The sequence below is a fragment of the Saccopteryx bilineata genome, chromosome 3, assembly GCF_036850765.1.
Source record: "Saccopteryx bilineata isolate mSacBil1 chromosome 3, mSacBil1_pri_phased_curated, whole genome shotgun sequence".
In the NCBI taxonomy this organism is placed as follows: domain Eukaryota; kingdom Metazoa; phylum Chordata; class Mammalia; order Chiroptera; family Emballonuridae; genus Saccopteryx; species Saccopteryx bilineata.
The window spans coordinates 87,373,872-88,527,304 of NC_089492.1; the positions used below are offsets into that span (position 1 = coordinate 87,373,872).

General features: G+C 43.2%; 4 protein-coding genes, 1 non-coding gene and 1 pseudogene across 12 annotated transcripts; 3 read left to right on the forward strand and 3 right to left on the reverse strand.

Annotated features, from left to right (window-relative positions):
* The first annotated feature begins 3,058 nt into the window (after nucleotides 1-3,058).
* CLIP4 (CAP-Gly domain containing linker protein family member 4) lies at nucleotides 3,059-76,126 on the forward strand. 6 transcript variants are annotated; one of them, XR_010730266.1, is made up of 17 exons: nucleotides 3,059-3,192; nucleotides 22,031-22,178; nucleotides 29,465-29,604; nucleotides 30,357-30,450; nucleotides 31,466-31,627; nucleotides 33,367-33,485; nucleotides 38,759-38,995; nucleotides 42,799-42,934; nucleotides 48,949-49,086; nucleotides 53,057-53,149; nucleotides 53,935-54,078; nucleotides 57,214-57,348; nucleotides 60,803-60,926; nucleotides 67,060-67,124; nucleotides 72,079-72,151; nucleotides 72,859-72,994; nucleotides 73,868-73,980. XR_010730266.1 is itself a non-coding variant. In XM_066266815.1 (16 exons), the coding sequence occupies exons 2-16, from the start codon at nucleotides 22,046-22,048 to the stop codon at nucleotides 74,181-74,183; spliced, it is 2,109 nt and encodes a 702-aa protein (XP_066122912.1). In that variant the 5' UTR covers nucleotides 3,059-3,192; nucleotides 22,031-22,045; the 3' UTR covers nucleotides 74,184-76,126. The 6 variants fall into 6 exon arrangements, 5 of the variants coding, with proteins under 5 accessions (XP_066122912.1, XP_066122915.1, XP_066122916.1 ...); XM_066266815.1 differs by lacking the exon at nucleotides 72,859-72,994 and having other exon boundaries at nucleotides 73,868-76,126; XM_066266818.1 differs by lacking the exon at nucleotides 72,859-72,994 and having other exon boundaries at nucleotides 53,057-53,116; nucleotides 73,868-76,126.
* TRNAI-GAU (transfer RNA isoleucine (anticodon GAU)) lies at nucleotides 36,184-36,259 on the reverse strand. The gene has a single exon. It is a non-coding gene; the product is annotated as a tRNA-Ile (tRNA).
* Nucleotides 76,127-81,416: 5,290 nt separating the features above from the next.
* Nucleotides 81,417-771,558, reverse strand: ALK (ALK receptor tyrosine kinase). The gene is made up of 29 exons (XM_066266820.1): nucleotides 770,017-771,558; nucleotides 577,937-578,056; nucleotides 550,993-551,157; nucleotides 403,594-403,795; nucleotides 259,917-260,044; nucleotides 198,981-199,112; nucleotides 191,583-191,714; nucleotides 188,838-188,938; nucleotides 171,539-171,708; nucleotides 153,918-154,012; nucleotides 153,620-153,748; nucleotides 135,169-135,331; nucleotides 124,916-125,066; nucleotides 119,109-119,240; nucleotides 118,292-118,436; nucleotides 115,592-115,774; nucleotides 114,288-114,386; nucleotides 113,630-113,782; nucleotides 112,489-112,593; nucleotides 112,044-112,233; nucleotides 111,264-111,354; nucleotides 111,084-111,148; nucleotides 109,241-109,370; nucleotides 102,096-102,193; nucleotides 98,189-98,281; nucleotides 95,004-95,105; nucleotides 90,678-90,812; nucleotides 89,807-89,897; nucleotides 81,417-85,646 (listed from the first exon to the last, which is right to left on the reverse strand). The coding sequence occupies exons 1-29, from the start codon at nucleotides 770,687-770,689 to the stop codon at nucleotides 84,969-84,971; spliced, it is 4,851 nt and encodes a 1,616-aa protein (XP_066122917.1). The 5' UTR covers nucleotides 770,690-771,558; the 3' UTR covers nucleotides 81,417-84,968.
* LOC136328605 (4-hydroxybenzoate polyprenyltransferase, mitochondrial-like) lies at nucleotides 760,627-764,096 on the reverse strand (annotated as a pseudogene).
* A 221,898-nt stretch (nucleotides 771,559-993,456) lies between the features above and the next one.
* On the forward strand, nucleotides 993,457-1,010,422 carry YPEL5 (yippee like 5). 3 transcript variants are annotated; one of them, XM_066266821.1, is made up of 3 exons: nucleotides 993,457-993,600; nucleotides 1,006,773-1,006,937; nucleotides 1,008,540-1,010,422. In XM_066266821.1, exons 2-3 carry the CDS (start codon nucleotides 1,006,797-1,006,799, stop codon nucleotides 1,008,762-1,008,764), a joined length of 366 nt encoding a protein of 121 aa, XP_066122918.1. In that variant the 5' UTR covers nucleotides 993,457-993,600; nucleotides 1,006,773-1,006,796; the 3' UTR covers nucleotides 1,008,765-1,010,422. The 3 variants fall into 3 exon arrangements, with proteins under 3 accessions (XP_066122918.1, XP_066122920.1, XP_066122921.1); XM_066266823.1 differs by lacking the exon at nucleotides 993,457-993,600 and adding an exon at nucleotides 994,280-994,697; XM_066266824.1 differs by lacking the exon at nucleotides 993,457-993,600 and adding an exon at nucleotides 994,883-994,969.
* A 55,609-nt stretch (nucleotides 1,010,423-1,066,031) lies between these two features.
* Nucleotides 1,066,032-1,092,995, forward strand: LBH (LBH regulator of WNT signaling pathway). Its single transcript, XM_066266825.1, has 3 exons — nucleotides 1,066,032-1,066,294; nucleotides 1,068,715-1,068,817; nucleotides 1,090,367-1,092,995. The coding sequence occupies exons 1-3, from the start codon at nucleotides 1,066,269-1,066,271 to the stop codon at nucleotides 1,090,553-1,090,555; spliced, it is 318 nt and encodes a 105-aa protein (XP_066122922.1). The 5' UTR covers nucleotides 1,066,032-1,066,268; the 3' UTR covers nucleotides 1,090,556-1,092,995.
* The last annotated feature ends 60,438 nt before the right edge of the window (nucleotides 1,092,996-1,153,433 follow it).

The following is a 1,153,433-nucleotide window of genomic DNA, read 5'->3' on the forward strand; positions in this document are numbered from 1 at the left end:
AAGACTGTTTGCATTTCTAGTCTCTCATTGCTAGTGAGTTTGAGCATCTCTCCCATGGTTCCTTGCCATTCTGGCTTTCCCCTCTGTCAGTTGCTTATTCTTATCCTTTTCTCATGTTTATATGGAGCTTTCTGACTTTTTTTGTTGTTGATTTGCAAAAGTTCCTTATATATTTTAGGTATTAATCCTAGCTGCTTTTGAACATACCACATATACATAGCCTCCCCAATGTGTCAGCAGTCTGTTGACTTTTTCTATGGTATTCTTTACTGCAGAGAGAACTTGCAAGGTAGTCAAATCTCCCAGTCTTTTGTTTAAGGTTTGTGCTTTTGTAGTTAATTCCCCACCCTACATTCATAAAGATGTTCTCTTACATTTTCTTCGCTACCTTTCAAATGCAGGTCTCTAATCCACCTGGAGTTCATCTTTGTGTGTGGTGGATATGGGAAATCCAACTTCATGTTTTCTTCATAAAGTCAGCCAGTTTCCCCAGAATTGTCTTCTAAATAATTTATGGTTTTTTCCATTGATTTATGTTTCCACAAATATTGAGGTCCCAGGAGACTTCTCAGAATAGAGAATTAGGAGTTCTCTATTCTGTCTCACTGTTCTTTGTGATCCTATACTAGTACCATGTATTTTTTATCACTATGTAATAATGACATAGTGTCTGGGTTTCTTCTCTTTGCTCCTGCTTTTCAAAATTCACTTAACTATTTCAAAATTTATTTTCCTCATATATTTTGTAAGTTTTTTGAAATTTTTACACTTTGAGTTCCTGCTGGAATTTTGGTGTTATAACAGTAAATTTAGAGATTTAATGAACAGTTAAATGTAAAGTCATCCTATCCATGGTATATCTTCATTTATTCAATTTTCTTGTATGTCCTTAAATAGAGTTGTACAATTTTCTCCCTAAAGTTCTTGCAAGCAGTTAGTTAGTTCCTGGATATTACGCTTTAGAGTTTAATTGCTATTCTGAATGGTCTGCTATTGCCTATTATATTTCCCGGTTGCTTACTGCTGATGTAGAAGAAACTATCGATTTTTAGAAATTGCTTTTGTACTTGGCAACCTTGTTGAGCTCACTTATTATTTCTAATGGTTGATTCTGTTGGGTTTTCCAGGCTAATGGTTATATCATCTGCAAATAGAAATATTTTAGGAGCTCTACTTAGTACTCTGATATTTTGCATTTAACTACCTCTGCTAGTTGGGCTCTAATCTGGCACCCAATTCTGACAGCTGGATGTCTCTCCTGGCCCTAATGCCCTGTTACTCAGATTCTGGAAACCGAGTTCTTTCTTCCTCCCTTCCATGTAAGAGCAGTGACACTGTCTTCTTTCCTTATTCCCCCTGACCATTTTCTCGTGCTTTGGGGTCCTGCTAGCTGCCAGCAGACCTTCTTGATGCTGGTTTTCTGATTGTGGGCCTGAATTTCTGAACGATCCCTGATACTCAATGCTGCATTTCCATGTCCTGAATGCCCAAAGAATCCTGTGTAAATAATGCAAACTAGTGGGTCAAAATAGGCCTTGATATTAGACAGGCCTTAGGTTTGAATCTTATTTCTGCCCCAGGGCACATGGAGCAAGTTACACAGCCTCCTGGAGTCTGTTTCTTCATTTGTAAAGTGAAGGCATGTAAGAATCCCATAGATAAAGGACCATATGGTGGTCAGTGGTCGGTCAGTATGGTCCTTCTCCACACCGATGCTGACCACCAGTGCTTATCACCTCCTGGGACTGTGTTTTGTTGCTGCATTGTCCAGGAACCTTTTACCTTCAGATATAATTCAATCTCACTGACCTGTGGTTGCACAGTGGATTAAGTGTGACCCAGCATGCTGGTTCAAAACCCTGGGCTTACCTGGTCAAGGCACATATGGGAGTTGATGCTTCCTGCTCCTCTTCCCTTCTCTCTCTCTCCTCTCTAAAATAAATAAATAAAATCTTAAAAAAAAGAGAAAAAATACATAATTTAATCTCAGCAGCTGCATCTGGACAAAATGCCCATGTGCCTTCTTATCTACCCTGGTGGAAGGTTCAAGGTCAAGTTCTGGCCCCATATCATTGCTCAGTCCAATTGTTAACGTGGCAATATCTGGTTCTAAGACTTATATGACCCACGGAGTGTTCCAGGAAGTACAACTCCGATGGGCACTTGCATTCTTGATGATTTTCTTGGGAATAGCTTTAGTTTTTTGAGTAAAGCCAATGTGGTAAGTGAAAGACTCTCCAATGGTTTGGTATCCTGGGAATTTGCTAAAGTGTAGTCCATGGTCTTTGGGTGTAGCAGAAAAAGGCAGTGGCCTGGCTGCTTGTAACAGAGACTTTTATTATCATTAAGAACAACTCAGCTAGCCACACCCTGTCATTTACTAAAAGTGGTATCTCAGAGAAATAATTTAAATCAGCAATAAAAGTAAACTGTATACCTGTGGAAACTTCACCAATAGTACCTCCTGTTACACACAGATCTTTGTGAGTTTCTGTGGCTCACTGACTCTAGGGAACTTTTATAGAGGCTAAGCAACCAAGGGCAGTTGGCTTTCCTTCTTCTTTTTCTTTTATTTTTTAAAAATTTATTTATTGATTTTAGAGAAAGAGGCAGGGAGAGAGAGTGAGAAACAGATTCGTTGCTCCAGCCATCCATGCACTCATTGGTTGATTCCTGCATGTGCACTGGCTGGGGATCAAACCAGCAACCTTGGTGTATTGGTATGGTGCTCTAACCAATGGAGCTACGCGGCTAGGCCCTGGCCTTCTTTCTTTTAACCCTTAAGAGAGGAGGGCAGGGTCAGACAAGAACAGAGTATGAAGAGAGCAGGGAAAAGGAGGTGGTCTCCTCTCTCCCAGGGAGAAGGAAGCATCTGCATCACATTATCATCCCCGAGAGAGTAGGAAGATGCTAAACCTGCAGAGACAGAGTCCCTGGCAGCTGACCAGGGACTGTGGGATGGTCATGGTATTTAAATATTGCACAAGTGCTATGGGTTTTAGTTGACAGTATGCCCCACCCCATTCAACAATGTGACGTGACTGCTGCAAACAAATTACTTTGATATTTTGAGCCATGCTAATAGAAGCATAGAAAGAGGTGGCAGTTTCTCTCTTCTCTGTACTCAACAGGAAAACCGTTCTGAGCTCTAGACAAGCTAAGATGCTTCATCCAGAGTCCCTCATCATGCAGGTGAGTGGGGCCATAACCATGTCATATAAGGAGCTGCCTAAGAGACACAGAATGTTTGTCCTGGGTACTCTGAATTAAAGCCAGAACTGATCTGGAAGTGCCCTGGGGCAGAAAGAACTCAATAAGGAGGACATGCAGGGAGCTGGATTTTAGCTCCCAAGGTAGGAAGAACTTTTCAACAAGGTGGATCAAAGATAAAATGACTGCTCTCAAAGGAAGTGAATTCCTGTTTACTGGAGGTGTTCAACTATGGCCATTTGGTGGGAGGATGTTGCAAGGGAGACTCAAGCAACTAGAGAGTGGTGGGTAGCCCTTTCTAGTTCCTGGAGTCGATGATTCTAACAGGAAAAGATGCTCCAGCATACCCCGAGTGGCACCTCTGTTCTTGTAGAGACGTGGATGGGCATTCATTCAGCAGCAGGTATTGTCTGGCATGGTGCTTGGTGAACATGAAAGTACAGTGTGTAGTAATTTGTTTATCAGAAGCCAGAACAAAGAGGCCTCAGAGTTGTTAAAAAACCTGTCATGGGAAAACAATGGACTCATTAAGCTTCTTTTTTAAGGGGACTCGTTGTCAAGTAACACCTTTCCTTCCAAGGTGATGGAGAACCAGGATGCCAGCATTCAAGTCTGTCAGTTGTCACAGTTTCTCCACTTTCTGGTTCTTGGGGGACGGAGGGGACGGAGAAGGGAACCAGGATAGAAGGGGGTGAGAGGGGCGCAAAGCAGGCGGGGAAATAAACTTCTGGGATGACTACTCACTTCGCCTCTATTCTGACACCCTGGGGTATAATTACTATTCAATTTAGGGTATGGCACTGACTACGCTTTTTACATTGTTACCAGCTCGAGCTGTGCACGGGGCTAGACACTGGGGAACCCAAAGTGGATAAGTCACGGTTCCTACCCATAGGAAGGAGGTGGGAGTGTGTTTAGCCCAGGAGGCAGGTCAGATTTGGATGGCCAAAGGCTTTGTGGAAGAGTGTCTGTCCAGCATGCCACAGCTGCTTCCCCACTCACTGCCCTGGGCCAGGCGGCGTTCCTCCGAGAGCCGGGAGCTGGCCTCGGGCTAAGCTGGAAATGTCACAGCCGCGCCACCTCCACACAAGGTTAACCCTTGAAGTACTCTCACGGGGCCCTAACCTCGGGCTCACTTCTGTCCGCCTAGAGGCCGGGGGTGCCGGCGGGAGGCCGGAGTGCAGGCGCGCCCTCGCCTCCGCCCGCCACCCCCACGGGCGTGCGCGCCAGCTCCGGGACGCGGCCTGCGCGCGGCCCGGGCGTCCGCACTGAGCGCGCGCAGAGCCCGCGTGGGGCCCGGCTCCGGCGCGCGCGGAGGCGGCCGGCGGGAGGGGCCCACGGAGTCCGGGAGCGACGCGGCGGGAGGCCCCGCGGCGGCCACCCGAGACCGGCGCCGGGCGGAGGAGCGCGCCTCTCGGCCTTTCCCCCGCGCCCCGCTTCCAGCTCGCCGCCCGGAGAGACCGAAAAGGCAGGTGGGAGGGAGCGCGCTGGGACTCCAGGCCGCGTGGGCAGGGGGCGCGGGTGTCCGTGGGGCGGTTGGCGGTTCCGGGAGGGCCGCGCGGAAGCTCGGGGGCCAGCCGGAGCCCCGCGGTCGCCGCCGGTGCGCGCCGCTGTCACCGGCTCCCGGAGGCCTCCCTGGGGCGGCGTGGCCCGCAGGCGGGGACGTGGGTTGCCGTTTCCGTCTTTCACGAATGGTTTCACCCGAGGCTGCGAGGCAGCGCGGTGTGTAGGACGGGCCGGAACCCGCGGCGGAGCTCTGCGGCGCCAACCACGACTGTCCCGGCGCCCCTGCCTCCTGCACTCACCAGTGTGCTGTGCACGGCCCCTCCTTCGTCTTTTTCCTGAAATGGGCCTCTTCAGATCTCCCCTTGCTTCTTAAATTAAGAAACCTTTTGCCAGTGGCAATTCAAAACTAAATCAAGTGATTTTGCCTCCAGTCTTTTGCTACCCCAGGATTCCTTAATTCTGAACCGTGAGAATTGAGAAGGGAAGTTTGGAGAGACACTTGCTTTGAGACCTATCTTAAACAGATGTGGTTTAGACAGCATTCTTGTGGATTAAATCTATAGGTTTATAATAACAGCCTTCTTTTAAATTAGATGTCAGGTTGTTCATTCATCCAGAGACTGTACAGGCAATTTAGATTTAAACTCTGAGAAACTGTTTTGATATGTAGCCGAGAATGATATTCTCATGGGGTGATAAGATATGCTCCCAGCTAGACTGTGGTTCATATTGTAGCAATATCATAATATGGGTTGGTGCCTTTCAAATGTTTCAGTAACCACCCTCTGCTGTAGAAACACCCCCAAAATCCTTTAGTTGTACTTCACTTTTGCATTGACATTTGTCATTTAGGAATTTTGGGCACAGTTGAAGTAAGTCGTCTAAATGGCAGATCACGTGGTGCAGGACATGCAGCAACTAGGAGGGAAAGCAGAGAAGGGAAAATGGCAGAAGTCTAGCTTTTTGCATTTTTATGCTACAAAAACCTTGCTGGTCCTATCTTATTTTGCTAACATGAATATGCATTTTTAAATGCTTGCATTTGATATGGACTACCTGAGCTGTAAGACTGGATGTCAAAATGTCATCAATGTTAATATGTTATAAAAGGTTTGATACATAGTATATTATTTGTGGTATTGACATTTGGGGTTACCAGCTACAGTTCCCACCAGCAAGGCCTTTTAAAAAAGTGTTCTTTTATAGTGTCTTTTATTGCTTATAATAACTGTAGTATTGAAACCTGTGCTAGTGATCTTTATGTGACAGAACCCACTTAACGCTTTTTCCCAGTTTAAACCTGCAAATATCTGGTTACTTTTAGGCTTACTATTTTCTTGTTAATTATGTATAATTAACTGTGCTGTTACAGGCTTGTTTCACTTGTCAGCCTTTGTTTCTTGTTGTTTTAGGCATCTGGATATTGTATTTTCATCCTGACTTTGAGCAGCACAGCTTTCCTTTCGTGATGCTCAGTAGAACTTCCTGCAATAAGGGAAGTCTTTCTGCAGTGTTCACCGTGATGGCTGCTAGCCACAAGTGGATTTTGAGGACTCTGTTCGGGGGCTAGAGGAATGGAGGAACTAAAATTTTAATTTGAAATAAATAACTGCGTACACCTAGAAGCTACCAGTTTGGGCACCACAGTTTTAAATTATTAGCCCCTCAGGAAGTCTTCACTGGCCTTCTTGAATCCAGCACTTATTACAGTTATATGGTAATTACGGCTTTGTTGTAGGAATCCTACACTAGGCTGTAATCTACATGTGGGCAAGGGCTTATCTATTTTCTTTGCTTTTGCTATGCCCAGCCTAAAATTTAGTAAGAATATTTGTTCAATGAGTAAGTAATCTTCTTGAGGGCAAGTATTCTTTGTATTTTCCCTAGGGCTGAGAGCTAACTAAGCATCAGATGCTGCAAATCTCTGCTTAGTGTTAAACAGATTCATGTAAATGAATTATTGGTGACATATTTTCAATGCTTATTTTGCTTGGATTACTTTTTTGGGTATCCCTTGATGACTCACAGCTGAGAGGCCCTCATGATCCCAACTTGTGAGGATACAGCTTGGACTTCCTGTTAGTTGAATAGCTCAAGGATGCTGCCTTTGAACCATATTCTAAAAAAACTTTGGCATCTCTTGGCCTCAGTGCGATTCCTTAGTGAGGTCTTAATAGCCTTCAACTACTCTGTAGAAGTTAGTGGGCCTCTCTGCTCACCACCATTCTGTGTTAGGGCATCCAGTAATCCTTGAGAAATCATGAGCTATTTTAGCCATGCTACAAGATGCTTTTGCTTAGAGCTGATTTGGGGTGATGGAGTAGGATGGGATTTCTATATAAACCCAAGTTTTGGGAATTTGCGTCTACTTATTGCATGTTATATACATGGCTACTTAGGGACAATTTTTTATTTTTTAAGATTTTATTTATTTATTTTTAGAGAGAGACATGGGGTGGAGGAATATGAAGCATCAAGTCATGGTTGCTTCTCCTATGTGCCTGACTGGATAAGCCCAGGGTTTTGAACTGGCGACCTCAGCATGCCAGGTCAGTGTAAAGCCAGAAGCCACGGCCAGGGCCACTATCAGAGCTGCCTGGCTCATGCAGGTTCGCATTGGATTCGGACAGTCGGTAAAGAAACCATGGAGCCAAAAACTGGTGGGCCATAGTCTTTAATCTAGCTTGCACCCGGCGGGCAAGTAAAAATACACACTGGGCTCCAAAACCCAGTCACATTCAGTGCTCACAAAGCTACTGATTTATCCGAGTTTCCTAGAATCAAAGGTTTCTAGCTCACCAGACTTATTCACCTCTGTTCCCCATCTCCTTTCCTTATCCCAGATACAAACTCTACACAAACTGCCATCTCACTCAGCACTCCACCATCTTGGCTGCTTCTCCCGGCCTCCTCCACGTGGCCTCCTCCCGCTGCTGGCTCTATTCTCTCTGCTCTCTCATGCTAACCTCAGGAACCAAGAGACCAAACTCTCATTCCGTCCCCATTTTATAGTGTAGAAATCCAAACCCTTAATCCAATATACAAAACAGGGAAGTCTCTAATACAAAGTCAGCCTCTGAGGCATGATAGGATTGTACCGCCCCACATCAAAAAGGGTAGGAAAGGCTTAATCCCAAAACCAAGCCTCATGCTACAACAATTCTCAACACACATTAATATCACCTGGGCAACGGCCTCTTTAACAAAGTGAGCATAATACATTTTATCTGCCCAACAGTCAGGCACCACCACAGGTCAGGCAAAAATTACTTTATCTTTTAACATATTAATCTGAATATCCATTTGTAAAGCCAGTAGCCACGGCTACCGTCACAGCCGCCTGGCCGATGCGAATCAGGATCGCATCTGATTCAGACAGACGGTAATAAAACAACGGAGCCAAGAACTGGTGGGCCATTAGCTTTAATCCTAGCTTGCACCTGGTGGGCAAGAAATACACACAGTAGGAAAACATTTCCTTTTCCATTCAGGGCTCCCAAAGCCACTGACTTATCCGAGTTTCCTAGAATCAAAGGTATCTACCTCACCAGCCTTATTCACCTCTGTTTCCCATCTCCTTCTCTCTGCACAAACTCTGCACAAACTAGCTTCTCCCTCAGCGCTCCACCATCTTGGCTGCTTCTCATGGCCTCCTGCATGTGGCCTTTCTCTGCTCTCCTCTCTCTGCTCTCTCCTCTAATGCTAGTCTCAGGAACCGAGAGAGCAAGCTCCCGGTCTGCCCCACTTTATATTGTAGAAATCAAAACCTTTAATCCAATATACAAACAAGGAAGTCTGATACAAAGTCACTTATCTGAGGCATAATGGGATTCCTCATGAGAGTGCCCCACCCCACATCAAAAAGGGTGGGAAAGAGTCCCAAAACCAAGCCCCAGGCTACAAGGATCCTGCCTGCCCACAGCCCGCCCCAACACACATTAATATAATCACGCTCATCCCAAGTAAGAAGGGCAACTAATACCATCACCTGGGCAATAGGCTTCCACATGGGCAGTGCCATCTTTAACAAAGTGAGCATAATATATCAATATTTTATCTGCCCAACACCATTTCTGTTTGAATTAGTTCTATACCTCCAGGAAACTAAGCTTTCATTTTCACATTCATTTACCTTCCTTGTTGTAACTTTGAAGAGTCCCTTTAATCTGTGGGTGGTTATCTCCTCCTCTGCCCCCCCCCCCCCCCCAGGCCTTTCTTGCTCTTCCTATGTTGTCACTTCCAACTCTAGTTCTGGTCTATGGCATACCACCCTGAACGCACCCAATCTCGTCTAGTTCTGTTGGCAAATCTGATCCGGGCGGTTGTGCATGACTCATTCCTACTGCTTTGTCAGGGACAGGACCTTTCACTTCGACGGTAGGCTCCTAATGAGAATATTTTTTTAGGAGAATCGTCTACTTGTCCATTTAGTATATTTTTTTCCTCTTTGATCTGCAGCCTTGGATAAGTGATCAGCCTGCTTCTGTGGACACCTTGCAGAGGAACTCTCAGAATCCCAAAGTGATTCTACATCTTTGTCTTCTCCTAATCCTAATGCTGACATTTTATCACCACTGTTACTTTTGTGTCCTCCATCAACATCAGTCCAATTCTTATTTGTTTCATTCTGTGGAGCACTTGCTGCTTCTTTGGGATCCAAATCAAGGTCTTCGTCCCAGGAATCATTAGTGCCAGGTTTGCTGGGAAGGCTTTCCAGCCGATCGACTTTGGACTGCTAGGTAATAAAGGTTCTATGTAATAAAGGTTCCACTGTCCGCTCTTTGTTTTCACTTTCAGCAAGTGAAAGTGGTGTGAGGTTATCCTTGTTTCTCGCTTCAACATTTGCCTTGTATGAAGGCAGCTTTGCTACTATAGCTGGATTTTGACCCAGGACAGCATAGTGGAGGGCAGTGTTGCCATGGATGTGCATTATGTTTGGATCAGCTCCGTGCTCTAGCAGTATAGTTGCACGTTCCTCTTCCCGGCATTGTTGGCCTTCATCACAGCTGTACTGCTTTTGTTGTCATGGAGGTCCAACAGGCATTTCCTGTCTTCTAGGAGTGTTACCACTCTTGGATAGCCATTGGCATCAGCCAGATGTAGAGTTGTTCTGTCCCGGGCAGGCTGCTCACTGCAGAGATGAGAGCAGACCCAAATTCACAACACTGTGGGAAGACACACCTTTCTCTCTCTCTCTCTCTCTCTCTCTCTCCCTCCCTCCCTCCCTCCCTCCCTCCCTCCTTCCCTCCATATATATATATTTTATTATTCAGTGAGAGAAGGGGAGGCAGAGACAGACTCCCACATGCACCCTGACTGGGATCCACTTAGTAAGCCCACTAGGGGGCGATGCTCCGACCATCTGGAGCATTGCTCCATTGCTCAGCAACTGAGCTCTTATTAGTGCCTAAGGCTGAGGTCGTGGAGACATCCTCAGTGCCTGGGCCACCTTACTCCAATCAAGTCGTGGCTGCAGGAGGGGGGGAGAGAGAGAGAGATGTGAGAGGGAGAAGGAGAGGAGAAGCAGATGGGCATTTCTCCTGTGTGCCCTGACCGGGAATTAAACCCGGGACATTTATACATGAGGCCAATGCTCTACCACTGAGCCAACTGGCCAGGGCCCCTTTCTATATATATTTTTATTATTAATTTTAATGGGGTGACATTGATAAATCAGGGTACATATGTTCAGAGAAAACATCTCCAGGTTATTTTGACATTTGATTATGCTGCATTCCCATCAGTCAAAGTCAAATTGTCTTCCATCACCTTCTATCTGGTTTTCGCCCCCCCCCCCCCGTTAACCACCATACTCTTGTTCATGTCTCTTGAGTCTTGTTTTTATGTCCCACCTATGATGTATGGAATCTTATAGTTCTTAGTATTTTCTGATTTACTTATTTCATTCAGTATAATGTTATCAAGGTCCATCCATGTCATTGTAAATGATCTGATGTCATCATTTCTTATGGCTGAGTAGTATTCCATAGTATATATTGATATGTACCAAAGCTTTTTAATCCACTTGTCCACTGATGGACACTTGGGCTGTTTCCAGATCTTCGCTATTGTGAACAATGCTGCCATAAACATGGGGGTGCATTTCTCCTTTTTATGGTGTTCTTGGGATATATTCCTAAAAGTGGGATAGCTGGGTCAAAAGGCAGTTTGATTTTTAATTTTTTGAGGAATCTCCATACTGTTTTTCACAGTGGTTGTACCAGTCTGCCTTCCCACCAGCAGTGCAGGAGGGTTCCCTTTTCTCCACATCCTCACCAGCACTTATTCTGTGTTGTTTTGTTGATGAGCGCCATTCTGACTGCTGTGAGTTGATATCTCATTGTGGCTTTAATTTGCATTTCTCTAATGATTAGTGATGTTGAACATTTTTTCATATGCCTATTGGCCATCTGTATGTCCTCTTTGGAGAAGTGTCTATTCATTTCTTTTGCCCATTTTTGGATTGGATTGCTTGTCTTCCTGGTGTTGAGTTTTACAAGTTCTTTATATGATAAATTTTGGATTTATCAGATGTATTGTCGAATATGTTCTCCCATTGTGTAGTTTGACTTTTTATTCTGTTCTTATTGTCTTTAGCTGTGCAAAAGCTTTTTAGTTTGATATAGTCCCATTTGTTTATCCTGTCTTTTATTTCACTTGCCCATGGAGATAAATCAGCAAATATATTGCTGCGAGAGATGTCAGAGAGCTTACTGCCTATGTTTTCTTCTAAGATGCTTATGATTTCACGGCTTACATTTAAGTCTTTTATCCATTTTGAGTTTATTTTTGTGAATGGTGTAAGTTGGTGGTCTAGTTTCATTTTTTTGCAGGTAGCTGTCCAATTTTCCCAACACCATTTGTTGAAGAGGCTGTCTTTACTCCACTGTGTGCTCTTACCTCCTTTGTCAAATATCAGTTGTCCATAAAAGATGTGGGTTTATTTCTGGGTTTTCTGTTCTATTCCATTGATGTATATGCCTGTTCTTATGCCAGTACCAGGCTGTTTTGAGTACAATGGCCTTGTAGACAAGAGACAGAGAGAGAGTCAGATAGAGGGATAGACAGGGACAGACAGACAGGAACGGAGAGAGATGAGAAGCATCAATCATCAGTTTTTCGTTGCGAGACCTTAGTTGTTCATTGATTGCTTTCTCATATGTGCCTTGACCGTGGGCCTTCAGCAGACCGAGTAACCCCTTGCTCGAGCCAGCAACCTTGAGTCCAAGCTGGTGAGCTTTTTGCTCGAACCAGATGAATCTGCGCTCAAGCTGGCGACCTCGGGGTCTCTAACCTGGGTCCTCTGCATCCCAGTCTGATGCTCTATCCACTGTGCCACTGCCTGGTCATGCGGTATTTTCTTACAATATTTTGTATATCTGTTGTGTCAGTTGTTATTTCTCCACTCTCATTTCTAATTTTATTTATTTGAGTCGTCTCTCTTTTTTTCTTAGTGAGTCTGGCTAAAGGTTCATCGATCTTGTTTACCTTTTCAAAGAACCACTCCTGGTTTCATTAATCCTCTCTATTGTTTCTTTAGCCTCTATGTCATTTATTTCTGCCCTGATCTTTATTATTTCCTTCCTTCTACTACCTCTGGGATTTACTTGCTGTTCTTTTTCTAGTTCTTTTAGATGTAGGGTCAAGTTGTTTATTTGAGCTTTTTCTAGCTTCTTAAGGTATGCCTGTAATACTATGAACTTCCCTCAGGACTTCTTTTGCTGTGTCTCATAAATTTTGAGCTGATGTATGCTCATTATCATTCATTTCTAGGAAATTTTTAATTTCTTCTTTGATCTCATTTTTAACCCATTTGTTATTTAATATCATGCTATTTAGTTTCCAAGTGTTTGAGTATTTTTTAGTTTTTCTGTGGTTGATTTCTAGTTTCATACCATTGTGATCAGAGAAAATGCTCGATATGATTTCAATCTTCTTAAATTTATTGAGACCGCTTTTGTGCCCTAACATGTGGTCTATTCTAGAGAATGTACCATGAGCACTTGAAAGGAATGTATTTTCTGCTGCTTTAGGATGAAAGGTTCTGAAGATATCTATTAAATTGAGTTGATCTAGTATGTCCTTTAAGTCTGCTGTTTCTTTGTTAATTTTCTTTCTTTAGGGTCTATCTAGTGATGTTAGTGGGGTATTGAAATCCCCTACTATTATAGTATTGCTATTGATCTTGCCCTTTATATCCATCAAAGTCTGCTTTATATATTTAGGTGCTCCTATATTAGGTGAGTAGATATTTATAATGGTTATATCTTCCTGTTGGATTGCTCCCTTTATCATTATGTAGTGACCTTCTTTATCTCTTACTATAGCCTTTGTTTTAAAGTCCATTTTGTCTGATATAAGTATTGCTACCCTAGCTTTTTTTTCATTTCCATTTGTGTGAAATATTTTTTCTATTCTTTTACCTTCAGTCTGTGTGCATCTTTTGTTTTAAGGTGTGTTTCTTGTAGACAGCATATGTATAGGTCCTGTTTTATTATCCACACAGCTACCCTATGTCTTTTTTTTTTTTTTTTTTTTGTATTTTTGTGAAGTTGGAAACGGGGAGGCAGTCAGACAGACTCCCGCAAGCGCCCGACCGAGATCCACCCGGCATGCCCACTAGGTGGTGATGCTCTGCCCATCTGGGGCTTTGCTCTGTTGCAACCAGAGCCATTCTAGCACCTGAGGTAGAGGCCATGGAGCCATCCTCAGCACCCGGGCCAACTTTGCTCCAATGGAGCCTTGGCTGCGGGAGGCGAAGAGAGAGACAGAGAGGAAGGAGAGGGGGAGGGGTGGAGAAGCAGATGGACGCTTCTCCCGTGTGCCCTGGCTGGGAATTCAACCCGGGACTCCTACACGCCAGGCCGACGCTCTACCACTGAGCCAACCTGCCAGGGCTACCCTGTGTCTTTTGATTGAATCATTTAATCCATTTACATTTAAGATTATTATTGATATGTAGTTGTTTATTGCCATTTTATTTTTTAAAGTGTATTCCTCTTTTACTATATTCTTTTCCCTCTTTGATCTGTTTACAACAGGCCCCTTAGCATTTCTTGCAGCATTGGTTTGGTTGTAGTGAGTTCCTTGAGGTTTTTTTTTTTTTGATCTGGGAAGCTTTTTATTTCTCCTTCAATTTCAAATGATAGCCTTACTGGATAAAGTAGTCTTGGTTGTAGGCTCTTGTTCTGCATTACTTTGAATATTTGTTGCCATTCCCTTCTGGCCTCAAGTGTTTCTATTGAGAAGTTGGATGTCATCCTTATGGGGGCTCCTTTGTAGGTGATAGTCTTTTTTTCTCTAGCAGCTTTTAATATTTTCTCTTTATCACTTAGCTTTGGTATTTTAATTATGATGTGTCTTGATGTAGATTTCTTTGGGTTTCTCTTTAATGGAGTTCTCTGTGCTTCTTGAACTTGTGAGACGTTTTCCTGCCTTAATTTAGGGAAGTTTTCAGCTATGATATGATTGAACAAAGTCTCTATCCTTTGTTCTTTCTCTTCTTCTTCAGGAACCCCTATGATGCAGATGTTATTTCTCTTCATTGTCACAGAGCTCTCTTAGAGTTTTCTCAGACTTTTTGAGTCTCTTTTCTTTTTGCTGCTCTGCTTCCATGCCTTCATTTACCTTGTCCTCTGATTCGCTGATTCGATCCTCTGCTTCATCTATCCTGCTTTTAATTCCTTCATTTCTGATATTGTATTTGTCATTTCTGACTGATTCTTTTTTATTATTTCAATGTCCTTTTTTATATTTGCTATCTCTTTATTTAGGTGTTTGTAATGACCATCTATTGTTGTTCTAAGATCTTTGAGCATCCTAACAATTGTTATTTTAAACTCTGCATCTGGTAATTGGGTTATATTTGACTCATTCAGGTTCTTTTCTGGGGATTTCTCTTGATTCATTTGTGTTGCATTTCTTTGCCTTCTCATTTTGTTTTTGTATAAGAAGGTTTTGGCCACTGGAGTCCACTGGGTGTGGCCTCTGTGTTCTCTAGGTGTGGTCTGTCTGCAGGCCCACTACCCCCTTGCCACTGCTGCCTAGGCATTGCCGGTGCCAGCCCACTGTGGTGGTTTCCGCCTCTCCTCCACGGGAGGGGCTGTGACCACATGCTATAAGCTTCGGTGGCCTAGGCCTTTGCCCCGCCCCTGTGGGTGGGGTTATGTGCCTTAAGGGCCTGCAAGCCTTGTCCCTGAGGGCAGGGGTGAGCACCTTTGCTCAGCTGCAGGTCTCTGCCTAATTCCAGGCTTTCGCTCTGCTGCGTGCCAATGCTCATCTGTGGGACTCTGCCTGATTCCGGGCTTTTGCCCTGCTCCTATGGGAGGAGCCGGCTCAAATGTCGGGCCACAAGCCTTGGTTCCGCAGGCTAGGCGAGGCTGTATGCCCGTGCCCTTGCTCAGCACCCAGTCTCTGCCCCTTCTGCCCTTCCTCCACACTCTGGATTGCAGGCGGCCCGCAGCTGGGCCTGACCACTTTCGCCTGTCCCCTCTTCCACTGCCAGGCAAGACTGAGCTCATATCTGGGCCTCAGTGGTGGCCAGCCGGCTTCTGCCCTTGCCAACAGAACCGTGCTTCCACGCCTCCCACAGCTACTCACCCTCTAGCGAGCTCTCAGCCATGTGGGTGGGGGTGCTGCAGCTCAGACCCTAAGACTCACTACTGTAGTCCCAAAAGCTCCCTCCTTCTAAGCAACTCTGCTCTGATTGCTGTGGGAGAGCTTGTTTGGCTGGTGTCCTGCTTCCCTTTGCTGGTATTGCTGTTTCCAGGAGAAATATTCGCTTCAGATTTGGGGAGTGACTCAGCCTAGGGGTTAGGGTGGCTGTCTCTCAAAGTGTTTCTCCCTGTGCCTTCTAGATTACACTCTCTTCCCGCTGTTCTGGTCCTCTCCTCTCTCCCCATCCCCTGGAGTCCCGAGAGAGTGGTTGTGAGAGAGGTTTTCTGCACGGTCCCTTTAAGAATAATCCTGGGTCTGAGATCTCTGTCTTTTTCTCACAAACAGTATCCTGACTTGTTTCGCAGCTAAATACTATCCGTAGGCCTCTTCTAGGCTCTGGGGCAGGGGTTGGGAAACTATAGCTCGTGAGCCAGATGTGGCTCTTCTGATGGCTGCATCTGGCTCACAGACAAATCTTTAAAAAAAAAATAACATTAAAAATATAAAAACATTCTCATGTATTACAATCCATTCATTTCCTACCGCTCATGTTTATGGTTACGGGTGGCTGGAGCCAGTCACGGCTGTCCTCTCTAGGACAACACCAAATTTTTATTGGATAATGCGTAAAGTACATGGGTCACTGTATGGCTCTCATGAACTTACATTTTAAAATATGTGACGTTCATGGCTCTCTCAGCCAAAATGATTCCCTACCCCTGCTCTGGGGCTGCAGGCTGGGGCTTTGTTCCTGGGATTCAGGACCCTTCCCTCTCCGCTAAACTCACTTTCTGCCATGCGAGTCTCTCTGGGCTGCCGTTTGCTCCAGGAAGCTGGGCAGCCCTCTCCGTGTTTCTGCTTTTCCTACCAGTCTCAGTGTGGCTTCTTCAGTGATCCTTGGTTGAAGAGTCCTCTTAGTTTAGTCCAAGGTTGGTTTTTCCAGATGATGGTTCTTTTTTTTTTTTTAAATAAATTTTTATTAATGGTAATGGGATGACATTAATAAATCAGGGTACATATATTCAAAGAAAACATGTCTAGGTTATTTTGTCATTAAATTATGTTGCGTACCCCTCGCCCAAAGTCAGATTGTCCTCCGCCACCCTCTATCTAGTTCTCTGTGCCCCTCCCCCTCCCCCTAACTCTCTCCCTCCCTCCCTCCCATGTCCTCCCTCCCCCCACCCCTGGTAACCACCACACTCTTGTCCATGTCTCTTAGTCTCATTTTTATGTTCCACCAATATATGGAATCATGTAGTTCTTGTTTTTTTCTGATTTACTTATTTCACTCCTTATAATGTTATCAAGATCCCACCATTTTGCTGTAAATGATCTGATGTCATCATTTCTTATGGCTGAGTAGTATTCCATAGTGTATATGTGCCACATCTTCTTTATCCAGTCTTCTATTGATGGGCTTTTTGGTTGTTTCCATGTCTTGGCCACTGTGAACAGTGCTGCAATGAACATGGGGCTACATGTGTCTTCACGTATCAATGTTTCTGAGGTTTTGGGGTATATACCCAGTAGAGGGATTGCTGGGTCATAAGGTAGTTCTATTTGCAGTTTTTTGAGGAACCACCATACTTTCCTCCATAATGGTTGTACTACTTTACAGTCCCACCAACAGTGAATGAGGGTTCCTTTTTCTCCACAGCCTCTCCAACATTTGCTATTACCCGTCTTGTTGATAATAGCTAATCTAACAGGGGTGAGGTGGTATCTCATTGTAGTTTTGATTTGCATTTCTCTAATAACTAATGAAGCTGAGCATCTTTTCATATATCTGTTGGCCATTTGTATCTCTTCCTGGGAGAAGTGTCTGTTCATGTCCTCTTCCCATTTTTTTATGGGATTGTTTGTTTGTTTGTTTGTTGTTGAGTTTTATGAGTTCTTTGTAAATTTTGGATATTAGGCCCTTATCTGAGCTGTTGTTTGAAAATATCATTTCCCATTTAGTTGGCTGTCTGTTTATTTTGATATCAGTTTCTCTTGCTGAGCAAAAACTTTTAATTCTGATGTAGTCCCATTCATTTATCTTTGCCTTCACTTCTCTTGCCATTGGAGTCAAGTTCATAAAATGTTCTTTAAAACCCAGGTCCATGATTTTAGTACCTATGTCTTCTTCTATGTACTTTATTGTTTCAGGTCTTATATTTAGGTCTTTGATCCATTTTGAATTAATTTTAGTACACGGGGACAGGCTATAGTCGAGTTTCATTCTTTTGCATGTGGCTTTCCAGTTTTCCCAACACCATTTGTTGAAGAGGCTTTCTTTTCTCCATTGTATGTTGTTGGCCCCTTTATCAAAGATTATTTGACCATATATATGTGGTTTTTATTTCTGGGCTTTCTATTCTGTGCCATTGGTCTGAGTGTCTATTTTTCTGCCAATACCATGCTGTTTTGATTATCGTGGCCCTATAATATAGTTTAAAGTCAGGTATTGTAATGCCCTCAGCTTCATTCTTTTTCCTTAGGATTGTTTTGGCTATTCGGGGTTTTTTATAGTTCCATATAAATCTGATGATTTTTTGTTCCATTTCTTTAAAAAATCTCATAGGGATTTTGATGGGAATTGCATTAAATTTGTATATTGCTTTGGGTAATATGGCCATTTTGATTATATTTATTCTTCCTATCCAAGAACAAGGAATATTTTTCCATCTCATTGTATCTTTTTTGATTTCCCTTAACAATGCTTTGTAATTTTCATTATATAGGTCCTTTACATTCTTTGTTATGTTTATTCCTAGGTATTTTATTTTTTTTGTTGCAATCGTGAAGGGGATTATTTTTTTGAGTTCGTTTTCTAATATTTCATTGTTGGCATATAGAAAGGCTATGGACTTTTGTATGTTAATTTTGTATCCTGTGACCTTACTGTATTGGTTTATTGTTTCTAATAATCTTTTTGTGGAGTCCTTTGGGTTTTCGATGTATAGGATCATATAGATGATGGTTCTTAAAATTAAGTTGTAATCCACTTTGGTTCTGGGAGGTGGAAGTTGGTACATTTGCCTACTCCCTCGCCATCTTGTCACCCTCTGGGGCTCTATATTTTTGATCAAGGGAAAAATATAAGCAAAACTGCCAATGTGTTTTCCTTATTAACGTTGGACTTCAAGCTACTTCCACCGTCTGAACACAGTCCTCACTGAAGGCCTGGCCACGGGCTGAGGTGACCGAAGGGTGCTTACACAGTATCTGCCTCTGACTGGTTCCCACAGGTGCATTTTTGCCACAACTTTTTTTTTTTTTTAAATCTTAGGCTTACTTTGCATAGTCTGTTATCATCAGTTAACCACAGTTGAATTTGAAATGAAAGTATGTACTCAATTTAGATCAGTGGATCTTCAAGTTTGACCAATATTCCAAGGTGTCATGGATCTTTGCATCTAGAAATTGCTTTTACGAAAGGATTCTAAGACTATACAGTAGTTTGTAGAGGTGTATAGTTTTCTTTAGTGGGAAAAAATGTAAAATGTTGGGTTTTAATGAAGGAAAGGAAATGAGACTGGGAAAAAATGCAGTTAAGACAAAATACAGAGAATGTTCACTACATTGGTTAGGTAATATTGTAGCTTCTCTGGACTTGAAGTAGCTAACAGTAAAACGAAGCTGGTTACATTTTGTTGAATGAATCATTTTTCTACCTTGAGTCTAGGACTTGAATGTTTATTAAGTATATGTAAGTCACTAATGAATTCCTGTGGCAGGTGATAGTTGTGTACGATACAGTTCTCTAAGAATCTCAACAGTCTACAAGGAAATGAAAGGTGCTTTGGGGATCACTTTTAAAAAATGTTTTTGAATGGAGAATTCTCCCACTCTTTGAAAGGGAGAATTTGAAACGTGGCTCCTCTTAACCAACTCAGAAGAGTTTTACACTTTGCTGAAGAATTATGAGTATAAAAGAACATGACTACATCTCAAAGTGTGATTGTAGTCAGGTTAATCTTCCTAGAACACAGCTTGAATTATAGGATACTCTCCTCTTTGGATAATCAGTGTTTTCCCAGTGCTCATGGAATTAAGTGGTTTGGTTTTTGATCAGGTATTTAAAGCACCCCCGAGTATAGCCCTAAAAAAGCCCTCTCAGCTTTACCTCTGACTGGTTTCCTGGACGTAGCATGCATTCCAGCCTACTGTTCCTTTAACATGCTCCCCTATTAAATTTCTGCCCCAATTTCTGAGGGTCATTTTTCAAGACCTGTCCTAGCAGATGCCTTCTTCCCTGCACCATTTCTGATTCCCAGGACCTGCCATAGGACATGCTGCTTGTGCTTTGTTATGGAACAAATCCCATTCTGTTTCATTATTTTTAGCAGCAGTCTTCAACCTTTTTCATCTCATGGCAAACATAAACTAATTACTAAAATCCTACAGCACAGCAAAAAGTAGGTATACTTTTGACTTACTCACACCAGACAGCTATTGTTGTGCTGGCTGTTGTCATTTTTTAATTTGACAGTCTAAGGCAGGGTCCCCAAACTATGGCCCGCAGGCTGCATGTGGCCCCCTGAGGCCATTTATCCAGTCCCCACCGCACTTCTGGATGGGGCACCTCTTTCATTGGTGGTCAGTGAGAGGAGCACAGGATCTGTGCTCCTGGAGTACTGTATGTGGCAGCGCCGCAAAGCGCGGTGTCGCTCACGTACAGTACTACTTACGGTGACGCGGGATGCACGTGTCACGGCTCCAGAAGTGTGTCATATCACTTGTTACGGCTAGCAGTGACAAATATGGAACCAGACATTGACCATCTCATTAGCCAAAAGCAGGCCCATAGTTCCCATTGAAATACTGGTCAGTTTGTTGATTTAAATTTACTTGTTCTTTATTTTAAATATTGTATTTGTTCCCATTTTGTTTTTTTACTTTAAAATAAGATACGTGTAGTGTGCATAGGGATTTGTTCATAGTTTTTTTTATAGTCCAGCCCTCCAATGGTCTGAGGGACAGTGAATTGGCCCCCTGGGTAAAAAGTTTGGGGACCCCTGGTCTACGGGAAAAGAGGTCAGTGCCCCTGACTAAATAGTCAGGTATGGCATGTCTTAAAAATTCTTGTGGCACACTGATTGAAAATCACTTATCTGCAGTAACTAGTGCTATTTTATTCACCCTACTAGATTGTAAGCATGGACCATCTGTTACTCATTTTTGTATTTTTTGAAACATCTAGAGTAGTGTAGTGTCTTGTACATAGTGGTTATATATTTATTAAATTTTATTTCTGTTCCTTGACTTTAAAGGTGGCTTCATACTTGGAATGGAATATTTCGCCCAAACTTACTGCCAAACGACTAGAGGCCAACAAGTAGAAATTCTGAGTTACTTCCACACTGAGAAGCTGTAGTGTTGAAGGAGAGCTATCTTTGTGGTGTTACTTTTCGGACTTGATAGTATTTAAGCAAGATCGCCATGCTGCTTGACACCAATTCCTTGTTAATTTTTCTGTTTATGTGGCAAGGTGAATGTCAAAATGATTCAGAGTTTTGAGTGGCAAGTAATTTTAGCGTCCATGAAAACTTGAATACCTTTAACATAGTGGCACTGACTTAGGTTATTTCATGAATAATAATATTTATGTCCATATAAATATGCATGATATGAGAAAAAAGAGAGCATCTTACTCTTTACCTGTTCTTGCTTAGCATTCAAAAGACCTGTCAGTCAAGTTGGAAAGGAACCAGTTACCTTGGGGAGGTGACTGGTTCTTTAGAGAAGGGAGGTGAGGATAGAGATGATTAAGTTAAATATAGGGCTGGTTAACCGAGTATGATAGAGCACACATTGGGTAATACCTCACATGGCATAATCTGCTAGGATAAGCTACCAGCTATTTTTACTTATTCTATTCTTTCTAACAAATAAACTACAAAAAAATCATTTTCACATAGTTTTGTAATATGGTTTTCTGTTTATATTTAAAAACAGATATCAAGATGTACAATATTTCACACGCCATTCTCATTTAGAGCAAATTTATTCAAAGCGCTGGGAAAAAGAGGTAGTATCAGGATAGGCTGTACAGGGCGTGGCCTTCCATCTCTGCCGGGATAGAACAACCAGATCCTGTGCGTTGTTAAGAATTGGAACCACGTCGGTAACCTCTTAGATCTGTATGATCGATGCAATTTTCACTGAAGTCTTCTGGGATGTCAGGAAATAATGAGACTATCTTAAACTGGATTATTTTTATGTGATCGCACATGGCAGGAACTGCTGGCTGACGGATGGTATAATAACCTGTGTCAGATTCCATGGGAACTTAAAGGCCCATTGACAAGGGACAATGTGCCCTTGTTTGTGCTGTGAGTAAAGAGAACGTCACCCATTTGGATTAGCTCAGCATTTAAAAATGTTTCCATCTATTATTGGGAAATAATATCACTCCTGAGCTTTGTTTAGAGAGATTACATGTGATACTGACTCTGTAGGCGGTAAGTGTGAAGTAATGTGTATTCTTTAACAACAGTTTGCTAAAAGGAAGTTTTTTCCCCCTTCCTCTCTAAAAGAGATTCTTGAAGGTTGAAGTTGAAAATGTCAGTAAATTACATATTAGTAGAATGTAGGCTTTTCTGTGATTGAAGGCAATCATTCTAGGTTGCATACAGATATAATAGATATGCTTTCTCCCCTTCTCTCTTTAAAGGTGGCTTTCTAGAAGATGACCATAGAGGACCTTCCGGATTTTCCATTAGAAGGAACTTCTTTGATTGGAAGATACCCGTTTTTATTTTCAGGTTCTGACACGCCAGTGATTTTTTCCATTTCTGCAGCACCAATGCCTTCAGACTGTGGTATGTTAAGTCCCTGTCCTCATTTTCTATGAACTGGTAACTTGACTTGTCTTATGCCTTTTCTACACTCACAGTTTTTCCTAAAACAGTTTGCTGTGGTTTTCATAAAACTGCTAGGGTTTTCTTTTTTCAAAACTACAATTGCTTTTTCTGTCTCTTAAACTAAACGTTTTATTTCTGCTATCAGCATTTTTATTATGTAAAAATGTTCATTTTAAGCATAATAGATTTAGATGATCTTATTTTTAGAATGCAGTGATGCTTAGACATCCAGCATTCTTCTGCTGTTGATGTATTTATTTTGGTTACATGTACTGACTTGTTTAAGAAAGTCATATACTAAAAAAATGACATGAAGGGCACCTGTCAACTAGTCATTTCCAGGGGCCCTGCTGTCTCCAAAATGCTAGGATTCTAATTAACACACTAAATAATCACTCTTAAAATGACCCAAACCTAGGGGACAACGTCATGACAAATTTCAGTACACATGCAAGCCTAATTTAGACCCTGTCTCAGTCATCTGCTGTTGTAATTATCAATGTGTACACAAATAAAATAGAGTAAAACTTAAAAAAAAAAAGCAGAGAGGGTGAGATTTTTACCTGAGTTTGGTTCCTATTTAAATTGGTTCATTTAAGTCTCAGTAAAATATAAATTAAGAAGTAATCTAGCCCTGGCCGGTTGGTTCAGCGGTAGAGCGTCGGCCTAGCGTGCGGAGGACCCGGGTTCTATTCCCGGCCAGGGCACACAGGAGAAGCGCCCATTTGCTTCTCCACCCCTCCGCCGCGCTTTCCTCTCTGTCTCTCTCTTCCCCTCCCGCAGCCAAGGCTCCATTGGAGCAAAGATGGCCCGGGCGCTGGGGATGGCTCTGTGGCCTCTGCCCCAGGCGCTAGAGTGGCTCTGGTCGCAACATGGCGACGCCCAGGATGGGCAGATTATCGCCCCCTGGTGGGCAGAGCGTAGCCCCTGGTGGGCGTGCCGGGTGGATCCCGGTCGGGCGCATGCGGGAGTCTGTCTCTCCCCATTTCCAGCTTCAGAAAAAATGAAAAAAAAAAAAAAAAAAAAGAAGTAATCTAATTTTTATCTATTTAAACTTATTTTTCTGAGACTGTATATAATCAGTTGATAAAGGAATAAAAGAAAACCAGGAGATAAACTTGACAGATGTGTTACATTTCCGAATTAGAGTTTTTCAAGTAAAATACGGAGTGACCATTTCAAATCATCGTTGGACAGAGAGTTAATGCAAATTTTAATTAATATAAAATTATTGGATTGGGAATTTGTCTTTTTAGTCATATCTATTCTAATAACTTCATTTTCAAATAAGCTATTTTCATATGTTCAGATTCTACATAGGCTTACCTTGAAATCATTAAAAGTATTACATAAAACCTGTGTTTAGAACCTGGGAGTTATTTGCAGCTTTTACACAAACTGACTGGATTTATTGCCAGTTATAACAAAATCAGTTATACGGGAAACACTTTGAACTAAAGCTCTTTTTACCTTGCCATAAGCAGAGTACTTTATCTATCTTCAGTCATAATTGTCTTATTTCCTTTCATAGACAATAAGTCTTTGTGATGGAGTAGGAATAATGTTGTTTTTGTTTATCTCATTGGAGCTAATATAGTCATTTATTGATATTAGTTGCTTAGTCTGTGTATGTTGAATAAATATATTGAATGAAAGGTGATAATGGATATTGACCCCTTTGTATAATGGAAATTAAGCATTGACTGTATGCTTAGAATTATAGATTTTTAGTGTCTGAATGGACCTGCAGTCAACTTTCCCTACTTAATTTTCAGTACTATAGAAATTCTATTTTCAGGCTCTTAGACAGATAATCATTTAGTCACTTAGATATTGTCAACAGTGGGAAACTAATGAAATAGTTCATTTCATTAGTAAAAGTTTTAGTTGTGATGAAATGGTTTTTTTAATATGGACTCAAAGTATATCTTTTTGAAACTTTGGCCATTTGGTGTTAGTTTGATATATGGAGCACACACTTCTTTACAATAGCTTTTAAATATTTGAAGATAATTTGAATATTTTTAGTCTGTACACCTTTCTGGTTCCTTCAGGAGTTCCTCATTGTCAGAATTTCTAGACCCTTTTCATTCTAGTTGTTTTCCTTTTAGTATGCTGTAGTCAGGGCCCCCTTAAAAAGTGACATCCAGAATTATAGTTATTGAGGGTCTGTTATGTGCTAGGTCAGTGGTTGGCAAACTCATTAGTCAGCAGAGCCAAATATCAACAGTACAACGATTGAAATTTCTTTTGAGAGCCAAATTTTTTAAACTTAAACTATATAGGTAGGTACATTGTTATTAACTTAATTAGGGTACTCCTAAACTGACCTTTGCTAAAAACGTCCTCAATCTGATTGAGCTGCATGTGGCTCGCGAGCCGCAGTTTGCCAACCACTATTAGGTGCTGTCTTAGATGCTGAGGATAGCACAGTGACCAAGACAGATGTTCTAGTAGGGAAACAGACAATAGACAGCCCAATGAATAAACATAATATAATGATTATAAATTATAATGAGTTCTGTGGAGAAAAGAAGCAGGGTGTGTGACAGAGGATAATGGGGACGAGTGGCTATCTTAGATTAGGTGTTCATCCGAAGAGTCAGAGGCAGCTGGTTTTGAGAAGAGCCCGGAGAGAAGTGTTCCAGGTGTTCCAGGCAGAAGACCAGGAAATCACAGGCTCAGAGTTGGGGAAAGGACTCTGGTAGATCCTAAGAATTAATGGAAGGCCACTGTGGCTGAGAAGCAAAGTGACACTGGGGCAGACTAGTAGGAGATGAAGCTGGAAAGGAAGGCATGAGCCAGAAAATGCAGAGTCATTTAGGCATTGGTAAGGAATTGTGTTTTATCCTAAGTGTTATGGGAGCTATTGAATGTGAGACTAAGATTAAAATGAAGAAACAAGGAAAACCAAACCGGAGCTTAGACGTGCAGCTCGGTGCTCACTCTCAAGGTGGTTGTACTGCAAGACTAGATGTTCTTTCTCATGCCTTCCTTTCCAGCTTCCTCTCCTACTAGTCTGCCCCGGTGTCACTTTGCTTCTCAGCCACAGTGGCCTTCCATTAATCCTTATGCAAAGATTTTTGGAACCTTTTTTGCTTTGAATGCCTTCAGAGCCAGTTTACACAGAACACATTTATGCTACTAAACCTCACAATACATTGTTATTATTCTTGCTTAAATGGTGAGTCATCTCTTAAATAGATTTAACTAATACTAATAAAAAATCGTATTTGCACATGTACTTACCGTGTCCTGTGCTTTCATTCCTTTGTGCAGATCCAGATTGCCATTTGGTACCTTTTTCCTTCTGCCTGGAGGGCTTCCTTTACAGTTTCTTGTAGCGCAGGTCTGTTGGTGAGGAGTCCTTTTAGCTTTTATATGTCTGACATCTTTATGTCACATTCTCTTTTAAAAAATATATTTGCTGAGTATAGAATTCAAGTTTGATAGACTTTCCTTTCAGTATTTGAAGATGTTGCTCCACTGTTCTCACTTGCATTGTTTTGGACAAGAAACCTGCTGTCTTTTTTGTTTCTCTTGCTTGCTTTTAAGATTTTCTCTTTTAGTTTTGAGCAATTTTACTATGATTGCCTTAGTGTAATTAAAAAAAATTATTTATTTTAGAGAGAAAATAAGGGGGGGGGAGAGGGACAGATATTGATCTGTTGTTCCACTTATGTATGCATTCATTGGTTGATTCTCACATGTGCCCTGGCCAGGGATTGAACCCACAACCTTGGCATATAGAGACAATGCTTTAACCAACTGAGCTACCTACCCATCCAGGGCCCATCACTAGGGCTAATATATTTATTTATTGATTACTTGTTCTGCCTGAGGCCTGTTAAACATCTTAGATCTCTGGGTTTCATGTTTCATCAAGTTTGGGTATTCATTATTTCTTCACATATTTTTTCTGCTCTCCCCCCCTTTCAGAGGCTCCAGTTACATGAATATTAGACCACTCATGTTGTCCTCAGCTTACTAGTACTTTGTTCATATTTTAAAAGTTGTTTTTCTCTGTTTCATTTTGGATAGCTTCTGTTGCTATGTCTTCAAGTTCATTAATCTTTTATTCTACAGTGTCTAATCAGCTAATGAGCTCATCCAGTATAGTTTTCATCTCAGATGTAGTTTTTCATCTCTAAAGTTTGATTTGGGTTTTTATATTGTCCATGTCTTTATTTAACATTTTGAACATTGAGAATACAGTATCATTGTGGTTTTAATGTTCTTTTCTCTTAATTATAATATTTGTGTCAACTCTTGGTCTGTTTTAACTTATTATTTCCCTGATTATGGGTCAGGTATTTCCCTTGTATGCCTGGTAATCTTTGATTGGATGCCAGACATTTTGAATTTTGCCTTTTTGGGCACTGGGATATTTTTTGTATTCCTATAAACATTCTTGAGCTTCTGGGATGCTGTTAAGTTACTCGGAAATAGTTTCATCCTTTTAGGTCTTGCTTATGATTTGTTAGGTGTTTCTGGAGTGGGGCTAATTAGTTTTCACTACTGAGTGCTCTACTGACTGCCATGTAAACTTTTTTCCATTTTTTTTTAGTGGGCTCAGGCTTTTAAGAGTACTGGGCATTAATCCCTCTAATCCTTTTTGAGTGTTCTTTCCCTTACTTCAGGTGTTTCCTCACAAGCTTATGTCAAAGACTCGAGGGAGACCCTCCACACGGCTCTGAGGTTCTCTTCCTGGGCATCTCTCTCCTCTCTAACCCTCTGCCCTGTGCATTCCAGCTGCCTGATTTACTTGGGCTTTCAGCTTTGTCTCCTCAACTCAGAAGTCTGCTGGGATGTTTTTCTTTTTCTTATTAAGAGGCAGGGAGGCAGAGAGACAGACTTCTGCATGTGCTGTGACTGGGATCCACCTGGCAAGTCCCCTACCAGGTGATGCTTGGCCTGTCTGAGACACTACTCTGCTGCTTGGAAACCAAGTTATTTTAGTGCCTAAGGTGAGGCCATGGAGCCATTCTCAGTGCCCAGGGCTAACTTTGCTTGAATCATTCGAGCCACGAGGGGAAGAGAATGATAGAAAAGAGACTGTGGAGGCGGGCTGGAGAAGCAGATAGTTGCTTCTCCTGTGTGCCCTGATTGGGAATCAAACCCAGGACTTCCACACGCCAGGCTGACGCCTCTGCCACTGAGCCATCTGGCCAGGGCCAATACTGGGCTTTTTCTTGGTTTCCCTTTCTCTTCACTATGGCTGGAAACTCTCAAGGCAGAAGCCTGGGGCAATTGTAATACCTTGTTTGTATCCTGTCCCTTAGGGGTCACTATACTTCACTGCCTGATGTCCAGTGTCTTCGAATCTGTGTTTCACCTATTTCCTTCTTTTTTTTTTCTGATGGAAAGGCAGATCTAATTGCCATTACTCTATTTTGACTTGAAACAGGAGTTCCTCCCCATTCACCCTAGCCTTACTTTCTTCTGATTAAAACTTTTTTTCTTGCTGTACGGAAGATTAAAATTTGGACATAGTTATGTTTGTTCATATGCAGTATAATGTAGAGCTTATGATTATAGGTCAGCCTGGCTTTAATTCTGGCTCAGCCACTTACCAGTTGTGTAATCTTGGGCATATTATTTTCTCTATTCCCTTGTTTATTTTATGATCACATGAGAATAACAATACCTACCTCATATGGTTGTTATGAGGATAAAATAAAGTAATACACATAAAATGTACAGGATGGGGCAAAAGTAGGTTTACAGTTGTTTGTATGGAAAATAGCACAATAATTAATAAATAATAATACAAGAATAAAGGCTGTATTTTTCTTACAATGGTAAACTTACTTTTGCCCCACCCTGGGTATAATAGTCCTAGGCCCCATTAAGCACTTGATAAGTATAACTTATTATTATTTATTATTATTATTTAAATGATTCTGCTATTGACATTACCTCAGTATATAATTATGAAGCACTGTTACATGTGTCAGTATTTGTTGGGCTAGTCATTATTCTTCTTGGTTCACGTATTTTTGCTTCTTTCTCTTACATTTATTTTCTAGATCTTTGCTATTCCCAGTGTGACTCTTAGTCTAGTAGCATTGGCGTCACTGGGAGCTTGTTAGAAATGCAATCCCAGTCCCCACCTGAGACTCACTGGATTAGAATCTACATTGTAGCAAGGTCCCTAGGTGATTCCTATCTACATTCATGTGTGAGAAGCTCTGGCACAGATGAGCAGTAGAGTAATTCTGACTGTTTCTTCCTACAAATAAATCCTGGTGAGAGTTTGATTAGATTTGAAATTATTTTAAATAACATTCTTAGGGAAATTGATAGCTTTCAATATTTTGTCTTCTAGTGCAGGAACATGTGTGTCTCTCTCCATTTAAGTCACCCTCCCCCTTTAGTTTTTTTTTTCAATAAATTCTCAAAAATTTACTGGCATGTTTGTTACTTTTATTGTTATTGTGTATTGAATATTCTCATTGTATTTCATTTTTTAAAAAATAGGAAATTATTCACAAATGTGAAAAAGAGTGATCACAAAAATGTATATTACACATGACCACCATCAGAATGAACAACTATTAGCATTTTGCCTATCTTTCATTTAGCTCTTGTTTTTTAATTAAGTGAAATAAAACTTTAAAGATCAAGGTGAAATTTTCTCCATTTTCCTTTCTGATCCTACTCCCCTTGCTCCCCAGAGGTAACTACTATCTCATATTTAGTATGACTATTCCAAACCATATTATTATACTTTTATATGTGAGTATCTATCTGTAAACAATATGCAGTCTTGTTTTGTGTACTTATAATTTTATGTAAATGATAGATATTGTATATCATTCTGCAACTTAATTTATTGGTCAGTGTTTTTTGAGACCTTTATGAATTCATGATTTAGCTATCTCATTCGTTTATTTTGTTGTGGACTTACTCTTCATGCCATGTTTATGTTTTGAGAGGTGAGACTTTTGATAAAAGCTGACACATTTTCTCTGCCTTAGAAGTAATTTTTGGTGAGCTCATGGTTTGAGGTCAGGGTCTGCGCACTGCTGTTTTTGTTTTATTTATAATAAAAGGTGGTATAGTAAATTGACTTTTTGGCCATTTTGACTTTGCTTTTGAGAATTGCTTAAGGTAAATCTACATTTTCTAGCATCTAGAATATTTGTGTCATTTAAACTCCAGTCATACTGTTTATTATTTTTAACATATCAATATTTATGTGCAATTTTTAGTAAATTTAATTTATACCTTTTTTATTTCAGAGTTTTCTTTCTTTGATCCTAATGATACAGCCTGTCAGGAAATCCTCTTTGATCCCAAAACTTCTGTATCAGAATTATTTGCCATTTTAAGACAGTGGGTGCCTCAGGTCCAGCAAAACATCGACATTATTGGAAATGAGGTAAGGCATTTTTACCTTTTAAGTTTGGCATTATTAGGATTGTTAAACCACATAGATCCCTCCCGCCCCCATCTAACTGGAAAGGTGGCAGTCAAGGGAAAACCTTTTAAAGAGTCTGACGCTTGTTCTTTGACTCCAGATGTCTCATGGAGCCATGAGTGAATGCGATCCATCCTTCCCATCAGTCCCTCATGCCCCGCCCTTGCTCACACCTGGACTGCTGACACTATAGACTCCCTGTGGGAGCAGGCATTTTTCATATTTTCTTTCTTGTACAAATTAATTTTGTAAACTTTAAAAAATTCTTTCATAAGAGTACTTGATTACCATCATGCTTTATCTGTACTTTTGGGTGGTTTGTTTAAAGATCTAGGCTTACGTAGAATTAAAAAAATATTTTTTGAAAGTGGGATGAAAGAATAACTGGGCTCCTTGACCAGTTAGTGTAGCAGGAGAGAGCTTATCCTTTTCTCAAATACTATGATACTCTTTGAGAAATGAAGGGACATATTTGGAGTGCTAGATTAACTTGAAATACTCTCTAACAATTTCCTTAAGTCTGTTAAAAAGTTCAATGTTCACTACTGTTGAGTACAGATTTAAAATTTATCCTCAAGAGAAGCCAGTTCTATCTGCATATTTTGTCGAGAACAAATTCAGATAAGATGGACTAAGTTGGTGGCCCAGCGCTGGTTTGAAATCAATTGACTTCAGTAGTCATGTTGCAATCATCTCTTCCTTGGTTTCCTCAGATTCTTAAGAGAGGTTGCAATGTGAATGACAGAGACGGATTGACAGATATGACTCTTCTCCATTATACTTGTAAATCTGGAGCTCATGGTATTGGTAAGTATGTGGTGAATCTAGTCATTGCTTAGCACATCTGTATTGGTGCTTGTTTAAGCTCTGTCAGTGCCACCCACTGTCTCTGGCAGGGCATCTAGTTCTGGTGATGATCATCACTAAACAGGTGAGGATGCAGTTAGGTCCTTCCAGAGACCCCTTTACCTTTCATTCCTTTTCTTACGGTGGTCTTAATAGCCTCCTTGCTCCCCCCAACCTTTCTGGATCCAAGCTCAGGTTTCCAGGCAACCTAATTCCTACAGACCCCAGTCTTCAGGTCTGTCTTTCTGTTCCCACATAATAGGATATGTTCATATTTTCAAAATTGCTATGCTTCTTTGCTTTACCATTGTGTAAACCTGACTTATTTAACTGTTATGACTGTCTCTCTGTGTTTCAATAATCTGATATAATATTTCTTAAAATATTGATGATAAAGGATTTTTTTGCAATATATTATTGACTAAAACTTTTGTAAAATAAAGTAAAAATAAAATTATAATAGAAAAATAAAGACATATAATGTACAAGCCAAAATATTTTCAAAAGGCATAAAGTGACATTTTAATTAAGATATCCATAAGAAATGTTTACATAAGAAAAAGAAAGAGGTTATGAAAAGTACAAACAAATTGTAGTTGGTGCCAGCAGTGGTCCACAGAGCACACTCTAAGTAGCACTGGTCCAGTACGTTGTTTTTAATGGCTTTATAGTATTCTATCCTATGGATGTGTCATAATTTATCTGAGTTCTTATTATTGTACTTGTAGGTTGTTTCAGAATTTTATTTATAATGAAAAGTGCTGTGATGAACATCTTTACAGCCACGTGTTTATTCATACCCCTGAGTATGCTTATTTTCTTAGAATAAATTCCTTGTAAGTGAAATTTTTGAGGAATTAGTATATATTCAGTATATACTAGTTTGCTTTGGTTTTTTTAAAATGAGGTAGTGGATAGCCAGCCATTGGAATTTAAATTTGTACTGAAGAAAAATAATGTAGAAACCCTTCCTTAGGTGATGTTGATACAGCAGTAAAATTTGCAACTCAACTTATTGATCTGGGAGCAGATGTTAGTTTGCGGAGTCGCTGGACAAATATGAATGCTTTGCACTATGCTGCTTATTTTGATGTTCCTGAGCTTGTCAGGGTGATTTTGAAGACATCTAAACCAAAAGGCAAGTACTATAAGATACCATAAGATGTAACTAATTGAACATTTTATTATGGCACAAAAATGATAATTGAAAGTGATTTTTCCTTCTATTTCATCTTGTCCCATATGACCTCCTATCTCATTTTTTTTCAAAAATAGTTTAAACTTTCTGTTTTGAAGTTTAATTACTCTTCTTTCACAAAAAGTCTCAGTATAAAGAGATACAAAATAAAAAGTGTTCTCCGGGTTTTTATATCTCTGCAGATTTTCCAGTATAACATGAATTTTATAAAGTGTAATTGAATCTTTGTGCTTTATAATTCTTCTGTCTTATCTGAGTAGGCCGAGATAGAGCAATAAAGCTTTCTGGGATAAGGATTGAAATTATAAAGAGTATTTATTTTAGGTGGTATTCAGTTCTAAAATTCTGTGATTCTATGAAAGGCTACATTGTCAGTTTTTTCTGTTGTCTTCCTAGCTTGATGTTGATATCCTAAACCTGACCATCAGAATTGTCTATATTACAGTTCTAGTGTTTTGACTTTCTCTGTGGTCCTCTCAGGGGGTCAGTTTTCTTTTGAGAAAAATACAAGAGCAAGAGCCGTAGCATTAACTTTTAGTTAAAGGCGGAAGACTTGTTTTATAGATTCAGTGGATAAGCTTTTTCAGTATGTGTCGAACTTCAGCTTTGTATAGATATCCATTTTCTCTTTAACATTTACCTTTTCACTTTTTGAATAATATTAGGAGGAAAGACTCGCTTAATAAGCATAGTGTCTTTAATAACTTAGGAGAGTTTGTCTTGAGCATATCTTGGTGGTTTTAGTTGTGGTGAGGCATGTGGGGTTGTGTGATTAGATCATAAGGTAGGATTAGCAGAGCCAAAGGTATTAAATTCTTGTTATAGAAAACATTCTAAATGGGATTTCCAGATCTGGAGAACTTCCTTTGTCTATGGATAGCATCATGATGACTTATTGAAAGTTATTAAAATGTCCTTAGAATTGCAAGATTGTTTTGATTGTTTTTCTCATAATGAAGTCCAAATTCATTTGTTGAATAAAGTATTATGAATGAGTACAGTATGTAGTCATTTATATTTTTATTTAGTCTTTAACTTCTTCCTGGTGTGAAAATTCTGCATTTTTTTTACCTACCATTTTTTTTATGTAAAGGGTGTGATAGTAGATATTTTAGGCTATTTTTGGTCTCTGTTGCAACTACAAGATTCTGCAGCTGTGGCATGAACATAGCCATAGAGAATATGTAAATAAATGTGTGTGACTGTGTTCCAATAAAACTTTATTTACAAAAATAGATGGTGAGTTTGATATGGCTCATGGGCCATTGTTTTCTGGCCCTGACGTAACCTGACCACCGCCTTGTAGTCATCATGGTAAATATATGAGAGGTTTAATGAGGATTGTATTAAGATAATTATTGCTATAAACATAAATTATTACCATTAATTGCTTTCAATATGGTTTAGTTTGTGATAGTTGGAAAACCGATGATAATATTAATTCATTGTATAATGAAGTTGTCTAATACTAAGAAAAAAACTGGTTAACCAGATTGTAATATGAAAATTTTGTTCCATTGTGAAATGTTGCTTCTACAGGGTTGATTTAAGATTCAAAAATTGGCTAATATAGCTCCTCTCTCCAGCCATACCGCCAAAAACCTCCAGCCTGTCTCCTTTTGCATTATAATAGCTGAATTTAAAATTTTAGTTAATATACTTATAATGTTTGATTTCAGATGTGGATGCCACTTGCAGTGACTTTAATTTTGGAACCGCACTGCACATCGCCGCCTATAACCTGTGCGCAGGAACGGTGAAATGCTTATTGGAGCTTGGAGCAAATCCTGCATTTAGGGTAAGAGGTTAAATTAAAAGCATTAAAACATCTAACTTTATCTCCCAGTGAAAAGTTGAATCTAGATGTTGTTACTGAACTCTTATGTAAGCAAATAATTTATATTTTGTGTCCCATATAAAAAGTAATCAAGGGCCCTGGCCTGATAGCTTGGTTGGTTAAAGCATCGTCTCAAAGTGCAGAGGTTGCCTGTTCGATCCCTGGTCAGGACACATACAGGAGCAGATTGATGTTCCGGTCTCTCCCCCCACCTCTTTCAAGTCAATTAAAAAAAAAGTAATGATGATAAACTTTGTCTCAAATGAATTGAAGGCAAAGCAGTGAATTTCAGTGATAAGCTCTACAAAACTTTCATTCAACAAAGTAAAATGCTCCTTAAAATACCATCTTCTTTGAGTTGAAGGGTCTTTCATTTAGGTTTTTGATATATTTATAAAAGTTAATTCTCAAATACAAATGCAAATGTTAAAGTTATAGTTCTGTATTAAATTATATCTTAATTTCTTTTGGAAACAAATTTTTATTCCAGACAATTTTAAAAATGCACATTTAAGAATGGAGTGAACCTTAAAAATCAAATTAAAGGAGAAAATGTGTTTTCCATGGTAACATTACTGATTTACAAACTTACCTCACTGGATTGAATTTGATAATCTTTAAATCCTTTGGTATTTTACTGTCTTCACAAAAGTGGCTCTCAGTGTTCTTTTCTCTTACATTAATGACAGTGCCCTGCTCTGGCGGGGAATCCTGCGTGGGTCTGTGTCTGCGCTTGATGGGGCGGGTGGTGAGGGAATGTTTGCTAAAGTTTCTCTCTTCCTCCCTGGTTTCCTTTCTTTCCCCTCGTCCAGTCTTTTTATTGCCACCTTTCTTTCTGTTTAATCCCATCAATTAGTTATTTCTTCCTTCCCTCCCTCACTGCCTCCTTTCTTCCCTCCCTTTTTCCTTCCCTCTCTTCCTTCCTTTCCTTCTTCCTTCCCTATTGTTTATTGGACACTGGGAGAAAACAATAGTAAATAAGGTAAAAGTCTTTGTCTTTAAAAAAAGAACATAGTCGAGAAGGGAGGATGGACAAGTAAGCAGTCAGTTTTGCTGTAATGTGTTAAGTTTAGTGTTAGCAGGTCAGGCAGCGTGTGCACCCACGTAGGAGGGGGTCTATCCACGGCTTCGTGGTGGAGGCGACATTGAGTGCTCAAATGCAGTTAAGAATTAACCATATATGGCCCTGGCCGGTTGGCTCAGCGGTAGAGCGTCGGCCTGGCGTGCGGGGGGCCCGGGTTTGATTCCCGGCCAGGGCACATAGGAGAAGCGCCCATTTGCTTCTCCACCCCCCCTCGTTCCTCTCTGTCTCTCTCTTCCCCTCCCACAGCCAAAGCTTCATTGGAGCAAAGATGGCCCGGGCGCTGGGGATGGCTCCTTGGCCTCTGCCCCAGGCGCTAGAGTGGCTCTGGTCGCAACGAGCGACGCCCCGGAGGGGCAGAGCATCGCCCCCTGGTGGGCAGAGCGTCGCCCCTGGTGGGCGTGCCGGGTGGATCCCGGTCAGGCGCATGCGGGAGTCTGTCTGACTGTCTCTCCCCGTTTCCAGCTTCAGAAAAATACCAAAAAAAAAAAAAAAAAAAAAAAAAAAAAAAAGAATTAACCATATATGTACAGGAGGGAGGTGAGACAAGCATTTCAGGCAGAGACAGTAGCATGTGCATGGGCTAGGAGGTGACAATTCAGTTTGGCTGGATATGAGGGGACTAGCGTTTGTTTTTGCTAGTATAGCTGTCAACAAAACCCCATTAATAGAGTATTTTGAATTTAGTAAGATGCAGTGAGGTATGTCATTGAGATAAATTACGAATTCAGACCAGAATAATAACAGAGTACTATATATATATTTTTTTTTCTGTATTTTTTTGAAGTTAGAAGCGGGGAGGCAGTCAGACAGACACCTGCATGCACCTGACCGAGATCAGCCCGGCATGTTGACCAGGGGGCGATGCTCTGCCCATCTGGGGCTTTGCTCTGTTGCAGCCGGAGCCATTCTAGCACCTGAGGTGAAGGCTATGGAACTATTCTCAGTGCCCGGGCCAACTTTGCTCCCATGGAGCTATGGCTGTAGGAGGGGAAGAGAGAAACAGAGAGGAAGGAGAGGGGGAAGGGTGGAGAAACAGATGGGCGCTTCTCCTGTGTGCCCTGACTGGGAATCGAACCCGGGACTTCCACACGCCGGTCCGATGCTCTACTGCTGAGCCAACCAGCCAGGGCTAGATTACTATATTTTAAAGGTTAGTACTTAAGAAAAAAAATCAGTCCACATGTGGGTCAGCAGTAGCTGTTGAATCATGCTCTGATCACCACTATTTTAGAGAAAAAGGGAATTCTTTTTTTTTAATTAATTTATTAATTTATTAATTTTTATTTTTTTGTATTTTTCTGAAGCTGGAAACGGGGAGAGACAGTCAGACTCCCGCATGCGCCTGACCGGGATCCACCTGGCACGCTCTGCCCACCAGGGGGCGATGCTCTGCCCCTCCGGGGCGTTGCTCTGTCACGACCAGAGCCACTCTAGCGCCTGGGGCAGAGGCCAAGGAGCCATCCCCAGCACCCGGGCCATCTTTGCTCCAATGGAGCCTCGGCTGTGGGAGGGGAAGAGAGAGACAGAGAGGAAGGAGGGGGGGGGGTGGAGAAGCAAATGGGTGCTTCTCCTATGTGCCCTGGCCGGGAATTGAACCCGGGTCTCCCGCTCATCAGGCTGACACTCTACCGCTGAGCCAACCGGCCAGGGCCAGAAAAAGGGAATTCTGTAATTAATCATGAAAACACCTTTTTATGTTAGAATTACATAATCATTATTATTATTTTTTTTAGTATTTTTCTTAACAGGAATTTTCATTGCTAAATTTTATATGAATCAACACAAGTATGTGACTTACTTTAGAAAGGTGAGGCCTTAAATATATGAATAAAATATTCATTATAACTATTGTTTACAACTTATCAGTCTAGGTATTTTTTTTAATTTTTATGTCTTTTAAGGTAAAATTTATTGGGGTGACGTTGTTTAGTAAGATTCTATGGGTTTCTGAGAGGCAGAAACTGTAGGCTGGAACAAAAACACGGGGTTAGTGTGTTCCAAAAAGAAAATTTATTTTAAAAATGCCTGGGTGCAAGCGGCTGAGACCAGCCAAGGGTGTCAGCCCTGAGATAGGGATAGGGCAGGGTTTATACCAGTGGTAGTCAACCTGGTCCCTACCGCCCACTAGTGGGTGTTTCAGCTTTCATGGTGGGTGGTAGTGGAGCAACCAAAAAACAGATAAAAAGATAGATTTAACTATATAGTAAGTTGTTTTATAAAGATTTATTCTGCCAAACTTAGTGAAAATCCGACATAAAGTACTTGGTAAGTATGATAATTAGTATTATATGCTTTAACTTGCTGTAACTCTGCTTTATAAATTTTATAAAGTAAAGTTACTTCCCTACTTTAAAAATCACCATTACTGTGGAACCGGTGGGTGGTTAGAAAATTTTACTACTAACAGATACAAAAGTGGGCGGTAGGTATAAAAAGGTTGACTACCCCTGGTTTATATGGATTAGTTAAGGGGCTTTGGGCAGAAGCCCAAAGATGTTGCTGCATCTGCTGGTGCGAGACAGTTCTCTCTTTTTGTGGATTGGAGTGGCGCCACAGCTCCTCAAAATCTGTTTGTCCCTTATCAGCAAGAGAGGTTTGGGTTGGGTCACTAAGTAAGCCAGTCTGGTCCTTCTTTCTCCTTTGGGCCTGCATTGTTCTCAAGATGACAACTAAGTAGCCATTTTGTCTATCAGTTTCAAGTGTACATTTCTGCGATAACATGATCTTCATATTGCATTGTGTGCCCACCATCCAGAGTCAGATCTCCCATCATTATATATTTGGCCCCTTTTCCTTTTTCTAACCCTCCTCCCCTTTCCCTTAATAACAGCTATACCGTTGTCTGTGTCTGTGAGTTTTTGTTTTTCTTATTTGTTCATTTGTTGCTTTGAGTTTTATATCCCACATATGAGTGAAGTCATATGGTTCTTAACTTTCTTTTTATTGAGTACATTAATGCTACACATATCTTCATTGTACTTGCATTTTTTCTTTGAAGTCTGGGATTAAAATAGCCCATCACCATCCTAGAAATGTGATAACATCTTCCTATCGTATTTTTACTTGGGACTAAACTGACTTGAATTTTAAACAAAACATTGCAGTTGTGAACTTATCTTCACCATATTGGATCACTTGAAGATAATTTTCAGTGGAGAAGAAAAGAGAAAAAAGTTTCTTAGCCAAAGAATCGTGATTCAGCATGTTAAAAGAAGATTACAATCTGGATTCGTTTTCCTAAATTCCGAGTTTTTTATTTCTCATTGGCAAACCGGCAGTGTTAGTAGTATTTTATTTGTTTAGTTGGTGATTGGCTCTCCTACCACCAATTATCCTGTGATAAATTCTTAACGGGCAAGGATCTTTAGCTGTTTAATTCACAAACTGGTTTTCAGTGTGAGAACCAAATGAGGTGATTTATATGGTAGGGTTTAATTGTGTAAACAGTGTGCAAAGGTCAGTGGGCTGGTAACTGACCCGTTTCATTTGGTTGCAGAGTTCCGGGATGCAGTGTGTCCTTCATAGTGAGAACAGCGCTGTTTCTTGATTCTGATCCCAAATTTGAAAAGTGTGGAAACTATATGTAGCTTCTATTCCTGAAATCTGAGCCACTCCATCAGTGGGCAGTAGGGGTTGAGGTCACAGAGCCCAGGTGGCAGCTGTGGAGGAGGGGAGAGCCTCGGATCTGGGGTTGGAAAGCCAGTCAGCCCTGTGACTTCTGTCTCCAAAGCCGCCTTCCCCAAACCTATGCAGTGGCATGCGGTGACTCATGGCCTTAGCACTTGCTCTCCAGAGCGCCGAATGCTCACCTGCATGTCCCCGCTTATTTCCCCGGCCTCTGTGTCACGGCACATCAGCGCTGAGGCCTTCCCTGACCACTCTACATGAACAGTCACCTCTGTGCTGTGTGTCCTCTGCTCCCCGTCCCTGCGCTACCACTTTTCACCATTAATGCACCATGTGTTTTACTTCTTTCGAGTCTGTCTTTCCCACCAGAATGTGCTCTGTAAGGGCAGGGCCATTTGTGTTCTTCATGCGGCACCTTTAGCACTTAGAACGACAGTGTCTGGCATGGGGGAGATGTTCATTTTGGATGACTGTGTAGAGTCTCCAGAAGGTGTGCAGTGAAAAGTTTTCTCCTTGTTTGCAGAACGACAAGGGAGAGATGCCTGCTGACGTGGTTCCAGACCCAGTGGAAATGCCGCTGGAAATGGCCGATGCCGCGGCCATTGCCAAGGAGATCAAGCAGATGCTGCTGGATGCGGTGCCCCTGGCATGCGACGTCCCCAAGCCCGTGCTTCCCAGTCAAGATCATGCCGCCGGCAAGGCAGTACTCAGATCTGCCGGCCTGAAGCTGGGGGACCGTGTGGTTATTGCAGGACAGAAGGTATAGTAAGGAACTCCAGGAGCTAAGGGCTGCGCCCAAGCTCATTGTGTCCACAGTCCCTGTGCCAAGGCTGCAGTCACTGTGGTCAGTTTGGAGTCTGTAAAAAAGTTCAGTGTGTAGGTAGAAAGATACTTAGTGGAAAATGGGAAGCCAACGTGCACACTCACATTAAGTATGGTTTAAGAATATGAACAGTCTGAACTTAATAATGAAGACATCTTTATTTGGATGGGAAATGAGCAGACTGTAGTAGAGCTTCGATGGAACTGAGGGGTGTGATGGAGCCTGGGGTTTCTCCTAACAACTCCCCCGCCCCCCAGCGATGGTTCTCTCACAACGACTATATGTCACAGACGTAGAGCAAGGGGACCTCGCCCCTCGTGGGCGTCCGACTTTGAGATCCCACAGATGGTGAACTCTGAGATAGAATTTTAACTTCATAATACAAGTGTATGTGGGAAAGAGGACCCCGCCACCCCCACCCCCCACTGAAGATGCCCCAAAGCCCCCGCTTCTTTACGGCATTTGCTTGTTGCCATTTTCTTTTTTTAATACCTCATATGTGACGGGTGTGGTTTTTGTTCTTGTTGCTGTTTGTTTAGAATTTGGTGGTTATGGAGAATGGAATGGGGAATCCCTGCTTGCAATTGAATTTTCTAACGTAGTTACATCTAAATATTTGGGTAGGCTTGTGGGGAGGGAGGTTCGCATTTCTCAGAAAACACTAAAATTTGGAAGTTTGGTTTTCTGAGAAAATTGCTTCACAAAGGATTAGATTTAGAAGCTATAAACAAACTATTATGCTGAGAATGGCATTTACTGACTTTCAAAAGAACACGGTCATAGGACGTTCGTTAGTTTTTCATTGTCCTGTCTGTGGAGCTAAAGCATCAGGAAATTATGAAACAGGACATTTTTCTAATTTAGGATTAACATTCCGCTTCTTTAGTATTCCTGTCTTGTGTCTGAAAATGTGCTTTTGGAAGAGTTCCTCTGTTGTTTTATTTTCCTTCTTATTTTGGATCATTTAAAGCTATACAAAAGCAGAAGCATATAATGAGCGTGCATATACCAGTCAGCTGGGTTAACTCTGCCATCCTGTTTCCAGTCTTGTGATAGTTTTATTTTCTCTCAATCTGTTGCCTGGCTTTTCATTTCCAAAGAACAGACATTTAAAATTTTGATATACTTGTTTTATCAACTTTTTCTTTTGTGGATTGTGTGTTTAAGTATATCTAAGAAATTATTATGTTTTCTTCTAGGATTTTATAATTTTAGGTTTCACATTTATTTTTATATCTAATTTTGAGTTAATTTTTGTATAAAGTACTAGGTGTAGCTGGAGGTCCCTCCCTCTTCCTCTCCCTCCCTTTCTTTCCTTCTCTCCTTACCCTCTCTTTTCTTTCTTCCCTCCTTCCATTCATCCATTTGTTACAGCACCATTTTTTGAAAAGACTATTCTCTTTTGAATTGCCTTTACTTCTGTGTCCATTGACCGTACATGTGTGAATATATTTCTGGATTCTGTTTTGCTCCATTGATTAATGCTTATCCTTTCTTCAGTTCTATTCTGTCATGATTGCCGTAGCTTTATAGCAATTCTTGCCATCAGATGTTTATAGACCTTTAATTTTTTTTTCTTTTTCAGTTCCTTTGCCTTTCCATAGACATTTTAGAATCAGCTTATAGATTTTTATAAAAATTGCTGGGATTTCAAATGGAGTAATTTTAAACATAGATCAGGTTGAGGAGAATTGACATCTTAAAAATGTCGAATCTTTCAATCACAAATACTCTCTATTTCTCTATTTAATAGGCCTTTGGTTTATTTCATCAGCTTTGTAGTTTTAAGCTTATAGATATTGCATATACTTTGTTAGATTTATACCTAAGCTTTTCATGATCTTTGGTGCTATTATAAACAGTGGTATTTTGAAACTTCATTTTCCAATTGGTCATTGCTGGCATATTGAAAATACAGTTCATTTTTGTATATTGACCATGTACCCTGTAACCTTGCCAAATTTATTAAGTTCTATTGGCTTGTTTTTTTGTGGATTCTTTGAAACAGCCTGTGTAAACACTCATGCTGTCTTTGAATAGAGATGCTTTTACTGCTTTCCAACCTGTCTGCCTTTTATTTTTCTCACCTATTTCATTGCCTAGGATAAATGGAAATGGGGAGAGCCAACATTCTCATTCTGTTCCCAGTCTTGTGAGGAAAGTACTGCCTTTCATTAAGTATGATAATTGTTAGCTTAGATTTTGTATCACTATCTTTTATTAAGATGAGAAAGTTGCCATCTATTCCTAGTTGCTGTGAAGTTTTTGTTTGTTTGTTTGAATATTATTATGAAAGGATGTTGAAATTTGCCACAGGCTTTTTTTTATTATTATTATTAAGTCAAAGTTCCCTTCACCTTTGGTCTGTGGATATGATGAATTTCCACATTAATTCTCAAATGTGGAAATAGCCTTTATTCTCATGATCAACCTCACTTAGTCCTTTCTGTATGTTGCTGGCTTTAATTTGCTGTTGTTTTCTTGAGGATTCTTGTGTCTGTGTTCATGAGGGATATTGATTGGTCTCTAGTTTTCTTGTATTGTCTTTTACTGGTCTGGGTATCAAGGTAATGGTTGCTTCATAAAATTAGTTGGGATTTGGTTCCTCTATTTTTATATTCTAGAAGAGTTTATAGAAAACTGGTATTCATTTTACTCAAATTCTGGTAGAATACACCAGTAAACCCTTTTGGGTCTGGAATTTTTTTAAAAAAAGATTTTTAACTACAAATTTAGTACAGGTGTGAGCTTTAACAGTTTGTATCTTTTAAGGAACAAGAACATTTCATCTCATTTGTTAAATTTATAGGCATAGAATTATTCATGGTATTTGTGACTACTCTTAACTGGCCTAGGGAAGGGAATAATGTTCCTCTTTCACTCGAGATATTTGTAATTTGTGTCTTGTTTGTATCTCCCCTTGATCTCCAACTGAAAGTTTATTAACGTATTGTTCTTAATTACTTACCTGTATTATTTCCTTCCTTTTGCTTGCTTTAGGTCTTCACTGTCTAGTTTCTTAAGGTGGAAGCTTATCTCATTGACTTGAGACTTTTCCTAATACAGCATTTTAATACAATAAATTTCCCTGTTAGCACTGCTTTTGCTGTATCCCATATGTTTTGATACGTTGTATTATCATTTTTATTCAACTCAAAATATTTTCTAATTTCCCTGTGATTTTCTCTTTGGCCTTGGGTAATTTAAAAGAATATTGTTTAATTTCCAAATATTTGCAGATTTTCCATATATCTTTCTATTAAGAGGTTTCTGGTTTGATTCATTGTGGTCTAGAACATACGGTGTATGATTTCTCTTCTTTTCCGTTTGTATCCTGCTGTTTTGGGTGTGGTGTTTTCTACATGTCAGTTATATCAAGTTTGCTTAGCTATATTCGCACTGATTTCCTGCCTACTTGGCCTGTCTGTTACTGAGAGGTAGATGGTAGTCTCCAACTGTAATTGTGGGCTTGTCTGTTTCTCTTTTCAGCTTTATCAGTTTTTACTTAGTATGTTTTGAATCTCTGTTGTTTGGTACATACAGATTTAGGACTCTTCTTGCTGAATTAACTCACTTATCATTATTTAATGTCTCTTTTTATCCCTGGTAATTTCTTTATTCTAAAGTCTACTTTGAGAGAATGGATTTTTTTTTTAAACTTCTATGGCAAAGTTGCAAGAGTAGGACACCTAGAATTGCTACTGATACTCAAAAGTTATTCTAATTCATACTTTCCGTAGGTCGGAACATTAAGATTTTGTGGAGCAACTGAATTTGCAAGTGGGCAGTGGGCTGGCATCGAGCTGGATGAACCGGAAGGAAAGAACAACGGGAGTGTTGGGAAAGTGCAGTACTTTAAATGTGCCCCCAAATATGGTAAGGAAGAGCCTGCCTCTCTTAATGATCATTAAGTTAAAATAATCAAATTTTTACTCTTTTATGGTTTTAAAATATGCCCCCCCCCGGGTTACATATGTAATAAATGAAGGGGCTGCTTTTATCTTGCTGTGAGCTGTGTAGTAACTGGGAGATGGTGGCTCTCCGGGAGCACATGCAGCTCTTTAGACCTCCCTACAATCCTGCTCACGGTCGTATCATGACCGAGTGAAGGGCTTTATTATGAAGGAAATACAGAACTCTGGAGGTTGAAAACGTGAAAAATTGGAACTCAGCTCCTGTACCTACCAGTTATGTGTCCTTTTTCTCTTCTTCTGCTTCGATTTATCTTCTGTAAAATGAGAACAATACCCCAAGAATTCACGTGAGGATTACATGTGTTGGTAAATATATAAAGCATCTAAAATAGTGCTTGATTCCTTGTATGCACTCAGACAGTGTTAGCTGTTTGCTAGATGTTACACATTTATCAAAACGACCAGTTTTCTTTTGTCATACACTTAACATGGAGCCTCATTATTTTGGTCTATTATTAATATTTTTGTTTATAAAAATGCTCATTGTACAAGATTTGAAAAACATTAAAAAAAGGAGAAAGAGGGAAAAACTAACTGTATATGTTTTTCTGTTTAATTTTTCCATGAAATTTGGATTATATATAATGATATATTCTGCACTTTTACATGACAGCCAATATAATTTCCCCAAATCTTTAATATTGTGATTTTTATATCTTCATTTCCTTTAAATTTTCTAATTTGATAGGTGAAAATTTCTGTTTGAATTCATATTTCTTTGATTGTGGTGGATAAAACACTTGAATATTTTATTGTAATTTATGTATTTTTCATGTTATGGAAATTGGCAAGAAATATTTATATTATTCATTAAAATTTGTATATTAATTTTTTTAAACTGGTAAGAGTTTTAAAAAATTTAAATATATATTTAAGATATTAAGTCCTTATATTTATTACAGATATTTTGTTTAGTTTGTCGTTTGCCTTTGAATTTCATTTGCAGGGTTTTTGAACATATCGTTTTATATAGTTAAAATACTTTTCCTTTATAATTTCTTATTCCTGACCTGTGGTGGCGCAGTGGATAAAGTGTCGACCTGGAACACTGAGGTCGCTGGTTCAAAACCCTGGGTTGGCCCCATTAAGGCACATAGGAGAGTTGATGCTTCCTGCTCCTACCTCCTTCTCTTACTATCTCTCTCTTCTCTCTATAATGAATAAAGTCTTAAAAAAATAATTTCTTACATTGCTTTTAAGCTTAGATCTTTCTAATCTAATAATTAGTTATGTATTTTATTCTTTTGGATGTTTTAATTTTTAAACTACATTACTTAACCCATTTGCAATTTATTTGGTTAGTTATGAGAGATTAAGAATTTAATTTTAATAGTCCTCTATTAGCTAATTCTGGCAACTGTCAAGCAGACTAAATGCAGGATCAAAACCATTAGCAACACACATGGCAGAAGTCAGTCAAATGCCTGGGAAATGAGTATATCATAATAGAATGCATTTGGACTCCCCCAGTCTCAGGAGGAGAGGCATGCTTGCTTAGGACAAAACCTGATACCCCAAGAACCATGCCTCTGTCCTCCTTTACAGACTTAAAGGCAGATGGGGGGAGGACGACAAGAATCATGTGTTGGGTTATGTATAAAGCAGGAGTAACCTTCTTTCAGAGCCAGCTTGGTCTTCTGAGCCAAGTCAATGCTAATGATTTGAGGTGGGGCCGGAGAGGCAGGGGTGGGAATGGTGAAGAATCCCCTGGTTAGACAGAAGCCAAAGAATTTATTGGTCTGGTCCTGAGTAGTTTGCTCAGCAGTAGAGCGTTGGCTCCAGTGTGTGGAAGTCCTGGGTTCGATTTCTGGTCAGGGCACACAGAAGTGCCCATTTGCTTCTCCACCCTTCTCCCTCTCTACTCCTCCTGCAACCATGGCTCATTCAAGCAAGTTGGCCCTAGGTGCTGAGGATGGCTCCATGGCCTCACCTCAGGCGCTAAGATAGTTCAGTTGCCAAGCAACAGAGCAATGTCATAATCACTAAGTCTGCAGTTTACATTAGGGCTCACTCTTTGTATTGTACATTTTGTGGGTTATACATTTGTCCAAATGTATAATGTCAGGTATCCACCGGTATAGTATCGCACACAGTTTTTCACTGCCCTGAAAAGGCCTCTGGGCCCTGGCCGGTTGGCTCAGTGGTAGAGCATCGGCCTGGTGTGCAGGAGTCCCTGGTTTAATTCCCGGCCAGGGCACACAGGAGGGGCGCCCATCTGCTTCTCAACCCCTCCCCCTCTCCTTCCTCTCTGTCTCTCTCTTCCCCTCCCGCAGCCAAGGCTCCATTGGAGTAAAGTTGGCCCAGGCGCTGAGGATGGCTCTGTGGCCTCTTGCCTCAGGCACTAGAATGGCTCTGGTTGCAACAGAGCGATGTCCCAGATGGGCGGAGCACTGCCTCCTGGTGGGCATGCCAGGTGGATCCTAGTCAGGCGCATGCAGGAGTCTGTCTGACTGCCTCCCCGTTTCCAACTTCAGAAGAAAAAAAAAGGCCTCTGTGTGGTGCCTGTTCCTCCCTTCCCCCACGATCCTTGGCAACTACTGATCTTTTTACTGTTTCAGTAGTTTTGCCTTTCCCAGAATGTCACATCATTGGAATTATACAGTATGTATGAAGCCTTTTCACTTTGGCTTCTTTTGCTTAGTCATAAGCATTTATGTTTCCTCTGTGTCTTCTCATGGCTTGATGGTTCATATCTTTTTACTGCTGAATAATTCTGTTGTTGGGATGGACCACAGTTAATCCACTCACCCACTGAAGGACATCTCGGCTGTTTCTAAGTTTGGGCAGTCATGAAAATTTTATAATAAATTCTAAGATTGGTAATAGTGTTTTATGTCTTTTATTAATTACCAAGGTGAATACATGTCCCTAGTTTAATAAGCCAACCTGTTACTGTAAGGTTTATTAATAACAACAACAACTGAACCCTCCCTTGGCTTGCCCTTCCCTGACCCTGAGGCCTGCCTGCTCTTGAAAGACAAGACAAGCTGCTTCTCGGCTCCTTTAGCTGTAGCTTCTGATATTAATACTTACTTCTGTAAGTGATATATTTATGTGAAGCTTTCTTTCTTTTTTTTTTTTTTAAGATTTTATTTATTCATTATAGAGAGGGGAGAGAGAGACAGAGAAAGAGAGAGAGAAGGGGGGAGGAGCTGTAAGCATCAACTCCCATATGTGCCTTGACCAGGCAAGCCCAGGGTTTTGAACCGGCGACCTCAGCGTTTCCAGGTTGACACTTTATCCACTGCGCCACCACAGGTCAGGCTGTGAAGCTTTCTTTATTTTTCTAATTTTAGCTGTCTTTTGACTTTGTACTAGATGTAAATTCAAACACAGAGAACGATTTGGTGCTGGTATTTTTCTAAGTCAGTTTCTTTTGTTGTTTCCTTTTTGTCTTGGTGGAGCACATTCTTCAGTATCTTTTCTGACAGAGGACTCATGGGGGGTAAAGTTCTCGAGACCTTTTATTGTAAAACAGTGTTTATTCCTACCCTCACACTTCATATGCTTGTTTGGTGGGATAAGGAATGTGAGGTTGGAATCCATATTCTCTCAGTATTTTGTAGGTGATACTTGATTGTCTAAAGCAGTACGGCAGGCTTTTTCTGTAAAGGGCCAGACTGTTAATATTTAAGGTTTTCTGGTCCCTAGTCTCTTGCTGCAACTACTCAGCTCTCCTGTTACACTGAACAAGGGCCTTAGATAGTATGTAAACAAACATCGTGGCTGCGTTCCAGCCCAGCTTTACAAAACAGGCATAGTTTATGCCACTTTTTTTTAATATTTGAATTTATTGGGGTGCTATTCATTAATAAAACTACTTAGGCTTTACGTGTACCACTTCATAATACATTATCTATACACTGTACCTCACGTTCACCATCCTAAGTCAAGTCTCTTTCTGCTTTTATTGCTTACTTATATTTTAGTGAAGTTTTGGGCAAAAGGAGTTAAACACACATGTTAAACACATATATGCTAGTAGAGTTTGGGGAAGAACTTTTGGTAAACAAATGGGCCATGTTTCTCTGGAAATGTATTGCTCTTCTATTCCTTATGTGTTTATTTTTACTTAAGCCTTACAATTATAGGTCAAGATCTGAGAAAATCCCATCAATACTTTGATTAGTACAAGTTACTGAATAGGAAGGTTAGCCGATATACTATGTTACTTTGGGTTTTAATAGTATCCAGTCATTACTTTAAAATTAGTTTTGGTTCTCCCAAATGCTTTGGTTAATCAAAAATAAGAACAAGAGTAAGAACTATATAGATGACATTTTGTATGTTATAGAAATCTTTAAAGTCATGTGATTAAATATTTATTTTATTAAAACAAATATACTTTATTGCATGGATTTTTTTTCTAGAAAGACTTTAAAAGAAAAACCACATAGTTTTTTAGAGTATTCATTGAACATTTTTGTTATTGATAAAGATTTGAAAAATAATTAATAGTTTGCTCTCATAAATGTTTTAGTTTCTAATTTTCTGTACTCCTTTTTATATCCACATTATTTCTCACAGGTATAATCATAATGTCATCATATATAACTTAATTTTTATTTTCTTGATATACTCTTCATATTTTTATATAATACTTTATTGTTTTACTTATGAATGGTAATATTATATAGTTCATAGATATAGTTAATTCATTCTTCCTATTGCCAAAAATTATTATTTCTATTTATAAATACTGTTGAAATAATGATATATTCAGGTATATAGTCTTTTCTTCCCATTTGGATTATTTTTTCATGCTTAATTTCCAAAATGAGTCATAGTAGTAAACTAGAAATTGCGCGCGCACGCGTGTGTGTATGTGTGTGTGTGTGTGTATGTGTATTTGGCAAAGTAAAGAATAGAAAGTTGAGGACCATTGGATAGGTGGGAGAGAGAAGACAGAACATTGTGTGTAAATCGGAGAGGTGGGGAAATCAGGATAAGGCATTATCCCGGAGAGGAGACAGTTTCAGGATCGGCAGAAAAGTATCATAGCTGGCATTTGTTATACTTGTTAGCAGTTAACGAAGTGCTCGCTTTTTATAGAGTCTTGAGCATTTCTGCAATCCTATTTTAAAACAAGTTGTTTGTAATAGATTGCATTTTACTCATGATGTTTTTGTTAGGCTATAAACACTCAATGGAAGAGTGTAATATAAAAGGACTTTTCTTTTAAAAAATACTGATACTAGATTTTTTTTTGCCTGGATAACCTCCTTTTTTTCAATGGAATCCTGTGCTCCCAGCCACTGCAAATAGGCGCCCCTGCCCAGGTCCCTGTGTGCCTCCCTTCCCTAGCACACACTGTATTGTTTCTGACCATCAGGAGCTGAGGGCAAGGCATTCAGGGAAGATTCTGTTTTGCACTCAGAGGACTTTTGATCTCCCTGCTCCGTGTAAGGCACTCTAATTTGGTGCAGTGGGGGAATGCCGAGTTGAGTAATATTGAATTTTGTCTTCTAAAGCGGTACAGGCTTGAAGAGAGATAAAACATGGACATAAAAAACTTTAATATGAGAAAATATAAGTCTGAAAAGAAGTAAAGATAAAGTGACACAGAAGAGCAGTTTTTATATTATATAGTACACTTTTTGTCAATAGCTTAGCCAGAAATAATTGCAATGAAAAACTGCTAACCTTGACTCATTTCTCTTTTCCCTGTGTTTCACTTACTATCTGATGGATATGCCTTGTATGTGATTCTTAAATTATTATGTGTTTTTAGTCTTGACAACTGTATTGTAAGCTCTTTGAGGGCATTTCCTGTGTCTTCCTTTCTGTCTCGGAAACTGAGTGGGCACCGAAGAAGAACATGAAGCGTTATGTTGTGTGTTACTAAGTAGTTGTCCTGGCCTCCTTTTTGGAAATGCTTTTAACTGCTTGCCACTAAAATTCAACATTCTCCCGTAGGCATTTTTGCACCTCTTTCGAAGATAAGTAAAGCAAAAGAGCGAAGAAAGAACACCCACACTCCTTCTACAAGAGCCGTGCCTCTCACCAGGTCCCAGAGAGCGGATGTAACCCATGTAACGGCCAAAGTAAATACTGGTAGGTCAAACCAGGAAGTTAAATACCTTTTTCAGATCTCGTTTCTCCATGGAAGCTCCCCCGATGACTTTTGTCTCTTTGTTCCCTAACCCTGTCCACACTTCTATCCGTACAACCTATTATTTGTGATCTTGGGTTTTGTCCTCTGACTCCTTTGATGGGCAGATCTTTTATCCTTTCAGCAAAATTTTAAACTTTAAATGGACTGTGAGAGTATTTTGTATTTTCGTAGGCACTATAGCACACAACACAAAATAGGAGCTCGATACATACTTGCTAACTCATTAATTCTTGACGCAGAAAGGTTTTCTGCTGAGATTAAGGGATTTTGTCCAGGAATTTGGTTGGCCTTTCTAATCCGTTTCATTGGGCTGTTTGACTAGCCCTGTGTCAATACTACATTTCCTAATTACTGCAGCTTTACAACATGCTACTTGATATCCGATGGAGGAGAGCCTACTGACTGAACAGTGTCTTCCTGATGTGGGCCCTTAGAAATCACACTCCGTATGAATTTTAGGATAAGCTGTTAAGTTTCTTTTAAAATACATTTGTTGAAGTTTTAATGGGTATTGCATTTAAACTTTAAATCAGGGTAGGAAGAACTGACATCTTTACAGTCACTGGTCTTTTGCTTATGAGCTTAGGATGTTGAGTTAGTTAGGTCCTTCAAAAATATCTTAACAAGATTTTGTAACTTTCTCTGTAGATATTTTGCACCTGTTCTGTTGGGTCTATTCCTAGGTACCACATACTTTTTGAAGCTCTTGGAAATGGAATCCTTTAGGCCAGGGGTCCCCAAACTTTTTACACAGGGGGCCAGTTCACTGTCCCTCAGACTGTTGGAGGGCCAGACTATAAAAAAAAACAACCTATGAACAAATCCCTATGCACACTGCACATATCTTATTTTAAAGTAAAAAAAACAAAACGGGAACAAATACAATATTTAAAATAAAGAACAAGTAAATTTAAATCAACAAACTGACCAGTATTTCAATGGGAACTATGCTCCTCTCACTGACCACCAATGAAAGAGGTGCCCCTTCCAGAAGTGCGGCGGGGGCCGGATAAATGGCCTCAGGGGGCCGCATGCGGCCCGTGGGCCCGTAGTTTGGGGACCCCTGCTTTAGACTGAAGCCCCGAGGTTGACAGCAGACGGGAGGGAGGTGGGAAAGGGGCCCGACCCCCACTGGACGGAAAGTGGAGGGAATTCCTGGCTTGCTCTCTGGAGTGCTCCTCCCTGCCCCCTCCCCTGCCCCTTCTGGTTCTCTCCCACCCCTACCCCTGGCAGTCCTGCTGGTGCAACAGCAGCAGTGGAGGGAACAGGCCCCCGGCCCCTATGGAGGAGAACTGGTCTCTGACCAGGGAAACTGTGGTCCCAAGAACATGCATGGAGTCCCCGTTCATTTTTCTTTTTTCTCTCACTGCTTGGCCCCGAGGCAGAGTCTGGCTCAGGAGACTGTAGGACAGAGCAGGGAAATTAAAGCCTAGATAGATGCCCCCTAGGAGCAGGAGGCGACATGAAGACCATGGAGGGGAGGGAGCTCATGGGAGTGACCTTTAAATGTTGGTGTGAAGTCTTGGGCTTACTCCCAAGTTGAGCATGCCACCCGAGTCCCAGACTGACGCTGGGTGGCACGACACATGAGATGGCTCCCAAAAAGGCTTTGGCAACTGAAGTGACATTGGAACCCCAGTCACAGAAGGTAGATACAAACTTTCAGCCTGAACCTAACTGGGTCAGCTGCTCGCTAACACAAAACAAAACAACATTCTCCGTAGGATTTAAACAAAACCCAGAGTCACAGTGTTTTTCAACTACCGGTCTGCCAGAAATTTAGTGCTGGTCTGCAAAAGAGTTAACCACCCTGATGTTGTGTGGAGATTATAGAACCAGTAATTTTAGTCAAATTCACTTATGCTCAGGGTGATTTCTGCCTTAGCGGTCCCCCAAATAATTCTCCTATTTTCACCAGTCCCCAAGTGTGAAAAGGTTGAAAACCACTGCTATAGCATAATATTCATGAGCTATAGGATGCAATCCAAATTGCTCAAAAGATGAATAACCAGGAAAAATCTCAACATCTCTCAAGGTCAAAGACAAAAGATGCCAGTCCTGAGATGATAGAGCTTATTTATCAGATAAAAAGTTCTTAACCAATGTTCTAAGAATTAAGGTGAAACACTCCTTAGACAATGGAAAGTGTCAGCAGAGAAATGGGGATATAAAAAGATCCAAATTATTCATGCTTACACACACGTACACGCGTGCACACATGCATGTGCGCATGCACACACTTGCAAATACACATAAAACGGGTAATCTAAGCTTGGTGGATTGTTTCAATGTCAGTATCCTGGCTATATTATACTATCACTTTGTAAAATGCTTCCTTTGGGGGAAACTAGGCATAGTGTACAAGAGGTCTCCCTTTATTTATTCACTTTTTTTTTACAACTGTATGTGAATCTCCAGTTTATATCAACAAAAATTTAAATATAAAGAAAGGACCAAGTGGCTATTTTAGAACTGGAAAATAAGAAACTCACCCTGTGGGTTGCCTTCACCAGGTCTCTCCTACCCACTTGTCCCTTCAGTTCCCACACGTGTAGTTCTGACCCTCACTCCTGACCTGTGCAATGGCCTCTAACTGGTCTCTGCTTCTGGTCTCTCCTGCTCTAGTTTCCCTCTAAACTTTGCTGTCGGGGCCATGCCATTCACCTGTAACTGGTCCCGTCTGTCCTCCTTTTCAAACCTACTAGTGGCTCGTTTCTTACTGAAGAATTCCCGTTCCTTAGCCAGCATGATCCCTTCTAAGATTTTACTGTGATTTCTCTGTCCTGTTCACTTTCCCCCCATTCCCAGGGAACTCTTTATTCCAGCAAAGCTGCTCACCCTTCTCTGACCCTGTCTTTAGGAATTTTTTTCTTTCTGTTCATCCAGAATGCCTACCCCCAATTCTTTCTGACCATACCTCCAGTATTCTCTAGAAGAAATCTGACATGCCTCAAGACGCATCTCAAAATGTGATCTTGTTGAGGCATTAATTTATCTTTGTAGCCATAATTATTGTCTCCTCCTCCTATGCTAGTGCTTTTATAAAAATGTCTTCCTATTTGAGCTATTCGTCCGTGTCTTTCTACCTCACCAAATTGGAAAGATTCTCTTTAGGGCTAAGTTCTTCACCCAACATGCTGCAGTTGGAATGGATGCTTGCTGAAATTAAGACTGAGTGCAGTCCCCTAGGTTTATTATTTACATAATTTGGTTCTGTAGAACTGAAACTGGAATCTTCATAAGGTTGAGTGTTCATGATTTGTTGGGGGTTTTTTTGAGTGAGTTTTTTGTGGGAGCAGGGTGTATTGAGAGTGGGATAATCATTTTCAAAATACCAGTGGCAGAGAGTTCAAGATTTCTTACTATCTGACTCTCACTTAAATGAGTAGTTGCTCTAATTATTTGTAAAAAAATTTTTACCCCAAATTCACTATTTAAATAGAGAATCTGCTATAATGGATTTCCATGCACACGTCAGGAAAATCATGTAAATTGTTTGCAAGTCCTAGCAAGAGTGCGAGTCATAGCTCAGCTCTGTTAGGGTTGCTTAAACGGCTAGCATCGTGCAAACACATTAATGAGTGCATTAAGTATCAAACAATGACAGAGCCGTGTTGTAAATGCTTTATATTATTTAGAATTCCTTAATGGGGTGTGGAAAAGGTTTGAAAGATACTTTAGAGATAGTTGGGGAAATTGGGGTTTTCCGATGGATAGGAATGCATTTTTCCCCTTTGAATAATGAATTATTGGCCCCCGTGGTCTGTGAATTTATTATCCAGCGTGTTTTCAGAAGTGGATTCGATTTAGGTAATGAGGGATGCCTGTGCTTGAAGGAGAAAGTACATTTTTATGTTTAATGTTAAACAGAAGTCTTCCCGCTGACGGCATTTTGTTTCCGTGTTCCAGGATTAACGCCATCCAAAAAGGACAGCGCTTCGGAGCCAACGCTCTCGTTACTGCCTCCCGGTGAGGAAATGAGAACGGTAACAGAGAAAGATGGTAATACACTTGATCACTTCTGTGCTCCACATTTAATTTCACCGTGGACCTTTTAGATAGTATAGCGATATAGCTTTTATGGGGGCTAAATTTTAAAAGTTGTCCAAGGAAAAACCGTTATAGTAAAAATTTATCCTTGAAAAGCCCCTGAGCAGCTCATACTACAGTGAATTTATAGTTCTTATATATATATAATCCTGCACTGTGATTCTTGTGTACACTTGCATCCGAGCACTGCCGGGCTGTGTGAAGAGAGGGAAAGGACATGACGTGGTGTGGGTGGCTTGGTGAGAAGACGGAAAGTTGCCCTTGACTATCGAGTCACTGGGTGAAGCAAGGGGAGCGTGAATAGAAAATTCAGAAGTGGTCCTGCTTCCTTTCAAGTTAGCTCACAACATTTTAATATTAGACTTTGTTACCTTAAAACATAATAACACAGTGTTGTTTGGATAAATGAGATGGGTTTCTACTGTCCCATCTACACTGAGAGGCGAGAGAGCGGTCCTTAGAATGGGTAGTCAGTTTCAGTCAGTCGGTGAGACGACCTTGTCCTGTGTAAGATTGCACCGTATAGTGTGGATCTTTAAAATACAGTTGCTTGGGTTGTAAAATCTTTTAGATATTTGGATGAAACCAGGCATTTAATTCAAAACTAGGTAATTAATCCACAATTGGAGAAGCTAAGTGGAACATTTCAGAAGGATTTACCTGGAAAAGTGGCTCATTGGTTCACTCCCTGTCTTCAGCCCTGTGATGTATGTATGCTTCCCCTTTACCTGTTGCAGTGAACCTGCCCGGGTCCATCAGCAGCTTGTCCTCCGCTTCTTCTCTGGAACACAGACAGAGCAACCCCAAGAAGCTGAGTGCGCGGAGCAACAGCAAGAAGACACTGAGCAAAAGCCCATCTGTGTCATCCAGAGCCAGTGCTGGTATCTATGGCTTTTTCACCCAGGCTTTCTTGGTGTTTTTTATCTTGGTTTGTTTGTAAGTAGATTTGCTCTTTTTAATAGTGTAGAAGGAACCCTTTACTTCAGTTAGATTGAACTGCTTGGCCCTTTCCTGTCCCCTCCACCCACCCACCCCCAGCCTCCCTTCCCTTAAGCATACCCCGGAATCCTTAGCCTTTCTTCTCCTGCCCTGCTCACGCCACCTTCCTTGCCCGGGTCACTTCTATTCCCCATGGTGTCTGAGGCCTCCAAGCCTGCAAGATTCGTTCATAATACATCCTCAGATAAGTGGAAATGCGTGGCTTGCTATCTTCCTTATTTCTTTTCTAGCATACACCTAATGAAAACTAACATGTATAGTATATTTATTATTTCAGGTTCTATTCTAGGTACTTTATAAACCTTTTTGCATTTAATTCTCAAAACAACCCCCTGGAGCAGGTACTATTGTTACCGCTCTCATTTTATGAACGGGGGAACTGAGGCTTAGGGAGGTAAGTCACGGTGGTGCACAGGGCAGTCGGTAAGGGGCTTGCCTGGGCTTCGCTCTCGGGCCTGCCTGGCACTTCCTCTGCTGCGGGTGCGCTGTGTCTCCGTCCAGGGGTCCTCAGCTTGCCCTCTCGCTGCAGGGTCTCCAGACCTCTCCCTGCAACAGCAGAGAGCTGAACTGTTGCCTCTCAGGTCAAGTACGGTCTGCGGCTGCTCGTGAGCTTGGTGCCCACACTGTTACTGGCTCAGAGGGAGCCTCCTGCTAGTCCTCCCTCCCTGTTTTGCTCCTCGGTGTAGGACTTTCCATTTATTTTCATTTAATTTCATGTTAGAGGTTTCATCCCTCTGAATTGTGCTTCTCACATCACATGTATTAAGTAGCTTATTCACATGCTTTTGAGTCCTCTTTATGGTTAAAAAGCACGCTTCCTCTGTTTTTATGCAAGGGAGTGTTTGGCACCCTGTGGGAGAGGCTCGGGCTCTCTGCCCGGCTGGGGGGTGACCTGTTCCCTCGGTGTAACCCTCCGTGGGCCTGGCACACTCTCGTTCTGTCCACATTGCCTCGGTTGTGTGTGAAGATATGCAAAACGCTTAACAAACTCCTTGTTGAAATCATCATATCTCAAATTGATTGCTGTTCACTTGTTTATCTGTATAGCAAACTTGACCAGAAAGGAAGTGAAGTCATTTTGGCATAAATCGTTTTTAATGAACTTTGTAATAACTACCAGATTCTTTTTTCTAGTACTACTAAAACTGGCACTGAACCAATATTTTATTATAGAAAATTCTCATGACAGGATTTTTTTTCTTTTCAAACTCTTTATTATTATATGGGAAAACAATAACAACAAACAAACCCTCAACAGGAACATTACTGTAATTAACCCAGAAGTTGGGGCTCTGGAAACAGAGAACCTAGAACTTCTGGCTGAACTGTTTCCCTGGAGCATTTGGTTTGCAGATTCCCCACCCCATAGCCAGTGTCCCTGTGATGCTGGGGGGATCGGTGGGCCCAGGCAGTGATGCCACAATCCAGTTGGTCCTCATTTTATTGATACTTTAAGGCCTCCTTTGTTTGGAATTTGGGCTTTTGACAGTTACCTGATTCTAAAACTTATATGTGAGTATGGAATTACCATTTCCTCCCTACTGTGCTTAATATTTAGCCCTTTTTTTTTCTTTTATAAATTTGAGTGCTGTGCATACATAACAGTAAAGAAAGGTATCAGGTGGGTGAGGAAGAGGAACTTGTAAAAGGAATGGGAGAGAGACTGGGACAGCCACGAGAGGGAGCCCTTGTTTGGAGCCCAGAGACAGTGCCGTAGGGATTTTTCTAGAGTGAGTTGTATTCTACTTTCTCTAGAGATCTGCATTTGAGGGCAATGTGGACTGTGGAGGTGGACACTGTTGGTATGTCAGGATAGAGAATTAAGGAGAAAGAGCAGAAAGAACGGCTTAGGGGAAGGGGAGAGGAGGAAGTCTGTGTCCTCAGCTGGGTCGTGTCCCATTGTAGAACTTGTCTTTGGTCTGTTGTCTACGGACAGTGTGGGGACAGATCTGAGGATTCCTAGTCACAGGGTCTGGGTTTTAATCCAAGTGTGCCACCTGCTACCTGTGAACACCATGTTTTAGTTAATTATGAGTTTATATCTTATCCATAGTTATAATTACAACACTTGATGAACTGTGAAGCGCTAAGGAAATAGAAGTCATTGTGAGGGCCAGGGACTTCTCAGTGCTGTGCTTACCCAGACCCCCTGCCCCTTCCTGCTCCTCTCTGGGTTTATTTTGCTCATTTCTTGCCATGGTTTTAGTTGTGTCCCCCCCCCTCCCCCGTTAACAGCGTGACTTGTCCTCAGCCATGCCCTTTCGTGGGGTTCTCTAGGCCTCCGCAGATACCAGTTGTTCAAACCTGTTCATGGACTGATGGGAGGAGCCTCGAGGGCCCACCTCTTCTCTGTTAGGATCAACAGCTAGTAGTGGGCATTGTAGGGTTTAGGTTTGAATCAGGGAGAGAGGGAATGGTTTTGTTCCTAATAAGGAAGTCAGTTTGGAGTCATTGGAACCTGACAGCAATTTCGCTTTCAAGTCGCACTGCTGGATGTATCACTTACACTGAGTCCCAGTGAACGCCGATCACTGTAGCATTTTACCGTTGGCCAAGGACTGCCCATGGGCTGAATCCAGCCTACCACCTGTTTTGTAAATAAAGTTTTGTTGGAACATGCCAGGTCTGTTCTGTCTGTGTTGTGCTGCAACAGCAGAGTTGAGTAGTTGTGACAGAGCCTAAAATATTTACTGTCCAGCCCTTGGCAGAAAAGGCGTGCTGACCTCAGTGCTCGGAGAGGGTGCCCAGGCAATCTAGGCAGAGTTGACAAGGGATCGTGTGTTAAATTCCCATTGCTGTAATTTTCGCAGGAAACCCTTCCTGCTTCTGTCGAGTAGCTTAAACTCACATGCAAGAAACGGAAGGCATCGTATATTGAAATCTCCAACCAACTAGACTGGTTAAAATACATAGTGATTTTTTTTTTGGCTACTGTGTTTTTTGAGTTTTTTTTCCCTTTCTTTTTTTTCCTCCTCTTTTCCTGCCCTGTCCCCTTTCTCCACCAACCAATTAAACAGGTTTGAACTCCTCAGCGACATCTGCAGCAGACAGTTCCCGCTGTGAAGGGGAGCTCCAGCTTGGGGAGAGAGTGTTGGTGGTTGGCCAGAGAGTTGGCACCATCAGGTTCTTTGGGACAACAAACTTTGCTCCAGGTAACTCCTCTGCATATTCTTCCTTCAATTTGAATTCTTTGGAATTCAAAAGGTTTAAAAAGTTACATGTAAACACCGCTTAATTATAGAGAATTTTTGATTAACAGTTGGTAGCTTTGGCACAGAAAGTGCAAAACAGTGATTAAAATGCAGACTGTACGCAGGTTGACTGGTATCCATAAGTTTTTCTTGCCAATTGTATTTTAAATTGCCTACTGTTAAAATTAGTTGTCACTCTCCAGTTTTACCCTCAGTGATTGCTGAGTGTGCTTAATAATAGAGAAAACATTTTAGGATTAGAATTTTGCTGAGGATAATCTTGAAAATGAGCAGATAATGAGTTTACCACACACAGCCTTTATCAGAGTGGGTTGGAGAGACAGGCACACAGGCTTTAAAGAGAAATGACAATGCTTTTGCATACCTTGGGACCTTAAAAACACACACTTGCATGTTTATTAATTCCAATCTAGACTTAAATTGTGTTTCTAAAACTAAAGGCTATTTTTCTTTAGTACTTTTAGTGACTGTAACTTCAAGTAGAAGCCAGTTGAATGAAACCATGTTTGTATGTTTTAAATAGCAATGTGCTGTGTTGACCCGTGTTGGCATCACGGCATGTAAGGACCAGGTTATCCAGAACAGTGGTCGGCAAACTCATCAGTCAACAGAGCCAAATATCAACAGTACAACGATTGAAATTTCTTTTGAGAGCCAAATTTTTTAAACTTAAACTATATAGGTAGGTACATTCCTTATCGAGGTAGCTCCCGCACGAGGTATTTTGTGGACGAGCCACACTCAAGGGGCCAAAGAGCCGCATGTGGCTCGCGAGCCCCAGTTTGCCGACCAGGGACCTAGAACATTGATTTTTTTCTTTAATTTGTTGGGATGACACTGAACATTGATTTTTAAGGAAGTTCATAGCAGTCTGTCAAGAACTGTGAAGGGTCTGAGATTCTACCCTATTTGCAGGCTAACAAGTTAGATTGGCATGGGTTCATAGGTGCTGGCAGAAGATGTTGGGCTCCTGGGTCAGAGACCAAGGACTTGAACGCTCACTATGCCAGTAGCTAGAGTGTCACCATTTTGTTTTTGCAGTTGCTCCCTGAGCCCTAGGTCCCAGAGGGTGAGGTAGAGAGAGCCAGGCGACAGCTGCAGTCTCGGTGGCCTGCCTGTAGGAGAGGAGCTGTGAGCTCAGGCAACCTGACTTACCCCAGACAGAAGCATGCCTGTTATTTGTCCTGGGGAAGACTTGGCCTCTCTCCCCCAAGGCCGTCCTCTGTAGGGACGTTCATGAAAAGCCCATCAGTGCCTCTGTCCATAGAACATGCAGAAGTATGAGTGAACCATGGAGAACGATATATCTCCCAGCACCGTCATTTCGTTAATATCACTTATAATTGCAGTCCAACTCATTGATTTGAGAGGGCTGTGTGTTTTATAATTCCTGTTTCTCTTAGGCCTCTGGGTAGTTAGGATGTCCTTAATATAATTCTCAAATAAAAGCTTAGGAATCCCACAGGGAGGTTTATTTTTCACTATCACTGTGTGTCTTTTGAGTTTCCTTTCTGTGATTATGTTAGACGAGGCTGGAGTGATTTGATGATTAGCTGGATACAGTTCATCGTTTAGCGTGACTTTTAAGTTTTAAATTCCTAGTGTGAAGCATTTAGAAATTTGGGGAATAATTAGCAAATATAATAAAAGTCATTCTGCCTTTTAGAGAGCAGTAGCATATGTTTCTCGTGGCATCAGAAGTTGCATAGTTCAGTTCCGTAGCCCAGGGGTCATGGCAAGGCTCTGTGCAGGCGATAAGCACTAGACCTGAGACAGGGCTTGTGTAGCCTCTTCAGCATTTTTACCAGTGTCACCTGGGAAGGAATATTACCATTTAAATGGGAAGGCACTCATATCTCACCTCTGCCTGACAATGTGTACTCACTGTTGTTAACACTCCTCATAATGTCTTTCTGTTGTGTGTTACACATTTTCAAGAGTTAAATGGTAAACAGGTAGCAGTTATAGGGGATATGAAAATTGGAAAACGCAAAAAATTATAATACAGAAAAGCATCAAAGGCAGAGGAAGTACAACTTGGAAAATTGTAAAGTCTGGCCCTCAGGAAATAACAGTGGCAACCAGGCCACCCTGGTCAGTGACGTTCAGAACTGTGATACCTGCTTTCAGGGCCTTGGTTCTGGCCAAGCAGTCGGCTGGTGTGCACGGCTCTCTGCTTGTGCATAGTGGGGCTGCTTAAATATAAAGGCATGGTCATGCCCTTAATCTTGCCAGCCCCAACTCCAGTATTTGGAAATGGGCTCAGGGGTCATCTTTTTGAACACAAGAGGGAGAAATACTAAGAACTTCCAGGTTGTCTTTTTAGACGTTATTATAATGGACTCTTTGAACTAGTATTCTGAAAGACACAGCATTTTTATAGTTTGGAATTTATAATTTTCAGTATGTGTCTCAATACCTATATCTTTGTTATTTCATGCTGATTGTAAGAGACCAAATTACAATTACCACTGTACTGTTCTTTTAAATAAAAAGAAAAACTGAATGGATTGTTAGGTACTTTTAGCTGGTCTTGTGCCCTCAGTTGGAGAATCTTTCGGAGCATTTGTCCATTGACCTCGTATTCTTCACAACGAAAGCAGGCGCCCTGCTGTACTCTGAGGCTCTCCGGAAAAGGAAATCCTATGACTTTCTCAGAGTGGGCCCTTATAGATACTTTTCAAAAATTCTTCCTCTTAGCTAACCTAAAAATTTTAAATTTAGGTTAAAAAGACTAATTCTTTTCATCCTGAGTGGGGGGGGAAGAAGAGAAAAAGAATCACCGTGTTGTCTAGTCATATCTTCCATATTATTTTTGTCCTTTGTTAATTATTTAGGAACTGTTGGTGATGTTCTAATATTGACAGGGCACAATGAAAAGGTTGCACGTTCATTTATACAGGGTGTGGCAAAAGTGGGTTTACTGTTTGTTTGGAAAACAATACAATAATTAATAAATAATAACAAGAATAAATTCTGTGTTTCACATACTCACAACTGTAAACCTATCCTTGCCTACCCCGTGCCAGTGTCCCTCACCGACACACCCCGGTTACACAGTCAAGGGCGTAACTTGTACATGTCATTGTAGCTTGTACACGTATTTTGGTCCTGTACTACTTGCTTTACAGCTAATCCTTGCCAAATTTGTGTTCATGCATTTTAGATTTCTCTCTCAATGTACAACTCTGCAAATCAAGCCTGTAAAATATTTTCCCTGTTTTTTTTTCTCAACTTTTCAAATCTTACTATTTGGAAGCTGAGTGATCATGACAACCACTCCTCATTTTGGTCACCCGTGAAAATGCGAAGCCATCTAGACTTCGGGTGTGTGTAGCAGATCACAGTCTGGCTACAGGGCGGATGCCTTTCAAACCGACTGTTCTTCTTCTAGGATATTGGTACGGGATAGAGCTTGAGAAGCCCCACGGCAAGAATGACGGTTCTGTTGGAGGTGTGCAGTACTTCAGCTGTTCTCCGAGATATGGAATATTTGCTCCCCCCTCAAGGGTACAAAGGTGAGGAAAGCCAGAATCTGTGTTTATTCACAGAGCCTCTTGTAACTTACCATGGTTTATACAGTGTGTCCGTAAAGTCATGGTACACTTTTGACCTGTCACAGGAAAGCAACAAAAGACAATAGAAATGTGAAATCTGCACCAAATAAAAGGAAAATTCTCCCAGTTTCATACCTATTCAGTGCAGTTTGATGTGGGCTCATGCACAGATTTTTTTTTTTTTTTTTTTTGCATTTTTCTGAAGCTGGAAACGGGGAGAGACAGTCAGACAGACTCCCGCATGCGCCTGACCAGGATCCACCCGGCACGCCCACCATGGGGCGATGCTCTGCCCACCAGGAGGCGATGCTCTGCCCATCCTGGGCGTCGCCATGTTGCGACCAGAGCCACTCTAGCGCCTGAGGCAGAGGCCACAGAGCCATCCCCAGCGCCCGGGCCATCTTTTGCTCCAATGGAGCCTTGGCTGCGGGAGGGGAAGAGAGAGACAGAGAGGAAGGCGCGGCGGAGGGGTGGAGAAGCAAATGGGCGCTTCTCCTGTGTGCCCTGGCCGGGAATCGAACCCGGGTCTTCCGCACGCTAGGCTGACGCTCTACCATTTTTTAGGGCTCCTTAGGTAGCTATCCCGTATAGCCTCTATAGACTCGTCACTGACTGATGGCCTACCAGAATGGGGTTTCTCCACCAAACTGCCGTTTCCTTCAACTGCTTATCCCACCAAGTAATGTTATTCCTATGTGGTGGCATTTCGTTATAAATGTGCCAATATTCATGTTGCACTTTGGCCACGGATTCGAATTTAGCGAGCCACAGAACACACTGAACTTGCCTCTGTACCGTCCACATCTCGACTGGCATGGCCATGGGCTGCTCTGCTGTATACACGGTGTTATGTCATCATCTGCGCATGCACACATGCTGCCACATCATCCTACAGAAACTGGGAGGGTTTTCCTTTTATTTGGTGCAGATTTCACATTTCTATCGTCTTTTGTTGCTTTCCGGTGACCGGTCAAAAGTGCACCATGACTTTACGGACACACTGTAGTTCGAGTCCCTATTTTTATATTGAAGACGTGCACTGACTGCCACTCCTGTCTTCTTTCAGGGGGTTAACCAGACACCTCCTCCGGCAGAGAGGGCTCATGGGAAGCTAAATTTGCTTTGCTGAAGATTTGCAATTTTAAAAACCTCCTTTATTCCTCATTTGCAAACCCTATGAGTCCGTGTAGGCTATTAGAAGTGGCATTCGCTGCTAAGAACAGAGAGAGCAGCAAGCTTAATCTGTCATGCAAACAAAAGCGAAAATGCTCTCTGATTGCTTCAGGCACCCCATTCATCCTCCTGCAAACCTAATGGAACCAAAATGGCTTTTTTCCCTCTGATTTCTTTAGTTTTCAAAAATAGGCAGTCAATCTTCCTGAGGAAGTGAAGCTTCAAGGATTTGTGTATAACATTCCTCCTCGGTGTCTCTTCTTAAGCTAGGACACTTGTGTAACCAGCGACTCTGGTTTTAAAAAAGTAAGTTGAGCAGAAGCTAACTTGTCATGAAATTCCAGGTACTGTTTTGTAGAATGACTTACACGCTGAGAGAGGTGGGCCCGGTATGCTCTCCATGGATGGGACGTGGGGCGCTAATCTTTAAACAGGAAGTGACATGGACTGTGACCACATGCAAGAGCACAGGTCTGCAGTCACCCCCTGGGAGTCTCCCCCAAGTTCACGTCCAGCCAGGCTGTGCACCAACGTCCTGACGCACGCAGCAGTTTTTATATTCACTTTCTTTCTCACTTTGTTTTTTCGATTGAATAATTACTTGTAACTTTTATATTAATTTTCTTCTGTGATGTACTTGATGTAATCTTTTTATTATTTATGATAAGATAGCATTCAACATATCGTGCTTTGCAGTTTATAGAGCGTCTTCAATTAAATGTCACTTTATTTCGTTCTGATAAGTATTTGGTCAAGGGAGCTGGGAAATGACAATAGCTATTTCAGACATGTGTCTAGCATTGACTAAGTGGCAGGCTCTGTGCAGTGCCCTCTGGATGCACGTCTCATTAATCCCCCCAAACCCAGCGGGGTTATGAGCACCCCCATTTTGCAGGTGAAGCAACTTTGAGAAGAGAAGGTAATTGTAGCTAAAGTCTTAGAGCTAGTGTGGGGGAGGAAAACATTTTCCTCTGCCTTTAGGATAAGTAGATGAGATGGACTGGGAGGGGGGGTCTGTGAATTAAACTGACAACAGATAGATGAACAGGAGAAAGGACAATAGAAATTATTAAGTGTTATTTTCACATGCAAGGGGCATCACAGAAAGAAGTGAATACCCAAAGGAGTGGTGAGGTTGGAACATTTCTAGACTATTATAATTGGGGGGGCGGGGGGAGCAGTGCAAATGATTGTCAGGAAAGATAAGTGAGTCCTTAGGAACATGGATGGGAGATATGATAGTTTGTTATAGTGTCTGTCTGGTGTGTAGTTTGTGACTGTCTGTCTGGGTGTGGTGTTGACTTCTGGTCTCCTCTCCTGGGATAAGAGCCAGTCAGTGTTCTCTGCATGATGAGACTCCTCGGGAGGGGACTTACGGTAATGGAGTTCTTTTGTTGGAGGGTCCGCTTTTGGCAGACAGAGCTCAGGGAGAGCCTCTTCCTGCGTTTGCTGAGTCTCACAGGTCTTCAGCTGACAATAATCCTTATGCGAAGGTGGCATATTTTGATCTCCTACATTAGTGAACGTTGCAGCTGGACTCAGCCCGGGTTTTTTATTTTGTGGGTTTTTTCTAAGCCCTTGCTTTTAGACAGGTTGCAGGGTATTTTTTGTTGTTGTTGTTGTTATTTTATAAATAAAGAAAAAGAGGTCATAGCTAGAGATTAGATTTTGTTATTGGTCCAAAGTCTGTGTGCCCAACTCTTTGAAAGGCCCAAACCCAAAAGGTCAGAGTTTGGAGCATGAAAAAGGTTTATTGATGGAGAAGGCACCAACTGAGAAGATGGGAGCTGTAGTGATTCCTCAAATCTATCTTAAGAAAGTGCAGAGTTCAGGCTTCTTTAATGTCAAGGGAAGGGAAAATGGGAGGACAAGGGGTGATTGACTACTGAAGATATCTGAGTACCGGCAGGGGTCCAGGAAGACCAGAAACCTTTCTGTTTCGAGTCTCTGGACCCCAGTTGATTTGAATCTCATCATGAAGCTTCTCTAAATCTTTGATAAACAATCATTATTATTGTACTGATTTTCCACATCTCCTCAGACGAGGCACCTTCTAGCAAGGGGCTGTTTTTGTAAAAACTCAAGCTGCCAACAGATTTCCTCTAATTAGCATGTTTGTATGCAAGAACACAGCAGGCTTGAAGAAGATGGAGTCAGAGAGGTTGAGCATCTCACTCTGTTGCACTTATATATGCTGGCACTGCCTTAGGCAATCCACACGTATTGCAGCAGCAACCTCGTGGGTCAGGTACTATTGTTATCCCTATTCCACAGAAGAGGAAAGTAAGGCACAGAGAGGTTAAGTGACTTGTGCAATTGTGCACAGCTCCCAAGTGGGGATTTGAGCCCAGGTAGTCTGGTAATGGCTAAAAGAGGCTCAGTGTCTGTCTTTAGGCCCTGTATCTTATAAATGATTGACTTGGGAGTAAAATCTATGCTGAGTGACAGTTTTCTGGCTTCTCATATTACTTTGGATAAATCTGCTTTGACACATCACTACAGTCTCTCTCAGGCTGCATTTGTTTGCTGGTCCTGAGGACAGGGCTCTCTATTTCATGTTTGATTACCCAGTATGGCATGTTGTAGGCACAGTAAGTATTGATCACATCGAGTGCAGTGTTTTTTGTGCTTTGACAGCTCTTCTTCTCCTTATATTGTAAAGCCAATTTCTTTTTCACGATTTCATCTTTTTCTCGCTTTGTTAATGGAACACGTTTTCTAATTTTTTTTTTCTTGCCTTCTATTTGGTCTTCTTTAAGGTGATTCATTTAAAAACAGGTTCTTCTTAAAAGAAACAAGGCTCTCTCTCTAAATAAAGTGCTGTCACGATCCAGCTGTCTTCCTGTCATCTTCTGATTGTCTCATTCATCACCATCAAATACTATTAAGTGTCTTTTAGCACTTTGTGCTGTGCTAGGCAGTCTATAAGCAGATAAAACAGACATGGTCCCTGATTTTGAGGAGTTTCTTGTTTAAACCAGTTTTGGAGCTCTTTAAAGATAATACTGATCACCCTGGCTGGATAGGTCTGTTGGTTAGAGTATCGTCCCAATATGCAGAGGCTGCTAGTTCAATCCCCGCTGAGGGCACATACAGGAACCGATAGATGTTTCTCTCTCCCTTCTTCTCTCTCTCAAGTCAATCCAGCAATCAATAAAAAGATACCACTTAATTTTAAACCAGGGACTGTGTGAAGACAGTCTTGATAAAGCAGCACCTAGTCACAGTCACACCCGCACAGTGCTCCTCCCAGATTGTAGTTACCACACCCCCTTCTATTTAAGAAATGTGCCTCCTGTCTCAGCATCTTTGCACGTGTTATTTCCTCTGCTCGGGTGGCTATCTGCTAACACTCAACTTTCATCTAGTTTATACTTTTTCTTCTATTAACATATAAATCAACCAATACTTCTTTAGAGAAATTCTAAGAAAACTATCAATCTGTATCTATCTATCTATCTATCTATCTATCTATCTATCTATCTATCATCTTTGCCCAAGCAGTCTTCAGTATAGTATGTTTTCTTATTCCTAGTTCTCACTCATAGGTTCTTATAACTAATAAACTGATCTCTTTTAGAATTAAGCTCTCAACTATCCATCACCACTTAATTCAATATCTGTCCTTTTCATCAAGTCATATTTTTTGTGTTTATCAGTCTGTCATTGGTTGCTTGGTGTTGGAAATCATGTAAGAAAGATGCATACGAATCACAGCAAATATGGCAGGAATCACAAGGCGTGGCAGGAATCCCAGGGCTTCTCCGTGGTACCGCAGTGTGCTGGAGGAAGTGATTGACAGAGTGGAGGCTTTGCAGCTTTCAGTCAGTAAACAAGCGAGAGCAGATGAGGCTGTTAGGGTTGGCCTTTTAAAAATAATGATTTGAATATTAAAAAATAGACAAACCTGTCAGGAAAGTGACCTTTGAGTTGTGCTTAGAGTCACATATAAAGTAAAAAATGTTGAATTGTATTAGCCATATAATTTTGTCAGAAAAATCACACACATACTGACTCAGCCAGAGGTGGGATTCAGCTGGTTCACACCGGTTTGGCAGAACCAATATCTAATTTTCTGTTGAGTATGGCAAACCTGTTGTTAAAATGCCACTTGTAATCAGGGTTCTCTCTACGGTGGGCACCTGGGCAGCTGCCCAATGTGGAAATCACATATTTACATTCCTTACTCTTTTTTAACGTTCTCTGCGCAACAGTGTATTCTAAGCACCTGTAGTAATGTTCATTCCATCCACAGGTGAAAAAAATAGCAAGTGAGAACACCAATCAAGAAGCAATATGGAAATATGTTTTTTTTCAGGTGTTATTTAATATTTTTTATTAATATTTTAAAACTTTCTTACAACAATCTAGTTTTGTGTACCTCTTTTATTCTTATTTAAGTATCAAAGGCATAAAATAACAAACTACCTTTCGTTATATCGTTGTTTTTATACTTAAAATGGTCATTAGGGCAGAGAACTGGTTGTTAAATTATTTGAATCCCATCACTGGATTCAGCAGATACCTTTTTTTAAAAAAATGTAAGAATGTGGTGTTTTTACAATTATAATCTTAACATTTATTAAATTTAACTTGAAATAAATTTATTTTCATATTTTTTAGTTTTATCTTTGAAGATAAAGTTCCAAAGAAGTAAAATCAGGTCTATTTTAAGAGAATGCAGTTTAGCTTTTTCTATACTGATTATTCTTAGATAACAAGGGTATCTTTTGTTTGATCATTGCCTGCCTCTGATGCTAGATTTAAGTTTATTCCCAGCTCATGATCAATGCTCAATAAATATTTGTTGAATGAGTGAAATAAGAAATACCATCAGTGTGAAAACCTCAGTTAAGAGCCCATCTTAAATCGGAAGACCAGCAACTTCTAATGAGGTTTGCATTACTTGTTTTATTCACAGAGTAATGGATTCCCTGGATACACTGTCAGAAATTTCTTCGAATAAACAGAATCATTCTTATCCTGGTAAGACTATACTGTTTTATGTCCCTAATAATTATTCCTTTGCTTTTATTTATTTAAACATTTTATTGAACAGTGGATGTGAGTCTGCTCTTCTCATCAGTGCTAGTCTTATTTGATTTAGAAGTCTTTGTCCATCTGACGGATTTAAATGGTATCTCATTGTAGTTTAAATTTTCGAAATAAAGTTTTTTTAAAATGTGCATTTTTCAGGTGACAAATGAGGTTGAGCCTGTTTTCATGGTTATGAGCCTTACTCATTTTTTCTTTTATAATGTACCTGTTCAAGTCTCTTGCTCATTTTTCTTTTGGTTGTAGGTATTTATTTCATTAATTTTTAGGTTTCTGTATATATTTTGGATTCTAATATGTTTTCAGTTTTGTTGCAAAGATCTTGCCCAGTTTTTCCTTGTCTCCCCCACTTCTGCTATATTGTGATGAGCAGTTCTTAATTTTTAGTCAAAAAGCAAACCATTGTGTTCTGCATGTTTTGCTTTAAGAAATCTTTTCCTAGAAGAGACACCATTAAAATGATTTTCTGTATTGCTTTCTGAAAGTTTTTATTTATTGCTTTTTATATTTGTCAATTCACTGAAAATTGATTTTGTGTATAGTAAGGATCTAATCATATTTTTCTTCATACAGATAGCCGTCTGTGAAAGAGTGATTTATATCATACCAATCCTTAAGTATCTGTTGAGGTTTTAACTTTATGGCTTATGAATTTTCACCATTCTACAAGAATAGGTATGAAGTAGTGTCTCATTTTAATTTTCAATTCCTAGTGACGTATGATGTCATTAGTTTGATGGGGCTAGCCCAGCAGCCTAACAGAGTATCACAGATGGAGTGGATCAAACAACAGAAATTTATTTTCTCAAATTTCTGGAGGCTTTAAGTCCAAGGTCAAGGTGTTAGCAGGGTTGTTTTTTTCTAAGGCTTTTCTTCTTGCCTTGTGGATGGTTGTCTTCCTCCTGTGTCTTCACATGGTCTTTTTCTCTGGTATGTCTGTATCCAGATCTCTTTTTATAAAAACACCAGTCATATATTGGTTTAGGGCTCACCATATGATCTCATTTTAACTTAACTACAACTTTAAACTTTAATCCACCCCTGTAAAGGCCCTATCTCCACATACAATCACATTCTGAGATATAGGGGATTATGATTTCAACAGATGAGTTGGGAGGGCGTACAGTGAGGGCCTTTGCAGGTGCTTATTTGCCATTAGTACATCTTCTTTGGTGAGTTGTTCATTCAGAGCTTTTGTCTACTTTTAACGTGTGTCTGTTGTTCTCTTATTGTTGTGCTTTAAGTGTTCTTTGTATATTTTGGACACTAGACTTTTCTCAGAATGGTTTAGCAAATATTTTCTTTCAGTCTGTGGCTTGTCTTTTCATTGTCTTAATAGTGTCTCTCACAGCAGAAGTTTTTAATTGTACTTAAGTCCAAGTTATCATTTTTTTTTCTTTCATGGATTGTGTTTTTGGTGTTCTATCTAAAGCATCCTCACCAAACTCCAGGTCACCCTGATTTTCTCCTATGTTATTTTCTAAGAGTTTTGTAGTTGTACATTTTGTATTTAGATTTGTGATCCATTGAGTTAATTTTATATGAAAAGGGTAAGTAAGGTCTATGTCTAGATTAAATTTTTTTTGCATGTGAATATCTAGTTGTTCCATCACCATTTGTGAAAAGACTGTCTTTTCTCCACTGAAGTTCCTTTGCTCTTTTGTCAAAGATCAGTTGACTGTATTTGTATATATAGTTCTGGACTCTCTATTCTGGTCCATTGATCTGTTTGTCTTTTTTTTTTTTTTTTTTTTTTGCTAATATCACACTGTTTTGTTAACTGTAGCTTTATAGTATTCTTTTAAGTAGTGTTAGTCCTCTAACTTTGATCTTTTGCCCCATATAAACTTTACAATACATTTGTTGATGTCCACAAACTAATTTGCTGAAATTTTGATTGGGATTATATTATATGTATAACTCAAATTGTGAAGAACTGATTTCTTAACTTTGTGTCTTCCTACCCATGAACATGGAATACCTTTCCATTTATTTAGGTCTTAATTTCTTTCACTGGAGTTTTATGGTTTCCTTCATATGGATTATTTACATGTTTTATTAGATTCACACCCACATTATTTCACTTCTGGGTGTTGATGGTAATGGTATTGCTTTTGTAATCTTTTTATCGTCTATCAGCTTTCTTTGTATTTATTTATGCTATTTTATTTGGTTTATATTTTTCAACATTTTTATACTTAAATTATTTTTCTTTCTTGATGTAATTCTGGTTATATTCCTACTCCCTTTTATTCCATTTTACTTACTTATATGAAAGTTATACCTATAATTGTGCTTCTTAATAATTACTGTAGGTACTTTGACATATATACTTCAGAAAATCTGAAGTAATCATATGTTTACTATTTCTTAAATAATAGAAACTTTTTAGAAACTGAGTTTTCTATTTTATTTTCCCACAAATTTTTCATTATGTTTTCTTTTTTGTATAATCAACATTTATTTGATTTGCTCACGTATTTAAAAATATCTCTAATCATTAATCCTCAAAGCTACCACTTGGGATCATTTTGTTTCTACCTCAGGTATATTCTTTCAAAGTCCTTTTAGAAAGGGTCTGTGGTAGCAAAGTCTCTCAGTTTTTGTTTGTCTTTCCTAAGGATAGTTTTACTGGGTAAAACGAAAACTTACTGAAAATTTTATTTTGAAAGATATTTTCTCCCTGCACAGGGACAATATGATTCCACTGTTTTGTGTCGCCTGTTATTTTTCTTGAGAAGTCAGCTATAAGTCTGTCTGATCCCTGTTGCTATGATTTCTCTCTTCTCTTTGATAAAGCTTTTAAAGGTCTCTATTTCCTTTGTGTTGTACAGTTTCACTGTGATGTGCCTAGGTAGGGATTTCTTTTGTTTATCCCATTTGGTATCATGGGTCTTCCTGGATCTGGGAATCAGTATTGAATCATTGTATAAAAATTCTTGTCCATATGCTTAAAATATTTTCTCCTTCTTTCTCTTTATTATATATTTCTGAAACTCTGATGAGTAGTATAGTAGACATTCTCACTTTCCTATGCCTCTTTTGTCCTTTCCACTATTTTGTCTGTCTCGTCAGCATCTGGATATCTTCAGATAAACCTTTTCATTTCCTGGTTCTTTCTTCAGCGATGTTCAATCTGCTACTTAATCCAACCACAAAGTTTTTTATTATAAAATTTTCCTTTCAGTTTTTTTTTGGCACATCTGTTTGGTTGATACTTATTGTCACTTATTCTTTCCCCATAGTTTCAAGTTTTTCTTTTATGTTTTTAAACATTTTAAATGTTATCTTTTATTTTATGTTAAATAATTCAACATTTGACGTCTTTGTGAATCTGCCCGGCCATCTGTTTCTGTTGCGCTGAGCTCATGGCGCCTTTTACCCGTGGGAGTTTTGCAGTTCATGACTGTGAGATGCTTTCCCTACTCGGAATTGGATGTGCGGGGATTTCCGAGGCCAGGCTGACGCCTCCAGAGAAGATTATACTTACTTCTGCCGGCTGTCTGGAGGCACTGCCAGCCTGGGACTGTTTTAATTTGTAGCCTCCGCAGATTTTCTTTTTTTAATGTTACACAGATAAAATGAAATTTGCTTATGATCACAAATTTTGAGGGGAGGAAATTGTGCTTTTTTTTTTCTGAGCATTAAGGTTAACACAAGCCGGTTTTCCTTTGTCTCTCTCCAAATGGTGTTTTAGTTTGTTTTTCATATATAACCTCACATTGAGGGTGAGTTGCTTGAGGACCTCACTATAACCAGAGGCTTGTGAGGAGCCCATTGGCCAGCCCCAGGCCGCCTGTCCCACCCTGTCTCCTGGGCCATCAGCAGCGTCTGGTGATACAGGATGGTAGACTGCTTTCTTGGTTATCTCTCGTGGTTTCTCTTTTTTGGGTTTGGCCTCTTTGAAACTGTGGCTTTTGTTTCAGCTCAAGAGTATTAAAAATATTACTGTTGTTTTAAATTATACACATTTAAATCAAGAGATTCATTCAGCCTGACTAGGAGGTGGCGCAGTGCATAGAGCGTCGGGCTGGGATGCCGAGGACCCAGGTTCGAGACCCCAAGGTCGCCAGCTTGAGCACGAGCTCATCTGGTTTGAGCAAAAGCTCACTAGCTTGGACCCAAGGTCTCTGGCTCGAGCAAGGGGTTACTTGGTCTGCTGAAGGCCCACGGTCAAGGCGCATATGAGAAAGCAATCAATGAACAACTAAGGTGTCGCAATGTGCAACAAAAAACTAATAATTGATGCTTCTCATCTATCCATTCTTGTCTGTCTGTCCCTGTCTATCCCTTTCTCTGACTCTCTCTCTGTCTCTGTAAAAAAATAAAAAGATTCATTCAGCCCATCTGGTCTGCTGTTAACTGCAGACTAGGAATCCCATTCTTTTTAAAAACATCTTTTATAGAACTTTACCTTTTGTGAAATCTATTTTAAAAATTACCCTGTCATTTGGGGATGACAGCAATCAGAAGGTCTGAAATTTGTTATTTAGTATTTTATAAATTGGATATATTTAGTGAGAATGTCTTTAAACCATTTAATCCTTTTTGTATGATTTATCAAGATTAATTTTTGAGAAAAGATTCACCTTTATTCAGTGTTGTTTGATTTTCAAGAAATTTTATAATCAACCCTCCAAAAGTCATGTCTCAATCTTAACTTATTCATATACGTGCATTATATGTGAGAGGTAAGATAAAAATGTCATGAAATCTAAACTGCTTTTATATCCTGTATGTACTTATTTTCTTTGCTTTCGGTTTCCAAAGAAACATTTGAGCTAACAGAACAGCTACAGAAGAAATGATACAAGAAAAGCTTTGATCAGGTCTCTGCCAGTTGGTGCTTTGTTTGTCCTCTTCTGATCCTGACTTTCATATTTAGGTTTTAGGAGAAGCTTCAGTACAACTTCCGCTTCTTCCCAAAAAGAGATTAACAGGAGAAATGCTTTTGCCAAGTGAGTATTAAGAAGATTAGGAAAACCCTGTTCAAGAGGAACATGGCAGTATTCTGTGAAGGAAGAAAAGTGGAATTTTTACTTCTACATTGTGTGGTAGAATTTTAGCACTTAGAAAAAAAAAAGGCGTGATAAGTATGTTGATAGGAGTTCTTTCCCCCTTCTCTACAAGCTCAATTAAAAATGTCAGCAGAGACTAAAGGACTGAACTGCATATATTTTCACATTTGTTTAGTACCATTAATAAAAGTTGGAAGAATTTACATTTTGTGTTGTCATTGAATAGGGTAGATTAATTTTTTTAACTGTTTAATTAATTAGTCAGATTTGCTGTAGTAATTTCAGCAATACATAGAAGAAATGTCAGGCTCATTTACATAAAGTAATCTAACTCTTTAAAAACTCCCACGTCTTCTGGAGTTGTACACTCAGTGAGTTTCTGTCTGTTTCTTGTAGAGAGAATCTTCTTTTCTCTTTCTTGTTTACATTTATTTATCCCACGCCCACATCTCTTCCCCTATCAGTTTTCTAAGACTTTTAGAAACTGTTTTACTTTTAGATGAATGTCAGGCTCATCTAGACTGTTTGGGTTAAGGAGTTCTTTTCTTCTTAATTTTAAATCCTTCCAATGAATCTATAAACAATGTCCTGGGGGGGGGGGGAGTGGTTCCTGAGTAGGGAAGTGCATATCCTTGCTTAAATACTAGGACCTAGAGGCCACTAGAAGTTAGAGCCCAAGCACGAGACCTTGACCGTCAGCTGAGCAACAGCATTTCTGTCATCTGGCAGAAGTAACTGGGAGGCTTCGCCAAGATCTGAAATTTCACTTGATGGCCCTGACGGGTAGGTCCTGAGGCACACTAGGTATTGTTTAGCAGGGTTGGGTGGGTGTTTGTTTCCTCCCCTTCCTTAAAACCTTCACTTAATTTGAGAATTTTGAAATTTATTTCCTCACTTGAGCAGCTGAACGAGTTTAAGGGCAATAACTGTATGCTCCAGTTTACTGAAGATATTCAGGAGTGCTCAGGCAGAATAGAAGCAGCTGGTAAGAAGAGACAATCAGGGTTCTGAAGGGGGGCAGGTGTCAGAGCCAGTGTGGAGAGGTTGGTGGCAGGAGCACGTGCTGCAGAGAAAGGGGGAGGAGAGGGCGGTCTGAGCATACGCACACGCGTGGTTATGCACAAGGTGACCTGTTGGTGTGAATAGACAGTATCGGGACCTGTATGTTTTCTGTGAAAATAAAAATGAAGCTTTACTGACTTCTACAGACTGAGTCTTAGTACCAGTTTGAAATATATATATTATATATATATATTATATATATATGTTTATATATATACTTTTGAGATTAAAGACTCAATTTTAAAAGTTATTTGTTATTTATAGAATATATGACCAAAATGTATGGTGATCGGTGTTGTAAGGAACAAAAGAAAGATGTTAGATGCTGGCTGGTTCAGGGGTCAACTGTATACACACACACACACACACACACACACACACACACACACACTTAAATCCAGATTAGTGTAGTATTACAATAGCAAAAAGTTTAAAATATCAAACAGTAGTATAGTCTAATATTGCTATTTAGAATAAAAAAATTGTGAACATAAAATAGTCTGTTTTGCGACTGAGTTGTGCACAGGCAGCGGGATGAACAGGAGGGCACGCGCTGCGTGGCTCGGGCACTGAGCGTTTTCCTTCCCCGCGCAGGTCCAAGTCGGCCCTGCGGCGCAGCTGGAGCAGCACGGCGGCCGGCGCGGACGGGGGCGCCCGGCTGCATGAGGGCGCCCAGGTCCTCCTCACCAGCTCCAATGAGATGGGCACCGTGCGCTACGTGGGCCCCACCGACTTTGCTGCCGGCATCTGGCTGGGACTTGAGCTCCGGAGCGCCAAGGGGAAGAACGACGGAGCAGTGGGTGACACGCGCTATTTCACCTGTAGGCCAAACCACGGCGTTTTAGTTAGGCCGAGCCGAGTTACCTATCGGGGAATAAATGGGTCAAAGCTTGTGGATGAGAACTGTTGAATGAAACTGCTGGAGTATTCAGTGAGCGCAAGAGGGAGTGTATGCATGAGCGTATACATACATGGATACACACACGTACATGCATGACATAAAATAGAGTCCGTGGCAAATGTCGACTTTCCTTAGCCATTTAAAATGTTTGAAAATATGGCTGTGTTTTTAAAAATGGTGATAATTCACAGAGGCTCCTTTGAAAAGCCCACTATATGAACTGTGGGAATCATGGTTCTCTTAAAACAGCTTTGAAATAAGCATTTTTAAAAAGTTTTGGAAGCTTTCGACCCAAGAAAATCCTGAGACTTAGGAAACAACGTGCCATTAGGTGACCAGCTGATGATGCTTACTGTTTCATTTTTGCACCCGATACTGGATTTTTCATATGCCACAGCTGGGAAGGTTTTCGCTTGTTTTGGTTTATGTATGATGTTCATATTACCTTTTCCTGTCAAATATTTTTGGGGTTTTTATTTCTGCACTAGTAAGTACAATAAGAGAACAATAGTAGCTCTGTGACTAGTGTATTTTTCATATTTTGGGGCAAAATTATTTACCCTTTTAGAGTGCCTCGTCTAAAGATATGTTAGAATCTTGGAGTTGCATGGGGCCTTCGAGCCTCTTGAACTCAGCCTGTCGTCCACTGCCAAGTGTAGAAATGGGAGTCTAAAGCAGTTCTTACTTGTGATCACTGACTAGTTGGCTAACGGGGCTGAGGCTAGCGCGTGGCTCCCTGATCTGTGGCTCATGCTCTTCCTCTGTACAAAGTGTATAACCTCAGACTATACTGTGTTGGTGACGCCCTCATCTGGATGGACTAGGTTTATGAATTCAAGTCATTGGAATTTTTTGCACATACTTATTTAACTTCCTGATTGGACCTATCTCTAAAACACACACCCATGCACGCGTGCGCACACGTACGCACACACACACACGAAGCACTTTTAAAACATGATGCACTTTCATCTTTGCCATCATTTTCTCCTGGAATATGAAAGGCATTAAAATTTTATATTTAAGAGAAGAGTGCAAATTATGCTATATTAGGAAGAATGTAGTAGCTATTCATCTAAATGTTTATGATTTCTCGAGGTTTTTTCTTTTCTTATTCGTAAAGTTGGTGTTTGCTATTGTTGCTGTTTTTGTATTTTCAATTGTTGCAAATTCATCCTGTTATAAAGCTACAGAACTGTATCATGTTTTTATTTTCTTTATTGAGCACATGTTAACAAGTAAAGCTTCATAACAGAGTGTTGTAATAATGCAAAACCTTTGTGTTGTGGATACGTATTGAAGTTTATGGTCCTATATGTGTAATGATTTATCTCTAATTATAGATATTTAGACCTTAAACTACAATAGAAATAGTGGAACAGTTTGCTTTATAATATTAAAATCATCCTTCAGAATGGAGCTCACTTAGTGCTTAGAAAAAATACGTTGAACTCTTTTGCAATATACTATTTAAAATCAAAATTCTGTTGTTTTGCTGCCTTTTTAAAAAGAAGTGTGGCACTTCGAATATTGCTAGAACTATTTTCCTGAAATACATTTGCAAAATAAGGCTGCTTTATAATCAAAGAATATTTTTATTGATTGAAGAAAATGACTACTATTCAAAAGTAAACTTATTTTATTATATAGCTTATTTCTTAAAGACTCTATTTATACCTTAACATGAAATTCATTGATTATACTGAACTGGGGTGTCTATAATTCTTCTCGTTAAATATAAAACACTGTAAGTCAGAAACAACAATGCCAACACTGAATTTATTTTGAGATCAGAGAACCAACTGTTCTCATGTTTAGATTAGGATTATTAAATCTGTGTAATGTGTATGTTTACAGATACTATACATACAAATTTGGTGTTTTCATTTGTGTTTTGCTTATTAAATGTCAAAGTTCACTTCTTGAGCATTAATAAAGAGGGAAGCTGTTTTGGTTTTGGAAGGGCATCTAGTCATTTGTGTCACCTGCCTGCTGCTCTGCTCGTCTCAGGAACTCAGTACAGATGCTTACTACTTAAACTTTTCATTCCGTACAGTAAGGACTTGGATTTGCCCTGTCCCGGTAAAGAGTCTTAAAAAGGGTCATGCTTTCTACTTAACAAGTAAAGTTATGTTTCTAACCACCCCTTGTTCTGTTGTTTTGATGGACAGAGAGCCATTTAAGAAAATAATGTGTTTCTACAGTTTTCTAAAATTGCTTAACTGTCAACCAGTGGGATTTCATTTGTTTGTTTAAGGTGGGATAGAACACTTTGAATTCAGATTTTTAAAAATATATAAATTATCTACATTCTACTAAAAACTTTGTTTCAATATTTTAGGGTAATTTGGTGGAAATATTTTAAAGTACTTCAAAGTGTTCAGATAACAGATGTTTGTTGAATCTGAACCGAGACACGTAATGTTGGTGCGAGTCCCCTCACCAGCCTCTTCTGAACCCCCTACCCCCCTTCATATTTAATTTTTCTCCTGAGCATTTGGCACCCTTGGTCACGGTGAATGTTTTGCTTGTTCTCTCTCTTCCCTCGCTGGGTCGATGGGTGGGTATTTGGCTGTTTTGCTCATCGCGATGCTCCTGACACCCGGAATAATATTTGGCTCCTCGGAGGTGCTTGGTAATAATGTTCACTGCATGAACAGAGGCAGGGCAGGCTGCCGGGGGCTTACAGCGGAGAGACTGTCCACGAGCTTCAGAGGGGCCTCCAGAGAGCTGGCTGCAGAACCGGAGGCTTTTCTAGGCAAGGGAGGTAAGAGGGCAAGAAAGGTTTGCATCGTGTAGCCCAGCTTTACCCCCAAATAGTGACCTGATGAAGACAGGAAATGCTGGGTGTCAGGAGCAGACAAGGGGACAATAAAGACACAGCAGGATCATCTAAGCAGTGGTCGGCAAACTGCAGCTCGCGAGCCACACGCAGCTCTTTGGCCCCTTGAGTGTGGCTCTTCCACACAGGGTACTCCACTCTAATTAAGTTAATAACAATGTACCTACCTATATAGTTTAAGTTTAAAAAATTTGGCTCTCAAAAAGAAATTTCAATCGTTGTACTGTTGATATTTGGCTCTGTTGACTAATGAGTTTGTCAACCATTGATAAAGGCGTCCGCCTTTATGTTTTCCCCGGGGCCGGCTCTGAATTCCTGTGTTTCTGTGATAATCATTTAGAGAACAAAGTGATAGGTGTGCTCTAACATGGAGAGTGAACTGGAGCTCACCTGAGTGTGCATAGCCCTGGGCTTGGGTCCAAGCACTCTATTTCAGAGTTTTATTTTGGACCTGCCTATGTAGAGTATGTGAGGATGTTATTTAAGCCACAGTGACCGCTGGCTAGAGACCTACTGTGTTAAGAAATATTATTAAGAAACAGATCTGCATAAGTTAACAACCACTTGTCATTTGTTATCTAAGTGAGTCATTCATAGATGTGTAATATGTATCACCGTATTGCAAGCCAGCAGAATTTACTTTTTATTTTTCTTCATGCCTTTTGCTTCACTACACTTAACTGAAAATTCGAATACATTAGTTAATATAAAACTCACATTATCACACGTATTTTTAATAATTGTTTAATGATACCCCTTGGTACATACAGAGACCCTTATTTACAAACAATATCACATCAGCTGCTTGAATATACAGCAGACATTCCTAATGAAGCTTGTGTGTAGGCTGAACAAGTTGGACATGTCAAGAGTTTATTACAAGCAGGGTAAGATGCCTTTGCATAGGCAAAAAGAACTTCTACCATTTTTGCTAATGCTCCTTGTTACAGGAGGGAAAAAGAGGTGTGTGTGGAGGAGTTGGCGTGCCGGGCACATGTTACAACAGCGGGTTTTCATTATGCCTGGGAAAAGTGAAACTCTCTGTTTATAGCCTCTCCCTTGAGGAGAAAGGCACTGGGGTGCGGGGACCCTTTTCCCTCTTACCCCTTTAGAGCGTCTTACAGTGGATAGAGTTTTCATGAAGCAGCAGCGAGTTCCATCACTTACTCTACATTGAGAACAGGGAAGTGTGGGCGTGGGGGTGCCGAGGGCGGGCAGTAGGTTTCGAATTGTATCAGTCAAGATATTTTAGGTGTTTAAATTGAGGCTATTAGCTTAAACTAGAACTTGTTCCCAGTGATCAGTGGTGTCATTTGAAAAACGCTGAAAAATTTGGTTTGAGTTCAGCTCTAAAACCCTAAACGAGCCCAGACAGAGAGGGTGTTGCTGCTATAAATATTTAGGTATTTACACACGCGCTCACCCCTTCAGCTTCTTTGTCGGGAGGAATGTGGTCTGACAAGTGGGTAGGGAGTCAGAGTTACTTGAATTGGATAAATAAAATTAAATGGAGAGTCTCAGACATCTACTTGTACTAAATTGGAACTTGAAGCCGCTCTAAAGTGCAGGCAGTTTAAAGAGCCAGGTGCTGTGTTCTTGACTTGCGTCAAATCTCACAGAGGTTAAGTTCTTTCAACTCCGGCCTACCAGAGTTTGTCATGCCTGAACAGAGTTCGTCTTGAAGACTGAACTCATTACTTTTCATGTAACAAATCAAAACAGACTGACACGGAAATATAAATCATGTTAAAATTACACACGTAGCTTTAGGCTGTTCTTTTTATTCGTTTTCAATATGACTTCTGGATTCAGCTTAAATCTCAGTCAAGTGTTAATGACAGTGGCTGTCCCTGACAGTTCTTGTTATGAAGGATAGGTGTTACTATCCAGCATTTTGGGGAAAACATCCTAAAATGGATTTTGAAATGAATTTTAATAGTCTTAACAAGTCCCACATTGATAGCAGGGAAAAGTGGCCTTTGTACTCTGGACAATAAATAGAGGAGAAGAGCAAGGTGCACCTGCTGATAAAAACAGTTTCTAATAAGAATTCCAATAGATTATATGTATTAGTTAAAATGTAACTTTCTCAAACAATCCTTTTCGTGAAAGGGCCAGATAGAGCGTAAGGCATTAGGAAGTAGCATGAGATCTCGAGGTCTCCCGCACACCCCCCTTTGTGACAAAGGAGAGTCCAGGGTAGTGTTCTGCCTTAGTCTCTTATCCTTTACAAAACATCACCAGCTGCTTCCTGCAGGAAAAGGAATTTCTGTCTTTAATATTACTTTTGCTGAAAACTGTGAAATACTCTATAAATATTACTTGGGAAATAATGCAAAAAAATTAAAAATTTTTTTCTCCACTTTTTGGTGCACTAAAGTGTAGATAACTTGCCTGCAATCTTCCCAGTATTATCTCTTAGTGGATTATTTTGGGAGTCTGGATCTCCTATAAAGCCAAATCATTCACAACAGGTTTCCAAAAATTGCCATCCAGTGGTAGTGGGAATCTCTGTGAGGCTGAAAAAGAGGGATTCTATCCGATTCTATAGCAGTTAGGAGAGCAGACTCCTGTTATTAATGAATGCCTCATCATAATGGCACCAGGACGCCTGTTTAGGGACGCCTGACCCAGACAACTCCTCCTCTCAGTCATATACCATCCGTATTCTGGGCATATTCACTTTGGGATGGACCCCAGGAGGTGTACACTCACAACCGACAGAAAGTGTATCAGATCTATCGTCAGATATAGGTGTGGGGAGGGACAACCTTCAAAAGGTAAGTTTTATAATTTTGCTTCTGCCAGGGACTCATCCCGATTAACTTCATTTTGCTATGTTCATGACTTTATGATTTGTTAAAGAAATCTTTGAAAAGAAAGGATAAACAGTAAACTTATTGAACGTCTTTCTGGTCTACTTCCATGCAAAGCTTAAATATAATTTGGTTCCCTGGGATTGTGCACTGAATTAATTGGCTTTGGCCCTAAATGAATTGAGTCAAGGTCAAGAAAAAGCACATACACACACACACGTGTGCACACACACACCAGTCATGTCCCATAGTTGGTAGGAATTTACCTTACACAGAGAAGTCTTACAAAATCACAGACTTCCGAGTTGGAAGGAGCCTTTGAGACTAAACTGCTTATATTTTTAAATGAGTGTAACTGGCTTGAGTCACATACAGGGTGGGGCAAAAGTAGGCTCACAGTTGTGTGTCTGTGAAACACAGTTTATTCTTGTGTTAGTGTTTATTATTATTAGTTTCCATTCAAACTGTAAACCCACTTTTGCCTCCATCTATAGATACTTGCGGTCTAACACCTGGGTCTCTCAACTCCTGCCCAGTCTGCTTGCTGTTTCTTAAGTAATTAATGAGTGCTAAACCAAAATATTATATTCATCTGAAGTTTTATCAGTCTGCTTCATCTATATTGGAAAATGACCTCTCATAAAATGTAAATAGTGTAGGGAGCACTAAGACATTAGTTGCTAAGGCTTAGTGAGAGTTCATTTAATAAGATGGCCTTTCAACTACTACCAGCTGGTAGGCGCCTGCTGAGCCTGGTGATGGTGGGATAATTGCTTTTAAGGAGGCAGCAGGCCTTAGAGCAACAGAGAGTGGGGAGACCTCCTGAGAGTGTGTCAGGCAGAGGGACCAAAGAAGTGGACGTGGAAGGGCACTGCAAACAGATGTTGGTCCTTGCATTGTTTTTGAGGTGAGCTTGGTAGTGCTGCCCTTCCATGGGAGGGTAACACATTTACTTCGCCCTGGAGAGAGGAAAGGCTTTGCTTTAGTTTTATAGTTATGGTTCGTGCTCCTCCCTCCCAGCAGTTGGAGGTAATAGTCTGTTCTTAGTCTTAGCTTTTCCGGTGTTTTAAAGTTGCTAAGCTAGTGGCCCTGGCCAGTTCGCTTAGTCGGGTAAGTGCGTCCTCCCAAAACAACAAGGTCGTGGGCTTGAACCCCGGTCAGGATAGACAAGGAAAGGAGCCAATGTATGCATGACTGAGTGGAACAACAAATAAATGCTTCCCTTCCCTCTGCCATCTCTCTCCCTTCCTCTCTCTGTCTCTAAAAAAAAAAAGAGCCCTGTTCAGATCGCTCAGTTGATTGGAGCGTCGTCCCAGAGTGCAAAGGTTGCCAGTTCGATTCCCGAGTCAGAACACACACAGGAGCAGCTCAGTGTTCCTGTCTTGCTCTCCCTGCTTCTCTCAAAGAGAGGGGAAAAAAGCTAAGCTAGAGCTAAGAATAGTTTTGTACATGAATAGTGCATTAAAAATTAGATACACCTACTTGGAATACCAAATGAAAACAGAATGTTAGCAGAGGAGCCTGTTTCTTAGTCATCTTCACTTGAGGGCATTTTGTGGAGGATGACAGGAGTGCAGGTTTGGTTTTGTATATTCACACAACGTGAGGAACTCGGCTGCAGTAAAATTAGCAAAGTCAAATTGTAAATGGGTCTTTGGGGACCCATTTAAAAAATCACTAGCTAAAGACAGATTGACAACACACTTTATACAATTTTATGATCTTGTCACAGGACTCTTACTCAAGGCAGTCTGAATTCACATACATCTGTTTCAGGTCTACAAAGCTCAAATGAATTTTAATCCTGCTATTACTGGAGAAAATCTATTAGCCTGATCACTGAGAATTTCTTAGTGGAATAAAATTAATCTGCAGTTACATAATATCTTATAGCTGTAGAGATGGCAGAAATTCTTTTAAAAAAGCCTTACTCAAATTGACTAAACATCTTTCTTTCTGGGATGCTTTTTTCCCCCCCCAAAGTGAAAGGAGGATAGTGAGACAGACTCCCACATGCACCCTGGATTCACCTGGCGACCTCTGTCTGGGGCCCATGCTTGAATCAACAGAGCTACCCTCAGCACCTGAGGCTGATGCTTGGACCAATTGAACCACTAGCTGCAAGAGGAGAAGAGAAGCAGATGGTCACTTCTCATGTGTGTCCCGACCGAGGATTGAACCTGGGATGTCTGCACACCGGGCCAACGCTCTATCAACTGAGCCAACTGGCCAGGGCCTGGGGTAACAGTTAGTTCTAAGTGTGGTAGGGAGTTTTACATTCAGCCTTAGACCCAAAAAGGACTTGGTTCTGGTAGGGTTCTTGTTACTGTCACTAAACAGGTGACAGATAAAGTCAAATATGAGCCAGGGACAATGCATGGGTGGGAATAAAAACCTCCACTGAGTTATGGTGGTCAAGAGGGCTGGGGTGCACAGACACTGACTGCAATTCTCCCCACCCCCACCCGGACCACTTGGGAACTCAGCGGTGGGGGAGGGCTTGTGCTTTCTCACAGGCTGTAATCGCCCCAAGGGCCAGTGAGGAAGGGAGTGACTGCCCTCGTTTTGTTTACAGAAATACTGAGGTACAGGCAGGCCCAGTGACCTGAGAGAGCCAGGACTCACACCCTAGCTGGAAGAAGACTATCCAGACTTTCCACTACTCAGTAGAGCATACTCTTTAAAAAAAGAAAGTTTATTCCTGCTATTTTGATTTTCTCTAATTCTGAGGTGCACATTTCAGTAACTGGTCACTCCTCACAAACTACCGATTCCCCGATGGAATGGCTATGAACTCTTGATGAGCTTCTTTATAGACATGTAATAGAAATAATTATCCTAGCTTATGGTTTAATTAACAGGGCCCTGCAAACTTTAATTGTGCCTGTTATGCTCTAAGTGGGACTCTCTATCACAGTGACTACGAGAATCCACAGCATCTGTAGGAACTGCTGCTGCCATATGGCCGGAGCCACACTGAGTGGACAGCGGTCCAGATGAATGGCGTGCTGATACCTGGGCTCGCAGTGGGTCACACAGGACGTCTTGAGGTCATCATACCTCAGCGTGGACTTGTTTATTTACCTATCTGCAAAATTTATTTGCATATAGCTTTTGAGACTTGACTGTCATTTGAACTTGACATGTAAATTGTTGTAAGGCACAACCTGAAAATGTGATGATTTATAGTTTTTAAGAAGAGAAAGGGATAGCACCCCCCCCATTAATAACAATAAAGAACCAGCTATTGAATTGTATAGCATGCTCCCTGTTTAATTGGTTACTGGTATAACAAATATAAAATGAAATGGTTCTCAGTTTTGGACAGTTCCTCTGTTGTCATCTTTTAGGAGACTGTTTCTCAAAATGTAGTTTGGAGGCCCCTTCAGGTGCTTTATGAGCTAGATTAATGTTTGTATAATTGGACTGCTTACTTTTGCACCTGGCCTGAGCCAAAACTTTCCTGATATGGTTATTTAGAGATGAGTGTATTACATCTGACGAGACCATGTAGCAGTTAAGACAGTAGGAAAATGTGGCGTCCAGAGCTTCTGCCACAGGAGGAGTGGACACGGGTCTAGTAGTGTCTGGGACAGAACGGCTTTCCCACATCCAAAGTGATGCTTCTGATGTAAGGAAGGCTGGGGGGGGGGGGAGGCAGGTGGACACCCAGTCTTTTGCTCGGGGATGCTTAGAGTCCAGCCAGTATGAAGTACTTTCCTCCCAGGGGGACGCTCTGGCACAGCTGCCACCAGCAAAGACACGGGGTGAGCATGGAGGCGAAGAGGAAAGGACTGAGATGAGCACTTACTGATAAAGGGAAGCACTGTGGCATAAGTGCGTGTGCAAAATGGAAGATTCTCAGTGCGTTTTTGTGAAAATGAATTTCATTTGTGAAAACCAAGTTCAGAACTCCTACCACAGAACGTGCCACTGTCAACCTCAGCACTCCTTTAATGCCTTTCCTCATTGACCCCCCCATCAGGAAAAATGTTGGTTTTAATCTGCATCCGATAGCGATGCACATTATGCTATGCATATTTCAACAAATCTGGGTTCCCATGTGTGATGGGACCGCGTGGTCAGGGAGAGAAAACGCCGGTGCACACTGGTGGGAGGGTGCTGTGTTTGTACCTCTCCTCAGGACCACCGGAGGGCCTGGTGCTCCAGGGACCCATCTATCACTACAAGTGGAAACGTCAGTTTGGTCGCTTTCATGATTGAAACGGTTAGGTTTGGCTTACGACGGATTGACATCATGCCCACATTTCTATGCTTCGATGTGTCACTGCTGCTTCAAATTTTTATTTTTAAATGATCAGAGTTTAATTAGTGGAAAATTTTCAAATAATTTAAGTCTTCAGCTTTCAATCCAGTGGGAAACCTCACACTCAGTTGTTCACTTTTAGTAGGAGGGTTTTTCTTAAGGCATGAGGTATATTAATAGAATGCTTTTCAATTTCTGGATCTGCACTGGGGTTTTATCCTACTCAAAGCACCTCACATGTCTGCATTTCATTCAGAGGAGTATGTACATGTTTTTTCTATACTACTGTCACTATTCACATTTTTACGATCAGCGATGAACCAGCCCAGGAGAAGGTGTCTAAATGTCATCTAACGTGGGACGTTTCCATTAGTTGCCTATGAATTTTTCTCTTCCAAATAAAGCATGTCTCTCCCCATGCTGACTCATTACAAAGGAGTCCTTGATCTCTGTTCCCTCTCCCCTCAAGTGGTCCAGGTCCACATCAGCATGACAATGAAACATCTATGAGTCCACGTGTGGAACACACGAGCAGCTGCTTCCGGCGGCACGAAGCGGAGTGCACGTGGCGGGAGGGAAGTGTGAGGCGTGTGCATCGACCGTGCACAGACCGCACGCAGCCGGCTCCTGGCCCTGCGTTTCCCACTTGTCTTTATGATATTTTCTTCTTTTGAAAGAACAGGATGAACCCATGCTCAAAACCTTTCAAAAGCATTTTTGAAAATACAGCTTTTTTGTGTGACACTTCCAGACGAGTTGGCACAAAATGAAAAGGGACATTTGGTCTCTGGTTGGCGGAGGAGCTGTGACCTGTCCCCCCTCCGTGGGCTTGGGGTTCCCGAGGGAAAGCGATGGGTGCCAATGGGCTGTCAGGGCCCAGGCTGGTTTTTCATTAGGGTGTCTTCGTAGTGACTCGCGCCGGGGGCTGTGGTGGCTTCTAGCGGCAAGCCCTGCTGCTGGTAGCCATAGTTGACATTTCCACACGGGAAGTGACGCAGCCTGAACAGAGGCACGTCCTTCATGCTGGCAGTCAGAGAGGACGGCTCCAGGAGCAGGGAGGCGGCAGGCACTCTGCCCGCGGCGACGCCCGGGGGACAGCTGCCCTGGCGCCCCAGGATCCCCCTCTCCTGCTGCTCCTTCTTGGCTGGAGGGTTGCTCTTCCTGGCAGGTTTCTCCGTGAACCAAGAGCCATATGTGGGGTTCCACAGGCTAGTTGGCTTGTTTCTGGATCTCTGGACTTTGGGCAGCTCGGATGACGGGTTGGACTGAGAGAAGGCCATATTAATGTGTCCCCCTCCCACGGCTGGCCCCCTGGGGACTCGAACAGACACCTCCGCTGCGGTGGGTTTCTTCGGAGCTTTGCCCGAGGCAGCGGCCGGCAGCGGGGGCGGGGCAGCGGGGGCCTGCGCGTCCTCCCCCTTCGCTGCTGGAGCGGCCAGGAGAGGAGGCATTCCCTCCGGGTCTTTGGGCCTCACAGGCACCTTCTCCTCCTCTTCCACGAGTGGGCCGTATTCGATTGGCAAAGCAGTGTTGATCACATCTGGATCCTACAGGTAGGAGGAGGGAACTGATTAGAACTCAATCACAGGCACAGAATGTTAGACTTGGAAGATACCTGAGCGATGAGCTCATCCAGACTTATCTTACAGACGAGGAAACCAATGTCTATGGGGAGTAGATTAATTTATAGCCCCTGGGGAATAAGAAACCAATGGGAAGTTATCTTTTCCTGAGCTGGGAAAGGCCTACTTTCTCGGGCAGCAGAGAGCAGGGCTCAGGACCACTGCAGAGACCACTATTGGGCAAATATTACAGATCAGTGAATTAAAAAAAAATAAAACATATATGTATATAAATTAGTTTAAAAATTATTCCAATCTATTCCCAATAAAATTTTTTCAACTAAAAAGGAAATTCTATGTGTTTGACTCTAGGAATACATATGTGTGTGTGAGGGTGGTGAAGGGCTGGGAAGGGAGGAGGGGGACCACACTCCACCCCACGTTGTTACAGGTTTATCTCTTGTACTCTCCCTGGCCACCTGCCATTCTTCTCATGTTTGGATGGGCTATGCGTGATTATACCTTTTTCTATGTTACATCATCATATCATCACGTGTCAGATAGCACAGTGCAATGGTTCTTTAACTAGTTGATAGGATGAGGCCCTTTGTGAAACCCAGGAAATACTCAGGTGTTATGAGGAACATCATTTACACAACCAACATTGAGCTAGGTCGTTTTTACAGCCATAGATTGTAACACAGAAAAGCAAAAGCAGTTGCTAGAGATTTGAGGAAAATTTGTGGAAGGAAATTTAAAGTTGGGGAAATTTAATTCCTTAATATTTTATGCAAATTGGGAAAACCATTACTGCAGTTTAACAGAAAAAGCACATTGGTCCAGTACTCATCAGTAAGAGTTTAAGAATAAAAAATAACTACCTTCTGATTCTCTCTTATATTTTAGTTCCTTTCCTGTTAATTATTAATGTCTATAGTCATTCCAAATGCGCTGTATGGAACCACTTGTTTTTAAGAACGAAGTATATATTCTGGAGAAAAATTACTCCAAAGTATATATTCAGGGTGTGCCAAAAGTAGGTTTACAGTTGTTCATATTGGAAAACAACACAATAACACTGGGGAACAATTTTTTTTCATTTTCGGTTGCATGAGGTTTTAGAACTGTTTCAATATATTTCTGCATTGCTGATTCCAAATCTGAAATCTGTTTTTTGGTGCATGCTCTAGTTTTTATGAAATTTTAATTTCTTTTTGTTACAGTTAATGGCATGCAATGGTTTTTAAATTGGAGTTAAAGGGCAACGACTCTTGGATTGAACATTACCACAAGGCAATTAATGCTTTACAAACATCACTTTTACATAATTGTGGTTGTTTTTAAATGTAAAAAATTATTATCCGATAAAAACACCCTCTTATTTTGTTTTAAGATTGAATCATGGCTTCTTCGAGTAGGCGTAAATGTAAGAATAGTCCTGACACCATCTGTTATATATGTGGTTGTTACACACTTCAACGTCAAAGGCACAATATTTCATCATTTGTGACATGTGAATATATTGCCTATTTTCAGCGGTTCCACTTGGTTATTCAACTCATCTGCGAGAAGATTATAATGACATAAAAATTGTCCTACTTTCTGAAGTATGAAGAGCATAACTGGATCATTTGTGTGGATCTTAAAATGTAAATTTCCTGCTAAAACAACAGAGAGGTTTCATGAAGTATCCTTGCTTTCTGTGTTTGTGGGACAGCTGAGCTCGGGAGAAACACTGGACACAGAAGGAGTGGCCGAAATGTGAAGCTCTGGAAGTAGGGATGCAAAATATTGTGAATGAACCTGTAGTTAATCGAGACAGGATCATTTTCCCCCACTTCACATCAAACTTGGCTTAATGAAGCAGTTTGTTCAGGCTTTAAATAGAGAAAGTGAATGCTTTCAATATATTATTTCTGCTTTTCCTGCCTTGTCTTTCAAGAAGATAAAAGCAGGTGTATTTGATGGACCTCAAATTCGAAACCTCATACATGATGAAGAATTTGCCAGGAAGATGGATAAGGAGGAGAAAGCAGCATGGCAGTCTTTTGTGGCAGTTACAAAGAACTTCGTTGGCAACAAAAAAAGCAGAAAACTATGAACTTCTGGTTCAAAGGATGTTGTTGGCTTTCCACGAAAGTGGATGTAACATGAGCATTAAGATTCACTTCCTGAACAGTCACCTTGATAAGTTTCCCGAAAATCTTGGAGCTGTTAGTGATGAGTAGACTACTGCTGGAGCATCAAATGAGATTGTCCTCAACAAGTACACAAACGCAAGAGCTACAAATGCAAATTTTTGCCTGAATAGAATTTAAATAAGTTTTGCACAAATTTTATGACTAAAATAATTGTTTTAATATGTTCTATTTTGAAATTGTAGACAAATTCTGATGCAATCATATCTTTTAGTGTATTAGTGCATTTACTGCATTATATATTTATAAATTATTATATTTTCACAAAGATGATGCCCAAGAAGATATTCTACTTCACTATGTTAAACTAAATGTTGAAAATTTTACACTAAAATGAAAACCTAAAATCTTGAATTGCAAAAAAAACTGTAGCTTACAGAGAAAAACTAATGTCAGATTTGAGATCAGCATACTCAAATTAGGTAAGAACAAGTGTTTTTGTGAATGCAACAAAAATTTTGTTCCCCAGTAAACAATACTACAAGAATAAACTCTGTGCTTCTTATACTCACAACTATAAACCTACCTTTGCCTCACCCAGTATTTAAGTGGTATATTCCACTAATATTACAACATAATAACCTAAACCATTGAAGATAAAGTTTTCTGAAAAAACCCCTGAGTAACTTGATAAATGAAGTCTGTTCAGATAGATAGATGCCAGTCCAGCTACTCAAAGGACCTGAAAGATGGAATCGTGAGGCTAGGAAATGACAATAGTTTGAAAATGCATATGTCTCTTGTCACAACTCGGATGAGGGAATTCAGGGAGGGAGTGGCTGTCTGACTTCTAAAACATTCTGCACAATGGGATACCCTGGTAGAATGCGGGCGGGAGAGCCTGACCTGTGGTGGCGCAGTGGATAAAGTGTCGACCTGGAAATGCTGAGGTCGCTGGTTCAAAACCCTGGGCTTGCCTAGTCAAGGCACATATGGGAGTTGATGCTTCCAGCTCCTCCCCCCTTCTCTCTCTCTCTCTCTCTCTCTGTCTCTCTACCTCTCTCTCTCCTCTCTAAAAATGAATAAATAAGAAAAAAAAAAAGAATGCGGGTGGGAGAGGGAAGGAAAGCAGGTGCAGTGGAGAGGTGATAACAGCCAGATGGAAGCTGGAGGGGCAGCCGGCGGTGCCGGGGAGGGGTTCTCCTCCCGGGGCAGGAGGGACGCCACCCCTCTGACACTGCAGGAAGGTGGTGAGAAGGGGTGTGGGTTCAAAGTCGGAGGGACACTGAAGGGAGCCTCACTTGGTAGCCTCTCCAGGATAGGAGGCATCAACTGAAAATGGGGAAGAAGATGGAATCCTTAGTGTCCTTACTGAAGGACACGGGAGAGGGATCTACACTGGGGCCAGCAGGAGTTCTCAGAGCCTCGGCTCCTCATCTGGGAAATGGGGATGTTTTATGTACCTCCAGGAGGATGAAATGAAATACATGGAAAGTGACCCATGTATTACAGACGCTCTCCTAATGCCGACTTAAAATTTCTCCAGATCATTCTGATCTTTCCTTCTGTCAGTCCCGCTAACATACCCCATTGGACGTGCAATGAACAGTCCTGTACTGTTAATTACATCACGGCATTATTTCTCCAGCCAGGCTACAAACTACTCGAGAGCAGGTGTTTTCCATACTTCTTTGAGGCTCCAGTTTTACTTAATAAAACATTAGGTGCCCAGGAGAGATTTAGTTATCCTTGTGTATTGAATTGATTCCCTAATATCGTTGAGGGTCTGCCACTGTGTCCCGTGCCAGCGAAGTGGCTGTTACTAGTATTTACTATACAACACACAAACTGAGAAACCAATCATGCCACTTGAGAGATAATTAACATTCATTTTCATGATCATAACTCAGATTTTCTGGCTGGTTTAACTTCTATTTCACATTTTGGCATTTGCCATCTTTATGACTTTTCCACATAAATGCTGATTAAGGGAGAAAATATTTATACCTGTGTGCAGTATTCGATCCTCTCCAAAACGATGGCAAAGTTGGGCCTGTCTTCAGGCTGATGTTGCCAGCACTGGGTCATTATCCTGTATCTAAAAGAAGAATAGGCACATTACTTAAAATCCGGAGAAAGAAGGATAAAAAAATTTTTTTTTTTCCTAGCACTTTTCTAAATGGGACCAGGGCGTGGCACTGTCTTTGAGAGTGGCAACCCATCTAGGTCCAATGTGGTTGGCATATGCTGCCCTCTGCTGATGGGCCAAGGAATCATGCCAGGTATGAAAGGTATAATACCCACGCTCATGAACACAGCCATCGGTGTTTCCATTAAATAGGGCTCCTCTCATTCCCTTCCTGATTAAAGTCACCTCCGGGGAGGAATATTCTAACAATACTGCCCATCTGCCTTGCTTGTGAGTAGCAGGTGAGGGATGCCAGACAGGGCAGCAGAGAACCCGGGAACGGAACCAGAGGGCGGGGCGGGAGAAGGGCTACAGCTGTGAGTATGTGAAACACAGAGTTCATTACTATCACCCTGCTTTTGCCCCACTCTGTACTTGGGGGACCTAAGTCCAACAGTTTTGGGCAGAAGGGGTGGAGGCCAGGACACAGATTCCTTGAGAAGTGTAAGCTTGGTGAGTCCACAGCCTCCGAGGCAGGAAAGGATACCTTTTCGGGTGTGACCTTGCTTTGGGGACCAGGAGACTAACCCATCTTGTTGGCATCACAGACACATTTCTTTCTCGGGGCCTATTAAGTGAGGTCAGCCACCTGCCCATTCATCTTAAAAAAGCATATGTGGCTGAAGATATTTTTTTGAAAAAGAGAACTGTGCTTAGTAACTTGTAGAAATGTTCCTGAAAGAGTCATACACAGGCCCAGGGCAGTTCTTAGGTGGGTCCATCCGTCCTCCGCTGGTGACGAACTCCAGGACTTCTTGGTTGCTTTTGCTAGGGTATGGCATATATCCAAGAGAAAAGATTTCCCACAGCAGCACGCCAAAGGACCTGAGCACGGGACAGGAGACACAGATGTGATATCACGAGATACACACGTGAGCACACATGGACACACACACATATATACACACATGGACATACACAGTCACAGATGGAAGATTTAAATTTTTTATTACACATTTTCCACAATAAAGAGTTCTTAATACAGAGAAAAACAAAAGAATGAGAAAGCCATAAGCACGCTCTGTAAAAAGATAACCACTATTAGCATGTTATTTTTTTTGTTCCAGTCAAGTTTCTGTGCTATTTTTTTTACATAATTGCAATTATATTTAATATGCAGTTTTGAACCTTGATTTTTGTTTTGCAAATTCCATTATAGTACACTTTCTGTGCTAATACGAACATTTTATAAATAGAATTTCAAATGGCTATAAAACATTTCACTGAGTAGTTTTGCCATATTTGACATATCATATATGTATTGTTTCAGTTTTTAAACTATTTAAAATACTGTGATGAGCATCTTTGTGCATTTTTTAAAAGGACAATTTGCTTAGGATAAGTTCCCTTAAATGTAGGATTAGAATAACCTAGTAAATTGTAGGATAATCCTAATGAAATGACTTGCTCAAAAGAAAACTAACACTGAAAAATTCTTGACACATAACTGTCCACTTGACTTCCCAGTGTGTCACTCTGATCGTCAACCAGCATCGTGCGAGAATGCACAAGAACATTGTGTGAGAACACACCGGACACTCTCACAACACTAAGTGCTCTTTCTGCGCCCAAACCTCTCCTACTTCATTCCTCCCAGCTCAGTGGACTCATCGTTCAACTGCTGGCGCAAGCTGCAAACTTAGCCATTGTCCTCCATCTCACCCTTTACCACATCCCCGCTTCATATCCAGGCTTCAGCAGTCGGGTTAACTATTCTAGACTGAGCTTGAATCTGACCACTTCTAATGGCTCCCACTGCTGCGGTTAGGCCCGGCCCCTCTCATCTCTTATCTACTAGAAATGCTCAGTATATTCCGATTGGTCTCCCCTCTTCACCTGTCCTACTCCAGTCTGTTTTCAATGGCAGCAAGAATTTTTTTAAATTGATTTTAATTTATTGTGTTTACACATAGATTCTAGTGTTGCCCCGAATGCATCCCCCCTCCCCACAGCGCCTTCCCCCCTTCCCTTCAGGATTATCCCATCCTATCATCCCCTTTCCCTCTGTTCTCTTTCCCTCTGGTCCCTTTGATCTCTCCTCTGTCTCAATTCCGTTCCTCAGTTCACACTGTTCATTGGATTCCTCAAACGAGTGAGGTCATATATTTTTCTTTTTCTGCCTGGCTTATTTCACTTAACATAATAGTTTTCATGTCCACCCATGTTGTCGCAAAAGGTAAGATTTCCTTCTTTTTCATGGCCCCATAGTATACTATTGTATATATGTACCACAGCTAAGAATTTTTTTAAAAAGAGATCATGTCATATTCTTGCTTCCCACTCTCCAGAGGGATCCTTATCGTGCTCAGAATGAGATCCAGACTCCCTAACCTGGGTCCTAAGGCCCTCCATGTTCTGCCTCTGCCTGCCCTTGCCATCTCTACCACTGGCCCCTGAGCTCGCCAGCTCCAGCCATGAACTGGTTTTCAATCCTCAAAGTCTGCCTGGAAAGCCTCCCTCTCAGATCTCTGCATGCTGTGCTTGTTGTCATTCAGGTGTTGGAGTGACCGAGTGACCCCTGCTCTCTGGAGCCTTCCTGACCCTTCACACGGAAACGATTTCCCTTCTCCGGTCCCTTCATCCCAGCGCTCTACTGTGCTTCCAGCAGTTATTAGCATCGGAGGTTATGTGATTTGTTTTTAAAGCATTTTATGAAACAATCTAAACTTTCAAAAGGAAAAGTAATGGAGACCTATGTATCCAGATGTTAACATTTTGCACTGTGTCAGTTCTCCTTCTCTTTTTGGAGAGATAAAGTAGAAGCAGGCAAGCCCCGCCTCCTCGCTCTGCTCTTCCCTCCACTGACGTTAGCAGGTATACTTCTCCTGTATGTTTATTTTTTTTAACACAATGTGTGAAAGCATAAACTATAAAGTTTCTATATCATAGACTTAATTTTTATATTGTGAAATTATGCATAAATAATACCAAGCTCCTTTTTGGAACTTGTCCCTCCTGCCACTAAATGTTATTTTTGAGGTTTACCCATGTTGATACACGTAGGTGAAGTGTGTTCTTTTATACTGCCGAATAATTTCCCATGATATAGGTATACCAGTCTTTTTTTAAAAGTTCCCTACTTGAGGGATCATTCGGCTGTTTTAGCTTTTTCTCTATGGTGAACAATGATGCAAATAAACATCCTTGCGCAAGTCTATTTGTGTCATTCTCCCCCTAATTAGACACTTAGAACTAGAACTGCTGGGTCGTAGGAGATGCGTGTGTTCAGAACAATGACTTCATTACCTAAATTGCTGCCCGGTATTGGAGAGGGCAGGCTGGTGGTGCTCTAATGCTGGTGCACGTAGGAATCACCTGGAGGGCTCGTTAAAATGAATGTGGGGCTCACCCACAGAGTTTCTGTTTCCTTAGCTTGATGTGGGGCTGAGAATTTGTTCCTAATAAGTTCCCAGGTGACGCAGGACCTCACTTAGCCACTGAGTTAGGATGAGCCGAAGTTAAAAACAGAACTTTATGACCCAGAAGGCCCCCTTCTGGGTATCTGTGCAAAGGATCAGTATCTCAAAGAGACGGCTGCACTCCAGTGTTAACCGCCGTGTTATTCACAATAACCACCTAACGAGTGCCTGTCAGTGGATGATGAATGGATAAAGAAAAGGTGGTATGTGACTATATTTATCCTTCTGATTACTTAATGTGATTATTAATATTAATAACTAGCTGTCTGGATTAATAGCTTAGTACATACATACTAATACATATATTAACACACACATCAATAAATATGAATACATGTGTGTGTATATAACTAAAAGGAATACCTTTTTTTAATCATGCATATATATAAAATAGATATTTTTTTAGCCTTAAAGAGAAGGATATTCTGCCTTTTCAACAACATGGAGGGCATCATGCTAAGTGAAATCAGCCAGACGCAGAAAGAGATGCACTGCATGATCTTACTTATAAGTGGAATTATAGAAGCAGAGAGCAGAATGGTGGGTGCCAGGGGCTGGGGGAGGGGCAAGTGGGGAGATGTTGGTCAAGGAGACAGTCTCAGTGACACAGGACGATTACGCTCTGGAGAGAGGGTGAAAGGAAAAGGGAGAGAGAGAGAGAGAGAGGCAGAGAGAGAGGGAGAGAGAGAGAGGGTGAGGCAGAGAGAGGGAGAGAGAGAGAGGGAGAGGCAGAGAGAGGGGGAGAGAGAGGGAGAGGTAGAGAGAGGGATAGGTAGAGAGAGGAAGAGAGAGAAAGAGGGAGAGAGGGAGAAAGAGAGGGAGAGAGAGAGAGGGAGAAAGAGAGAGGGTGAGGCAGAGAGAGGGAGAGGCAGAGAGAGGGAGAGGCAGAGAGAGAGGGATAGGTAGAGAGAGGGAGGGAGAGAGGGAGAAAGAGAGGGAGAGAGAGAGAGGGAGAAAGAGAGAGGGTGAGGCAGAGAGAGGGTGAGGCAGAGAGAGGGAGAGGCAGAGAGAGAGGTGAGAGGTAGAGAGAGGGAAGGAGAGAGGGAGGGAGAGAGAGAGAGAGAGAGAGAGAGAGGGAGAGAGAATGAGAGGGAGAATAAGTGTTGTTCCACTTATTTATGCATTCACTGATTAATTCTTGTATGTGCCCTGATGGGGATCGAACCTGCAAATTTGGTGTACTGTGATGATGCCCTAACCAACTGAACTAACCAGCCACAATTTTCTAATTTTAACTCAATGTTGCCCTCCCGGAATAAATCCAACTTTGTTATTATGAACAAGATATTATGTGTGGCTCTCAGTGGGGGTCCCCCAGCCAGCAGTATCGGCATCACCTGGGAACTTGTAAGAAATGCAGATTCTCAACCTGACCCCAAATCTTCTGAATCAGAAGCTCTCAGGGTGGGGCCCAGCATTCTGTTTTAACAGACCTTTCCAACGATTCTGATGTCTGCTAGCTTTCAAAGGCTACTTGTCCAGGTGCACTGATGTTTCTCCTCTGACCCTTCCCCTGACACAGGGCCCCCCCTGCTGAGTGTGGGATCCCCCTTACAGCCCATGGTGAGACATGGAGGAGGGCCGCAGAAAGACTCACCACGTGTCTGTTTTGGATGTAAATATTCCTTCCATGAAGGCCTCTGGGGGCATCCACTTCACGGGCAGCATTGCACAGCCTCCCTTTCGGTAGTAGCTAGCTCTGTGGGGGAGGAGAAGAAAACCGAACTCAATTCTGGAGGTGGCTCTGAGCAAAAGCTCCAGGCAACTTGAGAAAGTGGCAACAAGTTCTACCCATTAAAGGACTGGAATTAGTGAGGGTTCTGTGATTGAGGAGAACAGGGGAACACAGATCATTTGGTTAAGAAATTTGCTGTCATTTAATCAGAAATAAAACTGCCCACTGGAGGCATAAAAGAAAGGATCTACACAATGACTAAAATACCCACCAGAGATGGTTAGATTTCCCTGATGGCTTTTGTTTACTGTAACTGACAATGACTAACACCCCTCCAACATGGTAAGTGTAGCCTGTTCCTGAGGATCCACAGTAACGCAGGATCTACAGAGGAGGCAGTGAGAGCGGGCTGTGCTGCTCACTCCGGCTCCGCCCAGCACACAGTGCTCAGTCCAATGCAGGCACTCCGCAAACACTCGGGCAGCTGGGCAACTGGGCAGCGGGTGGGGGTGGGGTGGGGCGGCTGCTTCGTGCAACACACCCTGGCAGGGAACGCAGGGCTAGGGCTGGAGCAGGTGTCAAAAGTATGAATTAATTTATTAGTGTTTGTCAGTGATGTTATTAAATCGACTCACCGATAAACACTAATAAATTAATTCGTACACCTTTGACACAGGCTCCACCCCTAGCCCTGAGTTCTCCTGCTAGGATGCGCTAGCTAGCGTAGGCAGCTTCCCCACAAGCTGCCTCGATTAATTAATTACTCCCACAAACACATACTGAGCGTTTGGAATGTATCAGGTACTCTGCCATGTGGTGAGGACATAAATAAGACTTCCAGAGACAGGTTTAGTGGAGGAAACAGTCATAAGAACCACAGTACATAACAACACATGTAATGATGTCAGTATGTAGGAAACTGTGACTCGGATGAGGAATTGATTTGCTCTGCTTGAGGCAGGGGTCAGGCACAGGGGCCCTGTCACAGAGGGGCTGACGGAGCGGCGCAGATGCTCTCCTGGAAGACCGTCCCCTACAGCTGAGGTTGCACAGCGCATGTGGGAACAGGGACTGTGGGTACGCTGGGGTGGTGAAGCCTAGAGCTGGGGGGCTGTCAGCACTGAGGATGGACGGAAGGGATCCTAAGTCGTGCTTTTTGTATTGTGGACCACAGGCACGTGCTGAGATAGCGGGGAAGGAGCGCTGAGACTAGGTGGTAGGTGAAGGCAAAGTGCAGCAACCAGGCAGTGTGGAGGGGTCGGTGGTGGCCGACCGTGGTCAAGAACATTGCTAACTCAGTCTCTTCCACATGCTGCTCCCCTGTGGTTGGAGGGGGGCATCAGCACCACCCCACCCCCGCCCCAGGATGGCTGCCAGTTCTGACGGAGGGCTTCAGGGTCTCCCTCGCTCTCCGAAGACTGAAAGGTCTACATGACCATTTCTGCTCAGTCTCTGGGTTAGGGAAAGTGTGATTAATGACCATACCATGAACTACTCGCTCAGCTCCTGGAGCAAGAGACTGTTGTAAATAATTAGATAAAGAAGTAACGTGAGATCAAGTGTGATAGAAGTATTTTTTTAATTAAAAATTATTTTACATTTAAAATGCAGCCTTGCCCTGGCCGGTTGGCTCAGCGGTAGAGCATCGGCCTAGCGTGCGGAGGACCCGGGTTCGATTCCCGGCCAGGGCACACAGGAGAAGCGCCCATTTGCTTCTCCACCCCTCCGCCGCGCTTTCCTCTCTGTCTCTCTCTTCCCCTCCCGCAGCCAAGGCTCCATTGGAGCAAAGATGGCCCGGGCGCTGGGGATGGCTCTGTGGCCTCTGCCTCAGGCGCTAGAGTGGCTCTGGTCGTAACATGGCGACACCCAGGATGGGCAGAGCATCGCCCCCTGGTGGGCAGAGCGTCGCCCCTGGTGGGCGTGCCGGGTGGATCCCGGTCGGGCGCATGCGGGAGTCTGTCTGACTGTCTCTCTCTGTTTCCAGCTTCAGAAAAATGAAAAAAAAAAAAATGCAGCCTTGAGGCTTTTTTTTTTTTTTTTTTGCATTTTTCTGAAGTGAGAAGCAGGGAAGCAGAGAGACAGACTCCCGCATGCACCCAACCAGGATCCACCCGGCATGCCCACCAGGGGGCAATGCTCTGCCCATCTGGGGAGTTGCTCTGTTGCAACCAGAGCCATTCTAGCACCTGAGGCAGAGGCCATGGAGCCGTCCTCAGTGCCCGGGCCAACTTTGCTCCAATGGAGCCTTGGCTGCGGGAGGGGAAGAGAGAGATAGAGGAGAGGGGGAAAAGGTGGAGAAGCAGATGGGCACTTCTCCTGTGTGCCCTAACCGGGAATTGAACCTGGGACTTCCACATGCCAGGCTGACACTCTACCACTGAGCTAGCTGGCCAGGGCCAAAATGTAGCCTTGAGACTATTACAGAGAACAAGACACAAAGCTGAGTGAAGCAGCTGCGGGCTTTATCGCCACCTTGTGTCTCCTAGTGTGCTGAGGGCGATTGAGGGTGGGCCAGCATCCTGTCAGCTCGGGGCTGCGCTAGCCTGGTGTGGTGGAAGCTGAGGCCATTTCTAATTCCTGAGATCATGTTTACTTAGAAACTTTTTCCATATTGTGCATCCAAGTTTTTCTGTGTCTCAGAATGTGTTAGGGTTGGAGCATCAGAACCAGAGAGACGACCTTATTAAGAACTTGGTGTGTCAATCATGGTGGGCAATTGTGATTCCAGATTTAGACTTCAGGTGTAGAAACTACTTAAGGTTTCCTGTATTGTGAAAAGGAAATTTTTCTTTTCTAATATTCTATTTATTGATTTTTAGATGGGGGGGAGAGAGAGAAAGAGGAGAGAACAGAGGTAAGCATTAACTCGTAGTAGCCACTTTCTGTATATGCCTTGAGCAGCCAAGCCCAGGATTTTGAACGGGTGACCTCAGCATTCTAGGTTGATCCTTTATCCACTGTGCCACTACAGGCCAGGCCATGAAAAGGAACTTAATAAAATTTTAGATGGCAAGTTGACAAGGCACCAGGGATGATTTAGGGCACAGGCAGTACGTCCCATTCTCTAGTGTGGGCGGGCCAAGATGGAGATGGCAGTATTGACTCACCTATAGATGTCTCGGGCCATCCCAAAGTCCCCGATCTTGGCTACTCTTCCGGGGCCTGAGCAGGTCAAGAGGCAGTTCCTGGCAGCAATGTCCCTGGGAAGAAACAAATGAGAAAATGAATCTCCTGATTTTATCTCTGGGAAAATGAATGTATAGGATTCATCACTAGGATTTTCGCCTCTAATCTGAAGTTCAAACAGTTCCCTTCCCAGCTCCATACTTCCTTCACTACATTGTAATTTACATCGACAAGAAATAGCTATGCCGACTCTAGGCCACAGAGCTAACAGGGAAATGGGAAATAATTAGGGAGAGGCTGGAGAGTGTTTAATAGGATAATAATATAAAAATAACTGTAATAGAAACTAGAATTTATTGGCCTTTTACTATGTACTAAGTATTGTTCTAAGTGCTTCATATCTAATTCTCATAACAACCCTAGGAGATACAGGGTACTATCATTATCTTCATTTTATTAAACAAATTATGCTAAGAGCAGTAACACAGGGACATAAAAAATGCCACTTGTCCTCAGGCTATTGTTTGTACAGATTGCTGGTTGGTTTCTGTCAGTTGTCTGAGGGCGGCTTCTGGAACAGCGTGGTTTCCATGATGTCAAATTCAAGTAGGTTCAGGTAGTCCCAAATATTTGTCACTTTCTTTATGAATAAGCCATTATGGTTCTTACAGCCATGACTTTACCTAAAGCCTTTGCTAAGCTGTCTGCATCATAGCTACATGGCTAAAGAGTCACTTCTTTCAAGCTACAAAGTTGTCTTGTCTTCTCTGTTGCCACACTTCAGGTGCCCATAAGGCATGCCCAGAGCTTGCCAGGACTCAGCTTCTACCCACTGGCTGCTCGAGTGCCCATTCTGCCATGCATGCAGGAACGGAGGGAGTGGCCAGAGGGGTCTGGAGTGGGCTCTGATAATATTCAAGTTCAGGACAGAAAAATAAGTTGTAGTTCTTGGGGGCCACAGATCAGTGGTGGGATTCAAATAACTTAACAACTGGTTCTCTGCCCTAATGACCGTTTTAAGTATAAAAAAACAATATATCAAAAGGCAGTTTATTATTTCATGCATTTAATACATACTTAAATAACAATAATAGAGGTATATAAAACTAGACTATGTTATAAGAAAGAATTTTAAAATATTAATGAAAAATATTAAATAACACCTGACAAAAAACAATAAAACTGTTATTTAAGGTATTTCCATATTGCTTCTTGATTGGCGTTCTCACTTGCAATTTTTTTTTTTACCTATGGATGGAATGAACATTACTATGGGTGCAGATGAACGTTAGAAAAGAGTAAGGAATGTAAACTTGTGGTTTCCACATTGGGCGGCTGCCCAGGTGCCCACCTTAGAGAGCACCCCGATTACAAGTGGTTTGCAGAACTCAACAAAAAATTAGGTATCGGGTCTGCCTAACCGGTATGAACCGGCTGAATCCCACCACTGTCACAGTTGCTGTTTTCATATTTTCGACTTGCTTCATGGAGGTCAAGAAGAACATCAAAAATAAACAACTGGGTAGTATTTAGAAATAGGATCTGGACTGGGGGTCATGGCTTAGGATACTAGGACGATGGGCCAGGGAGGGAGATGGATGTTGTTAATACCACTGGTCTGATCCAGAGGTTTATGTTGAAGTTGGAGGAGCAATGGAGCATAAAATGCCCTAATAAAACTATACAAGCATTACATGTATGACATCAGAAAGAAGAAAAATAGTGAAATATATAGCCATTACTTCCAAAGAGAAATACAGCGAAGTAGACCAGGAACAATATTTATGGCTCCAGAAAGGTCTTTACGCTGCTGTGCATAGAATGGTTGCTTAAAATAGTGATATTGAATTTAATGGCAAGAAAATAAATACAGTATCATAGAACACACCAAAAGTCGGAAGAATGACACATAGTCTTGAAATGGTAATAAACTATAACCAAAGGAAACAGCTCTAGTAGAAAAATGGGAGTGTGAGGATCCGGTGAGGGAGTCCGCGCTGCATTTGGGCGGTGTGCTTGCTCGGGAGCTGGGCATCGCCCAGAGGATAGAGGTGGAGGAGAGGGAATTGGAGGTGGTACTTCTGTGGGAGTGAGCCACAGACTTTCCAGCCAGCCAGAGCTGCAACAGATCCTTTCCTGATGCTAATTTACCCAGAAGAAAAGCTTGGTTGAGATGGCCAGTCTCTGCTAGAGGTCGCCTTTTGCTTATAAAGCAGACCCTCTGATATATTGATTTATCTTTGGCCATCTCATTTCTCAAAACAGATAAAAGGAGCAACACACTGTTACTCTGGGATCAAATTCTGACCTTCAGTAACTATTTATAGATTTGACAGCGACAGAAATCTTGAGAGAATGTGGTCCTGTTATCTTATTATCTCTAATAACAGAGCATTGGATATGGTCCAATGCCTCACGGCTCTAGGGAAGCAGATTTCAAAACGTCAGGGGAAAGATGGATAGGATCCCTCAGCCGGAGTCCATACGCTCTAACGCGGGAGATGAAGCAGATAAGATCTCAGGGACAAGCAGAGGGAGACATCTGAAGTCTCTAAGGTGACTGCACAGGTCGCCCTCAGATGAGTCCAGGGTTAAAGGACATAGCCACAGGTGCCAAGGCAGCTGCAACCAAGGACCAATTCCACAAAGAGCACAACCTTGTCGTGTCCGAGCAACAACAGAGCCCAGAGCTGAGACGTGAAAAGTTCTGGGCACAACAGAAAGGGTGAGAACAGCCGTGGCAGGACTGACCCACGTTTGGAAACGGAGGGGGTAGCTTTGAGCCAGAACATAAAGGGTTGCCCCCGGCCCCTCCTCTGCTTCTGTTACTTCTGTCCAGAAAAGTCGTCCACGTGGTGGAAAGGTTTACAGTCAAGAGGAAGAACTGAAGACCAAACAATGAAGTGACAGTAACAGGACCAGCCCCCCCCCCCCCCCCCCCCCCCCCCCCCCGTAGAGCTTACTGCCTTGTTTGGGGAATGACTTTCGGCACCTGGTGAGCGTAGGCCTTGCTCTTTAATTCTCCCATTTTTTATCAGGGAGACAGCAGAGCTTCCTGTCTCCTTTCATGCTTTGCTACTTCTGACCTGATGCGGCGCCCCATTTTCTACTTTATACTCACGTGTTCTAAGTGTTAGGAATATGCCTTATCCTCTTTGAAGACAGGAGTTAAATAATTGTTAATTCACCAAGTTGTTATTTACTCAATTATAAGGAATCGTCAGGAAGAGCGTTGCAAACAGCTGAACAATCTATTTGACTTTTCAGATTTCAGAATTAAGCTGTCAGCTGAGAAAGCTATGAACACTCACGTGGGAAGAAGTCAGAGTAATCTATGACATCTATATCATCACCTGTGGGCTTCAGGTTGCAGCCCAGACACCATGTAAACACAAAGATCTTACACAGCAGAAGAAACGAAGTGTAGAAGTAAATCAAATAATCATTATGCCTGTTTCTGGGTATTTTAGAAGAAATTAATTTATCTGACAAACATTTCTTGTGCCTCATTATATGGCAGGGATGCAAATATGAATAAACAGGATTCTTGCTTTTGAGGTCCTCTCATCAAATACGTGAAAATATGAACTCCTTTAATTTCCTTAAGGAGGTGTTTTCTGGAAGAGGGAGCCTTAAAGTGATACAGGACTTGATGGTTTCACTGCAAGATCCAGGCAGGGGGCCCCACAGGAGGTCAAAACAGCTCATCTAGGTCTTCAGCACTGGTGTGAATGGATATTTTATATCCATTTTACAGATGGGGCAGGTGGAGCCCTGATAGAGTAAGTAGTCATCTTAAAGACAAAGAAAGACTGGCCCCTGATGGTAAGGAGGCCGTGCAGAAGGCGGAAGGTGGGGGGTGGGGGTAGGGCAGGCATTTTGACTCACCGGTGGATGAAGTGATTTTCCTCCAAGTACTGGCAGCCACAGGCAATGTCCCGAGCCACATGCAGGAGGTCCAGCATGGCCAGGGAGGAGGGCTGGTTCTGTGGGGAGACAGAAACGACCCACTGGTGAGAAGTTCCTGGGGGGAGAAGGCCTGAAACACTAGCTTCAAGTGTTCACAAGGAGGCCAGACCCAGACTCGCCGTCCCCAGGGGTCCCCGCCCTGCCTGCACATTAGAAATTCTCCTGGCAGTTTTAAATCAATACAGATGCCGGGGCCTCAGCCCAGACAGATGAGCCAATTACTCCAGGTGGGTGTGGCATTTGCAGGTTTCACCAAGCTCAGGTGAGTAAAGCAGCAGTCAGGCCTGGCTCCCGGGCAGCCGGGATGGGCCAGGTGACCCTCCCCCTCCACCGATTCTTCCACCTCAATCCCCACAAGCACCGGGACCCCCAAACTTACAAACAAACCTGTGAGAAAATCCAGGGGAATAATGTTGTTTTCAAAATTCTCTAAATGTTTTAAAATGTAAATTTTCTCTAAGAATATCTGGACCTAATGCGGACTGGAAAAGAAAAGAGGGAACTCTGGGGAAATGCTGGGCAACCAAAGAAACTCAGGCTGTTCTGAACCTGAGAACATCACCCGCCCGGGTGGGCCGCCCAGGGTACGGCCATCCCCACCTGGACAACCCGTGTGCCAGAAGCCTTTTCTGAAGGCGACATCCTATGTTGGTGTCTGTTTAATTCCTAAATCCGCCAAGTCTGCGGCAGCTTGTCATATGCAGTGTCATATTTCCTTTGTTGTTCTGTGTATTTTACCACGTCCCCAAGTAAACCTTGAGGTCCCCGGGCAGGGACTTCAGCGTCCACCTCCACGGTATCCAGCACAGGGCTTGGCACACTGTAGTGGTTCAATAAATATTGGGGGGGGGGTTGGATGATTATACATGAACTAGGATTTACCTAGATGCCGGGGGCGTTTCTGCGCCACAGGTCAGGGTCTCCCCAGGACGCCTTGGAGTAATGGTGTGGGTGGGTGTGGGTCTGGGGAGGTGGGGAGGAGTCATGCTTCATTCTGCAGGGGACAACGTAGAAAGCCTGCCTGTGAAACACCAGGCCCTGCCTTACGTGCAATAAAACAAGTCCAAGTACATGATCTCTCTGATGCAGCCACAACCTCCTTTGTTGTCGGTAGGGAAGAGACTGTTACCTCTGGGTTTTTTGTTTGTTTGTTTTTTTACAGAGACAGAGAGAGAGTCAGAGAGAGGGATAGATAGGGACAGACAGACAGGAATGGAGAAAGATGAGAAGTATCAATCATCAGTTTTTTGTTGCGACACCTTAGTTGTTCATTGATTGCTTTCTCATATGTGCCTTGACCGTGGGGCTACAGCAGACCGAGTAACCCCTTGCTCGAGCCAGCGACCTTGGGTCCAAGCTGGTGAGCTTTGCTCAAACCAGATGAGCCCGCGCTCAAGCTGGCGACCTCGGGGTCTCGAACCTGGGTCCTCCGCATCCCAGTCTGATGCTCTATCCACTGCACCACTGCCTGGTCAGGCACTGTTACCTTTTTATTAAAGAAGAGAAGGCTGAGGGCTCAGAGAGGCTAAGTGTTGCATGCCAGGTCACACAGCTAACAGGGTAGATATGAAAGAGCCCTGAGCAGGATTTAAGGATCTGGGCTGGGGGAGGCAGGATTCAAGTTCAAGTTAAGCTTCTCAAGGAGGGCCTGTCAGAGAAGAGATGGCATATGTGAGCACAGTGACAGAGTGAATAGCACACACACATCCAGGGGCAGCTATTTCACAGTCCGTCGAGCTGACCTGGGTTCCACCCCTGCTTGTCCCGCACTGGCTGTGTGACCTGGGGCTAACTGCTTTGTCACTCTCCAAGCCACAGTGTCCTCATCTGCGGAAGTGGCATGGCACTAGGAGGACGCACAGAGAGGCACAGAGGGAGTGCTTCCTAAGGGACGTGCAGTTATCATCGGGGTTGTGGTGAGAGGGCCGCAGAGGCCTTGGGAAATGGTCCGCGTGTGTGGTTTCTCCAGGGTCCTTGTTAGGGTCAGAAATACTGGGTACCATGAGAGAGATAGTGCCCATTTCCTGGGAAAAAAAGGTACATGTACTTCTGAGGGAAATATTCAGCCATCTTGCTCTAGTATTAGAAATATCTTTTTCTCTCCTCAGGAAAAAGCTTTCTGTTCCGATTAAAGGAGGACACGCTCCTGGCTTCCCCAGTCTCTGTGTTCCCCCATCACTCAGGATGGGACCTTTGATGTCACAGAGGTTCTGTGAGCCCGGCAGGCTGCAGGGAGAAATCTTCCCGGGTGTTACCCCAGGGCCGGGTTTATCTGGGCTCCCTATCTGTGGCTGCTCAGAGCAAATTAACCACTCCACTAATCACACTGCACAGAAGCAGACCGTCGGCAACCGTGGTGTATGTGTGTGTGTGTGTGTGTGTGTGTGTGTGTGTACAGGGGAAGGGTGTATGGTGTGGCAAACCTGATGCTTAAAGTAGCCGTGCAGAGTACAGCCTGTGCGCTCAGTGCTCTTTGTATCCATCCTGGGCAGAGCAGGAATCAAAGTCCCCCCACCCCCACCACAGCCCCGCAGCCTGCCACTGAGTGGGGCATCTCCTCTGGCAGCCTCGGGCCCTGTGACATCCCTCAGGCCATCGTGGTTATGGGTGTATCCTGTCCAGGGTTCACAGGGAGGATCTTGTCCAGTGTTTCTTAAGTGGGCTTGTGGGATGGAATTTGACTCAAGAGGTGTGGGAATCCCTGGGTTAAATAGGGGTCGTTGTCACAGGAATTGCCAGGGTCTTTTGCACACGAATGCATAAGATCCAGTGAGGGGAGTCTCTCATGGCTCTAGAATTTGGCCCCAGATTTCTTTCAAGCACGTGAGTGAGCAGGGGACACCTTAGGCACTAGTGTTCCTTTCAGGGACACTGTTCAGACCAATGTCTTACTTTGTAGGTGAGAAAACAGATCCAGAGAGGTGGAATGATTTCTTTGGCCATAGCTTCTGAGGGGCTATTCCCAAAGGATAAGATATATATATATAAATAATGAAAAACAGAATAATATTGATATCTAGTCTTTTCTTAAGGGGAATATCCTGAATCATTTAGAGATGAAGACTCATAGGATGGGGTAGGAACTGTTTTACCAAGTGAAAAAGAGTGGTTTATAAAACTGACACATAGAAGAATGAGAGAAAAAGGTGAAAGGAAGAAGCAAATGCAGACAGGGAACATGAAATATAAAAAGCGTCAAAAAGCCACGTGAAAAGGGGTGAGATGTTAATGCTGGTGGCCCCGTGTATTTCCTGGCTCCTCACGTGGCGGACTTGCCACGGACACCAAAGGCCCCTTTGTGCATTTGGAGTAAGCACTGGTATTGCAGAACTAGGCAAAGATCTAAACCTGAGCATCAGTCCAAATCAGAGCTTCTCTCCTGTCCACTGGGACCTCTGGGATCCAAAGAGTCACCTGTGAATGTTCCCGAGAGCTATTACCACAGACGGCACCATGTTCCACACACAGACAGACACTGCTATGGGTGATGACTGCCATGGTGAATAAAGAGATTATTGCCTCCTTAATGGCTTTTGTCATTATTGATTGAACCAATGTATACTTAAAAAACAGTGATTAGCCTATATCTGGTATATATTAAACCCTCAATAAATATTTGTTAAGTAAAGATAGGATCTGCAAATATTTTTTTTTTTTACATTTAAAGGGACCTTCCTTATAGAAGAGGTGGGAAACATCAAGTGATGTTTCATCAGTTAGCCATGAATTTTGTTTCCATGATGAATGTGGTTAGCCTGGGCATCCATTCTGTTCGCTGTATCTGTACATCTGTCTGTCACTTCATGTCCATCCACACGCTATCTGAAGCCAGGGCCTCTTAGACCACCTCTGAGGCCCTTTGATCCCGAAAGTCTATGGAATTGCTGAGTTCCAGGAGTGGGGAGGTGAGCACAGAGACCTAGTCTGCTTCTGAATGCCCAGATGAGGGCATGCACACAGTAGGTCATCATGTCGGCCCTGAGGGTCTCCGAGGATTCCAACAAATGAACTGGTGGAATTCATGCCTTTGAATCCAGTGAGTTCCACAGCCTGGAGACACAACTCTACCCTCAGTTCCTCCAGCCCTGATATCATTAGCCGTCCTTCCTTTCTTCATTACGTATAGCAGTTGCTGCTATGAGCCTCCTCTGTTGACTCAAACACATTCCTTTCTCACAGTCAACCAGATCCCCACCTTCCTGAGATGAACTCTGTGGCTCTCAGAACCCATGCAGGACACCCAGCTCATCTAGACCCTCTAGGGAAGCTGCTGCTACAAGCACATTTGCACGGGGTCCCTCTGCAGGGCTGCAGCCGGACACTGTAAATCACCGCCGTGGCAGGTATCTCAGGAGGGCCAGCTCACCCGCGACGGGTGGGAGCAATGGGGGTGAGAAGGATGACTCGGGTGCTGTGAGTCTCCGGCGCAGGCGGGCAGGGACGGCCGCAGGAAGCGGGAACGGGGCCAAGGCTGGGTGGGTCTGGTGGGTGGAATCCTGACTCTCAGAGGGAGCTCTTGCAAGAGAGTTGACCGTTTCATGGTTTGGGGCATCTTGGGGGCAGTGCCTGCCGTTAGAGGTCAGAACGTGGCAGCAGGCTCCTGATCTGAACCTCTCATGATGGCCCTGGGGGGTGGGAGGTGGTGGGAGACTTTGCCTTTCCTTGATGATTTGCTTTTCCTTGTCAGTACTTTGTTTTTTTGGGAAAATATTCAAATTATCCTTCATCTTCAAAAGACAGAGAAGCTGCATGCCTCACTCTTGCCCTACCCTGGCCACCAAGGGCCTCGCACTTGCCGAGTGATGGGTCCTGGGTCCCCTGTGCAGATCCTAGATCTCTCCTTTGCATGTACAATACTTCCTTTTCTTCAAGCCTCAGGAAAGTCCATCAGGAAAATCAGAGCTGTGTCTCTTCCCAAAGTGTATGCCACGTGTCCCCGTTGGACCTCTGTGAAGCACTGCTGAGAGTCTCAGGGCACAGGGCCAAAGGCTCTACCCTGATAGACGGCGATGGGAAAGCCTTAGAGGTGGTGCTCAGACCCTGGCCGAGATGCCTGTGTGGCTCGGAGTGCTGGCCCTCAACGAGCCAGCCTCACCTTGGCAGTCCTTGGCTTCTCAAAGCGGATCATTGGGGGAAAAAAAAACACAGTAGGTTGGCAAAATCACTGAATCGAGAGTCGTAAGTCCTGAGTTCTGGTCCCAGCTCTTCCACGTCCTGTGTGGCAAACCATATAACCTCTCTGAGCCACAGTTCTCTCATCTGCAAAAGATCTACGCTGTTTACTTCAGAGAGCTGTTTTGAGAAATGTGAAAGCGATGAGGAGGATAATAATGCCAACGAGGACTGTTATGAAATGGGTTAGTCTTCCTTTCCCCTACGTCCTCCTGCCAGGCGTGCCCAGGTACGCGCATACTCATCTTTTCAAGGAGTTAGATGGGATTCTTAAATGCCAAGGTGGGTCACCCAGGGGCTTGCAGGAACGGTATAGGCTCCTAAGACTAAGATATTCTAAATTCAGCCTAACTGGGGATGAGGAGCAGGTGTGACCTTTCAAGGTTTCTGCCACCACTAGAGTGAAAGCAGGATATTCCGTTCTGGGAGTTCTGTAGTAGAGTGTCTGTCAGTCTTTCAGTTATTCCTGGGGGTGTGGAGCGTACCAGTCTTCCCTGGAGTCCAGCAGCAGCTCGGGGAAGCCAGGTTCTAACTCAGGGGTCTGCTCTGCTCCCGTTCCTGGTGCTCAGGGCCTTCTGAAGACCCCAGCAAGACAAGAGTGGGTAGCTGGATTCTAGGTCCACCCAGTATGCTGCATTTTAAAATTTAGAACCATGTTCAAGATGTTCCAGTCCAGCCCTTGGACCTCATGTCGCAGACACCGACGTGAGGTTGGCTAGTCTGCCCTAAGCCACATGGTTGTCTATGGCCAAGCAGGGCTGGGTGTGGCACTCCGGGTTCCACCTCGTCCCCAGCTCCAGCCCTTCAACTGTAAGACACATGTAGCACCGTCCTAAATATTTCAGCACTTTATTTTGATAGTAAAACTACAAGGTCAGATGTTGCCATTTGAGAAACGGCAGTGGGGTTCAGAACGAGTGGATTGACCCACCCCATTAGCAACCTGGTTGGCATAAACATCCCTCTGTGTGCGGGTCCTAGTTTGGTTTTCCATAATCAGCAGGCCATAAAAAGGATCAGGCTGGAGAACCCATGGCACAAGCCTTGAATGAGCTCCCAGGACTGCTGTCCATGTTGTTCGTTTTCTTTTGGCCACTGCCTAGATCCATGTCCAGGGGCTGACTCCCTTGCCCACCTGCCACTTTCCCAGATCCATGCCCAGGGGCTGACTCCCTTGCCCACTGCCACTGCCCCAGATCCATGCCCAGGGGCTGACTCCCTTGCCCACCTGCCACTTTCCCAGATCCATGCCCAGGGGCTGACTCCCTTGCCCACTGCCACTGCCCCAGATCCACGCCCAGGGGCTGACTCCCTTGCCCACCCGCCACTGCCCCAGATCCACGCCCAGGGGCTGTCTCCCTTGCCCACCCGCCACTGCCCCAGATCCACGCCCAGGGGCTGACTCCCTTGCCCACCCGCCACTGCCGCAGATCCACGCCCAGGGGCTGACTCCCTTGCCCACCCGCCACTGCCGCAGATCCACGCCCAGGGGCTGACTCCCTTGCCCACCCGCCACTGCCGCAGATCCACGCCCAGGGGCTGACTCCCTTGCCCACCCGCCACTGCCGCAGATCCACGCCCAGGGGCTGACTCCCTTGCCCACCCACCACTGCCCCAGATCCATGCCCAGGGGCTGACTCCCTTGCCCACTGCCACTGCCCCAGATCCATGCCCAGGGGCTGACTCCCTTACCCACCCCCCACTGCCCCAGATCCATGCCCAGGGGCTGACTCCCTTGCCCAGCCACCACTGCCCCAGATCCATGCCCAGGGGCTGACTCCCTTGCCCACCCCACCCCACCCCCAAGTAGTTGCTTCCCAGGCTGCCCACTCTTGCTCCTTTAGCCCATTCTGTTCCTTGGCACAGCACTGAGGGAAGACAGGGCCACTCACCGGGCGAGGGCGGGTCTCCCGGAGGAAGGACTTGAGGTCTCCTCCTGCCATGAGCTCCAGCAGGATAAAGCGGGGCAGGGCTTGCAGGCTCACTCCGATACAGCGCACGATGTTCTGGTGATTGAATTTGCTGCAGAGCAGAGGGCGGTAAGCAAATTTAACTGAGCCAAGTCTGGGAAAATCTTAAGTGGGAAAAGCAGCCACAATATGTAAATGTGTTCTGTAAATGTTGGCAGCAGGGGTCCCATGCTGAGCCACCAGGGAGGACTATCTCATCCCTGAGCAGGTGGCAGAACCAGAGCACAGGCCCGGCAGGAGCTCAGCCTGCAGGAGAGCATTTGGTTGGAGGTGGGAGGACCCTGCACAGACACTAGGGTGAGAAAGTGGGTGGGGAGACAGGAGAGGTCCAGGGTCTCTCTGGGAGACTGGTGTGTGGATTCACGTTCAAGTCCTCCGAGGCAGGCCTCAGGCAGAAGCTGGAGGAACTCACGAGGGACTGTGTGAGACCTGCCAGGTGATGTCATGTGAAAGAGACTGAGAGCGAGGGGCACAGGGGTCCCACTGCAGAGGGTGCACAGGGCAGTGAGGCCGGGAACCCCACGTGGCGCAAACACACACACGCAGAGTTACAATAAAATGGTGGTTAGCTATTGTCAAGTAGTGAGATTGAGTGACTTGGGTCTTCTTCACATAATCTTATACTTTCCAAGTTTTATTCAATAATCATGTATTATATGTATAATCAGAAAATAAGTTATTCTTTTTTTTTTTTTGTATTTTTCTGAAGCCGGAAATGGGGAGAGACAGTCAGATAGACTCCCGCATGCGCCCGACCAGGATCCACCCGGCACGCCCACCAGGGGCGATGCTCTGCCCACCAGGGGGCGATGCTCTGCCCCTCCGGGGCATCGCTTTGCCGCGACCAGAGCCACTCTAGCACCTGGGGCAGAGGCCAAGGAGCCATCCTCAGTGCCCGGGCCATCTTTGCTCCAATGGAGCCTTGGCTGCGGGAGGGGAAGAGAGAGACAGAGAAGAAGGAGGGGGAGGGGGTGGAGAAGCAAATGGGCGCTTCTCCTATGTGCCCTGGCCGGGAATCGAACCCGGGTCCCCCGCACACCAGGCCGACGCTCTACCGCTGAGCCAACCGGCCAGGGGAAAATAAGTTATTCTTAAAGCACACTGCATAGTCTGCTGTTTGTCCTCCTGCGACTCCAGACGTGGCAGGCATATCACGTGCACACTCGGGCGCCTTCCCTCTGCCATTCTCGCCCAGGGGGGCCCCAGGTTGCCCCAGCCTGTCAGGAGGCCTGAGCTCCCCAGTACAACAGGAGGCCATGAGCCCGGCTGGACCTCAAGGTCAAAGCCCTGCGTCCTCCTTCAAGTGATCTCTGTCAGCCCTGAACTCTGGGACCCCCAGTGAGGGGCCCCGGCCACAAATGGAAGGGTGCAGGCCTGCTGCATGGACCAAGGCGGGGCGGCCTGGCATCGCGTTAGGGGCACGAGGTGTGAGGGCTGGGGTTGGTGAAAGGCCAGGCAGAGGAGTTACCTGGAGGGAGATGGTAGCTTCCACTGTCACAAACTAGCACACTCTGCTTAAGAAGAAGGGACAAGGAAAGATCGATGGCACAGGGATGCCAGTTGGGTGCAGAGAGGTATCAGCTGGACTGTTAGGTCATAGAGGATTTTTCTCCGAGACAACCATGTGGGGCTGTTCCACTCTGTAAGACGTGCTAGGAATTGGGGGCCTCTCCTGCTGGAGAGGGAGGGGCATGCTGGAGGACGTTTCCCTGGGAGACACCTGTTAGGAGCATGTCCACGGGAGCCGGGGCCCCTGTGACGCTACCTGATGATCAGGGCTTCCATGAGGAAATCCAGCTCGTCCTGTTCGGAGCACACCTCTGGCAGCGTCTGGCACAGAACGAGAAGGCCTTTAGCAGCAGGAGCGAGAGGCCGTCAGCAGGCCGTGTGGCCTTCCTTCAGAGACCGCTGGCCAAGGCCAGGCCCTTGCGGGAGCCCCTCTTACCTTCACAGCCACTTGCAGGGGGCTCGGGTCACTGGGCGTTCCAGACACCTGACCTTCATACACCTCCCCAAATGCACCGTGGCCCAGACCACTGTGCAAAGGAGAAGGCAAAAGGAGGCAGGAGGGTCAGGCCATGGGAATGAGGTCGGGGCACAGTCAGTGGCTGCCCGTGAGGGGCAGAGGGGCACGCACACATTCAACAGTCACACCCTCAGCCTGGCTTTGTGACTCCACCCCAGGCCTCCATTGCTTTATCTGAAACCAGCAAGAGATGTTCCAGCTTGGGATTCGTGACAATGGCTGAACATTCCTTCAATGAAGATTTGAGTCTCTGACCTTGGCCAGGGACGTGGAGGTGACTAAGACCCTGCCCGGAGGCCTGCACTCCCAGGGGCCGGAGGGGCAGACTGCGGAGGGTACTCAGTGAGTGAGAGACCAGCACAGGGGCTCTGGGAACTAAGGGGATTGGCACTTTGCTCCATCAGCAGGAGGCGGGGCCAGGAGGCTCAGGATGGGCCTCATGTGGATTTTGAGGAGAGTACTGGCTCCTCCCCTCTAGTCATCCTTTCACTGAACAAACCCCATGAATATAAAGGGTGTTAAGTGATTAAGTACCCTGCAAATGGCCCTGAATGTTAGACCTTTTTTTCCCTCTGGGAGGGCTGGGGGTGCCCTAGGGTAGCTTTGCTGGGCTCCTGTGACTAGAAAAATCCATGGTGCTGGGATGACATCCTGCCCCCTAGAACACCCCCCTTCCCTGAGCGTGGCAGGAGCACTCACCGAATAAGCGTGATGTTTTTCCGCGGCACCTCCTTCAGGTCGCTGATGGAGGAGGTCTTGCCGGCAAAGCAGTAGTTGGGGTTGTAGTCGGTCATGATGGTTGAGGTGCGGAGCTTGCTCAGCTTGTATTCGGGGCTCTGCAGCTCCATCTGCATGGCTTGCAGCTCCTGGTGCTTCCGGCGGTACACTGCTGACAGATGGAGGTCAGCCTCAAGGTGGCCTGCACGAGGCAGCCCAACCTGTGAAGCCCAGCAAAGGCCGCCTCCTTCAGGAAGCCTTCCTGATCTCCATCTCCTCTGAGATCTTAACCATTCTATCATACTTAATAATACAGTACTAACAAAATTATTTTAGCCGTGAATGTGTACTTTTAATCAAAAGATTATTTAAAGTTAACGTAAAGCTTAATGTATAAAATGGAAAAGATGGGCTATGGCACACTCACCAATCATGATGCCAGAGAAGGCCAGGACAAGGGCGGCCACCAGTGCGGAGGTCACGACGGAGAGGATCAGTGAGAGTGGCAGGTGGGGCTCTGGGGTGGGCGACACTGGAAGACAGGTCCCCACGAGATACCCATGAGCACGCTGATTCGCCTTAGAGTGGGCCCTGAGTCAGAAACGCCCTCCCAAGCCAGGACAAAAGCTGCCTGCTCCTCTCATCCCTGGGGACCTTGTCCACCTTTCTTTTCACAGGACCAGGGGCACGAGCAGGTCTGTCCCGGTCCTACAGCTTACTGCAGCTCTGGGGTGGAGGAAGCATGTGACAGGTCTAAACAGACAATTCTGGACATTAGTCCAAAACACCAACTGCGCAATGATAGGCTGAGGGTAAAAGCTGAGCCAATGGTGGTTATAGAAGAGACTCAGGGGCCTTAGGTGACAGTGGACTCAGTGTGACCCAACAGAGTGTGCCCGCCAGGAACACAGGAACACTCGGAGGCTGGATCACTTCCTGTGGCCTCGAGAGCACTGTGCCCAGAGAGCAGGAGGGAGGGTCCCAGGCTCTACACCGGCATAGACCACACTGAGTAGCATTGGTCCGGACACTGCATTTCAAAAGGGACATTGACAATGGAAAGACTACAGCAGTGGGACACCAAGATGGAGAAGAGACATAAAACTGCGTCCTGTGTGAATGGATTGAGACACAAGGGCCATTTCCTGAGGAGAACACTTGCAGGGGAGGACACACTAGCAAGGCTGTTGCCAGCAGGGACCGGAGGAGTGGGGGCTGGAAGGAATGGGGGCTGGCTCCAGAACTCCTGCAGGAAGAGTGTGCCTTGGGCGTGTCCAGGTCCCCGACTGGGGGTGTTCCAGCCGAAATGGATGGGGATGGCCCCGTGGTGGGGATGTGAGTCCCACGCCTTGGGCTAGGGGTGGGACCAGATGACTTAAGACTCCTTCGTGAGTTATGACCCATCTTTCACACTCAGGTCTGTCTGCCTAGTTCTCAGAGAATTCATGCTGGGGGCAGACCAAGTGGGGGGGTGGCTCGGAAAGTTTACAAAACTGTGTCCAATGTGTCCCAGAACCATGGCAACCAGCTGTGGCTCAATCTCTGGGTACCCACCCCCAACTCCTTACCAATGCAAGAGACACCGTCCTCAGCCAGCACGGTCCCGTGGTCACAGAAGCAGATGACCTTATGGCTCTCGGGGTCCATGTGGCACTCATCTACCTCACAGTGGCTGCAGTTTAGGTAATGTTTAATATTCACTTCCCCGTGGCCTTCCATCACTGTCGACAAGGAGGGAGGGTTAGCCTCGGGCTGAGCCTGTGAAGGCCGCCCTGCATCCCCTTCCCAGCCTCTGTGCTTTCTCTCCAGCTGGTCAGTGTGGGTCTCCGGTCCCTGTCACTGTCCCACTGCCACTGCAGCCCTGCCCTGCATAGGAAAGTCCCCGGTGCGTCTGGTGAGCAGAGTTCAGAAGGAAGATGTTGGGTGCATTGATGTAGGTGGGTGGGAGGGTCCATATGCCTGATCCTTAGGTAGCTGGTACAAGTACAGGGCCTATTACTGTTGCATTTTCTAGGGCTGGGCTGCCTGATAGTCTTCTGCCTCTGTGTCCATTTAGACCACACCTCCTGACTTCCATAAAACTCAGTGAGATGAGTACCAGGAAGCCTGGTCTGCAAGCGACCCACAATCATGTCTTTGTATCCTGGGCTTCTGTCTGCGGCCCTGAGGTTTTTAGCTGGGAGAACTGGCCAAGGAAGTTGGTTCTGCCCCTGGCAGAGGGGGTACCTTTTAAAGCTGGGGTGTACAGGATGCCCAGGGGACTGATGAAGGACACCCCGTCCTCCCCGTCCATCTCAGGGTCATTGTTTGAGGCTGCGTTGCCGCCTGTGGCAAACCAGAGAAGAATTTAACGCAGAGAGGTGGGTGCCCAAGTCTGAACACAGGTGTGCGTCAGCAGGTCATGCAGGGGGGTCAGTGAGGGGCCTGGAAGGGCGGGGCGATGGGGAGGGAAGGGAGGCTCAGGGCACAGGGGTGCTCTGGGAGTGGCTCAGCAGATGCTGGGTGTGGGGCCACTTTCCCCTCCAGGTCCAGGCGAGCTCCCCCCGGGGAGTGCCCTTCTACAGGGGCCCTGTAGGAAGAAGTGCTTTTGAACAAGAGCCAGAAAAGTTCTAGTCTCTTCTGGCACTGGCCAGAGTAGCAGCACGGAGGGGCTGCTCTCCAGTTCCATTGGGTCGAGGTTGGGACATGGGGGCTTAGGGCCCCTGTGCCTTTAGGCTCCTGTTCCTCCATTCAGCTGGGACTGGGTTATCTCTGGGCTCCCCCCTTGGACTCCGTCCACCCACCCAGGGCTTGGAAAATGGAGCATCTGGTTAACACAAGCATCGTACACAGTGTAAAGCGAAACACAGACAGAACATCACAGCGTGTGCATGCATTGTGTCCTAATCTGTGGGGACGGTGGAGTCACCGTTTCCCAGCCTCTCAGCTTCAGAAGGCTCTTCTGCTCTGCTCTTGCCCCAGAGAGCGGGGCCAGCGGCCAGTGGCTCGCCCAAGGGCCGGGCTGCCCACAGCTGCCCTCAGGAGCAGCACCCATCGGCATGGAGTGCGGTGCCATTCTGGAGCTGGTGGGCTGGGGCAAGGAAGGGAAAGCGAGGTGTCCTTGAGGCTGGGAGCCACAAGCCAGGCCCGCAGGGAGCTGGCTTGGCAGGGATGTGGGCCAGGCCATCCACGGGGGGGCACAGGGTTGAGAGGTCTGGCCTCCAAGGTTTTCAAGCCAGCACATCCTTCGGGGTGGCTCAGAGAATAGTCTGGGCAGCCAAAGCCTCTATAGAATCGGCTTTGGGGCCATCAAGAGTCACATGGGATCTTGATGCTGTTGCTATGGAAGCCTTGAGGCGGGATGCTGGCTCGAGAGCCAGCACCCTGCCTCTGGCTGGCCCGCGGGTGAGGGCAAGGCGTGCACACTACATCACAGTCCACACTCCGCGGCCAGGGGAGGGCAGGCGGGGGCTGGGCGGGGAGAGGACAGGAAGGTAAAGTGCCTAGGACTAAGGGGGGGGGGTGACACCTTGAACACAAATCATCTTTACCTATATATCCTCCGCCTCCTCCACCTGAGGAGCACCCCCCTCCACCCCCTCCGAAACCCCCTCGTGTCTCCCACCCCCACTTCTTCATGGCCTGGGGGCAGGAATGTCCTCCGGCGGCACCCTCCAGCAAAGACTTTCCAGACCAGAGCAAGGAAGTGCTATCATTCCAGCCACCTCCGCCACCTGCAGGGAGAGACAGAGAAAACCCCGGGTGAGGCTGCAGACCCGGTTAGGGCAGCGCTGGATCTGGCAAAGGAGGCAGAAGGAGGTGCTCTTTGAGGGGGCCCGGGAGCCCTGTCTTCACTGCGGTCTGGGGGTCAGAGACCATAGCTGGAGGACCAGGAGCATGGCCTTCGTCCTAAAGAGACCTGCTTTGGCTCCAGCTCAGTGTCATGATGGGCGTGGACTGAGTCAGGCTGGGGGCCCCAAGCCCCGAGGGTGCTGGGCTAGGAATGGGCCGGTGTGGGCCAGGCAGCACGACAACAGCTCAACTTGTGCCCCTGCCTTCTCTCCGGGCCCACCAGCTCCTAAAATGCTGGGCCGTTGCTTCATTCGCTGCTGCCCATTGCAACAAGAACCAGGACCACAGGCCCTGGGCAGCCACTGTCAAAACCCCGCCGAGGTTGCTGCGGAGAAGCTGTGCGCAGGAACCCTGGGCTGGGTACCGGACTGCCAACGGGCTTTGCTGTTTCCTGGGCAAGGGCTTCTTCATTCAGCGCCTGTAACTTGAGGATAATAAGACTCGGCTCAGCGGGTTGATGTTTGGATCAAAGGAGGCAGTGAGCGTGTGAAATGCTCCATAAACCTCCAAGCACAGGGCTCACTGGGCACTGGGAGGCAGGGCTCAGGTGCGGAAGGCCTCCTGCTCTGACGCTCAGGCAGCGTCTTGCCTGCCTGCTTCCAAGGCACTGCTGCAAGGTCAGGGGCAGAGAGGGTGAGGAAGAGGGTGAGTGATATACCCTGGCGAGGGTGGCAGCCACTGGGGCTGTGCTTCCCATGGCCTGGGGCTGCTTTGAACTCCTGCAGCGGAAGTGCTGTTCCCAGAGCTTAAGTGGCATGCAACTTTATCTTCAGGCCACAGGCCAACCACATAAATCTTCCCTGCTGCCCCCTTGAGATTCCAGGGCCTTCTTTCCCTCAATATCGTCTCTTAGGACATTTCAACAAGCTGTCTACTCCACAGGCACCAAGCCCTTTCCGCTCTAGCAGATGCTCCGTGCTGGGCCCCTGGAGAAGCAGCAGTGCGTGGCCCTGCCGGAACCCTAAGTATTAACTGGCCTGGGAGGTTCTTTTGGACCCAGAGGGGGCAGTAGAGGGAGGCTAGGTGTGTGTGTATGTGGTGGTGGTGGTGGCGAGCTGTGGATAGAAATGATTGTTATGCTACAAACAGGGAGACAGGTTTCAGACAATGCATGTCCGGAATAAGCTTGGGTCTAGAATGGGGACACATAGAACCGATCACGGCCCCCAGGCAAGCTATGTGGACCTTCTGTCACCTTTGGAAGTTACAGAGGTGCTTAGGTTTCATGGTTGTTGATGTCAGGCAGAGGAGGGAAGGTCCCTGCTCCATTAGGGACCGGAAGTGAATGCTGGCAGCGTCCACGCAGAGTCATGAGCACGGTAAGTCCGTGAGGCCGAGCTGGGCCTGGGGCTGTGTCTGCCCACCTTCCCGCCCCACCCCTCTCTTGCGTCCCCAGCTCGGGCGGTTTCTGACCCCACTCCACCTAGCAGCCTTCAAGCGAATGTGTGGGGAAGAAAATAATGGACATAAAAATAAATCAACAATTGTTTTCTTTTTATTAAAAACATGGATTGAGTATGAGTTTGGCCATGTTGAGAAAAAAAGGTACTAACTTTCTATGAGCTCACCAACTCTTGTAAAATGGGAATAATAATATCTCTCTGGCAAACTCTACAGTGTTTTGAAAAGCACATGCATAATAGATGCGGAAATGCTTCGTAAGTTATTAAATCTGTACCAGAGTGAGGGGATCTAGAAATATTGCTGGGGGCAATTCTTCACTGTGCACCCATTAGCTAGTTCTACTTTCTTCTAACCCTAGTCAGCTACTGATTAAAGAGAAAGTTTTGAGTATTTGCTTTAACTCATCTCAAATTTCAAATCCTTCAAAAATTCTACCTCATTCTGATTATGGATAAAAGAAAATACAAAAAGGCATTGCATTTTCTCTTTAGAGATGGCCGATTTCGGGAGAATCAGAGAACCCACATCCCCTTCTATGTCTGTCCCCTGCGTGAGTGGCTGGATCTCGCCAACCAGCACAGAGGGCCCAGCCACGAAGATTCCGGAAAGAGCTTTCCCAGGGAGGAGCTGTGAGCTGGCAGCCCTGGCCTGGAGCGAGGGACCACGGAGTCTGGAGGGCCTGCCTCTACCCGATTTCTTCCATCTGTTCACCTCCAACTGCACTTGGTAAAATGCAGGGAGCACAGGGCTGGCAGTCTGAATACCAGTGCTTGTCATCTTTTCTCAGTGATGACCTGCAAGTCCATACCTCATGTCAGCCAGGCGGTCTCTGGTGCCCAGAGATGTAGCCTGCCCTTCCTCCCCTGCTGCTGTATCAGAGCCTCACAAGTACCCATGACTTAGATGTCCACAGGCTGTGATGGCCACTGGCTGAGCTGGCGCTTTCACAGTCCTGGGAGAATGTTGTGAACAAGGACAAGCGAGCACCACTTTACCTGCGGCCCCAGAATAGCCGTTGAGTCCTAGAACCGAGGAGTTGTTCTCCAATCTCTCGGGGTGGAAGGTGTCTGTCTTGGCCCCGTAGGCCCTGCCCCCGCCGCCAGCCGCAATGATCAAGGGCACCGGCACACCATCCTTCATCTGGCCGGAGAGACATCCAGAGATGAACAAACCGAGTTGGGGCTTCCGCTCCGGAGACCCCAGAGTCCTGGTTCAAATGTTTAAGGTGTCCTAGTGTCTGCTCAGCAGCAGGGGACATCTCAGTGGTGGTCTGAGGGCTCCGGACTCGTGACACAGCAACCCAGCAGCTCGCACCCAGCACCCCCTCCCCTGCTCCTACACAGTCAGGGCTCAGTTGGAGAAGCAAAACCATCTGAGGGGCTCAGTCGTAGAGGCTGCTCACACAGCCCTTTCTGGAAGCTTCACAGAGGTTTGGGGGCTGGTGGTAGAGCAGATCTCTTCGCTCTCTCCTCCCTGTCTGGCTGGGACACCCACAGCCTCAGGAGTAAGCGCTCAGCATCACTGTCTCTGTGGGAGAACCTAGCAGGAAGCCACTGGCCATACTTTCTGGCCTGCCTGCGATAAAGCCGGAAAAGCTCACCCTAGGGACAGAGGAGTGCTCAGGGGACCTCGGGAACTCTGCAAGAGAATCCCTTTCCTGGACAGACAGTGAGCCCTGCATCCCTCTAGGCCTCGGTTTCCTCATCTTGAAATGTCACTAAGTGGCATTTGGTTCCCAGGGCTCTTGTGAGGCCCCAACCCCATGACACACAGAAGTCACTGCCCTTGGGGAGCTGGCACAGCCCACCTCACCTTAAACACGTAGGTGGCTCCTCCTCCTCCTCCGCCCCCTCCTGCCCATTCATGCACACTTCTGTTCAGGCGGATTTCTTCTTCTACCACATTGTTCTCCCCAATGCAGACTTTCTGGATTAATCGGTTTGTCTGCAGAAACAAAAAGCACCTCAGGTTTGTGTCCAAGATACTCTACTACCCATCAGACAGATCTTTTATGTTTAAAGATAGGGTATATCTCTCAAATAGCTTACAGATGAGTTGAAGAGACCAAAAAATATACCCATGTAACTGTCACTCAGGCAGTATTAGCAAAGACTATGAGGATAGCTTAGTTAGAAAATGCATTAAAAGTTGGGGGAGGTAGAGTGAGCCTTTGTTGCTGACTGGTGATCAGGGAGGACTGCCTGCAGGAGGTGGCATTTACTTGGGCCTTGAAGGATAGAGAAGAAGAGTTTTTTAAAAAAATTACATCATATTAGTTTCAGGAATGCAACATAGTGATTTGACATTTATATATCTTAGGAAGTGTTCACCATGTTAAGTCTAGTAACTATCTCTCACCATACAAAGGTATTATGATATTATTGACTGAATTTCCTATTTTGTATGCTACATCTGATATGAGCTTTTTAAACACAGAGAGCGAGGGCAAGTTAGGGCATTCTAGGGGGAAAGAGCAGCATGAACCCAGCAGGTGAGCGGGGTATTCGGGGAAAAACCAAGGAGTCTTTTGGCTCAGAAAGGTCCACCTTAGGCCAGAGAGGTGGTTCAGGAGGACCCTGACCTCTGAAAGGGGGATGACAAAGGTCCTACGTGGTGAGATGGGGCTGGAGGGAGTGTAAGTGAGGGTGGGCAGAGGAATTAAACTGGACAGTCAGATCATGGCAGGGGCCTTGGATGCAATTCGGGAGGAGCTGGGCTTCATTCCCTGGGCAGTGGGAGCCATCAAGGTTTTCAAAGCCATTTTGGTACATTGTGGAAAGAGAAAAAACCGGTGGGAGGGAGCATTTGGATTTTATTCCCAGCTCATCTTTGGGAAAGTCATGTCGCCATTTTGGGCAACTCATTCCTCCCATTTCTTGCCTCCGAAAAATCCCCTGGCATGGCCCTCAGCAGAGCTCTTTAGGTCTGCCATTGAGTACGGGGTGGACCCTGGAGGCAGTCAGACACCCCTGAACAACTGTGGAGGAGGCACTCACTCTCTGACCCACAGTGTGGGACGGGACTAAAGACACCACAGGTTGCGTGTGGTAGAGGACAGCGTCCATGGTAGCGTCTTACATGTGTTGGGGCTGTTGTTTTATTGGGATTCACTTCTAGGCCCACACATGGTCCGGGCGTGAGCCCAGGCATCTGGGAGTCCCTGGGGTGTGCTGACACACATCCTGGAATCCCTGAACGAAGAGCGTTTCAAGAATACCCATTTTGCTTATCAGCCATAGCAGCTAAGATGAACTCTCCAAACATCAACCTGACCTCAAAGGAAAATGACTTTTCTTTTACTTAATAGAAAAGAGGCCAATAAAACATCAAATTTGCACCGAATGCTGCTGTTTAACCAGCCAGTGGATGTGGCAATTTATCTTGAGCCACTCCTCATGCTAACGCACTCAGGGGTGCCAGCGATGAGTATAGAGAAATTTCCAGATAAATAGCTGAGATGCAATTTGTTTTATGGCATTTTGGATTTAATGATGGAAATAATTTGATATTTTTTTAGCGTGGATTTAGTGTGGGTGGAAGGCTGTGAATTGTTATTGTAGAAAGCTGACATTTCTCCCATGTATGTGCAGTGCTGTGCAGGGCCTGGGGGGCTGGGGGGGTACTGCTGGAAGGAAACTCTGCTAACTGCTGTCCGGGGAGGCCATGAGCCTAAGCCCTGAGTCAGGGGACGGGAATGTGGGCTGGCAGCTGGGTGGAGCAGAGCAGAGGACACAGGGTCCAGTCTGCCTGACATGCTCTGCCAGGGGCTAGTTGAGCCGCACTGGCCGAGGCCCCTCACCTCCCTGGAGTTGCCTGCTCCTCTGTAAATCAGGGGGCTGCCCAGTCTGACCCAGCGGTCAGCCCCCTCAGACCCTGCCTTTTCTCCCTCTCCTCTGCCTGGCAGCGGTGGGGCCTCTGGCCCTTGGGGATGCCCGCTTCCCATGAACAGAATCTGCAAATGGCTGGAGCCTGCAGGAGCGGGAGGGCAGTACAGTTGGGCTGGGTGATGGTGGGTGTGTAACTAGAGCCCAGACTCTGCTCACCCCCTGCTGCCCCTGCTAGGGCATTGCCTTTAAATTGGAATGGGGTGGGGTGGGGAAGTGTCCGATTCTGCATCTTGCTAATCCAGTCCGCATCCTGAGGGACCCTTGTAGCAGCAGCATTAGGTGTAGTCGATCACGTCTTCATAATATCGTTTCTTCACGTGGCCTCCAGCACGCTGCATCCTCTTGAATTGCTACCCACCTCCCGGGCTCCTCCTCCTCAGCTTTCTTGCTGGTCCATCTTCTTTCCCCTGTTGGGACCCCTGTCAGTCCTCAGTCTTCTCAATCTGCTTGGCTCCCTAGGCAACTGGATGCTGATTTATCCCGAATTCATATGTCCACTCTAGACCTCTCTCCTGAATGCCAGTGGCACGTCGCCTGTTGTCTACAGGAAGTCCCATCTGGCTGTCCTCCAGACAGAGCTCTCCGGCTCGGCCTCTGCTCTGAGCTCCTGGTCCGGCCCGAACCCGCGCTTTCCACAGCGTCCTCTGCTCAGGTGGGGGCAGCGCCCAGCGGCTCAGGCACAACTCTGGGGGTCACCCTCGAGCCTTTCTTCCTCTCAGTTCATCATCTAGTCGAGCAGGACATCCTTTTGGATTTTACACTCAAAATATGCCCAGAATTCAACCATTTTTCACCACTTCTGCTGTTACCGTCCCGGTCCTGGCCACCATCTCCTGCTGGGATTAATGTAACAGCCACTGGATGTGTTGCCTGCCTCTTCCTCTGGGCCCATGTAGTCTATTCCCTACTTTGCCACGGAAGTGAGCCTTTAGATCTCAAACTGCATCAGGTCACTGTTCTCACTATTCTGCTCAAAACCCTCCCACGGCTTAAACATGACCTTACAATGGCCCGAGGTGCCCATTACCTCTGACCTCGCTTCTCACCCCCCCCCCCCAGCACTACACACCAGGCTGCCCCCACCGCTGGGACTCTGCTCGGCTGGACTCCCAAGATCTTTACCTGGCTCAGTCCCTCTCTCCTTTCAGGACTCTACTCAACTGTCACTTTTCCCATCGGCTTTCCTCGACCACCCTGTTTAAAATTGCAGCCTGCCCCCCAAATCTGGTCCCTCTGACTCCCCTCCCCTACTTCCTTATACTCTCTCACTTTTGGACACCCTGATGAACTAGAGCTATTGTCTGTTTGTCCCTCTACTCCCGGCATGAACGTGAGCAAAGATATTTCTTTTGTTCATATATATATATCCTAAGTGATGGGCATATAGTATGCATTCAAAAAATATTTGTTGAATATGGTTGAATGAACCAGGAGCTGTCTGGGTGTGTGCAGCACACTCACAATATTTGTATTGCGAGTGGCGGGTATGGTGAGATTTTACATTTAGATCAGTGCTTTTGCTCCCTTGGGCACATTTGAAAATGTCTGGATGCAGTTTTGATTGTCATTACTGGGGAATGCTACTGGCATCTGGTGGGTAAAGGCCAGGAATGCTGCTCAGCCGCCTGCAGTGCACAGGCCAGCCCACACCCCAGAGAATTATCTGCTCCAGAATGTCGATGGTGCTGACGTCAAGAAGCCCTGAGTCATTCATCCCACCAGCTGAGTCCAGGAAGGAACCGGAGAAGCAGGTGCGGAGGGATGCCTACGTGGGGCTTCCAGCAGCTGGAGCCCTTTCCAGGCTCGGGTGGCCAAGTACTCAGGATTAGCGACTCTACATGGATGTGCAGCTGAACCAGCAAAACTGCCAAATCCTGCTGCTTAATTCTAAAAGTCCACTTGGTCTTCTAGAAGATCCTCTCTAGACACCATTTTGGAGAATTTAAGACTGAGGAAGTGCCTGTAAACAGTCTTCCTTTCCCCTCCTAGAGACTGACTCCTGGGGGTTGGAGGGGCGGAGCCCGAGGGGAGAACAATTCTTTCCCCAAGCCCATGCTACACCTGGCCCGACCAGCAGAGGGGGCTGCCCTCTGTTCCTGGCGGGGAACTGACTCCGGAACTCTCCTTGCCATCCACAGTTTGAGAGCAAGTAGGTTGATTAATGAAATGATAAAGTGCAGTAACCCAGAAGAACAAGTAGATTACAATTGAATTTTTTTTTAAAGGACGCGGTCCTGTAAAAAGACATAACTGATTACAATCCAATCAAGCAAAAGTCCCTTGCAAAAGTCAATGCAATCTTTCTGCTTAGATGAAAGAATTACATTAGTACTCAATAAATTCCCGTGAAAATTACAGCAGCCTGTAATTTAATGACTTAATATATTACATCAGGTTGGGAAGTCCTGATTATAGTTGCTAAATAAAGTTGGAGTCCAGATCTTCCTTCCACAAGCTTGTACTTGTGAAGCTCACTTTGTTTTAACCCCATGCCATGGAAGTTGGGGGGGGGGAGGGCTGTGCTTTGCTCTGGGCCCATTTATTCTGTGGCATGGAATTGCTTTCTCAGTAGCCACTGTTCCCACATCTGTCCTCCGAGGCGCTCCCCCCACCCCCCAGTGAAAGCTGTGCTTCAGGTGAGGGTGGGGCAGGCCAAAGGCCATAGGCCTGCGGGTGCCCAGTTCCGGCCAGGGGCCCACTTCTCCCACAGGCAAGAGTTAAACAGTTGAACAGCAGGGTGCTGGGAGTTTGGGGGCGGGGCTGCTGCTGTGCTAGTCTTCCCTTTCTCATTCTTCCTGCAATTTTAGACCACTGCTGGCTTTCTGAACTCCTGCTGTTGGAGCCCTCCACGTCTGACAGCTGGACACCCAGCAGAGTAGGAAATCAGGATGACAGCCATCTCTGGGGCTGCACAGAATGGCCACCTGGCTTGTCAAGTGATGGGCTATATACATGGGAAAGAAAAAAAGGCCATAAAAACCGAGGCAGGAACCCGACCCTATTCTGTGCTGTGCTGTGAGTGACTTTGAACAAGTCCCTTTGTCTCAGTGATCTCTACTGTCTCATCTGTAAAATGGAAGAGAGGCCTGCATGGTCTTCCAGCTCTGATTCATGCTTTACATTTTTTAGAGTTTTAATCACACAAATAATAAATTCTATATGAATGCATTCTTTCTGTAACCAGAGCAGACATTACTGATAAAGCACCCTCAACCCCAGCCCCCCCCCCCCCCGAAACGGCCACTGTTCTCTGCATCTTTCAGACCTTGTTCTAAGCAATTATGGACATATATGTGCTTAAGAGCTGAACAAAAAAAGTGTGTAACCTAGTATTTCTTTGATGGTAATAATATGGCTTAAAGACAATGGTGCCCTAGCAAGAAAGAGCAGGAAGTGTCTTCAACTCATACTTCTGTTAAAGGGAACGACCATTTGCTCATTCAAATGGGATTCAGCTCTTCAGTTTTAAGGGTCACTCGGGAAACCAGTGCCTCAGCCTTGGTGGCCTTGGTCCCTGCAGGGACGCAAAACCCCAACAGCCACACCACCAGCTTTCTCATGCACCCAAATGGCCCTGAGAAAGGGAGAGGGATTTGCAGGCTGGAGGGGAGGGTCTTGCCGTCTTTGAGGATGAGCTCCCAGAAGGAGCCTGTTGGGAGTTGGTGCCTTCCCAGGGGCCCAGCTGGGTCCTGGGGGGCATGCGGAGGAGAAAGCCCTGCTCTGGGCACTTACGCTGGGGCAGGCATCTTCCCCCTGCTGCCCGACCAGGATGTACAGTGTGTCGTCCTTCTCCAGGTTGAAGATGCCCAGCACAGACACTCCGTGGGACCGCATCATGGCGTTCCTCCCGCCTTTCCCGCCAGCCGCTCCATAGCCCGAGATGCTGCAATGGGACAAAGCACATGGGCTTCTGCCATGGGATGAAGACTGGCTCCCTTCCTGCCCATCGGCAGCTTCCAGTGGGCCAAGGGCACCAACATATTGGTCCCTGTAGTTCTCCTCTGCATCGGCCATGAGGTCAGCGGGGAAGTTTCCCGTCCCACAGTCAGGAGAGGACAGTCAAGTCTGGGGAGGGACGGTGAATTGCCTCATTGGCAAAGCTTAGAAGGTAAAGAACTAGTAAAGGGGTGCAAGAGAGGGGGAGGGAAAAGGAGAGGGAGGAGGGAGAGAGTCCGTATTGATGTGGGGTGTTGGGGTGAAGGCGTTCTGAATTCCTGGGATTTCCCCATTGTGGATTTATCTCCCTGACCCAAGTCAAAAGGACTCATGTGGACTCAGACAAGTAACTTAGTATCGCTGTTCCACATCAGTAATATGGGATAATAAGAGAATCTACCTTCTAGCCCATGTGTGCTGTCAGGATTGAAGGAATTGAGACACGCAGTCTCAGAATTGTGACTGGCAAATAATGAGCACTGAAAAGTATCTCTTTGTTTACTTATTTTATTATTATTTTTATTATTATTATTAATGGTGGAATCGGGAGGAAGTCACTCAGTAGGAAGTTTAAAGTCTGCCCATGGGGTCTAGACACAAGAGGTCCCACGTGGAGTGAATGAGGAGGTGGTGTCGACAAACACACACCGTGTGTTCCTGTCCCACCAGGAACTCCTGGGTAGTCTGTGTGCAGACAACAAACAACCTATCCTGAGGGAAAGAAAAACAGTGTGGGGATGTGGGATTATTTCCGCTGCCTCTTAGGTTGTTGAGATAAAGTCAAGCAAGGGTGGGGAAAAGTAACTCAGTTGGTGAACTAAGAGGGGCATGTCTGGAAGACAGCTAGCATACCAGCCGCAAATGCCTGCCTGGGACCAGCTCCCAGGGAAGGGGACTCAGAGGTTTTCGTGTCCCCGTGTACTCAGACACAGGGTCCTTTATAAAAAGCCTCTGGGAAGAGGTGCAAGGTGGCTTTGCTCATGTGCACACAGAGTGGCCTCTCCTATAATTCTAGGAAACTCTCTATGGGCCAAGTGAGTGAGGTACCTCATGGGAGGCCCCCTGAGGCGGAGCTCAGGCCTGCTCTGCAGAGACAAGCCTAGAGGGCTGACTGACTGCTATGTGGCAGGCGAGAAGCTGAGGTCTCCATGCAGTGCAGAGGCAAGTCTGCTGCCCGTGGCTCTGTCTGTGGCCAGGCACTGATTGGAGCACACCATGAGCTGGCATGGTATGAGGCTGTGTGCACAAGAGGAGACCTGAGACAGGCTCCAGACTGTCAAGGGGCTTGCAAAGAAAAGTAGGGAGGTGATAACACTCATGAAAAGAGAGATCAAGCCCTGGTTGGTTGGCTGAGTGGTAGAGCGTCAGTTTGGCATGTAGAAGTCCCAGGTTTGATTCCTGGTCAGGGCACACAGGAGAAGTGCCCAACTGCTTCTCCACCCTTCCCCCTCTTCTTTCTCTCTATCTCTCTCTTCCCCTCCCGTAGCCAAGGCTCCATTGGAGCAAAGTTGGCCTGGGCACTGAGGACAGCTCCATGGCCTCTGCCTCAGGTGCTAGAATGGCTCCAGTTGCAACAGAGAAACGCCCCAGATGGGCAGAGCATCGCCCCCTGGTGGGCATGCCAGGTGGATCCTGGTCAGGTGCATGCGGGAGTCTGTCTCTCTGCCTCCCTGCTTCTCACTTTAGAAAAAAAAAGAGAGAGAGAGAGATCGCACCATCAGGGTAGCCATCCTGGGGAGGTGACATGGAAGGGCCATGATTAGAGTGGGCCATTTCCTAGCTGTACGTCCTCTTAGAATCCCAACTTCTTTCCTAGTCAAGTAAGAATCGTATCTTACTTTCCAAACTCATAGGGTAGTGGGAGTTCAACATCAAAAGAAGATAATGGGTGAAAACTCAGAGAAAGTGGGAACTCTCTGCACAAAATTAGGGCCATGAGGTGCTCAGGGCCCAGAAGGGAGACAGAGACCGTGACAGGCATGGAGATCTCGGATGGTTGTGGGGTGTGTGGGGTGGAGGTTTGAAGTTGGCTTCACGGTGGAGGTGATAGATAGGCCGGGCTCTCAGACAAGCAGAAAGAGGGGGAGGGTAGGAGTCAGGCTCATGTGAAAGGAAGTGAAGAGGGAGGAAAGCTTGGGGGGGGTGTGCCTGCAGCAGGTGGCTGCCGCAGGGAGTCAGGGGCTGTAGGGATGCAGAGGGTGAGGAGGTGGGAGGGGCCCAGGGTGGGAGGAGCCCAGGCCTGAGCATCCTACACTGTGCTGCACATGAACGCTTGTGCCCCCCCCCCCATAAGCCATAAACAGCAGCTGTTAGTCATTGCACTTGACACGTGAGGAAACAGTCTCAGAGGGATTAAGTAACCAATCTGGGGCCTCTGGCAGACCCTGGTCCCTGGTCCATACTCCCACGTTTCCCCTCACAGAGCCTTCAGTGGATGCACGCTGAGGATGGTGGGAGCAGCCGCCGGCTCATCCTAATTCACTCAGACTCTCAGCCAAAACCTTGCTCTTGACCCATTAGAAATGGAGAAAGTGATAAAGGCAATTAAAAAGCAGAAAGAAAAAAAAGAAAGGCTTATTAGGCAGAGGAAAGCTGAAAATTCTAGCACAGAGAAGGGAAGCCCGGGTCAGCGGGCAGCGCTGTGGGGGTGTGGGTTCCAGAGACCCTCTCTGTAGACTTCAGAGACAGCAGCATGGACAGCCTGCTCTGTCCTGGGGTCTGCCAGGCTGCACAAGGAAGTCATTTCAACCTGAAGGGGCGCTCAGGAAACTGCTGCTTGAGAAGGAGTCCTTGTCCTGCCCGCTCCTGCTTATGGCTCAGGTAAGCTGTACCCTTCTCATAATTTTATGCACATTTGCATAGTTATTTGCATCGATCTACATATATTATAAATCATTCTGAACTCTTTCACATGTTTAAATTTAGCCAAATTGTTATATTTTTTAATTTGTTTGTTCCTGACACTCCCCCCCCTAGTCATCTTTCTTATTTCTCTCACCCCCAACCAAGTCCAAATGCCAGCCTTGTCTAGATCACATCCGAGTTCTTGTCAATGTGGTGGGATGGAAAGTGGCCGGAGCTCTGCTCTGCTGGCTGTGTGACTTGGGCAGCTTGGTTAACCTCTCTGAGCCTCAGCTTTCCCTCCCAAGGAGAGAAATGAAAACAAGGACCCTGGCCCTTGTGGGGGTAAGTACGTGTATTTGAAAAGACTGCAAGCCGATGGCAAGTACAGGGTGGGACTTTGGCTGTGGGCAGCTTGATAGATCCCACAGCAGGCAGAGAGCTTGATGACCAGGTGTCAACAGCCAGATTCTACTTTCTTGTGTGATGGCGTCAGCCTCGCATTTTAACCTGGATTATGGACTTGCTCAAAGTCATGGGCAACAGACAACTGCCTGTCTGTGCTAACTAACTGCAGGGGTCCTGGGAAGTGGTGGCCCTGTCGTCAGCCTGCTGACGGCTGCAACCCCACCACTGAGCTTCTTTCCTTGGCCGCTCCTAGCTGCTATGAGAAGGCTGATCTCTGGCACAGGATGCGTCGTGGTGAGAAAAACATGGGCTGGGACGCAGACAGACCCGAATGCCAATCCCAGCTCAGTGACTCAGGGCCAGACCCGAGGTGAGGTGAGAGGCACCCAGCTCCCAGTGCTGACCCTGCACTCAAGTGGCCCTGAGAGCCAATGCCTCCTTAAATTCAGTGTCCAAGGCACCTTGCTGACCTCTCCTGGCCCTGACTCTGCCAGTGCTACTCACTAGCTGTGTGCCCTTGGGTAGGTTGCTTACTTACCCTTTCTAAGCTCCAGTTTCCTCATTACTATAAGAGAGATAATATGAAATATCTACTCCGAAGGATTGTTGTGAGAATTAAATGAGATAATGTCTGCAAGGGGCCTAATTCAGTGCCTGGAGGGTAGCCAGTGAGGGACAAATAGTAGCTTCTGTCTGATGTTTCCCTATGGCAAAGCTTGTTTACTCCTCTCCAGGGGTGACTTCTGGGAGGAAGAGTGAATGAGCCCCTGATTTCTAGAGAGCAACAGTAGAGCAGGGTGTGGCCAAGGGGGTCAGAGGTCAAGGCTGTTCATTTCACCAGGCCCCTCCTCTGTAGAGAGCTGGGATGCAGGCCAGCTGTGGCACTTCTGCCGGCCCCAAACCCTATGAAAAGTGTCACACTAACTTGTCATAACCCCAGTGGAATCTCTGAGGCTTTCTCCCCATCCCTTGTAAACAATTTATTTTTGATGGTTGACAAATGACAAATTAATTTACCTGCCACTCAAGTGGGGAATATGACTTGCAGTCATTCCAATTTACTGGAAATTACGAGATACTGTTCTCAACAAGCTGATGCTGTATTTTTGTTTTGTTTTGTTTTGTTTTCCCTCATCTAAGTCCATGGCCCCTGGTCAAAATGAATGTTTATTGGGTTTGCGTTTTGTATTATTGACTGTGAGCCATTGTTACCTGCTGTAATTGAGTTGTGAATCTTTTTTAGATAAAGAATTAGCAGCAAATCAAAGCGGCTGCCTGCTGGGTCCTGAAATGAGAGCACAGCTGGCGTGCAGCCCCAGGCTTCGTGGCTGCAGGGACCCCGCCCGTGGGGACACTGGGGGTGGGGCGCAGGGGAAGCAGTGAGCAGACCCTCTTGGAGAAGCACGGAGCACCTCCTGTCTTTCCTGCATTCCATGCTGGGCTCTGCCTCTAATTCCCAGCGGGAGCCTGGCCAAGTGGCTCTCCTTCCTCTGAGTCTCAGTTTCCTCTGTGAAATCAGGACAGTGAGAGCCGCCCTGCCTATCCTAGCCTACAGGGTAAGTGCGAGAGCACAGAAGGCGTGGGAGAGTGTCAGAGCTGGGCCACGGGGAAAGTCCTGTTCCGACATACAGTCAGATTATCCAGAGAGGTCATTTGAGCCATCAGAAGACACCCCGGGGGGCAGCAGGGAAGGGCCAGGTGTCAAGACACCTTCTCCTTGCTGCCCAAGTTCTAGTCCAGATTGCACCCATGGGGAAGGGTGCATGTCTTCCCTACAACCTGCCTGACCAGGGCAGCCCTCAGGGCCTGGGAATATCAGAGCTGGATGAGATTTCAGTGACCCCTCTCTACAACCCGTCCTATGGATGGGGCCGCTGTAAACAGGGAAAGGTACACTTTCAAGGTCACATGATGCATGTGGCGGAAATTAGACCCAAACTCCATTCTGCCTGCAGCCCATCAATCTTTGCACAATTGCTCTCTCCCGATTTTCTCTGCTCTGTGTTCCTCATGGCGATGACTAGCTGCACACTTACTCTGACAGTCAATCATCATGGTGGCTCTCTTCTATAATTTCTAGAACTTTACTGGTATTATGGACTGTTTTTTAACTTCTGCCCTGTGGTCTTGGCAAAGACTGCAATGCTCCCGAGTCTCAGTCCTCTCTCTAAGTCCCGCAGCACCTACTCAGTGCCTTGCGCACAGTAGGAGTTTCATGGCTGTTTGTGGATTGGCTGACATGATGGTGTCTCCTGCTGTACTTGCTGGTCCCTGGAGCCAGGGGAGGAAATGTGTGTCAGTGATGGAGACCAGCAGAAACATCTGTGGCCAGGGTCAGCTGGCAGGGTTGACAGCTGCAGCCGGGATCTGGGGCCTCCTGTACATTATGTCTGAGGAACAACTGGACCATGAGGGAACTGCCATCAGAAGCTGTGGGCTGTGCTTGACAAATGCTTTTACAGGCTATGTGTGTATGTGTGTGCACTCGTGTGTGCAGGTGTATGTGTGTGTGCATGCACGAAGTGGGGGGAGGACTAAGGGCTGGGAAGGGGGCTAAGCCTTGGAGGGATAGGAAGGAAGGAAGAGAGAAAGGAGGAAAGACAGGCTGCAGGAAGAGAGAGAGATGGCATCCCCCTCTGTGTGGGGATGTCACGCACAGGATCACACTGAATCCCCAGGACCTTCGAAGCGGGGCTCTGTTGGCGCTGTCTCCATTATACGGTGAGGCTGAGGATCTCGCCCACCTCAGCACATAGCCGTAAGGGATGCTCGTTGTGTCACTTCAGCCCCAACCCTCATGAAGCACACTCAGAACTGAGACCCAGAAGTGTTCTTTAATTATGTGTTCTTCTTGCCATTACCTTTATCCGTGCCTGCCCTTCCTAATCAGGCTCCCTGAGACGGTAGCAGTCATTCATTGTCTTGGCGTCCTCAGCCCCAAGCCTGGATGTCATCCCCCGCCCCCCAGTCCTCCGAATCCTCCTCGCCAACACTTCCTGGCCCCGTGTCCCCTCTCCACCCACATTTCCCTGCCCGGATGCAGCCCCTTCTAACTCCTGCCTGGGTGACCCTCAGCCTTCCATCTGCTCTCCCTGCCTCCAGGCTTGTTTCTCTCAGTGACACCTCATGCTGTCACCAGAGGGAGCTAAAGGCACTTGCCAGGTGACGTTCCTGCCCCAGGGCCTGGTGGCCTTAGCTGGCAGGCCTGGCTTTGCCCCTGGCACTCTGTCCACCAGGAAGCCACCCCCCCCTTCTTTGGAGACAACTCATCACCTCTGAGACTAAATTCAGGTTTCTCTCTCCTTGTGGAAGCCCCTCGTGCACTCAGGCCTCCGCCCCAGCCCCTGACTGCCGTGCTTCGCCAAGCCTCCACCCTGCACTTCCTGCCTTACACTGACATGCTACGCTCACCACCCCCATGGATGGGGCTCCCCTTGGGCAGGGGGTGCATCTTATTCGCCTTTATATAATTAGTGTCAGGCACAGTGTCCTAATAGGTGCTTAATATGGCCCACTGAGATTTGCAAAGCAGGTCTGCACACCAGGACACATGCACCTGGAGGGAGCTGACTGCATCACCTGTACAGTTTTGATGGAGGAAGTGGCAAATCCAGGGGAACGGGGTGCCCAGGGCAGGAAGAGGAGGGTGGGAGGGGTGGGGATTTGGGCGCTGCCCCCGATGGCCCCACCAATCTCCCCCACCGCGCCTTCCTCTCCCTCTTTCTGGGTCTCTCTCTCTGTGGTGCGTGGCAGTGGGCAAAGCTGGAGGGTGGGCGAAGGGCCCAGGGAAATGATCAGTTAAGAGTGGGGGTGCTTTCACCTGTATGCATCCCCGAGAGAGCCCTAGCAGTGATGGCCTCACTTCTGCATATAGAGGGTGTTTGATAAAGATTAGTTTCCCTTCCTTCACCTCTTTGACCAGTAAGAAGAGACGTCAGCTGAGGCAATAACAGTGTCAGACCTCTGGCGGCAGCCAGACAGCACTAGTCGAGTGCCCACACTTCCAGGAGTAGATTCCACAAAGAATGCTTCCAACCTTTTTGTTTCCAAGAACCTTTTTCTCATGTTCTCTGATGTGTCCTATGTTTCTTTCACCAGATGAACTGCACTCACTAAATAAAAATTAGTCAATATGAAAAAACCGTCGTCCAGAAAAAGGGCACCTGACTCCTTAACATGGATATTCTGACTTGGGGACACTTTGATGTGGTCTAAAAAGCAGATCATTAAACTTTTCCTTATTTGAATAAAGTGGCCAATAGACATAAACATCCAAACCCAGAGCCTTATCCAAAATCAAGGATAAAGTGAAGGTCAGAAAAAGTTGACCCTCTGTATTAGTGGTTTCCACATATGTGAATTCAACCAACCATGGATCGAAAACATCTGAAAAAAATGTTACCTTGCTGATGACGTGCACTGTGTATACTGCTCACAAAAACTAGGGGATATTTTACTGCTTCATATTCATTTTGAAATACCCCCTAATTTTGTGAGTGGTATAGTACAAATGGCTGCCTCTGTATTGACGATGTACAGACATTTTTTTGGTAGTTATTCCCTAAACAATATAACAACTATTTACAAGCATTTTCATTATATTAGGTATTGTAAGTAATCTAGAGATGACTTAAATTATTCAGGAGGATGTGTATAATTTATATGCAAACATTAGGACATTTCATATAAGGGATTTGAGCATCCTTGGGCTTGGGTATCCAAAGGGAGTCCTGGAACCAATTCCCCCCGGAAACAGAAGCATGACTGCATCTGCTACAGCCTTTAATTGGCTAAGAAACAAAACTTCAACAACAATAACTCCAACCCAGTGCTTTTTGGTTCCATTTTGATATGGTGCTATCTCAGGCCCGTTCAACAGAGTCCAGTGATCAAAATGGGGTTTACCAATCTGGATTCTTCATAGTGTCCTGCTTCAACAGAAAAATGGCCCCTCGTGTGTGCTTCCAATCAGCGTTCACCAGGCAGTGCCGGGGGCTGCCAGCTAGTCTCACTATTCTGCAGAGAGGAATGGAAACACTCTCCGATTTGGGCTGGGCTTACACCAACTCAGGGTAGCATACAGATCAGGGATCTGGCTAGACTTAGACACAGTTGTAATTGTAATTAACAACAAAGGGAAATAAATTAATTATTTACTAGTGCAGTTTGGCAGGCAAAATCTTTCAAAACATGGGGTCCATCGGAGGAAGTCAGAAAAGTTTCCAGAAGCAGAAAAGTCAGAAACTACTGTCTGTGGGATCAATGTGTCCCTGGCAATGCTGTCTCTGATCGTGTGGCCTCGGGTCTGCTGCAAAGCCTCTCTGGCCCCAGTCTCCTCACTTGGAAACAGGGGAATGTCAGGAGTAACACTGCCTCATCACTGAAAGGAAGAATACCCAGCGGATCCTCTACAAGTATTCACCCCCTTCTCCCAGGATTCTCTCCTGATCTGGGACAGCAACGGCCCACGGAAATCCAGTGGGCAGGAGCAGGAGGCCCAGCCAGTCCGGAGTGGTGGTCAGTGGCGGCCTGTGTCTTTGGCCACTTGCTGGGCATGTGTGGGACCTAGAACAGCTAATCTGATCGCAGCTGAACCTTGTTAATTGTGTTCCTGCCTAGAGTGTTATTTAAAAAGTACTTAGGGCTCTCCCTGAAATGCTTCTACACTAAGGTTCCAGGAGTGGGACTGCCACAGAAAACAGGGCAACTTGAGACACCTCCTTCCTTCCCAGGGGCTGAGGACATGCTGGGCATTGGGGGCCGCAGGACAGGAAGGAGGGCTAACTTCCCACTGCATTCGGCCAGGGTGGGGGCAATCGCACTGACAGGGACAGATTTACGGCGCTTCCTGTTCAAACAGCCTGGCCGTGTGGCAGAAGGACACAGTGAGGCTGTGCCTCAGAGGTTCTGGGGCTGGAGGTGGTTTCTGAACAGTGGCAGGCTCCTCTCTGAGCCTCAGTGTCCTTACTTGTAAAATGAGGACTGCAGCACCGTCCTTGCCCATGTCACAGAGCTGTGTGAGGACCACAGTCAGGAACCTGACCTCACTCAGTGGTTCTCAGGGGCTGCCCCAGCATCACTGGGAACTTGGAAACTCTTATTCTCAGACCTCACTTCAAACCTACAAAGTCAGACAGTTCGGGAGGAGGTACAGCAATTTGTTTTGATCAGCCCTCTAGTCATTCCGATACCCACCGGTGATGAGAACCACTGGTCTATGCTCTACTATCTAGTGTCATGACCACAAAGTGGCCCAGCGGACCACTAGCCTGGCCCTCCAGCCTGGCCTTGCTCAGGTGGATACTGTGACCTTAGGGTTGGACACTGGACAAGATACCGAGCACAGCCCCTTTACTCGAGAAGTGAAGTCCCAGAAAAGAAAGCTCAAAGACAATAACATCATCTTTCACGTGCATCATACTTTTGTTCCCCAAACGTTTTTACCTGCACTGCCTCATCGGAATAGCACCAAGGAATATTTACAGAATAGCCCATTATAATGATGGTTGTTATTAATAAAGATCAACAATGTTCTAAAGCTAGCTCACACATGGATATCGTCTTCACTGTCTGTGGGCTCCTTGGGGAGTAGAGGGCATATCTTCCTGTGCTGCCATACTCCCTTATCTCAAATCCCCCCATCTGCAGTCTTTACACCCAACTATGGGCCCAAGTCTGAGGCCTCCGAACCTCCGTGCCTCCCAGGTACCCCACAGACACGCACCCAGAGCCCCGAGGCAGGACCGCGGTCCCTTCAGGATGGTGAGTCTGCTCTTCGGCTTCCCCCTCCCCGTACGCACCTGTAGGTGTCGGTGGCTGGCACCTTCCAGGTCTGGATGCCTTTCAGTGGGCCCTCGCTCCCCACCACCACGCTCAGGTTGGTGTTCCGGTAGGCGTTGTTGCACTGGGCCTGCGTGGGGCCGAGGGGCCCGCTGGCCCCGCAGGTGGTGAACAGCCAGTGAACTGCGGCACAAGAGGAAAGACAGTCAAAGACAGTCACTGGCTTGGCCGGGTCGCCCTCCTCTGTGGGCAGCCTGGGCTGCCTCCGAGCTGTCGGCTCCATGGCTCCATTCATTCCAGGGGCGGAAGGGAGGGTGCCTGATTGGGGCAAGAGACACCGCTCAGCCTCAGCCATTCAACCTGGAGACTGCTGAGGGTCGACTATGTGCCAGGCCCTGGGTCAGATGAACGATGCGGGGGCGGGGGACACACAGATGGAGCAGCCTTGGTCCCTGGAACTAAGAAGCTCACAGCCTACTAAGGGAGACCAAAAAGGATGCAACCTACTACAGCAGAGGCCACAAGAAAAATGCTGTCAGAGGCAGAGGAGGGAGAGGAGATCCCTTTCGGGTGAGACAGGCACCGGCTGTGGCTGGGTCCTCTCCTGGGTTCTCGTCAAGTTCAGCGCAGTGCCGGGCAAACAGCAGGCATTTAACCTGTGCCACTGTGCCTGCGCCTGACTCATTCCCACAGATTTGGCATTTTCACATAGGAGCCTCTTAGCTTGGAGAAGATCACGAGAGTAAACTAGACAGAGTCAGCTCCACAACCCCCCGCTGGCCCAGGGACCCAGGACAGTGGTGGGCTTAGGCACACTTGCACCCCTGGCTGGCGTCTGCCTATTTGTCAGGCCTCAAAAGGGCTCAGCCTCCTTGTTAATAACTATTTGGGCATAGAAATGCAATGAAATCAGCTTTTGGGCTCTCGATAAAACAGTGTAGAAAACGGGGAAGCAGGTCACAGTCTGTGTGTGCTCTTTTCCAAGCCCCTTATTTCTGCCTGGGGCTCTGCCCTCAGCTAGAGCGGCCTGCGGCCCTAGATGACCTTCCAGGGTGCTTCTGAACACTTAGCACACCCCAGCCTCTGCCACCGGGTCATTGCCTTTCAAACTTTCTATCGCTGAGCCCTGTAAGCTGTATCTTGGGGAGTTGTCAGAGTTCATGTTGGCCGGAATTCTAACTTTTTTATAACCCATAAAAACTTTTAAAAACTGTGTTCTTGATAAATGGCTTTTACTTCAAATATAAAAGGCTCATTATTGGATTGAAGAAATCACTTCTCTTTAAAGAGGTTAAGCTGAATTCTACCTATATAGAGGAAATCATGGAAAGATTAATTTGGGCATAGACAACTTTGTTCACTAAAATGTTAAAGTGAAATGTTTTGGAAAACTTTCAAATAATTTAATGATGCAAAAAGCAAAAATGAAAGGTTAATATAAGCTACTAGTTATAAGCAAGCGGCTGAGATTATACTGGGCAGTCTTGTTAACCTGGCCAGCTGTGGTTGACTTTAGTGACACTGCCCTGGTCCAAATTCAGAAGACCCAAGTTCTAGTGGGGGGTCCTATGTATACAGCTACTCAAAGCTGAGTGCTCAACACCTTTTAAAGCTTTTCCATCTTTTTTTTTTTTTCTTCAAATTAAGACGTCGATTTCTATTTGGTTTCTGAAACCGTTGTTCCAAGGACAAGAAGGGCTGCATGTTAATTTTCTTATTCATTTGTATTATAAAGGGGTAACCTGCTAATTCAAAATTCTAACTCTTGAATGAAGGCATTTAGCAGACGTGCCCTCCTGCCCAGGTCCTGTGCATGGGCTGTGCCACTGGGGGGGGGGTGAAGTGGAAGGACAAGAATTCCACCTGGGTTTGGGGGCAGCCTCATCACTTACTGACCATAGGACCTGGATCGAATTCCTTCATCTGTAAAAGGGGCTGGATTGGCATTAAGATTACAGGAAGCAAGGGATATGAAAGGTCACTGCGAAGTTCAGAACTCTAAAACTGTGAGTTGTGGCAATGCCTACACCCAAGGCTGGGCTGTTGCTGACGATGGGAAGTGTGGCCAGGGGAGTGTCTGTGAATGTGGACGGACCCCTCGCCAGCAGCACCTGGGAGTGTAAACTTAGTGAGTTGAGGCTGAGGATGGGGGTGGGGGTGGGGAGAAAAAGAAGAGCTCAAATAGACAGGTTGAAAAATCTACTCCTCCCATGATCTCTTGCTCTTCCAAGACTATTCTACAGGCCCAGTCGGAGCCTATAGCAAACACCCAGGGTTCAGGGGCAGCCTCAGCCTCAGCCTCACCGATCTGGATGGAGGCTGGTGGCTCATTTAGTTACTTCAGTCCTAGAAATAAAAAAAGTATATATTTAATATATATTTAAAATTTATATATAAATATGTATTTCATTTGATCAGACAAGTGTGATTATATATATGTATTTATATATCTGAATATCTGTATATTTATATTATATATATTGTCTATGTGTGTGTGTGTGTGTGTGTGTGTGTGTGTAAGTATATATATATATATTTCAAATTTTTACCCACAAACATCAAAATACTGATTGGTGATAGACATTTGAGTAAAGAAGAATCCATTAAGCACTGGGTTTTACTTTAAGTATATTGTAGAATCCTCTAAGAAGAAACGAATCAATTAGTAATATGCAGCACAATGCTAAAGAAAGTAATAATAATAGGCTAGATAGTGATTGTACTGATTTTATTACTGCTGCTGAGCTGTCTCATCTGCTTAACTGAATGCAAAGGAATAAAAGTGTGATACAAAGGAAAATAAGTTCTCATCTATCACAATTAATCACAATAATAAGGATCTGCCTCATGTCCAAGGCCTAGGTGGTTGTGCCACAGAAGAGCACTCAATGGCTCATGCGGACCTTTTGTATAATTTTGATTCTGCTCCTTGGAATGGAAATTTACCCCATTTGTTGACTGAGCTGAACTTCATGGGACCTGTGGCCTATCGAAGCATTTTTTTTGTTTTGTTTTTGTTTTTGTATTTTTCCAAAGTTACAAGCAGGAAGGCAGTCAGACAGACTCCTGCATGAGCCCAACAGGGATCCACTCGGCATGCCCACCAGGGGGCGATGCTCTGCCCAGCTGGGGCGTTGCTCTGCTGTAACCAGAGCCATTCTACTGCCTGAGTTGGAGGCCATGGAGTCATCCTCAGAGCCCGGGTCAACTTTGCTCCAGTGGAGCCTTGGCTGTAGGAGGGGAAGAGAGAGATAGAGAGAAAGGAAAGGGGGAGGGGTGGAGAAGCAAATGGGTGCTTCTCCTGTGTGCCCTGGCCGGGAATTGAACCCAGGACCTCCACACACTGGGCCAACATTCTACTGCTGAGCCAACTGGCCAGGCCACTATCGAACCATTTTGATGGCCATCACAGATCCCATTATATAAAATTGTGATGGAAATCCAAGTAAATATAAACATTCACCATCCATAATGTAGACAATGCCATTCTTTACTGTAAACTGGAAAAATTAATCCTTTTTGAATACATAATGAAAATTAATAATTTTTCTCCCTATTAGGGCAAAATGAAATAATGTACATAGTGTAGCCATTGTGAGTTTAAAACATTTCTACCTTCTGTCTCAACTCCTTAAACAATGGGCAGTGCCCCCTTCTATGTATCTGATCACTACTTTTCTTTGGATGGTAGCAGTTGTTGAAGCTTAATGCATAGGCTCATTTGCTTATTGGGAGTTGCAAAATAATGATACTCAAACTACATCTTTTTTCTTATTTATTAAAACATTTATTTATTAGTGGAGGGATGCTTCTTTCTCATTTACTATTTGGTTACCCATATAAGAGAGACAGGATAAATACTCAATTCTTTCTCCTTGTTTATAGTTTTCAAGATAATGAATTGGCTTTCTATCCTTCTCTAAAGTTGACCAATTAGTTGTTTATATATATCAATCTTTGAATTTAAACATATTTTTGAGTTCTAATTAATCCGTTATCCTTTATTTATTATTATTATTATTATTATTTTTTGTATTTTTCTGAAGCTGGAAACGGGGAGAGACAGTCAGACAGACTCCCGCATACGCCGGACTGGGATCCACCCGGCACGCCCACCAGGGGGCGACGCTCTGCCCACCAGGGGGCGATGCTCTGCCCCTCCGGGGCATCGCTCTGCCGCGACCAGAGCCACTCTAGCGCCTGGGGCAGAGGCCAAGGAGCCATCCTCAGCGCCCAGGCCATCTTTGCTCCAATGGAGCCTTGGCTGCGGGAGGGGAAGAGAGAGACAGAGAGGAAGGAGGGGGTGGGGGTGGAGAAGCAAATGGGTGCTTCTCCTATGTGCCCTGGCTGGGAATCGAACCCTGGTCCCCCGCATGCCAGGCCGACGCTCTACCGCTGAGCCAACCGGCCAGGGCCGTTACCCTTTAGAAGCTCATGTTGTCACATTTTTGGTCAGGGGTAAGTCTCCTGAGTTCTTTTGCTTCCTTGATATCTGGGATGATAAAAATGTACCTCCTCTAGATCTGGATTCAGCCATTTTCTCCAAAGCTTTTGTTCCTTTGGAAAAAGGTACGCTGCTCACAAAAATCAGGGATATTTTATCGCTTCATATTCATTTTGAAATAAAGCCTAGTTTTTGTGAGCAATATATTTTAATTGCACAATCTGAAGCCTATAGACCCTTATTGTTCGCAGGCTTCTTAGAAAATATATATGTGCATATATATGTACTTGTGTATCAGTATAAACATACACATCTATGAAACTGACACATGTGTATATGACAAGATACCTCTTCATGAGCTCTCATGGATACTTCTAATTCAAACTCAGGGCTACAGAGTTTTAAATTTAACCTCTTCTATATTAATCTGTATTTCTTTTTCTACACTGAGAATCTTGGTTCTTGGGAATATTCTAATAGAATTAAGATATTCTATAATTACTCATTTACTTTATCCTTCATTATACACACAATCGTATCAGAGTAACAATACTAGTACAATAATACCATCATCAATATAAAAACAGAAATCTGTTAAATTTTAAAAAATACATATGTATGTGCTCTCTATTCTCCTGTAACTCCTTGAAGTTGTATTCTACCTCTACTCTTTGGGCATATTGCTTTACATGTGGTCTTTTTCCTCTTTAGCCCTCAGTCTTCCTTCTGTAAGTACCATGGGTTTGATCCTCACATCGGTCATGCTGATATATCTGTAGTCATTTTGGTTGTCTGAAGCTTGTTTTCAAGTAGATTCTTTAGGAAGTACACACGGGAGTAATATTTTTTGAGTTCTTGGATGTTGATAATATTTTTTACGCTTGTGCCATGTGCTACTCTATCTTCTTCTGGCATAAAGTATTATTGTAAAAACCTGATGATAATCTAGATTTTATTCTCTAATAAATCACTTGCTTTTTTTTCTTAGGTGCCTAAAGTATTTTTTTTTTCTTTGAAGGTTTGGTGATTTTATTAGAATATTCCTTGGTATTGCTCCTTCTGTGTCAATATTCTCAGATACATGGAGCAATCTTTTAATAAGTAATTTCAGTAAGAACATTTTTCTTGAAGTACAGCTTTAGCTTTTTGTTTTTCTCCACCTCTGTTTTTTGTCTTCAGGCACTCCTGTTATCTATATGTTGGATCTTCTTTGCTTGGCTTTAACATATGTCATCTTTTTTATTAAAATTTTTTTTTCTCTTTTTACCTTCTATTTCTGTTGTGTTTACTTTCTATTAACTATTGTGTTTCTTGCAATTTAGTTTTAATCTCTGAATTATTTTTTCCTTTTAGTTTACATTCTTTTCTGAATTCTACCACCTATTTCCCCATCCTTTATAATGCTGACACATTGTTTTTTTATGTCCGGTATCATTGTTGTACTGTCAGTTAGCTCATTTTGAAATAGAAGGTTGTAATTTTGCTCTCTTCTGTGGGCTTGTCTTTTGGTATGCTTTCATTTTTCTATACAGGTGTTACTCTGTCCTCTGTGCTCTTTTAACATTCTTATTATAATTTTGTATGTGATTTGATCTTAAAAACTTATCTGTTACACATTTTTATATAAAATTCATTTTCTAGAACTTTTATAATTCAGGAAATTTTCTAACTTCACAGAGATTCCTCTATTTTACTTCTTCTTTTAAATAGATAGTGTTTAAAAACACAGCAGTTTGCCTTTTTAGGCTTCTGGCTCTGTTTCTTTCCCCCACTTTTGTCTGGAAACCCTCTTTTTTTTAGTCTCTATTATCCCTATTTTACTCAGTATTGATTTCAGTCCCAGACATTTCTTCTTAGTGTGGGCTCTTTCCTGGAAAGGAGGCTTGGTGGCCAGACTGCTCTGGTTCCTTCTGATCTTACCACGGGCCCCTGGCACTCACATGCCACTGAGCTGGGCAAAGCCTCTCCCAATTTCAGACGCTGTTCTCAGACTGGCTTTCTGCCATCCCCAGCAACCATTCTGGGTTTCTCCTGTCCTCAGCATGGTAGGGCCCTGCTGCTCATTTTCCCCTTGTTCGAGGGTTGACGCTGTGCAGGTCTTATGGTTGTGCTTTGTCCTCGCCCACTTGTACTTTGAGGTTGGAGGGGCACATCTTATAAAACCTTTTGCTGCATCTCTCCATGGGCTTTCAGTTTTGACATGTGGTTGCTTTGTGTTGATGTAAGGATTCAGAGAGATAAAAAGCACTATGCTGTCCCTGCCGTCACTGCATTGTCCCAGAATCCTTGATAAAACCTTAGTGTAGGAATCACTTGAGGTCATTTGCTATGATTAACCCTTAATGCCATCTATCTGGGCAGTCCCAACCTGCATTTCTATTCCTGGGACTGCAAGGTTTTTCAGATTTCACCTCGTTGACATCTCCAGTGACCATGGCCTAGAACCTGCTGTTATATCATGTTATATCAGCGCATTTACGCAGCACCTCCATGTCAGGACACAGGTAAAACCATGCTAGGGCAGCAGATAGGAAAGGAGGAAGAACAACTAATTTTTTCTCGTAAGACAGGCAGCCATGTAGAAACAGTAAACACATGGCTGCGATTACAGAGCAAACCCGGGGCCCGGGACACGCGCCTTGCTTGTTCAGCACCGCCATTTTCAGTTGAGGAGTCTCCCAGGATGCTCTCGTTTGTTTCTCAGATGGAATTTGTTTGTGAGCATATGCATGTGCTCGCGTGCACGCAACAACATATATGCCTCATTCATTTGTCCAAGGCTTTCTGGTCATTTCTATCTTGGTTTTTGTTTTTCTGATGAGACGTTGGCAGGCGGTAACATCAGTAATTGTAACGGCAGCCCTATCTTTTGAACTAGCTGTGTCCACACACGCGATTGCTTTTTCACGTTTACGTCTTTGTCTCCTTTGCTCTCACACTGGACCCCTAGCCAGGATGCCCGACAATGCTGAGGGCTCCCAGGAACAAAGACCAGAGGCCGAGTCCCCTTCTGCCGGGAGGCAGACATCGTTACAGGGAGAGGAGCCTCCTAGGGAGTCAGCTCCCCATCAACAGGGCAACGAGTCAGGGATGCTGAGATAAAAGCGCTTCCAGAACTGAATTACCCTAAATAGCAATGACACCTGGCAATCTGAGGGGGGTTTTAATGGCTCCTGTGACCGCTGCTGTGCCGTGTTCTCAGTCACCCTCTGCTCCCCGAGGGAGAGTCAGTAACATATGACAGAAGAGAAAGGTCACAGGAAAAAACACTCTCCTGAAAGTAGAACTGTAAAAATTAAGTTAAGGGACGGCTTGGGGCTAATTTGGTTATCTCCAAGTTGGCCCCAGGCCAGAGTTGTGTTAATAAAGTATTTGATATTGACATGGGAGCTGTGGGCTCACGCATCTGCTGGTTACACATAATAAATTTGGTTTGGAGGCTTATATGGGGAGTGGGGGTGGTTCAAATCCAAGCTTTTCTCCACTTGGGCGGAAAGTGTCATTGATTTCTTCCCTTATCTGCTCTCGTCCCCAGACAGGGGAGAGAAAGCCTTGGGCTGATGCTTGGCCACCGGGGTTAGATTAGCAGGATTGCTGCTTCTTGTTGTAAGGTCCACTGGCTCCTGAGAGAGAGGCAGCAGTGTGGAAGGCCAGCCAGCCCCCCTCTCTGCTTCATTCTTAGTCGTTCTCGCTTATTGTTTGGTTCTAAGTCATGAGGGAGGAAATCCTTACAAGGCCTTTGCAACTGTCACACTTCTGGCAGATGGGCAGGTGGAGGTGCAGGCAGCCCACGTGGTCTGGTGATTTGGAGCTAGGAAGAACAAATGTCCTGGCTCCTGGGTCCAGGTCCTGGACCCTCTAACATAAACTGGAGAGCAGGGACACATGAAAAAGAGGGGAATGCAAATAATCGAGGACAGAAGGACAAGTAGTGGGTGGAGCAAGTAGAAGCAAATGGTGGACCAAGAAGAGAAGACCAAGTATATAAGACTAGAGGGTGAGAGAGAAGAAGGGAAGAGATACTTCTCCCTTATTCCTGCCTGCAATGCAGCCATAGTGGCAGTTACTCAATAAACAATAATTAAATGAAAAAAACTTGCTCTCACACTATTATACGTAACTCTCAATATTCACTATAAAAACCAAATCAGCCCTCCCAGATCCAATCAGCTGGGATTTGTTTGAAAAATCTCCTGGACAAAGTTCTGGAGTCCCCGTTACGACCAAAATCTTGATAAATTTAAGAGACTAAAACCCTCTTTCAATTTATATCGATGAGTGGGTCTTCTTGGACAATCTTCTAGCACTCACACAAGTCATTTATTTCCCCCAAGTGGAGTTTGAAGGTTTTAATTGCAAATTGATGATCCGTTGGATTGGGAGAACTGATAGAACAAGAGAGAATTCAAAATGCAAAATACTTATCCCCCACTTTTTTTTAAACATGGCAAGGTTTAAAGGGCTAGAAAATGGAATTTGCTTGAAACTTTTGCAATCATTATTGAGAAAAAATATACCCAGAACATACACACATGCATTAACTGGAGTGCACAGCTCATAGGCTGGGAAGGAGGAGGAACGTGAGTATAATGAGAACCTATAGAAGGCAATATAGGAAGGATGGGTGAGTTGGTTCATTTTAATAACAATGCTAATAACAATATTACAGAACATTTGATATTAATATATTCTTTTGTACTTTTCAAGGCCTGTTAGAAATGATCTCATTTGCTCACTCCAATAGCCAGCTCTGAGAAAGACTGTGGCAGGTAATTATTATCCCTTCTATATGGACGAGGGGACAACTGAGGTCCAGGGTACTTGATTCTCCTGAAGTTGCACAGCTGGAACTTTGGTTTCTAGGATTCTTTGAGGACCTACTTATCTTGCTGTGATCTGGCATTCAGCAGGTGCTTTGTGACTATTTGTCTCTGTGGGCTCTAACACAGACCCTAATAATCTCTGCCTCCTGGTAGTCACATCCTTGCATAATCCCCTCCCTTTAAGTATGTGCATACCTGTGGTTTGCTTCTGACTAACTGAATACAGCAAAGGCATTTTTGCCATTGTGTTACATAAGATTGTAACTTTCATCTTGTTAGCTGTCTCTCTATACGGGGGTGGGCAAAAGTAAGTTCATAGTCGTGAGTACACAAAACACAGTGTATTCTTATATTATTTATTCATTTATTATTGTATTTTTTATTATTAAACTACTTTTGCCCACCCCTGTTCATACTTCCCCCCTCTCTCTCCCAGCCTTCCTTCCCCCTCTGCCCTTACTGGCTTTTCCAGGAACCGCCAACAGCCACGTGAGCTTGGAGTGGTGACTGCCTCCCTGTTCGCACTTTCAGATGAGACCCTAACCCTGGCTGACACCTTGATTGTCACCTTATGAGAAATTATGAAGCTGAGGACCCAGCTGTGCTGTTGCTGGTTTCCTGACCCACAGAAACTAATATAACAAACGTGTGTTAATTTAAGCCACTACTACATTTATGGTCATCTGTTACAAAGCAGTAACTATGCAGTCACTCCAAAGCCCCTGCCCAGCAACCAGCACGTCCCTTGGCCTCCTTCTCTTTGGTGAGAGCACCCAACGTGGAGGGCACTGGCTGTGCCGAGCTCTTCCCAGCGCCCTCTCGCCTCCCTCAGCGATGGGTAAGGCAACTCCACCTCTTGTTGCTTTTCCTCTTTGCAGTGAAGGAGCAAGTGGGAGGGATCCCCTCTTGTGATCTAGAGTTCACATTTCAGCCTTTCTCCTCCTAGCTCCTCTCTCCAGCTCCAGGCCCAGAGGAACTGAAACTAACTCACATCTGTCCAGGACCACGGATGCTTTGCTGCAACAAGCGGAGAACTGAATAGGCTCTGAGGGGGTGCTGGGTTGTTTTGCTGGCAGACCCAGCAAGTCTGGGAGAAGGACGATAATTAAAAGTGGACTTTTCAAATAATAAGTGCTTAATGCACTTGCATGCATGGAGGGACCTTTTGTGTTCGGCTAGTCTGGAAGCTAAATGATCTTAATCAAGGCATGCTGAGACCGGAGTTCCTGGATCACTTATTGTCTTCCTCTTATGTAACTTTTCACTGGAGCAAATGGGAGAAAACAACATGTTTTCTCAGGCCAGCCGGGAAAGACAATGAGTGCTCTCCATTGCGGAGAGGAGCCACGCATGGCGTTAAGGCACGTTGTCGCCAGTTTGCCATCATCCCAACCACTAGTCTACAGTGTTAGACTGGAGGTTTGCGAGGTGATTTGGAGTCTGTCAGAGTTGGAAAATGCTACATATTTCTCCAGTGGGGCCCAGGGTCAGCCAGTCCTAGAGTAACGTTATTGATTCCTGGCTTTCTGAAAGGACACTGGATTTCTTCTTAAAAAGGATGATTTTTAAGAAGAAATTTAATTTCACTGTCCTAATTTCAGGGGTGTGTGATGAGAAACAGGAGAGGGAACCGGAGTCTTTCCTGTGCTGGGGTAACAGCGGCTTCACATGGGGCTTATGTGAAACCAGGTTTGGTAGAACTGTTTTCTGAAGTGGCACTCGGCTCAGTCCCAGCTGCAGCCCACGCAGCAGCACGGGGTTTGACACAGAGGCACATAGCACCTGCTAGTTAAAATAAATTCAGCTCAGCCCTGGCCGTTTGGCTCAGTGGGGAGAGTGTCGGCCTGGCATATAGGCACCCCGGGTTTGATCCTCGGTCAGGACACACAAGAGAAGCAACATATGCTTCTCTCCCCCACCCTCTCCCATTTCTCTCTCTCTTTCCTTCCTTCAGCCAGTGGCTTGATTGGTTCAAGTGTTGGCCCTGGCCGTGAAGATAGCTCAGCTGGTCTGAGCTCATCAGCCTCAGGCTTTAAAAATAGTTCTGTTGATTCAAGCACTGCCCCAGATGGGGTTTCCAGGTGGATCCTGGCCGGGGCACATGTGACAGTCTGTCTCACTATCTCTCCTCCTCAAAATAAATAAATAAATAAATAAATAAATAAATAAATAAATAAACTCAGCTCTGTGTATTTTTTTCTTTTTCTTTTTTTTTAGACTTGGGATTCAGGGACTTGTGAAAACATTGACTAGAAAGCAATGATGTTTTCTGCACTGAATGCTGCATTAAATCTCCTGAATGAAAAGAGGAAACAAATAGGTCGATCAGGAAGCAGCAAGAGCTTCTCCCATCCTGCGGTCAGCACCTGGGCAGCACTTGGGGCTGTACTCAGGGGACGTGGGGTTAGGGCGGGAAGACTTTGGAGTGAACTGGATCGAGTCTGGAGCCTGGCTTTGCACTTCACTGAGGGGGGGGGGCAAGTCATATAACCTTTCTGATTCTGTTTCCTTAATTCTAAAATAGGAGAAACAGCCATGGCTCACGTATTCACTCATATGCTCCTTTCATCAAACCTATGAGCTGTAAACAGTAAGAATACAAGCACCATGTTTTCAGGCGGGGAAACAAAGGCACAGAAGGAGACAGGAGTAGCTTAAACTAAGTGGCATAGCTAGGACTTGAACAAAGGTAGTCTGTGTTCTTAGGAACTAGGCCCTATTGCTTCCTGATAGTGATGTCTAAACCTGGGGACCCTGGGGGTCCTGGAAGGATCAGATGAGATACACTGACTGTGCTTAGTAACGGTGCACATGTACAGGTGAAAGGAGGCAGCCTGCAAGCAGGGAACGTTCCCCTGGGAAGCTCTGTTGCAGGTGGGCATTCTGCCTGGGGCTCCTTCAGTTCTAACCTGTCACCATCACTGGGTCCCTGTGGACGTGTTTTCTCTCCCTCGGGAACCAAGCAGCCCTTGGGCCTTGGTGCTGGCCCCCCGTTAGGGAGGCTGACCAGTCTCTAGGTGCACAGCCGCTTGCGCTGAGAGACTCCTTAACATGAGTAATGGGGATCACGAATCATGAATTAGTTCCACGCCACCTCTCTCCTGGAGCAAGTCGTGTTTGAGGAAGGAGACGCACCCAAATGAAGAGTGACATCCTAACTGGGAGGGTGCCAGCCTGCCGCAGTGGCAGGAGGCCCATGAGCCTTGTTAAGGCTGGAGCTTCCTGCGTCACCACTAGTTTGCTTGCTATAAATAGCTGAGAGTCCAAAATTAGTAAAGTAAGCAAGAACATGAAGCACTTGGTGAAACAGAAGACCAGCTGAGCAGGGAAATGGTCAGTGTCCTAACAGTTTCCAAGGATTGTATCTGTGGCCCCATGCCTGCCCATCTCTTAGAGTTGCTACCCCCAATTGAATGGGTGTCAACAAAGGGCCATCCGTGCACCAGTGACAGCTGGGGGGCACAGAGGGATGCCAATTAGCTGTAATTATCAGCCCTCTTATTTGTGCAAGGGCGCACTGTGTGCCTAGAGCACTGTTCTGAATATTAGCAAAGATGCACATGTGCTCTGTTTATGCAAAAACTGACATTAGAAACAGGGTTCCAGAGATGAGAGATTCCTCTAGGAGGCCTTTTCAACAGTGGGACTCCTTTAAAATTTCTTTATCACAACTGTGCCCTTCCAAATGTTATCTGGCTTAGAAAATTGTTCGGCGTGACTTAAAAAAACCCATTCTTTAGCTTTTCGCATCAGTTGTATAACTAGGGCAGAGTTATGTAGGCTCCGTGGGACTCAGTTACCACATCTGTAAAAGGGGACTGTGCCAAAGTATCAATGAATGAGACGATGTGCATGAAAGAGCTGCCCACAGTTGCTGGCACGCAGCCCCGCTCAGTGACTAGTGCTTACTGCCATGTAAAGAGGAAACGGCGTCATGCGTGCCTTGGCTGTCTAAGAGCTGAAACCTTACATGTATGCCGTGTGGCTCTGAGCCCACCTCCTCAGCTTCCCAGAACCAGGCTCCTCATCTGTATTGAGGAAGCTGAGCTGCCATCTGGGGTTCCTAAAACTTTGTTTCAAAGCAGGCTTCCCTTGAGAGCTCATTAAAAATGCAGAGTTTGGCCTCCCATTCTCAGACATTCAGATTCCACAGATCTGCGGGGCCCAGGAATCTGTATTTTTAATGAGCAGCACTTGAGGGTGGTCCCCTTTCCCCAGGCAGGTGACAAGCGCAGATGCTGTGAGGGCATACATGGAGAAACCCTGGGCTGGATCTAGGCCACCCACGGCCGACACACTCACTGCTGGTCCCGCCCCTGGGCATTTCTGGGGAACACTGTTAACGATGTAGTGAAACCAACAGCCGAGTGTGAGTCCCCTCAGAGTGCATGGGGCTTCCCGGCCCTCCTACCCTTACCTGCCCCCTGTCCTTCCAACGCCTGGGGCCTCCTGCCTCCCAGACTGGCACACAGTGAACAGCCATGGCTACAGCAGGAACCCCAGCTCCCTCTGCCCCTGACCTGGCATGGGGTTGCCTGCAGTGCCAACAGGGATAAGATGGCAGGACTTTTGAAATTGGGTTAGAATGTATTTATTTATTTAGGAACTGAGTAAATCCTTCCTATTGGCCGTGCCGCTGAAGTGGGCGTGGCTGGGCATGCAGGGCCTGCGCAGACGCGATGGAAACTAAGACCCCCGGAATGGAAGGGCAGTGCGCTGAGCCTGCCTTCCAACCATGCCGTCATCCCTAGAAGGGCATGCTCGGAACGCAATGGCTCTAGCTACAAATTCTATTAACTCTAATAGTTGTTCTGTGGTGAATGGATAATGCATTTAGCAGAAATAGACCCAATCAATTTATATGAAACTCATAAAACTTTCTCATTGGAATTGGCATCTGTTCATGAATCACAGGGGCGTATGTGAGAATGGACAGTCTGTCACCCTTACTGCTGGGCACATCAGCGGTGCCAGGGGTTAATTAGAGAGGTGGGCCAAATGAAGCTCTGGCTCCCTGCCGCCTCTCCCTTCGCCCCTCAGAACCATGAGCAGGGTCGGGGCGGGGGGACCAGGAGACGCCCTACTTCAAACCTTCGCTTTTAAAAATACCAATTTTTCGGCCCATGTCTGTTTTCACATTAGCCGCTCTTCCACGAGCTCTGTTGCCTGCGAGTTTGCCGACGCGCCCAGGTGCCAGACTAGGGGATGGCAGGCGTGCGGAGGCTGGACGGCCTCAGGGTCACCGCTGGCCGGCGCAGGTTCGCCATGGCCCGGCACAGTGGCTCGGGCTCCAGTTCCGGTGTTCTTTTCATGATCTTACATATTCTCAATAGCCCCCACCCCAGTTTGGCAAGAGAAGTGCACTCAGAAAATGGCAAACCAACTGTAACCAACCAGCTCAGAGGCAAGACGGTGGTTTGCAGCGAGGACCCTATGAGTTATGGTTACTTGTGTGTCGGGCCCCAGGTTTAGGCTGGCTCTCAATGAAACCGAGCTGACTCACCTCCTCTCTCCCTACACAACCCGTGAGCTTGTAGAAGGAGAGGGGTAAGGAAGCTGAGGCAGGGTCACCGGGCCTTGTGGGTCCTGCCTGTCCTTAACACAGCTTTTAGAGAGAGACAGGATGGCAGGGCCTGCTGGCACCTCCTCACCCCTAATGTTCATTAGCGAGAGAGAGAGTGCTCTGGAGCTCTGTGATTGCATTATCCCAACCATTTGGTTAGTGTAATTCTATGTGCAAAGCTGACAAATGTAATTTTCCCTCTCACTTTTTTCCTGATTAGTTCAAGTGACTCAGGCTTCCAAGAACACGTTGTAAGGCACCTGGATGGGCCTTCCCTGCCAGGAGGCGCAGTCCCCTGTGGGCAAGGGGCCCTCGAGGGAGGACTGGCTGGGGAAGCGAGGCATATTTAGGGAAACTTGGAAGCTTTGCGAGTGACTGCCTTCCGAAACCGCCTTTGCGTTTCCAGGAGCTGCTCTGCCTGCCAAGAGCACAGCTGAAAGGCCACCAGCTGCCCTGCTCCAGCCCCGCAGAAGCGGACAGCGCTGAACTTCAGGAGAAAATCTTATTATCTTGTCTCCTCCGACAATTGATTTGTTTACTGGTCATGGAGGGGCTCTCTTCTGGGACGTGCTACCCGTCTTTCCATTTTTGGTGTTGACCTCTGATTGGAGACTTGGCTTCTCAGAAGCAGCTTAGCTGGCTGCAAAAATGAAGATTTCAGGGCTACATTCTGGTCCCCTTAGCAGCTGTGGGCTACTTTCATCCTTCTCAATCACCTTCCTCACCCCTATCATGGGAACCGCAGCACTTGTCCCTGGGCCACAGTGAGGATGTGAGGACTTGACACATGGGTCACCCTAGCCCAAGGTCAGGCGTGCTCACTGATTGTCCCTTTCCTTTCCCTCCCAGGCCCCAGCCCTCCCTTTCTGTCCCGGGGGCCTCCCAGGTAGGAGCTCGATTTTGGGTGAAGCTTCACGTTGCAGGCTATGATCTGCCGGTTCCCAGACCACTTGGCTCCCCTGACCAGAAGCTGCAGAAGAGTATGAGCTGACCCTGTCTGTTGTGCTGGGCCGTGGGGGATGGGTGCGAGGCCAGCGTTTGCCCTGGTGATTATTTCTGAGTGGGCATGGTCCTGACCTTGGCCTCCCATGAGCCCGCTGGACCTCTCTTCCCCCAGGTCCCTCCTCCTCTGCCTGACACTTTTTTCACTGTAGGCGTGTAACTCAGCTTTAATTATTTGTCTACGCGTACTCTCCTTTTCTAATCTGTGAGTTTCTTGAGCTCTTGACCTGGACCTTGTTCTGCTCAGCATCTCTGAGCACTGCTCTGCCTTCAGAGGGAGTGTGTGGAAACTGGCTGGGTCCAGATCAAAGCCGGCAGGAGTGGGCCTCAATGTGGACACGGGGGTGGCCGGCCTGTTCTCTTGAACCACAGGCTGAGTCCTGGCTAAGCGCTGATTCAGAGGGCCCAGTGGACTTTGTCTTGTGGTGGTGGGGAAAGAGGGCCCTGCTCCCCTCCCCTATAAATCCTCCTGATAAAGACAACACACACCAGTAGGGTCTACAGCAAGGTGGGGCTGTGAGAGCTGTCAGGCTGGGGAAGAGAGGCTCCCAAGGCTGACACACAGCGGGGAAGCGGGTTGGGAGCCTGTCATCTTCTCCTTCATCTTCTCCCTCGCCTGAGCTGTGCCCAGATGTGGCCGTGGGCCCCGGGAGAGCACTGGCTCTTTATTCGGTTCTCTAAAGCCTTCCTAAGGAGCCGACTAAAGCTCAGTGTCCTCTTCCCTTTGAACTGGGGTTACTCCAGGAGGGGTCTGGGGACAGAAGGCTGAGCCAGAGCCACTTGTCCGTCACTTCAGCTCGGAGGCAGGGGCTGCATGGTACAGGAAGCAGCGTTCCAGCCTTTGTCACCTCCAGCCTCTCAGGCAGCCACTCGCTTCTAATTCTATCTGGAGGGGGTAGGGGAGCATCTCCGCTTCTGAGTCGCTGTGTGATTTCATTAGTCTGAATGGCCATTGGCCAGGCCCTGATCGATTAGCCTTTTAGGGACAGTGGGAGTTATATGGCAATAAACCCGTGAGTCAGGCAGGGTGGATGGCTGATTCCTAAATGCTGGCCGCAGGGGAGCCAGCAGCCGACATATGAGAACTGAGCGCAAGCATTAAGTGCCCACCGGTCAATCAATAAGTGTTTCTGGACCCCCTGCTATGTAATCAGCGCTGGTGGTCAGGCGGGGCAGTGGCCTGGATGTTGTTTAGCATGCCCAGCACTTCTCGCAGGAGGCAGTGGTTGATGGAGGGCCGTGGGCGGGATGGGGTGGCGAGGAGGCCCTTGAACCATCCACAGCGGGCTGCCTCCCTCATGTTAAGACATTTCCACGAACCATGCGCCACGAGTCCGGGTTGGAAAACAGAGACTGCAGTTTATGAGGCTAAGTTCCTCTTTATGTGGAAAAACACAAAGGTATTTTGAGGTTCTGGTTAAAGGTGGAAAGAGGAAAGGGGAGAGGTGATGGGAAAAGCAATGAACTCTTTCCCTGGTCTGGTGGTTGCTAGATCAGGCAGGAGTCAGCACGGGGCAGCTTTTTGGAGGAGAGAAAGGGAAGGATGTCTTCAAAAGCAAAGCAAAGCTAATATTTACTAAATATGTTGAGAGTCAATGAATTTAGTAGAAAGGTATAATAAGCCTCTACCTTTTTTTTTTTTGCATTTTACATTAAACAAGGATTTTACATTTATAAATAGAAATTAGAGATTTATCATTTAATTGTCATTATTTTAGTAAAGAATTACGTGTTATAGGAAAAGGAGTGTGGGTGAATCGTGTACTGTACACCTGCTCCTCCAGGTTACTCATGTTGGGAAAGGCCTCACGTGCCCGGACCCAGCCGCTCACCTGGGGGACCCCTTGACCTGCTGGTGTCAGGCCCCGCGGCCTCCATCAGCTTCTCCAGGCTAGGCTCACAGAGCTGACCCCTGCTGAGATTTCCTCTGGTACAAAGAGTGGCTGAGAAGCAGAGGCAGATTTAAGGGCAGGTACACAGGGCACACGCCCTGGGCCCCAACTTCTGAAGGGCCCCGCAGAACCTCAACTTGACATTTTTTTCTAACGTAAGGGGCCCAATATTTTCTTCTGCGCCCAGGGCCTCAACCAACCTTAATTTGCCTCTGCTGAGAAGTCACACTGCTTAGGGCCCGAGGCTGAGGAGGCCTGGAGTGAAACTGTGGGGAAATGTGTCAAACCTGAGGCTTTTGGGGCTTTAGCCCTGATGGGCTAGCCTGCCTTAGTGCAACAGATAACCTTGACCCTGGGCCCAACCCTCTTTGTGAGGGGGAAAAAAACCTGATGGAAGGTTTGATTTATTTGTTCAGGAAATGGAGAGTGGTTGGTTCCAAGGGACAGAGCTGAGGAGGGGGCTCCGCCTTGGCTCTCCTGGCTGGGGTGGGACCTGGGCGTCCAGGACCCGGAGGACAGAGGCTCCTCTGCACAACTTCTGCTTCCAGAAGTCCCCCTTGCCCAGGTACTAAGAGAAGCAGACAGCTTCCTCTTGGAGCTCCCTAGCCAGAGTGTAGGGAATGTACCTTCTATAGATCAATATGTAATTCTTTCAACTTAGCTCCCCACCCCAATCATAGCACATAGCTTTCTTCTGCCTTTTGCAACAAAAACTGACTTGCTCAAATTTGTAAGCTGATCCCTTACCTGTAGGGTCAAAGATGGGGTTCTCTCTTGGTGCGTTTTCCCAGCGTTTCGCCTCCTTGTTTGGGTTCCTCTCAAACAGGTTTCTGGACTTGGGTGCTGTGTTCTGCAGCATCTTGTCATCCCCACTGACTAGAACAGAGAAGACCCCATCAGCTGAGTTAAGGGAAGCTCGGTTCTCGGGAGAGGGAGGAGTGTGCTTCAAGGCAGGTCGGGGAAAGTGGGCCGAGGTCAAGGAGGGACAGTGAGGCCTGGGGGAGTCGGGGCTGGGCAGCAAGTGCCAGGGGCAGGGTGAACTCACTGGTGAGGTAGCAGTCCAGGCTGATGGAGATATTGTCAAAAGCCACGGTGGCTCTGGATCCTTGTCCCCACCACGCAACAATCTGCAGCCAGAACCTGTACGTGTGTTAAGAGGAGTGTGTGTGAGGAACCGCCTGCCCTGGCCATGTCTTAGGACTCAGCAGCCAGCAGACAGGTGCTGACACCATGCTCATGATTTGTTTCATCAGCCTCCTGTCTCAGAGTGGCTGTCCCCCGGCAGCATCCACATCGCCCCCTGCTACTCCAGCACAGAGCACTGCCCTTTTTTGAGGGGCTGTTCTGTGTGTCACCCCCTATGGGACAATGGAGTCTGGGGCTTGGGTCTGGGACTCCTGGAAACTCTGAGGAGACCTCTCCCTTTCTGGGTATGCAGGGTAGGTAGAAATGGTTAGGCTTGCTATTCAGCTGGTACTCCCTGGTAAAATTGAAGTCATTGTTAAAATATAAAAATGCTTCTGTACCAACTGATAAAGAGCCACTGTCCTTTGCGAGTTCCCCACCTGTTGCTCCAGACAGCCGGGCTTTTCCCTGGTGCCCCCTGGTTTCCCCAGTATCCAGTGACCAAAAGGCCAACCATTCACACTGCGGGGGTGTGGTGTCCAGCATCAGTCCCTCCTGAGGTTGGCCTGTGTAGTGCCCAACTGGTTGTTAAATATTAAATGACTTGGGGGTGTTTGTAAACAACACAGAGTGGGCCACAAGGATTAACAGCAAGCCCACTGCACTATTATCGCTCCCACCTCTTTCATAGCCTTGCAGGGTCAAGTCCTAGGGCTGTAGCCAGGGAAGGCTTAGGGTGGAGGAACAGAAAACACGTTGGGTTCATTGGTCTCCTGGGGAGCCAACCTCCTGGAAGGCTGTCAGCCAACCAGCTCTTTCCTGCCCTGGCCTGAGAGTTGCCAGAGAACTTTAAAATCTCCCCACCCCCCTCAGAAAGTCAATCCAGAATGCCCTGCAGGAGTGTATGCAGACTCTGTGTGGATGTTAAAACATCAAGAGAGGGAACCCCTGTCTCGGGTGACTGAATAAACCACACGTGAATGGCCATACTACGGAATGCTACTCTCTGATATTAAAGAATGGACTAGGATACAGGCTGTGAAAAGGATGCCCCTCAAAAACATGATGCTAAGTTAAAAAAGCCAAACAATAAGTTAAAGACCTCATGATTCCATTCATATAAGTAGCTCCATTTATAGTCTACGAAATGCCTGGAATAGGCAAATCTATAGAGACAGAAAGCCGATTAATGGCTGCCTACAGCTGGGATCACAGAATTGTCTGTAAACCAACACCAGGGCTCTTTTAGGGGTGGTGAAACTATTCTAAAATTAGATTGTGATGCTCTTTGTACAACTCTGCACATCTGCTAAAAGTCACTGGTGTGTACAACTAAATAGGTGAATAATGTGGTCTGCAAATTATAGCTTGATAAAGCTGCTAGAAGGAAAAGGCGAGAGAGGGAACTCAGACAGCAGCATGTTGGCAGTTAGGGACTGCAAGGGCAGAGAGGCGGGGCGTTGGCGGGAGTGGAGACTGCGGTGTGGGGACGGCAGGATAGAGGACACAGAATGTTACCTGTTACCAGATGGGTGAGCCCCTGAGAGAGAAACGTGCGGGAGACAGGAAGCTCACTCATGATTCGCGTGGAGGGCAGCACCGCCCTCCTGCCAGCCAGGGCTGGAAGCCCCTTACGCCCCTGAGCAGACAACCTTTGATCAGCATGTATGATGGGTTAGACACTGGTTTGGTTATTCCTAGCCAGAGAACAATTACTGCTTCCTGTAGGGGAAGACTTGAAGTCAAAGTCAAAAGTAAACTTTTGTCTAAATAGTAAGTTTGTGATTGATTATTCTTTTTTTTTTTTTTTTACATGGACAGAGAGAGGGACAGACAGACAGGAATGGAGAGAGATGAGAAGCATCAATCATCAGTTTTTCGTTGCGACACCTTAGTTGTTCATTGATTGCTTTCTCTTATGTACCTTGACCACAGCCTTCAGCAGACCCAGTAACCTCTTGCTCGAGCCAGTGACCTTGGGTCCAAGCTGGTGAGCTTTTTTTTTTTTTTTTTTCTCAAGCCAGATGAGCCCGCACTCAAGCTGGCGACCTCAGGGTCTCAAACCTGGGTCCTCTGCATCCCAGTCCAATGTTCTATCCACTATGGCACCATCCGGTCAGGCTATGATTGATTATTCTTAATTGAATTATGTAACAAAATTGTTTATGCCTTTATCTATCTTGTGAAATCTGGCCATTCACAAATAATTCCTCTTGTTTACAATCTGAATTAGAGTACCCGAATCTGGTTCAATTCTAAAGAGAAAATGTCTAAATCTGTTGTACCCATGGCCGAGCCCACTGGTGCCCTTCAGGCCCTATCCCCTTTAGTCAGGATAGACCAGCAAGGAGGCTGGTGGTAGGTCGGGCGTGGATTGAGAAGCGTGCAGTGGAAAATCCCCAAATCCTGCTCTGGGACATGTGGGCATGCTGGGTGAGCGTGCCTGAGGGAAGTGGCAGTCATCTTTCATTATGAGCTTGACAAGTGTCTATCAAGCAGGTTTCATTTCAAACACACTTATCTTGTATTGGGCCCCTTCTAAGGCCTATGGGGGAGTCTAAGATAAATCCAACAGGAACACCATATTCAAGTTGCTTACAGTCTAGAGGAGAGGTGAAGGGTGCATATGTATGTCAGCGCAGAATATGGTGGAAGGAGGGAAATGCCACACGAGATGTGGATACAATGCTCTGAGAACTCAGAGGAAGGAGGAATTCCACCAGGCCGGGGAGATGGGAAGCACTTTACAGAAGTGGCATTTATGTTGGTGTTGAAGAGAGAAAAGGCCTCAAAGATGTGGATACGGGGTGGGGGTGGGGGGGGCCGTGAGGAGAGGGCCATGGAGGAGCTCCATGGAGTGAGGGGTGTGTCAGAGCAAGACAGGGTGCTGGCTCGAGCGAGGGGTATAAAAGGAGGCACAGATGGTGAGAGGCACGTGCGTCTCACACACCTGCAGTGGGTTTCACCGAATGTTGGCAAGGTTACAGCTCTGGTTCCCCGGATCTCCATGGGGAGCACGGTCCATAGATGAGTTCCTGGCTTGAGCCTACGTAACCTTGGACACAGCCAGGCCTGGGATTCTCCAGTGGCCAACGAGGGCCCTAATACAGCTATCTTGTTCTCTTTACAGCAGTTGCCTGGGTTAGGGAGTGGAAAGAATCCTGGCAGGTGGCTATCAGAGGCCAGAGCTACCTTGTGCTCCTGCACAGCAGGGGGTTGGGGCCACCACCCACCTCTCTGATTCTCTGCTCTGGGTCATCTCCTAGCCTGACTCCCGTAGGCCAAGGGGCCATGCTGGGCGCTGAGTTCAGTGCTGAGCTTCATCACGTGTGTGCCATCCCTGTGGCCTGGGGTGCCTGAGCCAGTAATTACATATGTGTGCCTATCAAGCATAAGGGGAGGGGATAAAAATCCCTATTTCCCCCTAAATGAGCCCATTCACTGAACATCTCCCCTCCTACCTTCTTTATTATTGAGAGGTTAGAGCTGCAGAGTTCTAACCAGCCGCCCTTAGCTTGGATGACATGATGCAAGCCAGGGCTGGAACGGTTTCTAAGCAGAAGAGTTTCTAAAGTGCTCTGTGAGGCAATGGCAGTGGCAGCTGCTGTTTAAAAGCGTTTGATTGACACTGGGAATTGCACATATTTTGAGTCAGGAACACTCACAACAATCAGGGAAGACTCGATCAGATGTCGAATCAGATGTAAACATGAGATGCTGCCTCTATCTACGCAGGAAGCCAACCCTTCCCCACATGCTCCAGACTCCAGCAGCTACGAGGAAGGGACAGGTGGGACACAGGGTGTGGGGAGGGCAAGGGTGAAGCAGAGGCAGTTTGGGGATGGGGGATGGTAGGTTATGAGGTAGGAAGGGGGCAGCAGAACCAATCTAGGAGTTTCTTTTCCATGGGGGCACTGGCCGAGAGGTGGCCTGGGCCACCCGGATTCGGGCTTCTCCACTTTGATGGTACCCAGTTGGGTCAGTATCAGCACCTCAGGGGAAGAAGAGGTTGCTCTGGCTCTGTTCACATCTCCGAGCTAGAGACGGGTGACTTCCCCAAGGTTCTCAGAGTCCTTCCGGCCCAGCCAGTCTTTTCTGTCGATTTTCCTCCTCACCACCATCCCCACCAAAAAGTGATGCTACCAACTTACTCTTCAGAGTCAGCCATGCCTCAGGTCTTGAGTTCTAGCAGGCCCCAGGTGGACCACTCTAGGACCAAGGCAAAGTGCTAGCATGTAGTGGGTGGAGGGCTCTGGGTCTGAGGCAAAGTCCTAACACGTACCAGGTGAACTGCTCTGGGTTTGAGGGAAAACCAGGTCCCTTACTGCCAGGATTGCAGGGGCCAGGTGGTTCTAACGAACACACAGGTGACTCTGCTCCCCTACCCCAAAGCCAGAGCTGTGTGGGGGAACAGGAAGCTGAGCCCCCATGGCTAGAGGCCTTGCCCTCCCTCTCTGTGGGCAGCTCCCTCCTGATCTGTGCCACTTATGAACATGGCAACTGAGCCCCCTCTTTCTAGCCCTTAGCATTGGAGATGTCCCTCCCAGGCCCTCAATAATTTACACCTGCTCAGCTCTTTTGGTTTCTCTAAAGAAGACACTTTTAATTGAATGGGTTGTTGCTTTTCTCTTTTTTTCCAGCCAGAGGTGTTGGAAGCTTGTTGCCTAAATAGACCTGTCTAGAGGTCTTGGTTGGAGCCTGGCTTTTCATAAAGAACCGATCCTTTGACTCCATGTTGTTCAGCTTTACAAAGAGGCCTGTTGCGAGTTGGCCCCAGGGGATTCTGGGAGGTGGCCATTTGGGCAGTAGGCCAGGTTTAGAGAAGTGGTTTGGGAATTGGGCATCTCCCAGGCTCACTGGGCAGATCTCTGCATAGAAAGTGCTGATGCTGCTCACGCACAGCTCGAAAAAATGCTCGATCTCGTGCAGACAACAGACTGTTAATGGACAGTGAATGTAATGCCTTATTTGCCACCCTGCCATCCGTAGGGATTGACAAACCTAATTAAATTCACGTAATGATTTTAAGTAGCTGACAAAAAAGTGAGTGTCTGAATGTGGACTGAGGGAACAGGAATGATTTGGAGAGAGGGCAAGACAGAATTTCTGGACTGGTAAAAGGCATTTGACAGATGGGCACCATGTCTGAGATTCCCCGTCAACCACTCAGTGGGCTTGGAAGGAGGGGGTGCGCCGATCCCTTCTCGCAGCTGGGCTCGTCTGGGCTCTGGCTGCTTAGAATGGAGCTGGCAGACTGCAGAGGAAACCACCTTTTCCAATTTCTCACTGCACACCTGATTTGCTCTGCAGAAGTCTTCTAAAATGGACTGTCACAAAGCTTGGGTCACAGCCTGCATTTCTAGTAGAATAATGTATGTGATGAAAGAGCCTTGCCGAGCCTGTCCTATTATCTGCGTAATTGACTTCATTACTGGTAAAGAGGAGGGGCCGATGGCCAGTTTGGGTTCCTGAGACCAGCCTTGGCTGGGAACAATGTGGCTGGTCTGGACACGTGCGCCCTGAGTCTCGGACTTCCGCTCCTGTGCAGTGCAGTGGGGACAGCGGCGCAGTCAAGGCCAGACTCAGCCGGGAGCACCTTCTCCCTCACTCTAAGAAGTATACATAATTTCCACCTCCTGACTTGGTTTCCCTTCTGGGCTTAATGTCACGAAGACACTGAGAATGACTCCAGGGTGTCCAAGGGCCATCAGAGACTTTTCACAATGAGCAGGGAGCCCTCGGGGGTAGAATAAGGGAGAAAGTGAATTTTTAGTCATGCCGAGCGAAGGAGAAGAATCACTCAGATTCTTCAACATTCCGGTCCCAGGCTTCCAGACATTGGCTGGCTGCGCTCAGTTCTGGAGGCTGGGACTAAAGGACAGCTGGTTCCCATGTTTGCCCGGGCACGCCACCAACCAGGAAAGCCCTCCGCGAGGGCATCCCCCAGGCTGCAGGGTGGAGGAAGCCCTTCTCTAGCAAGGTCCCATTTGGCACATTCATGCTTTTAGTTTGGGTCAAGTAGAGTATACTGAGCTCTCCCCAGCCCCAGGCTTTGAGGGGGAAAGGAGGAAGGCGGATGACTTGCTTCCAGAGCCCTAGCCCTGCAGGGGAGGTGCTTGTGCACAGAATACCTACCCCCAGGCTCCAATGTATCCAGTAACCTGGGGAGAGAAAGTAATGTACAATACTTGGGGGTGGGGGAGAAGGGCGTTCCTATCAGAGGTACCAAAGCTAGGTTACCTCTGGAAGGCCAGCCAAAAAGAAAGAGCAGGAACTTCTTGGGAGTGTCATTTGACTTGCCTGGTTCCACAGGGACAGCAGTGGGGATGAGGTGGGGAGTCAGGCCTCTCACATCCCAGGCAACTGCTCTCCTTATCCCTCTCAGAAGTATCGAAATTCTTTAATCTCACTTAGTCTCTTACGTACGCCATAATATGGGGATGTATGTAAGTCCTTTGGAGCAACTGGGGACCTGCAGGGCTGTCCAGAGCGAGAAAGTGCCTGCATCCATTTTTCTCATAGAAGTCCACATGTCCACTCTGCCTTCCTCGGACACACACACATCTCCCACACTGGCCTCTTCCACTATCCTCTGCTGCGGTGTAGCTTGGAGGGCTGAGATGATGCCAGAGAGTGGCATTTCCAATGGTGAAAAGATACAAGAGAAATGGCCTTTTCTCCCCTCACAAAAGAATCTTTATGTGGGTGAATCAGCAGCCTTTTCTGTTTGGGGGAGGCTGAGTTTCAGAAGGTAGAGTGGAGTGAAGACTGGGCTGTACACTTGGTGCGACCCTGGGTGAGTCACTGAAGCTTGGTCAGAACCACCTCGGCTTTAAAAAAAAATCTGTCCCGTGGGTATTCTCACACTGGACATCTTTCTTTAACATGGGAGATTCAAGTTCATTGTTTCTGTTTTATATTACATTAAAAAAACTATGTTTCACTAGGTAGTATTATAAGTTACATTATCTCCCTCTCTGCCTTTGTGCAAAGATTATTTGAGCACTTTGTATGAGTCAGGCACCATGTCTACAGCTGGAAGTACAGAGATACATAACACATGGATCTTGACCTTGAGGAATTTGGACAGATTTGTAATTCACATTATTCACTGACTAGGGGATCTCTAAAGTCTCTTTTAGTTCTTCCCTCATAGAGCTATAGTCTACCCCACAGAGTAGCGGTTGAAAAAGACTGATCTACACAACATGGGAAAATACTGAATCTGAGCTATGAGAGAGAAGTCAAGAAAGACTTTGAAAAACTGAATGCCTAGGAGAACGGTAGAGCAGCGGCCATGCAGGGGCAGGTGTGGTTGTGGGAGTTATGTTCAAGGTGGGGGTGGGATGCCAATTGGGCAGCTGGAAACCCAGGCTAGGACGCAGGTGGAAGTAAAGACAATGATTTATCCGCATGGGGGTCAGGATGAACACCATGAACGTCAATGAGGTTCTTGGAGAATAGCATGTAGAGAACTGGACTCTGCTTTGCTTCAAATATCAGCAACTAAGTTACCCCTTAAATTCTAACCTTTCATGCCTGGAGAGAGAAGGGGCTGAAAATACAGGGCTACATTTTCAGAGGAATTAAGAGTTATGAAAAACATATGCATCTGTTAACTTGTAAACTGAGCTTTGGATATTATCAAGAAAATCTTGAGCAGATATGAACATCCCATTATTCTAAAGGGGTTCACTTATTACCATTTGGAGCAAGTACTTCCTAAACCAGGCTCATAGGCCGGATCTGTCTCGCTGCTCTGCATTCTTGATTGTGGAAACTTAGCAATCAGAAGCAACAACCTGTCCCAAACGTCACAGAAAATCAGTGTTAGAAATAGGATTTAAAGCTCAGAATTGCTAATCTACTCCCTGCTCCAATGATCTGGGATATTTTCTGAGAAAGAAACAAGGCCAGATCCCCCCGGAGTTATGAGTGATTGACTGGTATATATCAATGCCTTGTTGCACACTGTGTTGCTGAGCCACTAGCCACATCTTTACCCCTCTTCTCAGAGGGCTGACCCAATGCCGTCCTGGGCCATGGTGCCATTTGGAAGGCAGTGGCAGAAGGGACCTCTTCTCCTCCAACTCCTCTTCCCCCTTTCTGAGCTCCACCTTGAGGCACACATCATTTTACATTTGGTCCCTCACAAGAGCCTTCCACAGTCTCCACGCTCTCGTTTCTGATCCTCTGCCCATCTCTGTGCTCAGTGCCTCTCTATCCTCACAGCCTCGGGTCCAAACACGTGATTCACTATCCACATTCACCCTCTCTCAGGGTGACTGCTCAGGATTCTCTGCCACAGCCTAGTTGAAGTCACGCACGACATCCTGCTCCAAGCCTCGGCTCATCCTGATACACCACTTTGGAATGGCCTGTCCCTTTTACTTTTCCCTAAGACTCAAATTTTCCTCGAGTTCCCTCCTGTAATCATCCCATTTTCTTCATGACAACCCCCCCCCAACACAGGGAGGTCCCTGTGCCATTTGAATACTGGCCATGCTCTGTGGGACCCTGCACAATGGCTCTCTGTGTTTCTGTTTGTCCCTCAGTGCATATGCTTTGTCTCCCTGTGACCCAGCAAGAGGCCCTGTGATGCAGCAAGAGGCTGGGTCATACATCCTCTTCCATCTTCTGCACTTGTTGGGGCTTAATATATGTTTGCTGGCAATGTGACAGGTAATAACACTTCTCCAGTTACTTAATTTCCTGTCTTACCCACAAGATAGCTGAATTTGACATTTCATGCCAGCGACTTCCCAATGTGGTCAGGCATCAGTATAACCTAGGGAATTATATAGATATATTCCTAGGCCCAATATGTGATCTACTGAATTAGAATCTCTGTGTATGGGGTCCAGATTCAAGACTGATCAATGCTCAGAGTAGCTAAATAAGGAATCAGTATTCTCAAGTGACACTATGACAGACATTCAGAGATGGGGACTGTATACATTGGCTTATATCATGACACAACATCTGTTTTTCCTCTCACTAAATCCATTTCCTTTCTTCTGAGCACAGCTAGACTACATTCTCCAGCATCCCTTATAGTTAAGTGTAGCCATGTGACTGAATTCTCATCAATGAACTGAAACAATGACTCATAAGGATCTTCCTATACAAGGCCTCCCACCCCCATGCTCTTTCTCCATCGGCTGTCTGAATGCCAGGGATTCCAAAACTGGATAAAAGGGTGGAACCGCAGGGAGAAAGAGCCTGGGTCCCTGAATGACCAGATGGAAGGCCACCCACCAACCAGCACATTCATTCTGGATTTCACATGAGCAAGAAATACATCTCTATTTGTGCAGAGGATTGTAGGTTTAATGTTACTTTGGTCAGTCTTACCCCACCCACCCCAGCTAACATATGTAGCACAAGCCTAGTCACTCAGATGTGTTCAATGCACTGAGGGTGGCTGGGTTGATGGCCAGCCCAGTCCTGGAGGTGGGTGATGAGTAACATTAGCCCTTGGTTGGCTGCGGGACTCCAAGGTGCCCTTCCCCATTGAACACTCTGCACCACTCCAGGACGAGGGACGTGCCTGAGTGAGGCAGCACGGATTTAGGGGTGAGTGCTCTGCGAAGCTACTTCCTACCTCCTCTGGGAAGGTAAGAAGAACAAGGCAAATTCCTTGTTCTCATCAACCTGATGAGTTTAGTCAGAACAAGTCATCTTACTTGGCCAAAATTGCACTGGAGTCCACCATTTTCTCTCAGTTCGAAGAACTGACTCAGCCTAATGATAATAAGCATGTTGAGGTCCATGGCACCTGCAGCTTCAGGAAGGGACCCTTGTGCTGCGACAGCTGGTTAGGGGCCAGAGCACCTTTTGTTTTCTTCCCCCACTGTGAGGAAGGCCCTAGAAGGTCTGGGCTTTGCCTAGGTATGGAGACTCAGGGCAGTCAGACTCCCTGCAGGAGGAGCAGACAGCACCGTGGGAAAGTAGAGCCTTGAGGTCTTCCCCTCCCCCAACCCGTCCCTGACCTTAGAGCCTGTGGGGCTGCTCCCAGAGTGAGTCCCTGATGTGAACCAGTTAATGGTGAGTGAATGAACAAACACAGACTCGCCCAGGACGACAGTCGTTGTCCTCTGTTTCCGTCAGTGTGGGGGAATATGGCAGAAGGAGACCCCAAACTGTCTACGGGAGGGTGCCTGTTGGAAGTGAGGAGTCCCAACTGTTTCCATGCCATTCTGGCTCCGTGCCTCCGGGCTCCGGCCCTAAGGCCCTCGGTGCAGCAGTCTCTCCTGCCAGCTTCCTCCAACAGAGGGCGCTCCTGGAGGGCTGTGCTGTGCTGCTTGTCTGGGCACCGAGTAGGACGGCGAGTATCAGTTAGATAAATAAATACATAGTACCTGGACGATTTTCGAGGTCAGTAACGTTTCACACTTGAGAATCCTCATAGGTACTTTCTGGCGAAGTGAAAGGAGGTGGAAGCAGGAGCTTCGAGGAGCCTCTACGTGAATTACTGGCAGGTCCTTGATTTAACCCGTGTGCCTCAGCCTTCTCTCCTGAAAATGGGGTTGACACTGGCCCTAACTCCCCAGCGGTGGGGGACAGCGTGGGCACCTCAGGTTGTGAAGGAGTAAAGCACCAGAGAAGAAAGGCATGTGCCTGCTGTGGGTGGGGACAACACGGGTACAGAGTGCGGGGGTTCGGGGGTGCTGTGACAGTCTGAGCGACCTGTTCAGCTGCGGGGGTTCGGGGGTGCTGTGACAGCCTGAGCGACCTGTTCAGCTGTGGGGGTTCGGGGGTGCTGTGACAGCCTGAGCGACCTGTTCAGCTGTGGGGGTTCGGGGGTGCTGTGACAGCCTGAGCGACCTGTTCAGCTGTGGGGGTTCGGGGGTGCTGTGACAGCCTGAGCGACCTGTTCAGCTGTGGGGGTTCGGGGGTGCTGTGACAGTCTGAGCGACCTGTTCAGCTGCGGGGGTTCGGGGGTGCTGTGACAGCCTGAGCGACCTGTTCAGCTGCGGGGGTTCGGGGGTGCTGTGACAGCCTGAGCGACCTGTTCAGCTGCGGGGGTTCGGGGGTGCTGTGACAGTCTGAGCGACCCGTTTAGCAGGTGCTGGCTTGGGGTGTGTGTTCCAGAATGTGACATCCACTCCTCTGAAATCATCTCTCCTCCCCAGAGAAGGACAGGGGGGGAAGGCAAAGCAGCCACGAATGGAAACTTGGGGGTTAGGGGAGGCGGGCAGAGGATGGAGACCCCAGCACGGCCTGACCCTGTGCTGCCTTCTCCTAGGGGCAGTGTAGCCACTGTGGGGCCTGGACTTTCTGTGTCAGTCCTTGTGGTAGTGAGCTTTATTCTCTACAAAGGCTGATTCATTAAATATGTAATTAAGTGTATTTTATTTTTGTTTGACATGGCACATTAAGATATTTGCAGATATATTATAAAAAATGTCTATCAGAACTTATGCTCTAGTGTTGGAGTGGAGCTAGTCAAGGGCATGCTAGAACAGTGATTTATTGATAGAAAGGCCTGTGGGGTGGGGCCGCTGTGCCGGAAGGAACGGGTCGGTCCTTCCAGCTGGAGGTGTGAGAGGAGGAGGCAGGCAGAGAGGTTGGGCGGGGAGCAGGCTTCAGCGGGAGCTGGCGCTGGGGAATGAAGGTGATGGATTTCAGGGGTGGACGAAGCAAAGGAAAAGGCTAACTCAAAATGAGTAAGAGGTGTGGCCTAAAGTAATCCAAACCCAACTATTTTGTTAACCACATGGTTACCATTAGTCAAGTTTTCTACTACATGCGCTGGGCGCTCATTTCCGCAGGTGAGTCCGTGGGAAGCAGACCGGCCTAAGGATAAGGGAAAATTATTCTACCTTGTTAGATCTCTGAGACCTCCTTATGAAAAAGAGGATTAATTATAGTATCTATTCCAAGGGGGCGATTTTAGGATGAAATCCTAAAATGTTGAGTGCTTGTAAGAGTGACTGATGCAGTGAGGACCCAACAAATGGTAGTGCTAATCATTACTATAATATTTAGAATGCTTCCCCGGCTCTGTGGGAAAGATATGGTTCAATTTATAAATATTTGAATTAAGCACAACTTTTTTTAGAGGTGTGTCTAGGCCTGCAAACCAAGATTTATTGGAAATATCTGCTCAGGTAAGAATATGTCGTAATGAAAATGGCCCTCTCATGCCTTTCTCATCACAGAAAGATGGCACACAAAGGGAGAGTACTGTTATTGATCGCGCCCGTATAAAAGGGATTCTGTGGATGAGAAATGAGAATGGAATTGGAGAACAACCTTGGCTTGGTGGAATTTCTGGTCTAAGTATCTGAAGACATAACTCTGCGTTGCACCGATCCCATTTGAAAGACACATTTGTGAAACATACCTACCACTTGTCGTTTAGGGCAAAGGATGCAAAGGGAACAGGAAATCTAAATATCTCCAGAGGAGACATTTTTTCTTGTTAGACTTCGTATATAGTGCATAGCTAAAAGTCTTTATAATGATAATGCAGAGGGAATACAGCCTGCTCACATGTGATAAGTTATAAACTTTCTATTTGGCTGTACGACTGCAGTGATTTGTGGGACATGATTTGATCCACAGTATTTCCAAATCTATCTTGTAATGAGCTGAACTCAGCATCTGCTTTTGCTCTACAACCATGTCGGAGTTTAGGATGTTGTGGAACACTGTTTCATTTAGTGAGATATATGATTATAAAGAGGGAAACTTGGAGTCTGTCCCTGCAAGAGACTGACATTTAGAATAAGAGGAGAGAACTTGCCTTTCTTCCATTCTGAGAAAGAGAAAGAATTAATTCCAACAGAGAGTGGCAATTAGGTGGGAGGGGAGATGGTGAAGTGGGTAGAAAAATGATGAAAACTAGTTATATGAGGTGGATATAAAGCAGTGAGATAACTTTCAGTACCCATCAAGCCAATATTTAAATTGATGCTGTCCTTCAAAATGACCTTGAGAGCACATATCTGCATTCCAGGGATGTTGCCACTGTTCAGACACCTTGGGCACTGCTCTTAGAGATTTTTCTTGTCACCCTTTATAGTATGGTTGTGCAGTTAATCCATTTCATAATGATGCAGACTAGGACATTATTGCTATCACTTTGCCTGTTTGTAAATGGACAGAAGAAACATCATCCCATGGATCAATGTCTCCCTGTCATCAGCCTTCATATATCTATGGCATATTCTTCGAGTCTTTGCAGAAGGACTGCTGTGTGGTAGCAGCAATATGAATATAGTCTTTGCTCTCAAGTGCTCGGCTCTAGATCTGCCTACTCACAAAAAGAAGGATGCACAATTAAGACTGAAGTCTCATAGAAAGAGATTATGACAGGACAGTGACCAGAGACAAAGGAAGCACAGGTACCAGGCAAGTCTCTAAGGAGAATTCCTTGTCACAAGAGTAAGAAGTGCTATTTGGAGGAGAGGGTTTATCTGATGAGACACACTGTCATGTTGATATTAAGAATACTTTGCAATAGTATTTACAATAATGTAGTTTTACGTTTGTTAGACAAAGGTTGAACAGAGGAGGAATGTTAGATGGAGTCCAACAAGTAAAGTTCTGTTAATTCAGCTAGAATTGGGAAATACATGCAATTTCCCTCAATTCATTCTGTCAACTTATTTATTAGGCATACTATAAGTTAAGCATGGTATTAATGTTCAGGCAAGAGGGGTATTTAAGACAGGTCTGATCCCTCCCTTGTTGGTATATATTCAGATATTGAAAAAGCAGATATATAATAAAGAGTAACAAGTTATTACTTGAATGAATATACTGTAGGTTTACTACATGGTCCATGAGGAAGGCTTCTCTCATGAAGTGAGGGAAGAGTGGTAGTTAGGGAGGTGAGAGAAACAGGAAGAACATTCAGGTGAAGAGAGTGGCCGGCGTCAAAGCCTGGAAGTAAGAACTCAGCATGTTATAGCTGAGTTGAAAGCAGTTCAGTGAGGTTACCAGGTAGGACAATAGAGGAAGAATGGGATAAAAAAAGGTTGGTGAACTTAGGGCTGCACAGATAACCCTAAATAAAGTATTTATTAAAGGAGTTTGAAAGGTACCCTAAAAACCACGGGAAGCCACTGAAGGATTTTTAGAACAGAAAAGTGATTAGATTTACATTGTATAAAGTTTATTCCAGATGCCTGGGATAGACTGGATTGGGCAGGGTCAACAAAACATAGACCAGGAGACAAGATGGGAGGTCACTGCCATCTCGAGGCAAAAGGAAAATGGCTTAGGCTAGTTTTGTGTCGTGCCCAGGGCCTATGTCCAGCGTCTAGAGTGTGGGAGCTCCTAGGGATAACCTGTAAGCCCAGATAAAGTGCTTAACAAACTTTCTAATGTGTGGCAGTTGGGGCACTTAGGAGCAAAAGGTGATTTGAGAAGGCATAGGGACTAAAGTTCCTGCCTCTTCTAGGACCACGGCTGGGGCGCTGTCCAGGAGTTGGGTACTGATGAGCGCAGCCAGGACCTGTCTAACGATGCTTCTGGGATGTGGACAGGTGGTGCAAGGTGCGAACACCTGCCTCCAGCTCAGGAGCAAGGGAACTGTTCGTCTTTCTTTGTCTTTTATCTGTTTTCCTTTTCGCATTCCCTAATTTATTTCCTTCCTCTACCTTATTCCTCCCTCCCATTTTCAGTTCTGGCAATACGGGCAGCCACAGCTCACTCTCCCTGGATAAAGAGGGAAGGCTGTCTCTTGGTTCTCCTCTATCAGAGATTTACAAGAAGTCTACAGAGCAACGGTGACAACAAACTCATAAGAACCCTCATTCCATCTTAGGGTTGGATGACTGGTTATTGCTAAATTGGCCCTCCCACCCTTTTCCGAGGCATTAGGTGGAGAGATTTATTATTCATATTTTATTACTATTACTATTATGATTATTATTAAATACTGACTAAGCATTTACTGTGGGCCAGGCAGTTCCCCAAGCACTTTCCTTCCCCAGGACGCTACAGAACATGGCTTGACTTGGAAGATCAGTGGTTGTGATTTGTGCTATTTAGTCAATAAACTATCTGAGGCTACATAACTTAAGGATGAGAACGAAGGATATGGGAAATAAAACTCATTGTTATCTACTATATATATATATGCTTTTGATAGTAATTTTATTTAGTCCCATAATAATCCTATAATGTTATCATAATAATTCTATGTTATTATACTCATTTTATAGACATAAACGCTGAGACTCAGAGAGGTTTAGTGATTGGCTGAAGTCACACAATCTGTAAGTGGCTGAGCCAGTTTTTAAACTTGGGGTTTTCTGAGTCTAAAGCCTACGCTCTTGTGGCTTCATTCATTTTATGGGCCAGTCACATCCACAGTCTAGCTGGATTTTAGCAAGTGGAAGCCCTGTGCTTAGTCCTGAGGCAGCTCTGTCTGCCTCTAGGTCTTGACACTGCCTACATCTTCTCCAGTTCTGGACTGGGTGGGGGCGGCCTCCCTGAGAACGGGGCACTCGTATGTTCTGTAACCGCACACTTACTAGGTCATGAGGCATCATCAAACCAAGCTGGCCTTTGTCTGAGTCCCCACTGGAGAGTTTGGTCTTGTCAATATTGGAAACGTTGGTCTGGCAAACAGCCCTAATAGGAGGAGGGAGGCTGAGAACAAAGTCTCCTTGCACAAGACTCCAGTGTGTGGAAGCGGACAAAGTCAACATCTCACTTGCTGTACATGCCCGGAAGTGGCTATGAAAGAGAGAGCACTTGCTGGATCCAGGAGAAAAAACCCTTTTGATTCATCTGAGTTAATTTAGCATCTCCCAGTAGGGAAGGCTCCAGGACCCCTCCTGCTCTCCATCCACTGCAAACAGCCCCCACAATCCCCGAGGACAAGAGGCGAGTTGATGGTGGGGAGCGCCCACTCTGCCCCTTCCTTCACCTTAATTAAATCCATTTGTTCTGGGGACACTGAGCCTCAGGATGTCCAAAGGCTTTGATCTTTAACCCACAGACATTGAAGGGATGGAAGCTGGCACTGAGGGAGGACCATGGCTCCTTCCTCTGACAGCGTAGCCCGATTTATGCGCTCTTGGAAATAGCAGACTCTGTGAAGTCTGGGTGGGGAACTTGAGAGCCATCTTTGTATTTACAAAGCTGTGCACCAACTGCAGTCACCCCCTGCTTGTCTTAGGCCCTCTGCCCTCATTTTTGAAGGTGGATCTACCGGGACGGCTATTTAAATGTATTTTAGGAGGCCAACGCAGAGGCTGCTCTGGTTTGTAGGGTTTGATGGTTAGCCTATTAAAGATGGCTTTTACCTTTCCATACCCATTCATCTGTCCCCTTATAGAAATGACCCCCGACCCATTTTTGGTCTGGCACAGATCAGCACCAATCGTCTAGCAGGGGTCCCCAAACTTTTTACACAGGGAGCCAGTTCACTGTCCCTCAGACCACTGGAGGGCCGGACTATAAAAAAAACCATGAACAAATCCCTATGCATACTGCACATATCTTATTTTAAAGTAAAAAACAAAATGGGAACAAATACGATATTTAAAATAAAGAACAAGTAAATTTAAATAAACAAACTGACCAGTATTTCAATGGGAACTATGGGCCTGCTTTTGGCTAATGAGATGGTCAATGTGCTCCTCTCACTGACCACCAATGAAAGAAGTGCCCCTTCTGGAAGTGCAGCAGGGGCCGGATAAATGGCCTCAGGGGGCTGCATGCGGCCCACGGGCCGTAGTTTGGGGACCCCTGGTCTAGGATTCCATATGACACAGCGGAGTGTCCTGTGAGCGGCTGCGCTGGGCCATTGGCTCAGGCATGGCTTGCTGCAGGCCGACTGCAGGTGGCAGTCTGGGGCCATCCTGGGCAGACTAGTGGCAGCTACACTCAGCGGTCACTGTGCCATTTCATTCCACACGGAGTAAGGTCCTCCAGCCTGACCCTCTCAGTTTGAAGACGAGGAAACTGAGACCCGGAGAAGTTCAAGGGCACAAAGGTCATTAGAGGCACACTAATTTGAAAGCAAGACTTGTGGTAGACATACTCCTCTGATTACTCAGATCAACCCCAGCGCCCGGCCTCACTCAGATGCCAGCTTGCTGGCACTTCACTTCTGGTTCTCAGTGTCCTCCCTCGTCAGGGGCAGGAGTGGGGAGGTGGTAAGGCCTGGCCAACCTGCGCGGCAGGCTTTGTTGTTGCTAATTAAGGAATGAGCAGTCAAGTGGGAAAGTAAGGAAAATCCATTAAGTAAGAGAAAGTGCTGTATACATATGAAGCCTGATTATTATTTGGGAGTGACACGAGTTGTTCCCTTTTATTTCTTCCGACAGACACAATCAGGCCAGGGATGTCTTGTGGGGGGTGAATGCTCATTAGCACTGACATCCTTTGGAGAAACTTGGTTCTCTGTAAGCCTGCAGAAAGTGTGTGTGTCTGTCTGTGTGAGTGCATGTGTGTTAATGTGCAGGTGCACATCTGGGAGTGTGTCTTGGGTAGAGAGGATGGGGGGAAGACTTGCCCCCCTCCTGCATTTTGGCTGATGAGGAAAAGGGGGCTAGGGGGATGGTAGCGGCCCACCTGTCAGCCACATCGAGGAGCGGCAGCACCGTCCACTGCCACAGGCTCAAGCCTTCGTTAGTGGCAACGTGCCAGACCGTCCTGCTCTGCTCCTTCCCGGTTTTGTTCTCCACCAGCACCAAGGAGACGTTTCCCCGCAAGACTCCGCGCACGAGCCAGGACATTCGGAGCTGCAAGGGAGAGAGGAGCCAGAGGGTGTGAGGTTGGAGGGAAGTTGGAGGTCTCCTTTCTGCAATTCTCAACCCTAAAGGCTTTCGCTGGAGACTCAGCCGAGGTCAGCCCAGTGCCAAGAACTGGGTGCCCAATGCCTGAGCTTGCTGTTTCCCGAAGGGCTTTAATTAAGGGTCAAGGAGCTGGGCAGGGGCAACAATGGGCAATTTTGGAATTTTGTTGATATAGAGCTCATCACTCTAAATTTCCTGAGATTCTGCCTCTAATGTGGCATTGAGATTAATGGAGGTATTAAACGAACTTCCTAAAGAAGACCCAAACATTCTTGTCTGTGGCCCCAATTCACTTTGTAACTATGAGCAAGCAATTTTGTGACTCAATCTCTTTTAGTGATGTGGATAGCATAGATTTTGATTTCTTCCCCAAAGATGTTAATAATCTTATTTAAAGGGTACCATGTCATGTGCTAGCTAACGGAAGACCCTGTGACTTGATACCTATGGCCGTTGGTAGGCAAAGGTGAGACAAAAATCTCCATATTAAGATATTTTAATATGGCTGTCTTTCAGAATAAGAATGCCCACTTTGCCAAAAGGAAGCCACAGTCATATGTATCCAGTATGTATTTGTTTATTAAAGGGTTCTATGGCATTGTTCCCTAGACATATGAAAGGGAAATGTAGCTAATATATATTTCTAAGAACATTTAAGTACAGTCATGCCCAGAGGCAGGGTAGATTATAAACAAGGTCTCTGGTCTTTGTGTTTAGAGTAATAGAGGTTGTATCTTTGATAGAAACAATCTATAAACAACATTTGAAAGTTAGGACAACTATAGCATAGCATTGTGTGGGAAACAGGCAAGGTTGTTATAGCCTAAGGCTTAGTTTAAGACTAAGCCTTTCCCACTCTTTTAACACTAAGCTCTCTTAATACTTAGATCTTTTAATACTAAGATCTTTTCAACACTAAGTTTTCTCCACACCCATGACTGTTGCATGATGTGGGGTGGTGCATTCTTATGAGGAATCCCATTTATGCCTCAGATAAGTGGCTTTGTATCAGAGATTTTCCTATTTGTATATTGGCTTAAAGGCTTTATTGTCTACGCTATATAATAAAGCAAAGATCGGGGGCTCTCTCTCTCTCTGATCTTGCCATCAGCATTGCAGAGTCCTCCTGATCCCATCCTCTTTCCTCAGTGAATCTATTTTCTTAATTCTGCGCTGTTCTCCCTCAGGACCTGGAATTACTAGCCGTGCTGGTTCGCAGCAGCATTGCCCCAAATATTCCTGTTCAGATCTTGTAATAAAACATTGGTTATTGTAGCAAACAAGGTAAAATCTGCCTGATGCAAGCTGGAGCACTCATCGGCCAGGATGCCCCTTTCTCTCTGATTCTAGTTGTTAAAAGATATTTTTCTTTGTAAATCACTGATACTCTGTGTGGGTCAAATAGGTTTGCAAATATGATGTATATGTTTGCTCGCTTATGGTTTGCATTGGATGTGGGAGACAGGCTGTGAGCGGGTGGGGTCCTTATAGCCTAAGGCTTAGTTTTAAGCCTGGGCTTTTCCCCACACCCTTGACTGTTGCATGATAGGGGGTGGTGCAGTCTTACGAGGAATCCTACTTATGCCTCAGATAAGTGGCTTGGTATCAGAGACTTCCTTGTTTGTATATTGGATTAAAGGTTTTGATTTCTATACTATAAAATGAGCAGAGGAGCCCATGCTGGAGGAGAGCAGAGAAAGGCCACGTGGAGGAGAGGAGAAGCAGCCAAGATGGCAGAGTGCTAAAGGAGAAGCCAGTTTGTGCAGAGAGGAGATGGGAAACAGAAGTAAATAAAGCTAGTGAGGTACAAACCTTTGATTCTAGGAAACTCGGATAAGTCAGTGGCTTTGGGAGCTCTGAATGGAAAGGGAAGTGTTTTCCCACTGTGTGTATTTCTTGCCTGCTGGGTGCAAGCTAGGATTAAAGGTAATGGCTCACCAATTCTTGGCTCTGTTGTTTAATTACCGTCTGTCTGAATCAAACGCAAACCTGCACGGGCCAGGCGGCTGTGATGGTGGCCTCGGCTACTGGCTTTACACTCTGACTCCCAGTCCCTGAGCTCGTGGCTGTCTCACAATTGGATCAGAGAGGGTACTTAGCATGAGGCACTTATGCAGAAGACTTCCACTATGTTGCAATACAACCCCAGGCCACACCTGGCATTGGGGTGCCCAAGTGCTGTTCTACTTCTGAGACCCTGAGTCAGAAAAGCCTCATCTGCAGCCTTTACCTCTTCACTTATACCTTTCCCATTTCCCCAAATGCATGCAGCAAATTCTTGTCTCCACTGAGAACTCCCAGGATAACTTAACAAAACTGTTCATTTTATTTCCTGACCCTCCTTGGCTTTCTTGTGCAATATGGATGCCATGACTGGAAATTTTAATCCCACCCTTGCTCCCTGGACCCCTCAGCCCTCAGCCCATGCCCCGCTGTGCCCAGCTAGAGATAATGCTGGCCACATGCTTTCTCTCCTTTTGCTTCTTGGCCGCAGAATATTGATTCGTTGGACTTCAGTGAAATTAGACCATTGAACCTCAAAGCCCTGACGGCTGGTGGTATTATTCACCTCCTGTTGGTTTCCACAGTCGATGTCTAAGAACATATAGCACACTGGGTGGCTCAGGTGCTTCCTCAGACACCGATGCTGTCCCTTCTTGGTCCTCACCTCCCAATCCATTATGCTGTTTCTACCTTCCTGATAGCTGACTAAATCAGGTGTGATCTCCTTCAGCCCCTTTTTTCTTTCCAGCTTGTCTCTTTGTCCATCTTCTCTCTTCTTTTCCTATCTTAGAGGAAAGTGTGTCTTTCATTTCTTCTGTGTGAACCCCTATCATTTTCACTTCCTCTTAGTCCTGGCTCTACCTTAGTTCTTCCTCCAGCACCTCCAGAGTCTCTCTATCTTCTAACTCTCCTGTCTACAAATAAGACAAGGCTTCACCCATCCCGGAAAAACAGCCTGTATTTGATCCTGCTAGCTCCTCTGGCTTGCAGCCTGTTTCTGTACCTCCATTCAGATGTTAACATCTTGGATAACTGGTGCGTAATTGCTGCTTCTATTTCCTTTTCACCCATCTCTCTAATGTCTTTCTGCCTGGCTTTATCCTCATTACTCCAACAAGGCAAAACTCACCATGTCCTTTATAACTTATTCTTTGACCTCTTCCCATAGCCTGAAGTGCCTTTCTCTCGCCACTCAGTCTAACTTCCTGTGTATATCTGTCAGTTTCCTGTTTAACATTGCTGACTAGGATTCTTCAATGGTTTCTCACCCCTCCCAATGACTAGCAAGGCATTCACATCCTTTACAATCCAAGCAAATACACTTTTCTTAATTTAATGAATATTTATCTAGTATTTATGCTAAACTACATGTATCTTCTATTCTAGAATGGTCTAAGAGCTCTAGAGTCAGAGAGATCTGGATTCAAAACCAGTTCTTGCAACTTTGGTCATTTTGAAGCTCAGTTCTCTCATCTCTAAGGTGGGAATAAGTTTATCTACTTTACAGGGTTATTGTGACAATTAAATAAGATAATAAATAATGTAACAAAATGTTAAAAAGGAATTTTGGCCAAAGCACTGAATCATTAAAGACCACATTTCAAAGGAAATCCAAAAGCACAATGATACAGAACTCCCAGGAGAGGTAGATGGAAATGAGTTGCATCATTCTTAATCCCTCGTCCATATTCTGGACATAAAGAGTTGGTGGTTTACGATTAGAATGTGCTTTTGGTATGTGCACCCTTGGCCATAAGGACCCCTCCTCATCCCAAGTCAAGAGAGAACAGTTTAGTGGTACCGCACGGAGCATTGGAGAGTTGGCCCCTGCAGTTCGAGGAGCACAGTGGGTTAGTGTCCACCTCCTACCTGGAAAAACTGAAGTCTGAACAAGGGGCTGGTTAGCTGCTCTGGTGGCAGGACAGAAGAGAAGTGGCAGCACTGGGTGGCCTGTACTCCCCGGGTTTGCCGGGGCAAGAAAGTGCACGGGGGTTGCACATGGACCAGGGTGAGCCACGCACAAGGGAGACCATGTAAGTCACTTTAGATCTTGTCTGAGAAGGCCACCTGCAGGGGTAAAGAGAACTCAGCAGAAAGAAGCTGCAGAGCTGCCCAAGGGCGGAAGCAGGAATAAGTGACCACTGGAATGGAGATACGGATGTCCCAGTCAAAGTGAAAGATTCCCAGCCACAGGGGAAGGATTGAGGACAAAGGCGGATCTCCAAAGAAAGCACACAAGTGTCCCTGTGAGAAACATTTGTCACCAATGTCAGATACGTTGACCATAACAGGCCTAGTCAAGTTAGAGCTTTCCTGCTCCCCTACCGCTTCTCCCTCCCTGCACTGAAGACCTCAAGGACAGGCTAGAAGTCAGCAAGGCACAGAGGGGAGGGAGCTGGGTGAAGAAGGAGAGGTCAACGGCCACCCTGTCCCTGACTTCAGGCTTTTCATTGGCAACAGGTGTGGTGGGGAGCGTGGGGGGGAGGGAAAGAAGCTTTGACTTTGAAAGAAAGATTGAAATCTTGAGCAGATGGGCATTTTGATTTTTAAGTAAGCTTGTGTTTTGTGTTCTGAAGTGTCTGAGGAACCCTCCGCACTCCCTTAGAGCAAGCGGAGCAGCAGTGGCTCTGCCCATTTCCACCCAGCAGTCTACACGCCGGGCTGATGAATGTGGGTTCTCCCCCCACCCTACCAGCTTTGTGCCAACCTTGCACTTTCCTGTTTCTTGCTTTTGATTCTTCCATTTCTTCTACCCGCTCTTTCCTTCTCTCCACTTTAGAATGACTGACCCTACTTTCTTTCTGGGGAGCCTTTCATTACCGCCTATCTCAGAAATTGTCTCCGCCTCCTCTGACATCTTGTAACGGAGGCTGCTGGGACCATCGCAGGACATGGTCCTGCTACCTTGTCTTCCCTCTGGACCCCCATCTTGAATTCACAGTAGTTGTCAAGTGAGGGCACATGGCAGGAGGGGTCAATGTCAGAATGGATGTACACATGCACACATTTATAGGAAGACCCTCCTGTCTGTACCAGGCCGCCCTCTCCGAGACAGAAACCAACTTTCTGCCCCGTGAAGCTCCATGGCACTGTCCTGAATCTAGGGGTCAGGTTCCAGGAAAGGGGAGAGGATCCACCCATTTTGTAGCCAATGGGCTGTAATCAAAACTGCCTAGTTCTCAGCTCCTTTTAGGAAACTTTCAGTCTGAAGTAGAGCCTGCTAGTGGTATGAGCACGCCGGTGAGAGGTAGCCCTGTCGTGCCAGCCCAGGGGACACTGACCGGCTGACTGCTGAGCCTCCTCCGTCTTCCTGCACTGTATATTTTTGGCTGGTCCACCTGGGCAGCGATGGTGCTAAGAATGGCATCCTAAGCTTTTGAGGAGGTTTGCAAGGCTCCCTCTTGGTATCAGTCGTTAGGAAGATAATCACACATTCATTCCACAAATATTTTCTGCAGAGCTATTCTGTGCAGTACATTAAGCATATCTTCCCTTCTCTTCACATTGCTTATCTTCTAGCCGGGGGGGTCTGAATTTAAATGAGTAATTGCAATAGTGTTGAGCGTAGCAAAGGAGAAGTAAGAAAGGCCACTTGACAGTGAAGACACAAGAAAGTCAAGACATTTGACATAATACAGCCAGGACTTGGGTCAAGACAACGATTTGACCCAACTGTTTAGTGTTATGGATAAACAGGAAAATGAACAATTTGACTTTCCTTTCATCTTATAATACTATCATCCAGGTTGATAGCAGAAAACATATCTATAGCCAAACTCAAGACAAAGTGTGCATTGTTTGAGGTTCAGCAAAGTCTTGCTCTAGAAACAGAAACGGAAGATTAGGAATAAGATTGCACACTGGCAGCCAGTGAGTGGCCAGCACAGTTTGTTTTGTGGTCTTATTTTTTTTTCCCCATCCACTGAGTATGTGGTAGGGTGACACATCCAGGCAGATGTCATTCTTCCCCCAGATGACAAGCTGTCTCGCACTTGGCCTACTCCTCCCCTGTGGTGACCCCTAGTCATCCCAGACCCTGCCTCTCAGGATCAGCCAGGACTCTGCTGCTCAGAGTGTGACCTTCAGGCTAGTACCATCAGCGTTACCTGGGACCTCACTAGAGATGCAGAATCTCTGGCCCAATCCCAGACCTACTGCATCAGAATCTGCAGGGCAGCACGGACCTAGACAGACGACTGCCCCTGGGGCCTGGACCATTGCTTCCAAGACTCATCCCACTTCCTTTCTAGAATGTACTGGAAGCAGCTTCCCTTTGTATCAACAGCCATTCTGTGGTGGCTTGTCAAACTATCCTTGTTTCCTTGTTTATTGACAGTGGGATAACTTGGAGTTTTGGCTCTGAGGCCAAAGTGAATTAACTAGGCGACTTTAAGGCAACCACTTACCCTCTCTGAGCCTGTTTTCTTGTAGACAAACCTGTGGTAATATCCACACCTCCCCTGCCGGCCTTACAAGCTGGTTGTAAAGGCCGAGTGAGGGAAAGCATGTGGCAGCGGACCTCACATGTTGCATGACATGGTTAAGTCAGTGGTTTTCAATAAACTTGGTTTTTAATAAAATCAAGTTCTGTTTGGGCTGCAAGTTAGAATCACCCGGGGAGTCTTCCAGAGTGCCCAGGTCTGGGCTCCACCTCAGAGACTGATTTAATTGGCCTTGGGTGGGTCGTGGCCACCAGCAGTTTTTCAAATCTCCCCAGGTGATTCTAAAGTGCAGCCGCAGTTGAGACCACTGTGGAGATGGACGACTTATTGCGGGCAGCAGCCTGGCCTTCACAGCGAGGGCTCCGTTTTCACCTTGGACTTGGAGTGAGAGGCAATTCTTAGTCACTAAACAAATGGCTTACAGTGTGCCCTCCATTGCCAAGGTGTAGGAGCAGTGTTTTTTCCTGTAGGGGAGGACACGATCCTCACCAGAAGGCCTTTACGTGGCTCCACCTCCCCCCTGGTGAAGAATGGGAACAGCCCTGAGAGGAAGAGCTCCCTGGGCTGGGCAGCAGGCCTGGCCTGAGATGCAGCCGGGACCAGAACTGGCTTCTTGGACCTGCTCTGTATGGTTTTCACCAATTTTGTAAGCAGAAGAACTGAAGGACTGATGTCATTTCTTACCAAATAGCCCTTATTAATTACTTTTATTTAAATAAATAGGGCAACTACCTGTGGTTCCCAGAACAGATCACAGGCTCAAGTCCCTGTCAGAGACTTCCATTTTCCTACGTTAAAGAATCCCTTTGAATCCCAATGGGTAGGTACCCTTGCCAGGTACACCTGGCTTGATCTTGAGGGTCACTGTTCAGGTACCCAGAGTGGACAATAACACTCTTGGAGTTTGATCCTAACAAGACCCAAGTTCTACCTGGGTGGCCTGTCGGATAAAGCAATTGACTATTTATTGAATACTAGAGAGCTGTGCTAGACATGTGTACATACGCTGCCTCATCTGACACAATGAGTACCACTATTATCACACCCATTCCTGGAGGTGTTATCACACCCTTTTTTCAGATGCAGACTCTGAAGCTTAGATAGGATCAGCGGGTCACCCATGATCACTGAGTCCACATGCTGCAGACCTGGATTCCACACTGTTCTGTGATCCTTCTGCCATGTCTACGGTGGTATATACATGTAACACATTGTAGTGATATGCACTTAAATCATTCGGGATGTATTTGAAGGTTTTCTAGACCCGGGTTGCTCAAGTGTGTTCTGCGGACCAGCAGCGCTGGGGCTTACTAGGAACTCAGGGCCTCAGGCCCCGCCCTAGCCCAGACCTGCTCAAGCAGAATTCGTATTTTAACAAGATCTTCTCCCAGAAATTTCTTCATATTGGGGGAATTAGGGAGACAGTGGATTTTAAACCATTTATAACCACTGTCTCAGACAAACAATTAACAGTCATATATGTGTATGTGTGTAAATATGTGTATATGTATGTTTGCACAAATGTGGGAAATCTTATACACATCCTAAATAATATTTATGAGAAATTACACTTGTCGGGACCTTTAACAATACAATTTTTGATCCTTTTAGACACGCCCTAATACATATGGGTTATAAAGGACAGCTTTTGACTAGTAAACTCTTTTATACGCAGACAGCAAATGAGACAAGTGAGAAGAGACAACGCTTGGAGCATGCCACCAGCAATTACGTCTCTGGCTCCAGCCGGCCGCTCACAAGGGCCTTTTCTCCCTCCCGCTCGCCGGGGCCCTGATAGGCCAGGCAATTACATGCTACCAGTGTTTGTCATTTTATTAATTAAAGTTCTGTATGTAAAGCAGAGCAGCATTGTGGCTGGGCCTAATGCGATTATTTCTCTCATGGCCCTCTCCTCCCCCAGAGGTAATTATGGCAATTTTATGTCTAGCATGTGCCCGGCGTTTGCTGTGCATACCTCGCGGCAACTTCGTAACAGTCTCTTGAACCCATAAAAAATATGGCAGTATGGAATTTAGGCTGAAGTTGGACAAAAGAGTGTCAGAGGTATCAAATAATGTCCATTCTGTATGCGGCACCCCCAAATGTAGGGAATGCTATGGGGGAGGTGCTGTCTCTCTTTGAGTTCCTGAAAGGCTGCATGGATTCCAGCAGTAGAGACAAAGCCACACATGGACCCTCTAGTAGTCTAGTGTGTATTTCATTTTAATGAAAGGAATTTTTTTTTTTTTTTTGGAAATGGTTTTTAACAGATAGGAAGGCTCAAAGATGTGCTTGTTTGAGGCAGATGGTGGGTAGTTCCTGGACAGCCCCCACCACGACTGGGGTTTTCATCAGGGGCATCCAAGCTCTCAGTGGAGACTGAGCATCCTTCCCGACCTATGATGCCGCAGGTCCGTGATTCTGCGTGTGAACTTATAATTTTAAAAGTTCCTTGATTTCAACATGGCCTCTTTCTGACTGTAACTGAGAGTTATTGACTCACTGCAAAACCTAGTGTTTTTGTACGCCATCTCCTAAATCACCTGGCAAAAAGAAACATCAACTCTCTAGCTATAAATAGCCTAATGAAAAATCAACTCAACACAGCGAGAAGCAGGCCAGATGCAGATTTCTGATAACAAGCAAATCAAATACACTGGCAAATACTCGCAATTATGGAGGCTTAAGAAGTGCTGGGTTCCTGGTAGGAGACAAAAGACTGAGACCCTGTCTGAACACAGCACCCCACGTCTCCTCGCTTTGGAGGCACCACACTGAGGCCAGAGGACACCCCGCCAGGGACGTCCGCAGCAAGAAACTGCGAGGCCCTCACAGAAAAACAACTGCTGTAGGATCCCTGGCTGGCCAGGTTATGGAGTTACAGGTTTTCCTTTTTGGTCTTTTCAAAAATTTTTTATAATGAACATCTATTCCTTTTGACAACAAGAACAAAGCAATCCAACACATTTAGGGGACAAAGCGATTAAAAGCATGTTTATGAAGAATAATATTGATATAGAAAAATATAATATTAAGAAAGCAAACACTAGATGCTGAAGTGGTATGAGACTAGCTGTATAAACCGTTTATCTATCACTCTGCTCAATTCGGCATTTATCTGTCTGGAAGGAAATGTACCAGTGTGGTAATAGAGGTTATCTTTGGGGAGTAAGACTGTGGGTAATTTCAATTCTCTTCTTCATTCTTTCCTGTATTTTCCTAATGTTCTATAATAAACATAGGGCACTTTTTGTAATCAGAAAAAACAATAAACACTATATTAAACAAAGTGGCAAGGGAGAATTCCGATGTTGTCGGAAAGCAGGAGAGAGTGCCACCTTTTGCCCTGACTGCGGGCTTTGTGAGGAAGAGCAAGGGGGGCGGGGGCTGGGGAAGGGCTGGGGTCGTGCTGGGGACAGCGTGGGGGCTCTGAAATCCTAGTGGCTCTGTCTTCCTATGCGATACAGTTTCTCAGGGCCTTGGCTTTCATCTGTACAATGGGTCCAACTGTACTCTCCTCATAGAAATACTAGGAAACTTTAATAAGACTGTGCCCAGCTTAGCAAATTCTTTTGCTCGGTGTTAGCTCCTTTCTCCTGCATTGGAAAGAACAGGCAGGGCACACCAGGTTGGAGACAAACAGTTCACAGAAAACCAGTAAGGCAGGGTGAAGGATACTGTATTACACATTTTAGTCTAGTGTTTTGTCTTCCAGGTTCACCTGGAAAATTATCTTTCCAGTCGCATGGGAAGACAAGGATGATGCTTTCCTTTGAGTTGCACTGCGGCGCTGTGATCTTGGGCTAACAGCCTCCTCTGTGCCTCAGTTTCTCTGTGTGTGACAGGGACGATGCTGTGACAGGGCTCTGTGAGTCTCTGGCTGGGGAACACGGTCGAGTCGGCGCAGTGCAACGCCTACCTATTTCACAGACAGCACCGGGAAGAAAAGGAGTCCCGGCACAGGAGCGTCCGCCGGGCAGCGGGCACCCAGGGACTATTTATTCTTTGCCAGCTGGGGGGAGTCTGTGCTTTCAGCATCGTCCTTCCATATCTGGGCCACCTGAACATGCTGTCGCAGTCAGCAGTGGGAGCCACGGGGTCCAGGTTGGCATGTGGAATTTGAAGGGGACCGGAGCCTCTGCCAAATGCCCGGGAGGATTTCACTCACATGCACGAGCCTGGACAGTAATTCTTCATTTGTCTCATCATGTCATGGTGAGGTATTAATTTTGAATAGCTCAAAGGTTTTAAATTAATTATGTCCGACTGCAATAACAATTGCTATTGATTACTTTGGGCCATTAGCATGTGTCCTGGCAGCATCAACCACATCCCGGTAAGAGGTGACAGATGCTAGGGTCCAGCAGCCTCCCAGTTCAGGTCCTGAGGTAAGAATTCTTTGGGCTCAGAAATCTCAGGGGGATCCTTGAGGATCAATGAGGAGTCTCCTTGTTAGCTCTCACCCTGGACCAGGGTCATGCTTAGAGCTGAGGGGTTGCCCAATTAATTAATTAAAATTAACTATTGATCAAGTGGATTCATTGGGCACACCCCCCTGGTGCTATGCTAATGCTAAAGCTAGGCACTGGGCAAAATAATGTTCCCAACTTGCTGGCACATTGCCAATTGACCCCGAGGAGAAGTAAGAACACACACAATGTCTGACTGTCTTTGCAATCCCTCTTCATGTCTGTGCAGAATAAGAAGAGGGTGGTAATAATAATAATCACTGCCATTCATAAAGTATTGCAGAGAGTACAGCTTTAGCATTTTTATTTGATCCTTGCAAGTAAAATCAGTATTTTTTTTTTATCCCCTGATAGAGGAAGTGACTTGCTTATGGCTCATAAGTGGCAGAGATGAGAATCAAACTCAGGTACCTAAGTCAAGTTCAGATTTGACTTTGGAGTAGGACACACCTGGTTTGAATCCTGGCTCTGACTCTGCTAGCAAGGTGACCTTGGACAAGGCATGGAAGCTCTGTAAGCTGCAGGTTCTGCAGCGGTAAATGGGAGTAGCCATCTTTCACAGGTCTGTTTTGGTAATGAGATAAAGCAAGTGGAATGTTTAGCACAGGGCCAGCCACATAGTAAGGGATCAATAGTTTAAAAACGCTCCCTAAGTTGGCTTAACAGTTACAAAGGGTCCCTTCCCTCAGTCCCCTAAGGGAAGGTTTCTTTCTCCTAGGGCATTTGAAGGTTCTAGCTAAGAATTTGGGACTGTTTTTTAATATAATGCAGCTGAGTGATCCATAAGTAACCCGGAGACCAAGACTTGTCATATTGAAAAGAAGTATTCTTAACTTTCCTGCTGAACAAATACTCTACAGAGATCCCAGACTCTTGAGGTCTGTCTCTGGCATGGCTGGCCACACGGTGTGCTTGAAATGAGCACCTGCTGGCTCACAGCCTGACTGAGGACCCTCTGCGCCCTTCCCTCCCTCAGCCTCCCGCCAGGCGTCTGCGTGCTGCTTCTCTGGTCCAGTCCCTGAAGCTGCCCTCCCTGCTTGTCCTGGGGGTGCTGCCTCCTGACTCCCCAGAGAAGGCCACTGAGCAGCTACCTTAGATGGCGGGGACTAGGGTTTGAGTCCTGCTTTCTGTGTGCCTGAGCTTGTGACCTTGAGGCATCTCCTGCCCCCTGAGGCTTGTTCCTCTCAGTAGTCCGCAGAGGATTTCAATCACCTTAGGGGACTGAGTCAGGCAGGTGGACGGTCTCTGCAGTCTTTGATGACTGTATAGGGCATTCTTATAGCAGTAATGTTATTACAGGTGTGTGAAATGGTTGCAGTTAAGACTCTGAAAGTGGGGTTCCGAATCTCTTACTCATCCAGTGGGGCTTTGGAAAAGCCAAACATTTCCAAAGTGGGGGCAACCGAACACACTATCTATGGGCTTAATGGTGACTGGGGTTGGGAGGGACAGAGTGAGGTCACACAGGTGGGGAGGCCTTTGAACTTCAGAGAGAAGCTGGTTCTGGAGCTCTTCCTCTGGGCTTCTGAAACGGGGCGGGGGTGATGCTCTGCTCTGGGTCATTCCCAGACCCCCCCCCCCCAACCGCCATGGTGACTTCAGTCTAGTCTTCCTCTCCTTTCTCTGTTGTCCCTTCATGTACTGCTGCTGTCCCACTCACGAGGCTCCTGGGGGGCAGGGGAGATGCTCCTGTGTCCTAAGGGCACTGTGCTGCACCGCTGGCCAGCTACGCGTGAGCGCAGGCAGGCTCCCTCCTGCAGGGGGCTTCCTCTCCGTGGGGCTTTGAGCAGGGCTGAACAGGAGCAGAGATGCCAGCTTCCTCTCCCACATCCCTCTGGGCCACATTTGCTGGTTTTAATGACACTGAGTGGGGGCCTCTTCCCCAGTAAGCCAGAGAGCCCATACTGCCACGGGGGAGCCCATGGGTCACCTTCTGCCGTGAGTGGCTAATCAAACTGACCCTTTATCACCAGATGGCTGATGTCAGGGCCAGAAAGGCCCAGCCATGTTCCAGGATCCCAGTGTGAGGTGTGTGTGTGTACACATGTGTGTGTGTACACATGTGTGTGTACACATGTGTGTGGGTGTGTACACATGTGTGTGTGTACACATGTGTGTGTGGGTGTGTACACACATGTGTAAAGAGAGGACAGAGGCGGCTGCCATTCTGGTAAGGTCAGATAACCAGCAGCTGGGAACAGACCTGCTCTAGGCCTCACCACCAGTCAGGTGGGTCTCTGCTTCCTGGGCCCCTTTCATTCCTGCAGCTCATAGGAGGAAGACTGCTTCCATGTTTTGAAGAAGGAAAGAGAATAAGGGAAGCTCAATTCCCTCCCCCAAAGGTCTTGTTCTGCCCTGAGAACATGGTTTAAAATATTCAGGTCACAGGCAGGCTATTCAAAGAAAATAGACTCTCAAAGCACAGGGGGCTTGTTGAGACATTCAGGCTTCCAGGATGTGTGAAAGGCAGGGGCGGGGCGAGCCGGCTGCCACTCTCCCGTCCTCCTCATCACCAGCAGCTGCAATGCTAGACACAGCCAAGTGCATCCCCCAGCTGAGGGGACGCAAGTAGGTCTGACAGCAAGTGACACATAAAGTCACTGCAAGGCTCCCCTCCCCGGTGGCAGCTTTAATTATTTGAACTAGAGCTCAGCAAAATAAAAATAAAATAAAATCTGAATACTATATTGTAAGTGACTCCCCAGTGTCCCACAGAGAATAGCTGGTGGGAATGGGGTGGTAGGCTGGACTAGGCGGAGGTCTTTAAATATTCATGACCCATATGCAACTGGGCAGAGCAAGGGAGCAGGCAGGGCCTGCACATGGCCCGCCCAGCCAGAGGCAGCCGGCTGGGGGGCAGGGGGGGCTGCGGGCGTCTAGAGAAGGACAGAGCTGAAGCCGGCTGGCACAGAGGCACTCCCTGCCTATGTCTCCATCATCGGTGGGCACCTGACCTGGCTCCCACGGACTCTGGTGGGTGCTCTCCCGGCCCCTTCGGTCTCTACTGCCTCTGCCTCCTACCTTGTCATTTCTAATTTCTTCTCTGACTCATCTTTCCAAAGGCAAATTATATGTCACTATTTGGGGCCACAAGAACTGGAGGAAAACTCTAAGCATGGGCTCAGAATAAACTTCAATCGTGATTGGCAAGAACACCGTGGCCAATCACTCTCAATTTTAGTGTGCATTCAAATCATGGAGGGTGGGGTCTGAAGATGCAGATGCTGGGTTCTGCTCAGTGATGCCATTCAGGGGGTCCAGGGTAGGGCCCAAGAGTCTGCATTTATTACATTTTATAAGTGACTGCAACCACAGACCTACTACTATAGTTAGCTTATACCTAGATTTTCATGGAAATACATTGAAGGTGACACCACTTCCCCTCAGGAGTCCGCTGATGATTGTGGGGTTTATTTAAAAAAGCATTTGGTAATATTCTTCAATTACTTTAACTCCCTAGTGTTCCCATGAGCCAGGACTGGTCTGGTTTTGAAGAAGACACTCGGTGGCGGGTGTCAGTTCTGGAGCTCAGCATGGCCCGCTGCTGGACTATGGACCTGACCCTCACGGAGACTGCCAGGGCTCTATCTGGTGCCCACCGTCCTGCGCTCGGGCCCTACAGCTGACAGAGGCCCCTGTAGGCCCGTGGGCTTGAAGGCAACCGCACACACACAGCAATGCAACATCCGTTTCCCTGTCACTGACATTCAGCCAGCCCAGGAGGAGAAAATCAACTTCCTGCCTTCTGCATTTAGGATTTGGACAAAATAAATGGCAAGGCTTACAACCTTGGAAATGCATATTTCTATTTTGGTTATTTATTTTTCTGACACTTCCCCCAACATGGGGAATTTAAGACCCATCAGCGCTGGATGAATGGTCTGAACACTGAAAGCAAAGCCGCTGTGAAAGGGGCGGGGGGGCCCACTGCCTCCCTTCATCACTCCTGCTCTGCCACGTTCTGCGGAAGGGCAGCGAACAGCAGAAACAGCCGAGAGCAAATGTGGCTGGAGGAAAAACAAAACAGGCCCGGAAAACAAAACACCTATTTAAGCTATTGATCAACCCAAAGGTTATTAGAGAAATGATGAAGTGTTAGAAAAATATCCTTTTTACCTTGATATTTCTTTTTCTAAAACCAGGCTCTACTAAAATCCAGTGAAGAGTAAATTTCAAGATCAAATGCTTTTAAGGACCCCTTCACCTCCCAGGTGGGCCAACCCCCTCCCCTCGTTTAGATTTCCTTTTAAGAAGCCTTCTTCCTTTGCAAGCGTCTGCTCTAAGGAATATCAGCGGTGACTAATTCCACCCTCTGCATCAGAAAGCGTGGTTTCTCAAACACAATTTTATGTAATCAGTCTATTTGCACCCTGCCTTCTTCCTAAAAGGATTTAAGGTAGTTCACAGAGATACATAAAATCTAGTCAAGGCCCTGGCCGGTAGGCTCAGTGGTAGAGCATCGGCCTGGCATGCAGGAGTCCCGGGTTCAATTCCCGGCCAGGGCACACAGGAGAAGCGCCCATCTGCTTCTTCACCCCTCTCCCTCTCCTTCCTCTATGTCTCTCTTTTCCCCTCCCCCAGCCAAGGCTCCATTGGAGCAAAGTTGGCCTGGGCACTGAGTATGGCTCTATGGCCTCTGCCTCAGGCACTAGAATGGCTCTGGTTGCAACAGAGCAATGCCCCAGATGGGCAGAGCATCGCTCCCTGGTGGGCATGCCGGGTGGTTCCGGGTCGGGCGCATGCGGGAGTCTTGTCTGACTGCCTCCCTGTTTCCAACTTCATAAAATACAAAAATAAATAAATAAATAAATAAATAAAATCTAGTCAATAACACAGACTAGAAGAGGATGAGAGAGACGGACAGATGTTGAGTTAAAAAGTCAAACCAGGGGTGAGGCTGCTACAAACAGCACATCACAAGCCCGTTTGCTTACTGAGAGGGGAGCCTTAGATTTCATTTGATCACTCTTTTAATTAAAAAAAAAATCATTGATACATCTTTTCCATTTTCACTTGTTTTATGTCTGTGAATTTTCATTTCACAAGAAAGGCCTGGAAGGTTGAGTCTGCCTGTGACCTTGGCGGGGAGCTGCTGGCCAGAGCCGCACACCCTGGGACTTCTCCTGCCACAGGGCAGAGTGAGCCGACAGCTTCACAATGTCCACAACCTGAAGGGAAACAACTTGCTCAGAGGGCTGATAGCTATTCCTCAATCAAGCCAGCAAGGAATTTCTCCCGTAAGTTTCCAGAGAGAACTAAATCTATACAAAGTGTTGGGCGGGGCACAGGCGTGGCCAGCTCTCCCAGAGAGCAAGGGCCCCCTTCTCCTCCCTTACGGGTGCCAGGCTCACTCCTGTGGTGCCTCATCTGGGCCAGATGCTGTGATAAGCCCTTTACACACATTAACCTATTTAATTCTCACCTCCTTGAGGCAGGCACTCTTATTGCCTCCCCTCCCAGATGAGGAAACAGGGACCTGAGAGGTTAGCAGCTGCCCAAACAAACTGTACAGATAATCGGGGGTGGAACCTGGCTTGGACTGAGTTAGCTGATTCCAGAACGCATGGGCTTAAGCACTGGGCCTTGTTGGGGTCAGAGTCATTTCTTGGTCCCTGGAGAATATGACTTTATGCCAGGAAACATAATACCACTCCCTCCTTCCTCGCCCTAAACTGGTAACAGTTACAGGAACCAACTGGGAAGGTGACTCCGGAAGGCCCCTGCTGCATGCCATTGATGTCTTAGTGAAATTCATGTAAATCAAATTTTTGATGCTTTGTAACATTTGAAATGTCTAACAAAAGATTTCTATTTTTAAAAGGGAATCAGTAAAAAGTCTTTTGCAAATCACTGTTACCCCCCCCCCCCACCCCAGGATGCCTTAGAAGTATTTTCTGGTTTGCTTAACTCAAGGTCCTACTGCAAATAGCTCCGGGCTGGTGAGTATGGGTATTTAAGGTAAGAGTCTCTGCAGATGGGACTTTACCATGCTGGTGGGTACTCTCTGCCTAATAGATGGCCAAAAAAAAAAAAAAAAAAAAGTCCCTATTGTCCTCCCTCCACAAGAACAGGGAGCCTGACTCATCGTTTGGGTTCATCAGGATGTGCAGAGTGAGAGGGGGAGGAGAATTCAGACAACTAGGGGAACATTGAAACTTGCCTCGCACGGAGAGTTCTTCATCGGCGCGGGAAACGTGGCACTAGTCACTGTGGCACTCTCGGCAGTGGGGACCTCAGTGGTGCTGAGCATCAGGGCGTGGCCTGGGCAGAGAAGGAAAGAGTCAGAAATGCACCAGCATCATGTACTGAAGGGCCCCGGGGTGCAGAGTTAGTAAGTGTGAGGTTAATGGGAGAATCTTCTCCAGTCTCGGGACATCTTTGAGGTCGTGGCTTTCTGCTGCCTTCATTGGATAAGACAGCCTACTTGTCACTGTCAGCAAAACTGGGCTATGCACAGGTCTTCGTTCTAAGGGATTGTGATGTCCTGGCAGCATGTGTCTGAGCTGTTGCAACCTGACCTCCCAAGGTCACCAGCGTTAGCCCATAGACCAGGAGCAGCCTGAAGCACACCGCTCCCCACTTCCAGCATGCTAGTGCTTTGCCCACCAATGGTCTCTATGACCGTCACTCTCTGCTCCTCCTTCTGGAGCCCAGGTCATCCTGTGCCACAGGTCCTGACCAGGAAGACTCATGTGTTGTGTTTTCTAAGCACTAACCTGCCTGGAAACCTTAGAGGTCTGAGCAGCAGCCCACATGGTAGTGGAAGGAGCACTGTGAACTGCCAGGACCCACAGGGCAGTCTGCAGACAGTCGGTGCCATGGAGAAGGTGCCGGAGTGAGCCCGCAGCTCCGAGGCACCCCGCCGAACGCCACGCAGGACTTCACTCATTCATCTCTACTTCTGTCTCTTAGCAAAGTCTGTTACTGAGTTACTACCAAGTAGCACATTCAGGTGGATTCAGAGCAGAGTAGCCAGGATGGGCCAGAAATCTTAGAAAGCATGCTGCCCACCCTTCAGGAAGGATCAAGTTGAGGGGGTTATGTGACTGGGGAGAGATAGGACCTCCTACGGTGTGTGGGTCACAGTGGTTGTCTTCAAATATCTTTAGGGCTGCCTGTGTGGGAAAGGCTGTCGCTGAGTTCTGTGGGGCTCCGGGAGGCAGAAACCATGACCTATGAGTAGAATTTACAGAAAGGCAGAGCTTATCTTGAGGTAAGAAAAGCTGGTCTGTGATCAGAGCAGTCGGTGGACAAGTTACTTTAGGAGGCATTAGAGGTGTTCAACACGTGCCGGTCATTTATTTGCTCTGGGTGCTGCCGGGGACTGCGAGCCATAAAGGTCATGTCTAGCTTTGTGCTCTGTCTCCCTCTCTGATCCTGCAGGCAGGGTGCTGAGGACAGGGCGGTGTGCCGAGGAGGCTGGGAGGAGAAGCGGGAGCTCTCGGGCCTCCACATCTGGTGTTCCCCACATCTACAGAATGCTCCCCTGGCTGCAATAACTTGGCTGCCCTCCTCACGGCCGAAGCCCACACACTCAGATGCAGCTAGCTCTGAGGACCGAGAGCGGACTGCACGGGCTCTGTGTAGTTGTCCACTGTCACACTTTTATAACAATAATGATTAATTCTTGAAGAAATCCATAGAACCTGTGATCTTCTGGAAAGAGAGGGATTCTTTTTTGAGGGTCTCCAGCTCCACAGAAAGCAAGCAAATGCAGGGAGGGGAGAGGGAGTGAGGCCCGCCCTCAAGCCCCACCCTGCAGAGAGGGGGGCCCCGGGGCCTGCCCAGGCCTCACTCCGGGGCACAGCACAAGGCTGGGCCCACGCTGGATGGCCTGGCCTTCCCAGTAGCCTGACTCTCAGAGCTGTGCTGGCCACACTGACCTGCTGGCCTCCCTCACCCTCTCTGACCCCAGCACGGCCAGTGTCTCCAAGTGTAGAGTCAGCTCGGCCAGGTGTGGGTGGCCACCTCCTGGGTGTGTGCAGGCCCTTCGCCCCTCTGGCCTTCAGGCACGGGTTGGGAGGTTATGGCCCAGGGAGGGATGGCGTTGCCCGGTTAAGCCGCAGGTGAAGGTGGGGGTGTGGCTGAGGAGGCCAGGCTGACCAGATGTGGGACAAGGTTTACCAATTGCAAATGACGAAAGTCTCCCTGTGCCTCAGCCTCCCCAGTCATAAAGAGGGCTACGGATTGCATTACCTCTCAAGGAGCAATGGGCTGGACACATAGTAGGTCTCAACAAATACTTGTATGAATGGATCATTCTGATTGTTGCTGCTGTTATTCTTATCTTTCAGCTAGTGCTGTTTCTCATTTTAAGGAACAAAAGGTGACATCTACCTGGGCCTAAATTGTGTGTGTGTGTGAGAGAGAGACACAGAGAGGGGCCAATAGGGACAGACAGACAGGAAGGGAGAGAGATGAGAAGCATCAACTCTTTGTTGTGGCACCTTAGTTGTTCATTGATTGCTTTCTCATATGTGCCTTGGCCGGGGCTGCTTCAGCAGACTGAGTAACCCCTTGCTCAAGCCAGTGACCTTGGGGTCATGTTAATGATCCCACATGAAAATCAGCGACCCCTCACTCAAGCTGGTGAACCCAGGCTCAAGCTAGATGAGTCCACACTCAAGGCAGCGACCTCGGGGTTTCAGACCTGGGCCCTATGCATCCCAGGCCTATGCTCTATTCACTGCACCGCCACCTGGTCAGTACCTGGGACTGATTTAATCATCTGAATGCCCAGGAGGGTCTGAAGAGGGAGCCGTGTGGGAGCACTCCCGGGCAAGCTCTGGATAGCCACTGGGTTTTCCCTGCAAGGTGGGGCAAGGTCCAGCTACCCTGGGGTGGTGCCCTAGGTCTCTCATCTGGCCAGGTGGGCACCAAGGGGAGAAAAAGGGAGTGGCAATACCTTGGTGTTCCTGGAACCAGGCCTCCTTTAGAGTCTTGACCTGCCACTGGGGCGTGTGGGGTGAGACTGTGCCTTGGGACCAGCCACAGAAGCCATCCTCGAAACTGCAGTAAAAACCAGCAGGGAGTTTACCTGCGGGGAGACCACAGGGACACAGTCATTTCCAGGAAGGCTAAATGCAAAAATGCCAAAGTCAAGTATAACTAGCCAGGTGTGACCAGATTATCCTCACTAATAATAGCTCCCCAGCCAGACCTTTGAAGTCTAATGATACTGATCACAATGAAGAGAGTCACCAATCCCTAACTTGTGCATGTGCTGGTTTACGATTTTCTAATCTTCAGGAAAAAAAAAATAGTAATAACTCCACGGCAATGGGTACTGTTAATCCAGTTTAGATATGACAAAGCAGAGGCTCAGAGATGTTAAGCAACCTAACCAAGGTCACATAGCCACTAGGTAACCCAGCGGGGACATGAACCTAGCTCTTCTATTTCTGTGTTCTGGACATAGATCCACAATGAATGTGGCTCCAGGAGAAGCCAACGTGTATCTCACTGGACTACACTTCTAATGGTCAATCCCAGGGCAAGAATGTAACAGTAGCAGTGTCATTGTTGGCCAGGAGTTGGTTTGGGTCCCTTAAATTGCCCTGTCTGCAGAGACGCATTGGCTCAGAGCTTTCATTTTGGTCCCCTTTATTAAATCCCAACCCCCTTGCAGTTAGTGAAGCCACAGGAGCAGTTCTGGACAATGAAACATGAGCGGAAGTGACACGGTCTCCTCCGGGTTGAGGCTGTGAGAAGCCCTTGTGCTGTGTGTTCTTCAGTCTCCCCCTTCCCTGCTGGAGGGGCTGAGGAGAGCCCCTGTTCCTGGGGATGCTGCCATGTGAGGATGGAGCCGCTGCCAGCCTGGGGCCCTGAGAGGTGCCATGCAGCAGAGGCCCCGCCCCCACTCCCAGCCGACAGGGCCTGTAAATGTTACGGTAAGACCCTGAAATTCCGGATGGTTTACTACCCCAGCATAACCTCACCTACCAAGCAATCTCAGTCACTGGGACCTCTTTATATCATCTGTTGGCTCAGCATAAAGGGCCTCATTATCCTTTCTCTGCATCAGACTGACCTCAGGTCCCACCAAAGAGGCCACAGTCAGCTCTCTAGACCATCTATTTCCCTGCTGCCCACAGAGGAAGGAGGAAAGGGGAGAGGATTAGAGAGGGCTTATGTTCTCCAGCTTGCTTTGGAGAAAGGCAGAGGGAAAGCGCTTAGCCCTGAGAGGACCAGCCCAGGCTTTGTGACAGTGCCAGCCGCCCCTGGCCAGCCGTGGAGGAGCAGCAGGGCTGTGTCTGTGCAGGAGGGAAGGTGCTCTCTGCCGGACCCGCTGCTCTGTGCCCTCCCTCTGTCTCAGCCCTTGTGGCGGCGAAGGCTAACAAAGAGGGCCCTGATGCTTCCTGGCTGTGACAGCACCTTCATGAATTATCACTCATTTCTCCCTGAGTCTCTGTGCGTTTCGCACAGAGGCAGGATTATAAATTAAAACAGGCTGTCACTGGCTTTGAGCATCTCTTCCCATTTATACCCCCCTGAAGAAATCATTTTCCCCCAAGCCCTGCATGTTCCTCTGATTAAAAATCCAAAAGCTAAGGAGATCTTTCTATTTTATTTTTTATGCCCCCCTCAAGGGATCCCACATCCACTTCTTTTGCAAAAACTAACTGGTGACCTTCCATGAAGTGTCCTTTACATGCGTGTTTTAACCAGGAACTACGATGGAAGATTCCAGCAGGTTCCAGGTTCCGGCCTGAAGGAGGGGGCAGGGCTGGCGGGGGCCCGCATGGCATGTCACTCTTTCCTCCCTTTTAGGAGGTGAGGCAGAGACCTTGTCTGGTGGGTGCTGGTGCTGCATCAGCCTTGGAATGGAGACCTGGGCTCTAGTCCTAGCCTCACCTCCTCCTGCTGTGTGGCCTTAGGCAAGTCACCTCCTTCCTCAGAGCCTTAGCGCCCTCAGCTGTACAGTGGGGTAATATTAGTGTCCATTCCATAGGGCTGTTTTGAGGACAAAATAAAGAGTGTGGAAACATTTGGTAAACCGAGTTGAGCAAATACAGAGTGGTAGTGGGGTTATGGTCTGCCCTCCACACCCGGGCAGGGGAGCTCACCAGGGGAGGCACTACAACAGCCAACACTGCCCCGGAGGTGGGGACAGGCCCCCAGCTGCCTTTCGGGAAATGACTCAGGTAGCTCCGCCTCTGCCTTCCTCCTGGACAGGAAGGAGGAGAGCCTGGCGTTCTGCACCTTCTAGAAGCCCATCCTTGTTCTAGCTGGCATAGGATCCAGGGTGAGCTGGGATTGGAAGAGTCTTTCTTTTCAGCAGGGAGGAAGATCGGTCAATGGACAATTTATGTGCTAATTAAAACCTCGAAGGGCAGCGGGAGGGGGAGGCGACAAGGTTTCCACTACTGCGACCACACTGGGGCATGTGCTCAGCAAGAAGCCACTCCTAAGGAAGCTGGTGGGGGTGGGCATCAGAGCAAAGGCCCTTGGTGCATTAGGCCTGGTTTGGAAAATTGCTGCTAAGGCCGAGTGCTGAGCACAACATTGGCACACAGGGTTGGGTCTACTGTCAACGCCTCCTCTGATCATCCCTTTCTCCTCTCATTCGCCCCAAGCACCTGTGCAGTGCTTGGCACATTGTGGGATCTCAATACTTAGTTGCTGAATGAAATGAGAGTGAGTTTTGTTCTCTAACCCTTTGCCATTCAAAATGTGGTCCAGGGACCAGCCACATCCGCATCACCTGTGAAACTGTTAGAAGTGTGGAGTCTCAGGTCCCCCGCCCCATTCCCATCCCTCCAATCAGAATCTGCATTTCAAATGTTCTCCAGGTGGTTCCCACCCCTGAGAAGTGCTGCTCTACCCCGCCCTCTTCTTGGGCCGCAGCCAGGGATTTCGTTGGCTGGACGGCCAAACGGGGCAGTGTGGGGGTCAATCAATCCTGCAACATGTGGCAATTATGACACCCGATTCCACTCTAAGAGAGACAAATTTGTGGAGTCACAGAGATGTGACCTCAGCAACAGTGGAAGGAACTGCCAAGTGTAAACTCCAGGCCAAATGACACCACTTCTCTCCCCTCCTGCATGACAACTCTGTTAACATTTTTGATAAATACGTGTTATACATCTCCTTGAAAATATCGAGTCATGGGAAAGAATGTTAGAAGAAATACATCAAAATATTATGGTTATCTCTGAATGTCTGAGAGGGAGGATTATGGGCAACAGTTATTTTCTCCTACGTACATTTCTAGATTTTTCAAATATTTTACAACCAACATGTTTTATTTCACAATAAAGAAACATAAAAAAAAACAACAACCTGTTTTTGCCTGGCAGGCAAAGTATCCCCGCCAAACAGATGAGATTACTGAGGACATGCAGGGGAAGTAAGCTACTTGCAAATACCTGGTGAATTGATGAGTCTCTGGGGGGGATGGAGCGGGAACGCCTCATCCCTTTCTGGGGAGTCACATTTCATAGAAGCTATTGTTCGACACACAGGGAGTGAAGACACCCTTAGGTGAGCTGTTGCCTCCTGGATGTCTCACTTGGGTTGGCGATGTTTAGTTGGAAGGAGGAAGGAGGATGGTGCATGGGTTTGGAGGACAGGGTGTGAACGGACACATCCATGATTGGATGGTTGGAGGAGGGCAAGAACAACGCCACCACCTTTATTTCAGGTCACCTACTGATCTCAGACAGAACTGTTGCTCAGGGTTGAGCCTGATAATTTGAATGAATATTGTGTGGGGAAGGTATGTGTGCTGAACTCCTTCCAGGAGGATGTGGAGTTGAGGCTGAGAGTTGATGGGATACAACCTGAATTTCCCTCCAAATTCCAACCATGGCAAGGCTGACTAACCTGGACCAAGACTGGTGACCCTCATGGGGGTTCCTTAGAAGACCTGGACATGCCCAATAGGTCAACACCTGCTCAGAGGAAACACTCTAATAGGTTCCAGGCTACCTGGGAATGATCAGGTGAGGTAAAAAAAATATTGTCCTAAAGGCATTATGGACATCAACACATCAGTGGGCATTCTGTTTCAACTCATATTACAAATGAGGAACTTGAGGACCAGGGGTGGGGAGGAACAATCTTACCCCCAACCCCTTTCCTCTCCCAGGAAGGTGGGGGCAGAGCCCTGCCCCTTCTCTGACTTTCTCCTGGTTCTTTCTCCCTGAGTGGATGTGCAGCTAGGGTTGTGCTTTGCACAACCAACTGCTGGAAACTCAAAGAACAGAAGAGTCTGGCTCGTAGTGGTTCAGAGTGTGGGCTTTGGAGGCAGACTGATTCTGAATCACTGCTCGGCCACTGGCTAATGGTTTGATCATGGCTTCAGGTTCATCTCTAAGATGGGTTTTATAGCATCACATAGGATTGTTAATACACGAAAAGTGTTTGGAGAAGCTCCGAGTACATAGTAAATGTTAGCCATTATTATTATTGTTATCTTCATGGGGATGGTTTTCAGAATCAAGACCAGTCAATGTCATGGGGAAGACGGCAAATATGCCAGAGGGAATGGGGCACACGAATAAGAAAAAGGGTATTTGCTAAGATATTTCCAAGATCAGAGTAGCAAAAAGATTGAAATAACCCTCTTTCTGAATTAAACTTCTTTTCCTAGGAACCGATTCTGTAGCAAAGAACTTGATGGGGGTATTCTCCAGGGTGGAGCTGTCATTCTGACAGCTGGTCAGAGCAGCTGTTCAAGTGTGGCTGAAAAGGCCACAAGGCCCCAGGCGCCTGCCCTCCGACTGGAGCCGGGCTGCCCTCAAGCTTGGAGTTGGTCCTGGAAGCACGTTAATGGCAAGTCCCAGAGTGGTGGGAAAATGCCCTGAGCTCACAGTACTGGGCTGGATCCCGCAGGCTCAGTGCTCTAATCATGGCTCCCTCCCTGGTGTGCTGTGTGACCCGAACAAATCAATTACCTTCTCTGTGCTTTCATTTTCCCAACTGTAAATCAGGGCATGGCCTGCCTGACCCATGTCCCTGCTGGGGAGTTGGTATCAAAAACCTTTAAAAAGGCAAAAGCAAAATCACACGGCTCAGAGGCGCTGCTGGAAACACTGCCGAGACAAATAATGCAAGAGAGGGGCATGGGCGTCTGCCGGGGCCGAGTGGGGGCCGGTTTCACTGCGGTCCGTGCATCCAGTGAGAGCTCCGTGGGAAGGGCTGCAGCCAGTGTGGGACCAGCGAAGCTCTTACCTGTCGCCCTTTACTGGGTTTTCTCTAAACAACCACAATTCCATGATTATTGGAAAACTTCACTGGAATATTTTGCATAAAAGGTAGTTTTCAAGTTGAAAAATGGATTTCTTTATAGTTCATTTAAAAGAGAATAAATAAAACCGTTTTTCTCCCAAGGGAAAATCTGTCCTCCAGATGACCTGGGAAACTGTTAACTTTTTAAAGCGATTTGCAGGCCAGTGTCTTGGGGCTGGTCGGGAATGGGTGAGGCGTTGGCTGCCGTGTCTGGATCACAGCGCCCAGACGCACGTCCGTGGCGTCCTTCCAGCCACAGTGCTGTGGTTTCCCGTCCTGCCCCGCGCTGGGTTTTCAGCGCTTCAGGGGCACGTGCTGTGTTACTCCTCTCTGCTCCGGGATCTAGCACATTGTCAAGCTCACATTATATGTGTTCTGAGCCCACATCCTGGAAGAGATGTAAAAACCTCTAGAGTGTTTACTTCTAGTCAAACAGCTACCGACGACACTGTATTGAAGTGGATGGAGTGAGCACTGGGCTGGGAGTCTCACTCTGCTGCTAAAGGGCACAGAGACCTCAGAGGAAACTTGTTTTCCTCTGTGAAGCCCAAGTCTCCCCAACTCATTTATTCATTTTAATCAACAGAGAGTCAGGTGTGCCAGGAATCAGTTGAGATATCAGAATAGGGAAGGGTACCAGACTCAACCTGCTCACAGAGAAGAAGAGAAACATGGAAACCACTTTCATGAAATGTAATCGATGCGCACCCACTCAGATGGCTAAAATAGTAAGGCAGATAACAATAAATGTTGGCAAGAATGTGGAGAAGTTAGAACCATGATACAGTACTGGTGGGAATGTAAGATGGTGCAGCCACTTTGGAAAACAGCTTGGCAGTTCCTCAAACTGTTAAATATAGAGTTACCATGTGACCCAGCAATTCTACCCCTTGGGTATATATATATACCCAAGAGAAATAAAAACATCTGCCCACACAAACAGTTACACACAAATGTTCACAGCAACATTATTCATGATAGCCCCAAAGTGGAAACAACCCAAATACACATCAATTGATGAAAGGATGAACAAAATGTGGTATATCTATACAGTGAAATATAATTCAGCAATGAAAATACGTGAAAGATAATACAAGCAGAAACATGTTTGGCCCTGGGAAACATTATGCTAAGTGGAAGAAGTTAATCACAAAAGACCACATATTATATGATTCTGTTTATATGAAATGGCCAGAATTGGCAAATCTATAGGAACAGAGGTAGATTAGTGGTTACTGAGGGCCCATAGAGGGGGCATAGATGGAGAAAAGTGAGGAAAGATTTCTAGGGGTTTCTTAGTGGAGTGATAAAAATGTCCTGAAACTAGATTGTGGTGATGGTTGAACAACCTTGTGACTATGCTAAAAACACTGAATTGTATACTCTAAGTGGGTGAATTGTATGGCATGTGAACGACTTCTCAAACAAAGCTGTATAAAATAATGCACGTTATGGTGGATGGAGAATACAATACACCGAGCTGGGGGAGGAGGTCCAGGGAAAGAAGAACCGGCTTGTGGGGGATGGTCAGAGGAGGCTTCCCAGAAGAGTCAACTCTCGAGGCAAGTCTTGGAACGGATGCGACTTGAGAAGGGACGGGCATCCCGGGCAAGGCCTGCCACACAGACAGAGGCACGGAGGCACGAGGGAGCTAAGAAGCGGTCTGATACGGCTGGGGCCGGGGTCCACAAAGGGTCGGAAGGATGAGAGAGGCAGGTGGGTGATGAGAGAGAAGGATGGAGAAGTGAGGGAAGTCTGGTCATGGAGGGCTCTAAGGTCCTGTTACAGAGCTGGGCTGTGGCCTGAACATTTTCCCTGTGCATGAGCAGGCTGACAGCGTAGCTTATAAGATCTTGTTTGGTTCTTAACTTATATGCTATTTCCGGACCACAGATCTTAGCTCTGTGTCTTGAAGACTGTACAGCTTTTGGAAGTTGCCACTGAGAAGAGACACACGTGGCACTGGATGTGAGGAAGGCTGTCCAAGTTCCAGAGCATGGGGCGAGGGGGGCAGGAGAGGGAGGTGAGCATGGGTTCGGGTGAGGTGGGGGCAGCCCCAGCTACTCACTGCACAGCTGGCCCTCGTCTTCTCCCTGGGCGCAGTCCCGGTGGAAGTCGCAGGCCTGCCCGAGCTGGAGGACCGTCCCGTTCCAGCAGGTGAAGGAGCTCTGCAGGGCCATCTTTGAGCCTGGGGATGTTCCTGGAGAGCACACAGAGACACCCCCCTGGTCAGGTTTGGTGGCCCTGATGTTCACATCCCAATAGCCTAAGACACCAGCATCTCAACGTGGCCACACCCAGGGCCACACCAGGACACCGAGAGGAAGTCTAAACACTAACCACCCCCAGCCCCCTGGGGATCTCATTTTCTAGTGACGGGAAGTAGTAGAGTGGCCAAAGTTTGGTCCATGTCCCCCCAACAGTCTGGGGTCCTCAAATCCATTGCTTTATTTGCCAGGTCGGCAGCCTGTGGGTGGGGCCTCATCTGCACTCAGATAACTCTACCTTCAAGATCAAATTTGGGGTATCAAGGGAAATATGTGGTCCAGTGTATGTCCCCGTGTTCTTGTCCCTAGATTCCACCACCAGTGACTCCAGAAGCATGCAGTGCTCTTGGGAATACAAGACCACGGCGAGGCCCGGTGCTGGGCCGGCTCCTCCATGACTGGCTGTGTGATGCTGACCTCGTCCTTTCTCTGTCTGGACCCCATATCTTCATTTACAAAAGAAGGAGTTTTGACCATATTTCTAAAGTCTAGTGCAGTTCTGAAATTCTAGATAAATTGTATTATCCAGTAGAGGATGGGAGAGGGGGCAGTTTATAATGAACATGTTCGCAGTTATTTGTTTCTGTATGAAGAACAATACATTATGATAATTAACCTGTGACCCAAGAGAGCCAGGCTTCAGGGAAGAGTAGACTGACCTGGCCTGGCGTGCCCTACTCAATGGGTACTTTGCCTGGGACCACCCAACAAGGGCCTGGCTGGTGCTTCTGATGGCATCACCTGTCCCTGTCACCAGTCGGTGTGGAATGGGGGAGCCCTTGTGGGAATGAGCAGGAATGGCCCACCCCAAGTCTGGCTGCCTGGCGCTCTGTCCTCTTTCCCAGCTCCACCCCCATGGCAGCTGGTGCCTCAAGGGTCTCCCCACCCCACCCATCACCCCAGTGCTCAGGCGGGGGTGGCGAGAATGAACCAGGACTGCCCCTGGCAAGTCCTGCAGCTTCTCTGAGCCTCATGTGTGTGTGTGTGTGGGGGGGGCTCCAACCCTGGCTGCGATATTAGACTGGTCTCTATTAAATTTTATTTTAATAAAATCGCCCAGCTGGTTGTGATGTGGGACTCTCCAGGTTAGATGACTTTTAATACCTAAAATTCCATCATTTTCTGGTTTGTTGGATTGTTCCCAATAGCATGGAAACTCACCAAGTCCACCAGTTTACGCCTAGGATCCCCCTGTGTGCCTCAGCACGTCTGGTTCTGTGAAGAAGTGAGGCAAATCTTAGCAGTGTCCATTTCCTAAGTGGGACACTGAGTCACAGAGCTTCAGTGAGTGACCTGAGGTCAGCTGGTAAATGGGATCCAGGTCCCATGTGTCCAACTGCAAAGCCACTCTCTCCATCTCACAGAAGGGAGTGCTGGGGGTGGCCATGTGCCCCTCGTCCAGGCTAGTCCAGACAAGGCTCATTTTGTCAGCAGGTGGCCGATGGCCTTGTTGCCAGGCCTCCTGCCTGGCTGGGCATTCTCCATAAACCCCAGATATGGAAAACAGCCTTGTTCTCCACAGGGAATCACACCCATGTGCTTAAAGCAGCACCCCAAGGTCCTTTGAGATCTGAGTCCACAGTTCCTTCCATGTCTCACCTGTCTGTCTCTCCCCACGAACCCTGTGCATCAGTGCCAGGCAGCCTGACTCTGGAACCAGCTCAGGAGTGTGTTTCCACCTTCTCACCAAGCTGTGTGAGCCTCCATGTGTGCCCCCACCCCGGCCCAGCCATAGCCTGGCCCCTACGAGGGGGCACAGGAAGCCCACACCTTGGGTTACCTACCTGTGGCTGGCTGAACAATGAACCCACATCCCCATCCCTCAAACCTGCAAATACGTTACTTCATGAGGTAAAAGAGACTTCACTAATATGACTAAATTAAGGATCTTTAGATAGGGGAGGTTATTCTGGATTATCCAGGTGTAATCACAAAGTCCTTAAAGAAATCAGTAAGAAAGTCAAAGTGAGAAGCAGGGGCTGTGAAGATGGCAGCGAGTGTTTGGAGTCATAAGCCTAGTAAGGCCGTGGCCACTGGGAGCCGGGGAGGGTGAGGACGCGGACCCCCACCCCCACCCCATAGGGCCTCCCAGAGGGCCGGCTCTGTGGGCGTGGCTTGTGCCCAGTGAGACTGCTTTCAGACTTCTGCCCTCAGAACGGCACAGCGCTCTGAGAGAATGCATTTGTGTTGTTCTGCGCCACAGGCTTGTTACAAGAGCCACAGGATAGGAACACACCACCTAACCTGGCTCCAGCTGCTGTCAGCCAGCTAAGACCTGGTCACCTGAAACCCGGCATAGCTTCAGATCAACTCTGGTCCTTAACTTGTGTGACTAGACCTCTGTGGCTCCCCGGACTGGTCACCTCTGCCCCTTTCTTCCTCACACAGAAGGGAAAAGGCCACCCCTATCTGTCCCCGTGCCTCAAGACAGGCTAAGCCAGTGCTTGCTCCAAATCGTTCCAAATTCCAAATGCAGGGAAATGCACAGCTGGTCAGTCCCGTCTCCTGGGGAGCTGGGAAGTAAAATGCTTCTACGGAGCTGCTGTTGGTCCCTGGAAGGTTCAGTCTTCCCTGCAGCGGGGCGTCCCTCCCCGAAGGGAGGCCGCGGGGCTCTCCGGAGCGGCTGCGGGCTTTGAAGCAGGAATCAAGGTCTCAGCAAGGGTAACTGGCATCGTGGAGTGCACCTGCTCCCTGCCCAGCACAGTGCCAGCGCTTTGCTTGCCTGCTCATTTGCACCTCCTAACTACGAGGACAGGGCCACTCTGCTATTTTCACTTACTAAGGGGAAGTTGCTGATTTAAGTGAGGGTGAGGCACAGTGGCAGGCAGGTGGCCTCCAGCTGGGCGCCACTGTGAGCACCAGACTGGTGTGTCCACTTCAGCTGTGGGCCCACCTGCCTAGTGACACTGCCTGTCCTCTCTGCCCCTTACAAGGTAAAGGTGTTTAGGAAAGAAACAGTCTTCACAGTTACTTGATGATTTTTAGTTTTCAAAAATTATGTCTTATATTGGACCCTTATATATAAGTAAGACTTGATTACCCTTGCTCCCAACCCTAATGAAGAAAGTATAAGCAAAATAAAAAAATCTTGTTGTTTTCCTCAGCCTGTGCCATGCATGTAAAGCTGTGTTGTGTTTTATTCACGCCTTATGATTAGGCCTGTTTCTCATTGTGTGTTTTCATGACATGTGCATGTTTCATACAGTAATGATTTGTCATTCCCTGAATGTGTCTTACAGTTTCTTTTACTTTCCTTCATTTTTAGAAACATATGCCTATAAACATAAACAAAAGCAATGCCCAGAATCTCACTACCCAGAGGCCATCATTTTTAACATCTCCGAATTTATTTTTTGCCTATTCTTTTAAAGTGTGTGTAGTTGTGCCATAGGTACATATGCCTTAAAAAGAATTAAATAATACCATGAACTTTTCCAAAGACTCTCCAGAAGAATACCTTTTCATGGCTACAATACTTGGCAATATGTACCACCATTTATTTAAACAGTAGTCAATGACTGATTGTTTGACTACTTATAATAACTCTTTGAAGAATATTTTTGAACATAAACCTTTGCCTGCATTTCAGACGATCTTCATCGGATAGATTCCCAGAAGTGGAATTACCGAATCAAAGGGTGCAAACATTTTAAAGGCCCTTGATACACACCGCCAAATTGCTTTCTAGAAGTTAATCCAATTTACACTCTCTCCGGCTGTGTTCATACACGCATGCCCTCTTTACCCCATCCTGGCCAACCCTGAATATTATCATGATTTTTATTTTTCACCAATGCTATTTCCCTGCTGTTTTATTTTGTATTTCTTTGGTAGTTAGTGAGGCTGAATATTTTTTTTCACACATTGTTAGCTTTATTTTACTTTTACATTGTTGACTTCCACCTGCCAATTTATCATTAGGTTCTTCAGTTTTCCATGCGAATTGTATGAGATTGTGAATAAGGATGCGAAACTATTTATTATATGTTTGACAATTTCTCCCAGTATTTTATACGTATTTTCGTTGTTTACAAGGTATCTTGCTATACAGGAGTTTTGAGTCTGTACATAATACAAATCTATCCATATTTTCCTTGGTGGTTTCTTGTTTCTGCATGTATGCTTAGAGAGTTTGTCCCACACACTACTGGTTGTGCGCGGGCCACCCTCCCTCATCCTGTCTGTCAGGAATGGGGAACGGGACCTCGTCCTCTCATCTCTGACATTTTTGTGGATTCTCCCATTCTCTCCTCCACTAAGCATCCTTTCCCTTGGACTCCTATTGCTCATTACTTCTTGCATTAATCGCGGTGGATGGGAAGGGAGGTATCAAGTCTTACCCTCATGAGTCTGCAACAATATCCTGTATAGAGATCTCCGCACCTTAACATTTGGGAACTGAACTATCAATGTATTATATGTGGAAAGTTTTATTATACCTGCTCTATCATTGAGAATACAAAAGCAGAGCGTGGTTACACGGTTTGGTGAGGGACTGGTGACAACTAACATTTTTGACATCTTGTTCTCTATCCTCTGTGCTGTGTCTGTTTAGGAGGGGGCAACCCCCAGGTGACGGGTGTCTTCAGGAGCAGTGACTGTACGTACAGAAGGGCAGGAGGTTGGCATCCCACCCTTCCCCCCTACCCTTGACAAAGGAGAGGGCCAGTGGTGGGAAGGTAGGGCTGCCCTCACTCTCTGGATGCCCCGGACTTTTTCTCCAAACCTCTCCTTTCTCAGATGAAGCCCAGCCTCAGCCCAGAGAGCTGTCTCCATCAATTCTGCTTTTACAAGTCGTCCCCACCCCCTCCCCCAGCTGGAGATGCGGCTGCCTGGTAGTGCTTCCTCCATACCATGGGAAACTTCATGCTTGTGAGAGATTCAATCAGATGTATGCCTGGCACTCTGATCTCTACTGCCAGCCCAAATTCAAAACTAATGAGGCACAACAAAAAACAACCTCTCTGTCTTCTCAAGTTCTTTTTTTATGGGTCCCATAAATTCCAAGGAAGGAAGTACCCTTGGTGATGGTTTTAATCAAGAGCCTGAGTTTCTTAAACAGCATCCTCTCTGTGATTGTAAAATGATCATTCTGGCTTATAGACTGTGATAACCTGAGGCCCGGGGTGGTCATATCCTGCCTCAGCGGCAACAGATCTTCCTGCTGGCACATCTTGATGCTTTCCACCCATAGGTGCCAGGGATCCTGGTGACCATGAAACACCAAATGTCCCAATCACAGAAAGCTTAGGGATATCTGAGATTCAGCCACTCTGGGGGGAGTTGGTGCGTAGGGATCTTTTGTTAGTAAGAGTCTTCTCTGTGGGAATTTATTTACTATCTTTTAAATAGTAGTCCTTCCCAGAATGATGATGTAAGTCATTGGGGGCAGAAAATTGTCACTGTTCTTTACCTCTGCATAGCACCTTCATAGCTTACAGTGTGCTTTCCTAATCCTTCCTTGTTTGAACCTCATAAAAAATGGTAGAACAATTATTATTATTCCCATTTGATTAATTGGAAGATCAAGGATTTGGGAGACTAAAATAATGTACAGAGAAATGCTTTTTAAGCAGTAAGGCACTACAAAATGCAGTGTTTCTCGGACGGTGCTTTGCTTGTGGTCTCACAGCAAGTAAGCCACAGGGGCAGGCCCAGCACCTGGTCAGATGGTAGGCGGAGCTCCTCTCCACGGCTCGGATCAGGTCAGCCTTTGGAGCAGCGCCCTGACTGCCCATGTGAGTCACTTGGGAAGTTCGAAATACCGTTGATCTTCAGGCCCCACCCGGACCAATCAAATCAGCAGAAGGACAGGCTCTCAGCATTGGTGGTTTTAGAAGCTACCTGAGTGATTCCCATGGGCATCGGGTTGAGAACCACTTCCTCGGAGGGCTGGAAGATCTGCCCGTGAGTACTTATGTGTCTTGGTTACCTCCTTTACCTCTACTGTCCTCAGTACAATGAGGGTGGAGCCTCAGACCCAACCTTTAAGACCACCATCCATCTGCAACATCTGGATTCTGGGGTTCTGGGCAATGGCTGTTGGTGGCTGTGTGTCTGTAAGGCTGATTTGATATAGTTAGTGCCACCCTTATTAATGCTGACTATTTAATGACTCTCCCTGAAGCCTTCTTCCCTCCCATGCATCTTTAGCGAGCCTCTTGCCCAGCAAGCTGCCTTTTGTTGCTTCACGTTAGCTTCTCCCGTCCTAGTCATCTGTCACTTGTGTCCTGGACCGTGTCTCCTGAAACAACATGCCACATTTGTTTGCCCATTTATCTACTCTCCAGTGCAGCACAGATCAGTTCATATTTGCATCTGAGACACGTGTGGCCCAGGTCAGGTTACACAAACCGCTGTTCCACATCACGAGTGACTTATTGGGTTCACCCGTTGGGAATGATTCCTTTTCCCTAATTGTGCATTCAAAGCAGAAACCCACACACTCCCCTCCTTCAATCATGTCTTGGTGATGTGATGCTACAAAAATATACACAACTCTCCTTACTCAAATTTCTTTTTTAAATGAATGTCAAATTTTAGGTCACTTAATTAATTTTTAATTAAGGTGATTTATGTGGCATTTAAAAAGGCACATTTGTATCAGCTTTTGGACTATCTCCCACCTGCTTGCTGTTGCCTAAGCAATGACACTCGTTAAAGGGGGAAAATTGAATGCTGCTTCCGTGAGGGGGGTGTCTCACTATTACATTAGAGACAAGGGGGTGTGACGTGTGGGAGGAGCCTGGCTTCTAGAGGACAAGAAGGTCAGGAGTGGGCTGGTCCATGTTCCCTCCGGTAGAAACTCACTGATTCCCAGGATGAGGAGAATCAGGTACTTAAGGGTAAACAAGCCCAGAAACATGGGAATGGATGGTGACACGATGAGGAGGCAGTCACACAGCATGCACAGGCTAACAGCTGTGACTACCGTGCCGACGGTAATGGAAGGCCTGTGAACTGTGTAAATTAAGCCTGGCAGAGACCAGTCTTGCCGAGGGCTTTGGGCCTCATAAATTGTTGTGTGGACAGCCTCATTAAAGAACTGGCATCTTGGGTTCCTACTCAAAATGTAAATGGGCGAGGAGAGGGCTGGCTGCGGAGGGCCGATAGTAGGCTGGGTCAGAAAGCACGGGCCGGGAATGGAGAGGGCTGGATGGAGGCCTAGCTCTGCTGACAAGCCTCTGGGCCATGAGCAAGGCACTTCTCTCCTGGCTCAGCTCCCCCAATTGTGGAACCTCACCACGGGCTTAGGCTACTGCATTGGGGGGGGGTGTCCACAGACCCTCTGCAACAAAGGCACACAGGAACTTGTTAACCATGCAGCTTTCTGGGCCCCTGCAGACCTCCAGTCAGAACATCTGGGGGTGGAACCCTGGGACCAGCATGTTCTACAAACTCCCTGCATGACAACTGGGTACACCGAAGTCTGGACACTTCCAGCATTAGAGTAATGAATGGGCTTTCAGTTTCTCCTTCCCTTGGAAGAATCTCAAGCTTCCCGGCCCCAAGCACCCTCACTGGGACCACCCCCTCCTGGGTCCAGGGTCGGCAGGGTTCCTTTCACACCCAGAATCCGCATCTGTTCTTCCTTCAGCGGCCCACGCTATTGCTTTGTTTAGTTTGTATTGATGTGCCCCCTAAGGTGTAGGGAAAATATTACCCGGTTCCAGCCCCCTCTTCTACTAGCTAGCGGTGTGGACGGTGACAGTTCATGAGGTTCTTCTCTTCTGTAAATCAGGGATGCTGTCTAATTTATAGGATTTTTGGTGAGGATTCAATAAAAGTATATATATAAATGATATGTGGGGTGCCTATGAGCTAATTTTATATAGTACCCCAAGAGGTTTGGAAGCATGTGCCATGGAAGGTTGCTGAAAGGGATCAATAAGGGGGTTAGACAAGCCAGATCTTAGAGACAGACAGCACCTTTGGGAATCCCTCACATCCCAGAGTACGGGTGAGCATCTATGGGGCCATACCTATCGGCAAAATGATGATAGAAACAAATCCAATAATAATTTTCAACGCAAGAATAGCTATGAAAAATAAGTTGCAATGATGAGTGTTCAAGATTGGCCCTGGAGTAACCCCACAAGCAGAGTTAGCTCTCTGAGCCCAACTCCGAGGTGCTAATCTGACCATATGCCTGTGCTGGTGTCCACAGCACTCCAGCCCCATCGAGGCTCTGCCCCCAGCACAACCTGCTGGCCCAGCGCCTGACTTGCAGTGTCATGCACATGCAGCAATCACAACTGCCTTTGTGTAACCTGAGACACAATGGTGTACTCACCATTTATTGAGTACTTATAATCTTTGTCTACAACCATCTTCTCCATTTGAACAATTCCTCCTGACCCAGCTGTCACTTTCCCCAATGGCTTGTTCTTTTTCCTTTAAGGAAAACATGTGACTGACTTCCTCTGGGGTGCTCTGGTAATCATTACACATTTTTAACTGTGCACTCACCTCACCCTATTGCATGATGAGTCTGCACTGCTAGCTTCTCCCATGAAATGCTAAATTATTTGAGGCAGGTGGTCCATCTTACTTTACCTCCTGTAGAGTGTCGGGCATGCAGTGAGCACTAATGAATGTATGGCAAAGGAGTGCAAAATATATCACCATGTTTACGTAGACAAATGGGGTGAGGTGGAATTTCCTTGCATTCTGGAAATTGCTAATTCCTCAAAGGAATTGATAATTCCTAGAGTCTAGCTTATACCATAGAAATTCCACCCCCTCCCATGCCCCCACCCCCATACCATTTACTCTTTGGATTACTACACAACTATGTTCAGAGCTTCTCCTAAGAGCCTGGCATTGGGGTTAAGGTAGTGAACAGAGGGTACCATGGGCGACTAGTTTGATAGCTAGGCAACCTGAGTCCCCTCCAGGAAGGTGATACTTGAGTGGATACTGAAGAATAAGAGATAGTTAGCCATGCAAAGAGGCTATGGAGAAGCAGGAATTATAGCACTCGGGTAGTGGAAAAACACTAAAGATCTAGAAACATAGCAAAGACCAGTGTGGCTCAAGAGGGCCACAAATGGTCACGAGGACTGGGAGAGGAGGTGGGGGCAGAGGCCCAATCAGACAGGACCTTGCAGGCTGCAGTAAGGGGTGTGTGTTGTAAGGGGTGTGGGTTTTGCTTAAGGAGTTTAGACAAGAGACTGAAAACTATTTGATTAGATTTTTCAAAATTTAAAAAATAAATTTATTCATTTTAGGGAGGAGAGTGAGAATGAGAGAGAGAGGGAGAGAGAGAGAGAAAGGAGGGGGGAGGAGCAGGAGGCATCAACTCCCATATGTACCTGACCAGACAAGTACAGTGTTTCAAACCAGCAACCTCAGCATTCCAGGTCAACACTTCATCCACTGCACTACCACAGGTCAGGCTGATTAGTTTTTGTTTGTTTGTTTTTGTATTTTTCTTAAGTTAGAAGTGGGGAGGCAGATAGACTCCCGCATGCACCTGACTGGGATCCACCCAGCATGCCCACCAGGGGGTGATGCTCAGCCCATCTGAGGCATTACTCCGTTGTAACCAGAGCCATTCTACACCTGAGACGGAGGCCATGGAGCCATCCTCAGTGCCTGGGCAAACGTGGCTCCAATGGAGCCTTGGCTGAGGGAGGGGAAGAGAGAGATAGAGAAAAAGGAAAGGGGGAAGGGTGGAGAAGCAGATGGGCGCTTCTCCTGTGTCGAACCCAGGACTTCCATATGCCAGGCAATGCTCTACCGATGAGCCAACCAGCCAGGGTCCTGATTAGTTTTTTTTTTTTTTTTTTTTTTTTTTTATAAAAATGATCATTCTGAGCAATTTAGAAAGAATGGATCGGAGAGAGTGATGGAAGTGGAAAAATCATTTTGCATGGGCTGTAACTGACCAAGCGAGGGAGGAAGGCAGCTCGCACGGGCCAGTAACGTGGGAGATGGGGAGGAGTGAGTGATGGGAATTACATGCTGGAGGTGGCCCTGACCGGAGGGCTGGTGGCTTGGAGAGGGTGGGAGCGATGGCGACATCAGGGTGGTGCTAAGACAAAGCCTTGGCTGGCCGCCGACATGACAGCCAGTGAGGGTTTGCTTCGAAACCCCACTGCCCTGGACAAAGTCAGTCTCCGCATAAACTTACGAAGAACCACTGAGATTCCCTCAGGCCATTAGTAGGAAAGCTGAATATGTTTCATTTCTATGGCTGAGCTCTCTGAAAAAAGTAAAAATTTTCTTATTTCTTCGTACCCTCCACAGGCCCTTTATTTTGTTGCACGATCCTTTTCCCAAGGTTTCCCTACTCAACATTTATCTTCATTGCTTTGCTGAAAAGACAGAGCAATAATATTATTTTTAATATTATAAATGACCTCTGTGTACAATTTACCATTTGTCTCCCTGAAAAGCGGTGACATTTAACCATTCTGCACCACAGCGCCCCATAAAATATGCTGTTTCTCCTCTTGTGTTTTCAGTAAACAATGAACAATTCCGATCATGCCTCGGAGAATTAATGCCAATCACAAATAAATGACAGCTACTGCTGGGACTACTGAGGGCCACACAGATTATGCGGTGGGGACAGCTGTGCGGGACAGAGGGCCAAGATTTGCAGGGCCCATGCAGACTGGAGGAGTAGCAGCGGAGCACCAATCACAAGAGTGGCCTCTTGAGGCACCTCTGTCGAAGGGAGCCGGGTGCATCTGGCCCCTTGAAGACGGTTGCGAGGTCATCTTGCCTCCACTCAACCCACGGTAGCCATGGTGGAAGGTTCTGCTTGCTGAAGAGAGGGAGGACATTGGGAACTGATGCAGGTATCAATCCATAACAATAATGACCACCCTCACCATTTATTGAGTACTTATAATCTTGCAGGTACCATTTTAAAAACTTTATATGCATTATTTTATTTAGACCTTAGAACAACTACATGAAATAGTTGTTAATGGTCTCCATTTTATTGAGATCACTAGGACCTAAGGATTTTTTTTATTATTATTTATTTATTCATTTTAGAGAGGAGAGGGAGAGACAGAGAGAGAGAGAGAGAGAGAGAGAGAGAGGAGAGACAGAGAGAGAGAAGGGGGGAGGAGCTGGAAGCATCAACTCCTATATGTGCCTTGACCAGGCAAGCCCAGGGTTTCGAACCGGCGACCTCAGCATTTCCAGATCGACACTTTATCCACTGCGCCACCACAGGTCAGGCCAGGACCTAAGGATTTGTAACGATATTCCCAAAGTCCTAGAGGCAGAATTTTATGTCTGTCTGACTCTGGAGCCCATGCTCTTACTCAATATGCTGGACCCACCAGGAGAAAGGCCAGGAATAACTGAGAGGGAGGACGGTGGACCATGAGCTGGTGGAGCACCAGAAAAACGTGTGCAGCAGCCGAGCTCGGGCTGGGGAGAGGAAGCCGGCAGCACCGCAGGCGGGAAGGGGTGAGAGTGAGGCTGCCTGGGGTTCTGCACAGGGTGCCTGTCCCTCAAAGGGCTGATACAAGTGTTCTTAGGGGAATGCTATACCAGGTAGGTGCAGAGACAACGTCCAGGCATAGGGGAACAGATGGGAACTGAATATTAATATTCGTAGTTTGTTTCCTGGGCCAGGCAAAGGCCTCATCTTGTGGAGATTGTTGGGTCAAAGGAGATAGTTATAGAATAGTACTTCGTAAACCACTGAGAACCAGCGAATGATTAAGATCTTTTTATTATGAGCCACCTGACATTCATATAGAATCTCACCAAAGCCATACAAGTCTCAGTCCCTCACCTGCTTGTCTTTACTGAAATGTCACCTTCTCAGGGCGGCTTTTCCTGGTGACCTGGTGACCTTATCCACAGTCTCTCCCTGCCTCTGACCCAGAGCACAGACACTTCCTACCTCTGTTCCCTGGTGGTTGTTCCTCCTGGCTACTTAGTCTTGGGCAACAGACATTTCCTTGTTAGTTTGGTGCTAGTCTTTCACCCTCCCAAGCAATATTTTCACTGCTGGATCTCCAGTTCCTAGTACAGTGCCTGACGTATAGGGGGATCTCAATGAAAGTGTGTTAAAAGAATAGTTAAAAAATATCTCTTTCGTAAATTATTTGGGGCAATGAATCCAGAAGCAGGATTTATGTACTATTCACAATTTAGAATTGGTACTTAAGAACGAAGGCATGCAACTGAAGAGTACTTCCATGTTGTCCCAATCCGCATGGCCACACGTGTACAAAGCTGGGATCTGTGCATACAAAAGCCAATCACGAAAGAGGCTTACTGCAGTGATTGTGGTCTTCTCTGTTTCTAAAGACCTTGCTCAGCGCTGCCAGCTCCATTTGGGAAGACGGCTGCACACTCACACGCACAGCTGAGCACTAACTGGGCGGTTAATGAAGCTGCAGCCAGCACGGCCCCTGGGAGCCAGCCGCACACAGAGGGAGACGTGATGGCCAACTCAGTAAGTGGTGAGAAATTGGGAGACTGTCAGAAAATACTGCCCACTGAGGCTCAAAACCAGGAGGGAGGCTAAGGCCAGGCCCCAAGCAATCTACCTAAAGCCAGAGTCAGGAGGAAGCAGGATTTCCTGGAAGGAAATGTGAAGAGCTTCCATGTTATTCAGTTTGATAGACAAGGAAATGTGGAAAGGAGGCAGAGACTCCTAGGGAAAGATCCAGGTCACTTGATTTGGCTAGGAGTCAAGAATGTCTTTATATTTTTTAGTTTCTAATTCTTTTCTAAGGCTCTCGTATCAGGGTCTGACCTTCTCAGAACCACAAAATTGGTACAAACCTATTGAAAAGGGAGCTGGATTACAGGCAGGGAGGAAGGATGAATAAAAATAATAAGAAATAATATTCAATGAGTACCTACTCTGTACCAACCATTTTCCTTGTGTGTGTTTATTACCTTTTACCTGATTCTTTGAATGAACATATTTATGGAGGAAGAAAGTGATTTAGAATGGCTACTATAAGAACATGGGAAAAACAAGTGTTGGTGGGCTATAGCAAACAAATTGGAATCCCATTCACTGTTGGCAGGGATGTAAAATGGTACAGCCACGATTAAAAATATTGTGGTGGGAGACCTGAAGATGGCAGCAGAGTAGGTGGACGCACAGATGCCCAGCTCTCACCACCAAACTGGAATACAAATCAATTTAGGAAAAATCAGCGTAAAAACCCAACTCTGGACTACAAGAACAGCTCTCAAAAACCAAGGAGCAAAGAAGAAGCCACAACAAACCTGGTAGGGAGCACCTGAATCTCCCCTGCTTACAGGAACAGAAGGGTGGGGGTGAGGCTGAGAGCCCAGAGGGGATCTCACTTCAGGGAAAAGAGCAGAAAATACTGCTCACAGCCACTTGCCTGGTGACCAGGGAGTGAGGTATGTTGAAAAGACCAGCTTATCTCCCAAGTGGAAAGGAGAGAGAGAGGGACAGACTGTGAGGGGCTAAGGAATGCAGGAGATGACCTAAAAAAGCTGACTCATCCGTGTGGAGGCAGCCATAGCTGGGGGAGGAACTGATCCTTCCAAAAAACAGTACTGAATTGCTTCCGGATCAGAGATCTCTAGACATCGCTCCAGCTCCAATCAGTGCAACAAGACACAGCTGAAAACAAGAAGTGGGGAGGAGGGGCAGTAACTCAGGTCTCCATGGAGATCTGAGATATACCTCCCCTTACTGAAGCTGAAAAACACCCTGCCCCCAGAGAGATTAGTTAGTGGAAGAGGCCTTCAGAGTCTCAGGTTACACCCATTGCATTCCTGGATACAGTTTCAAGGAAGCCCCCTGCTGAGATCAGTAAACAAGACTATCACCTGTTAAGAAAACAAACAAATCAAGACTTCAAAGCTGCCCAAATCCAAAAGTGGATTACAAATAACAGCTGAAACCAACCCAAGAAGACCTAGAAATAACACAACTGAAAATTGGAGGCAGACAACACCAAGCCTAGACTCAACCAACTCTACAAACAAAACACAGACAATGAGAAGACAAAAAAGTGCAATCCAAATGAAACCACAAGAGAAGCCTTCAGGAGATGAACTGAGTGATATGGAAATAATCAAACTTCCAGATGTGGAGTTCAAAATAATGATGCTTAGGGATCTTAGAACAACAATGGATGGTCATTATGAACACCTAAATAAAGAAATAGCAAGTATAAAAAAGAATCAGTCGGAGATGACAAATACAATATCAGAAATAAAGACCACAATGGAAGGAATTAAAAACAGGATAGATAGAGCTGAGGATCGAATCAGCGAGTTGGAGGACAACTGGAATGAAGGCATAAAAGCAGAGAAGAAAAAAGAAAAGAGACTCAAAAAGTCTGAGAAAACTCTTAGAGAGCTCTGTGACAACATGAAGAGAAATAACATCCGCATCATAGGGGTTCCTAAAGAAGAAGAAAAAGAACAAGGGATAGAGACTTTGTTCAATCATTTCATAGCTGAAAACTTCCCTAAGTTAATGCAGGAGAAACTCTCACAAGTTCAAGAAGCACAGAGGACTCCATAAAAGAGAAACCCAAAGAAACCTACACCAAGACACATCATAATTAAAATACCAAAGCTAAGCGATAAAGAGAAAATATTAAAAGCTGCAAGAGAAAAAAAGTTATCACCTACAAAGGAGCCCCCATAAGGATGACATCTGACTTCTCAACAAAAACACTTTTTTTCCCCATTTTTCCGAAGCTGGAAACGGGGAGACAGTCAGACAGACTCCCGCATGCGCGCGGCCAGGATCGACCTGGCATGCCCACCAGGGGGTGATACTATGCCCATCTGGGCCATCGCTCTGTTGCATCCAGAGCCATTCTAACACCTGAGGCAGAGACCACAGAGCCATCCTCAGCACCTGGGCCATCTTTGCTCCAATGGAGCCTCAGCTGCGGGAGGAGAAGAAAGAGACAGAGAGGAAGGAGAGGGGGAGGGGTGGAGAAGCAGATGGGCGCTTCTCCTGTGTGCCCTGGCTGGGAATCGAACCCGGGACTCCTGCATGCCAGGCTGATGCTCTACCGCTGAGCCAACCAGCCAGGGCTCAACAGAAACACTTGAGGCCAGAAGGGAACGGCAAGAAATATTCAAAGTAATGCAGAACAAAAACCTACAACCAAGACTACTTTATCCAGCAAGGCTATCATTTAAAATCGAAGGAGAAATAAAAAGCTTCCCAGACAAAAAACAACTCAAGGAATTCATTACAACCAAACCAATGCTACAGGAAATGTTAAGGGGCTTGTTGTAAACAGATCAAAGTGGGAAAAGAATATAGCAAAAAAGGAATACAGTTTTAAAGAATAAAATGGCAATAAACAACTACATATCAATAATAACCATAAATGTAAATGGATTAAATGATCCAATCAAAAGACATAGGGTAGCTGCGTGGATAAGAAAACAGGACCCATACATATGCTGTCTACAAGAGACACATCTTAGAACAAAAGATACACATAGATTGAAGGTAAAAGGATGGAAAAAACATTTCATGCAAATGCAAATGAAAAAAAAGCTGGGTAGCAATACTTATATCAGACAAATTGGACTTTAAAACAAAGGATATAGTAAGAGATAAAGAAGGCCACTACATAATGATAAAGAGAGTAATCCAACAGGAAGATATAACTATTATAAATATCTATGCACCTAATATAGGAGCACCTAAATATATAAAGCAGACTTTGATGGATTTAAAGGGTGAGATCAACAGCAATACTATAATAGTAGGAGATATCAATACCCCACTAACATCACTAGATAGATCCTCAAGAAAGAAAATTAACAAAGAAACAGCAGACTTATTAGACACACTAGATCAACTTGATTTAATAGATATCTTCAGAACCTTTCACCCTAAAGCAGCAGAATATACATTCCTTTCAAGTGCTCATGGTACATTCTCTAGGATAGACCACATGGTAGGGCACAAAAGTGGTCTCAACAAATTTAAGAAGATTGAAATCATATCAAACACTTTCTCCGATCACAACAGCATGACACTAGAAATGAACCACAACAGAAAAACTCAAAAATTCTCAAACACATGAAAACTAAATAGCAGGTTGTTAAATAACGAATGGATTAAGAATGAGATCAAAGAATAAATAAAAAAAAACTCCTAGAAACGAATGACAATGAGCATACAACAACTCAAAATTTATGGGACACAGCAAAAGCAGTACTGAGAGGGAAGTTCATAGCACTACAGACACACTTTAAGAAGCTAGAAAAAGCTCAAATAAACAACTTAACCTTGCATGTAAAAGAACTAGAAAAAGAACAGCAAGTAAAGCCCAAATGTAGTAGAAGGAAGGAAATAATAAAGATCCGAGCAGAAATAAATGACATAGAGGCTAAAGAAACAATACAGAGGATCAATGAAACTAGGAGCTAGTTCTTTGAAAAGGTAAACAAGATGGATGAATCTTTAACTAGACTCACCAAGAAAAAGAGAGAGAGGACTCAAATAAATAAAATTAGAAATGAGAGTGGAGAAATAACAACTGACACAACAGAAATACAAAATGTTGTAAGAAAATACTATGAAGAACTGTATGCCAAAAAACTAGACAACCTAGATGAAATGGACAAATTCCTTGAAACATACAATCTTCCAAAAGTCAATCTGGAAGAATCAGAAAACCTAAACAGACCGATTACACCAAATGAGATCGAAACAGTTATCAAAAAACTCCCAACAAAGAAAAGTCCGGGGCCTGATGGCTTCACAACTGAATTCTACCAAATATTCAAAGAACTAACTCCTATCCTTCTCAAACTATTTCAAAAAATTCAAGAGGAAGGAAGACTTCCAAGCTCCTTTTATGAGGCGAGCATAATTCTGATTCCAAAACCAGGCAAAGACAACACAAAGAAAGAAAATTATAGGCCAATATCTCTGATGAATATAGATGCTAAAATCCTCAACAAAATATTAGCAAACTGGATCCAACAATATATGGAAAAAATCATACACCATGATCAAGTGGGATTTATTCTGGGGAGGCAAGGTTGGTACAATATTCGTAAATCAATCAATGTGATTCATCACATAAACAAAAAGAAGGAGAAAAACCATATGATAATTTCAATAGATGCAGAAAAAGCATTTGATAAAATCCAGCACCCATTCATGATCAAAACTCTCAGCAAAGTGGGAATACAAGGAACAGACCTCAACATGATAAAAGCCATCTATGAGAAACCCACAGCCAACATCATACTCAATGGGCAAAAAGTAAAAGCAATACCCTTAAGATCAGGAACAAGGCAGGGGTGCCCCCTTTCACCACTCTTATTTAACATAGTCCTGGAAGTCCTAGCCACAGCAATCAGACAAGAAGAAGAAATAAAAGGCATTTAAGTTGGAAAAGAAGAAGTAAAACAATCATTAATTGCAGATGATATGATATTGTATATAGAAAACCCTAAAGTCTCAGTCAAAAAACTATTGGACCTGATAAATGAATTCAGCAAAGTGGCAGGATATAAAATCAATACTCAGAAATCAGAGGCATTCTTATATGCCAACAATGAACAGTCAGAAAGAGAAATTAAGAAAACAATCCCCTTCACTATTACAACCAAAAAAATAAAGTACCTAGGAGTAAACTTAACCAAGGAGACTAAAGACTTGTACTCGGAAAGTTACAAAGCATTGATAAAAGAAATCAAGGAAGATACAAACAAGTGGAAACATATACCGTGCTCATGGTTAGGAAGAATAAACATCATTAAAATGTCTATATTATCCAAAGCAATCTATAAATTCAATGCAATGCCAATTAAAATACCAATGACATACTTCAAAGATATAGATCACATATTCCAAAAATTTATATGGAACCAAAAAGGAACACGAATAGCCTCAGCAATCTTAAAAATGAAGAATAAAATGGGAGGTATCACACTTCCTGATATCAAGTTATACTACAAGGCCATTGTACACAAAACAGCCTGGTACTCGCATAAGAACAGGCATATAGATCAATGGAACAGAATAGAGAACCCAGAAATAAACCCACACCTTTATGGACAATTGATATTTGACAAAGGAGGTAAGGAAATACAATGGAGTAAAGACAGCCTCTTTATCAAATGGTGTTGGGAAAATTGGACAGCTACCTGCAAAAAAATGAAACTAGATCACCAGCTTACACCACTCACAAAAATAAACTCAAAATGGATAAAAGACTTAAATGTAGGCTGTGAAACTATAAGCATCTTAGAAGAAAACATAGGCAGTAAGCTCTCTGACATCTCTCGGAGCAATATATTTGCTGATTTATCTCCACGGAGAAGGGAAATAAAAGACAGGATAAACAAATGGGACTATATCAAACTAAAAAGCTTTTGCACAGCTAAAGACAACAAGAACAGAATAAAAAGACAAACTACACAATGGGAGAACATATTTGACAATATGTCTGATAAGGGGTTAATAACCAAAATTTATAAAGAACTTGTAAATTTCAATACCAGGAAAACAAACAGTCCAATCAAAAAATGGGAAAAAGAAATGAATAGATACTTCACCAAAGAGGACATACATATGGCCAATAGGCATATGAAAAAATGCTCAACATCACTAATCATTAGAGAAATGCAAATTAGAACCACAATGAGATATCACCTTACACCAGCCAGAATGGTGCTCATCAACAAAACAACACAGAATAAGTGCTGGCGAGGATGTGGAGAAAAGGCAACCCTTCTGCACTGCTGGTGGGAATGCAGACTGGTGCAGCCACTGTGGAAAACAATATGAAGATTCCTCAAAAAACTGAAAATCAAACTGCCTTTTGACCCAGCTATCCTACTTTTAGGAATATACCCCAAGAACACCATAGAATGGCTCCAAAAGGAGAAATGCACCCCCATGTTTGTGGCAGCATTGTTCACAATAGCGAAGATCTGGAAACAGCCCAATTGTCTATCAGAGAACGAGTGGATTAAAAAGCTTTGGTACATATATACTATGGAATACTACTCAGCCATAAGAAATGATGACATCGGATCATTTACAATAACATGGATGGACCTTGATAACATTATACAGAGTGAAATAAGTAAATCAGAAAAAACTAAGAACTATATGAATCTATACATAGATGAGACTCAGAGACATGAACAAGAATGTGATGGCAACGGGGGTGGGAAGGTGGGGGAGGAGGGATGGGGCGAGGAAGGGGAGAGGCGGTGGGGGAGGGGAGGGGCACAAAGAAAACCAGGTGACAGAAGACAATTTGACTTTGGGGGAGGGGTATGCAGCACAATCAAATGTCAAAATAATCTGGAGATGTTTTCTCTCAACATATGTACCCTGATTTATCAATGTCACTGCATTAAATTTAATAAAAAAAATATTGTGGTGGTTGCTCAAAAAATTAAAAATAGAATGACCATATGATCCAGCAATTTACCTCTGGGCATATAAATATATTTAAAAAATTGAAAGCAGGGTTTTGAAGAGATATTTTTATATCTATGTTCACAGCAGCACTGTTCTCAAAAGCCAAGAAATAGAAAGAACACTGATGTCCATCAACAGATGAATGGATAAACAAAATGTGATGTATCTGTACAATGGAATATTAGTCAACCCTAAAGAAGAAGGAAATTCTGCCACATGCTACAACATGGATGAACTTTGAGGAAATTATGCTAGTGAAATAAACCAGCCACAAAAAGACAAATACTGCCTGATTCTACTTATACAAGGTGCCTGGAATTCATAGAGACAGATAGTGAAACATTGGAAAGGGAAGAACAGTGAATTGTTTAATGAGTATAGAATTACAATTTTGCAAGATGAAAACATTTTGGAAATTGGTCGCACACCGTAAATATTTTTAACACAACTGAAGTGTACTCTTAAAAATGGCTTAAGACGGTGAATTTTATGTGATACGTATTTTACCACAATTAAAAAGACGACTGGCCTTGCAAATAAGCCCTAATTAAGATGCTGGGCAAGAAGACAACAGTGCGGCCTAACGAGACGCTGGTGGTTGTGGCGCAGCGAGGAGCTCAGTTCTTCTCTGGCCTTTCCTCTTAACCCCCTTCCCGTCTGGCTTCCGGTGGGACAGGCTGGTGTGAGCAGCAGACACAGCCTGAGTGCACTGGCTGGGAGTGAGGAGGCTGCAGGTCTGTCTGACACGGCCGTGTATGGGCTGAGTGGCGCTGGACTGCGCACGTGCCCTCGCTCACCTGAAGACTGTTTACCTGTGGACTGATAGGGTTGGTCCAGATGAGCTCTAAGGGGCCTTTATTCCCCTTGAGCTGTGTGCGGGTCAAGGTCTCAGCCAACAACAGGGAACAGAGGAGAGGACTCCACACGTTGGAGGAAGGCGCCAGGGTGGGGGGAGGCGGATCTGGTAATAGTGATACATGTGGGTGACAGATTGGAAAGCCTGCGGGAGGCTCCCGGCTCGGCGAGAATCCTCTCAGCCCCCCACTCTTGCTATTAAATGTGGGACACAGCCTGCCAAGGGCTGCTCCAGGCCCAGCAGGTCCACGGGCACAAGGTTCCATTTCCATTTTTATGAGTATTTCCTGAACTCTCAGGGGATTCCTGCCAGGTACTATGTGCTTGAGAGCGAAGTGCCACAGAACAGAGTTTACGATTTCTTTTAGAGAAAATAGGTGAGAAAACAGACAAGACTTGATGGGAGAGGGCTGTCAGGACACCTATACGGCTGTTCGTGCCCACAGGTTGCAGGCGGACCTGCCAGGGCACAGGGGGCGACACACGCATCCTCTCAGTTCAGGAAAGTTCCAGAGCAGGAAGTGCTTCTGTCATGGAACTCCCGGGAGTGCGAGGATGACAGGTCTCAAACGGCCCCGATGGGAAGTGGCCGTGTGGCCGTCCCGAGTCTCCACTGGCCTTTGTCATCTGCTGAGCATAGGCAGAGGCTACGGAAGGAGGACTGGTTTTGGAGATAGAGGGACCGAAACTGAATTCTGACTCCAACCATTGGTCTTGTACAAAGTACTTGACCGCCTTGAACTTCAGAACCTATCTTGCAGGGCTGCTTCAAGGTTTAGAAAAACTACAGATATGCCTTAGTGCCCGGGACGCAGGGAGTGTTCAACAAATGGTAGACGACGAAGAAAGCATAGCCTATCAGGCATCCCCAAACTACGGCCCTCGGGCCGCATCCGGCCCCCTGAGGCCATTTATCCGGCCCCCGCCGCACTTTGGAAGGGGCACCTCTTTCATTGGTGGTCAGTGAGAGGAGCACTGTATGTGGCGGCCCTCCAACGGTCTGAGGGACAGTGAACTGGCCACCTGTGTAAAAAGTTTGGGGACCCCTGCTGGAGGCCATCCTGTAGGTTGGTGCAGATAGGTGGGCTAATATTAATTGCTAAAATAGGTATGTGTTGTGACAGTTTTAAAACATCTGAACAATGTTTAATAATCCTCTTGACAGAATTACTGAGAGGTGAAGATCTGTCTTCTCCCCCGGAATCTAGGCAGACTTGTAACTGCTTGGACTATTAATAGCATGTGTTGGAAGCCACCATGAGACTTTTGAGGCTAGATCACAAAATAGCGATGCAGCTCCCTTCTTTGTCATAGAGGCATTTGGCTGTGGAACCTGAAGCTTCCATGTAAGAAGTATGACCACCCAGAGGCTGCCCTGCTGAAGACGTCGAGGGTGGGCTCTCAGAGGACAGCCTTGTCAAGCCAGCCTCCCTCCCGTCTTTGCTAATGTAGCAGACAGGTGAGCAACGCCAGGCTGGGCCGTGCCCACCACTGGCCCTGTTGGCTGAATGCCACTGCGTGGCCTCCATCAACGCCACATGATATGAAAAGTGACCTAGCTGAGCCCTGACTGAACTCTTGTCCCACAAAATATAGAAGTTGTTTTACAGCCACACTCTGAGTATTTGTTCATAGATAACTGAAACGTATGAATGACAGGCATAAAGAGGACAAGTGTCTAACTATGAGACAAAGGAAGGCTCTAGAAAACAGGAGACACTTGAGTTTTGCTCAAAGAATTGACGGGAGTTCATCGGACAAGGAGAAAGGACAAGGGAGTCCCAGGCAGAGGACGGATGCTCAGGGAACAGCAGGTTGTCTGGGTGATCTGGGGAGGGGACAAACTGTCATTCATGAAAGCCTTGAGTGACAGTCCACAGAGCTCGGGCTTTATCAGTATTATACAGCAACGTATGAAGTAGCTGTCATCTCTGCTGGACTGAGAAGGAAACTGGGATCCAAGGGTTTGTAAAGTCATTTTCGAGGCTATAAAGTATCGGCAAAGCCCAGGTCTGAGCAGATCTGCCTGACTCTGAAGTCCATGCTCTTTTTTTTTTTTTTTGTATTTTTCTGAAGCTGGAAACGGGTAGAGACAGTCAGACAGACTCCCGCATGCGCCCAACCGGGATCCACCTGGCACGCCCACCAGGGGGTGACGCTCTGGCCCTCCGAGGCATCGCTCTGCTGCGACCAGAGCCACTCTAGCGCCTGGGGCAGAGGCCAAGGAGCCATCCCCAGCACCTGGGCCATCTTTGCTCCAATGGAGCCTCGCTGCAGGAGGGGAAGAGAGAGACAGAGAGGAAGGAGAGGGGGAGGGGTGGAGAAGCAGATGGGCGCCTCTCCTGTGTGCCCTGGCTGGGAATCAAACCCTGGACTTCTACACGCCAGGCCGATGCTCTACCACTGAGCCAACCGGCCAGGGCCTGAAGTCCATGCTCTTAATATGCTAGACCCACCAAGGTGGAAAAGGTCATTTTAGGAGCGCCAGAATAAACCAAAAGGAGTATTGTGGACTGCAAGCCCATAGGTGACAATGAATATATAAAATACTTTCAGACAGGACAGGACCAGAGCAGGAGACATCCTAAAGGGTGTGGAGAAAGGCATGGGGTGGGAGGGGGCTGGAGACGTTGGTGGCCAGAGGGTCATTGAAGGAGTCCAGGGAGGTCTGGGTCAGCACAGGGTGTGGGGTGGGGAGGAGGGGGCTGGTGAGAACCATTTCAAAGGCAGAACGTTAGGAAGGGACTGTGGGATGAGAAGCAGCAGCGTGAGGTGGCACTGAGACTAACACCTGGGCAAGGTGGGCCGTCATCTGCAGAGGCAGGCAAGAGGAGGAGGTTGCGCCAGCCGGAACGGGCCAGGGGCAGTGACTTTGGCCACCCATACTGCTTCCTCTTGCAGGGCCTGCAGGGCCTCACAGGGCAGCTGCTATGATGTTAAGGAGGCTCAGGAGGCAGGACTGCATCAGGGAGCTTGGGGAGTGCCAAGAGGGTTGCGACTGTGGCTCAGGGGGACATGTCCGGGTGGTGCTCAGGTGAGGGGCATGCTGGGAAGGCAGGGCTGTGGGAGGGGCTGGCAGGCTGCCTGCAGAGGGTGCAGTGTGGAGAGCGAGCTGGCTCCGGTCCCCGTGAACTCGGCTGCCCCATCACCAGCTCTTCCAGCTCCGTGTTGCAAGGGTGGTGGTCCTTGGGGCTCTGAGAGCAGATGGCTCCACAGCGGTAGGCACTGCAAAGGTTTATGTGTTGTGGATTCTTAGTGAAGCCAAGAGGAAGGAGGGATGCTCTTCCCCTTCTCTGTTCCAAGGGTCCAACCTTTCTCGATGCCATCTGCAATACATGCCAGCAGTTTGTGAAACCGGTCACCCCTAGCGTGGCCGCGTCCTGGTGTCTGGAGAGGGGCAGATGTCCACGTCACTTCTTGGATCCTGCTTCCCTTGTGGTGAGTGACATGGTAGAGATGACACACGGTCTTCCCAGCCACAGCGAGCTCTGCCTGCTTCCTTCAGAGCACAGTGAGTGAGGGGACTGAAGGTTCTGGAATTAGCAGATCAAGTTCAAGCTCAGCTTGGCCACTTACTATTTGTGTGACCTTGGATGGTCCAACCTCTCTGAGGCTCAGTTTCTTCTTCTGAGGAAAAATGCCTTTTTTTAATTTTTCTGGGTAATTGTAAAGATAAGTAGAGTTTAGGAAAGCAGCCAGAGAGAGGCTGGTTTGTAACATTTCCCTCTCCAGTCTCCCCTGGGACTCCATCTTACCGGAGAGAAGAATGGGCAGGAAGCTCCGTTCCGAGCTCAGATTGGCAGCCACTGGCCTGCGTTGTCAACTGAGCTCTCTGGGCCAACAAGAGCTGCCCTCACCTGCTCAGCACACACCTGCCTCCTGGCGGACAACTGCAGGGCCGGATGGGGCTGCTCTTCACTGCCCCTCGCCCCGCCCCGGGTTCTCTGTTGAAGCACTTGGCGTGGCAAAGAGGACAGGGCAGGTGCCAGGTTTGGGAGGGAGGATGCTGGCTCAGACCTGGGGGGTTTGGGCAGCTCTGCAGTTTTATCCTGAACGTGAAGCAGCAGCAGAGCCATTTCTGGGCATCCCTGGAGCATTGCCAACGTGCTGCCTCCTGGCCTAGCGAAGACTCCGGGCCAAGGACCAGCACCACCAGTGTCGATGACTACAACTCATCCAAGTTATCCACCGGGCCAGATCTGTCGGCCTGGGATGTCTCATGAAAAGTAGGATCAGCAGAGAAAATACGCTCAGACATGTCAGAAAGTAGGCACAGAGCGTCTTTGGGTTTAGCTGCCTGTTTCTTGCAGTAGTCATGTCAACCTCTGAGGTCTCCTGCCCATCAATGGTAGAAGGAGGGAGGGAATGGGAAGCGGTGGTGAACTAATCACCGGCAGTCTGGTGCTGGAGACCTCTGTGTGCACCACTCTGGGTTTAAGTTTCAGAAAGGAAGGGAAGGCGAGGGCCACTAGTTAGAACTTCTGATAAAGTCCATTTTACTGATGGCAAAGCTACTCTTCTTATTTTTGCTTAATCCCCAACCCCTCTCCCCCTGACGGCTGTCAGTCTGTTCTACATATCTATGCTTCTATTTCTATTTTGTTATTGGTTTATTTTGTTCATTAAATTTCTCATATAAGTGAGGCCATACATATGGTATTTGTCTTTCTCTGACTACCTTATTTCGCTCAGCATAATACTCTCCAGGTCCATCCATGCTGTCACAAAGGTTAAGATTTCCTTCTTTTTTGCAGCCAAGTGGTATTCCATTGTGTAAATGTACCACAGCTTTTTTATTGTGCTATCTCTGAAGCAGATAAGTTAATTAAAGGTTAGATTTTTAAAATCGGGCTGCATCAAATTAGCAAAGATTTCAAAATAATATTCAGTACTAAAAAAGATATTGTGAGTTAGGGACTTTTACATATTTCTGGTGAGAACATGAACTGATATAAATTTTCTAGAAAAGTTTGGCAATATGTTTTGAGAATCTTAAAACTTTTGTTCAGCCTTGGCCCTGGCCGGTTGGCTCAGTGGTAGAACGTTGGCCTTGCGTGTAGGAGTCCCGGGTTTGATTCCTGGCCAGGGCACACAGGAGAAGCACCCATCTGCTTCTCCATCCTCCCCCTCTCCTTCCTCTCTGTCTCTCTCTTCCCCTCCCGCAGTCAAGGCTCCATTGGAGCAAAGTTGGCCTGGGTGCTGAGGATGGCTCCATGGCCTCTGCCTCAGGTGCTAGAATGACTCTGGTTGCAACAGAGCGACGCCCCAGATGGGTAGAGCATCGCCCCCTGGTGGGCATGCCGGGTGGATCCCAGTCAGGCGCATGCGGGAGTCTGTCTGACTGCCTCCCCGTTTCCAACTTCAGAAAAATACAAAAAAACAAACAAACCCCAAACACTTTTATTCAGCCTCTTAAACCTCAAAGTTGCGCTTCTAGGAAAGCATCCTTGAGGAAAGAGAGTTATACAGGCACTTAGACCCCAAAATACTCATAATAGATTATAATAGCATAAAAGCACCAACTAAGAAACGTGCTGTGATACGGTAATGATAATAAAGGCCGGCACACCTGTCTCACACAAAGATGTTTTTGAAGAAGTTTTACTAACATGAGATATTTTCCTGATAAATTAACTCTCCCTCCCCCTGCTCCCACACCCGTATCTAAGTCTGTTGGAACAGCATGGGTAAACCCATTTCTATACACAGAAAGGAATATCAGAGCGCATATATCAAATTGTTAACAAGGTTACCTCTGAACTGGAGGATTATGAATGCTTTGAGTTTTCTTTTTTCTGCCTTTCTGAATTTATGTGATCTGTAATGGGCATATATAGCTTTTAAAACCAGAGAAAAGGAAGTAGTTATTCTGAAAGAAGAGTCCTCTCTCTCTCTCCCTAGACCTAAGCTTACATGCAGAGGATGCCTATTCACCCCATGTTTCTATTCATGAAACTCTTCAAAGCACTTTCACCGCCATTATCTCATTACTGCCTTACACTCACTCCAGGAGGCAGGCAGGACAGGGTTTCCATCCATTTTTAGAGGGAAAAAAAATGATCCATAGGAAGGTAACATTTGAATGAAGTCTCTGCTTTATTTTTAGTGATCCATACTTCATTTACACCCTGACCCACAGCTCCCTGAGAACCTCCTGCTGACACAAGTGAGGCCAGAGGTGGGGATGAGGAGATGGACCTCACAAGGCTGAGCTGCCAAGCTGCCGACACCTCTCAGGGCTACTGCCTCCCCGAGGCTCCCATCGTGCCCTGGCAAGGGTTCTAAATCACGGTTTAGACCGTGCTTTTAACAGAGGCACAAATTGCCACTTTGCACTGCAGTGAATCTCAACATCTGATTTCCATTGACAACTAAATTAACAAATCAACTAAACTTTGCTATATTTTATGTTTTGTCTTATGCCAGATTTAATGTGTTCCAGACACATCACAGTGCAGAGGAACCTGGATTTACTGGCTCAGGGTAACCGTAAACTATTCTCTGCATCCATTTCACTCACTGAACTAGGAAGCAATTCCTGCGTCCATCTGTCAGAATCTCTGAACTGGGAGGAGATGAATGAACCAGAGGCAGCTGACCCAGCCAGGCAGTCCCCAAGAGCTGGTCATTCACTGTGCGACATGCTTCCTGGGGCTGTTACAATCAGTGGGATAATTGCACTCATAGTTTCTTGCCCTGATGTTCAGGCTTGGTCTGTACCTGCTCCCCTGACCTCACTTGGCCCCTGGAAGAGCAACTCAGAATAAAAGATCTTGCTCAGCACTCTCCATTTCTTGAAGCTCAAAAACTTAACTAATTTCATCTGATCCTGACAACACCCTATGACATGTTACTGTCACCTGATTTTATGGATGAGGAAGCCGGTTCAAGGTCAGGTAGGAGGTAAGGGGTAGAGAGGGACTAGAATTGTGACCTTCTGGAGGCGAGTCCAATAGACCTTCTAGAATATTCTAAGGTTGGGATCCTCTGTCCCTGCATGAGGGGAAGAACCCTGACCATTCATCTGAAGCCCTAGTACCTTCCCTTTGCTAAATTCTGGCTTGCCAGGTGGGCTTCTGTGCTAATGGCGGACATGTTGACCAGGCAGCATGACTGTGGTAGACAGTGGCGAAATCATCAGCACAATAAAAAATGCAGAACCTCTCCATCACCCCCAGGGAACTCCTCATGACCTTTGCAGTCCGTGCCCTCCCTACGTCTCTGGGCCCAGGCTACTGGTCTACGCTTTGTCACTCTACATTAGTTTGTATTTTAGATCAATGGAATCATACGATACCAACTCTTCTGTGTCTCCTCCTCCATTCTTGATCATGCCGTCTGCTGAACTCAGAGCCCAGACTCTGGAGGATAGGCTGGAGGTTGTAATGGGGAGACATCTGTGTGAAGTTGGTGTCTTCCCAGGGAGGGCCTCATGACAAACTTCTGAGAAGCCAGTGGCCACCATCAGTCTGGGCACCAGCCTAACTCCACAGATCGGTGGGGCCAGGCCATTTCATTTTTCACTAACTCTGCAAGCCCTGATGCAACGAATTTGGAACATGTTCTCCTCAAATTTTATGGCTCTAACATGCTTATATCCTTACCTCAAAGTATTGCGTCCTAAGAGGAGCAGAGAAGAGGAAGTGACCCTATGTGAGAAGGTGCTGCATAGATGATAGCTCCCTGGAGTCACAGCAACCCTGGGACGTAGCTTTCCCTCTTTCCATATTCCAGAGAAACAACTTTTCAGGATTTGGTAACTTACGAAAGGCCACCCAATTGTTTCATTCTAGAGCTGTCTTTCAGCATCCAAATCCGGGGCTTTCTCCTGCCCCTTGCCTCCTGATGGGCACAGAGATCCCTCATAATGAAAATGGTGGAATAGCATTTGGTTATCGCCTCGGCCAATGCTGACATTGCCCTGTTTGCAATTCCTGCTTGTCCCAGGCCAGGGCTAAGCTCTCCCTGACCTGCCTCAGGAGTCAGAGCCACATCCTGGCAGGCACTGCCGCCACAAGGTCACAGCCCTGCACTGAACTCTGTGTTCCTTCAACCCAGGCTCTGCCGATAACACTCTGCTGAACCCAGGGCAGACTGCCCCGAATCAAAATAGCTACAGAGCATCTTCCAAATGCCATATGGGACTGCAGAGATAAATGAGACATGGCATGGTTTTCCCCCTTAGGTTTCCAAGTCAGATTTGACAGTAAACGGGGGAGAATTCTAGACTAAACAGAATGCCTGCTTGCTTCTGCTCACATTCCAGTTATTAATTAACCTGGAGCTACCTGTCAAGAGCAGACTTTTCTGCTTAACAATGAGAGGTGAGAGCAGTTCCATTAGCACTTAGGAGAAATACTGAACCGAACCACTAAAGATAATCAGGCCCTGGCTGAGTAGCTCAGTTGGTTAGAGCATCATTCCAATATATCAAGGATGTGGGTTAGATCCCTGGTCAGGGCACATACAAGAATCAACTAATGACTGAATAAGTGGAACAACAAATGGATGTTTCTCTCTCTCCCTCCCTTCACTTCTCTCTCTCTAAGCAAAGATAACCAGATAATCATTTGGTTTGGACGTGATGCGGTATATGTGGGCAGGGGAGGAGGTGACGGGGCTGATGCTCCAAGCTGCTGGGGTGTGCCTGCAGCTAAGACCTTGGCACCTTTCTTAAAGGGCAGAGAGGAGATCTGGGTCCAGATTCTGGTCCCCAAAGCAAAGAATTCCTAAAGCCTGCCTCCTCTTACCTCTTATTAATTATAAATGAACTGACTGATGGTCCTCTTCACTCTAAGATGCAGGGGCTACCTGGAGAGTAAGGTGAACTTAGGGGAGGAGTGGGGGCGGGGCACTCCCCTCCACTGCCTTCCAGGCCCAGCCCGGGACCAATGACTGCTCAGGAAACGAGCTGCCACAAAGCGAACCTTCTGCATCTGCAGAGTGCCTGCCACGAGCCTCAGACGAAACTGGCATTTCCTCCACAGGAGTGGTTCTCAAACTGCGGCATGCATCAACACGAGGCTTCTCACAACCCCCAGACTTCCTCATTCGGCAGCATCAGGACAGAGCCTGCTAACTTGCATTTCCAATTATGCCAATTCTGATGGTGCTGATCCTAGAACTGTACCTTGGGTTTGGCTGCAAGACTTTTGGGGTTTTCTGTGTCACCTTGAAGACTCTCTCATGAACCTGATGTGGGCTGATGAACTGGACAAGTGCACTTGTCCCCCCTAAACAAGGGGACATTTGGGGGTGAAGAAGTTCACTCTCTTCTCTGAGAGGCAACATGGTCACTGCCAGGTTGGGTGGGTGCTGAAAGCATGGATTGCAGGATTCCATCCTCACCCCCATGAGCCAGAGTCTCCCATCTCTCTGCAGCTGACTTGGCACCTCTACCCAGCAGATGGTCCCCCAGGATGGCCCATCTGGGTCTGCTTATCAGGATGAATAAACAGAGTCTGTAAAGGGCTGGCAGCTCTGGAGAGGGCATCTCAGCACAGTGCTCATCATAATAATGCTTCCCATTCATAGGCTGTGCTGCGTGTCCTCAGGGCACCACGGACTCAGCTCATCGGGTCTCTGAACAACTTGGCCAGTCAGGTCAGTAGGAAGTAAGGCGAGAAGGAGGCCATGCATCAGTCGTGTCATTCTGTGGTTGAAAAGCTCAAGCTCAGCGGTACCAAGTCACAGAGCCAGTTGGGACATTTCGGTTAGCTAGTTAGTGGCAGGACCAGGGTTCCTCACACACTGTTTATTCATATGATATGACAGCAAGTACGAATGGCTCATATGGTCAACATCGTGGCTTCCTAAGCACTTTGACACGACGCTGAGATTCAGTCCTTGTCATAATTCTGTGGGGTAGTTATAGAGCCATGAGAGGTTTGGTTCTGGTCCAGATCACACAAAAAGAACAGGCAGGTCTGAAGGGAGCCTGCTTTCCCTGACTAACAGTGCCCTCTGTCAGGATGGACTCCTCACTCAGCGCTCTCTCCATGGTAATAGTGTGCCCTGAGATGCTCCATCGAAGGGGCCCACTTCCAGTGCGGACACCTCCATGGGTCCTGGGCTGCCTGAGTTGGATGCTGCCCCACTGCACAATCACTGTAAGCTGAGCAAGCAGCTCATCCTGAGACACAGTTTCTCGTGTGTGCTCTGGGGACGATAAGAAGACCTTCTTTGTCAGGTCTTCGGGAAGAGCAAATCAGCCCGCTTCCATCAAGCCCCAGGGTTGCCTGGCCCAAGCATAGCCTGGGGACGGTCGGCCCTGATGAAATGGGCTGCAGGGCTGCCTTCTCCACGGGCCTAGAGGAGACAGTGGAGTCGGCTTTCTCCTGCGGGGAGCTGATCCTTGTTACTGGGGAGCAGGCGTTTCCCTGGCCTGCGGCACAGCCTGTCCTTTCATTCTTGACCCCATTCTGACTGAAGTCTTCACAATAGGCCTCAGCCTGGGGTTCGGCCTCTGTTTGACTGTGGCCTCATCCAGGGAAAGTCACTTCAAACTGTTTGCTTGTGATTGCTGCCTCATAGACTGAGATTTCCTGGCTTTGCAGTCTATTAGGAATCACAGTGGGGAGATCACAGTGCATTATGCAGAGGCAATTGGCATGGCACTGACCAGGGTAGGGGGCAGCGGATGAAGAGAGAGGTTCATTTAGACACAAAACAACTCCACATTCAGGAAGCAGGGGTCTGCTGTACCGGGGGTTTTGCAACCCTCCAATGCAAGAATCGGTGGCAGCCTGTGCCGTGGCTGGTGGCCTCTCCTTTCATTTTTTGCTGTTCTTGCAGGTGGCACCTTGCAGTTGTTACGAAGGATGTGTATAGGTTGGCCAGGAGATGGAGAGGGGCCATTTGAGCAGGAAGAGGGATGAAGACATGGCTTATACACTCAACACCCGAGAGCAGCCCGGGGTATACGGCGAGGCCTGGGGGAAGTAAGGTGAGAAGGCAGCCAGAAAGGACCAGTGTCGGCAGGGCCCCTGTCACCATGACTACCGGAGAGGGCTATTCAGGAGGGACCTGGCTGGCGGTGTGGCTCCAGCAATGGAGGAATCAGAGACAGAGCATACACCCCATGGGGGAGTCAGGCAGGCCCCAGGGCCCCGGAGGGTGATCAAGAGTCAGGATGAGCATGTCCAGCAGGAAGGCTGGGAAACAGTTGATCTTAAGGCAAAGGCTCAGTCATCCGGGCTATTCTTTCTGGGGCTTGCTTTTCATATCTGTAAGATAGGTATAAATAATTCTTGTCCTATCTGTCCCATCAGGATCAGAACTGTTCCGCTGCCCAACTCCAGGGCCTATCGGACATGCTGGTGATGAGATGGAAACCATAGAGGACAGCGACTTCAGTATTCCGTTCAGTGTGCTGGATGAGAGTGCTTTATCATGGCCCAGCCCTGGGGCACTTGTCATGGCCAGAAGGAAGTTAGTGGTCCATCGGTGACCTCTGGTTCCGGTAGGGAGATGGGCAGATGTGGAGATCCTGGGAAGACCTCTGCACTGAGCTGCGTCCAGTCAGGGTGGCTGCTGCAGGCGCGGCCTGCTGGTCTCTGTCAGCTATCGGAAGCCTCCCAGACTCTTCACGGGGCTGCGCTTCTGAGACCGCCCCTCCAGAATGTGGGCTCAGGCTGCGCTTCTGAGACCGCCCCTCCACAATGTGGGCTCAGGCTGTGCTTCTGAGACCGCCCCTCCACAATGTGGGCTCAGGCTGCGCTTCTGAGACCGCCCCTCCAGAATGTGGGCTCGGGAGTAAACTCTGCGGGGGACGAGCACCAAGAGGCAGCGGTGGCCACGTACTGAGAGCCTGCTCCGTGCCAGCCGCTGGGTAAGCCACTCTGCCTGCACTGCATGTCATTTCATCTCCACCAGCCCTGGGAGGAGGTACTATCCTCTTTGCCTGCAGAAGTTAAGTGGTCAGAGCCAGATTTGAACTATGACTTGTCTACCTCTGACTTGGAACAACTTCTGCTACACTGGTGTCTCCCAAATGGTGTTCGGCAGAAAGCAGTGGTTCTGGGGGCTGATTTTGGTGCTTCATCAGAAAGGTAATTTCACGGCAATAAGTACAGAAAGCCTGCGTATTCTACTTTCGTCGCAGCGATATGCACGGTGCATGAGCACATTAAGCACTCTGAAAAGTCCTGCACTAAAAAAAAATCTGGGCAGCAGTTTAAAAATTAACATTCATTACATGTATTTGAAGATGAGGCACTTTCATCCCAACAGTGTTTGGAAATACTGAGTTATATTAGAGCTTTAAAAAATTAATATGTAGAATTATTAAAGATAGGTCAAATATACTTTCATTCTCTTGGGATCTTATATTCCTAGGGAGGTTAAGACATGAAAACTCCTGGATGTTTAAGGGAAGACTGACTCATTCTCCCTGAAGGCTTCACAAGGGGTCACACTCACGTGGGGCTGTGATAAATCTCTCATTTGATAAGGGGAGAAGGGAAGGCATCCCAGGCAAAGGCCAGGGCGCGAGCGACATGCCCGTCCGTGCTGGATACATCACCCTTCTGCTTTGCTGCCCGAGTTCCTGTCTACAGTGCCACCCAGCACCGCTCCTGCCACGTCTGATTGAGCCAGGACAAGCAATTCCAAGGCGGCCATCACTTGTGACTTATGTGGTCTGACCCAGAGAAATAAGCTAGAGTGATCAGATTCCCAACTTGGGAAATCTGGCTAAACCATGGAAAGACTTGATGATGTATGGCTACAATTGCAGCTGAGAAGTCTCAAAGTGGAGTCAGGCCGGAGAGGCCACAGCGGGCCAGGTACACCCAGTTAGCTCAGTGGGAGGAGGGGGTGGGCGGGAGGCAGACGTGCACTCCTGAAGGGAAGGCTCTAGCTGGAAGGAGAGCCAAAGAGAGGAGTGACACAACTGGGGCTGTTCAAGTGAAGAGCAGGCGTTGGCATTAAGAGCCAAGAAGTGTCCTGTTGGGGTCCCTGCAGCCCCAGGCATTCAGGACCTCCTCAGCCCTGGCCTCAGCACCCCTAACCTTGGCAGCCACCATCTCTTCCAGCTTCCCGCAGTGTAAGAAGTTGGAGATGACAACTGTCTCAGTGTGGTGGTGCGGAATCACGGACAAGGCACAGACCAGGAGGCGGCGACCTCGGCTCTGGTTCCAGCTGTGCTGACCACTAGCCACCCACTGCATGTCTGTGCTGCGCCCTCCCCTCCCCTCTGCTGACCTGAGCCAGTGAGGACCCTGGGGAAGAGCAGAGGATACGCCCGTGTGGAAGCCCTTGGGGAGCTGTCACAGTGGCACACACTTACTACTATTATTAGCTGTAAAAATGGTTGGGAAAAAGGAAAGCCAGAGGTGTCTTTGAGAGCCACATGAACCTGTCTCCCCCTGAGGGGGTCCTCAAGGGCTCGAGGGCAGTGCAGCCTGGGAGCCCCTACTCGAGGTCCTCCCCAGCCTCGCCCAAAATGTGCCTGTGTGGTGGCAACACTAAACACACTAAAGCGAAGGCACAGAGGACACTATGTCAGATGGGGAAACTGAGGCCCGGGAGGGTTGACATTATGATACTGAATACTTAATCAGCAATCAGCAATGCAGGCTCTCCCAGACCCATCTATAGAGCAGTGGCCACAAGGAATCAAAACTGTAATGGGTGAGAGGAAGGAGAAGAGAGTCTGGGGGCAGTGAGGAATAGGAGGGACTGTGGGGGAAGGGGTGGGGGGAGGGGGAGAGCCCGACAGCGCCTGGGGGAGAGGGCAGAGTGAGGAAGGGTCAAGATGGGCATGGGCCACTCGTTCACTGGCACAGTTGGCCCTGGGCTCCCGTGGCTGTCCTCCCTCACTCCAGGTCATCTGCCTATGCCCCCCCCTCCCCCCCGTCTCAGAGAGCGCTGGGGCTGAATGGCAGCAAGGGTGCACCTGACTCATTACTCACTCTGGAGCTGGGAAATGTGAGCTTGGAGGGGGAAGGGGACTAGCTCCAAGTTCCCTGGCCCCCCATCCTTCCTGCCCTCACCCCCACGCCCTGCCTGTGCAAGAGCTGCCGGGCGACGCTGGCTGACGAATCTGCAAGGCTGGCCGGGCGCATCTCCAAGGGAAGAGAACGAGCTGGATACACTGCTCACTCCTGTCAATCAACCATCAATTTTTCACTTTTTGTATATTTACATTTGCAATCTCCCCGATTTCAAGGTAAGAGAGGGAAAAAAAAAGATGTAACTGAACAGAAAAGACTCATCTCTGGAATTTTGTGGCCTGAGAACCCAGAGCTCGTGTTGCCCTGCCAAGTCTCCGTCTAGCGCCATTCACAGCAAGCCCCCTCTCCTGAGGGCAGAGGGTGGGGACCTGCAAAGTGCTGTCTGAGGTGAGCCCCGCCCCTGTCTGCACTGCACACCTGCACTGAGCTGTGAGTGTCGAGGTTTCAATCTTTTCCGGTGGAGGAGGTCATGGTGGGGTGAGGGGCCGAAGGGAAAGTGTTTATTGAAAACTTGCCATTAGGCTGAAATTGCTGACCTGGGACCACTTTGGAACCATGGACATGGCAATTTCATATGATTCAAGCTAATACATATAAGCACTGCTGAATATCTTATAAACACTCCAACTCCACAAAGAAAACACTTTTACTTCTTTTTGCCTGATTAGGACAACGAGCCTCAAAGGTAAGGAGAAGAATAGGCAAGTGCTGAAACTTTAGACAAGGGACAGCCATTGGGCCTATTCACAGGTGAGCCTCAGGCCGAGACCAAGGCGTTCCTCTCACTCCCAGCCCTGCAGTCCCAGCCCAGCCTCCAGCGGACACCGGCACCTTGCGTATGACTTTCCGGCTGCTGCCATGTGCCCGTCACAAGATCCTTCAGAGCTCATTTCTGAGCCTGTAGGGCTGTGAAAAGACCGAAGGATGTCTAAGTAAGGCAGGAGGTTCAGAGAGGCCGAGTGTGGCCCGCTCCCTGCTCTGGCTTCTAAAGAAGCTGCCCCCTCTTAAGTGGCTAGTTCTCTGTGCTGTATGTGACCCCTTTCTGGCCATGATTGAAGAGCAGCCCTCCCACAGGCCTAGCAGCCTGAACTGATGTGGCCTTGCTCAAAAGGCCCATCTGGGCCAGTCAGGTACTCTCCTTTAGAATTTGAAACTGAGGCGTGCTTCTCGGGCGTGGCCTCGAGGTCTCAGGGCGGGTGTGGGGCCGGGACAGCGGCTTATCAGAGCAGGGGAGCAGGGCAGCACCCCACCAGGAGCAGGAGCTGTGCATGGGCACCCCTATATGTGTGTGCACGCACACACACACACACACACACACTCTTCACATTATTCTTCAGCCTTTCTCCTCATTACCCCAATTGTAGACATAGAAAAAGCTAACACTCAGCGGCTTTAATGAGCCCTAACACATGGGAAAGAGGAGGTGCTCTCACATCTCCTTCGAGAAGATACAGTGTTGCTTTCTTGGCATCCATCGCTTTCTGTTCCAGTGCTAGGCCGTGGATACCCTTACCATGCTCCCGCTTTTCTCAGTGGTGGCATGAGTGGGCGTCTGATGCTGGCCCTAGCAGCTGACTGGTTCCAGAGGCCTTTGGCCAAGCCCCGGCAGCTTTACTGCTTCTCTGATGAGTAGGGCTTAACCCTTTCCACCCGAATAGTGTTCACAGATATTATTTCACTTGTTCGCACAATATTCCTGTGATGAAGGCATGGTGGGCATGATGATTTTCATATTTTCAGAAGGGGAAACACAGTCACACAATGTTGGGCCTACACTCAGGCCCCTGGTTCCCAGTGTAGTGCTTTTCTAGGTGGTCTTTCTGGTCCTCAGGTGAATGTGTACTGGGTAACTACTGAGTCTGTAAATCCCAGGAGCTCAGCCCGTCCTGGCCCGTACTCTCCCCCCACACACATGCACACACGTACACACACACACGCACACACATGCACACACCATACACATGCATACCACACACACACACACGCATATACACCATGTGCACACTCACGTCCTTGAAGGTCTCTGCCACACGTGCCGTTACCCCACACTCCCTTCCCTCAGCTGCGGCTCATTGCCCAATGGGCCCCTGCAGTAATTGAATGGCTGCACTCGAAGGGAAAGCCTTTTAGCCACAGGAAGCAGTTCTGCTGATTCAATCTCATCTAATTAAGAGTCACTGAACTGTCAGACACATTACCTTTTGGATTGGGCACAAAACCAAGAGGCTGAATTCTCTAGACTCGGCGCCTGCTCTGTCCTCTGCCCGTTCCCTGGTGTTCGCCTGCCATCGGGAGGGAGGGCTTACCCGCACAGTTTGGGGGCCCTGAGGCAGACTATACAAAGCCAGAGCCAGGAGGGATCCGCACCAGGCTCCCAAGTCCCGGGTCAGTGGGCGCTGAAGCCAGTTGTGTGCCTGCATCTCTTCCTAAGTCTGTGCGCAGTGGCTGACCTCAGGGTGGTAGCTTACAATTTTCACTATCAGGAGGGCTTACAAGGCAGCCATTAGCAAATTCTGAAATCAGGGCTCCCTCTCTCCAACCCCTCTGGAGAGCTTGTTGTTAACCATCTGCTAGTTTACCACTGCCCAGGGCCCCCAGAGGTACCACGAGAGCCTCTGTGGGGAGCGTGGGAAGAGGCTGGATGGGTAGAATTGCCAGCCCCTCAGTCATGCTGCAACCTGGTGGCACTGCCTTTTGGTCTGTTCCCTAGAACAACAGCAGCCGACCTTTCCAGAGCAGTAATCAGGGGCCGGCTGTGCGCCGAGGCTTTACAGTATGGACCCACTCGACCTCCTATGACACTGAGTAGGATTATTATTAACTACTTTTTTGTAGAGGAGGCAGGTGCAGTTCAGAGACATCAAGTAACTGACCTCACATCACACAGCTAATAAGAGTGGCACCAGGATTTGGACTCAGGCAGTCTGACTCTTAACTCACACTCTTACCTTCTTTGCTTTGTTGCTTTTCCACATCAGATATAATTTGGGGGAAACATTGCCAAGTAAAAAAATATTAGTACATCAACTAACACTTTCACTAAAGCATTAGTTGAGAGATCCGAGTATTCCCGTCTACCCTCCTCCTGTGCTTTGCTGCCTCTGTCCTGGAATTCAGGAGAAACTGCTTACTCAGAGTTGGCTGAATGAATAAATGACAACTCTACCTCAGAAACCTCAAACTTGAGCAGACCCCACCGTTGGTGGTGGAATCATTCAACTGTGCTGAAAATGACATCCAGATAAATAAGGAAGAGCAAGTGTACTGTTTGGGCCCTGCACGCAGCACGGCTCCTCGGCAGCTGCTGGGTGCTGTCCGTCCGGGCTGCTTCGGACGGGCGAGCCAGGACCGGAGCTCGGCCAAGGGTCAAGAATACCTACGGGTGAGCTGAAACCCAAGCGCCGAAGCCTTCCCCGCCATGTGTAGCCCATGTGGACAGCTCCAGGTCTATCTTTCCCCTTAAAGTCCCAGTCCCACCTCCAGACCCTCAGCACTCCACGCCACTCAGTTTGCTAAGCAAGCCCCAGGCTTTTCCCCCTCAAACTGAATAAAAAGATTCAGTCAGGCCTGGGCTCTCACCTTTGTTTTTACACATTAGCTCTAATGACAGCCTCTGGCTCTGTATCTAAATTGGGATAATGTGCTATCCCGTGGGTTACACTGGGGAGTGTGAGGTAACCCCGCTGGGGGGCTGAGCACAGGCTGGTGCCTGGATCTGGGTCAGCAGGGTGATGGTGGCGCTGTTGCTGGTAGTTAGTGCTCTGCCCTCATCCCCTCCTCACCTCCATCCTCACTGTCTCTGCACCTGGTTCACCCTTCACTTCGGACTGAGTTTCAGCCCAGCCAGGCCCCACCTGTGATGTGCTTCTTAGAAGACTTCTGTGACTATTCTAGGGAGAATGGTCTCTCTTCCCTCACACAGAATGTCACAACACTGCTTCTAGCTTCCAGGAAGGCCAGTTACATTGTTCTGGAAGTCTCAGCAGTTCTGGAAAACTTTCATGACTGAGGCCTGTTCTATTTAGGACCATAGCACAGCCAAACAGAACTCCCCTTCTGTCCCTCTGATCATAGATGAGTGACGTGACAACCCTCTGGACCTCTGTCCTTTGGAATATTCAAAGTTTCTCATGCCAAGTGCCGAGCTCCAGCTGGGATTGGCTGGTATGTTCCTTCACGTTAGTGACCTCCTTTAGAATATGCAGCTAATTAACATGGTCTCCTGTTGGGGTCGGTGGGAAGAGTTTTGTTCCATATGGTGGTCAAGGGGTATATCTCACAGACTGTCCCCTCAATTTCTAAAAGACTTGATAGCTCAATGGCTTGGCCCTTCCTGGGCCCTGAAAAAGAACAGTTGTTAGTTATCAAATCTCCCTATGTATTAATCACTGTGAAAAACAAAATATACAGCATCTTATTTACTCTACTTGGCATCTCTATGCTATTATTATCAGTGGGAGATTCAACCGGTTCACATGGGTTGGGCAGAACTAATATCTAAGTTGTTGAATTAGGCGAACCGGTTGTTAAAATGGCACTTGTAATCAGGGTTCTCTCTGAGGTGGGCACCTGGGCAGCCGCCCACTGTGGAAATCACAAATTTACGTTCCTTACTCTTTTTAAACTTTCATCTGTACAACAGCGTATTCTAAGTGTCTGTAGTAATGTTCATTCCATCCATAGGTAAAAAAAATTGCAAGTGAGGGTGCCAACCAAGAAGCAATATGGAAATATCTTAAATAACAGTTTTATTTGTTTTTTTGTCAGGTATTATTTAATATTTTTTATTAATAGTTTAAAACTCTTTCTTATAACATAATCTAGTTTTGTGTACCTCTTTTATTGTTCTTATTTAAGTATTAAATGCATGAAATAATAAAATACCTTTTGGTATATATTTTTTTATACTTAAAATGGTCATTAGGGCAGAGAATTGGCTGTTAAATTATTTGAATCCCATCACTGGTTATTATCGCTAGTTTACAGATGGATGAATTGAGGGTAAGAGAAGCAGAGGAACTGGCGAGTTCACAATGCTGGTAAATAGCAGAATGGAGACTTGAACCCAGAACGGCAGACCCCAGAGCCAGAGTCCTCAACCAATATGACAGCGAGTTTGTCACGGTGCCTTGGAAGCTTTTGTTACTTCGTGAATTACTTATGAAAGGATACCTACAAATGTTGCAAAAGAAAAGAACAACTGTTCCGAGATAGATGTTCTAAACGTCATTTTCTGAAATAAGCAATAATGTCCTCATAAGATATTTTATCCCATTTATTTGGAAATTTAAATCTCTGAATGATGACTGATAGGACTGATCAAATTCTGTAATTTTCAATCAACGTTCTGGTCCGAGGTAAAAAATAAAGATGAAGAAAACATCTAGCTCAGATAAATATTTGAGCCTCATGCAGAATGTTCGGGAGTCAGCCTGCTTCTATTCAGTGTTCTTGGTCTTGTTTGTTTCCAAGTAAGAATAAAAGTCTCCCAACACATGGCCCCCAGGAAGCAATCCGGCTGACAGCTCATCCTTCCAAGGGCTCCGGGGAAATGTTTCAATCTTAAATTTGCTCAAGCGTCAGGAAAGTTGATTGTTCACCAGTTCTCTCCAATGTGGATTTCCTCTGCCCGTGGGTATCCACCTTTCTGTGCAGCTTCTCATCTTCATCTCCATAAAATAAACTGTGTGCGGTCTCAGTCAGAGGCAGCACCAATGCCATCGCTCCCACTTGGAATCACCTGCTCATTTATTTCCCTGTTCTTCCCCCAGGTGGTACTTCACTCCATTGTAATTAGTTGTCACAGAGCCCTCTCCTTCTCTACCAGACAAGCTCTGCGAGGACCAGCCATTCCCTCTTGTGAACATCCACGGATGATTAATAACTGTTTAGGGGATTAATAAATAAATGGTTCTGGCAGTTTGTTTTCAATGATGAGATAAACAATTAAGAATATGCTAGGAAGGTCCTGGCCAGTTGGCTCAGCGGTGGAGCGTTGGCCCAGCGTGTGGCGGTCCTGGGTTTGATTCCTGGTCAGGACACACAGGAGAAGTGCCCATCTGCTTCTCCATCCCTCCCCCCTCCTTCCTCTCTATCTCTCTCTTCTTTTATTGCAGCCAAGGCTCCACTGGAGCAAGGTTGGCCTGGGTGCTGAGGATGGCTCCATGGCCTCTGCCTCAGGTGCTAGAATGGCTCCAGCTGCAAAGGAACAATGCCCTAGATGGGCAGAGCATCACCCCTTGGTGCGCATGCTGGGTGGATCCCTGTCAGGCTCATGCAGGAATCTGTCTGACTGCCTCCTCACTTCTAGCTTCGGGGGGAAAATATATATATATCAGTCTATATATACTGTAATATATATTCACACACACACACACACACACACACACACATATATGTTAGGAATATGTAAAAGCATGACCCACACCAGATGCTAGGAATATGTAATATGTAGAAGGATAACCCACATCAGCCCAGCTCTGGACTTCATCCCTTCCAGTTTCAGAGAAGCTGTGCCATGCAGTTTCCAGATTGATCCCCACAAACAGCAGTGTTCCTGGCAGGTTAGTTCCTTCTTAGTGAGGAACTTAGTCAATTAGCCCAGAAATCCTGTTCCCTTTTCACTGAATACTTTCTTGGGGTTAGGTCAAAGTCATGGTATTTCATTAGGGTAATAAAAGGGAGGAAGTCAAACTCTTAGCATGTGAATGTCTCTCACATAATAAAGGCTGACTGGTAATTTATGGCTGTTCCACCTGAGGGTGACTTTGGGATCAATACCCACTCTAGCCGGACTTCCAGAGACTCAATTCATAAGACCTCTCAGCATATGGTCAGCAAGCTGCATCAGCCAGGAGGGAGTCAGGCTGTCCAGTTTGTCCCCAAGCGGAAAATCTCTTGAGCAGGTCATCTGGCCGGCTGAGCTCACTGCCTCTCACCTCCTTTCTCTGTCTGGGAGAAAATTTTACCTAACATAGAGTTTATGCAGGTTGGCCCTTTGGTGGTACCTCCATCTTTGCAGACCTCATCCAAATGCTTCTTTATCAGTATGAGGAACAAGACGTGCCTTTCAGCCCCTTCTTTATCGAGTGTCCACAGTCTGAATGCCTGACCAGATTTAAAGCCAAGTTGTGGCTTTTCCGGCTTAGCTCAAATGTCTTTGGCCTTCTCAGCCCGCTGACCCTCCCTATGGGAAAGAGTCTACATGGCCATGAGCAAGTGTTCTGGCTTCCATTCAGCACAAGTTGGCTCTGGTCCCTTTCTTTCTGAATAAGGAGCTGCTGCGGAGTTTGCAGGCTGTCTTGAACTTGGCCAGCCAACCTTCTCCCATCACAGGTCTAGCCTGTGTCCTCACCTGGGCTTTGGAGAGCAGGAAGTGCAAAAGGCACACCTCACCCAGAGCTTCTTACACAAAGCTCCCCCTGCACACGATGGATACCTTTTCCTAAAGCCATGTATTAAACAGGTTTTTGTCAGTTATGTCACGGTAAGGTTTTACTCATTGGGCATCTTCCCTGTGTATGGTTCTGTGGTCGGTGTCAGGTGCTGCGGACACAGAAGTGGTTGATTGACTCCTAGCCTCAAAGACGAGGAATCCCAGGGCAGGTGTGACAGGAGCACAGAGAGCTGGGGCTTGTGGTGAAACAGAAGTACCATAATGGTGGCGAAAGCAAAAGCCTGCAGACATTTCGAGGAGGAGAAGTTGTTTCTAGGTTGATGAGATGAATTAATTATACTTAATTTATGTGCTTTAGAGTTGAGATGTGTGCATATGAGGTTTGTTTAAAGAGAGGTGGGAGGAAGCCTACTTATTCTGGGTTCTTCTAAGAACAGTGTTTCTCTAAATTCCTACCCTGTGTGCCCCCGCCACTAAGGTTGGAACCAAAGAGGCTGCCAGGGGCTCTGAGAAAGACAAAGAGGAGCGGAGGAGAATGACCGGATTGGAGGGCGGGCCCCGGAGGCCATGTGGCCGGGAGCTGAGCAGCGGCATCTCCCGGACCATCCTTGTTGCTGAGATTCTCCCTGGAGCGCTCAGTAAACTGATGAACCTGCCGGCTGATCGCTGAGGCAGTCTCCAATCGGTACCCCTGATTGGCAAAACAGGTCCCCATGCTATTAGGAGTGGTGACAGCTTTCAGACGGGGCATAAACTAATTGTTAAAGACCCCTCAGCATTATTCACCAGGGCGGGAGAATTAGTTATAGTATCCGGGAAAAACAGCCATTTGGATAATTACATTCTGTTTCCCTGTGCCTCCCCTAACGCATTAGCGGGAGATAATATTCTACATTCTAAGTCCAGAACCATCCCACAGAGCTGCTATTAAACAGCTGTCACCTTCCTCTCCATCACAGGATGCATTTCTCAGCAGGAAGAATGACTCCCCGTGAGTGTGCGCGTGTCATCCGCATCGATCCTGGCATGCAGGAAATGTATCACCGGGGTGAGAGGTGGTGCGTCATGGGAAGAGAACACTGGGTTAGTTGTGGACGGGCTTCTGAGGCTGCTTCAGCTGTGACTTGCTGTGTGACCTTGGGTAAGTCACCTAGTTTCTCTGGTGCTTGGGTTTCCTAAGCTGCAATGTGAGGAGGCTGGGATAGGTGATTCCCTTGGGGTGTGCAGTTGGAGGTTACCATGTGGTGTCTTAATGAGCAGAGCATGAGGTCTCTATGACTCTTGCTTTGGTCTTGAAACTCTCAAAATAGACTGGCCACATGATCCTTGAATATTATGGCCTTTCCACTGCCACCGACCCCCAAAAGTAAAAGGCTCTGGAGGCACCGAGCCTGACTTTTCTTTGCTCTGCACTGACCTAAAGCTGCACAGATAGGTTGCCTTTGAAAAAAAAATTCCACTTGAGTCATCCTTTCCTCACTTCATCCGGAGCAGACCCCCGACCCCCACTACAGTGTTGTGAAGTTAGAAGGATGAGAAGTTAGAGAAGAGAATGATGGAGAAAAAGATGAAAGCAGAAAAAGAGGGATGAATGGAGAGGAGAATTAGAAGAAAATGGGAGGAAAAAACTCCTGGAGAAGGAGCTATTAGAAGGAGGCCTTCCTTCTTTCCTTCCTTCGTAACACTTACTAGCAACCAACAATCTGGCACACAATATTCTACATCAATATTTTAGGTGCTTTAGGATGCACATATGAATAAAACATGGTCCTTACATGCAAGGAGCTTACAGTATATTAGAAGGAGGCAGAGTGTGTGATGTGTGACAAGGTGAGGAAAGACTATGAGAGGAGGAATGTGTCCCCAGCCAGGGGAGTAGATCAAGTCTACTGGGGAAAGGAAGGAGGGCCAGGGAGGCTTCGTGGAACTGGATGGGTCTCATAAGAAGAGAAGACTTTCTGTGTTCCTCCATTGTGGAGCTCCCTCTCTCTAGCATGTAGGACGACCTTCCTTTATGCAGGCCCTGAGTTAGCCACTCCATTCTCCACGCTTCTGTGGCTCTGTGAAACATCTTTCGCTGCATTCACCTCACTGTGTTGTAATCACTTTCTTCCACGTCTATCTTACTTACTAGACTGAGATCTTTAAGGTGGGGAAGCTTAGCTTAGTTGCTTTCATATTTATATTGTCCAGGACCTACTTAGCACAGAGCCAGTAACAGAGCAGATGCACCCCCACACACACACACACAAATCCCACATCGAATGAAAGTGTCAGGCATATATAATGTCTCTTCTACTGGTTCCCATTTACACGGGTTAGCACAAGCAGTAACTCCCCACCTAGTGTTTCCATCACATCACCACCATTCAGGAAAGACGTTTTACTGAATCTTCTACCAACATCTATGTCTCCCTTCCTTCTTCTCCTTCTTCCTTTTCCTTCCCTTCTGTTTCTTTTCACCTGTCTCTTCCTCTCTCCAGGGGCCCCCATAGAAATGGGTTAGCCTCAGTCTCTCTTTCATGCTGGTTATCTAGAACAGTGGTCCCCAACCCCCGGGCCGCGGACCGGTACCGGGCCATGGGCCATTTGGTACCGGTCCACAGAGAAAGAATAAATAACTTACATTATTTTTGTTTTATTTATATTTAAGTCTGAACAATGTTTTATTTTTTAAAAATGACCAGATTCCCTCTGTTACATCTGTCTAAGACTCACTGTTGATGATTGTCTCGTAAGTTCGACAATTATATTTAAAAATACCACAGTTTTTACGCCGGTTGCATAATTTTATTTTGTGCATTTATCCATCCCACCCTATAGGCCAGTCCATGAAAATATTTTCTGACATTAAACCGGTCCGTGGCCCAAAAAAGGTTGGGGACCACTAATCTAGAATGTTTTTCTAAAAGTGTGGGGTTTAGGGATATCTTCTCAGACAGAACCTGGTGTGTGCACTAACAGGAAATCACTGGCTCTTGGGGACATCTCTTCCCTGGGAATTCAGACCCTCTGTGGGGCCTTTCTTCTGAGGGGGCCTTTATCTGTGCTGCTGGGCTATTTCTTGGAAAATAACGTATCCAGGTAACTGGAGGTATGGCCTTTTCCATGAAGTGATGCTTCTTTGAGCTCACACCTCTCAGCCCCAAAGAGGTTGGTCTCTTGACTTCAAAGTGTATGTGGAAGTCACCTGGCCTTTTCTCTCACATGAGACCGTCTCTTCCACCAGCACGCGTACTCTAGGTCTAGGAGCTCACTGGACCACTACCACCTCTGGATCTAAGACGCAGGACTACATGCTTGTCTAGACTGCAATGCAGTGGGCTTGACCTACATACAGGTTACTCAGTCCATTTTTCTGAGAGAATAGTGTCTCTTAATCTTTGTGCACAAGCCCAGGGACCTCAGTGATGAACACACTTAAAAAAAAATCAAAATTATTAACTCTTCAATTCATCATTTCCACCTCTGAAAGCAGGCTTCTTGGCGAGCTGGTACAATCTGAGCCAAGCATTCAGACTCGGTCATCTCTTCAGGAAGGTTATTAAGAAGCGCATAGAGGAGAGCAGACTGCAGACTGTGGAGAGCATCGGGAGACTATAATGCCTTCGCTAGAAACTGGGGTGGCACCGGCAAGAACTGGCGCTCTCTCCCACGCGAGACATACTTTTTCTTCCCACTTTGGGAGTGGAATTATGAAATTCTAATGGTCTTGCTGAAATAAATTTAAGTCCTTAAAAATGTCACTCAATCTCATAGTTCCTCATTATTATGGCTATAAACACAGAATCAAAATGGGAAAAATCTAAATATTGCTGAGTTAATGTTCTACATTGAACTGGAGTATTTCATGATTATAGATTAATTAAAGGGAGGCTTTCTATCCAGATACATACATGTAAGATAGCTACTTGACCTTCGTAGCAGACACCTGGTGTATTCAGACCAGGGGAAATATGCCCAGCTGAGGTAACGGTAACACCTGGCATGCTGACAGGCTCTGGTTTCAGGAACGCCTCCCTGCTCCCTCCTGGGAAGGGCAGCGGCACAGCATGAGGAGCGTGGAAACTTCTCTGAGATGAGGGCAGGGTTGATCTGGGGAAGGGCCGGCTAAGGAGGCTGGCTCGCCATGGGCTGCACCTCACTGCCTAGGAGAGGGGAAGCCCTGACATGTTTGCCCAGAGAGAAAGTCAGTTCTGATAGAAATCCTGCCAGTTCTTTCCAAAGGACACACTGTCCTTGGGGAAGAGACAAGTATCACTCCCTACCTGCTCCCTGGTTGTCATGGTCAAGGACGTGGAAACCCCACTTGGGGTCCCTGCCGGGCTCTTCCTCAGTGATACGGAGAAAGGAGAGCTGGGGCTCAGGGCACTTGGTCAGGAGATGGTTAGAGAAGGAGAGCCAATGAGGAGCCCTGTTAGGGCAACATGGTCGGTGCGTGTCTTACCTGGGACTTGGCCTGGTGGGGGTGCGGGAAGGAGGGAAAGAACAGAAAGGTTGAGGGGACTTAGAAGCAAAAAGACTTGTGTGCCCTGGGTTAGCTCTGGGATGCTGAACATATCAGGGGAGCAGAAGGGGCAGCTGGGAGTCTGTGGGTAGAGAGCACCCCAGAGTCCAGAGCAGCGTGGGAGTGTCGAAGAGTCTCAGTGCCTTCTGACAGGGGCCCAGAGGTGGCCGAGATGGCGTGGGCAGACCTTTGGAGGGCTGTGGAGAGAGCTGGAGCAGTCCTTGTGGACCAGCTGCCTTGCAAACAGGGACTCCTTCAGTCACCCTCATGGGGTTGGCCCGATGACCAAAGACCAACAGTGAGTCTTTCTGGGAGGCCAGAATGGACAGCTCTTCATCACCAGGTGGCATAGAAGCCTTCTCATTTTTCTCACTCCGCAGATGAATGGGAAGGAGAATGGACAAGGACAGAATTCTGAACTGTCAGAATATCTATCCAAAGTGATAAAGGAAACCCCCGTGTCAGAGTTGACTTTTAGAACTGGCTTAAATTAAGCTGTCCACCATCAGTGGAAATGTGGAGGGTTCTCCTAAGGGCTACATTAAGTTTAATTTTTAATTTTCACATGCAGACTGTAAAATTTACATCCTCTTTATGATGTTTAAAATCCTTTCCAATGGGCTGATTCCTTTCTATCACAATCGGTCTGGGTTTTCTTCCTCCACCACAGCTCTCTTCGTACGTTTCCCCTTACATGAGGCTGAGTGGGGGCTGGTCCTTTCTTTGAAAATAGAGGCTGACAAGGCTCCATTGGAGCAAAGATGGCCCGGGCGCTGGGGATGGCTCCTTGGCCTCTGCCCCAGGCGCTAGAGTGGCTCTGGTCACAGCACAGCGACGCCCAGGAGGGGCAGAGCATCGCCCCCTGGTGGCAGAGCTTTGCCCCTGGTGGGCGTGCCGGGTGGATCCCGGTCGGGCGCATGCGGGAGTCTGTCTGACTGTCTCTCCCTGTTTCCAGCTTCAGAAAAATACAAAAAAAAAAAAAGAAAGAAAGAAAGAAAATAGAGGCTGAGGTATAAGTTCCAGTGTGCTTATCACCCTAAACTTTTATCAGGATGCTATGTATTCCATTTATTTCAGTAAAGACCATGCGCTGAGCACCTGGTCTATGCCAGGCCCCGTTGGACGTGAGGCCCTGCTGGATGTGAGGCCCTGGCATGAAGCTCCCCATGGAGTGGGAAACAGACTATATAGATGCTAAAGTCACTTTCTAATCTTCCCAAGACTGAGAAGGAGCAGGGAGAGGTTGAAGGGAAAATCAAATAGGAGGTAAAAAGGTCGTGACTTGGCCACTCGATAATTATAGAACCGTAACTCCTTTGGGCCTCAGTCTGCCAATCTGTAAAATTGGAGAGGAGGGAAGACAAAAAATAAAATAAAATGCTTGAGGCCCTTCCCAGATGCTAAGTTATATGAAACTTGTGATTTTCAAAAGTGAAGAATTTATTGTTAACTGAAGCCCCAGAAAGCAAAAGGGTTGACAAACACAGCTATTCAAGTACCTTTGCTGTCTGGTTCTGTGGTAACATCCTCAGAGCAACCGCAGAACTCTACCTGATTCAGTCTCGTGGAGGTGTGCACATCTCTCACCCCCTCCCTGGGGGGTCCTGGCAGAGCCCAGAGACTTGGGGAAGAAGTTTCTAGATGATGTTGATTGGAAGGCCCACACTTGCTACTACTGTTATTATTAAGCGTTAGTATCATTATTTAGGTGGGAGAATCTGGAATTTAAGTGTGTGCTACCGGCTTGTCTCTGCCTATGCAGGCAAAGGAGAAGGCCCTTAACTGACTATGGGGATATCTGAAATCATCTGCAATACTGATGCATTCGCCTGTTTGTTTTTTCTAGCTACTGATGTCAATTTTCCACTCTGCAGTCATAGACACTTTCCCACACCACCCCCTCTCAACTCATTTGGTCATTCACTCATTCAATGCTCTGCAGAAATTCATGAGCTCCTATGAATTTAGGGATGCAGACATGAGGTAGAAGACTTGCAACATAGCAAAAAACAGCATAGGTGGAAGTCAAACAGGTTGTAGTCCAGAGCGACCCACCCGCATTTGAGCCTTGCTCAAGCTCTGCAGAGAGCAATGGCTGCTTCTCTACCACACTCAACGGGCTTGTCTGTGCTAGACCAAGGGCTGGGCTGAGGGCCAGGGCGAGTTCTATGCTTGACTAAATGTTCCATCAAATGGTGACTGTGTGACTTTCTCTTGCTTTTCTCTGAAAAGCAAAAACCAGTGTTGAGAGATGGTGGTATCTCATAAATCAGTGCGGCTTCTGATGAAGTGGCACTGGATATAATAACACAGAAATGCAAATATGAGTTTTATAAACCCAGAGTGTGTGCTCTTTACTGAAGTCTCCTGTCTTGGTTCTGGTGACATGGGTTCCCGTGTGGGGTTTGTTACCAGGTGGTGGTGAAACGGGGGGCCCAGTTTATGCATCTGGACAGTCACCAGGCAGGGAGATGTCACCTTCCTTCGCCCGTGCAAGCACAGAAACTCCACGTTTGGCACGTGGTGGGGGAGTGAGTAGCCTGCACAGCCTTTTTCTCTATCTCTCCTTTGTTTCTTCCCTCCTGTTCTTCTTTTTCTGGGATTTGTCATTTCCTTGGAGAATCCTATGGATCACTCCTGCCATCATCAATTTGGTGCTGTTTGAAGAAGTGATGTTCAAATCCTTTAAAGCCCTGGCCAAAGCCCAGACAAAACTCTTGGACTACAACCACGGTAAACTGAAGTGTTCAATGGCACTTTACTAAGGACTGGGAAAGACAAGGGAGAAAGCCTCCAGCACAGAGGAGCCTAACCTCTGGGCTAGGCTGTTCAGAGTTTTCCCAAGACTTCTTCCTAGCTTCTTGTGTTTCCCATGTACTGAGTGCAACCTCAACGCCCATTACCCAGGAGCTCACTCTAACTTAACTTCATGACCCCTTGAGGACAATGCTGAACCATCTCATCTACCTAGGTCCTTGCCTCTGCTGTATGATGGACACCAGGAAGGAGCCCAGCCTTAGGTAAGACCTCATTCTCCAACTGAAGGCTGTGTGTGGTCTTCCCCCTAGGGCTCTCTGCAGGATCACTACATCCAAACACCCCACAAATCCCTCATTGTTCGTGTGCCCATGTGTGCTTGTGAGTGTGTGTGTGCATGTGTATACATACGTGTGTGTGTGTGTGGGTGACGTCTCCTATTAAGGGAATGACAAGCACATGAAGGGAAAGGCGGAATAATAGGTGATGGGAAAAGGAGGAGAAATTCTATGCTTAAGTAAGGAAGAAAAGAGAAGAAGATTCCATGAGTGCACACCCCAGATCGCGCCCTGTCCACGGGTACAGGGCCTAGGGCCTGTCCTACAGTGGGAGGGGAGTAGGCTTTGCTGAATCAAGGCGTGGCCACAGCAATCAGATGACCAGTTCCACGACCCGGTTCCTTCCCCTCCTATTAGGAGAGGAAGAAAGCTGAGAAGTGAGAATGAGTTAATACAGTGGTCCCCAACCCCTGGGCCACGGACCGGTATCAGTCCGTGGGCCATTTGGTACCGGTCCGCAGAGAAAGAATAAATAACTTACATTATTTCCATTTTATTTATATTTAAGTCTGAACGATGTTTTATTTTTAAAAAATGACCAGATTCCCTCTGTTACATCTGTCTAAGACTCACTCTTGACGCTTGTCTTGGTCACGTGATACATTTATCCGTCCCACCCTAAAGGCTGGTCTGTGAAAATATTTTCTGACATTAAACTGGTCCATGGCCCAAAAAAGGTTGGGGACCACTGAGTTAATAGACAAGCAAAAGGACAAAGATATGCAGAGTCAGGGAGAAGCAGAGGGAAGAGAGGCTGGGGGTGTGGAGATTTAGGGAGAGGCTGTTCATCAGATGCCAAAACAAATATTTTAGAAGAGAAATGATCCATGTGCCTTTTCTTATTTATTATCACACAGAGTAAACAAATGGCATAACTCTGTGAATTGGGTAAATGCTTTGGCATTGCATACAGCCACAGGTTACAGGTGGAGAGAGAAATGGGCAAAGGGCTGTACCAGGAAAATGACAGTGAATGGACAAGACAGCCCTCTAACAGCAGTACACACACATACCGGGAGACAGCGTGAAAAAGCCAGCAAGTAAGAGTTTGGGTGTGTGCACCAACAAGAAAGAAAGATGGTAAGGTAAGAAGGAAAATAGAGACCATCTCTCCTTATAATTTTGTTTTCCATTCTAATCCACATAATGTAACCCAAGGAATTTCTCACCCCAGCTTCATATACCCATAAGCCCAATTCTACAGGACAGAGGTGTTTGGCTACTCACAGGTTCTCTTTGACCTCTGAGGAGTGAAGTGTAGGAAGCTTTCGCCATTCCCAGACCAAAGTGACCTTCCTATGGGTCGTTCTACTGCTGTTCCCAGCTGTGGCAGCTCATTCATCGGCCCTGCTGTGTGTTTCTGAACTGCAAACCTACAGACAGGCTGCCTGTAGCACTGAGGAGCTAAAAGAGCCAATGTTTTCATTATATTTACCTTTCACAGATGATTGAAAGGATCAGCTTATAAAAGCAAAAGGAAGTTGAGGCATTCAACCTCTGTGGGCCTTTTAAGACAACAGAGTTATTATGTCCAAGTGAATTTCCAGGAAGAAGCCTCTAATTAAAGCTTATTGCCTCTCAGCTGCCATTGGCCAGCGACGTGGCGCGTCCTTCCTGTTCATTAGAGCAGAAAGGCATCCTAGTGAGGTTGCAGCCTCTCAGAGCCCATGCCCACCTTCTGGCCCCACTCCCCCGGTGAGCTTGAGGGGATCCCAGTGCTGCCATGACAGCCCCATCAACCCCCTGACTGTGACTTGGGATCCAGACAGGATATTACACCCCTGTTCTTGAAGGAAATGATAAGACCCTGGACTACCAGTTGCATGAATGATTAATGAGGAATAATTAGTCAATGTTTGTTAAGCGTTTTATAGACACAAAATGCTGGCTAAGAGCTAAATGAAAGAGCAGAAGCAGCACAATGCAAAAGACCATACACCCACCCAAATGCTGCTCAGAGGATGTCCCAGTATTGGAGGGAGGCGGGGAGGGGTTGCGCAGACCAGGGGCTCTGTGAGTTTCAAGCGCTGCATTGCGGAGCCTCTCGGGCAGCTGCCCAGCAACTGCATCCCAGCGACGCCTTCGCAAACAGACCACAACTAGAAAGCAAGCTGAAATTCCACAGAACCCATGTGTGCAGTGTAACTTGAAGGCAGATAATACCAAAAATGTCAATATAACCATTAACAAGAACAGGAAAAGCATCGTATCCAAGCAGTGTGCCCTCTCGTGCCCCCATCTCTGCCCATCAGCCCGCACGTGGCTCCCTCGGCCCTTGATCACGGACTCCCATCCGGAGGACTTCTGTATTCGGGCCCATAGCTCCGGGTGGGGGGAGTTCTGTCCAGCGGTCTGGGTGGAGCGAAATTAAAATACCTGCCAGCTCTTCAGATAAAAGTTCAGTCCCCCTCCCTGTGTTTCTTGTCAAGTAAAATATAGGAAAACAAAAGAAAACCAACTCTGAGAATAATTCGGTCCTTGGGAAATTTTAAGAAGCTTTAGGCCAATCCACAGGAGACTTTAAAATCTAATATTTGGTTACTCTGGCCCTGACCTTGTACCTCGGGTTTAGGAACTGAGCCCTTCTCTGCCTGACTTGGTGGTTAGGGTCCCACGTCTGGTCTCTGGTGTCACCTTGGGGCTCTGCCTCCCATCGCCCGCCTACGGCTTGCACTGAGAGGGAACCTATCCTCTGGCTCCAGCACCCCCGGCCTGGCTGTACCTCCTTCTCTTGCCCGTGTCCGTCTGTCTCCCTGCAGTGGTGCTTCCCAACGTTCCCGCTGATGTGCCCTAGCTGGCAGAGAAGGGTGAAGACACGTCCTAGAGCCTGGGGAGCACTATGAGCAGGAAATGTCTTTAACCTTTCAAGTAGTATGAACGTTCATGTGCGTCCTTGTGCCTCCTGACCATCCAGAGTATGAGTGTAACAAAAATTTTTATTTTAAAAACATGTAAGGCAACATTAAAAAAAGGCAAACGTATGTTCTTCTTGTTTCCATAAATTGGTTGTCAAACAAACATAATTTTAAGTTAATAAAACTGTAACTGGAACTAATTTCATTTTTTGGAAAAAAAAACCCTCACTCCCAGGGGTCAGCGAGCATGAAAAAACTCGCTATTCAAAAACCCCTGCTTCATCTTAAAATCTGTGTGCAGTTGGCGTTGGATTGCAGTATAGCCGTGCTAGTTGAAATATCAAAATGGCCCTCCACTCCACAATCTTTTGGTAAAATCAAAGCTCTATTGAGTCTGTGGGTTTGCACATTCCCAGACACAACTACAAATCCTTGAGATACAAGTGTCCAAATGCGAAAATAACTGTTATCCTAACGCTCTGTTGGATCCTGGACCCACCCAATCTGCCCTCAGCCACATGCGTTTATCCAGTTCCTGTGTGGACGAGGCTTTGGAGGCAGCCTGACCTCAGACCCACGGGGCAGAGCACTGAGCAGAGTCGTCCATCCCTCCTCCCGGAGCATCCTTACACCTCACCAGGCCCCTGAGCTGAACACTTCAGTTAGTCCAGTGTTTCTCAGTGACTCGTATCAATTCTTTGTACCAGGGTCAATTAAGAGTTGCCAAGGCCACATGGTGTTCACCACCATGATACACTCTGATTTTGGGAGGGATGGAACTAACACTATCTGATTGCCCACTAGGCTGCAGGCACTGTGTCACACTGTAATATTTAAGCCTCACACGGACCCAGGGGAAGTACAGTTGTCTTCATTTCATACATGACTTATCTAGTACGGCAGGCTGCAATGGACACTTAGCACCCAAACAACTGAGTTAGCATTCAAATCCATGTCTGTTTTATCCAGACCCTGTTCTCTCTCCACTGTCCACGACACAGTGGCCTTTGCTTTCCTTTCTGCTGCATCCTTTTGCCTGTTTCACTCATTAAGGCCTCTGTCAAAGAATGAAAGAAGCGGACAGGAGGTGAGGTTGGGATGTATGAATTCTGCTGTCAGTTGTTTCAGGAAGACGGAGAGGGTGTGGGAGAGGTGGTGGATTGAAACCAATGTCTGAACTGACCTTTCTCTTATCATCTCTGGAATTAATTTATCCTGGCTCACCTTCTCCTCACAGCCACTGATCTCGAGGAATGGCTGGGGGGCTCAGAGGCCCAGTGGGGGGGGCACAGCTTCACCAAACCCTCCTTCATCACCAGGTCTGGTTAATGACGGGGTTTAATCCTCCACATTCAAAGAGACTCCCATTACTCAAAACAATAATTCTTTTAATTACCTAGGCAGAGTGTCGATTGCATATTGAATACTAAGAGTTACTTAAAACTAATAAATACTTCTGGAAATTCTTTGAACATTTAGTGAATTATGAGTTATGAAATATTTATAAGCAGTAACAACACCATTTAGCACCATTAATAAAATAAATACATTAGAGAATGAAATTCATTACTATTTTTACCACTAGACGTCGATGTCAACGACTGAATGCTGCTCCAAATTACTTGTAAAATAGACCAATTATTTTAGTGTGATTAATCTTTTCAATTATTTCTTTTATGTAGTTGTAATTTGAAAGTAATTTTCTTCTGGGAGTACAATGACCTCAGCACACTAGATCCTTATTTCTTATTTATTTATACTTAAGAACCTTTGTGTCTGCCACCATTTCCAGGTGATTTCCAATGGTCGAGTATTTAAAATAGTCACCCCTGTGATCATTATTGTTCCTAAGCACTTTGTGGGGCATTTTTGATTGGCTTTATTAGTGAATATGAATAAGCCATTCCAAAGTTAGACCATCTTGCCAGCAGCAGTCACACGCTGCAGGGGAAGGGAGACTGGCAAAACCCTTCCTTTGTTCTTTAAAAATAATTTTTTTTTATTGATTTCAGTGAGAGAGGGAGAGAGAGAGGGAGACAGGAACATCAAACTGTTCCTGTATGTATCCTCTTGGGGATTGAACCGGCAACCTCTGCTCCTCAGGACAATACTCTAACCAACTGAGCTATCCGGCCAGGCCCCTCCCCTTGTTCTACCAGCTCAGGGCCCGGCTGCATTAGACCCTGTGCTCAGTCTGCCTAGGAAGGCTGCGTGATAAAGAGGTCGAAGGAGCACTAGGCTCTCCCCTGGCTTCCAACCATCCCCACAGGATTCAACAGTCCCACTTCTCTTCGTGGTACAATGAATTCTGTGCACCCTGTCACCCAGGAAAAAAAATGACTTTATTAGAGATATAAGCATAGACTGTAGGGAGTTGGGAAGAGAAGCAGCTGCCTTCAAAATCAGAGTGTAGAACGTGGGTGTGAACCTGCAAGCACATCCTCGGTGGTTGTGCAAAATTATGCGGCTCGGGCTCAGTCAGGGGACACAGGACAGAGAGGATGATGGTATTTACTGTGCCAAGCACTGTGTTGGGGGTTCTGGATACAATATCAGTTTTAAATTTCCAACAAACCTGTAATTACATATTATTAACCTCATCTACTGATGGGAAAAATCAAGACTTTAAAAAATTCTATTAAGCTCAAAAGGTTGTAAGTCAGGGGTAGTCAACCTTTTTATACTTACCGCCCACTTTTGTATCTCTGTTAGTAGCAAAATTTTCTAACCGCCCACTGGTTCCACAGTAATGGTGATTTATAAAGTAGGGAAGTAACTTTACTTTATAAAATTTATAAAGCAGAGTTACAGCAAGTTAAAGCATATAATAATAATTACTTACCAAGTACTTTATGTCGGATTTTCGCTAAGTTTGGCAGAATAAATCTTTATAAAACAACTTTTTAGTTAAATCTATCTTTTTATTTATACTTTGGTTGCTCCGCTACTGCCCACCATGAAGGCTAGAGCACCCCCTAGTGGGCGGTAGGGACCAGGTTGACCACCACTGTTGTAAGTGATCAAGCTGGAATTGGACATTCATTCTACCTCACTCCAAACCTGTAATCTCTCTCTTACACTGTAACAAGAATACCTGTATTCAGTGCTTACCATGAGACAGGCGCTGTGAGTTTATAACCATTTGAATACAGAGATTAAGAAAGAAGATGCAGTCTTTGATTCTAGGACTTAGCATCCATTGAGTGGGATGCAAATAACTCTGGAAAGAAGTAAACTGTTCTAAAATAGAAATGTAGGGAAATAGTTCTGAGCTGAGAGTGCTTGGAGAAGACAGTATTTGCGCTGAAATACGGAAGCTGTGCAGGAATGACGGGCGGAATGAAAGGCAGGGGGTGAGAGCACTCTCCGTGGGCCGTAGCTAGAACTGAGGCTGGAGGTGGGCAGGTGTCTGGGCACTGTGAGTAGGTCTCAGTGGCTACTGATGAAACCATCAGTTTAATGCTTATCTTCTAAACAGTAAAGTCCACAGATAAACATGGGCAGGAAGTATTAGCAGAGTGAGTGAAGAAGGAAGTGTTTTGAAACAAGGTTCACCCCCACCTAGAGGACACATGAGAACTAAAAGAGGGTCAAGGATGTGGCCACGATTTCTTCGTGGCTTTCACTTCCGAGCCGGAGAGCCCACCGCGGCAGAGCTGATTCAGTCCCTTGAAGTGACCAATCCAGGTACAGCCACCTCGGTGCCAGTCTCAGGCTGGCAATGTTCTGGCTCTCATCACCCCTTTGGCATTAACATCACAAAGCTTTGCAGGAGGAATCAGAAGAGCCTAATTACTTTTGTGAATAGTATTTTCTCCACGAGAAACTGAGCAGCATGGTGGGGAGCAGCTGTGCTTTTTAAGGCTCCAGGCCAGGTGTGGCCCAGAGAGGCCAGGTAGCCCAGGGCATAATCTACAGTGCACCTCCAGAGCCATCTTCTCATTGACCCTCATGATTGAGGTCAGTTTTGGGGAACCACTGACATACTGTTATTCCTATTTTAAATTAAAGGACTATGAGTTTGCCATTCTGGGGGAGGCCTTTAATATTCCTTTGATCTGAAGAATTGGCTAGTCTATGGCAAATAAGAGGTGGAAAGGAGACTTACATCCTGACTGTTAGTTTGTGGCTCACTCTGTGGTCTTTTTGAAAAGGTACAAAGACACTAGTTGGGAGAAGGAATCTCTACCACTGGAGCAACTATTCAATATCTCAAGGGAAAACTAACTGTAAGCCAGGGATGGCCTTTGGGGAGAAATTTCTGTGCAGAGTAGAATGGAGATCTTAAAGCTATAACAACACACTTAAAGCAACACGTTTCTATTATTGTCCATATGCATTCAGCTTGGTATTTTCTCAGTAAATGTCTATTTAATGAATGAATGAATGCATGGATGGGTGGGTGGACGGATGGATGAGCCTGCTACATATAGATTTTTCTGCTGGCAGCCCCAAGACAGGGTACCATAGTAAGAGACTTTTACAAGTACGGATGGAGGATTCTGCTGGTGCCTTGCCGTAGGAACAGAAAATGCTCACCTTGGACCAGGCTGCCAGGAGCCTCTGAAGTTATCCTTGACTTTGCCCAGCTGGATTCTGGAGCCTGCTCTAGATGCTACTTGGTTCCACATGGCTGGCCAAAGGTTAGAATCTGTTTGTTCAGCTTCATTCATTTCCTCTTGTCTCTTCTTGGCCTAAGGCAGATATCCTCCACTGTCTATCATTGTCTATGGTGGAGCAGGCGAGAGAGGGGACAAGACTGGGAAGTGCTACAAATTTTTACTGGAAACATTCATATTAGCTCCATACCTAGCATTTCAAAGCCAGGACCCACTGGGACAAGAACCTGCCTTGAAAAAAATGGCCTGTATTCAAAGTATAATAGCCCTGAGCTTAGTCTAGATCATTTAAAGGAGGAATGGTTAATATAACTATTTTTGGCTTTCATATTTTATGTAAGTCCAGAATTATAAGTTCAAAAAGCTGGAGTTAATAGGAGGGTTGAAAACCAAACTGTCCGGGGGTTGTCAAACTGTACTTCATAAAACGCCGTGTGTGTAAGCGATGTCAAGGGCCGTGGAATAAGTGGATTCGAAGCTCCCTGCTCTCACCTCCCCTAGGGCAGCTCTGCTCCTGTAATTTTATATAATGGACTTCTATATAAGACTTTAGATTAAGGGTTCAGGCTCTAAAAATATTTGAAGACCATAAATCTAATTCACATGCTCTCATTTTAGGCCCAGAGAGGTTAAGAGATCTGTGAATCTCTAACTCTTTTGAGACGTGTTTTAAGGTGTTCATGGAGGTGAGACTGTATTTCATACCTTGGATTCCTCCTCTTTCCTAAGCTAGAAAAGTTAGTGCAATAACCCTTTATAGATAATGTGAGGATTATGACAGCCTCCCTGCTGAATACGTAGCATTACTGTAAAGCTCATATGAGATAACTCACATGTCTTTGCCTTTGTACATTGTAAGTACTCTGTTGATGTTAGCTTTTGTTGCTTATTAACTGAATGCCTATTAACTGTTATACACTGTGACAGGTGTCAGGATTCAGAGAGGAAAGAGGCGTGTCCTCTGCTTTGATGATACCCACAGATAGTCTCCTACGCAGGGAGAACTGTTTCTGCATCACCTGTAAGGGCTTCTGTGGATTAACTAAAGTTGTCCGTTTCTTCATGTGAGCCAAGGGAGAGCTGTAGAGTTAGTTCCACGATGTGTTTCCCTCTATGCTCTGTCTGTGCTCATACGAGGAGACCAAGTTACTGTCAGAAAATAGACCAGATATCTTGTAGACCTCTCTACAATCCTCATTAGCATTTCACCGGCCCTGTTCACCCTTCTCAGAGATACGTCTCGCCTCCTCTTCATGACTTAACCAAAGTTAGAAAACATAGACATTTGCCTACATCAAATAGGCCTTGAGTGTGTCTCCAAAATAACTCCTTCTTTTAAGTATAATTTTAGGATGCTTCTTATGTCTTTTTTTTTTTTTTCTACACTAACTGATGTGCACCTGGATTTTTTTCTGTCATGGGAGGAAGAGTTAGAAATACTCAGGAAACACTGGGATCACTTGGTGCTTTTCTGCTCTCTGCCTTACACATCCACATTGACCCCTCCCTCCACAGCCCTGGTGGCCACAAGAGTTCACACCAGAGAAGCAGCGCAGAGAACATCTGCTTCCCCATGAACCCCGCTGTTCTTAGACCTAGGACCTCTGAAGGAAGGTAGCTAGACCATTGGAATCTTCCCAGGTCTCCTGGGAAATCCACCTACCCTGGAGAATCAGAGGCACCCTTCTTTTCTCCCTCCACTAAGAGTCCAGGCAGAAAAAACACTCTCTGGACCATTAGAGAAAATTAGTAGAGAAGTCAACTTTCTTGATTTCATAGGAGTAGAGAGGCAGACAGGAAACTGGCCTTTTAAACTCTACAACAGACTCACTGAAATTGCAACATAAGCTACAGAAGAAGGATTTTGTAGAAAAGAGGGAGGGGCAAGAAAGAAAAATACTTGCACAACTGGTTGAGATCCTTAATCAAAAGTACAAATAATTTTTGCAGGAGTAATTGTGCTAAACCTGATATTTGGAGATTGGCAGGCTCATCAGAAGGGATTCTGATTTTGTTCAAATGAGGTTAGAGCAATCCTGGAACTGATACCTTCTCCTTGTCACATTCCTGTTAACCGGTTCCATTTCAACACATGGCCTCTTTGGACGGTACACAGGCGCTCGACATCTGCGAGGATGGATGGCGTCCAGAGGCGCTCACAAATCCCCCAGTTCATGAGTGCGGAAACATTTGTACAAGCTCCTGGCTTACTCCCAAACCACATGTTTCTTGTACATTGCCTCATATCACAGGTTAACTACCTTTTCAACTTGAACTGAAGTTCAATCGATCACATTATGGTGATTTTTCTTTCCCCACACATAAATCAGTTTTGATTAAAGAAAATAAAAAACACACACACTTTGTACAAGTTCTTGCAAAACAAGCAATGAATGAAGAAACACAGCAGCCTAAGGAGCTGGGTGGCCAGAGCCGCTCCCTACCTGAGGGAGTCTCTCATATACAAGCTGCAAGAGCACAAGGTTTAAACCCGGGCCTCTACATACAACAGATGGCTGTGTGTCATGGGCCTTCATGGCTGGTGATGAGAAGTTAAATTGAGAATTTAGCTCTGCGAGTGCCACAGTTTCCTTCCTGTCCACACTTCATTCGTGAGCCTCTCACACCACAGATTCCCTGGCCAGGGTGAGGACCTGCTCCCCAGTGAACCTCTGGGCAGAGCAAGCACAGCCGGAAGAATGGCAGTAAAGAAATCAACTTCTTCCTGAAGAGCCTCCTAAATGTGTCTCCTGCACCCTTTGGGAAACAATACAGGGTATTTACAATCATAAGCCTTCTGAAGGCTCACGGGAAGATCAGCCTCATATGTCTACTGATGATCCATTTCGTCTTGCTTACTAATCAGAATTGAGGCAATATGTAATAAAAAGATACATTAAAAATATGATCTTGGAAACAAGAACAGAAGGTCAAAAATTCTGAAGAGGGAGGGGGAAATACACTTATCAAAAAACTACACATATATAATTACTGTGATTCAGTTTGGAGTTCCCTGGCAACAAAGGCCCAAAGAAAAAGAAACAATAAACTATGCTTCAGGAGAGAGATGCCGTCTCGAAATAAATTCACAATCCGAGACTTACGCAAAAGGAATTTGATGACACAGTGGCTCTAATGGTTTTTACTAAATAAGTGAAAAATTTGACATATAACCATTTCCTGTGGTGTCCCTTAATAATAGCTTAAAATAAATCATTAAAAATCCTTAGTTGTAAATTTTGCCTTGGAAAAAAACAAAGTATAATAATCGTTATCAAGTTGGTGCGTGGGAAGGAGTGGGTAGAGATATGGGTGATACAAACATGGGAGAATGTGGACAATTACTGAAACTGAGTTGAGGGTATATGAGAATTATTTGCATCACTCTATTTATTTGTATACATTTTAAATTTCCCACAATAAAAAAATTACAAAAACAAGTAATTCATTCAGCAGCCAGAGAATTTGAGATAATACGTTATCTAATAAAGACTATATTCTATGGCAGGGGTTGGGAAACTTTTTGGCTGAGAGAGCCATGAACGTCACATATTTTAAAATGTAATTCCATGAGAGCCATACAACGACCCGTGTACATTACGCATTATCCAATAAAAATTTGGTATTGTCCCGGAGGACAGCTGTGATTGGCTCCAGCCACCCGCAACCATGAACATGAGCGGTAGGAAATGAATGGATTGTAATACATGAGAATGTTTTATATTTTTAACATTATTTTTTTTGTTAAAGATTTGTCTGCGAGCCAGATGCAGCCATCAAAAGAGCCACATCTGGCTCACGAGCCATAGTTCCTCACCTCTGTTCTGTGGGATGAAGTTTTAAGTTAAGGAGTACAGTACAATGTCATACTCAATCTTGGAGAACTGACCCTCTGGGCTATGAAGCACTTGATGATATGCAGAACAAGCCTGTAAGCACTGTTGACTTTTCTATATAGGGATGCATGTTCCCAGCTAATCATCATGGCGGCAGGTTACTGACACACTTAAGACAATAAGCTATCAAGGAGCAAAAGAAAAAGCCAGACTAAGATACCTTCGCTGCAGTTCTTCAGGGCAAAGAAGTCCACTGCAGACAAACTTCGGTTTCCACTTGAGATGTATTCCAGGGCCACTCGGAAGGGGTTCTCTGGGCGCCCAATTCTGCCCTGCAGCACTGTCCAGCTGGTGGCATCGAGAAGCAGAGGGAGAAAGCATAGAAAGACAGTGATGAGAAGCAGGCTTCACCTGCAGAGAGCGCCTGCTCCTGCAGTGACTTCAGGGCCCACGTTCTTCAAGGGCACCTACCTGCCAGCAAGAGGTGGAACCCTAAATGACTCGGAGCAGATAGGCCCTGAGACCAGCACACAAGCATTAGTTTCCTCTGGCCAGCTAACTCAGAGACCCAATTTTCAAAGCCATTGTGGCCACTGGTGGGTTCTTTCTTTCTTTCTTTCTTTCTTTCTTTCTTTCTTTCTTTCTTTCTTTCTTTCTTTCTTTCTTTCTTTCTTTCTTTTTTTGTCATATTCTCTTTAGGTCATTACCAACCTATGGACTATTTCAGTAGCCAGACTTACAGGAAAAGAATATATGTACTTGAGAAAACCTGGCAGCAGAGTGAAGGAACAGTCTTTCAAAACATTTATCTGACTATTCACAATTGCTCTGGAAAGAATGCTTGGTTTTCAGAATTTTATCTGATCCCAAAGTCTTGGAATCCTCAGATCTGCTATACAGTTACTTAAGCTTGCAAGGGCTCCTTATAGACTGCAGGTAAATTAAAGTGCACTGAAGCATGTATCTTGGGGTGAAAGGTACCCGAGATTGACGTGGACTCTGCAAAAGGCACAAACAGGAAAAGACACAAGCAGGTCAGACGGTGAGCTTTGCATCCATCTATAACCAAGGACACTGACACCACAGGATAACAGAGAGTGAACTAAATGAACACTTTTGCACCCCACTCAGACTATTAACCTCTCGGAATAGCCTCCTGTCACTGATTGGAACATCAAATTTGCTTTCCAACATTGATTCAGGTTTTAAAATAAATATATAGTTATTTTGACAATTTTGTGTAGAGAATGGAAACTATATGGACTATTTCCTATTTTCTTTCCTTTTAAAGAAAAAGAATTTTATTGAGATGTACTTGACGTACAACTGATTGCATGTACTAAAAGTGCTCAATTTGATGACGCAAAGCGTACAAATGGATCAGTTTTGATATACGTATGCAGTGGTCCTACCTTATCCACGGTTTTGCTTTCTGTAGTTTGTTACCCATATTAAGTGGAAAATTCTAGAAATAAACAATGTATAAGTTCTAAACTGTGCATTGATCTAAGTAGCTTGATGAAATCCCACACTGTCCTCTGTCCGCCCAGGGTGTGAGTCATCCCTTTGAGAAGCCTGTGCCCCCTGCGTGACTGCCTTCCAGTTAGTCCCTTGGCAGCCGTCTAGGTTATTAGAGCAGCTGTCATGGTATCATAGTGCTTGTGTTCCACTAATTTTTATTTTATTTAATAATTGCCCAAAGCCATTCACAAGACTTGTATCACAGTATATTGTTATAACTATTGTATGTTATTAAAGTAGTTAATCTGTTATTGTGCCTAGATTATAAATTAAACTTTATCATAGGTATGTATGTATAGAAAAAACATACAGCCCTGGCTGGTTGGCTCATTGGTAGTGTGGAAGTCCCAGGTTTGATTCCCAGCCAAGGCACACATCTGCTTCTCCACCCTTCTGCCTTTTCTTTCTCTCTCTCTCTCTCTTCCCCTCCCACAGTCAAGGCTCCATTTGAGCAAAGTTGGCCGATGCGCTGAGGATGGCCTCATGGCCTCTACCTCAGGTGCTCTAATGGCTCAGATTGCAGTGGAGCAATGCCCCAGATGGGTCGAGTACCGCCCCCTGGTGGGTATGCCGGTGGATCCCAGTCAGCGCATGAGGGAGTCTATCTGCCTCCTTCTCCTCCCCCCGCTTCTCACTTTGAAAACATACAAAAAACCCCCCCCCCATATATGAGGTACTATCTACAATTTCAGACATTCACTTGGAACACACCCCTTGCAGATAACGGGCATGACTGTCCACACACAGACTCGTCAATGTTTCATATTGTCTTACCTCTAGGGTGGGCTCAGGTCTGGCAATGCAAGTGTGAAGAATTTAAGGAAAGATTAGGTTTCTTTTTTTTTTTATTTATTTAAAGAACTAAAGAATCCTCCCCAGAAGTAAAAAGGAATATTTATTATAAAAAAATGGTGATAGTCCAATAATTCAGAAAAGTTGATAAGGAAAAGTAGAAGTCACCTAGAAGTTCATTACTCAGAGATACCACTGTCAACATCTCTGTGAGCAGCCTTTCAGCCCTAGTTGTATGCAGATGAGACTTATACTACATATGCTCTCTCTGACTATACTTTCCTACTCAATGGCGCGTCTCGTCATGTTTTATTGTTATGAGACAATAGAGACTACAGGATCAGTTCAATGATTGCATTTTTAATGATTTGTGCATTGCTCCTGATTTTCCCTCTTTATGGTCATGCTGAAGCTAACCCTGTATACTTTTGTAGATACTACCTTTGGACAAATTCTTGCAACCTGAGTCAAAGTGCACGTACATTTAAAACTCTGAGTCATGTTGCCAACCCTCCAACAGTGAATCTGAAGGCCCATTTCTCCATTTACTTGCAACCCTGAAATCCATTAAGCCTTTCTGCCTTCGCTAACTTTCGGTGATAAAGGCACCTGAGACAATCAATGGTCTGTCAGTGGGCATTCCTGGACAGCAGTTTCAAGTCCCTGGTCCCTGCGCTGGTGCTGGGCTGCCCTGGGAGTCTGCCGAGTGAAGAGGGTAGTTCCGTTCCCTGGCTATCCTCCTCTGTAGTTAATTCAGACCACCGGAGCCCCATCCGCAGCCATTTAATAAAAGTGTATTAAGTTTCCCCACAATGGATGCTGTGGAAGAGATTATTGCTATTGTAAAGTTTGTTCTCTGTTACTGTACCCAGCAGGTTTTCTATCCAAAATAAAACCAGGGAAATTGAATAAGGACAAGGAGGCCTTCTGGTTTAAATGTGGGGTTGTCAAAGAAAGAGATATTTGAAAAGAAAATGTAAACAAGCGGTTCTTATGGAAAAAACAAACAAACAAAGACATTAGAATTTTCCTTGTTCTTCTAAAAAATAAAGGACCCTATTTTTGAGGAAAGATGATGGTGAAAGGCATGACTGACTATTCATATTCTGCCAAAATCTTAGCTCTCTGCTCTGAGGAATGATGGATTTTAACTCCAGGTACACAGTGGCCCTTGACAATGATTTCCATTTCTGTATTGGCCCTAGCCCTCTAGATAAATGTGTCAAGAGTTTTAGAAACAGTTTCTGAGTTACTGATGCAATAACTTTTGTCTGAAATTCTCTGGCCTCCCATAGTTTACTGCTGCAACTTTAATAACTTTCAGAGCAGTTGCCAAATATGTATTTTATAACCAGGGAAGTTGGGACCAGAAAAGGGCAAGCTTATACCTAGGGTCAGATTTGCTTAAGAGACAGCCAAAACCCCCATGAAAAACAAACCCAAGTTCTCTCTTCTGTTCGCCTCCATTTTCTTTACTTACATCCCGGCGGTCATGGAAGTTGCTCACTAGGGTTTTGTTTTCCTCTCTAGCTGGCTGACTGTACCAATGCTCGAAAAGGGGAAGGTTGTGCTCTGACCTAGAGTCTCCTAGAAACCAGCGTGTGGCCACATCCATGTGCTTGGGACTTGAGAACTTCTTAGCAATGACACTTCACTCAATCACTCTGACAGTGTGGGCTTCCCTCTGGACTCTGGGAAGATGGAAACTGTATGGATGGACAGCCTGTAGCCATCCATTACCTTCCAGTGTCTCCCTGAAGCCTTCCACTTCCAGCTCCGTTCTGTCCCTCAGTTGTCTGATGACTTGGAACAAGGCACTTGAAATGCCTGGCATTCGGGGTTTTCTGACCAATTGTATTAGTAGTCAGAAAAGTTTTTTCAATTTTGTGTGTATCTGCTGAGGGGAAAACTGGCCCCGCTTTTTTTTTTTTTTTTTTTTTTTTTTTTTTTTTTTTTTTTTTGTATTTTTCTGAAGCTGGAAACGGGGAGGCAGTCAGACAGACTCCTGCATGTGCCTGACCGGGGATCCACCTGGCACGCCCACCAGGGGGCGATGTTCTGCCCCTCTGGGGCATTGCTCTATTGCATCCAGAGCCAGTCTAGCGCCTGAGGCAGAGGCCACAGAGCCATCCCCAGCGCGCCTGGGCCATCTTTGCTCTAATGTGAGCCTTGGCTGCAGGAAGGGAAGAGAGAGACAGAGAGGAAGGAGAGGGGGAGGGGTAGAGAAGCAGATGGGTGCTTCTCCTGTGTGCCCTGGCCGGGAATCGAACCTGGGACTTCTGCACGCCAGGCCGACGCTCTACCACTGAGCCAACTGGCCAGGGCTGGCCCCGCATTTTTGCTGAGTGGTTTCAAACATAATGAATAAATGAAAGCCACCAATAAAAGCAAGAGAGTTGGTTTGTGAATGTCAAGGTCCATTCCATTTCTGACCCAGAGGCCAGAAGTAGTATGCCAAGGGCCCTTGATTGGGAGTGAGGCACAGACTTCGTCCTGGGTGTGCATGGGTTAGATCATGGCCCTGCCCCTCCTGGGATTTAGTGTCTTCATTGGCAAAATGTGGGCATTGAATTTAAAGTTCTCCAAGGTCCCTTGCTGATCTGATGCCTATAACTTCTCTTACAGATTTAAGGAGTCCTAGTGACAAAATACTTTATGAAATCCTGAAAGCTGCAATGGACAAATAATATTCCACAGAAGGTGAAAGAAGAGTTATTAGTTAAAAAAAAATCACAGATTTATTTCTGCAAAGAGATGCACTCCCAGCCCCTCAGAGAAATGGAGAGACTGCCTAAGGCCACCCATTTGGTTACCCGCAGAACTCAGATTTAAATCAAGTATATTATTGCTCCCAGACTGCCAGAATGAGGGATAATGCAAACTATGGACCAGTCTAAGCACCAGGTTGCTTTTCATATCACTGGAATCACAGAGATAGCAAAGGAGAGGTCTACCTAGCATTGCTAGAGGGCTCACCAGGCTGGGGTTTGAGGATAGGTAGGTCAGCCAGACAGGAAAACAGAGTATCAGAAAACGCATACACAGAACAAAACATCAGAAGCAGCTCAGACCTGGAAACAAAAAGCACCTTTAAGGCTCCCGCCGCCAGCACTGGGTTAGTCTCTGAACACAAAGGAAATTGTCTGGCAGGCAGATGTGAGGCAAGCTACCGATGAGACAGAGGGGCTGGCAGTCGTCTTGGGAAGACAAAGGCACCAAGTTATTTCAAGCCCATAATGAAATGAGCACTTCTGACAGCATGTGAGGGCCATAGACAACAGGTGACAAGATAGAGAGGAAGGTGTATTATTTTGTGGCTGTTTGATATTCCAGTAGGCATACTGTTAATGTAGGGCTAGCCCACAAAAGTGAGCCTCACACCCTTCATGCTCTTCAATGAACGCCTCACCGAGATGGTTTTAGCTGTTATAACGCCACGAGGCTGAGGTTCAGTGCTCAGCTTCATTATTTACTAGCTAAGTGACCTTAGGCAAATGATTTAACTTCTCTGATCCTCAGTTTCGTTATTTTTCAGGTAGAAGTCCTAAGACCTAGCTTGCTGTATTGTGAGGATTTATGAGAAGGATGTATGCAGAGGAACATCTTCATTGGGGCTCAATAAGCAGGAGCTATTCTTACAGAAGACCACAACTATTTTCATGAAATGGCATGGGGTCCATGAACGACCGCATCTCCACTCACTTAAGAGATTCACGGGGGAAAGGAGTGTGAGTAAAATGAAGTGAGAGAGGCATTTGTAATTTATGAACAGCAGCCAACCTATTTGTTTAATCCAAAGATATTCTTAAAGAATCTTCATAGGTTAAGCACAACCCCAAGAAACTGTGTTGAAATACCCTGACAATGAAACGTATTGGGATTGGACTGGAATCGCAGGTCAGTCTTCTGCCAGATCCTCAAAGCACCCACGTTGCTTATAGCAAAGTCCTCGTGTGCCTCTGCGTCTTCCCGTAGCAGGTGGGAAGATGCTTCCTGCCTAGATCTCAGTTACATCCTGGTGAATTCCAATTTCGGATTTGATTGGTGTATTCTTACTTAATACTAGAAAAGTGTTAAGTGCTCTGAGGATCCTACAGGGTTATGACTTAGCTTTGCATTCCAGGGGCTTACAGACTAGTGAGAAAGAGTAAAAGTATTTACCAAATGTATAGTGAATGGCAGTACAGAAGAGCTATGTAAGTTCCTTAAATACTATATACTAGAGGGCAAAATAGTGTCTCAGACTGGGGGAGGAGGAGAGGTGACCCTTGACAATGAGTGGGTTATGAAGAGTGGGCAGGAACTGGGAAAAGGGCAATGCAGTAAAATAGGATGGCGTGAGCACAAGAGCAGAGGTCAAACAGACAAACAGGCTGAGTTCAGAGAATAGGCGGTCCAGTCTGGCAGGAGTCTATGTTTTCCATTGGCCTTTATAGGAAGGAGGTCCCTGTGTTTTACCCATCCACTTCCAACCTCCTTAAAGCCGGGATTGGTGGATCATTCATTATTGTGCCTTCAGTGCCTGATATATCATAGATGCTCAATAAATATACGTTGAATGAGAGAGCAAATGCATAAACTGATTTCTGTTAAATCAGGTAAGATTCTGACATTATTGGCCAAAATTTATATTGTAGTGAAGCTGAGTTAATTTGAAAGTATATGTGAATTCATTATCAGTAGCTTTTATCCATTCCAGTGATAATGATGGCTTCCCTGTTAGGAGGAACCTAAGGGCTGGGGAAATTTGGGAGCTGAAGGAAGCTTGGGAGTTGGTTCATCACACAGCTCTTGGCTCCCCATTCATCCACAGCCCCCTTTTAAACAAGAAGCAAGGCCATCAGATCAGTTCTTATTTGTCTACCTATAACCCAGCAAAGGAATCATAGTCATTGAGACATGGAGACAATCTGAGTGTTCAACTAGGGGTGGTCCTGCTTAATGCATGGCTGTTCTACAAGGCACGTCTTCTGTGAACCAAGTCAAAGTGAATATTAACGGTAGCAACAATACCAATAATAACAGAATTAATAACATGATTGACAACAGTTAACATTTATTGAAGACCTACTGTATGCTCTGCTTTTAGCTGAGTTTTAAACCCAGGTTAGTATGGCTCCATAGCCTTTATAAACACAATCTTAAACTGCCTTTCAAGGCTTCTTGAGCTGAGAAACCTCATCTCTTTGAAGCTTTGTTTCAAGTTCTAGCCCCGGTGAACAAGGTTGGGGACCTGAAACTAAAAGATGTGGCCATTCTCATGCGCTGTAGTAGTCACCATAACTTAGTCATTCAGGTGGTGCCTAACTACCTTGCCAGGACAGCCAAGCTCAAGGGTTAGGCTGAGGATGATGGGGCCCACATAAATTAGACAACCAGCCTTATCCCTTTCACATAGAGCCCAGTCACACGATTATCATTATGACCGGGAGTAATCCTGTTAAGGCTCGGGCCACACAGCTGACATTCTTCTGCGTCTCTTTGGTAAGACCCTCTCTTGACAAGTGTCCGGACGCGAGTGTGAAGTTGTAAAGATCTGTTAGAAACAAGAAGCTGAGCCTGTGGGAGCTCCTCTAGATCAACACAGGGGAAACACACAACGGCAGTCACACTTCTCTCCCTGATCTTATCTTAGAGAAAAAAAAAAACACCACATAAATTTCAAGTTTTTCTTAAAATATACCTTGTAGTAATTCTGCAGCACATATAAACCATTCAGCACTATTTTTTATTATTTCCATTAAATCAGCCTGCATTTAAAGCATTTTTATGGGAGATAGCAAGGAGGAAAAAAAGCCAGATCAATGTAAATTCTAGTGTGGAGTTCTTTGTTGCTAGTTAATTTTCTGTAATAATAATAACACTTGGTATGTGGCACAGGGTCTTTTATCCAAGCAGCCTTGACTTTGTTATTCCTTCACCCTTCAACATTTCCCAGGAGCTGGATAAATGTGCCCTGGAGAGGATGAAGTCTGGATGGAGTTCCAGGCTGGTTCAGGCTGTGGCTCCCAGTGGAGAGAGCTGCCCTGGGTGGAGGGTGCTTCTGGCTCTGCTGGAGGAGAGCAACGGGAGCACAGGGGGCTCTGAGACAGGGGCGGCGGGCGGGGCACAGCTGGGCTCCGCGAGGCCTGAGCACGGGCTGCTGGGAAGCAGGTTTGGTTTTCATCAGAGACGCTGTATGGGTTACACAGACCTGGAACATAGCCTGGCCTCCCTGGGGCGGGGGGGCTAAGAAGGTGCTCCCACAGTGCGTTTTCCCTAATTCTTTTCTCATGCTTTTGAGCTAAGAAAAAATGAATGAATGGTCTTGGGTTCATTGCCCTGGCCCCTCTCTTTAACTTTTAATTTTGTTTCCTCCCTCCCTCCCTTCCTTCCTTCCTTCCTCCTTCCCTTTATCTCTTTCTTCTTAACTTTTCTCCTTCTTTCTTCTGTAACACCCTCCCTTCCCCTTTCCTTCCTTCCTTCAAGAGAAATATATTAAGAGCTCAAACCTTGGAGCCAGACTTCCTACTTTAAAATCTTAATTCTGCCTCCTATTGGCTGTGACCTCTGGTCAGCTGCCTATCCTAACCTATCTGTGCCTATGTTCTGTCATTAAGAAGCAGGGATGGTAATAGAAACTTAGAGGGGTGTTGTGAAGACTACATAGGTTAAGCCATGTAGAGTATTTAGCTAACACTCAATAAGCATTAGCTAATGCTGTTTTGATGTTAGTGTTGCTTTTGATTACTAAACCTTGAGTGACAGATGACCTTACAAGAGGGTGAAATGGGAACATACAATGATATTCCAGGGATTGGGAAGAACCACTCACCCCAGAGCACCCAGACCTTTGGGACGCCTTTCACTCCCTCAGGTGGAGATAGAGATAGATGTACAGATGCAGACACCCCAGGGAACTTCGTATCAGGCTCTTGAAACACAGCCCGTTTGTCTGTGTATGTTTACGTTTCACATCATTCCAGAAAGGGTTAAAGGCAGCAATTTTGCTTTATCTCATTTAATTTTTTTACAATAAATGTATGAGACAGATATTATCATTCCCATTTTATAAACAAGAAAATTGAGGCTCAGAGAGTTTCTATAACTTGCCCATGTAGCAAAAGGTACCCATTTACTAGAGGTAATGTGAACCTAAGGCTATTTATCTTCAAAACTCTTGTACTTTTTATGTGGGAAGGTAGAAATTTGTTAGATGTAAATACTTCACTTATTTATTTACTTTTAGAAGAATATTTCAGTGGGTATTTGAAAAAGAGCAGTACTCCGAAAAGGATACGTTCAAGAAATATTTTGGCTTCTTCCCATTGTTGCCCCAGGCTACGCTGTTGCTTCTCTGCTCCAGTTCCACATCATCATAATGGAGGCCGGAGTCCACAGGCTTGTGGGAGGCAGGCATCCACCTGGTCCCTGGTTGGGATTTTTTCCTTCATTCTATGTATCAGGCCAGCAAGAGGAAACTAAGAGTCCATCGCTACAGCCCTGGCCCCTAAATCAGGGGGGTGGGTAGGAGTAGACTCATCAGAGCTACAGTTGTAAGGAAAAGTCACAGTCCAAGTGTTCTTTACTGGCCTCTGTTTGACCACTTTGCTTGCTAGGTTAGCACAATCTCTACATTCTACATTCCAGAAAGCACCCTGTGCCCTCTGAGTACCGAGGTTAACTGGATGATCCAGGTTACTCTCTAGTCCTCCGACACCTTCCGCCCCTATATTTATATATATATTTTTTTTGTATTTTTATGAGGCTGGAAACGGGGAGAGACAGTCAGACAGACTCCCGCATGCGCCCGACCAGGATCCACCCGGCACGCCCACCAGGGGGCGATGCTCTGCCCCTCCCGGGTGTCGCTCTGCCGCGACCAGAGCCACTCTAGCGCCTGGGGCAGAGGCCAAGGAGCCATCCCCAGCGCCCGGGCCATCTTTGCTCCAATGGAGCCTCGGCTGCGGGAGGGGAAGAGAGAGACAGAGAGGAAGGAGGGGGGCGGGGTGGAGAAGCAAATGGGTGCTTCTCCTATGTGCCCTGGCCGGGAATCGAACCCGGGTCCCCCGCACGCCAGGCCGACGCTCTACCATTGAGCCAACCGGACAGGGCCCACCCCTATATTTATACCACTTCAGTTCTACGCTTACTGAGAGGCACTTACGCTTGTTCCCCGGCCTCTTCATGACAGTTGTACTCATTAAGTTGCTGTAACATGAGCAAGAAAAATTTGAATTATTTTGTAAAGACTCAAAGTGGTAAGTCACTAAGGATAATTATTGTTTAATTAGGAATGAATGGGGCAATAGAAAAGATAGAAAAAAAAGTCATAAAAATCTAGAAAGCCTTCAAATTAGTTCATAAGTGTTCTAAAATTCTGTTTTAGAGAAATTAAAACTAAAAATCATGGATGTGGTGGTAGCACAAGTGTGATTTACACAGAAAGACAGTGCAGAACTCGATCCGCAGACCCACACTGGAAGTAAAGGTCTTAGTCTTTTGGAAGTTGATTCCCAAATGACTATTGCTCCTAAGCTTATTGTCTGGGAGGGCTTCTTCTTTGTTCTCATTTGTATAAAGAAATACATAGAGGATTCACTAGTACTTCTTCTTCTTTTTAAAGGAAGGAACACTGATCACCTAGGCTAGTGGTCAGCAAACTCATCAGTCAACAGAGCCAAATATCAACAGTTCAACAATTGAAATTTCTTTTGAGAGCCAAATTTTTTAAACTTAAACTATATAGGTAGGTACATTCCTCATAGAGGTAGCACCCACACGTGGTATTTTGTGGAAGAGCCACACTCAAGGGGTAAAAGAGCCGCATGTGGCTCGCAAGCTAGTTTGCCAATCAGGGATCTAGGCCAAAGTGAACAAAAGAAAACTTCAATTCAAGAGCAGCGACCCTGCGAACCCTGAGGTTTGTCTGAGTCTTGGATTAGGTCCCATGCAGGCCACGGTCTCCTCCGGCAGCACTGGACCATCCCTTATTGGGGGTGGGAGGCTGTGGGGGAGGGGTACTCAGCTGAATTCTGGGCAGGGGAAGTGAGAGGAGAGAGGGTTTGGTTAGGGATGGCAAACCAGAAATTATTTAAAATTTCAGAAGTGGGCACAGAGTTCTCAGGAGTCTCCACTCTGAGAACTCTGTCCGACAATCTCTCCAGCAGGTGGGTGGCGAGTTTTCTCAAAAGTTCTAGGTGACCATTTGCCTTTCTAACTCTTCCCATAAGAAGGTCTGGGCACATCACCCCCCAGTAGTCAGGGGGAACCTGAAATTTGGCTTCCTAACTCTCTTCCTTCTAATAACTTCTTAGCATCATCTGTTCTTTTCAAATACAATCTTTTCTGTCAAGCCCCCTCAATGAGTCGGTTCTTCTTTATTATTATTACTTAAATACACGCTCCTCAGGGAGAAGGAGGCAGACAATATCGAGACTGAACTGTGGCTGTTCCTGCAGGATCCTCTCCTTCATCCCAGCCTGCCTCCAGCTTCAGCCCTGAGTCCCGAGTGAGGCTGAACGGGCAGCTTTCATCCTGCACCCCATCTCAGAGCTCAATGCCCAGGATTCCCCAGGCCTCCGAGGAATCCTCCCTGCTCATGCTTAAATGATATCCAGCCGCCCATCCTGCTCCCTAAAGAGCCAACCTAAATGCCATTTAATGCATTAATGTATTGATTGGTTCAATACGCAAGCCTATGAACCAAGCAAAATGCTGATGCTCAGCTCAGAGGGTCTGTTTCAGTCATAAATCTCTGGCCAAGTCAAGCAAGTATGCTAAAACTTTATATGGTAGGGTAGACCTGGCTATAAACTGCAGCCCTCCCTGTAAGCAAATCCTGGGGCTGGATGGTGGTCAGCTGAGCTGGAAAAGGCTGAAGGGGCCTGGTAAGGAGGGTAAAGACAGCCCACAGGCTGGCACCTATCAGAGACGACCTCCCCCCCTCATTCCACACGCTGCTTCTCTCCTGCCTTTTTGCTGGTGTGGCCATCAGGGATGTGGAGGAAACTGCAGAGGCACCGATGGATCATGTCCTGAGCCCCTTGGTGCAGAGGGGTTCGCTGGCCCGTACACAGCTCCTATACTGACATTACTGTGTGCTTGAGAGACGTACGACTCGCGTGAATCTTGGAAACCACATGGTTTCCCCTCATGGAACAGTGTTCCCCAAAACGATATGTTGAGGTCCTAACCTCCAGTGCATCAGAATGTGACCTGGAAATAGGGTCTTCGTAAAGGTAACCAAGTTAAAATGAGATCATTAGAATGGGCCGTAACCCAGTACGACAATGCCATTCGAAGGGGAAATGTGGGCGTATAGACAGATGTGCACACAGGCAGAACCCACGTGAGGATGCAGACAGATTGGGGGTGCAGCTACAAGCCAAGGAATTCCAAAGACCACTGACAGACCACTGAAGCGGGTGGGGTGGGGGAAAGATGGAACACATCCTTCTTCGCAGCCCTCAGAAGGAACTGACCCTGCCACAACCTTGAACGTGGATGTCCAGCCTCCAGAACCGGGAGATAATAAAGCCCTGCTGGGTAGCCACCCACTTTGTGGTACTTTGTTCTGGTAGCCTTAGCAAACTAATACTGGTGCCTAGTTCCAAACCATCCCCACTAAGTGGAGAAACACATTTTAAATTACTTTTACTTACTATTGATGAATAGCATCATCTTTCTATGTGAGGACCAGCTCATGACAGGCAGCCCATAGACTGCTGAGACTATAAGTCATTTCTCACAAAGGAACCCCATTTTTCTTGGGGCCAGAAAGAGCACAGGACATTTTTCTACACAGTCATCTCTGCCTCCCAGGTGAATATATCACCGTCGCCTTTGGGGTGGCTCTACGGCAGAACGATGCGAGAAAGCGTCTGCTGAGGCCCAGGAACCACGGCTCCATTCGATTCGCCCAGGTGATGCTGGGACCTTTAGTCCATGCTCCAGGAAGCTAATGCAGTTTGGACTGCAGGCTTCTGCCAGGCCAGCCCCGGGGGAGCTTTCCGGCACGCAGCAGACAGCGCTGCTGCAGAGCCCTGCGATGGTGCCAGCGATGTGTTCACCTGGGAGCCAATTTCTGGGCCAGAACTGCCACTACCAATTTTTATGTGACATTAGAGGGTGAGCTCAAAATAATGAGCTAGAATTTTTGAGGGATGCTGGGCAAGAATCGCCACACAGGAGTCCAGCCTTCACTCCCTCTCCTGATTCCTTTTGGACTTTGAATATTTACAGTAAGAAAGCCCTGAACACTCAGAATTCTTTGACACTATCCCTGACCCTGTATAGTGGAAGTTGCAATTTTCTGTTTTGTTTTGTTCTTTGTTTCTGTTGTTGTTGTTGGTCCACTCCTTCAGTAATACATAGGGTGGGGCAAAAGCAGGTTTACATTTGTTCATATGGAGAATAATAATTAATGAATAATAAAACAAGCATAGCCTGACCAGGTGGTGGCGCAGTGGATAGAGTGTCAGACTGGGACATGGAGGACCCAGGTTCAAGACCCTGAGGTTGCTGCCTCTCAGCCCTATTAATCACTATTGATGAATAGCATCATCTTTCTATGTGAGGACCAGCTCATGACAGGCAGCCCATAGGCTACTGAGACTATAAGTCATTTCTCACAAAGGAACCCCATTTTTCTTGGGGCCAGAAAGAGCACAGGACAAGACCCAGGTTCAAGACCCTGAGGTTGCTGGCTTGAATAGAGCTCATCCGGCTTGAGCACAGGGTCACCAGCTTGAGTGTGGGGTCACTGGCTTGAGCGTGGGATCATAGACATGACCCTATGGTCACTGGTTTGAGCCCAAAGGTCACTGGCTTAAGTCCTGGCTTGAGCAAGGGATCACTTTCTCTGCTGTAGCCCCCAGTCAAGGCACATATGAGAAAGCAATCAATGAACAAGCAATCAACAAACAACTAAGATGCTGTAATAAAGAATTGATGCTTCTCATCTCTCTCCCTTCCTGTCTGTCTGTCTGTCCCTATCTGTCCCTCTCTCCGACTCAGTCTCTGTCAAAAAAACAACAACAAACAAACGAAAAATAAACTGTTTTGCGTACTCACAACTGAAGCCTGCTTTTGCGCACCCTGTATTTAATCACTAAAGGCTTGAGGAACTGTCCCTGACAAGATAGGAACAGCCCATCTTCCTTTACCTGCCTCCCAAGAGATGGACACAAAGTATCTTAGAAAGGGCTGCCTGGTATCCACTGTATTATAAGTGTTCACTGGAAAGCCACAGTACAGTCTTGGTAAAGCCAAACCAAGCAGAAATCTCCAAAGAGTAAACAAAAGCTTACTGCTGGGGATGAGGCAGTAAAACCCACCTCTTGGCTCAGGGCGTTTACCGACAGACCGTGGAATCAGGACCATATCCAGTTGTGTGGCACGTTTCTCCTGAAGTCAAGAGGGAGGGCAGATGTCCTCTGCTCCCTCTGTTAGCATCTTCAAAGGACAGAGGACTTTAGGAACGGCCTGTGACAAAGGCTAAGAAGAGCCTCCTGGATTGTACGAGCTCTGGGGGTGGTTCCAAAGCTGTGCCAACAGCTCAGAGCAGGTTCAGAGACATCATTCAAAATAGTCCAAGCCTTTGATTCAAGGGGCTAGTGGCCTCTGCACCATGTAGGAGGTGGACATACATCTCCATGCATGCAGGATCTGCATGCTCGCAGGTGCTGCTATGGATAGATCCTGGAAGGTGTGGAAGGGACCTGTAGTCTGCAAGCACCTCTGGCTTTGGAAATCAAGCAATGATGGTAATGAACTGTAATACTGTTATTGAATCATTCTAATTATTATAACTACTACCACTCCTAGGAGGCCAATGTTGTGCCAGACACTGTGAAGGAACTCTTCACAGCTATCTCACTTAACCTCTTAGGAGCTATAAGATAGAAGCTATTACCCCATTATACAGATGAGGCAACTGAGATTCCAGCAGGAGTTATCTTGTTCTTGACTTAGTAAGTAATAGGGCTGAGAGGCAAACCCAGGCCTGTCAGACTCTAAGTCCATAGCTGTCCCTGCATGCCCCAGCTTACCAAAGGAGCAGAACGCAGTCTGGGCTGCTGAACTGTAGGGAGGATGGCTTCAGATACTCAGAGGTCCCACAACTTCAGAGCGGAGAGGTATCTGAGAGACAGTGGACACAGAGTAGTTTTGAGGGCCCACTATGTGCAGAGTCCAGGACTCACTACATGCATCAGGAGATTTAAACCTGAGATGGGCTCAGGGCAAAGATGGACCCTCAGTCCACATGCTCAGGGTCACAGCGCAAGTGCCATGGGACAGCTGTGGGGCCTCTGCCTCAGCACACTGGCTTCCCTCTGAGGGGGCTCCATGTCTCCACACTCCATCTCATCTGATTCTTCCAGCCACCCTGGGCGATAAGCACACAGGTGCTCGTATCCCCCTTTCTCACAGAGCCAGCCAGTGTGGAGTGAAGGGTCACAGGGCTTGCTCAGAGGACTCGCTAGGATGTGCTACAGCTTGGTCTTGAGATTCCAAGGCGGGGGTTTTCCTATCCATCTCTCGAAGATACTGGAAGCAGGAAAGGCCTCCAAGTATCTGGTTGGCTGCCATAGTCTGCTTGGTGTTGGTACATGTTGAACTTGACCTTCTAGAACTATCTTTTTTGGCAGGAGCATGTATGTGTGTGGCTGGGACAAATGGCATTTGGAGTGTCCTCCTTCCCTGGCATTTTTATATGAGTAAGAATAAACATCAGTTCTTATAGGACAGGAATGACACATGACTGTCACCATCTTACAATGAGAAACAGGTATGGGGAGCAGAAGGAAATGGAACCTGTTTGGTAGACAGGAAAAGAGCAGAGACTCTGTATATGTTTGTAGGTATGTGCGTTGGGGTAGGACAAGGGCTGGGGCCCCGTGCTGAATGAAATCTTATATCACCGAGTCCTTTGGTATTAAGTACCTCATCAAATCTAAAAGATTTTATTACTTACTTTCCTCTATTATAAAAATCTTTTGAGCATGCATATGTAATCTTGTTAATCTGATACTAAATATCAGTAGACTGTAATACCTTAATAAGAAGCCGTGTTAACCATTCTGCATGCTCGGGGGGAGATGGCAGTTTGGAGATGCCCCAGCCTAGTCTGTGGTCGCATTAGGAGAGCAGGAGAACAGTTGAGTGATGAAGGCTCTTCTTGCTCTGGTGTGGCCCATTCACCGCCTTCTAACAGGCCATGCCAGCCGGCGCGAGCAAGCCCTTGTGCTGCCTGTGAAGGGCTGTTGACAGAGAGCCCAGGGCATCTCCCTGCCAAGGCTCGGGCATCTCGTTCCCTCTTGGCTCCTTTACCTAAGGACAGGACTTTGAGCATCCATGTCTGAGGCCCTTAGTTTTGTTTTGTTCTGTTTTTCTTTCTCTCCCAAGCCTCCCCCATCCAGCAGAAGATGATTTTGGTTCATAATTGAACCTCTTTCAGCAGCTGGTGATTCTGGATGCAGGGTTACACATCCTTCCCATGCAAATTGTTGTCCCGCACTGAATGACATCTCCAAGGTGGCTCCTTCAGCTGCGCTGCACTCCCAGCACCCTGCCTCCACCCCCTTCATGGCACCCCGATCCCCTGCATCTCCGGAGCCTGCAGCCACTCCAGCTCTTCCCTCCCCTCTGTCACACAGCTGCCCTTCGCAGGCTGGTGCCAGCTGACATCCTCACCCTGTCCTTGGTGATGGTAGGGGTCCTTTTCCTACACTGCACAGCACCTCAGACCACTTTTACTTTCCCAAAAGCATCACAGGGCCCTTGAAGGCTCAGAGGAGGGACTCAACCCTCTCTGCGCCTCCCGCCTGGCTCTCTGCATTATATTCTTTGAAGTGACTCTCCAGGGAAAGATTCCCAATATGCATTTGCACATTCTCAGAACTGTACAGCTTTCACAACAAGCACGGGCAAATGTGTCCATCCTAATGCATTAATCTCTTGCTTCCTGCTGGGGAGTGAGGAGGGGGCAATTCCTAGACTCAAAGCTCCTTGCGAGGGAAGATTCCTTTTCTATGAAGCCCAGGCTCCTTGGTGGGACTGCTTGTCAGATCTGGTATCTTTAAACCGGACAGGTGGCTAAAGTCTCCCGAGCAGGACTCCGAAAGAGGAGACACAAGTTGGGGCATTCAGATCAGCCCAATCCTAGGGGCTACTGTGTGGAAATACTTGAAGTTTTTTTTTGTTTTTGTTTTTTAATGTATTGATTTTAGAAAGAGAGAAAAGGAGAGAGAGAAACAGGAATATTGGTCTGTTCCTGTATGTGCCCTGACTGAGAATTGAACTGGCAACCTTTGTGCTTTGGAGCAAAACTCTAACCAACCGAGCTATCTGGCCAGGGCAATAATTGAAATCTTTTAACAAAGGTGTCCAAGAGAACGATTAAAAGGGAATTGCAATTATGGAGCCCAGAGGTAAAATTTCAAAACAGGCCCATAAATCCTGGTCTGACATGAAATTTAAAACTCCCCAATGGTCTTCAATGCCATATTAAAAGGGTTTTAATACGAAGAAATAGAAATAATGAATGATAATCAGGGCATTGTTTCTATGAGTAGGGGCAGCTCTGAAGGACAGGGAGGCGGAACCAAGGGGAGGTGGAACCAGGAGGAGGAGGAGCTGCAGGTTCCCGTTGGGCTGTGTTTTACATCCCTCACCTCAGCAGAGATGAGTGAAGGCAGGGAACGCGCTGAGTGAAAACCTGGCAGAGCCATTCCCCAGCAACTCCAGCCCAAGTGCTGCTGAAAGTCAGAGGTGCACATGGCCTTGGCCTGCTATGTGGGTGCCCCAGGCCAGGCCATGCAGGGAACAGTGGCCGGGTGTGGGGTGGGCTGGAGCTGTTGTGGACAGACAGCAGGGTGCCAAGCAAGAGCACAGCATTGACAGTCCAGAGATTCTGGCTGGGGAGCGTTAGGCAAGTCATTCCACCTCTACGCATGGTTCCTCCATTTAATTAGCCCCTTTCCAGGATTGTTGGAGGAATTAAATGGTAGAATGAATAGGAGAGTGCTTTGAAAATATATGTTGCAACAGGTTTCTATTGTTTTGGTTCCTGGTACTCGTCTTGATGTGGTCATTCTTCTTTGGACTTCAAGTTGAGTTCCTGAAAAGTTGTTGACAACAATATAGCTCAATGACTCCTGACACTCCTTGCAGCACCTAGAAGCTAGGCTGATGCAGGACAGTGTGCGGGTTTGGCCAGGCAGGAAACGCTAGGGTCAGCCCTTCCTGGGATTCGGGCTCTGCCTATCATCATCTCAGGCGTGGCTCTATGTCAATGTGTGATCAATTGCAGCCCCTCTCCCTACCCTTCTTCAGCTTACCCATAGCCTTTTCTCACAAACTGCTTTCAAACCAAAAGTTCCAGGTTGTGGCTCAAAGCAGCTAATTATTTTGAACCTGAATGTAGAACAATGACATTTCTTGCAGCAAGTTTTAGCTGACTTAGTTTCTGGAATTTAGGATCTGTCATCTGAGGAATTAGCTCTCCTACCAAGCTTGGCGCCATCAGCAGACCAAGCCTCCTGTGGAACCAGGTAGTGAACACACAGCTTTTAGCAAAGTGGCTGGAATGTAGTAGAACTGAACGAATGTTAGGTTCTCTCTCTGCTGGCATCTCAGACATGCATTAAGAACATGAAAGAGGCAAAGATCAAAGCAGAGCCCTTTACTTTTTTATTAGAGACACCTTCCAGATGGACAAAGCTCACTCACTGTGTCTCTTTGTTTACAAGTGTCCAATTTGTTGCACACCCACCTTCCAGAATATGAAGGGGAAGCACTGTCTCATGTTTCATAAACTGAGATAGTATGTGTCTGTCATATTCCCTTGTCCTACTCATCTCCAGACCTTAGTGAAGAAGGTGTTCTCTGGGACTTGTTTTAGGTGGTAAGCCTCTCTCAGCTCTTGGAATCACCGCATTCTTTTCTAAAAGTTCCAAAACCACTTCTTCAGCACCTTGTTTAGAATTTAACTGGGGTTAACACTTTTACATTCAAACAGTTTTTGATTGACTCCTGAAGTAAAGAGAATCCTAAAAATACAGTATTAAGATCCTTGCATTTAAATTAATAAAGCTAAATTGGTTATAAGAGAAAATCTACTCACAGACTAGCCTAGTTCCATTGTATAGAGAGAGCATATAACTATTTACTCCAATAGGACACTTTAATGTTCACGCTGAGTTGGTATAAAAAACTGGCTTTAATCAACAATTACCATGGCCATCTGGTATGTAGAAAACCTGTTATATAAATCTATCGCAAGTCTTCTACCAGTAGGAAAAGTAAGACAAGAGTTCTACCCTTAAGGAATTTTTGTTTGTGAAGACTAAAGAGGCAGTATGGAATAAGAAACGTATAAGCCCAAGGCACGTATCAGCAATTTTACTGAATTCAACAAACACTTATTGATTATAGTATGCGCCAGGCATATGGTAGGTACTAGATATGGATGATGAGACATAGTTCCTGCCCCAAAGGAACTTATATTCAAGAATTCACATGTGCTGAGAAATTTTAAACTACGGGATTTTGTCTAGCATGGGACAGGATTAATTAACTCCAGTTATGAGTCACTAAAAAAGCAACAACTTCTGAGAAATGCGTTGTTAGCAATTTCGTCATTGTGGAAACATCATAGAGTGCACTCACACAAACCTAATGGGATAGCCTTCACAGGTAGTTGAAACGGGGGAGCCTGCTGCTCCTAAGCTACAAACCTGTGGACTTCATAAATACTGTCCCACAAGCCCGCCCCTGACAGGGTCAGAAGCAGAACATCAAAGCTGTCAATTCTGCTCCATGAAGAGAGATGTGGGCTGGACTGACTAGAAATACTGAAGAGAAACTAACTGGGTCAGATGTAGATCACCATAACGGAGATTGTCAGGAGGACGTAAAGGTGGACTGAGGATCAGGAGGAATGGGAGGTCAAGACAGAGAGATGAAGGAACAGAGGGCATCTGGCTATTGTATGTTGGAGCAATGGTCAGGTTAAGAATTTTGTGGTATTCACACACCCGAAAAAGAGGGTGTTTAATATGGAGAGGGTGTAGAACTGCGTACTCGATATTCTGACTTTGTAAATGAGTTTTGATTCCACTGACTATTGACATTAAATTGATGGAATAAAATATATCTATGCTTTACATCATTACAGACTGAAAATGTTTCTAAGGTACAGGGACAAGCCGGCTCTGCACAACCACAGGAATCTTTTACTAAAGCGGCAGTGGCACTTAAACTTGCTAAAATAGTTCCTGTGGATCTGTGTCCTTGTACAGGACCTCAGCTCCTCAACAAAAATGCAATGCACTCTGAACCCATCAAGCTAGATCTGGGAGGGCTGGGGGACCCCCTGGGTATGTAGCACAGTGGGGACAAGATCCTCTGTACCGGGACAGGTCAGTGGCTGCCCAACGGGATTTAACCTGTGTACACAAAACCGAGGTGCTGGGAGATAAAATCTACTGCTAAGCCCCAGGTATTGCTCCCAACAGGGGGGAAAATTCTTCCCTTTCAGTTCATTCAGTCCGTTATTATCTTATGAGACCACTGGCGTATATGCGATGCAGCATTGACCATGATGTCATGTGATGCAGGACTATAATTGGTAAAAGGGAAATCTGAAGGGAGGAGGGGCAGAGGAAAGACATTCCTGACAGACATCATGACACGTGGAAAAGCAGCTCGCAAGCCCTTTCCTCCAGCTCCTGGGAGCAGGGATGATCATTTTTTTGTGGGGGAACAAAAATCAGATTCCATCACCTGCTCGTTCCAGAGTTTAAAGTTCAATTCCCCAAGACAGAAACAATGGTAATTCAAGTTTAACAAAAAGTAGATATTGTTACAGGTCAAAAAGTCAAAAAATTTTTTTCTTTTTGACAGCGTCCCTTTAAACGACGTGACTCTGAGGGCTTTTTCTCTGCTCGGCATCTGCCATCCTACACAATAATTAGCCAGCGACGCATTTTCTTTGTTGTTCGTTACAGACTAATGAGAGGCAGCGCTTGAGGTCTAGTTAGATGGAGAAACCGTGAAGGGTTCGTTTGAACCTTTCATATCTGTTCTTTTCGGAAACTCTGACGAACAGGTTTTCAATACAACAGCAGCCGTCTGCCTTCTAACCTACAATATGTCTTTGGTGAAAACTCAGACGTTTCTGGCAGGCTCTCTCCCACCATCAGCTTAAAAGCACACGCACAAAAAGAGGCAGAACAGATGTTTGGAGCTCTGCAGCGCGTTGCAAGCGCTTCATGCAGGGGTGGCGGCATTTTCAGCAAAGTCTGTCTCCTCTCTTTGTGCTGAGTTCCTAAGGTAGCATCATGTGGAAACTCCAGGTAGCAAGGCACCACTGTGCAAACACTGAAGGTCTGGCCAATTTGGAGGCAAGTCCTCTTTTACCTATTTATTTTGTGCTGTTAGATTTCTGCGTGTTCTCCCCCTGCTGAGGGCCACACCGGGAGAGGCTGATAGGTGATGAAGAGAAAGTTTATTTAACAGAAGGGATAAAGAGGAAAATGAATGGAAGTTTAAATACTTCTGCTTAAAAGTAGGCAGCTAGAAATAATGAAGACAGAAATGATAAAGAAGACTTCTGGAATAATTAATATCTTTCCAGAATTTAGGAAGCCCTGGCCCTTTCAGATTAGCTCACACAAATGGCTTCAGGCTGACTTAGATCTTGCTACTCAGAAGGACGCCCTGTTTGGTCCACTTGCTGCTCTTTGCTGTCTTTCATTTTCTGAATCTGCATCTGGCACCATTTAGTGTCTTGTACAATGCCCCGTACCCAGAGGAGTTCAACATTCATTAATAGATGATGTTGATGATGCCAATAATCAGAGTTAAGAGCTGTGATTGTATTATAAGCAAAGTATTTGAATAATTACACAGCCAATGAGACTCAGAGTGACATTTCTTCACCCCTGTTACTGATGAGTATGACCTTGGGACAAGTCAACCCCTACTGTTCTCTGGGATGCAATTTAGGAAAGACTGGGGCACCTTCCGTAGAAAAGGCCAAAGGAAGAAACCCATTAGTCCACAAAATTTGCCACCCTGTGTCTTCCTATCTTCCCCCAGGAAACTCTGAACCCCTGAAGCCCCTCTCCCACACCTCTCCATTCTTCATTTCTCTTGCCCAGAACTCCTTTGCACCGAGTCTCCTTAAAATTTGAGGTGGAACAAGAATCTATGTGGCTCTAAGCTGAATCAATTCCCAGCCCATTCTCATTTGCCTTCAGTAAACATGGAGATCCTCTTTGGCACAGAGGCCTCATTGGTCACTGATTGTACTTCTACTGATTTATGGAGGCTGTGTAGAGCAGAGAGGGCTGCCCAATTCATGGACCTCCTACATGAAGAAGTTGTAACAGAATTTCAAGACATGGCAGAGAAAACTGGCTTGAATAGTGATACAGAGGCTCCCCCAACCCTGGCACACTCTGATGGTCAGTTGTCCCTATTAGATGCGCATCTTATTTTGCATGTGGAGTCTACACACATCACCTATGCACCATGTTCAATCCTGGGCAGGCAGAAATGTCCCTAAACTCTCCAGCCAGTATTTCTAATTGACTAGAATTCACAATTTTCTGATCTGAGGCAGTTCTTTATCTTCTTAGCAGAACATACTCTCCGCCATTGATAAACCTGTGAATTGAATTCGTTTCCTTGGGTAGATATGTAACATCTTAGATGAGGTATTCAGGAGACCTGGATTTCTAATTCCACCTTTGTTCCTAATGACAGCTAACATTTACTGAATTCTCATTAGATGTCAGATAACGTGTTAAGCACTTTATATTGATTCCTTCATTCAACCTTCACCGCAACTATATGAGGGAGGTCTATCTTGATGAGGAAACAGAAATTGAGGGAAGTTAGGTGATACAGCTAGTAACAGATGTGGAGTTTTTAACCAAAGACCTGGGTCTACCTGACTTAAAACCACTGCTCTTAACCATGACTGGTACTGCCTCCTGATCCACATGGAACCAGATGAGACCCTTTGGGTCTCTCGGACTTGGTCTCTTCTTTATTTGTAAAATAAGGGGGTAGGTCTAGGACTACCTAGATCTTCCCAGTTCCCACATGCTATGGATCAAGTCCTCACACCTTCCTTTATTGACCCAGTAGCCTTTTCTGCCCCATGTTCCATTCAGAGCTTCTCAGGGCTGTGCCCTCTTACTGCTGAGTCACTTCTCTCCCCATGTGCCATGTCATGGTGGCCCAGCCATCACATCATCTGGTAAACTCCTCTATCTTTGTCTTTCTTACCTTCTAGATGAGTGTGGATCTGAGAAAGGCGGTGAACCAAATCAAGGCCAACTCTTGGCAGGGTGGCCTTGGAGAGCAAAAATCCACATAGACCCTTATGATTGGACACAGAGAGAGACAGCAGCATGGCCAAAGGAGAAAAAATGTGTAAGGCCATGAGGTAGGATCTGGGAAGATTCCTGGAAGCAAAGGTGTCCAGGAAAAAACCTCTTATATAGAACCTAGATGGCACTTAGGATGGGAGTGGGCCATGAGGGCAACTGGAGCCCAGGATGTGTGCCAATGGGACAGGAGTGTGCAGCACACCTCAGCCAGGCTCGTCAGGAGACAAGTCCCTGTCATCAGTCACCTTGAACTAGTCTGCGCTCTTAACCTGGAGTTTGGAGTTCCCTAGAGAGATAAGAATATATTATAGGAATGCACGAAATATCCTTTTTTATTTTAGAAGGGGCTCATACAATACTGTGATTTAAAAAATACTCTATAGTCCATTATACATCCACTAATGACCTTGAGCAAGCTATTTCATCTCTCCTGGAATGGTTCTTCATTAAAAAAAGAAAAGGAAAAAAAAAAAAGAACCCAACAAAATGGGTGATGGGTAAGTAATTTTTAGTTCCATGAATTTTAGGCTGAGAAGAGAGGCATGCAGACCTTTCTGAGATTGCTGTACTAGCTGACTACCTCAGGGTCACCAGTTTTGAGCATGAGGATTCTGTTGGAAAACTGAATCAAGAAAAAAGTAGGATTTGCTGATGTCTTCTTTGGACTGGAACTGCCCAGGTAGAAGGAAACAAAGCTCCATATCGAAAGGCCTATTTATTTCTGTGGCTTCCTTATCACAACCCACACTCTGTGAAGGAAAAGCAAACTTGAGACTTGTTTTGTTGTTGTTTGCATTTTGAAGACAATGGCAATACCATCTCATCCATGAACAATAATGTAAGTGAAGGAGACGCACAGACAGGTGAATCTGATAATATGCAACTCAAGAAGGAAAGCCCATATTTATTCTTGTGTCCTCTAAAATGCCACCTATCCTTTATCTCACCCATCTTCAATATATACTTCACTATTAGTCGCTAGAAGGGTGAAAGGATAGGTCACTTTTTAATTTATTTGCCCAGCTAGAATGGGCGTGCTCACAAGATCATCTTTGACCTTTCTCTTTCTCTCTCTCTGCAGAGAGCTTGGCCATTCTCATAGGTTCAACGCTGCTTTCTGTGGAGATGACTTTCAGATCTTCGGCTTTAGCTCTGATCTGATGACTCACCTGGACTGTCAGCACTGTATTTCCTGCTCCTTTGAGCCATTTCTACCTGAGTGCCCTCCACCACATGGAGCTCCCTTCAATCAATCAGCCAACCCTCCATCCATTATTCTACATGTTTCCAGAGAGTAGGAAATAATTCACAAGTCCAGGACTTCTTTGATTTCCTTTTAATCAGAGAAGATGCTTTTGGACTTCTAGCCTTGTAATTACTACCATTAGATAGGTCAATTGAGCCTCATCCTCTTCTTTGATGCCCTAGGTATAGTTCAATATTTTTTCTGAGTTTTGTTTTTCTTTGCCAAGACTCTTCTCTGGGTCCTAGATTCCTAGGGAGCTTCCAGCCTGCCTGTTTGTTCTGTTGGTGACCCCAGACCTATTTTGCTTTCTGAGCTCTGGATTCTCTTGCTCTGTTGCCCATTTTTCTACCCAGTTTCTGGCTTCTCTGTTTGTCCATTCTCCATGTACCCTGTTAGCTGTTCATCTATTCTTTGCTTGAACCTTGACCTGGGTCAAGTTCTTCCAGTCCCACTCTCTTGCCTGAGCCTTTATCTCAGTCATACACATCTTTAAACATATGTTCAATCTTCCTAATTTGTAATTCAGGAACCCTCGAGGATCTTAGTATGGAAAGAATCCCTCACTATCTTCACATGTAAATCAAGGAGTTGAATCAGATGGTCTCTAGAAACTCTTACAGTTCTCAAATGCTATAATTTAAAAGCACTCAGAGACCATTTAGCTAAACAATTTCATTTGAATGATGAGAAACCAACACATAGAAAGGTACAGTAATTTGACAGTTTGGGTACTAAACTGGGATTAGAATTTAGGTCTTTTAAATCCTGACTCTTGCAAAAACTCTCAGCTATGCTGCTGTCTCCCTCTCTCCATGCTCTGTCTAGTTCAGTCCCTCTGGCCATCTGTTAGATTGTTGTTTACTTGGATATAAGGAGGCAAATAAAGGACCTTTGCTCTCAGGTCACTCCTAGCTTTAGCAGCTTCAAGATGACAGTGAGAATGTGCAACCCACTTAGGAGAACTATTTTTAAGGACTTGAACACATTGACTGCTTGTGTACAAGTAGCATCACTAATTACAAAGAAGTCCTATTTATTAAAGCAGGACCCTTTCAGACATTTCCCACATACAAACAATCCTTCCCCACAATTATGGTAAATTAGTAAGGTTTTACAGAACTAATGAGACAATGTTTGTGAAGCTTGTCTTTCCCGATGGTTTTGAGACCAGAGTCTATAACTGGGATTCTCAAGGTGCCACATTCAAGGCAAGCAGCATAAGAAGGGAGGTTATCAAACCTCCAGTCTCTTCAGGAAATGTTCCAGGCCCAGGGGCATGAACATACATGCATATACACATAGGATATGTGTATACAGAGGATATGAGCTCATGCACATATGCAGACATACCCACTCACACATATACACAAAACAAAATCATGTTTCTATTCACAGTTAAGCTTCCCCTTCCCTCGCTAATAAATGACTACCCAGAATGCCATGGTGCTGACATGCTAGGTCTGAAATCTTACCTGATTCATGAGGGAAATAAAGCAAAAAAACTCAGCAAATACACACACACACACACACATAATACACACACACATATAATAGGTACCTTTTATTATAAACTAGACTTTTGCTCTATGTTTCAAATTATCTATCACAGCCTTCCAGAGGAAGTGTCCCCATTCAATTGAGAAAGATACTAATGCCTAACAACCCGAGGCACACTGTTAGTATGCTGAGCTGATTCAAACTCATTACCATTCCACCATGCCCCCAAAGTGTGTGGTTTATCCCTAATCTAGTTTCTTCTGCTGAAGCTCTATTTGGTCACCTAACCTGGCATGCTCTCCTTAAGAACTCTTTATCCTTTCAGCATAAGACGAAGTCTAAACTCAGGTCATTAGCCTCCCCCAACCTCCACCCTGATGCCTGTGACCCTGTGGATCTCTACCCTGCAGCCCTTCAGGAGACAGTGGGCAAGGGGTTACCTCAGGATGGTACAGTGCTGCTTCAATCCCATAGGATTGGAATGAGCAGACTCCCTCATCGGGACCACTGTGTTGAGGACACTGGCCCAGAGACCACAGGTCAGCAGTGGGAGAATGGGATGGGTGCAGAACCAGCTCTACTGCCCCACCTCACAATCTGCGCCAGGTGCCTGAATGCCTATAGGCCAATCCAACAGAAAGCTGGGTGAGGGCCTTCCAGGGGGAGGACCATTCATAATAAAAGTCACAACAGAGTGGGAAGGTGTGAAGGTTGGCTAAAAATGAGGAGTGAACTTGCTTATCTGGCATGGAGATTGTAGAAGGTTAGTTTGAAACAAAGCAAAAGATCTTACTTGCTCTATGAAGGGGTTGGGTTTTTGATTGGGTCAGTAGGGAGTTTATAAAGGTTTCGTTTCATCAAGAAAGTTATGTAATTAAAGTGGCCCATAAGAAAAAAAGTGTCTTGGCATCAATAATAAAGATAGTTAGGGATAAGGGGACTGAGAAGAGTGGAGACAGATCCATGATGGGAAACCGAAGGTCAGGCTTTGGGGGGATAATAAGGCTTGCACTAGGGTGGTGATAGTTTGACGAGGAAGGTGGGGCCCACACTGGAAAGGCCTTCAAGGCATTATACTAATGCCCCTGATGTTGTACTTCTATAAAGCAGTGTTTAAGTTCAGCTCTTCCTCAGCCTCTGTAATGAAGGGACCAAAGATAGTCAGTAGACATGTGATGTTATGTTAATAAAACAAACTTTTACTGGTATTTGAAGGTTTTAGATGCCGCTGAAAATTGTTCAGAACAATACCTGAGTATGGAAAGCCATCCATTTCACCCTGACACAACTGCCCTCAGGTTCATTACCATATTTATTCAGTGGTTTTTCTCAATCGAGGAGCATTCCCCCTGTGGGTTGATTCTTCCTGCCAGCCTGTGAGACCAGAGCTTCCTTACATAGCTGGTTCAAAGAAGAAGAAAAATCCTCTCCTGCTTAACATTCTGCAAAAGGCACAGGCAGATTTCCAAAGTCAATCATCATGAATGGAGCCATTTAAGAGTGAGGCCCGCGACTCCTGTGCAGATGAATAACCAGGCAGCGTGAATCACTAGCAGAGGAGACTGCGGGTGGCTCTTTCTGCTTTGTCACCCTTTATGACCTGCCTTACAGTCTCCGCGCCCTTCACGGAAATGTCTTGCTTTGCAAAAAGAAACCGATAACCACAGAGAGGAGAAATGCTAGCCCTGCAGCCTGTTATTAAAAAGTCTGGGGAAATGGGATGCTGGTCAGACCTTACGTTTATACCTACAAACCTGCCCCCTCTGCTTTGCGACGACACGCCCAGAAGGGCAGCAGAAGCAGTAGGAGTGATATGGAGGCTGCACGCCCTCCTCCCTCAGGAACTTATCAAGAAAGCAATGACCAAGGGGGCTGCTGGTGGCTCAGGACACCTCTTGTCTCACTTAGTCCATGTCCAGCCCAGGGTGGCTCGGGCAGAAATGCACTGTTGGTTGCCTTTGGCTGGTGTTCAAAGGGGAAAGTGGCTCCAATCCATTTCCTAAGTCAATGGGCATCTTCTGCTGGTGCTGCAAGGCGTAGCCCCTCAATCTGGAAGTGAGCAGAGCACCGAGGGGTGGGCTGCCCAGACTGAGTGCAGCCAGGAGGCTACCATTTGTGAGTCCCTGTTTGGATCCAAGGGACTGTGCTTGAATGTGCAGGTAAGTAGTGCTGAGGAGTGATTGGGGGTAGGAAAGAGTCTTGTGTGCTCATTTCAGCTCTACCACTGAGCCACCAACACAGTGCGTACTCTCTCATTCACTCAGCATTAGTTGAGCACCTACTGTTTGTCAGGAAGCATGCTGGTGGCTGAGAACATTAAAATGAACGTGACCCCTGAGGGACGTAGTGGGGGATGAGGCACTTGGGAAGCCATTTGGTCTCTCTGGGCCTGTTTCCTTTAAAAAACAGGGCTGTGCACATTATTTCTAAGGTGCCTTCCCCTTCTAACAGTCTGTGAGTGGGTGACTGGGCTTTCTGACCCCATCAGAGATGGGCACTGGATTAGAGTTAAGGATCTTGACTCCTGGTTCACTGTTTCATGCTCAGCCTGGTTGCCTCTATGTCTCAGAAAGCCAGAGAGTGTGAAACAGGCAAGAGGATCCTGAATGCCAGGCTGTGGTCAGGCACCCTGAGCAACCTCTGCCCAGATCATGGTCATGGTCGGTGTAAAGAAGAGCCCTTATATTTGAAGCTCTTTGCAAAGCTCCATTCTGCACAGCATAAACTCTATAAAACACCCCACTGTAAACTCTTGAGGAAGAGCCTTTGTTTTCTTGAAATTTTAGAAAAAAAATTTCATTTTTAGACAACTTCTCTTTTCTCTTAACTGCTAAGATTATTTAGGATTAGCTTTCAGGAGAACTCCATTCTAGAATTCTCCCAGACAACTTTGTTTGATAAGGCTCTCTGGGCCCTGTCCATGAGGAAAGGCGAGGGAATGAGAGTCTGGGGATAAAAACCAGGCCAGTCTGTTAGAAACCTGGAGGCAGGTGTGACTCTGTCCCTGGAGGCTAGGAGCATAGAAGTTAAAGGCTGACTCTAATGATAGTCAAGTTCATTTCAGAAGACCCTAAAACTACCCAGCAAGTTTAAAATCAAGTGAAATCCAGGAAGGTTACAAGTGTCCCTTGACTTTCTCACTAATGGAAAATGCTGTCCCCCTTGGCAAAGGGACTGCCTCAACAATGACTGACTGCAGGCCCCACTGGGAGGGACCTACTCACTCAGAGAAAACCCGGCTCTGACCCTCTGGAGGCCTGTCTAGTCCCAGGCTTCTTACACAAACAGTGAGCATTGCCTAGGTCAGTGGTCAGCAAACTGTGGCTCGCGAGCCACATGCGGCTCTTTGGCCCCTTGAGTGTGGCTCTTCCACACAATACCATGTGCGGGCGCTACCTCGATAAGGAATGTACCTACCTATGCAGTTTAAGTTTAAAAAATTTGGCGCTCAAAAGAAATTTCAATCGTTGTACTGTTGATATTTGGCTCTGTTGACTAATGAGTTTGAGACCACTGGTAGGTGTCAGTAGGGTTGGGTGTTTCCTGAGGTGCTAGATGGGGGTGATACTCCCTTCTCTAGCTGCCCTGCATAGCTTCTGAGGGAATACTTGATGAAAGCAACACGCCACTCAAAAAGTTTTTATTTAGTTTAGTTTTTTTTTTGAGACTTGTTAGATATCCTTTATAGCATATGGAAATAAGAAATGCCAATAACATCTCTTGCCAGTTAATGTTTCTTTACAAGAGTCCCCATTCTAAAGAATGGAAGCATTTGGCATGGCCTGGGGTTATTACTCCTCAAGGAGTCCTATCTTACTCCTCCTACAGATAGTAGAAATCTTTCATCTTAAAAGCTTTTTCAGGAACTGCTTCAGAAGTGGTGCCTGGGTCTGTAACAACTCCAAACCTCAATCAGAACAGCATTTGGTACTTTATTTTTTCCCTGCATTTAATCTCTATTCGATCTAAGGGACCTAACCTGTTAAGTGTCACTAACAATGCCATAGGAGATGCGCACAGGTGAAGACTGCTGCCATATTTTTAGAAGGAGAAGTAGAGGGCACATTAATGACAGAAAGAGACAAAAATCTCCTTTTTAGCACAGGGAAAGATCTGGCAGTCAATCACAGAATACCTCTATGTGCCCCAGCATTAATGGAACTAGGCTCTTTCAAAGGGATTTCATTTAATTCTAGAAGAAAGAAGAGGAGGAGGAAAAAGAGTGTGAGGAGGAGGAGGCGAAGGGAGAAACCAAAACTTATTTGAAAGAAACTGTGACTTGCCAATGAGGCTTCAGCCAGAGATGTAGCTAGGATTTGCATCAGGAGTGAAACCCCAAAGTTCTTGCTCTCTCCACCGCACTCCATTGACCTAATCAACAGTCTGCATCCTTTTGTGATTAAAGACATAGGAGCAATTATGCCAATTGAGGAGATGGCCGAAATGCATGCCTGGATTGTGCCATGCCCCAATCTGTCTTCCCAAGGCTGCCCCAGCTCGTCTCCAAGCAAGGAAGCAGCTTGCTATTGGTAACAGAATATGCCTGTAGGAGTACCTCATCAAGTCTTTCTGTTTCTTCAAGACCAAGCTGGAGTTTGCTGGCAAATAATCTAAGCAATAAAACTGCCATAAACTGCAACAGACCAAGCTAATAGAAAATGTGCATTGTAGATGAAAAAGGCATAGGCAAGGGTAACAACATCTTATTTCTCCTACTCAGGAGAGAACAATTGAGAAGGGGTGAATGATTTTTTAGGACATGGGAGTCCACTAGTAGGTTTGGGCTGATTTTACCTCATACACATGTGGTGGTATATATACAGGGGTGGGCAAAAGTAGGTTTACAGTTGTTAGTATGAAAAATAATACAATAGTTAATAAATAATAAAACAAGAATAGACTCCGTGTTTTGCTTACTCACAGTTGTAAACCTAATTTTGCCCACCCCTGAAATAAATTTCACATATGTGAACTAAGAATCAGTAAGGAAAGGGAACAAGAGAGGAGGAGGATTATTCCTCCTTGTAAAATATTAAAACATTGCAGATAAGCCCAGTGTTCTCTCTGACCACAGGCTCCCTTCTCCTCATTTCCATCCCAAGAGGCAACTAATATATTGAGTCTGTAATATATATTTTCAGGCCTTTTTTTTTTTATAACTCTCTCTCTTCCCTCTCTTTGTTCCCTTCACCTCTCCCCCCCCACACACACACACAGCCATAGAGATTTTCACAAGGTGAATACATTCATGTTGTTACTTGGGTAATGAAATTTTAATTCCAAAAACAAAAAAGGAGGAAAAAATAAAAAGTGGAACTTGAAAATAAAGCTCACTTTAGGAATGACGCTACTGACTCAATTTTTAGGGCAATATAATTATCACCAGAGCAATATAATTATCAAAAAGAGACTTACATATAATTCTGTGAATGGTATATCTGACCTGAATTTCTTAACAATACAGCTTTAAAGATGACTGAACTAAAAATAGCCAAACTGATGAATTATGCAAAAAATCCAATAGTACAAAAATATACCACTGTGCTCTGTCACTGAAATAAACTTGAAGCGAAGACCTTTTTCAAATTCCAGAGAGCTTAGTATTATACTTCCTGAACATTGCAGCTATATAATATCCATTGATATAATTTAATGAATTTAAGATTAAAGTTGTTCTTATACATTATGATTGCCATTAAGGCAAATGAACTAGTTGGCAAAGTCAGAGAGGTCACTGAGGTACATCAGTTAGCCTGAAAGCAAAATGTGAAAAGAGCTGAGAGTAGCTGTGTGCCAATATATATATTCTTAGGCTTCTTGTACCTAAGAGTTCACTGATGCATTCATTCATATTTTTTTAATTTATTTACCCAGCACTGTACTGCTCCCACACACTATGCCAGGTGCTAGAAATACAATGGAAGCAGACTTTAGAGACACTTGGTTTAGGTGCTTGACTCCAACACTGACTAATGGTGAGATTTCAGGCAACTTACTTCGCCTCTTAAACCTCACTATCCTTACTTGTGGAGTGGTAATAATAACCAACTTGCTATTGAGGGGACTAGAAATAATATTCACAGAACAACATAGTTTTAGGCACAGACCAAAAGTAGATAGCAATTATTATTTGGACACCTCTCCTATTCTAAAGGAGCTCACCATCTGGTATGAGAAAGAGAGAAATAAACAATGCCGGAAGGGTTCCACTTTGGAATGGTGACATGAGGAGCTCTGAAGACCTGCTCCCCAGTGAATCAAACGGAAGTGGTAAAACTTATTTTTAAAAACCCAACCATTTTAAAGTCTCTAGAAATTGTTTTAAGGGCATATAGCAAATGGGAAAACAAAACATTTAGTAAAAAAAAAAAATCTACTAAAACTAAGTAAGAACAGTGAGAACTTGTGACTTGTGAACTGCCTTCCCTCCTATTCAATATGATGAAAACTCCACTCCAGGCAGGTTAAGACAGGGCTCCCTGTCCTCCCAGCTTCCAATATAGGTTCTGGTGCCTTCCCAGAAAATGCAAGCCACCAGTGTTTTTTATCTCCCTTAGTGACATGTGGCAGAGACTACATTCCAGGTGAATCTGGTCAATAGGTCAGGGTTCCCTTACTCCATCCAGCCCCCACTCAGAGTGTGGGAGGCTCTAAATCAGGTATGGCACACTGATAATACTGGGGTCCCAGTTGGGCTCACCACAGCTCATTCTCCGATAGAAGTTCCAAGCTGGGAGAATCAAGTTGAGAAGAAGAGAAGCTACTAACCTCATCCAGCATTTTGACCATAAAACAGAGCATCACTCTAAGAGAAATAGGCACCATTTTATGCCCCCAACTCCAGAGAATGGCAAGCATAAAAAGAAAGATCTCTAAAGTTTTCTGCAAAGGAATTGACTCTATTTGAAATAATGTGGAAAAATTCAAGCCTTAAGATGCTTTCAAAATTAATACTGATTTTAGTGGCAAACAATTGGGAGGAGACTGGTAGAATCATAAGAGCAAGAAACTAAACAGGAGGCCAGCTATTTCACCATAGATAACTGGGGAAAGAGACATCTAAGAGACTCCCATCTGAGTTCAAAAGAAACTTCAAACACTGAAAAGGGACCCAAATTGAATTGGATCAGACTTGGAGCAAAATATATGCCTCAGAGCTTTGCCAGAAATAATAGAACAATCAACTAATAATTAGTGGAAGCCAATAGCTGGATGTGATGTCAACATAGGCAATCAGCTTAACAGAGAACAGGGAAAGTGACAAAGAGCACCCTGTTAAAACCACTGTCATTGTAAGATGTCATCTTAGCATGACCAAAAAGTCACATCAGATGCTTCACATAGTGGGGGAGACTTCACTAAAGCCAAACAAGTACTGGGAATTAGAACCTCAATATAGCTTTTTTGGAGGAGACACAATTCAACCTATAATATCCACATACAGGCTCATTACAGTAAAAATGCTGAAAGCAAAAGACAAAGGGAAATTCTTAAAGGCAGCAAGAGAAAAATGACTCATTACCTAAAAAAAATGTCCCAATAAAATTAACAGCTGCATTCTCATCAGAAACAATGAAATCTAGAGGCAGTAGAAAGATATATTCAAAGTACTGGGGGGGGGGGGAAGTCAACCAAGAATCTTATACACAGCAACACTATCTTTCAAAAGTAAAGGTTAAGTAAAATCCTTTCCAGATTTAAAAAGAAATGAAGAAAAATTGTTGCTAGTAGACATGCCTTACAAGAAATAATAAAGAAAATTATTCAGCTTTAAAACAAGTAACACCAGACAGTAATTCAACACACACAAAAAAAAGGATGCTGATAATGGTAAGTATGTAATGATAAAAGACAGTATAAATGAATATTTTCCTCCTTCCTTCCCTTAAATGATTTTAAAAGCACTTGTATAAAACAATATGTATATAATTGTATTGTTGGGCCTATAATATATAGAGATGTAATATTTTTGATAACAGTACAAAATACATAGGAGATGGTGCAACAATGTCATAATGGAATAACAAAATGCGACTAGATGGTAATTTTAATTCACAAAAACGAATTAAGAGAAATAGTAAATAAGATTAATATAACTAACATCATGATTACAGACTTGCTTTTATGTTCTCCCAGCCTTTTAAAATTATATAAAGTAATAATCATAACAATGTATTTAAGTTTGCAACATAAATATATATATAAATATGTATAACATTAACAGCATAGAAAAAAGGAAGAATAGACCTATATAAGTAAAATTTCTATATTTCACTGATATTAGGTCACTATAAATCTGAGGTAGATTCTGATAAATTAAGATGCATATGGTAAACCTTATAGCAATTACTAAGAAAATAACTCAAAAGAATATAAGAGGCCTTGGCCAAGTGGCTTGGTGAATAATGCCAACTGGGTGCACCAGACATCCTGGGTTCGAAGCCCCATCAGGGCATGTAGGAGAAGCAATCAATGAGTACAACTAAATGGTAAAACTAAGTGAAATGACTAGATGCTTCTCTCTCTCTTCCTTCCTCTCTCACTCCTTCAAATCAAAGAAAAAATATAAGAATATAAGAAAAAGTATCAGGTAAAATTAGTATGTTACTCTAGAAAATATTCACTTAATAAAAAAGAGTAAGAGATAAAAAGAACAAAAAAATACACGAGACATATAGGGAAAACAAGGTAAATGGCTCGATGTAAACCTATGTATAACAATTACAACCTTAAATGTGAATAGATTAAACAATCCAGTTAAAAGGCAGAGATGATCAAACTGGGGATAAAAAAAATAAAATATAAACAAGATCCATCTACATATTGTTTACAGAAGATTCACTTTAATTTCAAAAATACAACATGCTAAAATTAAGCTGGAAAAATATACCCAAATAAAAACAGGTGTAGCCATACTTATATCTAACAATACAGACTTCAAGAGACAAAGATGGACTTTTCATAATGATAAAAGGAACACTATGTCAAGAAGACATAACACTTTTTAATATATATGCACCGAATCAGGAAGCACCAAAAAATATAAGACATCTACTAACAGATCTAAAACTGGAAACAGACAAAAATGCAGTCATAGTTAGAGATCTCAACACACCATTGACTTTAAATAAACTTTGGATGGCTTTAGATAGATCATCTAAACACAAAATCAATAAAGATTTACAGGCCTTTAAACAACACACAGACCAAATGGAGATAATAGACATAGACATTTACAGAACATTTCATCCCCAAATATCAGATTATACATTCTTTTCCAGAGTGCTATCTCTATCAGAATCACAGATGACTTTCCGGTAAAAAAACGACAAGGTGATCCTAAAATTCATATGAATTGCGAGGTACTCTGAATAGCCAAAAAAAGTCTCTAATATAAACAAAATAAGCCACCTAAGTGATTTGTTTATTTTTGTTCATAATGATTTATTCTAGGCATATGAGAACTGACAAATCAAACCTTTGGTCAAACCTTTGTTTTTGTTTCTGTTGGAGAACTTGTATTTCCTGATTTCAAACTTACTACAATGCACCAGTATTCAAGACGATGCAGTACTGGCATAAGAATAAATACATAGAATAATGAAATAGAATTGAAAGCAACCTTAACATTGATGGCTAATTAAAGAGGGTACCAAAACAACTGAATGGGGGAAAGGATAGTCTTTGTTGTGGAGACAACTGAATATCCAATGCAAAAGCAACAATGTTACACCCTTACCTCACAAAAGTTAACTCAAAATGTTCAAAGACTTAAACATAAGGGCTAAAGCTATTAAATTTCTGGAAATGGGGAATTCTTTATAACCTCAGATTTAGCAATGGATTTGTAGATCTTATGCAAAAAGTACAAGCAGCAAAAGAAAGAGAAATAGAGGAATTGGAGTTCATCAAAATTAAAAACTTCCATGCTGTGGAAGGTACCATCAGGAAGGTGAAAAGATAACCTACACAGTGGGAGAAAATATTTGCAAATCATGTATCTGATAAGGGGCTTGTGTCTAGAATATATACAGAACTCTTACAACTCAATAATAAAACATATAAACCAATTTTACACATATAAACAGCATGTGTAAAACATGCTGTAAGCCAATGATAGGGAGACTTTTCCTGGCCACATAGTAAATATTTTAAGTTTAAGGGTCAAGCAGTCTTTTATAACTATTCAACTTTGCCATTCACAGCATGAAAACAGCTATAGAAAAATATTTAATAGATAAGCATAGCTGTGTCCCAGTAATATCTTTTTTTTTTTTTTTAATAAAAACAGGTGGCTGCCTTGTGGGTCCTAGTTTTCCAAACCCCAGCACTAGAGGAACTTCTGAAAAATAAAACAAAGAGGAAAGAAAAGCTAAGATGTCAATTCTGAAGATAAAATGGAATCTACGGGCATGCCCAGACTATGATAGATGTTCATTGCCTGACATAAAGAGAGCAATTAATGAGTACTATTTAAGGAATGGACAAAAACCATGAAGGGGGCCAGTCGTAGGCCACATATGGTGTGTGATTTCCCATGTACTCTGATGCAGGTTTCCAGACAAAGCTCCTGAGGCCTGTGTCTCAGCGCCCCTCTGCTGAGGGCTTTGGGAGGAAAGCAGCCGGCCAGGGCAGAGCCGGGACGCTGTCAGCATCCAGTTGCCTGTGGCCGGGCTGACATGCAAGGTGAAGACAAGGAGGCTGCACAGCAAAGAGAAGCCCCCCCACCCCCTGCTCCATGACTGGGGGATAAAATTAAGAGTTCTTGGAAACATAATCATTCCCACAAAAGACAGATTTGGAGATGCTAGACACAAGAGAATCATTATAAGCTACGAACCAGAAAGGACAACAATAAGCTAGGGAAAAAAGTGAAGGAAATTTGATTTAGGTGATTCAATCAAATGATTTCTGATATCAAACCCGAAAGGACTTAAGCAGTTGGAAGCTCAAACCACATGATAAATTTGGGAAGATAACATGCTCTCAGGCTACATCCCTGAAGAGTCATTAATGTGCCTTTAAGGCTATGTCTACAAGACAGAACACACAGTGTGAACGCAGACCTGCAGGCTAACGGATTAAGTGGGACATGGGAGCCAACCCTCTTGATGCCTGTAACCAAAAACTCTGACTTTTAGCCAAAACTAAATCACAAATAAAAACCACTGAAGTGATTTATTTATTTTTGTTCATAATGATTTATTCTAGGCATATGAGTACTGACAAATCAAACCTTTGGTCAAACTATTTTTGCTTAGGATTCTGTGTAAGCTGTCTGCTTGTCTCTTGACTCAGCTAACTGACAAGTGTGTGTACCACACCAAAGGCAAGCAAGAAGAACATCAGAGATTTAGGGGGTATTCAGGTAGGTGTGTCCCCCTGGTAATGGTTGCTAAAAGACTTAGGGCTCTCCAAAGTTCTTACTAGCCATTCTTGTGATGGAAGCTGAGTCAATATGTGAATTATGAAATAATCCTCCTAAATGTTCCACCAAGCAAAGAGGGACTAAGGGTCTAATAGGTCCTAGGTGCTTTGGGGACCCAAATATAAGTTGGATATGCATTCTGTCTTTAGGAGCTTCTAGACCAATAGAGAAGGGAATGTTCTGGCCAATTTATGAGGAGGCAGCATTTTGGCTCTTGAAGGATGGAGTTGGAGGGGAGGGCATTCTAGCACAAAAGGGACTTTAAGAAGATTTCCTCAATCCCTGGGGCCTAGGTTACAGGTTGGCCTCTCTCTGACACACATTTCCTGGGGGACAAATAATCTTAGTTTGTGTGATAACCAGGTCATTCATTTGATGATTAAACTTGGTCAGTGTCCATGCTGTCCCTGACTCACCATGGCACTAATTATGGTACAAAATGGCCATGTTCTCATAATTCTGTTTTCTCCACTGAAGAATTTATCTCTAAGCAATGGATTGCTCAATGGTAAATAGATGTAGTCTATTTTTTTACTGACATCTCTGATCCATTGTGCAGCAATTGATTTGTGACTCATCCAGATGCCCTTCAGCCTCTGTCTTCATTTCTCAATGAAGTGGAGGAGAATAAGCAGTAGATAATAAGTTCAGAAAACTCAGTTCTAGCCCCAGCTCTCCTACTCACTACCTATGAGGTTTCCTTATCTCTGTCACAAAGAAATAGTAGTCAGTAGGATCTTCCTCACTGTACCATCTATGATTTTTACATAATCTACAAAAAATGTCTTCTTTATTGGACCCTAAAATCCCTAATTATTTTCCAAACAACTAGGCAATATTTAATCACTGGAAGAGGCTGTTATGACAATACTGGGTGCACGGTAGAACTCCAGGATGCCCCCTATTGGTACTCACTGATTGGCTAAGTGGTGTTTCTCGGACTCCTGTGATCTACAACAGGGCTTCCTAAACTTTAATGTGCCTGACCTGTGGTGGCACAGTGGATCAAGCATCAACCTGGAATGCTGAGGTCTCTGGTTTGAAGCTCTGGGCTTGCACGGTCACGGCACATACAACAAGGAACCAATGAACAACTAAAGTGAAGCAACTATGAGTTGGTACTTCTTGAACCATACCCCTCTCCCAACCATCTCTCCTCTCTCTGTAAAATCAATAAAATAAGATCTTAAAGAAAAAAAAAACCTAAAAAAAAAAAAAGCCCGACTTGTGGTGGCGCAGTGAATAAAATGTCGACCTGGAATGCTGAGGTCGCCAGTTTGAAATCCCAGGCTTGCCCGGTCAAGGCACATACGAGAAGCAGCTACTATGAGGTAATGCTTCCCGCTTCTCCTCTGTCCCCTTTTCTCTCTCTCTCAAAAATAAATAAATAAATAAATAAAATCTTTAAAAAAAACTCTAATGTATATGTGGGTGATAGAAGGATTTTGTTAAAACACAGATTCTGATTCAGTGGGTCCAGGGTGGGGCTGGAGATTTTTTTTTTTGTATCTCTAACAAACTCCCAATAAATACTGATATTGATCATACTTTGAGTAGCAAGATTCTAGAGAATTTTTATTAAGAGATTTAAGGCTGGTATTAGGAGGCTTATTACTATATCTGAGAGAATACCAAATTTCAACTAACTACGTTTTCCCAAAGTGCTTACCCAGAGGCCTTGTTCAAAGCAGGTGACTAGGAAGTGCTTGCTCACGAACTGATGAACCTTACTCTTTTGTTAAAGGTGAGAAGAAAATGCATCTTTTCCCTTCTTCATTACTTAGGGCAGTATAGCCCAAATGACTTCTCCTACCTGCAATATCAACCCTATCCTGTTGGCAATTCCAATCAAGAATTTCTGGATTTCTTAGGCAAAGTTTAATGGAATATTTACAAGATATTTTAAAACTTAAAGCTTTTTTGACCCCAACCTCCCAATAGTCAGAACCAGTCAACATGCTTTTGTAAAGCGGCAGGCATGAGGACGCATGCTTTTGCCTGCAGTTTTGTAAGGGATGTTTTCCATATGACTTAGTTACTTGCACCTGTACAAGAATCGCCAATGTATTAGCCTTGGTTAGAAAGGAAATGCATAATATTTTAAACTGGATATTTTTTTAAACTCCTAATCTCAATCTTATATACCTATATGACACATTTCAAGTAGGCACATTGACCTGTAAAAAAAAGATGGAGAAACATACTGGAACAAGGAGAATGGGATTGGGCTATGATGGAATATTGGGATAGCTTATTCCTCTTCTGAAAGCTGAGAAAGCAGAATCCATCCAAAAGCCTATTCCCACACTTGCTTTGTCTCCTAGGGATATCAAATTTATATTGCTTGCTCTCTGATGAATGATTTGCATGGTTAAAATGGAAGTGTGGTCATCAATTTAAGTACTGCCTAGTCATAATGTATTTCTTCCTGAACATAGTGTGCATTACTTGGAAGCAACACTAGTTGCATCATAAATATTTCAGTGGTCAACATTTGGGACTTGTTTCTTTGACCTGGCTCTAAATCAGTCAATAAGTAATAACAGTAGTTTGGTCTTTAGAGTTTGAGGAGTGCTGACAAACTACATGATTGAATTCATGAGATAGGCATTTATCAAAATAACACTTCACCCACAAAGGAAAGGCATCGATCAGTCCCCAACATTATAACACCCACTTACAATGGAGACTTGCCTTCTAATTCTAATGGACATTCGTGGGCTTAAGGTTGAGTGATGAGGCAATTGTATCTTTTCTTATTAGGTAATTGGAGAATCCATTTACAAAGGAACAGTCAATTTTGGATCACAGATCATTAGAATGGGAAAAAATAACAGAAATCTTTCATCCCCAAGCTGTCATTTATAGATAAGAAAACGAAGACCTACAGAACTGAACTGATTTACTCAAGTTCACACAACTATTGACGCACCCAGATCTCTTGGTTGGTAGGCCAGTACAGCAAGAAAGCACCTGCCTTATACCAAGCAATACCCTTGGAAGCTCCCAATTTAGTAAGCCATTACCATTTCTTTATTTTTATTTTATTTATTCATTTTTTTTAGAGAGGAGAGAGAGAGAGGAGAGAGAGACAGAGAGAGAGAAGGGGGGAGGAGCTGGAAGCATCAACTCCTATATGTGCCTTAACCAGGCAAGCCCAGGGTTTCGAACCGGTGACCTCAGCATTTCCAGGTCGACGCTTTATCCACTGCGCCACCACAGGTCAGGCCATTACCATTTCTATCAACAGATTTCTGTGGCTTTCACCCAAAACATAGTGGTCACGAACTAATCAATTAAAGGAAACAAATGGTCTCTAGTATTATACAAAATAGTATAATATATATGTGTTGAGCCTACTCTGTGCCAGATACTCAAATGATTAAATCCTGAGGAGCCACTGAACTCTCTTACCCAGAACTTCAAAGCTCATTTCTCAAGAGAAAGACTCACAGGAATGTTCAGCACCATCAAAACCACTCTGCTGAATCTACTTCAAGAGTAATGACTTTATGCTTCTGTCAAAAGTGGCCCTGCTGAGAGCGATAAACAAAAGGATTACTGAGAATAACATAACATCAAAAAGTATTTGAACCAAGTACCAGGTGCCAGGTGCTTTCATATCCATGATCTTACCTAGTGCTGGCAGTAACAGATTGAAGTATTGTCCCCTCCCCATACAAAGATAAGAATACAGAAGTTTGGAATGGTTTTATGAAGTCAATCCAAGGTCACAGAGGTCATCAAAGCTGGAGCTAAGGTTTGAATACAGGTGAAGGTGACTCTAGAGACGATATAGAGGATTAGAACATGAGGATGGAGCTATTATAGTAAGATTGGAGGCCTTCCAAGGGAATGAAGAGACCAGAACTTCCTCTCTTCACCATCTGAGGGTAGGGCAAGAAAGCGGCCATCAGCAGACCAGGAAGTGGGCCCTCATCAGACATGGAAATGCTGGTGCCTTGATTTTGGACTTTCCAGTCTCCAGAACTGTGAGAAATTGTTGTTTAAGTCACCCAGCCTGTGGTATTCTATTTATAGCAGCCTGAGCAGACTAAAACAAGTACAGAGGTAGGATCCATTTGGCCATTAAGATTCTTTCCTCTTACTCATTCACCACTTAATTTCCCACCTGCCTTAGGCATTTTTTTTTTCCTGTATAAGACATGGCCTTAATAATGCAAAGATTGGCTTTGAGTATAATTTTGGTCCAAAAAAGAAATGGTAACAAGGGGTCAAAAAGGTATAGCAAGTAGAGCCAGAGAACTTTTCTAGTAATACAAGAAAAGTGCAGAATCCATACATTATAAAATCAACTCCTGAGAAATCAGATAGTCATTTAAAATTTTTTATTAATAACTGTCAACCAATTTTGTGATGTCTTCCTGTCTGTGTGGACATGGTGAACTTACAGAAAGGAGGCAGAAACCTCTGCTTCCTTCTCACTTCCCCGCTCTTACCGCCTGCTCCCCAGGGGAACCAGTTTCATAATGTCATCATCTTTCAAATGATATCTCCAAATCAAATGATCACCTCCAAACTCTTCTCCTACATCATTCTCATTAGCCCCTTTAAATTATTCTGATTCAACTGAAGCTATTAACTGAGATATAGCAGGTATCAAGAGTTCATCTTCTACCAGGCATCATGGGGTCTTTGAGAAGAGCTCGTTTCAACAGAGGCCAATTTTGTTGCCATCATATTGATGTCCGCTCATCAGCTGATAACTCTCTATTAGCCCATCAAGTTCAGCTTTTAATGGCCAAATTGTATTTCTGACCGCAATTCAATTTTCACTCTGCACTTGTGGTTCCTCGATACCTTGAAATTCTTTAAACCTGCTTGATTAGACTCCCGAGGTAAATGACTTAGTCATTTTAAGTTTTATGAAACATCTATGCACTCTGATCATAGACCAGCCAGAGGAGAAAATGGCTCTGGAATCCTCCTTATGCCGTCTAGGAAGCACAGACCCCAATCTATGTGACATGGTATTCAGGGAGAACGGGAAAGGTAGTTAGGGCCAAATCTATAGTTAATCCCAGGATCTGATTAAACTGGTGCCCCTTTAAGGAAACAGATGTGGCTTTGGTGTTTTCTAGGATGATCTTTGGGCTGATTATAAAATGAAATCAGCTCAATCCATTTGAGTTCTTCTTCTGATCGTGGAGCCTTGGTGGACGTGCAAACATACTACAGTCTTACAACAACTTATTTCCCCCTTTAGGTTTCTCATTTCTTCCTCCTTGTTTTTGTCCCTCCCTTCTTCATTCTCTTACCTACTCCGAGTACATCTATTCTTGAAACCCTATGCGGGCCCAATGTTCGACAGAGAATCTGTTGGTTTGAACATGTGTGATGTTAAAAAGCATTAAAAGGCAGCCCCTGAGATTCAGAAGCTGGCCTGGCACTCACAGCTCAGCCATGTTATTCTCCTGTCAGATTTGAATACATAATACTGAGCTCAGACAAAGTTACTGTGAGACCACCATAAAATGAGATAAAGTGAGGCCACTTCTAAGCACAAACAAACAAACAAAATCACTGTGCTGCATACACAATACCGAACACCCCAGATGAGTTTCTCCATAACAATTACTATTACAGCTTTATACTCATTCCAGTTTTTCCTCCCAACAGAGAAGATTTATTGATACCAAAATATATTGTCCCACTTTCTGTCAGCATCCAGTTTAAAGCAAATCCCTGCTTCCCTAGACCAACCACATCAAATCCTACACATCGGCCCTGGCCGGTTGGCTCAGCGGTAGAGCGTCGGCCTAGCGTGCGGAGGACCCGGGTTCGATTCCCGGCCAGGGCACACAGGAGAAGCACCCATTTGCTTCTCCACCCCTCCACCACGCTTTCCTCTCTGTCTCTCTCTTCCCCTCCCGCAGCCAAGGCTCCATTGGAGCAAAGATGGCCCGGGCGCTGGGGATGGCTCTGTGGCCTCTGCCTCAGGCGCTAGAGTGGCTCTGGTCGCAATATGGCGACGCCCAGGATGGGCAGAGCATTGCCCCCTGGGGGGCAGAGCACCGCCCCTGGTGGGCGTGCCAGGTGGATCCCGGTTGGGCGCATGCGGGAGTCTGTCTGACTGTCTCTCCCTGTTTCCAGCTTCAGAAAAATGAAAAAAAAAAAAAAAAAAAATCCTACACATCAAATCATCCAACCACAGCCCAAACCCTACAATAGTTTCTTTCTAATTTCCTCTTACTAAGACACCCCATGGTTCCCATGATATTTGTTCTACAATACTGAACCAGTAGTAAAGCCAACTTGTTTAATCAACTACAGGTATGTTCCTGGTGGTATTTGCATAAAGGATATTGATAAGTGGCAAAAATATCTCACATTTTAAAAAGCTTTTATACCCATTATCTTTTTTGATCTTCATGGCAATTTGGAAGACAGGCAGGTATTATTATACCCATTTTCCAGATTAGAAAATTGAAGTTCAGTATGGTTAGATAGATTATGTTAGTTCAAAGGTCTATTAAGTACTAGAATTGAGTGTTGAGCCAAGTCTTCTTGCTCCTTATGTTATAGGTCCAAAGTCTATGTGCCTGACTCTTCAGAAGGCCCAAACTCAAAACATTAGAGTTTAGAGCTGTGGTAGTCAACCTGGTCCCTACCGCCCACTAGTGGGCATTCCAGCTTTCATGGTGGGCAGTAGCGGAGCAACCAAAGTATAAATAAAAAGATAGATTTAACTATAGTAAGTTGTTTTATAAAGATTTATTCTGCCAAACTTAGCAAAAATCCGACATAAAGTACTTGGTAAGTAATTATTATTATATGCTTTAACTTGCTGTAACTCTGCTTTATAAATTTTATAAAGTAAAGTTACTTCCCTACTTTATAAATCACCATTCCTGTGGAAGGGGGGGGGGTTAGAAAATTTTACTACTAACAGAGATACAAAAGTGGGTGGTAAGTATAAAAATGTTGACTTTCCCTGGTTTAGAGTAAGGAAAGTTTTGTTGATTGAAAAGGCATCAACCAAGAAGATGGGAGACCTAATCCCCTCAAATCCATTTAAGTACAGAGTTCAGGGTTCTTTTATGTCAAGGGAAAGGGAAGTGGAATGGCTATTATTGAAAGAAACAAGCTTCAAGCACAGTTCCATTAATGATTAGCATGTCTATATACAAGACAAAGCAGGAGCCTTTAGCCTGAAGCCATGGGAAGAAAACAAGCTTGAAAAAGATGGAGGAAGAGAAACTATGCACTTGACTCTGTTACAATTAGTCAGTGTTTTTCCTCCTTCACTGGTCATAGAAGAAAAAAGCTCTTCAACTTTCACTTAGTGCATCTTCAACTGCAGACTACAGCTGAGGATAGAGTGAAGACACAAATTCCTTCAATCAGAATGGGGTGAAACATGAGGAATAGATTTTAATTTATTTTAGCCTGAAGACTTAAACTTTTGAACTTTTCAGTTGTGCATCAATGCTTGGAGATTATATATATCCTAGAGACAATCCTTTGAAGAAGTCAGAAAAGAATGTTCATGTGAGGAACTTAGGAAAAAGTGTTCCTGTGTCCAGACCACCTGGCGCCCGGAAGATTACCACTTCAGACCAACCCGGAGCAGGCCAAGGATGCAGGACTGATTCGCCTTGAGAATGTGCTTTTTATTTTCAACTTTTCTCTCTTTTTTTTGAACCACTCCGGGTGTTATTTGGTAGCGTTTCTGCTTCATAAATCTTAAAGACTCTTGAATAAAACTGTCATTTAATTCTAGTTGAACCTTCTGACTTACATTCTGTTCACACGGGTGAGAAGGAAATGAGAGGTTCAACTATCTTTCTCAGAAGTATCCATTTTAATCACAGATTTTTGAGGAAATAAGTTAGTTTAATATTTTTTAAAGAATAGGGTTTAAATATTTTGGAGTTAAAACTAAAAAAATAAATAAATAAAAACAGAAAGAGAGCAAAATAAAATTCATGATTTGCTGCAAGTAGCATAATTCCACTCTCCCAAATTCAACCCCCACACCCCGGGGTCTGAATATAGGCATACTTAGTTGGAGCTGATAATTCCATCTACAGTCTATCTGTCTGTTTCCAGATCAAAAAGCATGAAGCGAACACCTTGAACTGACATTTGGGTTCTCTTTTTGGAGTACTGAGAGCCAATTTGTCTTCAGGTCCGTGATGGTCAATAGAGTAGGTCAGTGTTTCCTGGAACTCCTATTGATTCTGGGGGAGGTGAGCTGTGGACTTGTCCTAGACACTAGTTCTTCTCTAGGGTTCCAGGGACCACCAGCTTTCTGGAGCTTGGCTATCTCCAGAGTATCTCTTCCTGTGGGACTCAAGCCAGAATCTCCCTCCTCTCTGACCCAGCTATTACCACTGAGAGGCATGGGGTAGGGGAGGAGACCCTAAAGGAATTGATCTTGGTTCCAGGCCATGCCAAACCCAACATTTATGTAGGGGGCATATGCTGGTCACATGAGGTACACAGGCCTTCAGAGAACTTGAAATCTGATCATATACCCGGGCAAGTTACTTTTAATATATCTACTCACATATACACATTTTGGAAAAAGGACACTGTCTCTTCTCACATCTAGAATTCATCTAGACCCCAGGGGCTCTGGTACTGAAATAACATACAGCTACTTTCAAAAGGACAAAGGAAAATCGTCAAGGACTACCTGAGCTGACAAACTATTGGTATGATAATGTTATGTTAAAATGTCCAACATAAAAACAGGTAAAAACTCCTTATACTTACACTATACTGCTCTTGCATGACTATTAAAACCAAAGAAAACAACCCAATAATTACTAACAAGCTAAATACAAATAAATGTACAAGCCCATGTAATTCAAATGAACAGATCAATTCAGTGGGATGGAAGGTGCTATGTGCTGAAACAATATCATTCCTCACAAGACAACTAGAGCACAGATTGTTCCTACTCAGGTTCTCTTATGAGCTGAATTGTGTCCTCCAAAAAGATATTTTGAAGTCCTAACTCCCAGTACCTGTGAATGTGACCTTATATAGAGTCTCTGCACATGTAATTGAGTTAAGATGAGGTCATTAGGTGGACCCTAATGCAGTGGTTCCCAACCCCCAGGCCGTGGACCGGTACCAGTCCACATAGAAAGAATAAATAATTTATATTATTTCCGTTTTATTTATATTTAAGTCTGAACAATGTTTTATTTTTTTTTTAAATGACCAGATTTCCTCTGTTACATCCATCTAAGACTCACTCTTGACGTTTGTCTCGGTCACGTGATACATTTATCTGTCCCACCCTAAAGGCTGGTCCGTGAAAATATTTTCTGACATTAAACCGGTCTATGGCCCAAAAAAGGTTGGGGACCACTGCCCTAATCCACTATGACTGGTGTCCTTATCAGAAGAAAAAAGTAAAGACACACAGAGAGAAGGTTGGGGATGACAGAGACAGAGGTTTGGAGGGATGCAGCTGTAGACCAAAGAACGCCCAGGGAAACAGTCCCCACAGCAAGCTGACACCTCGACTCAGGCTCCGGCCTGCAACACCGTGGAGGAGCAGCCATCTGCTCCACGGCGCTTGGTTACAGCAGCCCCGGAAACGCACACAGGGCTTTCAGGTTGACATGCCGCCGCACTGCATGGATTGTGTGATGCTTCAGTTCTCCCGGGGTTTTGCTATGTCAGCTGCTGCAAACCCTTCTCTTCTCAGGGTGCCCTGTGGTCCTTTGGCTATCATAGGTGTGAATCTTCACCAAGTTTGCCTCACTTCTTTTTTTCACGTCATGACAATTAAAGTACCATTCTTTGATACCAAAGTGATTGAACACATAAGCCCAAAAGTGGAGGTGAAAATAACTTTCTATTAGATTACCAAAATGAAAATAAATCACTCAAATTTTTATAGAGAACTCACAGACACTTGTGTGTCCATGGACTCTGATTAAGGGGCAGTAACAATGAGACTTTGTTAATTTCTCATTCCCTCATGCTTCCCCTGCTCCTCTGATTCCTGTTTGGCTTGGAGCCCTGGCTGGTAACTCTTGGATCAAGAGCTTATGGATTCAGTAGTGACTTTGGACTTTTACTCCCCATCACACTTGACCTCAGCTTGGCTTTGTTTGGGCAGGAAGCCTCTAGCATCATCCACTCAATCACTGTAAGAGGCAGAGCTTAGCACGCTGTGCTCCTGGGCTTACCCATGTCAACTGCACGGCCAGTAAGAGGGCGCCACACCTGCAGAGGCCCCTATGAAAAGCATTGACTTCCCTGTGTACCTCACTAAGGAGTTTGAACACATAGTATGACATTAAAATCATTTAGCAACCAGTCACTTTGAGTGCCTCAGGGGGACCCACAGAATGGGCGTTTGCCTGCTGGGGGCCACTCAAACTGGCAGGGATGCTCACTCCTTCAGCGGGCGAGTGCCTCTCTGGCTGGGGGACATGCGGGAATGGGGCAGGTGCAGAGCCGCCAGGAGGGCTGGACTGGAATAGTGGAGGGGGCCAGAACAGCTCCTTATTGGTGCTCACCTGAGCTTCTCAAGTCTGGGGCAGATGGGGAAGTCATGGGGCACTTGCAGGGCCTGGAGAAGTGGCTATTTCCTAACTGACTGGAAATACAACAATGTTTTGATAACCAGCACAGTCATAGTGATGTGTACTATCTGAACATCAGCCCTGTTTTAACCACCACAGAAGAGTCAATTATATGCTTCTATGAAGTGCTTTGGAAGGGTCTGGATGTTTCTCAAGACCTCGGTTTGGTTATCATGATTGTACTAAGATTAAGGAGTAGCAATGTCTTTTTTGAACATTGGCAGGAACGGGAATACCCATCATTCCTCTGTAGCCCAGCAAGGCCCCTCTGATGCCTCCATCTGGCCTATTGTGAGGAGAGTAAAAGGTTACGGTTACAGGAAAGAAAACAACTTTCAGTTATGCAGTCTTGTAGAGGCACAAATCATTTCCAAACAAGCTAAATTAGCACTACTTGAGAAGCAGATGTCCTACTCCTTGTCTGGAACTTGCTGGTTTCATCATTCAAATTTTTACAGGAGGCAGGCTTGTAGGTACAACAAACCATACCTAAGATCACAAATGACAAACCCAATTATGCCCACCCTCTATTCTCCCTGGCAGGAATCTTTTCCCTCCATTATAATCCTCGTGGCAATGCCACTTGACCAGTAAAAAGAACATCTGTGAGGAGAATGCACTGAATCAAAAAACCTTATAGTACTGGGAATTCTGGGGTATTAATTACACAGGTTGCCCATCAACTCCATTGTTACTCTCTCTCCTCTGATAAATTAACACAAAATGTTGAGATTCCTAAGCATGAATGCAGTAAAGCCAGAAGTTTTCCTATAAATATAGATGGGAATCCTGGCTCCTTTACAGCAGTGATTGCCATGAGCTCTGGACGGTTGGCTTGAAGGCAGTATGTATGTGTGTGTGGGGTTGTAGTATCTGATGTTAGGAGACTGGGTTTTATACCAGCTTTGCAACGACAACCTGGGTGACCTTGAATATTCCCCCTTAGCTTTTTGAGTTTCAGCTTCTTCATTCCTCATTTCCCAGGTCTGGTTGCTGTAAGGATGAATAACGTCATGAACGCACACCTAGACTCCCAAGCTCATGGAAATGTGTGTGTGCATGTGTGTGTGCATGTATGTGCACGCTCATAAGTTTTAGTTCTGACTTCTTTACTGCATGAACTTAGACAAGCCTCTTAAGCTCCTGGGCTTCAACTGCATCTATAAAAAGACAGTGTTGGACAAATGATTTACATGTCTGTTCCAAGGTCAAAGACCTCTGATTCTAACTCAGAACATGAAAGGGAAAAAGCTATGACTCTACCACTGGCTAAGGTTAGGTGCCATATCGTAGTTACAATTTAACAGGGATGCAGGGGGTTGGGGAGCCCTTCCTGAGTGTCCTGCTCGAAGAATGACCCTGCAGTGGAGAATGAGGGTGCAGTCCTGAAGTGACACTCAGACAGCTGAGAGTGTCCTTTCCCGCCATGACATCGTTATCTTCCTTTTCTCCTCCTGTTCCTTAGACTTCAGGACTGCCAGAAGATTGAGCAAGGATTTCAGAAACGGTTGGGAAGGGGCACTGCTAAGTCTCCACGCTGAACCAGTTTCTGCTCACTCTGCCTTGCCCAGGTCATGGTTATGGACTGAGAGCAACTGAAAATCAGCCTTGTCAGTCGTGATGAAATGAATTAATGGTAATTCAGGGAGGCGGTGGAGGAGGACGTTTAGTTCTATACACACAGGTCGTCCTTATGCCACGGGCACTCCGAGAAGCTTGAGCTCACTGAGAATCAAGGTAATAACAACTCCTACTTCAGCTAGAATGTTCCTTCTGCCGGCATTCTGCACCTCCTCAGCTGTAATTTTGTTCTCTTTGCTCTTGCTCCTGCAAGGCTGCTCTTATTAACCCCAATTTGCAGATGGAGAAGTGGAGTCACAGAAAGGAGAAAGTCACATCATAAAATGTCTTTGGTTCTCCTATTTTCTCGACAGTTTGTGTCAAATAAGCCACAGTAAAGAACAGTGTGGTTGCTATTAAAGTATTTATTTATGCTGCTCAAACAGTTCCGGAATGAAGAGGGCAGGGAGCAAAGGTGTGCCATGGAATAACAGTCGGAGCTCCTGGTTACCCAAGCAACTCCCCTCTGTCCACTCTCTTGCTTGGCTTGGGGAAGTTAGGGGGCTGTGGGCAGGAACACAAGGACACTGGGGAAGGTGGATGACACCTGCTGGAGCAAGAGGCAGGGCAAGCAAGTAGCTGAGTGTGGAAAAACCAGTGGTCATTTTGATATAAATGACATTCTCAGAAAGATGGTTCCTGTTAGGCATCTTGAGGTGTTAGGGGCCGAGTCATTCATGGCCACCACTTTGTAAATGAACAGATGAAGAATGATTGCCCAGGGGATAACGGAGGGTCAGGCAGGAGCATTCAAGGGACAGGTACTTATGCCTTCATGGAACCCTTGCTCTACTCACACACACAAATGTTAAAAATCCTATCTTATAATAAATGGCATTGGTATACAGACAAATATATTAATATTCTACTAAAACTTTATTTGACATAAAAGTTCATTTTTCCTCCTTCTGATTCTAAAAGAAATTAAAATGTTTTCATGAGGCCCTAAAACCATTGCGGGCCATAGGCACTGTGCCTCGAGGAGCATTTTCTGCCTCCCAGGCCTGCAGGCTGTAGCAGCTGAGCCCTTAGTCTGCCCAAGCCCATCCAGGCCGGGCGCGCCCAAACTCACAGGATCAACCGCAAAGAATGGGTGTGAGCTTCTAGGGGGTACAAATACATCATCACCTTACAGATGAAGAAACTGAAGTTCAAAAAGGCTAAGGTCACATGATCAGAGATGAAGGAGTCAGGATTTGAGCTGAGCTCTGTTTGTCCAAAGCTTATGATTTGACTCCGACTTCTCATTCTGTGTATCTGGGCCGCTGCAGAACACCACTTCCCAGACCAGAAGTCCTCCTGTGTGAGATCTGCAGCAGAAACCATATATGTGTGTGTATGTACTCACATACATACACCTGTATACAGGGGTGGGCTAAAGAAGGTTTACAGTTGTCCATATGGAAAAAGACATGCAGGTTATGATTATTACAATAGCTTTAACTCAAAAAGAATGTCACAATGCAACTGTAAACCTCCTTTTGTCCACCCCTATATATTTTTTCCTATATTTGCTAAGATACATCCAGATATATATATATGCCTAAATATATCTTAGCAAATATGGAAGTTAATAATTAGACAAGGGTGGATCAGTGGTAGTAGATCATAGGGAGAAAAAGTAAAAACAAATAATGCATAATGCAATGGGAAAGGTCCCATAGAGCTCTGAAGGAAAAAGAAATCATCCCCAGAGAATTAATGTCCTAGTAAACTGTAAGCTGCTTATATGTTCACCCCATTACCATAACTTTCAAATAACTGTCTCAAACAATAAAAAAGTAATTACTTAAGGCCAGCTGCATCACAGGCGAGGCAACGCCGTCCCTGAGCCATTAGGGGTTTCCTTGTACAATTTCTCAGTGGCAGTGTGGTGGCTCAAGAGGAGATGCCGGATTAGCAGAAAATGGGGACATTTCACCCCTTCTCAGGGGAACTCCAGATCAATTTTCAGAGAAGCAGGACTCTGAGGACCAAGACCATTTACTCGTGTGTCATGAGCGAGTCACTCCACTTTGCTAATCCCCTTACTTATTAAAAGCTCATAACAACCCAGCCCTACCAAGCACACAGATTTTTTCGAGGCTTAAATAAGTTATGTAAATGGAACATGTGAACTACAGAGCGCTGTCCGGAGGTTTGAGACTATAACCTGCCCAAAAGAGTTCCCTGTGCTCAGACTTGTGTCTGTTGACCCCCAGATACGCTGAGCTAGGGGTGGTCATGGCTTCCTAAAAGCGTGCTCTTTGCTCTTCCAGCCACTAGTGACGTCACTACCAAGATCCCCAAGCTGTGCTGCCACACAAAGGCAATAGATTACACTAATTTATTTTATTTGACTTACTTGGAATTAAGGCTTTTTGAAAGCACTATGCAAATATATGTAAATGCTACATTCCATGCAAAATAATGTGCAAATAGTGTCCCTGTGTTGGTTTAGAAATCTGGTGGCCGAAGGCTGTTTATATAAGCATAAGAATATTTTTAACTTCGTGACCCTTCCAGATGCTTTTAAAAATATAGAGAACCTACAGTTAGTGTGGTTCCTGTTCTTGTCAGTCTTGTGACATCACTTCCACAAAGTCTTCCGTTCATCAACCGCTCAACAATGGTGGTGCAGGCACTGAAGGACCGGAAGAGATGTGAGGTATGAGCCCTCCCTTAAGCGCCTCCCTGATAATGCAAATGCCAGAGTTGGCCGTTCAAACACAGCTGGGGCATCAGTTTCCAGGCACGTATTCATGGGGGGTGTCCGGTTTGGTTCTGAATAAAGTTCAAATACCTGACTGAGGTACTCAAGACTTTACAACATAGATCTAATTGGCCTTTCCATCAGAATCTTCCACCTTTCCTTTTTCACATAATCCCTGTTTTTCCCAGGTGCTTAGTATGTGCTATTTACTATCCCAAATACGTTGACCCTGTCTCCTGCTCTGTGCCTCGGATGTTGCTTATTTCCCAAATACGTAGAGCTCTGTATCATTGCTCCTGGCAATGAATAAACAGGAGTGTTTTGTTAACTTATGCTTCCAAAGGCAGACAGAGCAGGTGAGTCTTTAGTAAATAAGCACATAATCCAACACCCTTGTTCTATAAATGGGTTTATGAGGCCAGGAGAAGGGAAGGAACTTGATCAGGGGAGTGGAACTAGCACAGGAACTCAGGTGTCCTGCCCCAATTCTCCGACTCTTTATTTTAGATGGAGATAGGTCATGGCTCACAGCCATAAGCGTAAGAAAAAATGGATATTTTTCTTTTAACAAATCATGTTATGTTGATGGAACATCTACCTTAGGGGGGAACTAGTAAGGGGACACTAAAGTCTGGAACAAGGCCATGCTCTCCAGGGATTACAGCAGGCGTCCCCAAACTACAGCCCGCAGGCCGGATGCGGCCCTCTGAGGCCATTTATCCAGCCCCCTCCACACTTCAGGAAGGGGCACCTCTTTCATTGGTGATCAGTGAGAGGAGCACTGTATGTGGCGGCCCTCCAACGGTCTGAGGGACAGTGAACTGGCCCCCTGTGTAAAAAGTTTGGGGACCCCTGGATTACAGTCTAGATCAGGGGTCTCAAACTCAACTCAGCATGTGGGCCGCAGAGCAAGATCACAGCCGTTCGGCAAATACAAGTAGGCCCCTAGGCTTACTTAATTTTATCCAAAATATTTTGAACTTCGTGGATTAGTCTGCGGGCTGCACAAAATTGTTCGGCGGGCCGCATGCGGCCCGTGGGCCACGAGTTTGAGACCCCTGGTCTAGATGCTCCCAGGGTGTACACCCCGCCTTTGGATTAACAATAATACTAGTAATGGAGCATCGCATGCATACTGTCTATTGACTCCGGGTTGGGCGCTGTGCAGCCTCCTTCCACTCCACCAGAGTGTAGACAAAGGTCCTCATCCTTGGCTGCACACTCACCTCACCTGGGCAGATTTGAAACCTTTCAGGACTCGGGCTTCACCCCAACAAATTAAACAGGATCTGGGGGGGGGGTGAGGCCCAGGCATCAGTACTTTTAACATCCCTGGAGGAGCCCGGCTATAGAAAAGCGAGGTGAAGTGGCTCTCTCGCTGTGCCCCGAAACCCAGTGTCCTTTGACTCTGCCACCAAGATGCCCCCTGTTTGGTTCACTCCTCATGGACACAGCACAGCTGCAACCCTGATACGCTACCCGGCCACCTCCTGCCTGCCACACTGGGCTGAAGGAGCGAGCGGGCACAGCCCCTGTGGGGGCAGCCCCCGTCTCCTGTCCAGAGGTCACCTGCTGCTGTTTGTGAGTGCAGCCCATTACGATTGCTTGCAGAAACCTCTCTGGTAGGTACACCCACTCTTGGGCAGGGAGCATTCAGATGAAGCCACCAGAGTATCTAAGTAGGATGGGGACGGAGAGTGAGCACAGGACAGGTCTGCTGACACGTGGTGCTTTTGTCAGGCTGGGAAATTATTCTGAGCAGCACAGCAAGCAGTGTCTTCAGGAGAGGGGAAATCCAATGTGTTTATTATCATGCAGTCCAAGATAATTGCCCTGAATGAACAAAATATAATAGAACTGGTCCTGGTTTGCTGAGCACACATAAAAGAAAAGAAAATGAAGTCTGGCCTTGTTCTCTCCACAGTCTGTTTCTATTAGGAGATGACACAACTCAGAGGCCCCTTTGGTAAAAAGAGGGTGGCTGGGGGAGAGGCGGAGGGTTTCACCTTGAACACAGGGGCCACTTGAAATGTCAGGTTCAATGGCACAGGTCCTCCAGGGAAAGTGCTGGTTTGGCTTCCTAGCCAGAAACCCCACACATACAAACTGTCTGGGACGGAGGGTCTGACCGCTCTCAACCTGCCTCAACGTCTGGGCTGCTTACATTTGTGGGAATTTTCAGCACAAGTGTATTTATTGCCTAACAGAGGGATGGGGAGAAATTGATGTTGCTTTTGATACAATTTCACAACTGGCCAAGTAAAAGTGTGAGCAAAAATGAAAGAGAGGTGAAACTATTTTTTTAATGACATAGAAGAGTAACATTTTTGTTTCCCTGCAGTATTGTTTTCTTTATAAATTTTAGGCCAGATGCAGCAAGTTATGCTTTATTATTCTTTCCCATGGTGCTTGTTATAATTTTCAAAGTTATACCACACTGCCTTTTTTTCCCTTTGTATTTCTCTGCTAGCGGACACAGTTTGAATCAAATTTGTAACAAAGAAAGACGGCTCAGAGCTTGCCTGTTTGCTGAAACGGCTGGAAACCTTTTTGATTTTCAAGGAAGCCACAGAGAATGCAGGGCCTTCTGTAGTCCACAGATTTAATATACAAAGTAATTTAAGAGGGAGGCTGGTTTGGTGTGGTGGTAATGTGAGTTCATTTGCAATTCTCTCTCTTCTTACCGGGCTTGAAAATGACTGTTGAAATTCAGGAGATGGTGTCTGTGCCTCATGGGTGTGTTAAGCCAGAGGGCGTGTGCTCTCTGTCTACACTCTGGGGAAGGGATGGCTGGCCATGCATCATTTTTTACAGCTGTATTTGCACAGGTGGGAAATAACAGTGTCATCTTGGAACAGCAGACACAATGATATACGTGTTTGGGGGCATCCATAGAGCACAGTGAATCATGCAACATGCAAGTCAGCCCCACAATAAGTCAATCCATGCTACCCACCAAAAGCTCCTTAGGTAAGTGGAAAGGCTACCTTCAAATTACTTTGGAAGATGAAAAATATCCCCATATATATTCAGGCCAATAAAGCAGCCCTGCAGGTGAATGAAAGCAAATCCTGAAATTAGTCTCAAGGTTAGAAGAAACTTTCAAGGTGTCTAGACCAGCCACCCATCCAAATACCCATGCCTGAACCCTCTCACGGGCATCTTTGCATATTCTCTTCCAGTTTCCAGCTTAAACCCTTTCCATAGTGGGGATCTCACTGCCTCCCCAAGAGAGTTAACTCATGTCAACTCTCACTGTCCAGACTGTTAAAAAACAAAACAGAACAAAACAACACAAACAAAATCCTCTACTTTATGTTGTTAAAATTATAGCGCCTGCTGTTTGATCCTAGTACTGCCCACTACTGCACAGAAGGTAAACAATCCCTCTTTGCACAATCCCTGTTGGACAATCTTCCAACAGTTGCAGACAGCTGCCATGCCATTAATTTATTTGTACATTAATTAGCTGAACAAATATTGAGCACCTACTAGGTGCCAGAACCAGGGTCTAGAAATACGTGGATAAGATCTGGGACCTGCTCTCACAGCATAAGGAACCAGGCACCTAATCAACTAATTTGAATTTACTATGGTAAATGAAGGTCTAAACAAGGTCATCTGGGGGCCCTGGAGAACAACATCCTCTGGAAAGCATCTGTAGTGGGTGGGTGGGTAACTGGAAGCAGAGCAGTCCTCCTAAAGTGGTGGCTTCGGTGTCAGTCCCTAAGAGCTGCATATTTCCTCCATTTTCTTCAAACTGTTTTGCAAATTCTTTATTAAGAGATACGCACGTTGGTGTCTGCCTAGCCGTTGTGTTGGGGTCTCCATTAATGTAGGGTCTGACAGTCAAGAGGTAGGCGCTTTTCTGTTCTTAACCCAGACCTAAATCGCTTCACCTGCATATGCAACCCTCGTGCACTTCATCTGGAACAGGATCTGGGTGCAGGACCTGGAGGCTCCCGGATGTTGGTTCCCTCCCCAGTCGCTTCCCTACAGGAGCTGTCTGAGCAAATGAGGCTCTTGTGTCAAAACCACATCTGTTCCACAGAGGTATGGATTACTAGAGGAAGTCTGGAGGCTCTTTTTGTAAGCATTTTGTCTGCAACAGGACATATTTGGAAGAAAGGGGCCACATTAAATTGTGAAAGCTCCCTACTCATGTGGCATTGGAAGAAAGGTCTATAATTATCACTCTCTAGACTCCCCATGTACCTGTGAATTGGGAACTCTCCTCCTGAAGATGGGCTAATGGAACAGCTGCCTGTCAGTGCAGGTTGTGCTGGGCAGATGGCACTGGAGAAATAAGAAGAGAGAGCGCCAGAATTGGAAGTGGATGACAGCAAGCAAAACCCAAAGAGGGCAAAGGGGAAGATGCTGTCACTTTCCCTGCTCCTACCTTGGCAACAGGGCCCCTATGACCCCAGGGAAAGGACATCAGAGTCACCAAACACCTACTTTGTCTGGGACCATGTAGTGAAGAAAAGCAAAACACTGTGGGATCCTGGGTTCAGAGTCCTAGGTTCAAAAACCCTCAGATATTTGCTGTGTATGTACCCTTGAGGATGGCACTTAAGCCCTCTGAGATTTGATCATCTCATCTGTGAAATGGCTTTGATAACAACTCCCGTTTGGCAAGGCTAGTAAAAAACACTTGTGATACCAGTTGGGCCAGAGGTCTGAGAGCCACACATGTGTCACTGGTGATCTGCAGACACTTGCCAAGCCCTGCAGGGTTCATGGAAGTGACTCTAGCAGGGTCCTTGTCCTCACAGGGTTTTGGGTTGTGTAGGGAAGACAGGGCAAAGCAAGATAAATATCATCATAAGGCTATGTAGTGGAGGGAGACAGATCAAGCTCTGGCCATCAGCACTTAGGAAAGAAGAGGAAAATGAAAGGATGCTTCTGTAAGCCTATTATAAATGGGTAAAATAAAAAGAAATTATAAGTGGCAAAATATGTTACAGTTCTCTTAAATCTATTATTTCAAGGGTGTGGGAGAAAAAGGCCTAATGGGAAAGGAACACTTTTTTTCTTTTTAATATCTGCAGAGCTACAGCCTATAAATAATGAGAAGGGGAATCTTAATTTCAGGATAGAGGCTTAAAAGGAAACGAGACTGGGCAGTATTTTCAGGTGCTTTTCAGATAATTGTTAATTCTGTTAAGATCCGGGTCCCTAAGCCCCATCCCATTAAACCGGAACCTCTGGGTGAGGCCCAGTGTTCTGCATCGTAACAAACTGTCCATGCAATTTTTATGAACACTAAAGTTTAAGAAACTCTGCTTTGGGTGAATAAACATTCACAAAGAGCACCTGTTTATGAACTCTCAGAATCAAATCCTATGGTCTTGTATGTTAATAATCATTCCATAGTTTCAGTATTTACACTATGGTTTTAGAAGATGTTTACTAGTCATCAAGAGAAAATATTTTCCCATCTCAAAGTTTAATACCGAATGTTATATTGCAAGAAGCCTATCTTTCTGTGCCTGAGAACACTTCTCGGTTGTAGAAAAATGTTTGCTGGAAAAGGAATGACCTCACGCCTGCTCTCCTACAAGGACTTCCGAGCCCTCTGCTTGCGGTCCTTCTTCCCAGCCACAGTTCTCCTCATTCACTGCAGACCAACCCATCATTCTTTTTTTTTTTTTTTTTTTTTTTTTTTTTTGTATTTTTCTGAAGCTGGAAACGGGGAGAGACAGTCAGACAGATTCCCGCATGCGCCCGACCGGGATCCACCCGGCACGCCCACCAGGGGCGACGCTCTGCCCACCAGGGGGCGATGCTCTGCCCCTCCGGGGCGTCGCTCTGCCGTGACCAGAGCCACTCTAGCGCCTGGGGCAGAGGCCAAGGAGCCATTCCCAGCGCCCGGGCCATCTTTGCTCCAATGGAGCCTCGGCTGCGGGAGGGGAAGAGAGAGACAGAGAGGAAGGGGGGGGGGGTGGAGAAGCAAATGGGCGCTTCTCCTATGTGCCCTGGCTGGGAATCGAACCCGGGTCCCCCGCACGCCAGCCGACGCACGCCAGGCTGACGCTCTACCGCTGAGCCAAACGGCCAGGGCCCATCCATCATTCTGAAGCACAGCTCTGATAGGTTACTCCTTTGGTAAAAACCATTAACAGTTCCTCACATGACAAAGATAAAACTCCTTAGCCTGGCCCCAAGGCCTTTCTCATTATAGGGCCCATGGATAGTCAAGCACAGCTTCTCCGTGAAGCCTTTTCTGACCTTCCAGTTGTGAATGCTTCATCCAAATCCTACAGAAGTTTTTCTGTGCCGTGTACCCTTGTCTTACTACATGCCAGTTGGTGTTGTGCTTATTTGCATATTTGTCTACTAACCTTGAAGTTACTGGAGAGCAGGGGCCATAACTCACTCTCCCTTAGAAACGAATAATGAATGGCTCCCTGAAGGTGTACACAGCAGCGCTGTCCAACAGAACTTTCCGCCATGAATGAAATGCTCTATATCTGTGAGCCAGTAGGGCAGCCCTGTGCTGCAATGGTGACTACGAAGCATTTAAACATGTGGCTAGTGTGACTAAGGGGCTCAATTCAATTTTTGTTTGATTTGATATCAATGAGTCAGAATTTAAATTTAAGTGGCTGGTTTGGCTAGTGAATTCCATGCGGGACAACACAGAGAGAGAACACATTTAATGACGAAAGTTGCACTGCACTTAGAAAACTTTCTGTTGGGCAAATCAGTTTGTAAAATGTGTTTTTTAGATTTGCTTGCTTATATTTTGCATTGGCCTGGGCAGCACCATCTGTCTGTAGTCTGTGAAAGGCTGCAGTGCTTGCCCTCAGGGCGGCAGATTGCATATTGAGACTTATTTTTGTGCTTGGGAGGGCCCTGGTATTGCTAATGTTTGCTGGAGAAGGGTTTTTCCCCAGCCTGGGTGTTGCAGGAAGAGGAGAAGGAGACCAGATGTGGAGCCGAAGCTGAGGGGCTTTGGGAGCTCCGCTGAGGCCGGTGGGGGCCTTTGGTTCCAGGAGGAACCAGAGAAGATCTTCCAGGTTGTGGAGCCAGAGAATGTGTCAGGGCTTTGGGAGCTCTGAACGAGAGGGAAGTGGTCTTCCCTGCCTGCTTGCTTGTCCGCCGGTGCGAGACTTTAATAAACGGAATGGCCCACCATTTTTTTTGCTCCACTGTTTCTTTACCATCTGCCCAAATCCAGTAGGAACCTGCATGGCCACGACTGTGGCAGCCACTGGCCAGACACTTCCAAACTCTCTCTCTGCCTTTGGGGTTCACCTGCTCTGCCTCTGCCTGCTTCTGTATCCTTGGCTCCCATCACTTCATCCCTATTTACTGCGCTCCAGCCATGCCCGGTTTATTTCCTGTGTCAGGCCTTGCTCCTTCTGGCGTGCCAGCTCTTGCTCTTGCTGTGTGCTTTGCCGGGAGTGTATTTCCCTTAGATGTCATTCAGCTGGGTTTTGTCATTCAGGTCCCAGCTCAAATGTCACCTCCTTAGAAAGGACTTTCTTGATGTGCCATTTAAAGTAGACCTCTCATTCTGTCATTCCATATTATATTTTCTTTACAACTTTCACCATATAAAATCATCCTATTTATTTGATTACATTTTTACTATCTAACTCCTCTTAATAAAAGGTAAACTACTCGAGTAAGGAAGCACTAAAAGTGTGTAATAAAACCAGTGGGCGAAAGCATGACAGGGAAGAGGACATTTGCATAGTCCCGAGATATTGCCTGACAAAATATTAATTAATTACAAAGGAGAAAACAGTGATCGTGTCAGAAAAAAATTACGACCAGACACCACCCTGCCCAAGTGTTAGCCTTATATAACCCAGGACTGACATCACCAGTGGTAAGACACTTTGACATCATGTCCCCCCTTCATATTATCCCTGAGAAGGATACAGCACTTCCACAGAAGTGCTGTATCTCCTCCCAATACTGTAGCACCTCAGTCTAATCACAAGAAAACATTAGAACAACCCAAATTGAGTGACATTCTACAAAATACCTGAGCAGTTCTATTAAAAAGCGTCAGGTCATGACAGAGACTGGAGAAAACCAAGGAGACATGACAACCAAACACGATACAGAACCCTAGACTGGGTCCTGGATCAGAAAAAGGGGTAAGGAAAACTGGGAAAAGCCTAGTTTTTTCTCTGCAGGAGAGCTAATAGAATTGTATCAATGTTAATTTCTTGGTTTCAGTATTTATACTGTGGTGACATAAGATGTTGGCAGAAGGGGAAGTTAGGTGGAGGGCATTTTGGAACTCTACTACTTATGCAACTTTTATATGTCTAATATTATCTCAAAATAAAAGTGTTTTATTAAAAATATAAGCTTTAAAATTTTTATTTATTTATTCACTTTTGAGAGAGAGAGAGAGAGAGACGGGAAAGGAGCAGGAAGCATCAACTCCCATATGTGCCTTGACCAGGCAAGCCCAGGGTTTTGAACCTGCGACCTCAGCATTCCAGGTCGGTGCGTGATCCACTGCGCCACCACAGGTCAGGCTGTCAGCTTTTTGAGAGCAGGGGCTTATTGTTCCTGTTCTAGAACAGGTCCTCCTACATGGTTGGTATTAACTACACTGCTCATGAAAATTAGGGGATATTTTATCACTTCATATTCATTTTGAAATATCCCCTAATCTTTGTGAATAGTATATTTGTTAATGAGAGAAAGGATAAGAATGAAAAAAGAACAGATTAGAGGAAAAGAGAAACTGGTGAGGGGAGGAAGAAGAGATGGAGGATGTGTGGGACGAAGGGAGCATGCAGCTTTGGGAAGTTTGAGGCGTCCTTAGAAGAAGATGTGAAACACAACATTCCTGTCTCTCAAGAGACATGCTCACTCCCAGCACCATCACACGCCATGACAACACAAAGCCATGGGCTCTCCCTCAGGCAGGGGCTGCGGTTCCTTATCTTTGTGTCCCCAGAACCTAGTGTCCACATTCTAGGTATTCCAAACATACTTACTGAATTCTATTTAACTAAAGTAGTCAATGATTAGATTAAATGCAATGGTTAAATTAACCCATGTGATGCCCTCCCAAGAGAATTCTTCAGCTTCTGGTGGGCAGGTTAATAACCACTAAATACCAGTGACACAGTCTTAAGGTCTGGATCTTGTGGCTGTGGGGAAGTGAGTCTCTATAGATTGCTGGAAATTGGAACAAAATCAATTCTATGAAACAACCCATCTTGGAATACTTGCTGTGCTGTCCTCCCAATCTAAGGATATTAACAGGGCTCAAAATTTGGAGTGTGTTTCCCGTAGAAGAAACAAAACCTCATTATTTAGTAGTATTTTAATTCTACATCAACTGCTAATTGTGTGCTTAGCACTTACTTATATACTTCCTTTTTCATGAAGTTAATATTTATGCTTCACAGATGAGGCAACTCCAGCTCAGAGAGGTGAAGTGACTGGTCTTAATTTGTACAGTACCAAAGTCATGAGGCCAGAAACTCAAGCCTAGCTCTTCTTTCTCCAAGTTCTTGAAAAGGGTCTCAGACATCATCCAATCTAAACTCTGCATTGCTTTGACCCCTCTTTCATGCTGCTGACAACAGGTAAGACAGACTAGACCTTAAGAGAAAGGAGCCCTTAACCACGGTCTCTTTCACAAAGTTCAGAAGCAGGAGGCCAGCAGGCACAGGGTGCAGAAAGCCCACAGGGCACAGGGCTGTCATTAGACTGCCATCTGGCTTGCCTCTCCTACAATCTTAGCTGTGGGATCTCAGTCAAGACATTTGCCCTGTCTGAGCCTTAGCCTGAGCCATCTGTTACAGCAGTGGTCCCCAACCTTTTTTGGGCCACAGACCAGACCGGTTTAATGTCAGAAGATATTTTCACGGACCGGCCTTTAGGGTGGGACGGATAAATGTATCACGTGACCGAGACAAGCGTCAAGAGTGAGTCTTAGACGGATGTAACAGAGGGAATCTGGTCATTTTTTAAAAATAAAACATCATTCAGACTTAAATATAAATAAAACGGAAATAATGTAAGTTATTTATTCTTTCTCTGCAGACCGGTACCAAATGGCCCACGGACCAGAACCGGTCCGCGGCCCGGGGGTTGGGGACCACTGTGTTGGAGGATAAAGATATGGAAGCCCTCTTCAACCCCGGGAGGGCGGCAGGGTGGGGCCATAAGTCTGGTCTCCTATTGGAGTCTCTTGTCCTCTGTACCAGGGAGATACATGAGAGCTGTTTAACTGGATGCTAATAGCATCAATCTCACAATCCTCTTTTTCTCCCTCACTGCTTCAATTTGGCTGTTTTTCTTTCCGTGTCCTTTTTTTGTCAGTCTTGATTTTTCAAATAAGAACTGTTTGTTAGCTCCACAATCAAAAAAATCTAATTGGCCACAGAAACAAACATGCACAATGTTGGAACCTTAGCCAGGATGCAGGAAAGAAAAGGTCAAACACCACTTGACTGATCAAAAGAAGTAACAGAAGCGGGAATTCACAAGCCGCTATTTATAACTGTAGAAACTAAAGTTCTTAGCTGTGCTCTTAACCAGGTAATTACATCACGGAAACAGCCTGTCCACCCTTGGGTGGCTCTTCAAATGAAAACAGCGTCAACCAGGCTCTTCTCTCTCTCTCTCTCTCTCTCAGAGAGGCAGGGGAGACAGGAACATCATGCTGCTCCTGTATGTGCCCCTGACTGGGAAATTGAACCGACAACTTCCATGCTCTGGGAAGATGCTCCAACCATCTGAGCCATCTGGCCAGGGGTTAATTTTATTTTTTTAAGATACAGAGAAAGCCCTGACCAGGCGGTGGTGCAGTGGATAGAGCGTTGAACTGGGATGCAGAGGACTCTGAGGTCACCAGCTTGAGTGCAGGTTCATCTGGTTTGAGCAAGGCTCACCAGCTTGAACCCAAGGTTGCTGGCTTGAGCAAGGGGTCACTAAGTCTGCTGTAGCCCCCAGTCAAGGCACATATGAGAAAGCAATCAATGAACAACTAAGGTGCCACAGCGAAGAACTGATGCTTCTCATCTCTCTCCCTTCCTGTCTGTCTGTCCCTATCTGTCCTTCTGTTTCTGTCTCTGACACACACACACACACACACACACACACACACACACACACAGGAATGGAGAGAGAGGAGAGAGGGAAGGGAAGCATTCATTTGTTGTTCCACTCAGTTGTGAATTCATTAGTTGCTTCCCATGTGTGCACTGACTAGGGATTGAACCTACAACCTTGTTTTGGGATGATGCTCTTAAGCGATCGAGCTAACCAGCTAGGGCCTAAGCTCTTCTCTTAAACAGACCCTCTGCTTTGTGGCTTTCCCCAGGGCCCTCTGTTCCCAGTATCACATTGATGCAAGAAATACAGCAAAAAGTTTAAGGTCTGAGAGTCTGGATTAGAATTGAGTCTCTTTTGCTTACTAACAGCCTACCGTTAACCAAGCTACCCCTCATTTGTGAATCTCAGCTTCCTCACCAATAATATGGGGATATCACTCTAAATTCATTAGGATGGCTATTATCAAATGACAACAACCAGAAAATGACAAGTGTTGACAAGGATGTGGAGAAATCGAAACCCTAGTGCATTGTTGGTAGGAATGGCAAATGGTGCAGTTGCTATAGAAAACAGTTTGGCAGTTCCTCAAAAAGTTGAACATGGAATTACCATATGACCCAGCCATTCCACTCCTAGCTATATACTCAAGATAAATGAAAGAAGGGACTCAAGCAGATACTTACACACCAACGTTCATCACATTATTCACCGAAACCAAATGGTGGAAACAACTCAAATGCCCTTAAATAGATGAATGGATAAATAGTACATAATGGAATACTATTTAACCTTAAGAAGTAAAAAAAATTCTGACACGAGTTACAACATGGATAAACCTTGAAGCAATTAAGCTAAGTAAAATAAGCCAATCATGAAAGGACAAATAGTGTATGATTCCACCTATATGAGGTACCTAGAGTAGTCAAATTTGTAGAGAACATAGAATGATGGTTTTCAGGGACTGGGAGGAGTGGGGAACAAGGGGTTAGAGTTTAATGGAAATGAATGATGGTGATGGTTGCACAAAAATATAAATGCCACTGAACTTTATACTTTAGATGATAAAAATGGTAAGCTTATGTTATGTATATTTTACCACAATAAAAAAATGGGAATATATTGCCTGACCAGTGGTTGCACAGTGGATAGAGCTTCGGACTGGGATGCAGAGGACCCAGGTTCGAGACCCTGAGGTCGCCAGCTTGAGCGCGGGCTCATCTGGTTTGAGCAAAGTTCACCAACTTAGACCCAAGGTTGCTGGCTCGAGCAAGGGGTTACTTGGTCTGCTGTAGCCCCACGGTCAAGGCACATATGAGAAAGCAATCAATGAACAACTAAGGTGTCGCAATGAAAAACTGGTGATTGATGCTTCTCATCTCTCTTCATTACTGTCTATCTGTCCCTATCTATCCCTCTCTCTGACTCTGTCTCTGTCTCTGTAAAAAAAAAAGGGGGGGGGAATATTACCACTTACCATGCAGGGTCATTTTAAAGATTAAAGTAGATGTCACATGCAAAATTTCTAGAACAATGCCTGTCACATAGTAGTCATTCAACACATGGATTTCCTTCTCCAAGAAATTTACATGGAGCCTCTTTTTGGCTTCTTAGTCAGGAGAATGTAACTACAAAGTGGCCACACAGAGGGACATGATCTAGAATAACATTTCTACACAAAGATGATCACACTGAAAGAGGGATAACGTACACAACTAAATGGAACGAGAAACAATGGGTTTATGCTTCTCTCTCTCTCTCTCTCTCTCTCTCTCTCTCCCTTCCCTTCTCTTTCCATTCCTCTCTCTCTCTCTCTCTCTCTACCTTTCTAAAAAAATCAGTGCAAGGAGGGACAACATTAGTCATAGCTCAGTCTTGAGACCCTGCTTCTTTTCATCTTATGCTTCAAGAATAACCCACTTCTTGAAGCAAATTGAATAAAGAAAGGCACAGCTTGAGTTTAAAATGGAAAACGTCTCAAAAGAGAAGGGAAGTATCCTCACCTGCCTAGACCATGGGGCCAACAGTGTTTCAGCGCCAGCATGATTCAAGCGTGGGAACCAGAATTTCACCCGCCTTGCTGAATGATGTTTCTGGGTGAAGAGTCACTACACCTACCCACTCAGGTGACCTTCAGAAACAGGGGGAGGAGGTAAATTGAAGGGCAGGTTCCTGGACTTCTAAGAAATGATGCCAAAGAGTGCTCATCTAGGGCTTCTTCCAAATCCAGCTTTCAGTACATCATGTTGGGTGGCAGGCTGCAGCCTGTGGGTCTCAAGGAGAATTCTCCCAGCAGCAGCCCAGGCCTGGTCTGAGCCCTACAGTGCATCTTGCCAGGGTGGACTGGAATTCTGTCACTGATGTGCTGTATCTTAACCATGTCCCTCTTTCTCAGACGGTGCCTTTGAACACTAGGAATAAGGAAACCTGGGCTCACATCACTCCATGTCTAAGTGGGGAGTAATAAAAGTAAAATGACAGTGGTTTATAAAGGGCCTACTATATTGTTAGAGACTGCACTAGGTGCTTTCTATACATTATTCTGTTCTATTTCCATAATAATATTTTGATGCTGGTGTTATTATTCCCACCTCATGAATGAGAAAACTAAGGTTGAAAGATGTTAGGTACCTTGTCCAAGGTTGAAAAAAAAATCCTCTGTATTTTCATATACTTTCTTCCCTGCCCAATTTTAACTTTTCAGCATCTTGAAGGTACTACCAACATTTTAGGAAGGTCTTAGACACTCCACTTACCAACAGCCTTTGTGCCTTAGGGGTGTACTCAGCTTGTAGGAAAAAGGTTCAAAGAGTAACAAATAGAGACAAGCAATTTACTTTTTTTTAAATTTTATTTATTCATTTTTTTTAGAAAGGAGAGAGGAGGGAGAGAGAGAGACAGAGAGGGAGAGAGAGGAGAGAGAGACAGAGAGAGAGAAGCAGGGAGGAGCTGGAAGCATCAACTCCCATATGTGCCTTGACCAGGCAAGCCCAGGGTTTCAAACCTGCGACCTCAGCATTTCCAGGTTGACGCTTTATCCACTGCGCCACCACAGGTCAGGTGCAATTTACTTTTTAAACCAATAACCACATTGAGCATGTGTCACCCATAGTATTTTTATAATGTGCATGTTTATATATAAAAATAAATTTACATATACATGTATAAATGTGTATGTATATGCACACACATACATATAGATTTAAATGTGTATGTGTATATGTGCGTGTATACATATTTGCATTTGACCAATAATTTCAGGCTCATTTATGTAACTTGGGATACATAAGCTAGAATGATCATCTCTAAGCTGATTAATTTGTTTTGAAATCAGCCAGGAAAGCATCTGCTCAATCACACAGACACTTAGCTTTAGATATGCTACGCTATGTTATGTAGAACTTTCCAGCGTTCTGCCAAGGGTTTTGTAGTAATTTATCATCTGGCTTTCCCAACACTCTGGAATGAGGAGATGACGCTAGTCATTACAGCTTACATTTGTTTTAGGCTGTCTTTCTTTTAAGGGACTCTATACCCTTTATAGATAGTATGTCAGTCTTACCTTCAAAACAAACTGAGGCTTAAAATTTCTTATTGACTTATAGAATGCATTGGAAACTTCCTATTGTCCCCTGTGGATTGAATTAGGAGACTTCAGTGTTGTCTACTGCTAGCAGACTTGAGTGACAGTGACTTCATTTCACAGATGGTGACTGAGCAACTGAACCATAGCTGAAGCATCCATTAAGATCTAGGTCCCCTGATGCTGGAGAATATTGTCAATAATATTGATATTAAAAGTTCTCACATTCTTGAGCGCTTATGTTGTGGAAGGGTCTGTTCAGCAGTCTGCTCCTTTGTTTGGTGTTGCTCCCTGTCGTGTCTCTGAATGCCCACTGCAGGTGCACAGCTACGCAAGAATACCTGCTTCTACCTCATGGGGCTGTTCTCAGGCATGCAGAGCCATGTTTTTCCATTTTAGAGCATGTAAGAATCACTTGGGAAATGTGATTCTTATAGGTTCCTGGGACCCACCTAAAAGTTCACCTTCAGTAGGTCTAACTTTATATTTTTAATTATCAATTGTTCTAATGTAGGTCATGGGGATATCATGGGAACACACTTTGATAAGCACTGACGTGGGACTTTCAATGCCATTCTTACTCTCAATGGAAAATTTCCCCAGCATTCATTTCTCAAACATTCGTTAAGAGGTTAACATGATGGAAAACCAAATTTCTATGGTGTTGGTACAGAGTAAAGATCACTTTCACACATACCCCCATTTGAAGCTGACACCAGCCACGAGGCAGATATGGGGGCAGAGATGGCAGACACCAGTGAGCACTCCTCTTCTGCCGCTTCTCCCTGCCAACAGGACCCTGGTGTGTTAACGCATGGGGCTAGAGACCCTACAGACCCCGGGAGCGTGGACCCCTTATTCCATCCCCAGGGAACATTTTTGATTGGTTCAAATTCCTTACTTTTGGCAAGTAATTGGCTAAAGATGGGCATTTTCTAGTTAATAAGATATAAAAAGAAGTATTCTGGGGAGAATTTCCATTCCTAAATTTAAAAAAAGAAAGAAGAAATAAAGAAACTTCCTTAGGCAGATGCCTTTTCCTATTCTTTCTTTCTGGAACTCACAAATAAGCAGTCATCTGTGACCTTGAAGCAACAAGCATAAGGATAAAACTTTAGCAACTACATCTGAACTTCTTTTTAATTAAGAAAAATAAGCCTATTAAGGTCAGTATAAATTGTACTTTCTCTGCTACTTTTAGCTAAAAGCGTTCTTAACTGATACAGAAGTATTAAAATTATTGAGATCTTGGTTTTATAGAAAATAGCCTCAGAGAGGTCAACTAATTTGCTTACAATCTGTCAAGAAATTAGTGGATCCTGAACTTGAACTCAGACTGACTTATAAACCATTGACTCTGAAGCCTCATTTGACAATAGTGGGGTTCCAGTGACTACCTGGTAATGGGAGTAGAAGATTTGGGGTCTGGGCTCCTTATTCCACCTCAACAGAAGAATTATTGTTAATTGATTTTAAAAATTGAACTTTCATATAAGATATACATATATAGCCTGACCTGTGGTGGTGCAGTGGATAAAGTGTCGATCTGGGAACACTGAGGTCGCTGGTTCAAAACCCTGGGCTTGCCTGGCCAAGGCACATATGAGAGTTGATGCTTCCTGCTCCTTCCCCCTTCTCTCTCTCTCTCTGTCTCTCTCTCTAAAAAAAAAAAAAACTGAATAAAATTACAAATAAAATATTTTAAAAAAAGAAAATTAAAAAAAAGATATACATATATATTTTAAGAGGAAGAGAGAGAAAGAGAGATAAAGACAGACAGGAAGGGAGAAAGATAAGAAGATAAGAAACAATTTGTTGATGCAGCACTTTAGCTGTTCATTGATTGCTTTCTCATACATGCCTTGATTGGAGGGTGGGATCCAGCTGAGCCAGTGAACCTCTGCTCAAGCCAGTGACCTTAGGTTCAAGTCAACGATCATGGGGTCATGTCTATGATCCCACGCTCAAGCATCAGGCAACCCTGCACTCAAACCGGTGACCTTGGGTTTCAAACCTGGGTCCTCAGTGTCCCAGGTCGACACTCTATCTACTGCGCCACCACCTGGTCAGGCAATATAAGATCTATTTTAAAGAAAAGGGTTCTGTTCATTCAAAAACAGTTTAAAATAAAATAGTATTATGCCATATTTCTTTGCTCTTATACGTAAGGCATTGTAGATACAAAGAACAACAACACTTGATTATGGTTCTCAGCTCATTTGTTACCTACTTGAATAGACAAGACATAGACACACCATATTGAGAAAAAATGCAAGGGTTAGATTAAAGCTGTTTAAAGCAAAGGCTACTTTTTGCTAAAATATGTCCCTAAAAAATGTTCTAAAACAAATTATTACAAAATGATTCCTATTTTCCCCATAAAGATTATGTCATAAAAAGGAACCAATTGATTATAAATATAGACAATAACAAGGTACAAGAATAAGACATAACATTTGAAATAATAAAATGATGACCCATGTTCTCTAAAAAGAGAATAAATGTATTGAACATATTATAGCACATTTGGGCTTTCTGTATAATCAACGTTGTCATATAACATATAAACATAAAAATCTACACCATAAATTTGACCTAAAACTAACATGCTAACAATAATAAACCAAGCACATGTAATGAGAGCAAATTTTATTTGCTTCTTTCAGATTTCAGATGGAGTTTAACGGGAAATTTAGAGGCTCTCTCCTCTTCTAAGTGTGAAATATCCGAGAAAATTAGTACTTATGCACTCCCTGGTCTTAGACTGACTCCTATAGCAAGCAGAGCTATTCCAAATATTCCCTTCACTTGAAATTTCATAGCAAATGATGACTGGTGTTCAGAGATTCACAATGGCAGGAGTGGTATTTTTCATATGGAAATAAAAACATTTTAAATGTAGATGTCTATGTTGCTTTGGTATATTTTAAGCTTCTCATGGAGACTTCTACTCTGCCCATTAGGATTAATTAACTACCACAGGGATTTGCCTCCTGTCATAACCAATTAGAAAACTGAAAGTCTCTATAAAGTGGTGGGCATCAGACATTTCACAACATACAGCATAGGACTGTGCTCCATGAAAGAACAGAATGAATGAGGGGAGCCTTATAATTTCCCCAGCGGCTTCCATGTTGCAGTCCAGAAAGAGGAAACCCAAACAGAGCATGGTGACTTTGCTGAATTGAGGAGGCAGAATGGAAGTTTAGGGAGGCCCAAATACCTATAGTTTTCAAGAAAGAGATTAGTGAGGAAGCTGAGGGGTGGGGTGGAAAGGGAAGGAGGGAGAGCTCAAGCCCTGGAAGTCTGTAGAGGATTCCTCTGGAATCTTTGGCTGAGTACTAATTCATGCATGCATGAGAGAAAATCACACAGGACAATGAAAGAACCACCAGAAAACAATAGGATGAACAATTCCCAGAACCAAGACTATAAATAGTCTGTGTTCTAATCAGCCAGATTGGAGAGATCTAATAATACCATTCATTACAGTCCTCAGAAAAATTACACTTTAGTAGTGGTAGCATTAAATTAGTCCCAGAATAAAGACTACTCTGGACCTGACACAGCAGAACTTAAAGGCAGCCCTTGAAAGGATCAAACTGATCTGCAAGTTGCTTAACTGCCCATCAAAACTAAATCCAAAACTCTTTAAGGGAGTTGAGCAAATATCCAGCTTTCAACAATGTAAAATCACAATGTCCAGCACCCAACCAAAAATTATCAGGCATTCAAGTATGAAGAAAATATTACTCATAATCATGAGAAATATCAGTCAATGGAAACAAACCCAGAAGTGATAGAGATAATAGAATTAGTAGAAAATGATCTTACAACAGCTATTATAAATATACTCAATGATGTAAAGCAGCATAAAACTAATACAAAATGAAGCTCAGAGAGAAAAAGACTAAAAAACGATTAACACAACATCAGTGAGCTATGAGACAGTTATCAAACAGTCTAATCTAACATGTGTAATTGAAGTCCCAGAAAGGGACTATTAAAAAAATGACAGCAGTAGGATTTCCAAATTTGTTGAAAACTATAAATCCACAGATCCAAGATGTTCAAGGAACTCCAAACTGAAGAAACACAAAGAAAATTACATCAAGACCCATCATACTCAAATTAGTTAAAAACAGTCGTAAAAAGACAATCATTAAAGCATCAGATTCAAAAATACATTATGTACAGTCAACTTGTCTAAAGTCATTCAGGCCAGAAGACAATAGAGCAACATCTTTAAAATGCTGAAAGAAAAACTGTCAGTTTAAATTCTATATCTAGCAAAAACATTTTGAAAATTAAGGCAAAATAAAGAGTTTTGCAGACAAACCAAAGCTGATAGAGATTTTTGATATAAGACATGTTAAAGAAAGTTATTCAGGCAGAAGGAAAATTGATTTCAGATAAAAATTTGGATCTACACAAAGGAATGAAGAATGCCAGATATGGGTAAATATTCAGGTAAATATAAGAAATATTTTGTCTCATTTTCAATGTAAAAGATTTGACTGTTTTAAAGCAAAAATAAGAACAATAATATTGTGGGGTTTCTACTATATGTAGAATTAAAATGTGAAACAATAGCACCAAGGCTGGAGGGTGGAGATTGGACATACACCAATATAACAATCTTACATAACACGTGAATTAATGTTATTCAAAGGTATGTTGTAATAACTTTAAGAAAAACCCTAGAATACCCACTATGATATATAAACAAAGAGTATAGCTAGTAAAACACAGGTGGAACTAAAATGGAATAAAATAAATTCGGGTAACCCAAAGCTGTTGATGGTCCCAGGGCTTCTGGGGACCATGTGAATGTCTTCCTATTCTCTAGAAAGCCATGAAAACATTAGTACAGACCTCAGAAAAGAATTTCCAAACCCCTATAACAATGCTGATATCTTAGTTTTCAATAGTTGTTGTCATTCTATGCCCAGAGAGTTATGGATAACACACACCAAACTTCTTTTGAATGTTAAATATGTCTCATAAATACATGTAGAACAATTTTAAATACATGTGTATGCTCTCATAATGAAAATTTATTTTAAATTTTGATTTCTTAATTTTTTGAGAGAGAGAGAGAGAGAGACATTGATTTGCTGTTTCACTTATTTATCCATTCATTGTTTGATTCTCATATGTGTCCTGACCAGGGATTGAACCTGCAACCTTGGTGTATCGGGACGATGCTCTAACCAACCGAGCTACCCAAACAAAGTGATGCACATTTAATTTAGAGTGTTATTAAATTATAGGACATCATGAGTTTTTTTTAAACCATCATGTGTTTTTTTTTTAACCAATTAATAATTATGACTAACAATTAACTTCTACTACATGGGAGTCATTAAAAGGGCTACTCGATTTTGAAAAGGCTGGGAACCATGGAACCACTAAGATGATCTAAAGTCCTTGAGAATTTGAGACTCTTTAGGTAACAAGCAATCACTGATGATTTCTGAATGGCATGGCAGATAACAGCAAATCTCTCACACACTTTACATCTGGCAAAAGTAAAGTAGAAAAAGCCTGTGGTCTGTTCTGAGGCTCGGTGACTAAAACTAAATCAAATAATCACAAGTCAATCCCTCAATTGTTAACTTGGCCGACAGACAGTTCTCTGTTTGGATTACTGAAGAGACCAGACCACATATTATACATAATTTGAGTTTATACTTGATTATATAAGCCATTTGTTGAGAGATTATTATAATATCTTTAGCGAACATCTGTAATTTTGTGTGATGTATGCTCAGCGTGCCTTATTTTTGGTAACTGCCACATTTTCACTTAATTTGATACTGGTGGGACTGTTAATAATTTCACCCCTCCTCCTCTTCTAAGCTGGTGATACCCATTCCACTAACATACAGTAATTGATTCAGCTTGAGCACATGGCCCAAGAAGAGACAGTAACTTTCCTTTCAGTGTATAAAATGGGTGCTGTGTGACGGAAGGGATGACTTTCTCTGGGGTTATGAGAACTAAGAACCACGTTGGACCAGAGCTACCAGGGGCTCTCTTGCCAGGGAGTCTTACTGATAATAGAAAATATAAAAGGTAAGAAAAGCTGAAGAATAGAAACAGAGTCCTGTTAACAGCAATCAATGTATTATTTAATAAATCAACAAACATATATTAGATGCTTACTTTGTGTTTAGCACTATGCTTGGCCTTGGGGAGATGCAGTGAACAAGCCCTCTTACTGTCCATGTTCTAGAGAATTCTTGAGGCCCCGGCAGAGTCTGAAGCCCAGTTCTATTGTTTTAGACTTTTCAGTTACATGAACCAATTAATCTTCCTTTTTTACTTAGTTTACCTGAGGTTGCTGTCACTTAAAAGAGTTCCAATACACTATTAATTCTGATTTTAAAAAGTTAAGAGGACCTTTTAAAAAGAAGAGCCAGGTTTAAGACCAGAATTCGAACCCTCTCACTCTTTCTGATTTAAAAGCCTATCAGCTAGATGAGAGCTTCTCAAAGTGTGACTCAGGGACTGGAGATTCCTGAGTCTCAGGGGGTTAGCAAAGGCAGAAATTGTTATTTCTTCTTAATTATGAAATACATTTTTATAATGGTATTTAGATATCATTTGTCTTTTTTATTCTCATTGTCTCATGAGAATATAATAGCATTTTCTAGAGGCAACATGATTTCTACTAAGCCAGACATTAAAGAGATGTGCAAAAATACAAATTTGTTTTAGATTTTTGGTAAATATAATTGCTTTTCTTTAAAATGTGTTATTTATGTTAGTATTCAATGGGCTTATCATTATTTGAAAATTAATTAATAGAGAAATTTTAAAAATTCTCAAGTTAATATCTAATATGATAAAATAAATAACTTTAACCCACATGAACAAACTTCTTTGGGATCCTCATTAATTTTTATTTTTAAAATTTTATTATTATTTTTTATTTTTGATCCTCATTAATTTTTAAAAGTGTCAAGTGATCCAGAGACAAAAATGATTGAGAACTGCCAATCTAGATCAGTGCTGAGCATTGGTGGGTATATAGATTCAGTTTGGAGTGAAACTCAGGAATCACGGAGCTACAGACTAGAAGCATGCTAGCTCGCTGGAGATATGAGCACAATACAAGTTCATGAACATACCTTTCTTCCTTCTGTCTGTCCAGATGAAAAGTTCTGGTTCAAACAGACTTGGCATGAAACAACCTGCGGTAATTGCTTCAACATTAACAGCACAGACTGAAGTGCCTTGGGAGTAGGTAGCACTAACAAGGCCTGAGAGACTGTGCTGAAAAGCTTTCTTAAGGAAGCGACTCTCACTGTCAGTTCGAGGGAAGGAGCAGGCAACTCATCAACAAGATGGTGAAAAGATGAATGTTCGCTCTATCCACATCTGTGGATATGCTGGGCTAATGTAGGAAATTATCTGAAACAGTGACCATCAGTCATTATCTTGTGTCCAATTGACTTCTCAATACCCAGAGCCTCGAAACGGACAGGGACTGAAAAGAGCCAGAAATGTTTACAGGAATAGCAAATAAAAAAGTAGCAGGTAGCCTTAGGATAGAAAGCTTTTATTAGCCTAAGTATTTTGATAAGGTCCCTCTCACTTTAATTTTTGACTTGTATTGCAAGGTTTCTTTCCCAAGAAGCTAAAATCACTGGTTCTATCCAGCTCCAACACCCTTTCACATGCATGCCCCAACTCCACGGCAATCAAATCCCTTCTTATTCTTCTCTAATTTGAGCCTTCCTTGCAACTTTCTTAATTACTCCAACCTCCTTATTGCTGAGGTTTCCAGCTCAGTTTGATTTCTTTTCTCTTGTCAATCTTAATCACCCTTTTCCTCCAGTCCTTGGTTTTCAATAAATTGCTGATTCCTGCCACTTCTATCTCGCATTTCACTGAGACCCCACTGCCCTGGATCATCTACTAACTGATGGAATCAATGTGATATGCCTGCCAAAAGAAAACTTCTCTGAAGAGCAACAATGTCATCCAGAGCCTCTAGAATTCTAGAAAATATTACCAGTAATGAAAAAAATCAGAGTTAAGTGACCCAAAGCCAAGATAAAAAAACAACATAGAAAAACAGACTTTGAAGTCTGGTGGTGAAGTTATCAAATACACACTTTAAAAATAAATACCTGAATAATATATTCAAGGTAATGATAAAATATAAAGGATTTCATCTGAGAACATGAATCTTTGACGTAAGAATACAGTGGAAATTCTAGAAGTGAAAAATAGAATATGTGAAAAATAATACAATAGATGGGTTTAATAGATTAGATATAGCAGAAGAAAGAATCTGTAAACTAGAAGAGAGGTCAGTAGAAAATATCCAGACTGAATCACGGGGAGAATAAAAAAGATGGAAAATACAGAGGAGTCCAAGAGACATATAAGACACACAAAAAATGTCTAAAATAGACAGAGAGAGGAAATGCCAATGGCAAGAATATCTGAAAAAATACTGGCTGACAATATTTCTTAATTAACAAAAACATCTAGTTTCTTCAAACAGAATGAATATAAAGAAACACACATTCAGTCACATCATGATAAAGCTGTTGAAAATCAAATACAAAAAGAAATCTTTAAAATAGCCAGAAAGAAAAATACATTACTTCCAAAGAAGCATCAACAAAGTTGAAAACTGACTTTTTAAAAAGCAATGAAGGTCAGAAGGGAAGAGAGTGAATATGTTAAATGTAGGAGGAAAATGACTGTCAGCTAAAAATTATTTACCCAGTGAAAATAGTCTTCAAAAATGATGGTAAAATAAAGAAATTTTCAGAAGACACAGCTGAGAGGTGTTTTTCCTACAGACTTTCACTGAAAGAAAAGTTAAGGAGGCTAATGAGGTGCAAGCAAACGGCCCAGATGCATGCACAGTAATACAAAGGACCAAAAAGCATTGAAAAGGGAAAATATGGGGAAACATTTAAATGAATTTTGACTGTTTAACACAGTAATATGCCTTGAGAGAAAATATTTGTAGCAATAAAATAAATGACAACAAAAGGACAAAAGATAACAATAACAGTGTCATCCTTGATGTGCCTAACAATATCATTCAGTGTGACCTAACTCAGCTTTACAGGACTCTTCACCCCAAACAGCAGAATACATTAAAATGTTACACAATATAGCCCGTACTGAGCTATAAAACAAGTCTCAAACGTCAAAGCAATTTAAAGTCATCCAGTATATGGAATTTAGGTAGTTGTTCAGGAATGATAAACATACTAATTTAAGATCTATTCTAATGATTCCTAGGTAACAACAGAGAGTAGTAAAAAATATATATAACTAACAAGTTAATAGGATACTTTTTTGCAAAGATTATTCAAGCCCAAGATGGCTTGATCAGTGAATTCTTCCAAATATTTAAACATGAAGTAAGACCAATTTCGCACAAACTTATAGCAGAAAAAATAAAAAGAAATACTTCCTATCTTCTTTTATAAATTAGTATAATTTCAATAATAAAAGCTAAGAAGGCTCACACACACAAAAAATTACAGGCCAATCTGTCTCATGAACATAGATGCAAAAGTTATAAACAAAAGCTGAACGAGGCAATGTGAGTTGCACAGAAAATGGAGAATCCAGCACAGCAAGTTGTGCTTATTACAGGATATAAGGTTGGTTAATTCTCAAAATTCAATCAGTATAATTCACTACATTGCTTTAAAAAAGAAAAAAAATATTATACAGATGACTAGATAGAGATGCAGAGTATTTGATACAATTCATCACCCATTCATGATTAAAACCCCAGCACACTAGGAATAGAAGTTGTGGCAGACTGTATTTTCCAAAAATGGCCACAGCAACATTTCTATTTCCACAGGCTCTTCCAGAGCTTGCAGGATTCTGTGACTATCTTGTTGAAAAGAATGCAGTGGGAATGATACTATGTGACTTTTGAGACTAGATGACCAAGGGGAATGCAGCTCCCACCAGCTCTCTCACAAATCACCCACCATGGAACCCATTCACCATGCACAAGAAAGCTCAATTAGTCTGTATGGATGGACTACAGAGGGAAGCTCAAGTGCAGAGGCCCCTAGCCGACAGCTAGCATCAACCACCAGATGCATGAACTGGCTTTCAAATGATTGCATCCCCTAACCTTTGGTCTTGTAGTTGAGACCCCAGGCAGACATTGTGAAGCAGAGACAAGCCTTTCCTACTGTTCCTTGTCTAAATTTCTGACCCTCAGAGTCTGTGAAAATAGGCAATCGTTATCTTTTGCCACTAGGTTTTGGGATGCAATCATAGGAACTGAAACAGAGGAAAATTCCTCACTCTGATAAGTGACATCTTTGAAAATCCACAGCTAACATCATAGCTAATGATGAGACACTGAAAGCTTCCTTTTGAGTTAAGGAATGAAACAATGTTACTCATTATCACCACTTCTAAAATATATTTTACTGGTTTTCTTTGCCAAAAATATAGGCAATAATAATAATAAAGAAAGGCACACTCTTTAGAAAAGAAAAGAAAACTATCAAGTTTGGCATAAAATAGGGTAGAAAATCCAAAATAATCTATAAACTTCTAGAATCAAGAAATAAATTTAGCATGGTTTTTGGATGCAAAACCAATGTACAAAAAACTGTATTTTTAAATTCTAGTCACAAAAGAAAAAAAAATATTTTAAGACACCTTTTCAAAAGCACTTAAAAATCACAAAGGAATAAATCTAAAGAAAATTGGCAAGAACACAAAGAAAACTACAAAATATTACTAAGGGAAATTAAGGAAGGCCTAAATAAATGGAAGCCTCTATTATGCTAATGGATTGGAAGACTCAATATTGTTAAGAATGTCAGTTCTCCTCAAATTAATCTATAGGTTCAATGCAATTCCGATGAAAAATCTCAGCAGGTTTTTAAAAAATGTGAGATGATTCCAAAATGTACATGGAACTGTAAAGGGCTAAACATGGCAAAGATAATCTTGAAGAACAAAATGGGAGCACTTAGAGTGCCAGACATCAAGATAGGTTATAAGGCTACATTTTAATGCAAAGACAGAAACATAAAGGCCAACTGAATAGAGTCCAGAAACAAACCCACACTCACAATCACCTGCTTAGTAACAAAGCTGCCATTGTAATCCCACAGGGAAATATAATCTTTTCAACAAATCGTGTCAGATATATGGACTATTTATATGAAAAGCAAAACAATACAGCTTCTTGAAGAGGACATGGGAGAATATGACATGATGCTGACATAAGTAAAGGTTTCTTAACCAGGACACAAAATGTGCTAATCATAGGAAAATAGTAAGTGGGACTTCCTAAAAATTAAAAACTTCTCATTAGAAAATATTATTAGGTAAATGGAAAGGCAAACCACAGACTGGAGGAAATATTTTCAATATTTACAATGCATAATCTAATAAATGACTTTTGTTCAGAATATATAAAAAACTCCTAGAATCAATATGAAAAATATAGATAATACAATAATAACAACAAAAGAGCAAAAGATTTGCACAGGTCCAATATAAAAAAGTGGTCAACATCTTTATTCATCAGAGAAATGCAAATTAGATCCACAGTGAAATACTGCTGCACATCTACCAAAATGGTTAAAGACAAACAATCACAACAGAAAAAACTACACCCTCCCCCAAACTGACCACTGACCCTACCAAGTTGTTGAGAGTATGGAGCAGCTGGACATCTCATACATGGCTAGAGGGGTGTAAACTGGTACAACCACTTTGACAGACTGTGTGGCAATATCAATTAAAGCCGAATGCACACACATTTTTGACCCTGGTAAGTAAATATGCAAAAGAAATGCATGCGTATGTGCAGCAAAAGACATGTACAAAAACGACCAAATTCACTGGATAGAGGCGGTCTGTTTATACAATGAAAGTTACGCAACAATGAAAATTGAAGTACTGCTACATGCAACTAAATGCAAATATCTCACAAATACAAAATAATTCATACTATTTATATACTTATTCATATAAAGTTAAATACATTTTTAAAGCAGAAAAACCTGAGCAAAGGAAAAGAAGTCCAAGTAATAATTATCTTTAAGGGATCTGTAATGAATAGAGTGGGAATAGGGAGGCTTCTCACACGCTGCCAACGTTATAGGTGTTGGTCTGTGTGGTAGTTATATAAATGATTTCATTTTGTAAAATTTCATCCACTGGTGTGTGGTTTTGGTGTATATATATTACATTTCATAAAAAGAGTTTTAAAATGTTTTTTAAAATGAGTGATGGCTCGGGGGTCAACTGTGACGACTTTCTGTTCCTAGGTAGACGTGTGTGTTTGCCCAAATGCCCAGGGAGTGGGCTCTATGCACGTATCACATATAGGGTTCCACTTACAACCATGTAACTAACTCTACAGCAACACTATCTGACTATTTTGCCTCTGGGGAAAAATTGTGAATTCAGGAATATGCTTTTTCATAAGACAGCAGTGCAGCATAGAAAATTACTCCTGAATTAATTTCTTATTCCATTAGATTTGGGGAAGTTTAGTTCAGATGGTTTTTCTAGAGGGACAAAACTGGGGGTGGGGTGGAGAAAGATGGCCACGGGGAGGGCTGATTCATTAGATCAAGCTGAAAAGCAAAGACAGAAGAGCACAAAAGCCTGAACTAATTATCTTCAAAGCGCTTCGACACTCTTGTCACTTGTCAGAGCTCAGGCTTCGGTGTCACTTTGAAGGGAGACCTTATGGAACCCTTAAAGTCTGTGCAGAAGCAGCTTTGGCTCCTCTGCCTAATCGGAATTCCCCCCCTCTCCGTCCCACTCGCCATCAATTCCAGCTTTGATTTCTCCAGCTCACTCCCTGAAGCGCCAGTGCCCAACCTCAACCCGAGAGGGGAGGGAGTGGCGAAGAAGCATCTATGAAATCAGTCATGGGGATGTAAAGTACAGCATAGGAAATATAGCCAATAATATAGCAATAACTATTACGGTGCCAGATCGGAACTAGACTTATTGGGGTGATCACTTTGTAAGGTATATAAATGTCTGGTTGCTATGTTAAATTACCTGAAACTAATATTGTTAATCAACTAAATAAATTTAAAACTGATGATATTGTAAGTCAACAACAATCAATTTTAAAAAATGAAAAAAGGCGCAGTAAGGAAATTGGTAGGCAAGATCGGAGGTCCAGCAGCGGGTCCTGGAGAAATCCCCTCCTTTGCCGAGCCAGAGGCACATCCGGGACAGCCTGGGTCCCGGAAAGCCGGAGGAGGCGCTGAAAGACAAGGACCTCCTGTGTGGAAGGTCCAGCACACGCTCCACACCATCTCAGGTAACACTGGCCCATCTGAGTGATGAGGAAATAGGCTCCCAGAGGTTAAGTCTCCTACCCAGTGCCATGTAGGTGGCAGAATCTGCCTCTTCAGTCTCACCCCAGAGCCCCCCACTTCCCCCACTGGGCAGAGCTCCCTGATCCCCAGGCCCCCACGCTGATGGGCTGCAGCAGGTCAGCTGCAGGAGACAGCATCTCCAGGCCCTTCCAGCCAGCAAGGGGTGGGGAGGGCAGCTGCTGACTGTCACCACCTTTACTTTTCCATCTTATTGGCTGAGTCGGGGCTGGCACTATGGAGATAAGGGTGGACCCCCGGGGCCAGCCTCCACTTGGCCCTGGCCTCTCAGTCAAAGGTTTGGGAAATCTGGCTGGAAACTGAAGACCGCCGAGAGCACAGCGGCTCCCACTGCGTAGAGAGTACTGAGCCCCCGATAAAGGCTCATTCATCTCCGGGAGCTTCATGCTTGAAAGGCTCTGAGCGCCTGAAGAGAAATTGTGCAAACTGACATCACAATAAACAGAGAAAGCATGTCTATAAAATTTCAGACAGGCAGCAAATGTGACCGGTGACATCAAGTCTCACAACTACAATGAAAGGAAAGTCTCTGCTGCTCTATGTAGAACTGCCTTAGACAGACAGGCCGGCACAGTGGGGCAGACACCCTGCGGGCACGCTGCACGCCCGCCAGTGTTTGCTGTGTGAGAGAATGGTCACAAGGCACCCTGGGAATAATATTAATTTATGGTGCAGAGGCCAACAGATTTGTCCCTCCCTTTCCAGATGATGAACAGAGGTTCGCATCCACGTCTTTTGCTGTCGATGCCATTGCTGCCCTTTGCATCCCACACAAGCATTCATTCATCCATTCACCTGACACACAAGGAGCACATGGTAAGTTCTAAGCCTTGAAGATAAAACAAAACAGACCTGGTTTCTGGCCCTGATGATCCCACCGTAAAGTGGGAGTAGCAGATGTAAAATAACCAAAATATTCTTTAAGCATCAGCAATTTTTTTCCATTTATAGAGGTAACTGTAGGAAACACACATTGTAGAAAAAGAGAAAACACCTGAAAGTAGTATCAAGAAGGAAATAAAAACTACACATAATCTCGCTATCCAGAAACAATCGTGTATATGGATATAGCTCCTGTACCCTGGTGACCAAGGCCATGGAACAGGCAGGCAGAAGTGAGAGCACAGAAGAGGGAGGGAGGGAGCCACCCAGGAAGTCAGAAGGTCTATCCAGGTGAAGACCAGGTGGAAGGCCACGTGGAAGCCAGGAGGTCTATCCAGGTGGAAGGCCAGGTGGAAGCCAGGAGGTCTATCCAGGTGGAAGGCCAGGTGGAAGCCAGGAGGTCTATCCAGGTGGAAGGCCAGGTGGAAGCCAGGAGGTCTATCCAGGTGGAAGGCCAGGTGGAAGCCAGGAGGTCTGTCCAGGTGGAAGGCCAGGTGGAAGCCAGGAGGTCTATCCAGGTGGAAGGCCAGGTGGAAGCCAGGAGGTCTATCCAGGTGGAAGGCCAGGTGGAAGCTAAGGCAGGCCTCCCTGGGAAGGAGTGAAGGCACAGGAAAGCGCGGCACATGGGCTGGAACTTCTGTGCATGAGGGCATCCAGGGGGAGGAGGTGGTGAGAGGGACTGAAGAGACAAGCACGCAGACTGCAAAGGAGCCCGTGGGCCCTTGGCAGTACTCAGATCCCATTAGTAGCCTCTTCCCTCTGTTGTCACACTGCAGAAATTAGTTGTGAGATGGGTTTCTAATAATTCATTACTAATGACTCTTCATGTATTGACTGATCTGCCTTTTTATAGTTAATTTACTTTGGAGTAGATTCAAATCGGTCACTAAGCACCCCCCTCTCACTCATCCACACGCTAATCTGCTTCAGGAGTGGACGGGAAAGGGGAAGGGCAGAGCAGGGGTGGTGTCTCCCCCAGTGGTGAGCATCAGCGTCTCCCCTCCAGCCCCACCGATAACTCTGCTTCGTCTCCTCTTCCTACCTTGATGAACTATAAGTTCTGTGAGGCCAGAGTCCATGCCTGTCTTAATGTTTGCTAGACCTGCAGCCCCTAACCCAGTCCATTTATTCATTCACTTTATAAGTGTTTATTGAATGCCTACTATGTATCTGACAATTGATACATTTTTCTATGGTGAACAGACTTCCCTGTCTCATGAAGTTTATAGTCTGGTCCCGGTAGAAAGAGCAGGCTTTAAATAGAAATATACACCAATAATGTTTCATTATAAATGGTGACAAATACTGTGAAAGAATAGTACAGGGGTTTCTGTGTGGGAAGGGCTTATTAGACTAGGAATAATGAAGAAACTGCTGAGGAAATCACATTTCAGTTGGTTTTTAAAGGAGCTGGAAGATACTAGGTACTGAAAAGTATGTACAGGTATTGATCGATTTATGACTTATGCAACTTACGACCATTTGACTTTACGACCACAATCGCTAGCCACGAATGCTCCGCGTCTGGCAGCACAAGTGTTGCCCAGCTGGGCGTACAACAGTGCAGACCAGCTTCCGGCAGCACTACCATCCCCACGTCCACCATTTCAACTGTTATCCCAGACTCGGTACAGCAATTTGTGTTTTGTGTCTTGGATATATATTTTTATATGTTTTGCAATTGGGAAAATGTTTCCTATGGTATTTTTTATACCTGTATTTTGTATTTTTGAATGCACCTGTATTTTGTAGTTTTGTATGTTTTGCAAATATTAAACTAGTTGTACTGGTAATGCAGTGTTTTACTTAAACCCGATGAATGTAAAAATAAGAAACAAAATGGTGTAGAGATGATATAAATGGCATAAAATGAACAAAGAAAATTATGATATATAACAATAATGAAAGAAAATTATGATAAAATATGACTTAAAGATTTTTATAACATCATTTCACGGTACTGTACATATAGCCTACTCAACATACGACCAAATCATGTTACGGCCAGTCTGTCGGAACCAATTGTGGTTGTAAGTTGGGCACTAGCTGTATTGAATGGAAGGGAAAGTCAAAATCTGCATGTGCTAATGGGTGTGCATCATGCATGAGGCTGAGGCTTGTCTGGAGTCTGGCTTTCATGGCCAATTGCGCTGAGAGTTTGCAATTTGGGAATGGCGTAGTCAGATCTGTGACTTAAAAAGATGAAAGCTGCCTCTTTTGGGCCTTAGTCTCTTTTCCTGTAATCTCTAGGAACAGGACTAGATGATCCTTAAGAATTCTTCTATTTCTTCTATTCTGAAATCTTTGACTAGTCAGTTAGGAACTACCTGCGTGGTCTTTATGCAAACTTGATAAGAGGGTGAGGCCAACTTTGACCTTCCTCACACCACTCCAGCTCTACCTCCTCCTCCCGCCTGCAGTTCTCTGTTTAATTGTCCTTGAGCAACATCAATGGCACTCTTCTTACCAAAACTGCTTTCATAAAGGGAGATCACTTGTAAATGCTTGTTAAGACTTGGTGCATTACTCCCCATATTAGTGATGATAAACTCTTGAGCCAAACAAATGAATGCTAATAATGGAATTCCAGACAAATGAGGGACCATAGATGAATGTCATCAGGCCCATACTTAAAGTTCCTTTAGGGCAGGGGTCTCGGGAACCTATGGCTCGCAAGCCAGATATAGCTCTTTTTTTTTTTTTTTTACATTTTTCTGAAGCTGGAAACGGGGAGAGACAGTCAGACAGACTCCCGCATGCGCCTGACCGGGATCCACCCGGCACTCCCACCATGGGGCGACGCCCTGCCCACCAGGGGGCGATAATCTGCCCATCCTGGGCGTTGCCATGTTGCGACCAGAGCCACTCTAGCGCCTGAGGCAGAGGCCACAGAGCCATCCCCAGCGCCCAGGCCATCTTTGCTCCAATGGAGGAGGGGAAGAGAGAGACAGAGAGGAAAGCGCGGCGGAGGGGTGGAGAAGCAAATGGGCGCTTCTCCTGTGTGTCCTGGCCGGGAATCAAACCCGGGTCCTCTGCACGCTAGGCCGACACTCCAGATGTAGCTCTTTTGATGGCTGCATCTGGCTCGCAGACAAATCTTTAATAAAAAATAATAATGTTAAAAATATAAAACATTCTCATGTATTACAATCCATTCATTTCCTACCACTCATGTTCATGGTTGCGGGTGGCTGGAGCCAATCACAGCTGTCCTCTGGGACAACACCAAATTTTTATTGGATAATGCCTAACATACACAGGTCTTTGTATGGCTCTCTTGGAATTACATTTTAAAATATGTGGCGTTCATGGCTCTCTCAGCCAAAAAGGTTCCCGACCCCTGCTTTAGGGGCTTGACAGAGTAATGGGTAGGCAGGGTTCCCATTTACTATGTGGTGGACAAAAGATTCATGAGGGACACCCAGTTTTTAAAGGTTGTGGGTGTCCACAGGAAGAGTTGACCCATGTGGGAGAGTTGAGCTGAGCAGTGGAGGTTGGGTAAGGTTTGGGTATATGGACAAGAGCAGGGAGATGATTCTTGGCACAGAAAATTTGAGTGGGTGACAGAGACTGGAAATTACCTAACTGTCATCAATATGCTTAGTACCACCTTATCCAACTAGCCAGAGGCAGCAGCTTGCAACAGAGATAGCTGCTCTGTGACTTCTGCACCTTGTGGTCTGAAGCCCATTAACATTTCTACGATGCCATATCACAAAATAAACCACAGTATCCACCCCTCTAGTTGTGAGGATTTAGGAAGATAGAAATCATAAAATTACCCAGTAGAGTGCCTGGCACACAATGTATATTCAATTGATATAGATTTTCTTTCCTTCCTGGCTAAGCAAGTCTGTAAGTACCCCCTCTCAGGATCAGGCTGTTTCTTTAGAGACATTATATGATTCCTAATAACCCAAAGCGGCTCCCAGAATTTGAAGGTCACAAACCGAAAGGATGACCTCAAAGGTTCCAGCTCTTTTTGCTCTGGGGCCGAGCAGCTGTGAGGGCGACAGGTCCCCACGGGCCGCCAGGGTTAGAGGTGTGTGATGGCTGATGGCAGGCACGGGGGTTGTGAAAAGACATGAAGGAGAGAGGGGCTCCGTGTGGTGAGGGCAGTGAGAAGTGTGGGGACGTCAGGTGTGGCTGGATGACTTCGGGCAGATTGGTTACCCGGCCGGCACAAGGATGGTGGTGAGAAAATAGAAGCTGAATCTGAATGTGACTTACAGCCCGAACACTCGGGTTCTAGCTGGAGTAATTGTGCAGGAGCACATTGGCAAGGCAAAGGAAGATCTTTTGCTAGCACATAAAACATTGATTTTAAACAAAAAAGAAAAAAACTATTTTCCCCAAATACAAGCTCAGTATTCATAAGCTGGGTAAAGTGCTGCCTTGCTTGGTATGCTCCTCCGTCCATTAGGAAATGAAGAGGCCTCGTTTCCATCTTCTCAGAACTCCCCAGTCCCTTGATTTGGGTTCCAGACCGAATAGATAGAAATATGAATATTAATATAACCACAAAGATGGATACAAACACACATGTGGACATTAATATTAAGTTCATAAATACAAAACTGAAAAATACATATGAATATGATGCATGTCTCTTCTGTAATCTCTAGGGGAAGACAGCTCATTCCATGTTCCTTTTAGAGTCAATCAACAAACCACTTTTTACTATGCACATGACTATAATGATCCTTATCTCGTACAAAGTTCAATAGAGCCTCAAAATGGCTCTCACACTCTTTGTTTGCCAGGAGTGACACAAACCCCTTCCAAGAAAGGCAGGGCAGGCGCTGTCCTCTGTGTGTGCATGTGCAAGCAGCATGGACGTGTGAAGAAGAGTGGACGTGTGCAAGCAGCATGGACGTGTGAAGAAGAGTGGACGTGTGCAAGCAGCATGGACGTGTGAAGAAGAGTGGACGTGTGCAAGCAGCATGGACGTATGGGCTGCCTGGTGGCTGCAGCCGTCTTTACACTGCCCCCTTACTCTAAGCCCACCTGTGAGAGACTTTGAAGTAGAGCATTTATTTTGTGCTTTAAGGGCTCTTAAAGACCTACTAGAATGAGTCATTGGCTTGTGCAATCAATTTGTGCCATTAGGTTATTTGGGGAAGAGCTTCCACCCTGAGCTCTCTAGCCCCCAGGTCTGCCTGAGAGAGCTGTGGGATTTAAGGGCTCAAATCCTACAGCTTTCTCCTTGCATAGCTTTGTCACTGAGATCTAGGAGGGAGCTGAGAAGCAGGTCCAGGGGACACTTGAATATGCAGATCGAAACTCACTCTTTACCCACTAAGTGGTTTTGGAATTAATTAACTACCCCATTTTACCAAAGCTTTAGGGTGTTTTTGCGCTAGAAAGCTTCTTTTCTTTTAACTAAAATGAGGCCCATAAATGAGAAATACAGTACATGAAATTTCTGGGTGTCGCATCATAAATCTAAAGCAGGTGGCCTTGCAAACCTCCTTTAGGATAAATTGTAGCAATAAAGTGTTTGCATTCTCTTCACGTATGGTTGGATTCCGGGAGTTGCGCCTACTCCAGCCACGCACTTAGACTGCAGACCACAGGGTGAGACAGAAGGGTGTGCGGAGGCAGCTGACTGTAGTCCTGGGGCTGCCTTGTCTTCGGTCCTTCTGTCATACCCATGGGTGCTTCCGCTCTGGCAGTGATCTTGCGAGAAGTTAAGAAGATGTGTAGGAGAACATTCTTTCAGTTCTCGTAGTGGTAGAGGCACAGGCCATGGGATTCTTGGAATCTGGTACAGAAAATCTTTAATCTAAAATGCAGTAGACACATAACTAAACTGTGGGGGTTTTTTTCTAAACAGACTTTCTCATTCTGTTCACCTTGACTGTCCTTAAGAATTTTATTCATTCAGTTAAATATTAAACAGCAGTTTAAAAAGAATGCATAACCTGACCAGGGGTTGGCACAGTGGATAGAGCATCAGCCAATGCTGAGGACCCAGGTTGAAACCCCAAGGTCGCTGGCTTAAAGCATGGGCTCAGCTGGCTTGAGTACAGGGTTGCTGGCTTGAGCATGGGATCATAGACATGACCCCATGGTTGCTAGTCTGAACCCAAAGGTCACTGGCTTGAGCAAGGGGTCACTGGCTCAGCTGGAGCCCCCCAGTCAGGCACATATGAGAAAGCAATCAATGAACAACTAAGGTGCTGCAACTATGAGTTGATGTTTCTCATCTCTCTCCCTTTCTGTCTCTCTGTCCTTCTCTCTCATATACACAAAAGAAAATAAAAAGAAAAAAAGAATGCGTAAACTCTATATACTTCAACACACAAAAGTGCCCAAATTAATTTTGACTGAAGAAACACAAGATCCAAAATACATATATGTGTGATCAAACAAGCCTATGCATTGACTATGGACACATTCATATACAGGAGAAGTAGAAAGTCCAATTGGAATGACACCCAGCAACTTCAGGAGAGTGATGGAGAAGACAGAGGAGGAAACAGAATGAGGCTTTCACTTTATTAAACGGGACGAAACCAAAGTCAACGGGGCAGACTGTTAAATCTCTTAATTCTACATGGTGAGTGCAAGGGTGTTTGTTATACTTGACATATTATTTTTTTTATGTCTGCAATATTTTACAATTAAAAGTAAAATATTATTTTTAAAAGGATAAAAATTATATTGAGAGGTATAAAATGATATCCCATTGCTTTAATTCAAATTTCCTGAGGTCGAACATCTTTTCATGGATTTATTGACAATTCTACCTTTTCTCTTGTGAATTGCCTGTCCATATACTTATTCTTTTATTTGCCTTTTATCTTTTTCACTCTTAAACTAGAAAAACTAGTGTAACAACTCTTTAGACATAACTTAACCCTTTTCTTGTAAGTAATTCCAGTTTGCTGAGTTGGCTAGAACTACTTATCATCCCTAAAGTAAGTGATGTTAGGTTGTCTTTTAATAGTTCTTGCCTCTGCCTTTTATTGTCCCATGACCCCAGGGACACCTTAATGTTCCTGGATGTTGTCAGTCAATGATACACTTACTGTACTCACCGGCCAGGAGGAAGGCCCAGTCAGATACAGGAGGCGAGCAGAATGGGGGCTGCTGGGTCAGGTGAGCGCCCACCAGGCACTTCACCTGCACACAGGTGGGTGCAAGAGTGGGCACGGAGGACGCTCTAAGGAAAGCCATGTATCTTTCATCTGGGAAGCCGAAGGAGGTATCCTAAGTCAATGCTTTTCAAACTTGAATGTGAGGTGTAGTCTCTTAGAGGACTTGTTAAAATGAAGAGTCTGATTCAGCAGGTCTGGGTGAGGCCTGAGATTCTGAAGTTCTAATGAGATCCCAGGTGATGCCACTGCTGCTGGTGTAAGGACCACACTTGGAGTGGCAAGGCCCCAAAGAAGGAAAAAGAGATTCAGTGTGGTCCTTGAGTCACCCCACACAGCACTTGGGTGTCTTCCTCACAGGAGCCTGTGCTCCTGTGTCTGAAGAGAAGCTCCAGATTTGATAAAGAATAATCTTAGAGATTATTCTAGAATAGCTAGTGAGACTATAGCTGCCCATGAAGGCTCAGTGACTCCCTTGAGGCCATGTGGCTGGTTTGTGGTGTATCTGGACTAGAACTTGAATTTCTGATCTGTAGTTCAGTGCTTTAAATATTTTACCATTTCATCATTGCATCTTCGTAAGAAAACAAACTCAAGTAAGAATTCATTGTATTGCCAATATTGTTGGCTTTAAGCAACTCCTCTGTAGACAAACTCAGATTTAAAATAAAGAAGCAATGGGAAAGGTGAAAATGTTTTCAGTCTTTATCACAGGATTCCTGTAAACTGCAAACTCACATAACAGACTTCACAAATCATATGATTTTACAAAAAAAACCCAAACTTATTCCGGTACATACTATTTTATCAGCACACATTACATAAAGAAAGGCCAGCCTTCCCCTATTCTTCTGTCCCTGACATACCTGGGGTCCTATGTTCTCTTTAGCTTTCTAGAATCTCTGCCTTTGGTAAAGCTACTTTGTTTGGCTTCAATTCCTTCACCTAAAAATGGTTTTGGCCTCATTGTCTATCCTGGTTTTTGATTCTAAAGTTTCCTTCTTTGTGCAGCTTAACTATGGCTTCCTGGACATCTCTCTCCAGCTGTCACCTTTTACATGGTTCACAGCTTTCCTGCCCAGGAGAGTGATAAGTAAAAGGAAGAATTATAGATATAGTTGTTGTTTTATATGCATAAAAGAGAGTCAAGTATTCTTTAAAACTTAGCAATGGGATGACTTGTGGATTCCTTTTCAAAGGCTCTAAAGCCTCAGTTCTCCCCCCACACACACACAAAAAAGAGGAAGTAATTAATTGCCCCATATCCTACCTGCCTTAGAAAAAGGTCTTTGCTCAGCACAGTAGCTATTAGAAAACCTAATCAAGCCAGTGTGACTTTCCCTTCCTGCCTGTGACCACAGACCTCAATGGACAGAGTATAAACCTTTAGTGTAAACCCTGGGTCCATCCTGACCAGCCACTGCCTCCTTCCTTGAGAAAGACGTGGTTTGAGACCAGCATTGCCAAGGGTGGGGAGAATTTACCCCATTGTTCAGGGCTTGGTTTATAAAAGGGAAGTATTGGTCTCTGAGAGTTTTTAGTCTCTTACTTCTAACAGTATATAGTTCTAGGACTCTGTATCTGAAAATGGACTTGTAGCACAGGCATAAATCCTACTTGTTTCAAGGTCAAGGAGAAATAGGGGAGAAAGAGGTCTATGCCTATATCCGAGGGAGAAACTATCAAATCAGGATGGATTAGTAAGAAAGAACAGAAGTCAGGGCTGGAAGAGAAGAATGAGAATGGGGAACACCTAGGAAAAGTTCGCCTTATGTTTTAAACCTACGCTGAGACGGAGCACCAGACAGCAGGAGCTGCTCGAGAAGGGAAAGCAAAGCAAAAGGCAAACCAAAACCAAACCAAACCTGAAAAGCCCAGAGACCCGGTCTTTGTTTTTTTGTTTTTGTTTTTGTTTTTGTTTTGTATTTTTCTGAAGCTGGAAACGGGGAGGCAGTCAGATAGACTCCCGCATGTGCCCGACGGGGATCCACCCGGCATGCCCACCAGGGGGCGATGTTCTGCCCATTTGGGGCATCGCTCTGTTGCGACCAGAGCCATTCTAGCACCTGAGGCAGAGGCCATGGAGGCATCCCCAGCGCCCGGGCCATCCTTGCTCCAATGGAGCCTCAGCTGTGGGAGGGGAAGAGAGAGACAGAGAGGAAGAAGAGGGGGAGGGGTGGAGAAGCAGATGGGCGCATCTCCTGTGTGCCCTGGCCGGGAATCGAACCCAGGACTTCTGCATGCCAGGCCGATGCTCTACCACTGAGCCAACCGGCCAGGACGAGACCCGGTCTTTGGAGAAGCCAAGTTCTTTATTCCTGCATGATAGACCCACAACAAGAAGCTCCCCAGGAGTGTGTCCATTGATGCTTGGAGGGGACACAGATAGGGATGGAGGCGGCTGAGGAGTGCCCTTGGCAGCCCTGCTAGTTTTACAGCCGTGCTTTGGATCCGCCCAATTCTATTTCACTCAGCTATGACTACACAGTTGGTCTCCAGGAGGAAACGCAAAGGGCAGGAACTAGGAAGAAATAAAGTAAACACTTGCATCTGGAAAGAGAACTGGACTAGGATAGCAAGAGTAGCCATTGTCAGCAGGTTAGTGGGGATTCTCGTTTTCCTGAAGGGCTGAAGTCAGTACATATTATATTATGTTCTGCCCTTTAGAACAAGCACTTGAAGGACGAGGCCGGTGGTTCACTATCTAATTCCATGCATTTCCAGGGGCTGGGAGACTGTTTGGTATGAAACGAGTGCTTTGCAAATGTCATAGAAAAACTAAATAAGCTTTCTTGGACATTTTTCTGAACCTTCGTGATAATGTTCTTAGACTTAAATTCAAACATCTACCCCCTGGCCTATAACTTCGGTGCTACACATCAAGTCAGCACATTTTTAAGATCAATGGCATCTTGAAGTCAGCCATTAACGGCAGAAGTTGGACCTGCTTTGAGAGATATGGGCATGCCCTGTTTTATCACAAAGGAGCAACATGGAAAAATATCCCCTGATATATATCCTGCCAGTAAATTTAAAACAATAAGCAAATATCTTCAAATGGCTTTCACAGTGTGTTTTGTACATCTTTCTCTTTGAATATTATTTATGGGAAATAATTTACTGATATCGTCGTTACCCCAAATTATGTACCAAAGAAAATTAAAAGCACTACACAGGAGGAAATAATGAATAGTAGCATTTAATTAAAACCAAAGTGAGTACAATCAATGCCTGTCTAATACAATAATGAGCTTAATTTAATTTTCACTTAATGGAAAAAAAGGAAGCTTAAATCAACTGCCTATGGAATTAAATGACAGAAATTTTTTTTTTAAATGCAAGTTTTTCTAAAGCAGAGTCCTAAGAGAATAACAATGACCAAAAACAATGCCAACTAGCAGGTCCATATCCATTTTCTGGTAGAGTCAGAGTGGACAGTTATTAGCAGGACTATGTGTTTTGAGCTTCAGAGAAGTAGAATTAATTAAAAAGCAATACTTCAACTATCTCATCTTTGGAGTCATCAAAAAAAGTAGACAAAAATTGGATTTCTAAGGTTGCCGGTTTAGCATAAAGGCCCCAAAGGGACAGAAATAAACAAATCAGCTTGTGCGGGAGCTTCGGATCAGCTCTCTGCCCCGTGGAGGGCAGCAGCTGAGCATGAGGTGGGGCCGCGGTGTGGGAGGGAATGGCCGACCCCAGGACAGCTGTCGTGGCTGTGACTGAATCTGCAACTCAGGGGCCAGGATTCAGGTTAGATAATAAGGTGGGACGGTTTGTCCGAGTCCCAGTTTGGACTTTGAGGAAAGGTGATTGCACTGATTAGGATGGTGCTATTTACGAACTCCAACTGCAGCTGAAGCAAGGACTCTACCTAGGATGGTTCATCCAAAAAAATGGAAAATGGGAGGCAAGGTAGTTTAGTGTTCACAGCACCAGATTCAACGCTGAGAGTCCTGTCTCTGTAATTAATAGCTCTGTGACCTTGGGCGGATCACTTAATCTCTCTGAGGTTCAGTTTCCTAATCTGAAAAATGGTTCACAGTAGATGATTCAGGGGACAGGGAGACATTTGTTTAGTGCCTACTATGTGTTAGTCACCTTACTAGATAACATTATTTCATTTAATTTCCTGTCCATTTGCTAACCCAATTGTCCATATCCTGAGACGGAATCAGGGTCACAGACGGGGTCACTCACAGTATGTGCTTGCCCCCTCCCTCTGGGCTGCATGCTACCCTGTGCTTGTTCCTAGAGCTCAGTCGATATTCAAAGGCAAGAGAGACCCACTCAGTTGAAGATACTTTGGTGTTCACTTTAATTGCCATTTTTGTTTCTGTTGGACTCTTCCATCATACAGGGGGTCCTCAGGTTATGACAGTCTCAACATATGATGTTTCAAGTTTACGACACTCACTTCCATAAAAACTTTTAAAAATTGAGATGTGAGTGTTTCGGCTTACACCGTTAGCATTGTACTTATGGGTTATGTGGGTGAACTAGTTTGGTTGCGTGTGGTGGAAGAATACACAGTATTCTTTTTCTGTGGCTTAGTTGTGTTTCTATGTTCTGGTTATTTTACAACTGTGTTAAGATAGGTAAGCAACTTAGGTTAGGGTGTGTTTCGACTTACACTGAAATTTGGGTTATGTCATTGTTGTAGGAATGGAACTGTGTCAACCTGAGCACCTCCTGTAGTTATAAACACATGCATAGACACATAGACACACATCATACCAACAGCTTCCACATTCTGCCTGCCCTGCTTAGACTAGATTTCATAGCAGTAGGAATCTTCTTATGTGTAGTTCTAGGAAATCCCAGGACCATACTCCAGGCAAAACAGATGCTATCGATATATCCTTATGTAGCTTGAGACTTGTTTGGAGGTTCTAGCAGGGGAGCACAGCTACTCGTATACCCTTGACCGAAGAACAGTCCTCTCCTCTAACGGGGAAGGTCATCCTCTTCAACCGAGCGCGCAGCTTCGGGAGGGACGCACATGGAGCGGTGAGGGAGGAAGGGGACACCCGCCTAACCAGCCAGATCAGCCAAATCAACCCTGGCAATCAATGGGGTGACAGATGTCGCAGCCAGATCGCACTCACATCCAATATATCCTTATGTAAAAGGTTCAACTATGTGTATTCTCTTAGTTTTGTAGGCTGCTTCTTGGGTAATTGACAAGTTCCTGTCATTCATTCCCTGATAATCTGTCACCATGCTCCATCTACCAGGTGCTACTTCCTGTTACATAAGTTGTGTTTCATCATGCTGTTATATTCAGCAAAATTCTGGGATCACTTCCTAACCTCCCCAACCTGAGACTCCAAACATTGGCGACTCCCCAGCTCTCCTAAACATCTAATTAATCACAGACACACTGGAACAGAGCAGCACTGGTTCAGGGTACGTCAAGCAGTCCCCCCAGCATGACTGATCACATCGGAGCTATATGGTTAGTCTGGGCCACATAATATTGGTCAGAATCCAGATAGCTGTCATGGTCATATTTTATAAATTATACTATATACTTAAGTTGGTTGAAAAAGCAAAGAATAGAGAAAAAGACACCTAAAAATGTTTTCTTCATAATTTACTCATGATCTTCACTTCTTATTTAGTAATAATGGTATAGGGAGAACATTAAATTGTTTAGACCCAGTGGAGTCCCAGAACCATGATTATCTTCGAAGGGGATGAGGAAGTTGGAAGTGGAAATACCAGTAGACTTAGCAGGAAAGTGAAGTGAGTTGAGCACTTTTGATCACAGCCTGGACCTCCTCCATCTGGGAAGGCTCTTGACCTGTCTAAGCTCAGACTTTGGTTTCATGAAACAAAGGAAAAGAATGTCACTTTATTAGCCAATTCAGTACCAATCATCACTGGTGTCACTGGATTAGCGCTCTGAGAAGAAAAAATGCACCAAAGAAAAACTCACAACTGGTCATCTTCCAGGTTTTTTGTTTGTTTGTTTCTTAAGTCCACTTAAAGAAGAATTAGAAGCCCTGACCAGGTAGTTCAGTTAGAGCATCATCCTGTACACCAAGGTTGTGGGTTTGATCCTTGGTGAGGGCACGTATAAGAGCCGACCAATGAATGTGTGGGGGCAGGAACTTGTCTAACAGGGCCTAGGTTCTGAGTCAGGGCCTTGTGTAGCATAGAATAAAGCAAAAACTTGGAATCATCCCTGGGGACAGGGGACAAGGGACAAAGGGCTAGAGCTGACTAGGCAACAAATATGACTTGATACTAAATCTCAGAATATTCAATACCTCTTAAGTTGCCCCTGCCTAAGTCAGAATTGGAGCTAGAGGCAGAGAAGGATTTGAGCTTACAATCAGCAGGGTCATATGACCCTAGCCATGGGCAAAGGAGGGGCTAGGGTCATATGACCCTGCTGATTGTAAGGTCATTGGCAGTCAGATGGTGCATTCATGTGTTGCTCTGGAATATTTGCTAGCATTCCAATGCCCTGAAAGTGTTCACGTGCTAGGCCAATGTGGGAGAGAAACAACACTTAAACACTTATTGTACACTCGGCCAGGGTTCTCAGACTGTGGTCTCTGCATCAGTAGCATTAACTTCACCTGAGAACTTATTAGAAATGAAAATTATCAGGCCTAGCCACAGACCTACTGTGTCAGAAATGTGGAGGTGGAGGACAGCGATTTGTGTTTTAACAAACTCTTCAGGAGATTTTGATATACGGTCAAGTATGAGAACCACTACCGTAGGCACTAAGACAGGTGTCTTTCTCTTGTCATGTGTGCCATGGACACCTTTGGCAGTCTGCTGAAGCCCATGGACCCCTTCATAGAGTAATGTCTTCAAATATATAAAATTAAATACATAGGGCTACAAAGGAAACCAACTATACCAAAATATATATTTATCAATATATAAAAAGTTATAATACTGTATATGCCTCTTAATACATTTAATAACAATATCTCATGGCAGATCTAATATCTGTAAATTTAAAGTGATGAACTTAAGCAGTATTTCATGGCTCTGCAACAATTGTAATGAGATTTGTACTTGTGACAAAATCACATAGACTACTACAACTATAAATTTGTTGCCTACATTGACAATTGAAGAAATGTTAAACTTCATTACAAGTAGTAACATTAAAGATATAATTTTTTCCATCCAAGTTCATAGACCTTTCAATTCTATCCATAGTCTTCTAAGGCTCCATGGACCCAGGATTAAGATCTCTGGTATAAGTATTTAATAAACATCATCGTGTGTGTGTGTGTGTGTGTGTGTGTGTGTGTGTGTGTGTGTGTGTGTGTGTGACAGAGACAGAGAGAGAAATAGAGAGAGGGACAGATAGGGACAGAGAGTCAGGAAGGGAGAGAGATGAGAAGCATCAATTTTTCATTGCAGCTCCTTAGTCTCCAAAGTTGTTCATTGACTGCTTTTTCATATGTGCCTTGACTGTTGGGCTACAGCAGAGCAAGTGACCCCTGGCTCAAGCCAGCAACCTTGGGCTTCAAACCAGTGACATTGGGCTCAAGCCAGCAACCATGAGGTCATGTCTATGATTCCATGATCAAGCCAGATGAGCTCACATTCTAGCCAGTGACCTCAGGGCTTCGAACCTGGGTCCTCTGCATCCCAGTCCGATGCTCTATCCACTGTGCCACTGTCTGGTCAGGTGGTAAACATCATCTTATTTTATTATTTTAACAATCTTATTCTTAATATTCCTATTTTATGGATGAAGAAATTGGTGCTCAGAGAATTGAAGACACATGTCCAATATGCAGTGCAGGTTCAAAGCCACTGTGCAATCAGGTTTTCCTGAGTAATCCACTATTTTCTCCCCAATGCCCAGAATAGGGCCAGGACCATAGCAGGTATTCAGTAAACATTTGCTGAATGAAGGAATAAATACAACTGGACTGTCTGAAAGCCAAGCTTGTCTACCTCAAGAGTCCAAACTCTGTCTACTGCCACCCATCCTATGCTACTACTAACATGGGACATTTCTTATTTATTCCAGGAGACAGGAAGGGGAAGGTCAGTTTCCTGACCTGCTAGACACAACAGCTGAGCTTTGATTCAAAATTTCAAATTGAATTCACATATCATGAGCAACATTATTCCATCAAAATTGGAAAATCAACTAATTGAAGAGAGGAAGGAGCATCTCAGCAAGGACCGTGAATTCCTCCGTTTCTCCTAGAAACAATGGAGCTTGTTTCTGAAACGGGTTGTTTCTTCCACTCAACATGTATCCTTCTTTCCCTGATAATTTAGAAAGAGCCAGCAGTAAGGAGAGAGGTGGGGAGGAGCAGGGGAGGGAAGATGGAGGACTCAGGCCCTAAGAGAAATACAAAAGGAGGGAGAAGACACATAGAAGGCTGCCTTCTCATCTGAGCAAGCCAAAATTTCTCAGGGGCTTTTCATAGATAGCCAATATTCTTAACTAACCACACTTAATTTAATTACCTTAAAGGTGAACTGAATGCTGAAAATTAATTTACATAATAGCAATTCTAATTCTTATAAATTGCACAAGCAATTAAATCTTTAAGAACAAATGTATAGGCTATAGATGAAATATCTATCTAGTAGAATTAATCAAAAGCTAATCATGAAAATTTTCGCCCTTGTCTTGACTAGAAGTATATGCTACAGTTATCACTCCAGGCTATAGTATTGCAGGATTTATTTTAATACTCCATCATATTAATTGGCAACACTATATTTAATGTGTTTCCATAACTCTTTCCTTCTGAATCAGAAATTCATTTGTCTTTAGACGGTGCCTTCTTGCCCCAACCATCATCAACATTGCCATCATTGTTACAGGCACACTGGTGTACTGGATGACAGGAAGGCTCGCCACTAGGGATGCACCGAGAAATAAAATGCAGCTCTGCCCTTGAGGAAAGAAGGCACATCGACGCAGGTCCTTGGTGGTTTTAAACAAGTGGGGAAAGGTATTAGACATGGAATGAAATTCAGGGCCTTAGGCTGAGACACTGCATTGGCCTAAACTGGGTTCTATTCATCTGGGTTTCCCCAGTGCCTGGCTCGGTGTGTGGCACACGGTGAGCGCTTAGCAAACCTTTTGATGACTTCATGTTGGTCCAGTGATTCTGCCTCAGAACAAAGCAAAGAGTACAAATGGGGGACTAACTTCTAATTATAAAAGTTCTCAAGGACGATTTGGCAGTTACCGAAGGCTATCTGGTTATACAGGTGCCTGTTGCAGATTAGATCTAGGTAAGTGTTCGGATTTTTAAAAAAATCAACTTCATAGTCACAATATTGGCATAGATCCTTGGCCAAAATTTAAAACAGATTTCTAACCAGATGGTTCGGGAGGATTCAGGAAAGAATGTAGGAACCACTGAAAAGCCACCACGGGTAAACTTAGACCTAGGCTTGCAAACCAATCTTGTTTTCTCTTCTGATAGTCTTGGCACACGGCTGGCTGGGAGTAATGCGGTAAAGAGCATGCATCTCATTTCAGCTGTTGATGAAATCTTTCCTGCTACCCTTCCAAGTAATAAGATAGATGTGGATTGGTTGATAACAGCATTAAGTGGATTTACAGTTACTTAGCGTCAACAGCAAAGGAGTGTGGATTAATGTCTCTGTCCTCTGCCCTGTCCTCTTGCAGGTCTTTATCCAACCCTGGATGAGGGCCGGAAGGCTTGCCGGTCAGGATTCTAATGGCTCTTCCCGAGGAGCTCACTCCTGAGATTTTGGTGTCTCCGGTTGCTTCCAGGACTCCTCTGATCCAGGCCCTGGTTTCCTCTCATTCCAAAACTCTGTCCCCCAAACCAGCCTAAGCCAGAGGCGAATTATATCAGAGAATGTTTTCTCCAGTTGTCCCATAGCAGAATGAGCTGCCTTGGAAGGGCAGGATGGCTCTAGTCGGGGTGTTCTCGTGGTCCCTGCATCAGTGGAAGGTTAACTGATATGATGATCTCCAAAGCTCTCCTGTTTGCCCTTTTTTTTTTCTTTCATTATCTGAGGGAGCAGTAGACAATGAGAAGAACACTAGCTTTCAAAACAGAACTGACCTCATTCTTTACTCCGCATCTGTACAATAGGAATAACTCCTATTTCACAAGACTGTGAGTGGATTACATAATGTGGCCCATCTAAAGCACAGAACAGAGTAGGCTCCGGATGAACGCAGTGGCCTCCCATCCTCAGCACCCAGTCTCGGGCGTGCGCTTTGTAAGGAGGCCGAACAAGGCTCCCTGAGAGGTGCCATGCAGAGAGAGGTAAGTGATGCAGCCCACAGAGCCCCTGTTGGCAAGGCCCCGCTGCCAGGATAAACTGGCTGCACACGTGGGGAAGTGGCAGGTTCTTTCCACCTTGGAAGGTCTGTGACTTTGGCAGAGCCCAGGGGAGGCAGCAGGGACAGTGCAGAGAGAATCACTGGTCTCCCACCAAGTTGTTATGGGATCTTCAGCAGATTGCTCAGCGTCTGGGGGAAGCGTCCCAGGGTCCTCATCTGAGGAAGCTGCAGCAGCATCAAGCTGATGGGACTGGGGAGGGTTAGCTGAGATAAGGTCTGTGAGATCATCTGGACAGAGCCCAGCACTCGGGAGGGGCTGAAGAAATGGCAGTTCTAAAATTTATAGCAATAACATCATCAAGAACAGCCTCAGTCTTCAAGTCTTCAGACCCAGTATTGATCTATTTGGAGTCTCTATTAATGTTGAGGGGAACACAGGTAAAAGAAAAAAAAAAAAAAACTTGACCAGAAGCTGAGGGAGAAATATGTGATGAGAGGCGAATGCTAGGAGTTTGCCACAAGGATTGAGACACTGGAGTGAAGCACTGAGTCCTAAAGGGGGCTGGTGAACGTGGGGGCCGGGCATGGCTCCAGCGCGGGTTCTGTTCTACCCAAGTGGGTGCCGACCAGGTGCTTCTGCCACCTGAGCCACCCCAACCTGGGACAGAAAGCAGTGGGTGGACAAGCTGCTCCCTCAAGCCCTTCCCAGATCGACAATCCTAGGATTCCAGGGCTGCCTGGACTTGTGACATTGGACTCTTCGCTCAGGTACCTCAGTAATTTTGTCCTAAGGCTGGAATCTCAGGATTTACTTAGTGCTTGGTACACTCCGTGCTATTGTGAGAGGCTTAAACTTCTTTAGTGTGTGAGTGTGTGTGTGTGTGTGTGTGTGTGTGTGTGTGTGTGTGGTCTCATAGTTCCTTGCTGGTAGACTAGTTGGATGTATATATTTTCTTTCTTTCATTTATTTATTCATTCTGTAAACATATTTCGCTCATCTAATAAAAAGAACTCCATGCGCTCTGCTATATTTTCCACAAGTCACTAGCAATCCTCCACTCAGAATTTTCCTAACACACTTCCATTTGGCACGCATAAGAGGACAGGACGGCTGATGTGCATCAAGTAGGTTCACACTGCTGAGGTGGACGTGTGGGGTGCACTGGTATCTCCTGCCTACCCCAGACCCGCTCTTTGTCCTTCTCCTCCCTGCGTGAGCTGCCGGAGGCTGAGCTGCACGGAGCATACCCAGCTCCCTTGGTTTTTGGCTTCTGGGTGGGTTTGTCTGTGGGCAGCATCACAGAGGGATGAGGGGGGACAGCGGCATTAGAGAACGTATTTCTCTACCTCCCTAGCTGCAGCGTGGCCATAATGTCTGTCACCCAGCAAAGGCCACTGCCCCACTTATGGCAGCCTTCCCTCCACGGTGCTCTCGCCCTGCATTCTAGGAACCACGTCACCCCGTCCCTCCAGGTCTGGGGCAGGCATGTCCCATGAGTACTGGCCCTGGGCTGCGGCTCGACCCTGCTCACAGCTTTGTACAGACTCTCCTTTCTTAAACACCTTAAATTATCCAGTTTGAACCTGCCATCTATTTCCTCCTGCAACCTTGAATGATAAAGGCCATTTATTTCATCCTCATTTCAATGGGGAGGAAACACAGCAAGTGACTTGTTCAAGGCCACTCAGCTATAAAAAGGACTCAAACTGAAGAAGTCCATGAGGAACACATAGAAAACTGTCCCAGATTTCCCCGTTTTCTTGTGTTTAGTCTTTTTTTTTTCCTCAGTCCTTAGAAAAGGTTGTCAGGAGGTGTCCCAGTGTAATTAATTATGCTGGTACATACAATATATGGAGTTATGGTTTAGCACGTCTATTTGAGATGCTGATAAATTCAATAATGAAATGCACATTTAAGTTTCAGTGAAGAGAATCCAAACTTAGTTGAAGAAAAGAGCCCAATCTACATGCTTTTTCTGAAAAGATCCGGCTCTGACATCCACCTCCCAACTGATGATGGTTCTTTACTTTGGGATCTCACAGAGATGCACACACAGGGATCAAATAAAATAACTTACTTGAAGTATTTTAAAAAGTGTAATGTGCTTCACAAGATGTGAAACTATTTTGGTATTCAACCTATAAATAGTTGATTTAAGGAGAGCATAGGCATATAATCAGCCTTTTTGCTCATTATCCATTATGTCAGATCCAAGCTCTTTAGGCAAGATGTCCAGGCGCTCTCACCCTCACTGGCTTTCCTCTGTGCCGCCCCTCACTAACACAGCCCACCTCGATTCAAAGCCTGGTTCATGGTCACTGTGTGTAGCTGTGCAGTCTGTATGTACCCTGCACAAGGATGTCACATTTAAGGCATTTACATCATAGATGCTACAGAGCTTTGTTTTTTTCAGGATGATTTTCTAGAAGGTGGTGGTAGAGTGGCTTGGTCTGCTAAAATTGGTATATTATGATAGTGTTATAACAGATGAAAATAAAATGTCTTGAGGGACCCCTTTTCCTCATATGATCCTCTTCTAGCTTCACCAAAAACAACAATATGAGTTTATGGAAGTTCTTTAATTCAACCCTGGTTTAATAACCTAATCAGTGGGCATCTCTTAGACTAGAGATGGCAAGTATTTGCCTTAGGTATCATGACATTCTCTGCCCTGTCACAGCAGACCCCACTAATCCACCATGACTCTCTCTTCTCTCTTCTATGCACGCTACACAGACCCGTGCTCTGTTGCTCACAACTAATCAGCAGTTGGTGATTTGTAAGTCTCTATAAAACTAATTATAACTTTTATGTGTCTAGGCCCTGTATTCCCATCAAGAAGGCAAATCCCTTGAAGACAGTATCTTTTTCTGCTGTTTAGGTTCAATACTAGGTTCACGTGGGAACTCCACAAACCATATTGTTTTGGTCATGGAGGGGGCCTTGACAAATAAAGCATGATCATCTGCTATAACTAGTCCCTGGTCACCTTTTTCATATGAGTCTAAGAAAATGAATATAGTCATAAAATGATTATTGCTCTCCTGGTCCAGAAAGTAAATTTACATTTTTTTTCTCTCTTAAGTCCAAAAAACAAAAAACAAACAAACAAAAAAACACTCCTCCACAAACCTAATTAAGAGCTCTTGATAGCTTTATAATACTATCATTTATAAATAATAATAGTATAAGTCAAAATGCAATTTTTATGCTATTACTATTAACTTCTTTAGGATTCATTTTTCTTCCCCCGACCCCCTTCTTATTTGGCCAAATGCATTTCAGTAAGTGCATCTAGGAGCCGAGAGGATGATAAAGAATTATGGGTTTCAGTATTTATTGTATACTCTCCTAATATTGCAGCTATATTCCTTCCAGAGTAGATGGCGTTTTGACTGTAGGTAATATGATTAATGTTCAAATATGGTTTGAAAAGTGGGAAGGGGGGCATGGTTATCAGGCTGGTGGTAAGAGGGAGATAGACTCCATTCAGTGATAAACCATTTAGGTAAGGAAATACTCATTGATGTAAAATACACAGAAACCAAAACAGAATAGTTCTGATGTGCAACCCTTTTCAGAAATCTAAGCACGGAGGGTTGGGATGTGTGTTTGGAGGGCCCCTAAATGTAGGGGAATCGCTGAGGCGTTCTGCACTCTGACTTCTTCGTCTGTACTATGGGAGTGCTGACTCAGTGTCACTGACACATCTGATGCCATGAGGATTGACACCAGGGGCGCAGGCGTGCAGGTTGGGAACTTCAGTGGAATACCCTGCTGAGGGGAGGAGTCCCTCAATCCAGCCTGGCTCCACTTGCCACGCCACAGCCTTCTGCTCATCTGTCCAATTTGTAAGAAGGAGGTGTTTGTGATAGCAACCACCCCAATTGAGATAAGTCTGTAACGACATTATTTTTCAGCCAAGGGCTTCCACTCTTTCTTACTGAGTGTCTGTCCCTCCCACCAGTGGAGAGAGCACAATTGGATCATCACTATAAATGAACTCAGGCAGAAATGGTGGCATGAAGAGGTCAAGGACACAGATTCACGGGATCACTAAATTTTGAAACCAGAAGAGAACCTACCTACTCCTAATACCCTTTTTGCGGAAAAGGAGTTCAAGACTCACAATAAGTCCATTTACCCTCATAAACAAGGCTTGCTATAAAGTTCAGAAAGCTGGCTGGTGGCAGTTGGGATGAGAATCCTGGTATCTGACTGGCAGGCCTGTGCATTAAAAGCAGGAGTCGTCCATTCTCAAGATATATGCTTGTCATGCCAGTTTTGTGGCTCTTCAGAATCCAACATCCTCTGGAATCTCCTTCCCAGAAGTCCTCTCCACATTCAGGTTGAAGGTTGACTTCCTAGTTTCATGCAAACCTAGTTTCGTGGACACCTGGAATTTTGATGCTTTTCTAACTCAGATTTCCAGGGCAATGACTCCATCCCTCTGGAATCCTCTTTCATCCCTCCAACCTGACTCTTCATCTGGCTTATTCATAATTATTGCTCAAGCCTTAAATCCAAATTCCAGCTTTCTCCCTCCAACCCTTCTTCCTTCATGGGTGAGCTCTGCTTATCCCACAGTGAGCTCCTCTTTAGTGGAAGCCGATCCATGCTCCTGGCCCATCTCCTCCTTCTGGGCTGACTGACCAGGTCTCCTGGTGTCCTCATGTCCCCATTGCCGCAACTCAATCAGTGAGCTTTTCTGCTTTCTGTCCTTGCCAACCAAATAAACCTTACTCTTCACACTCTCTTCTCTCCCAAATAGTTGATTTTCTTATTCATCTAACACTTGTCTCCACCTCATCACCCCCTCACCATCACTAGGGACATTATGACATTCCACAAATACTCGAACCTCATCGTTCTTGGAATTAAACGTGGATGCGGCCAGTTTGTCAGCACTACTCTCCTACACCCTGCTACTCTTCAACCATGATTTTGGACTGCGAGGCTACCTCTTCATTTCCTTCATCGTGGCCCACCTTCTCTTTCATCCAGAACCATCCCTGCACACTTATCATGAACTCTAGTCCCTGAGTTCACATCCTCTTAGCTTCCTTGGATCCTGATTTCCTCCTATCAGCCTGGTATTCATGGACATTGGCTTTATCCATGTTCTTGCCTATCCTGAGGAGGCCTGTGCCTGGCCTGATGCTGACCTTGTCTCACCCATCCCCACTGGGCCAATCTTCCTTCAGGTCTCCAGCAGCTTGGCACTCATGCCTCAGGGCACACCGGTCTCCCTATTTGCACAGGGGCTCTGACCCCAGATAGATCCAATGCTTTCTTCTTTGTGCCTGACCCATGCCCTACAACCCAGCTGAGAACCCGGTAACTCTGCTCCAGGGGACTTGTGTCTTCTCGCCCTCAGCCCTCGGTCTTGCTCCCTGCCTCCCGGACGAGACCGGGCTACCCACCAGGAGCCCTTCAGCTCCTTTCATCCCCCTTACTTTTTCCTGACACGTCCTCCATCTTCTTATCCTGCACTCTTGTTTTAAAGCAAAAAACCAAGTTGTCCAACTCCTCCTTCCTTTCCAGCCATTCTAGATAGTTCCTGAATATTTCTCCTTTTCTTTCAATCCCTTTATCTTTTGCTAAGTCTTTTTCTCCACCCCCTCACAACTGCCTCCTTCAAGTTTTACCATCATTCTTTTGCATTATTAAATTTCAATGTCTTATTCTACACTTACCTGATATTGAACCCTCTGCAGCCTCATTGCTATGCTCAGTTACCTGATGATGTTCTACAAGGGATCACCTGTTACCTCCTATTTGTCAAATGCAAAGGCTTTGGTCAACTGCTGTCATCCTCTAAAAGACCCTCATTGGAATTTTCTACCCTCCATTCCCATGTTCCTAATTGGCCCACTGCTCCTACAAGTTCTGACCAATGTTCTCTTGGCCTCCTTTCCCTGACACTTGTGGAGTGTGTACTCAGCACAATTCTTTGCCCTCTTTTTCCTCTCTCTCTGGGAAAAGCATGTGTCCTCTCAATGAACCCTTCTCTGTGTAATGCTCCGTTGCCTCTCCTGCTTAGCTCTCTCTGGACTTCTTGCTAGCTCTTAAACTTTTTGTAGTTATTGTTGTGGTGAAATATACAAAACATAAAATTTACCATCTTAACTAGTTTTTAGTGTACATTTCAGTGGTATTAAGTACATTCACTTTGGTATAAAATCATCACCACCGTCCATCTCCAGAACTTTTTTATCTTGCAAAACGGAGACTATACCCATTAAACACAAACTCCACATTTCTTCCTACTCTCAGCCTCTGGGAAACATTCCACTTTGGGTTGCTATTAATTTGACCTCTCTAGATATCTCATATAAATTGACTAATATAGTATTTGTCCTTTTGTGAGTGGCTTATTTCACTTAGCATAATGGTGTCAAGTTCATCTAGGCTATGACATGTGTCAAGATTTTCTTAGTTTTTAAGGCTGAATATTCCATTGCATGTATGTACTATACTTTGTTTATCCATTCAACTCTTGATAGGCACTTGTCATTTAACAAATTTGCAATGAGTTTCTCTGTGCCAGGCACAAGTATACACTGAAAAGTGAACGACGTCCCTGTGGAGCTTACAGTCCATGCAGTGTTCTCATTATTGAGTATAAGTTGCATCTACCCAAATGAGATTCCCTTCAGAATACAGACCATCGCTGGCTCCTTTGGCAGCCCCAAACCCTTCACAGAACTTGCTCAGAGGTGGTGCCCAGTAAAAATTTGTTGAAAGAGTGAATGAATGAACCCAACACGCACTTGTGAATAGATCAGTTTTTTAAATACATACTTTGAAATCTTTCTCTTGAAATTTCACCCCCAGAGAGTGTTTGCAGTAGAAGTTGCCTCCAAACACAGCATGGATCACTCAAGTTTTTATTACTGAGAGGCTCCTGTTACTCCATAAATCTTGAGCTCCCCAATGTAAATTGCCATTGAACAAGCAGAACAACGACATGGGCATTCTTTTATCAAGGACCTAGTATTAAGACAGATTAACTTGGAGGGAACAGCACCGGCCTGGATATCTGCCCCATCCCTCATTCTTATTGTGATTAATGAGATGGGGGACATACTTTTTTTCTCTTCTGTCTGAAAACATATTGAGTTTATGCCTTGTCCCCCATTGTTAAATATTGTCTTAGAATTACATTATCTCTTACACAGATGGATGAGCCTGATGCTATGTGTACTGCTGACAGTTTTCCTGAAATGGAACCAGGATCGGGAAAGAAATCCTTCAGCCATGATTACAGCTGGAAAGCATGCGGAGGTCGCCAACAAAACAGCTGATACAGGTATGTAGTGAATCCAAAGGCAAAGGGTTGACCAAAGATACAGAGATGCTGAGACCAAGAACCGAGACAGCAAGAGGTAGACATGTCTTTATGGTGGGCAGGAAATGAATATTAATAACTTCTTGAAGAATTAGAACCCTTTAAGGGATTATGTCTCTGTATTTGCATAAGGGTTCGATAAATATTTTTGAAGTCCAGGAAACTTAAAATATTCAAGCTATTTTCAAATTTACTATTTTATTTTATTCTACTATTTTATTTTATTCTATTCTTAAACTAATCTTACAAGATAGATAGATAATGAATCATTATTCCCAAGTTACAGGTGAAGAAGCTGAGACACACAGTAACATTGTGAGTCAACTGAATTACCAGTGAACTGGGATTAGTCATCTAGACTATTGAATTTATATGCAGAGGCTGCTCTTCTACTTAATTCATTCATCTTTCCAACAAATGTTTGTTGATTTACTAATATGTTCTGTACAGCTTCTGTGGCTGATTTGGGTGAAGGCTGAAGAGCTGGAGAAGACATGAGCTCTTTCCTCAGGGATATCACAGCTCATGGAGGATAAGAATATGGAAATGAGCGTTGGCCTAGCGTGCGGAGGACCCGGGTTCGATTCCCGGCCAGGGCACACAGGAGAAGCGCCCATTTGCTTCTCCACCCCTCCGCTGCGCTTTCCTCTCTGTCTTTCTCTTCCCCTCCCGCAGCCAAGGCTCCGTTGGAGCAAAGATGGCCCGGGCGCTGGGGATGGCTCTGTGGCCTCTGCCCCAGGCGCTAGAGTGGCTCTGGTCACAACATGGTGACGCCCCGGAGGGGCAGAGCATCGCCCCCTGGTGGGCAGAGCGTCGCCCCTGGTGGGCGTGCCGGGTGGATCCCGGTCGGGCGCATGCGGGAGTCTGTCTGACTGTCTCTCCCTGTTTCCAGCTTCAGAAAAATGAAAAAAAAAAAAAGAATATGGAAATGAATCCAACAACAACATTGCCAAGAGCAAGAACAGCGGCGTGGGCACCAAACTGTGGCACATGGAGGTCAGGGGGGACTAACTTTTCTTGGTGATACTGGAAAGGCTTTGTGAAATAATGGCTGAAGCAATTTTCTGCCTTAATTTTCTGCCCAGGGACATGTGCAAAGGAACAGAGGTGGAAGCCTGCATTGTCAGGGACTTCCTGTCAGCACGGCTGGAATGTGGGTATAGGGATGAGAGTGGCTGAGAAGAAAGACTAGAGAAATAGCAGGGCTAGAGTCACCTAGCATTAAATTAATACATTTCTGGAGCGCTGACTGAGTACTATGAACTGTGTCTGGTGCTGTTTATGCAGTGGCTTTAACTAGAGAGAGGAAGTCCTTTCTCTCATGGTGTTTTCTTTCTAGTGTGGGAGTTAGAGAGCAAGCAAGGAACCATATACATTGATAAATTACCCAACTGAGCAGTGGGAAGGAACTCAACATGTGCTATGACAGAGAAAAGCAGGTCAGAACAAGCACTGCCATGGAGGAGATGTTCCAGCCTAAGGATGAGCTGAAGATGATAGTGTCAAACCAAGGAAAGGGTGGTTCATGCGAGGGGAACAATAAGTATAAATGGCCTGTGGTCAGGAGACGCAGATGGACAGTTACTATGGGGAGAATGTTAAGAGAGAGGGTCTGACATGTGGGTGAAACTAGGTCAGACAGAGCTTTTGGACAAGATTTTACTATAAAGCCAATAGGAAGCCATTAAAAATGTTTATAATAAGGCCCACGGAACTGAGGCTTGTGGCCTGACATGGGAGCCGGCTCCTCCTGCAGGAGTGGAGCAAAAGTCCAGAACAGGTGGAGTCCCACAACTAAGCATGGGCACGCAGCCTCACCCTGCCCGTGGAGCCAAGGCTTGCAGCTGTCCCACGAGTGGGCTCCTCCTGCAGGGGCGGGGCGAAAGCCCAGAATAAGGGAGACCCCTGCAGCTGAGCAAAGATGCTCACCCCAGCCCTCCGAGCCAAGCTTTGCAGCCCGGGTGTGGTGCATAACCCCACCTGCGGGGATGGGGCAAAGGCCGAGGCCACCAAGGCTTATACACCCGAGCACATGATCACAGACACTCCCATGAAGGAGAAGCAGAAACCACAGCAACAGCCCCAGTGGGTTGGCACCGGCAATGCCCATACCCGAATGCCCTAGGCAGCAGCAGCAGAGGGGGTAGAGGGCCTGCAGACAGATCACACCTAGGGAACACAGAGGCCACACCCAGTGGACTCCAGTGGCCAAAACTTTCTTTTACACAGACAAAATGAGAAGGCAGAGAAATGCAACAAAAATGAATCAAGAGAAATCCCCAGAAAGGACCTCAATGAGTCAGATATAACTAAATTACCAGATGCAGAGTTTAAAATAATGATTGTTAGGATGCTCAAAGATCTGAGAACAACAATAGATGGTCATTACAAACACCTAAATAGATAGCAAATACAAAAAGGACATTGAAATAATAAAAAAGAATCAGTAAGAAATGACAAAAACAATATCAGAAATGAAGAACATAATGGAAGAAATTAAAAGCTGGATGGATGAAGCTGAGAATCGAATCAGTGAGTTAGAGGGCAAGATAAATGAAGGCATGGAAGCAGAGCAGAAAAAAGAAAAGAGACTCAAAAAGTCTGAGGAAACTCTAAGAGATCTCTGTGACAACATCAAGAAAAATAACATCTGCATCATAGGGGTTCCTGAAGAAGAAGAGAAAGAACAAGGGATAGAGACTTTGTTCAAACAAATCATAGCTGAAAACTTCCATAAATTAAGGCAGGAAACCGTCTCACAAGTTCAAGAAGCACAGAGAACTCCATTAAAGAGAAACCCAAAGAAATCTACACCAAGATACATCATAATTAAAATACCAAAGCTAAGTGATAAAGAGAAAATATTAAAAACTGATAGAGAAAAAAAGGCCATTACCTACAAAGGAGCCCCCATAAGGATGACTTCCAACTTCTCAATAGAAATACTTGAGGCCAGAAGGGAATGGCAAGAAATATTTAAAGTAATGCAGAATAAGAACCTACAACTAAGACTACTTTATCCAGCAAGGCTATGGTTTAAAATTGAAGGAGAAATAAAGAGCTTTCCAGACAAAAAAAAAAAAAAAAACTTAAGGAATTCACTACAACCAAACCAATGCTGCAAAAAATGCTAAGGGGCCTGTGGTAAACAGATCAAAGGGAAAAAAGAATATAGCAAAAGAGGAATACAGTTTTAAAGAATAAAATGGCAATAAACAACTACAAATCAATAATAACCTTAAATGTAAATGGATTAAATGATCCAATCAAAAGACATAGGGTAGCTGCATGGATAAAAATAAAGGACCCATACATATGCTGTCTACAAGAGACACACCTTAAAAAAAAAGATGCACATAGACTAAAGATAAAAGGCTGAAAAAAATATTTCACGCAAATAGAAATGAAAAAAAAAGCTGGGGTAGCAATACTTATATCAGACAAAATTGACTTTAAAACAAAGACTATAGTAAGAGATAAAGAAAGTCACTACATAATGATAAAGGGAGCAATCCAACAGGAGGATATAACCACTGTAATATCTACACACCTAATATAGGAGCACCTAAATATATAAAGCAGACTTTGATAGATTTAAAGGGAAAGATCAACAGCAATACTATAATAGTAGGGGATTTCAATACCCCACTAACATCACTAGATAGATCCTCAAGAAAAAAATTAACAAAGAAACAGCAGACTTAAAGGACATACTAGGTCAACTCAATTTAATATTGATAGATATCTTCAGAACCTTACACCCTGAAGCAGCAGAATATAGATTCTTTTCAAGTGCTCCTGGTACAGTCTCTAGAATAGACCACATGTTAGGGCACAAAAGCAGTCTCAACAAATTTAAGAAAATTGAAATCATATCAAGCACTTTCTCTGATCACAATCGCATGAAACTAGAAATCAACCATAACAGAAAAACTGAAAAATACTCAAACACTTGAAAACTAAATAGCATGTTATTTAATAACGAATGGGTTAACAATGAGATAAAAAAATAATAAAAATTTCTAGAAGTGAACGATAATAAGTATACATCAACTCAAAATATATGGAACAGAGCAAAAGCAGTCCTGAGAGGGAAGTTCATAGCAGTACAGGCATACCTCAAGAAGCTAGAAAAAGCTCAAATAAACAACTTGACCCTACATCTAAAAGAACTAGAAAAAGAACAGCAAGTAAAGCCCAGAGGTATTAGAAGGGAGGAAATAATAAAGATCAGAGCAGAAATAAATGACATAGAGGCTAAAGAAACAATACAGAGGATCAATGAAACCAGGAGCTGGTTCTTTGAAAAGGTAAAAAAGATCGATGAACCTTTAACTAGACTCACCAAGAAAAAAAGAAAGAGGACTCTAATAAAATTAGAAATGAGAGTGGAGAAATAACAACTGACACAACAGAAATACAAAATATTGTAAGGAAATACTATGAAGAACTGTATGCCAAAAAACTAGACAACCTAGATGAAATGGACAAATTCCTTGAAACATATAATCTTCCAAAAATTCATCTAGAAGAATCAGAAAACCTAAACAGACCGATTACACCAAATGAGATTGAAACAGTTATCAAAAAACTCCCAAAAAAGAAAATTCATGGGCCTGATGGCTTCACAAGTGAATTCTACCAAATATTCAAAGAAGAACTAACTCCTATTCTTCTCAAGCTATTTCAAAAAATTCAAGAGGAAGGAAGACTTCCAAGCTCCTTTTATGAGGCGAGCATAATTCTGATTCCAAAACCAGGCAAAGACAACACAAAGAAAATTATAGGCCAATATCCCTGATGAATTTAGATGCTAAAATCCTCAACAAAATATTAGCAAACCAGATCCAGCAATATATGAAAAAAAATCATACACCATGATCAAGTGGGATTTATTTTGGGGAGGCAAGGATGGTTTCCAATATTCGGAAATCAATCAATGTGATTCATCACATAAACAAAAGGAAGGAGAAAACCACACGATAATTTCAATAGATGCAGAAAAAGTATTTGATAAAATGCAGCGCCCATTCATGATCAAAACTCTCAGCAAAGTGGGAATACAGGGAACATACCTCAATATGATAAAGGCCATCTATGACAAACCCACAGCCAATATCATACTCAATGGGCAAAAATTAAAAGCAATCTCCTTAAGATCAGGAACAAGGCAGGAGTGCACCCTTTCACCACTCTTATTCAACACAGTTCTGGAAGTCCTAGCCACAGCAATTAGACAAGAAAAAGAAATAAAAGGCATCCAAATTGGAAAAGAAGTAAAACTATCATTATTTACGGATGATATGATATTGTATATAGAAAACCCTAAAGTCTCAGTCAAAAAACTACTGGACGTGATAAATGAATTCAGCAAGGTGGTAGGATATAAAATGAATATTCAGAAATCAGAGGCATTTTTATACATTAAGAATGAACTCTCAGAAAGAGAAATTAAAGAAGCAAGCCCCTTCACCATTGCAACCCCAAAAATAAAGTACCTAGAAATAAAGTTAACCAGGGAGATTAAAGACTTGTACTCAGAAAATTATAAAACATTGATAAATGAAATCAGGGAGGATACAAACAAGTGGAAGCATACACCTTGCTCATGGTTAGGAAGAATAAACATCATTAAAATGTCTATATTACCCAAAGCAATTTATAAATTCAATGCAATACCTATTAAAATACCCATGACTTACTTCAAAGATATAGAACATATATTCCAAAAATTTTTATGGAACCAAAAGAGAACACAAATAGCCTCAGCAATCTTGAAAAGGAAGAATAAAGTGGTAGGTATCACACTTCCAGATATTAAGTTATACTACAAGGCCATTGTACTCAAAACATCCTGGTAGTGGCATAAGAACAGGCATATAGATCAATGGAACAGAACAGAGAACCCAGAAATAAACCCACAGCTTTATGAACAACTGATATTTGACAAAGGAGGTAAGAGCATACAGTGGAGTAAAAACAGCCTCTTCAACAAATGGTGTTGGGAAAATTGGACAGCTACCTGCAAAAAAATGAAACTAGACCACCAACTTATACCATTTTCAAAAATAAACTCAAAATGGATAAAAGACTTAAATGTAAGTCATAAAACCATAAGCATCTTAGAAGAAAACATAGGCAGTAAGCTCTCTGACATCTCTCGCAGTGATATATTTGCCGATTTATCTCCACGGGCAAGTGAAATAAAAGACAGGATAAACAAATGGGACTATATTAAACTAAAAAGCTTTTGCGCAGCTAAAGACAATAAGAACAGAATAAAAAGACAAACTACACAATGGGAGCACATATTTGATAATACATCTGATAAGGGGTTAATAACCAAAATTTATAAAGAACTTGTAAAACTCATCACCAGGAAGACAAACAATCCAATCAAAAAATGGGCGAAAGAAATGAATAGACACTTCTCCAAAGAGGATATACAGATGGCCAATAGGCATATGAAAAAATGCTCAACATTACTAATCATTAGAGAAATGCAAATTAAAACCACAATGAGATATCACCTCACACCTGTCAGAGTGGCACTTATCGACAAAACACAGAATAAGTGCTGGCGAGGATGTGGAGAAAAGGGAACCCTCCTGCACTGCTGGTGGGAATGCAGACTGGTGCAGCCACTGTGGAAAACAGTATGGAGATTCCTCAAAAAATTAAAAATTGAACTGCCTTTTGACCCAGCTATCCCACTTTTAGGAATATACCCCATGAACAGCATAGCACTGTTTCAAAAGAAAAAATGCACCCCCATATTTATGGCAGCATTGTTCACAATAGCAAAGATCTGGAAACAGCCCAAGTGTTCATCAGTGGGCGAGTGGATTAAAAAGCTTTGGTACATATATACTATGGAATACTACTCAGCCATAAAAAATAATGACATCGGATCATTTACAACAACATGGATGGACCTTAATAACATTATACTGAGTGAAATAAGTAAATCAGAAAAAACTAAGACTATATGATTCCATACATAGGTGGGACATAAAAATGAGATTCAGAGACATGGACAAGAGTGTGGTGGTTACGGGGTGGGGGGAAGGAGAGGGAGAGGTTTGGGGGAGGGGACGGGCACAAAGAAAACCAGTTAGAAGGTTATGGAAGACAATTGGACTTTGGGTGATGGGAATGCAGCATAATCAAATGTGAAAATAACCTGGAGATGTTTTCTCTGAACATATGTACCCTGATTTATCAATGTCACCCCATTAAAATTAATTTAAAAAATATAAATTAAAAAAAATTTATAATGAGATAACATAATTTGATCTATATTTTTAGTTTACCCTGGCTACTATAGGTTGGGCAAAAGTAGGCTAATAATAATAAATATAATACTTAATATATAATAATACAAGCATAAGCTCTGTTTTGCGTACTCATAGCTGTAAACCCTGTGTGTAGAGAGTGAATTAGGAGTGAGGGTGGAAGCAGGATGGCCGGTTAGAAGGCTATTGCTATGATCCGGGTGCGAGATGACGGTGACTTGGATCAGGATGCAGGGAGACAGGAAGAAAGTAGATAAGTATATATTTTGGAGGCAGAATTGATGGGTCGATGTGACGAGAGGCTGAAAGAAAGAGATGAGGATTACAGCCTTGGGTAACGCTTGGATGGTGCCCTCTTCCTGAGAGAGAGGAAAAGGCAGCCCAGGGCGAGTAACATGGGGAAACTGAAGCCCTAGAGGCTTGGCAGCAGGACTGGGCATAATCCCACAGGAGGAAGGAAGCCACTGAGTGATGCTGAGTAGAAGAACATGGCCACATTGGGTGGAGAGTGGGGTCAGGGAGAGAATGCAGGATGACTGTAACAGTCAAGAAAAGAAGTGATGAGGGTCTAAAACATGGCAGAGTCCCTAGGCTGCTGACACCTCAGGTATCCGGCTCTGTCCGAATTAAAAAAAAAAAAAAAAGTGGTTCCTGTCTGAAAGGGGTTATTATTATTATTATTATTATTTTCCCCAAAGTTAGAAGCGAGGAGGCAGTCAGACAGACTCCCACATGCGCCCAACCGGGATCCACCCAGCAAACCCACGGGGGGAAGGGGGCAATGCTCTGCCCATCTAGGGCATTGCTTTGTTGCGGCCAGAACCATCCTCAGAGTCTGGGCCAACTTTGCTCCAAAGGAGCCTTGGCTGCGGAGGGAAAGAGAGAGACAGAGAGGAGAGGGGGAAAGGTGGAGAAGCAGATGGGCACTTCTCCTGTGTGCCCTGAACTTCCACACACTGGTCTGACACTCTAATGCTGAGCCAACCAGCCAGGGCCAGGGGTTAATAATTAAAGCAGGGTTAGGAAGGCCAGCTAGGCCCAGAGTAACTCCAGAACCTTTGGGGTCTTTGATGGGGCACAATTAGAAAGCAGCTGGGAGGCTCTTTGGCTCTCAAGGTGGGAAGGTTGATGAATTCCCTACAAGGTGGGCACCCTGATGGCAGTGTTTTAAACCATCTGGGGCACCCAGGCCACACACTGCCTTGAGCATAGCTTCTCAGGGCTACCAGGAAGGGGCAGGGTGTCCAGAGACTTGTTGATACACAGGAGCCGTGTAGGTGGCTTCTCCCTGGGTGTGTCCCCAGTCCTTCTCAGTAGACACCTGGGACATCAGTGGCCCCAGAATGAATGTGCTGTCTAGAGATGATTAAACTGTCTTGGGGGCGGTGAGTTCTTTGTCACCTAAGTTCAAATAGACTGACAACCACTTGGCAGGGGCTTCAAAGGGCTGGAAGTTGTGCTAAATGTCCCATACATCTCCTTCTGGCCGGTCCTGATGAGTCTGGGAGGAGCTCTGTGTCAGGCAGCACTCCTGACATGACTGGAATTCCATTCTAAATGGAAGAGCCTGAAAGGACACTAGAACTGGGCCCTCCACCACCTCACCTGTCTGTGGTGGCTACAGGCTTCAGGTTGTTACTTCACACTGATAAATGGGTGCAGGGAAAACCAGGCACACCAACAGCCATGACACATGTCAGAGAAGAGAAGCCACCCTTTGAAGAGGTCAACCCTAGTCCAGTTCAGATCCTTCTATAGAATAGAAGGCAGCCAAGGGGTCCTGTAGCCTCTCTAAAGAGAACACAGTGAGAAGTCTGGAGGATTTCAAGCTCAAAGGATGGCATATTAATTGGGAAATAAAGTAACATTTGTTTGATTGGCAGCCAGCCCAGATGGGGCTGTTTACTGACATCCACCACAGGCTGAAGGAAACTGAGCCCTTGTGTAAGTAAGTAGCTGTAGACATTGTAACGAAACCCACATGTGCTTCCACAGCAATCCTTGGAACTAATAAATTCTGGTTTGCGGCCATTTGTGGTTACTCCACCCCAGTCAATCTTCCTGCAGCAGTACCTCTCCTTTCCTGATGATCGTCAGGGTCAGTGCCCTCCAAGGGGACGGGGCTGTGGGAAAGATGTTTGGCTGAGCAGGAGGCAGAGAGAGTCCTAGTAAGTCTCCACCAGAGATAATGGTCTGGGACAGCTGGACCCAGTTTCTTTTCTCCACGTTAGGTTCTCAGATCAGGAATCAAGCTTTGAGCATTTGATCCCTCTTTTCAGAGTCTGTATACTTCTTTATATTATTCTCTTAAATAAGTTACAACACACAGTAAATGCTTTTACTGCTAGGTTTAGCCAAGGAGCACGGAACATGATCTCTATCTGGAGCAACAGGAGGTGATTAGAGAAGGATGCATTCATCAGCAAGGGAATGTGGTCTGAGGCAGAGACAAGGTGAGTGCATCAGCTGCTGCTGATATTTGACATTTCAGAAAATGTGGGACTTGGCTTCAGATATTGAGAAGGATTTGGCACGAGCAGAGAAGACTGAGAGAGTATTTCAGGTGGGACATGTGGCAATGACCCAGTTTATAGCTGAGGAAGTGACTTCAAGTGGTGGCAAGGAAATGGAGATATTGGAACCCTTGTGCATTTTTGATGGAAATGTAAAATGGTGCAACCACTATGGGAATAGTATGGATGGCCATTCTGCAAAAAATGAAAAATAGAATTAGCATTTGAATGACCCACTAATTCCACTTGTGGGTCTATATGCCAAAAAATTGAAAGTAGGTCACAGAGAGATATTAATATAAACATGTTCATAGCAGGACTATTCACAATAGCCAACATCTAGAAGCAACTTAAATACCCATTGACAGATGAATGGATAAACACAATGTGGTATATACATTCAATGGATTATTATTCAGCCTTTAAAAGGAAGAAAATTCTGACACATGCTACAACATGGATGGACCTTGAGGACATTATGCTCAGTGAAATAAGCCGGTTACAAAAGAATAAATACTGTGTGATTCCACTTATATGAGGTACCCGAAGAGTGAAATTCAGAGACAGAAAGTAGAATGGTGATTACTGGGGAAGGGTGGGGGGAATGAGGAGTTAGTGTTTGATGGGTACAGTGGTTCAGTTTGGGATGATGAAGAAGTTCGGAGAGGGATAGTAATGATGGTTGCACAACAATGCACACAAAGTACACAACTGAATTGTGCACTTAAAAATATTTAAGGTGTTGATTTTATGCATATTTTACCATTATTAATCTTTTGAGTAGTGAGTTTTTTTCATGCTTGCTGACCCCCAGGAGTGTTCTTTTTTCTTTTCTTTTTTTTTCAAAAAATGAAATTAGTTCCAGTTCCAGTTTTATTAACTTAAAACCTTATTTGTTTGATAACCAATTTATGGAAACAAGAAGAACATACATTTGCCCTTTTTAAATGGTGCCTTACACATTTCTAAAATAAATCGATCCTACTCTGGATGGCCAGGAGGCATGAGGACGTACATGAACATTCGTACTGCTCAAAGGGTTAATGTTTTTAAAGATTAAAAATTATTTTTTTGGAAAAGAGAAGACAGAATGGCTTTGAGAGGCAAATCAGGGGAGTGGGACTCACTTTTCACTCACATTTCTGTGACCTCATTGTCCCACACAGCCCCTGGCACTTAGGAAGGTATCGTGTTTGAGGAATGAAGAAATGAGTTGAACCCAAAAACTAAAAAGCAAAAACTTCTCAGATTAGGAGCAGGAAAGGCAGGCCATGCTGATTGAGTCATAACTTAGGTATGTCCCTATGGTAGAGTGAGAGGCCACTAAAATCACTCAGCTGACACTTCTGAAGGCCCACGTGCCAAACCACCTGCTGACTGTACTGACTATCACCTGATGTTTGGCTGCCCACACGGATCTGGCTGTAGGCAGGGAATACACTGGTGGTCAAAGAGGATCTCACCAATCACTACATGTTTTTTTGTTTTGTTTTGTTTTTTTACAGAGGCAGAGATAGACAGGGACAGACAGACAGGAACGGAGAGAGATGAGAAGCATCAATCATCAGTTTCTCGTTGCGCGTTGCGACTTCTTAGTTGTTCATTGATTGCTTTCTCACATGTGCCTTGACCGCGGGCCTTCAGCAGACCGAGTAACCCCCTGCTGGAGCCACCGACCTTGGGTCTAAGCTGGTGAGCTCTTTGCTCAAGCCAGATGAGCCCGCGCTCAAGCTGGCGACCTCGGGGTCTCGAACCTGGGTCCTTCCGCATCCCAGTCCGACGCTCTATCCACTGTGCCACCACCTGGTCAGGCACAGTACATGTTTTATTGGGCATTTAAAACTTAGCGTATATGACTTACATATGTCTTTTGGGAGTACAATGAGCCTGAGTCCTGAGCATGTCTGGCCCTGCAAAACTGAAGGGCTGATCTTGAACTTGGTGAATGCACTAAAAAACTGTCGCCCTGTAGGGCCTGGCTGGCCCTTTAGAGAACTGAGATTCATTTCCACTCTCACTCATCAGCTCAGCCAGGAGAGCAGAGGTGCACTGGACTCTCTCTAATTGTTCACCTCTTGCTTCAATAACTGCGTGTGTGTGGACATTCAGATGCATTTCCTTTGGACCCTTGCTACTCAGAGTGGCTGGAGCAGCATCAGCATTGCCTGCGAACTGGTTACAAATGCAGATTTTCAGCTCCATCCCTGACCTACTGAAAGCGAATCTGCATTTTAACGAGGTAATCCATATGTGCAACAAACCTTGAGAAGCTCTGCTTTAGACCATCCAATGCCTGTTTCCTAAGGAGTCATCTGGGGCGCATTGTTAAAGAGCTTCCCGGCTCCTCCCTTGGTGCTTCTGATTCAGTCGGTATTTTTTATTTTCATAAAAAGAAAAAACCTCCTAATGTGATATAGTGGTATGTGCTGATACTTTCATGTCTGAGCCACCAGGGAAGAGAAATAGTCAAGCCATGTTTCTGGGACACACACACACTCCACAGGGCCGATGGTCATGTGCAGGAGGCTTCCTTGTAATGAAAGCATCTAGGGAAAAAAGCACTGCTTTCTGTGAATGTTTATAAACAACTTACAGCAATTTGGGGGCACTGGTCAAATAAGTTTGTAAAATACGATTTTTATGTTTGCTCACTTATAGTTTGCATTGGGGGCTGGGCAGTGCCAGGTATATGTGATCTGTGAAATTGCAAATTACCTTCCCAGCTTGGGAAGGGCCATTGTTTTGCTAATGTTTGTTGGAGAAGAGGTTTTCCTGCCAGAAAACTTTGAAAAGAGAGAGAAGGAGGAGGAGAAGAAGAGAGAAGCCATGTTTGCAGAGTGAGAACAGAGAGAACGCAGGGTGCTGAGGAGGAAAGCACGTTGGCAGAGAAGGAAGAAGGTGTGCGGATGGGGAACTAGAGGTCAGGGGCTTTTGCGAGCTCCGCTGAGACTGGTGGGGCCTTTGGAACTGGAGAACGTGTCAGAGGCTTTGGGAGCCCTGAGTGAAAGGGAAGTGTTTTCCCTGTGTGTTGCTCATCAGCAGTACGAGACTTGAATCAAAGAATGGCCTGCCATTTTTTGGCTCCACTGTCTCTTTACTGTCTGTTCGCATCCAATGAGAACCTGCATGTGCATGGTCGTGACGGCTGCCACTGCTGGCCAAACATGGGGTATTCGGCATTTATATAATTTGGACTTTGACCTTTACCAGCATTACTGATTTCAGCTTCATCTCTCTCTGAAGCATCATCAAAATATCCTTGATTTTCCTCTTTCCCTTAAAAAAGGTTATTTTTAAAAAAGGTTGCCAATATAGAAAGGCTTAAGGAGAACAGGGATTCCTTCAACTATGAGAAGGCTGATTTAAGAGTAAATTAGATAGAAAAATCTTCTGTACTCGCTTGTCCAATCCCTTTCACTCCCTCCTACTCTTATGCTTGTCACTGAATATAAGCTCTGAAATCTGAAAGAAAAGAGTCTTTCTATCTTCTAGGCAAGTGTCTCACTCTGAGTCCTCAAGAATCCTTGGAAACGTTCATTCATGAATGAATCCTTACCCCCCTTTCCATTGATTCATCAAAGAACAGTGACTCATTCCAAATTATGCAAAAATCAAAGACATATATTTGGAATCTAGTTCCAATGCATTTCTAATACAATACCTTTTACAACTAAAAAAAGCCTTTTAGGTAAGCAATTATAATGCTGAGTTTTGGGGACATTAGAGAGCAAAAAAGAAGGTATGGTTAGAGGGAGACAGTTAAAAAGAGAGGGAGGGCAGGAAGGAGGAAAAGAACTGGAGAGGGGCTTTATTTGCAAGGCATTGAAAGGTAGTTGTTTTTTTTTGTTGTTGTTTTCTGTTTGTTTGTTTTTTAAGTGAGAGGAGGGGAGGCAGAGGGATAGACTCCTGCATGTGCCCCGACTGGGATCCACCTGGCTTGCCCACTAGTGGGCGATGCTCTGTCCATCTGGGGCTGATGCTCCATTGCTCAGCAACAAAGCCACTTTTTTTTTTTTTTTTAGCACCTGAGGCAGAGGCCACGGAGCCATCCTCAGTGCCTGGAACCAACTTGCTCGAATCAAGCCATGGCTGTGGGGGGGGGGGGAGAGAGAGAGAGAGAGAGAGAGAGAGGGAGAGAGAGAGAGAGAGAGGAAAAAAAAGAGAATGGGGAGAGGTAGAGAAGCAGATGATCACTTCTCCTATGTGCCCTGACCAGGACTCAAACCCAGGACAGCTACACACCAGGCCAACTATCATGGAGCCAACCAGCCAGGGCCAAAATGTAGTTGTTATGTTTAGCAATTATGATTAATTTGTATTTCAAATTTGGGACTTACGACTTTCCAATCAGAAGAAGAAAGGCCAAGAAACAGTACCAGTCACCACTCCCTGCTCCAGAATTCCCTATGGGATCATGATTGTGAATGGAATCTCCCACACTAGTCTGGGACAGCTTGGCCACAATAGTACTGTGGCTTTGCTTGAAGGGAAGGGAAAGAAGTCCCAGGAAAGGTAAAATGACAGCTGAGATGAGCAGAAAGAAGGAAGCTGACCTCTCCCTGCAGAGACAAAAAGCCTGGGACCCTTTAATGAATTCCTTAATCTGCTCCAGCAAGGAGGATATGTACCTAGTAATTGCCACTTCTGTGTGTGTGTGTGTGTGTGTGTGTGTGTGTGTGTTTCTGAAGTGAGAAGCGGGGAGGCAGTCAAGCTGAATCCCACATGCACCTGACCAGGATCCACTCGGCAAGCCCACTGGGGGCGATGCTCTGCCCATCTGGGGTGCCACTCTGTTGCAACCGGAGCCATTCTAGCGCCTGAGGCAGAGGCCATGGAGCCATCCTCAGCACCCGGGCCAACTTTGCTCTAATGGAGCCTTCGCTGCAGGAGGGGAAGAGAGAGACAGAGAGGAAGGAGGGGGAAGGGTGGAGAAGCAGATGGGCGCTTCTCTTGTGTGCCCTGGCTGGGAATTGAACCCAGGATTTCCACACGTTGGTCCGATACTCTACTGCTAAGCCAACCGGCAAGGGTTTAATTGCCACTCTTAAAGCCCTTGTAGAGTTCCTGATGGCAAATGGCTGCTATTTTAAGCCATAAAAGTATAAGCTGTGGGAATCAAGCAATGACTCAATCAATATTTGTTTAGCATCTGCAACATGTTTAGTACTATACCAGTTGCAAAGGTGTGCAAAATAAGTACAAAACATGCCCCAATTGGAAGGAGACCGTGACTATGGTGTCTACAAACTAGCCTTAGAACTCTGAAAGAAACGATAATGCAAAACTCACAAAGACCTAAATTCAAATCCCAGTTCTACTGCTTTGGGAAGTTGCTTAATTTCCCCGAGCTTTGGTTGTTTTCTGCCTTGTAAACTGGTTAATAAGACCTCACTTCCCAGGATGTTACTAGTACTCAATATGTAATACAATATTTTTATACCAAAAATTCAATAATAGTAGTGAGAGAACAGTCTTGGGGGAACCCAGAAACACCTACAAAAACAATTTGTAAGTAAAGATCACACTGGATATTGATAGGCTAAGGAAACAAAGAATCGAGTGTAGCAACCTAGAGGCATTATCTGATCAGATGAGACACTGGAGTGTTATTCTGTAGTCTAGACAGCTTTATGGAGTTGAGAAAAAAAGAGAGCAGAGTAGGTTGAAGTACAGCATCCTGGGAACCCTTCAAGAGGGAGGCAGTTGGTGAATCAGGGGCTCCATCCTGACTGCTGCATCTGAGCCATGCATGTCAGACAGAGGGACAAATGGGACATGAGTAAGTGGCCTTGATCTCTCTGTCCCTCCGCTGCCACCTCTGACCACGCTTCACACTCCAGCTCCTCGATCTGCCCACACGCAAGCAGCTTCCCGCTTTTCCTCTCACCGCCTCGTCTTCCCACTCTATTCTCTCACTAGGTTTCTTTTTTTAATCAGCTTTTTTAAGGTATAATTTTTATGCAGTAAATGGCATCCATTTAAAGGGTACAATATAAGTTTTGACAGTTGTTATACCATGAAACCATAACCACATTCAAAATATAAAGCATTTCCACCGTCTCCCCACCATTCTGTAAAAGGTCTCTGTCTCTCGGCCATCAGTCCTGCCCACTCCACAGGCCACCACTGCCCTGTGTTCTGTCACTGGAGATTAGTAGATCAGTTTGCATTTTATGGAATTTTATGTGAACGGAAGCACAGATTATATGATCTTTGTTCCTGGCTTCTCAATATTTTCTCCAATTCTGTGAACTTTTTTTTTTTCTTTTTTGGGGGTATTTTTTCTGAAGTGAGAAGCAGGGAGGCAGACAGACTGCCGCATGCCCACTAGGGGGCGATGCTCTGCCCATCTGGGGTTTTGCTCTGTTGCAACTAGAGCTATTCTAGCACTCGAGGTGGCGGCCATGGAGCTGTCTGTCCTCAGTGCCCAGGCCAACTTTGCTCCAATGGAGCCTTGGCTGTGGGAGGGGAAGAGAAATAGAGAGGAAGGAGAGGGGGAGGGGTGGAGAAGCAGATGGGCGCTTCTCCTGTGTGCCCTAGTGGGAATCAAACCTGGGCTGATACTCTACCACTGAGCCAACCGGCCAAGGCTAAACTTTTCATTTTTTAAATGAAATCCTTTGAGAGCAAGCTTTTAATTCTGATTATTTCTAATTGATTAGTATTTTGTTTTATTGTTTATGCTTTTTGTGTGCTAAGAAATGTTTGCTTACCTAAGTTGGCAGAAATTTTCTTCTAGAAATCTTATACACTAGGTCCTCACTTGACATCATCAATTGTTTCTTGGAAACTGTGACTATATGAGAACTGAAATATAACAAAACCAACTGTACCCTAGGCTAATTGATATGAGAATTAAGTTCCTGTGGCATCTGTCTGGTCACAAAAACATCACCAATCTTCTAAACAAAGAACCTCAAATACTTCTAATATTAAAACTGAAATAAATGTAAGCTATGCATACGTTTGAGAAAGATTAATAGAAACAAATAAGATAATTCTTTTCCAACATGCTTATTCTTATTCAGGGCAGTGGGTGGCAGGAGGCTGTCCCCGAAGCTCAGGAACAAGGCAAGAACTCATCTTGCCAGAACATCCTCCCATTGCTGACCCACCCACTCATACACAAGCGCAGACTGGGACAACTTATACACCAGATATACCCCCAGTTCCAACCAGAGTCCCTAGAGAAAGCCCATGCAGGCATGGGGTAAACACGCCGACCCCACACAGACAGTGGCCCAGGATGGCAGTCAAGTTTTTCTTTCATCGATGTTATGGAGAAATGACGTTATTTGAGGACCCTCTATAGCTTAGATTTTACACTTAGGTCTATGACTTATTACCAGTTAATTTCCCAGGCATTTTAAAACACTTCCATTAGCCCCAAGGTCATGCCAATACACCAACAAATCCTATTTCTTTTTGTCCAACCCAAATCTTTTCTCTGGGCTCCAGGTCCCCCATGTCCACCTGCACATCCACGTCTAAAAACTCAACACGTACATGCTGAACTTTCTCCTTTCCTCTCCCTGGCTGTGCCTCCCTCATTTTTGCCTGGTTTAGTGAATGGCTACATTCATCTAACTGATCAAGGCAAAAAAGATTTCCTCTCTTTCTCACCTATATCCAACAATGGACCTGTCTATTACACATCGTACATAAGTAAGTACAAGCCTGTTCATGTCTCTCTAGACCTCACTCTCTAGTCCTCTGGGCTGCTGCCAACATCTGGGGTCTCCATACCGACTGCTGTCCTATCTCCAATTCAGTCTCAGTCCTGTCCCCGAAACACGACATCAGCTGTTCCTTGGCTCTTAAGAAAACCCTAGTTGTGACCCTAACCGTGCCTGTTCTGCCCGCCTTTCAGCCCATCCTCGTCTCCAGCGGGCCTCTCTTTGCTTCCAGGCCCAGATGCATTGGTTTTCCTTGATTTCCTCAAAAATGTCATCTCTTTCCCTTCAGGGTCTTTATATGCTCCTCCCACCCCAGAAGGAGTCTTGCCACTTTGTCCTACGGCCGCTCTCTCTTCAGACTTCAGTTCCAATGCCCTTCTTTGGGAAGGCTTCTCTGATTCCCCAGTCTGGGTCAGGTGCCCTCTTAGAAGAGCCACAGAAGCCCGCACTCCTCCATTATGTATCACTATGGTAATTTCACGATTATAAACGCCATCAGTAATGTATGGTGACTCCCCCTGTAGAATGACAGCAATTGTTTCTGGTTGTTCCCCGCGCTATTCCCACCACCCAACACATCTTTCCGGCACGTAATAGAGGAATACTCATCGTGATAAGTATTCACTGAATGAGTAAAGGAAGACCAAGACAAGGGCCACCTGGAAGGAAAGAGGAAAGGGGGCACGCCAAGGGGCGTGATCTCCCCACGGCAGCGAGGTCGAGTGCAATCATGTAGTTGTGGGAAACACATTTGTTGATTTTCCTTACGAACTGGAAATTAATAAATAGCTTTCTTTCCTCGATCAGGTAAGCAGACAACTAATTATAGCAAGACTGGTGGGAATTGCATTGCTCTCGTCAAAATCAACCTACAGCTTTAGGAGCATATGGTAACAACGCTTTAGCACAGAAGATGCAGATGTAACTGAATTCTCTGATCATAGCAGCTTCCTGTTTAAAAGCAATTAAGTTCAGGCATCAGAAGGCAAAAGCAAGAGGGCAAAGTTCAATTAGGGGAGGATATTTTCATAAGCCAATTGGAAAATAGATTTTTTTTCACTTTTCCTCTACAGCTTTTGGAAATCCTGTTCCCACAGATGTGAAAGACCAGGTCAAGCCTGACTGTGAGGGCAGGGCCGAGGAGGGAGCAGGACCCGGTGAGTTCAGTGGGGCCCTGCCACGAGAGAGCTGGAGCCTGGGTCCCCTGAGTCCCACACAGCAGCAGAAGGCACGCAGACTTTCTTATTCCCATCTTGCCTCAGTTTATCCAATAATACGGTCTGTATCCAACTGTCCCTCCTCTTAGTAGTTTGTTATTTAATTTCACCTATGATTAGAAGGAAATGACTAAGTGCAACGTGGGGAGTTTGGGTGGAGCGTGGGCCTGACCCTCTCCTCCCCCCTCCCCACCGCATCCTCAGAACGCAGGGCTATGCAGGAAGCTTCTCTCCAGCTACAACAAAACCCTCCAAGGGCTCTGCTCTCCATTTGAAGCAGCTCCAAGCACAGCATCCTCCTCCCAGGGCCTAATGTGGCTGAATTAAGGGGTCCACTTCTCCATTCCGCAGGGAGTGGTGTGGTCCTGGGTAGGCAGCAAAGATGCTGTTTTACATGGAGCATGTAGAAGATACAGTCTCTTCTCACTGGTGTCTGCCTCTGTTCACCTCACACGTCGCCTGACAGGGCCACTGGTGAACTGCCTTGGGCAGCGGGGAGTCACCTCTTCAGATCTCTTTTAGAGAGGTCATATCATACAGTGTGGTGGTCATGGGCTCTGAAGCCAGACCCTGTGGTTTCAAATTCCAGCTCTGATCATTACCAGATATAAAACTGTGGGCAAGTTCAGTGTCTCCATCCGTAAAATGGGATAATAATGATATGTCACCTCATAGGACTGTTGTGAAGATGAAATAAGTAAATATAGGTAAGGGCACTTAGAATAATGCTCACCATATATGTAGTAAGTGCTATAAGTCACAGTTACTGTTATTTTCAGGCAACAAGCTGGGTAGTAATAATCTCTATGCGTTTTTTCTGTCTCTAGTCAAGGACCCTACTGCTTTATTCTTACCCAGCATGATGGTGTAAGATACCCTTCCTCATCATCTACTTCAACTTGGATAGCAGCAATATGTTTTAAGTTCTAATTTCTCAGTCAACAAACTTTTATTGAGAACCTATTTTGTCAGGCACTTGTTTTGGATTTGGGGGACACCAAAATGAAAGTACAGTGTATGCTTGCATGAAGTTCAGACTCTGTTGGGAGAAATCAGCAGAAATGTACACAGTTACTGAGTTTCCATGAATTGGAGCTATTCCTAAGGGCCTTAGAGACTAAGACAGAAGAGATATCCAAGGACAGAGGTGTCCAGGAAAGTCTCCCAAAGAAGAAAGATAGTGAGATAGACTCCTGTATGCACCCTGACTAGGATGTACTTGGCAACCCCATCTAGGGCTGATGCTTGAATCAATCAAGCTATTTTTAGCACCTGAGGCTGACACACTCAAACTAACACAGCCATCCTCAGTGCCCGGGGCCACACTTGAACTAGTGGAGCCACCGGCTATGGGAGGAGAAGAGGAAGAGAAGGAGGAGGGAAAGGGGGAGAGAATCGGATGGTTACTTCTCCTGTGAGCATTAACTAGGAGTCAAACCTGGGATGTCCATATGCCAGACCAATACTCTATCCACTGAGCCACTAGCCAGGGCTAATGCCATTTTTACAATCCTCATAGTTGTGCATCTCAGGGCTTTGGGACCTTAATTATGGCATTATACAATTGATGTTTTATTTCTCTTATGTATCTAGTGCACCATTATATTTCTGAACATAAAATTAAAATAGACTGAAGTGATTCAACCACCTCTTACTGCGGCACTGTGCGAAGGGCTTTCACACACATTATATCAGTTAGCCAATTCTCTATGAAGACGTCCAGATTTCTTCAGAAACTAGGATGCCAGATGGAATAATTTTTTGATGGATGGAGTCCATTACCAGTTTAGGCCATGAGCCCAGGTGATTGAAAAAGCATAAATCAGGCAATTGTCCTGGTGTTGCCACTCTCCGATTTTGAAACCTTCTGCTCTACCAAGAGAGATACTACCTGACTTTCTGGATGATAAAAGAATTAGCTCATTGAATCACCACATAATCATCTGGATTGCAGCTCCTCTTTTTCACTGGTTTCCAGGACATTGTTTAATTTTTATACTAGAGAATGTTGGCTGGAGTCTTTTGTCTCTTTGTGTGTGCTTTATTTTACTGTCAAAGACTCCTGGCTGTCTGATTTGTAGTTAAACCTAGATGTCATGGCTTGCCTGATGTACGATGAAAGAGAATCTCTCCTCCTCATTGTCTCTGGCTCCTGGCTGTGTTTCACTCTGAGATCACCAAGTCAATCTCAGTTTGTCAATCAAGTTCCCAAATCTGAGCTCTTAAAAGATCTCACCTAGTTCAAGCCCTCCCTAGACAGACGGAAAATTAAACAGAGCTGGGCTGGGTCACAGGCTTCCCGTTTTTCTGCTGTGGAGTCTGGCTGTAGAGAATGAGTCAGAATAGTCATGAGGCTGTCTCCCTGGCACTAACCCCAGACCCGTTTTAAATAACGTATCTAAATGTTAATGCACACTTAAGACAACAGTGCAGCTCATACTCTTCCCAAATTGATTCATTTTGCAGTGGGCTTGATGCAATTTACCCAGTAGAAAAATGTCTCTGGCAATTAGGGGGAACAAAGGGGCAAAGCTGGCGGGCCACTAGGATGACAAACAAAGCAAAATGACGTGAAAGCTGGGGACAGAATTAAATTTCTTTCTGACTCAGACATTTTGGGGAATGTCAACAGCGAACGCAAAAGGCCTTTGCTTGCAAAAGAAACTTGAGGACTCTCCATCAGGAAGAGAAGATGCAAATGTTGTAAGACATGATTCTGGTGAAATGCTCCTACAGCCTCCATGGTTCCTAATGGTGACAACTTCAGGGGGCCCTGGGTTCAGACAGCAGGATGGAGCAAGCTGAAACTTCGGCAGGGGGAGGGGTTTCCAGTCACTGAAGAACAGACTCCTGACCTCTTCGCTGGTAAGATCACATTGGAAGAATGTGGCTCTGGAAAATGTTATAGAAATTAAAATTTTTTAGCCCCAGGGGAAAAAATTAAAAAGATTAATGATAACTATCCTCAAAAGAAAGAAAAACTGCCCTGTTGGGATGAAGCAGATTGTGCTATGTGATTTCAGAGGAGAAATAGAGGACCAACAGGATAATGGTGAAACAGGAGAAGGAACTAAGGTATGTTGTCTGCTCAAATTATTTGAGGAGCCTTGTACACCTCATCATAGTATTCATAGGGAAATTGTGGTGTTAAATGCAATTCTATGCTTTAGGGCTAAGAACACGGTAAACACTCGGTACATTTTAGCTACCCAATGTTAAAAGCAAATCTCCTTGCAAAACTCCTACAAGGTAGGTATTACTATTCCCATTTTATGGATGAAACACAGGAGGTTAGAAGAAATTAAATAACTGTTTAGACTCAGAGATAGTAACTCTCCGCAAGGTTACAAAGCCAGTGGGCTATTAGCAAGTTCTTACCAATGGAAGAAGTAAAGCTGCCTCTTGGTGGGATGGTCTTTGCAAGACAATGAGCACCCTACTGGTGGAGCCTGGTGAGCTGAGGCCTGATTAACTTTGGAAGAGACTCCTGCATTGGTTTGGTGGGGGGTAAAGGAGTTAATCTTCTAAGGTTCTTTTCTGCTCAGTGATTCTATGACAACTAGTTTTTCAAGTTCTGTTAGCTATACGCACTATGCCCTTAACCCATCTTCATGCAAACAGTCATGTGGGAATGTGAAACTGGAGAGGCAGCCACAGAAGAAGGCCGAGGACTCAAGGTCCATGAATGTACAGTGAAATACAGGAGTGCCTATGACTGAATTTCCTGGGTCAGTTCCATACACAATGAACTTGATGCCACCAGCTCCCTAAACCTAGATACCAGCCTTAAGTTAGATAAGGTATCAGAAGGTTGGTCAAGAAAGCTGAGCCTGACCAAGCAGTGGCACAGTGGATAGAGTATAGAGTGTCGGACTATGATGCAGGTCGCCGGCTTGAGAGGGGGCTCATCCAGCTTAAGCGCGGGGCCGCTGGCTTGAGCACGGGATCATGGACATGACCCCATGGTCGCTGGCTTGAGCCCAAGGTTGCTGGCTTGAGCAAGAGGTCACTTGCTCTGCTGCTCCGCCCCCCGTCCCCACCGTCAAAGCCCATATGAGAAAGCAGTCAATGAACAACTGAGGAGACTAAGGAGCCGGCAACGAAGAATTAATGTTTCTCATCTCTCTCCCTTCCTGTCTGTTTGTCCCTATCTGTCCTTCTCTCCATCTCTCTGCCTCTGACACAAAAGCAAAAACAAAAAAACAAACAAACAAAAAAGAAAGTTGATAGGCAAATGAGGATTTTTAGAAGTGGAAACCATCTGGGTCTACTGAGAGGACGACCACTCAATGGGCTCCAAGAGGATCCCTATGGAAAGTGACCAGGCGGGAAAGCTCCAGAGAGAGCTGTCACTGTGAGGCCTGCAGGTAAACAGCCAGTGGAATAATGAGTAGAATTTCATGCAGTTAGGAAGGAAGTTTAGTCCTGGGAGAGAAAAAAAAAACTAATGAGGGAATATTTAAGAAACAGTTGGAGAGAATGCAATTGGAATGCATTCTAGCTTGTCTGAAAAGATAAAGAACTCAACAGAAATCAGTGTGCTTAAGTGGAGATGTAAAGAGCAGTAGAGTAAGGAGAGGGAGAAATTTAGGGTAAAATACACAGTAGATGTCTCCTGTGGAAGAATAGAAACTATACAGGGGATATATATATGAAATTACCTGGAAAATAGGAGGGGCTAAAAGGATCAACAGAGAGGGCAATCAGAAAGCCTGGGAACCATCTTATTTCAAGGCTAAAGTATCCAGCATTTGCTTAGCAGTGTGAATGATTACAGCTACAAATGGAAGTGATGCAGACAGTCATTACCAGGGAATAGGTAGAAGAACGTGGGTTTCTATAGAGGATAGGGATGAAATTTTGGTCAAGAGCTTTCTAGATGCATTTTGTCTCTTAAAACCATATCTCAAGTTCTCAAAGAGTCCCTGGTCTAATTAACTTGGAGGTTTGTTCATTTCATAACCTTTTTTTTTTTTTTTTTTTTTTTTTTTTTTTTGCCAGAGAGTCAGATAGGGACAGACAGACAGGAAGGGAGAGAGATAAGCATCAATTCTTCATTACAGCATCTTAGTTGTTTGTTGATTGCTTATTCATTGATTGTTTTCCCATATGTGCCTTGACCGGTGGTAGGCTACAGCAGCGCAAGTGACCCCTTGCTCAAGCCAGTGATTTTGGGTTCAAGCCAGAGACCTTGGGCTTCAAGCCAGTGACCTTCGGGCTCAAGCCAGTGACTATGGTGTCATATCTATGATCCTATGCTCAAGCCAGCGACCCTGTGCTCAAGCTAGTGAGCCCACGCTCCAGCCTGTGACCTCTGGGTTTAGAACCTGGGGCCACTGTGTCCCAGTCCGACACTCTATCCACTGTGCCACCACCTGGTCAGGCCACAACCACTTCTTAAACACATGCTATGAGTTAGGTCCTGTGCTAGGCACTAGAGATACAGTGATAAATAAAGCCCAACTCTATTTTTAAGGAGCCTAGTTAGTAGGGAAGACCCATGAAGGAACAACTGTGGTGCAGCTGAGAACTCTAGCAGAGACATGGAACAGCCAACAGAAGCCGGTGCACATGGATGGAGCCATCAGCCCTGCTCGGAGTGCGGCTGGGCTCTCAGAAAAGGTGTGAGAGCTAAGAGATTGTTCCTTGAAAGAGAAGAGGAATTGTACTTGGTGGTCAGGGAGGTGGGATAAGGCAAGAGGGCTGGAAACAACTTGTTTCACTTGGGGCAACAATGAGTAGTTTGATATAAATGAAGAGTGGGTCCAAAGGAATGGGTAAGCCAGCCTCAAGCGGGGTGGGGTCAGATCAGGGTTATGTGTCATGCTAATATGATAATAAGGTGCTCAGCCTCGTTTTCTGTTTCACAGGGGTTCACTGAAGGGTTTGAAGCAGAAGACTAATAGTGTTCAATGTTCACCTGCCAGTTTTCTCATCAAGGCCTTGGTTTGTTCCATTTTGGGACTTCCTAATGCCCAGGAAGAGTCATTGAAGGTATCATTCTCAAAGACTTCAAGGAACATGTCACAGAATGAACACTACAGAAGAACCTCACAATCCTTCAGATAAACTGAAAATCTGAGTCAAGAAAAGGGGCCAAGGAGAGACAGCACAGCACCCAGTCCTCTCCTCAGATCCCCAGTGTTTACTAGTCGGTCACATCATGCCGCCCTGTTAGGTGGAGGAAGGCCCTGACTCTCAGGAAATCTTGTGCTCTTCTGCAAATGGTCTCGAGCCATATCCAGCCTACTAGTAAGGCCAGTTCCGGTGCCTGGGCTCAGCCTGTGCTCAGTTAATAAGCAGTGGCTTCCCAAATGCTGTCCCCCGTCTGCCCACCATAAGACTGACCCACTGTCAAGGGAAAGCTATCAGTAGTTTGAAAGTACACTGCTCAGAAAAATTAGGGGATCAGGGAACATGTAGATACTCCAGTACTTTCAGCCTTTTATATATATATAGTGCATTTTCACCAATGAAATAAGAGTTGGTTTTGCATCTCATTTGCATAATCAACTTTCTTTGACTTTTTTGCTTTTCTGATATTCTTGTTTAATAAAAAAAAATCAAATGCTTCATTTATCGCTTCATATTCATTTTGAAATATCCGCTAATTTTTGTGAGCAGTATAGTAGTGGGAATACTTCTCTTAGGAGCTCAGCGATGTAAAATCCTCTCAGAATAAACACTGCACCAAATCCGTGTGTAGATTTTGTAAAGCCTTTTAAATGTGAAATCCCATGGTTGATATAGCTTTTAACTAAAGCTCTGAACCATAAGAAAATGCATTTCTGTTATAAAAAGCAAAAAATTTTGCTAGATATGTGAGTGTGGTACTATAAACAAAACCAAGGGGGAAACTAGAAAACACAGGAGCAGGCCAGGTAAGGGAAACCAGGAGGGTGCCCTGAGGAGCGAGTGCACGGCCGAGCTGAGCCATTAGCGGGTCATGGTGTCTCCTTACTCACGTGCCGTCAGCACTGGTTGCCTACACTTTTTCCATTATAAATAAAAGAGCTGATGATTTCATCACCTGATTCTGCTTCCTGGCCATAGACAGAGACCTGCATCTGCAGGGGAGAGGGCCGGATTGCCTCGGAGCTTCAGGAAACAGGGGAACCAACACCATGCTCTTTGGGTGACCTTTGTATAACTTTCTGGAGGTCCAGGCATAACGCTTTCTATTCCCTGTTCTCAGGGCTGCCTGCTCACCAGAATGCGCTTCTTCTATGGGTCAGGGGCCTCAGAATTTTCCCTTTATCTAGGGTGGAAATGATTACATCTACATCTTAGAAAATATGCAGCTGGGTATTTTTTAAGAATAAACGATAATTAATACTTATACATAAATAATAATACATTATTAATTTTTGGTTGGTGATTAGAGGGCCCACAGCATACTGATTAAGACTGGACTGTGGAGCTAGATGGTCTTGGGTTCAAATCCAGGCTGTTCCTTGCGAGCTGTGTGACTCTGGGCAAGTTACGTAACCTCCCTGAGCCTCAGCTCCCTGTCTGTAAAACGCAGGTAATACAAGTGCTTCCCTCACTGAGCGGCGGTAAGCACAGAAGTATGTAAGAGGGCACACAGAAGGCACTGAGAACAATTCCTGGCACCACAGAGAAAGCACTAACTATGCCCCTGTTCCCTTGCTATTGTCTCAATGTGTCCCCCAAATTCATATGAAACCTAATCCCCAAGGTGATGATTTAGGAGGTGGGGCCTTTGGGAATTGATCCTTGAGGGTGATCCTTACAAAAGAGGCTCCAGAGAGCTCTACCCTCTTCCTCCATGTGAGGACTGCGTGCAGAGGTACCCACAGAGAACCAGGAGGGGGTCCTTACCAGAACACAACCATGCTGGCATGTGATCTTGGACTTGCAGGCTCCAGAACCGTGGGAGGTAAATATCTTCTGTTTATAAGCTATCCAGTCAGTAGTATTTTGTTAGAGCAACCCAGCAGACTAAGACATTTCTCCGCCTCCTCACTGTTGTTGTTATTATTATTCAGATGAAGGGGGATTCAGGAAAGGACAGGGTTCCTACTTGGCTGCAGGTCCAGGCCAATCCCCAGCCAGCGCCTCACTCCCCCCGTCCTTTGTGTGTTGGCACTCAGAAGCCAGCAGTGAAAGGCCACTGGGTCCCTGTTGGCTAGTGGGAGACGCAGGCTGGTAGCCGGGCCACCACAAGACCCACAGGGACAAGGCCACTTCAGAAACCCCAGAGGGGCTTGTCAGAGAAGGGGACATTGAACTGGGTACTGAAAAGTGGATAAAGGTTTTTGTGGAAAGGGCATGAAGGGCAAAAATAACAAACATCAGCTACTCTTCCTGCAAAGGGGGAGGAAAGGAGGGACAGGGAGTTCTGAGGTCTAGGCCAATTGTAACTAAAAAGTGGGACTAGCTTGTACGCTGAAATTGCGAGTGCTGGGGAGGGGCGGTGGAAAATACCTGCATACATGGACCGGCTATAGCAGTGGTGGTCAACCTGGTCCCTACCGCCCTCTAGTGGGCGTTCCAGCTTTCCTGGTGAGCGGTAGCAGAGCAACCAAAGTATAAATAAAAAGATAGACTTAACTATAGTAAATTGTTTTATAAAGATTTATTCTGCCAAACTTAGCGAAAATTCAACATAAAGTACTTGGTAAGTAATTATTATTATATGCTCTAACTTGCTGTAACTCTGCTTTATAAATTTTATAAAGTAAAGTTACTTCCCTACTTTATAAATCACCATTACTGTGGAACCAGTGGGCGGTTAGAAAATTTTACTACTAATAGAGATACAAAAGTGGGCGGTAGGTATAAAAAGGTTGACTACCCCTGGTCTATAGGAACTGGTGTCCTTATCTGGGAGGAGGGTCCTACCAGAGAGAAGGAGCAATTGGAAAAGGCCCCTGAACCCAGCATGAAATCTTTTCAGCACTTGTCGCAGGACATCTGCTACAAGAAGACATATGGAAGGGGTGTGTGTGTGGGGGGGGGGTCCAGGGATGAGACTTTTCTGTTTGGAGACTGCCTTGGTGGGGAGGGGCAGGTTTTGTTGCCACAAGAAAGTGTGAGCACTCTGAGAAACTGGGTTGGGGCAGAGAAGCTGAGAGACAACCCCGAGGATGGTGCAGACATGGCGTGTCCCCACTGCCTTGGGCTGCCAAGCTGGGCACGCACGCCCACCCGGTGTGGGATCCTTCCCTCATCACGCAGCTGACCACTCCCCTCTTCCTGCCAGAGCCAGCTCAAGCTGTCTTCTCTGCGCCAGCGTGCCTGCCAGCCACCAGCGCACTCAGGCATGTTCTCCCGTGCACCCCTGTGACCCCCCCACACACACTCGTTACAGCCCTTCCCGCATAGCATCGTACTGTCCCTTGTCATCCAATGCCAACCTTCACTGTGAACTCCTAAAGCAAGATGAGTCATCAGAGTCCAACCAGCGCCTAGGACTCATAATCAGTTGTTGACAAAACACATGCTGAAATCAATGAGTGAATTCCTTGATACCAGTGGTCTCCTGCCTAAATTCCTCCACCTCTATTCAATATCTCCCTCCACACTGGGACAAAGTGAGGCTTAGTAAATACTGCTGAGATGAGAAGTGGTTTTCTCTATGCATTTTGACCTCTCTTTGTATACAACATATATTTATCTTTATGGGGTTTGCCAACATGTCATTCTGACAAGCCAAGGGGTTACAGGTATTCACAATTCTCTCATTTTCCTAGTGTACAATCCATCAAATATCCAGGGCAGAGTGGGAAAATGAAAGCAACCAGCTCAAAAGAGCCCTATTCCAATCCCTGGGCTGTCAAATCTCGAAGGTCAAAGCTGGCAGAAGCCAATGGTCTTTTCATTTATTTTTCTTGACGCCCGTCAATGAAAGCAACCGTGAGTAAAAGTTGTACCTGCCAGGGAAGGAATTGTCCTTTGTACTTAGTGGCAACCTTCACAGTTCAGGTGCACTCTGACAGCTGCTTCCTGAGCCCTGGGGAGGTTATACATCTATCCCCGGGCTTGGGCAGAGGGCGGGTGAAAATAATTTTCAACTTGTCATAGATGGGAGACTCTTCTGTGATCTTGGACTGGGATTTCATTTTTAGACCAGAGCTTAGCTTCGAGAAGAGCATTGTAGAACTACTATAAATAGATCTGGTGTTTATTCACCTAACACAGACCACCTACTATGTGCTAGGTACTGTGGGCAATAAGACATACAAGCCGAGGTCTTTACCTTCAAGGCTTATGGTCTAGAATTAGATGACCAGAATCAGATGATTCTTCTTACAAAGAGCTTTTCCTGACTGATGACAACAGGTCTCAGTTTTCTCAGGGCCAGGCATGATATCAGGGTTCAATGGTAAGGCCTATTTAAGGAAATGACATGAGAAAATAAAGACTCCCAAAATGTGTGTTCCCCTATGTGTTACCCATGACTATAAGCAAGTAAGAGGAAAGGAGGGGAAACCTCTTTGAGATTCAGTTTACTCATTTGTAAAATCAGGACAATAATGTATGCAACGAATATCAGTGAAGATGAAATGAGTTGGTAGACACTGATGCACCTAGCTACCTGAACATGCACTATACAGATATTCACCATAAATATTAGCATAGTGGCTGTCTTCTGAGAACAAAGAGGAGTGCAATGGCCCTTCTGTTAACCAGGGGCCTAGATGAGAGTCAGCATGTGACATTTTGAAGAACAAAGGTCGATGGTGGATGGTGGATGGTGGATGGATGGATAGATGGATGGATGAATGGTGGGTGGGTGGTGGATGGATGGATAGATGGATGGATGGATAGATGGATGGATGGATGGATGGATGGGTGGATGGATGGATGGGTGGATGGGTGGATGGATGGATGGATGGATGGTGGGTGGATGGATGGATGGGTGGATGGATGGGTGGATGGATGGATGGGTGGATGGGAAGATGAGGCTCCCTCTGCACTAAAAAATCTTGGTCTCTCTAGTCTATCTGTATTCCTCTCAGACCCCATTGGCCTTAAAAGCCACAGTGTTTTCAGAAAGAAAATAACAGGTAGGTCCTGAGTAGACCTACAAGTAGAGACCAGTCCCACATGGCCTTAGATATATCCCAGCCACCCAGCCTGGGGGCTGCACAGGCAGGACCAGGCAAGAGTTGGAAAAATTTGTCATAGCCTGCCTACCTGTGTGACTCTCCATACTGCAATCAAGTCCATCTTGCTTCTTCAAGCTTTCTTTTCGACTTTCTCCTTGCTATCTAGCAAATGGCTATAATGAAGTTACCAGCTTTTGTTATTGACCAATTAAAGCAGAGATGTTAGCTGTGGTTCCTAATTTTTAATGCATACCAGAATCCCTGTGGCACTTTCAAAAATGCATATGCTCATGCCCCTTCCCAAGGCTGATAAGATCAGAATCACTTGGGATGAGATTTAGTCATATGAATTTTGTAGAATGCATGGTTCTGATTAGTACCTCCGAAGCTTGTGAACCACCCTATTAATGGCTTAAAATCCAGGTGCTCTAGAGAGGACTGGCATTTTAGTAGTGGTTTCAGTGTTACTACTTATAGGAGTGAGAAATATGGTAAATCCAGGTGTAGTTAGTGGGACTGGTACTTTGGTGTCATACTTAGAGAATACAGGTGGTTACTCCAAGAATGAGGTGTAAGATTGGTAAATTTGGTTCTCCTCACTCCCATTCTTCCACCACCCAGAGCAGCCTGGAGAAGGCCGGCCCTGGACCCCTTCGGGGGGCAACCAGGAGGGAAGTGGCCCTGGGTGGGGGGAAGTACAATTAACACCCACTCTGTGTGTTATCTAATTTAATCTTTACAACAACCCTGTGGGGTGGGCCAAGCAATACCATTTTACAGATAGGAAAACTGAGACTCATAGGGATTCACAGACTTGCCCAAGCTCACACTGTGTGTGGGAGCTACCCCCTAGCATGCTCAGGCCCCAAGCCTCATGACTGCACTAGGCTCAGAGAACTCCTAGCTTCACAACTGTTCCCGTGCCTGGGAAATGTGCCCCTGACTAACCTAAGTGTGCATTTTAAGGCTTTTAAAAATTATCTTTAAAGCCTTTGAGTGACTTTCTCTTTTTAGTGTAAATCACCCAGACATTAAAGCCCTTATTGTATATTTATCGGTATGTTACTCAGACCAAGGGGAAAACGGGAGAAGCCGACACTATGAACGACTTTGAAAGTGAGAAAACGCTGGGCCTGAAATTAAATCATTGCGACACTGCCACTTGAGGGCATCAATTTCAATAAGTGATCACCTTTTTTATTTCCAATCTGCTTGTCATGCAGGCAGTATGCAAGGAGAGCTTCGGCTGGGCAATGTCGAAGCCAGAGGCTGCTGGTTTCCCCACACTGGCCGGACATGCACATCGCTCTGGGCCGCCTGGAGTTCAACCCAATGTGGCTTGGCAAAGGCAGTCAGACGCTTTTTCAGAAGCAAATTCCTTGTGGCATCTTTCTATGTTGCCCTATCCTGAGCTTCCTCCTCACTCAGCCTGCTGAGACCAGCTGGCCTATTTACAGGAAAATTCAGGCTTCTGTACATCAGTGGCAGAAAGTCTCTGTGGGTCAGCGGTGGGTAACTTCTGTTTGCACGGTGGGCAAAGAGCAGGAGCCTGGTCCTGCTGCCCCAGACCTGAGTGGCACCTGAGGTGGGGACTGCAGGATAAAGGAAGGGAGAGGGAACAAGCAGCTGGAAGCTCTGTTTGACAGGGTAAGGAGCCGAGGCTGGGAAGGGGGCTGTGGCTGCTCCAGAGCCACGCTGCCAGTTAGCGGTGGTACTGAGACTGAAGCCGCACCTCCTGACGCACTTTGGGTTCAATTCGGTGGTGGCAATCAGCCAGTTCACACCAGTTTGACAGAACCGACACCTAATTTTTTGTTGAGTTCAGCGAACTGGTTGTTAAAATGGCACTTGTAATCAGGACTCTCTAGGGTTGGTGCCCAGGCAACCGCCCAATTTGGAAATCACAAATTTACATTCCTTACTGTTTTTTCAAGTCCATCTGCGCAACAGCGTATTCGAAGCGCCCGTAGTAATGTTCATTCCGTCCACAGGTGAAAAAAAAATAGCAAGTGAGGATGCCAATCAAGAAGCAATATGGAAATACCTTAAATAACAGTTGTATTGTTTTTTGTCAGGTATATTTAATATTTTTTCATTAATATTTTAAAATTCTTTCTTATAACATAATCTAGGTTTATGTACCTCTTTTATTGTTCTTATTTAAATATCGAATGCATGAAATAATAAACTACCTTTTGGTATATTGGTTTTTTTTATTCTTAAAACGGTCATTAGGGCAGAGAACCGGTTGTTAAAGTATTTGAATCCCACCACTGGTTAAATTACTTTGGCTTAGATCACTTTGGCAGGTCTCCCATTAGGATTGTTACTGTTTACACCTGGGATCTTTGATCAGCAGTGACTGGTTTACCTACACGTGGCAGTCATGTGGGTTCCCAACGCTGACACTGGTTTTACTTCATCTGAGGTGGTTGTCCACAGATTTTAATCTAAAAGCAGTACATTTCAGGATGTCTCAATACAGCTGTTCGGCGGGAGACAGAGCACAGGAGGGCTGGGCCAGGAGCCCTAGCTGTGCCTGGAGGGGGCGCTTTGACCTTCATCACATCAGGCCTCCCGGCTTGGACCCCCGGCCCCCAAATCAGGAAGTCAGCAGGGAAATGGAACTCAAGTCTACTGTGAGAGCGGAAAGGTGAAGCTTTGTGCTGAGGATTCGCCTGTTTCTCTGCCCCTCCGGAATGAACCTTGTTTATGCCATGAAATGCCCTGACAGCTTTTCTTGGCTCAAGCCTGAGCATCACCAAATCCTCCAGGTTTAAAACATCTTTTCAAGTATTGTTAATTCCAATGATTGGCAACTTCTATCCCCTCAGGGCCCAATTCTTCCCTCCACACACTGTGCAGTTCTGGTCACACATAATAAAGTCCCCAGACATCTGAGGCTGCAGGAGAAAGCCGCGTGCTCGGGGAGGAAGGAAAACTTGCCATGGGTGTCCTGGAAGGAGCTCTGGAGGGTTGCTCCTCCCGACGGACACACCAGCCCTCAACCTTGTGTCTGTGAGTCTCGGAAGGCATTGATCTCACACTGCCAACTGCTGCTGGATTGCTCTTTCTAGAACACCTTTCTGCAGAAAGGCAGGGAAGCACAGGGGGCAGAGGCGGGAGCCGGGCTGCCCATGTTGCCCGGGCTGGCTCTGCTGGCCAGGGATCTCTGCTCGGCCCATTCACATCTCTGAGACCCAACTTCAAACACTGCACAGGCACGTGCTCTTGTTATTCTGTCTGTATTGCTCCTTACTGGATCCTCCTTGAAAGTCGTGCCTGTGTCGTCTTCAACTGTACTCCCAGCACCTATTACATGGGTGGCACTCTATCCATGGTTGTTAAATAAATGCATGAACTGGAAAGGATCTAGCATGTATTAAGTATCTACTACAAATGGGCAAATTGTGAGCCATTTTCCTTATGCCATTTCACAACTCACTATATAAAAAAGGTATTATCATATTCATTTAATTCATGGGAACTTTGTAACTTCTAATTTCTAGCTAAGATGTCCTACGCTATGCCTGCTGGATTCTGGGGCGAGTGGGGCTGGGCTGTTTGACATCCCATTTCTCTGCTTCCTAGCTTCCGTGGCCATTCTGGCTGGCTAGATGAGCAGATGAACAGGCTGGGCACTTGTCACTGTCATCTGTCCCCTGGGAGTCCCTGACCAAAGCCAGGCCATTTTGGCAGAAGTGCACTCACTCCCTGTGATTCATTAGACCTCATACGCGCTACTGCTTTCCAGGAGAAGGACGGGAGCAGCTGCTGGGATTCCCCGGCCGCCTTGCCTGCCGCTAGCGTCTCCCAGCAGGCTGCTGCTCGCCTGACGTTACCTGCTCACGACGCCAGGCTTCTGAGGACTAGATGGGCTCTCTGGCTTGTTCCTCAGCCCACTTCTCTGCGTCAGGCTGTCCCCAGCCGACTATGCTATGACAACTTCTTCCCTTATTACTATAAACACTGAATGTCATTTTCCAAACAGCAGTCCCCAAACCACCATGTTCTGTTCTGAGGAGAAGCCAGCCTCATTTGTAATCATCACTGTCATCACCACCAGGATCTCACTGTGTCCCCCTTGCCGCACTGAGGACTGTGCTATTGGAGACATCTCTGACATTAAAAGGGACGAGCTTCCAGAGACACAAACAGCCCAGGATCTCAAAATCAGAGGGTTCTTGAGACTGACACTGACCCATAATCAGAGAGCCGATGAGTCTCAATCTTCTGTGCCCAAATTGTGAGCAGAGCAGAGCTAATCAAGTACTAATGGCCTCTTACGTTCGCATCCAGCTCAGAGTGTGCAGACCCCAAACATCTTTATTGCATTGGCCCCACAGCACCACGTGATCAGGACCAGCACATCCCCACGTTACAGATGTGGAAACTGAGGTTTGGGAGGAGATGGGATTTACCTAAAGTCACAGAACTCTTTCATGGGACGTCCTGTGGTGGAGCATCAAAAGCCGGCCTTTTGTATCCCACATCCCTCTATAATCCTAATAAACAGAAGACAGCCAATAAATGTTGTTCGCTGAACTGATGAGTAAATAGTGAACTGTGACTTAGAGTCAAGCCTTTCAGTCATAGCATAGTAATATTTTCTGCAGCGCTAATTGAGCTTTTCCAGCAATGGGTAAAAATAGTATGAAGTCAGGCTGGTCAGACCCTTCTACCCTATCTAGCCAGTGACCTCGGGCAAGTTTTTTGACCTCACTGAATTTCCTCATCTATAAACTGGAAACTAAGAACAGTACCTGCTTCACTGTGTTGTTGAGTATTAAATAAGAAAATGCATGTCAAATGCACAGCAGTGTGGCTAGCACATCTAGGAAGTGCTTATTACGTGTTAGCAATAGTTATTATTATTCAAGAGTAGGGATTGGGCATTCCATATCTTTGTAACCCAGGACTTATTCCAGTGGTTGGCACATACATGTGAGTGCAGGGCAAAGGACACTTGCCTATCGACACTGACACTCACCATGTTACACGGAGCAAGTCCCTTTTTTCTCCTGGGCTCCAGTTCCCACAGTTGTAAACTGACGAAGTTGAACCAGGTAAATCCCATGGTTTCTCTCAGCTCTAAAATGCTGTTTATTTCAGTGGTTCTCAATGAGGATGATTTTGCTCCCCCTCCCCCCCAGGACATCTGGCAATGTCTGGAGACATTTTTTTTTTATCACAACCAGGGAATGTCCTATTGGCATCTAGTGGGTAGAGGCCTAAGAACCTGGAGACCATGCACAGGACAATGTCCACAAAAAGAATTGTCTGGCCCTAGATGTCAATAATGCCAAGGCTGAACAACCCGGATCCAGCTATACACAAATGCCCAGAGCTCTCTGAATTGCTGGACGAGTACCTGTGCCCTGCAGTTTGCCAAGATGCCGGGGTGGGGGGCAGATCTTGTTGGACATGAGGAGACTGGCTCAGGCATCTTTAAATTAAATGTAGAATCACTACTGCTCATCAACAATTCCAAGGTGGCTAGGGGAGAACACCTCTGCACAGTCACGCCCAGAACCCAGCCTAAGGCAAAGCTTCTATAAATGTAGGGGCAGCCCCAGGCAAAGCCATCAAGTTAGTGGCCTCGCCTTAGCACTCATGCTCCCATTATCCTGCTTCAACTCCCGCCTCCCAGAGGGCAGAGCAGTCCTGGTGAAGGAAGAGACACCATGGGAAGGAAATGCACTGTCCAGTGGGATAGACCCTGAGACAGGGGGCAGGCAGCCTCAGGAGAATTCACAGCCTCAGGAGAATTCACAGCCTGCCCATCCCATACAGTCTGGGTCTCCTTGTTCTCACCACACATGGAAGAAGGATTGCCATCACACACCCCCTGGGCCCATCTGTCTTAAGGAGCCAAAGAAGCTAGATCACTTCTTTTTGCAAGGTTTCTTCACCTTCCGGTTCCTCCTTCCTGACGCCGCCCTTCCCCCCGAGCTTCTGCTGAGAAGAAGGCAGAAGCTCCTGGAAAGAGCACCAGTGAGGAAAGGGGAGACCTGGAGTCAATCTTGGACCATTTCACTTCCCATTCTGTCTCTCCATCTCAGTTTTCTCATCTGTTAAGTGAGGACTCACTTGGCAGTGATAAGCATAGGAGGATAAAGAGGGGAAGCTCTTACTAAGCCCCATAGCTGTCACACTGAGGAGCTACTGTCTCTCTGACCGTGCCGTGCAGGCCAGGCCCTGCTCCCCAAGAAGTGCTGGAACCCCCTGGCATCTTCCTCTCACACTCATACACATTCCCAGCTGAGTCCACCTGCCCCTGTGATCTCGGTAAGTCTCCCCACCCCTGACTCAGCACCTCATCAACTGATCGATTGCCTGACGTCCCAAGAGCCCTAAGCAGCACTCTCTGGTCTCTGGTGGGCTTAGTAGGGCAGGAGTGTTGGATGGAGAAGTCAGAATAAACAGCTCATGAGGTTGAGCAATGCCTATGGCATGGCACTGTAGCTGAGGCCACCAGCAGCCCCGCCCATGGGTGAGAGGGCTGACCACCTAGGCTTCTCACCAGAAAGGGAGGCCAGGCTAGAGGGAGGCTTGGCCCCAGAAGACAGCTCACTCAATGCAATGGGAAGCCCAGACACCCAACATTCCTGATTTCTGATAAACAGAGCAAGGGGCCTTTGGTGGCGGGGGTCTTCCCTGCCAGCCCCTGTAGGCATTTCAGAGGCAAGAAGATGAATATGAGTTTAGGTGTGGGGAGAGCATCCTTCTTGAAGCCAAGATTTCATTCTTGCTGGGATTGTGATCTTTTGTAGCTGTTTGAAGCACAACTAAATACAGATGGGTCAGTAGCTGGGGAGTGTGGTGGAGACCTTTAAGAAATTACTAAGAAGGCCATACAGCTTTACTGAAAAAGCAGCAGGCAGAATCACCCCTCCCCCAACCAGCACACCATGGAGGTGGAGTACAGGTAACATCATTGTTCAGATGGAACCCTTCTGAAAGCTATTTTCTTAGAGAGAAGCTAAGTCTAGCTTAGCTAGAAATTAGAGGTCTTTCTCCTGCAAATAAAGAAGGATCTCTCACCCTTACTGATTATAAATTAATCAGATCTGGGGACATTAAAACTGGGGTCTTAAAGTGTTTACACTGATGAAATGAGAAAGAAAAGGCAGGCACAGAATTGTCCAGATTCAAGTTGGCTTTCCAATGTCATCATTTCTAGAGGTATGATGGATCATTAACTAAGCAGGTGAGTATCTTCTGGAAGCCTAGAGGAGTTCGCTGGCAGAGTATTGGGTGTGACTTCAGTGTTGTTCCAATCTCTATTGAATCGACACCATTGTGGTCTCCCTGAACACCTCTGCTCTGGGGTCCCACACTCCTGTAGAATCTGCTTGGGTGGCTACAATAGTTTGCTTTTTCCCTTCCAGCCAAAGTTCTGTGGTAAAAAAAACCCACTTTCCAGCATATTAAATTATTTTTATTTCAGCCTTTTAGCACTCTCCTTGGCTCCGTCTCGATTTTGGGAAATGAATAGCTTTAATATCCGCTCTGCCAGCTGGTCCTCTGGCCTCTGGAAGGGCCTCCAGCCTGGGCAGCCAGAGGGCCCCACAGACCAGTGTCTGAGACACTATACAGGGAATATTAGCAGTTATGGCTCAATCTGGTCCCTACCTATTAAAGGGCAATTGTGAGTTTTAAGTACATGACACAGACTGGAAATTTGCAGCCAAAAGCCAAATCACCTTGGATACAATGGATTTTGGAATGGGAAAGGACTTACCCGTGCTTCCCCGGGGTGGGAACCAGGAGGATCTCTCTTCCGGCCTCGTTGTGGGGCAGCAGCTGGGCAACGTACCTCCCGGAAGGCTGCAGGTGCCTGTGCACGGAGACGGCCAGCCTGCAGTGCTCGCTGCTGCTCCTCATCCACGGGCTCAAGATGGTGTGCTTGGAGTTCGCTGAGGTGTTGAGGAGGAGGAAGGAGCCTGCCAAGAGACGAGAGACGGGGAGAGTGACTGTGGGTGTGCCCAGGCGGGTTGATCGGAGCGGCTCTGAGGCAACATTTAGAGACCATAGAGACCAACGGCATCAAAGTCCACGTGCTGGGAGTGTTCATCGCTCTCCCGCGTGCTGGGAGTGTTTATTGTTCTTTGCACACACCAGCCCCTTCCCCGCTCTTAAATTGTCTTTGTAACAACTACAACCCGAAGCAAGAGAACAGTGACTGAGGACTTGGGCCTGACAGTCAGGCAGACCAAGGTTCTCCCTTAGTGTCCTTACTGATTAGCTCTATGTCCTCGAGTCTCAGGTTCTTCACCTACAGAATGGGAATGAAAACATATATTTCGAAGGGTGTTCGTGAGGATTATGTGAGGTAAGTATGGAGAGCACGTCACCCCATTTTGGGTAAGAAGCAAGCACCCTGTTAAATAACCAATTATTTGATTTCAACTCTCTTCTAAGTTAAACTAGAGATGACAGCTCACAGATTCTTGCCAGTCAATAGGCACAATTAACAAAGTGCCATAGGAAACAGGGAAAGGAGAGTGTTCATTACCTAATCTCCAAAGAGTGATGACCAGAATCAGAAACCCAACCCAATGTATTATACTAAGACGTTCTTATCGATTTACATCCTGGTGGAGGGGAACAGTGTAACAGGGTCACTCCCTCCATAAGCATAACAATAGTGGAGCCAGGACATCAGTGCCACAAAGACATCAATGTAGGGGACCTTCACATCCCACAAACCAGGACACTCCAGGCATCTCAAGCCACCCTGGAGGTCACAATTTAAATCAGAGCTGACCTGAGTTCTCCACATCATGGTCAAGCAAACTTGAGACTCAATTTATCATTGCTGGACCATTCAGAGTAATGTAGGGGTTGGCTCTAGGCTCTCAAACAGTTATGAGAGGTTCAAGGTTTTCCTTGAGAGGTGGGTGGCTTGGAAAAGAAGTATTTGGGTCACTTATTATGTAGTAGTTAAGATCGTGGCTCCTATGCTTTTGCTTACTAGTTGGGTGATCTTGGGCAAAGAACTGACTTTTTCAGTTTTCAATTTTCCATTTATAAAACAGGGTAAGAAGGGTTGGGTGAACATAGTAATCTCTTAAGATCCATTTCTGCTCTTGAGTCTATGAGCCATGTGAATTTGCAACTGGTCTCCACAAAGAAAGCCCTACAAATCCCCCTGGTGCCATGCCTGTGAGAGTCTCCCTCTGGGGAAAGCCAACCCTGATTCCAGTAGCACTGGCCAGGTGACCTGTAAGACACTTATATCCATGGGGATTACTGTCAGCATAAAAGCATATAACCATTTTATTGTTCCAGGCATTCCTTCTGATGCATTAATTTTACTTGCCACACTTCTGCATTGAAGTTTTGGACCATTAGATGCCGCTCCTCTTGCAACAGAGAATCATGTAGATTTAAAAAGGGGGGTGGGGTTCCTATGAGAAGCAAAGCAGTTTTCAAAGAGAAGATATTGTGTCACGATTGGAGATTTACAATATTCTGGAAGTAGGGAAATGTGACTTCTGGGTAAAACCAGGATGAGGTCAGCAGAAGACTGTTTCTGAGCTGGATGGGGGACATAGGTCAGTCCTGAAAACTGAACCCTCTGTAATTGTGAGGAAGTTTTAGCATGGCATATGGGCTTTTGAAAAGTGTTATATAACCCTGAGTAAAATAATCTGTATTATGGCCCTGTTTTATATACAATGGGGAAATATTTTTGTCATGGGCACAGAGGTAAAATAAAAGGATTAGAATCAAAGACTCGGAATTAAAAAGGACTTAATGATCATGTAATATAATCCCCTTGATTGTCTACAGAAGCAGACTGGACATCAGGATGGAAAAACTCAGACCGAACTCCAGATCTCTGGCTCCTGCCCAGCGCTCTTTCTCCTGTACCTTTCTCATTACCCCACAGCACCCTTAATCCTAAACTATGGATCAGGGTGCCCTGTGGCCAAGCTGTACAGCTCAGGAACTGAGAGGGTGGGAAGGGAAATGGACGGGCAGATTGTACTAAACTGAACGCACTTTTTTTCTGGCTTCCTTACTCACTCTTTTCTGCCCTCAAATTTCTTTTTTTAAATTATTTTATTTATTTATTCATTTTAGAGGAGAGAGAGAGAGAGAGAGAGAAGAGGGGGAGGAGCAGGAAGCTTCAACTCCCATATGTGCCTTGACCAGGCAAGCCCAGGGTTTTGAACTGACGACCTCAGCATTCCAGGTACGCTTTATCCACTGCGCCACCACAGGTCAGGCCTCAAATTTCATTTAGTGGATGCTTACTCTGAGCAAACATTCAAATCCTGTTTCTGCCCTGGGGACACAGACATGACCTTCATTCAGGAGAGGTGATGAGATGTCTGCAGGAACTACCATCAAAAGTAAAGGTTCTGAAGTCAGAAGACATGTACAGGGAAAGCACATTGTGAGGCTCCAGGAAAGAGACATTAAGTTCAATTGTGAAGGTTCGTAAAGAAGATGACCTGTGAGCTAGGTCTTCAAGGGCAAAAAAAGCAAAGGTATTGGAAGAACCCGCTGTGCAGGAATAGAGGGGCACACATGCAGAAAGTGTGTGGTGGTGTTTGGCTACAGAGTAAGGTACACGAAGAGAAGGCTGAGAAATGGGACAGGCTGGAGTGGGGTCAGGGGGCTGGACCACAGAGAATATTTAATTCCTGGATGAAGATGTTCATCTTCATTTTGTGGACAGTGACTTCATCAGAGTGATGCTTCAGGAAGATTAATCTGGTACGGTGGGAGAAAGGGGGGCTCAGCACCGACTGAAGCTCATCCTACTCCACCAGTCCACAGCAGGCTAGGATGTGACTAAATGTAAAACATGATGTGTTTGGTATGTTACTGTTGTAAGCGAAAGTGCTGTGTTGGGGACAGACTCTGGGACTCACTGGGGTTTTCAATATTGTACTAATGTATCTGTCCAGAGCAGGTGAGTGTTCTGGACACCCCTCTGGGGCAGAGTCTTGCTTCAGACACTTTGGGGGCATGATCTGGAGTTGGGATAAAACCACAAAAGGTGCCCTGGTCTGAGATCGTACTCTGATGTATTCAACTTGGTGGAAAGTTGAATTGAAACCAATTTTGGAGCTCCTGAAGGAAAGGAGGTATCCCCCTTCTCAGAAAGAGTACATGGATGTGCACGTGTGCACACAGACACGTGCAGACAGACACACACCCACACACCCACACACCCACACACCTGGGAAACTCAAGTTCCCGCAGAGAAAATGAAGCGGAGGGCACTAGGGCTTGTGGTCTTCCTGCCCCACCGCCCCCCTCCTGGGTATGCAAACATGTAAATTCTGTCCTTGTAATTCAGAACCTTAATAATGGGACTCTTTCAAAGCTGGCTGGAAGATGGATGATTTTTTCACTTCTAATATGTGAGATGATGTTTATATGAATTTTATTTTGTGCAACTGGACTATCAATAAGAGACTGAACTTTATAGTAGAGAGCTATCTCTTCGTCAACAGCTTTCCTCTACCAAAAAAAAAAAAAAATACACACACACACACACACACACACACACACACACACACACATTTCATAAGCTCCTTGGAATAATGTCAGTATAAATCTTTTAAGTCAGTGAGAATTTATCTCTCCTCTCCTTCTTTTCTGTTTCCTGTTTATTTTGCTCAGAATAGCTCGGGGTTACCTGAAGCCTCCTGGGGTCCCTTCTAATTAAGAAGGATGGCCTGGCAGCTCACAGACCTTCCCCCACTGTGGGCCACAGGGGAACAGGGAAGCAGATCAAAAGCTTTGTTTATACTGTGCTAGGCCTAGATTGGGCTTCCCTCGTAATTGGATGGTGTTCTTGTGTTTGACGATCAAATATGAAATGGTTATTATTTTTACCTTGGGTCACCAATACAGGGATGTGGTGCTCTCATATCAGCCAGCTGGGCTCAAATTATAAGTCAGAAGCCAAGGGCCATGAACCTTGAAGTCAGAGACTCTATTAGTATATCCAGGGTCTGTCTCTATCTAGTTCTAAGCGTTAGGCAGATTACTTAAACTCTTTAAAGTTTGCTCAAATTCAATATAGGTATAGCCTACCTCAGGTGGCTGTTGTGGAGATTAAATTAAATAATATGCATAAAATTCCTGGTGTTCAGTAGGCATTGATAAATGGTGATCTCCTTCTTCGAGGAATGCCTTTTATCCATCACTAAACTTGGAATCAGGACAGAATTTGAGCCCTAGCTCTACCACTACCAAGTTTCCTTTGTTTGTAAAATGAAAGGACTGGATGGAGTGTCTCTAAGGACCCTACAGCTCCAAACTGTCAGTAATTCTATCTGCCTGCCTAGACTGTTATTAATCTAAAGGAACTTGGTCAATTCTCCAAGCCCCCAAGTCCTAAAGACTTCCTCTCCTAATTCACCTCTCTGGGGATTCTTTACCAAAAGTTTCAATTGGCCAAATTCTCTGTGAACTGTGATTCTCTTCCCTACTTGCTCGCTTCTGATGTCTTGCACAGATACATCCCTGGGAAGAGGTCCTATACTAGCTTCATTTGTTTCTGTGGGTGTTTCTGCTCTAAGGCCAGCACTTCTGAATGTCTGGAGCAATACAATGCTTGCCACATGGCAAGTATTCAACAACTTCTAAAAATCAAAGTAATATATACACATGGCAAGGAATAAAATTGTTCAGAATAGCTTATAATAATAATTTTTAAAAATGTTTCCAAATCATGCTCTTCTCACCAAGTCTCGCCAACATTTCCAAAGATTTCTAATTTCTTTGGCTTTTGTGACTCTATATATTATGATCACAGTGTTATTTGTTGGTGGTGCAATAACTTTAGGTTCCTTTCATTGATGGTACAATAAGAAAAAGGATGCTATCCTCCTTCTAATACTTGATTTTTAAATTCCTTTTTACTTTTTAATTACTTACTTTTTTAATGTCACATGGCTAACTTATTACTTGTTCCATTAGCTTTGGACAGTATCACTGACTCTCCACACTAGAAAATGAAGCGATTCGTCTTCCTGCCCTTCGTGCACTTTTCCTCTTCCCCGTCTACCTCCCAAGCCAGCTGTGTTTTTCCTTTCCATTGTCAAGGTCATGTAGGTATGGCTCAGCTTTGTGTTTGTGTACAGGTTGATTCTAAGTATTGAAAATCAATATGCAGATCTTGTACACTGATGAATATATTTTTGCATGACAGTGAATAAGGGTTATATTTATAATCTTCTCGATAGGTCCAATAATACATCCCACTCCATGGAGAGTGTTTCCAGCATCAAGATCAAAGTCTAATGAAAACCCTCCCACCCCCACTCTCTGTCTTACATAGCCACTTTTCAAAAATGCGGCACATTTTAACTTGCCTTATATTTGAATCAGAACTTTCTTGTACAGTTTGTTTTTCCAGAAAATTTCTAATTGTTTTTTTAAATTTATTTTCTACCTTCTTTCTTTCTTCCTTTTTCTATATTTTTTATTTGCCTTTTTCACCATATCATGAACGCTTCTATGTACTCCTTGAAAATCTCTCCCTTCTTGAAGATACTCACTCCCCGTTTTCATTTGTACCTGCTGCTTTCCGGGCTTCCAGGACAGCTGTTATTCCGGAATTTCTTTTCACTGGGACACTTCCATTAGTCCCACCATCCCCAGGAAACTTCCTCAGGGTGAAACTTCTTTGTGAATATTTGAATCTCTGAAATATCTCTATGTTGTCTTCACACTTGGTTGATAGCTTTGCTGGCCATAGTTTCTAGACTAGAAAATGTGCCTCAGAAGTTTGAAAGCCTGGCTTCAGCGCTGGCTAGCATCAGTGACTGAGAGGTCTGAGGCTGGTTTGACTGCTACTTTCTTTGTAGTCGATGAGTTTTCTTCTCTTTAGAATCTTTCAGGATCTGTAATACCGAGGTGCTGACATTTCACTATCATGTGTCTAGGTATGCCTCTCTATAGAAATTCCTGTGCCATTTGGTGGGCGCTTTTTTTTTTTTTTTTTTTTGCATTTTTCTGAAGCTGGAAACGGGAGGCAGTCAGACAGACTCCCGCATGCGCCCGACTGGGATCCACCCGGCATGCCCACCAGGAGGCGATGCTCTGCCCATCCGGGGCGTCGCTCTGTTGCATCCAGAGCTATCCTAGCGCCTGAGGCAGAGGCCACAGAGCCATCCTCAGCACCTGGGCCATCTTTGCTCCAGTGGAGCCTCAGCTGTGGGAGGGGAAGAGAGAGACAGAGAGGAAGGAGAGGGGGAGGGGTGGAGAAGCAGATGGGCACCTCTCCTGTGTGCCCTGGCCGGGAACCGAACCCGGGACTCCTGCACGCCAGGCCGACGCTCTACCACTGAGCCAATTGGCCAGGGCCTTGGTGGGCTCTTTTAATCAGAAAACACATTTTCCATCTTTGATTAAGTTTATTTTATTATGTCTCTTATATTTTCATCCCCCCCCCCCCCTCAGTCTTGAGTCTTTCTGAGGAGCTTTATCATTCACCTTAACCTCTGCCACCTAATTTATCTTTGTTTTCTCTGGGGTCATTCTTTTATTTTGATATTTCTTTTTCATGCTGATGGGCTACTCATGTTGTTAAAAAAGAGACAACAGGCCCCAAATGGGGTCACTTGTGCCAAGCTCCACATCACCAAACTGAGACTTAATTCCTAAGTTAGTAACAGCTTTAGCTTCTCCGGGAATGGAATCTTAGTCATTCTGGAATTGTCTGGTCAGCACTGGTAAGGTCATCTGTCTGAATGACCCTGCTCACTCCTAAAGGAAAGTGACCTTTCACAACCAGTCTGCTGTTTGCCTAGTACAACTTCCTTGTCCCCCTTCTGAATATCACAGTCTTTCATTTTGTACAGTGATTGGAGGTCCTTTCTATTTGCTAGATGAGATGCCGCCTAATTCATAAATCATTGAATAAAGCCAGTAAGATGAACGTTTTCTTAGTTGAATTAGGTTTTAACCACATGTTCGATATTCTGGATCAGCCCCTTATATTTACACAGCAGAGACTGGGAATGCAGATGGAACATCTGTCTCTGCATGTACATCATCCACAGTCCCTATGTCAGAACTGGCCTGACAGTGAGCATCAGGCACAGGTGACTTTACAGGCATCTGCTCTCCAACACCAGCACGGTGGGTCCGTCACTCTGGGCACAAACACTCGGCTCCGCCGAGCAGCCGTAGTTCTTTCAGTCCACTTGGATTTTTACAGAAGATCTGCCTTTTCTTTCCTCTGTGGTTAAGCATCCTGCTATCTTTTAGTCTGAAAAACCGGGCTTGAAAAGGTGCTGGAGACCACAGGGGTTAACCACACCAGCAGTTCATTCTTCCTCCTCAGTCTCAGCCTTCCTTCCGGAGGTGCCTTCTCAGGGCTCCTTCTAGTGCCTCCCGGCAGACGGGCTCCCCCTCTGCTCGAACCCCCTTTTGCATCCTCTCAGCTATAGCCACTATATTTGCTCCATCCATCACTTCCATCTCCTCTTTGTGCCCTAGAAATCACTCACGGCTCCCCTCCTGTTCTGTCTGCCATTCAGAATTTACTCCTCCACTAAATCCTTTATTATCGCTTGAGCAGGCCTGCAGGAAAGGAGACAAATGTGTGCTCAATCCGCCATTCAGAACCAGAAGCCTCTTAATCATTTTTTGAGTGAGAATATGAATAAACAAATGTATGAATGGACAATTTCCATCTTAATAAATCACACATGATTCTGGTACTATTGGCTAATTGTTCATATTGCAATTAAACTATTAGATCATTACTATAAGCTATTACTTATTCAAGTGATCGTCATGCCATTCATGTCAGGTGGAAACTAAGGAACAGCAGAAGTTTAATGGGCTGGATGCGGACAAAAGGAACGCAGTGTGAAGCATGGGAAACAGTGCTGAGTCACCCCCAGAGCATGCGCCACAGAGCACCAGCCCACAAGCTGTGAATGGGTATCACGAGAAAGCTCTGGGATCAAGCAAGTTGGAAGATTACTGGGTTTAACAAAAGGGAATCGGCTCTTTTACTGCAGGACTTCTTAGAACCTTAATATACCAGTAAGAGTTGTGACTCTTCAAGAGTGGAATATAAAATGAAGATTTCCCAAACTCCTTTGGGCACAGAACTCTTTTGCCATTATGTATAATGTACCATGTAATATGGTTTGGAAACCCTTCTCTAATCTATTTCTGCTCCAGGGAATATTTGCAGAAAGACAGGAAAAAAATATCATGAATAAAAAAGGGTATTCGGGGGGGGGGGGGGAGTAATATATCTACATGTATATCTACATTTACATCATCTCTTAGACCTTAAGTCTTCTCTGTTTGACTTTCAAACTGTCCTCTCATCAATGGCAAAGCTCCCCGTGGCAGAATAATGCTTTTGGAAAGGCCCCTCTGAGTTACTGCAGTGGTCTCTCTACCAGAGGTGGCTTAAAAATGCTCCATTCCATATCTGACTTTGAAAATGTCAGAGCTAGAAACAAACACAGTGGTTACACAGCCTAACCGCTTGCTGTATGGGGGAGCAAACCAAGCAGCACAGAAGTGAAGGACTTGCTTAAGGTCATACTGCACATTAGTGGTGGATCTGGGCTTAGAAGCAGGGTTTCCATTCCCTATCCAGGGGAAAGCCCAGTTACTGCCTGCCTGTGATAGAACTCGATGACGTTGCCAGCCAGATGTCCCATGTTTTTGATCCACAGTTGCCTCAGCATCGCCTTCCTTTCTCTGCAGACTCACAGCTCTGATGAACAGTCCCTGTAGGTCCCCTGGCTACCCATCCGTCTGTCCCCAGAGATCACACTAAGGTCTGGGCAGGTAGGACCCAGACAGAGTAGTCCTCCTTTGAAGATCACTCTCAGGATCTTAGTGTGGCCCTCAATGGCTAGGCAGTATTAAGGGTCTCCTCTGTTCATGTGGTCTTATGAAGTGGCCAGAGCAAACTGGGGCCACTGAAAATGTTCCTTTATTGTTTATTTTACAAATTCTAGTTCTACCTACGTAGCCTCAATTCAGGCGTTAGATCTGAGAGTAGAATTTTGATCCTTATTGGCATGCTTTGCCTAATAGTGGAGTAACTCAGAAAGGACCCCAGAACTTCAAAGACGTAGAGGTCCTGGGAATCATTTACTGAAACCTTTTTACCCTGCAGGTGAGGACACTCGGGCCAATGAGGTGAAGAAATATGCCTGGGTAGCCGAGCTACATTAGGCCCCGGTCCCTCGGGTCCCAGCCTGCGCAGTTTACTGTCTCCCTCTGCCATGATGTCAAATATATGGAATGAGACCTGCTGCCCTCTACCACCAAGACCTCGGTTTATCGCTTTTCTACACCCTCTTTGGGAAACACGTCAAAGAGAAATGGTATCAGTGTTTGAAATCAAATGATTAGAAAAGCCAAGTGTGTTCATTAAGGGAGGAAAGAGAAACAGAGGGGGTTGATTTTTCCTGACAGTATTATTAATCCTAACATAATGAGTTCAGTGACAGCCGAAAGTAGTAGTACATTCGCATGTTTGCTGGTATTCTGTAAATCACCTCTCAGATTCAAGTTACCTGAGAAAAATTTTCCTAGAAATGGTAAAATATGTTTATGTGTGTACATGGTAAATACATGCATATTTGTGTGTTTCATGTGTTATAGCTATATCTATTACATATATGCACCTACATATATTTATGGTTGACCCTTGAGCAACATGGGATCGAATAGCACAGGTCCATTTACATGGGGAGTTTTTTCAATTGACTGCAGTTCAATAGACCTGCGCAGTTCAAATCCTCCTCGTTCAAGGGTCAACTCTGTGGTTGGGAGTCTACATATGTACAGGGCTCACTGTAGTTATACATGGATTTTTGACTTTGTGAGAGGTTAGCATCCCTAACCCTCACTCGTTCACAGGTCAACTGTATATGTATGGTGTGTGTGTGTGTGTGTGTGTGTTTTCAGCCAACAGATCTCATTTAGGATAAAGGGAAAAAGCCAATAATCTCTAAATACTGCATGTGTGTCCTGGGGTGTCAGCAGTAACAGCAACAATAATAAAAATAATAGGCAAAGCAAATAAATAGAAGAAAATAGAAGCTAAAATGCTGGGAAACCCTTCTTTCCTTAAGAGCTCCTTTTAGTAATCCTCAAGGAAAATAGAAAGGCACTTGATCTGACTAGGGGGAGAAAGGAGAAGCAGAATGAAAACTAACTAAACAATTGATTTAATTCAATGAAAAACGGGAGGGGGGAGATAACAGAGTCTGTGGCGGGGGAAGGAAAGCAGGGAGGGACCAGCCTGCCGTTGGCGGAACAGAATCCACGGGAGAGAAAAAGCACGCGTGGAGCTTTCCCCTTCTCGTATGGATTCTTAGCTCTGGAATCAGACTGCTCAATTTTTGCTCTAAGTCTCAGATGTCAGGATATAAAAATCTTCCATGTTACTTTTTAAATTTGCTAAGAGGTAGCAGACTTCATTATCTTTTTTAATTTTATTGACTTTTTTTAAATTAAAAAACAATTTTTAAATAAAAGGCACAAATAGAAGGAAACCACCCCCCCCCCCCCCCCCCCCCCCCCCCCCCCCCCCCCCCCCCCCCCCCCCCCCCCCCCCCCCCCCCCCCCCCCCCCCCCCCCCCCCCCCCCCCCCCCCCCCCCCCCCCCCCCCCCCCCCCCCCGGTTTAAGAAGGAGAACAAAACATGTGCAAACACTGACAAGTGAGCCATGCAACTGAAGAGCCAGGGAACACCACTGTCCACCAGCATGCTGCTCTGGGAAAGCATGGAGCACCAGTACACCATCACCATTCCTCTCAACTCTTTTTCAGAACAAGAAAATCACTTATAGGAAGGTGAGGTATGTGCTGGCCAGGCATGGCAAGATGGCAAGGCTGAGTTCTCAAAGGTTCTAGGATGATTTGGGCTTCCTTTAACTGGTCTTCCTACTTCTTACTTGCCCTCTCCCATATACAGGGGGTTCTTGGGTTATGACAGTCTTGACATACAACATCATAACATTGAGTTTATGATGCTCACTCCCATAAAAACTTTTAAAAATTGAAATGTGAGTGTTTCGGCTTATGCAGTTAGAGTTGAACTTACGGACTACGTGTAGAACTGGTTTGTGCGTGGCGGAAGAATACGCAGTAACAGGGAAATGGAGGGAGTCAGCGTCCCCCAGTTGGCTTACCTATGCCATTCTGAACCGTTAAAAGCACAAGTGTTCCATTTGTGTTAGGCTAGGGTGTGTTTCAACTTATATCAAAATCCATGTTACATCACTGTAGTAGGAACGAAACTGTCGTAACCTGAGGACCCCCTGTATTCTGCACACAGTAGCTAGACCCATCTTCTTAAATATAATTTAATCATTATATTGTTTTAAACTCTTTGATGGCTTCCCACTGGTCATAGAGTAAAATCTCAATTTCTTACTCTGGTCTATAAGGAATATCAGAGGGGAACTGACCAATAGCAGACTCCATGGGTTGGCTCACTCAACTTCCTGATCAACTTTCTTCTTCTCTCTTGCCTTTCTCTCTTATTGAGACTGGATATTAAAAATTGATTTGATTGGCCATATAACACAGTTCTGGCCAGTGAAATGTAAGCAGAATTGTGCTCTTAGGGTTGCCAGAGTTAGCAAATAAAAATACAGGACACCGAGTTAAATGTGAATTCCAGATAAATAACGAATAATTTTTCAGTATGAATAATACTAAAAACATTATTTTTCTGAAACTCACATTTAACTGGACATTCTGTATCTTATCTGGTAACCCCATATGCTGAAGAATTCAGGGAAACTTCTCCTCGCTGCTTCTTTCTTCTCCTGCCTAGAGCATGAACACAATGCCTGGAGATGTGGCAGCTGCCTTGTGACCATGAAGTGACAAGTGTGAGCAAATGGAATAGAAAGGTAATGAGAGTTGAGTCACTAATGGTGTTGTTGGACATCTGCACCATTGCCTGCCTCTGGTCTTCATCTTATGTGAAAAATAAAACAAAAACACTCAAAATCTCTACTTGACTCAGCCACTGTAGCGAGGACTTTAGTTGTTTTGCAGCTGATGCTCTGTGAGCAGGGATCTTGTCTGCGTTGGGTCAGCTGTCTGGTGCCCAACACAATGACAGGGACAGCGCTTCCTTCATAAACATTTGCTGAAAGGATAAAGAAAGGATACTTAACCAAAAAAGTGGGTAATTTGCTTGCTTCCTTGTATCTTATCTATAATCGTTCTTCTTATTTATATTGGGGAGAATATTTTTCCCTTTTGAATTGATGGGTATCTATTGAAGGGGCATTATTTGCAACACAAAACAGATCGACTTTTAAAATGCTTGTAAGTTTAAGACTCTTAAGATCAGTGTTTTTCAAATTGCAGTTTGTAACCCATTAGTGGACTATGAAATCAGTTTAGTGGGTCATGACCAGCATTAAACAAAAAGGAAGAGAAGGGGAAGGAGGAGAGGATTGGGAGGACAAAAAAAATAAAATGAAATTTAAAATATCCATATTGTAATGTTCCTTTGGGAAATAATGGCTGCTAACTCATATGTACATGTACACACATAGAAATTTACATATACCATGTTTTTATGTAAGATCTATTTCTCACTGTGGATCACAGTTTAAAAATAAAATTGAAGGGCTCATTGAGTATTGTTCAAATTTCAAATGTATTTTATGGAAATTACACTGGCCTAACTGGGTCCCTGAGCCACCTCTGATTAGGTAAGTTGGGAGAAGTAATCTATTTGGACAGCATTATATGATTTACAAAACTCTCATATCTTATAATAACTCCGTGAAATAGATGTTATCCCCCATTGTAACTGTGTCTAGTCTAGCAGCCACTAGCTACATGTGGCTACCGAGTACTGGAAATGTGTCTGATGCAACTAAGTAACTGAATTCTTCATTTTATTTAATTTTAATTAATTTAAATGAAAACACTGAAACTTGATTTGGTTATCAGACAAATATGTTTGAAACAACTTGGACATGTGAATCTAATTTTTCAGCTATAAAGTTTATAAAATACAGATCAGGCTCTGGCCGGTTGGCTCAGTGGTAGAGCATCGGCCTGGCGTGCAGAAGTCCTGGGTTCGATTCCCGGCCAGGGCACACAGGAGAAACGCCCATCTGCTACTCCACCCCTCCCCCTCTCCTTCCTCTCTGTCTCTCTCTTCCCCTCCCGCAGCCGAGGCTCCATTGGAGCAAAGATGGCCCGGGCGCTGGGGATGGCTCCTTGGCCTCTGCCCCAGGCGCTAGAGTGGCTCTGGTCGGGCAGAGCACGTCCCCGGAGGGGCAGAGCGTCGCCCCCTGGTGGGCAGAGCGTCGCCCCCTGGTGGGCTTGCCGGGTGGATCCCGGTTGGACGCATGCGGGAGTCTGTCTGTCTCTCCCCGTTTCTAGCTTCGGAAAAATACAAAAAAAAAAAAAAATACAGATCAAACATTTCAGGTAAAATAATAACCTATGTGTACAAAAAATTTAAAAAAAATAAATAAATCAAGATGTAAGCCCTGGCCGGTTGGCTCAGCGGTAGAGCCTCGGCCTGGCGTGCGGGGGACCCAGGTTCGATTCCTGGCCAGGGCACATAGGAGAAGTGCCCATTTGCTTCTCCACGCCCCCTCCTTTCTCTCTGTCTCTCTCTTCCCCTCCGGCAGCAAAGGCTCCATTGGAGCAAAGATGGCCCGGGCGCTGGGGATGGCTCCTTGGCCTCTGCCCCAGGCGCTAGAGTGGCTCTGGTCTCGGCAGAGCGATGCCCCGGAGGGGCAGAGCATCGCCCCATGGTGGGCAAGAGCGTTGCCCCTGGTGGGCGTGCCGGGTGGATCCCGGTCGGGCGCATGCGGGAGTCTGTCTGACTGTCTCTCCCCGTTTCCAGCTTCAGAAAAATAAATAAATAAATAAATAAATAAATAAATAAATAATAAATCAAGATGTAGCCAAGAACTGAACCTGACAAGCTCAGGGAAAGCCTACAATGGCCTTGTGAACTCAGGGAACTAAGGTAAACACAGGATGGCTTAAATCAAACCTTTCCAACTAAATGCAGTTTATGGTTAGTCATATCCTAGGAAGTTCTTCTCTATCTTAATGAAGGTCAGTGTTTGCTTTGAAGCCTGTCTGTTGCCTCTGCCATCTGCAATAATGTACCTGACGACATGCCTTTGAGGTGTGGGGGAATCTTTTTCTGCCCCCTCAGGGCAGGCACCCCACCAGAGCAGGGACCAATATACCCTTTCACTGTTATTATTATCATGTTAATTAACTTTCCTGTGTTGTGCCTCCCTAGGTAAGAGAGGTTTTAGAGTATACATTTTCACTTTTATCCAATCCCAGAGATTTCCCTGCTCTCATTTCTCCCACCTCCCTAATCTATCACCAATTTCATGTAACCCCCCTTATGTCTTCCCCTTTGATTCTAACATAAAATAAGTGGTGAAACTTCCATTTGCTGGAACATATTCTCAATCCATTGAGACTTTGCTTCCTGGCAACTGTCAACAGTTTGGCTCAAATAAACTCAGAAAAATATTTTTTTACAGGTTTGGAAGTTTTTTTTTTCATTTCCACCTACAAATTGAAATATACTGTAAGTATAAAATGCATGCTGGATTTCAAAGATTTAGTATAGAAAAGATACAATATTTTATGAACAATTTTTATATTGATTATACTTTAAAATGATAATATTGGATGTTTGTTTAAATAAAATGTGTTATTAAAGTTCAGTTCACCTGTTTCATTTTACTTTTTGTATATGGTTTCTAGAAAATCCAAAATTAGATTTTTAGGTTATAGTATGTTTCTCTTTAAAAGCAGTTCTCGGTCCTGGCCGGTTGGCTCAGTGGTAGAGTGTCAGTCTGGTGTGTGGATGTCCTGGGTTTGATTCCTAGTCAGAGCATACAGGGGAAATAACTATCTGCTTCTCCACCCCTCCTCTTCTCACCTGCCCTCTCCTGCAGCCATGGTTCAATTGGAGCAAGTTGGCCCCAGATGCTGAGGATGGCTCCATGGCTTCCACCTCAGGCCCTAAGAAAAACTAGGTTGCTGAGCAATGGGGCAAAATCCCCAGGCAGGCAGAGCATCAACCTAGGGGGCTTGCTGGGTGGATCTCGGTCTGGGCACTAGTAGAAGTCTGTCTCTGCCTCCCATCCTCTCACTTAAAAAACAAACAAACATGCTTCTCTAAGGGTTATTAGGTATCACGCCATAGGCCACTGAATGAGTCAATCCTTCAACTACTATGACAGTTCAGGTCATTTAACTCCAAATCCATTACTCTTCTCCCTGAATTACAAGTTACCTTTCCTCAGGCCTGGCTGTCCCTGAAAAACAGGGAGTGAACTGGATGATAGTAATGTTTATTCAGTTACATTTATTGGCTAACATTCCATGAGTGATTAACAAGTCCTGGACACCAGGTTTACATTTTATAAGATTTACTGCATTCGATTTTATAACAACCCAATAAGGTGTGGATAGGATTATTATACTCACCTTTTAGATGAGAAAACTGAGGCTCAGAGATATCTGTTAACCTGCCTATCACCTCAAGGTGGTATAGACTGAGGAGCCCAGAGCCTAGGAAGTCCATGAAGATGACTGCACATTTAGGGCCTTACCCTAACCAAGGCCTTCACAAAAGCAGCTGTGCTCTGTTAAGGTAACACTTAGCTATATCTCCCAAAGTCCTGTTAGATTAATTTCCTTTGGGAAATACCGTAATGGCTGCTGACCTTGCTGCTGATGCCACACAACACAGAAGAAATCTCCAAGCTCCTATTTTTGAATATATAAATAAGGCTCAAGAAGGCAACTCTGTATCTAAAACTCTTCCAACCAGGGAAGTGAAATATGGGCTTCCTTACTATGGGTGCTTATTATTTAAATATCTATTTGCAATGTGAAACTAAATTTCAGTAACAGTCTTAAAATACAGAAACAAATCATAATTCCAAGTGAAATTATTGTTCTTTTGTTATCAATACTGTATACACATTAAATGCAATTTAGGAAAGAAAATGATAAAATACCATTTTAGATCTACCTGTATTACTCAAACTTTTTGTTTGTTCTTCCTCCATATTCATGGATTTTTAAAAAATTATTATTACATTAAAAATACTTTCTTTTTACTCATTCTTTTACTTAAAATAATGTCATAGCATATTTTATTCTTGTATGTATGCTTTATGCTTTGAAAAATATTTATAAATACTTGTATAATATTCCTATAAGTGAACATCACATTTAAACTATTTCTTTAGTTTAGACAACTAAGTTGTTTCCAATTTTTTTGCTATTACACAGAAAGTTGTTCTTTTCAACATGACAGTCTACCTCGAGGGGCAGTCTACCAACATATATCAGAAGCTTTAAACTGTGCTTACTTTTGACCCAACAGTTCTCTTTCTAAGAATTTGCTTTTTTTTTAAGAGCTTTCTATAAATACTTCTTTGCAAAGTTTTTCAGCATTAATTATATGAACAAATATTTAGAAATGGTAAATGTTGGACATTGGAGATTAACTAAGGAATGTACGGTGTACCCATGCAATAGTACACCATAAGATATGTTGTCTTAAAGAATAGGCAAGGATGATAAATATTAATCATAAATGATAATAACAATAGCTTTCTGTTACTGAGTATCAGGCACTGTGCTTATACATATTTAGGATCCAGTTTAATCCTTAACAACCCAATGTGTTTGGTACTATTATTGTCATTTCTTTTGTACTGAGGGGAAAATAAGCTTAGAGGGTTCAGTGACCTCTCAGGGCCACACTGCTGGGAACCCAATAAGCAGTGGAACCAAGACACAAACCTGGCAGTCTGTCTACAGGGCTTACACCCTTAACCACTGTTGTATACACACCTGGGATGTTCACTATCATCAGATGAAAAAGGCAGTCACGAAACAGCTTGGATAGTATCACTTCAATTTAGTAAAATACAAGATATATAAAAATATGTATTTGAAAAAGAAAACATGCCTGATGAGGTTGTAGTGCAGTGGGTAGAGCATCGGCCTGGGATGCTGAGGACCCAGATTCGAAACTCTGAGGTTGCCAGCTTGACTGTGGCTCATCTGGCTCCAGCACGGGCTTCTTAACTTGAGCACGGGGTCTCCAGTTTGAGCGTGGGCTCATAGACATGACCCATGGTCATTGGCTTAAGCCCAAAGTCGCTGGCTTGAGCAAGGGGTCACTGGCTCGGCTGGAGCCCACCGCCACCCCGGTCAAGGCACATATAAAAAAGCAACAATGAAGGACTAAGGTGCCACACCGAAGAACTGATACTTCTCATCTATCTCCCTTTCTTTCTGTTTGTCCCTGTATGTCATTCTCTCTCTCTCTCTCTCTCTCTCTCTTAAAAAAAAAAAAAAAAAAAAAAACATTTGAGAGTAGACACCAAAAAGTAAAATGGGTAACTCTGGATAGTAAAATGTTTTTCCATATCCTTTTCCAAAATTTCCAAAACATGTTACTTTTTTGTATTTTTTTATTTAGTAAAATAAACATAACATAAAATTCACCATTGTAACTATTAAGTGTATAATTCAGTGACATTTCCAGTGTTGTACAACTATCATCACTATCCAATGCTAGAACTTTTTCATCATCCCAAATAAAAACTTCCCATTACTCCTTCCCTTGCTCCCCCCTGTAAGCCTCTACTCTACTTTCTGTCTAGGAAGTTGATTACTATAAGTGCAATCATACAGTATTTGTTCTTTTGTGATTGGATTATTTCACTTAGCATACTTTCTTCAAGGTTTATCTATGTTATATGTCAGAATTTCATTTCTTTTTAAAGTTGAATAATATTCAAATTTATGAATGTATATATATCACATTTATATGTGAACGTTTATCCTTTCATTGGCTGGTTCAAAGTAGGGTTGTTTTTCTACCTTTTTGGCTATTGTGAGTAATGTTGCCATGAACATGGGTGTACCAAGTATCTGTATGAATCCCTCCTTTCAATTCTTTTGGGTCTATAGTAGAAGTGACCTTGCTGGTTCATGTGGTAATTCTAAGTGTAACCTTTTGAGGAATGACAAGTTGTTTTCCGGGGTGATTTCATTATTTTACACTTCCATCAATAATGTGCAACAATTCAAATTTATCTAAACACTCACCAATGTTATTTTACTTTTAAAATAAATAGCCATCCTAAGAATATGAAGTGGTATCTCACTGTGGTTTCGATTTGCATTTCCCTAATGACTGTGATGTTGAGCATCTTTTCATGTGCTGATTGGCCATTTGTATATCTTCTTTCTTCTTTGGAGAAATGTCTATTCAAGTCTTTTGTCCAATTTTTAATTGGGTTGTTTGTTTTCATCTGTTACATTTTAAATTAGAAAAATAAACTACATTAACTTTTATGCAGAATTAAAAAACAACCCACTTCTCTGACTGTGTCCTTTCCCTGCTTCTATACCTGTAGCTGGCTCTGGGGGGGAGCTCACACCGCCAGCCTGACTCCCTCCGCAGCCTCCCACCCGGCCTCTGCCTCACCTCCATTCTGCAGCAGGTGCCACCTTGTTTCAGACCTCTTTTGCAGACATTACCTCTCTTCTTTTCTTCCTTCTCATTGCTTTTCTTCATCCAGCTAAATTTAGTCATCCTTTAAGACTCAGCTCAGGATCACTTCTTCAAATAATCCTTCCAAACCCTCCAGGCTGAGCTATGGTCCTACTCCTGCATCTGCCACATGCTGTGGATGCCTCTGCCTTCACCACCTTGTGACGGGATGGCCTGTGTCTCCCCAGCACAGGACAGGCTCACTCACTCACCAGGGGAAGGGGGGCCTTTGTCATCTGCATACACCCATTCCTAGCACAGACAAGGAACTCAGTATTAGCTTAATAGAACTCAAATCTTGATTTACATTAAATAACTGCTTACCAACAAGGCTTTCTATACCGTCTATTAGCAATGCGCAGAGCTACCTGTTTCCTTGTGCTGTTGCCTGCACTGGGAATTATATTTGTTGTTTCAATTTGCATTTCTTTAATTACTAGTGAAGTTGAGTCTTTTCTCCATATGTTCCTTAATTAGTTATTTTCCTCTTTTGTAAACTGTCTGTTCATTTCTTTTGTTCAGTAATCTATAGGAGGCTTAGTGTTTTCCTTACTAATTTGTGAGAACTTTTTAAAGTGAGGCCATTAACCCTTTGTCCATTATATTTGCTAAAAGAAAGTACTCCCATTTTTCTTTGTCATTTAATTTTGTTTTTAATGCAAAAAATTTGTGCAATTTTATGCTATTAAATCTTATATATAAGGTTTACCAATTTGCCTTTTTATATTTATGAACTTGAATGTTCTATAATGGCTTTTAATAGTATTGCTTTCAATAGTATTTGATAAGAATAATCACTTTATGTAAAGGTATACCAGTTGCTTTATGGATCTTTGGATGAAACTTACAAGCATAATTATATTCCTATAAATCATAAAGTAAGAAAATAAAACAGGAAAAACTAAGTAAGTGTAGCCACTGAATTTTATATTATAAATTGAGCTTTCTTTAGGACTTTTAGCTATTAGAGCTAGGGAGAGAAAAAGCCTTAAATTTCAAGTAAGATCTAAATTACAAAACAACAGTCAGGCCTGCCTGACCTGTGGTGGTTCAGGGGATAAAGCATTGACCTGGCAAGCTGAAGTCCCAGGTTCAAAACCCCAGGCAAGGCACATACAAGAAGAAATTTCTATGCATTGGTGCTTCCTGTTCCTTCTGACCCCTTTCTCTCTCTCTCTCTCTCTCCTCTCTCTAAAATAAATAAATCAAATCTTTTTTAAAAAAGTCAGGCCTGTAGAAGGCTTAGGACGAAGATTGAAAATAGCCCTCAGTGCCTATTGTCCGTGGAGGGCTTTCCTGTGGCCCAAGTCTTGACCAGCACTAGCTTTTAAATTTGGATTGGTATGCCTGACCTGTGGTGGCGCAGTGGGTAAAGCATCAACCTGGAAACGCTGAGGTTGCCGGTTCAAAACCCTGGGCTTGCCTGGTCAAGGCACATATGGGAGTTGATGCTTCCAGCTCCTCCCCCCTTCTCTCTCTCTCTCTCTCTCTCTCTCTCTGTCTCTCCCTCTCCTCTCTAAAAAAAATGAATTTAAAAAAAAAAAAATAAATAAATAAATCTTTAAAAATAAATAAATAAATATATATTAAAAAAAGAATAAAAAGTAAGATTAAGTAAATTTGGATTGGTAGTCAGTGCTGAAAAGTCAGGAAACATCAATCACACAAATATCCGCATATCCAGCTGCTCTGGGGTGAGGGGAAGAGGGAGATCTGGCAACACCAGGCCTGTTTTTCGGGTGGCAATAATGAGCTGGATTTGAGTACCTGCTTTGCCCTCAGGGGGCCGTGTGCTCTCACATTCCCCAGTGCCCCTCACTGAGGATGGGGGCAGTGGCCCTCTTCCCTCTGTTACTTTGTCCTCCAGGCTGCTGCAGGGATTTGATTTTGGATTAGGACATCAGATCGGGCCTCCTGGAATCTGTCTGGTAATCTCACTAGCCACAGAACTATGAGGATTAAATTTAAGCCCAGTGCTTCTGAACTGGGAACAGACAATCTGCTTTTGGTTTCAAAAATCAAAAGAAGAAGACAAGAAGGACCAAAGATCAGTCAATTCTCTCGGATTAAAGAAATACTTTAAAATATTTCTAAATAAGATTTAGAACAAAAAGCTTTTGGTTGTAAATGAAAAAGTGGCTTCCCACCGATTAAATGTATAAATTTGTACAGAAAGAAACTGTCCGAGGAGCCAAGCTAAAGAATCCTAACACAGGAGAGGAGGATTGGAATCCTGAGCAGCTGTGTCCCCATGGTGAGGACAGGTCTACATCAGCCCCAAGGGGAACCTGGCATCAGAGCTCCATACCTGGGATGGCCCAGCTAGTACTTGAGAACGTCCCTGGGAGATGTTGTAGCCTTGGCTGGTCATGGCCCAGCGCTTACAGCTCCGATCATCTGGGTCAAATCCCGGCTTGATTTCTTGCTGTGTGATCTTACTGTAGGATGAGGTACACAGCATCTCTATGGCATTGATAAAATAGGGACAGTAATAGGACACTCTCAGAGAGCTGTGGTGAAGATTCACAGAGAAAGGCCATGTAAAAGCACTTAGAATACTCTCTGGTACATAGCAAGGGCTTATAACAGTTCACTCTCATTATTACTGTCAACACAGTTATTACTACTGCAAACAAGAGTGTCCTGAGCACTTGTGTTGCTGTCAGGAAGACTTTCAATGATGAGGGATACAAGAAATGCAGCAGGGACAGATTCTCAAGGTCACAGTCACTATAATAGGGACCTGAATGGGGGTGGGCCAGGTAGAGGGATTAGAAAGTCAGCCACTGTGATTTCATAGTTTCATTCTTTAAATAAAAAAGTTATTATCAAGAAGCCTCAGGTTTTGAAGTGATTTGGGGCCTATAAGAACTATCCCGGTTTCATTTAAACCTGGAAGTAATGTTCAGTTTAAGGTTTTCTGATCAACATTCTACCTGCACAGGTTTACACTGATGACATTTGTGAGGCTTCTCATTTGTCACTAGGCCTCAAGGGACCTGAGCTAGCCTCCATTTGGAGTCTAAACTTACACAGTTTAGCTTATGTTATAAGTTGTGAATATCTCTCTTCCAGATAACTTATAATAAATTACATTTCTATATTTTGATTTCTTCCTTCTTTTAATACTAACTGGTTAAAGCAGAAGTACATTTAGAAGAGTTTCAGTTTTATTATCTCACAATATTTCATGCAGCATGTGGTCTGTTTCACTGATAGGAAGGTTTATCATACAAAGACATGATAAAATAGCGTGTACTGTGTTCTCTAAGTACTGTGTAGGTTCTAGACGGGTACCTGTTCACTGACTGATTGATGGCTATAAACCAGCAAACTCAGCCATTTTTAATAGAAAAATGAAGACAATAAAGAAACAGAATAACTCTGAATCCTCTAAATTCTGCTTGTAAGTAGCCTAGAGCAGATCATCAAATAGTCCATTTGGAACACTAAGACATACTGAAACTGCTTGGTTTTCAGGAACCAAATGGTCATGAGAAATGTAGGTATTTTCTATCTAGCCAGGACGCTGACTCTCTTAGAAAACTACTTTTAAAATAATTCCAGTCAGATCATCAGGGCTCAGAGCTCACTGATCTCAGATCCTGGGGTACATGGCGAGAGGAATGTTTCAGTAGGTTGACAGACTGAAAATGAGGAGCAAAGGCATATCAGCATCCTTTACTTCAATCCCTTAACTAACAGCTGGGCACAAGACAAAACTGACCAAAGGCCCTGAAATAAAAGCAGTCTCCTTCATATATTAGGTCATGAAATAGTTTTAAGCATCTACTATACACAACATTATTTTGAGTCTGTGTGTGTGTGTGTTGGGGGTGTATCTCTAAAGCCATGAATGTGTCCTCCTTGTCCTCAGGGAACACAGAGTATAGTAGAAAGAAAAGCAAGAACAAAACAAAAGGCACAGATAGGTCACAGATGCCAAAGAGTTGTAAAGCAATGGATGCTGATATCTGAGGCTGTGAGTTAAAGTTAGACACTGGCTTATGTCCAGTCTCCTGTGTCCTCACTCTGAGGTGACTCAGGGAGTCTGAGCTTACATACGCTTCTGTTTTGAACCCCTGGCTAAGGTGCCCTCTGGGCAAGGAGTCCTCACCACCTTTAAAGGGATGAAAGGTCATCTCTTTCTTCCGTCTCTGGCTGGCCAGCAATATCTGTACTGCATTCCCCACTTGAGTCCTTTGGTTTCAAAAATTATTTTGGTTGCTGGAAAAAACTAATGCCAACAAAATCTGACATGAAAAGTTCTTCCTTCTTTCTGGCACCTATAAATACTACACATGTATCCATAATCATGGGCTTATCTCGTCTTTGTTTTCATTATGTTTGTCTGCTTATGGTGTGTTATAACATGTCAGATCATTCACAGAATTAGGGAACCTTAGATCCAAAAGGACTCTTAGAATTGGAAATGTCTGATTCCATGCTGACACATTCCTGCTCATCTCAGGGTTAGTCCTTGGTTAAATGCTTTCACTCTGCCTCTTCCATGAGGCTTTTTTACTCCCATCCTTAACTAGAATAAAACCTAAACTATTTTGCCTGGTTTAACATCCTTTTCATACCTTCCTGACCTCAGTTCCAGTTGATTCCATGACCCAGCCCTGAATTCATAGAGCTGGTTGCTGCTCTCCAAGGTGTCATTCCTATAACTCTACAGACCATCCTCTCTGCCCTTTCTCCACCCAGAAATCTCCTATTCATGCTTAAATCCTATTCAAAGATTGCCTTCTTCTGTATGCTTTTTTCAATTTCCTTAAACAAGGTTAGTCTCGTTTTCCTTTCCTATGGCTATAACTCTCTGTATAATATGTTTTAAAACTTAGTGCATTATAACTGTGTACCGTGTTTCTAATTAGTCTGTATTCAACCCATGGGTATGAAATTAACAATTCATCTATTCAGCCTTAATTAATTTATTCATTGTTCCAAACATTTATTCCAGTCCTGGTACAGTAGATACTCATAAGTGACACTGAATTAAACTTATAGAATTTTGGTTTAGAAATGTGAAATAATCTATTAATTGCTTTAATAAATCAAAGTTGAAAATTTTAAAAGGATATCTTATAAATTTCTGTCCATAAATACTACCATATACATGTATAGGTGGGAAAATTACCTAGGCAATATACACCCAGTACCTGATACATTTTGAAGGATTCAGGCAGGTCTACCCAGATCTGAAAGCAAAGAGAGAATCTGAAAAGTCTATGTTCTTTAGCTTAGCCACCTGAAGTGGTACAGAAAACCCCAAGCAGCCTATCCAGGAATCTGTATATTAAAGGGGACCCATCCGATGGCTTTGGGACCTGTATCTGCAGGTGGTTTTAAAGATTCAGAATTATACCCAAGGCTATTTGTTAGGGATTCAGAGAGCCAAAGACCAAACATCTTGGATCTTGGATAATTGGGTAGGAGTGATGGAGTAAGTAAGAGAAGTATCCCCAAACTCCTTCCAATGGAGCAACAGAGAATCGCAGGCCTTACACTTATCAGCGACAAGTAACAGAGATCTCTAGAATTAGGACATGATTTTTAATATGTTCAGCTTTCTAATCTTTGTTGTCTTTCCACATTCTTAATATTTGCCACAAACCTTTAATGAGGTTCTTTATCTTCATTTTGGGGGATATACTTCCATTAATTTATTACCTTTGGTCCCATGAGAAATTTCAGCAAGCCATGGATAAATTATTGTAAAGCATATTTATTTAGCACAATCTAATTATTGAAACATTCAGTAAAGGCAAATGAATAAATCATGAAAAAGAGCAATGAGGGTGGAGCTGCTGTGCTTGTGTGATATATATGTGTGTGAGTGTATATATGCGTGTGTGCGAGTGTTAATCTGCAAAACACACTCTTCTGACCTGGTTTGGGATTTGAATAGAATGCCTGTGTAGAGACACTCTTGATCTATACTGTCGAGTGCAATATCCCCAAATCCCATGTGGCTATTGAGCTTTTGGAATGTGGCTAGTCCAAAATGAACTGTGTTATAAGTGTAAAATACACAACAGATTTTGAAGACTTTGGTTTTTTTTTTAAAATGTAAAATATTTCATTATTTAAAAAGCAGTTCTGAAGTTTCTTAAAATGTTAAACATAGAGTCGACATATACCTAGCAATGCCATTCTTAGGAACCTACCCAAGAGCTTTGAAAATGTGTCTAAACAAAGATTTGAACGTGAATGTCCATACCAATTTTATTCATATGTAATAGCCAAAGACTAAAAATAACTCAAATGTCCATTAAGTGATGAATGCATAAATGCAGTAAGGCATATTCATAAAATGGAATATTATTCAGCAATAGAAAGGAACAAAGTACATGCTACAACAGGAATGAATGTCAAAAGCATTATATTAAGTAAAAGAAGCCAAACACAAAAGGCCACCTCTATTTTTTTTAACTAAGTGTGAGCAGGGGAGGCAGAGAGACTGATTCCCGCATGCACTCCAACTGGGATCCACCGGGCAAACCCCCTACACAGCAATGTTCTGCCCATGTGGACTGCTGCTCTGTTGCTCAGCAACTGAGCTATTTTTAGCAACTAAGGCTAAGGCCACAGAGCCATCCTCAGTGCCCAGGGCCAAATCACTCAAACTAATTGAGCTATAGTTGCGGTAAGGGGTAGAGAGAGAGGGGGGGGGGAAAGAGAGTGAGAGAAAGAGAGAGAGGAAGGGGAGGGGTGGAGAAGCAGATAGTTGTTTCTCCTGTGTGCCCTGTCTGGGAATGGAACCCAGGACATCCACATGCCGGGCTGATGCTCTACCATTGAGCCAACCCATTAGTGCCAAAACACTTCCTATTTTATGATTACTTTTAAAGCTATAGAGACTAGAAATGCATTAGTGATTAATTGGGGCTGGGGATGGGAACCAAGAATAATTACAAATGGCCTAACCCTTCTTTTTGGCGTGATGAAATTGTTTTAAAATTAGATTATGGTGATGGTTGCATAAGTCTGTAATGCTATTGAAAATCATTGAATCTTATACCTAAAATAGGAAATTTTGAAATATGTTATACTCCATTATCTATAATTTTTGAGATATGCTAGGTTAAATAAAATGTAATAAAACTAATTTCACCTGTTCACTTTTACTTTTTAAAATGTGGCTACTAGAAACTTTCAAATTATATATGTTGCTTCCATTGTATATCTATGAGAAGGTTCCATGATATCAAACTAAGCAATCCCCATACACACCTCTATCCAATTTCATAGAATGTGCTTTCTCTCTTCCCAGCTCATGACCACTCTCATAAGTAAACAGAATGCCTGCATCCTTCAATAGACTCTAAAACAGGGGGAAACTGCCTGGATTGCAGCTGTTTGGGCCACTGACTAAAGAACAGTCCTCTGGGGACTGGAAGAGAGGTGTTAGGCTGGGCATGGAGGAAGGTAGAGCCTTTTGCCAATTAAGGCACAGAGGCCAAAGGGGAAACCAAGTTCAGGGTCAGTAGAGCATCCAGCATGTCTGAAGATGGGTGACCTTCATTGTACATTCACATGTCCACACACCCTTTATATCCCTCAATGCCAGTGTTACCTGTTAAAATAATATAAGAATATAAAATACCAAAACCATCTAGGAGGATCTAAGCTTAAGTACTACTGATCTTACTGATCTATTGAGACAAAACTAAATTTTCTTTTTTTAAATACTATCATACAGTATGTTAAACTAGTGGATGTTAGGGGCCAGGGGTAAGGTGAGGAGAATAGGGTTAGTATCACATTCGCTCCTTGTCTGGTTCCCAGATCAGGCTCTTCATTAGGCTTACCGGGAGACCTTTAAAAGAACGTGGATTCCTGGGCCCCATCCCCAGATATTTTTGTTTAACTAGTCTGGGGTAGAGTTTCAAAAATAATATTTTGAAAGATTTTCAAAGTGATTCTAATATAGGCCAGCATTAGAGTCACAGATCCAGGGCCTTGCTCAACAGGCACTAACAATGAACTCTGGATTCAAGGAAAGAGGAGGAGGAAGAGATGGACAAGAGGAACCACGAGCTCCTACTGGCCATGTGAACTTTGAAGTCCTCCCCCAGCCAGGGCAGGAGTCCCCTCTGCTCTCCCTGGTGTGGTCTAGCTGCTGTTGGAGAATCCCTTCAGCTGCGAGACAGCTCCTTCTGTGTTAGACAAGCTTTAACTGGGAGATGTCTTTCCTGGTCCAAGCTCAAACTTGCTGCTCTCTAATGTCCACTTATGGGTTGTAATCTGCCAGCTAGAAAAGACTGATAAATCTATCCTCTCCCCACACAATGATCTTTCCACTATTTTAAAACAATTATCAGGATCTCTAAGCTCTCTCTTTTCTACACCATATATTAAGGGGACCAATTGTCCTCCTTTAGGGATGACAGTCCTTCTTCTGTAAGTTCCACCTTCCCTCAAAAAGTGTCCTCCTACATGTCCTCCTTTTTGATATTGGAAGACTGATCTGTAAATGTCCGTATTCCATCAATACAGAGTTGATCCATTGTGTGTGATGTGATGTATTTGTTTCGAAATGAATACTTTTTCCTTACAATTACTATTAAAAATTAATAGGCATGTAAGCATAATTACAATATAAAATATTATAAATGTTTTTATTATGCATTTATAGTATAGTGTATTATTGTTACAATGAATAAAATGTTTCTTTTATTTACAGTATTGTTTTCTTCAATTTATTTTTGTCCTCCTTTTCATTATAAAAAAGTTGGTCACCTTAATATATTCCCAGTTTCTTGATCTGTTCCTGGCTTGGCCCCCTTTCCAGGCCTGTAACCATCTCTGTACAAGTTTGTCAGTATCCCCTTTAAAATGTGGAGGCTCCAGTGGTAGAGCGTTGGCCTGGCGTGCAGAAGTCCCGGGTTCGATTCCCGGCCAGGGCATACAGGAGAAGCGCCCATTTGCTTCTCCACCCCTCCCTCTCTCCTTCCCCTCCCGCAGCCGAGGCTCCATTGGAGCAAAGATGGCCCGGGCACTGGGGATGGCTCCTTGGCCTCTGCCCCAGGCGCTAGAGTGGCTCTGGTCTCAGCAGAGCGAAGCCCCCAGAGGGGCAGAGCATCGCCCCCTGGTGGGCAGAGCATCGCCCCCTGGTGGGCGTGCTGGGTAGATCCCGGTCGGGCGCATGCAGGAGACTGTCTGTCTCTCCCCTTTTCCAGCTTCAGAAAAATAAAAAAAAAAAAAAATGTGGAGGCTCCCAATGCTCATCCTGCAGATGGTGTCTGCCTAGGGCTGAGTCTAGCCGGACGATTACATGCCTTGATAAGGCCATTATATTCCTAGTACCGCAATCACCACACTGCATTGGCTCAATAGCGGAACAATTGGAAAGTAGAGAGGGAAGAGGAAAAAAGAAGTAAAGCTAGGTTTCTGAAAATTTTCATCTGCAAAATTTTCATGTTTGAGTATGGCACTTCACAAAATTCTCATCTGAGTGAATGTGGGCCCAATTTATGAGAATGGAGGGATTGTGGGCAGAGAAAGGAATTCTCATTATTCTAACTTATTTCTTCACTATCAGCCTTTCATCAAGTGTTCCAGGGATCAAAGTTTGGGGACATTGGCGAAATGACAATGTACTCAGCAAAGAGCTTAGCAGATCTGAAAGGGCTTGGTCTGTCTTGGGTATGGTACATTCTATTTGGGGAAATAACTTGGTTCCCAAAGATAAGCCCAGATCAAATGCAAATCACATCTGCCTGGAGAGGCCATTGAAATTCCATGCTGTGAACTGAAACTGGGTCTCACGTTGCTTTGCTCACCTGTGTGACTCCCTTGTGTTGGCACAGGGCCCAGAACACAGGTAGAAGGTGGTTGCTTCTTAGCCAGCTTAATTACACACATCTCTCTCCAAAGACAATTTATTTCAAATTCAATTTATGTACATAGAATGCTTACTCTGTGCTAGATACCTAGGTAGGTAGGGTACCACTGCATATGGTTTATCATTAACATTTTAACATTTTTTATTTATTTTTTACAATGAGGCAACTTGAATTACAAAGTGGAAGGGGGGACATTGATTGCTGTTCAGAAAAGATCTCTGGACTCCAGGGCGATGGAGCCTTGAGGTTGGGCTGGGAAGTACCAGAAAAACTGAGGAATACTAGGTTTTCCTGTCTGATCTTGAGATTATTTATAGACTGGGACCACTTTCAAAACCTCTTCCATGGCCTCCACAGTAACAATGCCCACATGGATCCTGTCTCCTTCCCCTCTGAAATTAACAAAATTCCACAGGTAGACACGAGAGGCTCGAAGGGATAAGCAGGGAAAGCAACTGATGCTTTTGTAACATGCAAACAAACAGCCCTTTCTGATGTGAGGCATGCTTGCCCTGCCCTCCTTTCCCCCAGGTAATACAACCTCCAGAGGATAATTCATCTGAACACTGAAAACAGACTTTTCCAACTTGGGCTCTCAGAGGCCAATCTCAAGGAGTGACAGGCACTTTCTATTACTTACCTACATATTTAACTATCAAAATCAAAATAAAATGAAATCAACAGAAAAGCAGACACTGTGAAATGGGTGTTCCAAAAAAACCAAAGGAGCAAAGAACACCTAGCCCTGTGCCTGGCAGGAGGTCTCCACCACTTCCTGTCCCTAGGGAAGGGGGCGGATTGCTGCTTCCTAGGTCTAATAAAACCATGTGGCAAAATGTCCATCTCTTTCAAGATTTCCTGACACTGTCACGGTCATCTCGAGGGGATGCCTCGGCCTATCCTCCTATCTACTCTTTTTTTCTCCACTTTCCCCTTAAATGAAAATAATCAAAAGCACCCATATTTGCAGAGGCCTGGAATGAATGGCAGAACGCGGGGACGGCAGAACACTGAGAGCATGACTCTGACGAGTGAGGATCAGGCCCCAAGAATAGAGGTCGCATCTGAAGCACTGCTCTATGTCAGAGACTCTTGTCATCTTTGGGTGTTGCTCTGTGTTCTGTTGCGTTTGTGCTGCTATACTTGATTTTTCCCTGGTTCTTCGAGGGGCTTGATCTGAGACGACCCCTGTGCCTTCTCGTTTTATCACAGAGGCCAGGGAAAGGAGTCCTGCCTGCGGAGGGCAGAGTGACTGAAAACTATTCTCGTTTAGTTTCTCTTAAGGTTCTGACTATGGTGTTTGCAAAGCTTCCTCTGAGTTCCTCCCAAGTGTAGGGCTGGTAGCCTTGGCCATGCAGGGTCGCATTAGATTTGGGCAGACGGTAAAGGAACTGCGAAGCCAAAGGATGGTGGGCCACTCTGTTTCTTAAAGTCTTGCAACAGCAGACAAGGAAGTAGGCAGGGGGAACCACTTCTCTCTCTCTCTCTCTCTTTCTCTCTCTCTCTCTCTCTCTCTCTCTCTCTCTCTCTCTCTGGGCTGCCGAAGCAGGCCGGGGGCAGGGAACCCTTTTCCTGCTAACAACAGCAAAAAATGGCCCCTCCCAATGGCAGCAGGCAATCAGCAATCTACAATCTGCTGCCCTGAGGGCCAGCACCTGCAGCCCCACATAGACTATACACACGTGGTGCTGCCCCGTGCTCCAATCAGGTCAAGTACAAGCAAGGAAGTCTAACATACTTGTTTGCCCAACACCAGAAGAACACATATTAGATGCTGTGCCCAGGAAGCATGTGACAAGGTGGCCTTAGAGGAAGATAAAACGGTATCATGATCCATGGAATGACAAACTTTACAGTAAATTTCCCAGCAACCGTACTTAGGGGAGGAAGCACTATGGTGAACCAGATGATGGCAGGCAGGGACCGTGGTGGGCTCCTAAAACCTTCTTTCCACCTTAGACTAAACCAGTGCTTCCCCACTGGTCTCCTGTGGGAATCACCTGGTGGCTTTAAAAAGCACTGGTGACTGTGTCCCATTTCCAAGATTGTGACTAATTGGTGGGTGTGTCCTGGGCAATTTTTCCAGGAAATCCTAACATGCAGATATATTTGGGTACCGCTGGGATGAACTGTTGAAAAGCATTGTTTCTACAAGAGGTCCGGGATTGTACACTTTGATAGAACAGTTGCAAACTGACCACAACATCTGACCGAAGGGCTCCAGGTAAGCCTCAGCACCCTGCTGATGGGAATTCTAGGGCAGCTCAGACAAGGCGACTAGTTTCATTTTCAGGTATAAGTACCAGTTCTACAAGGCTGCTCTGCCTGAACAATGAACACATGATGAGCCCTCAAAGGCACACTGCTTTCTTCCTTAGAAGATTTTGTCTGCCTTCGGGTCTACCATTCACGGATCTTTCCAGAGAAGCAGGACACTTAACCTCACGGGGGGGGGGGGGGGGGGGGGAGCTAGGCTTGTAGGGTATGTATAACCACGGGTACTCATTAAAACACCCTTTAGGGGTCTAGCCTAACAACTTGAGGCCGTTTTCAGAAAGAAATAGAAAATAATAATAACAACAATAATAACCACAGCTTCCATTTACTGATCGCTTACTCTGGGCCAGGCATGAAGCTGGAGAAGGGACAATTGTACCACACAACTCTAGTGATAATGTGAACTGTGCCCTCTGGGGTCATGTGCTGTTGTAGCCCTGCATGACGGATGACTTAATATAGTCTCATGTAATCCTTACATAAATCCCTGGGAGAGATTATTATACCAGTTTTCTGCAAATGATAAAACTGAGGCAAAGACAAGACTAAGGACAGAAAGACGGAAAATGGTGAAACTAAGATTTAAACCTAAGTCTTATTAGCAGGTAGCTTCCTAATGATAAACATGAAGGTAGTTAGATAGTAAGCATGATAGATAGATAGATAGATAGATAGATAGATAGATAGATATAGATAGATATAGATAGATATAGATAGATAGATATAGAGGTGGATATAAATATCAAGATATAAATGTAGATATAGGTATATAGATCTAGATACCCTAAGACCCCCCTTAGCTGCTTAGCAAGCCTAAGGGAAACTTAGGGTTAGTGAGGGGAGGGTGGTCAGAGCGAAGGGACGCAGAGTAAAAGAATGAGGTGTTAGAAACCAAGCATCAAGCAAGTGGCTTATGGAAAAGTAGTAGTTGACAGCTATTGAATGAAAAACAACAGAGTTTAAACAATGACAGGAGCCCTGGGGATCTCCTGCCCAGGCCATAGTTTGGAGGAGAACCCCCTGGGCGGTGCCCAGCTCTCCTAATCACCTTTTCCTGGTTCACCACCTCGAAAATCAGGGCCGTGGACAGAGGCAGCCAGCCTCCCCTGCCCCCATCACTAGGGCACAGTGGCAATGACACAGCACTTTGCAGAACTGATAGATTATTATTCTCAAGTAAACTCTGTTTTATTCCTAAAAGGATTTTATTACCTTATGCAATATGAGTTCAGTACTTGGTGAGATTGAATTAGAGTGGAAGAAGAAGAAGAAGAAGAAAGAGGAGGAGAAGAAGGAAGAGGAGGAAGAGGAGGAGGAGGAGAAAGAAGAGGAAGAGGAAGAGGAAAAGAAAGAGGAAGAAGAAGAAGAAGAAGAAGGAAGAAAGAAGAAAGGAAGGAAGGAAAGAGGGAAAGTCTATGGTGCCTGCAGGCAGGTGTGGAACCTGTTATTAATCAAAACTTTGTGTATGAACACCAAGTCAGCATTTCCGCCTGGGAAAATTCTCCTGATAATGAAACTGCCCTTTACGGAAAAGTGAGTGTGGTGTCCTTGCTGGAGCTACAAGCTTGCAGGAAGGAAAGCTAGGCCAGGAAAACGGGAGAAGGACCGAGCCAGAGCCACCCCGCCGGAATCACTTTATGGGCCACTCAATTCATTCTGGCCTGTAGATGGTGGTCACTCACCCTGCCGAATCCTAATCAGTTATTAGGATGACTGGCTGCATCATGCTTTGTCTGGACATCTTGGGTTTACCCTGACCTCCCTAGAGCATCAAGCAAACACTGCTAGCTTGCCTCATTATATTTAAGAAAACTGTAATAGCAAAATCAACATGCTTTATCCCAGTACAAGAAATAAAATGCTCTTGCTATACCGATGGATCTACACAGAACTCGGGTAATATTTGGGGACAGGATATCCTCCAAACACTCTCATATTGTTAAGAAGTTAATCTTTGCAAGAAACCAAGGCAAGAATGTGGAGAAACAAGTTATTGCATATGTTGTTGGTAGGAATGTAAATTGGCTGAAGATTTCTGGAGGAAAATTTAGAAAGAACCTCAAAATTTGGCAACACGCTTATTAGACCCAGCAATTCAAACCTCAAAATTTATTTAATGGAAATCATATGAGTAAAAATTTATTTTCCAGAATATTCTAAAAAATATTGGTTATCCTAGCAAAGAAAAAAAGGAGAAACAGCCTTAAAAGGGGGCCGATTAAGTGAAGTAAATCATGAATATAACGGGAACGGGAGAGAAGGCTGGAAGGGGTAGTTAATGGCCTGGAGGATGGTTGTGACATATTCTTATGTAATAAAAAAGTTTACAAAACTGTGGTATGATATGGGAACTATCTATGTAAATATACACATAGAAAAAGGGCCTGGAAGGACAGGCACCAAAATATTAAACATGGCAATCCTTAGGTCATAAAGTTAGGAGTACTTTTTTCTGAATTTTTATGCTTATTTATTTTTTTCACAATGAATATGTTATTTTAATCAAAATAAATTATAGAAGCAATTAAAAAAAATGCAACCATCTCTTGGTGTGGCTTGAGGTAAATGAAGAAGTCATAGTGTAGGAGGGGCCTTGAGAAAAGCCAGCCTGTCAGTGACCAACGCCAATAGAAACTAGGTAACACCACTGTGCTGTCTTACTGTCTTCCGTATTCCCACAGCATTAAGGACTCAACAGATGCTCACAAAATCCTTGCTGACAGTTTGATTACCTATTGCTTATTGATATGGTAGGATTGTGTGACCAGAGTCCAGAAATACTGGCCGTGTCGAGAGCCAACAAGTGGAACATACTGACATTTTCCATCTCGGTGCAGTCACTCATCAGTGGACAGGGGTCAAGCCCACGTTCTCCGCATGCCCTGCACCTGTCCTGGGCCTGGCACATGGGAGGCACTCAGGTGTCTCCTTTAAATCGACACTTTTTCCAGGAGGAGTGATATTTTAAGACTCTTACCCCAGCGTCTGCAGACGGAAGTTTCACAATCACATAACATCAACTTACTGCTGCACTTGTAGAAGTTCTGAAGTTCTGAAAATTAGCACATCTCTTCCTTAGGCAGTACCACACAGACTCCCAGAAACAAGTTACGACTGTTCCCTGGCAAGTCTAGCCAGGTTTCTACTTCCCAAGCGAAGTGCAAAAGACGAAGCAATTATCTGGAGAGTTCAGGTAAGATGTCAGCTCTTTTTCAGAATCTCCTTTCTAGTCTAAATCTCATTCCATTTCCAAGAAAGCACTTTTCTGATTCATTCTGCTACATTTTCTCAACTACTAGATAAGTTTCAGAGGAAGGCTCAGCCTACTAGTGCTAAATACTAGGCTCTGGGATGTGTGCACCTCCTGCCAGCTCTTGGAGGAATATTTTACCGTGAACAATGGGCTTTAATAACAGAACGTTGAGAAAGATGACACAGAGATGATTTACTCATGTATACATATATCGTGACATATTCAACTGCAGACAGTTTGGGTGAGACTCTTGAGTCTTAAATGAAACATCCAATATCTGCGCCAGCACACAGCCAAAGAAAGCGCAGGAAAACAAAAACACAAAAGCATCCATATGTCACTGGGAGCAGCAGGGCCAAAGTCAAGTCCCCCACCAGCCCCTCCAAAATGGCTCTACGGTGCGTTCACGCCTAGCTGAGGAGCACTGAACTGAGAAAGTGATTAATTAATGGAAAATGTAAAACTCAGCAATGGAATCACCTTTCACAATGACTGACAAAGGCAGTGTACATAATTCAGTCTCTCCCACAGCCGACTGAACACAGTGCCTGTCCTCTTTTGTCAACAGCACAGAAACCTTTTTTTCCACTGCCACATCTTTTTTTGTTTGTTTTTTTCCTTTTTGTGTGTGACAGAGACAGAAAAAGGAACAGACAGACTGGAAGGGAGAGAGATAAGAAGCATCAATTCTTTGCTGTGGCACCTTAGTTGTTCATTAATCGCTTTCTTATATGTGCTTTGACCGGGGGGCTATAGCAGACTGAGTGACCCCTTGCTCAAGCCAGCGACCTTGGGTCCAAGCTGGTGAGCCTTGCTCAAACCAGATGAGCCTGTGCTCAAGCTGGTGACCTTGGGGTTCGAACCTGGCTCCTCTGCATCCCAGTCTGATGCTCCATCCACTGCGCCACTGCCTGGTCAGGCTCCACTGCCACAGCTTGTAGTGGCAACTAGTGTCACTGCCTAAGTCTAGAAATGAGAGGGGGCAGGGGAAAGCAAATGGTGAACTGGTTGTCATTTGGCAATTCTGGTGGATGACTCAAAGTGTAGGGCAGGCCTGTCCAGTTGAGGCTCCTCCTGGTCCGCAGGCAAAGCCCAGCCACTGGAACTTGGGCACCAAGTGCCTCCTGACGGCCCCTGCACTACCTGCTCACTGATCCCACAGCCTCGATGTGAAGGAAGAGAAAATTTGGGTGGTGCTCCTGGTTGGCTGAAACAGCAAAGAGAGGAAAAAGCTAGCTTGAATTTGGGGGAAAGCCCTTCTTCCCTTTGGGTCCTAAAATCGATGTGTGTTGCTAATATTTTCTCAATGGGGCTAGGTGGGAAAGGCAACTGCTTGGCAGTGGGATGGCCATGAAGGGTGACCTCTCCTTATCCTGGCTCTTATGTGCAGCCTGTAGATGGGACCCACCGAGCATTCTCCAAAACTATGCTGGTTCTTTCCACTCCTTGTCATGGAGAGTGGAGGGGGAATAAATCTTTCTAGAGACTATAGGCCAGGCACTCCGCAGGACCCCGCCTTCCACCCCAGGGGGGAGGCCAGAGGCTAAGTGGCCACAGGGCTTCACTTTGGACACTGGCTGACTTTGCACCTGATAGGGCTTAAACTACCATATTTCCCCATGTATAAGATACTTCCATGTATAAGATACACCTTAATTTGGGGGCTTGAAATTTGAAAAAAAGACAACAGCGTGAAAGAGCAGAAAATGCAAGTAAAAAAATCTATAACCACTGTATAAGATGCACCCAGTTTTTAGATCCCAAATTTTCCGGGAAAGGGTGTCTTATACATGGGGAAATATGGTACTTAAATTTCATCTGTGTGTGATGCTCCTTTTCCTATTTTAATTATGCATGTTTCTTCTCACTCATCCTTGGGGCCTGAGCTTGGAAATCAAATGGCCTAGCATTATAACCACAGCGGGGGCAGGAATAGTGACTACCACCTACTGTGTCCTTACCACTGCCATTCTAGATCCTTCCCAGTTGCTAGCCCATGTCTATCATGTAGCAACTATGTTACTTGGGTAAGTCACTCAGTTTTACTTACTGAGCCTCAGTTTCTTTGTCTACAAAATGGGATGGATACTAAAATGTGTCTCACAGAGATTGGAGGTAATAGCAGATGCAAAAGTACTTAGCACAGGGTGTTACTCATGCTCAGTAAATGTGACTTCCATTCTTTTTTCTTCCCCCAAATGAAGTCCAGAGACAGTGTCTTTGCTTACTGAGGACATGGAGGCAATAAGAAAACTGGTAGAGTTCCTTAGCCACTGCTCAAACAATCAGGGGCAACGAAAGGGCCTCCCAGGGCCAACACGGAATCCTTTCTCTGCCCAAGCCCTGTGCTAAGGACTGAAGGGAATACCCTAGTGGGATAAGAAATTACCCCAGCCCTGAAGGAACTTCCTACTTAATTGGGGAATAGTCTACCATTGTTGAAACAATTAGCGAATCTCCGTAACAAGAGCCTCTGGGTAAAGAGTTTAGCCTTCACTCCTAAGGGAGGCTATTCAGGATTATTTATTTCTCATTAGACTCTCTAGGGCATGCTAAGAGCTGCACAATTAAACTCCTTATATCAAGGAAACAACTATTAAAACCTAGGATTCTAACATTTCTAAAAGGAGAGAGAAGATAAACAACTAAGATGGATCCTCAAGATACTACAGAGAGAGAGATTAGACCTGGAAGATGATGCTTAAGGAAGAATGAATATATGCACATGAAGCCATCTTTGCATATGAAATTGGTTTCTTTTTTAAGGACCTCTTCTCCAGGGAGCTTGGTGAGTTTGCTCAGATAGGACAGCCGGTGCGCAAGGATGTGAAAATTCTAGGAGTGTCGTGTGTGAAGAGGGAAACATTTGAACAGAAAGTGTCTGTGCTTGTGGACGTGCTCTGAGATGAAAGGGCTCATAGGTCACCCAGTCCCAGACCACAGGGCTTCCCGTGGAGGTGGAACCAGTCTCAGAGGTAGTGGGATCTAAGGCTGGGCCCCTGCAGAAAGCTTTCTCAGAACTTGGTAACCCCGACGCCAGGGTAATGTCCTCGGTGCCTCTGATGAACACAGCTCACTCTTCCAGACTTTTCACTCTCTCAACAGGCCAGCTGGCTGCTCGGAGTGATTCTGATGAGAACGGAGTTTCCTGGCATAGGGCATACTTGTGCAGAGAGCAGATGGCGAATGTTTTATCCAATGAAGGCTCATCAACAAAGAAAAACTTATTTACCTGTTTCTGAGAGAGGAGTATAATTCTGTTCTCCCATCAGCCTTTTAAACTGGAAGCAGGAAACATAAAATCTTTCCAAATTACAACAAAATAATAAAATCTTCTGTTTGTAGTTTGTATAATTATGAAGCAGAGACTCAGGGAGGAGGGAAGGGCAAAAAAGAGAGGGAGGAGATAGCTGGGGGAGAACAGGGGAACAGAGGAGCACAGAAGGAAGCTGCAGGCCCACAGCCATGGGAGAGGGATGCTGTCACCTGCGTCCTTTCCACCCCGGGGATGAATGATTAACAGAAATACCCTGCAGAGGGACAACCAAGGGAGGCCTATGCAGAGCCACCCGGAATGCCCACAGGGGCTCAGCCACACAGGGGTGCTTTATAAACAAGAACACCGGCAAACACAAATAAGACCCAAACGAGGAACACGCTGACCCTACCAGAATGAGCGACACACGGTTAAGAGGCCATGTGAGGGAAATCATCTCATCCTCGCCGTCATTGGAGACAACTCCAAACTTTTCATCTTGCAAAGTGGGTAGAGTCACATCCCATTTTAAAGGCCTGGGTAGAGAGTATCGTTTACAAATTTGTGGTACTTTGTTAGAATAACTTGGCTGATGTCACTTAGAGCCATTATGGGTTTGTTCAGCCCTAAGTATAGATAGGGATTTCTTTTCTTGGAAATAGCCCTGTGAGGCAGATTTGACGAGAGGTCTCCTGCCCTTGATGGAGTGAACTCAAGATTTTAGCCCATTCAGAGAGGTGACTGGCCACCATTCAAATAAAAAATGTTAGACTTCAGGATTGAACCTACACTCCTCAGCACAGTACACAAGGTCCTGGGTGAGCTGGGCACCCCCTCATGGGAGGGTCCTTACTCCTACTTCCTGCACAAAGCTCACAGTGCAGCCACACTGATGGCTGCTTCATGCATGAGGGGTTAACTATCCTTACGATGGGCTCCTGCCTGCTTTTATTGGCATTCTCTGCTTTTCACCGTAAGGGCGTGTGGTTGGCCACCATTTATCTTGAATTTCCTAGGGAAGCTACAATTTCATCTCTTTGGTCCCACTGGACCTATTAACCATTGAAATGTCCCAGAAATCTCATTTCGGCCTCTAAACTGTATCTCCTGACTACTTTCAGAGGAAGTGCCCCTTTGCAGACCCTTGCTAATGAAGATTTGGTGAGTGAGGCCTGACCTCTGGGCACGTGGGCAGGAAGAGGGAAAGCTCCCCAGATCTGCTCTGAGCTCAGCGCTCCTACCGTTTTGCTGGTCTGGGGGTGGAGGGGCTGCTGGCCCTGGTTCCTCTCTTAGCCGCTGCTCAGGTCCTCAGGAGCTTCCTATGGGCCTGTGCCTCTGCTCTCAACACGGGACACCTGGGAGGACACGTTCAGGATGAGGGCGAGCTTGCGGCAGTGCCCCTTAATGCCCGTGAGAAAGGGAGCGTGTGAAAACCAGGTGCTGTGCTACCGCCGCGTCCTCCCCGACTTCAGAGAGGTGGGGGGCGGCACACCCGGCGGCAGCCGCCAGCTGCACAGTCTCGTTAGTTCCCAGCCGCCGTTCCCTTCTGAGAGCCTCTCGAAATCAAACACTGTTTCTGATCGTGTGAACTTTGTTTGCTGATGAACTCTGATTCACGAAGTGGCCACTCTGGGTGAAAATTTTCATAGAACTCAATTAAACAAAATCGATTGTGGTTGGTTAGAAGAGTGAGCCGGGGAAAAATCCATGAGAGGATACCAGGGAAGTAAAAAGAACTCTTAAGAACACTGCCAGAATAATAGCTTTTTGCTTCTTGCAGGATTCCACCCACACTGCCTTCTACAGACTCTTACTTTATAGCAAGCTGGGAGCGTTTTAACCAGGTTTTACCACTTTTCATTCCCCAGAGTTCTTGGAGTGGTGGTTGAGGCATGGGATCAAATGCTAGCCGCCCCCCCCCCACGACACCCCCTCCCCCCATTGACTGAGTCTCCTAAAGGATCACTGTAGCTCTGTGACATTTTAATTTGCTAGAATGAGACAGAAAGCAAGCAGGAAGGCTCGGGTCTGTGCATTTATCTTGCTTGGGGGAAATTAGTGCTGGCTTTAGAGCACACCCACTGTACACACCAATGAAAAAATACAATTCAATTTGTGTTGGCAGCTTTAGGAGAGCAGGGCAACCATTTGTTAAGTGTGGAGTAATTCAGGGCCTGTTTTTGCAGAGAAGCAGCACTGAATCCCCAAGCTGGCAATTTTGCCAGCAGATAAGTGAGTTTCCAGCCCTCCGGAAAGTTTCTGGGCAGAAGATTGCTCTTCTGCAGTGCTGTGGCCCGAAATGGAGTTTCTGGTGGTCCAGTCCGCCTAGTGCCAGGCTCGCCAAAAAGCAAACAGAATGGAGTCCAGAGGGCTTCACATCAGGGGCCTGGCCAATGTTCTCCTGTAAGGCGTACCCTAATCTATGGGGCTGCCAGGAGAATGGTTTATTTACAACACTTAGCACACTTCTTCAGCCTGCCCACACAAGACATGCCTAAAGGCCCCCACCTGTCTCGCTGAATTTCTCTTCATCCACCTCAATGAGGAGAAACTTCAGGCCAGAGCCTACAGTGAGCCCCTTTTCTGTTAGAGGTACATGATGTATAGGGTGCAGGGTCGGGCACTGAGGCTGACGGACTTGCTGCTCAAGACTAAGCTGAAATAGCGGGACCCTTTACAGACTGTGAAATGAAACAGAGATATTGATGGGCTAAAAAAAGGAAACAGGGGTTGCCTATACATCCCTAAATAATCCCTATATATTTAGAAATAATCTGGTTTACAAGTGTGTTTTCTCCAAACTCAACCTGCCCTTTAAGCTCTCTGAACTAGGGACCATCTCCACATCATCTTCCTGCCGGCTCTGTAGCTGCAGCTGTGGGCCCCAGTCCGGGTGGTGCTCCCTGTCCTCCTCCCCCAGCTCCCTACCACCCTGCACGCTCCGGGCCCCAATCCGGGTGCTGCTCCCTGTCCTCCTCCCCCAGCTCCCTACCACCCTGCGCGCTCCGGGCCCCAGTCCGGGTGCTGCTCCCTGTCCTCCTCCCCCAGCTCCCTACCACCCTGCGCGCTCCGGGCCCCAGTCCGGGTGCTGCTCCCTGTCCTCCTCCCCCAGCTCCCTACCACCCTGCACGCTCCACTCGCTCGGACTGCAGGCCAGCCCGGCAGCCCCCCCTCTCACAGTCAGTGCCAGCGCGGTGAGGGAGGGCCAGGCGCCCTCAGCAGGTGCTCTGTCCGGGTTCAAACTTCCTAGCTGCCTGTCAGCCCTCTCACCTCCTGGAAGACCAAGACTTTATCTATGTGCTGCGTAAGGTGGCGGTGGAAGTTTGTGAAAGAATCCTGGTATATGTATTTGAGTGCAAATCTTGGGCCTACCCTTTATTCTCTTTGAATCATTTTGCCCCTCTGAGCCTCAGTTTCCTCGCTTAGACATAATCTACTTCAGATGAGCTTAAAGCAGATGGCATTTGTGGTGGTCCCCTTATGCCCTGTGCTAGCGCCCAGCAATCCTTGAATAAGCCACACTCCCTAACTTTCCTGAGGTGTGAAAAAAGGCAAGAAGGGATTTAGTGAGCAGTCTAGTGCTAGGAGTATGCCTAGTTGCCTAAAATAACAAAGTTAATAATATATGGGTGTCGGAGTGGGTTGGCGAGTCCACCCAGAGTCAATCTGGGGCCGAGACGGAGGAAGAACAGTAAAGGTAGAGAGGAGAGCAGGACCTGGTCCGAGGGGAAGCTGCAGCTCTGTGCACACTACCCATCGTGTGCCCATTGTTCTGGCACGTGCAACCCCCCTGCAAATACCGGAGGGCTCCTCACAACTGCTTGTTTCCCAGGTGGCCCAAAATATCGATCCAAGAGCAAATCATGTGCTTGGAGAATCTCTGGCCCAGTTCTCACAAGACTTGGCAGGTGATGATGAGTTTTTTCTAGCAACTTAATTGTCTAACCCAGGGGTCCCCAAACTTTTTGCACAGGGGCCAGTTCACCATCCCTCAGACCGTTGAAGGGCCGGACTATAAAAAAAAACATGAACAAATCCCTATGCACACTGCACATATCTTATTTTAAAGTAAAAAAACAAAACGGGAACAAATACAATATTTAAAATAAAGAACAAGTAAATTTAAATCAACAAACTGACCAGTATTTCAATGGGAACTATGGGCCTGCTTTTGGCTAATGAGATGGTCAATGTCCAGTTCCATATTTGTCACTGCTAGCCGTAACAAGTGATATGATGCACTTCTGGAGCCGTGACGCATGCGTCCTGCGTCATTGGAAGTAGTACTGTACGTGAGCAACGCTGCCACATACAGTACTCCAGGACACAGGATGCGGATGCATCCTTTGCTCCTCTCCACATCCTGTGCTCCTCTCATTGACCACCAATGAAAGAGGTGCCCCTTCCGGAAGTGCAGCGGGGGCCAGATAAATGGCCTCAGGGGGCCACATGCAGCCCGCAGGCGATAGTTTGGGGACCCTTGGTCTAACCTAATTCTCCAGACACCCAAGTCCTCTCACAGGACAGGCTAGCAATCCTGGAGCTGTGCTGCTTTTGATTCAGGGTCTAGCCAAGCGAGAGGCAGCAGGTCCCTAAGGAGAGGCAGACAGAGGTGGGCAGGTACAGGGTGGCATCCCTAGCTGCACTGGGCTCTTTGCTCTGGGCAAGAGAAGCAAGAGAGACTCTTGATCTGCAATAGCTCAGGGTAGGCTCGCAGGGTATTGTACCCTGTATTAATATGGTCTCTGTTCAGACACCTGAGTCCAGACTGTTAAAGCTGATAGGGCTTTGAGACAGCTTATGCCATTGTTTTTCTAACCATGCTCTGCAGAGTCCTGAGCTTGAGAAGGGACCACAGGGCCTGTTTGGAGGTGCAGAGGAGATAGAGAAGGCAACCAGAACCACTCCACTCCATCTCTTTCTTAATGCTGGGGTGGGTGGCCAATGATGGGTTCGCCTAGAATAAAAGGATTCCACTGCAGCCAAACAAAAACTGCCACTCAGGCCCAGGGATGGTTTATTCCATGTCCACATTTTAATCAAAGGAGCCTGAAGTCCAGAGAGTTGAGATTTGCCTAAGGTCACCCAACTGGTTAGTGCAGATCCCACCAGGAAGTCTGAGTGCTCTCTCTGTGCTTTCATGGCTGGAGAGGCCAGGACGTGTAGTCATGGACAGCCACATGGGGAAGTGGAGGGAGTCTAATGTAGATACGGAAATGCACTCTGGGAGAAGCAGCGGTTACCTGCACCGTAATGTTCGGGGAGTGCTTGGTTTGCCAGGTCCCTCCTTCAGCATCTGTAGGTAGCCCTGATGAGCGGGTCTGGGACTACAGGACACAAAACACCACCAAAGAGCCCAGAGCTCAAGGTGCTAGCCCTGACTCCGCAGAAAATTTGTCATGTGACTTTGGGCAAATAATTTGTCTTTGAGTCTCCTCATATAAGGACAGATTATTTCCAAAATCCCTCCAGCTTTAGACTCCTGGGCTCTCTCTCTGATCTTTAACAATGACCTCATCCTTGCACGCATGGCTATATTTTAAAAATAGGTCTCTTGCTGCCCCTTTCTATCTTCACTAGCTTCAGGTGACTTCAAGATCCTATGGCTTAATTTGACCTTCAAAAAGGTAACATTTTGATCCACACAGGCATGACATCATAAAAAATGTTCAGCCCAGCTTTGATGACCACGTGTACTGATTGTTACATGCAAAGAAAGCTTCGGTAGCCTCGTACATCTCAGCAATGTCCTCTGTACTCTTGGCTGGCATTTTGCTCTTTTCCTCTCTGCCCTGCAAACAAACTCCGCTATGCAAGCCATTCTGAGGCCGTTTATCCAAGAGCACCTGCCCCGTGCTAGACTTGAAAAACCATGCACAGAGCCACCCAGTCAGACTGTGAAACAGCTGCTCCGAGGAATGGGAGGGCCCCCACGGAGCTCTTAGGGGTGTGGAGACAGCACCTGGGACACACTGAAGGCAGTTCCCTGTGCTTGGATACTGGGCATGTAGAGGGAAGGGTAGCAGCCCCCTCAGCAAAACTTCAGTCTTGACCAGGCTAGGCACATGGATATATCACCCCCAAAGCGGGCATAATTCTCGGAGTCAACAGCTTCAAGTTTTTCGCTCACCAGAGCCCAGACTCATTGTAGGAAAAAGCAATGATTCACTCTGAGGCTTCAGAATGGTATTAAATTACTTGTCCATTATTATGTGATTTATGCTGGGATTGGGCCGAGAGGTCCCTGCATTGCTTTCTCCTCCTCACCCCACCCACCCCTGTTTCACCACTGCCCAAACATCCATAGAATTTATAATGCAGGAACTGGCTCAGAGACCCTGCACTGGGGCATTTTCTTTCTGCTTGAGGTTTGTGCTGCTGGGTTTTATGCATATGTCCAGATGATTCTTATATTAAGCCACAGGAAAAAAAAATTCAATTTGTTTTTTATTAAAGTCCAACCACTGCTCTGCCAGTCAAACCCATTTATCTCACTGAGCATGGATTGCTCATGTCAACCCGTGATTACCGTGCGCTACCTCGATAACAGCCTGCTGATTATCCCAACATCTGAAAAGCTGCCTTTTGTAAATTACATTGCAACTAATGAAGCCCAGATGCACTCGCTCTGGTGTCCTCTCTCGCTCCCGCTCGCTCTCCATCACGCACGGGAGCCAAACCGCGAGGCCAGCGCTGGCGGCTGAGCAGATTTTCACCAAAGCCTGGGATTTCAGGCTCAGACACAGTGAAGGTTTTTCTTTTGCTGCGATCACGTGGAAATCGGGTTTACATGATTCCCCTCCGATTCCGTAAGCTTTCTTAGATTAGAGCTCCGTTATTACAGCCAATGCAGAGAATCCAGACGCCAGGCCACACTTTAACTTGGGATAATGAGGAAGATGAACAACATGTGGTGCCGATCGTGTAGGTGCAGGGGCTATGATTTTTAAATTACGCTAAACAGATGTGGTGGGGCAAATTGTCATGCATACGACAGTTCAGTTCAGCTTGAACAAAAACAGGCCCTGACGTGGTTTGGGGCTGCTACGCCATCCTGTTGTCCAGCAGCAGTGAGTTCAAGAGGCTGGACGGCAAGCTCATGCCTCGGGCTCAGCCGTGGTCAGCTCTGTCGTGTTTTGCTGAGTGATGCCTTAAATGCCTTTCCTGTCTCAGTTCCATCACGTCTCAGGCAGAGAGAAAGGAGGGTCAGGGCAGGACTAAGGGATGAATCAGTACTGGAGAACATCTGGTGCCTTTCCCCAAGGTCAGAGTCTCCCACACACCTCTAAGGCCTCACATGTAAGTCTGCCAAGAGCTGCGTGGAGTAGAGCCCGTGCGCAGCACAGCTCTGAGGGTCTTACCTGGTGGAATCCAACCGTAGCCTCAGAGCCTAGGAAACACCAGCTAGGACCACTTTGCTATACCCATTTCTCAGCAGCCTGTAGCCTGTGCTTACCACCCTCTCACACCCTCAGGTGACTTCAAGATCCTATGGCTTAATTTGACCTTCAAAAAGGTAACATTTTGATCCACACAGACATGACATCATAAAAAATGTTCAGCCCAGCTTTGATGACCACGTGTACTGATTGTTACATGCAAAGAAAGCTTCGGTAGCCTCGTACATCTCAGCAATGTCCTCTGTACTCTTGGCTGGCATTTTGCTCTTTTCCTCTCTGCCCTGCAAACAAACTCCGCTATGCAAGCCATTCTGAGGCAGTTTATCCAAGAGCACCTGCCACATGCTAGACTTGAAAACTTGAGGAGGAGAGGCTGGGGGCACCATGATGTCCAGAGGCTGCAGGTCAAGGCTAGAGGTGGGAGTCACTAGGACCAAGACCCAGAGCTCCAGGAAATGATGCCTGTCTAGAAGACCAGGCAGTGAGGGTGACGCAGGGAGCCCAGCCCCTGGAACCCCAAATCAGGAGAGAGTCTTTTCGGGAAAACAGCTGTGTTAGGCTTGCTCGTGGGTTTACTGGCTGCAAGTGCTTTGCTCTATTAGTGCATGAGCACGTGGCAGAGGCACGAGTGCAGAGCCTATCTAAGACTGTGGGTGCTGCCCCAGGGTGCTGATGCTCCCAGACCACTCTCCTGCCACCGTGAGGCGCAGTTTTCTCTGCTCCCTCGCCTTTCACTGTGAAAAGCAGGTTTTCCTTCATTTATTAGCTCTTTTCCTTTTGTTGTTTATTCACTCGCCTGTTTCTATGAGCCTCCAGTAAATGAAAATGGCCCTATGCTTTCTGGCTCCACAGTTTCTCTACCGTCTGCCCGAATTCAGTGAGAACCTGCCTGGCCTCTACCACCAGCATTAGAGGTCTCTTGTTTCTTCTTCTTTCCAATATGAAATGATTCCTGAGAAGACTGGTACACTGCTCACAAAAATTAGAGGATATTTTATCGCTTCATATTCATTTTGAAATATCCCCTAATTTCTGTGAACAGTAGATTGGGCTCTGCCAAGTTTTTGGCCAATGAGGCCTAACCGCCCACCCTGCCTCATTTCCTCATCACTAAGCAGAGAGAGGGGTGAAGGGCCAGGATGAGGGAGGCATGGGTGTGGGCGATGTGTGGTGCCCCTGCAGAGCAGCTGCTGGTCCCTGTGCAATTCTGTCCCTCCCCCTCCTCCCAGACTCAAGTCTAAACACTCACCGAAAAAGTCCCTGTCTGTTCGCAAAGCATAGGGCCAGTGTGGTGAAGACATACAAGTGTCTCCAGGCCGTCCCTGACTGTGGGCTGCTTGCACTTTCTAGAGAGAAGATCTGCACAAACTATCTGGAGGAGAGAACGGGAAGAGTGCCTAAGAGTGGTCGACACAAAACACTGCGCAGGTGCAGCAGAAGGGAATGGACTTGCGGAGACAAGCCCGGAGGGCTTGTGGAGGGGCGGGGAGTTTCGAGGAGACCCTAGGAACTCCATCCCAAATCCTGGAAGAATGTAAACCTCACTTGCCTCCTGTGTGTGTGTGTTTCCCTAAATGCAGAAGGGGTTTTGTCCTGTATTTTAACGGGGTCTGTGGGTTTGAGGGAAGAGCAATAGGACCAGTTGATAACTAGGACCTAAAGCCGGGGCCTTGGGTTTTGGTGATAGACATGAAAGTGCTACATTTTTCAGATGCTCATTCCTGGACGTTCTTGCCTGTCCTGTATCTGCCAGGCTTTTGCAGGGCTACAGAGGCTTGCAAATTAAAGGGACACTGGGAGGCCATCTTATTTTGTTAGTTTCCTTGTTGGTGCTAAAGAATGATCACCTGCACAGAAGTTCTGGGGAATACGACTGTCTGAAGTCTGGCATCCAGACTCTCCAAGACATTTGTTTCAGAGAGAGAGAGAGAGAGAGAGAGAGAGAGAGAGAGAGAGAGAGAAGATATGGGTACAAAGAAAGACAGACAGACTGAATTGGACAAACAAAATTTTTTCCAATGTCATGTTCACACAAGCGAAAAACAAAAAGTCAGAATGCAGGCCCAGCACTCTTCTTCCTTCAAAGAAACTAACTGTTCTTCCCACTGCACTTCGCTTCCTGCTGTTACTTACAATATTAAAACCAAACATTTGCATCATTCTTTATCATTTCAACAGCATTCCAAGTCTCACAATATAGTGATCCTTCCACCATTATTATTCTCTGTTTAAAGATGAAGAAATTAAGTCACACAGATGTGGGATGATTTGCTTAAGGTCATGCTGCTGGTCAGTGGGAAATCCCCCAGCCAGCCTCTCTGTTCATTCAAGAAAGCTTTGGCTGTGCAATAGGAGTCCTGGCTCTCTGCTAGACCTGTACTCACAGCAGAGCCCTGCTCCGGGAACATGGACTCAGTCACGTCTGGATTCTAATTCCAACCTCTCTCGACTTTACTTTTCTGATTTTAACATTGAGGTAAAAATGCACCATCCATTCTCATCCTTTTCTAGTTCCAATTCCCATGAGAAACCTGCATCCTTCTTCCCTAAAAAACCCTTTCTTGAGTGCTATTCTCTGCTTTCTTCTGTGGCCACAAACGGAAGGACAGGGCCCTGTATTTACCAGGAATGCCTCTTCCTTGCTGTCTGCCACTTGTCCCGTCTCTTGCACACACAGCCAGGATAAACCCTTGTACAGAGAACACAGAAAGCTAACAGGGTGAGTGCTGGCATATGCCTCTGGGGCTTTGTTAGACCTCCAGTGGAAATCTCATTATCTGCCTAAATTTGTTTACTAAATAAATGAGACAACCTATTTATTTCTCATGTAAATTTAATTAGAGATCTGATTTATTTACTCTCTGTCTATCAAGGTCTCACCACATTCCCAAGCTCTGCATCCTGGCAACTCCAGCCATGCTATAACAATAAAAGTAGTTGTGTCTTTGTTGGACTTTGGCCCCGGAGCAGGAGGAAGCAGAGTGCTAACGGCACAGCCAAGATGGGGTGGGGTTAGAGGGGTAGAAGTTCAAAAGACAGCTGCCCCCCCAAACCAAATCTGAGTGGGGTCTTTGAGAATGGGTCCCTAAGAACCATCCTGGAGTCAAATCTAGTAGGATTCCATGCAAGGGCAAGGACATAGTGAATCCACAAGAAGCCTCACGCACGCGCAGTCACTCCACCATACAGGGAGCTTCTTCTTTTATTATTTGTTAAATTATTTTTCTCTGCTTTTAAAAGCAATAAATGTTCCTTGGGAGTTTTTCCCAGGTAAAATCTGAGAAAGACTAATGGTTGATTCATCTGGATCTTAACAGAAATTTTGCAAAGAAGTTAGAATTGCTTTTCTGATTTACACCTGGTTGTGGTGACATAAATAGTAAATAATGCTGCATACAATGCATTGCTGGGATTATTATTCAGATGACAGTACTTGTTGGTCTCTTTAAGGACTCGTGTAAAACATTCCTATTTGGTCAATTTCAGAACACACATATCTTTATTAAGCAATTGGTTTGGTTTTACTTGAGAAATACTGTGACTCCTGTCACTGAAAGCACTTCCTGCTCTGTGAGGGCTGCTAGGACGCCTACAGGCAAAGCTGTGGCTTCCAAGTACATTGTAATTAATACATGACATGGTTTTTGTACCAGGGACATTCCAAGACCCACAGTAATTTTCTTATTCACATTTTTTACTTCATCTTAATGTTTAATTATTTTAATGCATTTTACCTGGCTCACTTATTCATATTTTTAAACTCCAAGTTCTTTTTGGAATAAATGCATAATTAAAAACTTTATAAATGCTCATTTTACATGATAATGCAAAGAAAGTAAAAATTGACTGTCAACCAACACCTAGAGAAAGTTACCCACTGCTAATGTTTTGCTGTATTTCCTGTCAATCATTTAAAAAATATTGGAATCACATAAGACATACATGTTTGTATCTTACTTTTTTCACTTACAATATTTAATATTCTGTGACCTTAAATATTTTCTATATTTAACACATATTTGAGGGATTTTAGCATGTTTTCTGAGTTTTGTTTTTTTTGTTTGCTGTTATAAATAATATGTATTAAATATCTTTCCAGAATATATATTTTTACAAGTTTCTAATTATTATTTTAGGATAGATTTCTAAGAGAAGTTATAGGTTAATGAATATAAACATTTTTAATGTTTTTAATAAATACTGTACAACTGCTTTCCAAAATTACTGTCGCAGTACACGTTCCTGGTAGCAGAACAGGAAACATGCCTATTTCATCGTAAGTCTACTGACATTGTTGTGTTGGTATCTTTTTAAAAACTTTGCTTATTTTATAGTTGAAAACAATTTATTATTATTATTTTTATTTTATTTGTATTTTTCTGAAACTGGAAACGGGGAGAGACAGTCAGACTCCCGCATGTGCCCGACCGGGATCCACCCGGCACGCCCACCAGGGGCGACGCTCTGCCCACCAGGGGGCGATGCTCTGCCCCTCCAGGGTGTCGCTCTGCCCCTCCGGGGTGTCGCTCTGCTGCCCAGAGCCACTCTAGCTCCTGGGGCAGAGGCCAAGGAGCCATCCCCAGCGCCCGGGCCATCTTTGCTCCAATGGAGCCTTGGCTACAGGAGGGGAAGAGAGAGACAGAGAGGAAGGGGGGGTGGAGAAGCAAATGGGCGCTTCTCCTATGTGCCCTGGCCGGGAATCGAACCCGAGTCCCCTGCATGCCAGGCCGACGCTCTACCGCTGAGCCAACCGGCCAGGGCCGAAAACAATTTATTTTTTAATTTGCACTTTTGATTAATAGAATCTGAATTATTTTAAAACTCTTTATTAATATTTTTCATGTATTTTTCTTTGAATTTTGCTTCCAATTAATTGCCCATTTTTCTTTTGGGGGTATCAATGCTTTACTTTATTTATGTGAGATTTTTTATATATATTAAATATGTCAACTCTTTTACTATATATTTTTGGAAAATATGTTTTAATTTTTTATAATTTCAGATTACAGAATTTTAATTCTTATGTAATCAACACATTTATTCAATTTATTTTAATTCTCATATAATTTGAGGATAAAATAACTACCCATATATGTTGAACTTTCAAAAAATGCTTTGATGTTTTAAACTGAACTAAACTTAGGTAAAATTAATTTTGGTATACACTGATCTTGTGTTGAAGGCTTACGGCCTGAGCCCATGGGAATGCGTCGGTCCTCTCTAAGCCTCTTGGGGGTCACGGTTCTGTTCTCTAACCTGGGAAATAGGGACACTGCCATTGTTCATGTAGGCTGGTGTCTCTGCAGAAAGTAACACTGGTAACACCTTCTGAAGACGATTGGAAGTGAATCAGTGAATCCTTTCATCGCCATCTTTCAGAAAATAGACAATGCCTTCAGCATCTATAGACAGGACCCAACCAAATTTCACCCTTATATATGTATCCCTTTTCTGTCTACTAGGTTGCAACAAACAAACAAAACCCAAAGCCAGCGGAGGGAAATCCTTGAGTTGTTCCCAGAGTTAGAGTGATTATTATTCCAGACTTTAAGTGTCCCAGACTCAATGAGACAAAGTCTAGGATAGAGGAGTCTTCCAACAGGCGATCCCTGAGGCTAAGGTGGGCCCAGGCTTACCTGCCCCTGAGGATGGGGCCTAGATTAGCGCTTTGCACCTGCGTCTTCCTGTTCTTGCCTTTCCTAGCCTGCAAGGCAGCCTCCCTCCCACAGACCAGTGGTGAGTTAGGCCAGTGGTCCCCAACCCCTGGGGCCACGGACCAGTACCGGTCCATGGGCCATTTGGTACCAGTCCGCAGAGCAGGAATAAATAACTTACATTATTTCCGTTTTATTTATATTTAAGTCTGAACGATATTTTATTTTTTAAAAATAACCAGATTCCCTCTGTTACATCCGTCTAAGACTCACTCTTGATGCTTGTCTCATAAGTTCAACAATTATATTTTAAAATACCACAGTTTTTACGCCAGTCGCATAATTTTATTTTGTGCATTTATCCGTCCCACCCTAAAGGTTGGTCCGTGAAAATATTTTCTGACATTAAACCGGTCCGTGGCCCAAAAAATGTTGGGGACCACTGAGTTAGGCGATCCCTAGGGCAACTGGAGGGGCAGTATTATGTTTCCTCTTACATAGAGAAGGAGCAGGATGTTCCCAAATTTCAGACCAGGGCTCAGACACCACGTCCCTGGTCTCCCGGTACAGCAGACCTCTGACCCCTGGCTGTTGCTTGATCTTTTATAACTGGCTTGAGCTATAACTTATTTTTAAGTACAATTCAAAGCACTGACTTCAAAATGAAATATAAAGCCCAGGGTGATAGGACTTTTCTGAGAGATCACTTCTCCTTCTACCCCTCCCAAATAAATCAGGTTTTTCTTTGTCTGTTTCCCTGAAATGAACTAGTTGCAGGATCCAAAGTCCCAGACTCTGAACACCACTTCGCTTTTCAGTTCAACCACATGTTAATCTGTCAATTTGCTGACCTGCGGCAAATACTTAGCATTTTGCTTTTGGTTTTCTTGAAAATGCATAACTCTCAGCAGCTTTACACTTCTTTCTTTGACTTCTTTCATTCCTGTCCACACAAATTACTAGAGGCTTGGGTGATGGACATATTTTTAGTAAACTTCAAAAACTTGAATAAAGGTGACAGACTGTGTTTATGTTGTGTTCAGTATTCTCTTATGTGTTAAAAATAAAAGCTTTTTTTTTTTTAAAGTAGCTTATCACTCCAAAAGCAATAACATATAGAAATATCAAAATATTGCTTAAACAATGAGGGTGTGCGATAGGGGAAAGAGGGAAGGTCAACTGTCCCTTTTTGTTCAGGAAGCCAGAGAATGAATTCCTTAGGGTTTGGGCCGACAGAGCTCTCTGTCCCTGCCCTGGACAAATTTATGTTAGTTTGTTCACCCTGAAGATTTAAAGTAGGGTGATCATGTGTCCCAGATTTCCCAGTTCTGTCTTAGTTTATGTATATCATTCTTCTTTCACTCTCTACTGTGATCTGAAAGTTGTGTCTCTCCAAAATTCATATGTTGAAATTCTAATGCTCCATGGGATGATATTAGGAAGGCGGGTCTTTAGGAAGGCTCCACCCCCATAAATGGGATTAGTGCCCTTCTAAAAGAGACCCTACAGAGGTTCCTAGCCCCTTCTGCCTTGTAGGGATACAACAAGGAGTCTGGACCCAGGAAGAAAGCTCTCACCTGACCATGCTGGACTGGCATCCTGATCTGTCAGACCTCTAATCTTTAGAACTCTGTGAAATGAATTTTTGTTCATTATACACCACTAATGTGGCATTTGTTAGAGCAGCCCAAATATGACTATGACATTCTCAAAAAAGGTCTCAGTTTGGATAATAAATTATGCAGTTACCCTAACTGTGGAGGAAGAGATGAAGTAGGTCAGTTACATTGTATTCTAGGAGATGGCAAACATTTTCTAAAATGAATTAGACTGAATATTTTAGGCCCTATGGGCCAGACAGTCTCTTGCAACTATTCAGCCCAGTTGCTGCAGGGAAAGTAGCCATAGACAATATAGACACAAATGAGCTTGACTGTGTTCCAACCAAACTTTTTAATGTGTAAAGAAATCTTAATTTCATATCATTTTTATGAATTACAAAATAATTTTCTTCTTTTGATATTCCCCCCCCCAATCATTTGCAATGTAATAGCCATCCTTCACTCGTGGGCTAGACTTGGACTGCAGGTTATAGCTGACCCTACGCTATTCTGTCCCCTACATGAACATACCTGGGTGCTGGTGGCAAGCCCCTTGGTCTCCTCAAGGAGGGGGCTCTATTAGATTCATTATCTTTGTATACATTTGGTATCGTCATTTTCAGCATTTACCGTTATATAACCTGAGCACAGGCATGAGGCTTGAGATCTTTAGAAGTAGAAGAAATCTTATCACTGTTGTTTTCAACCATGGAGCGGCAATGGATGAGGTGTAACCTAAGTAATTTGCTACTGATGGTAAACAACCAAAGCTTGCAATGATTTATGCCTATTTATATATTAGATCAGATTTGATGCTTTTCTAAGAATACTGTTCTGCCTCACTTGCAGTCTGATCTGCTCTCTTAGAGAGAAAGTCTGCTGCAACATGAATGATAGGTGAAGTTTGCGTGTAGGACAAATTGTCACCAATGTCCCAGACCTGCCTGATGGGAGAAGATGAAAAACCTCTAACCTAATCTATCCTCATCATTTTATAGGTGAGGAAAGGTCTTCACAACAACTGTGCATAAGAAAGGGTTCAGGAAAAATGTGGTGGTCCTCAGTTTGCACATGCAGCCCGCTGAGGAGCAGAGACCGAGCTACTTGCTCAAGCAGTAGAGCTGTGACTCTAAGGAAGAGCTTCAGACTCCTAAAATTTGTCCGTTTTGCTACACCATGCAACTTTTAGTATCAGAGGTGTCAGAGAAACATCAAAACCTCACAGCCTGCTGTCTTCAGGCTGTGACCATGACAACAATACCCCAAAGCACTGGGTAACTCTGCCATCATTGTACTTACTTGGAGCTACGATATAGGCACCGAAAGTTGCACTTTCTCCATTTTACGAAAGAATTAGCTATTTTCAGATCATAATCCAGATCAAGAGTCCAAAACATATTCATAGAACTGGCGTACAATATTTCTACAAAGACAGAATTGGTGGCCAGGGAGTGAGTGGTTATCTCTGTGCCAGGTAAAAGCTCTCTAGCAGAACATAAACAGCAAAGTACCCTGTAGCATGCCTGTCAAATTACGACTCTGCAAGGACACTGGGGGCCATCGAGTGAAACTCTCTAGGTGCCGGAAATAAGATACTATTGAGCACGTTAGAAAGGAATTGCCCCTGGAACACCATCCAGCCACAGTCATAGCTAGCTTGTGGGGTTCATCACCGACAGGATTATTTCACCAGCCGACATACGCCTTCATCTACAGGCAATGGAGACTGATGTGCATAATTATGACTAGAGGCACTCTAAAATAAACACAAGCGTTCCTCATCATGTAACAATTTAATTATTATAAACATAATGTTGTTGGTAGTCTTATTATATTTTAATCCCTTGAAAATTGGGCACTAAATTGTAGTGCATTAATTAGTCTATATCAGCAATTTTCAACCTTTTTCATCTCACGGTACATATAAACTAATTACTAAAATTCTGTGGCACACCAAAAATTATACTTTGCTGATCTGACAAAAATAACATGCATTCTTTTTTTGTTATTGTTAATTTTAATGGGGTGACATTGATAAATCAGGGTACATATGTTCAGAGAAAACATCTCCAGGTTATTTTGACATTTGATTATGTTGCATACCCCTCACCCAAAGTCAAATTGTCTTCCATCACCTTATATCTGGTTTTCTTTGTGCCCCTCCCTGTACCCCCCCACCCCGGTAACCACCACCCTCTTATCCATGTCTCTGAGTCTCATTTTTATGTCCCACCTATGTATGGAATCATATAGTTCTTAGTTTTTTCTGATTTACTTATTTCACTCAGTATAATGTTAACAAGGTCCATCCTTGTTGTTGTAAATGATCCGATGTCATCATTTCTTAAGGCTGAGTAGTATTCCATAGTGTACATGTACCAAAGCTTTTTAATTCCCTTGTCCACTGATGGACACTTGGGCTGTTTCCAGATCTTCGTTATTGTGAATAATGCTGCCATAAACATGGGGGTGCATTTCTCCTTTTGGAACAGTGCTATGGTGTTCTTGGGGTATGTTCCTAAAAGTGGGATAGCTGGGTCAAAAGGCAGTTCAATTTTTCATTTTTTGAGAAATCTCCATACTGTTTTCCACAGTGGCTGCACCAGTTTGCATTCCCACCAGCAGTGCAGGAGGGTTCCCTTTTCTCCACATCCTCACCAACATTTATTCTGTGTTGTTTTGTTGATGAGCGCCATTCTGACTGGTGTGAGGTGATATCTCATTGTGGTTTTAATTTGCATTTCTCTACTGATTAGTGATGTTGAGCATTTTTTCATCTGCCTATTGGCCATCTGTATGTCCTCTTTGGAGAAGTGTCTATTCATTTCTTTTGCCTATTTTTTGATTGGATTGTTTGTTTTCCTGGTGTTGAGTTTTACAAGTTCTTTATAAATTTTGGTTATTAACCCCTTATCAAATGTATTATCGAATATGTTCTCCCACTCTGTAGTTTGTCTTTTTATTCTGTTCTTATTGTCTTTGTGCAAAAGCTTTTTAGTTTGATATAGTCTCATTTGTTTATCCTGTCTTTTATTACACTTGCCCGTGGAGGTAAGCCAGCAAATATTATATATTGCTGCGAGAGATGTTGGAGAGCCTACTGCCTATGTTTTCTTCTAAGATGCTTATGGTTTTATGGCTTACATTTAAGTCTTTTATCCATTTTGAGTTTATTTTTGAAAATGGTGTAAGTTGGTGGTCTAGTTTCATTTTTTCATTTTTTGCAAGTAGATGTCCAATTTTCCCAACACCATTTATTAAAGAGGCTGTCTTTACTCCATTGTATGCTCTTACCTCCTTTGTCAAATATCAGTTGTCCATAAAGCTGTGGGTTTATTTCTGGGTTCTTTGTTCTGTTCTATTGATCTATATGCCTGTTCTTATGCCAGTACCAGGCTGTTTTGAGTACAATGGCCTTGTAGTATAACTTGATATCGGGAAGTGTGATACCTCCCGCTTTATTCTTCCTTTTCAAGATTGCTGAGGCTATTCGTGTTCTTTTTTGGTTCCATATAAATTTTTGAAATATGTGTTCTATATCTTTGAAATATGTCATTGGTATTTTTAATTGGTATTACATTGAATTTTACATTGCTTCGGGTAATATAAACATTTTAATAATGTTTGTTCTTCCTAACCATGAGCACGGTATATGCTTCCACTTGTTTGTATCTTCCTTGATTTCTTTTATCAATGTTTTATAATTTTCTGAGTACAAGTCTTTAATCTCCTTGGTTAAATTTACTTCTAAGTGCTTTATTTTTTTGGTTGCAATAGTGAAGGGGATTGTTTCCTTAATTTCTCTTTCTGACAGTTCATTGTTGGTATATAAAAATGCCTCTGATTTCTGAGTATTAATTTTATAACTTGCCACCTTGCTGAAATCATTTATCAGGTCCAGTAGTTTTTTGACTGAAACTTTAGAGTTTTCTATATATAATATCATATCATCTGCAAATAATGATAGCTTTACTTCTTCTTTTCCAATTTGGATGCCTTTTATTTCTTTTTCTTGTCTGATTGCTGTGGCTAGGACTTCCAAGACTATGTTGAATAAGAGTGCTGAAAGGGGGCACTCCTGCCTTGTTCCTGATCTTAAGGGGATTGCTTTTAATTTTTGCCCATAGAGTATGATGTTGACTGTGGTTTGTCATAGATGGCCTTTATCATGTTGAGGTATGTTCCCTGTATTCCCACTTTGCTGAGAGTTTTGATCATGAATGGGTGCTGAATTTTATCAAATGCTTTTTCTGCATCTATTGAAATTATCATGTGATTTTTCTCCTTCTTTTTGTTTATGTGATGAATCACGTGGATTGATTTGTGAATATTGTACCAGTCTTGCCTCCCCAGAATAAATCCCACTTCATCATGGTGTATGATTTTTTTCATATATTGCTGGATTTGGTTTGCTAATATTTTGTTGAGGATTTTAGCATCTATATTCATCAGGGATATTGGCCTATAATTTTCATTCTTTGTGTTGTCTTTGCCTGGTTTTGGAATCAGAATAATGCTCGCCTCATAAAAGAAGCTTGGAAGTCTTCCTTCCTCTTGAATTTTTTGAAATAACTTGAGAAGGATAGGAGTTAGTTCTTCTTTGAATATTTGGTAGAATTCACTTGTGAAGCCATCAGGCCCTGGGCTTTTCTTTTTTGGGAGTTTTTTTGATAACAGTTTTGATCTAACTTGTTGTAATCGGTCTGTTTAGGTTTTCTGATTCTTCCAGATTGATTTTTGGGATATTGTATATTTCAAGGAATTTGTCCTTTTCATCTAGGTTGTTTAGTTTATTGGCATACAGTTCTTCATAGTATTTCCTTACAATATTTTGTATTTCTGTTGTGTCAGTTGTTATTTCTCCACTCTCATTTCTAGATTTATTTGAGTCCTCTCTCTTTTTTTCTTGATGATTCTAGTTAAAGGTTCATTGATCTTTTTTACCTTTTCAAAGAACCAGCTCCTGGTTTCTTTGATCCTCTGCATTGTTTCTTTAGCCTCTATGTCATTTATTTCCTCTCTGATCTTTATTATTTCCTTCTTTCTACTACATCTGGGCTTTACTTGCTTTTCTTTTTCTAGTTCTTTTAGATTTAGGGTTAAGTTGTTTATTTGAGCTTTTTCTGGCTTCTTAAAGTATACTTGTAGTGCTATGAACTTCCCTCTCAGTACTGCTTTTGCTGTGTCCCATAAAATTTGAGTTGTTGTATGCTCATTATCATTCGTTTCTAGGATTTTTTTTTTATTTCTTCTCTGATCTCATTGTTAATCCATTCATTATTTAACAACCTACTATTTAATTTCCAAGTGTTTGAGAATTTATGAGTTTTTCTGTTGTGGTTCATTTCTAGCTTCATGCCATTGTGATCAGAGAAAATGCTTGATATGATTTCAGTCTTCATAAATTTGTTGATACCACTTTTGTGCGCTAACATGTGGTCTATCCTAGAGAATGTACAATGAGCACTTGAAAAGAATGTATATTCTGCTTCTTTAGGGTGAAAGGTTCTGAAGATATCTATTAAATCCAGTTGATCTAGTGTGTCCTTTAAGTCTGCTGTTTCTTTGTTAATTTTCTTTCTTGAGGTTCTATCTAGTGATGTTAGTGGGGTATTGAAATCCCCTACTATTATAGTATTGCTGTTGATCTCACCCTTTATGTCTATCAAAGTCTGCTTTATATATTTAGATGCTCCTATATTAGGTGCATAGATATTTATAATGGTTATATCTTCCTGTTGGATTGCTCCCTTTATCATTATGTAGTGGCTTTCTTTATCTTTTACTATATCCTTTGTCTTTGATATAAGTATTGCTACCCCAGCTTTTTTTTCATTTCCATTTGCATGAAATATTTTTTTTCCATCCTCTTACCTTCAGTCTATGTGCATCTTTTGTTTTAAGGTGTGTCTCTTGTAGACAGCATATGTACAGGTCCTGTTTTCTTATCCATGCAGCTACCCTATGTCTTTTGATTGGATCATCTAATCTATTTACACTTAAGGTTATTATTGATATGTAGTTGTTTATGGCCATTTTATTCTTTAAAGCTGTATTCCTATTTTGCTATATTCTTTTCCCACTTTGATCTGTTTACAACAGGCCCCTTAACATTTCCTGCAGCATTGGTTTGGTTGTATTGAATTCCTTGGGGTTTTTTTGTCTGGGAAGCTTTTTATTTCTCTTTCAATTTTAAATGATAGCCTTGCTGGATAAAGTAGTCTTGGTTGTAGGCTCTTGTTCTGCATTACTTTGAATATTTCTTGCCATTTCCTTCTGGCCTCAAGTGTAAGAAGTTGGATGTCGTCCTTATGGGGGCTCCTTTGTACGCGATAGCCTTTTTTTCTCTAGCAGCTTTTAATATTTTCTCTTTATCACTTAGCTTTGGTATTTTAATTATGATATGTCTTGGTGTAGATTTCTTTGGGTTTCTCTTTAATGGAGTTCTCTGTGCTTCTTGAACTTGTGAGAGTTTTTCCCACATTAATTTAGGGAAGTTTTCAGCTATGATATGATTGAACAAAGTCTATCCCTTGTTCTTTCTCTTCTTCTTCAGGAATCCCTATGATGCAGATGTTATTTCTCTTCATGTTGTCACAGAGCTCTCTTAGAGTTTCCTAAGACTTTTTGAGTCTCTTTTCTTTTTTCTGCTCTGCTTTCCATGCCTTCATTCAACTTGTCCTTCAACTCACTGATTCAATTCTCAGCTTCATCCATCCTGTTTTGAATTCCTTCCATTGTGGTCTTCATTTCTGATATTGTATTTGTCATCTCCAATTGATTTTTTAAAAATATTTCAATGTTCTTTTTTATACTTGCTATTTCTTTATTTAGGTGTCTGTAATGACTGTCCATTGTTGTTATAAGATCTCTAAGCATCCTAACAATCATTATTTTAAATTCTGCATCTGGAAGTTTGGTTATTTCCATATCACTCAGTTCATTTCCTGAAAGTTTCTCTTGGGGTTTCATTTCGAATGCACTTCTCTGTGTTCTTATTATGTCTGTGTGTTTGGGTGTATTGTTTGTAGAGCTGGTTGAGTCTAGGCTTGATGTTGTCTGCCTGAAATTTTCAGTTGTGTTATTTCTAGGTCTTCTTGGGTTGGCATCAGCTGTTATTTGTAATCCACTGTTGGATTTGGCTTTTCTAGTAGAGCCACTTTGAAGTCTTGATTTGTTTGTTTTCTTCTCAGTTTTCTTAACACGGTGGTAGTCTTGTTTACTGATCTCAGCAGGGGGCTTATTTGAAACTATCCAGGAACACCATGGGTGTAACCTGAGACTCTGAAGTCCTGATCTGTCAGTTACTCTCCCTGGGGGCAGGATGCTTTCTCTGCTTCAATAGGGAGAGGCGTATCTCAGATTTCCATAGATATCTGAGTTACCTCCCCTCCTCCCCACTTCTTGTTTTCAGTTGTGTCTTGTTGTGCTGATTGGAGCTGGAGAGATGTCTGGAGATGAGTGACCCAGAACCACTTTAGTCTTGTATTGTGTGGAAGGATCAACCCTTCCCCCAACTATGGCTGCCTCAAGCACTGGATGAATCAGCTTCTCAGGTCATCCCATGCAGTCCTCTGCCCCTCACTATCTGTCTCTCTCTCTCCCCTTTCCTTTTGGCAGACAAGCCAGCCCTTTCAATATACCTCATTCCCAGGTCCCCAGGCAAGTGGCTGTGAGAGTTATTTTCTACTCTTTTCCTTGGAGTGAGAGCCCTTCTGGGCTCTCAGCCTCACCACCCCTCTGTTCCTAGTTTCAGGGGAGACCCACCATGCCTCGGCGCTCCCTACCAGGCTTGGTGTGGCTTTTTCTTTGCTCCTTGGTTTTTGAGAGCTGTTCTTGTGGTCCAGAGTTGGTTTTTTACACTGATTGTTCCTAAATTAATTTGTAATCCAGTTTGGTGGTGTGAGCTGAGAGTCTGTGCATCTACCTACTCCGCTGCCATCTTCAGGTCTCCCTGCATTCTTTTGATTCATTCACACTGTATGGTTATTGTTGTGTTGACTGATTTTTATTTGACAATCTATGGGAAAAGAGGGCAGTGCCCCTGACTAAATAGTCAGGTGTTTCATGGTTTAAAAACCTCCTGAGGCAAACCTATTTTAAATCTCTGGTCCACTTTGGCATGGCCCATGTCATGCTTGGTTCCAGAGTTTGTTTTCAGTTGGTTAGTTTTAAAGGTTGATTTTTTTTACATCCAAACTCATGTTCATGTTCAGTAACATCCACATTGAAACAAAACACCTAAGTCATCTAAATCAGCTTTATTTATTAGGTCCTTTGGAATTCCTCATTCTGACCAGCTAAATTCTTCTCTCATACCTTTTAGTCACCAGAAAGAATTTCCAAGATTAAAGCTTCTTTTAAATTTGGAATTTCAAAGAATATTTGGCCTACATTCCAAAGCACCTAGCACGCCACAGCCAGAATGGGAAACAAAGGGAAGCATAGACAGGAGACAGAGAGGCCTGTGGAGGGCTGGGCTCAGATGGTGGTTGTGGCCACCTCTTGGATTACACTGAGAAGCAGGGGCGGGGTCATTAATAGTGGGTCCAGAGAGATGGAGACTGTAAAACACCAGAGGAGTACAGGTGAGGGCTGGGCTCTGTCAGAATTTAGAGACAGAATTTAAACCCAGGGCTCCAAAGCAACCCCTAGTATCTGTGTTTTGGATTTTTCTTAATAAAGGTTAGAGAAAAAAAGGAGACAAGGAAGGAAGGAGAGACAGAGAGATACACAGAAAGAATTAGAGAAAGAGAGAGAAGTGGAAGAAAAGGAAGGAGGGAACCTAGTAGAAGAAGGAAGAAAAGGAATTTTTTTTTCAAAAGTAATCAATTCCCAGAATGTTAGTTGTATGTATTCCCAAGGTGGCCTAGGCCCCCTCACTTCACTGTGATTAGAGCTAAAACAAACCTCTTGGCCTGTTGCTAGCATTTTTAGGACCTGAATTTATTCTGGGTTTTATTCCTTCTGCCGTATTTTCTCATGAGTTGGTCTTTATCGCTTTTGGCTTCAGACCCCTTTTACCTATCGCTGTCTCCGGTACAAAGTCAAGGCTACCAACATTTAAGGCCGGGGAAGTCGTTACTGGAGAACCAGCCCCGAGACGGCCAGAGGGAGTGGATGAGGGTAGAAAAGAGGCCAAGACCCCCTGAGTCCACAAGAGCTGGTGCTCAGAGGGATCTCAAAGCACCTTTTGCTCCTTCCACGTCTCCTCCTTACCCGTATATCTCTCCTAATCCCCATCCTTTGTTCCTGTGACACCACAGCCACCGGCCCCAGTGCAGACACATCACCCTGTTGCTCTTGGCACTTGGTTGTGAAGCACTGTGCACCCTGGGATCCCACTCCTTGTTTCTCTCAGGTCAGGCCTGAGCCAGCCCTGCAAGCCCTCTCTGCTTCTTACCCTTCCTTGGCTTAAACAGGCCTTGCAGTATCAGAACTACCTCCCCAACATGAGACTAGTAGGAGAAGGAGGAAGTACGAGTGTCCATACACCCAGAGAGAGGGATAGCTAAAAGCCATAGTCACCTTCTCTTCACGCCATGGCTAGTTTTGAGTTGGGTGGCCAAATTGTATGACTTACGAAGCAGGAGAAAAAACTCTTAGTCTTCATCCCCCTGCCGTGGGATGAACAGTGTCCCTCAAAAAGATACATGTTAGACCTTGGCCAGTTGGCTCAGCAGTAGAGCATCGGCTCAGCATGTGGAAGTCCCGGGTTCGATTCTCAGCCAGGGCATACAGGAGAAGTGCCCATCTGCTTCTCCACCCTTCCCTCTTTCCTTTCTCTCTATCTCTCTCTTCCTCTCCCACAGCCAATGCTCCACTGGAGCAATATTGGCCTGGGCGCTGAGGTTGGCTCCATGGCCTCTGCCTCATGGCTCTGGTTGCAATGGAGCAATGCCCCAGATGGGCAGAGCACTGCCCCCTGGTGGGCATGCCAGGTGGATCCTGGTCAGGTGCATCCAGGAGTCTGTCTCTCTGCCTCTCTGCTTCTCACTTCAGAAAAATACCAAAAAAAAGTATGTGTTAGTCCTAAACTCCAGTGCCTGTGGAGATGACCTGATTTGGAAATGGGGTCTTTGCAAATGCAATTAGGTTGGACCCTGAATCTAATGACTGGTGCTTTTCTAAGAGACAAGAGAGGGGAATGTGGAACACAGGGAAGAAAGACATGTGATGGCAGAGGCAGAGACTGGAGCTGTATTGGCATGAGCCAAGAAACACCAGGGGCCGCCAGAAGCTATGAGACAGGATTCTCTCCTAGAGCCTTAAGAGAGAACAGCCTATTTGGCAATTCAGCTTCAGACTCTGGCCTGCAGACCTATGGGAAAATCAATTTTTGTTGTTTTAAGCCACCCAGTTTGTGGCCATTTGTTATAGCAGCTCTAAGACACTAATATATCCTAGGAGGCTAGGCAAAGTGTACCAATAATGGAATAAATACCAGTGACACATAGAGGACAGCAGGGTTATAAATCGTCCCTCACAGGTTGAGATGCATTAGTCCACAGGTTATGTTGCTCTGTGCCTGGCTGGCAGGTACAGTGGGAGTTATGGGTAGCTTTGGTCTGTGAGGGGCTAGCAGGCATTTGGTGCAAAATATGAGGACCTCAGGAGGTCAGGAAGAACCCATAAGGGGAAATGGTTAGAGATGATTTCATATATCTGCAAAGGCTAACCTCACTGACTACACTGACTATAGATGAAACAGGAATTGCCCCACACCGCTAACCCCCACTTCACCCCTTAGCTTAGCAGAGCTTTGTTCACATTTTTCACAATCCAGCTCCAGTTCCCCTATGGTAGAGAGATAGGGACAGGCTAGAATTTCTTATTCCAGGACATAGTCTCTCTTGAAAATGGGAGTTGACCCTTCATCATTCAATCACTGCCCAACACTGTCTTAGCGTCCTCTTCCTCATTCATTCTCTGCCCTTCGCCTCCCACTCCAAAGCTGGCTTCCTTGGAAAGCACATAAGGACCTCTGGGAGGGTCCTAAGTTTGGCTGAGCAGAAAATCACGTTCACCTTAGAGGGAACTCTAAAGTGGTGCACTAAACAAAGTCCAGTTTGGAAGAAAAGGAGGCAGTCAGCCAAGACACTCTTTTTCCTTTCAAAGAAAACCAACCACATGATGAAAGAAAGATGTTGCTCTGCATATAGGGATGAGAAGAACTCAGTGGTTAAATGCATAAACCCAAATGGTCAGAAAGTAGAACCGAACTATGCTGCTTTTATTCCCCCTCATAGACTATGTGACCGTGGTGAACCATCAATTCTCAGAATAAGGGAGATGTAATGGTGGGTGAGCAAGAGTTGACTGTTAAATTTTTAGGAATTTTGAAAAAAAGACTGTGAAATACAGCCATTATTAAAATAAAAAAGTGTAAATTTACAATTCAGTATTTCTCACTGGGGGTGATTCTGTAACCCAGGAGACATCTGGCAATGCCCAGAGAAGTGTTTGGTTGTCACACAGGAGTGTGCCACTGGTCTCTTATGGGTAGAGGCCAGGGAAGCTGCCAAAGATTCTATATGCACAGGGTAGCCTCTAAAAACAAAGAATTATTTAGCCCAAAATGTCAACAGTACCAAGGTTGAGAAATTCTGAATTAAATAAATTAAATGAAAAACAAAAATGATCAAAATATCAAAATTAACCACTTCCTAATTATTTATTAGTTCCTGTGTTTTTGAGGTTATATATTTACATACATATTGTATGGAGAAATACCATTAATGGGGCATATCTTTCCAACTCCACATTCAGTAAAATCACGTCAGTAGCTTAAAACTAGCTGTGGTGAGAGGATTTACACCATGGAAATAGGCAAGCACTACAAATGAGGTCTGCCCTCTCTTTTCAGAACCACTTATTAAACGATCACCAGCTCAGCATTGGAGGTATGGATATACAAGTTATTGAAAAGTTGGGATTTTTTCTTCTTCTTTGCTTCTCTTAAAAAACAACACAGTGGAGTGGGGACTTCTAGTTTTCTAATCAAAAACAGGGAACCGAAGAGACTGAAAAAAACAAGTCCCTGATAAAAATTAAAAGGCAGAAACTGAAGGAATAGGGTTTTCACAAGAAACAATTTAAAATGGAAAAGAAGTCATGTATCTAAATCTCTTTTTACATTATCAAAACATCTGGAGGAAAAGTGAACAATCTATCCTTTATCCAGATATCTTTTCAGTGTGATGCCAAGTAGATGAACATTTGAATATATAGATTACATGAAGCATAATATTTCAATATTAGAAAATATTAAGATAATTTTTCCTTTTTCATTTTGCTGTTCAGATATTTGAAAGCAATTTCGCTTTTGCTAAAGTATATGTTGGTTTCAGAGTGAGCCAAGTTAGGACACCGAACAGTGGCTACCTCATTCATATTCACTTATCTCATGAAGAGTTTGAGGTAACTTTGTGATGTCGTAACAGACTTTGAGTCTGTCTCAACAACAACAACAAAAAAAAAAAAAATGGGGGGAGGAGAGGAAAAGGAAGAGAGAGAAAACAAAACATTTTCAAAGAGGAAATTTATACATTTTAAAACTGAACACATGCATGAAATGAGTGTGAGGTAGAGTGAGGAGGTATAGAGTGCAGTGAAGCACAGGGAAAAGGTTCTCTGGAGCTGAGAGAATTCTGGAAATGATGAGAGAGCCCTGAACGCTGATAGGAGTGAACCGTGGTCTAAAATGAGGTATCTCATGCTCCAGGAGCCGCGAGCTGACTGGACAATGAGAACATGGGGCTAGGACTGTGTGCAGGAGGTGTGGGTAAAAGAGAATGTCCCCTCACTCAGACCCTGGGAGCCTCGAGAACGGCCCAGTCCTTATGACCAGAGGGTGGAGGTGCGTGCGGAGAGTTCACCAGCGATAGCTGGCCCCCAGTTGTCAGTCTACCACCAATGGACAAGTCGGCCTCAGCTCTGAGGGGCTATATGAAAAACTAGTATCCTAGAGAGCAGACGGAAAGAACATTACAAAATAGTAAAACAGGACATCACTATTAGCTAGGGTTGTAGGGAATTTCTATTTTATTCTCTCTTTAGTTCTGTATTTTCAAAATGCCCTATCACAAACAGAAGATATATATATATATATATATATATATATATATATATATATATCCAGAAATAAGTTGTTTCTACAAAGAGAAAGCGAACATTAGTAAGTACCTAAGTGGTCTGTATCTTCCGGGCTGTAGTGTATGTCATATAAAATGTTCAGCCCAAACACAGCACCAACCTATTCTCATTGCAGTTTGTTTTCCAAATAGTCTTGGCACCTACCGCACTATCAATAATTGGCAAAGATTTAGATTAACTTACATCATTCTGATTTTTAATACCTCAAAAGTACAGCAGTTTAGGCCAGTGATTCTCACACTTCTTTGCTCAACTCCTCAACTTCAATTATAGTTTCACATTCTTTTATAGCTGGAATGAAATTATATCTGAATATTCACCGTAAGAATTTCAGCAATTTTTACCTGTTATTTTTAAAGTTTGATTTTAATATACTCCCTTAAACTATACAGGTTCCCAATATGACAATGCCTATACTTTTGTTTTAGATGAATAAGAAATGATTTGAATTTACTTATTTAACAGGTATATAGTTAATGCCTACTATATTCCAGACACCATTCTAGGTTCTGTGGACACAATAGTGAAAAACACAGGGACTGTGTCTGGCTCACATAGTAGTATGCCAGGTACATACATTTCTAGGAAAATTTAATAAATTAGTATTATGGATCCCACTAAGACATGAAGGACCAAATCCTTTAAGAATATACTTTGGCACTGGCCGGTTGGCTCAGTGGTAGAGCATCGGCCTGGCGTGCAGAGGTCCCGGGTTTGATTCTCAGCCAGGGCACACAGGACAAGTGCCCATCTGCTTCTCCGCCCCTCCTCCTCTCCTTCTTCTCTGTCTCTCTCTTCCCCTCCCGCAGTGAGGCTCCATTGGAGCAAAGATGGCCCGGGCGCTGGGGATGGCTCCTTGACCTCTGCCCCAGGCGCTAGAGTGGCTCTGGTCGCAACAGAGCGACGCCCCGGAGGGGCAGAGCATCGCCCCCTGGTGGGCAGAGCGTCGCCCCCTGGTGGGCGTGCCAGGTGGATCCCGGTCGGGCACATGCAGGAGTCTGTCTGACTGTCTCCCCGTTTCCAGCTTCAGGGAAAAAAAAAAAGAAAAAGAAAAAGAATATACTTCATTCCATAGCTCTGAAAACTGAGGTCAAATGCATTAGTTACTTCTCTAGTTAATAAAAGTGTTAAGAATAAAACCTATGTCTTTCTAGTCCAATGCTTCTGGTATATCCCAAAGATGATAAATATTAATAAAAACTAGACTTCATTTCAACAGATAATTATCTGTTGATAATTATCAATGATTTCCTTAGCTAGATTCAATGACTATTCTCAATCTTCATCCTATTGATTTCTCTGTAATATTTGCACTGGAATGCTCTCTTGGGTGATATGTTGGAGAGAGCATAAGCCTTAGGTTTGAATTTCAGCTGCATGCATACAAATAACCTAACAGAGTGTTGGTACTTACCAGACACTCAACAAATGTTAGCTCCGCTCTCTTGCTTCAGATCACACATTACTTTGATTTTTCTCTTACCTCTGATTTCCCTCAGTTAGACCTGTTTCTACCCTACCTTTCTGACAGAATTTTTCTTCCCCCAAACCCAACTAGGGGCTCTGTTATTGGTCCTATGCACTTCTCCTTATATTCTAACTGATGGCTTCAATTTTCCTATCTCTGAAAATGAGTCTTAAGTCCACAGCTTAAGTCTTAATCCCTTGAATTCCCCATGTCTTATATTTTTAGTAGTCTGTAGGCATCTTGAATGTTTTGCTTTCACCTTCACTCAGCGTGTCCAAAACAGCTATCCCTTTCCCCAAACCATCTTTCCTTAGCTCAAAGTGTTCCAGGTAGGGGAAGTAACATGTGAGACTGAAGAGGATAATATAGACATCTAAAGAAATGACAGAAATTCAGAATTGCTGGGAGATGGGGAGAGAGGGGGTCTAGAGAGGTGACCAGGGCCAGTTTCTGAGGAACTCAGCCATGTTAAGGATTTATGACTTGATCATGGAACCAGCAGGAAACTCTAACAATAAGGCACTGGCTGCAGACAACAGAGTGTTTGAGAAAACAGACTCTAGAAGAATGCTGACACGGTGACAAAGCCTCTGGCCATTTGAAAATTGCCCAGGCACACGGGGCAGGCCCTCCATCCTAATAGGGAGCATTGAGAGCATGTGGGAACCGTCCCCGGAATCCTTCTGGAGTGCATACTGACCACTGTGCCTTGAGTGAGGCCAGACCTCTTGAAGGGTTCCCTGAGGTCTTTCACCATCACCCTGCGGTGAGGTTGAAGGCCCTCTGCCGGGTACCGAATTCCTCCACAGAGGGAACATTTCAGTCTAGGTCACGGGATCTTTAATTTGTATAACTATGGGCCAGTCAGTACTTATATCTCTTAGCATCCCTCAACTTCAAAATGGACAGGAAAATACCACTCACTCCAAGACTGGGAATAAGACAGATCAGTGAACCTCTTTAAAGCCACAGAAAAGTGCCTGGGAAGTATGAGACCATTATTAAAAGTTAGACGAAGGAAATTGGGAGAAAAGGGGCAGTCTCTTGGAAATCCCACCCCCTGACTCACAGTGACAGAAGTAATGGACAGCAAGGCTGGCCATCCTCACAAATCAGACTCTGCTTAAGGAGCTCCTGTCAACAAGGTGGTGAGGGAGAGGAGATTTAGTGCTCATCCCCAGAGCCATCATATCTGTTGTGCTTCAGAGCATGTGAGAGACGATAAATCAAATAAGAATATGAATCAATGCTGCTAATTTGGTGCTGAGTCGCTCCATTTGCTGTGGTGTGGTCAGAATTCTCCACAAAGCCAGGTGCCCTTTCCTTAAAATTACACAACCAATCAAATAATAATAAATTTATTAATTCGTAACATGAGAGTGACTCATACAGAGTTTGCATTAAGGGGAAAAAATCTGACAGATGAGAGGTCTCAACTGATTCTAATGATCTAATGAGTAATTCTGTCCATTAAGGGAAGATGCGGCTCCTGATTAACATGGAGCCTTAGCAGTGTTTTTAATAAAAGTTTTAATATGTACTGCTGCTCGACTGGAGTCGTGTTTAATTAAAACCTTGAAAGCTCCTGAAGAGCTCTCTCTTCTCTTTAGCAGATGAGGAGAGGCAGACGGCTCTGGAAGGAGTGAGAGGACAGCCAGGCAGGCAGGGTGCAGGGCAGGCAGGGGAGGGCAGGCGGGGTGCAGGGCAGGCAGGGGCACAGGGCAGGAAGGGCAGGCAGGGGCACAGGGCAGGCAGGGCGCAGGGCAGGCAGGGTGCAGGGCAGGCAGGGCGCAGGGCAGGCAGGGTGCAGGGCAGGCAGAGTACAGGGCAGGCAGGGGCGCAGGGCAGGAAGGGCAGGCAGGGCAGGAAGGGCAGGCAGGGCAGGAAGGGCAGGCAGGGGCGCAGGGCAGGCAGGGGCACAGGGCAGGAAGGGCAGGCAGGGCGCAGGGCAGGCAGGGGCGCAGGGCAGGAAGGGCAGGCAGGGTGCAGGGCAGGCAGAGTACAGGGCAGGCAGGGGCGCAGGGCAGGAAGGGCAGGCAGGGGCGCAGGGCAGGCAGGGGCGCAGGGCAGGAAGGGCAGGCAGGGGCGCAGGGCAGGCAGGGGCGCAGGGCAGGAAGGGCAGGCAGGGCGCAGGGCAGGCAGGGGCGCAGGGCAGGAAGGGCAGGCAGGGCGCAGGGCAGGCAGGGGCGCAGGGCAGGAAGGGCAGGCAGGGGAGGGCAGGCAGGGCGCAGGGCAGGAAGGGCAGGCAGGGGAGGGCAGGCAGGGCGCAGGGAGGGCAGGGCACAGGGCAGGAAGGGCTCAGGGCAGGCAGGGCGCAGGGAGGGCAGGGCACAGAGCGCAGGGCAGGCAGGGCGCAGGGAGGGCAGGGCACAGGGCTGGGGTGGCTGGCCAGGAGGGAGGCTGAGCACTGTTTGTGTGAGAAGAGTGGTGGTACCAATGAGTGTCCACGGGGGAGGCTGGGCCAAAGTTTTACCACCTGCTCTGGCTCCTCACTTTATATAGAAAAATGTGTGGTTCAGAGGGTAGTATTTAAAAAGGAAACAGTAGTCAATACCATTGTAGTAACTGTATGGTGTCATATGGTCACTAGACTCATGGGGCGACCACATGGGTTATAAGTCTAATCACTATGTTGGCACTAATATGATATTGTATGTCAACTGCAATTGAAAAATACATTTAAAAAAATAAGTAGGGAACACATTTTTGTTTTTATTTTTTAGACATGGACAAAGAGCATCAGGACCCAGTGTAGAATACTGGGGTGACACTAGGCACTACATTATCTTAAAGCATATTGTTCTCATCCTAATACCTCTTATTAGAGATACTAGGAGAATGTCTGGCTTCACCACCTTAGAAAAAATGAAGAGAACATCAACTGATTTAGAGAGCAAAGGTATCTGTCTCTGGATTTAAAAACCATAGATATGTGGTTTTTAAAGACTGGAAGGAAATGCTCTATAATATAAATAGTAATTGATAACCTCTGATTAATGGGATTATTAATAATTTTTATTTTCTTAATTTATACATTTTATGTGGTTTATGAATATTCTATAATGGCATGAATTGCTTTTGTAACAGAATACAAACATATCATTTGTATTATACAAATAAATACTATGTTTTAAATGATAAGGTACCTTAAGCCCTGTCTCCTGTTCCTTATTACAAAATATATAAACACCTTAAACTACATATAAAATGACAGAGAAAATCACAGATAAAAAAATCATCTGCATTTTAAAATAACGATGTCCAGGTCCAGGCACTTAAGCTGTATGGTATGGAACACTATAAAAAGATATAGCTGTGTCATCAGTAGATAAGTTACCCTCAGAGGTAGCTTAAGAAACAGTGGCTGGCTTTAAAATGACTACAAAGAGAACCTGACAATAAAATTCACTTAAATATCTGACTCTGCAAAAAAAAATATTACACTCTGTCCTAGAGGAGTGCTATGTAATTGGAAAGCCTATGGTGTAACAAGAACATCCTTAGTATAAGGGACAATCCCAGATGAGATAAAATAAAACTGTGAGCTCTTAAGTACTTTTTAATGTTCCAAAGTCAATGAGGGACTGCCGGCAAGGGGCAGGGCGGCAGCTCCCTCACTTGACGCGTCTTGAGCTGAAAAATCCCTTAGCAGAGGCTAAGGACTTGTCATTCAGGAAGCATTAAGGAATCATGACGTACCAAGGGGGCTTTTAGGTTAAGCTGTTGAACGAGTCTGCTCTTGGGGGACAAGAAGGTGACTAGAAGTTTGTCTGCGTGGCTTACAGGAAAATGCAGGTTCTCAGGGAACTGCCTGGACCAGAAGGGCAGAATTTGAACTTGAACCTAAATTTTCTGTTCAAGATGGCAAACTGAACATAAGTTGACTCCTCATTTTCCGCACCAAACACAGGAAAGGAGAAATATACTTGTGTATAAGAGTTAACAAACATAAATCCATACTCAAAAACAAGAAGGAGAGTTTTCATTAGACTAAAATAGGGATTATGTAAACCTCAAGAAGGAAGAGGACAGAGGAAACCCATCGTAAGCAATAGGGTCAATGCTTCTTACGGACATGGAGCCAAGGCCATCCTCATGAGGCTGGGGGCTGGGTCACAGCCCTCATCCTGTTATAGGACTATGTTTGTGTAGTCGCCTACCCCTGCCCCCAATCTCCCCCAGGCTGGGTGGTGGTGATGTTGGACTGAATACCTGTATCTAGGTTAGGCAAGCTCCGGTCACCTGAGAGCAGGGCCCAAGTTGCATCGCACCGTGAGGACAGGGCTCAGAACCACACCACGCACCCAAGGGGAGTCAAACCCAACAGGCAACTTCATCCGTGGGGGAAAATACAGAGTATGGAATATGGAGAAGTGGTTCCAAAAAAGAAAATACATAAAATTTTTTGAAATACAGGCTGTAAAAGAAGAAGAAAATTAAATCACCATTTCTGTGGGAAATACTGTAAACGTGGAGGCTGAAGACATAACTCCTGGCAGCTGAGGAGAAACCAGAGGAGAGGTGGGGAGGAGGGCAGCAGACTCCGCAAGGCGCCGGCAGCAGAGCGGAGCTGCCCCACCGGGCCGTGGAGCTGCCACGTGAAGGCCCCCCGTGGTGAGAGTGTAGGCTGCACTATGTGGTGTCCCCAGGGGCTCCGAGGATTCAGGCAGGACTGAACTTGGTGGGAGCGGAACAGCGGGATAAGATGATTCAAAAGGAGGGGCTGAGGACACTTTAAGAGCTGGGGCAGTAAATGTACAGAACAGAAATCAGTGCAGCAGGGAGACATGGTGGTGGGTGGGAGGCGGGCAGGAGCCAGGTCACATATCTGAAAATAGGTAGCTGAGCATGGAGAATTAAGCAAGGGCTAAGTGTCTCTACTAAAGCATAATGGCAAATTCCTTAAAAGGCAGGCCCGGAGGGACATCCATCTAGGTGGGAAGAGAGAGGGCTGCTTGGGTCACTGATTATATTTGGTTAAAGTTTTCAGAATTGAGTTTGTGACCTATTTTATAATTCCTCAGAAAGCACTTATTTCTGAAGTTCAAATTCACTGTAAAATAGTTCAAAACAACCAGAATTGCATTTGCACATAGTTGTGTCTGTATGTAGAGAAATTTTCTCTGTCTGATGCTCTTTCTAAGAGAAATTTCAAACTAGGCAATTCAGAGCTTGGCTAAAGGCCTCTGGAGCAATACAGAAATCATCGGGGGTTGGGGGAGGGTGGACAAGATGTAGCAGCAGGCCCCAGACTGGAGCTAAGCACTTCACAAATACGAATTTCATACCTAATCAAGACCTTGGGGCCCTAGCCGGTTGGCTCAGCAGTAGAGCGTCGGCCTGGCATGCGGGGGACCCGGGTTCGATTCCCGGCCAGGACACATAGGAGAAGCGCCCATTTGCTTCTCCACCCCCCCTCCTTCCTCTCTGTCTCTCTCTTCCCCTCCCACAGCCAAGGCTCCATTGGAGCAAAGATGGCCCGGGCGTTGGGGATGGCTCCTTGGCCTCTGCCCCAGGCGCTAGAGTGGCTCTGGTCGTGGCAGAGCGATGCCCCGAAGGGGCAGAGCATCACCCCCTGGTGGGCAGAGCGTCGCCCCTGGTGGGCGTGCCAGGTGGATCCCGGTCGGGCGCATGCGGGAGTCTGTCTGACTGTCTCTCCCCGTTTCCAGCTTCAGAAAAATACAAAAAAAAAAAAGGACCTTGGGCACTGCATGTAGCTCCATCCCTGCTTAATAACCTGATCCTGGTGTCTCAGTTTCTCCATGTGTCAGTGGGGAGAATCATGCCTCCTCGGCCCACCTGTTAGGGTCAGCTTGAGTCTCCACGGCAAGGATATGAATAAAAAGACTTTGCTGACTGTGCTGTGAAGCCAGAGTGGGGGCCGAGGTGGGGGATCTCCAGGGGAAGGAGCGGCACCCCAAGGCCTGCATTCTGAACACTTCATTCTTCTGGGTGGTGGCGTCACGGGTACCAGGGAGGTTTTCTCGGTGTGACGGCTGCATGGGGAGAGACAGAATTACGGGGCTCACTTAGCTTCTCGAGTGTTCTGCAGAGTGAGGGGAGCTTGGGAAGAGACCTTCTAAAGAAAAAATGTCCAGAGGAGCAATGCTGGGCTCAGGTGCCTCAGAACACGGTTTCTGCAGATTTCACGAAACAGGGTCCAGCACCTTGTTCTGCCATTGCTGTCTAGATGTCCCACCAGACCCCAAGGTGAAGCTTGTTGGTTCCTCAGGACCCAGGGGGAGAGAAGCTCTGATGGCACCCGGAGGTGCGAGGGGGACAGGAACTCAGCCTGGCTCAGCATTCTCTGGGGCATAAGCTTCTTGCCATCGGTGCTGATTTACTGGGAAGGTAAAGGCCTGCCACCCAGTTGATGTCACTAACTGCCTGTGGTGCCACTGATGTCATACAAAGCTGAACAACCCTGATAGGAATCCTAGTTCCTTCCCTAATACTCTGCCAGCTGGATGGGGTTTATAGTTTCCCTGATTTTCCCAGCACCTCACTGCAGAGAGCTTGGATGGGCGCTCCCACAGTACACTTTCCCAGGGAGCCCCCAAACCTAGGTTGCCTCCTAGTTTGGAATCCAACATGGACAACCTTGGAGAAGAGACTCTTATCATAGAATCAAGGAGGGCAGGCCTGGGAGGACACAGCAGTCATCAAGTCCAGTGACCATTTATGGAGCTCCTCTTCTGAAAGAACTCCTTAATATATAAAACAGATACAAACGGGGCTGCCCCGAAGAAACCTGGAGCAAGTCCTAGGTCATCTGCTCGGAGACACTGCATATGAAAGCCCTTTATTTTTCAGTTCAGGCAAAGTTTAGTGATGTGCCTAGAACCACGTGACCGGGTGTGGCGGAAATGAATCTAGAACTCCGGGCACCTGACTTCACTTGTACAAAGTTCCTGTTCTGCTTCATAATGTCCCTGCCCCCCATGTGTCTCCCAGAGGAGGAATAATGGGGCTAAGATCAGGATAAAGAGGCCAGCACCTCTGTGAAAATACACGATGACAATAAGGAAAGTAGAGGGAATATCTTCCCCTGTGTCACATTCTGAGACAACATTCTTTCACAGCGGGGCACCACTTTCTCTCTGAAAACTGCCCAGAGCATTGATTCACCTGACAGGCCTGCTAGAAGGATAAGGCCACTACTCAGTGTATCAGTTTGAGCTATGATTGCACTCTGCCTGGAATGCTTCCTCCATTATCCTCTCTTCCCTGGCTAAGTATCACTCACCCTTGGGTCTCGGTTCTCATTTCACTTGCTGATTCCTCAATTTAAATATTTCCCTGTTATATTTCCTAATTACACCCTTTTACTGTCCTTCCTATGCAACTAGTAATTACATAAAAATAATTTGAATTACTTGTTTAATATCTACCTCTCCCACAAACAATAAGTATCCTGAGGCTGAGACTAAGTCCATCGCCATCACCTGGGTGTACCCAAGCCAAGCACAGAGGTGGCAAAGTACAGCCGCCGGGACAATTCTGTCTTCTCCCCATGCAGCCATCCTTTTCTGTGTGACCCAAGAGCTTGGAACAGTTTTACAATTTTAAATGGTTGGAAAAATCAAAAGAAGAACAGTATTTCACGACATTGAAAATGATAAGAAATCCAAATTTCGTAAAATAAGTAAATTGTAGCATAGCCATTCTTATCATTAGCATATCAACTCTGGCTGTTCTCACATTACCATGGCAGAGTTGGGGAGTTGCAGCAGATGGAGAAAGAAAAGAAGGGCAATGTTCAAGGTCAGGCCCGTGTCAGGGATGAAGCTCAGACCTTGGAAAGTCCTGCAGGGTTTCCACTTACTGGATTTCTCCAAAGTGTAACAGAACTGCACCAACATGGTCCAGAATCTAACCCAGCCCCCTCTCGGCTGGTTTTCAGGGTATCCACATAGGTAATTATCCCAAGGACCTGGGATTAAAGGTGCTTTGTTAAAAGCCACTTTGAACACCCTCCCTGAGAAAAGACACTTACAGGGATAAGCGCGTTTCTGGTGAAAAGAGGCCTGATGTGTTACGTCTGTGGGGAAGCTGAGGTTGGTGACCATTCTATTACAAAATGCAATTACCCTGGGAGTTTCATGTTCTGATGCCACATCGCTCTTCCTTCAGATCTTGCTTTTGTCCCTGCTTACATCGCTGACATGGGAACAAAACTACAGCCCTGTGCAGACAAACGTCCCTGGATTAGAGTGCCTTGCTTCAGCTCACCCTGCTCAAACCAGAACAATGTTAAGGTGGTGACACTGGTGTTAATTCAAATTTCTTGAATGTCAGTGAATACTCCTGTCAATCATTGCTGTGGTGATACTCTGGCATATTTCACTACAACTAATAAATACAGGTGATGTTTAATGACAACAGGAGCCAGGGTAGTTTTTTGAAGAAGCTATGGGAAAGACAATAATCTATAGCACAGGGAAAATGAGCTTGAGTTAATAACTTTGATCTCATAAACTCTCAGGATTGGAAAGGGCCTTAAAAGGTTATCTAGCCATTATGGACTGAATATTTGTCTCCTCTTAAAATTTCTATGTTGCCGCTTTACCCTTCAATGTGATGATATTAGGAGGTGGGGCCTTTTAATTAGGTTTGGATGAGGTCATGAAGGTTGGGCTGCTATGAAGGGATTAGTGTCCTTTTAAGAACAGAAAGCGAGGCCCTGGCTGGTTGGCTCAGTGGTAGAGCGTCGGCCTGGCGTGCGCAAGTCCCAGGTTCGATTCCCGGCCAGGGCACACAGGAGAGGCGTCCATCTGCTTCTCCACCCCTCCCCCTCTCCTTCCTCTCTGTCTCTCTCTTCCCCTCCCACAGCCGAGGCTCCATTGGAGCAAAAGATGGCCCGGGCGCTGGGGATGGCTCCTTGGCCTCTGCCCTAGGCGCTAGAGTGGCTCTGGTTGCGACAGAGTGACGCCCCGGAGGGGCAGAGCATCGCCCCCTGGTGGGTAGAGCGTCGCCCCTGGTGGGCATGCTGGGTGGATCCCGGTCGGGCGCATGTGGGAGTCTGCCTGACTGCCTCCCTGTTTCCAGCTTCAGAAAAATACAAAAAAAAAAAAAAAAAAAAAAAAAAAAAAAGGAACAGAAAGCGAGACCAGAGCTCTCTTTTCCTCTCTAGCATTTGTGGACATAGCCGGAGAAAAGGTAACTGACTGCAAGTCAGATAGAAAGTGCTCATCCAATGCCTAACCTGCCAGCACCCTAATCTTAGATTCTCAGCCTCCAGACTAGGAGAAACAGATGTATATGTACAAGTCCCCCAATCTATGATATTTTATTGTAGCATCTCAAACTAAGACACCAGCCAATCTGCACAATCTGTGGAGAGGAATTTGTGTATCTTCTCCACAGCCTCTGTTTGAATGACCCATTGATTACACCTCCTCACCTCTGACAAAATCTAGATGACTCCTGATAATCAGCTGAAATTTCCTCCCAGTAAGTCCAACCTGATGGTGTTAGTTTCGTCTCTTGGATCCCAAAGGAAAAGTTTAATTTTCCTTTGAAACAGCCCCGCCACCATTCTACCTGTCCCCACCTCCCACTCACATTGCTACCTTCCCATACCTTACTAGTTTTCTTTCTTCAGATGCAAGAAGCAAATATTTTCTAAACATTCTTCATATGATATGATTCCAAGTCTCCCTTCTCCACTAAGCTTTCAACAGAGAAAACAGGCAGCGGCGTGGAAGGTGCTCACTCCCTTCCCTTCCATGCCTGCTCCCAGGAAGGAAGACATGAGGAGAGGCTAGGAGGTGAGAGGCCTGCCTACTGAATAGCCACTAACTGAGTCATTAAGAAGTGCTTTCAGTTTAAAGACAACAGTTGTCTTGTGGACACAGCAGAAAGAGTGGATATTCCTGGTCAATCCTATGGAAATAGCAGGACTCCAGAAAGAAAACAGAATCCAAATGGGCCATTTCGGGTCTTGTATCTTCATGCTAAACTTTCAAAATTTTGTGTGAGAATGCTCTTAAGTGGAAGAGAAAGAATAGCCTCTACCACATAGAGGTAGCTAGGAACTGGGCTTCCCTGTGGGCAGTTACACTGAAGGAGAATGAGTTCATCTTATGAGGCAGATTATTTGATTCATTGGTTGGCAAACCACCATAGCTTTCAGGCCAAATCCAGCTGATGATTATAAATAAAAATTTTTTGAAACTAAGCCACGCCCATCTATTTCCCTATTGTCTATAGTTGCTTTTGTTCAACAGGAGCAGAGTTGAGTAGTTTCCACAGAGACTGTGGCCCCCAAAGCCTAAAATATTTCATCTGTAGCCCTTTACAGAAGTCTGCCACCCCTGATCTACGACACTATTACCTATGTGATACTCCCCCAAATAGGTTTGGGGGAGTTCTTCGCACCAGATGCTTCCTGGCCTTTTCTAAAGGCTCCAAGAAGTCTTGCAGCACGCGCCTGTTTAACTTTGTTTAACTCAGCATTCCTCAGACTCACTTGACCCTATCAACATTCCCTGGAGCGCAAGGAGCACACCCGGCGAAGCACCAATCTTGTTATTACAGGTCTTTGAATTGATTTTCTTTCTAGTTTTCTTCCAAGCCTGTGGATGAGCCTTGCTTGGATTTTCCAGTCGGGTGACAGTTATGCTGATGGAATCTCAGGGGAGGGCTGTGGTGCTCCCCTTAGACCAGCGTGGTACAAGGGCGTAGTGCCTGTCTCCCTGAGAAGGTGGCAACACCAAAAGTTGGGGAGAAGCCTCAGTGGGCCAGAGGTTTGTCCCTCCAAGGTCATCATATTTTCTCTTTATTGGATCATTCCTATGAGCAAAGAACATACTATCTTCATATCCAACATAAAACAGAACCCTTTCCGGAACCCCACGCAGCTACCACCCACTTCCTTGCAGATGTTTACAGTAGAATTCCTCTAAAGCACTGTCTGTACTCCCTTCCCCAACCCCCATCCTTCTCACTCTAGAATGCACTCTGATCAGGCTTTAGCCCTCACCATTCCCCTGAAATGGTTCTTGACAAGGTCACCATGACCTCTGTGTGGCTAAACCCAATGGTCAAGGTTCTGTCACCATACTCAAAATATCTGTAGCATTCTACACAGATAATGATCCTCCCTCCCCAAAACACTTCCTTCTCTTGGTTTGTGGGATCCCACTCTCCTTTGTCCTCCTCCTACCTCACCGGCCCCTCCTTCTCAGCTGCTCAGTGGCTCACCCTCATCTCCCTGACCCCTAAGTGCTGAAGTGTGCAATACCCCTCAGTGGAATGCTTTTCTCTAGCTATACTTTCTCTAGGTGATCGTAGCTTGTCTCATGACTTTAACTGCCAGTGACTTCCCCATTTCCATCCCCATCCTCAGTTTAGAAGGTTCTTCCTCCAGAAATTCGCTTGATTCACTTCTTTCATGTTTCTAAACTCTCATATTATCAGTATGGTCCTCCCTGATCACCTTCCATAAATTTATGTATAAATAACAACCCTCATCCCATCATCCCTGCCTACAACTGTTCCCTTACCATGTTTTTTTGTTTTTTGTTTTGTTTTGTTTTGTTTTCAGTGAGAGAAGGGGAGGCAGACACAGACTCCCACATGAGCCGAACCAGGACCCACCTGGCAAACCCACTAGGGAACAATGCTCTGCCCATATGGGGTGTAGTTCTGTTGCTCAGCAACCAAGCTCTTCTTTGTGCCTGAGGCAGAGGCCATGGAGCCATCCTCAGTGCTTGGGGCCAACTTGGTCCAATTGAGCCATGGCTGCAGGAGGAGAAGAAAGGGGAGGGAGGAAGCGAGAGAGGGAAGGGTGGAGAAGTTGGGCGCTTCTCCTGTGTGCGCTGACTGGGAATGGAACCTGGGACATCCACACGTTGGGCTGATGTTCTATCACTGAGCCAACCAGCCAAGGTTTTTGGGTTTTTTTTACTTTCTTAGCACACAATTACCATCTGATAGCCTCTATATCTGTTTAGTTATTTGTTAGTTGTTTGTCTCTTCTCACTGGAACATAAGTTTCATGAAGACAGGGACTTTTTTGGTCTAATCCCAGGGCCTGGAACCCTAAAAGACACACATTTGGCACTGAGTAAATATATATTTTAGGATGATGAATAGAGGTGTGTTTGTCTATCTTGGGGTCATAGAGTTCAACATGATTTCATAGCTAAGGGACCTAAGTTTAGGTCTTTTTGCCTCAAATTGCATGGCTTGTTAGTAGCTGATATTAGAAACCTGATCATTTATTGAGTGTCTACGAAGTGTCAAGCACTGAAATGGATGGTGGGACACAGGCTCCATTTCTGTCCTTAGGAGAGAAGACTTACTTTGAACAGACAACGGCAACCCAGTCCTTGGATCTCTAGGCGAGGTTCTTTTAATGGCCCCTTATTACCACCATCATAATGACCCTTGCAGACCCAGAAGATGTCTGTTTTTAAATAGCTATTAATCCTTTGTTTGGTACAATTCTTAGAGAATTCTGCAGTGGGAAATGAATTTATACCTCACATTCAAGGCAACTTCTTTGGCTCTCTAAACTATAACTGTTAACAAGTGGTTACCTTGTGTGACTTAGGAGAAGCCCCAGTAACTAGTGGCTGGTCTCTCATATCTGCATTTCCAATTTTTAATGCTCGTACTTATCTAAGCAAAGAGATCTAATTTTGTTCATCTTCACTTGTGTCTAGTCCAAAGCACTGCAAGCCTGCCCTCCCAATTTGAGAGAATTCTGTCACACAACCACAAGCAGGGAAGGGAAGGGGCCCCGTAGAGATCTTTACCCCATCCTGATGGCCCACAGAAGAAAAATGTTAAGCACAATTGTTTCAGGAGTCTTCCTTCAGTCATCTACACATTCAAAGTGGATAACATCTTAGAACCTAGTTTCAGATGGAATCTTGAATGTCATAATTCTACTATTTTTCACCAATGCAGTGACCCTTGAAATATTTGTGGCACATGGGTCATCTCCACTTGAGCCCTTTAGAAACAAAACATATTCACTCTCATATACCTTTCCTCAGGTTTGAGTCCAAACCAGATCCCTAAAGCCTCTACACGTGGGTCCTGGTTTTGTCTTTGAGACCTAGTTTCATGTAAGTCTCACTTTTCATTTGTCAGGTATTTCAATAGGCCTGTGAGCATGGGAAAAGAATTTTACTTATTCCGTTAATCTTGGACCTAGATACCAGCATAACTCTGTTGGCTGCTGAACCACATATAAGTTAGTAAATATTTCTATTTACCCACAGATTTCAATAGGAGTCTAAGTATCACCATTACCAGGATATGGATATGGATGGGGACACCAAGTGAATGGATGGCAGATGACTGACTCCCCAGATGGTTCAGTGGGCAAATGATTCGGGGCTGCTGGTCCTTTGCTCTGAGTTGGATCCCCTAATGTACTGAATACTCTGGAGAAAGCTATTATAACAATGACTCCAACAACATTAGAATTCCTATTATTGAGAAAGCTGCACTTTCATTTAAAGGATTTCATTCTTATTAGATGAGTTCTATTTTCCGCTTTCCCTTCATTCAAATCTCGTGTTTATTATTTCCACTCTGCTGCTGGCCTGATAAAACTAAAACTCCACTCATACCAGCCAGCAAACTCACCAGGCAGCAGCAGGCGAGAGCACTTGGTCTGCTGGAGACAAAGGTTTCTCTCCAGTTTGGTCAGCAAGCTGGATTTAAACTGACAAGATCAGAGCGCTACAAAAATAAGATCTATTAATTGTCCTGTGGAAGGAAAAGGTCATTGGGCAAATGTTGCCCTGTATCTCATTTTACAGCTAGAGCCTGGGCTTTGGCACCAAATCATTTCTCTATAACTAGATTCTGCCTCTCAACGATAATTTAAAAAATGACTAGCTAAAATCACGCTCTAGGTCTGCTTGTGAATTTTGTTCCTTGAATACATTTCACTTATACTAAAATCAGTCTGGAGTTGCTGACACTGTACTTTCTCCGGTACCCCACTGAAAAATTTATTTGAGGTGTCTGGAAGCATTAACTGATTCTCCCAAATCCCTGTTGGAGCCCATTTCTCAGGCTTCAGCTCCTAGGGAAGAACAGAAGTTTCCTTCATGTGACCTGAGTCACTAATGATGGTAGAGTGTGGGAGAGGGGCTGGTGGGAAAAGGTCGCCCATTAGACCAAACACTATTCACCGGACAGCCTCCAGGGATGGGTGGGCAGCAGAGGAATGGCAGCAAAGAACCCTGTCAGAGTCACAGACCTCGAGGGGGACAGTGTGGGGTGATGTGTCATGCATAGGGAAGGGGAGCTGCTGCAAGAGCCATTTTCCCTGGCTCTCTTTGGGGTGTTGTGGGCAGAAGCCACAGTGTTTCACTTCAGACTAGAATACACATTCACCGAGTAGGTAGTATGTGCCCATCCAAAAAGTAAACATTCTCACCCCTGCCCAGTTGGCTCAGCGGTAGAGTATCGGACCGGCATGTAGAAGTCCGGGGTTCAATTCCCAGTCAGGACACACAGGAGAAGCGCCCATCTGCTTCTCCACCCTTCCCTCTCTCCTTTCTCTCCATCTCTCTTTTTCCCTCTACAGCCAAGGCTCCATTGGAGCAAAGTTGGCCTGGGCGCTCAGGAGGGCTCCATGGCCTCTGCCTCAGGCACTAGAATGGCTCCAGTTTAACGGAGTAACACCCCAGATGGGCAGAGCATCACCCCCTAGTGGGCATGCTGGGTGGATCCTGGTTGGGCGCATGCGGGAGTCTGTCTGCCTCCCCACTTCTCACTTAAAAAAATACAAAAAAATAAAAGAAAAAAAGTAAACATCCTCAAAACAGTACTCATTCAATTCTTACTATAACCATGTGATATAGGTGGGGTTTTAATGTCCTGCTTTTGTCTGTTTGAAGTTGGCAGTTTGATTAAATAGTTATGTCAACCATTTTAACTCTTACCTGGAGGAAGGTAGAGATTGAGTAAATAAGTAAATATGCAAACAGCAGGCAGACAATAGGTTCTCCCACTGCAGCATCAGAGCCAGTACCTCCCTACTGGAGCAGACCCCGGCAGGACAACTTGCCCAAGAGCGCGTGGCTGAGGAAGGCAGCACGAGGACTTGACAGACAGCAGAACAGAACTGTGCTTCCTCCTCCTACCCCGCCCACTGCCTTCCTGTTAATGGTCTGGTTAATGCCTTGTGCCTTTAATAAACCTATGTCGGCATCATCTCAGGAGTGCTCTGCCCCGGTCATTTCAGCTCCAAGTTTTGTTTTTGCCTTTCTAAATCCTTATCGGGATGATTGATAGGCTTCATTTCACTGCTTTTTCGGTCTCACTCATTCATGGCAGTTATGCCCACATTTCAGGCTTCTACACTGAAGACGAAGTAGGGATTCTACTTCCAATGAGGATAATTTCTCTCTGGTTCCCAAAGTTATCATGGGATCGGCCAGCACTGAGCCAGCTGCCGGGGAATCACCTTTGTGGAGGACAGTTCTCTCCCTGTGGTCCTTCTCTCCAGCCACTGCTTTCTCATCTCTCCCCTCCCCGTCCCCAGCCCAAGCCCTGAAGGCTGGCCGTGCTGTGGAGGAGTCCACATGGCACTGCTCTAGGCTGTTTAGCTCACCAAGTGGGGGAGAGGAGTGGGGATGAGAGAGCCACCGTGTTCTCACTGAGGGTTGACTCTCCTTGACCTAACTCTAATCAGGCTCCTCGAAGCCCTCTAGACCATGACCACTCGTGTCCATCCCTGTCAGGTCTGCAAAACCCAATTTTAGTAAGAATTCTATCAAGTCGGTTTGGCTAGAATCTGCCACCCACATTAGCTGACCAAATTATTCGTCCCCACTGTCCTTCAGGTAATATGTGATCACCTTAGCCTGCCTTTAGCAAGAATTCTTGTTAGGTCAGGGTAACAAGAATTATCCTATCTCTTTGTAATTTTCCACCTGCAAACTGCTTTTGGCTACAAATCCCCACTTTTCCTTGTCGAGTTTGGAATTGAGCCCAGTTGTATACTGAGGTCTCTTTCCTGCTATTGCAATTGTGTCCCTGAGTGAAATCGGCCTTTCCTACTATAACTATTAGTCAGCTCTGGCTCTCTCTGACACTCCCACGAATGCCTGTGGAATTTTAGAGTTCCATAACACACATCTCCCTCAGAACAAGGATAGACCATTTGGGGAAGGAAGGAATCAAAACAAATATAAAACTCAGGGAGCACGACCTCTCACTCTGGGTGGGCTCACACAGTGGTGGTCAGAGTAGAGAGGGTATTGGGTACAGTATCAAACACAACCTTCGGCAGAAAGAAAAAACATGGAGATCAAATTTTAGTCCTGTTTACATTTCAATTTCCAAAGCTCATTGTGTAGTCATAAGTGTTCTGTCATGATTGTAGTCATTGGTCACTTTTAGTAAATGAACCTAAATCACTTTATTAACCCAAATTATTTTTTGAATGCCTGAGCCAAAAGGAAGCCTCCAGCTAAATTTAGTGCTCAACTGCAATAATAAATTTATCCCAGATGCCTGGCATTTCTCATTCTCTTCTCCTTTTAATTAGTTTTGGCTCCCTGTCTATTTTTAATTGTCCAGGTTTATTTGAGACTTAACACAATAAAACACTTCAATCTCTTTTGCACTGCTCCTCAGGAAGTCAAATTAGCTAATATTTTCAGATGTTGACACTTCCTTTCAAAGAGTAACCCCTTCTTGTAAAAAAAAAAAATTTAGCTTGGAAATATGAGTGTAAGTGGAAACAGTTAATTGGCTTGGACACAGTTCGTCCCTGTTGTGGACATCAGCAGAGGCATGTATCACATAAGTACATAAGCACCTTACACACCTACATCCCCTCCACTAAGAAAATAAAACCCTGTTCTCCATGGAACAGAGATTTTTAACCCCAGGTAGTAGGCTGAAGTTCAATGTTTTCCCACAACAAATAAACAGCATTTTATACCATAAAATAAATTTGCACTGTCCAAGCAAAATGGCTCGAATACAGCCAAATGCGATTATCAAGATCAATTTACTCCTCCCTTGGGGTAACCTGGTGACTTAGCTTTGTGTGGATTCAGCTGGACTTGCTTTTTCCTCTGGCTAAGTAAAGACAGAGCCACTTCTAGCCAGTCAGGGAGAAGGTGAACTCTACAGCTCAGGGACCGAAGGACAGTGATGCAGAAGCCAGGAGGTGTTTGCTGCCTAACTCCACCATCCAACCAGTGTTGATCCAGCCCACGCAGCCGAAGCTGTAGGAGACTCACCAGGGACGCCAGGAATCGGGAAGTGGAGAGGAGCCAGGAGCAGTGGTGGTTTCCTTCTGCCTGTCTGTGGTTCCTTCCCTATCCCAGTGCCCTCCTATTCTTGGGACCCTGGATCCTTAGACACCTGCTGACCAGGGCCACCCTCCTCCTCAAACCCTCCCTGACAGCAACCCTTGTAGGAGGTTCTCGGGGTGGCATCATGGACCTGGTTCCTAATCCCAGCTCTGTCACTTGCCAGCTCTGTATCACTCGACCTCTTAGAGGTTGGGTTTGCTCAACAGGGAGAATAATGTCCACCTTTTGATCAAATTTTATCTGATTTCAAAATGAAAACAGAGTATGGAAAGGACATCTGCATTTCCATGTTTTTTGCAGCCTTTCTCACAATAACCAGGATATGGAACCAACCTAAGTGTTCATTAGTGAATGAATGGATAAAGATGATGTGGTGTATATATAAAATAGAATATTATTCAGCCAGGGGAAAGAAGGAAATCTTGCCATTTTGGACAACATGGATGTAGCTTGAGGGCATTATGCTAAGTAAAATAAGACTGAAAAAGACAAATACTGTATGATTTCATTTACATGTGAAATCTGAAGTAGACTAACTTGGAGGAACAGGGAGTAGAGTAGTGGCTGCCCGGAGTTGGGGGGGGGGAGTGGGGAAATGTTGCTCAGAGGGTACAAACTTTAGTTATACAATTCAGAAAGTCTGGGGATCTTATATACCACATGTGATTATAGCTAATAATACTGTATCATATACTTGAACGCTGCTAAAAGAGATCTCCAATGTTCCTACCACTGAAAAAGAAGTGGTAATCATGTGCAGTGGAGGTGGTAGCTAATACTACTGCGCCATCATTTTGCAATGCATTAAGTGTATCAAATCAAGTCATACCCCTTAAACTTACCACAATGTTATGTGTCAATAAAGCTGAAAATTTAATAAAAAACACAACTCTTTAAGTTATTTCAAGGCCTGGCACAGTGTCAGGCCATCAGTAAGGACTCAGTTAGAGTCAGTTCCCTCCCCTCTCCATTCTACACCCCTCCCCACAGCAGACTCACCTAGCTTGTCTCTTCTCTTCGAGGTTCTCCTCTCTAACATATTTGATCTACTCCAAACGATTCAGGCTGACGATTATCCTCTCCCTGACCAAACTTTAGTCAGGCTCCTCTGAGCCCAACAGGTCCCCATCCTCCAAGAGCCCAACTCAGTAAGAATACCGTTAAGATGTTTTACCCAGAATTCCTCTTCCTCGATATTTGATCACCCTGGCCTGCCTTTAGCAAGACCCCTATCATGTCTGTTCAGGCAGCATCCTCCCTTATCCCTGAAGTTTCCTCTTTTCCATCTCTCCCAACCCCCCTCCTTGGTTACAAATTCATAATTTTCCTTGTTGTATTCTGGGTTCAGCCCAATCTTTGTCCCTTACTGTAAAACCCCTATTGCAACAGTCTTGAATAAAGTCTGCCTTATCATTTTTTATAAAGTGTCACAAATAATTTTTTTCTTCAAGAAGACCCCAAGCATCTGTGCTCTTGCTCAGGACTTTTAAGAATGCTGTTTTCTGTTCTCCTCTTTCCTATGTGGTGAAATGATACTCACTTTTTAAGATAAAATGTCACCTCCTCTGTGTGTTTTTCATTAGCCAACCCCCACTCTCATTGCCAACTTCTGTCTTGTGCAGTGCTCTAGTACCGGACAGCCTGGGATCAAATTCCAATTCCATGTTTCTCCAAGTTCTGACCTTAGGCAAGATATTTAATCCGTCTGTGCTTCAGTTCTCTCATCAAAAAATCAGGATAATAATACTACTTACCACACCGGTGTTTTACTAATGCTTTGATTATATTAAGTGCTTAGAAACAGTTTCTGGCTCATAGTAAATGCTAATAAATTTTATTATTATTATCAGAGCTCTTGTTGTATTTTATAATCATCATTGTCATCAATACTCTCTGCCCTGCCTCTAGCCCCAATCCTAGACCAGGAAGCTTCTTAATAGCAGACTTGGGGTCTCATTAATCTTCATACTTTCCCTCCAGCTTCACATCACCATGGCTCCCAGGGTGCACTCAGGACCTGGGCTGGTAACAACAAGGCTGATGGAGGACTCACAGCAGGTGCTGATGAGTGCTAATGGCTTAATACGCCCTCTTTTAGTTTCATTGTGTGTTTTCAAGCTTCGTTAAGATATCTTTGATATATAAAAACTGTATATATTTAAGATGAGCAACTTGATGTTTTAAATATGTATACATTTGACATATATATACATTTGAAAAGACCACCACAATCAAGCAATTAACATATTCATCACCTCTACATAGTTAGCTCTGTGTGTGTGTGTGTGTGCGCGCACACACACACAGCAAGAAGATTTAAGGTGTATCCTCTGCACAAATTTCAAGTATGCAATACAATATTGTTAACTATTGTCACCATGCTGTACATTAGATCTCCAGAACTCATTCTACATAATCAAAACTTGTACCCTTTGGCCACCATCATCCCATTTCCCTCTCCCCCAGTCCCTGGCAACCACCGTTCTATTCGCTGCTTTTACAAGTTTGACTATGTTAGATTCCATTTATAAGTGAGATGGTTCAGTATTGGTCTTTCTGTGTCGGGCTTATTTCACTTAGCATAATGTCTTCCAGCTCTATTCATGTTGTCACAAGTGATTTCCCTCTTTTTTAAGGTTGAAAATAATATTTCATTGTATGTATATACACATTTTCTTTATCAGTGCATCCATCAAAGGACATTTAGATTGTTTCTGTATGTTGGTGATTGTGAATCATGCTATGATGGACATGGGAGTAAAGCCAGTTCTTTGTGATCTTGACTTCGGCTCCTTTGGCTATATACCCACAGAGGGGCTGCTGGATGATACTAAGCTTAGCAATATTTTTTTTGGATGTGACATTGCCCAGTGCCAGGGAGCGCTCAGTACTGACAAAGACTCCCCTTGACCTAACCTAACTTTAGTCAGGCTCCTCTGAGCACTTCCTGACAAAGCCTCCTTCGGGCCCTATCCTGTCTTGGTCCTGCCTTGCCCAGTTTTAGCAAGAATCCCTCTACCCTCGATGTCTCTTCTTAGTAATTTTCCATCCACTGATCCTCTCACCCAGATCCTTGGCTTGTAAATCCCCATATGCCTTTCTTGTATTCAGAATTGAACCTGATCTCTCGCCCCTATTACAAGTCTTAAATAAAGTTTCCTTACCATTTTAACAAGTGTCAGAATCACTCCTCTTTAGCAGTACATGCCAATGATTATTGCCATTATCTTTCCTCTCTTCCAGGGGTAAAGAGGTTGTGGAATTTGGCTACCTAGATCCTGGTTGAAAAGGCAGTGCTTGCACAGTCATGTGATAACTCTTTCTTCCTGGCATCATGGCAGGGCCAGGAAGAGCTGCCCTTTTATGGTAACTACAGGTGGGTGGTTTGGGTCAAATGGAAGAGGTGGTAGAGAGTCTGCCCCAGCACATGCATCATTCTCCTTCGTCAGGGTCAACATAGTAAACCGCCAAGTAAGGGCTAGGCCAGTGCCTTAGCAGCTGCTCCTAGTCTCTGACCCACATTCAACCCAGTTCAGAGCAATCAAACAAGCGTTTACTCAGGGAGAAGCCTCATCTTAGGAAACCAATGTTTCCGATCAAAGGTCAACCTCAAAATCCAATCCAGAAGCAATTACAGGAGAGTTTTAAGAACCACAGTTGAAGTTCAAAGTCCAACCATTTTTTTCTGAACACAGCTTGCCTCTGCCCTTTGACAAACAAGGTTGAGTATCAGGGGACTAAAATACAATTTTAATTTAAAATCTAAAGCTCAGTGCTCCTTTCAAGTTGTCATCAGTTTGTTATACTGCTTTGTTGAAAAAATCAAGGTCAGTGGGCATGAGCTCTGTCATCTTCTCCCACCACCATTTCAATGGTGCTCTGTTCCTGAACTCTCTACCCTCATTTTGGGGGAAGAGGGTCCCTCCTCCTCCCCAGAGCTAGCCCCTCCCCCTATGTTCCTACCCTGTGTACTCTTTCGCTTCTAGGATTTGAAGATACTACTCCTGCCCCTAGTTCTCCTGTCCCTATCACCTGTTGTCTCCGGTTCAGTTGTCCAGACTAAGGAACAGGTAAGTGGTTACTACCAGCGATGTGCAAGATGATTGAAAAATAAAAGACTCTAAAAATTGTTATGCATTTATTTGAGTATGTATTAAGAATAAAATTACACAGTTAGCACATCAAACCCATAATTTTGTTAATATTATTGTTTTAGATGAGGTCAAGTATATTTAAGTTTTTTTCTAAAAAGCTAATTGACTTATAATAATGCCGAGTAAGTGACAGGAGCCTTTGGAGGCAACGGACTGAAGCTGGCTCACTCTCTGCACTGCTGAGAGCCTGGGTTGGTGGCCAGGAGCCCCCTTTCTGACATGCACTTGCCCTGTGGCCTTGGGCAAATGCCGTCCTCTTCTGGGCCTCCTCTGGGTTCATTCATGATTTCATGGAGCTGGCTACTTTCCCAGTTTTCAAATGTGCTCCAGTTATTCCAGTATGGTTAAAAAATCCCAAAAACCCAACCCAAACCAAAACAAACAAAAACTCCTCACACTTCCTTGGGTTTGTTGAACCCTCAGTTCTAGTTCTCCTCTTTCTCCTTTTATGAATGTGGATTCTGAGGATAACTCATTCTTTACCCCTTCTCTCCTTTACATCCTCACAGTCTGCCTGCCAGCCTGATGGCCCCACTGAAAAAGCCCTCTTCAATAACAGCGTGACTTCTTCAGCAGAGAGCACTGCTGCTACTATGCAGCTTCTAGAACAGTACGATTTACACGGGCTCCGTGGACTGGCCTGGGGACCTACCCTAATGTATGGTGTGCCTTATCCCAGAAGAATGGATTCTGAACTCCTAGTGTCTCACTAACACGGAGACCTTCAGAAACTATCTCCATCCATTCCGAGTTGAAGATCCCTCCCAGATTGTCAAACATGTAGTGAGGATCCCTAGGCTGCTGCCCCTGCTCTGCTGTGCTGCTACCTTCCAAAGAGAGGAAGAAACTCCATGGAAGTCCCCTTGGGACCCTGGCACATCACTAGGGGCTGTATCATGTGCTATACCCATGGTGAAGGCCTCCAAAGGACATCCAGCTCGGGCAGGCCAGCTACAGCAGCCCCAAGAGACATCCTGGGGAGAGTGGCTGGGTTTCCAGGTTCATTCCTCGGCTTTCCAGCCTTGGACCAAGTGCTCCCTTTCTTCCTGTCTTGATTTCTTTTTTTTTTTTTTTCTGAAGCTGGAAACGGGGAGAGACAGTCAGACAGACTCCCGCATGCGCCCGACCAGGATCCACCCGGCACGCCCACCAGGGGCGATGCTCTGCCCACCAGGGGGCAATGCTCTGCCCCTCCGGGGCGTCGCTCCATGGCGACCAGAGCCACTCTAGTGCCTGGGGCAGCGGCCAAGGATCCATCCCCAGCGCCTGGGCCATCTTTGCTCCAATGGAGCCCTGGCTGCGGGAGGGGAAGAGAGAGACAGAGAGGAAGGGGGGGTGTGGAGAAGCAAATGGGCGCTTCTCCTATGTGCCCTGGCTGGGAATCGAACCCGGGTCCCCCGCACGCCAGGCCGACGCTCTACCACTGAGCCAACCGGCCAGGGCCCTGTCTTGATTTCTTAATGTGCTAAATAGCAACAATTAGTATTAAAAGTAGGGAAGACTTTGTGATTCTTTGTTTGGGCTACTATAAAGAAGTGCCACAAACTGGGAGGCTTAAAGGACAGAAATGTATTGTCTCACAATTCTGGAAGCTGAAGGTCAAAATCAAGGTATTGACAGGAGTTGGTTCCTTCTGAAGGCTGTAAGGTAAGCATCCCTTCCAGGCCTCTGTCCTTGGTCTACAGTGGCCGTCCCAATGTTCACATGTTGCTCTCCCTCTGTTTGCCAGCATCCAGATTTCCCCCTTGTATGAGGAAACAAGTCATATTGGATTAAGAGTCCACACTCCTTCAAAAGGGACCTCATCTTAATTATATCTGCAACAACCGTATTTCTACATCAGATCACATTCTGAAGTATTGGGTGGTTAAAACTTCAACATGTAAATTTTTGGAAGGGCACAGTTCAATCCGTAACCAACCTGAAGAAGTGAACAAGGTGTCGGGGCACCCGTTCTACCTCTAAGCAGCTGTGTGTTTCTGGGCATGTGGAGTCAGTGCTTGAGGCCTAAGGCTTCCCCTCATCTCTCCAGTCTGCAGGTAGGACTAGATCTCTCCAGGGTCCCCTCAGCGCTAACCATCAATAGCTTCATTATCTAATTGAAATGGATCCAAATGTTTGCTGAGCATTTAAAACTTCTTACACGAAAGATACAGTATAAACACTAGGAAATAATAACCCCAGAGCCTCTGTAGGAAGAGTGCATACAAATTCAAAGTGGTTTTCAAACATTCTTCATTAATCCTTACAAATCCCCTGTGAAGTAGTATTATTAAAGAGCAAACTAACAATTGTGCTATAATCTGGTCAAGTAAAAGAACAATATCTCAGACAAGATAATAGCAGACTTATCTGCCACAAGGGAGGGCTGGATATGCAAAGGCCAGCAAGTCGGAAACAAACAGAAAATTTCACCCCGGGTGGCTGCCAAACAGGCGCTGGAAACGAGGCTCTGGCTCTGTCCTGGGGCTTTCCAAGGGGCCGGGAGATTTATGAGCAGGCCTTCCAGAACGCATGCATCATTCATGGCCTCTAATTTTTCATGCATAAATGTTTGAGCTGATATTTAAGATCCAGGAAATCTTTTGGGAGGGAATTACACTGTTTTCCTGAAGTCAGAAAAGAAGTACTATCCGAGATGATTCCTTTTTCTTCTCTTTTTTGCTACCTAGAAGATGTGGGAAAATATCAGGTTTTTTCTTCCAGGGCTAAAATATAGGTGAGGTTGAGACTACAGAATGCGGCCATTTTGCAGAAGACCTCCTTCTCCCAGGCACTGGCCATTGTCCTCGTTCTGACCAGCTTTCAGAGACAGCTGCTCACCAGGCATGCTCTAGCCCCGCACACTGATTCCACACTCCGTCCAGAAGACACAATGAAGGCTGGTATTCTGAGACTGGAGTTGGCCCTGAGCAGCGAGACGGAAAGTCAGGACTTGCACACAGTTTCTCTCTTCTGTCGGATGATGGAAGGGGCTGAGAAAGCACTGCTTACCCACCCGGACCTTAAATAACCCTCCAATGGCCCGCCTCCTGGCCTAAAATTCCCCTACTGGAGATTTAGGGGGTGCAGAAATTTCTATCTCCAAGTGACCTCTTTTAAAATTCAGTGTTTCTGGAGAGGTGAGGACTGGAGCTCTTAACTAGTCACTAGCATCTCAGTGTGAAAGAATTTGTCCCAACTATCCTCCATGGTACTGAGAGATCACGTAATGAGGAACGGGGCAGGGCATGTCGCCAGACCTGTGGTGGGAATCAGGCAGGAGGGGAGGGACAAGAAAGGGGTAGGTGGCGTGGTGGGAAGACCCTGGTGGGAAGACCCTGAATATCATTTCTGCTTGCCTCACGACTCTGCCACATGGGCCTCAGTACAGGTTAACCTTACTTAGTGAAGCAGCAATACTCGCAGTTTACAGGTTAACTTTATTTAATGAAACATCAATATGGCTGAATTACTTTACCATTTAATACTGTGATCTAGTTGGCAAACTTGATCATATGCAGTCAGACACTCTTGCAGGGTTCTGCTGAGACTGGTTTTCTTATCAAAACAAATACACAAGCTTTAAAGATGGTGACTTTCATAGAGCCTGGCTTCTCTGCATGAGCTGGTCCCAGCCTCATCTCTCAACACTCCTTCAAACATACCTCTATCCAATTTCTTGTAGTTCCCAAAATGTGCCAACCCCCACACCTGCTCCCCACATGCTGATTCCTTGGTGTGGGATGACCGAGCCTCTGTGGGCCTTTCCACCTAGCTAACCGCTATTCTTCTTTCAAGACTAAACTCAAGCCCACCCCTTCCATGACATCCATGACTTCCCAGGTTAGGGGAGGGCCCCGCCCCTGCACCCTGCAGCACTTGTCATTCTGGTTGTAACTGTTAGTCTAGTATCCAGTTTCCTCCTCTAGAGCATAGGCAGAACCAGCAGTCTCCATGTTGGCATCCCCTGACCTAGTCCCTGAACCTATGAAACACTGATATAGAAAGATAGGTAGATGATAGATAGATAGATAGATAGATAGATAGATATAAAAAAAGTATTTATTGTGAATGAACCTTTTTTTTTTTTTTACCTGTTAAATTTGCTGATTAAAAAATGATAGAACTCAATTCTGGTAAGGGTGAGTTGAAGCACTCACCTTCTAGTTTGTGGTGGAACTATAAATCGATTAAGGCCCTTGGAAAGCCATTTGGCACGCTGTAGCATGAGCAATAGCAACTTTATAGCCTTTGACCCTTTGGTACTCCTCTTCTGGGAATCTAGTCTCAGGGAATAATATTAACCATGAAAAAGTCATCACCATACAATAGTCAGGGAAGCATTGTTTAAAATAGAAATTATCTGCAAGGAACTTAAATATCCAATTATAGAGGAATGGTCCAATTGCAATCTGATACAATGTTTTGCAATCATTAAAATTCATGGTTGTGAAAACCTATGTCAAATGTGGAAAAGAATTATGATAAAACATTGGGTGAACAAGATGAAAAATGCATATATATTGAATGATTATGACTATGTAAAGTAAAAATAATAGCTAACACATATTGGTGGCCCATTTTAATACTTCACATATATTAACTTTTTAAATTCTTACAATGCTCTATGGTAGGTACTCCCAAAGATTCTCTCTTTCTGAGTTCTTTTTTCAACTGGGCCCAAACTTGGGCTCTTATGTCCTTCTTTGTCGAGTCCAATTCTAGTAAGAACCCTGCTAAGTCAGCTTAACCAGAACTCCTTAAAATCTTCTCACCCTCAATATTTGATCCAGTTCCTCATTCTCCACCAACTCCCAGGTGATGTTTGATCGCCCTGACCTGCTTTCAGCAAGAATCCTTTTAGGTCAGAATTCTCCTTTACCTCAGACGTTTCCTCTTAATAACTTTTCATTCACTGACCCCCACCTGGTTACTTGGCTGTGAAGTCTCACTTTTTCTTGTATTCAGAGCTGAGCCCAATCTCCCTCCACTACTACCAACCCCATTGTAGTAGGATCTCTTTGATCGAGTCTGCATTACTGTTCTTTAGCAAATGCCACGAATACCTCTTTTAACAGTGCTATTAATACCTCCATTTTATATATCATGGGGACAGAATGACAGAAAGGTTGAGTAACTTGTCCTAAATCATATAGCTAGTAAGTGACAGAGCCTGGATTTGAACCCAGTCTGTGTCCAGAGATTGCTCTTTGCCACTATGGTATAAAATTCATCCAGAGTTTTGAAGAAAATAAACAAACTACTATTGCTTTTTTTTTTAACATTATGAATACACAAATGACTTTTTTCTCTATTTAAAAATTTTTATAAATGTGTTTATACCACCTTTACAACAGAAAAATATTTTAAATAGAAAGGTTGTACATTAATCATAATATATAAATCTTCAAATGTCTGCTTGCAAACCATATTTACAACAGTTGTTGGGTTAAATATTCTGGAGCTGTCTTGAATAAAAATGTTTAAATACTAAGTTATCTGATGCACACACAGATAGAGATACACATAAAGCCAAAATTGTATTTCTGCTCATGTATTCTTTTTCCTTTTCAATAAAGTGTATTCACTGTAATGTGCAACATATGGGTTTGGATGTTTATACCTTAGCAAGACTCTTCATAGAAAGAAATCAATTCACTAGTCAGGAAAAAAATCCTTTGTCAAACCATGTCTCCTGCTTTCAGTTTGCAAAATATTCTCAGTGTTGGAGTGTTGGGGCGAGAGACAAGGATTCTCCCTGTGATCAACACCAGGCCCTCTCTGGCTCCCTGGTAGTAGGAACCCTCAGCCAAGTCCTGGGGGAACTGCTCAGGTGGGGCCGTGTGAGGAGAGGCAGTGTTGTGCCTGTTTCAGGGACACAAGGAAGGGTACCCCTAAGTTTCTTCTAAATCCATCTGACTTGAGGTATTTTATGAAAACAGAACCAACCACCCAGACTTCCTTGAGCTCTAGCACAAAAATGTTTCTGTGTTGCAAAGGGAGATTTAATGTCTGTAGAGTGAGGGCTGTGGAGAGGCAGGAAAGGTGGGATGAGGAGGGCCCCAGTGCCACTTTGGCACTCAGACCTGCGGAGGAAAGAGCAGACCTTGCTTTGGAGGAACTGGTTCCTGCTGAGCAGTGTGAGGTGGACACCAATGATGCCATCACCATTACTCAGCACCTGAGACTCATGGCTCCTGTGTTCCTTCCCAGTCTCCACTTCAAGGCACTATAAATAGGGACATCCATTCAACTGATACTTATAGGAAGAGTGTTCACTGTAGGCAGAGGCAGGGGTAATAAGATCGACACCCAGGAAAAAGGTAACAGATAGGCCTGCACTGTGTGGGGTGTATGGCCGCCAGCGTAGTGGTCTGGACATGAGCAGCACCCGGTCGGAGTGGCCTGTTGGGGGCTGTGTGGGATACAAGGATGAGCATAGGCCCTGTGCTAAGCTACGTCACTACTTTAAGTCATCCTCACCAACAACTTGTATTTATATTTTTGATTTTGCAAATGAGAAAATTAATCATTAAAGATTACATAGATTACATAGGAGTGGGAATTCTACTTCAAAAGTAACTGACTTCAAAATCCATAAGTAGAAGAAGACTACCCATACATGTGTATGCATACGTACATATTTATGTATTTCTAAAACTTTCCAAATGGTTTGAGTCAAATATCTGATCATTTACAAAGCTCTCACCATTAGGTGTTAATGTGATTTTCTCATCAGCCGGGAAAAGTAGCACCAATAATTACCTTAATGTAATAGATTAGAAAAGTGATGATTAGAGGAGGAGACCTAAGTAAACTGGTAAACGGCAGAGCAAGTGTGAGAACCCATTTTTCCGACTGTCAAGCCATCTTGTTGCACTCACTCCTCTGCCCCGCAAACCTCTGACTGCTGCCGGGCCCAGACTGAGCCAGCTGGGGGCGAGGGAGGGCCCTGGGCTTTGTGTGCCCTGGGGGGACGGATGGAGGGTGCTGGAATGGGGCACACACTGGGGTTATATGTTCCACCTGGGATCGAGGGTCAGGCTGGGAGGGCTTTGAGGGCTCCTCACACTGCATCTTAAAACATGGGTTTGCCAAGAGGACAGGTAGACGAAGGTGCTTCTGGCAGAGGAAACGACCCACACAAGGGCAGAGCTGTGTGCAGTAGCACGGGGCTCTGGAGCAGTGCTGATGAAATGTGTTAGGAACAGAATGTGTGTGCCCCCATTCATATGTTGAAGCCCTAACCCCACTGTGGTGGTATTAAGAGGTGAGACCTTTGGGAGGCAATTAGACTTAGAGGAAGTCATGAGACTGGGGCCCATATGAAGAGATTATTGTCCTTCTGAGAAGAAGAGGAGGTGCATATATCTTTGCAAATAAATGTTTTCTATATGACATTATTAACCAATGTCACCCCAATAAATTTAATTTTAAAAAAAGAAAAGACGAGACCAGAGCTCTTTCTCTCTCTCTTTCATGTGAAGACATGGCCAGAAAGCAACGTTCTGCAAGCCAGGAAGGGGTCTCCCCAACCCTGACCAGTCTGTGCTCTGCTCTCCGACTTCCCAGCCTCCAGAACCATGAGAAATAAATATCTGCTGTTCAGCTTCCTCTTGGTGGTATTTTGTTATAGTATTCCAAGAGGACAAAGATAGTATGATTTTTCCACTCCACTCTTCTGCTTTGAACATGGTTGCCTTCCACCTAGATGGGCCTCCATCTCTGCCAGAGATGATGGTGGAGGTGTTGAAGAAAGAGCTCCTATCATTCCTTCCACAGCTGGCAAACCTCCCTGCAGCCCGGGCTCCTCCAAGCCACCTGCAAGCTACCCACTGCTGTTATTAGGCCTGCTTCTAGGAGCCTGGCTACAGTTTCCAGAAGAGACCAGCGTCAGGTGATCATGCCCATCATCCCCTAATGATGCTTAATACTAGGCGCCGCCGAGGCTCTGAGGCCCGGCCGAGGCGAGGAGGCTCAGCTGGGCGAGACGCTCTCGGGAAGGCATGCAGCAGCCTTTCCCAGACCACCACAGCTCTGTTTTATAAAAGATTTCTTTCTAGCCCAATTGCAACAGAAAATTCTCCTCTGTTCTCCGGCCCCGGCCACCCTCTACACAGCAACCAGAGAGAACAACACATCACTTCATGCATTCTAAAGGCAGGGCTGTTTGCAAGGAAGAATACTGGCCGGCTCTGCACTCCCTCTCCCCCAGAACACCACTCAGTGTGTTTTCTCTTCTGCACATTTCTGCATTAGATGGCAGGTAGCCCACGTCCACTTTCTGATTTATTAAAGGCGGATGATTATTGTATTTAGGTTGCGTGAACTGGTGGGGGCCGGGGAACTGTGAAGCATTTGATCCATCCAGCTTAAGTCTCATTTCTCACACACGAGCCTCAGCTGGTTTACTGCTAAGACCCCAGCAGGAGGGAGGAAGGAGAAGGCATGAGTCACGTCTTGTTTGTTACAACAGGAAGATGTCTCAGGACCTTTCGAAGGGAGGGGGAGAGGGTGGAATGATGAATACTTCAAGTTCTATGAATCAAATATGAATTGAACTGTAATCAGGGCTTAAAGTAAATGGCTGCATAATAAGTGCTAAACAATTCATCTTCTGTCAGGCTGCAGAGAGTAATTTATTCATTACCATCTAAGCAAGAAGAGATCTCGCGTGTACAAAGACAGAAAAGTTTAGCGTGTTCCGTTTTAGATGGCACTGCCAAGGGCCCAAGTTGAAAGAAAGTGCTGAAAAAGGGAAAAGGAGCGAAATAATCTTTAAAGCATCAAACCTTGATTTAGGTTGGGAAATGCCATTAATTCCTTTTCAGCATTCAGTTGAGAAATCAACAGGGCTTAGCTTAAGAATTCTTTAGATGAAAAATTGGTAAATTCAGTAAAGCTTGATCTTACTTTATCTATCTCAGGCAGTCCCCAAATAGCTATGTGTTAAGTTAAAAAGTGCGCATTAAGCTACATTCTTTTCCCTTTGACTTCCATTATGATTTCAGAGATATGTTTCCTGGAGACCTCAAAATACAATAAAAGCACCATTTAGGCCTCTTATGATTCACTGCAAGCATTCTACCTTTGTCAACGTGCAATCTTTGAGCATTAAATCGTCCTACAAAACTGTAAGAAAAATGTACACTTTCCTATATAATCTTAGTACATTCAGGATGAATCACATACATTCCCCATTAAAACATGTTATATAACTAATTTTCCCTTCACTTCAATTTTTCATGACTTCATGGGATTTAAGTGTACAGGCAGCCACAGTTACCGGGAGAATGCTTCAGGATTTCAGCTGAACTCACGAGCTGGAGGAACCATATGGCGGAGTGTTCTTGGCCAGAGTTCAGTTGTGCTGCTTCACAAGGATGATACTGTAGCCACTTGTTGTTGCATAGCAAATACTAGGTTGTGTTATAAAGAAGCTGGTTTACAGTTCTGTTTGAAAACTTAGTGACATTCTGTTTAAAACGCTTGAGTCAGAAAAATATGTCTGGCCACCTTAATTACTAAAACCAAATGTTTGACAGAGACCAGACAGCAAAACCTGTTTGCTAAAATAGTTCATTTATAGTCCCAAGGAATTAAAATGCAAATAACTTTTAAATTAATAAAGCTTTAAAAGAGAAAAATCTGTTCTTTAAAAAAAATACCATAAAAAGTACCATACATAATAAAAGAGTTGCATGATACAGATTTAGGATGTTCAACACTGTGGTTTGTCTCTCCACAACACCTGGAGCAGCCCGCAAATAGATACGACCCCAGGTACAGGGAGCAGTTATTCTGTCTACTGTAGAGAAGATGCAAGGAACCAAAATAGAAATGGAGCTTAAGACTGTCGTGGAAGTGTTTGGAAGGCAAAGTGATATGCTCCAAGGGAAAGCTGTAAGTTGTGATTTCAAGAGGGCACAGGGCTCCCTGGGTAGCTATGTGTGCAGTGAAGTCAGACCTAGACGGCACCGCATGAGAACTGCCCCCTGACATGTGTTTCCGGGTACTAAAGAAGCCTCACTTTAAAAGCGAATCCATGGGACTACAGTCTATTAACTCTGATTAAACTAATTTGTCATATCAAATATTTAAACCTTTATTGTTTTTTACAAAGTAACCATAATACATAGACATGCCAGGAAGTTCGAGAGTCTAAGGAAAGAATTGTATAAGCAGAGAACTGTTTTCCAACTACAGGTGTTTTATCAAGCAGACATCTATGATAATGTGAACAAATATACAATGAACTACAACAGGAGGGTTTTGTTTTGTTTTTTTAAAATCTTTCTTGAAATGGGATATTAAATTTGCCCACATAGTAGTCCGATTTTTCTTTTAGGATTTTCAAAGCTAAGGTTTATAGGAGAATCTTAAATTGAATAACCTTAAATTGCTCTCATAATTCTTCCTGTTAAACAAGTAGATTCCAAGAAAACCAATACAAGGCACTGCTGTCCACTTAGTAATCACTATCTGTCTTTCAACAACAACCACAATGTTTAATATTATTGTGTTGCGTGGCTCTATTCTAAGTCCTTTACATACATGATTTGGTAAATCCTGATAACCCTTTGAGGTGAATATATTATTATTCCTATTTTAAAGATGGAAGCCTAGAGCAGTAAGTTATACCATGGCAGGTGACAGGTCAGGATTTGAATGTGAGTCAGCCTGACTCCAAACCCATTTGGGGCTGCCTCACATTCCTAGACCTATACAATGATGGGTGTACCCTAGAGGCAGTAGTATACCCAAAATACAGTTCTCATTCTATTTCCCACCATTGCCAATAAAAGCGCTTTCATACTAAATAATAAAACATTATTTCTTTAGGTAGCTCATGTTACTTGTTTCCCTCAGACACCACAACTACAATTCAGAATCTAGACTGAAACTTGAGTGAGCGTGAATGGCCATATGTACCTTAAAGGGCTGGCAACGGGCATGGACGAGGGTGAGGTGAAAGGACACTTGGTTGAAGAACAGTACTTGGGGATGCACAGGGACGTAACCAGAGAGGATTGCGGGTACCTTTTCTCTCTGGCTTATTTCAAAGCCACTAGGGGGAAAATTAATTCCCTCCTCTAAACAAAAAAAAACAAAAAAAAAAACAAAAAAAAAAAAGAAAAGAGAGGAAGTAAAACAATAGCTAAAAGGTGACCTTAGGAGTTTTCTGGTATTAATAGAGCCATCATAAGTAAAAAATTTTATTTCACTTTTTTTTTTTTTTTGCAAGTAATATTAAGCCTAACTACAGTGCCTCTAATTCCAAGCACCAGGGAGTTATATGATTGCTTAGGGACTTTGACACCAAAACCTAGTATAAATGAGAAGAAACTATTAAGGTTTTACTGAAAGCAGAGAAGGAAAAGAGAGATGGAATCAAGGTTGGCAATCATTAAATACCTGACTGTACCAGGTATTTACAATTTTAATATAATTTTTTAAATGTTGTTCTTAACAGTATTACAAAAATATGTTATACAAACCACCCACTATTAGTGGTCCTCCTAGATTAATGCTTTCCTGTCTTAACAAAGATCCATTTTCACAGGAAATATATACAACAGTTATCACAGGTTATATTTTGAAATTTGGTTATCTGTGTCTTGGAGGAGCTTTGGCATTCACATGGCAGAGTTCACAGCTAGTTACTTATTGCTATCTATTTTTTCTAGTGGGCTAATTTTATAAGACCAGCATCACGACCAGCATCACAATGGCTATCATTAATCAAGGATCCATTACTAATCTCTCCTCAGATAGATGTATTTAGGTGTGCTTTGTGTAATACATGGTACTTTATGTTCTTTATGAAAGATGAGGATCAAGCAGTGTAAATCTTCAAGATATTCAAATAAAAATGCCAGTTCAGCCTGACCAGGCAGTGGTGCAAAGGATAGAGCATAGGACTGGGACTCAGAGGACTCAGGTTTAAAACCCCGAGGTTGCTGGCTTGAGCATGGGCTTATCCAGCTTGAGCGTGGGCTCACCAGCTTGAACACAGGGTTGCTGGCTTAAGTGTGGGATCATAGACATGACCTCATGGTTGCTAGCTCAAGCCCAAAGGTCGCTGACTTGCAGCCCAAGGTCATTGACTTGAGCAAGGGGTCACTTGCTCTGCTGCAGCCACCCCCCTCCAGGTCAAGGCACATATGAGAAAGCAATTAATGAACAACTAAGGTGCAGCAATGAAGACTTGATGATTCTCATCTCTCTCCCTTCCTGTCTGTCTGTCCCAATTTACAGGTCTATAGATGAAATGAAACTTCACTAGATATACAGAAACTAGGTAGAAAGGTAAAAGAATAACAAGCTCTTACAGTTATATACAGAGCTTTAAGATTCTAAAAGTAGTTATGCATCTTCTGCCTCATAAATGTGGTTCATTAAGATTCATTTCAGAAACTTTCATTAGTAGATGTCATTGGACAATGATGACATGCTTTTGCACCATATCTTATGATGAGGGTGATGCAGATAAACTCTAAAACTTGGACAAATAAAAGGAAACCCAGCATTCATAATCACTCTGGGTAGGAGTTGTGAACTCTTCCTAAGTTGAAGAGTTCATTCAGATCAATCAGGGAAGTTTTGCTGACACAGGGGAGCCCTTACTTGTGACTCTGTTAATATGAGTAAATCCATGAGTGTGAAAATGAGCTTTAAGTCCATATTCCATGTAGGGACGCTCATGCATTCCTAGAGTATCTGGGTGGGGCAGCAGACTGAGGACTGGAATAGGAGCTAGAAATCCCAGCTCTGCTAGTTACTAGCTGTCTGACCTTAGTTAATCTCTCTGAGCTTCTTCTTCTCTCTCTTTTTTTTTTTTTAATCTCTAAAACTGAGATTTAAACATGTGCAAAAGGACAGGGCATCAACAGAAAATGGACTTTAAGGTTTTCTAAAAGCTGTTATAATAGATATGCATTTAACTTCACCTTTAACCTATTTTAAGAATGAAGATCAGCTCTTGCAACATAGCCCTCAGTGCCCTCCAGCATCTAGTCCCATCCTGTGTACCCTGCCTCAGTTTCCTCTCCATTGGTCCACGTACCCTCTGCTCTAGCAACAAAACTCAAATCACCATTTTCTCCCATATGACCACTTGGCATAATGCTTTAGTGTGTTACACCTACATATTTCATGCATTTGTCATTTAATCATCTTAACATTTGAGGCAAGCAGAATAGAGATTGTTTCTAATTAGCAGATAAAAGTCGAAATAAGTGAGTTGCACAGGTCTCACACCAAGTGGAGGAGCCCTCAGCTGAGTCCAGGTCTGTCTCTTAGTGCTGCCTCCTGGATAGAGTTTCTGCATGTCTCTCCTTGGAACTGGTGATAAACTACAGGGCCAGAACTGCTCCTCTCATACCTCCCTGCCATCCGATGCAGAGCTTCGCACAGAGTACGGAGTCAATAAAAGTAAGTGATGCCAAACTGAACCCGTAAGAGCTGAGAGAGAGGGAGGCTCTCCGCTCAGGGTGTGGTGCTGGAGAGACTGCAGGTCCCACCAAGTGAACTGTGTGTCATCCTCCAAATTCATAACTAACCTGCACTGTGACTGTTTTTGGAGAGGTAATTAAGGTTAAATTTAGATAATTTAGGATGCAAGTAAGGTTAAATTTAGGTAACTGAAGAGGTGATTACTGTTAAATAAGTAAGGTTCAATAAGGTTAAAGAAATAGGTTTAAAAAGGTAATTAAAGGTGGGGCCCTAATACAATAGGATTGGTGGCCTTACAATGGGAAGATCTCTGTGTGTGTGTATCTCTCTCTCTCTCTGGTGGCCACACTGGCAAGGAAGAGGGCTCTAATCATTAACCCACCATTCTGACACTCTGATCTTGGACTACTAGCCATCAGAGCTATGACAGAACCAAATCTCTATTTTTTAAATTTATTGTCTCTGTGTTTAAGCCCCCACCCCACCCCACCCCCACCCCAGTCTACGGTATTTTGATATGGCAGCCCTAGCAGACCAATACAGCAAGGGTACATACTGCACCTTGGGCTGTGGATAAATTAAGTTCATGATGACTCAACTCATGGGTTTAATGGGCTTCATTTCTCATTTCTTCCTCTGGTAAAATCTGTTTAATTATAGTCATAACAATTATCATGTTAAAAATGATCTTTAGAACATAAAGAGGCTCCACTTGGTTGTGTTCAGAAGGTATAGAATAGTGTTACCCATGTCAAAAACAACCCATGGATAAAAGATAAAGTCTCAAAAGAAGTTTAAAAATATACTGAGCTGAATGAAAATGAGAAAACAACATATCAAAATTTGTGGGAGACAGCTAAAGCAGTGCAGAAAGGACATTTTATAGAACCAAATGCTTATATTAGAAAAAAATAAAATTCTTAAATCAATAATCTATGCTCCTAATGCAAGAAACAAATAAAAAATAATAATAAACCCAAAGCAAACTGAAGAAAGGGCATAATAAATATAAGGGTAGAGATCAATAAAAATAAAAACAAAAAAAACAGAGACATGGACAAGAGTGTGGTGGTTATGGGGGGGGGAGGAGAGGGACGAGGTGGGGGAAGGAGAGGGGCACAAAGAAAATCAGATAGAAGGTGACGGAAGAAAAATTTAAAAAATAATTTTAAAAAATAATAAAATATAGAATTGGTTCTTTGAAAATATGAATGAAATTGATAAACTTCTAAGCAAGAATAAGGAAGAAAGAAAAGAGAAAATGCCAATTACCAATATGAGGCTTCAAACAAGGATAATACAGACCCCATATCCATCAAAAGGGTAGTAAGAAAGTACTACAAACTATTCTACACAAATCAATTTAACAATATAGGTTAAATTGACCAATTATTGCCCTGGCCGGTTGGCTCAGCGGTAGAGCGTCGGCCTAGCGTGCGGAGGACCTGGGTTCGATTCCCGGCCAGGGCACATAGGAGAAGCGCCCATTTGCTTCTCCACCCCTCCGCCGCGCTTTCCTCTCTGTCTCTCTCTTCCCCTCCCGCAGCCAAGGCTCCATTGGAGCAAAGATGGCCCGGGCGCTGGGCATGGCTCTGTGGCCTCTGCCTCAGGCGCTAGAGTGGCTCTGGTCGCAATATGGCGACGCCCAGGATGGGCAGAGCATCGCCCCCTGGGGGGCGGAGCACCGCCCCTGGTGGGCATGCCGGGTGGATCCCGGTCGGGCGCATGCGGGAGTCTGTCTGACTGTCTCTCCCTGTTTCCAGCTTCAGAAAAAAATGAAAAAAAAAAAAAAAATTGACCAATTATTAAAAACAAACTATCACAACTTACCTAATATAAAATAGATAATGTAAATAGCCCTATAATAATTAAAGAAATTAAATTCATCATTTAAAAGTTCCCAAAAAAGAAAACTCCAGGCCCCAATGGTTTCACTGGAGAGTTCTACCAAACATTTAAAGAAGAATGAGCACCAAGCCCACATAATTCCTTCCAGAAAATAGAAGAGGTATATACTTCTCAGGTCAATACTTAGGTATAAATCTACCAAAGCCTATACAGAGCTTGTGTGGTGAAAACTGACAATGCTGATGAAAGATATCAGTGAAGATATAAATATGTAGGTGGAAAGACATAGCAAGTTCATGAATTAGAAGACTCATCATAGTAAAGATGTCAATTTTTCTAAATTGATATATAGATTTACAGGAGAAATTAATAATGACCATCCCAAAATATCAGGTTCTAATTCCTGGAACTTGTAAATTAAATATTACTTTACAATGAAAAAGGGTCTTTGCAGACGTGACTGAATTAAGGATCCTGACACGGTGAGATTATTCTGGATTATCCAAGTCATAAATCCGAAATCACAAGAGTCCTTCTAGGAGAGTGGTAGAGGGTAATTATTCACATACAGAGAAGGTGGTTAACAGCAGAGGAGAGACTGGAGCCATGCAGCCAAGGAATGCCCTCCTAGAGTAAATAGGGTTTCCACTGCAATGTTGGACACTTGCCAACAAAAACACCCTAATTCTCACCTTATAGTAGAGGACCTTTATACCAATGGAAACCTAGCTTTCACACAGAATTTCAGGAGAGATTACAAGACTCACCCTATTTAAACACTCCCCAGAAAAGGATTCTGACTTCAAACAGGACAGAGTTACTCACACAGAAGTGGGTCACCTGAGGATAGCTTTGGCAAGAGATCAGAAACAAAACCACCTCGATAAGCTGTTCCCAAAGGGTTCCCTCTCCCAGAAACCCTGCCACGTCTTTGCATAGCTAAGGAACACTCCTACCAGCAGGATTCTCTCTATTCACTGGTCCTGCCAATGTGGCCTGCAGAAAGGAAGCCTCTGCCTTTAAAGGGAATGTACCTCAGAGCTTCATGAATTTCTTTCTTTCATATATCCAATACCTCCTTCCACTATGGATCTGAGGAAGCTAATAAGGCTTCATATTCTAAGGTAAAAAGTTATAAATAATTTAAAAAATCAAGACCACAGAAAATAAATTTAGAATAGAAAATTGAGACCAGGGCAAAGTTATATTGCAAGTAAGTGAGCCAGTAGGTTTCCATAGGTTACAAAAGTTGAGCTGAGACACTGGCTCTGAACGTCCTGGCAGGAAGTTAAGAGCAAAAAGTGTGCACAAATTCAGTGGACATAAGGAAGATACTCAACAATTTCTGATGGAGGCAAAGTTCTTCCTGACACAAATCTAAAGGAGCCATTTCTTGGGCGGGCCTTTCGATAACGGGACACCAGTGCCATAGCAAACAGCATCCTCAACAACATGTCCACAAAGTCTAGTTCTGGGCTCTGCACAGCTTCATCTCTGTATTCTGAGTAACACTGAAGCAGCCGTTCTAGGAAACATATATCCAATATGTTCCAAACTCGGGAACAGACAGGGGCAAGCCCAATGCCTCTGTTTCCTTGTAGGTTCCTGTGATTCTGTGTGGTCAGTTCCGGTGCCTGGTCTTACACTCACTCCTCCAACAAATAACTACTGAGCCAGATATGTGTGAAACCATAGGGAATTAGCTTCAAAAGGGCAGCCATGTCCTCTTAAGGCTTATCATGAGTGAGAGAAGAAAGATATTGAGTAAGTAATTACTGGTGTACGGTTTCCAGTGGAGGGGCACCAGGCATTATGGAAGGGATGGACCGGGAGTGTTCGTTTAGGCTGGTGGTCACGGAAGGCTCCCGGAGAAACAGAAATGTATGCTAAGAACTGAAGGATGAAAAGGACCTAACGGGGGAAGGAGTCTTAGAAACAGGAAGACAAGCATGTATAAAGTTCCTAGGCAAGAGATGTGAGAACATTCCAGAAGCTCAAAACAGTATGGCGAGAGGGAGAGGGAGAGTGGCTGGTAACGAGGCTGTTCATAGGAAGTGGCACAGTTTATTAAGTGCCTGGAAAGCCTCGCCAAGGATTTTTATATTATCCTGAGAGAAACAGGCAGCCACCGGCAGGTTTTGAGCAAGGGAATTATAATGCCAGTTCACAGTTCTGATGATCACTAGCTGCTGTGTGAAAGGAAAGGATGGTGCCTAACCTGTGGTGGCGCAGTGGATAAAGCGTTGGCCTGGAAATGCTGAGGTCGCCGGTTCGAAACCCTGGGCTTGCCTGGTCAAGGCACATATGGGAGTTGATGCTTCCAGCTCCTCCCCCTTGTCTCTTTCTCCTCTCTGTCTCTCTCTCTCTCCTCTAAAATGAATAAATAAAATAAAAAATAAAAAAAAAAAAAGGAAAGGATGGGAGGACAACAAGAATGAAGCAGAAGGACCACAGTCTCCCTAACATTAGGCTATTTGGAAGAGTCTTGAATGAATAATAAATAGGTCAGCACCAGAAAAGAAAAGATGACTACATTGGATTCCGAATATCAATCCAACTGCTTGCAAGTTTAGCACTGCGAGTACGGTACATCGTGAATCATGTCTGCTGAACACAAGAGCCCCTGGGAAAGGCAGGGGCCCTGAGACAGACACTAATAACAATGCAAAGTCATTCATGCTTCTGTTGTTCAGTTATAATGAGTCCACTCATCACGGTAATAATAATGATGATGTGTTTGAATAACATAATTGCTTAATAGCCATTCCTTACCACCACCACTGCCAACCCCTACCATTACGATGAAACTAAAATATTCTAGAGTATTTATCATTCTAAAAGAGTCAGAAAATAATTGTTTGTGTGTGTGTGTTAAATTTTAAGAAATAAAATATATATAGGATGCAGTTACTTCTGTGGCTTTAAAGGGAAACTTTCCCTCGGGGCAGCAAGATGCATAGGGATTATTTTTTCAGGAAAACCCCTTCCATATTAACAGACTCTCTTCGTGGAATTTAAGGAGTTAGTCTCTGGGCCTCAGTTTCGCCACCCCTACTGCATTGGGTGAGGGGAGCAAATGATATTTGTTGTACATCATAATGAACTAGGGAGCTTATTAAAAACTCACCTGTCGGGGCCCTATTCAAGACTCTGAGTATGGAGCCCGGGTATCTGTATTCTACGATGTTCCTCAGGGACTCTAACAATCAGTCCTAGGATCAATCTTGGCTGAGTTCTAAGACTCTATGTTCAAAAGTCTAGGACCCTACTACCAAGCTACTCAGTGGGAGAGCTTGTTAGACACACAGAATCTCAGGTTCTGCTTCAGGTCTGCTGAATCAGAATCTACATTTTTAACAAAGTCCCAGGAGATTAAATACACATTAAAACTGTAGATGCTCTAGTCTAGGACTCTACCTTTCACACTTGGTCCTCATTCCCTAAAGTTCAGGAAAACTCGGCCGTTGGGGAAGAAATCAACTTTCTAGGAGTTGTACAGAGCTTGGCAGCCGAGCGTAGAATACTGGTTGTCCTTTATCAGCAAGGACACAATGCCTCTCTCACGGCCATAAATAAGCTCGGAGAAAAGAAGCCGAATCAGCAAAGGTAAATCAAGTCCTGGATTGTGCTGGCTCATGCATATATTGGGAGACAAAACAAGAAGCACTAAAATCTGTGCATATTTTTTTTAAATAAATAAATAGTAGATAATCAGGAGTTGACTTCGAAACTGGGTCCACATAAATTTCTCCAAAGGGGTATTGTATATTCTTCTGCCTTTCAACTTCCCTTTCAACTGGGTCTTTCTCCTCCTGGGCTATGTTCCGCAGTTTCCCCCCTCAGACCTGGATCTCACCTTTTCATCTACTGTTTTAAAAAAGGCAAATAAAGTAAGCAACAACAACCACAATAACCTTTTTGTCAGTAGTATACGAATAAACTCCATCTCTTTCCATTTTTATGTCCCTACTCGCATCAATTTGCCTGTCTTCAGAAACTTATTCATTAGCATTCATCGGGTCATTAATTCAACTAACATTAATTGAGCACCTACTGTGTGAGTCTCATGTAATGGACTAGGTGAGATTAAATTAAACCTGTCTCTGCTGTCAGGGAGCTCACACTTTATTAGGGATTTAAACTTCAGGAACAATAATACCTAATAGAAAGTGAAAAGTGAAGATTTCAAAAGAGAATGAGATAAAATGATTTGGGAGAAAGCCAAAGGAGGGATTCCTTTTGGTTGGGGAAAAATAATAATTTTTTTTTTAAAACAAGAACAAGATTATGTATGTGTGTGTGTGTGTGTATGTATATATATATATATATATTGTGTGTGTATACATACACACACAATGTGGGAAATATAAGAGCCCTCCAATGCACACACCCACACACTCACCCCACCCCCCACCACATACAACACAAGAGAACCCCAAGATGTGTTCCTCTGGTCTGATGTGTGACCATCAGTAGATTAACCAATAGAAGGTTGAGTTTCACTTAAAGGGGCTCAGGCCCTTTGCAGTGGAGCAAAGTCCATTCATGGTTATACACAGTTTGCAAAGGAAGATCTGCTCCTAATTCATTGAGATTTGTGGTAGAATTTGTTGGTGGCTCTTATGAATCTCTGGGCAGGTGTCCCAAATGTAAGGCTACCATTTATTATGTCCAGAGCACATACATAAGTTATTCTGAGCAAGAGCTTCCAAAAGCAGCAAGAGGAGAGTGCTGCTCACTTCCTGTTCAATACACGGTGTCAGAGGAGGTGGAAGGACAAACGGTCTGGGGCCAGGAAGACAGGCCAGCCAAGTTGGAAGTAGTAGCAGGAACCTGCCAAGCGTGAGTGGTCGGGGCAGGGTGTCTGCAATCACCTAGCCAGGTGGAGAGAAAGAAGGGGCAGGCCGCACGGCACTGCAGGCAGCCATGCCCTCCACTTGCCCTCTTGTCCCGCTGACACTCACTGTCCTCCGAGGTGCCCAGGGTCTTGTTAACAGCTATGCTTAGGAGGTGTAGGCGGCTCACCTCAACCCCACTCGCAGCAGCAGCAAAAGTGGTGTGGAAACTTTGCACCTGCAGGGCTTATTGCTGACAGATTCTAGTGAAGAGGATCTTCCTAACGGGATGTGTGAAGGCTTTCAACCATGCACTTCCTCACCCGGCATCAGTGACCCTAGAAAGCTGGGCAGATGGTCTTCACGCCGCACTTCCTTAATGCATCTCTCCGGCAGCAGTGAGCAGTGTGCGGTTGAGTCAGAGAGCACTGCTGCTTCTCAGTCTGGCTGCAGAGGAGGCAGGACAACTCACAGGGCTGTATGAGCTTGTGACCCCAGGCCTTCGGAGAAAGAGCACAGGGGAGACGTCTGGGCATTCTCACTCTCGCTGCCCATGGGCACTTGGGATGGAGGTCCAGAGACTCAGGACTGCTCTGGAGGAGAGTGAGGACTCCACTGGTACTCAGGAGCCTAGATATCAGTGGTATATTCCTACTGCTATGGGGCTGTTCCAATCGTCCTGTCCATTGGCCTCTAGGTGATCCTTTTTGTTCTTTGCCCTCCCTTTTTAGAGATCTTCTTGGACCTTCACATCCATCTCCTTTGGGCAAGAAAGTGGGATGACAGTGAATGGTGCCATCTTCACAGCCTTGACTACCTGCTTAGGTGGTGGACGTGGGAGAATAAATTTGTGCCCTGCAGGAGGGCTATTTATGCTTCTGGAGTGTTCAAACATCATGCAATTACAAGCAGACAGCATGACCTTCTTTGGAGGGTCCTTCCAATTCACCATGAGGAGGATCCCCAGAGGGGAGCACGTGGCCTGCAGATTAGATGCCACCTCCTCAGCTTGATGTTAAAGCCAGCTGTGAAAAGTATACCATCCTGGTGGAACAGTCTGTGACCAGAGTGGAGGGCAGACGTGGGGGCAGTGGGGTGGTCCTGGCCAGGTGGGACATCATCACAGCAGACAGAAAAAATCACTGGCTGATGGCCATGGGCACAGGACAGCAGTGGGATGAGACACACAACTTACAAAGCATATGGCCCATATAGAGCCAGGTGTGTGCCAAACAAACAGAATAGAGTACGAAACAGGGAGAGCTTCTCCCTAGCTCCTGACTCCTCTCAAGGTCTAGTATGCACTGAACTAACTGTTCAGGCAGGTGCTTGTGACATCCCCTGGGACACGTTACAGAGAAAGGTGCTCACTCAAGTCTAATGTGTGAAGAGATGACCTCAAAGGGCAAAGAGTGAGGCCTCAATGGCCAGCCAGCCCTTTCTGGACTTCTTAGCGTCCAGACTTCCTGCAGTGAGATGCAGGTGTTTGGCCCCATCTGGGCCACAACGCAGGGACTGTTCAGCACTGTGGCAGCCCCATTCACCAGAGCTCACCCAGCCTGGGCGCCAGCCATGCAGGCCACTTGGAGCCTTCCAGGATCCTGCAGGCCAGAGCCTGCCCAAAGCTGAGTGCTGGAGCCACCCAGATCCTGCCTTGATGTGACCCACCTCCTCCAGGACCTCCCCAGCTTCTCTGTGGGGCCTGGAGCCAGATGCTCCTTCTCTGATGTGCGAGTGAGGAGTGGGCAGGAGCCCTGATACACTGGGGGCTGCCTCCACAGCACCCCTTCCTGGCAGGCAGGGTCTTTCTTCACTTCTTTTCAGAAACTTGGTGAAACAACATTTAAACCGCAGACCATTCCTCAGGTTATACAGTTGATAGTGGTTTGGCTAGGATTTGAACCCAGCTTGTGTGATCACAGAACTCCTGCTCTGGACTAATAATTTCTTGGGGGGGGGTCACAGTGGGTTTGAAATATTCATATTGAAAAGGGTATGGGTAGGTTTTAAATTTCCAGGGGTGGCACTGGAAAAGAAAGACATCAGCAGCAAAGAGAACAGCACCCCAAAGGCCTGGTGGGTACCACATTAGAATTAGAGAACAGCTAATCTAGCAAAACTGACTTAAGTGGCCCCTGTATGAAGATAAAGTGATGGAAAAATCTGCTGGAACAATTGTGGGTGTTTTAGATGTTAGGCTAATTTTTTATTTTATTAGCAATAGGAGCCTCTAAAGGATTTCTCCACAGGGAAGTGACTCAGCCAAGTCTGAGATGTTGGAGCAAAATCCTGATGATAGGGCATTGGGTATTGAAAGCCCAGAAGGGTATATAAAAGGCTTAGGGCTATGAAGGCATGAGCTAAGGGCAGGCAATGAAGAGGGCATAGGGGCAAGAAATACAGTGATACAGTGTGTCCGTAAAGTCATGGTGCATTTTTGACTGGTCACAGGAAAGCAACAAAAGATGATAGAAATGTAAAATCTGCACCAAATAAAAGGAAAACCCTCCCAGTTTCTGTAAGATGATGTGGCAGCATGTGTGCATGCACAGATGATGAAATAACACTGTGTATACAGCAGAGCAGCCCACGGCCATACTAGTCGAGATGTGGACAGTACAGAGGAAAGTTCAGTGTGTTCTGTGGCTTGCTAAATTCGAATCCGTGACCAAAGTGCAACGTGAATATCAGCGCGTTTATAACGAAGCGCCACCACATAGGAATAACATTACTGGGTGGGATAAGCAGTTGAAGGAAACTGGAAGTTTGGTGGAGAAACCCCGTTCTGGTAGGCCATCAGTCAGTGACGAGTCTGTAGAGGCTATAAAGGATAGCTACCTAAGGAGCCCTAAAAAATCTGTGTGTGAGCCCACATCAAACTGCACTGAATAGGTATGAAACTGGGAGGGTTTTCCTTTTATTTGGTGCAGATTTCACATTTCTATCGTCTTTTTTTTTTGTAAATAAATGAAACATTTTATTCATTGCAACAATAATACACATATGATAAATACATAATAAAAACATTTGTAATATTTTATATTGTAATTATGCTTACATGCCTGTTAATTTTTAATAATAATTTTAAGGAAAAAGTACTCATTTAGATACAAATACGTCATATCACATGCAATGGATTGACTCTGCATCAATTGAATACAGACATTTACAGATTAGTCTTCCAATATCAAAAAGGAGGACATGCTAATGTTTGAGGAAGATGAATGGTAGGTGAGAAAATTATGCTTAATAAGATTGACGTAAGGCATTTTTTTTTCCCAAGGCTTCCATGCTATGAAAAATCCCATCGTTATTGTAGTCCTTTTCCTGAACTTTCTTATCCAGAAGTCATGATTGTTCTTTTTTAAAGGTAGTATGTGAATTTTATTTTTAATTTTTTAAAATTTTGCTAATTTTAATTTATTGTATTAACATGGATTCGAGTGTCCCACTCACTGTAACACATCACCTCAACCACCCATCCCCCATTACTAAGATGACCATCCATCCTCCTTTAGGGAGGATAATCCTTCTTTTGTAAGTTACATTCTCCCTCGAAAAGTGTCCTCTATCGTCTTTTGTTGCTTTCCTGTGACCGGTCAAAAGTGCACCATGACTTTACGGACACACTGTATAAAGGTCACAAGATCGACAACCAGCATCTAACTAGCTTGCAGTTTACTAGGGGTTTGCAAGGCAGAAAAACAAGTCAAAGTAATGTTAAAAGTTTGTAACTCAGTGTCTGGCAGGATGGTGGTACTAATTAGGAAATCAAGATTGTCATCTTGAAGTCAAGGCAGTAAATTCACTAAATTCAGATGCCAGTGGCAGTCCGGGAGGAAATATAAAGCAGGCAATTAGAAATATCTAACTGGAGACTGGAAAAGATTGGAGGCAGTGATTTAGGACCACCATTCTAAAGATGCGAGTTAGGGCCATGGGATTGAAAGAGACAGGAGAGAGATAAGGAAGAGGATAGCACCAAGGGTGTGATGTTGGACGTTCTAAAATCAATACGGCGGCACTGAACATTCTATCTCATCTACTTACCCTCCCCACCTGTCCATCCTTCACAACAGTTTTCCCTGCCCGTCTCTTTCAAACTTCTCATTCAGACAATCCCTTTCAGTCTTACATTTCACAAAGGGCTTAAAGATGCCCTTGAAGAATTAGGAAGAACACTAGCTTGGGAAACCCAGACTCTGGTCTTAGTTCTGTACTAATTTCCCTGCGACTTGGGGTAGATAACCCTACTTCTCTGGCCTTGAGTTTGCATCTAAATTAGAGAGGAGCAGGCCAGGAGATCCACAGTCGAATTCTATGAGTTTCCACTGTGACAGGAAGGAGATTATGAAGACCAGCAGCTTCACACTCTATGACATCACTCAAATATGTCACATCTTCTCCTTTCCAATGCCAAATAAATGATAATTTGGCACTCCTACTAATTTCCTTGGCCTGCCTGCGGCTTCAGTTCTTCCCATATTAAATTATAAAATTGCACTGTAGTATGACTAGGGCTTCATCATTAGTATGAGCCTGCCTGTTTCCTCTCATCCACTGTCACGATTAGAGAAACTGCCATTCAAATATTACCTAGTGCAATTTAAAGCTTTCATGTATTTATACAGAACTATTTCAAGAAATAAACATCCAATGTAAAATTATCTTCTGAAGTGATCTTAAATACATGTGGTATTTAATCGCTTCCTTTATTAAGAGAAACTCCGATATCTATATCCCATTCATTTGATTTGGTGTTGAATCCTAGGGTTGTTCAGGACAACAACATAGCCTTCTTCAGGGAAAGTCTCCCTTCTCCTCAATATCATTCATAACTGGCTCTCTGTCTTGTAGCTCAGACAGAGCTGGCTCAGGAAGATCAGCGGAGGAGGGGATGTGGGTGCTACAGTGATAAAATCTGGCTGTTTCCTGTTTTCTTTTATTATTCCTCGCTGAAAGCTGCTTCCAGTTTTCCCTGTGGTTTCAGAAGCCCAGAGAGATTATAGTCATGTTCATATGTCTTTGCATCAGCAGAGTAAATCGTAATAACTTTTTTTCTTTTCCAAATTAAAGGTTTTTTTGGCTTTGCTTTGTTTCTTTTCCTCTAGGAATAGCAGAATCTTCTCCATTCATGTAGAAATCCAGTTGTTAGCTAATATGTTTTCTGATAATTTAAAGAAGTTTTATATCCCTTAGCAACCAGATATGCTCACAGTTTGTTTTTGATACAAAAGAAAGACCTTAAAATATAAAACCTCAACCTCTACTAAAAAGTTTTCTAAAAGTACTTCTTCATAAAGGTAATTATAAAAACCCTGCTTGCAGAGATAACTTCTTAAACAGAGAGTTAAAGTGGTTTCAGAAAGTCAGGATTAATTTTAATGGCCCTCACTTACATGGTTCATTCTTCCAAGAATATTCGGTAAATATTCCGCATGTGTGGATTTCCTTGACTGTAGGTGCTAGGGCTCCCTGCCAAGCCCCAGGGGGGTCAGATCTCCATGGGGTCAGGCAGATACCACTGCCTCAGAAGCCTTGGAGGTTTCACCAGGTCAATATTGCCTGGAAAGACCTAGGACAAATCCTTGAAAGCAGAAGACTTAAGAAAGGCTCTTTGCTTTTCCTCCTCTGCTCTCTTTTGTAATATTTTTGCTACCACCAGGTGGTAGTAGGTAGGTGAATCCATGGGAGAGGTGGAGTTACCGAAGTGCAAAGACTTCCTTCAAGGAAATCACCCAGACCAACTCTGTTTAATGAGAGTCTGGAAATCTTAATTAAATAGGATCATTATTACACACAAAACAAACACAAAAATACAAATGTAAATGAGGTATCTTTCCTTGTGGGAAAAGTCAGAAAATGTGTGTGTGTGTGTGTGTGTGTGTGTGTGTGTGTGTGAAATTGTTTGAAACAAACTAGGAACTAACTTGGCTTTTTTCACATGAGACCCAATGGTCAGCTTGCAGAATGTCCTGCATTTCCACTCACTTCCTCCTCACTCCGAGGAAGGAGAAGCCCCACACATTTCCAATTCCAAACACTTTTGTGGTATGTTTCTCAAAAAAAATAAAAATAAAACCTGTACCATTAGAATCATCATAAAATCTTACAAATCCTTAAAAGGAGCTTCATAGATCTTCTGGTTCAACCCTCCTCACCTGACAAATGAGTACACTGACCCAGTGCTCATGGACTGAGTCAGCAATTATGATCTCAGTCAGGCCTGGCCCCACCCTCCCCCAAGCTAAAGCTGTCAAGGTCATTAGTCATCTCCGTGTTGTCAGTCCTCAGATCCTCTCCTTGGGCCAGCAGCAGCATTAGTTCACAGAAGATCTTCCCATTTCCATACTTTCATTTCTTGATTTCCAGAACACAGGAAAGTATCTTGGTTTCCTTCCTACCTCACTGTCCTCTCTCTTTTTTTTTTAAAAAAAAATCATTCATTCATTCATTTTAGAGAAGAGAGACAGAGAGAGAGGTAGAGAGTGAGAGAGACAGGAGGGGGGGAAGGAGCAGGAAGCATCAATTGCCATATGTGCCTTGACCGGGCAAGCCCAGGGTTTTGAACTTCACCTCAGTGTTCCAGGTCTGTGCTTGATCCACTGCACCACCACAGGTCAGGCCCTCACTGTCCTCTCTCTTGAATCTCTTCAGCTGTTCCTCCTCATCTCCCCAACTTTTTAATGGTGGAGTTCCCCGGGGCTCAACCTTTGGATCTCTGTTGTTTAGATATCCTCATTCCCCGAGGAATTTCCTCTTCCTAGTGAAGACCCCAGAATTGGATCTCAGCCCAGACCACTCCCCTCAATTCCAGGCCCATGTATCTCTGTCTTCCTACGAGCTCCACATGGACATCTAAGAGATGTCTACATTTTCTAAATTCAGACAAAACCTAAATTCATAATCCACCCACACAAACTTGATCTACTCAGTTTTTCAAAACCCTACTTAGTCACAACCCCATTCTTCCAGGCCCAAAGCATTGGCCTCAGTTATTTCCTTTCTCTCTCTCACCTTCCACATTCAAATCACTCACTCTACCTCCAGAATATTTCTCAAATCTAATAACATCTTACCTCCTGTCCTGCTAGCATCTGATTCAAGTTACCTTTTAAACTTTCCTGCATTCTTGCAAATGCCTTCTACACATCTCGCTGGCTCAGACCTAGTTGCACGGTATGTAGTCTAGTCTCAACATACTAGCTAAAGGGATCCTTTTAAAACTTAAGTTAGAATATATCACCCCTTTGCTCCAAACTCTCCAAAGGCCTTCCATTTCTCTGAGAGTAAAAGCCAAAGTACTTATAATGGTCGATAAGACCCTGTACCCTTGCCGCCCCCACACCTCCCTGAACTCAACTCCTGCCACTCTGCTACTGGCTTACCCTCATTCTAGACACATAAGCTTCCTGGCTATTCCTGATTCCAGGCATTCTCCTGCCTCAAGGCCTTTGTGTTGCTATTCCCTCTGCCTCGATGTTCTTCCCCCAAATGTCTGCATGGCTCACTACCTGACCTCCCCCAAGTGTGCTCAAATGTCAACCCTTACACAAAGCTTTAACTGGCTATCCATTAAAAAATTATACCCACCACTCTTGCCTTCCCAGCTTTATTATTCTCCCTCTCCCACCCGGGTTTATTATTCCTTATATCACTTACTCTCTTCTAACACATTTTATATTTTACATATTTTTTAATCTCTTTTCATGAAAATCTGAGCATCAGGAGAGCAGAAATTCATGTCAGCTCTGTTCACTGATGGGTCTCCAGTGCAGAGAACAGATTGTTGCATGTATGTGTTGAATAAATAGTTGTGGTATGAATGAAGGAATGAATGAGTGAGTGTGCCTATTCACTTAATGGTTTTCTTAAAATCACCTCACATTTATAAACTTAAATCTAGTTTAAGGAATCTATAGTACTATTATTACTACCACCATAAACTAGAAACCAGTGTCATTTGTTATGAATAGAAGGTAACCTTAAAATTAAATATATAACTATTCAAATGACAAAGACCATTTTGTACATCTGTAAGTACCCACTACACTGGGGGAAACACTAGCCTGGTGAACAAGGCCCCAGCTCTTTCCTATGGCCATCCAATACCCTCTAGGAAAGTGGAAATTCTTATGGTTCACTCCATGCTGTTTCATGGCTGCATGACTTTTTCACATAGTTCTCTTGGCCTACAATGCCTATTGCAATAAAAACTTAGTTTTAGGGTTTTTAAAATTAAAGTATTATACATATACAGTTTAAAAAGTCAATTACTAAAAAAAAAAAGTCAATTACTATTCTAGGCTTTTAACAGTAAGCAGTTGCTCCTCCCTTCTGATTCTCACTCCTCAGAGCAAACACAATTCTTTTTCTTTTTAATTGTCATAAAATATACACAATATAAAATTTACCTCTTTAGCCATTTTTAAGTGCAGATTTCAGTGACATTAAGTACAATTAAGTACAATTGTGCAATCATCACCAATATCCACCTCCAGAATTTTTTCTTCTTCTCAAACTGAAATTCCCATTTTATACTCATTAACACATAATTTCCTATCTCCCCATCCTCCTAGCCCTAGGAAGGCAGCATTCTACTTTCTGTCTCTATGAACTTGACTACTCTAGATCCCATAAAAGTGGACTCATACAGTATTTGTCAATCGGTGACTAGGTTATATCACTTAGTATAATGACTGTATGTTCATCTGTGTTGTAGCATGCTACACTTTCAGTACACCCCAAGACTTCTTTTCACCATTATTCTGGGAATTTTCTCTGTCTCTCTTATGCAATGAATCTTCTGTTTTCTGGTTCCTATGTTTTCTTATTCCTTGTTTTATTCCTTTATTTCCATGTGGCACATCCTCCAGTACCTTTTTAATTAGGGGTGCATAAAAGGTAAATTTCTACAGACTTTGCTTTTCTGAAAATATCTTTATTTTAACTTCACATTTAATGACAGTTTGGCTGGGTATAGAATTCTAAGCTGATAATCATTTCCTTTAATATTTTAAAGGCATTTGTTCATTGGACTTCTAGAATCCAAAATTACAGATGTGAAGGCATAACTATTCTGGTTCCCTATTTTTTGTATATGATCTGTATTTTTTTCCTATAAAAGATGTACAATCTTTCCTTATTCTCTAGTGTTTCAAATTTTTACAATTATGTGCTATTATATATGACTTTTATATTTTGGAATTAATAATGCTGGGCACTTTTTGAGATTATAATGTGCATGTATGTGAGTGTTCAAAGTTTATTCCTCTTCCTTCATTAACTCTGAGAAAACTCATTGTTTTGATTTTCTACTTGGTTTTGATCTGTTTTCTTTTTGTTTTTTATTTTAACAAAACTATTATTAAATGTTTGGTGATCTTTAGTTATCCTTTCTTTTTCAATATTGAGAAAAAAATAAAAGCCAATTGGAATCTCTGTGTGCATGAGTTAGGGTTGTTGCCTTGTAAATTTTACAGGAGTGTGATCAGGCCAAGATCTAACCATTGCATAAAGGCTCCCCCATGTCAATACTATTAGATATTTCTCTTGAGCTTGACAGGGCTTCTGAAAGAGAAACCTTCTGCTTTCATTCCTGGGTAGGAGGGCATAAGCCTGACTGGCATTCTTCTCAAGCCTAGAGGAGTGGGGGAGGAACCAGTTCCAGAATCTCACCATTCAGATACATACTCTCCCTTAATCCACCCAGCATCTCACCTTTGCTTGGCTCCTGAATTCTGTTCTTAAATTCAATTTTGAATCCTTCTATTTTTTTTTCAGTTGAAAAAAGGATACACTGTATCCTTTTATCTTTCACATAAGAAATAGAGACTATGTGTAAATCCCTAATTTTCTGCAGAAGACTGAGACCCTTTGGGAATCAAACTACACATCCTTAGAACCACAGAGAAGGGACTAAAGAAAGGCAATGTCCAAACAATGTCTTTCAGATACCAAATAACAATAGATTGAAAATGAACATTAGGAAATATTTAGACTGAAGCAAGCCTTCACATGAGTATACACATAGTTAGATGCTCTATGGAGATATATAAAGGTAAATTTAACATATGGGTATGGTGGCAGGTATATGGGTTACTTCTCATTGAAACTAAGGTTTAGGGTCTTCGGATGCCTTAGTGCCTCATCAAAATTGGCTTCCTAATACTTTTTTTTTTTTTTTATGATGCACTGCCTCCCCTTTACCAAAGTCCGTAGTTTGTGACCTAATCTTATTTGTCATGATGCTTTGAGAAATACCAAATAAAGCTTTCAGGTCTCTCTATATTTTGGTATCTAGATATGTCTGATTCACTTAAGGGCATTCATCCAGTGACAGTAACCATACCCGATGAGGTCTCTATGTTAACAGGGCTTAAATGTTTTCTACCCCCTCAGGCTCTTTGGGTGATGATTCAACCACAGAAACAATGGGAAGTGAAAGTTTGCACCCCTCCCCTTCTGACTCCAGTGCATTGCAATAGGGCTACTTTTAATGTGCTTAGCAACAATTAGCTCTTGAAGCTGCAACAGCTGCACAGTGCTGATGCTCTCCAGATGCAGCCAACGAATTAAATCATGCAATAATTCAATTGGAAAATTGGGTATAATTATGGAGAATGCAGAGTCTGCTGGTCGCCTCACAGTGACTTGGAGCTCTTGGAACAACAGTGGGCTGGGCCATTCAGGAGTGTGTGGCAGACACAGAAACTGATATGGGTGTTTGCAGGAATCTCAGTCCCCTCTGACAAGGACAGCATCACCCAGCCCTGTACTCGGTTAAGACCCAGCTGAGTGCTACCAAGACACACTTCCTGTGTAACTTCAAAACTTTTTACAGATCATACTTCTTAACATAATGGTGGCTGTTCTTTGGGTATCTGCTGGTTGAGAATATGTAAAACAAGCAAAGGCTAGGTTCCCCAGGGACTAGCAGTTCATGTGTTAGTCAAAAAAGGCAGTTAAGTCAAAGAATCATAAAATAAGATATATTAAACATTCTAGCTTAACTAGAAAACACTTATATATATTCATATACCAGTGTTTTGATGTAGGACCAAGGCCAAGGTCTTGGAAACCTCTGTTTATGAGTCATCTTTCTTAGCTTCTCACCATAGCCTTAAGACAATATGTTGTCTATAATTTCTCATTTGGGTTTATGTAAAGAGGAATAAAAACCTAAAAAGATTTGCAGATCATTTTAAGTAGAGACTTCTTAAAGATATTAATACTCTTCTTCCCAAACTTCATCATCTCACTCCTAAAGCAAAGGCTCTGTGCATTGCTTTGCAGTTGTGTCTGTGCGACTCAAGGGGCATCCTCCAGAGCACTCCTCAGAGCTGCGCAGTGACAACCTGCAGAGCCTTTCTCGGTGGCCCTGCCTCAGTCAGCAGCAACTTATTTATTTAGTGGCTTGCCTTTATTGAATCTTTCCAAAGTATTAACTGCATTTTCATTGAAACAATAGCTCTCTTCCCACATCGTAATTGAATTTTATAATTACCATAATATCTTTGAGAACAAATACAGTGGACTTTTAGGGAGCTAACATCTTAACTGATGGCAGCAGACAGGTACAGTAGAAAAAAAGCCAGCCAACCTCGAATATTCCGGCTACTACGGTCATCAATCAGGATGCCTCACAGAGGGAGTGGTTTAATACAGTGAGTTGGTAAAGTGGAGGTTAATTAAGAGAGTATCTGTCCTGTAAATTTAGTGATGCTCTTAAATAAGTTTGTATTTTGTTCTTAATTATTGCTTCAATATAATTTTTGAAAAACAGCACCTAGAGGTATAAGGTATTTTTTCTTTTTAGTCCACAGGCAGATTTTGGGATTCCTTATCGTAGCTCCCCAGGCATAAGGAGTCCTCAGGCTAGAAACTCTTGGCTTAGGGTTTTTTCCCATAGCAGAGTGAAAAATGGTCAAGGGAAGTTAATAAGTGATAAGAAATTTTCTTTGTATAAGAGTAATTGAAAATCAAAGAGGAGAAAGGTAAAGGTGTCCCAATGAGAGCCACCCTGACCCATAATAAAAATTTCCTGGACAGCTTAAAGGGCACAAGAAACATCAAGGCTAAAGAGGGAGGGAAAAGCCTCCAATTCACACATTTGGAGCTTTCTTTAATTTCTGTTCCTTTGTCTATCTCTGCCTTTGAGTGAATCACACTTCGTCTTTTAATTAGACCAGGCCAAAAAATAGCAATTTCTTTAAACTTGAGAAAACCTCACTGAGGAACAATGCCCCCACATAGATAGTCTCAATTCAAATCGTGACTCTGCCACTTGCTTACCTAAGTTAACTTAATTCAAACATCATCTCTTGTCTGTAAAAGACCATGGTAATAAGCACTCCACAGAGTTATTGTGAGGATTAAATGCTTCAAAACATCCCAAAGGACCAGATATGTGTAGGTGTTCGATAAATATTAGACAGGAGCAAAAGTTAACAATAGTTTTATTGGAAGGTGAAGGAATCAGGGAAGATGTACAATGTGAGGAATGGAAAATGCAGAAAAGGAAGAGAAAGAATATGAGGAGTAGTATAAATAATATATAGAATTTCAGTTATAATGAAAACTTATGAATGTTGTATCCTTGGCATATCCCAGCAACTCTGTGAGACAGGACAGGTATCAGTTTTCATTTTATATATGAAGAAGCTGAGGTTTCAAAGATTAAAAGAGTTGGCCTAAATGATGGAACAGATTTGGGACTATACCCAATGTCGCCTTATTCTCAGCCCAGTACTCTGTTCATGAGACCATGTGATCTTCAAATTTCTGTTTGTACCACACAACCCCAGGGACTCTGTGATGAATCCCATCCTCTGGACTACCTACTTGTGGTCTAGGGAGAACTTACAAAAACAGAGTCAGGACACTATGAAGCTGCTTTGGGTTTTCCAAGTCTAGCATGGCTTCTATCAATTATTCCAAGAGAAACAAGGATGATGAAAATAAAAAGAAGCTTGGGTAAAGAGTTTGTATCCTGGGAACACAAATATAAACATTGCAACTGGAGATCACCCATTGACATTAAGAGCCAGAAAAATAATGATGTTATGAGCCTTGAGTTGTTTTATTAGTAGACAGAAAATTATAGGAAGTGATATGTTTTGAGGATAAAAATTTTAATGGTCTAATGTAACTCTCCAGGCATATTAAAAGACACTATTTCCATATTCTTCTTGGATAATCAATCATGCCATAGCAAATTATGAGTTCTTATTTTTAGCCCTATTAGCTACACAATGATAATGAAAATTGATTATAGTCACATTCTACTTCTTAAGACACTGTCAGCAAGTGAACTGAAATGTCCCAGAATCAATGAATTTAAAAAATTTACTAGAGGTTGGGAGAAAAAAAGCCTTCATCAATTACTTTGACATCTGTTAATAAAGAAAAGATGATAAACTGGCTGCCTCTGTCATTGCTAGCTTACTATAGGCCAATAAAACAAGGTCTTTTGTTCCACCAACTAGAGACATCTTCAAGAAGTTTAATGAATCTTAGCTGCTAAAAACTAGATATGGGTTTCCAGAAATAAAATTCAGAGAAACATTAAAAAATACTAAAAGTGCAAAAAATAAAAATAAGGAAAGAAAAAAAAACCCAAAGAGAACAAGCCATGTTTGTCTCTGACTTGTCACCCTTCAAAGTCTAGGAAGGTTGTTTATATCTGGATTAGATAAAAGTAATCTCAGAATGCTCCTGTAGGTGGAAAAGTGGTAACTTTGGGATGCTGTAGAAATGTTGGTAGGTGCCAAAAATGGTAGACTTAATAAAGTGGACATCAAGAAAAACTGGGAACTGTATTTTGTGGACCTAATTGAATTGTTTTGAGCTTCCGTGATTTTGGAAAGATATCAAGATGTCTAAAGAAAAAATAAATGATAATACACGAGGGTGTTTCTTTAAGCCAGTATCCTGAATGCTGGAAAAGATACTGAACATAAGTATATAATATTTTAGAGGATCCACATAATTCTAAAAACAGATTCCATGAAGAACTCAAAAAGTCCTCCCTCTGGTTATTCTGAGCTGTGTCGAAGGAGGCTCAGCAACAATCACATGAGGCAAAAAGATAGTTCTTTGGGTTCTTTGGCCCATAATCCTTGCAGTCCATCACCTTCACCGTACAGTGTAACGGTTCGACTAGTTTCAGAGATCAGGTTCATTAAAAATAGATACTCTTTGTATCTATATTTTTTCCCAAGGGATTGAGTTTAAACAATTTAGAAAATGCTGGATTGCATCTCAAGTTTCTCAATACTTCTTGCATTTCTCTACTGATTGACATATAATCATATAAAAACTGCAGACTGGGTCAAAGAAATTGAGTGTTCATTCTACTAAATGCCTCTATCATCTCTATTCAAATTGTCTCTAACTTTATCTTCATTTCTTATTTCTATCTCTAACTCTATATTTCTCTCTTTTTCTCTATCTCTATTTCTACCTCTAGCAATAGACTTCTTCCTCTAAAACCATATAATTTCATTTGATGGTCTAAAGCATATATATATGTACAGATTTAAATAGTGCAAGCATGACAGGAATTTTTAATGTGCAAAACTTTTATTTCTTGCTTGTGGTGGTGGTTTCACAGTTGCATGTATTATCAAAACTTGTGGGAACATACATGACAAAAACTGAATTTTACAAATGTAAATTTTTACATTAACTACTTAAAGACACCCAACCTAATATATATAAAGTTTACATATAAAGTTCTTAAAGACAAAAGTCCCATGTCCTTATTGGAATAGTAAAGGGATTGAGTGAATGATATATAACAGTCTCAGAGATGTATATAAAGAGAGAGAGCCTAGAGCCTCTTTCAACTCTAATATTAGAAAAAAAATATTTAAGCCATCCTAAATCAAGTACTTTATATTTCTATGCTGCAGAGCACTAAGAGGAGAACCAATGACCATTAAGCATGTTTTAAAACTTGGCTAACGTACGTACATCCATTTTGTCCTATACCCACGTGAACATGGTAAAAGAAAAAAGTATCTCAATTACTAATGAATATAATAATACTATCTAATATTTATTAGTTACTATATACCAAGAATTTCTATGCAACATACTATATTAATTTATTTAATACAGCTCTATAAGGTCAAGATTAATATTGTCTTAACTTTACACAGGAGGAATCTGAAACACAAGGAGATTAGGTAATGTGTTCAAACAAGTTAATAGTAAAACCAGGAATTATAGCTGGCCGTCTGAACCCAAGTCAGCAATCTTTGTGAGGAGACTTAGCATCTAGTAAAGGAGGAGGAACAACACTGAACTCTATGCAAAGAAAGATCTGGAGTTTTGGCCCATGAGTCCCCATCATAGACATACACCATTGTCGCTGGTCCTCTTCTCCAGCCCTTTCTAGCATGGGATAGAATTGTTCAAGAAAGAAATCTTAGGAGTCTCTTCCCAATTATATAAAGAGCACAATGTCTTCCTGGGTGGCCTCCTCATTTTCTTGTCCTCACTGTGCACTCACACAAAGTATCCACCAAGGACTAGTAAGCTGCCAGCTTAAAGCAAGATTTCTTAAATCCTGTGGAGAATGAGCCAACTGGGTAGATCCTTTGCAGTCCAGTGCCCCTGCCCTGCCATCTAGTCATGGTGCATTTGGGACAGTTGCCTCAAAAGTCTTACAGAAAGGAGCAATGGACCCTAGGTAAAAGAAAGTGGGGACAGGGAATGGGACTCCAGACTGCAAAGGACACAGGGAAACAAAGTGCCGAGGGCCACTGTGGTGGGTCAGAGAGAGCACCGACTTGCAGTCAGAAGTCCTGGTCTTCAGACATGGTTCCCCTTCCAATAGAAGCGTGGTCACTGTGAGCCTCAGTGACCTCATCTGTGAAAGGTGATAGCGTAGTAAGGTTGCTGTGAAGACTAAAGAAGTCTTTCAAACTAATGTGCACATTGTGAAGCAACCTGTAAATATGAATGAAAATGGCAGAGCACCAACCAAAGGTGGCTGGGCAAGGAAGCCGAGGAGTCTGGGAATATGAACATGGAGCAAGTGCCCAGGTCAGTAAATACAAAACAGTTCCGCTGGCAATGAAAAAACTGTAAGTAGACATGTTTGAAAGTCACTGCTGAAAGGGACCTTGAGGAAGGAATGGAGAATGTTGGGGGTGGAGAGAAACTCCTCCCAGTAAGACAATGAAAGATGACAAGTTAGGTCACACTGGCTGAAGAGGAGACAGTGATTTGTTGTCTAACTCTCCAGCCATGATGGGACTGTAACTAATGAGGTTATTCTGGTTACAAAGGAAGCATTCAGCTCTCTAATGAAAAACTCTTTGGCAACTGGTGTTAGGAAAAGAAAAAACAAACCGGCAGCTTATTATTAGTTCCGCAGCAAGTTAATTAATTTTTGCCAGTCACCTCAGGTCACTTGCAGGCCAGATCATCTGTCTCACTCAGATGAACAGCTGGAGGGATGATAGGAGTGTCCCAGGTCCATGCATATGTCCTGGTTCTGGGATTAAGTAGGGACAACTACAAGGCCAAAAAGCATGAGCTTCCACACTCTTTCTGTCCCTACCTCCCATGAGCCCTCTAGCCTGGCCAAAAACTGTAATTCCACGAGATACAAAGAAAACCAAAATACTTAGAATGAAGTCATGTCCACTTCTACGTCCATCATTCAAAAGAGAAGTAGAATGTTATGGTGCAACGACATCTGTAGAGATTGCAGAAGTTCTAGTCCAGACTGTAGGCCCATCTCCCCCAGTGAAGAGATCTAGAGCTATGGTAAAGTTGCTCACCTTCTTCAGGCTTCTCCTAGCTCACCTGAACCGCCTACCTGCATGGAAATATGCTCATTTGGCACTGCTTCTAGCATTAGGAAATTTGAGTTAATAAATATATCCTTTCTCAGAGAAATGTCAGGCATTTGCCAAATACTACTGAATGTACTTTCAGATAGAAACCAGAGGCCTGGTTTAGAACCTCTTCAGAGATCGGTGCCCAAGGCTAAGAAAGAACTCGAATAAAACACCCATATATTTGTACAGAGGTTGACCTGGCCTCAAAAATATTAGCGTTTTTTTCTTTTTTAAGACATGTAATGCACAAGATCGATGAATGTCATTTTGTTTAGCATGTATATTCATGTAGTATATTTACTTTCTAGTGTAGATTATTTGATACAAATTTTCTTAATTATGTGCGCTGTATAATATGTGATACACACATATAATATTTATTACATATTCACCCTCAGAACAGACCAAGATGAAGTGACTCAAACTACACTAATGCAGGAACCGTAAGTTTAATCCCCTCTTTGAGCCGGTTTAAGCTACTGCTTAGCTGCTGTGGTTTTCAAATTGCTTATATTTTATTCAAAATTATAATGTTTTCAGCAAAAAGAAAAAATAAAATTGGGGAGGGACTCATTATCTTAAGTGACCATATACATCTTACTGGGCTTTCAGAATTGCCTTCCTTCCACCTCCTCTTGAATAAGGGACTGTGAATTCAAAGCCTAAGCTTTAATGTCTACTCATGTGCTCCTGAGCTGTGGTTTCCCCCTCCTACCTCCCCTAGCTCACACATTCATTGTCAAGTCTGCTGCAGGTAGTTACAGGAATGTTTGGGATCCCACCCATTCAAACAAAAGAACTAGTGGCTGAAAGGGAGATTTGCAGTCTGAACAGAACAATGCTACTTAATGAAATAAGTGTTGCATTTATAGACAGCACTTCATGTCCCATGACAAATCAGCTGCTGACAGTCCTTAGGCTAGGCAAGTCTGTGTGGCTAAGCATCGCTGCATTGGGGAACAGGCTCCTCTGCTTTGGGAAAGTGGACCAAGGAGATGCCTGCCCTTTAGTTTGGTCTATTCTGGGGGTGGGACTTATTCTTGGGGTCTCTTTTGCCACTGCTGTCTGTGACTGAGCACTGCATAGGGCCTGGACTGCTTCACAAAAGCTGGCCACATGCTTTACATGAGCAGCCCCTTCAGAAGATGACACATTCAAACTGCCATGTTCTACTTCAGGAAGCTGAACATTCAGAGTGATAAGGTGAATTACCTAGTCTCTCAGGGCTGATACTAGAATCTAGATATTAAACAAGCAAGCAAGAAAGCAAACAAAAAAATTCCACCAGCCCACTAGGTAGACACCAAAATAAAAACCAACCCATCTTTCCATGTATAATACCTGTCTTCGGGAACAATTCATTCTAACTCAACGTTCATTTGTAAAGTAGGTGTGGCTGTTTATAAAAATTTAATCTATGTATGCATGTATGTATGTATGTAAGTATGTATAAATGCATGTACCTATTTTTATTTTGGGGGTCTTAATTTTCATAAAAGTTAATATAAGCAACTTGATTAATCTCTTCCCCTTCCTCCCTCCTTCTTCCTCTTCCATCTCACTTTGTCTCATTTCTTCTCTCCTATTCTGTGCCTTCTCCCTTTTCCTCATCTTCACATGGCCCTTTCTTACATATCCTCATTTTCTGTATTATAGAATATATCTCATATATCTATATATAAAATATATGTTTCAAAAAGTTCAACACTGCCATCCTAGGACATCATAAATTTAAGTCCTTTAATATGTACAATTTTAGAAGGAAGAGTTGACTTGAACAAGCATGTCTCTGATGTACCATAGAAAATGGAGGCATCAGGAGTCTTCTCAGTCTGGGGCCCAGCCTGGGCTCTGGCCACAGACCCCAAAACATGCTGACTGGTTGTTATGATCACACTCTGGTCCCGGAGATGCTGGACCAGCTGAATAAAGAAAGTACGCAGACTGACTGTGAACACAGACCAAAGAACATTTTAAAGTCTGAGTCATCTGTGCCCAATTTGTTCAGAGGAGTCGGGAACAAATAGTTCAAGAAGAGTGGCCAACGCAGGTCTCAGCTGCTCCCTCCAGAGGCCCCTCTTATCGAGAAGATGCCCAGGGGAGGCAGGGCCACCCCCTGGATGCAATCTACCCAGCTCTGTCAACCCTCTGACCAGTGCTTACCGGTCTCCCCTCTTTTCTTTCCAAGAGATGGGGTATGATGTTGAAGCAAAGGAAGAAAGCCACATAGGAGGAAGTAAGAGCAAAAGGGAGATGAAAGAAACAAGAAGAAGACTGGGGAAAAAGAAAAAGAGCAGAAATAGAGAGATAGAACTGAGGGAGAGGGGAGAAGGCAGCAAGCAGGAAGCCAGGGGGGGGGGCTGGAACGTTCCTTCTGGTCAAGAGTGTGCACAACTACACCAAAGGGCGCTTCCTTTTTTCCCTTTGGAATTTTCTCCTTCCCATTATTTTCTGTCTTTTCCTGAATGGCTCTTCCTGGACAAACAAAACAGAAACAGACTCATAGAGAACAGACTGATGGCTGCCAGAGGGGAGGGTGATTGGGGGCCTGGGTAAAAGAGGTGAAGGGATTAAGAAATACAAATCGGCAGTTACAGAATAGTCATGGGGTGAAAAGCACAGCATATAGTCAATAATATGATAACTATCTATGGTGCTGGGTGGGTACTTGAAATATCAGTAGAACCACTTTGTGAAATATATGATTGTCTAACCACTAGGCTGTACCCCTGAAACTAATACAAAATAACAGTGAATGTAAACTTCATAAAAGTTAATATAAGTTAATATAAACAGTCATTGAAAAATAAAATTTAAAAGTAAATAAATACATTTTAAAGTTCTGAGCAATGAAAAATAATATGGCTTCACTGGTCATCCCTCCGCTCCCTCTCTTTTCAGGAAATGTCCTCTCATTATTTTCATCGGAACATATGGACAGCCTTGACTTGAGATCTGTTACCTACCCTTCAAGCAATCCATTCAAAGATATTTTACCAAATCAAGAGAGTTTCCTCCCCAGAGGAATTTGTGTGGCAGCTTTCATAATACAATTTTGACCCTTATCACATGTTTGTAACATACATCACTTTGATGACTCCTCAGAACAAGAATCATGTCTTATACTACGATGTACTTCTCACTAGGCCTAGAACAGGGGTCGGGAACCTATGGTTCGCGAGCCAGATGTGGCTCTTTTGATGGCTACATCTGGCTCGCAGACAAATCTTTAATAAAAAAAATAATAATGTTAAAAATATAAAACATTCTCATGTATTACAATCCATTCGTTTCCTACCGCTCATGTTCATGGCTGTGAGTGGCTGGAGCCAATCACAGCTGTCCTCCAGGATAACACCAAATTATGCATAATGTACATGGGTCATTGTATGGCTCTCATGGAATTATATTTTAAAATATGTGGCATTCATGGCTCTCTCAGCCAAAAAGGTTCCCGACCCTTGGCCTAGAAGAATGCTCAGTAGCTACAAGGTGCTTAAGAGCTTGATGACCGACAATAAACTAGAGATTTGTACTTTGATACATCGACTCATAGGAAGTTTGACTGTCAGACTAATATTTCTGCACTGTGCACATCTCTGAACAACATTGACTTTGCATAAGTCCATGCACAGCTCCCACTATATTTTCTTAAAGGGCAATTCATAAATCAGAGCAGACTAAACTGTAGGCCTAATTTCCCCATTGAAACTCATAATATTCATCTTCCTGAGCAACCATAAAACATGATTCCAAAATGACCTAGTGATTATATCTTGGGGACACTGAAAAAGTTTAAGTAAAAATGTCTTGATTACACTGACACAATATTCTTTCATGAAGCTATGCTCTTATTAATCACTTCAGGTGAGTCAAAGTAAACATAATCAGTCAAAGCTTTAAAGGAAGAGACTGAAAAAAAATTTTTTGGTCCAAAAATGATTGCTCTCCCTCCCCTTCTCCTTTCCACTGTCCTCCTTCACTCCCTCCCCCACTCTCCTGACAACTTTTACCCAAAAAACAGCACAGGCAGTGATGACAGCTGGGCCTTCCCGGCACTCTCACTGCATTGAGTTTAACTCGTGAGGACCATTGCCAGAGGACCGCATTGAATCCTGGGTGATTCACAGTGGTGTCACAGATCTAAGACAGTGATTTCTAAGCAGAGTGCCTCAAGAATTTTTAAAACACGCTATAGCTGACTATTTAGTGAGGGGCACTGACCTCTTTTCCCTTAGGTTGGCAAATAAAAAAATGACAACAGTCAGTACAAGAGCTGCCTGGTGGGAATGAATCAAAATTATACCTATTTGTTGTCAGATTAGCAAAACTATATATTTTTTGAAGTGCCACAGAATTTTATTAATTAGTTTATGTGTGCTATAAGATGAAAAAGGTTGAAAATTGCTGTTCTAAGAGATATTTAGTATCTTTTTACAACAGGTTTCAATGAATTAGGCAGTATCTTAAACTAGTTTCATTCTCTTTTGTTTAACATTTAAACAAAAGGAAAATATAGGACAGAATTCAACTTTAGACCTCAGCAGTTGTGAAAATTTAGACTTGGTTCCATATAACAATGAGGAAAATCATACCAAATACAATAGGTCTAGTCTATAACCTGATATGTTTCAGGTCAGGATATTTACAAGGCTTCTCTCCTGTGTTTGCCTATATGTGAACTAGAGAAACAATAAAATGTTTGGCTAAAAGTACCCTGAGACTGATTTTAAAAAATGTTCATTAATTGAAACAACTAAGTAAGATTGGAAGAAAAAGAGGAGAGTTATATCTCTGAAAACTCCCTTGTTTTCTTCATTCTTTGTTTACTTAGCATAGCTTTTCCAATTCTTCCCCAGGTAAAACCTCCAGATGTTTGTCCTACAAAAATGCTGCTCAAATTGCCAATGTTTCTGAGATCCAGGAAAGACAGCCCAGGGTCAGCCTATCAAGACTTGACTCCCACAAGCAAAGGAAGTGATGATGAGAACCACATCCCCACCATAGTTCAGAGCCTTGATTTGCATACGTCCAGAGAAACTTCCCTTGGGTTGATAAAAAACCACTCATGGTCTGCTGTGTCTGAGCTCCACTTCGTAGACGGTAGTATTACTAATACTAAATATCCAGTTGCCTGAACTATATATTGTAATTAAATCAATATTGATTCTCTTTTCTTCAGCTATCAAGACAGATCTCAGATTCAAAGCCTTCTTTCTACTTCCACTGTGACAGCTCTGGTTGGGTCTTCATCTGTCAGCTGACTACTTGAGTAGCCTCTTACCTGGCCACTCTTTCCTCATATTCCTCCTCCATCACTGTCAGAGTGATCTTGGTAAAACAAGATCTGGTCAAATCAACCCTCTGTTTATAAGCTCATTAAAGTTCTACTTTTTGTCTGCCTCATAAAGTCTGGATTCCCTAATGTGACCTTTAAGGTACTTTTTCACAAGATGAAACCTGTCTTTTCATCCTCACGTCTCACTACAACACCTCACACTGCCCATTCTCCCCTCCCACAATGGCTTCCAACTGCGAATCTCTACTCTGCTTTGCGCAGTGCTATGTTCCACATAGACAACCTGTTACTTCATCTCACAAAACATTTAAAACTGATGTGATTACTGTTAGAGTTTTAAAGATCATTTACAGAGGTTCAGTAACATGTCCAAGTTCACTCACTAGTTTCCATCCTCTGGCTAAATGGCCCTTTCCTTCTCTATCCTATATAAAAATCTACCCTTCCTTTCAGCCCCTGATAAAATATCAACTCCTCTTCGAAGCTAGCCTCAGCAACCTCTGACTCTACCAAACTCTCCTTCTCCTCCATCTACTATTACTTTTGGCCTCCTCTGTATTTCCACAAAATGTTGTTTAAAATTTGATCACAGCAATAACCACTACCGGTTTAACGTATCTGCCCCCTACTCTAAACCGTGAACTATCCTTTATGTATTATGCATTTATGACATCTTTGTTCTTTGTGTTTACCACAGGCCTGACCAATAGTAGGTATTAAGTATTTGATTATAGGGTTGAGTGCTGGGCTCCAAGGTGTTGGAGGCCTCCTAGGTATTGTGGGGGTTGAGAGGGTGCCTATGCAGGGTAAGGCTGTGGTGACAAAGGTAGGTGGGGCTCTTAGCTAAAGCCATCGCACTTATTCATCACTCAGAATTAGAATTAAAGTTCATTATGATAGTGTTTACATCCACAGGGCTTCTCTTGGGACCCAGAATGAGGCCCCACCTGTGATTAGAAACAAGGTAGACCTGCTAGCTTTCAAAGGATTTTTTTTTCATTAAAACACACAGATAAGACATACTATAAATTTCACTCACGTAAAGAGCTGCCTCCTTTTCTTCCTGAGAAGTAATGAAATAATTAAATAGAACTGACCCTTGACCCGAACCTTCCTGCCCCACATCTCCTCCCTGCGACGCTTCCTCGTATCTCATTCCCTTCCGCATCCCACCACCATGCCGAGGTTCACGCAACAGTGCCCATCTCTGGGCCATTTTCAATTAATTTCCTGAGTAAAATTTCACGAGACACTATCAAACCTTTAGCTAAAATCAAGATATATTACATCTACTCTATTCCCTTAGTCTACTAATCAAAAAAGCAATCAACTTTGTCTGGCATGATTTGTTCTTTTAAAACCCATAATGCTTATTGCTCATAATTCCATTATCCTAGATAGTATTTTTTCCTCTTAATATTTGTTCCACTATTTTAACAGGGATTGAATTACTAGATGGTCGTTTCTAGGTCCCTTTTTCCCTTGATGCTTTGAAAGTCTGCTACCTAATTTGATACTATCAACAAAATGATATTTCCTTATTCTGTCAAATCACAGAAGAATACAAAAGGGGCTTCCAGGAGTCACTCGGTCAATGCCCTTATTTCTTCACAAGGCTCTCATCACCTTCCTGAGCTATTTGAGACTACTGTCCATTTATTCACTGTCTCCCAAACAGGAGAAGCTGAGATCTCTTTTGGTAACTGAATCAATAACTCACAACCTTATGCTCAGGAAGCACTTTCCTCATTTCTGATCCAGGTCCCTTCAAAAGGAGGATGGTATGGTAGACAGGGCACAGATTTGAGTTCAAATCCTGAGTGTGCCCCTTACTAGCTGTGTGACTTCAAGTAAGTCCCTTTATTTATTATTTTTTTAATGGGAAATAAATAAGAATTTTGAAATAATATTTTTAAATGTTATGCATTTTTTTAAGTTTCTAATTTCAAAAGAAATATATGAAAACATTCTAATGACACAGAATTTTTTTCTCCCCTTGGCTCTCCAACCAAAATTCCACTTTCCAGAAGGAACTAGTGATATGGTTTGATGTATACGCTTCCAGGATATTTTCTATACCTAAATAAAAAAATACAAACCAAAATGAGGCTATGATATGCATACTGTTTTATAACCTACGTTCTTAATTTAACTTATCAATATTGTCCATGTCAGTACCTATATATCTCTAAATTTTTTTCATAATAAATATGTATTAATTTTGCAATTACATTTATATGAATAAATCCTAATTTGGTTGGTCTCTGTTAATGGACACTTAAAGTAGTTTTCAATTTTTCTCTATGCCTAATAATACTGACAATAATGTTTAAACAATCAATGAAAAAACAAGTGAGAGAACGGGTGAGAACTGTCAGACCACGACTGTTGCCCACTAAAAGCAGGCTGCTTCTTCCTCTTCCACGCCCCCCAAACTCCCCTATGAGCAGAACTTGATGGGACAGACACTGAAGGAAGCCTCATCTTTGGTCATCCTGCATGACAGAATGGCTCAGAGAAGCACCTTTCACTTACCCTGCACAACATTCACTGTGGAATCTTCTAGATCCTCTTTGGACATTGAAGGCTGAACTTGGTTCATGCTACTGCTTATACCCTAAGTCAGGGGTCCCCAAACTACGGTCCGCGGGCTGCATGCAGCCCCCTGAGGCCATTTATCCAGCCCCCCGCCGCACTTCTGGAAGGGGCACCTCTTTCATCAGTGGTCAGTGAGAGGAGCATAGTTCCCATTGAAATACTGGTCAGTTTGTTGATTTAAATTTATTTGTTCTTTATTTTAAATATTGTATTTGTTCCCGTTTTGTTTTTTTACTTTAAAGTAAGATATGTGCAGTATGCATAGGGATTTGTTCATAGTTTTTTTTATAGTCCGGCCCTCCAATGGTCTGAGGGACAGTAAACTGGCCCCGTGGGTAAAAAGTTTGGGGACTCCTGCCCTAAGTAGTCCTTGGGCAAGTGTAAGAGGTTAAATCACAATAATTTCTTTTAAGGACTGAGTCATAGAATTTCCTGCAAGGAGTTAAGGTTCTGAAGATTACTAGGAGCTTAGTTCACAAACCTTCATCTTTATTTTGTTGCCTAAGAAGTACAGGGAATTCTCTTGCAGAAGTTCCCAGAGGCATGACGACCCTGGCTGTTCTGGATAATGTCAAGGACACCAGGTAGGACCATGCTGAGTAGGCCAGTGTTACATCAGAAGAACTTGCAGAGGAGACAATCCTGCAACTGAACCTCCACCTCTTGCATATTGTTACATGACTAACTACACGGACTTTTTTTTTTTTTTTTGCCCCTTACACAATTACTAACAGCCCCTGTACCCTATAAAAACCACCAGTGCCAGGAATGTTACGGCACTTCTTTTGGACGGGAGTTACCAGCCTTCTCAAGTTGCTGCAATCTGAATTAAAGATGCTCTTATACCTACTCGTTTGCTGTCTCCTGTGATATTCATAAAAAAGGGCAACAGACAACACAATTCCAGCTTGTTCTGGGAACACACGTTCTGTAAAGGTAACTTTGTTAGAACTCAGCTTATTCATAAAATAGTTATAACCTTTCTGATCATAACTATTGCAGCCATTTACTATTTACTATATCCCAAACATGTCAAAAAAAAGCGTCAGTAAATTATTTTGTTTAATTCTCACTAAAACCCTTTGAAATGCACGAGATGACTGTCATCTTTAATTGGAGTCTTAGTCTTATTATTGAATTATGAGTTATTTACATATTATGAATCAAGTCCTTTATATTATATATGTGATTTGCAAATGTTTTCTTTCAGCCTGTGGCCTGTTGTTTCATTTTCTTAATGCTGTATTTTAAGCACAAATATTTTGAATTTTGAGAAGGTATAATTTATCAAATTTTAATTTATTGACTATGATTTTAGTGTCATACCTAAGAAGTATATTGCCAACATAAAATCACAAACATTTTTTTCCTGATTTTTATTTCTAGTTTTAGCTCTTAGATGTAAATCTATGATTTACGATGAATTGCTTTTTGTGTATGTTATAAGGTAAGGGTCTAAGGGTTTTGTTTGCTTGTTTTTTGGTATATGAATATATAATTATCCCAGCACTATTTCTTGAGAAGACTATCCTTCCTATGTTGAATTGCCCAGGCACCCTCATCAAAAATCAAATAATCATGAACATAAAAATTTTTTTTGGACTCTCAATTCTGTTCCATTTGATATATATACCTCTCCTTGTCCTGGTATTTCACTGTCTCTATTACTTTGGATTTATATTAAGTTTTAAAATCAGGTAACATAAGTCCTCCAATTTTTTTTTTTTAAGACTGTCTTATTTATTCTAGGTCAGATTGTACTTTCATACACATTTTAGGCTACAAAAGAAAAGGCCTTCTGGGATTCTGATAGAAATTGCATTAAATTTACAGATCAATTTGGTGAGAAATGCCATCGTACACCATTGAGTTTTCCAATCCATGAAAATGTAATGTTTCTCTTTTGGTTTATATTATCCTTAATTGCTTTCAGCAATGCTCTATAATTCTCAGTGTGCGAGGCTTACACCTCTTGCGCTAAATCTATTCCTATTTTCTTCTTTTTGATGCCTTTGTTGTGTACATTTTCTTAATTTCCTTTTAGAAATTGTCTGCTGTTAAACAAAGAAATATAATTGAGTTTTTGTGTATTGATTTTGTATCTTATGATATTGATATATTCATTTATTTGTTCTGTTAAGTTTTTTATTAATTCTTTTAGATTTTCTAAATAAAAGACCATGTTTCCTGCTAAGGAAAAGTTTTACTTTTTTTTTTTTTTTTCAATCTTAATACCTTCCATTTCTCCCTTTCTCTTTCCCTCCCTCACTCCCTCCCTTCTTTCATCTTTCTCTCTTTCCTTTCCTTATTACACTGGCTGAGTTTAATGTTGAGCAGAAGTGACGAGAGCAGAAATCCTCGCCTTGTTCCCAGACATGGGGGAAAGCTTTCAGACTTTCACTGAGCACGCAGTTAGGTAGAGATTTTTCAAAGATACTGTTTTTCAGGTTTCAGAAAATTCCTTTCTTTTCTAGTTTGTAGAGAGAGTTTTTATCATAAATGGGTATTGGAATTTATCAAATACCTTTTCTGTTTCTATTGTGATGATCATATGTTTTGTGTCCTTTATCCTATCAATATGGTGTACCGCATTGATTGCTTTGTAGATGTTAAACCAATTTTGCATTTCTGGATAAATTCCAGTTCACCACAGTATCACCCTTTTCATATGCTGCTGGATTTTGTTTGCTAATATTTTGTGAAGAAGTTTTGTATCTTTGCACATAAGGAATATTGAGAAGTGGCTTTCTTTCTTTGTGATGCCTTTTTCTAGCTGTAGTTCGGGGAAAAGTAAGTGGTTTTCCAGAACGAGTTGGGTGTTCATTCCTCTACTTTCTTAAAGAGTATATTAAGAATTAGTTTTATTTGTTCCTTAAATGCTTGATAGAACTCACCATCAAAGACGTCTGGGTTTGGGCTTTTTGTTTGTGGGAAGATTTTAGTTACTAAAATAAGTTATTTATTTGTTGTGTTAGGTCTGTCAACATTTTTTGTTTCTTATTAATTCTGGCAATTTGTGTCTAAGTATTTGTCCATTTCATCTAAGTTGTCTAATATATTGGCAAAAATGTATTTGTAATATATCCTTATAATCATTTAATTTATTTAGGGTGAGCAGTGAATCATTTTCATTCCTGATTTTGGCAATTTGTTTTGTCTTCTTTCTCCTGTTTTCTCATTAGTTAGTCTATTAAAGGTTTGTCAATCTTTTCCAAGAACCAACTTTTGGTTTTATTAGCTTCACTACTGCTTTTTCTGTTTCCTATTTCATTGATTTCTGCTTTAATCTTTGTTTCTTTTCCTCTGCATGCTTCAGGTTTCCATTGGTTTTTGTTTGTTTCTTGAAATGGAAGCTTAGATTTAGATTTGAGACTTATTTTTTTCTAATATAAGCATTTAAAGCTATACATTTCTCTCTAAGCATTTTTAAAGCTCTGTCCCATAAGTTTTGATATATTTTATTTTTATTTAAACTATTTTCTAATCTCCCTTGTGATTTCTTCTTTTATGCATTGATTATTTAATTTCCTAATATTCATGAATTTTACAAACTTCTGTTGTTAACTTCTAATTTATTCCATTGTGGTTAGAGAACATATTTTGTATGAATTCTACTATTGAGATTTATTTTACAGCCTAGCATGTGGTCTATTCTGGAGAAAGTTTTCTTACACTTAAAAGGAATGTGTTTTCTATAGTCCTTGGGTAGAATGTCTTATATTTTTCAGTTAGATCCGGTTAGTTGATAGTATTGTTCAAGTCTTCTATCATTTCTATTCATTGTTGGATGTGGGTAATTGAAATCTCCAATTATGACTGTTAAATTCTGTTTCTCCTTTCAGTTATAACGATTTTGCTTCATGTGTTTTGAGGCTCTACTGTTAAATACATATATATTTATAATTATTATATCTTCTTGGTAATGGCCTCTTTTATCATTATTAAGTGTCCATCTCTCCCTTAGTAATATTTCATGTTTTAAAGTCTGTTTGTCTAATAGTAATGTGGTTACTCCCATTCTATTATGGTTAATGTTTGCATGGTATCATTTTTCTATCCTTTTACTTTCAACATCTTTGAATCGATGGTGTACCTCTTGTTGAAAGCATATAATTGGGTCTTTCTTTTTTAATCTAATTTGATAATCTCAGTCTTTTGATTGAACTGTTTGGACTCTATATGTATTTAAATAACTAGTGATTTGGTTGGCTTTGCATTTAGTCTTTTTGCTATTTATTTTTTATATATTTCTTATCATTTTGGTTCTGCTATTCCTACTTGCCAAGTATTTTTCAGTGTACCATTTAATAACTTCTATTGATTTTTTTCTTTTTTTACATTTTTTGGAGTTATTTTCTTGGTGGCTGCTATACACTATATGCATCTGAACTTATCACAGTGTACTTCAGATTAATACTAACTCAACTCTAGTAAAATATAGATGCTTTGCTCCAATATAACTGCATTCCATTTCCTACCCTTTGTGCTATTATTGCCATATACGTTACTTCTATATATGTGTCAGCCAAACATCAGAGCTTTGTAGTTGTACATTTATATAATTTTATGTTTTTCAAAGATATTAAGAAAAGAAATAAGAAAAAACATATTTATTCAGTCTTTTACACAAACCACATATCTACTATTTCTGGTGTTCTTCAAATTCTCTCCTGGTATGATTTCACTTCAGCCTGAAGGACTTACTTCAGTATTTATTATGAGCCAATTCTGCTAGCAACTTTCTATTTCAATCTTCTCCTCTAAAGATTGTTGTTGGGCCCTGGCCGGTTTGCTCAGTGGTAGAGCGTCGGCTTGGCGTGCAGAAGTCCTGGGTTCGATTCCCGGCCAGGGCACACAGGAGAAGCGCCCATCTGCTTCTCCACCCCTCCCCCTCTCCTTCCTCTCTGTCTCTCTCTTCCCCTCCCGCAGCCGAGGCTCCACTGGAGCAAAGATGGCCCGGGCGCTGGGGATGGCTCCTCAGCCTCTGCCCCAGGCGCTGGAGTGGCCGTGGCTCTGGTCGCAGCAGAGCGACTCCCCGGAGGGGCAGAGCATTGCCCCCTGGTGGGCAGAGCGTCGCCCCCTGGTGGGCGTGCCAAGTGGATCCTGGTCGGGCGCATGCGGGAGTCTGTCTGACTGTCTCTCCCCGTTTCCGGCTTCAGAAAAATACAGAAAAAAAAAAAAAAAAAGATTGTTGTTGATCTTTTTGTTGTTGCTCTTTTGCTTTATTTCTTTCTTAAGTTTCTAGGCTTAATAACTTGGCTGAGCTATATCTGCATCTTTTTAAATATGTTTTTCTGCTGATTTTTTTTTTAGCCTGGTTTCCTATACAGGACATCTGTGTGTAGCTTAGTGGTCTACAGTGTTTCGAAAGAGGATGTGCTCAATCACCTTGTACCGGTAAGACTTCTGTCTTTCGCCAATAAATCTGTATATAGATAAAGGAGTGCATCCAATAGTCTCTTTCATGTCTCCTCTGCATAAACACACAGTCAGGGTTAGTGAGAAGGTTGTGGCTAGCTGGACCCTTTCCCATCTCCATTGGAAATATATATAATCTCATTCAATATGCCTGCCTCAACCATGAAATCACCTTCACCCACATTCTACTTGGCACATACTTTGTCTCCTCCTTTAAATCAAGTGAGCCCTCTTCATCTGTGGCATAGAAGCTTTTGATCTTCATGGTATGCCCTACTCTGTGCAGACTGAGGTAGACAGGAGAAGCACCAGGTCAGAATGCTATTTCCTCCGATGGTTCTTCCTGGATCTTATCTACAACCACACACTACAGGGAAGATAGAGGTTCAGCAATTTCTTAAGCACAAATGTGTTTCAGATTGTTATATTCATTTGATCAGTTTTTTAAAATTTAATTTATTGAGGACGCTGTTTAACACAATTATACGGGTTTCAGGTTCCTAATTCTACAACACATCTTTATTTATTGTATTGTGTGTTCATCCCCCAAGTCAAATCTTTATCCATCACCATTTAGTCTCCCTATATCCTTCTCCATCTCTCCATCCCCTGGCAATCACCACACTCATATGTGGAATCATTTGGCCAATGTATAGAGCGCTCAAATTGTGTTTTTGTAACTTTATACGGCTTTCAAATAGCTTTTTGGGGGGAGAATTTGCCAATCTCTTCACTTGGCCATAGTTGAAAGTTCTTTCTCACCTTATTTCTTTTGAATCTCATTAGTCTGGAACATGGCTATCTCTGTTTGTGAAACTATTTTATGGAGTTATTGTAAGAATCATATAAGGCAATGTACGATAAGTGCTTGGCATAACGTAAACCCTTGAGAAACATGACAGGGTCACTGCCCATAGCTGGGTGATGAGTGCCCTGCACAAATACACTGAGTGAATGGGTAAGTGGGGCTGCGATTCAGCTCATGCTCTGCTTGAGTTGGCACTGGCTACATCCGTCTAGAGGAGGCAGGTTTTCCTCATCAACATAGAGGTGCCAGACAGCTTAGTTGGTCCCTGAGCATTGGCTCCTGTGGCCTTCCCTCCCTGCATCCAAGCTCTTCTCGGTTCAGGCTATGGCCTTATGTTGGGCTGGCCCAACATGCTCACACAAAAGTTCCATATCAGTCTCATGCTCTTTGGTTTTTCCTCCTCTGTTTTCACTTTATTTTTTCTTTCTATTTTCCAGGTAAATGGGCTCTTTGACTTTACTCATACGTTTATAGAAAAGTGAATTTTTAAAAGGTTGTTTTAAAAAGTTGCTGCTGCTGCTGCTGGTAGTGTTGGGAAGAGTACTGCTAATTAGGCTTCCTGCAGAAACTCAATGTCTGAAGCCTCTGAAAGACACAGGACCTCTTCTGGGTCCTCCTTTCACTCAGTCTGGGCTCCTGGTTGCCTTCTGAAGGACACTGATTTTTGGTCTTGCTTTCAACCTCAGGAATAAAGAAACCCATCAACTCAGCTTATTTTTCTATGCTTGAGGTTTTAAAAATTATTTCCTCATAGAGCAGGGGACTTCCAGAATTTGCTTAAAAGGAAACAAACAAAAAAGACAAGAAAAAAGAAAAAACAAAGAAAAGACAAGAAAACAGAATTTGCCTAACTCTCCTGTTTCTCTAGCAAGTTCTGTTTCTCATATTTGTCCTTATACACATGTCACACAAAAGACCACCAAGTCTGACTTTGTCTTTTTAGGTAAGGGAAGCCCACTTTCAGCCTATGTGCCGACCAGTCCTGCTGAGCCGTCTGCTTCCAGAGTTGTAGATGGGAAGGATGCATTTGGCCTTTGAGGAGAAAAGGAGGTTGAGGAAGGAATAGAAAAAAAAGGACACAGGGATAGAAGAAGGAGGGAAAAGCAAGAGACAGAACAAATAAGAGGAGGAACAAAAGCGCTCCGGGCAGGTGCTCCGGAGGACTGCCACACCAGCACTGAGACCCTTACCTTCTCCCGGCCCTCATTTTGAAAGCTTTAATGCTTTTGATTGTTCCAATTTTTATAGTCTCAATGTTATTGATATAACTTATAATTAAGAGTCTAAATAGGGTATAATCTGCAGCAAGAGCTTGGACGTGGGGGAAGCAGCAGCTGCCCTAAGCACCCCCACGCTCGGCTCCCTGAGTGCATGCCCACCACTGAGCAATGGTCACCTTTCAGGCAGAAACACACAAGCACATCGGGTTAATAAATAAAGAAAAAGAGTCCTCAGGAGAGGGGGAGTATATGATGTAAGGAATGATACATTAATAATACTTTATATTTGCATAGCCCAAGCAATATTGGAGACAAGGGTATTAAACAAGAGCATGCTATACTGTTGTTGCCGAAGTGAATTTAATGTCTACCTACTTTACAATGAGAAAATCACTCTCATTTTATGTGTAAGGAATAAATAATTCCTTATTACCAGCATATTTCAAATACCTCTTCCATTGCTTCCAGGTACAAAAATGCTGATCACATCAGAGAGAAGACAGCTGCCAAAGACAACAAAGGTTCAGGTCAAGGAACTCACTCCGTAACGGAGACACAGGGAGCTGCCACACCATGCAAGCAACCAGCTTCATTAACAAGTAAACCCAGTGTTAGCATATTCCCAAATAAAAGCAGCTTCAGTATAAATCAACTAAGAAAGACCCAATATCCAAGAAATGTGCATCAACCAAGCATGACTAGCAACCAGTACTAAAAATTTTAAAGGAAGAAGTGGAAAGAATCAAAATAAATCATACTGCATTAGATAAAAGTAACCCGGACTATCACCATAGCCAACCAGGTTAAAGGATTTACCATTCGTTTAGTGGAGAGACCTGGACACTGAGATCTGAACACATGCAACCTGTAGTGCTTATAATCCCATTTGTGAATGTGTACGGTTACCATTGTGGGTGAGGGTTCGGTCATTCTCAACAAATTCTTTTGTCATGCCTAAAGAGTCCTAAATTGAAAAATACTCCAAGAAATGTTGTACATGGATACCTGGGTTGAATACAACCCCAGTCTTATAGGATCATGTTTCTTAAATTGAAACAGAGCAGAAACCTTGCTTCAGTCTGCCATGGCTGGGGTGACTGCAGCCTGACTGGGCTACATGCTACACTATGATGCCATTTTCCTGTTTACAGAGTGGGCTCTGGGGCATTATTTCCATTGGTATTTATAATGAATCAGGAAAGAGGGCCACAGAGGTAAAATTACCCACAGATCTCAACCTACACTGAACCGGTCTTTCTCCATCTTGAATGAGTAAAGATTATCTTTCCATTTTAAGTAGAATTACACTGTAGTTATCCCCATTCAAGAGAATTTTATTTATTTCTCTTTGCAAGGCCATAGCTTTCCTTCAATTCTTTTCAAGTAGAATTTCAGAGCAGTTCATGGCTTTTCTTAGAGCCCATATTTCTTTAAGATATGTCTTATCTGAACCATTTGATATATACCAAGTGGGGCAAAAGTAGGTTTGCAGTTGTTCGTATGGAAAATAATAAATAATAATACAAGAATAAACTCTGTTTCATGTACTCACAACTGAGGCTAAAATCTCCAGATAACAAACACTAAGAATAGGTTCCTAATAAGAGAAAGTAAGGAAATCAAAAAGACAGATTCATATGCTCTTAGAGCTTATCCAGTCTGACCCACTCAATTCACCAATTGTAACACTGAGGCCAAAAGTCACATGCCAGCCAGTGGCAGATGCACTACATACTTCTGACTCAGCACAGTGCTCTTTTTATTTCTTGTGGGGTTTTTTGTTTGTTTGTTTTTCTTTGTTTAATTTTTATAAAATTTATTGAGGTGACATTGGTTAATAAAATAATATAGGTTTCAGGTGCAGAACTGTATAACACATCACCTATACACTGCAAGGTGTGCTCACCACCCCATGTCAAGTCTCCCTCCATCACCATCTACTCTCCCCTACTTCCCTCCCCTTGCCACACCCCTTTTCCCTACTGCACTCCCCACACTGTTGTCTGTGTCAGTCAGTTTTTGTTTCTTTCTTTGCTTAATCTTACCACCTTTTCCACACATACCCCAACCCCCATCCCCTGTGATAGCTGTCAGTTTGTTCTCTGTATCTGTGAGTCTGATTCTATTTTGTTTGTTAGTTTATTTTTGGACCTAGAGATAATTATCCTAAGCAAAATAAGCTTTTTTTTCTCTTCCTCCATTTCTAAAAAGGCAGTGCTGGTTAGACTAACCTGACCCCACCTTTTCACTCTAATTGCACTACTCTGTAGCCTGGATGGCATATTTCATGCTGTGGCACCTTAGGCAGGACCCCTCACTCTCTCCATCTACAAAGAAGATATAGGTGAGAGTGGGCTTCCCAAGACTCCTCTGAAGGCACAGCCCTTAACAGATATCATAGTGGATACAACTTGGCTGTGCCATAGAGCAGAGCAAGTCTCCTCAGCATCACTGGTATGTGAGCAATGCCCTAACCTTTTAAATGTACTGCCAGACAATTAATTAAGGTGAGGCCCCATAGGAAACAGATTTGAAACACAGAGACATAGAGGAGAATGACATGAAAAGATAGAGGCAGAAATTGGAGTGCTGTGTCTACAAGCCAAGGGACAGCACGTACTACCTACCAGCAATCAACAGAAACCAGGAAAGAGTCATGGAATGGATTCTCCTGCAGAGCCTTCAGAAATACTGACCCTTCCAACATTGGACTGCTGGCTTCCAGAACTGGGAGACGATACATTTCTGGTGTTTTAAGCCACCCAGTTTATATTAATTTTTTATATCAGCTACAAGGAACTAACACACAAAGGACTAACAGGAGTGGACCAAAAGTCTGGATAACCCCAATCTGGCATTGGCAGGACCCTACTCCTCTGTGGCAGCATTCTTAGCCATTTCAGAGCCTTATGACAGTGTTTCTCAACCTTTGGAAACAAAGTAATCTTGATAAATAGAAGAATCTCAGTAGCAGAGTTCCAACTAAGCCCTCCACCAAAAAACAACAACAACAACAAAACAAAAAAAACTTGAGAATCAGTGCCCTGGAAGAAAGTTGAGTTGATACAGGAAGAGTCAGGCCCCTGCCGAATGAGTCTACTCTAATTCTTCTTGTATATGCATATGAGTGAGGGACTGGGAGGGATTTTGAGGAGGGAATACTAATCCGTTTTCTATTTTAAAATTAGGGTGCATGCTGAAGATAAAATCTTATCTTTCTGGAGAAGAAAAATATGTTCCTTTGACTACATTCCGAAATACCAGAAGAAGCAGAAATCAAGTATGCCCCTGGGACTTCTTGAAAAGTCGTAGAATGCCTCAACCTGATGATTCCTCAAGACTTTATTAATTTATAATGTTGTGCTCCATCAAGATTGTCATTTTTTTATTATCTTGCTGCTCTGAATTGTATCTCCCTTATTATTCTCATCCACTAGGGCCATAAATTAAAATCATGCAGAATTTATAATCTTAAGTTTATTACCTATGATTGGTATTATCTCACTGCTTTTTTCTGGTCATTCTATATCACCTGACAAGAAATATGGCAATAGAGTCTAAATACCACCTAACCAATAAATGTTGAGTTTAAAAGAACCCTAGTGACTACACTAGCCCGAAGGGCACCCATCACTCCTTCTCTCTACTACCAGTGTACTTTCTACCAAAATGACAGAGAAAACGAGATTCTAAAGAGTTGGGAGTTAGCACTGGAACGTGGAGCCTTGCTTTGCCATTGTGCAGATTGGGTATGTCACTTTCTCTCCCTTCACTTTTACCTCTTTCTCTGAAGATCAAGGGACATTAAGATACATCAGCCTACTTCATGAGGAACAACCCTATTTCAGGGGACAGGTAGTGATGTAATTAGTTGACTCCAAAAGAAATGAGCAGCCCATCACTAAAAGTTCTGGATACCTCTCAGTGACATTCCAGAAGTATACTTATGAAATCTGGGAGGCTATGTCCCTTGTTTCTAAGACTGATCCAGGCTGTGTGAGCAAAGATCCCCTTGTTAAATCCCAGGAAAAATAAACACAAGTTTCTGACAGTGGTGAGATTTCTCCAAATTGTATTTGGATGTTTGTTCACTAAGGAATTTGACAAAGAAGACTGGTGTATCTATAGCGGTGTTTGTCATAGTCATTCACATTATAATCCTAGGGATATGACATACTACCATGTTGGAAAGAGCAATGATTTTTCAGAGAGATGGAAGTTGGTAACAATTATTTAAAAAATGGACATTCCAATCTTGACTGATTTATCTAATGGAAAAAGGTTCACATTCAGTACATGCCCTGATTCTTGGAACCCAGCTTTATAAAAACCTAAAGGCACTGATATATTTCCATACTGATAAATGAGTGTTATTCCTTCTACTCCTTCTCCCTTTCATTTTCCACAGAATTCAGTGTAACATGCATATGTCAGAAATCACAAGATCACATTGGCACAGAGTATCAATGTACAATCTATTGGCACTTTTTTAAAGATTGTTCAAAATTTTTAAAGCACTAGATTTCAAAGTTATAAGGTCTGAGTCCACAAAGTTCATGTACAATTGATACTTGTCTCTTTCTCTCTCCTGATCTCACTGAACTGTGATCAGAATTCAATAGTTATCAAACAAAAACCCTACAATGATGAAAAATGCATGGATTGCCAGGACTATTTCTGGAGTTTGGGAATTCGGATCCAGAGATAGCCTTAGGGGAGGTTGAATGGGAGTAAATCTGAACAGAGGATAACATCAACTTTATGAAAACATAAAACAGTCCCATGGAAATGGAAGCTGCAGTGAGATACTGTATTTCAACTACCACATGAACCAAATGACAGTCTGATAATACCAGACACTTGTCAGGATGTACAGTCCTATGGAAGAATAGAAATCCCATTTCTAGAGCTATACTCTAGGAAAACTCTTAGACATGCACATATACCAAAGCACGTACAAACATGCTTACATTAGTGTTGTTAGTAATAGTACTTGGGTTGTTACTTGGAAACAACCCAAGTATCTAATGAGAGTAGAAGAGATAAATTGTAGTATTTTCATGCAATGGATGCAAAACAAATGAACCACCGTGACATACATCAAAATGGACAAATCATAAAACAGTATCATAACATTAATGTAACAGTTCATAACCTAGTCCATATGTTGTTTGGGGCTACATATATAAGTGGTGAGGCCATAAACTAAAGCAAATGAACGATGAACACAATATGCAGGACAGTGGTTATCTCTGAGAGAGGAAGAGATTTTTGATATAGGTGGGGGCAGAAGAGATTGTAAAGGATGGGCAACATTCAAATTCTTACACTTGGTGGTGAGAATACAAGTGGTGATTTTATTGTAATCTTTAATCCATGTTTATATATCTACTTTTTTGCATATGCTACGTTTTATAATAACAATTTAGAAATACACAGATTTCTAGACTCGATCTTAGATCTACTGAATCAGATGCTCAGACTGAGGGACCTAGGCAGTATTTTTATAATTTCTCCAGAAGACTTGGACGCACTATTGGGTTAAGAGCCACTCACCTACATAACAAACACCCCCCCCCATCAATATCCAGGTGAAAGCAGCTTAAAATATAAATCAAGGTCTGGCAATTTCAAGAGTCATAAAGAAAGAAAAGGTCAGGCTGGGACAGTGTGCAGAAAAAAAGGTCTCTCACTTCAGGGTTCAAGGCTGATGAAGAAGCCTGACCCTAAGACCTCCCATGAGCTTACTTGAGCCCTGTTCCTGTTAGATCCCCAATAACATGAGCCTGAGATAATCATCCCCCACAAAATGGGCCCAGGACAGGCTCTTGTCATAACATTTTCTATAAAGAAGAAACAAAATGCGGTAGAAATTGATCTTGCCCAGGACACATCACAACAGACATCTAGACTGGGACTCACACATACAAGCTGTGTGAGCTTTAGTGAGCCATTTTCTCTTTCTGAGTCCTAGCTTTTTCATCTTCACTGTCCCCTCATAAAATTGGGATCCAGTGTGACGGTTCAGGTGAAAGGGCTGTGAAAACTGAAAGAACCGAGTCAGTTATCATCTCTCCCTACAAGCCAGAAACAGGCTGTCAATTCCAAGTCAGCAATTGTCTGTGTCCAAGGAGTTAGGAGCTCTAAGATTTGCTTTAGAGAGACCTGATGGCGGAGTAGGGCTTAGTGCCTCCACATCCCTTTAAAAACTCAGCCAATATTTAACAAGCAGCCACTGCTTTTCCAGAGCCTACCTTTTCCAGTCTCTGATCATTTAGAAGGGGATGTTCATAAATAGCTCAGGACTATCAGAAGCACCTTGGAAAACTACTAATATTCATTGATAGCTTTGAAATGAACACTTAACCCAGTTAACAATACCTTCCAAATTAGGATTGCCAGATTTAGCAAATAAAAGTACAGGGCACTCAATTAAATTTGATTTTTTGGTATAATTGGAATAATTTTTAAAAGTGTATGTGAGTCCCAACTATTATGTGAGATAAATGAAAAAGTCATTTGTTGTTCAAGTTTCACTGGTTGTCTTGTATTTTATCTGGCAACCCTGTTCCAAATGTACAAATAGATCAGAACTTTCCTACATCTCACATTGGGAAATCTGCATGAAAGACAGTCATGCAACCCTGTTTCCTTTAGTTGGTAAGAGAATAAAGGGTTGGATTGGTCTTGAAATTGGACTTGCACCCTCGTCTTCCTTGTACGGCCCGAGAAGACACGAAGAGGCATAGATTTAAAAAAAGCTGGTTTCAAAGGAAATGGGATAGAGCAGGGGTGGGAAGTCTTAAAATTTCAAACAGAAATTGACATTCCAGCCCCATCTTGGCCCATTTAGAGCACTTTGTGGTGGCCTCCGCCCTTACCTCTGGGCATCTCTTTGGAATGCTCTGCCTCGGGCCCATCCAGCAGGTCCATCTGGGAAGCCTCCTCGGAGGGGACGCGGCGCCAGGACCAGCTCTGGTTCCCCGGGTCGTGCAGCGGAGGGGAGTACTCCAGCTCACAGGGGAAGTCAAAGCTGCACTCCAGACCTGCAACAACAGCCGGCGGTCAGTGCAGTATGTTTCCCAGACGCGACCCTCCAGCCCCACTCCTCCACTCCAGCAAGTTGACCTCCATCTCACACTAACCTTCGCCCTATCCCAGCGGTTCTCAACCTGTGGGTCGCGACCCCGGCAGGGTCGCCTAAAGCCATCGGAAAATACATAATGCATATCAGGTATTTACATTCCGAATCATAACTGTAGCAAAATTACAGTTATGAAGTAGCCACCAAAATTATTTTTTGGTTTGGGATCACCGCAACACGAGGAACTGTATTGTGGGGTCACGGCATTAGAAAGGTTGAGAACCACTGCCCTATCCAATGGTGGCAAGTTGTCAACTTCACAGGCAGCTGGGCTCCATACTGGTGCAAAGGGGACTAAGACAGAAAAAGGCATTCTTTGTATGGCTCAGATTATGGGAAGTGTCCTCAGAAAAGGCAGGTAAAAAAAAAAAAAAGAGCTAACAGGCTGGACCATGAAAAGCCCTGCAGCCTAGGAGGCCACCTGCTGACACGAAGACGGCCTGAGGCAGAGTGAGAAAGCTTGGCTTTCCCTCCAGATAGGTCTGAGTCTAAGTCCAGCTCTGCCATTTACCAGCTGGGTGACTCTAGGAAATAAAATTTACCTTTCTGGCCTCTTTTCCACCCCTGTACATTGGGGATGACAGCATCTACTTCTGGAGTTTGCTGTAAGACGAAGTAGAATAATACATCATCTATATACATGCGCCCAGTCCATCACGCTCAGGAAAAGTCCTGGTTAGGTCCTGCCCTATCTGAGAAGCCAAAGGGAATGTAAATCTTACTCCCTGCCCTGCTTGCCAGCCCTATTGTCTACCCTTCAACCACTCTCCAGAGAAGAGGGCCAAGACTCTCTAGCTAATTCAGCTTTATTCTGTCTTAGGATGGAAGGGGAAAGGCCCTGGGAAAGGAGAAAGAGAGAAGAGAAGCAGGAAGAGGCCATTCCCCAGGATGCTCTATGATCTTTCTCTGGGCTTCTTTAGGGGAGAATCACCCTTGTGTGCAAGTCAACCATGTTTGCCCTACTTTTAGGGTACACTGACCTTCTCTTTCCCTTCCTTACTTGTTGTGCATTACCCAAAGTGGGTGAAGTCCTTTTTACCTGGGAGGAGCTCAATGCTAGCTGGTACATCAATAGAAATATGCCAAAATGTAAATTATTCATCCACCTTTAAGATTGTCTCCCTTAAGCGTGGGGACGCGAAAAAAAGAAAGAATGTGATATAAAGGACAAAGCACTGGACTGGAATTTGGGGGGAATTTGGTGGTGTCCAGGCCGGGTCAGTATCTTCTCATGTGTGGAACTTGGCTTTCTCAACTGCAGGAAATGATTCTAGAAACAAGGACCCAGTGAAACTTGGGTTCCAGCTCCAGCTCTGCCACTGACTTGCTGGTTACCTTGAATAAGCCACTTAACCTCACTGGGCTTCAAGTTCCTCAGAATGAGACCCAGACTAGCTGTCTTCTAAAGCGCCCCACCGATGTGTTGTTCTGAGAAATCAATCTGTGTGATGGTACTAATGAGTGCTAAGTCCCAATTATCACCGTGCATTTTAAGAGCTGATTCTGGGGCTACTGCCATCTTGTTCTCCAAGATGAGTCTGGTGTTGAGAATTTGAGGACACAGAGAGGTGGGGCCAAGTCTAGTGCAGGCAGCTGGTCACTGGACTGTCAAACCCATACGCATCTAGCCCTGCCCTGGAGTGGGAGTAAAATAATTCCCATTGACACCAGCCAAACTATATAAATTGGGGGTGGGTGGGGTGGAACTCTTCAATTACACTTGTATTAAGTATCTTTCTTCTTCTTGGCCAGTAGAGATTTACATACCAGCTGCTCTCCGGGAGCTGCTGCTATTCTTCTGGTCCGAAGGTTAACACCACTCACCCTTTCACAATTCAGACAGTTCACCTTTATAATGGCAAGCTCAAACAGGCAGAGCTAGCCTTGTTTGAGTTGACATGACACATGCTGCCTACATATTTTATCAGCCTATAAGGCTTTCTATGTGCCTCTGGGAGCTGAGCTGCTGCTCTGAATTGGTATCCTGTAGGCTGCTGCCTTAATCTTCAAGACTTTCTTGCCAGGCATCTAATTGTGATAGCAGAGTGCAAGAAGAAAACTGATCCAACATTTTGTCCTCTGTAACACAAAAATCATCCTCATAATGAAAGGGCTAGCCACTAAATCTAGCTCTTCTGGGAAGGGCCAAAAAGACGCATTCACATTTGGGAATGATCAAGTCAGAAGACGGGAGAGAAAGTTACTGGCCACCCCCAAACCACGTTGACAATTATTGGTATCTTTTGCAAAGCCTCCACTTCTGTGGCCCATCCTCTATTTTAATTTTTTTCCTCCAATTAAAATCATCCTATTTCTATCTGGGACAGAGGTGTGGTGTGCATTCCCAGGCACTGCCACACATGTGTCTTGTGTGCATATTAGATAAACAGGAAACAGAATATATAATCCCATTTTCAAGTGTCACCAATCCTGAGACCTGAAGAGAGGTCGCAGACTTTGGGCCTAATAACCAAAATGTACCAGTGGGCTGAGAGTTTAAAGCTGTGGAGGTGTGATGGAAAATGCCAGGATCTTCGTCATTATCCAGCCCTGGGCCACATTCTGGTTCTGCCTCAGGGAAGTCCTTGGATCTTTGGGCAAGTCGAACAAACTTCCTGAGCCTCAGTTTTCTCCTCTCTAGAGAGACGTCCTTCACATCTCATTGTCTTTCTGCATGGAAGATAAAGTGACGCAAAACAATACCTGCGTGGTGTCCGGCAGATAGCTGGGACTCAGTGAATGAATTTCCCATCCCTCCCCTTGGGAGTGGACCTGCCTCTGCCGTCGGGTTATTTAAGGCTAAACACTTCACTGAAGCTCTGATCCCTCGGAGACTGAGGGACTCTCCCTGAGGGACTGAGTCAGAGGAGGGTTGAGGAGAGAGATTCAAGAGCACCCAGGCCTAGAACCTCAAAAAGATCCAAGGAAAATGTGACGTAACCTGGTGTTTTTAGGAAAGACGCACCCCAGGTATGACTGTGCAAGAGGCACTAGGGCTGGCTCGGGAGAAGGAAACCCACTCTGATGTTTTACGAGAAATTAACTAAGAATCTAGAAAAGCCCAATTTAATTTCACCCCAAATGAACATTAATGTTAACTACATTTCTATTTAAAGCCAAAGAATACAGCTTCGATAGCTAAAGGAAGGCCTCCTTGGAGGTTTATCAAAATAAACCTATTTCATAATTGGAGTGTCTGCCTACCTGTTTCACTGGGCAGGGTCTGGTCTGCACACGGCCAATCGTTAGACTCTCCAGAGTTCAAAGATCTCAGCCCACTGGTACATTTTGGTTATTAGGCCCAAAGTCTGCGACCTCTCTTCAGGTCTGCAAAGGCTTTTCTACTACCCTAGGGGGACAGATGGATATTTCCTCTGTGTCAGGTCCATTTTGCAAAGTGACTTTGATCTTGAGAAAAATACAGAGAACTCAACCTTATATTATGTACCCATTACGACCCAGAAGAATCTAACCATTGAAAAATGCAATGAGGAAAAGACACACTTTCCAAAACCTGCTGATCTCATAGTTGAAATCTCAACTACCTTCCTACTAGCCACGCCCATCATGAAAGAAAGATAAGGCGAAGGAATCTCCTGGAAACAGTTCGCCTGCTGGGAGTCAACTGCTGTGAAGGGAAAGGCCTTGGCAGGGCAGTGAGGACAGTGTCAGGCGCGGCCCTGCCAACAGCAGCTGCGGGGCCTCAGCAGGTCTGCTCCCCTCTCGACATCAGCGTCCTGCATTTGAAAAATGAAAGGAGCCGAGCATACGCCCTCTATGGTGCTCTCCATCTCAGAAGGTCATTTTTTCTAAGGACTCTTTCTGGGCCAGCACAACAAAACCTCGACTGTCAGTCAGGCACTTTCCCTCTGTGTTCTTCTAACTGAGGGCTTGTTACCATCCCTAGAAGCAGATTCCCCATGGAGGAGGCTAATGGGCATCACGCTCAGTGGGGACTCAGTTTATCTCAGAATTCTCAGAGAATTATGAAGGGAAGTTCAGGTAAGTTTTACAGATGACTGTTCCAGGGTGTGTGTGTGTGTGTGTGTGTGTGTGTGTGTGTGTGTGTGTGTGTGTATTTTCATGCCTTTTTATCAGTCTGTACCTATATTCAAAGGATATTTTGAATCCCTTCCAGAGTATAAGTCACATTTAAAAAACCGAATTCATTAGCAGTCAGCTTCAGCGTTGTCCTACTATAAAATGCAGTTATTTATAGGGCTGTTATGGTAACTGGTCAGGAAACCCTGGGGTGACCCTGCCCAGAGAGATGCCCAGTTCCCTTATCAAATCCCCTTGGCTGCAGAGGTGGCAGTGACCACCCACTCTGACACTGAGTCTGAGGGTGGAAATCTAACCTCTAAGTACAATATATGTGAGGCTATCAAAGCAGGCACACCCAAGGCCTGTGCCCAGGCAGAATGGGGGCCGTCCCAGCCTGACCCACGTGGGGGAGACTGCACGGAGGTTCTAGGCACTGTCCGTAACACCATGGAAGGATAGTGGGGCGATGAGGTGCACTCGGGACACACAGATCTTCCCTTAGTCAGGCTTAGAAAACCCAACAGTTCTTTGTTTCCAGACTGGCCTTGTGCTCCAAAATATTTTTTGAGTTAAGGCCTTTTGTGTCTTCTTGATCTTGACCCTGGAAACCCACAGACCTCCCGCTGGTATCTTCAGTCACCTTGGTCAATTTAAAGTTAGAGGACAAGCAACCCCCTTTAGTTTTTAAGATGCTTGTTCAAAGGCTGACCAGTTTCCAGATGACTACAGGTGGCAGGCGCCTTTAAAGCAGCTGCCCTGGGGAAGGTCCCAGGGACCCACTGGTTAACGTCCTTCAGTCTCAGCCTATAATAAGGTTTGGAAGCAAATATTATAGAGTGAGAACCAGTAACAAAAAAAGAGAGGAACTCAGGTTTATCAATCCCATGGATACTCACCCTTTTCTACTTTGTCTCTTATTACAAGTGTCTCAGAAGGGAAGCCTGAGTCAGACTTGAGTTCTTGTCTCTGTCAGCACTGGGTGTGTGTTCATAGACGAGCCCCAAGCCATGAGGGGAGGAGCCCCATAAAGGTCTTAGAAAATATTTTCAGAACTGATCACTTTCCTTGAGAGTATTCTGTGGTCAGATGCTACTGCAGGAACCCTCCACCGTTACCTTCTTTAATCCCTACGACCTAGAATCTTGTCCCCATTTAACAGAGGGAGACACTGGGGCTTTGAGAAGTGAAGTGACATCTGAGGTTACCAAGATAGGAAGTGAGTGAGTAGGATATCACTGATCTGCTTCCTCTTTGGGATGCCTGAGGCCTTGAGGTCAGTTTCTCACAAACATAGAATTATGAATCAAGACGGTAGCAGAAACAGCTCCCCTCATTCAGAGCCACAGGAACTAATAGGGGTTGAGACCTGCAATGAGGCAGGACAGGCTTGTCTCCATGGAGGGACAAGCAGGATCGAGCTGGAGACAGGACAGGAGCCAGAGCATCTGAGCTAGCCTTAAAGGACCTGATACCACCTTTCCAAGGGTGGACCTGAGATGCCTTATCGAGCAGTGAGTCGGAGTACACAGTTCCACAATTCAGGTCCTACTTAGCCCCAGCGGTTATGCGGCTCAGGAAGCCAAGGCTACATGCACAGTCAAGCCCAGGGTCAAAGTTCCCATCTCGGTTTCCTGACCTGTTCCAGGATATCTGCTCTGTTTCTTGGGTAAGGCTAGGGGTCCCAGTAGAAGAAACTGAGGGTGGAGTGTGCAAGGTCTGTATGGCTATCATAGGCCCAAGACAGAACTTCTCCAACTGGATACTTGGCTATGGGATCTACATCTGAAACCAGAGAACTATCAAGTTTGCTGCTAGTTTAAAATATGGCAGCATGATTGTGATTTTATTTATCTCTAGTTTCCTTGACCTGAAATTTAACGGCCAGATGCAGATGGCCTTGATGTTGGGCCTGACAACACTTCGTTTGTTAAATGGTGGTCTCTATGGTACCATCCAGCCCTACAATCTTTTCCAATGTATCCATACCCATTTGTGTTAATTCATTAAGTGACCTTAATATCATCATGGTTCTTTCTTACAGATGGAGCACAAGACCTAAAATTTGACTCCAATTCTGCCAACTGTCCTCTGTCTGGTATGGGGGGGGGTTGCTCTCTTTCTCATTCTGAGCCTCAGTTATCTCAGTGATAACTCTAACTTTCCAGAACTGCTGGGAGGACTCAATTAATGATGCATGTGCTTGGAATGGAGAAATTCCCAGTGCACATTAGCTGATTCAGAATTCGCACAGTCATGCCCTTTCTGAACACAATGTCAAGTTTACCATGAGAAACAGTATTTACATACACCATTTCAACCGATGGCAGAGGACCATTCCCTGAGTATTCTCTTATACCATGGAAGGTTAGCATGTCTGCCTTTAGGTGATATTCATAGAGTCAGAGGTTCTTAAAACTTGAAATGACATTTGAGGTCAATTGCTTCTCCCATCAGACAGATGAAAAAAAAACAAGACCCAGGCATGAAGAAAGGCTGTTCTCCGGCCAGGTGGCTGGTCAGAGTCCCTCACACACAGCGTGGAGGCCTTGCCAAATGCCACGGCTCCAGGCAGTACCAGGTCTGAGCTAGGCTGAACATCAGTTACTAAATCACCAGACCTCACTTCTCAGGCTCAACTCACTGGCACATTTAAGCTGAGGCTGGATTGCCTCATGGTTGGCATATACAAATGCTGATGTGCCCCAGACAAGACTAATTTATGTATTCAACGAAGAGCCATATGAAGCATCGTGCACATGTGGCAATTCTCTTATAAGCCATATGCTAGAGCTTCATCTCTGAAACTAAAGACCATTTTAATGAGCCCCAGAAATCAGCGTTCTCAAAACACTGTCAGTCCTTAAAGACTGTATACAGTTCAAGGGAACATCATAGGCTGCCACCAATCCTGAGGCACAAGGCAGGGTCTCCTTTTCTTAAGCAATTCTCCAGAACTTCCTAATTGTTGGCTTTCAGGGTCACGAGAGACCTTGAGGACCACCTGGTATTGAGAAACTGAGGCCTAGAGACATGATGGAGCTCGTCCAAGGATGTACAGTGGGTGGGTTACAAAATTGATAGTAAAATCTGGTTCCTAACCCTGTGATTTATTTTTTATTTTTCTGAAGTTGGAAACGGGGAGGCAGTCAGACAGACTCCCGCATGTGCCCGACCGGGGTCCACCCGGCATGCCCACCAGGGGGCAGTGCTCTGCCCATCTGGGGCATCGCTCTGTTGCAACCAGAGCCATTCTAGCACCTTAGGCAGAGGCCACAGAGCCACCCTCAGCGCCCGGGCAAACTTTGCTCCAATGGAGCCTTGGCTGCAGGAGGGGAAGAGAGAGACAGAGAGGAAGGAGAAGGGGAGGGGTGGAGAAGCAGATGGGAGCTTCTCTTGTGTGCCCTGGCCGGAAATCGAACCCGGGACTTCTGCACACCAGGCCGATGCTCTATCACTGAGCCAACCGGCCAGGGCCCTAACCCTGTGATTTTAATCGTCATCATCATCATCATCACCAAAGTTATGGGTAACAGACAAACAATACATAAAAGAATTATGTATTCTTCTGCCAACAGGATGCTTTTTGATGGTTACTGGAAGCTCCCTGCTAGAGAGCAGGTCTGTGCACAGGCCAGAAGATTCAGTGAGGACAGAGAGAGGGGGAAGCAGTGGCTTAGGAGTGAAGGAGAAAGATCACTAGAGAATTCTTGGAAACTTTTCCAATTCTGGGCCAGACAGCCTGAGCTATTGAGCAATTCATTTAGCCATTTCAGTTTTGGTTTTCTTGCATATAAACATGAGATATTTATCAGAATAATGATGCTAATAAAAATAATATCTGCTGTGATGCCCAAATAAAGAAATGAATGTGGAAGTGGTTTCTTAACTATGAGATACTGTGTATGGATGTCCTTGTCACCTTCATCTCCCTGAGCTTCGGATTTACCACTGGGAACTGAGGGAGAAGCTGACTCACCCCTGGAAGACCCAGGGAGACGTTGACTAGAACAGGTATCCCCCCCTTGCTCTGTTTCATATCCAGCCTGCAGGGGACACCCAGGTGTCCGGGAGTAACTAGGAGCATAGATGCTGCATGGAGTTTGCCTAAGGTGAAAGCTCGACTCTGTCACTTTACTAGATGCATATCTCAGGGTAAATAACTTTAATTTTCTGTGCCTCACTGTTTCATCTGTAAAATGGAGATTAAAGCAGGAACCAGCTCAGGGAATCGTGAGGAGGATTAAACGCAGTACATACATCAAACCTGTATGTGCCCGTGCGGTGACTCGCACATGGTTTACTATGAAATGACAGCCGTCATCACAGTGGCTGTTCAGGTGGCATCAGAGCTCAGCCATGACATAGGAGAGTAAAAGGGGTGAGTGCCCAGCACTGAAACCTCTGACTATGTCAAACCTTGTTAAAATTCCTTACTCATTCTTTGCTTTTTGATGTGCTGATCAAAGTTTCTCTTTGGAATTGAAGTCACACTAGCCCTGGAGTAAGAAGAGTTGGACTCTAACCCTGGCTCTGTGGTGTGACTCATGCAAATCATCTAACCTCTCTAGGACTCAGTTCCTCATCTGAAAAAAAGAAATGGGGAAATAAAATGATTCTCAAGTCTCTTCCATCCCCATCATCCTAAGACCAATTTCACCTTTTGAGCAGATGGCTGAAACAAGCTCTTCAACTTAGCTCCAGCCAGTCAGCAGAATCCCAAGAGTCCTGATTTCAGCCCAGGCTCAAATAATTAGAGGCTTCTAGTCCCCCTTTCTAGGTTATCTCCTAAAGGGGCACTTAGCCCACCAGTCACCTTTGGTATTACTACACCAGCTGCCATCAACATCTGGTCAGTCCCTTCATAAAAACTAAGTGGCAAACCTAGCCCCTGCCTGCCCCTCCCACAACCACTATTCATCTGTCATGGGGCCCTAGAACTGAAATCATTCTCTTTCCATCAGCTTGCTCCCTAGAATGCATCTGCGAACCAATCACCCAATTCAAGACATCTGTTTAGCTCACTTATAATCAAGCTGCAGTGAAGAAGGGCCAAGTCTCCTTCAATGAATCAATGATATAAACACAGCCTCAGGAAACTAACTGCCTTGGAAGAGGCTATAGAGCGTGCATGCCCACATGGTGGGAGATAGGCACCCAAAGCTTAATTCTCGTTTCTCTTATCTGTGGCCATAACAGTATTATTCCATAACATTATTGCAGAATAAACAAGTGGGACTTTGCTCTTCATCCCAGAACAGAACACTAAAAATTAAAACTGTAAGCATTTTGAAGTTACTGGCCCAGGCTTCTCATTTTACAGATGGAAAAATTGACATTTAGGAGGGTGAAGTGATTTGGCCAAAATGGAATAGCCTAGGGTCTGGAGAAGTAAGAGAGTGGAGACCACAACTCAGATTGATCTTCCAGTCCAGTTCTCTGCCTGGGATTTCCAGAAAGCATCCATGGAAGCAACCCAACCGTCCATGTGGGGTCTCTAACAGAATGCAGCGGGCTCCAGAGGGCATGACAGAAACCCTAGTAGTATGTTTACTGCTCAGCATGACCACCATCCAAATGAGATCATTCCTGAAACCAGAAGGCTGGAAGACAGCTCTGAGTCATGGGACATCCACAACAACCAGAGGAGACTGTTAGTCATAGGTTTCACCTCAAAACATGCGAAACGGCCCTCCCCACTTACTCTTCTGTTCCTGCCGGTGAGGAGCTGCTGGGGGTTGGAGGTGAATATGGAGTTCTTCTCTGATGCCAATCTCAAAAAACAAGCAGATACCAGGTTGCCCTAGCACAGACCTTGTGCTTTTTGGGAATTCCCACTCCAATGGAGGAGACAGACTTATTTACACTTGACTCTTATAGTAAGCAGACACAGTGAGGCCATGGGGACATAGGACAAGAGAGACTTACTGCCTGGGAGGACCAGAGGTTAAATGGACTGCATCTCAAAGAGTGAGAAAAAAATTCTATAGATGGTAAAGGTTTAGCTAGGTCATTTGTTAAGGACAGAGGAAAAAATAAGGTTATTTCAGGCAGGTGGGGAACTAGTATTGCTTATTTTTTGTAATAATACAAATTTTGTAGTTATATAAATTTTGAAGTTGAACTGCACAGAATTAAATCCTAGCTTGGATACTATTATGGTTAAAGATAAAGTGCTTTCAGGTTGCAAAGGGAAAAATTAGGGGCTTAAACAGTTTAAAGGAAAAACATCTAGCAAAAAGAGCCAGGCCACCAAAATGCAGGCTACTGGGCTCTGATTAGAATGGATCTCATTCCTCTTAGAAGGCACTTGTGCTCTGGGCTCATGGAAATCTGTCCTCATAGTCTTTACAGCGATGTTGTCAATTAGGAAGCATGAACATTCCCATTTTCAGGTGACAGAATCAAAAAGAGGGTTTTACTAACTAAAGGTAATAAATAACTCACAAGAATCAGAGCTAGGAATGAATTCCACATCTCAAATCTCAATGTAAGTGTCTCCTCCACTGTTCTGTGCTTTGCCTTCAGACAGAGTCTAGATGACCACTGGCTTGGATGTAATACAAAGGAGACTTAAATAAGCAATGAAGAGTTGAATGAAAGACCTATGGTTCCCAAACATAGTCCTACAGCCCCCAGACCCCAGAATCTTATTTTTAAAGAAGCTCTCCAGTAATAACGAGGAAACTAGACTGAGCCTGGACATGGGCCCACCCACACGAGGATGGTATTGACATGACACTGATGCAATCCTTAAGACAGCACAAACCCACAGGGCTGCCGGAGACCCGAGGAATAAAGTGATGAGATGGGTAAAGCAGCATGTGAAGAAGTGCTTTGTAGTCCAATTACTGAGAAAATATGAGCCATTTCCTGTGCCTCTGCTATAGAGGAGTTACACATGGGCTCCGCCAAACAGATGGCCTGGGTTTGAATCTCAGCTTTGCCACCAGCCCTAGGCAGATCACTGACCTTTCTGTGCCTAAGTTCCTCATTTGTAGGATAAGGCTATTTGACCAGACTGCTGTGGATCCTGACAGCTCACTATGTCGATAAATTTCTCATAGACCAAATTATTCTAGTCATCTACTCAAATGGACAAAGGTCCTATTAATCTGAGGTCTCTTCTGACATAAAGTTTTGTATCCAAGGTTGCTTTTGACAAAACATTTCATTTTAAGAGGATTTCCTCTCATTTTTCTCACTTTTGATCAGCCATTTTCCTGGATATGTCTTGGACATATGTCTTTCTAGGCTAGTTAGAAATTCTCGGTATATAATATCTCAGATGTCCCAAAGCTGTCAAAACAAAAATTCCTCAGCTCACTCATGTCTACTCAATCTGTTTCTTTTAGAGTAAGAGAAAAGGTAAGCTTTTGCAAAGTGGTTAAGGGTCACAGCTTTGAATTTAAACCAAAGTATGTCCAGCCCAGTTACCAATCTCCCTTTAAACAGAGGTTTTTCCCAAAACCAATTAGTATGACTTTAGGAATAAGAAGGCTGTTGGGAACATCCCTATCCTTTAATAAAACAGAGACGCTCAGGGGTTGTAAAGCTCCAGGTTGGGAATTGGGAGATCTGCATAAACTCCTAGTTTGCCTCTGGATTGTTCAGCAAACGCTGCAATTCCATCTAGTATATATTTATTAAGAGCCCATCTGAAGACAAAACACTGGATTATGTACTAGGGATGCAAAGTGGATCAAAACGTGAATTCCTTGACCTCTAAGAGCTTATCGTACAAGAATCACGATGCTTTAAGACCATGAATAACTACGATATGAGAAAAACTGCGGCATCAGATAATTGAAGTGCTGCAGAAAGATACATTATATAACCTTCCTTGGTGTAAAATGGGAAAAATGAAGTCCACAACCTTGCAGGCTATTATAATTTGGGGTTAATGTGGTCACCAGCTGCTGGCTATAAATGTTCCCTACATGGTTTCCAAAAAGAAGCTCTACTAAAATGAACAGGCATACTATGTCTCTGCCAAAATTGAAAAACCTTATTTCCCAAGCAAATCTTCCTATTAGGTTTGATGGTTCCTCAGACCCAGGAGTACTGCACACACATATTAAAATAATCACATGTCAAGTTTTTAAAAAGCACCTTCCAGATAGGTCTCTGGGACCACCTTAGAACTGTGATAAAAGTGAAATAAGCTGTAATCTCTATGAAAGGCAGGGGCAAAGAGTTTGGCAAATTGTAAACACCCATTGGGTGAGTGTATGAGTGATAGATATATAGATGATAGATAGATGGATGGATAGATAGATAGATGTAAGGTGACCAATCGTCCTCCTTTAGAGAGGACAGTCCTTCTTTTGTAAATTCCATCCTCCCTGGAAAAGTGTCCTCCTACATGTCCTACTTTTTGATATTGGAAGACTGACTAATCTTTAAATGTCCGTATTCCATCGATGCAGAATCAATCCATTGCATGTGATGTGACATATTTGCATCTAAATGAGTACTTTTCTCTTATAACTATTATTAAAAATTAATAGGCATGCAGGCATAATTACAATATAAAATATTATAAATGTTTTTATTATGCATTTATCATATTATAGTGTATTACTGTTGCAATGAATAAAATGTTTCTTTTATTTATGATATTGTTTTCCTCAATTTATTTTTGTCCTCCTTTTCATTGTAAAAAAGTTGGTCAAAAGTGACATTTAACGTCTCTGCTCTTCAGTTAGGTAAATTAGACTCATCTATGATGGTTTTATCAGGTGACCTAGTTTACACTTGGGCCATAAAAGGAATAAAATACAAACTGGTAAAGTGATTTGGTTGAAAAGACATACTCAGGGAAGTACCAGGTTTTGTGAGAACGGGCATCATCAAATGGGACTCTTGGAGAATTTGAGATGTTCAGGAAATGACCATTCCCTGCACAAATCAGAATCTTTTCTGATTTCAAGAGGGGGATAATACCACCCTAGTGTTATTTATTTATTTTTTATAAATTTTTATTAATGTTAATGGGATGACATTAATAATTCAGGGTACATATATTCAAAGAAAACATGTCTAGGTTATCTTGTCATTAAATTGTGTTGCATACCCCTCACCCAGAGTCAGATTGTCCTCCGTCACCCTCTATCTAGTTTTCTCTGTGCCCCTCCCCCTCCCCCTAACTCTCTCCCTCCCTCTCTCCTGCGTCCTCCTTCCCCCCACCCCTGGTAACCAACACTCTCTTGTCCATATCTCTTAGTCTCGTTTTTATGTTCCACCAATGTATGGAATCATGTAGTTCTTGTTTTTTTTCTGATTTACTTATTTCACTCCGTATAATGTTATCAAGATCCCACCATTTTGCTGTAAATGATCTGATGTCATCATTTCTTATGGCTGAGTAGTATTCCATAGTGTATATGTGCCACATCTTCTTTATCCAGTCTTCTATTGAAGGGCTTTTTGGTTGTTTCCATGTCTTGGCCACTGTGAACAGTGCTGCAATGAACATGGGGCTACATGTGTCTTTACGTATCAATGATTCTGAGGTTTTGGGGTATATACCCAGTAGAGGGATTGTTGGGTCATAAGGTAGTTCTATTTGCAGTTTTTTGAGGAACCACCATACTTTCCTCCATAATGGTTGTACTACTTTACATTCCCACCAACAGTGTATGAGGGTTCCTTTTTCTCCACAGCCTCTCCAACATTTGCTATTACCCATCTTGTTGATAATAGCTAATCTAACAGGGGTGAGGTGGTATCTCATTGCAGTTTTGATTTGCATTTCTCTAATAACTAATGAAGCTGAGCACCTTTTCATATATCTGTTGGCCATTTGTATTTCTTCCTGGGAGAAGTGTCTGTTCATGTCCTCTTCCCATTTTTTTATTGGATTGTTTGTTTGTTTGTTGTTGAGTTTTATGAGTTCTTTGTAAATTTTGGATATTAGGCCCATATCTGAGCTGTTGTTTGAAAATATCAGTTCCCATTTAGTTGGCTGTCTGTTTATTTTGATATCAGTTTCTCTTGCTGAGCAAAAACTTTTTATTCTGATGTAGTCCCATTCATTTATCTTTGCCTTCACTTCTCTTGCCATTGGAGTCAAGTTCATAAAATGTTCTTTAAAACCCAGGTCCATGAGTTTAGTACCTATGTCTTCTTCTATGTACTTTATTGTTTCAGATCTTATATTTAGGTCTTTGATCCATTTTGAATTAATTTTAGTATACGGGGACAGGCTGTAGTCGAGTTTCATTCTTTCCCATGTGGCTTTCCAATTTTCCCAACACCATTTGTTGAAGAGGCTTTCTTTTCTCCATTGTGTGTTGTTGGCCCCTTTATCAAAGATTATTTGACCATATATATGTGGTTTTATTTCTGGGCTTTCTATTCTGTTCCATTGGTCTGAGTGTCTATTTTTCTGCCAATACCATGCAGTTTTGATTATTGTGGCCCTATAATATAGTTTAAAGTCAGGTATTGTAATGCCCCCAGCTTCATTCTTTTTCCTTAGGATTGCTTTGGCTATTCGGGGTTTTTATAGTTCCATATAAATCTTATGATTTTTTGTTCCATTTCTTTAAAAAATGTCATAGGAATTTTGATGGGAATTGCATTAAATTTATATATTACTTTGGGTAATATGGCCATTTTAATTATATTTATTCTTCCTATCCAAGAACAAGGAATATTTTTCCATCTCATTGTGTCTTTTTCTATTTCTCTTAGCAATGCCTTGTAGTTTTCTTTATATAGGTCCTTTACATTCTTTGTTATGTTTATTCCTAGGTATTTTTGTTGTTGTTGTTGCAATCGTGAAGGGGATTATTTTTTTGAGTTCGTTTTCTAATATTTCATTGTTGGCATATAGAAAGGCAATGGACTTTTGTATGTTAATTTTGTATCCTGCGACCTTACTGTATTGGTTTATTGTTTCTAGTAATCTTTTTGTGGGTTTTCGACGTATAGGATCATATCATCAGCAAAAAGTGATACCTTTACTTCTTCTTTTCCGATATGGATGCCTTTTATTTCTTTGTCTTGTCTGATTGCTCTGGCCAGAACTTCTAGCACCACGTTAAATAAGAGTGGAGAGAGTGGACAACCCTGTCGTGTTCCTGATTTAAGGTGGAAAGTCCTCAGTTTTACGCCATTTAATATGATGTTGGCTGATGGTTTATCATATATGGCCTTTATCATGTTGAGATATTTTCCTTCTAGACCCATTTTGTTGAGAGTCTTAAACATAAAATTGTGTTGTATTTTATCAAAAGCCTTTTCTGCGTCTATTGATAAGATCATGTGGTTTTTGTTCTTTGTTTTGTTGATATGGTGTATTACGTTAACCGTTTTATGTATGTTGAACCATCCTTGAGATTCTGGGATGAATCCCACTTGATCATGATGTATTATTTTTTTAATATGTTGTTGTACTCGATTTGCCAGTATTTTGTTTAGTATTTTAGCATCTGTATTCATTAGAGATATTGGTCTGTAGTTTTCTTTCTTTGTGCCATCCTTGCCAGGTTTTGGTATGAGGGTTATGTTGGTCTCATAAAATGTGTTTGGAAGTACTGCTTCTTCTTCAATTTTTTGGAAGACTTTGAGTAGAATAGGAACCAAGTCTTCTTTGAATGTTTGATAGAATTCACTAGTATAACCGTCTGGGCCTGGACTTTTATTTTTGGGGAGGTTTTTAATAGTTTTTTCTATTTCCTCCCTGCTGATTGGTCTGTTTAGGCTTTCTGCTTCTTCATGACTCAGTTTAGGAAGGTTGTATTGTTCTAGGAATTTATCCATTTCTTCTAGATTGTTGTATTTGGTGGCATATAATTTTTCATAGTATTCTACAATAATTCTTTGTATATCTATGATGTCTGTGGTGATCTCTCCTCTTTCATTTTGGATTTTATTTATTTGAGTCCTGTGTCTTTTTTCCTTGGTGAGTCTTGCCAAGGGTTTGTCGATTTTGTTGATCTTTTCAAAGAACCAGCTCCTTGTTTTATTGATTTTTTCTATAGTTTTTCAGTTCTCCATTTTGTTTATTTCTGCTCTGATTTTTATTATCTCCTTTCTTCGGCTGGTTTTGGGTTGTCTTTGTTCTTCTTTTTCTAGTTCCTTAAGGTGTGAAGTTAAGTGGTTTACTTCGGCTCTCTCTTGTTTGTTCATATAGGCCTGAAGTGATATGAACTTTCTTCTTATTACTGCTTTTGCTGCATCCCAGAGATTCTGATATGTCGTATTTTCATTTTCATTTGTCTGTATATATCCTTTGATCTCTGTGCTTATTTCTTCTTTGACCCATTCATTTTTTAGAAGTATGTTGTTTAGTTTCCACAATTTTGTGGGTTTTTCCCCCTCTTTTTTACAGTTGAATTCTAGTTTCAAGGCTTTATGATCAGAGAATATGCTTGGTACAATTTCAATTTTTCTAAATTTGCTGATATTGTCTTTGTGGCCCAACATATGGTCAATTCTTCAGAATGTTCCATGTACACTAGAGAAAAATGTATACTCTGTCGCTTTGGGATGAAGTGTCCTGTAGATGTCTATCATATCCAGGTGTTCTAGTATTTCGTTTAAGGCCACTATATCTTTATTGATTCTCTGTTTGGATGACCGATCTAGAGCCATCAGTGGTGTATTGAGGTCTCCAAGTATGATTGTATTTTTGTCAGTTTTTGTTTTAAGGTCAATAAGTAGCTGTCTTATATATTTTGGTGCTCCTTGGTTTGGTGCATATATATTAAGGATTGTTATGTCTTCTTGATTCAGTGTCCCCTTAATCATTATGAAATGACCATTTTTGTCTCTGAGTACTTTTTCTGTCTTGTAGTTAGCATTATCAGATATGAGTATTGCTACACCTGCTTTTTTTTGGGTGTTGTTTGCTTGGAGTATTGTTTTCCAGCCTTTCACTTTGAATTTGTTTTTATCCTTGTTGCTTAGATGAGTTTCTTGTAGGCAGCATACAGTTGGATTTTCTTTTTTAATCCATTCTGCTACTCTGTGTCTTTTTATTGGTAAGTTTAATCCATTTACATTTAGTGTAATTATTGACACTTGTGGGTTCCCTATTGCCATTTTATAAATTGCTTTCTGTTAGTTTTGTATCTTGTTTGATTCTTCTCTTTTGTTTTTCTATCGTTTATTTTTGTTTGTTTGTATTCCATACTTCTTTCCTCTGTTGCTACCTTTTTTAAGTCAAGTGTTTTTGTGGTGGTTTTTTCAAGGGTGGTTACCATTAAGTAATGAAAAGGGTACCTACCATATTCATTGTAGTACCCTTTCTTATGAGTATTTCTGCGCTTCTTCATCCTTTGCTACTGTTAATCTTCATCTTTCCTCTCCTTTTTTTTTCTTTTGTTGTCACAGTTTAGGTTTGGTTTTATTGTTTTCTTGGTGGAGCTGTTACTTGTGGTTTTGTTTTCTTTTGTTCTTTGAATCTGGTTGGAAAACCCCCTTTAGTATTTCCTGGAGTGGGGGCTTTCTGATGATAAATTCTCTCATCTTTTCTGTATTTGTGAATGTTTTTATATCTCCTTCATACTTGAAGGATAACTTTGATGGGTATAGTATTCTTGGCTGAAAGTTCCTCTCTTTCAGGGCTCTAAATGTTGGGGTCCACTCTCTTCTAGCTTGTAGAGTTTCTGCTGAGAAATCTGATGATAATCTAATAGGGCTTCCTTTATATGTTGTATTCTTCTTTTCCCTGGCTGCCTTGAGAATTTTTTCTTTGTCATTGGTTTGTGTCATCTTCATTATGATGTGCCTTGGAGTGGGTTTGTTGGGGTTAAGAAAACTCAGTGTTCTGTTTGCTTCTTGAATTTGAGGCTTTAGTTCTTTCCACAGGCTTGGGAAGTTCTCATCTATTATTTGTTTGAGTATATTCTCCATTCCATTTTCTTTCTCTTCTCCCTCTGATATACCTATTATTCTTATGTTATTCTTTCTGATGGAGTCAGACAATTCCTGTACGGCTTTCTCATTTTTTATTATTTTTGAGTCTCTTTCTTCTTCTCTCTGTTGTGCCTCAAGTTGCTTGTCTTCTATTTCACTAATCCTATCTTCTTTCTGGGCTGTTCTATTAGCTAAGCTTGTTACCTCGTTTTTCAGCTCGTGAATTCAGTTTTTCATTTCTGTTTGATTTGTTTTTATAGTTTCAATTTCCTTGGTAATATATTCTTTGTGATTGTTGAGTTGTTTTCTGAGCTCCCTAAATTGCCTTTCTGTGTTTTCTTGTATATCTCTGAGTATTTTTAAGATTTCTATTTTAAATTCTCTGTCATTTGGATCCAAGGCTTCCAATATGTTAAATCTTTTCTCCATAGATTTTTCCACATCTATTTGTGTTACCTCTCTATCTTTTGTATTCATAATATTCAATTTCCTTTTTATTATTGGCATCTGAAGGTGGTCTTGTTGATAGTATTAATTAGAATTAATAAAGAATAAAAAGAAAAAAAAAAAGGAAAACACTCCACACACAAAAAAAGTAATAATTTATTATTTCCCCCTTTTTTCTTTCTTCTCTTCCCCTCCCCTCACCTCCTTAGGGAAATATCGTGATGACCTGTGAATTATATTATGCTAAATGGAACAAAAACTGCCTATAACGGAGGGCCTGATTTGGGGTGAAGAGTTCAAGGGGCAAAAAAGGGAGTAGGGACCTACTAAATGCAAAAAAAAAAAAAAATTTTAGACAAGCATAAAATGATTTGCTTGTAAGTGATGGTCGACTAAGCGATATAATGAGGGGGATAAGAGGGAAACAGAAAAAAGAAGAGAAAAAATAATAATATTTAAAGAAGAAAAAAATAAAAATAATAAGTAAAAATCTGTTGTATTAAGTGGAGCGAAGACTAAATACAATGGAGACTTTGGGTTGGGAGGAATGCTAGTGAGTTAAAAAGCAATGTAAAAAGTACCCAAAATGCCACAAAAACAAACAAATAAAGAAAAACCAAGAACAAAAGCAGAAAAAAAAAGAACAAAAAAAAACAAAAAAACTTGAGTCCCAAATTAAATAATGTGTTCGTGATTGAGAATTGAATGGGAGGAAAAGTAAAAGGAGAAAAGAAGAAACGAATAGAAAGGAAAAAATAAGAAAAAGAGAGAAATGAAGGAAGAAAAAAGGAAAGGAAAAAAAAACAAACAAAGAAAAACAAAAGAGGAGAGAGTGAGAGTTAAGGGTTTTGGAGTGTAACCCTAAAGGGGAGTAAGGATGAAGAAAAGAAATAAAATGTAACACTCATGGGTAGTGTAGTTCAAGAAAAGGGTAGCATAAGATGGGCAGAGAATAAACGGACTGAGGTGGAGGAAATACAAATAATAATAAAGGCAATAAGAAAGAAGAAAGAAAAACAACAACAAAGAATTAGTGGAACAAGTTATAAAGTCTGTGGATTTTTCTTGATTTTGAGAGGTTAACTTCTTCCTTTTTCTTTTCTCTCCCTCTTCCTGGTCGGTGACTCTGTACCCCAGGTTCTGCCCCTGTGTCACGCTTAGGTAGGGATTTGCAGTTGATGGGATTCTATGGCAATGTCATATAATTGGCTTTAATCTCTTTGGTAGTCAAGGCTTCTTGGTGTTTGCAGAGTCCAACAATGAGAGAGTTTGCTTTCCTGGAGTCTCTCTCCTAGTCTCCCCTTCCTGAATTAGCAGCCTGGTGATCCAGCTATGAGGCTGCCACTGCTTCTGTCTGGGGAGTAAGAGGCTCAAAGAGCTGGGAGATCCCCACTCTATCCTCACTCAGCGCAAGGCTCTGGGTAAGGCTCTGGCAGTCAGAGCCTCCAGAGTAATCAGGTGGGGCTGGGAGTCAATTGTTGTCAAGGTGACTGTTCAGCGCCTATCATTCAGTTGGACCACTCAACCCAGGCTTTCCACACTTGGTAGCCTGTTTTGGCTGGGAAGAAGATGCACTATTCACTGCTTGCTGTATAGATCTTAGTATCTGCCAAGTCCCTCTTGTTAGGTATATCCCTGAATATGGAGGCTCTGTCAATCAGAAGTTTCCCCCGCCCCTTTAGCGAAAGGGACTGAAAATATCACGCCTCTTGTCTTGGATCACTGAACTGGGAGAGATCTTATCAATTAGAGCCCCGTGGGTACGCAGATTTCGTGGGTTAAACTAATTTCAGTGATTGGATCCACAGCTGTGCTCCAGAAAGTATTTCAGGCTGCCTGTGCGCCCCTCCCCCAACGCTTGATTGTTAGCTTGAATGGCTGGGTGAGGTGCCCCGCCCACGGAGAGAATCTCCCGACTAGGAAAGACAGGCTTGGCGCCCCTCCCGGACCGCAGCACGGGGCGCGCGCACGGTTTCTCAGTGCACGCAGGTGGCCGGGACCCTCTGGACCATGGCACGGGGCGCATGTGCAGTTTCTCAGTGCACGCTGGTGGCCAGGACCCTCAGGACCGCGGCACGGGGCGCCCGCGCGGTTTCTCAGTGCACGCTGGTGGCCAGTGGCCGAGACCCTCCAGGCCGGGGCACGGGGCGTGCGCTCGGTTTCTCAGTGCACGCCGGTGGCCAGGACCCTCCGGACCGCGGCACGGGGCGCGCGCGCGGTTTCTCAGGGTATGCCAGCTGCCACCAGTGCCCAGGCTGCCGCTCCCCGAGTGTGGGCGGGCAGTTGCATGTGTGGGTTGACTCACCACAGGCGTACTCCCTCCTCGGCAACAGTCCTTTCACTTTCAGTGTGTGTGTGGAACTCCGGAATGCTCTGAGGATAAATTTTTCTGTTTCTAGTTGATAAATTTGTTGAGATTTTGGGGAGATCTGTCAGACGCGCTGCTCACAACGTCATTTCCGTGACGTCACTCCCCTAGTGTTATTTTTTAAATGCCATCATTTTGCACATTCATTCTCTTTGCCTTGAATGCTGTTCTCACTGTTCTCAGTGGATCCTGGGGTCCAAGGCCCAGCTCACCCATTCCCGTCTCCAGAATGTCTTCTGCAGGACTGCCCGGCTCCGTGTTTTTGGGAGATTTGTACATGCCTCCGTTACTGCATTTGTCATGGAGTGAGCAGGTCTGCCTCTTCCTTGAGAGCTCCTTGAGGGAAGGCAGTGTGTCCTACTTGTCTGTCACTCTTATGCTTAGAGCAGAACCAGGCACACAGTTGGTACTCAAAGAATCTATATATATCCACCCTCCCATTCTATGTGGTGCCAGAGACACACTAAGGGGGAAATGATGCATGTAGGTAGGGATGCAAAAATGACCCTCAGGAGGGAGGTCAAAATTGGCCCAAGCATTAGGGATTCGCCTGTCCAGCGCTGAAAGCTGAGACCATGTGAGCAGGAGAAAGAACACATGGACAGAAGCCCAGACAGCCCTGACTGATCCTTTCCATGCTTGTTGGCCTGTCTCTCTTGCTCTCAGTTTCTCTCTCTTTCTTTCTCTTTTGTCAATGCTTTTCCCTCTCTGGCTGTGACAACTGCTAAAATGGATCTCTTCTGACTTGCTTTTCTTGTCCTTGTATCAGCTGGTTAGCCATTTATTATGTTTTAACCTGACTTGTTTCCTTTCTGCTTCTTTTTACTCAATCTGCCACTAACATAGAGATAAATTGTTGGTATTTATTGAATGAATCTATGTGTCTTCATTTTAAAGGTAAGAGATATGATCAAATGGAACATTTTAAACAAGTCTCTCCTTGAAACACCTAAACCAACTGCTTTTTATTTAATATCCATGGATTGAGTTCACTGGCTCCCAGCAGGCCAGAGGTCCTCAGGGTGACAGATGTTTCCTGCCCTTGGTCTTGTATGACTGCCTGCATTGCTGTCCCTTTTGGGACTCAGCTTTTGTGGTGAATGCATTCACAGGCCTTTTGCTTACCATGTTGTAGATAAAAATACAGAGGCAGGGGCGAGGAAAGAAGCTGACTTCCCAGCTCAGTGGAACAGGGGTGGGAAAAGAACACAACACAGAGTCCTGGCCTGTCAGCGCAGAAGAAGTGGTAAGAAAGCTTTGAACCCTGACAGTGGTCCGCAAGGGAGCTAGGAGCTGCTCTGCCCCAATGCCAGGCTCTGGAGGATGGAGCGGCTGATCCCGCCAGCCACATTAAATAGGTAATTTCAGAAATGTGATCAAGCTGACTTCCCGTCAGAGCTCTGAAACAAATCCTACCAGGGACTGATGGACCTTTTCCTTTTCCATTTTTGATTCTGTGGTAGGTTGACTATTTTTTGAGGGAGAAATATATTTAATTTACCCCATCTTTTCAGTAAAAGGAATTGATATATTAACAGGACTGGTGATGATGGTAGTGGCAGCAGAGAAAGTAATTAAAAAGTCGAATATTTCTTTCATTCCAAAAGCACCAGTCCCTAAATTGGATGGTCCCATGGGCTTGAAAGCAGAGAAAGTTTTAATAGAACTTTTATTTAAAGTCCAAAAGTGACTTTGTTGTACTCTGATATTAGGGTGCTGAGAGGGAGCTTTCTTTTCCAGGAGTTAATGCTCTGGATATTGGAGGACTAGGGAATGAAGAATTGCTTTAGTTTATTAGAGCTACCATAACAAAGTACTACAAACTGGAGGACTTAAAACAATGGAATTTATTCTCTCTCAGTTCCAGAGCCCAGAAGTCCAAAATCTAGGTATCGCCAGGTCCATGCTCTCTGGCAGCTCTAGGGGAGAAGGTGTCCCATGCCTTTCTCATAGCTTTTGGTGCCTGCAGCAATCTTCGGCATTTCTTAGCTTGTAGGTGCATCTCTCTAATCTCTGCCTCCATCTTTACATGGTGCTCATTCTGTGTGTGTGTCTGTGTGTCTGTGTCTGTTTACTCTTATTATAAGGACACCAGTTATACTGAATTAGGACTCACTCTAATCCGGTATGAACAAACTTTATTACATCTGCAAACACCCTGTTTCCAAATAAGATCACATTCACAGGTATTAAGGGTTCAGAGTTCAATATATCTTTTGGGGGGCCACAATTCAACAAATAACAGAGACCATAGTCTATGCTGGAGGATATAAGTTGGACCATGGTGCCAAAGGGCCTATACCTATATTTAGGAAGAGGTAAATTACCTAGCCTGCCTGGGACAGTCTCAATTTATGGTCATCAAGTCTTGGTCCTATAGCACCCCAGATCTTAAATATCAAACTTGTCATTTGGTACAAACAATAGGTTATCTAGGAAATGAGAGTCCTCTCATTAATAGCAGACTTTACTTTGAATTAACTTTGTGATGTGGTGGAAAGAGCACTCAACTCGGAGTTAGAAAATATGAGTTCAGTCTTTTCTAACTGTTCACCTGTTCCATAACTTGGGGGCACATCAATAAATTTCTTTGGCCTTCAATTTACATTTCTATAAAAAATGTTATATAAAATAATGTCCACCCACCATGATTTTGTAACAAGCTTAAGTGAGAAAGAGGGTATAAAACAGTTTCATAAAGTATTAAACTTTTTTTTATATACATGAAAATTATTTCTCCTCTTCATCTGGTCCATAAACTTTGGTTTATGTTATTCTCTTTAAATGTTGATCTGATTCTTCCCACACCCAGAGTGGGTCAACATGAATTACAATTGGGCAGGATACCACCTGTTCTGTGGCTCTAGATCTCAGGGGTTCCCAGTGAGTTATTGATACCCCCCCCCCCCACACACACACACAGTAGCCTTAATCTCTTAGCACCTGGAACTACTGGATGGATGGAACAGCTTTTTATCTGGGTAGGTAGTTAGGGACCAATCTTTGTAGTCAAGCCTATAAATAGGTCCTAAGGCATAAGAACTGGTGATAAAAGGAAAAAAGTCTTTCTTCAGATGTCCTCCCTCCTTCAAAGCCTAGGGGGATGACTGTGCAGCTCTCTGCTTGTCAATGATAAAATTAGCAGGCTCCTGTCATTCAAGACAAGAGGCGAGAAAGAACTGAAATCTGATACCAAATGTCACTGAAGAGAATATATTCTACACAACATAAAAGGCCCAAAGTAAATTAGAAGAAATAAAGGGAGACTTCAAAAAGGTAGGTCAAATTTTTTCCTCAAACAGATAATTATAAGCTGGGGGTGAGTAAATCTTATTAGCCTCTTTCCACGTCTTCTCTTCTCATAAAACACTGGTGAAAAGAAAGTTATACTCAATTCAAGACGGGGCAGCTTGCCGGAGAGGGCTGGCCCGCCACTGTCCGTCTCAATGCCTGTGGTCAGGCTGCTGACGCCTACTCTTGTCAACCCTCATGACTCCTTCCCAGAATGCAGGTGCAGACAGCCAGCCAGGCACCAAACATTATCACACAAGTGCCCGCAGTGAGACTTAGTTACTTCTCACTGTCTAAAGAACTATCCCTTCAGGCGGCAATTTTCCAGTCAAATTTCTCTGCCCAAGTTTGAGGTCTTAAAATTAATGAAGTTGTTAACATTTCTTAAAATGTCTTTCATGGTAGGAAGCTGAAAGGTATGAATTTATCACCACTGACCCAGCCTCGTGGCCTCTTTGGTTATAGAGACATATGCACTGAGCCTCCACAAACATCCTTAAAAGGACAGGAGTCTCAGCCTTGTTTGCTCTGCAGTGGGTCTCAGGGTGTGTCCTCCACCTTTGTGCTCTGGGCATCTTTGTGGCAATGAGCCTAGCTGCCTACAGAATTATTTCTCTCTTCTGAGCTCTGAGAGAGCAGGAGTAAGTCTTACTCAGTGTTGTATTAATATTGCCTCCAGTATCTGGCATTAAACAGGCTCACAGAGATGGTGGTGGGGGTAGGTGGGTCTTTAATTCAGCTCATTAAATATACTAAGATGATGAAGAGGCTCTGAAATTACCACTGCCCTCAGTCAAGGAACCACCAACCAACACTTAGCTCTTCCCTCCCTGTGAGTCGCAGCAATGGCAGTGCTGACTCTGGCATCCCCATGGAGCATCTGGGCTATGTCTGGCCAATGGTTTGGGTCCTCCCCTCTCTCAAGAAGGGAGATCACGAGGATTTTAGGTGACAAGAAGTGTTTGAAGGGGACCTTGGGAATCCTCCAGATCTACTCCTTTGCCCCAAGGCGGCATGCTACTCCACACTAACTTTACAGATGAGGAAGATGAGGCCCGGGGAGAGGAAGCAGGTATCAGGGCCAACCGCTAGATAACTTCTGGTGACTTTCTCCTCTCAACCTGCAACTTTTCTCTGGACACTCCACCGAGAACCAGCGCAATGCCCTCTGTGTCATGCAGGAGGTAAACCTGCCTTTTTTGGACAGTCTGCATTTTATAAAAGTTGTCATCTTGTAGAGATACTGAGTGACTTCAAACATTTTATCCAAAGACAAGTTTTATCACAAATCTGATTAAAAGGCAATAACGATACAAAGGACCAGATTTCAATTATTTATAGACACTTGCTCTTATTATAAGATGACATTCAGTGTCTGGTTTAAATAAAATCACTTAGTGATTCTTATCTTGGATCTCCTGACAACTACTGATCTTCCTCTCCCACGAGGGAGGCTTTGGACTAGCAGGAAACATCCCAGCAGAGTATAATCCTAAACTGCCCTAGGGTTTTTGATGTATTTATTTTTTTTAATTTGAAATGAAAGGTATAGCTAATATTAACCAAGACTAACTGCATAATGGATGAGGGACAGCAGCGAGTGGAAGATCTCTGTTAGGTGCATTTTAAAAAGTTCAGGCCCAAGGGCAGAGTCTGAGTTTCAGGAATAAGCCAACACACCCAGAAGGGATCTAGAACTCAGAGCTGCACTGGGTTCATAAAAACTTAATTTAATCTGGCCTGATGAGTGAGTTCCATCCCTGGAAGCCTTCTACTTTTATTTCCCATGCACAACTTTTATGAGTGTCTTCTATGTGATGAGATAAAGTGAGGAACAAACACAGCTTAGGGCCTGCCCTCATGGGGCTCACTCTAGAGGAGTTCAAGAAAAGAAAATATGTCCACCTGGAAATACATCAGCTCTCCTCCAAAGCTGCTCTTTCCTCTGTAGAGGCTCAGCTCCTATAAGCTGTCAGGATGAGCACAGAGAATAAAGAATCCTATTATGACCTAAATATGGCTCTCCGCGGGCTCCTAGGATAAAACCTGGCTGAGCAGGCAGACCCTGGGGGACAAGGTGGACATAAGGGAAGAATTCCAGTTCTGTAGTTAGAGAATCTACTCTGTGTGATCTTATTAAGTTTAGTTTCTACATCTGTAAAAAAGAAATGGGGCCTGGCCTCCTTACCCCTGAGATTGCTGCGGAATCAAGTGACCTGAAATAATATCTAGGGACAGGTTAGTTACCTTCAAGGTATCTTGGGGCCCAGAAGACCTGCAACCCTCATAATAACAATCTCCTATCAAGAAAGCATCATCCTTAGAAACACTCATGGGTTAGAACCCTGTTATCTGGAAAATCACTGCAAAATGCAAATAAGCATCACATCTAATGATTGGCAAGGGGATGTTGGGAATACCATAAAGGCTGGGAGCAAAGAGATACGGCAGCAACAAAGCCATTAATTTCCTTCAGGACACAGAATGTGAGTCTGGAGAGGACAAGTCTGGTGCTGATGGAAGACGAAGGACACAGAAAGACTCCCTTTGTGTAGAGTGGGTTGAGGAATCCACAAAGAAGATGGATAACAAACTGAAATTCACAGCTTCCTTAATTTTAAGATGGCGATTGTGCACCACAAATAACTATCAAAATTCTACTTACCGTATCGGCTGCGATGAGACAGGAAAGGGAAGGAATCTTTCATTATCCAGGTCAGATTCCATGCAAAAGAATCAGGAGGAAAAGAAGGCAGATTTGTTGGTGACTCTAAGGAGCTGGGACCTGGACATAAAAACAAAGAGAATAATAATCCATGTATTCGGGAATGTGTCTTTTAGCTGTCACTCTTATAAAAGAAAGTTCATAAAAGGCTTTCGTGACATCCATTGGGAAATGAGGGGAAAAAGACTGAGCCACTAGAACACTGAATTGACCTTAGCATCCTAATGTACATTTTTTTACCAAGGGTAGCCAAATCCAAGAAGCCTGAATCTTGTGATCGAGACCATGCTGAAGATCTCTGGGAGATGAACTAGAAGCCAGGCTACTTAATGGGTTGGCTCACTAGTTCAATCCAAAGGTTATTTATCCTGCCTGTAAGAACTTGTGAAACTGTCTAGAGAACTTCAATTCATCTCATCCAAATAATGCTTCTACTCTATGTTCAGAATTGTAACTTCATTAAATGTTCTTTGCTTGGGTTATTCTTTTATCAATGAGAGGGTTGAAACAGCACTCAGAAGTTACGAGTTTTTGACAATTATGTTATTTAAAAAAAAAGCAAGGTGATGGGGTTTTTCCACAGAGCCAAGAGTCCAAAAAGCCCCAGAGGATTCCAGTTTCTCATTTGCATAAGAGAAAAAAAAGATTGAGAGGAAAGGAGCAAAGGCAATATTATCCCTTTGCATAACAGTACCTCAAGTGGGTTTGTGTGGTGAAAAGTAATTTCATCCAAGGCCAAATTGGTCTACTTGAGGGCAGGCTTAAGTTTATTAGAATTTTAAACAATTAAATTAATCTACAAATCAAATCACCATGCATTACATGCTCTTATGCGGTTCTTCCCTGAAATCCCCAACTCAATCACTATTTGCTAATGTTTATGGCAGGCAAAGCTTTTTCTGTTAAAGAAGGAAGGGTTTGAGGATAAGTTCTGTTTAGTAAATAAACATGTAGCCCAGATACATCTTTCTGGTAGCATTTCTACAAAATGGCTCAGAGGAAAGGCACTGAAGGGGGTTGGGAGCTATGTCAGTAAGTTTCAGAGAGAAGCCGCCTCATTTCACCCTTGCAGACGTCTATTTTAGAAACGGGCAATGGGGCTGAGAGGTGAGGCCCGGGGCCGGATAGGTCTACTTGGAGGCAGGCTTGAGTTTATTAGACTTTAAAATAATTAACGATATGAATTGAACACATACAGACCAGGCACTATGCTAAGTGCTTTAAATGTGTGATTACATTCACTTCCTACAACCACCTTGTGAATAAGTACTATTGTTGGTCCTCATTTTGTAGCCAGGAAACTGTGGATAGAGGTTTGATATTCTGACCACGGCCATCCAACAAACAGGCAAGGGACCAGGTTGGCCTGATGCTCTCACCCACAGCTTTTTCATCATTCTTCATGGACCCTCACACACTAGTGCAAGGTGTTCTTCTACAGCCCTGGGGACATTCAGGGCCCCTACAGGGCAAGGGCTAAGGTCAGAGGTCACCACTGAGCATGCTCCAAAACAGGACAACAGTGTGAGGGGTCTGAGAAGACTGGCAACTTACCTCCACAATGACTTCCATGTGAATAAAAATTCGCACTTCTATGCTTGAGTCATCAGCATAGCTCAAATTTTAAGTAATTTTGAAGCAACAGGAAGACTAAGCCTAGCTATATTTCCTGATTTCCGAGTGAGGTCATTTTTCTTAAACTATAGTTTGGGAATGGCATTGACTTCTTCCTGGATGTGAAGCACCAAGCAGATGGGGCTAGACTTCAGAAAGCAGTTATGAATCTGCGAGTGGCCACAGAATGACAGATGACTTTTAATATGGACAAGGGCCAGGTTATATATTCAGGGATAAAAGAAAAATATCTGAAATCATTCAAAAGAAAGGGCTCTGAGGACTGAATCATGGCCCAGTAAAAAACCATGGGTGTCACTGTGGGTCATCCCTAAAGATAAGCTTAAAGCATTTTGTATCAAAAAATGCTAATAAATTATTGGGCCTCTTCGAAGTTGAATACTGGAGAGAAAGCAGAAATTTTATCTCGCCCTTACAGGAACTCCTAGAATTTCTGCCAGCAGGCTGAGCTCACATGATCCTCAGAGGAAGGTAAGTGGTGATTTACTGGATGAGGCTAGGGGTACAAACAGAGAGATCGACCAAAGCCTCCTGATAAGGAAACGCGCAAGGAAAACACGCCAGCATGAAAGAAGTTGTTTTCCAATATCAGAATCACTGAGACAGATGCTGCAGTGTCTTTCAACTGCTGGTCCATGGATCGGTACACCAGAAATTTTGTGCCCATCCACAAAAGAGTTAACCAATGATCTTAGTCAAATTCACTATGCACAGGGTGATTACTGCCTTAGCGGTCCTGGAAATAATTCTCCTGTTTTCACTGGTTCCCAAATGTAAAAAGGCTGAAAACCACTGGATGTGAGTTCTAGTCAAGGTTCATAGAGTATTTATAAATTTCGAATATAAAGAAGGAAGTACCTCTGTAGGTAACAAGTGCAGGCAAGGGGCTCGTGGTCCCTTCACATTCATACCCTCCCATCTCCACCCCGGCGTAGAGAAAGGGATGCCGGGAGATGCAGCCACGTGCACAGAGAAAGGCTTGTTTCTTGGTGCCTCCCTCTGAAACTGTGACTATCAGAGTGCAATGGGCCTGACCGGAACCGCGTATGGGATGCAGGTGGGAATTAAGACCCGCTGGCTGAAGCAGGGCGTATCTCGGCCGCTAGGGAAGAGGGGGAGAAAGGAAAGCAAAGAGGGAAGTGGAAGCATGAGCTTTCAGGTTCTCCAAGGCCTGAGGCCACTGCCACCACCACTGGAAGTGAGAAAAGCAAAGAAATGTACTCTGGCTTGAGGGCGTTATTGATAGGCTAGGTAACATTGTTTTAGGGTCCCCCACCCCCCGAGCCCTTTCCTGGCACTGCAGGGTGTGCAGGCAGAGTGAAACCCCAACTTCCTGACACAACTCTTTCCCCCAGTGCCCCACCTCCTCACGTCCTCAGTAGAATCCGGGGTTCGCCACCATAACAATTCCCTTGCAAACAATGCAACTCCTTAGCCTCTTTCCTCCTTCACAACTGTCCTGCGCAGCTGAACGTGGTGGTGGGAGAGGAGGGAAACGGAAAGGGAGGAGGAATACATCGCGTCACAATGCTGACAAGTCTTGCTTTAAATTCGTAACCACAAACCTCAGGAGAACTCGCAGGACTGCCCAGAAATCCTACCGCATTCCCCGATGATCTGGATATACCTTCCTTTTCTTCCGTACCACCACTTCCAACTTCCTCTTCCCCCTCAAACCTATGGTTCCCTCCATTTCTTCACATTCTCGGCCAGTAACCTTGCTTATTTCATTGAGAAAAGGGAAGCAAATCTACCAACTTACAGGTGTCAATTTCTCTATACTCTACCCTTTCTCCTGTTTTATACTGTGTACTCGTGAGTAGTGGCAGCCTCTCCACTGGGTGCTAATCTCATCCTTCTCAAGGAATCTGCTCTTGCAATAGTCCTCCCTTTCTCCTACATCAACAGTTTCCCTCTCTGCTAAGTCAGTCTCATCTGCGGCAAACATATGCATCGTAAGTAAAAGAAAGAAAAAATGTCCTTGACCTTCGTAGTCTCCTTCAGCTGTTGTCCCATTACCCTGCTCTTTCTCCCAGATTAATCTCTTAAAAGACTTGTCGACGCTCCTGTCTCCACTTCTTCCCTCCCATTTTCCCTTTTACTCAGTAAAATATTGTTTCCACTATCCACGTCAAGGTCACCAGCAACCTCAAGTTGCAGATACAATGGACACCGCCTCTCAGTCCTTATCTGACCAGACCTCTCAGCAGCACTGGACCCTGCCAACCACCCCTGCTTCTTGGATTCCTCACATCTTGGTGACCACATGGTCTCTGGTTGCCATGGTCCTTGCCTCCTAATTCGGTGCCAGGTCCTCTTTACTACTCTTTGCCAGGTCCTTCCCATTTTCCAGGCTGTACAAAACGAACATTCTCCACTTTCCAGCTGCAAGTGTCTAGGAGATTTCATGGCTGAACGCTGTATTTCATTACAGTGGCTTGAACCAGCAGACAAACATCAAAGACCATGAATTCCAAGCGACCCCAGGATACAAGACTCTTCGTGGACTGCAACTAACAAGAGACTTGTTTCAATCAGTCAGATACAGACTTATAAACTCACTCTCTCCTCTCCAAAGTGCTGATGTTCAGTTTGAATTAGCATAACCATCACGTAACCCCCTTCCTATGGCTTTACAACTCTGACTTCTCTTCCTTAGAGAACTACTCAGAGTGAATTTCTCCTTGCCTGACATGTAGACAAACTCAGCTTTGTTTTTTTATTCAGGGGATGGGAGGACCTCTATTTTATTATTAGATAATTGTTAAAAATTGGGAAACTTGGGCCTTTTCTCTATCTAAACTCACTCCCAAAATAATCTCATTCAGTTTCACAAATTTAAGTAGAATTTAAATACTAGTGCTACCACGTTTCTATCTCCAGGCCCAACCTCTCCCCACTGAACAATAACACGTATATCCAACTGCAGTTTGGAGTCTTCATTTCATTGCCTGATAAGTATTTCAAACTTAACACATGCAAAATAAACACTTATATCACACCACCTATATATATCTCAAGTATTCCCCATTTCAGAAAGTGATTGCTTGGGCCAAAAACCTAATGGGAATCTTTCGCACACCCCACATCAATCCACCAACAAAGCTTTCCCTGAATTTTACCCCTTCTCATCCTTTCCACATCACCTTTCACCCTGACTGCTGCTATGGGAGCCCCTACTTCTACTATTGCTCACCTGTAGGGGGTTCTCCACTCAGCAGTTAGGTCGACACTTCCGCCCTGAACAGCTTTTGCATTTCTTGCCATTGCCTCCCCCTGAAGTCTTCACATGACCTCATTTCCAACCATCTTTCCCTTGCTCATGGAGCTCCAGCCCCACGGCCTCCTTGCTGTCCCTCAGACTCGTGAGCACACTCCACGGCAGTGCTCCCAGCCTGGAAAGCTCCTTCCTCCAGACACACATGGGCATCCCCTCGCTCCACCCAGGTCTCGGCCTGGCGTCACCTCCTCAGAAATAGCTTCCTTCTCACCCTGTGGGGAAAAATCACTCTCCACGAGCTAGCTACTCTTTATCCCCTTGTGCTGCAGTTATTGTTTCTTATATAATATTTATATATTTATATTAATTTCTGTATTGTGTATCTTCTCTACTAATCACTGCTACAACCCATGCTTGGCACATAGTAGGCACTCAATAGATACTTGTCAAATGGATGAAACCAGAGCCCTTGAGAAAATTATTAGCTCTAGTACTAATTAGCTGTTGAACTGTAGGCTAATCATATATTCTGTGGAACCCCAATGCTCTGACAAAGATAAGAATGAGAACAATGTGCTTTTGACTAACATTCAAGGTTTTATAAGGGCCAGATGAGAATGTGTGCATGATGTACTCTTCAAATATCGGTCATGCCATCCTTCAAGTTTTATGCTCCTATCTCTGCTTCAGAATCTAAAACAAATGGGAATCTTGATTCATATCCTATATCTGGGATCTTGAATACAATATCCAGAAATCTAAAGTGCTCCCAAAAAGCTGGTTCTCTATTATTTAGTAGTTAGTTCTTAGCTCTGCCAACTGTCCACCATCTCTGCTACCCCAATGTCAAGCCAGTTGGCAATATCTCTATTTCAAGTCTTTATTTTTACATGTCTCATTCTGTGTCTGTTTAGTCCTAAGCCAATGTACATAATATAGTGAATATATCATACGTGTGTTGGCATAAAGAATAAAAAGTTATGGGTTTGCGATGGTTATTTACATGAATGCCCTGGGTTTACTAGTAAGCATGTTTTACAAATCTACATCAATAAAATGTAAAAAAGCCTCTCTTCTAAACAGTCCTTGGAACTGCTCCTGCCTTGCCTTGTACACATTTTAATTATTTATTTTCCTTCCAACAATAAAACAATCAGTGACAGCCTGCTAGTTTTCCCCCCTATTTGAAAACACACTTAATAATGCATTCTTGTACAATGATTTTGTGTCACACAAAGCAAAGCTTAATGTGGCCAAATAAATAGTAGCCCGAACGGCACAAACGGTGGTGGTGAGCAGGCACAGCGAGGCCGGGTGCACAGAGCGGCCTCCCATCTGGGGCTGGCAGCCCTAGGAACCGGTTCAGTATTCACTGTGTTTTCCTGTACCTGTTTAGCCAAAGAAACCTTCTCAGTAAATTTATATGACTACTAGAGTCAGCAGTGATGTTGAAGTTGTAACAGGCTGTTGATTTAGTCTGAAAAACAGAGAGATGATTTTCAGAATGAACAAAAAAGGAGAGTTAGCAGATGTGGCCTTTGTCCTAAACACAGAGACCTCCCACACCTTCTCTAGGCCTGGAAAATGAGGAGCTGAGCTAGCTGTTCACTAGGGTCCTCTCCCATTCTCCCATTCACGCACTGTCAGGTCTCCATAGTTGGCTTTCACATTCCCACAGCTGGCTCATTCAGTGAGGAGCTATTAGTGTTAGGGGCGGAATTTGAATGGAACTAAATGCCTGCCTCACCTTACCTTCCTCCAAGCCCTACTCCTGCTCTGCCAGGGAAGGGCTGCACTCTTTCAGTAGTTCAAGTCCTGAAGCAAAAATTATCTGGTATAGCATTCTCTTACACGGTCGAAAGTCATCATTTTGACATATTTCTTGCCTCTCCCCAACCCCAAAAGAACCTGTGTATACCTACTGAGTTCATTCTATGGTGAGCCACATCTGTCAGCTAATAAAGGCAGCACTCCTCCCCAGGCTCAGCATTAAGGACTATTGAGGGTGATAGGAAGGAAACTGTTACCATGGCCCCTTGAGAGGAGGGTTACCTGCAGGGTAGACCAGACCCACACCAAGAGGGAATAACAAAGTGGTTATAGAGGAAATAGCTGAAATTGGAAGCTTCACATTTTGGCCACTTCTTACTTTTTCAGCCTTTTTTCCCCACTCAGGATCCTATCACATTCTATGGTTTCAATTATTCATTAGTCTCCAAACTTTTGGCCAAGCTGATCTCTGCCTAACATGTCCTTCTTCATCCCTGGCTTTCCTAAATCCTACCCTTTCTTAAAGGCCAATCCAAATCTTACCTTCTCCAAGATTCTCCATTTTCCCTGAGCTGAAGCCTCATCAAAGTAGTCGAACTGGGATTCAGTGTGAGCCAAAGCAAAACTTGAACTGGGCCTATCTGCCTCCTTAACCGCCACTGCTTTTTGTCACTTATGACAGTGACATTTAAGCCATTTATCAAACAAGTTGTTGAAGCTACTTTGGTTGATCCCAATACAATGGAGTATAATAGCATATTAATTTCACTTTCAAATCTCAAGCTCACATATTTAGAAGAAAGTAGAGAAAAACTTTTCATGGGGGTCACTGTTCAGTCTCATATAAAATATACTTCCCAAGATCAAGGTCAGGGTCAAATCAGAGGCATCTCTTGACTATGTCTACATAGGCTACCAGATAATAAAGGTAATGTAACATTTGATGCCACCCCTTCAGAATTTGTGTCCCAAGTTGCTACCTTTTTACTTATGTAGAGATGACCTCACTTTCCCAAACAAGTGCTCCTGCCTGGCTTGTGAACCCTGCAGTGTCCCCTCTTGCATGGAACTCTGCTCCAAGTATTCTTGGTCACTGATCTTACCTACCTAGCCAGGGGGGCTCTCAGGGTGTCTGGGTGGCAGCAAAGGATGACTAACTTGACATTTGTACTGACCCAAGAGGGCACTTAAGAGGCTATCAGTCTCCAGGTAGCCTGATTCTACACACACACACACACACACGCACGCACACACACACTCACACACACGCACACCAGGCCAGAGTCCCTCCATTAGCAGGGCAACATGACTATCAGTTCAGGGTTCATTTTTGTGTCTTGCTTGTACTCTTTAAGAAATTCACTTCACTGTCACCTCAAGTCTATTTTCTCCCCCCAATATATGTTGACTAGAATAATAATCAAAAGGAAGACACTGAACTGCCACCAGGCCTTTTATCTTGTGATCTCAGAGAGCTTCACCAGGCACTAAATAATTAATATACTGCAAGTGACACAAAGACCTGGCAGCCTGGAAAACCAGGTCCATCAGTGAAAGCCGTTTCTCAGCAAGGGAGTGCCTGTGGGGATAACCATCTGCCAGCGAGGCCCCCAGTCTCTGGGAAAGTCAGACAAGAAGCTACAAACTATCCAGAAACAACTGGCCTTTTCTGGACTTGATGTTTCAATTTAGGAAGAGACAGTTACCAGGTGACCAAAGAGAAGGTCATGGCTCACTTTCCCAAGAATAAGCGAGCACAGAAGAGTAGCTACCATTACACGCTCATCGGGACCGATGACTCACAGAGGCCTTTCAGCGCCATTCACTGTCATAATCCTCACAACAGTCCTCTTAGTTGACCCCTTTTATAAACGGGAAGATTGAGGCCCAGAAAGCCCAACTGCCCTGTCACAGAGCTAGTGAGAACCAGGATAGGACACACGGCTGAGGAGCCCTGATACGTGGCCCAACCAGAATTGCCAGTCTCTCACACAGATCTCTGGGAAATGATGTTGATTGCCCCAGAGAATAGCTACACCGAGTTAAATACAGCAGAAAGATTGATTAGATTGCAAATGCCTGCAACATTCTCCTAACTGAGGAAGACAGAATCCCTTCAGGTCAGCCAGAAAGGTGACCTAGAATCGCACACCTCCAGTCAATGCACCTGGCTCTCTGGAGCCTCAAGCTCAGCTAGCACTGTTACCATGGCAACCAAATCTAACGCTTGGCCCTTGAGATGGGGCCTTAGCTGGTCCAGGGAAAGAATGTTTGGGATGGAAGGAGAGAAAGAGGGGAAAACTTTCTACTAACTTCTAACCTTTTCAATCCCCCTTTATCCACTTGTCGCCTCTCTCATTTCAGAAAAGAGTCATCTCTCCTCCAGGAAACCACACTTCAAATATCACACTGCTCAGAACCAGGACCTCACCCATGGCTGGGCACATTTCCCGAGACTAGAAGCAGAATGCTCTAACAGGCTGGTGTGCCAGATAGGGACCTGAGTTCCTGGGAACAGTGATGTTACCATGCGACCTTGGGTAAGCTACTTAATGTTTTGGGAGCTTTGTTTCTCTGCATATAAAACAGAACTCATCATGCTTTCCTATCCAACTTTAGGGACACTCTGAGAATTAATGAGACAGGATGTACAAAGCCCTCAGGCTCTTTTGAAGGAAGATACACCAGAAATCCTTGCGCTGTTACCAAAGGGCATTGTCACGATGAAATATTTTAAAACATTCTTCACTTGTATTACTAAAATAAACTCGGCTTGTATTAAAAATAGATAGGCCAATAACCTAATTTCCTTCTCTCTGTTCTGATGCTGCATTTCTGTTTGGCTTCCATTCATCTTGTATGGAGAAGAATAACCATGGTCAGTGTTACCCTTGACCCCTGTGCAGAGACCCAGGGGGAGAGTCGGGAAAGACTGTAGAGACCATTTATCTATGTCTTCTCATCACATATATGAGGAAGCTGAAACACAGGAAGGACCAATGCTTTACCAAGGTCATCTTCATTAGTGAAAAATCAAGGATCTGATCTGACCCTTCATTCTGTGCCTCACCGTACCAAGGAAGAAGGTCATAAGAAAGGGAGGATGGGAAAGAAATAGTTGTACATGTGTAGTTAGTCTTTAAATCTTTAAACTTCTACTCTGGATGACTCAGGGATGAAAGAAGTACTTCATGTGTGTGCCTATTAGGTATACACGCCCCATACTGGGTGCTTTACAACCACTGTCCATGTAAATCTCACAGTTTTCTGAATGAAGGATAATTATCCCCATTTCCTTGGGGGACCTGAGACTCAGAGAGTTTAAATAACTTGCTTAAGGTCCTACAGTCAAAAGGTATGGAGCTAAGAGTAATTAATTCATTTGATGAGTACTTATTGAGTATCTCCTATGTGCCAAGCTCTGTTCTTGGCAGTTAGGATGCATTAATGAGCAGAATTAAACATTGCCCTCTTAGAGCTGATAAGCTGCGAAGCTTAGAGTGTGGTAGGGTGGTAGACAGCAGTCCAACCTCACAAATCCTGCAGTGTCCCAACGTTGGGATGTGTTGTAAAGGCTAGATCTATCATCCTATGAGAATGTATAAAGGTAGAATATGACTCCATCATCAAGGCTAGGGGAGGACTGCTTGAGAAACTGAGGCTTGAGCTGGGGTCCTAAAGAGTAGAGTTAACTAGCCAAAGGGTTTGGGAGGAGGCAGGAGGTCAGACAGGGCAGGGGTTATTCAAGCCCAAGTCTGTCTCAGTCCAGAGCACCTGCTCCTAAATCACCAACAAAAAAGGTGAGGTATTACTGAGGATCCCTGGTACATGGACTAAGCAGTGATGCCACTGATTAATTCAGAAGCTCTCAGAGATGATGCTGATTCCCCGGAGAACAGAGACATTGAATTACACACAGCAGAAAGACAGATTAGATCACAGATATCTGCAGCATCCTCCTGGCTGAGGCCAAATGTCCTCCCTGGATTCCCATCCCGTCCCACTCTCTTTAACTAGTTTACTCTATTTATCTACTTTAGGACCTAGCTTAAGCATCAATTTCTCAGGCAATCCTCCCCTAACCTTAAGGATGAAGTTAAATGACTATATGTCAGTTGTTACAAATCTGAAAATTAAATTACCTTCTAGAAAAGTAAAAGGATAAAACTGGCCCTGGAACCACTCTTGCAGCCACCTAGCTCCAAACGATAAATCTGTTTCTGTATCCCACCCCCTAGCCCCCATGGCCCATGCAACATAATCAAATCCTTTCTTTCTCACCGCCATGCTTTATTTGGCTTTAAATATTAGGTGAAGAGCATTAAGGAAGGGGGCTGGAAAAGAGAGAAAAAGAAGGAGGAGGTTAAAAGCAGAGATAATGAAGAAGCTAACCATAAGATAAGGAATGGGTAGAAACACAGAAGAAAAGTGCAGAGAGAGAAATCATCTTTGAATAACTAAAAAGTTATTCAAAGTACCATTGTGAAAAGGCCATAAAACACCTTGGGGAAAGCATGGGAGTCCAGCTGCCCCCACATAGACAAGCTCTCTGGAATTTGCTGCCAGAGCAATGTCTGCAGAGAGGAGATTCAATGGCCCACGTTGCTGCCTCTCTCCCTCCCTCCCGCCGTCCACCCCTCCCATCTCCCGGCTCTGGAAGCAGAGGCAGTAATTTTGAGCCAGCAAGTATGAAGGTATGTCAGGCTATTATTTGCCTTCATGAAACACATCTTGAGTGCATCCCTTAAAAATATAATTTAATACATTCTCAGCTTCACTATAGAAAATCTGAAACAATCAGGAAGGCCTAAAGAAGAAATCAAATATGATTCATACCTCCAGCACCAACAAAACAAGTGTTACATTTTATGGTATATTGTTTTGTGACTTGGTTTTCACACATTTATCAAGGTAACATTTGGCTTAAGGCCTGGTGAGAAGGACAGAAGGGAGTTCCTCTCGGTCCATGAGATCTCTTTGTCTGCAGGGCTGAGAGGAGAGAGGCGTAGTCGTTCTTCAGAACTAGCTGAGGGGTCAACACCACCCAGCTTATACCCTACAGCACAGATGCTGAAACCATGGAAACTAAAGATGCTCTTGGCCCGGGGCATGGACCTGCATTTAAAGGCAACACAGGCTAAGAGGGAGCAAAGCCAGTTTTTAGTGGGAAGAAAGGCTTGAGCCTGGGTAGACTTGAGAGAGTTTGGGGAGTAAATGCAGATAGACCAGGGAAGGAAGATGCTCTATATCCTCAGCATCACTGGGCAGGCAGGCAAGGGATTTCTGCTTTAGTAGATGCCTTAAAGGAAGTCACAAGAAACAAAATCTATACTTCAATAAAAGATGCAGTGCATTGATTTCATGACTTGAGATTTTTAAAGGTGGAATTCCCGCATTGTTGTCCATGTCCATATTTTTTTTATCTTTTCATTCTCTTTTTCTGATCAATCCCTCCATCCCCCTTCCCCAGACCCAGCCCATGCCCACCCTGCGACAGTGGTCAGCCTGCTCTCTATCTATAAGTCTGTCTAATGATGATGGATGAAGGCTTGACTTGAGGGGATGAACACACAATACAGTGTACAGAGATGTGTTGTAGAATTGGGCACCTAAAACCTATATGAATGTGTTAACCAGTGTCACCCCAATAAATTTAATTTAAAAATAAATAAACTTTAAAAAACAAGTGGTATTCTATAGCACTCTCAAAGGCACAGTCAAAGACGGTAAACTGGAGACACAGTCCTATCTCTCTGTGGCCAGTAATAACAACTAATAAAAGTATGGAAGCTCTTAAAGCCCCCTCACATGCATTCAAGTCTTTGATCCTCACAATGGTCTTGTAAGATAATTTTATTGATTGATTGATTTTAGAGAAACAGAGAGAAGAAGGGAGAGAGAGAGAGAGAAAGAGAACCATTCATTTGTTGTTCCATTTAGTTGTGCTCTCACTGGTCACTTCCCATATGTGCCCTGAGTAGGGATCAAGTCTGCAACCTTGGTGTTTCAGGACAACACTTGAAATGACTGAACTAACCAGCAAAGCCTGTAGGATAATTTTTTAAAAGCCCCACTTACAGAGGGGCTCTATCTATGGTTTCCTCGCTGTCTACATTTGTAGATCTAATCTATGCGGTTTTCCTAACCGAGAGCAGTAGCAGTTATATCCACAGTAGGTTTATTGGTGATTCTGGGCAGCACAGGGGCACAAGGCAGCTCTACCAGGGATATCTGAAACTAAGCTGTCTCGCTTGCTGAATAAAAGGAGGAAAACGAAAACCAGAGAGGTTAAGTCAGTGCTTCCTAACCTTTTTTCATATTATGACACACAGAGAAAATAATAATACTTGTATGGCCCACTGGGGTAACTAAAAGAAGCTATCTAGTTAGAGACAACTGGACCAAGTGCTTCAGCCACTCCTGGCCCAACCCAGCCTCCCAGAGTGCTGAAGGGTGTCTTGTCCACACCTGCTGGTCATCTGTAGCACATGCATAACCAATACACACTGCCAAGAGACAGTGCAGGTAATCTGGGTGAGGAAGGGTTTTAAGTTGGATCTAGAACATTCCCTTCAAACATTTGTAGCTATTGGGCTGCTTCACCAGAGAAACAGGGTAAAAGCTCGGCTCCTTTTTCTACTCTGAGAAATGCAGAAAATAATTTCACAGGATGGTTACTGAATGGCCAAAAAGTAATGATTACAAATGACTGAGTTAACTGTTATCCACGGCCTCATCTGTCATCATACCAGAGTCTTATCAGAAGTCTCATCAGGATTAGTGGCTCATCATGACTGATGACACTTGCCGACCAAGATGGCTTGGCTCCCTCCCTTGCCCCTTCAATCATAATGGCAGGAGGAGCCTTCTAAGGTTTGAGCATTAACTCTGAGAAATTGCTTTCGACAATGATTCCAGGAGTGGCTTCAGGATAATGGACTCTTTCTCCGCAAGTGACACTCTCTCTCCCCAAGACTTCCCAGGTCTTGCTGTCATGGGCGATTCTGGGAGCCCAGGGGCACCATGGCTGCTCTACCAGGGATATCTGGAACTAAGCTTTCTCGCTTGCTGAATAAAAGGTTATATTTGAAATGTAAAAGTTATACTCAAGTAGTATCTACAGAACATTAAATATTTCCAGAGTTCCCAAATACAGTGGTACCTTGAGATATGAACAGACCAACATACAAAATTTTTTTAAGATATGAGCTGCGACTCGGTCTGCATTTTTGTTTGAGATCCGAGCGAAATTCAGAGATACGAGTCGTGATTCAGGAAGCTGCCGCTAGTTGGTGTGTTGGTGCACGGGTCCAGTATAGGCAGCTTGATATACGAGTTGACTGACTTACAAGCTCGGTTACAGAACGAATTGAATTTGTATCTCAAGGTACCACTGTATCTCCAAATGCAAACCAAAGGCTTTCATTATCATCAGGATAACATGCCCTATACCAATCTACCTCAAGAGAAGCAGTAAGCATTAAAAATATTTGGAGCAAGTGAATAAAACATGAGCTAATTGGATAATACTACTTTTATTGCTAACAACTGCATAGAGAGCTTGCCTGACTTCCAGGAACATTCTGACAATGACCTGGAAAGGTGTTGAAGAAAGGTGAAGTCACTTCCCTGTTAATTGTTCAAATTTGACAGCAGATTCGCACTGGGTTGAGAGGGGAAGCATCACTTTGCCCTGGGCCTTGCACATGGGGTAAACACTTGTTTCCTGTGCAGATATGTGTAGACTTCTGGAATCCCTACATCCTTGAATAGTGCTGTTACATATCGTTACCTTCATAAAACTGCCACAGGAGGCATAAAATAACAATCACTCATTAAGTAATTTGTGACCACACCCAGCCTAATAGTATGAGACTTTCAAATTCTTATTTCAGCAAAATGACAATTTGCTGCATATCATGAATTTGGAGACATTTGCAAATAGTAGAAACCGTTACTATTAAATATGCCACTACTGAGAAGTTGTTGTAATCAGAATATGAAAGTTAGAGGAATATAATAACCAGATATAAAACTTACTTTTCGAGGTACATTGAAATTCACTGAGAGTATATTGGAGGTGCAGACTCTGAACTGGACAGGGGCATGGGACGCAATAACTGTTAGCACTCACCCTAGAAGCTCTATATATGGTTTCCTCACTGTCTACATTTATAGATCTAATCTATGCAGTTTTCCTATCCAAGATCAGTAGCAATTATATCCACAATAGGTTTATGTGACTCTTGAAGTGAAAAGACTTGAGGAAGGCATGCTTCTGAGCTGCTAATGTCAGAGAGTCCCCAAAGCTAAAGACACAGAGCTCCTAACTCACAGGCTAGCTGTCAGTACAGAATGAACATAAGAGAAATAGAGAGAAGCTAGGGTGTGAAGCAGATTTCCAGGGACAGCAGCAAGGAAGCCAGGAAGTGAGCAGAAGGAAATGCACTCAGAGCCAATAGGATAGTGTGACACCAAAGAGAAGACATGCAATTGGCTACCTACAAGGGAGCCACTGATGAAGAGTAACCCAGCTACGTTCCCCAGAAGTCATGCAGGAATTACAAGTGGGATCAGGGAGGAGAAAACTTGATATCACCCCAGAAGAATAAAATGGCAGACAGCATCTCTCCCAGATTTGAACTGTCATTGTTTGTAGAGACAGGTAGGTAAATAGAAGGGATTATAAACTAGATTAGGAAGAGGAAGTCAGATGGGGAATCCCAGATGGTGCCATATCATCTTGGAGTTTAGATCATGGGCCTAAACATAAGGTTGACTGGAAATCAACTCATAGGTCCAACACTTACTGCCACCAGTGTGACCTTAGGTGAGCTATAATATTTCTAAGCTTTGCTTTCTTCCTCTCTGATGCAGGAACAATAATAGAACCAACCTTACATGCTTGCCTTGAAGATGTGATGAGAGAGTGCTTATGAACATCTTAGCATAACGCCTAGCATAGAGTTAGTGTTCTGTAAATGCTATTTATATTACCATAAATAATAACTTATTATCATTATAGTAAATTAAGTAAATGCTGGACAAAATTTGGGCCTAGCCATTATGTGGTCTGAATTCTAAAATTTCACGTAAAAGTCCACATGATCCCTGCAAGGGAGAATATGAGTTTTGTGGGCATCCAAATAGCTACAGGGATGGGGCAGCTTTTGAGGGCTACGTGGAGAGGACCGGAGGAGTTAGAGGTACTCTCTCAGGACAGGTGGCAAGGGGAGCTTGGCCTACAGATCCTGATAGACCCTTGGCCAATCAACATCAGAGAGGCTAACAGTAGATGGCCTGAACTTGAAGGTCTGATGCTCACAAGGAACGGAGAGTGTCAGCTACCTTGTCAGTCTGGAAGCCAGTAAAGATAAATCATGTTACCAAGTTGAGAACTCAGTCATGGGAAAACAAGTTAGGGACCCAACTCTGTGTGTGTGTGTGTGTGTGTGTGTGTGTGTGTGTGTGTGTGTGTGTGTGTCAGGGAGGGGAGTGGTGAGTGGGGGAAACCTGAAGAGCAAGAAGGGGCAAAGGACATAGAACAAAGACTGGGCCCAGGTGTCAGCCTCCTTCTGATCATGGGTCCCAGATTCATTGACTGTAATCCAGTTATCTGTGCTCTTTATAGTCATCCCGTCCATCCACATTCAAGTCCAAGCAAAAAGTGCTGCAGAAAATCCCATCACCTTTGGGAAGCTCTGAATAATCATGAAGGTTTCAAGTTGGGCCAGAGATAGAAAATTGACTAATGTTCTCAGATTTTTTTTTTTAATGGGAAAATAAGATGGAGTTCAGGGGCCACTGACTTATAATGTTCACAATGATCTCTGGTAAAATTCTAAAATGGATAATTAAATAGATGACTTAGAAACCTTTAGAAACATATACTGACCATAAGGAGACAAAACTAGTTCAATAGTGATAATAAATGGTCAGACTAAGAACAACATCCTTATTATCAAAAGAGCAATACACTGCCACATCCCCTGCACCCCCAAAAGTGAAAGTACAAAATCAAGACCCGTGTAAAATAAATTAATCCTGATCTCTCTCTCTCTCTCTCTCTCTCAACTTCCCTCTTTCTGACACATACTCACATACAGAAATACAAATGGCTAATTAATTTTTAAGAAAAATTCAACTCCAACAGTAACCAAAGGAAAGCAAATCAAAACATTGAAATACTACTTTTTGCTTACTGAATTAGAAAACATTTAAAAATAATAGTTAATAATTTAAACAGTTTCAATTAATTTAAAATAAAGACACAGAGCTCCTAACATTTTAAAATAATCATGCCCAACACTGATATGAAAGGGGTAATAAAATAAATAATTTTACACATTTCTAGAAGGAATATAAATTATAAATTTATTTATTTATAATATAACATAATAAAGGCTAACAACGAGTGCTTACTGTGTATAAAGCCCTATACACATGCATCATTTTATTTATTTATCACAATAACTCTAGGAAATACATAGTGATATCCTCAGTTTACCTATGAAGATATTAGGAGAATAAGAGTTTCAAAAGCTCTAGAGATGTTGACTTTCTCTTGTCATCTGAGGGAGGGAGGATGAGGATGGGCAGGGAGAGGAGGAGAGCAGAGCTGGAAAGTGCCACAGGTGATTTTAGTTTGGGCGTGACTGTCTCCCCGCTGAGAATAACAAACTGTGCTGTACCGTAGACAAGTGCATCTGAAGAGTGTATATACCATTGACTTTGATTCTACCCTAAAAGAAATTCTGAAGTTATAAATAAAAATTTTTGTGAAAAATTATATTCTTCAGTAATTTTACAATAAGAAATGCTATCTCAATTGTGGACAACTTAAATATCTAGCAATAGTTAAAATAATTAGGAAAATAATAGTAAAAACTTCTAGTACATGCTCATTATGTGCCAGGTGCTAGTTTAAGCTTTACTTTAATTATCTTATGTATTCCTCATAAAAACCTTAAAAAATAGAGGTAATGAATATTCCATTTTTCATAACAAAAACTGAACCACAGAAAAGTTAAGTAATTGGCCTGAAACCACAAGCTAATCTAACCCATGGAAACATCAGGACCAGAACCTGTGCCACCTTACCCCAGAGTTTTCACTGTTAAACACCAAACTCTATGTATTTAATTTGTTTCCATGATGGAATATCATGAAGCCATTAGAGATAATGCTTTCAAAGAGCTTTTCACAACATAAGGAAATATTTATATTACATGTTTGGAAAATTATATATATATAATCCCAGCTCTGTAAAAAATATATACAAAGAAAATACCTGAAAGAAAATATACCAATTAACATCAATTGTCTGGTCATTTATTTTCTTTTTTTATACTTTTCTGAATTTTTCTCATTTACTAAGATAAGCATGTGCCTTTTTAAAAAAAAAAATCCAGTTTAGAAAAAAAGGAAGTCATGCTCATGTCAAATTACCCTTACATATTTCCATTTTGATAATGTATTTAAAATTTTCAGGACAACACTGAGCTAACCACACTAAATGGAACAACAAAAGAATGCCTCTCTCTCTCTCTCTCTAAGATCAATCAATTAAAAAATAAATAAGTTTAGCCTGACCTGTGGTGATACAGTGGATAAAGTGTCAACCTGGAATGCTAAGGCCACTGGTTTAAAACTGTAGCCTTGCCCAGTCAAGGCACATATAAGAAGCAACTACTATGAGTTGATGCTTCCTGCTTCCCCCTTTTTCTCTCTCTCTCCTCTCTCTAAAAATCAATAAATAAAATGTTTAAAGAAATTTTAAATAAAAATAAAAAAATTAAAAAAAAAAAAGAATGGGCAGCATTAAAATCAAGTAAAAGCCATTAAATCATTTTTTAAAAATTCACAAAGTAGGCCCTGGCCGGTTGGCTCAGTGGTAGAGCATCAGCCTGGCGTGCAGGAGTCCGGGTTTGATTCCTGGCCAGGGCACACAGGAGAAGCAACCATCTGCTTCTCCACCCCTCCCCCTCTCCTTCCTCTCTGTCTCTCTCTTCCCCTCCCACAGCCAAGGCTCCATTGGAGCAAAGTTGGCCCCAGGCGCTGAGGATGGCTCTGTGGCCTCTGCCTCAGGTGCTAGAATGGTTCTGGTTGCAACAGAGCAACGCCTCAGATGGGCAGAGCATCGCCTCCTGGTGGGTGTACTGGGTGGATCCCGGTCGGGAGCATGTGGGAGTCTGTCTGACTGCCTCTCTGTTTCCAACTTCAGAAAAATACAAAAAAAAAAAAAAAAATCACAAAGTAACATATTTAGTGCATTAAGAAAGGGAAAAATTCAATGTAAAAGTCTCAAATGTTTATTACTGGAACAATGCTTTTTTTGTGACAGAGAAGAGGGACAGATAGGGATAGACAGACAGGAAGGGAGAGAGATGAGAAGCATCAATTCTTCATTGTAGCTCCTAGTTGTTCATTGGTTGCTTTCTCATATGTGCCTTGACGTTGATGAGGGAGGGGGTAGCTACAGCAGAGTGAGTGACCCCTTGCTCAAGCCAGAACCTTGGGCTCAAGCCAGAGTCCTTTGGGATCTAGCCAGCGACAATGGGGTCATGTCTATGATCCCACACTCAAGCCAGCAACCCCGTGTTCAAGCTGGTGAGCTTACACTCAAGCTGGATAAGCCAGCGCTCAAGCCGGTGACCTCTGGGTTTCAAACCTGAGTCCTCTGAGTCCCAGTCTGACACTCTATCCACTGTACCACCACCTGGTCAGGATGGAACAATGCTTCTTGTATTAAGTAAATAAAAAAGGACCAAGATTAAGGCTAATTCACTCTTGAATTTCTAATTGTTTTACCCCAGAATCTAACAGTGCCTTATTCAGTGTTAACTTTTGAAAAATATTTGCAGAATGAGTGACCTTATCTTATGTAATATCTTTTTGAAAAAAATCAATGACAAGACATGAAAGAATTGCTTATCAAATTTGTAGTGATAACTGATAAAACAGAAAACAGTCAAAATTTGAAATTAAGCCAAATTCAGATAAAATGTAATACTCATTAAAGTTTCCAAAGTATCAATTGTCTATGTAACGAAAGTCTTAAAATGACTTATCTATTGATTTCTGATTCGAGAAACACCCCAAGGAAATAACTATAAATGTGCATAAAGGTTAGCCCCAATGATGTTCCTTGATAACACCTAAAGATTGGAAACAATTAGATCTATAAGAGGAGATGAAAGTATACTGTGGTTATACTTAAAATAGAATATTATCCAAAGAATCTTGTAGAAATTTACTTATTGATGTAGAAATATTTTTATAATACATTAAATAAAAAAAGGTGGGTTATAAAACAATACAGTATGCTTTTAATTTGGGAAAAAATATTGAAAGTGGTAATTAGAGATAAATACATAGAATACAGATTGAAAGGCTATACGTTAAGCTGTTAGTGGCAGATATTTTTGCCTGATGTAATTATAGGTAGCTTTATATGTTTGTTTACATGATACTCTGTTAAATATGAGTCACTTTTTTAATGTAAAAATATCTTCTATACAACTCTAGAATGCATTTTGGAGTGTTGCAGTTGGTGCTGATTTTACAACATTTTATGTATCAAATAAAAAAAAAAACAAGTCTGGATGTGTGAGTGCCCTAAGCTCTTACATAGCAGCAATGCAACATGGCAGCTAAAAAGACATTAATTCCAATTTTAAGTGACACCACTAGCAGCAAAACCACCAGACTGTGGGTAGCAGTGACTACCCTGGGCTGTGCAATGGGCAAAGCACATAGATAATATTGCATTCAGTTCTTGGCATTATTTTAGGAAAAGAATCGACAAGCTAGGGAGTCCAAGGCAAAGCAGCAGGTGGCAGGGACATCTGTCATGAGCAAAGTTTGCCCAGAAAAGAAGAGTTTACTGGGAGGCATTACCTCTACCATCCTTCCCAACCTCGTATCTGTTTCCTTTTACATAATCCTCCCTGAGTATCTACCACCGGGAAATATCCTGGGCTACTTCCCCAGAATAGCAAAGTATTGTCTGCATGGAAGGTGGGAAATGGTTGGAGTTGGAGTGAGCCCCAGGAGGAACAGAAAGGTCCTGAGGAGAGTGAGAGGACAAAAAACAAGCACAAGCAGGGCCAAGGGCAAAAGTGCAAGCCTGGACGGCCTTAAAACCCCAATGTTGGCATGGGAGGAACTGAGAACCTGAGAGATCACCAGCAACAGCAAAGTAGAGAGATGGCTTTGGCAGCAGCTTTTAAAGTGCTTCACGTTGTATTACACCCATTCATTTACTCATCAATACCGCCCAAATACTTGGGTGCTGCAGACCTAAAACTAAGTTTCACATCCAAATGGCCCTGGCCGTCATAGAGCCAGGAGCCAGCGTCAATAGAAAAAGAACAGCTAAATGGATTTTGTTGAAAAATAAATGACACATTACAAATTTACATGTTCTTTTTGCAGAAGAATCATGCTCAAATTCTATGTATCATTACTTTTTATCATAAAATAGGCTTCCATGTTCATGTCCTGAGAGCATAATTTAGCTCACAAGCCCACTGAGCAAATTCTTTAACTTGCAGGGTCATCTGCTATTTTGTTGTCACTCCTGAATTATAGGGTGACCATAAAGCAGCTCATGTATCAACCCCTAATTATTTAGAATAGGTTGCCCAGGTTTTTAAGACCAAGAAAAATTTGAGGCATGATTTGAGTATGCCTCAAGTTTAAGTACGATCTTAGGACTCTTCAACATAAAGAAAAGGTGTCAAAATGAAAAACTGAAATGATCAAATAGGGACTGTTAAACTCACTTATCTATTGAAAATAAATTCATTAAAGAGTGACTTGGACTTAAAGCTAAAATATGGTAAGAATACCATGAGCCATTTGCTATATTTAAAGATTTATGCTTAAAATTTCATGAGATTCAAATGAAATAATTCTAACTTAGAACATGAAAAGATATTTTCTATTGATAACGCAAATCCAAAAATACCAAAAAAAATAATTTTTGTGACATGTGATTTCAAGGGAGCACAGAAAAGTGTGGAGAACACATGGTTACCAATTTTGTAAAGTTTGATAAACCCGAATTTACATTTCTATTTGACTATTTATTAGGTATGTGATTGAGGTGGATTAATGAACATATTTGAGTCTCAATTTTTTTTGTCTGTTAAAAAATTTAATGGGGATGAAAAGTCTGCCTTATATGACTATTAAAAGATTATATGAGCTGTGTATTGGAAATGCCAAGCACATATCAATGCTTGCTTTAATGTGAGTCTCTCTTCTCATTAGAATCAAATTATTGGAGGCCAGCACGGGCTTTGACTCCGCAAGCTAGCTGATTCACAACATGGCAATGCAAGGAATCCTATCATCATATGTGTCTGCTGCTAGAAATATAACGAGGAACAGAGATAAAATGTCAAAAAAAATCTTTCAGTACATGTAATAAAGTTTTAAAAAATGCATTTGGAACATCTTTTATCATTTTTATTATGTTCAATTCAGCAAACATTTATTGAGTGCCCACATCAGCCATATTTATTCTCTAATTCAGTAGAACTTCAGAGAGCTATCGCATTTTGGTGTGAGGTTAGAGACTGGTGTTTCAAGTCTCTCATTCCACTGACATTGAGAAGTTTTCTGTCCTCATCTCTGAAGTGCCAGTTTACTTGACCACTAAGCTCCACATTGGTGCAAAGGAGTTCTAGCAGCTTCATGAATTAACAAAAGATAATGTTTTCTGCATAGTAAGAGATCAAATACTCATTCAATAAAGAAGTAAGTAGCGAAGGAAGGGTTGGAAGAAGACAGGGAAGGAAAGGGACAGTTTCAGACAGATAGAAGACAGAAAGAAGAGACAAAGGGACAACAGACAGATGGACACTTAGTAAGACAGACAGAGGGATAGTCAGACTGACAGAAAGACTGTTCTCTTCTCTTCAGATCATGATAACATCTTACCGACTTGATGGGCTAGTGAAACAAGCATTTTAAAAATGAGAGAAAGTATTGGGTTCTAAATGGTAATGAAAACTGTCAATATTAAATGTCAAATAAAATAGACAAATTATGCTAACATAGTATATTTGATCTTAAAATATTTCTATGATCGGCATACTGAAGTCAATCAATCTTCACACACACACACACACACAGAAAAAAAAATCTGAAAAAGAGGTCCAATCCATTCTGAGCCTTTTAAGTTAAGCTGCTTGGTTTACAAAGCTAATCAGCCATGTCTCCCCTAATGGCATTTACCTGGTCACTGGGAAACTCGTAAGGGTCAAGTTTGACCCCTGTCTTAGAATTAGAGAATCATTTGTGGTAAGTCTTCCCAGATAAAAGCCTCTTTGGCCTCTATCCTCTTACAAAAGTCTCCAGGGCAAGCTGAAGGTGCCCTACAATAGAATCAGATTCAAGCTGCAGGGCTCCTATGTAGCTACAGAGGGACTCAAGTTGGCAAAGCCTGACAGTTACTTGACTGGGTCCAAAGGGGGTTTGGAGCAGGAACTGGGGTGAAGAGGAGAACCACTTACCCAGAGTGCTGGGACTCAGAAGCTTTCATCATCCATGAAAAAAAAAAATACTTTTGCAACAAAACCTAAAACCTGCCTCCCGTATCAATGAGCACACGGGCTTCTCCACACAAACAGCTTCACTGACACAGGGTTCCCCTAGGACTTAAGACATCTCTACCACATGGCAGGGCCTGTTTCTATTCAGCCTCACCACAAGCAGGGCCTGCGTGGCTACAGATGAACTGAGCAGAAAGGGTATTTTGCCCAGGGCCCTCTTGCTGGAGGAGACCGCAGGGCAAGGTTCATTATGTGAGGTGCCATCTTTAATCGTAAGGTGTCACTGGTGACAAATACTCATAGGGCAAACACTCAGGTATGAGGTAATGGTGCTAACTACTCCTCAGTCACCCCTGTGATCAAAGGCCTGCATTTACAGGCTGCAACTGAACTGAGACCTGAGCTGGAGTTGAGTGGAGGCCAGCAGCCTTGCCTCTGTCACAGGCTGTGGGCGAATCACTTCCTGGCTATAAATCTCAGACTGTGCTTCCTCACACTCTGCATTTGTAATACAGAGGGGCTAGAATAACTGGAGGCCAAGGTTCCTCCCGGCACTGATCTTGCCTATAGCCTTTGTATCCACATCTTAGATCCTTCACCCAGTTAGGGATCCATCATGGGATGCTGATCCCTTAATCTAGTTCTCCAACCAACAGAAGCCAACAACCACTGCTCAGGACAAGGGACCCCTGGCAAGAGACTGCTGGCATATCAAACCTGACCTACTCTCTCATTCCAGCCATATGAGCAGAACTGCATGTTCCTTCCTTTCCTTTGCTCTAGGACAGATACAGCATCCCAGAACAAGGGCCAACCCTATACACAGCTGCAGCCCCCTCCAGGGTGACAGATGCAAAGCCTGGCTGCTGAACAGAGCCCTTCACATACATGGGCCAGCCTTCAGTTAAGGACTCCCAACACCAAGCAAGTCTTGCAATTTGGCAACATCTCTGCCAGTATCACACCAATGGCCAAGCTCTAGGCAGTTGAAGGAGAGAAAACCCATGTCACAGGGATCCAATCCAATCTTAGCAGCCTTAAACAGACCAAGAAAAACAAGCTGCGTTCTTGCTGGGCTCTTAGTATTAACTTTTTCTGACAGTAAGTTTCATGAGCTGCCTATCCATGGGTGGGGTTGGCGGGGGTGGGGAGAGAGAAACAAACAAACCCATTTTTTCATATTGATAAACTAGCTGGGATCACTGAAGCCTCCACAACCCCCTCCCCTGCCCCCTCTGCCTCCAAAGCTTGCCCAGAAGTTTCCTTTAATTATAACAGCTCTTTCTGCTTCATTAGAGGTGTGATGTTAGGCGTGGCGACCTGGTTTTCAAAGCATCTCTTTTCAGGCTAGCTTTTGTTTATCGCAGAGGCCAGCCCACAACAGGAGTGACGTACAGAAGATAGAGCAAGCTCACCTCAGCGGTATGAAATTCAAGAATAAAGGAAAGAGACGACAGACTTTTCAAAAGAAAAGCCAGCCCCTTGACAGAAGAGGAGGGTGAGAACAAGGAGACTCGGAATGGCCCAGATCTCTCTCACTCTGCCCTTAGAGAGCCCCTGAGGACTGATTCCTGTTCGACTAGGAGCCTGTAGTTTTGACAGAATCCTTGAGCATGACCCCTAAATTGACTTTAAGTCCTTCTTCAGAAGAAACTGAAATGATAAACCACACAGCACCCTTTTAGAGACCATCTGCCAGAAACCACTCAACAGATGCGGGCTGAACACTCTGTTGGCCAGACTTGGTTTAAACGTTAAGGGAATTCACAGGTGTGAAATGGGACCCTGGGATGGCAGGCCTCTTCAGGGCACAGGTTCCAATGGGACTCCATGAGAATTACTAGACAATTGGATCAGGACAGGCCCATGAAGCTCCCATTGAGCCCATTTCATGGTTCATGTGGCGGTCTTGAGACAGGCAAAATCTCCTTCTCAAATCAAAAGTGCTTACTTAGACTGCGTTCTCTGATGGAAAATTCACAAAGAACACTGTTAAGAGAACAGTAGGTTTCTATACTACAGCATGTAAAATTTAGGCTTGCAATCCAAAATACCAAAAGCTATCATTTTTTCCTATTTCCTTAACAGTTTCCTACATGATCTTGGGACTAGCCAATTCCTGAGAGAGTATCTAATCCAAAGTCACCACAATGGAGGGAACAGAGGCCCACAGAGGAGAAACTATTTGCCTGAAACTTTGCAGGGTGTTGGTGAAAGAAGCAAGATCCCACTACGGTACAGTGTCCTTCTTAATATCTCTGCTACTTTGGAGCCAGGGCAATGGCAAAGGCTCTGAGTAGGGTGCAGGATGCACCAATACAGGGAAGTGTGTTTTTCCAGTTATCTGTTGCCATGTAGCAAACCACTCCAATATTCAGGGCTTAAAACAAAGAGAACATCTATTTTTCCCACAAATTGTCCGTGGGCAGGCTTTGGCAGGGGCGGCTTATCCCTGCTGCACTCAGAGTCAGCTGGGGCATTCAAAGGCTGGGGGCTGGAATCATCCAAAGGCTCATTCACTCCCAGGTCAGGTGGTTGGTGCTGGCTCTTGGCTGGGACATCACCCAGGGCAGTGGCTGGGACACCTAGAAGTGGCCTTTCCATGTGGCCGCTTGGCTTCTTCACAGCTTGGTGGTCAGGTTCCAAGGTTTGGGTGGGGCCATCCCAAAAGAGAGAGAGAAAGCCAGCTGGAAGCTCTAACCTTTCCCAATGTAGCCTCAGCAGTCATTCAATGTCACTTCTGTGCAGTCTATTAGGTGTAAGTTACCCAGGAAGCCCACTTTCAAGGAGAAGGCAGGAGTGTCAAAGAGTCAGCAGACATGCTCTACAGCAGGGGTCCCCAAACTTTTTACACAGGGGGCCAGTTCACTGTCCCTCAGACCATTGGAGAGCCAGACTATAAAAAAAACTATGAACAAATCCCTATGCACACTGCACAGATCTTATTTTAAAGTAAAAAAAACAAAACAGGAACAAATACAATATTTAAAATAAAGAACAAGTAAATTTAAATCAACCAACTGACCAGTATTTCAATGGGAACTATGCTCCTCTCACTGACCACCAATGAAAGAGGTGCCCCTTCTGGAAGTGCGGCGGGGGCCGGATAAATGGCCTCAGGGGGCCGCATGTGGCCCGTGGGCCGTAGTTTGGGGACCCCTGCTCTAAAGCCACCATATAGCCAAAGACTTCTTCCACTGCCACATAGGTTAGAGAATAGGGGAGGGTTTCCACTATTTTAGATAATCCCATAGAAAAACTTGCTTACTCTGTCCCTGCTTTATAAAAGTCATTATATTAAACATTTTATATGCCTTATCTCATTTCAATTTCATTCCTAATGACAACAGAAACCACACTCTGGTTTTACAGGTGAGGAAACTCAGACCCTGAGAATGAACTGGCTTAAGCTCACCCAACTAGGAAATGGCAGAGAAAGGTTCTACTCTAGATCTGGGTCTAAAGCTCATTCTCTCCTCCCAAGCTGCACTTCATCAGTGGGCAGTAACTGTATCCTGGTGATGAACGATGGATAATTTTATGTGTCACCTTGACTTAGCCAAGGGACGCCCAGATGTTTGGTTAAGCATTATTTTGGTTGTGTCTGTGCAGGTGTGTCTGGAAGAGATGAGTATTTGAATTGGTGGACTGAGTAAAGCAAATGGCCCTCCTCAATATGGTGGGCATCATACAATCCAGTGAATAGGACAAAAAGGGGGAAGGAGGTAATACTTTCTCTCTCTTGCTAACTGTCTGAACTGAGACTTCAGTCTTCTCTTACCCTTGAGCTGGAACTTCTACCATCGAGGGTGCTCCTGGTTCTTAGGCATTAGGATTCAGACTGAAATTAACACCACTGGCTTTCCTGGGTTTCCAATGTGCAGATGGCAGAGCATGGAACTTCTCAGCCTCCATAACTGTATGAGCCAATTCCTTATCAGAATCTCATACATATCCTATTGGTTTTATTTCTGTGGTGAACTCTGACTAAATACATGGTGCAACATCCTAACTTGGGATGTGATATGCAATAAAATTAGCAAAACTGTCACAGTTGCTGGCCAAGTCTACTTCTTGTCAGACAAGAAGAAAACTGGGACTCTCCACTTGGATGGAGTACTCCTGGCGAAACTGTCTAATGAAGTAATCAGGAGACTTTTGCTTGGCTGGATCTTTTTCATCATTCAGGACAGGCTTAAATGTCCCCTTTTCAAAAGGTCCTGCCCTTATCACCCTATCAGAAGGAGCTCCTGAACAACGCATGATCTATCACTGCCTGTTGTCTGTTTCCTTCACATTGTTCATCCCAATCTGTAATTACAAATCAGTTTGGTCACTGGTTCATTGTTTGTTTCCCCTCCTAGGCTGTAAGTAACCTCCATGAGGAGAAAGACAATCACTATCTTATTCATTTATACCAAATGCCTAAAATAGTACCTAGTACAGAGAAAGTGTTAAATATTGGATGAACAAATGAATGAATGAAACAATGATCCTAGACTGTGACTATCTTAAGATCAATTCTTGACCTCTAGGATGCTAGGGGCATGGGTCTATACACCCTCAAGCCCCACTAGAGAAGAATCATTTATAATAATAATGATCTTACTGAAATTCTTACTATGAGTCAGATACTCTGCTAGCACTCCATGAATATTATCACATTTAATCCCTATAGTAACCCAAGGAATGATCAGTTATGCTGAGAATGAGGGAAGCTCCTACCCAGTGTGATGGGACCCCATTTTCCCTCTCAGTTTCCAGGGAAAAAGAGATCATGGCTTCCTCTATGTCCCAAATACCTCCAACCTCATGAGCTCAATCATTTATTAACCCACATAAGGGATATTTTGGTTTAACCCAACAGCTTGTCTATATGGAAACCAGATGACACTTTTAAGTTCATTGAGTCCTTCCCCAGATTCCAACAAGACAAGGAGGGAACAAGATAAATGAGTCCTCTTGTTCCAAGGGATGGGAACATATTCTCCCTAGGACCTGGGGTATTTAGAGCTGTGGGCCCCCTCCCCTAAAACAGCCCCAGACACTTGAAAGCAGGTTGATATTGATATCTTAAGGACAGCCTTAGCCAGAAGAAATAAGGGCTCCCTACCAAGAAAAACTAGTCTTAAGAAGTATTTCAGGGAAGAGGCAGCTTCCAGAGAACAGCTGTCCTGACAGAGAGCACCTCAGGGAACACGTGGACATGGAGCGGGACAGGTGAAGTAGTTTTATTTGGGTTCAGCCTGCCCTGTGACCTCGGTGGTGGTGAAAGCACTGGGCCTTGTGCTTACAGGATATGAGCATCTCAGCCTCTTTGTTATATCTGGGTAACGATTGCACTTTCTGCTCCTCTTGCCTTCTGCTGCCCTGAGTTGATGAATTACACCAGACAACTGGTTCCGAGGTAGCACAAGATCCCAACTGCCAGGCCCTGCCTGGATGAGGCCCCAATCTGCCAAAGCTTAGAGACAGTTCTGAGGCAGGAACTGCCGTCCATGAGGTAACATGTAGCCAAGAGGCAGAGGGAACGTTCATCTTGTCCTCATGTTCTAGATTCTTTGGGGACAGTTTCTGGTTTCAGATTTGTCTTCTTGTTTGACCATAAGTTCTAACTTTTGTTGATGACAATATGTATAAATCCTAGAGATATTGTCATAAATAACCATAAAATAACAATGATGATAAACATAACTAACATTTTTGAGATTCGTGTGGCATAGGCAATACTCTCCCCATTGTAGAAATAAGGAAACAGACTTGGAAATCTAAGGTGATTGCCCCAAGTGACCACCACCTCACCTGCCGCTGAAGACTTTACCTATGCTATATACCCTGCTGCTTCTCCCTCACATACTGCCAACATGTACAATGGCCCTGCAAGGGAGGAATACAGAAAATCAGTATTGTTATCCAGACAGCTACACCAACCTCAGTCCCCGAGAGTCGAGGGACAGACACCCAAGGCTGAGCAAGGGAATTCCGAGTTGGAACAGGGGCTGAGGCTTGGTCACTGGGTGTCTGCCAGAGCCTGCAGGTGGAGTCTAAGGGGCTATCCTCTGTGTCACACGTGTCCAGCTGCCCCTGGTCCTGAGGATACAGGGAGTGGGGCTGTGTGTGCTCCATGCCCACGACAAAGCGCCTGTCCCCTCTGCCAGGCCCATTCCGTCTTCCTCTTCTTGTCAACATACTGCTGAGGGTCTGCCAACTCAGAAAAGGCCATTGAAGCTAACTTAGTTCCGCCCATGGCAGAAACACACAAAAAGAGGAGAAACAGGTTGAGAATTTCAGAACGTGCAATAAAATGGAAACCCTGCAGTGTTCCTAGCACCGAACCATTAAAATAAAATCATCTGACAATTATTTGTCTGGATTGAGAAAGTGAAGTCATTTTTGGAGCAGCCACTAATCTTAGAAAATAATGAGTATGATTTGATCCCTGCAAGAACCAGAGCATTTGAAGATTTCGCTGCCAGAGGCTCGAGGGTTCACGGAGTATCCACAAAGACTGCAGGGTGTGTTGGGAGGAGGGGAGCACGACCACTGCCAACGTTTGCAGAAGTGGTAGGAGTCTGGAGATCAATGATTTCCTTGATTACCTTGTTTCCCCCTCCAGCGAGCCTGGTCTCCATCTCAATTTCTATTCCTATCTGCCAGAAAAATAAAGATTGTTTACAGAGCTGAAATAACACCTGCTTGGTTTATCTTATTTTAGAAACAATAAAAGCTAGGGAGTTGGAAGGATTAGAGAGGAAAAAAATCAATTGTGTTCTTTCATGTTGGAAACATTAAAAAATAAGTCACCCTGCTACCTGCTCTAAGGCCCAATTTGGCTCTACATTACCCAGGGCGATTTCCAATTTCATCCTGCAGCTTCCCAAGGTTTAAACTCAACTGAACCATAACTGGGTGCCCTTGAAAGACTCCAAGAAACTTTTTCTGGTCAATTTTTTATAACATCAGGCCACAGATCTGATGCTAAACACACCGAAAGAAATGAAAACATTTGCTTTATGGCATTAACACCTAAATACAGTCACAGCCTGAAGCTGGCTGAATTGCTTTAAATGTTTTCAAAGTGCTTAACATTTTGTTACTGTACAGCATTTTGTAAGGAACACAAGGGAGAGCCCCCACCCCCATTATACAGATGTGAGCATTGGAACAAACAAACAAAAACAACTAAGTGACTGGCTCCAAGCCACAAGGGTAACAAGTAGCTCAGCTGGATTAGAACCCAGACTGTCTGACTCCTAATGCAATGAATGCTCTTGCTGCTCTTCCATGCACCTTGCAAGATGCTGCCAACCCAACCAAAGGAGAGGGCTTATCAGAGAACGCAGCCCAGCACTGAGTCCAGGCCACTGAGGCAATCATGAGCAAGCATGGCAGAGTGCAAAGCACAGCACCCTTTCTTCCCCAGGTGCGTCTCCTTGCAAAGGGAGGTTTGGAGAACAGAGCAGTTTGGAGGGTGACTCATCACACTGGCCATGAACTAAGACATACATTCCCTGCTCACCCTCACTGACTGTGGGCAGAAACCAGCCACTCCCTGACCGTTTCTTCATCTCGGAGGAGAGAATACTAAATATTCTAAAGCAGCGTTCCAAACCTATTTGAGAATGAAGATCTATTCTAAGGCTAAACATTTTTGTCAACTCATGCATGTTGAAAAGTGTATGTTTGTAGTCAATGATATTATTCACCAATAAAAACAAAACAAAACTGTAAATGAGTTTAGATTTTCCTAACCACAACAGCTTCTAAATTGATTTGAGGAGAAGTAGTATAGAAATGTGCAGGACAACTATTCCCCTAGTCTAGGAGCTACTGAGCACCTTCCTTCCGGGCCAGGAAAAATGTACAAATGGCAAGGTCTTCTCTTCCAGACTCTACCCCAGAACTGGTATGGTGGGTGTGTGAACAGGTGAATTGAGCTTGGTCACCTATGAAGAAAGGTTTATGGGTCCTGGCCGGTTGGCTCAGTGGTAGAGCGTCGGCCTGGCGTGCAGAAGTCCCGGGTTCGATTCCTGGCCAGGGCACACAGGAGAAGCGCCCATCTGCTTCTCCACCCTTCCCCCTCTCCTTCCTCTCTGTCTCTCTCTTCCCCTCCTGCAGCAGGGCTCCATTGGAGCAAAGATGGTCCGGGCGCTGGGGATGGCTTCTTGGCCTCTGCCCCAGGCGCTAGAGTGGCTCTGGTCGCAACAGAGCAACACCCCGGAGGGGCAGAGCATCGCCCCTGGTGGGCGTGCCGGGTGGATCCTGGTCGGGCGCATGCGGGAGTCTGTCTGACTGTCTCTCCCCGTTTCCAGCTTCAGAAAAATACAAAAAAAAAAAAAAAAAAAAAAAAAAGAAAGGTTTATGAAGTAGTTTCTCCAACTGGAGCTTCTCTAACAGCTTTAACTTTGGGATGGGGGTTCTCGCGGGCCAGTGGGGAGGGTTTGTGAGGGGTCTTCTGGTAATTGTCCACAACGAGGTGATTTCATTTCAAAGTTGTAGCCAACTCCCTGTCCATGGGATGTCAGTTTCTTAGCCCCGCCTCCCCTCATGGACTTTTTAAAAAAATGAACCTGCTTCTCTCCAAAACACCTCAACCCTATACTCATAGGCCAACTCTCCACAGATGAGTGGCCCTACATGAGGACCTGTATTGCATTACAAAACAGCTTCACCAGAAGGCTGTGTGCTGAGACGAATTCACTGGTTGGCGCTTTGGAAGGAACCTTGAGGTTTAGCAGAAGGCTTCTCTGGAGACTTATTATACCATGTCATCTATTTCTGCAGACTACCTAGAGTACTGAGACTCAAACGGCACACAATGGAAAATGCCAAGCTGAAGTCTTCCTTCTCATCAGAATGGATCCTGCCAAGAAGGAGAAGGCTGGGTTTGAGAAGTGGGATGTGGGAGATGGGTGCTCACCATTGCTGGGGGCCCCGCCCGTGGCAGGCAACAAACCTAGCACATTATACCCCTTTTCATATAACTCTCTTATTAACTTCATGAGGCACATATTAATACCCACCTCTCAATTCTGTACATGAAAAAACTGAGGGTAACTAACTTGCCCACAGTTTGTCAGTGGAAGAACACCGAAGGCTGGCTCTCTCCCCCGTGGTAGAAGACCCTCCTAAACACATGTTGACTGCTTTAACCGTCTTGGAATGCTGAACTAAGTGCCACATGGAAGTACAATCCATTATTTATTAATTCATTTATTCTTCAAATGTCAGATACAAATGTCAGTGTTGGGGGTGAGGAGCAAGTAAACGACCAGCAGGATCCCGCCCCCAGGAAACTGCTTTCTAGTGGGGACATAGACCAGAGCAATAGCATAGAGGTACAACGTCAGCGAGTGTAAAAAGCTATAATGACAAAGGAAAGCAGAGTAAAGGGCTGGGAGGGATAGGGGGCCAGGGAAGGCCTCTTAAGCAGAATTCTGCATGCACGGGGCAAGTGGCCACCAAGGAATATTGTAAAGGAGAGAATTCGAGGCACAGGATACTGGGTGCAAAGGTGTTAAGGCAGGAGCCCATGTGGCAGGGTCTGGGAAAGGCCAGAGTATCACTGCAGCTGGAGCAAAGTCTGGGCGTGGAGAGCAGCAGGGGTCAAGTCAGAGGGGTAGCCTGGAGCAAGATGACGTAGTAACAGCTGATGCTCCCAATACTCTTCCTAGTGCCAGGCACTATTCTGGTGCCCATCATCCCCATTTTACAGATGACAAACCTGAGGCATAGAATAGTCAACTGCCCACTCAGCTATGTAAGTGGCAGAGCTGGGATTTGAACTTAGGCAGTCCGATTCCAGAGCCCATGCTCTTGCTATACCAACTGTTAGGCCAGATCTGTCAATACTACCTATAAGCCATAATAAACTTTGGGCTTTTCTTAAACATGCCAAAATCCTTTAGAGCAGAGGTAGGTAAATGTTTTCTTCAAAGGATCAGCTAGTTAATATTTTGAGTTTTGAAAGCCACATACAGTCTCTTGGCAAATACTCTTCTTTGCTTTTGGTTGTTGTTGCATGTTTTTAACAACTCTATGAAAACGTAAAAACCATCTCAGCTCACAGGGCATGCCAGCTGCAGTTTCTAATCCTTGATCTAGAACAGCGGTTCTCAACCTTTTCTGAGGACCAGGCTCGCCCTAGTTGCATCTGGGATCGTGAACTGACCCCAGTGCTTCTACGTCGTGTGATGTATCAGAGATAAGCGGGATTTGCACCTGTGGACCAGTCTCCCTGAACTCCTTTCTCTCCTGTCCCCCTGTGTGCTGGCGTCCAGGTCCCTATCACTCTCCTGGACTTCCTCTCCCCGGGCTCTGTTCCTGCCTCATTCATCACCTGTCCCCCTGGGTGACCCCTCCTGGCCTCTACTCCTTCTCTCACTCTTATCCTCCTAAATAAAAAGACTTCAGCAAAAAAATGCAACCCCTCCTCAGTCAGACCATCAAGTTTTCCATTTTCCAGGCACTGCAGATTTGCCTGGAAAAGTCTCAGAGGCGAAGCCTCGTTTCCCTTCTGTTCTCGCCATGCCTTCCCAGGCCCTTTCATATGCTCAGAAACCACCACCTCTTTATATGCTTGGTGTGCACTGTCCTCCGGTTTGACTTCTCCAAGGATTCAAAGCAGGTCTCCCTCTTTTTTTCAACCCACTCTTTTTGTAACATAATGAAGGCACTAGAATATTTGCCCAGTGGAATTCTTTCATGTGCCACCCCCTGTGTGTTGAAGCCGTCTCCTCGTTGCTTGCCAGCCTCATCTCTTTCTAAAGTTAACCAATTTGAATGCAAGTCTACAGAATCTTCACACCAGACCTTTCTCTTCATTACTGTACCTTTCTGTTCCTTGAGAATATTCATCATCTTTCACCTAACTTAGGTTTTCTGTCTGCCTTTCCATTTAAGCAATTTAGTGGGTGATTTAGCTAACTGCATGGTGCCTGGTGTATGAGAAACGGAAAGTAATAACAAAACAGCCAAGCAATGCTATGGAATGAACCCTCCACTGGGTACTTAGGAAGTTCTAGAGAAATGAAAGATACCTGACCAATCAGGCTGTTTTAAATCAGAAACATTCTATGGCTTTTGGAAAGAATTCAAAGTCATGATAAGAGAGATGTCCATAATTTCTATCTCTCTTTTCTTAATCTGGTCCTTTGGGTTTCATGATCTTGTGAAATTTGTAGCTGGAGAAAGCCACTAATGATGAACTGATCTGAGTATTTACTTAACAATATTGCAGATGAAAGTACCAATAAGTCACTGTTTTCAAAATCAAAAGTCATTGTCACATTAAATCATTTGTGCACACAAGATGGCCACCGCTCCTAAGAGTGCAAAGAATAACTTTGCCAATATGAAAGCAAACATAATTACTCAACAGTAAACACACTGTACATTGGTAACAGCTGTTATCAACAGCATGTTTGAAACCAAAACAAAGGAAGTATTACAGGATTTTTGGAAACCCCTGCCTGTCATTCTCAGGAAGGTAAACCCTTTTTCTACCGCAGGAAGTGGGGTTAAGCTACAGGTATTTTACTCAGTCACCAAGATGTGTCAGGCCAGGCAGGATGCTTGGCCTCAGTCTGTCCAGCCAGAAAGTAGGAAGATGAATTTTAAAGGAGAGTCACCTAGAACAGTGGTCCTCAACCCCCGGGCCGCGGACTGGTACCGGTCCATGGGCCATTTGGTACCAGTCCGCAGAGAAAGAATAAATACCTTACATTATTTCTGCTTTATTTATATTTAAGTCTGAACGATGTTTTATTTTTTAAAAATGACCAGATTCTCAGCCCTGGCCGGTTGGCTCAGCGGTAGAGCGTCGGCCTAGCGTGCGGAGGACCCGGGTTCGATTCCTGGCCAGGGCACACAGGAGAAGCGCCCATTTGCTTCTCCACCCCTCCGCCGCGCTTTCCTCTCTGTCTCTCTCTTCCCCTCCCGCAGCCAAGGCTCCATTGGAGCAAAGATGGCCCGGGCGCTGGGGATGGCTCTGTGGCCTCTGCCCCAGGCGCTAGAGTGGCTCTGGTCGCAACATAGCGACGCCCCGGAGGGGCAGAGCATCGCCCCCTGGTGGGCAGAGCGTCGCCCCTGGTGGGCGTGCCGGGTGGATCCCGGTCGGGCGCATGCGGGAGTCTGTCTGACTGTCTCTCCCTGTTTCCAGCTTCAGAAAAATGAAAAAAAAAAAAAAAAAAAAGACCAGATTCTCTCTGTTCCATCCATCTAAGACTCACTCTTGACGCTTGTCTCGGTCACGTGATACATTTATCTGTCCCACTCTAAAGGCGGGTCTGTGAAAATATTTTCTGACATTAAACTGGTCAGTGGCCCAAAAAAGGTTGGGGACCACTGACCTAGAAGGTTTGCAGGGCAGGTCTAGTCATTGAGCATGTATGAGTATTATTTTTTTCCTCGATATTAGAAAATTGTTTTGATAATTGCTTTATTCTGGCTGTTAATTTCATATCAGCCTTCCATATAAACATTTGGAAGGGCTCATCACGATTTATCCTAATTTCGTTTGATAGTACTAACCCTGGGGAAGAAAGTGATGGTAAATACAGTCCATTTTTGAAATTTCCATATATATTTGTTTCTTTCCATATAGTCACAAGTGTGCCAGCACAATTCAAGACAACTGTGAAATAGGTAAAGTCCCTCGCCTTTCACCGCCCCGCCCCCCGCCACACACAGGCATCTCCTCGTTTGCTCAGCGTGTCCCTGCAGTCTGAGTGCCTGTGTGAGCTTCTGGGGGATCGCACCTACTGTCTGAGTGACCCCAGCAAGCTGACTTCCTCTCCAAGTCTCAGTTTCCTCATTTAGATATCGAGGATAATAGTCCTGTTATCACTGTATTTTTCGCTCCATAAGATGCACCTGACCACAAGACACACCTAGGGTTTTAAGGAGAAAAATAAGAAAAAAAATATTCTGAACCAAATGGTGTGTTAAATTATTTAATAAAATACCATATTTTTTGTTCCATGAGATGCACGAGCATTTTCACCTCCACTTTTTGGGGGGGAAAAGTGCATCTTATGGAGCAAAAAATATGGAACACCATTACTGGGTGAGGATGAAATGAGAAAATGTATGTCAAAGTTCTGACTGCTGCACTTGGCACATAGTAAGGGACTGCTAGACATCAGCAAGGATTATAATAATGACAATGTGCAGAACCTCACCAAGGCCCATCCCTCCCAGGGATGTTATGAGTGTTAGACCTCAACAGCAAGACGGACTCCTCAGATTCCACAAAACCCTCCATATGGTCTGCTAATTACTCTGACCTATGACCTGGCCCAGGTGAGTACCAACGGATTCATGAGTTACCCTGTTTAACTGGCTTTTGCCTCCCCTGCAAAGATCATTAGAGACACCAATGTTAGGACCACTGCTCATTTTTGTTTAGGGTGGAAGGAGTGTCTGGGCCCCGAGAATCCACCATTCAGAGAAGTTTGCAGACAGTTTGTTATACCACAGTAAAATCAGATGGGCCAACCTCATCATGCCTCAACACACCCTGCCTCCTTCCTGGAGCTTTGAAGAAGTCTCTGGCTGTTTTCATATCTACATCCCCCCAGAGCTTCATGGTGTCCCCTCCTTCCCTTTTGCTGTAAGGAAGAAAAAAAACCACACAACTGTTTGTGGCCGCAGGTTTTCCAGAAAGCTCTGAGGAATGATCTCTGCAGCACTGATCATGCCAGCCTCGGGGCACAGGGCCCACCTGCCCAGAGAGAACACCTCCCTTCTCTTAGAAACCTTGTTGTCACATTACAGAACCCCGCAGCTGCAGGGTCAGCTTGGCCTTAGTGGTCCCCCACCCTACTCATTAACAAAAACCAAACTCAGGGAGAGGACACCCCTACGAAGCATCTGTTTATAAATGTGGGCGGGAGAGTAAGCAGACATTTATGGCAGAGAGAAATGTGTTTTTCTGGCCCTCTTGTGATGTGGGCATGTTTCTTACCCCTTGGAGCCTCAGACCTCCGGTGCAGAAAGGGGACCATAACAAAGACTGTCATTCCTCACAGAGAAGTAGGCCCTCCTTCTCAGCTGAAGCTGCAGGGCAGTGTTACTCAAGGGGGGTGCCGAGTTAGACCCCTGGAGACACACACCCTTTAATGGCACAAGGAAGAGCCGGGACTGGCCAGCAAAGCACACGGGATTGGCAGTGATTTCCAGGGGAACTGAGGCAAAGACTGCGGAGCTGCTCCCCCTCCGCTGTCTGCTGCGCACTCCCTGCGCGGTCTCTGGGTGACCCCATCAAAGGCACTGCAGGGCATGTCCTCTGGCTCCACACAGCCACAGGTGGAGGGTCCTGTCTGTAAAACAGCTCGTCCTCTGCAGATGAGAGTCACCCTCCCAGACAGAGACAGACTCTGGATGGGGTGAGCAATCTCTCCCCTTGGTCCCAGTAATGAGTCCGGAAGTTTAGAAGGACTCTAAGCAGGAGGCAAGGAGAATACAATGTATATTTAGTATCTAATTTAGACGGTTCATTTAAAAATCAGAAAGCATTCACCTCTACTCAAAAATGGCCCATTCTAGGTTAAATTCTTAATTATTCTGGAAAATGCAAATGAGAAGCTATAAATATAGAGTTGGGGAATAATTACGGTCGGCACAGTATAAATTCAAGTCAATAGGTAAAGGGAGAAAGAGAATCATTTGCCTTTAATATGAAATCCAGCTGTTCTTTAAAGTTGGTTTTCCCTAGCCGAAGATTTTGCATTTGCTATGACCAAACCATCTCCAAAATCTACTCAGTTTAGACAATACTTAATCTGAACATCTAATAGGTCATTCTTCTCTAACATCACTGAACACTTCCATTAAACCAAAGTTATTATTATCAACATTATGAGGCCTGTCAGAAGCAAGCCCATTGTTCAAATGAATTGACCTCCACTACAATTGACCTTAACATTGCTCAACTGTTTGACAGTCAATTATCTCATGATCTCCCTTCAAATGGGCCTCATTGCTGAAATAACTAATCCATTACAGAGGGAAGGTTATTTTAATAGCTGAGCAGAGGGTTGCTTTTTGCGGTCTCCCCATGAGTGTATATAGCAGAACGACTTGTAGCCCTCAATCCATCTGACAAGAGAAAAGCATCAGGCCAGATTCATGTTTCAGGAGAGAGAGGGAAAAAATAAAGACTCAGGATTCAGTCATGGTTGAGATGATTTTCGCCCTAAAAATGTAGCAGCTCTTGGAGACATATCCCACTGTGCTCTGAACTGTGAAACAGAAGAGGAAATGAGGATACAAGGAGGCTAAGGCAACTGGCCAGAGGTGCCCAGCCACACAAGAAGGCTGTAGGGGAGATCTGTAAGCCCCTGCCTGGCTCCGAGAACATAAGGCTGTGCTGCAACAATGGGCTCTGGAGTGGGAATGGGTCTGGTACCAGCACTTTCTAGCTGTGTGGCATCGGCCAAGTTGCATACCTTCGCTAAACCTCAATTTATTCATCTGTGTAATGGAGGTAGTGCTATCCATCAAATAGGGTTGCTTTGAGACTTAGATGACAATATAAGGCACCAATCCAGGGTTAGGTCATGGTGAGCATCAAAACAGTGTTATTACAATGATCATAAATGCCATTATATCTTCTGGTACTTTGAGAGTCATCTTTTCTCCCAGACATGTGACCTTTGAGCATCACTCTGCTTGAATGGTGATGTTGGCATTAAAAACCATAAGGATAGGGATTTTCCCAAATCATGAATGAGGCCTAATAAAATAGAACAGTTAATAAAAATGAGTGCTTCATAAATCAGGAAATTAAATGTTTCCCCATAAGCCAGGCTCAGCCCCATGTTTATTGGCCATTGGCGACCAGCTGCCTTGGAGGAACTCATAGCCCTCTGTTGTCTTCACAGCAGCTGGCCAGACTGACAGGTCACTGGCTGCAGCAGAAGGGCTGAGAGCTCTGTCCTGCTGTTCCTTTACATCAGTCTTCAGGGCTACACTCCACACCTTATGTATGATTTGTCTCAGACCCCGAGATCCCTGAAACTTTAACCCAGGTACCCTAATCCCAGGACACTAAAACAGAAGTCTTAGCTCCTGTTCCCATGCAGTAAGAGCTGGGCCAGTTTGTAAAGAAGGATGCAAATGAGAGAAGGAGAAAATAAAGGAAGAGGGAAAGAAATGACTTCCAGGGTTACACGCCCACTTTCAGGGCTCCTCACTAACTCCCTTTTGTAGGAACTTATTTATTTTGTCCTCACTGCCACCTTGGGAGGTGGAAACCACTACTCACCGAGAAACAGGCAAGAGGGAAAAACCAGATACCTCCACCTGTGACCTTCTTTTGTTAGCTATGAACCCAAATTTCTCTCAACCCTAATCCAATGTTTCCAATGGATTCTTTATTTGGTGTCAATCCCTGGACTTCTAGACTCTGTTCAGGGAACACACCATTCACTGCAAGTTTTCTCAAGGTCAGGAAGAGGCCTTGGAATGACTACAGGGCTGGGAGCAAAGCAGAGCTCTCCAAGAAAGCAGGGATAGGTGGGTCCAGCCACAGAGGTTCCTGGTCACAGTGACTAGAGGCCTAAGTATAAAGTGGGCAGTTGTGTGCTGGAGCCAGCTCCCACAGGACTTCAAAAGCCCACCGTGCCGATCTCTTTCCAACCCCAAGTTCAGGGACTTCGCACTTATAGCTTGAAAGTGGTCATGATAAGAGTATTTATACTACAAATGACAAATTAGGAAATTTTTTCTTCAGTGAGTTGGCTGTTCAACATTTACCAGCACAGCACAGGAGCTGGCCCATCGTTTACCCATGGATTCATCAGACATTCTTTGAGAACTCACGCTGTGCCAGGCGTTGGGCGAGGCACGACAGATGTAAAAATGGATAATGGACCTTGTCTGCTTATGCCTTTTGTTCTGTCACTGGCTTGATCTATTCCTGTAGGGTCCACGGGAACTCCCAAGAGCAGAGACACTGAAGTCTAGCCAATTTGCTTTTTGCCATCAGTTTCAATAATAATGTAATTGGTAGAGGATTTGAAATTCTGGGCTAGAATGAAGGTCAGTAATTACATTCAAAGCTATGGATGCTTTATTTTCATGACATTTGTTTCTGGTTTTCCTTGGGCTGGTTGTATAAAAGTGTTGGCCAAGTATCCATTCTCCATGTAGTTCTCACCTGAAAATGACTGAGAGCCTTTGAAGTTACAGGATGGCTTCAGAAATCTTCATGCAACACTCCCCGTCTAGTAGGGCCTTATCCTAGACTCTCAAGAGTTCTCCCAGGATTGTCAAAATAATCTTCTAATTGGTTTCTCCCTTCCCTCATCATGACAATGCTGCCAGACTAAGCCCATTTTTTTTTGTTTTAATTTTAAAAAATTACCTGCGTAATATATGCTGACTTAAAAAACTTGAAAAATACAGATAAGAAATCACCTCTAATCTTACTGCCCTGTGATGCCTAGACTTTCCTCTGAATATATATATATATACACACAGTGATGTGCTAAAAAAATGAACAAGTTGCTCTCTATTAATAACAAAAAGCCCTGATTTGTAGTATTTGCAAATTTCCTTAATAAATACTTCCACTCGGCTGAATTCAAGCTACCAGAATAATGTCACTGAACAGGAACTTGGGAAGAGATACTAATAACTGGTTCTTTTTAGCTTGTATGAGCTGGTTCTAACACACCACTGTAAAATATACATGTCATTTCGAATGAAATGTGGAAACTCGATACCCTTCTTTGTAACCCATTCCTCAACTTTTGTGTGCATAACAACTTGTATCAGGCATGGAGCAGAACTGGAGTTACTAAATGATTGTTAAGTAAAACCCTTGCTATATATACTTCCCATCTCCCCTGTAGCATTTACTTTCTAATGAGACGAATGGAACTTCCCTTGACAGAACTGGAACACATGTCCAGGGAAGAGGAGGAGATCTTTACTGCCAGCTTCTGAGAGTGACTAATAACTTGCCTCGAGCCCAGCCTCCAACAGGTTCTTCTAGAACCCACTGTATACCCTGGCTTTATGAGAATCCTGACTCCACAGGATGAGAGCAATTCACCCAAATGGTGGAGCGGACTCTCCTAAATCCAAGGGTTCTTCCAGGAATAATGATGTAAGTGTAGCCTACTTTAAATAAATATATATATATATATATATATATATATATATATATATATATATATATATCATATATTGACTTCATTAGGGTGACATTGGTTAATAAGATTATATAGGTTTCAGGTGTATAATTTTATAACACATCATCTGTATATTGTACTGTGTGCTCACCACCTCAAGTCAAGTCTCCTTCCATCACCATTTATATCCTCTTTACCTTCTTCTACCCCCTACTCTTCTTTCCCTCTGGTAATCACCATACTGTTGTCTATGTCTATGAGGTTATTTTCCATTTTTCTTAATCCCTTCATCTTTTCCACCCAGCCTTCCAACCCCCTCCCCTCGGTCAGCAAGCCATCTATTTTCTGTATCTCTGAGTCTGTTCTATTTTGTAAGTGTAGTCTACTTTTGCAATGTTCTGCTTGCACTGAAAATAAGCTCCACAGCTAACACTTAATAAGGCCTACCATGTGCCAGGCACTATCATCAGTAATTCACTTTTTTTTTCATTCTGTTCGCACAGTAATTTGATGAGGTATTACCCTCATTGTAGAGGCCAAGAAGTAGGGTCAGACTTAAAGAGGTTAAGTAACCTGATCAAGGTAATACAACTTGTAAATTGCTCTACCTCTCCATACCTTGGTGATCCTTTCTTCAACTCTTTAACAGCAGAGCAGGGATAGACATCAAGAGACAGGCTCAGCAGGATAAATGACATCGTCAAGGCCACATAGCTGGATAAGCAGACCAACCATCCTGGTTTGCTTAGGACTGTTGCAATTTTAAAATGAAATGTCCTGTGTCCTGGGCAACCCATCAAAGCAGGATGGTTGGTCACTCTACGAGGTAGTAGAATCCAGGGCCTCTGAATCCTAGCATAGGATTCTTTCCACCATACACTGTGCTTTCTCTCTTCATAATGGCAGATGAAGTCATTAGGATGCATGTATTCATTTTTCCTGAACCCTTAGTGAAACAGGCATCTCAGACTCTGTTTAGAACATCAATCACTCAGGCTCTTGAGAAGAGACAGATCCCAGCTGGAACTGTTCTTTCTGGTACGCTCCAGTGATGAAATGCCCAGTTTCTCCCTGCATCCTCCCTCAGCTCAGCACACCTGGACTCCTGCCACTCATCTGTAGAATGTGCCTAGTGCCATCTGGCCCAGCATCTCATGTCCTGTCAACAGGGATGTCAAACAGGCAAGATGAAAGGACATAACTCCCAAGAACATTGCTCATCTCCTGGCCCCAATCTGGGGAAGTCACGAGGATCACTCATTAGGTAGCTACAGGAGAGCAAAATGACTTGCTACTGTCAGCCTGTCAGTGGGTGCCTGGAGCAGTCTCTGCTACTTCTTGTTTCAGTACGTCTTCTCTGCAGGATCCTAAGACTTTCAAATTAAGGTAAATATAGACTGGAGTGTCCCAAGGGGCTACCTGTGAATTTTCATGGTTTAAATATCTGAAGACACTTGTGGTGAGGTCTATGGTTCCTCCAGAAGCTAGCAAGTCCTGTCTCTGAACAGGGGCATGGGGAGAATGAACAGATTTAACAAAGGGACCCAGAGCTCTAAAAAGCCTGATCTTCCCATTCAGTATCCAAACCAGCCTTCAGATTCCAAGTAGGTGTGAGCCTAATAAATGGTAATTGAACAACTGCAGAAAAATGGATGGTTTTTGGAAAAATAGAGCTACTTGTGTCTGGTTCAGAAAATCTACTCGATATACTTTCTTGGTATAAAGCAAGAAAAAATTGCAAAATGATAGGTTTGATTGCATCAAATCTACTAAGTTCTATGTCAGAGATGTCAAAAGCAAAACAGGAAACAACTGCAGGAAAAGGCACAACAAAAGGTTAATAACATTGATATATAGAGTTCCTAATAATAAATTTAAAATGATAAACCATGAAATATTGAGAAAAATTAATAAAATAGCAATTTTAAAAAGTTACCTAATATCTAAAAATATAAGAAGGGCAATAGTTTAACCAAATATGAAATTTCAAATTTAAAAAATGCAATTTGCTTGTGAAATACACACACACACTCACATACACACACACACACACACACACATTGTGTAAGGGACTAGAGAAATAGTTTCTTTTATCTTCCACTAATGGTACTATATATGAGTGCAACTTTAAGGGGGAGCAATCTGATAATATAAATTAACCTCTTTAAAACTGTCCATTCCCTATAATCCAGTAACTCCATTTCTATCATCTCTAAATAAACATAATTAAAGCATTATTTATAATAATAAAAAATTTTAAAAGCCTAGTTTATTTCTTTATTTCTTTCTTAAGTGAGAAGCAGGGAGGCAGAGACAGACTTCCACATGCACCCGACTGAGATCCACCTGGCAAGCCCATTAAGGGGCAATGCTCTGCCTACCTGGGGTCACTGCTCTATTGCAACCAGAGCCATTTTAGGGCATGAGGTGGCGGCCACAGTGCCATCCTCAGCGCCTGAGCCAACCTGCTCCAGTGAAGACTTGGCTGCAGGAGGGGAAGAGAGAGATAGAGAGAAAGGAGAGGGGGAAGGGTGGAAAAGCAAATGGGCACTTCTCCTGTGTGCCCTGGTCAGGAATCAAACCCGGGACCTCCACTCAATGGGCCGACACTCTGCCACTGAGCCAACCGGACAGGGCAAAAGCTTAAATATTTAAAATGCAAAAATATCCACACAGTAAAATTTTGCAGTCATTAAGAATCATGTTTTCTTATTCACAGTGGCCAAGACATGGAAACAACCAAAGTGCCCTTCGATAAAGGGTTGGATAAAGAAGATGCAGTACATACATACAATAGAACACTACTCAACCATGAGAAACAATGACATAGTATCATTTATGACAACATGGATGGACATTGATAACATTATACTGGAGTGAAATAAGTAAATCAGAAAAAGCTAAGAACTGTATGATTTCACACATAGGTGGGATACAAAATTGAGACTCATGGACATAGATAAGAGTGCAGTGGTTACCGGAGGAGGGGGGAAGATGGGGTAAAGGGAAGGGAGTAAAGAGGGACAAATATACAGTGATAGAAGATGATTTGACTTTGGATGATGGATATACAATATAATCAACTGTTCCAAATGATGTGGAGATGTTTGCCCAAAATCTATGTATTCTTGTTGACCAATGTCACCCTGTTAAATTTAATTTTCTCAATATAAATAAATAAATAGTATCATGCTTTCAAAGGAAACTGATATAAAAAAATTCTGGCCCTGGCCGGTTGGCTCAGCGGTAGAGCGTCGGCCTAGCGTGCGGAGGACCCGGGTTCGATTCCCGGCCAGGGCACACAGGAGAAGCGCCCATTTGCTTCTCCACCCCTCCGCCACGCCTTCCTCTCTGTCTCTCTCTTCCCCTCCCGCAGCCAAGGCTCCATTGGAGCAAAGATGGCCCGGGCGCTGGGGGATGGCTCTGTGGCCTCTGCCCCAGGCGCTAGAGTGGCTCTGGTCGCAACATGGCGTCGCCCAGGATGGGCAGAGCACCGCCCCCTGGTGGGCAGAGCATCGCCCCTGGTGGGTGTGCCGGGTTTATCCCGGTCGGGCGCATGCGGGAGTCTGTCTGACTGTCTCTCCCTGTTTCCAGCTTCAGAAAGAAAAAAAAAAAGAGCTCCTTGAGCTCTAAGAAAAAAAAAAAAAAATTCTGAGTATAAAAAAGTAGCATTTACAGCCCCATGTTTATTGCAGCATTGTTCACAGTGGCCAGGACATGGAAACAACCAAAAAGCCCATCAATAGATGACTGGATAAAGAAGATGTGGCACATATACACTATGGAATACTACTCAGCCATAAGAAATGATGACATCGGAACATTTACAGCAAAATGGTGGGATCTTGATAACATGATACGAAGCGAAATAAGTAAATCAGAAAAAAACAGGAACTGTATTATTCCATACGTAGGTGGGACATAATAGTGAAACTAAGAGACATTGATAAGAGTGTGGTGGTTACGGGTGGGAGGGGGGAATGGGAGAGGGAAAGGGGGAGGGGGAGGGGCACAGAGAGAACAAGATAGAGGGTGACGGAGGACAATCTGACTTTGGGTGGTGGGTATGCAACATAATTGAACGACAAAATAACCTGGACTTGTTATCTTTGAATATATGTATCCTGATTTATTGATGTCACCCCATTAAAAAAATAAAATTATAAAAAAAAAAAAAAGTAGCATTTAATACTGTATTCAGTATTATACCCAATTCATTAATTATATATGTGTATATATGTATATACAGAGAGTGGGGCAAAAGTAGGTTTACAGTTATGCGTATGCAAAACAGTTTATTTTTATATTATTATTTATTATTGTATTATATTCCATACAAATAACTGTAAACCTGCTTTTGCCCAACCTTGTATATATTTATGTATAATATATATTATGTATATTTATGTGTATATACACTTACATAATTATATCAAAATTTTTAAAAGTGGTAAGATTAATACTTTAAATATTTTCTCTATACTTTATTTCTCAAATTTCCCAGATGAACTGTATTACTTTCTAATCAGAATACCATCGTTCATATAAAAAGGCAAAGGAGAATATGGAAAGGGGTTGGAGCCTCTCGACTTTCATCGTCACTTCAGCCATTCCTTTTCTGACCAGTCAGTCTACAGAGTGTTGTGTCTCTTTGTCTGGGCTTTCACCTCTTGCTATGACTCTCTTCTGATCAAGAGAGGCAAGGAAAGTTTGTGACTAGAGCCATCACTTCCCTCTTCCACCACTGAGATGCCCACAGTCAGAACTAGACTCCCTATGGGTAAAGGGAGAAAAACATTACCCAATAGCAAGCTCCTTGAGGACAGAGAATGGGCCCTCTGATGTCTGAGCCTACGCTCCCAGCTCCGGCCAAGCAGGGTCACTGAGCTGACCTTAGGGTAGGAACACTTCAGCATGGCTATCTCTCCCTGCTAAGTACTGAGGGCTATCAAATATGTGGGATGCATCTCTTCCTCCAGAGGAACTTCCTCTTCAGAGGAGAGATAAGACAGATTTACAATGAACTATAACACAGAAAGAGGCACAATGAAATTAATGTACACTGAAATGCTGGGGAAGAAAAGGGCGCATAAACGTGTAATGACAAAGAGAATGAGAAAGAAAGGGCAACATTTTGGAAACTGGGCAGCAAACGGATGACTAGACTAGCATCCAACTGATTTAAGAGAAGTGAGAAAGCTGTATCCTCAATTTACAGTGTGATGGCTTAGAAGCAGCCCTATTTTCTCTGAAAAAGTGAGGAGTTGACTCTGCTACCTCTGCGGGTATGGGAAGGAGGGGAACTATGTAAAGAAATTGATCCAAGTCTACCTGAGAAGCAATGGGATCCACAAATTATCTCCCCATTTCCATCAGGAGCAAAAGGTGTGTTTGCTCTATGGACTGGGAGAAGAGGTCACTGCCTGTGGACACCAGGCACAATTGGAGGAAGAGGGCAGAGTACTGGACGCAGAGAGAAGGTGTGAGCGTGAGCATTGGTGCCCCAAGTGCTGAGATCTCCAGCCCTCTTTCTTATTGGGTTTCCACGAATGTGGCCATCAGGCCTAAACATGCAAACAGCAGACTGGGAGAATTTTCCAGAAGCACTTACACAACTCAAGAGGAAAGATCTAAAGACACTGAAATTGAGGTTATCCAGCAAAATAGCCCAGCCACACCCTACAGTTGAGCCCAGTGGCAAGCTCAGAACTTCTAGACAGCATCTGAGCACTTCTCTTAAGATGAGCAGAAACTAGTTTCGTGTCTGGATGGCTCAGTTGGTTGGAGCATCAGCCCAAAGCACAGAGGTTGCTGGTTTGATCCCTGGTCAGGGCACATACAGGGGCAGATCAATGTTCCTGTGTCTGTCTCCCTCCACTCCTCTCTCTAAAAAAATCAATAAAATATTTTAAAAAAAAAACAAAACAGAAACTAGAGTTCATGTACATTTGAGGAAAGTCTCTAACATGAAAGATGGAAATTAAATGACAAATGCAACCTAGTAGGGATTATGCTAAAAACTATCCTATATTCAGAATTATTTAATATCCTGAGAGATACAAAAGAAGATATATTGCATTTATGAAAAACTGGATAATATATAAAAAATAACAGAATAAAACAAGGCTGGTGAAATTAAAAATATTACAATAGAAATGGAAAAAAGTCAACAGAGAGTTATAAGATAAAGAGACAGAAAATAGAAGAGGAAAGATAAAAATAAATGGCAAGTCCACAATACCCAACATGCAAATAATAAAAAAGAAAAAATAACACACACATACACACACACAATGGAGGAAACAAATGAACCAAAAAATTATTCAAGGAAATGTCCATAAACTGAAACACATGGCTTTCCAGAGTAACGAGGTCCATATAACAGAATAGATAAACTCAAAAGTCGCAGTGTCGTGAAATTTTAGAACACAGCACAAAGACACAATCAAATAAACTTCCAGGGAGAGAAGAATAAAACATCCCATTCCAAAGATTGTGATTCTGAATGGCTTTGAATTTAATAGCAATGCTAGAAGCTAGAAAATAATGGAATGATGGCTTTAAAAATCTGGAGAGAAATGACTTCCAACCTAGAATTCTACACTCAGAGAAGTTACTAATCAAATGTGAAGGTAAAATAATGGCTCTGTCAGATACACAAGGCTTCATGTTCCATCTCCCTGTAACCATTCTCAGGAAACTGCGTGTGGCTGTGCTCCACCAGTGTCAGTGAGGTCTGACATAGTGGAGACAAAGGGAATTCCCAGAATGAGGCGGAGGGAGGGCCCGGGTGCCGGGGGGGGGTGGGGGGTGGGGGGGGGGGGTAACCCATCCATCCGGGTCAGAGCAGGGTAGAGGGCTCCAGGAGAGATTTCTTAAAAAAAAAAAAAAAAAAATGAGATTGGCTACAGAGTCTGGGCGTCTGACATATGGAGAGCACATTTAGACAGCTAGCAGAGAGTTTGGGGTTGAAATGGTGATAAATTCAGAGGAAACTAAGCAAATATAAAAGAATATAATGTAATCTAAATGTAAATATAAAACAAAACAAAACCTCCAGGGAAAATAAGAGTGTGCATGAAAGAAAAGTAAAGGCTAAGACATCAATATCATTTGCATTGCCATATAATATAAACAGTGAATATTGATTTGGACAAAATTAAAATGTAACACTATTGGGAGGATGGAGGGGAAAGAAATGTACATCTTGGCACGTATAGTAGGGCAGGGGAGTTGGGGAGGGTGGCGGGGTTATTGGAGCATGAAAGAATCCATTCCTCACCCATCATAGTGGGAAGCCAATAGATTATTTTAAACACAAAACCAAGAAATAACAATATAATCATGTTATTTAGAGATATAGAGCTATCTGTCCCCCAAAATCAGCTAAATGAGTTGAAGGAAGTCTCTCTGGTGAGAAGAAACAGAGAGCGGGGAACAGTGGACTGCTGTGTTTCATGACAAGGCTTGCACACTGTTTTTAAAACTATGGGTATGTATAAAGTTTGATAAAATATTAGAATGTTAAAAATAAAGACGGAGTCTCCATTTAGGTGCCCTTCACTCTCACAGGTGATAATAGAGTTTTCCTCCCTGTTCTCATGTTCAAAGCAGAGGACTGGCTTAACATGCAATATGCGGACTTTGACTTAGACTTGGGAAAGCTTCTTCCTCCTCAGAGCTCAAGAACAGTGGGATTCATGTAGCAGTGTGCTGGAGTTCCAACCTACATCTTATCGTTTCCTGTTTGTCTTACTTGTTAATATAAATAATAATATCAAACAGCATTGATGTCATAACTATACCATTTGTTGTTAAATTACAACCATATGTTGGGTACAAATAAAATTTTTGGCAAAAAGCAACACAAGCATTCTGTGAGAATCAACGTGAATTTACAAAGAAAAAGAGTATTTTTTTATTATTTGAAAAGTATGCACTATACATCTTTTAGATCAGTAAAGTTGATAGTAAATGTTTGTGTATATGCAGGGACATACCCTCTTTCTCTCTTTTTCTTTCTCTTCAGAGTGTCAGCAGTGAAACATTTACAACTTTAAACTATAGGTTCAGCACAACACTGAACCTATAGCTATTGCTCAGGATTGAGGAATAAAAATCCTAACTAGAAACAGAGGATTGACCAATAATTCCTCAGGGCCTATGTTCTTGAAAGTGACCTTTATCATCACCTCTTTATTCTCTGCTACTTGAGAAGAGGAATCCTCTGGCCAGTGGGTGAGTCTCAGCTCTGACTTCACCAATTAGCAATTTGATGGGTTTTCCCAAAGGACACTGGCATTGATGCCCACAGAAGGCAAAACTCACTATATAAAATGTATTCCTTTGGCATAGAATTTTAAACAATTGATAACTGATTAGTTATTTTTTAAAGAAATACAAGTAAACCATTCATCCATTGGGATAGGTGATGGAAATAAGAACTGAATGATTTACTGCATTAAGCATTATGCCTTTTTGGCTAAATTTAGTTTCATGAATTTTCTTATGAAATTCTGTTCTTTTTTAAAAAGCATCATAAAAAATAGGACTTCAAAAGAAAGAAAAGATTAATTTAAAATCTTGAAGGAAACAAGGGGAAAGAAGAGGAACTGTGGACTTCTTTAATATGAGGACTTCTTTAAAGAGAAGGTATTAGAACTAAGATGGCACCAGATATAAAAATCTTTGGAAAAGCACGATCTCATATGTAATAGCCAACTAAGAACTAGTCCTGTTGAGGAAAACATCTAAAAGGTACAAATAAGGTGCCAATGTACAGCGATGGCTGGAGTGACACACCTCTCTAGCCAATGGCCCCTCCTAAAATGGCCCAGATAAGGTTTATGCTACACAAACAGGATTCTTAATTAGTGTTCATTAAATTAGTACAAATTGCTGTCAGCTGATTTTCTCCCCCCTGCTGCTTTGAAATTTCCTGGCTGACATATTTCTGAGTGACGGGAATGTTCCTCTCAGAGGCAACTTAACCTCAACCCCTCCCAGACATCTGCAGATACACATTCTGAATAGACAAGAGTCAACCGTCAGGTTGAGAGTTTGAGGCTCTCTTGCTCTCTGGCCCCCCATCTCCATACTTACCCACTTTGTAACCATTCTGGGAACCCAGGGCTTTGGCCTTGTATTTTCCATCCTGTGTTACAGTTTACTGAGAGCTCTTACGTCCTTTTGAGCCTCTCAACAATGCTATGACAAGGGCAGAGCTGGCAGAATGCCTATTTTCCTGAGAATCAAACCAGGATTCCCAAAGGTTAATGCCTTAACCAAGGTCCCAGGACAGAATTCAACCTAGGACTCACTCAGGCATTTTGGTTTCTAGCTCAGTGCTCTTTCCATAAAATGCTGACACTTGGACTCTGAAACAGGCCTAAGAGGTAAAAATAGAGAAATTTCTTCCAACAGAATGCAAAAGGCACCACTCTGTGAACCAGAAAAGTATAATAACTGGAGACAACAATTAAACAGTTTTGGTTGTGTTTACATGTCCTCTTTTTGAAAATGGATGACACAATTGTACTCTCAGGAAAAATCAATAAATGAACTTCACTAAAGAGTTGCTAAAAAAGATAATTTCAAAATTTTGACTTGGGGATGCGTTAATTTAAATTTATATTATTAATCATTCTATAATTGAAAAGAAGGGATTTCTTTCTAGATGTAATTAAACTAGATGCTCATATAATCATTGGGAGTGCCAACAAGCACAAGGCCACTTTTGTATGACTAAAAGAGAAACCAAAATACAACATGATGCTTGGTGGAAGGTTATAAAGGGGACTTGTATATTATATGGGGATTTGGACACAAGGGTCTTTAAAATCCCTTCTAATGCTCAAGTCTTGATTAACTCTGAGAAAAACCATTCTCTAACTTGGAAGTCAGGGTACTGTTTCATTCTCTGAAGCTCACTATTTCTGTTACCAAGACAATTGACCTAAAGGAAAGTGACAGTGTCTTATTAGTTTGCTAACCCAAGGAACTAGAGATAACCATGCCACTAGGAGATAAGAAAAGCCTTCCTAACCAACTGAAAACCACATGGAGGGATGAAATGAAGGACTAAAATATTATGTCTCTTCCACATAGTTGGAAACCTGGCCCACCATGTAGGATGTGAGTACTCTCCCTCCCCTGCAAAAAAGGTGGAGGTAAAAGAGAGAGAGAGAGAGAGAGAGAGAGAGAGAGAGGGAGGGAGAGAGTAAAGTTCCATACACCTATAGAAGCACAACGGTTAATAACTTTCCTCTTTTAGACAGACTTCTTTGGGTTCAAATCCATGCTTCCTCACTTACTAAATGGGTGACTCTGAGACAGTTATTTAATCTGTAAAATGTGTATAATTACAGCACTGAGCCATTGGCTAGTGTAGAATTAAATTAAGTAGAGTTACTTAGCCTCCTTGTTGGAATGTGGTAACCACCCAATGAATATTAGAATGAGTAATTGCTGTAGTTCAAAGTTTTCATTGAAAAAATGTTGAACTGGCCTCAGCCAGTTGGCTCAATGGTAGAGTGTCACCCTGGCATGTAGATGTCCTGTGTTCAATTCTCGGTCAAAGCACACAGGAAAAGTTACCATCTGCCTTTCTATCCCTCCCCCTCTCGCTTCTCTCTCTCTCTCTTCTCCTCCTGCATTCATGGCTTAATTGGAGCGATTTGGTGCTGGGTGCTGAGGATGGCTCCATGGTCTCTGCCTCAGGTGCTAAGAAGAACTCAATTGTTAAGCAACGGAGCAACAACCCAGACAGCTTGCTGGGTGGATCCTGGTCAGGGCACATGTGGAAGTCTGTCTCTCTGCCTTCCTTCTTCTTACTGAATAAAAAAAAAGAAGGAAGTAAAGGAGGAAGGGAGGGAGGAAGGGAAAGAGGGAGGGAGAAAGAAAGAAAGAAGGAAGGAAGGAAGGAAGGAAGGAAGGAAGGAAGGAAGGAAGGAAGGAAGGAAAGAAAGAAGGAAGAGAAGGAAGGAAGAGAAGGAAGGAAGGAAGGAAAGAAGGAAGGAAGAGAAGGAAGGAAGAGAAGGAAGGAAGGAAGGAAAGAAGGAAGGAAGGAAGGAAGGAAGGAAGGAAGGAAGGAAGGAAGGAAGAAAGAAAAGAAAGAAAGAAGGAAGGAAGGAAGGAAGGAAGGAAGGAAGGAAGGAAGGAAGGAAGGAAGGAAGGAAGGAAGATGAATTGAAGAAGAACCATAGAACCACGTAGGTCAAACCAAAATAAGTCTTGGTGTCATGAGATGTTTCACAAATCCTTGATCATTTTGAAAAAGTCCCATGACTGTTCAAAGACCAGAGAAGTCCCAGGTCTGACAGAGTACATGTGAAAGGTATGGAGAAGGGCATTTTCAAATTTCCACTTTTGAAGCAGTGAACCATGTGATTGGCAGTATCACAAACCCTTCACTAAATTAAATATATGCCAATCATCTTCTCCTTGCCAGTCATGGTGCTAGACATGGCACAAAGTTTATATATCATACTTTTTAAGGTGGTGCTAAGTGTAATATATAAGGTCTACCGGAAAGTTCTGTCCATTTTTGGAATAAAACAAAATACACATTTTTCTTACCGTCAATAAACTTTATTAAATAATATAATTGCCATTATTATTAATGATTTCTTGCCAGCATGAGGACAATTTGTATATCCCATTTTTGAAAAATGTTTTATCTTTTGATGTGAAAAATTGAACCAGTGCTTGTTTGATATCTTCTTCATTTTAAAATTTTTTGCCCTTCAAAAAATTTTGTAAGGACAAAAACAAGTAATAGTCGGAGGGTGCTAAGTCCAGGGAATATGGTGGATGCGACAAACATGCTTCTGTAGCATTTCTTCCTTGTTGAAATTTGTAAAAATTAAAGTGGCGTAAGTGAACTTTATCAGTAGCCATGGGTACACTATGGCTTCACACATAAGACTAACGTGAATCAACTTTGTTTAAGTTAATTTGCTATGTCAGTATGTATACATTAAGTGATAAAAATAGAGAGGCACACATTCACCAAATAAACATGTGCTTACGTGTCAAAACTTGTGATAAAAACAGACAGAACTTTCTGGTAGACTTTATATATATATGTCTCTGTGTGAGTAATATATATGTAGGTATATATCCTTTAGCTGGAATTTTAAAAAAGCAATGGAATTTTGGAAAAGAGAGCTTATTGCCAACAAGACATTTGATAGGTAAGCTGGCCCTTTAATCATGGGCAAGAAGTATGTTCATCAAAAATTATACTGACAAGTCTCAAAGCAGCCAAGACTCCTAACTCCCTCTCCAGTCCTTTCAATTCCAACCCTGACTCGGTATTGAGTGGGACATAGCAGTGGACAAGAGGTTGAGGACCGCATTTAGGAAGGCAGCTTCTCCCTCTCCCTCCAGGGTACTCTGACTTTCTGAGTGAATCTGTCAGAAACCCATTCCTTGGGACATGCCCCCTGTGGGTCTGTCAGGGAGCCAATTTGTCCCTCTGAGCCTTGTCAAGTGCATAGTGAATGCTAGCAGTTAAATGAATAGTTGGCTTTTTCCGGGTCTGCTTTTCATCAGCATCCAAACACTAAGATGTGGATCAATTCAAAACAGATCCAAGTTTGTGTCAAGCCCTGGAAGCCAATAGTATCTTCATGATTCTTTCAGAGCACCAGCTGTGCTGAGGTGGGCCTAGGATTACTTGTGACCTGAGTAGAAACATCTCTCCAGGTTGAACCCCCCAAACCAGGTTCTGGACCTCTATCTACTATTAACTGGCTCTGTCACGGGGAGGGAGCCACAGAACTAGGACCTTAGTCTCCTCATCTTGTATCTGGAATGAATCACCTCAAAGTGCAGCAAGGGTACAACAAGGGTGCAGTGGGCAAGGTCTGATGCCCAGTGACAAGCCTGGGCACCAACAATGCTGGGGATCACACAAAACTTGCATTTGCTATTTTAAAACAGGACCAAAATATTTATTAAGGGAAAAATTAGGATTTCTCAGTATTTTTTATACCCGTTTTACAGCTTACTGTTTTATTTTTAATTTTATGGCAGGAGTAGGGAAATGAATACACCATAAATTTCTGAGGGACCAGGGTCCTTTAAAATCATCACCCAGGCCCTGGCCAGTTGGCTCAGCGGTAGAGCGTCGGCCTAGCGTGCGGAGGACCCAGGTTCGATTCCCAGCCAGGGCACATAGGAGAAGCGCCCATTTGCTTCTCCACCCCTCCGCCGCGCCTTCCTCTCTGTCTCTCTCTTCCCCTCCCGCAGCCAAGGCTCCATTGGAGCAAAGATGGCCCGGGCGCTGGGGATGGCTCTGTGGCCTCTGCCCCAGGCGCTAGAGTGGCTCTGGTCGCAACATGGCGACACCCAGGAGGGTCGCAACATGGCGACGCCCAGGATGGGCAGAGCATCGCCACCTGGTGGGCAGAGCATCGCCCCCTGGTGGGCGTGCCGGGTGGATCCCGGTCGGGCGCATGCGGGAGTCTGTCTGACTGTCTCTCCCTGTTTCCAGCTAAAGAAAAATGCAAAAAAATAAAAAAATAAAAAAATAAAATAAAATCATCACCCAGCCTAGAAGTAGGTACTCATGAGGTCAGTGGCAGCTGGTTTGTAGGAAAAAAGGAGAATGGATGTCAAGGAAGTCTCTGTACACTCAGACCTCTCACTGTACCCTGTTGAGTCAGTCACCATCTACTCCTTTGCCTACAGCTGGGTTCCTTGGTCCCTCTGCCACCGAGACCCCAGAGTCAGAAACCCACGCTGCAGATTCCTGCAGACTGGCTTCCTTCTGTTCCCCACATGTATGTTTTCTCAGTGCAACATGCCGCAGAGGGACAGTTATTAAAAGAATAGCCCATAAGATGAGGGAGCTGATTGGCTGTTTTCTCTAACCCGCCTGCAGACCACCTGGGGCTCTGGTTAAAGTGCAGGCTCACTCGGCATGGCATGTCTAGGCTGTGGTCCGAGATTCTGCATGCTCCCCAGCTCCTGGATGATGTTGATGCCTCCAGTCCTCAGACTGCAACAGTGTAGGAAATAACTAGGGACTCTTGCAGCTCTGACTGCCCCACGCATCTGAGCTGACCATCTCAGCAGGAGCTTCCAGAACAATACAGTTTCGGGAGTCATTCCTATAGGCTGCTTGTTTTTCCTGCTGCCCCAGACACCAGCCCAGTCCTCCACCTGGTGAAATCAATGAAGCTCAGATGCAGAAGGACTCCTGGGGCAGGAGGACACCTCAGCTCCAGTCAGGTGGTGTTGCTGATGAAGCTTACGAACCCATCAGAATGACTACAGCTGGTCTTCAATAGCTCCAGTTTTATTCTTCCCAGGGAAGTCCTCGGGGAAAGATAAAAAGTCTAGATAGAATCCCCCTAAATCATTTGCATTCACAGTACCGGAAATACAAACACATTAGGATGCTCTCCACAGTCTCGGTGTCAGGTGGCAGAGCTAATCACCTCACAGTAAATCAGATCAGGTTGGTGGCAGTAATTTAGCCTCTCATAAGCATCACTCTGGACTCACATGTGAGGATAAAGACTGAAAATACTCTCAAACAAATAAAGAATGTCTTATGTAGTTGGACTAGGCTGCCAGAAATGGCCACTGTTGCTGAATAAATTTCAGTTCAAATGTCAGGCTTGGAGATGTCTTCCCATCAGAGTAAGAATGGACCAGAATGACAATACTGTGTGTATTCCTAGTCAGCTGAGAGTCACTGGCTTTGCAGATTATGTGTGTGCATGCAAGTGTGTGTGCCAGCGTGTGTGGGTGTGTGCGCGCGTGCACGCGCGAGTGCGCGTGCATGTGTTGGGAGGGCAGCAGAAGTAAAGCAGGAAGGAAGAGGTAAAACAGTGATCTCCCTCTTTAAAATGGCTGCCATCTCCCTAGCAGCCACCTTTCTATGGTACTTGAAAGGTATCACAACCACCTTTTCTCTATTTCCCTGGAAAATATCACATTAAAACTCCATCCTTCAAAAAATCTAACAAACTTGAATAGGAAATAGAGCCTATTCTTATGAGGTAAGGGGAAGGGTTACAATAATCATCTTGGTAGCCCCCCCCCCAAATCCTCCTGCCACAGGTTTTCCTGATTGAAAGCACATGCAATAGAGCAAAGCCTCATGGAGGTTCCACTGGGCTACCAGGAAAGACCAAGTGGAGATGATTTACCTGTGGAGTCTTTGCAAGTCCAGTTTGAAAGCTGTGTGCATCCCAAGATCCTCCAGCATCCTACCGTCAAGCACTCTATGCACCATGGAGGCTTAGCAGAGGCCCAGGGACTGATCTCAGTGCCCACTATGATGGTGGGGGCAGGACATTCTCTAATACTAACACCTGCCGTGCTTCTTTGGCTATAACAGGCAGACAAGGATCAAGTGCATCTTTGAAGACCTTGAGGAGTTCTAGAAGAACAGCCTTGCTAAGCAGCAAACCTGGCCTCCTGAATCCTAATTCAAACCAAGGCTCTCCCATACCAGGCCCATGGATTCCTGACATGAATCCACATGATTCTATCTGCAGAATCCGTGGTGGGTGGTCCAAATGGTCACTCAGACATTAAATCCTGCAAGAGCAGCTCTCCAGGGAAGCCAGCCTTTGGTTCTGCAAATAATACATCACATGCTAAATCACTCAGAGAAGTGCCACCCAATTGTTAGAAGAAAGATTTAATCGCCAAATATCAGGCTTTAAAAACCAATCAAGTGTAGAAGGTAACTTTAATTAGACAGAAGAAACAAACAGAGTGTAAGAAGCTTAGTGTTTGAAGAGCATGCATCTACCTCCCTATGCCTTTATTCTCCAAGGACATGGAGTCAAAGCAGCAATTAGGCCTCTGCTACCCACTTGGGGACAATTATATAAGCAAAGGTGACAAGCATATTACTTCACTCACACTCAGGAACAGTCTTGCATTTATGGGGCTTTTGGTTCTGGCTCCTTGATCTTGGTAATGCTGAGAACCAGATAACCAGAGTCAATTGTGGATCAAGCATTCCAGCCCTGAAGACAATGGGTATTGATTCCTGATCTCCACAGCACATTCAGAAACACAGACTGAAGATTATCAATTGATCTGCAGTCAATACTGTCTACACACTGCATCCATCTTGAAAAGAAAAAAATAAATTTGAGTCATGTTGCAGCAATTTTTGACTTCGGCATCTCAACAATTTTCAGGATCTTAGTGCCCTCTGTGGAGTTGAGCTTGCCAGGTGACAGAACGTTCACTTTCCTACTCTGTCTCTCACGAAGACCATTTCCTGAAGGTATGGAGATAGATGATGAGTTAATTCAGCACATGAGTTCATTGTCAAGCCCCAGAGACCCTCACCTCCTAGAGCAGCTTGGAACTGCAGGCTTTGGGCCTCCCACTCACTTGGGTATTTTTAGACTTCAGCATTGAACAGAACTGAACTTTTCAAACAGAAAAGGGATGCAAAGTACTTAGGGGCTGGCTTTCAAAAGGCAAAGCTTATTTTAAAAGACTATTAATTGGCCCTAACAGCATCACGACAGGGTCACTGGGGTTCAGGATTATGCAAGAGGAAGCCAGCTAGGGAAAACGAATCCCTGGACACTTGAGGGAGGTCTGAGAGCACCCTCCGCTGAAGGTGATGGGCCATGGAGCACTACTCGTGGGTTGTAGCACAACGGACGCCACAGGAAGAGCCTGTGTTGCTCGAGGAAGGTGGCGTGGGCAAAAGGCTTTCCCAATATCTCTGACATCCTTTCTGTTGACTAAGCTTTGGCCTTATCATCAGATGATAGCCTAAGTTCTAAGTTTTTAGATGTTTCTTGCCTACTCAGCAAAATGTTCTTGGATGACTTTCTGGATGCTTAAGTGTAGTTTGAAGAAAAGGCCAGAGAGGAAGTGACTAAAAAATATGTCACGGCAGCCAACCATCATCTTCAGAAAAGATAGAACTGCCCATACCGTGTTCTTCCCCTTCACTTACTCTTCCAGCAGGTGTTTTCTGTGCACCTACTATGTGGCTGGCAGCTGCTAGGAATGAAGGGAACACAAACGATTCAGACACTGCCTCCATGGAGCTCAAGACGTAACTAAGGGGAAAGTTACACACAAACATTTAAAACTCATCCGCCTCCTTCCAAGACTGAGTACAAATGCAGCAGCTTGTTCGGAAAACACCATCTTTGTTTTCCATCCCACCCTCTGTCTTGGCAGGGCCATTCTCTCAAAAAACTGTACCTCAGCTTTTAAGCTTTGCACAAATCCTGTACTCCAGAGAAGGTGGAAACCACAGTCTTGGTTTCTCACAGGCTCACCAACAGCTCTAGCATGCTAGTTTCCCCAGCCTCTGTGGGCCTTCCAGGCCAGAAACCAGGCTCCCCGCCTCCAGGGAGGGGAGAGAACAGGCCCGCAATCACACCACTGACATGGTAGGCACACTTTTTAGAAACAGGTCATCTGCAAAGAGACATGACATCATTTCAATATGAAAAGCAAACAAATAAATTATCGTACCAAGATAAAAATGATGGGAGAGGAGCTGTATTGAGTTTCTTTCCCTCTCATCTCACATGCTTATGACCAAAATGTTGTAAAGTCATAAAATATTAGACCCAGCCAGATTTCTCATGGGTTCTTTCCTCCGCCTCCTGTCTTTTATCTCCTATCTCACTCTATAAAATAGACCTTCGCAGAGCCTTTGGATTTTGTAAATTGCCACAGAAAACATTCCTTCTTGACAAGAAGCTGAAGGACTCAGAGTCAGGTCCACCTGCTAACCCGGGTGCAGGCTTCAAAACCTGAGAAACATGGTAAGTGTTGAAAGAAACATGTAATGAAGCAGAACAGGGTGACAGCTGGAGATAATGACTGATGGGCTTTTTATCTATACCTTTCCTCTTACCAACTGACACTCCCCATTCCTATTTCCTGCATCAGGGGAGGGGGACAATAGTAGAAAAAACAGGAAGGCTGGTTAAAATCTGAGAGCCAAAGTTTTGCTATACAAGAGCGTGGGCTTTGCAACAGCGCTAAGGGCTTTGCAACAGCCTAAGACCCTAAGGGCTGGAGGCTAAAGAAAGGGATTCAGAAGCTAGCTCACAAACATACTCCCTTGCCCCCAAATTAGATTAGGACTCTCTGAAGTCAGGAGAGGGGGAGGGAAAATGGAAAGAGGTGAATCAAAGAGGCAGGGAGGCCTGTGGGTCAGGCTTGAGTTTCTTCATGGAGCTCAGTCCAACGCTCAGTCTGATGTCCCCAAGCTGGTCTGCCTGAAGGCTGGCCCCAGCGTCCCTGCAGCCCTCCCACTTGCAGGAGCCAAAGGAACAAAGGAGGCATTTTCCTCCCTCCACTACATCGCCTTGAGTGTCTGTGCTGCGCTGAGTCGGCCCCTCCCCATCCCAGCAGCATCCCTCCTGGCCTCAGAGCAGTTGGCGCCCACCGCCCTTCACAGCCTTCCGCAGTCTTTCAGGAAGGGAGACCAATTACAGCGAACACGTTTAGGAAGCTGACTGAAGGCCTGGACCTAATTTCCCATCAGCCATCAAGCTGTAACAATTTCCAACAGTTAGGGTCTGGACTGAACCAGTGACCTGCACTGAAGTGAGAGTCTCAACAACCACTATCACTCCCCAGAGCCGCTACGGCTCTGCCCCGCACCGCCCTTTGCCAGCACACAGAAGAATGGCCTGCCTGATGCCCGTGCCAGTTCCTTCCCCCAGGCCTTCCTCAGACCCTTCTGCAGAGTGCCCTCAGTCACATTCCAGAGGGGTGTCCCGCTGTGGCTGTGTGAGCCACTCTGCTATTCATTAAAATGACTAAAAACAGCTTTCTTTTTTTTTATAATTAGCAATATGATTTTAATGAGAAAACTACATATAACATTTTACAAATTACATTATCCAATAAACCAGAAAGCTTCGTCTGCATATGTTATATAAACATATTTTAACTCTTAGCTCATATTTGCATACCGTTTGCAAAAGAAACAATTTGGACAGATTCAAAACCAAAATTTATTTAAAATCCAACCATTCACACTTTTTGCTTTTTACGAGTTGCAAACTCCTTCCAAACTAAAAAAAGATAACCAGGCCTTAAGATTCCGCACAGTTGCAACAGCTTGATATAAATTTTGTTTTGTTTTGTTTTGTTTTTTGTTTGTTTGTTTGTTTGTTTTTTGCATTTTTCTGAAGCTGGAAACAGGGAGAGATAGTCAGACAGACTCCCGCATGCGTCCGACCGGGATCCACCCAGAACGCCCACCAGGGGCGATGCTCTGTCCACCAGGGGGCGATGCTCTGCACATCCTGGGTGTTGCCATGTTGCGACCAGAGCCACTCTAGCGCCTGGGGCAGAGGCCACAGAGCCATCCCCAGCGCCCAGGCCGTCCTTGCTCCAATGGAGCCTTGGCTGCGGTAGGGGAAGAGAGAGACAGAGAGGAAGGCGCGGTGGAGGGGTGGAGAAGCAAATGGGCGCTTCTCCTGTGTGCCCTGGCCGGGAATCGAACCCGGGTCCTCCGCACGCTAGGCCGACGCTCTACCGCTGAGCCAACCGGCCAGGGCTTTGTTTTGTTTTTTTTAATTTTTTATTTATCTATTCATTTTTAGAGAGGACAGAGAGAGGAAGAGAGAGAGACAGAGAGAGAGAGAGAGAGAAGGGGGGAGGAGCTGGAAGCATCAACTCCCATATGTGCCTTGACCAGGCAAGCCCAGGGTTTTGAACCAGCAACCTCAGCATTTCCAGGTCGATGTTTTATCCACTGCGCCACCACAGGTCAGGCCAGCTTAATATAAATTTGATTGTGAAATTGGGGGCAAATCAAAAGGAAAAACATGGGAGAAACTATAGAGGGTCTTCAGAGAAGCAAACAAGGTTAATTTTCAGCACTAGATATCAAAAGAATGCTTAATCTTGAGCCTCACCTGGAGTGATGATTTCCTAGCTACTTTCTTCCTATTAGGCATTTTTATATAATAATCATAATTGCAAACACTTAATAGAACCTCACTTCAATCAGGCACTGTGTTGAGAATGTTATGATCACTAACTTATTTAACCCCTCATGATAGATCTATGAGGTAGACAATATTATTATTTTTGATCTGCAAGGTAGACAGTATTATCACATTCCCATTTCAATGAGAATTAAAATAAGGCACAGAGTAAACTGACTGGTCATTTAGGTTTACGAGGAGTGTTGACAGGATTTTCAATCAACCAATAATAAATTGTAATAATGATCAGTTAATAGTAAAAGATAGTATTTTAAAAATGTATTTATAGGTAATCACTGACTTGTTTGCTCGCTATTTCCAATCTTCTCAGGTGTAAAACTTTCTTTTTCTAAATTATATAATAAGCAGGTAAAAAATTTCTGGTTATCTACTACTGAGGAGGAAACCATTTCTTAATGTAGTAATGGCTTAAAACAATTACAAATTAATATATTTTAGGATGGGTGGTTGAGCTTCATCAAGAGATTCTTTTGTTCCACATGTCACTGGCTGGAGGAAATCACAGCAGCTAGCTGATGGCTGGGGCAGCCTGCAAATTCTAAGAGGGATTCCCTAGCTGTGTTCATCCATGTGATCTCTCCACATGACTGGCTTGGCTTCTTCACAATATGGTGGCCAGTAGTTCATTTTCATACAAAGTATCTGGCTTTAACAGAAGGCAGAAAAAGATGCCGGTCTCCATTAGGCCTGGACTCAGGAGTCTGAGCTTGTCACTTCCACTATTTTCTGTTTGTCAGAGCAAATCACAAAGTCTGTCCAGATGTAAGGAAAGGAAAACAGACTCGACTTCTTGATGGGTTGGAGTAGCAAGTACGTACAGGGTAGAAAAACCTTGTTGGTAACCATTTCCTGAGACTCTCTATCATAGACACTAGTCTATATTTTATTTTTTTCTATCACTCTTCATTTGACTACTATGTTTAAAACAATTAAATACAAAAAAAAGCATAAAAGAAATAAATGGAGAAATAAGGGAGTCTGAATAACAGAGACAGTAATATTTTTGAGAAGAATTTAAATGGAATTTGCAAAACTCAATTTTTTTTTTTAGTTTATATGGAGGCAAGGGAATATTCTATGTAGAGGAGCCTGGGGCAAAGGCCCACAGGCAAGATATTACAATGGAGTGTTGGAGGACTGTTCACAGGTCAGGAAGACTGAAAAACAAGATGCAAGGGAGCGTCTGTTCAGAATAAGAATAAAAAGTTATGAAAAGGACAAAACATGGAAAGCTTTGAATGGCAGGCCGAGGATTTCTTTAACACCACTCCCAGTGCCTTTGATGGTAGAGGTGTTGGGCTCCATTTCCAGACCGATTCAGAGAAACCCGAACCAGTGCAAAGCATATGTCATTACTCAAGGGCAATGACTTAAAGACAGCACTCTATATTATAAGCTCCCTTTTTTCCTATCTTTTTCTCCAGGGTGTGTTTACTCTTTTCAGCATCATAATCAATAATTCTTCTCTCCTTTGTGATGGATCATATTAGGCACTACTATGCTAAATTGTCACCTGACACATAGTTTGGATACTGCTATTCTCCCAGATAGAACACAATTTTCTCTCTCTTCAATGCCCAGAATATTGAACGGGCCTAAGCAACAATATCCAATTATGTGTCAAGTCACAGTTCTGCTATAGGACTGTGAAAAGAGAACACATCCTCAGCCACTCCCAACTCAGCATGGACCTCTGAAAAGCAAACTCAGTAAGTGTCAACCAGTCTCATAACAAAAGCACACTTATTACTGAGAAAGCAGACACACACACAAATTAGATCAAAGGCCTACTATTGTTCATTCATGATGTACTATCCACGCTGAGCATTGTAGACCTTTATATAACTGGAAAAAAAATGTAAATACCCCCCAGTCCGACAAGAGAATTTCATAAGAAATCTCAGCTGAGGTTTGCTGCCCCAGGAGATGAGCTGGTTTAGTTATTTTATCAAAGAGCTTTGAAATATAAAATGTTCCTGAGGGGTTAGAAAATAAAGAGAAAAAAACATTATCCCTTCGGGAGACTGAGAACTGTAATATCCCCATCCTTACCAGGCTCCTCAGGGATGGACGTCCCTCACACAGCCAGCCCCAGGGACAGCTCATAAAGGAGCAGGTACAACGAGCATACACCGGAGTTCTCCAGGATTCCACCTCCCGGTGTTGTTGTGTTTATGTACATTTCCTTGGCCTCCCGTTGTCTTAGCTGACACACAAGAGCTGGATCTAGAAATCTCCATAGGCTATTTTAGCTTTGACATGTCGAGATTCTTAGAAGAAAGAATGGGAATATAATAACATTAGATGTGAAAAAGAGCAAGACTGAAAGTAACAGAGTGAGAGAGATAGAATGAGAGAGAGAGGAACTATTAATGAGGAGACACAAAATAGAAGATGTCTTTCGGCAAACACATGAGAAGTATAATAACAGAAAATGGAAAGGCGGAGCAGGGTGGTAAAGATGAAACAAAGATGAAGTCAAAATAACTTTTGTGCTAATAAATAGTAACGATGGTCGCTTCTATTTATTTGGCACCTACCTACCATTCTATATATACATTTTCTCTAATATCCACAGCTTTCTGAGGTTAGTATTAATATATCCATCTTACAGATGAGATTCATGGAGGTTAAGAAACTGGTCCAAGTTCACACTGCTAATAATTAATTAGACCATGTTTGAATCCAAGAACTGTGATAGTATACTACCTCCTAAACCATTCTCCCAATTGTTTAGAAGGAGACTAGTGCTTCAGTTTAGACAGTGTAGTTCAAGTAGAGGACTTATCAAAAATCCACAAAGGCATCATCCTCATCCATCAGCAGTTTTGAATGTACCCTTAATATAGAAGGAGAGGATAAAGGTGAACATACCCTAAATCAGGGGTCCCCAAACTTTTTACACAAGGGGCCAGTTCACTGTCCCTCAGACCATTGGAGGGCCGGACTATAAAAAAACTATGAACAAATCCCTATGCACACTGCACATATCTTATTTTAAAGTAAAAAAACAAAACAAAACAGGAACAAATACAATATTTAAAATAAAGAACAAGTAAATTTAAATCAACAAACTGACCAGTATTTCAATGGGAACTATGCTCCTCTCACTGACCACCAATGAAAGAGGTGCCCCTTCTGGAAGTGCGGCGGGGGCCGGATAAATGGCCTCAGGGGGCCGCATGCGGCCCGCGGGCCGGGCCGTAGTTTGGGGACCCCTGCCCTACATCATGGACCAAAATATCATGTTTTAGGATGAATCCCACTATGGCAAAAAGAGGGACAAGCACTTGCTTAGTAATCTGGAGAGCCCAGTCTAGACCAGTTGTTTTTAACCACTAATCCGAGGACTGCTGCCAGTCTGAGAAGGAGCTAGCCACTCTGATGTTGCATGGAGAATTTCTGGCGGACAGGCACAGATCCGCGGAATAGCTGTTGAAAACCATTGGTCTAGACTCTTGCCACAAATTCTCCCATGGCTCTCCATGGGCCCTACCTGCTCTGCCTCCAAGCACGGCAGAAAATCTGAGTGCACATGTGTTAATAGATAGAAGGTGTTAGATATAAGGAAGAAACAGTTCTGTCCCAGGCACTTCCTGACAGTAAGTGAGGGGAGGGGAGAGATCAGGGCTGTTTCAGAAGAGTACACTGATGTCTTACAAACTGCAGACACCTATTCATAGCTTCAGGAAAGGCAGCCTCAGCTTTCAGAAAATGGGTGATTTAAAAAGAAAAAGCCTCTCAGAGCAGACAAACTAGTGTGTGACTGAGATTGTTAAAGTCTTTCTCATTTTGTGCAAGACTCCAACCTGGTTTCTGTTAAATAGAAAACTCCCAAGTACATTTAAAAGATGGTTAAATTTACAAAAGCTCCATTTGCCCACAGACTTTCACCCAGCCTTGCATTAACAAAGGAGAGTTACATGGATATAAGTTCACGTGATTTGGGAAAATGTGTAAAACAAGAAGCAAAGCATGCAAATTTGTGCAGCCGAAGAGGCTAAGACCCAGAAAGAAAGCAGATGAGGATGAAATGAATATTGCAGCAGGATAAAGAATATAGCCCGAACTGCAGCCAGGAACCACCCTGCCCCCACTCCGGTTCCCCATGGGCACTTCCCTATGGGTTCTGACTACTGCTTATCTTTCATTCCCTTGATATTACGAAGCACAGGAAAGGTTCAAAGGAATTCCATCCACCCAGGGGGACAATGTTTTATTAAAGTGGATAGATTTCTTTTTACTCTATCTGTAAGAATAGGATTAAATATCTTTTTTTATTCACTGTTTCTGGATAAAGTGGCTTTTAAAAGTTATTCACCATTGTCATTTCTACTTGCTTCTTCACTCACACATACAATAAAAATAAAATGAGACTGGAATGATTGATGCTCCTCTCTTTAATGATGAATACCACTCAGTTTTATGTCCTTTGGAGAGTTTTTTCATATTCATTTTCTTTGCCTCACTTAGTCCCCCCCCCCCCCCGCCTTCCATCCAATCTTTCATTTCTTTCCCTCACATTATCTGAAACTTCTATAGAACCCTGAAAGGACAGAACCTCACCCCCAGCTCTAACCATTACCCATGAACCAACACAGCAGCAGTTTCCAACCACATGAACATGGAAACCACCTCATCCCATTTAACTGAACATTAGCACAACTATCAGGAATTCTTTTTTGAGGACAATCCAAAGGCAAGTGAGTTACATCCAAACAAATAATTTTGTCTAGAGAGGAAATGGCATCCATCATGATCGATGTTAAACAAAATGTGTATTAGGAGAGATGGTGCTAGAAGGCTTCCTTGAGTGATGTAGAGATCATAATATGGGCATTCCTTGAATAAACATTTATAAAGCACTGAGTGTGTACCAGGCACGCAGTTAGGAAATTAGACTTCAATGAGAATAACACAAAGACACCAACAGGAGGACTGAGAGTCTCAGTGGTGGGAGCATGAAGTCCAGGTGAAAACTAAATGCAAGTGAAAGATCCTTTCTTTCCTTCTTCTTGAGTTTGTAAGACAAATACCCCAAGAATTGTTCTGGGAGCTTTCAAAAGGGATGGACACCCACTAACAAAAAGAAAAGTCTCCTGAAGTCCAGTTTCCTGCATAGTCCACATCAGGTTCAATTTAACCCAAGCAACTTATCACTTTCTGGTAGGACACATTGGTACCATGGTAATCCATCTGATGATGGTCCATTCATCTAGAGCAGTGGTCCCCAACCCTCGGGCCACAGACAGGTACCAGTCCGTGGGCCATTTGGTACTGATCCACAGAGAAAGAATAAATAACTTACATTATTTCCATTTTATTTATATTTAAATCTGAATGATGTTTTATTTTTTAAAAGTGACCAGAGTCTCTCTGTTACATCCATCTAAGACTCACTCTTGACGTTTGTCTCAGTCACGTGATACATTTATCCATCCCACCCTAAAGGCCGGTCCGTGGCCCAAAAAAGGTTGGGGACCACTGATCTAGAAAACATGCATTATGTACTACTATGTACTAGATACAGTGCGAGGTGTCAGATGAAGGATACAAAGATGAATAAATTAGTGCTTCACTCTTTAAGCCACTTAATGTTTTTCCATGGTTGAATCAGAAGCCACAGACAGTAATACAAGGCCTGGTGTTTGTTACTTTGCACTTATATTTATTCCCTGGTATCAAAACACTTTCTGTGCTCATACTGTATATATCATGTATGTGAAGCCAAGTGATGCTTCTCCTTCAAGAGTTCAAAGAAATACAGGTGGGCCATGGGATGTATGCAAATGAAAGGTACAGGCATAGGGAGGAGGACAGCCTGGGCAAGGCTTTAGAGCAGAGTTGAAATGTGGGTTAAGGTTTGAAAGATGAATAAGAATTGGCCAGGAAGAGAATGGAAAAAGGACATTCCAGAGAAAGGGAGCAGCAACTGTAAAAATATAGTGCTGTGAGCGAACAGGGTAGGTTCCCTAAGGGGCAACATAATCACAATGGAATACTACGCTGCTGTGAGGAATAAGGAAATCTTACCTTTTGCAACAACATGGATGGACCTGGAAACTATTATGCTAAGTGAAATAAGGCAGGCAGAGAAAGAAAAATACCATATGACCTCACTCATTTGAGGAATCCAATGAACAATGTGAACTGAGGAGCAGAATAGAGACAGAGGTGGGATCAAAGGGACCAGAGAGAAAGTGGTCAGAGGGAAAGTGGTCAGAGGGAAAGCAGAAGAGAAGATGAGATCAGAGAAGGGAAAGAGATTAACGAAATTATATACACATAACACAGCATTATAGAGAACAGGACAGCAAATCCTGGAGGGAAGGGGGAAAGGCATTGGGGGGAGGGGGCATGGGGGGCAGAGGGAGAATAAAAGGGTGGGGGGAGATATATTCGGTGGGACACTTGAATCTATGCTGACAATGCCCCCGCACCAAAGAAAAAATGGTATCAAAGTCACCAATGATCGCCTTTGGTACTCAGGCCTGAGGTAGGGCAAATTGACACCACAGTAATCCATCTGATGGTGGTGCACTCCCATTAAAGGAGTAATCCAGGTAAAGCGATATTAGAATCCATGCCTTTAATGAAAGTGTTTGTATTGAAAAGATGGGTTAAGTGTGGCATGTAAGCCTATTTGTGAAATGGAAACACATCCACATCTGCTGTAGACATTAAGGATTTGTACTAAGGCAAGAGAGTTTCTTGAAAGCAAGCAATGATTACAGTTGATAAGAGATCTGCTTCGTAGCCTCTGCCTGGTCTATAGGCTGTGACCTGTCTTTAGGGACAACAAATAGAGTTGTCTTAGCTCATCTAGCCATCTGATGGTGAAAGAGCTGTTTAGATTAAGGGGCCTAGTGATAAATTGTCAAATGCCTCAGTGATGTGGCTCAGGATCTAGTCATGTAGCCATAGCACCTGTCATGACAGGTTTCACAACAAGAAGGGCTAGAGTGTCGTGGAAGGCAGGCAGTGAGGGCATGTTCCTGCAGACACATTAACATATTCTTCATCAAGGAAGGAAGAGGTCTAACTGCTGAAACCAGAGAGGCCTCTCCGACAAGCTGCCTTGGGGAGCCTGTGTGATGCACAGGCAGGATTCCTGGGCCAGGAGAACGGTAGACTGTGGGGACTGAGGAGCTGACAGGAAGGGAAAGGGGGTGGTGGGGTATGAGACAAAGGCGAGTTCCTAGCCCTGGCTGGTTGGCTCAGTGGTAGAGCGTCGGCCTGGCGTGCAGAAGTCCCGGGTTCGTTTCCCGGCCAGGGCACACAGGAGAAGCGCCCATCTGCTTCTCCACCCCTTCCCCTCTCCTTCCTCTCTGTCTCTCTCTTCCCCTCCCACAGTGAGGCTCCATTGGAGCAAAGATGGCCCGGGCGCTGGGGATGGCTCCTTGGCCTCTGCCCCAGGCGCTAGAGTGGCTCTGGTCGCAACAGAGCGACGCCCCGGAGGGGCAGAGCATCGCCCCCTGGTGGGCAGAGCGTTGCCCCCTGGTAAGCGTGCCGGGTGGATCCCGGTAGGGCGCATGCGGGAGTCTGTCTGACTATCTCTCCGCATTTCCAGCTTCGGAAAAATACAAAAAAAAAAAAAAAAAAAAAAGCGAGTTCCTGGATAAAAGACAGGAGAGGGTTCATCGGGACCAAGTGACACTGAAGTTACTGGGCACAGATCACAGGTCCAGGCAGGACCTCAATGACACCAGCTTACTATCAAAAATAATAAAACAAAAGGGACACACAGAGCTACTGAGCTGGGGGTTAGAAGTGATTCTAAATTTCAGGGTCAAGGGGCTTTCGCTTCAGGAGCTAGAGAGCTCAGGAGCAGGAGTATACCTTATGTAAAACTAAAAGTAAGAGTAAACTGCAATTTCTTGTTTATATATTTGGTTTTTCCCATTCCTCAACTAATTTCACTTTCTGTACAACTACTTTTAATCTGGTTGCTTCTACTGAACTTTAGCCAAGTTTTGCAAATAGCCAAGTCTAAAAGCAAGCATCCTACTGGTATAGTCTGTCTGTGTACTTGTCTGGGTCTGGGTCTAGGTCATACACTATCCCAATGCAATGAGAGTATAATATATGTTACCATTTGTCAAACACCTACTATGGGCACTGTGATAAACTCTTGAATTTTTAACCCATAAAGTACCAGAGAATTGGACTTCATTCTTTTACAGGGCTAATGCTGAGAATCCCTAGCACTGACCTCAAGATAAAAAATAAATATCCTCACATGTTCTGTAAAAGGCAAGGTCTAGAAAACTAACGTCTACACTTAGACAACTAGGAAGATCATTCTATCTGAAATGACTGAGACAGCCAACAAACTGATCTGACTGAGTCCATCCAGTAAACTGACCAGTTGATTGACTAGGTTGGCAGAATAACACAGTTACTTCAGCATCATGTCGCCATAGCTTTACAATGTGCCTCTGTTGGTGAAACAAAGCGAAAAACTAAGAAATTACTCCAAATATTTCCTATATCCAAGACACCAGCCTGGATTGTTAATCTCAAAAACTTTTGTCACAAGGCAAACTGTATGACATAGAATGACAAAGGGAAGCCTTGGGCAGGTCCTTAGACTCCAACCCTTCAGTTTGCCTTTGTCTAGCTAAATCTCAACTCTGGCTACTCACTGGAATCATCCACAAAGCTTTCAAAATCATTGATGGAATAAGAGACCAGAGACACTGATTAAATTGGTCTGGGGTGGAGCCTGGAAAATAGAATATATTTTTAAAGCTTCCCAGGTGATACTAACATATAGCCATGATTGAAAAATTTAGTGACATAATCCCCTCTGGACCTCAGTTTCCCTTTAACTTAACAAGGATGTTGGATCAAGTCGTATCAAGGGCCCTGCACAATTCTAAGATTCCCTGTTAATCTTGACCCCATCCCAAGCTGGAGAACAGCTCTGAAAAGACCACTTTCTGTTTGCATAATTCAATTCCCAAATGCCACCAAGATGTCTGACCTACCACAGAGGGTTGGCATGTGGGTTAATGAGATCATATTTGCAAAGTGTTTGAGGCTCTGGGGAAGGCATCTCTAATATATGCAGCTAAAGAATGATTACAGCAACATTAATGTCATTTTTTTAGGAAGAATAAACCACAGTTCACAACCCTGCATCTGCCATAATTAGACTATCTAGCCTGTATGGAGAGCAGCAGAGTGGAAAATAGATTAAAGAAGATCTGCTCTTCTTAAGACTAGATGCCAGGTCAAGACTTCATGAGACAAGTCTGTGCAATCACTGCTGACATGGACTGGACTTAAAAATGTTAATTTATGCAGAATTTTCTGGTCTTCAAGCACAAATCTCGGGCCAGTAGAACCCTTTGTGGCCCGAGTCTTTGTGAACCTACTTCCATCTAACAGAGATAAAAGATAAATCTTGTGAGCCTTTTCCAAGAGTAAATAGTCATCAGTGGGGCTCTATTTCTAAAATATTACTCTCTGTGCTACTTCTGATACATTGAAATTGGAACAGGCGAAATCATCTTTGTTTATGAACCTACACATTAGTCCTGCCAGTGCACCGGCGATGGGAAATGGAATGGATCACAAGGACTCTAGAGACCAAGAGATGTGAATTTGTATCTTGCTTCACCTTTTACAACCTCCGTGACCTCCAGGCAAGTATCTTCCTTTCCTGAACCTTATTTTCTTTTATTAGATAACACATAAAAAAGCAGCTAGTAAAATATTTACCATAGCTCAATAAATATTTAGCTTCCAATCTCTGTACCATAAATGGGGAACCATTGGTTGATATTATCAGACTTAATGTCAGGGATTTCCAAGTCACAGTCACTCTGCCCAGTTGGGAATGAAGGCACCTGGTAAGCCAGATCTTTTTTCCCCCCGCAGCTCATCATCCTTTGACTTACATTCAACTAGTTTTTATGTTTTGTACAATATAAACCCAAAGACAGACTTTCATAATTTAATTTTATAATTAATAATTAATCATTGAAATTCTAGGGAATTAAAACATTCCATTTCAGAGCTTTCTCCAAACAACTGGGGTAATTCAGATGCACCAAGTGATCTGAAAATCAGTATTTAGTATTTCGTGTTTAGGAGTCAGCAATTCTCACCATAATATGAGTGAAGAAATAAAAGTGAACTTGGAACCTTGAAGAAAGCTGGGTTCATATACAGGTTTAGCAATTCTAACCGAAACACCAATAGGTTTCCTTGGAACTTGGAAAAAGGATTCTAAAATTCCTGTTGCAATAAATAGTTTTAAATGGTCTTAACCGTTTTGGGGGAGAAAAAAAATTAATGGATGAGGGATTTTCTTACCATACATTAGAATACTCTGTAAAGTTTTAATTCTTAAAAAGTTGATGCTGACACAAAAACAGACCAGTGGAACTGTTTTGAATGGAGACTCCGGAAACAAACCCAGATCTACATAAGAATTTGATATGTAATAAGTTGAATAGCTCAGTTTAGAAGTGTGGTAAGAGTAATCAATAAGTACAGTTGGAACCACTGGTTAACTACTTGGGGAACCTCAATTTAAATCATCCACCACAATAAAAGGCAGATAGAATAAAGTGTAAAAAAAAAAAGTGCTAATCTATAACAAAACTCAATAGAAATACAAAGTAGCACTTCAGGCATCTCTAGATAAGAGAGGGCTTTATAAGATTAAATGCCAGGAAAAAAGAAAAGGAAAAAGAACACAACTGACGATGTAAGATTTTTAAACTGCATAAAAATTATCTAAAATGCTTTTGAACTGAACAAAATCTATAACAAACATAGTAGACAGAGGGTTACTCCTGATATTATCCAAATAATATAAAAGGAAAAAAGCTAAAGCTAGCAGTTAAAAATGCTATGAATATGTAGAAAATCCATATGTATACATACACACAAATTGCTAAAAATCATAAACATTTCTTCAAACTTACTAGAAAGCAACAAATTGCCATTTAAAATATGATAGTATCTTTTCTTTACTAATTAAATTAACATATATATTTTAAAGTAATCGTTCCAGTAAGTGTTCATTGCTATGAGCATTCTCACACACTGCTAGTGGGAGTAACATTGTTGTAGCAGAGCATTTAAAAAACTCTCTGGCCCTGGCTCAGTGGTAGAGCGTCGGCCTGGCGTGCAGAAGTCCCGGGTTCGATTCCCGGCCAGGGCACACAGGAGAAGCGCCCATCTGCTTCTCCACCCCTCCCCCCTCCTTCCTCTCTGTCTCTCTCTTCCCCTCCCACAGTGAGGCTCCATTGGAGCAAAGATGGCCCAGGCGCTGGGGATGGCTCCTTGACCTCTGCCCCAGGCGCTAGAGTGGCTCTGGTCGCAACAGAGCGACGCCCCGGAGGGGCAGAGCATCGCCCCCTGGTGGGCAAAGCGTGGCCCCCTGGTGGGCGTGCCGGGTGGATCCCGGTCGGTCGGGCGCATGCGGGAGTCTGTCGGACTGTCTCTCCTCGTTTCCAGCTTCAGAAAAATAAAAAAATAAAAAAACCCAAAAAATTCTCTGAAGACAAATAGAGATAGACCCTACAATGTGCCCATCTTTTGACCCAGTAATTTAACTTATTGAAATCAATCTCAAGAAAGTGATCTGATATACACATAAAAACTTTTTGCATAAGGATATTCATTGCTCCAATAATTGTAGGAAAACAAAACAAAACAACAACAAAGAAAAACCCCAGAACAATAAGGAAGCAAACTAGCTGCCTGAAATAAAATTACTAAGTAAATATAGACATTCACAGGATGTTATTATGTAACCTCTAAAAAGATGTCTATTAAGAGTTTATGTAATATTAGATGAAAATACCCTAGAAATGTTACATGGAATGCATTTTCAACTCTGTTTAAAATTCACAAAATAAAGACTGACAGGAAATAATAACTTATTAAAAAGTAGTTATTTTTTGGTGGGTAGAATTATTGATAATTGTTTTCTTCTCTATTTTTTTCAATTATTTAAAATTAATATATATTATTTTATAATTAACAGAACATAGATGCACATTCCAGTTATTACTTTGCAATGCAAGAAAAACGGGTATGGGTTTTCAGACTCAGACATCCTTTCTCTCTTTTTTTTCTGCTTATTGGCTCTGTGAAGTCCACACACATGGTCTTGAAGGGGGAATAAAAGGATCACTCGTTGCAGGCCTCACTTTCCCCTTCTATCCTAGCAGCCAAATGGGAAGATTTCCTCTAAACAGGAAATCTGAGGTATTATGCAGAAAGAAAAATAAATAAATGCTTGACAAAGGCTCTCTCCGCTGGGGAAGAGGTCCTGTAATGACCAGAGATTTTTGTGATAAAGCCTCCAGTTTCCATAGCTGTCTTCCTAATAAGCCAGAAGCACATTTACTGTAGCCTGGTGGGTAACGATCAGCAAAACTTATGAAAAAATACAGCACAGATTTCCTCCAAATGCTAGCAGCCAATTTCGCTCTGGGAGGTAAAATTACTAGAACTGATAAGCCAATATTAAGGGACCAAAAAAACACCTTAAATATCCCAAAGACAAATTTGAGCCATCAGACCCACATTGAATAAACGGAAAGATGGCAATCTGAAAATTATAATAAGAATGAATTGATTTTGTACCTCTTCTTCAGTTTCATTATGATCTCTGACAGCAGAATGGATTCATTTTATGTCATTTTCTCCTAAGCCCCATAGAATATTTTCTTTCAGGTCCTGAGATATGAGCAGAAAGCACAGATGGCCCTGTCTGCTTCGACCCAGCAGAGACTGAGAACTACTCGGGAGTTGTTTAAACTTGTTCTTTTTCTCCAAGCGACCTGGCTATTCAGCAGCTGTTCATTTCAAGGCTCCGAAGGATGAAGGAGGAGATGAAACTACTTTAAAGGGAACCTGAGGGTGTTGGGGTGAGGCTGTAGGGAAGTAGAAATAGTTTATGATGGATGTCATAGCGAAGGGAAAGGCAGTTGAGCTGTCTCTCAGTAAGTTGTTGTTGTTGTTTTTAATGTGAAATAGTAAGTGCAAATAAAATCCTGTTGGTTTGATTTTAGGAGCTGCACACAGGGTAATGATGTCTACACCTTACTATCAAATGGTTCAATGGTAATAACCAAAATTATATTCAGATACACACACATATATATAATATATAGGTATATAAATACATCATATATATGTACATCATATATAAGTGTACATATATAGTAAGAGGGGGAATATAGCAAAATGTTAAGAATTGGAAACTCTAGTGAAAGTGGATGGTTTATACACACTATTCTAGCAATTTTTCTTTAAATTTGAATCATTTTTAAATAAATTAAAAACAATTTGTCCTGTAACTTCTTTTAAGTCCTGTTTCCATGACTGGGTACATACATACTCTATTCTAACCAGTATAGCTAATACTATTTTTTGAGCACATTCTCCACTTTCCCATCTCTGCCTTCTCTCCTGCTATCTCCTCCATCAGAAATGCTGTCCTCCTGCTACTGTTCACTGAGCTAGCATAGATTCTTTTCATATGCCTCTCCTTGAAGCATCCTCTGATCTCTGCCTCTCCATCGCCAATTATATTTGATTTCCTGCCTTTGAAACTCTCTGAAGAACCCATTGATTAGAATAGTCACCCTGTCTATGAGATCCCAGACCACCCTCTCATCCCCCCATCCACTAACTCATTTATTTCTTACTACTGTTACTTGTTTAATTGTCTCACTTTCTTTCTGGACAATAGACTTCCTGAAAGCAGGGACCATGTCTGTCTCATTCATTAATATAGCCCAAATACCTAGAACAATGTTGGTATAGAAGTACTTACAATTGAGTGATTGAACTACTTATACGTACTGACTAGTTATTTGTCTACTCTTAGATTTTAAATCTTTTTAAGATCAATGAATCATACTTATGTCTATATCCATGTATACTGTAGGTGCTCAATAAATATCTGTTGAATCTAATATAAAAAAGAACAGAGAAATGTGAAGAATTTTTCACTTTCATCAAAGGACTAGACTTGTTCATTCATGCAGTTCCTCGTCTAAGAGTTTGAGTCAAGTATGGCTTTAAGTCCCAGCCAACTAAGGGGCACAATAGGACTGTCTGCAGAAGACAATGAGGTAGTGAGTTTTTGGATCTCCATGTGAGCAAGACTTACAGCTGGGCAAGCTGCCTGAGGGTTAGTAACTAGGTATCTTGAGGTTGAGCATTGCATTGTATTGCCATCAAACACTGATCTGGGAAGGTGAGGCTGAATAGAGAGATTTCCCACACTTCCCTGTAGCCTTTATAGCTAATCAGGAAACAAGCTCAAAGGTGGAATTATTGCCACCCAATTTGGTTAGTACAACATAGCCAAATCCCCCTTTCTGTGCTCATGTGTGAAAGTACTGTGGGTGTGTTATTGTCAAATCAGTGCCTTTACCAGCTCTCCTTCATTTTGGGATAGTCAAGTGCACTCAGCCATAGGTTCATACATAGTAATCCACATAAGTCTCATTAAAAGGAAACCTAAGGAATTAGGTTTTTGTTTTGTTGAAGTTACAAAATTGTAGATTCAAATATTGTTGGAATGAGAATAGTCAGGATTTAGAAATCACATAACATAGATTTTGTGTTGTACAGAAAATATGTAGAATTTGGTCTTCCCATCACAAATTACAATATTCCCTGTTTCTAGTGCCAGCTCTTTCTAGAAGGTGCTTTCCTATGCATTTAAGGAATGATAAAGCTCACAAGAAGTAGGAGATGATCCTTGATCATGTTTATAAGTTGCCACCATATCTAGAACCTGCCATGCCTTCAGGGACATCCAAAAGTGAAATGATAATAACTCAAATAACTCCATTCATCCTTCAAACTCCACTTACGTAAAGAAACCTTTATCCTTCCCCTAAGCAGATTGTGTTCAGAAAGCTTGGTCCCAGCAAGGAAAGAATGATGACTTTCCTGCACCCTTTACCTGGAAAAAAAAGAGGGAGAGAGGGAGAAATCCGAAGAGTGTGGGGTTGCCACCTGGGGCAGTGGTTGGAATAATGTGTTCAGGCAGGGGCCCTGGCTCTAGTCCTGCCTCTGAGCTTACTATCCTTGAGAATTTGAGTGAATCGTTGAGCCTTTCTGAGTTTTAGGTTCACCACTTGTAAAATGAGAATATTAAAAAGATTTATTTCACCTACCTTACAGAGCTATTGTAAGAAATCAGTAAAATGAGAGGGTGTAAAAATGTCTGAAATCTGAACCCATGGCTATATATTTTTTAATTTTTCAATTACAATTTACATTCAATATTATTTTGTATTAGTTTCAGGTGTACGACATAGGGGTTAGACAATCATATACTTTACAAAGTGGCCCTACTGATATTTTAAGTGCCCACATGGCACTATACATAGTTATTACAACATTATTCGCTGTAGTTTACATCCCTGTGACTATTTTGTAACTGCCGATTTGTACTTCTTAATACCTTCACCTTTTTCACCCAGTCCCCCTAGTCTCCCTCCCCTCTTACAACCGTCAGTCTGATCTCTGTGTCTATGACTCTGTTTCTATTTTGTTCTTTAGATTTCACATATAAGTGAAATCATATAGTGTTTGTCTTTCTCTAACTTATTTCACTTAGTATAATACCCTCTAGGTCTATCTATGCTGTCATAAAAGGTAAAATTTCATTCTTTTTTATGGCCAAGTAATATTCCATTGTATGTATGCCCCACCACTTTTCACTCACTCATCTATCATTGATGGGCACTTGGGCTGCCTCCTTATCTTGCCTATTGTAAACAATGCTGCAATGAACATTGGAGTGCATATATTCTTTTAAATTGGTGTTTCAGATTTCTTCAGATATATTTCCAGAAGTCTATTCCCTGAGTTATAAGACAGTTCCATTTTTCTTTTTTTGAGGAACCTCCATAGTTTTTCCATAGTGGCTGCACCAGTTAGCAATCACACCAACAGTGAACAAAGCTTCCTTTTTATCTACATCCTCATCAACACTTTGTGGATTTATTGATGATAAGCATTCTAACAGGTGTGAGGTGGTAGCTCACTGTGATTTTAATTTGCATTTCTCTGATGATTAGTGATGTTGAGCATCTTTTCATATGTCTGTATGTTCTCTTTGGAGAAGTGTCTATTCAGGTCCTCTGCCCATTTTTTAATTGGATTGTTTGTTTCTTTGGTGTTGAGTTGTATAAATTCTTTGTACCTTTTGAATATTAACCCCCTATCAGATGTACCATTGGTAATAGCTTCTTCCATTCATTAGGTTGTGTTTTCATTTTGTTAATGATTTACTTCACTGTGCAAAAACTTTTTAGTTTGGTGTAGTCCCATTTTCTTTTGTTTACTTTGCCCAAGGACATAATATCAGAAAAAATATTGCTAAGAGAAATGTCAGAGATTATACTGCCTATATTTTCTTTTCTTTTCTTTTTTTTGTATTTTTATGAAGCTGGAAACGGGAAGGCAGTCAGACAGACTCCCGCATGCGCCCGACCGGGATCCACCCGACACGCCCACCAGGGGGCGATGCTCTGCCCATCCGGGGCATCGCTCTGTCGCGACCAGAGCCACTCTAGCGCCTGGGGCAGAGGCCAAGGAGTCATCCCCAGTGCCCGGGCCATCTTTTGCTCCAATGGAGCCTCGGCTGCGGGAGGGGAAGAGAGAGACAGAGAGGAAGGAGAGAGGGAGGGGTGGAGAAGCAGATGGGTGCCTCTCCTGTGTGCCTTGGCCAGGAATCGAACCTGGGACTTCCGCACACCAGGCCGACGCTCTACCACTGAGCCAACCGGCCAGAGCCTGCCTATATTTTCTTCTAGGAGTTATATGGTTTCAAGTAAAAAATTTAAGTCTTAAATCCACTTTAAATTTAGTCTTGTATATGGTACAAGAAGGTGGTCTAGTTTTATTTTTATTTTTAATTAGTTTTGCATGCATCTGTCCAATTTTCCCAACACCATTTATTGAATAGGCTATCTTTACCCCATTGTGTGCCCTTGCCTCCTTTGTCATATATTAATTAACCATATAGGCATAGGTTTATTTCTTTGCTCTCTATTCTCTTCAATTGAGCTATGTGTCTGTCTTATGCCAGCACCATACTGTTTTGATTACTATGGCCTTGTAGTGTAGCTGGACATTAGGTAGTGTGATACCTCTGACTTTGTTCTTCTTTCTCAAGATTGCCATGGCTATTTGTAACCTTCTGGAGTTCCATATAAAATTTTGAATTATTTGTTCTAGTTCTGTGAAAAACATCATTGGTATTTGGATAAGGATTGCATTGAATTTATACATTGCATTGGGTAGTACGGACATTTTAATAATGTTAATTTTTCTTATGCAAGCCAGCTAGCTATTTTTGATGTGGCATTTCTCACTTGCCAGATTAAAATAGAACCAACAAAGTTTCCATAGATATTCTCTATATATTTTTTCACTTCACTTATCTTTAAACTAAAGAATAAACATTTCAGAAACTTCTAGACTAATTTGAGAGAGAGAGAAAGAGAGAGAGAGAGAAGGAAGGAAGGAAGGAAGGAAGGAAGGAAGGAAGGAAGGAAGGAAGGAAGGAAGGAAAAGAAAGAAAAAAAGAAAGAAAGAAAAAAGAAAGGAGAAAGAAAGAAAGAAAGAAAGAAAGAAAGAAAGAAAGAAAGAAAGAAAGAAAGAAACCTCTTGAATGGTCCATCCAGGGTGGCAAAGAGGTTACTGAACATGGCTGTAGGGAAGCAATGGGTTGGGGAAGAATACCATGCATCACTTTAAAAACCTTAGTATTTGAGGTTTATTTTTTGTTTGTTTTTAAGTTAGAGAGCAGTTGGCCAGAAAGCAAAAGAAATAGAGAAATGGATAAGAAATCATTATAAAAGAATACTTCAGCCCTGGCCAGTTGGCTCAGCGGTAGAGTGTTGGCCCAGCATGTGGAAGGCAACATTTCCCAGCCAGGGCATACAGAAGAAGCACTCATCTGCTTCTCCCCCACCTCCTTCCTCTCTGTTTCTCTCTTCCCCTCCTGCAGCCAAGGCTCCATTGGAGCAAAGATGGCCCGCACTGAGGATGGCTCCATGGCCTCCACCTCAAGCACTAGAATGGCTCCGAAGGCAGTGGAGTAATGCCCCAGAGGGACCAAACATCACCCCCTGGTGGGCATGCCAAGTGGATCCCGATCAGGTGCATGTGGGAGTCTGTCTGTCTGCCTCCCCTCCTCTCACTTAGGAAAAATACAAAAAAAAAGAATACTTCAAAATGGTGGAAAAGAAACTCATTAACAAATCAAATTTTACTGCACAGAAATGCAACAGTAGACCCAAAATAGAATGATGCCAATGGTCACAGCTGGGGCCAGTAGGTCCTATTACTCACTACACTTGTGTTCAAAATTTTCTCAGTGCCAGGTGCTGTGTAGCCTTAGGCTGAAAAAGAAGACAAAGGCCCTACCTCCACACACACATTGAGATTCGGGTGGGTCTTGCTCACAGCTAGGGGTAGCACAACCTAAAGGCATGTGCTGCCTTCTGGTACCCCAGAGAAGCTGCTGCTTCTGAAGTAGCTCTCCCAAGGACCCACGAACCCTCATATGGCAAGATTGGTACAACCTTTAACTCAGAGAAGACTATGGAGTTCAGGGAGACCCCTCCCCCACCTGGATGATGGAGGAAAAGGAACTATATAAATATAATAACTAGAAGGTGGTGTGAGAAATATCTGCCATTAAGAGTAAGAGAAAAAAACAAGAATCATGGGAAACAATAACCCATTTGTTTTCCCAGTTTCTAGTTCCCCTTCATTGAACCTAATTTGAAAAACTCACAGAATTTTTAAGCTCAATGACTAGTCATTTATTGCTTGTTGTTTTTTTAAAGCATTCCAGTTACTACCTATTCTGAGCAACATTTCAATTTTCTCATTTACTTTTAATGATTGTGAATTCAGCTCCAAGATGTATGTAGGTTTTCCCTGCATTGTGTATTGTGTATGTTGCTGTTACCTCCAGCCTTCAGGGATCAGAGGAACCACACAGCCACTTCAATAGAAATGTGCTTCTATTCCTTCTTTTTTACTTCTTTTCTTCCCTTAACTTCTTCATTTTCTGTTTTCATTCCTTCTTAATGATTATTTTTTTCCAGGAGGAAAGAAACACATTTTCTGGGCGTATACACCATTAAAGTTAAGAGTTCTCTAGAAATCTTCCAATAACCCATCATTTCATATTGAGGAAGTCAAGGTGGAGAAATCATAGCTTGGAATCACAGCTATTTATTGTACTAGCTCTGTGATCCAGGTCGCTTGATTCCTATATCCATCGTCTTTTTACTACAGCACTGTTAATATGGTTGCAGGGCAAACCAGTTTAGAATGTGACAGAGTTAACAACTTTTGAACCCCACATCTAGAAGGGCAATAAAAGTGATGATAATTAAATTCCAAATCAACACCTACCCCTAGTGCTGTAAGGTAAACTGTACTACCAAAGATAATAGTTCTGCTTTAAATGTTTACTTGGTTTGAATGTCAAAACAAAAAATAAATCTCCCAAACATAATTAAGATCAAATATGTTTTGCTCAGGCACATAAGAAACCCACACATGTCTCCCAAAGTAGTCACCCACTTAAGCTCAGTCAAGTATGAAGACTGAATGAGAGGAGAAAGTTTACAGTTGGTTGTTTGGTTGTTGTGGTGGGTATCTCTCCTTTATAGAGAGGGAAGGGGAAGGACAGGAGGAGAGAGGAGGGGAGGAGAGGTAGAGGGGAAAGGGGAGGAGAGAGGAAAGAGGAGAGAAGAGAGAAAGAGAGGAGAGGAGAGAGAAAAGTGAAGAGAGAGGCAAGGAAAATGCTTTATAGCCAATTCTGTATTCAGGGGCTGATTATCAAGTTGGCAGACTATTCAGGATCTCTGCTTTTCCCATCTCCCTTTGCCAATATGGTATTTGGATTATTGCTCTATTCTCTTGTACCTACACTGGAAAGAAGGAAAGAAACAAAACACTGAAACTAATTTGTTTGGTTAGCAGTTGTGGTTTGTAACAGTGGCAAAGAAGGAGGTGGGGCTGAAAACCAATACAGAAATCCAAAGCACACTGTAAACGGTTCTAGCCATCCCCCTACGCCAACTCCCAGACCATGCATTCTGGCTTACATCCAGTTTCTCTGTTTCCCCTTGAATGTGCAAATGACCAAAATGGTTTGTTTTTTTTTAAAGAACTTTTAAAAATAGTTAAGAGGTATTCAAAGGAATTTTTTCTTAATTATCTAAAAGGTTCAAACTGTAATGCAAGTGAGGAATTGCTTATATTAAATGCCAAATCTTTTTTTAAAGTAATCTCAGGGAGATACAGTACTCATTCTCAATGAGCTGTGTCCGTGCCAGCAAAACAAAGTGGTAGTTTGGGCAAATGTCCACATAATTCAGACCAAAGATATCTGCCATCACCACAACTCCATTAACATGAGGTTCTGAACAGCGTAGCTCATTAGGCAGCTGACTGGGGCAGGGAATGAGCCAGAAGAGATCAAGCTCCCACAGCTATTATGGAAAAGCTGAATACAGTCAAGCAAACCTTCGTTTGCTTGAATTTAACTGGTTGTTTAATAATAATTAAATGACCAGTAATTGGTTATTAACTTATTTAAAACAATAATTGGTTGTTTGCACAAGTCCACTACCCCTGCTATCGTGTTTGGGGGATTTTTCAGCCAAGGTGTGGAAAATTAGAGAGTGTTAACTGTCTCTGGCTTTGTTTAAAGAGAAAAATAGCCTTGGCTGTCAGGGTGCTGGTCTTCACCTGTTTGATTATTAATTCAAACTGCTGCATGTTTGATAAGATCCATCCTGTGGAAACTGTCTTTCATCCTAGTAAGAGAAATAAATGAACTGTACCGGGGTTGAGTCATTCATGGAGAATAAACATTGTCTTGGGTTGTCTACGTAGTGAAACGTAGATTGAAGACAGTTATACACATAGATAACGGGATCCCAAGCTTGGAAGTTGAGGATGGGGCACGGGGGTCCAAATTTTCTCTCAGTAAATCACATAGCTCTCCATGTCCCCATTCATCCATGTGGGCTCAGCCTCAACGTCCCTTAAAGGCAGCATTTTCAGGAAACAAGCAACTCAGACTGAGGAGAAATTAACCTTCCCTGAGCAACAGCAACAGCAGATAAGTAAGCTGGGAGACATAACATATGCAATGCTTAGTATTAGAAGCTGAGTAAGAAATACCACATCAATTGTTTTTCAAGACAATTAGGCAATACTCAGAGGCAAACCAGGAAAACTAAATTTCTTTTTTCCCCTCATTACTGCATTGCAAATTTAAAAGACTGCCTATCTATGAAGCCAGCAGTTATAACATTCTCAGAACAGTAATCTCATCTTCCAAGAGCTAACTATTGCATTTACAGACACATTTCCAAGTGAACATTACAGGTGCCTGCCTGTGGCTCCTGGCTCCACAGACAGATGGGATGGGGTCACAGGTTGGGTACAGACAGAGCAGCCAGCACCCTGTTCCCTGATGCCATTCTATTCCATTTGCAACTAATGAGGTCTCTGAGAACTGGGGTGGACCTGGCGCAGGTGATGAATTATCCCCCAAAGCCTTACATTGGCACAGAACTCTTTTAAGTCACAAAGAACTTTAAACCCTTACCTCATACGTGGCTTATGACCATGGCCATATGAGGTAGGTCAGGCCAGGATGACTGTCTGCATTCAGCCATTAAGGCAACAGAAGTTCAGAGTGGCTGCTGCGCTAATAGCGTCCTGACAGGGAGGTAGGGCCTGTGGCTCCCACCATACCTCTGCTGCTTTTCGTTTGCTAAAAGAAAATGCCAGCACTGGGTTGAAGGTGCTCATCGGGGGCAAGGGTGCTGGCCCATTAGTCTACCTCTGATCTTCCAGAATATGTCTATGCTCTCTGTTTCTTAGATCCATCACCTATAAAAAGAGGCAAGAATAGTGCCCACTCCTCAACTTCACAGAATGGCTGTGGCAAGTGGCTGAGAGAACAGATAAGGAGGCTCACACACATCAAGGACTACAAGACAGGAACCCTACATATAGGCATTAGTTCCAGGGAGCAATTTTCTTCCATTACCTGCCTTTTTCAGCCATTGTTTGTGTGTATCAAGCTACTGGTTTCACCCAACCCTCTGTCTTTGTCTTTTTACCTCCTGTTTCATTCTTTATCTGAACACCCTCTTCACAGTGCTGGGTTAGTTAGACAAAGACACTAGCTGGGAAGTACAGAGCCCAGTCTGCAAGGAGTTTAGCATATTGGCAAGGCGTGTAGGTGCAGATAAAAAGGTGAAATGGAGGGGCCCTGTGTATGTCTGTGCATGTGTGCATGTATATACACACATGCATATACACACATGCACACATGCATGCCCACCATACCAACATGGGATACTAACAATGAATCATATTATACCACCTCAGCCCTCAATAGGTAAATAACTTCCAGGGGCTTTCAAATATGCAGATGTTTAATTAAAAATCCTAATATATTGCTATACTTTTCCATTGTCTTCTAGCTGCGTCACCATATGAAAAGGCCTGAATGCTTTGGGGAAGTTTCAAAGTGGAAAGCAGGGTCACAGGAGCTTGAGGGGAAGCCCTGAAGCGTACTGTGTGCATCGCGCTCCTGTAAATGTTGTTGGAGGAGGGGCGTGGAATGTGAAAGCCTGAGACTAGCTTCTTAACCCTTTTAGTGAGTTTTTTCAGGTTCGCTGAACCCTGGGAGTTTTTTTTTCAAAAAATGAAATTAGTTCCAGTTCCAGTTTTATTAACTTAAAATCATGTTTGTTTGATAACCAATTTATGGAAACAAGAAGAACATACATTTGCCTTTTTTTAATGTTGCCTTACACATTTTTAAAATAAAAATTTTTGTACAATCGTGCTCTGGATGGTCAGGAGGCAACAGGACGTGCATGAACGTTTGTACTACTAGAAGGGTAAACAATATTTGAGAAAGACTAACATTGTTATATATTGGAAGAGAAAATGTCCACGGGGTAGAGAAAAAAGAAAAAAAATCGTTCAGAAAAGAGAAGATGAGATAGAGAGTGGGGGACATCCCAGCAAAGTGGCAGAATCGGAGTGAGGGAGAAGGGCTGCAGGTCCACATGGACAAACACAAACCCGCCCGAAGGCTGCAGAGTGGCTGACCTGGGTGGGACCTGGGCGGGATGAGTCCATCCTTCTCATGTGCTTTCCTGGCAAAATTTCTACCCAAGTAATGTGGACATTTCCAGGTGAACTCTGAGACCAGAAGAGAGGTAAGGATTTAAAGTTGCCCAGGCGGGTACTGAAGTATTGGTGACACCATGAAGCAATCAGAAATCAGATGGGGAGATGACTAATTCATGACAGCTCTCCCCTCTTCAGGGGTCGTATCTAGACCTGGGCAAGGGGCATTTCTGGGTGGTTAAGAGACAGAATGAGGAAATCACTTGAGGAATGTCTATAGTAAGATGGTGAAAAGAATCAGCAGGGGTCTTACAGGAAAAGGTCATTGGCCTGTGTTAGACGGTTGTCAGAGAACACACACACACACACACACACACACACACACACACACACCACCCCTATCTACATTAAAGAGATCTCAGACAACCCAACCACCTAAAATATTTTCAAACTTCACTCCAGAGCGATCTTTAGCAAGGATTACAATCTGTGCAGATTGAAAAGGACAGTTAAAATGTTAATTTTTTAAAATCCACAAATAGCTCTTTGAGTCGTTATAGTGAGTTGGCAGGTGCTGCAAAAAGCTTATCTTTCCTATCTCTCCCTTGACAGCCCAGAAGTATCAGTCAGTCTTGTCCCTGTGGCTACCACAGTGATATAATAAGAAACAAGGGAAGAGATGGATCTCTCCCCAGACCCTCATCTAGGGAAGCCAAGGGAGGTTGAATGAAAAACAATGGAAGATAACCAGAGCGGTGTGAGTCTAGTGCTATTGATTTTGCATCTGTTTCAAAACATTACTCATCGGAATGGCGGCAGCCCTCAGGAAGAGTGCAGGAGGTTTCCTTCCTCTAGGAAGGACTCTGTGCTCAGGAGCCCACTGCATGCCAGGGAAGGTGGGTAGAGGGATTCTCAGTCTCAGTCCTTGGCCTGCAGCCAGACTCCAGTAATTTGCCGATTTAAGTGGCAATGGTTTTTAATTAGCACTTGAAAGATTTTTGAAGGTGCAAAGTGCTAGGTGGACGGTTTAAATAAATACCAGTGCAATGCAGGCCAGATTAGCAAGTAGTAGAAGTGAAAATAGAAATAGAAAGGGTTAAATGAGGTGATCAGTAGGGATAATAGATGAAAGTAATACAAATTTGGAGTTGAAGAGAACTAGAGGTTCCTAATATACTTTTCCCCAAAGTACAGTATTCACGCTATTGTTAACATGACTTATGATTGTAGATGGTTCAGAAAATGCTGTAATGAGATAAGTACGGGTTATTAAATAACATTAAGTTACACTGTCAGTATTTTGCTCCTTCTTGTTTCAATTCTCTTATCCCTTCCCAGTACCTCAAAGAGATAGTCTCAATTGGGTGCTGCAATGTCTTTAACATTTCTCTAATACTTGCTAATTCTCTTTTTAAGAAAAAGAGAGCAAGCTTCAAACGTTGAGACTTTGACCAAAGCATCTAGCAAGAATTTAATCTCATTGTTTGGTTTCCATTTTATTTTTTTATATATTTTCTATATCCACTTACCATAACAACATAAGTTTCTTCTTTAAAATAAATTTATTGAAATAAAATATTAGTGCACTGGGAAAATATTAAGCACATGTCACACAGATGGGGCACAGATAATGAAGGTGGCACAAATATGACTGAAGCTTAGAGAATAAAAAATGCTGGGCCCAGAGCAGGAAATGACTTGCCCACAGAGGCACGTGGGGTTGGTGTATTCCACTCCTGCACTGGAATCTTCTGAAGGAGTAGTAGTGCAGGTGAGAGTCAACCTTGTCCAAAAGCATATGGAACTCAGAGAAGCCACACAATTTCTCTGAATTTCTGGATCCCAAGATTCTCTTCAGGAGGGCCTTCTTAGGTCAAGAAACCTACAACCGAGAGTCAAGTAGGGTATGTCACATGGTGATGACAGAATAAGTCACTTTGGTGCATTTTCTTTTCCTTTTCCATTAATTTCATAGATCCCTGGGAGATAACAATTGAGGGCAAGCCAAGATATCCATCAAATGGAAAAACAGGCTTGCTATTGCCCTATACTCACTGGTCTGTTCTCCAACACCTCGTTGTTCTGAATGGTCCACCCTGGGTGGTCCACCCTGGGAGGTAGTAGCTACACAGAATGGTATAAGTACAGAATTCTGGGCCTCTGGAGGGCTAACTGCTGCCTTTCCATATGGTAGCCCAGCGTGACCAGAATACAGAGTGGGAAGCAGAAGTCCACCTTCACACTGCCTGCCATGCATCACATCCATACACAATTGCATCTTGATGGATGCAGCAAACACAACTCTATATGTCTGCCACAGCCCCAGTGACCTTTCAGATCCCTGAGTTAAAGGGACCATTATTCATCTTTATGAACAGCTTCCTATGACAGTTCTGCATGATAAAGCCCAGAGACACTTTGATGAAGTAAATAATTTAGCCCTATCCATAATGACCTGCCATTCCCAAATCCTAATGCCTTTCCAGGGATTGCTTCACCAAACCAATGAAATGATAAGTCCCTTATTGATGATGCCCGGGCAGCATAAAGTTTATGCAGAAGCTAAACTGCATCGAGGAGCATATGAATTTTAAAGAAGAATATGAATGACGGACATTTTCTCATAAAAGGTTCTGTAAACACAAGACTATCACACATTTCCATTTCTTAAGTAATGGATACTGTTTATTGTGCATCTACAATCTGCCACATGTTTTACTTGGAAATTTCATGCATTGTTTTGTTTAATCCTCCAAACAGCCTTACGAGGTGGCTGGTGGTATCTCCATTATACTGAGAATGAGAATCAGTACAGTATTTTATGAATGTCACCCCAATAGCAAGTAGCAAGGCAGCAAGCCATTTAAAAACTGTGCTGGAACAAGAGAGGATATGAAAGAATGAATGGCTACATGACAGAGTTGGCATGTGCGCTATAGTTGGTCTGACCCCATCCACACTCATTTTACTAGACCTTACCACTTCTCTCCCAGTGACAAAGCTGGGTTTAAGGGCAGGAGGGGGCTGTTTCTTTTTGATATATTCTCCTGGTGCCTTGCATCCTACCAGTCCCTGATCCTAATGCTAGGGGTACATGACATTTGGCAGAGTGTTTGAAATTCTAATTACACCCACTTCCCATCTTGAGATATACTCAGAATGTAAGCTTCGTTGGGCTCTTGATATGTCTTCTGTTGGCCTGTCCTGAATTTAAATTATTACTTTCCACAGACATACATAAAAGCCAGAAAATTCCAGATAAAAACTAGTATTAGCCAGCTGATTCATGAAGACAGCCATAAAGTAGCTGCTGGACGTTCTGGCCTCATAGGGAAAAAAACAGTCTATATGTAACCAGTTTTTACTGCATGGGCTTGCGTTTGTGGGCAGCTTTGGAATCCTCCCAAGTGATGGGTTAAAAGAGCTTGACAAGCCGGTGGATTTCCTGCTCCAACTTACTAAGCTAATGAATACATATGGATAAAACCTGAAAGGTACACAGACGAAGAACAACAGTGATCTTACAAGATAGTGATGTTCTGGGTAAAATGTTCTCCTTTACAATTTAAATTAATTGAGATGATATCATCATTAAAAAATAGTCGGTATATTGTCATATTGTTAAATGTTATCAAGGAGACAACGACTGAGAAAAGACTGTGGTACTTTTTGTTGGGAATGACTTGTGGTGGAGGATCTGGGAGAACAATGGGAAGAGGTCAACAGCAGAGTCAGGAAGCTCAGGTTCTCTCCCTAGCTTCCACATTGATCAGCCTGGCAACCTTATGCAAGTCAATTGACTCCACTGTCAACTTTCTGAGCCTCAAATCTTATGCTAATAAAATGGCAATCACAATGCTGTCCTGATTACCTCCTGAGCCTTATATTAAAGGTCTGGTATGGATTGAATAGTATTTCCCTAGAATTCATAGGTTGAAGCCCTAATTCCCAATATGACTATATTTGGAGATAGGGCCCTTAGGAAGGTAATTAAGGTTAAATAAAGTCATAAGGGCGAGGCTTCCTCTAATAAGATTAGTGTCCTTATATAAGAAAAGGAAGAGACACCAGAGATCTCTCTGTCTGTGCATGCATAGAGGAAAGACCATGTGAGAATACAGTGAGAAGGTGGCCATCCACAAACCAGGAAGAAAACCCTTACCAGAAACCAACCCGGATGGGATCTTGATCTTGAATTTCTAGTCTCTGGAACTGTGAGAAAATATATTTCTGTTTTTAAACTACTCAATCTGAGGTATTTATTATGGCAGCTAGTCAGAACAACTTAGAGTCTAAAAAGATGAGGTATCAAAAGAGTTGTAAAGTGACACACAAATGAGGAACATTCACATATTCTGAAGCCAAGTTGTGAGGTGAAGAGGCTGACAAGGCACATTGTGACTCCTCCATTGCAACATAAGAGCATGAGACAAAGGAGTAGAATGAGGAGGTAGCACCATGGACAGAAGTTTGGTAGGAAGTGGTCAAGGTCCTTCCTGCAAATACCTGAACTTTAAATACAGATCAGAACAAGGAATAGAGAAGCAGAGAGATTATAGCTCTTAGTGGAGATGTGGAGATTACCAACCATGAGGTGTTTTAAAATATCTCATAGGTCATTGTGAGATCAAACCATTTCTCAAAGAGAAGAGGATTAAACCAAATGTAATAGTCCTTCCAAACTGGGAGTTCCCTGATTCCAAAAGCTATGCATAAAAGCAGGGCTTTCAAATCTTCAGGCATGTGATTCAATGACAGGGTATGAGATGGTACTAAATGTTTGCCTTACGGAGGAAATATCCTGTTCTTCTCTCAACACAAGTTAATTTCACACAAGGTGACCCTGAAGCACAAAGGCAAGAAGACCAAGCAGAAGGTGGTGAGGTATAAATTCTGTAATCTCTCTGCTCCTCCATTCCTGATCAGAGCTGGATTTAACATTCAAATGTTTGGTGATTCTATTCTCCTCCTTCAAGGCTGCATAAGTCTTTGCATAAATGAAGTACAACGTAAGGCACTGGGAAAAGATTGGGTTTAAATCCTAGGATAGCTTTTTATGAGCTATGTGACCCTAGCAAGAAATTTAACTCTTCTGATCCTCCGTGTTCTTACCTATTTCATGAGATGAACTGAACTCCAAGTCTGCAAGTATATGGCATGTGCAGAGCCAGTCCTGCTTTGTACACCCCACATTCATGGCAGACAAAAAAATAATCAATCCTGGTTCTCATCCCCACTGAGCTTCAATACAGATTAACAATACAGGTAAGCCTTAACCCATGAATTCAATTTGATACAAGAAATAAAATCTATTTGTCTTCCTGGGTAATAGCTAATGTCTAAGTTTCTTCTAGTTGAAATGTTCCTAGATTCCGTGATGCTAAAATGGCAAAGTTATACAGAACAAATAGAGAAAAGACTTGAAAAACTTAAGGATATAAGGAAAAAGAAAACAGAAATAGGAAAAAAACCTGACAAATATAAAAGATGACAAGGTAAAAATCCCCATTTTTAAATTGCAGTAATGGCCCTGGTCAGTTGGCTCAGTGGTAGAGTGTCAGCCGGTGTGTGGATGTCCCAGGTTTGATTCCCAGTCAGGGCACACAGAAAAAGCGCCCATCTGCTTCTTCTCCACTCCTCTCTTGTTCATTTCTCTCTCTCTTTCCCATCATCCTGCAGCCATGGCTCGATTGGAGCAGGTTGGCCTCATGTGCTGAGGATGTCTCCACAGCCTCCACCTCAGGCACTAAGGAGAGCTCAGTTGCTGAGCAACAGAGCAATATCCCAGATGGGCAGAGCATTGCCATCTAGTGGGCTTGCCAGCTGGATCCATGTTGGGTGCATGCAGGAGTCCATCTCTCTGCCTCCCCTCCTTTCACTGAATTAAAAGGAAATAAAAGAAAAGAAAAGAAAAGAAAGGAAGGGGTGGGAAGGGGGATGGGAGGGGAGGGGAGGGAAGGGAGGGAAAGGAGGGAAGGGAAGGAAAGGGAAGGGAAGGGAAGGGAAGGGAAGGAAATGCTGAGCATCTCCTAAGGGTTCCACACTGGGCCAGATGTCAAAGGAGATAAAAGATGTCTTTTTGGGGCTCCCCACCCTCTCTGGTCAGTGTATTCTTTCTTGTATTTCATTGAAGGTGCCAATCATCCCTTTTAGTTTGACCAGCAATCATCAAAGGAGAGCACAGCAGATGTATCACAAGCTAGAATCTCTGGCACTAAGGTCATAGGTGTAAGAGGAATTAGAAAGGGGATGATGGAAGGGAAGGGAAGGGAAGGGAAGGGAAGGGAAGGGAAGGGAAGGGAAGGGAAGGGAAGGGAAGGGAAAGAAAAATGAAAAGAAAAGAAAATTGCAGTGATTCAGGTCCTCCCTGCCTCCTTGTGCCTACCAGGTGTTTGCCAGGGGAACACAGGTGAAGAAAGAAGAAAGTATGAGACCCAGAAGGCTATAGCACAGTCCACATCCACCCAGTTCTTCATGTATCTCACTATGCTGGGTCCATCGCAGCTCCACACACCAAGTTAGGTAAGCACAGGCTAAGCCTTCAGGAACAGTGGGGTCGGGGGAAGTAGGAGGGCAGGAGGGTGAGGTGTATGCTGGCAAATGTTTAGCAACACTGAGAAGAGAAAAGATAAGCTCTGGTTTGTAATGTTTACCAATTTCTGTGGTGACCTTAGCTGGATAGCTCAGTTGATTAGAGTGCTGTCCCACTATGCCAAGGTTGTGAATTTGATCTCTGGTCAGAGCACGCATAAGAATCAACCAATGAATGCATAAATAAGTGGAACAACAAATCATTATTTCTCTCTCTCCCCCTTCTCTTTTTCTCATCAATAAATTTAAGATTTTTAAAGTTTCTGTGGTATAAAAACTCTCACCATTGTCCATTTCTAGCTACCAATAAAAAGTCACTAAACAGAGTCTGGAAGAGACATGCATAATTGGCTCTCAGGGGCTCATGTGAACTGAACTCCAACACACCACTGGGGGGAGGGAAATGCAGGGCTACTGACAACTGCTGAGTATCTTCTTTGCATCACTCACCCAAAGGCAAATGAAATTTAATCTGAAACCTCATAACAAGGCAACTGGCAGGGTCTTGAAAGATGAGTAGAAATGTACATTCCTGCTAAAGAGATGACAATTACAGTTGCATGGGGTGGGGTGGGCATGAACATGGCTGGGTGAGGAGAGTGTGGTTCTGCCATGGTCTAGGGCAGGGGTCGGGAACCATTTTGGCTGAGAGAGCCATGAACGCCACATATTTTAAAATGTAATTCCATGAGAGCCATACAACCACCTGTGTATCTTATGCATTATCCAATAAAAATTTGTTGTTGTCCCGGAGGACAGCTGTGATTGGCTCCAGCCACCCGCAACCATGAACATGAGTGGTAGGAAATGAATGGATTGTAATACATGAGAATGTTTTATATTTTTAACGTTATTATTTTTTTATTAAAGATTTGTCTTCGAGCCAGATGCAGCCATCAAAAGAGCCACATCTGGCTCACAAGCCATAGGTTCCTGACCCGTGGTCTAGGGAGACAAAGACAAGTAAGTCACAATCACTAGCTTGAAAAAGTTCACAATCTGTGGGAGAGCCAGACTCAGAGTTACAATGTGGACCACCCTTGTAGAGAAAATGATCTTCAAGTTCTCTCTCTCTCTCTCTCTCTCTCTCTCTCACACACACACACACACACACACACACACACACACACACACACACATCTCAGTAATAAGCTCCATGCTAAGTACTATACAGAAAATGAAGATGTGGTCAACCTGGTCCTGACTTGAAGACCAGGTTGTTCTTCCAGGAAAACAGAACTTACACCTGACACAATGTGAAGCATGATATTCTTTTAAGAGGTAGAGAGAAAAGTCTTGGGATACCAGGTTGGAAGACATTGTTTCTGGATGAAGATACAATCTGCAAAACTTCATTGAAGAAGTGATGGAGGATTGATGAGCATCCCAGTAAATGTGGCCAATTCTGAGCATAAAACGTTCATGCCTTCCTCCAGCCAGTGTTCGCTGAGCATCTCCTAAGGGTTCCACACTGGCCAGATGTCAAAGGAGATAAAAAAAATTGTCTCTTTTGGGCTCCCCACCCTCTCTGGTTAGTGTACTCTTTCTTGTATTTCATTGAAGGTGCCAATCATCCCTTTCAGTTTGACCAGCAATCATCAAAGGAGAGCACAGCAGATGTATCACAAGCTAGAATCTCTGGCACTAGGTCACAGGTATAAGAGGAATTAGAAAGTGGATGATGGAGGAGGGAAGCAGGTTGTGAAAATAACCGTGTCAAGGGTTCAAAGTTGAATATTCTTGTTATACTGGAAGCACAAAGACAATGTCCTCCTCAAAACAGCCTAATGAATTCATTACTTAGATGAAGAAAGAAGCATAAAAATAAAAAATAGCCTGACTAGGCGGTGGCGCAGTGGATAGAGCGTCGGACTGGAATGCAGAGGACCCAGGTTCGAGACCCCGAGGTTGCCAGCTTGAGCGCAGGCTCATCTGATTTGAGCAAAGCTTACCAGCTTGGACTCAAGGTCATTGGCTTGAGCAAAGGGCTACTCAGTCTGCTGAAGGCCCACGGTCAAGGCACATATGAGAAAGCAATCAATGAAAAACTAAGGTGTTGCAATGAAAAACTGATGATTAATGCTTCTCAACCCTCTCTGTTCCTGTCTGTCTGTCCCTATCTATCCCTCTCTCTGACTCTCTCTCTGTCTCTGTAAAAAAATAATAATAATAATTAAAAAATAAATAAAAAATAAACCTCCTAGAACTTACTGGGATATGGGCATATGTTTCCTCAAAAAATGGGAGGCCTCTCGCCTCTGCACAAATAATACACTGTTATGGTAAGACCGACTTGTGCCCTATACCCGATGCTGAACTCGACAGCACACTTTCGCAGCATCCACACCTGCTCATTCCGAGTTTCTCATCTAAACTGTTCAAGCCTGTTCTCCTTGTGGAACCCTTTAATCCATAATTGTGTGACAAATAGCTGTTATTCTGCCAGGTCCATAAGCAGCTTCCTAGAAAAACTCCTCCTAGAACTCATATCCAGAACTAATACCCTTTAGTGAATTAAATTCTATTAAGTCTGTGGCTGTCATGGCTGAAAGAAACTTAAGGAAAGAAAGAAAGAAAGGAGAAGCTAATGTTTCCTTAACATCAGAGAGACTCTCTTCAAGCCTCCCTCCAGAAGTCTAGGGCCTCTTCCCCTCCTCAGTGGTGCAAGGGAAGGAAAAGGTGCAGCTGACCTCCTTGCGAGTGAGACACAGGTTTGGAGCTAGGAAAATAAATAAATAAATAAAGCATTGAACTCATCAATAAGTGTCAAACTTGGCTCCAAGCACTCCATATACAAGGTGAGACAAAAGAGGTTTACATTTGTTAGTACATGAAACATGGTTTATTCTTGTATTATTATTTTCTAATTACTGTCTTATTTTCTATATTGAACAACTGTAAACCTACTTTTGCCCCACCCTCGATGTTAACAATAACCCTGGGAGGTAGGTGAACTACTGATATCCCATTTTACAGGTGAGATGTTGAGGCCTAGCAAGGATAAGGGACTCGTCCATGTCACACTCTACTTATTTTAAGTGGTGGAGCTGTGAGCCCAACTCAGGCAGTCAATAGTGCTTTTGCTGTGACAGGGCATGCCCCTTCTCCAACCCTCCACCCTACCTCTGCTCAGGGATTACAGTCTGACCTGTCTTAGCCCCAGTCCTGGGTCTGCCTTATCAGCTTCATGAAGCTGAGCACATCACTCACCTTTTCTGAGCCTCAGCTTCCTCCTTTATGAAATGGGACTGATACACATTTGATAGGATTGGTATGAGAACGACAGGCAATTAGAACACATCAGAGCCTGACTACTATAAGCAGTCAGTGCAGGGAAATGGGAGTGGCGGCAGTGGTGGTGTGCCTCGGAACCACAGAACGCCAAGTCCTCGAGACCCTCTGGGCCGATCTGGAATGCAGGGAAGGATGAAGACGCACGTAGGCCCAGTTTTAGCATAACATACTTTCTGGCATGCTGCAAGTTGTGAGCAGAGAACTGTAAAAATGTATTGTTTTGTGCATTGTTTCTGGAATCTTAGGTATTTCTGGTACAGCATTCAAAACTGGAATAAAATCCTACTTCTGTCACTTAAAATAATTGTGTGACTTTAGCTAAGTTACTTAGGCTTTCTTAGTCTTGTTTTCTACTCTGCCAAAGTAAATAATAATAATAGTCAACTTGCAGGGTTGTGAGGATAACAGCCAAAGTTTGTACAGTAGTTAACATAGTACCTGGTATTTCTTTACAGAGTCACTATTAACACCACTTAGGTGTATGCTTTAAAAAAAAAAACGTAGCAAACACTGTCTGGCCCCCCGAACACTCTCAAAAGCTTCCCTTCCTCACAAAGCTGGGTCCTTTGGCATCAGCCACATGAATGTAGTCACCCTGTTGGGTCTCTTACAGACTTAAACCAGTAGCTCAGGCTGCATTTTGCCCCGCAGTCAGTCCTGTTTATCCTCTATGTTTTGTGTTTGTAGGTGACATTTTACTGTTTTCTTTTAAATAAGTTACTGACACTTAAAAAATAGTAAGCTTTCATTTATGGTTCCACATTCCCACAGGACAAGACTAGATCTAAGCCTGCCCTGACTCTTTCCTTTACCTCTTCATTCTTTCATTTCATTGCACAGATTGCCTACACCTACAATAGAAGGCATTTAAATTTGTGAGCCTTTTGGATTCAATTATAGAACTTTACAATTTATTTTAAAATAAAAAGAAGGGAGGGCCCTGGATGGTTAGCTCAAGGGAGAGAGTGTTGGCCTGGTGTACAGACATCCTGGGTTCGATCCCTAGTTAGGGCACACATGAGAAGTGACTATCTGCTTCTCTTCCTCTCCATCTCCCCCTTCTCTCTCTCTTCCCCTCTTGCATCCAGTGGATCAATTGTTTCAAGCCCCAGGCGCTGAGGATAGTTCAGCTGATTCAAACATTGGCCCCAGACAAAGGTTGCTAGGTAAATCCTAGTTGGGGCACATGCAGGAATCTGTCCCTCCCTGTCACTTAAAAAATAAATGAATAGGTGGTGGCGCCACTGACCAGGTGGTGGCGCAGTGGACAGGGCATTGGCCTAGGACATAGAAGACCCAGGTTCAAAACCCCAAGGCCTCCAGCTTGAACATGGGCTCATCCAGCTTAAGCATGGGCTTACCACCTTGAGCGAGGGGTTGCTGGCTTGAGTGTGGGATCACAGATATAACCCCGGAGTCACTGGCTTGAGCCCAAAGATCACTGGCTTGAAGTCCAAGGTTGCTAGCTTGAACAAGGGGTCAATGGCTCAGCTGGAGACTCCTGGTCAAGGCACATATAAGAAAGCAATCAATGAACAACTAAGGTGCCACAATGAAGAATTGATGCTTCTCATCTGTTCTCCCTTCCTGTCTGTCTGTCCCTATCTGTCCCTCTCTCTGTCTCTGTCTCTCTCACTAATAAATAAATAAATAAATAAATAATAGAGATATAGATAAATAAATAAAATAGAAAAATAGAAAAGGGAGGGAGTAAGGGCTGCTCACTCAAGTCTTTGGGTGAGCCCACTATTCCTGGTCCACGGTCTGTTTAAACAGTGCTCTTTGTTGGGACTCAGAAGTGAGGGAGGCATCTAAGGGCTGGTCCCCTTCCAACAGCAGAGAGGTTTGTCCTGACACCTTCTGATGTTAGACTGTGGAGAGGTCTCTTTGATGGGATTCACAGAGGAGGCCACATAGAGTTGCATAAAATCAACTGCTTTAATAACATTAAGGTGGTGGTATCATCATTTCTATATGAAATAAAAAAGGAAATAAAGATCAAGGGAACAGGGCATACCTCCCTCCCACCTCCTGCCCTTGTTTCCCCCAACTTTTGCTTCTTGATGTAACCCTGAAACACTCTGTCCCAAGACTGAGCCTCTGAAGCCCACACACTCTTTCCCCAGCTCTGTGCTGAAACAGTCTGAGGGGTCCATAAATGTTTAGTTACCAGCCTGCTGTCAAAGCATCATCAAGAATTAGAGAGAAGGCCTATAGCTTCAACTACACTGTACCGAGAAAGAAAGAGAAACACAGTCTGGTAAATAAGTGGATCAAGGCCACTCAGCCAATGATATTTGTATCTAGATAGACCCTAACTCTTCAGGGTTGGAAGTAGCAGTAAGAACTTGCTAATTTCTTCAACAAACACATATCGTGAGCCTCCTGTGGCTACTGTAGAGTCTTTAAGAATACAAAGAATGTGCCTGACCAGGCTGTGACACAGTGGATAGATCATCGAACTGGGATGCAGGGGACTCAAGTTCGAAACCCCAAGGTCACCAGCTTCAGCACAGGCTCATCTGGTTTGATCACAGCTCACCAGCTTGAGCCCAAGATCGCTGGCTTGAGCAAGAGATCAGTCAGTCTGCTGTTGCCACCCCCCCAGCCCATCAAGGCACACATGAGAAAGCAATCAATGAACAACTAAGGTGCCACAACGAAGAATTGATGCTTCTCGTCTCTCTCCCTTCCTGTCTGTCCTGTCTCTCTCTCTGTCTATCTCTCTCTGTCGCTGTCACACACACACACACACACACACACACACACACACACACACACACAAGAATTCTTAACATAAGAATAAGATCCAGGCCTTCTAGAGAAGAAAACAGGACAATCTGTATAAAACATTAAGTAACATTCATTCATTCAGGCAAGTAGATGAGTGGAGCCATTTGCAGACAAAAGGGTTCCCCTCTGAGTGGCCCTAAGCAATTCTCTTTTTTAAAAAAACCTTTTCCTCCTCTCTAGAGGAGATAAAAATAATCCCTGCCTCTTGGCATTGTTATATCAATAAGATAGCAATATATCTTATTATAGTACTTTGTAAATAATGAACTCTTAATCCAATATAGCTCATCAATATAACAAATACCTACTGTGGACAAAATAACATGCCCAGCACATGGGGATGTAAGATTAATCAAAAAAGGCTCATCTACAAGTGATTTCTAATCACATTGTAGTAAAAAGGCTTCATAAGAGGACAAGCACCAGAAGGAAAGAACAGCTCTGAGTTCCAAAGAGGGAGGCTGCCCAGTGTAGGAAGGAAAATTCTGGCTGCAAAGTTGGTCCCCGTGGGTTTGTGGCTGCTGCTGCACCAGCTGGCTCTTAGACCTTGAGCAACTGGCTGCACCTCTCTGTGCCTCTGACTTCTCATCTGTAAAGTGAGGGGGTTGAATTCAATTATCTGCATGGCTCCTCCCAGCCTGACAGGCTGTGATCTATGGTCCAGGAGGGGCTGGGCCTTGAAAGATGAATCAGATTTCAGCAGAGGAGTGGGAGCTCATGAATAAAGGTGCAGAGGCAGAGACAGAAATATACAAGAGAAAGGGAGTAATAACAAAAAAGGTGACATTTATTGAGTACCTACTTTGGGTCCTGTTCTAAAGAGCTTTATGTGTATTAATGCATTAATTCCCCACAACAACCCTATAAGGTATTGATAAAAAAAATTATTATCCCTCTTTTACAGGGGACAAGATAGAGGCACAGGGAGGGTAAATAGTAATTTGCCCAAAGTCACATAGCCTAGTAAGGTGCAAAGCCTGAGATTTAAACCCGGGCAGTAAGATCCCAGATCCATCACACTCAGCACTCAACCACTAGAACAAATTATAGATCACAGGGCATAAATGAGGAGGGGGGACAAAGTGTGAGATAAGTAAGCAATGTGACTACAAATTCTGTTCCTCTGAGCAACAAGGCTGGGCCATGTCTTCTACCACTGGTCTGCCCACCTTACCACTATCCCCACAGAGTAGACTGCTAAATCAGAAAAACTAAAGCCTTCACAATGGAACATCAAATGACAAAGGGAACTTCGAGGACAACTGCCCAAAACTTCTCCACCAACATTTCACTGATTTGAACAGAGGCCCAGGGAATTTAAGTGACTTTCCCAGGAATTCATTCATCCATCCACCCATCCATCCATTCATCCATCCATCCATCCATCCATCCATCCATCCATCCATCCATCCATTCATACTAAGCATCTCCTATGTGTCTTGTATTGTGCAAGGCCATGGAGATGTAGGGCTGAGCTAAACACAGATTAAACAAAAGTGAGAAAGAGAAAAAGAGTCCCCTAATGAGGAAATGGAGAGATTTCTGAGAACTTGGATCTGAAAAACTTAACGGTCCAGGAGAATAGAGGATGCCTTTTACATGGAGTTAAGTTTAAACAGAACTTTAAGTGTGAGTTTATCTAATTATACAGAAAGCAAAGAATGAAACCCAAACCTAAGTGCCCCTGGCCAGTCCTCCTCAGGCTTTGTGTTAGAGGATTAACATGTTTCCTCTCGCCAGCCAGCATTTCTCTGCAGAGTACCAAGTGCATTGCAGATACCCTCCTGGGTCACCAAATTCTGCTGTGCAAGAGGCAGGGAGTAAGACTTATTTTTCCTCTTATTATCTCCTATTTGCTTCCATTTTCCCCAGGGTTTTAAATTTGTAAAACAGACAGGAGCTTTGATGTGACCTGGATTATACAAACACCTGCGTGGACATCACTGCTGTTTTCTCTCTCCAGGAGAAATTACTGCAAGTGTGTGTGTTTGAACCAACTTGGTCATTATACCATTTGAGTTTTTCCCTTTTCTGTGGCCTATTTTTAGATTCCTTCTCCCATTTTCTGAGCTCTATTAGAATTAGGTTTTCATTTTAATCACGCTTTCTGGGCAGGCCAAATTTAGGCATAACAAAACAAAGACTGTTATGCAAAATGAGACGTTAGAGGAAGCCTGGCTGGGCACACGTGCACAGCATCTCCAACATGCGCTGAATGGGAACAGCGTGCAGGCTTTCCAGGCTAGGACCTGCTGTTCTCCCCTAGCGCAAGGAAGCCCATTAGTGCTTCAAGAATATTCCATTGGCTAAGTGATGCAGCTCTAAGCTGCTCTGTCCCCAATCCCTTCAAGCAGCTAGACAGCAGATAAAGGGTTTGATAGTGCCGGCCTCAGCATGGGTCAGCCCACACTGAACCAGTACTACTGGATTTCATCATGGGACCTCCATCCCACAGCTTCCACAAAGAGAAATGAGACGGGTCAGGTCCTGCTGCAAATTTACCCCTAGGACCTTGGTTCTACACTCTAGCTGCAAATGAGAATGAGTACTTTTAAAAATACTGCCTCCCCAGGAAGATGTCCCAGACCAAATGAATAGAACATCTGAGGGTGAAACATGGGCAGAAGAGTTTTTGTTTTGTTTCACTTTGTTTCTTTAATATTTCCATACTCCACTCTACCCCTACCCCTGTGATTCTAATGTCCAACCTGGATGGAGAACCTTTGTTCCAAAGGAAGAAGGGGCATCTCAACACTCAAAGTGTAGTCCCACCCCACTACCATCAAATCATCTGGGAACCTGTTGAAAAAATGCAGAATCTCAACCACCAACAGGAACCCACTAAATCAGAATTCATTTTAACTGGTTCCTCTGGACTCCAGGGGATTCATACACACATTACAGATTGAGGCACGTTTTTTCACCCAAGGCTGCATATAAAGCCACTAGGACTTAAGTCTAAGAATCCAAATTCAGTAGTCAGACACTGCCTGGGTCAAAACCACTCTGCTGTGCCCTGGCCAGCTGCCTCAGTGGTAGAGCGTCAGCCCAGCGTGTAGAAGTCCCAGGTTCAATTCCTGGCCAGGGCACACAGGAGAAGCAACCATCTGCTTTTCCACCCCTCCTCCTCTCCCTACCCACTGCCCCCGTCTCTCTCTCTCTTTCTTCCCCTCCTGCAGCCATGGCTCAAATGGTTCAAGCAAAGTTGGCACTGGGTGCTGAGAGGGAAACTCAATCTCCTGCCTACCAGCCACAATTAAGTCTTAAAAAAGGAAAATCAATCTTGTGTGAACTGCTATTCCCCACAGTTGCCCTTCTAAAGATGTGAAAAGATGTGGGACTTGGGGACTGATGGGCACCCCAAGGTGGCTACCCCATTCATTGCCCTGACGTTCCTCATGGCCCATTATGAGGTAAAAGAATCTTGGGAAGTTTTCTCAGTCCCTGTTTGCTTAGCTTCTAAGCCTGAAGTCAGTCCTTCTACAGGAAGAAATAAAAATGATGTCTGAGATTTACACAGTCCTTTTCCCCAAAGAGTCCAAAGGAGTTTTTCTGTATTTCCCAGCAATCCCATAAGTCAGCTCACAGGCTCTGGGTGTCTTCTGATGCAGCTGAGGGAGGAACCAAAGCATGTACAGCCCACAGCCCAAGGGGGAAATTTGAAATTCCACCTTGTTGGTAGGACCACTACCTACCATCTGCTGGTGGTTTACAGAGCCAGCCTAAGGAGTTTAAGTGCCAGAGAAATTAGGCAGAGGGCAGACAAAGGCAGAACAACCTTCATATGGGGGTGAGGGGGAGAAAATGTAAAGATAATGTGGCTCAATCTGAATTCTGACCATTTCTCCTGGCCTCATAAGTAATCAAAAGCTACATGCTATTGGCTCATGGGTTGCCTCAACACAGCTTGAAAGCAGCTACCACTGACTGTCTGATGCCTACCTTGTTTCTCATTTTCTAAGACTTTGGCAATTTGCAAAAACTGACCTGGAGCAAGTCCCTCTGCCTTTCGGAGCCTCAGTGACATTCCTCACTCACAAAATGACAGATTCCTCCCATCTCCAATGTTCTAAAGAAGTTGGAAAATATAAAATATTTGGAGATATGGAGAACCAAGATGGCAGCGGAGTAGGCAGATGGACAGACTCCCAGCTCGTACCACCAAACTGGATTACAAATTAATTTAGGAATAATCAGAGTGAAAAACCAACTTTGTATTAAAAGAACAGGTCTCAAAAACCAAGGAGCAAAGAAGAAGCCACACCGAGCCTGGTAGGGAGCTTTGAGCCACAGTGGGGGGGGGCTCCCCTGCTTCCAGGAGTGAAAGTGGAGTGAGACTGAGATCCCAGAAGGGCTTTCATCACAAGGAGAAGAGCAGAAACTATCACTCACAGCCACTTGCTGGGGACCTGGGAACGAGGTGTGCTGAGAAGGCTGGCTTGTCTTTCAAAAGGAAAGTGGGGAGAGAGAGACAAATGGTGATGGGCAGAGAAATACATAGGATGACCTGAGAAGCTAACTCATCCAGTGCAGAGGGGCCATAGCTGGGGGAGGGGTTGATCCCTCAACACAGCACAACCCTAAAGTGGTTCCGGGTGACCCGCCTCCAAAAAACTCTCCAGCTCCATCATAGCAACAAGACACAGCTGAAAACAGGAAGTGGGGAGGAGAGTAGTAACTCAGGTATCCATGAAGATCTAGATACACTTCCCCCTACTGAAACAGAGAAAGCACCCCACCCCCAGAGAGAAGCTGGCAGATTGGCCTTCAGACACTCAGGTTATACCCACCACATTCCTGGATACAGCTCCAAATAAGCCCCTTGCTGAGATCAGTAAACAAGATTACCACTGAGTTAAGAAAACTGAGAAGAAAACAAACAAATCAAGACTTCAAAGAGACTCTACTAGGTAAGAAGATCATAGCTGGAAGAAGCCTACAAATCATAGAGAAAAATGGGTAGGCAGAGAAACATAGGTCATATGTTTCAACAAGATAAATCCTCTGATAAAGTCTTAGACAAATCAGAAGTAATCAAATTACCAAATGCAGAGTATAAAATAATGATTTTTAGGATGCTTAAAGATCTTAAAGCTACAATAGATAGACTTAATGAACACTTCAATAAAGCAATTGAAAGCATCAAAAAGGACACGGGAATCATAAAGAAGGACCAGACAGAAATGACAAACACAATATCAGAAATGAAGACTACACTGGAAGGAATTAAAAGCAGGTTGGATGAAGCAGAGGATCGAATCAGCGACTTAGAGGACAAGATAAGTGAAAGCATGAAAGCAGAGCAGCAAAAAGAAAAGAGGCTCAAAAAGTCTGAGGAAACTCTAAGAGAGCTCTGTGACAACCTAAAGAGAAACAACATCTGCATCATAGGGGTTCCTGAAGAAGAAGAGAAGGAACAAGGGATAGAGACCTTATTCAATGAAATTATAGCTAAAAACTTCCCTAAATTGATGCAGGAAAAAGTCACACAAGTTCAAGAAGCCCAGAGAATTTCATTAAAGAGAAACCAAAAAAAATCTACACCAAGACACATCATAATTAAAATGCCAAAGCTAAGAGATAAAGAGAAAATATTAAAAATTGCTAGAGAAAAAAAGGCTATCACCTACAAAGGAGCCCCCATAAGGATGACATCTGACTTCTCAACAGAAACACTTGAGGCCAGAAGGGAATGGCAAGACATATTCCAATTAATGCAGAACAAGAGCCTACAACCAGAACTTCTTAATCCGGAAAGGCTATCATTTAAAATTGAAAAAAATAAATAAAAGCTTCCCAGACCAAAAAAAAAAAAAAATCTCAAGGAATTCATTACAACCAAACCAATGCTGCAAGAAATGTTAAAGGGCCTGTTGTAAACAGAACAAAGGGGGAAAAGAATATAGTAAAAGATGAATATAACTTTAAGGAATAAAATGGCAATAAACAATGACATATCAATAATAACCTTAAATGTAAATGGATTAAATGATCCAATCAAAAGACAAAGGGTAGCTGAATGGATAAGAAAACAGGACTCATACATATGCTATATACAGGAGAAGCACCTCAAAACAAAAGATACACAATAGACTGAAAGTAAAAGAATGGAAAAAAATATATTTCATGCAAATGGAAATGAAAAAATAAAAGCTGGGGTAGCAGTACTTATATCTGACAAAATAGACTTTAAAACAAAGACTATAGTAAGGGATAAAGAAGGTCACTACATAATGATAAAGGGAGCAATCCAACAGCAAGAGATAACTGTTATAAATATCTACACACCTAATATAGGAGCACCTAATTATATAAAGCACATTTTGATAGACATAAAGGTCGAGATCAACAGCAATACTATAATTATAGGGGATTTCAATATCCCACTAACATCAATGGATAGATCCTCAAGAAAGGAAATTAACAAAGAAACAGCAGAATTAAGGGACACACTAGATCAACTGGATTTAATAGATATCTTCAGAACCTTTCACCCTAAAGCAGCAGAATATACATTTTTTTCAAGTGCTCATAGTACATTCTCTAGGATAGACCACATATTAGGGCAGTGATAGGCAATCTTTTGGGCTTGGTGTGTCGAAATTCACCAAAAAACCGAGAATAACTCAGGTGGTGTGTCACTTAGAGAAAAAACCCATAATTTCATGATATTTATACTTTAAATAACAAAAATGTATAATTGTAATATATAACTGTATTTAATAAACTAAAAACTAATTATTTAACTTACCTGCTTAGTGACTTCCTTGTTCATTTGTCAGTTGGTTTCTTTTGTTGGTTTTGATATTTAACTTTAACTTGTGTGGGGTGCCGTGAACTAAGATAAGTGAGGGGGAGGAGAAATTCTTTAACTAACCTGCCTATTAGTGACTTTTTTGTTGCTGAATTTCATTGGCTAAATCTTCAATTGAAGGTTAGTATTTTGCATACTTCAAACCCAAGCAAGTGCTACTAACTTCATCTGTCAATCTGTTTCTTTTGTTGGTTTTGATATTATTTAATGCTGAGAATAAGGTCTCACAAAAGTACGTAGAGAAAAATATTGTGAGTAAAGCCACTGTTATATTTTTCAGGGTGTTAAAAGTGTCTGGTAATTGGTTCCAGGCACTCCAAATTTCCTTTTCATAGTGGCACTCCTCTTGATTCTCCTAGCGACACCTTTCCAGATTCTCAAGCTTTGACTTCAAGTTGACAAACACCTGAGCCCAGATGCTGTCTTAAAATTCTGCAAGTTGGCCTGACCAGGCAGTGGCACAGTGGATAGAGCATCGGACTGGGATGCCGAGGACCCAGGTTCAAGACCCTGAGGTCCCCAGCTTGAGTGTGGGCTCATCTGGTTTGAACAAAAGCTCACCAGCTTGGACCCAAGGCCGCTGGCTCGAGCAAGGGATTACTCAGTCTGCTGAAGGCCCACGGTCAAGGCACATATGAGAAAGCAATCAATGAACAACTAAGGTGTTGCAATGCAGAACAAAAAACTAATGATTAATGCTTCTCATCTCGCTGTTCCTGTCTGTCTGTCCCTGTCTATCCCTCTCTCTGATTCTCTCTGTCTCTATAAAAAAAAAAATCAGCAAGTTGCATCTTATGTAAATTAAGATGGCTGCCACTATTTCTAATGGCGGGAAATGGCACCCATAGCACAGGTTCTTGCCTCTCCCAGCCTACCCCTCATTTATCTCAGTAATGATGGTTAATTAGAAGTCCATGAGACCCCAGAACAGTAGATTGGATGATGGTTGCTGTGGTAATGTGGTTGCTGATAGTGGCGATCACAGGGCCCCCAGAGATGCATCCCCTGCTGCATTCCGCTGCTCCTTGCTCCGCCGGCCAGAAGTGAGGTCAAAGATTCCCTAATGGCCTAACAGGAAGTCCCAGAACTAGATGCTCTGTGCTGGAGTTCTGTTGTTTTGTCCTATAGACCTCCAGCACAGAGTGTCTATACATAGCAAATGTTTTATCCTCTGCTACTGCACCTGGCCGCATGCAGCCGTGTGTCATTGAAAATGGCTACATGTGTCAGTGCTGACACATGTGTCATAGGTTCACCATCACAGTATTAGGGCATAAAATGAGTCTCAACAAATTTAAGAAGATTGAAACCATAGCAAGCATCTTCTCTGACCACAATGGCATGAAACTAGAAATCAATTACAATAGGAAAACTGAAAAACACTCAAATACTTGGAAACTAAATAGCATGTTATTAAACAACGAATAGGTCAACAATGAGATCAAGGAAGAAATAAAAAATTTCCTTAAAACAAATGAAAATAAGAATACAACAACTCAAAATCTGTGGGACACAGCAAAAGCAGTCCTGAGAGGGAAGTTCATTGCATTACAGGCATACCTTAAGAAGCTAGAAAATAAAAATAAATAAATAAATAAAAAAGAAGCTAGAAAATGCTCAAATAAACAACTTAATCCTGCAACTAAAAAAACTATAAAAAAACCAGCAAGTAAAGCCTAGAGGAAGTAGAAGGAAGAAAATAATAAAGATCAGAGCAGAAATAAATGACATAGAGGCTAAAAAAACAATACAGAGGATCAATGAAACCAGGAGCTGGTTCTTTGAAAAAGTAAACAAGATCGATGAACCCTTAGCCAGACTCACCAAGAAAAAAAGAGAAAGGACTCAAATAAATAAAATTAGAAATGAGGGTGGAGAAGTAACAACGGACACAGCAGAAATACAAAGGATTGTAAGAAAGTGCTATGAAGAACTGTATACCAAAAAATTAGACAACCTAGGTGAAATGGAAAAATTCCTTGAAAAATGTAATCTTTCAAAAAATCTGGAAGAATCAGAAAACCTAAATAGACCAATTACAACAAATGATATCAAAACAGTTATCAAAAAACTCCCAACAAACAAAAGCCCTGGGCCAGATGGCTTCACAGGTGAATTCTACCAAACATTCAAAGAAGAACTAACTCCTATCCTTCTCAAGCTATTTCAAAAAATTCAAGAGGAAGGAAGACTTCCAAGCTCCTTTTATGAGGCAAGCATTATTCTGATTCCAAAACCAGGCAAAGACAACACAAAGAAAGAAAACTATAGGCCAATATCCATGATGAATTTAGATGCTAAAATTCTCAACAAAATATTAGCAAACCGGATCCAGCAATACATGAAAAAAAAAATCATACACCATGATGAAGTGGGATTTATTTTGGGGAGACAAGGCTGGTACAATATTCGCAAATCAATCAATGTGATTCATCACAGAATCAAAAGGAAGGACAAAAACCACATGATAATTTCAATAGATGCAGAAAAAGCATTTGATAAAAAGCCAGCACCCATTTATAATCAAAACTCTCAGCAAAGTGGGAATACAGGGAACATACCTCAACATGATAAAGGCCATCCATGACATGCCCACAGGCAAAATCATACTCAATGGGCAAAAGTTAAAAGCAATCCCCTTAAGATCAGAAACAAGGCAGGGGTGCCCCCTCTCACCACTCTTATTTAACATAGTTCTGGAAGTCCTAGCCACAGCAATCAGACAAGAAGAAGAAATAAAAGGCATCCAAATTGGAAAACAAGAAGTAAAACTATCATTATTTGCTGGTGATATGATACTGTACCTAGAAAACCCTAAAGTCTCAGTCAAAAAACTATTCGACCTGATAAATGAATTTAGCAAGGTGGCAGGATATAAAATTAATACTCAGAAATCAGAGGCATTTTTATACACCAACAATGATCTGTCTGAAAGAGAAATTAAGAAAACAATCCCCTTCACTATTGCAACAAAAAATAAAATAAAATCCCTAGGAGTAAATTTAACCAAGGAGATTAAAGACTTGTACCCAGAAAATTATAAAACATTAATAAAAGAAATCAAGGAAGATACAAACAAGTGGAAGCATATACCGTGTTCATGGCTAAGAAGAATAAACATCATTAAAATGTCCATATTACCCAAAGCAACTTATAAATTCAATGCAATTCCTATTAAAATACCAAGGGCATATTTTAAACATATAGAACAAATATTCCAAAAATTCATATGGAACCTGAAAAGAACACGAATAGCCTCAGCAATCTTGAAAAAGAAGAATAAAGTGGGTGGTATCACACTTCTGGACATCAAGTTATACTACAAGGCCATTGTACTCAAGACAGCTTGGTACTGGCATAAGAACAGGCATATAGATCATGCAACAGAACAGTAAACCCAGAAATAAACCTGCATCTTTATGAACAATTGATATTTGAGAAGGGTGGTGATAGCATACAGTGGAGTAAAGACAGTCTCTTTAACAAATGGGTGTTGGGGAAATCTGGTCAGCTACCTGCAAAAAAATGAAACTAGACCACCAACTCACACCATTCACAAAAATAAACTCAAACTGGCTAAAAGACTTACATGTAAGTCATGAAACCATAAGCATCCTAGAGGAAAACATAGGCAATAAGCTCTTCGACATCACTCGCAGCAATATATTTGCTGATTTATCTCCACGCGCAAGGGAAATAAAGGACAGGATAAACAAATAGGACTATATCAAACTAAGAAGCTTTTGCACAGCTAAAGACAATATGAACAAAATAAAAAGGCAAACCACACAATGAGAGAACATATTCAACAATACATCTGGTAAAGGGTTAATAACCAAAATTTATAAAGAACTTGTAAAACTCAACACCAGGAAGATAAACAGTCAAATCAAAAAATGGGCAAAAGAAATAAATAGTTCTCCAAAGAGGACATACAGATGACCAATAGGCAGATGAAAAAATGCTCAACATCACTAATCATTAGAGAAATGCAAATTAAAACCACAATGAAATATCACCTCACACCAGTCAGAATGGCGCTCATCAAGAAAACAGCACAGAGTAAGTGCTGGTGAAGATATGGAGAAAAGGGAACCCTCTTGCACTGCTGGTGGGAATGCAGACTGGTGCAGGTGGAAAACAGTATAGCGATTCCTCAAAAAATTAAAAATCAAACTGCCTTTTGACCCAGCCATCCCACTTTTAGGAATATATCCCAAGAACACCACATCAACGATTCAAAAGGAGAAATGCACCCCCATGTTTATGGCAACATTGTTTACAATAGCCAAGATCTAGAAACAGCCCAAGTATAACTCAGCAGATGAGTGGATTAAAAAGCTGTGTTACATATATACACAGTGGAATACTATGGGGTCATGAAAAGAAGGAAATATTATTTTTTGCAACAACATGGATGGAACTGGAAACTATTATGTTAAGTGAAATAAACCAGGCAGAGAAAGAAAAATATCATATGACCTCACTCATCTGAGGAATCCGGACGAACAATATGAACTGAGGAGCGGAATAGAGACAGAAGCAGGATCAAAGGATCCAGAAGGAAAGTGGACAGAGGGAAAGAGGATAATAGGGTGACAGGATGGGATGAGAGCAGAAAAGCAAATCCTGGAAAGAAGGGGGGAGGGAGTTACAGGGAGGGGGACAGGGGGGATGTACTGTGAAACACGGGGACATTACAATCTATGTAAACACAATAAATAAATAAATAAATATTTGGAGATATACAGCAAGGGATACAAAATTATTGGAATAGACATTGGAAGACCTAGATTCTGGTCTTCGTATACTAACGGGCTGTGTGATGTTGGGTGAATTACTTGACTTGTCAGAGCCTTGATCCTCTAATCTATGGAATGAGAAAGTTGGTTATACTCTCCCTAAGATCCCTCCCAGTTATGGCCTCTATTAATTGTACATGGAAGGAGCTACAATAGAAAGTGCCTGTTCCAGACATTGACTCCTCTCTGCTTCATCTCTTCACCTGTCCATTGATTGATTTGTCATGTATATACATGGAGTGTCTACTATGTGGCCAGTTTCTCTGTTAGGCACTGGGACATAACAACGAGAAAGATGGACGTGGGTTGGTAGATGTGCTCACTATAGTCAAGGAGGAAAGGCAGATAATTAAATAAATATCACAAAGTGTGTATGGAGAGCAAGGAATGTAAAAAAGTCATTGGGGTTGGGCCATGAAGTGCAGGGCAGGGGAGGAGGGCTGTTGAAGCTGGAGAGCAGCAGGATGCAGATCTAAAGAAACTGATTCTCCAGTCTGAGGACAATGTTTTCTATTGAAAGAAGTCCTTAAAAAGATAATTGAGTGATTTTAAACATGGTTGTAATGCAACTATGTTTTTTTCTTAAAAACGATCATTTTGTGTTTAAAAAAACAAAGCACTATTGTGTAGCAGTGATTGGTTAGATGAAGATAAAGGGAACTAACTAGAAGACCAGTGAAGTGTTCCAGACAGGTGATGATTTGAATTTGGATTAGGATGAAGATGGAGAAAGGCAGAAGCATCTGAGAAATTAAATTTAGAAGCTAGAATTGAAACACAAAATGGTGTTTCACCAATAAATGGTGGTGGTGGTGGTGGTGGGCTTGGAAGAGAGTAATTATAAGAAACGTTCTAGAGGCTGGGGAATCATGATTAAAAATGCCTGGCGACCCATGGCTCAATCTTGTGCTAAATCAAACAAAGTAAGTTTTCCCTACACAACTGCTCTCCCTGGGGCCCTTTCTGGGCAGAGGTACCAGTGGGGACTGGCCTGCCCTCTGCTGCCCTGCTGCCCCTTCCGCAGAAGCTCTGTCATGACCCTATAGCTGCAGAAAGGAAAAACAGTCCATAGTTCTGAAATCTACAAGAAGCCTGCCTCTTCATCTGGGGTACCCACAATCCAAATGAAAACCGCTAACTCTTGGAGAAAAAGAAAGATAGAGTGGCTGTGATTTTATAGAACTTTTGTGTGTGCAAAAATCAAGCAAAAACAGGAATTATCCCTGTAGTTTTTGGCATTTGGGCTTGATTTATCATGGGCTTTGCTATATCACTAGGACAAAATTCTATAATAAGAACGATCAAAACAAAAACATTCTGAGTTACTAGAGACAGCCTCTTGGTTGATTAAAAAAAAAAAAAAAAAGACAACCTTAGATCTTTACCAGGCTTTCTCTTTCTGTCTCTTTCTGTGTCTCTTTCTGTGTTAGGATTTAGCATGCACATACTCAGTCAGTCTTATACAAGCCTCATGCAATATTAAAATGTTTATGCAACCCTTTCTGCACTTGAAGCAGCAGCAAACGTTCCTGGTGTGCAAGGACTAAGGAGGATAATGCTCTTACACTCTCAGGAGAAAGTCCGACACCAGAGCAATTCCTGTCCTGCCCTCCAAGATTAATAAGAGCCATAAATCAGATCTCATTCTCCTGGATACCTGCCACCTTCTTGGGATCCCAAAGCATTGACTAAGCTCTGTAGAGGGCACTTCCTGGTTTCTTTGCCGTAAGGACCAGAACTGAACTGGCGTTCAGAAGCTTTTCTCTAAGCTCTTAGCTACAATTCTACAAGCATTTGCTCTGCTGATATTAGTCAGATGTCAAACTTTAAACCCATTTAAGAGGCCATGTTAATAGTGGGACATTTCAGAAAGGTTTGCCTTCAGCTGCTGCACTCTTGTAGGAGATTGACTTCCAAATATATTAACTGAAATCTGAGTGTTGGAGACTAACAGAGAAATCAGTCTCGGAGAGAACCAGTAATAGTCTCAGGACAGCATACAGTTCTGAAGCAGTTCTGCATGCACAGCTTTTGCCAATCCAAGAAAATTAGAACATCAGAGCTGGAAGGGAAGGCCTGCAAGATCAATTTCTATGTGAGGAGTCAAGGTCCAGAGAGGTTAAGGAATTTATTCAAAATCCCTTGTTTGTGGTTCACTGTCTAATGCAAAACCCCACTGACCTATGAAGAAGAAGGGACAAGCCAGACATTTCCTATAAGAAACACAATTGCTCCCTGTGGTTCACTGTAATGGCATGATGCTCTCTAATGCACAGGTCTTTTCTGTTTATGAGCTGCTATCAAACAATGAGTTCTCTGCAGAGTTCACACATTAGAGATGCTTTCTCGTTATTATTTCTAGTACTTGGTCCAATCTGTTAGTGAGCTGAGGGCAAGGTCAGGGACTTAAATGAAAGAATCAAACCCTATCTAAAATGATTTAGTGTTCCTGACGAGAAACTAGTCCCACAGCCCAAGAAAATTTCCCACTACTGGCTTTGCAAGGGGCCCTGGGATGAAGGGTGGATATGGCTAAACTAACCCAGTGATACTCTTTGGGGATGGCTGAAGCTGAACTTGTAGATTCTGGCATCCCTCAAAAGACCAGGGAGCTGGGTGGGAAGCAGCTCAGGTGGCTGTTTGTAAAGCAGAGAGCAAGAACATGTCTTATTCTCAGTCCTAAGGCTTAAGATCATTACCAAGCAAGGTTATACGTCTTTAGGCTTGTCACAGTTGTTTTGAGGACAGTTTATTTAGAATCAGATTATAGGTCTGCAATTGTATGAATGAGGTGGGCCCACTAATAAGATCATTTCCACCTACAAAGGGAAGTACATTCTTCATTAGCTTAATTATCAGTGAACAGTGAAACCATCCCGCTACTACTGAGTTCTGGTGTTAGAAAAACCCCTGGGTACCAGTGCAAGGTGTCCTAGATTCTCTGAAGCTTGTTCATCCAAACTATGGGTGCAAGCATCTACCTGCTCTTCAGTCTGGTATGACCCTTATCTGTGAGGCTTCCTCTCACTGTTGGACTTCGATCTCTCTTCTCAGGAGCTATAAGTTTCAGCAAACACTCTAGCCTATGAGAACACAGGAGCTGTCAGCCTCCGGGTAAAGATTTGAGATTTCCATTAAGTTGATGCCATAATTTGCTGTCTCTCCCAAGGCTTTGCTTTCCAATCTGGACATTTTTCATCACTCCCTTGGCACACCAAAGTGGCATGGCATGGAGCTGCTGGCTGCTAACAAGTAGTTTAATATTGACGTGGCTCTGACTTTGAAGAGAGTGTTCACATAGCCTCTCATCCCCTCTATCCAATATGGTGTGAATGTTTTAGTGAGGCTCTTGGCTGTAAATACCTTCAGGAAAACTTATTTTCAATCATTCTTTTTATCTCTGTGAACAAATACATGCTTTGTCCTTCACACAGACACTAACGGCAAAGAGTTCTCTATCCTTTCAACTGAATTAATTGTTGCAGGGGGAAATTATTCCCAATCTCCAAAAAGTAGGGTTGCTGCCAATGTAGTCTAGGAGAAAAATCACTGGTCAATTTCCAGGATGTGGGCACACCAAATGCTCCATTGACAGTCACTACCTTCCCACACCTAGGATGTAGGAAGACCCCACTGGCTTTCAAAAGAGACTTGAGTTAAGAGCAGTCCTATTGATGCAAAGTCTTTTCCAGTCCCAGCCAAGGGCTCCCGAGACCCTGGCTATTCAAGATTATCCAGTAACTAATGATAGCATCAACATGGCCTAAGATCGTGTTAGAATGCAGAGTCCTGTTCCTCACCTCTGACCTCCTGAATTAGAATTTGCATTTTAATAAGATCCCTAGAATATGTTTACTTATATGAAACTCTGAGAAGTGCATTTCAGATCTTCTTTCCCCTGTGCCTTTAGGTATAAGACTCCATACAGGTTGAACTCGTAGTTTCTAATCAGCAATATCTCTGTTTTCACTCTTCGCACTGTGTCCCATGATGACTCAGTCCCAAAACTGCTGACCCAAGTCAGTCCATCAAATGCAGTGTCTTCCCAAGGTTCAATACATAATAGTTAGCCTCCGTTGTTGATACAAGCCATTTAACCTGTCTAGGCTACAGTTTCTCCAGATGTCAAATGGCAATATATGTATGTGTCACTCTCTATGGAACTATGGGACACACATGCCAGGAGGACAAATGAGGTCATCCATATTTAACAGTGCTCATTATTATAGAATGAATGCAAGGCATTATCTGTGAGCATCTGGGTTAATGGTCACCATTTCCTAGAAAGGCTAACCATTTTTATTTTAACATGCTTAATTCTGAGACTGTTAGAAACATTGGGGTTTCATAATGCTTTCCAACTACATAAGATCTTACCACTCAAAGATTTCAGTGTACATAACAGACTTTATAAAGAACCATCAGGAAAGGAATCTTGAGTAAGGGTGAATCTTTACTCTACTGAATGGCAATATCTCCTCTGCATTATCACTCTATCCATGGACAAGCAAGGAAAGGTAATGTGGGATATTTTACTCAACATAATGGAAAGACTGGATTGGAATTCTGGACAACTCCATAGGCATGGCCTAATGACAAGGGAGAGAGTGGAGGGCCCAGAAAGCAGGTATAAATCGGAAATATGGGGCAAGCAGGTGGCAATTTAAGAAAGCTGGGAGTGGAGAATCCTATCATACCAATCCCTGGCAAGAGGTCTCACAAACAGGACTATCTCCAAGAAGCAGAGAAAGGTCTGACGTAGCAGAACCAAGGAACCATAGTAAAGAGAAAAGGGTGAATCTCTCAAAGGGATAACTGAGGGAACAACAATCAAAAAACCCCAAATGAATTGTCTTTGGAGAGGCAAACTATGAAGAATGCACATGAAAGTAAGGTATGTGCACACTTGGGACTACACAATGCCCTAGCTTTCCCTGTCATGCCTCAGTGTACTACATATGCAGCTGCTCTGCCCAGGGATCTTAATGTTTCTGAACTCAGCTTCGAGAGCTAGTAGGAAAGTTACAGCCCCTGCTTCTCCAGCACACTGGGCCACCCATAGACCATTGTGCCAACTTCCTAATATTCACCCACCCACTCATCTACCCATCCTAGAAATATTTAAGGAGTACCCACTATGTGCCAGGGTAGGAAGAATATGTTCAATGGAGGCAGAAAGTATAGAAAGGCTAATGTGGGTGGGGTGGAGCTACCAGGGAGTACTTGAGGCAGGGAGGCAGAGCCGCACTACACAGGATAGAGAGGTATACTAAAAGACAAGACCTCTAGGGCAGCCACTATATTTCAGCCATTTAGAAGTCTTCATGCCCTGAAGGCCAATGAGCACCAAGCCCCTATTTTCTTCTTCTCTCTCAGAATTTCTATAGGTATCTGACGGAATGAGCAATGAAGAAAAAAAAAAAAGAAAGAAAACAGCTCTGTACTCCTATGTCTATATCTTCCTCCACCACTCCTCACATCACCTTGTGAGAACAAACTGTCAACCAGTAAATAATGTAGCAGGCTTGAGGCTTGGCCGTGAATCTGGGCAAGACTAGACAAAAAATATCTAGCTTTCTTCATGTTAACAGGTCTGTCTTTGGACATAATGGTCTGCCATACTCTATTGTCTGACTTTTCACCAGTTAGGTTGAAGAATTTAGAGTCATTCACCATATTTGAGCTCTTTAAAAGAGAATGAAGTAAAACATAATTAAGGAGTCCCCCTAACAAGGATCATCCAGTAAATGGAATAATATACTTGCCTTCTATTAAGCACTTACTATGTACCAGGCATAGTACACATGCTTCACATGAATTGTTTCATTTAATTTTCACAACAGTGCTACACTTAAAATGTTATAGGCATTTTAACTCTCATTTTTCTTTTTTTCTTTTTTTTTTTAGAGAGGAGAGGGGGGGAGAGAGAGAGAGAGAGAGGAGAGAGGAGAGATAGAGAGAGAGAAGGGGGGAGGAGCTGGAAGCATCAACTCCCATATGTCCCTTGACCAGGCAAGCCCAGGGTTTCGAACCGGCGACCTCAACATTTCCAGGTCGATGCTTTATCCACTGCGCCACCACAGGTCAACTCTCATTTTTCAAATGAGGAAAAACAGACTTAAAATGTAGAATTTACCCAAGGTGACAATAAGTGGTGGATTCAGGACTGGAGCCTAAGTCTACCTGATTCTAAAGGCCTTCCCTACATCTCCCTTTCCTCAGAATTACAAACATAACTCACAACCTCCAGTTCTAGGCAGTATTGGTGCCATTGTCCTTGGAAGCTTAGTTACATGGTTTCTGGAGACCCCTTATTGACTTTGTCATTAGCAATATCAATTGTACTTCCCAGCCCAACCCAGCCCTCATTTTCTTAATCCAGGGAGCACAGTTTAACAATTTAAGGTCAACAGTTCACATAGTTGGGCAGATAAAATGAAGGCAGGTATATAAAAGCACTTGGTAAACTACAAAGGGCCATACATATGGTTGATATGTAATTTAAAATATCCTAAGATATACAACAGGAAGGTGGGACTCCAAAATGCTAGTGAAATTAGATAATGTATCCAGCAAAGTCACACATCTGGTAAGGTCAAAACCATTGACTTTTCGGCCAAAGCTATGCAGAGGGCAATGTAAGAAAAATGCTTCTTTCTGACTGAGTGTTCTAATTTAAACGGCATGTTTACTGTCTACAGAGAACCTTCCCAATTAGTAAAAAAAATGAAAAATTCAGCAGAGAAGGCCTGGCTTCGTGGGCTTGACACAATGCCAAGTAGCCAGTCTCATCAATTTTCTCAACGTATTTAACAGGTTATTTTGACAAATGGGTTGACAGAGCTAAAGGCTGAAAATTCTATAGAAGAATCAACTAACATGGAGAAACTCTACAGATGGGAGGGGGCAATAAAGATTTCCCAAAGTTAATGAAGTTGGTTGACACACCACGATAATGCCTATATGATAGACATTCTATTGGGTTAAATATCAAGATGAAGAACTGAGATTACAACAGGAAATGTTTTGTCCAGAAGTGTCAACAAGTAAAAGGGGCATGGAGAGGGAAGAGCACCAAAAACAGAGGGAAAGAGAGTTATGATTCTACATTCCCGAAGTGGCAATCGGTACCAAAGCACTTTACAGCACCTGATTTAGAAGTCGTTCCACATCACGCACACCAAATACAAAGACCAGAGTTCCCTGATCTGCTTTCAGCACTGACTGCACCATCAACCACTGCAAAAGCAGCACACACCTCCACTTCAGATTGTGGCAGGAAAATTCCTGTTACTTTATCTTTCAAAGGAGCACAAAGGCAGTGTAACTCATTCAACACTTTTAGTTAAAAAAAAAGTCTCTTCATTATCTCCACTAAATAAGCTCCCCAAAGCCTTGAGAGCTAAGTCAAATAAGGAGCATCACTCAGGCTGATGAGGAAGTAAATCAAGCAGGGACAAGGAAACAGGCGACTGTGAACCATGTTGCTTTGTATAGCACAGGGGTCTGCATACCCTGCTAGCAGAGAGCAAATAATCAATAACAGGAGTTGAGGGTAAAGTTTGAAGTTCTCTTTTGCTCTACATTGATTGAGAGGCTGAGAAAGTAGAAGAAACTACAAAGATTTGGGGGGAAACTCCATGGCTGTACTATGGGCAATCAAAACATGCTGATATAAGAAAAGGCTTTTCCATCTGAGACTCCTGGAACCACCAGCATTCCTAGCCTCACATAATAATAGTTAGTGTATTCCATGCCATTTTCATAAAAGGTAAGAAATTAGGGTCTTCCTGTTGCACAGAACTGAAATGAAGGTCAGAGCTTTTTCTTCCTCCCTCGTGACCACAGTAGTGAGCCATGCCAGTGCTTCACCCAGATCCCCTGTGTCATCTTCTGCCCATTTTCTGTGCACTACCTTCCCTCCACAACCCTGGCTGTGTGGGGGCATAAGAAAGCCCAACCCTCTTGCCTTGAGTTGAGACAATGCCTAAGCAAAACTTAAGTCCCAGGATTCCCCTGAAATATCAATACTAGGCTGCAGCATACCACCCGAGGAAATGTTATCTGCGACACACCTCTCTTCCCTTCCCTACCCTGCTCCCCCCACTCCTTTAGCAGCCTCCCCTGGGTGTGCTTCTTTAATTAGTCGCTTTCACACTAATCTTCATCTTAGGGGCTGCTTTGGTGGAACCAACCTAAGACAATCAAGTTTTATCTAAATTCTCTCTATAATGTAGGATAGGTGAAGTTGTACAATTAAAACATACAACCCCCGGTTATGTGTTTTAAGCCACTTTATTTCAGTGGCTTAAAACAAAGGTGTAGTTCTTGTTCATGCTCCCTGTCTATTGAGAATTAGTAATTAAGTGGCAGTCCCTGCTCACCTTAGTCACTCAGAGACCCAGGATGACTGAGCCATCAACTTGAACACAGCCAGTTACCACTACATAATGAAAAGAAATACTACACTCAGAATTCACACAAATCACTTCTGCTAACAACTCGTTGTCCTGTACTAGTTTCATGCCCTCATCCAACTAAAACTTTCCTAATGACTATTGCAGCAAATCAAAGCTTAGAACCCCAAGATCTGTTGCCTCTCTGAAATATAGTTTGGTTTCTATGAATATCAATTCATCCCCAGAATCAGCTTAAAGACCCTTTTTACAAGGGACTGTGTGGTTCGTGAGAGAAACCAGGAGCTGCAAACTGTTGCCATCCTCCCATCTTTGCCACTGTTGGTAATATGGTGATCCTAGATAATCCTTAGTGAAGGCCCTGGCTTCTCTATAGATAAAACAGATTAACAGAACTACTCTATGTGGTCTTTTACTTGTTCACGATAGAGTAACTGGTACCAAGCTATACATTCTAATAAAAATATTTATAAAACCAGCCTGACCTGTGATGGCGCAATGGATAGAGCATGGACCTGGAATGCTGCAGTGGCTGGTTCAAAACCCTGGGTTTGCTTGGTCAAGGCCTATATGGGAGTTGATGCTTCCTGCTCCTCCCCCCCCCCTCCGTCTCTCTCTAACCTCTCTAAAATGAATAAATAAAGTCTTAAAAAATGTTTATAAAACCAGAAAAATACATACAAAATAACTGTTTTCAGACACTGTATAGGAAGTAGCAAAAAAACTGATTCCTGAGAAAAGGTAAACATATGAGACAAGTTATGCAATTGATTCAGTTTTCTATCTGGAGATATTTGTTGGACTATGGCAACACAAGAAGGAACCCAAACAAGATCTTTCTGAACCAAGGAGAAAGAAATTGTGATTCAGGGCTACTGAGGTGACTGAAATTTGTGGGGTATGGTACATGAAAGAAGGGAACTATACAAATAAGAAGATCTCCAAATCTGCATAGGAGTCTCCTTTAGTCTTTGGCTGAACACTATGTTCCATATGTTCAAGATAAGACTTCACAGATTAGGAAAATTATACCTACCAGAGCAAAAAAACATTACCAGGGAATAACTGTTTCCATATCTACTTAGAGGTTGTATCCCAATCTACTAAAGATTGCACAGGACTGGGAGACATTAGAGTTCTCACCAATCATAGTATAAAAGCCTCAGTTAATTCTGTAGAAACCCAATGATTTGAGTCCATGATTTACAAGTAGGCCTAAGCTAGTCCTAGGTTCAAGGCTACTCTAAGTATTAATTAAGAAAATTTAAAAGCAAGCCTCAAAGGTATTAAATTGATCCTCAAGTAAATTAATTGCCAGCCAGAACAAAATTTCATTATTAGGATGACAACAAAACCAAGGCAGTCAACAAAATAGCATCAATAATATCCAACGTGCAATAAAAATAACCAGATAGGCAAGGAAGCAAGAAAATGTGACCCATCGCCAGGAGAAAAGTAAGTAAAAACAGGTTGAAAATAATAAGCAAGAATGAATTAGCAGTCACTGACTTTAAAATGGATATTATAACCATATTCAAAGATTTAAAGAAAAATATTAACTTGAGGGAAAAAAAAGAATCACAATAGAGAAATGGTAAGTTAAAAAAAATAACCTAATGGCAATTCTAGAATAAAGAAATGCAATATCTGAAATAAAAATTTCACTGGATGGGCTTAACAGCAGACAACATCGTGAAAGAAAAGATCAATGAATTTGAAAACCAGCCAATAGGAACTACCCAAACTAAAAAGTAGAAAAAAGCAGAGAATTACAAAAAAAAAAAAAAAAAGGGCAAAGCCTCAATGATATATGAAAAACATTAAGCAGTATAACCTAAATGTAATAGGCCTGCCACAAAGATCAGAAAAAAAATTGAGGAAATAATGGTTAAAAATTGTCCAAGTTTGGTGAAAAATACAAATCTACAAACTAAGAATTTCAATGAATCCCAAGCAAGATAAACATAAATAAGGCTATACCAGGGTATATCATAATCAAGTTGTTAAAAAAATAGAAAAACAATGTTAGAGAGACAAAGATTTGTATAAGAATGTGCATAGCAACTTTATTTATAATAACTCCTAATTGGAAATAACTCAAAATTCACCAAAAAGAGAATGTATAAACAATTTGTAATATCCTTATACAAACTGAATATTATTCATCAACAAAAAGGAACAAACCGATACACACAACATGTGTAAATGCACAGATATTCTGCTAAGTGAAAACTACCAGACACAGAAGGATACTTTTGTGAAAGATGCTAAGTGGAAGAAGCCAAACACAAAAGAACACATACTATCCCAGTCTATTTGTATGAAGTTCTAGAACAGGAAAAACAAACCTATCTTGAGGAAACAACAACAGTTGCCTCTGCAGGTGTGAGGGATCTTTCTGTAGGGATGAAACTACATCTAGACCAGAATGAGAGAGGTCTATGCAGATACATGCAACTGTCAAAACTCATTGAACTGTACACTAAAAATGTGTGTATCTCATAGTATGTATATTATTTTTAATATAAAAATTTTAAAGTAAAAAGAAAATCAACATCTAGTATAAGTAAGTGGTCAACTATATACCTTCATTTTTTAAGTACACTCTGGTATCACTTTTATCACCAAAAATGGCTCTCCTGTGAGACTATGAAAGCCTGAAATTCCAATTCATTTATCTGAAGCTCTATGCCTGTTCAAAAAGCAAAGGACCCTTAAATAAGGTCACCCTGAAAACCATTTTACTTTTACAAATTAGTTTATCAGGTCCTTTTTAAGAATGTTTTTGTGGGGATGGTTGGGTCAAATATCATCAGGGTCAAAGGAGATAGTTTTTTCTTGTATGTTCTAATTTTTCCTCGATAAACATATTTTACATAGGTCTTAAGAAAAATGAATCAAGTTGTTTGTTTGTTTTGTTTGTTTGTTTGTTTGTTTTTTAAGTACAAGGAGATCCTGGATGACTAGGAAGAGTGGGAGGTTCCAGCCAGATGGAAAACTGGCAAAGAGAAAAAAGTAGCTGACAATTCCAGAAGAAAAAATTCATCATCTTCAAGATTTCACATAACTGCCTTCCAATTCAGACCAGCCACATATTAGGATAATTGAGGCAATTTCCTACACAGAGAGACATATCTTTATGGAAATGTCAAAATCAGAATGAATACATTAAGTAGATTACAACATGAGCTTTTTGTTCATAGCAGAATAAATGTCTCACCATTCCCAACACTTGCCACGTTTTCTCTTGCTTCCCTCTTTTGTTCATCTCTCTCCTTCTCTGATCCTCCTGGAATGATGTTTTCCTTACATTTGTCTGTGGAAAATCTTCTCATCCTTGTAGACCAAGGGTCATTCCCCACAAAGCCTTTGCTGAGTGTTCCTTCCTCTGAGCTTCCATGGCTCCCAGTGGCTATCTTGGAAATCTAGCTTGGCTTGTTATTGTGGTCAATAAAAATATTATAATAATGATGATGATGCCAATAATAACTACCATGTATTATGGGTTTTCTAATATGTGCTGCTCACAGTGCTTTACACACATCAGCTCATTTAATGCCAACAGCCACTCTTCAAGATAGGCAGCAGTAGAGGAAACCAAGGTTTAAACAAGCCAAATAACTTGCTCAAGGACAAAGCTAGTCTACTTAGCAGATATAGGCTTAGGTCTAAAGTTGTCTAACTCCAGAGCCTTTTGTTTTGTTTTTAACCACTATTCTACCTCCTGAAATCATGTCTCATTTATCCTAAAGCAAAACCCAAAATTATGTATCTCTATCCCTTTATCACTTACTATGTGACAGGCAGGGTTTGGTGCTCCTTCAAGGGAGGGGGTCATGGTCTGCATACCTTGTATTGCTTTCTGCATTTCACATGGTGTCTGAAAAATAGGTACATATCAACATATGCTTGAAGGAATGAATAGATAGACAAGATCATTGCAAGATTCTAATTCTTTACCCAATTCCAAATTTGTATTCCTAGAACTTTAAGCAATGTGAAGTGAATGAATAAATGAATATAAATGAATGAAGACAAATCTTAGTTCCTACTTCCAAAATAGTCTCAACATTGGCTACAAATCACCTGGTTTTACCCAGTCTCTTGAATTCCCTTCCAGTTCTAAGATGTGCAAAACCAGTTTCTGCACCTCAGAAATATTTCTATATCTCTTTTCTAATTTGTTTTCTGTTGAAAGATTACAAAAAACCCCCACAAAACTATGGCTATAATGCAGTTTAAAGGGATCTTAGGTTCAGGAAAGAAAGGATTAAGGCATTCCCACATACTATGTCACTAAATTTGGACCACATAAGTTAGTGCTTCTATTAATAGCTGAATGTTCGTGTGCCACACTGCAGTTGGCAAAGTATTTCCATTGGATTATCTTATCCGACCTTCACACTTGGGAGTAGGTAAAGCAATTTGGATTATCCCAATTTTGTAGATGATAAGCTAAGACTCATAGAGGTAAAGTGATTGGCTAGTAAATAAAGTCAAGATCTCTAAGCTTTTTGTCTATACTTAATGTAATATTTCACCCACACCAAGCTGTATCTAGCTTATTGGTCATTGAAGACAACATTTTCTAACTATCACTCTAAGTGTATAATAGATAAGTGACTATTTTGTTAGCTTAGTGTTGGTAGTGTTGGTAGACAAGATTAACCTTCTTCCTTTGGAGTAAGACCTTTTTTTTTTTTGGTATTTTTCTGAAGTGAGAAGCGGGAAGGCAGAGAGACAGACTCCTGCATGCACTCAACTGGAATCCACCCGGCATGCCAACTAGGGGTGTTGCTCAGTTGCAACTGGAGCCATTCTAGCGTCTGAGGTAGAGACTATGGAGCCATCCTCAGCACCCAGGCCAACTTTGCTCCAATGGAGCTTTGGAAGCAGGCAGGGAAAAGAGAAATAGAGAGAAAGGAGAGGTGGAAGGGTGGAGAAGCAGATGGATGCTTCTCCTGTGTGCCCTGGCCTGGAATTAAACCTGGGACTTCTACACACTGGGTCGATGCTCTACCACTGAGCCAACCGGCCAGGGCCTTGGAGTAAGCCAGTGGTCCCCAACCCCCGGGCCACAGACCGGTACCAGTCCGTGGGCCATTTGGTACCGGTCCGCAGAAAAAGAATAAATAACTTACATTATTTCCGTTTTATTTATATTTAAGTCTGAACGATGTTTTATTTTTAAAAAATGACCAGATTCCCTCTGTTAACATCCGTCTAAGACTCACTCTTGACGCTTGTCTTGGTCACGTGATACATTTATACATCCCACCCTAAAGGCCGGTCCGTGAAAATATTTTCTGACATTAAACCGGTCCGTGGCCCAAAAAAGGTTGGGGACCACTGGAGTAAGCCATTTCTGTTAGATCATTTCTGAATGTGGTTTCTGTAAGTTGTAGTAATAAAAGGTTATACCTTAAAAGACCTCGGAAAGCCATACTCTCATTATTTCAGTATCATTCCATCTTTTTTTTAAGTAGGCAAACTAAGGCTTAGAGCAGCGGTTCTCAACCTGTGGGTCGCGACCCCGGCGGGGGTCGAACGACCAAAACACAGGGGTCGCCTTAGGTTGAGAACCACTGGCTTAGAGAAATTAAGTGATTTTTTTCCCCAAGATAATAGTGCACAGATTCAAGGTTTCAATATATCCAACATACTGTATTCATTCAGTATAAAAATTAATCTAATATTCCCCCACTGTTGCAAATTATTCTATTGCATTAGTGGAAGATTTTCTTCATTTTTACCTTTACCATCTGAATCCAATTCTATCCTTTTGTGTGTTAGGTAACCATTAATAACCACTGCCATTAATTATATAGTTGAGCCTCTCTGGTGACTTCTGCCCAATTTTGCTCGATGTTCTTGGGAGCCCTCTGTTGACCTTCTGGAGAATAGCAGGAAGTCTTTGCTGGGGGCTATGCTGATTGAGTTGTGGGGAGCTCTACAAACTGAGCACTCAGCAGAGTCAATGCAGCCCAGCCGGTGCTGCTCATTTCAGTACCATCTCAAATACTTAGCAGGGTGAAGAAATCTGTGTTTGCCAAGCTGAAATAAGGCAGACTTGGCAGTAAAATAAACTTCCATTTTCTCAGCTTCCAAAAATAGCTACCAAAACTAATTTCTAAAAACAAACAAACAACAACAACAAAAATAAACCCTGAATCAAGACTTTGTCTGGCCTTTCTTAATGGAAAATGTCCTTCACCCTCATCCCACCTCCTCCCTATTCTCACACCAGCCCTGGTGCACAGAGTGATGACATGCAGGTTGGAGTAGGCACTACACACCCACTACAGACTAACTTCACCTGCTCCCTTCCTCCCTCCATTCTTTTCTCCCTGCCCCTTTCCTTCTTACTCACTCTCCTTCTCTCCTCTCCTCCCTTCCCTCTTTCTTTCCCTTTATCCTCCTTCTTCCTTCCCTCTGTTGCTCCTTCCCTCCCTTCCTCCTTTCCTTTCACTCTTTATTTTAACAAATTTTATCAGAAGCTAGAAAGATAACTCTGAATTGGATCCTGCCTCGAGGAGTTTATAATCTGATAGGGAAAACATAACAAGTATATTTGACTTGTGTTGTTTCTATTTAAAAAGAAACGGCATTAAGGAAGCTAGGAGAGGTTCCAGCTAGATTGATTCGTGGTTGCAGTGAGTTACCTCAAGTAGCAAGGGATTTATTGGAAGGATACATGAATATAGGAACTCAAGAGCCCAACCATAACACTTCAGAAAAAAACCCCAAAAAAACAACTAAGGGTGAGTCTGAACCTGTTACTCAAGGTAACAGTAAACACCATACTGTTCAGGAAGTATTAGGTGTTTTAGGGACTCACTCGTCATTCTAGTGCTCTACCAGGGCACACAAATACATTCCATGGGTCTGGATTTTTTTTTTTTCATTTAACAATAAACATTTTTACCAATGGAGTTTTCTCTAACAATGGACTTTTTATACCACATAGTTAATACTCAACTCTTCAAGGAAGACATTTGTGCATCTAGGTTAGGTGCAGCTGCAGGGAAGGAGCAGTAAAGGCTCTGGACATATCTAATAGCAATAGGGCAGCAGCTCTGGTTACTATCAGCCTCCAGGCACCACACGATAGACCAGACATTGGGGCTGGGCCACATGGGGAAGAAGGTGAAGAGGTACTGAGCAGCGGGGCTCATTTCCATCATAGCAGTTTTGCCAAGTGCTATATTCAACTATGTAGTCTCAACACAAGCAGTGTGCTCTGAGCCCCTGGGGCTGTGGTATCATACCTTTTCACGTCTACTTCCATCCAGATTCCTCCCTTATAGTGGGGAAGTAAATTTCACTTGGACAAGTATGGGCTCAAAGGCTATTGATATTTGAGTAGTGGGAAGCTGAGGAAAAGGGGACATTTTAGAACATTTTAGCAAGTGTTCTAACATTATGGGCAGGAAATGAGAAAGGGGAAGGCCATTGGCTTCTCCCTTCTTGTGAAGCTAGGTTCATGATCTTTCCTTCTCACTGGGGGAAGTCCCCAGGACATAGCTTGATCAGAGGCAAGAGAAATGTGAGCATGTAAGGATAATTGGGTGACAAAGATATTAGGATTTGAGATTTGAGTAATACTGCCACAATGAATTCATATTGGTGGAGAGGAGGGGAATAGGATGGGGGGAGGGCAAGGGGTCTTAGTGCCCCACCTCCATGCACAGTTAGTTTCAACTATGAATTGAAATTCTTGGTAGTAAAATTTTACCCTACTTTGCACCCACTCCCACCCACAAGGTACACATAAACACATCATTTCCTTCCAGAGTTTTCTGTGTCTGTGTGTGTGTGCATGGACAATGTCTTAATTTCAGAAGATGTTTATGCAACTTCTAGCATAAAGGAGGATGGGAGAAAGAAAGAAAGAAAGAAAGAAAGAAAGAAAGAAAGAAAGAAAGAAAGAAAGGAGAAGAGGAAGGGAATAATTGAGGGAAGCAGGGAGGGAGGGAAGGAGGAAGAAAGAAAGAAAGAAAGAAAGAAAGAAAGAAAGAAAGAAAGAAAGAAAGAAAGAAAGAAAGAGAGGGAGGGAGAGAGGAAAGGAGAGAGGGAGGGAGGGAAGGAGGGAGGGAGGGAGGGAGGAAGGAGGTTGTTGATGGATGTGGTTATTGTACCTTCCTACAGCCTGAGAGTAGGCAGAGTGAAGTCCAAGTTTTGCCTATAGATGTATTCATTAAAGGAAATTTATATTGTAGAGACCTGGCAAACAGCTCTGTGAAAACTGAAGTGCTCATTGATTTACCTACAGAAGGATAAAACCTCTCATAATTTGTCAGTATAATGAACACAATCAATAAATTGCCAGTTATCAAAACCAGAAGCCAACAGATCCCCTGGAAATGGAATGAGTTACCTCGAGATAGAGTGCACACTGATGACAAGAAACGTACCTTCATCCCACACACAGTTACTAACCAGCACCTGCTGTATGTCAGTCACATCATTAGACACCAAAGACCCAATCCCTGACTTCTGAAGCTTACCATCTAGTGGGGGTAACCCCTCCAGACATCAATCAACTAATTACTCTCACAAAGAGAGATAAAACTCAACACTGACAGGCACTTTATAAGGAAACATCCACAGTGCTAACAGAACATAGAATGAGTAATCTGACATATAGGACCTGGTAAAGAAAGTTAAGGAAACGTTCTTGAAAAAGTTACCTCTGAAGTACTATCTAAAGGATAAGAAGGTTTTGTGTAGCAACATGGGAATAAAAAACATGATCCTCCAGAGGTTAGAACCACTGTCCTCATTGCTACTGGGAGAGTAGACTGAATGATTTCTCACTAGGGACCCTTCCATCTCTAACACTCATGAGCCTAAGATCAACCTGAGGTCCTGACTGGCTGGCTCGGAGGATAGAGCATCGGCCCAGCATATGGATGTCCAGGTTTCGATTCCCAGTCAGGACACACAAGAGAAGTGATCATCTGCTTCTCTTCCCCTCTCTCTCCCGCTTTCTTCCCTCTTCCCCCCTCTCTCCTGCTTTCTTCCCTCTTCCCCCCTCTCTCCTGCTTTCTTCCCTCTTCCTCTCTCCCTCCCGCTTTCTTCCCTCTTCCTCTTTCCCTCCTGCTTTCTTCCCTCTTCCCCTCTCCCTCCCACTTTCTTCCCTCTTCCCCTCTCCCTCCCACTTTCTTCCCTCTTCCCCTCTCCCTCCCGCTTTCCTCCCTCTTCCCCTCTCTCTCCCGCTTTCTTCCCTCTTCCTCTCTCCCTCCCGCTTTCTTCCCTCTTCCCCTCTCTCTCCCGCTTTCTTCCCTCTTCCCCTCTCCCTCCCGCTTTCTTCCCTCTTCCCCTCTCATAGCTAGTGTAATTAGGACTTGGGAATGTGATGTCTTGTAAATGCCATGGTCTGACCCTGCTAGTGGCTCTATTGGTTGGAGCATTGGTCCCAGGAGCTGAGGATAGCTCAGTTAGTCCAAGCATCAGCCTCAAACACTAAAAATAGCTCAGCTGATTACTCAAGCATTGGCCCAGATGGGGGTTGAAGTTTGTATCCTGGTCAGGGCACATGAAAGAGTCTGTCACTATGTCCCCTCCTCTCACTTAAAAAAAAAAAAAAGATCAACATTAAGTCATTTAAGTAACTGACAAACTAAAGTTCACTGTCACCAGTGGAAAATTGCAACTCATAGTTAGAAACCATGAGTTTGATGTTGCTGGCATCAAAGTAAAGAATACACTCATCTTCCTATTGATTCTTCTCTCTCTCCTTCTTTCTCTCTCTCTCAAACACACACATGCATGCGCATGTGCACTGCCCATTCTAATGAAAGGCCCCTTACTGCCTATGGATATTGACCTTTTCAAAAGATTGCCACTGGGGGTTCACAGAGCTGTTGTGTAAGGCTCAAGAGCATTTTCACAACCAGCTCAGTCACAGCTGAGTCCAGGGGATTATGAATACATATGTACTCAGTTCCTCTCTCCAGGCCCTCCCTTGTCCTGCTAGCAAAGTGAAAATAAAGCAAGTGGAGCTGAGCCAACAGAGGCACAGTTGACACTCAATGATTTGAGTCACTGGAGGGGATCATCAGCGTGAACAGTCGTAAGCACAAGTGGTGAATCATTCATCCTCGGATTCTGAGGCTGAAACTACTGATCCCACGGGCCCACACAAACCCCAGATTTTTCTTCAGCAGTGATTCCCAAAGGGTGTTCTTTGGTACTTTAATTGTAGGAGCTGTTAACAGGAGTTCTGAGAATAAGTAAGATTCCGTGGTCAAATAAGATTGGGATACATTAGATTACAGAAAGTAAAACAGGTATCTTTGCTGCAAGACTTCCCCAACCCTTTATGGCAGTTTTCTAAACTGAGAAAGAAATCTAGTTTATAATTTCCCCCAAATTTTTAGAGACCAACACAGAAGCCTTTGGTTCAGGAGCATCTCACAGCACCTGCGCCCCCAGGCAGATCTGGGGAAATGTGGCTCTCTCAAGTGCTCCCCAAAGGCCTCCACACCCTCGTTCATGCCAGGGCTCTCTTTAGCACAACACACAACTCTTATTTTCCATTCAAGGCTCATAGTAAGTCCTACTTCATGAAGGAAGCCTTCTCCAATGGTCCAGTCTAAATTTACTGCTTATAGGTTGGACCATACATATATTTTGGACCATGATTATAAACAATGTAATTTAGGACTTGGGAATGTGATGTCTTGTAAATGCCATGGTCGGACCCTGCCAGTCTCTCTGCCATCACCTGGCACTGTCCTCTCCTAGGCCAGTCACCCTAACTCCTGTCTGTTTCTTCACTGATAAGACAAGATCAGGCGTGTTCAGAACGATGCGGCCGTAGACTCCTGTCTGTTTCTTGAACATGTCCTCTAACTCCTGCCTCCAGCACTCCGCATTTGCCTGCTCCGCTACCCAGCAGCCAGACCATGCTGGGGGGCTCTTTCTCACCAGCCAGTGTAATGCAACAATGCCCCTCTCCACACTGTTTGCTGTTCCGTTGCCCTATTTTATTTTATTTTATTTTTCTTTATTTTTTTGTATTTTTCTGAAGTGAGAAGTGGGGAGGCAGATAGACAGATTCCCTCATGCGCCCAACCAGGATCCACCCCCAACCATGCCCACTAGGTGATGCTCTGCCCATCTGGGGTGTTGCTCGGTTAAACTGGAGCCATTCTAGCACCTGAGGTGGAGGCCATGGAGCCATCCTCAGTGCCCAGGCCAACTTTGCTCCAATGGGGCCTTGGCTATGGGAGGGGAAGAGGCAGATAGAGAGGAAGGAGAGGGGGAGGGGTGGAGAAGCAGATGGGAGCTTCTCCTGTGAGCCCTGACTGGGAATTGAACCTGGAACTTCCACATGCTGGGCCAATGCTCTACCACTGAGCCAACCGGTCAGGACCTATTTGATTTTCTTCACAGTACCTACCACTATATGAAAGTGCCTTGATCATCTCCCTATATGCTTATTGATTGTGAGTCTTCCTCTCTAAAATATAAGCTCCATGAGAACAAAATATTTTCTCTTCTACTCATCCTAGAACCTGGCTCTCTGTAGGTATACTAAATATTTGTTGAATGAATGAATGCTCTCAATGACTTGTTACTTATAACTTTTGTCCCTTAGGGAAGTACTGCAATCTCCTTGAAGGTGAAGACTACTGTCATCAGTGCAGTGCAGAAGAAAGGAAGTGAGGGTACGTGAGAAGAAGCCTGGGATCAATCACAGTTCTACCACTGTGTCCCTCTGAGAAGGCTCTCAACCTCTCTGTGCCTCGTCTCCTTCTTCTGTGTAGCAGCTCAGCCATTCACCATTGTACACCTACACACAACTGTACCTTTTGAGTAGACATACAAAAGGTCACTGAGCGGCTGAATAAATATTTATCATATCTACTAAACAAGCTATGAGTACCCAATAAGCACTTATTGAAATAAAACAGTAATATTTAATTTTTTGTTTATATAGATGAGGAGGATATAATCCTTTGGGAGAAAGAAATAGGCATTCAGGTTAAGTGATTTTACTGGCACAATGTTGGTGTTCAAAGATTGATACTGCTCCATATTTAGATTCTCCATCTCCACAGCCTATTCCGTCTATCCTCACAAAGGTTTTCATTCTCCACCCATAACCTTCTGAGCAGTCCAAGACCCATCCCCTTCCCCTCACACTGAAGGACACACTCCACTACGAGAAGGTGATGCATCTGTTAGGTTCCTACCAAAAGCCTCAACTAGCCAGGCTGAACCTTAGGTGACTCAGCACCAGGTCAGTTCCTGTAACTCTCCACCTGAGCAGTCCTGATGGATATCTTACCTCTGCCTGACCCTCAACATCCTGCCAGTTATTCACCCCTCCATCATTTATCTGAACATCCTGTTACTCAGTCAGCACCACCCCCTCCCATTATTTAACCACCACAAGTAACAGAAGATTTCCCCCTGCAGTAGGAAATACCACCAAACCCCATCGTATATAGGCTGGGGCTTTTCATCCTCCTGCTGCTGACACCGTTTGGGTCTCAGCCCATCTGTGCACAGATGCATAAATAAATCTCTTATAAAACTCATCAGGCCTCGTGCGTCCCTCCTTTGGCGACCTAACAAACATCCTCCCCTGGGGACCATCAGAAGTTGGGCAACCTCCTTATTGGATATTTGTGAGGAAACACTACTCCTGCTGCTGCCACTGTAGTGGTGGTGGTAGTTGGAGAGACTACTTATTGAGAGATTATGTGACGGGAACATGTAAACATGTAAAGCTCTTTACATATATCATTTAATCCTCACAAGAATTCCAAGAGATCGGTTCTATTATTTTTCTACTTTACACATGAGGTGAAGCTCAGCAGAAATCCCCTGCCCAGGATTTATAAGCAGGCCTGCCTGCCTCCAGAGCCAGACTCCTGCTGAGCGTGAACTGTACATGCACGTGAGGGGCATGGGAGCAGAGGAGCTCTGCCACGCTTGCCGGCTCCCTGCGCGGGAGGTGGGCAGAGGCGCTGGGTGGCCCCAGCAGCCACGGCACAGGGAGGACCTCACTGCAGGCAGTTTAGGAATCGCCAGTGGCTCTGGTGCCAGGGCTTGCTTCCCCTCTCTGAAGGGCATCAGCATCCCCTGTCTGTGGACAGGTACGTCCCTTCTAGAGGTGAGCATGATGGCCAGGACCTCTGGAAGACCACTTCTGCCCCCAGGGAGCTGAAACTCTGCCAGCAGTCCAAGATGCTGAACAAGTGCTCAGAGCCCTGAGGTGCTAGAAAACCAACAGGGGATTTTAATTAAAACAACTTGCTGATCAGGTACATACTTAATGTTATAATTACTGGGTGATGACAGCACCGTGAAGTACAGGCGAGCAGGAAGTACTGACCAAGCAATTTTAAAAGGCTGGTCTAATGCTCTTCATTTTTCACTAAAGCCTAAATTGAGTTTGTGCTTTCAGAGAATAATGAAAAAGACAGAAAGGTGAATATGACAACCCACTTCCAAGCATCCTAGACTAAAAAAAAAAAAAAGTGAATTTTCCTTTGAAGCCAATAATGGCATTCATTCATTCATTTATCAAACTTCATGGAATAGCTGTTCTGTGCCAGGCACTGTGCTCAACGGTGGAATAAGGGAATAAGGAGGGGGAGGTACCGGAGGGGAGAAAGACAGAAAGGAGGGAAAGAGAAGGGAAGAGGAGGAAGGAGGGCAGAGAAGATGGAGAAGGGAGTAAAAGGGGGAAAGGCAGGAGAAAGAGAAGGAGGAGAAAGAGGAGGAGAGAGAGAAGAGAGTGGAGAAGAGGAAACAGTCTTGCCTTTAATGAGCTCACTGTCTGTTGTGGAGACAGACTCCTGGCTCCAAAAATAATAGACTCAGCGCAGGAGTCAACCGGATTTAAATCCCTCCCTAAGGGTAGGGATTTCCAAGTCTTCAGGAAGTGTCCTCTTAGCTGCTGGTATAGTTGGGGATGCAGCTGCCAGGGTCCCTGGGGGCTCACGCGCAGTGAGCCTTTGTTCCCCTGGAAGGTGATAGGACTCTTCTTCCCAGCCAACCAGAAGGACAGTGGGACTTCACTTTGAAAGTCAGAGAAAAATGTTAAACATCAGAGTCAAAAGTCTTCTTGAAGATCCTATAAACTGCCTATAAAGTGCAGCATGCGTGCTTCGTGTTTACCACATGCTTCAGAAAAGCTTTTTCACGAGCTAGTCTGAGAACCACTGAACTAGACTTACAGGGGGGCAGGAAAGGAGCAGCTCTGCGCATATGATGGGCCTTCAAACCATATGTCTTCAAGATAATTATCAAATTGCTGGGGGTGAAGGGGGGATGAGTGGAGAATTCCGAAGTGCTTCTCCCAGCTGGCAGGGTTTCTGCACAGTGGCTTAATACCTAGCCTCTGAAGCCTTAATAAATGTTCATGGGTACTTTTTGTTGTCCAGGGGTTCTCCAAGATGGGGAGTGCAGGTTAAGCTCTCAGGTCTGTGGGAAGGGAGAGACTCAGGCGGGTCTGGGCCTGAGCTCCCTGAGGCTGGGATCCTGCAAGGGGCAGTCTTGTTCTAAGGGTCTGGGTGAAGCCCTAAAGAAGGCCAAGTCCTGGGACAGTAGACAGCAGCTAACTTATGAGACTGGGTGGGGAGGAAGCTGAGTTCACAGAAAATGCAGAAGTCAGGCCCACAGAGATCTGACAGCCAGATGGCCAAACTGCGGCCAAGTCGCAGAGATCCTAGAGCAAGAAATGATGACTCAGGCAGTGCTGGGTGGACTGACCTGCCACAGCATCCTGCTAGTGTGTGTATTCAGTGTACGACCAGGATATGCCTCTCCCACCGCTCCGGGAACCTCCTTGGGCCTCTCACCATCCCATCCCCAAGCCCTGCCCCAGGAGAGTGCAGGCTCAGGCTGGTCCCCCCTCTCACGGGGCCTGCCTGCTCTCTTCCTCCTCCAGAGCAAGCATTACCCTTTCTTCCAGGTCGCACCCAAATCTGACCTCCCTTACAAAGCTGGGGTTCTCATGGCCCATCTGGGAACGGCTCTCTGTCTGCCCTTCCTCCCCTAACCCTGACTGCTGGCTGTGCTCATCTGACACCAGCCATAGCAGTTAAGAGCACAGATGTGAGCTTGGCTGTGGCTGTGAATGTTACCTATGACACTGTGAGTCTGGGCCTGTCACACTGCTTAGGTTAGCTGTGCCTCAGCTTCCCCTTCCGCACATGGGGGTTAGAAGAGCAACTACCCCACAGCGCTGTGTAAGAACTAAAGGAGGCCAAGGATGCAAAGCACCTAAGGTGCCTGGCATAGGGAGAAGTACTTGACCATTTTTTTAAAGCTCTTCAAGAGAAGATTTCCATTGCTCTATTCTCAGGGCCCACACGGCACATCATAGATTCACAACAACTGCGTGCTTTGTTTTATTAGAAACTCATTCATTCAAGAAACATTTACAAAGTGCCTACACCAAGCTGTTTGTAAAAATGAACAAGAAATATTTCCCACCCTCCACAGGCTCTTGAGAACAACCTACCTGGCCCAACCGTGCAGGCGCTTGGCTGGCAGCCCTGCTGGGCAGGTTGCAGCAATTTCGCTTAACCTGGGTTCCCTGAGCAAGAGATGGGGGGAGGGGGAGAAGGGAGGGAAGGCGGTTTGCGTTTTCTTGAACGACCTGTGTCTTGCTCTTCATTTTTTATTTAGAATTCGTTCATATTTATGTACTTTGCCAAAGGCACATACAACAGAGCATTCAAAGCTTTAGAGGAGATAAATTTAGTGACAATGAGGGGATTCTGAGCAAACTGAAAAGAAAGACCCAGATCAAAGGTTAAAATACAACAAAATAATAGCCCCAAACTGGAAACTACCTGCCCGTCAACAGAGGAATGAGTAAGTATACTGTCCTGTCTTCACACATGGAATATCCTACAGCAATGAGAAGGAATGGTCTGCAACTACAGGCAATAACAGATTTCATGAGCGTAAAGTTGGAAAGCCAAAAACAGAGAGCCCGGGAAGTACAAAAAGAAGCCAGTTAGCAGCCAGAGCAGTAGAAGACGGGCGCCTAAAGGGGAATGATGGTGGAAGGAGGCCTTTGGGGTGCTGAAATATCCTGTTTCTTGATCATGGTGGGGTTCACAACTGTGTGTTCATAGGAAAAAATTCCTTTAAAATATTTTTTATTGATTGATTTTTTTATTTTCACATTAAATTTAAAGGTGTGATATTGATCAATAAGAGTACATAGGTTTCAGGTGAACATTTCTATAGCATTTGAACTGTTGATTTTGCTGTACGCCTGACACCCAAAGTCAAATCATTTTCTGTCACGGTATAGTTGTCCCTCTTTACTCCCCCTAACACCCCCCTCCCAGGTAACCATTTCACTTTTATCTATGTCCATGAGTCTTGGTTTTATATCCCACCTATGTGGGATATATATTCTTTATGCTGTTAACTTAAGGTCTGTAATTAGCATATTTCAATAAATGAATTTAAAAATTAGTGCAAAGCAACCAACTGTCAAAGATGTCCAAGAGTCTGGGAAAGAGATGAAGAAAAAATTCTAGCAGCTATTGCAGAAAATTACCCCTATTACCCTGCTGAGGCCTTTTAGCGTGTCCTTGCCAATGACCCCAGGAAGGCTTCATTTGGAGTCCAAATAGTCTGGGACCCTAAATGGCCAGATTGGGGGGCTTTCTCCTCCTAGGCCTGGTTGCACACTCTGACCTCAGCCACCCCTCCCAAAGTATTTTCCAGTACTTCCTACTGTGATCTGTGAGCTCCTGTCCAGCCTGTTTCCCCAGACCCAGAGAAATTCCTTGCACATCTCTGCCTCTACACTTTCCTTCAAGGTCCTCCTCCTCTGCTATGCCACACCCTCCTCTTTGTCTGAGTAAATTCTAATTAATTCTCCAGGTTCAGTGCAGTCATTTTCTCAGAAAGGCCTTCCTGAATGCCTAGACCAGTGGTGCTCATCTTGGACATAAATCAGAATCTCCTGAAGGGCTTGTTAATACACAAGCCTTCAGCTTTTCTGATTCAGTAGGTTTGGGGTAAAACCTGGAAATTTGTATGTTTAACCAGTTCCCAGGTGATGCTGCTACTGGCGTGGGGATTCTTTGAAAACCACTGGTCAAGACCAAGTAGTACCCTTGTAAAAGTCTCTGCTATGCCACACCCTCCTCTTTGTCTGAGTAAATTCTAATTATTTCTCCAGGTTCAGTGAAGTCATTTTCTTTTCCAATAATACCTCTTCTTATCCCCTTTATTGTCATTTTTGTCACTGCTTGGTGTTCATCCTCCTCATCAGACTGTACCTTCCACAAGGGCAGGAATGTGGCTGAATACAGGTATCCCCTGTTTTTTGAAAGTTTGCTTTTTAGCACTTTAATGTTATCAAAGAACCTTCAACATGTCTCATTTGCTCTTAAAACAGCTCTGGATATATGGAGGAGCAGACATAGATTGCTCCTATTCCTCAGATGCACCAGCTGAGATTCAGAATGCTCAGGGGACTTGTAAAAAAAGGTCAGACAAGTAGTAAGCAGTAGGATGAGAGCTAGAACCTGATTTTCTTATGTTTCAACCCAAGATAACTTTTTCATGTTATTACTCTATTCTAGCTACCTCTGCCTTGTTGGGGCAGGAAGAGAATAGAACAGAAACTCTTACTAAGTTTTCTCTTCTGCTCCCGTAGGTGCCTCTACAGGAATAACAACTCCAGGCCATTATGTAGCATTTATGCCATGATCTGTGGCACAAAGTTTGATTCCTTGGTGGGGGTGAGGGGTATGCTAAGGGATCTAAGGCAGCAACGGACCAATAGTTTATTCAGTGTCTTCCTTTCCACAAACATCACAACCTTCCGCCCAGGTGATAAATCTCACAGGCAAAGGAGATATGTTAGGGCTAAGTCTCCTTCGCAGTGTAATCTATGTGGCTCTCCCTAACCCTTCAAACTCAAAAATAGGCCAGCAACCTCACCACTATCACCCTGGTTCACCAAGACGGGCCAACCCAGGTAGGTTTCGGAGTATGACAGCTGATGCTAGTGCATTCTGGAATATCAAGAAGGTCTCACACCATGGGACAGATTTTTCAAATCCTAGTTGTAAATTGGAACTGGAGGAGTTGCCTGCCCAGAAGGGAATTTCAACAGCTCTGCAATCTTCCTCCACACATGCTCCCTACTGTCCAAACTTAGTTACAATTCCTGATAAAACACCACTTAATGGATGTGTTTGATGGCTATACCTAAAGAACTAAAGAGAAAACTTATAACACTAGAAGTTGCTATTCTTATTAAATAGTAATATAATGACTTCCAAACTCCTACCTCAACCCCAACTTCTCCACAGCCTGTTTTCTCTCTCCATTGGACTTTCACAGATGCCTCACACTCCACATGTCCATGGGGAGAACTCTGTGCTTCTTCCCACAAGCCATTCTTCCTCATCTTAGTTAATGACATTTTGATTCTTCCTATTTTATACCAGAATTCAGGTTTCATCTTCAATTCTTTACCTTCTCTCATCTGGATAACCAACCTATCAGCAAATACTGTTGGTTCTGACTCCAAACAACATCCCAAAGGCACCCATCTGGCTCCCCCCACTTTCACACCAGCCCAGCCTCCAGCAGCTCTCATCCAGCCTTGCCTAGTCTAGCAGGCTCTGCCTTCCTCCCCCTCCTCATCAGTTCTCCAGGCAGCCGTCTGAGCAGTCTTCTTAACATGTAAATCAGATCATGCCATTCTCCCACTTAAACTTCTTCTAAGGCTTCCCCTCATGTTTGGAATAAAATCTAAATCCTTGCCAATTCATGTCGATGGCCTGGGAGATCGAGCAGGATCAGACCCTGCCTGGCCCTCCAGCCTCTCTGATTCCTCTCCTTCCTCCTTCCGTTCTCTCCTCACTTCAGGTTTACTTTTCAGACTTGCCAAGCCCCTCCCCACCTCCCAGCCTTCACATTGACTGTGCCCTTAGCCAGAATAGTCCCCTCTCACCCCAAAGCCCCCACATCCTACACAGGTTCAGTCTCTTACTGAGCAGTTTAACTGACACCTCCTCAAAGGGGCCTTCACTATCCACACTATCTATATTAACACTCTAGGTTCTCTAGTATTTATTTATTCTTTTAAAAATTTATTGAATTTATTGAGGTGATATTATGGATTAATATCATTTACTTAGTCAATTATCCACTATTGGACCATTAGGCTGGTTTCAACATTAGATTAACAATCCTGGTATTAAACATCCTTGCAATTAAATCTTTGTTTATGCCTGACCAGACGGTGGCGCAGTGGATAGAGCGTTGGACTGAGATGCAGAGGACCCAGGTTCGAGACCCCGAGGTCACCAGCTTGAGTATAGGCTCATCTGGTTTGAGCAAAGCTTACCAGCTTGGACCCAAGGTTGCTGGCTTGAGCAAGGGGTTACTTGGTCTGCTGTGGCCCCCTGGTCCAGGTACATATGAGAAAGCAATCAATGAACAACTAAGGTGTCACAACAAAAAACTAATAATTGATGCTTCTCATCTCTCTCCATTCCTGTCTGTCTGTCCCTATCTATCCCTCTCTCTGACTCTCTCTCTCTCTCTGTCTCTGTAAAAAAAAAAAAAAAAAAAAAAATCTTTGTTCATCCCACGGTTACTTAGAATAAAGCCTTAATATTTGAACTTATCTATTCTACTCAACATACACTGATATTGCATTTCCTCTGTACCATTCAATAGTCTAAATGCTTTACTAATATCAAGTCACTGATGCATATACATACTTTTTTGTAGTTACATACACTAATTTATGCATTACCTTATTGTGCTAAGAACACTTAACTTGAGATCTACCCATTAACAGATTTTTTAAGGCAAAATGTTGTACAATAGATACCTAGAATGTATTTAACTTGCAAAATGGAATCTTTTTTTTTTTTCCCCCGAAGTTGGAAACGAGGAGGCAGTCAGACAGACTCCTGCATACACCTGACCGGGATCCACCCAGCATGCCCACCAGGGGGCGATGCTCTGCCCATCTAGGGTGTAGCTCTGTTGCAACCAGAGCCATTCTAGCGCCTGAGGCAGAGGCCACAAAGCCATCCCCAGTGCCTGGGCCAACTTTGCTCCAATGTAGCCTTGGCTGCAGGAGGGGAAGAGAGAGACAGAGAGGAAGGAGAGGGAGAGGGGTGGAGAAGCAGATGGGCACTTCTCCTGTGTGCCCTGGCTAGGAATCGAACCTGGGACTCCTGCATGCCAGGCCAATGCTCTACCACTGAGCCAACCAGCCAGGGCCGCAAAATGGAATCTTTATACCCATTGAACAGACATTTCCATTTCCCTCTTCCTATAACCCCTGATATATTCTTTTATATTTGTATTCTTTTCCATGTCATTTATCATATTTTGTAATTATATATTTTACCTGTGACTATTTTTTTCTGTCTTTTCCATTAGACTGTGGGGTCCTTGAGGGTAGAAAAAACCTGCCTTAATTTCTCATGTAAACAATGTGACCCTTTGTAATTCTGGTGCATGGCACAAGCCTGACACACACAGGGCTCAATGAGTATTTATTGACTGAACCAGTGAAGGAGCTGGCACTGTGGCCCTTAATATAAATAATCTCATCTCATCTTCACAGTTGTCCTATAATAATATTATTGTGAACTTTCCATAGTTGAATATACCAAAGCTCACAGGTTAAGAGTCAGTCTGAATCTTGGCTCATGCTGCACAATGCTGCTCCCTAGATGCACAAGTGAGCCATCTCTTGTGCTCACTTCCTGGGGAAAATACTAGGTGAGTTATCCCCTGTTCTTTCTACCAAGAGACTGCTGCTTCACATTCTTGGGAAAAGGGAAAGGTAAAGATGAAAACCTTGATTAATAGAGCCATACATGACCTTTAATTAATTGGTCAATATTCAAAGGTTACACCTTGAACTTTAGGAAAAATTAACAGAACAAACAACTTCTAAAAATTAATTAGCAGAAATCAACACACTGACAAAAGTCTCCATGCCTCTTTTAAATAAATGGTAACAGAACTCTATATGCCGTGGTTCTTGCTTTCGAACCACCAGGTCAGAGAGAACCGACCAGATGGAGGTCGTGTCCATTTTGTCTTAGTATAGTCATGGCTCTGTGCTTCCTAAAATAACCCTGATCAGAACTAACCTCTGTTTTGTCTTTGCAATTCTCAATTATTTAGTTGTTTATTTCCCTATAATTTGCTATGTGTACAGAATCATCAAGTTTGAAAGTCAAAACTACCCTAAAAATCATGTTTTGTTTCTTTAATGCGTGACCCCATTAATTCAAATGACATTAGTTTGAAATTCATTAATAATTACATAAACAGCAAGTGAGAGGTATTGTGGCTCTTTCCAGTTAAAATATGCATATTTTCTTCACTGATATGCTGTCTCTTCCCAAGAAAAATGTGAGGCGACTGCCTGATTAATGTACTGCGGTTCTCCAAAGGAGGAAGGGGAAAATGGACACGAAGTTGTAAGTTAGGACTCCTTCTGCAAGTGTCAGAAAAATCTGAAGTTGAATTTTGTCTCCACCATTTTCCAGCTATGTGGCCTTGGGCAAGTGACTTAACCCAGCCTCAACTCTTTCATCTGTAAAGTTGAAAATAAAAATAGCAACTTTAGTATAGGGTTGTCATGAAGAGTAAAGATAAATATTGCATGTGAAGAGCTCAAAGCAGTACCTAGCATATAGTAAGTGTTCAATGGATTACTATAGCTACTACTAGTAATGTACGTCTTCATAATAAAGTACCTACTAGGTACTAGGTATTTTACATACATGACCTCACTTCTTGTCTCAACCTTTTGAGATAGGTTTTGCACATGAAGAAATAGTCTACAGGTGTGTTAGTCACTTGCTAAAGGTCACCCAGTTATTAAGTACAGAATAGATATTTGAACCCAGATTTATGTAACTCAGCCTCCTTTCACTAAAGCATACTTCCATGAAGACACACAGATGTAAGTGGGCAAAAAGAACTGGTGATGTCATCTTTCTACCCTTGACATGCACAAAATGACTGGAAAAATGAGCATGTGTGACACTAAAGGAGACAGGGGATCAATTAGAAGAGAAGTACATTAGTTGGAGGGACCGTGTCTCTCCTGGGGGCCAAGAGCTATGAACTCACCACTTGTTTAACAAGTGAAGTTCTTGAGTTGGGTACAGTACTGAATTAGAAATTAGATTATCTCAATCTTTTTTGCCTCTAAGATTTTGTTATAAGTTAGATTACAGTTCTTAGTTTTACTTTTTAGACAAGTAATCTTCATTTTTCTTGTGTAACTCTGTGGGCTGGGCAGTGACCTATGGGGGTGGGATCTGACAAATACAGAACTCTAACCTAGAGTAAGGAAACATTTGGAAGGGGTGAATGTGTGTCTCTGTGGAATTAGAACTGGACTTACATTTATTTACCTTATTTATGAACTACCCAGAGTATGGAATGTGCAGTATGCATTCAGATTTTTCGGGATTATACTAAGTTTGTCTTGATATTAAATTGGCAAACTGATAGAAGCCAAAAGCTCCTGTAAGATTCTGAATAGATGTGGGAAGGCAGCATGGAGTTTTCTCCCACTTAAAGGAGTCAAGGCTCAGTTCTCAGTTAATATCCACAGAATTCACCTAGGAGTCTGTCCCAGACTGGACCCCAAAGACTTCCATTTAATGTATTTCCATAGCTAAACATGTAAGAAAGAAAGAAAAAGAGGAGGGGGGGAATAAAAATCAAACAGAACATTTCATAATGACTACCAAATCAAGGTGTACTCATGACTGGGTTGTGGCTGAGTATGGATCTGATCCCATGACTTTTAGAAAGCAAAAAATGCACAGGTAAGAAACCAGAGAAGAGTAGTATAAACAACCAAAGGAACAGTGAGATTGTACTACAATTACTGGGATTCTTCAGTCCACAGGCCAGAGTACCGAGGGAGGTGTGAATGATGTCTACAAAGTCATGACTATAAGAATAAAGAGAACACTGGAGAAGCTGAAGCCAGAGGCACATTTGGAAAGTTAGAATATTCTCTGATTAGGTGAACAGAAATCCCATGAAATCTATTGCTCTCAAGAGACAGAACTAGCTAAAAGAATAAATGGTTCAATTCAACGAACACCACAGAGTATTAGAACGAGGAGTGCTAACATTTTTTTAATTAAACTTTTTATCTTGAGGTAAGTATAAATCCATATGTAGTAGTAAAAAATAATAGAGATCACGTGGTGTACTTTTTACCTAAGTTTCTCCCAGTGGTAACATCTTGTATAATTATAGTACAATAGCACAACCAGGATACTGACAATGATACAATCCAACCATCCTAGTCAGATTTCCCCAGTTTTACTTGTACTTATATGTGAATATCTACTTGTGTCTGCATATTTAGTTCTGTGCAATTTTATCACATATGTTAGTTCCTGTATCCACCACCACAGTCAAGATACAGAACATTTCCATCACAAGTATTTCTCTTGTTGCACTTTTATAACCATGCCCACCTCCCTCCCACCTTCATCCCCAATACCCAGGAACAATTAATCTGCTCTCCAGTGCTATAATTTTTTCATTTCAATAATGTTATATAAGTGGAATCATAGGACTGCTAACATTTTATGGATAACAGGAAATAATTAAGGATGAGGAACATTACTTGAGAATAATTGAGACCCAAAAGTTGAACTATCCTTTCACAAAGTTTGTTTTTTGGGTTTTTGTTGGGGGTTTTTTTGCGCTAACAGTGGGCTAGACAGCCAATGGATCTGATACAGATGAACTTCTGACATTCTCAGGAAATGGCCACCTTGTCTAATTTAACAACTTAAGTGGATAGGGCAGGATGTAAGGGAGGGAGGGAATGGACTAGGAACCAGATTTGGCCCACCAGAGGAGACTGCCCTGGGAATAAAATAAGATCCCTCTGAAGATGATATCAGGAATGACAAAAGGATTTAGCGTGTGAAAGGTCAGGTGCAGACTGCAGTTTGGCCCAGTCTCAGATGGGAGCCAGGCTGGGACTGGCTGAAAAGCCTCATAGCTGAAGTTGTTCTCTGCTCTTACTTGGGGCCCAGACCTACACACAAGTGATATGTGTAAAGAAGGCTTCAAGTGGCTGAAGTTGCTGAGAACAAACCTTTCTTAAGAAATTTAAAAACACTTGACTTCACTCCTATGTGTTAAATAATTAACAGATGGTTCCAAACAAAATGAAGGAATCAGGGGCAGGCAGAAAGAAGACTGGTGAGGAGGCAAAACCACAGATGGAAGGAGAAAACCTGAACTAAAATAATGGCCAAGAAGCTGGAGAACAAATAAATAGAAGACTCAGGAGTGATTGGAAGTGGAAGGGAAGGAGAGGGAACAGCCAAACATGTACCCCAGACCTGAGGCTTGAGTGACCAAGAAGATGGAAGCACCCAGATTTCCAGCCTGAGTGAACAAGAGACCAAGAGGGGGAACAGTGGGGGTAGGAGTAGATGGTTTGCTCATGTTAAGACTGAGTTACTGGGAGGACTTCTAGGAGAAGTGATCATGGAAAAGTTGAGAGATGTGGTACAAAGCTTGGAAGAGGTAAAAGTTAAGAGTTATTGATTTGGCAATCATGTTCCTAGTTGAAGTCATAGTAGATTTCTGAGGGAAAGAGTGTTAAGAGAAATTTAGGGTTCCCAAAGGATGAGAGAAAGAGAAAAGTCAGCAAAGAATATAGAAATGGACCAAAGGAAGGGGAGGATGGTTGAGATAATCTGAACAGCTGAGACCCATGAAAGAGAAGAGGAGAATTTCAAGAAGTTAAACAATATTTATTGAGTGTTTCCAAAGGGTTGAAGAGAACAGAAATGAAGACCTACAAGGAAAAGTCTTTGAAATCTTCCCTTTGTTAACTGTGGTTTCAGGCATATCCCAACAGATGAAACTTTTAACGATGGAACTTCTGGTAGTGTGGTAGTTTCTTTTTAACAAAGGGCAAATTTAGAAGTATCTCTTAACTCCCAACACATGGCTATCTCTCTTGTTAAGAACTTAATCATGAGGATGGGTAATGTCCAGAGGTTCTGGTGGCTGGCTAGGAAACAGCCAAGTCAGGAAAGAAGGAAACCAAAAAGGAATCAGGAAAACAAAGTTAAGATAAAAACAGTAATTATTAAGATTTCCTGGGAATAACAGAAGCTACACTTTAATTTTAACACCTATTAGGTACACTACTGATTTTAGCCATGAAAACACATTGCTCAGATCTTTGGAAGCACAGTTGACTAAAAAAACCTAGCAGCCATTTCTCTGGCTCTGTGGAGTCCACAGCAAGGTCCTGCCTTTCCCTGGGCTGTACCAAGCCAGTGACTAAGCAGAGCAGTGATACCACTGTGTAGGCCCATTCCTGTTGATATGTGAGACTCATCCAACAGACAACTCTGGCCAAATCTTTCTTGAATTACCTTCCTTCCCTGTCTCCTTCATAGATGACAGACTTGCACCAAGGTCTAAAGACCCTCTAACCTTCTCTCGCTTCCTCTCCTTTATCCTTCAACACGTTTCTCCCAATAAATATGTTGCACATCTACTCCTATCTTGGCATCTGCTTCTCAGAAAACCTGACTTACAATGCTTTATTCCATTTCATAATTATAATTACCCAACATATAAGTACTACTATCCCCACTTTCCACGTGAGGTAAAGAATGGTTAAGTGCTTACCCAAGATCACTGCAGGCACACTGGGCATATTACATGTCTTGAACACACCCAGTTCTTCCTGCCTTGGGCCCTTGCCCATGCTGTTTCTTCTATCTAGAATGTTCTTCTCTTGAAGGGCTGGCTCCTTCTGCTCTTTTAGGTCTTGGCAGAGGAGTACTCCTTGACCTCCTTAAGTCGATCCTTTCTGTTTTTCTCTGTCTCTGCCCCTACTTTATTTCCTTCACAGCACTCACTTCAATATAAGATTATTTTTTTTACTTTACTGCTATAGTTTGTGTCTGTTTCTGTCTCTAGAGTGCAAGTCATACAACACCAAGAATCCTATCTTTCTCTTTCTATTGTATTAACAAATCCTAGTATAGTGCCTGACACATAGTCAATACATATTTGTTGAATAAATGAATGAATGGGTGAATAATGAATGTATTTACATGGCATTTTCCCATGAATATCTCATTTAATGACAGCAGCAACACAAAGGAAAGAAAAGACAAAGGTTAAATCCATTGGATGGTAAAAAGATTACTCCTCACATCTCCAAAATGGCTTCAAGTGCCAGGGTATCTTTAATAATGGGAGAGTCTTCAGCCTATGAGGACACATCCCATCTTTTCCTAGAATAGATGTGTATAAAGTTAGCAGTTCAAATGTGAGTTACATCATGATGACAAATACCTTCCATCCTCAGTCCTGAAGGACACCATAGATCAAGCAGGGCTGATATCCATCAAAGGATATCAGAGATATCTGCCAAGTCCTTTCAGCCACATTCTGGCCTAATGCTACTGAGTTCAAAGGGTTTGTCCCTGTCAGCCCAAGGCAGAACTCTGCTGCTGACAATGAAAATAATGGCTGGAGTGATTTCATTCAATGATATCTTTGCAACATAGCCATGACCTCCTCACCGCCCTAAAGTGACCTGCTCAAGGAACATATACTCCATGAGACTGCAAATTAGCCCCCTACTCTTATTGAACAGCTGGCCAGAACTAGTTCAAGATAGTGGGATTAGTGTTAGGAGTGAAGGTTGCCAGGAGCAAGAGAAGGAAACACATTCTCCTCCTGAGAAGGAGGGTGGAGACCCATTCTGGCAGATCCAGGGCAATAGGTCATGAGGTTCTTTTAGAAGAGAACCTGGGTGCTTCTCTGACCCAAGTTCTACCTTCACTGAGCTCAAACTTCTAGATCAGCAACTCAGTTATCATGGAAGCCACTGGGTTCAGCACCAAATCCAAATCTACTCCACCTGACACCAGATCACGCCAGCATCATTGGACTTCTACTAGAAAACTCCCCTCACCTCTCATCTTATAAACTACTTAACTTGTCTATCATTGTGTGATATTAATCACCATCATCATTGTCATCATCATGGCCACTGTTGTCATCCAACAATCCTTTGGATGTTGGATTTATTTTAGATAAATCCTTTAAGCTTATAAAGCATCCTCAGAGACATGGTTCCATTTAATTTTGACAATTCCCTCTTGCACAGAAGAAATGTATTATTTAGGACTTTTTGTAATAATGACTAGAAGGCCAATTCTTACTAGTTCCAGCCAGGAAGGGAGAACAGGTCAACAGCTAGTTATCCACAGCACACTGGTACCCGGACCTGGACTCCTTTCACCTTCTGTCTCCACCAATCTGCTTTATTTGTTTCTCATGCATGGACGGACTCCTGCTCCTAGACTGCTGAGTTTGAAGTGCAACAATTACATACCCAGAAACTCACAGATTCATGTTCTTCTTCTCGCTCTCTCTCTCTGTCCCCAACCCTCCTTCCTGACACAATTCACTCCTCAAATTCCACGACAGGGAACTGCTGGCCCATCTTTGCTCATAACCATGAAGACATGGGTGTGGGGACTATGATGGATGAAAATCTGGGCTGATAAAACATCTAATACAAAAAAAAAATCCAAGTTGAAAAGGCAAATTTACTTAAATAGACAATGTGTGTGAAATCACCTGGCATTATGCCTAGAACATAGCTAGTGCCCCAAACAGAAGTTATTATGGTTATTGATATTGTTATTATTGTCTGAAGTCATACTGCCCGTAAGAGAGGACTCAAAACTTAAAACCAGGTCCCTGGATGCCCAAGACATCTTTCCTAGAGCCCAAAGGTCTCTGGGAACAGAGACCAGTCAATCAACATTGGATCCTTGGCATCTAGCCTGGTGCTTGGCAGGGAGTGGGTTCTTTAATTTTTTTTAACTAAATTAACACTTGTTTCCAGAACCACAGCAATATCAATGTCTTTCTCTATAGGACAGCACAGACAAGGGAATGAGGGAAAGCAAGGGGAAACTTCAGGCCGAGTCTGGCCAGCCCACAAGCAGCATCCCATGCCTCAGGAAGTGGAATGAGGCCGGGGTCTTCCTCCTCCACATCACCCCTCACCTACAGGTTAGCTCCAGAAACTGAACTCACTCCTACTGACTGGTAACTGGAGAGAAAGGAAGGGCAGTGGAAGGAGCAACATTTCCCAGCACAATACACTAGGGACCTTGAGTAGTAACAGCTGGCAGCATCTGAAGCCTTTCAGAGGAAGGGGCCAGCTCAGTATGTAGCAAGCACAAGGCTTTCCCAGCCTGCTAGGAGTTGGTGGGTTTAGCAGACCTTGTCTAAGGACCAAACCTACATGGGAGTGGAAGAATTTTTAATTTCTATGGTAACAAGGAGATTAAACTCCAGTTCTATTTACAGGCTAAACTTATGAGCTACATCCCTATGCCCCAGGCTAATCACTATTATATGCAGATTTACCAGGGACTAGTGATGACTAAAGAGAACCTATGTAAGGAGGAATTAGAATTAGCAGATGAAAACAACTCCATGATTAAAGAGGTTGAGAGACACTGAAACAGAGAGGGGACTGGAGGAAAAGATCTTCAAAGGTCTATTGAAAATGTGCCACATGGAGTACAAATCACCTGTTTGAAACTCTGAAACTCTTGCAACAACATCAGCAAGAAACATGCACCAGGCACCCCAGTGAGGCTCCTTACGGCTCTCTGTCCCCACTTACTCTGATCTATGGTTCATAGACAGCAGTGTGCACCTGTCAAAACTACATTCCTAGGCCTTTTTTTTTGCCACTTACAAACAAACCGGTTTTCTACCTTTTGGGTGAAATATATACACTGACTAAATATTTTAAGGGCAAAATTCATTATCTGACTGGCACTGGATGACAGTTTTCAGGGCAGGAGAAGGATTAATATATTTACATAAAGAAAACCTCCAGCCCCCTCCACACTCTGCAGGACACTCCAATCCATGATAGTTGAAGAAGAACTTTTTAGAAAATAGTTTCTGGTCTGGCCAATTGGCTCAGTGGTAGAGCATTGGCCTGCCATGTGGATGTCCCACTTATGATTCCTGGTCAGAGCACACAGGAGAAGCACCCATCTGCTTCTCCACCCTTCTCCCTCTCAATTGTCTCTCTCTTCTCCTCCTGTAGCCATGGCTCAATTGGAGCAAGTTGGCTCTGGGGGCACTGAGGATGGCTCCATGACTTCTGTCTCAGGTGCTAAGAAGAGCTTGGTTGCTGAGCAATGGAGCAATGCCCCAGATGCGCAAAGCATCACTCCCAGTGGGCTTGCCAGATGGATCCCAGTTGGGGCACATGTGAGTCTGTCTCTACTTCCCCTCTTCTCACTGAAGAAAGAAAGAAAGAAAGAAAGAAAGAAAGAAAGAAAGAAAGAAAGAAAGAACGGAGGGAGGGAGGGAGGGAGGGAGGGAGGGAGGGAAGAAGGAAGGAAGGAAGGAAGGAAGGAAGGAAGGAAGGAAGGAAGGAAGGAAGGAAGGAAGGAAGGGAAGGAAGGGGAGAGAGAGAGAAATTAATTAATTCCCAATTTACAGTGCCCAAAGCTCAAATAAGCATGTCAAAGAAGCCAAATTAAGTTACTTTCTTGTGTCCTCTCATCCATTCAAAAAATTTTAGTCCTTAAAAAAAGAGAGAGAGATTATCAGAAGTAGAAGTACCATAACAAAAACAGTCATTTACTCAGCATGTAACTTCTGTATTAAAAATAGTCAAAATGATATTTCTGGAAGATAATTTGATCAAATTGCAAGGTTCATTTGTCCCAAAGAGATATTCAACCATTTTGTTGCTATATTCATGCTATTGAACTGATTTCATGAATTGCAACAATGCTGTTTTGTCTCTGACAACTTGAGGGTTTACAACTTGGGATGTTTTGTAATTCCCTTTTGGGAAAACTGAAACAAAGAGACTGAGAGTGGCCCAGAGTCACAGATAGTCACCACATCAGAAGGATATTAAGGTCTATAAATGGAAATTAATGGACTCCAGGTCAAGGCATCTTAGCTCCAGCTGCTAGGCAAGGTCTCATACTATTCAATACATGGATCTTCAATTTCCTCATCTGCAAATAGGGGCCTCCATACTTGGCCTTCTTGCCTCTCAGGATTTTCCTGAGGACCAAGTGTCCTTGCCCTGCTTGAGTGCAGAGTGTGGTAAAAGATGATGACACAGCCACAGTTGGTAAGGATGGAGGAATGTGTGGCTGCCCAAACAGCCATGCCCCCACTTCCCACTGGAAGGTGAGGACAGAAATGGTGCAGGCCATGAAGAATCGGGTGGAGAGCAAGGAGGCTAGCAGATGCCTCCCAGTAGCTCTTCCTGGGCAAAGCAGCAGACCATGGAGCTGGAGTCACTTTTCTTAGGCTCCTGTGAGATGGAAATGCCACCCAAACCATCAGAACCCTGTTGTTTCCTCACAGTCCAGACCACAGTTGCCTGATAAGCACTTCCACTCTAAGGTTGGGCTTCAAAAGCCTGACCCTTTAAATGTCCCCAACAAAGCAGATATTTCCCCATGAGTAATGCTCTCTTTTGGCATGGCCCAGATTTAGCAGTGGAGAAATATAGATTCCATAAGAGATCATTCTTACATTGACCTCTCCAACCACGAATAAAAATTGTTCTATGTCATAGCTTCTGACAAAATCTACATACAAAAGAGAAATGTACAGCCCTGGCCAGTTGGCTCAGTGGTAGAGTATCGGCCTGGCATGTGGAAGTCCCAGGTTCGATTCCTGACAGGGGCGCACAGGAGAAGCACCCATCTGCTTCTCCACCCCTTCCCCTCTCCTTTCTCTCTCTTCCCCTCCCGCAGCCAAGGCTCCATTGGAGCAAAGTTGGCCAGGGCGCTGAGGATGGCTCTATGGCCTACACCTCAGGTGCTAGAATGGCTCTGGTTGCAATGGAGCAATGCCCCAGATGGGCAGAGCATCACCCCCTAGTGGGCTTGCTGGGGTCAGGTGCATGCAGGAGTCTGTCTCTCTGCTTCCCTGCTTTTCACTTCAGAAAAATACAAAAAAAAAAAAAAAAAAAGTACATACAAATCCTCTTCTCCCCAGAGTTTGTGCATCCCAAAGCACTTGCTGATATGATTACTTTAGTGGCTTTAAAAGATTGTGAGATTATTTCCTTATGTATGGCTTCCTTCAGTGTATCCTACTCCACTGCCACCACTCAGGACCAAACAACATTTGCCATTTGTCAACTGAAGCCCAGTACAAAAAAAAAAATGCTCTGTTGGTGTGACATACTAGAAAGAAAAGCTGACATACTAGAAAGAAACCTTGGCAATGACAAGCTGCATCCAAAGGGACTAAGTGAAGTAACAGATACATCAGATGAGACATTTTCTCTTGAGAGGAACCAGAAATCAATGAGAAAATTCAGACGATGAAAGTAAGCAACCCTGCTGGAGTCCTTATCTACAACAGTTACCACATCACAGACTTTTCAGCCCACATGCATCTACAGAAAATACTATTTAAATTACTCAAGAATGCTTCAGACATTTTGCCCCTACATGACCAGTGTCACTCCTCAACATGTCAGGAAGAGAGGAGGGGAGTAGACACAATAGGGGTTTTCACATGAGGAAATTGAGATTCACAGGGGAAATCATTTCAGAAAATTCTACAGGAAGCCAACAGGGAGTCCAAGAATGGATTCTATCTGAACTAGCAAGCAGTTAATTTTCATATCAGAGATATGCAATATAGTAAATGGTATGAGGGTGAGTTTGCACAGATACAAATACCTTCCACTTAACTACCAAGATCTGCCTTGACTCCTAGCTCTGTCCTTCTCTACGCTTCAATGAAACTCTTTCAGCAGTCCTCACTTTTGGTTGGCCCTTATCACTATGGCTGCACATTAATCACCTAGGGAGCTTTTAAAAACACACCTGTAGTTGGTATTTCCTCAAAAGTTAAACATAAAATTACTATATGATCCAGCAACCCCACTTCTGAGTTTAGATCTCCAAAAATTAAAAGCAGGGACTCAAACAGATACTTGCACACCAATATGCACAGCAGCATTACTCACAATAGCTAACAGGTGGAAACAACCCCAATGTCCATCACCTGATGAATGGTTAAATAAAATGTGCTATACACATACCATGGAATATTACTCAGCCTTAAAGGAATGAAATTCTGACACATGCTACAACAGGAATGACTCTAGGAAACATTGTGCTAAGTGAATAAGCCAGACACAAAAGGACAAATATTGTGTGAGTTCACTTATATGAAGATCCTAGATAAGGCAAAATCATAGAGGTCCAATGAAGTCACTGCTCATTGGACTCGTGAGGGGTCAACACTTACATGTCAGAAATAGGCAGGTAACTGTTTTTGTCTGTTTATAAGCTAAAGTTGGAGGCTGATGTAGGTCAAAAAATACTCCGACCTCAGACCATCTGCACTTGCTGCTGCTCGGCCTGGAGAAACTTCCTGCAGGCCCCTCACAGCTCCAGCCCCAGCTCCCACATCACTCCCCTTCCTGCTCTAACATCACTTGTCACAGAAGTGTCCTGCCGTCCAAGTGAAACAGCACCTCCCACCTCACTGTCCACACTTTCCCAGGCAGGCGACATTTTCTCCCCATCCCTTGTCACCTCCTCAAACACTACGTATTTCTTGGCGTATTGTCTGCTCTTTCCTCTAGAGCAGGGGTAGTCAACCTTTTTATACCTACTGCCCACTTTTGTATCTCTGTTAGTAGTAAAATTTTCTAACCGCCCACCAGTTCCACAGTAATATAAAGTAGGGAAGTAACTTTACTTTATAAAATTTATAAAGCAGAGTTACAGCAAGTTAAAGCATATAATAGTAATTACTTACCAAGTACTTTCTGTCATATTTTCGCTGTTTGGCAGAATAAATCTTTATAAAACAACTTACTATAGTTAAATCTATCTTTATATTTATACTTTGGTTGCTCCGCTACCGCCCACCATGAAAGTTGGAATGCCCACTAGTGGGCGGTAGGGACCAGGTTGACTACCACTGGTCTAGAATATAAAACCCATGAGAGTAGAAACTTTTTTTTCATTTCATTTATTGCCATATTCCTAGTGCCTGAAATGATGTCTGACACACAATAGGAATTAAATAAATGATTTTTAATTGGTCATTTATTCATTTGGTCAGTAAGTCAGTCAGTTGTTTACTTAATGAACCACTGATTTATAATTGGTTCAATTTCACAGACCGTAAAGGCAAATCATGGGCAAGACCTTCACTTTCCCACTGCTCCCACATGAAGGCTCTGCCGTCTGTGGTTTGGGAACCAGGCCCTGAGAGCAGGAGGGCTGGGGCTGCCCCTTGTGGTGGCCCCTGGCTCAGTGGTGGGAGAACGCAGGAGGCTGCCTCCCCTGAGAGATGACCTGTTGCCATGGGGCTCCCAGTGAGGCAAGGAAGTCCCTCTTCCTACTAGCCAGCACCAGGACATTGGCCTCCTTCTGAGACCCAGAGGAAAGACATAACTACCAGATCAGAGGGTGGGGGGCCACCTGCTGACTGCACTTGTGAGAGCCATTATCCCACCCACCCAAACTTGGCAGACAAGCTGAAAAGAGTATTGTTTGGTAAGAATGGTTTTTCTGCTATTGTACAGAATGAAAAGCCTTCTTCATTTTGTTGGATTGCAGGATAAATCAAGTACACAGCTTTTTGTTTACCAAGAAGCTACCAGTTAACCATTTGTAAAGGGACTTGATTGCCTCTGAGAAATATTAGTGTGGAGCCGCAGTCACCCACTGAGGAGTTTAAGAGTGCAGAAATCGGAGAGAAAGGACAGAGAAGAAAATCATGTGTCTTTAGGTCTCCATACAGTTGAGAAATTATAATGGAAACTGTTGTAAGAGCCAAGCCTCATTTTAAGTGCATATACACTTGGATAAACTGAGACTCCATGGTCACATGAGTTGTCTACATTCCAACAACTGGTAACCATCAACCCTATATTTAATTCCAAGCCTAAATTTTGATCTCTGACCATTCCTAAGCAAATACGATGATCTGTCCTACTGGGGCATTTTGTCATACAACTTCACTCAGCTCAGATTCTGGATGTTACCAGCAGGCCCAGGTAACATCCTTGGTAACTGGGGCCTTGGCATTTCCAGTCCACCCTAAAAAATGAACCAGTTGCCAATCATTATGATGCACTTCCTGGCCATAGGATTAGGGAGCAAAGAGAACTCCAATGTAGGGGAATTGGGCCAACACAGTGGCACTAGGCCCAATAGAGAGCTGGGCTGAGGGCCTGAGGAGTATTACAGTTGGCAGCTGTGTGGGGTATAAGGTCCCAGAGTCAATGAGGAAAGTAGCATCAGGAGACAAAATCAGCCTGGAATCCAGAGTCAAAAAGCCAAGGCTGGTAGACAGAGCAGGGAGAGGCCAGGGCAAGGAGCTGCACAGGAAAGCAACAGGCTGGTTAGGCAGAACCAGGCAGAGGGGCCTAGCAGTAAGCAGGCAAGGATAGGACCGATGGGCACCTTGGCGGGCCCAAGAACACCTGGGGAAGGCAATTCTACCAGCGTTGTTTGCCAACAGTGACTCCAGAACCATAAAATCCTTTAAGTTCAGTCAACTAGGGCCCCCATATTCCCCTGCATGGTCCTAGAGGGCTGTTGTCCACATGCATCCTGGTTTTCATGGCACCAGAAACTTACAGAAATATTTTCATTTTCAACCAGTGGTCCTCAAAGTGTTGATCTATGACAAAATAAGGGTTTCACCCCAAGCATGCAGCACCACACTGAATCCTCCTCCAAGAAGGTTTTGCAATTTAAAAAAATGTCAACTGAACTAACCCTCAAATTCAGTGATGAAGATAATTTACATTCTGGTGCAAGATCCTTATCTCATCAATGACTGGTAATAGTGTGTGAACAGGCAGCCTGTTTTAAACTATTCTTCTCCAACTCTTTGGTCTAATGCCCTTTCTCTCCCAAACCAATTCTGCAATTCCACTCGTGTCCCCGCAGACTGACAGTGTGGAAAGTTGTGGCCTTGAGGACTCACCTCCTACTAGACAATGGTCTATTCATTCTGACTCAAAAGATGGGGTGGCTGTAATGCACCAGCTTAGTCTATCCCTTTGCTCCAAAAAGCAACAGTTATTGTTCCTTAGAAACAAAGGAGGGCATGCCCACTTATGAATCAGAAGTGGAAGGAAGATTGCCAAGCCAAAGTCTATTCGAGAGAAATTTCTCTTCCCTTTGGTAAGAAGTAGCCAATAAGTTTACTGTAAATCTGATAACTATGAAGGCCCAAACTTCATGGGCTGAATCTGCCAGAGAAAAGAAAGGTTACCTTAATTATTTCAAACAGATACAGTATTACTTCATAGTCATCTGAAGCTAATCCAACTCTTTACCTTCTGAGATGATTTTTTCTGACTGCCAACGTCCCATGGACGATTTAAATCAGATCCAAGAAACCTTGTCCTACAGATTTCTTCTGCAACTGTTAAAGGCTGTGTCATGTCAGAAAAGGGATTGGAGAAATGCCATCTATTCTGCAGACCCATCCTTGGAGAGATGTCTGCCTCATTAATGACAAGACCACTTTGTCATCTCTCAGAGCAAATCTCTCCTTGGCTGCCTTGGGGAAGAACCTGCTTCTCTCCATTCTGCCTCACGCCCTTGCTACCTGTCAGGTTTTATCTTGATTGTGTCTGTGGTCATTTGGAATTAGCTGTGAAGTAGGGAAAACCAGCTGGGAAGGCGGATGTGCCCCAGTGCAGGAGGATGTGATGATCTGATCTGGGAAGGAAGCAGGAGCTTGGGATTTGTCAGAGCCCTTCACTGACTTGCTAAGTGACCTTGGACAGTTGTTATTAAATATTAGGGGTTACAAATCCAATGAAAACTATGAACACTCTTCTCAACAAAGGAATAAAGTGCCCATACGTGCAACATACACACATATACACAATTCCCCAAATCACTTAAAGACCCCAGCCTAAAAGTCACTGATGTAGGGGCTCTCCCCCACCCCAAGACCTACCTAGGCTCTTCCTTTATAGATTCCTGGGAGTCTATGAATAGATGGGTTTAAATTTTCAGCACTGAAAAAAATAACCTAAGTGGGTTTATTATAAGGGCATATATATGGGATAGATGGGATCTGTGTTCTAATTTTTCCAGTATCTAATTGTTTGGATATAAAAAAATGCATTTTGTCTAGTCCTCCACCTTAAAATGAGGATGATGAACAATTTCTTCAAGGAGTCTTAAGGGTTCCATGAGCAAGCAGGCAACTATAGCCAGGGGCAAGATGGAGGCTCTGTAGTAGTGTTTTCTCTAACCCTCCACCCCCTTTTGATCAGAAGGCAGTTCTTCTGGCCTTAAAAGTTTAAAAGTTTTTGAATTAGAGGATCTCGAAGGTCCCTTCCAGAGCTAACTTTGTAGGATTCTAGGTCTAACCAGGACAGAGAGATGAGCCAAGGATGAAAAGCTTAACAGGTTCTCCCCTTGGGATCTCCATACCCTAGCTCTTGCCTCTACCCCAATGGAATGTGGGTCCACCTTCAACCTTTTAGCCTTAGAAGCCACCTATTCCAGCTAGATGCACCTGGCCTGAGATAAACACTGCATGGAAGACAGCAAGGAAAAAAGGCCTTGCTGGGGAAGGGAGAGATGGAGACTGCTTAGCTCTCACTTGCAATCCCTCCAGTTAAAGGGAGCTGAGCCTTGCAAAGTTCCAGGGGCACCATGTGAATGCTGAGAGAAAACAACAAGCTGCCACCAACCCATTCAGTGTCGAACTGTGTTACTGGTATTGTTCTGCTAACTTGCTAAACAGCTATAATTAAAACAGGGCTATTATTATTCATTGTGATCTTCCTTCTTCTGATTGGCAGGTTAATGCTTTTACTACGTTTCAAAGAGCAGCATTCTGAATCTTCTAGGAAGTAAGGGAGATAGCTGGAGCTGAATTGTTCTGACTGTGGAGCAAAGGGCATGGTGGCGTTGTAGGCACAGCAAACTTGTGCCTGTGGACCAGGCTCCCTGCCAGCTCATCCAGACACAACAGGCTGCTGGCTGTCTCCCTGGCTCCTCTGTGTGCTGCTACAAGTTGGGCAGTTGTACTTCACAAAGTAACATGATGGGACTGAAAGAGTGGATGAAATTACAGAGGCAAGAATGAGGCAAATTTCTACACAACTCTTTTAAGGCTCAGATGAAATGCCACCTCTCCCCATGAAATTTGCCCTAATCCCTTACCTGCTTGCAACCCCTACATGTTCTCCACATCAAAAGGAATACTCTCTCATCATTACAATAATACCTCGGCTTTCATTGACGTTGGTTACCATTGGTTTGGGTTTTTGTTGATTTTTTCCACGAAAAATGTGTCTCAGTTTTCATCAGTTGCCTCAGGTTTTGTCGGTGACCTCACTGCTAATTTTGCGATAACAAAGGGCAACCCACACATTCTCCTGCTCAGTGTGGCATTGTCTCTTGTTGTGTGAGCATCACCCCACGCATCTAGCCAAACAATTCCATTGTTTTCCAGTGTTTTTGTGCTTTTTTTATTGATTGCGAGTGCTAATACAGTAATTGAATTTACATTGACTCATATGGAAATAATTGTCTCTGTCTTCGTTGGTTTCGGATTTCGCCAATTGTTTTCGGAAGGCTTATGGAGGAAAACCAAGATATCACTGTATTTTCACTGCATGTACTCTTCCCCTTTCCCTAGTCTTGAAACCTCAAATTCTCTATAATTTCTATGAAATTGGAGGGAGAATCAACTACAGGCTCCTCGATCCAAAAGGTCCTTGGAGTGAGGCAGCCCCTCTGTGCTACGCCTGCCATTTCTGATCCTCAGCTCTCCGGTAGCCTTGGTAAGGACCCTCACCAACACCACAGCCCTCGCTCAATCTGTCCACCTGCAGATAGGGGTACTATGTGAGGTCTGCTAAATAAACAGAACAGTTACTAAGTTTGTCATGAAATGCAAAAGGTTGTGAAGGATTCTAAGTAGGACAGCCTTGGTGCCTTCTCAAGGCAAACCTTGGTTTGAGGCAGAACACCTTCCAGAACTCTAGTCGTCAGACTTGAAAGTGTTAAAATCAGGAGAACAAAGGCAGAGAGGATGAAATTAAGTGATAAATTGTAAACAGGTCATTTTTAAAAAGGAAACAAAATAATGTATAAACAGAACATGATGTCTGACATAAACTACTATACTAGGTTAAATTAAAATGTCATCTATTTATAAAACCTAGATAATACCAAGTAGGTTTTAGCTCACTTGTGGAATAGACATGAGTCAAAAGGGCTGTTTATACTTTCCTACTACTAGAGCTACCTAATAAAATACAGGATGCCCAATTAAATCTGAATTACAGATAAAGAATAAATGAATAAATGTTTAGCACATGTATATACCAAATAGTATTGGGAACATGTTTATCTAAAATTCAAATTTAGCTGGGCCTCATGTATGTGTGTTTTCTAAATCTAGAAACTCTATCTAGCACCCAGACATTTTTTTCCTTTGTCATAAATAAAGAAACAAGTAAGCTTACTGTTGATAATGACAGGGAATTTTTTTCTAAAAACCAAACCAAACCAAAAAAACATTAAAGGATCCCTTACTTACCTGTTAGAAAGGTCTACAGAATGGGGATCCTCACCCCAACTTCATCCCATCTACACACAGAACACAAAGCCCGGCTAACTTCAGCCACTGAGGTCTTTGCCATTCCCCCCCCGTCCTTGCCTTACTCCAGGCCTGCACTGTAAGTGTTCCTCTGGCTGAATGCCCTTGCACCATCTTTGTCTGTGACATTCCTACAGGACCACCTTAGACCAGATTCTCTAGAAAACCTCCCTGTCCTTCCCAGACTGTCCACCTTCCGGCCTCTGCCCAGTGACACTTATTAGTGCGTGATGAAGTCCTGAGGGGGCGTGTCTTTTTCACCACTGTATCCCCCCGCTGAGTCAGCACTGCACTGTGGGGATGCTCAGCAAACACACGGTAATATTCTGTAAAAAATGCTAAATTAAAATACATTTCTCTCCCAAAAGATGAATACAGACAAGCTGAGTAACTCATACTCAGTGGAGTAAAACTAGGTTCAGACCTACTCATTCTTTGAAGAGTAAGACAGAATTTTCCCTTAGGCCAATTAATTACATTTGAGCCTGTTGCTTAAGAAATGTCCATCACATATGTGTAGCACCCTGGTCCTGTACCTGTCTAGTTACCTGTATCTTGGTCTTTGTTAGCCCTCCATCAGAGATGGGATATTAAAAAAGAAAAAGATGAGGCCCTGGCCAGTTGGCTCAGCGGTACAGCATCACCCTGGCGTGCAGGAGTCCCGGGTTCAATTCCCAGCCAGGGCACACAGGAGAAGCACCCATCTGCTTCTCCACTCCTCCCCCTCTCCTTTCTCTCTGTCTCTCTCTTCCCCTCCCGCAGCCAAGGTTCCATTGGAGTAAGGTTGGCCCAGGCGCTGAGGACAGTTCCATGGCCTCAGGTGCTAGAATAGCTCCAATTGCAGGGGAGCAACACCCCAGATGGGCCGAGCATCGCCCCCTGGTGGGCATGCCAGGTGGATCCCAGTTTGGCACATGCAGGAGTCTGTCTGACTGCCTCCCCGCTTCTAACTTTGAAAAAATACAAAAAAAAAAAAGAAAGAAAGAAAAAGAAAAAGAAAAAAATGAAACTCAAACCTCAGACGAGTGGTATTAATTTTGAGTAGTGCTCATTGCCCCTCAGGAGAGAAGAGAAGGAAGGAAGAGTGCCCTTAGCTGATAGTGCCTTGTCTGGCTTGAGGGCAAATGCTGCTCAACCTTATGTCATCGAGAGTACAACATGAGAAGAAGAAGCATTCAAATCAGAGAGGCCTACGTCTAACTTCCAGGTGGTTGACCTCGGGAAATTATATAACCTCTTTTGCTTCAGTTCCACCATTTATAACATAGGAATAATTATACCTAACTCATAAGGTTGCTATAAAGAATAGTTGATATAACTCAGCAAAGCACTTAACTCAATGCTTGGCAGAGTAAATACCTAATAGATGTCAGTTTTGAAATTCTTATGATAAGACTTGCCATGGTTGGCACAGTAATAAGAAGAAAAAGACAGAAAAGAAACATTTCTGACTAGAAATCAGGAACATCATAAACCATCCTAGCATTTTGACTACTCTGCACATTTCTCTCAATGCCTCTCTAAGTGGTTTATTATTGTTATTTTCTTTAGTGATTCCCAAATTTTTATTGGGCATATAGTTCACCTGGCACAGATACATTTCATGTATCTTGCTGCCTAACAAAGTACCATCAAATATAGTGGTTTAAAACACCATTTTTTAATATCTCACAAATTCTGTGGTTAAGAAATTCAACAGGGCTGGGCTGGATGATTCTCCTACTCCATGTGGCATCCACTTTGGTCATCTGGTGGTATTCAGTTGGTAGATGGGCTGGTCTGGAGGGCTTTATTCACATGTCTAGTACTTCGGTAAGCACAGCCAAAGTCTAGGCTTAGGAGGAACAGATTACCAAAGTGCTTCACGGCTAGCTGAGGATGCTCAGATTTCCTGTGTGGCAGCGGGTTTCTTCCACAGCGAGCACCTCAAAAAATCGGGAGAAAGCTACACAACCACCTCTGGCCTACCTCAGAAGGTCGTGCAGAGTCACTTCTGCTGTACTCTCTTGGTCAAAACAGTAACAAGCCTGCCCTGATTCAAAGGAGGGGACATAGAACGTCCACCTCTCAGGAAGAAGAGTATCAAAGAATTTGAGCCAATTTTTTAAACTACCACCCTGGAAATCTTGTTGAAATATAAATTCTAATTTAGCAGGTCTGTGTAAGGCCTGGGATTCTATATTTTAAGAAATTTGCAAGTGATGCTGATACTGCCATTCCATAGCTTACTATTTCAGTAAGAAAGGTTTCAGCAACCCATTATATTGTGTATTCCATTGCACCAAAATCCTGCCTCTTACTTTTCTGTTGTCTTATTCCCTTGTAGCTTCATTTATTTTTCAACTCAGCCAACCAGTCTTCTCTCAGGTTTGCTGGAAGGACTGCTATGTTCAAAGCCTTTATTTCAAAAGAAAGAAACATCCCTGTGTTTAGATTTCACAAGGGAGTTTAAAATGGCTAAAGAGAAAACGTTTGGCAAATGAAGATGTCAGGCCAGGTAATCATTAAAACCTTTTGGGTATCTTTTGTTCCACTAACCATTTGAGTAGAGACACATTCCAAAAGATAATTGTGAGAAGAGGACTCATTGGAAGTTTATCACCTCTTAGATGCTCAAACAATAACTGGACACAGCTAGTCGCTGAACAATAAATGTCAATGCCTTGTGTTCTAGTCATACAAGTCAGTGACCCAATTATCAAGGCTATTTCTGGGGTGCTGAGGGTTGGTCCCAAAGGCACAGAGTACATAGTTCAACCAACTATATTTTTTTGTTAAAAAGGAACCTATGTATTAGCTAATGATCAATGCTAATACAACTTTATTTTTTGCTTATTTATATAAGGAATAATACTATTCAACCCAGAAGTCAAAAAAATAATAAACCTCTAGATACAATACAGTGACCTCTGGAATCTCAATTACTACAAATTACCATCTCTGTAGCACCTATTTTCTTTAGAGGGACTTTCCCTCTGTTCAACCAAAACAAGTAAAAGTTTGGTCTTATATAGAACGCCCAGGAGCTGTGCTACTCCAACTACTGAACCTAGTTCAGAACTCAGAGGCACACGGCACCAGTGGCCTTGAAACATGACATAATTTACCCAACAGAAATTACTAATGCTTCTTTTCAGTATATCATATTAGCTCTGGAGCACTCTAATTCACAAGTCAAGTTTGAGTCATATAAGTGACTTCCTTTATATTTCCCAAAAAGGAATTTTTAACTATACATACCCACAATATTTGCACCTTTTACACTTTCATTCAAAAAACATTTGGAAAAAATATGAAGTTACATGCCAATTTCTAAGATAGTTCCTTGACCATAGAAAACTCTTATTCTAATATCTAGTACACTATTTCCTTGATGCCTGGAGACTCACTGTTGGTGTAAAAGAAGAATTATCATGCCACTTGGTTGTATCAGAACATTTGATCAAGTGAAGTCCTAAGATCCCAATGTATGAATGCCATAAAAGTGAACAGCTACCTTTTGCAACTGCAAAGCTAGACCTGGATTTCATTACACTAAGTGAATTAAGTTAGTCAGAGAAATACAAGTACTATATGATTTCACTCATATGTGGACTCTAATGAACAAAATAAACTAACAAATAAAACAGAGACAGACTCATAGAGAACAGAGTAACAGCTGTCAGAAGGGAAGGGGTTGCAGGGCTCGGCTGGATGAAACAGGTAAAGGCATTAAGCAAAAACAAACAAACAAAAAAACCACAAAGACATCTCCTAGACACAAACAACATCCTGGTGATTACCAGGGGGAGAAAGTAGGGGGAGGTAGAAGAGGGTAAAGGGGGGTAAGTGGTAATGAAAGGAGACTTGATTTGGGGTGGTGAACACATAATAGAGTATACAGGTGATGTATTATAGCATTGTACACCTGAACCTATATAATCAATGTCACCCCAATACATTCAGTATAAAATAAAAAGAATTATTTAGATTTATTTAACTCTTTTATATCCGGGATTTGAATTTACCTATGTAATAATAATGAATATAGTTAATAAGCAGAAAGTATATGTAAAGTCTGGATAATGCAAAGTCATCTTTTGTAACAGAAACAGTGGCTGACTGGAAACTGGGGAGTAGAGGTGAAGAATTACCAAGAGGTATGATGGAAAGTTTTTTTTGGGGGGGTGATGGGTATGTTCACATGATAATGATTCTTACAAGTTTATTTATATGTCAAAACTTAGCAAATTGTACACTTTAAATATGTGGACTTTGCTTTCAATTCTACTTCAATAAATCTGTGTTTAAATATTGAGGAGAAATTAAAAAGGAAGAAGAGGGGGCCTTCCTTCCCTAAAATGTCTTCTTCTATTCACCTATCACATCATGAGTATTAGAAAATCATACCTTTGGGGGTATAGACTCATCACCTTTAAGAATAATGAAATAGTCGACCTGGAAACGCTGAGGTTGCTGGTTCAAAACCCTGGGCTTGCCTGGTCAAGGCACATATGGGAGTTGATGCTTCCTGCTCCTCCCTCCCCCTTCTCTCTCTCACTCTCTCTCCTCTCTAAAAATTAATTTTAAAAAATTTAAAAAAAGACTGTCTTTCCAAGAATAATGAAATAATGATCACTCATGTATACCTTACAGATTTTTTTGAAAGAGGTGGACGTAGGAGAAACAAGCATCCCAGAGTAACAAGAGACCTGGAGAGGATGCTGGGTGACAATCACCCTGTTATAGTAATGTGGGTAATGCAATGCAACTCTAATGAGCATATAATGTTGCAATTATCACATATACATTAGGAAGTTTCAGATCAAGTATTTCATATGTGCCTCCTAAACACTTGTCAAATCATCATGCTCATAGACCATAGAAACTGGAAATGGCTTTAGAAATCACTCTACCACATCACATTTTAAAATGACAAGTCTGAGGCCTATAAAGAAGGACATTTTATGATTCTGGGGAGAACTATAAGAAACTGCTGGATTCTGATGCTGTCTGGCACAAGTGTTAACATTTACACCCAACTGCTTAGGGAGCCCTGACTCACCATCAACTCACACAGACCAGAAACTGCCACCTGAGGGCTGAGCTAAAGGAGTTGGTCACTGCTATATCATAGGGTAAGGCACAGATACAGCAACACCTAAGAGCAACAGTGGTGGAGACAACTGGGGTACAGTCCTCCTGATATTCAGCCTCTCTCCACACAATGCCAGAGCCAAGAGCGAGATTCGACAAAAGCCCATTCTCCGACAGCATGTCCATTGCTTGGATAAACTGTGGTTTGACTGAGTTCAACTCATCCCCCCCAATTCTGTCAAATGACTTTGTACACACAGTCATGGTCCCAAGCACATCCCTTAACATGGACTCTTACTCTCCAGCAAATATTCAGTCTCTCCTCCCACCGCCCATTGATACTTCCCTGCCCCACTGATGTTGGCCTTGGCCTCAGGATTTCCTTTGGCAACAAAATGTATGTAGAAGTACCAAGATACCAAGCCCAAGCAGAGGATCTCAGGGCTCTCTTGAGTCAGTTTCCTTTGCCATGAAAATATCGAGGCTCAGATAAGAAACGCCCCTTCATCCGGAATCCCAGAATGAAGGATGTGTGGAGCATATATGAACCCACTGACAGCCCGGAGCAGAGGAGCAGCAGCCATCCTATGGCACCAACAGCAGACAAATGAGAAAAAGAAGTGTTATAAAACAACCAGAGGTGGAGGTCATTTATGTAACCTTACCCAAAGACAACTTTCTATTACACTCCCATTTGTTGGATTGTGGCTCCTGAAGAGATGAACCTATTTTCCCCTATCATAATTGTTTCTGGTCACTTACTCTATACTAGAATAGACACTGTGTTAAGCCCTTTATAATCATTAACTTATTTGATCCTCACAATGAGCTATAATTGTGATATTTTGTTCCCATTTTTGTTCCCATTTTACACAATAAAACTGAGACTGAGAAAACCTGAGGACTTAGAACTGACGGTACTGGTCACATAACAGATATGTGGCCGATCTGGTACTTGAAACCAAGATCATCTATGCCAGAGACCAGGTTCCTACCACCATCACTCCAGACTGCCTCTACAGTCACTGATGGAATTGGAACACACAGGGGCCTGAACACCCAGAACTTCTCTGCTACTCCAACACACATACCACCTTCCAACAGAATACAATCTTTTTTTTTTAAATAGGCTCTTGGGAGAGGAGGAAAATGACTTGTAGATCTTCAGAATGATCTAAGCACCCCACAAAGCCATTTTTAAAAGGAAGTTGGATTTTAAGCCTTCCCAAGGTTGACACAGTCAATTCCATCATGTCCAGAGCCAGGCAGGCCCAGCTTTATAAAATCCTTCAGCCTACTCCCCATTAGGGCACAGCAGTGTCTTGTGATGGCCATAATGCTTCTCCCTTTGATTTACAGCCCCATCTATTCTGGGCCACCCCTGATGGGCTGTTCTCATCCCCCACTGCCTGACAGCTTTAGGAATTCTTCTTAAGCCATAATTTCTGAATATTTCCACCCCTCCTCTTCCCTGGCCCTGGAATTTCAGCTAGTTTCCATTCAGAAAAAGATTGCTCCATTATTCTCAGCTTCACAGGCCTTTTTTTATCTACTGTTCAGCTGCCTTCCTGATCAGGTATTTAAAGATAAGCCCATCTCTTTTGACGAGTGACCCTGTTCCTTTTTCTCATTGCTCCAAGTTCCTCCCTGGCAGATTCAATATCATTTTATATATTTTCAGGCTTCCAACTCATTCCATTATTCTATTCCTCTTTCCAAATGAGATAATAGATGTGGAAGGGCCTGGGAAAATATAAAGAGGTGTATAACTACAAGTTCTTTCTTGTTGCTGTTTTTAAAACTAACAATTTCCCAAGTTCAATTCACTATGGTGAAATATTAATTCTTATTGCTGTGGAAATGCCTGGATACATTCTCAGCTTCAAAGAAACCAAATGCTAGGGTTGAGGCTGTCTAGGTCTGAATTCTCTAGTATACAATGCTGCCTGGATTCAAGATTACTTGGTTACTTTGATTTGTATTTCCATGATATTTGTAGGGATAGTAATTGGATAATTTAAATAAATGGAGCTTATTAAATTTTAAGAGCAGTAGCTCAAGAAGTTGCTTATATGGAGAAAATCTTAGGACTGATAGTGCTGGATTCAAATCTCAGCTCTGCCATTTATAAAAAGAATGACTTCAGCCAAGATACCTTTCTGAGCCTCCAATTTCTCATTTGCATTCATACCTGGATTGATTTGAGGACTAAATTCAGTAGTCCTATGGAAACCCTTAGTACAGTGCCTATCATCCAATAAAAGTGTGTGGCTAATACTATTAATAAAACAATGGAAGACTGGAAGTCATTGCAAATAGCTTAAATGCTCATAAACTGTCAAATGAAAGGGATGTCGAGGATCTGAACTCTTTTATTAAGCAGAAGATCAAGAAACCCAGAAAGAACTTAGTTGTCCTGGTCTGCAAGCTCTGACAGTTGGGACCACATCTGTCTCCATCCGCTTCCCAGTGACTAGCTCATAGTAGGTACTCAATGAGTATGAGCTGCTGTTGTGGGTGGTGTTGTTAGATTAAAGATAGCAGCACAGCAGGGTGGTTAATGCAGGTATTGAGAGTCTGCAAGTTCCAAGCAGGAGCCCACTTGGGCAAGTGACTTAACCTCTCTAAGCCTCTGTAAAATGGAAAAAGTCATCGTATTTCCCTTGTAGGGCTGCTAGGAGAATTACATGAGAAATTGAAGCAAAACTGAACTCAAAACAAAACACAAAAAAACAATAAAGTGTTAGCTCTTAAAACTTTCAATAACCTTTATAAGATCTTCTAGTAAATTAATGAGAAAGCAATGAGAATCCAAGAGGCATGACTTCTATGACTTCTAGCCAAGGTATTTTCTTCTACTGCAGAAAAATAAAATTTTAAAACATCAAGGTGCTATAATGTTATATACTGTTTCATTCTTTACCCCTAAGCACTTTTTAAAAGCAGTATATTCTTTGACTCTGGACTCCCTTTAAATTCTCAGGTATTTTGCTTTTACATTAAGAGGAAGACAGGGAAAATGTCAATATCTAAGAATGCTGATGCTTCAAACAAGTACACACACCCACCACCACCATCACCACCATCACCACCACCACCACCACCACCACCATCATCACCACCACTACAACACACCACTTACATAGATTCCTCTTAGCACGCACTTTGGGGGTCAATATGTCCTATGAAAAGATGTAGTATTTGCTTAACAATCAATGGAAATCGTAAAACCCTGAACATTTCTATCAGTTGTAAGATCTCAATATGTCAAGTCATATGCTCAGGCTCCATTCTATAGACTTAATATCAAGGTGTCATCATTATCCATAATGCGTTTTTGAATCAGGTCTTAAAACTTAATGTGGCTTTTATGCCTGGAGATAAGATGAGATTTGGAGTTGGCAAGTTACAGTGCTACACATGGGGCTGCTGGTTGATTCTAATTCTCTAGAATGATTTAAAACCTTAATTAGTCCTGAAAGTTATTACTTGGAAAGGCCTCCTCTGCACAATTTTGCACTGTGAATGGGTGACAACCTGGGAAAGCAGACCACATTGGAGTGAACCAGGATTCCATTAAAAAATCTTTTCATTTTTGAAAGACACTGAAAGTGAACAAGGGTTAAAAGACAAAGCTGTTCTCTAAAAGGAAATGGGCTGTGAGTTGAGTTATATGACTAAAAGTCTTGGCTGAAAGACAAAAAGCTGAGAATGGAAGCAGGAAGTTTCGCTCCAAGAATCCCTGCACTGTGGCTCTCAGCCTGACTCAACCATGGTCTGGCTCTTGCATCATGCCGTCAGAAACCTACTGGGTGGCTGGTTAAATAGTGTGGAAAAGAATTCATGGTCTTAGCACATGAGTGTTGCATGATTGGCCATAGTTTCTTATTTTATTCCTTCTAGATAATATTTGCATTTTAACAGTCCTTCCAGTGGCTTAATTCAGGAAGTCATTTATCATCTCAATGTAATAGTTAATTGTAGGACTCAATCTAGTCAATTACCAGACAGGTAATCGCTCTTCCCAAAAGTCTTTTTTTCAGCCAATAGGCATTTGCTGGGAAGACCACAGTAACAAAAACACAGCTGTGAGGGTAAATTGGGTATTGCTATGAATTATGTTACTCCTAAAGTCATATGTTGTTGCTCCCCCTCCCAATGAAAAGAAAGAAAAAAAGAAGGGAGAAGGGTGAATGAAAGGCTAGCAGAAGACTCAGTGTCTAAGGCAGTGGTAGTCAACCTGGTCCCTACCGCCCACTAGTGGGCATTCCAGCTTTAATGGTGGGTGGTAGTGGAGCAACCAAAGTATAAATAAAAAGATAGATTTAACTATAGTAAGTTGTCTTATAAAGATTTATTCTGCCAAAAACTTAGCGAAAATCTGACATAAAGTACTTGGTAAGTAATTATTATTATATGCTTTAACTTGCTGTAACTCTGCTTTATAAATTTTATAAAGTAAAGTTACTTCTCTACTTTATAAATCACCATTACTGTGGAACCAGTGGGCAATTAGAAAATTTTACTACTAACAGAGATACAAAAGTGGGCGGTAGGTATAAAAAGGTTGACTACCCCTGGTCTAAGGCATTGATTCCCAACAACAGAACCAAAGAGAATCTTCTCCTGCTCCCACCCCCAGCTCTGGGGACACCCAGAGATGTCCCTCTCCTGCTGCCACCAGGAGCAGACAGGCCCATTCTTTCAGTGAGCCCATTTTGATTGCTTCTTCTAAACTTTAGGTTTGAAAGCACAGGAAAGCCCATATTCCTTACCAAAAATGGAAGAGAAAGCATTTCTTTGAAACTGATCAAATGCAATTAAGGCAGAATATCCAAATTACATACCTTTGATTAACCTTTATCTGGAGGAAAATGATTGGTGATTAAGAATTAGATGAGATGACTAATGATATCAGCAATCTGCCTTCGAAGAAATCTCTTTCAACACCAGAGAAAAGGCTGATAAAAAACAATCATGGATGTAATGGTACCTTTTAAGGAGAATAATTAACCTGTAATAACAATTTTGGCCTTGACTTAGCCCTGTAAAGTAATTTTTTTCATTAACTACAAGTTCAATTAGCATCAATAACGAGCATTCACTTAGAAGTAACTGCAGCATCACACTCTGTAAAGGCCAAATCGACGGCAGCTCAGCTTCCAGCTGAAAGGCCCTCAACCCTAGCTGCCCCCAAAGGAAGGTGGGGCTATGAGTGTATCCACTGCAGGGCAAAAAAATCATATCTGGAAAGTATAACTCCCATATGACACTGCAGTTTGCAGGGCAGAAAAAGAAGAAAGAGAAGGAATGGGGGAGGGACAGAGAGCGGGGGAAGAAAACACTATCACCAACACCTCCAGTGTTCTGCTAATCTAAATATTTGACATCCACAACCTATGCACCAGAGTGACAGTGAAAGTTCTCCTATCTTCAGATGAGTTGGAAATGCAATCCAGACACTACAGATTGACCCAAATGAAGGAAAAACTCCCTACAAGATACAACTCAGGGAAAAACAAGAGCCTTATATGGAACCGGTGGCCCTTTGCATAACTCCAACCTTCTTGCTAACAGAAACTCAACTTCGATCAGATTTGGGGCATCTATATACGTCAAGGGCATTGTCCTAAACCTGGGGAATGACTGCTGAATAGTTTAGCCAATGCTTCTCAAAGGGTGGTCCCCACACCAAGAGAGCACTCGTTAGAAATGAAAATTCTCAGGCCCTACCCTAGACCTCCTGACTTGGAGACGGGATGGGGCCCAGCAATGTCTGTTTAGCAAGCCCTGCCAGTGATACTGTTGCACTTCCAAGTTTAACACCAAGTAAATTGTGTTATTTCCTCTGGATTTATGTGGTCATGTGAAGCAGTCCTAGCAAATGGGACACAAGGGGAAATCTACTGGAGGTCTTTGGTAAAAAAAATTCCTTTTTCCTAAGAATGAGCAAAGGGCAAACACTTGCCCCTTTACAGCTGTGTGTGAAGGTGCCTGGAGCTTCTTCAGCTACCAACTCTGAGAAAGGCAGAGTAGACAGGGAAGGACTAAGGTCCTTGAGTATGTCATGTTCCACTGAATTAACAAACCCTAGAGCCACACTCTGGACCTCCTATTACATGAGATTGTTTTCTACTTTTTGTTAGGTCTTTGTTACTTGCAGCCAAAAGCATTCTGAGTGATCTTGATTAGAACAAGCACAATCACAGCAGAAATAGCATCTATGATGCACTTAACATGTGCCAAGTGCTGTGGTGACTTATGGTGACTCATGTGCATCATCTCAATTCATCTTCACAGCTGGCCTCACTGCCTCATTAACCTAAAATACTCACACTAGCAACATTTTTTCTGGAAGCCTATAGTTAACATGCACTGACTGACCAGGGTGTGCTCTGAGGGGCCCTGGCCTACTCCATTTTCCCTGGCCTCACTGCCTCATTAACCTAAAATCCTCATACTAGCAACATTTTTTCTGGAAGGCTATAGTTAACATGCACTGACTGACCTGGGTGTGCTCTGAGGGGCCCTGGCCCACTCCATTTTCCCTATTTGCCCAGATTAAGGGGTCTTGGAAAGCACAGATAGTTCTACCCTGGGCATAGGCTTATTCATCCATTCATTCAAGTATTATATTTCAGATGAGAAGAAAACTGTAAGGGTAGTAGAGAATCTGCATGGATAGCCATCTGAGGGCTGCCTGTGGAAACAGGCTGCCTAATAGACAGCCATGGACACCTGAACGATGTAGTGGTCATGAAGTGGACCAGGGAGGGTGGCCAGGGTCCAATGTCCTCGCCTTTTATTCCCAGGAACTTGTTAGCTTCTAAGCTCTCTCTATTTCCTACTCCTTTTCTCTCTGGGTTATAATTCTTAAATATGCAAACATTAAGCACTTTATTTTATGTTAAGAAAATTTCAATTTAGTCACTTCAAACTAATTTTTTTCTTGTACTCACTGTGCCTTGTACATAGTAGGTACTTCTTTCAATGTCCACAGTTAAAAATGAAAATCAGAAGCCAGCCCTGGCTGGTTGGCTCAGTGGTAGAGTGTCGACCTGGGATGTGGAAGTCCCGAGTTCAATTCCCAGTCAGGACACACAGAAGAAGTGACCATCTGCTTCTCCACCCCTCTCTCTTCTCTTTTCTCTCTTCCTCTCCTGCAGCCATGGCTCAAATAATTTGAGCAAGTTGGCCCAGACTCTGAGGATGGCTCCATGGCCTCCACCTCAGGTGCTATAATGGCTCTGGTTGCAATGAAGCAATGTCCCAGATGGGCAGAGCATCACCCCATAGGGAGCTTGCCAGGTGGATCCTGGTCAGGATGCATGCAAGAGTCTATCTCTATGTCTCCCTGCCTTTTTTTAAAAAAAAAAAATCAGAATCCATAATGCAACCAAACTGTAGTATTCACCCACCCTTGACTGGGTTCCACAGAAGGTCAAATGAATGGTGCACAGGATACCACGAAAAATAAATAACTTGATACTGTACTGTTTCGCCACTTTGCCTTCACCTTTAACCCACTCACCGAGAAAGAGAGAGAGATAAACTCAAAGAGGGCATTCCATCATGACAGATGGAGGTAAAACAGGAGAATGCAGGAAGCAAAGAGGAACAGAGGAAATGAATGACATAGCTGAGAAGCAGATGAATACATGTACTATTGGATTCTCATCCCATTCCATAGGCCTCTGGAAAATCACAACCAAGATTTTTTAAAATAGATTTTTTTTACTTCTAATAGGGATGGGAAAGAAGCACAAGCTTTGAACAAGAAGGAGATCTTCAGGTTTTGAAACCTAATCCCAGTTAGGGGAACCAAATCCCAACTAACTTAACCCCTCTGATGTGGTCAAGTCACATAACCCCTCAGAGGCTCATTTGTGAAACAGAGATTAAAATATCTGTCTTTCGCAGTTATAAAGATTAAGTAAAAGAATGTCTGTAAAGTGCCTAGCATATAATGTTCAAAAAATGTTGGCACCATGTATCTTATTTCTCCAACTTCCCCTCCCCATCATTAACTTATCCAGTGTCAAGTCCGATACTCTCTGTGCCAGGTAATGCTTGAGAACAGTTAAGCAAATTGCTGGGTAAATGTTCTCTTTGAGGGAGAGAAAGAAGATTAAACTAAAGAAAATCCGACTTCGAGGTGCTGTACCCACTGTTTGAACTCAGTTCAAACCACAGATCAAAGCTTGGTGCCAGGAGAGGAGGCCCAGCTTTCTGGCCATCCACCAGGCCCGAAAGCTCCACTTCATCTGATCACAATGTCTGCTAAGCAGCTCCTCTCTTGTTGAGAATCGGTGCTTTACTTAAGACAAGCTGCAAATCAAACAACAGGACTGTCCTGGGAACTGAGAGTCTGGATTTTTAAACACTGCCTCCCAGAAATACAAATGCTTGCTTTCCTCTAGAGGAAGCTTGCATCCCTCTGATCTCTGAAGGACTGGAAAGGGTGCCGGGAGGGTCGTAGCATCTTCTGGGGAACATTCCCCTTCACCTTAATCTCTTCATTGACAATATTCTGATCTGACAGAAATAAAGGTTAGTGTATCTCTCAGTTTATAAAGTATTGGGGGAAGGGAGAGTGGATCAGAGGGAAGAAAGAACACAAAAATCACCAGGGAGGCAGAGGGGAGGGGGAAAGAGAGGATTACTTTTAATATGGTTGTATAATCCATAATTCAGCAAGATTTTCATTTCTCTTATCTTCTAAAAAACATGAAATTAAGTTCCAAGCAAAGTGCATAATTTATGAGGAGTCTCTGTGCTGATGATTCCTAAATCCCAGTCCTGACTTTTTACATGAGTTCTAGTCTCACATTATCAATTCCTTATAGCAGTGGTCCCCAACCTATTTTGGGCCATGTACTGGTTTAATGTCAGAAAATATTTTCATGGACCGGCCTTTAGGGTGGGATGGATAAATGTATCACGTGACCGAAACAAGCATCAAGAGTGAGTCTTAGACGGATGTAACAGAGGGAATCTGGTCATTTTTAAAAAATAAAACATCGTTCAGACTTAAATATAAATAAAACGGAAATAATGTAAGTTATTTATTCTTTCTCTGTGGACCGGTACAAAATGGCCCACGGACCAGTACCGGTCCGCGGCCCGGGGGTTGGGGATCACTGGCCTATAGGATGTTGCTGCCCAGAGTCAGCTATCAGCTCTCCAGGTGCAAACAGAACTTAACTCTTCCTCCCAAATTTCATTTCTCCCCCAATTCTTCTTTCCCATCAAATAAATTATTGTTTTCTAACCTTGTAGGCAGAAAGTTCTAGAAAATCTTGGAATCCTCCCTCTCTTGCCTCTGATGCCAAGGGCTATAAAGTTTTCTCTGGAGTCATCTTTTTCTTTGCCATTTCAAACTTCCAAATCTTCCCTATCTCACTAACCCAGATGACTGACTCCTGTCTCTACATTACTAATCTAGACCATGAACCATTACCAATTCTATTCCTAAAAAGCTATTCACATCAGACCTATTGATGGCTGCCTATTTCTTGCTATGATAAGGTTAAACACTCTTGCTTTCTCTCTAAGGTCCTCCTGTCATGTCCTGATCCCATCCTCTCTATCCAACTGTACTTTTTAACATAAAATCTCATCTTTAAACAAAGATATTCCAGAAAAACATGAGGCTCATATTAGGTACTCCAGAACTGGTTTTAACTGAATACAGCACCCCTCACTTCATGCTGCGTGCTCCCCTCTCCCTGGCTGGAAATCTGGTCTTCTTTCACCCTGACTATCCAAACGCTGTTCATCCTCCAGGACCCAGAGAGCACCAGCTCCATTAGGAAGTTGCTGCTTACATTCCCTACTCAATGTTCTTTGCCCCAACATACTTAGCCTTTAAGTCCATAATCTCTTCACTTTTCTAATTAAATAGGTAATGTAATGTTCATAGTGCTTTCTATTTTACCAAGCACTCTTCTACATATATAATCTTACTTAATCTTCTCAGTAACCCTGTGAGGATGGAATCATGCTCTGTACTTCACTATGACTCAAGAGAGTTTAAATGAAGATTATGAAGCTAACTGATCCTGGTGTCAAGTCCTGAATCCCCAATTTTTTATTTTAAATTCTGTATTTTTGGTCTTTCTTATTTAACTATTGATATAAGTTCTTTAAAGTCAGGGACCACATTTTGGAATTATTGTTCCTTACCCTATAAAACTTTACAAAGTTCCTAACACACAAGAAGTCTCTATGATTATCTGTTAAAAGGAGAATTGAAGTTAAGGAAAAAGTCAATGAGCCAGTAAGAAGTAAGCAAGTGAACTTGTAAGATACACACTGTGTTCGCTGGAGCATGAGTTATTAAAGATGGACAGGACTTGCTCAAGTAGACCTCTCAATACAGCCCATTTTCATTCCCCAGTCATTCTTTGTTCTTCTCTTCATTGATTCAGCAACAGTTTACTGAACACTTCCTGTGTCCCTCATACTAACATGGATGAGTCAAATATGTCCTTATCCCTCAATCCTGTCCCTAAGATAAACCATACAAATAAGGAAGAAAAAGTACAGTTTTTAATCTATCTGTCTATCTATCTATCTATCTATCTATCTATCTATCTATCTATCATCTATCTATCTATCTACCTATCTATCTATCTCTGTCTGCACAATTGGTCCCTGACTGGCTATAATGATTAAAACAGAAAACTAGAACAAAGCATCTTGAGTGAGTTTACTATATATCCAGAAAAGCACCAAAATACCTGGGTTTTCCTTTGAGGTGAAAATAAAGATAAATTTCTTTCATCTTATAGTCTCTACCTATAATAGTTAGAGCTAAACAGATCTTATCATAATCTGCTAGTTACAAAACATATAAAAATAAAAGGTTAGCCTGACTAGGCAGTGGCACAGTGAATAGAGCAGTGGACTGGGACACAGAGGACCCAGGTTCGAAACCCCAAGTTTGAGTGTGGGCTCATCTGGCTTGAGCCGTGGGCTCACCAGCTTGAGCAAGGGGTAACTGGCTTGAGCATGGGATCACAGACATGACCTCATGGTCGCTGGATTGAACCCAAAAGTCACTTGCTTGAAGTCTAAGGCCACTGGCTTGAACCCAAGGTTGCTGGCTTGAGTAAGGGATCAATTGCTCTGCTGTAGCCCTCGATCAAGGCACATATGAGAAAGCAATCACTGAACAACTAAGGAGCTGCAATAAAGAATTGATGCTTCGCATCTTTCTCCCTATCAGTCCCTCTCTCTATCTCTCTCTTTGTCTCTGTCAGAAAAACTTTTTTAAATTAAAAAAATAAAAGGTTATAATTTCTTATCACTGCTCTATGAAATTCTAATTGACCCTCTTCTCAACTATTTGCAGAAATAGCATCTATCCAATCTTCCCAATAATGCCTCAATACTAATCTGGAAATAGGTTAAAATTACAGAATTTTCATATGAAAGGGGTCATAGTGATCAGAACTCACTTATTTCATATGACAAAAACTAAGACTCTAGAAAGTTTAGCTGATTTGCCCAGGTTCAAACAGAACAACTCAGCATACCCTAAAATGAAAACCTATACAATGACCCCTGGTCTAGAACTTTCTTCCCTGTCTCAACTGCTTCCACTCACATAGTTTCTCAAATTTCATAGCTAATTAATTAAATAAGAATTTTTTGTGCTATGAAAGTAAAAGATCTTATCATAAATATCTGAAGAAGTTTAGAAATAATCCTTATGGCTTCATTAAAATTATTTGATATTTAAAAAAATAAATAAGACTTACTGGTTCCATATGGAATTCTTAGGAAAGGCACAATGAGATGGCACTGATTTTCTGATGACTTTAGCTTTTTGAGCAAATAGGCTAATTTAGTCTAAAATATTTAAATATTTCTTTTGAATCCTTCACTTGTTTAACTTATTTTCTATAAGGTATACTAATTTTGAACATACTTAGATTTTAGCAAAGGTGTGATGAAAAGAAAGCCACAAAAATAATTAGGAGAAACCCGTTTATTAATAAAAAACAATAATAAAATAGAAGATAATGGGGGATATTTTCAGTGTTTTATCCATGTGGCAGGAGTGATATACCCTTTTTAAACATTATCATATTTACTCCTCATAAAAACCCTATAAAGTGTCTGACCAGGCAGTGGCACAGTGGATAGAGCGTTGGACTGGGATGCAGAGGACCCAGGTTTGAGACCCTGAGGTCGCCAGGTTGAGCGCGGGCTCATCTGGCTTGAGCAAAAAGCTCACCAGCTTGGAACCAAGGTCGCTGGCTTGAGCAAGGGGTTACTCGGTCTGCTGAAGGCCCACATCAAAGCACATATGAGAAAGCAATCAATGAACAACTAAGGTGTTGCAGTGAAAAACTGATGATTGATGTTTCTCATCTCTCTTCATTCCTGTCTGTCTGTCCCTATCTATCCCTCTCTCTGACTCTCTCTGTCTCTGTAAAAAAAAAACAACAAAAAAAAACACACAAAAAACCCTATAAAGTAAATGCTATAATAACCTCTATTTTATAGATGAAGATACCAAGAACATAAAAATTCAGTTACTGTCTGACAGCCTTAAGAACTTTTAAATAGTAAGTTCTAAAACTGAGAACCAGACCCAGAACTAACTCCCCATTCCATTTTCTTAACATAATGCAATACTGTGTCCTTTCAGAAGTAAATGGCTTAACTAATGTTCACAGTTCTTTTTTTTTGTTTTTTGTTTTTTTTAAACAAAACCACCTTTCAGAGCCTTCACGTTAAGAGGAACTCGGCTGCTTCTGATGATAACTGAGTAGGAGGCTGAGTAGAGTTACACTCCAGGATGGAGGATTATGCTCCTATCAGGATTTACACAGCTGGAGAAAGAAAATTCTTCCTCTTTCCGTTTTAACAATAAAATGTCTTCAGTAAAATGAGGATAAGAGATGCAAGTAAACATGCACATACTACAAAGTATTTTGTATTTTATCAAATGAGAGAACACGTGGATTGTGGTTCCTTCTCTGAAATGCCACACTATACAGAACCCAAACATAGTTTTGCATTGCAAAATACTTTCTTGATGTTTTCAAAGGTTCTCTTGCCTATCAGGAATCATTTATCACTTCAATCTAGTCTGATTTTTCACATTTTCTGTTTTCTAAAATGTAAACATCAATTCTTATACTGGTTCCTCCATAGGGCTTATGATTCTCACAGGTCAGACTCTTCACGTAAATTAGACATAAATCTAAACTACATTTCTACCCTAAATATTTAAGCACATAAATAATCTCTAGCCATCCTGGCTGTCATTTTAAGCTATTTGACATTTGTTGTTCTGAAGAAAAGAAAGGTCAGGTGTATCGAATCTGCATTTGTACTTCTTGACATTTTTCTCCAACCAGATTTTTTCCAAATTATGGTATTGAGACTAAAACTATGAAAAAAAAGAAAAGAAAGGGAAGGGAAGGGAAGGAAAAAGAAAAGGAGAGAGAAAGGAAGGTAGAGGAAAGAGGAGGGGAATGGAAGGGAAGAGAATGGAGGGAAAGGAAATGGAGGGGAAGGGAATAGAGGGGAGGGGAATGAAGGTAGAGGAAAATGGAGGGGTAATAAATGGAGGGGAGAGGAATGGAGGGGAAGGGAATGAAGGGTAGGGGAATGGAGGGGAAGAAAGTGGAGGGGAAGGAAATGGAGGGGAGGGGAGTGGAGGGGAAGGGAATGGAGGGGAAGGGGGGATGGAGGGAAAAGAAATGGAGGGGAGGGGAATGGAGTAGAGGGGAATGGAGCAAAGGGGAGGGTCTTCCTACCTTAGCTGACATATATGTATTTAGTAAATCTCTGTGTTTCCTTCCTGGGCTACATTTGTCAAGAAAATGTGTGGGTACAGAAGGGCTGGAGCATGAAGAGAAAGGCAGAGTCTGTAGAATGCATGGCTTAGTGACCTATTTAGCATGACCTCTGGTCATACTTTATGAAACATATTGAGACCATCTGGCCCCACTCCTGAGAAATCTGTCCTTGACTGCACATTTGTCTTCTTGTCTCAGAGAAGGGAGTCATTTTCCTTCTCTCCAGTCACTCCCGCTGTGTTTCTGCCCTTTCCTACCAGTACGCTATAGCAACACAAGGTTAAGAGCCTCATTGTGCACCAAGATTATCAGATTGAAGTGGTGGGAACTTGTCCTCATTTGAAGTCCACCTCTTAAGAGAAGATGTCAGGAGGAAAGAAGCAAGCATAGTAAGCACTTGGAAATTCAGAGTATATGATGACTATTGATAAGGCGGGCTAGAGATGTTCATTTCCTTCACAGCATTCATCATTGTTTCCTATTATATATGTATTTGTTAATTTGCACATTTAATATGCTTCCCTAGCCAGTCTGTAAACCCTATGAGGGCAAAACTCTGGTCTGGGCCCTGGCCGGTTGGCTCAGCAGTAGAGCGTCGGCCTAGCGTGCGGAGGACCCGGGTTCGATTCCCGGCCAGGGCACACAGGAGAAGCGCCCATTTGCTTCTCCACCCCTCCGCCGCGCTTTCCCTCTCTGTCTCTCTCTTCCCCTCCCACAGCCAAGGCTCCATTGGAGCAAAGAGGGCCCAGGTGCTGGGGATGGCTCTGTGGCCTCTGCCCCAGGCACTAGAGTGGCTCTGGTCACAACATGGCGATGCCCAGGATGGGCAGAGCATCGCCCCCTGGTGGGCAGAGCTTCGCCCCTGGTGGGCGTGCCTGGTGGATCCCGGTCGGGCGCATGCGGGAGTCTGTCTGACTGTCTCTCCCTGTTTCCAGCTTCAGAGAAAAAAAAAAAAACATTTAAAGGGTCCTCAGGTTGGAAAAGGACAATACTTGGAAGCAGAATGACAGTCACAACTAGGAACCTATAGAGATTATAGGTATAGAGTTAAACAGGCTGATATCCAAATATCCCTTCCTTTTATTACTAGCTATGTGATTCTGGCCAGTTACTTAGCCTCCCTGAGCCTTGGTTTCTTTATCTGGAAAATGGGAATAATAATATCAACCTTACCATGTTACAGTGAGGATTAAATAAAGTAATCTGTGTGAAATTGTCAATGGTAGCTGTTATCACTAATACCATTACAAAGGAGTAGAATTAAGCTAGTATTAAATATTTTCCCAACAGATCTGTCCAGCAAGCACAGAGCAGCCTCATAAAACAGAGATTCCCATCTTCCAGAAACATTTAAAATATGAGATGGCAGGAACTCTATTTTATAAAGGGACTACATAAGCAGACAGGAATGCATCTAGGACCTAAGAGTATGAAATGCCCATATTGAGTGGTCTTGCTACACAACTATCTCCACCTTTTCTGACACCTAAAACATACTTTCTCTTTAGCTTTTCCTCTTCTGATTTTAGACATTAAGAAGTTTCATCTAGCTTTAATACATCTTTTCTTCATTCTGCTTAACTCTCTAACATCACTGATATTTTATTTTCTTTCTCTTTTCTTCTTCCTTGCACAGATTGAACAATTACATAAGCACATTTTACTTTGATTTCTTCAGCCCTCCCTCTAAACTTCTTTCTGCCTATGTTTGCTCTCCATAAGGTTCTGGGCCAAACACAATGGACTTTCCATTCCATTCCATCTCTGAAACATCTGCTTCCCTTAACTTCTATGATACCACATGATCCAGTGGCCTCTCTTCCTTCTTGTAAGCAAGTTCTTTCTGGTGACATCACTGATTTCATTCCAGTGTCTAATCATGAACTCTCCTAAATCCAAGTTGTGACCTTTCCTCCCCTTTCTTCATCTAAGGAAAATGCATCTGTTCTCAAGAATTAAACCACCAGGTCCATATAAATAACTCCCATGCCTGGGCCTCTCGCCTCTTCCTGCTTTCATTCCATATCTTCATGTGCATACCAGATAACCTGATCTTCAGATGAATGCTCACTATGATTGTTATTATGTCAGCTACAATTGTTATTATGTCAGCTACTCTCTCCCCAAACTAGACCTTTTTCCCCAATGTCTTCTTTATCAGTAATACCATCAATCTCCAGAGTCCCCAGGCCATAAACCTTAGACCTCTGACTCCTTTCTTTTTGTTCTTCTTATATCTGGGCATTTCTTGACCAAGCTCTAAATGCCTCATCCTTGTGCGAGTACAACAGCCTCTTAGAGCTTTAATCCAACTACCAACTCTCTACAATCCAGACCTGAGACCCAGATCAAACAAGATTTCCTAAAGAATCTATAGTCTACATGCAGTCAACATGCACCTCTCTTACTCAAGAACTAAACACTTTCTGATTTCTTTAGCATCAAATGTAAATGCCTATCTCTATAAACCAGCCCTACCTCTGACTCTGGCTTGTCCTACTTTCTTACACACACATACAGAGAGAGAAAGAGAGAGACAGAGCAAACACACAAATAAAGAAACACCTGATTTCTGACCAGAAACAATGCAAACCATGCACCGACAGAAAAATATCATAAAAGTGTTATCAAAAAGTATATCCAGTGAAAATCTTCAGAAATAAAAGCAAAAATAAAGACACTTCAGCAGACAAAAACTGAGAGAATTTAAAAACAGAAGAATAGTACATTAAATATTAAAGATTGAAAAAATATTATTGGTGGAAACTGATTCAAAAAAAGAATCAAGGACTTTCAGTGCAACAAGATAAAGTAAGCCCACTAAATCCTATATCTCTTGCTGCTTACAACCAAACACTCTGTACAAACTACAAATATATATATATATCTATATATAATAAAAATATATATAATATATATAAAATATATATAATAATATATATAAAGACTCTGAAAAGTACATACAACCAGGAATATTAAGGAAAAGAGTCAAAATCTAAAAAACTAACCTATATGAAAGTGAGTTTTCCATTTTTTTTTTTTTTACCTCTTTTCTCTTGCATCTGTGAGTCAAGTGCGGGCACCCAGAAAAACTGTGATTGTGGTGCCATGGGTAGCTTCTTTCTTTCCACAAAAAGGCAAGGAACAGGAGCCTTGTGATCCATAGAATATGAAGGAAAATATCTTTTTCTTTGTTTTTCTTCTCTCTTTTTCTCTTATCTCATAATGGTGAACCCTCAGGAGAGTCAGCATGGCTGATGATATTAGCAGCTAAAATTCTATTTTTTTTCTTTTTTAGGTGAGAGGAGGGGAGATAGTGAAGCATTATCCCACGTACCCACCCCTGACCAGAATCCACCTGGCAACCCCATCAAGGGCCAATGCTCAAGTACTGAGCTAGTTTTAGCACCTGAGGCTGATTTGCTCCAATGGAGTTATCCTCAGTGCCTGGGGCCACGCTCAAACCAACTGAGTCACAGGCTGTAGCAGGGAAAGAGGGAGAGAAGGAGGAGAGAAGAGGAAAGAAAGCAGATTCTTTCTTGAATCTGTGTGCTTCTCCCGTGTGCCTTGACTGGGAAATCAAACCTGGAATGTCTATATGCTGGGCTGACACTCTATCCACTGAGCTACTGGCCAGGGCCCAAAATTCTAATAGTAGAAACACATCTTTCAGGCCAGAGGACTAGGAAAATAGGTTCCTTCAGTCTGAGGACTATGACAAAAATCCCTGTTTTGTTTCTCCTTATTATCTTTCTGTTTTACCTGAGAGAAACCTTGATAACAGAACTTGGTGCAGAAGTTGTATAGCTAGGCAAAATTGTGAGTTCAAGGAGAATCCCAAAGAGGAGAGAGCCATAGAAGGAAACATGTTAATTCTGTGAAGAAACTAGTCCAGGGTCCCAGCTCATCTCTGAGCAGCATGTGTAGATGTGTAGACAGACTCAAAGCAGCATAAGAAATGCTTTAAGAAAAAAAACTAAGGTTTGAACCACATTCAAGTCTCAGACCAAACAATATAATGTTCCAAATTTTCTGAATACAATTTAAAATTAATCAATATACAAAAAAATGACTAATTCTTAAGAGGAAATATAATCAATAAATGCCAATAACAAGATGATCCAGATGTTGGTATTATCAGATTAAGACTTTAAAGAAGCTATCTATTATAACTGTGTTCTATGAGGTAAAAATAAACATTCTGGAAAATAAACAAAAAGTTAATTCTAAATAGGTAAATAGAAATTATCTTTAAAATTATAAAATAAAACTAAAAGCCATAAATATAAAATTGAAATACAGCAAAGTGGAAACAGAGGAGTCAATAAACTTGAAGATAGACAATAGAAAATGTCCAATCTGAAGAAGAGAGAAAAAATAAAAAATAAATTAGCAGAGCCTCAAGCGCTTATGAGACAATATCAAAAGGTCTAACAGTTGTGTAATTGGAGTCCCAGAGGAGGGGAGAAAGGTGCAAAGAAAAATGGGAAAATAATAATAGAGTCAAATCATTGAGAGAAGACTTAATCCTAAATGTATAGACACTTAATAATTCAAAATACATGAATCAAAACTGACAGAATTGCAAGGAGAAATAGGCAAGACAAAAATTTGGAGACTTGAGTATTCCTCTATAGATAATACCTGTAACAGACAGAAAGTCAGTAAAAGGATACAAAAGATCTGAACAACACTATTAACCAAACTGACCTAATTGACATTGATTGAACATTCCACCCAACAACAGCAGAAAATATGTTTCTTTTCAAGTGTACATAAAACATTCAGCAAGACAGATCATACTCTAGACCATAAAATAAACCTTAAAATATTTAATTAACTAAAATCAAAACAAGTATATTCTCAGACAGTGTCAGAATTAAACTAGAAATTAGTAAGAGAAAGATAATTGGAAAATGCCCAAACATCCTGAACTAAAACACACATGAATAACCATGGGTCAAAGAGAAAGCCAAATGGAAAATTAGAAAATATTTTAATTGAATATAAATGAAATTCCATTACAACATAATGAAATTTTTACAATGCAGCTAAAACAGTTATTAGAGGAAATTTTTGCATTACATGCTTATATTAGAAAAAGAAGAAAGGTGTCAAATCAATTACCTAAGCTTCCAGCTTAAGAAATTAGAAATAAAAAGAGCATATTAAATCCAAGGCAACAAAGTGAGAGAAATATAATAAAATAAGACTAGAAATCAATGAAATTGAAATAAAAAACAGAAATTGGTATCACAGAAAGCTGATTTTAAAAGTAAAATAAAATCAGTAAGCACCTAGCCAGAATTACCACAAAGAGAGAAATGATATAAATCAGTAATATCTATTATGAAAGTGGGAACATCACTATTGACCTTAAAAACATAAAAATAATAAGAGGATATAATGAACAACTTAACCTGTATTAATTCAACAACTTACATGAACCAATTTCTTAAAGGATACAAACTGCTAAAGTTCACTTAAAAAAACACATCATCTGAATAATCCTATAATTATATTTAAAAATCTAATTAGTAATTTGAAACTTTCCAACAAAGACTATATTACCAGCCCAAGATAACTTCAGTGGCAAATTCTACTAAATAAAAATTCAAGAAAGTAGAAAGTTAAAATTCTCTTCCATGAAAATCAGAAGAGGGATCAGTTTCCAATTCATTTCATGAGCCCAGCATTACCCAGACCCTAAAGCCTGTCAAAGACAAGAAAAGAAACCTACAGAGCAATAATATTTATGAGTAAAAGATGTAGAAATCCTCAATGAGATACTAGTAAGCTGATTCAGCAATACATAAAAAGGATAATACATCATGACTATGTGGAGTTTATTCTGGGAATGTAAAACTCATTCAACATTTGAAAATCAAATACTATAATTTATCATATACTGCTCACAAAAAAGTAGGGGATATTTTATAGGTTCATATTAATTTTTAAAATATCCCCTAATTTTTATGAGCAGTATATTTACAAAAAAAAGAAAAGAGAAAGAGAGAGGAAGGAGGGAGGGAAGGGAAAGAAAGATCATATAATCATCTCAATAGATGCTCATTCTAAGAGAAGCCAGACACCATGTTACAAAGATGTTTCAGTAGCCTCATAGAGAACACCACCTGAAGAATTGACACCTCCTACAAATAGCCAGCATCAGCTTGCCAGCCACATGAGCAAGGCACGTTGTAGGTAGACCCTGCAGCGTACTCAAGTTTTAAGATGACTGCAGCAGTGGCTGGATTCTGACTACAATCTCATGAGAGGTCAAGCAAAAAATACCCAGTCAAGTTGTTCCTAAATTCCTAACTTATAGGAACTATAAAAGTTAATATAGTGTTGTTGTTGTTATTGTTTTGAGCCACTTTTATGCTGATATCTTATGCAATATTAGATAACTAATACAAAAAAAAGATAAAATCATGAAATACCACCATATTTTGACAATATCAAATATTCTCAAGGATGTGGAGCAAATAGAGCTCTCATACATTGGGAGTATAAAGTGGTACAACTACTTGGAAAACATTTTTCAATTTTTAATAAAGTTAAACATACATTTACCATACAATCTAGCAATTCAATAATTGGTTTAAGAGAAATGACAATGCATGTCCACAAATGACTTTTACACAAAATATTTATAACAGCTTTATTCATGAGAGACACAAACTAGAAGCAGTTGTCCATCAACAGATAAATGAACTTTTTAAAGTGTGGTGTATTCATAAAATGAAATACTATTCACCAATAAAAAGAAACAAACTACTAATGCACATAAAAACACAAATAAGAGTGTTGCTCTAAGTGAAAGAAACCAGACATAAAGAGAATATGCCATATGATTCCATTTATATGAACCTCCAAAACAGACAAAACTAACCTATTGTGATAGAAATCAAATCAGAAGTTGCCTAAAACAGGAAGTGTAGAGGGTTCATTGCAAAAAGTCAAGAAGGACCTTCTGGAAATGTTCTATATCCTAATTAGTGTGGTGGGTACACAGGTATATACATTTATCAAACAAATCAAATTATACATCTAAAATAGATGCATTTACTGTATGTCAATTATACTTCAATGAAATTGAAAATAAACATCATATAATGTTGGCCATAGATTCAGAATGCAGATTTTGACACCAGGTCAGAATCAGTCCAGGTCAACAATAATCAAATGTTCCCTTCCTCCTCCTTCCCTCCTTTCCCCCATTCTCTTTGGTCTCTTTTCCAGCATCTATGCATCTCAGTGCCCAGGAGATAATTCCTGCCTTACATTTTGCTGGGTTGCCTCCTCTTTCACATTCTTCTGCTTCTCTACTTGTATCTTTGTCATTCTCAGTCATTTTTATCTCTTTCTTAAATGTGGTTTTATTTCTGTTCATCTTCTTCTGTCTTCTCTATATTTTTTTGTCTATTATTTTAATAATTGTAGCAGGAAAAAGTTTTATCTATTTAAATTCTCCTAATATAACTATATATATTTAAAACTAGAATGGTTTTCTGAATTACAGCTTTTGGCAGTGAGTAAATGTCACAATAAAGAACAATAAGCCCCAACTTTCCATGGCAGTTTTTATTTTTCCCTAAAAGGACTCTATTTTTACTACAGACATTCATTTAGATGAGATACATGTCAGGTTTCTTTTAAAGTGCCAAAACTCATACAATTCCCTAACTACAAATAAGAATTATAATGAGCAGAAGAATGCAGCAACTTAAATACTCAAGGTCATCTCAAATCCTGAAGAGTCTTCATCTTCCAAGTCTTAATTCTTTAACATAGTGTAAGACTCTCATTCAAATCTAATTATGAAGTAACAAGACCTGAGAGTGTTTTATAGAAGTTTGATTTAAAAATTCCTAGATTAACTTTATTTGCTAAATAAAAAGGCAGGCAAACAAATGGATCACAGGAGCCGTTGACAGCAGACCATCCAAGTTATACTTCCCAATTAAAAGTGAATCCCAAGGCTAATTGAGGCCAGTATGTAATTCTTTCATTAGAGGGTAGGGGATGACAAGAAGTAGGCATGCTACTTCAAGAGCTATACTGTAGTAATTCAGACACAGAAGAGCACCCAGTGCCAGGTCAGCTGTCCCCCAAGAAAAACGAAGGACTGAAAAGCTGAAATGTCTCCAATAACTATTGGGCAATTTGTTGTTCTTGTCACCTTTTTATCGTAGTTCCAGTCCCACATGTCATTAATAGTATAGCTTGATCCACGCATCAGAACAGCTCCAGTGCCAAAAGGGATAACATGTACCAATCTGGAAACAACCTGGTTCAGTGGCCAAACCAATGCTCCAGATGCACGGCAGATACAGCAGTCATGTTCCAAAGGGCTTGTCCAACCGCCTAAGATGCAAATAGGGCTACAGTGGGCGGGGCACTGAGTCCAGGACCACCGAGGCCTACAAGCTGAGCTGAGGCCAGCATGGGCCCCGCCCTGCAGAGAGTGGCCAGGGCCAGGGGGCCAGGGAGCCATCTCACGAGCCCCACAGCCACACCTGCAACACCCCAAGCAGGCCCCATGCATGTCCCACGCCCTGGTGCCCAGCACATTGTGGGGTTCTCTCTCTTGTTTAATTGCTCTCGATGTAAGACCAGAGGGTTTTGGTGGGTTTTTTTTTAATTTTTGATTTATTTATCAAATAGTTTATTTGTTAATTTTGAAAGTATAAAAATATTTGTTTTATTAAACATTATTTTATTAATTTTAAGTAAAAGCATTTACTAAAAATTATTACATGTAATTACTTTTACCTTTGTGAATTAATGAGCTCACTTATAAAAAATGTTCCCCCCCCTCCCGCTTCAATAAATTTCTGAAGTTTCCATCTTGGCCACCAAGGGAAAGAAATATAATCAAGAACTGAGGGAAAAAAACTGATGGTTTTGAATATCAACTGTTAATGATCACAATACCCTGCAAGATGTGTATTATTTTTCTCACTTTACAAATAAGAAAAATGAAGTTCAAGACAAGAAAATAAATAGTCTTGGGCCAGTAAATGGAAAAGCAGGGCTTCAGTCTCAAATCTAGAACTTATGCTAGCCATTATTTGGAATAGCCTCATTTACTTTTAATTTCCTATAAATCTAATCCTTGGTAGGAAAATGGATAAATAAATTTGTTATACTCATATAAAGAAATACACTACAAAAAAGAAAGAAAGAGAGAAAGGAAAGAAGAAAGAAAGAGAGAGAGAAAGAAAGGAAGAAAGAAAGAAAGAAAGAGAGAGAGAGAGAGAGAGATACTGTTACATACAACACTGATGAATCCCACAGACTCATGTTGAGTAAAAGAAGCCCGACACCTAAGAGTGCATGTGATATGACTGCATCTACATGAAGTTAAAAAATAAGCAATATTAACTGATAATCTTAAAATCAGAAGGATAGTTACCTGGGGTAGGGGCAGATACAGACTAGAAAAGAGCAGAAGGGAACTTTCTGTATCTTTATCTGAGCAGTGATTATTTAGATGTTGCACATGTGAATTATCATCAAGCTATACACAAGATTAATGCAGTCAATGCAATTTACTATATTTTTCATCCTTCAATTTAAAAAAAAAACAAACCATTTTCCAGTGTTAAATGCAGGTTCTTATGTCCCAATACCAGAGATTCATTTCCAGAAAAGTCTATAACTGAGAAAATTGACTTCAATGGAAAAAGAAAAACCGTATTTTGAGAAACCTTGGGGAGGGACCACATATCCCCTTTTCATGACTATTGAATCCCAAGATGTGCCTCCAATTCTGGGGTGTGGTACTGCTACTCCTAAGGCCAAGGGATGGTTGAAACCATAGAAGATAAAACAGAATCTTAGCATTTGTTATGATATTGTATATTCACTTTTCTATTGCCTTACATATTTACTTCTGAATAATCCAGACTAAAGCCTTTCACATAAATTATCTCATACAATCCTCACAGAGACTCCATGAGGTAGTAAAGACAAGTTTTGTATTATTTCCTTTAGGAACAAAGATGCTGAGGCTCAACAAGGTTACATAAGGTACACAAGATTTCAAAGCTAATAAAAGGAAAATATAATATAAATCTCCCATCTTCTTTTCTAGTGTCTTCTCTGCCACAGAACACTTACTTTAATTATCTGAGCTGAGAACATGGAAAGGATCTATAAAGAAGGACTGCCCATGCCCACCCTCATGAACCATATTCCAATGAAAATGAATAAAAGATAAATAAGAAGAAAAGAAAAACATAGTCAATGGCTTAAATTTTCCTTTGACTAGTTACCTCCCTTCAGCCTCTTCCTTACCCCAGAGAATTCTAACTGCCTATCTCTGCATACACCTGCATGTGGTTGTTACATAACCATAAAAGTAGGGTCAAGGTAAAAAGACTTTTAATTAAACAAGTGGTTGGGTGTGTCTGCCCCAAGGGAGCTCTCCTGTCCAGTCTGGGACTTTCCACTTTCTGGAATGTCTACTTTATATCACCAAGTGATTCTGATAGAATTTCTTGAGAAAAAACCTGAAGCTTAGGATAGCCCAGCTGGAAAATTCACCACAATATTTACCAAAGGAAGAAATAAAAGTTATTCTAAGAAATGTGGATCACCAAAAAGGTATCACGCCACCTCCCATCCCTTTACTAACTCACCACGAGGCCAAAACCCTCTTTTAACTTCTCCTACCTGTGTGAAAGAACCAGGACATTACTAGGTTATGGAACACTGGCCACATCCTAGACAGAAGGAAGCATGATAGTTCTAAGGAAGAAGGCATCAAAAGGGCTCCTTGAGAGCTTTATTCAGCTCTCTCCATGTGACTTCTGGACACCTATAATCATTCTCACCAACACACCCTATTCTTCATCAGCTCCCAAGCAGACATGATGTTCATGTGCTTCTTTTGGAGGCAACTGCTCAGCCATGGCTCATAGAAAAACGTCACCTATAAAATGCAGCATCAATGCTTACCAGCTTCTTTTAGATTGAGACACTTTGCTGAGGCAGTCTCCCACTCAAATCCTTAGGCTGTGTGTTTCCATGATGAATTTCAAAGGTTACTGTTCTTAATGGACTCATGTTCATTTAACCAGTTAGTACTTTCCATTTCTCTCCTGCCTTCCACTTTGACAATGAATGGTGAGGCTAGAAATGAAAGGAAAGAGCACCTCCAGCTAATTACAAACTATAGAAATGATCCCTGAAAGTATAGTCTTCCAGCTAATTACAACAAAGGAGTTACCTGAGGCCAGGGGGCCAGCACCTCCCTGGGCATGGAGGGGCTTAAACCGCATAGATCACTCTGAGGGAAGCTCCACTGTCTGAAAAATTGTTCTTCTGTAATGCTGTTTTCTTGTTCTTTCTCAGTATGAGATTTTATACTTTTATAAAGTAAAGCCTTGGTTTCCTTCTCTTGAAGAAAAAGAATTGGACTGTGAATATGGTGCTAAAATCTTTGGACTGAATCCAGGGTCAAAAGACCTACAAGAGGATACAAGCTGATAGAAATTAATACCACACCTCAATCCTTCTTCTTATTCACAATTCTGGGAAAGACAGGCCTCCCACAGCAAGAAAACAGAAACTACCACCCTGATCACTCTTCCCATTTCCACCAGATCCCACCTCTTATCAATTAGGAATTAGAAGTCGGTTACCTGGAGAACTCACAGTAACCACTGCTGCCAGGGTTGCCAAATATGGCCACAAATATGAACTATGCAATTCCAGATGGCACCATTCAAACAGACTAACGGTATATGCAATGCTCGGGTGTTACTTCTGGTAGGGAAAATCATATGGTTCATATTGATGGAATATTTATTACATGTATTTTATTGGGTTAAGGACTTATTCATATCATCTAACTTAATCTCCTAACAACATCTTGAGATTGGAACTCTTACTATTCCCATTTTTCTAATAATGAAACTAGGCTTCAAAAAATTTAAGAAACTTTTCTAAGTCATGGCTATTGAACACCAAATATTTGTTGAATGGTCTTCTAACAATGATGAAAGTTTTTCATCTATTACATGTCTTGGTTGTTCAAAATCTGTACCCTGAGATTATTCCCTAAGTGTATAGAGTCCTCATTTGAAGAAAAGGAGATCGGTGGTCCTAGTTAGTACCTAGTACAGTATCTAGCATCTCATAACCTCTCAATACTTAAGTAAGTTTCCAGGTGTACCACTTTCTACCTGTAGCACCTAGAAAAATTATTATCAAACATCTAGATTTCAGTTACTCCATTTATAAAAATAAAACAAATACTTGCCTGCTTACCATAGAATTGGTAAAAAAAAAAAAAAAAAGTGAAAGTATTTCATAAATTGTAAAGTCCCATACAAATGTAATGGCACAGTAATAATGGTTGTAAAGGCAAAATGTCCTTTAGGAGTCAGGCTGGATGAATTCCCATATAGTGAGTTTATCAAGCAGTAATCCAAAGAGTGGTAAGGGACTGCAACTTCGGCTGACCCAACTCTCCCTCTCTCCTCCCTGCAGGCTAGTTCCTTCCGACCTTCAGCAGACAAACCTCACTGCCAAGACCTTCATTTTGCTAATAATAACACACTCCTCCCCACACACAAACACACAAACCCCTCATGAGTTTTTCTTCTTTTTCTTTTGTAAACTTGTGAAAGAATCATTTGGATTTAGATTAACTTCACCTTTCAAATAGCTATATAAACTCTCAGCATTGCAAAGTGTTTTCAGGTCGTGAGTAGGAGTCCACCAAATCTAAAACCAATCTCGCCCTCTCTAGACCCTGGTACCTTCTGCCCTGCCCAATGATTTGATGATGCACACATCTTAATGCTCTGGTGAATGTGTCTCCTCCACTGGATATGCAGACACCTCAGAGAAATGCTCTGTCTTTAATCCAGGAGCAGAGAAGAATAAACCCAGTAATTTCAAAATATTTTTTTCGTTAACAATTTTCTTGTCAGAGCACAGAGGTTGACAGTTCAATTCACTGTTTTCTCTCTCCCTCCCTCTCTCTCTCAAAAAAAAAATTGTAAACATTTCCCACCAACTTCAAAGATACATAGAATATTATTTTCTTTTTCCCCTGGAAATACCAATACTCAAAGGCTCTCAAGAGTTATATCCCATCATGGTGATCACTTCGTTAGTTATATAGATGTCTAATCACTATGGTGTATGCCTGAAACTAAGATAATATCACATGTTAACTATAATTTAAAAATTGAAAATGAATAACACTGAAAAAAGCAAAAGAATTGTATTCCAAAAGATCTTGATTTCTACCACTGTTCCCTATCCCAGCTTTCCTTGTCCATGTGGCTTTTCAACATTTGAAAATACAGAACTGATTAATTATAAACTCTGTGGCTTGTCTGACCCACATCTCATCTTACTCTTTGCTCCCTTGGAATTTCATTCCATAGTAGGGGAGTATCAATTTCAGAAAATAAGGTTTCCCTGATACCCAACCTGAAGTTTCCTTCTGCAAGTATCATCCTATTACTTCTACAGGACACAATAAATAACTCCTCTCCTTCTCTGCCACTCGTCAGAGACCAGTAGATTGTTACCATAGGTTTCTCTTCATCGCCACTTAGCCCAGTCATATATATTTAATTATTTTCATCTTTCATCATAAATCAGTCCCTTCAAGTCTTAAATCAGCTCTCTGCTCTTCTCTGGACTGGTTCCAACTCTTCCAATTCACTTCCAATAACTGATATACCTTCTGGGAGCTCCAATTTCCTCTCTACCTTCCTTCGCTTTGTTTGCTCTCTCCAGAAATGAAAGGGGAAGGGGACTGACAGATTTGTGAGGTCAAGAGTCAGGCGTATTAGATTGCATACAGCTACTTTAAATTGCTCAGACCTCTCTATAGAATACACAGAAAGTTCCCAGTCCTACATTGCCTTTCCTGGAGTGGGAAGAAGGAGAGCACTTACAGGGAAGTAAGCCTTCCCATTCCACAAGTTGTCATCCTCTAGGCCTCTGCCTAGGGGATGGCAGAAAGAAGGTGTTCAAGCCATCTACTAAGCGCGGACATCTTCTCTGAGGTTTGGGCTGATGGTGCACTACCATTGGTAGAGTCTTCGCAATTGCCTCTCTACCTCTTTTCCATGAATGGGTGCTCAGGAGAGCTGCATCAGACTTTGAAATGCTGGTCCCAATTATGAGATCAGAACAACTCACAGAGAAAAACACATTAACATGTCATGTATCATAGGGCCTCACAGACCTCTTTTTGTCCTCTCAGACAACCCAAACTACAAGCAATATAAAGATATTGCTTTGTCCTGACTAGGTACTTTTTCCATTGTTACCCCATTCCTAGTCATGGTCCTGCTCATATTTAGGAGACTATCTTTAGTCGGACAAACAGGCTACTCTAGGCCCCTAACCACAAGGGGTGGCAGAACACCCATACTTTCCTCTTCCTTCCCCACAGATAACCCCATCAGCATGGTTGTGCCCTTTCAGACTAGACCACCAGTCACTTGGGTGGAAGCAGGGAGAAATAAACTAAGTTGTGCCTACTTTCCCTTTGTTTACTTGAAGCTCTATGTTGCAGAAGACCTAAATGCCTTTTTTGTAATTCACAGGCATGATAAATAGTAAAATCGAACCAAGTGTGAAAATCTAAGCTTAAATTTTCATACAAGAAAATAAGCAAAACCACAATCATGTTTCCCCATGACAACAAGGTGCATCTATTCTCTCCATGAGGGTCTTGCAGTAGAGGCTATACCTGAATGAGGCTGAGGAGACAGTAGTAAAACAAGAGGCTAGTCCTGCATGGCCAGCTGCCTAACTGAAGACTGCATATGACTCAGAACTATAGAGTCCAGCCTGTTCCAAGTGTGATCACCACAAGGCCTGAAGTGCTTTTCAGTAAGTTGTCTGTCTCTCGGGAGGTCATGGGGAGCTCATCCAGTTACACTTAGTGTCTTACTTGATCCCATCAATTATCATTTGATCTCATCCTGCTGAAAAATGTTTGGCCAAAATTTCCAGCTTTTTAATGGCAGAATCCTGGCTCTTTCTGAAACCAGGATTGCTAGATGTGTCAAATGATGCATAAGGACTTGGTCCAGCTGCCAAATGGACTATGCTACTTGGGATGCTCACACTGCTTCCCTCCTGTCAGTATCAAAGAAGCTCTCAAAGCACAGTCCTCTCTACATGAATCTCCCCCACTCTGCAGTTTCAGCTCTTATCTAAGACTCAACTAGAGTATATTCTTCAAATGCACTAAGCACGTGACTCTTCAGAGACACCCACTAATAACTTCATGCAACCTGCCTATTTATAGTAGGTAAGTTCAGGGCTGCAGACAGGACACCATTTGCCTGTTATCAACACCTAACAATAGTAGATCTGATTGTTAGGGCCTATGGGCATTTAACAAGAGGTGATGGGAAAGCTCTAGACATGCTCATAGACAGGAAAGTGAGGGAAAAAAATCCACATTCCCAGAGAAGTTTTTTTTTTTAATATCCATTACAAAAAACATTAGGTACTAAAAGAGAATGTTGCATGTATAAACCACAGAAGCCATGATGACATTAAAGCACAGCTGTTCTTTACTAAAATACCTGTAGTGAGACAACAGTATTAGTCTCCTATATCAGTTCACAGAAGGCACTATCAAACTAATCAGACCCTGCCTCTTACTATGGATTAATATATATTCCAACATTGAGCACAAAGGGGTCATTTTAGATGCCAATGCCATTAATGTTAATGCTGAAATATGCATCCAGACTATATTTTGCTTGAGGACCACATACAAGTATGTTTACTGTACAATAACTGATGAACCTTAGCTTCTGAATATCCCTGCTGCATGAGAGATCTGGGTGTATGTGGGAATATATGTGTGCACTGGGACAAGCATGAGTGATACTTGTAGCTCTACAGTGGGTTTTTTCTAATGCTTTCCATCCAATTAATACTAGACATTAGTAACCAGTGGAGCATAAGAATTTCATTTATATCTGATGATGAGAATGACATAAAAGATGCTGGGTTTGCTCAAAGGAATTAGTGTAGGCTTTCAAAAGGCAGAGCTTCTTTTCTGTGCTTTCTCATTCAATTACATTGTGTATTTTATTCACAAATCTTTCCCCAGTGGTCTTACAAGAGAAATACCCATTCAAAACTACCTGGTTTTTCAGTCAAAGGACACTAGGGAAGAGACAGAAGTGAGTGCCCCCCCACACACACACACAATCTCAGTGAATATGGAAAGAAAATGAGAGTAAATGAAACAGAAATCTCATTTCAGGAGTCTCCAGCAGTGAGATCTGCAGTGAAACAGGCCTGCCAAAGACAGTCATCCAAAGCTGCTGCTATAGACATTCAAGCTAAGAACTGGAGGGAAGGAAGGGGACAGAGAGAGAATGAGAAATCAACTATGTCTCTCCCTGACTTCATGGTGACTCCCCAAAGGAAGACAATCTTGGCAACTTTACTCCCTTTCTCTTCATCTCCCTCCTGTCCCCATCCCTTAGTTCCTCTGGGACTCTCCCAATGGCATTTAAGAGGAAGAACAAGAGTTTAAGAGTAGATAGCAGACTGGAATAAGGGGATTGGTGGGATGAGTTAGTGAAGAAGAAGCAATCCCTAGGTAACCCAACATTTGAAAAAAAGAGATGGGTGGAATTCAATAATATGACAAGGAATTCTATATTCCCTGAGAAAGTGTATCACATCACCCAAACCTGTGGTGGCCAGAAAAAGGAACAAGAGGAAGGGAAGATAAGCAATAGTTTTTGGGATCTAGAACTAAACTTGGAACACAGAAGTAATGGCAGAATCCTGGCTCTTTCTGAAACCAGGATTGCTAGATGTGTCAAATGATGCATAAGGACTTGGTCCAGCTGCCAAATGGGGGCATTTCAACTGTACCAGAGGCCCCCAAAGAAGGGCATCCAATTTTGGCTGGGACCCTGTATAAGTCAGGAGAAGGAAACATTCTGTCAGGAGCAGAAAACTTTTCTCCCAATTTGGCTGCTGAAGAGGAAGGAAGACCCTTGGGGAATGACTGCCTTCATAGAGGAAATAAGAAAATATTGTCTAAATGGGGGGGAAAGGTGTGGGGAAGGAAGAAAGGAGGCTAAGGACCAGAACTGAGGTTTCGGAAACGGGAGTTAGTTGACAGTAGTTGCAAACTGATATGTCTAGAAAACTAAATCCCGACAAGCTCAGGTGGGAGCTGCTCACCCGTCCCGAAGATCTGGAAGAGAAGGCGGGGTTGGGAGGCGCGGATTGCCGCTGACAGCTTCCCCTCTCTGCCCACCTCTGACGCCTTCTTCTCAGGCATCAGGCGGATCCTCAGCCGTCCTTCGCCGTGGCGAATCCACCAGCTGAACAGCTCACTGAGGTTGAACTGGAGGAGCCCTGTAGTTGCCTCCTCTGGGGCCCCGTCACAGCCCTCGAGGATCGCCTCCTCTCCCAACTCGAGCACTAGCTGCTTGGCCCGCCGGAGCTTGCGAACCGAGCCGCCCTTCAGCACCCTGGACAGCATCCGTGTAGGAGCTGGTGAGCTGGCGCCCGCTGACCAGGAAACTCCGGATGGTGGCCCCACTAGCCTAAGCAATGGGGCGCAATCTAGAGCCAGCGAGCCGCGCGCCTCCAGCCGGCCAGCCCTTGGCTGCAAAGGAGACGTCGGCAGCAGCAGTTCCCGGGCATAGACACGGAAGAGCGAGGGCACCACGAAGTCCACCGCCAGGCTCTTCCTCTGCAGACGCGAGTAGCTAAGCGGCTCCCGGGGCTGCAGTGCTGGCCCCACGGCAGGTGAACCCAAGCGTTGGCCGGTCCTGGTCTCAGTCCCGGGGCCCGAAGATGCTGCTGAAAGCAGAGGCAGCAGCAGCCATAGAAGTCCTATGGCTCCCATCCCGCCAGAGGAAGGTTATTTATACTAGTCTTCCGACTCTCTGGAATCCAGCCTCACCCTGCGCTTCCCAAATGGGAAGTAGCTCCAAACAGTCCTTGGTCCTGAACCGCTCCTTCCACCTGACCTCTGGGGAATTGTGCGTGCACTCGATTCTCTCGCTTTCCTTGAATTGCAAGGAAGCCAGCAGGAGTCTCAATAAAATGGGGCTGGAAGCTCAGAGCGTGTCATGAGACCCTGAAGCGCACTGGGCTAAGCAGCTGGGACTCTGTGCCTCCTGTGCGCCCTGCTGAGTGTCGTGGCCCCCTCTGTAGCTTGCTGCGCTCCTGTAGGAGAGAAACTACTACGGTTGAAGGGAGGTGGCAAATGGGTACAGTCCGCTCCTGCCCCCCGCGTCCTGAGCTGTGGTCTGTCTGCTCTGGATTGGTCGCCAATGCTCTGCAACTTTCCAGCTGGGAACCGTGGCTCCCAGATGTTGTCCGCTGTTCTGAAGGGCTGCTGCACTCCTTTCGGCTCCTCACCCCTTGGCGGAAGGGGAGTGTGTGGCGAGGCTGAGGACTGCTTTCTCGAGTATTCTCCTTCGACTCGCCGCAGCAGGAAGTCTTCAGATTACACCGCTCACTGAACTTCTGAGCTTGAATTGAGTCCTGGCACTGTGGACTGGAGGCTCAGGCCGCTGCCGCGCCAAGTTTGTACCAGCGTCCTTGTTTTCCTCCCGCGTCTCTTCTCAGAGTTCTCAGGCACCACTGAAGCGGCCCCGGCGGCAGCAGCGGAGTGAAAGCATTCAGGGCAGGAGAACCCGAAATCTTGCTGCCCCGACCTCACATATCGGCAGACCCCACAGCTTCGGGTAGACTGGCCGAGGGCGGCCGGAAGGCGTCACGGTGTCTCGCGACCCTCCAGACAGCAGCGGCGGGATGTGCCAGCTGCTACCGCCGCTGCCGCCCCCGGAGCCGCTGGATCGCATCTGCCTGGGCGCCCGCCACTTGCAGCTAGCTGGCAGAGCCGCAAGCGCGAGGGGAGCTGGCGGGGACACGGCGGGGGCGGGACTCAAAAGCCAACTCCCGCCGTGGCCAGACCCACGCAGGCCCGCCCCGCCCCTTTGCATCCGCCAACCAATAGAGCGGCGGTGTCGGCTCCTATGCAAATCTGCAGAGGACTCGGCATTCATTGAGAAAAGCAGAGAGCCCGCCCCGCCTTCCCTCTACCCCTCGCCGCTCTCCTTCCTTCTCCCTCCTCCAGATTCCCTGCCCTATTTCTCTTCTTTGTGATCAGGAGCTTGTTTTAGATAAATGGGAGGATGGGAGAGGCCTTTGCAATAAAAAACTCTCCCTAATTATGCATTTAAGAGATTAAGTGGTCCGATTTCAGAAAACCAGATTCTGAAATAAAACTGGAGGCGAGGGGTAGGAAGTAGGGGAAGGAGCATGGTGACATTACCAAATCAGAAGACAGCTTAGCTTGGATTAGGGCCCTGAGAGATTCTTCTCCGACCTTTCTATTATTTGAACGCATTCCTGAAAACCTTGCAGTCTGCCATCTACACAGGGAAAGTTGGCAGGATTGTGGGTGGGGAGTGACAGTGATCTCGCAGAGTTCTTCAGCTACGATAAATACGTTTCAGGCCTGCCGGTCCCCCCGCATTTTCTCAGAATAGTGCTTACATGTGTCACCTCCTTCAGTCTGCGCAAGACAAATATTTTACATTCCAGTTTTAGAGATGAGAAATTGAATCGCAGAAGTCTTAATTGATTTTTCTTGGATCACACAGTCATATGTGCCACGCAAGTCCTTACACATGTGCTCTTAACCACTGTTCGATCATATCTCCATCACCCCCATACCCTTGAGTAATAGGCCAAGAAGATCTAGAGGTGACTTAGCTGGAAGGAATAATAATTTAATACTCTTGCTCACAGCCTTGAGAGTTCAGAATCGCAGGCTTTTTTTATTCTCAGTGAAGTAAGGGCTGAACTTCTGGTTTCTATTTCCCTTCATCTTTCTCATAGCTGCCAACACACAACTCAGATAATGGCTCTGTTTATAACAAGTGGTTCACTAGAACCAGAGGCAAAACGACAATCTTTGGTTCACACAAATCCTTCAGTTACTTCTTCTCAAAGATTGATGGTCAGGCCTTGTGCTAAGTGTGGGAGTTAAAGCTAAGGCAATGTCCTCCCTTGAGGAGCTCTCCGCCTGGCAGGTAGCAGAGTTTCCTCGTGGAGTCAGAGCACAGAGCAGAGTTGAATCTCCCTCACTGAGCTGCAAAAGGCTGCAGTAACTTGCCTACTGCCCCATAGGAGGTGGTAGTCAAGCAGGGCTCATGCTCTCCAGGCCGGGTTCTTTCCAGCATTGTGGTATTGCTTTTGGCAACTAGAAGACCTAATAATAATAATAATAATAATAATAATAATAATAATAATATAAATTCTAGGAATGACTTACTTTCTGCTCTATGTTTGGCAACTCTCTTGACAGGCAACTGGCCTCTCCCTGGAACTCAAACCGGGTACATTGAGTCTACAAGTTTAAGGGACGATATTGACTTGACCTAAGGAGAAGAAATTATGCTCTTACCAAGGTGGAGGAAGGCAGGGAGGCAAGAAGAGAAAGAGAAGAGGAAGGAAGTGGTAAAGAGGTTGATACTTTCCTAGTATGTGAGCATATATATTTGGGTTTTACTCAGGTTTTTATGGCAGGCACACTGATGAAACAATAATTTTCCATTTAAAATGTTAAAAAGACTAAAATGTATGTCCCTTTACTCCCCACTCCATCCCTTAGTCTACATATAATTGTCGATAACTTTGTTCTTCTGCTACAATCAATGGCCACTAGGGGGCTGTAGAGACTTGAAACTTCAGATATGCTGAGCAGCCAGGGTTTTGGCATTCTATGGAATAATGTGCTGGACCATTCATTGTTTTTGCACCTAGTAAACACAGAGGTCTTGATTAATTCTCATGCTTTTCTAAATTCTCCCAAATTTCCCTCAAGGAAAGACAGTGCTTCTTCCTGTAGATTAAATCACACCAGATCTCATAAATGTTCCCTTTTTGTTCATTTAAAAAAGGAGACAAATAAATATTGATAGAATCTATCAGTCACTACACATATGTATCTGTAAAAGTGTGTGTGTGTGTGTGTGTGTGTGTGTATCATGTCACATGGTAGCCCTTTAGGGAAAGATATATATTATTATCAATATTTCTGTTAGAGAGACAAAACATTTAAGGCTCAGAGAGGCAAAATAGTCTGCTCAAGGTCAAACAACAAATATACGGTCTACCAGAAAGTTCTGTCCATTTTTGGAATAAAACAAAATATAAAATTTTCTTACTGTCAATAAACTTTATTAAATAATATAGTTGCCATTATTATTAATGATTTCTTGCCAGCATGAGGGCAATTTGTATATCCCATTTTTGAAAAATGTTTTATCTTTTGATGCGAAAAACTGAACCAGTGCTTGTTTGATATCTTCTTCATTTTTGAATTTTTTGTCCTTCAAAAAATTTTGTAAGGACAAAAACAAGTGATAGTCAGAGGGTGCTAAGTCCAGGGAATATGGTGGATGCAACAGAATTTCCCAGCCTAGTTCTACAAATTTTTGACGAGTCCCCAAAGCAGCATGTGGCCCGGCATTATCATGATGCAGTATGATGTTCTTCCTATTGAACATCGCCGGCCTCTTTTCTTGGACTGCTGTCTTTAAATTATCCAGTTGCTGACAATACTTCTCCGAATTGAGCTTTTTGTTCGGTTTTAAAAGCTCATAATGTATTGGTCCTCAAATGTCCCACCATATACACAACATTCTCTTATTCAGAGTCAAATTTGGTTTAGAGGTGGAAAGGCTAGGTTTTCTGGGTTCACAATATACCCTTTTCCTTACGATGTTTTCGTAGGTAATCCACATTTCATCCCCAGTTATCATCCGGTTCAAGAAGGGCTCGATTTTGTTCTGAGCAAGCAGAGATGTGCATATGACGACTCAATCATCCAAATTCTTCTGACTTAATTCATGTGGCACCCATCTTGAATATTTCCACACCAATCCTATCTTCCGAATATGGTCCGAAATGGTTTGCTGAGCTGAATTAAGCCTTTCTGCAATCTCTGATGTTGTCAGAAAAGGATCTTGCTCCAACATGGTCTTAACAACATCACCATCGATCAAAGATGGTCGCCCAGAACATGGCTTATCAGAAAGGTCGAAATCACCTGTTTCAAATTTTTTGAACCATCTTCTGCATGTCCTATCAGAAACTGTACCATCACCAAACACTTTCAATAAATTTCTATATGCTTCTGTAGCATTTCTTTCTTGTTGAAATTTGCATCAAATACAGTGGCATAAATGAACTTTATCAGTAGCCATGGGTACACTATGGCTTCACACATAAGACTAACGTGATTCAACTTTGTTTTAGTTAATTTGCTACGTCAGTATGTATACATTAAGTGATAAAAATAGAGAGGCACACATGCGCCAAATAAACATGTGCTTATGTGTCAAAACTTGTTGTCATAGAAACGGAAAGAACTTTCTGGTCGACCTGATAAATAACAGAGTTTGAATTCAAACCAGTGATTCTTTTCCTCCAAAATTTGCACATCCTGCTGGAATAAATTAGGCCTTTTCCTCATGCTGATAGCTATAATTTTGATAGTTCTATCCTATATCATTGCCATCTAGAGAACAGGCGATGAAAAAGTACAGTTAGAAGCAGGTAGGGGACATAGAAACAGAAAGATGAAAAGTGTGAGAAAAAATGATAGCTAACAAGTCTTGTACACTTATTATAAGCCAGTATATTTCAATATAATCGTGCATTATCTTATTTAATATTCACAATAATACTATGATAGGAAGTAATAATATCGCTATTTTATAGATCACAGATGGAAGCTCAGAGAGACTAACTTCCTAACAACAAGACTACACAGGTAACAAGATATTTTAAATTCTTTGAACCTGGATGTCAGAGTAAAAAATTCAAGCTCTCTGATCCTGGGCAACCTCATAAGACAGAAAATGATGTGGCAGAGGTAAACAGAGAAAGAAACTAAAACCCAACTCAAAAAGAGAGAGAGGGGGTAGGAGTGGCAGGGAGGGTGGCATGCAACATACTGGAAGCCCTGAGAACACAGTTAATGAGGTGGGCAGCACCGAGTCAACCTGCCAAAGACTTGGGCAGTTAAGTCGGGGAGGGAGGTAAATGAGTAGACAATGTTACCAAGAGGGAAAAGGACCAAATTGGACACTGAGAGCACCAAGACAATCCTCAAAAAAATTCTAATATCTGGAAATGCAGACATGGATCCAGTTCAGGATGCAGTTGACTTCTCTGTAAGGGAAGCAATAATAAAAATGGCATTTCATCCCTTTACTTTTAGTCTGTGTGTTTTATCTTTGGTTCTGAGGTGGCTTTCTTATAGACAGCATATATGTGGGTCTTTCTTTCTTACTCGTTCAGCTACCCTATTCTTTTGGTTAGAGCATTTAAGCCATTTTCAGTTAAAGTGATTATTGATAGGTATGTATTTATTGCCATTTTATTACTTTAACTTTGTTCTTCTGTTGCCATTAACTTCTTCCCCTTATCTTCCTCCTCCTCCTCCTCCTCCTCCTCCTCCTCCTCCTCCTCCTTCTTCTTCTTCTTCTTCTTCTTCTTCTTCTTCTTCTTCTTCTTCTTCTTCTTCTTCTTAAAGCAATCCCTTTAACACTTCTTTTAATACTGGTTTGGTGATAAAAAAAAAAAACCCCTTTAGCTTTTTCTTGTCTGGGAAGCTCTTTATTTCTCCTTCAATTTTAAATGATAGCCTTGCTGGATAAAGTAGTTTTGGTTGTAAGTCTTTGCTTTTTACCACTTTGAATATTTTATGACAATCCCTTCTGGCCTGAAATGTTTCTGCTGAAAAATCAGCTGATGGTCTTATGGGAGCTCTTTTGTCAGTAACTAACTATCTTTTTCTTGTGACTTTTAAGATTCTTTCTTTGCAAATGGGGGGGGGGGCCTTAGGTAGCGATACTTATATCTAACAAAACAGATTTTAAAATAAAGACTATCAATCAATAAACAAGTAAAGTAATGCAACTGTAAGTTGATGCTTCTCATCTCCCTTCTCTCTCTTTCTCAAAAACAAAAACAGAAAGAACAAACCTAAAGTCTATAGCAAGAGACAAAGAAGGACACTACATAATGATAAAGAAAGCAATCCAACAAAGAGAATATAACCCTTGTAAACTTTTATACACCTAACATAGGAACACCTAAGCATGTAAAGCAAATCTTGATGGCTATAAAGGGAGAGATTAACAGTAACACAATCATAGTAGGGGATTTCACCACCACATTGACATCAGTGGATAGATTTTCCTATAGAAAATCAACAAGGAAATGGCAGCCTTAAATGACACATCAGATCAGATGGATTTAATTGATATCTTTAGAGCATTTCATCACAAAGCAGAATATACATTCTTTTCAAGTGCACATAAAACATTTTCTAGAATAGACCACATGTTAAGACACACAAAAAAATTCTCAATAAATTTCAAATGATTGAAATCATATCAAGTATCTTCTCTGTCCATAATAATATGAAACTAAAAATGAATCACATACAGAAAAAACATAAACATGCAAAAACATGGAGGTTAAAAAACATATTACTAAATATATGGGTTAGCAATGTGATAAAGAGAGATATCAAAAGATATCATGAAACAAATGAAAATGACAACAAAACAACCCAAAATCTATAAGACACAGCAAAAGCAGTCTTAAAAGGAAAATTCATAGCATTACAGGCCCTTCTCAAGAAACAAGAAAAATCTCAAATAAATAATCTAATTTTACATTTACAGAAATCTGAAAGAGAGCAACAAATAGAGCCCAAAATGAGCAGGAGTAAGAAAATAATAAAGATCTGAGAAGAAATAAACAAAATATAGCCTGAAAAATATAATATAAAAGATTAGTAAAATCAAGAACTGGTTCTTTGAAAAGATAAACAAAATTGAAACAACTTTAACTAGACTCATTAAGAAAGAAAGAGGACTCAAGTAAATAAAATCAGAAGTGAAAGAGAAGAAGTAACAACTGACACCAAAGAAATAAAAATTTTGTAAGAAAATATTACCAACAAGTATATGCCAAAAAATTAGACAGCTTGAGTGAAATGGATTAATTCATAGAAATAGACAATCTTCTAAAACTGAATCAGGAAGAATGAGAGAATCTGAATAAACAGATTACAACTAGTGAAACTGAAGCAGAAAAACAAAAAATAAAAACCTCCTCCAAAACAAAAGTCTAGGACCAAATGGTTTCACAGGTGAATTTTACCAACATTCAAGGAAGAAATGATACCTAGCCTTCTCAAACTGTTCCACAAAATTCAAGATGAGGAAAGACACCCAAGCTCACTTTATGAGGCCAGCATTATTCTAATTCCAAAATCAGATAAAAACACTACAAGGAAAGAAAATTGTGGGACAATAGCCCTAATGAACATAAATGCTAACTGAAATCCTCAACAAAATATTAGCAAACTAGATCCAGAGACACATTAAAAAGGTCATACACTATGATCAAGTGGAATTTATTCCAAGGATGCAAGGTGGGTACAATATCTACAAATCAATAAATGTGATATACCACATAAGCAAAATAGAAGTTAAAAACCACATTATCTTATCAATAAATGAAGAAAAAGCATTTGATAAAATCCAGCACCCATTTATTATAAAAACACTCAGCTAAGTGGGAATAGAAGAAACATACATAACAAAGCTTATCTATGACAAACCCACAATCAACATTATACTCAAGATCAGGAATAAGACAGTGATGTCTGCTTTCACCACTTTTATTCAGCATTGTACTGGAAGTCCTAGCCACAGAAGTTAGATAAGAAGAAGACATGAAAGGCATTCAAATTGGAAAGGAAGAAATAAAAGGTCATTATTAGCACATGATATAATACTGTATATCAAGGCCCTAAAGATTCCACCAAAAAACTACTAGAACTGATAAATGAATTCAGTGAAATATCAGGATACAAAATTAATATCCAGAAATCAGCTGCATTTTCATACATCAATAATAAACTACCAGAAAGGAAAACTAAGAAAAATCTCATTCACAATTACTTCAAAAAGAATAAGGTATTTAAGAATAAATTTAAGCAAGGATGGAAAATTATAAGACGCTGAAAAAAACTGAAGAAGGTACAAATAACTGGAAGCATATACTGTGTTCATGAATAGGGAAGAATTAACATCATTAAAATGCTCATACTACCCAAAACAATCTATAGATTTCAATTCCTATCAAGATATTAATGGCATATTTTACTTATATATAACAAATATTCCAAAAAAATTAAATGAAACACAAAAGACCTTGAATAGCCACAGTAATCTTGAAAAATAAAAACAAAGTTGGAGGAATCATACTGCCTGATATCAAACTATACTACAAGGCCATAGTAATAAAAAAAGCATGGTACTGGCATAAAAACAGACATATAGATCAATGGAACAAAATAGTCCAGAAATAAACCCATATCTTTATAGTCAATATTTGACAAAGGAAGCAATTAAATACAATGGGGTAAAGATAGTTTATTTAACAAATGGTATTGGTAAAATTAGATAAGTGCAAAAAAAAAATGAAACTAGGCCACCATCTTACATCACACACAAGAATAAACCCAAAATTGATTAAAGACTTAAATGTCAGGCTAGAAATCATAAAAATCCTAAAGAAAACATAGCCAGTAAAATCTCAGCTATTTCTCATAGCAATACTTTTTATAATATATCTCTTTGAGCAAGGAAAACAAAGGAAAAAATAAACAAATGGGACTGCATCAAACTAAAAAGCTTTTGCACAGCAAAGAAAACTATCAACAAAATGAAAAACAGGCCTGACCTGTGGTGGCGCAGTGGATAAAGCGTCAACCTGGAATGCTGAGATTGCCGGTTCAAAACCCTAGGCTTACCTGGTCAAGGCATATATGGGAGTTGATGCTTCCTGCTCCTCCCCCCTTCTCTCTCTTTCTCTCTCTCTCTGTCTGTCTCTCTTCTCTAAAATGAATAAATAAATTTAAAAAATTAAAATAAAACACAATACACTGAATGAAAGAACATATTCTCCAATACATCTGATAAGGGGTTAATATTTAAAATTTATAAGAAACTTATAAAACTCAACATCAAAAAGCAAACAATCTCACTAAGAACTGGGCAAAGGACCTGAATAGACACTTCTCCAAAGAGTACATACAGATGACAAATAGACATATACAAAGATGTTCAACATCACTAATCATCAGAGAAATGCAAATTAAAACCACAATGAGATATCATCTCACACCTGTCAGAATGGCTATCTATCATCAGTAAATCAACAAGTGCTGGCAAGGATGTGGAGAAAAGGGAAATCTCTTGTACTGTGGGTGGGAATGCAGATTGCTTCAGCTATTGTAGAAAGCAGTATGGAGTTATCTCAAAAAATTAAAAATGGAACTGCCTTTTGACCCAGCAATTACACTTCTGGAAATACATCCAAGAAAACCTGAGACATTAATTTAGAAGAATATATACACTCCTATGTTCATTGCAGTGTTACTTACAATAGCCAAGATTTGGAAGCAGCTCAAGTGCCCATCAGTAGATGAGTGTATAAAAAAGCTGTGGTACATTTACACAATGGTATAGTAGTTAGCCATAAAAAAAGAAGGAACTCTTACTTTTTGCAACAGCATGGATGAATCTGGAGAGTATTATGCTAAGTGAAATATGCCAGTCAAGAAAAACAAGTACCATATAATTTCATTTATATGTGGAATCTAATGAACAAAATTAACAAACAAAATAGAAACATAGACTAGAAATCATAAAAATCCTAGAAGAAAACATAGCAGATACAGAGAACAGACTAACAGCTGTCAAAAAGGAAGGGAGTTGGGTGAAAAAAGTGAAGGGATTAAATTAAAAAAAAAATCTCATAGACACAGACAACAGTATGGTGATTACAAGAGGGTGAGGGAGGTAGAAGAGAGTAGTGAAAGAGGGATAAATGGTGATGGAAATCTTGGCTTGGGGTGGTGAACATCCAGTATAATATAAAGATGATGTATCATAGAATTGTTTAAAAAGAATGGCATTTCAAATCAAGAAAGTGTGACTTAAGGCAAAACTCACCCTGCAACTGCAAAATCAGACTGAGTCCTATAGGGTTAATTAAGTTAGGCATCCATAGTTGGTCAAGAAGCAGGAGAAGGAAGAGGACATAGAAAGAAAAATAAACAAAGAAAAGAGAAAGAGGAGCAAGAAAAAGAGGAAGAAAAAGGAGAAAGAAAAAAAGGCAAGAGAAAAACCTAGAAGCTAGACTTTGAAAATACTTACTACTAAGATATTTGGAAATCCACAATCTGAGTAGCTTACCCTGAGCCGAGAGCAGGAATTGGGACCCAGTAGAAACATTCAAAGGCAACATGGATTTGTGTTCAGGAAATTGGATTTTAATCACAACCTTGCTTCTCAGAGGCTCTATAATTGGGAAAACCCTTAATTTTTCTGGGCCCATCTACCAAATTGAAAGAAGGATCAAGTATAATCTTTAAAACAATGTCCACTGTGAGATTCTCCAAGTAGCCAAATATCTCATCCAAGACTGGAGACCAGAGTTGACAGGTCTAGAAGAAGATTATAACTTCTTCGGGAACCAGGAAAAGAGCCTGGATCTAATGTTAGAGGAAAAAATGAAATAAATAATTCTTTAAAAATATATATACCATATTTCCTCATGTATAAGATACACCTTAATTTTGGGGCCTGAAATTTGAAAACAAAAAAGTAATACATAAAGTTATCAAACTCAAGTTTTATAAAATTCATACAACTCCTCATCACTGTCAAAACTCACATCCATTAGCTTGTCTTCCTTCATCTGTGTCTGATGATGAATCATTGTCTTCATGTATTTATTGCCTTGTCCTCAGTTCCATCTAGTGCATTTGAAATGCCACACTTCTTAAGTGACTCGACAACTATCTCAATCTTGATATTATCCCAGGATCTTTTCATTCAGGTACAAACTTCTCCTATAGTTGGTTTCTTCACTCTTCCTGCTTGTGTCAAATTGTCCCCAGAAGACTTCCTTCATTGGTTCCATTCTCTCTCTCATGGCAGCTTTGAAGGGTTTGTTAATGCTGACATCAAGCGGCTGAAGCTGGGATGTCAAGCCTTCAGGTATGACGGCAAGTTTTGTTTTTTGCTCTGCAGCAATCGTTTTTGTGTTTTTTGTTATGTGTGCCTTGAACTGATCAAGCACCAATAGGGCAGGTTTGTGTAAGAGGCCACCTGGTCTCCTTCTCCAAACTTTCTCAAACCAGATCTTCATCCCATCCTCATCCATTCAACCCTTGTCATGAACATGGTCAATCATTCCTCAAGGAATGTCTTCTTTTGGCATTGTTTTATGTTTGAAAATCAGCATAGGAGGCAGCTTGGTTCCATCAGGACAAGCCAGAACAACTATATAATGGCTCTTTTCACATCCACTTTTCTTCACAGTTAGTTTTCACCCTCTTCTTAACAACAGTTCTGTTACTTGGGACATCAAATTGAAGGGGGACTCTGTTCATATTTGCAATCTGTCCCAACTCAAACTGATGTGTCTTCCGACATTGAATGACAAAACGATGAAATTCAAGGACCTTCTGCTCATAGATTTCAGGCATCTTTTGGGCAAGTCTGATGCATGTACGCATGCTTAGTCCATTCTGTTTCATGAACCAGAAGCACCAATTGTGTCCTCCTTTGAAATCAGTAACTTCTTTTTCATCAGCAGTTCTTCTTGCCTCAGGCTGAACCATCTCTGTGGACACAGGAATTCCAATTGCCCTTTGTTGTTCAATCCATATCTTCAATTCCCTCTCTAAATCAGGCCATTTTGCTGACTTGCTTCTCATGGCCTTCTTCTGCCATAGTGTTTTCAGTAGGGTTTCTTCTTCACGTAGCCAGTCTCGGGTTGATTTCTCAGTTGGAGGAGGACCAAACTTACGTTCAGCAGCATGATTTCCATTCACTTTTGTAAACTGGATCACTTTTAACTTGAATTCAGCACTGTACAAAAATCTTTTCTGAGCCATTTCTAGGCAGAACATGGCAACACATAACGTATTGTAATATATCAGTAACAAGTGTGAAACAATGACCTCAAAGACAATAAGCATGAAAAAGCGGAAAAAGCAAGTTAAAAAAATCTACAACCACTGTATAAGATGCAGCCAGTTTTTAGACCTCAAATTTTTCACAAAAGGGTGAGTCTTATACATGGGAAATACGGGATATGTCTGCTCTAGACAGGCCTGAGCTCTAAATTTATAACTTGCAGTTGCTGACCAGTCATACATAGATCTCTTCTAATAATCATCAAACTAAAAAGAAAGTACTTGTAGTTATTAATTCACCCATTATTTATTAGGTATCTACTGTAAATTACATGAAATTCTAAGGAGAGATATTGTGATGAATAAAACAGTCAAGGCCTTGATAAAATTAAATTAAATAACCTTGGACACAAAACTGAATGCATATCTAGGTTCCAAGTACGCAAAAATTACAGATATAAAAAATAAATTGAAGGAAAACACTAAAAGGTAGACTTCTTGGGGTAGCAGAATTGTGGGTGATTTTTTCTTTTTATGAGTAATTTTATTTTTTTATTTTACTTTATTTTATTATTATTTTTTTTACAGAGACAGAGAGAGAGTCAGAGAGAAGGATAAATAGGGACAGACAGACAAGAACGAAGAGAGATGAGAAGTATCAATCATAAGTTTTTTGTTGCGACTCCTTAGTTGTTCATTGATTGCTTTCTCATATGTGCCTTGACCGTGGGCCTTCAGCAGACCAAGTAACTGCTTGCTTAAGCCAGCGACCTTGAGTCCAAGCTGGTGAGCTTTTTGCTCAAGCCAGATGAACCCATGCTCAAGCTGGCGACCTCGGAGTCTCAAACCTGGGTCTTTTTCACCCAGTTCGATGCTCTATCCACTGCGCCACCACCTGGTCAGGCTTTATGAGTAATTTTAATGGTTTTATAAAATAAATAATAATAGAATTTGACTTCTATTATAGAATTTGATAAAGAAAGTGTATTAGTCTGGGTAGCCAGGTTTTGTTGTAATAATAAACAATCAAAAAAGACCAAATCTCAGTAACTTAAAAACAATGAAATATATTCTTCTAAATGAAATATATTTATCCATATTCATTTCAGATGAACAGAGGGTTGTAATCATCATCATTTAGGAACCCATGCTGATGGAGCAGCCACTGTTGAGAAGTTGGAGGTTCTGACAACTAAATACTCCAGCCAGGAAATGGCACATTATTTCTACTCACAACTATTGACTGTAAATATTCTTATGATCCTAACCTTTCATGAGAGGGCCCACAAGGCAGACAATCAGAATTATCTAGCAAACAGCCTACTGACTCCCAAAGGAGAAAACCTGCAAGTGTTGCATTAGATAACTTACACCAGGAGGGTTCTAAAGGACTGGAATTACCCTGAAGACAATGACCTTAATTCCCCTGAGATCCAATGCCAACCAAGGATCCAGGCCACCATCAGATGCCATAGCCTCTCAATCAGTGCATATGTGTTTCATGAAAACAATGAAAGAGCTCAGTCTACTTTCATAATTCTAAGGCTTGATAAGAGGTCACACAGCCAAAGAAAAAGCCCTTCTCAAACACCTGGACAGTGACAGCTCTCTCTCAGACACTATAAACAATCTCATATTTACTGAAGAGTGAAGAAATAAGAGAGATCAAAGCAAACAATACACCACTATGTATTTCACAGCAATTCCTGTTTGCCAAAGCATGGTACATTAGGGAAAAAGAGCATGAACTATTATTGTAACTAGCATGTGTTCATCATATCACCTGCTGCTATCCTAATATTTTCTTGTCTTTTTAAATATACTTTTTGGCTGAGGAAAATGGGAGTAAAACTTTTAGGGTGATTTGTTTATCAATATAGTCTTCCTGAAAAGCCAATGCACAGTATCCATTCCATTTAGTTTTTTCTGATGTAGGGCCAACACAGGTTAGTGCACTGGCCTGTGACCTAGTCATCATGTATATGTGATGAATCAGATCTACTGTAGGCAAGTCAATCTCTAAACAATGGATTCATCTAATTGACCTGTCCAGTTGTCTTAATGATTAAAATAACAGACAGTTCCCACTAGCCAGTTTTAGTTGATCCATCATTTTGCATCTGTGTTCTCCTGCCTGGTCTTCTAGCCCTACCTTCTCTTCTTACTCAGACCCAGAGCTGACTGAACCTGTCTCTACCAGGTTCAGGGACCAATCTTAGTTCTACATAGGAAGAATTAAGATAAGAAGGCTCTGCATCAATTGACTCTCATTCTAAACATTTATTTTGAATCCTATTTCAAATAACTGATATTTTTGTCTTGCCCCTGTGACCAACACACCTTATCCCTAATTTCTTAAAGGGCTGGGCTTAGCCTTGTTTTTACAGAACCCTCTCTCCAGGCAATAACCTTTCTCCGAAGTCTGTTCTCCACTGACTCACTTCCCTGAGGCCAGAGTCCTTTGTGGGCCCAGGTGTAGATATGCTAATTCCTAGTTCTCTTTTTCAGGGATGTGAACTAAAGATGCCCATCTTTCCTCTCTTTCCCCTTCTTCTAATTGGGCCCATGTCTAGGAGGGAGCATCATTAATTACCATGGGATACAGGCCATGGCTGATTGGACCAAAGAGGAACACTTGACTCTAGAGAGAACAATCACTATGCTAGGTTGAGCTTCCATTTCCAGAATTTGAACTAGAAATCAAAGACATTGTGTGAAACTGACATCTGGGTCATGTTAATAGTGGGGCACCAGAATGTCCTCTTCCCTAAGGGCTGGTGGCTTCTATCAGATCTGTGGTTTTATGATAAATACCTTACTTTGGGGGCAATTTTGGGATAGACTTTGCTCTTGGCAAATCAAACTAAGACAAGTTGAGAGCCTGCCCTTTCCCTCTCACTGGTCCCTCCTGGCAATGGCTCCCTGTATAAGTCCTATCTGGATATTGTTCTCTAAAGTCAGGAGAATCTGCCCCACACTGCTCATCTTGCTATTCAGGACTGACTCGGTCTGTCCCATTAAGACCAAGCCCCAGAGTCCACTGCTTTCACTTCTGTGCTGAATGAGGACTGAGTACCCAGGTAAATTTGGCCAGCACTGGAGAAACCTACAGTTTATGGTCCACAAGGACCATATTTCAAAACCATAAATCTGGACATGTGGTTTGATGTGATCTCATGTATAAAAGGTTTCCATATAGCAATTTGCATGCTACAATGTTCATATTTTGCAGATCTTTCAAGGATTTATGAGAAAAAAAGTTACATCGTGCTGATCCAAAGCATCCAGGATGCAAGGTTATATGTGACCAATACTTGGACCTCCAGTATGTAACAGTAGTCCTATAAACAGGGAGAGCCATCTAGTTCCAAAAGAGAAGAGCCTCATCGATACATTCTTCCCCTTTCGAACTACCAAAACCTGTATGATGGTTCCTGGTGGTTTAGCAGCCTCAGTACAACCTAAAACATCAGTATCCACTCTGCAAAACAGACCCTCAAGCCCACCATCAGTCCAGGATACCAGGCCACTGGGCATTACCCAATCTCTGGAACCTTGCCAATTACTTTGAACAGCAAGTGTTCACCAGTAGTGACCAGCCTCAAAGATGGTCCCATCTCCTTATATGTGCACCCTTGTGCCTTCCCATACTGAATAGGGCTGACCAGTATCACCAATAGGATATGTGGAAATGATAGTATATGACTTCTAAATTTAGTCATAAAAGACATGTGGCTTTCTTGGATCATTTGCTTATGGGAAGCCAGCTGCCATGTTATAGGGATATTCAATAAGTTCTATGAAGAGGTCCACATGGCAAGGAACAAAAGGATACCGGCCAACAGCCAGTCACAACTTGCCAGGCAGGTGAATAAATCGCCTTGGAAGTGAATCTTCCAGCCCCAGTCATGCCTTCATTGCCTGTAACCTCAACTGGTATCCTCAGAGTAGCCTTATAAGAGACACTGAGCCAGAACCACTTAAGTAAGCCAAATTCTTGACTCATATGACTTGTGGGATGATCATGCTTACTGTTATTTTAGGTTGCTAAATTTGGTGTTAACTTGTGTGGTAATAGGTAATGAATTCATCACCACCTCCTTTCAATTCACAGGTTCCTCTATCTCCCCACTACCTGCATCTCCAGCCAAGCCATGCCATTGCAGGCCAATCCACCACAGCTGGTGCTACCTGGATCCAAACATCCCCAAGATAGCATTCATCACTGCAGGCCAAAACAGCCCCTCAGCCTCAGCGGCCAGGAGCAGGATACCCCTGAAAAATACGTCAGTGTTCTGTCAGCACCTGTAACCGATGTTATACATCCCTCATGGCCCTGGGAATGAATCATTTCAATTTTTCTTTCCTGGCATTTCATTTCTGATTATAAAAATGATATATATTAATTATATAAAATCTGGAAAATTCAAAAGTATATTTAAATGGAGGTTTAAATAACACATAATCTCACTACCCAAAAACAATAACTCAAAATTCTGGTATATTTCCTTCTGGGGTTGTTTTAAATTAGTATAATTTGTTTCATGCAAAGTTATATCCTGCTATGTTTTTTAACTTAATATTAGATTGTGAACATTTTCCCACCTCACAGGACATTCTAGGAATTTATTATTTTTAATGACTATAGAATTATAATTTATAGATATACCATGATTTGTTTAATCAGTCTCTATTATTGGATATGTGGGTTGTTTCTAAGTCTTTGCTGTTACAAATAATTCTGAGACAAATATTCATGTACATCAATCTTAGTCCATAATTCTGATTAATTCTATAGCTCATAAATCTGTTTGCATTTCATTTCTTCAGATCCTTAAGTTTCTTTGTAAAAAACTGTAATTACTAACACACGCATAGAATTGAAAAGTTAAAAAGGTTATGTAGTGAAAATGTATCTTCCTCCCACTGGGGTTCCCTGGAGCTCCCAGTTTCCTTCTCCAGCGGCAATAATTGTTACCCATTCTGAGATATTCATACAGAACTCTACTATGTACATACAATCACATATGTGTAGATCAGTGGAACCCTAGGAATCCTCAGATCCTTTCACAGAGTCCATAAGATCAAAACTATTCTTATAATAACAAAGACATTATTCATTTGCTTCACTTTTATTCTCTCACTAGTGTGCAATGGCATTTTCTAGAAGCTGTATGACATGTGATGACAGTATCACTTTGATATTAATGGAATATGTGGTTGTATATTCTTAAGGTTTCTAGAATTTTCTAAGACAATCCTTGATAATTTTTAAGGGTGTAAAGGCCTCTTGAGATCAAAATGTTTGAGATCTGTTGGTTCAGGCCTTAAAACACACACACACACACACACACACACACTCACTCACACAATTGATAGCATGCCATACTTTAGCTTTTTTAAACATAAAATATCTTTGAGGTGTTGAGATGAAATATATTCATACCTATAAAACAGCCTTGGTGTTTTTAACTAACTGTATTTCATTCTATTTTACAATTGTTTTATATGTATTCAACCAGCTCCTATTGATAAAATATGGCTTTCCTCCCAAATCTTTGTGTTATTATTACTCTTATATAAAAATATTGAATAGAATAACCTTGTCTCTCTTCATTTTGTTCAAATGCAAGTAGTACCACCGTTATCTTGGGGGCCTATGTTGCAAGAACCCCAGTGGATGCCTGAAGATAGAACCAAACTCGACATATTGTTTTGCTTTTTCCTATACATACATGCCTATGATAAAGTTTAATTTATAAATTAGGCACAGTAAGGGATGAAAAACAATAACTAATTAGAAAATAGAACAAATAACAATTTACTATAATGAAAGTTATATATAAAGGTGTCTTCGCCCTCTCTCTCACCCCCCCCATAGGAAAAGTGTACAAAGGCATGATTTATGTCATAGGTGAGAAGAAATGGGATAGCATGAGATTTCATCATTCTACTCAGAATGGTGTACCATTTCAAACTTATGAACTGCTTATTTCTAGAATTTCCTATTTAATATTTTCAGACTGCATTTGACCATAGGTAACTGAAACTGTGGAAAGTAAAACTGCAGATAAGGGAGGGCTGCTGTATATCTCTGTAGTAAATTCATCGTGCTGGCTCAGAGGTTTAACGTTTAAAATAGGTACTGCCAAATTGCCTTCCATAGAAAATATATCAATTTTTATACCCAAAATAGTTGAGAGTGACTGTTTCCTCACAACTTTACCATCATAGGATGCTATCAAACTTTTGGTCAATAACATTCAATAGTTAAAAATATGGTACCTCATTGTACTTGTTAAATTCTATTTCTCCCATTAACAATAGAACAAGTATATTTTCCTATTTTGAAAAGTCTTTAGTATCTTTTCTGGAAAGTCTCTGCTTATGTGCTTTGTCCATGTGTCTTTAGATTTGTTGGTTCTTTCTTAGTTGTTAGTAGAATTTCTTTACATATTAAGAAAAGTAGCACATTTCTGTTTTTTATCTTTTATTTTATCTTACCATGCAAAATAAATTTTGCAAGTATTATATTAGCAATCTCTTTTATAGCTTCTGGATTATTAGCTCCCCTCCCCCCCCCAACACACACATACACACACACACACACACAAACACACACACAGAGAATATTTTTAAATGTATCTTATATTTTCTTTTAGTATTTTTATGTTTTTAAATTTTAATCTTTTTAATGTATTTGGATTTTTTGGTAAAGATTAGATTTGAATCCAACTTAAATTTTAATTTCCTTTCTATATGGAACTCACTGAATAAAATCAATATTCATTTCATTAAACTATCTTTTCCTCACTGATTAGAAATACCACCTTTAAAATAATTTTTTGCCTATAATTGGATCTTTCTGGTTCCCACATTCTGCTCATCTGTCTACCCCTCCCCAGGAGTATAATAGGTAAAAAGCTGTTCCCACTTTCCAATGATCCTCCCTTTACAGAATTTATGTATCCTCACTACTTCAGTTTACCATATGAATATTAGAACTGACTCAACTAGTTTTTAAAAATCCTGTTATTTTATTTATTGAGATCACTGAAAATTAACAAATTAGTATAGGAAGATCTGCATCTTTATAATGTTGAGTCTTTATATTCAAGAACTTAGGTAACATCTAATAATTTTTTCATATACTTCTTGCATATTCCTTGCAATGTCTGTTATTTTTTCCTTTTCCTGTTGTAAATGGGATTTTTTTCTTTCAAATAGTTTCTAACTTGTTTTTGGCAATGTATATGGGGATGCTATTGATTTTTCTCTATTCATGTTGTGTCTAGCCTTCTTAACTAGATACACTTAACTTACCTACAACAGTTTTTCAGCTGATTCCCTTGGATTTTCCAAGTATACAACTATATCACCTGCAAACAATGATAATTTTGCTTCATTCTCTCTGGTTTTCACACCAACTTTCCTTCTCTCATAAAATTTTATTGGCTAGCTTCTCCAAAAACAAAAGTAAATCACAGTGAGTGTGGAGTAGAGCTTTGTGTTGTTCCTGACCTTATGGGAATGATTCTAATATCTCACCATTAAGCCTGAAGCTGAGGTTTGCCTTGAGAAATACATCTTTTTTATTGAATTACAACTCTTACATTTCCAAACTCCATGTTCCCATCAAAATTTCAGATCCCCAATCAATCATTGTGGTCCCAATCCTGTCCCTGCCAGACAATGTGTGTGTACATCTCAAACTGGAGGAATGAGTTTGCTGTGCAGAATTGGGTGGTAAACTCTAGCCTGAATACCAGGATAAAATGTTTTTAAACATTTTCCTTCTAAAAGGGATTACTGAAAAGGAAGCACTACACAAAATTCAGTTTAGGGTGCTGAGAAAGAAGTTATTATTGGAGCCTGGCTACTTTTCAAGGAACATTTAAGGAAAGAAAACTGTGCCTGGGAAATCTTCAAACCCAAATCTATTCATATACCATTGATCTATCTGAGCTCTGTCTCTGCCCTGAGCACCCTAATTCTTGCCTGTCTCTGACTCACAAAGCATGTCCCAGCCTTGGACTCAGGGTCATTTCAGACGTACTTTATACCCTGACTCCAAACCAGCTAATGCCATCCCTTCGTAGGCTGTAAAGCCAAAGTTCAGAGCAGTGTTTCCCAACGAACATAAGAATAGCTTGGGATGCTTGCTTCAAACTTTAGAATCCTGGGTTGTAGAGACCCGTAAACCAACCTAAGGAGAAGCATTGCCCTACAGTTCCATCCCTGTCACAAGAGCTGAAGAAATTCACCCTGGGGCCTAGAAGGTCCAACGTCTCCTCATTAACTCTTTCAGATCCAAGTTAAATCAACAAGCTGTCACCAGAACAATTTCAGTGTGCTCTGACAACCCTAGAAGGAACAAATACTATTTCTAAACTATTTTGACCCAGAATCTCCACAGGTTCCCATGAATTCACAGGAAAATGGAGACACATGAAAATGATCCCTGGGTAGATTCCAATGGACATGCTGAAGGAAGTGGGCAAGACATGCCCACTAATTAGATGAGGTAACTTGGAACCTTCTTTCGAGAAATCAGCCTAAACTGGGATGGGCTGTGAGAGCCTATAACAAGGAGACAGGCTCTTTTCAGCCATAGAGTCTTGTGCCCAAGGCTGGCTCGCTAACCCCCATATGCACAAAGCAAGTCTGTCTCTAATTCCTCAGTGTCCTAGAACACCATGCCTGCTCCTAACTGCGTCAGATACTAACACTAACAGGAGTTAAGACGGCATCTGGCACACGTCCTGGTTGCCCCATCACTGATCTGCTGGCTCTCATTTTGGGGAGAGAAAGTTGGTTACCCTGTACTCATCTCTGCCCTCTTCCTGCGTCCTCCTTTCCCCACAGCCTGCCAATGCTGCATGGGTCTCACCTGCTGCCTGCCTGAGTTACAGCCACACATGAGGACAAGCATCCCTGGCGACAAACAGCCATATTTTAAAACTGTCCACTGTTCACACGTGCAGAGTCGGGGCCACTTTGGAAAGTGGCTTTCGAACAATGAGGAGACCCACAGGCAGTTCCTGTGGTTAGGGTCAAGGGTGGCGAGAAGCAACAGAACTGCTGAACTGCTTTTAAATTGGTCTTGAAGCAAAAAGAGTAAAGGAGCTCGGCCCATTAAGGAGCACTCACTCAGAAGCTGTCCTGCTGACATGCCTCCTGGGGCCATCCAGGACTGCTAATGAACCCCCAGCACTGCAGCCAGTTACTTCCCTGCAAGTCACACCACATCAAGGCAAGGAATGTGTGCCTGGCCCATCAAGGGAGTCCATCTGGCGAGTTTAGCTTCTATCTCCAGCAGCAGGACATAATGAAGGAGGCTCCTCTAAGGGAAGCAAAGCATTTTTCCAGCCAGTCTCTCTGCCTTCTTTACAGCAGTGATTTTCAAAGCCTGGCGAACGTTAAGAGGTCTCCCTTTCTTGCAGGGAATGATGAGCTGTTCTGCAGACTTTAATCATGATATGGGACTATGGGCTACTTAGTAACAACTTAAATTGAGTTATTGAGGTTATTAAATGTTGGCATTCATAAACTAAAAATAGCTCATCATTAAAGTTTGCAGAGGAGTTTAATTCAGTATCCACTGAAAAGTAAGGATGCCTTGCAAAACCTGCCCATGTTTCCCAGCAACTTAGAGGAAGTGGTTTTCTACCAGCAGGTCTTCGTCAGTATTACCAGGTTTTGCTCACAATGCCAGTAATACTCCATATGATTTCTTACTAGCAACAAGATCACCACAACTATATATTTTGAGTTGGTGAGGTTGTCAAGAGCTGCCACTTTTGACTTGTTAAAATATAAATTGCTGTTCATTTAGCTTCATTATTATCAATTTAGAATATTATCAATTATTTGGTTAACTCTACAGTATATAGTGATATATAGTTGCATTAATGGTACCTCAGGCCTATAATTTTTCAAATAATTAAAGTTTATTATTAATCATCTATATCCTGTGTTAATTTGCCTTCATAAGGACACTTAGTTTGTAATGTTCTGCCTGTGAATTTGTGCCATTGGAATAACTTGAACCTTCTGTCAAAGTGTAATAAAATCAGTGGACTGTTTTAAGATCACACAGCTCCGTTTTAACATAGACTTGTGTATGCTCACTTTCTTCTCTTACAAGGTAAATAATATGCAATATGTATGTGTTATTAGCAACAAGTTTATCATAATTTGTTGATTTTGTTTTTCTCCAATTCTTTTTTTATCCTCACCAACTTCTATTCATCACTGAAAGAGTGAATGGGTGAGTGATGCAAGAGGACAATGATCAAAAACATTTAAGGACTATAGGGTTAGGAGGGGCACTGCAGGGGAGCTCCATAGCTGGGGGTCCAGGCCCCTCACACCATTTCATGAAAGCACAGCAGTTTGCCTCAAATCTAAGCAGACAATGAGCTTCTACAATTGCAGAAAGAATGCTGCTGCCAATAAATGTCTGAAATCTCTGTACTACATTTTTCTATTTATTCAAATGCCACAGCCATTTAAAACAATGTTAGGAAAATCCAGAAAGAAAACACTACTTTGTTAGTTGTGGTAGTTGCTTTATTTTAAGAAAAGAAACATAGAACTGAATCATCAAAGCAATGAAAAAAAATGGTAGAACTAGGTATAGAAGAAAGTTTAATTCAGCTCAATTAAACTTAGCAAAGCACCCAGTTGGATGTTTGGAGTGGATTAAGTGGTAATGATGCTGAAGATGAATGAGATAAGATCCTAGAGTTTTTGGTCCACAAGAACAATGAGAGATGTTCAAAACTGACTATGATACAGAGAAGGGATTGCAAGGGTCACTGAGGGGAGCAGGGGTTGTCCAAAGGAGAGGGGACCACTTTGATCGTGAGGGACTAGGGAGGAAGCTTCTCCCCCAACCTGGGTTGGCATGACATTCAATAATTCAGCAGAAATTACCACTGACAAGGTATTGGGCAAGGCCTGGGCAAGGGTATCAAGAGCCAGGGATCCCCTTATTTGTCTTGACACCAAGAAAAGTGATTTAAAACAAAGATTCTCAAATTTGATTGTGCATACAAATTATCTATTTGATGGGTGGGGGAAGATCTTCTTTAAAAGCACATTCGGGGCGGGAGCGGAATGCTGACTTAGCAGGTGTGGGTTGGCCTGAGATCCTGCATTTCTGACAAGCCCCAGGTAATCCCAATGCTGCTAGTCAGATACTTTGAGCAGTATGTATCTCATAAACCCACACTACACTAAGATGTTAGCAATACATAATAAGTCATTAACTTCTGTGACAAATATCTGATATCCATTCTCCCTTTATTTTTACAATAGAGTCCCAGCTTTGCTTGGCAGGGTACTATGCTCACTCTCCACTGTAGTGGAAGTGGAGTGATACAATTCTGACAAAAGAGGTGCAGGCAGAACTTTCCGAAGAAAGCATCCTTTCCTGTTTAAAATGGTAAACCTGTGGCGAAGAAGCTCTTGGCTTTTGGTGTTTTCCCTTTTTTTCCTTCACAAATATAGATCTAGCACCTGGAGGGGCAGCAGGTCTCCTGCTACCATGACACTGAAAATCCCAGGCGTGAGCAGTGGAGCTGAAAGACGCAGCCTGCGTCCCTCGTGCCTCATGGAGTGTGCCCACGTGCTGTTTCCTGGTGGCTAGGCTTGGGCTTCCCCAGGAGCAGCCCTGAGTTAAGAAATAAACTGTAGTTTGGGAAGCAATCCCAAAAAAACATAAGTAGGGGGACAGAAAGTGACACAGGAAAGGGAAGGAAGCCGAGTGGTGTGTCATCAAGCTAATTACCACAGTAAAACTGGAGCTTTGTCCCCCTGGGGAAGTCTGGGAGACTGTGTACTGGGACTAAGTGCTGGGAGAATTATCCCAGCAAGGGGAGATGGGGCTGGGGGTGCACCCATGAAATCCCATCCATCCTCGGGAGAGGGCTGCTCCTGGAAGCACTAACTATCCCACACACGGACTTGCCCTGCTCAGAGATAGACCAAGCCTGCTCTTGCAGCCTGAAAGAGCCCTAGGACCAACTTGGGAGTATGTGCAGAGCAGTAAGAATCTTGTATCGATACCTGGATGGGTTACTAACAACATCTACTGTACCTGCTAAAACTCAATCCAGACTCCACACAAATAATTCTAGCTGAAGACCACCTTAGGAGTATTCTTATTTCAAAAGAGGTTTTCACTCTTGACACAAACATTAGAGAGCAATATTTAACACTAAGCTCTAGATCTGTAATAGCAAAATCCAAGATAATATATTTAGACACAGGAAGCTTTTTCTAGCAAACTTTAAAATACACTATATAGGCAACCATCTACTCTGCCAATGGGAGCGGCCAGCAGGTCTCTCCACAATGTGGGGATTTGATGTAACACCCAGAGCTTATAAATATGTTATTCACACAGGATATTTTCCCACTTAGTCTAGATTTTGTTTTCCTAGTTCTTGGGAAAATCAAAGAGATTTTCAATGAGTTCAGGAAAAAGCATTCTCCAGGTAAGGAAAACTCCCATCCTTCTGAATGATTAACATCCTTATGAATGACCTAGAAGATGAAATAAGAAGAAAGTTACTCAGAAGGGCATAAGGCATCAAGTTGAGACAAAGCAGAAGTGTAACAGAAGATTAAAAGAATGAGTTCATAAAGTTCCTGAATACAGAAACAGGAGGTGCACACACTGAGATCATCTTTTATTCTTTTCTAATCCCTGCAGCTGACCTTGGGGGAACAAAGGAAGAGTGGAGAGGAGATCTCAGTCTCCTCTCAGTCTCAGACTCCACTCACTGTGCATCACCCCGCTCCTCACAGCTCCAGGGCTAAGGCTTGGCTGCAGCTGAGGTAACAGAAGCTGAAGATTAGGCAAGCATGCCTAAAATTTCAAAGATCACTGATTTCAAAGACAAACACAGCAGAGGAAGCAGCCATTACTTAGAGGCAGAGATTAGCAGTAGTTGCAACAATAAAGCATCCCCCTCCCTTAACTAACGTAAGGAATGAGCTTTGGGCAGGCAAAGACAGGGTCCCACCAGCCCCAGGTTGTGGAGGGGAAGGGGGACCAATTTCTTTTTAAAGAACTTTGGGAACTTTCACGTCTCAAATATTTTCAAATCAGGTTTAATATAGCCAAATGGCATGCAATTAAGCAAATGCTTTTGCAATATAAGACTAAATATTTTGTTTACTTTGTGTTGTACAAATTGCAATGATGACTGTCCTTCTTGAATCCCCAACGTAATTCCCCTGAAGAACTCTTCATCAGTTCTTTCTTACGTGTTTGCTGGTCTATTACTTTACCTTTTCAAGTTTCAAGTTTCTTATCTACAACATGAGATACACCCACCCTTTCCATGACTTGCCAAAGTCAAAACAGAAAAGGTGTCATAGATGAAAAGTGGCTTGTAAAGTGGAAATAAATGTAAGATATTATTACTAACATTATGATCATCTCCTAAGCAGGTCTGAGTTTGTGGTTTTTATAGTACCTGTATTGTTGTTTATTCATTAGTGTGCCCTTGAATAATACAATGTATCTCTGAGGATTAAATGAGATGGCATACATATAGACCTACTAAAGGTCCTTGCACACAATATAAGTGCTCTGTGTGTGCTGACTATTGTTATCATTATCATCTATCATCCAGTGGTGTTAGTTTTAAATATAATGCCCCAAATTCATGAACATTCTCTTCACTTGATTCATAGGCATTTGTCTATCTGTGTTTCCTTTCTGAGTCAATCTCTAAACCACCAAACAACATTAGAAAAGTAAGCAGTGGCCCTGGCCGGTTGGCTAAGTGGTAGAGCATTGGCCTAGCGTGCAGGAGTCCTGGGTTCAATTCCCGGCCAGGGCACACAAGAGGGGCACCCATCTGCTTCTCCATCCCTCCCTCTCTCCTTCCTATCTGTCTGTCTCTTCCCCTCCCACAGCCGAGGCTCCATTGGGGCAAAGTTTGCCCGGACGCTAAGGATGGCTCTGTGGCCTCTGCCTCAGGTGCTAGAATGGCTCTGATTGCGGCAGAGCAATGCCCCAGATGGGCAGAGCATCGCCCCCTGGTGGGCATGCCAGGTGGATCCTGGTCGGGCGCATGCAGGAGTCTGTCTGACTGCCTCCCCGTTTCCAACTTCAGAAAAATACAAAAAAAAAAAAAAAAAGAAAGAAAGAAAAGAAAAGTAAGCAGTAAGGCAGTCTCTGATACTCTGAGAGAGGTTTTTCTCCTTCAAAGGTTATAATAAATGAAGTGAGATTACTTTGAAAACCAAATAATGTGCCCTTTACATTGTTTTTGCCTTTGCCTAACTTTCATTTTTGTTGACAGCACTCACACAGGCGTCACCATCAAGCCTGGAGAAATGTATCTCCACAGGCTGGACTTTTTCAACCAGTAACAGAGCAGATTTTCCATTAGCCCTGGAGCTAGTCAAAGGTAGTTTATCCACCTATGAACAAATCAGGTGCATCCCACCTATCTCCCTTCCAAGGACTCATAACATCATGGAATGTAAATGTTGGAAAGGCCTCAGAGACCTAGTCAGTGCTTTCACTTAACAGACAGGGAAACTGGAGCACAGAAAATAAAGGCTTTGCAGAAGAATACTCAGATAACAAGAGATGGGAACATGACCAGAACCCATGTCTACTTAACTCTCAACCCAGTGTTATTTTGCTACCCAGCCACCTTGTCTTGGAGTCAGATGGCACTGTCAAATCCTTGGCAGGAGGGGTGGAGGAAAGGCAGTTCGTACAGATAGGAAAAGCCAGGAGCAGCTGGAAATTAGCTGGCTGGAATGAAGAGGAAACAAGCCCAGGACCAGATAAAGGTAGAATTAGAGCCAGCATGTCCAAGGAAGAGGCAGAAGAGATGGGAGCCCAAACCCAACTGGTGTGGCATCTAGCCAAGCTTCTCAGAGGCAATGACCTGGTGCTCACTGCATTACTGGTTTTACATCTCTAAGAAGCCCAGCCCTGACCTGGGGTGGTAAGGGCTGAGGGCTGGACTATCATTCTGAGACACAAAGGGTTGGCCTACATTTCTGATGTTATTTTAATGGTGCTTGTCCAACCTCAACATTCTGAAACTCTCGTGTGATAAAAGCTTAGGTCCAGATTTGAAGCCACCGGCTAGGAGTGAGGGTTTCCCAATCTCAAGTATAAAAACCTGAAAAAATGGAGCAGGAATTCCTCCCACCCCGGCCAAACCCTGACACTGACAGCATTCACCAGTGACTGATAATTAGGAGAAATAGAAAAAACACGTCCTTGGGGGAGAGAGAGGGATTCTCATCTCTTTGCCCCATGATTTACATGTGCCTTAAAAAATAAATCTTAGGCTCTGGCTGGTTGGCTCAGTGGTAGAGCATCGGCCCAGTGTATAGAAATCCTGGGTTCAATTTCTGGCCAGGGCACACAGGAGAATCACCCATCTGCTTCTCTACCCTTCCCCCTCTCCTTTCTCTCTATTACTCTCTTCCATTCCCACAGCCAAGGCTCCATTGGAGCAAAGTTGGCCCAGGCACTGAGGATAGTTCCATGGTCTCCATCTCAGGTGCTAGAATGGCTCCAGTTGCAATGGAGCAATGCCTCAGATGGGCAGAGCATTGCCCCCTAGTGGACATGCCGGGTGGATCCTGATCAGGTGCATGTGGGAGTCTGTCTCTCTCTGCTCCCGGCTTCTCACTTCAGAAAAATACAAAAAATAAAAATAAAATACTTTTATTCTGAGACAAATATTCAGATTGTGTGGAAGACCAGGTTATCTATGTAGTGGTATCCCTTGAGAGGAATAATAGAATAAAGAGGGCATTTTAGTAAAAAAAATCGAAGTGTATGCCAGGGCAAAGAGGCAAGAAACAGCATTTCCTGAGCAGTGAACAGCAGGATGGCTGGGTATGTGTCAGAGAGCAGCAACAGAAAGGGCTGGAAGAGCAGGCAAGGGACAGGTCTCTGAGGGCTCTGCACACTAGACAGGATCCTTTGGACTTGATCACCATAGATCCTCACGACTCTCTGAAGTACTGTGGGTCCTCATTATTCACAGATTTGATATTTGCAAATTCTACTACTCACTAAATCTTATTTATAACCTTAAGAATCATTTATTGAAGCACTTTTGCTGTCATTCACAGACATGCTCAGAGCAGCAAAAATTTTTGCACACATTCCCAGCTGAGGTCAAACAAGGTGCCCATTTGTCTCAGCTCTCCTACTATAAAACCAGTGCCCTTGTTGCCATCTATTTAGTGCCACATTTTTCTCATTTTTGTGCTTTGTGTTGGTGATTTCACTGTTTAAATAGCCCCCAAGTATAGTGCCGGAGTCCTACACAGAAAGAAGGCTGTGATGTGCCTTACAAAGAAAATTCTAATGTTAGATTAGCTTCATTCAAGCATGAGTTACAGTGCTGTTGGCCATGAGTTTAATATTAACAAATCAACAATATATATTAAATGTCTTTAAACAGAAACATATAAGACAAGGTTATGTGTTGATAGATTGATTAAACTGTTACAGCCAGAGGTTTTTAGGAACCTAACTTTATTTCCCTTATGCACACTGGTACAAGATTCACTAATTCAATGTTCATGGTAACTTTATAAAACATAACTACCCATGAATAAAAAAACCCCATTATACTGTAATGACTTTGTTTTTTTACTTTTTAATTTCCATTTCACAGATGGAAAATCTACATCTCACAAGGCTGAAATTTGCCCGAGGCCCTGTATCTACTGAATGACGCAGTCAGAACTAGAATGCAAATGATCTGACTTCTCCTCCCATCGTATTCTACTCTGAAACACTGCAGGTGCTGAAACAGCAAAAATGCCCGTGTCCCACAGGCCAGGCCTTAGAAATATGCAGTCAGCCACTCCATGAGACTAAGAGGTAATTCAGTGCTGGGGTCTGCAAGGGTGCCTAGCTGGCTCTTGACCGAAGGGCATGGCCAGATAAGACCTAGAATCTTGCCTGGCTCTACCTAAGCTGAACTTGACAAGGACTAGATTTATCAGTGGCCTCTTACAGGATCTACAGGGAGCTGCTGGCACCATCTGGAGGAGCCCGGTATCTTAACATTCCACGCGCAGCAGGGTTTGGCGGCCTGGAGTCAGATGACGTCAGTGTGGGGCGTGTACACACAATAGTCCCTCCAGCAACCCTAAATCCCTCCTTCTGCTTTGACTCCTGTAACATTTTTGAGGAAGACTGAACTGATTATGAAGAAAACCCAAAATGGGTATGATATCCTGGGAGAGCAAACTATGGAAAGAAGGCCTTGGAGATGAGACAGAGCTGCAGCTTTCCACGCAGGCTGCGCTTCCTTTGGGTTCTTACACATCTGGTTTGTATTCAGCTGGTCCGCGGGAACATGTAAACACAACTAGTGAGTGATGATGATGGTGATGGTGTGTGTGTGCGTGTGTGTGTGTGTGTGTGTGTGTGTGTGTGTGTTAGGCAAATTGGATGAGGAGGAACCAAAATAACAAAAGAGAAGAAACTTTTTCCCATCTGCTCTATTAGTAATTGACCATTTCCATGAGATCCTCCTTATATCACTAAAATTGTAAGAAGAGAAAATCCTTCTCAGACAATATTCGTCCAAAGAGAGAGGAATCAAAAGTGAAAAAGGAGACTGCAGCAGCCCCAGGCTAATGGTGAAATTTGTTTTATGAGCCCAGATTCTCCTTCCAAGGTCCTCTGCCCCCTCACAGACACTTAGGGCCCCACGCTTTCACCCTGTGTCCTTCCTCTAAGTATTGTGGGGTTTAGTATTAAAGGAGAGACCACCCAAGGCAATGTATGCACCCTGGCCTTTTAAGAGGACCTTTCAACTTCTACTACAGCACTGTCCTTCTTGTGGTGTTTGGGGAGGGGGAGTTTACCACTTACTTCCATATGCCAGCCAATCCCACAGGTGATCCTCTAACGCAAGGGTAGCAAATGAGGGCCATAGGTTCAATCTGGCCTGCCACCTGCTTTTGTAAATAACGTTTTATTGGCACATAGCCCTGCTTATTATGTACTGTTTGCTTTCACACAGCAGTAGCAGAATTGAGTAATTGTGACCAAGACTCTATGGCCCAGAAAGCATAGAATTTCTACTATCTGTCCCTTTACAGAAAAGTTTTCCAACCCATTTTTGAGGGAATTATGGGTTTTCTTACATTACACTGAAATCTGCCATCTTCCCTGTTGGTCATCATTCTTCCCCAGAGTGCATGGGAAGCCCTACCCTCCTCCATCAGGCAACCCTTTGGTTATGTATATATAATAAATCATTCTGGTTTGCTCTTGGTTCTCTCTTCTCTGAGATGAAAACCCCTGCCTTATTTAGTCACTACTTGTATTTTAGAGAGGGACCCATGCACACACATGCCTGACCACATGCTGCATTCTGAGGAAGCTCTGCAGTTTCCATGCCCGCTCCTGTCCCTTCCCCACCTCTGCCCCAGAAACCTTTGGGTTCTTAAACTTAAGAACTTAAACATATATAGTGCTAGATATAACATATTTATTCAGCCATCAATTTCCTTTATGAAGAGCCTGTTTGGTGAGGTTTTCTTTGCCTGTTAATCAGCTTATAAGTCCCAGCCAACTGGGTAGGATAGCAAGTAAATGAAGACAAGCAGGAAAAAAATGTTTCAACTCAGTTTGGCTGGATATTGGAATCAATGATTCTTGTAGCCAAAGAGAGCAAGCGAGAGAGAGAGCTAATAGATAAATTTCTTTACAGGTATTTGACAGATGAGTGAGAGGAGACCCAGAGAGTTTACTGAACTTGCCCAAGGTCACAAAACTGAGCAGTGGTGGGATTTAGACCTGAGTTTAGGAGTTCCACTGTTGTAGTATTTATTTTTTTCTCTCCATATAGCTAATTCCCTTGCGTCCACCGTAAAAGTTTTGATTACCTTAATGAATAGAAACTGGGAGAAGAGAACTTTTCTAGGCCATATTATCCTATATCCAAGGACTTCCCTTCACTGCACTTACTTTACCCTCAACTTTCTGAAATTCCAGAGTCAGGTCCAGAACATTCAGAAAAAGTCATAAATATTTATATAATTAATATGATTTACTGAGCACTTACTATGTACCAAACACTATGATCTATACTGATCATCTCATTTAATCCTGACAACAACAAAATAGACATTAACCACATTGTATAACTCAGAAAATATGGTTTTAAGAGCCAATTGAGTGACCATTTGATGGAAATGGGATCCCAATCAGACAATATGACTCCAAAGCTGGAGCTCCTGGCTCCCACACTCTCCTCCTCCCATCATTGAAACTTCACTGGAGCTTACCTACTATATGGCACAGAGGTAACTGTATGTACTTGGTTGTCCTCTGCCTAATACTCTTCTCTTTCTCTTCTCCTCATTTTATGCTCAATCAAGTAACAATTATTTTGCTCAATCAGCAAAGATCTATAATGGACCTATTACAAATCTGCTTGTTCTTTTCCTGCTTCTCTTCTTATTTTTCTCTCCTCTCATTTTGTTCTCTTCCCCTTAATGGCTAAGATCTGCCAAAAGCCCCAAGTATTGACAGCTCAGACAAAGGATGCAGGAATAAGACTTCACTCCCCTTTGATCCTGTTCTGTTAAAGGTGCAGTTTATGCTATCAGCAGGCACCTTGAATGAACTTGGACCCTGGATTCAATTCTGTTTATAATGGACCTTTCTCTGACGTGAACTATCAGTGATGCTAAAATACAAAGAGAAAAATATAGCCCCTGTCTTCTAAAAGTTTACTACCTAGTGGAAGAGATATAAACATATCATTTCAAAACAATGTGGTATATGATGCAAGCCATGAAGCCCAAAGGAAGGGCATTTGGCTCAGCCTAGTAGGGGTCAAGGTAGGTTCCAAAGAGAAACTCTTAAATTGAGTATTTTAGGATCATTAAGATTATCCAAATCCAGAAAGGGGAAAAAGATGTGGGTTCATGCACAGGGTCTAACAGGCATGAACCCTCAGTCTGCGACCCATTGAGGATGAAAATATCTCTTGAGCCTATTCATGCATAAGACCAAGAGTCCTTACTCATATAATAGCCACCATTTAGTAAGCATCTAAGCTTATCTTGTGCTCTTAAATGTTATCTAATTTAATCTTCACAACAAACTACTAGGTAGGTAGCATAAATCCTATTGCATAGATCATTGGGGCTTAGAGAAACTAAGTTCCTTACCCAACTTTGTGCACATAGGAAGTGTTAGAGGTGGAGCTGCAATTGTTCTTATTCTGATTTTCAAGCCCATGTTCTTGACCCTACACATACTTCTGCCCTTCCTGGAACAATATGAGCTTCCCTCTTCCAATTTGGGACATACTCACCCGTCATTCACTCAGAGCCCTGGTCGGCAAACTGCGCTCGCGAGCCACATACGGCTCTTTGTCCCTTGAGTGTGGCTCTTCCACAAAGTACCACGTGTGGGTGCTACCTCGATAAGGAATGTACCTACCTACATAGTTTAAGAAATTTGGCTCTCAAAAGAAATTTCAATCATTGTACTGTTGATATTTGGCTCTGCTGGCTAATGAGTTTGCTGACCACTGACTCAGAGCATTAACAAGAGATAGGTTTGGGGATCAAATGTGATGCATTCAAGAGGGTTACATGAACCTGAGGGAAAATTGTCAAGAAAGGCACGGGTAGCTATGCCTTCCCGGGGGAGCTCTCTCTGCTCTGTGGCATAGCAAGAAAGGCACATTGTGCTCAGGGCAATGTAACATGTTCGTGCCCTCCCTCTCTGCCACACTTTGCAAAGGCTGGCATCATTGCAGGGCTCCTCAGACTAGCAGCTGGGGCCTGTGTAGCCCTCCCCACTACTGCCAGGCCTTTGCTTTACGTTCGGGTGTTTGGGGGCTTGCTGATCAGTAGCAATAGGTGGCTCTGCAGTCCCTCAGAGCTCCCAGAGCCCCCTTCCTTTTATATCTGTCCCCATTTTCCTCTGTCCTGGAGCCAGGCTGAGCTCCCAAGGACTTCAGAACAACCCTGGCCTGAAAACTGCCAACTGCTTTTGGTAATTACATGATAAACAGATGTTTACTCCTTCTTCCAGGCCCATTGCTGAATTTAAGTATCCAGTACACAAAAGGAGAGAGAGAGAGAGAGAAAGAGAGAGAGAGAGAAAGAAAAAGAAAATAGAGGGAAAAAAGAGAGAGAAAAGTAAATTTAAAAAAAGAAAAGAAAGGAAAAGAAAAGAAAAAACTAGAGTCAGCAATTTTGCAATAATTAAACAAAGCCTTACAGGCAGCGCTGATGCAAAGTCCAGGTCCAGTGCAGCCGGGTGAGCTGCAGTTTGGAGCCTGTGTATGCACCTCCCTTTGGGCCCAGCAGCCGGGGCCTGCCATGTGGGTCTGAGGGCCAGGTGCCAGATGAGAAAACCAGGTCTCCTTATAACAGAAGCTAGCTGTGAGGCTAAAAGAGTCTTGTGAGGCCAATAACCAGTGAGTTGTTTTCCGCTCATGGCCCCAAGGGTGTGAGTTATAGTCAGAACAATCATCTTAAATCAAACCCTATGCTTTCTGGCCTCAAATTCTGTATCTGAGTGGGGTTAAGCTCTGGGACACGGTTACCTATGGCAGGTACCCAACACTTGAAAGAGTAAGAGGGTTTAAAGTCAGGAGAGCTAGATAAAGTGATGCCTTAGTTGCTGACTGGCTGTGGGACCCAGAGCATAGCCTGAATCTCCCTGAGCCCATGTTCTCCCTATAAGATGCACAGAGGATGTATTGGATTATACAGATCATGAACACTTTACTCTGAGAACCAATTAAGTTAATCTATGCAGATGGCAGACACATAGTAGGGACTTAATCTCTCCTCCACTTGGGTGAAAACTGCCTTGTTTATACATTGGATTCTCTTACTTTCTGAGAACTATGTGAACACAACATCTGTATTGCAATTTTTACTTTATAACTCCCTCTTTCCCATTTGACTAGAGTACTTTAGGAAGAAAACTATAACATTCTTACTTTTCTTTGTATATCTAACACTTAATACACATCAAATGTGCCCCCCAAAAGTTCGTTAAATAAATTCATGCATCCATCTGCTTAGAGGAACACAGACAGAAATATGTATTTAATTAACCCTTTGAGTAGAGAGTATTTTGTTAATCCTTTGAGTGAAGATGTACATGAACGTTCATACTTCTCAAAGGGTTAAAGTCTTATTCTCCAATTCTCTTTCCTTTTCTTGCCAATCTTTTTATCACTGCTTAAGGCAAACACTCAGTGAATAGTTCTCACGGGTCACTGCCACTCCAGGCTTTAATGGAGGATATAATAGTGCCCAAGGCATGGTCCTCACACCCTTCTGGTCCTATAGAAATAATAGCACATGTCTGATAGCCAGAGCATGAAGCATGAGCCTTGTCTGTAAGGACTATCTACAATGTTCAAACTATTCTGTAAGTTTAGAGAAAGGAGAGATCCCTAAGTTTGCAGTGGCAGCTTCATGGAGCACAAGACCTTTGTACAGCACCTTTGGGTTTGTTTCCCCCTGGCCTGGGTTCTGAAACTTCCTTACAGTACTACCAAACAATGGAAGGCTAGTGATTATGAATAATACAGGCAAGCCTAAAGAATAAAGACCTCTAGCTATCAGCAAGGCCTCACTATAACCAGGAAATACCATATTTCCCCATGTATAATATGCACCATTTTCCAAAAAATTTGGGGTCTAAAAACTGGGTGCATCTTATACAGTGGTTGTAGTATTTCAAATTCCATAGATGGAACTGAGGATGAAACAATATATGAAGACAGTAATCTGTCATCAGACACAGATGAGAACAAGTTAATGGATGAGAGTTTTTTTTTTTGTTTTTTTTTTTTCATTTTTCTGAAGCTGGAAACAGGGAGAGACAGTCAGACAGACTCCCGCATGCGCCCGACCGGGATCCACCCGGCACGCCCACCAGGGGCGACGCTCTGCCCATCCTGGGCGTCGCCATGTTGCGACCAGAGCCACTCTAGCGCCTGGGGCAGAGGCCACAGAGCCATCCCCAGCGCCCGGGCCATCTTTGCTCCAATGGAGCCTTGGCTGCGGGAGGGGAAAAGAGAGACAGAGAGGAAAGCGCGGCGGAGGGGTGGAGAAGCAAATGGGCGCTTCTCCTGTGTGCCCTGGCCGGGAATCGAACCCGGGTCCTCCGCACGCTAGGCCGACGCTCTACCGCTGAGCCAACCAGCCAGGGCTGGATGAGAGTTTTGACAGTGATGAGGAGTTGTATGAATTTTATAAATAAAACTTGAATTCAATAGTTTTATGTAATACATTTTTCCCCCAAATTTCAGGCCGCCAAATTAAGATGTGTCTTATACATGGGTGTATGGCCAGGGGCTGCCATCGTGGCCATTCACATGCAGGTTTTCATTGAATTCAGGCAGACGGTAAAGAAATCAAGGAATCAGAGGATGGTGGGCCATTCTGTTTATTGGTGTCTCACCAAGGCAGTCAAGCCACAAGAAAAGCCATAGAGGGCAAGGGATCAGGGAGGCCTCTGCAATGCTGATAGCAGGAACCAAGAGAGAGAGAGAGAGAGAGAGAGAGAGAGCCCCTGGTCTGCTTCATTTTATAGTGTAGAAAATTAAAGCCTTTATGCCAATATACAAATAAGAAAGTCTGATACAAAGCCACTTATATGAGGCATAAATGGGATTCCTCATAAGAATGCACTACCCCACATCATGCAACAGTCAAGGGTGTGGGGAAAAGCTTAGCTTTGAGAAGATCTTAGTATTAAAAGGGTGGGAGGGAAGAGGGAAAATGGCAATGGAGTAGGCAGACATTACAACTCCCACCTCCCAGAACCAAAGTGGATTACAACTTAACTTAGGAACAATCATCTTGAAAAACCAACTCTAGAATAAACTAAGAGGAATCTATAACCAAGCATCACAGAAGGGACCACACTGAGCTGGCAGAAAAAGCAGAGATGCAGAAAGGGCTGCCGTGCTCCCAGGATTGAGAGGTGGCCCAGAGGGTTTCTCATGGCAGGGTGGGATTCCGAGAAAGTTCTGGACCCTCATCCCTAGGACCGGAGCCACAGCCTGGAGGCCCAGAGACTAGAGTAGGTATACGGACAGTATTTAGCTGAAAGAAGAGCCAGGTTACTGTTTGCGAGAGGGAGACAGAACTCTAAGACCCAGGCTCCATCTTAAAGGGACCGCGCAGAAAACCTCATTTACAGTCACATTACAGACAGAAATGACAAACACAATATCGGAAATAAAGACTACACTAGAAGGAATTAAAAGCAGGCTGGACAAAACAGAGGATCAAATCAGCGATTTGGAGGACAAGATAAGCAAAAGCATGAAAGCAGAACAGCAAAAAGAAAAGAGGATCAAAAGCCTGAGGAAATTCTAAGAAGGCTCTGTGACAACATGAAGAGAAACAACATCCGCATAATAGGGGTTCCTAAAGGAGAAAAGAAAGAACAAGGGATAGAGAACCTGATTGAAGAAATCATAGCAGAAAACTTCCCTAAATTGATGCAGGAAAAAGTCACACAAGTTCAAGAAGCACAGAGAATCCCATTAAAATGGAACCCAAAAACACCTACACAAAGACACATCATAATTAAAATACCAAAGCTAAGAGATAAAGAAAAAATACTAAAAGCTGCCAGAGAAAAGCAGTCAATCACCTACAAAGGAGCCCCCATAAGGATGACATCTGACTTCTCAACAAAAACACTTGAGGCCAGAAGGGAATGGCAAAAAATATTCAAAGTAATGCAGAACAAGAACCTACAACCAAGACTTCTTTATCCAGCAAGGCTATCATTTAAAATTGAAGGAGAAATAAAAAGCATCCTAGACAAAATAATAACCAAAAAACCCCTCAAAGAATTCATTACAACCAAACCAATGATGCAAGAAATGTTAAGGGGCCTATTGTAAATAGACCAAAGGGGGGAAAATCTACTAAAAGAGGAATGTAGATTTAAAGAATAAAATGGCAATAAACAACTGCATTTCAATAATAACCTTAAATGTAAATGGATTAAATCAGGGGTCTCAAACTCAACTCAGCATGTGGGCCGCAGAGCAAGATCACAGCCATTCGGCAAATACAAGTAGGCCCCTAGGCTTACTTAATTTTATCCAAAATATTTTGAACTTTGTGGATTATTCTGCGGGCTGCACAAAATTGTTTGGCAGGCCGCATGTGGCCCGTGGGCCACGAGTTTGAGACCCCTGGATTAAATGCTCCAATCAAAAGACATAGGGTAGTTGCATGGATAAGAAAAAACAGGACTTGTACATATGCTGTCTACAAGAGACCCACCTCAAAACAAAAAATACATACAGATTGAAATTAAAGTGATGGAAAAGATATTTCATGCAAATGGAAATAAAAAAAAGCGGGGGTAGCAATAATTATATCTGAAAAAATAGACTTTAAAACAAAGACTATAGTAAGGGATAAAGAAGGTCACTACATAATGATAAAGGCAGCAATCCAACAGGAAGAGATAACCATTATAAATATCTATGCACCTAATATAGGAGCACCTAAATTTATAAAGCAGATTTTGATGGACATAAAGGGCGAGATCAACAGCAATACTATAATAGTAGAGGATTTCAATACCCCACTAACAGCACTGAATAGATCCTCAAAAATAAAAATTAACAAAGAAACAGTAGGCCTAAAGGACACACTAGATCAACTGGATTTAATAGATATCTTCAGAACCTTTCACCCTAAAGCAGCAGAATATACATTCTTTTCAAGTGCTCATGCACATTCTCTAGGATAGACCAAATGTTAGACACAAAACAAGTCTCAATAAATTTAAAAAGACTGAAATCATATCAAGCATCTTCTTGGATCACAATGGCATGAAACTAGAAATCAACTACAAAAGAAAAACTGAAAAACACTCAAGTAACTGAAAACTAAATAGCATGTTTTTAAATAATGAAGGGCTTAACAATAAGATCAAGGAAGAAATCAAAAATTTCCTTGAAACAAATGAAAATGAACATAAAACAACTCAAAATTTATGGGGCACAGCAAAAGCAGTCTTGAGAGGGAAGTTCATAGCATTACAGGCATACCTCAAGAAGCTAGAAAAAGCTCAAATAAACAATTTAAACCTACATCTAAAAAAACTAGAAAAAGAACAGCAAGTAAAACCCAGAGGAAGTAGAAAGAAGGAAATAATAAATATCAGAGCAGAAATAAATGACATAGAGGCTAAAAAAATAATACAGAGGATCAATGAAACCAAGGGCCGGTTTGTTGAAAAGGTAAACAAGATTGATGAACCTTTAACTAGACTCATAAAAAAAAAAAAAAAAAAAAAAAAAAGAAAAAAGAGAGAGAGAGAGAGAAGGACTCAAATAAATAAAATTAGAAATGAGAGTGGAGAAGTAACAACTGACACAGCAGAAATACAAAGGATTGTAAGAAAATACTATGAAGAACTATACAGCAAAAAATGAAGCAACCTAGGTGAAATGGACAAATTCCTTGAAATATATAATCTTTCAAAAATCAATCTGGAAGAATCAGAAAACCTAAACAGACCAATTACAACAAATGAGATCAAAACAGTTATCAAAAAACTCCCAACAAACAAAAGCCCTGGGCCAGATGGCTTCACAGGTAAATTCTACCAAATATTCAAAGAACAACGAACTCCTCCTATCCTTCTCAAGCTATTTCAAAAAATTCAAGAGGAGGAAAAACTTCCAAGCTCCTTTTATGAGGCAAGCCTAATTCTGATTCCAAAGCCAGACAAAGACAAAACAAAGAAAGAAAACTATAGGCCAATATCAATGATGAATTTAAATGCTAAAATTCTCAACAAAATATTAGCAACCTGGATCCAGCAATACATGAAAAAAATCACACATCATGATCAAGTGTGATTTATTCTAGGGAGGCAAGGCTGGTACAACATTCACAAATCAAGCAATGTGATTCATCACATAAACAAAAGAAAGAAGAAAAACCACATGATAATAACATTAGATGCAGAAAAAGCATGTGATAAAATCCAGCACCTTTTATGATAAAAACTCTCAGCAAAGTGGGAATGCAGGGAACATACCTCAACATGATAAAGGCCATCTATGACAAACCCACAGCCAACATCATACTCAATGGGCAAAAATTAAAAACAATCTCCTTAAGATCAGGAACAAGGCAGGGGTGCCCCCTTTCACCACTGTTATTCAACATAGTTCTGGAAGTCCTAGCCACAGCAATCAGACAATAAAAGGCATCCAAGTTGGAAAAGAAGAAGTAAAATTATCATTATTTGCTGATGATATGATACTGTACATAGAAAACCCTAAAGTCTCAATCAAAAAACTACTGGAGCTGATAAATTAATTCAGCAAGGTGGCAGGATATAAAATTTATATTCAGAAATCAGAGATATTTTTATACACCAAAAATAAGCTTTCTGAAAGAGAAATTAAAAAAACAATCCCCTTCGCTACTGCAACAACAACAACAAAAAAAACACAACAAAGTACCTAGGAGTAAATTTAACCAAGGTTAAAGACTTGTATTCAGAAAATTATAAAACATTGATAAAAGAAATCATGGAAGATACAAACAAGTGGAAGCATATACCGTGTTCATGAATAGAAAGAATTAACTTCATTAAACTGTCTATATTATCCAAAGCAATTTATAAATTCAATGCAATTTCTATTAAAATACCAATGACATACTTCAAACATACAGAACAAATATTCCAAAAATTCATATGGAACCAAAAAAGAACACGAATAGCCTCAGCAATCTTGAAAAAGAAGAATAAAGTGGATGGTATCACACTTCCGGATATCAAGTTATACTACAAGGCCACTGTACTCAAAACAGCCTGGTACTGGAATAAGAACAGGCATATAGATCAATGGAACAGACCAGAGAACCCAGAAATAAACCCACACCTTTATGGACAATTGATATTTGACAAAGGAGGTAAGAGCATACAATGGAGTAAAGACAGTCTCTTTAACAAAGGTTATTGAAAAAATTGGACAGCTACCTGCAAAAAAGGTAGATGAAACTAGACCATCAACTTACAGCATTCACAAAAGTAAACTCAAAATGGGGAAAAGACTTAAATGTAATTAGGGAAACTATAAGCATCTTAGAAGAAAACATAGGCAGTAAGCTCTCTGACATCTCTTGAAGCAATATATTTGCTGATTTATCTCCACGGACAAGGGAAATAAAGGACAGGATGAACAAATGAGACTATATCAAACTAAAAAGCTTTTGCACAGCTAAAGACAATGAAAACAAAATAAAAAGACAAACCACACAATGGGAGAACATATTCTGATATGTTCTGATAAGAGGTTAATAACCAAAATTTATATAGATCTTGGACAACTCAACACCCGGAATGTAAACAATCCAATCAAAAATGGGCAAAAGAAATGAATAGATACTTCTCCAAAGAGGACATACAGATGGCCAATAGGCAGATGAAAAAATGTTCAACATCACTAGTCATTAGAGAAATGCAAATTAAAACAATGAGATATCATCTCACACCAGTCAGAAGGGTGCTCATTAACAAAACAACACATAATAAGTGCTGGGGAGGATGTGGAGCAAAGGGAACTGTCCTACACTGCTGGTGGGAATGCAGACTGGTGCGGGCACTGTGGAAAACAGTATGGAGATTCCTCAAAAAATTAAAAATGGAACTGCTTTTTGACCCATCCATCCCACTCTTAGGAATATATCCCAAGAACACCGTATCACTAATTCAAAAGAAGAAATGCACCCCCATGTTTATGGCAGCATTGTTTACAACAGCCAAGATCTGGAAACAGCCCAAGTAGATGAGTAGATTAAAAATAGTGGTACATATACACAATGGAATACTATGGGGCCATGAAAAAGAAGGAAATCTTACCTTTTGCTACAACATGGATGGACCTGAAAACTATTATGTTAAGTGAAATAATCCAGGCAGAGAAAAAAAAATATTGTATGACCTCACTCATTTGAGGAATCCAATGAACAACATGAACTGAGGAACGGAATAGAGACAGAGGTGGGATCAAAAGGACTAGAGGGAAAGCAGGCAAAGGGAAAGGGGATGATAGGATGGAATAAAAGAAGGGAAAGAGATTGGTGAAATTATATACACATAACTCAGCGTTATAGAGAGCAGAAAAGCAAATCCTGGAGGGAAGGGGAGAGGACTTTGGGAGAGGGGGACAAGGGGAATGTTGAGGGGAACATGGGAGGGGAGATGCATTTGGGGGGGGGACACTAGAATCTATGTAAGCACAATAAATTAAAATCAATAAAATAAAAGGTGGGAAAGGCTTAGTCTTAAAACTAAGCCTTAAGCTATAAGGACCTTGCCAGCTTACAGCCTGTCTCCCACACCCAATGCAAACTATAAGCAAGTAAACATATATATCATATTTACAAACTTATTTGACCAACAATGGGGAAATATGGTACTTTCCACTTAGACTTAATGGGGAGAAAGACCCATGGTACAACCCAGATAATAGAGTCTGGGAGTAGATAAAGGTCACTTAGGGTCCAAGGCACTGCAAGCACTCTCCTTGTCTTGTTTGGCCACTTGTTCATTAATATGACTCAGCTTCTGTCTGTGTTTGCTTCTTTCCATGTGTGTTTTATTCTGTCTACCCTTCTTAGCTAGCAAATAACTACCAATAGAGAGTAATGGATCCAATTTAGTCACCATTAGTCTGATCAAGTAAAACAAAGTAACCTCATTATAGGCTGCTATCACATCTGTTGGTTTTCCTTGTTCCTGTCCAGCCACATACAATCAGCTGTGATGGGGGAGAAGGAAAGTATCACAAGATACAACATGGTACATGTTATTTAAGGAACCTCCAATGGCCACCTTCCTCAGCTTGGTGCGGGCAGAGACTCTGTTAAAAAGAGTCTATGGGTAGAGCAAACAGTCTGACTAGCCTATCCATCTACCCTTGAAACTTGGATAGAATTTATATAGGAGGAGAAAACAGGTGGAGTTCAAGAGAAAGGAGGAAATATTCCAGTAGGAAAACAAAAGGCAAAGGCTCAGAGACAGCAGTGCTCAGGACAAAGCTAGCACCCTAGATTATGTGATTGTGCTTAGGCCTTAGGAAAGTCAGGGATTTAGAAAGCTCCTGAAAACCAAGATTATTTATCAAATAGTAAATAATGATTTTTTTTTTTAGTAAATTTATTTATTTATTTTTTAATTCATTTTTAGAGAGGAGAGAGAGGGAGAGAGAGGAGAGAGAGACAGAGAGAGAGAAGGGGGGAGGAGCTGGAAGCATCAACTCCCATATGTGCCTTGACCAGGCAAGCCCAGGGTTTCGAACCGGCGACCTCAGCATTTCCAGGTCGACGCTTTATCCACTGCGCCACCACAGGTCAGGCCAATAATGATTTTTGATGAAAGGAGAATCACTAATTCAAAAATAAGTAGTTTTATAGCTAGAAAAGTTAAAAAACAGAATGCATTACTAGAGCATTAAAAAAAAATGTCTGTGCCTGGGTTCAATTCCTGGTCAGGGCACACAGGAGAAACACCCATCTGCTTCACCCCTCCCCCTCTTGCTTCTCTCTCTCTCTCTCTCTCTCTTTCTACCTCTCTTCTCCTCTCCTCCTGCAGTCATGGCTCATGAGCGAGATGGCCCCAGGTGCTGAGGATGGCTCCATGGCCTTCACCTCGGGTGCTAAAAAAATGGCTCTGGATGCAACAGAGCAAGGGACCCAGATGGGCAGAGCATCACCCCCTAGTGGGCTTGCTGGGTGGATCCCAGTGGGGGTATATGTAGAAGTCTGTCTCTGCCTCCCCTCTTCTCACTAAAAAAAAGTCTGTGAAATTGTCATGTCTAATTTTAAAACACAGGTAAGTCCAAACTTCCCAGAACAAAATAATGGTGGCTATATAACCCTGGAGACAGAAAGCTTGGGCAATGATCCCTGTTAACAAAACTGTTGAGAATTAAAACTTATTTCCAAAGACAGTGGACAGAACACATCTCATTCAAACAAAGTGCTCTTCATTTGGGCATTTGGGGAACCCCCAGGATGAGGGTTTTCAAGACTCCACACCATGAGGAAAGGTGCCAGTCAAGAAGTCCAGACAAGTACAAAGAGTTTCCAATCTGCCTTTTCCCAGTCTCAATCAAAAAATGACTCGTTAAGCAAAACTTTCAGCATACTGAAGAAATATCAAAACTAAAAAAAAATTGTCTCATGTGGAATTCAAGAAAATACTGTGAAAATAAATCAGGATCAGTATTCCATTGTATGGTATTAGAGAATAATAAAAATTTTTTGGAAATAAAAAAATATATATAATTTTCCCAAAGCAAATGAATAAATAAGAATCATTAGAAGATAAAGTCAGGCCCTGGCCGGTTGGCTCAGCAGTAGAGCATCGGCCTGGCGTGCGGGGGACCTGGGTTCAATTCCCGGCCAGGGCACATAGGAGAAGCACCCATTTGCTTCTCCACGCCCCCCTCCTCTCTGTCTCTCTCTTCCCCTCCCGCAGCCGAGGCTCCATTGGAGCAAAGATGGCCCGGGTGCTGGGGATGGCTCTTTGGCCTCTGCCCCAGGCGCTGGAGTGGCTCGGGTCACCACAGAGCGATGCCCCGGAGGGGTAGAGCATCGCCCCCTGGTGGGCAGAGCGTTGCCCCTGGTGGGCGTGCTGGGTGGATCGCATGCGGGAGTCTGTCTGACTGTCTCTCCCCGTTTCCAGCTTCAGAAAAATACAAAAAAAAAAAAAAAAAAAAAAAGAAGAAGATAAAGTCAGAGACTACTTTCAGAATGGAGAACAACAACAAAAATAAAACAAACCACCAAAGGCATGTATAATGTGAAAGAAAAAAGAGACATAGTAGTCAATTCAGAAAGGCTAGATGCAATGAGAGAGTTCCTAAAAGAGATAGCATAGTATCAAAGAGGATGAAATAAACTGACCCACATCCAGACACATGACCACCAAGACTATCTAGAAGCTAATAAAACTATCCAGGCCCTGGCCAGTTGGCTCAGCGGTAGAGTGTCGGCCTGGCGTGCGGGGGACCCGGGTTCAATTCCCGGCCAGGGCATGTAGGAGAAGGGCCCATTTGCTTCTCCACCCCCGCCCCCCCTCCTTCCTCTCTGTCTCTCTCTTCCCCTCCCGCAGCCAAGGCTCCATTGGAGCAAAGATGGCCCGGGCGCTGGGGATGGCTCCTTGGCCTCTGCCCCAGGCGCTAGAGTGGCTCTGGTCGTGACAGAGCGACACCCCGGAGGGGTAGAGCATTGTCCCCTGGTGGGCAGAGCGTCGCCCCTGGTGGGCATGCCGGATGGACCCCCGGTCGGGCGCATGCGGGAGTCTGTCTGACTGTCTCTCCCCGTTTCCAGCTTCAGAAAAATACAAAATATATAAATAAATAAATAAATAAATAAATAAATAAATAAAGCTATCCAGAGTGGGGAGAGTGAAAGTTTATGTACAAAGAAGATTTTTTTTTAGGTTATATCAGGAACCCTGGATTCTAGAATATAATGAAAGAATATCTGAAAGGCTAAGAAAGAATGTTTTTAATCTAGAATTTTATAACTAGAAAACTGATTAATCGAGTGTGAAAGAAGAGTAAAAGTATTTTGATACATGCAAACCTTCAGAAAGTTAGTATTTCATGTATCCTCTCTTTGAAAGTTACTTTAGGATGCACTTCAACAAATTAGGGATGAAAATAAAAAAGAGAGGTAGAAAAAGCTACAGGATCCAGAAAATAATGGATACAATCCAGGATAACAATATAAAAAGTCCTAGTGGGCCCTGACCAGTTGGCTCAGTGGTAGAGTATCGGCCTGGCACTGCAGGAGTCCCGGGTTTGATTCCCAGCCAGGGCACACAGGAGAAGCACCCATCTGCTTCTCTACCCCTTCCCCTCTCCTTCCACTCTGTCTCTCTCTTCCCCTCCCACAGCCGAGGCTCCATTGGAGCAAAGTTGGCCCAAGCGCTAAGGATGGCTCCATGGCCTCTGCCTCAGGTGCTAGAATGGCTCTGGTTGCAACAGAGCAATGCCCCAGATGGGCAGAGCATCGCCCCCTGGTGGGCATGCTGGGAGGATCCTGGTCGGGCGCATGTGGGAGTCTGTCTGACTGCCTCCCTGTTTCCAACTTCAGAAAAATACAAAAAAAAAAAAAGTCCTAGTGTAATAGCTGTGAAATCGGTCTCACATCAGCAAAGAATGGTTCAGAGACTGAGACCTCCAAGAAGGAAGATTCAAAAGAAAGAAAGAAAAAAGAGTAGGAGGAGAGCTGGGAATGGAGACTCAATAGAACAGAGTTTGAAAACACATTAGGAATAATAAAAGCATAAAAGCATGGGGAAATAAAGGTAGGCACCTAGATACTCCAAGAAAAATGAAAAGCTCTCAAGAAAGTTATGGTCCAAATATGAAGCAGCTGCTTCAATACAGAACAGAAGATCACAGTCCTTGAAGAAGAAATAAAATAAGATTCTGAACAATACAGAGATTGAGTGGTAAAGAAATAAAGTGAAAAGTAGTACATGTCTTCCCTGAACAAGAAAAATGTTAAAGCAATCTGTATTTTCAGGATGGGGGTCGAGGAGGGGCAAGTACAAGAAAGGTAAAACCCAAATATAAAATCAGCTTATATATAGCATTATGTGGAGCAACTGTTGGAATGTAAGAAAGAATAATCCATTTGAGGATTTTTCTTTTGAGTTGCACAAGAGTAAAGACATTGCAACCACAGAGAAAGAAATATAATCAGAGCATAGTACTTGGCTCGGCAACAAACAGCCAGCACATCCTCAGAATAACCTCAAAGCTTTGTGTTGCTTTCTACTTCTAGAATCAACTTACCTATTCAAGGCAAATAAACTCTTAAATATCATTCCAAAATATAACATAGATACTCTCAACTGTTGCAATGTAAATTTTGATTTGGCTCACAGAAATTGAGAGGGGAAGGAAGAAAAAGTAAAAGGAGGGGGTGGGTCTTAATGTATTTCTTTTACAAAAGTGGAAGTTAAGAGGTATGGTCTTACTATCAGGAGATTAAGGGGTTTAAGTACTATATTTAAAATTTCAAAGCTAAAGAAACTGTGCCGCGGACCAGCGCAGCTTCCAAATAACGGTGCGGAATTAAGGAAACACACTTTGTCAGAACAAAACCGATGGGACCGGGAGGACTCCTCAAACTGCCTGGCAGCATCTGAGTGCCTCACAGCCTCAGTTCGCTTTATTATATGGACCTATGCAAATCAAGGACCCTGATACAAAGTTGCACATCAAAGGCTAAGACAGGAACTCTCCCAAGGCAAAAACAGTATACATTAGTGAATTTTACAAACATCTGAAAACAAAGAGTCAGAGGAAGGGTATGTATATTGCTTCCTGCAACCCAAGGAAGGAAGTGGAGTGGGTGCAAACACAGAGCATCAAAGCCAAATATGGAGATGGAGGGGGTAGAACTTAAGCCCCCTGCCAAGCCTTGAATCTATAATGGCTTTTTGCCATTACCGGTCCACAACATATCCCCCTTTTCTTTTTAATTTGTGTGCGGAGATTTGCACTCATCTGATTTTCTAATTTGGAGGCAGACGGAGAAAATACAGAATAAACACAAAATTAGTATAGCCAATGCTAACAGATACCCAAAACAAGTATACTAATACATCACAGTAATTAAAGCCTTTAAGCAAACTCTTTAAGCTAATAATACAATAAGAATCTATAAAAGAGTAATGTCCTTAAAGTGTTCACCAAGTCCAAGTTGGCACCAACACCATTCCAAATCTCTGCAAATACAACCCAACCCCAGTTCAGTCCATCAAAAACTGTCACAGGAGCAGGAGTCCAGGAAAAGTCCACTTTCAGGAGAAGTCCACATGGCACTGGAATTGCTGTCACACTTCCACACTCTGCAGCTAGCATCAAAGTCCCAATGACCGCTGCTTCCCAGCTGGCAATGACCCAGGTAGACTGGAAAAGCCATCTGCAGCACGCATGAAGACGGAGCTTCCGTTTTCTTTAAACTGGAAAGATGAACCCAGGGGTCCTATACTGGAGCTTTACAGCCATGGAGTGGTGAGGAGAACCTTGGGATACACTAAGCTGGGTGGCAGAGGTAATTTTGTAAATTGGCAAAAAAGGAAAAAATGAGCTCTGAATTAGGAGTAGGTCCTAGCCTAAACTATGAGTGGGGCATTGAGGTAGGAGGAATAAAAGAAAGACTGTATATTAATCAAAGCAGCAGAAAACAGGACTATCAATACCCACAACAGAGATCTTCAAGGGAAGAATAAAAAACCTGAATATTCAGGCAAGACCAGGTTAAATGACCCTTGTGTAAATGAGGCCAGTCTACCAGCTACTTGGAAGAAATATCCCAGGCTCGTCCACAGAGTCGTAGATGGGGCTGACGGCCCTGGGCACCTTTTAGCCTTCAGTGGCAAATCCCAGTATTCTGGGCAAGGTTAGGTCACAGGTGGATGGAGCAGGGCTGGAAGAGACTGAACCCTCCCTTGGAGGAGTGAGGGGGAAGCCTACCTTCCAGTGTGTCCCTTCTTCCTCACAGCAAAGGCATGTAAGCCTGGCAGGCTTTGGCTTAAATGACTATCCTTTCCACTATTGAAGCAGGGCCCTGATGAAGTTCCAGTTGGAGCGTTGGAGCCTCTGAGGGCGTATGCCAAGAGCTAGTATTTTACCTGATCTCCTTTGGGCTTTTTCGGCCTCTTGGTACCTTAAAAGCCATGCTCAGAAGATCTCGCTGAGGGGCTTGAGAGTCCTTATCTGCCTATATATCTGGAGCTATTCAGAAAAGAACAAAACAGTGTCATTAGCTGGAATCAAATAAAAGTAAAAAAAAAGGGTAGTAGTTTGCAGGACAAAAATTTGGGCATCTCTTGTACATCAGCATTCAAGATAAACTGTTTGAAGTAAAAAGCGTAACAGGGTAGACCTGCAGGAGCTCCAGGACATGACTCCCCCCTCCTTTCTTTTTATATTATTTACAATTGAATTACACTTTACAATATTTTGACTTCAAATATTGCAAGAAATTCTTGACTTTGTTAACTTTTAACAAAAATAGAGTAAAAGCACCTCCAAACAACATTCCCACACTTATCAAAACACCCCCTTAACATTAATTAACAGGCACTTTAGAGAGTACATATCAAAACTGAAAAATCCCATTGTGATCTTCATTATTCTTCTACAGCAAAAAAATCTTTACACCTTTATTATGTAAATCTATGCTGCTTCAAGCCTTTCACTTGTGGCCTGGAGCAGCCTGGCCAAACCAGCAAGTCTTTTGGATCCAAAATGAGCATGCTCTACTTATTCCAAACAAAATTATATTTATATAGGGAAATGAAATTATTCCCGTTTTGTTTTCAATACTACAGCCGGCACTTCCAAAACTATTATTATCATTACTTTTCATGTAAGGACTTATTCAGGCCTTATAAACAAAAACACTTAGACATTAAACAAAGACTTCACATACAATCACACAAATCAAGAGTGAAACCCGGGGTTTTAGAGATTGAACTATGGCCTGCTTGATCTTAAGTAGGGCTATCTTAATAGGAACATAATAAGGATATATACTAAACAGAGATCTCTCTCGAAAAATCTCAAGATGGCTGTATGAGATTTCTATTCAGCAATACCCAAATCAGGCCCCCCTTTCGCCCTCCTTTCAAGCAATGGATCAGGAAAATAAAATGATCTAAAACATTAAAAAAATTAGATAATAATTGAGAAAGGGAAGAGAGCATAGTAACTCTTATGCAATTGCTCTTGTGAAGTGAGTCTCTCATCTAAATCATGGTGTCTCACCAGTCGTTCAGGGATCCACCGAGGAGCTTCAGCAGACCTAGGAAAAACACACACATATCCTCGGCCCCATAAGAGAACAGGGTCTGGCCCTTGCCAGATTCCTGTGAGTGGGTCCCTCCATCGCACTTCAGGGAAGGCTTTCCTTGCAGGGTTCCAGAGTCTCTCTGCTGCTGAATGACCCTGTACATCAGTATTTAAAAAATTTAAAGTGAAAAGAGCATGACAAAGAAGATTTGCAGGAGTTTGAGGGTATAATTCCCCTTTTTTAATTTTTTCCAATTGGTTTTTAAGTGTTTGATGTGCACGCTCTACAATGCCTTGACCCTGGGGATTGTAAGGAATTCCCGTCCTTAGGTCAAGTCCAAAAGTCTGACAAAATGTAGTAAATGCTTTTCCTACATATGCAGGAGCATTGTCAGTTTTAATCAGTTTAGGAAGTCCAATAATAGAAAATGCATACAAGCAATGAGCTATAACATGTTTAGCAGCCTCTCCTGTTCTGGCAGAGGCTACTATAAATCCAGAATAAGTATCTACTGTAACGTGGACAAAGGATTGTTTGCCAAATGAAGGTATATGAGTAACATCCATTTGCCAAAGTTGCCCCGGTAGGAGTCCTCGAGGGTTAATTCCAAACGAAGGGACAGATTGTAATATAGGGCACCTTGGACAAGATTTAACAATCTGCCGTGCTGCTTCCCGAGAAAGTTGAAACTGTTTATGCAGGGCTGCAGCGTTCTGGTGATGGATAGTATGAGACTGAATTGCTTGATCTGTCATGGTTGCTCCAATAATTTTCTTTTGGGTAGCTTGATCAACAAGGGCATTCCCTTGCGCTAAAGCTCCAGGGAGCATGGAGTGAGCTCGAATATGTCCTATAAAACACGGAGCTGTATGTTGACGTACAAGTCTTTGAAGAAGGAGGAACTGCTGAAATAGTTCCTCATCAGCAGTTGTCCCTAAGACAGCAGTCTCTATAGTGGAAACAACCATAAGTAAATATCTGCTGTCTGTATATAAATTAAAGGAGGAGTATGGCAAATGCTGAAAAGCCATGATAATGGCATGTAATTCTACTCTTTGGGCTGATTTTAAGGTGACTGTTTCAGTATAAAGCTGTCCATTGATTATTAAGCCTGCTATTCCTGAGCTGGATCCGTCAGTAAAGATTGTAGGTGCTTCAGGAATGGGCTCATTAACAATTGTCTTAGGAAATATAAAGGTAGTAATTAATGAAAATTGAACTATTTTATCAGCTGGGTAGTGAGAATCAATTTGGCCTGTAAAATTTGCAAAAGCGATTTGCCATTTTGTGGAAGTTTCCCAGAGCCATTGTTGTTGATCCTTTGAAAAAGGAACAACAATAGTCTGTGGCTCAAAACCTATAAGCTGCAAGAGTCGCCTACGCCCCTTGATAATCAAGGAGGCAACAAGATCAAAATATGGAGATAAAACTTTCTTAGAAGTAACAGCTAAATGAATCCATTCAATAGGACCTGAAGCTTGCCACAATAGTCCTGTTGGAGTGTAACTTGAGGGACATATTAGTAGGGCAATTGATTCCTCAGGATTTATGCGTTTTAGTTGTGCTTGCTGCAAGGCCTTTTCTACAAGCTTTAAAGCTTGTTGTCCCGCAGGTGTAAGTAGCCGAGGAGAAGCTGGTTCAGCTGAGCCTCTAAGAGTATCAAAAAGTGGCTTCAGTTCTCCAGTAGTTAATTTCAAGGAAGGTCTAAGCCAATTAATGTCTCCTAACAGTTTCTGGAAATCGTTTAAAGTTTGCAAATGATCTGTCCTGATTTCTATTTTCTGTGGGCGAATTTGTTGTCCCTCAATAATTTGTCCTAAATAAGAAAAAGGTAAAGATTGCTGTACCTTTTCAGGAGCTATATAAAGTCCTGATTTTTTCAGAGAATATTCTAGTTGTTGCAAAATGGTCAACACAGTGTCTTTATCTGGATGAGCAATAAGAATATCATCCATATAATGAATTATGTATGCCTTAGGGTGTTGCCTTCGTACTGGAGAGATGGCTTGAGCAACATATTTTTGGCACAAGGTAGGACTATTAGCCATACCTTGAGGCAAAACTCTCCACTGGTATCGCTCCATGGGAGCCTGAAAATTAAGTGAAGGAACACTGAATGCAAAATGCTTGCAATCATGAGGGCTTAAAGGAATAGTAAAAAAGCAATCCTTCAAATCAACAACTATAAGGTGATAGTTCCATGGAATGGCAGTAGGAGAAGGAAGTCCTAGCTGGAGAGGACCCATAATTTCCATAGTCTTATTTATTGCTCTCAAATCTTGTAATAGCCTCCAGTTTCCTGATTTCTTTTTAATGACAAATATAGGCGTATTCCATGGACTATTAGATGGTTCAATGTGCCCAAGCTGTAGCTGTTCCTGTACCAATTGAGCAGCTGCCCTAAGTTTCTCCTGAGAAAGGGGCCATTGGTCTACCCATATAGGATTATCTGATTTCCAAGTAATTGGGTCTGCACAGTGCATTATTGGGGTAGCAGGAGCTACCAAGGCCCCTATGCAAAATTTTGATATCCTAATCCATGCCTTCTGGTATTGGGTGCCACTTCTATGGGGGTGAGAATTCCTCGCTGTTCTTTCCCTAGACCCTTAGTGGGCAAAAATCCCTGATCAAGCATTTGAGTGCTAACTAAACTATTAGGACTGACAAGCAATGCCCCCATATTTTTCAAAACATCTCTACCCCACAAATTAACTGGCAATCCAGGGAGCACATAAGGCTGAAAAAATCCAGAATGACCTTCTTTATCTTCCCATTGTAAAAAACTAGAACTTTGTTGAGGGGATTTACTCTGCCCTATACCTTGTAATTCTGTGGCTGCTGCATGAGTGGGCCAGGAAGGAGGCCAATGTAGCTTTGCAATAACAGATACATCAGCCCCAGTATCTAAAAGCCCTTTAAATTTATGCCCTTGTATTGTTAGTTCCATTTCAGGGCATTCCTGGCCTATTTTTTGAATCCAATAGGCAGTATCAGTGGAACCAAATCTTTGATTCTCTCGGGGTCCCTTTAGCGGGGTTTGGCCTTGTCTTAAAAGAGGTAAAAGGATTAATTGAGCAATTTTCATATCAGGGGAGATAGTGACTATATTCCTCAAAGTGTGAGCCATTACTTTAATTTCCCCTGCATAATCAGAGTCTATCACTCCAGGAAGAACAAAGAATTCCCTCATAGTTAAACTACTTTTGCCTAACAAGATTCCTACTGTGTTACTGGGAAGTGGCCCAAAAATTCCAGTGGGTATGGCTTGAGGTCCCATCTCTGGAGTCAATACGAATTGGGAGGTGGGACTGAGGTCCAGTCCTGTACTGCCTGTTGTTGCCTGGGATAGTTGGGCAATGTTTGGCCTACTGGAATCTGAATTTGCTGAGGAAACACTGACATTGCCCCTATTGTTTGATGGGGCCGGGGAGGGCCCCATTGTCCGTTTCCCTGCCCTGCGGTAGTACATTTAGGCCTCCCCTTATTCTTCCAATGTTTCCCATGTCTACAAAGTGGGCAGAGGTCCGGAGCCTTAAGGGCTGGCTGTCCTTGAGGGAGAGGCCGAGACCAATATCCGGGGAAAGCAGGGCAGTTTTTAGCAAAATGACCCGAACCCCCGCATTGAAAACAGTTTCCACGGGCAAAAGTACTTCCCTGACCTTCCTTCCTTCGCTTGTTCTGTCCTTTATCAAAGTTTTGTCCTGGAAATCTTGCCTTATTACCTGTGGTAAAGGCAAGACCTTGCATGTATGAAGGCCCAACATCGGCGCAAATTCTAATATAATCCTCTATATCTCCCTTCTTGAGGTGAGGCCGAAGTGCAGCCTGACAAGCAGAATTAGCATTTTCATAGGCTAGTTGTTTTATTAAAACCTTTCCCACATTTTTATCCCCTACTATTCTTTCAACTGCTTGAATTAGCCGTGAGACAAAGTCTTGAAATCGCTCGTCTGCACCCTGCCTAATTTTACCAAATTCTTCTGGTTTGGTCCCTGGAATAGGCAGGCATTTCCATGCCTGTGTGGCTAGCTGATTAATTATATCATAAATAGCTGGTCGATATTCTAATTGAGTTGCCATATGGGCATACTGTCCTTCTCCAGTTAACATATCTACAGTAACAGCAACCTCCTCTTGCTGATTTTTCTCATCCAGCTCTATAGCCTTTTCATGAAAGTTTGACTTCCACAACAAATAATCACCCCCAGAGAGACAAGCACGAGCAATCGCCTTCCAGTCATTTGGGGGAAGAGCCTTTGCACTAATGGTATCTAATAAACCAAGTGTAAAAGGGGCAGTAGGCCCATACTGAGCACAAGCAAGTTTAAGCTCTTTCAGAGTTTTAAAAGGTACAGGTTCATGTTCTCGCACTAGTCTCCCTGTATCATCCTGTCTTTCCACAATAGGAAAACAGGCAAAGCCATCTATTGTTTCCCCTATATTTCGAGCCTGGTCTATAGATTGTTGGAGAGGAGATTTCCCAGATTTTGAGCTATAGACTATGGAATCAGCCCGATAAGGGAACGGAGGAGCAGAGGGTTGAATGTAGGAAAGAGCTGAGGGCAGTGGAGGCCCCGCGGCTAAGGCAGCCATAGCCACGGATTTTTCATCCCCCCCTGTCATCTTCAGACTTCAAGTTATCCTCATATTCACATCCCTGTTTCCGGCTTACCCTGATACTCTTCAGACAATGATTTGTCTTCATATGGAAACATTTTTACAAAAAGGTCCCTTACTTTTGACCCTATCTGTCCCATATTCTTTTACTCCCAACTACACTTTCCCCAAAAACTTTCTTTACTCACTGTGCGCACTTCACTTTGGGGAGTTCCGTCACCTTCCTTCAGTTTTAGTTTCCTCGTACTCAAGTCGTCTGTTCGGGCGCCACTTGCCGCGGACCAGCGCAGCTTCCAAATAACGGTGCGGAATTAAGGAAACACACTTTGTCAGAACAAAACCGATGGGACCGGGAGGACTCCTCAAACTGCCTGGCAGCATCTGAGTGCCTCACAGCCTCAGTTCGCTTTATTATATGGACCTATGCAAATCAAGGACCCTGATACAAAGTTGCACATCAAAGGCTAAGACAGGAACTCTCTCAAGGCAAAAACAGTATACATTAGTGAATTTTACAAACATCTGAAAACAAAGAGTCAGAGGAAGGGTATGTATATTGCTTCCTGCAACCCAAGGAAGGAAGTGGAGTGGGTGCAAACACAGAGCATCAAAGCCAAATATGGAGATGGAGGGGGTAGAACTTAAGCCCCCTGCCAAGCCTTGAATCTATAATGGCTTTTTGCCATTACCGGTCCACAACAAAACTGAAAGTAGAATGGTGGTTGCCAGGGACTGGTGGAATCTAATGTACAGCATGGTGACTATAGTTAACAATACTGTATCATATACAGGTAGTTGAAAGTTGCTAAGAGGAAATCTTAAATGTCCTCCCCCCCACAAACACACAAAAGGTAATTAATTATATGAGGTATGATGGATGTTCTAACTCACCTTAATGTGGTAATCATTTCACAATGCAATACGATACAATAATATGTGTATCAAATCATCATGTTGCACACCTTAAATCTACACAATGTTATATGTTAGTTATATCTCAATAAAGCTGGTGGGGGGTAAACTAAAGGAACTGAAAGTAGTGACATCATTCTTCTAAAGGTAGGGAAAGAGTATAATGAGAGTGCAAATAACTACATCTTCATCGCAGGAGGAAGTCAACTAACACTTTCTTGATTTGAGAGTAGTGTCAGTGTGTGTCATAGAGCATATGGTATGAGCCAGACTAAATACAGGAAAGTTCAAAAGGATTGCTTCTGAGCAGCAGTGAGGTTGAGGATGGGAAGGACAGGAAGTGAACCAGGAGGGCTGGCTTCATTACATATATACCTTAATTTTTGCTATTTTTTTATTTTAAAGGAAATATTATTTCCAAATATGTCATTCAAAATCTTAAAATCCAGAGTCCATGAAAAATGTGGTATATCCCTGATTTTTGACTAAGGGCAATCTAATTCACACATAACTCAGTCTAAGCCTTAACTGAGCTTGGATATTAGTCTTAGCCTCATTAATTTTGTTCATTTTATATTTTCAAATAATTTCAAGCTTAAAGAAACACAAAAGCTTCTATATACTTACCCATATCTTTTAACATTGTACCGTGTGTGTGTATGTGTGAGTGAGAAAGAAAGAGTACTTTTTTCGGAACCATTTGAAAGTAGGTCATGTATATTTTGTCCCTTTACCCTTAATATTTCAATATATCTTTCCTAAGGACAGGAATGCCCTCTTATAAAAATCATAGCACAGTTTATCAAATTCCCACTCCTTCGTAACCACTTCATATTTATTTATGTCCATGAGTCTCAGTTTTATATCCCACCTACATCCGATATATATTTGTCCCTCTTTACTCCCCTCCCCCCATCGCCCTCCCCTGGCATCTTTCATTTCAGCATGTTTTCAAAGTTCATCCATGTTGTAGCATGAATCAGTACTTTGTTCCTTCTTATTGCCAAATAATACTTCATTGTATGATTATACCACATTTATTTATCCATTCATCATCAGTTAATGGAAACTTCAGTGTCTTTTTCACATCCTCATCTTTTCTTTTATTAGCAATTTTTAATGTTCTAGCACAACATGATTTTCCAGGCCATCTAGTACCTTTCCTGTCCCAACTCTGGGATCAGTCATTTCTCCAAGGAGCCTTAGTTACTTTTGATGGAAAATAATATTAAGAAATATAATATCTGGGTTCTAAGTGTACTAACTGGTTCTGGGAGTCACTGTTTTCAGGCCCCTTCAGCAGGCAGAGCTAGGATGGATGGACGAATAGATAGATGAAGATGGGTAGATAGGTAGGTAGGCAAGTAGATACATACATACATACATACATACATACATACGAGGGAAATAGAAGGAAGAAGAGGAGCAAGAAAAGGAGAGAGAATGAGTTTAGCTGTGGTCCGTTGGCTCAGGAAATAAAGAGCCAACCCGGCACTCCAGAGGTCATGGGTTTGACCCCAGTCAGGACACGTATGAGAAGCAATCAATGAGTACACAACTAAAAAATGGAACAATTAGCCTGACCTGTGATGGCACAGTGGATAAAGTTTCAACCTGGAAAGCTGAGGTCGCCAGTTCAAAACCCTGGGCTTACCTGGTCAAGGCATATATGGGAGTTGATGCTTCCTGCTCCTCCTCCTTTGTGTCTCCTCTCTCTCTCTCTCTCTCTCTTTCTCTCTCTCTCTCTTCTCTCAAATAAAATCTTTAAAAAAATAAAACTACGTGAAATGAGTTGATGTTTTCCTTCTCTCTCTCTCTTTCTTTCTCAAACCAATGGGAAATATATTGAATGCTCCAACTTTATTCCAACCAAACCCTTCAAGTTTTTCCTTACTTTTCCCTTCCAAAAGCGGGTTTTTTTTTTTAACTTGGCAGTATAGCCTTGAAATCATTCCACATCCATTTATGGAAATCTTTCTTTTTTAAAACTGCATAGCACTATATTATGTGAGTGTACTGTATAATAGTTTATTCAACCAGTCTCCTTTTTCCAAAATCTTGCAATTACAAAAATGCTATAATGAATAACCTCATACATACATTCTTCATTGTTGTTGGTACATATTAAGAAATATTTGAATCAAAGGTAAATATGTATAACTTTTGTTAGATATTACCAAATTCTATCCACAGGGGTCACACATTTCTACCAACAATGAACGAGTCCCTGTTTTCCAATCCTATTTCTGAAGGGTGAGAAATGGTATCTCAGCATAATTTAATTTTTTTTTTTGTAACAGAGACAAAGAGAGGAACAGAGAGGGACAGACAGACAGAAAGAAAGATGAGAAGCATCAATTCTTTGTTATGGCACCTTAGTTGTTCACTGATTGCTTTCTTATATGTGCCTTGACCAGGGGGCTACAGCAGACCGAGTGACCTCTTTTTTATTTTTTTTAATTAATTTTAATGGGGTGATATTGATAAATCAGGGTACATATGTTCAGAGAAAACATCTCCAGATTATTTTGACATTTGATTATGTTGCATACCCCTCACCCAAAGTCAAATTGTCTTCTGTCACCTCTATCTGGTTTTCTTTGTGCCCTTCCCCTCCTCCCCTCCTTCCCCCCCTCCCCTGTTATCATCACATTCTTGTCCATGTCTCTGAGTCTCATTTTTATGTCCCATCTATGTATGGAATCATAGAGTTCTTAGTTTTTTCTGATATACTTATTTCACTCAGTATAATGTTATCAAGTCCCATCCATGTTATTGTAAATGATCCAGTGTCATCATTTCTTATGGCTGAGTAGTATTCCATAGTATATATGTACCAAAACTTTTTAATTCACTTGTCCACTCACGGATATTTGGGCTGCTTCCAGATCTTCGCTATTGTGAACAATGCTGCCATAAACATGGAGGTGCATTTCTCCTTTGGGAACAGTTCTATGGTGTTCTTGAGGTATATTTCTAAAACTAGGATACCTGGGTCAAAAGGCAGTTCGATTTTTCATTTTTTGAGGAATCTCCATACTGTTTTCCACAGTGACTGCACCAGTCTGCGTTCCCACCAGTAGTGCAGGAGAGTTCCCTTTTCTTCACATCCTCACCAGCACTTATTCTGTGTTGTTTTGTTGATGAGCACCATTATGACTGGTATTTTAATTGGTATTGCATTGAACTTATAAATTGCTTTGGGTAATATAGACATTTTAATGATGTTTATTCTTCCTAACCATGAGTACAGTATATGCTCCCACTTGTTTGTATCTTCCTTGATTTCTTTTATCAATGTTTTATAATTTTCCGAGTACAAGTGTTTAATCTCCTCAGTTAAATTTACTCCTAGGTACTTTATTTTTTTTTTTTTTTGCAATAGTGAAGGGGATTGTTTCCTTAATATCACAAAGAGATATCACCTTTTAAATTTGCATTTCTCTAATGATTAGTGATGTTGAGCATTTTTTCATATGTCTATTGGCCATCTATATGTCCTCTTTGGAGAAGTGTCTATTCATTTCTTTTGCCCATTTTTTGATTGGCTTGTTTGTCTTCCTGGTGTTGAGTATTACAAGTTCTTTACAAATTTTGGTTATTTACCCCTTATCAGACGTATTGTCAAATACGTTCTCCCATTGTGTAGTTTGTCTTTTTATTCTATTCTCATTGTCTTTAGCTGTGCAAAAGCTTTTTAGTTTGATACAGTCCCATTTTTTTTACCCTGTCTTTTATTTCACTTGCCCGTGAAAATAAATAAGCAAATATATCCCTGCGAGAGATGTCAGAGAGTTGACTGCCTGTTTTTTTCTAAGATGCTTATGGTTTCATGGCTTACATTTAAGTCTTTTATCCATTTTGAGTTTATTTTTGTGAATGGTGTAAGCTCATGGTCTAGGTTCATTTTTTTGCAGGTAGATGTCCAATTTCCCAACACCATTTATTAAAGAGGCTATCTTACTCCATTGTATGCTCTTACCTCCTTTGTCAGATATCAGTTGTCCATAGAGCTGTGGCTTTATTTCTGGGCTCTGTTCTGTTCCATTGATGTATATGCCTGTTCTTATGCCAGTACCAGGCTGTTTTGAGTACAATGGCCTTGTAGTATAACTTGATATCAGGAAGTGTGATACCTCCCGCTTTATTCTTCCTTTTCAAGAATGCTGAGGCTATTCGTGTTCTTTTTAGGTTCCATATAAATTTTTGGAATATGTGTTCTATATGTTTGAAGTATGTCATTGGTATTTTAATTGGTATTGCATTGAATTTATAAATTGCTTTGAGTAATATAGACATTTTAATGATGTTTCTTCTTCCTAACCATAAGCACGATATATGCTCCCACTTGTTTGTATCTTCCTTGATTTCTTTTATCAATGTTTTATAATTTCCAGAGTACAAGTGTTTAATCTCCTTGGTTGAATTTACTCCTAGGTACTTTATTGTTTTTGGTTGCAATAGTAAAGGGGATTGTTTCCTTAATTTCTCTTTCTGACTGTTCATTGTTGGTGTATAAAAATGCCTCTGATTTCTGAGTATTAATTTTATATCCTGCCACCTTGCTGAATTCATTTATCACATCCAGTAGTTTTCTGACTGAGACTTTAGGGTTTTCTATATATAATATCATATCATCTCCAAATAATGATAGTTTTACTTCTTCTTTTCCTACTTGAATGCTTTTTATTTCTTCTTCTTGTCTGATTGCTGTGGCTAGGACTTCCAGGACTATGTTGAATAACAGTGGTGAAAGGGGGCACCCCTGCCTTGTTTCTGATCTTAAGGAGATTGCTTTTAAGTTTTGCCCATTGAGTATGATGTGGCTGTAGGTCTGTCATAGATGGCCTTTATCATGTTGAGGTATGTTCCCTGTATTCCCACTTTGCTGAGAGTTTTGATCATAAAGGGTGCTGGATTTTATCAAATGCTTTTTCTGCATCTACTGAAATTATCATGTGGTTTTTCTTCTTTCTTTTGTTTTTTTTTTGTTTTGTTTTTTTTTTTTATTTTATAATTTTATTTTTTTAATGGGGTGACATCAATAAATCAGGATACATATATTCAAAGATAACAAGTCCAGGTTATCTTGTCGTTCAATTATGTTGCATACCCACCACCCAAAGTCAGATTGTCCTCTGTCACCTTCTATCTTGTTTTCTTTGTGCCCCTCCCACCCCCTATCCCTCTCCCATTCCCCCCTCCCCCCCGTAACCACCACACTCTTATCAATGTCTCTTAGTTTCACTATTATGTCCCACCTACGTATGGAATAATACAGTTCCTGTTTTTTTCTGATTTACTTATTTCGCTTCGTATCATGTTATCAAGATCCCACCATTTTGCTGTAAATGTTCCGATGTCATCATTTCTTATGGCTGAGTAGTATTCCATAGTGTATATGTGCCACATCTTCTTTATCCAGTCATCTATTGATGGGCTTTTTGGTTGTTTCCATGTCCTGGCCACTGTGAACAATGCTGCAATAAACATGGGGCTGCATGTGTCTTTACGTATCAATGTTTCTGAGTTTTGGGGATATATACCCAGTAGAGGGATTGCTGGGTCATAAGGTAGTTCTATTTTCAGTTTTTTGAGGAACCACCATACTTTCTTCCATAATGGTTGTACTACTTTACATTCCCACCAACAGTGTATGAGGGTTCCTTTTTCTCCACAGCCTCTCCAACATTTGCTATTACCTGACTTGCTAATAACAGCTAATCGAACAGGTGTGAGGTGGTATCTCATTGCCGTTTTGATTTGCATTTCTCTAATAGCTAAAGAAGATGAGCATCTTTTCATATATCTGTTGGCCATTTGTATTTCTTCCTGGGAGAAGTGTCTATTCATATCCTCTTCCCATTTTTTTATTGGATTGTTTGTTTGTTTGTTGTTGAGTTTTATGAGTTCTTTGTATATTTTGGATATTAGGCCCTTATCTGAGCTGTTGTTTGAAAATATCATTTCCCATTTAGTTGGCTTTCTGTTTATTTTGTTATCAGTTTCCCTTGCTGAGCAAAAACTTCTTAGTCTGATGTAGTCCCATTCATTAATTTTTGCCTTCACTTCTCTTGCCATTGGAGTCAAATTCATAAAATGCTCTTTAAAACCCAGGTCCATGAGTTGAGTACCTATGTCTTCTTCTATGTACTTAATTGTTTCAGGTCTTATGTTTAGATCTTTGATCCATTTTGAGTTAATTTTTGTACAGGGGGAGAGACTGTAGTCCAGTTTCATTCTTTTGCATGTGGCTTTCCAGTTTTCCCAGCACCATTTATTGAAGAGGCTTTCTTTTCTCCATTGTGTGTTGTTGGCCCCTTTATCAAAAATTATTTGACTATATATATGTGGTTTTATTTCTGGACTTTCTATTCTGTTCCATTGGTATGAGTGTCTATTTTTCTGCCAATACCATGCTGTTTTGATTGTCGTGGCCCTATAATAGAGTTTGAAGTCAGGTATTGTTATGCCCCCAGCTTCATTCTTTTTCTTTAGGATTGCTTTGGCTATTCGGGTATTTTTATAGTTCCATATAAATCTGATGATTTTTTGCTCTATTTCTTTAAAAAATGTCATTGGAAGTTTGATGGGAATTGCATTAAATTTGTATATTGCTTTGGGTAATATAGCCATCTTGATTATATTTATTCTTCCTAGCCAAGAACAAGGTATATTCTTCCATCTCATTATATCTTTTTCGATTTCCCTTAACAATGGTTTATAGTTTTCATTATATAAGTCCTTTACATTCTTTGTTATGTTTATTCCTAAGTATTTTATTTTTTTTGTTGCAATCGTGAAGGGGATTATTCTTTTGAGTTCCTTCTCAGTTGTTTCATTGTTGGCATATAGAAAGGCTATTGACTTCTGTATGTTAATTTTGTATCCTGCGACCTTACTGTATTGGCTTATTGTTTCTAGTAGTCTTTTTGTGGATTCTTTGGGGTTTTCGATGTATAGGATCATATCATCTGCAAAAAGTGATACCTTTACTTCTTCTTTTCCGATATGGATGCCTTTTATTTCTTTGTCTTGTCTGATTGCTCTGGCTAGAAGCTCTAGTACCACATTAAATAAGAGTGGAGAGAGTGGACAACCCTGTCTTGTTCCTGATTTAAGGGGGAAAGCCTTCAGTTTAGTGCCATTTAATATGATGTTAGCCGATGGTTTATCATATATGGCCTTTATCATGTTGAGATATTTTCCTTCTATACCCATTTTGTTGAGAGTCTTAAACATAAAATTGTGTTGTATTTTATCGAAAGCCTTTTCTGCGTCTATTGATAAGATCATGTGGTTTTTGTTCTTTGTTTTGTTGATATGGTGTATTACATTAACCGTTTTACGTATGTTGAACCATCCTTGAGATTCTGGGATGAATCCTACTTGATCATGATGTATTATTTTTTTAATATGTTGTTGTATTCGATTTGCTAGTATTTTGTTTAGTATTTTAGCATCTGTATTCATTAGAGATATTGGTCTGTAGTTTTCTTTTTTTGTGCCATCCTTGCCTGGTTTTGGTATGAGGGTTATGTTGGCCTCATAAAATGTGTTTGGAAGTATTGCTTCTTCTTCAATTTTTTGGAAGACTTTGAGTAGAATAGGAACCAAGTCTTCTTTGAATGTTTGATAAAATTCGCTGGTATAGCCGTCAGGGCCTGGACTTTTATTTTGGGGGAGGTTTTTAATGGTTTTTTCTATTTCTTCTCTACTGATAGGTCTGTTTAGGCTTTCTGCTTCTTCTTGACTCAGTCTAGGAAGGTTGTATTTTTCTAGGAATTTATCCATTTCTTCTAGGTTGTTGAATTTAGTGGCATAAAGTTTTTCATAGTATTCTACAATAATTCTTTGTATATCTACGGTGTCCGTGGTGATTTCTCCTCTTTCATTTTGGATTTTGTTTATATGAGTTCTTTCTCTTTTTTCCTTGGTAAGTCTTGCCAAGGGTTTGTCAATTTTGTTGATCTTTTCAAAGAACCAGCTCCTTGTTCTATTAATTTTTTCTATAGTTTTTCTGTTCTCTAATTCATTTATTTCTGCTCTGATTTTTATTATCTCCTTTCTTCGGCTGGTTTTGGGTTGTCTTTGTTCTTCTTTTTCTAGTTCCTTAAGGTGTGAAGTTAAGTGGTTCACTTGGGCTCTCTCTTGTTTGTTCATATATGCCTGAAGCGATATGAACTTCCCTCTTATCACTGCTTTTGCTGCATCCCATAGATTCTGATATGTCGTATTGTCATTTTCATTAGTCTGTATATATCTTTTGATCTCTACACTTATTTCTTCTTTGACCCATTCATTTTTTAAAAGTATGTTGTTTAGTTTCCACATTTTTGTGGGATTTTTTTCCTCTTTTTTGCAGTTGAATTCTAGTTTCAAGGCTTTATGATCAGAAAATATGCTTGGTACAACTTCAATTTTTCTGAATTTGCTGATATTGTTTTTGTGGCCCAACATATGGTCAATTCTTGAGAATGATCCATGTACAATGGAGAAAAATGTATACTCAGTCACTTTGGGATGAAATGTCCTGTAGATGTCTATCATATCCAGGTGCTCTAGTGTTTTGTTTAAGGCCATTATGTCTTTGTTGATTCTCTGTTTGGATGACCGATCTAGAGCCGTCAGCGGTGTATTGAGGTCTCCAAGTATGATTGTATTTTTGTCAGTTTTTGTTTTAAGATCAATAAGTAGCTGTCTTATATATTTTGGTGCTCCTTGGTTTGGTGCATATATATTAAGAATTGTTATGTCTTCTTGATTCAGTGTCCCCTTAGCCATTATGAAATGGCCATTTTTGTCTCTAAGTACTTTTCCTGTCTTGTAGTCAGCATTATCCGATATGAGTATTGCTACACCTGCTTTTTTTTGGATGTTATTTGCTTGGAGTATTGTTTTCCAGCCTTTCACTTTGAATTTGTTTTTATCCTTGTTACTTAGATGAGTTTCCTGTAGGCAGCATACAGTTGGATTTTCTTTTTTAATCCATTCTGCTACTCTGTGCCTTTTTATTGGTGAGTTTAATCCATTTACATTTAGTGTAATTATTGATACTTGTGAGTTCCCTATTGCCATTTTATATCTTGCTTTCTGTTAGTTTTGTGTCTTGTTTGATCCTTCTCTTTCGTTTTTCTATCTTTTGTTTTTATTTGGTTGTATTCCATACATCTTTCCTCTGTTGCTATCTTTTTTATCTCATGTGCTTCTGTGGTGGTTTTTTCAATGGTGGTTACCTTTGAGTAATGAAAAGGGTCCCTACCCTGTTCATTGTAGCGAACTATTTTGTGAGTACTTTTGCACTCCATCGTCCTTTGCTACTGTTAATCTCCGTCTTCTCCCCCTCTTTCTTTTTGTTGTTGTCACAGTTTAAATTTGGTTTTATTGTGTTCTTCTTGGAGCTTTTACTTGTGGCTCTGTTTTTTTTTGTTCTTTGTATCTGATTGGAGAACCCCCTTTAGTGATTCCTGGAGTGGGGGTTTTCTGATGATAAATTCCCTCATCTTTTCTGTATCTGTGAATGTTTTTATTTCTCCTTCGTATTTGAAGGATAGCTTTGATGGGTATAGTATTCGTGGCTGAAAGTTCCTCTCTTTCAGGACTTTATATATTGGGGTCCACTCTCTTCTAGCTTGTAGAGTTTCTGCTGAGAAATCTGATGATAATCTAATGGGCCTTCCTTTATATGTTGTATTCTTCTTTTCCCTGGCTGCCTTGAGAATTTTTTCTTTGCTGTTGGTTTGTGTCAATTTCATTATGATATGCCTTGGAGTAGGTTTGTTGGGGTTAAGAAAACTTGGAGTTCTGTTTGCTTCTTGAACTTGAGGCTTTAGTTCTTTCCACAGGCTTGGGAAGTTCTCATCAATTATTTGTTTAAGTATGTTCTCCATTCCATTTTCTCTCTCTTCTCCCTCTGATATACCTATTATTCTTATGTTATTCTTTTTGATGGAGTCAGATAATTCTTGTAGGGCTATCTCATTTTTTTTAATTTTTGAGTCTCTTTCTTCTTCTCTCTGTTGTGCCTCAAGTTGCTTGTCTTCTATTTCACTAATCCTCTCTTCTATCTGACCTGTTCTATTAGCTAAGCTTGTTACTTCATTTTTCAGCTCGTGAATTGAGTTTTTCATCTCTGTTTGATTTGTTTTTATAGTTTCAATTTCCTTGGACATATATTCCTTGTGTTCATGGAGTTGTTTTCTGAGCTCCCTATATTGCCTTTCTGTGTTTTCTTGTATATCTCGGAGGATTTTTAGGATTTCTATCTTGAATTCTCTGTCATTTAGCTCCAAGGTTTCCAATATATTAAATTTTTTCTCCATAGATTTTTCCTCATGTAGCTGTGTTACCTCTCTTTCTTTTGTATCCATGATATTCGATTTTCTCTTCCTTAATGGCATCTGAGGGTGGTTTTGTTGATAGTATTAATGAGATTTAATAAAGAATAAAAAGTTAAAAAAAATAAAAAAATAACAAATCAAAAAGAGTTGTTTTTTTTAAAAAAATTAATAATGAAATAAATAAAAATAAAATAAAATAAAAATTTTTTTAAAAAAGGAAATTATTCCCCCCCTCTTTTTTTCCTCTCCTCTCCTCTCCCCTCTTTCTTGAGAAAATCTTGTGGTGGACTGTGAATTATAACAAACAATGCCTGTGATGGAGGGCCTGAATTGGGGAAAAGTAATAAAGGGGCAAAAAAGAGAGAAAGAAAAAAAAAAAAAAAAGGAAAAAAAAAAAGAAAAAAAAAAAAAAAGAGCGTATGGACCCACAAAAAGCAAATAAGGAAAAAATTTGGGTCAAGAATAAAATGATTTGCTTTTAGGTGTTGGTTTTCTAAGAGTTATGATGAGAGAAATAAGAGGAAAATTGAAAAATGGGGGGACAAATTAAAAACTTACTATTGTATTTAGTGGAACAAGAACTAGATAATATGGAGAGCCAGGGATGGGAGCACTGCTAGTGCGTTAAAAAGGTGAAGTAAAAACCCCCCAAAATGCCACAAACATAGGTTTGAGTCCCAGATAAGATAATTTGTTTGTTATTGAGGTTTGAATGAGAGGAGATGTAAAGGAGAAAGGAAGAAACTAATATAGAGGGAGAAAAGAAAGAGAGAGAGAGAAAAAAAGAGGGAACCACTAAAAGAAGAAAAAAGAAAGGAGAGAGAGAGAGAGAGTTAAGGGTTTTGGAGTGCAACCCTCATAGAGAGAAAGGAAGAGAAGAGAAATGATAATGGGAGATGTAACACTTATGGGTAGTGTAGTTCAGGGAGAGGAGAGAGTAAGACCGGTAGAGAGTTAATCGGCCAAATTGGAGGAGGAAAAAAAAGTCTCAAGAATGAAGATAAGAGAAACAAACGAACAAATATAATAAAATGGGATAGGTTATAAAGTCTGCAGATTATTCTTGATTTTGAGAGGTTATCTTCTTGCTTTTTCTTTTCTCTCCCTCTTCCTGGTCGGTGACTCTGTACCCCGGGTTCTGCCCCTTTGGCACGCTCAGGTAGAGGTGTGCAGTTGATAAGTCTCTATGGCAATGTCATGTATTGTGCTTTATTCTCGTTGGGAGTCGAAGCTCATTAGCATTTATAGGCTCCGACAGTGAGAGAGTCCGTGTTCCTAGAGCCTTTCTCCTAGTCTTTCCTTCCTCAATTAGTAGCCTGATAGTCCAGGTATGGGGTTGCTGCTGCCTCTGCCTGGATAGTAAGAGGCTCAAATTGCTGGCAACTCCCCACTCTATTTCCACTCAGCACAGGGCTCTGGGTAAGGCTCAGTCAGTCAGAGCTGCTAGCATAATCAGGCGGGCTTTCCGCCCACTCGAAGACCTCTGGCTCTACCACTCTATCCGGTAACACAAGCGGGCGCCCACTTCCGGGGCGCTTGGAGGAAACTCTCACTCACTGTCTGCAACCAGGATATCCGGCCAGCAGTCTCACGCTCTGAGTGAAACCCCCAACCGCAGGGAAAAGTTGCAGCGTTGGAATTGAGTCTCGCTCCGTCCCTGTGTGCGGCTTTTGCAAGGCGCTGGGGCGGCCCGAGATTCCGCTTTGGCCCACACAAAGGCCCCTGACTCTGCCCTCTGTGCGATAACACGGGCGCGCACTGCCGAGGCACTCGGAGGAATCGCTCACTCCTTATCTGCGCGCGCAAACCAGGATATGAGGCCGGCTGCGGTTCCCTCTGAGTGAAACAGCCTCCAGCACGGAAAATCTCCACCGTTGGGATTAGTTCTCACTCACTCCCGTGCGTGGCTTTCCCAGGGCGCTGGGGCTGCCCAGAGACTCTGCCCTCAGCCCACAGAAAGGCCTCTCACCCTGCCTCTCCGTGGGGCAACACGGGCACCCACTTCCGCGGCTTAGGAAGAAATCTCTCTTCCACTAACTGCGCACCGACCAGGAGACCGGGTAAAATGGCCGCTCCGCTTGTCTTTCTTTGTTTGGGTTTGGCGCGAGTGTTAGCTTGTATTGCCCGGGTTGCCACAGGATCAGATTTTCCTCGGCTTGGATCTCTGAGCCACAGCCTGGTTCGGCCGTTTTTGCTGCGGCGGCCTGGATCTATTCACCCCCTTTGCCCGCCTCAGTTTCTATATTCACAGTTACCAGAGAAAGCCGCCCTGTTTAGGTTAGTGAGGAAGGCGGAGCATTTCTTACTCCCTATTTCCTTCAGGGTTTGGTTATATATTTAGCCAATTTTTCACTCAATCATACCTTTGGGTGTATTGCGAAGAATCTGGAAGCTCCAAGTATAGGTTTTTCTGTTTCTGGTTGAAGATCTTGTTGAGTTTTGGGGGAGATTTATCGGTATCACTTCCTACTCCGCCATTACTCTGATTCTTTCTTTTGTTTATGTGATGAATCACATGGATTGATTTGCAAATATTGTACCAGCCTTGCCTCCCCAGAATAAATCCCACTTGATCATGGTGTATGATTTTTTTTTCATATATTGCTGGATCCAATTTGCTAATATTTTGTTGAGGATTTCAGCATCTATATTCATCAGGGATATTGGCCTATAATTTTCTTTCTTTGTGTTGTCTTTAGCTGGTTTTGTAATCAGAATTATGCATGCCTCATAAAAGGAGCTTGAATTCTTCCTTCCTCTTAAATTTTTTGAAATAGTTTGAGAAGGATAGGAGTTAGTTCTTCTTTAATATTTGGTAGAATTCACCTGTGAAGCCATCAGGCCCAGGACTTTTCTTTGTTGGGAGTTTTTTGATAACTGTTTCGATATCATTTGTTATAATCGATCTGTTCAGGTTTTCTGATTCTTCCAGATTGATTTTTGGAAGATTGTATGTTTCAAGGAATTTGTCCATTTCATCTAGGTTGTCTACTTTTCTGGCATACAATTCTTCATAGTATTTTCTTACATTATTTTGTATTTCTGTTGGGTTGGTTGTTATTTCTCTACTCTCATTTCTAATTTTATTAATTTGAGTCCCCTCTCTTTTTTTCTTGGTGAGTCTGGTTAAAGGTTCATCGATCTTGTTTACCTTTTCAAGAAACCAGCTCCTCATTTCATTGATCCTCTATATTGTTTCTTTAGCCTCTATGTCATTTTTTTCTGCGCTGATATTTATTATTTCCTTTCTTTTACTACATCTGGGTTTTACTTGCTGTTCTTTTTCTAGTTCTTTTAGATGCAGGGCTAAGTTGTTTATTTGAGCTTTTTCTAGCTCCTTAACGTATGCCTGTAGTGCTATGAAATTCCCTCTCAGTACTGCTTTTGCTATGTCCCATAAATTTTGAGTTGTTTTATGCTCATTATCGTTCGTTTCTAGGAATTTTTTTTATTTCTTCATTGATCTCATTGTTAATCCATTTGTTATTTAACAACCTGCTATTTAGTTTTCATGTGCTTGAGAATTTTTGAGTTTTTCTGTTGTGGTTGATTTCTAGTTTCATGCCATTATGATAAGAGAAAGTGCTTGATATGATTTCAATCTTCTTAAATTCGTTGAGACCACTTTAGTGCCCTAACATGTGGTCTATCCTAGAGACTGTACCATGAGCACTTGAAAAGAATGTATATTCTGCTGCTTTAGGGTGAAAGATTCTGAAGATATCTATTAAACCCAGTTAATCTAGTGTGTCCTTTAAGTCTGTCTCTGTATTAATTTTCTTTCTTGAAGATCTATGTAGTGATGTTAGTGGGGTATTGAAATCCCCTACTATTATAGTATTGCTGTTGATCTCGCCCTTTATGTCCATCAAAGACTGCTTTATATATTTAGGTGCTCCTATATTAGATGCATAGATATTTATAATGGTTATATCTTCCTGTTGGATTGCTCCCTTTATCATTTTGTATAGCCTTCTTTATCTCTTACTATAGCCTTTGTTTTAAAGTCCATTTTGTCTGATATAAGTATTGCTACCCCAGCTTTTTTTTACCTTCAGTCTATGTGCATCTTTTGTTTTAAGGTCTCTTGTAGACAGCATATGTATGGGTCCTGTTTTCTTATCCATGCCACTACCCTATGTCTTTTGATTGGATCATTTAATCCATTTACATTTAAGGTTATTATTGATATGTAGTTGTTTATTGCCATTTTATTCTTTTTTTTTTTTCTTCGTGCTGCCCGTGAGGCTGCGGTCCATGGCGCGGGGGACGGAGCCGGTGGTGCGCTGCGAGGAGGCCTGAGGGAGAGGGAGAGGTCCGCCCCGTCTGGACTCTCACGCCTGCCTCATTGCGCTGCACCAAGCCGCCCTTCGCAGCTGTTATGAGGTTTGCAAAGGGCACCGCCATTTTATTCTTTAAAGTTGTATTCCTCTTTTGCTATATTATTTTCCCACTTTGATCTGTTTACAATAGGCCCCTTAACATTTCCTGCAGCATTGGTTTGGTTGTAATGAATTCCTTGAGTTTTTTTGTTTGTTTTTTGTCTAGGAAGCTTTTTATTTCTCCTTCAATTTTAAATGATAGCCTTGCTGGATAAAGTAGTCTTGGTTGTAGATTCTTGTTCTGCATTACTTTAAATATTTCTTGCCATTCCCTTCTGGCTTCATTTCTGTTGAGAAGTCAGATGTCATCCTTATGGGGGCTCCTTTGTAGGTGATAGCCCTTTTTTTTTCTAGCAGCTTTTAATATTTTCTCTTTATCACTTAGCTTTGGTATTTTAATTATGATGTGTCTTGGTGTAGATTTCTTTGGGTTTCTCTTTAATAGAGTTCTCTGTGCTTCTTGAACTTGTGAGTTTCTCCTACATTAATTTAGGGAAGTTTTCAGCTATGATATGATTGAACAAAGTCTCTACCCTTGTTCTTTTTCTTCTTCTTCAGGAACCCCTATGATGCGGATGTTATTTCTCTTCATGTTATCACAGAGCTCTCTTAAGAGTTTCCTCAGACTTTTTGAGTCTCTTTTCTTTTTTCTGCTCTGCTTCCATGCCTTCTTTCAACTTGTCCTCCAACTCGTTGATTCAATCCTCAGCTTCATTCACCCTATTTTTAATTCCTTCCATTGAGGTCTTCATTTCTGATATTGTATTTGTCATCTCTGACTGATTCTTTTTTAATATTTCAATGTCCTTTTTTATATTTGCTATTTCTTTATTTAGGTGTTCATAATGACCATCCATTGTTGTTCTAAGATCTCAAAGCATCCTTACTATCATTATTTTAAACTCTGCATCTGGAAGTTTGGTTATTTCCATATCACTCAGTTCATTTCCTGGAGGTTTCTCTTGGGGTTTCATTTGGATTGCACTTCTGTGTCTTCTCATTTTGTCTGTGTGTTTGGGTATATTGTTTGTAGAGTTGGTTGAGTCTAGGCTTGGTGTTGTCTGCCTCCAGTTTTCAGTTGTGTTATTTCTAGGTCTTCTTGGGTTAGCATCAGCTGTTATTTGTAATCCACTGTTGGATTTGGCTTTTCTAGTAGAGCCGCTTTGAAGTCTCGATTTCTTTGCTTTTTTTCTCAGTTTTCTTAACAGGGTGGTAGTCTTGTTTACTTATCTCAGCAGGGGGCTTATTTGAAATTGTATCCAGGAATGCTGTGGGTGTAACCTGAGACTCTGAAGGCCTGATCTGCCAGTTATTCTCTCTGGGGGTGGGATGCTTTCTCTGCATCAGTTGGGGGAGGTGTATCTCAGATCTCCATGGTACCTGAGTTACTGCCTCTCCACCCCACTTCTTGTTTTCAGCTGTGTCTTGTTGTGCTGATTGGAGCTGGAGAGATGTTTGTAGATGGGTGACCCAGAACCACTTTAATCTTTTGTTATGTGAAAGGATCAACCCCTCCCCCAGCTATGGCCCCCTCCAGCACTGGATGAGTCAGCTTCTCAGATCATCCAATGCATTCCTCTAACTGTCTGTCTGTCTCTCTCCCCTTTCCTTTTGGAAGACTAGCCAGCCCTTCCAACACACCTCGTTCCCAGGTCCCCAGGCAAGTGGCTGTAAGCAATATTTTCTGCTCTTTTCCTTGGAGTGAGAGCCTTTCTGGGCTCTCAGCCTCACCCCCTCTGTTCCTGTAAGCAGGGGAGACTCAACGCTCCTCGGCACACCCTACCAGGCTTGGTGTGGCTTCTTCTTTGCTCCTTGGTTTGTGAGAGCTGTTCTTGTAGTCCAGAGTTGGTTTTTCAGGCTGATTATTCCTAAATTAATTTGTAATCCCCAATATCATCAAATTGTCTTCCATCACCTTCTATCTGGTTTTCTTTGTGTCCCTCCATCGTCCCACCCCTTCCTTCTACTCCCACCCCCCATTACCATCATATTCTTGTCCATGTCTCTGAGTCTCATTTTTATGTCCCATCTATGTATGGAATCATATAGTTCTCAGTTTTTTTTCTGATTTACTTATTTCACTCAGTATAATGTTATCAAGTTCCATCTATGTTATTGTAAATGATCCAATGTCATCATTTTTTATGGCTGAGCAGGATTCCACAGTATATATGTACCAAAGCTTTTTAATCCACTTGTCCACTGATGGATATTTGGGCTGCTTCCAGATCTTCGCTATTGTGAACAATGCTGCCATAAACATGGAGGTGCATTTCTCCTTTTGGAACAGTGCTATGGTGTTCGGGGGGTATATTCTTAAACCTGGGATAGCTGGGTCAAAAGGCAGTTCAATTTTTAATTTTTTGAGGAATCTCCATACTGTTTTCCACAGTGGCTGCACCAGTCTACATTCCCACCAGCAGTGCAGGAGGGTTCCCTTTTCTTCACATCCTCTCCAGCACTTATTCTGCGTTGTTTTGTTGATGAGTGCCATTCTGACTGGTGTGAGGTGATATCTCATTGTGGTTTTATTGATAATTTGCATTTCTCTAATGACTAGTGATGTTGAGCATTTTTTCATATGCCTATTGGCCATCTATATGTCCTCTTTGGAGAAGTGTCTATTCATTTCTTTTGCCCATTTTTTGATTGGATTCTTTGTCTTCCTGATGTTCAGTTTTACAAGTTCTTTATAAATTTTGATTATTAACCCCTTATCAGACGTATTGTGGAATATATTCTTCCATTGTATAGTTTGTCTTTTTATTCTATTCTCATTGTCTTTAGCTGTGCAAAAGCTTTTTAGTTTGATATAGTCCCATTTGTTTATCCTGTCTTTTATTTCACTTGCCCGTGGAAATAAATCAACAAATTTATCGCTGCGAGAGATGTCAGAGAGTTTACTACCTATGTTTTTTTCTAAGATGCTTATGGTTTCATGGCTTACATTTAAGTCTTTTATCCATTTTGAGTTTATTTTTGTGAATGGTGTAAACTCATGGTCTAGGTTCATTTTTTTGCAGGTAGATGTCCAATTTTCCCAACACCATTTATTAAAGAGGCTATCTTACTCCATTGTATGCTCTTACCTCCTTTGTCAAATATTAGTTGTCCATAAAGCTGTGGCTTTATTTCTGGGTTCTCTGTTCTATTCCATTGATCTATATGCCTGTTATTATGCCAGTACCAGGCTGTTTCGAGTACAATGGCCTTGTAGTATAACTTGATATTGGGAAGTGTGATACCTCCTGCTTTATTTTTCCTTTTCAAACTTGCTGAGGCTATTCATTTTCTTTTTAGGTTCCATATAAATTTTTGGAATATGTCTTCTATATGTTTGAAGTATGCCATTGGTATTTTAATTGGCATTGCATTGAAATTATAAATTGCTTTTGGTAATATAGACATTTTAATGATGTTTATTCTTCCTAACCATAAGCATGGTATATGCCAAGTGACCTCTTGCTCGAGCCATTGACCTTGGGCTCAAGTTGATGAGCCTTGCTCAAACCAGTTAAGCCTGCGCTCAAGTCAGCAACCTCAGAGTTTCGAACCTGGGTCCTCTGCATCCCATTCTGATGCTCTATCCATTGCACCACCGCCTGGTCAAGCAGCATAATTTTAATTTTAATTCTCTTATGAGTGAAGCTACATGTGGGTTTTGTTCATTTTTAATTTTGATGTAGTCAAATTTATCAATCTTTTCTTTTAGTGCATCTGGATTTCTTTTTAGAGAGAAACAGAGAGAGGAATGGAAGAGAAAAGAGAGAAACATTCATTTGTTGTTGCACTTATTTATGCATGCATTGGTCACTTCCTTTCTGTGCCCTGACTGGAGAACAAACCTGCAACCTTGGTGTTTCCAGACAACTATCTAACCGACTGAGGTAACTGGCCAGATAACTAGTGCATCTGAATTTTATAATCAAAGTTCAAAACAGAAATCAGTAAGCTACACCCAGGTCATAGTAGAATTCAACCTTTTTTTCTTCTTCTTTTTATAGAGAGAGAGGAAGAGAAAGAGAGAGGGAGGAAGGGACAGAGGCAAGAAGCATCAACTCATAGTTGCATCACATTAGTTGTTCATTGATTGTTTCTCATATGTGCCTTGACCAGGAGCTACAGCTGAGCCAGTGACCCCTTACTCAAGACAGTGACCTTAGGCTCAAGCCAGTGACCTTGGGCTTCAAGCCAGAGACCTTTGGGCTCAAGTCAGTGATCATGGCATCATGTCAATGATCCCACACTCAAACCAGCAACCCCATGCTCAAGCTGGTGACCCTGTGTTCAAAATGGATGAGCCCACACTCAAGCCAGCAACCATGGGGTTTCAAAGCTGGGACCTCAGCATTCCAGGTCACCTCTCTACCCACTGCACCACCAACTGGTCAGGCTCAACCACGTTTTATTCTAGCACTTGTGTAGTCTCTGATCCATCTGGATTCCTAGAATAAATTCCATGTGGTCACTGTGCATAATCCTTTTCATGTTACTGGATTTAGTTTGTTAAGGATTTTTGCATTTTCATGAAGACTAATGCTTTAGTTTTCTTTCCTTGTGATGTCATTGCCCAGCTGTGGTATCAATATTGGCTTCAAAGAGTAAATTGAGAAGTATTCCCTTCTCTATTTTCTTAAACAGTTTGTGTAAGATTGGCATATATTTGATGGAATTAAATTAATCTAGGTCTAGCCTTTTCTTCAGGAGATAATTTTTAACTAATTCAAAATTTTTACTGTCTGTATAGCTATTCAAATTTTCTATTTATTCTTGAGTCAGTTTTGACAATTTCTGTCTCCCTAGAAATTTGCTCATTTTCTCTAAATTGTTAAATTTGTTATAAAATAGTTTAGAATATAACCTTATAATTCCTTTTATTCCTTTGGCATTTCTAATGATGTCCCTTTTTCATTTCTGATTTTTTGGCAAATTGTGATTTCTCTCTTTTTTATTGGTCAGTTTAGCTTAATGGTTTATCTTTTCTTTAAAAAAATATTTTCAAGAAACCAACTTTTGGTTTCATTGATTTTTCTCTATTGCTCTTCTGTTTCCTACATTGAGAATATATTAATTCCTTCCTTCCAGTTACTTTGATTTGTTCTGTTTCTAGATTCTTGAAGTAAAGATTTACATTGTTGACTTGGAATCTTTCTCCCTCTCTAATATAAGCATATTAAAATTATATATTTTTCTCTAAATACTGCTTTAGCTGAAGACTAAGACTTTTTATATGTTGTTTTTTATTTTCATTCTCTTCAAGATATTTTCTAATTCCACCTGTGATTTCTCCTTTGGCCTATGGATTATTTTAAAAATTGGGAAATTTAATTTTTTTTCTGTTGTATATTTTTAATTTATCACTATTGTTGGAGAACATATTTTGTATAATTTCAATCTTATAAATTTATTAAGATTTATTTTATGGTCTTACATAAATTCTATCCTAGAGAATATTCTAAATGCACTTAAAAAATAATGTGTACTCTGCTATGTTTGGCGGCATGCTCTATAATATCTGATTAAGTTTTTTATATATTTATTAATTCTTCCTATATTTAGTATTGAAATCTACAAATATTATTATTGAGTTGTTTATTTCTCTGTTCAATTCTGCCACATTCTGTTTTACATATTTTGGGGCTCTGTTATTAAACATGTACTCACCCTTATATATTATGAAATCTCCCTCATTGTCTCAAGCTATGTAGCATGCAGTTAGAGCAGTGTGAGTAGAGCAGTAACAATGAGCAGGTGCAGAGGTTCACCAGGGCAGAAAGCCCCAGGTGTCTGGCAACTGGCAAAACTACAAGCCCTTGCACAGCCACTCCCTTAAGCATTAACCCCTGAAGGTGGCATCTAGGCTTCAGCTGTGTTTCAGCTCCAGGTCCAGAGAAGAAGCAAAACTAGATGGCACAATGCCATGGCTGACATCAGGACCAACTGCAATGATAATGACCCCCTCTATTGGTGCCAACCAATCATTGGAGAGCATGACCCTGAGGAAAACTAATGAATATTCTATTGAGATCCTACCCTGAGACCTCCAGATAGAACCCCGAGGATGAATGGCCCAGAGTGGCATGTTCCCGTGCCTCCTTTCCCCACCCTCTTCTTTCCCCAGGGCTCATGCTCTCTCTCTCTCCTTCAGTCTCCTAGATCATCAATGAAAATGCTATTATAAAGGTTGTCTTAGATATCTTTGCTACTTGTAGGCTCGTTCAAAAAACCTTTGCACCATTCAGAGCATTTACAAATCATGTGCAATAGACAAAAATCATTCAGACAAGCTTATGTAGTATTCAATGCATGGTACATGTGGAGTTCGGAAATCAAGCATCAGCTTGTACCATGTTGCACTGTAATGCATGGTAAGGTAAAACTTTGTTGCATGTTTCTGTTTTTGGCCAGCTAAGTCAGTGGTCCCCAAGTGTAAAAAGCTTGAAAACCACTGGTATAGCCTAGAGAAATGCACACAAGTTGTCCCCACTACCCTCTTTCTATGATGTGATCATTGATTCTTGGACTCTCAGCTTTCATTTTAATGTATATGCATACCTTGTTTTACAGTGCTTCACTATATTGTATCTTGCAGATACTGTGAGTTTTACAAATTGAAGGTTTGTATCTAGCAAGCCTATAAACACCATTCTTCCAACAGCATTTATTCATTTCATGTCTGTTTCACATTTTGGTAATTCTTTCAATACTGCAAACTTTTTCATTATTATTATGCATGTTATGATCATCTGTGATCAGTGATCTTTGACACATCACTAATGTAATTGTTTGGGGTCACCAAAAACAACACCCATATAACACAGCAAACTCAATTGATAAATGTTGTATATGTTCTGTCTGCTCTACTGACTGGCCATTCCTCATCTCTCTCCCTCTGCTCTGGCCTCCCCAGTCCCTAAGACATAGTCATATGGAAATAATGCCAATTAATAACCTTCTACAGGCCATTACAATGGCCTCTAAATGTTCAAGTGAAAGGAAGAGTGAATTGATGCAGGAAACTTTACTGTTGGCATATTTTAAGAAATTGCCACAACTACTCCACCTTTATCAACCACTACCCTGATCAGTCAGCAGCTATCAAGAATGAATCAAGCCTGACCTCTGGTGGTACAGTGGATAGAGCCCTGAGTTAGGATGATGAAGTCCCTGGTTGAATGTGGGTGTGCCAGCTTGAGTGTGGGGTTGCTGGCGTGAGCATGGCATCATTGACAGGATCCTAAGGTCGCTGGCCTAAGCCCAAAGGTTGCTGGTTTGAGCCCAAGGTCGCTGGCTTGAGCAAGGGGTCACTGGTTTTATTAGATCTGTCCCCACGCTCCCCACCCCCAGTCAAGGCACATTATGAGAAGCAATCAGTGAACATCTATAGTGACACAACTACAAGTTTATGCTTCTCATTTCTCTCCTTCCTCACCCTCTCCCTTCCTATTTCTCTCTCTTGCTCACTCTCTCCCTCAAGTCAATAAAAAATAAAAATAAATAAAATAAAATAAATGAGGCAAGACCCTCCACAAGCAAAAAGATTATGACTCACTGAAGGCTCAGATGGTGGTTGGCATATTTTAGTGATAAAGTATTTTTAAATTAAGGTATGTACATTTTTTAGACATAATGCTATTGCACACCTAATAGAACACAGTGTAGTGTAAACATACTTTTATATGCACTGGGAAACCCCAAAATTCATGTGCCTCACTTGATTGTGATATCTGCTTTATTGTAGTGTTCTGGAACCAAACCCACAATATCTCTAAGGTGTGCCTGTATTTCAGATTTGTTGCTTATCATCACAGCTACAGCTGCTGAATCTGTTGCTGATGCTTTATTGATGAATTCTTTAAGGTTAGAATCAGTGTGTAAAAAATGAATCACAGTATAGTTTTTATTCTTTTATATCAGGAACTATTCAAAGGGTGCAATGTGCTTACTTTTCAAGTTTCTTAATAATCATCGAACCTCCACTTTAGGATTACTGCACTGGCAATATTTTGAGGAAAGAGAAATGAAATTCAGATCCAAAGGCATATAATCTCCTCTCTCTAAATTTTAAGCTCCACAATGGGGGTGGGGGGATGGAAAAAATCCCATCAAATTTCCAAAAGTGCTTCAAGGTCTCTCTCCTCCAGCCCCAGGATTTATTCATGACTCATCATGCCCTCATTCTCACATCCCACAGGCTCTGTTCTTTCTCCTGTCTCCATTTTCTCTCTGGGCAGCTGAAGTAACCACCCTTAATGCCAGGTAAGGTGCTTTGAGATCCTCAGATGAAATGATCTGGGCTCATAAACATGGAGTCTGAAACTGCTTGATGGTACATGTCTGAACTTTTCATTCAGCCCTGAACATCTCTGTCATCTTGTGCCCTTTCAAAGTAAGCGTACCATGTAGGGAGCTGGGGTATGCTGCCTTTAAAACACCAAATGTCCTATTTTCTGAAAACAGCCTGATTGTTTGTGAGGCAGCATTTGGCGGCTGCTCTGGATTCCTGAGCCAACAGAACCTCCCAGTGCAGCTGGGAGAGGCAGGTGCTGCCTGACTCCTCCAGATTCACACCTGAAGTGAGGACATTCTGCCCCATTCTTTACAGGGCTCTCCTCCTTGCCCTCAGCTGGAAACAACAGCTGCCTCTGCCCTTCACTTCCCCTAGCGGGCATGGTTTCCTCCCAGTGGTAGTTTTCATATTCTTTTATTGGCAATGGAAACCTCTTTTCAAATTCAAAATTTTTCTGAAATCCAGACTAGACAACATATAGTGAGAAGTTCTGGATAAAGGGGAGGTAAGGGTAAACTGATTGACTATCCCCCCCTACTGTTTGACCACCATTTGCTGCCCCAGTCCTCTCGACTGCCACACACCCACATGCTGGGGTGAAGACATTCACAGAACGCTGGATTTCCTCGCAACATAATCTGAAACTAACCAGGGAGGGGGTTGACAAAAAAGAGAGAGCGAGAGAGATTGTACCACCAAATGACACTCCTAACAAAAACTAATAGTGAAAAGCAGTGTTTAAACTTTAGAGACCAGTGCACAAGCTGGGAAGTCAGGACGCTTGGGCTGCCCAATCCTCTCTGCTACTGATTAACAGCATGACCTTGAGTGGATAACCCAAGTTCTCCAGGTTTCAGTTACTTCTTCAGGTAAGGGTTAATGATATTGACCCACACTCCCTTACATCTTTCCAAGCAGTCACTGGCAAAGGTCTTCCTCCAAAATTAGTCTATGAGGAATAATGGGAACAGAGACAAAATGTCTCTGCTGCATAAAACTCATGTTTTGTGATATTTTGTGTGAGCCAAGAGGTAATCCCAATTACACCTATATTTAAAACAATTATTTACTAACATATAATCATTCTCTTTTATTGGAGTCTAAACTTGCACTTACAATTGATTATGGTTTCTCTATTTTACAACTTTATATATAATGCATTTATCCCCCTCTGCTTTGCAATATATCCCCACTAAAACTTTTTCAAGGTAAGTCTGACATTTTTAGGACATGATTTTTAAGTGTATCTGTGTGCAAATTACATTAGCACTTGCACATTAAATTGTTTTTATTTTAATTCATAGTGGCAAACAAATACCTAATTTGTATTCTTGGGAGTAGAGAAAGTAGTATTAAATATATCGATATAATAACATGCTTAAAGTCTGAAGTTCAAAGAAAGTTAGAAAATTATATTATAGTTTTACCCTAGAGGAAATCATTTTCATCTTACAGCTGGTCTTAAGATTTCTAGATCAAATAAAACATGTCAGTACCAAAAAAACAAAACATATCAGTACCTTCCAAAACGAAAGAAGAGATTACCTCTAGGTATAGAATGGAAAGAGAGAAGGAAAGAAAACCAGCCCTATTTTCACACTCTTCTTTCTTCTTATCTTGTTTTCTTCTGTAAGTTTTGCAAACTTACATGATTCTGTGTAATTATGCTTTTCATTTCTTTGTTTACAGTTTACAAAACGCTCTCACACTCATCTCGTTACATTTTATTCTCACAATATCCCAGGACATCTGGGTAGCGGCTCTTTTGTACCCACTCTTCAGAGGACCAAACAGGTTCTGTGGAGTAACTGACCACCAGGCTGCCCAGCTGACTGGGGAGAGTTTTTTTACACTCCCCTATCAACCTCCCATCACACATGTCACAGGCCTTTCTGAGGGCATTTCCCCAGAGCAGAGGAGACCTCTGGCAGAGCTGCCTGGGGCACCAGCTCCCTTAGAAAGAGCACTGACCAAGTCTGAAGACCTAAATTCTGGTTCTGCTCTTGGCCCTGCCTTAGTCAGTTAGCAACATCAGGCTCTTCACTCATCTTGTCTAGACCTCAGTTCCCCATCCATAAACTGGGGAAGTAAATGTGCCCTGCCTACCTCACAGGCATGCTATAGAACTCAACATGATACATACACAACGTGCACAAAAATGGTTTCCAAGGTGGTGGTTTCATTTCATTGTGCTTCACAGGCCCACAGAGATGCTTTCTTTTGAAATTTATGCCTTGGGACCTCATCATTCTTCAGTCACCCTAAACTCTCAAAAGACCAGCCAGGAATAGAACCTCAAAGAGAGAAAGTGCAGTATTGGTAACCTGACCTCCTCAGAAATTGGCCAAGGGCATCGTTCCTATAGGGGCCCTTTCTTTCCTGTCAAGCCCAGTCCTGCCGGTGGCTTCCCAGTTATTCCATGGATGTGGCCCTGCCCCCTCACCCCTGCCTCACCATGGGGTGGGGGGGTCAGGAACTGATATGAGGTGCCAGGGGCGAGCACAGCACATGCCCCCTTGGAGCCCACTGAGGCAGCCAAGACTGGCAGGAGGAAGGGTAGGTGCAGAGCATGAAGATGCAAACAGCAGCTGCTCCTCCAGCTCCTGTGGCCTCTGAGGCCTGTGGCCCCAACTCCTGATCCTCTCAGGACAGTCTACTGTACTTTATGGTCATTAAACATTCATGTGGGCAACGCTTCAAACCTTGGATTAGGCAGGTCCTGGCTGGGATCACCTGCAAAGCTAATCAAGGCCCATGAACTTGGGGTAGAGGGCGACAGAGCTCTAGCAGTCCTGGGTGAGTGGGGCTGAGTCCAGAGTTAGGGGAGGGGGCAGGGAAAGGATCTCTTCACTTGGTTTAACAGCATGCTACTGTTACATACATAGTTTTTAGACGTGTTTCTGAGCACTTTACAGATCTGGGGCTCACTATGCCCAGCGAGGGAGAGGCAGCTCTCAGGAGGCCCTCTTTGTTTTCATAATGGCTACTGGACCAAGCCTAGAAACAGGAGCTGTCTGCAGGGCTCAGCAGGCCTGGCAAGATAGCTGGGTCCAAGTGGCAAATGCTGGTCTGCTTCAGGGCGCCCCAGCCTTTGGAAGATTCTCACTGTCATCTGTCTACAATGTTTCAATGAGGTAATAATACTGCCAGTAATGGCTGGCATTGGTTGGTACTAAGCACTGCACTGCTAAATCATTTGCATACATTATTTCATTTAAGCTTCACAATGGTTCTATATAAAGGTGGGACAATTTGAAAACAAGCTTATTTATGCAAGTTGACACAGCCTGTAAGTGACAGCAAAGCTTTGAACTAGGCCTGGAGTCTGATTTCAGAGCCCGTATTCCTAAATAGTCTGCTATTCTGAACTCTCACTCAGGATGAACAGGCTCTACTCAATGATATCTGAAGACTCTTTGAAGGCAAAAGGTAAAAAATGTGTCTATTGAGCACCTACTTTGTGCTAGGCATTTTGCATTCACTATCTCTGGTATTACTAATGATAGTCCAATGAGGTAAATATGCTTATCTCATTTACAGATTATAAAACTGAGATTCAGAGATTGTAAATGATTTATTCTAGTTATGAACCTGAGATCTAAAGCCAGGTCCACCTGACTCCAGTGTCCAACCTCTTTCGGCCAGGCTGATCTGGATATGTTTTTTGGTGATTCTCATTCAACTTCAGGAACTCCGATAGTGCCTACACAAAACCACTGAAAGTAGAAGAAGCCCCTGGACATAGAATTAAGGGGAAAGAGATCATGAGTTTAGGTTGGGCAGGGATATTCCAGGGAGTTTCTAAAAATCCCTAAATCCTGGGAGTTACTGATTCACATTTTGAGAATCTTGGATTTCCAAGTCATTTACCTAAAGTGCCTGGAGATATAAAGTCACATGTGTTTTAAAAGTCCTGCAGGGGAAAACAGCAGACCAAGAGTCAGACTAAGTTTGCCAAGGTCTTCCCCAAATCCTCTGGGTGACTTCTGGTAAGTCAATTATTCTCCCTGGGCCTCAATTTTCTAATAAGACCTTTTAATAACCCTTCTAACTCTATTCCCTAATCTTAGTTAAATCTATCTTAGTCTATGAAAGTGGCTCCCAGTAGAGGTGTCCTGAAATGTTAACTGTGAGGCATATTACAAATAGTTTGTTACTAATATTAGGTGTGCCAAATTAGAGACCATTCAAGTAAGATCACTCTCAATCATGACAATGAATGAGCAGAAAAGACAGGACTGAATTTCAACCAACACTAGGAATGACACAGATACAAATGATTGGTGCTGTAAGGTAGACGTGAAGAGCCAGGTTGCAGAACTGGGGCATCAAGAAGGTGGCAAGGTGCCATTTGGATTGGGTCTTGAAGGACAAGGAGGTCTTCTAGAAAATAAGGGTCTTCCAGGCAGAGGTCAGACTAGAATGAGATGGACACAATGGAAACAGGGCAGGCAGCCTCCTGATACTCAAGAAGGATGAGTTCTGGGGTTGCAGTTTCTAGGGACTGCTGGAAGCAGAGGACATTTGTCTTCTTCATAAACTCCTTCCAGAATCCAAGATCCTGTTCTGCTATACATTCTCCCCTGAGCAGACCTTCCCAGTCTTGTCCAGCCCTGCCCAGTTCTGTTTTACTCTGCCTTGCACTACCCACCCTCGCAGCCCTGCCCAGTTCTGCCCTGAGCTGCCCAGTCCTGCTCAGTTCTGATGACTTCTGCCCAGTCTAGGCATCCATGCCCAGACCTGCCCAGCACAAGCTTCACTCTGCCTAGGTCTGTCTGGTCCTTCTCAACTCTGCCCTGCCCAGCTAAGCCCTGCTCAGTTCAGTTCATGTTCTGCTCAACCCTACGTAGCCAGCCCAGCCTGCCCTGCCTAACCTAGCCCTACACTGTCTTACCATGCCCAACCAGCCCTCTCCAGCCTGGTTCAGGGCTACTCCCATCCCACCAGGCTCAAAGAAAGCCTCTTTTCTTCATGACATCCTACTTCCTTTTCTTGTATTGAATATAATGAAAATATTCTAAGAATGAATGAACGACCAAAGAAGAAAAGGCTGAGATAAGAATAAGACTCAGGTTGTGATCTGGGTGGTTAAATAGGTCACTGAGAGAAAGTCATAGAAGCCCAGCGTTAGAGCTAGTTTTATTTTTGTTTGTTTCTAACTTTTTATTGAATTTATTGGTGACATTGTTTAATAAAATTATATGGGTTTCAGGTGTACAATTCTGTAACACATCATCTGTATACTGCACTGTGTGTTCAACACCCCAAGTCAAGTTTCCCTCCATCACCATCTATCTCCCCTTGGAGCTACTTTTAAAGAAATATTAGCAGGTTTCACTTTCTGTGGCCTTCATGTCATTACACAGGTCACTCCCTTACCTGAAAGTACCTATCTTTCTTTCCCCACCTGACCTATGTCTACTCTCCTTTAAAACTTGGCTCAAACATCATCACATCCTTAGTTAAGGCTTTCCTGAACCCACTGTGGAAATTTAGTCACTGTGCTCCTTAGCACATGGTATGTACGACTTTTATCATAGGACCTATTGATAAGTGTTTTATGATCATTTATTGCAGCCTTTACTGATCTAGGAACATATCAGGATCCACGATTTACTGTTTGTTATTGATTCCCCCAAATAGAGCTTGGAACATAATGCAAATTAAGTGAGTGAGTTTGGTTAGACAAGCTGAGATTACTAAATCATCCATGCTGTTAGGTTGAACACTTGGTCCTAATTATTGGTCCCATGCAATAGCATCCTTGTACTGTGGCCTCTGGGAGAACAAGGTGTACATCACTGCCACTTGATTTTGATCTTGTCCAGAAGTTTTCAAAGTGTGGAATACAAACATCTGAAAGGGAGCAGAATTGTCCCCGAGAAACTTTCAGGTGGACTGTAAGGTCAAAACTGGTTTCATAATAATACTGAAACATCACCTGCTCTTTTCACTGGTTGATATTTTCACTGACAGTGCAGAGAAAACAGGGGGCAAAACTGCTACCTAACCATCAATCAAGGCTGTGCTACCAAACTGTACTAGGAATCATTGTGTTCTTCATAGCCATGCACTTATGGCAAAAGGAAATGCCAGTTTCTCACAAATTTCCTTGACAAACTAGTAAACAAGATTACTTTTATTAAATCTTGATGCCTGACTAAACATCCTTTTTAAAAGGCTGTGTGAGGGAAGGGGAAGTCAGCATAAAGCCCTTGTGACACATACCCAAGTTCAGGAATTATTTTTAGGACAAGCACTTGTGTGATTGAGTTGCAAGCTGCACTGACTACTTTTCCCATGGAACACCATTTTTACTTGAAAGAATGACTAACAAATAATGATTATTCAGACTTTAGTATTTAGTAGACACTTTGTCAAAAGCAAAGTGAGACTGTCACTTCTTAGAAAACACCTTAACAATACTTATTGTTACTGATACAATTTGAGCTTTCAAGCCAAAATTAGAATTTTATAAAACATTTTGTATTAATATAATAAAAAGTTTGACTCCATGTTTTAAATTTGATGGGCCCCACCCCTCTCTCTTTCCCTGTTGCCCCTCTTTTGGGCAAGCTGATAAGAAGGCCCCGGTGCTGCTTTCTCACTGGGTTTCAACAGAGAATTTCCAACCACACAAGCCTGGTCATGCACAAAAACACTCACTCTGCTCTAGGATCCTAACGACACTAAAAACCAAAACCACTGTCCCCTTGTTTCACTCATGTCATTTTAGACCAGCTTGGGTGCATACCCTGCTCTTTCCCAAAAACTTCATTACATAAAAAATAATTTTTTTTCCACTCTCTTGGTGCATATGTAGATTCTTGTGTGTGTGTGTGTGTGTGTGTGTGTGTATTTTTATTGAATTTGTTGAGGTGACATTGATTAATAAAATTATGTAGGTTTCAGGTGTACAATTCTATAATACATTGTCTATATATGTCTGTGTAGACTCTTGATATCGCTCTTGACATTCGATCTAATTCTGCATAAGGAATTGATCCTACCCTCTTTGGACAACCACAGGACAATAGGCATTGTGAGCAAGATGAGCTAAGCAATGACCACCATCACCTGGGGGTCTTCTCTTGTTTATTGCTTGCTAACCAGCTCAGCTGTCTGCTGGGAAACATGCACTTGGAGCTGCTGCCTACTGCCAGTATGCCCTTTGACCTATGCTGCTACCTGCTCACAAGCTTGCACTCTGAGCTGGGCTAGCTGCATCTTCCAGGTTCTTCTGAGACTCCGTTATAGATTTAACTGACCTAAATCAGAGGCTCTGATAATTGGTATTAAAGAACAAGAGTCCCTAAATGGGACAGGTGCCCTCTTTAAAGTCATCCTGAGTGGTGTGTCATGGCTCAGATCTATGTATTTGTCTTAGATTAAATTGCAAGTCTTGATTTCACAATTCACCATGACTAACTCTAGGCCCAGTGAGTGACCTGTGTCCTGTGACTGTTGTTTGTGTATACCACCACCCAGGTGCTGACCCCTGTTTCATGGAACACTCAAAGACAAACTGATGTACCTGTGCCATCAGCTGGTCACTCATGTGAGGAAGAGTATGTGGCACATTGAGGTACAAGCTCTATAAGGGCAGCTGGCTTACCAGGACTCTTAGGTTGAAAGCGCCTCTGTTACTGTTGCTTCTCTGCTTCTGTCACACACACACACACACACACACACACACACACACACACACACACACACACACACACACACACACAAAACCTGATCCTCAGCATTATAGGAGGGGAAATGCTCCAAGGCACAGACCCTAAATAAATGGACAAATATGATTCACCCCAATTTCACCAAAGGGACCAAAAGAGACTACAAATTTATTGAAAAATCGGAAAAAAAACCTGAAAAAATAAAAAAAGTGATCACTAAAGACTCTGAGTGACACCACCTATTAGGATGCTACACAGTCACTCTAAATCCACCATGGCTACAAAACAGGTTGTGGGCAAGGTTATGTGGAGGATGGAGTTTCTGACCCTGGTGACATTGACCGGGATTCTCTGGATAAAGAAGGTTAAAGACAGGAAAGAGCAAGACCTGCCCTGAAGTGCTCCCGTAACTACTCAAAAAATGCTCAGGTAAAGAAAACTAAAACAAAGGTCTATGATTTGACCTAACTGGAAATCTAAAATTAACTAAAAGAGTTTATTCAATGGGAAGATGAAAAGGGAACCAATTGGTTTTTGCACTTCTATAACAGTAGTTCAGAATTAACTTTAACATCTGTTGAGATATACCAACTGGTAGGCATATCTCATTAGCCCCAAATTAGTAATTTATTAAGAAACCCACTTAATCTCTTGAAATAGCCCATAGTATGCATGTCTGCAGCATTCTAGAACTATTTCTTGCCTGTCCCCTAATCACTGAGTGTTCATGCCATGGAAAATATCCCATCCCACTACCACCATCATAAATGCTTATACCTACCTTGAAGGAAGGACAACAGCTACAGGAAAAAATTGATGTGATACAATGAGTTTATTATTTTGTTGACTATTCCAATGGACCAGAGGCTCTCACTAGTCCTAAGCAGGACCTGTGATGCTAGTACCTGTACAAGGCAATTACTTTTAAGAAGTGTACCCCCGGCCCTGGTCGGTTGGCTCAGTGGTGGAGCATCAGCGCCTGGCGTGCTGGAGTCCCGGGTTCGATTCCCGGCCAGGGCACACAGGAGAGGCACCCATCTGCTTCTTCACCCCTCCCTCTCTCCTTCCTCTCTGTCTCTCTCTTCCCCTCCCACAGCCAAGGCTGGATCCATTGGAGCAAAGTTGGCCCAGGAGCTGAGGATGGCTCTATGGCCTCTGCCTCGGGTGCTAGAGTGGCTCTGGTTGCAACAGAGCAACACCCCAGATGAGCAGAGCGTCGCCCCCTGGTGGGCATGCCAGGTGGATCCCGGTCGGGCGCATGCAGGAGTCTGTCTGGCCGCCTCCCTGTTTCCAACTTCAGAAAAATACAAAAAAAAAAAAAAAAAAAAAAAGGAAGTGTACCCCCAAAATTATCAGGTAGCCTTATCTCCCCATTTAGCCAGGCTGCCATTATTAAGAAAACACTGGATGGCCTAGAGTTATTAGTTGCTCATGAAGAACAAGATAAAACCCAAATAAATGTTTGTCTACCATGAAAATAATCAAAGAAATAAGAATTATAAAGGAGTAGGCAATCAGTCTCTCCAAAAACAAGATCTTTATGAAAAGGCCTAATATTGGAGATTCCAGTAACTGCATTTCTCAAATTATTTCATCTTGGGCACAACCGCTGAAGAGTTACAGTCTTTATTACAGCTGACTATGGGGAAGCTGCAAGGCCTCCATTGCTAGGCTACATCAAATATATAGCAAGTTGCCTCTAGACATCTGTGACTCCCATGCACTTGCCACCCCAAGGGCCCACCACCCAACATCCTGATTTTAGGCAGTGGCAACTGCCACAAGCCTGCTAGAGACTCAGCATCTCCCCTGGGGCACTAGCCACCACCTGGGAACAACTGCCCCTATATCTCTCTGCTGGTTCACTGGTTTCCCCACAATTGGCAAATCTTCATGAACTTTAATAATATTGGGCTCAAATTGTAGTTATACCTGGGATCCCACAAAATTTAAACAAAGTACCCCCTATACTCTTAGGGGAATTACAAGACAAGATATAGGGAAAACAAGTATACCTTATCTTAACTATCTGCAATATTATTTTATCTAAATTCCCCATGATCATAGTGCTCATTGCCTTAAAATATCCTATAGTGTGCATGGACACTCTGGCTTAATGAGTAACAAATTTAAATAAGATCTAAGTCTTACAATTAATTTCACAAAATGGGACCCCATAGAGCTACTTCACACCCCCTTCCTACCTGGTTAAAATAGTTAATATAGTCCAATATATTTTGAAACAATGCCTACAGGAATTAAGAACCATTATAAAAGACTTACTGAAGGAAGAAGTCATTGTTTCTACTGTTTTCCTCTTTAATAACTCAATTTGGTCAGTGTTCAAACCTGTTGAAAATAAACAATACCTAACAGTGTTTATCATATCCTTAATGTCATGATATCCTTAATTGAGGTCCCAATACCTAATATGGACATTACAGACCCCATCTAATTAGCAACTGGGAAGTATTTTGCTGTTATAGATTAGGCTAATACTTTCTCTTCAGGGCTTATTTCAACATCTCAGTTGAAATTGGCCCTCGTCTTTTTTTTTCAGTGAGGGGAGGCAGAGAGACAGACTCCCACATGTGCCCAAACCAGGATCCCCCTCGCAAGTCCACTAGGGGGAGATGCTCTGCTCATCTGGGGCATTGCTCCATTGCTCAGCAACCAAGCTCTTCTTAGCACCTGAGGCAAAGAACATGGAGCCATCCTCAGCACCTGGGGCCAACTCACTACAATTGAGCCATGGCTGCAGGAGGGGAAGAGAGAGTAAGAGAGAAGCGAGAAGGGTAAGGGTGGAGAAGCAGATGGGTGTTTCACCTGTTTTCCCTGACCAGGAATCAAACCCAGGACATTCACACGCTGGACTGACACTCTACCACTGAGCCAACCAACCAGGGCAAAATTGACCCTCATCTTTGAATGACTACAGTACTTACCTCCTCATGCAATATTTTAACAGCCCTGCCATCAAACTCAGTCTTTGCAGGCAAGATCCTAACTGCATTCAATTTTCTCATTATACAAGTATGAAATCACACCGATGACACCCTCCTGTCAGGAGATTCAAAGGACACAAGGTATATAACTTTTTTGTGTGTGCCATATAACTTTGCCAGTTAGGACTAAGACATTGTTCCCCATAAGATTCAAGGCTATATCACTTCTATAACATTTCTGGACATGATTTGATCAAGAAATAACCTCCTACCTTATTGTTACCCAATGCTTTAAGGCAGGCCCAACATTTACTGAATTTATTTTAATTTGAAGGCAACCTATTCCTTACTTAAAAATTCTACATAAGCCCATTTATGTTGTTACTTGCAAATCAACCTGCTTTAAGTGCCCCCCACAACAACAGTCTCTAAAATATGTCTAAATATATTATGTAGAGGCATTAGCAACTTCCTCTTATGCTTCCTGAAGTCTCTGGAACACCTGTGATGGCCATAAATTGCTCATGGGCTACTAATGCAAGAAACTCTTCAGCTTCACACAACCCACCACTAAAACAGCAAGGGCTGGCCACATACTAGGCTCCTCTGGAGATGGATGGCAGCTCTCACAGTCCCTGGGCCAAGCCTTTACCCAACTTTATCAGACCAGTCTTTTCCCAACTGCCCATTATGTTTTGGGTCATGGAGGCAGCACACCAATGGCTCAGCCTAGACACCTTTTATTGAAATTAAACTGATACTACAGGCTAGAGCCAAACCTGGGCCCTCTGGCGTATCATGCCTATAGGAGGAAATGGATTCTCCTGTCCTTAATCCCTTGCTAGATGCAATGGCACCAGAGGTGGTCATGCTTCTTCTAGACCCACTGGCTCCCTGGAGAGCCTGTTGGAATCAACTGAGTAACCAGAAAAGGGAGTATGTAAACATTATGTATGGTAGTGGCACCACCATATGTGATAGAGCCCTTTGGAGGGTTGATGTTTGATCAAGAGTGGGACCAAAGGTCAGCACTTCCTTTCTATTTTTTTGATATATATTTTTTTAAGATTTTATTAATTTTTCAGAGAAGAGAAAGAGAGAGAAGGGGGGAGGAGCAGGAATCATCAACTCCCATATGTGCCTTGACTGGGCAGGCCGGGGTTTTCAAACCAGCAACCTCCGCATTCCAGGTCGATGCATTTATCCACTGTACCACCACAGGTCAGACATGGCCACACTTCCAGTAGTCATCTTAGTACTAAAGGATGCCCCCTGGCCAATAATCAGTCCCGTCTGCACATATTTACTGAGTCCCATCTTGATCTTAGATCATTGCCAACGGTATGGTCATCTGATACAGCCAATGGCAAGAACAACTCTTTATCCAAGGTTATCTGCTTTGTAGTAAAAACAAAATAAAACAACAACAACAACAAAAAAGTCAGGAAATTTCTTGCCTCTCAGTTATTTAAAATACAAATCAAGGTAACACGTGTCTCTGTGCACATTAATGCTACAATACAAATCCTCACCAAAATACTCATCACTCTCAAAGTTCCAGACATTATTGATAATTACCAAGGAACTCAATTTACTTTTCAAAATACATAATGCTGGGTTCGTAACCATGTTCTACATATACTGCTAATTCATTTAGTCTTCAGTTATTTATTGAGGATCTTCTATGAGCCAGACACTAAGTTAGGTTCTGGGAGTACAATGAATAAGGCAGACAGGGCCTTTGTCTGCCATGAGCACATAATTTCAAAAGGAAATGGTCAAGTTAACACAAATTAACAGTAAAAGAATGCACTGATAAAAATAAGCATGGAGTGCTTAGGACACTCAAAGGGAAGATAGCTACACTCAGAACTGAAGAATGATTGAATGTTACTCATGTTTAGGAGGAAGGGACAAAACTGTTTCAGACATGTGAGAGAGAACATGGTTTAAATGTTTATTGTGGTAGAGAATAGAATGCTAGAAAGATGTCAGTCATGAAAACAGAACTCTATCAAGATATTTCAAACAGAGGACATGTAATAGTGGAAAAAAACTGTATAACTGTAATGAAAGAGTTAAGATAAAGGATGAGGAAGCAACTCAGAGATCCAGGACAACAAAGGAGTGGCGTTACTAGAGCCCAGAGCTGGAGCCATCTGTCAGGGGCCACAGCGTGGTGGTGACTGCCTGACAGGAGTGGGGCCACAAACGATACAGCAGTCTGGTGGGAGCTGGAGCCACAAGGAAACAGAAGAAATGAAGCCACTTTTGGAGATACCATCTGAGGCAGAGTGGTGAAGTGGAAATACCTTTCCACCCTTCCTCCACCACCGGTTCCTTCAGTGACCAAACCTAGCTGGAATCCCGCCAACAAGGGAACCCTGAAATGTTTGTGTGTGGCTGGGGGAAGGTTGGGAATAGATCAGAGGGCAAACAGGCAAATGACTAACATGGGGATGTTCGGGAAAGATACTGAAAAAGTAGGCTTCCCGTTGGATCATTTAAGGTTTTAAACACAATGGGGAAATTTTAAAGAGTTTTAAGCAGAAAGTATATGATTGAATTTGTCTTAAAAGATTATTAATTCTTTTAATAATCTTTTTAGCTTTAGTACCTGAGCATAAAAAATAGAAGTTTCATTGTAGTAGATATGGTCATAAAACATCTGAAATTATAGTTTCCCCATCAAAAGGCTACACTGATAAGTTAGGATGTATCTAGAGACTAGAAACAAGAAAAGTGAGGCATCTGGGAACTGTGTCACCAAAGCACCAGTTTGAGGGTATCTGTCACATTTCTCCTGGAGAAGAGCTTTGAGGGAAGACATGAAGCTGTCATGTTATGTGAAGAGAACTCATGTAGAAAGAGGTGTAGGCTTCTCCCTTGGTATCTCAGAGGGAAAAGTGAGGAGTCAGGAGGAATGATGGGAAAGCTTATTTTATTTTAATTTTGAAGGAAGAACTTCTCAAAAATTAGAACTTTCTAGCAATAAGGTGGACTCCCTCCAAGATATTAAATTCCTTCAAAAGATAGCTTCCAGTAAGTAAAGATGATCAGATGAAATGTTGTATTAGTTGGGACGAGGTTATGAGGTAGTTACAACACTGCAAAATTCAGTAGTTTAATATGGCAAATGTTTAGTTTCTCATTCACACTATACATCCAGTGTGGAGCAGGAGAGATCTTTGCTCTCTGTGGTTTTTCAGTGAGCTGATGATGTGCATCCAAGCATCCATGATCACTACAAAAGTGGGAAGGAAAGGTCCTCTTAGAGCCTCTGTCCACAGGTGACAAGATCCTTCATATTTCATTAACCACAATATGTCATACAAGCACAACTCCTGAAAAGGGTTATGCTCAGAAGGCAGAAAGCCAGAAATACTTAGAGAAAAGCTCTAATGACAAACGTAAGTATCTTGACTATACTTGTCCAGCCTACTATGTAGGATGGCTGAGAGAATAAAATCCTGTGTATGGAAGTTCTTCCTAACAATAACGTGCTGTGGAAATGAATGGTGTGCTGCTGGTGTTCTGCACCTTGCTCACTGCTTTCTCCTCAGTGCCTCGCACCTTGCCTGGTTTGCAGTAGAGGGTCAATAAATGTTTGCTGAAAGATTTACACGGATTAACAGATGTTTTGAATTGATCTGACTTCTTCCTAGGAAAATAAAATTTGAATCTAGATGTATCTAGGAAAATGTGACTAGTCCACTATCCTTAATTGGGTTATTGAAAAACAGACTCCTATGTTTAGATGAAAGAGGAATTTAATGATCTCAAAAATCCTTTCTAACAACAAAAATGCTAAGTGTACAGCTTTCCCCCGAGAGACATAAAAATTCAATGGCTATCCTAAAAGAAAGCCCTGGGTTTCATGACTTGTGAAAAAGATTTTATTCCTTCTAATAAACCCCTCTTCCACCTACTCTATACTTTGTGGCTTTGCTTTACTATCACGAGAGCATAAAACACTTTCTGAATTTTATTTACTATGTCCCCATTAGCGTTGTAACAACATGAGGCAGGCATATTGTTTTGTTCTTTCTGGTAACCCCACTGTCAAAAGAGTGCTGGCCACAGAGTAGACATCCAATATTTTCTGAATGGGTGCTGTTAGGCCCAATAAAAAATGAGAAAATTGAGATTTAGAAAGCCAAATAAAAAAGCCAGTCTTTGACTTAGGTAAATATATAGCATAAGAGCTTCTCTTAGCCTCTTTGACTGTGAAACAGACTCCAAGCTCCAAACACCAAAACAGTGTCCTAGGCAAGGAAGCTTCACTCTAAGCCCAGCCATTTCATTTGCCAAACTGAAGGGGAACCTTACTGGTAAGCACACTCCTTTGAGGAAAGAACCTTGTTCCTCACAATAGCAGTTTTCTGCCGAGGTGGCATTTTCCCCAACACATTATGCAATAGCTAGTTGGAGAAGATGCTGAGGATTGTTATTTCCTAATTTGATTCTGCCATTTCCAGTAATGGAAAGCTGCACTCCAGCCATCCATCTTAATAAGTGACAAATGCATTTTGTTAAAACTTCCTTAAAAAATTTCTTGTGGTTTCAGAAGAAGAGAAAACAAGAAAGAATACTGTTTTATGTTCACATGCATGTTAATGTTTGAAAGCCATTATATGAAGCAAGATCTTGTATTAGGTTGAAAATTAAGTGGTAAACTGATGCCAGCCCAAGTGTGTTTCTCAAATGCAGTTGCCTGTTGGAAAAAGGCTTAACAGGCTGTTGGACTGTGATGTCAAATGAGTAATAATAGTAATTAGACGTGATTTGACATTCTTATTACACTGTCCGTCCCTAAACACATTGCAGAATGGAGATAGGTAATTCTATAAATTGATTCTTCTCACCTCTGCAGCTCTCTGCAGGTAAAAAGGTATATAAAAGAATCCAGTATAGTTAAAATAGCATTACACTGGATTCAAGGGATTTCAATTCTAGTCTTGTTTCTGCTGCGTAGGAGTTCTGTGACCTTGACCAAGTCAACAAATTAATTTATTTGTGTTTCTATCCTTTGTATGGTAAAGATATAATACTTGTCAAAAACCTCATAGAAGTATTATGAGGATTAAATGGGACAATATAGAAAACTAAACTGGCTAAACTATGAAAAGACTCATAAAAACCTTTATAAGAGTAGGAATCTTTCTTTCTTTCCTTCTTTTCTCTTTTCCTTTCCTCTCCTTTCTCCTTTGCTTTGCTTTCCTTTCTTTTCCTTTCCTTTTCTTTCCCTTCCTTCCTCTCTCCCTCCCCCTTTTCCTTCCTTCCTTCCTTCCTTCCTTCCTTCCTTCCTTCCTTCCTTCCTTCCTTCCTTCCTTTCTTCCTCCCTCCCTCCCTCCTTCCCTCCCTCCCTCCCTCCCTCCCTCCCTTCCCTTCCCTTCCCTTCCTTTCCCTTCCCTTCTTCCTTCTTTCTCCCACAGAAATGCTTAGAACAATACCTGGCACACAGGAAGTACTAAATAAATATTTTGGATTAATGAGTGTGATAGTTAATTTCCACATGTCACCTTGACTGTGCCACTGAGTACCCAGATATTTGGTGAAACGGTATTCTGGGAGTACCTGTGAGGGTGTTTCTGGATGAGATTAACATTTGAAATGATAGACTGAGTAAAACAGATTGTCCTCCCTGATGTGAGTGGGCCTCATCCCATCACAGTGAAAGACTGGCTTAAGTTGGGACATCAATTTTCTACTGCCCTTAAGCTGGAACTTATACTATAAGCTCTCCTGATTCTCAGGTCTTTGGACTTGGAATGTAACTGATACCACTGGCTCTCCTAGGTCTCTGGCTTGCTAACTCTGGATCTTGGGACTTCTCAGCCTCCATAATTCTGTTAACCAATTCCTTATAATTAATCTCTTGAGAGATAGATGGAGGGATGGAGGGATGGATGGATGGATGGATGGATAGATAGAGATACAAATATCTCTACCTCTGTTTCTATTTCATATACATCTTATTGGTTCTGTTTCTCTGGAAAACCTTGACTAAAATACAATTAGTAAAGCACAATAAAATAAAGTGTTACTAATAATAACTTGACCTACGATGTAGACACTTAGAACTTAAGGTGGCAGAGCCTACATAAGAGAAATATGACAAGAAAGTTTAATTATAACTCAGTCCATGCCATTTTATACTCGGAATCCCAGGCAGGGCCCTCCAAGGTTCTGTAGTTATGTCAGTACTGTCGTGCTACGCTCCTCTGAGCTGCTGTTACACTTAGCAGAGTACATGCATTATCTCATTTAATCCTCACAAAGCAATGATGCTTACTCTGCATATGGGAAATACTGAACCTCAGAAAGTGCAAGGAACTTGCCCAGTGTCAGAGCTGGTGACAGCGCAGTGGAGCTAACCACCATGCCACTACCTTTCAGTTTCCAACTTTGATGGCAGCATTACAGCTGCATCAGTTAGAATCACTGTGTCACGAATATTAACACAATCCAAATCAAACTGATGAAAACATAAAGAGAATGTATTGATTCACACAGAAAAGCATAATGTAGAGCTGTCTTCAGTGCAGTTTGATTCAGGATTGTGTTCTATTTCTCCTTATCCACGTACTTACTCCATCTCTGACTGAAACAAAGTGAATCTCTGACAGTGATTCCAACACAATACTCATGCTGTACATCACTCAGAGAAAAGAGAGATACATGAACCAAAACTTGGAGCAGACTAATAAGCTTTACTCTGATTGGACCAACCTGAAAAAATCAGAGTGGCCAAGAGATGTCCATGTGCTGATTAGCTTAGGCCTGGGTTATCACTCAGGCAAGCAAAAGGAGATTACACTGACTAGCTGAGGTGAGGTAGTCTTTCCCTCAGCCACAGGAAGGAGCAGTGTGCTAGTAGGAAGAGGGGAGGACAGGAATGGATGCTAGGTGAGCAACCAGCAGATGTCTACTAGAACATCTAAACTACTACCCCTCACCAATATTTTGGGACATTTTTTTAAGTAATGAAAAATGACCTGTGCTTTCTCATTCCTCTGAGCCAACTCTGTGGCCTGACCACTAAACATCCATTATCCCCTCCAATTAATGACTCAATGGTCCAACAAACATGCAGTAAGTGCCTTACTTGGCACAAGCACCAGTGGATTCAAAGACAAATAGGATATGGTACTTGTCCTCAGACGACTTGAAGTCTGGTAAACTAGAAACTGACCACAAAGAGTCCAGAAGGGAAGAGGAAGAAACAGCTGAGAAGAGAAGTATGCAATGGACAGCTGAAGTCTCATATACCTGAACCCTTTCTTCTGCAGGGGAATCAACTTTAAGCATTTAACTTTCCTTTGGAACTCATTTATCATTTTCACTGCTTTCTTTTGGTCCAGTTCCCCATCTCTTTTCTAAGACTTTGAGCCCCGGGCCATGAGCAGTGAGTCTAACGCTAGCCCAGGGGTCCCCAAACTTTTTACACAGAGGGCCAGTTCACTGTCCCTCAGACCGTTGGAGGGCCGGACCATAAAAAAAAAACAACTATGAACAAATCCCTATGCACACTGCACATATCTTATTTTAAAGTAAAAAACAAAACGGGAACAAATACAATATTTAAAATAAAGAACAAGTAAATTTAAATCAACAAACTGACCAGTATTTCAATGGGAACTATGCTCCTCTCACTGACCACCAATGAAAGAGGTGCCCCTTCCGGAAGTGCTGCGAGGGCCGGATAAATGGCCTCAGGGGGCCGCATGTGGCCCGCGGGGCCGTAGTTTGGGGACCCCTGCCCTAGCCCCTTCTCCCCTTAGTAAATCTCATTTATTCATGCTTGGCTTGTTTTCCAATTTCCTTTAACTACAGACATTAGGGAGGCATTGTATTTAAATACTCTTCTTTGTAGCCTGACCAGAGCATAGCCACTGTTCAATACCTGTGTATTAATAATAATTATGCTGTTAAAGGATTTAAATCCCTGAATCTATTAATCAAATGCTTTTTGACCAAGTGTAAATTCATTTCATGCTGAAATATTTACAGTTCTCAATTATTGGCAAGTAGCTCTATTTGCTTATTTTCTACTCACTGGTACAGTGATTATCAGAGGATGAGCCTCTTCTTTTTTCTCAAAGTTCTATAGATTTCTTAGGAGCTTAGCACATTCACCAAGCTTCATGAAATTAGGAGGGGTAGGCCTGACTTCCTACATTTTTAAGGATAGAAACAAACAAAACAGAATGTACAGAAATAGGCCACATCTTATCAATGGCATCAACAGAACCAAAACTACAATTTCAGTTATACCTCACCTGTCCTCAGTGCCTTTTTCTTTGGAGATAGGGCCAAGGAATGTACTACAGAAGGAAGAGGGAAGGTATTTACTGAGCACCTGCTATGTGTCACATACTCGGGCACATTTTCATATGAACCATATCATTTATTCCTCACAATGGCCTTAGAAATATAGTTATCATATTCTTACTACATAAAAAAGAGTAGGGTTCGTAATTATTTAACTGACTTGCACAGAGCTAACAACCAGTAGAGCTGGAATTCAAACCCCAGTCTCACTCCAAGCTCTGCCCTTTCCTCTGTACCCCGATATCTCCCAGTGTTAACCAACCCCTGAATTTGAGAATGCTTAGAAAATTGTATCTGAGAACTGATGGAGATGAGCAGCCCCCATAGACTGACCATACTACCTTACCATGATATCCTCTGTTAATGGTTTGTTGATGGTGCTGAAAACTAGACCAGGTTCTAATCCTACCTCTGCTGCTAACTGGCTAAGTAATCTTGAAAAATTCCACTTCTCCACAGATATCCATAAACATTTTTTTTTTTTTGTATTTTTCTGAAGCTAGAAACGGGGAGAGACAGTCAGACTCCCGCATGCGCCCAACTGGGATCCACCCGGCATGCCCACCAGGGGGTGAAGCTCTGCCCACCAGGGGGCGATGCTCTGCCCCTCCAGGGGGTCTCTGTGTTGCGACCAGAGCCACTCTAGCACCTGGGGCAGAGGCCAAGGAGCCATCCCCAGCGCCCGGGCCATCTTTGCTCCAGTGGAGCCTCGGCTGCGGGAGGGGAAGAGAGAGACAGAGAGGAAGGAGAGGGGGAGGGGTGGAGAAGCAGATGGGCGCTTCTCCTGTGTGCCTTGGCCAGGAATCAAACCCGGGACTTCTGCACGCCAGGCCGACGCTCTACCACTGAGCCAACCGGGCAGGGCCTATCCATAAACATTTTTAAATAGCTACATGAATGTTTAAATTAGTGAACTCTCAACTGAAGGGGCTGTCGGTCACTGGCTCTCTCTGTCCCTGACAATTCTTTTAGATAAAAGACACTTGCAAATTTGATCATGACTTAAGAATGAGTTCAGACTTCATCAGCTGTTGCCAGTCCAAGCACACTGGTATAAAAGCACAGAATTTAGAGTGTCTGCATGCAGTAAAGGAGAGCAAGATGAAAAGCTCACACAGCTGCTCTGGCTGGCCCCTGGCAAATGCCTGAAAATATCAAGCTTCATACAAAGAACAATCTGGAAATGAAATCATAGGACAGAGTAGGGAATATAAAAATCTCCTAGGCCAGGAAAGGAAGAAAAGGAGAAAACACAAGCAATTATAAAATTCTGACACATGCAGGAAATTCACCTGCCCAAGAAGAAGCCAAGGGAATGCTGGAACATTTGGAGTGGACAAGAGAAAAACATTGGAAACCTGAGACAGAGCTCAAGACTGCCTGTCTAGTGACTCCTGAGTGACTTCAGAGAGGTCATTCACTCTCCCTGCAACTTCCTTTCCCATCTATTTTACAAAGTTATGCTAAGAGTTCAGTGAGATAAACCAGAACAGGAAGGGCAGGTTACTGCATCCCAAATTGCTCTGCACACTGTCTTAACTATTATTTCTCCACAGAACAATGTAATTGGTATATGAATATGCTAACTTTCCCTACCTGCACTTTTTTTGAGGCAGAGGAAGTCAACAAATATATATTTATTGAGAATCTACATTCAAAGTTTGCAAAGGGATGCAAAAGGTGTGAAACATACTTCTAAACCACCTTAGGGAATGAAAATAACCTACCAAAATTTCTATCCCATAAGTGATAATAAAGCTAGTTTGAAACTTTGGTAGGCAGAATAATGGCCCTCAAAGATGTTTATGTCATAAACCCCAGAATTTGTGAATATGTAAAGTTATGCAACAAAGGGGAAGGTTGCTAATCAACTGACCTTGAGATGGGAAGATTATACCTGATTATACGAATGGGTCCAATGCAATCAAAAGGGTCCTTATGAGGCCAAAGAGGGAGAACCAGAGAGATGGCCTGATGTTGCTGGCTTTGAAGTGGAAGAATAAGGCTGTGAGCTAAGAAACATGGCAGTCTTCAGAAGCTAGAAAAAACAAGGAAATAGATTCTCCCCTAGAGCCTCCAGAAGGAATACAGTCCTGCCAATACCTTGATTTTTAGCCTAATGAGACCTATATTAAATCTCTGACCTCCAGAACTCAAGATAATAAATCAGTGTTGTTTTAAGTCACTAAGTTTTTGATAATTTTGTTGTAGCAGCCATGGGATACTAATGCAAGAATTCAGTTTATTTGTGGGGGGTGCAGGGCAGATAAAATATATTATGTTCACTTTGTTAAAGATGGCACTGCCCATGTGGAGGCCCGTCGCCCAGGTGATTTTTTTTTTCTTTTTTTTTTTTTTATAATTTTATTTTTTTAATGGGGTGACATCAATAAATCAGGATACATATATTCAAAGATAACAAGTCCAGGTTATCTTGTCATTCAATTATGTTGCATACCCACCACCCAAAGTCAGATTGTCCTCTGTCACCTTCTATCTTGTTTTCTTTGTGCCCCTCCCCACCCCCTATCCCTCTCCCATTCCCCCCTCCCCCCCGTAACCACCACACTCTTATCAATGTCTCTTAGTTTCACTATTATGTCCCACCTACGTATGGAATAATACAGTTCCTGTTTTTTTTCTGATTTACTTATTTCGCTTCGTATCATGTTATCAAGATCCCACCATTTTGCTGTAAATGTTCCGATGTCATCATTTCTTATGGCTGAGTAGTATTCCATAGTGTATATGTGCCACATCTTCTTTATCCAGTCATCTATGGATGGGCTTTTTGGTTGTTTCCATGTCTTGGCCACTGTGAACAATGCTGCAATAAACATGGGGCTGCATGTGTCTTTACGTATCAATGTTTCTGAGTTTTGGGGATATATACCCAGTAGAGGGATTGCTGGGTCATAAGGTAGTTCTATTTTCAGTTTTTTGAGGAACCACCATACTTTCTTCCATAATGGTTGTACTACTTTACATTCCCACCAACAGTGTATGAGGGTTCCTTTTTCTCCACAGCCTCTCCAACATTTGCTATTACCTGACTTGCTAATAACAGCTAATCGAACAGGTGTGAGGTGGCATCTCATTGCCGTTTTGATTTGCATTTCTCTAATAGCTAAAGAAGATGAGCATCTTTTCATATATCTGTTGGCCATTTGTATTTCTTCCTGGGAGAAGTGTCTATTCATATCCTCTTCCCATTTTTTTATTGGATTGTTTGTTTGTTTGTTGTTGAGTTTTATGAGTTCTTTGTATATTTTGGATATTAGGCCCTTATCTGAGCTGTTGTTTGAAAATATCATTTCCCATTTAGTTGGCTTTCTGTTTATTTTGTTATCAGTTTCTCTTGCTGAGCAAAAACTTCTTAGTCTGATGTAGTCCCATTCATTAATTTTTGCCTTCACTTCTCTTGCCATTGGAGTCAAATTCATAAAATGCTCTTTAAAACCCAGGTCCATGAGTTGAGTACCTATGTCTTCTTCTATGTACTTAATTGTTTCAGGTCTTATGTTTAGATCTTTGATCCATTTTGAGTTAATTTTTGTACAGGGGGAGAGACTGTAGTCCAGTTTCATTCTTTTGCAAGTGGCTTTCCAGTTTTCCCAGCACCATTTATTGAAGAGGCTTTCTTTTCTCCATTGTGTTGTTGGCCCCTTTATCAAAAATTATTTGACTATATATATGTGGTTTTATTTCTGGACTTTCTATTCTGTTCCATTGGTCTGAGTGTCTATTTTTCTGCCAATACCATGCTGTTTTAATTGTCGTGGCCCTATAATAGAGTTTGAAGTCAGGTATTGTTATGACCCCAGCTTCATTCTTTTTCTTTAGGATTGCTTTGGCTATTCGGGGTTTTTTATAGTTCCATATAAATCTGATGATTTTTTGCTCTATTTCTTTAAAAAATGTCATTGGAAGTTTGATGGGAATTGCATTAAATTTGTATATTGCTTTGGGTAATATAGCCATCTTGATTATATTTATTCTTCCTAGCCAAGAACAAGGTATATTCTTCCATCTCATTATATCTTTTTCGATTTCCCTTAACAATGGTTTATAGTTTTCATTATATAAGTCCTTTACATTCTTTGTTATGTTTATTCCTAAGTATTTTATTTTTTTTGTTGCAATCGTGAAGGGGATTATTCTTTTGAGTTCCTTCTCAGTTGTTTCATTGTTGGCATATAGAAAGGCTATTGACTTCTGTATGTTAATTTTGTATCCTGCGACCTTACTGTATTGGCTTATTGTTTCTAGTAGTCTTTTTGTGGATTCTTTGGGGTTTTCGATGTATAGGATCATATCATCTGCAAAAAGTGATACCTTTACTTCTTCTTTTCCGATATGGATGCCTTTTATTTCTTTGTCTTGTCTGATTGCTCTGGCTAGAACCTCTAGTACCACATTAAATAAGAGTGGAGAGAGTGGACAACCCTGTCTTGTTCCTGATTTAAGGGGGAAAGCCTTCAGTTTAGTGCCATTTAATATGATGTTAGCTGATGGTTTATCATATATGGCCTTTATCATGTTGAGATATTTTCCTTCTATACCCATTTTGTTGAGAGTCTTAAACATAAAATTGTGTTGTATTTTATTGAAAGCCTTTTCTGCGTCTATTGATAAGATCATGTGGTTTTTGTTCTTTGTTTTGTTGATATGGTGTATTACATTAACCGTTTTATGTATGTTGAACCATCCTTGAGATTCTGGGATGAATCCCACTTGATCATGATGTATTATTTTTTTAATATGTTGTTGTATTCGATTTGCTAGTATTTTGTTTAGTATTTTAGCATCTGTATTCATTAGAGATATTGGTCTGTAGTTTTCTTTTTTTGTGCCATCCTTGCCTGGTTTTGGTATGAGGGTTATGTTGGCCTCATAAAATGTGTTTGGAAGTATTGCTTCTTCTTCAATTTTTTGGAAGACTTTGAGTAGAATAGGAACCAAGTCTTCTTTGAATGTTTGATAAAATTCGCTGGTATAGCCGTCAGGGCCTGGACTTTTATTTTTGGGGAGGTTTTTAATGGTTTTTTCTATTTCTTCTCTACTGATAGGTCTGTTTAGGCTTTCTGCTTCTTCTTGACTCAGTCTAGGAAGGTTGTATTTTTCTAGGAATTTATCCATTTCTTCTAGGTTGTTGAATTTAGTGGCATAAAGTTTTTCATAGTATTCTACAATAATTCTTTGTATATCTATGGTGTCCGTGGTGATTTCTCCTCTTTCATTTTGGATTTTGTTTATATGAGTTCTTTCTCTTTTTTCCTTGGTAAGTCTTGCCAAGGGTTTGTCAATTTTGTTGATCTTTTCAAAGAACCAGCTCCTTGTTCTATTAATTTTTTCTATAGTTTTTCTGTTCTCTAATTCATTTATTTCTGCTCTGATTTTTATTATCTCTTTTCTTCGGCTGGTTTTGGGTTGTCTTTGTTCTTCTTTTTCTAGTTCCTTAAGGTGGGAAGTTAAGTGGTTCACTTGGGCTCTCTCTTGTTTGTTCATATATGCCTGAAGCGATATGAACTTCCCTCTTATCACTGCTTTTGCTGCATCCCATAGATTCTGATATGTCGTATTGTCATTTTCATTAGTCTGTATATATCTTTTGATCTCTGCACTTATTTCTTCTTTGACCCATTCATTTTTTAAAAGTATATTGTTTAGTTTCCACATTTTTGTGGGATTTTTTTCCTCTTTTTTGCAGTTGAATTCTAGTTTCAAGACTTTATGATCAGAAAATATGCTTGGTACAACTTCAATTTTTCTGAATTTGCTGATGTTGTTTTTGTGGCCCAACATATGGTCAATTCTTGAGAATGATCCATGTACACTGGAGAAAAATGTATACTCAGTCGCTTTGGGATGAAGTGTCCTGTAGATGTCTATCATATCCAGGTGCTCTAGGGTTTTGTTTAAGGCCACTATGTCTTTGTTGATTCTCTGTTTGGATGACCGATCTAGAGCCGTCAGCGGTGTATTGAGGTCTCCAAGTATGATTGTATTTTTGTCAGTTTTTGTTTTAAGATCAATAAGTAGCTGTCTTACATATTTTGGTGCTCCTTGGTTTGGTGCATATATATTAAGAATTGTTATGTCTTCTTGATTCAGTGTCCCCTTAGCCATTATGAAATGGCCATTTTTGTCTCTGAGTACTTTTCCTGTCTTGTAGTCAGCATTATCCGATATGAGTATTGCTACACCTGCTTTTTTTTGGATGTTATTTGCTTGGAGTATTGTTTTCCAGCCTTTCACTTTGAATTTGTTTTTATCCTTGTTACTTAGATGAGTTTCCTGTAGGCAGCATACAGTTGGATTTTCTTTTTTAATCCATTCTGCTACTCTGTGCCTTTTTATTGGTGAGTTTAATCCGTTTACATTTAGTGTAATTATTGATACTTGTGAGTTCCCTATTGCCATTTTATATCTTGCTTTCTGTTAGTTTTGTGTCTTGTTTGATCCTTCTCTTTCATTTTTCTATCTTTTGTTTTTATTTGGTTGTATTCCATACATCTTTCCTCTGTTGCTATCTTTTTTATCTCATGTGCTTCTGTGGTGGTTTTTTCAATGGTGGTTACCTTTGAGTAATGAAAAGGGTCCCTACCCTGTTCATTGTAGCGAACTATTTTGTGAGTACTTTTGCACTCTATCGTCCTTTGCTACTGTTAATCTCCATCTTCTCCCCCTCTTTCTTTTTGTTGTTGTCACAGTTTAAATTTGGTTTTATTGGGTTCTTCTTGGAGCTTTTACTTGTGGCTCTGTTTTTTTTTTTGTTCTTTGTATCTGATTGGAGAACCCCCTTTAGTAATTCCTGGAGTGGGGGTTTTCTGATGATAAATTCCCTCATCTTTTCTGTATCTGTGAATGTTTTTATTTCTCCTTCGTATTTGAAGGATAGCTTTGATGGGTATAGTATTCGTGGCTGAAAGTTCCTCTCTTTCAGGACTTTAAATATTGGGGTCCACTCTCTTCTAGCTTGTAGAGTTTCTGCTGAGAAATCTGATGATAATCTAATGGGCCTTCCTTTATATGTTGTATTCTTCTTTTCCCTGGCTGCCTTGAAAATTTTTTCTTTGTTGTTGGTTTGTGTCAATTTCATTATGATATGCCTTGGAGTAGGTTTGTTGGGGTTAAGAAAACTTGGAGTTCTGTTTGCTTCTTGAACTTGAGGCTTTAGTTCTTTCCACAGGCTTAGGAAGTTCTCATCTATTATTTCTTTGAGTATGTTCTCCATTCCATTTTCTCTCTCTTCTCCCTCTGATATACCTATTATTCTTATGTTATTCTTTTTGATGGAGTCAGACAATTCTTGTAGGGCTATCTCATTTTTTTTAATTTTTGAGTCTCTTTCTTCTTCTCTCTGTTGTGCCTCAAGTTGCTTGTCTTCTATTTACTAATCCTCTCTTCTATCTGACCTGTTCTATTAAGCTTGTTACTTCGTTTTTCAGCTCGTGAATTGAGTTTTTCATCTCTGTTTGATTTGTTTTTATAGTTTCAATTTCCTTGGACATATATTCTTTGTGTTCATTGAGTTGTTTTCTGAGCTCCCTAAATTGCCTTTCTGTGTTTTCTTGTATATCTCGGAGGATTTTTAGGATTTCTATCTTGAATTCTCTGTCATTTAGCTCCAAGGTTTCCAATATATTAAATTTTTTCTCCATAGATTTTTCCTCATCTAGCTGTGTTACCTCTCTTTCTTTTGTATCCATGATATTCAATTTTCTCTTCCTTAATGGCATCTGAGGGTGGTTTTGTTGATAGTATTAATGAGATTTAATAAAGAATAAAAAGTTAAAAAAATAAATAAAAAAAATAAAAAATCGAAGAGTTGTTTTTTTAAAAAAAATTAATAATGAAATAAAGAAAAATAAAATAAAATAAAAATTAAAAAAAAAGGAAATTATTCCCCCCCTCCCTTTTTTCTCTCCTCTCCTCTCCCCTCTTTCTTGAGAAAATCTTGTGGTGGACTGTGAATTATAACAAACAATGCCTGTGGTGGAGGGCCTGAATTGGGGAAAAGTAATAAAGGGGCAAAAAAAGAAAAAAAAAAAGGAAAAAAAAGAAAAAAGAAAAAAAAAGAGCGTATGGACTCACAAAAAGCAAATAAGGAAAAAATTTGGGTCAAGAATAAAATGATTTGTTTTTAGGTGTTGGTTGTCTAAGAGTTATGATGAGAGGAATAAGAGGAAAACAGAAAAATGGGGGGACAAATTAAAAAATTACTATTGTATTTAGTGGAACAAGAACTAGATAATATGGAGAGCCAGGGATGGGAGCACTGCTAGTGAGTTAAAAAGGTGAAGTAAAAACCCCCCAAAATGCCACAAACATAGGTTTGAGTCCCAGATAAGATAATTTGTTTGTTATTGAGGTTTGAATGAGAGGAGATGTAAAGGAGAAAGGAAGAAACTAATATAGAGGGAGAAAAGAAAGAGAGAGAGAGAAAAAAAGAGGGAACCACTAAAAGAAGAAAAAAGAAAGGAGAGAGAGAGAGAGAGTTAAGGGTTTTGGAGTGCAATCCTCATAGAGAGAAAGGAAGAGAAGAGAAAAGATAATGGGAGATGTAACACTTATGGGTAGTGTAGTTCAAGGAGAGGAGAGAGTAAGACCGGTAGAGAGTTAATCGGCCAAATTGGAGGAAAAAAAAGTATCAAGAATGAAGATAAGAGAAACAAACGAACAAATATAATAAAATGGGATGTTATAAAGTCTGCAGATTATTCTTGATTTTGAGAGGTTATCTTCTTGCTTTTTCTTTTCTCTCCCTCTTCCTGGTCAGTGACTCTGTACCCCGGGTTCTGCCCCTTTGGCACGCTCAGGTAGAGGTTTGCAGTTGATAAGTCTCTATGGCAATGTCATGTATTGTGCTTTAGTCTCGTTGGCAGTCGAAGCTCATTAGCATTTATAGGCTCCGACAGTGAGAGAGTCCGTGTTCCTGGAGCCTTTCTCCTAGTCTTTCCTTCCTCAATTAGTAGCCTGATAATCCAGCTATGGGGTTGCTGCTGCCTCTGCCTGGATAGTAAGAGGCTCAAAGAGCTGGCAACTCCCCACTCTATTTCCACTCAGCACAGGGCTCTGGGTAAGGCTCAGTCAGTCAGAGCTGCTAGCATAATCAGGCGGGCTTTCCACCCACTCAAAGACCTCTGGCTCTGCCACTCTGTCTGGTAACACAAGCGGAGGAAACTCTCACTCACTGTCTGCGACCAGGATATCTGGCCAGCAGTCTCACGCTCTGAGTGAAACCCCCAACCGCAGGGAAAAGTTGCAGCGTTGGAATTGAGTCTCGCTCCGTCCCCGTGCGCGGCTTTTGCAAGGCGCTGGGGCGGCTCGAGATTCCGCTTTGGCCCACACAAAGGCCCCTGACTCTGCCCCTCTGTGCGATAACACGGGCGCACACTGCCGAGGCACTTGGAGGAATTGCTCACTCCTTATCTGCGCGCGCAAACCAGGATATGAGGCCGGCCGCGTTTCCCTCTGAGTGAAACACCCTCCAGCACGGAAAATCTCCACCGTTGGAATTAGTTCTCGCTCCCTCCCATGCGCGGCTTTCCCAGGGCGCTGGGGCTGCCCAGAGACTCTGCCCTCGGCCCACAGAAAGGCCTCTGACCCTGCCTCTCCGTGGGGCAACACGGGCACCCACTCTCGGGGCCTAGGAAGAAATTCTCGCCCACTAACTGCGCACCGACCAGGAGACCGGGTAAAATGGCCGCTCCGCTTGTCTTTCTTTGTTTGGGTTTGGCGCGAGTCGTAGCTTGTATTGCCCGGGTTGCCACAGGATCAGATTTTCCTCGGCTTGGATCTCCGTGCCACAGCCTGGTTTGGCCGTTTGTGCCGCGGCGGCCTGGATCTATTCACCCCCTTTGCCCGCCTCAGTTTCTATATTCACAGTTACCAGAGAAAGCTGCCCTGTTTAGGTTAGTGAGGAAGGCGGAGCATTTCTTACTCCCTATTTCCTTCGGGGTTTGGTTATATATTTAGCCAATTTTTCACTCAATCATACCTTTGGGTGTATTGCAAAGCATCTGGAAGCTCCAAGTATAGGTTTTTCTGTTTCTGGTTGAAGATCTTGTTGAGTTTTGGGGGAGATTTATCGGTATCGCTTCCTACCCCGCCATTACTCTGACATCATCGCCCAGGTGATATTAATGTGTGTTGGGGGCAGGCTGTGGGCAGGCAGGATCCTTGTAGCCTGGGGCTTGGTTTTAGGACTAAGCCTTTCCCACCCTTTTTGATGTGGGGTGGTGCAATCCCATCATGCCTCAGATAAGTGACTTTGTATTAGACACTTCCCTATTTTGTATATTGGATTAAAGGTTTGAATTTTTGCACTATAAAGTGGGGCAGACCAGGATCTTGCTCTTGCAGTTCCTGAGATTAGCATTAGAGAGCAGGTTGCAGAGCACAGTAAGGCCACGTGGAGGAGAGGAGAAGCAGCCAAGATGGTGGAGTGCTGAAGGAGAAACCAGTTTGTGCAGTTTTGTGCAGAGAGGAGATGAAGAACAGAGGTGAATGAGACTGGTGAGGTACAAACTTTTGATTCGAGGAAACTTGGATAAGTCAGTAGCCTTGTGAGCACTAAATGAGTGGGTTTTGGAGCCCAGTGTGTGTTTTTACTTGCCCACTGGTTGCAAGCTAGGATTAAAGCTAATATCTACCAGTTCGTGGCTCCGTTGTTGCATTACCATCTGTCCAAATCTAATGCGAACCTGCATGGGCCAGGCGGCTGTGATGGTGGCCATGAATACTGGCTTTACAGGGGGTTTTGGTTTTTTTGTTTTGTTTTTGTTTTGGTAATTTGGGGAACCGGTCTTTCTGATTGTTTTATATTTCTTTGCAAACAAACCTCTTTCCTACATGTTTTCGTCTCTGAGTCTTCCTTGATAGCCATCCATGTAAGAATTAGTTTTCTTTTTTAATGTTTTTATTTTATTGATTTTAGAGAGAGAGGAAGGGAGAGAAAGAGATGGAAACATTGATCTGTTCCTGTATCTGCCCTGACCGGGGATCGAACCCACAATCTTGCCTATTGGAACAAGGCTCTAACCAATCAACCTACAAAATGATAGCTAAAATATATGTCCTAGTTATCTATTGCTATTAAGATATATGGTTCAGCCTTGGCCAGATAGCTCAGGTGGTTAGAGCATCATCCCAAAGCACAGAGGTTTCTGGTTTAATCCTGGTCAGGGCACATACAGGAACAGATCGATATTCCTGTCTCTCTCTCTCTCTCTCTAAAATCAGTAAGATAAACATTTTTAAAAAAGATATATGGTCCAATATTTATTACAAATTAACCCACTGTTGGGCAGATAAAATGTATTATGCTCACTTTTTTAAAGATGGCGCTGCCCACGTGAGGCCGTCACCCAGGTGATATTAATGTGTGTTGGGGATCGTTGTAGCCTGGGGCTTCGTTTTGGGATTAAGCCTTTCCCACCCTTTTTGATGTGGAGTGGTACAATCCAATCATGCCTCAGAGAAGTGACTTTGTATTAGAGACTTCCCTATTATGTATATTGGATTAAAGGTTTGGATTTCTACACTATAAAATAGGGGCAGAATAGGAGCTTGCTCGCTTGGTTTCTGAGATTATCATTAGAGGAGAGAGCAGAGCAGAAAGCAGAAGGAGGCCACGTGGAGTAGGCCAGGAGAAGCAGCCAAGATGGCGAAATGTTGAGTGAAAGGCCAGTTTGTGCAGTTTATGCAGGGAGAAGGAAGGAGACGGGGAACAGAGGTGAATAAGTCTGATGAGCTAGAAACCTTTGATTCTAGGAAACTCGGATAAGTTAGTAGCTTTGTGAGCACTGAATGTGAGTGGGTTTTGGAGCCCAGTGTATGTTTTTACTTGCCCGCCGGGTGCAAGCTAGGATTAAAGACTATTGCCCACCAGTTTGTGGCTCCGTTGTTTCTTTACCGACTGTCCGAATCCTATGCGAACCTGCATGGGCCGGGCTGCTGTGATGGTAGCCCTGGCCTTGGATACTGGCTTTACACCCACCATTTAGTGGTACAAAAGTATTTTTTTCTTCTTTTTTAAAAATTTAATATGACAAGTCTAACATAAAGCATCTCTTGACTTTCTATGTCCATTGCCTCAGCTATGCCTGCTATATTACTGGTATTCAGTATAGGTTACTGGCATTCAGTATAGGTGAACTGAATAAGTTATTTTATAAATGAAGTTATAAACAAAAGCAAACAAGCATTTATTATGCTCATCATGGATTTTGTAAGTCAGAAATTAGTGGGGATGATTTGCTTCTGCTCTCGATACCAGGGTCCTCAGCTGGAAGACTAGGAGGCTGAAGGTATCTTGAAAACTGAGAAATAGAATTAGCTGAAGGTTCATGTACTCATATATCTAGTAGCTGATGCTGTTTGTTATCCAGGACATTAGCTGGCACTATTGACTGAAACATAGTATGTCTCCACATAGCTGGGACTTCTTTAGAACATAATAACTTTTCCAGAATGTCATAGAGTTGAAATCTTATAATATATAGCTTTTTAAGACTGCCTTCTTTCACTAAGCAATAGGTATTTAAGTTTCTTGCATGTCTTTTTGTGGCTTCATAGCTCATTTCTTTTTATTACCAAACAATATTCCATTGTATGGATGGACCACAATTTCTTTATCCATCCATCTTTTAAAGGACATTTTGATTGCTTCCAGTTTTTAGAAGTTATGAATAAAGCTGCTGTAAACATTCATGTGCAGGTTTTCATGTGGACATACAATTTCAGCTCATCTGAGTGAATACCTAGGCACACAATTATTAGATCATATGCAAAGACTACATTTAGCTTTGTAAGAAACTAACAAAGTATCTTCCTAAGCAAACGTGCCATTTTCTATTCCCACTAGGAATAAATGCAAGTTCATGTTGCTCCACAGCCTCACCCGCATTTAGTGTTGTCAGTTTTTTAGATTTTAGCCATTCCAATAGATTTGTTGTGGTATCTCATTGTTGTTTTAATTTGTAATTCCTCAATGACATAACAACATTGAGCATCTTTTCACATACTGTTTGCCATATGTATTCTTTAGTGAGGTGTTTGTTCAAATCTTTTGCCCATTTTTAAATTATTTGTTTTTGTTACTGTTGATTTTAAAGAGTTATTTGTATATTTTGGATACAAGTCCTTTATAAGATAGATATTTTTCTAGTCTTCAGCTTATCTTTTTATTCTTTAATAGTGTCTTTCACAGAGCAGTTTTAAATTTTAGTGAACTTCAGCAGTTTATCCATTTTTTTTCTTTCAATGGATAGTACATTGGTGTAATATCTAAAAACTCATTAACAAAACTAAGGTTATCAAGATTTTCTATGTTAACTTCTAGAAGTTTTATAGTTTTACATTTTGCATTTAGGTCTATGAATCACTTTGAATAAATTTTTGTAAGGTGTAAGATCAGTTCTAGATTCTTTTTTTTTAACATGTGGTTGTCCTGTCCTCCCAGCACCATCTGTTGAAAAGGTAATTCTTTCTCTATTGAATTGCCTTTGTTCTTTTGTCAAAGATCAGTTGACTGTGTTTGTGTAAGTCTATTTCTGGGCTCTTTTGTTCAACTGATCTATTTATTTTTTCACCAATACCACACTGTCTTAGTTACTGTACCTACCATTAGTAGTACCAGTTCTCTGACTTTCTTCTTCTTCAGTATTATGTTGGCTATTTTGAGTCTTCTGCCTCTCCATATAAACTTTAAATATATTTTTATTTATTGATTTTAGTGAGAGAGAAAAGGGGAGGAAGAGGGGGGGGGAGAGAGAGGAACATAGATCTGTTCCTGTACGTGCCCTGACCAGGGATCAAACCAGCAACCTCTGTGCTTTGGGCTGATGCTCCAACCAACTGAGCCATCCGGCCAGGGATCTCCATATAAACTTTAGAATCAGTTTGTCAATATCCATAAAATAACTTCTGGAGATTTTTATCTGTATTGCATTAAATCTTTAGATCAAGTTGGGGAGAACAAATATCTTAACAATATTGAGTCACTTTTGGAATATACAATCTGCCGTACTTCATGAGGGCAGATTTTGTGTACTTGGTGTACCTCCAGAGCCTACAAGAGCATTCAGCACACAATAGGCTCTCAATAAATGTTTTTATTGCATGAATAAGTGAGTCTTTCTAATCAGAGGTCCAACCATGCATTCTATATCTCCTAAATCATCACCCTGCCCCAGGCTCTGAACCAAAATTGTACGCATGTTGGGAAGGTGGGGAGGGAATCCTATATTAATTTGGACTTCTCTGGGCCCCTCTGGTGGAACTTAGAGCCTGAGGCTATAAATCCTCCCATTAAGTAGCACAGCATGAGGTAGCTGTCATATGCAAACTCAGCCCACATCTTCTTAGTGGCCCCTCAAATGGGGTGCAGGCCTCTAATTCTCCTCAGCATTTCATCTTTTGTTTTAAGACCCCATGCACCCCAGCTAAAAAGACTGCCACTAAAATCACTCATGGATGTCTGCTCTCCAGTCATTATGACCCTTGGGAAATACAGAATTCTCTTACTAGAATTCTGGTGATATCAGTGTCTTATGTCCTTCTATTCTGGATAGAGGATAAATTATGTTTTTTTAAAATAATATCAGTGATAGGGCCTTATATTTCTCCTTCTGTAAGTCTTTGCATTCTCTTGGGAATTTCAGAGAAATTAATATTATCAGTGTAATCTAACAAAGCTACACTTGTGTATTCTTCCTTCCAAACATTGTATAAACTTACTACCCTGTATCATCAACACAGAGGTTTAAAGTATTCTATAGTACTCTTTCAAACTCAGTTTCATCACTACATGGTGTTTTCCAAATCAACTGTGACTTCTGCAAGTTCACACTCATCTCTACCCACCAGTTTTCCAATAGGGAAACAGTCATTTTCTCTAAACCAATTGGTCCCACTGCTAGGACAGTAATCAATCTGTGGGCAGATTATGTTCTGTACTGGGATTCCTAGCGGTCCTAGATGAGGTCCCCACAAGTAGTAGGTATAAATTTTATTCTACAACATGGAACATTAGAAATTTCACATTATTTTTATCTCCTCAAATAAAAATTTAATCTTTTCTGAGTCCCCATCCCACTGGTATAATAGCAAATTTAACTTTAGTCACTATTGGAGCATACTTTCCTCACCCAGGGACCTGCCATAATGTGCATCACTCAGAAACGGTTTTCTGGTCCATAGTTCATCACTGATACAGTCATTGTACAAGTGCATAAAACATCACAAAGGTGAGCGTCTCCTTTGTCCTGGGCTTATAGGCAATCTCAGTGTCCAGGGTACCACATCCAGTCTCCTTGGGGGCACCCAAAGAGTCATTCTCTCCTGAGATCCTGCTACTCCCTGCAGTACCTTCAGGAGCCAAACACTGGTGCCTTTTACCCTATGAACATGAAAACATTTTACCCTCACAGTCTTAGAGAATGTTCTAAAATCCTCTTTTTTTCTATAGCAGCCTCAACATCTTGAGCCTCTCAGATGGCTCACACTTGCCCCTACCTTCTTCCCTTTTCTTGTCCATGCCCCTTTGGAGCATAGACTTTGGAACAAAAAACCCACAATAGCCAGGAGAGCCATTGTCTCATAGAGGAACTGGGAACTTCAGTGGCATCATGCTATGTCCTTCCTGACAACACTTACTACATTGTTTCCAATTGCCTACATCCTGGGCTAGGCAGTGAGCATGGGGGCCAGCTCCATGCTTGTCTTGTTTCCTGCTGCACCTCTAGCACCTGGTACATCTCATGCAGGTGCATCATAAATATTGACTGAGTTCATAAATGTAATATAATCAATGGGGCCAGAAGTCCCTGTGGCATACCCTTCCCTGTGTGACAGAGGAAAAGCATCACAGCGGTCGATCTGGCCACATCTTTCACCCTACATACCCCAAGGAATCTAGAAGTAGATCAAATGCAAGAAAGTTAAACTGTATTTTGTATTTATTTCTGAAAAAAAAATCTATATTGTTTTGCAATAAATTTGTTAATGCTGGGGAAATAGCAAGTCGTGTTCAGGGGAAAAGCAACCACCTCTCCCATTGATTCATCCATATTTATGGGCATCTGGGTTGGGGCTATTACTGTGCATGTGCTCAGATTGTCAGTGAGGCTTTTAGCCATTAGGAAAGCACAATAAACTCCTCTCCATTCCCATCCGCACAAACCCATGCTAGAGTCATTCTCCACTGCAAGCCCTACCTGCTGTCATGAGACTTCTCCTTGGGATTGGAGGAAATGAGCAAATCAACCATGAGCACCCTTCAGGTGGCTCTGTGACCTTGCATTCCTCCAGTGACTTTTCTCATGTTGCTCTTTGCATGGGCAATTCCAGCCATTACATTAGCAACACACAATTACACCTTCAAGGTAGATTCAAGTTCAGACTCTGCCAGGATATAAATATCTTAATGAGGTGACAACCATGCAAAACTTCTGAGTGGTATAAATCAGGGCTCTGATGAATTGCAAAGACATGTTGGCAGGTTCATGCCCAGCACAAAGAAAGAAAAAAGAAAGAGAGGATGGAAGGGAGAGAAAGAGCAAAAAGGAACCTTACTACAATATTGCTGGTGGTAGCATGTAGCACAGTGATTTAAAAAGTGATTTCTAGTGGTTTTTCTGACACTTGTACTCTAGTTCCTACTATTTTGATTCTGCTGCTGGTTAAAATTCCTGCTGGCACACCCAGGGCTGAGCACTCATGTTCAGCAAGCACTCCCAGGTGACCCAGCATGCTTTGGCTCTAGGTTTTCCTTGCCCCTATGGGTATCCTCTAGTAGTCCCCAACCTTTTTTGGGCCACGGACCGGTTTAATGTCAGAAAATATTTTCACGGACCGGCCTTTAGGGTGGAACGGATAAATGTATCACGTGACCGAGACAAGCGTCAAGAGTGAGTCTTAGACGGATGTAACAGAGGGAATCTGGTCATTTTTAAAAAATAAAACATCGTTTAGTCTTAAATACAAATAAAACGGAAATAATGTAAGTTATTTATTCTTTCTCTATGGACCAGTACCAAATGGCCCACGGACTAGTACCGGTCTGTGGCCCAGGGGTTGGGGACCACTGCTCTAGACAACCCTTGGCCCACAGGGTCAGGAGTTCTCTACTGTACAGATTCCTAACTTCTGCCAGGGATCTAATGGAATATAGATCTCTAATCCAGAGGCAGAGTAATTTAGGGCCACCATCCAGCCTTCAACACTAGCCAGGTAAAGGGATTCTCGTGCTGATGCTCTGGCCATGAGGTGATAGATGGATCCTATCATCCCTGAACCTGCTCACACACACTCAGTGTTTGGCTCAGTTCTACGATGATTATAGAACAGAAGAGTTGTTACCCAAATGGCCCTGGTCACCACCCTGGTCCAAATATGTGCCAGATCCTGAGAGAGTAGCGAAAGGTAGAATCCAAGGTCAGAGGCCAAAATAAAAGGAAATAACAACTAATAGATGTGTCAAGATGCAATCAGCCTGTAGTTGTCCCCTTAGACTGCCATTTCTTTTGAGGGTTCAGTAGCCACTCTATGGCATATGTAGTATTTGCCTATATTAAAGGCAAAGCTTGAAGTGACACCCTACATTGATAAGCCTGGTTATTCCCCTCACAATAGCCCCATCATCTCCCATGAGCTTCACAGTGATTGTCCACATGAGGATGGGAATGGAATGATCAAATGCCTTTTCCCAATTTACCCTAGAAATGGGGAAGACCCACTGCAGTGCAACCAGTGAAAATACAATGTGACCTACATAGGTAATTTAAAATTTTCCTGTAGCTACATTTTAAAAAATGTAAAAACAGGCAAATTAGTTTTAATAATATAGTTTATTTAAACTAATATATATCATTTTAACATATAATTTATAAAAATGATTGAGATATTTTACTTATTTTTTTTCATAGCAAGGACTTTGAAATCCTATATATAGTTTACATTTACAGCACTTCTCAATTCAAACTAGCCACATTTCAGTTGTTCAACATAGTCCTGATAGATCCTCAGAGAGTCACATTCTTTTAAGTTCCCTAGTCATTCTAAAGATATCTACTTCAGGGTTATAAGCAAATAATTTAGAAGGGGCTCTGGGGAAACCAGAAGCATAAAGCATGGTGCAACATAGGAGCCAGGATCACCAAGTAAGGGTATGTCAGTCTGACCTTAGATAGGATGCTCACTCCACCACAGATGTTCCTTTGCTACCTAAGGGATAAAAGTCTCCTGGGTTCCTATAAACTTTTAAAACTGATCCCCAAAGCAAAAATCACTAGGCTTTGGTTGCAAAATTATTTGATGAGAGTTGCAATTAGTGGCTTGCAGATTTATTACATTTTCCCTGAGCATCAATAGCCCACCTAATCTTTATTGAGTGGTTTCATTTTAAAAACTTAGCTTTCTAGCTTCTCTTGAAAAATCAGAAGATTTAGAAAAAGTAGGCCCTCATTTCTGCAGGTTAACATGCTGCCTGAGCCAATACTCCTGCTGACCTCAGGTGGGATACCTGCTCTCCCATCATTGCATACCCCACCTCACCCTATCATCTTCCCTACAATGCAGCCGAGAGTTGCCATTTAGCCTCACGTGTGCTCTGTTATTTATTTAGAGAGAAGACAGTAAAATATCTCTTGCCCCCACATGTAAACCAAAAGTGAGAAAACCAAGATTGTACAAGTGAGCCACATGATTTCTATATCTTGCTTGCCTTTCTCCCATTTTTTTTTTGTGATTTGGTTTGGTTGGTTTGGGGTTTTTTTGTTTTGTTTTGTTTTGTTTTTTGTTTTTTGCTGGCCTTTCTCATTGTGACTTACCAGGGCACTATGGGCATTTGAATTTGTGACCTGTGATAGCTTTGTGCCGACAATCCACAGTGGAGAAGGCAAATCCAGTGTGTGTGTGTGTGTGTGTGTGTGTGTGTGTGTGTGTGTGTGTGTATATATATATATATATATATTGTATTTTTCCAAAGTGAGAAGTGGAGGAGAAGCAGAGAGACAGACTCCTGCATGCATGCGACTGGGATCCACCTGGCATGCCCACCAGTGGTGATGCTCGGCCCATTTGGGGCGTTGCTCCACTGCAGCCAGAGCCATTCTAACACCTGAGGTGGAGGCCATGAAGCCATCCTCAGCACCCAGGCCAATTTTGCTCCAGTGGAGCCTTGGCTGTAGGAGGGGAAGAGAGAGACAAAAAAGGAGAGGGGGGAGGGGGGAGAAGCAGATGAGTGCCTCTCCTGTGTTCCCTGGCCGGAAATCAAACCCAGGACTTCCACACGCCGGGCAGATACTCTACTGCTGAGCCAACTGGCCAGGGCCCAGTAAATCTTTTTGCTACCTTAGTTCCTCCATATGCCTGAAAGTATCTCTCACTTTCTACCTCTCTTTTTTTCTCCATCTAAATGCACCAGCCCTTCCTTCTAGCAATGACACTCTGTTGTGCTCTGTGTCAAGCACCCAGAATAGAGACAGAGAAGAAACTAAGTTCAAATGCTCTTCCCTTTTCCCAAACCAAAAAGGAGTTATGACCCTTACAGAGAGAAAAAAGGCATCTTACATCAAAAATACATAACCACATAATTGCTAGGCACCTCCAGCATCCTATTCACCTGGTAAAACTCAGATCCTACTGATAGTACCTGAGAGTAAAGTAAATTTCCCCCCTTCATAGGTCACACCATTCACCCTCATTTCTGCACCCCAACAGTGCCAGAACAGGCCTCCTGGTCCACACTATGCTACTCTGTTTCATTTAGTTGTGTGTCTCTTCCCCTCAATAATGTTCCTTGAGTCCAGGATCTGGGCTTATTTACCTTATTTATCTTTGCAGCCTTTGCATCACTGGCCCTGATATAAAGTTGCTCTTTGAAGACAGAGAGTTTTAAAAAAGAAGAAGAAAAGAAGTGATAGGTAACAAATACAACAAACTTTGAGTTGGTCAGTCCTGGAATAACAACCTTGCTGCATTTTTTTTATTAGCTGCATTACCTTGGATAAGTAAAAGTCTTATAAGCCTCCATTTCCCTGCCCCAAAGGAAGCTCCGAAATTGTTCTTGCTAAACAAAAGCATTAAATATGCTTCTTTAAATATGTTTTAAAAATTAAAATCATGTCTAAGGAACTAAGGAGAGAATAAGAATGAGGCCATACAATTAAATAAATAAATAAATAAACAAATAAATAAACAAATAAACAAACAAACACAATGAAAAGAACCAACAAAAATTTCTGAAGGTAAAGAAAGTTGAATAATTAAAAATATTCACTAGAGGGGCCCTCAAACAGATTGCAGCATACAGAAGGAAAAATTAGTGAAGTTGAAAATAGTTCACTGAACCCAGCAAACTTCACTAATAGTGAACAAAACAGAATTTATTGCTAGCAGACCTGCCTTAAATACAAAAGAGAGTCCTTCAGGCTCAAATGGAAAGATGCTAGAATATAACTCAAATACATACAAAAAATTAACAACAATGGTAAGGAAATCAACATTGATTAGTATGACAGGAAAAATAAATGTGCTTTGTTGTAGCTATTTTTTTTTTACCATATCTGACAACTGCATAATTAATAATTATACATCTATGTTTCAGGGCATATGATGTGTAAAAATTCAATTTGTATGACAATACAGAATAAAGGAAGGAGATGGGAATGGACCTATATAGGAGTAAAGATTTCATATATAATTAAAATAAAGTTGGTATTAATCTGAAATAGGTTATTATAAAGTAAGATGTTAATAATCCCCAGGGTAACCATTAAGAAAATAACTAAAAAATAAATAATTAAAATGGTACATTAGACTATAATTATTTAACAAAGAATTATTATTTTTTTTTTGAATTTTAACAGCTTTTTTATTATAAAAAATGTATTCTTTTTTTAATAATTTTATTTTTTTAATGGGGTGACATCAATAAATCAGGATACATATATTCAAAGATAACAAGTCCAGGTTATCTTGTCGTTCAATTATGTTGCATACCCACCACCCAAAGTCAGATTATCCTCTGTCACCTTCTATCTTGTTTTCTTTGTGCCCCTCCCACCCCCTATCCCTCTCCCATTCCCCCCTCCCCCCCGTAACCACCACACTCTTATCAATGTCTCTTAGTTTCACTATTATGTCCCACCTACGTATGGAATAATACAGTTCCTGTTTTTTTCTGATTTACTTATTTCGCTTCGTATCATGTTATCAAGATCCCACCATTTTGCTGTAAATGTTCAGAAGTCATCATTTCTTATGGCTGAGTAGTATTCCATAGTGTATATGTGCCACATCTTCTTTATCCAGTCATCTATTGATGGGCTTTTTGGTTGTTTCCATGTCCTGGCCACTGTGAACAATGCTGCAATAAACATGGGGCTGCATGTGTCTTTACGTATCAATGTTTCTGAGTTTTGGGGATATATACCCAGTAGAGGGATTGCTGGGTCATAAGGTAGTTCTATTTTCAGTTTTTTGAGGAACCACCATACTTTCTTCCATAATGGTTGTACTACTTTACATTCCCACCAACAGTGTATGAGGGTTCCTTTTTCTCCACAGCCTCTCCAACATTTGCTATTACCTGACTTGCTAATAACAGCTAATCGAACAGGTGTGAGGTGGTATCTCATTGCCGTTTTGATTTGCATTTCTCTAATAGCTAAAGAAGATGAGCATCTTTTCATATATCTGTTGGCCATTTGTATTTCTTCCTGGGAGAAGTGTCTGTTCATATCCTCTTCCCATTTTTTTATTGGATTGTTTGTTTGTTTGTTGTTGAGTTTTATGAGTTCTTTGTATATTAACAAAGAATTATTAATGGAGGAATAGAGAAACAAAATGACATGACATTTAGAACCAAATACCAAAACAGAAGCTATAAAAATTACCATATTAGTAATTATATTAAATATAAATGGAATAAATACCTCAATTAAAAGGCATATTTTGACAGAATAGATATAAAAACATAATCCAAGGCTACATTACACATTTTAAATTTAAAGATACAAATAGGTTGAAAGGAAGAAAAAATATACAACTAAAAGAGAGCTTGAGTAAGTATGCTAATAGCAAATAAATATTAAGATTAAAATTGCTACCAAAAATAAATGACATTTTATAATAATAAAAGAGTCAATTCATCCAAGAGGATACAACAATAATAAATACATTAGCACCTAACAACAAAGCCTCAATATATATTAAGCAAAAACAGATAGAAGTAAAAAGAGAAATAGACAATTCAAAAATAACAGAGACTTCAATATTCCACTTGCAATAATGGACAGAGCAACTAGACAGAAAATCAACAAGAAAATAGAAGATTTGAGCAATACTATAAACCACCTAAACAAAGGAAACATCAGTAGAACAATTCACCCAACAACAGCAGAATTTACATTCTTCTCAAATATACAAGAATATTCTCCAGAATAGACTATATATTAGGCCATAAATCAGGCCTACATAAAATTCAAATGATTCAACTCATACTAAGTATGTTCTCTGATAACATGAAATGAAATCAGAAAACAATTACAAAAGCCCATTTGGGAAATTCATAAATAAGTGGAAATTGAAAAATACATTTCTAAATAACCAAAGGGTCAAAAAAGAAACCACAAGAAGAATAGGGAAATACTTTCAGATAAATGAAAACAAAACTATAATATAACAAAATGATTGAGGTACAGCTAAAGTCATGTTTAGAAGGAAATTCATAGCTTTAAACACCTTTATTAAAAAAGATCTTAAGTCAATAATTTCCACCTTAATAAACTGAAAAAAAGAAGTGCACACTAAACCCAATGTAAACAAAAGAAAGAAAATAAAGATTAACGCAAAAAAAATGAAATAGAAAAATAGAGACAGTAGAGACAATTTAAAATAGAGACAATTTAAAAAAACTAAATTGGTTCTTTGTAAAGATCAACAAAATTGACATCCTTTAACTAGACTGACCAAGAAAAAAAGAAGATTCACATTACTAAAAGCAGAAATGAAAAAGGGAACATTGCTACAAACCATACAGAAATAAAAGAGGTATAAATATAAACATCAAATGCCAACAGATTAGATAAACTTGATGAAATGGAAAACTTCCTAGAAATATAAAATTTACTAAAACCAACTAAAAATAAAACAAAAAAAACCCTAAATAGACCTATAACAAGTATAGACATTTAATTAGTAATAAAAATTCTTCCCACAAAGAGAAACCTAGCACCAGATGATTTTACCAGTCAATCATGTAAAGATAAATTAACAGCAATTCTTCACAAACTCTTCTAAAAAGTAAAATAAAAGGGAATACTTCCCATTCCCAAATCATTACTTAAGGCCAATATTACCCTGACACCAGAACCAGACAAAGATATCCCAAGAAAACTATAGACCAATATTTCTCAGCAATATAGACATAAAAATCCTCAATAAAATACTAGAAAGTCAAATCCAACTACATTTTAAAAAAGCATTATACACCATAAGTAAGTAGAATTTATCCCAGGATGCAAGGTTGATTCATATTAATTGGTATGAAAATCAATCAATGTAATATATTATATTAATAGAGTATAAACCACATGATTTTCTCAATAGATGTGGAAAAAACACTTGATAAATTTCTACACCCTTTCATAAAATCACTCAACAAACTAGAAATAGAAGGAAATCTCCTCAACATAACAAAGAACATCTATGAAAAACCCAGAGCTAACATCATACTTAACGGTGAAAGACTGAAAACTGTACCACTAATATCAGAAACAGGTCAAGAATAGTCATCCTTGCAAATGTATTCAACATTGTACTGAACATTATCGCTAAAGCGATGAGGCAAGAAAAAGAAATGAAAGGCATCCTGATTAGAAAGGAACAATAACCATCTCCATCTGCAGATGATATGATCAACCAAATATATTTTTAAAATGCTAAGAAAGACAAACATACACATGCAAGGTTGCATGATACAAGATCAATATATAAGTATCAATTATATTTCTATATACTAACAATAAACAACCTAAAAATGTAACTAAGAAAATAATTGCATTTACATTTTTACCAAAAATAATAAAATTCTTAGGAATAGGTTAAACAAAAAGAGTGCAAGACTTATACACTAAAAACTATAAAATACCATTGAACATTTAAAAAACTAAATAAATAGAAGAATGTCTTTGTTCACGGATTGGAATGTTTAGTATTATGTACTATGATGGTAACACTTCCCAAATTAATCTACAGATTTAACACAGCCACTAGCAAAATCCTAGATGGCTTTTTTGTGGAATTTGATAAAGCTGATCCTAAAATTTATATAGCAATGTAGAGGACCCAAATTAGCCCAAATATTCTAGATAAAGATCAAAGCTGAAAGACTTACTTCACAGTTTCAAAACTTAATACAAAGCTACAGCAATCAAGATATTATAGTACTGGCATAAGAATAGACAAAAAGATTAATTAAACAGAAATGAAAATTCAGAGAGAAACCATTTTTGGTCCATTCATTTTTGATAAGGGGGCCGGGCCAAGACAATTCAGTGGGGAAAGGAACAGTCTTCTCAACAGATAGTACAGGATGGGGAAAGTGAGGGCACTTGGATATCAACATGGAAAAGAATGAAGTTGCACCTCTATCCCACATTATATAAAAAAGTCAAATTAAAATGAATAAAATACCTAAAGGTAATAAATTATAAAAACCCTTGGATGAAAATGTAGGTGTAAATCTTTATGACCTTGAATTATCAGGTAAGGGCTTTTTAAATATAATACCAAAAGCACAAGCAACCAAAGAAATGGTAGAGAAATTGTACTATATTAAAATTAATGATGTTGGTGCTTCTAAGGATAATATCAACCATCCACATCAAAGAAAATTTTTTCAAATCATATCTGATGAGGCTTTTGAATACAGACTATATAAATAACTCTTACAACAATATAAAAACAATATAAAACCCAATATAAATTATATTACTTAATATATTATAATTAAAATATGAAAATAATTTGCATAGATATTTCTACAAAGAGGACATATAAATGCCAATAATCACAAGAAAATATGCCAACATGATTAGCCAGCAGAGAAACACAAACAGAAACCACAATGAGATACCACTTCACACCCATAAAGATAGTTATTTTTAAAGTATTAATAGCTCTGTTGGTAAAGATATGGAGAAACTGGAACCCTATACTGCTGGGAAGAAAATAAAATGGTACAGTTGCTTTGGAAAATAGGTTGGCAGTTCCTTAAAAAGTTAAATATAAGCATCAAATGACCAAACAATTCCACTCCTGGGAATATACCCAAGAAAACAGAAAACATGCCCCCACAAAACTTGTACGTGAATGTTTATAGAAATATTATTTATAATAGCCCAAAAGTAAAACCAATCAAATGTTCATCACTAATGAATAAATCAACAAAATGTGGAATATCACTTTAAAAGACTATTATTCAGCTACAACATGAGTGACCCTTGAAAACATTATGCTAAGTGAAAGAAGACAGTAACAAAGAGACTACATACTGTATGATTCCCTTTATATGAAATATCCAAAATAGGCAAATCTATAGAGACAAAAAATATTTATATATTAGCAGTTTCCAGGGATTGGGGTAGGAGAATAGGTAGTGACTGCTATTAGGTATGGGGTTTATTTGAGGAATCATTAAATTGTTTTGGAATTAATGGTGATAGATACAAAACTGCGATTATACTAAAAACCACCCTTGCCTGACCTGTGGTGGCGCAGTGGATAAAGTGTCGACCTGGAAATGCTGAGGTCGCCAGTTCGAAACCCTGAGCTTGCCTGGTCAAGGCACATATGGGAGTTGATGCTTCCAGCTCCTCCCCTCTGTCTCTCTCTCTCTCTCTCTGTCTCTCTCTCTCCCTCTCTCTCTAAAATGAATAAATAAAATAAAAATTAAAAAAACAAAAAACAAAACACCCTTAAAAATAAATTTTATGGTATGTGAATTATATCTCAATAAAAGAGAAAATCTCTTTGTCATTGTCCATTCCTAACCAATTAGACTCAACCGGCCACATAAAAAAGTGTTAAGTGATTATTACTTCCTCAACTTTCCAAACTTGCCTCACCTTGCTTCCTACTTCTGTGAAAGGGAGACATAATGTGTTCTTTCTGAAGATTCCCCCACCCAATTATTAAAGCTCATATTCATCTTCAAAAAAACTTCCATTATTGAGACATAAAATGCCCTCCTCCTTCCCAAGCCCAATCTATACATATGCCCTTAAATATGCTCCCTCCAGGCTCTTAGTACATCCCCAAAGCTTTCATTTTATACCTTCAACTTCCTCCTTTCTGGCAGATCTCTATTTTCTGTTATCCTTGAAATGTGCTCACATGCCTCCTGTCCATAAGAGGAAAACTTCCTCGATACTAGGGCCATTTGTATACTGCTCACAAAATTAGGGGATATTTTATAGCTTCATATTAATTTTGAAATATCCCCTAATTTTTGTAAGCAGTATATTTACTATCTCATTTTTTGTGTGTCTTCTCTGGTCAACTTCTGAAAAAGTGGTCACAATTATTCTTTTAACTTCTACTCACTTGGCTCTGACTCTCAGTCTCATCCCGCCTCTACTGAACCCTCTCTACAGTAACTAGATGACTTACTGACCCTCAAATACCATAGGCAGTTTTGGATAACAAATTTTTTTCTATACTCTACTGCATGTGGTACTGATGATCACTCCCTCCATCTGGAAGCTCTATTCCCTTGACTTCTGAGAAAGCACACATTCCTGGTTATGCTTCTGTCTTTCCAACCATTTTTTTCAGGGCCTCTTTTACCCTGGGTTCTTCCAGAAAGCTTTGCTTTTTATACCCAACTTTTCTCCTTAGATGATATGATTTTAATTATATGTTGATGATCCCTAAATGTCTCTTTCCAAACTAGACCTCTCTAATAAGTCATATATCCAACTCCCTGTGGGTGTGTCTGTCTAACCATCCCTCATGGACCTTAAATTCGGCATGTCCAAAATAAAACTCATCATCTCAATTGGCCATCTACCTTCACTAGTCACACAAGCAAAAAAAAAAAAAAAAAGACGACTCATTTCTCTTTCTCATCCAGACACCCCAATACTAAAATTTTACCTGCAAAATATTTCTTTGGTTTCCAAATTAGATTAGGTTTCTCATGAAGGTAGGGCATGAGCCTGTTAACAATTTTCTTCCCTCCAAGTATGTCCCAAATCCATTCTCCATATAGCTGCTGGTATGATCTTCGAAAACTTTCTCTTGCTTTATACATTTTCACGCTGACCTACAAGATGAAGTCAAAACGTAAGAGAAGCCCACAGATAAGAGAACTCCTCACATGGGATAATGGATTCCTTCTGTTATCCCATCACTTTCACTATTCTTTCACTTCCATTGTGTGTCAGTGAGACTGCATTTTACTCCGAGTCTCAAAGGTAAGAACAAGCGTATGTTTTCTTTCCTCTGTATCACTTCCTGGATATTCCTACTCAACTCTTAAGTAGCCTCTCAGGGTTTACTTCCTCAAGGTAGAAGACCTAATCAGATCCTCCATACTTAACCTACTACTCTTAGATAAGTTAAGGCCTTCTACTTTATGCTCTTTAATACCTCATACATATATCACTGATTATATAAATATTTACTATATTGAATTTTAATACCATGTCTCTCATAGCTCCATGAAGAGAAAGCCCATGTCTTAGTCATCTATGCACAGGGCCTGACACAAAGGGCATCCAGTAAGTAATGTGTAGGCAGAAGGAATGAACACAACCATAGCAGGTAAAGTGGCTACGCTCAGTTCTGACTAGAGCCAACAAATGAGTAAGGAAATAAAAGGAATTCATTGGTTGAGGTAAGCTTCAAAGTCCAGGTTAAGCTTCAAAGTCTAATGTAAGCTTCAGGCCCAGTTAGATCTAGGTGCTCAGCAATATCACCAGGAAGCTATTTCTAGTTCTCTTGAGACTCAGAGAAGACTTTTTCTCCATATTTGAGCAAGAGCTCTGTACCTGACATTCAATGAGCTAAACTGGCTTGCCCCTCCTAGAATCAAGTGTCAAGGCTCTCTATGGTTAGAAGGCCTGGGTTATGTGCCCACTTCTAGAGCAGGAGCCTGAGGTCAGCCACTCCCAAACACCACACTGGCAAGAGTTGGGGAATGGTGGTTAACAAAAGGAAAATTGGGTCTTCTTACTAGAAGAGGGTACCTGAAGGCTGCAAGGCAGAAACAACAATCATCCTGATGAAAACTGTTAGCTTATTAGCTCTTTAGGACAAAGTCTGTCCTTTCTCTGCAGTTGCCTACAGATCCTGCAAGCTGCTCCAAGTGGCCACCTACATCAGGTGTTGACTGACTGAGGGGAAGGACATTATAGATAGCACGAACAGTGAATGAGTCTGACAGCACATGCACAAGGCAAGCATCACAGAGCAGGTGGAGCCTCTGACTGGGAAATGTTCTGCTTTGCAGCATGATGAGTATTTATTGGATTAATGGCTTTCAGGGTTGCCATATTTTATATGTAAATCAAGTATTTATTGGTGAGAGATGGCAAGAAGAAAAACTATATTTTGCAGGTAATCATCCATGTATTCCCACTCATCTGTCATTGGAGCATCTAAGTTTCATAAAATGGGGTATCGAACAATAACAACTATATTTGTAATTCTTCACTCTTATATAGTGTTTTAGAATTTGCAAAGTCTTTCCATATATTATTCATTTTGGCTTTAAGTCACACACCTGTGCAAGTAGGGATTTGTTATTCCCATTTTACAGATAAGGAATATGAGACTCCAGGATTTAAGTGATTTATTTATGGGTGACAGAGCAGGGGTTAGAACCCATGACACCTGATAAAAAATCCATACTGCCTCCTCACCCCCTTTTCTTATCTCTCTAAAATACAACAATCCATATAAGTTAAGGGCTTTTCAAGTTTCAATGCCTATTCATAAACATAAATTCATTTTATTTTGACAACAACCTGTAAAATAAGTATCATCCATATTTTTAATAAGTGCTTCCAGATCAAGAATTGTGATTATGAAGTAGACTAGAGAGGTAGTCCAGAGACAGAAGGTATTATTGCTTAACCAGTTGCTGTTTTCCTAAAACTTCCATTACTATGTCCAGTTTCCCTCGAAAAATCCCAAGACAAATGCCAAGTTCTGGCAGTTTCAAATCAAATTCATTAATCAAATGCACAGCACGATCTGCACAGAAACTTTCCTTCTCAAGCATTCTCTCAAAAATGAATCTGTTCTTTCATCTCAGTTTAAGTACTCAACCATCATTCTCACACATAATTGTCTATTTGTACAAACCAAATTTCTCAGCGTTTAAAATTTTCATCAGTCCGCAGATGATGGGCCCCCTCTTCACAAGTCTATCTGACCTTCATGAATCTTTCAGTGTCAGCAGAGAGCTCTTTTTCTTGACCTATTTAAGCTTGCTTTTACATGTCAATTGTCTCATTTGAATGTTGTTTAATCTCACAGAGAATTTAATATGAGTTCTTTGCTCTTGAATATGATCAATCACCTTCCACAATCATGAAATCAAGCACTTACCTTCACTGAGGCTGCAGACAGGCTAGCTTGATGACCTTGGATGAACTACAGCGATCAGATCAGCTGCGCTGATGCATGACTGTACTATAACAATTCCTGAGTCAACACATAACAAGGAAATAATTCTTCTTACTTCATATCATGTTATATTAGCTTTCTATAACACAGAATGCTGGGGTTGGAAAGGACTGATAATAACGCAACCTCTTATCTGTTGATGAAGAAACTAAGATCCTCTTGAAGTATCTGATAGAAAATTTGCCTGAGAATTCCAAGATGGCTGCAGTTTAAGGAGAAGCTATACAGTTATCCCGCCACATATCATGGTTCATTTTTCGCAGTCTCACTGTATTGCGGATTTTTAAATTATATATATCTAATTTTGTATCGCAGATTTTTTGCTATATTGTGGGATTCTGTGGTATACAGGTATTTTATATATTTATTATTTTAATTATTTTTGTGGTAAAATAGCACTTTCTAGCCTAAAAAAGTTGAGAGAATATAAAAAAATATTAAGATATTAGAATATTAAATAAAAATAAAATATGTAGCATACAGTAGATGAGCTGTAGTGCTCTTCTTGCCTGTGCAGTACATTCATCTCGTTGTCATCACCTTCACTGTCATCAGTACACAGCTAATTCATTATCCTCTTCATCATTCAAGCTGTAGTATATTCACTGGTGAGTACCCATAGAGAATTTTATATGTTGTTAAAATTACATAGGTTTGAGAGTGTAGAAAGTGTTTAAGAGCATAGGAAGTGTTTATAAGAGTGTGGGAAAGGTTTATAAGAGTGTGGGGAGGGTTTATTAAGCCTTAAAATATATATAAATAATGAAATAAATATAAGGTTGCTACCTCGCAGATTTTTGCCTATCACGGGGAGTTCTGGAACCTAACCCCTGCGATAGACGAGGGACCACTGTAATCACCTCCTCCCAGCACCAAACCAAACTTACAGCTAAATTATACAGCAATCAACCTGAATAACCAGCTGAAGGCTAGCTGAACTGAAATATAACCAAGGATTTACAAAAGAAGCCACATAAAGACTGGTAAGAGGGGCAGAGTCACGGAAGGGGCTGGCCCCTATACCCATGTGCAGCAGCTGAGAAGCCAGAAAGATATCTCAGCTGTAAAACTAATGCCCCAGGAGCATGGGATCTGAACCCCATGCAGAGATCTTCAACTCAGGGCAACAGAGACAGGAAAGGAGCCTGAGCACCATCTGGTGGTAAAAATCAGTGGGCATTCAGTCCACCTAGGAGAGAAGGGAGTCTGCTAGAGACCCAGATACCATCTTCCCAGGGTCAAGCACTCCTATTGTTACAGCACCAGCCTGGAGAATGCACTGAGACAGTAAAATATCTTCATAATCCATCAAATGAATAAATTATAGTATATTTATATAACAATAATAGCTAATATTTATATAGTGCTTATAATATATACCACATACTATTCTAAACACTACTACCCACCCTGGCCTGGCAGCTCAGTTGCTTAGAGCATTGTCCAAATACACCAAGGGTACAGGTTCGATTCCCAGTCATATACAAGAATCAACCAATGAATGTATAAATAAGTGAAATAAAATCATTGTTTCTCTCTCTGTTTTTCTCTCTCTAAAATCAATAAATACAAATTTTAAAAATAAAATAAACACTACTACATTTTGAGCTCATTCATAAAAGCCCTATAAGCTAGGTATTACTATGCTTATCTTATAGATAGGAAACTGAGGCACAAAGAGTTTAAATAATTTCCCACTGTCACAGAGTCAATAAAGGTACACCCAGGATTTGAACAAAGAGAATAGGACTCTAGGGGCTATATATATATATATATATTTTTTTTTTACACTGGATCTTGGTTAATATGTGCTTGTTGTATTTTTATTTTGCACCTTATACATATTTTATAAATACTTCACATATACTTAATATTTAATAAAACAATTTTAAATAATGTTTATAAAAAATGGGAAGAAATCAGAAAAGCTTATTGTTAAATCTAATTAAGGTATTGATTATTTTGCCTGACCAGTGGTGGCACAATAGATAGAGCACTGATGGATCATTGAGGTTGCTGGTTCTAAACCCAAGGTCACTGTGCTCAAGCCCAGGGTCACTGGCTTGAGCACAGGATTGCCAGTTTGAGCCCAATATTACTGGCTCAACCTTGAGGTCACCAGCTTGAGCCCAAAGTCAACAGTTTAATCCCCAGTCAAGGCACATATGAGAAGCAATCAGTGCACAAGAAAGTTAAAACAAGTTCATGCTTCTCTGTCTTTCTATCTCTCTTTCTCTCTAAAATAAGGAAAGAAATCGTTTTTTTTTTAATAAAAATCTGAACCCAAAATCATAGTCAATAGTAACATGCACCATGGGGTTTGAATAATGGTGAAGCAAAGAAATGCTTTTTTTGTCATATTTAGAGAAAAAATATACCATATTTTTTGTTCCATAAGACACACCTGACCATAAGACACACCTAGGGTTTTAAGGAGAAAAATAAGGAAAAAAATATTCTGAGCCAAATGGTGTGTTAAAATATTTAATAAAATACTGTATTTTTTGTTCCATAAGATGCATGGGCATTTTCCCCTCCACTTTTGGGGGGAAAAATGTGCATCTTATGGAGCGAAAAATACGGTAAGTACTAATTAGCTCTACACTTCATTAGAAAAATATGCATTTATTTAGTATGTCCGAATAGAACAAAGACCTAGAAAACTCAAGATAAAGTTTATAACTTTCTTTTTTAATTCATTTTTTAAAACTTTATTCATTTTAGAGAGAAGAGAGAGAGAAGGAGGGTAGGAGCAGAAAGCATCAACAGCCCTATGTGCCTCAACAAGGCAAGCCCAGGGTTTTGAACTGGCCACCTCTGCATTCCAAGTTAACACTTTATCCACTGTCCCACCACAGGTCAGGCCAAGTTTATAACTTTCTAATCAGTGGAGGAAATATTTCAAAAGTAAAAAGTAGCAGCATAAGCATATAATTAAAAACTATAGAAGCAAACACTCAGAATAAATAGCCAAAAGAATTGCAAAATGGTTGATTCAAGGAAGCAGAAAGGAAGGAGGATAAAGTTAAGAAAAGTTATGTTTTATTAGAAGATTTATATATTATTTCCCTTTTTAACATGTGCACATGTATAAATTCAATTTAAAAAATGATTACTACCGAAACTGCTGATAAGGCATTTGATACATTTTAACATCCATTTATTATTATTATCATTATTATTATTATTATTATTTTGCAAGAGAGAAGCAGAGAGATACAGACAGGAAGGGGGAGAAACAAGAAGAATCAACTCGTAGTTGCGGCACTTTAATTGTTCACTGATTGCTTCTCATATATGCCTTGACCGGGGGCTCCCGCCAAGCCAGTGACTTCTTGCTCAGGCCAGCAACCTTGGGTTCAAGCCAGTAACCTTCGGCTTCAAGACAGCTACCTTTGGGCTCAAGTCAGTGACCAGGAAATCATGTCTGTGATCCCATGCTCAAGCTGGTGACCCCACACTCAAGCTCATGAGCCTGCACTCAAGCCAGATGAGCCCACTCTCAAGCTGAGGGTTTTGAACCTGGGTCCTCAGCATTCCAGGTTGACACTCTATCCACTGAGCCACCATCAGTCAGGCCTATTTATTATTCTTAAAACTTTTAGAAAATCCGATGTTAAAGTCTTTAATTTGGTAAAGACACCTTTCAGTATCATGCAGAAAAATTATTCACTGCAATTAATATTATTCAACATAGTGCAAAAAAGAAAAAAGCAAGAAAAAGAAATAAAAGCTATTTTAAAAATTAAAAGAAAATAAAACTATCATTACCCACAGATATGATTATATAACTAAAAAATTGAAGAAAATCAATTGAAAAATGATTGAAACTCATTAGAGAGTTCATCAAGTATTCAGATATAAAATAACTACACAAAAATCAATGGCTTTCCTAGAAACTAACATTTATCAATTCAAAGTATTTTAGAAAAGAGATTTTACTTATAATAAAAACAAAAGCTATAAGCTACCTGTACATAAATCTAATAAAGAAGGACAAATATACAGTGATGGAAAATGATTTGACTTTGGGTGATGGGCACACAACCACAATCAACAGTTCAAATGCTATAGAAATGTTTTCCTAAAACCTATGTATTCTTATTAACCAGCTACCCCATTAAATTTAACTTGTTACTGGGAAAGAAGGAAAAATAAGAGGCTAATTACACAATCTACTATAGTAATAATGATGATAGTAATAACTTTTATCACTGTTTACCATATGCTGGTTTCATGTTTAATGTATTAATATATATTTTTCATTGTATCCTCACAAGAGTAGGTATTATCATTGCCCCCACTGTACAGATGAAAATATAAGGTAAGGGAAGTTTGGGCAATTGGCTCATGGTTGCAGTGAGTGGAGAAAGTTGGACATAAAACCAATTCCAGTTCTGTCTGGTCAGAATCATGCTTTAAATCACTGTTCTATGCTCCTCCCATAGCTTCCTGCTCATCCCCAAGGTTAGCACTTACCACACAACTGTAATTTGCTGGGTGGCCTGCAAAAGAATAAGATAAATGATTTACACAGTATCTGGCATAGAGTAGGGCTAAATCAATGCTTGTAGAGTGAATGAGTAAATTTCTACACCTCCTTCCCTTATTCTTCACTTAGCTAACTTCCACTCAAAGTTTCAGTTTCAGTTCAGATGGTAATTCATTCCAGAAGCTTCTTCTGACCCTTTAGATTGGGTTAGGATCACTCTTCTTACTTCTACCATAATAATATATATAAGAATATTTGTGACTTTTGAGAGCAGCGATTACCCTATTCATCTTCATCTCCGTGGTGCCTAGAAAAGCACCAATTCCAAGTATTAGATAAGCATTTGCTGAATGAATGAATACATGAACAAATAAATGATGAGAAGATACCTGTGTTATACCTACGACAAGGCCTAGCTAAGAAGCTGATATGTCATCCTCAAAGACAGAACTCTGTTTCCACCACTCTTTCTTACCCCTCACACTCAGAACCTACTTCCTGCTAGTCCTCAAATATATAACACTACCTTCCACATCTCCTGCCTTTTCTAATTGCTGGGACATAGGACTCTTTCTTAGATGAGTATTCCAGGAATAAGAGAGGCAAACTGGTGGAGAAGCAATGGGAATTCTTGGTGGCTCTCTACTCTGTATAAGCATATCTCTACCACAAGTAAGGTCTTCCTTCCCCCAAACCTATTCGGAAAGACACAGATCTGAACACGAACTGAATTACTGCCACCCTCATGCAGAACCCCAAGAGAGGCCATTGAGATGCTCAGGGGAGAGTAAAGCCCACAGGAATAAGGGTTGTGAAATGTTCCAGGTAGGCTCATGACTGGACCTTGTTGGGAAAGGTCCAGGCAAGTCAAGAAACCTATAGCATGTCAGTCTAAATCAGAATTGTTTGTCCTGTTGTTTGTTGCCAATGCTCATGGTTCCTTGTCTGAAACCCTCTTTCTCTTCTGTTCCTCTCTTTCCTTCTTACTCATGGTTGGTAGCCCTGGGCAGAATTATTGTACTCTCCAGAAGGGATCTGATACATTGACTCTCACTCTCTTAAAGGTCTACTCTGTGCACTGAGGAGTGAAGTCAGCTTCTTCCCCGCTATCACCACCCTACCAAAGCATAGAGTCCAATAGGGAAGCAAGAAAAGACACAAGTCATCAAAATGGAAGCATAAAATAAGTACAGGTTGTAAGGTCAAAGACAAATGTAAACAAGATGCTAAAATAGAATGACAAAGCATGAAGCACATATCAGAAAGGAATGTTTTAAGATTGTAATGTTTAGGCTGAAATCTGAAGAATTAGAAGGAGCCAGCCACATCAAGACAATGAAAGAACATAGATTCCAAGCTCAGGGAAAAATATGTACAAGGATGTGACGAAGTTTATTGTGCTCCAAGAACCAAAAGAAAGTGTATAGTCTTATAGGGAAACATGTTGTGAGATAAGGCTAAAGGGATAGGCAGAACTATATCCTGCAGGGCCTTATGGGCCATGGTGAGAAGTGCGGACAGGGAACCTCTAAAATGTTTTAGAGGAGAGACTAGCTGCTTTTCATCTTAAGAACATCATTGGCCACTGTGGAATAAAACAGGAGACCATTGTACTGTCCAAGAGATAGATGATGTTGGTGGCATAGACTAGGGAAGAGGACACAGAGATAAAGAAATGTATAGATTTCATTTTCATATATAATATGGTTTTAGACATGCTTCATCTATGGTATCTGCAGACATCCAAGTGACACCATCAGATATACAGGAGCTGAGGGGAGAGGTCCAAGCTGAGAGTGTAACTTGGGAGTCATCAGCATATTGACGAAGTTTTAAACTAAGGGGAGAGATGATATCCTCCAGGAGAGAAAGCCCAGGACCAAGCCCTAGAGACACCAATATTAAGAAATCAACCTGACCCGATGGTGGCACAGAGTATAGAGTGTCTATCTGGAATGCTGCAGTCCCAGGTTTGAAACCCTGAGGTCGCTGGCTTGAGCACAGGTTCATTTGGCTTGAGCCTAAAGGTCACTGGCTTGAGCAAGGGGTCACTGGCTTAGCTTGAGCCCCCTGGTCAAGGCACATATGAAAATTCCTGTCTCTCTCCCTTCCTCTTTCTGTCCAGAAGAAAAATATCTCTCTCCCTCTCTCTCTCTCTCATTCCCCCGATTTGTGTCTCAAAAAAAGAAAGAAAGAAAGAGAAAAAAAAAAGAAAAGAAAGAAATCAGGAAGAGCAGAAGCTAATGAAGGGGGTTGAGAAGGATGGCCAACGAGGTAGAAAGGAAATCAGGAGAGTCTCAGACCACAGACACCAAGACTGAGAGATTTTTAAGTACAAATGACTGGTAAGTCTTAATATTTCTGCTCTTATGATGACTGAAACAAAAGAGGCTCTAAATAAATGTTAAGGTTTTTTTCCTGCCCCACCCTTAGATATTTATATGTTAATGAAAGTAAAACTTTTACATCAAAACAATTGTTCTCTATTTGTGAGATTTCAAGTATTAGCCTGCATACAGAATGTTTAGGGGAAGGGGAAACGGATGATGAAAGTACAGCCGTATCTACTTTGTTTATAAGTAAAATTTCTTTTGCTAGAAGAGCCCTTAGAAATCATCTAGTGCCTGCCTTATATAGTTAGGCCAGCCTGGTGACATCAATAATGAGTATCACAAGATAAAGTCACTTGGGAGCTCACAATGAACCAGCTCTGGGGGTATGGCCAGCCATCTGAGCTTTTTTACAAGCCTCTCCGGTAAATCTGCTGCATGCCTCAGTTTGAGAACCACTGTATTACAGAGCTTTCTGGCCTGTTAATTGGTCCTTCCTAGCTAATTGGTATTGCAATGCACTCTGGAATAAATAAATCAAACCTGATGTAGATAATCAGGCATAGCCTGGCAAGTCTTGGCATCCAATGGTGAGAGAACAAAGGGATCCATGCTAGAATTTATCTCAGGGTCTCTGGGGGAAACCCTGGAGGTAACAAAGCAGGCAAGAATCCTGACTTGGTTGGACCACAAACCCTGGGCTGTAATCTCTTTTTAGGGATTCTCTTATCTCAGGAATGCTGCTATACTGGGGTTACAGCCAAATGGGAATGCACTAAATTGTAAATCACCTGCCCCACCTGGGCTAAGAGAAGTCCTGGAAGAATTAATTAAAGTTTGATGGCACCTACATCTGTCTCTGTTGCACACCTCACTTAATACAGTCACAGAATACATATTATTCACCCCAAATATTGCCACTTCATAATGAGCTCCTCCAGGGTTAGCTCCTACTGGAAAGTAGGAAAGAATGAGGTAGCTACTTAGAGCAAAATATTTCCAAGAGTAGCAAGGACTCTGGGCTGGAAGCTTTGTTCCATCTCTGCCATTAACTCACTGCATAACCATGGGCAAACTGCTTAGATTGTAGCCCTCATTTCTTCAACTGGGGAATAAATTGTTTCCAGAGCCTCTTACACTTTAGCAGGCATAGAAGTCACCTAAAAAATGAAGCAGCCATCCCAGTATTCCCAGGACTGAGGGAGGCCCTGGAACATCAGAGTTTCAGTGCTAAAACCAGGAAAGTCCCAGGTTAACCAGGTTGGCCATGCCAACACCTGGAGGGCTTATTAAAACAGAGTGCTGGATCCCACCCCAGAGATTTGCATTTCTAATAAGCTCCCAAAATGTATTGTTATAAACTAGACTGTGGCTCCTCAATGCCTTTCTGCAGACCAGCTACATTAGAAATATCAAAGGAGCTTGTTAAAATACAGATTCCTAGATTCCAGCACCAGAGATTCTTATTCATTGGGGCTGCAGCTGGGCCCAGGAATATGTATTTTTAACAAGCTTCCTGGGTGATGCCCTGAAAAGCTTGAGAACCACTGACTGAACCAGATCATCTTACAGGTGCCTTGCAGTTCAAACATCCTATTGAATTCTAAGTGTCTATGTTCATCCCCACTTAATAAAAGCTTCCCACAAGTTGATGGAAACCCCTAAGTCAATTTCTCGTTCTTGGATCACTAATGCCTGGTATCAGGCATTTCCATTTTTGCCATGAGCAAATGCAGCAATTAGAAACAGTGCAGGGATCCCTGGGAGACAGAAGTGCAGAGTGGGCGAACACAGGCGCTTACTCACAGATGCAGCTCTCAGTTGCCCTGGGGGAGACTCAAGTCTGCGTCAAGGAGCTCCAGTGAGCTGCCCGGATATGAGCTGGTCACTGGGGCCTCGTTGGGGATGAGTGTGCCCTGATCTGTATGTGTCATGCAAGGTGAAGTCAGACTCGGGCAGAGAGGGAGCATTAAGTGCTTCCTGTGCACAGGGCTTGGCAGTCCTGCCGGCAGTCATGACCCAGCAGACTAAAAGCAAACTGCAGTGGGACATGGGATGTAACTGAAGAGTTCCCGCTGGAGAACAGCATGACATCCAGCCCAGTGCTACAGCTGAGGCTGTGGGCTCTGACGGGGCAGGAGCTGCCTCCTCTGGTCCTGGTTTAAGGCATTTAAGATATGGCACAGCATTTGCCATAGATCTGGAATCTCAAATTAGGAATTCTGGAATATTTGATCTCAAAAAGACCCCAGAGATCATCCAACCCCTTTCTCTACTGTGCAGGAGAGGAAACTGAGCCCCTTAGATGCCAGCATGTTCCTCACAAACCAGTGTGTGGCAGAGCCAAAGTCAAGTCCAACCTGGTGCTCTTTCCCGAAAGCCTTGCTGATTTCCTGCTTCTTTAACCCAAACCACTATGTCTGCTAATCTTGGCCACACAGGAAGGCGGGGTTTGTAGAGGCAGCTTAGCAAAACAGAGAGGATTGACTGCTATTCAGTGCTGTGTCCACCAGCCTCCTGGATGCATAACCCCCCACGGGATATAAGCAAAGACACTGGCCAGGAAAGAGCAATTGCTGCTTGCCAGAGGGGAGAAGGAAATGCTCCATGAAGGCATACTTTCTTTTTTTTATTTTTTTAAGATTCTGTTTTATTGATTTTAGAGAGAGGGAGTGAGATTGTAGTTGCTTCACTTCAATTGTTCACTGATTGCTTCTCATATGTGCCTTGAACCAGGAAGCCCGGGTTTTCAAACTGGTGACCTCAGCCTTACAGGTTGACACTCTATCCACAGTGCCACCACAGGCCAGGCAAGGCATACATTCAAATAGTAATCTCCAAAGCCAGCAAGCACCATATAGGAAGAAGTCCCTACTTCCTATACTAGACCATGTTGAGTTTATAGTTTCGTTGTTCTTTTTCTTCTTCAAAAGTTGTTTGAGACAGTGAAAAACTTCCCCGTAGCAGGAATCAGCACCTGGAGAGATGGTGTGTGCCCACCAGAGCTGTTTAAAGACCAAGGCTTGAGGACAGGTGAAATTAAAAGAGGAAAAGGAGAAGGTAAAAAGAGAGATGAGGGAAGAGCAAAATGGGGAAAGAGAAAAAGTTAGAAAAAGATGGACATATGCAACTATTTGGTGCCAGCCTGGGCCAAAGATTGCTAACCCTTGCCTCAATAAACCTCTTATTCCTTCATTCCTTCATTTAGCAAACATTCGTGAATGCCTACTCTACCCAAGGCATCCTGCCTGACCCCAGAATAGGCGTTAAGGAATAACTTAACCCTGCTCTCAAAGACCATGTGAGGTAAAGCATGCAGAAAAGGAACCCTACCAAGCAACTATAATACAAAGTAAAAGGTGATGGTTATTATGGTAAGAAAGACACAGTATTGTGGGAGTCCAGAAGAGGAAGAGGGGGTATCCAGTTGGAGGAAAGGAATTAAAGGAGGTATCAATTTCACCAGGGTTCTAAAATCATGGAAAGAATCCAGCATGCAAAAACAAGAGTTAGGGCTTTTCAGAAAGAAAAGAAAGGAGAGGCATAAACTGAAAAAGAAAAGAAAGCTGGTGTGGGAAACCCAGTGGTTCCATGTAGCTAAAATGCAAGGTGGGAGAGGGAAGTGTAGACAATAGGTAGAAAAAGCAGGAATGGACAAGTGAAGGAGAGAATGGTAAAGCAAACTTGAATGCCAAGTTAACTCTACTCTATAGACACGAGGGAGTCCCTGCAGGTTCCTAAACAAGAGAGGAACAGTCAGAACTGCACCTGAGGAAAATTCATTCGGAAGCAGGGTGAAAGCACTCCACTGTGAACACTGCAGTGCAAGAAAGAAGAGGGTATGAGTGCATAGAAACAGCGTCCCCGTCCACTAGGATTTTATTTTGCAATTCAACTGAAATAACTGAACAATATTTCTTGGTGTTCGTATTGCCGGGATTATAATCACCAGTTACTGCTTCCTGTGCTCTCATTGCCAGGTTTTCTCCTCTAGGAGCTGCCTTAGAGAACAATAATAATATCCTCTGCTTCCTACTCTCCTCCATCCTGTTCTACTGTACAAACAACATGTCCAACTTTGCTCTTGCCTGGATAAGGCTATGTTTCTAATTAATACTCACCATCAAAGTCAAAAGCAGCTGAAGTGGAGTATTTGCAAGCAACTGAGCTGGAGTATTTCAAGAAGGATGATCTAATGGTCACTCCTAAAGACAGAATCTCATAGGTCCCATTTGGATGAAAAGCCTTATTCAAACCCATACGATGAGTACATGTTGAATTTCTAGGACTCCATCCTTTCCCCAGCCCTCTGAAACATTGACATCATACAATTAGAGCAATTAACAAGTACCTCAGAATGTACAGAAAGAACATAAATGAAGCCTCACTATTGTTGTTGGTGGGGACTCCTCTCAGAACTGATTCATCAAACAAACTCACCAAATATTCAAACTTTAGTTTTAAATGACTATGTCCCCTTGTATACAGCAATATAATCAAACCCAGTACACTAGAAATAACTTTCAGTCTTTTCTGGGCTGGGATTTTGTGGGGTTCTTTTTCAATTTAAATAAATAAGAGTTCTTTCCAAGGCAGTTTTTCATTTTCTTTGTTTCGCAGCCTGATTTATTGATAGGCTCCTCTCCATGAAAAGCTAAGGGAAGGGAAGAACATAAATGTAAAGGCTCAGCCATTTCAGGTCTATTCCAGCCAGCCCAGGGAGGCTCCACACTCTCCTCTGCTCCTGGAGAGGACACAGACTCCACTGGGGGTGTGGGGGACAGGGTGTAGGCGAGGTGGCAGGGACAGGATAAACCCGAATCTGTGGCTGAGCTAATTATCTTTTCTGGTCTAGGCTAAAACCCAACTTGAAACACCAGGTGGAAATCACAGGACTCTACGAAGCTCAGACCCTTCGCTATGAGTTTCTGCCATGTGGTGGTACAAGGAGCAGTGGAACTGGAGGCAAAGACCTAGGTTTGAGACTCAGGTCCACTCTTTAGTAGTGGTGGGATGTTAGCCAAGCCACTTCCCTCACCAAGCTGCAGCCTTCTCTTTTTTAAAATAGAGTTATTTTCAGGAAAAGGGTTACAGAAATTACTGGAAGACTTAAATAAAGTAAGCAGAAACACTATGGAACAATATGATATGAGGGCTGATAAAGTGTACCCTCTTCCTATCTGACCACAAGAGAGAAATCATGTAGATAAAGAGCTTTGAAATCTTTATAAGGGGCCCTGAAAAGCAGCATGGAGTAGAGGAAACAGCATGAGATTTAAAGTCAAGCAACCACTTTTAGGACCCCGGCTCTGCTGTGTTAAGCAACTCACAAACTCACTCCAGGCCTCAGTCTCCTCAAGTGTAAAATGGAAGCAAATGACACCCACTTCACTGGTACCAAATCTCTTAGGGAGAGAGACTCCTTGGTAGGTAAACTTCCCTGAGGAGCTCCCCCTAGTTATTATGTACTATCTATAGCACATGGGTATCACCGGTGCCAGGGCTTCAGGGAGGGTGATGAAACTTCTCTACAAGAGGAAAAAAAGGATTTCTTTTTTTTTTTTTTTTTTTTGTATTTTTCTGAAGCTGGAAACAGATAGAGACAGTCAGACAGACTCCCGATGCGCCCGACCAGGATCCACCCGGCACGCCCACCAGGGGCGAAGCTCTGCCCACCAGGGGGCGATGCTCTGCCCCTCCAGGGTGTTGCTCTGCCGCGACTAGAGCCACTCTAGCACCTGGGGCAGAGGAATGGAGCCTTGGCTGCGGGAGGGGAAGAGAGAGACAGAGAGGAAGGAGGGGGGGTGGGTGGAAAAGCAAATGGGCGCTTCTCCTATGTGCCCTGGCCGGGAATCGAACCCGGGTCCCCCCGCACGCCAGGCCGACACTCTACTGCTGAGCCAACTGGCCAGGGCCGAAAAAAAGGATTTCTAAAAGAAAAGGCAGAGAAGAGCATGAGAGAAAGAGGAGAGTGGAGGGCAAGGGAGATGGCCCGGGGCTATGACAGAATACAAATCCCCCACACTTCTCATCCCACGGCTTCCCACCATGCCTCAGATCTGTAGCAAAATTACTAATAAAACACCTACTATTATAATCCAAGTGGGAGAGAATCTATTTTCCGGGTCTTAAATAGTAAAGGAGACAGAGGTTCTATAGTGGGGGTGAGGGGGAGAGATTAAATTCATTTCAAGAGAAAACAGAACTAAATTTCTCTGGCAAGTTCATTTTATGTTGCACCTGTTCCTTACTCCTTCCTTACTTCTGCCTCGGTGGCATTTTGCATATTTTACTTATGTTGCCTTGCAATACGTTAGCTTTCAATAGGTTGCTTTTTGGCATTTCTCCTAACCTAATTAGGTATCTGCCTAAGCCAATGGAGTGATCCTTTTTCCGGCTGCAGTTGCCTTTCCAGGATTCTGAGCACACCCAGCGCATGTCCAGTCCAGTGATGGTAGACATCACTTATGCAGCTCAACAACCAAGGCTCCAAAATTTTCATCTTTTCCTGATGTCTACAGTCTATTCAACTTCATTTGGAGAACATTATCCATGGTATTGCTTGGCAAATTATTTATTGTTGAGTTATTTTAGCAAACTTGTAAGCAGATGGGGTTTTAGATTTTCTATCCTGTCTCGAAGAAAAATGAACAAGGAGCATAAGGCACCTAAAATCCCTCATCCGTCATCACCCACTAGCAGGTGATCTGCTTCAGCTGTTCACACTTTACACCTTTACACATCTGCATTTCTCTCTTCTGCTACAAGGGAGAGATGTGAATCAACAGCCCGTCTGATGTCAGCAATACCCAGATGTTGGGCCCACTCCTCTTCCTGTGTAGCCACAGTTCTGGTCTCTCCTGGCTTCCTTTACAGAGCTTCAGCACTGACGTTTATTTATAAACCCTAGCTCTGGTTTCCGTCTGCTTTCGCCTCATGTCCTCAATTCTGGTCTCACCTTCAAAGCTTCTTAGTGCTGTGCTCTGACAAACCAAAACTCCCTTATTTTCATCAGGGTCTGTCTATCCTGAGTCGCTAATTAACTTCTGGTTCTCCAAGTTACAGAGCTCATTTGCTGACTCACAAGAGACAACCAAAGGAAGCCCTTCATTAGCATTCCTGAGCTGCTCATTAGCCACTAGGAGAATCTTAGGAAGGGGAAAAAACTCTACTTGGAATATTGGCACTTTACCTCTACAAGAATTCATTGGGCATCTCCTAAGGGCTCGGCGCTATCGGGGGAGAAGTGTCAATCTGTGCAAGGCAAACCCCTGTCCTCAAGGAAATGGGGGAAGATCCACAGCATTAAATGACTAATATACAATACACACAAAGAATAAATATACATTAAGATCAAATCAGAAAAAGCTAAGAACTGTATGATTCCATACATAAGTGGGACACAAAATTGAGACTCATGGACATAGACAGGGTGCAGTGGTTACCAGGGGGAAGGAAAGGGTGGAGAGGGAGGGGGTGGGGGAAGGGGAGGGGCTTAAAGAGAAACAAAGTATAGGGTGACAGAAGATGATATGACTTTGGGTGATGGGTATACAACATAATCGACTCTCCAAAGGATGTGCAGATGTTTTCTCTAGATCTATATACTCTGAATGACCAATATCACCCTGTTAAATTTGTCTAAATAAAACATTTTTAAAAAATCAAATCATTTTTATTCCAAAAAGAAAGGCTGGTTTAACATTTTGAAAATCTAAACATGTAATTTTTCCAATTTAATTAAAAAATTATGTAAATACAATCAGCTTGACCCAGGCCTGTGGTGGCACAGTGGATAAAGCGTCAACCTGGAACACTGAGGTTGCTGGTTCAAAACCCTGGGCTTGCCAGGTCAAGGCACATACAACAAGCAAACAATGTACAACTAAAGTGAAGCAACTATGAGTTGATACTTCTTGCTCCCTGGCCCGCTGTAAAATCAATAAATAAAATCTTTGAAAAGAAATAAATGGAAAATAAATGAGAAAAAAATCATCTGAAAAACATCAATTCATGATTAAAAAATAAAACTACTTAGTTACCACCAGAAGGGAACTTTATCTGATAAAAGATAAATGCTACAGCAAACATTACATTTAATTGTGAATTGTTCACAACTGTGAGACTCAGAGCAAAACCAGGATAGTTATTATCAACACTTTACAATTACTGTGTAAACTGGATAGTCACATGAAAAAATATTTATCCCTCTCTCACACCATATATAGAAATCACTTCCAGGTGGATTACAGATATAAAAAGCAAAAGAAATTAAGCTTCCAGACCATAACATAGGAGAATTAACCTCAGTGGTAGGCAAAGATTTCTTAAACAAGACACAAATAGCACTAAGCATAATGAAAAAAAAAAATTATATATTGAGCTACATTAAAATTAGAAACTGCTGTCCTTCAAAACACAACATTGAGAGAAGAAAAGATATTACATATAACTGAAAAAAGATCTAATCCATATTACAGAAATAACTTTTTGCAAACCAATGACACAGACAACACAATTTAAAAAATGGAACAAAAGACTTGAATAGGCACTTCACAAAAAGAGATATCCAAATGGTTACATATAAAAGTTTCTTAAACTCATTAGAGATCAAGGAAATGCACATTAAAAACACAACATGGCCTGACCAGGTGGTGGCACAGTGGATGGAACATAGGACTGGGATGCGGACGACCCAGGTTCGAGACCCTGAGGTCACCAGCTTGAGCGCAGGCTCATCTGGCTTGAGCAAAAAAGCTCACCAGCTTGGACCCAAGGTCTCTGGCTCGAGCAAGAAGTTACTCTGTCTGCTGAAGGCCCGTGGTCAAGGCACATATGAGAAAGCAATCAATGAACAACTAAGGTGTCGCAACAAAAAAACCACACTAATGATTGATGCTTCCCATCTCTCTCCATTCCTGTCTGTCTATCCTTCTCTCTGACTCTCTCTCTGTTCCTGTAAAAAACCAAACCAAACAAACAACAACAACAACAAAAAACCACAACATGATACCACTACACTTCTGGAATGATTAAAACTTTTAGAGTTGACTATACAAAATGTTGGTGAGCATATGAAGTGCCTGAACCTCTCATACACTGCTGGTGGGAGTGTACATTCATGTAACCACTTTAAGAAAATGAAAATATCTACTAAAGTTGATGATACACATACCCTGTGACTAAGTGCTTCCACTTCTAAGTATATGTTCATAGAAATACCTACACATATATACCATAAGACATATATAAGAACAATCCCAGCAGAATTGTCCATCATAGCCCCCAAACAGAATGAACCTTAATGTTAATCAAAGAATGGATAATTTCCGTATATTTGTAAAACGAAATATTACACACAAAAAAAGAAATAGGCCCTGGACGGTTTGCTCAGTGGTAGAGCATCGGCCTGGCATGTAGAGGTCCCAGGTTTGATTCCCGGCTGGGGCACACGGAAGCATCCATCTGCTACTCCACCCTTCCCCCTCTCCTTCCTCTCTCTTCCCCTCTGGCAGCCAAGGCTCCATTGGAGCAAAGTTGGGCTGGTTCCATGGCCTCCAACTCAGGAGCTAGAATGGTTCTGGTTGCAACAGAGCAACGCCCCAGATGGGCAGAGCATCGCCCCCTAGTGGGCTTGTCGGGTGGATCCGGTCAGGTACATGCAAGAGTCTTGTCTCTCTGCCTCCCTGCTTCTCACTTTAGAAAAATAAAAAAATAGCCTGACCAGGTGGTGGCGCAGTGGATAGAGCATCGGACTGGGATGGGATGCAGAAGGACCCAGGTTTGAGACCCTGAGGTCGCCAGCTTGAACACGGGCTCATCTGGCTTAAGCAAAAGAAAAAAAAAAGGCCCTGGCTGGTTGGCTCAGCAGTAGAGCGTTGGCCTGGCGTGTGGGGGGCCCGGGTTCGATTCCTGGCCAGGGCACATAGGAGAAGCGCCCATTTGCTTCTCCACCCCCTCCCTTCCTCTCTGTTTCTCTCTTCCCCTCCCACAGCCAAGGCTCCATTGGAGCAAAGATGGCCCGGGCGCTGGGGATGGCTCCTTGGCCTCTGCCCCAGAGTGGCTCTAGAGTGGCTCTGGTCACGGCAGAGCGACTCCCTGGAGGGGCAGAGCATCGCCCCCTGGTGGGCAGAGCTTTGCCCCTGGTGGGCGTGCCGGGTGGATCCTGGTCGGGCGCATTGGGAGTCTGTCTGACTGTCTCTCCCCGTTTCCAGCTTCAGAAAACTACAAAAAAAAACCTCACCAGTTTGGACCCAGAGTTGCTAGCTCGAGCAAGGGGTTACTCAGTCTGCTGAAGGCCCGCAGTTAAGGCACATATGAGAAAGCAATCAATGAACAACTAAGGAGTCCCAACGAAAAAAAACTGATGATTGATGCTTCTCATCTCTCTCTGTTCCTGTCTGTCTGTCCCTATCTATCCCTCTCTCTGACTCTCTCTCTAACCCTGTAAAAAAATAAAATTAAATTAAAATAAAAAATAAATAAATAAAATGAAAGAAATGAACTACTAGTATACACAACAATATGGATATATTTCACAAACATAATAGTGGACAAAAGAAGCCAAACTTGAAAGAGTACATACTATATGACTCCATTTACATAAGATTAAAATGCATGCACAGTAAATCTGTGGTACTACAGATGAAGTCTTCCATGGCACTGGTTGATTCCATTTCTAGAGATGGGTAGTGGTTCATAGACGTGTTTACTGAAGAGGCATACCAAAGTAGAGGGGCCATGGGAGTGGTCACCCCCAGCAGGAATGACTATTTTATCACTGACACTGTTTAGACTAGCCATTGCATAGTGATAATTAAAAGCAGAATGACTGCTTTTCTGATTTTTACCTTCTCCACAGACAGTTAACCCCTCTTATAGCTGAAAGCTGTGGTGGACTGCTCCCACCAGCACCCCTACACACCACTATTTGTCAAATGTATGATTTGTACAACATTCGTAGGTATGTTACACTTCTAAAAAATGTTTAAATTTCTCATGGCAACAATCAAACAACACAAATGTAACAACACACTTGTAAATCAGAAAACATTACAGTAATATAAAAGACAACATAAATTCATTTCATGACACTGGCCAACTCCAAAGAGGGAAAATGGAGCTTCAACTTTATCTGTAATACAAAGAAAACTTTCTGGGGCAAGGGCCACCGATATGTAAGTCACTTCTTTGGGAGGTATAAGTGAAGGCAAATACGAAAACGTCATGTAGTACAGGCACAAAGAAAAAGTTTCATCCAAAACTGCATAAGGCCCTGGGCAAGTAGCTCAACTTACCATATTTCCCCATGTATAAGATGCTCCCATGTATTAAAAAGCACCTTAATTTGAGGGCCTAAAAATTTGAAAAAAAATATATTGCATAAAATTATTGAACTCAAGTTTTATTCATCATAAAATTCATACAACTACTCATCACTATAAAACTCCCATCCATTAGCTGGTCCTCATCTGTGTCTGATCACGAATCACTGTCTTCATATATTACCTTGTCCTCAGTTCCATCTATGGCATTTGAAATGCCACAACCACTGTATAAGATGCACCCAGTTTTTAGACCCCAAATTTTTCAAAAAAAGTGTGTCTTATATATGAGAAAATATGCTAGTTGGCTAGAGTGTCATCAGGATAGGCCAACGTTGTGGGTTTGAGTCCTGGTCAGGGCACATACAAGAATCAACCAATGAATATATCAATAGAGTAGAACAAATCAACGTTTCTCTCTCTCTCTCTCTCTCTCTCTCTAAAATCAATAAATAAATCTTATGTAAATGGAATCATATAGTATGTACTCTTTCAAGTTTGGCTTCTTTTGTCCACTATTATGTTTGTGAAATTCATCCATATTGTTGTGTATACTAGTAGTTCATTTCTTTCATTTTTTAATTTATTTTTTATTTTTTTATTTTTTTAATGTATAACAAAAGAGGGTCACTGAAAAATGCCCATGGTGCCCCATTCTCCCATTTTCCCTCAGAGACCGGAGGGCCACAGCACATGCACAGGGGAGCTATGGCAAAGGAACATGGTGGTGAGGAGACACTGGTGCCTAGTACTTCTGTCTAGCAGGGTCTGAGCTCACAAAGAAGGCAAAAAGACCTTGGAGCCTGGAGCTAAAGATATTGGTGGAATAATAGGTGCTGCCCAAGACCAAAGGGTCCGCCTGAGGGGTGAGTAGTACTGCTACAGAAGATAGAGCATCAGGGTCCCTGCCAACCTCCAGTACTATCTCCTTGAGCTTTGGGGACCCAAGAGTAAAGGGCCTGGCAAAGGGTCCACCTCTGGGCAAGAAAAGGGAAACCCACGGAACCAGTGTTTTGAACCCACAGAATAAATTAATAAGAATAATTCTAATCTTCATAGCACTTGGCAGTTTTCAAAGTGCATTCAAATACGTTTTATCTTACTTCTTGAGCCACTTTGTAGAGTTCACAGAGACTATGCTATTCCTTCTTCTCATAATAGAAATAATAAACACTTATTAATTAAATTAAGAAAATAAAGGAAAAACAACCTACAGATTTTCATGTTTAAGATTTTTAAATCAGACTTCACGTTCTATGAATTAATTAGATTTGTTGGGCTTTTCTCTCTTTATTAAATTATAATCATACCAAATATACAAATCTGTATATCAGGGATTATTATACTCATTTTAAGGGTGAATAACATGAGGCTTAAAGAAGTTAATTTGCCTAAAAATACAGTACTAAGTGAAAAGGCTGAGCCTAGAACCTAAAAATCCTGACACTGTTCTCGCATTTGATAAATGTTGTACATTTGATAAATGTACAACAAAAGAGGTCACTGAATCTGAGAAACAAGAAGGATCTCTCACTTCTTTGTCAACCTATAACAAGTTGTTTCCTCTCTCATCTGTCCTTCCCACCAGGAAAAGAGGAAACACAAGGTTTCAGCCAAAAAAAAGAGCTCTGAAGCTGCTGCTAGAGAAGGGCTCACAGGCCATTGTGGACGGGGAGTGAGGGAGGTTGCAGGGGGCTACCATAATGTGTTTCTTCCTTTGGACAGTGCATGAGTCAGGGATCTGGCAGAAAACAGATGGCCCCTTCTAAAGTGCGTAAGAAAAGCCAGTTTAATGAAGGCACTGTTTACAAAAGTATGAAAAGACCAAAGAGAGCTTGCCAAAAAATGACAATGTATCCTGGGTCTAGAAACAGTGGAACTGGAAGCTACAAATAGCTGGGGCTTTGGGAAGAAACTCAGTCTTAATCAAACCCTTGCCAGCAGAGAGAGAGAGCGGGGGAATAAGAACCCCAATTCTCCTCCTAGGCTCTGGATTCCTGCCATTGTCTCTAAGGCACTGAAATCAACCAGAAGCCAAAGGGCAAAGGGACTGGATAAAGCCATCTAGGGATTGTATGGAGAAGGGAGGACATTGTATCTGGGAGACAAAGAAAGAATATCCAGGATGAATCAACTTTCTTGTTTCTTTACCATTGGAAGCCAAACAAGGGCTGTTCTTGTAATAATAATTTATAGGAATGAAGCATCAGAATGCAGAGCTACTAAATGGGTCCATGAGCAGGGACAGGCAAACTATAGCTCACAGATCAAATCCAACTCAAGGCCTGCTTTTTGTAAATAAAAATTTTATAGGAACATAGCCACACCTACTTGTTTATGTGTTGGCTATGTGCTGCTTCACGTTACACAACCAAGTTGAGTTGTTACAACACTATCTGGCCTACAGAGCTTAAAATATTTACTATCTGGTCCTTTACAGAAAAAGTCTATTGACATATTTTTCTCTTCCATAAGAATCACATGCCTTTAACATTCACTTTACAACTATTTATGCAATGCTTACTATATGCCAGATACTGTTCTAGGCATGAGGAATACAGTGATAAACTAAACAAACAAAAACCTACTCTTGTGGTACTTGCACATGGAGATAAACACTAAACAAAATAAATAAGTTATATCAAATCTAAAAATTGATGAATGCTGTTAAAAAAGAGTAAGGGGGCTGGAGGTGATAAAGTGGGAGAGAAGTTGCAATACAATGAATGTTATCTTTTATCTAAATCACCTCATTGAACCCCAACACAATGCATGAAGGCAAAAAGTAGAATTGCAATAGGCAATACTACTTCTCAGAAGAAAAGGAAAATGAGACTCGACTCACAAACTTCCCAAGACCACATGGCTAATCAATGCTTTTGTTGAGATTTGAGTCCATGTCTGTCTGCTCCAGAGCCCTTGTTTGTAATAACTGTGACAACTACTGAAAGTAAGGACAATGAATCATAAAAGTAAAGTAACTTCTGATAAGTTTTCTCTTTTTTTTTTTTTTTTTTTATATTTTTCTGAAGCTGGAAACAGGGAGGCAGACAGACAGACCCCCGCATGCGCCCGACCGGGATCCACCTGACACGCCCACCAGGGGGCGATGCTCTGCCCATCTGGGGCGTTGCTCTGTTGCAACCAGAGCCACTCTAGCACCTGGGGCAGAGGCCAAGGAGCCATCCCCGCGCCCGGGCCATCTTTTGCTCCAATGGAGCCTCAGCCGCGGGAGGGGAAGAGAGAGACAGAGAGGAAGGAGAGGGGGAGGGGTGGAGAAACAGATGGGCGTCTCTCCTGTGTGCCCTGGCCGGGAATCGAACCTGGGACTTCCGCACGCCAGGCCGACGTTCCACCACTGAGCCTCTTTTGATGCCAAGTGATAGCAAGTTATCTTCATCCTCTTCAGAGGGACTTGCCCAAGCTCACAATGAGTTACCAATCAAATAGGCTTAGAACTCAGATTATCTAAAGCAAACCCAGACATTTAATCTACAGTAATCAAACTGAATTCTTGTCAGGAAATGTTTTGAGGAGTTGACTGGAATTGAGAAAAGTTAAACAGGTATGTGAAAGAGAGAAAGCAAAGGAACACTTTTGTCACAATAAACTAGGTTGCTCAGTAATACAATTAAGCAAGTGAATACAGAATAACAAGGCTACTAAATACAATATGTCCCCAAAGACAGAGTGAGGAGTCTAATAACATCATAGCTATTAACTTACCAAAGTCAGTCAGCTGACAATATCTGTCATTAGTTTTTCTCCTATCTTCCAAAGAAAGACCAGATTAAAATCACTTTGACATAAAGGCTATATGTCTGGGTCGTAGAGATATGTATCTGGGATGCATAACAACAAAAAACACTTTTTGTTTCCATTTCAAGATTTCAGCATCTCTTGATCTTCAATGGTATAACCTAGGGAGCACTAAGTAGGAAGTCCTGGGTCATAAAGGGTCTGCCATTGATTCTCTCTTCAGTTAATGAAGTCTCTAGACTGGGAAAGCTACTTAATTTCAGTGCCAAATTTTGGTACCTTATTCTGATTGTAGTGATTCAACAGACCCAGTGAAGGTGAATCACAAGAAGAGCTGGAAGGCTGAATGTGGCCCTAGAGCCCAGACAGTCATCATATTCATGGACATCACCTGGCATTCACATCAGCCCAGCAGTTGGGTGGGCCCTTGGAACAAATATCACCAGTATCATCCCATCTGGTCACCATCATTCCATCCATGGCTGTTTGGCCCTTGCCCTCAAAGCCAGGACATACTGAGGTTGGGACTGCTCTTTAGAAACTTGAAGAAAGGGATAGTTCAAGGGATCACATAGAGCCATGAAATAAATGAATGTCCCTGAAGGTCCTCTGGATATTCTAATCCAAGAAGGAGAGACAAAAGCTTCAATAGGAAAGAGCTAAAATTAAATATTAAGTGACAAAAGAAATGACAAAAATGGTCTCTGGACAACAAGGCTTATAGAGAACAGGCAGGAACAGAAAGGGGTCTTTATAATATGGTGTATCTTGCCAGGACAGAAGCAGTTTCTTAACAGAACAAAAGCCACATTCACCTGGCACTTGCAAAAGTTATCACCATAATAGACTTCTTAAAGATGCGGCCCCACTCACAGGCCAGGAGTGAACCCCTGATCCCAGGTGCCTCCAACCCCCCTAAACCCAAAGCCCAGCAATACCAAATAAGGACAATCACAGACAGCCAATCAGCCCTGAGGATCCAAGGTGGGGGTTGTTTATGTTAAAAGACTCCGCCTTTAGAGACCAGGACAAACTCTGGGCAGACAGACATAGGAACACATGCTCAGAAAGGCAGAGAAAGCGGCCCATGCAGCCCCAGAGGCAGAGAACAGAACAGGCTGACAGCATTAACTTCCTCTGAGCCCAGTGAGAAACCAAGTTCGATTATCAGGAGCTCCCCTAGGACTTGAGTTCATTTGAATGAGTTTCTCTTCCTTGAAATGGAATAATTCTACTAAGAGGTTTGTCCTTTTATAGTAGCCAGATTAGGCCCAAAATGGAGTTGCTCATGCTGAGCCCCAGGTCAGCAAACCAAAACTTAACTAAGTTTTTATGCTCCACTCTACCAAAACAGACAAGCCTAGGTCAACCTATCAGCACTTGGCTGATCAGCACAAGTTACCTGACTTGCTTCCAAGCCTTCTCCCTTGTTCCATATAAAGAAAGTAACCCTGCTTTAACCACTCAGAAAATACCCAGTGTAGCTTTGTTGTTACAGCTCACTTTGGTCTATGTAATCTCCCATCTTATATAGTTCTTCAGACCTCCTTTCTGTCTGTGAGATTGGATGCTGCCCTATTCATGAATTGCTAAATAAAAGCCTACTGGATCAGTAAATTGTGGAAATTTTCTTTGAACATTCCTCTGCTACCCTCTGTAGAGTTTTACAGATGAGAAGAAATAATTGGCTTATTTTTAAGGGTGGGGGGGGAGAAAGTATACCAAAAGTATACCAAGAGTCAGTGGGTCAGAATTCATAAACAAGTTCTGAACTATTCCACAAGGCGACCTTGAGCAAGTCATAAACCCTCTCCTCCTGTCAGTTTCCTCACTAATAAAAAGAGCAATAGTTTCCAGCCTTAAGTCCATGAACTCATCCTAGAAGTCCTTGCAGGTTATATTAGAGTTACATAATATCACATATCACCAAAATCCTAATAAAAAGCATACATTTTTCCAATAAAAAAATGCAGAGGCCACCCCCTCCTTTCTGTGCATATCTTTGTACAGCATTCCATATACTCATATGGACATAGTCATTGCCCTCATCAGACACATGAACTCTCTGAAGGGAGTGACTAATGCATACCATGTGAGTAATAAAAACACTCTGCCAGGGAAGTTCCCAGGAGCAGAGATGAATATTGAAATACTGCATCTTCAAGTTGTAAATGGCCTCAGAAAGTGGCATCAGACACCCTTTTAAGTCTAAGACACTCACATTAGGTGAACCATAGGCTTCACTTCCTTCATTTGTCAAATGAGAGGCATGGTTGCTTTCTTGCTCTGTGTTCTGGTTTTCTATTGCTATGCAACAAACTGCCACAAATTTAGCAGCTTAAAATCAGACCCACAGTTCTGCAGGTAAGAAATCCATGCCAGCATGGGTGGGTTCTCTACTCGAGATATCGTTGGGAAAACAACTGTGTTAGGCTTGCTCACTTGCACTTTGCATGATTAGTGCATGAGCACATGGCAAAGCCACATGTATGCAGCCACCATAAGGCTACAGGTACTTTCCCTCAGGGCAGTTTTAGCAGATTGCTTGTCTGCCATTGTGAGAAATGGTTTTCCCTGCCTGTTTGTTTTCTCACCATTGTGAGAATCTAATAAACAGGAATGACCAAATGCTTTCTGGCTCTGCAGTTCCTCTACCATCTGCTTGAATCCAGTGTGAACCTGCCTGGCTTCAGCCACCAGCATTAAAATATCACAGGTTGAAATCAAGGTAAGGTATCAATCAGAGAAAACTTTGCCTTTAGTAAAGCCCATATGATTAGGTGAGGCCCACCCAGATAATCTACTTATCTTAAGGTCAACTGACAATAAAGCTAATTACATCTGCAAAATCCCTTTTGCCATAGAAGATACATAACCACAAAAGAAACATGAGGAATGAAGGTTATGGGGCCACCTTTGAATTCTGCTGTCACACTCTATTATAGTTATTATTTCAGTATTTTTTTCTCCTTCTTTCACCACTTTATTATCTATTACATGTGAGTGAAGATACCAGCCTCTCATTTCATTTGGCCATAGCATCATCATAGCATTATGTCAGCATGTTTTGAGCATCAGTGAAAGTTAGTTGTTACATCAGTATAAAGTATCATTACTTGAAAGTAAAAAAGAAATATTTCTGAATTTTATGAAAAATAAGTTTCTATCTTACTAAGCTCTTGAATAACAATGAGAAACCCACTGTAAAGATTTTGGAATTGTTTTTCCAAGTATTTTTCTGCAGAACACAAATCCTGCCAGGATCCCCTTAATAAAGATGCTCCACTGTCAAAATAATTTTTTTTCAAATCAATTTTTTAAAAATGCTGCATCACATTGTCTCAACCTCTGCCCACCCTACCCTCTCCACCCTCATGGTGATTTATAATGCACTATAATATACCAGAATGTGAAAAACTGCAGTTAATAAATATATGCGGTCACAAATCCCTCATCTCTATTTAAGTTTGTTCATACCTTTTACAAATAGATCATAAGCCCCAAGAAAGCACAGATTTTGTTTGGTTCCTGAGTTTAAACCTAGTCTTGACCTTGGCCAGTTGGCTCAGTGGTAGAGCATCAGCCTAGCATGTGGAAGTCCCAGTTTTGATTCCTGGTCAGGGCACACAGGAGAAGCGACCATCTGCTTCTTCTCCCCTCCCTATCCCCTTTCTCTCACTCCTTCTCTCTCTTCCCCTCCTGCAGTGATGGCTCTATTGATTGGAGTACGGTGCACAGGTGCTGATGATGGCTCCCTGGCGCTTCCACCTCAGGTGCTAAAAATAGCTCAGTTGCAAGCATCAGCCCAAGATGGGCAGAGCATCTGCCACAGCAGGGGGTTGTCTGTTGGATCCCAGTAGAGGCACATGTGGGTATCTATCTCCCTTCCTCTCACTTAAAAACAACAAACAAACAAACAAAAAATCTAGTCTTGTACTAGAGCTGGGTACACAGTTGTGGTTTAATAAATGGTTATTGAGGAAATGAATGAACCAGTATTCCAGTAGACACATTTTAGGAACTGCTGATCAAGAATCATCACATATGAGCTAGTCCAGACAACTAAGGCTAGTCTATTTCAAAGATGGGAGAGAATAGTAGCTCAAACTTCATTAATGTTGTTTTCACTGACCAGTTGCCTTCCAAACCAGCTAGTCAAGCAGAGCAAAGTTGTTTGTTCACAAGACAAAGGGCACAAGTGAGTTAGTGTAGCTCTCCATGGGTGTCCAAAGTGAGGTGCTCTGTGCCATGCTCAGACTCAGGTTAGAGCAGGCCTTCTCAAACTTAAATGAGCATACAAACCACCTGAGACTCTTGTTAAAAGGCAGATTGTGATTCAGTAAGACTGGGGAAAGGACTAAGATTCTGTATGTCTAACAAGACTCAGGTGACAGGTTGGTCCATGGATTGCATTTTAAAAAGGAAGTAGTATAAGGACCCCTGGCATTGGAAGTAGTAGTATAAGGACCCCTGGCATTGGAAGTTGCCAGCACTCATAGGTCCATCCTACTTCAGTGACATATATTGTCTTCTATTTCTTAGAGGGTTACTGGTACCACATTAAACCTGACCAAGACCCACCATGGTCATGGAAACAAACTCAATGTTGTGCTTAGCAAAGTAACATTTGCCCATGTGGTGCAAATCTTAATAACATGGTTTTATATATATATTATTTATTAAATCATGGTTTTTAATGGTTGCATACTATTCCATTGTATAAACTTAAAGCAGTGTATTGAATAAAATCCCTAGTGACATTTAGATTGTTTATAGTTTTTCCTTTGGCTTTTTTGTTTTGTTTTGTTTTACTTCTTTTTGATCTCTTCATTTCTGGGTTCAAATGTCAAAATTGCTATTAATGGATGTGTGTGTGTGTGTGTGTGTGTGTGTGTGTGTATAAAAGACAGGGAGTAAGATGGAAAGTGAGAAGGGAAAAAAGGCTGAAAGAAATCAAATCAGAAACTATGTACAAGCAACATTAGTCCAACTCCTGTTTTTTTTCAACTCTTCTTTGCCCACGACACAAAAAGTTTACTATTTCTTCTCACTGTTGAGCTCTAGATCTCTAGAAGGTTCTCCAAAAATAATAATCAACCACAGAGTAGCCAAAATATTGGCATTCATACCTAAAACATGTAAGAGTCCTAAAAAAAGTAATTGTGTAAGTGGCTCTATGTAATATTTTTAATATTTTATTAAAGTATGAATTACTTACAATTCATCCACTTTGAGTGTGTTGTTTAAAAAGTTCCCTTGTACCTATTTGCAGTCAATCCCCTCCACGGGGGTACTAGGGAACCACTGACCTACCTTCTGCAACCAAAGTTTTGCTGTTTCCAGATTTCCATCTAAATGGAATTATATGGTATGGAGTCTTTTGTGTCTGGCATCTTTTATTTATCTTGATGATTTTAAGATTCATCCATGTTGTTGTGTGTATTAGTAGTTCTTCCTTTTTATTGCTGAGTATTATTCCATTGCATGGGTATTCCATATTTTGTTTATCCATTCACCAGTTGGTTGACATTTGGTTATTTCTAATGTAGGCAATTAGGAATAATGCCTCTGTGCATGGTCATGTTTTTGTTTCTTGGATAGATAGTAAGTAGTCATCTTTTCTTATGACTGGTCATATGGTAAGTGTACATTTAAATTTTATTTAAAAAAACAAATCCAAGCTTTTTTGATGAAAGCTGTTTTTCATTTTCACTAACAATGAGAATTAAAGTTGTTCCATATTATTTTCAACACTTTACTATTGTCAATCTTTTCAGCTAATCTTGGGAGTCTATGTGATATCTGATTATGGTTTTATTTGCATTTCCCTAGTAACCAACGATGTTGAACATCATTTCATATGCTTCCTACCCATTTCTAAATGATCTTTTGTAAAATGTCTATTTCAATCATTTGCCCATTTTTTAAATTGTCTTGTCTTACTGAATTGTAAGCATTCTTCACACTTTAGTATATAAGTCCTTTATCAGATATATAGTTTTCTCACTATAGCTTTTCATTTATTTTAATTGTCTTATTAACAGAAGTGTTTGATTTTTATGAAATCCATTTTATATTTTTTATGGTTTATGGGTTTTTTGTTCTAAGAAATCTTTGCCTAACCCAAATTCTGATTTTCTTTTGTTTGCTTGTAAAAATATTGTGATTTTAATACTTCTTAATTCATTTAAATTAATTTCTGTGTATGGTTTGAAGGGTCAAAGTCCATTTTTCCCATATAAATTACCAATTGTTCCAGTACCACATATTGAAAAGACCATTCTTTCATCATTGAATTACCTTGACATCTTTATTGAAAATCAATTGACCACATAAGAGTGATCTGTTTCAGGACTCTCAATTTTTTGCCAAAGATCTATCCTATGACAATAACATACTGACTTGGATCAGTATAACTTTAGAGTAATTCTTTTTTTTTTTTAATTTAGAAACTAAATTTAATGGGGTGATATTGGCCCATAGGAAAACATAGGTTTCAGGTGTACATTTCCATAGCATGTGAACTATTCACTATTGCAGGGGTTGGGAACCTATGGCTCGCAAGCCAGATGTGGCTCTTTTGATGGCTGCATCTGGCTCGCAGACAAATCTTTAATAAAAAAAATAATGTTAAAAATATAAAACATTCTCATGTTTTACAATCCATTCATTTCCTACCATTCATGTTCATGGTTGCGGGTGGCTGGAGCCAATCACAGCTGTCCTCTGGGACAACACCAAATTTTTATTGGATAATGCGTAAGGTACATGGGTCATTGTATGGCTCTCACAGAATTACATTTTAAAACATGTGGAGTTCATGGCTTTCTCAGCCAAAAAGGTTCCCGACCTCTGCACCATTGTGTGCCCATCACCCAAAGTCAAAGCACTTTCTGTCACAGTATACTTGACCACACCAGCAGTGAATAAGGGTTCCTTTTTCTCCAACATCTCCAACACTTGCTATTACCTGTCTTGTTGATGACAGCCAATCTAATTGATCTGAGGTGGTATCTCATTGTAATTTTGATTTGCATTTCTCTAATAGTTAGCAAAGATAAGCATCTTTTCATCCATTTGTTATTTGTATATCCTTATGAGAGAGTGTCTATCCAGGTCCTCTCCCCATTTGTTTTTTTTTCTTGTTGAGCTTTATGAGTTCTTTATATATTTTTTATATTAATGTTTTATCAGAGATGTTGTTTGTGAATATCATCTCCCATTTGGTTGGCTGCCTTTGTGTTTTGTTCATTTCTTCTGCTGTGTAGAATTTAATAAAATCCCATTCATTTATTTTTGCCTTTGGGATCAAATTCATAAAATGTTCTCTATGGCCAAGGTCCATAGTTTAGTACCTATGTTTTCTTCTATGTAATTTATTATTCAGATTTTATATTTAGGTCTTTGGTCCACTTTGAATTAATTTTTGTGCATGGGGCCAAACTAGTCAAATTTCATTTTGTTGCATGTGGCTTTCCAATTTTCCCAGCACCATTTATTGAAGAGGCATTCTGTCTTCCATTGTGTGTTTTTAGCTCCTTTATCAAAAAATATTTGCCCACATACCTGTGATTTTATTCCTGGCTCTCTATTCTGTTCCACTGGTCTTTGTGTCTGTTTTGGTTAGTGTAATTCTTGAAATAAGGAAATGTAAGTCCTGACCTGTGGTGGCACAGTGGATAAAGCAGCCTGGAATGCTGAGGTCACTGGTTCTAAATACCAGGTTTACGTGGTCAAGGCACATATGGGAAACAACTACTATGATGCTTCCTGCTCCTCCCCTCCTTTCTTTCTCTCTCTCTCCTCTCTCTAAAATCAATGGTGCTAGAATGGCTCTGGTTGCAACAGAGCAACACCCCAGATAGGCAGAGGATCGCCCCCTAGCGGGCTTGCCGGGTAGATCCTGGTCAGGCACGTGCGAGAGTCTTTTTGCCTCCCTGCTTTTCACTTCAGAAAAAGACAAAAAAATAAATAAATAAATAAATAACTACCTGGGCTGGAAGGTTTTGCTGTTTTAATTTTTTCCTATCAGTGCCCCCCCTTTTTTAACATAATTAAAAATTAACTATAATGATACATATATTTCAGTATTCAATATCATAAACCATACATTTACTAATTCTGAAGATACAGTACAGTACAACACAAATGACAAAAAAGTGCTCATTAGAAGTCCCAAATATTTATATTATGAGTTGTTATATATTCATACTTTATTCACCAATAAATAGAAAATTAGTATTATAAACTATTTTTAGATTTTCCTTAAAAGCTATAGTAATTTCATAAACATTAGTTAACTAAGTTCTTACTCATCTTAAAAGGCCGATAATAATTCTTAAAAGAGATTATTATTTCAATATGTTACTCATTGAACTTCATTTTTATTGAATTTATTGGAGTCACACTGGTTAATAAAATTATATAGGTTACAGGTGTACAATTCTATATTACATCATTTGTATACTGTATTGTGTGTTCACCACCCAAAGGTTTTGAGGTTTACATTAATTCAATGTACTCAATAGATATAAAACAATTAACAATTCAGTTTATTTCTTCATGAGTGTGCTTTGGTAATTTGTATCTTCTAAGAAATTTATCCATTTTATCTAAATTGTTGAATCTGTTGCCATAAAATGTTCATACTATTACATCATTATTTTTTCAATATTTGTAAAATCTATAGTTGTGTTCCTTTTTTCATTTCTGATACTGGTATTTGACTCTCTTGTTCTCTCTCTCTTTCAAACTCTCTGTCTCAATCTCACTAAAGTCTTATTGCCCTTTATTTCCATTTTATTTTTTTATTTTTCAATTACAGTCTACATTCAGTATATTCTATATCAGTTTCAGATGTACAGCACTATGGTTAGACAATCACACTCTACAGAGTGCCCTGATATTTCAGGCACCCACCTGGCCCCATACATAGTCACCACAATATTCACTATGCTGTAATTTACATCTCTGTGACTATTCTGTAACTATCAATTTGTACATCTTAATCCCTTCACCTTTTCAACCCAGCCCCCAAACCCCTCCCTTCTGTCAACCATCTATCTGTTATCTGTAACTATAAGTCTGTTTCTATTTTGTTTATTTTGTCTTTTATATTCCATATAAAGTAAAATCATATGGTATTTGGTTTTCTCTGCCTGATTTATTTCACTTAGCATAATACCCCCTAGGTCCATCCATGCTATTGCAAAAAATTTCATTCTTTTTTTTTTTTAATTTTTTATATATTTTTATTATTTATTTTTTACAGAAACAGAGAGTGAATCAGAGAGCGGGATAGATAGGACAGACAGACAGGAACGGAGAGAGATGAGAAGCATCAATCATTAGTTTTTCATTGCGCGTTGCAATATCTTATTTGTTCATTGATTGCTTTCTCATATGTGCCTTGACCGCGGGCCTTCAGCAGACCGAGTAACCCATTGCTGGAGCCAGCGACCTTAGGTTCAAGCTGGTGAGCTTTTGCTCAAACCAGATGAGCCCTCGCTCAAGCTGGCAACCTCAGGGTCTCGAACCTGGGTCCTCTGCATCCCAGTCCGACACTCTATCCACTGCGCCACTGCCTGGTCAGGCAGATTTCATTTTTTTTTTATGGCCAAGTTGTATTTCATTGTGTAAATGTATCACAGCTCATCTACTGATGGGCACTTAGATGGCTTCCATACCTTAGCTTTTGCAAATAATGCTGCAAAAAATAATATACATAATATACATAAGAGGTACATAAATTCTTGTGAATTAGTGTTTTGGGTTTCTTCAGATATATTCCCAGAAATGAATCACTGGGTTATAAGGGGATTCCATTTTCAATTTTTGGAGGAACCTCCACACTGTTTTCCATAGCATTTGCATCAATCCGCACTTCAACCAACAGTAATCACAGTTCCCTTTCCTCCACATCTTCAGCAACACTTGCTATTTGTTGATGTATTGATGATAGCCATTCTCACAGGAGTGAAGTGGTACCTCATTTGGTTTGGATTTGCATTTTTCTGATTAGTGATGTTGAGCACCTTTTCATATGTCTGTTGGCTATCTGTATGTTTACTTTGAAGAAGTGTCTATTCAGGTTTTCTGCCCACTTTTTAATTGGATTGTTTGTTTTTTCTGGTGTTGAGTTGTCTGAATTCTTTAAAATTTTACATTTTAACCCCTCATTGAATGTATAATTGGTGAGGATATTCTCCCATTCAGGAAATTGTCTTTTCATACTTTTAATAATCTCCTTTTTTTTTTTTTTTTAAAGTGAGAGGAGGGGAAGCCCTGGCCGATTGGCTCAGTGGTAGAGCGTCGGCCTGGCGTGTGGAAGTCCTGAGTTTGATTCCCGGTCAGGGCACACAGGAGAAGCACCCATCTGTGTCTCCACCCCTCCCCCTCTCCTTCCTATATGTCTCTCTCTTCCCCTCCCGCAGCCAGAGCTCCATTGGAGCAAAGTTGGCCCCAGTGCTGAGAATGGCTCCATTGCCTCAGCCTCAGGTGCTAGAAAGGCTCCTTCCACAAGGGAGCAACACCCCAGATGGGCAAAACATAGCCCCCTGGTGGACATGCTGGGTGGATCCCGGTTGGGTACATGCAAGTCTGTCTGACTGCCTCCCTGCTTCTAATTTCAGAAAAATACAAAAAAATAAAAATAAATAAATAAATAAATAAATAAAGTGATAGGAGGGGAAATAGTGAGACAGACTGCCACATGTGCCACGACAGGGATCCATCCACCCAGCAACCCCCATCTGGGGCTGATGCTTGAATTAACCAAGCTTTCCTCAGTGCCCAGGGCCAATGCTCAAACCAATCGAGCCAATGGCTATGAGAGGGGAACACAGAGAGAGAAGGGGGAGAGAAAGGGAAGGAGAAGCAAATAGTCACTTCTCATGTGTTCCCTGACCAGAGATCAAACCCAGGATGTCCGTACACCAGGTCAATGCTCTAAACACTGAGCCAACTGGCCAGGGCCTTAATGGTTTCCTTTGATGTGCAAAAATGTTTTAGTTTGATGTAGTCCCATTTGTTTATTTTTTTGTTTATTTTCTTTCCCCAAGAAGGTATGTCAGAAACATTGCTATGAGAAATGTCCAAGATTTTACTGCCTATGTTTTCTTCTAGGAGTTTTATTTTTTCAGCTCTTACATTCAAGTCTTTAATCCATTTTGAATTTATTCTTGTATATGGTGTAGAAGGTGGAAGATGAATCCCTTGCTACAGTCATACATGAATATTTATGTATTATAACTTCCCATCTGGCTACAGACATGACATTACTTATTTCATCAGTTGGTAAAGCAAATGCTCTACCTTCACTATCTTCAGGTCTTCAGTAGAACTTGATTCACATTTGTCAAGTGCTTACAATACACCATGCCCTGTGCCAAAGCCCTTTCCATGCATTATTACACCTAATCCTTATAATATCTCTGATATAGGTACCATTATCCCCCATTTTACAGCTAAGGAGACCATGGTATAGAGAGGTTAAATACGTTACTCAAAATCATCTGATTGGTAAGTGACAGAGCAAATTTTGTCAGACTTCAGAATCTATGCTGCTATCCATTATGCTGCTTGTATGTTTTATACCCAATTGTTCTGTAGTGTGTTTGATCCTTGTTTCAGTGCTGCTATGCAATACTAGTTGAGGTGTCACCAAGGCAATGATTCATTTCCCTACATGGTGTCCATCTATCTATAAGTGCTGTGAGATAAAAGCATCATTGTTTATCTTTTTGCTCCAATGTCATTTTCTGCTCAGTAAGACTAAAAAGATTCACTAGAAAAGAGCCTGTGGCTCTTCATAATAGAGAGGGTCTTCATAATTCAAACATTCCTTTTAAGGATGCTTTTTAGGCTACTCAGCAGGGCATCCAGAAACAGAGAGCTCTACAGAGAGCATGACCAGGTGTCATCCTGTCTACAAATGGAAGACAGAGTGTAGGAATTTGGCTTCCTGTAGTATTTGATTTCTTGAGGACTTCAAGGTGACAATGCTGGGTCATAAGAGTACTGCAGAAAAAGATTCAGGTGGAGAACATGGGTAGAGTACCTTACACATTCATGACCATGGTCCTTTCATTCATAGCCATGCACAGTCACAAGACAATCCTCACACCAATGTATGCTCTGTTGAGCTTGTGGCCTTTGGAAAGCATCATTTCCCTGACAGCATTTGCAAATCATGTTTTGTTTCTCTGCTCCAGAATAATTTGCACTGCAGAAATTCTTCCATATGTCAAAGTTGGTCTCATCATTTTACTTGAAAGAGGGAGGCATAGAAGAAGTCTATAGTTAAAGAATTTATTTAAACCAGAACATGTATAAATATTATAATAGCATCCTCTCGGCATAATGCTCAAAAACTTTCTGTTCCTGTAGACTTCACTTCATTTCTAAAGTGTAGGTGATTTTGCATTAGACATCAGGTTCTGACATAAAAAATATGGCAATACAGCTGAAATATAGCTTAATATCCTGACAGACAGACAGAGAGACAAGAAGGGAGAGAGATAAGAAACATCAACTTGTAATTACAACACTTTGGTTGTTCATTGATTGCTTTCTCATAGGTGTCTTGACCAGGGTGGGGGGTGGGGAAAGGGGGGCTCCAGCCAAGCCAGTCACCCCTTGCTCAAACCAACGACCTTGGGGCTCAAGCCTAAGACCATGACATCATGTCAATGATCTTATTCTCAAGCCAGCAATCCCATGCTCAAGCTGGTGAGCCGGTGCTCAAGCTGGTTGAACCCACGCTCAAGCTGGTGATGTTGGGGTTTCAAATCTCAGACCTCAGCGTCACAGGTCGATGCTCTATCCACAGGCCAATATCCTGAATTTTGATAACACTAACACCCTGTTATTACACATTATACTTATGTTAGCTAACTGATTCTCATAACTACATGGTGAGATACATTACTATGAGGAAGTATTACCTTGCTGTACAAACTTGCATTGTCCCACAGACAGTTGTGTACATTCTCTATTCACTTCACTTAATTGTGGGCTCTTTGAGGGGAAGGACTGGAGACCATTAAGAGACACCCATTGAGCTATGTGGTGATGAGAGATGGGACCATGTCATGAAATGTCATAGAGCCTTCCTTACCCTCTCAGACATAAAAGTTTCAAAGCAAAGCAAGTGCTTGAATGAACAATCTCCATTCATATGCAGAAGACACAGCCATATCTTTGTACTCTGTTCTAGCTTCTTTGTCTGTTACTGCTTGAACAAGTCAGGATTCCATAAGACACAAGGTCTAGATTCAAAAATGAAAGCTTTTTTTTTGCAAAAAATCCTGCTTTGCCTCTAGGAGTTTTCCAATAGTCTGCCTCCTTCTAGGCTGTAATTCTGAGCTAATTACAATGTATTGTTATTCTTGTTAGGAGTTGGAGGAGGATAGTATGGAGGTTGCATAAATTATGAAGAGCATGCAAACAAATATTTTGAATACCACATCCTCTACAATGTCCTCAATTTGTTACCATTGTATATAAACTTACACATGCAGTTTTAAATGTTTCTAAGAGATGCTTTTAAAAGTATTTAAAAGCAAAAGACAGTATCCAACAGAGATTCTGGTAAAACAGATGTCTTTATATGTGTTGACCTGCCTGGAAAAACCATGAGGCCTGTGCTTTCTAATCCTTCTTAGCTCCATATCTACTGCTGCAGGCCTTGAACTGCTTTCACTGCCATTGCCCTTTATGTCTCCAGTGCCTGAGATCTTTTTTTTTTTTTTTTACAAGGACAGAGAGAGAGTCAAAGAGAGGGATAGCTAGGGACAGACAGACAGGAACGGAGAGAGATGAGAAGCATCAATCATCAGTTTTTCGTGGCGACACCTTAGTTGTTCATTGATTGCTTTCTCATACGAGCCATGACCGCAGGCCTTCAGCAGACCGAGTAACCCCTTGCTCGAGCCAGTGACCTTGGGTCCAAGCTGGTGAGCTTTTTGCTTAAGCCAGATGAGCCCACGCTCAAGCTGGTGACCTTGGGGTCTCAAACCTGGGTCCTTCCGCATCCCAGTCCGACACTCTATCCACTGCGCCACTGCCTGGTCAGGTGAGATCTTGCTCAATGAGGCTGCCATCATTCTAATAGCTGCTGTACTCTTCTGTGCCTGAACCCGTACATCCCCAAACCTTCACACAAAAATACCACCAATGCTACCACCTTGCTGGGACTATAGCACTTGACACCATCCCCTGTAGAGCCTCAGCTGGTTATTCCACCAGAGTTCAAAGCCACTGCACACCATCTGCCAGACAATCCTTTTATCCCTCCTTTTCAACCTTTCCCTTATGTTGCTTCCACAAAGCTATCTTCATGGGTAACCCAACTTCTGCCTCCAAGACCTCTTCCCAGCTGGTCAACTGAATTGCACACTAATGCTTAAGCTCCCATATGTATCATAGTTTACTCAGGGCATGGTTATTAGCACAATTTCACAGTTGACTTAGCTTGCCTACAGTGGTTCTCAGGCCTGGATACGTTAGAACAGGGGTCCCCAAACTACGGTCCGCGGGCCACATGTGGCCCCCTGAGGCCATTTATCCGGCCCCCACCGCACTTCCTGAAGGGGCACCTCTTTCACTGGTGGTCAGTGAGAGGAGCAATTGACCATCTCATTAGCCAAAAGCAGGCCCGTAGTTCCCGTTGAAATACTGGTCAGTTTGTTGATTTAAATTTACTTGTTCTTTATTTTAAATATTGTATTTGTTCCCGTTTTGTTTTTTTACTTTAAAATAAGATATGTGCAGTGTGCATAGGGATTTGTTCATAGTTTTTTTTATAGTCTGGCCCTCCAATGATCTGAGGGACAGTGAACTGGCCCCGTGTAAAAAGTTTGGGGACCCCTGCGTTAGAATCACCTGGAGAGCTTTGAGAACATTCTGATGCTTGGACCTCATGCCCAGAGATGCTGATTTAACTGGTCTGAAATAGGGCCCTGGCATTGCTATACTTTACAAGTGATTCTATTGTGCATTCACGGTTGAGAACTACTGCTTTGTTATCTTTATGTCTCTACCTATGTGTGAGGCATAGGGGGTGCTTATGAATTTAATAGGCCACATTAAACACATACAAGCTAACAAAATTAACTGATACTGATTAAACCTAATGTAGTACATCTGTAACTTCTTATTTTTTTTTTTTAGATTTTATTTATTCATTTTTGGGGGGAGGGGAGAGAGAGAGAGAGAGAGAGAGAAGAGGGGAAGAGCTGGAAGTATCAACTCCCATATGTGCCTTGACCAGGCAAGCCCAGGGTTTTGAACCGGCAACCTCAGCATTTCCAGGTTGACGCTTTATCCACTGCGCCACCACAGGTCAGGCACTTCTTAACATTTTTATAACATTGAAGAGATGCTCTTGTGGTACTCATGGTCTGAGCATCCAGGGGTCTGAGCACCCAGGGGATGAAGAGCAGGGTACTTTTTTTTTAACACTAGTTCCAGGGTTTCTACCACTTCCAGAATGCTGAGGTCTAAGCAGCTATAACTAAAAGAAGCAAGAGGTAATCCAGAAGTCCAACATGATAATAAAACATCTTCCTTCTATCATGATGATGAAGTGCTCCCTGTAATCCAAAGTACATCCTTCCTTACATTTAAGAGTTGTCTTCTTCATAGGTACTAAAATCATGGACCTGGGTTTTAAAGAACATTTTATGAACTTGACTCCAATGGCAAGAGAAGTGAAGGCAAAGATAAATGAATGGGACTACATCAGAATAAAAAGTTTTTGCTCAGCAAGAGAAACTGATATAAAAATAAACAGACAGCCAACTAAATGGGAAATGATATTTTCAAACAACAGCTCAGATAAGGGCCTAATATCCAAAGTTTACAAAGAACTCATAAAACTCAACAACAAACAAACAAACAATCCAATTAAAAAATGGGAAGAGGACATGAACAGACACTTCTCCCAGGAAGAGATACAAATGGCCAACAGATATATGAAAAGATGCTCAGCTTCATTAGTTATTAGAGAAATGCAAATCAAAACTACAATGAGATACCACCTCACCCCTGTTAGATTAGCTATTATCAACAAGACGGGTAATAGCAAATGTTGGAGAGGCTGTGGAGAAAAAGGAACCCTCATTCACTGTTGGTGGGACTGTAAAGTAGTATAACCATTATGGAGGAAAGTATGGTGGTTCCTCAAAAAACTGCAAACAGAACTACCTTATAACCCAGCAATCCCTCTACTGGGTATATACCCCGAAACCTCAGAAACATTGATACGTGAAGACACATGTAGCCCCATGTTCATTGCAGCACTGTTCACAGTGGCCAAGACATGGAAACAACCAAAAAGCCCTTCAATAGAAGACTGGATAAAGAAGATGTGGCACATATACACTATGGAATACTACTCAGCCATAAGAAATGATGACATCAGATCATTTACAGCAAAATGGTGGGATCTTGATAACATTATAAGGAGTGAAATAAGTAAATCAGAAAAAAACAAGAACTACATGATTCCATACATTGGTGGAACATAAAAATGAGACTAAGAGACATGGACAAGAGTGTGGTGGTTACCAAGGGTGGGGGGAGGGAGGACATGGGAGGGAGGGAGGGAGAGAGTTAGGGGGAGGGGGAGGGGCACAGAGAACTAGATAGAGGGTGGCGGCGGAGGACAATCCGACTTTGGGCGAGGGGTTTGCAACATAATTTAATGACAAAATAACCTGGACATGTTTTCTTTGAATATATGTACCCTGATTTATTAATGTCATCCCATTACCATTAATAAAAATTTATTATAAAAAAAAAAAAAAAAAAAAGAGTTGTCTTCTTCTACCACCTGTTCTCAGTGAATGGGGTATGTCACATGAGGTGGTATGAACAGTCAGACGTGAACCTCTGCAGGGCTGCCTGGCACTGGCAGCCTTTTCTGATCACCATGGTGATCTCACAATAAGGCTTTATTGTGGGGGCTGGGGACTCTACTGTATATAAAGCCAGGCCCCCACAGTAGCACACTGATTAGGTATGTCTTCACTCCTAGTGAGGTAGGAGGTAGTGCAGCTTCTTAGTGAAGTGTGAACCCTGAAGTGCTACGCAATATGCCTTTGTTTGAATTCTAGTTTCAATACTTCCCAGTTGTGTAAATTGTAGGTGGTTATGATAACTTAATTCATAGAGTTCTACTGAGGATTAAATGAAGTAATGCGTATAAAGCTACTTAGCACAGCGCATGCTACGTAATTGTTTGCAAATAGTGCACCTAAAGTTTTTAATTAAATAACTTTAGAAATCATTCAGGGTAACAAAAAACAGGGCCCTGTAAAGACATGCTAACCATAATATTCACTGTTAATTTTTAAAACAAATTAGAAGTGGAAATGGGAAGAGTCCTGAGAAAGAAAAAATTGAGGGAACAGAAACAAACCTCTCTTTTGTGAGTAAGGAAAGCTTTCTTCTGGATTCAGCTCTTCTCGTGCTCCCTCCTGATGAAAGCTTGGGGGCCAGGGAAGAAGGAATAATTCTGATTCAGAAAATTCCAAAGAACCTGAGCCAAGAGAGCAGTCTTTGCAGTCTCATACCATAATTTCAAGGATGCTGGGGAGGCTCTGGGACCTCTGCTGGATACCCATTATAAAGGCAGTTAAGATCTCCCGTTGCCTGACCAGGTAGGTGGTGGTGCAGTGGATAGAGCATCAACCTGGAATGCTGAATGAGGACCCAGGGTCAAAACCCCAAGGTCACTAGCTTGAGCATGGGCTAATCCAGTTTAAGCACAGGCTCACCAGCTTGAGCATGGAGTCATCAGGTTGAGCATGGGATCACAGGGATGACCCCATGGTCGCTGGCTTGAGCCCAAAGGTTGCTCATTTGAGCCCAAAGGTCGCTGGCTTGAGCAAGGGGTCACTGGCTCAGCTGGAGCCCCCAATCTAGGTACATATGAGAAGCAATCAATGAACAACTAAAAAGTGCTGCACTACAAGTTAATACTTACCACTCTCCATTTCTGTCTGGTCTGTCTCTCTCTTGCTTAAAAAAAGAAAATCTCCAATGATCAAGGCAGCTGGGGCCATAAAGTTGACTTTGCCCTTTAGATAGCAAAGTCATTCTTTCATTCCACAAGGCAGTTTCCGAAGTATTATGTGCCAGGGCAGCAAAGTCAGACAGTGATGATTCCAAATCAACTCTCCCCAAACCTCCTGATGTCCTTCGTTTTACTCGTATCTAAACAATACTCAGGGAGGAGAAATTCATTCTCACCGTTGGTAAATAAAAAAGAAAAAAAATCAATAAAATAATTTTCAATCTGTTCCTTACAACTCAATGCCCTACTGATCAAAATGAGTCAGGAACAAACATATTAGCTCTGAAGAAAACAGCTTTTAGAAATGAGATTTGATCTAATTGGCTGAGTAATCATTATGCTTGAAATTCTCTGTGCCATATTTGCCAGCCAGTAAAGCACACAGGTATATAGACCACAAGGACAGCTCCTTTAATCTGGCACCAGCTTCCAGATCACATCTATCATTGCTATCAAGATCATTCAAACCATCCAGCAACTTTAGGAAAAAGCTTAATTCTCAACAAAATGAAGAAAAACTAGTTTGTAACAAAATAATCCAGTTCCCCTTGGGACCTAGCTGTTCACTTAAGCTTCTTAAATTGAAAAGACTATCCTTAACTAAAGATTTGTTTCAGAGTTTAGTTTCCATTAGCTCCTGCCTCCCCTCCCCCCTGCCCTATTCGACAAAGTCTTTGGGGCCCTGCCCCACAGAGTCCAGGAGCCAACCCTAACCAACACAGAGCCTATCAGGTCCCATGGCTTTCAGTGAATAGGGTTTAGATAAGTTAACACAGGGCCAGAGTTTGTGATAATGCCTGAGCCCTTTGTGTCCTATTCCAGAATTATTCTATTATTCAGCTAACTATAAAATTGACATTTTTCTAGAGACCCCATTGTTAGGTCCAACTCACTGGATTAGACAGTCTTTTGGGAATTAACAAATTACCTTCCTCAAGAGTCTGTGCTATAACTAGTCAGTTCCAGTAGGGCCAGTCCAGTCCCAAAGTATCTTACCACCCATCTGCATGAATTATGAGAAATGTTCAGATATTTTTTCTTGTTATACCCCCAAAAAACCTAATCTCATTTTAACTATAAACCATATAGCTTTGGACAAATCACCAAATACCATATAAACTAAGCTAAACTTTAAAGAATGCAGGCAGGCAATATATCTCTGCAAAGCACTAGATGTGTGCTCCTAAGCAAGTGAATTTATGAGCTGTCAGCATCAAATTTGTATTTTAGGTTTACCTACTATAATGTGTGCAGCTGATGTCCAGCCCAGAAAGTCTTTCCTAGCACATCACCCATCCTACAGTGTTGTGAGGACTGGCTGCTAATGCTCACAGCTTCCCCTACTTTGAAGAACTGCCCTTAGCATACTTTTCACTAGCCTGGAGAGCCCACAGCCAATGACTGGTTGACACAGCATACAAAGGGTTGGCCCTTTACCTCAAGGTTGGATCACCTGAGTGGTGTGATTGCCACTCCCTATCATTCATAGGATCAAGCTTCAGCTAGGGCCTGAGACCATGTCCTTGCATTTTCCCCCCTGCCACTTCCTGCTTCCCTCAATCCCCTTCTCTCAAGAACACTCTCAATATATCGCTTGCACCAGCATACCTAAAGCCCAGTTCAGACTAAGCTACTAGGGAACCCAACACAAAGCAACTCTGATCCAGGTGGAAAATGGACTGGAACAGATGAAGAGTGATAGCAGGGAAACAAGTTAGGATACTGCTGCAACAATTCAGCTAAGAAATACTGGTTCTTCTCTATACTACTATGAAATTCCATGACTCTCTGGATAGGATCCTTCTAATAGTCATAACAAGCTAATTAACACCACTTCATATGTTAGAACAAACATGATAAAACTGTCACATGAAGTCATTTAATGACCAAAGAAATAACAAACAAAGTAAAAACTAAAACATTTCGTTTACCAGGCATTCAGACTGAAAAAAATTGATTATCTCACAGTTCTTAAGCAGGAATCTAAAATAAAATTCCACTGGGGATCAAATGACAGGTCTCTTGACTTAATATGATATTAATTACTCACAGATTATCCAGGAACAATCTGCAACCCTAAGCTATCCACCCTCTACCTCCAAAAGCTTCCCCTGTAGTCAACAGGTGTTATAAGAATATAACTTAAAACATAACCTACTTACCTATCAAGATGCATCCAAAAGCAGACTGGTTGTGCATGGGTTTATCTATTATGCCAATCAACATGGGAGTTCGTGTCCTTCCTTTGACAGAGTACATCAGTGTTTCTCAAACTGAGGTCTACAGAGATACCCTCAGAAATCTGAAGCTCTCTGTAAGAATTATTTTCTATTTCCATTTTTATGAAAACCTTTTAAAAAATTAATCTAAGTTTATTCTGTATCTCATGGATGGACACTGATAACTGAATACTGCCATGAGAATTCAATGTTAGTGTTATAATGTATCAATTGATCACATTGATACCAAGTTATTACCCAGAACTACACATGCTTAACTTTTGATGAAGGATCTCTAAAACTGGAAATATGTAGATATATTCTCAGAAGCCTATGAATGTTCAAAGTAGATAAACATTGAACAATAAATTTATTTCTGAGGGTAAGCAATACTTACAAATTTCAACTGCCAACACTAAGGAGTTAGTGTTCTGGTTGCCCTACTAACCATCACAAAACAGAGAAGGACAACTTACACAGGAATGGTGAAGGCAAACCTGTTACAAGTCTAATGACATTGGGTATTGCATCCCTGAGCCATTGTAGGTCATTTTGCTGGCATACATAGTTCTAGGTAATTTTATATACTAATATGTTTTTAAATGTTTATTTATGGATTTTAGAGAGAGAGGAAGGGATAGAGAGAGACAGAAAAATCAATCTGTTCCTCTGTGTGCCCTGACTGAGAATCAAACCTGCAACCTTTGGGTATGGGGACAACACTCTAAACAAGCTATCTGGCCAGGGCTATATATTTATACTATGTTTAATTCTCACAAAAACCATAAGGAGTGGGCATTATCATTGACAAAGTTTGAAAACGAGGAAACTGAGGTACATAGAGGTAGACTGGAGTTGGTAAAAGGTAGAAGCATAATTTGAATGCAAATATCCCCAGTTAGTCACTGCATTCAACAACCTCACAGTTAAAAAACACTATAGTTGTTTGAGGGTAGAAGAAAGGCAAGGAAAGGTGAGAAGAGAGCCATTCATTCAGCAAATAATAGGATAAGAAGTTTTATCAGGTGTTTGGAGTTGGGAGGAGCCTGAGAGAAAGTTTTTTACCTAGATTTCTGGACCTATTCTCATTTTCTTTATCCCTTCTTTCCCTAAACTTCAGCTACCTACCTAGGGATTATCCAATCAATTAGAATATGCTTTAATTAATGGCATTGTTCAAGTTGCTCTGTGTTCTTTCAAGCCCCAAAAGACAATCTCATGAATAAAGTGAGAGATGGGGGACTCAGGGATTGCAGTCTCCTTCCTGTCAGTCAATACCAGATCCTCAAGGCTTAGAATACCACCTGGGACACAATGTCAAGACAGGCTTTCAAGGTGGATTCAGCCCCAGAGATCAACTGGTCCAGCAGCAACAAATTCAAATGCCTGTGAGGGAGCAGCCAAAAGGACTGTGAAAACAGGTAGGGTATTAGACAGTAGGTGTTCAGTGGCTTGTACAGGAATCAAAGATAACAAACACTGCCTAGTTTTGCTTTTTATAACTTCATGTGAAACTTCTGGTTAAAAATAGCAGAATAAACTCATGCATTCTTTCAACCCTAGTAAAATGACAGTAAAGAAATTTTTTTAAAATGTGAATACATAAGAACAAAAAAGAAAGAGAATGACAGCAGAGAAAAATACATATATATCAACAAATCTGGAAAATAAAGTGATATTAACTTAATATAGAGAGAGTTGAAAATGAAGCATGGAGAGGGAGCAGCTATCAAGAAGCAAAACAACTTACACGTCATAACTACCAAAAAGCTCCAAATTTGTCAAAACCAAAAAACTCAAGTGCCTGGGGTAAGGGATGGGGCTGTAAAGGAGAGGACTGAAAGCAGCTAAAAGCCCCACTTTCAAGTAACCAAGCGACTACACCTCCCTACTTTGGGAAAAAACTGAACGTGTTGCCATTAGTATAACACAACTAGAGAGGCTCTCTCTTGAACACACCAGACCTATCAGAAAACAATGGTCAGGTACCTTGGTGAAAACAGTGGTATTAAATGGAATTCTACATACGGAAGAGGTAGTAGATCTGACATAAACGTTTTGCATGCCTTTCTTTAAACTTATTCCTAATGTGTATTTGGTGTTTTGACATTATTGCAAATAGTGCCTTTTAATTTTCACTTTGTAATTGTTAGTTTCTATTGACCACAGACCTTGTATCCAGTGACCTTATAAATTTCCCCTAATTGTGGAATCCCACATCTGTGGAATCATCTGAAGTTTTTGCATTTACAATTGTGTCATCTGCAAATGAGAGTTTTATTTCTTCCTTTCCATTCATTTGTCTTTTTTTTCTTAACTGATTTCCCAGCTAGGACTTTCAGTACAATGCTGGAAAGAAGTGGTACTAGGGCATTATCATTTCCTTCCTGATTGTATCAAGAAATTTTTCAAAATTTCACCATTAAATATGTTTTCTATAGATTTTTATTATTTTTTGTAAATTTATGTTATCTGAATAAGAAAGTTTCCTTTTATTCTTAGTTAGCTGAGAGGTTTTCTTTTTGAGTAATGAAAGAGTACAGAACTTTATCAAATGTTGTACTTCTTATATTGAACTGACCATATGACTTTTCTGCATTATTGCATCAATTTGGTAAATTATATTGGCTAATTTCTGAATGTTAAACCAACCCTGGTTTATTATATAAATCCAACTTGGTCACAATATATTTCCTACATATTTCTGGGACAGCTTGCTATTTTGTTGGGATTTTTGTATCATTATCAAAGAGATTTACCTGTAATTTCATGTGATAGTCCTTAACAGGTTTGTGTACATTACTCAACATCTGTCAGCTTTTATTTTCATTTTCATAAAATTGAGACAATGTGCCATAATGTATGGGATAGTTATGTGAGTTAAATGAGAAAATATGTGTAAAATCACTTAGCCCATTTCCTGGTACATAGTAGGTAGTCAATGAATATTTATTGAAAGACTGGGCTGCAGCTCTAATTAGTTAAGACTTTAAAATAGAAATGTATACAAAACAATCCCAAAAAGAAATCAATGAAAATAAAAAAGGTTTCATTTCTAAAATCAGTAAGTAGGATTTGACACAGAACAATCTAATTTGTAGAGGCTTAGATGATGTTCAGACTCTTACTTACGATCTAGAGCAAACTCCAGATCAGGAAGAAGAGGATGGGCTAAGACCCCACCATGCCCATTTTTTCATTTCCTAGCAATAACTCCCAATTCCATCATCTCTGTAAAAAGCCTGAGCTGGCATCCAGGCTTTATTAGTGCTATGACCTTTCACAAATCACCTAACCTTTCTGGGCTGCAGTTTTCTCCTCCATCAAAAGAGTAACAATAATTCCCACCCTGCCTATTTCATAGGGTTGTTATAAGAATGAAATAGAAGGGTTTTTAAAAAGTTAAAACCAGTTACATGCAAATATAAGCCATTGTTACTACTTTATCATTACTAATAATATACTAAGTGTTTTCTATGGATATCAGTTAATACTTAAATAAGCCCATGAGGTAGGAACAAACCTAAGACACCAAAGGATTAAGCAAATCATGCTAACTATTAAGTGGTACAGCAAAGATTTGAATCCAGTGTGAGGCCAGAGCCTGTGCTCTTAACATCTAGGGTTTATAAACTAAGAAAAATGCTGATCTTTTGCTCAAAAGAAAAACTTTCATGTTGTGATAGATTCATACTATAGTATAAAGATTCAACATTACTTAACATAAGAATATCTTTTAAAGAGGGGAAAGAAAAATGCTTCCTTTTATAAATATCCATTTTACCTTTAAGAATCCTTCCAGCCCTGGCCGGTTGGCTCAGTGGTAGAGCATCGGCCTGGCGTGCAGGAGTCCTGGGTTCAATTCCCAGCCAGGGCACACAGGAGAAGCACCCATCTGCTTCTCCACCCCTCCCCCCTCTCCTTCCTGTCTGTCTCTCTCTTCCCCTCCTGCAGCCAAGGCTCCATTGGAGCAAAGATGGCCCAGGTGCTGAGGGTGGCTCCATGGCCTCTGCCTCAGGCACTAGAATGGCTCTGGCTGCGACAGAGCAACGCCCCAGATGGGCAGAGCATCGCCCCCTGGTGGGCATGCCGGTGGATCCCGGTCGGGTGCATGTGGGAGTCTGTCTGACTGCCTCTCCATTTCCAACTTCAGAAAAATAAAAAAAAAGAAAAAAGAAAAAAGAATCCTTCCTTTTATCTTTCATTAAAAAGAAAAAAGCACTATCACAGGAAATGTTTCATCTCATGAAGCTCCAGCTAATCAAAACTTTCCTTGGCCAATTGCCCCGAATGTGTGACTAGAAGACATTAAGACTTCAGGGAACTCACAGTTCTCCTGTTAATCTGGTATTAAATTGTTCTAACATTTCATTGACTCAGAGATTGCTCTCCAACCTACAGTAGCTTCTGCCTCTGGACCTTCTTTGTCAGGTCTCTCTTGCCTCATTGTAGAGTCTGCAAATAGCCACAGGTCTTCTCTGGCACATCATCTCTAAATACACTTGATATTGGCAACTCAGCCCAAGGTTTCAGCTTGAAGTCAGAAGCTGTAATTGGAAAGTTCCAGCTCTGTGGCATGAGTAAGTGAGCCAGACTCTTTCAGCTTCTTATTCTTCATTGCTTCAATGGGATTCAGCACATCAACTCCGCCTTCTTCTTGGGATTAGTGTGCAGTTAAAGTGAGACAATGCTGGGAAAAGTACTGTGAACCTGAAAAACATTATTCACAGTAAGAAACGACATTTGTGACCCATCTAGTTGTGAGATGCTGTCAAAAGAACCCTGTCTGGGACTTGGTGGTTGTTACTCTCGCTCATAGAAATTTTAAAATGTATACTTATTTTTGTTTTTGTCATAGTTTAGACTGTCCCTCTTCACTTTTCTTCACTCAAAATCTTTTTTAACTTTCTGATTAAAAAATGAAAAAGCTGTCCCCTCTCCCTGGACACTGTGACTGCTAGAACCTAAGATCCAGACACTTGAATGTGCCTTCCCATACTCATTTCCCTTGGATTCTCCTCCATGATCCCACCCTCCTCTCCTCCTCCTTTCACAACAGGCAGATTTACCAATGAGGAGACCAAATAAAAAGGGGAATTTGTTTTCCACACTAATTCTTTCTGACCCTAACCCCTGCCTCCTCATAAAGTTCTAGATCTCTCTCTCCTTTCTCCCTATTCAGAAGATGTTCATTAGATGCCACCTATGGTATGTGCCTGGCCCTGTTCTACAAACAGAGGATAGAGAGATAAACAGAATAAAAACTCATCAAGGAACTTAAGAGTCTAGTGGGAGAGATAGATTACTAACTCAACAAATAGATTGATACAATCTGATATGACTGATAATAAATGCGATGATGACTTAAGAGTCTAGTGGGAGAGATAGATTTCTGACTCAACAAGTAGACTGATACAATCTGACATGACTGATAATAAAAGCAATGATGAGAACACTTTGGAGGGACACCTAACTCAGTATGGGGCTGTGGCTACAGAAGTCCCTTCAGAGAAAGCCACATGGGTTGGTTCTGAAATAATGAGTTTGAGTTAGTTAGATGAAGAAGAAAAGAGCAGCACATATCAAGGGAACAGCATGTACAAAGATATGAAGGCATGAGAGAGCACGACCCTTGTAAGAAAATCACAAGTAACAGCTAAGCATAGGCTGCATTTGAGGAAGTACTGGAAAATATGATATACAGATTTAGGCAGAAATAAATCAAATCTTGGAGAGTGGCATTAGCTAAGAAGCCATGGGAAGCCACTGAAGTAAGGGAGTGTTAAAATGAGATTTGTGTTTTAGAAGTTTACCCTGGTGGTCGGAGGTGGACAGATTGAAGAGGTCTTGGCTGGAGACCTGAAGATCAGTAGGAGAGGCAAGAAGTAAATGTAATGTCAATTAAGTCAGCAACCTTGAGAATGAAGAGAAGGGTGGATCAGAGATACAGAAAGAAAAAAGTTCTTGAACTCCCTGACAGGAGGTTGGGGAAGAGGAATAAAAAGAGCTGGCCTCAGTAGGATAACACCCAGGTTTCTGGCTTTGAAATCAGGATAAATAGACTATCACAAGAGAAGCTTAGAGCATGAGATGAGCTTGGTTTTTAACACATGTCAAAAGTGATGATTAGGATAAGTAAGTGAAAGAAGTCAAACACAAAAGACTACATAACATTAGACTTTACATTCATAACCTCTTGAAAAGGCAAAGCAACATAGTGACAGAAAGCAGATCAGTGGTTGTCAGGAGCTAAGGGTCAGAGTAAGGGGACCAATTGCAAATGGCCAACAGGAAACTTTTTAGGGTGAGGGGATACCAATAGCCAAAGCTAAAATGTGAGAAAGAAATTTTACAGACTGGGAGATAGTACACTTTTCTAAGGCCAATATCTTCATTGAGGTGGTAGTCACTGAAATTCATGAAACTATACACCTAAAATGAATAAATTTTATTGTGTAAAAATACTACAGTAAAGCTACTTTTTAAAATTTATTTATGGCCCTTGGCTGCTTGGCTCAGTGGTAGAGCATCAGCCCAGCATGTGGAAGTCCTGGGTTCAACTCTCATTCAGGGTACACAGGAGAAGTAACCATCTTCTTCTCCATCCTTCCCCCTCTCTATCTCTATCTCTCTCTTCCACTCCTGCAGTCATGGTGCAAATGGTTTGAGCAAAGTTGGCCCCAGGCACTGAAGATGGCTCCATGACCTCATCTCAGGTGCTAAAATAGCTCAGTTGCCAAGCAATGTGGCAGCGGCCCAGATGGGCAGAGCATCGCCCCCTAGTGGGCATGCCAGTTGGATACCGGGCAGGGCGCATGTGGGAGTCTGTCTCTGCTCCCCCACTTGTCACTTAATAAAAAAAGAAAAAAAGATTTAATTTATTTTATTTTTAAACTTTTTGAGAGAGAGAGAGATAGAAAGGGAAAGAAATGAGAAGCATCAACTCCAAATTTTATCACTTTTAGTTATTCATTGATTGCTTCTCATATGTGCCTTGACCAGGGGCTCAAGTAGAGCCACTGATTCCTTGCTCAAGCCAATGACCCTAGTCTCAAACCAGTGACCTTGGGCTTCAAGCCAGTGACCTTTGGGTTCAAACCAGCAACCATGCGATAATATTGTTGATGCCGTGCTCAAGCCCTGCGCTCATGCTGGTGAGCCTGACTCAAGCTGGATGAGCCCACATTCAAGCTGGCGACCTCAGGGTTTCAAACCTCAGCCCTTAGTGTCCCAGGTCAACATTCTATCCACTGTGCCAGCACTGGTCAGGCTTCAATTTATTTTTTTAGAGAGAGAGGGAGAGAGAGAAACATCAATTTGTTATTCCACTTATTTATGAATTCATTGGTTGATTTTTGCCTGTACCCCAATCGGGAATCAAACCAGCAACCTTGGTGTATTGGGACACCAATTAAGCCACCCGGCCAGGTCCTAAAGCTACTTTTTTTTTCCTTTTCTTTTTAGGGGAAAGCAAGAATGCAGTCCCCAACTACCACAAATTATGCAGAGTCAAGTTTCCCACATTTGGGGAAATAACAGGGGTCAGAACACTCTGAGTGCAATAGGTGAGCCTCTAGCATGTAAAGCTGAGACACCCAGGTGGAGACAGCAACAGTCAGAAGTCTGGATTTGGAGCCAATGGGTTGTAAGATTGTAGAGGAGAAAAACAAAAGTCAAAGAGAGCACCCCATGAAACAGTGAGAGGGCAGAGAAGCCCAGAGAGATAGCTGGGAAGAAACAACTAGAAAACTAAAAAGTATACCAGGAGAAAATGATGAACAAAAGTTGAGGGAGAGTTTTTAAAGGAGGAGAGTAAGCAACAGAGTAAATGCCCCAGAGAGCTTCAGAAAGATAAAAGTTAAAATGGAGCACCTATTTGTCCATCTGGAAGACTGTGGTGAAGGTAAAATCAGAGATTCTCCTCCCTCATCCTACTTGTGGAATTCCTAGGTAGCACTGAGGCAGCAAATTTTTAATATTTTTTTAACAGCAAAAACCTGAGGAAGACAGTGATATAGGAGACTTGGCATGACCAACCCAAAATATGCTGGCTTATAAAAATGTATTAGTTTTTGGTCCTGAAATTCAGTTTATAAACATTTTGGCCATAGGAATACCTTTCTGATCATGCAATGTAGGTAAAAATTAAAAATAAATTGAAATTGCACAGCACCCTTCACCTGAAAGCAAAGGCCTAAAGGAGGGCTCACAGTGTTAATACCAGTAATTTAAAAACTCTAAGGTAGTGGTCCCCAACCTTTTTTGGGCCATGGACCAGTTTAATGTCCGAAAATATTTTCAAGGACCGGCCTTTAGGGTGGGGCGGACAAATGTATCACGTGACCGAGACAAGCATCAAGAGTGAGTCTTAGACAGATGGAACAGAGGGAATCTGGTCATTTTTTAAAAATAAAACATCGTTCAGACTTAAATATAAATAAAACGAAAATAATGTAAGTTATTTATTCTTTCTCTGTGGACCGGTACCAAATGGCCCACGGACCGGTACCGGTCCGCGGCACAGGGGTTGGGGACCACTGCTCTAAGGGACACATACTAGAAATATACAAGACATTTGAACCCCTCATGCTCAATGCCCAGAACCAAAGACAGGAAGAGAAAATTTTACAGGACAGATAATACATTATTTTAGGGCCAAGAGTGACACCCAGTGGTCATGAAGATCACTACAGACTTTCAACAACTTGACTTTGTTCAGGGCACAGAAGACAGACCAACCCTAGGCAACACCCAGTCAGGGCTGCCTCTGGCTTACCAGGTCAGGATGGCAAGTCGGGCTGCTGGGTGGTTAGAGCTAAGTGACAGTTGATGAATTAGTTAACCCCTGAGAAACATACAATGATCAGGTGATCAGCTCTTTCCTTCCCATGTTGAGACCTGTAAAGAGAGAGCCTGACAGTCTCTAAACCACCTTCACATTCATTGCCTCATTTGATCCTCACTCAACTTTATGAGGCAGACAGAGTTATCACAACCCTATTTTATGAAAAGGAGACCAAACTATAGAGAAGTTAATATTTATCTAACAAACGTGGGTCTTCTGATCCTGAGGCAAATGTTCATTCCTTAACACCATGCCCAGATTTAGCCAGGAGATGCCTTAGGAAAGAGGATGGGTATCTAGAGTCTCACATTTGGAGCCAAAAATCGTAATGCACAGACTTAGAGCAACCCTGAAGTCAGTCAGTAAACAAATTCTTCTAAAATGCACCCTCTGTGCCAGACACCCTATGTGTAAGAACAGCCTTCAATCTAGCCAGGGAAGCAAACAAGCACAAAGAGACGGGATGGGATGGGGCTGTGACAGGCAGGTCCAGGGTACTGCAGGAGCATAGCTTCTCTCAGAACTGAAGACCAGAGGGCAGCACATCTGTTCCAGACACGGCACAGGGCCTTCGCCACAGTCAGCTAGAGTGCTCTTTCCTGTGCACCACACCACCTCTACACAACACTGCTTTTCCAAAAAGGATGGAAAATGGAGAAGAAAATTTACTTTCAGTGAAACTAGGAAAACTTAAAACCCCAAAGTCCAGTGGATGGAGAATAACTGCCCACTGGACCAAGTAAAGGGTGGAGGCAGAGAAGAGCCTTGGGTAGTGCACAATTCTAGAGAAGTCTGCACTTATCACAAATGGCCAAATTGGCTAACATCAGCCTAAATGAGGAAGGGGTCACATCTCAAAACTCAGTAGGTGTCATCAAGAAACAAGGCCTTACATGTGGTGGTGCAGTGGATTGAGCGTCGACCTGGAATGCTGAGGTCGCTGGTTCAAAACCCTGCACTTGTCTAGTCAAGGTACATATGGGAGTTGATGCTTCCTGCTCCCCTCCTTTCTCTCTTTTTCTCTCTCACTCTCTTCTCTCTAAAAAAAACCCGAATAAATAAAAAGAAGAAAAAAGAGGTTCATAAAAAAAAAAGAAAAAAGAAAAAAAGAAACAAGGGGAGAAGGAAGAAATCTTTACACAAATCTAGCTATCGGTAAGACCAGGCAGTAAACAGCTCTGCTGTGTCTGACCAAGATAGCCAAAAAGAAATAAATGCTAAAATTCTATCCAAGAAACCTGAGACAGTGCATGATTCTTTGATAAGTAAGCAAACTTGCTGCTTGCTCCAAAAATAGGAATTCGGAAAATGGGCAGCATGAAGCAGAGATATACCCTCTGCAGGAAGCAGAACACAGTCTGTGAAAAAGTATTTTGAAGACTTGTGCTTCTGCTAAAAAGATGATCGTATACTGAGCAGTACAGGAGTGGAGCTCATGCTATAAATATCTAAAAGTATGAAACTGACATAACAAATAGCTTTTAACGTATCGCTAAGCACATAGGAAAGTAAGGGAAATCCACAAGATCTAAAAATAAAAGAGGAACTGAAATGAGACTGATGAGAGAGCCTTGGACTGCCCTAGAAGTCATGTTTTAATAGTCCCATTGAAGACACATGAGCAGGCACTGAGAGACCCAAGTTGGAAGCTGAAAGTGAGACCTCTGCTGAATCCAGGATCTCTGAAGGGCTACACCCTTGGGGAGGGGTGAGGTACAGGAAAATGTCAACATGGGAGCTGACAGGAAAATTTGTCTATCTCAGGCCATAGCTTGAGGTTGAAAGAAAAGACTCAGAAATTTATAAGCATGAGCTTTCCCTCCCCTAAAAGGAGTCTGAAAATACAGTACTGTATCTATACACAGGGAACTCCAAAGGGAAGATTAATTTCAAGTGCTACTCAACCAAAATCACCCTGGGTACCTGGAAGATGATGCAAATGCAAAATTGTTCAAACTCCTCAGGTTTCCCAAAGTCAGCAAAATATGATCAGACTAAAATTTACGAAAAGTACAAAAAACAATCCACCAGGAAAGGATGAATTAAAAAAAGCAAAGATTGCCTGACCAGGTGGTGGTGCAATGGATAGAGCATCGGACTGGGATGCACAGAAAAAAAGCAAAGATTTAGATTGCAAATGACTCAGATACTAAAATCAGCAAATAAAAAATATAAAATAAGTAAAAATAGAAGAAGACATATTTCAACAAAAACACTTGTCCAAGGATGTTGAGGCAGCTCTATTTACAATGGCCATCTTAGAGGAAAATCCAAGTCCAATAATCACAATTAAATACATCTTATTAAAATCACAGAAATTTTTATATGAACAAAATATTCTAGATCAAAATTGCACAGGTTTGAGAATTTATTGCCAAAACACAGTATTAAAAGTTTGAGCACAAACCAAAAATTTTGTACCCTTGTACATATCAATCAATGGTACCCTAAAAAGGAATGAATACTTTTTGTGAGAAATCGCTTAGAAAATGTTTGCAAAATCTAATCTTACTATCTACAACTATCTTACTATTAACTTAGTGGAAGGCTTTGTATATGTGCCATGTCTCTCCTTTTATGAACTGTATACAGTTCTAAATTTTTTGAATTGCCCTTAATTTTCTCTTGCATGGTTTCCCTTGAGACTTTTCTATTTTGGGTTATATAAAACTTGCTTTTATTTTTAATATAGATGTCAACAGTTCAATTGCTGCAAAATCATGATTTTTATACTATAAATACTCTAGTACTTGATTTGATTTGCTCTCTGACCATTCCGGCTATTAAGCTAAACTTTCTATACTAGGGTCTCTGATGCTATGGCTGAGACTGTAAAACCACAGTTCTGCCTTACCAGATGGTTCCCTGTTCAGCTCTGCCAATAGGAGGTGCCAGAGGCAGAGTGCAAGGATGGAGAAAGAAGAGACTTTATCTTGTTGGCTTCCTGTCTACTTCCAATTCCCATGACCATCTTCTTCACTCCGGCAGGAGGGCTTTCCCAAGGCAGCAGCTGAATTCAGTCTGCAATTTTTCAGCTCTAGCAGAACAAGCCTCTTTTATACCTTCAGAGACATCAGCACCGGCCAGAGAGCTGGATCTCAGACTCATAGCCCCTTTCTCTGAGGATGAGTGGTACTCCCTCCTCAAAGGTCTAAATTTAAGCTTCATGAGGCCCCTCCTCCAAGCTTGTAAGATTTAGTAATCTAGCCTTTGCTTCCCAACTTTAGGAATGGTAACCGTACTTCCTGCCTCTCTAACACTTGACAGTTTTGGTTTGTTTTCAGAAACTTAGTCAACAAATTTATACCTGGTTAATAATTTTTCATATTAAATTATCTTTGTTAAAACAACTGGTATATGTTGAGGGGAATATGGAGGAGGGGGATGCAATCGGGGCAACACTAGAATCTATGTAAACACAATAAATTAAATTTAAAAAACTGGTATATATCTCTAATCAACCGTCTTCTTTGATTTTCTCTCTTCATTGTTTTCTAGTTTACAGCATACAACTTTTACACACACTTTGATAAATTTAGATCTAATTATTTCATTTGTGTATTTTAAATGGCACTTTTTAAATTAAAGGACTGAAAGATCACTACTCCAACTTTTGGCTAAGAGTAAGTGTAGATTGAAGAACATTATTGTTAAGGTGTCTATTCTTCCCAAATTCACCTATAGATTCAATACAATCTACATAAAATCATAGTAGGTTTATTTTTCTAGATATTGATAAGCTGATCCCAAAATTTATATAGAAAGGCAAAAGGAATCAAGTTAACCAAAACTGTTTTGAAAAGAAAGAACGAAGTTGGAGGACACACATTACCAGATTTCAAATTTGATATAAAGCTATAGTAATCAAAATATTTTGGTATTAGACATACAGATGAGTGAAACAGCAAAGAGATATAATAGATCTTCACATATATGATCAATTGATTTTCATCAAAGCTGTCAAGGTAATCCAATGAAGAAAAAAAAAAAGCATTTTCAACAAATGGTACTGAAGCAATTAGGCATCCATATACAAAAACATATAAAATAAGTCCAACTCATATTTCATACAATATACACTTTCAGATAAGTAAATACTAAGTTTTTATCATAAACTATCTTCACTAGAGAAACCCCTAAAAATAATTCAAGAAGAAAACATCTGTGTTGGAAGAAGGAAAAGTTAGAAAAACAACTGATAAACATGGGGGTAAATTTATACAACTATTAATTGTGTATAAGTATAGTAATAATATCTAATCTGTGGAATTTTAAAATAATAAAAAACACTACATAAAACATCTAATAGAGGACAGGGTGACTAAAGTTAAGGTGGAATGATATCTTTGTATTTTTCCAGAAAATTTCTAAAAATGCTTAATAATTTTTATTTATTTTTTTTTTTTAGAGAGAGAGAAAAAGACAGACAGGGACAGACAGAAATAGAAAGATGAGAAGCATCAACTCAGAGTTATGGCACCATGGTGTTTACTGACTGCATTTTCATATGTGCCTTGACCGGTGGGCTGCAGCCGAGTTAGTGAACCCTTGCTCAAACCAGAGACCTTTGGGCTCAAGCCAGCGACCCTGCACTCAAGCCAGCTACCTCAAGGTTTCGAACTTGGGTCCTCAGCACCCCAGGCCAATGCTCTATCCACTACACCACCACCTAGTCTGGCTAAAATGTTTAATAATTTTAGATTTAAAGTTAAACATGTATACTAAAATGTGAAGAGCAACTATGAAAAATTAAATCATTAAAAATAAAGAAAGCATACAAATTCCAAAACAGTATAGATAAAATGGAATTAAACAAAAAGTAAATGTATCCTAAACTCGCTAAGGAAGGATGAGAAAGAAGCATTTAAAATGTGGGCAAATAGAAAGCCCAAAAATGATACATAAATATATAATGTATAATAGTGATTATAAAAATAAAAGTTGGTTACAGTGGTGGAGCGTCGGCCTGGCGTGCAGAAGTCCCGGGTTCGATTCCCTGCCACAGCACACAGGAGAAGCGCCCATCTGCTTCTCCACTCCTCCCCCTCTCCTTCCTCTCTGTCTCTCTCTTCCCCTCCCGCAGCGAGGCTCCATTGGAGCAAAGATGGCCCAGGCACTGGGGATGGCTCCTTGGCCTCTGCCCCAGGCGCTGGAGTGCTCTGGTCACAACAGAACCACATCCTGGAGGGGCAGAGCGTCGCCCCCTGGTGGGCAGAGCGTCGCCCCCTGGTGGGTGTGCCGGGTGGATCCCGGTTGGGCTCATGCGGGAGTCTGTCTGACTGTCTCTCCCCGTTTCCAGCTTCAGAAAAATACAAAAAATAATAAAATAAATAAATAAAAGTTGGTTACACACAGCAGCTAAAAAGACTGCCATTTTGGATGACAAACAAAATTCAACTATAAGTTATTTATAAGATATTCACCAAAATATGACAGACTAGTGGAAAGCAAAAAATTGAGAAAAGATACACCATTCCTGTTAACTGAAGAACTGATAGCTCCACTGTAATATAATACAAAATACAATTTAACAGAAAACATTATTATAGATAAAGAAGGTCACTATGTAATGATAAAAATTTCAATCCTTAGGAAGATATAACAGTTCTATACTTGTATACAACTAATAACCTATCTTCAAAGTATGTCAAACAAAAATAGACTGAATTAGTAAATTCAACAACATACTGAAATCTTTTAATCTATCTTTCTCTGTTATTAAGAAAAATCACTCATATAATAGTAAAATTACAGAAGACTTTAACAATACATTAACAAGCTTGATCTAACAGTTATAGAACCCTTCCTCCATCAATGATAGAATATGCATTCTTCTCAATCTCATGTTGAACTATTATAAAAATTAGACACATGTTAGGAAGGCCATAAAGCAAGTTCTATAAAGCTCAAAATATAATATGAAATAGTTCACATTTTCTGGTCACAATATAATTAACTCAAAAGGACTCAAAGCAAACAAACAAAAACACTTTAAAAATGCACATTACCAAATAGAGTAGTAGCTGATATCCCCAGTGGAACGTAAGTCCAGAGGCAAAAAAACTAGACACCAGAGAGTTACAACAATCTCAAAAGAAAATAAACAAACTGAAGAAATATATACCCAGCTGAAATAGAAATATTAGAACAGATGAACTAAGGATTTTTTAAAGTAAACATTAAAAGTAAACATTAGTAAAGATGTTACTAATGCAAAACAGATTTTAAAAACAAAGTATTAGTTTAATACTTTGTTAAGTATTAGGTTTGATAATTATAATAGTTGAAATAAAAATATCACAATAGATGAAATATATGAAAGGATGAATTCAGCTGAAAAAAAAAAGGAGTCTAAAAATTAGCTTGGCCTGACCTGGCGGGGCGCTGAGGATAAAGTGTTGACCTGGAATGCTCTGGTCACCAGTTCGAAACCCTGGGCTTGCCCAGTCAAGGCACATACAAGAAGTTTCTACTACAAGTTGATGCTTCCTGCTCCTCCCCTCTCCTTTCTCTCTCTCTCTCCTCTAAAATCAATAAATAAATCCAAAAAAAAAATCTTAATAAAGAAAATTAGATTGATAAACTGTCCCAAAATATAGCAGAAAAAAATTAAGGACATAAAAGGTTTTTTTTAAACTATCTACAAAGTAGATAGTAGACAGTCAGTCAACATATGGAAAATAGGGGCCTCAGAAAAAAGAAAACATGAAATGTTTGAGGAAATAGGAGCCTGACCTGTGGTGGCACAGTGGATAAAGCGTACCTGGAACTCTGAGGTCGCCGGTTCAAAACCCTGGGCTTACCTACTCAAGAAACATAGGAGTTGATGCTTCCTGCTCCTCTCCCCTCTCTCTCTATCTCTCTCCTTTCTCAAAAGTGAATAAGTAAAAATCTAAAAAAAAAAGAAAAAGAAATAGGGAGATAAATTTCCTATAACAAAAGAAAATGACAAGTTTGAAAGGGTTTGAGAATCAAACACTATGTGAAATATAAGAATATCAAAACATGGATAAATAAATTAACATTTGTCATTACAGGTTTTAAGAGAAAAAAGATATTGAAGATTAAAACAATACAATTAATAAACTTGAGCTACCTGTAGAATGACGCTATGTCCTAATTTGCCCCAAATAGTACTGACTAATGCCTGTTGTCCTAGCTAATTATTAATAGTGTCCCCCCCTTTCACTCTTAAGCATGTCATAGTTTGGACAATAAATCATATGGTCATATTGGCTATTTGATGTATTTAGAACTTTATAATCAACAATAGAGAATATAATTTTTTAGCATACATGTAACATTTACAAAAATAGACCTTGCATCAGACCATAAAGGAAACCTCAATAAATTAATTGATTTAGTCATTCTTTCATTCAACAATTATTTGTAGAGCAGTTAACATGTGGCTTGGCATTTTTCTAGCCCTGCTAGTACAGCCAAGGTGCTATGTGACACAAATTCCAGCACAACAATTCACTGTGGTCTAACAGTGATTATAACCTGGAATGTCACATAACACCACACCAAGGATTCATGGCCCATCAGAACAGCTACCTGGAAGTTTTGCAGTACACAACCTACATGGCATAAGTGCTAGTCTTGGGCACAATAGTTAACAAAACAAATAAAAACCCTGCCCTCCTAGAGCTTATATTCTAACAGAGACAGAAAATGAACAAAATAAGTAAGAAACATGTTGAGTATTTCAGAAGACGGTAAATGATATGAGCTATAATAAACAAAACCAGTGATCTACAACCTTTTTCATCTCGTGGCACATATAAACTAATTACTAAAATTCTGTGGCACTATGTATGTATATATATATATATATTTTTGAGAGACAGAGAAACAGGAAGGGAGAGAGGGGGAAGATAGAGATGAGAAGCATCGACTCAGAGTTGCTTCTTTTTAGTTTATTGATTGTTTCTCATATGTGCCCTGATGGGGGTGGAGGATGGGGGGGCTTTAGCCAAGCCAGTGACCCTTTGCTCAAGCCAGCGACCTTGGGATCATGTCAATGATCCCGCACTCAAGCCCAGTGACCCTGTGCTCAAATTGGCAAGCCTGCACTCAAGCTGGCAGGTCCGTGCTCAAGCTGACAAGCCCGCCCTCTAGCCCGTGACCCTGGGGGTTTCAAACTGGGGCCCACAGCATCCCAAGCCAATGCTCAATCCACTGCACCACCACCAATCAAGCCCAAAAATATTTATTTATTTTTTTGCCAATCTGATAAATAAATGGGTATAGTTTTGATGATTGTTGTGTTGCCTGTTATCTTTTTTTTTTATTTGACAAGCTAAAGGAAAAGAGGTTAGTGCCCCTGACTAAACAGAGTCAGATATTGCATGGTTTAAAAATTCTTGTGGCATATCCACTGAAAATTGCAGAAGTAGACAATGAAGATAGAAGTACCAGAAATCAGAGTTGAAGAAAGAGTGGTAATTTTAAATAGGCTTACTTAGAAGATGACATTTGAGCAAAGATTTAAATGAGGAAAAGAAATGAGCCACATAGATTATCTGGAGAAAAGCACATCAGACAGAAGGAAGAGCCACTGCAAAGGCTCAGAGGTGGGAGCTTACCTGGCATATTTAATTATGGAGTTTCCTCAAAAAATAAAAAATAAATCTACCTTTTGACCCAGCAATCCACTTTTGGGAATACATCCTAAGAATCCCAAAACACTAATGCAAATGAATATATGTCCCCCCATATTCATTGCAGCATGATTTACAATAGCTGAGATCTGAAAATAGCCCAGGTGTCCATCAGTGAATGAGCCAATAAGAAAGCTGTGGTACATTTACACAATGGAATACTATGCAGGTGTAAAAAAGAATGAAATCTTACCTTTTACAAAGCACGGATGGACCTGGAGATTATTATGCTAAGTGAAATAAGCCAGTCAGAGAAAGACAAATACCACAGGATCTCACTTATATGTGGAACCTAATGAACACAATGAACTGATGAACAAAATAGAAACAGAAACATGGAACAGACTGACAGTTGTCACGGGGGAGGTAGGCTAGGGGGCTTGATGAAAGAAGGTGAAGGGATTAGCCAAAAAATACATGGATGCAGACAACAGTGTGGCAATACCCAGAGGGGAAGGGGTGTCAGAGTAGGTGGAGGTAGGCAACGTAGGAGGAAATGGGGACAGAAAAATAATTTGCTTGGAGTGGAAGGTGAATAATGTGGTATGCAGGTGGCGTCTTAGAGTTGTACACTTGAAACCTGTATGGTTTTATGAACCAATGTCAGTCCAATAAATTCAATTAATTTTTAAAAATACAATTAGATCTTTTTAAAGAGGTAGAAGCCCGTGTGGCTGAGTTCAGAGAAGATGGGGGAAAGCATAGGTGATAAAGTCAGAAAGGTAAAATTGGGCAGATGGTATTGACCCTCATCTACCATTTTATGGGCATTGGCTTTACACTGGAAGAAGACTGGGGGGCCTCTAGAAAATTTTGAATAGAAGAATGATATCATCTTACTCACGTTTTAAAGCAGGGGTTCCCAAACTACGGCCCGCGGGCCACATGCGGCCCCCTGAGGCCATTTATCCGGCCCCCGCTGCACTTCCAGAAGGGGCACCTCTTTCATTGGTGGTCAATGAAAGGAGCACATTGACCATCTCACTAGCCAAAAGCAGGCCCATAGTTCCCATTGAAATACTGGTCAGTTTCTTGATTTAAATTTACTTGTTTTTTATTTTAAATATTGTATTTGTTCCCGTTTTGTTTTTTTACTTTAAAATAAGATATGTGCAGTGTGCATAGGGATTTGTTCATAGTTTTTTTTTATAGTCCGGCCCTCCAACGGTCTGAGGGACAGTGAACTGGCCCCCTGTGTAAAAAGTTTGGGGACCCCTGTTTTAAAGGATCACTGAGGTTGCTGTGTTGAGAATTGTATGGATACAAGGTTTCCCAAAGAGAAACTTGTTAAGAGGCTGTTATAAGCAAGGTGAGAGCTAAAGGAGGTTTAGATCAGAGAGGTCACAGTGTAAGAATGGTCAAATTCTGGATCTCTTTTGAAAGTAGGGCCAATATACTGTCCTGACGTTGAAAATGGAATGTGTGAGACAGAAAGAAATCAAAGGTGACCGCCAAATATTTTTACTAGGGAATTTAAAAGACCAAAGTTCTCATTAATTAAGATGCAGAAGACTGAAAGAAAAGCAGGTTTTAGGATGGGGGAATTATTTTGGGCATATTAAATTTAAAATGCCTATTAGACATCCAAATAGAGATATTTTTGTCCTCATTTGAATAACAAATATGTAGCCCAGGGGAGAGGTCTAAGCTGGACGTCAACATTTGTAAGTCATCAGCAGATAAATAGTACTTACTGTCATACTACACGGAACTGGACAATCATGAGAACAGAACAGAGAGTGAGGAAAGACAAGAGGTCCAAGGGTTGAACCCTGGGTGTCTCAACATCAAGAGGCTGATGAGAGAGGGCTCTGAGGGACAGGCAGTGAGACCGAAGACAAACCAGAGCTCCGGACACGGGGATGCTGATCACAGACCAAGTAAGCTGAGGCTGACAACCGACCCCAGGATTCAGAAAACAGCACTTCCTCACACCGCCTTTCCCGGCTCGGGTGTAGGAGAGACTGGGAAGAGGGAAGTGGAGAACATGAATTCCTTTACTAGAAAAGTTCTGGAGACTTGCTGCTATGAAATCAAAGAAATGGGACAGTATCTAAAGGGAGAACGTGGGGTCAAAAGCGGGTTTTTCAATAACAGTAAGTGGCCGTACACCAACGTGCTCGCATGCTAATGAGGATGATCAGGTTAAGAGAAAAATGGGGAAAGAACTGGGCTGGAAATGAAGGAGAACTGCAGAAGCAACGCCACGGGCTAGACTGAGGGGAGGGGAGAGAAAGAATGGCAAACGGAGGCGCCTGCGATGAAACGGCGAGGGGCGGACGGGCGGATGGGCGGGCGGGACGACGGAGCATGGGGCACACGCGGCCGGAGGGCAGGGGGTGCCGCCTGCCGGCAGCGGTCCTCCTCCGCCTGCTACCACTGGCTCACAGGAGTAGGAGGAAGGTCTTCAACCGCGTGAGACAAGGTCCTAACGTGGCTTATGGTAGAGAACGAAAACACAACTGGGAATGTCACCCAGCTGAGCCGCGCGCCGTGGTGGCCGCCGCCTCTCTGCCCACACCAGGCCACCCGGGCCAGGCCCGGCCTGCTGAGGCGACATCGCTCAAACGACACGAAGAGAAAACGGCCAAGCCGCCTGCACGCTGCACACCACTCGTTCAAAGCCCAGCGCCACCCCAACCAGCACGGAACCGGAAGCCGGGCCCCCGAACTTGGTCGCTTCTGACGTCCACGCCAGTGGCGCACGCAGCTCTAGCCAAACAGACAGAGGACGACTGGCGTGACTTCTGGAGGTCTCCGGATCATTCCTCCAAGGAAACCAAAGCCCCGAACAGACGTGTCGTCTACCTCAGGGGTGAGGGCGCTATCTGCTGTTCGACCGACTCACCTCTGCTGGGCTCTGGAGCCTCCAGCGTGGTCAAAAGGGTCACTCAAGGCTGGTCCACCTCATCCCCGTGTCCCCTACCTCAGGCCTCCGGAGGATGACGCGCCGAGCTCACAGGCCCGAGGCCCAGGCCCTGGGAGGTGTGCAGCAGGCCTTCCCGCCCCATGTGCACCCACAGCTCCTGCGTGAAAGTTCCGGGCCGGTGCTGAGCAGTCTGTCCGTCTTCTTTTCAAGCACAAGTCTCTCCTCAGGCGTTGAACATCACTTGAGTCTATTAAGCAACCTGAGGCGGCCACTAGTTATAATCTTTCACTGCGTGTAAACTGAGGCTAGTTATGTGCAGTGAACGCCATTACAGAAAACACCACTGGGAGAAATAATCCGAAATATCTGTGGTGTTGGTCAACTGGAGAACAGGAAGAGTACAGAGGAAGAAACCTCCAAATTTATTTTTTAAATATTTTATTGAATTTATTGGGGTGATAAAAACCTTCAAATATAAATAGGATGCGAAAGGCATTCTATTTACATCTACAATATGGTAGGAAAATGGAAAACCATGGGAAGTTTTTTTATATGTACTCAGTGTGACTTATGGGAACAGGTCTTAGTGTTGAGTGAACCCCACCCCATGCCCCACCACCTGTTCTTGTGACACAACAGTCCGCTGCACTTGCTATCCTCAGCAGGCTGTGGAATGGGTTCAGTCATGGTTGCCCAAGTGCAGGACCAGACATGTTAGCATGATTTTTATAGTGACCTCGTTTGTACCATTTCTTTTTGAAACAGTTTTTAGTGTCCTTTATCAGAATTACGTGGTTTCATTTCCAATGTAGATTCAAAATGTAGAACAATTCAGAGGATCTCAGCTCTAAGACTTGAACATGCATTTTGATACTCCTAAGCAGATCAAATTTTAAGGAGGTCTTTCAACTGTTTGTCCAGATTCTAAAGGAAAATACTGAGTCAACATGAAGCAGTCTTTATATTGGTTAGACAGATTTTTTAAAATTTTATTAATTATTCTCTATTTTCAGCCCTGGCCAGACAGCTCAGTTGATAGAGCATCATCCTGATATTCGAAGATTGCCAGTTTGATCCCTGGTCAGGGAACATACAGAAACAGACTGAGGTTTCTGTCTCTCTCACTTTCCCTCTATCTGAAATCAATAAATAAAAATATTTTTAAATTTTTTCTCTATTTTTTTTTTATTTTTTAGTGAAAAGAGGGGAAACAGAGAGACTGCATGTGCCCAGTGCAAGGATCCACCAGGCAAGCCCACTAGGGGGCAATGCTCTGCCCAGCTAGGGCCCTTCTCTGTTACTCAGCAACTGAGCCATTTTTTTTTTTATTATTTTTTTATTTTTTACAGAGACAGTGAGAGAGTCAGAGAGAGGGATAGATAGGGACAGACAGACAGGAACGGAGAGAGATGAGAAGCATCAATCATTAGTTTTTCGTTGCGACACCTTAGTTGTTCATTGATTGCTTTCTCATATGTGCCTTGACTGCGGGCCTTCAGCAGACCGAGTAACCCCTTGCTCGAGCAAGCGACCTTGGGTCCAAGCTGATGAGCTTTGCTCAAACCAGATGAGTCCGCACTCAAGCTGGGGACCTCGGGGTCTCGAACCTGGGTCCTCTGCATCCCAGTCCAATGCTCTATCCACTGCGCCACCGCCTGGTCAGGCAGAGCCATTTTTTTTAGTGCCTGAGGCAGCCGCCAGGAAGCCACCCTCAGTGCCCCAAACCAACTAACTGGAACCAGGCCAGCCATGGCTGCGGAAGGGTTAGGGGAGGGGCAGTATGGAAAAGCAGATTGTCACTTCTCCTGTGTGCCCTGACCAGGAATCAAACCCCGGGATATCCAAATGCCAGGTGGACACTCTACCACTGATCAAACCGGCCAGGGCCTATCCTCTACTTCTGAAAAAAAAAAAATTTAAGAGCTTAGTTGAGGTATAATTGATATGTAATCAATCAATAGCACAAATTTAAAGTGTGCAGTTTTATAAATTTTAAGATATATTGTGTTCATCCATGAAATCATCCCTATTGTCAAGATAGTGAACATCAGCACTCCCCAAAATTTTCTGTGACCCTTTGTCATACCTACTTCCTGCCCTTTTGGCTTTCCCCCAACCCCTCAGGCAACCACTGACACTATGGATTAATTTGTATTTTCTAGAATTTTATATAAATAGAATCATACAGTATGTACTCTTTTGTTTGTTTGTTTGTTTGTTTTTTCATTTTTCTGAAGTTGGAAACAGGGAGGCAGTCAGACAGACTCCCGCATGCACCCGACCGGGATTCACCTGGCATGCCCACCAGGGGGCGATGCCCTGCCCCTCTGGGGTGCTGCTCTGTTGTATCCAGAGCCATTCTAGCACCTGAGGCAGAGGCCACAGAGCCATCCCCAGCGCCCAGGCCATCTTTGCTCCAATGGAGCCTTGGCTGCGGGAGGGGAAGAGAGAGACAGACAGGAAGGAGAGGGGGAGGGGTGGAGAAGCAAATGGGTGCCTCTCCTGTGTGCCCTGGCCGGGAATCGAACCCAGGACTCCTGCACGCCAGGCTGATACTCTACCGCTGAGCCAACCAGCCAGGGCCCAGTATGTACTCTTTATTGTCTGGCTTCTGCCACTCCCCCTAAGTATTTTGATATTCATTTATGTTTATGCCTATATCAATTGTTCATTCCTTTTATTGTTGAGCAGTATTTCATTATATGGATGTACCAGTTTGTTTATCTATTTGTCAACTGATGGGTATTTTGGTTGTTTCCAGTTTGGGACTATTACAAATAGAGCTGCTATATATTCTTTTAAACAGTAATAGAAAATATGAACAAAAGATCACCTATGAAAGTGGGAGACAGCAAAAGCACTATGAAAACATGATAAGACAGCTGAGCAGAAGCAATGGGTCTGTTGAACTTTGTAGTAATGAATTTAGAATAAGACTAATCAGCATAGTTTTGATTTTTTTTTCAACCATCTTTGGCTGCATAAATACAGCCATAGAGAAGACAGAAAATTACATTTAACAAAAATTAGAGTTTTGCTCTGAAAATATTACAAAGCAAAAGAGGGGCAAGGTATTTTAGAACCCATGGAAGAGATTAAGGATGCTGATTCATCATGAAGTTTGGAGAAGGAACTGAGGGTGGAAAGTCAGCTGAGGTTGATAGTGTTTGTGTGAGAATATATATAAATATATAGGTAATTTTGTAATTATGATCTCAGTAAACATAGTTTATGAATTAGTTATTTTTCTTTCTTCTTAGGATTTCAATCCTTTTCTGTAGCAAACTGACAGCTTAAGAAACACCAAGCTCATGCTAAAAGACAAGTGAAAAAAAAGAGAATGAATGGTTTGTTTTCAGGACTCTGGGGCATTCCAGAAAGGCTATTTAAACATAGTTGAAGGGACTTCAGCAAATAAATAGAAGGGACTCACTTGTACCCTTCTTTCTCTCACCGCTCTTCACTGCTTCTCCCCAGGTTGTGAGAACATAGCTCAGTGTGTGTCTTTGCGGTGTTGATAGACACTGCTGGATTACTCCTTTGCAGTTGCCTGAGCTGAGAATATTTCCACAATGGAAAGTCACAACAGGCCCAAATGGGGATAGACTCTGCATGCAGTACTAGAAAGAGCACCATTGCCCTGAGCAAGTGCACCTAGGTCCAGGTCCCAGTTTACCACACACTAGCAGGCACATCTCCTCCCATCCTTGTTGAGCCATGTGTTCCTGTCTGAAAAATGGGATCATACTTGATCTGCCCGCTTCACAGAGTTGTAATGATGACCGTAAGATCTAGGAGAACAGAAGGTTCCTTATTTTAACCTCTGGGTCTTGCACAATGCTAGACTCATAGTAAATTCAACCCGCATTGATGGTTAAATGATAGCTCAAATGATGTGTGACAGCTTTTTATTTATATAGTTATTTTTATTTATTTTGAGAGAGGAGAGAAAGAGAGAGAATGAGAGAGAGAAGTGGGAGAGGAGCAGAAAGCATCAACTCCTATACGTGCCTTGACCAGGCAAACCTGGAGTTTTGAACCAGTAACCTCAGCGTTCCAGGTCTACACTTTATCCTCTGCACCACCACAGGTCAGGATTTAAATTAGCAAGTACTACACAAATGTTAAAGTGTTCTGCCTGACCAAGTGGTGGCACAGTGGATAGAGTGTCGGACTGGAATGCAGAGGACCCTGGTTTGAGACCCCGAGGTCGCCAGCTTGAGTGTGGGCTCATCTGCTTTGAGCAAAGCTCACCGGCTTGGACCCAAGGTTGCTGGCTTGAGCAAGGCATTACTCAATCTGCTGAAGGCCCATGGTCAAGGCACATATGAGGAAGCAATCGATGAACATCTAAGGTGTCGCAACGAAAAACTGATGATTGATGCTTCTCATCTCTCTCCGTTCCTATCTGTCTGTCCCTATCTGTCCCTCTCTCTGACTCTCATTCTCTGTCTCTGGGGGGGAAAAAAGTGTTCCTTTTCTGATTCATGCTTCCTTCTTACCCCACACTGCTATTGCTCCAGCAATGCTGCTGTAACAAGGCCATCCTTCAATCTGAAAGTTTTCCTGGGCTTCCTTTGCCAGTGTGATGTCCCCAGTTATATAGTAAACAAGCTCATAGTCAAAGACAAGTGTTTTTGACATCCTCCAGCATAGCTGAGATCTCCAAGACTACCTAAGTCACAATATTCCCGACATCTTTAGTTTGCCAGTATTTCCTAGGACCACCTCAGCCCCAAAGCCTCTCCTCTGCAGGTCTCAGGAAATATATACCAGGCCTGATCCAAAAAGAGTTCTCCCCAGTCAGACATGTTTCACTGAGGACCTCACCTTCTCCGGCTTTTCCAGCCCAGCTTAGCTCCTCAGCCCCCTTTGCTTCCCACTTCAGCCCAGGACTCGAATTTCTTTAGACAACCCCTCCTTCACCCTCCTACCAGATAGATGGTGGAGGAAGAAGTGAAACCTGGTGGACAGCAGACAAATTGTTAGCTCTTTCACCTTTGCCTTTTAGCAGACTCTTAAACTGATGTTATGGAGTAAACCAGAATTCAATAGATGAATGTGACAAAGGAATAAAAAAAGCAGATGAGTTCAAAACCTGACTCTACCACTTACACTACTTATTTGCCATGTGATATGTTACCTCTAAAGTAAGGATAATAGCTTTTACAAAGGTTGTTGGTGGGTTAAAGGAAATCATTTAAGTACTTAGCATAGAACCTGGCACCCTGTACCTCAGTTAATGTCAGTTACCCTCCTCCTCTCACTCAATGCCCTTAATTGCAGCCATGACACCTAGACCAGTGGTCCCCAACCCCCGGGCCCCGGACCAGTACCGGTCCGTGGGCCATTTGGTACCGATTTGCAGAGAAAGAGTAAATAACTTACATTATTTCTGTTTTATTTATATTTAAGTCTGAACGATGTTTTATTTTTTAAAAAATGACCAGATTCCCTCTGTTACATTCATCTAAGACTCACTCTTGACACTTGTCTTAGTCACGTGATACATTTATCCATCTCACCCTAAAGGCCGGTTTTTGAAAATATTTTCTGACATTAAACTTGTCCGTGGCCCAAAAAAGGTTGGGGACCACTGCCCTAGACCAGATGGAAGCCTTTCTCTTAATACTTCACAAGTGGACCCTCTTCCTTCATCACTGCAGAAAGGAAATGAACACTTCTAGGGCACTTTCTTCTTACCTGGCCCTTCTAAGAATCACCCTGAGATTACTCCCTTCACAGGCTCAGATATGTCAGGGGACCTTCTCAAGGTCACATAGCTCCTACAAGGCTTAGCTGAAATTCAACCCTAATTTTCTGGAACTGCAAAGTCTATTTTTTATTCTCTCCACAGCACTCTCCTTTAAAAGGATGTGTGTGAATCAGAATCACAAATTTGTTAGAATAATTATTGATATATAACATCAGGAAAAGAAAGTCATCATCCAGGAAGGGCAGTTTACTCCGGAGACATCTTTCTCACACTATCCAATATTCTTCTGTCCTTGAGTATCCTATTCTCATCTGAGTTTCCCTCTCAATCCACAAGGTGGCAATATTCAACAAAGTTGGGTGTAAAGCAACTGGTATTTAGCAGAAATTCCTAAGGATATCGATCAACCCTTCAACCTTATTTAAGCATCTGCAAGGAAAAACACTCTAGTAACTATCCTGAAATACACTGGCCAGAACAAACATGAGAATCATGACAGAACAGTGTCCTTCACCTCCCCTCATCCCCAAAAGAAAAAAGGTGTACTCTCAAGGGTTTGCCAGATATTTTATTCCTACATTACAAGTAAAGTCAGAAAAACAAGGGGAAAAAAAGATTGAGGCCCTGGTCGGTTGGCTCAGCGGTAGAGCGTCGGCCTGGTGTGCAGGAGTCCCGGGTTCGATTCCCAGCCAGGGCACACAGGAGAAGCGCCCATCTGCTTCTCCACCCCTCCCCCTCTCCTTCCTCTCTGTCTCTCTCTTCCCCTCCCGCAGCCAAGGCTCCACTGGAACAAAGTTGGCCCGGGTGCTAAGGATGCCTCCATGGCCTCTGCCCCAGGCGCTAGAATGGCTCTGGATGCAACAGAGCGACGCCCCGGAGGGGCAGAGCATTGCCCCCTGGTGGGCATGCCAGGTGGATCCCAGTCAGGCGCATGCGGGAGTCTGTCTGACTGCCTCCCCATTTCCAGCTTCAGAAAAATGGAAAAAAAAAATATTGAAAACAAGATAAGAAGAAAAGGAAATGAAGACAAAAGAGAAGGACAAATAATAAAAAAGAGGGCCAGTGTTGATGGTAAATGAAAACAAGAAGGAAAGAGAAAACAATGCTCTGAATTCAAGGACCCTACATTTCTAGTAACCTAGGTCAGGACATTTGGAACTCACAATCAGAGAGAGACTATCACTTGACCAGGGTCACACAGCAGTCAGGACAGAGTCGTCATTTGGGCTGAACTACCACTAGGTACCACTGGAACACTGAATCCATAACTAACTCCACAGGCCTCCAGAATCAGAGACTCATAGCCTGCTAGAGTTAAAACTGACTTTTAGGACAACCATTTCCAGAAAGATGAAATAGATTTTTCGCTTTTTTTTCTGCTAAATACAGATAAATACCCTAGACATTAAAGTAAATGTAAGAGAAGACTCAAAGTTAGAGAAGGTAGACAGACTAGGGATTTCAGGGCCCAAGTAACCACATAATGGTGAATTCCCTGAGTTTTTGTTTGTTTGGGGGTTTTTGTTTGGTTGGAGTTTTTTTGTTTTTTTGTTTGTTTGTTTTTAAATCTTTTTCTGAAGCTGGAAATGGGGAGAGACAGTTAGACAGACTCCCGCATGCGCCCTACTGGGATCCACCTGGCACGCCCACCAGGGGGCGATGCTCTGCCCCTCCGGGGCGTCGCTCTGCCGCGACCAGAGCCACTCTAGCGCCTGGGGCAGAGGCCAAGGAGCCATCCCCAGCGCCCGGGCCATCTTTGCTCCAATGGAGCCTCAGCTGCGGGAGGGGAAGAGAGAGACAGAGAGGAAGGAGGGGGGGCTGGAGAAGCAAATGGGCGCTTCTCCTATGTGCCCTGGCCCGGAATCGAACCTGGGTCCCCCACACGCCAGGCCGACGCTCTACCGCTGAGCCAACCGGCCAGGGCCGTTTGTTTTTTGTTGGGGTTGGTTTGGGGGGTTTCTTGCCTCAAGAGTGTATACTGGGGAAGTTGGCAACCTGGAAACAGCAATAGGCATAGACAAAAAACCTCCAAGAAAAGCCTGTTCTCTCTTGCCAAAGGATTAGGAAAGGGGCAGCACAGCAAGACAGAAAACGTCTAGACAGCACCATTTAATTCCATCCTGACACCAGAGAAGCTGCAGCCCCATCCCAACTCCCACCAGTAAAGGCTGAAAAGAGCCTAGACTTCCAGTTCTGTCAGGCTGTAATAAGGCACCCCAACTGCCTTCTTTTGCCCTACCCTTAAATGTTGCGGTGCCAGAGAAGGCTACGTGGGAAGCTGGAATTTTCATTCTCACTGAGATGTAACAAGCATCCCTGATCACATGCAGTGGTCATTGGAGACCACATGGGGATCCTTGACTTCTTCCTCCAACAAGTGGCACCCCTCCCTTTCCTGCTGGGTGGTGTTAAAGGAACAGATGAGGCCTGGAGGAGAGCTGGGACTTAGACCACCACTCAGTGGTAATGGGGCCAACTCTGAACCCCATCTCACATCCCTGTGGTGTCAGCGGAGGCCACCTGGGGAACCTTAACTCCCGCCACTGCCCAGTAGTATTGAGGAATCTCTCTACCTCACAGCGTTCCACAGAAGCAGGAGGACCTGTATCTCCAGCCCCGCCTGGCAGTAACAAGGCAGTGTCCCTCTTTCCTCCAACAAAGCAGTGTCAGAAAAGACCTGCTAACACAAGATTTCATCTAGTACGTAAGATCCGGTTCCATCATGTAATAATACTCAAAATGTTGTAGTTCCAATTTAAAAAAAAAATTACTCAACATATCAAAAACCAGAAAGATCTCAACTTCATTGAGAGAAGACAAGTCAACAGATACCAACATCAAGATGATACAGATGTCTAAGAAGGATGTTTAAGCAGCCGTTATAATAAAAACTCAGTGTTCAGCTGACTTAAAACCTACCTCTGATGCCTTTGCTTGAATAGGGGATCAAAACCAAGGAAAAACTTTCACCTTGGGGAACAAGCTGACTTACCAAAAAGGGTTTGACTCTATTTCTTTACTTTGTTTTTATAATAGAAGATTGAGAAAGAACTAGTGTTTTTCATTCACAAATTATTCTACAAATATCTGTGCAAGCTAAATTGGCACCCAAAGCAATAAATTATTTTAGTCTAAAGGACTTTGGATTGACTTGAAGTGAAAAATAAAATAGGTATCCTGCATAGCAATGTTTTCCTTTGCCCTGGCTGGTGACTCAATGGATAGAGCATTGGCCTGGCCTATGGCTGTCCCAGGTTCCATTCCTGGTCAGGGCACACAGGAGAAGTGACCATCTGCTTCTCTCCCCCTTTCCTCTTCCTCTTTTCTCCCTCTTCCCCTCCCACAGTCAGTGGCTCAGATGGTTTGAGTGTGGCTCTGGGCACTAAGGATAGCTTGGTTGCTCCAAGCATCAGCCTCAGGTGCAAAAATAGCTCAGTACTGAGCATCGGCCCCAGACGGGGTTTCCACAGTGGATCTCAGTTGGGGCACATGTGGGAGTCTGCCTCGCTATCTCCAATCCTCTCAAGGAAGGAAGGGAGGGAGGGAGAATTTCCTTCTGGAAATAAAATGTGAAGTATCTTTGGCCTAATCTAATCTAAACTTTCTCCTGAATTGTTAGCCTGTGAAACAGCTAAGATTAAATACAAAATTTCTTTACTCTGCTTCACTACCTGAAGAATGGTCCCTTTTCCCTCAAAATAAAACAGTAACACCTGGCTGTGCTCCCCCCTGGTCCTGCTGCCTGTCTGGTTCTGGACTACTGGCTTCTTTCTCGGAACCTCCTCATGAACGCCTTTCCTGGCTCTTTCTACCCAAACCTGACCTTCTCAATCCTGGTCTGGTGCTGCCTTCTGCTTGGGCCATACCACCCATCAACCCTGTGTTTCCTTTGTGCCCACCTTCTATGTTGGAAGACATTCCAACAATACACATCACTCTGAAATTCTTTGTCATCTTCTTTTTATAGCCATGTTCTATTGTGTACACCATACACAAGAATAAACTCAAAATGGATAAATGACTTAAATGTAAGGCAGGAAACCTATTAAAATCCTAGAAGAAAACCCAGGCAGTAGGCTCTTAGACATCTCTCATAGCAATATTTTTGCTGATATGTCTTCTCAGGCAAGCAAAATAAAGGGAAAAAAGGAAACAAATGGGACTATAACAAACTACAAATCTTTTGCACAGGAAAAGAAACCAACAAAATGAAAAGACATCCCACTGAATGGGAGAACATATGTGCTGATACATCTAATAAGGGTTAATAACCAAAATCTGTAAGAAACTTATGAAATTCAACACCAGGAAGACAAACAATCTAATTTAAAAATGGGCAAAAGACCTGAATAGACACTTCATCAAAGAGGACACACAAATGGCCAATAGGCATATGAAAAAATGCTCAAGGTCAGTAATTATCAGAGATGCAAATTAAAACCACAATGAGATATCACCTCACACCTGCCAGAATGGTGCTCATTAACAAATCAACCAACAAAAAATGCTGGCAAGAATGTGGAGAAAAGGGAACCCTCATGCACTACTGGTAGGAACGCAGGCCCTTGCAGCCAATATGGAAAATAGTATGGAGTTACTTCAAAAAATTAAAAATAGTTGTCTTTGACCCAGCCATTCCACTTTTAGGAATACAGTATATGCTAGGAATCCCAAAACAGTAATTCAAAAGAAGATATGCATCCCCATGTTTATTGCAGCATTATTTATAATAGTCAAGCTGTGAAAACAGTCTAAATGTCCATCAGTGGACGAGTGGATAAAAACCCTGTGATACATTTACACAATGGAATACTACATAGTCATAAAAAAAGAAGGAAATCTTACCTTTTGCAACAGCATGGATGGAACTGGAGATTATTATACAAAGTGAAATAAGCCAGTCAAGGAAAGACAAATACCATATGATCTCACTTATTTGAGGAATCTAACAGAATAAATTGAGGAACAAATTATAAACAGGCATGGACACATGGAACAGATGGTCAGCTTTCAGAGGGAAGGGGGAAGAGAGGACTGGATCAAACAAGCTGAAGAGATTGGCCTAAAAACATATACACCTAGTACATAGAGATATACAACAAAGTGGCAATAGTCAGAGAGAAAGGGCAGATAGAGACAGAGGGAGAAGGACAAGGGGGAGGGGAAAGTGGGTACAGAAAGAGACTTTGGGGCAGGTGGGGGCATGAGGCAAGGTGTAGATGGTGTTAAATTGAGTTGTACACTTGAAAAATGTATAGTTTATCAAATCAAGTCAACCCAATAAATTTTTAAAAATAAAAAAAAAAGAACTGGGACCTACCCCAAGACAATACCACTCTCTTTTCCTAACTCCTCCCTGCTCCCTCCTGCCAGCTCCAACACCACAGTGTTCTCTTCTCAGAATATAAATTTAGCTCCTCAAGGAGGTTGATCAAGGCTCATGGCAACTGTGCTCTCTGCAGGTGGTACGAGTCATTCAGCCTCCAGACAGGCCTCTCCTCCCAAGCTTGTCAGCCTGTCTTCAGCTAGTCAGCAGAGCCTGGTTAAACACACCTGAAGGGATGTCTCCTATATTCTGCTATTCAGTCATCCAGAGAACCAAAGCTGTAATTAAATCGCTCCAGAAGAGATTCTATTCCTTGCATCTGGCTTCTCTAACTCCAGTTAGCATTTTCCTTCCTTTATACAGTTTATTCACCACAGAGATGTTATTCGGATCATATTATGAAAGTAGACCCACTCTGCAGTAAAATAACACGCCTTTTTTCCCACCCTAAATTCTATATGCTGGAAGGATTTTAAGCCAAATCTGATTATTTTTTATTTTTACTCTTTGCCATTTCACACTGATGTGCCTATTCTGGTTTGTCCTATGAACATGTATTCTATTCTGCTTTTCTCTTAATTCTCTGGTTTATAGTTTTCCCAGACGGCTAGCACTTCCAAAAGGCCAGTTAAGTGATATTCCCAGTGTTTATAGTGAATATCATAGGGTCAGAGGCTGCCATCTAGTGTCCAAAAGGGAACATGCACGAATGAAAAAAGTAAATTATGTTTGCAAAAGCACATTACTCTTAACCTGTTAATTTCTGGGAACGATGATGCCACACAATCCAACAGGCTGCATACGTTAAGAGCTAAAGAAATAGTGTGTGGATGAAAAAAAAGTTCCCCTACACTCTCCTTGTGTAGTGACTTCCTATCTCAGTTCACTTGCGACCGAATGGGAACCTAGGACAGAGGACTTTCAGTACGAAAACCAGGAAGGTCATGGACAAACAGCCTATCCGGCAAGAGAGTACATTTCTCTCCAGCACCTCAGCTGAATGAGGGAGAGCATTGGAGGATGGGGTTCTCACCAGCCCCCAGATGGTGAGGGCTGGCTGGGAGCCAGCAGCGAGCCAGCTGCAGTGTCTACACATGCCTCCTTTTTCTTCTCATAGCTAAATTTATTGCTAGTTTTTACTACTGTCAACAAATCCATCTGATTCTAACCTCTATGTTTTTCTCAAATCCTGTCTTCTGTGTCTGTTGATCTATCATGACTTCAATCCTTTTGGATGTGGGTAGACAGGAGGGTTGGGGTTGTGGAGAAGTTAGATATAAAACAGAGACCTCATTCCAGCCTTCTCAGAGTTTATAATCTTTTTTAAAAAGATTTTATTTATTGATTTTAGAGAGAGAAGAGAGAGGGAGAGAAAGGCAGGGGGAGGGGAACGGGAAGCATCATCTTGTAGTTGCTTCTCATATGTGCCTTGACCTGGCAAGCCCAGGGCTTCAAACCAGCAACTTCAACATTCCACGTTGACACTTTATCCGTTGAGCCACCACCAGTCAGGCAGAGTTTATAATCTTGTAAGAGTGGTGAATTCAGTAGAAGAGGACAATGACAATCTCTGTACTTCATGAGTGGGCAAACCGAGGCTTGGGATGCAGAGAGCTATTTGCCCCAAACTGGGAAGGAGTCAGTGCTGGGCCAAAGCTAGAATCCACTAACCACGTTGGCTGTTGCTCACACAGAAGCCTCTGGGAAGAGGCTGTTCTGTGGGAGGCCAAGAGTAAGTGAGGAGCCAAAGTCTTAGCTGCCGCTGTCCCCACAAAAGCCCCCACTCCAGTCATATAGACCTTCTTTTGGTTCCTCAAACAAACCAAATCTATTCCTGCTCTCTCAGGATGTCTGCTTTTATCTCAGGGTTCCCTCTTACTAGAATGCTCTAACTGCCCCCCCCCCCCGTCATTAACTGATTTCCTCTTTAAGGTACAGTGCAAACACCCTTCCCAGAAAAGGCCCCAGAAAGACCCTTCCTGAAGTACACCTACACCCACACAATGGTGTTTCCCTGCCTTAGCATTGTGCTTATCATCCGTATCGTACTAGCCACCATGTGGCATAATCCCATTCAGTTCTCTCTCCTATACCCCCCACCACTGGCCTGCACTCTCTAAACTACAAGAGACTAGGATCTTGTCTGTCTCGCTCACTGCTGTGTCCTCCCACTGAAGGGAGGAGGCCTGGCACATAGCAGATACTTATTAGCTTTGGAATGAATAAAGTACTATATAAACAAATTTACTTCAAATAGACATGGAAATTATTTGTAAGTAACTAAATTCAAAGCTGGTACAATGGAAAGAAGACCAGGTTAAGCAGTCATAAGACATGAATTTAAGTCCTAGATAGATTTTTTTCCCCTGGCTTTTGATGATCAATGTACTGAAAATTCTGAATCTCAGCTGGTTCAGTGCTTATAAATAGAAACCAAGCAGTGCTATTGAACATTGATCTCGGGAAGGTCAAACTAGAGAGTGTATATAAAATGCTTTGTAAACTGTAAAGTACAAATAAATGTATTATTAAAACTTTACACAGGGAATTGAAAATACTCTATAACAGGGTCGGGAAACTTTTTGGCTGAGAGAGCCATGAATGCCACATATTTTAAAATGTAATTCTGGCCCTGGCTGGTTGGCTCAGTGGTAGAGCATTGGCTTGGCGCTGCAGGAGACCCGGGTTTGATTCCCGGCCAGGGCACACAGGAGAAGCACCCATCTGTTTCTCCATCCCTCCCCCTCTCCTTCCTCTCTGTCTCTCTCTTCCCCTCTCACAGCCAAGGCTCCATTGGAGCAAAGTTGGCCCAGGTGCTGAGGATGGTTCCATGGCCTCTGCCTCAGGCGTGAGAATGGCTCTGGTTGCAACAGAGCAATGCCCCAGATGAGCAGAGCATCGCCCCCTGGTGGGCGTGTTGGGTGGATCCCGGTCTGGTGCATGCGGGGGTCTGTCTGACTGCCTCCCCATTTCCAACTTCAGAAAAAAAAATAATAATAATAAATAAATGTAATTCTGTGAGAGCCATACAATATGTTTAACACTAAATACAAGTAAATGTGTGCATTTTATGTAAGACCAACACTTTTAAAGTACAATAAGTCTCTGAATTCTTTTTAATAATGTTGTTATGCTGTTGCTAACCAATGATGAATAAAGTACTTCTTACCATTAATGTGACCTCTGGTGCTGCATGGTTTTGCTGATGGCTTTGTAGTCTGGTTGATACGTATTGAGGTTAAGCTTCATGCAGGCGTTGAGACTTCCATCCGTTAAACGTGATCGTAGGTTGGTCTTAACATTCTTTAGATGTGAGAAAGACTGCTCACATGCATACATAGAGCCAAACATTGTCAGTACAGCAATACTCACACCCTGCAGTGTGTGGTATGTGACGGGAAGCGTGTTCCAAGTTTTAACAATCAGCTGGTCCGCCGGTTGAAGTTTTTTCATTTCTCCCCACTTGTGTGTTTGCTCACCAACTCTGCTTGCTGTTGTGCAAGTCTTTCCAAATCTTCATTCAGTGACTTGAACTGATTCACCCACATGTCTGAGGCCTTCAGGTCAGCAGCTTGTAGCTCAAAATCTCTGACGGAGACACCAGGGATGTAACTCAGGTCAGCGCTGTCCACTGCACACTCATGTGGATGGGTGATGAACTTAAAAAGACGAGTGCGCTCACAAAATTCTCTAAAGCGCACTTTGAATGACTGCAGGAGATTAGATGTGAAGCCTACTAGCTGCTAGAGATCAAGATGTTGAGCAGGATCACTTGCTGTGCATGCATCTTTAAACTCTCCCAGTTTTTCAAAGTGTAGTAAACAACCTGTTTCAATGTCAGCGATGAAGAGTTCCAGCTTGTTTTCAAATGCAAACACTGCTTGTTGAAGGGATAAGACTGTATTTCCAATGCCTTGCATTTTCACATTGAGCTGGTTCAGATGTTCAGCCATGTCCATGAGATAGTGGAACCTCAGGAGCCACTTAGTGTTAGCTAACTCAGGATGCTCGATGTTTTTCATTTCAGGAAAAGTCCAGATTTCGCTCAGACAAGCCGCGAAACGGCTGAGCACCTTCTCTCTTGACAACCAACGCACATTGCTGTGCAGAAGCAGACCAGTATAATTATTCCCAACTTCAGTGTTTTAAACAGGTGATCATTTAAAGCTCGGGCAACAATAAAGTTGACCACCTGAATGAGCAGCGACATCACCTCACCAAGCTGCTCGCCACACATCTGAGCACAAAGTACCTCCTGATGTAGGATGCAGTGAAAACTTAGGATGGGTCTCTTTTCATGTTCACAAAGAAGTGCTACAAATCCTCTGTTTTTCCCCACCATGCACAGAGCACTATCAGTACACACCAAAATAAGTTTATCCATGGGTTGATTTTTTTTCTTTAGCGAACTCAGTGAAAGACTTGAATAAATCCTCCCCTCTTGTTGTCTCTTTCATAGGCAAAATAGCAAGACTTTCCTCACGTAGTGTGTCAACAACAGCATACCTTGCAATCACGCTGAACTGGGATAAATGGCTTATGTCTGTTGACTCATCCAAAGCAAGAGAAAAGAATGGTGCTGCATTTATGTCCTTCACTTATGTTGCCTCAGTTTGATTTGCCATCAGGATGGTACGATTGTGAACAGTTCTTGCCGACAGAGGCATGTCTTTTATTCGTTTGATTATCTTGTCTTTATCCGAAAAGTCATCAAAAAGTTCATTGGCAACATCAAGCATGAATGTTTTGGCATACTCCCCATCTGTGAATGGCTTTCCTGTTTCTCACAATTGCTAAAGCACCAGCAAAGCTAGCAGAATTTCATTCACCTTATTGGGTCCAAACACAGAGTTCCTTTTGACTAGCTTGCACTCTGCACTGTAGCTCTTGACATGCTTTCTTCCTGCTGTCCCCCGCTGGATATTTTGATGCAAATGTAGTATGGCGTGTGTCGAAGTGCCCTTTTATATTTGACCGTTTCATTGATGCAATTTTATCATCACATATTAGACACACTGCAGAACCTGCTATCTCCACAAAGGTGAATTCCTCTGTCCATTCCTGCTGAAAAGTACGATATTCCTCATCTTTTTTTCTTTTAGCCATCTTCTTTGTCAAAAGGGTTTCTGCAATTAGCTAGCTGACTACTTGATTAAAAGGAGGAAAGTTTACTTCCTGACCTCATAACAACCCGTGTACATTACGCATCATCCAATAAAAATTTGGTGTTGTCCCGGAGGACAGCTGTGACTGGCTCCAGCCACCCTCAACCATGAACATGAGCAGTAGGAAATGAATGGATTGTAATACATGAGAATGTTTTATATTTTTAATGTTATTATTTTTTTTATTAAAGATTTGTCTGTGAGCCAGATGCAGCCATCAAAAGAGCCACATCTGGCTTGTGAGCCATAGGTTCCCAACCCCTGCTCTACAACTTAGAAAAAAAGTGATTTAAAATCAGCAATTCATAAACTCATCTAATACATAAATGGAATCATTTCTACAAATGAAGGCAGGATATATAAATTGTGTCTATTCTTAGACTCTTGTGTTTTGTTTTCTTTTCACACTTAACCATGACAGCTGACTTCACTTTTGAACATCTTATTGTCTCTTTATTTTTTTAAGGCTGTTTCCTCTTTATTCATGTAATATGGGTTCTTATAAAATCTAAGTAAACACTGAAAAGTATGGTAGAAAATTACCCCAAACCCTAACAATCTGGAAATAACCAAAGTAAATATTTGGAAATATTTTTTCCAAATTCTTTTTCAAAACTGAAATTGCATATGACAGCCTCATTTTGTACAGAGCAGAGAGTGAAGGTACTACATAATAATTGCTCTATGAAGCTGCCCGAGACCCCAGAGAGCAGGAGGCAGATGGCATGGCACAATGGCAGAAGCACAAGAGTTTGCTTCTGACTCTACTTCTTGGAAGCTTGGGCAAGTTAGTCAATTTTTCTGAGCCTCAGTTTCCTTATCTGCAAGGTGAGAAATAATAATTCCTACTACATCAAGTGGTTGTGAGCATTCCCAATAAAACAAAATATACAAATTGACAGAGACATAGTGCTGCTCAATAAATTACAATAATATCATTCATACTGTTCACAAATAATGTCTTTAAATATTGGTAGCCCAGTCTTGAAGCAACAGAGTTTAAACTGAGGCAAAGATGGCTGGATCCAGACACAATGGGAAAGGACAGGATAAGAAGTCTGCTCTCATTGCTAGAATCTAGCCTTGTGTAGCCAAAGAATACATGCCATATCTAAGGCTTACCCCCTTCCTTGAAAATAGTAATCAAAAGCACAGAAAATCAATAGGAACCAAAAACCCCCAGGTCAGTCCACAACTTAGAGATAGCGATCAGAGCTCTCTGCACCAGCCCACTACAGAAAGTTAAATGTGGCAGAAGCTGGGCTGTGTCACCCAGAACACCCTTCAGGATGATGGACATCTTTCCCAGCTGCTGGAAGCACTCCTGGCAGACCATTCCAGGCAGTTAGCCCCCTCCAGGGATGACCTCAGTGAAGAAAACTGCTTTGCCAAAGGCCACATCCTTTTACGGGATGACCCACATATATGACTAATGATGTGGGAGTACTAAGTCAGAAAAAAATGTCTTAAAAGGCAAAGTGAAAATGAAGTTTAAATGACTGCATGAACTTCCCACTATACTTGGAATCATCTTCATCCCCTTTAGCCCTTTGTGATCCAGCCATTTTAAACCCTTTCTTCCACTCCCTATGTCCCAGGCCACTAGCCCTTCTAGCCTACATAGAGCTCTTTCCACGCAGAAACCTTTCATTTTCTGTCCCCCCGTATGGGACACTCTTTTTCAGCATCTGCACATGGTGCTCCTTCTCAAATAGCCCTTCCTATACAACTTCAAATAGCCACCCCACCCCTACCCTACACACTGCTTAGTTTTCTTCCAGGCGCTCCAATGATCTGTAAGTATTCAACTACTTACTTGTTCAATTTATCTCTCACTAGAGTCCATTGCCCATTAGGAGCACAGACTTGATCTTACTCAGTTCTGCATCCCCAGTTTCTAAAATAGTGCTTGGTACATTGTCAGTGCTTGATAAATACTTATTGAATGAAAGAATAAAAACATACAGACATAGCCAGGATTTTTAAAATAATGGTTTCATGCTCTATTTATTCTTTTCAACTTGCTCATTTCACTTAAATATTACATAGACAATATTCTATGTCAATGCATCTAAGCCTACCTTCAAACAAAAGACATCATACTATATTTACACCGTAATTTATCAAACCATTTTCCTACTGATAGTCACTTAGGTCATTTCAGACTCTTGTTTGTTTGTTTGTTGGTATTATAAAGAATGCTTGAAAGAACTCTCTTTTATATATATTCTTATATCTGTGGATAACTATTGTCATAAACTAAGTTCCAAGAAATAGTGTTGTTGGTTTAGAATCTTGCTTGATTTTTAAAAAAAAATGTTTTGATTGATTTCAGTGAGAGAAAGAGAGAGACAGGATGTGCCCTGACCAAAGATCAAACTGGCAAACTCTGCACTTCAGGATGATGCTTTAACCAACTGAGCTATCCAACTAGGGCATAGAATCTTGCTCGATTTTAAAAGAAGATTGTGGACCAGGAGAAGGAGAGTGAGCTTAATTTCAGAAGATCTGAATTTGAATCTGATCTTTGCCAGGTGCTTGCTTTGTGATATTTGGAATCATTTTGAGACTCAAGTGTCCTAACCTGCAAACATTCACCTACTGTTTATACATAAGGTGAATTTAAATATGCATATAAATATCTTCTCAATATAGAGATATATCTCCTAGATAATGGGTGTATAAGTATCTTCTAGAATTCAAAGTTCTGTACAAATGGAAAAATTACTAATCAGGTAGAGTGGCATAGCGGTTAAGAGCACAGGCCTGGAGCCATGGTGCCTGAGTACAAATTTAGGCACCACTGTTTACTAGGCATTGTGGGTGGGCTGATTAACCTCCCCATGCCGCTTTTTATAAGATGGGGATAATAGAGTATCCATCCCATAAAGTTCTCATACGGATTATATAAATTAAAATATGGGTAAAATATTTAGAATACTGAGTAGCACATAGTAAATACTATGTAAGCACTAGCTATCATTATCATTGTTGTGATTTACTTGGGAGTATATTTTAAACCATTACAATATAAAGAACAGAGCTAACTATCAATAAATATTTCTTGCTACTTGTTTTGGTTTACAAAAGTCCTCACATCTTCATAAACTGTAAAAATCTCTCACTATTTCCTTCCCTTTACAAGAGGTTTCTCACCCCTTGTTAAATTTATAGCCCTTTTCATCTTGTTCTCATGTCACACAGAATGCTACTCTACATTCTATATGTCACTCAAAAACTGGGTAAAAAATAGAAAACCCTCATATTTCTCAATGATTTCTAGGAAACAACACAGCAACATAGTAATGCTCTGAGAATTTTTTTTTTAAGGCTGCTACTGTCTTGTACTGCCATCAAAAGTCACTGGTTAGGCCCTGGCCGGTTAGCTCAGCAGTAGAGCGTCGGCCTGGCATGCGGGGGACCCGGGTTCGATTCCCAGCCAGGGCACATAGGAGAAGCGCCCATTTGCTTCTCCACCCCCACCCCCTCCTTCCTCTCTGTCTCTCTCTTCCCCTCCCGCAGCCAAGGCTCTAATGGAGCAGAGATGGCCCGGGCGCTGGGGATGGCTCCTTGGCCTTTGCCCCAGGCGCTAGAGTGGCTCTGGTCGTGGTAGAGTGACGCCCCGGAGGGGCAGAGCATCGCCCCCTGGTGGGCAGAGCATCGCCCCTGGTGGGCGTGCCGGGTGGATCCCAGTCGGGCGCATGTGGGAGTCTGTCTGACTGTCTCTCCCCGTTTCCAGCTTCAGAAAAATACAAAAAAAAAGTAAAAAAAGAAAAAAAAGTCACTGGTTATTATTCATGGTGTGTTCATCTTGAAATTCAGACAGCACATCCATGGAAGACACAAAGCTCAGCCCTGCTTGAAGTCTTTCTGCAGAATTCTCACTGAGCTAAGCCACACTAGGTGAAACAGAGCTGCTATCATGAGTACAGTTAACCCTCTTTGCCTGGTACTCATTAAAATGATGTGAGGTTTCCCAGGAATACAGTTGAACACAGTGGCCATGGCATGGGAGAAAGAGAAGGCTATTTACAATGTGGTAAACAAGCATTGATCTATCTTTCTATTTACTATGTGGTCATTATCTTTGAAATTCTCTCTCTCTCTCCCTTCTTCCCCCCTCTCCCACCCCTTCCTCTCTCTCTCTCTCTCTGTCCTCCCCCACCCCCTTTCTCTCTCTTTCTCTCCATTTGCCCGTTCTCCAAAGTCCATTTTGGAGCCAAAGGACACATCTACAGAGGTAAAAAAAATGTGCTAGCCATAAGCCATTTCCCAGATTACTGATATAATTACAACTTTTGTCAAAACAAAAGGCTTTCTATGAACTCTGTGGAATAAAATCTTTTCAGATCAAAGCTTATTCAGCTGGTCCCAGTTAAAATTCAGATTTACCATAAGAATGGAAAAGTAATACTTTTATGTGTCAAATGAATCACAGGATGTCCAGATACCCGGTTAAACATTATTTCTGGGTGTTCCTGTGACAGTGTTTCTGGAAAAGATTAGACTTTGAATTGGTAGACTGAGAAAAGCAATTTGCCCTCTCCAATGTGGGCAGTCATCATCCAATTCACTGAGGGCCTGAATAGAACAAAAAGGCAGTAGAAGGTTGGCATCAACCTGTCTCTGCCTTACTGTTTGAGCTGGGACATCGATCTTCTCCTGTCCTCGGCACTCCTGGTTCTCAGGCCTTCAGACTTGGACTGGGATACACACTGTCATCTCTCTGGCTCTCAGCCCTTCGAACTACACCACCTGCCTTTCTAAGTCTCTGGCTTGCAGACAGCAAATTTGTGGCTTCTCAGCCTCTTTAATCACATGAGCCAATACCTTACATAAATCTATTTTTAGAGATTGATAAATAAATACATACATAAATATATAATCTCCTATTGCTTTCTTTGGAGAACCCTGACTAATACAGATATCTTGATAGAACTCCTAAACCCACCAATCCCCAACCAGTCCTGTCACCAATATAGGCTTAATAGACTCACTGAATTAACATTCGATATAAAATTGCATATATCAATCATTCCTTTTCCAATAGTGAGGTTTCTGTTCCTGAACACGTACGTTTCAAATGACCTGGAATTAAGGATCTTAAAATTTTAAAGTCTTTGAGATTAAAAACAAATTTATCTGTAATTAAACTTTAAAAGAAATGCATTAATTCAGCCAAATTTCTTAGACCGGCACTTACGCTCTATCTACTAGCTGCTCTCTGCCCAGGCTTCCAATCTTGTCCCTGGAGACTACCCACACACACTATTAACCATGGAGTCCCTCAGTTTTCCTGTCTTCTCCAAGCACATTGACACTTTCTGTCTCTAAGCATTTGCATAAGGGCAAATTTATCAAGGAACTTTTATAACAGATGCTAAAATACATTCTGACAATGCCTTTAGCAATAAAAATATATGGTTCTGTCTGCCAGGAACAGGACCACCCTTCTTTTGGGGAATGCCATTGTTATGGACTGAATGCTTGTGTCACCCTCCACCAAAATTCATACTTTGAAGCCCCAGTACTCAATGTGATAGTATCTGGATGTGAACCTTTGGAAGGTAATTAGGTCATAAGGATGAAGCCCTTATGAATGGAATTAGTTCCCTGAAAAGAAGCCAGAGAGCTAGCTCACTCTCTTTATGCCATGTGAGGATACAAGATTTTGGCAGTGTGCAACCCAGAAGAGGGCTGTCTTCAGCCCTTGACCATGCTGGAACCCAAATCTTGGACTTCCAGCCTCCAGAACTGTGAGAAATAAGTTTCTGTTGTTTATAAGCTACCTAGTCTATGGGATTTTGTTTTAGTGGCTCACACTAAGCCATTTCCCCAACTCCAACCTTATGATACTGAAAAGGTCAGGGGGTTGCCAGTCATAAGACTCTGCACATCTGGTCATGGTGACTGGTCCCTGATCTATCCAAACCAATTGGAATCCTTCTCTGGGACTGGAGATTGCAGGGAAAAGTCTTTCCTTCATGAAAATGATAGGAAAACCCAAAAGTTAGAAATTTGGCTTCAGTAATAGTAGCTTTCAGTTGTAATCAATAGGAGATTATGTAATCAATAGGGTTAAATTATAATAATTTCTTGTAAGGGCTCAGTCACAAAATATCCTGTAGGGGGTAAGGGCACTATAGATAACTAGAAGCTTAGTGTACAAATCTTAATCTTTATTTTGTTGTCTAAGAAATACAGGGAGTTCTCCTGCAGAAAGTTCCCAGAGGCACAGACCTTGGCCATCCTGGAGCAATGTCAAGGATGTCAGCTAGACCTGTGACAGTGTCAGAAGAACATTCCAGGGTGGCACTCCTGCAGACCATCTCCCGCCTCCCACACACTGCTATGTGACTACCTGCATGCTGTATGATAAATCACTAACCTCCCCAAAATGTATACACAGGCCAGTCACCTGAGACTGAGGAGGCAGTTCTTTTGGACACGAGTCACCTGCCTTCTTGGGTTGCTGGCAATCTAAATAAAAAACACTTTTTATATCACTCAGACCCTAGTTTCATGACTCAGTGGTGATGGGCAACTTGAACCCCAGCTTGTTCCAGTAACTATGATATATCATTTCATATAGTTCTGCTTGGTGGTGTGTTAAATGTTTATTTTACATTTGAAGTGTGTCCTCCTAAATGATTATCATTAGTAATGGTTGGAGTGTGTTATCTCATTGATAGGAATCTAGCTTAGAGCCCTGAGACCATTGCTTTTAACATTTTGTGTGCAGATAGGTTTTGAAAGAAGTTGAATGGCTCATCTTTCACCCCCATGATATAAATCATGCCAAAGTATTGGCAGTATTCCAGTACTGTCTCTATTCACATAAGAGGGTTTTCTGGCATTTGTCTCACAGCTTGTGAGGTAACCTTAACATTCTCTAATGTGGACAGTATAGGAGAAACAGCATAACCTGCTCACTTTGGACTCAGTTTCATAATCAAGAGTCATGGAAATAATAATAACACAACAGCCTGACCAGGCAGTGGCTCAGTGGATAGAGCGTCAGACTGGGATGCAGAGGACCCAGGTTTGAGACCCCGAGGTCGCCAGCTTGAGCGCAGACTCATCTGATTTGAGCAAAAGCCCACCAGCTTGAACCCAAGGTCGCTGGCTCCAGCAAGGGGTTACTTGGTCTGCTGAAGGCCTGCTGTCAAGGCACATATGAGAAAGCAATCAATGAACAACTAAGGTGTTGCAACACGCAATGAAAAACTAATGATTGGCCCTGGCCGGTTGGCTCAGCGGTAGAGCGTCGGCCTGGCGTGTGGGGGACTCGGGTTCGATTCCTGGCCAGGGCACATAGGAGAAGCGCCCATTTGCTTCTCCACCCCCCCTCCTTCCTCTCTGTCTCTCTCTTCCCCTCCCGCAGCCAAGGCTCCATTGGAGCAAAGATGGCCTGGGTGCTGGGGATGGCTCCTTGGCCTCTGCGCCAGGCGCTGGAGTGGCTCTGGTAGCGGCAGAGCGACACCCCAGAGGGACAGAGCATCGCCCCCTGGTGGGCAGAGCATCGCCCCTGGTGGGCGTGCCAGGTGGATCCCGGTCGGGCGCATGCAGGAGTCTGTCTGACTGTCTCTCCCCGTTTCCAGCTTCAGAAAAATACAAAAAAACCCAAAAAAACAAAAAAACTAATGATTGATGTTTCTCATCTCTCTCCGTTCCTGTCTGTCTGTCCCTGTCTATCCCTCTCTCTGACTCACTCTCTGTCTCTGTAAAATATAAATAAATAAAATTAAATTAAAAATTAAAATAATAATAATAATAACACAACAGCAACTCTTATTGAGTACTTAGTAGGTTCCAGGGACACTGACTAAACACTTGACACAAGTTATATTATTTGATGCTCACAATAACCCCAAGATTATCACAATTTTTAGTGATTAAATTGAAACTCTCAATCACGATCAGAGATGGCTAGAAAGTAACAGTGCTAGAATTTGACCTTATACTAAACAACTCTAAGGCCTGTGTTCCTTTCTACTATTTTATTCTGCTCTCTAACTTGCCGCACCTGACTTGGGACATTTATCTAGCTTTACCTCAGGACTCAGATTTTATTATTGGTTTTAAAATAAATTTAGGGGAGACTATTCCAAGATCCTCTTGGTTGGTGTCACTTGATGCAAGTAAAGGCTAGGGATTTGTGGGCTGAGGGTCTGTTCCCTGACCACTTTAACATTTGTGAGTCCAGCTTGTAGAAATAATGCACATTAGAAAGAATATAGTTATGTGCAGTAACCAAATAAAAACTAATTATAGCCTGACCAGGCGGTGGCGCAGTGGATAGAGCGTCGGACTGGGATGCCAAGGACCCAGGTTCGAGACCTCGAGGTCCCCAGCTTGAGCACGGGCTCATCTGGTTTGAGCAAAAAGCTCACCAGCTTGGACCCAAGGTCGCTGGCTCCAGCAAGGGGTTACTCGGTCTGCTGAAGGCCCACGGTCAAGGCACATATGAGAAAGCAATCAATGAACAACTAAGGTGTCGCAATGCACAATGAGAAAGTGATGATTGACTGCTTCTCATCTCTCCATTTCTGTCTGTCTGTCCCTGTCTATCCCTCTCTCTGACTCTGTCTCTGTAAAAAAAACAAAAAAACTAATTATAAACAGCACCAAGCAATTAATAAGAAGACTCAATATAAACTGTGACTTCAGGAAAATCAGGTGATGTATAATTTTCTGCTGCCACTGTAACTGTAAATTACCACAAATTTCGTGGCTTAAAGACAACACAAATTTGTCATCTTTCAGTTCTGGAGGTCACAAGTCCAAAATGGGTGTTCTGAGGCCAATATCAAGGTGTTGGCAAGGTTGTGTTCCTTTTGGAGGCTTTACTGCAAATTCTGTTTCCTCATCTTTTCTAGCATCCAGAAGCTGCCTGCATTCTGGCTCACGGCCCTGCATCATTCCAGTCTCTGCTTCCATCCTCACATCACATCTGTCTGACTTTGACTCTCCCTCCTTTTCCATCATCATATCACATCTGTCTGACTCTCCTCTCTCCTTTTTTTTCATTATTAAAAAACCTAGTTTATTTTTAATTTTGGTAAAATACACAAAACAAAACATTTACCATCTTAATCATTTGGGGGTGGGGTACCAGTTCAATTTTAAATATATTTATTGTTGTATAAACCAATTTCCAGAACTTTTTCATCTCACAAAACTGTATTGGTTTACTATGTTTATGATTTTATGCACTCAAAGAATGTCAGAGTTAGTACCTATCAATGATGAAGGAGCTTTTTATCCCCAAAATGCAAAGCTGGTTTAATGTTGGAGATGGGTTAATGTAATAAATCATATAAACAAATTGAATAAGGGGAAAAACATGATTATCTCAAGAGACACTAACAAGATATTTGATAAAATGAAATACTCATTCTTTATAAAGAAAAAGAAAGCTTACCAACTAGCAATAAAGTCTGGGAATTTTGTTGATAGAAATAGTCACACATGTACTCAAAGATATACATACAAGGATACTTAAACAGAAATAAAAAGCAAAGGCAAACGTATGACTATTTTCAGACAGAAGAATTTTATATCCAGTAAATAAGTTATAAAATCATTATTTTCCTATAAAATAATAACCAACTAGCTATATAATATATACTAGAAGTTCTCATTTACAGTAATCCCCTGTATCAGTTGGCTAGTGTTGACACAACAAATTGATGCCACAGATTGGGTGGCTTAAACAATAAATTTATTTTTCACAATTCTAGGGACTGGAAGTCCAAGATCAAGATATCAGCAGGTCTGGTTTCCATGAAGCTTCACTCCTTCCTTGGCTTGCAGGTGTGTTCTCTCGGTGTCTTCACATAGTCTAAGTGCACACACATTACTGGTGTCCCTTTGTGTGTCCTAATGCCTTTTTTTTTTTAGGAAGATACCAGAGTTTGAGGGCCTACACTAATTACCTCATTTTAATGTAATCACCTCTCAATGAATAGCTTAAAATATAGTCACATTCTGACTTCAACATCTGAATTTGGGCTGCATGATTTGGGTCTGAAAAATCCCCCATGTATGCTGCCAGCTTAATCAATAAAACTCCTCAAAATTCATTTTTGGACTTGGTGTCTCTACAATAACCCACTTAAGTGAGGTACAATACTTTTCAGAATCTGGGGTATGGTACTTTATAACATTTGGGGGTTTGTCCGGGATCTTGTGTTTTGTGTCACCGGGTAGAGACACCCCGAATTGGCTGGTCTCTCCGGGGGACTGCCTGACTTCGCTGGTTTACTAGGAGGGGCACCCCCTGAAACATTTCAGGGCTCCGGTTCTCCAGTGGGTTCAGACAGTCTCTCAGCAGATACCTCCAGTTCCTAAATTCAACAATTCGGCAGAGAGATCAAGGAGTTTCTGGACCTTGGATATTTGTAGGTAGGGTTGATTTTTGCTTTGCTGATTTGTGGCCTTGGAGTTATGTAGGTTTGCTTTGCTGATTTGGGACTCCGAAGATTTGTAGGTGAAGCAGAACCTTTGCTTCACTGATTTATGACTTCAGAGATTAGTAGTAGGTAAGGCAGATCTTTCGATTTGGGACTCCGGGATTTGTAGGTAGGCAAAATCTTTTACCTTGCTGAATTGGGACTCCGAGGGTTTTTGGGCAGGGTGAATCTTTTGCTCCACTGAATTGTGACTTTGGATATTAGTAGGTAAGGCATATCCTTTGCTTTGCTGATTTGGGATTCTGAAGATTTATAGATGGAGTAGAACTTTTACTTTGCTGTTTGGTTTTGTGACTAGTCAGTTTGGACCGGTGTGTAGAAGACTGGGCACAGTCATACTCTCACATTGGGCTCTCCAAGACCGAGAAGTCAGTGGAGAGTTTTGGATCCTGCCTTGGGGTTATCTGGGATACATCTGGTTGTACTCTGGAAAGCAGGCTTCCAGAGGTGTCCATTTGTGTTTGCACATTTAGTCGTACTCTAGAGAGACAATTAGTGGGAACTGAGTTGACCAGGTTGACCAGTTTTGCCTTGGGCTTTCAGAGACATCTATTTTTGTTTGCACATTTGTACATTTGTCTAGGAAAACAATTAGTGGAAACTGAGTTGAGACCCCAAACTTCTGGAGGCATCTAGTTGTGCTCTCAGAGAGACCTAAGTGGGGACATTTGGTAGTGCCACATTAGGGGTGCTCTCAGGAACAGATCTAAGTAGGGACTGAGTTAATACTGAGCTGATCAGTCCTGTCTCAAGACTTCCAGGGACACCTTTGTGTTTGTTGAGATCTCATTCTTTGTTTTTATTGTTTCTGTCTAAAACCCTTGAGTGAATGGGGATCTCTGGTTCCTAAGCCAAAGTTCCAGGAACATGGCTAGGAGAACACCTGAGAAGACCCTGGAAGTGGAACCCCTTCTTTTGTCTATTGAGCTGGGTAAGAAATCTGTTTGTCTCTTTGTCAGAGAATATCTCTAGTGTTATTTTAATTGGAACAAGTAAAGCATGCTCATTTAGATTTCTTGATTTATAATTTATGTATGTGAAGACTTTTGTTTAATGTGTAACTGTGTCTGTTTCTAAGGCCTGAATTGAATTTTTGCATGCAAAATTAGAAATTTCTGGGCAAAAGTAAAAGGAAATTTGTAAAACAAGCCCAACAATTATAAAATCTCTTTTCTTGGATCCAAGACCTTTCTTTAGCTTCAGGGCACTCTGTCTGATTACTTCCCTGAAGAAATTATTCTCTTCTGTTGGCTCCTACTTCTTGTCTTGTGTCCTCTATAGTCAAACACTCTTTATTCTGAGCGCTAGTTAATTGTCTGTCTTATTTTTCTTGCTTTTTATTAGTGTGCTAATTCCTGCCTCCTCTCTGGACAGTTTTAAGTGTTTCCTCAGCCTCTGGGATGGAGGACTGGCAATCTATATAGACAGAAAAAGGGCCCTCAAGTCCCTCAGCAAGATCTTCTGAGCATGGCTTTTAAGGTCTATAATGACCAAGAAAGGAACAGAAAAGGCAAATAGAGCCTAAAAGAGATCAGGAAAATACCAGCTCTTGGCTCATACCCTTAAAGGCTCCAGAGTCCTGAAAGGCCTTCAAGAGTGGAAGAAAGGTCATTGAACTAAAGCCTGCCAGGCTTCTCGACCTCCACCAGGGACATGCCTTTGCTGTGGAAAAAGGGACATGAGAAGTATTTGCAGGATTTACAGGTCACATAGCAGACTGTTTGAGAGGCACTTCTAGCATTTGCCAGGAGATCCAGTACATCACCTAAGGACTGACTCCCACTGCTGCCAAGGTAGATGGTGTGCCCTACTCTAATCACAAACCGGACACTGGTTGGTCTATTTACGGTTAAAGAATGAAGAAGCTCACTAAGGACTCCTTTTTAATCAGACTTTGGGGAAGAGAGAAACTAGGGTAAAACAAAAGCCAGCTTAATTGTCACTAAAGGTTAAAGGTTTTAAAATTAAAAGTTCTGACTAAAAGTAAATTGTTATAAAAGCCAATTAGTTCTATGTAAATTGCAAAAGGTTTGTACAGTTTATAGGAAATTGATCAGTAACATTTGTTTCTTTAGTAAACTGTATTGTTAATAATGTTATTTGTTAAATATTTGTTACATGTTATAAGTTAATATCCCTACACAACAGCCCCATGCTTTTCAGTAAATTAAGTAAAAAAATTTGACTTAGGATATAAAACCAGTGGAGAATGTTGTAAGGTACCAAAAAGCTGCAAATTAATATTAATATTCTGGGAGAAAATGTCAGGCTTTCCTGTCCTTTCTTTGGAAAATGGAGGAGGGAGAATATAGAAGTCTCCTGACTTACAAGGACAACTAGGGTCATTTGGTTTTAAGTTCTCTGAAAGGACTAAGGTTATCTGAAGAACTTCCTTTCACTTTCAGTAAGAGGGAAAATTAATGTACCACCCTACACCGATCTTAGCTTTCCTTCCCTTCCTGGAATCCTAACATTAACGTATACTTCTAGGCATAGGAAGAGAGATAGATACTGAAAGAATTTGTGAATGTCTTTGATTCTATTACCTTGAAAGTTTTAATGTTTTCTGTAAATCCCCTAGACAAATGTTAATCTTGTTATTGATTATGTCATGCTGTCATGCCCCCCCCACACCTGTATGTAGTCAAAGGGTATATCACCAGCCTCTGAAATATACTCAGTGTGCACAATTTGGGCCTGCTATGCCACATGTCAGCCATATGCAGCTGACATATTTAACAAATTTCCTCCTTCAATAAGACTCTTCAAAATTAAAAAAAACCCAAAAACATCTGAATTGGAATGGAGGGGACACACAATTCAACCCATAATATTCCCAGAAAATCTATATTACCTAATTTAATCCTAAGAAGATATATGAAAAACATAAAGGCAGCTGTACCATGAAATTTTAATGAAAGACATAAAAGAACACTTGAATAAATGGAACTATTTTGTTGATGGGGAAGTGTATTATAAAGTGCCAATTTATTCCAAATTAAATAGATGTAACACAACTTTAACCAAAAGCCCAAGATATTTTTCAAATTTCTCACCCTTTCTTTTTCATTGTTCTGTTTGTTATGTTACCTTCAACTCTATATTCGTTATTTGGAATGGGCATGCCACCTTTAGTTCATACCCATCATCTCACCCTAAATCAATCTTCCCAACCACACAAATCTAACAATGGGAGATCATTACCTGCCAGTCATCTAGGATAGTGTAAAGCCAGAAGCCACGGCCACTATCACAGCCGCCTGGCCCATGCAGGTTCGCATTGGATTCGGACAGTCGGTAAAGAAACAATGGAGCCAAGAACTGATGGGCCATCTTCTTTAATCCTAGCTTGCACCTGGCGGGCAAGTAAAACACACACTGGGCTCCAAAACCCACTCACATTCAGTGCTCACAAAGCTACTGACTTATCCGAGTTTCCTAGAATCAAAGGTTTCTAGCTCACCAGACTTATTCACCTCTGTTCCCCATCTCCTTCCTTCTCCCTGAACAAACTCTGCACAGACTGGCCCCTCACTCAACACTCTGCCATCTTGGCTGCTTCTCCTGGCCTCCTCCACGTGGCCTCTCTCTGCTCTCCTCTAATGATAATCTCAGGAACCAAGAGAGTAAACTCCCGTTCTGCCCCCATTTTATAGTGTAGATTCATAACCTTTAATCCAATATACAAAATAGGGAAGTCTATAATACAAAGTCACTTATCTGGGGCATGATGGGACTGTACCCACATCAAAAAGGGTGGGAAAGGTTTAGTCCTAAAACCAAGCCCCAGGCTACAAGGATCCTGCCTGCCCACAGCCCGCCCCCAACACACATTAATATCACCTGGGCGACGGCCTCCATGTGGGCAGCACCATCTTTAACAAAGTGAGCACAATATATTTTATCTGCCCAATACCTCCTTACCTCATATTTGGATTCTAATTGTGCACATCACCATCATCTAATTCAATCTTTCTAAAATATGATTTTTATTATTCTCTTCCAAGTGTACAAATGTGTTCAATAACTCTACTGTGTGACTTTGGACAAGTTAATCACGGTGTCTCAGTTTACTCATATGTAAAATGGGAATAACAGTACCGACGTTGTTATAAAATTAAATGAGTTAATAATTTTAAAGCACTGAAGACAGTAAAAGTAAACACTTTATATGCATTTGTTAAATAAGTATTCCACATTATTTTACTTGGTACTTCAAGTGTTCACTGAGAAAAACTCATTTCTGTGGATTTAGGCTGTAAAGCCAGAAGCCGCGGCCAGGGCTACCATCACAGCAGCCGCCTGGCCCATGCAGGTTCGCATTGGATTCGGACAGTCGGTAAAGAAACCATGGAGCCAAAAACTGGTGGGCCATAGCCTTTAATCCTACCTTGCACCGGGCGGGCAAGTAAAAATACACACTGGGCTCCAAAACCCAGTCACACTCAGTGCTCACAAAGCCACTGACTTATCCGAGTTTCCTAGAATCAAAGGTTTCTAGCTCACCAGCCTTATTCTCCTCAGTTCCCCATCTCCTTCCTTATCCCAGATACAAACTCTACACAAACTGGCATCTCACTCAGCACTCCACCATCTTGGCTGCTTCTCCTGGCCTCCTCCACGTGGCCTTTCTCTGCTCTCCTCTGCTCTCTCTTCTAATACTAGTGTCAGGAACCAAGCGCCAAGTCCCGTTCTGCCTCCATTTTATAGTGTAGAAGTCCAACCCCTTAATCCAATATACTAATAGGGAAGTCTCTAATACAAAGTCACTTCTCTGAGGCATGATAGGATTGTACCACCTCACACCAAAAAGGGTGGGACAGGCTTAATCCCAAAACCAAGCCTCAGGCTACAACAATTCTCAACACACATTAATATCACCTGGGCAATGGCCTCTTTAACAAAGTGAGCATAATACATTTTATCTGCCCAACATAGGCATTATATTATATACAGAAGATTATACATAGAAATTCTGGAAAAATATTTTCTTGATTAACATGGATGTTCAGTACAGCAATATTTTTGGTAACAAAAGGACAAAGGGATCTCTGTGTGTCTACCAGTAAAAAAAAACAACGTTTAATAAAAGATGGTTGTAAAGCCAGTGGCCACGGCCACTATCACAGCCACCTGGCCCATGCAGGTTCACATTGGATTCGGACAGTCGGTAAAGAAACAACGGAGCCAAAAACTGATGAGCCATCTTCTTTAATCCTAGCTTGCACCCGGCGGGCAAGTAAAAACACACACTGGGCTCCAAAACCCACTCACATTCAGTGCTCACAAAGCTACTGACTTATCCGAGTTTCCTAGAATCAAAGGTTTCTAGCTCACCAGATTTATTCACCTCTGTTCCCCATCTCCTTCCTTCTCTCTGCATAAACTCTGCACTAACTGGCTTCTCACTCAACACTCTGCCATCTTGGCTGCTTCTCCTGGCTTCCTCCACGTGGCCTTTCTCTGCTCTCTCCTCTCTGCTAATCTCAGGAACCAAGAGAGCAAGCTCCTGTTCTGCCCCTATTTTATAGTGTAGATTCATAACCTTTAATCCAATATACAAACTAGGGAAGTTTCTAATACAAAGTCACTTATCTGGGGCATGATGGGATTGTACCACCCCACATCAAAAAGGGTGGGAAAGGCTTAATCCCAAAAGCAAGCCCCAGGCTACAAGGATTATGCCTGCCCACAGCCCACAGAGACACACATTAATATCACCTGGGCAACGGCCTCCACGTGAGCAGCGCCATCTTTAACAAAGTGTGCATGATACATTTTTCCGCCCAACAATGGTGAAGCCATTTTTTTTCAATAGAAAGCAATGGAGAAAAAGGTAAATTTGTACAGAAAATATAAATATAATGTGGAAGGATGGCCATAACATATTGAATGCAAAAATCAAGTTGAAGAATAAAGGTACAATATGCTTTCATGCATGTTTGGGAAGAACAGAAGGATATATATGCAGCTGTAAGCAGAGGACAGAGGTCTCTGTTCAGAATGAGTCTGAATAAGCTTCCTACAATGAACATGTGTTACTCTTGTAATTATAGCTAAATAAAAAAATGAGGAGAAAAATACTTTAAAGATTTAAAACTTCCTTTTCCCTCGGAAACCTCACCTATCAAAAGATAATTATTCCTTTTATCTTTGATGTTCAAGTGAAAATACTGGTGAATTTGGGGTTGATGAGGAGTCAAATGCTATGGATTTGCTTCAAAACCTCTATCCCACTACTGATGGCTTTATACACCTTGCAGATTAATTTCAAATGTTAGTCTTTTTTACCTGAGAAATATGTATCATCAATATTTATGCTTTATCCTGAAAGTCAGCCAAAGATCATTAATGTAACTACTTGGAAAATTCTAATGGAATGGAAATGGAAAACCTTACATCTGAAGCATTGATTAGGGTTCAGGGAATAGCTACCCTTTTAATAAACAAATTTCAGACTCTCCTAAGGAATCATTTCTCCATGCAGGAGAGCGAATTTTCTCTCTTCTTTTTGATACTCAGTTCCCACTACCAAGAGAAAACTCAGTGAATTGTAAATAAAGCTGGGCACTCTTGAAAAATCGTGTGTTCCGTAGATATTCTTCAGGACTTCAACCTATATGCTCAGACTCAAAGGGTTTGGGGTCTGGAAATAAAATTTGACCCTCCATAAGAAGTGGCAAAAGTAAACAAGTTCAAAGGAATTAATTACACGGTGCGTGTCAACTACTACTTAGCCTGTTGTTTTCACTCGTCATCACTGGGCCTCAGGAAGCTAGGCCATAACCATCACCTGGTGACGCTGAGGACACGCGACGTCTCACAGCTGCAGCAATTAGAAAGACTGAGCCTTCTCCTTTAAGAAGCTGACTCACGTGGACGCTTGTTGTATGCTCTCAGCTGGGAGGGGGTGGATCCTAAGTCTCTTCACATTGGACGCCTCAGGAGAGGAACAGAGTTATCCTTTGATTGGCTGTACAAGTCCGAGGTGTTGGGTTAGGGGCGGGGCTAACTGCAAAGGGCTTGTCCCGGGTCTGCGACTTCTGGGAGGGGTGGGCAGCAACGCAACAGAGAGCTGGAGATGGGGGTTGGGTGAACCAGAGAAGGGGCGGAGCCCAGCGGAAGGGGCTGGGTGCTGGGGAGAGGGCGGAGCCTACAAAATGAAGATCGTTTTGGACCAACCGGGAGAACCAAAGCTTCGAGGGGCGGGGCCATAGTGGATGATTGACGTCGAGGCCCAACCAGGGAGAGGCGGGGCCAAGGCCGGGGCCTGACTAAACCTAGAATCTAGGGTGGCCGAGGGGCTTCATCCCAGCTGAGACGGGAAAAGCCGCAGGCAGCCGCGGAGCTCACAGCCGATCGGGGTGAGTAACACAGGCAGGTGCTGGGCTCGGGGCCTGCTGGGAAGCCCCCTAGGTCGGCGACTTCGAAGCACTCGGGAATCTGGTCCGGGGCGGGGGCCCAGGAAGGAAGTGGTTCTTCCTCATCGCGCTACCCTCGGGGTCCCAGCGCAGCCGCTCCGACCACCTTGGGCGGGCCTGGGCGGCGGGGGCCGCGGGGGCTGCGGGCAGACTAGCTGGGCTGTTTCCTCTTTGTGAGGCCCGGGAGCTGCAGCCGCCGTCGGCCCGCCCCCGCGGCGCAGCCGGGACGACCGGCGCGACCGCCACAGCCGCGACCCTCAGCTCGTCGTCCGCACCGTCCCGTTTGGCCACTCCCCCCCGGCGCCGCCTCGGAGTCCCCGCACATCGCGGCGGAGGCCTCCGGCGCCTCCTCTGTGGACAGTTTGGCCTGCGACCCCCACCCCCCTCGGCTGCCCCGCCCCCACGGGCCGCGTCCCCGCCGCAGTGTCGGGGGCGCGCCCCAGGCTCCGCGCCGCGATGGTAGGCAGGAGGCCTCCTGCTTTGGTCGCATCGCTGCAGCCTTGTCCCCCAAGTGAAGTGCGAACTCGACTTAGAGTTGTGGGGCGGTGATTACGCCCTGTCGGGGCCGGCTCTTAAACAGTCTGTATCCCCGGCTGTCTGGCATTTGCGGCGGGCGGTGTGGGCTTTTGTTTTCTGCCCTGCCGGATGAACGTTCGCCACCCAGCCCTCCTCCTGCTCTGCTGACACCCGAACCAAGGGAGGGAGTCCCCGCTCGCCTGGCGGAGGGCGTGGTGCGATTGTTGGGTGGCCGCGAGGCCGCGGGGCCGCGCAGCCGGCGGCTCAGCTGTCTCGGCCGGTGTTTGTTGTGCCTCCGGAGGCCGCACCGCGCCCCAGCCCCTCCCCATTGGCCCGCGCTGTCACGTGCCCGCAATCAGCTGGGGCCAGCCTGGTCTGCGGGCTGCGCGCTGGCCTGGCCTGGGTGGCTGCGGGCGGAGCGGACCCGGCGTCGGGGTCGCGCGGACGCCCGCGTCCTTCCCCAGGCTGGTGGGAGCGCAGGCGTGCTCGTGCAACTCCTTTATTCTACGCTCCTGTGGAGATAGGTAGGACAATGAGTATTGTGAACAGTGGGAATTGGAAAACTGAACTACTACCGAGAGCTGTTTAATCCTGACACCGCCTATTAATCCTTCCTTCAAAGGAGAGTCTGGAAAGTGTACAGCTCATTTATTTTTAAACTTTTTCTGTTTACAGAACCCTGTTGGTAATCTGAGGATTTTTATTCCAGGTCTCCTTGACAGATGGAAAACCTGAAGTAACCTCAGACTAACCTTGTGTTTCTGGAAAATTAGACTTGCTGTTGAAGTAACTGGTGGTAATAGGATATTGGCTAATTTCGCACAGCCACATATGCGGTGTTGCAGCTGCTTTCATATAGATGAACCAAAATGCATGAAGTGTTTCCAGTGTACATATTTGTGCCAGATGTGAAGTGTCTTGGTGTATTCTTTTCCTAAAAGTTTATTGCATACTTGTACTGTGTTAGGTATGAAGGAAATTACAAAGAATCCCGAATCTTTGTCTTAAAGCTTACAGTTTAGTGAATAGTCATAGACAATTGAAATTGAGAATAACAATGCAAAGTTAAATATTAATGTTTTGGAGAGGAGGGAGGGGGAAAAAAATGGGGTGAGATGACGGTAAATTTGGAAACGTTATGTAGTGGATTGGTATTGATTAGGCCTAGAAGATGAAGAGGCTTTGGATTGCTATCAGGCAGACACAGGGCTAGGAGCAAAAACAGGCCTGGAGCATGTACAAACAGAAGGTGGAGCTTGTGCAGTTTGGCACACAAAATATTTTCCACATATCCCATTATCTTTATGGGAGTGCACTGGAGCACAGATGGAATATAGCTCTTTGGAAAGGACTAATGTCTACCTTTTAAGAGGGTGCCCTCACCTAGCTCAGTGGGCTCCTATAAGCCCACTTACTGACTGACTTTTTCTTTTTTCCTTTCTTTTTTTAAAGACTGAGATTTTATTTTTAAAATTTTTATTTATTTATTTATTCATTTTAGAGCGGAGAGGGAGAGAGAGAGAGAGAGAGAGAGAGAGGAGAGACAGAGAGAGAGAAGGGGGGGAGGAGCTGGAAGCATCAACTCCCATATGTGCCTTGACCAGGCAAGTCCAGGGTTTCGAACCGGCGACCTCAGCATTTCCAGGTCGACGCTTTATCCACTGCGCCACCACAGGTCAGGCCCTTTTCCTTTCTTTTTAAAAAGTTATTGTCTCTAACAACCATCTTATCTATAGAGAGGGTGATGAAATGTGTTCAATTATATTATTTAACTATACATAGGGAACTAAGTAAATTAGATTTTAACAACTTTTCTAAAAATATTAGTAAAATCCATGTGTGTTTTTCTAAAATAATATCTGGTTGGATCATTAAGGACTTATCCCTAGACCTATCTGCCTTTTCCTTTGCTCTACTTAAGTGGTAGAAGAGAGGATAACATTTGGAAACAGTAAAAAGGGAAGAGAAATAAGATTAAAATTAAGTCAAAAAGAAGAATTTAGCTACCAGCCTCCAAAAAAAAAACCAGTCCATGATACATGAAGCTCATCCTAAATATAGTCATGAATTGTGAAGACAATCCTAAATGTATTTGTGCCCAGAATATTTTAAGTTTTAAAATAACTAAATGGCAATATAAGTCGATATCAGTTTCTCTGGTAATCCTGCATAGTAAAGGTAATGTAGGAACTGACCTTAGCTATGACATGAATTTACTTGACACCTGAATCAGGACACCAGAGAGTTAAATTATACTTCAGTTATTCAGTTTGAGACTGTTTTGACCCATGGTATTACATCTCAGCAAACAAGAGATCTTGAATTTGTCTTGCCAAAAGGCTGGGGAGATTATCAACTTGGATTGTTTTAGATGACTCACTGAGTTACATGACTAGTCTTATTTTCTAGTGATGACTAAACAAAAAGTGTTATAGAAATACAGTAAACTTGGAAAACATCTAACAACAACAAAGGCATTATTTGAGGATCAAGAAAATATAAAATTACTGTCAAATGAAAACCTGATTCCACAACCAGAATAACATTTGTCTTAGCAGAGGAAACTGGTCAGGTATTGCAAAAGAATTTACAGAAGAAAGCACAGCTTTCTTGTGTAACCAGAAGCTTGGCTTGATGAGTTTTTTGTACAAAAATTGGAAAACTAGTTTTATGGAAAAAACTCGTTTATTTTCTTGTGTAGGTTTTCTATAGAATTTAGTCATAAATCAGTATAAAAATAGTTAATGAGGTTACCATAACATTAAAATCAATTATAGTAATCAACCCAGCACTGTTAAAAGTTCTTTGGGTTTTGTTCCTTTCTTTGTTTTGGAAAGAGCAGAGACTGAAAACCAGAAATACAAGCATGCTTGCGCATGTTTCCATTTCAGCAGAACTGTTTGCAAAACAACCTCCCCTGAATGACAGATTACTTTAAAACCCTTTCTTTACTAGGTTTCTGCAGTTAGTTCCTTGCAGAAGAGGCTTGTACCCTGCTTCTGTCCACCACCACCTTCTGTTGCAGTGGAAAAGCCCCTCTCAGTTCTGGTAGTATGTGTTTTCTGTGGTCTGTGGAAATGCTCAGTTGTTCTATTACAAAGGAAAAGTCTCTATGAAGTAGGTATTTTCCCATCAGAAGGTCCTTAGAAATGCAAATCAATACCTACTATTCTCCCAGGTATTTTTAGGGCTGGTAAATGTGCTGCCTCTTTCAGGGTATTGTACTTGCCAGTGATGAATGTGAACTGGATTTTATTTATTTATTTATTTATTTTGTATTTTTCTGAAGCTGGAAACAGGGAGGCAGTCAGACAGACTCCCGCATGTGCTGGACCTGGATCCACCCGCCATGCCCACCAGGGGGCGATGCTCTGCCCATCTGGGGTGTTACTCTGTTGCAACCAGAGCCACTCTAGCGCCTGGGGCAGAGGCCAAGAAGCCATCCCCAGCGCCCGGACCAACTTTGCTCCAATGGAGCCTTGGCTGTGGGAGGGGAAGAGAGAGACAGAGAGGAAGGAGAGGGGGAGAGGTGAAGAAGCAGATGGGCACTTCTCCTGTGTGCCCTGGCTGGGAATCGAACCTGGGACTCCTGCATGCCAGGCCGACGCTCTACCTATCACTGAGCCAACCGGCCAGGGCCTATTTTTTTTTAAGTGAGGCAAGAGGAGGCAGAGACAGACTCCCGCATACTCCCGGACTGAGATCCACCCAGCAAGCCCACTAGGGGGCGATGCTCTGCCCATTCAGGATCCTTGCTCTGTTGCAACTGGAGCCATTTTTGTAGCGTCTGAGGCAGAGGTCAAGGAACTCTCCTCAGCGCCCTTGGCCAACTCGCTCTAATTGAGCCTTGGCTGCAAGGAGGGGAGGAGAAGAGAGAAAAAGGGATGGAGAGAGACAGACAGACTGACAGGGTGGGGGGGAGGGATGGAGATGCAGATGAACTCTTATCCTTTGTGCCCTGACCAGGAATGGAACCTGGGACATCCCCACACGGGCCACTGAGCCAGCAGCCAGGCTACGTGAACTAGATTATTAATTACAGGTAGGACAAGTACATATTTTAAGACCTAGAACTGCGACACTAAGAATTTGAGGTGCTTTAGAGGGTTTGTGACTTTCCTCCTGCTTGTAATTTCTGTCATCTGGTCACCTAGCTTTGTAGTAATTGACAGGTGGTAAAGCCAGTTGATTGTTGTTTGTTTCATGTACTTTCTGAGCCTTGTTTTCTTCATCTCTCATAGGAGAGGGAAGTTGGGGTGGTGAATGTTAAAGAAGGTATTCTGTTTTACTAGATTAACCTAAATAAAGATTAATAAAGCATTTACTGTATGCCAGGCACTGTTCTAAGAATGTATTATGTCCAGTTCTTACAAGTCAGGGATGGATACTACTATTTCCATTTTACAGATTAGGAAGGGAAGGACACCTTACCCAAAGTTTACACAAGTTTTAAAGGACAGAGCTGGGATTTGAACTTGGGCAATCTAATTCCTAAATTCAAGTATTTGAGCTATATTGTTTAAATCCTGGGGGTGAGGAGAGAAGAAAGCAGAAGCTGGATATATATTATCTATTTTTTATAATCTTTTTATAGTTGATCTTCAACTTGCTGAACTGATTACAAGAGAGTTAAAGATTTTAGCTAGTAAAAACCATAAAGAAAAGGGAGCAGGATTAAATTGACCTTCTCGAATACTTCTGTTGATCCTTAAATCTGAATGCCACCCAAGTTTATTTTTAGACTGTCTGCTTTCTAAATGAAAGGTGCTTTTACTACCCGAAAAGATTTTTAGGCAGGGGTTGGTACGCTTTCAGTGGATGTATAGTGAATATAATCTTTGCAACCATGAAGTTTCAGTTGTAATTAACCAAACTGTGCCATTGTACTGAGAGAACAGCTAATTATAAATAAGTGTGCGTGGGTATGTTCCTATAAAATTTTATTTATGACACTGGAAATTGAATTTCATGTAATTATGTGTCACAAAATATTCTTTTGATTTATTCCCCCCTATCCATTTAAAAGTATATTATTAGCTCATGGACAATAGAAAAATAGGTGGTGAGCTGAATTTTGCCCACAGCCCTTAGTTTGCTGACCCCTGCTTTTAAGGAAAATATCTAGCAATGAGACAAACTAAAGAATAAGATACCATAACATTTCATTTGTTTACATGCATTAACACCAGCAATGGACAATTGGAATTTGCAATTAAAAACAATACCATTTATATTAGCATCCCTCCCAAATATTTTTGTATACATATATAACAAACTGTGTGCTATTATGAGTAAAAATATAAAACTGTTAATGCTAATGAATGAAATCAAGAACTAACTAAATGGAGAGAGATTTCATGTTCATGGATAGGAAGACTCAGTGTTGTCAAGATGTCAGTTTTTCCTACCTTGATCTGTAGATTCAGTACAGTGCCAATCAAAATCCCAGCAGGCTACCTTGTGAATATCAATAAACTGAACTTAAAGTTTCTTAGAGAGGTAAAAGACCCAGAGTAGCCAACACAGAAAAAGAAGCTGGAAGACTGACATTACCCAATTTCTAGACTTGCTATAAAGTGACAGTGATTAAGATAATAATGGTATTGGCAAAAGAATAGACAGAATAGATTAATGAAACAGAATTGAGAGCCCAGAAACACACACGTAAATATCATCTAGTCAACTGATGTTTGACAGTGAATCAAGGCATTACACTGGAGCAAAGATAGTCTTTGTGCTGAATGGTGTGGAATATCTATACATCCATATGCAAAAAATTGAACCTAGACACAGACCTTACACCACATTTGCAAAAATTAATTCAAAATAGATAACAGGACTATGAAAAATACAAAACTCTAAAACTCCTAAAAGATAAAACCTATATGATCATGAGTATGGCAGTGACTTTAAAGACAACACAATAGCATCATCCATGAAATAAATAATTGATAAGCTGTACTGTATTAAAATTTAAAACTTCTGCTCTATGAAAGACAATGTCAAGAGAATGAGAAAACCAGGCCACAGACTGGGAGAATATATTTGCAAGAGATGTATCTGATAAAGGACTATTATTCAAAACATAAAAATTTGCCAAAACTCAACAATGAGAAAATAACCCACTTAACCCTTTGAGTAGTGAGCTTTTTTCATGCTCGCTGACTCCCAGAAGTGAGTTATTTTTCAAAAAATAAAATTAGTTCCAGTTTTATTAACTCAAAATCATGTTTGTTTGATACCCAATTTATGGAGACAAGAACAACATACATTTGCCTCTTTTTAATGTTGCCTTACACATTTTTAGAATAAAATTTTTTTTACTGTGGATGGTCAGGAGCTATGAGGATGTACATGAAGGTTTATACTACTCAAAGGGTTAAAAAGGGGGCCAAAGACCTTAACAGACACCTCACCAAAGAAGGTATGCATATGACAAACAGCATGTGATAAGATGCTTCACCTCATATGTCATCAGAGAAATAAGAATTAAAACAACAGTGAGATGCCACTACACACCAGTTGGAATGGTCAAAATCCAGAACACTGACAATACCAAATGCTCATGAAGATGGAGAACAACTGGAATTCTAATTGATTACTGATAGACAGTATCGTGGTTTCTAACAAAGTATATGATCCAGCAATTGCACTCCTTGGTATTTACCCAAAGGAATTGAAAACATGTCCACCCAAAAACCTGGACATGGATGTCTTATCCATAATTTAATCATCTTTTCAGCTTTACTTACAATTGCCAAAACTTGAAAGCAACCACAATGTCCTTCAGTAGGTAGATATGTAAATAAACTACATCAAAAGGCATAGAGGAACCTTGAACAAATTGTTACTAAATGAGAGAAGCCAATTTTAAAAAGCTACATACTGGATGTCTGTGATTCCAACTACATGACATTCTGGAAAAGGTGAAATTATGGAAACGGTAAAAAAAAATCGGGTTGATGGGAAAGATGAATAGGCAGAGCACAAGGGATTTTTAAGCCAGTGAGAATACTGTGATGCCATAATGATGGGTATGTGTCATACATTTGTCCTAACCCATGGTATGTACACTGAGAGTGAACCCTAATGTGAATTAGGGAGTTTGGATGACTATGTGTCATTGTAGGTTCATTAACTGTAACAGATGGGACGACGGTGGTGAGGGATGTTGATAATGAGGGAGGCTATGCATGTGTGGGGGCAGGGAATATTTGAGAAATCTACCTTATTTTCCTGTGAACCTAAACATACTCTAAAAAATTAACTCAATTTATTAAAAAAAAATAGTCTTTTTTAGAAATTGTTTGGATTCAAACTAGGAATTTATGTAGTCTGTAATGTCTAATTAAAATAATACATTCCTGGCCCTGGCCGGTTGGCTCAGTGGGTGGAGCATCTGCCCAAGGTGCAGACATGCCAGGTTTAATCTCCAGTCAGAGTACACATGAGAAACAACCATCTGCTTCTCATCTCCTCCATCTCCCCCTTCTCTCTCTCTTCCCCTCTTACAGCCAGTGGCTTGATTGGTTTGAGCATCTGCCCCAGGCACTGAGGATGGCTCGGCTGATTCAAGCATTGGACCCAGGCAGGGTTTGCTGGGTGGATCCTAGTCGGTGCACATGTGGGAGTCTGTCTATCTCCCTTCCTCTCCCTTAAGAAATGGACACTTTGCCTTTAAACACACATACATACTATACTCTCTCTCTCTCTCTCTCTGTAAATCCTTTAAATAAATTTAAAAAAATTTTGTAAAAGGATAGAGGTCCTAAACTGTGATTGCTTCCCAGAGTCTTTTATTAAAATAGAAATTAAAAGTTCTAGGTTGCTAAATATGCTGTTTGTTGAAGGTGGAGGAAGTTGGAAATTACTAAAATATCTACATATCATCTATGAATTTCATTTGTATTTTCAACCTGACCCCTCACTGTTCCCAGTAATTTTAAATAAACTGATAATAGGCTCCCAGCTAAATAACCAAGTTTTGTACTTCTCTTATTTCAACCTTTTAAGGATTTTAATAACCCGGACCTAAGAAACGGCAGTACCAAAGAGGCCATATTTATAAAATTATCTGGGAATGGTACTTATAAAAATTCAGATTATTAAATTACTGGTTTTTGCTTGAAAGTTGAAAAGGAAGAAAACGTGTTAAAGCTTTAACTGTGACGAGTTTGGCATTTGATTATAAACTTGAACTTCACTGATACATACCAAAGTGTATTTTATTATGTAGGGATAGAGTTAGGTGGCCCATAGAATCAAGACGGAACTTTAGTCATCTGTGAAAGCAGGGCACTCTTAAGATGTTTTAGAAATACATGGCTGAAGAGATTTGGAACTCTTCTAAATTCAAGCAAGGTGATTAGCATATTTGGGATATATTTTTAATTTTAAAAAATCAGAAGTAGATAAATGGTTATGTTTGACTCGGTGGGAGGAGGGATTGACTTCCGAGAGTTTGTTGGAAATTGGGAGAGATGATGGAAATGATTCTAAAGCTGGTTTGTGATGATGGTGGCACAGCTTCATAAATTTACTAAAAAACATTCGATTTTACATGTACAGTGGCTCATTTTTACAATTTGCTTGTTATTCCTTTAAAAACTTTTTTTGGCAGCCCTGGCCGGTTGGCTTGGTGGTAGAGCGTCGGCCTGGTGTGTGGACATCCCGGGTTTGATTCCCAGTCAGGGTACACAGGAGAAGCGCCCATCTGCTTCTCCACCCCTCCCCCTCTCCTTTCTGTCTCTCTCTTCCCCTTCCACAACCAAGGCTCTATTGGAGCAAAGTTGGCCCGGGTGCTGAGGATGGCTCCATGGCCTCCACCTCAGGTGTTAGAATGGCTCCAGTTGCAATGGAGCAATGCCCCAGATGGGCAGAGCATCGCCCCCTGGTGGGCTAGGCTGGTGGATCTTGGTTGGGTGCATGCGGGAGTCTGTCTCTCTGCCTCCCTGCTTCTCACTTCAGAAAAATACAAAACAAAACTTTTTTTGGCTTTTTTTTATTTTGTACAAATCAGCTATACTCATATTATCCAGTCAAGAAAACGTTTCAAAGTTCGTGTTCTGTATGCGCTCCTAGGAGTGTCTTAAACACGTCTCTGCCCATATTTTTGTAGCACTATCTACTTTAGCACAAAAGTAAGTGGCACCTATGATTGTATGGTGCATTTAATAATGTAGTACACACTCCCTGACCCAAGAATTTTATATAAAAGTGATGAGAGTTTGAATTGACATTCAGGAGGGAGAGAGAGGAAAGACCTCCAAAAGTGATTTGGAAGATATTGTTGCTTTTGCAGTTTCTTTTAAGAAATTGCCAGGGTTTCTAGTTTAGGAGAGTGTGATTGGAATTGCCACCAAGATAAGGAATACAGGATCAGCATGGAGGCAGGAATGCAAAGAACTGGAGCAAGATGTAGTTCAGATACCAGTTTCAGAAAGTCATACAATCTTTATTTCTCTACAAAGGTGGGGTAATAAATACCCACTTTAGAATTTGTAAGATTAAGTATGTAAAATACTAAGGGCAATGTACATACAGTATAGACACTAAATAATCACTAGGCCTAATCATAGTAAAGTGGCTTTCTGGTTGATGTCAGCCTCCTGAGAGCATAGCTAATGTCAATCAGTAGGAGGTTTTGAAAATAGCCCTGCAAAGCTAACTTAACACCTGGAAGCAAAAGACCCTACAGAGGTTTTCGTACTTCTCAATAACTTTGACAGCAAGTGTTGTTTTGCTTCCTTTTGCTAGGTTCCATGGCCATTCTAGCTTCTCTCTTTAAGAACAGTTTTCTTATAAAGAAAACATTTTATAGTCTTATTCAATAAATAAAATAAAAACTACATTTTATATATGTATATAGGACTCTGTAAATGGCAGCCACAACTAGGAAGGGTGATTCCGCACTGATATTTTTGGTCTTGGTAATGAATCATATCATTGAACCCAGTAAAAATACTTGGGTAACAGAGTAAAAGATAGACTGGATTTGAAGCAGGGGGATGAAATCATGTTAAATCTACCTACCCCAGTGAGGACTAAAGAGCTTGCCTGTATCTAGTAGCAAATATAGGTCGCGCTATATTGTAATTTTGAACCAAAGATAGAATGTTGGTAGAAGCATAGGAAAAGTTCATTTTGAAATCCAGTACATTTTCCACAGCATTATATCTGCCATTGTAAATTAAAAAACATCTAGTTAGTCCTACATTATGGTTGAAATTAACTACAATATAAATACTATTTAAGTTTGAAGGAAAAAGTCACAAGTCCCAGAAACCCACACTGGAGGCTAAATCACTCTAAAGGACCAATATTAAGAAACATGACTAAAATCAACTGCTCACAGAGTCGCCCAACACTTTATTTACATCAAGAGTCTTAAACTGGGCCCTGGTTGGTTGGCTCAGTGGTAGAGTGTCAACCCTGTGTGTGGAAGTCTGGGTTCGATTCCCAGCCAGAGCACACAGGAGAAAGCACCCATCTGCTTCTCCACCCTCCCCTCTCTCCTTTCTATCTCTCTTCTCCTCCCACAGCCAAGGCTCCATTGGAGCAAAAGTTGGCCCTGGAGTTGAGGATGGCTCCATGGCCTCTGCCTCAGGCACTGGAATGGCTCCAGTTGCAACGAGGCAATGCCCCAGATGGGCAGAGCATCGCCCCCTGGTGGGCATGCCAGGTGGATCCCAGTCAGGTGCGCATGTGGGAGTCTGTCTGCCACCCTCCCCGCTTCTCACTTCTGAAAAACACACACAAAAAAGTCTTAAACTGAAAAGTCAAAGGTAATTAGACGATGCAGAGTGGAGAGTGAGCAATGAAATGACCTTGTGGGGAAAGTTAAAGCCACCTCAACTCAAGTCAGTTGTTACCCAACATGAATACATTCCTGTGTTGCTGGATCTCCCCATTGTTTGAGGGGGGGACTCAAAATACAGGTCCTTTAGTGAACTCTCAAATTTTAAGTGGCAACTCAACTGCTTTTTATTAAGAATAAAAAACTGTGGGCAAAACCTGGCCACTTATATTTTGTGAGAAAGGGTTATTGGTCTGTTTTGTTCACTGCTATATCCCTGTACCACTAAGTGAATTCAGCCTGTGAGCCTCAAATTTGCAACCTCTGCCCTTTGTGGAACAGTACTGTGTTCTTAAGAATATGGAAGAAGTAATGTTATCATCTTAAGAGCCGAAAAAATAGGCAGTGAGTCTTAGCTATTGTCCTTTTGCAGAAAGGTAATCGAAAAGCTACATGTCATTTCTTAGGTCTTGGCGTTTTTACCCGGGGTTTATTCATTGACATTGTTTGTGGACTGGTTTTCCTTTTGCCAGCTATAAATTGTAATTATAGTCACCATTTGTTTTTCATTCCTTATTAAACTTTTATATTATAATGTGTAACGGGAATCGTAATGACCTTTGTGATAACGACAGTTCTGAAGACATTAGGACTGCCTAATGGCAGTTCACAAGAGGTAAGAGGAATAGAACTTTAAAAAAATGTAATGGAATTTCCCCAAATTTAAGATGACGGTGGATTCTAATTATAAAGGTGGAATCTATATTTCGTTTTCATAATGGCAGCTATATCAGCCCTGCATGCCATTTAAAGACATGTAGTATTAAATATTTAAAACACAGGAGCTGATAACTATACCCAGGAATAAATTCTCTTTTTAATGAAAGCTTATAGTGTATTCTTGACTATATCTATATCTAAGTTGGATTCAGAGCTTACCTCCAGTTTCTTCATTTCTGTGACCTATTGAATCAGTATGATTTATTGACTGTAAGTTATATAATAATGGCTCACCTCTCCCTTCTCTGTACTTGTTTTTCTAGCCTTCTGTCAAGCCTAGACCATCTTCTGTGTCCTCTTCTTAAGAGGAGGCAATATAGGGTAATGAAAGAAGTTTGGCTTTGAGTTGGGTCAGTTGCATTCCAGTTACGATTTTTCTGTACTTGAAAGTTGTATAAACTTGGACCTATTAATATCTTTGGATAATCTATGACGTGGGGGTGTTAACCTCACAGAGTTATGATTTTGAAATCACCTAGTACAGTGCTCCACAGACTCAAACTTACTACAGTGTTAGTGCCATCACCCCTGAATGGCTATAGCTACACGTGCTGACCAGAAACCCACTCATTCTCTGATTGCCCTTTTTCTAGTCTTACCTGATCATCCCACTCATGTCCCACAACTCTTTTCTTAAATTATGCATACTCAATATATACTTAACACTTAAGCTAAACCTTTCTTCTCACCTCTCTACCTGTGCTTTGTATCAGTTTCTGATATTCCATATTCTACCTATTTTTTTCATACCAACCAAAAGAGAGGTAATACCATTCTTTTTCCTGCCTAAGCATGTTTCATTCATTGGCTCACTGCTTCTAAACTATCTTAGCTGGTGTATGCCTGTTTATTTGTTCAGTGCATGACCTTTGGATCCTTTCATTCAGCGTCAGCTATTTCACATATTGAATACTCCAAAGCAGAGATCACATACATAAATGGTTCTCTATGACCCCCACCAAGTAGAGACTAACAATTTTTTTTAATCACAATGCATTTATTGTCCTTTTCCATTTGCTCCTAGGTCATTAGAACCTCAGCTATAAAAATGGGCAGAATTTTCCTTGATCATATTGGTGGCACCCGTCTGTTTTCTTGTGCAAACTGTGATACAATTCTGACCAACCGCTCAGAACTCATCTCCACTCGGTTCACAGGCGCCACTGGCAGAGCATTTCTTTTTAACAAGGTTTGTGGGAAAATCAGTTTCATTTCCTAAGTGGGTTGAGTGGTGGATACATTTGGAATTAGTCCAGAATACTACATAGAGCTTGGAGATACTAGGAAGACTCAGAATGAGAGCTGCAAACTATAGAAATAATTGCCCACTAATTTGTCTTTGAGTGGATCTCAGGAAGGCATTACTAGTTTTTAATATTGGAAGTTGAAACACGATTATAATTAGAAGAGTGGTCTCTATTCAAAAAACATTCAGTGTTAAGGATTTAGTAGTGACTTCAGGATCTAGTACTGTAGTGACTTCACACACTATGGAAGGGCTGAGACATCCCCATACCCATGTCACTGGTTTATCTTTATAAGGAAATAGCTGCATTAAGCTCTCAGAGCTTGACAATGCAAATGAAAAAGGATCGTCTAACCAACTGGCCTTGCTCTAATTTATGGTCACCAATTATCCCTCTGATTATGATTTAGTTTATTACATAGGTTTGCCAACAGGAAGAGTATGTCCTGATTTACAAATAAATGTCTAGTCTACCTGCTTCTTTAATTTCTGGCTTGCTTTGTGATTGGTTGATGTAATTTCTGCCTTCTGGAGTCTAATGTATACTAGCGAAGTTGAATTTCCAAGTCTTTTAGGCTAAGGAACAGAACTAGTGCACAGGTCAGCTCAACTTCCCCAGTTCAATTTAGAAACAAGTTTTTCTCTCAGAGAATTGATAGGTGTAGGGCAGGATTTGGCACACTATGACAGGCCAGCTTCCTCTTTTTGTTTTTGTTTGTTTTACCGGGGTGACGCCCCAACCAACTGAGTAACCAGCCAGGGCTTGTTTTTTGTTTTGTTTTGTTTTTTAAAAGATTTTATTTATTCATTTTAGTTAGAGGAGAGAGAGAGAAAGGCAGGCAGGGGGCAGGGAGGAGCAGGAAGCATCAACTCATAGTTGCTTCCCCTATGTGCTTTCACTGGGCAAGCCCAGGGTTTTGAACTGGTGACCTCAGTGTTCCAGGTTGCTGCTTTATCCACTGTGCCACCACAGGTCAGACATTTTTAAAAAATAAAATTTAATGATGCACAGCCATGCTCATTCATTTATGTATTATCTATGGCTGTTTTTGTGCTACAACAGTAGGCTAAATAGTTACAACAAAGACCATATTGACCTCAAAGCCAAAAATATTTACTATCTGACCTTTACAGAAAAGTAAAGTATAGAGGATTGTTGGGTATTCAGAATCAGTGGAAATTCTTTAGAATTTCTTTGAACCCACTTGAAAACAATGTATTGCAATATATGGTCTATAATAGGTTTCTCCCCAGTCTGGTTGTTTATAAACTGTATTTTCAGAAACAAATTTGGCAAACTTTTTAATGGAATACCTGTTGTGTACTAGTTCTTTTACATTGGTTTGCACTCATCATCAAATGGAGAATAATAAAAATTGAACCCAGCCTTACACTTTGTCTCCAAGTCAAGGACTCTTCACTACAACCCAGAAACATAACTGCTGTTTGCTTTTCTGAATTTGCTATTACTGCACCAACCATTGTTTGTACCTTTTGGCAAATAATTGACTCGCCTTTGCAATTTTGTTTTCACTTGTTTTTTAGGTAGTTAATCTGCAGTACAGTGAAGTTCAAGACCGGGTCATGCTCACTGGCCGCCACATGGTTCGGGACGTGAGCTGTAAAAACTGCAATAGCAAACTGGGATGGATCTATGAGTTTGCCACTGAAGACAGCCAGCGTTATAAGGAAGGCCGTGTGATCCTGGAACGCGCTCTAGTTCGGGAGAGTGAGGGCTTTGAGGAGCATGTACCATCTGATAACTCTTGAAGAAAAAGAGATAACTTCATCTTTTCCCAGGTCTCCTTCACTGAAAACAAAAACCTACTTACATACACTGTCACCTTAGCATCAGAGTCGGATTCATGAACTGCGGAACAAGAGGTTATGAGAATCTGAGATGGAACCTTTCTTTCTTTCTTTCTTTTTTTAATTTTGTATTTTCCATCCAACAACAGTGTATAGAGAGAATATTATGCAGATGATGTTACTTTTTTCCCTACTCTTACATCTCGAGGCAGAATAATCTATCTGCAGCTACATGGTGGGCTATGTGGGGAAAAAATCTGGGCTATTAGTGTGGAAAAGTGTGTTTTATGTAAATTTTGAAAGGGAAATAGGTCAAGAGCATGGTTTTTAAATTTATTTGGGCTTCATTTTAAACCTTTTTTTTTAGACCCAGTTATTTCATTTGATTTGCTAGCTTCAGAGAAGAGATCCGAATTTGTGACCAGCGCTAAAGGTTCAGTGTTAGTATGGCTTGTGCTGGCCGTTGTGCCATATTCTTGTTGGAGATGAACTGTAGCACCAGAGCCCATTCTTCCTTGTCAGTCTTGACTCAAAGATGTCACCATTCCTGGTTATTCGTCACCATGTAATTGGTGTTGATTGGAAACTTTTCCTGAAATGGGGCAGAACTGCTTGGTTGTCCTTTCCGTGTAACTTAAGCATAGTAATATAAATAAAGTAATAGTTGAATGTTTTTGGTCCTGTGTTGCTTTTAAAAAACACCTTTAAAAAGAGCAGAGTATTTGATAAGTAATTTTCTTAGTACTATTTCTTTTCATCTCTTACACTAAATTGACTGTTTGTAAGATGCTACTTTGTTTAAATTATACTGTTTAAATCCACAGTATTGTATTTAGAAAACAGCTGAACAGAATGTCATTGTGCATTCATGCAGAAAGCATTTCATCTGCATCTATTCTAAAAGAAGGGGGAAATGAAGCAGTCTATCTAAAAATACTGCTTTGCAAAGCATTTCAGCCTATCCTCAGTTTTGCTTTGATTTTGACAAGTTTGTAGAGCCTAATAGTTTCAACAAAGGACTAGCTCTCGTTAGCATTATTTTCTCAGCTCTTCCCTAAGAAATTCAGTTATTGAAATTGAGATTGTACTTGGTCCCTTCAAGTGGAAAGGGATCAAATTTGACTCAGGGTGTTATTTTAGCCCCAAATTTATAGCATTATGAAGTATTAAAATGTAAATGTTTCTTTATCCAAACTTTCTTAGATAGTCTAATATTTGTTTCTGTGGAAAAAATGACATTAAAATTGATTAATTTGAATGAATGTTTGAGTGCTCAATTTCTAAGTTTTTGTCTAGAGAGAAAATTTGCCTCAGCAAAATCTGTCAATCTAAGAAGTAACTTCTGAGTACAGTTAAGACTAGGTTTCTCTTAGTTGCCTTTGGGCTCTTGGTTAGAGGCATAGGGATCTGATAAGTAGGTGTATAATACTGCATTTGAGATAAGTGGACACAAATTTTGTCTTTCCTTCACCATGGACTAAATATTCAAACATTAAGAAACAATATTCATTCCTACTCATTTTCATACTGGCCTTTGTTATATGCAGATTCCGAGTAGCATGTCTTACCTATAGCACTATGTGCATTTGCTGTCACAATAAAGTATATTTTGTCTTGCATTGGTGCAATACTGCTACTTATTTCCTGCTTGATCTTTGTCTAGTAATTATCTTAGTTATAGCTATGAATATATACATCATACCTTTGAGTGGCTATATCTTGCTTCAGTTGGTGCCAGGTGACATTCTGGCTTAGTTAATGCTACCTTATTTACACTTGGAGATATTGAATTTACCAATATTAATGTCTCTGAGATGATTTTGCTTCAGATGCTGACAACTACAAATAATATTCAATATATCACATCGCTAGGTTAATGTAAGTGACTGAGGCAGGTACCATAGCAAGCAATGTGGAAGATCTAGTCAGATTGGATTTTCTACAGAAAAGCAAACTCATTTACTTGAGGTGGGAAACCACTAATGAAAATGATTTGGGGCCCTGTCTGGTGGTTCAGTGGATAGAGTGTTGGTCCACCATATGCACATCCTGGGTTTGATCCCCAGTCAGATCAGGGCACACAGGAAAGTGACCGTCTGCTTCTCCCCTCTTTTTCTCCCCCTCTTCTTCCACAGCCAGTGGCTCAGTTGGTTTGAGTGTGGCCCCAGATACTGAGGATAGCTTGGTCTGAGATCATCAGCCTCGGGTGCTAAAGATAGCTTGGTACTCAAGCATTGGCTTCAGAGGAGGTTGCCGGGTGGATCCCGGTTGGGGTGTATGTAGGAGTCTGCCTCACCATTTCCCCTCCTCGCCTAAAAAAAAAAAAAATTGTTTTGGAATGGGAAGATTAACCAAATACAGGTAAATGTACTGCATAATAAGTGGGTTACTAAAAGGTATACTGATAAGCTTTTTCCTTTGAAAACTTTATAGAGTTCCTCTTAGTTTTAGGTGAATGACAGTAAACTGTTTTGATCTTAAACATCATGAGTGCTTATATATATTAGACATACCCTAAGTTAAATAACCTAAATTTAAAAATTGTTAGTAATTTATTATGTAATGATTTAAATTACAATTGTGAATAGCTGTTTTGAGATTGGAGGAGAAAAATAGCAGTAACCATATCTGTTTTCTAAATTTACCTATTCATAAACGTCATATGGGATGTTTAAATGCAAGAGTCTAAACTGGTCCACAGGCAATTTTTAATTGGGCAGGATTGGGAAACTACCGATTTTGAAAATTATTCAGAGACATACTGATGGTTCATTTCCACAATTATAAAAATATCTCGATTTAAACAGATAACTACTAATTTCATGTCTGACCAGCTACCCACCAGGAGCCATGTAAAACCCAAACTATTTCTAATCTAGGGAAGGTATGAATTGGGAATACAGCAAGATGAAACTGAGAAAACCTGTTTGGCCAGCACTTTGCACTGATATGAAGATATGAGAAAAGGGTGGATATTCATCCTAAATGGGATATGAAATATATAACTTCTTTATTTTAATATACTGAGGTTTTCCAAATTGAAATTGCTATATTTAGTAAAATATACATTCCAAAAGCCTCCATGAGGGGTTTTGTGATCTTTGACATCACTAACTATTTAGATTTTTTAAATCCTCTGCAATTTGACCACTTGGGAGCCTGGTTAAACAGTGAATTCTGCCCCCATTTTCTCCCCAAATACTTAGTCACTCAGGTAGAGATAAACCTATCTGCTAGTGCATGAAAATCATTATTTATAGGGTTATTCAAACTCAGTGTGTGGTTGGTTGTGTGTTACCACTTGGTAAAAGGAATTTGTCACAAGAGGGCCACAGTCTTAGAAGTGTGAATAAGAAACTACAGATTAATGTGATTTCCACCTGGTAAAACAGCTTAAAAGTGGGTAAGTACAACAGTTAGATAAGCTGACTTTTAAAAACTCTTTATATATTGACTTTTTAGAGAAAAAAGAGGAAGGGAGAGAAAGAAAAAACAGTTTCAGTGTTCCACTTTTTTATGCATTTATTGGTTGATTCTTGTATGTGCCCTGACCAGGGACCCAACTCGCATATCAGGATGAAGCTCTAATCAACTGAGCTGCCCAGCCAGGGCTAGAGATAAACTGACTTTTCATGAGAGATAAAATATCTCTGGGAAAAAGTTTCAAAACTATCAATAGACTTTAAAGACCTGTCTTCAATGCTGATTGTGATTTATTGGCTAGGTGACTTTGGGAAGTGTGAAACTTAACCTGTGAAACTTGGTTTTCTCAAGTATGAATTATAAAAACATTTAAATGGTTCTTGTTAGAATATAGTGAAATATTTGCCCTAAAAACCTGTTTTAGAAAAGGTGTTTTTAGGGAAAATATATGGTCTAACAATTCCTCTTTTAGTAATCCTAAACAACCCTTCACAATAACCTAATTTTGCTCTAAAGGAGAGAATGACCAGAATGCTTTCAAAGTTCTTCCTAGTCTTGATATGTGCTTGCTAATCCTTTAAGCAAATTAGGGCATGAAATCTGCGTATCAAATGTTACCCTTGACCTTTTGCCATAAGGAAGGTTTCATAATCTACTACAATCCATATTTTACTTTGCTTTTAAAAATTGTAGAAGCTCCTATTTGTCTACTACCATGGAGCCAAAGGAAGATATGTAAAAAGTTCATTGAATGCAATCTTAATGTAAATTTTAAAGAAAGGAAGCTTAATTTTACCCTCAGTTAGAATCCTACAAAAAGTTTTCACTAAGATTGACTAGTTACTGTTCAAATCCAATTTTATTCTGTGTTTATCTCAGCCTGTTTCACACTACCACTCTAATAGTTCAGTTTTTAAAGAGTCCTAAAGATGTAAGAGAAATGGTTTACATACCATATCATCTCAGTTTATTTCCCTGCCAGTTTGCCCTAAAGTTAAATAAGTCATTTCTTGCCCCTAGATTTAAAGCAAAGTACAAAGACAAATTTCACCTAATTTCAGGGTCCATATCCATAGCAATACGCAAGTTTTAGAAAAGGTGTTTGTGTTTCTGAGGATTGACCAGAGGTTTTCAGGGACGGGTGCAGTTTAAGAAACCTTACTCCTGCCCCCCTGAGTCAGGAGGTTGGCTTCATCTTTTCTCCAGAAGGTCCTGCTCCTCCAGGCTTTGAGGCACCATGAAGTGCCTCCCTTACCTTCTCAACTAACCCACTGTACCTGAAGCCCGCCCAGGAACTACTGGGCAACATGGAAGTGTTACTCTGAACACATGGTAACCCCATGAGTGTTTTCTGTCCCTAGTTAAGCCATCTCCCTTCCCTGGGTTCTAAGCCAATTGGAAATTGCTCAGAGGTGTTTCTAAAACCTGTCAGTATGCCAGAAGGAAGAAGTATTTCAGTCCCTTTCCTAAGAAAGTCTTGACTGCCGTTTTAGAACACGCTTCTTAGAAAACAAGTTTCAAAGATTGGGATGGGGGTATTTTTTTTAAGGAGTTGAGTAACGAGGAGTGAAACATTGGAGTGGTTCTGAAGTTTACATGAAGAAAAACAGATTTTTAATAACAATAAGCTGGAACCCATGCTGCCAAAAAAGTACCAGTAGATGGCATGAGTATGCAAGAAATTTACTTCTTAACTGAGAGTCTGACCTGTCTTTAAGAAAAGAATAATATGGGGTAGTCTGTTATTGTTGCTATTAGCTACTAACCTGAAGTGAGATGACTTTACTCCAACTGGGTAGAGTTGTGGGAGCCGTGTGAAATCAGATGTGAAGAAATGCTTTGGAAACTATAAATAATAGAAGTTTCTAGTTATTGTGATAAGTTTTTTTTCTGCCATATTTGTTTTTGTATCTCAAGCTTTAGCTTCCATTACATCAAAAAAATTTTTTTTCAACATTTTCTCAATGGCTTTTATTTTGATAATGACAACCTGAGATTATAGAAAATTTAACGTCACAGTGTGACTTTGAAGCTGGTTAACCTCAGGAAACCTCATTTTCTCAACTTTAAAATACAGAAAATAATTTTTAGAGAACTACAAAAATATATAAACCTGCCAATATATATATATAAATATATATATATTACTATAAATTGAGTGAGGTTCAATGAGTGTTTAGCTAGGATTGGTACCAGTTGCTACAAAGTATTTGCCCAATCATTTATTCAGCAATATCTGAGTGCCTATGATGCATGTCAGGCAATATGCTAATCACAGCACCTGGCACGCACTTCCCAGAGGCCATATGAGGATGTTTACAAAGCCCAGTAAGATTCCAGAACCACTGTATTAATACCGAATATATTACTGCCTCAGGAAATGAAAGACATTCCAATAGGGTGCATAAACTCATGAAGCATGATAAAATGGTTTCTCATTCTTCCAGCAATTAATTTTTAAGTCAGAAAAGAAACCTTCCAGATTAAGTACAAATAATAGAAGTCATCTTTCCACGTGCTGTGGGTTCTGAAATTGGATTAACCTTATATTCTAAAACAAGCTTCATCTGTCTCCCTTTCAGAAGCAAATATAAATCAGCATTTTCAGGGCGCAGGGCAATCAGAAAACACCAGTTTACATCTGACCCCCATGCCAAGTAGAGGATTTCCTTAACAGGTGGGGAGCCAAGGCTCGGAGCCAGTGCGCAAGAAACATCCCAGGTAAAGTGTTCTTTAAGTTGGATTGGTGGGAAGGCAGGGAGAAAAAAAGTGAAGGTGAAAGAAATGTGTACTCGTTGGACCTGAAATTTAGGCATTGTCTGAGTAGTGATCTCAACCCCAAATGCCTTTGGATGCCAGATTGTTAAAATAAGGAAAGCGGGCCGGGTGTAAGACTGCTGAAAATGGTAGTTACACGTAAAGAGGGAGAGCCTATGCCACTTAAAGACGGACGCTTTCAACTTAAAACTAAGTAATTGACCAAACACAGCTTACCCTTTGGGCCTCGGGGACCCCAGCTTCTATCCCTCCTCTAGTCTAGCCTCTTACTTTAAACATTTGGAAATTTAGGATTGGAGAGATGAAGTGACTAAGCCAAGTTCTCTCTGTATGGAGCGGAGAGAAGACTGTTTGGGGTGCAGGGTCTCACCACAACAGAGTATGCTAAAAGTCTTGACGTTTATAATGCTTTCAGAGCAGCCTTGGAAGGCAGACTGGTTAAGAGCATGGATTCTGAGGCAAGAGGGCCTGTGCCTGAATCCCAGCTCTGACTCTTAATAACTGTGTGCTCTTGGGAAAGTTTCTTAACCTTTCTGTGCCTCAGTTCCCTTGTCCATAACATGGGGCTAATAATAACACTTAACTTCATAGGGCTGTTGTGAGGGTAAAAATGAGTTAGTATGTAGGAAGTGCTTGACCAGTGACTGGTCTGAAATGTATGCTTAGAAGTCAAAGTCAACTTTATTTAGGGTCTCTATTGTGGGGTGGAGTGCGCAGGCGGAGAAGATGCGAGGGACACTTGCCTAGAGGAGGGAAGGCCTTCCTCTTGGTTCCTGCTGTCTCTTCTCCGGCTGCCCTACCTCCCCTGCGGACACAGCCACTGAGTCCGCCCTGTCACATCCCTGACACGCCCATCATTGGCTCCCCACTCCCCGCTCCCTTCAAGGACCCACCTGCTTCTGCGAAGCTCCAATGACGCTAAGTTCCTTGTCCACCCTTGAAAAGTGACATGCTTTGTCCAACTTGCTGTGCTGTGTTCACTTGTCCCTCTGACTAGGATGCCTACCCCACTCTTTGCGTGGAATACTCCTCCTTGCCCCCGAAGACTGAGCAGCTCTGGCCACCCGTCCCTCAGTCCCACCAGTCTGGGTTATGTGTGCCCCCCCCCCCCCCGTACCTTCCTGAGAATAGCCCGGCTTACCTCTTTCCCAGCACTTGCATTGTTAGGTAATTATATATTTACTGATCTGTTTCCCCTTCTAAGTATGATTTCTAGTCTATATCAACTTTTATCTCTTAAATCCTCAGAGACTATTACAATATCTGGTACAGAGTAGGGCAGTGGTCAATTAATTCCAAAGCCCAGGCCACACTCCAGACAAATTAAGTCACAATCTCTGAAGGTGGGGCAGGGGATCAGTATTTTTTTTTTCAAATCTCTCCAGGTTATTTCAATGTGCAGACAAGCAAGGGAAGCACAGCACAGTAGTTTCAGGATGCAGGATGGATGAATGATGGATGGATGGTCAGATGAATGGATAATCAGATTGAAGGTTAAATAGGACAGTAAAGAAGAGAGGGAGAAGTGTTTTCAATGAGAAGTAACTGCATGAACAAAAGCCTAGAAATAATAAGGTACACAGGAACTGGTCAAAGATAAAACTAAAAAAGTAGTGAGGGAGCCGTCTCTGAAGGGCCTGACTTCATGCTCAGGAATCTGAATTTTATGCTCTAGGTAGATGAAAACCATGGAAAGGTTATAAGTAGAAGAGTGAAATAAACAAATACATATTTTTAGAAAACCAATTGGCAAATGTGAGATCTTATTGCCAGGGAGGCTTTGACTTCTAAGCATACATTTCAGACCAGTCACTTCAGCAGGGAGAGGCTGAAGGCAGGAAAAGAGTGATTTTTCCACTTTGCTCTCTGGCCAGGCACTGGCCTCTGGGAGGCTGTGAGCTTTCAGGAGAGGCAGCCCATGGGAGGCTTGATCGTGGGAGCACTTGAGGCTATCGGGGTGGGGTGGAGACTCCTCACCTACAGCTGGGAAAATGAAGGCTCAAGTCTAGTCCTTCTGTTTCCAAGTCTCATAACTCTTCATACTTATTTCAAATGCTCAGCATTTCCAGGTGGTTTCTGACTGCAATCCTATTGTGAAAAAGAAAACTGGACAAATTCAAACACACAGGCAAGCAGACATTAATTCACTAATGACTGCTAACAATCGGAGCTGAACCTGCCAATGAAACTGTTAGCTCTGGGGATCCAACCGCAAAGAGAAGCGCAATGGTGAAGCCACCGCTTCTGTTTTCCAGTTTTATCTTCTAGTTAATCAATCCCTTAATCAGCTCTCAGATACTCTAGGGATTATCCTCTGGATTGGGTCTTCCTGGGTCCCCCGGGAGGCTGCTCACCCTGCTGCCACCCCATTTTACCTGAAACTAGATTGTCTTCCAGCCAACTCCATGTTGGAGCATTTTTCTTTTCCCCACTCCCCTGACTAGTAACAGATGGGAAGGAGATGGGGAACAGGAGTCAGAGGAGGCCTCTAGCCACCTGGTTAGTTTTCTGTGTCCTGGGCTGGCTGTGCTGGGACTCCCAGCCACACGCCGAGATCCCAAGCCTGTGCCTGGAAGGACTAATCTGGCCCCACACACTTGGCCTGCTTTTCCTCTGTTTTTTTCTTTTCCTGTCTTTCCTTATCTTGTAATTTTTTCTCTCTTCTCCTTTTTTTTTTCCCATTTATTATTTTTTCTTCCCTCTTTCTCTTTCCCATGTAATCATCCTCTTATGCTTACCACCAATTCTCCTTTCCCATTTATCTACCTGTTCCTTCCCGCCCCGGGGCTTGCACACTCTGATTCTGCCCTGGCCCAGAGCACCTGGAGAAGGAGGAAAGTGGGGAGTGAGCTTGCCAAGCCCAGCACCTGCAGAGCCACCGCTGCCCAGGAAAGGGCTCCTTTCTGATAGGTACAGAGGTGCTAGGTGTTCTTTATATTCTTTTCATGTCTTTCTCCTCTGTTCAGGAGCAATGCAGCGGGGTGGACAGAGCATGAACAATGGAGTCAGGCTGCTGCTCAACTTCTGGCTTTGCCATTTACTAATTCTATAACCTTGATCATGATATTTGATCTCTCTGAACTTTAGTTTCCTCATCTGTGCCCACCTGCTTCCTTGGCTGTTAGCTCTAAATGCCTAGGGGTACATTCAAGTGTAATGAACACAGAATAAAGTCTTAAATGCTCAACCAACCATTTGCTCTTCGTATGACCTTAGTATCTAACCTCCCTAAGCTCCACTTTCCTAACCTCTCCAATGTGTAATAACAGGACCAAACTCGTCAGGTTGTTGTGAAGGTAAATGAAATAACTCAGGGAACGTATTTAGCATCTGGATACATCAAAAGCATAAAATAATGACCAATTATACGTTATGGTGTTGTGGTTATATATTATTTGTATGCTACCTAGCACATGGTAGGTGTCCGCTGCAACCTGCCTCTATGATGATCCCCTGGGATCCATGCCCTCCTGTCATTTCCTCCCATATTGAATCACAGCTAGTTTGTGTGAATACAGTGCAAGTAACAGTGTGTGACTTCCAAGGCCAAGTCATAACAGCCATTGCGATTTTCACTTAGCTTCTTGAATCATTTGCTCTGGGGGAAGCCAGTCTTCATGCCATGAGATCGCACAGCAGCCTGTGGAGGGGCCCCGTGGTGAGGCGCTGAGGCCTCCTGACAGCAGCCGGCACAAACTTGCCAGCCATGCAAGTGTCCCCCAACCCCCACAACACGACACACACACCAAGGGGATCCTCAGGCCCAACCAGGCCTTGAGGGGACTGACTGTAGGTCTGGCTGACATTGATGGCTACCTTGTAGGAGACCCAGAGCCAGAACTGCTCAGCCAAACCAAACTCACCACCCACAGAAACAGGGGAAGATAATAAATTAGTGTTGTTTTAAGCCACTCCTTTGTTATGCATCAATAATTAACTAATGCATTGCTTTTAAAAAGTTAGTCTCCTCTCCCTTCCAGTTGAGAAATAGGCTGGCATTTCCGCTGCAAATCCATGCAAACTTGCATGTGAACAGCAGGGGGAACCATCGGACCACTTTCTGATCCAGCTGTGCGGGCTTTTCTGTCCCTCAAGCAGTGGGAACACCTGGGTTGGGCCAGAGGAAATGCCAGACCTGTCAGGAAAAGGCCAGCCACCTCCCGTCCCTGCTCCTCTTAGGCAGAGCTGATGGTCCCAGGGGAATAGCTTGGCGCAATGATGAGCTCAGAGCGGGCCCTTGCCTCTGTAGCCAGGAAGCTCAGAGCACCACTCAGCCCTGCGTCACAGCTGTAAGCTTGGGGGCAAGCTCGAGTGCAACTCCCCAGTGGCCAGAGAAGCTCCCTTTCTTGGGCTTGAGCAAAGACCCTGGTCACGGGTGCTGTGCCATGAGGTACTGTTTGGAAAGGGTTTCTGTGTCTCTTCCAAGTGACTCATTTGCCCCTGAGAAGAGCAAAAGAGAGAATGGCGGGAATGACAAATCTTGTAACCTCCAGTGTCCTGGTGCACCCCAGCCTCCTACCCTGTCAGGAGTACGCAACCTGTGGTTGCCTCACGATCAGTGTGCGAGAGAGTCCTGCAGCAGGAGGGCAGCTGGCACTCTGCATCACATGCTTGAGACTTTGGGGACCCTTGTCACATACTAGCAGAGCCGGGCCCAGCATCAAAGAGCAAGTGCCTGATAAGTGGGTCTGCCCCAAACTAGAAGAGCTGTGAAGCCCGAGACCACAACGGAGGACCCGACAGCCAGCTCTGACGAAGGCCAGACAGCAAGGTTGAGATGGCGGAGTCAGAGTGCAGGCTCTGGTTCCTGGTGGGAGGCCAGGGGGCCGAGTGAGATGGCTGAGCACGCCTGCCTGCTCTCCTTGCGCCCTGCAGAAAGAACAGAGAGCCCCGATGGCCCTCATCTCTGCTGAGCGAGAGGCTCGGGGCATTAAAGGCCTTCCACGTCCTTCTGTAACATCTCCCTGGCCCAGAAGAGGCAGAGCTCTGCAGGGGAGGGGGGTGGGGGTAGAACATATCCCGGATATTTCACCCCATTTCTTATTGGTGTATGAAGTCACAGTAGGTGCTGGGAGACAGAGGTCACCTGAGAGGTTCAGAGGGTAAAGATCAATGTGCCGGGAGTGGGCTGATCCAAACCCCAGGAATGATTCCTGGTACCTGCTCCCCCTGCCAGTAGAGCTGGATGGGAGGCAGGACCACCTTCCAGCAGGCTTGTGAGGAAGCATGATTTTTCTTCTGATGTGGTATATTTAAGCACCAGATCCACCGCCGCCTTGATCTTGGCGTTCTCGAGCTCCAGAACTGTGAGAAAGGAGTGCTTGTTGTTTAAGCTGCCCAGTCTATCGTATTTTTGTTATAGCAGCCTGAATGGACAAAGATGCCAGGTTATACTTTGTTTGGGAAAGCTCCCCATCGACAACAAGTCTGATTTGTAGTTATTGTCACCAAGTATCTGAAAGCTAATCTCTGCCCTGTGTTTTGCATTAGGACCCTTGCTCTTCCCAGATCTCCGTCCCAGCAGTGCAGTAAACTCCCATCTCCAGGAAGATATGTTGTTAGAAGACTGAATCCACAGTCATCAACTCAGGAAATGGCTTTTCCTCTCTGGGTAGGCCATGCTGTCATTGTAGAAGAGCCCGTGTTTGAGTGATGGGGTTAATCATGTTCATTCCTTTTGTTTTTTGAATTCACCTGTCACATGGCAGGCACCCAATAAATATTTTTATAAATGAATGCTTCAATAGGCTTGTGGTCTAGATGGTCTAAAACTAAATAGACAGAAGAAACAGTGCCATAGGAATATATTCACCCAGGAAATGACTGAGCACCTGCTACACATGAGGTACTATGCTACCACTGCGGAGGAGTCTAAAAGTAAAGGAGGAGCAGATACCCTCCAGGAAATCACGTGTGAAAGTAATTTCTAAAACAACCCTCTGTTGTCACCCACTTTCAACACGCACAGACTGAAGTGAAGACCTGGGTCTGTCTACCAGCTGGATGAGGTGTAACAAAACCCTGAGGCTGGATACAATTCTAAGTTGTTATTCAGGTGGGGGTGCATAGCAGTGTGCAAAATGAGAAGCATCCCAAAAGCTTGAGACGCTGGGGTGGTCCCTTCTGGTCCAAGGAAGAAAGTAAGGAGCTGTGAGAGGCAAAGTAGTAGGCTTTGAGGAGAAGCTGGACACCTATGTTTAAAAAAAAAAAAAAGAAAAGAAAGAAAGAAAGCCTGACCAGGCGGTGGCGCAGTGGATAGAGCATTGGATTGGGATGCGGAGGACCCAGGTTTGAGACTCCAAGGTTGCCAGCTTGAGCGCGGGTTCATCTGGTTTGAGCAAAAAGCTCACCAGCTTGGACCTGGCTCGAGCAAAGGGTTACTCGGTTTGCTAAAGGCCCACGGTCAAGGCACATATGAGAAAGCAATCAATGAACAACTAAGGTGTCTCAATGAAAAACTGATGATTGATGCTTCTCATCTCTCTCTGTTCCTGTGTGTCTGTCCCTATTTATCCCTCTCTCTGACTCTCTCTGTCTTTGTCAAAAAAAAAAAAAAATCCAAAAAGAACTCTCTCAAATATCTAAGTGAGATTAATGAAGGCCTCCACCACCAGGGACACTCTCCAATCCCTAGTCCAATCAGGGTGTTCTCACCTGAAGTAGGTTAAGAACAAGGAAAATCAGGGGAGGCTCCATCAGCCCACAGTGAAGAGAATCTTCAAAGAAAAAATGTTTAGAAAATCTTTAGGCCCCTCTCTATGTGAAAAGTCTCGGTCAGAAAGGTCGTCTCCTCCTTACAAAGAAACAGACTGCTTCCAACAGCTTGAAATAGCTTCACCCACTTCTCCACAGTGAGGAAATTGATTTTCTGTTCTCTCTTGACTCCCTCTGGACAGAGGAACTCAGTTATCAAGCTCCACTTCCTGTTCTCCCAGTAACCCTATTTGGTGAAATTAGAATTAGGAGTTTAATTCAATGTAGTGCAAAGCTCAATGTGATTAGCTTTATGGTTTCAAGACCTCTTGCTAAGAAACAGAATCCCGCGTTCTCTATCCCTCTTCCAAACATTGACAGGCAGCTAAAGGGAGGCTGGGGGTGGGACAGCTCTCCTGGGTCCTGTGCCCACGTGCCCAGGACTGCTGTGCCTTTTGAACCCTGTCAGTGCTAGATATTTATGAACCTATTCTGCCAAACTTGACCTACCTTAAAAAAAAAGTGATTATTAGATTTATTTTCCACGCTATATAAAAATATGGTGGCAAACTGAACCAAAACACAATAGGGGACATTCTTCACGCATCTCCCAGATGGGACACAGTTTGCCCATGGCATTTTTTTTTTTTTTTTTTTTTTTTTTTTTTTGTATTTTTCTGAAGCTGGAAACGGGGAGAGACAGTGAGACAGACTCCCGCATGCGCCCGACAGGGATCCACCCGGCACGCCCGCCAGGGGCGAAGCTCTGCCCACCAGGGGGCGATGCTCTGCCCCTCCGGGAGTCGCTCTGCCACGACCAGAGCCACTCCAGCGCCTGGGGCAGAGGCCAAGGAGCCATCCCCAGCGCCCGGGCCATCTTTGCTCCAATGGAGCCTTGGCTGCGGGAGGGGAAGAGAGAGACAGAGAGGAAGGAGGGGGGGGGTGGAGAAGCAAATGGGCGCTTCTCCTATGTGCCCTGGCCGGGAATCGAACCTGGGTCCCCCTGCATGCCAGGCCGACGCTCTACCGCTGAGCCAACTGGCCAGGGCCTGCCAGTGGCATTTAATGTAACCCTTACCTGTGGCCAGCTGCGTGGGCACATATTACCCATGCAGTCAAAGGGCTACATGCTCAAAAGGATCCACGCTTGGTTTACTCTTCTACTGTTAAATTCTTAATAACTTTTTTAAGATTGATTTTTTTAGATACAGAGGAAAGGAGATAGAGAAACAGTTGTTGTTCCACTCATTTATGCACTCATTGGTTGATTCTTGTATGTGTCCTGACCAGGGATCAAACGCACAACTTTGGTGTATCAGGACGATGTTCTAACCCACTGCGCTAGCTGGTCAGATCTTAATAACTTTTGAGCAAGGGAGCCTATCTTTTCATTTTACACTGTACCCTGCAAATTAGATAACCAGTCCTATCTTCACCATAACTATTGCTTGGTAGATATGTTGATCCTATTTTGAAACTGGGAAACTGATATTTAGAGTGAGTTCAATAACTTACCCCACATCATACAGATGGAAAAAAAGCAGGTCCAGTATTTGAAGCCGGGTCCCTGCTACCAACCCCAAATCCATGCTCTGTTGACTCAGTGATACTGCCCTCCTGACTTAGTTATCCAATTCAAGCCAGCTCATCTCTATGAATTCTAGACACAACAGGTTAAAAGGGTATTAACAGGCAGGGATAAAGTAATCAAAATAATTACTTTAGGTCTCTAAATAGTTCTTCATTTATAGTATTTTCTGACAAAATGTAACAAATTTTGTCTTTGAAACCTAAGCAATCTTTTTATCCTAATATACTTTTAAAATAGCATTATAGTCCTTGACATGAAGAACATTTGCTCTATAACAAAATTAATTTCTTTCCAAGATGTAGTGATTTAATATTTAAAACAATATCTGTGAAATATAAATACAAGGTATTCATAAATAAATTAAATTAGATTGTGGCTACTAAAAGCCAATTATCATGTAAGATATCTCTAATACTTAAAATAATAAGAGAGCAGAATATTAATTCTGACATTCTCTCTAGTCTAAGCCATGACTATAAATTGCTGAAATGGTCTAATAAGTTATGGAATTTTACTGAGATTTGTGATGGCCCTTAAAATATTCATTGTGTGTTAGAAATTAGTTGTCCTAATTGATTTTATTTATAATTCTGTTACATGTTTACAAGGTGGGAGAAGGAGGCATGGATAGAACTGAGAAAGTCTATTCTCCTTATGAAATAATAACGGTGACTAAGATGGTGGCAACATGATTAAGAAATTCAGCTGTTGTAAGGTATCAAAAAGCTGAAAATTAGTATTGATATTCTGGGAGGAAAGGTCAGGCTTTCCTGTCAGGCTTTCCTGTCCCGTCCTTCCTTTGGGGAGGGGAAGGAGAAGAAGGTAGAAGTTTCTGGCTTGTAAGAACAATGGGCCATTTAGTTGTTTTTTTTGTTTTTTTTTGTTTTTTTTACAGAGACAGTGAGAGTCAGAGAGAGGGATAGATAGGGACAGACAGACAGGAACAGAGAGATGAAAAGCATCAATCATTAGTTTTTCGTTGCGCATTGCGACACCTTAGCTGTTCATTGATTGCTTTCTCATATGTGCCTTGACCATGGGCCTTCAGCAGACCGAGTAACCCCTTGCTCGAGCCAGCGACCTTGGGTCCAAGCTGGTGAGCCTTGCTCAAACCAGATGAACCTGCGCTCAAGCTGGCGACCTCGGGGTCTCGAACCTGGGTCCTCGGCATCCCAGTCTGATGCTCTATCCACTGTGCTACCGCCTGGGCCATTTAGTTTTAAATCTAAAATAAAGGTTAACCGAGAAACTTCCTCTCTTTCAATAGGAGGCAGAATTTACAAACCATCTTACATTGATTGTGTTTCCTCCTGCTTCCTGGAATCTTGAGAGTAAAATACCTCTAGGGTAGTGAGGAAAGATGAACCCTAAAAGATTTGTAAACATCTTTGTGTTACCTTGAAAGTCCTAATGTTTCTGTGTATCCCCTAAACAAATGTTGTCAGCTCCTGCCATGATGTCATGCTTTCCCCCACCCATGTGTGATCAAGGGTATATAAGCAGCCCCTGAAATAATTTTTGGACTGCACGATTTGGGTCTGCTGTCCCGTGTCAGCTATATCCGGCCAGCATATTTAATAAATCTCCTCCTTTAATAAAACTCTTCAAAATTCATCTGGACTGGGTGTCTTTACATGAACTCAAGGAAGCGAGGCATGGTGCCTTTCAGAATCTGGGGTACGGTACTTTATAACACGGCCAGACCTACATTAGAATTCCAGTTTCACCATATTCTAGGTGTGTCACCTGGGGCAGTTTACCTAACTTCTTAAATGTCCTCATCCATGGAAAAGAGTTGTGATGAAAAATAAATTTGAAAATGCATGACGCACATAGCACAGAGCCTGGCACTTAGGAAGCACAAAATAAATGTTAGTTCTTATGATTTCTGCTGCCACAAATGGGGGAACTTGAATGGTCTGGGAACATAGAACTTTCTTACCTTGGTTATTTTGCACCAACTGCAACCTCAAAGGCCGTAACATTATCTTTAGCACCAATGAGAAATGATGTGGATGTTCTCAGTGGTGTACTGATAAATGTTTAACAACAAGTGGCACGGGGAGTAAGGGAGCCCTGATTGGTAGTGTTGGCTGACTTCTATGGGTGGAAATATTCCCACTGTGGCTGATTTCAAGCTACCAAAGTGATATGACTCAATGTGGATTTGGGAAGATATGCAGCACTCACCACTAGAGAGCTGATAAGACGCGGCTTGCACACCCCACTGGGAAACAGGGGATTCTAATTCTGGCTCTGCAGCTCTCTAGTTGCATGACCCTGGGCAATTCCCACCCACCCATCCTCCCTAGGCCTCAGCTTCTTCATCTGTAAAATGGAGGCTGTATTACCTATCTGCTATGCTGAATAGGGCTGATGTGACAATTAAGTAAATAGAGGACGTAAAAAAAAACTATTGATCCTGTGAAACACAATGGAAATGAAGTTGGCAGGGGTGATGCACAGACTCCCGTAGTTACAGAGGAGGCTTTGTCTGCTTCAGGGTCCCAAGATGTGAATTCCTTTGTCTTTTGATCTGCTGTTCTTCTGGTCAGGAGCTCCTGGTTTATTTTCCCTAATCTTTTCTTTTTTTCTTTTCATGTCCATTTAGTTCATAACAATTATCTGCACAATTAGCATAATAAAGCAAGTTAGTTAGGCTCTTTTAGGCCCTAGGAAACAAAAACTAGCTCCTGTTACTTGAGCCTTGAGCAGCAGCTTGGGAACCCATCAAAGCTATGTCCCACCCATCCCGGGTAGCAGGGAACTAGGGCTCCTTGTCCTCAGGGGACTACTGGCTGTCCTGGTGACCTGCTCACCTGGTTTCCCCTTCTTAGAAGGGTGTGTCCTTAGTTCCTGACTCAAATCCCCTTGACAGTCACGAAACTCTGTTTCTGTATCTAGTCTGAACTGCTCTCCACGGCTTCTGCTTCGGCTGCGTTTGAACAACAGCCAGTGTCATGGTGGGAGCAGAAGTCAGACTGCCTGGCTATGTCTAAGTGCCACCAGGCACTAACTTTGGGCTGATTACCTAGCAGTAACATTTTTGTGCTTCAGTCTCTGCATCTGTAGAATGAGGATAATAGCACCTGCCTTGTGCGGCTGGTATGAAATTAAAGGAGTCAGAACATGTATAGTATTTAGAAGAGTGTCCAGCACATAGCAATCATTGCTGACAGCTGTCCAGCTTCTATACCGTCTATCTGTGGTCTCCCCATCAGGCCTGGGCTCTGATTAGGTCTTTTGTCACTGCCCAGTGTTTCCTTCCAGGAGGGAGAGTTCTCACAGGCCTCTGGCTTCCCTCCTGTCTGCCTAGACATGGCTGCCTTTAGCTAAGAAGCGCTGTCACATAGCACAGTGCGGCTGTGGTTGTGCAGACACTCCCAGTCTCTTGGTTTCTCTTGTTTATAGCAAGCAGTCCTTTCTGAACATCGAAGAGGAAGTAACGTCAGCCCCAAGCATGCCCAGGAAGGCATTCCATGGCTGGGTACAGGAGGATTCTGAGGATCACGATCAGAGGCAAATCCTTTTTTTCAGCAATGGATGTTTCAGAGATTTGCCCTTCACTCTCCTTGATTTGAATATTTGTTCCTCAAAAGCCATGCGAGTTGTCAACCTTTTCCCATCCCAGAACCCCTGGTGGCCCACTCTATCTGTGACAACCTCTGAAGACACCAGTGAACCTCAGGCTGGGGTATCAGGATCCCAAGGGCAGGGTTAGCTTGATTAAAAATAAAGTCAGCTTCTTCATTTTCAGAGGGAAATCATTTAAGAGTGTGTTTCCAAGGTTCAGCAGCTCATCTAATAACAATAATAATTACCTTAATGTTCTTCAATAGGGGATTAGTTAAACAAATTATGGTACAGCCATGGTACATGATGCAGCCATTAAATTAAATGAAGTAGAACCATACACTGTATTTCATTAATTATTACACCGCTCTAACACTGCAACATGGGTGGCTTTGCGAGTGTGACAACCTGGGGGAAGAGGACTGCTGTTGAGGATTTTGGAACGAAGGTGCAATGCGCATTCTGAATTAAAATTATCCCCCTGGATCTGAGCCAAAATTGCATTTTCATCCTGGCCACCTAAAAGGGGAGGGAGAGAGGACCCCACATGAACGGATTTCCTGGAACACCACTAGAAAGCCAAAGGGACATTGTAGAGAGGAGGCCGAGGCTGGAATGACCATTTCTGGGTGACGGCACGTTTCAGAACTGGATGTTCCAAGTGGAGAGCGATTATGTGAGTCACTAAACTGAGGAAGTCTCTGAGACTCCCATGCGGAACCGAGTCGGCTGCTCGGGCTGGTTCGGGGCCAGCAACCTGCTCTCCCCCCACCCCCCACCCCCGCCACTGCCTCGGGGACTGAACATCTGGGAAGCACCAGAACAGACTCCTTTCCTCTGGAAAGATTTACAGGGAGCCTTGTACTGGGAGCAGAGAAAAGGTTTGGGAAGGGGTTTAAACATGCTACAGAAACAGCACAGAGGGAATAGTCACCAAGCCAGGGAGCTGCTGCTGCCCATGTGAGCATTTCCAAGGCCCCACCCAATGGGGAGTTGGCAGCAGGGCATTTCTGGGTGGGTCGTCCTCACTGCTCTGAAGTGAGCATATGGCAGGGTAGATAGCAACTGGATGGATCTGTCAAATTCCTAACCTTACAGCACGGACTTGGGGAGTGTTAATGTCTCCCAAATGATTATCGTGTGCTTTCTGCCTGGGACCCAAAGAACAAGGCTAGCAAGTCCCTCACTGAGTTCTTGCTGCAATGGCGTGCAACCAAAAATTAGCGAACCAAAGGGTACTGGCAGAGACAGAGAGAGTCAGAGAGAGGGATAGACAGGGACAGACAGACAGGAACAGAGAGAGATGAGAAGCATCAATCATCAGTTTTTCATTGCAACATCTTAGTTGTTCATTGATTGCTTTCTCATATGTGCCTTGACCGTGGGCCTTCAGCAGACCGAGTAACCCCTTGCTCGAGTCAGCGACCTTGGGTCCATGCTGGTGAGCTTTTGCTCAAACCAGATGAGCCTGCGCTCAAACTGGCAACCTTGGGGTCTTGAACCTGGGTCTTTCTGCATCCCAGTCCAACGCTCTATCTACTGCGCCACTGCCTGGTCAGGCTGGCTGTCATTTTTATTTTGAGATACCATCTAATGTGAATGCCAGTTAACCGAGGAAGAAAGAGAAGTAACTCTAGCGGCCAGCGAGAAGCAGGACTGAGAAAAGGAGCCCAGATCTGAGATGCAGGCCTCAGTCAGAGCTGGAGGTTGTGTTGGCTCCGCCCTTTAAGAATGATCCCTGGCATTCTGGGTCTCAGGGGTCTAGACAAGCAGGCTCCATGCCCAGGACTCTCAAGCATTGGTCAAGAGTCTCTAATTTGCTTTCTAGAACAGTCAACAAATGAGAACACTGTACTCCAGTCATTTACTCTCTTATAGCTCACAGTGTGAGTGAAACAACCCTAAAAACTGGATGTGGGGGTGGAAGTGACTTTGTATAAGTCGTCTATTGCTGCATAACAAATTAACCCAAAACTTAGCAGCTTAAGACAATTGTAATTTATTATCTCTCACAATTTCCATGGCTCAGAAATTCAGACAGAGAGCAGTAAGGATGGCTTGTCCCCTCTCCACCATGTCTGGGGCTTTAGCAGGACGGAGAAAAGGCCGGAGCTGGAATCATCTGCAGGCTCATCCACTCGCATGGCTGATGTGATGCTGACTGTTGGTTGAAGGACTAGCCAGGCTATTGACCAGAAAACCAACGTGTGGCATCGCCACATGCCCTGGGCTTCCTCAGAAGAGGAAAACTGGGTTCCAAGGACAAGGCTCCCAATAGAGAAAGCCAGGCAGGTTTTATGCCCTAACCTTGTAAGTCACATACTGTCACTTCTGCCACATTCTGTGTCTTAGAAGTGAGTCACTAAATCCATAGTTAAAAAGAGGATTAGATTCCATGGCGAGAGGGATGTCAAAGAATTTGCAGATCTATTTTTAAACTGTGGCAGACCTCACTGTTAATGGATTATGACAAATAGGGCATTTAAGGGCTGCTTGCTACCCCAGTTTTCCTTTTCCTCCCCATAACTAAGGTGTGGAAGCTTGAAGAGGGTTGGAATGGAAAGATTTCATTCAGACTTTCACTGTCATGATGCCATTCCATTCCCAGCCTAGTCGCTGAGAAGGAGGTAAGATGGATTCAGTTAGGCTCCAGCCAGAAGTACCGAAAGAATTCCCAGAAGGGAATTAAATATGGTTCCAAGGAGCTCATGATGTAAAGAAGGGAGTTTTTAAGCTATTAATAGGGAGACTTAATAGGAGGTGTATTAGACTTTAGACATCTCTTTGGGAAGGTTCCACAAAAGATCAAAATGGGGGAAGGTGAACTGGACAAAATTGATTAGCGAGTGAGCAGGAATCCTTCTAATGTCCAGGGTTTAACACTGGCCTCTGGAATAAGCTAGCTTTTAAAATTACAAGGGATGGAACACAATTACTTAACCTGTCTGAGCCTTAGTTTCTTCATCCATAAAATGTGAATGATAACAGTACCCCTCCCAGGGGGTCTGTGTGAGCGTTAACTTAGGTCATGCAAGGAGAGCACAAAGTCTGAGCATGAACCATCATCTTCATGTTGTTGTTAATGAAAATCAAGTAATCTCCCGTATATAGCAGGCCACCAGCCTTTCCCAACCCACACCCCTAAAAGAGACTCAGTTTCCTGCTCTTGCTAAAGCTCTGAAGGGTCCTGCCTTGCCAGGGAAGTTTCTATGAGCTTTTCCTATGTGAGAGGAGGAAGGAACAAGAGAAAAGGGAGAGGAACCAGGACTCATACTGAGAGCTTTTCAGGGAATTTTGAAGTATGAGGTGCAGGAAAGTGCAGGCATAGTAGATGGGAGAGAAAAGCCAGATTTTCTCAGACTGACCTTTTATGTGGTTCCAAGAATACCGCTATGAACTTGAGATCATTTTTAATTAACTTTTGGTTATTGAAGATATTTCTTTGGTTAGGACACCGGATCTGGACCATGTGGAGACAGTTTTTTAATGCATTACATTTTTAACTAAGGCTTGGTTAAAACTGTTGCTATAGCTTGCTTTTGTTTGTTTGTGCATAGAAATTTCTAGAAGAAATGCAAGCACCCAAGTAAAGCAGTTTTCTCTGGGCTGAGACTATTTTTCATTTTATATTTTTGGTTCTACTAAGGTTTTTGTCAACCTGGGCACATATCGCTTTCTCAACCTATTTAATATAAATTAAGTGGTTGTTTTTTTTTTTGTTTGTTTGTTTTTGGTAAATAGCCATTTATTAAATACCCATTAAATATCTATGTTAGGAATTTTATATGCATTTTATCTGATTCTCACAACAACTTTGTAAGACTGATTTTTATTATCTCTTATGTTACGGATGAGCAAATAAAGGCTTGAAAGATGAAGCAAACATATTAGGATTCTCCAGAGAAACAGACAGAATGTGATTATATGTACATAATATATATTCTATTATCTATATTAGAATAATATATAATAGAATATATACTGATAAAGACTATTAGAATATACACAGGCAATTATATACAGACTATAATGTATTATATAATAGTCTATATACAGGAGATTACTTGATTTTCAGCAGTTGGTTCACAGGCTGGGGGAACTGGCAGGTCCACAGTCCAGAGGGCAGGCCAGCAGGCTGGACGTTGGGCAGAGCTGATGCTGCAGTCTCGAGTGTGAGTTCAGCATGGCAGTGGGCTGGAAACTCAGGCAGGCTTTCTGTGTTGAAGTCTTGAGGAGAACTTCTTCCAGAAACCTTGGTCTCTACTCTTACTGCCTTCAACTGTTTGGATGATATGTTTATGTTAAGTTGGGTAGTGATTATAGGGGTACATTCATATGTAAAAATTCACTAAGATTTGTCAATTTTGATATATGTATATTATAACTCAATAAGAAAAGGTGAAAGTTTAAAAAAAAACCCATAATATTGAGAAAAGAAGGCACTATTTTGTTTTTCAAATGCAAGGAGTTAATTGTCATGAGAGTCAGGACACCCTGCTGCGTTTAGGGAGGAGGTCGGGGTTGTGATTAGGCAAGGGTAATATTCTCAAATGAGATCATATTCTATTTCTTGACCTAGGGTTGTTCACAAGATGGTCACATAATTATAATAACTCATTAAACTCTTAACATTTTTTATATGTTTTTATGTATATGGCTACATCTTATAATTTAAAGCAAAAGTTTTAAATAATCCAACAGGCAACATAGTTGCTTTGTTGATGCAGCTGAAGATTGCAGGCTCTGGGAAGGACTGCCAGGCAGAGTGGCTTCAGCTCAGAGGGCCGCTCCCGGGCCAGGCTCACTGTCCCTCCCTCCAAGACCCCCCCCCCTTACCTGCCCCTGAGCCCATTAGGACCCTGGGAAATTGCTGCTCCCTCATTTCAGAGCTTCTGATTAAGAGAAGACACATTTGATTATAGAAAGCGCATTCCATTTCACATAAACAGCATTTTCTTCCCTTGTCTGATGGGTTGATTAGATTTCAGACAGGATTAGTGGGGTTGATGCCATTGAGTAAAAAGCCATCTCCTTTGGAAACAGCTCAGAAAGTCTGGATTCCATTTCTAAAAGCCCCAGATCCCTTTAAAATGACATATTGAGAACGCTGTAAATCCAGATTCAATGGGAGAAGTCAGAACTCCAAATACCTGCAGATGCGTGCAGACACCTGGGGGCAGGGGAAGCAAGGTGGTGAATGAGAACAGCGTGATTTGGCCAGAAGACCAGAGAATTTTCAGTCACTCTCTTCCTCAAAAACATGTAATCAGGAAATCATATATTGCCTGTCTGCCATGGAATGGCTGAATAAATTATTGTAAACCCACACCATGAAGCAGTGCACATCCATTTAAAAAGTATAAATTAGAGGTTGCATAAATGGAGTTGGATGGATTTTCATCAGGTATTAAGTGAGGAAAGCAAGACACTTTAGCTCTTCGAGCATCTAAAATGTAGTCCCATCATAGAAAACAATGACAGACAACCTTCCCATTTACACACATGAATACTTATATACATGTATGTATATGCGCATGTAATGAGTCTACATATGCTGTGTAGAGAAAAATATAAAAAGAAACATACCAGGCTATTAATATCAGTTACTTCTAGCAGGATTTTGAGTGGTGGTAGGTGCCAACGATGGTGAAGGAGAGCAGAAAAGTGGGAACAACAATAAAAACAGCCAGGTATGATGTCATCAAATTATGTGTTTATGTAAAAGTCAATAAGGGAGCAGGGAGTTAAACTATGTATTGCAGCTCCACTGTCTCTAGCCTTGCCCCAGGCATGTAAAGAACAGAGCAAGGCTCTGTCCACCACACCCTTTGAGGAAACAGAGCACAAACCCTTGGAGCACTTGGCGAGCAAGTCAACATGATTTGGCATTTTAATTCTCTGTCTTCCGCATTCCAGCTATTCTGTCATCTGTTTATTTAACAAGCATTTCCACAGCCTACATTAGGTGCTGGGCATAATCACTGCACTATGAAACATCCAGTAATGGGAAATTGATATACTTAGAGATGGACACATAGAGGTGCTAAGTAAATATTTATTGAAGTGGGATAAAATAGCTACAATTTGTACAGGAGAGGTGCTCTATGAGATTTTGTCATTATAGTCTTGTAACCCATGACATCAAGCTCCAAAGGGACCTTACTAACTATATAGTCTAACGTCCATAGTTTACATCTGTGCAAACTGAGGCCCAGGGAAAGTAGATGAGAGTAGTCATTTCTAGTACAGTACACAGCAGAATTGAGATCACAAGCCACAGTTTAAGGGCCAGTCTTACTTCTTTCCATCATACTATAAAGTCCTTTTAGCAAAACTGAGAACAAATAATGCCTTAGAGCAGCGGTTCTCAACCTGTGGGTCACGACCCCGGCAGGGGTCGAATGACCAAAACACAGGGGTCGCCTAAAGTATTTTCTGATGGCTTTAGGTGACCCCTGTGTTTTGGTCGTTCGACCCCCGCCGGGGTCGCAACCCACAGGTTGAGAACCTCTGCCTTAGAGTGAAGCATTTGACACTTTTGTCATCTTTCATATGAAGCAGCTGATATAATAAGGAAAATATGGTGCTATTCATTGAATTGTGTCCCCCAAAAGATGTTCCACATTCTAGAAACCTATGAATGTGACATTATTTGGAGATAGGGCCCTTACAGATATAATCAAGTTAAGATGAAGTCGTACAAGATTATAGTGGTTACAAAATGCACTATGATTCTTTATCAAGAGGGAAAGACACAGACACACAGGGGAGAAGTCATATAAAGACTGAGGTAGAGACTGGAGCAGGGGTCAGGAACCTTTTTGGCTGAGAGCCATGAACACCACATATTTTAAAATGTAATTCCATGAGAGCCATACAACGACCCGTGTACCTTACGCATTATCCAATAAAAATTTGGTGTTGTCCCGCAGGACAGCTGTGATTGGCTCCAGCCACCTGCAACCATGAACATGAGCGGTAGAAAATGAATGGATTGTAATACATGAGAATGTTTTATATTTTTAACATTATTATTATTTTTATTAAATATTTGTCTGTAAGCCAAATGCAGCCATCAAAAGAGCCACATCTGGCTCACGAGCCATAGGTCCCCAACCCCTGGACTGGAGTGATATGTAAGCAAGGAACACCAAGGACTGCTGGTAACCACCAGAAGACAGAAGAGGCCAGGAAGGATTTTCCCCAGAAGAACACAGCCCTACTGATACCTTGATTTCAGATGTTTAGCCTCCAGAACTGTGAGAGAATATATTGCTATTGTTTTAAGCTACCCAGTTTGTCATGGCAACCACAGGTAGCTAATATACATGTCTTGGAATTTTTGTTAGAAATGGAGTAAAATCTTATTTGGTTATATACAAGATGGATGATCTTGGGCACATCAACCAACTTCTTTGATCCTTGGATTTATTACCTGTAAAATCAGATAATAGTAGCACACCAGCTGTGAGGATCAAACCAAGTAATTCCGGTACAGCTCAGAGCTCCTGACTCCTTGGCTGAACTCTGGGAAAGGGACTGAGCCGGGCTGGGCTGGGGGGAGGCAGCAGGCTGTGAGTTCCTCTTCCCTTTTCACCTCACAGTGTGGTGTGAAGCAAGGCTGGCCAGTTCTTTTATCTTTTCAACTGCAGTTAACCTACAGTAGTGGCTGGCATGTTGCAAAATAATAATGCTGTTGGCTGAAGTTTGACCCTTCCTGACGTCAATTACAACTTCATTCTTTGCCTAGAGAGAGATGCTCCAGAAAGATTAGGCTCAAGCTGATGAGAGAAAGGATTGGTTTGAGATACAAGACCTAGGTGCTATCCCTGGCTTGGGTACTTGCTCTGTGACCTTGAAGTTTGCATCCAGTGGGAATAATACCACTACCTTCTGTCACAAAAGGAATTAATAAAAATGGATGAGTTTTTAAAAAGCCCTTTGAATAAAGGAGCAGAGTTAATAAAACACAAACTGATTTAGCTAGAGATACAAATGGAAATTTGGATTCAGCTCCTAGAGTAGAGGAAAGAATTCTTGTATGCATCTATCAACTATTTTTTGAATAATTGCTGGGATCTGAGGACACCAAGAGAATAAGACATAGTTCTCTGTCCTCAAGACCTCACAGTCTGGTGTGGAAAATGGAATGTTGTAATCTCGTGAGCTCACGAGAGAATTCAGAACCTGTGGCCTTGCTGATAAAGACCCAGAGGTTTCTGGAATGGGCTGACAGGAAGGAAGTTCGAGGAAAGGCTTTTAGAGGAGGAAATCCTGTGTCATCTTTTCATTGCCAGTTGTAAAAAGTGATTCTGGTCTCCAGAGTTCCAGAAAGGTATCACAAGTTATGGAATCACCTCCAGTTCATTCACAACATAATGAAAAACCCACCATCTCCTTCTTTACCTTGTGCTTTCTTTAAAATGAGATACCTGGAAAACTTATGTCCACATCATAACCAGCACACAGCTGTTTATAGCAGCTTTATTCATAATTGCTAAAACTTGGAAGTAACCCCGATGTCCTTTGGTAGGTGAAAGGACAAATAAACTGTGGTACATCCAAAAAATGGAATTATATTCAGCACTAAAAAGAAATGAGCTATCAAATCATGAAAAGACATGGAAGATTCTTAAATGCATATTACTAAGTGAAAGCAGCCAAGCTGAAATGGCTACATACTGTACGATTCCAACTGCCATATTTCTCCATGTATAAGATGCTCTCTTGTATAAGATGCACCTTCATTTTGGGGCCTGAAATTAAAAAAAAAAAAAGTACAGTATTATATAAAGTTATTGAACTCAAGATTTACTTATCATAAAATTTATACAACTCCTCATCTCTGTAAAAAAAAGAAGCAGAAAATGCAAGTTTAAAAAAATCTACAACCACTGTATAAGACGCACCCTGTTTTTAGACACATTTTTCCAAAAAAAGGTGTGTCTTATACATGGGGAAATACGGTATATGACATTCTAGAAGAGGCAAAATGATGGGAGACTGTAACAGGATCAGTGGTTTCCAGGGTGAATAGGTGGAGCACAGAGGATTTTTAAGGCTAAGAAAATACTCCACGTGATACCACAACAGTGAATATGAGTCACCATAGAGTGCACAACACCAAGAATGAACCCTCATGTGAACTCTGAGTGGTAATGATATGTTGATGTGGATTCATTGATTGTAGGAAATGTACCATTCTGGGGGGGGGGCTGATGTTAGTAGGGAGGGCATACGTGTGTGGGACAGAAGGATTTGAAAAAATCTCTGTAACTTCTGCTCAATTTTACTGTGAACCTAAAACTGCTCTAAAAATTATAATATATATACATTTTAAATGAGATGACAGTGTTCATCTCCTGATATATTGAAAAAATGCCTACCTCAACTCTCCAGTCACCAAGCCATTTCCTGTTTGCAGCATCCCGCAGGTGGGATTACAGTGAGGCCAGGCGTAGGGAAGGAGATGTCCAGATAAGAAAAAAGAAATGCTGGTTGTGTTCAGATGCTTATTCATTTGGAAACACAAAGATGCTCTCTCCCTGTGTCTTGTTTGAGGGGTCAGGAGGGGGCACTTGTTAGCATGAGCACATACCACTTGTGCTCAGCTGGACTTATTTTTAGCAGATCTGTGTCAATGTCACCCTGAAATGAAAATGCCTGGATGGTGGCAGAACACCCTGCTCAGAGTAAAAGGGTCAGTAATTCCAGGGCTGTGGGCTGGACAGCAAAGAGTGATTCAGAGATGCGGGAGGGGAAATGTCACAGTGGCCCCGAATGAACAATAGCCTGTGTCTTAAAGGCGGTAAAACCAGGGAGGAGGCAGCTGTGGCAGAGAGGGGGTTGCTTCCTCTCCTTCCCCTACCTCCTCCACCTCCTCCTCATCATTTATGGAGTCTTTTTAAGCACTTAACATGCATTTCTTTGTTTTTGACTTAGTCTGGAGATGACTCCACACCTTTTTGGAGCTGTGAGACCCTGAGCCTCAGTTCCCATGTGTGAAATGGGGACAGTATCTCCCTGGTTAACAAGAGTGTGGGGAGTGGAATCAACTCAGCTTTGAGTGGGGCACGCTGAGTGTGGCTTCTGACTCTTCGCTCTCGGGTCCCTTGGTCTCCTTGAGTTAGCAAACAGAGATGTCAAACCTCTTACAGAGGGTTTGGGGGGAAATGTAAGGGACTGAACGAAGAGCTGCCATTTGAATGTCTGCCCTGTACCGGCCGTTGAACCAGTGCCCTAGCATACCGTCTCATTTAACACACAGTACCCGATGGCCACCTATGAGAGGTTAGACTTTTCCCATTTTATAATGAGGAAACTGGGGAGCAGAGATCTCTCTGTCCTTCAGTGAGCACCAAAGTCCCCAGTTTTGTTTCATTCTTTTCCTGCCTCCTGGGTGGCCCCACCCCACTGTCCTTTCCCTACCGGCCTCCTGTTCACTCAGAGCTCTGTTTAGATGCCACCTCTGTCCTGCCCCACCGTGTCCCTTTCACCTATAGCACTCAGCGCGGTCTATGCCACCTACTCTGGCTCTTGACATTGTACTCTTGACCTCTTTGGGCCTCAGTTTCCTCTTTATAGTAGGGGAGGGAGTGTTGGCCAGCTCTGGGAGGCCCCTTCCAGCTCTGCTTTCCGATCTGTGGGTCTACATGCATGGGTCTTGTGCCCAGTGAGAGAGAGAGCAGCTTGAAGGATGAGGGTGAGACCCAGACTTTCTCTGAGTGTGCCCCAGTTCCTCGTGCTCAGCATGTAACACACCCTTGATGAGCATGTATGGAACGGCATTGCTGATGTCCGTGTAACACTCAATTCCTTAGAATGAAGGTGCGTTTGTACAGTTCTGAATCCCACTTTCTCTCTTCACACAATTCTCATATTTTCCCAGCCATTACAATTCTTAGAAGACATCACTTTAGCAGGTATTATTGTTCTTTGTAAAGCTACATTGTAATTTAGTTAACCACTTCCCTATTGCTGAACATTTAGGCTGCTTTCAATTTTTCACTCTCTTCAGTGGCGAAGGCATGAAAGTCTGTGTATATCTTTGTTCGTATCCCTGAATCTGTCCTGAGAAAGATGGAATTTCTAGATAAAGAGGACCAACATTTAAAGTTTTATTCCCCAAAGAAATGATAACCCAAAGATCTATTCAAAGGTGGAAAGTGTTTCTCGTCCTACCCTTAACCCTCAAGCCAGGATGGTTTGACTGGCACTGGGTAGGAAATGAATAGCTGCTCTGTAATACCCAGCTCTGCTTCTTAAGTAATTAGGGCACAAACCCAGGCAGTGATGAGCACCTGAGTCAGGGTGCCAGGGGCCGCTGGCTCAAGGCCGCTGGGTACAGCCTTCCGCTACTGTGCTCAGCACGTGCTCTCGCTGCTGTGGAGAGAACACCTCACGGCAGAGCACAGGGACTGTCCTAGCCCAGGCCCCCAGCCCCCTCCCCACAGGAGCCCTCCAGTCTGGGAGGACTGCCAGGGGGCCGAGGATCGATGTCCCCGAGGCCAGTGCATCTGAGGTTTTCTCTTGGCTGGAATTCAGAGCAAGGAGAAAAAAACTGTGTCTGGGCCAAGGTGAGCCTGTCTGGCTAGAGGTGCCTGGGCTCCACCAGGAGGAGAAGGGCATTCAGAGCTGCCAGCCAGGTGTGGCGATGAAGAACAGAGATGCATGCTGCTGGCTCACATGGGACTGCCCGAGGCGCCCTTCAATCCAGGACAGTAGCCCTGGCCTGAGATCGGTCAGTCACACAGTCTTAAACCACCACAGTTTACACCTCAGTGCCAGGGCCATCCCTTCTTTTTTAAAGGAGGGAAGGAGAAATCAGTATCCCCTGAGGATTTGCTACGTGCCATGCACTTTACAACACATGGGAGGCTTATTAATCTTCTCCTTTTTACAAAGGAGCACACCGAGGCCAAAGGAAACAAAAGGCCTTGCTTAAATTACGGGGCCAATAAATTAAAGAGCTGAGACTGGGACTGGCTGCTTTTCAATCCCTGGGTACAGAGGCAGGTGTGGTAGAAAAAAGATCACAGACCTTGGGTTCCCATTCAGCTCTGCTGTGTGCTAATTCTTTGGACCCAGGCCTGCTGCTCCTGTCCTCAGAGGTTCAGCTTTCCTGCTCTGTAGCTGCGCTGCCTGCCTTGTAGGGTTCCTTTTAGAGTAACAGGAGTAATGCTTGCAAAGGAGCCGGCGTCGTGTCCGCACACGGCCCACGAGGAGGGGCTCGGTAAAACCAGTTATAACGTTCACCTCTTTTGCTTCTGTCACCTCCACCGAGAGCCCGGATGGTGCAGCCCCTCCTGGCGTGGACCTGTACAGGGATTAGTCTCTGAAACTAATCCCCTTGTTTTCCAAACCTCCCGCCCCCAATCTGTCCCCAGACCAGCACACTGGCTGCTTGACTACTTGGCAGCACTCTGGCTTTTCTCCCAGAACAACTTGTCAGGAACACCGGAGAGAAGGCTCGGGACTCCGCTTTAGCCCTCCGCTTCCCAGACGGACCTGATCCCCAGGCAGAGGAAAGACAAGGCACCGACTCAGAGTGGGGGTGGGGGGGAGGAGGAGTAACTGGATGTGTCCTTCACCCAGGTACCCAGGTGACATTTCGTCCTGCTCCTTCTTAAGGATCTCCAGTGAGCAGAAGGGCTGTTGGAGCCCCAATCTGCTGGCACCTAGGCGTTTGCAGACCCAGGGGTTTGGCTGAGCCCTTCCGCTGCCCCACAACGGTCAGCTCTGGGGTTCCCTTTAGAAGCTCTGGATTGAGCACAGCCTCCTCAAAGGGGATAAAACCATGGAGGACCAGACAGGCCCTGAGAAACAGCCTGCCTGGGAAACATTGCTTTTTCTATTTGCGGTATCACAGATGTTGACTTTTGATCTCTTCCCTTCTCCCTCTGGGCCTCAAATCAGTGATGACTGCTATTTCATTTCTTTATATTTTTTTCTTTTTCTTATCTTTATAAAGGGGAAAAGTTAGGAGGGACTCAGAAAGGTTGTTAAAATGTTGGAAGGGTTATTACATAGTGGAAGGGTGACAACGAAAAGATCTAGCCCTCTCCGTGTGAAGCCGGTGGCAATCCCTGGAAGGAGGCTGGGTGGGCCATCCTGTAATGCGGTGTTTCCTAATCTTTTGTGTGTTTGTGAACCATCCAGGGATCTTGTTACCAAGAAGATTCAGGCGCAGTATGTCTGACAAGCTCCCAGATGAGGTCCACGCTGCTGGCTCAGGATCACGCTCAGGGAAGTAGGTGTGGAGGTGCTTCCTGTCTCTCCCTTGCTCCAATCCTGAAATGCTGTGATCAATAAATCCTCCACGCAGCTGGGTCTGTTCAGGCAAGATGCTGGCCAAGCTGCTTCTCTTAGCAGACACTTCAATAGAATTAAAACCCACACTGAGATTTTTATCACTCCTGGCCTGTTGAAATAGAAAGACATTCAGATAGACACAGGTTTCCAAAGAAGGTGCCTTTGGACCAGAATCTGTCCAACGGGTCACCTGAAGACTCCTACTGGGGCTGGGCATGGGGACAGTTCTTCCTTCTTATGCTCCATTCCATCCCTTTGGCTTATTATTTTTTAAATCAAATTTAGCTCAGTCATTATGGTGTTATGCTAATTTTTTTTTTTTTTTTGGCTATTCCATAAATAGGTAAATTTCTGAAATCCCAGTGATAATTAATTACACTTTTCTTTATATATTTCCTAGGTTTTTTTTTTAAAATTAAGTTCTATTTATTTTGTACACATGGGCTTAACTTTAAGAAAACGTATTATATGATAACTCAAACATCATATAGTGGCTAATTATCATGCATTGGAAAGTAATCTCAGGTTTATGACAGGATTCACTGTAGCATCACTTGGGTGATGAGCTCATTCTGGGCACTTAACTATGAAAAACTTGCCATCAGAGATTCTGATTTAATTGGTCTGAGGAGGGACTAGGGACTAATATCTTTTAAGCTCCCAAGATGATTCTGATGCACATCTAGATTTGAGAACTATTAGACTAAATGATGTCAGGTTTCCAACTTTAAACTAGTCGGGTGACTTGTTCATTTAAATTCAACACACATTTCTGCACACTGTTGTATGCCAGGTACTACGTGAAGCTTCAGAGATAGGAGGAAATCAGTCTCAGTTCCTATCTTGAAGGCTCCCACAGCCTAGCAAGGGAGATAAAACTTGCAGAATTCATTTTATCTGGAGGCCCCACAAATAGTGAAACAGAAATGTTGCCTGTATCATACAAATAAAAGGAGAGGCAGAGGCAGGAGTGGAGGGACCTGCGTCTATCTCCTCCAGCATCATTGGTTCCTCTCTCCCTTTCCTCCAGAGGGAGTAGAATGCAGAACAAATAAAAACACAATGAAGTTGCAGGGCAGACACTTGGCTCTCAGATTTGAATTCTGGGGGGAATGGGCTGGGCTCTGGGAGGCTATAGTACGTGACCTTCCAGACTAGGTGAATCTTTTTTTTATTTTTTAAAATTAAGAGAGAGGTGGGGTGGCAGAGAGACTCCTGCATGTGCCCCAACTGGGATCCACCTGGCAAACCTTCTACCAGGCAACGCTCTGCCCATCTGGAGCTGCTGCTCTATTGCTCAACAACCAAGCTACTTTAGTGCCTGAGGCAAGGCCATGGAGCCATCCTCAGTGCCTGGGGCCAACATACTTGAACCAATGGAGCCACGGCTGCAAGAAGGGAAGAGAGTGAGTGAGAGAGAAAGGGGGAGGGGTAGAGAAGCAGATGCACTTCTCCTGTGTGTCTTCCACATGCCAGGCTGACGCTCTACCACTGAGCCAACTGGCCAGGGCCCAGACTAGGACAGACAGACAGAAATGGAGAGAGATGAGAAGCATCAACCATCAGTTTTTCGTTGCAACACCTTAGTTGTTGTTCATTGATTGCTTTCTCATATGTGCCTTGACCGCAGGCCTTCAGCAGACTGAGTAACCCCTTGCTCAAGCCAGCGGCCTTGGGTCCAAGCTGGTGAGTTTTGCTCAAGCCAGATGAGCCTGCGCTCAAGCTAGCAACCTCGGGGTCTCGAACTTGGATCTTCCGCATCTCAGTCCGATGCTTTATTCACTGCGCCACCGCCTGGTCAGGCGATTAGGTGAATCTTAATATGGGAATGCGCAACCTTCTCACAAGTTGCAAAAGCTGAGCAGCAGATGATTTCCAGCAGCTCCTCTGCCAAAACTGTCAACTAATGTTGCCTTTTCCACTCTTCTCCCACTTCTTTTTCTGAATAGTTCTCCAGCCCCCATCTTTGGGTAGCCTTCTTCCCAGATGGCCTCAGCTGGTCCCCTCACTGGTCTATGTTCCTCACTCATCCAGGCTTACCTGCCCCCAGATTACCTCTCACCAATGGTAGTTCTGACTCGTGTATTGCAGGCATTAGGGAGCTGGGCTGGACTTCATACTATATGAATGGCCAAGAGACCTGCTCAAGAACACTTTAGAAGTCTGTTCCTCCAAAATCCAGGGGAAATTTAAAAATGATATGTTTTATTAAGTGCAAAATCAGACAGCCCCTAACTTAAATTGATCTACTAAAGAGATCCAGGTAAATAGACTTTGGCAAAAACAGCAAAAGCCCTAAGCCTGCCCCTTGACCTCACTTCTGGGCTTCTGCCAGCGTGGTCAAGTGTGGTCCTCTCCCACAATGGAGAGAGCACTTGCCCCCGGGCAGAGCTGGCCAAGGAGGAGCTGGACTGCTTCTTGAGATGGTGTTTTTGCACTGAAAAGCTTTTGTGAAGAGATAAAGTGAGGTTGGGGAGCAGGACTATTTGAACAATGATAGGGTGTTGGATAAGTTTAATATGCCTTACATGGAACCTCTAAAAACCACATGTCTTTGAAATATTTGGATTGAATTCAGGATGTCTCCTACAAGTGGAGGAGCAATGTAATCCTGCAAAGCAATAAATATGAACAAACATTAACTGGAACTGTGCTCAAATCCTCTGTGTGACACAATCACTCCAAGGAGTAGATATTATTATACTTATTTTTAAAAATAAAGAAACTGAGGCTCGAAGAAGCTGGAAGATTTGCTCAATATCCCACAAAAGACAAGTGGTTCAAGCCCAGGTCTACTGGCTTTTAGTCTGATGCTCATAGGATGATATCACAATTTTTATTCTGTTCAGACACAGTTTTGGTCTTACTGAGTATGTTATCGTCAAGAAAGAAAACAATCTTAAAGAAGAAATGGGTTGCTGTCAGGGCAATGCTCATGCATCACCAGCAGGGGGCAGAAGTCTGCCATTCTAGATGCTTACATCCCTTCAAGCTCATCTAGAAGTAAGTGTATGAGAGCCTTTCACCAAGAGGGAACCAACTGGAAGCAGGAAAGTACCAGTGTGCATGTGTGGAGGCTGGTTTCAGGCAGCGTGCCCCTGCACCCGGAAGGCTGAAAGCAGCACAAGATGTGGACATGCACAGGGTTTAAACACAAACAACGCAAGATTTGGGTCCTCCATCTGCCATTGTCTAGCCTGCATCACTTTCTCTCTCTGCATTTGCTTCTGCATCCATGAAGAGAATAATCACATTGCCTCACAGGAGTACTGGAATAATCAGTGAAAGCACTCTGCAAATTAAAATATGCCCAGAGGTTAGTTTTGGTGAGTTCAAATGCTGCTTCCCCTAGTGTCTCTCACTAGCACATGAGTTGGTGGCGAGGTGGCCAAGGGCTGCCTATGCTGGGAGGCTTGGGGAGGAAGCTTGAGCTGGCACGGAGGTGGTAAGCAGGGGAGGAAGGAGATGCCACAACATGCATTCTCTGGTTAGTGTCAGCCTGACCCCAGGACACCCCATCCCAGTGTAGTGTACTTCAAATAGGCTCTCTGTCCTCTGTGGTCCTGTGTCCTCAGAGTAGATGCATTAACCTCCCTGGGCAGGAGCTGAGAGGCCCGAGCTTCTGCTAAGTGACCCAGCTCTCCCAGCCCCAGGGATCATGGTCAGAGTCCCTTCCCAGCCTGATGGCTCAGAACTAAAGGGCTGCTGGTGAGGCTATGCAAGAGAGAGACGTGCCCATGCAAACTACTTGTCACAGCCACAGCTGTTTACAGTTCTGCCCAGGAGCACAGCTTCCTGTCCCATTCGTGATTTGGTTCATCAGACCAACAGTCCTGAGAGGCAGGTAAGACAAAACCAAGTTTAATCCCATTTTTTTTTTGAACATGAAGAAACTCTCAGCAAGCTTAATTGATTTGCCCAAAGTCATACGGTGGCTAAAACCAAAAGAGAACTCAGACCCCAATCTTATGGCTCTAAAACTTCACTTTGCAGTCATGTTCTCACCCACAGAAGTCTTCCATGTCTCTCTTTTTTTAAACTTCTGGTACAGATATATACAGTCATCATTTTCAACTTAGGGTACATTACCATTTTCAAGCTACGCAAAGACCCTCTTTTGTTTTGTTTGATTTAATTTTTTCCCCCATCACCCCCAATTTCTATTTTTATTTCTTTTTGCTCCACAAATGGGCACTCCCTCCAATTTGGTTGGTTAGTTGTTTGGTTCACTCCTTTTTCATCTGTTTCTTCTTTCATTTGTTCATTTATTCATTCAATCAGAAGCTTGAGTCAGGTACATTTCTGACCTTTTCAAACTGTGTTTATGATTTTTTTTTTTAAACAAGCGTTTGTTGTTATTGTTCACAACCCACGGACTCTCACCTCTGGTTCTGTACCTGCTCTATTCCTGGTAATCTCCCGTCCTATATTTATGTGCTTTCCTCATCCCCAACTCTTGCCATTCCTAAATATATCACTTGCTACTTGTTCTTACTTTGTTTTATTACTATTGGCTTCTGATTTGTTTTATATTATTCTGGACTTGATCACCTTGGAGTTGTTTCCCTGCTTGTTTGGGAATTTGTTTATTTACTGTATATGCTCTCAAGTCCTTCATCCAAGCTGGTGACAGTGACGTCCGGAACTGGTCACGTTAGGTCATTTCTCAACTATCACATAAAAGTCTGAGGAAACTCCTTATAAGGCCAACAGCAAATCCTTGACAATTTTTCTTTCATCTGGATCCTTTTACAACTTTTATATACTCTAATACTTGAATGATGGAGCAGTGGTGTCCAATAGACCTTCCACAGTAATGGAAATGTTTTATATTTTTGTTCTGTCTAGTGTGGTAGCCACTAGCAGCATGTGGCTACTGAGCACTTGCAATGTGGCTTGTGTGATGGAGGAGCTAAATTTTAATTAATTAAACCTTAATGCATTTTTAAAAAAAACTCTTGAGATAATCATGAAAATTACTTTTCAGTTCATTAATGGTAAAAATCACATTAATGTTCTTTTCTCACATTAAACTTTTTTCATATTCTAAACTAAGCCTACATGGTCACAACTTTCCAAATACACTGTGGGTACAGTCAGCTAATATTTTATTTATAATTTTAATATCTCTATTTAAACTTGAAATAGACTTATAGTTTTTTTTTTTAAATCATTTTTATCTGACTTTGTAATAAAGGTTACACCAATCTTATAACAAAGAAGCTGATTTCTGTTTTCTGGAACAATCAGGGAGTTATCTTATCCTTACAAGTGGGTGGAACTTATCTATAAAACCATCTGACATGTGAGCCTAGGGCTTTTCAGGAAGAGTGTACGTAGGTCTTTGATTATATTGTGATTCTTAATTAAACACATGACAACTAATTTTGCTATTTGTTCTTCCAATTCTGGATTTTATATTTTTCCAGAATTCTATCAATTTTAGTAAGTCCTCAAATTATATTTCTTTATAATAAGTGTTAGTTTAAAGCTTTATGTTGTGCTTGTGTTTCTTTCTACATTCATGGCATATTTACATCTTCTCTTTCTTTCCTCTATTAATTTTGTCATATATTTGTATATTTTATAATCTTTAAAACAACCAGCTTGTTTAATGTCTTGTTGCTGTATTCTGTTTCTCTGCTGACCTTATGCATATGTTTTTCTTTCTTTTTTTTTTAGGTTTACTCTGGAACTTTTTTCTAGGTTCCTTCCTACATTGAAAAATTAGCTTCAAGAATGTCTCAAAAAGGAGTTTGGAGTTAAGCTTTCTGAAGCCTTATATACCTGATACCATTTTTAGTTTGCTTGCTTTTGAATGATAGTTTGGCTAGATATGAAATTACAAGTTTGAAGTCCTTTTCCATCAACACTTTAAGAGATTACTTCATTGTATCCAGTTTTGTTATTGAGGTTTCATGCCATTCTGATTCTTTTTCCTTTACAGTTGATCTGCTTTTTCTTTCTAAAAGTTTTGAGAATTTTCTCTTTGTTACTAATACTATTAAATTTTTATAATACATCCAGGTATATCTTTTTATCTATCTCATTTAACACTGAGTCCTTTCAATCTGAAGTGTTATATTTTATTTCTAAGAAGTTCTCAGTCATTATACCTTCTAATATATCCTATCTCCATAATTCATTTTCCCATTCTGGCTCCAAAGCCTGTGATCCTAACCACTACACTATTCTCCCTCTCTGAAAAGAGTGTCCAACATTTTGTTGCCATTATCTATTTATGTAGTGCCTCCCTCCACCGCACTGTGAAAGGCAGCAATAGTGTTCTAGTTTGTCTCTGTATTTCTAGTGCATCAGTGCCCACAGCTTGTTGAGTGAATGAATGGATTAAGAGCATGGAGGAGTGGGGGTGGCCACCGGGCTGGATCTGGAGGTGCTATGAGGCCAAGGTAAACACCAAGCTGCGTGACAGTACTGTTTGTCCACATCTAGATGCATGATCTCTGTCAGGGTGGCAGTCTCTTTAGCAGACCCCTCCCTCTGTGCGTAAGCAACTGGGGCAGCCAGTCGAGCACAGTCATGGTCCAAGATAATAACCTGAGCTACATGCCTGCCATGTCCTCAACCAGCTCTTCATCTGGCTTGAAACTGCATTCTGACAGCTGTGGGATCCTGATTGATATGAAGCCCACCTGACTCCTTCCTGGCCAGCTGTGGGACCTATAGCAAGTTGTCCTCCTTTTTGACCCTTAGTTTTCTCTTGCTTCAGGATAATGTCACATCCTGTCCAGCTTGCAGAGGTGTAAGGAGCAGCGGAACAGGTGTGTAATTGCTTTGTAGGTATGACGAGCTGCACACAACAGATGCTGCTGTCATAAGAGACCTATCACAGTGCATGGAAGAACCTTCAGCCTGGACTCTGAATTCTAAAGGGGGATCCCACAGGTGATATGCAGTCCTTGACCTAATTCTGTTTCCTTAGAGGAGGATAAGACTCCCCACAAGTTTGTGGATTTTCATGTCATTGAAAAGGAACTTCTAGGAACTGGGGTCACCTTCCACTCAGATGGAGAAGCCATATCAGGATGGTGATTCCACCCACCCCTCACCCTCCCTTCCCTCACCTTTATCTACCCCCCCCCTACTGTATTTCCCCAGTCTATCCCCCTGATCGTCCACTCCTCTGCTTATCACTGAGTCCCCATTCTGGCCTTCCTTGTTTGTAAGAGGGCCCCACCCTCTGAGTAGTTTCTTCCCCTGCCCAGCAGAACTCCCTTTGCTATACCTTATGACCCTGCTCTCAGCTAGGCCTAAACTGAGAAATTCAGTCTAAAGGTCTCCTGGATAATAGATTATATGGCTTTACTCCTCATAAGTTACATATATTTTCTTTCAATAGGGCACCCAAAGTCTTACTCCAAAGGGGCATCACTGGTGGAAATGTCAGGCCTGCTGGCAGCCTGGCATGGTATCAGGAGATATTGTAAGTCCCTCAGGTAGCCCACTTAGGCATCGATGTAGACAGAGTCTTGTAGTTTCTCAGGCACGGATGTTTCTCTGTATGCGTTCTTCTGGACTGAGGCTCTCAGCTCTCTAGAACCACCCCCTCACTTTCAGCTTCTCTTAATGGCTACTCCCAACAAACTTTGAACCTAATCGATTCATACTTTTTCTACCATTTCTTTAATTTTATTTATTTTTTTAAGTAGCTATAAAACCCTTTCAATATTTTTGCCTTTTTAATCTCTTTTCATAAAAGTCTTCCTTTTTGCCTGACCCATGGTAGCACAGTGGATAGAGCATCAGCCTGGGATGCTGAGGTCCCAGGTTCAGAACCGCAAGATCACCGGCTTGAGCGTAGTATCATCAACATGAATCTATGGTTTCTGGCTTGAGCAAGGGGTCACTGGCTTGGCTAAAACCCTCGGTCAAGGCAAGTATGAGAAGCAATCAATGAACAACTAAGGTGCTGCAATGAAGAATTGATGCTTCTCATCTCTCTCCCTTCCTGTCTCTCTTGCTTGCTTGCTCACTCACTTTCACTCGCTCGCTCTCTCTTGCAAAAAAAAAAAACCACCTTTTCTATAGCTTTTTAAAAAATATTTTTGGTCTTTTCTTTTTAATAGCTTTTAAAAAAAGGTTTCAAGAATGAAGTGGGAGATTGGATTAGATTAACTTGGGCAACATTCTACCCTCAACTCATTGACTCTATGAAATTTGCAACATGGTTAACACTAAACTATCACCACTGAGGATCACTAATGATTAAATCTTCAACTCTGTGGATGCTGCCCTTTTGCTTAACAGGAAAATAAACACCAGCAAGTTCTTGTTTGGTGTCAAGATTAGTGATTTACTCTGGCATTATCTCATTGGAACATTCAAACTTGCCACATTCCCAGTGTGTCATGAAAATCCTATCTTAGGAATGACAATAATAGACAATATATTACACCATGTACTGTACCAAGTACTTTATATACATTAATTTATTAATGCCTCACACTAATGTTATCAGATAATATTTTCATCTTAACAACACTACGGAAGGGAAAGCTGAGGCACAGAGAGGTTAGGTAACTTGACCAACATTGAAGTTGCTAAATGACAGAGCTGGGATTCAAGCTCAGCAGTTTGCCTCTTAGCCACTACCTATATTACCTCCTGAAGCTCAAAAACAATTATTCTGTACTCCCCCCAATATGTAAATATGCTCTCATATCTCCTCAGAGGAGACCATCAAAACCTTGCCCCTTCTCCCCTTACCATTGCAATATGTGTCTGGGTTTTACCTTTGGCACACTGACAAGAGTTGGAAGAATTAGGAGACCTTTGAAAGGGAGAACTACTATCGGTAAAGAAACCGAAGCCACAACAAGAAATAGGAAGAAAGCAATGTCTGAGTCAAAGTAAGTAAAAGTGAAAGAGGGGAGCAAAGGAGGGAGTGAGGGGTCTTGTGGAGGGCTTGTGGATTATAAGCACATGCCATACAGAAGACATGAATAAAACAAAGCATTCAAAATCATAAAGATGTCAATTTCATCTGTAGAATTTTTGCTGAATTCCAAAGGGTGTTTTGTTTTATTTTGTTTGGAACTAGATAATCTGATCCCAAAATTGAGTTGGAAGAGCAAAGGGCCAAGAATAACTGAGAAGCAATTTTGAAAAAGTACAAATTGGAAGAACTTGCACTATTAAGACTTAGAAAATATTTAGTAACGACGACAATAAAGTTGGGGCAAAAGGATAGACCAGTGGAGCAGAATAGAGAGCCCAGTCCCTGGCTCATCCAGTTTGGAAAAAACACCAGGCAGAGATGATGTTACAAAACAGTGTGGAAAGGGTAGCTATTTGATAAATGAGTTCTAGGAACAACATTTATCCATATGGAAAATAGAAAATTAGATTTCTACCTTAGATCAGGTAGATTCAATCCAGGTGGATTAAAGAGCTAAAAATAAAAAGCAAAACTTTAAAACACATGATGAAAATATGGAAAAATTCTTCATGACCTTAAGATAATGAGGGATTCCTCTAGGGAAAACCCCCACAAAAAATGGAAACCATAAAAAATTGATAATTTTGACTACATTAAAATTAACTTATGCACAACAAAAAGCCACTATAATAAAGTGGAAAAACAAGCCACAGCCTAGGATAAGCATAACGTGTAAAGAAACCTCTTGAATTAATTAGAAAAAGTTAACAGGGGGGTAAATGGACAAAGAACATAAACTATCAATTTGCAGAAGAGGAACCTCAGAAGGTCACTAAAAATACAGAAAGATGTTTGCTTTCATTATTAATCATAGAAATACTAATCAAAATAATAATGAAATACCATTCACACTCACCAGATCTGCAGAAATTTATGTTAGCCAATGCCAACATTAGCAAAGATCTATTAAATCACAGAGCTTCATCCACTCACTGTTGGTGGGACCGTAAGTTGATACCAGTATTTTGGAGAGCAATGTAAGCAATCACTAGTAAAGTGTAGGTGGTCATGTCCAGAAATTGCACTCCTAAGCATGGAGTCTTGTATGTGTGCACAAGGAAATATGTATTAAGATGTCTGCTGCAGCATGGAAACAACCAAGTGTACATCACCAAGAGACTGAATCATGAAATTGTGTTACCGGTATATAGTGAACTACAACAAACGTGTCAACATAGATAAACACCTCAGGAAGAAATGCTCAATGCAGAAGATTGTAATACTGTATATGCATATATAGTTAAAAGCCAGCTTGATATACTTTAAAATGTTTATGGATATATAAAAATAGTAAAAATATAGGCCCTGGCTGGTGGCTCAGTGGCAGAGCGTCGGCCTGGCGTGCAGAAGTCCCGGGTTCGATTCCCGGCCAGGGCACACAGGAGAAGCGCCCATCTGCTTCTCCACCCCTCCCCCTCTCCTTCCTCTCTGTCTCTCTCTTCCCCTCCGGCAGCGAGGCTCCATTGGAGCAAAGATGGCCCGGGCGCTGGGGATGGCTCTGTGGCCTCTGTCCCACGCGCTAGAGTGGCTCTGGTCGCAACAGAGCGACGCCCCGGAGGGGCAGAGCATCGTCCCCTGGTGGGCGTGCCAGGTGGATCCTGGTAGGGCACAAGCAGGAGTCTGTCTGATTGTCTCTCCCCGTTTCCAGCTTCAGAAAAATACAAAAAAAAATAGTAAAAATATAGAAAAACAGGCATGAAAATGATGAACACCAAGTTCAAAACAGTACTTAGCTCTGGGAAATGAGGGAGGAGAATGAGATAGAGAGGAATACAGGAAGAAACTCAGTAATATCTTAAATATTCACTCTTTAATGTGAAAAAACAAACAAACCCTGAAGCAAATGAGGCAATATGCTAGTATTTGCTAAAGTTGATGCGGTCATCATTAATGGTGCCCACCAAATATTTCTGGCCCTCTGTTTTCCAGGCCAATGGTAAATAGTATTGCATTTCCCATTTATTTTGAAATTTGGGGTGCCCCAGAGATTTACTTTGGCCAATGGACTGGAGAGGAAAGGACTTTGGTTTCAGGCCTCATGAGCCAGTATACAAAAGCTTTGGTCAGCATGGCAGCCCAGAGACAAAGCTTCTCCCCTCCCTGATCCCTGAGCTGCGTACTATCCCCAGATAACCCACAGAGGACAAGTAGATGAATGAGAAATAAACCTGTGTTGCTTTCAGCCATGAAGATTTGGGGATGTTTGTTACCAAAGCACAACCAAGTTCATCCTGACTGATAAAACTGGGAAGTGAGGCCCCTCTCTTATTTTATTGACTCTTATTTTCTTATTAAGTACTTTAGATGTGGGATGGAGGCAGAGTTGAACCGCAGGAGCATCCCCAGTGCTGCCAGCATGGGTCCAGCTTTCCCCCAGTGCTCTTTGCTAGCTATCAGCCTGTAGGAGCCAGAAACCTGGTTAGAAAGTCTTCGCTCTTCTCCAGAGAAAAGGAAACAAGAACCGTGATAACGGCAATGGCTCAACTATTGCTGACACTTCGTATGGCTTTTAGAAAAAGTATTTCCCCCTTTGTTCCCAAGTCTCTGATGTGTCTGAAATCAGTAGGTTTGTCCCCTTCCTGGCCCTCTTAGAGCCAGCACCTGCCCTCCATGTCCGTCGCGCAGCAACGGTTTCCCGGGATTGAAGCCACCTTTGTGAGAAATGCTAATAAAACTTTCCCACACCTCTTGGATTCCAGGTTCCTTTTCCGGGCTGCTTGCAAAACCCTCAGGGAGTAAAACCCCCAGAAGGGGTGGAGCGGGCGGGGTGCAGCGTGCTGGGAGAAGGAAGAGAAAGCGGCGCTCTCAGCCGGTTCTGCTCGCATTGTGCAGCAAGCACAAGCGGTGCCTGAAGTCACCGTGAAATGCGATGCCTTTGAGAAGTTCCGTGGAAAGAATGACATCATGAACAACCACTCCCCCCCCCCAACCCCACCTTTTTTCCAGTGGGAGTGAGAAATAAATAGACTGACACATTTTCCAGTCAGGGAGCAATTCTGGAGAGCAAGTTTACCTTGGCATGGGCGCTCAGGTGGGGCTGTGAGAAACCTTATCTGTGCTTGCCCGGTAAACAAGGAGCCCTCAATCTCTCTGGAGCCTTGGCCACTGAGCAGGTGACCGCAGGAGGCAGGTTAGCAGGGTGAGCTGAGAGCTGGCCAGAGCCATTGCAGAGCCAGCTTGGCCCCTGAGCGGCTGTGTTGGGTCAATATCACCTTGATTTGATTGACAGACTCATTTACTGACAGTTGGTTGCCAAGAGAAATGCCATCCAAGCCACCAGGTTCACAGGTAAAATTGGCATCCCTTCATTTGATGATTCTCAAACTGTAATGCGCATATGGTCACCTGGGGGTCTCATTAAAATGAGCAGCTTTTGATTCAGAAGTTGGGGCAGGGTGGAGAAACTGCATTTCTAACCAGCTGCCGAATGATGCTGACGATGCTTGGTCTAAGGTCCACACTGTGAGCTAGCAAAACCTTAATGCTCAATGACCGTGTGCGCTTACACAATCAAAACAGTTACCATACAAGGGGCCCTGTCTGCCTCTGTGACAGGTGTTTGTTGTCATCTAGTTCTTTTACTCTACACCCCAACTCTGCAAGCTGGGCATTATTGTTCCTGCCCCTCCTTGGCAGGCAAGAAAATTAAAGCGGAGAGGTTAATTTGTGCTGTATGTGTGTCATTTCTAAGAGGTGTTGTTACTACCTTCCCTTCCCAGTGATCTGAAATAACCCAGAGACAAAAGATAATGGGCACCCTTGTGGCAGGGCTGGGCGTTATCTCCTTGTGGCCATTGGCCCCTTTGACCCTGAGAATGAGCAATTCCTTTTATACAGAATCATCAGGTCCAAGCATGGGAATTCAGAAATCCTAGAATCAACGTCTGACCAGGTAAGTCCCAGCCTTAATAGAGATAGTTGCTCAGAAAGGTGGACAAGTCTGGTTTTTAAACCCCCCTAGTGCTAATATGTTCACCCCTAGGACATGCTGTTTGAGGTTCTTAATACCAGGAGAATGCTTTGATGAGTCAGCTTGGAAAGAATGCCTCTTAAGGGCCATTCAGGATGCAGGAGGGGAAAAAAATATACCCCAGCTTGTAGAAACACCAAAGTGAAGGCTATTATAACTAACTGACCCATCTGGAGATAAATAATTAAATACCTCGAAGAACTGGGATGAGCCCTTGCAAAACCCAGACAGCTTGCAGGTATGAACTTGCATCATGTCTGGCTCTCAAGGAGCAAGGTGGCTCGACTGGCTATATACTATATACTATATACTATATACTATATACTATATACTATACTATAGTGGCCCTGACTATATACTATACACGGGCCAAGCGGAAAAAATATAAGACTCTTCCCTGAGACCCTTGGGAGACCTGAATTCTGGTGACCACTCAACAGGTCGGGCTGCTCCAGGACTCCACTAGCATTTCAACCTCATCCACAGTAGTTCCAAGATAAGACCATGATTTGCACAGCAGAGTGGGGAAGGTTCAGGCCCTCCTGGAGGTCCATCACAGTTCCGTCCCTGGAAGTTGTTACACAGAAGAACTTACTCAGAGAGGCAAGTCCTAAGGCAAATTGAAGGCCGGCAAAGAAGTTATATTTAATTTTGTTATTTACATATTACATCATTCTAGAAAGTACTTGAGGGAGTTTACAGAAACCACAGAAAATAGAGTAAGGTTTAAAAAATAAGAAGGGAGACTATAGGGAGGAGGGAAAATAAAAGGTAAAAGAAAACAAAGTCTGGTGTGGTTAGTATCGTCTCAAATACTGTAAGATCTGTGCACCTGGACTGAGGAATCTTCAAATCAAGCCCTGGCTTCCTAACCTAAAACCAAAAGTACAGCACTCACTGTACCTGTGATGTCAAAAGTGGAGCAGAGGCTTCGGGGAAGCACATCTATAGGTATTCCTGGGGCTGAGGCTCCTCCCCATGGGGCCTCATAAGGGACAACCAGAAGACACAGTGGAATGTCATGAAGAGCGTCCTCAATACCAGCTCTGTGGGAAACCTTGTGGGTCATTTCATGGGGATGTCTCCTATACTGCCCCAATGCTTGCTGACGGCCATGTCAATGCCTAGACTGTTGAAAAGAATTATAGAAGACTTCAGAATGATCCCTGCTGAACTGACTTAATACCAGGTTAAAAATCAGAGGCAAGAAACTGCTTTGTGAATCTGCCAATTTCTAAGCACCTCCTTCCTGTCCTGACTTTCTGGGAATCTGATTTTAGCTTTGTCCCCGAGACTGGTACATCTTCACTCAGTGCTTTGGGGAGTGAATCTCTAGCACTCCCAGCAAAACTGGAGGGCAAGACAGAGGACACCGCATGTAGCCCATCCACAGGTTGGGAGCAGTGATCTTCCCTTCCAGACCCACTGAGCACAGAGCAGTTTCCTCTCTTGGGGCAAGCATAGGCTGAAGAGCCAGAGGACCCGCTGTTGGTCCTGAGTTTACCACCCACTGGCTGTCAGGACTGAGAAAAGGCAACCCCTTTCTGGACCTTAGTTTGGTTGCCTGCAAAATGAAGACTTTGGACTAGCCTCTAACCTATCACTCCTTAGGGATTCTCTCAGCTGCTGTCTTCTGTACCACATGGCAAACCAAAGGAAGGCAATAAAAGGGCGTTGTGAATGCTGGGGTCTCTGGTGGAAATAAAAATGTGTCACATGGGTCCCCTTTCAGGCGAGGACTTGCTGATCAGCTGTGGTGAACGGGGTCAACAAACTACCTCCAGCAGTTAGGTCCTTCAAGGTTAGCCTCTACAAAAGAGACCCACCTCTCCCAAGATCAAGCCCTTCCTAGGACAGCCCACAGTTAAGACAGAGAGGCAGGGGAACAAAGGCCCTGGCATTTTGTCGCAATGCAGGGCACTCTGACAGGTCCTGTTTGCTCCAAAGCTCTGTGTAGGCTTGGCTGAGATTTGTTGAGCCCACATCTCAATTAGACTTTTGTCTTGGCCCAAGCCTGCTTTTCCCCCTTCCTTCCATTAATGTTGGCCCCAAGCTCTATTCCTGCATCTGCCTCTGAAAAACCCAGTCTGCAACAGGGCCCAGCACCCACAGCACAGAGACTAGCCACATACATGCCCTTTAGAACAGAAGCCTTAGCCGCCATAGACCCAAGAGCGAGAGAAGCAACTAGCATGAGTAGGGTAAGAGCACTTGCAGCCACAGCTACTACTCAAGGGGCAATCATCACATGGCAGTCCCAACCGTCTAAACCAGAAATAACCCTCTTCTTCCCAAGCCAACCTCTGGAATTTGCTTTCCCAGTGGATGGTGCCAGTTTTCCAGTCATCCAAGCTCAGGAACTCCAAGCCTCTTCCAGTTTCCTCTCCCTCCTGCTCCCACATCCGAACAGTTACCAAGTTGTGAAGCCTCCGTCTTTGCATGGCCTCTCACCATCATCCACACCTCCCACAAACACACCTCCCTCTTGGGCCATCACAGCAGCCCCCTTGCTGACCTCCCTCTCTCCCGATCACCCCCCTCCTTTCTTACTCTCAGAAGGTTGGTCCCATGAGGGTACCTATCACGGAGATGTCCCCTGCTGCTCCCTGTCATTGCTCTATAGAAGGAAGAGAATACCAGGTGTCAGATATATTGGAATCACACTAGTCCCTCACACCTGTTTCCCCTGAAGTCACTGGGAGGTGTTCGTTGCTGCTTGTGACAAATACCCAAACACAAACAGAGGTGGTAAAACAATGTGAATTGGATGAAAGGTTTCTGTTTCTATTTGGATTGAGGTCAGTGTTATTTCCCTAACTTAGATCCAGAAAACAGGGCACTTGTTCAACTGCCATGGTGCCCCTGGCATGCAAGTATATGTGCTTGTGTGGACATGTGGAGGTCCCAAGAACAAAAGAGCTGGGTGACTTGCTGGCAGCCAATACCAGGGTGTTTCTTAATGTTCCTTGTTAAACAAATAGCTTTTAGATGCCCATGTTCCCATATGTGGAAGGTGGGAAGCTGTATGCCTGCCGGTGAGGGCTAGTGTAAACCACATTAGACTGCCCCAGGAATATGGCAACTCACACACCTGTGTGCTTCCAGCCAAGGTGTTGGCAAGTCTGAGACCCGGTGCAAATAGTGCAAGAAATGTGCTGGGAAAAGGGCGAGATAGGGTATACATTATTCTATCTGGCATCATTCTCTTTCTTCTAAGACAACTGGCTTGGCCTCTCTTTCTCAGCAAACCAAAGGGTGTTCCTGCCTCTATTATGTTTTCCTGCTAACGAGCAACAAAAAGAAATAATTGATGTGGCTTTTACTTTCCCTTCTTTAGTATTAATCTGCGAGCAGATCCAACAGAGGATAACTTTAATACTGTACCTTTCTGCCAAGGAAAGCAAGTGCTTGCCGCTGTTGTTCCCCAACTGAGCAACGAGTCGAGGGCAAGGAATATCAGGCCCATTTTACAGAAGGGTAAACTGAGGCCAGGCAAGTGAAGAGAGCTATTTGTTCTCTTATTAAGAATATCAGACCATATCATATCTGGTGTGTAATTCATCAGTTTCTGTATTCTTTTTTAAATGGAGAAATGAGTGAGTATTGTGGAAGATTGAGGGTCCTGGTGATAACATGACAATGTTATCACCTGGCAATATCATGACAATGACCCTGGTACTGTGAAGGGGACCCTGTCTAGTGTGGAACTGGAAGCAGAGTGAAATCAGGGCTCTCACAGTACACTCTCCAACCACCTTCAAACAAAAACGGGTGGATGGTTAGGAGGGGGGAACGCCCCCCACAACCTTGTGAAAGACTCAAACACACAACTCTAGCTTTTTTTCAATAGTGACATCAGAGGAATTAGGGAGTGAAGTTGGGAAACAGCCTCAGGAGAATTGCCTTCCATCTGTCTGGGTTCCTTTCCTAAGATAGGACTGGAGAAGAAGGAGCAAGGCAGCCAGGTGCAAGCTGGGAGGGTGGGTGGAGACACCCGGCAGCCTCCTGGAATGGTTCAGTCTTCAGCAGTCAGGGCAGAAGGTGTGGGAGGCCAGTTGCCTCACTGTCCTCAGTAGCGGGCAAGCAGTCATGTCACTACTCTCCCCAAGCCCCAAATGTGCCACGCTGTCTGCCCACTAGGCTTAGAACCCTTTCAGGGAAGCCTCTGCTGTCCGGAGGGCCTTGTTAAGCATGTGAAAAGGCATTTGGCCTTTCTCACCATTACGACCTGTCATCAGCTTTGCTCAAACTGGCACAGGACTTCTGCACCGGGGTCAGAGCCACCTCTCCCGCTGCACACCTGGACTTCTGAGCCTGGCTTGGGTCGGCGCAAGGACGCTGGGCGCCCAGGGACCCCTTGTAGTTGTCCCTGTTGGTTTGAAACTCTGACCTTTCTTAGTAAGGGGGGAAGAAAAGGGTCTGCTGAGACCTTTTTTTGCTCCCCTCCTGTTAGTCACTGTAGTGACCAATGGAGTTAATTCACTAATATTAGAGCTGAGGCAAGGATTCCAATCAGATCCCTTCACAGCGCTGTGACCAACAGGAAAAATCATTTTATATGTCTGTCCACTGGTGGCACCCACCCCAGCCCTTCTGAGGGGTTCACTTCCTTCTCCATCTGACTGTGGCTTGGTTTCCCCTCATTAACCCTCCGCCATCATCAGCCTCCAGACCGCAGAGCTCTTCCCTCTCGCCCACTGACCCTGCCTGAGATGCTGCTATCGGACAGAAGCCCGGGTGGTATTGCAAGCGTGTCATTCTCACAACAGTGTGAATTTATGTGTCAGATCAAGTTCACTTGCCTCAAGGCAGCTGCCTGAGATGAAGGGAGCTGAAGGATGAATATTTCAATGGAATAGAAAGGGATGGTTTTGGAGTCTGGGGTTGTTATGAAGGGAGCATGGGTTTTTTGAGATCAGTGGGTGCCTCGGGCAGGTCAAAGAGAGGTGTGAAACAAGAGGGAATGGAAAGGGGAAGTCTCAGAAGACACATTTTACATAAACCCAATCTGACCTACTTAACACTTCTGCTTAGGCCCCACCTAAGAGCACAAGAAATGCTGATATTAACTCAAGTCGTGGAGAGGCGAGGGGAAACGGGATCGGTTCGGCTAATAAAAGTGACGAAGTTTTTCCTGGGCTAAAAATTCTGTGCACAATCAATGTTGCAAAGTATAAGGCCCTTTGCTAAGAAATAAGAATTCCATTTAGCATGCGGACTTGTAGTTGTGAGGACCCCAATGTAACCTCCCAAGATCTAGATTCTTCTGCTCACTCCTTCTTCCCAGCACATCCCTGGCACTTTCTCAATCCTTTGCCTTTGTTTATGGTGTTCTTGTTGCTAGGATGTCCCATCCCTGGCTTCTACGCCTTCTTTGAGGCCAGCTCAGTGGCATCTTTTCCCCAACATTCATTCATTCAACAAATAGTTCTTGAATGCCTGCTATGCACCAGGCATGCTTCCAGGAGGTAGAGGTCCAGCAGGAAAGAAAGCAGACTCGCCTGACCAGGCGGTGGCGCAGTGGGTAGAGCGTCAGACTAGGACGTGGAGGGCCCAGATTTGAAGCCCCAAGGTCGCCGCATGGACTCACCGGCTTGAGTGTGGGGTTGCTGGCTTGAGCGTGGGATCATAGACATGACCTCATGGTTGCTGGCTTGAGCCCAAGGTCACTGGCTTGAAGCCCAAGGTCACCGTTTTGAGCCCAAGGTCGCTGACTTGAACAAGGGGTTACTCGCTCTGCTGCAGCCCCCTCCAGTCGAGGAACATATGAGAAAGCAATCAATGAGCAACTAAGGCGACTAAAGAGATGCAATGAAGAATTGATGCTTCTCATCTCTCTCCCTTCCTGCCTGTCTGTCCCTATCTGTCCCTCTCTCTCTGTCTCAGTCACAAAAGGAAAAAAAAAAAAAAGGAAGCGGACTCAATTCTTATCCTTTCAGAGCTAATAAGCTGGTAGTCAGCACCCCTCTTCCCAAAACAAGAGTAATCATACCACCCCCATGGTCACATGCCTCTACTGCAGCTGTTATCATATGGTCAGTCTTTCAGGGGGCTGGCCTCTGGTCCTCCCAGTCCCCCAGTGACAGACACCATGCCACACACCAGAGGCAGCCCCTGGTTTCTTCAGAAAAGGAACTCGGGAGTAGCAAATCTGATAGGAAGGGCAGAAGCTCGGGGTCTTCTATGCAAACTGCACATGCATAGCAAGTGTGCCGTTTCCACTCAGCTTTGTGATTATGTAGGGCATCACTGGAGCAATTTCGGGAATGAGTCTTAAAGCTGTGTTGGCCTATCCCTTTCAGTGTGTGTTTCTTTGGGATGGTTTTGGGGGTGACGAGAATAGGAGAGGTGCACAATTCCTTGGAAGCAACATCATCTGGTCCATGTTAGGTGCTTAATTCCCATTGGTAGAACTGTTGAAATGGCATGAAGGTGTAATAGGGACCCAGCTATCTGATCCCTGGGCTGGGCACCATGTGGGTGTGAAGCACACCTGGGACTCCAGCAAGCCGGTGGGGAGCTCGGGTTACGGGTTACGGAGTTGGCAGGGGCATTCAGAAAGAGCTGCTCCGCTGTGCATAATTCACTGCTTGCTCCTCTACGGAGGAGCAGGGGGTGTGAAGTCAGAAGGGACACAGCTGCCCTGGAGGAAGCTAGCGACATCCTGTATATTAGAAAAGAAAACTGAAAGTGCATTTCTTCACAAGAAACTATTGTGAGTGTTTTCCTTTTATTTTTTTGTAACCCCCCAGGTCCAGTGGAGATCTCTGGTCCAGAGTTGTGGGTGAAATGGCTTGGGGGTGGGCACTGGACAGAGAGGTATGAGAGAAACACGGATTTCCGAGAGGCCGAGCTCTCTGTCTAATCTGGGGAAGGTATCAGCCCGCGGGAGCCTGCCCCGAGGAGCCCTCTGCTATAGGATATGTGTCCTGGTGATAGTAACCTCTTTTCTGGCTGTTAAAGTGCATTCCTGTGTCGCTGTGGAAAGAGAGAAAGCATGCTCGAGTCAGAGCTAGGACAGGAATGTGAGTATTTCCTTAATTGGACACGAGAGGCTTGAACTGGTTCCAGTTTTAGTGTTTTCTTTTAAGAGCCTGGACCCTAAAGATGCCATAGAGTTTTCTTTCTCTGAAAAATCCCTTTGGTTCAAAGGCCCCTTGATAGAAATAAAGAAAAGGCCAGGGCTCAATCTCTTTGATATTTGGAAAGGCAAGAGTTCATGAGCTGCTAGATCCCAGGCTTCTTATGGGGGTGAGAGGGTTCTGGGTAGAAAGCAGGAGGCTCCTGCTGAGATGGCACATGGTGAGAGTACCCACAGGCTTTATATTGGGCCGCAGAGCCCTGATGATAGGCTGCAAAGCACTTTCCTCTTGAGCATTTATAGAAGAAATTTCTCTCAGCCTTATTAGCACCCTGAGAGCTTAAAAAAAAAAAAAAAAAAGACGTCTATTGCCTGCTTTATTGCTTTAGGAATCTGAGACACAGAAGTCATGCAACTTGCCTGAGGTCTTCCAGCAAAGCCAATACAAAAGGCTAGAGGGTTTGGTCTGGTGGGTTTGGGCTGCTTTGTGTTGTGAACTGCTACTTCCCTAACAGCCAAGGAGGGAAAGCATGCTCGCACTCTCGGGCTGCACCCATTCATCGTCGGTCCAAAATCCAGCTGGACCCTTGCTGGGAGGCACCAAAGACTGGAGGAACTTGGAGGGGGGTTGTGGGGAGATGCTGGGACACTGGGATCACAGCAGTGCCCCACCAGGCAGTTTTACTACGTACCCCTGTCCCTGAGTGCTGGAAACTTCAGTCAAGGGGCTCCAGGGGAAAATGGGGCAATGTGTGGTTGAAATGAGGGAAAAACTAATGCAAATGCAATCAGCTCTGCTGAACCCCCTCTTTTCTTCCCCAAACACCTTAAAAACAAGCCATTCGTCTGCTCAGTGCTTTCCAACTCACCAAATGTTTTCATAACATTATCTCATTTCAGCCTCACATCAACCCACACACATTCTTGCCTTTCAGATTTCTCATGTACTCAAACAAGTTTCACCGAAAAATTGGCCAGAAACTCCCCTTCTCCTACTCATTCTATTTTTTTCTTAAACCCCAGGCCTTTGACTGATACCTTTAATAAGCTCCCAGATTCCCCAGGTGGGAAATGTGTTTATTTTGCTAGCTGTGCCCCACTGATGGACACCAGTAGTCCTGGACTTTGCTATTGGAACCAACACTTTTGTATTTAGTTTATAATTAAGCTGTTAAAACAAACAAATAAAACCACAGAGGCTGGGATAAGTGTGGTATTGTGGGAAAACATAGGTTTTGGAACCAATAAGCCCAAGTCAAATACTTATTCAGCCATTTGAGAGCCATGTGGCCATGGTCAAGTTACTTAACCTCTCAGAGTCTCTCTTTCTTCATTTGTAAAATGGGGCAATGGTGCTAATGGCTTAAAGTAGTTATGAGGCATAAATGTGCTGCCAACTGTTACTCAGTGAAGTTCCTTATAGCTAACCAAAGGACCGGCTTCACCATGACTAGGCACATTAACTGCAATATAGTATGGGTTTTTTTGCAAGCCCAAAGGGAGAAAAAGCGTGGGATTATGTTGCTAAATGAGTTTAAATGGGAACATTTTTACTCGATGAAAATTAACTCCATGTCCTGCATACATGGCACAGTGGCACCTAAAGTAACCCTAATAAGTTATAAAACTCAGTATCTTTATTTTCTTTCTTTCTTCCTTCCTTCCTTCTTTCTTTCTTTCTTTCTTTCTTTCTTTCTTTCTTTCTTTCTTTCTTTCTTTCTTTCTTTCTTTCTTTCTTTCTTTCATGTTTTCCCGAAATTAGAAGCGGGGAGGCAGAGAGACAGACTCCCATGTGCAACTGACGGGGATCCACCTGGCATGCCCATCTGGGGCATTGCTCCATTGTGGCTGGAGCCATTCTAGGGCCTGAGGCAGAGGTCATGGAGTCATCCTCAGCACCAGGGCCAAGTTTGCTCCAATGGAGCCTTGGCTGTGAGAGAGGAAGAGAGAGATAGAGAGAAAGGAGAGGGGGAAGGGTGGAGAAGCAGATGGGTGCTTCTCCTGTGTGCCCTGACCAGGAATCGAACCTGGGACTTTCACATGCATGGCTGATGCTCTACCGCTGAGCTAACTGGCCAGGGCCTCTTTATCTTTTTTTAAAAATCTTTATTTTAGGGGTGGGAGAGATGGAACTGGAAAACTGGATTTATGTAATGTTGGAAAACAAAGCAGTTCTGATTACACTTGGATTTTTATTGAAGCAGAATTGTTTTCAACCCTTTAGTTCCTGGGACAAGCGTGGGGGTGGGTGGGAGGGAATGCAGAGGGCTCTGACTGGGTATTTAGTTTACTGATCTACACACAGATGTTCATGAAATGTTGGTGGTGGACTCAGGTGGTTTAGGGAGTCTGGATCATGTATTTGACTTTTGCTGCTGACTTCTTGACAAGTGCAATGCAAGACGTAGGGTTGTAGTGGAAAGAACATTTGACCATCCATCTGAAGGACTGCGTTCAGGTTCCATCTACACCACTTAATAGCTTGGTGACCTTGGACTTGCCATTTAATCTCTTAGGTGACTTCTCACCTGTAAAATGAGGAAACTGGATTAGGCGATTTGAAAGGTCTCTTTTCAGCTCTAAGTTTCTGAGGCTCTAAGTAACTTCAATTGCTTGTGTTTCTTTTTCTACATTTATTCAAAGGCAGTGGGGATAGGAACCTATCTCATAGGATATTAAGAAGAAATAGTCAGTCTGCATGACAAATACCTTGTGTCTTTAGAGATCTGAATAAAATGCAGTAACCCAGACCATGTAACAGAGTAGCTGTGTGACTGTTGGCAAATCCCCTCATTTATTGCAGCCTTGGCTTGCATATTTGTAAACTGGGGGCTATAAGACATGCTATGTTATTCTTATTATGTTCTTTTGAAAGCTGAGTTTATGAAAATGCTTTGAAAAACCACAGGGGACCATATAAAGTATTATGATTGAGAAACGGCATACTTGTTATGGTTGTATCAAAGTTCAACCCTGTGCTTCCCATATTTCCAAATGAATGAATGTGTCACTGTGACCCCAGAAAGGAAACAGAAAGTGTAGATCTGAGGTCACAACCTAAAGCTTACTTTCTACTCCAACTTACTGACAGAGGTGAAATTTAGTTGAAATGGGCATTAATATGAGGTGAAATTTAGTTGAAAGGGCATTAATATGTTTCCTCTAGAGCAGTGGTCCCCAACCCCCGGCTGCGGACCGGTACCGGTCCGTGGACCATTTGGTACTGGTCTGCAGAGAAAGAATAAATAATTTACATTATTTCCATTTTATTTATATTTAAATCTGAACGATGTTTTATTTTTAAAAAATGACCAGATTCCCTCTGTTACATCCGTCTAAGACTCACTCTTGATGCTTGTCTCGGTCACGTGATACGTTTATCTGTCCCACCCTAAAGGCCAGTCTGTGAAAATATTTTCTGACATTAAACCGGTCCGTGGCCCAAAAAAGGCTGGGGACCACTGCTCTAGAGTGCACATCAGGTAATGACCTCAGTGTTCTCCAATGCAGGGAGTTTTTCCAGAGGCCAGATATTGGCTAGAGGAGGTCTTACTTCCCACTTCTCACTCTGCTCCAGAATGAGACCATTTTGACGCTTCAGGAGTATATGTGTGTATGGTGGTGGGTGGGGAGTGTCGCTTTCTGAGTTTTGAAAGTTTTGCAAAGCAATAATAACAACAACGTAGCGCACGGCTATTGATACATAAAAGCGGTGAGACAAGTCCTTTGTCCACATCTTTCCAGGGATGGCAACTGGGGAGAAATAGCAGAAGGCTTCTGTCCTGCTCACCCAGAACCTAGCTCAGGGCCCCAAAAGTCCCAGCCTAGAAACCAGCTCTCCAAGCATTGGCTTTTCCTTTTGTTTTTATTTTTTTGTCTTTTACATTTTTTCCATTGGGTTTTCCTCTGGCTACTTAAACGATAATGTCACACCCAATCTTGAAAAGCTTCTCTACCCTACCCAAAAGACACAAACAGCCCCTACCCCCAGCAGGAACTCCAGATCTGGAGCATCCCCCATCAGCTCCTGGCTATAGAAGCAGTGCCCTCGATTTGGACACTATCTCCAGAGGAGCAGAATGAAGATGGTACTTGGCAGCACAAATCCATTTCTGATTTATGTGGGGTTGTGGGGTTGGGATGGGGAGAAGCTCCTGAATGTCACTGCTTGGAGGGAGCAATGGTGGGTCTTGTCTTGAAGCTGCATTTTCCTTGAAAGTACACTGCTTTCACTTAGGTTGTATTTATGAATGACTAAAAATAGCAAAATTATTTTTATTGTGTTTTAAAATATTTATTGATTGATTTGAAAGGGGGAGGGGGGAGAGAGATACTGATTTGTTGTTCCACTTATTTATGCATTCATTGGTTAATTTCTCTATGTGCCCTGACTGGGATTGAATGCACAACATTGGCGTTGTATGGCTTTAACCAACTGAACTACCTGGCCAGGGCCAAAACATATTTTAATTATTCTTCTCAATTCTTTTTTATATACACATTCAATAATCATGATCAGATCTTATCAATTACTTTTGTTTGGGTTGGCTTGGGAAGGCTGGTGAAAATTATGAGGGCCTCTGTTACAGCCTCACCATTAATCCTAGCCATTCCTTGAGACAGAATGTATTTCCACTTTTAAGCACATACACATGGTTTCAAAACATTCACAACCTTTCAAAGAGATGACTGACTTCAAAGCACGTTTAATTTTGCCAAGTTTTTGATACCCCCCCACACACACACACACATCCTACATCCCTAGTACACATATAGGTTAGGTTTATAAAGCCATTTCACAGGAGTTTTTGGAGCAGAGGTGTGAAGCAATGCACTCCAGCCACAGAGGGGCAGACTGCCATCCTGGCTCTGGGGGCTGTGCAGACTGACCACCACAGACTCCCGGAGCTGCAATTCCTGGGCAGTGTGGAGGGGTTCCGCTGAAGCTCTTTGTTTCTTCTTGGATCAAACCTGGGAGCCAATGCTGGGGGTGTATGCTCCAGCGGCACCCACCCTCACCCCTGCCCTGCGTCGCCGGCATGTGTGAATGTGTCCAGTGGCAAAACCCTAAGACGACACCACTTCCTTTCTCACACAACCAAAACCCTCTATGATCTCAGGGCTGCAGGCTAGCCCCTCATAAGCTAACGCGACCCCTGCTGTCTCTCGGCCCCCTTCCCCTCCTCCCAGCTCCGCGCCCCCTCCCACCTCCCAACGTCTCTTTTTAAGCAGTTTTCTCATTTCCACGCAGCTTGCAGGGGACGCACCTCGGGCACAGCGATCGAGATGCGGCAGGCGAGGATGCCAGGGAGAGGCCTACTTTGGGGGATGAATGCTAAAGCAGGGTCTCAAGGTGTGGGGCTGAGGACGGTGAATGGGTGCAAAGGAGAGCGCTGGCGCCAGGTACTCAGGGTCGAAGGATGGCGCCCTCCTCTGGCGCAACGCGGCAGCCAAGCGGTCACGTCCGGAGCGGGCCGGCGCCCTCTTCAGACCCACAGTCCCCCTCCCGCGAGTCCCCAGAGGTGCGTGCAGGAAAGGGGGCACCAACGCAGGCGGGTTTCTATGTGCTAAGTGGCGTTGACATTGAACTCCAGCCCCAGTGCGTGCGTGTGTGCGCGCTCGTATCCACGCGCCTGTCTGCGTATGTGAGTCGTGGGCAGAGAGCCGGGCTAGAAGCTGCAGCAAACCACGGCCCTCGAGGAGCAGAGCCGAGCGCGCCCCCGAGCTGCCGCCCGCAGGATCTGCGAGCGCTGTAGCCATTCATGATTTTGGTGACGTTATTCCAGGAGTGGGCGAGGGAGGGCGGGGTCTCCCAGGGCCGAGCCCCGCCCCCGTCCCTATAAATACTGCTTCCCGGGCTCTTTGTGGGGCCGCGAGCTCGGTAGAGAACCCAGTGCCCCGTCTGCTCTGCAGACGCAGCTGGCAGTGGGGCTGTCTCCGGAAGGCGGACCTGCGAACGCCCAGTGCCCGCACTCGACCGCCTGTTCCCTGCCTGCCGCGCCTGTCTGCGCCCGTGACATCCTTACTCGGGACGCAGTGACCGTTTTTAAAGCACAAGGGCGTGGGTCAGCCTCCCCTAGGACTTCATGTCTGTATATTTCCCCATTCACTGGTGAGTATCCTGCGCCCTCGGTGGGCATCCGTCTCGCGGCAGTGGCTGCGGGGCCCCGGCGCCTGTTCGTACTGGCTCGGGTGCGAGGGGAGCAGGCGGCGCGGGCGCCGGGCGCTAACCCGCCGCCCTAGCCCGTGCAGGAGTCAACGTCAAGGTTGCAAAGATGGGGGTGGGGGGAGGTGGTGCTGAGAGCATCCAGACAAAGGAAGTGAACTCAAAGCCCTCACTTAAGAGACGTCTGGAAAGGTGTATATATGGTGGTGATGGGATCGGGGAGAACCAGACGTCACGCCCGAACCCCGATAATAAAACTCCCTGTGCGGAGGGCGGTAGGAGGCGCGAGCTGTGCCTGGGGCTGGGGGGCTCCTCTCCCCGGGCCCCTCCCCTTTTTCTTTTTGTTTGCTTGCAAGTCTTGGCGTCGAGTCTGGCTGCTGCGGGGCTGAGCTGGTGCAGCCGCGGCGTTTGCAGATCTCGGAAGGGTGGGTGAAAAACACTCCCCACACGTTACTCGTCTGAAGCCACAAGCGCAAGCTTTCCTTCCATTGCCTTAACAACGGACGCGCTTTTGTGGGGGCCTAAGCTGAAGAGGAGCGGCCCTCACTGGCCCCGGCTAGAAGGAACCTAGGCCGGGCAAGGGCGGCGGAGGTTTGCACCCGACTGACTAGGAGGGATGCGCCACGACGCCCTGCTTTTGCAGAGCGAGGCTCCAGGCCACTGGGACTTACGCGCCGGCTGCTGCTTCCTTCCTGCTCTGGGGAAGAGGAGGAGCGGCGGGGAGGGGGGGGGGGGGGATGGTAGCGCTGGTGGCTTCGAAGCGCACTCTCAGGTGCCGGCGTGCAGAGCCGGCCCCGCTGGCTCTATCTTGGTGCGGTCCTGCTCAGCCCAGGCACCGGAAAGTTCACGCTTCTCGCTTCAACTTTTCGGGTCCGCGCGAAGAACCTGGCGAGAGCCTTGTGCGCGCTCGCTCTTTGGCCCAATTCTTTGGGGGTTGTGGGTGAGGGTCGGCGGCAGCCTTTCCATGACCCGGGAGGAAACTGCCTTCGGAGTCCCAGATCCTGACCCGAAACTTGCTCCGAAACCTAGTATCTTCTCTTAGACCTCTCTCCTTTTGGACTCCCCTTCCTTATCAACCTTCGAGGTGTGTGAGCAGCCAGGTGCCATATGGGTGAAATTGAAGGCTATTGGAGGCTTTGTGCCCCCTGGCCACTCAAAACTTGCCAAGGCTCTAACTGCTTAGAGCCCGTCAGGGTTCTTATCCTCTGAGAAGTTAAGATTTGGTGTTATTTTATAGTTGATTAGCGCTTCATAGTTTGCAACCCCCCCATCAGTCCTTTAGCATAACTGTGAGATATACATTATTAAGCATCACGGTAACAAATAGGGAGGGCACCTGTGGCTCAGAGAAGTTATGTGCCTTGTTAAGATCACACAGCTCTTGAGTGGCGGGGATTGGACCAGAAGCTATTACTTCTGTTTCCAAATCCAATGCCATTCTAGTATAATAACCATAAAATGAAGAAGAGTTTGGTGCCCGTTTCCTTAGGCATAGTCCCTCTAAAACCTGTTACACTTCTTAATATTTTTTAAACCATGTGTAAAGGCATGAAAATATTGGGTGTTGTGTAGAGAGTACATTGACTTTGGTTGTGCTATTTGGCATTATGCTTTTGGGACCCTGAATGTGCCCACAGCTTGTGTGAAGATAATGGAATGTTTGTATCCTGCTTACGGAGTACAAAGCACTTTCACATGTCTGCCGTTGGTGGGCCAGCTTGGCCCCTCTGGAAATTTCCTTTGCAATCAGAGTCTGGGCATCCTTAAGGCTTTTAATCCAGAGGATGTTTTTCAAGCTGTAAGCTTGCAGCTGCTGTGGCTAGGGTTAGAGAAGGGGGTTGGATGGCAGATGTGAAGCTTGCAGAAAGCTGACCCCTTGGGGGCTTTAAGTGTGACATTTTACAAAAAGTACCAGAGAGACAGAAATTTAGGAGGGCAGTATTATTAGACTTGGTTTCCCTGAGGTTGACCTGTTATTATGTAATATGCAGTACAGCTGGAGAAGGGTTCAGTCCGTTTTGATATAGACAGATGGACTCAGCTACCTACTTTTTTTTTTCTAGTTCTGTCACTCAAAAGAAAATCCAGGGTCACTCTGTGCCAGTGGAGACTAGTACAGGAGAGGAGGGAAGAGGACGTTTGCCAGAGAGGTTTTCAGACAATGGGCTTTGTTGATTGAGGTTGAGAGCCCTGATGCTCTTGACTTGTAAGGCACTTCCTCGGGGTGTGAACTTGTTTTTCTTCAAGTTCTGTTTTGAACACCTCTCTTCCTGCCTCCAGACTGTCCCTTGATCTAACAGCAGAGTGCACCAAGAGTAGGAATGTGAACGTTTTTGTGTTGACTTTTGGTCTGGGTTTCTTGGCAGCCCTGACTATCTGAGATCGGCTGAGATGACTGAGGTGATGATGAGCACCCCGTCCATGGAGGAGATTGGCCTCAACCCCCGAAAGGATGGCCTTTCCTATCAGGTGAGTTCAGTGCTGGGTTCCTTCTAGCTCTTTTTAAAAAAAAATAAAATTTTTTTAAATTCATTTTAGAAAGGAGAGAGAGAAGGAGAGAGACAGAGAGAAAAGGGGGGGGGGGAGGAGCAGGAAGCATCAACTCCCATATGTGCCTTGACCAGGCAAGCCCAGCGTTTAGAACCAGCGACCTCAGCATTTCCAGGTCAACGCTTTATCCACTGCACCACCACGGGTCAGGCCCCTTCTAGCTCTTCAGTGTCTAGTGGCTATTGCTGGGGTTGGTAGCAGACTTGATTCTGCATCCCAGTGCCACTTATAGGAGCTGCATGACCTTGGCAAAGTCCCCTAATGCTGGTAAGCCTCTACTTCTTCATTTGCAAAATGGGGCAACAATATTCTTTACCTCGTGGAATTGTGATGAAGATTCAACATGATGAGAGGATGGGCATAAGGCACTCATAGTCTGTGGGACACAGTAACGGTTCAGCAAACATGAACTAATGCTATTAATTAGTCATCCTGGTGGCTGTGGACTCTCCCATTCATGGCAGCTAAGGAGGAAGTAATTTGTGCAGTCAGCTCAGGCATAACTTCCTTTCCCAGCCATACCTTAGGCAGTGGGAACATCGCTATGAGGGGCAGTAATGGGCAAGGGTGGGCTGGTGGAGGAATAGGTTTGTCAAACGCCGCTTTCTTCCCCCAGCTCATGGTTGACCAACTGATTCCAACAAAGTTAATGTTCAAACTACTTAGAGTTGAGGAGAGCTTTTCCCAAAGAAAGGCTATCTCAGGAGTGCCATTGCTGGACCCTAGCTTAGAAATTGTCCTGTGTGGTAGATTCAAATACATAAAGGACCCAAAAAGTGACCTAAGTTAGAGCTTTGGATTCACAGCACCGTGCTCTTTCTGGCCTGCCATGTTGCTCTCCCACAGCTCCCGGATAGCTTCAGAACACCTTTGGTTACCCGTGGGGAAGATTTCTGAGGAGAAGACCTAGGTTGTTATATTTGGGAGAGGAAAGAGTCTGTTTTTAAGGGCAGACCTTGGCCCTGGGAAAATTGTGTAGGGTGGCTAGCCTGGGAAAGAAAAATGAGGGTGTGGTGGGCTCAGTAGGCAGATATTAATCGAATATCCTCTGTGGGCCATGCGCTCTACTGATGATGCTCATTCGCTCTTGACCGTAGCTCAGAAGGGAGAATTCTGGCTTTGTTCCATGGATGAGGAAACAGACTCAGACTGAGTAGGTCACGTGGATCTGAACTACAAAGCCTTGCTCTTCTGATGGATCATGAGTCTGTACCTTGGGTTGGTTCTTGGCTAGAGTCCAGACTTGCTCTGCCTGGTCATTCCTTAGAACCATTCCAGGGGCATTTTGATTGTAAAGGAAGAGACTAATAGAAAGCCAGGTAGGTGAAATGGAGGGAGGCTGATCAAAGACTGTCTAGGACAAAGCTAAGGTTGGGTAAGGTAGATTGGCAGGTGACAGCAGAGACACCCACAGATGTGCTTGGGAGATTCAAGAAGGCCTCTTTGCTTTGTGTCTCTGTGGTCAACCCCCTTTTGCTGGATGTAAATAAATATTCAGGTGGCCTGAAGGGTGTGGGGGAAGAGGGGAATACCCTTTCCTGGTAGTTTTATACCCTCCATGTCCAGAGTGAGTCTGAGCTGGAATCGAAAGCCCCACAACCTGTGGGAGGGCAGAAGTTTCCTGGCTCACCAGCTGGGGTGTTTTTAAATACCAGTTTCCAAGCCACTGAATCAGACCGAATCTCTCTGTGGTTACAGGTAAGATTTTCTTTCAGTTCTGAGTTTTAGATTTCCATCACAGAACCTTTCCAAACATAGTCGTCGGTATGTGTTGAGTGTACTTTTTATATTCTCCTTTTGAATATATCCCAGGATAAAGGGCCAGGTCCTGCAGGGAACTTTTCTCAGCTCTCTGAGTCCTTCAGAACATTCTTCTAGGTCTGAGGAAGAGGGCAAGTGACAACGGAGGACAGAGTGCGACACTGGGCAAGGAAGGCAGAGGTGGGCCCCCACCACAGGAGGAAAAGCGGATCACTTCGGGGCTCCTAAAATGTCTTGGTGCTGCCTAAGAAAAGGGCCCTCAAATCTCCCTTGTGGGGCTGGATCGAGAGCCACCACCCAGTTCTCACAGCCCCTCAGGAAACTTGTCCCTTCTGCTTGGTTGGGGGTCACTGGCCAGTTCCAAAATATCTTACTTGGAACTTCAAAGCAGTGTGTCACAGATTTCAGAAAGGTCTCTGAAAGGTCTTCAGAAGGTGTTGCCTGATGAAGAGAAAGGGGAGAGGTTGTCATCTTTAACCAAGCAACATCTATTGGCCACTTGCTATAGGTAATGTGCTGTGCTGTGTGTCTGCACAGAGAGGGCTCAGGGCCCATAGGGGGGGGGGAGCAGCAGGTACCTGACAACCAGCACACGAGCAGTCTGGTGGAACAGTGTGGAAGCCAGACCCAACCCACGTGTGGCTGGCAGTGACAAAACTTGGATTGAGGTCAGACTGGGGCTGGCGTTGAAAGAAAATTAGGACTTTGAGAAGGCACCTTCATCTCTAATCTAATTTTGTTGCATCTCCAGATATCCCTTGGCTTGCCCCTATTGGTGTCAGGTGCAGGGCTCTGCAGAGAGCTGGCTTGACAGTTGCCATATGACAGATATTCTCTGGGCCCGCTTAAAGCTAGTGCCTTCCAATTAAACACATTCCCACCGGCACTCTGGGGATTGGCTGGGACTGCACTTGGCCAGGGCCGGTCTGCTGTGCGTGCTCAGGCTGGGCTCAGATCTGGGGGCGGAAGATCTCAGAGCGCTGTTCCTGGCATTCTGCCTGAGGGTAATAATAGTACGTGGCTTTTTACTGAGACCTGCTTTTCCAAGGAACTGAAAGTGGGAAGGAGACATCAATCCCGACTTGGCAGATGAAATAGAATCTCAGGCTTGTGACTTGACCTTGAAACAAGGTCGTAAAATAAATAGGCACTCTGGGCTTTGCCAGTCATTCTCCCACCTTCCAGACCTACCTAGAGCGAAGCCTTCCTGATTTCTCTGCCCCAGATATGACCTCTTTCAACACCTGTGGCATGCTGTGCTTTGAAATCATGCTGCACTGGGTTTTGAGGATATATGGGTTTCACCTTACCTTCTCCCTGCCCAGGTCTCTGAGGGTAGGGAATGACTTCTTACCCTCTCTGTGCCCATCAGCCATCACCCTTCCTACACTCCAATCCAAGGTGCCTGCTGGCTCAGGGCCTTCCCAGAGCAGGTGCTAAGAGGATGGTGTTTGTTTCAGTGATGCCCAGGCTTCTGAATCTAAAGCTGGCCACCCTCGCTCCTGGTTTAGGATCTGTAAAGGGCCTCCTCAGTCCTGTGCCCGTCATGGCTTGACATAGATGCCTTTTTACCCCCTGAAAGATTCAGATAAGCCCTCTCTCTTGCGCTTAAGGAGATGGTGCTATTTTGTGAGCATGTATAAAAATCGACAGAGCCGGTGCCTTGTTTTGTCTTAACATTCATTTAGAGAATCAATCCAATATGAGAAATTCATGTGTGCGTACTCACTTGGCATGAATTATAACACCCACCAGGTGAGTGAGTAAATGGTTACTAGAAAGTCTGAGTACATTTTGGGCTGGCTGTGGGTGGCAGCCAGCTCACTGGGACTGAGTGGGAGGGTCTCATTCCTTAATAAATTCCTTACATTTATGTCCCTGGTGGCTGCAACTCCTTTCCCACACTGCATCGGTGGGCCTCCTGTTGTCCTGCCCTGGGACCGAAGGTTACAGTCAAAGGCCTGCTTCCTTTTCCTAATTCAAGGAGGCAGGCCAGTGGCTGCCTGGTAGGGCCTTCCCTTGGCTCTAGGGGCTCTAAGAACTTGGGATTTTGGAATGCCTCTCTGAGTGGGTCTCCTTCCACACTGCCCCTGATTGGCCTGGGTCCTGAATGGGAAAGGGTCCTGAGCATTTGCCTGGGGACACTGATGCTGCCATAACTAAAGGGCCCCAGCACAGCATGCTGAAGCTTCTGCAGTCTTACTGCACTTGCTCAGTTCTAGCTGGAGCTATGGCTCCTTAGCTTGCATTTACAACTGTCCATGCTAAAGCATCTGGACCAAGATCTGATAACTTTATCCTTCCCTAAGGTCTTTAAATTCTTCTCTTGCCAGCTGCCCTTTGTACTCCTTCTGCTGTTCTTGGTCACATACTCCTACCCTCTGATGTCCATCCACCGGTCACACAGGCAGCCGGCTGTCTTTCTCAGGGAAGCCGGGGAAGACGTGCTATAAACCAGCGGGAGCCGGGTCTTCACTCGTCTCCGTGCCCTGCGGGCTGTGCCTTGTGCCATCCCTTTGATACACTGAGCTCAGAGCTTCCCTGCATCTTCCCTTGCATTTCTCAAGGCAGGAGGAAGGGATTCCCTGATGGTTTATACGGTGGGGAGGAGGGACAGTGGGGCAGCGGCGCCTCTTCCTGCCATAGCCCTGTCATCTGTTTCTGGCAGTCCAAGAGCCTCGGTTCTAGCTCTGCATTAGGTCTAAAGAACTGTGCTGGCTGAGAGCTAGCCTCTCCCTGGACCGAATTTCCCGGCCTCTTCTATCTTCCTGGCCCAACAATAGGCGACGCCCTTCTCTCCCCTACTTCACTCTTGATCCAAAGCAGTGACTCCTCTTCCAAAGAACAGGCTCGGTTTAATCAACACAGTCAGGCAGCAGCTCAGAAACACATTGTTTTCACTCCCACCTGCGCCGAGCCATCCTTCATGAAGACCCCCACCCCACCCCGAGACCGCTTTTCCCTGAGCCAGTCTCACCTGTGTAAATGCACATGATGTAATATGTGATGGATTGAGCTTCTTTTCTGAGTTAAACCTTCAGAGAGCTTCCTGCTCTGTGTCCCTGCCTCTGTCTCCCTCAAGCCCTGCTCACGAGGCCATTCTAGGCATAACTCACCAGCCACCTTTGTCCCTTCCGCCTCGTACCCCTTGTCTTGTTGGTTACGCTTCCCCACCCCCCACCCCCAGGCTGTGCAACTCCACATGTTCTGGCTGAGCAGCCGCTGGGAAGTCTCACGGTCACTAGGAAATCATCTTTCACAACGTCAGACTTAAAAGGCCTCAGTTGTCCCTGGAGAGACGTAAAGCTAAAATCCCAACGCACTTGGCAGGAGATGTCCAGCCAGGGACACGCCATGTTCCTGGAATCACAGCGAGTTTTCTTTCTCCTGTCCCTAAGACCTCCATCCCGCTCCCTCCTTGGTACAAATCATAATCATGTGATGCAAAACAGGCAGTTAGGGTCACATGGTTCAGAAGCACAAGGGGTCCATTCCACTGAGGGCCTGTGTCTGTACAGTCTGCCCTCTCGGAGTCAGTATACACTCCGCTTAGATCAAGCCCACTTTGTGTGAGGGACCCAGCACCTTCCTTCCTAGGTCCAAAGCCTTGTCACAAACATTGTGTGCTCTGTTTTGGAATGCCCCTGGGTTAGGGCCTGCAGAGAGCTGGAATTATTCCCATGGGGGATTCCCTCTCAGCATGCACATGTGGTCACAAGAGTGAGTCTGTAGCCCATCCAGGGAGAGAACAAGCTTTCTTCACTTTCCCAGCCAACACATTGCACACTAGAACCATACAACCAGCCTTCTCTCAAAGGGCCTGTGTTAGGACTGACGACTTAAGTGCTGGTGTGTTCGTCACTCCCTAGAGCTGGGTCTGGGTCTTAGACTGTGTTTGTTCCTACAATGCTGGACACAATGTCCTACAATAGTCACTTACTGAGTGCTGAGTGATTGGTTGGACCCTTCCTCCCTCCCTTTCCTGCACTGAGAATGATCCCTCTGTCTTGCCCATCCCATGGCGTAGATTTTTACAGGATCAGCATTTTCTCTACATCAACTCAGTCTCCCAAGTTGGATAGAAAGGAGGATTGGACCATTAGGGAAGGGGATGAGTTTGGGTGGCGGATCTTGTGACTGGAGCCAAGAGCTATTCCTGGGTGTCTAGTGAATGTCCTGAAATGATCTTTCAGGCCCGCGTCCTAAAATAATCCTGGGAGGTTATAAAGGCAGTCCCTCATTCACAGGGAGCTTGGAGCTACGGGGCTTCACTCCCTTCCTAGCCTGCGCCACCTCTGCCGCCTGTCACTTCGCCACCTGTCCTTCCCTTGTTGCTGAGCCCACCTCAGGAGGATTCTTGATCAGAAAATCAAAGCCTGTGTCTGCTGCTTTCCTCTTCAGCCGGGGGAGGGCCCCTTACTGCACAGACCTGTCCTTGAATAAAATTAAAATTAGCTAAGCGTTTCCCCAGGCTGTTGTCCAGCTAGCACTTTGACCTCAAGGGATGTTTGGGAACTTCCTCGGCCCCCTCCCTGCTAGAATTCATTGCCTTGCACTGTCAGAAGGTCCTTTTCAGTAAACTGTGCAGAAGAGGCACCCAGGCACTTAGCTGAGGCAACATTGACTACTTGCTTCTTAACCAGGAATTTTATTGGCGCCAGTGGGAAGGAAGGTTCTGGATTTCTCAGTTGAAGTAGAATTGGCCTGAGCAAGGAAAGCATTCACTAACGTCAGTCCAGAGGTCTCTAGGTCTGACATGCCCCAAATTTGCGCCTGAAGGTGGTTCCCAGGCAGAATTAATAGTATACCTTCTGCCTTTACTTTGGAGAGTGGAAACACTTGTTTAGCCACTACTGGATTTGAGAAGCATCTTTGGCTTTCCCAAGGGTGTGTGTGTGTGTGTGTGTGTGTGTGTGTGTGTGGCAATTACAAAGATAACATTTATTCCTTTTAGAAATTTAGGAAAGTATAGAGTATAAAGAAGCACATTTGCCCTGGCTGGTTGCTCAGTGGTAGAGCGTTGACCTGGTGTATGGATGTCCCAGGTTTAATTCCTGGTCAGGGTACACAGGAGAAGTGACCATCTGCTTCTCCACCCCTGTTCCTACCCCTACTCTGTCTCCTTCCCTCTCCCTCTCTTCCCCTTCCTGCAGCCAAGGCTCAACTGGTTGGAGCACATCGGCCCCAGGCACTGAGGATGGCTCCATGGAACCTCCACCTCAGGTGCTAAAAATAGCTGGGGGTTGCAAGCATGGCCCCAGATGGGCAGAGCATTGACCCCAGACTGGGGCTGCTGGGTGGATTGCAGTCTGGGTGCATGTGGGCGTCTGTCTCTCTATCTCCTCTCATCTCACTTGGAAAAGAAGAAAAAAAAATTTTAAAGGAGAGAACATCCATATTCTTATTACAGAACCATTTTGTTATGTTTACTTCTAGAAATTACTATGCATTTACATATTTTTAAAAATTGAGATAATACTGCTATGGTGAATCTTTTTTTTTCACTTACTATAATATTGTGATTAGGTTCTTGTCATTTGGTCTTCTTGGTAAAATAGCATTTCATTTTGTTATGTACCATTTCTTATTGCTGAATATTTAGGTTGTGGCATGTTTTATTCTTATAAAGAGCACTGTTCTGAGCCTTGTTTTGTATAAGTCTGAATAGGTCTGATTTGTTTCCTTGATATAAATTTCTGGAAGTGGAGTTGCTGATTTATGGAGATTCAGCATTACAGAGGTCCTCAGGTTATAACAGTCTCAACATATGATGTTTCATGTTTACAACACTCACACCCATAAAACCTTTAAAAAAATTGGGACATGAGTGTTCAGTTTACACTTACGGACTATATGGGTGAACTAGCTTGGTTGTGCGCGGTGGAAGAATACACAGTAATGGGACATATGAGTGAAGGAGTTGGTGTCCCCCAGTACACTCAGCTACGCCATTTTGGACTGTTAAAAGCACAAGATTTCCGCTAGGGTGTGTTTCGGCTTACACCAAAATTCAGGTTATGTCACTGTCGTAGGAATGGAACTGTGTAGTAACCTGAGGACCCCATAATATTAAGCCTCTTGATTATGTATTACCTTAAAAACAAAACAAATAAAAGTTTATCAAAATATAAACTTCCAGCATTGAAAACTCTAGCAAATGGCATGTCAGGGTCTAAAATCTAGAGAAATAGAATAATGGAGGAGCTTCGTGGATTGAATCAGAAAGGTGTTTGGTTATTTGAAAGTGGTTAAGAGATGTTGTACATCTTCCTCTAGCTTGTTAATTGCTTATTTTGAGCAGAGATGATAGCAGTTGATGATGTTTAGGCAATTACCCAGCATTGCAAAATAGCTGGTGATCACATTCTTTTTTTTTTTTTTTTTTTTTTTTTTTAGCGAGAGAGACACAGAGAGAGGGACAGATAGGGATGGACAGGCAGGAAGGCAGAGAGATGAGAAGCATCAGTTCTTCGTTGTGGCATCTTAGTTGTTCATTGATTGCTTTCTCATATGTACCTTGACCAGGGGGCTCCAGCAAAAAGGGTGACCCTTTGCTCAAGCCAGCAACCTTGGGCTCAAGCCAGTGACTTTGGGCTTTAAGCCAGCAACCTTTGGGCTCAAGTCAGCAACCATGATGTCATGTCTGTGATCCCATACTCAAGCTGGTGACTCTGCACTCAAGCTGGTGAGCCCACACTCAAGCTGGCAACCGTGGGGTTTTGAACCTGGGTCCTCTGCATCCCAGGCCGACACGCTATCCACTGCACCACTGCCTGGTCAGGCAACATTCTTGTGCCCACCAGGGGTATGGTGACAAAAATCACGTGTATATGTTTTATGTATGTACTGCTCACAAAAATTAGGGGATATTTCAAAATGAATATGAAGCGATAAAAAAAGAACCATTTGATTTTTTTTTATTAAACAAGAACATCAGAAAAGCAGACGACAAGTCAAAGAAAGTTGTTCAGTTATGCAAATGAGATACAAAACCAACTTTTATTTCATTGGTGAAAATGCACTATATATATAAAAGGCTGAAAGTACTGGAGTATCTGCACATTCCCTGATCCCCTAATTTTTGTGAGCACTGTATATAAACTTTAATATATATGTATATATAAATATATGTAAATAGTAAATTTAATATATAAATATCATTTACATATTTATAAACATATAAAACATATACAACTATTTATAGATTGCTCTGCTTACCTCTTTTATTCTATTAATGACATTGGAGCATGGTGTGACCTTAAGGAAGACCAGTGAAGTTGCCTCAGCCTGGAGACCTATGAAGGTTGAACGTTTTGTCCCCTGAGCCATCTTGGTATTCCTGGGGTTCCAGGTCTGGCTCATGGTTTAGAAATATTGTTTCACTAAGATCAAGGATGAACTGAGATCTTAGAAGTAGATCTGGATGTAATGGAAGTCTTGGGCCCCGTGCTCACAGGCCATCAACCCAACAACTCTGCAAGGCTCCAGGCAGTTCACAACAAGTAAACAGTCTTAGCTAGTGTTCCAGTAAGGTCCACATACTCCTGATGGTTCAAAAGTTAATTTAGGCATTACGCAGACAAACTTTAAAAATGTTCCTGTATTTTTATGGTTACTACCTATAATAAGTAATACTAGTTTTCCATTTATGTAGTGATAGTTTTATTTTTTTTTAAATATATTTTTGGCCTAGGCTGGTTTGCTCAATGGTAGAGCATTGGCCTGGGATGTAGATGTCCTGGGTTCAATTCCCAGTCAGGGCACACAGGAGAAGTGACCATCTGCTTTTCCACCCCCCTTCTCTCTCTCTCTCTCTCTCTCTCTCTCACACACACACACACACACACACACACACTCTCTCTCTCTCTCTCTCTCTCTCTCTCTCTTTTCCTCCCACATCCATGGCTCAATTGGCTCAAGTGAGTGGGCCTTGTGCACTGAGGATGACTCTATGGCCTCTGCCTCAGGCACTAAAAAATGGCTCCAGTTGCAACGCAATGCCCCAGATGGGCAGAGTATCACCTCTTAGTGGGCTTGCCAGGTAGATCCCATTTGGGGCATATGCAGGAGAAAGCCTGTCTCTCTGCCTCCCCTCTTCTCACTAAAAAAAAATATATATATATATATTTTTTTAAACAAATGAGCAATGTAAAAATATAATTGAGCCATAATGTGTGCATAGATGTGGAGGAACAATGACTTCCTGACATCACTGTTGTTACCATGAAGGAATTTCTTTTTAAAAGTTGAATGTATCCTCTCAGATGGAAGCATTCTTAAAGATTAGCTAGTACTAAATTATGATTTCTGTATTTCTTTGGTCATTTGACCCCTCAGATATCACATCTGAAGGTCAGGATCCTTCCTGGCTATTTCCTTTGGCACCTTAATATTGGATGTTTTCACGCCAAACTACTTTTTAATTCCTAAAATGTTCTATGTATACATTACTTCATGTTTTAACAAAGTGTTAAAATGAGAGTACAGCTGCCCCTGGGGTTCATGGAAACTTTCTAAGGGATATGACAGCAGAGAGTGTTTTTGGAAAATCAATTTCCACATCTTCAACTTCCTTCTGTTGCTTTTCTAAAATTGCATTTCCTGAAGACAGGCTTTTCCAGTTTTCTTTTTCTACTTTTCCTATCACAGTTACCCTCCTCCCCCTCTGATAAAATAAGGACCTGCTTCTCACCCTCCTGAATATTTTAAGGTGCTTTTCCCTAGCATATAGAAATCTAATGAATCATTGAAAATGTTACTGTCTAGGAAGCTCTATAAATCCCGCCTATCTATCACATTAAGAGACCAATCTAAAAAAATGTACCTTTGTGTTTAATAATTATTTGTGGTATGTTCATTGATCAGCTGTATACTAACAGCTGCAATAAGCCCATTCAGAATTTTTTTTATTAATAAGGCTTAGTTAGGGACATAAGACAAAACCTTAAATCAGTTTATATACATAAGTACATTTTTTTTATTGCACAAAAGTATGATACGCTAATGACTTAAAACTTTCAAACATAAAAATATGTTAAGAAAATTCCTATAGGGAAGTAGACTGGAAAGACAGTTTTAAGTTGAGAAAAGAATAAGATTTGACTTAAGGGCTTGTTTATGAGTGTTTTTTTAAAATAGGCAATTGTTGATATCAACTTGCTGTGGTATTGATCAGCCACTGAGTACATTCAAAAGATTGGCATAAAAGTTTTATTTTAAAATGTTAAGATTTATAACATAGCAGACGTTTTAGGTGTCAGTTTAAAAACATATGAAAGGAGACACAGTTTTCCAAAATTCTTTTAGGGGACACACAAACAAAATTTTGGACATTTACTATAGGATGTCAGGTGGGAGGGTGCCTTTGAGACTGGGCAATCAATCCCCTATCAGCTGTGGGAATGCACTCCACAGTAGCATGGCATTTGGTCACGTAGGTGTTATTTAGATATTGCCAGTAACACAGCTCAAATCCTCTCAGCACAGTGGGATTACAGACTACGAATCTGGGTAATTGATGTTTAATCTTGGCTTTGCCACTGTCTGTGTCAGCTCAGGCAATTCACCTCACCTGTTTGAGGCTTAATTCCCCTGTCTTCAGGGGAGAGTCAATTGTATCATTTTTATTAGAACATTGTGAAGTGAAATCTGCCATCCTGATCCTAAATCGGCCACTGGAGTTAAAAAATCTGCTCTCTTGCCTGACCAGGCGGTGGCGCAATGGGTAGAGCATCGAACTGGGACATGGAGGACTCAGGTTTGAGACCCCGAGGTTGCCAGCTTGAGCGTAAGCTCATCGAGTTTGAGCAAGGCTCACCAGCTTGGACCCAAGGTCGCTGGCTCGAGCAAGGGGTTACTCGGTCTGCTGAAGGCCCGCGGTCAAGGCACATATGAGAAAGCAATCAATGAACAACTAAGGTGTAGCAGCAAAAAACTGATGATTGATGCTTCTCATTTCTCTGTTCCTGTCTGTCTGTCCCTCTCTCTGACTCTCTCTCTGTATCTGTAAAAAAAAAACAAAACTGCTCTCTTCCTTATGTCAGCCTTTCAGATATTGAAGGCAGTTTTTATGTTCCCCTTAAATCTTTTCCAGTTTTAAAATATATTGACCCTCAACCTTCACTCACGTGGTCATCATCCTGAGAGGGTTTGTCTTCTCCAGGCCAGTAGTTCTCAAACTTTTTGGTCTCAGTCCCTTTTATATTCTTAAAAATGATTTAGGATCCCCAGAGATATTTGTTTATGTGGATTATATCTTCTGATTATATCTTTTATGGATTATATCTTTAAAAACTTCTATTTCTTAATTCCTTTAAAAATAGCAGAAAACCATTACATGTTACTATAAATCACAGTTTGTAATAAAAACAAATCCATTTTTCAAAACAAAGAGAGGTTAGCCAGAAGAAAAGCATTGTTTTACATTTTTGCAAATCTGTTTGGTATCCGTCTTAATAGGAAACAGCTAGATTCTTCTATCTGCTTCTGCCCTCTGTCTGTTGTGTGTGTTGGTTAGAGTAAATTAAGAAAATCTGGCCTATGCAGATACATAGTTAGAAAAGGAAGAAATATTTTAATAGCCTTTTAATATGTTTTTCTTTAATATTTTACCTAAACTCAACAAGTGGTGGTTTCTTAAAGGTTAGTGGTCATGTGAAATCTGAAACCTTATCAATGAATTTCCTGTACTCTTACATTAAAATTCATTAGCCTGTCTTGCATTTTGAATGACTCTTTTACCCGTGCTTGGTTTTGTAATATGGTGCATTGATCATTTAGAAAAATATCGACTACTCACTGAGTTATGCAGATCTTCCAGAATGTTGACACATTTCATTTTATGTCAAAAAAGCATTTTGTTAATATCTCCACTGGCTTCATCAGAAGTTCTTCGAGTGTTGGGAAACTGTCAAGCTTATAGTCACTAATATAAGTTTTCCAAAATTCTGATTTTTGCTTGAAAGTTCAATTTTTATTACTGGTAACAAATAACATCAGTCATTTTCTTTGACTTGAGAGGCTCATTTTACTCATTTTTGAGAACATGTCTGCTAAATAACCAAATTTGCACAACCATAGTTTGTTGGTCATTTTTTCAAATAAAAATGGTGTTCCGTGGAAAAAGTGGCTAGTTCAGCCTGCAGCTCAGTCACGTAAGTGCTTTCCCCCCTCCAGACAACCATTGTGCTTTGATATGCAGCAAGTGTTTTATGCTGACTTTCCATTTCATCACACAGAATATTAAAACAACATGTGCTCAAGAGTCAATATTTAATAAAATTAGTGCTTCATTTCAAACATTTTTTTCTTAGTTAAGAGCATGAGGTGGTGAAGAATATAGTGAATGCAAGTATAGTTTGTATCACTGCATTCATGAGTTCCAGCTAAGGTGCCAGCAATTTCGCCCACCATTGTTTTTTATACAATTAGTGCAAGTCTAAACTCAGGAAAAATGCAAATAACATTTTAGGATTATTAATAAAATGTTTAACTCCATGGATACTCCGTCTCTGAAAGAACCTTGGGAATTGAGCTCTAGATTGGACAGAATATGTCTGATAAGAGGACAGCAGGTCCTTTACCTTCTTGTTGGTATAGACAGGGTCTATGAGATGAGTGGACCACTAGGAATATAGCCCTGTTTGCTTCAGTGTTTTTAGTATTGATACTGTAGTTATGACCAAATAAAATTTCCAGGCCTCTTTTATAGGACCTACAATGAAGCAAGGCTTCCTGTTTGGGAAGGAAAAAGATTTTAACTTAAAGATACATAAATCAGCTGATGACCTCTCTTTGGGACAAGGTGAATTGGAGGTGATAGATGTCATCCAAGTGGAGATGTTTCACAGATTGTGGGAAGATGGAAGTGTAGCTGTAGACTGGGGAACCATCAAGTGAAGTCAGAAAGTTGCCTGAGTCTGGAGAAAATTCTAAAATGACTGCAAGTCCAGAGAGGCACAAGAAAGATGAGGTTAGACAGGTCAGATGAACCTGAGCAGGGTCATGAGAATGAGGAGAATGTAAGGCTGCAGAGGTGCTGGTGACTGAGGCTGGGCAAAGGCCATGGGGTGGGGCTGTAAGGAAGTCCTAGAGACTTGGAAGAGAGTTATTTCCATGCAGGGGTGGGTTTGGAAGCCACTTGGTAGGGGTTAGGGAGGGATCCCCAGGCTCCCATGGAAGGCTGTGAGACCAGGCCAAATTGTCAAGATTTTTGTCTCCAAAACGAAGAATGAGGGAATGGTTGGAAAGGCAGTATGTCAGTCTGGGTTTTCTGAGAGAGAGGAGGTGTGGCAGTGCGACCTTTGAGTAGCACCAATGGAGAAAAAGATAAAGATACCTGTCACCCCAGAAGCCCAAAGGTGACCAGGGGAGTCTTCTTTCTAAAGGACAATGATGATATACATGATAGGATGTGGGTATTTTAAATCATCTATGCCAGATAACTGCAGTCTTTTCTCACTGTTCTGGAGAACTTGGAGAAACGTTCTCCAACATTCCCAAAGCCCCCTCAGTTCACTGAGCCCACAGAGTTATCAGTAGCAATTAGTGCTAATTAATTGGAATTTGAAACGCTTGACTTGCAGGATGGGTGTGGGTTTGAGAGATGTTTATGAAAGATGGTGTTTATCCAGAGGATTTCCTTTTCTTTTAAGTCCAGGCTAAAGGCTTAAGCATCTTTAATCCAAAGGAAGGAGACCCAACAGTTGTTATACAGCCTCAAATCTCTGCGCAAGTCTTTCATAGAATCAGTGGCACTAGAGAAGGGTAGGCGAGGGGAAGGTGAATATTCCACAGCCCAAGTCCAGAGGAGAGTTGAGCGAGGTCAGAGGCTCAAAGATGGGGAGTGAGTTGATTCACATCTTATTGGAGACTGAAGAATGTTCTGCCCTCCCTGAATTTAGTCAGTAGCCACTCTGCCCCTTTGCTATAATTTTTTATGTTCTTACCAGCCACAATTCACTTCGCAAAGTCAGTAAAATGTAAATAATGATGATGAGGATGAAGAGGATGATAAAGTAGCAGGAGATAAGTATTTCAAAGAACATATTTCTTGCCTTTACTTATTGTTAGGGGCAAAACACAGGGTGTACTTTTCATTTGAATTAATTGCTGCTCATTCATTCAGCCTTTAGAGAACGGACTGCTGGTAGACATCTGCCCATTGTTATAAACCAGCCATTCCTAGGAAGGAAGAAACATACCAAGCCAATCCATTGTTCTCCTGGAAAAATAAGAAAACCAGACTTTGGGAAGCTGAGGGGTGGGCGGGTCTGACTTACCCCTGCAGGAGGCTGAGGAGGAGGTGCATAATGGGAAGATCTCTAGTTTTAGGGGCACTCACTGTAAGACCGGGATCTGAGTAAGACAGTGGCTTTCAAACCAGCTGACTAACCCATGCCCTAGCCTAGGAAAACATAGGTGCTGGGAGGGAAGTAATGAAGTCAAACCATTTCTTCAAAGACCCTGGCCTAGAATGTGTGAGCATAAGCCCAGGAGGGCTGCTAACTTGCTCCTGTCCCAAGCCCTAGCTATTGACTTTCCAGTCCCTCACTCTAAATCAGGGGTCGGGAAACTATGGCTCGTGAGCCAGATATGGCTCTTTTGATGGCTGCATCTGGCTTGCAGACAAATCTTTAATAGAGGACGATCTCTCTTTGGGTGATGGGTATGCAACATAACTAAATGACAAGATAACCTGGAAATGTTTTCTTTGAATGTATGTACCCTGATTTATTGATGTCACCCCATTAAAATAAAAATTTATTTATAAAAAAAAAAAAAAAAAAAAAGAAAAAAAAAAATAACATTAAAAATATAAAAAACATTCTCTCATGTATTACAATCCATTCATTTCCTACCGCTCCTGTTCATAGATGCAGGTGGCCGGAGCCAATCACAGCTGTCCTCCGGGACAACACCAAATTTTTATTGGATAATGCGTAAGGTACACGGGTCGTTGTATGGCTCTCACGGAATTACATTTTAAAATATGTGGTGTTCATAGCTCTCTCAGCCAAAAAGGTTCCCGACCCCTGCTCTAAATGGTCCTTGGAGACCCAAGCTTTACCTAATAAAAACCATCATTAGGAATTTAAAATTTACAGAACATGTTCACACATACCTGTATTTCATTCTCTCAAAAGCCCTGTAAGATGGGAATTAGCAGTAATCCCAGTTTATAGATGAAGAGCTAGGGGTTGGGCCTCCACTTCTTTGAGCCTTTCAGGTACCGTGCCGGTGCTCAACATGCAGCATCATGGCAGTCTTCCAACAATACTGTAAAGTGAAAATTCCTTCCTCATTTTATTCAGGAGGCAACTGAGGCTCAGAGAAGTTAAAATGACTCTATCATGGTCATGGAGACAATATGACTTGTGGCCAGGTAGAAGCTAGATCTTTCAGATTGCTGTCGGAGTGGCCATTTTCCATAGCAGCTTGGAAGCTGACTTTTAACAGCTCTGGAACCAGAGGGGAGAGGCTCACTGTGTGGTTTTATATGTAGAAGCAGATCCCTCTCGGTTCCTCAGGGCGCTACCTGCTTATTCATCTCAGGCCCTCTGCCTGCTCTGCCTCCCCTGTCCACCCCACCCTGGCACACCTCCGTCCACCCCAGCACGAAGGAGCAGGATGTTCAAGCTCCCGAGGTCTCAGCTTGCAGAGCTGGTAATTAGCCCTTTGTGTCCAGTTAACCACATTTCATCTCCTCTACCTGCCGGTGTCCGCTTTCCCTATTAGCATCTCTCAGCTCTTTGCTGAGCCCTCCGCCCTCCTTGTGGCCAGCTCAGGTTGTTTGCCAGGGATGATGGCTGCGGGACGCCATGCACACAGGGGAGGGCTGGTCCAACCAGAATCACTCACATTTTCCATCCGAAGTGCCAGACACCTCTCTCCTCTCCCTGCCCCGGAGACAGCCAGGTTCAGGTCACCTGGTTTAGAAGCAGACAGTTGATAGCTAGGCCCCCAAATTTCAGGCCTTTGGAGCCCTGGTGTTGCCTTTCAGTTCCCCGTCCATGGCTGAAATGGGAGCTGACAGGCAACTTTTATACTGAAGCAAAAAGCCTGCTGACTAATTCCTCATCTCTGGGGGCTCAGCTTCAGTCTGCTCTGAGGCTGCCTGTGCCGGTCCATCAGCCAACCATCTTGAGTTTTCTCGGGTGGTCCTGCTTTTGTGGTCCTCATTCATGTTTGTGCTGTCCAATGCAGTAGCCACAGGTAGCTATTTAAATTTATATTTAAACATAGCACATACATTCATATTAATAAAAATGATAAATTTTATATTAGTAAATTATAAATTTATAGTAATAAAAATCAAAGAAAATTAAAAGTTTTAACTTTGTATTAGGTGCTCAGTAGCCACATGTGGCCAGCGGCTACTGTTGGGCAGCACGGACAGGAAACATTTCCATTAACACAGAAAGTTCTGTCAGGCAGCTCTGATCGATACAGCCAGATATTCTAGTGTATTGGCATCCAGACCACATCTCACAGATTATTTCTTCCTCCTAGAAGGTCCTAAAGTTCTCTTGACCTTTCCAGTGAACCCATTTGAGTTCCTAAGACATCTGAAGATGTGTCACCTCTAAAAGGCACCATTACCAAGCTCGAATGAATGCCTGCTTTCTCGCCACCGTGGGACACATGGGACCTGGGGTATTCTTGATGTGTGTGATCTTCAAAACATCACTTTGTTTGCAAAAGAGGAAACTTGGAGTGGCTATTAGTTTTGTCCCAGCTCTCAGCCCTGACAGCTGACTGTGACAGCTGGAGGTGGAATCCGGGGTTGGCAGAGGGAGCAGAGGGCAGAGCCGAGAGGGTCCCAGCTGGGGATGGATGCTTCTCACTCTCCCCTGTCCCGGGAGCGAGGGTGCGCAGTGCCTCTCAGAGCCTCCCATCATCCTTTCTGGACCTCTTGGCATGAACCTTTGCTGCAGAATGAAGAGAAAGGGCTGTTTTTGTTTTTGTTTTTGGCCTTTCCCATGTCCAGGGAGAAGGGGCGCTTTGGGGTAAGAGGTTTAACCAGAAGCACTTTCTCCTTGGAACGAGGTGGTTCCTTATTCCCTGCCAGTTCCTGCAGGCAAACAGCATGCCGGGCTGGCCTGCCGCCTCAACCCTACCTGTCATGTGCTTGGCAAGGCTGACTTGAGTCCTTTTTTCCACTGCCTTCCCCACCCTGTTAAATAGCAGTTGCAACCTCTCATTTTTCTGCTGCCTAGATGATTAAAAAGCATGACTTAGTGGAAAAATCTTGACCTCCTTAGGGTCAGCCTCTTAAGCAGCTGTTGTAGATAAGATTGTGCTGGCAAGATACTCAGCAGTACTTTGCAAGGCTTTCTGTCTGTGTGTAAGGAAATGAGATGCTGTTTGCCTCTGGGTGCCTTTTGTTTGTCTTGGGAGAGAGCTGCAATTTTCAGAGGCATAGATTGGTATTATCTGATAATAAAATAAAATCTCTGATGGAAGGGTTAGATTATTATAGTAATTTTTTAAAATATAATTAACAGGCTTAAAAAAAATTTTTTTTTAAATTTGATGGCGCCTGCTTTGAACAATTCAGGAAGCAAAGTTCTCAGACTTCCCCTAAGGACTTAAAAGACTAAATTGTGCAGCTCCTGGTATGAAAGGCATTGTTTGGAGTTCTTTTAATTACTCTGTTAGTATTGCTGCCTCTTGTTTGCAGATTGAACACTTACCTTAGTCCTGTTGAAACTGCTCCAAAAAGGACATTCCAATTTGAATTTAGCTTATGTCCTAGCAAAAGTATTTTGTTATATTTGCATTTGCCAAGAACTTGCATCCATCTAGTGAGATAAGAAGGTCACTTTGCCTCTCAAAGGGAGAAACTGAGGAACAGGTGATTGAGAGGACTTGGTTGAGTTATACAAGTGATGTCAAGGACACAGTGAGACTCTGGGATCTGTGGCTTGACCCAGTGTCTTATCAAATGAACTCCTTACTTGAAGTCCTTCAGGTCTGTGTTTGGGTCCAGGATCAGCCACTTCCTAGCTCCGTGGCCTTGAGGAAGTCACTGGCCCTCTCTGTGCTTCAGTGTCCTCATCTATAACAATAGGGATCACACCACTACATATTTCATAGGACTATTGTGAAAATAGAGATTCTGATCAACAAATATGCCCGGCATATCTTCCACCATCATCATGATTTTAACATCCCCCCGCCCACCAATTTTAGTTGAAGACCTATCTATTCCCAGCTTAAAACAAAATCCCCTGCTCTCCACCCTTATTGTCATCCTCCTCTTACTGTTGGCCTTGCTGCTTCTTGTCCCTTTCACTCTTGCTCAGCTTGGGTGACCATAGTTAGAATCTGGCTGCCTCCTCTTTTGCCCGGGGAGTCACAGGGTAAGCACAGACATGGGCTTGAGGTCAGAATGTAGAGACAGGGAGCTGAGTCTGTCCTGGGCCAGGTGTCTGTCCCCTTTTGATATTTCACAGCTCTGTCTCAGGTCCTGACAATTTAGACCAACCGTCTGGACTGGGAAGCTGAGGTTCTGGACCTAGCTGCCCAGAGGGGCATCCTAGGGCCTCCAGCAGCCAGATGGGCATTTAAAACCCAGAATCTTGTCCACTTTCCCTGGTCAGTTTTCTGTCTGTGAAATGATCATGTTCACCCAGGGGCATCCCATTCATTTTGCAGAAGGTACAGGCGTGGAAAGCAGAAGATCTGGGTTTGAATCCTGGCTCATCCACATGACCTTCAGAGCCCCAGGGTCTCACTGCTCCTGGGGGTTGGCGAGGCCGAAAGGAGGTGATGTCTGAGAGAGCTTTGTAGGCTGTAGCTTGCTTTCCACTCATTGGGGCTCCCCTCACTCACTCCCTGAGTTTGTGCTTAGAAGGGCACCCTGTGTTGTCACCCACAGGGAGGGGCTCCAGCTCCACGGAGAGATGAAGTGAGGAGTGACCTCCTGGCTCAGCACATGTGAGTCTGTGTGCTCAGCACTGTCCAAGGGCACGTCTGGCCACGTCAGGCACGTTTGGCCTGCACGGTTGGCTACATCAGGAAGAGAAATCCCACGCTGGGGGTCAGCCTGCCCTGTGCTATCTTTCAGTCTCACTCCCATAGCCGCTCCGCTGCCTTGTTTTCCTCCTCTCTGCCATTAGGGTACTTTTTATAAGGCTTGTTAAGTCTTTAATGATGCCTGGTTGTGCAGCTGGCTTAAGGTTTAATCCCTAGCAATAGGGCTTTATTGGATAAATGGTTAATAATCACTTGTCTGTAGGGATTAAGGAGGTTTCATTGAGGCCCATGATCCCGGGAGCCCTGCATGACCTGTTACGTGGTCAGTGACTTGACTGGGACAGCACTGCTTGGTGTTGGGCGCAGCAAAATGCAGCACTCTCAGCACCACAGATGCTAGGAAGGTTGGAGATTGTGGGAGAGCACTTCTACCTCTGGGGAGCAGAGGGCACCTGTCTGTTGCAGTGAGCTTGTCTGGACCTGAGCATGGGCAGTTCCCATGATCTTTTTGAATGTGTGTTTCCACCCAGTCCTGGTTTTGCTCCTTTTTTCTTTTGCCATTAATAAGCTGTGTGACCCCGAGCAAGTCTCCTGACCACTCTGGGCCCCAGTTTCCTCATCTGTCATATAGAGAGGTTGTAAAAGAGACGGTCTTGAAGGTTATTCTGTGAGCCCCAGTGTCCCAGACAGAGGCTTCTCTCCCCAGCTCCGGGATGTGTCACCGAGGTGAATGGAAGGGACCAGCAGCCCATCGGATTAAGTACTTAAGCTGCTGGACAAAGAATTGGGTCAGCTGTAGTCACAGGGCAGTGTGTGCGAAGGGACTGCATAGAGACCTTCGACTTTGTAGCCTGGTTTGGGGTTGCTCCCAGCTCTGGGCAGTACACACAGTAGCATTTTTTTAAAAGCCTCGTTGATGGGACTCTAGAGAGAGAAGTTAAGTCCTTTCAGGTGTAGAGCCGCCAAGGAGCCAGGAGTTGCTCACCGGTGAGAAAGGAGCCTGGGGTTTTGTACCTGGCTTGCCTGTGACTGGGGCCACAACCTCATCCCGTAGCTGGCTTTGACTTGACAGTGGTGTAGCGATCAGGACCCATCTATTGGAGGAACAGGGGTGGTATTGGGACAGGGGTATGGGGGTCAACAGACCTGGGTCTGAGTCTCCTCCCACCGTCCATTTCCAGGCTGCATGGCTTGGGCAACCTGCTTCTCCAAGTCTGAGATTCTTTAAGATAGTATTGGCAACACCTATTTTTCAGTATGACTATGTTAGTTCAAAATTACTTACGTAAAGCACCGGGTAGCTGGCTCATATTAGGTGCCAATAATGATCCCGGGAGGAACTTAGCGTATGGGACCTGTTATTCGCTTTGGACTGCTGGAGTAAAATGCTCACTATAAACAGATGTGACTTACTGGGGATGACATAGTTTTGAATTCTTTTATCAGAAATAAAATAAACCAAAAGGTGCAAACAGAGCTACCCCATCTTTTGGACCAGTGGTGCTACTCTGAAAACGTTCAGCTTCAAGCTGAAGGATGGTTTCTCATGCTGCCCCAGAATTCACTGCCTGGCTCCTGACCTACACCTGGGCCCCCAGTACCCCAGGCGGAGCACAGTCTGCGGCACACAGCCCATGCTCAGTCCTGCACGTGTTTGTGAAATGAAGGAATGGAACTTCTCTTTTTAGATCTATACCTGACCAGGTGCTTGATCTGCTTCTATTTCAGATCTTCCCCGACCCGTCAGACTTTGACCGCTGTTGCAAACTGAAGGACCGTCTGCCCTCCATAGTGGTGGAGCCCACAGAGGGGGAGGTGGAGAGTGGGGAGCTGCGGTGGCCCCCTGAGGAGTTCTTGGTCCAGGAGGATGAGCAGGACAACTGTGAAGAGACAGAGAAAGAGAACAAGGAGCAGTAGAGTCCCCGACTCCACCGGGTCGCGCGAGACGGCATCTGTACCTGAACTGTGTTCTTTCCCATTGTGATGGAAGAAGAGAGTGAGCCACAATTGTTCTGAAACGCCAGACAGTGGCTTCCATTTTGCACCTGCGAATCACTGAGTTGGTCTTCTTTTCTTTTCTTTTCTTTTTTTGAACTGTGTTGAGCAGTGGAGCCCTCTGCGACACTTTGCAAGGCCTTCTGAGAAAGGAAGCTGCTTAGAGCAGGGGTGGGGGGTGCGGGGAAGCTTTGGTCTTTGAAATCATTATCTGAACTCAAGCAGCTAGAGACAGTGGTGGGATTCCAGTGGTCTCTGGGGGGAGGGGGGAAGGGGTGCTAAGTGAGCAAGAAACATTTGGGGTAAGAAAACAAATGCCAGACAGAAAGAGAAAATACACGTTTTAAAGAAAACATTGAGCAGAGAAGCGCAGCCAGGAAGTCCTGTAGCTCGGTGATTTGCTCTGGCTGCTGGGGGCAGCAACAAAGTCTTCATCTCTCTCCCCAGCTTCGCCCACCGCCAGCCTTTGCTTTTATTTCAGGTGTGTTGTCTGTTGCAGGGAAGGCTGGTAAAGGAGGCAGTGTAAGGCGGCTGCCCACAAAGCCAGCTGGAGGTGAGGCTCCGGAAGGAAACGGTCTCCCGTTCCTTCTCCAGGGACCCTCTGCTCCTGGTTGGGGCAGGTTCACATACTTGCGGTCATCTGGAGGGTTTTTTGTTTGTTTGTTTGTTTTATTTCGTTTTAAGAGGCAGTTGCTTTTGAGTTTCCCTTCCCTGGTTTATCCTTTTTGCCCTTCAGCCCTTTTGGGAGTAGGGAGAGTACTTTCTGCCCTTGTTGGAGGACCGACGCGGACACTTGAACATGAAGGTCCTTTTCAGCTGCTCCCGCCAGACCTGCTCTCAGTCTGGGGCACAGAGCAGGAGGGCTCTCCCAGGCTGGCCCTCTCTTCTCCCTGCTGTGACCCTTCCCGGCCCCTGGCCACAGCCATCAGGCAAAGGCGGCTCCCAGCCCTGCGGGGGGTTCCAGCAAGCCTGGTGAGCCGCAGTACCCACTGCCATGTGGCCTGTCTTCCTGGTGGGAGCTGGGTAGAGAGCAGAGTAGGCTTTCTCTGTTTCTTGTTGGGGAGCTGAGCTTTAGCACAGGTCCCGAGAGCTGGCGAAGCCTGGGGATTTTTGGACAGGGTGAGGTGGCTCTGGGGCAGCAGCCCAGGGATGGAGTTTGAAACTAAAGGGTATCATGAGATCTTGGTTCCTCCCCGTGTGTTCCTGGGTGCAGGATGGAGGACGGTGTGGCGAGGAAGCACTGCATGGTGGTCCTCATCACTCCCCACCTCCAACCTGTCCCCTGCAAGGGTCCAGTTCCACAAGAAGTTAGCCTTGGACTCAGAGCTTCATGTCATAGTTCCGAACCACCAGGAGCAGCAGGGTGCAGGACAGGCTCTTTAAACCACCCCTATCTCAGAGCAGACTGTGCCTCCAGGAGATGGCTCGAGAGCCTCCCTGGGCCTGAGCCCTGGCAATTGAGGCGCCTGTGTGTCCCCTCAGGTGTCCAGCCAGTCCAGGTTGACCCCGGTTTCAGACTTGTGTATAAGTAAGGTTGTACTTAATACCTCTAGGTCTGGGGAATGTTGGGCAGGAGGACCAGGGGGTGCTGTTCATACATCAGCAGAATTTGGTTCTGGGCAGCCAACACTCTCCCATCCCCCTCGCTCCCTTCCTCTGTGTCGTCTGCTTGTGTTACCCGCACTGATGGCAATAACTTCTTCCAGCTCCTCGAGGAAGGGGGAGTGGCCGCAGCCGGCGCTGTGGGTGTCTCCCTCTTACTCTCCCTGTCCTGCTCCGGCTGCAGAGAGCCTTTCCTCTGCCTCTCAGTCCCTCGTGGCAGCATTTCTCATCTTGTGCCTCCCTTGTGGATGGGGTCTTGCCTTTTAAACTCCTGTGTTTCCATGTCCCTTTCTCATGTGCTCCCCTGTATCTGTCCGTGTGATAGGAACGTGCTTGTAAACTGCATAACAGATGTACTTTGTGTATATGTGTTTATGGGGTGGTTTATTATTTTTGCTGGTTGCTAGACCCCTTAGTGTGACCATTGGGAGTCTGAGCAGGCCAGAGGCTGCAGCCCAGGACCCTCAGCGGTGAGCCTGTTGGGGGGGGGGGGGGATCCAGCCACTCTGAACAAGTGGCTGAGCTCCTGTCTGGCCTCCTTTTTTTTTTTTTTTTTTAAGTATCTGTGTGTATTTCTAACTGATTGTATTGGAGAAAAAAAACTAGTATTTCAGTAAAAATGCCTGTTGTAAGATGAACCTCCTGTAACTTCTATCTGTTCTTTTTTGAGGCTCAGGGAGAAACTAGCTTTTTTTTTTTTTTTTCCAAACTACTTTTTGTCACTGTGACAGTTGTAAATAAAGTTTGAAAATGCTTTCCACTCTGGTCTGGTTTCTTTCTTTCTTCCTGCTCCATTGGAACAGAGAGAGCACGGAAGAAACCAAGGTGCAACTCTTGTAGGGGGCTGGGTTGGGGGGAGTCCCATATGAAGTTCCTTACCTATCTTACCTGCTGGCCCTTCTGGGCTGAGCCCACACTGTTTTTTTATCACGTGGCTGAATGAAAGCAGCTTGTTTTCCTATGCCCTTGCTTCTCAACTCGGGATGCACATCGGGATCACCAAGATATATATATATTTTAAAATATACAAATACCTAGGTCCTCTACCCTGAGACTTGGCTTTCAACAAGTTGGGGTGAAGTTGAAGCATGAGTATGTTTTAGAATCACCTGGGGATATTTTTAACACAGCCATGGTTTAAAACCACCATTCTAAGGGAAGAGGAATACCCAAGATATATTGTAAGTTTGTTCACAAAAACGAGGGTTGAGTGGGACGGTGTCTACACAGCTATGGGAAGCTCCAGCACTCCTTAAGGCCATTGATTGAGTACCTACCACTTAGAGGTTGAGGTAAAACAAGATAGTGGTCTCAGCCCTCATGGCACTGCATTAGTGTAAAATTCAATGACAAATATGGTGAGTGCAAGGCAGGTAAAAGGAAAAATAGGGTATTGAGAGCACCAGTTGGAAGAGTCAGAAAGGGCATCTGAAGATGTGACAAGGAGCAGGAGAAGAGGGGTGTGACGTGTGTGGAGAGAGTGCTTCTGGCAAAGAGGGGCCTTGGGGTGAGCTTGGCGAGTGGAATTGGGGAGGAGGAAACAGTGCAGGGAGGACTGCATAGGCCTGGATGAAGAGTTGGGTTTTATTCTGAGTACAGGGCCTAGAAAGGTATAATTTACATTTTTATACAACCTGGTTCTATGGAAATGGGACTGAGGGGGACATGATGGAAGGCTCAGAGAGCAGAAAGGAGGCTTCATGGAGGTCAGAGTGAGAGAAGGTAGTGCCTTGTTGAAGAGGTTTTGGGACATTTTTCTAACCTGAGGCTGGATAATTTTTCTCTCAGCTCATATCTCGGCCCATCACCATTGTGAATGTAGATAATCAAGTGATCTCTGCTGAGGGTGTCCCCAGTATTAATAGAATAATAATCCCTTTTAACATTAGCCTAAGTAAAACCATTAGATCTATGAATCTGCTGCCCTGAGGATAACTTACCGGCCTTTACCATCTTCATTGTGGATTGTCCCCCTATTTCCTCTAACAGCCTAAGGATGGGGTTTATGAAAACATAGCCTCCTTGAATACAGCTCCTCATAAAACTGTCTTTATTTCCAGATGACATCTTCTACACAGAAAATCCTATGAAATCTACAAAAAAAAAAAAAGGTTACTAGAACTGACATGTGAGTTAGGCGTGATTGCAGGATCTAAGATCAATATACAAAAATAGACTATTTCTAAATCATATCAATAGACAATTGGAAGATGACATTTAAAATACCACTTAAGCCCTGGCCGGTTGGCTCAGCGGTAGAGCGTCGGCCTGGCGTGCGGGGGACCCGTGTTCGATTCCCAGCCAGGGCACATAGGAGAAGCGCCCATTTGCTTCTCCACCCCCACCCCCTCCTTCCTCTCTGTCTCTCTCTTCCCCTCCCGCAGCCAAGGCTCCATTGGAGCAAAGATGGCCCGGGCGCTGGGGATGGCTCCTTGGCCTCTGCCCCAGGCGCTAGAGTGGCTCTGGTCGTGGCAGAGCGACGCCCCGGAGGGGCAGAGCATCGCCCCCTGGTGGACAGAGCGTCACCCCTGGTGGACGTGCCGGGTGGATCCCGGTCGGGCGCATGCGGGAGTCTGTCTGACTGTCTCTCCCTGTTTCCAGCTTCAGAAAAATACAAAAAAATAAAATAAATAAAAATAAAATAAAATAAAATACCACTTAAGTTGGCATAAAAATATATAAACATTATACTGAGTGAAATAAATAAATCAGAAAAAGCTAAAAGCTGTATGATTTCGCACATAGGTGAGATACAAAATTGAGACTCATGAACATAATTAAGAGTGCAGTACTTACGGGGGGAGGGGCTGTGGGGAGGGGGAGGGGAAGGGAAGAGGGGTTGGGGGGAGGGTATAAAGAGGGACAAATATAAGATGACAGAAAATGATTTGACTTTGCATAATCAACTTTTCAAATGCTGTGGAGATGTTTACCTGAAATCTACATACCCTTGTTGATCAATGTCACCCTGTTAAATTTAATTATATATATACACACACACACACACACACACACACACACACACACACTATTTAGAGGTAATTCTGGCAAGACATACAAGGCCTCTTCAGTGAAAACTACAAAACACTGCTGAGAGAAATTAAATAAGACCTACATAAACAGAGAGGAATACCATGTTCATGGATCTGAAAATGCAGTCTTAAGACGTCATTTTCTCCAAATTGAACTATAGATTCTACACACTCAAAATCCCAGCAAGCTTTTTTGGGCAGAAATTGATAATCTGATTCTGAAATCCTTATGGAAAGGCAAAGAACCTGGAACAGTCAAAACAACTTTGAAAAAGAAGACAATTTGAAAAACAACAAAGAACTCCATTTCAAACCTTATTACAAAGTTACAGTAATCAAAACAATATAATATTGGCATCTAGATAGACAAATAGATCCATGGAACAGAATAGAGTCCAAAAATAAATGCACACATATATGGTCAATTGATTTTGACAAAGGTGCCAAGGCAACTCAGTGGAGAAAGGATAACCTTTTTCAACAAATGGTACTGGAATGATTGGATATTCATCTGCAAGTAATCCCTGGGGATGGAACCATGAGTTTTTGCTTGTCTCCCATTGTTTACATGCAATTTTATAAATAGAGCAATTATTCATTTAGAAATTATTTCCTTTTTTATGTTTGGCCAGTCACTTCAATCCCAGGTCACCTCCTCTCTCCCTAAAGGAGGAGCACTGGGTGGCAGCTGGTGAACTGTGCTGTGTTATTCAGGTTGACCTGCATCCTGCTCTGCCCATCCACACATCATCTGGAGCCAGTTTCTTAGTGTTCAGGATCCTCACTGTTCCTTATGAAACAAATAAGACTAGTACCTCCTCTACAGGGGTGTGAAGATTGAGCAGTCAGTGGGTGCTCTATGAGTCAGGGATTTTTCTCTCTTTCCCCTGAAGACCTGGTGTCTACAGAACTAGCTCCTGCCTTCTCTTCCCTGCTTCTTGCTTTGGGACATCTGTACTCAGCAGAGTCGAGGGGAACTTCAAGATGAAGACACCTCCCTACCTGTAAACACAACTCCCTAAGTCTTCCCTTTTTGTTCACCACTATGGGTGTTTGGGGGGAAGAAAGCAGGAAAAAGAAGGGAACTTTAATGCCTTCTTTCCACCAAAATATTGGGGAGGGAAGTGGGAGACATCTTCCATCAAGATGGGCCTTATAGCTCTGGCCGGTTGGCTCAGCGGTAGAGCGTTGGCCTAGCGTGCGGAGGACCCGGGTTTGATTCCCGGCCAGGGCACACAGGAGAAGCACCCATTTGCTTCTCCACCCCTCCGCCGCGCCTTCCTCTCTGTCTCTCTCTTCCCCTCCCGCAGCCAAGGCTCCATTGGAGCAAAGATGGCCCGGGCGCTGGGGATGGCTCCTTGGCCTCTGCCCCAGGTGCTAGAGTGGCTCTGGTCGCAACATGGCGACGCCCAGGATGGGCAGAGCATCGCCCCCTGGTGGGCAGAGCATCGCCCCCTGGTGGGCGTGCCGGGTGGATCCCGGTCGGGCACATGCGGGAGTCTGTCTGACTGTCTCTCCCTGTTTCCAGCTTCAGAAAAATGCAAAAAAAAAAAAAAGATGGGCCTTATGGCTGCCTTCATTCAAAGAGGTGATCCTTGGACAGAGACTTTTGTAAAAGGATGGTTGAGCTATGTGTACACTGAGGAGAGATTTCAGGCAGGGGGGTGACACCCAGTGCAAAGGTCCTGAGGTAAAAATTAACTTGACTTTTTTAAGGAATATCTGTGAAGCTGGCATAGCTGGAATACAGAAAAAGAGAAATAGTTGTGGTCAGATGCCACAGAGAATCACTATTGCCCACTGTGAGAAGCCCACAGGGTAAGGAAGCAAGTCCCGCAGCATCCCAGTCCCTGAAAGTCTACTGGTCAGTCCCTCCAAGGTTATTTGACTCCTGACAAATAATAGTTGATATTGATGGATCCCAGGCACCATCACATTCTGAAGGGGCTTCTGGATCATCAAAGAAGGATTACATCAGGTAGAATTCAGTTTGTACAGCTGTTCTCCAATTACTGAAGGGAGATTGTAGCCAATAGGATGGGTTCTGAGGTTATACTCCTAAATCTATAGCTCAGTCCTACCTCTTACTAGCTATACACAGTTGCTTGTGAAGTTACTTTTTTGTGTGTATGTGCATGTGTCTCACTTTCCACAAATATAAAATGGGTACCTACCTCATAGAGTTGTGGTGAAGTTGAAATGCATTATTACAAGTAACATGCTTAGAACTGTACCATGCACATAGTAAGTGATCAAGAAACATTAGCCTTTGTGGTAGGCCGAATAATGCCCACCACTCCCAAAAATGGACATGTCCAAATCTCAGGCACCCATGAATGTTATGTTACAGCAAGTGGGAATTAAGGTTGCAGGTGGACTCAAGATGGCTAATCAGCTGATCTTGATTTGGGTAGAGCATGGATTGTCCAGGCGAGCCTAATCTAATCACAATTGTCTACGATGAAAGGAGAGGCAGAAAAGTGTCCAAGTCAGGGAGAGACTTGGAGATGAAACACTGCTTGGCTGTGAAGATAGAGGAAGGGGCTACCAGCCAAGGAATTCAGGCACCTCTAACAGCTGGAAAAAGCAAGGAAATGATTCTCCCTAAAGCTCCCAGAAACACCCTGATTTTAGTCAAGTGACACCCATTTCATTTCAGACTTCTGACTTTGAAAACGGTAAGATCATAAATTCGTGTTGATTTAAGTCACTAGCTTCACGGTAATTTGTAAGAGACACAATAAGAAAAGAATACAGCCATTGTTATTATAACTATGATAATGATGATAATGGCACAGACTACTCTTGTGTGTGTTCGGAGAGCTGGATGGCAATGAACGGGAGGTGGGCACCGGGCAGGCAAGGTCACTCCCCAGCCCTCGGGGCCCATACCTTCCGAAGGCTCCGCATCTTCTCTGGGTGTCGCCAGGCAGAGCTGTCTGTCAGACGGAGGGGACACCATGGCACTGGGGCTGGATAAATTCGAGGCTTCAAAGCCCTTACTCTAGAATTTTTAAAATTAGTAATTAATGTATGATATGTTCATCAGTAAAGTCTATGAATCAGAATGATCCCTTCTCTCCACTTACCTTGACAGAAGGTCCTGCTTTGAAATGTGCTTTATTTGCAATACTTCCTTTTCCACCCCTCCAAATGTGAATTCATTCTTTTCAAATACTAGTTACCATTTACAGAGCATTGGGCTATAGTTTTACCTTCATTTCTTCTAATTCTCACAACCGTTTTGCAAAGTGTGAGTTTCCATACATAGATTTCTTTTTTTTTTGCACAAACTATGTTTAGCAATAATGGAAATCATACAAGATGGTGAAATTTGGGGACTTAATCTTTCAAATTCCATCCCAGTAGCAGTCAGTTATTTGCATTTATATTTCTTTTCAGTCATTGTCCTTCTCACCAGAATGCACTCAGTGAATACTTTTTCCCCCATAAAGTAGGCATTTTAAATATTATTTTATAGTTGAGGAAGCTGAGGTCAGAGGGTTTCAGAATATATCAACTTTGAAACCAGAAAGGGCCAGGTTAGAATCAGTGATGTGCTGATTTCTTTTCCCAATCAGGCCAAAAAAAAAAAAAAAAGCCCTGATTTGTAGCATTTGCTAATTTCTGTGGTATAAATTCTCCCATCATGGCTGATTTCATGTGCAAGGTTCTCAGCCTGTCTGTGCTTTAACTTCCTTGTCTGTAAAATACATGTAACTCCAAAACCAGGGCAGTACCTGGCTCAGAGACCTCTATAAACTCTAGTGCCTGCCCTTCATTCAGAAAAAAAGAAATCTTCCAGAAAGAAATGCCTGGTACAGTGTGTTTCAAACTGAATCATGAATCCTTGTTAGGTGGTGAAATCGATTCATTTGTGGGTTGCAGCTAGATTTTGTTTTTCTTAAAAAAAGAAAGAAAGCAAATAGAAAAGACTAGAATAGAACAGAAAAAAAAAATCCAAGCATGACAGACATGGGAAGATTATGTGTTATTCCTTGAAATCTTTGTTACATTTCTACATATATATGGATGTGTGTACGAGGTCATAAAAATATTTTTCTTTCACTAGGTCAAAGTCAAAACAGTTTGAGAGCCACTGACTTAGTGAACCTAACTTTCTAGAAAGCAGTGCTTTGACTTTATAAAGCTGTGGGGCGAGAGAGAGAGAGAGAGAGAGAGAGAGAGTGAGAGAGAGAGAGAGAGAGAGAGAGAGGCAACTAGCATTTCCTTCTCTGCGGAGGAAATGGGGCTGGGGCACCCAAGGGCAGAGCCTGGGTGGCCACGGTATGTGTGTGTCTGGGGGAGGGACAAGCCAGGGGAGGCCACAATGCACTTGGTCTCCCTCACAGCCAGGGTTAGGCTCCCGGTAGCCTCACGAGCACTTGAGGAGGGAGGTAACCTTGCATGAGGGAGTAAGAGGAAGCTGAACAGGAAATCCTGGCTGCAAGCTCACTGCTGCTGGAACCCACCACAGCAGCTACCAGACAACCAACAATAGCGCCATTAGACAAAAATAACCCCTGGGGTCTGTAGCCCTGTCATGCAGGGGCCGGGGCATGCTGTCTATAGGGCTGTAATGTCACCAGGCTATGGCTGGGGTCCATGCTTCTTAGTACCATGCTACGTCTTGATTTCCTGATTGCTAATTAGAGGGCAGTTTTCCAGGTGGAGGTCATTTGGGCTGGTGCCAGGAACGCGTCTACTTGCCTCCAGGGTCTCTGCGCCCCTGCTCTCTTGCAGAAGATGATATGAAAATGCATTCATGCTGAGACTTTACGTTCTGAATGCACCACCTATCCCAGATGGTCTTTCATATCTTGAAAGGGGGTCCTAGGAGGACCTAGCCAAAGTTTATCACAAGGTGGGTATGTGCTGGGCACCATGAAGATGGAACCCTCCCTGGTAGCCCTCCAAGCCTCTCCCTTGGCGATGGCAAGGTCTGACCCTGGGTTGAACCCAAAGCCCCTCTCTAGGCTGAAGAGACAGATGCCCTGCTCTGCCAGCCGTCCCTCCTCCAGCATACTGGGGAATGAAAGGAGGAGGCGAGGGTCACGTCAAATGTTAGTTTACCACAACAAAGCCTATTGAGCATCAGCAGCCAGCTTCGGAACACAGAGACTGAGCTCCCCTGTTTGCTCCTGGCCTCACAGCTTGCTGGCTAGTAATCTGGTGTTAGAGTCTGCTTTTCCGCTTAACCCCGCCCATCCAAGAAGCACCCACATCCCTCAGAGACTCACGGAATTCACAAGAACAATGTGCCCAGTTTGCAATACACACAGCTGATCTTTCATTCACTTTCACAGAATTCTTTCCACTGGGCACATGGGGAGAACTCAGGAGTGTGTGTGAATTTGGATGGGACAAAAATTACATCTATGTTTTCATTAACCACTAAGTGAAATTTAGCATTCCCTGCTGCTAGGAACGTAGGACACAAACCACAGTGTCAGCAGCACCTGTGATTGTCACCAGTAACAATCACCCAGATATTCATTCTCCTAGTATACTTGTGGCATGTGTCATGAATTACCATCTGTAGACATGGCTACATCAACATCACACCTGCTGCTGGATTGAATTAAGTAAAGTATAAATAAAGTAGGACCCTACCCTGCCCATGTAGCTCGGTTGCAGTATCATCCCGATGTGCCAGGGTTGTGGGTTCGATCCCTAGTCAGAACATATACAGAAGCCAACCAATGAATGCATAAGTGGGTGGAGCAATGAATCAGTGCTTCTCTTGCTCCTTTCCTCTTTCTAAAAAATCAATAAATAAAAGATTTTTTTAAATGAGGACACATGACTTTATCACAAACGTGTTTTTTAAAAAATCTTTTGATAGCTGTATTACAGCAAAATTGATTGTCTTTGCAAGCCTCTACACTTTATTATATTTATTTAAAACATTATTCTAAGAAGAGGATTAAAACCCCTCCAAATTGCTGAAAGAATCCATGGCACAAAAAGATTAAGAGGCCCCTGAGGCACTGGTGCTGGGGTCTGAGCAGAGCTGGGAAGGAGGGTCCCGGTTCTCCAGGGGCTTGCAGCCAAGCGAACCACCTGTAAGCAAACAAAGGGCTGCAGACTGGCCTGGCGGGCCCTGTGAAGGCGGGCACTGCATAGACAGGAGGCACACTTGGTAAAGTTCTGGGAAGGCCACGAAGCAGGTAGTCACTAATTCATTTCAGACTCTCGGTGGATTCGCAGCCACCTCTGGCTGAAGAGGAGAGAGCCCATCTACTTAGGCATCTTTCTGGGCCTGCTCCACCAGCCTCAGCCCTTGGCCTGGGAACAGTCCCCACTGCCTCTGCCTGAGATGTTTCCCAGAACTTTCAGTGCTAAAACCAGGAGTCCTAGACAACCAATACGGTGGTTGGTCACCCTGTTTGGAACCATCCCCCCTTTTTACCTAGGACTAATTCAACTGCCTGGAATTTGGGGCAGCTTACTCCCATAAGCATCTTCTCTGTCTATGTGTCCATCTCTGTTTGTACCTGTCTCTTTGGGTCCTTCTCCGGCTCTCATTCTGTCCCCTTCTACCTTATTCCCCAATCTAGCCAAGTCCCCAGCTCCTGGCTGTCAAGTGATTTGAACTTTCCATTTCCCTGGGTGCCTGTAAAGTACTACTTGCTCTTTGTTTTTAATTGAGGCATAATTTACATAAAGTGCTCAGTTCCCGTGTGAATAGCTCAGTGAAGGGTAATACACCCATAAAACCCCCACTCAGGTCTAGATATAGAATGTTATCACACCCCAGAAGACTTCCAAGTATGGCTTCACTGTCAGTTACTCCTCCAGAGAGTGACCACTGCTGTGACCCCATCACCTTCATGTAAAATGGAATCATGCCCTCTGTACCACTTAGAGGCTCGCCTGCCCTGCCCTGCCCTGCCCAGCTGCTAATGGTCCAGTGTTGACAGCCTGGCTGGGAGAAACCCACTTCAGCAGGATCCTGAGAGAGGACTGGACAGAGAAGGTAGGGGAAACACTAGACCTCACTGCTGGAGGGAATCACTAGCCTCATTTTCATTTTTTTTTTCTTCTTCTTTTTTTTTTTTGTATTTTTCTGAAGCTGGAAATGGGGAGAGACAGTCAGACAGACTCCTGCATGCGCCCCACTGGGATCCACCCGGCACGCCCACCAGGGGCCGACGCTCTGCCCACCAGGGGGCATTGCTCTGCCCCTCCAGGGCGTCGCTCTGCAGCAACCAGAGCCACTCTAGCGCCTGGGGCAGAGGCCACAGAGCCATCCCCAGCGCCCGGGCCATCTTTGCTCCAATGGAGCCTTGACTAGCCTCATTTTCAAGTGAGGACTTCAGGACTCCAGGACTCATCAGAGAGGGACAGTTCACTTGCTTGCTGTTTTATTTGACCAGCAGTGACCTGGCTCAGGAAAACAGCATGTTTGGAGAGGCAGAAGTGGGGTTAGAATCCAGAATCCCAGGGCTACATTTTCCCTTTAAAAACCCTGCTGCCTCCTTTGGGCGAAAGCCAGGGCTGACTCCTGCTGGCCAGGAGGTTTCTGCCTGGGGAAGGGCTAAGCAGGCATCCTCGGTTTCCTCTGCCCCCGCCCCCCCCCCCAGCGTGATGCCCCTCACGCCTGGAACTGCAGGGCTGCAGAGCTGCGGTTCTCAACACTTGCTGCACATCAGAATCATGGGGAAGCTTTAAGAAATTCATAATATCCAGGCCTCACCCTAGACAGTGAAATCACTGTCTCTAAGAGTGAGACCCAGGCGCTAGGATTTTGTAAAACCCTTCAGGCAGTTCCAATGTTCTCACCAAGTTTACAAAGCAGAAGCGCTTCTCCAACTTCACATGTGAATCTTTTAGGGCCCTTGTTACAAATGCAGATTCTGTTCCAGCAGGTGCCCCATAGGGCCTGATAGTCTGCATTTCTAACAAGCCACGGGGGAGGCCAGGGCTACTGGTGAGCTCCAGGGAACGGGCCTTGAAGAGTAAAACCACAGAGGACTATTCTGCCCCATTCTCTCTGCTTCCCAATTCTTCATATTAACATATTTTGCAATGATTTGTTTTTCAATTTGTCTCTTAAACATAAGGCTCACCCACCCATCCAAATAATTCTATATTTGCCCACCTTTCCAGGAAAGCATACAGTGACTTACCATGTGATTTCTATGTACAAGATATTATTGTCAACAACTTTGAGATCAGAGATATAAAAAGGTAAAAAATACAACAACATAGGAGAAATAGAATATTTTATCACGTCCACTGGGGCTTCCAAAAGAGCTGAGGAAGAAAACAAAGGGATAGGATATTCAACAAGACAATGGATGATAATTTGTCATAAATGATTAAGGAAAGGAAACATTCACAGATTTGAGAAGGCTGCTAAATCTCCCCCAAAAGACAGAGAAACACACACCCAGACACACAAATTAAAATACAGAAAACCCAAGGCGAGAAGGAAATCCTAAAAGAACCAGAAAAAAAAAGACCATTAACTTCAGTGGAATTAATATCAAAGTGACTTCTGAACCCCTCCCCACCAAAAAACAACAATAACAAACAGACCAAACAACCTTTGAGGTGTGATAGCCCCGTTTTAACCACGAGAAACAGAGGCTCAGAGGCTCAGAGCACACAGTGCTACTGGCAGTTTAACTCCCAGGCACCAAGGCTCTCTGCATTAAATCACCAGGCCCCACCTTACCCCTCCCCTTAAAAAATTATGAGTATTAAGCTTTTGGATCTACTTAAAAATTGACCTTGGAGGTCCAAACCTCACTTAGTCTTTAGTACAAACTTCACTAGAAAAAGGGCCCTGTCGTTTTTCTAATCTGCCTCAGATCTTATGTTCACCTCTGGGTCTCCTGATTCCTTCCCTGGCCCAGGCAAACTTTCACCAAAGCGTCTTCCAAAAGGCCCCTTCCATCCTTACCACTGTTACTGCCCACCCCAGCCTGGCCCACTGCCCTAACCCAAGTTTATGGCTGGGCTTCTCACTAAGAGGGTTAGAGAGAGCTATGGAGCTGGAATGCCCTTAAACAGCTCCCCATCCCAAACACCCTGATTCCAGCTTGCCTCTCTATCTTTTACCCAACACCACCAGGTAGGCTGGGGCGATGGAATCCTGGCTTACAGGTCCCCCAACAGTCCTGCCACCAAAGAGAATTTCCCTGCAGAAGTGAGGGCTATGTCCCTGGCATTATGATAGCAATTTAAGACATCACCCCGCCGTCCCTTCGCCTAGGGGAGGAAAGACACAGAATACAGCAGAGATGCCCCGCAGGATTCCCCAGCTAGCTGTGCCCATAGTCGACTGCCAGCAGGTCTGTTAACCAGCGACCGGTGATGAGGAAAGCAGGTTCTCTTTGGAAACCTGTGTCTCTGTGGTTGATGGAAGGAACCATGAGCAGCTACTTGATGAATTCTCTGGGAAGTGTGACCAAATTGCCACAGCTGGGCCATGATGGGCCAGCAAGACCAGCTGCCAGGCGGGGGGCAGCCATGTGTGGAAGTGGTAAGAGAATGGAGTTTAGAGTTAGATCTGGGGTCAAGTCCCGATTCCCCCAGCACTCATTAACTGGCCCTGTGGTTTAATCTTCAGTGTTTTAATTTCCTTGTCTGTAACTTGGACAAAGACAATAATAACTATGTAGAGTAATTATTGTAAAGATCAGGTATATATAATGTCTGACATCTAGGTTTAAACAATTCTCTACTGCTATATGGGTTATATGAAATGGTGCATGTTAGCTGATCTCCTGGTTCACAAAAGGTGCTCACCAAACATTATCTGTCTTCTGTCCCTTTCTTGATGACCATCTCTCTGATGTAGAACAGGCCATTTCTCTGTTCTTTCTTTGCCCAGGTAACAGAGGGAAGTGGAAGGGAGCTGGAGGTCAGGCGTGAGATCATAAGCTTATAGCCCCCTTAAGACCACCCTTCCTAAAGAGCCTCTTTTGCCCACTGGCAGCCTGCACCTTTGCTAAAATTCCTGGGACCAAGAAACTTCTAACTTGAGGCTTGGGGGTGGATATCTTAGGTGTTGAGGATGGGAGAGAGAAGAATGTTGGTCTGTGGACTGGTTCATGATGGCCCCAGCTCACAAGCTGCCACAGATAATCACTGTTTATCAACTCAACTCGTTGGAAAAAATGACTACAATTACATTTTACACATCAACAAAAAGGAAAAATAAAAGCCCCATTGGAATGTCTGAGTCACTCTTCAGAGCCTCTAAATTACCCATTTGTTCGTTCTGACCCTCCTGTGCAGGAGGGAAGTGCAGGGCCCTGCAGGCTGGCTCTTGCCTGGTATCTGCCAGCCGGCCAGAAGTTCTGCAGGTCACCTAAGATCTGTTCTGGGGCTTAAAATAGATGGCAAAGAGTTATTAAAGGGATCAGTGGGGCAGGAAGAACGCTTTTATGGGCTCAGTACTCTGGGCTGGCTGGTGACTTGGGTGTGTCATTTACACACAGGTACAAAAACTGGGAAGAATCATGCCAACTGGGAGACTTACTGTCACCTGGGGCCAGTGCTTGTGCCAAAATGGAAACCTTCCTTGTTTAAAAACCAATTGCTTCACTTAGGAGAAGAGAGTAGGAGGATTGAGCCATGCCTCCTTCCCTACCCCGAGCATGTGCCTCTTCTGACTCCAGTTGTGTGCAGTCTAACACATCATTTGAAACAATCAAGACCCCTAAAAACCGGATTTAAGTTAAACACTCGTCTCTAAGATCACAGTTTAAATTCACAGAAACAGTGATATTAAGAGCATTTGGGGGGGGGGGTAACACAACCCTTTGAGGATCTAATGGAGCTATACTATAGATTTTCTCCCCATAATTACCATGTATTACTCACAAAGGAAAAGGAAATTCACGAGTTCCCCTGAGAGGCAGGGTGTTCCTGGAACCCAAATTGAACTGGACAGACTTAATACGTATCTGAAAAAACCCTGCGGTGAATTTGTCAAGAAGTGTCCTTTGTCCTGGGGACCCCTTTCCCACTTTACCCCTTTTGTGTGTTTTCTAAGACTTTATCTTGGCAAATCGGGCTTGCTTTTAAAAAGAGAAGTGGCTCCAATTCCAAGGACGCTGGGTCCCTGACCCAGGTTGCAACGCCCCCAGGTCTCTCCTTTCAGCTCATTCAGATACCAAGACATTCTTTCCGAACCAGGAAATTGGATCAGGCTGACCTCAACACAAAGTGCCCACTGTCAGGGCCTGGTGGGTAGCCTGGCCTCTCTCACGGATCATTCCTTGTGCCACCAACACCAGGACTCGCATTCAGCCAAGCCCATGGTCCCCGATCCCCAAAGGGAATGAATGCTATTGAAGGGCGAGGCAAGACAGGTCTCCGGGAGGAAAGTGCACACCACGATAACCAGTGCTGCCAGAATCTTGGCTACCGTCCATTCATTCCTGGTCTTGGTCATTAAACCTGTGGGCTGCAGTGGGCGGTGAGCAACAGGTCTGGGCTGGAGAAGGCTGTTGACAAAGCAGTTTTAAGCCTGCCTGTTTGTGAACCTTGGACCGCTTGTCTACACAGCAATACAGTAATTATCAATCATGATAAAGATTTCTTACATTTGTATGACATTTTAGCCTGTTTAAAATGCTTATGCCTGTATTATTTACTGTGGCAAAATATACATAAAATTTACCATTTTAACTATTGTTAAGTGTCCCATTCAGTGGCACTGAGAATAATTGTACTATTGTGCAACCATAATCACTATCCATTTCCAGAACTTTCTCATCATCCCAACCAGGAACTCTGAACAACTTTGTCTCTGTGAATTTCTCTGTTCTAGGTGATTCATATAAGTGAAAACATATAACATTTGTCCTTTGGTGTATGGTTTATTTTGTTTAGAAAAAATGTTTTCAGATTCATCCAGGTTGTAGAATTTCAGTCCTTTCTATGTTTGAATAATATTTCATTGTATGTATATAGTACTGAATTTTGTCTATTTGCCATTTGATGGACACTTGGTTTGTTTTCAACTTTTGGCTATTTTGAATAATGATGCTATAGACATGGGTATGCAAATATCTGTTTGAGTTGCTGCATTCAATTGTTTTCGGTATTACCTAGGAGTAGAATTTTTGGATCATATGGTGATTCTATTACATTCTCCTATTTATCTTACAATAAACAATTCTTACTTGATTATAAGCAGTTTAAACATGAGGTACTGAAGCTTAGGGAAGTGCAGGAAATGAACTCACTCAGTGGAGGTTGCTAATTTAGGAACTGCAAATACTCCTGAGCACAAGACTGGGACTGGGGTGAAGCAAGTGAGGCATCTGGGGTGCAGAATTTAGGACCCACGCTCAGGCTTGTGTGACTCCCACCGGCACCCACTTATCCACTAGGCACAGTAAGCTCTGCACCTGGGGCCCAAGACAATTTTAGGGTCCACGAAAATATTTTTTTTAATTAATTTATTTTTTACAGAGACAGAGAGTGAGTCAGAGAGAGGGATAGACAGGGACAGACAGACAGGAACAGAGAGAGATGAGAAGCATCAATCATTAGTTTTTCATTGTGCATTGCAACACCTTAGTTGTTCATTGATTGCTTTCTCATATGTGCCTTGACCACGGGCCTTCAGCAGACTGAGTGGGCTTTTTGTTCAAACCAGATAAGCCCGCGCTCAAGCTGGCGACCTTGGGGTCTCGAACTTGGGTCCTCTGCATCCCAGTCCCACGCTCTATCCACTGCGCCACCACCTGGTCAGGCCCATGAAAATATTTTAATTTATCTAAAAATCAGAAGAACAAACTGAATGTAATCTGGTTTGTATTTTATTTTTTATATCAATTCAACTTAAAAATATAAATGTTAATATATATATGTTAAGGAGAAAGGGGTTCACAAAATGCCTTGGGCCTGGAGTCCTCAGGGCTACTGCCCTAAGAGTGAGCATCTTACTAAGGCTTTGTGTCAGTCTCTCAGGATTTAAGGGGGTTCTCATTTTCAGCTTCCTGCCAGGACCGAGCCTGCACTGTCACTAACTCCAGCGTGGGTGCCTCTTTACATTTTGTATCCTTGGCATCTGGCTTGCCTCACCACAGGCCTAACCTTGCCTAACCTGGCTCCTCCTAGCACTCTGGGTGAGGACAACTCAAGCCAAGAGTTCCTCATTTGGTAGCATGTTTTGTGTTACTAAGGTGAGGAGTAGGGCTGTGAGAAGCCAGCTTTAGTCATAAAAAGGCTAGGTGCTTGCTCAGGGAGTGTCATTCAAGGGGCCATAGTGAACCCCACCCCATGACAGCCCTCCCTAATAATATTTACACCACTTATTCCATTTCAGGGAGTTTGTTACATCTCTAATTATTCTTATTTTACCTAAAAGTCTCTATTTGTTTTAATGCCCAAACCATTAGCTAATTCTACCAACCCATAAGGACCAGAAAAAGGAAGATTTTCTCCCTAAAGATATTTCTTTGGGTTCATAACCTTCTCTTTCCATTCAGGGAGCCCCTCTCCCCCATACTTCACTGGACAGTCATTTTACACTTACTTCTCCAGGAAGAGGGCATTTGGGAAGACCAGATATATTACATTGTTATAATTCGTTCATTCAGCTAATCATCATTGAGCACTGACTGTATGTTTAAGCACTGGGAATACAGAAGTGAAAAAAAAACAGAAGAAAATCCCTGCCTTTGTGACCCTTATATGCTAGAAGGAGAGAGACAATACAATAAGCAATGAAGTGTATAGAGGGCCTGAAGTGATGTGTAAGGAAGAAAAATGAAGCAGGGGACAGGGATGCTTCATGGGGCTGGGAGGGCCATTTTAGACTGGGTGATCATGAAAGGTCTCACAGGAAAGGGTGCATTTTAGCAAAGACCTGGAGATTGTGGGAGAAAGAGCCATGGGGATATCTGAGAAGTACATTCCAGAGAAAGAAAACAGTAAGTGAAAAGGCCCTGAGGCCAGGTGTGTGCCTGGTCAGGTAAATCAACCTTGTGTGCCTGGGGGGTTGATTCTTCTGTATCCGCATTAAACAATCTCTATACTTTCTGCTGAGGATGCTGGTTCTCAGGTCACACCCCCTTTCCTAGGAATCACAGGAGTGGCAGTTATGGCCTGTCGGGTCCTATTTTCTGGGAGATTGCGTTATTGATTAGGTGTGTTCTCAGGTAGAGCTATGATGTGGCTGCCTGAGCCCTAGGATGGCCCGTTGCACTCCGCCCTCACATTTACACACAGACACAGAGAAGACAGTTGGTGAAGTGATGGTGAAGCAGATGTGCAGAAAGGGGGAGAGAGGAAGGCCTGAGACAGAGACAGATTGACACAGGCAGAGAGGCCAGAGAGACTGACACAAAGACAGTCTGGGGGCTAGGGTGTCGGGAGGGAGACTGCCTTTGGAGTTCCGACAGCTCCGGTTCCTGCCCCTCCCTGGAGGGGCCCCACTGGGTCCCTACCCTTGGATGTCGCCAGCCATCCGCATGTCTCCATAATCACTCCTAAGGGAGCTGCGGAGCCCAGCCTCTGGGACTCTGCTCCCTCTTGCTGCTCCTTCTGCAGACCGGAAAGTGCTCTCTCTGTTGGCTATCAGGCACCCCTGGAGGAGTGGGACCTTCTAGGCCTGTGCCCTGCTGATTTTAGGCGCCAGGGGCAAACAGAGAGAGCACTGACCTGGACTCAGCAGCCCCAAGTTCACCCTCCAGCTCAGCCACATATTAGCCCTATAACCTTGACCACATCATCTGAATTCTCTGAGCTTCTCTCTTCACTTCTAATGTGGAGGTAAAGACTATCACCAACCCCGTGCCCTGCCTGTCTCTCCATGCTGCTGTGAAATCACTTTAGGACCTATGTGGACATGTTCTAGGGTTGTCAAATGTGATATAAATGCAAGTGGTTATGACCCTGCCCCAGATGACACCCCGCACCCCTCAATTCACCCAGCCACAAGCCTGTGACTTAGCTGGCTTCCCTGGCACAGTGCCCTATCACTAAGCTCTGTGGCTGAGCCTCCACCTCGGTCCCACCCAGCCTGGTTCCACCCAGCAGCTCACTTCTTCCTGTTTCCTCCTGTTACCTTGTAAGTGTTCCTATTGAGTTGGTTACTCTGAATCAGCCCACCCTTCACTGGCTTCTCAAAAATCTACATTTTTTTCCCCCAAACGTTTCTTTGCTCTCTAAAAGTCCCCACCTTCCCTGAATGACTGGGCCCATCCACAACCCCACCCACCCTCTCAGAGGCCCCCCCATCCCTGAGCACAGTCATGTTTTCACAGATGGAAACAGCTGCCCCTTCACATTGGGGAGATTTCTCCCAATGTTTAAAATACCCAAGACCCCTGCTCAACTCCTCATCGGAGTGGCCCCTTGGGCCACAACCAGGAACGCTGGCTGGGAACCTGTAACATTGCTCAGCTCTCTCTTAAATCCATTTTTTCCCTACCCATAACTATTCTCAATCTCCTATTTAAATCACCATTCTCTCTCGAGAATATTGCCATGGCCACTGACTCTTCTCCTCAAACCTCCTCTCTCTTTCTAACCAAGGTATCAGCCACCCTGCCTCAAAGTAAACCTTTTAAAAATGAATTGCCACCCTCCTGCCTAACATTGCCCACGACTCCAAACAGTCTAAGGGGTGAAACTCCAATTCCTTACTTTGGATGCGTGGCCCTTTACAACCTGACCAGAGCCCTTCCTCAGTCTTATTGCCTACAATGCATCCTCCATATTAACAGTTTCCAGACCTCATCTTTTATTTTATTTTTTTAAACTTTTTTTTTTTAATTTTTATTTTTAATTTATTCATTTTAGAAAGGAGAGAGAGAGGGAGAGGAGAGAGAGACAGAGAGAGAGAAGGGGGAGGAGCAGGAAGCATCAACTCCCATATGTGCCCTGACCAGGCAAGCCCAGGGTTTCGAACCGGCGACCTCAGCATTTCCAGGTCGACGCTTTATCCACTGCGCCACCACAGGTCAGGCCTGACCTCATCTTTTTTGATCTCTAGGGACATTGAAATGTTCACTGCTCTGGGTTTCAAGACTCTGTCCAGCCTGTCACTTAGAGATCCTGCTGCCAACCCCTCTCTTGCTCCTGTACTCCTGCTCCAGTGAGGGAGGACCTTAGATGCGGTCCTGGGCCCTCTCCTCTCCCTCCACCCACACATGTCCCTTCTGGGAGGCAGTCCCAAACCCATCCCAGGTACTGTCTCGCATTTGTGACCGTCAGGTTTGCACCCCTAGCCCAGACTTCTCTGAACTTCAAGTCCATGTGTCCTACTGCCTGCCGTCCACTTAGACGGCTTATATGTGCCTTACATTCAACATGTTCAAACTTGAACTGATGCCATGAACTCCACCACTGGTACTTCTCTAGCATTTTGTTCCTCAGTGACTTGCCCAAACCAAACATCTGGCAGTTCTTGGTTACTGCTATCTATTCTGCTTCCTAGGAGTACCTGTCGTGTGCTCACCAGCTCTATAACTGTTACACCACACTGCCATCTTCTATCCCTGGGTAGAGCAATATAGTCTTCTCTTTTTAAAGCAATATCCTTTAAACTTAAGGGTCCTCAAGCCTAGATATAAAGTCACCTTTAGGTCTTTTAAAAATCACTAATACCCAAGCCTCATGCTAGACCAAGTAAAAAAGTCTCTGGGAGTCAGCCCCAATCATCCTTATTAAAAACTCCCCAGTTAAAACTCATGGACCTGGGTTTTAAAGAGCATTTTATGAATTTGACTCCAAAGGCAAGAGAAGTGAAGGCAAAAATTAATGAATGGGACTACATCAGACTAAGAAGTTTTTGCTCAGCAAGAGAAACTGATAACAAAATAAACAGACAGCCAACTAAATGGGAAATGATATTTTCAAACAACAGCTCAGATAAGGGCCTAATATCCAAAAATACACAAAGAACTCATAAAACTCAACAGCAAACAAACAAACAATCCAATAAAAAAATGGGAAGAGGACATGAACAGACACTTCTTCCAGGAAGAAATACAAATGGCCAACAGATATATAAAAAGATGCTCATCTTCTTTAGTTATTAGAGAAATGCAAATCAAAACTGCAATGAGATACCACCTCACACCTGTTAGAGTAGCTATTATTAACAAGACAGGTAATAGCAAATGTTGGAGAGGCTGTGGAGAAAAAGGAACCCTCATCCACTGTTGGTGGGAATGTAAAGTAGTACAATCATTATGGAAGAAAGTATGGTGGTTCCTCAAAAAACTGAAAATAGAACTACCTTATGACCCAGCAATCCCTCTACTGGGTATATACCCCCAAAACTCAGAAACATTGATACGTAAAGACACATGTAGCCCCATGTTCATTGCAGCATTGTTCACAGTGGCCAAGACATGGAAACAACCAAAAAACCCGTCAATAGATGACTGGATAAAGAAGATGTGGCACATATACACTATGGAATACTACTCAGCCATAAGAAATGATGACATCGGATCATTTACAGCAAAATGGTGGGATCTTGATAACATTATATAAAGTGAAATAAGTAAATCAGAAAAAAACAGGAACTGCATTATTCCATACGTAGGTGGGACATAAAAGTGAGACTAAGAGACATTGATAAGAGTGTGGTGGTTACGGGGGGAGAGGGGAGAGGGAGAGGGGAAGGGGGAGGGGGAGGGGCACAAAGAAAACTAGATAGAAGGTGACAGAGGACAATCTGACTTTGGGTGATGGGTATGCAACATAATTGAATGACAAGATAACCTGGACTTGTTATCTTTGAATATATGTATCCTGATTTATTGATGTTGCCCCATTAAAAAAATAAAATTATTAAAAAAGAAAAGTAGATAGAAGGTGACGGAGGACAATCTGACTTTGGGTGATGGGTATGCAACATAATTGATTGACAAGATAACCTGGACATGTTTTCTTTGAACATATGTACCCTGATTTATTGATATCACCCTAGTAAAATTAATTAAAAAAATAAAAAAAATGATAGAGAAAAAAACCCAAAAAAAACTCCCCAGTTAATTCTAACTTACAGCTGAGAGACTCACTGGTCTAACTGGTTTCCCCACAGCTATTACTACTCCTCTCTGTTTTCTACAGAGCAGCCAGGGGGAGGTCTTTATTGAGGTGAATTCTCATTACCTCAATCCCCTTGCATTTAGAATAAAGATCGAAGCCATGTCACTTCAGCATGTCACTCTGCCTGCCTCCTGCAAGCCTGGGTGCCTTGTCTGCTCTGGAATCCATGTTCTGGACTCTATGCCCTTTCCACTTTAGGACCATCACCCACGCTGTTCCCTCTTCCTGAATGCTTTGCCTGTCTAATCCACTCATCCTTCAAGAATGGCGTAGCTGTCTTCCTCAGGGAGGCCTTTCTTGATTCCCAGATCAAAAGGGCCCCTCTCTCACCCCACTTGTGCTCCGTGGCTTCCTCCTCCCCTTCACAGACTTGGCACCATTATAAATATAGTTATCTGTGTGATTTTTGTTTGATTTCTGTTTTTCCACTAGAACGAGAGAAGGATCATTGTCTGCCTTGTTATTTCTGCATCCCAGTACCTAATCCAATTACCTGGAACCCAATAGGCTTTTAATACAATTTTACAGAATGATAATAAACACACATGTTCCTTCATTCCCCCTAGTTTGCTACATTTTTTTCCTTTTGCCTGGAATGCGCCAACCCTGTCCACAGCCTCCTCACTGTCCCTCCTAGAAAACTACTTATGCTTCCTGAGCCGGATAAAAAGGCCCCTCTCCACAATTCCTTCCTGGTTCCCTCAGGCAGAAATTAGCTTCCTCCTTCTCTGTAAGCTGATAGTCTTTCCTTCTCCTGGTATTTTAGTTACTTTTTTTTTTTTAAGATTTTATTTAATCACTATAGAGAGGAGAGAGAGAGAGAGAGAGAGAGAGAGAGAGAAGGGGGGGAGGAGCAGGAAGCATCAACTCCCATATGTGCCTTGATCAGGTAAGCCCAGGGTTTTGAACCAGCAACCTCAACGTTCCAGGTTGATGCTTTATCCACTGCGCCACCACAGGTCAGGCCTTCTCCTGGTATTTTAGTGACTTGCTTCTGGGCCTTCTCCCTGGGGCAGCTGGACTCCACGATCATGTCCTCTTCTTCCAGTGTTGTGAATTCATTTGCTGGATGATTCATTTCCTGAGCTAATGTGAGCACATTACTGGACTGTAACTTTAAAGTGATAAATGTACATGTGAATTGCCCCCCAACATATGTGCTGAACTTGGACCATAGTTAAAGGTCTTGTGCTGCACCCCCACGGCCAGAGCGCCTGGGATTTTCCTCTTCTGTTTCTCTAGACAGGTCTGGAGCAGGTCTTGGATGCAGGCCACTGGGTGGGCTTCTAGTGTGGGGAAGGCCATGGGATTCTCTGCTCTTGAGGGACGGGGAATGGGGAGGTGGAGTCCCAGCCCACCCCCGCCCCCATTACTGGTGAGCTGTTTTCCTGGGGGAGCCTCATCCTGCCTTAGGCCCCAACTTGGAACCACTGAATTGTTCAAAGGCAGCAGGCTTAGTTCCAGACTGAAGAGGGTAGGTAGAGACCACAGCAGGATGGAGTGCGGTGATGGTCTGCATCAAGGATGAGGAAATGAAGAACAGGTGCCTCCTAGCCAGGCTCCTGAGGTGGAAGTGCCTGGTATTTTCCAGAAGTTGCTCCCTCCTGCCTGAGGCACTGGCCCCGAGGCAGAGCCTCTGCACCCTCAGAACCACCGCTGTGTATATGTGGGTCCCGGCCCCGGGCAGCTGGGTAGGAGGCCCACTGTGTGACTGTGTGGTTCATGTCTGCTGACCAAGTGGAGAGAAGCAGAAGCAAGGCGGGGGGGGGGGGGGTGTCACCTGGGGAGATGCAGCTGAGGCCCCGCCACCCAGCATGGCCCCACCCTGCCCGTCCACAGGCCCACTTTCTCTTCCCTCTGCCAGCCCCACAGCCTGAATCTCAAGGGTGATGTGGGGGCTGGGGGGTGGCCTTTGGGAAAGGACCACTGGCCAATGTGTTAGGAACAGTGCTGGAGAGTGGGCACTGCCCTGCTCTTCCAGGTCACGGTGAGGCTGACCTGTGGGTGATAATAGTAATAGGAGAAGCTAAGTTGTCTGAGCATTTCCAAAGTACCAGGCCTAGCACTTCACCCAGATGGTCCTATTTAAGATCCCACCCCTTCTCACATGTTTCCTGAGAGCCCTCTGCGTGTGGTGACTGTGGAGCTAACTGCACCTTGTATGGGCCGCCTCGACCCTCTGAGCCTCAGCATTCCTGGGTCCTGGGCTACTGGTTGTGCCCCAGCTGCTTCTGAGGTGACCAGCTCAGCAGCAGTTCTGGCCCACTTGCAGGAGGCACAATCTTGCAATCCCCTCGCCTCATGCCCGCACAGTGTATTTCTCCTTCCCACCTCTGGGCTTCCATGTTTCATCTGAGGTATGAGATGCTGTTAATGGGCCTCAGATGCACAACCTCAAAGGCTAAGTAAGGTTGGGCAGACCTTTGACCAATGGCAACCAGAGACAGTGGACACATTCTTCCTCCTTCCTCCCCCATGAATGGGCTGTCCTGAGACTGAAAGCTTCATACACCTCTTAGAAGATGGCCCCAGAATATCAAGAAATAAGTTTATTTAATAGAAGTGGGGGCCGGCTTAGCAGATCACATGTTGGTCCTCCTGGCTTCCTGCCTCAGCGCCCCCCACCCAACCTTTCCGCTTGTACTTGCTTCCCCAAAACGCACGCCCTAATAAAAGTGTATGTCGCTGACTGTGCTTTCTGGGGTAACTAGGCTATGGCAGGCTAGTGGGGAAACAGATACTGTAGAAATGCACATCACTTCTGCTCAGGGAAAATTAAGATTGGCAGAGGATTCAGGCGGAAAATGATTGGTTTTGCTCTGTGATAAGAGGGAGCTGATTTGCAGGAAGAACTCTCGTGGGGTGGGGTGGGGTGGAGGGAGAAGTGAGAAAACGGAGGCGGGGCAAAGAGTCTGGCTGGTGGCTGTGGCACTGGTCTGGGGACAGCTGAACAGCTCAGGCAACTCTGGGCTGCTTACTTGGGTAGATTGCGGGTGAGTTCTCTGTTCTGGAAAAAATAGTAGGAGAGGGAAGAAATGAGGCCCCAGCTGCAGAGCCTCACCCATCCTTGACCTAGACATCCCTGCCAGCTGGTTACATCTGGGAGAGTCTCCCTGATCCTCCTAGGCCCCGCTATCCTTTACCTATAAGGAGATTTCCATGTGTTGTCAAGTGTGGGGAGTTATGAGTGGGCCTTTCTGATGTGAGACCCTGAAATCCAATTCTGGGAAAACATCGCCTAAAATGACTAAACACTTCACAAGTGCTGCTCCTAGTCCTGGGATCTTTGTGCCACCCCCACCCCCACCCCCACCCCTGGGATAGGAGCCCTTTGTTTGGGCCTCAGAGAGCCTCCTCGGTCCCACCCACCCTATTGGCCTTGTTCACCAATCAGATGTCTGCTTGTCCTGCTTCCCCATCTGTCTGACCCCATCATGTACTCACCAACAAGCACCAGGGACACTGCCCTCACAATCATGACAGTTCCCATTGACACAAAGGTAATCGCCCGCAGCCATGCTGGACCATTCCTGGGAGCTAGATTCTGGCTTTGTGTGCATGGCCAAGTTTTGGTGGAGGAAGGGCAAATTCAGTTTGAATCAAGTAGGCCACACTGCACTTCATTAGGCCTGAGCTCACACCGGGACCTGAGGAGAATCTCTACCCTCTGGAAGGCCCTCCCAACTTGTTTGCATTCTTTACCCGGCAGCAGAAAAGGTTTCATTCATTCATAGGAAATCCTACCAGTGCCATAATCACTCAAGGGGCCCTGCGCTGTAGTCCGCGGAAACGCCCACCCGTGGTGTGGGGGCGGCGCTGACCTGGCGCCTCTCCCACGCACTCCACCCACAACTCTCCCTGTGGGCACCCTTCTCACAGCCAGTCCTGCCCAACGTGAAGAGCAAACCAGCCCTTCACCCAGATACCTTCTCTCTTCCACTTTCCCTGACGTCTACCCTCGCTAGGCAGGTCACCGTGACTATGGGGACTGGTGTGGTCTGGCTCTACAGCGGTTCACAGAGAGAGGAGATTCGACCTCCCCAGGAAGGGACGGTGAGGGGCAGCACTACTGACGTCTTGCTCTGTTCATCCCTTCCTGCCCCTTGCAGTGTGGGGCTGGAGTTATTCCTGGACAAGTTAGGCTGCTTGAAATTGCCCTGCATCTTACTGAAGCTTCATTTGTTTTATTCTTCAGTCACAGTGTGTATTATACCCATGCAAATGTTTTTCATCCTAGACATTGTCATTTTAAAAAAAAAAGTTATTTATTGATTTTAAAGAGAGAGAGAGAGAGAAAGGGGGGAGTTGAGCCAGAAGCATCAACTTATAGTTGCTTCTTGTATGTGCCTTGACCGGGGTATCCTAGGGTTTCAAACTGGTGACCTCTGCATCTGGGGCCAATGCCTTATTCACCCTTATCCACTGCACCACCACAGGTCAGGCGAGATTGTTGTTTTTTATCCCTAAAAATTTGATTTGAGTCTTTTTTTTTAAGTATCTTTCATGTTTTTCCTAACAGTCTCATGCTTCCCTCTATCTGCTTGAACATATTTATAACTCTTTTTTATAATAACTTTTAAAAAATGTTCTTGTCTATTATTTCTGTTGTCTATGTTATTTCTGTATCTGTTTCTATTAATTGGTTTTTCTCATTATGGATTTTATTTTCCTGGTTTTTTGATGCCTGAATGCCAGATAATGTGAATTTTACAGTTGAATGCTGATTTTTTTTTTCTTTAAATATTTTTAGCTTTATTTGGGGCTTCAGTTAAAGTTACCTGGAAGCAATCCGACCTTTGGAGATTTGCTTTGAAGCTTTTTAGGTGGGCCCAAAATAATTAATTTAGGGCCAACTTTTCCCATTCCTGAGCCAGGCAGTGATTTGTAAACAAGAGAGGGACGTAATAGCATTTGCATTTAAGCAAACCTCTGCTGGAGCCTGAAGGAGGTCGAAGAGAAAGGCTGGGGAGGACAGAGACCCCAGCAGATCCCATGCTCTTCTAGACAAGGGACTGAAGACTGGAGCTCAGGCAGCAGCCAACACCATTGGAAACACCAGGGTTGGAATCCATGGTGCTTAGCGTGGGCAGAGTAAGAGGGAACAGGGTGAGTCTGAAAGGGTCCAAGATTTCCCCTTTGGCATTCTTGTGGGTTCAGAGGAAATGAAATCTGCATGAAGCCATTACTGGGGTTACCAGAAGCCAGGAGTTTACAATCATCCCTTCTTGAGTCTGTTGAAACCAGAAGACCAATGCCAGGAAGGAGGCAGCTCTGGGACCCATTCAACCTAGTGCTTCCCCTCCAGGTATCTATCTGCTGCGCTCTTTCCTCTGCTGGTCCAGAAGAACATCAGTATTCCCATCAAGATCCTGAGCATCCGTGTCTTCTCCTAAGACATCACAGACTTTCTCCCGTTCAAGGAAAAGATTTCCTGTGTAAACGTGCCATCTGGTGCCCTGTAGAGCTTGGCAAATTAGAGGCTTTTTTTTTTTTGCACTGCATTTTTATCATGTGATATGATGCCTAAAATCTGCGTTAATCTCTCTGGTACTGCAATTATATCAGTCTAGGATTAGGCCTGTCTCTCTCCATTGACAAAATGTTAATGAAGAATTTCATTCATGAAATGTTGAAATGGCCTTCCTGGTTCTCCTTGGGCCAGAGACCTTTCCTCAAGGCCCACAGAGTCTGTTCAGTCCCAATCTGTGATCCATCCTCTATTTTCAGAATAAAATGTTCCTCCATAAACTATATACTACATATATCATTTCCCCCCTTTCTTTCTTTTCTCCTGTTTTTTGGCAGGAGCTCTAAGAACATTAATCAAGTGTACTGTTGGAACCACGACTTTTGGGATGAAAATGTACTTTGTCCATACCAGGGTAAAGAAAGAGTTAAAAATTTTTTTTTTTTTTTTTTAAAGTCAATCGAGCCCTGGCCGGTTGGCTCAGTGGTAGAACGTCAGCCTGGCGTGCAGAAGTCCCGGGTTCGATTCCCAGCCAGGGCACACAGGAGAAGCGCCCATCTGCTTCTCCACCCCTCCCCCTCTCCTTCCTCTCTGTCTCTCTCTTCCCCTCCTGCAGCCGAGGCTCCATTGGAGCAAAGATGGCCCGGGCGCTGGGGATGGCTCCTTGGCCTCTGCCCCAAGCGCTAGAGTGGCTCTGGTCGCGACAGAGCGACGCCCCAGAGGAGCAGAGCATTGCCCCCTGGTGGGCAGAGCATCGCCCCTGGTGGGCATTCCTGGTGGATCCCGGTCAGGCGCAAGCGGAAGTCTGTCTGACTGTCTCTGCCCATTTCCAGCTTCAGAAAAATACAAAAAAAAAAAAAAAAGTCAATCGTGCAGGACTCATTTACTTCCTCTCTCCTACCTCCTCAGGCTGTGAATTTGACCAAGAGTAAACAAAGTGTCTCTAATTAGCTTGTACAAGTAACAAAGTACCTTCCACCCTGCCAGGGGTCCAGGAAAGCCATGAACTTGGGCTGCCTTAAAGTGCTCTTGTTCCCCCCCCAGGATAATAAACATTTGGGGCCCAAACCTGACAGCTGAAGAGAACGGAAATTATAAATGTAAATATCACAGTCTATACATTTTGCAAATTGTTGAGGCATTCTCTCATTTCCTCTATCTCTTATGTGTGTTTCACACAACGTGTACACCCAAATGAGCTGGCTAAATATATCAGTGAAATCACATTCATGGCTTATTGGAGTTCTTAATTAAAGCCACTTAAAACAAACAAACAAACAAAACCCCCAAAACATTAACTGAAGGTAACAGAGATCCACCTCAATGTTAAATCCCCTTGATTGTAAAGTGAAAAAATTTGAAACAAAGGGTTAAATTATTTGCACAATGAATGTCATACAAGTTATCTGAAAAGATGCAGACCCCCACTGCCTTTCAAAGCTAGGAGAATGCTAACTATGGTCTCCATCTCCTGGCACCAGAGAGGCAGCTCTCAAATGATCCCAAATACCAAAACATGCCCAGGCTGTATTTCTTAAGCACTGATGCTGAAATTTCCAAAATAACAAACCCCAAAACATTTGGTTTCCAGCAGTGCCCAGATATGTTCAAGCCTGATTCAGTACAAGTCTAGGGAAAAAGAACAGAAGAATCTAGAAGGAGCAATAAATGGGGTGAGGTAGGGAGGGGGTGAGAGGGGTAATTGGTGAGGATAGGAGAGCACTGAAGTAGAACAAAATTCAAATGATAGGGTAAAAATAGAAATAGTCTCCTAAAGGTTAGGAAGAGGCAATATATTATTAAAAGATAATTCTCAGAAACAGGTAAAATCACAACTCACATACAGGCATAATATTGTACTTATTCAAGAATTTATTTCCTCATGATAGGAACCAGGCAGATGTTCAAAAGAAAAGTCAAAAACACACAATTTACATTGAGTAAAGGAATGCTGAGATAAATTGGAGATAAATGGAGATAAAATAGTTTTGAGGAAGTTAATTAAATCTCTATTAGGACAGAATTTACTGTCAGTTACTTGCAATTTACAGAGCATTGCAGAATGGCTCAAAGACAATGAAAAAGAGAATCTGATAACCAAGAAGGTGTGTTATAGACAATGTATAGTTTTTCACTGAAACAAAAGAAATAGTTTCTACAATATTCATAAAAGTTTGTTAAGCAGAAGCTGTTTCTTCAGGGGTAGGGGGACATCCTTCCCAGAGAGGATGATGTTGTGGAGTGGTTAAACCCAGGTAGGGGCAGGGTAGGGCTGTTTGCAGGGGGCGGGGGAGACTTCTAAGGCAAGGGTTCATTCAGAAACAATACACGCAGCCTATTACTTTTATGATTTATTAAATTCGGTCACTTCACACACACCCTAGCATTAATGTGGAATCCGAATGTGAAAACTAGCAGAGACCTCCTTGATCTAATCTAGGTTCTACATTTCACAAATGAGAAACCTGAGACCCTTGGCTGGGATTTGCTCAAGGTCAGTCAGCTTCTTAGTGGCTATGAGCTTGGTTCTTAAAGTTTGTGAGCCTAGTATCCACGGTGAGGGGGCTGAGGAGATCCACCCCTGCCCCCACCTCCACACCACCACCACCACCACCACCACCACCACCACCGTATATGCAGAGTTTCCATGTATCATCAAAGTGCAGTTTTCTAGGGATAAATCTAGAATGTTCATCACAAAGTAACCCTGGCTGTACGTTATACTCAGCAGTACATGAAAGACACATCTAAACCTAGTAATAACAAACATAATGGACATGTGACTGTGTTCACAGAATTTTCAAAAAGCTGTTTTCAGAGGAAAATTTTAATAGCTCACATCTCTTAAAGAGAGAGAGAGACAGAGAAAGAAAGAAGCTAAGAAATTTGAGCAATGCATTCCTTTTGGCTGTAACAAGTGAAAGCATTCCAACTCATTCCCTTGTTCCATCTACAGTTAACTGTTTCAGCATTGAGTTGAAAGGCCGACAGAGTCTTCAGTTGTGAGAATGTGAAGTATAGGAATATGGTTTAATTACTCAGTTTCTGGTGTGTGTTCTCTTTCACACACACACACACACACACCAGCAGAAACGGCACTGGGGGCCTTCATCAGAGAAGGAGGGGAGTGGGAAGAAAGCCCTCCTTCCCCGGGGCACACTAGCAAGGAAGGTCGTGATCAAAGGGACATCAGACCGAGGGCTTTCTTTTAGGATTCCAGCTGTCTCCCGTCCCCTCTGTCTGCCTAGATTTTGTTCCCTCCCCGAATCCAGGGCTGGTGAGGCAGACCAGAGGAAATTTACAAGGGGCAAACTGAGAATGAATTGTAGGCATTGTGGTCAGGAGCAATGACTTGTCATTTTTCTCTAATGTATGTATTCTACATCAATAATCAGGTCATCCCAAAGTGCCTGTTGGGGTATTCCCTCTAGCTTGGCATTTAAAATGAGGGTAAACCCACAAATCCCAGGCAACTCCCCTCAGAAAGAAGCAGGTCAGGGCCAGGGCAACTGGGAAACAAGCAGGGCTGAGTGGACACCCTTGGGGCAAGGCAGCAAGAACCACAGGGTGGCTGCCGGGGATGTGCCAGCTGCTCTTCTTCTAGGGGACACCATACTCCCCTTCAGGGCCGCTCTCTGCTCTAGACATGACCTTTGCGTTCAAATGTGCATCTTGCATTTCTTGGAGCCTCTGGCCTGAGTGCTTCATAGATGCTATCATCAACTGAGACAGCGGGGACAGGAGAAAGAGCAACTTTTGACAGAAGGAGATACTAAGAGGAAGCTCTGACATGGCGAACCTGGGAAGTCTGAGGGACTCCCAAGCTCTAGACCACAGGAAAGAATAGTCTAGAATTCAGGGGAGAAGGCAGGCTGCAGATATGTGATGGGAGTCATCTATGCCAGTTAGGCATGGGTCAGAGTTTTCCAGCAGCTGTGAGGGGTTGGACTGGGCTTGCACTGTACCTCCTCTGTTGTTCACAAGTGTTGAATGCAGGGCAACCGACTGCAGTTAGAAAGGGGGGATGCAAAGGCCCCCGCCCGCCACAGAAGGGCTTGCTGCTGTCGATCCTACTTCGCGTGGAACACTGTGGTCCCTGCGGGTGAGTGGGATGCTCTGAATCACCGAGCAAAGGACTGCAGTTTGTGAGGCTGTCATCCAGGAGCTGGGCTGTCTGTCCATATTAGGCTGGAATAAAGGTGTCCTTCCGGGCTGTGTAAACCACCAGTGGGTGATCTGATCCATCTGCACCTGCCACATCATTCACCGATGACTTCAATCTGCTACGGTAGCCAAGAGAAAAGAGGGAATGTGTGGGCAAGACGTTGAGTCACCCTGTATATCTGCCTTCCGAAGGCACAGAAATGCCCACTCCAAGCATTCTGTGCCAGGTTCCCAGACAAACATCCTCCTCAGCCTCCTCCTTCCCTCTTTCTCTGTACTCAGCCATAAGGGCCCAGTCAACCATTTCCAGGGCTGGGAGTTTAAAAAAAAAAGGGACCTGGGGTCCAGCAGTGAGGCCTGCTTTGTAATGAACAGAGCTGGAAGACCCGTTCAGTTCCTAGGTCGGGGTCCGATGAGCTGCATGGTGTCTCTCATCTTCCTGACCCTGCATGAGCTGGAAGACCTGTTCAGTTCCTAGGTCGGGGTCCGATGAGCTGCATGGTGCCTCTCATCTTCCTGACCCTGCATGTCCCTCTCTGTAAAACAGAAATGATGGAAATGACCTATTAACCTCTAATGGTCTTTTGACAACTAAACGAGATGATATGTGTAAAAAACCTAGCATATACCAAGAGCTGACACTTCTGAGTGTTTACGTGTTATCAAGAGCTCTTCTAAGCATTTACTCACTCATCTAATCTTTACAACACCCTACAACAATCCTAGGGTACCATTACCCTTACAGGTGAAGACACTGAGATACAATGGAGTTCCCTACATTGTCTAAGGTCCCAGAGCTAGAAAGTGGCAGAACCAGAATTTTCTACCACTCCACAGTGAGTGGCTTATAGCCCACACGCTCAATGTTCATGGTCCGGTGGTTCTCACAGTGTGGTCTCAGGCCAGCGGCTCAGGAAACAGCAGCAACAACACCTAGGAACTTGATAGAAACGCAAATTCTCAGAAGCCACCCTAGAGCTCCGGACTCAGAAATTCCAGGGGTGGGAAGGAGCACACTGATTTGACAAATCCCACCAGGTGACTCTGGTTGTCAAGTTTGAGAACCACTGGTCTACAAGATTCATTCTACCTCCTTAGCAGACAACTGAACAAATTAGATCCTTTCTCCTCCCCTCCTCTCCTCGCCCACTGTGCATTAGCCATCTTGTGTGTTACTGCCACGTAAGGCTCCCACGAACCTTTCAGTCTGGGCTCCCATCCCCCTTCTTTAGACGAGGAGACCCAGACCTGGGGAGGGGCAGTGTCTTGCCCAGTCCATACCGCCAGTAATTCCTGATTCTGAAGTCATTCTCCCCACTGTTCCCACTCATGACACTCCTCACAGCTGGCCATGTCCTGTCACCCCTGGGCCCTCTTCTCTCCCTCATGCCAGTTGCCCTGCAGGGACTCTGGACCCCATCTGGCAGGCCCAGACGATTACTCCAGGCTGTGGTGCCAGTCCCGGCTCTACACTCTGATGCACCAGCCCCAAGCTGGCTTTATTGGAATTTTCCTGGAACCTCTGCTTGAGGGAAAGCAGCAGAACTGTCCCCAGGTTCCCATGACCACGCCCTCACTTGCCACCCAGCTTCTGATGCAGGGGCCCTGTATAGCTTCCCCTTGGTTTGGATCATCTGATGAGTTCTCCAGTCCTTTAGGGCCTTGGGATTACCTTCTGGAGTTAATCCCTCTGGGATGTGAAGAGCTGTCCCTCGGCCCCAGCCCCTGGCAGAGTCCCTCCTTCCCCTTCCCGACCTCACTGCCCCTGCCAGTCACCAGGCTCCATCGTTCCTCACAGTCAACACTTACTGCCAGTTTCTCTAACCCCTGACATTGACTCTTACCCTGTCTCTCTGAGAAAATTAGGTGCCTGAGACCATCTTCATCCCAAACTCCTCTCTCTCTTCTAGAAAGGAGATCTTTGCCTAAGCGGTTGCTGCTAGCCCATGGGCCCAACCAGAGCTTCAGATACTGCGGAGTAGACAGGAACACCTCCTTTGCCTCAGTGAGCTCCCAGCCCATCCTTCAGGGCCTGGAAAGCCATTGCAGCCAGACCCCTCCCTTTTGCCCACATACCTCTGACCCTGGTCCTCACTGCCATTGGGACTTCCCAGCAGTGGCCCCCAAAAGGACCCCTGACATAATGCCCCACATGTTCTCGCTGGGCCCAGAAACAAGGTTAAGTCCACATGCAAGGAGGTCAGGCCTCCAAAATGTGTGCTGAGGACTCTGTCAGGTGACTCTCAGAATGAGACTTGTCAGCACGTCTGTCCATCCTCTGACTGACACCACAGTCTAGACCCGTGATGGCGAACCTGTGACATGCGTGTCAGCCCTGACACGCGTAGCCATTTTCAATGACACGCGGCCGCATACCAGAGAAGTATGGGGCCGTGTGCCGAGAAGGACGTTTCATCCTCTGCTCCTGCACGACCAGGTGCAGTAGCCGAGGATAAAACATTTGCTGTAGTGTAGACACTCTGTGCTGGAGGTCTGTAGGCCAAAACAACAGAACTCCGGCACAGAGCGTCTAGTTCTGGGACTTCCGGTTAGGCCGTTAGGGGATCTTTGACCTCATTTCAAGCTGGAGGAACAGGGAGCAGTGGAATGCCACAGGGGACGCATCTCTGGGGGCCCTGTGATCGCCATTATCAGCAACCACATAACCACAGCAACCATCATCATCCAATCTACTGTTCTGGGGTGTCGTGGATTTCTAATTGACCATCATTACTGAGATAAGTGAGGGGAAGGCTGGGAGAGGCGAGGGCCTGTGCTATGGGTGCCGTTTCCCGCCATTAGAAATAGTGGCAGCCATCTTAATTTACATAAGATGCAACTTGCAGAATTTCAAGACAGCATCTGGGCTCAGGTGTTTGTCGACTTGAGGTCAAAGCTTGAGAATCTGGAAAGGTGCTGCTTGGAGAATCAAGAGGAGTGCCACTATGAACAGGAAATTTGGAGTGCCTGGAACCAATTATCAGACACTTTTAGCAGCCTGAAAAATAGAGCAATGGCTTTACTCACAATTTTTTCCTCTACATACTCTTGTGAGACCTTATTCTCAGTGTTAAATAATATCAAAACCAACAAAAGAAACAGATTGACAGATGAAGTTAGTAGTGCTTGCTTGGGTTTGAAGTGTACAAAATACCAGCCTTCAATTAAAGATTTAGCCAATGAAATTCAGCAACAAAAAAGTCATTAATAGGCAGGTTAGTTAAAGAATTCCCCCTCCCCCTCACTTATCTTAGTTCACGGCACCCCACACAAGTTAAATAATATCAAGACCAACAAAAGAAACTGACTGACAGATGAACAAAGAAGTCACTAAGCATGTAGGTTAAATAATTAGTTTTTGGTTTATTAAATACAGTTATATATTACAATTATACATTTTTGTTATTTAAACTATAAATATCGCAAAATTATGTTTTTTTTTCTCGAAGTGACACACCACCAGAGTTATGCTTGGTTTTTGGGCGAATTTTGACACACCAAGCTCAAAAGATTGCCCATCACTGGTCTAGACTACCGTAGCCATGTATGTAGTACGTCTTAATGTCAGGTGGTGTGAGTCTCCAGCTTTGATCTTTTTCAAAACTGCTTTGGCTTTACAATCTCATGTAAGTTTTAGAACTCACTTCCCTATACCTCCAAAGACTTCTGCTGTGATTTTGTTGGTGATTATAATAAATCTATAGATCAACTTATAGAGAATTGATATCTTAACTATGGTGAGTGTTCTAATCCATAAACATGCTCCCTGGAGGAGCGGGGAAGATGCTAAGGCCCAACCTGGGTAGGAAGAGTTTCCTGGCCCTACTCCAGCTATGACATCTGAGTGGTCTGGAAAAAGTCACTTCCCTCTCTGGCCCTCTGCTTCCTCAGCTGTAAAATGGAAAGGTTGGATTAGATAAACTGCAAGTTTCCCTTTAGTTCAGATAGATGATCTGTGATTCCCAGTGTAACCTTGAACTGACCTGCCAAGACCATAAGGGATATTATGGGTCTCCTCTTGGGGTCTATCTGATGAGTTGGCCCAACAGCTGCAGTGACAGGACAGTCAGCTCCAGGGTAGAGTCTGTGTGGGAGGCCTGCTCAGCAGGAGCCCAGAGGCTGTGCCTGATGAGTGCCCCTCTTATTCCTGGGGTCACACGGGCCAGTGACAGCCCTGGCAACCCGGGAACGCTGGAGGACCCTGTTGTCCACGGTGTGTCCAGGGTCCCTGGAGGACCCCAGTGCTGCTGGTGGGTGTTGGTGTCATTGGTGGGTCTAAGTGTCCCTGGAGGGCCCACTGTCCCTAACGGACCCCTGGTGAATCCTGGTGTTAATGGAGGGTCCTTAGAGATCCTGATGTTCCTAGTGGATCTCGGTGTCCCTCAAAACCTGATGGCTTGGAGGTCCCTAGTGTTTTCTGGAACACCTCAGAGTCCCTGGTGGACCCCAGTGACCCTAATAGATCCCAATGTCCCTAGTGGAAACAAGTTTTCCTGTTGGACCGTGGTGTCCCTGGTGGATCCTAGTGTCTCTGGAGTCCCCCAGTGTCTGTGGTGGGCCCCAGTGTCCTTGGTGGATTTGGTCTCCCTGATGGACCCCAACCTGTGTGTGACAGAGCAGCAGACATGGCCTCTGTCTCCCCAGCCCAAGAAGCAGTGTGGAGTAGCGACCTCTTAAGGAATGCAGGAGAGAAGCGTTTCCCACCCCCACCCACCTAGCGGCCAGGCGAGGGGGAGAAAAGCCAGGTGGCCCAGCAGTGCTATTTATAGTGTTCAAACATTGGAGGCAACCCAAATGCCCAGCAATCAGAGAATGTTTAAACAAAGCATGAGACATTGGGACCCTGGAATCCAGTGTAGCCATTAACAATGACAAGTATGTGGATTATGTATCAAAGTGTGCAATAGATAAAATAATGTCAAATAAAAATTTTGAGAATCAAATAGCACTTGCATACCATTGTAGGGATGCTAACATGTTTAGAAATTACATTGACAAGATTTGGAAAGAAATGAGTAGTAATGCAAACAGTCTGTGATTGATAATACGAGTATAATTGAGCGGCGGCTTGGCTAGGGCGTTGTGCTAAGTGCTGTGGGGACTCAGAGGGGTCTGTGGCTTGAGGCTTGTCCCAGAAGGACCTCACAGCATACTTGGGGATCCATCACCGAGCATGACTGTGAAGCAAATCCTGACTGGAGGCTGCTTCCATAGTATTCTGCCTTTAGACTCCAACTTGAAGAATCAGGAGTCTGGGTTGGGGGTGGGGCTGGAGGGACTTTTACCAAACAGCCCTCCCTGGCATCCTGTGGAGGCACATGACAAAAGAAAGTTGTGGGCCACCGGGAACGCCACTGTGGTGGCTCAGGTCCCAGCCCAGTTTCAGTGGCCTTGGGCCTCTGAGCCCCTGAATCAAAGACCTCAAGACCAGGGACTCCAGGGTGAGCTCCCTCCCGCTGTACCTTCCGAAACTCCCCAGACTCCTGCTGGGGCCAGTGGGCCTCTGGCTCCTTGCCATCTGGAGCTCCTGGCCGTACCCCTTTGGAACCCGGGCAGAGGAGTGAGAGTCACTGCCCCTCGGAGGGTCTGCTGTCCTGAGCGCAGAGCGAGCGAGCGGGAGGCTCCTTCTCCAGCAAGCAGCAGTGGGCTGGTCTGGCGGGGTGGGGCTGGGGCTCTGACTCAGGCTCTGGCCTGCTGGTGGACTCAGGCAAGCCACTTACTGCCCCAGACCTCTGTCCTCACAGCCCTGCCTAGAGGGGTTGCAGGGTTTTACAGAGCACTTTCACTTTCACTGAAATAACAGTGAAATGTCTGTTACTGATGGCAGATAGAAGCTCAGGGGTCCTCAGTGACTAACCCTGGGCCACAACCCTGGGTGCTTCCTAAGGGTTGGTGGCTGAGTGTTTCCTGAGAGTCCAGTGCTCACCCTCAGCGCAGGCCCAGCCTGACATCTGGGACCAAGGAAGGGAGTGGCCTTGAACTCTGCAGAGTGACCACGGCTGAGGCCTGCAGACATCCTGTTTAACTCGGGCCTCAGGGCTCAGTGGGTTCTTTGGGTAGGAGGCTGAGGAGCCAGGCTCTGTGTGTCATAATTACATCACCCCCTCGTTGATGGTTAATTTGTTAATTACTGTGGGAGAGGCAGAACCAGAGCAGAAATGCCAACTCTAGGCTGGAAGCAGCACTTAAACCATGAGTAACTCTCATTAATCCTGATACCAGACCTACTCTGCTAGGAGCACAGGGGTGGGTGGGGCTCCCACAAGGCCCCTTGATTCCCAGGGCAGCTGGGCCCTGGCCAGTTTCCAGGGTGAGAAGGCAGGAGAACAGGCCTGAAGGGTCCCACAGTGCCAGCTCCCACCCCACAAGAGCTGGGGCTGGGGTCTCCAACCTGGGTCCAGCCCTGCTTCCTGCCTCTCTCCTGAAGGAAGTGCTACCGAGGCTTCTGGGGTACTTCCAAAGTGACCCTTTGGAGGCAAAATGTTCCATCTTTATGCTGCTTTGGGTGACTAGCAGAGCAGCTGGTGGTCACAAAGAAGCTGTGAGAGTGAGTAAGAACTCAATCACTTCTCCTAGTGTTTACAGAATGTCCCTCTTAAACGTAGGAATAATCCTGTTAATGTTCTAGACATGTCAGCCCATGCCCTCACCCCCCACATTGTAGAGGAGCCAAAGATCTTCTTTCCCAACCTCCTCCCAGTCACTGCCTCCGCCGTGACCTTCCCCTGCTATAAGGAGCGGTGACCATATCATTTATCATCCAACCCTGGAAGCACTGAAGAGTGAAGACATTGGTGCAATTCATCATCGCCTCAGGCAACAGGCATGCACCATGATTGTCCCTGGCAGACTGGCTACCTCTCCTTAGGAGGACGTCCAAACTGCTTGCCATGGCACATGGAATCCCTCAGGACAGTCCCCTACTGGCACTGTAGCCTCATCTCTAGACTCATCGCCCCATTCTCCTGTCTCCTGACCCTAGATTCCCTTTAGTTTTCACCCACCCTCTCCCCTCTGCACATTTGCATATGCTCTTCCCTCTGCCAGGAACCTTTGTGACCCACACTTCCACCCCTTTGCAGCTTATTCCACACAGCCTCCCACTACCAGCAGAAATAGCACTTCCTCCCACAGCATCCCCAAACCCTGCTTCCACCCCCACCCCCCCGGTCTGGGGGAGGTGCTCCTGCTGGTGCCTCAGTGTCCCCTTGACCACCCTCATCACTGTACTTCCTCTCTCCATTGCTGGTTCGATGTCTCAGGTCTCTACTGTGGCCCCATGAGCACAGGGCACAGGTCTGTCTTGACCACCATTGTCTTCCCAGTGCAGAGTGCATGCTTGTTGAAGGAACTGCCTTACCAGAACTTGTGCCCAATAATATAAACTCATTCTCACCAAGGTGGAATATTTTCCTTTAACAGGTGACTAAGCCCCATCTAGCTTAAACTAAAGTGAGAACATTTTGGCTGTAGGTTTCAGATGTCAGCAGCTAGTTTGGAAATCACTCCCATGCAAGTGGTGGCAAATTCCACTTCAAGCTGTCCCTGGTCTGGCTGAAGGTCATAGCTGGAAAATCGCTGCACTATTTTTGACATGGATGCACTTGAGTGTGCTTGTCACTGTTTGAACTCTCTAGTTCTTGGGAATCCTTGGAACTTTTTAAAAAATAGTGACCTTTTGTCTCAATAATAACAGCAACATTTTAGTTCTATTTCTACTTTGCAAGCTGTTCGCATGTATATTAACTTATCTGTCTCATACAACTTGGCAAGGAGCGAGACAAGCCCTCTTACAGATGAAGAATCGAGACTCAGAAAGTGAAGTTTAGCTAATGGCCTCAGGCAGCACAGGCAGAGTCTGGAAGCCCGTTGTAGGGAGGAAGGGGCAGAGTCCACCCAGAGCTCTCTCCACCACATGTCCTTGTCAGCACAGAAGATGGGACCAGTGGCCATTGTTTTTCCCAGCCACAAAAGTTTCACTGGCTGGATATTGATGATGACTTTTATATAAAATATTGCTGGATGATCACCATGTCTCCATTTGATTATAACTCCTTAAGAATAGGGACCAGATTCTTTTCATAATTACATATTTTTATATCCCTACCATAATTTTACATGCTGCTAGACTATAAGTTCAAAGGAGGCAAGGACTTGCATCCTGTTCACAGCCACATTCTCTGCCCATGCTCAGTGCGTTATAAATATTTATTGAAGGGAATTACTTTTACATTGCTGGGGAGAGCCCCACTACAGAGCGTTTGGCAGAGCAGATGCTCAGTATAGGCTTAGGACTCATACAAAGGTAAACACTGGCTCCTTCTCCAGGAGGCTGATTCTGCGAGGTAGGCGTCCTGGGCAGAAGGCTGGCTACTGAGACCAATTAAAGGGCCTAGATATTTAGGAGACAGCTGTGCCCTCATCTGTACAATCCACCTATTGGGAGAAAAGGTATTAATAACAGCAAATGGCAGGAACAGAAAGGAGGCAAAGCTCAGGGCTCAGTCTTTGAAGCATTTAAAATGCCCTCTTCCAGAGCAGAACAATTGATTTTATACCGATATCCCAGCTCAAAATTCTCCTCTGTATGGCAGTGTGCTATAAGAAGGAAGTTAGGTCTTTTTATATCTAAACTACTAGAGCTGGGCATGAGAGGGGAAAGCAAGACTGAATCAAGGATAGAAGGCTTGCGTGCTGACTTGAGAGTCTATAGACATGTGTGTCTGACTTGGGGAAGGCCCATTATTAGCCACTTCCCCTCTGTAGGTCACAGTACCCTATGTTTATGTCATCTTGGCTCCATCAGGAGAAGGCGCTGAGCTGCTGGTATTAGCTTGGACACTAGTTTCCTACCCATGGCTGATTTGGGGGAAAAGGGAAGAAATAAGAAGAACCTGAGCCACAAATACTCACACCTGAAACGGCTTTCTTTCAGCAAAGAATGGACACAGTGTGTCCATTCCTGGGGTGTTACTCTTAAATAATAAACTATGGACCTAGGACAAAGGGCAAGCAAGTGTCTGGTGGCAGCCAGCAAGCCTCCTTCTGTGGTCTGTGATCACCTGTTGGCAAGGAAGGAAGTCTTGGCCCTCAGGTCAAGGAAGCAGCTCACTCAAGTGGATCTGAGTCTGGGCCAGGTGCTGAGAATCCTAGAGTTCCTTTGCTTCCACAAGTGACTTATGGCCTGAGCTGTCATTTGGACTTCAGATGTTGGTAAAGTAGACCTGGAAGACCATTCAGGGTCAGGAGTTGGTGGGCTGTGACCCAGGACAGAACCAGGAAGCAGCACACCCAGTGAGGGGGTTACCTGATATAAAGGACTGTCGCGCTAGAGCAGTAAGGTAGGCCTCCCAAGGGTGAGGCCTAGGATAGGGAGGGAATGAGAGGGTGGGCTTACTGGAAAGTTCAGGGCAATGATACCACTTACTGCTTCCTCTCTGCCCTGATGCCATGTTCGAAAGTCAGGCTCAGTTCAGAAAATACTACAGTTAAAAGAGTTTCAAAGGCGTGACCTGTGGTGGCACAGGGGATAAAGCATTGACCTGGAATGCTGAGGCTGCCAGTTTGAAACCCTGGGCTTGCCCAGTCAAGGCACATATGACAAGCAATCAATGAACAACTAAAGTGAAGCAACTCTGAGTTGATACTTCTCACTCCATTCTCCCTTCTCTCTTATCTCTGTAAAATCAATACATAAAATCTTTTAAAAGGGGGGGGGGTGCGTTCCAAAGAACATCTGATCTTATTCTACAAAATGTGGGAAATGAGGACTTGCTGTTGTCAGAAGCAGAGCTCTGAGGAGAACCGGCTCCCAGACTGGCCTCAGGGCCTCTCCTTCACCACAGTCTGATCTCACAGGAAGCTGGGTTGCCAGTGCTGGATGGAGCTAGAGGGCAGCCAAATCTAGAAGGACAAGAAAAGGCATGTCAGAGGGTACCAGATGAAGTCAAAACACAGCATCAGCATCTTGGATGGCAGAAGATTGTGAAAAGAGATTGGGATTAAACAAGGGCAAACTCTAGGAGTTGGTTATACATCAAGGGCAACATGAATAACTTGTTCAGGACCCTAATGTAGTACTCATCATGATAAAATATAAATATTTGTTCATGCAGGTGTTTCTCTCACTAGCCTGTGAACTCCTTGGGGGCACCATCTATGTATTATTATTCTTTCCTTTTAATCCATCATGCAATCCATGACTCAGTTAATGTCTGGTAGAGGACTGCTTTAAGGCATGCGTGAATGAAGGCACATTGAATGAATGCATGAATTCATGAATGAATGTCAGTAGGACTTACGGGACAGGATTTTCAGAGTTCCGTCCTCAACTCTGCCACTTACCAGCTATAAACCCAGGACAAGGAACTAAAAAATAGGAGTAATGAAAATACTCACTAATGTAAGAATTAAATGAGGTCAGGGATATGAAGTGATCAATAAATATTAGCTCTTTTTATGATGACTCTTTTCAGGAAGCGTAACCAAGGGGAAGTTGAATTAAATGAACCCGGAAGACAACACACAACTCAGGAGAAGCTTAGGCTTAGGTGCACTGCATGTCTTGGTTTCCCTCTCCTTCCCACTTTCCTCTCCCCCACAGCTATAATCTGGAAACCACCGGATTTTTATTTGAGAGGCTCCTTATTTGAATCTGCCTGATTTTTATTTAGGGAGATCTTTACTTCAAGATCAAGGCAACCTTGCCTGTCTCCAGACTAGGCTGTCATATAAACCCTTGCTTTAGAGGAGAACACCACCCATAAGCACCCCTGCTATTATGATTCTGCAAATGATGACCTTTCAGTCACCATGACACCTAGGAGTCCCAGGTCATTTGGGACCTTGGCCTTCTTAAATCAGATTATGCAATGATGATGGGTGGCTACAGGCTCACCCACTCCTAAGGTTGCCTGGAACAGGGTAACAGGATATGCCAAGAAAGGTCAGTCTCCTGTTTCTGACCTCCTCTCCTCCTAACCTCTGGAGAACCCTAACTAACATACAGGAAAAGCATGTGTTCCCTTTTGGCCAGCCATAGGAATATGAAGGCAAATAACTGGGCCATGCATGGCTGCTCTTAGTCAATGGGAGGAAGCCCTTGGCTAACTTCTCCAAGGTGCATAGGAGCATGATCCCATGGAGACCTGTTTTCAGCCACGTCTCCTTACCCTCTACTCTTCTGTTTTCTTCTTTGACCTCAATCCAAGCAACCACCACTTTTGCAACCACATCTGGTATAAAAAACATAGAGTTACAAAAATCTCAGCTTCCACCAGAAACAGCTAACATATGAGTCAGTACAGAAATAAAAAATCTATTTAAAGATCAGCACATGGCAAGGATATATGTTGGCCCCCATCAAAAGCTGTGTGTTTAATGGATTTGTTACTCATTTTGAATTTTTTCTATACTTTTCTCCTTACAAAAAGATGCCACAAAGCATAGTTACTTCACTTAAAAAATGAAATGTAAATGATATTTATTGAAAATTAGAATTTTACCAACTTGATTTTAATTTCTTACTTGATTTCTCATTACGTATAACACTGAAAATGTAAACTTTCTCATATACAATGTTTTCCTTTATGGTAAAGTCAAAGAAATTTTTAAAATAAAAGTGCTAAGATTTTCCTTGAAAGAATTGAGAAGACAGGGTCAGTTTTTTTTTTCAAAATAAAAATTGCTTTGTTTTCTTTTAAGACAAAAAATAAAGTATGAACCCACTATAAGAAAAATACACACATTCCCCCCCCCCTCCACAAGTTCAAGTTCTCAATGCTGGTGGCACACCCCATCAATTGAGAACTTTCAAAAACCCTGAAGCCTGGGCCCCACCACCAAGAGATTTTGGTTTACTTGGTCTGGGATGGGGCCTAGGTAGTAATAGTGGCTTAAAAGCTCCCAGGTAATTTAAACGTACAGCCAGGGCTGAGAACCACTGGTCTATAGAGAGGTATAAAGAAGAGAGTATCATGATATTCCTATTCTCTGGAGCTGACTCCTTTTCATTTTTAGTGAGGTCAACCAGAGAATTCACTGGTGTGGGCCTTGGGGGCCACGTCAAGGAATGAGAATATTGGTATCTATACCTGTTGAGGAGCATCAACTGGGGTGCTCCAGGTGTCCTGTACCAAAAGAGATCAGCACCCCATTGTCCTGCTGCAGGAATCGGGTGTTTAAGAGGTGTGTGGCCCTGTTTGTCCCTATCTCCTAGGATCCCAAAGAGGCAAAAAAAGTAAACATCGAGGCGGCATTTAAAGTCTGTAAGATAAGACTCTAGGGGGCCCTGGCCGGTTGGCTTAGCGGTAGAGCGTCGGCCTGGCGTGTGGGGGACCCGGGTTTGATTCCCGGCCAGGGCACATAGAAGAAGCACCCATTTGCTTCTCCACGCCCCCCCCTCCTTCCCCTCTGTCTCTCTCTTCCCCTCCCGCAGCGGAGGCTCCATTGGAGCAAAGATGGCCCGGGCGCTGGGGATGGCTCCTTGGCCTCTGCCCCAGGTGCTAGAGTGGCTTTGGTCGCGGCAGAGCGATGCCCGGGAGGGGCAGAGCATCGCCCCCTGGTGGGCAGAGCGTCACCCCTGGTGGGTGTGCCGGGTGCATCCCGGTCGGGCACATGCGGGAGTCTGTCTGACTGTCTCTCCCTGTTTCCAGCTTCAGAAGAAGTAGTAAATTAAAAATTAAAAAAAAAAAAAAAAAGACTCCAGAGGAACTGAAATGGAAGATGTGGACATGGTGGTGGGGGATGGGGAGATGTGGGAAATTCCACAATGGCTCTAGGACACCGTCCTCCATTCACCCAACACCAGCAAAGAATGCTTAGCTGAATCCAGAACTTCTCCATTTGGTTGACTTGAGTAAAAGCAGGGATTGGGAGCGGTTGGAAACACAATAGTCTAATAATGTGGAGAGGACTCACATCAGGAAAAAGTGGGGGAGGGGAGGATTAGAAATGGATTCTAAGAACAGAAGAATCTGAGAAAGTACCTGTGTCCCCATGTTTCTGACACTGCCTGGAGTTAGCCAACTGTTCCAAAAATTAATGGTCCCTTTAATTTTTCACTGAGCACGGTGATCCAGGTGCATTGGAGCAAAGTACTAACCATCTATAGCCACAGAGTTCATCTTGTTGGATCCACACATAGGGAGAGAGAAAAAAATATATGTATACTTTAAATCATTTAACACACTCATTCAGCACCACACAGCCAAACTTCATAAAAGTCTCCTTTAAATGTCTCTCCTCTTTCCCCCACAGACCCTTGCCTAGCCTCATTATTATCCCAAGAAATTCAGTTCTGCTCCTCAGCATACAAACCCAACTCAAGCAGCCCTGGAGTTAGCCAGCCCTGCTGCCCATCTTTGAAAGCAGAACAGTGATTGTATACTGTTATCAGCATACCCTTGAAGCTTCACACCTTCACACATAGCAACCAAGTATTCACCCCACAAAACATGTTTCTTTCTAAGCAGGTTGTGCAAACTTTGTTGGTGCCTATTTGGCAATGAACTATAACTGGTCCATGTCAATGGTATTCATCCTTTTTAAAAAAAAAAAAAAAAAACTAAATTTTTTAGAGCAGTCTTAGGTTCAAAGCAAAATTAGGGGAAAAGTACAGAGATTTCCTATATGCTTCCTACCCTACACATGCATAGATGCATAGTCTCCCCCCTTATCAACATCTCCCACCAGAATGTTACCAAGGACGGACCTACATCGACACATCATTATTATCTAGAATCCATAGTTTACTTTATGGTTCACTCTTGGTGTTGTACATTCTATGGGTTAGAACAGATAGATGTATAATGACATGTGACCATCATTATGGTATCACACTGCCCCGCCCAACCGCCTATTACTGATCCTTTTATGTCTCCATAGTTTTGCCTTTTCCAGAATGGCATATAGTTGGAATCCTACAGTATGTAGCCTTTTCCAATTGGCTTCTTTCACTTAGTAATATGAATGCAGATTTCCTCCATGCATATTCGTGGCTCAACAACTCATTTCTTTTTAGTGCTGAATAATATTCTGTTGTTTGGAGATACCAGTTTATTTATCCATTCACCTACTGAAGTACAATATATCCTGGTTGCTTCCAAGTTTTAGTGATTATAAATAAAGCTGCTATACACATGCATGTGCAAATGTTTGTGTGGATCAAGCCTTAAAATTGTTTTTTATTCCTCTAATGAACCTTTTCAGATTTTTTTCCCTAATTGCCCCACATGAAATTTAAAACCACAGATATATGGTATATATATTTACATACTGTATGTAAATCTGTGCTTTATACAGAAAAAGAATATGATATTTTTTGCCCCCCAAGAACCTATTTTTACCCCCTTGAGAGTGATATCACCCCTGTTGAGAATGTAGGATCTTAGTTAACAAAGAATAGCTTTGGACAATGTTTGGTCTGGATTGGGCATCTGATTTAGTTCTTGCCACTGAAACATGAAGAAATCCTGTTGGGAAAGATTTTCTTCCTTGATCAGAGAGATGTGAAGAGAAATGACTTTAGTTCCTGTTCTTCCAGTTATGGTCTCTTACGTGAGGATTTGCCATCTTGTAACCATGAGAATGGGAGAGAAAGGACAGGAAAGCCCAGGAGCCGCTGAAATCTTTGGGCCGCCAAACAGCCGTAAGCACCGCCTGCTTCCAGACTGCTTGGTAAGTGCGTAGTAAATGTCTATATACTTTAAGCCCCTATCAGCAGGCTATTCTGAGATTTGTGACCGAAAACCTCCTAAGTGATAAGTGGGATTGCTGTTGCTAAGAAAGATGCTTTTTCTCCCAATAGCACACTTCACAGAGGCAGGCTTGAGCAAGAAGGGTGGAAGGGAGGTTAGTTTGGTGGGGTCACAAACATTTGGACATTAATAGGAAATGCGGTTCAGGCAGCTCGGAAGGTGCGCTGTGCCGGGGACGCTGTGCTGATGTGCCGACCACCGCTGACACACGCACGTCTCCTTCAGGCAAACGGCCCACAGCAAAGGGCTAACGTGTGTCTGAACCCTTTTTTTACATAAAATAAATGAGGGAACTTAGTTGTTTCCAAGTGCAGAGTGTTCCTCTGAGAATGCTTTCCCAAAAATAAAGTGCCTTTCTTCTCGGCTTATACATCTGACACCGTTGAATCAGGCCGTGAGGCTGTATTGCTTCTGCAGCAGGAAGCCCTGAATGGAACTCTCCTCACCCTGCTGTCTGGCAAGAAGAGGGGCTGCGCCCCCAGGAGTGGGAGGTGAGGCGTGATGAAGGCCATGCAGTGTGTCTGCCCCCAGTCTTGTAGCTGGGTCTTCTACCACAAGTCCAGTCCAGCCCTGAACTTGGGTAGCAGGCCTGCTGAGACCTGTGGGAAAGAGGACCCGAAGCACACCCGGTGAGCACCAGCTCCCGCAGTATTTACAGAATGAGGAGATTGGGAGCCCAGATTGGTGGACACAGGCAGTGAGGGATCCAACCACCCACACTCCCCACGTGTCCGAGGATTACTCGAGTAACAGAGCAAGATGTTGGTCGTCTTGGGAGCAGAATGTTGTCTCCTGACCCTCAGCCCACTGACCTTTCCTAGCACTCTGGGGCGGTAGCTTGTTTATCCTTACCTTGTGTTGTACAGGGGTGTCTTGAACTTTCATTCACATTTGCTGTTATTTCCTTATCCACCTGTTTATAGATTATTTTCCCAACTAAACTTCAAGCTTCTCAAAACCTGGAATCTTGATGCCTCTGCTTTGGGGTCCGACATGGCATACCAACTATATCACACTAGCCACCTAACAGTTGGCCCACTTGCTATCTAAGCAGATGATGTAGTAAAGCGACCAGAATTAATGTCCTGGGCTAGTGAGATGCTTAGGGAACTTTTGAACCTGTTGTGTATTCTTTAATGTGATGGTCAGTCAGGTGGGGCTACAAGGAGAGGCCCAGGGTTAGTTATGCTAACAGGTACTAGAGACAGAGGCACAATACTCCATGCAGGGTCACAGGAGAAACACCAGAGTGATCAGGAGACAGAAGACAGGAGTGAGGTCAAGGTTTAGGCCATGGCCTTTACTGGTGGTTCTGTAGGAAAGAAAAGCAGAGCAGGCGAACTGCTTAGGACCGACTAGTTGGAGTCATTTCAGTGAGCTTTGGGCTTAGTTGCCTGGTACCTGGTCCTGGGATGATTAAAGCAGAGGAATATTGCCTTCTGAAGCTGATGGGATAGATAAAGGAGCATGGCTCTGGACGGGTTAGTTTGCATATCAAAGGCATGTACCTGATTGAGTGCTTGGCTAACCTCAGCCAGAAAGGATTTTTACAATATCAAAGCATAAAAATATACAGAAGAATACATAGAAAGTATTTCTTATATATGTGTGTGCATGTGTGTGTGCACACGTGTGCACGCACACACACACACACACGCACATACTACACATCTTTTCTGGAAGAACTACTCCTAAATCCCCTCAGATCAATAAGTAGAAATGTCCATGATATCCCTGGGGTCCCTACCTTTTATTCCCGGGTTGGAAATGATGCTGTGCATTTATATAGATAAGTATCAGAGAGTGCTTTATATATCGACTTATACTCAGATCTCTTATGAATACTTCCTTTGAAGCAATCTCCCTTTAGCCAAAGGAGAAGTTGAGGGAGAGGGAGAGTCCAAGACATGGCCTTGAATCTGGGTTGAGAGTCCAGTGCCACTGCTCCGGAACTGCCCCACGGCATGACCACCACTGAAGTCTCTCCTCTAAGCTTCTGTCTCTTCCTCAAGCTTCTGTCTGGGTGGCTGCTGTGATGGGCACTGGGCATTAGCAGTGCAACACCAGCCATGATGGTGAGATGGAGTTAAGGGGCACACTTGTCAACAAGGCAAGCATTTGGTGGGCTGAGAAGAGAGGAAGAAGTGTGGTCCAAGCAATGGTATGTGGAAAGAGCACTGGACCCATGTTCTGGCTCACCACTAACTGGGAAGCTCAGGAAAGTCTCTTCTCTTTCATTTCCTCGTCTTCAAATGATGCAATTGGATAGGAGATCTTGAAGTTTCTAGTTCTATTCTAAGACTCAGTAAATTTGGGGAAAAGAATGGAGAACAATGAGACAGTAGCAATACTAGTAATGGTGACAACTAACAACATCTATTGAATGTCTTATATGAACTTGGGCATTTTTCTACATACTTTACACATTCAGTTCATTTAATCTCACAGTGACACTAAGATGTAGGTAATAATATCAATCCCTATTTTACTGATGAGAAAGCTGAGACCCAGAAAAATAAAGCACTCCAAGTCGTACATCTAGTAAGTGATGCAGCCAGGATTTGAGCCCATATAGTCTGAATATGCCATCAGGGAGGCTGGTGCTAGTGTCCCAGCCTCTATAAAGGAGCTGAGGTGCTGTTCCATCTAGCAGTCTCCCTGGGGAATGGAGGCCTGGCTCCTGGGTTCCCAAGGCTGGAGAATAGCTCAAGACCCAGCAACAAGCAGAAAGAGATAGGGAGAAGGAGGAGGAGGCTGGCTGGCTACTCTTCTGTTTAGGGCACACACATACCTTGCTGATTAGCAACGATGGGAAAGGAAACACACACTAAAGGCCCTTGACAGCTTAATGGGGTTTTAGAAAAATACACATCTATATTTTTAAACTTTTTTTTCCATTCAAACATTTTTAGCTTCAAGTTCTGGACTGAAATAGCAACTGTCTTAGATAACTTTTCATCCTTAGGCTCCCACGTTTGGAAAAGGTCTTGGCTCAGTCTGGGTAAGAATGAGAGAGAGAGAACACAAGCCTAGCACAGCATCTGGTACATAGGAGTAGAGGCTTAATTGATGATGGATGGATGGATGGATGGATGGATGGATGGATAGATGATGGATGGATGGATGGATGGATGGATGGATGGATGGATGGATGGATTGAAGATGGGGGGAGGGGGAAACATGGTTATCCAGGAGATTCTCTGAGAATTCAGAGTACAAGTAGACCCTTCTGGGAAGATAAACTTACCCTGCTTGCCAGTGACCAAATCTAGGGTCACAACTAAAGGCCTGACATTTCACCTGGACCTGGCCTCACAGAAACTATTTAAGCGAAGCCTAGAGAAAGAAGGGCACTCACAATTCAGTTCCTACCTGCTGTCACTCCTCACATCTTCTGACTACTCTGGGCCTCTCAGATCTGTCTGAAACACACTGTGGCAGATTCCATAGTCTGATTTGATCAATACCCATTTCCATGTCCTTCTGCTTTGCCTTCCTGCACTATAGAGGGTAGAAAGAGAAATACTCAAATTCCTGTCTTGCAAATATGGTACCATGTTGGTTATCCCATTCTGGCTGGCTCAAGGTAGGTAAAAGTACTGGAGGAAGGCTTCCCATGGATATAAATTGGCTAAGCTTTGTATATCATTTACTCCTTCTTCCTGATTGGAACTATGATGCAAAGTTCAGAGAGGCAGCAACTATTTTGTGATAAACAAGGCAAAAGCCTTGAGCTAAGGATGTCAGAGTATGAGGTCAGAATGAGTTGGGTCCCCAATGTTCTCATTAAACTGCTACACCAGCCTCATGCTCCCTCCCTCTGGTCTTCCAGTTATGTGAGAAAAATGAACCCTTTACTTGTTTAAGCCACTGGGTTAGGGTTTTATGCTACTCCCTGCCAAAGACCATCTTAACTGACACACAGGTCATGCATTTTAGGCCTGCATACCTTTGTGCACATGACTCTCCCAGTCTGCAATGCTGTTCCCTGCCTTTTCTTGTAGGGAATGCTTATTTTCTATTCATCTTAAACATCTGCCAACTTCCCTGAGCCCCTCCCTTACCCTCCAGCCAGCTCTCTCTTTATATTCCCATATTACCTGTGGAGACCATTTCTCTTAAACGTTACTCCTCACCCACCCCATTCCACCCAGAATCTTTCATTTCTTCCTATCTTGGGGTTTCATCCACATTGTCTAAAGAAATACTCAGGGCTTCCCAATCTTGAACAAACTTTGGGTTGTTCTTGCTACCTGTGAGCTACCGGTTCTCTCTGCCCTTGCACTCTGATCAACTGTCCTTGGTTTCCCTCCTGTAGGGAATATGGTGAAAAAGAAGGGGGATTGAACAGCTGGGATTACACCTGATCTCCACCACTTACGGGTTGTGTACTGTTGGGCACCTGACTGAACTGTAGGACCTTCATCAGTAACATAAGAGTAATCACCTTCATTTTGTAGAGTTGTGGGTTGAATTCAGTGTGGCTATGCACTCAAAGTGTGTGGCACAGAGTAGGTACTAGATAAATATTAGTTTCCTCACCATTTTTATGACCTTACTTCCTTCTATTCTAGGCACCTGACGAGTTTAAGAGACAGCAACTTGACTTAAGCATGATTTTCCTTCTTCCGCCACTCCTCACCATGATCTACACCAAGTTTTCATTCTTTGCATATTTTCAATTCCGATAGTTTGTTTCTTGAAGATCTCATCTACTTTCACAACTTCACACTTCAGCTCATAGTGAATCAATCATTCCCAAATTTGCAAATCCAGGCCGACTCTTCTCCTAAAGGTCATGTCCCCGTCCCCAATTTCCTGGAGACATTTCCCCCAGAAAGTCCTACAGTCAGCTACATTCCTTTCTTCCAAAGCAGGAAACACTTGATAAACATGCTTATCTGAGCAATGTCCTTAAGGGTAGATAGAAGCAGGGATGATGAATGCTACCCCCTTTATCAAATCATGACAGCTATTACACACAAGATGCTCTCTTTCTTAACAAAAATGATGTAAATGGGTATGGTGTTCAGTTGTGATGCTCTGTATGAACCAGGGTACTAGAGTCAGTCTCTTGTTAATATTGCAAGGCTTGGATCCCAGCAAGGACGACTGAAACAAGGTAGAACTGAGCCTTCTTTTGTGGCCTTGCACCTATTCAGGGAATTCTGGGCTACCATCTTGGCAGAACTCCATCCTTACGCACAGAGGGAATACATTTATGCCTTCCCTTAGGGGTGAGCCTTAGACCCTGGCAGTCCTCAGAAGCACCTCCCCCACATCTCCACTTAGATTTTTTTTAATAAATAAATTTTTATTTTAATGGGGTGGCATCAATAGATCAGGGTACATATATTCAAAGAAAACATTTCCAGGCTATCTTGTCATTTAGTTCTGTTGCATACCCATCACCCAAAGAGAGGTCGTCCTCCGTCGCCCTCTATCCAGTTTTCTTTGTACCCCCCCTCCCCCTCCTCCCCTCCCCCACCCCCCCATAACCACCCCACTCCTGTCCATGTCTCTTAGTCTCATTTTTATGTCCCACCAATGTATGGAATCCTGCAGTTCTTGTTTTTTTCTGATTCACTTATTTCACTCCGCATAATGTTATCAAGATTCCACCATTCTGCTGTAAGTGATCCAATGTCATCACTTCTTCTAGCTGAATAGTATACCATGGTGTATATGTGCCCCATCTTCTTTATCCAGTCTTCTATTTTTTTTTTACAGTGATTAAAAGCCTTTAAGCAAACTCTTGGCCAATACAGCAAGAATCCATAAAAGAGTAGTGTCCTTAACATATTCACCAAGTCCAAGTTGGCCCCATCACCATGCCAAATTTCTGAAAAATGCAACCCAACCACAGTTCAGTCTGTTAGGAGCTGTCACAGGGAGCAGGAGTCCAGGAAAAGTCCACATTTAGGAAAAGTCGTCATGGCACTGGAATTGTTGTCACTATTCTATACTTTGCAGCTCATGTCCAAGTCCCAATGACCGCTGCTTCTAGCTGGTAGTGATTCAGGTAGACTGGAATCCACTTAGATTTTTTTAATGCTTAGTTTGCTCCAAAAAGTTCCAGTTCTCCCTGGCAATAACCTTGAAGCCCCCACAAAGCACTTGGTGGAGACTTTCTATGGAAGGCCCACCCCCACCCCACCCCTAGACCTTTCTGTCTTCTTGGAGAGCAGGACCTTTTGCCATTGGCCAGACCCCTTGCTCAGCTCCCTCAGATGACCACTGAAGAAGGGCAGAGGGCAGAGGGCAGAAAATAACTCATGAGAACCAAAAACAAAACCCCAGTGGAACCACAAATGAAAGTGGCTTAGGGAAAAAGGGTCCTGGGACACTTGTGCTATTAATAAAGCCATGTGTGCCTCAACCCTCTGCTCCCAGGGAGCAGGCCAGGCCAGCTCAGGGACATGCCTATTCCTTCTGGGAAAGACCCCGTTTTACCAGATTAAATGGGCCCTAGACCCTGTTCATTCCTCAAGATCCTCCCAATATACAAATGCACACACATGCAACTTTCTATCAGTCTTCTAGGTGCTACGTTACCTTTAACTCCTTGTTGGTCCCAGGAAGGGAAGAAGGCCTGAGAACAAAGGGTAGTAGTATACAGGGGTTCAGAGACTTCTGAGGGCTTGGCCACAGGTAACTAGGTCTTTGTATTTACCCTCTATGACCCTGGGAATATTAATCCACCATGACTTTTACTATATTCCTGTTAGGGACAGACAGACAGCCATATATACTTGCTCAAAGATTAGTAGGAAAAAAATCCCTAGAACTTTCTTATCCCGGAGTTGTCTGCTGTGTTCAGCTTGAGTAGCCAATGGATTTATAACTTCCATTCTTTGCTTTGATTTTCTACCACTTCTCTCTTCCTCATCACCCCTCCTCCATGTCCTGCCCCAAGCTCATGGAGAACCCTAGGGAATACTCTGGAATGGACCACTGCCAGAAGAGCTAGCCCTTCCCAGATCACATCTTGGAAAACAGCATGTGAACTAGCTAGCACCTCTCAGCTATGAAGAAGCTTTGAGTCGCAGACTCATAATTGAGGTTCTGAGAGGGAGATGGGACTACTTATGGCCATCTAGCCAGTCCCCTGCCTTCAGGCAGAGAAGGTGTCAAGCCTGTTGCATAGATGAGGCTACTGAGACAGCAAAAGCTCTCCTCTAGAGCAATGCGAGTCTGGTCCACATGTCTTCTAGATTCCCATGCTTCCTGAAAGTGTCACAGCCTTGGGCTTTATCCTGGCTTCTCATCTCCTGATATCCACTAAACTATCCTGGAGGTGGGGGGTGGAGGCGGTGAGGAGTGGAGGAAAGACATCCCAAACATCTCACCATCTCAGCAACATTTAGTTTGGCCAGGGAACCCAGAGTTAGCCACTCTCAATCTGATATGGGAATAGCACGTGTTTTTATTAACTTAGTCAGATTTCACCCCAGGCAGTGTGGAAGACAGTGTGGCATAGTAGAACAGTGTTGGACTGACCTGGGTATACGTTTCTGTTCTGTTTCTTGCAAGTAGGATGGTTTACCTTGGGCCATACATATAACTTCTTGGAGCCTCAGTTTCCTGATCTATATAATCTAGATGCTATTGTTAAGCACCATATGCCTCAAACAGCCAAATGGTTGCAAGCGCTCTGCTTTGCATATGGTAGATGTCTATTTTTCTCACCAGTGGATACCCAAGCACAGCTCTAAGCTCATAGTAGACACAGAAAATTATTTGTTAAAGAAATGAACAATAAACTCATATTAACCTATTATCTCAATAGCAAATGCCTTAACATAGCCCCCTTTCTTTTTTTTTCTTTTTTTTTCTGAAGCTGGAAACGGGGAGACAGTCAGACAGACTCCCGCATGCACCTGACTGGGATCCACCTGGCATGCCCACCAGGGGGCGATGCTCTGCCCGTCTGGGGCGTTGTTCTGTTGCAACCAGAGCCATTCTAGTCCCTGAGGCAGAGGCCATGGAGCCATCCTCAGCGCCCAGGCCAACTTTGCTCCAATGGAGCCTTGGCTGCAGGAGGGGAAGAGAGAGACAGAGAGGAAGGAGAGGGGGAGGGGTGGAGAAGCAGATGGGCGCTTCTCCTGTGTTGCCCTGGCTGGGAATCAAACCCGGGACTTCTGCACGCCAGGCCAATGCTCTACCATTGAGCTAACCGGCCAGGGCCCCCTTTCATTTTTAAATGAAATAAAGCTGGTGGTTTATCTCAGTGTTGGTTGGACTTCGGTGGCCTGGAGTGAAAAAGGTTTTAGCTTTGATTCAGGGCTGGCTGTTCAGATCAGAAATACATATTAGAGTAGGCTGCTTAGTATAGAACATGTACACACTACCGGTGTTGTGAATGCTGCTGTGTGTTGGTGTGGGCACCTCTTATACTTTGTCACAGCAGACATAACAGAAGCACTTGCCCAGGCAAGTTGCAGTCCCTGGTGGTGGGCAGAGCCACCATAACAGTGCATGTTTAGTAGGTGCCAGAAGCACTGCATCCCCTCTCTTATTCAATGCACACAAATACTCTATGGGATGGGTGCTTTTTTGGTCTTCATGTCACAGGCAAGGACAGTGAGCCTCAGAGAGGTTAAATCAGTAGCTAAAGATCACCCAGCTATTAAATGGAGGGGCCAGAGCCAGGATTTGGAGTTCAGACTCTGACTTTAAAGCACTTGCCCTTTTAACTGCTGTGCCTCTTCTGACCCACACTGCAGAACCAAAGAACCAGCCACAGAGCCACAGATTGCCAGCACTAGGTGGATCTCACCCAGACACCTCATTCCACGTATGAAGCCCAGAGCCATTCACAGATTAGTGGCCACACAACCCACAGTCCATCTTCCAAGTCTACTCTTTTTGCAGCCTGCCCCTTCCTTCTTCATTTCACTGCCTGTAGCTAGATCCCATCACTCACTCTTCCCACTGCCCCGAGGTCCTTCCCAAGGCAAGAAAAGTAATTTAGAAGGGACTGAGATTCAACATGGTCCTGAGCACACCATCATTTCTGCTAGAGACTGAGCGATGATTCACTCACAGTACAGGCACTTGCAACAGTAATAATTTAATAAATGGGTTGCCATGGGGGATAGTAAAAACTCTTCGTCTTAAAAGCTTTAAAATTTCAATAGGTTGCATCCATCAGGGAGAGCAGAGACAAAGCTGAAGGGACAAAGTAGCTCCAGGATTCTTAACCTCATCAGACCCCATGTCCTCCTTTTATAACAAATATTTTATAATATCTCCTATATTACCCTGAAATGAAGTTCATAAAAATATAAACTACCTACCTATATAATTTTACATATATACATGTATATGTATCTTTCATACACACACACACACACACACACACACACAAAATATATGTAATTGCCCAACCACCTTTACACTAAAAGACATCTGAGAGATGCTGAGGTCTCCATGTAGAGCCACCATAAGACTACAGCTACACATGCAGACTGACAGCCATGTGTTGTCTTCTTGGTGAGTCTACTACCCAGAAGACTGTTGCCATTGGTGACGTGATTTTCCAAAGCAATGAACAACTCTTAGAGCACTGATTGAAGTTAGTGCAATTTCCCCTCCATGTTCACAGTAGTTGTATTTCTGGAATATTCAACAGATATTAACACCACACAAAAATACTTTATATATAATATATATATAATATGGAGTTAGAGGTTCCATGCTCAGGTAACCAGGGTCTTCAATACATGAATGTCTGGAGAAATACTAGAAGGACATGTGGGTTAGAGAACAGTTCTTCTTTGTACAGGACTGTCCTGTGCATCACAGGACACATTGCATCTGTGGCCCCGACCAACAAACAAGATGGTCTGCAATTTTTTAAGAACACTCCTGGAGGTTGACTTGCCCCTTTCAGAAGCACTGGGTTAGATTAGCTTTTGGGTTCCCCCGTCCAGCCCCTGCATTGGTAAACACCTATGGAGAGGCTTTGGGCAGGACAGGGGGGCTGTTGTGAGGTTGAATGAGGGGAGATTCAGACAGAGAGAAAACAGTATCCCTGCCCTACAGTGCTGACAGGGGCAAAGGGAGGAAAAGAGTAAGAAAATGTCTCTGAGCATCTGGGGACAGGAGCTGTGAGTGTGACTCACCTTTTTACCTAGCATGGGCCCTGGAACAGGGGACTCTATAAGTCCATGGTGCAGTGGGTGAGGGAGAGTCAGCATATTGGCGGCCAAAGGGGCTGTACCTCTGTAGTATGTTACAGAGATGACTGAAATGAAAAGTGGGGTTTTTTGGGAGGAAACATTCCCTTGATGATAACTATTGACCAAGAACATACTATAGCCTAGTCCTAAGAGTGAAAGGGACCCTGGCAGGGTGGTTCAGTGGATAGAGCATCATTCCAGTGCAGCAAAGTCATGGGTTTGATCCCCAGTCAGGGACATATGAGAAGCAACCAATGAGTGCACAATTAAGTGGAACAACTAAGTAGAACAATGAGTGGATGCTCCCCTCTCTCTTGTTTCTATCTCTCTCTCTCTCAAATCCATGAGGAAAAAAAGTTAAAGGGAGGTCAGGAATCACCTGAATGACTGGAAGAATCAGTGGGTCAAGGAAACCAGAAAGGGACACTAAGGCAACCGCTCCCCCCAACACACATTTGCACACACACACACACACACACACACAGGGGAGCCTCCTTCATTTTCCAAGGGGTACACCTTTCAATTCATACCAGTTTGTTCTCTGGGGCAAATGTTCTCCTGCCCCCACAGTTTGGGGCCAAAGCCACTCCCATTCCAGCCAAGAAGCACTTTTCATGCCTCCTAAGGGGCAGCAGCCTATCCTAGCCTTGAACTTTTCAGGTAAAGGGTGTTCTGGCCAGAAGGTGGAGAAAGCAATGCTCAGATTATCTGCCAGGCTGAGCAACCCATGTTTGGGGCACCAGCCAAGCAGAGGAGAAAATGTATTTTTGGAAAGATTTTTTTTTTTAAGTTCATCAGGGAAAATAATCAGAACTCTGCTGCACCTCTCACATTGTTTTATGATTTTGTCCTAGTTTTGTTTTTGAACTACATGTGTATGTGTGGTGGTGGGGGGGGGTGCTGCTGTGCTGTAAATTTTCTGTGCTTACAACCGAGCACCCTGCAGTGGTGAATGGTTCAGCGTTTGGAGTCAGACTGGTTGCCTCTTATTAACCACATGGCCTTGTGCAAGTTACCACTTCTTTGTGAGTCGGCTTCTCTCTCTGTAAAATGGAGTGATTATAGTACTTACTTCCTAAGATTAACAGTTAATATAAAAAAAGCATATGAACGTACTAAGCATGTTGTAAGTACTAAATATTTGCTATTAGTAGCAGTATTACTATTATTGCCACTAAAGGTCTTATTCTGGCCCTAGGAGGGAGGATGGGAGCAAGGCCATACTGTCTGCTTCCAGACTGCCAAGGAGTCAACAGCTCTTGAGTGTCTGAATTCCATGTTACAAGAGTTGGAAAGAGAAAAACCAGAGAGTTTACGAGTGGGAGGCATTTCTGAACATTGGTTTACACCAAAGGCCTCCTCCTCCTCTTCCAGGCAGGACCCTGATCTTGGATACTGGGGGTAGAGAAATGGTTTGTAGGCTAAGAAAAATCACTGAAAGAATCCCATTCTGAGAAGGTAGGTCAAAGGTGGCTGGAGAGGTAAGGAAGGTGCTGGATGGCTGTGGCTGGGCTGCCTGAGGTTGGCCTGGTGTGTGTCTGTGTGTGTCTGTGAGCATGTGTGTGCACGGGCACCTATGCACCTGTCAACGGGTTTCTGAGGTGATGGGCTTCAGCAACAGGGGCCATTGAGCGATCTATTCCTTTGGTTTTAAGGAGCAAACATTAACCTTAGGCACGCCCAGACTGTGAGGACTTTGTTCTTCCTAACTTCCTGGTCCCATTCAAGAACTCCCTGGAGAATTGGGTCATTTACTCAACAGGTCATGAGACCCAACCTCGTGCCACACGCCACACAGAGAATCTAAGATGTGGACATTTATTGGTGCCAGGCCCCAATGTGAGCACATTATGTTTACTCATTCCGTCCTCATAACCATCTCATGAGGTGGCTATCACTATTTTCATCATTCTAGGGGAGGAAATTGAGGCACAGTCCTTTAATAACTTGCCCAAATAGATGTAGTTTATGACCAGAGCTGAAATTTGAACCCAAGGAAACGGGTTCCAGAATTCAGAGTTTATGATCTTAACCCCCAATCTCTGCCTCATGGTTTTGACCCCCCAGGCACTATAAGGTGGTGGCAGGGAGGGTAGACAATTAACAGAATGACAGCTGTCAGAGGGGGAGGCGATGGGCTGGGTGAAAAAGATGAAGTGATTAAGCAAAACAAAACACCTCATAGACATAGACAGCAGTACAATGATCATAAGAGGAAAAGGGGTGGGGGGGAGGTAGAGGGTACAGGGGGATAAATGGTGATGGAAGGAGACTTGACTTGGGGTGTGAACACAACACAATATACAGATGATGTATTATAGAACTGTACACTTGAAACCTATGTAATTTTATCAACCAATGCCACCCCGATAAATCCAATTAAAAAAAGAATGGTAAATAAATAAAAATAATAAAATAAAATATAAAACAGGTAACTCAAAGCTGCTGTCCAACAATGAAGCAGAGGAACTCACAGGAAAACTACCTGTTTTAATATTCAGGTCTCTCTCCTCTTTGCATCTCCAACAGAAGGTGATCTTACTGTTCCAACTCCAGCTTCTTCTAACACCTGCCCCTTGATGGTTTTACCTTTTGTCATTTCCTGCTGGAGGAAAAGGGAGAGGCATACTAATTACTTCCACTGCTGAGAGAACTCTCTCCAGCCATAGATCCCATGGCAGCAACCCTAGCCCTTCTTTTGCTGTGTCTCAGTTGATCGGGGAAAGACCAGGCATTAATTGCTTTTTAAAGTTCGGACACTTACTGTTTTCTACAGCTGGCTGTGACAAGCATGGAGTCACCTGTCCATCTAGCCCTATTGGCAAACAAAAGGACATCATGAGTGGTGAGTACAATAAAGACTCACCCCATCAGCCTTTGTGTTTGCTCTTGGGACTTGAGCTTAGCAAAGAGGCAGATCATGAGATGATGTCTAGAAGCTAGCTTCAAACAGTCAAGCCCTAAATACAAGTCAGCCTGTCCCTGTGGGAATGAATTGCCAGTTTTCAACAAGATCACCAGCACAGTAACCATCCAGGAAAATATCCTTGGTGGCTTTTGAGTCTTATTGCCTTTTGATTCTGATCTGCCTCTCCTAAGCCCCTGAGAATTCAGAGCATCCCACTTGCTTTCCGGTTTTCCACCCTGCCTGGACACCCACTCCAACTGTGTTAGTGAGAGTTTCAGTTGCATGCAACAGAAACCAACTCCGGTCAATTTAGGGAAGATCATTCATTGGAGGGGAATCACTCGCAGAATCAACAAGAAGGCTGAAGAACAGGGCAGAGGCAGGAACCAAAGGTGGCAAGGGCTGAGCCTGGGCCATGACAGGAACAGTCAGCCTGGGCTGCTGCTGCTGCGGTCACCACTGCCTCTGGACTCCCTGCTGCCCTGCTGGATCCCATTAGCCCTGAACAGTTAGCAATCCCCCAACCCTCAACTGCAACACCACTGCCAAGAATAATCCCTGAGGCACCCTAGAGACATTGCATGACCTCTCTAGATTTCAAGTCCCAGGCAGGTGTCTGCAATTGGCTGCACCTAAATCCCTGTTACTGTTCCAGAAAGGGCTCTCTCTTCCCCACTCATTTGCCACAGCTGGAAGGGCCTTTTGTCCATCTGTTTTGTTAGTTCCTCCCAAATAGAAAGGGTTGGGGGAAGGCAGACATATGGAAAAACCTGTCCTACTACAGATCCGCAGAAGGGGTGACATTCTCTTGGTTGGATAAAGCAAGGTAGCCAAGCCTCTCCTGTCGCTTTTCTAGCACATAAACAAATAGATTTCCATTTTACCTAAGTAGATTTAAATATAATCTTTGTCATTTGCAGCCAAAAGAATTTCGTATCATACTCTCATCTCCCTACCTGTGGTTCTCTGCCAGGAATGGCATACCCAGCTTCCCCGGGGGACGTTTGGAAATTGTGGAGTGTTCGTTTGCCATTTAGTGAATGTTGAGTTGACTAAGGATGCTGAGCATCCTGAGAGCCGTTGCCACAGTTATACGTAGGAAGAACTGCTCTTACCTCAATGCTGACAGTGCCGCTGTTAGGAAACATGGCACCTGCGTAGACCATGACAGATGTCACTGATCAACCTCTTCAACTCAGACTTCCCACTGAGGTTGGCTGTGGCTTCATTAGTCTCAACACGGTGCAGAGCTGTACTGATTCATCACAGTTGGCAAAAACCACACATTTGCCATGCCTGATTGTAGACCAACTTCTTTTTCTACAGCTAAAGAAACTGACACAAGAGGAGAAAGCCTAATTTACCCAAGGTCACACAGCTTGGTCTAGAATCAGTTCTCTGGCCCCAGCTGAGAGCTCTTGCCACAACATCTAATGCCCTTATTCTTTTCATTCTGGAGTTGGGAAGCCCAGACTTGCTTCAAAGTGCTTCCAGGAAGCTCTCAGGGAGGTTCATGGGCTCAGGGCAGGGCTCTGGCTGGCAGGGGACCACCTGCAGATGCAGACAATATGGGGGGGAGAGGCTGTCTGCCGAAGAGGCTGAACTTGGTGAGCAGAGCTGGCACCCAGCAAAGGAACAAACAGAGAGCAGGCATCTCACCCAGCAGAGCGTTGGGGCTGAAGATGAATTGCAGAGACTTGGAGCAGTCGCTTCAACCAGATAATCGCACAGGAACTAATTAGCACCTTCCTTCCAAGCACAGCCCTCTGGGGGCAGGAGTATGCTCAGTGGAAAAGAGAAAACCATTAATTACTTTATCAGGAAGCACTGATAAGTACTCAAGAAAGGTATCACTCTGAGGTTCCCAGCTAATTAAAGAGGGCTGCAAAGTGAAGGGACGTGTGTCTCACTGGAAGAGCAGAATGCTCACTTTGGTTCTGACCCTTAGCTGTGACCCAGACTGAAATCAACCAGGGGCTTCAGCCCCGTCCCTTGCCCTGGAGACTCCGCCCTTGCAGCACGGAAACTGCCAGCCTTGGTCTTTGGGAGTCAGGGAGTCTGCTGGCTGCCATGGCCGCTCAGCCTATCTGGGGCCTGAGGGAACCTCACAAGGCACTCTGGTCTATTTCCCAAGACTCCACACAATAACCCCACTAGGATTTATACGCTCTATGCATCGTCTCCCTGGGATTATTAGCATGCCCATCTTGTGGGGGCGGAAAACAAGGCTCAAAAAACATAGTGTCTAGTAAGGAAGCTCCCAAGCAAGGAGAGGCAGAAGACTGACTTGAACCCACACTTCCAGCTGGAAAATGTTGTTTGCACCATGCTCTCTTACTCTGCAGGGTCTGAGGCACAGTTTCCAGAGAGCAAACCTGGGTTCCAGTCCTGGCCTTCTTCCTCAGCTCTTGGGGTCAAGTCCTTCATTTCTCAGAGTCAGTGAAATGGGGCTATTAATTAATACCTGCTAAGATGGTTATGAGGAGAATTACATCACAAGACTACACACATAGATCACCTAGAACAGAACCTGTTGGCCACTATTTTAAGTCTCTAATATACCAGTTCTCACACTAAGTTCTAGCTGCAGAAATTTTAATTCAAATGTCATCTTACAGAGATGCCCAATATACCAATAGCTAAAAGTG

Coding starts and splice junctions, on each gene's coding strand:
- CLIP4 (XM_066266815.1), top strand. CDS start 22,046: ATGACCATAGAGGACCTTCCGGATTTTCCATTAGAAGGAACTTCTTTG. Junction 29,605..30,356: donor TCGACATTATTGGAAATGAG/GTAAGGCATTTT, acceptor TGGTTTCCTCAG/ATTCTTAAGAGAGGTTGCAA. Junction 54,079..57,213: donor GTCATCCAGAGCCAGTGCTG/GTATCTATGGCT, acceptor CCAATTAAACAG/GTTTGAACTCCTCAGCGACA.
- LBH (XM_066266825.1), top strand. CDS start 1,066,269: ATGTCTGTATATTTCCCCATTCACTG. Junction 1,066,295..1,068,714: donor GTATATTTCCCCATTCACTG/GTGAGTATCCTG, acceptor GTTTCTTGGCAG/CCCTGACTATCTGAGATCGG. Junction 1,068,818..1,090,366: donor AGGATGGCCTTTCCTATCAG/GTGAGTTCAGTG, acceptor CTTCTATTTCAG/ATCTTCCCCGACCCGTCAGA.
- ALK (XM_066266820.1), bottom strand. CDS start 770,689: ATGGGAGCCATAGGACTTCTATGGCTGCTGCTGCCTCTGCTTTCAGCA. Junction 112,234..112,488: donor CTTCTCTGGCATCATGATTG/GTGAGTGTGCCA, acceptor TCCATCTGTCAG/CAGTGTACCGCCGGAAGCAC. Junction 102,194..109,240: donor GGGAGACCCGCCCTCGCCCG/GTGAGTGGCCCT, acceptor GTCTCCCCACAG/AACCAGCCCTCCTCCCTGGC.
- YPEL5 (XM_066266821.1), top strand. CDS start 1,006,797: ATGGGCAGAATTTTCCTTGATCATATTGGTGGCACCCGTCTGTTTTCT. Junction 1,006,938..1,008,539: donor GAGCATTTCTTTTTAACAAG/GTTTGTGGGAAA, acceptor CTTGTTTTTTAG/GTAGTTAATCTGCAGTACAG.